The sequence below is a fragment of the Bombus bifarius genome, unplaced genomic scaffold, assembly GCF_011952205.1.
Source record: "Bombus bifarius isolate JDL3187 unplaced genomic scaffold, Bbif_JDL3187 scf7180000007984, whole genome shotgun sequence".
Lineage (NCBI taxonomy): Eukaryota > Metazoa > Arthropoda > Insecta > Hymenoptera > Apidae > Bombus > Bombus bifarius.
Window position 1 is genome coordinate 4,345,457 of NW_022884367.1, and position 1,006,430 is coordinate 5,351,886.

A 1,006,430-nucleotide genomic window follows, 5' to 3' on the forward strand; every position below is an offset into this window, starting at 1 on the left:
TGCTGGTACGCAAAGTTCGCTGGAATCCGAAGGCAACGGGAGGCGGAACGCAACCCTTCTTTCCGATCAGGCCGTTGAAGTCACCGATACTTCCGATAGCTGATACAGCGCATCGTGTCCTCGTGGCCGTTGCTGGAAGGGGTGCCGGCTGGTGGTGGGGGTGGCCACCCTTGCGTTTCTGCGGCTGGTTTGACCGCGCGGCCGCGCCGTGGCGCCACCGTACAGCCTGCGCGGCGGACGTCCCTTGGCGCCGCGCCGCTCAACTTTTGTCCAACCGTAAGTGGCTGGCGGCCGCGTGAGACGCTCGCCTTCGCGCATCGCGATGCGACACGTTGCCATTGAACGCACTCACCGGACGCTCGTTCCACGCGACAATCCGTCACCGCGAGAAAACTACGGATTTCGATGAACGAACGAACGAAGAGGATACACGGCCACGGACAATAGTTTCGCCGGGGTGGAAAAGTGCGTGGCTGGAGGGATGACTGCGAGGGCTGCAGGAGCCGAGCGTTCGAGTTAGTCTCGGCCAGAACACAGGCCCAGTAGGATCTACGTGCACGCACTGGAGCCGCGTACGGTGCGTGGACTAAGGAAACCGAGGGTTAGGAGAGCCTCCCCACCCCTTCACTGGCCGCGATCGCGAGTTTCGCATGCGACGATTATTGTGCCACGACCAACGGACCGCTGCGAGTGCACAGGTGATTGTTTGTGCTAATTATTGTGCTGTGACTGTGTTCCCCATCGCGATTTCGCAGCAAGGTCGACGTTATCGCGAGAATATGTTTAGTTTTCGTTTCTATTCGTTGTTATCGTGTCTGGCGTGAAGGAAATGCAATTGGTAGCCCTTTGATCGCGATCTCGCAGCATCTTCAGCCAGTTCACGCGCACGCACGTGCAGCCGTGCCCTCGGATTATCTGAAAGCCGAAACGCGACCGGCTCGAACGTGACCATCGGACGGATTCCTGATCGTCGCTTGCTCGACTCTATCTCGACCGGTCAACCAACTCGGCCTCCACAGAGAGAAAAAGGAACGCGGAGAACCCGAGAACCGAGTGATAGCGCCTAGCTGACTGTTAGAATCTAGCCGGCGTTCTTGGCCAGCATCGAGCTACGCCGCAGAGCTGATTAAGTCCTAAGAAACTGCGAACCAGCAAATCAACTTGAAAATACCACTGTCGTTCATCTCATCGTTGTTTTCGAATCGTTCGTGTCGCTCGTCGATTCGGATATTCTTCTCGGGTATTCTTCGGTGGTATCCTTTGAAAATTCGTCCTCGTGAAGTGATTCGTGCGACGATTTTGTACGTTGAATCTCTTCTATTTGAAATACATTTTTGTGCAAGGAATAGCTCGTACATGGTACAGAGGAATTTGCAATGAATATTCCTTGGAAGAGAAATTTTTGCAGAGGGACGCTTGTGACAGTTTAGAATTGATCGTCGAAATGTTTCGTCTGGAAAGAAAATTTGACGAATTTTCCGCTTGGGACTGCTCTAGTCCGGGGAATATTTCTGTGGTTCTCGTGGAGGACAATTTTATTTGATTCGGTTCTCGTCGATTCAGCTTGTCGCTGAAAGGAAATAAAAATTTCTTGCGTTCTAAGAGACTGTAATCCAAGTCGTTGATTTTTTGCAATGGTAGTGATTGGAAATTTCGTTGGAAGAAAATTCGTTAATCTCCCGAAGAACGTCTCGTAACATCCATGCGAATTTTTTGAAACTTCCTGCTTTAAAATACTTTTCACCAAGTGCACCACATGCTCGGTCAGTTTAATTGCAAACAATCTTCCTCAAGAACTTGCCTCGGAGTGACCTCTCGCCTCTAACGAATTCGTCGAAAGTAACCGAATTTTCCTGCAAAAATTCAGTGATTCTACATTCCTGACAGTTCTTCGAGTAACGAATTCCTCTACGAACTTCTCTAAAAACGTCGCTCTCCTCTTCGAAACGTTCGACACGCTCAAAATTAAAGAGAACAGATCAAATTTGAATCAATTCAAAAACCGTGTTTCCTTGCACTATTAGCTTTCTTCTAGAAACGTCAAACCGAGATAATACAATTTTTCTACAAAAAAAACATCCCTAAAACGTGTTCTCCAGCGCAACAAACCAGTGCATCGTCGAAGATTACGCGCACCAATGAAAAATCTCATCGTCGTGTTCTTCGAGTCTGCCGCTGCGGACAGAAAAGCTCGGCTCGGAACCCCCGTTTCGCGTGCAGCAACCCCGCGTGCAGCGATCGTCTTATCCGACGAAAAAAAATCCGCGCCATGTCCCTGAGCGCGGCTCTTGAACTTAGTAGTGTTGTGCGCATCCTTCGCTCGCCTGAAGATATTGTTACAATCGCCCTCGAATAGCGTCGCGTTGCTTTTCGAACGGGGGTCGCGACGCGAGGGGCCGCGGGGGCTGTCGTTTATCGTCGACCAGTATATTGAGTAGCGTGCGACCGCGAGAAGAAAGCGAGTCCAGGTGCTGCGACCAGCGAAATTCCACCGGCGAGACAGTCATCCAGATTCGCCATTTCCATCGCTTCTTTTTTCTTCCATCCGCCAGCTAACCACCCCTTTCTTCGGCCAGCTCATGGTCAGCTTCGAATCTTTTCCCCCCTGGCTTTCTTTTTTCTTTCTGATAGATGTGCCCGATATTGATCGAACAGCGCGTCTACGCTCCACTTTTGCTGCAACGTATTTCAGTGGTGGATGATGTTTTCGAGTATTTTGTGAGTGATAGGTGTTTAGGTTGGTTAGGCTGGTTGACGATAAGGGGGTGTAAGGGACTATTCAGTGCTTAACAGGCTTAGCAAAGCGGTATTCCCGCGCAGTGTGTGTGAACCATTTGATGGAAGACGTTCTTCGGTGCAACGTACGTAATGGAGAACGTAATGAAAGATACTAGTGCGGTTTTGTGAAAATGTTTCTTTACTTTTACTCTTCGGTGGACATTGAAAAGTGAGAAGGAAAATTCGAGATTATTATACTCGATACCTTCAGACTACCACTAGGTACTTGTACAAGGTAAAGAACACACGAGAGAAATTATTTTAGCAAATACTGTTACATATGGGGAGAAGAATTTTCGCAATAATTCGCAATCGGTTTCGTTAATATCTTCGAGGTATTTCTTCGAATTCGAATATTTGTTATCTCGTTGTTTTCTTTCCCGTTATCGAATTATCGCGGAATAGAGAAATTCCTCATCGGCGATTTCTTCGTCGATTTTTCGTCGGTTTTCGGTGACTTTCGAGGGGAGAGACGAGCTGGTTTCTCGGAGGCGAGTCGCGTGGAATTCCACGTCTTACAATTCCAAGACGTCGCGATTCATTGGCGCGGGGATCGTTACGAAATTCGCGGCAACAATGTGTTGCGCTCGGTCGGCGAAGACGCGTGATGGCGATGCACGCGGCGCGTGTACGCGCACGCCGGTCCGCGTTGACAAACTAATCCCTGCGTTATATCGGGTGATCGTAAAGCACGCGGTGACAAGTCAACAGCCGCGTAGTATTTTCGTGGGCGGCTTTTCGCGACGCGTTTCGCGAATGCCGACTGTGTCTCGTCGAATACGCGGCGCACGTATACACGTTCGCCGGCAGAAATTTCTCCCTATGCCATCTCTGGATCGAGCAACGACCGTTTCGCCTCCTCCATCCGAGAAATTCGACGTTTTGTCATTTCTATAATTCCTTTGCAATTTGCCTTGCGGTTAATTTCGACGTGTTACCAATTTCGAAACATATGGAAGAGCAAGTTGAGAAATGTTCATTCTAACGAGCGTTTTTATAAAATTTCGATAAATTCTATATCGAGAAATTGCGTTAAGCGGTTCAAAATTTGCCCATCGAGAGTCGTTTATATTTCGTTCTGCTGCGTGAAGAGTATTTTGCATATTTGGATAATTCGTTCAAAAATTCGCATTTAACGATTATTATACCGATTGCTATCTACATCTTTTTTATCGCATAAGAACAACCATTTTTTCTGTATTGCGTGTTCTCATTTCGGACAGCTTTTCGTCAATCATTCGCAGACGCAATAATTTTGCTCGTTTATTTCGCTCGCTCCACATTAATTAACACGCTTCCTCCGTTAATGGGCAACAATTTTCATCAAAATTTACCAACCAAACGTAATCGTTCTTCCTCCCTAAAAATTCCAATTCTCGTTCAATTCTTGGACCAGCGAATTTTCTACAACTTGGCTGAATTTTTTCCCCTCGTTTTCTTATTTCCGCCAAGCTTCCTCGGCTCGAGTTTATCGTCGAATAGACTGCCCGATGAAATCCTCGCCCGAAATGGGCAATTTTCGAACAAAACTAGGACGTGAAACATCGATGATTCCATGACACGGGAAATCGATGAGCCGAAAGGCATAGCAACAAGTAAGCGGCGTTGGTGGCGTGAATCGAGTTACAGTTGTTTTCGTTTCCGCGTCAACAGCGACTATCATCCACCAGCGATGATTAACTCGTGTAACCGGCGAACGCCGCGGAAATTAAAGTTGCATTATCCAGGACCCGGCGCCGGTTAACTCGACTGTCACGAAGTGTGCTTAACACGGTAACGCGGATTAACGCGTTCGCCGGAAGCCGCGCGTCTTTCACGGTTTGCGGTAATCGGGGGACGTTGCTTCGACGATCGTTTCATCCGTCAGATTCTTCGATTTTCCGCCAACGTTCGACAGAACTGCCATCTTTTCCTCCAACGAGTATTTTATTTTTCCCTAAAAAATGGTTGCAGTATTTTTGAGAATGTACATTCTCGGTGTTTTATAAATCTTGAGGACACCATTGTGATGTAAAGTTGTGACGAAACTTGCCAAGTTTGAAACACACAATGGTGGTTGATGGAAGAGGGTAAGTGGTTGGAGTTTTTTCGAAAGTTTTCATTAGCGTTGCTGCATTATCGCTTCTTCGCGATTTCATTTGGTTATAGGATTTCTTAGCACACGTTGTTGGATTCGAAATTGTAATTGGAATTATCTAGGAATTTAATTGCAGGCAAGTTTTTCTTCGTATTGAGAATATTGATCTCGCCTCAAGTTTAGATCTACTGTTATCCTTCGTTCGTGTCGAGTTTAATTAACTCTGCTGAACGACAAATTTCAAACGTCGCTATAATCATTGGCCACCGACTCGAATCTGCTCGTAGTTGTCTTAGAAAATACGTACCGTATCGTGACATGTTTCGTACGTACTTGGCCACGTACTTTCCACTCGACGAATCAACTTCTTCGTCAGAATCTTTATCACAGATCATCGGAATTGTTTTGTATATTTTCTGAAAGTATCATAGCCAAATTACAGTCGTATCGAGTGCGTTAGGATACCAACAGAGATACGAGTCGGTGCAAGAGCACAGTGTAATCAAAGTTACTCGCACGTCGTTGAGATTCCCGGAAACCAGGAATTCTGTGGTAACCGAAAGTTAGTAAGAAACTATTACGATCTGAATTTCGACCATTCCACATGTAAGAAATTTCAAACAATTCGCAATTTTCATTTTCAACTCGATTACAAAATACTTTATCTTAGAAATAAAGGCAGTGAATTCTCGCAAGAAGCTGGGCTGTCGTGTGTATTCCCATTTCGCTAATCATAATGCGTAAATAACGCAAATAACGCACGCTTTCGCGGTGTTCCTATCGACCTCGTGTTCTCCTGCGTTCCGTTGTCCGCGACTTTTATTTTCGGTGAAAATCGTTGTCGACGCCAGAAACGCGAGGGGAGCACAGGCTTAAACGTTCGACCCTTTCGCCGTGGCGTAATCTCCGCGAGCATTCGCCGTACACGTGTTGAACCATTGCCCTGAATTTTCAGAAAGTTCCACGTCCAACTAATAGTTTTCGATTATCACGCGTGAATTCCAGCAACGATAGAAAGACAAAGAAAAGGAAAAAAAGTGACATGTATATCGTGGAAAGAACTAGTCTTGTACCCTCGTGGCCTGCGATCGATATCGCTCGTCGGAAGAGATTCTCCATAAACAAATCGTAAAGGAAAGAAACGTTCTGGCAGAGACGTTCAAGCGCAAGCGGTCGCTTCGAGCTAGTAAATTCAGGCGAAGAACGACTCTTGTATCGGAAAGTTGACTGCGACATGGAGTCAGTCGAGAAGCAGAAGGGGCAAAGGGCCGGAGATCGCGGTATTCCGTGGCGAAGGGGTCGAAGAAGAAAAAAAGATGGAGGGCGTCGTGTCGGTGGCAGGGCTGCGCTTCGAAAAAAAGCCCGGTGGTGCTGGCGCATCGGTAACCCCTTCGAAACTCAATCACACCTCGTTCTGGTGTGGCCGAACGTCTGAAAATCGTAACGGCGCTCGCAACAAAGGTAACGCTCAGTCACCAACGAGCAATCGAAGGGTTACTGTCTGCGGGGCGGTCGGGTGGGTTGATGGGGCGTGTGGAGGGTGGGTAAGGGGATAGGGGGACCACCGCGGACCAAGGGACTGGGGGGTTTCGATGGTGCGGAGAAAGAGCGGGGGGATGACGAGGGGGGCGAAAATAAGAAACATAGATACAAAGAGGAGGGAGACGTCGGGAGAAAAAGAGGAAGGAAAGAAGAAGGGAACCGACGATCGGCAGGGGTTGGAGAAAAGGGCGGTCGGGGAGCTGAAAATATGAGATCCGCTCTGGTAGGGACCACCTAGCCAGCCTCCGGTCCTTTCCGTGGCGTCTCCCTTCTCCGCGCAGCTTATCCCCACCGCGACCACGCTCTCCTCTGAACGCGAGGGCCGCGAAGGAGAGTGGGAGAACCGGGCGGCGTGGGATTGGGCAGCCGGTGGGCCGGCCGACCCCCACCACGCCGTCCGTGCTCCGCCCAATCCCCTCTAGCGGCCGTGCACCTCCTCCAGACATCGCATCGGTCGTTCGGTAGCTCTTAGTTTCAGGTTAGGAGCCTGCTAGGACGGGTCTCGTACTCTCTTCCTGAAGTCAGCCGTGAGAAGAGACGTGACGAGACGAGACGAGGGCGAGACGAGGGAAAAACCGGAGCCAGTGAAGTGTGACCGCGTGCAGTGTACCTATATGTTTGTCGGTTTTTCCGCGCGAGTGTGGGTGTGATGCCGCCGCGAGTAGTAAGAGCAGCAGCAGCAGCAGCACGACGACGACGGGCAGCCTGACGTCCGGCCTGAATCCAGATTCGAAGAACACCTGGTGCCGAGAGCCAGGAGCGTACGTCGATGACTTTGGTGAACTCGGAAGGGACATTGTGCGATTTCGTGTGACCGTGGGGCCAGTGTGTGGTGCGACGGGTCCAGTGTGTTCCGGGACAGTGTCCGGGACTAAGGAACAGGAAGAGACGGTAGCGACGGGCCCGCCGGCCGAGGCGTGCGCCCCAGGAGGCGTCGGCGGCGCCGGCAAACCAAGGGGAACAGTTTTGGGCCCGGCGGAGAAGTTCGAAGCCGTCAAAGTGGCTTCGTCACTGGGCCTCCAGGGGCCTTCAGCGCCGATAGGGGCCCAACTACTGGCTACTGGCGGTTCGGAGGATGCACCGTCCGTGTACCACGCGAATCTGCTAGCCAGCAGCAACGCGTCCGTGCTCCAGCAGCCCGTTCTAGCCAGCCTGAACACGCCGGCACTGGCCAGCATGCAGGCCTCTGCGGAGGCCAACTCGCTGGACATTCAGGCCATGCAGTCCATGGACTGGCTGTTCAAGAAGGAGCGTATATACCTGCTCGCCCAGTTCTGGCAACAGGTAAGTGCTCGACGTGCGTCATCTCGTGTTTTCTGTGATCCTCTCTCCTATCATGGTACGCGCGTGTGTATACCGTCAGTGTCGTCAGAAACAGATATTATACAGCAGCGACCCTCTGCACCCTCGAACGTGTTCGCTCGAGTCGATCGCCTCTAACCACCCAAGGGAAACGCTCCGTTTCCAGCTGCACAGTCCCCGGTTTACCGCGGACACTTGTAGCTTCCGGGCCCGGTGGAGCGCGACAAGCATAAATGTGATTGTGACTCGGGGCCCAAGTGTGTGATCGCAACGTCAAACCTTGCAATTATCGTCATCGGGATAAGAAATCGTGCGGTGACAGTGTAGCTGACAGTTGAAATTCCCATCAGCCATAGCAACCATGGAAATTTACCATTTTTTAGTGACTAGCAAATTAGTAAAGGAGTATTTAGTGATTAGAAAGGATCGATCGTGATGTGCAGATTCTCAAGTCCAATTTTCAAATCGAATCACGTTGCCGTCAGTCTTTCCACTGATAATTGCCGGTCAGGTTCCCGGCCACTTGGCCGACCCCGAGTTTCAACGAGGGTGCGAGGGTGGCGAAGTTTCCCCGGCACTTGCTGTTTCGAGGATAGTTCAGCGATTTAGGGGATGGCTTGACCGACTTGCGGCAAAGTGGCCCACATACAGTGGTTGACAACCTCATTTTCTTTCTGCATAGCGTATGTAAAGAAATGGTCGTGCTGCTATGTGTAGGCAATCGAGAAGTGTCACTTTCGCCATAGGAGGACGTTGTACTTTTTCTATAGTCGTAGCCTATCATCGAGAATCTTTCGGCGAACGAATTTCAGCCTCGGGAAAAATGATACTTTCCTTGGTCAGTTTCGTCAAACCCTTTGTGCGAAGAATTAATTATAATTATTTATTTGTTGATAATATTAAATATTTGCCTATCCGAGTATCTCGAAAGGTGACAGAAGCGTCTAAATTTCGTACATTTCTAACGAACGTGAATCGAAAGAAATTCAAAGGAGCAGAATCTTATAGAAAATATCCAGAGCAAGTGAAACAAATGTCTCGTTTGGTTGAGACCATAAAAATACGAATCTGTATAAACGTTCGCCGTGTAATCATAAAGATACTGGTTTCGTCTTAAAATCGACTTAAAATCGGCTATCGACGATAGAGATCGTTGTATGCAAGTGTTTGTCAGTTATAGCTGGTTGAAAGAAGTTTGAAAAAAATTGCAATTGTCAGAGGTGTGTTGGTCGTTTGAAAGAGACGATAGTCCGCATAAACGAACTGACATAGAAGCATTTCCTAGTTCCGCTGGTTTATCGACTGACACGTGAGAGACATTTTTACAAGCTGTTCTTGATTTTGCATATCTTGGACAAGACAGGCCGACGATATTTTCTAAACGTTTGGAACACGAAGCAGGTTAATCTACGAAATTAACGGAAGCGTAATTATACAAATTTTCTGTCCGTTGTATCGAACCGAGGCTTATCATCGTCAGTGATTTTCTTTTTAAAGTGTGTTCGAGCCGCGCTACTTATGGCAAAACTCGTTCCGCCATCAATTTCTTTATTTCACGCGAACCTGTAACGCGAATAAATGCGGTTATTTATTTACCTTGCACCACGAACCAGCGAGAAGAGACGCGATACAAAGTTGACAGCTCTGCACATCTCCTGCTATTTCCTGACACTTAATATTTTATACGAAACGCAGAAGCTTCTTCTTCTTACGACCAATCAAAATATACATATTCAGAATTTTTCGTCGTTATTATGGAAATACTGTTTAGAATTAATGAATTCCCTGGCCCATGAAGCCTATCATCTACATACTTAATTATCTTTGAATTCCTAGGCCCATGAATTATCGTGTAATCATCTTGGAATATAATTGAATTATATAGCTACATTAGTCAATTATAAATTTCACGTTTAGATGACACACGGCTAATATATGCGCGTGAAAATACATTGGAAACGTGATTTAAATTATTTTCTCCCAAGTTTAAGTACGTTCGCTTGGTCGTTAAAAATCTCTCTGTTGGAAAATAAACTTTTCGAAAATCACACGTCACGTGTTTTCCTCGTATTTCAGTTTATTAACCCGTTCCATGTTAGGGAACGTTCACCTGGAAAACTCCGCTACGCGTAACTTATCTTTCCCTAAATTTAAACATAATATCGCGTTCGGTATTCAAAATCTTGAAAAGTAATTTCTTCGAAAATACACTTGATGTATCTCTCGTTATATTCGAGTGGCTATGCCATTGCTTCTATCGACAGAAAACGTCTATCTCGATAAGCCGTCGATGTTACCAGTTATCTCTGAAAAATTACCAACAACGGAAAGAAGAATAAAACGCTAAATTACAAAGAATAATACGTCGCGCGTGTGTTATAGGTTGAGGTTGACTGTAAACTGGCGACGATCTTCTCTCATAGCGTTGGTGCCGGTCGGCTAGATGCTCCCGATAAAATACGACCGCTTAATAACGCGCGAACTAGTCCCGTACCGGTACAAGATTACAAGCTAACCGGGTCGCCACTATTAATGCCACATAGTTTCATAATTATGTGTATTGATTAGGCCGCGGGTTAACGACGCCGGAACGTGGCTCGAATGCCCGGAAAGTGGAAGACTCGTCGCGTTCACCAGTTTCCATTGTTTGCACGCGTGCTCCTCCAACTTGTCGACGTACCGTCGTCTCTGTCGTACGTTTTTAGCAGCTGCTTGGAAATTTTACACGTCGATATTTGTGAAACGCGGAGACAATTATTGGCAAAGCTTGTCGTCACGTCCCCTTTCCCGACTTAATTCGCTCGGACGTAATCGCAATAGACGCGGTGCAGAAAGGTCGTAGTGAGAGGATCGATGAAGCGGTATAACCTGCTGACACGTTTCGGAGGAAAGTGAAAACGCCAAAAGCCAACCCGCTCGTCGTTCAACCGTCGACCGTGATTAAACCGTGGTCAGGCAATCTCACGATTTTCCCAGCTATTCTTTCAGGGTGAAACGAACATTCTTTCGTGGAGTAGCGAACGGTGACTCAGTCAACGGTTTCGGTTTCTTGGAACGCTGACAGCCGTACTCCGATGACATATGCATGATTTGACGATGTTGCGTGAAAACGGAACATTTTTCGTCGATATGTAATGGCTGATTGAAGAAATGTTGACTTACTATCGAGAAATAGGACGAATTAATAAAGTTGTTTTAAGGATCAAGCATCGTTTCTGTTTGTCGCAACACAAATACATAATTTGTTTATATTGTTGAGATTAACTTTCCGATCTTCTAGAATATATCAAATCTCGAATTAGATTGCACCGTTTATTTTTGGAGGTTTGCTAAAGGTGGTAAAATTATTGTTGTAGCAACACTCTAACGATACTCTAACGTTATTAACAGACGAGGTGAGGCAAGATTCTGTAAGAAGCATTATTTTCTACAAATTTATTGTCCATTATGGAAAATCTGACTTCTCTGTTACAACCTACAATTAGATGCGTATCATTAACCATGAAAAATTTCAATTTTCCGCGGATAACATTATACGTGTTCATCGAAAGATGATCGAAGAACGGTATCTCTTACGGTAATTTATAAAAAAAAAAAATACTTCTACTCGTAGCGTAGAGCATAGAAAAATTGCTCCATCACATTGATATCTAATCTCGTGAGAATCGATTCTCCTATCGATCGTTACCCTATCCTGTACAAACTTTCCCATATGTTTTGCCTCGATCGTAGCTACGCATCAGCCACAGACGAATAATTGGAAAATTAGAAACGCGCGTCGAAGCAGTGTCGATCGACGGTGATTCCAGAATCGACGCGCTCGTTAAGAAATTCCTGCTGGCTCGTCCGTCAGTCAGGCAAAAATATGCCCGTCTCGCGAGGATTGATTTACGCGGGCGGCCAAAAGCGAGGTCACGCCGCACGTTTCCCGATTTTTAACGAAACCCTTCTCCTCCTCCTCCCCCTCCCTCCTCCTCCACTTCTCCCGTTATCTTCCCGTGGTGGAGTTAGGCGAATGCGTGATTCAGTGCCGGTGCTAGCCTTGGAAAAATCGCTGCTACGCCAATTATTAGTTGTTCGCGAAAGGGACGGAGGCGCGTTTCGTGCGACTGAAAATTCGGAGAGGAGAGACAGAACCGGCGTCCGGTAGAGTTTCCACGGAGCGGCCGTGCGCGTGGAACGAGACCACGAAGCGTACTCCCAATTAGGAGCGTGTCGACCGTGAATGGACAAAAGTTTTGCCATGACTCGGCTTCCCCTGCCGGCTCCCCACCCCATGCTCACCGTACCCCCACCAGCGCCAACGATCCGAATGGGAGTAGGGGGATCCCTGACGCGGTTCCCGAGATCCCCGAGTGGCGGCGGCACTTGCCGAGACGCGGAGACGTGAGTCACGCGTGCTCCGATGCCGGTGAGAAGAGCAGCCGCGCGGACACTCGTCTGTCGGGTGCTAAGTCACTAGCGACGGAGACGCGCTCTGCTTTTGTTATTAGATCCATTCTTTTCGGGTTAATGCATCCAGGGCGAAAACTTTCTCCGTGTAAATACAGAGAGATAATAGGTTTGACGCTTCCGGTAGAATCGCTGCTTCGCGATTACAATATCGTACTTTATAATTTCGATATAGCAAAGTGGGAAACGCGATCTACGGGGTAACGAAGATGTATATATCCGATGATTTTAAATCAATCGAAGAATGTCGAAATGTATAGAATGTACGCGATAAACGCTGGATGAAGTATAGCGAAACGGTGTACTAGATTTAGCAATATTATTCCCTTTTTCTTTTTGCTTTTTTTGCAATTAGAACGCCGAAAGTTTTGGAGATTATTATCGTTTATATAATTTTGAGAAAATTTTGGAAGATTTAGATCTACTTCGGTGGTTAAAATAAACGAATCGTTTACCAAAGATATATACCGATTGCTGTGTGCGCCGATCCTGTATCTCGATCTAAAACCAATTAGCAATATTTTTACCACTGTTACGGCCAAGTTTGAAGGGCATGGCAGAATGTTGGAAGAAGAAGAAATTTTGATCAGAGATTGCCTAGGAAGCGAGAAACGTCAAGCTTAGCGGACGGACAATTGTCGCGAGCATGAAAACGGGCCAACGAGGGAATCATTGCCGTATTCCACTGACACGAGAAACTGTATCGCGCGGCATGTCGGCCTCGAAATAGAATATAGAGGGTTATTTCGGATGCGTCGTCTCGTTGGTCTAGTCCAGGGCTGGTCTAGACCTCCGAGGTTCACCCGTTTTACGAGCTGCCGGCAGGCAACACGACCGCTTAGGTGGTGACTAGAATCGAGCGCAGGTGCACCGTGCCGCGTGCATATTTGCCGTTCGTCTCGTCGCCTTATTAAAACGCGTTACGAACGACGTAACGAGTGTCGAACACCACGTGAACCCGTTCGAACATGGGAAAGAACAACGGGGGTGGTTTTATAGAGGCTGATCATGCGTTAGGGTTTACCTGTGACAGGTGTTCTTGTAATTTATACCGTGTCTTGTTTTTCTTTCTTTTCTTACCCCTATCCACGAACTATGTCATTTGGGTAAATTATTGCCACGGTTCACGCTAATACGCTTTGAATGCGATATTTGTCAAAGTGTTAAATATATAAATTACTGCTGTTTTGCTGGAAATTAAGTGGCATTATGGTAACAGTAGACCATGGCGATTATGATAATTTCAAATTGTAATATTTACGTAGGCTACTATATTTATCGATTTTACCAAGTTTTACTCGATTCGTTGGAGCATCGAATTTCTTTCTTATTGAATTATAGCACATAAACTTTGCCTTGTATCGATCATGTATCAATGTGTCATTCAAAATTTCCACATACATTCAGATGATAAGGAAATCAATTGCATCGCTGTATCTTGTCTTTTGTAATCATAAATAAAGAACAAGAGGTGCAAAATTATAAATATCGAAACTTTGACGATGTTACAAAATCTTATTATCGAGAAAGTCTAGAAATGTTAATCCCTAAATTGAAACATCTATCGCTAAGGAATCGGAAGAAACTACCTATGGATTTTTCTTTAACGTTTTCCATTCGAAGAGAACGTGAACGACGAGAGGTCGTTTCGAGCAAAAAGGAAGGAAAATTCGATCGTTGGCCGATCAGTCGCGATACAACGATACCTCGGTTATTAATTTCCGTGGCCGTTATTTCTGAAATCGGCGGTTTAACTGCCGCAGCCGTAGAGCTCTCCCGCCAAACAGTGATTCACCCACACTCTAAAAATATCGGGATACACGCATCGCGAAATGCGAGTCTCGTGCGAGCCTTAATGAGCGTTTCTCAGAATTTCTGCAGTCGTTCGCTCTGGAGGGGAAAAGAAAATTCTCTGTGACACCGAGACAGCCGGGAAACCTTGGGCACATTTTGGTTTAGCGAATGACAGCTAATGACTACGCCATCGAGCGCGCATGACGATGACGATGACATTTCGCTTGATTTAACGTCCGTTTCGAACGAATCTGCGTCAGTCGCTTTTCAAATTCCCTTAACGTTCTATGAATTGGATTGCCTATATTTTTCTAATTGATCGTTGGTTTTTCATTGTTATTACGTAGGATAAATGAATGATGAATAAATTATACTCTTATATTAGTGGAGAAATCCTTGGTTTGTTAGAAGCTTAGTGACGCGAGTCTAAAAAAAATCCTCAATTTTTATACAACTGCAAATATTAATAACCTAATAAAAAATGATTTAACTGCCTGATAGAATCGTATTATTTAACGGAAACTATATTAACCCTTTTATCAAACATTAAGCTATATAGAGAATATTTTTTTCAATATTTTAGAAACCGAAAGATATTACATTCTAGAAAGAAAAAAGATTTTTTTCATTTCCGCTTTTTTAAACTTCCTATTTCGAATCCAATTTTCTCGAGAAATTTTCACCTTTTCTACTTGCGTCACTGGAAAACCAACGAAATAAAAACATTCTTAACAGCTTTCCATTAAAATAGCCACATAGGTATCCCTGTTATTTTTCGAAATTTCGTGACGAAATTCCACGACGTAATTTGGGCGACTGTAACCCTTGCAAAGCGGTTAACGATCGTTCCGACCAATTTCAGAGCACGAGTATCTGTATACGTATATTTTTATTTCTCGATTAATGCACTTTCCCCGACGAGATCTCTTGTTCAGATTGCTTATTATGGATGCAGTTACGTTTCCCAGATTACCAAGGCTTTTTTATACGTTCCTTCCACGAACAAATTTTACATATTTAAATTTTCGAATTCTCGAAAAATTTTTCTCAGTCGACGTTATCGGCCGAATTGACCATTTTTGGTCAATGTTTCACGATTACTGAATTTTTCATACCAATTAATATCATCGCAAATATATCTACATTATACATACATGCATATAGAGAATTTATCGGTGTCGTTAAACGAGCAAGCGTTAAACGAAATTTGAAAATAAAGTCACGTAGTTAGCAATAGAGGTACAAAAAATTTAATTATTAATTTATTAATTACACCTATTGAACTGAGAATAATTCGCGTATAAAACTCAAGAATATATAAAATATTTAAAATAGACTAATTGCTATATATGATATTTATTAATAGAAACAAATTTAACTGCTATATCTATGTATAGAATATTTATAAAAGTCTGAATTTATACGAAATGCATAAACGAATAAGAAAATACGATGTGTTCTTAAAAATCGATTGAACAAGTCGAGTCTCTACAATTCACAAAATCGTCTATTACATACTTGTCGATATCATTGAACGATTGGACATTGCAATACGAGTGATTTTTCACCTGTTTTCAGGAATCCATCGGAAGTTTCGAATTTCGTATGGCACTGACCGAGTTAATTATCCCGCGCAACCCCTTAAACACCCCTCCCGTGGCTGCTAGGGTGGAAGCTCGAGGGTCACTCGCTACGTGTCGCTAATTTCTACGTAGGAATCGCAAATTGGCACGCGTGTGCGTGCAACAGATGCGCCGGCCACGCGAACGCGTTCCGAAATATTTGCCAGCCCTGCTCCATCCGGAGGGGTAGCAACCACGCTATTGTGTCCGCCATTCGTCGAAACGAAGAATCGAAAATCAAGCAGCGCGGGATTGTTTTCTCTTCTTTTTTTTCGCCGTTATTTTCTTTTCGTCTCTTTTTTTCGGTGGGAAGAGTACGGGGCAGGGGACGATGTTTCGACTTCCATTTCAATGTCTATCATCTTCGTCCTCTGGGAAAAATTGACATTTTTTATGGCTTCGTCCGAGAGCTTCTCCATCGGATACGAATATAACATGTCTTTCGCTCGTTTTGTTCAAAATCGCCGATTTGGAAGTGGAGCCCGGCGAGTACAAAAATTTCCACGGTGAAACGCCGTAATTTACGCGGTTTTGAAATTTCTGCTTAATTAAAGCTGGTGATCCAAAGCGAACGCGATAAAATTTCATTGTAATTTTAAACAGACACGCAGTAGACTGTTCTAAGTAACCATTATGAATACTTGGAATACTTTCCCGTGTATATGCACGAAAATCTAATCTATCTTTGGAGGAATTTTCTTCAGTAACAGGTATCCGGATTACATTAATTAAGGACTTAGCATATTCATTTAGATATAATTTGTAAATCAGATTCCTTATAGACAAGCTAAGTATATTGTAGCGGACGAATGCGCAACAGTGAACATTGAATTCTTTCATTCTATTATCTGCTTCTACGGTAGAATACCTATAATTTCAAAATAGCTGTAATCTACATTTCCTATATATGATAACTATTCTTCTTAAATCTCTTTGAACCTACCTACATTTACGTAACTCTTCAACTGTTAATTATCAAATCTCCGTACTCTCTGTACATTTTTATGCGAAGGTGCACGGAATAAAAAAATCCAAAAAATATCGAGAGCATAATACTCGTCAGAATATTGAGAAGAAATAAGAAATTCCACTTCTCTCATAATATTTACAGTCTACTAGTATCAAATAAATCCTAAATTAATTAATGTTTAATTTATACGTTTATCACGACGTGTACAAGGAAAATTACATAGATCAACAACATTGACGAACTCAGAGTCTCGACTATCATGCAATTTATCAGTCGCTGTTAGGTAGAAACGCGCTAGGATCAATCACAAGTATCATAAGGGGTGAATATCATCGCGAGAACGTTTGGTGAACGAAACGCCTTGGATAATTGTGCAGCGGCCTCGCGACCTGCAATTCACCGGTTTCCCCTTTCTTCTTCTTCATCATCTTTCTCTTCATCTTCTTCTTCTTCTTCTTCCTCCACACTGCTTTTTCTGTCTTTTTTCTTCGCTTTTTTATAATCCTGCTCCCCGCACGATGGACGAAGTTTATTGTCGTCGTAAATTTTTCCGCGAGCCGGCCTCCGATCGCTAACATTCCCCTTTCTACGTGGCCGCGCGTTCGGAGACTATTCAAAGGTCGCTTGGAACCGTTCCAAAATTCCGAATCGCATGGGACGACATCGCTGCGATTCCTGCGGCGATTCGAGCTTAAGTGAATCCAGAGTGAGCCGTAAACCCAGGCTAAATAAACTTCGATTTGAGGGAATGACGCCCCTCTCACATGACTTTCGTTCGCTCGATTTTCCACCGAGCTTGATCACCTTTTCTCAGCGAGTCGTGCATCGGTACCCTGTATTGCTACCATTCTCACATCATTTCATATTCTTTACTATCATTCACTATTTCAACTTTGACGTTTCGAGTCTAGAAAGGAGATTTTAGTAATAATTTACGTACATATGTTAATCCGTGACAATTCTTAAGTATTAGGTCGTCCGAGAAGCTTCTTTCGTTTTATAAGGAAATAATAGATACACAACATTTTTCGTTTTATGTTATTTTATTACGAATTACGTATGATCCATTTTGTTTTATTAAGATAAAGATCATAACGTTCGACAGATTAGGTTTCATGTTTGTATAAAGATGCGTCGTTGTAAAGGACGTGTCTGTAAAAGAAAGATACTATTCGGACAACCTAATAGATGGAAGGTGTCAGCAATGTTTCTTTCTTTATCTATTTCGTATTGTTGAGGTTATTCGGTGTGTAAACAGAGAAAACACGTGGATAAATTGTAAGGTAGAAAAATATATTTAAATAGAAGTGAATAAGTAAAATACAATTTGAGCTGGTCCAGATCCGCACGCTAGCTGTGTTACCTAATAACTGAAAACCCCGAAGCCAACGTCGCCTGTCTACTGTTTATGGCCTGACTTCGTCGCAGTCTTTTGTCTACGCGCTGTCGATGGCTTCAGTGCTTGAGAAAACTAAAAAGGACCAGATGTAGAGTTTTCTTAGAAGTGGTAACCACTTCAACACGTATTATCACTGCCACTGACGGAAGTAGAAATTTTCTATTCTTTCGGTCTCTCTTATTCCAGAACAGATTTTTATTCGCGGTATTTAATTTCATTCGTTTTACTAACGAGATATTTATCAAAACAGTATACTTTATATAAAAAAAAACACTGTACATTCTTAGACTCGACATTGAAGTTATTAACAACTATTGGAGTCACTAAAAAGTCATTCTGTATTATGTACTCTTTAAACCTTCCTATCTATCTAAATCTCTTTTACGTTCCCCTTATATTTCTTATCTAACTTCTCCTTAACTTCTACAATTCATTTGCAACAAACTCCTAACACCCATCCGCGATCAGTTTGTAAACGATTTTATAACATAGGAAAAATTTGTTAGCAATAACAACGTTGGATCGGAATCATGACGCAAATCGTAGCATGTCAACGTTCCAAAAATTCCTGTACGTATTATTTCATTAGAAAATTACTCGTAAAATGGGGTTAGACCAAAACCAACGACAATACCATTATTCTAACGCGTCAAATCTCGGAACGAAACGGGCCACGTTCACGATCCACTTTCCGGCTGCAGTTGGCGACCGATTTAAATGATCTGTCAGCAGCACACGCGTCGATTCCTTTGTCATCGAGGATGACCAATACCGATGACGGGGTCGGGCGTCGCAGAGCATCGCGGGGGTGGCACCACGTCTGCGTTCTTGCGGAGCGTCGCTGTTTGCCGACGCAAGCGCGTGGTGCACGCACGAATTTATGTTCGACATGTGCGATTACTGCATACGCGGCTACTTCGCGTGATTATCAGAGCAGGAGGGAAGAACTAAGCGAGAGAAAGAAAGCTGTACGACGAAAGTGCGAGGAAGAGAAGGAAAGAGAGAAGCAAAGGAGGAACAGTGCGCGCGAGCAATTACCTGAGAATCATAATTTGCGCTATATTGCTGCAATCAACAAATATAAACGTGCCTTAGCTATGCGAGCTTTCCTTCTCTCTGCCTTCGTTTCTTTATTATCCTTGCCCGAGTTTTCTCGCTACTTGGATAGATAGACTTTTTGTCTTCGTTTTCAGATCATGCTATATATTCAATGAGTTTCTTATGGTTACGTTTCGTATTTAAATTAGTTAATATATATATACGCAGGATTACGAGATCATAAAGAGACATTAAACACGAAAGAATTAGCTACAACGATAGAGTAAATAACGAGATATTGATATACATATCTGGTACTTTGGTCTGAGCGAAACTTTTGCTTCAGACAGATGTACATAGGAACGAAGGGATTAAGTGTTTCTCCAAAAACGTTTATTAAACCACGCGATTTAAACACTTCATTTGTGCATATATAATTTGTAAACCTCTACATTTACAGAGACTATCTAGGCATCGTTTCTAATAGAACCTATTTATTTCAAATATTTTATTCTGCCAACAAATTTCCATTTGACTCATTGTCTCGGACGCGTCGAGGTCGAACATTTTCCTTTATACGTAGTCCTAGACCGATTTATTTCAGCCATCGCCCCATCTTTCTCCGAGTCCTTTATTTCGAACCGTCCTATCCGATTCCTATCTTTGGCTGGATTTTCGGACTTCTCCCTTACCCCAGCGAATTTCTTTCTGCCGTCGATTCTGCCCGTTCCTTTGAATCCTTTTTTCCTTCCCCCATCTTCCTTCAGGCCTCCCCTCGCGCTCTTTCTCCTTCACCCGCGCGCGCCGCCCCTCGCCTCCTCGCCCCGTTTCGCTCATTGTTGCTCCGCCTTTCGTTCGTACGTCAAATAACAGCTATTGAAAATCGTTGATTCATGAATAGTCATCGTATCGCCAATTAGCGGGTCGGATGAATATTCACGGGTGCGACGGACCGTCTATCGTTCACCTATACGCGCTTTGTCACGCGATAACGCTACTCGTCGCAGCGCATGGCGCATGTTCGAACGTGGCCCGCCAACGGAGAAATAAATCAGAATGACGGATTAATCGGTTCGGTTGCTTATTCGACTCGTGAAGCCGCGGCCGCGTTTCGATCGAGTAATTTTCAAACGGGCCCACAATGACTGCAAATAATCGCTGCTAATGGTGAACGGTTCCAGCCGCTCCGACCACCACCTCATTCCACCACTCGACAAAATTGACTTTTGATGGAATTACTTTACGAACGGCGATTAGCTTTGTTACACGATGTTGTTGCGCGAATCCCGCGCACCGCAATGAGATTACAATGTCGTGTAATATAAAAACAGCGATGTTTAATTATCCTTTTAAGTTATTGCGTATGAACCTAATGGCCCCATCGTTCTCGCGCAAGCAGTTTTACATGTACGTTTCGAGTTGTACGGTACCAGATTACTCGTAAGTGGCTGTTCTCTATTTTTCCCTATTAGTATCGTTGAAAAGCTCAATTTAAACGAGAAAGCTAACTACGTAATAAATACACAATTTTTTTATATCTGTATTCATTTAAATTGAACAGCGAGTAAAGTGCATCATCGCCTAGAAGCCAAAATGCTTGTCGAACCCATACGATAACTAAACACGGTATTTACTATTCTAATATAATCTACTATCCGTTAGAAATAATATACAACAGCCTTTCAGATACATCGTTATTCTACTTTCTGTATGAAATTATAAAAAGATATCGCGATCGGTAAAGGATGCAATTAAGAAACAACAAAATTGTATTTCATTCTGACGAACAATTACGTATCAATAAAAGCATTGTGAATCCCCCATAAAGGTAACAAAATCACTTAAGCAAATATCACAGACTCCTCGAGGCTCTGAGGCTGCAACAGCAAATACATATGCATCGGCGGTATATCGTATGCGCATCGATAAGATTGCTTTCATAGATCAAAGCACGAGCTCGACCCTCGAGATTGATAGATCGAAAACGAATCTGCCGGCAAGTGGACTCGAAGCGAATCGAGTGATGTTCGTTGGAGCGGCTGTCCGCTATCGGAGTCGAGAGGAAAGCTGGGCGTTTGCCCGCGACCAACTTCCGGCTGCTTATCAAACGCTCTTCCGTCCGAATGTTCGTTTCGGGAATTCAATTGTCGACACGCCACGCTGGATTTAACGAATATCTATTTATTTTTCGCGTGGATCACACGGTTCACCGTACGACTGCACATAACAGAAACGCTCGAGATCATGTACATGAAGGAAAAATAATCCTGGAGTTTTGACCTGTTAGGCAAGTCGTCTCTTAACTAGAAATTAATAGGAACGAGCCAACATCGATGTAACAAACAAGTGTCTTAGAAGCCAAACTAATCAACTCCAGTTTTTATTTGTCTGTTAATTTCATTACATACATAAGTACATGATTAATATTCGATTCTGAATAACTTAGTTTTATAAGTTTGTTCGTCGTATGAAGATTGACATAAATAATGGTCAATTCTAAGATAAATTTAAAAAACAATTTTTGTAACATCATCATTTTTCTGTACTTCTCGATTTGTGCAATTAATCGATGTTGTTTTTGAACGATTCAAATATAAACGATATTCCGTTTTTATCACATGTAACTGATAACCCAATTTTCTGAAAATTTCATCATTTTAGTCTTAAAACGTATAATCGAGTTGTTTAATTTTTCGGAAATCAAATGATTAACTTCGATAAAATTGATCGATTGTATAACATAATTATATTATAGGTTGTCCTTAGTATAAATAAAATGGCACAAAAAGATAAGAGATTGCTACGACGACATAATTAATCTTTGCCAATTAATGTAATCGATAATATCGAACTTTTAGAGGAAAATCGATTGGATGGAACGGAGCGCAGTGGTAAAGGAAACTCGCTATCGACAATCAAGACCCCGACCATCTCATTTTACGCATATAAATTCATCCGGACGTGACGTGGCGCAAGTCTCGTGGCCGTATGAAAGCCGTCTAAGGCCATCTGTACCAATCGGTGTCCATTAAGTCGGCATAGAGACTCGTTTGCCTTTCAGTTTCACGTTTCCAGATTTCTTTCGGCCATCAACCACGCGACGAAATCGCGTGCCTGACAGCGTTAGGCTTTTCTAATTATTAGTTACCCTCTCCTTTCTATCGAGATAGCAGAGATTCTGATCGACGTCTTCTTCGCGAGTGACGTGATCCAACGATTAATTGCAAGTGGTTGAAGTGGTTGAAGTGGCAATGGTCGAAGTTGCAACATGATGGAATTTTATTATACTTTATTATTAGTATAGCGTAGATTCAATGTCGACATATAAATTGTCAAAATTTTGACTTTTAATCAGTCAAAGAATGGAAATTTATTAATTAAACGACTAATTAATTAGAGAAATTAGAAATCTAACCTTAAGAAAATCGAAATAAGAGTCATTGGATGGAAGGAAAAATTGGCAATGTATCTAGGTCACGCTTTAAAATAATTCCATCAAAGTATCATAATTTTCCTTTTCCAAAGAAAAAATATCGTAATAGATACGTAAAATATCAAAATTTTCATTTATCCCCTTTAATAAAAGAAAATTCGTAAACCGAAAAACACATATTTGGGTGAGGATTTTTATTAGACAATGAGATTTTCTTCAGTCCGAACACTGCGTGTTTTCTTAGATCCAAGTCAGCTAGTGGTTCGTTAATGACACTGCTGATCGGTGTAATTTTCTCTCGACCGGGACTTTCGATCAAATTATCTTATCGACGTTGTCCGCGGTAGATTGTGTATTTACACGGACGTCGGTTCGCATTTGTCTTTGAACTGAGCATCAGTGAAAACATCCTTCGACGTTTCGAAATAGCAAATAATTTATTTTAATCGTTACACGAGAAGGAAATACTACACCGACGAATTTTTATTAATCGATGCCAACGTAAAAGTCACGCGTGACGATGATTATAATAATATGGCGTGTATAATTTATACAAATAAATGCGAATCATATTGCACAAAAACCACGCTTGTCGGGAGTATGCAGCTATTTTTAATACCGTCGTAAATCTTTGACATCGTAAAATATTTCTTGGCACCTACCTACCGAACATCTTCTTCGGAACTTTTGTGCCGGACGAATTAAAAATAAAATCGATTGCTTTCTTTTTCTGTTACACGTCGCGTGCAGATTAGTCAATAAAATATTTTTATCTTTTGATTTACATTTTGATCAAAATCAGCGCGATAAAACAAGACATTTTTACCATATCGTACGGTTTTAATCAAAATCTTCATCAAAATCACTACAGTATAAAAATAATGATCGTTACGAAATGAAAATTAGACTTTTAAACAAATCGCGTATTTTTATATCCTAATCTCTGTGTCTTCCAAATTTCCTATTTCATTCCACGAATCTCTATATCAACTGCAAGAAAGTAGTATCAAATCACGGTATATTTGTAATCATCAAACCAACTATTGTCAACAACGAAATCCTCACAGATCCTCACAATCAGCTTCCTACAACGTCGCACATGCACTGTCGGAATCAGCGCGTAGCTGCACGGAACTCACCGCGGTCCATCACGGCCTCTTGTTTTCCGTCCTTTCTTATTTTTCCTCTTTTTTTTTCTAAATTGTATCTATTGGCTCGAAGCGATTGAAAGTAATTGAATGAAGCGGCCGGTTATTTACGAACGTTTAAGCGGAGCCAACTATCTGTCCATTCATTCGGTCTTGTCCCTTCATTCATTCATCATTCACTCTCGCCGGTGTACGGGCGCTGCATGTATAGCAGTAGTAAAGGCCCATTCAATTGATCGGTGATTGTCTAAATTATAAGATTGCCATACAATGGCTCTCATCTCGACCTATTGGGGTCTCGTTCGACCGTTGCGTCACCACTTTAGGACCGGATCGCAAGCCGCGATCGCGTCAAAAGAGCACCTACGAAATCGACCGATCCTCCTAATGAGGAAGGCGCGGACATCAATCGATACACACAACCCTGATGCCCATTTGTGAAGAATGTGTGGGGCTGCCGGTCGTCTTTCCGCCGAGGGACCCGTTCATGGAAACCACTGGCCGATCGCGGTGCACCGGGACCAACTTAACCACCCGCTGCTAGGAAATGCAGCAACCCGTGACACGTGGGAAACCTAGACAATTCGACGCTGGACGGTCTTCGATCATTTTATTGACTACATCAAATGACCGTTATTAGACTTCTTCGCCGGTTAAACTACTTTTATTGGACGGTTAAATACTTCTGTAATTTGCTCGACACTAGAGCTTCCAAACCTGTTATTCAGACAGGTTTCAGATTTGTTGCCTTGGAGTGAGTAAAAGTACGAAGATGCTCGATGCTTGTTTCTATTACGTTACGTTATTATAATGTCAAACATTGGTAACTTGTTTTTGAAATCAAAACGCATGCTTGTTAGTTTCCTTTACGTATGTGATGAGGTATTGGCTATGAACCGAAGGTATTGCCTATGAAATATTTTTAATATTATTAATGCAGCGAACTGTTTTCTATTTGAAGCTTCGATCGATAAACTCAGAAGGTGTCTGAAAAATCAGTACTCTTATATCTGCTTATAAACTCTACTACTAAGAAATCTGTATTTCGACAAAATCTGCACATTTGCCACCAAATAACGAAAACATGAACGTAGCAAATAGCTTAGACCATAGATTCTGGAAAACATTAGCTATGCTTTCAAGGCTTGTAATGCGTATAAGAAAGAAGCCTACGAAATGATAAAAACAGGATTGAGTCGTCTTGCGTTGAACAGGCGACATGATTTCGCGCGCATTCGTACGCGAAACTATTCCGACCGGTAGTTGTTCCGGGCTGTAATGGACTCCGACCAAAAAGAAAGAGAACTCAAGCCAGGGAACGGTCCTGGAGTGAGAGCAAGAGAGTGAACGCGCGTGCGGGCGAGCGCTAATCCCCGGAAACAGGCTTAATTACAGTCGCGTCCGAAACAGGATAATGGCCGAAGCGCGAATATGGCTGTCCCGTGTCTGGCTAACTAACGTCAGCCTGGCAAATCGGTTTATCGTTTCGCCGAAAAGTTCCTTCAATTCTAACCGAGAGTCCGTCTGCGCCGAACTTCCGCGCATTAGGCACTTACGCATTACACCTGCATCGCCGTTGTCGCGGAAACTTGCGAAACGTTAATTAGCATCCGTAACATTGCTCCGAAGTGCGTCAACGGTGATTCGATTTGAGGTTAAGACCGCTGTTTGGATACGTGGTTGGGACGGTAGACTAAACTTTTACATTTTTTGAGAAACAATGTTGGTTTCTTTTTTTTCTGAAAAAAAAGAGGAGGGATTAAGAATTCAGTAATGTGATTCAACCTTGGTTAGTTAAGGAAAAGTTATTTCATTTGGCGGAAGTTGCGGTTCTAAAAACCTCATCACTAGCTCGCGATGGATTTCAAAGATACAAGGATTTTAAGTTTATATTACAATGTCAATTTCTCTGTTTTCTTTTAGGGAGAGATAAGAATTGAGTAGTCTATACAATTCGACCTTGATATTGCGGAAGTAGCAGTTCTAAAAATTCCATTACTATATAGACTTCTGTGTATCCTATAAATATAGATTGTTTTTCAGAAACGCTACTACGAAGATCATAGTAAAGATTAATAATTCTTATAAATATACTTCGTATCAATGCAATAATATAACAATGGAGTACAATAGCAGAATGGCAAACAAATAAAATGAGAAGAGGATTAATTTGTACTACTTACATAGCCGCCATTTTTATGTATAGAAAGAACGATTATGGAGAGAACGAATCGATCGTGATGAGTTGATTATTGTTGAGTTGATTGACGGCATGATTTCCTGTCGGGAAATCGGAAAATTGTATTTCTTGGTTCGGAAGGACATCGCGATGCGATGGAAAATTTATCGCAACACCGTGCAATCGCGTCACGGCAGACCGAGTTTCTTCTTTCTAGACAATACCAGCTGCGGCACGTGATTCACGAACGTACGCGCTCGCGGAAATTTATTGTGGCGTCGTGTGGGCATCGCTCGTAGAATTTACTGCAATCGGTAACAGTTAGCGGCGCGCAAAAGTCCCTGGAATATCGAACTTTCGTAATCGGTACGGCCATACGTCACAATTGTTACTTCATTTGGAACAACCTGCACTGGTTCTCCTCGTTCATCCGGTCAGATAGCATGCGATTAAACGCCTCGAAACCGTCCCTTAAATTATTTTTTATCAGTGTCCACGTGCCACTCGTTGGACCGAATGATTTTTTGTCACTAAAACTCCCTATAAATTCGTTCCCTCCGATCGTTTAGATACATATACCTTTTACGAAACATCTCTTTTCGAAAAATCTCCGACACTTACCTGAACTGTGTTAAAACGAAGTGGAAGATCACCAGTTGCTCAAGCTGAAAACAAAAGGTTATAGAGAATATTTAACACATACGGAATTTTCGTAAATAATTTAGTAACCACGATCTATTACCGCGTCAAGTGTAAGGCCTCCGACTTAACTACGCAGAAAATTGCAGATTTGCAACGAACACTATCATTACGTCTCCCACTGAGAAAATGTTTTCTAACGACCGCGAGATTGCTTCGGAAGTCGTTCGAAAGAAACGTCTAACCAGTTCACGTTTCAGCTAATCCCACATAACGTCGATATCCGGAAGAATGCGAGATATCGAATCTCGCTTAAAACATTCAATGTGGTAGAATTCTTATAATTCTTATTTTAAGCGACGAAACAATAAAAAAGAATTGTATTTAATTGCTTTTTCTTGAAAGAAGTTAAAACACACGTCAGATTGTTGAAAAATAACAAAAAGAAAGAATGATATCGATACATGTATCGAACTAGAGGGCATCTTGCTTCTCGATACATGTATCGACTCCGCACAGAACGTGTTAATTGCCGTACACGATCGCGACCGATCGAAAGTTGCGCGCGAAGTTTCCGCGTTGAAACCCCCTCTAACGAGAGGTCCGAAGAAAAAGGAAGAAAGAGAAAAGAGGCTCTAGGTTAGCGTGCACGTGCAACAGCACGCACCGCCACGGAATTCTCCGGGTGCACGTAAACGGTCGTAAAGCAAAGCGATCCTCGAACGCCTCGACGTAACTCTCGTTTCTACGGTGTACACGGTGAAGTTATCTGTGCATCGGCCGTGAGTGTACGCTAAGTACGCGCAAGTACAGTGTCGGTAATATCCAGTGTTACACACGTATGTATAAATATATATACATACACGCACGTGGAACTACAGCGTGGTTCGATGGTGTGCCACTAGAGGCGAGCATTAAACGGATACTTGCGTACAAGCCTTTAAGTAGGCTCTCGTTCGGTGTGTGCGTGCCTGCGCCGCGGTAGAGTCTCTGCGGAAGCGTTGCATTGAGACCAATCGAATAGAAACTAATTTAATACAAATGAACACATACGCACATCGACGTTTCTCGCGTTTCCGAGCGCTCAGTGGGTTTAATACGACTCGAACGAATCCGCTTCGGAAAAATGTGCCTCTTTACCTGGGACACCTCTCCCAAACGTCATCCTTCCTGACTCAAGATTCCGGTATGATTGTCACTTATTTTTACTTTGATTCTTTTTTTTTTTCTTTTATATTTATCATCATTTTCCTAGGTATTGGATACTTTGGATATGAATATTTTTTGTAGACGATGTTTCATTTACTATGATTGTCACTGCGAGCAAAATGATTGCATACTGTATAGAATATGTCAGTTAGGTGTTATATATATTGAGGATATTATTATAATTTTGAGATTTTGATATGGAAGATTATATAACTAGAGGGAGGCGTGTGTTTTTGTTTTAAGTATATACAGATATCAATAATGTATTTCGTTTATGTGTACTCATAACCTATATCGCGAGCCAAGATTCCTAAAAAGGATGCGAAATGCTTTTTGAGAGGTCGCTGCCGTTATTCTAGTTATTTTAAGTCATAATTACCTATAAAAAAATTTCGGAACTTCAATAATTAATTTCAATACTGGTGCGATGTTCTTCTTTTTATAGATAAATGGGTATGTGTAATACATTAAATATTATCAAAATCTATTATAAATGTTTTATAGAAATATGAGATGGATTATCAGGCTCGTATGCACTGTTCTACACCAATGACACTCACTGTATATAGTTGCATGGTAGCTAAAGGATTAATCATACTTTCTAGATGACTTAAAATCCTAACCTTCTTTTTAGTCCTGCTGTTCTCTTCGCTTCTCCTTCGTCTTTATACCTCTTCGGATTTCCTTTTTGGAATACTATACTCATGAAAACGGAGGAACATACAGAGACAGTAAAATTATAATGTTAATTAAAATCAAATATTTAAAAATTATCTCATATATTTCAATACCATTTATTGAAATATAACATCCATTTGAAGTCATATGAACTTGAAAAAAATTGCAAAGTTGAATCTTCGATGACCTAAAATTCAGTAGGATAGTATTTTCCATAAAGGAACGATCGACGTCGAAATCGAAGCGTTTCGAAGTGAAGGCACGGCCTCGCAACGAATGTCGGATCCCACGTCGAGCCAGTAAATCACACGGCTCGCGAAGATCCGCGAACTTTTGCGCCATCGCGCATTGCGAAACGCTTTCAATTAGTGCGCTTTCTAATTGTAACTCATCGCAATTAGAATCGACGAAATTACGTGCCGCTCGCATTATGCGCCGACGCCAGACGTCTTGGTGAGCGCGACGCGTATAGTATAACCGCGTTTACTCGTCTTGCAAGTCGTGGTGGGTGAACATGCGCGCGCGAACACCAACACATACACATATACATAGAAGAGCGATCGCAAGCATACGCGAATCGGTATACGGGTTATTAAGCAACGCCGTTCGCACGTCCTCCCCTTCCCCGCTCTCCACTTGTTTCGTTTCTTTTTCGTCCTCTTCTTTCGCGTTTCCCTCGTACGTTCCACGTCCCCTTCTTCTTCCTGTTCTTCTTAGCGAGTCGTGCTCGACTCAGAAGCGGTTCCGGGCCGATGCAAATGCGCTCGTAAAGACCGATGATGATAACGTTGAGAACGAAAGAAACGCGGGGTGCCATGCCGGCGTGCGGAGAAATTAGCGGGACCTACAGATGGACAGAATGATAACTCTTGAAATTCGAGGCACCACCGTTCTTCAGACGCCTTTGTCTTTCACCTGGCTTAACACGTTGACTGGTGAAATTTTGTATGGCTTGTCTACAGTGCTCGCTCCTGCATGGTACACTGTTATACACAATTTTAATACCTACTTTTGGTTAGAAAATAGCATTAATTAAATACATTTTATATGATACATTTAGCACATTGCCTGAAATCATTTGGAATTTTAGAAATATGAATATTTCTTTTAATGTAACGGGTATCACTGACTAGTGTTAATCGTTAGTACCCCTCATGATTTCAACGTGTTAACAAACCCCGTGCATATTCACCAAATGTACATTTGTATATAGGACGCATACGATTACGAAATACGAATTAGTCATTGCTTTGAGAAGAAACATGGCACTAGCCCTATTTTAATTCAACTTCTAACTTTTCTTGATACTTCGATTAAATTTAACAATTGTCATGCGATATTTTTGTCTTATTTACACACGTCGTCTTATTTGATAGTACTCGTATCGGGTTGGTACACGGTAATTAGCGTGAAACGTTCGGTAAATAGCTCACCGCGTTCCCTTCTATTCGGAGGCTACAGTTCCTTGAAATCAGTTGGTAACAGTTTCGAATTAACGTTCAATGTATTTCTCTCATCAATAGCGGTACTTTTTTTCCCACTTTGTCCATGTCTAGGTCCGGCACAGTTGTACCAATTACTTGGTACACGGTTGGTGGTAGTCGGTAGCGGTGTCTATGGTAGTGGTAGCAGCTACTCGACTGTCTGTAACCTCGGCTAACGTTTACTCCAAGAAAACGAGGATGGAGAGAAAGAGAGAGTAGCCGCGGGGAAACTAGCGATATGCATGCGCGATACGCTTGGCCCGATATTTATACGGCCTTGCGCCGTCCGTTTCGGACGTGGACAATGAGCCACAAACCGTCTCATGGAGTCGCAACGACCGCCGCGTCCCGATAAGGGATATAAGTAACACTTGAACCGTGCTTCCGGTTGCGAGCTGTGAACTTGCTTGCTCTCTACGTGGCCACTGCCCCGATACTAATTCGCGGGACACTTGAAAGATATTTCTTTCATGCCTCACGTTTTTCCACGAGGTTCGCTATATTCGCATGGAAATTGTTGGATCCGATGGGAAGAAAATAAGATAGGCTGAACTTCTATGTTTAAGCATATTACATAGTAGTTATTATGAGGATTAGATGTGATCTAGTAGTCTTCGTATGACGTGAGAAATACAAGATTAGTGAGTTTGATACGCGTTTGTTAATTGTTTCTTTCGTGCGTATATAAGAAGAAGTGCATTGGACCTTTATTTTACTTTGGATATTTTCTGCTAATTAATCGGTTTAATTGCGATTGAGGGGTTGAGATAGCGAACGATGCAATTGACAGAGCTAAAGATTTCTGTTATTTATGTCATTTACATTATTTATTATCGTATCGTTATGGACATCCATTTTTACCACCTGTACAGATTTAGAGAGAGAATAAATGGTAAAAGAATGTGTTTCTTCTGCACGAAGAACGCCTATATTCTACGCGAATACGATGAAAATATTATTAGGGGTAAAAGGATTTATATTCTTCCCCATCAAAAGAATAGCTTAAAACATTTTTTTCGCCATATTGTTTACCATTTCAGTTCGTAAACTCTTTGTTGTTTTCTTTTATTCTGTAGCAACGTTAGGTTAGATTAATTCCGCTGGTAAGGCTTCTGAAGTTTAATTGCACTTGTAACCCACAAAGCCATCAAGTAAACGACGGACGCTGGGATGACGGTACGGGGCTCGTTCCTTCAGTCGCGGGAACCTATTGTTCTAGCTTCAGGGAGAGAAGAGACGCGCGTGACACGCATGTGCGTAGATGCGCGCGATACGAACGCATTACTGTAACAACGTATCCGCTACTGCATCGCATTATACCGAGTTACCGCTATTTTCGCGCGGCCACGGTTTTCTGCACTTTCGGCGCGGCCAGCGGCGCCGCGAAAACGTCGCGAAAACAAGCCGCATCCGGCTGTCTTAACGGGATCCCGCCGCGAGGAAAGCAACTGGCTGCTTTTGTTCGCTCAAACTGTTCTGCTACTCGTTGTTCTTCTTTTTATATTTTTCTTCTCTTATTTTCTTACGCGCAAGCGGCGATATCTTCCACCGAGAGCTTCTTAGAAGTCAAGTTGATCAACTCTACTTTTTGTCATTTTCTCAGGATACACGATTAGTTGAATGCGGATGTTGCATTATTGAGAACAGCACTAATTGAAGGAACAAACAAATCTGCGCTTAGTTACATTTTTAAAGATGTGAATTTACATGCAGGATTCATAGTATCGTGATTAGGCTTCAACTTCTTCGAAAATAAATTACTTGCATAGTTTCAATTTTTCAAAAATACTTCGAAATTAACGACGAGTTTCAAGTACAATTAGGAAAGATAGTATTTTTAATATCAACGCTTTTCCTACCTTTCAGTTTATGGCTATACGGCTCATGTGTTCTGTATGGCTCTCAAGTGTAAAATTCTAAAATGAATAATGTAATCTGAAATTTTCGAGATACGCTGGCGTTCAAAAGCAAGTAGTACAAAAGTATCTCCAATGATATTTTTCTTTACGATCACTATAGTTATGGTAAGACGTTAATTTCTATTTAATAGGTTTCTTTTTTTAAATTAGACGAGCATAAAATGGACTTTACCTCAGTTATGAGCCAATGAGTTTGAATTGAAATTCATAGTTGACAGTTATTGATATTTATTGGCCATTGTTTGATTATTAGATTAATTAATTGCTGAATCAATGATGAGGATAATTGAGCTTCTCTGCAAGTTATATGCCTTAATTCTTTAACAATGGGTGCTCAAATAGTGACGAGATTGACGCGTGAACCATAACATGCTATGAAAGTTGCATGTACTGAAATTTTATTGAGTATAAAAAAATTCTCATATCAATTGACAAGAATTTTGTTTCCTCTTTACCAATTAGAAAGAGTCAACATTAATAGGTAGAAAACGCAAGTTGTCATACTAAACACGTACACGTATACGCGTCTATCATTCGAGATTACGATATTTTAATCCCTGCAAAATCGTACCGCCTGCGCTATCTACGCAGTTGCACGATATTGTAAGTATGTATATACATACATATTACGTTTGCTCGTTTACATCACATAGCTGTGCACTAACAAGCGGTAAGTGGTTACAAACTCGTAGAAGCTCTTACAACAACACTAGAATTACCACTTACTAAAATCATTCAAACGTTTCTGACAAAATTAATATCGACCATTTATTCTCATCGTATCGCTATAATTATAATCGTCTATGTATATGCTATATATCTACGATAATATATAAAAAGACAAATTCCACGTCGCTAATTTTAGTGTCAAATGGGGCTTAAGTTTTGAATTCCGAGAAATTATTATTGTATAGCATCCAGCAACCCCTTCAAACGTTTTGGTATTCAAAGGAAAGCGCCACGAAGTGGATGGATCGAGCCGATACCAGGCACAGAAGCTTTAACGACTTTCAGCGGTGGTGTTCGCTTCCGGGAGATGGCGTGGATCTTCGCTCCGTCGTTGTTTTTCAGTTTCCGAAACGCATAAAACGGACGAAGTGGCTGCGATTCGAGGGGGAGACAAGTGCCTTGAGGAAGAAAAAAGGGCCAGTGACGCGCGTCGAGCCCCCAAGGAAACGGGACGCTCGAAATAACGCGGCCGAGTATAACACGTGTGCCCGTATATTTTGAATACGGATACAATGTCGTTGTCGGGGCCGGTTAGAGTGGTAGATATTACTCGGCCAATGTGAATCAGACCGCTTGCTTCCGGTTGTAAACGACCGACTGGGGAGGATTAAGTAGACTCACCTTGGATGCGTAGCGAACGCTCGCTCTAATTACTTATCACCTGGAGTCATTGTTGCCGTTACCATGATGAATCTGACGAGAATCGAACACATATACTTCGCAGATATCCAAGTCCAATGGATTTTGGTTAGCTTCCTTTCTTTTTCTGTTAATCCGTCTACCATTAAGTTATTCTTTATTAGATGACTCGAGATGAGTTAAGATAGAGGGATGAATAAGTTTTCTCAAAAATCGTTAGATTGCCTCGTAAGTTTTGTCGATTTTTAATGAAGTGTTGTTCCTTGTTTGTCTACCAGTCCACTATTTTCTTAATTAACGTATTCGATCTTCGATAGAATTTGGAAGCTATAACAATGGAAAATATTCATTCGGTTTATCCGTAAGTTCTAGATACGAAGATACGACGAATATGGTTTACGAGGTTCTGAAACGGATATTTTCGTATCGATGTGATTAATATACTGTCGTATGAAATTTCGAAAGACGAGTTACGTTTTCTTTATTAGATATGATATCGAGTAAAACGTTTAACTCAATAATACATATCGTCAATTATGCAGTCACACGTAGATCGTAATTTGTCGCTAATTTCAACGACGCGTCGAGGTACGCAGAAGGCATAAAAGCTGCAGATTACAAGATGTGAAAATTATGCTTCTGTAAGAAAATTGGCATTAATCATCGGCACAGAAATCGGCAATTAAAATCGTACCCTTGCTACAGAGGGTTGAGGGGCAATATGATGATTTAACTGCTTTTTATGCAACCACCGGAACGAGAAATCCATCCAATCGCAGCTTGAAACGAGTGACGCGTCATCCTGGAGGGGTTATCCCTTCTCCAGCGGCGAGGAAAGGAAGGGGGAACAAGAGGTGGCCCCTCGAAGCGAAGCTAATTTGAACGACACCCGATATGCAGATCGGCAGGACGAGATCTATGTAAATCGCGCGTCAGCCAGAAGAAGAGTGGTGTTAGGAAAAAGAATTGGCCCACAAACTGGTTTCAACTGAATGGCCCCCGCGCACGATAATATATATCGGTCTTTCGTTTTTTACATTTTGCGCTTTACGGAACGGGCTTTGTCGCACGGTTTGCGGAGCACATGCCTCTACGGGTGCCGAACAACCACGCGTGTGAAATACCCTCGCCAGGAATTCGACGCGCGACAAATCAATTCTCGACCGCGAGTTTTTCTATCGGCCACCAACGATTTCAATCCATTTCCCGTTGGATCTTCACTGTTCTTCGAAGTGACTTCGGGGATGTGTTTTCGGAGCAGTTAATTTCTTATTTTTAGACCAAGGGTATCTATGTAGATTCATGTTTTTAGAAATGGAAGCAAAGGAATGGAATATAAAGGAAGATTTGTTTCATTTATTGGATAGCGTATCTAACTATTAGTAGGTATTTTATTTTCCATGTTTGATGCAGTTTGATATTTTATGTACATTTTGTATATTGTTGTAGCTTTAGATTTTCCATGAATACATAAACGCTCTCAGGCTATTTATCGTTAATATTCTTAATTTAGTTAATACGTAACATAACTTCTTAATTGTTGTCTAATTTCTTGGTATCTCATGAATATTCTAACCAGATTTATCAAGAAGATAGATAATCATAGCTATTATGCGATTAACGTAAGCTTTTATAAATACAATAGAACGGCGAAGGGTTGATAAAGCAGATTCCGGAAATTTAAGTTTACTGCCTGTTTGAAATTCAAAGTTAAAAACTGCAGATCTATAAGAGAAATATTAATTTTCAATACATTAATAATAAAAATATACACAAACGTGGGTCCATTATTGAAGAGGAAGCTATTTACCAAACTCTAAACATTCCCACCTCTGGGACACAGTTCGATCCCACCTCCGCTCGATGGCCGATAAAACGTTAATAATTTTCGTGAAAATAGCGTCTTAAGGAGAAACGGGCAGAGCGAGGTCGCGGTTCACTTGTCGGTCGATTTAACTACGCATCCGGTCACAAAAGACACGTACTTGCACGCGTAGGGGCGCGCTGCTTCGCAGCTACTCAAAACTTCGTCCACGGAGAGACTAACTCGTTGTAAATCCAATTAGCGCCCGTGGCTTTGAAGTGGCTTTCCATACTTGAGCTCCTCCGTGTCAAGGGCTTGGCAAAAGTATTTCCTCTTTTTTCACTTTGAATAATTTCCCTTTCGGTTCAACTCCTCGCCGGTTTCCTTCGCTGCATCTTTGCTGCCCCCTCGGTCCAAGCCTTCTCCCTGGGTGATTAAAAGAATCGCTCTCGAGACCCTTTAAAATAGGCCAATTTTCTGAATTGAAACGGAACGAGCGATCGATCAAAGATCACTTTCTGCCTCCTTCGCTCCTACGCTTGGCTTTTGTGTTCTGTCCAGTTCGAAAACGTTGAGTGGTAGGAACGATGCAGGTTTGATTTATAGCGTAGCAGGGCCACCTTATGTGCTACTGTTTTAAAAATAGATCGTACGTAGCTTCGTTATTGGAGGAAATATATAGTCACATGTACAAATGAGTCATCTACTCTTTTGTTCGTAAATACTAGTAAGCCTGGTCTGTCTGAATATGAAAACGTAACAGTTAATGAAGATCAGAGAATAATTAATAAATCAGAATTTTGTATTCCTGCAAAATTGGCATTTAGTAGGTATAGGAATCGTTTGTTGCACGAACTGCAAGAATATAATCAATTAGAACTATCTTATTGGGCTTCGTGGCTTCTAAACCTAAATTCTAGCGGAAGAAACGAGTCGTTATGAATAAAATCGAGAACTTCAAGAATCTATCGGGAGTATAAAAGCGAAACGTACACTTGTGACGTTACAGTGAGAATCATGAAATTTATGAGACTTGTGCGATGATACTGACGAATTGCTGTAAAAGGCCACACGTATCACTTCTTTTATTCGTTATTCAATATCATGGTACATCTTTGCTATAATTCTACGAGACAAGTAGCGACTCTTCGAATTATTCACAAGCCAAACCTTACAAATTAAGTTCGTATGAATCGCTTCTCATCGTCTCTTAATAACCTTGCCGATATAATCAAGATACCTAAGACAAGAAGAGAACAACATTGTGCTGAAAAACAATAGAAAGACAGTGTTTTATTTATCAGAAAACAGTATGACGCTAGAACAACGGCGATTTTCACGAAGACAGGCAGTAAATTCCGGCGTTTCATCGTGCTCGTAAACCACGATCCCGTCGACGTTTGCCGCGCAAGCGACGCGTGACGTCCACACGCAACTCCATCTATGCACGATCCATCCAGTTGATCCATAAAGAATAATCCAGCGTCGACGAACCGGCAGCTACCTACGTGTTTCAAGGCCGGTAAGAACATTGTTCCGCCGAGGATGATGAAAAAAAAGGTGCTAATTGCTATATGGGGAATCCCCGAACGTGACGAGCTGTATCCCCGAAATGAAAAAGAAACGCGGACTTTCGGAGCGATCGTGGAAGATACGCGATCGTGCCGGGGCAATGGCGGAGGTGCAGTCAGGCATAGATCCTCTCTGACCTCCGTGGCATAATCACGCGTCAGAATGCATCAGACGGCCGCCCCCTCCGGCCGCTCGCAGGCCACGTCCGTTTGCAGATGGTGTTTTAAACGCAGCCATGAACTTGAAGACGTTCGCCTCGACGTTGGCTCGCCCCTACTACGTACACCAAGTCCAGACCTCAGCCGATTTGTCTGTCGCGGATCGCGACGTGGGAATTCGCTTTCCTTTTTCCCCGGTTTTTCCTCCCGGTGCATTGCGTAAGACGAGCATCGCTGCTCGATAATCGGTGCCGGAAGCTCGTAATAACGTCGATCATTGGCCAAAGATAAGGCCTTCGGTGTTTATGGATGATGATTGTCGCGATCGTGGAAGCGAGAAGTACAGGAGTCCCGGTTAGACTCTATTCTGCCTGGTTTTTTTCCTCGGTGACGGATCGTCGCCATGGCTGCGGGAAACGGCGGCCGGGGTCGCGGTTGCGGCCGGAACTCGCTGATATTCGACCGCGAGTCTTGATTAAGGGCTCGAACACGGCGGAATTGCAAACTGATCGACCAGCACCTCCTGCCTCGCAATTAGACTAATATCATTAGCGACGTTTTACAAGCCACGAGTCGCGCGTTACATGCTAGTACGTACTGATAAACTATCTTGCCAATAAAATGAGATTTTACGATCACAGTTTATAAATGATAAATCGTCTGATTATGTACATTCGACTTGAAATTGCACGAAGAAACTGTAATTTACCAATTCGCTAATATTATTATTAGTAAATTACCGTGATAAAAGGCCCATGATATATATTGGGTTGACAACTAAGTCATTGCGGATTTTGTCAATGCCACATAATGACAACATCCGCAATCACTTAGTTGCCAAACCAATAGTAAGTAAAACTTTGAAGAGTAAGAACGAGTGATTTGGAAATTTTAAAGGGATTCTCTGCGCACAAATGACATTTTATGATAGCAAATATATCCTGGAATATATCAGTTTTATAGGAATTGTCATCTTCTTCGTTTAGCGAAGAAAGTTAGTTCTTTGCTGTTTCTATATTCGTGAATTATTAGCGAAGTTTATACTTAATTATAGACTCTGTTGGCTATTAAAAAAGTATTATGCAAGTACTTAGTAATTCCGTTTTAAAAGTTGTCGAATCTCGGCTCAAATAATTGATTGCATAACGGAGGGTAACCACCACCCTTCGTCAACATGCAAGCAATAGAATGCACAGGCTATTACTAGACGCGTGGTTTCGGTGTACAGTAACTAGCAAAACTTTATAGACTCACTGATATTATAGACATAATCAACTAACGGATATTTATGAAAGAAATATAGAAAAGTATCATCGTATGAAAATACGCAATACTTTTCATTTTATTAGAATAACAATAAGGGGTAGAATAAAAATATCAAATAAATATTTTTCCATCGAAACTGTGCATATAATACACATAATATCAAACACTTAATACACCCCTACGTAATTTATACATATAACAAAATGTTCGTCCTTAATATCGTAGACAATTAACGAAAAAATCAACTGTAATTAATGGCGAATTGAAGTTTTCAGGAATCAAAATTTCATACACATCCACCTGATATAGATATTACGTATATAGATCTTTTCCCTGGTTCTTGAATACATAAAAATACACGTTTGGTATATCCCCATGTCGGTGTTTGCACATTTTTGTCGGCTACTGTATGGTTTGGTCGCCGTTTACGCAACGTGTCTCGCATCACGCGTGGAAACCACGTGGCGTGGTTGACCCCTTTCGGCTACCCCGCAGCTGGAAAAAAAAACGAGGAATCGAACTCGCCACTCACCCCCGTCTCTCGTTCGTTCGCTCGCTCGCACGCAGGAGTGTGTTTGCACGAGGCAAACCGGGGGGCGGAATCCCATCAGCCGGATGTGCGCCGGATTAACGCGATTATCGCACGTTCGGCTTCGCGATTTATTGATAGATGGCTGCACCACTTCGCTGCCTTTAATCGGCCGTTTGATTGTTTCTCGGTTTCGCTACTTATTCTGGCTTTTTGGTTTTTCGTGCCCATACTCCGGATTCTTCCCTTTTTCCTCTTCGTTGTCGTTCTTCCTTTCCTCCTTGCTATTTTATATTTATATATTGTTTCATAGAGATTTCGTGCGAAGTTGTCCTTGTTGAACGATGCTCGATTAGGTACTTTAACTTTTTCATTTTTATTACAATAGCATAGCGAAATTGGTTGTATTTCAGGGTAGTTACGTCTTTTTGTATAATTATGATACTGCTTTTCGGTGAATTTTGCAGTGCTCTTTGAAGAAGATGATGGAATCGTTTCTCTCTCTTTGTCACATACCAAATAATTATCGGGATTATACAGTAATAAAAACATTATCCTCTAGATGAAAAAGGTTAAAATGTTCCAATTCGAATGAACCTTGGAAATAAAAATTTACTAATGCAAAAATAAAGTTGTACAATATCGACTATGGGACGCGAATCCGAAGGAAGCTGATAAAAGGGAACGTTTCTTCACAAGGAAATCCATTCTGATGAAATGGAAATGTAACGCGGGGTTGATTGTCAGCGCGCGTAAAAAGCTCGCAGCAATGTAACCGGGGGATTGGCAGTGACAGGGCGGCCAAGTGATTCACAAGTTGCAATATGTGCCGTAGACAATCGGCCGAGGATCGATTAATCGCCGACGAGGTGGAATTCCGATAGACAACACAGAAATCTGCCGTTCTTATCGTTTAGACAATAAAAGCGAATGCCAATACGGCGTTATTGTACTAGTGCAAGCACAGATACCGTGACAGTATCCCAGCGTTACGTAAAGCCGCTGCCACGGCCAGATGACACCACAGTAAGAACGCGAAATTACGTGTTTCCTAGCCGGTTGTCGCGTTAATACGTAATAAGTACGTGTCCAGTCGATCGAACAACCAATGGACCGGCCATGGTCGATCGCTATTTGCTCGATTTCTATGTGGAGACGCTGCTGAAGGTTATTAATAAATTGTCGACAGATTGTTGGTATTGATATCGTTGAAACATTGGAGATAAAAGCGGTGGAAGAAAAAGTATTTCGGTCCTCTCATTTTGTTCGATCATTTTTCAATTTCAATTTCGTAAAGATATAATATTCAAATTCGCTTCAACATGGAATTGACGTGAATGGAATTGAAATGAAAATTATAGAACAAGAATTTGAATTTCTTCACTCTTGTATTTCATTCGTGTGAATACTTCTAGTAGTTAAAAATTTTTCACGAAATCAATCAATGAAAATTAAATAGTTGCTTTATAATAGCTTTGCTGAATAATTCAATTTGTATTTATCTCCAGTCATCCTGCATCGAATCTGGATATTTACTTAAATACACAAATTAATGCAGCGTTGCCAACGGGCTTGTCACCGATCTCTATTGACTAATTAAATAATTCAATAAATAAATCAAAATAAATGAATTAAATAATTTATCATATTATTTATTAGTTTAAGATAACTAATCGACTAATTAAATCTCAATTGCTGTCTATTCGTTGACTCGCGGATGACAGTTCTTTAACTATATAATCGAACTTCTGGCATAGTAAATTATAATTTAGCTTCGTTTATTATTTAAACGTTCCTTTACTCTGTTAGTAGATCTAATAATATAATCGTTGGTAAAAATAACCTATTTAATAATTGAGTGTCACAGAAAGGGTCTTTTCCTTGATATTTAATTTTCCTTCCTGTCGAACTTTTACGTCATATTTCACAAGACGCTCATCCCCTCGTTAAGATCTCTCACTTTCTCCCAGAAACAATGAACCCTGTCACATTTATTTTCCAAACGGCAACAATCACTCGAGCCCGTGTCAACTTCATTAGAAGCGCTTGAAACAGATATAGGAAAACCTAAAGCAAGTAGAAACTCTCACCCCAGAATCTGGCCTGCCGTTAAGAATCCCGGAAAATACGCTTCCGGAATACATCAGACACGCCACATGAGAAAGTACGAGTGCGACTGACAGCGGGATTTCTCAGGCCTCGTTTCCACTGAAATCCAAAATGCTTTGTTTCACGGGTTTTCGAGGAAAATTGAAAAATCTAGTTCGAAAGTTGAATTTCAATATTCTGTCCATCAAATCACTTTTACGTTGTAGCAAACTATCAACACGGGTATAGATAATTGTCCGGATATTTATTTCAAAATAAATCAATTAATTCAGACATCGCCTTATCCATACAGTGTTTCCATAAGAATCCTTTCGGAGCAACGAACATTTCTTGATACGAAACGCGACAGTGACTCGTAACTTACTGTGGCTGTTAAAAGACAAGAGATATCCATTTCTAAAACATCAATACCTGAAAATTTCTATCTACCCGCAACTCGTAACGATACTAATGATACCTCGTATTCACCGAGTAAGTTCACAAGATCGCGTGCATTCTTGTAAACCTGTCGAGAACACGCGGATAAAAGTCGTTTCAGCAAAGATGCGATCTAACTACTATCATCTAACCAACAGGCAAATAACCGGTCGAAAGCCAGATAAATCCTCGCTTCCTACAATTTCGTTACTTTGTTATAGCTAGAGCTACTTCTATAACTCCTAATGCAACGGAATCAAGCGAACCTAAAAACACCTTCAACTTCGCTTGCTCCATACTTCAAAGCCGGCTTCACGCTCTGCAACGGATCAGAAACTCGAAAAAACAACCAAGAAATCATCCACTCTAGAATTCAAGGGAGTAACAAGGATTCCCGCAAAGTATTCTCCGTTTGTCCGCGCAGCAGCATCCCTTCGCTGATGGAAGGAGACTCGAAGAAGAGCGCCGCGTGAAACGTGGGCATTGTATCGTTCCGCGTGGCGGTGTGCGTCCCACATAAACGTATCTCCTCTCGGTGCACGTAGAGAGAAACCCGCGGGACAGGTCTCTGGGCGCGTTGCAGGGGGGCGTCGCGGCGGGTGAGGGGTCCGGGAGGGGGGTCACAGTGGATATAATATTATATCGAGGGTAGGCGTGGTTAAAAAAGGGGGCGGTGCCGCGGATCCTCGTCCCATCTTTCTCTCTCTTTTTCGCTCGATTTTCTCTCTCCCCTTCGCCCCCGCCCGCGATCTGTCGACCGCCTCCGCCCTCCCCCGCCTCGACTCTGAGGCATCGAACTCGGATCGAGTCCAAGACGATCGAGGGAGGTGAGGGAAACGTGAGAAAGATACGATTCTCTCTCTCTCTCTCTCTGTCTCTCTCACCTATATTCTTCTCACTGTCCTTTTCCCTCTATCGGTAGTCGTTTCTCTCTCTCTCACACACACACACACTCTCTCTCTCTCTCTTTCTTTCTTTCCGTATCGCCGGTTCGCCGGTGAAGGTATAGCTCTTTCTCCCGCAACTCGCGATCCGCGCCGGACAAATACGGGATTCTTGAGCGCGCAGAAGGGGGCGAAAGAGGCGGAGGGCGAGAGGCGGAGGGTCCTAGCCAATGATAGCGCGCCGCTTTATCTCGATACGTTTATCGCGAACGTTTTATATCCAGCCGTGAAAGTATTGACCGCGGGAAACTCGTAGCCGGCTGCTGAATGCGTCTCGACACGGGGCGGTGGGGGGGAAACTGAGGAGACAGCGGCTGGGGGAGGGGAGGCATCACGCGCGGGGCACGGATCGGTGACTCGACGCGTTTCAAATCGCGGGAGGCTGCGGGGATCCCACAACGCCACTTCCGGGGAATCGCGGGGCGCTGACACTTTTTCGCCCGCCAACGGCCTTTCATCGGGGGTGGATCGTAGACGATCGACATCATAGACGAGCTTCTTACGTTACTGGAGTAACCTTGTCGGTAGACTGTGACCGTTTACGAAGATTCGTAATTATATGGACAGGATTAAAGAAACGGAATTTGAAGGTTTGTTTTATTCTTGGAATATTCTATCGAGTATTTTATTTAGAGTGCTGTTTTTTTCCTTTTTCTTTGTATTTTTGCATGAACATCCGCGATACAAGTATTAGAGACGTTTAGTAAATGACAAGTTGGCAAGGAGATAAAGTTTTCTAAGTAAATTGTATTAAATCAGACGATCGTAGCGTTAAACGTGAAATTTGTAAAATGATAAGAAATGGTTTTAGTAGAAAGTGTTATAACGTTATTCGTGTTGTAATTTAAATTTCTCGCTTGTCAATTTACTAATATTATTAGTTAGCAAATGATTGTGCACGAGCACTCGCTTGTCTCGGAGACGCGGGCCCAATCGGTTGATAATCATGATCGATGACTCGGGTTCCGAGGACATTACGGTGATTGTTCTATTAGTAGAAGGATGAAACAATGGGATGGAATTGACGCGTCCACTTAGTTTATAGGCGTTCGAGGTTTGGTAGGGTGGTTTTTCTAAGCTTATTCCATTGTTGAATCTCGATAGATTGAAAAACTTGATAATTAAACAATTCCTTGATTATTGATGAATTTTCGTGAAATATCTTTCATAACAAATGTAATGGAGGATATTGTTCTTTAAATTTATTTTCTCTCAGAACGACAAATCCGCGCCTTAAAATCCGCTTTTAGAATTTCAAAATTCCTCGTTGTAATATTTTAATCGCCGAGGATTAGTGAACGGAAGAACGTGTTCGAAATGAGGGAAGCATAAAACACAATCTAGTGTATGTTCCTAATTTTCGGTTCCAAAAATTCGATTCTCGTATTTTTCGAGACGTATTGACTGCACGTGTTGCCTGTTCCGATCGAGCTGGTTCCCTCACATTTTCTCCCTAGCTGGGAATCGTCTAAAAATATTTTTATGATGCCCCTGCTGCGATACCGAGCTATCCCGCACAGTTTTTATTTCAATAAACGACAATAAATTATTTAGACAACAAAGCTGCCAAGCTTGGATAAATCAAAGCAGTGTTATTCGAGATAATGCAATTATTATCTGTAGAGAATAACGTGAATTCTAAACACATAATACGTGACTGCTAACAATTGGACCGCGTATTGCATTAAGGGCAGATGATCTAAATGAACAGCTTTTTATCTATGCGAATATATAACCGGCGCGTGTATAAATTAAAACGATAACGACATCTAATTCCACTGGTTTAGCGGAGTGAATCATTGAGCAAAATACTTCTCGAGAAAATAAATCATTTATCAAGATATTACGTAGATAATTACTCGTCAACTACTGAATATTTTAACCAGTAGTGTACATTGCGTATGTAGTAGATACTACTTTTGTAACAAGTGTATGAAAGTAAATGGTATATAAATATCAATCTAAACTAAACAATAAATAATAATAATATGAAATTTCATAATTCTTGGCAATCGTTGAATTTAAGTAAGATAATAGGATACTTACGATATTTAGTTCTACTTAGTTTACTTCTTAAATATTCTGTAAATTAATGTGTATGACGTTTATTTTTACTATCGAAATATCGACACAATTCTCATCGAGATCTTCCTTTCAACATGGCATATACGTAGCTATTTTGTAGCTGAAATTTTCGTTTCTTCTCTTGTAGGTAATAGACGCATACTTTTAACGATGAAATTAAATCATTTGGAAAAAACTGCTGTTGTCCGAAACAAAGTTAGTCTGGAGCATACCAAGGCGCGTAATTTTCGCTGCCATAAAGTTACGAGTGATATCATATCCTGACCCACGCAGGATCAAGCAACAAGTGATCCGCGCGAGTGGAGCACAATGGAAATCTATTTTCGTCAGTATACTTGCCAGACATTTTGAATTGTGCGATAGTAATTAATAGACTGCGAATGTTTATGCAGATCCATATTCTTATACTCGCAATTAAAGAAAATAATCTTATTGTTCTTATCAGAACGGAATAGCAGCAGTGGAAAATTATTTTATCATTTTGACAATCATGATTCATTAATATTCCAGGAGAAAAAAAATGCTTCTACAAGTAGCGATTCTTGAGAAACCGTAACGTCTGTCAGTACATACTGATGAGGTGTGTAATATCAGTCAGTGCAATGCAATATCGCGATACACTAGCATGTTAAACATATCAATAAAGAATCTTTCACATTCTCTTTCCTTCCCTGTCAGCCTGTATTCCCACAATTTCTCAGAACAAATATTAGTCTAACAATAGCATTTAATGTAAATTTTTCTGATGCTATTCGAGAATAAGTTATGATTGAATTGTTGCATCCTTTTCAAGTATGAACCGAGTTTCTCATTTTTCTTCAATAAAAGCTCGCGTTCGTATAATAAATACGCTCAATCGACGAAAGTTCAACTAAACCATAAGAAATATTTATATTATATCTATCGATATTAGTAAGGAAAATAGATAAATAGGGAAACGCTTGCTATTTTATAAGGAAAAGGTTGAGTTTCCAAAAGCAACGATTAAAAACCAAATGATAGACCTTCCCTTACAACGATCACGATTCCAACTGTGTAGAATAATAAATCTCTCAGTGGAAACCACTTTGTCTGAAATTTGCCTATGACGATAACTGGAGTGACACTCTGTTCAACTTCGTGGAAGCGAGTCTATCGCGATTCGATCGTTGTCGAACCGTACTCAAAAGGAAAGGGATGAAACAAAGAGACGAACGAGTGTCGGGGCTTGCGAGAAGAAAGAGAAAATGAAAAAGAAAGGAAACAGTTAGCTTCCGAGCCATCTGTCTACGATTGTTTACGATTTTCACGCGTAATTGGACGCGAATGGTTCGCAGTTCGTAGATCGATCGCGAGGACGATCGTGGAGAAGACCAGAGCGGATCCCTTTTGTATGGAAGAGGCGCAAGTGCCGAGTCACGCCTTGACAAACAGGGATGTCAAACAGATGTTTCGGCTCTTCGGGTTACTGTGAGAGCTGCTACCGGACGTTCTTCTCGTAAACTTCTCGGATCGTCTGCCAACGCTTGAAATCTCGATGATCGTTCCTCGATGACGTTTCGCTCGATGCCTACGAAAGCCTCTCAACTCGCTATTTCGCTATTTAATTGACATTCGAAAGGGTCTGCTGCACTTTGTCCGGATAATTCGCTGTGCATTGCTCGTTTTTATTTGTGCATGAAATTTAGATACAGAGTGTTATAGTTTTTCTCGATCAAACTTTATCAAGTTTTTCTATAGACAGGTTTAAACGAAAAGATTTCTAACTTTCTTGAGAGTAGCTCAATTATTATGTCCATATTATCCGGCCGAAAATTTTCGCACAGGCGTCAGGTAGCTTTTTTAAAAGTTCAAAGTTCTATATAAAGAACACGCCGTTTCGATGTTAATCCATGGCTCGCTTTCATACACAAACTGCCTTTTCTAAGCTAAACTTACGATCTTAAATCGACGCCTAAAAAATATTACTTAACACCAACAGACTGAGGTTTCTGCGACTAAATTCTAAGTGATTTTACACGTTTGCAAAATCTATCATTTCCTATGAAACAGCATAATACCTATTCAGAATACCTGTTTTCGTTTGGGCAAGAAACGTTTATAGAATTTCACTTTAACTATTTCACATCCGCGTTATGATAGTTTTCATCGTATTGTCGGCTAGCAATCTCGAATCAGCGGTTCGGCCGCACAGCAAGTACTACGTTGCGAGATAATCGTTTTGCAATTAGCGGCACAGCTGCGCTACCGGCGTAAGAATCGCATTGTTTTCATAGTAAAACGAATTTCGCGCGGTTGCCCAAGTGGCCGGTGACGACAGCCGGCCATCTTGCAACGTGTAATGACGCTTCTTACTGTGTTTAAGGAACGCCGTTTACCCGGACAATTAATTTCACGAGCAACCGGGGCCTCGGAACGAATTGCGAAACCTTCTGGCTAAATTTACGGGGTGTTTACGTGTTCCCGGCAATCTTTCCGCTTAGATTTTATCCAGCCACTCTTTCTTCAGATCGTCCTTCTACAGGATAGGGCACTTAAATCCGAATCTATTAGGTTGCCCGAAAAATTTCTTTCGTCTTATGAGCAAATAATAGACTCACAACGTTTTTCTTTTATATTATTTTGTCGAATTACGTGCGATCCATTTTGTTCTGTTGAGATAAACACCGCGACATTTCACAGACGGTTTCCCGCTTCTATGAAGGTTCATTGTTGTAAAAAACACGTTTGCGAAGGAAAGACACTTTCCGGACAAGCTAATACGATCAGTTAGGTGCTTTCTAGCTAACGTTTTCTCAGTGTACGTTATTATGTAATTTGTTAACATATTAACGGCTGACGATATTTAAAGCGAAGTTTTGTTGTAAAGAAGGAATTCTTTTAGAAACATTCTCCTTGCGAAATTTCGAAGGAAAGTCGATAAATTTACTGCCGGCCAATTTATCTAGAAGATCTCTGCTTCGGCGGAAATGATTTTGCAAAATTAACCTGCTTTCGACTGTTGCGTCAATTTGTAAAAGTCAGTAGGCGTGTATTGAATTCTATAGAAGATGCTGCACATGTAATTTCATAGTTTGGCAAATTGAACATACCAGAGAAATAATTCTTTATCGAAAGAATTGAAAAAAAAATTCTTTCAAGCAACGCGTGGTCGCGACAGAAACGAAGGGAGAGTTTGTTTCAACGAATCGAGGGGCGAGAAAAGGGAGGCGGGTGGAAACCACTGACGCCAGTCAGGTGCACCAACACGAACCCTGTCAAATTTCTATTTACCGACCGACCGATATGACAAAACGAATTTACCCTTCACAAAAATTGTACGCCATTTATAATCCAAGGGTTGAAATCTACCCTTCTACCGGATTTAATAAGAAACTTCGATCGCGCTAAAAATTTTCAAAAATGTCGCATTTGTTTAATCTTATTTTGGCAAGTAAAATAAAGAATCATAGAAAAAAAAAAAAAATTGAAATTGAAGGAAATTCATGAAAAGTATGTGTGAAGGTTTGAAACTACTGGTTCTGATGATCGACTATCCCACAAGGATCATTTTTCACGAGACACCACCTTGAGATAATTACCAGATAGGAAAACAATACTCAAAAATGTTTACAGCGGGAGATCGACTGGCATGTTGTTTGCTGTTGCTTCATCGGTGTTTAGGTGTCATTCAACTTGATAACGAGCATGGGGTCCGTGCCACCCAGGCGAAGCCATCGAAAACAGCTATCTGTTCTCAGAACCGATCGAACGATTCCGATAGTCAGATTCAAAAATGATTTATTTCGATTTTTTCAGGGGTTTAATCTATTTTCCTATCATAATTTCGACAGAATTATTTTGTCGTATATTTCGTTTAAATTATATGTTTTACTATGAGCGGAGTAAAAAATTCTTGGAACAAAACTAAACATTGTAAAAAAAGATGGTAATATTACAGAACGCGATGGTGAAATATCAAAGTAGAGTAAATAGATGGAATTTCAAGTTGTATTAATTAAAATTTCTAATTAATTCTAATTATTAATCAGCGCCGTCATAGCAAATCGTAAATTAACTTTTTCGCATAAAACTTCAAGTTACATCTTGGAATATCGGAGTACCTGAAATACAGCAAGAAAAAATGCACGATATTTAACTTACATTTCATGAAATGTAATGTTTTATAAATATATCTTTTGCTTTCATAAAATTAGCAACGTTTTTTCGTTGATTTACTAAAAGAAGATTAACGTAATTTAAAAATCTACGATATATGGAGGAAAATTTCAGGAGAAAAAATGATAACGTCGTTAGAAAAACCGCGACCAAAGTTTTTATTCGAGACTTGCCTCCGGAGAGGAAATCCACAGAAAGGAAGAAAGAGGAACAGTAGCACACTTCCGGTGCAATGGCTCGCAGCATCGAGAACAATTCGAGTCGATAGCGGTATCGAAGCTGATAAGCTAACGCGATACGATATCGTTCGCGACAAAGACATAACACGCTGCCACGTCAGGTCCTGCTGTACAATTCATAAAGATGTGTTTACGGTCCACTGAAACATTCGATCCCTGATCCGAATATTTCGATCGCCCTATCGATTCTAGCTACGATCTGTTTTCGTAATCGGAACGGCCTGCGACATAACGTAACGCGTAGCTTATAACATTTCTTTCGAAAAACGATCAAATAGCATCGTTTTCAATCGAAACATCCACCGAGTCACGAAACGTATCTTTCGTTATCTGCGAATTTTCCTAAACAGACCGCGAACTTCTACAGTTAAATACAGATTTAAATACAGAAAAACAGATAAATAAAGAGTTAAATACAGATTTGTTTTCACTCTCTAAATATCATAAACTAAGCACAATTCTATGCTGTGAATATTTTCCATGTTCATTCAAATTTTCTATTAACGCGTAAGTATCTGCAAACTAACAATACATTTGATTTGTCATTATCGAAGGATCTTGGCAAAGTAGATTAGAGTTTAAAATCTTGTTTAAAACGCGACGATATAAAGCTAACATTTCTTGAATTATCTTCGTATCTCGACAAATGTGATTAGAATTTGTCATTTTTCCAGGCATCGAACTACTTCAAAGCATATTTATTTTTCGTTGGTGATGGCGGATGCAAGCCGTCGTTCTTCGTTTCCAATGCTCGTTTTCGGCTCTCTATTCTTCGCGACAAGCAACGCAACGTTCATTGCCCCCCTCCTATGTTTCACACATCCGCTTCCGGTAGTACAATAATCGGTCGCGCGGTACAATTCCTTGGCGTGTTATTTGTGACGGGTACGACCAGCTGGAACATTATCGCGATTCGCCTTGGAAACTTCGAACAGTTTTCGAATCTACTTACAAATTAAAGTTTTCCACGTAGCTATGAGCCAGGTTAGTTACGTATACTCATTCGATTTGGCACAGAGATGCTTACGTAATTTCATTTTTTTTTTTTCCTTTATCTCCTTTATTATGCTCGATTTGAGGTGTTTTGCAGTTGAATTTATGCCAGATGGTAGAGCAGTTTGCTTCAGTCGTACACGATGGTTAATCTAACGTGCGGATTGTTGATGGGGGTAGATTATGTCCTGTCTACATATATCTCTGTCGGTTTTAATTAATTCAAGAGTCTTCGAGGATTACGAGAAAATGTGATATATTAGATATGTAGGTATAATATTTACAATTACTGGAAACACGTTGCTGGACTGATATAATTTTTATTTTTGTTTTCTGATTCTTTTGTCGTAAATACTCTTAAGTTTAGCTTGTAAAACGTAATAATAAATTATAACTGCAGCAATGTAAGATGGTCCATATTGAAATGTCGAGACTTCTTCAGTTTTATGAAGAAATCTACGATGCCTAAATAAAATTTTCCATCGTTGAATGACCAAGTCATCGATAACTTTGTTGTGCAGACTCATTTCTTTGAGAAACTGACTTTTACTACTTTACTATATAAAAATGAAATTTATATTTTGTATCCAGTTTATCTGTCACTTGTTGACCACATCTTTTAATCACTTGCTCCACTCATCTTCGACTCTCAGCAAAATTATCCAGAAGAAACGCTTACAATGTCACAACTCTCGCCTTTGTCGTGAACCTTTGCTCCGCAAAATCACGTAATAATCGGGAAACGAGATGGAGCTTCGAAACAGACGCGTCTGGTTCCATCATTTGCCCTCAATAATTGCCAATAAACACCGCGAAGCCTCTAAAAGCGTGGTCGCGCAGGTCGGCTAAATAACATTGTCTGCCGACCAGACCCTATTCCTCGCTGCCAAAAGCGAATGCTAGTGGCCCGTCAGGCAAAAAACCGCACGTATTTGTTTAATTATCAACGGTACCGCATTAACTCGTTAATTGAGTGTCAGATGACGCGCATTGTGTCCGTCTGACACGCTTTGTGCTCCCTGTGCCCCGTGTGGGAGTATCGCCGGTCCCTTCTCCCCTTTTCTTCCCGCGAGAACGCCGCATATTTGTCGCACACGCGTTAATCGTATGCACGAATAATTAGAACAATGACCGGCCACCATTATTCACGAACAACATCCCCCTTTCAGCTTAGAATCGCCCCTCTCCACGATTTCTCTGAGCCAAATTGTGCGGGAGATTTCCTGCCGAAAGGAACGTCGCCGTGGTCGTCGTCGCGCGCCCCAATTCTTCGTTCTTTTTGCATTCCTTTGCTGGAAAAAAAAATAAAATAAAATGGAAAAATGTGAGTTCGGTTTGAGGAGGAACGGCGAAGCCTAGGGGAGCGAGGGGTAAGCTATGAATACGCATGAGCTCGAATTTCGTTACGAGGGTGAGTTTCGAAGGCTGAGTTTGTTCTTTTCTATTTGACAGCCAGCTCGATTGTTATTTTTCGGACGAAAATATGGCTGTGAGTGGGAAAGGGCTCGGTGCAAAGTTTTTGGCTTATGTTTGTGGTTTCCAGATCTGTTGCAGATGATCCGTATTTTTGTATTGGATACCATTACTTATTGTGATTTTTGCAGCAACGACGATTAGGAGATTTTAAATAATTAAAGTTTAATCATTTCTAATACTAAGAAAGATGTTAGTTTAAGAATGATAGTTTGAAAGAAAGAAATTCCAACTACTGGTTTAATTTATCTTTTAAGTGTAATAGAATGTAGTTAGAAAATACGTATATAATTGAAAAATATTATTGAAGTATAGAGTAGACTAATCTTCGATTCCGTAGAGGAAACTTTCTCAACTTCAATAATGAAAGATAGATGCCTGTATTGTTTTGGAGAAAAAATCATTTTATGCAAAACTATAATACGCTTATAAGAATTCGTTTCTTCCTGCTCTGGAGGTTGTCGGATGTTTGTGTAAAAGTTTGAGTAAAAATTGCATGAAAAATCGCACCGGTGACAAAGCGTTGGTTAAACCAATATCGTCAACCGGCGTTTAATCAGGTTTTTCTTCCAACAAATTCATTAAAACAGTCTATTATTACGATAACGTTTAGTAACGCGAAGTATAGTAAATTTTTATAAAGCCGGCTCTATTGTACTGCGTTAAATCAATATCTGTGTTAATATCGTAATGTCGAAATCACCGTGATGCAGTGTAAAACGATGTAACGTAATTGTCTTCACTATATAACGGAGACTGTATTAATTTTTCCTGGAAAAAAATTTGATCTACCATAATTTTAATCCATCATAATTCAAAAGACTTTCACATAGCGAATGTCAATACTATTGGAATTAATTAAAGAATCATTGGTCCTTTTTCAACTCGCAAAATTGAAATTTCAGACAAAACGGAATTTCCTGTGCAATACATATTAGAGTTGCTGAAAAGTTAAGCATTTTACAGAGAAAATTTCGTTTTCCACTACTTCCGGACTTTCGCGACAAAAGAGAACCGAGCAAATAGTGATCGTTGCCTGCTTATCGGGAAAAGGAAATTGTTCGTTTCACAACACGTATGCAATGAACATGGTACCAAGAATGATCAGCGAATTGAAATGGTAAACGATATAAACGGTATAAAACGACGTTTTAATAGGAGAGGATGAAAATTCCACGAAGAATACAGTGACGGGAGCAGTGAGAAAATTCATTCTCGTATTAAAAATCTTCTCTTCTGTTACTTACATCCTTTATCATTCTAACACCTCGATTCCTAAATAATCATTCCATAATTTACGTGAAACCCGTATAAAAGCGTTAGAAACTTCGATGATCGGGACGAAACACAAAAGGAAAGAATAATAAGCATGGAAAGAGAAGCGAAGAAGGGAAAGAAAAAAAAAATGCTGGAACGAAAGAGGAAAAGAAAACAAATCAGCGTGAACGAACGAAATCCCCGATGAAAAGAGTCTGCCGGTAATCACCCCTTGATCCCCCCACCCCCGAGGCAATCTTCTCATTATAAGTCAGGCCTTAATCTTCATTTGATTTTCATTTCGTATCGAGCTTGTTTGTCGCTTCGAGCCAAAGGGTACTTAGAAGGGAGGGTTAGCATCGGCGACATTTCACGGGTGAGAGGGGGCGGGGGGAAGGGTACGACGAGGGACGGCTAGGGGGTTGAAGGCGAGCATATTGGCGCCAGCTCGCTATAGTGAATTCAATTTAACGGGAAAGCCGGGACGCGAAACCGGGCCCGCACTCGATATTTATTATATGCCGTTGCATTAATTACCGCGGTCGCATTCTTCGAGTCGTCTCCGGCTCCCGGGACTCCTTTATCTTGCCTTGATAATAGTGATAACGAACCTAATTATTGGATCTCGCGAATCATTAGCGGTACGGACTTAATAAATTAGGCGCGCGAGCGCTGCCTGGCCGGTTGCTCGAGGAAACGAGATTTAATTAATTCCGATATGCGTTATGTCGATCCTCAACAGAGGAGGCTAAGAGGAGACAGGGAGATAGATAGATAGGTAGAGAGGGAGAGAGAGAGAGAGAGAGACTTCGAGAGTTTTTGTTGCACTTTCAAGGGACATTCGGATTCGTTCGATTGGTTCGAGTCGAGAGATTCCACTGAATAGAAGCTTCTCGGATTTCTCCTCTCGTTGCCCTGGCCGTATCCTGTCGAGAGACGACGATTATCGCGATAATACCTACCCCTTAAAGACTGCGTTGTTAAATAATGCTCCTCATGCCTGAGGAATGTTTTTGTTCTTGATCTTAATAACGTAGGTACTTCGTCGACGGATTATTCCGACGTGTGTTGAGAAAGTTAAGAATCTGACGATTATGTACCATTTAGATTATTCAGAGTGGAAGTTGTTGGATTTTAAGATTTACGAGGAAGTTGGCCGTATTAATAGAGCGGAAAACAGATTACACTTCGAACTTGAGTATATGTGGTCCTCTGTTTGCTGGAGGAGTCAGTCGACCGAGAAAAGTACGTTTTTCAGGGAATCGATCTTAAATAGAAAATTATATTAATCAGTCAGATATTTAACGACGAATGAATTTTTCTTTCTTTCACGATCTAGCTAATGATCTCTAGATATTGAACAAGTAGCTTGGTTAAATGGTATGCTTCCGCCAAATGGTTTTATCGAGTATTTTTATAAAATTTTTGTCAATTTCCATGTATTTTCACAGTATTACTTACTTAAGAAGCGATACATAATCGAACAAGATCTATTTACACGATATCCTCTGCTCGCTCAAGTTTATTAATACAAGTTTAATACCGCACAGCACGTGCTTCTAATTATCTTGCCATAAATCAAGATTGTCGTAGATATCTATAGTTTCTGTCACTGTTAATTCAGTTCCACGAATAGTCGTTATATAACAACGTGGTCTAAAAATCTACAGCAGTGGATCGTCGACAAATAAAGTGTCAAAACGATCCAAAATCAAATCTAGACTCAGTCTTCATACTAAATATGTAGAAACGGTAATTTATGTTTTAGAAAGAGTTTACATTTTATCGGCTGCTAGCTTCCAGTTCTCGCTTCTGCGAGATGCATGATTCTATAATTAGAAATTATCTTTGCCGCAATTGGTACGCAGAAAACTATAAGAAGTAAATACTGAGAGTTTCTGCAATGCTCCGTGTCATACGCTCATTCACTCGCACGTTCGCTATAATTGGAACGGATGAAAGAGCGGAAACTCGCGGAAACCGAAGTTTCAGCCTTAAAATCCAATGAAAATTCTTTAAACTGCCCCTATAAAGGACAACGTCACACAGCCTTTACCTGCGCACGAAATTTTCCACGTGGCGAGACCGAATTCGTTATTCGCGCGTTTTCCTGCTGGTACTCCAGTTTCACTGGACGAGAACCTTCTATCGCCAGGAGGTTTTTCTCCGCTCCGGCCGCTCGTTCTTGGACAAATTTTTTCGTAAAACACAGGAAATTACACGCTCGCGGGTGTCGGCTTTAAAATAATTAAAACGTGCTTCGGCGGCAAAGACAAAAGGACCGGTTACCTATCCATCATCAGTTAGCCGATGGACGATATAAGGGTGGCCCTTGCTCTGGCAAGGAAAGAACGGCGAGTCGGGGTCGTGCAGGATGGAAAGAGGTCGCAGAAAGAGGGTAGCAGGGTCTCTGATAGGCGAACGAAGAAAAACACAGACTTGATCAAAGTGAAATACGCATTGCCAGCCATGTGGGTAATTATCCTGGACCTTTGCATTAACCCCTTTCCCGGCGCCCGCTGCCTTTCTACTTGGATTTCTCCCCCTCACGGCGCCGTGAATCCTCCGAAAATTCACCCCTTTCTCTCGTCTCGAATTCGTCGAGTCTCCGCATGCGTGCAGAGGCACTCTACATCGAGGCACAACCGAAAAGAACCAGAGAGAGAGAGAGAGAGAGACGAGGATTGGTAAGAGAAGGTTTCCGGTAGATAGAGATGACTGGGATTTTTAGGGAGTTGGATGGAGGCGGACGTTCTCGGGCAGTGATTTAATTAATTTGATTGAGAATGTTAATGCCCGGCTCGCAAAATAATATCTAAATGAATTAATACTCGCGGTGAAAGGAGAGTGACGTGCGAGAGGACCGGTGCCAGTGGATAGCCGAGAGATGAGCGAGGAAACGACGATCGGACGGACGAAGGAAGTGGGAGAAAGGGAGAGAGTCCTAATTAGCTAAGTAAAGCTGCCGCATTATCGCTTATTTTCAACCCCCGCCAACCCCTTCACGATACCCAGCCAGCGATCCACCTCTTCCGTTAGAAGTTTTTCTCGATTCGTGTGCAACTTTTGGTGGATCGAGCGGTCGTGCAAACTCTCGTTTCCTTTGTTTGTTTTTTTTTTTTTTGCTTCCGTATTAGATTGGTGATGGTGGCGGCGGTGGTTGCTGATGTTGAGATAGGGATTTTATGTTCTTCGGATTTTTGTTTCTCGTTTCTTTAGGGGGTCGGCAGTGGTCTCCGTTATCTACGTTCGATAGGTTTTCGCGATTGAAAGGGTGCAAGATCGGGAGATAGCTTTGCGAGCTTTCGATAAAAGCTACCGTAGACTTTTTACGCGCGTGGTGACACGCGATGGGATGGTATCTTGGAAATGCATTGGAAATATTTTGAATATTACTTTTCCGTTAAATTAGAGATTAATCTTCATGAAGCTATTTAGTACAATATAATTACGGATATAAGTAAGTTATAACTTATATTATATTAAAACGTGACGTGCTTTACAGTTTCGCACAATAAAAAACACTATCTTTCTTTATCCGAAGGAAATTCCAGTTCGTGTCCAATGAAACCAGTTCCTGCTGATTAGAATCCACATATCTAAACGTATATTCTTATATATATGTATATTATATATGTGTATATATGTATATGATTATTATTAATCAGCGAGAGAAATCACTGAAACACTATTATACATATATAAACCATTCATATCCTAATGGGTCCAAATAAATGCAGTTCCACCGTACTCGAATTCATACAACGTATCTAATCCAATCGAGACTCTTAGATCTCTGTAATAATTTCTATTTATAATATTTCTATAATATTTCTATAATATTTCTATGATGCCGCATTTGACCGAGTTATATTGTAAAAAATCACAAGACAATCGAATTTTATGGATGCCTGTTATTTGCACGACGTTCATCGCAAAACTCATTCGAACGCGTTTAAAGAAGCAAACAAGGCTGATCGATGACGGCGCTATCGCGAGTGCCTGAGCAACGATCGGCATAACAGCCGCGTATCGAGCGAAACTCCTGAGACTCGAATTTTCTTGTCAAAAGAAGCGCGCCTCAGCGACGAAGAAAGTGGATAGTCCGGGTTGAGGGGATCGGAAAATCGCTTCTGCCGTCGGGATTTCAAAGACTGGCACGACGACTACAGGGGTTGAAGAGCGGGGGTTTGCCGGGTGGAATCAAAGGGTTGCAGAGCTGCGGGAGTCGGGCGCCCGTACCGTGCTCAGCTAATTATCTTTATCAATCATTAGAAATCCATTCCTCAAAAGACCTCCGGACGATTTTATCGTTTAACTTGTTCAGTCGCCTTGCAGTCGCAGCGAATCGTGCGCGATAGGGGTGACTTTCGTAGGAATAAACGTGTTTGATGTCGTGCTTGTGCTTCGCGACTCGAGATTCCACGTAAAAAGAAACAAATAATCTTTTTCACCGCGTAAGTTGCCAACGTTGGAATATACACGCTAACCGTGAGGGATTCGTAATTTCGTTACGCTATTCACTCTACTACCCCACGTATCATGTAGTTACGTTTTGAATTCGCTTTGAATCGCTTCGACTACCGATCGATCCCGTTCAATTCCACTCGTTTTAAGCATGCGATCGATGCAACGAGACTGCAGTTTCAACTTCTGAACACGAACGCGCGTACATTTCGCGCGATCTCGTATGCAAGCTGATATTAGGGGTTGAAACGTACCAATATATCGTGATGGAGGAATGTCGAGCGTAGGTTGGCGGGAAACACTGACAAATTTTGACCTGCGTGCCTTTACGACATTTTTCTCGCACACGACACGCAAGTATGAAAGAGGAAAGGTAAAATGGAAGGAATATGAACCTACGTTATTTTGTTGAAACATAAACCGAGTACCGTGTAATCGCGACATTTGTGCTTATGAATTTGCGTAGAATCGAGTAATCACTTTTGCGTTTATTACACGGTACGGTGACTGATATCTTGTTTCTTTTTTTATGGAAACTACCGACAATAGTATTTTATCTTCTCGTACAACATAAATTCCAATCAGATAAACCGTTCGAAACTGACCATACATACTTAACTTTTTTTCTATTTCTTCGCTTGCAATATCCATTACACTTACACTGCACCGCAACGCGTCTTTCTTCCTTACGTTATATATTTTATTTCGCCCAGTACGTTTGCGCCAGCGAATCAACAACGAGATCCAAATACCACGAGAGGGAAGTATAATTATAGTAACAGGAATCATGAGAACGATCTCTTGGACGTGTATCGATTCGAATCGTGTTTCAATGTATCGTATAATGATCGTAGGGCGGGGTGTACGAGTGTTGGCCTTTGCATATCGGTCGCTGTCGTCGCGGAGGCGACTGAAGAAGGGTTAAGGGTGGGAAACGAAGTTCGCTCGTCGGTTCATTGTTTCGAGGAAAAAGAGGCGGGCGTGGAGGGAGAAAGGGAGAGAGCGCGGAGAGCAACAAACAGGAAAGGGTACCGAGAAACGGTCGTATTCTCATCGAGTAATCAGCCTGTCTCCTGAGAGGTCTTTTTGAAGTTTCCCGCGCCTATGGATCGCGACGCGACGCCGCGTCGTTCGGCTACGTGACTGTGTCGAGTTAAAATTCTTTCGGTAAAAGGCGCGCCGTCCTTCGGGGATTGCGGTGGCAGCGACGAACTCTCGGCCAATTCGCGGCACGAAATTTCTGTGGGAACGGAGCCCCGGCACGCGTTGCGTCTTTGCTCCAACCTTTGTGTAATTGTAACGCATTACCTATAACCTCTTCTTCGTTTACTTCTTTTTTTTTTCTCTCCGTTGATTCAAAATGTTCGCGCTATTAAAGATTATGTTTTCGATAGTAGAATTTCGATAACATTAATAGAATATTCTTAGTTGTTGGTGTTTTACCAATCACAAATTTCTAAATTAATAAATGAATAATAAATAACTGGAATTAATAGTAAGTTTGTATAACAGTAATTTGCATAACAGTAACGAATTTTGTAGTAGATCAAATGAAAGTTTACGATTAAATCTTACAAATTATCAATTTTATGATTATCGCAGTTGGAAAGTTTATCAAAATTGTAAAATTATTAAGTATTATTACTATTAATAATGTACAATTTTTAGTATTACAATTAATTGGTATATTTCCGTATAAAGAGACTTAGGTTGTGCAGTAAAACACGAACATTAATTATAAATTTTCAGTGAAAATGTGCTTAAAAATCTGTTGCGAGCTACATTTGGCAAAGATAAGGTTCCAAATTAGATGAATAAAAATCCTGAACAAATTCTGTAGGCAATGTCTGTGTTACAATTTTAAGTCAACGAAACATGTCCATTGCATATCTCATATAGACTACTAAAATATGGATGTATAATGATTACAGTAAACTTTCAAATATTTAACTTCTAACCATAGTTATCTTTCTATAATTTTGCGACACTTGCGGTATCGCAACACTGGGAAACTTGCAAATTATGGTTCGCAACTGTTAACGCATCTAAGTCGTGATTTGTAACGTTTAGCGATTAGATTGAAAATTCTCCTTTTTTTTTTTTTTGTTAGCATACAGTAAATTTATAATTTTATTAACACATCAGATCGCTCGTTACGAACGTTATTGTTCCCCAGTTAGTTCAAAGTATTTCACTTTGATTAAAATAAAATTAATCTTCTTTGATTCAATAGCACGATATAAAATGTTTTATTGATGAAATAGATCTTTATAGTAATAATAATCAAATAATTTGTGTGTACGAGAGTGAATAGAATGATGATAAGAAGTGAATAAAATGCAGTGAAATTTTAAATTCGTATCAACCTTACTTCATTACCATCGTTAATTGTATCTTATTTTTATACCTTTGATTACAATGATCGCTATCTCTGCTTTTATTACACTGATAAGTTATATTTAGACATTTCCACGTTTCCACTAAATTCTATAAAATCCATTTTAATCGAAATATTTAAGAGATAAAATATTTGACCAATGCGTCTCCACGAAAGAGTAAATTTCTTTTAGTCGAACAGATTGTTACAAACGAATACTAATCAAATATTACTATTCCATATTATATTATTAATTATTTTTTAGATAAAGCTTTTATGTATATTTGTCCTCGTACATTTCTTCGTTTCACTTTGTAGCACCATGAAAATAATAAACAATCATTAAACAGAAAAATTGATCTGCATAAAATGTATGTTTATCTTTGCAGTAATCGTGAAAAGTACAAGAAAAATATTTTTTCAGAAGAGAAGTATGAAATCGTTGTAAAAATGAATACGGAAATATTTGTTTTTATCTTTCTTATTACGTTCAACATTTCAAGAATTATTATAATTCGGATAATTTTTCGATAATTCAAGCGCATATTGTGTTGCTCGAACACAAGTTTAATTACTCCATTTAATTAATCTATTATAACTTATTTCTAATTATCTTAAAAGCAACAAAGATTATGGGTTAACAACAATTACATTTTGCGTCAATTTTCCAAACAATATTCTGTTTTTTTACACGATTGTTTCCATCTTCGTGGATTATTTCATACATCATTTTAAAAGCATCATTTTAATTTTTTATTTTTACATATGAAAGCCGGTAATGTACATCGTTAAAAATCGCCTATTTCATATATTACAACTTAATAATTTTCAACAAAGAACATCGTTTCCAGTTATGAGAAACGATATTGTTCGAAATATTTCAGAGTATCCACAGCTTTCATAATATCAGAAGTCTCAATCATGCCGCCTATCACGATATTGTAGCGTTATCGAAACTCTCATAAATTGGATTTCGTTCCAAGAGAGGAAAGAGGTAACAGAGCCCTCGAAACGATTCGCAGTCAGCGTTATCAGGGCAAGAACAATAAATCTATTAGTCCACGGATCATCGCGAACATCGTGGTTCGTCGAAACGCGAAAATTTACTGGCGCCCCCGTGTCGAACCTTAGCGTCATCCGTTTGAACTTGGAAGCTGCCTGCTCGTACGTTTCGGAATTTTACCTTGAGATTTATGGCGAAGTATCTCGTTTTTCTTTGCTCAGGAATTAAGAGAGTTCAACGTTTCGCGACCATATCAACTGCTCTGTGGTTTCTTTTGAAGGAAATTTTTTTATCTTATTAGTATAGATGCCTCTCATAGCTATTGTGCTTTATCGAAAAAATCGTTAAGATTACGAAGGTGGAGATTAAATCGCTGAAAGAGTCGATTAGTGGATTGCAAACAAGATAGCGAATCGAAAAATCAGGACAGATATAATTCTTTGTTTCTTTCAAGGCGTTTGCGTCCTCAATTATTCATTTCCTCTGAATGCAAGTGATGAAGTTTCAGTATCAAACGTTCTTTCCGAATAAAATCTTAATCGCACGTGATTTCATCATATTACACATGATTCAATGCAGTTCCCAACCACTAATTTGTTTTACTATGGCAGATTTATAAACGTTATCAGTTCTAGAATTCCAAACTTCTTGGAATGATGCAATCGCAGTTCCTTTAAAATAATTTATGGATTAAGGAATAGTGTCTGTAATATACAGGATATCTGTAACCTTCTCCAAATGCAACGTTCCCACCAATTTTCACATTAATTTTCTAAATTCCAGCTTACATAAGAAAATCACACGAATATACCGATCATTCATAATGGTCAATAGCGAACCTTGTATACTTGTATTATTAATATTCTTAACATTTTCAACGTATTCGTAGAAAATTTCTTCCTTATTAATACGATTGATAATTGACAAGAAAATAGAATTTCATAGGCAGTTCTTAATCCGCTGTTAACACTAGAAATACCACACCAGTGAAAATGACTGGTTCTACAATTTTATAAATGTACCAACCCTCGTTTAGGGATCATGCTTCCAGATGATATAATAATCATAAATAAATATAAATATAAAAATATTCTATTGTTGCGTATTTTTTAAAGACCAGTCATTTTCGCTGGTTTTGGTAGAAATAGCTTCGTGTTAACTATCGGTAGTTCTAGTGTTAATATCCAAATCCTGACTTCTTACTTAAATCGGTACTGGACGAATAACATAAATTGTCCTGCAACTGGTTATTTACAGATTTAATCGCCATGCAACGTACACATTAATACACTTTGCCGTGGCGTATTACCGATCCTCAAATAATTCAGGCCTCTGAAACCATCGGAATCCCCTTTCGCGATTGCAATCGTAATCTTTGTGGCTGGCTTCAATGCGAAAGAAATTAAGGGAATTGAATTAACCGCGACGGGAGAATTTTCATTATCGGGAAAATTGGCAATTTTCCACTGTTAAGCGCGTAACGCCCGGTTCTTGTGCAGCCCCCTTGGGCAGACCAAGGGGCGGGCGCAGAGCGGGGGTGTGTGGAAACTCGCTTCCGATGTCTCGGTTAATTAGTATTGCTCGTACGAGCGAATTTCACCGTTGATCCCTGATGGGTGAGTCGCGTTTATTCGATTACTTAATTTTTAACGGCCCTCCGCTTCACAAGGAAGAACAAAGTGGCCGGATAGGCTGTGTAGACAAGCGTGCAGGTGAAAGAACAATCGAGGACTCAAGGGGACGGAGATGGTTCGATAAAAATGTTTCTTGTTAAAAGCAGCCGCGAATTTTGGTGTCACTTTCGTGTTCTGGTAAAATGGAAATGATCGGGAAATAATTCTGTGCAGTTATTAATAATTCTTTCGTTGAGAAATTATCTTGGAAATTATTTTATTACGTCGAATTAAAAAAAAAAGAGGCACATAGATAATTAGACTTCGCGTATGCTGAATTCAACACCTACGTTTTCCTCGATTTCAATGTATTAGCGTCGTTGTAACAAATGAAAGAAAATATCGTACGTCTTAAGAGACATTTCTAGAAACATATTTAAAAACTGACAGACTATGGATCTATCTATCTAAATAATAAATATATAAAATATAATTAAAGGGAAGAATCGTTCGTAGCTCGCGTATATCGTAACGGCTATTATTTGTGTTGTTAATTATTTATTTTCTAAATGAGATAACCGAGGCGAAAATACGAACGAACGTATCGGATAACAGAGTTTTAAAAGTTAAGTTCTCGAGGTATCAGCAGATTAAAATTAAGAAGAAATAAAACGAGAAACTGTTACACAAATCTGATCGTGGTTGGCAGCGAGGCGAAATATAAATTCTCGGAAACTCCGTCGAAATAACGTAAGACGAGGCAAAAAGTATTATGTCAAGAGATGAGTCACCGGGGTAATCGTCGAATTCCTGTCGACGCTTCTCGCCGCGAACATTAGTCTTCGCGGCTCCTTTTTGGAGACGTGGCCGTTTATTTAACACAGCGTGCAACTAGTGAAATCTATCGAATAGTTGCTTCTTGGAACGAATCGAAGCGTATATAAGTATATATATCGACGAGAATATCGCTAATTATAGCGATGACTGGGCAATACCAGAGCGACGACAACTTTGTTATTGGAAACATTGTAGATTTCGCAACTGTTTAGCGAGACAAGTAACAAATCGCGTCTATAAAAAGAAAGTCAATAAAATCTAGGAACAGGCTACTTATATATATATATATATAAAATATATATAAATTATCGCTCGGCATATTCTCAGATTCCTTTCTATATGATTATATTCTCCAATTTCAAAACTAGAAATTTGGTTAAGGGAATCCTTTTACAGTAATAGGAATACTTTTTATTGATACTTTTAGTGTTAATGCAAACAAGTCAGTAGATGCATGTTGTAGATGTAATTTAAATCTGCTGACTCCATACAAATGTAGTAAGTGTTGCTTCTAATGACTAATTCATCGTTAATTAAACTTCATAAAAACCAAACCGATCAACTGCACTTTTTTCTCAGTTTCGTTATATAACTACACGATTAACATCCAATTCTTAAGAAACAAATGACTCGCCTCTATAAGTTCATCTATTGCAAACAGACGCAAGTGATATTTTAAAAGGCATTGCTCATAACACCGATGATTTTCTCTGGGTTTAAATTTATGAACGGTCTCGGCTGTACATTCTGCTCGAATTCAAATGTCTTGCAAACTGACTAAAGTACTGACATACCGAATACTTCTGAATGTTTCTGAACAATTTCGCGGATGATGGAATATTTGCGATCACGATCTCTGTAGTATTAATATACCTATTGTCTTACTAGGTTTAAAAATTAGCGCGAAGGATTGAAAGTAGTGTAAATGAGCCGATGACAGAAAGAAACCATTTAATCACATTCTCGGAAGGATGAGCGTTGATCTGCTTAGTCCGGGGCGTCCCGTGACTCCGGCAGTTTTCGTTTTTCCGCTTAACAAACCCCTGTCGGTGCGGCCCTCTCGTCCCCGCGCGCACTTTTGACGCTTCGCTTTGGAAATCCTTTGATTCCCATCTTTTCGAGGGCTCGGGAAACGTCGATGCGCCTTCGCATGAAAAGGGGTTCCTTGCGAGCCTGTCCCCTGATTGGGACGATAAAAGAGGGCCGCAGGGACCGAGCTGCGCGGGGAGGTAAAACACTAATTAGTTATCAAAGGCCGAGGAAGGGTTTGGTGACAAAATAGTAGATCCTGAAACGAGGAGCACCCTCGCTCCGCACCCCCGACAGATATACTACCATCATCAAACCCTCTAGTTTCTCTTCCTACGGACTCCCTTCTTCCTCGCTTCCTACCTCCTCCCCTTTTCCTTCCTCACCGTAGTCCCTTCTTCGTCTTTGGATACCGTCAGCTTCGTCAGTGTCTTAATACTCACGGGAGGACGGGCCTGTATTGATTTTCGAATCATTAATTCTACCTCTAATCAGAAGTTGTTGGGAGGCATTGAATGTGTGCGTGTGCACCGACGTTGCACGTGTGTCTCTATAGCACATCCCTACCGCCGATATGTTCCGTAGCCAGGTATGTTTGACACGTTCTCGAACCGAGACGACGGCCTTGACGCAATATCGAGAGCTGTTTGGAAATATTGGCACGTGAGTAATCGTGTTGCAAAAAATTGCGCGCAGGGTTCTTAAGGACACTCAACTGAATAAAGATCGATAGAACGTTGAGAAATTTGGGTTATTCAATACAGACAAGGTGAACATTTTGTTAACAAGCGAACGGAGAGTGTAAAAAATACAAAACACAATGGGTAAATTACGAAGGTTCTTAGATTTGTCCACTTATCGTCGTGAAGCGTGAGAGAAGAAGCTTGTTAATTAATAAAATAATTTTACAAGTTCTCTGAGTTTTATCATCGCGTTTATTGGTTGCTAAATATCGATTATATAGAAAATTAATGTAACATTTATTTGACAAGCTTGCGAATTCTTTTCAACGTTAAAATTCCTCGTAGATGTAGAACGTATACCGAGAATCGAAGAACGATGCTGCGGGGGGACGAGAGAAGCTTTGCAGACTGGACGAGTAGTACGAACAATTAAATGGCGTGTTTCGCGCGTATGTCGACCGGGAAAAGGGGTGGCGGCGTTCTCCTCCAAGTAGCTCGGTCGTGGTGTGGGTGTCGTGAGTGGTCCAGGGAAAAGGGGGTTGACGGTTGCACGCACAGGAACTGGCCGGGCCAGGCGGCCATAAATATCGCTGCGTTCTTATATTTTCATCACGGCCATCATTAAAATTTATGTTATGATCAGAAGTGCGCGTATATATCAGAGGACGCGTTCCGGCGTTGCGGCGCGGCTAACGGCGCGCCGTTGAGGGTGGGTTACGCGGTAATATTGTAATCTATGTGTGGAAGAACGCGGGAAGAGAAACACAGGAGAGATGAAAAAGTGGCTTCAATGGCAGCCACACACCGTTGTAAGGGGGTAGTTTCCAGTCGGGGGTGGAAGAAGGGTGCCGAACGGAAACAATGACGTCTATACCAAATCCCTGTTTCTACCCTCTCCCTCGCGCTGACTGCCATTAGACTCCCGCGGCGGCCCTATAAAAATATAGCCCGTATTGTGCTCGCTCAGGTATCGATATCCTCGCAGCCACTAAAAGTCCCTGCTGTCTTCGCCACATGTATCTTCGTACAACGCAAGCCTGCGCCCGTCCACCCTGTCTCGCACTCCTTCGCCAACTATTCCTTTTCCATTTTTACCTATTATTTTGTTGCTTTTCAAACGCACATTATTCTTCTTTTCCTTAATTCAAAATTAAGCGATGCTTGGTCTTTTTGCTATGGGTCTCGAGATTTTTCTTTCTCGTATAATCATACTTCTTCGTTTTGTAACGTGTAGAACAGTTAACTTGTTATATATTTTTTTACCATTTCCAATGCAGTTCTTTTATCTTTATTAACATTATTAATTTCGTGATTACGGAAAGTTTTGATTAACTGGTTGCACTGGTTAGACAGGTTAAAAAAGATCTTCTCGCTTTGAAGGAAACATTTTTCGTTGCATATAGCATATATTAAAACTTCCTTATATCGGTCTTGAATTGTGAAGATATTGTTTAAGAAAAGGAAGACGCTAGTATTCTAGTAGTTCTAGTATCTTTACATTTCTACGCACACGTCGAACGTCTAGTTTATAATATACCTAACAAGATGAGTTTATAGATACGCGTTTTTACCCTTTGTACACGATATTATATATATTCAGTTTCTCTTATTCTTCTATTAAGAACTGTAGATCCATTCGGTCCTTCGACAAACCAACTAAAAATAACAACCTTGAAGTTCAAATATTAAACTACCGAACCCATTGTAATAATTTAAACACGCCTGCCTGCGCACGTACTTCGCGTTCTTCAAAAAACGTCCATCAAACTGAATTACGCAAATTCTACATGCCAAAGACTTTCAAGCAGAATAACTATCGGTACGACCTAATAATCAAAGAACTCGATAAAAGGTCCAATTTAAGAACAATGATGCAAACACGAGAAATTTTCAGCAATACTAACTGACCAACCGAACCAACCGATTAGCTGACTAATTCAAGGACCGTAATTGAAATGTTTTAACGTCGAACTGAAAGAGGAGACATTGTAGAGGAGGTTTCGATAAAAACGTCGCGATGGTGAGAGACGAACGAGACAGATGCAGAGGCGAACGAGACGCGACGATCAGTCGGCTCAGATCACAAAGATGATTCGCTTTTAGCGTATGGCCATTGTCGTCCGTTGGACCGAGCAGAATCGAAATGGCAAACGGTAACTCGATTGGCCGGCCTGTACACGGATTGCGAATTATTTCTCCTGTGGTGGCGCGCTCATTTCGCGGCCAAACAATCGTGATCGATTCATGCAAATTCCAACAATCGCCCTGCCCACCAACCACTGTCCCTTTCGCCGATTCCGCCGTATCAAGTCCTCCATTGTCCCAACCGAAATTCGTTTTCGAGAGCGCGCCGCGATCCCCAAGAGCTTTCCGATCGGAAAAATCGGACTCTCGAAAATTCAGAGAAAATAGGTTTCCTCCTTTCTTTGCGATACGCGTTAAGCTGGTTAATTCATAGTAATGGTCGTATTGTCAATCGGAATATTTATCGAATTGTTTGCGTATAATAAATGTATCGTTTTATTATTTATTTATTTATTTGCCTATTGATTTTATTTATTGAAAGATCTAGGAATTATGGTATTTTAAGTAGAACGTGGATTTGATATGTTTTGACGTTTAATATAAAACGGAGCTATTGTTCGACTGAAAGTTAATCGAAATAAAGATTTAATAAAAGATAATATTGCTGCAAATATCTTCGATGATTAATTGTGTATTGCGAGTACAAAATTTCACAAGATATTGATCGAATAGAGTGAAACTAGACATCAAATAAAAAATGTTTTATGTCCTTGTAATAATCAATTACTAAGCAGTAATTTTTTTCTCACGACTGCATAATTGATAATTTTTTATACTAAAGGAAGAACGTAAACGTAAGTAAAATCAATTGGAAAATAAAGAATAGTAAGTAGATGAATTCGTAATTTTATAGAAACCTTGCAGATTTTTATATTTTTGATGTGGATGATCTTTTGCAAATAATATAGACAAAGCTTTCTTTTTCCATTATTTTTTAATTCTTTGATGTATACAAACCATCGATAGAGTGAATGAAATCATCGGTGAAATGAGGAAAACTGAGCACTAAGAAAGCCAATGAGACATTCACTTCTATCGTACAGGCATATAATCGTTAAACTTTCATCTTTACTAACGAGAAAGTATTTTTAAACATCGGATAGAAGCGCTCCTCTTGCCCACCTAATTTATACAAAAAAAAAACACGCTTCATATTTAATTATATATCGGCGTGGTTGATATCTTTCCTCGAGAGAACGAGGATTTTTCTAACCGTGGCCGTGGTCTTTTTTCCATTCGTACTGGAAAAAGGAAGTAGACGCCGACGCTTCCTAAGAACGCCGGCTGAAAGAAATAGCCCGTTTCTCTCTTTCCGCAGCAGATGATCACCGATTTTTTCCTTACGCCCATCGTGATTTATTAGTGGATCGCGCGTGAGAAGATCTCGGGTGCTGACTCGCACGTGTGTCTGGAATTCGCCGAGGGAATGATTGCATAGAGAAAAAGAGATTAAAAATAAGTCGGGTAGCAGCTTCGACTGGCTGGCATCGCTGTGTCGCAGAAATAACGACTGATTTGGTTTTCCTAATATTCCATGTCTATCTATAATTAACTCGAACATGAACTATAGTATAAAAATTCTATTTTTAACAATATTTATAATATTCCATCGTAATTTTCATTTGAATATTTAATGCTTCGATTTTGCGCTTTCGCTGCGATTTAAAAGCATACAATTCATTCATAGCTTGTGACTTCTTCGAATAAACCGATCACGTGGCTCGTTTCAACGTACGGTCCAATATAAAGGTTCTATCTGAAACGATCTATCGTAATATCTGATATATCTCGTTCCAAATCAAACACGTAATATTTGCCTCTGCTCAACATCGATCAGCTGCAACCTAAAACCTTCGAAAAATGCCCACTTGCAAACTCACTAACGGCCTGAAACAGCATCGTCAAACCTCTCGATCGTTTGCCTGCGGACAAAACGCGAGGCATCTTCGTTCGGGGCCATGATTACGCGCTGCAGGCGTATCGCGAGTCGACGAGAGACTTGAAAGAGTGGCCGTGTCTAATGATGTTTAAGAAGGGGCTTTAATTTTTCATTAGGACAACGGGGAACATCAAAGGGGTTCGTTCGTTTTTTAACCGGTGCCTCGGGGCTAGTTGCTCGGGAACTGATGGCCCCGCCATTGGCATTGTCGTCGTCGTCGTCGTCGTCGTAGCGCCCGGCTTCTATCTACGAACCCTTCATCCGCCACCCCTTATCCATCGTCGTCACGATGTATTGACATTTCTTAAATATCGCTGTACGAACGCGTTCTTATTGGAAGACGTGCTCCTTGTCGCTCCCTTGCTTTTCCCTCTTTTTTTCTCTCTTTCATTCGAGTCTCTCTCCTTTCGATGTGAATGTTGAAACTGGTCCCACACGTGGGAACCTGTGCCACATGGAGTGCCGTCCTCGGCACACATGCTTCGGAGAAAAGCAAACGAAGGCGACGCGACGGTCGATGACCCTCCGAAAAGTATCTCGTTCGAGAAGAGGACCGCGTTTATTGTCCTACGATTAATGGACCTCCCAAGACCGCCGGCTACAGACGGCTTCGGCCCTCGCGGTTTTCTTCGTCGCCTTCGGCCGCTTCTTTCCAACGGATTTTCGATCGTCGTAGTTGCAGCGGTTCTTGCGAACTCCGAGTACAGCCTTTGGAAAAGTTTGGAAATTTTGCACAGCGTCACTGTTTATCCATTAAAATTGAAGAAATTGTGAGAAATTGAAAGATGAAGATATTGTATAATGTGAGTGAGTGATGTGAAGTGCATAAAATAAAGCATGTATTTTGTAACGTTATTTATTTTCATTTATTGGCTTCGTTTTTCTAATTCCCATGAATCATGTGATTATAAATTTACATTTCTATGCATCTTGAGTTTGATAGAAGTTTGCTAGGAGTTTCATAGGTAATCGATAAAGTTGTACTACGTACATCCATGTGTGCGTACAGTAGATATTTAAAAACGAACGATATCATAATAACCCAAAGACTCAGCAAAACCAGAAAAATATTCTGCTACTACTGAATCGTTGAGTAGTCAATAATTTTCCATCTCGGAAAAACTTTCCGATTTTGTAGTTCTTCGTAGATAGCGGCTGGAGTAAATGTATTTCCAAAGATATTCGTAGCAAGATCTTCGTCGCCGATTGAAAATCGGCCGAACCAGCGAACACGCGAATATCGACGGATTCTCGAACGTCATACACCTCGGAACGAAATATTCATAGACACAGGGAAATAATGGCCGTCGCGAGACAATATATCGCAGAAATCCCTGTTCTTAGGGAGGGCCCCGAGAACGTCACATGCGCGAGCACTTCAACGGACTACTAATTCAGGCCGCGCCAATCAGCGCGCCATTTAATCAGATCGAAACAAAGAGCACTCTCATCTATTTCACTTTGCCTCCGCGTTGCGTTTCTGCAGTGGCACAAAAGTGTCCCGAACAAAGCACGAATTAGCATCGATGGTATTCTGCTCCCGTCGAAAAAAGAGGAGACCCCTGAAAGCTCCTCCGTTGTGGAGGGGGCTAAAAGAGAGAGAGAGAGAGAGAGCGCGCGCGAGAAAAAGAGAGAGAGAGAGGGGGAACAAGTAAAGAGGGGTCGAACCTCGGGTATTCTCTTTCGCGACTCGTGTGTATGCTTCGAGTGTTTCCCGCCGCATATTGCACGTAGTACCTAGCGGGACTTAGAGCCGGTCGATATCTTAATAATAAATACAAGAGGGGTTCACCCTGATGGCTGGTTGGTGTGAGATTGAAGAAGGGGGCTGTGGGGAGGTGATTGGGGGAGGTGGTGGAACGGCGCCACGGTGTATCGGTGCGGTAAAGAGAGCCTGCGCTAGATAGGGTAGCAGAGTACGACGAAGGAACAGAGCGAAGAGGTGGGGTGAGAGAACGAGAAGAAGGAAAGGGAGAAGGAGGGGGTGGAGATCATTCGCACCTCGAGGTGTAATGAGAAAATTTGAAATATCACGACCGTCTCCTGCCTCCTGCCACCAGCCAAAAAAATATAACACCGCCGCTAGTCATAAACGGCTGATCCAAACCCCGTGCCACCTTTCCACCACCCCCTCTGTTGCCACGCGGGAGATTATAAAGACGGCTGGTGTAAGGTATTCCTCCCTTTCTTGCCACCATATAACGCCCCGGCCCTTGGTGTTCAACCGGGCAACCGCGATTCTACATACACGTTCACAGTCCTTTGCTTACGACCACCGATCGATTTGCTTCCCCGTATCGATCGACAGAAATTCTTAGGGAGAGTTTGTAGTTGTACAAATATCGGTTCGAAGGGTCACCGGATGGTTTAAAATAGATATTTCGTATATAGTTCCTTTGCAATGGAATGGAAAGCTGGATATGGTTTTTCAAAGCTGGTTAATGTTTCGTTGTCTATTTGAAACGTAATTCACGTATAATAACATATAGTGTATAAAGCGAAACATAGTTTGGACGTATACGTCGTATAGGCACCTTCGATTTCCTATTAGCCTAAAATGCTGGCGTTACGTTCAAAAGCCATATACTTCTAAACGATTTTCAAATGTTACATTCGCATACACGTCTAACGCTTACTGGAAATCCTAGCATGACGTGTCTACATCAAAGCTCTTGCGATTACGATATACATGGTAGGGATATCAAATATCTTTTTAACTTTCAAGCACTGTTCGCGAATTTGTAGCAGACAGCGTTTGCGAGAAAAGCGAAAAAAATAGAATGATCGTAAAATGTTCTTGAACGTCTTGCGTAATAATCGCGATAGCGTAAAAATATTTCGCGAGGATCGACTATCGAGACTTCACCGCTGAGACTCGTGTATTTTAAAACGACGCACAATAGTCGCACAAAACAGTTACTGCAGCGTGTCAAAGGTCAAATATAGGAAGTCGCGACTAGCTGGATCACGCGAATCTGGAAACGAAACCAAAGGCGTAGTAAAACACGTCGTAAAGGTAAACGATGCATTTCATGTTAATTAGATATTCGTTTTAGTTGCTAGTATAAATTGCTTTATTTAGCTGCTGCGGCTTTCCTTTTATTTCGAAAAAGTATAGAGGGGAATAGCGTGGCACACGATCGTTAAAATTCATTTCAATGAGAACGAGTATCATGGAAACGCCTCTAGTAACGTCTCGGCATGAATGCGTGTTTTATGGTTTAAAAGAAAAAAAAAAAGAAGAAAAGAAAGAACACTCGAGGTGAAAGCACGTGCGAGGTATTCGAAAATAAATTTCCAAATGAGAGAATAAATCAAAGAAGTGTATCTTGTATATCGTAGTTCGACGTCGTTACGCTCGTTTGATGTGCAAAGAGTTCCATTATAGTGATAAAGCAGATGCGTGCATACACAATTTTAATTTGATAATTGCTTAACATGTACTTATGTAGATTATGGAGAAAATTGTACGGTACACGTTGTTTTTAAATGATCTGATAATGAGATAATTCATTCAAATTTGACAAGTGGTCTGCTTGTAATTATTGTACATTTGTTGTTTCTATATGGCTGATTTACATTTATTCTAATTAAGGTTCATATTGCTTCAATGAACGATCAGTATCGTGTCTCGTTAATCCTCAATTATAAATTTTTAGAAACATTTTAACATATGTTAATATATGTTTAATTATATCAAAAATTGGATTTCAATTAGGTAACAATTATAACAAGTATTTGAAAAATACTACTAGGAAATTTTCCTAATATTTTATATATAACTAATATAATAAATTACACACGATTAATACTTCCATACTCAATAGACATACTCAATTTTCCATTAATTACAAGAAATTGCTATCAAGGGAAAATATACCTATAATACGATCAATTCTTCACGATGTCGATGTACTTTCAATGCTTCTTAACCAACCACATGTATACTTTATTTCTATCAAACCGGATTACAACAAAAAAGAACAAATTCTATATATGACTGATCGAATGGAAAAGCATAAGCCCGAAAGAATTTAAAACCACCAGGGGATTTAAATTGAAAATAAACGATTAAAAATTAATCAAAAAAGCCGTATCAATCTCCCGCTTTTTTTTTCCTCGCGCTTCTCACAATATCCAGAGTGAAGTGATACTGGGGTGCAGGTCGCATCGAAATACACACGCATCGATCCAACCGGAATTCCCGATGCCTCTCGCGCATTAGTCAACCGTCACGAAATAAATGGTAGAAAAGAACGGGACACGCTGATGATTCGGGCCAGGGCGTAAAAATAGAAATACGCGCGGCAGGGTGGGTACGCGAGCCGCGAGGGAGGCTGATCTATTCGGGATATTCCGCCGGCAGGGCACAAAGAATGCTCGGCGTTTGACGGGCTACGACACCGCGCGTCGCCAGCTGCGACACTCGCATGCCGTGCACTCGCAAACGTTCTCGAATCACGCTTATACGTTGGCTATGCCAACATGCTACGAGTGCTCATTGACGATTGCCCGTTTCCTTTCTGAATTCCGTCAGATTACTCAAACTTGATGAAAATATGGAGAAAATGTAGAATATGCAGTGGAGTTGACTTTAAGAGACATTTAGGTAGATTTTGACTTTTCTGGACAGACGTACTTGCGTATAGTCTATGTACGAAGATGTTTATATGTAGAAGTGCAAAGAACTTTCTATGTATACTGTAGGTTTTATGCTGAGATGACTAAGAACCGTTTTATTATTGCTTTGTATTAGGTTGTCCGAAAAGCTTCTTTCGTTGGGACGCGCACCTTTTTTTGTTTTGCATTATTTTGTCGAATTACGTACGATTCGGTATGTTCTGTTGACATAAACACCGCGACATTTCTCAGGCTTGGTTTCACGTTTGTATGAAGGTGCACTGTTGTAAAAAACACGTTTGCAGAAGAAAGACACTTTCCGGACAACCTAATAGATTGGGAAATAAATTTGAGTAAAAGTAGTGGTGTTTTATAAGATGTACAAGGACCATATTTGTATAATTTATTTCCTCTGAAAATGTCCATAAATTCATACATTTTTTGCAAAGTTATATTATAATATAATTGTTATTATGGTTTTGAATATAAATATGTGACAATGTAAGGCACAGAGATTGATGGTAGATTTTCTTCGACGATGATTCTTTTTCAACGTTCTTTACTCGCATTTCTACCTATCTAAATTTGAAATATTTGTCGTTATACTGGACATAAGTAACAACTTGAGCTTATGTGACTTTCTTCTTGCGCTTCTATAAACGTACTATAATATCAGGAACACTACCGCTTTCTTGCAGCCTATACTACTTACGTTCGACTTTTGCATTACGGATCGTTTCTAATCATCTAATTGCGTATAGTTTTACTAATTCCTTAGTCAACTGTCGCGAAAGCACATATCTAAAATTTCTATAAAATTCGCTGCACGAAACTTGAGGATCAATTTCCATTCAAATACTTAGCAAGCTCGGGTTATATTAGAGTTACATAGCTGTATACCTACATAGGTAGGTACATTAAACTAAATCAATCGTTATATCAACGTCATTCTGAAATTATAATTTTTCCGAGGCCAATAGTAATTTAACAACAAGCCTAGAGTCGTTTCGTAAAAGAAATCACGATCGTGTTGGAAAACGAACAATCAAGAGTCGCGTATCGTATTTGGGAATCGTATTGAGAAAACGAGTAACCAAGAAAAACAGAATTTTCTTATCTATAAATCTCAAATGTTGCAAGAATCGGCGACGCTTCCTTTTCTCAAGAAAAACTTAGTCGAAAACGGAAAAAGATTTGAATTACAAATGCCGTACGGCGGCCACGGGGATACACGAAACCGTGGCCGCGAAATTACAACGAATTACGGGGCTTAATTACACGACACAGCGAAGTCTTTGAACGGGCAGAAAACGTGGAAACAAGCATTAACACGACAGAAACCGATCGATGCCCTGGTAGTTGATCCGAAAGTGCGTGACCACCCGGCCTAAAAGCAGCCCCGAAGCAGGTTCTTGCACACGGGGCCAACGTGCAATGAGCCGCGATTCCGTATATCGAATCGGTGAGTGGCGATCGATCGATGCTCAGAACGCCGTGCAACTCGGATAACCGTCAATTTGCGAAGGGGTGTAAGACGAGCGTCGGGCCCAAGACGAAACGCCTTGTCGTGATCGAAACTTCACCTCCCCTTCTCACTCTGTCAGGGTCGAAAGGCGAGTACGTAATAGGCGCTGTCTGACGATCGAACCGAGCATGCTCCTGCTTCCTATCAATCCTGCGAATTTTCTTTGTCAAGCGATGTCATAGACGAAAAACGAACGTGATCTCTGTCGCGTTGAATTATTGTGTTTCGCAAAATATCTGTGTTAACGCGTTCGACTCTGATACAAGTCAGCAGTCACGGCAAAATCTGTTATATTTTTTCATTTCTTTCATATGGGAACGGATATTCAATTCTGTACACTGTCAATCAATCACATATTATTTAAATCGTTTCTGTCGTTTCGTTTTGGTATTGAATATGTGTGCTTGGTTTCATGTTTAAATAGTGAAAAAAATGTTGATAGAATGTTCGCGATGGAGATATGAAGTTGAAAGATGCGAAAGTGTACGTATACGATATGCGAAAGCATGTGATACATCCAAACTATGGTAGTTATAATATTTAGTGGACGAGACGAATCTTTCTTTAGGTTCCATACTTTAGCGCGTATTGCCAAAGGTATGAATTTGCATGAACAAGCTCAGTGCGATCATAACGTTAGTCCCTAATGTTTTTCACGAAACTTTCTATCATCTATGAATTACGATCATACGTTCGAACAATTGTCAACGTTCAAAACCATTCTTATCCAGCTGCAATTAATTCATAATACTTTGTACAGGTGGAAGAAAAGGGACGTTTCGCGTCTCCTTATTTTCCACGTTAATATCCGCTGCGACAATGGAACATTTAATGGCAATATTTCATAGGCAATCTATTAGAAATCAACGATCGTTGAAGCAATCATATCGATTGATACGAAGGAAGAAGAGAATCAAGGAGGAAGCATCTGAAAGCCTTGAAATGAATCGAAAGAGCGGAAGAACTGCTCGAGTTTCCCGTAATCCCATAACTTAAATTTCTTAACAGCCGATTGTTGATAGAACAACGACAAAAGCAACGTCGTTAGGAACGTTCAAAGAAGCCATTATCTTCCAACGACTTCCGCCGCTAATGTGACGATCGCGGACGGACGATCTTTATCGGCGATCTTCTCGATCCTCTTCATCAGCCTTATATAGCTACGCTGACGTTGCTCCCCCACTTTTCCAAACGACTCGTGACAAATACACAGGATGAGCCTCGACAGCCTATCGATACTTCGTCCGCCATTCCGATGAACGTGCATCGTGCACTCGGATATGTATTTATGCTTCCCGTATCATTTCGTAATTATCGATAACATCGTCAAGGCTTTTTGCAGGAAACAATGGGTCATTACTACAGCTGTCTCGTACTTCGTCTCGACGACCACTGTCTCTCTTTTTGTCGTTTCGATGTCGGCTACTGTGGTCGTCTTCCTTTTTTTATTTACGATCTCCTCTCTTTAATAATCGAACCACCGGATGACTAGTGGATGTACATTTCGATTGTTCGAAATTTTCGTTCGCGATTTTACGCTTTTGATATTCAACTTTGAACGTTTAGGGTATATCAACTGTCTTTTCTCTCTTTTCCATTTTTATATGAGGTTGAAAATATCTTATTTCTACTATTTCTACGTGTCACACGACAGAATATTTGAATTATTTACGTTAACCTCCCGATCAATAGCTACTGGTACCATAAATGAAATGTAAGATTTGTATATCGCGATAAATGGGAAATTACGGTAAATGAGATCGCGAAGGCTAATATTCTGGAATAATATATAATTATTTGTAATTCATCGACAAGAGGTAAAGTCGGATATCGGAAATATTCTACGATCGTTGGCCGAAGAATTGGGATAGTTTTAGTATAGAAATTAACATCTCTAACACTCGTGTAGAATCCATTTCTATGCACAGGATGCATTCGATATTCTCTTATAACTTTGTAATTTGTATTATATTTTCTTATAAATCTGTGCACTATACTCGTACCGTTCGGCTGGAAATATCAGAAATATCTTGCATAATCAGAGAATTAGAAATTAACCGACATGAAGTGCAATTTTAATCCTTACAGACATAGATGCAACGTAACATATTTTGAATGCAAATGTGACAATGAATTTCCGGACGAATAAATTCCTACGTTCTCGATACAGTAAATTCAGGTAACAGATCGTTGAAAAAAGATACGTTCACTTGCCAGTATATCGACAACGATTGAACGCAATTGGCTTCATGAAGAAAGAAAAATATGGACAGAGAAAAAAGTCGAACTCGTACGCTCAAAGAGAATTATAGGAAATATATGCGGGTCGTGAACGAGCATGTTATAGGATGGCCATATGCACGATTCCGTGTTGCCGTACAATTTCAAATCGAAGAGAAGTTAGCGTCGGTGTTTCGCGGAACGATCGATCGATGCTTCGATGCATCGAGTAAAAACTGACGTGGACTTGTTGCCTATTAGTCCGCGCCGCGTTCTCGATATTTTACTACCGAATTCGCAATTACTTTAATTGCCTCCAGATGTCAATTAATGACTTTAGCATATGCCGTTGCTGTACAGATTGGCCGAATAGACGAAGCACTGGAGCGGGACCAGGACGCATGTGTTTGTCATTACGACACCGCGATGATTTTATCATCTTTGAGAACGTTTCCGTGATTCCTCTTCAGCCTTCTAGTGTTACTCGTATCGAAAATATATCGATATTCAACAAGCTAAAAATACGAACTCGTAGTAGTTATTATTAGAAAAACATGTTTCTACTCCTACATTTTACAGAAGCTCATACAGTGTCCTAAGAATATATCGTTATATCTAAATCTCTAAAATTTGTATGAGTACTTATGAATTGATAGTGATTGAATTCAGTGAAATAAATATAGCTCATGTGTCGATTAATTATTTGCCAAGTATTTCCAGCAAGACTCGCGAAATAGTAAATTTAGACACTAATTTCAACTTATCCCAAACCCTCTATGAGTAGTTAATTTGATTAATCGACAGAATTCCATTTGTGTATATATCTGTCGTAGCATAACAAAATAGTTAACGTAATAAGAAGATGGTTAAAAATTCTTTTATCGAGATTAAACCAATTAAACTGTGTATATTTGTTTTCAAATCGGTTTTCTAAATAATTTCTTTCTCTTTGTTAAACTATCTTTGTGGCAAGCCGGTGATATCAATTTTAATTACACATTGAGTAGGAATTAAATAATCTTATAAGTACGTAAGGACAGAGGTTTTAATTTGCTGTTTGATTTGATTGCAGAGGGCGACATTGGCGGAAAAGGAAGTTTCTGCATTGAAGGAGCAACTTGCCGCGGCAAATGATGGGAACTCGAAGACTGAGGGACATAAATTGTCTCAGACTCCACAGGCAAGTGATCAGCAGCAGGTACACGATGCCAGCAATCCCAGGAGGACGCCGAACAGCAACCTGGAACAGGAACTGCAAGCGAAGGACAAAGAGGTAAGTCTCGTATTTTAACGTTCCTAAAGTTTCCCTACATCTCGCTCAAATCGGTCAAATTGATTACGATACAATGAAAACTGAACCTAACTAAAATTCGAAAGATTTTAATATTAAACTCGGGTGAAGATGTTCATAGGATTGAGAATCTTTTGGTTTCCTTACAATCGTGAACAGTTCGAGCCCTTCAACAGCCATACTGATCTAAACTCTGTAAATCGAAAAATGAAGAAACGTGATGACGTTACGATTCACAATAAATAAATTTACTCAGAATTTTCTATTACTTGTGCCATTTGTATCTTGCGAAAAAGGATAATTTACAGAAAAATGTAGTCGGTTCGAGACTGAGTTTCAAAGGGGCTCGCATCAACGCAATCAATTTGACGCGAAAGGAATTACAGGTGGACGAAACTTGTACGATTGTCGATTAATTATCGAAAATGGCTCGAGAGTGCATCTCGAATTTGAAGCGTTTTAACGGTTAAATACGCTGGCTTTTTCATCTGTAAAAACGGCACACGGGAGCGAGTGCATCGAGCTTCTCACACCGATACAACACCGTGTAATTCCGTTGAACTGTTGCACACAGAGATTTGCGCCGCGTGCGCGTTGAACTGAATGACTGACGTACTCGATAGAGCACGTGGTGGCCCTCCCTCACCCCTTCGTTCGTCCTCGTCTCTCATTCTCTCTCTCTCTCGATCACTCTCTCCCCTACCCTTCTCTTTCTCTCTCACCCTTCACTGTTTTCTCTGCAGATCGTACGCACGAAGCACGCGCACACCAGTCGGTGAAATTCACCCCCGAGTGCACTTCACCTTCCCGATTCGCGATAAACGCCTGGAATCACGCTTTCGGTACGCAAAGTGTGACTAATGGCAGTCGACGAACCGACGGAATTGGTAATGAAAGAAGATCATAAATAGGAAACGCGGTATCGATGAATATTCATCCGGTCGGGGTTGGGTCGAGGTTGGGAATCGTTTGGATTTTGACGAAGACGGTTTGACATACACTCTATGGGTATATCAAGAGCCACGATGAATCGACTGCCTACCTTGCTTTCCTTTTCATCGATTCTACCTGTGAATTCGTGACAAATTGACGATCAGAGAATCTTTAACGTGCATAAATTGCTTTATTTTGTTGTGTGTCTGTACGTCGACCTTAATTGAACGATTGTGTGTTCAAGGAAAAGGGTATAAATGAATTTGTTTGAGAAATTGATGTTCTGTACGTATAATTTTTCAGTATATATCCTACCTGTTTTCTTGTATTCGTATGTAATTTATCCGTGCAGAGAGTAATTCGAAATTATTCTTTATTTATCTGATAGAGAACAGTACTTCGTTAATACATCATATTATTCGGCAGTTTTACTAACAAGTTAATATTTCAACGAATGAATTAAAAACGCGCTGTTACTTTACTATTATGGTATATTATAATCAAGCAATACCTTATCAGAGATCGTAAAGCGGCAGTTTTTTAAAGCGTAGTATAACACTACGATATTTTATTAAGGTAGACTGCTGCGATGCAAGCCTCTCCTAAACTGCATTCCGTCGCGTTAAAATCCTCGTAAAGTCTTCCCACGGACTCTTAAAATAACATTCCATTGTTATATACCATCTAAAAGATCCTTCTACGAAATCGCCTCATTTTCTACTAACATTCCACCAAACTATATAATGTACCAAATATCGCTCTATTAAAATACATATACGAAATTCTCCACAATATAACGAAACGCGTGTCAATTAAAAATTCATTGCAAAAATTCATCTATACCATATATCGTTCGCATAACACCTCTCCGCGTTTGCTAGTCTACGGATTTGCCCTATTTTCCAGTAACATTTTACAAAACCATACGCTTTACAAAATTCCGCTTCGTCCAAGAAGCGTACATAAAATTCAACATAAGAAAATGTATTTCGGTGGACAACAATTCACCATCATCATCGGAATCTTTGAAAGTCTGGTTGGAAGCAGATTACCAACTGGAAAAAATCGAACCGCGCCTAATTCCACCGTCAGCAAGGGGGTCTCGAGTTTCGCGGCTGTTGCAGCCCTCGAGAAAAAAAGGACACAAAGTGGTCAAACCCTTGAGCGACGGTTTACGGATCGGAGTCTTGTAAGAACCTCTCGCGGGCCACGAGAAGGGTGCATAATGCGAGCGGCACGAGGGCGGGAGAACCGAGTCCTTTAAACAAAGGCGAAAACACTTAAAAGCTTCGTTGCCGGTGGTGAGAAGGTAAGCGCGCGCGCGCGAACACCAGAAAGGAGTGATAAAAACACCGCTAAGAGTTCAATAAGTATCCTGCTTAGGGCCAATAATGCTGCCACCCCTTTTCCACCCTCGTCCGCCCCAGCTACCACTTTGCACTGGCTGCTCTGGTATTCCCGTTTCGAAGGAAATCGTTCGCTTCAGCCCGAGTTGTAATCTCGAAGCTCGATAATCCAACCGCCCTCCCCCCGCCATTCTTTTTTCTCTCCCCTTCGCCGATTCTCGAAGGGTAACCGGAACAACCCCTTACCACCGAACGCGGCAACGACGCCTTTTCACGGATAAGAATTTGCTTCGCGGACAATGTCTTTATTGAGAAGCCATCGCGCGCGACAGGGATGATTTTTATTATTCCCCGATTAAGGGGTGGAAGTCGGTAGATGACGGGATGCTACGCTGGCCCCGGATGATAATGAGGAGTAAATAATGCGACAATGTAGCCGAGGAAAGGAGTAGTTCGATTATCTTCGCTGGAGATGAATCGTTGGCAGGCTCGTGCTATCGAGGGACTGGGTTTATGGTTACCAAGCGAGGAAATCAATTGATAGGGATGAAAGAGATGTTGTTTTGCACGATGGATTTCAGACCATTTATTTAGAAAGGGGATAGCTTCCGTGATCTTCGTTTTTCTTCCTTTTAATTTATATACAAGGCGTTTCGGAATTAATGGTATATAATCTGTACGAAGGAATTTGTCGTAAAGATGAGGCACATTTCTTGCTGCAAACTTTAGTTCTGAACAAATCGATGTTGCTTCGACGATTTTTAAGATTCGAGACCAGCGACGTGTAAAGTACAATCTTCCAATATGTAATATACAACTTCTTTGAAAGTTAGAACACGTTTTCAAAGGAATTATCTATTCCTAACTCGCAATGAAATGAAATTGGTTTCTTCAAAGTCTTTCTAGAAATAAAAAGAAAACTGTCTAAAAAATTAATAGTCGGCAATAAGGAATTTTGTTACAATTAGAACATCACAATCGACCATTGTTTAACAGCTATTCTTATCGGTAGAGCATCTTATAGAAATCAGAATGGAAATCAGCTAAATGCTTTCTACCATAGCGACTGACGTATTTGAGTTATAAATATCACGAAGTCATCATTTTATATCGGGGACATTCGAGACCAACATTTTTCGATTGTTTACAGTATCGGCCTCAAAACCCGGATTCCTTTGATCTGCCTCCGACGAAACATATAGTTATTACAAAAAAAAAAAAAAAAGAAAAGAAAAAGGAGGGATAAGAAAGAAGAAGACGAGAATTTTTCTTGAAACGTAGTTGTAAAATTCTCGACTCGAACTTTATTTATTATCTCTAAAAATCCCAAATAATATTTGCAGTAGATATTTCTCTGGAATTTGAAACGTTTTCTTTTCTCCGATTACACGTATACGTACAGTTATTTCTTAGAACAGATAGATAGCACCTTTGAGAGACGAAGGAATTTTGTTTTTCGTTATTACCGACTTGGATTCGATATTACTTTCTAACGAATATTGGAGCAAACACGTTACGTATCTGTACGATTCGATCATAAATTTGTCATACAGCGGAGGCAAACGATTCGCTGATGACGTTCAAGATCATTTGCTTTTCATCCATAGAGGACACAGCGATAAATAAATTTATTATCGTACCGTAAATTTCAAACACCTTGAGTGACGGTCGATATGGCGCTTTCACATTTTGGAAAAATCACGGCCGGTATCATAAGAAATTGATAGCGTTGCCACATAACTGAGATAAAAGGGCAAAGATTGCTAAATCAGTGATCACATGCTAGATAACGATCCAGTTTAATATGCAGTTACGAATCAGTATCAATTCAACGCTTATGCGCCGTTTCACTGGAATCAAGTGGTAGTGAGAAAAATAAATATTTTACTTAAGCCCGTTGCGAAATAACCCTGATGGAATTAAGTACCGTATTCAACAGAATAATTTAGTAAATTATATAGACAGTTACAGATCGTATCCAACAATACTCACTCTAGGACTCACTCTGGAGTTGTAATCAACTTCTAAACGCTACGCTGTATCAAATATATTATCTGAAGATTGTATTTCGTACTCTTAAGTGGTACGCGTAACTTTTATTTATTAAATCGTTTTGTTATACAAATTAATCTTATTACTTTATGGTGTACACATACTCTTTTGTTCAGATTTTTTACAGTTCAAAATACGAGTTATGCGTATCTTAATTGTAGTTTTTCACCGTATGATCAACACTTGTATTAGGTTACAATACATTTGCAAATAGAATACGTACCTTGTTACTTTCCTCCTTTGTTACCTTTGACTTCGATCTGGCTTACTTATTACAGATAATAAAACCTTATGATAGAATACAGCGAATTTATCGTCGAGCAAAGAAAATCGAGCGCAAAGGAAAAATTATAGTTTCCATTTAACGTCAGTAATCTTAGAAATTATATTAAAAAGTTCGTGCAAGAAAAATCCTTCGATAAATATATTTGATTACTCACAAAGGTCCAAGAACAGACAAACAAAATACTTGGCGCATTTTCGTCTTAATCGAACAAGAAATTTATTATCTGGAATACCGAGTATAAAAAGAATTCTCGTTTCTGTCGCCGGTAATCTTCTGAGATAAAAAAGAAAATCCTCCAACCAAGAATCGCACGACAGATACATTTGGTCATGCACGAAGACTTCAGAGCATACCGAATTACCTTAACGCCTGGCGTAATTTCATTTAAGTCGGTGTAATTCTTATTTGGACGAATTTACCACGGATCAGGATGGTAATTAACTCCCCGCAAGTTCGTTTGGCGGGGCGTCGCGGATGATTGACAGGGTTGTTCGCGACACGACGCAGCCATGTCTTTGATCTGTTCCGGGGAAAAGAATGGCGAGATCAAGGACAGGTCGTCCTAGGAGGAAAAGGGTTCGCAATTAGACCGCTAACGACTTTGTTTCTCGGTTTCGCGGCACGTTTCACGCGAGGCGAAGAGTCTGGTACCGTGGGGAGATGAAAGAGAGACAACGCGCCGCCGATGCCAACACAAATACGCTCGGCGAGTGTTTCAAAACACGTTGGCTAATGTACCCAGAGCGATAGATCAAGAAATAACCGAGAACGCTATTCGCACTTATGCTAGGCCGGACGATCTTTTGCGACGACCAGACTTCCTGCTTCGCCAGGGCGGCCTCTTCAGGACGGCTCGCTGAAGGGTGTTATTTTTCTCGCTCAAGTATTTTAGACAAACTATCATCAACATGTGTCTTCTCTTTCTCTCTTTCTTTTCTCATGTTTGTTTTCATCGATAGCTGAACGGCGAAGATGTGGAAATTCTTTTCGAAATATTTCTTCAGTTTCTTTGTACGGATGGTTGACTTTTTCTTTTTATTGTATTTGTCAGTTTGATTAAAAGGAGTACGCGTTATGTATTTGGACTTGTTTAGCAGCGAAGTGAAATGATAAAAAAAGATGATAAACATGTAAATCGTTCTTCACTTTACTTTACTTTATTTATTATTTTAGCTTTATTTATATTATTATAATTATTTGTACAAAACCTTTAGTACAAATTCATTGATATATCTCATTACAAACAGAGTTAATGTTTCTGAATTGTTCTACTAGCTACGATAAATTAACCGTTCATTCACTTATACTATACGTCTCAATTAACGAAACCTAATCGTCATCTTGACAAGCAGTTCATTCGTAACGAATTTCTTTAGTTCCACGATTCTCCCGATTTACTAAGAACACATTATTACTCCGAAACTATATAATATAATAATATTATACATTATATATATTCATTAGTATCGTTAATTTTTTCGAACACCACGTAAGATCTCAAATTTATTTGAAAACTACGGTGTCTTAAAACTTTTCCTAAAACTATTTCTCTAAATATCTATAAGTATAAATCTCATCACTATTTCCTTACAATTTGCGTTCCCCAACACCAATTATAGCAATCGACGAGTTACACGAAACCTCCCTCGAGAACAAATCCAATCACTTCATTCATTAATATCATCAATCTTTCCCAAGCCCAACCAATCTCAGAAGTCTAAGTCTCACATTTGCCTATGAACTTTCTCAGAACTTTTGCAAAATCTCCAAATATCTCACAAAAGGTACAAATCTACTGTACCCACAATATGTATCTACCAATATCCTTTTACGATAGCAACCGAAATCGATATGAACCGTAGGAATCGACGAAATACACGAAACCATGTAAACATCGACAAGCTTTCTGAATCCGAACGAGTGACGTTAAATCGAGGCGAAATCAAAAAATCTCCAAAATGGCAAATATTCGAGTGGCGCGATTTTTATCGATAATTGCGATCGCCGGCGATCACGTGGACCGCGAAGCCATCGCGGAGACATCGACGACGCGGCCATGTCGTTTCTAACGCCAGTAGGCCGAGCATTCCCGCCACGATGTTACGGTATTTGTCCTGATACGAAGATTTGCTGATAATTACCGCGATAAGGGGCAATCGAGTGCGCAATACGCGCCGCGACAAACAATCGCCGCGAACGGGACGACGAATTTTATCGCCTCTCTCCGTGCGAGAGCGTACGAACGCACGAGCGTATTCGCTCGCTCGCTCGCTCGCTCGTTCGCCGCTCATCGTGAAATCGACTGTTGTGAAACGGATTAGAGACCGACTGACAGATCGGTGGGTGGATGGAGAAACCGAGGCTTTCACGATTGCGTAATAGTCCTCGGGAAAATCTCGCCGCGCCTCTGTACCGTCACGATCCAGCGTTTCACAGAAACGCGTCGCATTTCGATGCAACCAACTTTCGTTCGAACGCGGCATCTCTCGATCGAATGAATTTGAACTGAAGCCCTTCGAATCTACAATTTGTCATTTGTATACTTGGTCGCGCGAAGAAAGGGAGCAATATTATACGGTGAAGGTTTTCTGATGCATTTGAAAGATTCTTAAAATTTTACGAAGATTTTATAGGTGAATCGCAAGGAAAGTAGATTTACTTTCTTTGCGATGTATTTAGTGTACAATGGAGCTTTCTATATACGAACTGTCGCGTAGATTTAAGATTTTTTTAATTCAACTGTATTAGTAATAAACTTAGATACACACAGTGTCCAATTGAAAAAATGATTAATAGAAAATATATTTAGTACGATTTCTCGTACTATATTAGAAACATACGGGTGAGGTGTTAATTATTTACAAGTTCTAAAAATAAAGAAATTAATCTCTTGTTATTTATATAGAATGCAAGTATTTATTGGCTACTAGTTAACGATGATTTGTATAAAAAATTTCTGGAAGGCTACAAAGCATTCCTCCTAGGCCGGATTTCGATCGTTTTCTTATCATATCAGCACGAGTCGTTAAATAGGTAAACAATTTGCGAATGGCATCGTAAATTTAGATTTCACCAAGGTATATAAAAAATCGATATCATTGTCACCCTCGTTGTTTGTTCCGGTGTTCTCATTAATACCATACTATCGCAAATAATCTTCCAATTCTTATTAACAGCATTACAATCTACTTTTCGAACGTCTTACTTCCCTTCCCACCAACTTCTAAATTCCTCCACTTTATCGATAAGAAATTTCGTACGCGATTAATTTCACGCGTCAGGAGAATTTCATTTTGTATCGCGAGCCTGGCTCATACGTCGATGTTCGTACCATGGTTTACCATGAAAACCGATGAATTTCGCGTTTAGTGGTTTTGGAACATACTGTCAGAGGATGGGTACGGGTGAACTCTGACAAAAACCGGCGAATATTTGCACTCGAGCGAAAATGACGCGAGTCAGAGGCGCAGCCTGAAACAGCCAATATCGTTAGATATTCATTCCGTAAGTTTCAAGTAGAACAAAATATTAGGTGAAGTAAAAAGTTCTGAGCGCTTTTTCGCTTTATTTCGACGATGAAATTAACATAGTCAAGATTATTCGATTTAGATTAAATATGCGCCGTTTTGTTCGATTACTTTTGTCCATTTTGAAGGCAATTTCATAATTCCGCGGTTGAAGAAGTCCTCGTCCCTATTGGTAAAAAACTTGACCAGCTCATTTTCACAAGCCTCTCTTGAGGCCAGTTTTGTACCATCAAGAAAATTTTGCAAAAACTTAAAAAGGTGATAATCGCTTGGTGCCAGGTCTGGACTGTACGGCGGATGCGATAGAACCTCCCAGCCAAGCTCTCGGAGCTTCTGACGCGTCGTTAAAGATGTGTGCGGCCTGGCGTTGTCTTGATGGAACACAACACCTTTCCTATTGGCCAATTCTGGCCGCTTCTGGTCGATCGCCTGCTTCAGTCTGGTCAGTTGTTGACAATAGAGGTCCGAATTAAGTGTTTGCCCCGATGGGAGCAGCTCATAATGGATGATTCCCTTCCAATCCCACCAAACACACAATAAAACCTTCTTGGCCGTTAATCCACGCTTGGCGATCGTTTGGGCCGGCCCACCGCGATTGGACCACGATCTTTTTCGGCTGTTGTTCTCGTATGTGACCCATTTTTCATCGCCAGTCACCATCCGCTTCAAAAATGGGTCGATTTCGTTACGTCTCAACAAAGAATCGCAGGCATCAATTCGGTCCAAAAGGTTCTTTTGCGTCAATTCATGTGGCACCCATACGTCGAGCTTCTTCTTGAGACCAGCCTTATGCAAATGGTTCCAAACGGTTTTCTGGCTAATCTTCAGTTCCTGGGCAATGGAATAAGTGCTCACATGCCGGTCCGACTCGACGATTTCCATGATTTTATCCACATTTTCGACGATTGGCCTACCAGAGCGTGCCTCATCTTCGACGTCCATATTACCAGAACGGAATCGTTGGAACCACCGCTTTGCTGTTGCATTCGATACTGTACTGGGTCCATAAACAGCACAAATTTTTTTGGCCGCCTGCTCCGCCTTTTCACCTTGGTCGTAGTGGTACTGAAGAATGTATCGAATTTTCTCTTTTTTTATCTCCATTTTCGAACGCTGTAACACACAACTGGCTTCACCGAACACAAAACTGACAAAGAACCTTTTTGATGCGTAATATCACCTTGAAATCGGTGTATACTATGACTCGATGCGATGTGCACATCGTGAGATATGGCTCACTAAAGACATCTAGCGAAAAACGCTCAGAACTTTTTACTTAACCTAATATACGGACCAAACCTAGAATAGTTGCCCACCCTATTCTCGCTTTTTTTCCATCCTCTTCTCCCTATTTTCAGGCTGGCCAACTTGCAAGCCCTCTCTCTTATCTATGTAACCCGTGAAATTGCGTTCGCAATGAGAACGATGCATATGTTTCGGTGAGGTTCGTTGAATCGACCTCGACTCCGATACGAGTGCTTTCTTTCCCCTTGCGTTAAGGGATGTTTCTCTCGCTTGGTCATCCAAGGTTGTTTCTTCGTAAAGAGACACGAACCGGACTTGATTTTTCTTTTCTTTCCGAAGTTCTTCTTCTTGCGTATCTTTTAAGTTGTTTTGAAGTATGAACGAACGAGAGTCGAGTCAGCGCCATCTGTCGATACTCTTCGACAACATCCTTAGAGTCTGTTCTCAATGACGTTGGAGCGGCTGATAAGGTCGTGGTAATGACGGCTCTTCGCGAAAGTGCTCTTTATTATTTATCGCGCTTGCACGTCGTCGAAACGATACGATCGTTTGTCAACAGATTATCGTTCCAAACTTGCCATCTTTTCTAGTCGACTCTTTATCGTTTAACAATAAAGAGGTATCATAATTGTTCTGAGTAACCGCCTCGATATTCTACGCAATTGTACTATTTCAGGAATTCTCCGACCGTCGATTGTCATTCGCTACGATGTTAACAAATAATTTTCACGCGTTTACTCCCATATTCTAGAACTTCACGTATGAATCTTCTATAAATCGCCATGAAGTTTATTTCACGACCTCCGTGGGTCTTTCGCTCGCGTTACAAATTCAAATCGTACATCACCAGCGAACGCGTTAATATTCTTTCATAACTTAAACTGCCTTCGCGAAAGCATACACCTCGTGCAAAAACTTGCAAGATCGATCCGAAAGAGCAATAAAATTCCCGATTATACGTAACGCTTAACGTTTGAAAAAAAAAAAAAAAAAAAGAGAAGAAGAAAGAAAAAAATGCACAGCCAAATGGTATTCAGTGTCATAATAGTGTACGGTTCACGGTGTTCTCGTCCGCGAGATCGATCACGCGGTGATTCTTCCTATAAGTATCGCGCCATTCGTCATGGAAGCATTAAATTCCCATTAAAAATAGGTCTGAAAGCAGCTAATTTCCCGGGCGGTCGAGACAATTACAAATAAGGAGAGAGAACTCGCGCGCGCACAGGGGACTGCATGTGCGCGCTCGATAAAGGAAAAAAGAGGGAGAGGAAAGACGAGCCGGATGCTCCATCATCGTCGGCTGAAACATTAATTAGAAAATCTGAATAATTAGGAACTAACTTTTACGCGATGTGTAAAACTCGTTTCTACCCCTTCCCCCCTCACGCCGCCCCCTCCTCCTCTCTTCTCGTGCACATGCACGATCTCGTATACAGCACGATCGCGAACGTCGGTATGGGTGCGCGTCGTCGAAGTGGACGGGGGAAGACCGCTTTCCTCTGCCTCTGGCTCAACGGCAGCGGTTAAAACCCCCTACCACTTTCTCTCTACTCCTGCACCTTTACCCTTGCTCCGTACACTTTTAAAAAGGGTTTTCCAGTTCGAACAGATCGATCGCGACCCCCTGCTTCCTCCCTTCCTCTCCTTTCATCCCTGAGATGCGTATCTGGTCACGGCGGCCCGCTGATTATATCGTAATTACGGTTTTAAGTATATTTCATCGAGCACGCGAGCCACGAACATCGGGGGTGGAAAGCCGGAACAGCCACTGGAAGAGAGACAGTTAAAGTCGTGCCCCATTCGATTTAATAGCGATTGTATAGGTATCGTTGTATCGTGGAAATGGCGGAGTACCGATAGTAACGCGAGACTCTGTTTCTTAACTCTGCTAAGTTCTTTGAATTATTTTACAGGATCGACTGTTTTATTCTTCGTAAATGTTGTTGTTCTGCGAGAAGAATAGAATAGAATTATTTCTATGCACGATATTTTGTTTCATTTGCGTGTTAGAGTTTCTTTTTTTTTTTTTTTTTTAGAATATCCAAGATCTGTTTATTTGCTAAAACAAAAGCGAGAAAAATTCGAGAACTGTGGCACAACTACCCTGTATTTGGAATTGCACGTCTCTTTCATCGGAGGAATCTTCGTATTAATAACGACGATTGTTTCTAAATATTATACACTGTTTATTGACTTGTTTAACTTCCAAAGTCATTTTGTCTAAACACACGAGAATGCAACAGATATGTCAACAGTATTATTCAACCGATTTCATGGACGCACCGTATGCGTCAAATTATCACTGCTTCTTTTCAATTCTTTCCAAATTTCGAAATTTTATTTATGTCTTTATTCCTACAAGGTGTGGAATAAGCAACAAGTAGTAAAATCAAAATACGTGGAATATTAAATCCTTGTAGAAAAAAATATTTAAAGAGTATCCGCATTCTGATAATATCTACTGAAATATAATTTTTATTTCGAACAATGTGGATACCAGAGGAACAATTTTAAGGTTTTCTTTCAGTCCGCCGGGGTAAAACCATCGATGGGCAATCTTTTCTTATCAGGTCACCGAAGATTTATAGAAACGAACCGCAATGGCGTACTGTCATGACTTAGCATCGTACACGAACCATGATCTAGAGCGAGATATATGCGTGGTCGCGCGCGCGGGCGCACGATGGTGTGAACGTGGCCACTGCGGCCATAAGAGGAACTGGAAGCACTAACTGGAATTATCGCTTATAACCGTGACGAACGCGAGCTGGGGAATTACACGCTCGATCCGCGCGAGTGATGTATGGGGAAATATAGGGAGTTTTTGGCTTGATTTACACTAGCGCCCGTGTAGTGGCCCAGTCACAGCGTGGTTCAAGTGTTATTGGATGTTGGCGACGCGTGACTGCAACGTAGATATTAGCGAGCCGGCTTGATAAAATTAATGACCCGAGTAAAACGTATCCATACGATCGGATGATTAGGATAAAAATCAATTTCTCCTGTTCCGCGGTACATACAAAGTTCCAAATGGAGCAAAAACCCCATTTCTCTTTGCAGTTATCAATCTGTCAGTTCGTTTTTTGTTCGATTTTCCTTACAGATTTATCATTTAATGCCACGTAACTTACCATTTAATGCTCTCGTATTAGTACACTCTATGTTCTTCAAGGGATTTCATACGGTATCGCAGAGTAACCCTTAAAAGTACCAGGGCGAGCCGTGCCACGTCGTTGAGATCCATCGTGAAACCCCTTAAATTTTAGATCGCTTTTAAACCGGCACTGAGCGCAACGCAAAAGGTAATCAAGTTTCGAGTTCCGCCTAGCTTCTCCGACCGACTCCTCCTCGTAAAACAAGAAAAACCGTGTGTGCGTTTGAGGATAAAGAAAACGTCACCAGAGTACGAAGCGTCCATCTTCCTTGCGTTACGCGTACGACGAACTTGTCCGCAGGTGGAGGAAGGACACAAACGAAGGGGAGTATGGCGAGTGGGGATGGGAAAACCATGGCGTCTCTCGAAATTAATTTTTTTTGCTGGCCGAGATAAAAACCTAACGAAGCCGCGGCGCGCTTTATTACGCGAAAGCGAACGACGGAAGAGGTGGAGAGCGCGAGGGTGAGACAGAGAAAGGTGGAGGGACGCGTGTATTCAGGGACGAGGAAAAGGACAGAGACGGAGATACGGAAAAGGGGGATTGATATAGGTGTTCCTGGTGGCGATGGCGGAGCAACGGGAGGGTAGGGGTGGCTGAGACACAAATACGCTGAAAATTAGATTCATAACTTTTCTGCTGCGCTTTCGCGGCGGAACGACTAAAGGCTGGCCAGGCTAGTTAAAAATTCTGTGTGCCCGCGAATATCAATCCCTACCCACCTCGAAGCTGGGGGCTTCCAGCCTCATACACGGCAAGAGATCACCTACGACCCCACTTTTTCACCCCTCATCACCCCCCCGTATATCCTACACGGTTATAGCCCTCCGACTCGGCTTGTGTGCCTTTCCTCCGCGCCACGTACACGCCTCCATCGTCCAGACGGACGACCAGGAATTATCTCCGTTTTTCCGCAAACGCGATTAACCAGAAACGTCGGTCAGCAAGCCCTCCGGGATCCTCTCGACCAGAGGGTGCTGCCGCTGCTGCTGGCTCTTCTTCGGCTTTCGACTCGACTCGGCTCGGCTCGACTCCGTCGATTGATAATTCACGATTAATCCGCTACGAGAGCCGGCCTCTCCTCACCGTGGTCTCCGCAAGCCTGTTTCCACCCCTGGGTAGACTTCACGGCAAATTCCACGGTGGCTCGTAATTTCGTTGCGCCGCGAATTTGAAAACGTTCGCGATAGCATGAAGACGCGCGGGTTTCTCTTTTAGCGTTCTCTTTGGCGTTTGAGGAGTTTCATTCCTGAGTGGAAATATAGGTTCGTGCAGTCGGCCGAGAGCGAAGACATCGACGATGAGTGGCGATTATACGTATTTTGGATTTTGATGAATATTTTGATGAATGTTATTTTTGCTGGTCGTTTATTTGTTTTACTTTATTAATATAGTATAAAATTGTATAAAATATAATTGTATAATACAGTATAAAATTAATATGGTATAGAATTGTCACGAGATTCTCATTTCTGATTTCGTCACGAGCATCCATTTAACGCTTGGATTACCTTTACCACTACTAAGCCTAATTATTGTATTCCGTTCTACGTGATCCATTTTCGTTCTTAGAACTTCTATTTCGAACCTTATCAGAGTTTTTCATCTGCTTCTTTTCATACATACGAATATTAAGATTCGTCAGAATAACGAATGAAAACATTCATTAAATTTGCGTACAAGCTACGTAGTCGGAATAGACTTATATCGTATAAATACAAGAAAATGAAATTTCTCAATTTGGATTAGAAGATCCGATATTATAGACGCGTTAAGAAATCGCGAAATCTAATCAACCATAGAACACAATCCCCATTAATAATCCGAAACCACCGATTAGCGAATGACTCCCTAACGTTCAACCCCGAGCAAACAAGCTCGATATTCGAACCCTTCCACAGCTGACCAATAACTTATTCGCCAAATATTTACCGATAGCCTCGAGCAGGCTGGACAACGTTATCGCCAACGGAAAGACGGCCGCGCGAAATAACACGAAACAGCCGCGATTTCGCTTGTCTCATTGGCGCGAGACAACTACAAGTTTTCGGCGGGTGCGTTCAATTGGATTGGCAAAATGTCAAAGGCTCGTTAGCCGCGGGCTCGTTTGCCGCGCGGTACAACGTTCGCGGAATATAGGTTCGAAAGTGTAATAATAACGGGCCGACATTCCTTGGCGGCGCGGCGAGGTTCACGGAGTGTACAGTAAATCGAGCGTGCGATACAGAGGCCCGCGTTGAATTATCGTCAGATAAGAATTCCCCTGCGACGTTTATTCGCGGGCCGAACAAAAACTGCGCGTGTATCGCTTCGTCCAAAGCACGAACTGGTGTATTATTACGCAATGGGACGTAATATAATGCTGGAGTTCTTAGATTGTGTTCCGCATTGTCGCGGAGCTTTATGCGATTTCGTGGCCGCGCATTGTTCCCCGCCACCGCCGCCGCTTCCGCTTCTCCGCGCCGCTTTTTAACGGTCCCCACCCTTTACCGCGAAGCTTTCCCTTTTGCTTCCAACTTTTTTCCATCTGTCGAACCTACGCGATTACTTAGGTATTTCAAACCACGTTTGATGAAATTAATAAACCGAGTCTCTCGAAATGAACTCCACTTTTTCTCATAGTACTCGCCCCAAAAACGAAAATAGCGTGACGAAGTACGCTACCGATCGAATATTTGGAATCACTCTTCGCTTGTACCGAATCTCCTGTCAACTTTATTATCGATTAGAAATCAATGCAGATATCGATATTCATTTTCTTTACTCGAACAGACTTCTGACAAAGCAATTTCCAGTATAGAAGAATTCTGAGCCGACCATCTTCGAAAAATCTCGTCTTCCATACAACATATATAAATCTACATTTCTGGCCACTGATATATGTATAAGTTATCAACGTCCATCACGTAATCATCCAAATGAATAAGTAATCTTCTGAAGAACCAAAAAAAGAAACACGATTTTTTCGGGCAACGGTGAAATTACTGTGGCCTTTTACCAGCCAAAAAAAGGAAGGGGGGAGGGAATCCCCTGAAAAGCTGGCTCACCCGGTGAGGACGTAACTTATCAGTCGTCGGAGTTCCCCGGCGACGGAACCCTTTCCACCTTCGCTTTTAGCCCGGCAAGTATATGATATTTAAAATTAATCCTTCCTTTGTGCGAGCTTCTCGCTTGCTCGACTGTCTGTCCGTCTGTCTTTTTATCGCGCCGATATGGAGTCGTATGAATTTTACTCCATTATTCGTGCCGTCTGTGAGCCGGTTCGTGAACCATTGAGCCGCGGGAAGGAGAAGCCCGGAGCACCGGTGAAAAAGAGAGGAAAAAAGAGAGGAAGCAGCCGGAGGAGCGGCACGGGGGACGGGGTTCGTCTTTTTGTCTTTGCCACCGGGACCGCCGAGGCTTTCATTTCGAATCCTCAATCACCGTCGGTGATCAATCACAATTGAATTCGAGCGGCGAGGACGCAGCAGCCTGAAAAAAAGGAACTCGAATCGCTGAAGAAGACGAGTCGAAGACGGGCACTCTCGATGTTGAACAGCGGCGCCCTGCAACATATGTGCAACGTGTCTAACGATTTTGAATATATTACGCGTGATTTAAATCGATGAAACTTGCTTATGTTTCTGACAAATTGGCAAGATTTTGTATCAACTTTAATCGAAGTATTTCTAAAACGGTAAAAAGTTGGAGTAACTTTAAAGTAGAAGATAATTCAACGTGATACGGCAAGTCTATATTTTACAATTCTTTTCGCTCGCTCCGAGCTTAAAACGCTTATCTGTATCCGCTTTATGATTATATGCACAAACTAGAGTAGGAATTAGTAATCAGACACCGAACTGATCAAATCCACGTTTTCGTAACTAATTTATAATCATCATTCAGGAAATAAAACAAACGACCTATTTTCAAAGATGTATCATCAAAGATAAAAAGATGCATGAGATAATCGCAACTGGCAAACACCAATATATTCATAATCGTTAGCTATTTCCCCTACATTTCGATCTGCAAAGTCGATCAATTCATTTTCAGCAACTAGGCATGTGCAATAATATACATACAGCACTACTGACCAAGTACACGATCAACACCGACATTCACAAACATCCCGTATCCTTAACCACCCCATAGAAAGAACTTTCGTACGATCAACTCCTGGATGAGCATAGAACAGCCGGTAAACGGTCGCAATACCGTTGGAGTTCCTTCAAAAAAGTCATCGATAGCTGCAGCAAGCGGCAAGTAGCATTACCCGATTGAAGTCAGACGGCAATCGAAAGAGTAGCAGCAGGAGTCAGTGTCTGGCGGGGTGTGGGAAAGGGGCTGGCCCGGTTCGTGGATGCCTTTTGAAGCTTCCCCAACCGCGGCCCGAAGGATAATGCGCAAAGCAAAGGATAATTCCCCGATACGGGGACGGAATCCGGCTAGTGGCATGACGAGGCAGGATAGAGAGCGTGGGTGGAAGCGTAGAAAGGGGGTGGAAGTGGGAGGGGATGGGGGTGGGGAAGAGGAGTACACGGGGGCGTGGAGTAAAAAACTCTTATTTAAAAATGTATTTACCGTCTGGCTCGCAAGGATCGCCATCCGCCTGGAAAGTTCGGTGTTTACCCCGTTGAGCGTGTGTGCACCCCTCGCCGCTTTATCTGGAGACGTAGAAACCGCAGGAGGCGCACGGGGGCTTGCAGCCACCCCTGTTGTTATCCGCGGATGCGTGTGTGCAAACATCGGGGAAGGGGCGCGTGCGCGACCGAAGGAACCCGCGAGTCCGTTTCCTGGCCTCCGCTGAGGCCTTTCAAACCTTTTCGGCTACTCTCCGCGCCGTAGAGGGAGAAAATTGCAACCCTTATGGAACTCCACGACCCTTGCGGTCCACTCGATTGTTGTAGATTCCACGGTAGCTTCGAATTAGAGGGTTGTCTCTTCCTTCTATTTTTCTTTTTTTTTTTTTTTTATTTCATTTAGGGATTTCGTATTTGTCGCGTTTGTTCTTCCAGTTCTTTTTGTTTTTAGGGAAGGTTCGGAGTGATAATCTCGTGTAACCCCGTAGCATGGGTTTGCTTTATGGACGTTGTTTTTTATAACCTTGTTAGGTTTATGCACGTTTTTATTGTGACCGTAAGACGCTCAAGGAGTTTGATTCTGTTCCTTCGACGAGTTTACGAAGTTTCTATGGACACCGTGCACATTTTTATTTACGTATAGATTTGAAACAGTTGTTTCATTTTGATAGAAAATTCTCTTATACAAGCTTCGTGCATAAAATGTACCTATAAAACGGTGTAGTCTTTCAGGATGCTCCGTTTTATTTGGCTCTCTTCGCCACGCCGTAAAACGACCAGAAAATATTCGTATCGCTGTGAAAACTTATATATAGAAAGTCATAAAAATAATTCTGGCTTATTTAAAAAAATTAAGGTCCTTCTCGCTGTGTGTACAATTCCATCTAACTATAAACTAATTATCGTTCAAAAATCGACCATCAACAGCGACAGCTGACGCTATCCGTTTAAATCGCGTTCAAATTGAATCGCAAAGTACGCGAACGATAACACCGGGTTACCTCCTCTTTCGAACCGCCATTGTCTTCCCACGCGAAGCATCAAAATCGTAACTTTAATCGGACAACTGCAAATACGGATGTGCAAATACATAGACACGCATATACCCACCTGTATCTGTATACACAAACGTCACGGGAACGCGGCGCGAGTAGCGCGCGAGCGCAACGTTCCGATTTCGAACTTTACATCGAAGCAGTCCGCGGAAAACGTATTTGGGATAGATGGATGAAACGTAACTATCAAAGTTGGCGATCGCAGCTTGACGGCATTTTCCCACCCTCCCGCCCTCGCACAACCGGAACTCACCCCCTTCACGTTCGTCCCCGACGCTTGCTCACAATTTATATTACGACCGAGGCGCGCATATAATTAATTTAATTAAACGCTCCGCGTTGAAAATCGTCCTATTAGTTCGGCAACTTTTGACGGCTGCTGCCTGCCCCATCCCTCTATGCTCGCTGTTTCTCTGGTTCGTTTTCTGCGCTTCTATTCATCCCCCTTCGCATTTTCGTCGCTTCGCCACCGACCGAAGCAAGTTTCTCTTTTTTTTTCACCACGCTTCGAACTCCACTGCTCTCCCTCTCTTTCTCCTCCTCCCTTTCTCTCTCTCTCTCTTTGTTTATCGAAACTAAGTTTTCGTTAACACTTTGCGACGAATAGCATTTTTTTTATTGTCTCTCTCGGAGACATTGCGGCGGTCTTGTGAAAGCATGAAAAGAATCAAGTTGTTCGAGGACTTTAAACTGCTTTGAAATTTTGTAAACGAACTTTTTTTACCTTGTTAAACGCTTCCCCGTTTAATCAAGGTGAATGAAGTTTTCACGAGTTGAAATAGTAACTCGTTTCTTGCTAAGCTCTTCTGATAACTTTGCGATCTATCGATAAGCGCAGCTACTTCAACGTCTGAATTTGTAACTGTACGTGTGTTACGGATCACATACTTCTACTCGCTTTCTTCTCACTGCACTATCGACTGCAAAGAAGCGTATCAGTTTTATATAAAATCCTTGTTTATTGTGATTTTTAATTATTTTCTCCGAAAATTGCTATCATCGAGAAAGTATCATCGATAAAGAAAATACGTATGTATGTATATGTATATTTTACATAGATGTACACGGTGGCTACAAAAAGTATAAGCACATATCCTTACTTTCCAAAAAAACGTCCTTTTCTAGATTTCATTGTCATAACATCACATTCTTGTAATCACACGTAAGCCCTAGTAAACAATACGAAATTTAATATACGTGGACCCAATTAATTAGCATGTAAATGCCTTGTATACAAATACATATAATAGCGTGGAAATACTTTTTGCAACCACTGTAGATGAATATTTTATACGACCAGCGATTAAGCGATAAACTAACATGAAAAGGGACGTGTTTTTACGTGACCAGTAGTGTAACATGTTAAATGGAGTGGAGAGTATGAAAAGTAACTGACGTGCAAGTGCAACACGGTTCGTCCCGTTCCGTCGATCTCATCTTTCAACGAGGGTTGTCCTCGTAAGAAATTCCTCCGGGCGGTTTTCCTGCTCGGAGTTACAGATTTATCGCTCGAGTAAACAGTCCTGATATTACCAGGCCGGGGCACTCAAGACGCGTCGTAATATTTCTTCGTCCCTTCCAAAGATACTTGTTGAAGCGGACTTTCAAACTGGCTGACAAATGCCGGTGTTTCGCGGCTCGTCCAAATCTCGATGCGGAGCCGATTACTCTTGGCAAACCAGCTAGACAGTGGGCGTTAATAGGTTAATTCCGATGACAACACACACCGATTATGCCAAGACGTGGTCGGTCACGGCTCATCGACTCCCGTTTGCTCCTCTAACCGATACGACACCAGTAATTGTTGATGGATACAGTCGTCCTAATCGGTTCTCCTTACGACGAAGGTAATATTAACGCGTAGTTTGTCAAATAGTTGCGTTCGTGGCTATATATTGTATATATGGTATACTAGATATCACGATTGTATCGAGAATTATGAAAATGATTTGAGAAGCGAGTAATACATTTTTAATGCAAGACATACTTTGCTAATTTTGAGATTCTTCAGATTCTTAATTTATATGAAAATCGTATGATGTATTGATTAAACGAAGCAAACGATATGGTTTAGGATATATTTAACGTTCTGAATATTGGAAATTATAATTTCTAATAAGATTCGTATAAGGTACTCTTAACCTCTTAATCGGAGACCATTTTCGTGACAAGGATCGATAATGATATACGCTACTTTTCATGTTTTTGTTTGACGAATAATCTAAATTGAACATATGTGATTAACACGTGTAACTTTGTACCAATAACGCAATAAAAACAATATTCGTTGTTCTAATAAATCGTACGCGTTAGCAATAACAAGGAACTTATCTTTCATAACAGACATGAAAAAAACTGCAAAAGGTAAACGAATAATTATAACCAGTGTTGTACATATAAGTAATATAAAAAATGCAACGGACGTTGAATGAGCAAGGAATCGTTTCTTTCTTTTAAAACAAAAACGACTCAAAACTGATCGAACAAATTTATTAGGTTGTCCGGAAAGTGTCTTTCTTTTGCAAACGTGTTTTTTACAACAGTGTACCTGCATACAAACGCGAAACCAAGTTTGTGAAATGTCGCGGTGTTTATCTCAACGGAACAAAATGGATCGTACGTAATTCGACAAAATAATATAAAACCATTTCCTCATAAAACGAAAGATATTTCTCGGACAACCTAATACATGTCGTGAAGTAAAAAAATCTTTTTAACCTACGATCAGAAATACTTTAACTTCGATCTACGTATACATTTCTGAATAGACAACGCGAAGCTGCAAGAACTTTCGGAATACCTAACAAATTTAATCCATTTGACCAAAATCGAATTACGTTACCCGACCCATTAGCTGCAGCAGATTCGCAAGGATTGAGAACCATCGTCGAGCGACAATAAATAGGAATCGCGCTCGATTTGCAGTGTAAGGGGTGCAGGTTGCACCGCGGCCACCTCTAAACTCCAAAGGCTAGTCGGCCAGGCTTCTTGGAGCTTTGCTGACCCGACCGGACAGATTGCGGCTGGCCAAGGAAACCACCCTCTGATCTCACCCCGTTTTAGGATTACCGTTATTTCCAGCCTCCTCCCTTCTCCGTCTCTCTCTCTCTCCTTGTCTCGTCGCCTCCTTCCTCGTTTGGCCACCCTCCCTTCGTCATTCACGCTCCTCTGTCCGTGCTTTGTCATTTGCTTAGGGCCAATCTGCGCCGGAAATCCCTTCGGTGCACCTTCTATCCTGGCAGATCGGTGATCGTGATTCGATGTGACTGCCGGCACAGAGCTGGCCAATGATCGGGTCCAGCCGCAATCCCCCGTGCTTATCGCACCCACCCTCTGTCGCTCCTGTTCGCGCTGACCGCAGCTTCGAGGGGTTGCTTTTGCGATCAGCCACGAAAACTTACCTTCTCAGATCCTTCCAGCCGAAATCGTCCGGATCTTTCTACGGAAACTTAGGTTTATCGTGGCTCTCCGCGGAAGTTTGGAATTTTGGCGGAGAAAATTGTTTACAGGCAATTTTTGAGGTCGTTGAACGAGATATTTGATTAAATTGATTGTTTATTGCGAGTGATTAATAGAGAGATGGACGTGTTTTGATACTTAGCTTTATATTTTCTTCTTTGCTTTATTTGGTTTGGTGAGATCGATAGAAAACGATATTTACGGGAAGATAAGTTGGTAGAATAATAGCGAAGATTTGGACTGAATTATGAAAGTTTAAACAATTTGAATAATATTATTGGGAATTTCATGGTATAGTCTTCGTTTCGATTTTTTAATATTCTGTTCTAATCTCTATGCTCGATCTATCCTATTCCTAATCCCTACCCCTATTCCTTAAATCAAAATTGAAACCTCGGTACGTATTCCCTGCAATTTAATTTTAATTTCATTTCTAACTCTAATTTCCAATGTATAATTCGTTTCATCAGAAATATCGTATCTTACCACTTCAAATTAAAACCAATAGTTTCAAGTTTCAATCATTAATTGTAATTATTAGCTAAAAATCTTATTTCTACGATTATCGACACGAAAATTTGAATCGCAAATATTTTTTTCAAATAAAAATACCACCAATTTTAGTCGTAATAATTTTAGAACACTGTGTAATATTAATCGGAAGATCAATTTGTGATCGAATGAATACGGGCAATTGTGCCGATTTATTCGACCTATTTATATTCATATGGTGGCCGAAACGGAGACCTCTTATCAATTATCAACGGCAACTTCCGCGCGTGGACCGATCGGAATGAAATAGTTCATCAGTCGATTCGATAACTTTGGACGCTAGATTTGTTCGTGCGCTGCTCTCATTATCTTTACAGTTTTCCCGCGTACGCGTGACGCTCGATTCCTCGAGGAGGAATCTTTATCACAGCGGCTTCCTTCGATGGTATTTGTACGCCTTTTCGAATGGGAGTAATATGAATGACTCGTGACCTTTCCAGAACGCAGCGACCAGAGATTCGAAAAACGACGGGCTTGTTTCACCGACTGCGTAATTACTACGCAACGGCCTTGTATCATTTATCTTTTTTTAATTGCAATTGTCAAATGAAAATCTTCGATATATATTTGTGAAATTTATTTCAATGAAATTTTGTTTCGGCCAAACTGCATTATATATTTCACTACCATTATGTTGCAATTACGCCGTGATCGTGGCTTTTTACGATTTCATTTTTTAAATTGCGAATATCGAATGAAAGTGGCCGAAATGGATCTGAAAATTATTCGAATACATTTTTATCGCAATTAAGTTCAATTATATTTTAATATGATCATGTTACGATTGTATCGTAGTCATGGCCTTTTACGATTTCCTTTTTCAAATTTCGATTGTTGAATGAAAAGCCTCGAAATTGACCTGAAAATTACTTGAATAAATTTTTATTACGATTAAACTGAATTAAAATCCACTACGATTATATCACTGCAATATAAGTTACATGCCTGTATCGTAGGCGTTTTATTATCGAATAGAATAATTTAAAATACAAAATTCTTCGCTTAAAATTTCTGTATTACATTGACGAGTATTATTCGTATTCGAAAAAAGAAATTTCTACAAAACTTTCAGTCAGTGAAATACGTCTTTGACATGCAGTAGCGAGCGTATAAATAGGTACAAGTAATTCTGAATTTAACTGGAATTATTTTTTCTTTACACGTTTCAGATATCAGAATTCGTTGAATCAGAGTTTCACTAATACCTCATTCCACGAAATAATATCAATTCAGAAACAAATAGTATCCTACGTTCTTACATGTTTGTCACTGAATGTTCCAATACAGCCTGGTACATTATTAATATTATTATTTCAACAAACATAGTATTATTTTACCAAAAGAACTTACATTCGGCTACATTACTTTCATACATTTTCAAAAAGTTTCATTCGCCTGACAGCAATATACATAACTATGTACATGATTTCTCTCATCGGAATCGATTAATGGCATTTGATCGAAGACAGAAACCTGCCTTTCTTATCGGTACGGAGAAATTCGACGCCAATGGCCAGCTCGGCTGTTGCGGGAAGCTGGGGTTATCTGCCATGAAATAAATAAGTTTATACATTTCGGCTAATCGTGCGGCACCGTTCGATCTCGTGAAACAGCTTACTGTACTCCTCGACGCCTGCTGCAAGGATGGAAAGGTCCAATGATCGTGGCCCTCGATTAGCCTCGCAGACCGATCACTTCCAAATCGTCCGCGTGCGTGACAAGTCGTCGCTATCCATTTTCCTATCGACGATTTTTTCGAAGATAGGAAGCTTCGCGATCAGACGTACAGTTTAAAAGTGCAAGTTTTCTTCTTTAAGTGATTCGATACTACCCTTGACTGTGTTGGGTATGTCACAGTGAAGTTCGTGATTTTAGACAATTTTTTTATGTGAAATCCTTTCCTTGATATTTGCCCCTTTCTTCTTTTTTTTTTTTTTTTTTTTTTTGATTCATTGAACTTTTGTGATTATGTGTTAAATTAGACCTGACATTCTTCTCAGTTTTAATACGTAAGATTCTACCGTGTTAAGAATGGATTTTATCGAAATATATCGATATAGATGTTGGTTACGAAAATATGAAAATTTATCGAAATTATAAGCTAGTTTTGAAAGTAGTTTATTGAGCACGAGCCTGTTGAAATGTCAAGTGCTGCGCGGACTGCGAAGGGTTAAGGAACAAGTAAAAGTTGCGTAAACGGAATATTATTGGAAAAAATAAACGAAGTAAGTTATCTATTGTTTTGTCGAACGCGGAAACTATTATAGCAATCAGATGCACAGAAAGAGTTTCTATTATTCTGGAACAGAAATAATCCTATACTGCAACCATAAATACTTCGACTTTTGCAAATTTCATAAAATTATCCAATTTTTATAGTAACGTGCAAGAAAAAATAGCGACATGAGACATATAATCAAATGGTTGAAATTTCCTCTCATTTACGTCTCGATCTTATAAAACGAAATTAAAATGAAAAATTAAAAATATACAAACTGCAAGAAAATTTCACATGCAACTTCAAATGGTTCTCGACGAATTAATTATTATTATCAAAAACAGTGTGTCTCGTCTATTCTAAACATCATTGATCAAAATGCCAAAACATCGCGATTTCTCTGATTCAAAATTCCTAGTTAAAAAGCCAGCGCAGCCTGGAGGCTTGCAGGGGGGCCGCAGCCCCCCCTGAGCCCCTTGACAACGTGGGTCGCTGAAGAATGGTTGAAAACATCGGGGAAAATCAGCGTGGAAATTCGAGTTAAATGCGCGACGCCCCGAAAACGGATTACACGAGAACCGGGCACCACCGGGTGACTGAGAATAATTCGAGGGGGCGCGGCGATTCGAGATCTCGACTGGAGAATCGGGTAAGTTCTGGGATTTAATTACGGCAATTAGAGCCCAAAAGATTTCTCGTTTCGCCATCCTTTCTGTTTGCGTGCACCCTCCTCCCTTCTTCTTCCTTCTTCTTCAGCTTCCTCCCGATGTTTCCAGATCAATCGAATCAAACCCTCCAGCCATTCACCGCAGATACTCCGGCTCTGTCGTTGATTGACAGGAAAACTTTTAACTTATATCTTTCGCTGTTCCATCCACGCGGCCAACCACCTATAGTCCATCGTTTTGGCCTCGTTTCTCACGTTTGACTTTAACCTGTTAACCGGGTCGACTTCTATAAGCAGAGAATTAAAAGTTAACGATAGGCTGCGGATTTTTATGCAAATTTATGTCTCTGCGCGTAGTACTGGAAGAGGGAGGGGATAGAATCTAAAGAGAGAATTGTTTTAAACCGTGAATGTTATAATGAGTACTTTAGTTTGAATATTTCACGTGTTTTCTTACGTATTTAGATTTCCTATAAATATTATTGCCCCAAATTTTCTTCTTTCATTCGCTTGCGTGGAATGTAGCTTGCGTCTATAAAGAAATGTTCTACTTTGATCATCTCTTTGCTCGCAAAATTTCTCGAAAGTTTTATAAAAAATATTCGAGGCTAAAATAAGTCCTCGTAGAATTATTAATTGTCTAGTTAAAATAATAATTATTGGTGCCGATGAAACAAAACAGAAATTCTCTAACTACACCTTTCCAACTTTCAAACTCCTTCTAACTGTACAGAGTAACTACTTTTAAAGGATTATAGTTCCAAAAGAGATAACTCGTCGAACGTAACACCTGACGTAACATCTACTTACTTTACGTCGAAGAGTTTCCGTAGTGTCACAGATTCGATTTAATAAGTTGCATGAAAATTGATCTGACGGTGGAATTAAAGGAATATCAGGCAACCTTCATGCGTCAAATAGACGTCGACGTAAAGACAACGTGTACGGGATGCACATGCACACGTCATGCACGTTTTGGCCGCACCGTTAAATGTTGGAAGCCGCGTGTACGAAGCCACGCCAGAAATGCGTATCACGTGTCGCGCGCGAAATAACATGCGGCACTTGTGACCACTATGTAGTATATTTATACCTCATTAAGCCGTTTCTAGCATCCTGCAAATTCACTTTCTTTTCTAATCGATATTCTTCGCCATTATTACAATTTCGGAAACGTAACTTCCACATTACGCATTTTCCAATGTTTCTTGCAAATCAACAATAATTTCGACGTTTTATCTTGTTTTGGTTTTCGGATATAATTAAAAATATTTGTAAATACATTTATGATATATATCATGGGATTATTTATTGTTCGTTTTCTATTTCTGGCTATTGTAATTCTTTATGAAGAATATATTATTATTAACTTTGATAAATTATTTAGTTTCTGTTATTCGAAGCTATCGATCGTAATTTACCTTACATTACATTGAAAATTTCCTTTATAATGATTTGTATATTTCGTTTAACATCTTTTATCATTACCAAGATATAATTTAGATACAAATAGTATTAATATAATATGTTGATAATATGTTTTCTATATATATAATAGTTGATATATATCATTTTACGTATAGAAGAGTTAAATAAGAAGACAGCTTTGATGTCTTATTAAAGAAATTAGTTTTTCGAGAAGTTATTTGAAGTGACACACCATAACACAGGCCACGTGGTATTTTCTCGCCAGACGGTGAAACGATAAAGCCATCAGAAAAGAGATAGAACGTGACGCCAGCAGCAATTTTTCCAATCGGAAGTGAAATCGCGCAGGTATTTCCAGCCGGGGTACTAAGAAGTTGCAGGTGGCTGATAGACATGACCGGCCATCTGAAATAAACATAAGCGTTCGTACGATTGCCACGTCATGGTACGTATGGCGAAAAATCTATAGAGCATCGTTACGGCGACAGACGTCCGCGAAACTCGAGGCGGTTTCCCTCGTCGCAAAGCGAATGAACATTTATAGGTCGGCTGGGGGATCGATTGACGACTTGTCCAATAAAAAAACATTCGTCTAATTCAAATGTACCTTCCTGGCTGCGTTATCGATAATTTTACTGCAATATCTTCAACATCGATTTAACTCCTTCCCCTTCTTTTTTCATTCCATATTTGCAGAAAAGAGGAAAAGAAAGAGAGACACGTAGGCAATGTTAAATTTACATTAGGCTTCGATTGAAACCTATTTAAAGATGTACGACGATTCGACGATAAAATCAAGTAACGAAGTTCGTTATTGCGTTAATGCAGTCCTTCGTTGCATTGATTCCGTCATACGAATGGTTTTTGCTTTCGAACGCTGGCCCTTGTGGGAATACCGAGAAACGAAAAAAACCCTGGAATACTGATTGTGAGTATAATTATTGGAAAATCGTGGAATACCGACTCGTAGATCATGAAGGGCTTAATGAGGGCTTTTATTGTCATCTATGCATGGTCTATACGTCAGACACAATCAATAGTAATTTAAGGTAAATTATTGGACGTGTTAATTTGAAAATTCGATTCTCGCAAACTCACGGACGCTATAATTTTAGAACGTAGAAGTGGAATTAATTAGCAGCGTTACTCTTAAAGTTAATGTTATTAAAGATTAATATTGCTAAAATTTACTAGAACAAGAATTGCTTTTTTTTACGCTAGAAACATTTAATGGGTTTAAGTACAAAGGCTAATTCTGTTTCGTAGAATTATAGATGACCCATGTTAACGATAAATTATAGGTCTCGTGATCCACAATGAAGTCAAGCGTGGGTTATTTGTGAATCGTGATCTCAGGACACCAGCGTTTTATTGAAACTTCCGTCAGCGATCTGTAATGTACGAATTCCGGTGAAATTAAAATTTATCTGATCATTACATCGTCATTCCCTTTTAAAACTTTAGAATTGTAGTTTTTAATTTAATCTTTGCAACTTGCAGTGTACATCACAGACTAAACATCGATGAAACTTTACGATTAAAGTTCAAAATCGAAAGTATAATAAAATATATTAAAAGCGAGGACGATTAAACATTAAGAATATCAATGTCAATATAATCAATGTAAACAACATTTTTAACTTACATAATCTGTAACTTGCCGTGTATATCACACTTTTAAACATACCATCAACGAGAATTTCCAATTAAAACTCGGAAGTATAGTCTGGAACTATACACTGTGTCTCAAATCTAATAACTAGACTATCAATGTTTATGCATTTATAGAACATTTAAAGATACAAAAGTTTGTAGAATACACGTAATATGAAATATGCGTGTAAAATGTCCAAAGCGAAGAACACGTTGCGATTTAGTAGGGCAAGACAAATTTCTATTCAGATTCCGTTCGTTCAACTATCGTTTGAATAAAAATATGAATTTACGTAAATATCTTCGATAGATATTATACGTACAAATGTTCACGATAATAACATCCGATAGAAACAAAAATGATTAAACCTTGCGAATACCAATACCAATGTAATCAATGTAGAATGCGTTTCTGCCCCTCACCGTTCCTAATTCACAGACTAACGAAATTAATTTATCTACCAAGACTAATGTAATGTATCCGCGAGTCGATTGCCGCGTGTATCATTCGCAAGGGTTGCACGAGGGTTGGAGAACTAGTTAAGCAAATAGACACTGTTCCGAGAGAAAGACGCGAAAGTACGAGAAGTAGAAGAGAAGAGAAAAGACGAAGGATAGAAAGAAAGAGAGAGAGAGAGAGAGAGAGAGTAAGGTGAAGGTAAGAGAGGGGATGAAAAGTGAAAAGGGGGAGATGAGTTCCTCACGCTGTGGCAGGATTACGTTTTTAGATCGGCTCCTTAACTTCTCCGACAGGGGTAAAACTGGGGTGTACGAGGGATCCGATCGAAATTAAAATTAAAATTATCATAGGGACCGTCGAGTGCCTTTGGTGAGCCGCGTTCCCTGGCGTGCAGTTAGTTTTAAGTGGATGGATGCTAGTGGAAACGCGTATCTCGTGTGCCGCTGATTGGAGCCACCCCTTCGAGTGTCCCGGCTTCGATTATCGTGGCCTCGCGGAGTTTCCGCGATGGCGGGGAAGTTTTTCGAGATGTTTGTTAAAATCGAGCGTGGATGAGGGTTAGTTTTTCGGGGTTGATTTACTCGCTTCGACGCGAGAAAATTTTGCTTGTTTGAGGGCGCCGCGGCAACTTTCCTCCGAGCGGCAAAATTTAATTTCGTTCTTCAAATGATTCGACGACGGAATCATTTTAATTGATATCGAATGAATGGAGTATTGCCGATGAGAATACGATTCATACGATCTACGACGTTAATTAACGATCCACAATGGAATCGAATTTTCTCCAGTCTTTTTTCCTTTTTAATCTATTGTTATCTAATGATAAGAGCATGAATTAAGTAGTTCATTGTGCGCTTTGAAACTTCAGTTTATACAGACGAAACAATGAAAACAGAAATATATCGTGCTGCTTGTGTAAACCTTCCAACTTCATTTCTGAAAACAAAATAACCAAAATACTGTAGGTACAATGTTTCCTGAGTGATTCAGTAATGTATTGTGCATTTCACAATTTCAGTTTGCCAAGCCAAAGGGACAATAAAGACACAAATATCTAGCAACCACATTCTACAATTTGCGTAGTTAAATCTTTCAACTTCATTCCGAAAAATGTTTCGACAGTTAGAACCAAAATAACAAAACGTCTCTGCAATATTTCCTGATTCACCTTAACATCATACTCTATGGTAAATTACCAACCACTCGACACAACCTGCTTTTATTAAAATCACTTTAATACGAATATAATTCGTTCTCGACGACAATTCAATTGAAATATCTTCGTTTCCTCCTCTAATAGGAGAATAAAGAAAAGAGAAGGGCCTTACGGAGAGACGCGTAACTGGAACGAATTTCTCGAGCGTCATTTCTCACATTAAGGAAAAAGAAAACGAAGCCGAAGACCCTCGAACGAGACAGTAATCTAAGAAACCGCCGCGCGGATAATCGAGAACCCCTCCAATTAAAGAATCATTCCAGGGAAGGGGGAGGGTGGAGACTCGATCGAGATACGCCGAAATTCGTCGAAGTTCACGTAACGTTCCAGAAAATTAATCGCGTCCAATATCGCGCGGGAGCGAGAAGCGCGACGGCTACGGTAATTTTTGCGCGATTTTATGGGAATTTAAGAATAATTCAATTACAGGTGGGGGATCGCTTCGCCGAGATATGCTAATTCCGAGATTCGGAAGCACCCCCCTTTGCACCGCGCTCTGACCCACCCTCTTCCTCGACAGAAACGCAACTCGGTGTCTACGAACACCGAGATCGTTTCCAATTTAGAAATCTAATCTCCGACGCTCGTCCAAAGTGTTCGTAAGATAAAAAGCGGAGAGTCAACGACGGGACGAAGGCTCGTCTCGAGTCACCGCATTTTCAATCCAGCCTGATTAAATTCATTAGTTTAATAGGTATCGATATCCAGACGATTTTTCTCCCTCTTTATTACTTATCTTCTCCTATCCCTTCTTACCCATCGTTGAATCGCCAACGACAGACCTTAAACCTTTTTCACACGGAGATACTGTGAACAGACAGCGAGACGTGTAACCTTCGTCGCTCATTGATAGTCGCGCGTTGATATATGATCGTATTCGTTGATATAGAAGCTTCCTGTCATGTGCTTATTTTTATAATTGTACTAGGTCTCTCAGAAATAATCGAACTGACGTTCTTTTGTTCAGGCGTCTTTTTGCCTCTGTATTTTACTATGTGTATCGTATTATACTATGCAACTATGCATATAGAATAATAGAGAATAATAGTCACGTGAGAAAGTATCCATCAGATTTTTATTTCTTAAGTAAGAAGCGAGTGGTAATGTAGCCCCCGTGTGAATAAAACAATCTATGAAGGTAGAGATACTAAGAAAATTTAAAAATGCAAAAATCCACTGAACTTGCTATATGTAAAAATATATAAAATATCTATATAGTGCGACGCTCCTTACAGAATTTAGTGGATAAAACAAATCTTAGCTTGAGTTTCATTTTTTCTCTTTACTTAGGTCCACAAAAATATGAATTGGCATAGACATTCCTATTTCCTGTGTGAAAGTAGCTTTAACGTCTCCTCTTCTGAAAGGAAGAGGGTGGTTTCGGGGAGAAAAGCAAATGTCTAGTAAAATTGGCAAGAATCGCTTGTTTAACCTTCGATCGGAATCGTACTTGTCGATTGAAGAGGGTTTCTCATCCCTCCTGCCATTCTTACCTTCTTTCATCAAGTACCTCTTCTCTGTCCACTCGGGGATGCGCGAGATATTCCATCTTATGCCGCGCAACAACTCGAAGGATGAGGCGAAATGAGGGTTTATCTGGTAAACAGACGAACGGTTCGAGTAGCTGAGATATTCTAATGGCGGAACTCAGTGGGCCCCATGGGCGTCGTCACGGTGTATCGGGCCAGGTATATCTTCGCTGCGACTAATGCCTGTGGAAAAAAAGGGAAGCGGTCCCCAATGGTCGATTGCAGGAGCAAAAGGGTGGAGAATTTTATTTGGACAGCTCGTAAGACGCTGGGATTATTTTCTGAAAATTACAAAGTAAATGATGTAGTTTTGAGAATCAACGGAATTTGTTTTTAATCCTACGAATTATTTTATATTTCTTTATAGGAAATGTACATCTTGTTAATTAAGCTTTATCGAATATGGACGTCGATTGAAACGATATTTTTTTAAGATTTTTATCTTATTCATCAACTCATTGAAGGGTTAATTAGATTTCATCGATTGCAGTTCTCGTTATTTAACGTAGCGAATAAACTGCTGCATCGATTGCGTTAAATATGTAGTTTCAGCTATTATATGAGAATTTAGGTAAATGTTTTTCTTGATGGAGAATTACTTAGATCCATTCGAATTACTTGAAACGTTCGATAAAACAAACCTGAACCTACCTTAACGTCCAAGTAGTGAACTACTCCATTAACTTCGTCAAAAGTTTTGTCACTGTTTTTAATCAAAAGTTCGAAAATATAGGGGAGTATTGTAACTTTAATTATCGACGTATTCTTCCTTGTCTGCTAGCACTCTGTTTCATTTATAAACGAACTACGTTATCCTTATCTTACGAAATCTCTGTGATTTAGAATATGGTCTAATTTTAAAAGAACTTTGGTAGCTATATGTTTTTACATTTAACATTTGTGGATAAACCGAAATAATATTTTTAGTCCACGCTATTATTCTTTTTTGTCAAATTCAGTATCTTTTATCGCTGTAATTAAAAAAATAGATAACTAAAAACTAAGAGAATTTCGGCTAGTAGGCAGCGATAAGTCATTAAAAATTGATGATAATGAAAAGGAAGGACCTCATAAAACGACGTAATAACTATTTACACAGTTTTGACGATTATTAGCAGCTATTTGGTAATTTTATTTTCGCTCCAATTGGCAAGCCACGTCCGTTGAGCATTCTGAACGCTGCTATTCTACGAATAGGTTGAAAAATGAAATAAAGGAAGAAATAGCAAACAAGAGAACCGGGTAAATTACAGTCATTTTACGCGGCCTGTACATGAACCCATGTCCTGGTCGTTTTCACATTTGTCTCCGGATCTGTTACTTCAGGACAAACGACAGACGTTCTCGAAAGGGCCGTGCATTCCACGTTGACGGCAAAAAAATTCTTCCCGCATTCTCCAAATGACACTAATCGCCTTCCTTTATCTTCCCACGGTTTCGTACCGCGGCAAAAAAAGCTCGATCTCGCTGGACACTCGGCAATTCGATAATTGTTTCTGTGTTTCTTTAATAACTTCTTGCTCGTCCCAAGTGCCACGAAATTTTCGCCCTCCCCTTTAACCCCCTCAGTCTATTTCTTGCCAGCGACGTATGGCGTTGAAAATCGTGGGACTCGAAGGTACCATTTCTGTCTTGAAAACTCGAACGTTGATCTTTTACCGCTAATTGTACACAGATTTATAGTTAAAAACTCATTATAGTTATGTTCATACTTAGAACAATTTTTTATTTAAAAGTCGAAGAAATATTCGTGGGAATTTACATAGAAGGAATACTTAATTGCTGAAAACTATGTATAGCATAATATTTCTATATTCTTTAATAAGAATGTAACGTTAAAGAAAATTATCATTTTTTTTTTTTTTGCAAAAGCAATCTTGTATCTAGTTTCGTACAAAGTGATAATGATTATTATTATGGTAATATTCCATTATACAAAATAAAATCCATAATAAAATCCAAGTCCATTTCATATATGAAAGCTATTTATTCTAAGCTATTTTTATTCTTGCAAGTATCAGGAATCCTGTCATATCGTATTAACGTCTTTCGATACTCCCCCAAATCTGTCCCTTTCCTGTCTCCAACAACTACAAAGAAAAAGAAAAAAGGAAAGAACCGCGAAAAGTCGAAGAAACGACACGACTCGATCGAGCCTACCAGTAGTTACCAAAAAGTTTTCCTATCAACCCCCTCGAAGGCATCTCGAAGCTCACCCCCTCAATCCGTTTGCCTGTCCAACGGAACGGAACCGAAGTCTTTAAAGATTTCACGAGCCGAATCTCCTTTCGCTGTGAATTTACAGCCGGCACGCCGCGTCGGCCCACTTTCCCCCGATTTCGTTGGCTCAACCCTGCCAGCCTCGCCCACCCCTCGGCATGAAAGTCGAGAACAGAAAAAAAGAAAGAAAGAGGAAGAGGGAGAAGGGGAGGGCAACAGAAGAAACAGGCGACCCTTGTTCAGAGCACTCCCACGATTTCGTAGCACGCGATCCAACTATCGGCTGTAGATTCCACCCCTCTCCCCTTTGCCGCCCCTTTGGAGCCGCATCCTTTTTCTGTTGCTCGATTAGAAGACCGGGTGGTACACGAACCACGAAAGTTCACGGGGCCGTCTTAAATCATTGTTTAAGTGGCTGGTACCCATTATCTTCTTCTATATTTCGTTGCCACGCTCGTTCCACGACGTCTTCGCGTTCGTGGCGTGGGTCTTGATTTTTGCAGCGACAGGGGGCTAGCGACCCTGGCAAGCCACGAATTCAAAGCAAGAAACCGAAGTGCCGGTCGGATTATTGATTCCACCGGTGAAAATAATGCCGGCGGCGGCGAGAAAGTTGCTTGCATGCGATCGAATGTTCGCCTCAAATAAGGGGGAAGGGGGTAGATCGAGGATGGTTGGGGGGCGGGATGGTGGATTTGAGACACCGCGGCGATACGAAATAATTGCGAACGAAGGAGCAATGGCTGGCTGCTTTTTACCCGATTGGGAATGGGGTTCGTGCGGTAAACGCGATTTTACGATACTTTCTGCGAATATCGATTCTGCTTCGTTGTTAATGAGCCGCGGGAAAATCAGGCTCAACAGAGGCGACCTACGGGAAATCGATGTTAGGTCATTGATAAGTTACTGCCTCTGCTAATCTCATAAATCATCGTCGAGGATAACCTGGTTTTTCTAATATTCCCTAGAAAAGCTCCTTTAAATTGTAATGTGGATATGTTACTCGAGCCACTTTCTAGGCAAATTGATCAGCTTCATTTTCTGAAAATTGTTTGATGTTCGTATTAGAATATGTGATTCGTTTTTCAGATTGAATTTTACGAAAGAATTTAGGAATTTTATATGATTGTTTTTTAATGAAATGTATGGAAGTATAATTTATTGAAAATCAAACGATTAACCTCCATGGAGTTGGTCAATTTGACTTTTCCCGACAACTACTTGCATCTTCGAAATTTTTAAGATTGTATTAAAATATTCTGCCTCGCGTGTATATATATATATATATATTTTCATATACGTTACTTCATTGTATAGTACAGACCAAGATACAACGAGGTCGTAAATTAAACTATCGAGAAACAGCACTGATTGATGTCCTCGACTTGCAGACCCGTCTATATAGAACTGTACCTACGTTGTACGCGTTCTATTTTAAGGTCCTGCACGAAAAGAAAAATGACGACCTAATGTCTACAATATTTCATCCACAAGTAATAGAGCTGAAAATATTAATTGCTATTCTGATAAGTCAAGAAACGAAGAAGGAAAATTAGAATGCGAATAGAACTTCTTATTTCAATTGGATTGCCGAATGAGTGGTCGGTAGTTCACTTGACATACGGGACGAAAGAGAAAGCAAAAGGAGCGCGAAATAATCTAGCCACTGTAACCGATCCCTGAAGCTACCCGCATGACGTTCCACAGCCAGCCACTGGCGAACGCACACGAAGCCTTAATAACTTATGGATTGGATATGCGCGTTATTGAGCGGCCGGTTAGAATCCGGGCATTATCGATGGAACTTCGCTTGTAAGTCTATACGCGCGCGCGTATATACATACCGATGCTACTATGTATCACCATTTCATCTTCCAGATCCTACAGAGTTACTTAAAGGGGTTGCGCGAAATCGTAACGTTAGAAATACAATTAAAGTGACTCCGTTTCATCCTCTAGAAATATTTTACTATCCTTACTATCTTTTCATATTATCATCAATCGTAGGTCGTATTTTGTCGTTTCCCTTTTTCTTCTTTTTCTCTTTTGGTGCCAATGATGTGTACTTTAACATTTACGTTTCTTTGTTATTCCTTATAAATCATCGATTTCGAACAGTACAGTGAAAAATGAAAAGACTATAGAAATTGTTCAGGAATCTCGAATAACACTCGACATTATTGTATTAGAAAATTTATTCGATAAATTATCGATTTCTTTATTCTGTATAATTCAGTCGCATATAATATGGTAGAATTTAGTGGAACGAAATCGTCTGACTAAACGAACTCCTGTCGATTGAATCTACTGAACAACGAAAGTAAATGGAAAGAATCAACAAACTTCTATCATATGATTTGATTTAATCGTCACCAGGTGGATTCAGATAAATGGAATTCTACTTAATAATAGTTTATCAATTACCCTGTTTACTCTATCATAACTATTGGATTATGAATACTTGTATATTTGTGAAAAATTGAAAGATACAAAAATGTACAGAACATACAAAGTTATATAAAATATGAAATAAATCCTTATTTAGATTCCATTTTCTTAATTATATCCCTAAAAGTGTATAGTAAGCGTTCACACTCTGGTTAGGAAAGTAAGATTTTATCAATTAACACTTCAGTATCGGAATAATGAAAACTAAGATAAATAAAAGTGACTGAAAAATATAGCAGTTGCATTAATCGATTAAATCAAACTACATTAAATTTTCTATCCTTTAGTAATATATATAATCCTTATGACTATACAAATTTGATGCTATAAAAATGAAATATAAAACCTGATTAAAAATAACGTTTCATCGGTAACTAAGGACATGTGTAAATAGCTTTTGTAGCCACTGCAATTAATCCTTTTTTTTTTTTAATCAGTTTGCTCAGGATTTGTATAGTTACTCATGGCTCGTGGTGGTAACGTGCTTTACGCGTTTCGCACGAAGTTCGTTGGCTAAGTGTTCATTACCGAGGGACACTCGACGTGCAGCCGCTTGTCGATACACTCGTAGATGGCCGGCAACGCCGATCGAGCGAATTGAGCCACTGCCATTATGGGGTTCCGTTCCGGTTAAGTGTCGTTGGTCTCTCTCTCTTCGACTCTCTTTGTCGGGCCGCGACACCTTTAATTAATCGGGTTCCTTGTTGTTTGCGTAGGAGCTCTTTGATGAGAAGCAACCGGCAATCGATTAACTATTTGGTTATCGATATGTTTGCCGAAACCTCATCGGAAATACTTTATTGCATTTAATACGTACAACGGCTAATACGAGAAACGATAAAGCGCGAAAATTGGCACTCGTTCATCCAAAAGAAAAACCTACTCTGGCTTCTCCTTTAAAAATTATGCTTCTGCATCAGTGGAAATTATCGAATCACAGAATATAACGTAATTTTACTTCTCGAGTTTCTCGTATTCGTAATTTCTCGAAACTCACCGCACTTGATTCACTCGTATTAGTAATATAGAGTTGCAATCATACAAATTTCCTGATTACGGAGCTTCGATGCGATCAATTTAAACACTGACGTTTCACACATTTGATGCGAACAACATAACAAAATAAATAACTTGCTTTCTATTTGTTTGTCGAAACTTTAAAGGAGAATTTAAAAAATAAATGAATGTATCGTTTATTCTCTACTTTAATCCATGTTAACCAAATTACATATATTACGGATGTTAATAAATTACAAACATTACGAATGTTACTGGTCTCTTACACAGAGAAATGGATTAAATGCATGAAAGGCTGATCGTAGGAAGTTTGTTTTTTAATACCTCACCGTGGAGCGAAGAAATGAATTATTGGTCGATTGATTATTATTCCACGAGGTTTATTGACAGTATCGACGGGTTCTTCGTAGGACGAGCGTGCGACACGGAATGACAGCGTTTGAATTCTTTATCAGCGTTTCCTGCCTGAATTTCTGTCCGTCTCTACTCGCCGGCCGCGTTAATGCAATTTAACCGCTTGTCCGGGCATACTAAGGGTTTATTATCAAGAGACACGTCTCGATAGATGTTACTCGGTATCGATTAACGACGGTTCAACTGACTCTAATCCCCCCGAGCCACTTCCAGTTTCAATATATCGTATCGATTTTGCAGGCCTCATCTAACCGATGCCCTCTCCTATACTCTTCTGCTCGCTGGCAAATTTTCAATTATTCCCTGCCACTCGCGTCCTTTCTGCCGCGAAACACCGTCTATCCGAACACCCGTTGTGCAATAATTCCATTATTTATTCGGCTGTCGATGGTTGACTCGAAATTATTTCGTTTATATTTATTTAGCTGTTTGCGACGACGACGCTTGAATTATTGATAAAAGAAGCGCAAAAATAAAGGCGACTGACAAAGATAAAAGGGAACAATGGAGACATTAACTGATCGCGTAGCTAAAGAGATTATACAAATTGGATGCCCTGCATGGAGAAACGAACGGATTTGTTCTAGAACGAGAGACGAAAGAAATAATGCGTTGTGCGATACGTGTATGACTTTTTATTATTTCTTCAATTCGATTCATTTTCGAATACAGATGTTGAAGGAAGCATTAACGTGATCTACATTAGCAGATTTTGAAGGAAGAATCGATCAGGATGTTCCGTCAGCAATTTAAAATGCACCGTAACGGGAACGCATGTGATAACTTGATAAAATTAATAAAACCAATGAAATTTATATGGAACGATTTTCTACGCGTATGGTTCTTTAATTTTTATATCGTAATTGTACTTTCATTTTAGTAAACAATAAACAAACAATTGAATATTTAAAATGTTTTTAAAATGGAAATAGGGTAACTTTTCGTATTTTACTCAAACTCAAGATTATCTTTTAAGGAGAATCATGTCATAACTGACCGAAGAAAGCCAACAGGATTAGACAAACTACATTGATAAAACACAAGTATATTTGATAAACGTTGCGATCAACAATAAAAAAAAATCTCCCTACTAAAAATTCCTACATATATCTTACTTAAAAATCTTCGATCTAAATCGTAACGTACTTAAAAATCTCTATATACGTTTCAATGGGCTGGCCATTTGCGTGCCAAATGGACACAGTCCTTTCAGACACAGCTCGTTCTACTCGTTTCACGGGCAACAGTATCTGAATCTCGAGGCGATCAAACCTCCTACAAGATCAGCCAGAGATCATAAAACCATACACCCGCCACGTGAACGCGATTTTGTTTAGTTCTCCGCCGCATAAATGTCCCACCTACATCGCATGACACCGGCTTCCTCATCTTCCCCTCTAAAACGTAATCGCGCGCGCGTGTTCTTCCTCTCTCTCTCTCTCTCTCTCTCACACACACACGCGCGCGCGCACACACACACACACTCTGGAACGAACATCGGCCCCTCACGTGCCCACACACGCGCACGCGACCGTCTCGTTCTAACCAGCCTACGTTTCTTTACTCTCTCTGCTCTCTCCTCTCCTCTCTTTCTCTCTCTAACCGCCACGGGCAGTCCCTTTTTTTATAGCTGCGAGTATTGTAAATTCAAACGATACGTGTACGGCTCACGCGGCGGCTCGGGCGTAATTTCACTGGCCCGATAAAAAGCGACGACGCCGGACGAGCTTCTCTATTTATTATGAAATTTCTTTATGAGTTTACAAGCTTGTCAACGACGCACTAGTGCCGTTGAAACGTACACCCACACGCACACCACCCGGGAAACGTATTAACCGACGCCTGCCCGAGCTTCCTCTCTCTTTCCTCTCTTTCTCTCTTCTTCCTCGTGTTTTTTCGTTTTCTCGTTCTTTCCCTTTTTCCCCTTTTTGGTTTACCTTTTTTGCCCTGCTTCCTCCCGCGTTGCTTCTCGTTTGTAGGTTATATGGCGCGTTGCTTCCATCTCTTTTTGTCTTTCCAGATCTCACTATCTACGTATATAGAGACTTATCGATGTGTTTCTCTATATTAGACCTTACCGAAGATGAGCATCTGTAGCTTTGGTTTATTAGGAGTTTCGCAAAATTGAGTGCGATTTTAAATCTAACCATCTATCGATTCGAAAGATACTTGGACATCTCTAGACGACGAGTAGAGAAATGTAAGAAATACTATCTACATTTGGGAGATATTAGAAGAATATGAAAACGAGCAAACATTCTTTAAATAAGACGGTGTTTGCATTACACGAAGTCTCGAATAGGATGAAATATTAAAACACGAGTGTTCCTCCAAATATCTGGAACACGACAAGAGTTTTTTCGGGAATATTCGGTCTTAAGAATAACACCGAAACATCGAGGAAGCTTTTGCGAAATCGTTGTGTTCCTTATCTATTGCGTTTATTCACACTGAATTATCGCGTGTTCGAAATTAATCATCCACTAATAACCTTGCAGTTTATACAAATATAAATAACGATAAACAAGCAATAGATTTAGTCATAGGAATTTTTTACGGATTATGACTATCAGATAACACGTATAAGTCTGATTTGTATCAATTTCCTAAATCTTTTCTTCCTTCAAAAAATATTCTTACCTCTATAGATGATTTTAAGAGAACGTTCTGTGGAGGACGTTTGAACGTGTTGGTTTTATTAAGGACTAGACGAGTTAATATTTGGTGTAGTCAAATATATTTAAAATTAGCTGTAGTACAGAGTTCACCTTCGTTCGCTAAGCTTCGCTCGTTATGCGTATACACGGTAATGAGTACGTTCGCTCGATGATATTCGTTCTAAGATTGCTCGATACTCACTAACTGATTACTCATTGACTGATAACTGATCGATTCGTGATTGACTACTGATTTGCTACTGACTCCTCCAAAGACTGACTACTGATCGCTGATATAAGAATGCCCGAGACTAATTACTGATCGATTCGCTCTAAAGACTGACTCCTCCAAAAACTGACTGTCTTAACGTTCGTGTTCGGTCATTTATACTGGTCGGGGGAGTACCGGAAAGTTTAAATTCAACTTCGATTGACGGTTCCACGTAGCGAAGACATTGTTTTGCCCGGAGTTTGTTTGTCGCTACGTTTGGTATGTCAAGACGGTGTCAATGTCCCAAGGCAAAACAACAACATGAATCGCATCGTTCTCTGACTCATGTGCCGCTACATTTCTATTTCGCATATCGTGTCAATCAAAATTCGGCAAAATGCAAATCGTCAACAATCAGAAATTTCATACGTTACAACCTAATGCGTAACCAACAATTTATTTATTAAACGATCAAATTTAAATGTAACAAGGAAAATCTATTTCCACTGAGGCTTTTACACTGTACGTATATCTATAGGTAAAAGGAAGTTGGGTCGGTGTGTATCAGCGGACACGTGGATATGCTCGATTAACCGGCAACGTTTACTGCTCTGGCCTGGCGCGTTCACCTGCCCAGGGGGCATCTGAGATTTTTACGACGAGTCGCGTGTCACTTGGGGGTTGCAGGCGATAAAATCCTCCCGTTGGCGAGATTAACGTTCCTGCGGCTCGCGAGACCCTGTACCTGGAGGACACGTTTGCCTCCCCCGTTTTTATGATCGATAGTTCTCTTTTTTCTCCCCCTTCTATTATACCGTGTCGTTTCTTTCTCTCTCTCTCTCTCTCTCTCTCTCTCTGCGCGCCCTAGGGACGTAGGTGGTAACACCGTTCCGGTGGACAAAACAAGTTTCCCTCGAATAGATATTTTCCCATCCTTTGAGCCACTCATTTGCATACGTTTAACTTATAGGAAATTGCGTGAACTCTCTTTGAAGAAGCTGAAGCTTTGAAGAAGCTTTTAGCTTTTCGTTAAACATTTCATTTTATATTTAACGTACGCTTCTGTTATTACTTGCTGGAAATTCTCTTTACTGCGTGGATCTGAGAAATGATCTATCCTTTGACTTATGATATTGAACCGCGAGTTATAGTCAAAGCACGATGAAATTGAAATGTGTTCGTAATACAGCTTAATTCGAATTCTAATTATAACTGTACTTCGTAAATTTGATTATTCATCGGCGATTGGGGTCGTTCAATTGTAGTCAACACAGGAGATTTTATTGTAGGTTATTTATTTCTAAAATACATTTAAAATACTATCATTTTTATTGTATAGCTTATGTCTTAAAGACAGTCAATAATATCTATCACGCAAAGTACAAAATACAGATCAAAGTTAAATCCTTTAAAACTAAATAAGCAAACTAATCTCACAACGAACCTTCGTTTCCTATATCCCAACAATACCAATCGTGAATTAACGCTATAAGGGTAATTTGAAAGATAACCTTCGCGTTAAGATGCTAGAATGATATACCATAGACAACTACACACAATACCCTACTTTAACACACTGTTTATCGTCTAAATCTTTCTATCGCACCGCATAAACCCGAAAACACAATAACCACCTCAGCAAAATTATTTACGACTTAAGTAACATAATTGAAAGGTTATGTGAACGTATTAAACCGATAATAATCATTCTTCACCACACCTTGCATCATTAAAACACCGTAATTACTCTTGTTGTTCTCTATTAGAGAACTAACCAAGGCTATCAGTTTGGTACCAATCGAGATCGATAATCTTGTATCGTACGTGTCCTACAATATGAATTTTTCATTGTATCTCGAAGACGTCGCACTTAATCCCTTCTCGCAGGGAGGGAGCCAAGGCTCGTGAGTGAAAATCGACTTTGAATCGAATGACAACGAGCGGCCACTCGTTTACAGGGCGGACGGATGTCAATTATATCCCGGGGGTGCGTGCGTGGGAGGCGTGCGCCGGTAAAGGGATGGTACCGTAATCGATGTGTGCACCTGCCTTGTGGCTGTGTGTACACTGAGGGGTGATTGATAGACCGATACAAAGCATCGAGCGTGGCGCATCGATATTTCGACGCTATGAAAATTTCATTAGCTCGTCATATAATGATATAAAGGTGATGTCCCGTGAGAGGGATGGCGAGCGAGCCAGTGGAGGGTGGGAAGCTGGTCGACACTCGTCGAGCTGTCGATTAACTTCGTTCATTATTCGACAATTAATAGAGCGCCTACGCGCGGGACACCGTCGATACCCGCTTTCGGCGGGGTTTTAATAATCGACATCGGTGCTCTGTTCATCCCCCCGCCCATTTTCACGTGTCGACTAGTTCCCGACTTTTCATTGCTTCTCCCTCGTCGATGATGGTTTTTTTTTTTTGTTGTCTTTTTGTTTCCCGATCGAGGTGCATGGAGATTATATACACTTTCGTTAAAAAATCGTAGGATTGAATCTGGTTCTTGGACTGTGTGAAGAGAATGTTGATAGTTATTGAAGACAGAAGTATATTTTCTTCTGGTCTTCTTGTAAGAAGGATGCGATAGGTTAATCTGTTTTAAAGAGAGAAAGAGAAGGTGGAAATAGATAGGTTTATTATTTTGTTAATTAGTGATATTTTAAGTCATTGTTACTTAGTATATTTCAGGTACAATGATACTTGTAAGCAAATTCAGTCTGAAAGGTTAAGGGAACATTGGTATTTAGTCCAGATAATGAATTTTAAATTCTATACATTTTTGGTTAAAATCGTTAATATTATAAAACCGTGTTCCTTTATAATGTATGAAGTATAAAGTTAAATTCTGTTTCTCATTAGAGATCCGTCTCTATTACGTAATTAACTTTGTACAATTTCAACGGACTCTATTTCTATGTCTATTATAATTGGCTGCAATATGAAAAATTACTAGAGGAAAAACTAGTTTAAAAGGGCAGAGTAGAAGCTTAACGATATTAAACACATCCGGGTATCGATGGATAGAATATATCGATTTTCAAGAGAGAAGAATTAGCGAAAATCCGCGAGCGTAGTACATATCCCATTCCCGAACTGATACCTCCCGAAAGTCACAAATCACGGCCTCCATATCCGAACGCTCTTTCAGAGTTCCACATTCCAATTGAAAACGAATTTCAATGATATCGACTAACCACGTGATTCCCGTTTTCTGTTGCAGGTGAGTCGACGCAGTTTCCCGCCCCGCGGAATTACGAATTAATCGTGGTCCGCCCGGGGTACACAGGGGTTAGGGATGAACAGGCGATAGGTAGGGGTGAGTGTAACTTTCATAATTAATCCCACAATTACCGATCGTCGAGACCGGTAGCCAACTCCGTAGGAGATTCCAGCCTCGAGGATTACGTCGAAAGTGAAGGAGGATACCGACAGATCGGAAAGGGTAATAAGAGATGGGAGGGGAATAGGAAGGAAAAAAAAACGTCCTCCGGCTGAAGGGACAAAGCGAGATAGACAGAAAGCGAAGAGGCTGGTGGAGTGTGGGGGATGATATCGGGATGGCGTGGGTGGGTGGATCGGTGGGTGGTCGATGCCGCGGAGAACGAGCGTGAATTCGGTGCGAACGGGGTCGGCGGGAATGTTCTCCCTCTTCGGTCGGACAGGGTGGAACGAGTTCGAGTGGTAATGCACTAATCAACCCCTTGGAAGGCGGATGTATTGGCGCTATAGAGACGAGGCGCAGGGGTTTCGGTTATAATCGAAGGCTGCTCCGAAGGCGGAGAGGTGGTGGACACGGACGAGTGCGAGAACAAGGAAGAAGGCAGAGGAAAGGGGTAGATGGGGGGTGGTTGGTGGCAACGGTGGCAGCAGGCAGGCAGGCGGCAGGCAGGCAGAGGCAGGCAGGCACCATTCAGGGTTGGGAGGTAGCTGCTGTAGGACGGCACCGCGATCGACGTCGTTGTAGCATACACGATGTAAATTTCGCCCGGGTGTGCGGGTGCACCCTATACGATAGGGTGGAATCAAATCGATAGCAGACTAAGATATACCTATCAGTCTAATTGTCAGTACAGAAAGACCGAGAGAGACAGCGGCCCCGTGGTATCGGAAGAACGGATGGCGGGCAAAGGGGTTGGGTGAGTGAAAGGCGAACGCAGAAGGAGGACGAGCGAGCGAGCGAGCGCGCGGGGTAGACCGGAGGGTGATAGCAAGGGGTGGGATATGCCAGGCATATAGCTTAATCACCCTCCTACCGTTCTTCAACCTCCAGCCAACCCTCTCGAACGTTGGTACCTACACCAACCCTGCCTTCTCCACGTCCTAGAGTAGCCGGCCTTCCGTCGTCCAATAATCAATAATTATACTCAAATAAAGAGAGAAGGGGATGGATGAATCGCTCGGCAAAGGGTTAGAACGGAGCGAGAGTTAGGTATCGGCGTAAGATACCGAGCGAGATGAAGCTAAAGCCACCTAGTACCACCTATACCGCATCCACTCTGGTCTCCCTTCGCCCTCTCCGAGCCACTGTCTATTTCTCTCACTCACCCCACCTTCTTCCTTCCACCACCATCGCGACCGCCTCCACCACTATCAACCCTTTAAACCACCCAGCCTCCGATTTCTCATCCTCCTTCGTATAACCTAGGCACAGGCGAAACCCCCGACGCGGGCTTCTGACTTGCTTGTCGTGTTACCAGCCCGCGAATCGGCCTGCGACAAGACTCGCATCTTCGCGGCTTCGATCACTCGGTCGGTCTAAACTTGGTTCCACGGTCTGGTCCAAGGTCTTTGATCCTTGGAACATCGGGTGTCGATCGAAGATTCTTGGCACGCAAGATTCTTATTGGGCAAGGAAGGAATTCCTTGAAACCATATACGATAGATCTGGTTCGGTTTCTTCAGAATTGGCAAACAGTAATCTTATTGTAAAGTTAAATGTTTCTCAGTCGGTAATAATTTTATAACATTCAGCTTAGTTGCATTTCTGAGACGTTGAAACCTTGTTGCACGGGCAACACGTGATATCCTACAATTATCTTCTGAGATTGGAACACTTATATACATTCGAAACTAATTTAAACATAGCCACAGAGCAACTATTAATTTTACCATCAAGTAAATCTCTAAATCCCTTGATACTGAAAAAGATGCTACTAAATAATAACAAACAGGGAACATTATCTCCTTAAACTTCCTCCTCTAAGTAATACCTAATTAACCGTACAACTGCTTCCCAAAAAGGGAGCATCGCTTACATCTCTTTTCCGTCATCTTGCTTAAATCTACCCTTAAAGGGTAAGGGTCAAAAAATTCCACCGATTTCCCTGTAGTTCACCTCTAATCCCTTGTTCGCCTGCGGGAGGTGGCTCGAAATTCCACGGCGTCCCAGTTTTGCCGGTAGACGCGCGGCAGCCGCGCGTACCAGACGTCCCAGTTAAACGGCGCGTGTTCAGCTGCACGCGGAACGTGGGCTGCGTTCACTTTCACTCCGTTCAGCGAAAGTAAAGGCTGCATCCCCGCTTTCTCTCTCTCTCTCTCTCTCTTTCTCTCACACTCTCACTCTCTCAGCGGGGGTCTGCGAAAGGGGCAAACAACGAGGAACCGACAACGCAGACTGTGGTGGACGGCGTGGTAGGGTGTTTGAAAGGAGGATACCAGGTCGGACGCAAGGGGGTTGAAGGAGGTAGGAAGGTGATTGTGGCATCGAAAGGAGAGAGAGAGAGAAGGGTGGTGTCTGCTTCGCCACTTCGGAAACTCTTGTGAAGTAGCGGGAACTCCGAAGCTCGCACTCCCCGTAAGCAGGTCAGAAACTTCTTTCGGGCCTCTCCACCCACCTTCTCGTCTTCCTTTCCTCTCTCTTGGTCTCTTTCCTACCCTTGCTCGTTGCCTGAGGTTAGGGATTACGCGTTTGTATCCACAAACGGCCAACCGCCTCCTTCTCTTTCTTCTTGTTATTCTTCCCGCTTTTGTCACCCTTCTGTACCCCTGCCCCGGCACGCTTTGTCTCCCTTTTCTCTCCTTATACTAGCTCCACCGCGGCTCTAACACGGATGATTCCTGTATCGGTCCTTTCAGAGATTCCAGAAGTGGACACGAAGGTCGAGGTTACTAGTGAAACCACGATTCTCTTGGGCTTTCGAGATGTTGCCCTTCTGATTTCACGCGCAAGTAGACTGTTCTTATGAGATGTTTGGTTTAGGTAACAGTTATTTTATCGGTTGCAAGTGTCACCCAGGGATATTGGAGCATTTCAGTTATTATAAACGTTCTAAATTTTACGTTAAGACGAGAGTCAATGTAATTCCCTTTCACGTACAAGTCAAAGATTACATGTAATATTCAGTAAGAAATATTAGAAAGAAAAGAAAGTGTTTGTACGGATATATGAATATAAAGAATATGTTTTGATAATATTAATTGATGAAATAAATCGCAGAATCGCTGCAATTTATCCACCGCTAAAAAGAATTACTAGATAAAATTTATTCTATCGATTTATAATCGCAGCGGAGAAAAAAGATCCCGTTACGATATCAGTGAAATACACGAATGCTGGGACGTGAAACGTGGCCATCCTCTGACTTTTCCTTTCGGAATCACGAACTGCACACGGTTGGATTCGAGCTGCGGATAGAGGAATGAAGTTACTACTTGCGGAATCAATTTGTTGTTAAAACGGATCATAAGTATGTTCCTATTGAAACTGGCAGAAGGTTCAGCGGCGTTAGGAATTCAGAGGCAATTTAGCGATTATCCACATTGCTTCCTATCCTGCTGGTTTATTAAAAAGGATTTCTCTCGCGCATCCAGAGGCTTGCTTTTTCAGCCGCGTTCTACGTTCTATCGATATAACGAGAGTGATAGTTTGAAAGCTCGCCATCGATGCATTAATTCCACGCTAATTCGCGACTTTTCGATTACCTCCCAATGGATTTGCTTTCTTCTTGTCTTTCTCCCGATGGAAAAAATAACTCGAAACGAAATCACAATTACGATGAAACATTTTATGCTTTTCAATGTGTAGAATTTTAGAGATTTACGATAGTTAAAAAGTATAACGTTCCTGTATATAATTTGACCAGTGTATATATATACAAAAATTTACAAAAATATTCAAGCACTTGTAGATACATTTTATAAACATATGTGTGTTACATGAAACATTGTGAAATTTCACTTACACTGTTTCGAGGTTGGACTATCTTGATTATATTGGCCATCTTTGAAACCAATCTGAAAATTGTACAATTCGCAAAAGTATTTAATCTGTCAATTATCCATTATGTTAATAAATCTCATCGTGCTTGCATACTATCGTTTTTACTAAATATATGTCTCAAATTCGATCGATATCTACAATCGTAATAAAAGTTTCTATATCAAATCTTGAAAATCGCGAGCCAGTATCACCCTCTCACATAACCTGCAAATACCATCTTTCCTAATCTTCTGAACATTATTGTATACTTGATAAAATCTAACTCCGAGTATCGTAAATATGGGGACTCTTGAAAAGAGTACCAACTCTTCCGCGATCTGCGCGAAAAATCAGGAAGCTCGTAACGTCTCCAGCGGAGGCGTAGCCAATATGTGATTCGGAGTTTAAGTCTGGTCCCGCAACACGTGCCGTCGCGTTCGTACGAGGGCGAAGAAACCCTACGGTAGGTCCACCCCCATGCCTAACGAGGGCACTTCAAAGCAAACTGGAGCGATATTAAAATTAGAGATCCGTCATCGAAGCCCTGGTGCACCCTTCGTCGAACGCGGGGACACGCTCGGACGATGGTAATATTTCGGCTAGAGGGGTGGTGGGCAAGAGGAGGAAAGCAGGAAGAAGAAAAGCAGAGACAGAACGATCGAGGATGCCGCGGGACGGAAGAGGTGGCGGAGGTGGTGGAGGGACGTTCGCTCGGCCAAAAGGGTGTTACGATAAGGGGTTGAGCCTCAGCGGAGAAGGCCGCTGTAGATCAATGAAAAGGGTTGCCTCGGTCCGGGGGTGGATTGATCGCCGATAGGGAAATTTCGTTAGTTTCCTCCAGTCATAAAAGGCGGCAAGGGTGGTAGTGATGGTGGTGGTGTTGGTACTTTAACCACCACCGCGGAGAGGCCTAACTAACGTTCGGAGCCACCCTTCGAAATTCACCCTCGGCCAGCAGTGAGACGAGGGTGTTCGTACGGGGAACGAGGCTAGAAGCTCGAGAAAGAGGAACGGGTTGCGCTGGGGTTGTGTGTATACCTCCGAGGAGCCGACGCGAGTCCATGGAAGCACACGTCAGAGTATTAACGAAATTTTAACCAATCAATGAGAAGTTCATTAGCCCGTACCGCGAGCATTCCCTCCCCACCTTCCGACCCGATCCGGGCCTACCTCTCTCTCTCTCTCTTTCACCTTTTCGATGAGTAGTATCGCCAGAGATCACGTGGCGGTGATAAAATACAACACGTACATACATATATATAAACCACCCTTATTGTTAGCCAGGTTGAATGTCTGCTCGTGAAGAACACGGAACGATCGGTCTGCCGAGGAGTTGGTTGCTTGGATTTGCTTTTGCGCACTTTTTCCGATTGTAAGGAAGATTGTGTATCTATAATGCTTGGAAGTTTATTCCATCGGACAGTTATTGCTGCTGGTATTCAAAGTGCAACCGATCGGGTAGAAAGCCGTGTCAGGAGGGTTGCTTCGTCCTTTCTTTTCCTTTTTTTTTTTTTTTTTTTGCTGCGTCATTTGTCTCCAATATCTCTCGAGCTACCCTCGATACGATGGACAGTGCAGGCGGAGAACTCGACGACGCTTTGGTACCGCGTTCCGCGGCTTTGCCGGTGCGAAGAAGATCATTCAAAGAGATTTCGATAATTTGTAAAAAGTATCGGTTACCTTGGGATGTTCAATGGTCTCTTAATAATGCGGAAGAAGATGTAAAGGAAAAGGGAAGAAATGAGATTCTTTCGTTTACTCGAGAGAAACTAATTTGATAAACTTTAGAAATACGTTTTAGCACGCTTAACACGTTCGCTGCTGATCGAATTTTCAGTACTTACAATGATATGTGATAACGAATAATTTCCACACAACACTTGTTTCTATATATTATTACATATAATATATTATGTATATTTATACAATTATTGTGAAAATGTTTTTTCTTTCATATTTAATTCCATATCATACATATATTAGTAGCGATGATTGTATTTCCAACTTAATATAGAAATGTCGTATTTGTAATAGATTGAGAATTGTTAAATACACAATGTATTATTCCTACACTACTTTTTTTTAAATACGGTAATTATTAGAAGCCAAACGTAGTAAAAATTCCTCTTACTTTCGTTCATTTACATTTTTACCTAAATAGAACACCTGGTTAATACTACTACTACTATTACTAATAAGCTCGTCACTTTTACGATCACAAAGAATTCGGTATTTTAATCAAAATCCGATTTCGTTATATAATTTTTCTTTGCAGCAAATATTCCTACTTTTCCAGATTATTTTATGTATCATTTTAAAATTACAAATTTCCTCTTTCGTATATGATTTTATCTCCTCAGCTTGATACATATAAACGCATCACTTTTTATCCTGGATCATTAAAAATTCGTTTGAGATATTTGTTCAGTTAACATACAGTATCAAATTCTATTTTTTAACATTCTGCCTATGAAAGGAGGCTGCAAGAATTTGCTTAATATCTTTTCCATCGCTATTTCTCTTCCTTCTATTCTATAATTTCATGAAATCTAGAGAAACCGGCTTATTCATAAATGTATGGAAACACGCACGCTTCTACCCACTCGCAGAACATCTTTCCCATTTCCAAAAAAGCAACAAAAAATCATGGAAAGCTAGGGTTCTTAGGTGGCGCGTCGGTTCGCCTTATCCTTCCATCCCGTCACGGATCAACAGTTAGCAAATTGTCCCCCGCGTCCGCTGGTTTTTTGCCCGTCCGTCATTTGTCTCCGATATCACTTCGTTCCCGTTCCCGTTCCCACTCGCCGTGGCCCAGGGACGCGCTACAATATATCGAATAAGCCGCAACGACAAAAAGAGCCGGGCGACGCCGCGAAGGAAGGGTTGCGACGGTGGCGGAGTTGGCCCGTGGGAGGAACAAAGACCGCGGACGGCGTACGGGGGTGGTGGTAGAAAGCGATATAAGCGGAAAGGGTAGCCGACCGCGTAAGGGAGGCGCAGACGGAACGAGCGAAAGAGAAAGAGGGTGGAATACGACGAACAGAGAGAAGTATAGGATAGGGGGTGGCATTTAAAACCGAGACGCGCGGAGAAAAAGAGATTTGCATTGCCCAGGCAATGGGGTGGCCAGGGGTGGCACGGGGTGCGGTTTTCTGTTGCGGAAGACCGAGGGGGTGAGTAACGACACGTATCATACGCGGAACCATATAACGTCGGCGGACACGTACGTTCGATATCGCGCTCGTTTTTACGGGGAAGTTCCACCCTTCGGATCCACCAATTAGACCACGCGAAGGAAACCCCCGTGCCGGGTTCTCCGCGATCTCTTCGCCTCTTCCACGTGTGCTTCAATGTATTTTCCGCGGTGTAACGCTCGGTGTATCGGGTTTCTTTGGCCGATTTTTTTCTTTAACACTACGCCTGTTTGAATCGAAATTACCGATTTGCAACCGTCTACAGGAATTTTGGGGATTTATGGGGATCGTAGATGTTCGAATTTGAACGAGCTACTTTGTCAAATACATTTCCACAATACGTATCTGTACTTTGGTCTGTAGGATCTAGCTGTTCTTTTGTAATAAATTTGCGACGATTTTGTGCAAAATTACAAATCAACTATTAAACCGTATATCCTTAATTTTAATTCGAAGAGATTTCTTATCGTAACAAAATACTAAGACGCTTGTAGAAAAAGTATTTGTAAACAGTTTTCGTGTTTTCATTGCTTACTATTCTTTAGAATCCCTTACAATTTTTGAACAATTTTACTTTAACCGAGCTCGCACGAGAATTTTCTAAAACAGATGCAAACTTGTTCCCTTTGTCCAATCTGCAATTAACTCGATCAGAAATTTGTTTCTTATAATTGTCGTCATATCTAATATTATTAATGATTCTCCATAGCTCATAAATATATAAAATACAACCATAAAAACCCGACAGGCCTTTCCAAGAAGTCAAGGAATTTATGTGGCGTAGTACATTGCGAACGAATAATTAAATAAGGGATTCCGAACCATCGATGGAATAACGTGTTCACTCGAGACCGGAGAGTCAAATCGCATCCCCGGATCTGGTCGTTTCGTCGTCGCGTCGCTGCTCGCAACTTTCTCATTAGCCAGCGCGATAATACGGTGGCCGCGTCCGTGCACGCGACGCACAATGAACGCGCGCGATCGCCGGCTTCCCGCCTCGCATAAATGTCACCGAACACTTCGCAGGTATATCGAACGCTTCTGTCAATAAGCGACGGCCACCGCCACACTGTCGTCGATTGCAAATCCGATGATTATTAAACGAACGACTCAGTCTTTCACGCCTTTCTCTTTTTCAAACTAGTCGACTTATTATTCATATCGTTTAACACGTTGCTATTAAAATTAGCTAACCACCTTTGTGGTGTATATAATTATTTTTCATAAAAGAATGGAATTTCGTATTTCTTTCTGTGGATAATCAATATTGGAACAGTAGAATCGCCAATGGCGATTATTATCTTATTATAATTCGTTTATATAATAATAATAGTTGTATGATCATTCTTATTATTATCATTCTCGTTCGGTTTCTGCTTTCGTAATTTGCACGGGGAAAACTATGCACCTGTTAAATATGAACATGGTTGGATAGAAGCTATATGTTTGTCCGACCACTCGTCCTAGAGAAATATTGAAACAAGAAAATGACCAGTTACAATCGGAGATTCTCTGTGAGTTAATTAATTTTTGTCGACACGAAGTAATTTCCACAATTATTCAAGAAAGAGCTTTATAAATTGATTGATCTTTTCCAATGACAAATGGAGCTGCATGTGTATGCTCTAATTATTCGTTCGTGTCGTTCCTTTCACAAATTTAATTTTGCCGAATATTATATACCGTGGACATATTTAGATTAATGGAAAATAGCTATCGATCTTTTTCAACTAAAATAATATTTATATTATGTGTAGTATTAAATCATATATTAGGCGAAAAGAATCTACTTATAATTAACAACTCGTTAGCTCTTCTAACATCTAACAATATGAAAGTACTTGAAATGTTAAATTTTTCAGATAAGTAAAACTGTCGAAAATAACATTCTATAGAATCGTAGAAAATTCAAAAAGGGAAAGAAACATCGAAATTATAAATTTTAGCAACAGATGGAAAGATCGGGAAACGAAGGGTGCGAAGAGAAATCAAAGTTTCCGAGGTACGAAAGCAAGAATTAGGAAGAGAATCGAGCAGAAGGATTAGAGAGGATTCAGCGAGAGAATCGAGCAGAAAATCACAGCACGAGGAAAGGAACCTCGAAGGAACATCGAGGAATCGAGGGTCACGGAAACAATGACAAAAGGAAAAAGAAACCAATGAGAAGGAGAATCTGAGATTGAGAGCGAGAGAGAGCAATCCTCTCTATAACAAAGAGCAATGACAGAAATAAAATAGACAGCAACACTGAATACAGCGTAAAGAGAGACAGAAACAAGGACAGAGAAAGAAAGGGATACCATAAGAGAGCGAGAGAAAAGATAAACGAGAGAAAGACAAAGGGAGGGAGGGAGTACCACTGTACAGAAATGGTTTCGGCAAAGAGTGCCCTCGCTGGTGCTCGCTCGTAATAAGCATAAATCCTCGGAGGCTTATCTAGCGGCGCCCAGAAGAACGCTAAAATAAAATATCATACATTCTGCCTTCTACCCTTCGTGCCAAGCTATGTTACGACTACCACCCCCTTCTCTGAATCGTCCGTCTCCACCCTACTTTCGTTTCACCTTCCACGGTTCGCGGATAACGCTAATAAAATATTTTTACAACAAAATATTTCTTTCGTAAACACGTTCCTATGAGATCTCGAAAAGCTCCTGTGAGAAAAAGGGGGAAGAAAGAAAAGGAATCTATCTCATTTGTCAACGATCATGGAAGGAAGAAGCAAATGCTCGGGAAGATGAAGATAGCAGCGTTCGCTCTCGAATCTGGGTCAATTAAAACAAGTTTGAAAAAAGAGATCTCGCTTCTATCGTCCCGGTTTCGATCGCGTATCGAGGGAAAGCACTCGCGTTTGCCAATGAGTCGGAGGCTGCGTTTTAGATAGAAAAAATTCGATAATCAAGTAAGCATCGAAATTGGAGAAAAAACGACAGTCGAACGTACAAATACGAGAGAGAGAGTCTTGTACCGCGGAAGGGAGACGAGTGGAAAAAGGTGGACGGAGGTCAGGATGGATTTTTGTGCGCGTCGATGCAGCGCGAGATGTCGGCCAAAGGCACGTAGTCGGTGTAATGAGGCGAGATACATTCGCCCGGGGGGCGGCCCCGTCGGTGGTAGTAGCTGCCGGAGAAGCTCTGCCGACCGGTAGGAGGCACGGGGGGTAGTCGGAGGGAAAGGGTTGAGCTCGAAGCCCGATCAGTCATTAGACAAGTGGGTATTCACATATATCGAGTTGTAAAATCGATAGGGGTGTCCGTTAGCCGTGTATCCTGTAAGGAGACGTTGGTGGGGATGAGATGCGAGCAGATAGGGCGGCAGAGGGTGGTCGGGGGGAGGGACACAAGCAGGGAAACGAAGCTCTTCGCCTCGACATCAGACGGACGAAGACAGAACGCAAACCCCTTTCCCTCTTCCCGCGCGCTTCCCCTTCGACCCCTTTTGTTGCTTCGCCATCCACCACCCCCTGCCACCGCACGTATCCAGTCCTTGCATATTAATCCTGCCCATAATTCCCACTTCCCAGTTTGGGCAACCCTTCGGCTCCGACTGCCTCGCTACCCCCCCGTTGAGAGAGCGAAAGGGAATCAGAATAAGCAAGGGAAAGAGGAACCGGTGCGGTGGTGGGCTGAGAAGGGAGGGAAAGGGATAGCCGCCTCCTATCGATTGGGCTTTCTTTCCAAGCCCGGCTTTTAATTGGCATTCTCCCGTGGCGAGAAAAGGAGAGAGCCTCCGGAGATCTCCTCTAACCCCACCGGAGGGATACGCGCCGCTGCGTTACCTTACGAGGGACGGCCAGCCCGCGATCTTTTCCGCGTGATACGAAATATTCCACATCGCGATCCACCGACTCCTGTTTCCGGAGAGAACTCACGTATCTGTATAACACGGAGTCAAGTTTGTGGAAGATATCGCTATCTTGGCGAATGTTTCGGTACTTTGATACTTTGGATTAGAACATTGATTTCTAGCAAAGCGGAAATTAGTTACCTGCGACTCGTATAGCAGTTACAAAGAAAACTTGCAATCCTCCGCCAGGAAGTCAACCGTTCGATCTCCCAAAGGTAAACATTCCTCGAAAACAAAAAGAGGAAAAGGGACGGAACGGTAAAAAGAATTCAGTTCTTCATCGCTTAAAACCCTTATCGTAGTCGAGTCGATATTAGTATCGAACAGGGAAAACAAAGAAGACTAGAGAGCGCGATCCCACGGCGCGTATAGTATCAAGCATCGGTCGAAACTTGCGTCATCCCCTCCTCCTCTGGAAGAAAGGAGATCCACGGCGGAAGCACGCGGGCTCCTGCGGCCATAACGATCCCCTCGCGGCGCATCATTGGTGGACAGGCAACGAAAATTAATACGCGAAGCAACCGGCCTCCTTGCGCACCCCCTGCGTGCCGTCGCGCACACGTACTCGTTTCCGCGGTCACGTGTGCGCACCCCCGCGGGCACATAAGTGCGAGGAGGGCTGCGGCCGTGTGCGTGAAGATTGATTATACCGCGGGAGAAAATGTGATCAATAGCTCGACAAACAAAGACCCCTCGGACGCCTGTGTATAATGCAAATAGCAAAAATCACGGAGCTGGGGCCGGCCGAGGCGCACAGAGGGTTGAAGGAGATGATCGACGGTCAAGAAACAATGGCAACGCGCGCCGGCTACTTGGAGCCACGCTCGACCCGACACCGTCCCCTTTTCTCAAACCCTCTCCCATCCCTGTTTTCACTCGCCTTCTCTTTAACCGGTGCTTTCTCCGTCTATCGTTCGACTTCTCACCCTCGACGCCTTTGCTTCCATTTTAATTTGCATACGGCCGATCATGTCTTCCGGTCCGACTCACCTTCGTCCTGTTACCCCCGCCATGCTTCGCGTCCATCGATCAAGCCTCGCTTGTTTTTACCCTCCCCCCCCCCCTTCTCGTAACATCACCCCTTCCACAAAACGGTTCTCGTGGTCACTGGCCGTGCCGTGCAACGCTGATGATGCCTCGTTGTGTCCCCTCTCGGACCAAGATCCCGTTAACGAGGATTGCTCCTTCTATCGATGACGTTGTTACAGTACGAAGGTTTCTTTGGCTGGAGGGTGAGGATCATACAGTCGCCGGAAGAAATAATGGGCGAACGGTCGTGACGTGACTACGCGGTATATTTTTTTAGTTTTTTAGGATAGGGTTGGGTTACGAGACTATTCGGTGGTTTTATTTTGAAATAATTTCTCTGTGATGTTTGAAAATGCAGCGCTAGAAATTGAGTATCGTGAGTTGCATTGTTAAATTTATAATACAAATACATATACGGTTCGCAATGTTTTGGATATTTGCGATATTTCTACATATTTTCCCTTTTCTTTGCTGTAAAATCTGTTTATCTTTAAAGAGTAGCTAAAATGAATTACAGCTTCCTATTTGTCAGCAAAAAGAAACATATACCCTTCGTAACCAACGAAATACAAAAAAACAAAAAGTGTTCCTCTAGAAAAAGACGAAAAGGATGGAAGAAAGGATTGATCTGTCAAAAAAACATTGGCGAGAAGGATCGCAAGAGACACGAAAGGAGAGAGAAGCAGAGAGTCCGACCAATGAATCACAACGATTACAATCTCCTCCTCTCTGATAAAAATAAGAGAAGAGAAGCTGCGGAAGGGTGAGAAACAGAAGGGGTGAGAAATCGCTGTTGTCATATCCTAATCTCTTTTCCTCCCTATGAAACTAGTTTCCCTATCCCTCGTCAAACCTGATTAACTCCTCATCTGTTCATTTAAAGTTTTTATGATTTCTTCGAATGATTCGTACGATTGGTCAGAATTTTCTCAAATTATCCAAAAGATGAATGCACGTTGGACCATAAGCTTTATTTCTCAAGCGAACACATCGAAGCTTTACGACGTCGGTCTGCCCCCATCTTTGTTTCCTTTTTTCTCGGTTTTTCAAGCACGTCGAACGATACGATTCCGGATTTTATTCGCCTGGAACCGTATCACCGGCTTGGTGCTCGTATCTTTCATTACCGGCTGGTATATCGGCCAGACAGATTGAACGATCCAAAAGCGGGACAAAAAAAAATTTATGATCCCCGTGTCCGCGAAATATCCCTATTCAGCGGCGATGCCATAGGTCAACCTGAGATCTGGGGCAAGATCGAAATTCAATATGGAAGCGCAACTCGTGTTGGCCTGGCCAATCGAGTGCCCGCGGATTTTACGAACCACTCGGAGACATTAAATTTTACGAATTCGCGGACAGAACGAACTCTCTGGCACTCTCGCAGTTGATGTTATCGATACTGGCTGGTTCTTAGGCAACCCGGTTTCAAACTGCTCGAATTAAGCTTCGCGATGGCTGGATAATCTACCAATTCCTTAGCAGCACGCCGGCTAATTGAATTTCTAGGGGTATATAAGGCATAGTAAATTTCTAGTAGCAGCGTTCGTTGGATTGAGTTTCTAGTAGCGTGACGATCCGGTCGAGTCTGCAGCCGACCCAGCCAATTGAGTATTTAACGGCGCCAAGTTGTTAGTAACGATTCACCGCTATTCACTTCTCACAGCGTGACAGTTCTACCGCGTTTTAAACCGAATGGCTGGTTCAATCGATTGTTCGATGCCATTGTTGTTTGGTTAAAACTCCAACCTGTATAGTAGATCATTTTGTTTAATGAGCCGAATCATTTTCTAATGCGGAGAACGAAATTCGGAGATGAAATAAGGATGCTAGTATAGAATTGTAGTAAATTAATTATTTAAAGTTAGTCGATCGGTTATTCAAATATTATTTTCACGCAAATTATCAAAGGTATTTAGTATCTAGAGCTGTAAAAGTGAAAATGTTTGTATTTAATTAAACAGCCAGAATTGTATTAATCCGGAGTTAATCTATTTATTTCTGAATCTTTTTTATTTGTTACTTAGTTCAATTTAATATTCTAAACAAAGACACAATTAAAACTATGAACTAGTTTATTAAAATCTTTAGTTCCGCTATTGTAAGAACTGTTATTTATGTGAACTATTGTTTCAAATATTATTGTTTACAATATTAATATTATTACGCGTAATCTCTTTGAAGCCTTACGATCTTAAATATTTTTTCCTCGACTATTCTCCTTCCTCGTTTCATTCTTCATTATCTTTGTTTTGTCCTCTTCGTCAAACGCGTGAAAGTCTCGTTAAAATTGTACAAATTTGGTCAACAAATGTCTCCGAATTCAGTATACCTGTACATTGTAAACTATAATGATATATTATATTATATAAATATATAAATCATTTACAATATTATTAAAATAACTCTTTCAATACACGTTGCATCGCAATTTCTTATGGAATACCCATACACCAAACACAGCTTCCTCTCTTCTTTCGCATTATCCGGATAAGAATTCTATTTCCGATTCCTGGGCAGGAAAAAAAATTCGTCCAGTTGATTGTCGCATTCACGGAGATAAGTTCGACGATATCGACACGCTGTTAATTCCAGCTGTCCTTCCTCTCAGCTTTGCCCGCAAAGCGATAACCTGCCCCATTGCTAATGGCAGACATTATTACGAGCAACTTCGAGAACTTACCCCCACGTCTGCCCGCAACCCTCCCCACGTGTATAGAACATCAATGCGTAAGTACTTATCTCTAACCCGCGCCATCCCCATTCCACGTCGCCGTGTGATCGAAACGCAGGCTAAAGTAAACTTAAAGCTGTAGGCGTGTATATCGATTGCGGCTGAGGACAATTGACAGGTAGCTGCCCCTGATAAATAAACTAAAAGATAAGACTAACCAGTACTTTGTATCGAAGACCTTCGACCTCGTATAACCACCAGAGACTAGAAGTTAGTTGGAGAAATTGTATGGTTAGCTTTTAAAAAATATTCTTCGCAGAAGAGGGCGATACGACATACTGATTAGGGCTTTTTAACCTTCTTATATTACTTGAATTTAAGTATTTTCAGCCTACTGCACTTTTTCATTTTCAACGTAATATTTTTGATCAACTTTTTGATTTCTTTAGTTGATGTTCCTGGAAAGAACAGGATAAAATTGTTATTCTTGTTTCAATTTTATGTTAGTTTCTCTCAAAAGCATTAAAAATTCCTTTATTTGATGAGATAAGAGGGATGACTGAGATATAAAAAGTTCCGCGTATTTAGATACCGCGGTAGTTAGCTGTGTTTTTAAAATTAGATTCTTTAAAACGCGATATTAAAAATAAGATGGTTCAATTAATTTTCCATTTTCCATTTTCTAAAAGCAATAATATGTTTATTACGTAAGTTACAATACAAATCGTACAACTGAAAATCAAATTGTAGCATTGTATAGGAATTCTATATGAAACATTGTTACTTCCATATTTTCCACATGAAACAAGTTACTTCAATAAGTTACACTAATTAACTAAAGAATCAATATATGTACTTGTTTGTGGTAAAACTGATCTCAAGTGCACATTACATTTTCTTTACAAAATCATTGAAAAAGAAACCAATCCTATTATCCATATCGAATAAAAAAAAAAAACAATTTTTCTTACTGGGTGAAAAAAGTTCATTCTAAAAATCTCCAACGTAAACATAATCTAAAATTTTACCTTTATATATTTATAATTATTATATGATACTTTCAACAACCAATTACAATTAACCTAACCATATAGTGTTACAATTTTTCGTAAATCTCACGCCTACTATAATTACCGCAACATTGAATAATGCGATTTCCAAACACAAATTCGCGTTCTCTCTTAATGCACCCGTTTCCACAATTATATTTCCTGCGTTAGAGGAACGAGGAAAGTACAGAGGAAGGAGGAAAGAAAAAGGGTGGCATGTTTGTTTGTTAAACACCGTCGAAAACAAAAAAAGGAGAGGGAAAAGGAAAGAGAAGGGTTGATAAAAAAGGAAGAACGACGCTTTTTTTTTTTAAATCCGCAGCTCATTCTATCGGCTAGACCTGTCGATGCATGCCGGAGGCGTGAATTCCGCGAAATTGAAGCTTTGCTCCTCAATTAACCCCCGGAAAAGGGATGATGCCTCACCGGGGAAAAACAATTGGTACGATCTCGTTCGCATCGCCCGTTGCACCGTGCAAAACGCATTCAGGTTTAAAATCGTCCCCCTCTCGCCTGCTGCCGGCTCTTTCCACCCCTGGCTACCCTTTGCACACCCTCGCAACAGATATTTTCGTCGAGCTATAGCCGGTCGCGTAACACGTGGATGGGTTCCGATTCGAAAGTTCCGAGCGCTCTCGCGATTCATCGCAATTGATCGCGTCACGACGTGATTGCCTACCCTTTCCCACCACCTTGGCTGTGCCATTTTTGCCCCGTTCATCCCAAGAACTACCCTCGTTAACATCCACCTTAGCAAGGAATAAAAAATGTTGCGATAATTAAAGATCACAGGGGAGAAACATGATAAGTACATTTCTTCTTGCTTTTCTGGTTTTAATGTCACTTTTTGATTAAACAAAGGAAAAGTTAATGCGACATAATTGAAAATCAGAACAACTGAACATGACAGGTTTAAAGGTGCAAGTCTTTCAAAAATAGCTGGTGGGCTGGCGAAGTTTCATAGTTACAGATATAAATTATTAAACTTAGTTATTTGTTAATTTTATTATTAGGATAGTATACAATATTTTAATATATTTAATATTGTTTTTAATTTTACTTTGACATAACCGAATCTTATCGTGTTCGATTACGAGCAAACATCGGCTATTTTCTGTAACTATCCCTTTCTTTATTTGACAATATAAATGGAATAATTGTTGCTATTGATAAGGCTGTTTCCTGTAGTTTCTGAATGTATTGGTTTTACCACGATCACGCGGTGGCTTCCTTTTCTTTCACGCTTTCATTGAAATTATTTTAACAGAAAATTGTACCAATTATGCCATTATCTCATCGAAGACGCGGTGTGAAATTAGTGATATCGATATTCCCATGGATCTTTATGTAATTGCTGTTTTTATAACTGATGTGTTAGCATTTCTCAATTTTGCCGCGATGTGAGTTCTTCGCTTTGTGGTTCAAGTTTCGATAGTGTTCGCAAAAATTCACGATTCTCAAATTTCATGTTTTCCTTCGTCGACCCTGTCCAGAGTCCAGACACAATAATGATGATTCCTGATAAACTTCGATAAATAGCAAGATTAACATATTGTGAAACATAAACGTGTCTTTATTTGTTTTCTACGCAGTTGCCTAATATCTCATGACGCAGTTTTAAATTTGTAGTATGTTGATCGGTAACGTGATGTTTGCTGACATTACAAATACTGAAAATTTTCAATAATTTTCTTTCGGCAAGATGACACACACACACACATTTACACGAAAGCATAATAATAGAAGAAGGCATTCCGTGACGATAGATTAATCGATGACAGCTGCCCGAAATTATCGGTGACATAGGATCAATAGATAATGGAGAACAATTATTACTTCAACGATTTTAACATTCTAATTATTTATTTTTATTACAACGATTCTAATATTATAACATTGCGACGATTCTAATATTTCAATATAAATTCATTATGCTTTCTTAATTATGCATTCACGATAAGCATTTCTCTGGTCCTTTCAGAATATTCAGACTTCGTAATCGTCTGCTAATATTCTTCTCTCAATTTCATCAAATATTCTATCCTCCTCTTTTCATTTCTTTCTTGTTTTGTTTAAATCTACTGCATTTTAATCGTTGTTTTAATCTCCTTTTTTTTTTAGCCAATGTGTGTCTCTAAGCCTGTCCCCTGGTTCTTGCTCCCTTTTCCTCTCTCTCTCTTTCCCTTTGTTTCTCCACCTGATCTGCTATTCATTCTCCTTTTTGCCTGTTTGCCCCTGTCTCTCTCTCCACACCATTCTTTTTCTTCATCTCCCCTTCTCGTTGCACCCTTTCTTCCTGATCGCATTTTCCAACACGTATTCATTGTACCTATTCATACGGAGCCGAATGAAACAGCTAGATGGGACTCGAATTCTCATGCAATTGATTACTTTCCAAGGGGGCGGAATAATAATACTTTCGTTATTGATGCGCGACTCGACTACCCCGCTAGATGTCCGTATTATTCTACAATTACGGAATAAATTCTCATAGACGGCGATGTTTTATCCGACTAATCGATACCACAACCCTCGTTCGATATATCTTTTTGCAAAATTCCTGTTACATCAACTCAATTGTATATGAACATACAAAATGTTCAAGATTACTCATAACAAGATTCCTTTAACGTAACTTAAATTTGCAATTCAACGTTTTGAGATTTCTATTTTCCAGACTTGCAGTTTATTTTTTATGAGTTTCTATTCTTTTTTCATTAGATACAAAAATAAATTATGTCGTATTTACACTACCATCGATAAAAAATAAACACAGCCATTGATTTAATTAAGATCGTTTATTAATTTTCAATCAAGGTGATTATAAACAGTTGTGATTAAAGAGTGATTTGATTAATAGGTTAATGGTTCAGGATAGGCGACAGAATGGGAGCTTTCGTTAGGCAAAGCTTCATTCATTGAAAAAGCAACGCGTTACAACGCAAAGCAAAAAGTAACCGAAACTTTCAATTCCGTACAAAATGGAATATAACAAATAAAAAAAATAAAATACAAATTAAATATGCTGATTTTTTTGAAAAGTGACACGACACGAAAAAGCTAGACGATTTAGGCGTAATTTAATCCAACAATAATTACATTGAGACTCGGCGAGATTTAAAGTTCCTGTTCGGTAAGCGGCCGATATCGATTCGGTACAATCGATTCGATAAAATTAATAAAGAGCTCCTGCTAAGCTTCTTACTCGCTGATAAACGGCCCCCGAAGCGGACCGTACTGATTCAAGGGGTAGAAAGGGGCGGCTGGGCTGGATTCCGTGAATGTGATTCTATATTTGTATCGATGGTAATGTAATTACGTTCATGTTCGCTTCATGACAACTGGGAACAGGTATACCGATTGGCGAGCACCGCTGGGCGAGCCAGCAATACTAGTAACGCGATACGATGATACTTTATACAATTAACCACGATACGAGTCCCCCATTTTATCGACGCATCCGTAAAGTAATTAATAAATTCGTTAATCTTTCTACTGACAATCGAGAATTTTTATTTTAGAAGATTTTTATAGATAATTTCTTGTTTATTTAATGTATAGTGGTTGTTAAAGTCGAATGCGACAATAGGTTTCATCTAACGTTTTCATACAATAAAAAACACGTGTTTCTTATTTTAAGAAAAAAAGGGAAAGAAATCATAAATGAATAATATAGATGAGGCACACTGCTTTGATGAAAGTAGGGCATTTTTTACATATTCAAAGCAAATATCTATGTCTCTTGATTTACTACTAAACAAATGAATAGCCCTCATTGTCTTTCGCGGGTTACATTTCGTAGTATTAGTAAGTAACAAAGAAATCTGATTTAACAATCTCTTTCACAAATTAAAGTCAAGAAACCGAATAGAAGATAAAGTTCATTATCAAAAATTTTATACTCGCCTTTTCTACTAAACAAAATATGTGAAACGCGCTTTGAACACACATTGTTAATTAACAAATAGTACAAGACAACTGATATAAAATATCGATCATTTCGAACTTATACCAGATCATACCCTAATGTTCGTATTATTCTTTGACTATGTCATTGTATCATAAAGATGTCACATTTTTAATATTGTAACATATACTGTAATCATATTCCATAGAAAGAAGAAAATTCGATTCTTAATTCACTAGAGACGATAATCGATTCAAAGAAGAATCTCATCAACGAAACAAACGTTTGCTTTCAGATCAGTCAGCTGGTCGAGGAAGTGTCCAGGTTACAGCAGAGCCTGCAGCGTCTTCAAGAGACGAGCGCACAGGCGACGGCGCGGCTCGAGGAAGAACTCGAGGCGCGCAGACAGCACATCAACAGACTAGAGAGCAAACTAGAACGACAGAGGGACTATGACGACCTAAAACGCGAGATAAACGCACTAAGGTCGGTCGATCTCTCACAGATACCAACCGGTGAACCTGGCAAGAGCTTGGAGCACCTTCTAATGGAACGCTCGAAGGCGCTTCAGCAAACCGAGAGCTTGAAGCCATCCAATACTCCGGACGCGCTCGGTAAGTCCAACCATCGATCACATTCCCAAAATCGTTACTTCGTATACATGACATTCAGGAATCCATTGACTCGCTTCTCTTTTTTTTTTTTTTGTACTTAAAATATCACCAACGTTAGGTCAATCTTTATAAAAATTTGGCAAAAGATTTGAAACGATTGTTTGAAAGAAAAATTATCGCGTCTGCTTTAGATCAGGAATTTTTAGAAACACTTGTTTTAACATCTGCAAAGATTCTGATTGCAAAGAATCTAGATTTCACATTCTAGCGGTATATAAATGCGGTCACATGCGTGTGCAGCATTACATATACGAGATAACTGAGAATAGTTGAGAAAATCATTCTATGTATAATAGTATCACTGCTACTAATTCCTGTGCTAAAGTGTTCTGGTCTTCGATTCCCCGACTCTCTCTCTCTTCGAGGCTACGTCGAAGGGCTCAGTATCGTGTATAACAGTACAAAAAGGACACGAGTCACGCAACGCGGACGCTTCTATAAAGAACGAGGGATGACTGAAGGAGCTTACCGAGAGAAAAGGAACAACAAAATAACTCTTGCTTGCCATTGTGTTCGCACTTCTTTTTTAACTCTTTTCATCTCTATCCATCCTCCTCTAACCTCTCTTTTTTTTTCTCCTATTTAACTTATTTCTCTCTTACCCCTACAATGTTCCATTATCATGGCTCTGTTTTATCACTTTTTCTCTATTTACTTTCTCTGTCGCTACCGTGCTTCCGTCTTTTTCTTCGTATCTCTATTTCCTATATCCTTTTCTTTCCTTACACTCTTATATCTCTGTATCTTTTTCTTTCTTCGAAACGCTGTCTCTTTCGTTCTCAAGCCTATTTTCTCCGGGATATCCTCTACCGCTTAGATTGCACATTTTTCGAGCTACTCTCTCGCTGTGGTGCGTGAATCAACGCGCCGTTGTAGATGGTACTAACGTAATCGACGATACCAGCACGATATTACATACATGTATATTCTCCATAAATGAATCCGCGATCCTTACCAAAACACCATCGGACATCTCCGATTCATCCAACCTCAAGTCCAGCTTACATACGTCAACCGGAGACCTAGCCCCCAAACCACGAGCATCTGCACGCTGGGAAACGTAAACCTCGTACACGCAAATTTCTAGACGGTACATGCGTTCGGGATACGATATCTACCCGGGTCAAAGCATTGTTCCGCGAAGCAAACTTTATTATACCGAATCGATCGGGAACGAACAAAGAACGACAGAGCGAGAGAGAAGCCGCGCGAACGTGCCAGAGAGGGATACACGACTGCTTCGTTTTCGGCTTCCTCACGACGCGTTACCACCCACTCCAATCTCTCGCGACTTTTTCGAAATCCCTTGAAAAGGAGCAAGTTTCTTCTTTCCTTCGGCGAAAAGTAAAAAAGAGAGACGTTTATAATTAGAAATGTTTCTTCGTTGATTGCGAGGAAGCTCGAGAAAGTACAGTCACAAGATAAGAGAAGATAAGATTTCTTTTGACGATGATAGTAATAGAAAGTGGAATGTAAGAATTAAGAGGAGTAAGTAGAATCCAATTTTCACTGACACGCGACACTTTTCCTCTCGTTGGGCCACGTTGTTCCTCGTTTGTATGCGTACGTGGACCACGCGACGAAGCGTCGAAAAAGAGAGTCTCGGTTCGTCGTCTATCGTCCAGGAAGCTACCGAAGAACTTAGGATGACCAGTTTGTTACAACAGACGACGCGAGAAAGGAGAAAGAAATGATCGGTGATATCAGAGTTTGTGATCTCCGAGTTAAATGACGAGTTCGAGTAAGAATTTTCGAGTCCGGTAATCGCGGAACCGTTCTAAGCTTGACTGTCACATCTAGGTTGCGTGTGTGAGCTCGTGTTGACGCGGCCCCTTGTGTTTTTGGTGGTTGCAGGTGGACTATCGTCACCCCTGCAGCGCGCCTCAACCGCCTCACCCCACGTGGTCGGAGGTGTGCCGCCTTCGTCCCACGTGTCCTCCCAGCAACCACCGCCACCGCCCCCAGCAGCAGTCTCCCTACCTCCGCGTTCCACTCCGACACCATCTTCGGCCACCTCGACGACATCCAGTCTCCTCTTCCCACCTCCTCTGCAAAACGTCGAGACCTTCGGCTCCTTCCTCGGCGAAGAGATCGTCGCAAACTGGAGGCGGACGTTGGAGAGGTCCATCATGAACCAACAGCAGCAGCAGCAACAACAACAGCAACAACAACAACATCAACAGCAGCAGCAGCAGCAACAGACGACTTCTTTAAGTCAATTGTCGCAACAGCAGCAGCAACAGTTAGCTCAACCACTGATCGGTTTACACCCACCGACCACTAGCAGTAGTTTAAATCATCTTCCATCGCCAACGGATCCATCATCCAGCTCCAATACGCCAGCCAAATCGAACACCCCGTTAGGAACCACTCCATTGAGTTGCCTTGACGCCGAGAAGGCACCGACCCCGGTGTCCGGACACGAAACACCCGCGCCACCTACCCCATCTTCTACCACCGCGTTGACATCACCGCCGAGCTTTCAACCGCCGACGTCGATGGTCGAGACAACCACCTCCTCCGCTTCCGTGAACGGTGGAAGCGTGACACCCGCCGTTTCAACGGCACCACCACCTAAGAGCCCAGCAGACCAGGAATCCTGCCACAATAACAATAACAGCCACCATCTAGCGAACAACAACATCGGAGGTCTGAGTGTGCTGGACACACTGAAGAGCCCGTTTCGGTTCGACGATAGGACGCATCCGTTTCGATTCAGCGACGAATTCGGTGCTGCTGGAATGGCTGGAAGATTGGGTGAATCACTCATCCCAAAGGGCGACCCTATGGAGGCTAGGCTACAAGAGATGCTACGGTACAACATGGACAAGTACGCCTCGCAGAATCTAGACACGCTGCACATAGCCAGGAGGGTCAGGGAGCTGCTGTCGATACACAACATCGGTCAAAGGCTGTTTGCCAAGTATGTGCTCGGCCTCAGCCAAGGAACCGTCAGCGAGTTGCTAAGCAAACCGAAGCCTTGGGACAAGCTGACGGAAAAAGGTCGCGATAGCTACAGGAAGATGCACGGCTGGGCGTGCGACGAAAACGCTGTAATGCTGCTTAAATCTCTGATACCCAAGAAAGGTGAGTACCTGTGAACTGTACGACAGCTCTGTCTCTCCAGTTTTCCCCGTTTTTATTGTTTTCTCTGGACACGCATATGTGTACAATATGTACGCATACTTCTATCAAGCGGTGAAGATCAGACATCTGCCAGAAGACAGGATCGTTAGAGGTTACGTGTTTCGTGCTCCTAATTCCAGGCTTTGGATAAAGATACATTATACGTGTTATACATGTGGTGTACACGCTTCTGGTAACATGGCTGATCAGATCTTCGATCAAAGAATCCCGGAAGTCGTAGAAACAGGCTACAGATGTCGGATCGCCTGTCACATCAGAGGATACGAGTAATTGCTTCCGTTTGTTCTTTGATTGTTGGGAACGGTGCTCATCAACAAGTTTGGCGACACAATGGATGAAGATGTGTATGAATTGCTTTATGGATTATCGCGAGATAAAGATAGTTCAAAATGGCTTAACCTGTTGATGATTTCACCAGTGATCTATAAATGGCTCGTTCCAGCTTCGCCGCTGACAATTGAACGTTTGACTCCTACGAAATCTTTTCTGCCTCGCACTGCCAATAATCTGTTCTGCCGAACCACTAACCATCAAACTGTCAGTTAACTATTTTTATTTCGGCTGTCTAATACGGGTGTTAATGGTATCTCTACTTGGTCTAACTTCACCGTGGAATAAGGACACGTATAACCCTTGAACCGGAGGTCGCATCCCCCTCGATGAAAGATAGAGAAACAATTGTCGTGGTAGCACATGCGTTGGTGACGTCGTGAGCTTTCACTCCTCGTTTCAAGAAACTCTGCAGATAAAATAAATAATCAGTTACAATTTTGTCGTGTTTTCATATTCACTATCGTTCATAAGCATTAGTAATACATACTTCCACATTTTGCGAATATATGAAAATATACTTCGAATGAAACTCTTTGATATAATAATTTTGATCTTTGATTTTATATCAGGTAAATCATATTAGCCCTTTAGTTTATGATTTTTTAATTGGTATTTAAATAATCCTCAGCTATTCGTCGCTATAACACAAAATATTTAAAAACATTGAATCATTATACGTAGTTCGTATTTGATGACTCTTATTGAAGAATCGAAGCTAAAGCTAGCGTTAAAATTAAACTGCGAAACCATAAAGCTATATAAACTTTCTAATCAAATCGTGCCAAGTGTCCAAATACTTGTAGTCTATGACGTATCTACGTGGATCATGACCTTTCATCGAGTTTAAGAGATAATGTTAAAAATAATGCTATCTATTTATGTGATTGTTGAATTCGATAAAGGGTACGAATATAGGTCAGGTACTTTTATTCAGAAAGATTACTTAAAATAGTCAACAGGGAGGCATCTTAAGATATTTACAGGTATTCGAAGCATCTCGGCGTTATAGGGTACTGCGCAACAGGCTGTTTCGCCTCTACGGAGGACCACGTGCTGAAATTGAACTGCAATAGGCATTTCTCGACCAAATATTGCACAACTATAATAATGAAATATCAGTGTTGAGAGTGATAGAACCTGTTACAATCGAACGAAAATGTTTTTCATGATATTACAATACGAATGTTAATATATTACGTAAACACTTTCGAACGTCTTCGCTTATCGTTACTTTATCACGGTTTACAAATTGAAGAAGCTTACGTAAATAAAAATAATTATCTACTGATTTGAGAATTGTTTCATTCATATTTACAACTTTACGCTATAATTAAAAATTGCTTAGACCATTCGCGTATTCTTCTAAAATTCTTTATCGCCGATCTTGCTATGTGATTCTATGAACAAATTTAATTTCAATTATGATTAATTATCTATATTACCTATCAAAGATAAAATAAAATACTCAAACTAATGCCTACACGAATCATTCTAACTTATTGCGATTTAAAACTATTTCACTATCAAAATCAATTTCACGATCGTCATAAACTGATCACCTTATGATGCAATTAATTCCATAGAACCACTTGAAAAGATCAATTGTACGCTATTAGGCGACGGTCTTACTTAGTTCGACAAAGGTTGATGGCATAACACCTAAGGATGACAGGTGTTACGCAAAACAGTTGGAAGATGACGTTCGATTTCGTCTTTAATAGTCTTAATTCAATTATACAGCCAGTTGACGCACCATGCTTCGCTATCGATTGTTCGCTGCGTTTGGCAGCCATATTGTTTAGACTAATAGCTCTTGGGAGTAGGAAACTGGGGATGACTTCTAGGCAAGGGTGCAATACATAAAGGGCTCCAGGAGAGAAAGGAGAATGAGAGAGGGGAACGAATGGAAACAGGATCCAAGAGAGAGGATAGACGTTCTAGGTACCGCTGCATTTATCGCAAAAGGTAATTTACACTTACGCCAGATTACCGAGGGATCGCAGAATCGCTGTGGAACGCATTCTCTCCGCGTTTCGATCCGATCCAACCTACTAATTGCTTGCTATCGAGACAAAACGATAAACTGTCTCACGTGTTTCCACGATCAGATCGAAGATTTTGAAAATGGACTAATAATTTCCAGTAATTAAGACTATGAAGATAGCAATATCTGGATGTATTAGCGTATTTTAGCAGCAACGTATGTGTCGGTGTAATATAAGCTATTATAATAATAGAGAAAGAGATCCAAGTGAATGTTATTGCCCTAACACTATCGTACGCTAATGTAGGATATGATATATGTTCTATATAGATACCGAAATTAAATTTTCATTATTCTCTATTTTTAAAACATCTGGTTTTATACCGTTTCAACGATTGCAAATAATTATTGCTGAATCCTATAATATACAACTATAGGTATACTTCAAATATCTTGCTCTTTGTTGGGTCATTGTATAAGTTTCATCGTTAGAAAGTGTCCATTCTTTTCCTCGCTCTTCTCAACCTTTTTGCTGAACTAACCTAATCTCGTTAACAAAATAAACAATTAAAAATCGTCGTGCGTTGGACGCACGTAGAGAACGGCGCATCATTAGAAACCAGAAACAAGAAAACGACAGAACTCCTGAAACTTAAAGTATCATCGTACTTTCCCACTCAACGTCCTAAGAATATTTGTTGTTCATATTACACAAAAGTATTTTCCACCAAACTCACCGTCTCCCCAAACCTTTCTCGAAGCTCCATCGTACGAGAATTAAAAAAAAATCCTCGCGTTTACCAAAAACAGTTTATCTTCTAAAAGCGTCAATATGGATGAAAAATTCGCCGCGCGATCCCGTATTAGGATGGTTCTTCCAGCCGCATTACACGCTTCGGAGCGATTCTTCATATTTTTCCATGAACCAGCGTCGAAAACCGCGAAACGTCCATCTGTCGGCGCGAAAACAATGCAAACATTCATTACGACGGTGGTGCACGCGCGTCGAAATCCGTGTTCCGTCATAAAACATTCGCGTTTCGCCGGTGCCCGGTGACATGAATCACTTCGGGATACATGGTCCCTTGTTTTTTATCGTTACAAGGTCACGTTCGTCGAACCACTGTTCGTCTCACTTATTAAACCATATCCTCTTCTCCCGTAACTCTGCCGGCCACCTATCATTCGGCCATGTCGATCGGTTCTCCCCTTTGCTTTTTGTAAATATTATTTAATACCGATGGCTGCGCGGAGAGGATGTACGGTTGCCATAATGGGGTATCCGCGTCCGACGCGCGAAATATCAAACGACCGCGTATAAAATATACGGTAACCACGGATAAATGCATGGCCGGACGAGGTTCCAGCAGGAGGAAAGGGAAAAAGGTCGACGCAGACGTCGTGCATCAATGGATTGTCGGTTTCCGTCGAATCGCCGACAACGATAATCATGTGCATCGCGCGGCAAAAAAAGAAAAAAAGAAATACCAGGAAAGAAGGAAAAGGGAAAGAGGATCATGCGGAAGGGTGAAGGGAAGAGGGAGGGGTGAAACGATGCGACAAAAATGGGGACTCGTAGAACGACCATGTGCTGTCTGTAAAATTGCGGCTACAAGCGAGAAGCTTTGTAACGTGTAACATAGGTACCTTGAATTTCCAAATTGGTATTAGTATTAATCGGAGAAAGAATGGTAGTTGATGTTTTGTTTGTTGAAACTGGAAAAATAGAGTCTTCCGAAGAATCTTTTCATGAGATATTCTTTTATTATTTGAGGTTGAATTTATGGTTAGTGTTTAAATATTCGGTCAAATGTTGTGGGACTAGCGAATGGAGAAAGTCTATCATAACAAAATTATTAAGAGGAAATTGTAAAAATATTAGACGTTTCGTTTTCATCGAAATAATGAAATAAAGGAGATTTGTGGTAGAATTTGAGCTATAGAAATCGAGAACTTAAGATACATGGACAAACGGTCTATCATCTTTTTTAATCAATTTTATAATATTTTCATAAATATTCATTCAACCGAGGATGAATATAGACATTCGTTAATAAAAGAATGATTAATAAACGTACCAGGTTTTATCGATATTATATTGTAATTACCATCGATATTATGTGATAAGTGGCATCGATATTGAACAAACGTAACGTCATCGCTGCTTCGACGGACGTTTTAATCGCTAATTATTGCACCAACTTCTTGTTCACGGTTGCAACGAGCTCTTTGTGCTACGGACGGACGAGTCGTCGGCTGTTTCTCAATTCAATAAACGTACCTGCGGCATTGTTCGAAACTTCCATAATCGGTGGTGATTTATGGGCAAAAATCGATGCCTTTATTTCGGTTTGAAAAGACGATACTTAAAAGCAATAAATAAGTTCTTGATGGATTTAAATCAAGGCCTGATACAAAGAATATTTCCAACGGTGAGTTAGTCTTCTTACTCGTGTTTTAATAGATAGTCGATGCGGAATATTCGTAATTAATTAATTAATTAAACGTTTGTTTTGAACGATACAAATATATTTATCTTCCATTCATAATTGTATCATTGCGAGGGAAATGAACAATTTAAGAACAGATAATGTAGGATTGAAAAGGTACGAGTAAAAAAATAATTTAAGAACAGGTCATTTCACTGTTATTCATAAAAATAATAAAGTGTATATCGGTTTTCATTTTATATTTTTAGCTTTATAATATAAAATATACTAGCATTATTTTACGAAAAAGAGTAGGGCATCCTGTATATTAATAAAGTTCCATTAATTATAGTTATTTCAAAGCTTGCCAAACATTAAGTAATTTAGACAATTTGAGAGAAAATTATTATATGCTTCACACGACTGGATATGCTTCACAAATCATTTAGAAATATAATTTCTTAATTTCGTAGACCGTTAGATAACAATTTTACAAGTAGGAGCCGCCATCTGGGAGCAAATATCTTCAGTTATAAATAAATATTTACTGAACTGTATCGTAAAAATCTCGTGAACTTTACTAATGCTGTGACAAATATACCTGGATCTTGGCCCACTATTCAGCGAAGCGCGTTCGGACATCATTTATTATTGCTCATGAGCGGTGCAATACAATTGATCTAAGCTGGTCCAAGAGCAACGCACCACGCGATTACCGTAATGAAGATAGTTGGTACTAGTCCAACGCTGTTTATCGAGAGATTTTCTTTCTTTCAGGTACAGCTCGCGCTAATCTCCCGTCAACTTCTCGGCTGATATATTAGATCGTCTCATAAGACTTGTTGTTAAATCAAACTCTTGATACGAATTTAGTAGAAATTGTTTGGCAAAGATTTTCTTCTGAAATCTCGAGAACCACTTTTTCCATGTTCGTTACATACATATCTTTTTAGTTACTTCAGTTACTTAAAAATGAGTGTTGCATTATTTTTCTATTCTTCGTCACAAATATACAAAAATATATAAGCACAACGAATAAAGTTACGAATGATTGTTCTGTACATGTAAATCTATAAAAATTATAGAGTAAATATCAAGAGAAGAGAAATACTTACAAACAATTAATCTATAAACATCGAACTTGAAAAATTATAAAAATTTATAAAATATTACGTGAAGATTAAACTCTAAAAATCGTCCGTTGCTCTAAAAATGCTCTACCGTTTTATCTTTTGATTAAAAATAAAGAAGAGTCGATTAAAAGATCGACTAATGAAATTTTCCCAATACGTTTCGATCACGACATTTATCATTTTTACGGAAAAACAATGAAATTACCGGCGCGCCGTTTATCTGTTTTATTTCACTCTTTGCTTTGATGTCGATTCATTATTCAGCCGGTTTTAATACTGACAACGTTCGTTGCCCGAACTATCTGAAATCACTGGAATTCTTTTTAATTCAGTTACCCTTTAGAGCGTGATCCGTTTATCGAAATGCGGATATGCATCACCACGGTCATAGGACTCTAATTGTGCGATTATAATTGTAAAGTTGTTCTACTGCACGGCTTGAAATATGCTTGTTATTTCCTCTTCGCCGCGAGACCGCGTAAATAAATGAGATGTAAAACACAGGAAACCGGTGCACCATTGAAGTTTTGATTTTTAAGTTAGCCGATCGGATTCGCAGGAAGAAGGAACGAATATTTCTAAAATAAGATTCAATGTTAATAAAATTCTAATTACTATACTGAAAATAATTAACATTATATCTATTCTTCTATATCCTTTACATGAAATGTTTCTTCGAAATTTCATATTGGTTAATCGATACTAATTAAATTTTGCCCCGCCAACGAGAATCATCAAGTTCGAAACAAACCAAGAAATAAGTTCCACCATTTGCAAAAAGAAAAAATATTAGAAGGAAGAAGATAGGTACCTCATTTCTCTGAAAAATTTTTAGAGAAAGATACTCCATTCTTGGAAATTATTTTCTATATAAGGTCGTAACTGAAACAAGTATTAATTAAAACGCTCGATCGTAACGTTCATTGACCCAATCCGGTAGAGATAACGTTATCAGAGTGCGCGATTGCGATTTCGAAATCCGATTGCGTAGGAGTTGACTATGAACGAAAGAGCTGAAAGATTCGAAAGAGTCGTGATTCGTGAATGATTCAAATTCCTTAACATAATCAGAACCATGATTTTCGCCTGAAATATATCGGTATCGAGAATCGTTCACGCTTCACTCGTGTACGCTTTCTAATCAGTTTTCAAAGTCGGTTTGAATTTCACTCGTACAGTAACAACTATACGACGATCGTCTTTTTTTTTCTCTCTTTACTTATTTACTTTTTTCTAATAGCACGCTTTAATTCCTTAATTGCGTGAAAGCATCGGAACGTTACAAGATCGGCTCGATCGCTGCCAGTCTCTACGGTATTGCGTACGATTTATCGCTGGAAACCGGGTTTTTCTCTAATTACTGCCTCGAGATAATGTTTCTTCGAACTAGTTACGAAAATTCAACTAAATCTTCGCTGTTTAAGTTAATTTTCTGACAATGAGTTTCATCGAACAGACAATTTCTTAGATCAAAGTCAATGACCAGAAAAAGCCTAAGAACACTGAAAATTATAATTGATTGGAATGGTTCGAGTTTGAAATATAAATTACTTTTGCTGCTGTTGCTAGTTACCTTATAGAGGCTAACGATAAAATTTCCACTGATTAATTGACCATGATTAATTGATTTCGTTATTTTATGTTTGAAGAAATCATTAGTTCCAGAGTCCAAACATTCTACTAAATCATTATACCGACTATCAAACTTAATCATTCCGCAACTCAAACATTCTACTATTTCTATATTTAACAAACAAGCCATTGGAAAGTTTTCTTGTTTTATTGGAAAATCTTCTTATGTTTCTAGAAAATTCTGCTGCATTTTTTAAAGTTTAAACTCCTACCAAAAGAACATACAAGTATACTATTTATTTATATGTCCATTAATCGACATAAACATATTCGTAATGAAAAGATCTGCATTATGAAACGCAGCAAGACGATCCATTTAAACGGTGTGGTAGTTCCAATCGAAGACAGAATTTTGTGGTAGCAATTGAAGATATAAGAAAATTTACTATATAATATTGACTCAACAAATTGGAACAGCAGAGAGATATATCACTAGATCGTGAATTCTTACGCAGCCACATGTTTCACAGATTAATTCATATTCTAAAATCAAAAGAGGAGAACCTCGGTTATAAATTATTTTACATACCAAGTATCGTAGAAAGTACTATACTTTGGATATTTTATATATTTTCTCACATTACGCGCGCTCTGTGCAATTTTGCACCTTCAAATTTCTTACGAGTGCATACAAATCCGCAGTCTGGACATTACATATCCACGAACATAATATATTAAGAGCAGACACCGAGTTATATTGGACGATGATTTTCCGCGAGCAAGGCCGACCATTCCGAATTTCGTTCTCGACAACGCGTTCTCGAGGTTGTTACGGAGCTCGATTCGAAGAAGGAACCCCCGTCGGTGCCTCGCAGTCGCGTATTTCACCGTCAATTAAACGCGCTATATGCAGCCACGCACATCTTGCGCGTGTACGCGAGAAAGAGCCACGTAGAACCGGCGCAACGCGAAAGAGTTACGTTCATTAGCGAGGCTACTCTGGTTCATATAGCGATTTTATCAGATTTTCTGTCCCGGTTGTATCCTTCCACCTCCTGACGCCTCGCTCATACAACCGTATTGCCCTTATGGTCGTTCGAGTCCACGGAAATTGCATGGTCTTAAGGTGCATCTTGAAAAACAACCCGACCGTTCCTTACCAGTTGTGGAAATTTCTTTTTAACTTTTTTAACCGTGATTTTTAAACCGTGATTTTTAAACCGTGAAAAGCTCTTCTTTCATTTACTCGAAGGAATTTATGGTATAGGCTAGATTGTCAAAATAGAATCACAGATTCAACAAGTAATGATTTTTCAATTACATCACATCGAAACAAAATAATAAACATAGACAATATTAAAGTAAAAAACACTAATACAGGAAACATTTGAGATATATCGTTTTCGAGATATTATCGATATTATATGAATTCTCATTTCGTACAAGTAAATTATATTCGTGATCAAATCTTTGCTATTTTACTTGGATGCGATACAATTAAGAAATCGTGGTTTTCGAAACAAGGATTATTTTTCGAATCTGCGTTAAATATTCTTCCATTCCTCTTCTCCAATACTGTGCATTTGCAATGTCTTAAATCTCCTTCCTGAATAACTAATGGATTTCTTTAATGAAATAATTATTACTGTAATTGTAACACGTGTAATTAATTTCCAATTTCATTTCCAATTTTTTTACACAAAAATAACAGTAATAACCACACTATATACAGTCCAAAGAATTCTATTTCCTCTATCATTCTTAACGTTTCCGAATTTAATCTAATCATCTGAACAAAGGAATCTAAATTTTCGATCCTAAAGAAGAGGAAATCGCAATCATTGAAGAACCTTAACCCGAGTTCCCATCGATATCCAACCTGTTCTATTCTCCTCTCTCAACCAAGACACCATTGTTCGCGGTCCAAAAATACAAGGACTAGCAAACGCCAGTTCTCGAGAACCTATTTTTCATCGTTTCTGATTCCTATCGACCTCATAGACACGTGTACTTTCCACGGGTCAGCCAACAATCGCGGCTGGCGTAAGAATTCTCGTTGTCGAGAACATAAATCGGGAACACGCGTTCCACGTAACAATCGTTTCGTTTCTTAAGGTACGTCATATTCGTTGAAAGGTTCTCACGAAATTGTACCGAAATTTTGTAATCAGCCATTGTCAACGTTCACCGCCATTTATTAGCATTAAAACAAATTTCATGGCCTGCCTACTGTTTATGGCAGCCGTAATTATCACGAAATATTTTCCATGGAATGTAGGATAAAAGGTAAAGCGTAATATGGATTTCTTATCCGGTTTGGCCATTGTCCTTACCAGAGCCCGATTGTTCTTTCTTTCGACGATTCTTACGAGCCTTTGATGCCTTGGCGCGATCTGAACGAACGAACCGTGACGTTTCATCATCCGGGAGAAACGATGGTGGCAAGACTGCGTGAGCAACGGAAACAACGAGCTCGCGACACCTAGATTATTCTTTGTCTAATTGGCTCAGGCTGGCTCTACTTCGACGTTCAGCGCTTATGAGAAGAAAAGAAAGTTAACACCGAAGACATTGTGAATTAGAAAATAGGGCTGTAGAAAATCTCTTCCTCCAATTTTCACGGAATTGTATTTATGTAATTACTATAATTACGAATTTCTGATAGACACGTGAATGTTGTTTAAGCAGTGAAAAATGGAAAAGTTGGCTTCCAAATATCTTTTTCCTAGGAAAAACAAAGACGTTTCTTTGATCCACTTTGATGTAAAGCAATTGTGAAAGCAGATCAAAGCGTGAAGAGTTTCTTAAATGCTATTATCGTCTTTTTTTTAAATAAATTTCAGTATTCTCATATGATTTCTTCTTCCTGGAAATTTCTTCATTGTTAAGGTAAAAAGGTTCTATAAATTTATGTTTTCTAGCTCTTTCAATAAAGAAAAACTTATCGTCTTTCGTCTGAACTAACATTAATATTTTTCAACCGTATGCACCCAGTATCAACAAAAAGTTTCGTAGATTTAAAGTATGTCGTAAATTCATATCGTAGATGTAGCTTTAGAACACGAGCAAATGCGTCGATGAAATATGAAACTATGAGATATTTATCGCGTTAACAATAATCATGATATTTACGTATTTACCGACATTTGAAATAGAAATTTTTCTTTGATGCGTTTAAACGCGCAGTTTGATAAGATATTGACGCACGTTCCAATATAGATGTTATGAATATAGATGCGACGTAAGGAACAAGATATTAATGCAGGAACTTTGTGGTAATTGGACACGATAAATCTTTATACGTAATATGTTACGAAGTATCGTTGTTCTCACCGCAATACGTTAATCACCATTCCGTTCGATAACGATAATGTCAATTTCATCAGTGTAAACCGCAAAAAGTCCGCTTACAGGAAAAGGAGCAACGCATAATAACGACCTGGATTCTTTTTATCTCGGCGAAGTTTTTCTGCTGGTAACCAAGTTGAAAACACGTTTTTCACCGATCTGTTCATCGTTACAACGATGTATCCGAGACGCAAGCGTATCTCGTTCTTCTGCGACGCAAAACGTGAACTGCAACCAAAGATTCGATGGAAAATTCACTTGCATATATACGTTACTCTGATTGGAATTTTCAGTTTCTATTACTAAACATTGGAAATGATGTAAATTGCTATCAGAAACCCCTTGCGATACATGTAATTGAATCGATATTATTAGTGAAACGTTACGAAATTTGCAGATACCAAAATGCATAGAATGCACATGATATACACAAAGATGTAAAATATCCGAAACGTATTGTTCTTCGTAACGTAATATTTGACAGGTAAAACAAATTTCAATCTATTGTACCTATTGTTCGAATTGTGTTCGTGGAAATACGAATTTGCAGAAAAATCCGCAGTCTATCGTTAAGTTACCTGGCATAACAGTAACAATTTTGATAATTGATGAAACTTTACAATCAATTTGTACAAATTACAAATCGCACGATTATTCTTTATCCGACGCAATATTGTGGAATTGTAAGAGAGAAGTTTAAAAGATGACGACATAAAGAAGCTAGTGAAACTTCAGTCGTCTTCAGTGGGTCGTTTCAACTACAAAATGTAGCTGTAAATATAGGTGGAAGTGTATTTGCCGAAAGATCGCAAAATGTACAGATCGAATTTCAATGGCCATTGCCAATCAATCTGGTAAACAGCCGATTCTTTCGTTAAGAGGTTGCCGCAGTTGTCCCACGAAAATGTCGTATGGGCACAGAGAGAAGAAGGTTGGCATAAGTCGAAGTCCGTTGGCACGAATTCAAACATCACGAGACAATACAGGCGTACCAGCATCGTGTGTACACGTCGCGTTCGATTCTTCACAAGCACCGAACGAACCTCGACTGTCGTCATTGTCCCCGTAATGTTTCCACCCACCAACGTTGTCGATTTCTTGAAACATTTCCCGTCGACCAATATTCTCGCAATAACTGCAACATCGGTTTCTTGGATCGCCGTCTACATTCCGACCTTAATGACCAATTAATCTTTCCTTTCTTGCGTTCCGCATTCGACACTGTACTTATTCTTGTTATAAATAAAAAGGGAAAGAAATTTTCGGTTATAGACGGATTTACGATCGAAAGTGTAGAAACTGAGAGATTCGTTTCGTTCGTATGGCGAGATTAAGAGGCATCTTTTTGCAAAGAGGTGAATTATAGATCAGTTTCTGTTGCAAATAACAAAGCAAAGGAGGAACTGTTTCTTTTTTTTATCGACGAATTTACAATGGAAATTATGGATAGCGAAGTATAATATAAGAGCCGATTCATTTATACGAGATTAAAGCAGATTTTCTTTTTTCTTAGGAGTGAAATATAGATCGGTTTGTGTTAAAAAAAAATACAGATGACAAAGGTATTTTATTTCATCGACGAACTCGCTACTGAAACTGTGCACCGTTTAGATCGATTTAATTAACAGAGATCTAAATAATAGATTAGATGTTTAAATGAAATGGATGTTTTTAAAAACGGTGAAACGTAGATCGTTGTTTAATAATCGATACGTTTCTGGGTAAATGTGGAAAAAGAGGCACATTGTGTTTCGAATATCGTATAATCGATACTCGGGGATTGTTTGAGTTTAACACTGTCGAGACACGTGAAAAGGAGACAAAAGCTAGTGGTTCGTAGAACGAGGTACGGTAGATCTGAATAGAAAATAGAGTATTTAAAATAACAGAGTTACAGTCTATTTATGTCATGTGAAACATATCAAAGTGAAAACAGTCAAGCAATGACACCGTTTACAAAGTTCAATCTCTTTTGAATGATTTTCTAAGAATTATTTTCACGATACAATTAAATTCATTGAATCTAATTTCCACAGAGCTGAGTTAAAGTATTGAAACTAATTTTGTAACGTTCTTTCTTCTACCCCTTTACACGAATACCTAGATTTAAGCTGATGACGATTTAGTGATACATGACATAGCATAACACTTCTAGAAGTTCTTTTCATAATATATTTTTTTATTCCAATAATTGTTTGCTGATCTATAGCGAAAGCTCGAAATACAATCTATATTTAATTATAATTTATTTCGAAAACAGAAATTATTACAAAATTTAAGCTTCCTATATCCTTGATCACTTGAAAAATCACTCTTGCAATTCACTCTGATATTTTCATAGCTAGTAAATTTTAATTCAAGAGATATTGAATATAATTCTAAACGATAATACGTTTCTAAGTGAAATTTAACATAAAAAAATTAGCAGGAATACACGGAAATTCAAGTTTTCTACAAATTAGTCAACACATGTCGTACGTTAGAATAAAAAATGATAAAAGATCATTATTAATTATCTACGTCCAACGTATCGAGTATAATCTTCTCGTAACTGGTTAAAGAAGTTTTCATCGCATGATTCTCCCTAATCTACCTAACGAGTAACATCTTCTATTTTTCGGCCGTAAACACGTCCGTGGCAAGAATATTTGGTTGAGTGAGAGAGCAGAAAGGTAGCGAAGCAATCAAAGACATGATCGATGGCTCATTCGTCTGAATCTTACGGCTGATTGGTCAATTAGACAGGAAACACGTACGAGAAGTAGACTGTTGGCTACGTGTAAGAGTAGGGAAGGCCACAAGGGCGAGGCTTCGGAAAAGGATATTTTAATTATCGTCGCTGGGTTATGCTTCTGCCTTCGGCTTCGAGCCGGTATTATTGATTTTGCTTGTATTAATTGCATCCACGTTCGATCGAACGTGGAATCAACCCTCGGATCTGATTAGGTTCGTGGGTCTGCTTCTTCCTTATCGAACGTCGTTCGTAACCGACGAAATTAAAAGACACTGATCACCAGGGAATTTGAATTTCAACCTGTTCGTTCTGGCATTCTTTTCGACTCAACCAGAAACGATCGTTAATTCTCTATTCTTCTAAGTAAAATTGTTTCTTGGCTGTATAAAAATGCTTCTTGTAATTATTGTTTTGTTTAAAATGATTATTTATTATTTGTCTTAATTTCGAAGTTTTTAATTTTCGATATAATTCTGTTCCATCGACTTCTACTATTTATCATTTCAAACATCCTAACATTTATGAAACAGTGAAAACTTGGAGAGACATGTAGCGTTATTTTCGATTTCTACTTCATCCAAAAGGTATTGGAAAAGTAAATCAAGAGGCGATTTACAATATGATAATTTACATTAACATGCAAACGATGTAAAACGAATAACAGCTTTTGAGGATTTCTGTAAAATCTACGTCTTGTATTAGGTTGTAACATGCGAAATGTCCATTTGAAATCTTCAGATAAAATCATCCTACTATTCGCCATCGATCTTCCAAATTTTCTTCCAGCGATACAAACCTGTAAAATAGCAAATGGAATAAAGCTTCGAAGATTTTGCAAAATTCCCAACTATTATATGTATTTACACCGCTAAATACTTTGCAAAAGTAATATTAGGAACGTTATATCGATAAAAAATTCCAGAGACCAGGTATTTCCATCGATAAACAAACTTTAATAAAAAAAAAAAAAAACAGAAGTAAATTAACTAGAACCAAAGCAAATGGACGTTTCACATATATGAATCGCTAATTCGCCAATTAACTCGACAAAACGAAATGTAGAGGAAATCGATGATTTTAGCGCTAAAATCTCAAAATTTTCAAAAACTGGAGTTAACGAATTTGGCGTGCGAACGGTTCGTATTACAAACCTAATAAAATCTACAGTAGAAAGCAGAGCGTGGATCCAAGCAGTGAAACCAGCCTCTTACCTCTATTTATATCTTAATCTAATGCATCTTTTCTACATTTTCTACATACCAATAAGACCAAACCGAGTAAGAACGCACCACAAGTTGTGCCTCACCCGTAGAGTATGTTTCAGGCAAGGAGCAGGGAATGCCAGCGTTCGCGCGTGGTCCACAGGAAGGTGGTCCGCCGGAAATGAGTGACGAAAGGTTGGCGCATATCCTCTCAGAATCGGGCCACCTACAGATGAGGGGTGAGCACGAGGTGTCGAACGACGCGGACAGCAAAAGTCCAAATAGAATCGGTTGTCCGAGCCCATTTAACAAAGACAGGCTCGACAGTCAAAATAGGAGACTGAAGAAATACGAGAACGATGACATTCCGCAAGAAAAGGTAGTCAGGATTTACCAGGAGGAGCTGGCTAAACTTATGGGAAGAAGGGTGGAGGATCTACGTGGACCCAGAGAGTTCTCTTCCAGGTGAGGCCCGAACAAATGAAAGCGTATCGCCATCACTTGCTGGGTTGATTGGAAAATAAGAAAATTAGAGATAGATATAAATATTCGATTTTAAATTTTGTATTTTTATGAACACAATTGAAGAGATCTAAGGAAGGATATTGTTTCGTTTATTGAATATCATAAGAAGAACTTCAATTTGGATATTTGATATAGTTTTAGTTGGTCATATACATTCTAAACATTTTTAATTAGAAGTACAATTCCACTATTTATCAACCCTATCTTGTCACGAGAAATTTATTCCTGAAATGAAACTCCATTAACAAAATCTATAAACAAAATTATTCTTCCGGCAAAAAACTAAAAGCTCCATCGAATTAATAATTCTCCGTGAAGATAAATATTCAGTGTGCCAAGAATGTGACTCGTATCGTCAACACCTCTCATCATTACTCAATTCCTCTATTCGCGAATCTGAAAACATAAGTCCAAAGAATCAAAGCAAGAAACATAATCAATTTAAGAATAAGTAAAAAGTAAAAGCACACACGTTACCATGTTAAAAGATGTTCGATAGCGCATCAGGCCGCTATCCATGCGAACCGGTAGCGCATCCCATAGATCATATGAGTCACGGCGGATCGCGGCCGAGCAACAGAGAACTATGCCGAACGGATGACGTATGCGGCTAAAATTAATATGCTAGCTATATTTGTTTCGTTGCTTAACACGAAAATGTCAGGTGTAAACACGGGCTTTTTTGGTCGAAAGCTCGGATTACAGGGCGCAGCTATTGTCAAGCGAGCCGCCACGATTGATCATTATTGAGGACAGCACGCGACCTCGATTAATTGTAGCGCGATGTTCCCGCACTTTTTCAGCGGCACGCAAGGTGGTCTTCAGGGTATAGAGCGGACGCAGGAGGACATCAGGTTGGCGCTTGACGCGTACCACCGTGAGCTACAGAAGCTGAACGCGACACCAGGTCAGAATCCCTCGTTGACAGGACTGCCAGGACTACCTGGCCTGCCTGGCCTCTTGGCTCTACAGCAGCAAGCGCTTCAGCAACATCATCTCGCTACAAACGGTGGTGGTGTCCAAGATCTGAGCCTCGGTAAAGTCGATCCAAGAAATAAGATGATAAACGGAGTGTCCGAGGAGGAGAAAGAGAAGATAGAGGAAGCGATGAGACACGCAGGAAGTGCTTTCTCGTTGGTCAGGCCAAAACAGGAACCAACCACCGCACCCCAATCGACGCCAGGTGGATCTAGCGCGAGTTCGCCGCTTGGCAACTCGATTCTTCCACCAGCAATGACACCTAGCGAGGAATTCTCGGGTGCAGCGGCGGCCAGTCCTCTTCAGAGGATGGCCTCTATCACGAATAGTCTGATCAGTCAACCGTCCACGCCTACCCACCACGCGGCCAACCAGAGGCCACTGAAAGCTGTACTTCCTCCCATTACCCAGCAACAGTTCGACTTGTACAATAACTTGAACACAGAGGACATTGTTAAGAGAGTAAGTTGAATCGTAACATTGTTTAGAAGTAGTTGGAGGTGGTCCTCCAAGCATGCCGTTCGAAGGTTACAGATCGGGATTAGAGATAATTCGATTATTCGCTTGCATCGCACAATCGTGTGCATCAGGAAGGAAATATCGTCTTTGCTTTATTGTCGTATTTGCTGCATTCTTTTGCCGGGTATTCCCTTGTGCCTCGCCAGTGAACTTCTTCACAACCTTGATATTTCGATTAATTTATGATGTTATGTTTCATTTAGTGTGAAAGAAACGTTACTTAATCATCAGTAAATTTCGTCACTTCGCTAAGATTTTCACTGGTATTTTATTCTGGAAGTTACTATAACTTTATTGTCGCAGTGATCCCGTCGCTTCGTTTAACGAATTATTTTTGCCACAATTTTGATGCAAGTTTCAAGTAAATCTACTTAAAATTCGAAGTATCCTGATAATTCACGTAATCTATGTTTCGAACGGACGATCCCTAATTTTCAAACGGCAATATATATATCACCAGATATAAGAAGCTTTTAAACAAGATATTCCTTCGACTAAGGAAAAATCAAACAGTGTTTCCAAAAGTAATAGACAGAAGTGCAAAAAAGAGTTCGTTCGTACTTTTCAGATACATCGATGCACAAACACGTAGAGAATCTATAACAGTAAACGTTCTGTTCTGAACTATTTTTATAGCCTCTCTTCTATCTATAGCCATTTTATTAACATCATACATTTCCAGTTTTGTGAAACACCCTATATAAGAAATATATGAGTTATAAGTCTATAAACTTGTTTAAAGTTCGACTCAATCTAGTTAGAGTCTCTATATCTCTTCTAGCAATTGTTCCTTAGCCTAAAAACGACATTAAATAATAAAATAAAGAATAAAAATTCGTTTTTGCAGGTGAAGGAGCAGTTGTCTCAATATTCGATCTCGCAACGTCTGTTCGGTGAATCCGTGTTGGGCCTGTCGCAGGGTTCCGTGTCAGATCTGCTGGCGCGTCCGAAGCCATGGCACATGCTGACGCAGAAAGGCCGCGAGCCCTTCATCAGGATGAAGATGTTCCTCGAGGACGATAACGCGGTGCACAAACTGGTCGCCAGCCAATACAAGATCGCGCCAGAGAAGTTGATGAGGACCGGCGGCTACGGTGGCCTGCCTCGTAAGTTTAACTCAGGTCAATATAGATGTTTTGTTATTTTACTAAAAACAACATAGTTTGGGAGCTCGATATCTCTGTGTGCCGAATGCTGCTGCCTTAAAAAAAAAAAAAAAAGCAAACGGGAGAAACAAAAAGCAAAAAAGAAAACTAAAATACGAAGAACATGCGTTGAGTGAAATTGAACGAGTGAAAGATATGTTTGTGGATGAAGGAAGCTAATTCTAAGCCTAAAGGAGGGATTTTCTCTAATCCCAGCTTAACGAAGCAACTGACGATTGTCAAAGTGAGCTTTCGGACTATAACTCAAAAGTTTCGTGAGCGATCACCTTTCAGCGTCTCTTTTTCTTCTTTTTGCAGCCTGTGGAACACCAATGAAGCCAATGCCTCCGACGAAACTGGTACAGGAACAGCTACAGAACGCAGCGAAGGCGCAAGCAGCGGCGCAAGCTGCGGCTCAGGCGGCAGCGCAACACCAGCAGGAGAATCAAATGCAGCTTGGTCCGCCTCAACAGAGTCCGCAACACCCTCAACACCCACAGCCACCACCGCCAATGATGCTGACACCACCTGGACCTCATCATCCCCATTCTCAGCTCAGCATGCAGGAACTGCAGAAAAAGCAACAGCAGCAACAGCAACAGCAGATGAACCTTCATTCCCCGCATCACCAAATGACCCCATCACCTCTCCGTGGTCTTCATCCACATATCTCGCCGAGTGTATACGAAATGGCCGCGTTGACGCAAGATCTGGACACGCAGACGATTACGACGAAGATCAAAGAAGCGTTGCTTGCCAATAATATCGGCCAGAAGATCTTCGGCGAGGCTGTGCTCGGACTGTCGCAAGGCTCGGTCAGTGAATTACTCAGCAAACCAAAGCCATGGCATATGCTGAGCATAAAGGGCAGAGAACCTTTCATAAGAATGCAATTGTGGTTATCGGATGCGCACAACGTGGACCGATTACAGGCGCTGAAAAACGAGCGTAGAGAGGCGAACAAAAGAAGGCGTAGCAGCGGGCCAGGTCACGATAATAGTTCCGACACCTCGAGTAACGACACGGCCGAGTTCTATCACGCAGCGTCGCCCGGACCTGGACCAGCCTCCGCTAAGAAGCAAAGAGTCCTCTTCTCCGAAGAACAGAAAGAAGCTCTGAGGCTTGCCTTCGCGCTCGATCCATATCCCAACGTGGCCACCATCGAGTTCCTCGCTGGTGAACTAGCGTTATCCTCGCGGACGATAACCAACTGGTTTCACAATCATCGGATGAGACTGAAACAGCAGACGCCACACGGTCAGCCGGAGCCTCAATCGCCAAGAGAGCCTGGCCAGCCATTCGACCCAGTCCAGTTTAGATTGCTGTTAAACCAAAGACTGTTGGAGATCCAAAAAGAGAGACTAGGCTTGGGCAACGTGCCTCTGCCTTACACGCCGTACTTCAACCCTAATCTGGCTGCCTTAGTAGGGAACGCGCTCAAGGAACAGTGTTCCGGTCTGGATCTTTCTATGAACGCTCTGAAGAGGGAGCCAAACCAAGAATTCGAGGACGAGGATGTGGAAGACGCTATGAGCAATCTCGGTAGCGAGGATTCGGAAGGATCTGCGGGGAGTATAAAGAGAGAACCGGCGGAAACGCCTACAGCACCGGCCACTGTCAGATCAAACAGAAGAAAACCTGCAGCGCCGCAGTGGGTGAATCCTGAGTGGCAGGAACCAGCCAGAACAGGGGACGAAGTGATCATCAATGGTGTCTGCGTGATGCAAACGGATGATTACGGCGTTAAGAGAGAAGCCGAAGAAACGATTAGGGTAGAACCGACTCCGGTACAGGACAGATACGAGGAAGACGCGCAAAGTGACGTGTCTTCTGTGTCTGGAAACAACGGTCAGGACCGAGATAGCCCTCTGCCCAGTCCAAAGTCTGGACAGAACAGTCCGGTGACCTCGCCCAGGCCACCCTCGACGCAACAGACGCAGCAGTCCACCGATGAGAGTCCCAAGGACAGCGTGGTGAAACACGAACCCGAGGAAACGTGGGATTATTAAGGAACTCTCTGTCTCTCTTGTCGTGATATCGTTACTTTCACAGGATCAAAGAGGGAACGCTAAGAGTGAGGACGTTGTCGAAACATGCCAAAACGATGCTGCGAGTCGCATACGGTCCCCGTATCCGCGTGGACCGCGGGCCTAGTTAAGTTCTTAGAGAGGAAGAAAGAGCAAAAAAAAACCAGTCATAGGATTCGACCAGGCCTGGTTGGTCGATTCCTGCCTACCACGAGGGCATTATCAATAGGGAGGCAAATACAAAGTAGGATACGTGAAATGGTAAATTAAAAGAAACTAAAACGCAAAAAAAAATAAGAAACAAAAGACGCATCAGTGTATGAGAATTGTCGGTCGAACTTTTTTCGAAGACTAAACAACCAGACACACGCTGCTTTATCAAAGAAGACGGAGCTCAATCAAAAAACGAAAAAAAAAAAAAGAAAGAAAGAACAGAACTGTTTTTCGTAACACACACGTGGTATCTGTGCGAGAAAAGGGGTTAGTGATGGTGTGCACAGTTGCTACGTATTCGGCGAATTCGTAATTGTTAAAAGACTGTGACGCGACTGGATAGCCTGGGGGATAAAGAGTAGCAAAAGGCGTTCGTCGCACATTCGCTCGAAAAAATCCGAGGAAACCCTGGCCGCTTCCGTTTTTTCTTCGATGGATCTCGAGAGAGTTGGCTTCAGTTAGAAAAAGATAAAGAGATGAAGAACACAGTGGAAGAGATTGAAATAGAACCGGAGGAAAGTAAAGAAATAAAAGAATACGATGATGATCGATCGGTAAAACGGAAATGGCCCGGATTCATAGAGTGCAATCTACGAGTAACCAGAGAGTTGTTAGATCAAATTATTATTAATTTTATCTAATTACGCGACGAAGATGAGCGATTAATAATTATTGCATAATTGTGATTCATGTTATATTGTTTATACACTTCTCCTATCCCAATAGTCGTTAAGCTGTTAATGTTATTACACTCCGCTCTCCGACTACGTACCTTTTTTTGTCTGTTCGGTTAGTAGGCGCGTCATCTTTCGTGAAGAAGGAAAAAGAAAAATAAGGCAACGGTTTAGAAAAGGAAAACGTGTCCTCTCGCTCTTTTTCCTGCTTCTTGCTTGTCCGCCAACCTATGGAATAGTAAACGTCAATCCCTTAAGTAGAACTGGTTAGTATTGTTATATCTATCCTTTTTTTCGTATTTTATTTGTTTCTCTTTTTTTGATGATTCAACGCGCGTGGTTTTCGTTTGCTGTTCTCGTATGGATAAGCAGAAAAAAAGCAGGATCAAGCAAGAAAAAAAAAAAATCTGTCCACTTACGAATATATAGTTGTTTATGTTGTTTTTCTTTCTATTTCCGCCTAGAGAATTTGTGAAAAGAGGGAGAGTAAGAAAGATAGTTATACAAAGCGATCGGTGATCGAGGTTATCAGTTACTACCAATTATTAATGTATTATTAGGCTTACGTTATCACTGCTATTTTATTATTATTGAATAATATTATTATTACGATGATTATTATTAATATTATTATTGATTATATTGTATTATTTTATTACCATTCGAATTCTTATCGCGATAACGACACGGCTTCTAAAGCCAATGTGATAGAGCTTATATGCGATGATAAAAGTAAATTGATGAGAAATTAACAAATGAGAGAAAGGGATTGAGAGACTGGGAGAGAGAGAGAGAGAAATTAGAGCGATGTGCCGGGAGGTCGGAGGCCTTCTTTTGTGCGATGAAGATGCGCCGGCATCTTTAAACCGGACGTTATAAAGCGGTGGCACCGTAAAGCTCGCATCCACATGTAAATAGCTGTACAAAAAAGAAGAAAAAAAAAACGACGAAAGAAAGAGAAGAGAAGAAGAAGAGACTCGGAACATGCGAAACATTACACGTACATGATCTTGTATATTATACTTAATTACCACACTTAACTCTCTAATAGCGGTATATTCACAAACACAGAGCTAAGGGCGCGAATAGTGAACACTTAACGCCCCGTTTCCAATTAAACGATCGAACGATAGGTATAAAATCGGTGGTCGTCGAACAACAAATTTTAGGGGTAGTCCCTTTTTAAAATGTACGAACGTATATAATATATATATATACATATGTGTATATTATATATGTGTATATTATATATGTACACACATACACACACACAGAGAGAGAGAGATATGTGGAAACGCGGCGTTAAGGCTGTTACACGCAGCGCGACAGGTGAACATAATTACGAAAATTACCGTACACTATCGATGCCTGAGAAGGGAGAGGAAGTGAGGGTGAATGCGTGTGCTTGTATGTGAGAGAAAGGGGCAAAAATTATCCTCGATATTACGAATCAAACTTGTATTTACCAGATTAAATTTTAATCTTCGATTAAATTCTAGTCCGCAATTTAAACGAACGATGGCTAAAGAGAGTGAGAAAGATAGCAGAGTGAAAGAGTGGGAAGGAAAAAAGGGATCGAATGGATGAACGAATGGAAGGAAGGGAGCGAATGAGTGAAAAGAAAAAAAGACGATGTGCGATCGAGACAGCCAACCAGTGAGAAAAACACTTAAACAAAAAAGGGCATTGCTAATTGAGAGACCAGTGATCCGACATTCTTTCTTTTCGATTTACATTTTTTCGTGAAATCTATAACCATCGGGGGAATAGTGTGAAACTGTATACAAACGCTATTATCATCATCTTTAAACGCTAATTATCGCTAGTGTCACCCTCATTATTCTTCACGTTATTATTATTAATATTATTATTTTACCATTATTATTATTATTATTATTTTAATTCTTATTATTTTTATTACTATTACTACCGTTATTATTATTATTATTATTACAATTACTGTCATTACGATTATTATCATTACTGCTATCGCTATTATTATTACCTTTTATCATGATTATTATGTCATCGTTGTTCGTAACTTAATGACATCGACCATCGTCGCATGGGGCTGTCCGACGATCATCATCAATGGCATCCAAATATAACAGACAATGATAACATGATAATATCAAATCAATAAACTATATATATATATATATATATATATATATATATATAAAGAGCGTGTAACAAAGGGAAACGTAAAGAGAAACGCGTATTAAATAGCCGTGAAAAATCGATTCAGCCCGATGAGACCGTCCGATCGATCGTCAATCTCGTTAGGTTACGACGTCGAAATTGCCGCGAAAAAATGCCGATCGTCGCCGATCGTCGCGCGCAGCTGATCAAACAAAACGTGTAACCGGATCTTCCGGCGACGATCAGCGCCATGGTACACTCGCCTTTGTTTTCTTGCCCTCAAAAAGACCTACACCACCCACACCCCCACCTTTCTCTTTTCACGGTTTATTTTTTCTCTTTTCTCTTGTTTATTCGAACGAGACGCGAGGCATATAGGTTCTTCTGTAGATACCGAATAGACTCTAGATAGCAGATAGCTTTAATTATTTAAGCGGTAAACGGTAACTTTCTTAGACGAAGTTAAAATCATTCGCGATCTTCGGCTGAGGAATTTGTAATATAGGGTTGAACGCGGAGGTTCGCGCGGACAAAACCGAGCGGGGGTCGCATAAAGGACCACCGAAAGGAGGGAAAATCATATCGTAAACCTAATAATGAATATTTTACAGAAGCGGCGGCGAGATATAGGAGGGAACGAAAGAAAAATAAACGTGAATAATAAGAGAGAGAAAGAAAAAAGAATAAAAATCGTAAAGATAAACTCTGTAGATAGACAGGTTCGGAAACATTAAAGAGATACAAAGGAAACAAAAGTGAAATAAGGAAACACAGAGAAATAATAAAACGGTTATCGAGGCTCTTGTACAACGCGCGTGTTCTACGCGCCACGCGCGAAATGATCAAAAAATGAGTAACAAATTTTCGGGGATAGAAAACAAAAAGAAAAAAAAAAAAAAGGTAAAATAGCGACGAGAGGAGCGAGATATTACATGCCGAGAAAGGACATTGTCATTTCAGTAGTGAAAATAATTGTATTTAAAAAAAAAAAAAAACACACACGAGACGAAACGAGAGAGGGTTTACCTAACGTAATAGTTTATTGATTTGTATTTCATTTCAAATTGTATTATAGCTTAAAGATTATCCTGTACATTGCATACACATACACACATACACACTCACACACGAGCACTATTGTTTTAAATTGTACGTTTATGATTATTATACGAAGATAAAAAAGAAAAATAAATAAGGTATACAAAGTATTGAAGACACGTGGGAAATTTTATTCTGAATCTCTCGGTCTACGAGAATCTTCGATGATTCCTTTACGGCAGATTTGTAGAAATCGCATCTTCAGAGGCATCGAGCGTATATTTATGTAAAAATCTTCTTTTATATGGTAACAGAATGATTTGAGGCTTTGTAATATATGTTAAACCATCGAAACTATTCGAATTGTTTTAATAGAAAGTGATTAATGTTACAGTAATTTTGCGAATTACATGTTTTGTTTCTCGAATGTAGATAGAAATTTTCTAATAAATTATTAGTAAATGAAAACATATGGAATATTTAGAAATACACACAACACTCGATGTCTCGAACGCTACGACTTACTGGTGTACAGATTAATCAATTCCTGTTTGGTAGGGAAACTTGATAAACAGTCTACATCGATCTAAATCCCGCGATAGCGTTAGACACGCAATAATACGATTTAAACACAATACGAATGGAAAATTCTCTTTATTGTATATACGTACATGATTATATTATTCATATCAGTGTCTCCATTCAAGAATTTCTAAATTAAAAGGACTGTATTGCAAATTGTATTGCGCTTATTCTATTGATCCCTCCTTTTAAATTTCATTGTTAATATTTTTAAATAAGAAAAATTTGTTACGTTTTTTAAATCTTATTAGATGTTAAATATTGAAAAATCATTTAACCGATAATGCCTATTAAAATATAGGGAAAAATATGTATACTAACAATCGCAACAGTACTAAAAACCAATTTCATTTAGTTAAAAATATTAATAGCGGTAATTTAAAAACAGAAAGATTTCAGAAATTCCTTTGTGAATATCGATTTTTCTGTTTCAACATATGTCAATAAAGAAGGAAATAAATTGTCGATAATATCTTCTGTCGTTAAAATTCACTAAATTACCTACTGTTGATATCCTTCTATTATCCTCTAATGATAACACAGTTCCCTACTTCTCTAAAAATATATATTCAAAAATTACACATTTTATCATTGTTGTCTATGATAAAAATTAATACGTTCATTACAACATTAAAACACGTCTATTGGCAAATATTCCTATTATTGCTATTATAAGATATAATTCTCATTTTTTATCTTTACTCTTTCTAATCGTTCACAAATCATCACAAAAACTAATGAAAATACTTACTGTGTTTCTTAATACAATCCCAGATCATGTTAAATATAGAATATAGATGAAGTACGCTATACTAATTTTATTAGCAAAAGCAACTATAAACGAAGCGTAATGTATTGCAAAACTGACTAGAAAAAAATTTTTTTAAAGTAATAAAAAATAATAAAGATTAATAAAAACTAATTCGAAATCTAAGACAAATAATGACTTGAAATCGATTTCCAAACATTATCTACAATCCTTTCAGCCGAGATATTTTTAAATTTCATCTATCATCAATCACATAGGTAAGTTTTCGACATATGTCACATTATATAGTGTAGTAAATAGTACTATTATTCAATAGTAATCTTCTTTTGGCACTTTTATTACATAGTAATCACCAGTAATAAATTAATTTCCCAGAAAATGTTTAGAAATTTTTAAACAATTTTAGAAAACCATTACTGACACATACTTCAAATCACAAGAGGATAAAGAGTACAACCTTTATGTACTTTTTACATGTTCCACTTAAATTATAAACTTCTTTCTTTATAATTACTAATTGCAGAAAATAGCTTTGTATGGTTTAATGTATTAAAAATAAAAGATTCTCAAAGAAAAAGAAACAATATAAAGGAATACAAAATAATTTTAATACGTAACTTGTAAAAAGAGCACTATATAATAAGATCGCCAATTTTAACTGAACTTTTTTTTATAAATTTAAGCTAAGGACACAGTTAAAATAAATTCAATTGTAAAAGTTTAGCAAATTAAAATGAACATTTTTTATATTCCTACCTCTTCAACTAATAGGTCTCTGCTGATTATTCAACTATACTTCTTACGATTAGAAGAAAAAATTGCACTAATACGTATCAATGAAATTAAAACGTATAAAAAACATAAAAACTAAAAATATGAAATAAATCCTACAATATTGACTCATACGCTGGCCATCCTATTAGAACAAAAATATTTGTTAAGGTAACTAAGTTTTTACTATGTGTCACGCACGTACCTGTTCATTTGCATTTTAAATTCATAAAAGAAGACTGTTATTGATGATCTTATTATTATAAGCTCTCTCTTTGTAAGCCAGTAAGGCGTAGGCCAGCATTGTACTCGCCGTCGCGGTTTCTTAAAAGACTTTTATTCTTTGTCCCCTTATTTCCCTATGAATTCGCTAAAAATTTCGTTTCCAATTCCATAACGCAAGGATTTTTAATGAAAGTTCATCGACGTGTACGTATATATCACAAATGATGATAACACTTTATTGTTTACTCTACTAAACGTGTCAGCATCGTCTTTTCTTTAGTTGTTTCGAAGGGCGGGTAGAAAAAGCGAGAAAAATTACTAAAGCAAGTGCGGCGGAATTTACGAAAAGCAACTACGACATTACTTTTATTACGTCATCCTACGTATAAATACCGAACATCGAATTGTGTTTGGGTTAAGTTTAGCTTGTTCGATACGCGTATTTTCGTTTTTACTGCTCAATTACAATAATATACTTATGTGTGTATATATACACACTGTGTTCTTTGTGTATTATATTTGTGTGTGTGTGTGTGTTTGTGTGCGTGCGTGTGTGTGTGTTTGTGTGTATATATATATATATGTATAATATATATCGTATATTATAAATATACATGAGTGTGTATACGTGTTTGTGTACGTGTTAGCTTTTTTTTCTCTCTTTCTATATTATAAATGTAAAATACTGACATGCATGTACTTGCGGAGTCGTGACTTAAATCGTACGCATTGCTCGCCTCTACGGAACCTGCGAGTATCGTACATGCCTCGCGAACGAAATCGAGGTACACGAGGTCGGTCGGTTGACAAGAAAGAAAGAAGTCTGTTCTGGTTTTACACGCGAGCCTTTTCAGAACACCATACGTGTAGACGTGCGATCCCGCCACGCTCCGATTCCAAAGAATCGTTTTGTACAAGAGTGCTACATTAAATTCTGTCAGGGGAAAGAAAAAGTAAACGAAGTTTCAAATCGACAGACGAACGAGGCTGTTTGATTCGAATAAAAATATTACAATTGGTCTTGTCCTTACGGAAGAATTTCCATAATTTCACCGATCCGTTTTATAGTAGACAAATAGGGACCGTTGTTCCCAAAAGAACAGAATCTCCAGTATTTGTGATTACTACAAGGTTTTTTATTATCAATGGATCGAAAAATGGCAAACAACGATGCACGAACGACGACGAAACACACAGGTAATACAGCAGAACCATCTTAAACGATTGAATGAGAACTTTTGTTTTTATTGTTCATCAAAATAATTTAGTACCATATATATATATATATATATATGTGTGTGTATATATATATATCTTTTGGAGAGGTTTTTTTGGGGTGGGGGGGGGCAAATGGACAAGGGAATACAGGGCTTTTACTTAGACGAGGGGAGGAAAAATGGTAGGAAAAATGTAATAGCGGAGAATAGAATATATCGTCTGAAAAATCGGCCTTAATCAATTAAGCATTGTTATACGAGGTCTCGATGAATACCTGCGTAAATATTATATATGGTGTGTGTTGTGTTTGTACCGATCGATCGTACACTCGTGGCCTGATTCTATTTTTCTCTTTTCTTTTTTCTCATGTTTCTTGTCTACGTTACGTCTGCACTACCGCTAATAGTAGTTTAGAGCTAAATATACAACTAATACCCCTCGTATCTCGGGACCCACGCAACGAATTATGCGGCTCAAGTACTTCCATACGAATACATGCTTGTACATATTTTCCTCGTATTTTCTTCACGAATCGCACGCTCCATTCGGCCGTCCCTTGTTTCTAGTATTATCGTTAATAATGCACGTTGCTTGGACGTCATGCATTGCCGAAAAGCTACGTCTCGTTTATCGATACACTATATTATTCCTTCCGCATTAGGTACGCCTTCGGCCAATCATATTAGATGTTCGTTCGTTCGCTTAACTCTTTTTTGTCAGGGGAACAATTTGAAATAGTCCACTTGTATGAATAGTATGAATATACACATACGGAATATGGAGTATGAATAAAACGTTCCAAATGGGCGCTACTCGATTCTCAACGTCACTTGAAATCTGTCTACCCGTTTGGCACGTCCATTCGCACTTTGTTATTATTACATCGTGTATCCTTTTACTTTTTTGTACGAAGATACATGCCACGTACTCGGTCGGAGGCTGGATTCAATTTTATCGACGCTCACAGTACACGACAAATGATGACGCCTCGCATACCTTTCTTTATACCTTTTTCTTTTAATACGTGTATACGCACGCGCGCGCGAATCTCTGTTATACGTATCGATGTCATTTTCCGATGTCACATCGTCAAGAACGCTCGAGGAGAGGTCAGCATAGCAAACGAGCGACTATGTTCTTTTCTTATATTCCAGAGACGCAACACAAGCCGAAATTCTCGTCATTGTCGATGGATCGAGGAGGACGACACGTTCGAACGAGCCAGATGTACAATTATAACATGCTTCGTAGTGGGATAATGTTTCTGTGAAACAATCAACCAATCGTTCCGATGAAGCAACATTGTTATGTCGGTACATTTTTTGTCAGTCAATTCGAAACACTTGAATTTCTTCTTCTCTTGTTTTTTCTTTTTCATCGTCGACGAAATTATGGCAATGTCCTCCTCATGAAAGAAAGTTAATTTCGACCGACTCTCCTCGAATCGTGCAGTTCGTTACCGTAAAACGTATATGTAATATTAATAATTACTAATTATACTTTATTATAAATTAATTAAAGAGCTCTTAATCGTACGTGTTTATGTGTGTATAATAATATTAATATTAATAATAGTAGTATGTACGATAACTTTTTTTTTTGTAGCAGCTTACTCTCTCGGCCCTTTTCATCGAATTCGACGCGCATCGTTCGCCTTCTCTCCAAAATCTTTCTTCCTCGACGAAGGTTTAACGAGACCCTGATGTTTTGGTGACTAGCGGCACTCCCAAATCTTCACCGTTTGATCGACACTACCGGTGACCACGTAAGGATGGCTTTTGTGAAAATCTGCAATTTATGAGGAGTTTATGCAATAATCAATAAATGCAGGTTACTGAGACAGTATTTTTTCAGTTTAAGGAGTTTAAACATTTATTCTTTTGAATATTTATTATTACGTTATATATATAAATAGTGTATTTTATCATATAGCCTCTTTCATACGATATATCATGGCAGAGTTGAGGTATTTATATTTGAGTAACAGATTACATAACTATGATTACTCAGAGATAAGATATTTTGTCAAAGATATGAAATAAAAATTGTTTTTTCCCTTAACTAGACTGTCATTGCTATAACAATTCTTCGAAGTTTGTGAACTTAATACTTTTTCCTAATTAACAGAAATTTCAAAATAAATTCATCACATATAGAATAAGTTACAAAAAACAGAGCACTTAATAAATAGCACTAAATACATATTATTAAGATTTAAAACTACACTAAAAGACATGTAGGCCACTGTTTCAACAGTTTCGAGAAATAAATAATAACTTTTACAAACTTTTATCGCTTTTGGATTCACGTAATTATCGATTCATTTTATTTTTACCACTACAGATAAGACGATATATTAATCATGTTTCAGGATTAAAGAAGTAAAAACATTCGAAGTTTTAGCAGCGGCAACATAAAAATTCATAAGATTTATCATTCAACTGGTAGTTATTGATGTATAAATTGTTCCGATCAATATATCGTAAAAATAGCACACCGGTGGTGTATATATCGAATAATCTATAAACTCACTTTATATCAAGGCCATATTGTGATATGTAATACAATTTGTTTTGATATTAATTAGGATATAATGCTATTTAGAAAAATCTTCGACAACCGTAAACATTTCGAGAAAGTAATCTTAAAGTAATCTAAATTTACGCTTCAATTAACCTTTAAGTTACGCATCTATTTATATACATAAATTATTATTATATATACATAAATTTTATGAACTATTTCATATTCAAACATAAAATACAGAATATATTAAAAAGATTGATCAAAACGAAACTTGAGATGCAATAACAATATCCTAACTTATGTAATCAAAACACTTAATCATACGTAAGATAACAAAAATGATTCAATATGTTATACGATCACTTAATCTTTTTAATCGGCAACTCCGCTATACCTCTTGGATGATTAAGTAAACCTTCGTAGCTTCTTAAGTTTCCAAGTAAATGCGTTTCGTTAAGCTATGAAGGCCGCTTGCGAATTGTATACTCACCAACGGAAGTGCAAAAGTGGACGTGCGCTTCGAGGGTTTTCATTACCCGTTTGTTGCGCGTGTCCCAGACTCGCAGGGTCTTATCGTCAGAGGCACTGACGATAAACTTGCCACCGGGATGGAAGACGATGCCGCGAACCCAGTTGTCGTGTCCCAAGAGGGTAAAGAGACAAACACCGGCACCGACGTCCCATATACGAATTACCTTGTCTCGCGAGCCAGATGCGAGGAAAGGTCCTTCGTGGGCACCCTTGTTGTCTGCTCCTGCCGCAGCATTGATCGATGCCCTTGCACTGTCTGGTGCCCATGCGATACATTCCACTACGTGTTCGTGGTCTCTGAGTTCCACCTAAATCAAGAAATGTTCGTTAAAAAGATATATTGAATAATGGAAGCACTACTGAAGCTTAAAATTCTTTAGGATTTATTATTACTATAAATTGTAGATGTTTTGTAAATACAATTATTTAGCTTTACAAGTAGTAGTTGCTAATAAAACAATACTAAAAATGTGACCACATACATCTGGCTCACTGCACAACAACTCAGTAAAATAATATAGTAACCTTATCCAAATCACTTAAATGCTTCGTAGGATTACTATTATCAAATTTCAATTTAAAGTACCTCGTTTTTAACATTCGTTTTTAATCTACTCGTACTAATTGATTAATTTTTACCTGGCAGAACAATTACGCTACGTAGCCAAGTGTCTCAAAATCAACTTAATTGCGTTATATAATGCTTTATTATCGCACACTTGTGGTAATAAAGATTCTAATACAAAATACTATCCGACGATCAACTAATTAGTAGATAAGAAAATATATTTAAAAAAAATCCTCTGTTTTAAAATGAAAAGAGACCCTACACCAAATGCATAATTTTGCATTACAAATCGCAGTAAAATTATATCGTAAGGAATCAACCTTAGATTCTAAAATAAATTTACGATTTGATCGTATGAAAGTACCTTCGTTTCTTTTGTTGCAACATGCCAAACCCGTACCGTTTGGTCATTCGAGCAACTAGCAATTAGTTCCCCGCAGGGGCTGACTCTGGCCATTCGTACCCACTCTCTGTGTCCCGTCAACGTTTTAACACAATACCCTGTCGCGACTTCCCATATTTTGATGGTCTTATCCCTAGAGGCGCTCACTACGAAATCCCCTTGTGGCACAAATGCGACAGAGCTGACACTGTGATCATGTCCGTGCATGGTTTTCACGCAGGCGAATGACTGGTGAAAGTCCCACAACTTAATAGACATGTCTGCACTGCATGAGACTAACAGTTTCCCAGAGACATCGAAAGAAACGTCCTGTACGCTGTCAGTGTGTCCTTTCAATGTTCTTTCAAATTCGCCGCTTTCGAAGTCCCACACCTAAGTGAAATTAACACAAATGAGAAAACCAGTTTTAGTAAAAACTAAAGGAGGATAACTTACAGAGAGGAAACACAGCTGGAAAAAAGTTGAAAGCAATTGGCTTGGCTCGAAACGAGTATACCGAAGTCGTTTACCACGAATATCGTTTCTTAGATTAAGAACATACTCGTTTCAAAATATCTGCCATTTAGTTTCAACGATTCCTGTCTACTTTGAAAAGTAAGTGATCCTACCTTAATGGTGGCATCTTCGCTGGCAGATACTATAAGACTAAAAACCGGATGGAAAATGACTCTGTTGATGGGAGCTCTGTGTCCAGTAAGACTGTACTTTTCGGGTGGCCTTGGTATCCACTCGGATGGTGATCGTTTGCTACGTGTCGGTGCTCCTTCGATGAACTCCTTCTCTGCTTCAGAGAGTTTGGATTCTAGTTCCATTACCTAGAACATTGAAACAATATTTCATTAACTATTTACTTATATTCATTTTATGGCGTCGCCTTTTATCCTATTTATTAAAATTACTTGTAACAAAAGCAATTAATTTCAAAGGTAGTAAATCAATACTTTGAAATTAATGCTTGATAACGAATAATAGACAAAGACTAATTGATGAGTTCATGAGATCAACAACACCTATAGCAATTGTAGCAATACTGCAATTTGTACCTTTCAACAAAAGTGAACGCTCTTATAATCTCTTCAGCTTATAGGAGTTATTTCAACAAAAATTAGTCCAAGGAATAACTTGACATTAAGGATCTATGTTAAAATTCTAATGTGAATACAAAATTTAGAAAATGATATTTCCATACATATTAAGACTAATGCTTCCAGTACTGCAATATCTTTCATACATATTCAGAATTTGCTAAAAAAATATTTACATCTTCTCTACAAACTTTGTTCTCTGTACAAGTAATTTCTCTTAGATGTACTTTCTTACATCTACTTATTAATCTACTTATTACTTTCGAAAACTTATTAACTAGCAGTTTTAGAACTGCAAAAAGATACTAAAATCTTTTTACCTTCTTCTGCAAGCGTATGACGGAAGTCCATTTCTTTTCGAGAAGACCTCCATATTTTCTTTCTACTTCCCCAGGCATATCAGCTTCTTTTTTGAACGCTTCCAACGCATCTTGATAGCCATTGGTGCTTAGATAGTCCGCAATCGCCTTATTTCTGAAATAATAGATTAATTTTAGTATGACATATTGCGGAGATAGCTAACAACAACCGCCTCCGATATTGTGTGTAACCTTGTAATCAAAACCAGTTTTAAGTAGGAAGCATAATTCATTAAGCACCGCATGTGTGACAACTTTTTCCTGTATAGCAATTATCGATGCAAGGCAATTTGTTTCGCACTATCTTGTTACTTATATGTTAGTACATAGTTATATTTAAACTCTGTGTATCTGACGTAAAGAAGCAATACTCAAAAAATTAAGTAATGTATGATTTAAATAAACATTGTTGGCAGTATCACATATATCTTTTCATAAGAGAATTCAAAGTACTCAAAACATCGTTATTTTAATTTATTCATTTAAAAAATTGCAAATTAATTGTATATCCTTTTCGTGTAATTTACGGTTCTTACTTCTTGCTATGTAAACATTAAGAAAGAAATTTTTCTATTTACGATATTATTAATTTCGAAATATATGATACATACTAAGAATACGTTAAAAATATGTGAATCGCTCCTGTATTTAAAGGATTTCTTTTTATGTACCAAAAAATTTGTATTAATAAATAGCAGTGCTGTTGGCCCAAACATGATATTATAAAATAGATATTAGAATCATTAAACGAGCACAGTCTAATCTTCGCAGGTTTAATCTTATCGTGTTTGTGTGCTACGTAAACCAATAATGTCAAGAGGTTTCCTACTTTCAGTCACTAATATAAGTCATCAAAGTTGAACCACCGATTTCTATGTGTATTTAATAATCTGTTAATCCGTATAGTGTCTGAATTACACGTTTTTGTTTACAAATGAAACGTTATCGCCTTTGAAATCCTCGTCGTGATGAAGGAAGATGAGATCTTTGCATTAACGGAAGTAGCAGAGGTACTTGAACATTCTCCGTTAGCCTCATTTCATGAAACAAACTTTCTTCGTCGCTTCAACGTGTGAAATAACGCTGCGAACTTACACGCGTCGCTCCTCCTTCGCAATACACAGTGCTTCACAAATACAGGTCGCTATTCTTAATATTAAACTAAACCTTTTTGTTATTTTATTATATCGTCGTTTTACTAATTAATAGCAAGTAGTTAGATGGTAAATTAACTTACATCTTTTATAATTATTAATAAATTAACTTCGCTATAATGTTTTTCGAATTTTTGAATCGACAGTATCTTCTCAAGAATCAAACTACTATGGCATAAAACAATAAATCATTTTAAATAAATATGAAGTAACAATTGTATACAATAGTTTAAAATATCGATGTATCGTCAGTCTTATTTGTACTTTTCTTTTCATTAAAAAATTCATATTCTCGTCTTACTAAGTAGTTCCAAACTTTTGAGCAGTAGTGTATATGTATATAATTTATTCTTCTTTGGACCTATACTAGTACAGGTAATCCTGTTATAACACGAAGACGTGTTTCATGGTTTATCGAAGACATGTTGTAGGAAATCGTGTTATGCGAGACCAAACACGTTTCACAAATGCAAAAGGTAATAGATACTATAGACATTCCATTTTGAAAGATATTGGAAAAGATTCATATTCGTGCTATTAAAAGTAAACGAACATAAATGAAAGTATACTCATAAAAATGAGATGATAATATACGATAAAGACATTGAAAATTAAGAAACAGTTCACAAAAATATTTCACTGTCGTTTGATAACAGAAAAATCTTCATCGCTCGATATTTCTTCGTGAAATCAGTTTTAGAAGATTGTCATCCCTATTAAATTCGCCTATAATTTTAGAAGAAATTAGTTTGCAATAGAAAAATCCTAACCATAGCCAACAATTTTGCAGTGACAAATTTTCTTTTTCCAATGTAGGAAATATTCCTATTCAATTTGATCTGATATTACTGATAAATTGAAAGATTAACTTTATTAATTTAATTTTAACTTATCGTATTTAATTAAAAAAAAAAATTAGTTTTAGATCGAGTTGTATCGAAGACATTTTCTAAAAGAATCCTATTATACAAATGCTCTCACAGTATTCACACCGTGCTATAGCTATTCTAGGCTTATTACCTGTATATAGTATCAACCGGACTCCATTCCTACGTGCAACATTTGCATATAGCTTAGATTAATATCTTCGAAGCATTTTAACGCCTCAAATGCGCTAACCACCGTATCACGGTCAGTGGTCGAGCTATGGTTTTCAATAATGACATTTCACTAACAACTGTTCGCAACGTAGGCCGATACAATAGAGGGCACAGGTTGAGTACGTGGGAAAGAGATTGAAAGTCGGGCAGAATTATGCCGGGGTGAAAGGCCTGAAGTCGGTCGTTCGTCTCTGTTCACCTGCTTCACGTGATAGTACGTGGCGAATTATCACCATGAGTTTTGTTCCGCGCCGTTCAAATGCCGGCAAACAAAGCAAATAGCCGGAAAGCGCGATCGATTCTCTTTCAACGATCCACCGAGACCTTTCACTTGATCGAAACGAGAGACGAGACGTAATAAATTACTATCGCCGCGAACCACTTTGCTCTTCGTTCCAGTTATCGGGACATGGCCATTTCGCTAATTATTCAACTGTTTTAGGACCCGGCCGTCGATTAATCTCGAGCAGAGAAAGTTACGCAGGTGAGCGAAAACGCATTCGTCGAACCGTCACTCGAGGCGGCGCACGCTGGTCCACATAAACGAAATTTAATCCAGTGGTTTAAAAAAGATGAATTAAACGACCCAAAAATGATTTATTTATTTATAGATTCCTTGGAGCTATTTTCCAATGAATTTACCTTAAGTAATTCAAGTAGCAATTGCAGGTTTGAAATTATTAAGAACGTTTCGAAATTTAATTCCTTTTCCCATATTTTCGAAATAAATATTACTAGTAAATTACTGCTTCGTTTATTATTCACTCGTCAACCGGATTCCCACTCTTTTGGACATAATTTTTTTATTTATAGATTTCCTATTTCTTAATCTGTCGTGTTATTTCTCGCAAAAATCAGTTACATTATATATTTACAAAAACTAAAATTAACCCAACTATAGTTCATTCGTCTATATTATCTTTTAGTTCTATAATTACTTCTAAAAGTTTCTGGTGAAGAAATTGATTTCCTAACTTTTAGTCTATTATAAACGTATCAAGATTTATTTTTATGTATTAAAATTTCTAACTATTTAACGACCTGAACCTCTCGGTTTTTCGATCTTGGGCCAGTATGCGCCATACGGAAGAAGAAAGAATGTTGATCGATTTTCGATCGATTTAGTGGGTCAAAGATTGCTATGCATGAAACAGGTCAGACAAAACGATTCTGGTTGTTTTATGCTCGCGTGAATTTCAAGGATCGGAGGTCACTCAGCCGATTCTTCTTTTATGCGAAGACGATCCCTTTCCACTCTCTTTTGCTCTTCTTTTTCCATTTACCTTAACACACCCGTCAACGGGTATCGCGTACTCGAGATATAAGGTTTCCCATCGCAGGAACGCGCCACGAGAACTGCATCCATACGCGGTTCTACTGCTTAGATTCTTCGCCTGAATTTGTTTTTGCCCTTCTCAAACCAATTCATTTCATACAAATAGCGTGGTTAATTTAATTAATTTATTTAGACGGGAATTCTCTTTCACTGTACATATATTTCATCAATCATTATGAAGTATCTTTGTATTAAATTTTAAACAGCTTGGAAATATTTTGATATTACCAAGTGTAGTAGAATAAATGTAGGGTAAAGTAATAGTGATATATTATCTACTATTTAGTACTTTGTTAGTGTTTCTAATTACGTAAGTAATGTACTTATACACTGTGAAGTCCGCGTACCTTTAATAGCAATACAAGGTTCATCTTTATCTGGGTTTTACACATTAGACTGAATAAAATCTACGATTCTTTTGCATTAGCGTGATACAAAAGATGTAAATAATTTTTCTGGTGATTATTGTTACGAAATTAAAAATCAGCTATCGTGAGATTAAAATCCAAAAGGTATTAGCCAAATTGTAAGAGAAAAAAAATATCCATAACTAAATAATTCAGCAATTAATCACTTTCTATTTTCTAAATTTAGTTATGTCACTCTTCTAGCAAACCAACAATACGAACGAATTTTGCTTTAAAATAAAATACAAAGAATATCGTCTTTTTCACCAATTTGAATGGTATAATATCTAATAATTGCAAATTATATGAAAACTGATATATGTACATGTTTACTTAATATTTTCTCCAATAATTACATTAACCAGGCACCCCATTACAGTAAAAACGGAATATTATCTTTGTTTCTAACGCTCTTTGTAAATCATTTTCTATTCACACTCGGAGCCTTCTTCGATCTTATGCTTAAAGTAAACGTAGTCACGGAATACGTTCTACCAGATAATCAACGCGTTTGTATCATTAATTGGCTATTAACATTTAACAGGGCACACATAAATAAAAGTATGCGAGATAACGCAGATTAATTTCTCTGCAATAAAATCTATCGGCACGGTTTGCTACTCATAATTTACGTGTAAATTTCAACTCTTTAATTATAGTTCCATATAAGCCGGAATAACAAGGTAGCTTTTAGAAAGTGATTCTTGCATCGATCAACGAAAGTTTTCTAGTTGAACGAGCCTGTTACTTTCGTAAACAATCCTCTTTCTTTGAATAAGATACCAAAGAGAAGTCGAGGAAGTAACTATTCCATAAATAATGCATTAGACAAGAGCGTGCGAGATGTTGAAGCAAAGATTCTTAAGAAGTTACTGGAATAATTGTGAAGTTGAAATAATAAAAGACGTAAGCGATAAAAGAGATAGTAAAAAAAATATTTTTAGTGGTAGGAGGTATAAATTCTGCATGGTAAAGATATTTATAAATATTAAAATGATATATTTTAATTCTTACATCAGTTTTAGAGAACTTCAATTTGAATAACTCGTCTTTCGATGTCACAAGATACAGCTGAGTGAGATAAATTTAACTAAATATATTCTTTACCACTTATTGTTTCTCTGGATTTATAAATATGTTAAATACTAAAAACCAATAACATGCAAGTGACAAATAATATAAATAAGATAATAGACATAAAAAAGTATTTTATTTCCATTGGAAGTCTTCAGTTCTGACCGTAACATAGTCTACTATCATCTCAACTCTTCAATTGAACAATTCACATCAAGTGGAATAAAACCCTTTTCTGCAGTAAATCACTCACTGTTTCGTGTCACGACCATCCTACTACTTATAGCAATTTCGTGGTGAGATTTAAGATGCCGAATATACAATAAATAATCTAGATTTTGTAACAATAGTATGAACGTAGAGATGTTTGAAAAAAATGTTACCTAATACGATAAAAAAGTAAGTTAATGTAGTTTCGATCATAAAACATTCATAGGCTATCAATGTAAGTTTAAACCTGTTCTCACGATTTTATTCTTTTTTTAATTTTACTAAGACCATAAACAATGTTTCATTTATGTGTAAAACCGACATAACTCCGAGATCGTGTAATAATAACCAGGGAGTGAATATTATTAATATTGCCCATTTTAATTTTAATTATTACAAATCATATAAATTTTAAATTATAATAACAAATAAATATCTATATAAAAAAGTAAGTTTTCAATTAAAAAAGAAAATTATGTGTTAATACAAAAACAATTTATTTATCAGTAATATTTATAAATATTCTAAAGTAAAAGAAATGTTACTAAATATTATTATTAAAGTCGGAGAATGATTTCGATTAAAAGAAAATAAAAAATGTTACATAAATTTGCACCAAAAAAATCATTATCTTTTATTACTGTAATAACGTACAGCACGAAACAGATTCTTTTTGCTGAACGCGGAACGCGTCGTTAAAAAAGTCGTCTCTCGAGACTGCAATTCTCTGTTACATCTCTTCAAAAATGAATGCTTTTGAAACCCTTTTACACGGTGGTTTGTATCGATCGTGTTGTATACCACTTTCACCCTTCTCCCCTATTATTTTCCACTTTCTTACATGGTTAACGAAACAGAATGGGAGAAACGTTGACCAACGCGAAGGGGAGGAGCTTTATCGATTGCTAGGTCTCATTGCAGCCAAGCCGATCTTCCCCAACTTTCGTGTATACACTCAACTCGACTGTTCTATACGACTTAAAGCACAGTTAAAAACCTTTTTCCACGTTCTTTTACCCTCTATTGTCTCATTAAGAAATCCAGCGAATCTCATTTCCCTTTAACATCGTGCTCAACCATGTGCATAATTGCGATATCGTAATTACCCGTAACTTAAAGAAATAAATTAAAAATTCCATTTCACTTGCCAATTCAGTTGTAAAACTCACTAGCCTACAAAACATTAGTTTCTATTGTTTCTTATTTTAACAAGTAAATGGGGAGATTCCAAAGAAAATAATAATTATTTTTTTTAAACTTAAAATTATTAATGAAAGAACCACCAAATACTGAAATTCACAGAAAAATTGTAAATTTTTAGAGCAATTTTTATAGTAATTTTTTAATTATTAGAATATGATATACTAAATATTATTTTTATAGTAAATTACAATTATTGTATAATTTTTTATAGAACCTACATTTAATGCACTAAATATTAAAAAATTATTAATTTTGCTGATCTTGCTAACTTTCCAATTATCATTAGACTGTGCATTTTTGCACACCTATGTGAAATTTAAAGGTGCAAAGATGCACAGAATAGATATAATATGCAAAAGTATAGAAAATATAGAAGTATACTACTCGTTATATTTATTCGGTGGTTAAAACAAATTGCTTAGGTTCCATTTCTCTACATGATTGCATTTATAAAAATATAAGTTTAGATGAAAGTCCACAGTCTAGTGATAATAATTGGTTTGCGTCAACCATGATTAGCTCACTAATTTCGTTGTTTCATAACTTCTGCATTAATCATCGGTTTGAACTCGGACAAAAAAGAACTGCTTCATCAAGTATTCCGAGTTGAAATCGATCGTTTCCTGCGACGAAAGCTAGCCAACGGTGGTTCGTCAAATATTCCTAGGTAGCAATTTCCTTGTTTCCCGGATTTCAATGTTTTCGTGGTCAAACGATTTTTACGAACAAAATACAAACAAAATAAGAAAAAAAAAGAGCAAGTTCAGTCATCGATCATAACTGGATCAATGAACGTTTTAACAACGAGGCGTAAGTTTCACTTGACTCTAAAGAGCACCGAATCGTAAACACTGAAGCCTGGTAAAAGGTAGATATACTCTAAGTGGCCACCTGCGATGATCAATGAAACCCTTTACCTCCCTCAGGTCTTATATATTCTTTCCAAAGATCCTATTGCACTTTAATATAATGACGCATCTGTTTAGTCATTCAAACTTCCGGAGATCTACTCCGAAAACGTTCCTGTTATAATTTGTAAAATTATAATGTTATCAGGTAGTAGAATTTATGTAAATTAAAGGACAGTTTGATTATTTCTTCTTCGTTTTGCCTATTAACCAGGACTTTTATCGTTCCATAATTGGAGCTATTATCCAGTTAAGAAATTTATCTGCAGCATGAATTCAACTTGGCTTATGTATATTTACATACAATCTTTTTATTTCTTTTGCATCGTACCCTGGATATTTCCCTGACTTCGTAATTTTTTATTAGCAAAATTCACGTCATTTTTAGGCATTTTGAATGTCTTAACGATTCAGTATCAGTTTTCTTAACACTACCTGTCAGTAACACTATCTAACTATCAGAGTGATCAAAGTGATTAAGAATTTAAGAATTTCATTCTACGCAACAACCATTTTGCATATTAATTAAAATATTTTAACATAATTTAACATAACTATAACGAAAGAATTTTGAAATAAACAAAAACAGGAAAAGGATTCCTTTGCAATCGCATTATTTTGCAGACGCAGCGAAATTAGTACGTTGTGTAAACCTAATCAACTGACGCGAATATGTTTGCTGATAGTGAAAGAAAATTAATTCACTCTAAGTATCCACAACTCGATCTAACTAAGGTAATAGATTCATTGAGTGAAGTATTTCAAGTTCAAGTTCACAGTATCAGAGAAACCTATAATCATGTTTTCGCATAAATTCATATAATTAGTATGCTAACGTTCATTGTATTCGTTTGTTTATTACAACATATACTTTCTACTATTATCAACATTTTTCAGTAATACTAAATATTTTTAAATACTTTAAATTTTTTAATTACTCCCTTAGAACAAAACTAAAGGCTGCAATTAATAGAACGACCTCCTTTTTCTAGCATACTAATCGTATATATAAATAATATGTATATCTATGCTAGATAAAAATAAATCAAATGAAATCATTTCGGTTTCGCGTCATCTTGTTAGAATTTAGAATAGTTCATTTGCATAAAATTAAAAGTGTTTATGATAAGAGTATATATTTATTACAGATAATTTAATTAAGACAAACGATATTCATATTTAGCATCTGTTACAGGAAAGTTGTCTAGTTATATAATTTTTATAAACAGTACTCGTCACTGTTCATTTGTCAATGGATTCCTAATAGAGTAGCAGCTGAAAGACTCTCAATTCATATGTTAACGAGGAAGATACTTGAGAATTTCGCACTCACAATCAGCACACTACCTCAAACATTCTATCATTTTTATTTTTAGACCATCGTTCTTCAAAGCGTCGATATTATTTTAACATAACTTTCCCACAGTGCGTACCACTCATTCGATGCATTGTTCTTCTATATCTCTTTCGCAATACCTGCTGTAAATATCGTTTTGGCTTTCAATAAAGTTTTTTAGTACCTCCATATATGCCGTTAAGAAAGTTCTTTCACAACGCACCTGTCCATTACTAGTCTGTGCGTTGAAAAGCTATAATCAACTATCAATAGGTATATCTCATTGTCAAATAACTACGTTGTCGCAAATGACGTTTCTAACTTGTGAAATTTAATAATATAATTTATTTACTGGCAGATTTTAAGTATGATGAGATCAGTAACCCGAATATTCGTGTAAATAAATTATGTGGATTTTCAAGTTAGGTTAGTGTACGTATAAATATTTACAGCAACTAATAGAATTGATGATAAATACCGAAGCAAATTCAAATACGTTCTTATTCGTATTATACGGTATTGAACGCTCAATTTCTACCGTATGCTTTGCTAGAGGAGTGACGCAACTAAAAAAAGAACATTTTTCAGGAAATAGAAGATTTGACGTAGAAAATTATTACTCAACTATTTGGCAACGAAAACATCTTTTTCTTTCGCGATTAATATAACTCTTAGGTTATGCTTCACAACAATTTTGAATTACAACGGCGCTCTTTTGAATTTTATTTTAAATAGTAATTTTATTCAATATTCATAACATCCCCCCCCAATAAATATGTTCTTTTATCATTTTTGTAGGCTTCCTGAAATTAACAATTTTTTAAAAAATATGTCATTCTTCTAAAGCTATCGTCCACTGATGACGTAAGACTGAGAAAAATTTATTTCGCAATCGAAATTATAACATTCATTGCATGCAACACATTCCCTGCATATTATATCATGCTTCGATTCTACATTCTGACCTACTTAATCCCCACAACCATATTTTCAGCCTGTTAATTGTAAAACCATGATTTTCGTTCGTGATTCACATTTCTTCCATAGTCTTGCGAAATCCAAGCTATTTGCATAATAGTTTCAAATAATATAATGACATATACAATTTGCACGAACGAATAATACAATAAAAAAAATAAAGCTTTAAATAGGTATAGAGAAAAATGCATTCGTTAAACTACAATGTAATCCCCTTCTTGTTTTACATGCGTCTTGTATTGCTCCAGAAATGTGCGAAAGAGAATAGGAAAATTTTCTTGTGGAATGGTGTTTAGATGCTTAGTCACCGCTATCTAAATCCTCTCACGATCAGAAGTATTTTCACCTCCGAGAACAGAAAAATGTATACCTGTAGGCGGTCAATCAAATGAATAGGAGAGAATCTAGTTGATAATCGAGCTTCTTAGCAGTCAAACTGATCAATTACACTTTCATTTTTATCCACCTATGTGATTAGCATTGAATTTCTCCATAAAAATAGACGATCTTACTTCCGTAAGGTTATTTATTACAAGAGGATGATACGAAGAACTGAAAATTCTTGTAGTTTCATCCTTCTTCTCTGCTATTTCAATTTATGGTATCGATCAGTGTGCCTCCTGAGAGACGCAATTAATAACACACAAGCGACAGTAGGAAGTTGCTTTCTTTAAAAATAATAGCAAGAGAGTAAATTCGCTTAATTCCTTACGAACCTATGCCACTTCACTCTCTCTAGTTGTAACATATTAGGCCAAATCAACACTATTATTCTTGTTTCCTTTTTTGACGCTAATATAACTTGTCAATTTACTAATAACTATCAGTTGATGAATCGCCCTGCTTCAAACATTTCAGTTCAGCTAAAACCACACGCATCGATCTTACAGATCACTTTACTATGTAACATTCCCTCGTAAAATACAAAGAAAAAAGAGATTTCAGAAATTTCCTAGACAAATTGTATTTATGCATAACCGATTCGTTTTTTGCCGGCGAATATCAGCCGCGTCAGTTTTCATTTCTAGCCACTTTATTAACAGTTGCCCAAAAGAAAGAAAATAACTATTTGAAAAGTTTCCTAGCCATCTGTGCGTAACCAATTCGTTTTTTGTCCGCGAATATCAACCGCGTTCTTTTGCATTTCTGATCACCTTATTAGCAGTTTCACGGGAAAAAAGCAATTAATAAGTATTTAGAAAATTTCCTAGACCAACTGCATCTATGCATAACCAATTCGTTTTTTGCCCGTGAATATCAACCGCATCCTTTTGCACTTCCGACCATTTTACTTTATCATTTCCTCGCCAACTAAATCTCATCTATTTATAGAAAACTTTAAAAAAAAAGACATAAAATATATATATACTGGTATTTAAGTGCACAAAATAAATTTTTCCATAAATCCGTTTCATTAACCAGGATAAAAATGTAAGTTCGCATAAGCATCCGCGACCTACCCATAAGCGCCTGTTTCAAAAATTTCCTAAACAAACTGTATGATCGTATCAATTCAAACTGTATCAATCCATTCTTTATTAACGGATATCAGGCTGCACCGTTCTGCATTTCCCCGCTCGTTCGTTTCTTTCTCTCCCGGGTCAGGCTGGCAGCCGTCGTCCACCGGTTCGACGCGTTATCGATCCCGCTATTCGCGCGTGCTCAAGAGACGCCCTCTCCTGCGCCAGCTGCCGCGCACGACACGCGCCGATCCACGACCGATTTGACGTCACCGGAATTAGTCGGCATCGATCGACACCGCGATCGATGTTGTCCCGTTTTCCCATTAATAACATCGCGAAGGGTGGACGGGGGGGTTGTATCGCGAACACCGACAACCCTTGGCTCCCGACGCGACAACCGACCGCGACCGTCAGTCCCCCTTCAAGGAGGAAATTACAGAAACGCACAGTTTTTCGTCACGCTGACTTATTGATTTTTGCCATGCTAATTTCAGTCCCTACGCTTCAAACGAACCCGATTAATTGATCGCTCGAGGATAGTTATAAGGTTTCGTGCAGACACGATGAAAATCACTTTCAGTTCGACGATAGTTTTAGCTCTTTCATTCATCAAGAAAATAAGCAAATGGAATAAAAAGTGACGATAGTTGAAGGAATGTCGTAAAGTATATACACGTGAGTTTGTATATTTTTAACGAGATTCGTATAGGTTTTTGGAAGATGTATATGAATAAAATGATATACTGAAAAAGGAGCAAGATGAATAGCTTCAGAGGAAGTATTTGAAATTGTAAGGTTTCGCAAGACTGAAGGTTCCAGCGAATCGAGTGATGATATACGACTGTAAAATTAATCATTATTTGGTGAGAAAAATCTTCGAACCAGAGAAATTTGTCACGAGTGTCATTAACTTTGAGACAGATATAGATATCTTAATTTTTTGCCAATGTTCCCTTAATTTGATTCTCTCCTTAATTTTTTTATCATTGAAAAAAAGATGGATTTAGGTATAAAAATTTTGAAACAGACTCGTTATTTCGAAAATATTACACGTCTCATCACACGCTCATGAATGACACTTTTATACACTATGGCTATCCTATCGACTACGTATGACGTCATTATGACAGGTAAAACATTCCGATTGAAAGTAACATTAACTTCATGATATGTATGTAACGTTTACTCTTATTTTACGCACTGAAATTGGCTAAACATTAATCAATTCCTTTATTGAATCAATTTATTTTAAGATTAACTTCTCAAAAAATATTTACGAAAGCTCCTCGATATATTTCATCGAAGTAACTTGCTTCCATTTACAAAATTATTTCACAATACTTCCACAGGGCGTAACAACGTTTTCTCGTTGAAACACAACGTGGAAGTGTGTTATGTTCGTTTGATCTTTAGCAAGCTTGCATTTTCGAGAAAGATAAATATATTTCTGCAGAAATATTTGTTTAAAACGGTAGTTTCGCTGGGTTTCTCTTTTATCGTGAGCTCGTTTCTTTCTATTCCATTTGCTATCCCATTTCGAAATACGAGGTATAGTGATTCATGATTGATGACACTGGTTAATTCATGTACCCAACGAACCTGAGTCAGATTTATGTTTACAGATCATTTCGCGGGAATCGAATGAAAACCTATTATACGGAATAAATCGTCACACAGTCATCATATTTGATTTCCGTATGTACATCGAAATACAGAAAATACACAGGTACAATAAACATTTTAATTTACTTATTCATCCATCAGTAATTATTATTCGCGTTACTCCATTAGCATTATCATTATTTTTATCGTTATATGCTCGATATAATTTCTCACGTGTATATCTACTACAAATTCAATAATTAACTCAAAATTCGTCGATTAAGAATTTTGAAAACAAAATGAAAAGTAAATATCTTTTAAACAGACTACTTTTTTCAGTTACGGATAGAGATAAATACTTAATAAGTTGTCTTTTTCTAGGCTTTTAAATTCTAAAAGAATTTATCATTTTACATATTTACCTGGGTTTCACTTATTTAATCTGTATATTTAGCTTTCTCGATATAAATTTCCAACCATTGGATCAAGACATTTCAAGATAAGAATAAAACTAATTATGCTTAATTCCAATGATTAGCATGTGATGCTACAGCCAGAAAGGTATATGCAAATGCAGTTTAATCCAACGTTTATATGAAAATTATATAATTTCATAAGAGTTCCGTATTATCTCAGTTTTTCTACCAACTTCGCTAGAATTATTTCGTCATACGTTCCACTGTATATTTTTACGGAGCACGCCTGTTTTTCAAAATGAGAGAAGCTTTAAGTAGCTGTTAACTACTTAAGGACATTCACTTTTCTGGTATTTACAATCGCTGTTCAAACAAAAGCTCATTAGCTAATTAAACTTCTATAAAATTAAGGTGGAGCCACCAAATTTTTCAAAACTCTTCTAGAAGAATTCATAATATTAAGAGAAACAAGACTGTGGTAAATATGTATGATTTTTAACATTTTACAAGCACTGGAAAAGAAATACGAAAACATTTTTAAGTTATCATCATCACTCTGTTATCATCATCTTTCTCATCAAAATCGTATTAAAATATTAAGAGCAATACATCATCTCACTCTTAAAAAATGCATTACCTAAAAACCATCATGGAACAGTTCCATGAAAATTCATGGAACAAATTTATCAAGATACTTTTAACAGACTACATTTCTCTCTCTGAAAACATCGCTATGTATAATATAATCTAATTTCCTTCCAAATATCCTATCATCTTAATAATTGATTATTCTTAACGAAGATGAAATCAATACCGTCGTCTGGCATTGCTATTTTTGTACGTCACATAACATTTAATTTTATTTTATTCGTCTCATTTTTAATTGTACTTATCAGTGATATCTTAAATGTTATACGTTTCGCAATACTTACAGAATGATCTCAGATTTCGATATTTGTAATGTTTTGAATCCAATCCCCAAATTATATCACCATAAAAAAGAAAGAAAAGGAAAGTGGCTAGTACGCAATAGGGTCTTTTGTTCTCGCGTATTCAACTGAGATTAATGCGACCTTACTGGATAAAATTTCGTTACGTTGCAATCCCTTTCATCTTTTCCTGTTCTCGCGGTGATTCTACTCATTATGCACGCCTTACATGTGCGTAACAATTGACATGTTGGTGCGTTGCCTGTGTTATTACTACCATATAAATCTTACAACAATTCTTACTAGAAACACGTAACGTGTATACTTTACCGAACCTTAGTTTCTTTCAGTAAATAGTATGTACTTTCATTTGCAAACAACTATTCGTAACATATTATTTTTTGTCCATTTTATCTTGATCGACTTATTGTCATCCGTATATTCGTTAAAATAAAATGTATATTGCTGAACAACTTCCTTTCATAAAAAAAGTAAAGAAGTGAAAAGTTGTAGATTTATTAAAATAAAAAAAATGTCTAAACAAATGTTTTAAAGTATCTACCTATCTAAAGCTTTATTTTAATTGTTGCGAATATATTACACAGAATGAAATATTTTGTGAAATTTAATTTAAATACTTTTAAATAATTGATGTACCTCTCGAAATTATTAATCATCAACTACTAACACATACATTCTTAAATCTACTTCTACTCATGCAAAATTATTAAAATACAGAATTAAACATTTAACACTATACACAATTAAAACATTTAGATTCGCTTTTATCAAATTCCTCATATATTTGGAAAAGTTTGAATCCAAACAAGAATTTTTCAACACTTTCCAATCCTACAACTACTGTTTAGTCTTTCATAAATTGGTTTATCGTGGTTTCCAACCGATTTGCTAAACTAGCTCTCAGGATAAGGGTTACCCAAAATCGAACAAACGTTCTCGTCTCTCTCATTATCGGAATATTCTAACCCATCGCTAGTGCTGCTTCATTACTAATTAGTATGCATTGCGTGTTACAAAACATGCTCCGGCTATAATCGCGCGATAAAAATTTCACGCAACGTGCTCCTTTCCTGTAGATGTTTTGCAATAACAATAAATCTTTACTGTTCAATTTCGATCCCGTTCCAATTGCAAGAACTGTCAGAGTTATAATAACAATTTATGATCTTATAAGAATTGATTGTTCAACAAATTTTTTCCTGCGCATATTTTCAATTATATTTTAATATCATGCTACCGAGAAAAGAAAAAAATAAAAACATCAAAGCTATTATGTAAGAAATTTTGAAGTTTCAATATACAAAATAAAAAATTTTAAATATAAGTAGATATACAAAAGATATATATGATGTTTATAAGATATAAATGATGTTTAATAATTATTTAAAAAATAAATTATTTTCTAAAGAAGATGACTTCGTTTCAAAAGAAACGATATTACTTTTTATACAATATTTGTAATTACACTCGTTAATTTAGAGAATTTTTAAATAATAACAGCCAGAAATCAATTCATTTGAACTTCGTTTATTGAAACGAAATTTTAATTAGTAAATACTCGGTCAATTGAATACCTGTCGATTAAATCTACGCATCTGAGTATGAAGTTCTACTTATTTGAATAAAAAATCGTAGGAAGCGTGGAGAGTCGATGAATTCCTATTATATGAACGGTTATATGAACTGTCTCCTTCCCAGACGAGTAGAGATAAATGATATTCTTCTATTTGATCTATTTGATTCTATATAATCAGAATAACGTTATCAGAATAACGTAGTCAGAGTAACGTAATATAATCAGATTTTCTAGTGATTTTGATAAATGAAAAAATTTGGGACTTACAACTCCTCCCTCTGACGTTGAGACAGCACCATTTTCATGATCCTTGTGTGTGTTTACTGGCTGATACTCAACAGTGATTCAAATGAGCGCGACTAGATTTTTCTCCAGTCAGCTCCTGGTTGCTTTAATACCCAGCCATCGACATCGCCTACAATAGGAAATAGACAGTTTAATTTTTAACACAGTTTCATGTTTAAGGAAATAGAGTACGTTGAAAATTATAAATTTTTATTACGGTCATTATATTCTAAGATCAAAGATTGTTATTAAACAATTGTCTATTGGACTGAGATATACAGTATCTAATTTTTATAGAAGAATTATAGTAATTCTTTCGTTGAATGCTAGAGACTAAAATGAGATTACATTCCGGGAGAAAGTAATAAAGTTCCCTTTTTATATCTGTTTTAGACCACTTAATTTATAAGATTATTTTTCCTTATAAAATTCTGTTTCCTTTTTCTTAATTTTATCCGGATCTTTTTTTATATAGATTATTTTGATTGGGAAATAATCAATGTTGACAATAGAAGGATTCAAATTTGTAATTATAGAGACTCTTAGTTCGTTCTTTGTTATGAGTATAATTAACTAGTGAAATCAACAAGTAAAATGTGCAATTCTGAATAAATAGACATATCCATTTTGTTCAACAGTTGCAGTTACTGCGTCTAAAGAAGATCCCACATGCATAACAATCTTGCCACGTGCTGTCATTCCTTAATCGCAAATGATACTTCAACATCATAATCCAATGTCTCCTCCTCTTGGACAATCGATCGATTAAAATTAAATAATACTTTGTTTTTCATTAGATTTTATGGGAAAAGAGATAACATTTCAAAACGATAATTAACAGCTATTATCGGAAAAGAATATTACTAACAATTACATAAATTAAATAACAAAAAAAGAAAAAAGAGCAAATATGATTTCAATTTCTCAGAGAGAAAACGATAAAATAATACAATTTTTTGTATTCCTACAAAAGTTACTGTTTAACTAGGCTTTACCGTTTAAAATACTTCCAGCGTAACAGTTATTTTCTTATTTAATAAAAAAAAATAGAAAAAGAAAGGAAATACACGAGCATGAAAGGAAATTCAGACGAATGTGTGAGAGCGGTTTGTCCTGAAATCCTTAATCGGAACAATAACATGCTCCTAACTCTCATAATTTATTTTACTTTCCATTGATGGTAAAACAGGAGGTGATTCGACAAGAAACTTCGTTCATTTTTTTGATCTTCACTATCAGAAACATTAAACTTAACAATAATGTAGAAGATTTTTGCACACAATTGTAATTCTAGTTTTTGAAAAAATTTCCATTTCAAAATCTTTATTTTATGTTATAAATCAGACATCATTCAAAGAATAAAAGTATTTATTTTCCTTGAGAAGTTGTATCCTAACCCAACTAATAATCTTAACAATATGCTAAATTTTTATATCAAATAATTTTATATGAATACTACACAAAATCAAAGAAGAAGAGAAAAAGAATTAAATACGTACGGTATTTCTGTATAACTATACTGATCGCATAGTTAATACTTAAACGTAGTATTTGTAAACAACGTTTGTAAATATCAACATATCCGTATATTGTCCACTTTGCATCACTAAATTTTCTTAATTAATACCTTAAATAAAACCTGATCATCTATATAAAAGACTGAAATTGTGAAATTTTATTTGTAACGAAAGTTTTCGATGGTATTGCAACACTTTATTCGGCTAGAAACAGCAAGGACCAGAATATTGATTATATTCCTTAGCCCCTGCCAAACCCACCCTCGCGATGCGATCCGTGGAATGACATAACATTTGGCAAAACACGCGGGTCACGACCAAATAAACATGAACGCAATTGGACGACGATGATTAAACGGCGGTCACAAAAGTCTACTGTAATTGGCGAATACGAAACGAAATCAGCCAATTAGAATGAACGAATCGAAAGCGGCCATCTTTCCCCGGTAATGTTCGAGTCTGACCCAACGATCAAAAAACGCTCTCTTCAAACAATCTTCCTGATTGCGTTTCGTACGCAAAGAAACGTGTCGTGGGAACAAATACTTTAAAAGGAAGGACCTTGACAATCGAGAAAGCGCGCTGCGTCGTCGCGACGCTTTATGACGATGCTTATCGGCGCGATGCGCCGTAATCGATAAACCGGCTGTCCGCCCACCCTCGTTGCCGTGTATTTCACCTTACGGTGCATTCAAATATTCATCACGGCCTGCTTTAATTCCCTACGGCCAGTCACGTTAATATACACTAGAAAAACTCATAATAGAATTGTTCAATCAATCAACGAAATCTCTTTTAATAATATCAACAATGGTATTGATACGTCTTGTATTGACGCCACTTCGACTAGATACAACCCCACTTTTCGAAAGTGTTTTATTACGAATTGAGTTAGATGTAGATATAACTCGATGAAATTATATCTCTGAGCAGAAAACCATGTTTAATAAAAGGAAGAAACTCAAACTCGTAGAAAATTTTCACAGAAAAACATGAAGGAAAACACAGATATTATTTCAGACGGTAATGATTAAACCATCGAGTTGCTTTCTAATTCGCGATTTTACTAAGGCGCATTTGTATGTGATATTAATGACCAATGAATTTTTGCAACGACTATTTCCGGGATCATCAGTACGGGTGAGCGACTCTTGGCCTTCTTGACCCCGTGCACCGTGAATCTACCTGTGGCTTCGCTTCTCTCGACTCTAATCTCCTTACATGTTGGCACAACGAGTTGATCGAAATCGTTCACTGCTTCAAACATTACCGTGACTCGTTTACGCGCGTACGAATAGGACGAATTCAAGACTCGTTTGACAACAATGCTAATTTTCATGAAAAAATTCGCGTAACCTTAAGAGATATAAGCCCGCGACGAGGATTGATCAAATAATCCATGTTATAATATTCCGAAGATATAAGAACATCAGAAGGAATTCAGTTCGCTGACAGACTCGACAGCTGATCGCTGAGTCGACAGCAACTCGCACAAACAACGTCTGTCAAAAGATGTAATCTGATCATTTCTCATCGTTTGGTAGCTGACAGATAAGATAATGCTCGAGACTGGAGAAAAAACTGAAATTCGGTACAAACGTTTCAGTAGGCTGGCTCGCGAGTTGCGGCAAAGCGGTTGTACCACCGCACGACGCAAACGGTCATTCGCGAAAAAATCAATTCGAAGTGACGTGCAACATGTATGTTGAATATGTGTAGAACATGGTTGGATGACTGGCCGAAAATCATCAACCGGTATTTTAATCGGTATTTGATCGAGTGTACACTGTCAGGCAATGTCACGTCGGTCAGAAAGCGCTGCTAGAAGATCATCGGGCGAACGCGGAACAACCGTTTGTTGTAAATCGTGCACGGCCATTTTGCTAGAACCTGTCACGTCTGGTTGCAGTATATTTTACAGTCAGATCAACGTACTAACTAACGAATGCAACGTGAGAATAAAAGTCCGCGTACTTGGAGTCCGATACTCACTCTTTTTAACGGAGTAGCAGTAACCGGGATCCTTTGAGATCGGAAAAAATCACGGGAAAACCGGACTAACACAACCACCGAAGAACTACTCGAAATAACTTCTGCGATAGGACTGTCTCACAAGGTGGCGCCTGCGAAAGTCTTCCTTTCTAACGCATGCGCCAAGTATCGATGTCACTAATCTTTTTCGCTCTCCGAAGGAACTCACTGATCTGAAGGAACTACGTTTCGACCATAGACTTATACAAATAGTCTGCGTGTTCTTTTAAGAACCAGTGAAGAGAACACAAGAGTGAGAGAGCAATATTCTAGGTTGTAAATCGGGGTATCAGTTTCTGTCTCTAGTGGGTATTTTGGTGGGAAAAGAAACGAGCGCGATCGTATCACTGATATATATATTCTATGGATACGAGATTCCGTGAAGCGAATTGATCACAGCCATAATGGCTTTGACATGAAGCGCCACTGTTGTTCGCCTAGTGTACTTCATTCCTCTCTATTACTGATACCAGTATCCTCTATATTCATTTTCCCTCGCACCACTGTCTATGTATACCAATCCGATATAAGTATACGCACACAAAATCAAACGCAACAATACCTTACTATGTAGAACAAAGTTAGAGATTATCGAAGACACGTAAATATTTTACAAGCAACAAACTTTTGACATTGTAAATAATTTTATGTTAATAAAAAAGTAGATAAGTAGTTATAATATCGATAATGGCAGTTAAAGTATTGGTATAGAACTTCGTTTAAAGATATTTTTTAGGAGTTTCATGTTTTGACGAAATTAAGGTAACGCAAAATGATTAACAATCAAAGTATTAGCATGATGGCGAAATTATAAACTGTCAGCAAAAATTTATTTAAATTAATATCGCTTTGTTAAATGTGTCCTTTATATACTTTTTAGGTAAGATTTAATAATAAATTATATCGTAAAATATAATCGGCGACGTAACTTATTTCCAATTTAAAAATCGAAACTTTGATGGCTTTTTCACAATCAAATTCGAGAGGTAATACTATTTATAATTATTTTCTTCAATAAAATTGATACTGAATCTTTATTCGCACTGATTGTAGAATTACAGAATAGAAAAATCTTAGAAGAATTGCAATTAAAAAAACAATTGCTTTTAAAGCAAGGTGTAGCACCAACATTGAATACATCATTAGCTGTTACATCAACAGGTCCTTCTAATTTGGTAAATATATATTCTATATATCATATTTGTTTAGATCGACTGATAAATTATATGTTTTTATATTCTTAATCATCTGTTTTCATTAGCCTCCTACACAGACCTCTGATGGTGTTGTAATGAATGCATCCCAAAGAGCTGCTTTACATAATGCGCATGCAGCATCATCAGGTTACTTTGTAACACAGGATTCTTCCTTTGGCAATCTTATTTTACCAGTTCTTCCAAGATTTGATGCTAAATAGAAAAATTAAGTTGCAGTTTCAAATAATAAGTAATAAATAATTCTACAGACTTTGAACAAGTGTGATAAAGTGATTTTTAATATGAACTAAGTACCTCCTTCTAAGGGTACCTCTTAAAAGTAATAGAACTAAAAGTGTAATACTGGGTGACAATTGATGATTAAACACAGAAAATGGCTAGCATTACACTTCGCAATTTAGAGACATGGTTACAAGAGTTAGACAGATTTGAAAAGCCTAAAATATTGCTTGAACAATATTGTACTAGTGCGCATGTAGCATCACACATGTTGTACTGTGCTCAAGTACAATTTGGTGATATACAAGGACGAACAGTTGCTGACTTAGGTTGTGGTTGTGGTCATTTATCAATTGGAGCGAAACTGCTTAAAGCAAGTCATGTAACTGGTTTTGAAATAGATCCTGATGCACTTAACATTCTCTCTAAAAATTGCGATGACTTAGAATTATTTGTGGAAACTGTACAGTGTGATATACTACAATATCTACCAGGTATAGATATATAAATATGTAAAACTCTTTTTTAAAAGTAAAAATCTTTATATTATATACAATCTTACAGGGAGATTCGAGAAATTCTTTGATACAGTTATTATGAATCCACCTTTTGGTACCAAACATAATGCAGGCACAGATATGAAGTTTTTGGAAATCGCGACTAAATTAGCGTCAAATACTGTGTACTCGTTACATAAAACAAGCACGCGTAATTACGTTCTTCAAAAAGCTGCACAGTATGGTGCCAAAGGCAAAGTTATTGCAGAAGTGAAATTTGATATACCACAATCATATAAGTTTCATAAACAATACTATGTAGATATTAAGGTGGATTTTATACGATTTGAATTAAATTAATAAAATATTTTCATGACGCAAATTGTATATTCTAATTACTCAAATTTCAAGCCTTGAGCCAATGGCATTTCATTTCCACAATTGAAAGTTATAGTCGAACGTCGCATGTAATTCTTCCATGCATCGCTTCCACTCTCGCGTCCACCACCTGTAGCTTTCTCTCCTCCAAATGCTCCACCTATCTCTGCTCCACTAGTTCCAATATTAATATTTACTATCCCACAGTCAGAGCCATGTGCAGACACCCACTACAAAATATTTATGTTTCAATATTTTGAGACATATATAATGCAATCATGTAGTTATATCCTTACCTGGAACATATTTCGTACATCCTTGGTAAACAGAGTACTACTTAATCCTTGTTGTACATCATTATTAATAGCAATAGCATCTTCTAAAGAGTTTGCTTCAAGAATATATACAATTGGTGCAAAAGTCTCCCTTTGAACAATTTCAGCTTTAGGTGATAAACCAGTAATAATGGTTGGTTCAACATAAAAGCCAACTCTGTTTATCTGTTTTCCACCAAATTCAATTTTCCCTCCATTTTGTAAAGCACTGTTTATTGCTTGCTATAAATGATTGTTAATTATATTATCAGTTGATTATTTGTAGTTTTGTATTTTTATATTTTATATTTGTTAAATCATTTGTAAATCATATTAATAATTGATTTCATGATATTAACACAACACTTGTACCTTATATTTATCTAATGTTTGTTGATTGTGTAATGGTCCATACAAAACATTATCATCTAAAGGATCTCCTACTCGTTCCAAAATACTCTTATATCCCGTTTTCAATTTTTCTATTAAATTTACACATTATCTTTTTATTAAATGCTTGCTGTAATTACAGTTAATTGAACTAAAGTATAAAACTTTACCTAAAAATTCATCTTTTATCTTGTTGTGAAGAATTACTCTTCTAGTACTGGTACATCTCTGTCCAGCTGTTGCTACAGAGGAAAATACTACTGCTCTAACTGCCATTTCTAGATCTGCATCTGGAGCAACTATTACAAAAGATAATAAATTAAATTAAATTTAATATACTGTAACCATGTGATAAAGATATAATTATTGCTATTAGTATTGCTTAATTTACCTATTGTTGCGTTGTTGCCTCCTAATTCTAACAATGATCTTCCGAATCGTTGCTGAACTTTAACAGCTACATTTCTACCAACTTCAGTACTTCCAGTAAATGAAACTAGAGGTACGCTATAAATAATAATAGTAATTGCATTGATTATAATATTACAAAAATTTCCTAAGGTTTAAATATATTATATCTTACCGCGTGTCGTTAACTATAGTTTCACCAACATCTGATCCACCTGTTATCATACATGCAACCGAACCTGGTACACCATTTCGTTCTAATACTCCTGCAATTATTTTTGTAGTTGCAATAGAAGTCAATGGGGTAGTAGGTGCACCTTTCCAAACAACGGTATCTCCGCAAACCATTGCTATAGCAGTATTCCAACCATATACCTAGAATATCTTTTTTCTTAATTCTAATTATTTTTTTTATTTACCAATCATTTTATTATTTCAAATTGTGCTTACTGCAACAGGAAAGTTATATGCAGAAATAACTCCAACTACTCCAAGAGGATTCCACTTCTCAAAAAGTACATGATATTTCCTTTCTGAAGGAAATATACTACCAGGGAGCATTCTAGATAAGCCAACAGCATAGTCACATATGTCAATAAATTCCTGAACTTCGCCAATACCTTCTGGCAATATTTTGCCTGTAATGTCATATATTATAATATTGAAATTAAGTTACAATATTAAAAAGTAGAATTTTGTGGATAAACAAAGCATACCCATTTCTAAAGACACTAATCGTCCTAATGGTTTTAAATTATTTCGTAGTTCTTCTCCTATTTGCCGCATTATTTCGCCTCTTGTAGGAGCTGGCAGTGATGCCCACTGAGGCCATGCTTTACGAGCTTCTGTAATAGCATTACTTGCTTCTTGAGGTGTTGATGTTTGAACTTTTGCTATTACTTTACCAGTTGCTGGTGAAACTGATTCTATTACCTGCATTGCATTATTAATAAAACCATTTCTTGTATATTGTAATTGGTATAATTTTAATTACTATTAACTGAATCAATAATATGAATTAAATTAAAAGTCATACGATATGATTAAATAAACAGAAAAGAATACTTTGCCAGATCCTCCCCATCGTCCATCATAATGACCCGGATTCTCGGTTGTAAGGCCTAACTGCTTTAAGAATCCATATTTTGGATCTGTTACTAAGTGCCTCACTTTCTGTAATTGAGGGATGTAGATGCTATTGCTTGACAACGCACGAATCATTGTTAAATATTTACGACTAACTCTTTAATCTTCAAGTCGCAATATAAAAAGACTCCGGGTTATCAAAACAACCGCTTATCAACAAAAAGAGAAGGGGTATGATAAGCTTAAATACCAATAAATATCACAAAAAATTGGAATTGAGTTTAACGTTCATACATGTTACAAAATAATTACAATGCTAATTTGACACTAATATACAATGTTTTTTTAAAACCTGTAATAAAAATTCTCTTGCGTATATTCAGTTCTCTAACAGAAGTATGTTTCTTCAATAAAACTTCATGAAATAGATTGAATTAGAAAGTATAAATGTAACACTTAAAATATTTAAAAAAGAGTTTTATCCTATTTTACTAACATTAAAATAATGTTAGTAACATCACAAGGTGATACAGAATTGTAACATTAAGAAACATTCGTCTCTTTACAATGTTATGATTTAAAAATGTTTGGTATATGCCACGAGGCACGGAAATTGATAAAAAATGTTGCTTTTTCAAAATTTCATTACTGAAATTTTGAAACTCGTATTGAATATGTCATCGTAATGCATCTTCGCATTGAAATGCAACTGCTTCAGCCCGGTCGACAAAATTGATAACACCGTAGATCAGAAATTAACTGCAGCACTGATCTCGTCAAAGTCGGTTGATCCTATTAATACGTAATAAAGTCAATAAGAGAATTATTTATTAACTTACTTACGAAATGATCTTTCTAGTTCTACTTACCGTAGACTTGTCAAAGTTTCCTAATAATGTAGCTTTTTGCATGTCATCTACACCTTCACAACTTGCCAAGAATGTTGGCAAAAAATGTCCGAAAAACCATGCTATATTAACTGAAGCTAAACTATGAATAGCAGTTGCAATCTCATCCGCCAATAAATTATGGGATCTAGAAATAAATGTTTAAGATATTTTATCACTTCAAGTGAAACAAATTGTAATTCAAGAATATCCCACTAACTGTTGAAATAGAACAGTGAATAACGCCATTAGAAATCTCTCGAGTAAATGAACTTTGAACACAGCTCGTTGATAAAGCCGCCACCGTACATTTAACTGTTCTAGACTTTGTAGACTTTGACGAAATATGTTAACATCCGGCTGAAGAAGAGCTTGGCCGAAAGCTTCTAAAATTGCAACTAATTCTTCCTTGTGTTCGACGGATTCGTCTTCATCAGTATGACCGAGGGTGCGTAGTATAGAAGTATTATAAAAATATTGCCATCGATGCATAAGTATACTAAAACAAATATTTAAATTTTATTATTGTTACATTAATGATTCAAATAGTCAAAATACAATTCGTATAGTACCTGTGGAAAAGTTTTAATAACACAAGTGTAGTATCTGGATATGCACTAAGATCATTCCCGACAGCAGGCCAGACTTGGCCTAAACATAAATTAGTCACTGAAGGAACAAATGCTTTAAATGCATTACTAGGTGCTGATACGACCAATATTAAGATTTCTAATAATTGATCTAATGCAGGTCCCGCGGATATATTTTCTCTGCAAATGCATCAAATATGAAAATAAAATTATATGATATAAATTAAATAAAATTGTTAAAAATGAAATGATCTACCTAGTATAAATGTATAGCATTCTTTGAACTGCATTTTGAGTAAACTCAGGGCCTAGTTGCTGTTGTAGTACTGAAAACACTGAATGCAAAAAACTAAGCAGAATCTCACATACGCTTTGACATCTTATCATATATGGCAATAATTCTAATGTTCGATTTATAGTTGATCCCAAGCACGAATGTAACATTTTTTTTATCGTTGTGGATGAGGCAGAACAGTCTTCTAATAATTGAGTTAATGGTACTACTGTCATTGAAATGGTAGATTCCGAAGGTGCAAGTTGTCCTTCTAAACCGAGAGGTATAGATAATGTTGATACCATCGTGCCTACATGGATTGAAATCATACATGTATTATTAAGATTTATTACTTAGTAAGCATTTAATTACTTACCCAACAATCTTTCTCGAATAGATCCATCACCATGTGGTAAGACAATTGCATTTACTAATGCCCTTCGTAGTACTTTTATTGTATCAGGTTTAAGGAATGGATATGTTACCATTGAAATTAACTTTCTAAACGTGGGTTCATCCCATAAAACAGGTTTCAACACAGCAGTGATACTTTGGAAAAGATGTGTGGCGGAATGAGTTAAATTCGCTGGTGGTGGATTGTCACAGAATGTTGTATAATCTAATGCTAAAATGCATGAATCAATACATCGTTGACATAGTGATTCTTTTGTCTTTTCTGGCCTGTTGGCTATCCAATGGCACCAAGCTTGGAGTGATGCTAACAACTGTGAATGACTGGTCAACAAAACGAAGCATTTTTATAAGCTGCATTATATTAAAAATTGCATAAAAATACTTTTCTTTATAAATATTACTTACACTTCTATAAGATCTATTACAATTGCAGCTGGTTGCAATGATGCTTTGTACAATTGGTTTGTCTTGGCAAATTTACAGGCATCTAATGTTTGAGACACTACTTCTTCAGCTAATGACTGGTCAATACTCTGATCATCACCTTATTTTTTATTAAACAATTATATTGTGCTAAATCATAATCATGATATTATTATATGTATAAGAACTAACTTACCGAGGAAAAGTGAATACAATCTAGCTAACGCTTGAGTAGTAGAAGCTAAATCTCGTAAATGCGCGTGTACATTTGATGCTTCTGATTCGTTTAACAAAATAACTTGATTGTTAGCAATAACAGCACCTAATTCTCCAAACATTATTAATCCTTCCCTCCAAGAACGATACTAAAAAGGTTTTACACAATTAAAAACTGTGAATTAAATGATATATATATCATTTAATTCATCATTTAATTATATAATATATATATATATATATATTATATAATTATATATATAATTGATTAATTAAATGATATATATATAATATATATTTAATATATATATAATATATAATAATTATATATATATATATAATCGATGAAATTTTGATGATATATATATATATTTTGATTGATATATATATATATATATATATATATATATATATATATATATATATATATATATATATATATGTATAATTGATGAAAATTTTACCAATAATGTAAAGATCGGAATCGGAGAAATATCTGCTATTTTTGCTAAACACTCTATATTACATCTTAAGAAATGCTGCCACTCTGTTTCTTCCTATAATAAAAATGTACAGATTAAAATAGATCTAAATTAAAAACAGGACAAATACGATGAAATTTTGTAGATTACATTTTCCTTACATTTTCGTCTAAGCTTTCTGTATCAAGATCTTTCAATGTGCGGGTATTGAGCTTAAAACTCATTTTTTGCAATACTCTCTCGGCAAGAGCTAATGATACTGGTGAGTACCGAGACTGAGTGCTTTCTAAAAGTGTAGTCCAAACATCTAAGCATCGTAGATATCCATTTACTGTTGAGCATTGCTGAAAGGTATGATGGCACAAGACTTCTAATAACGTATTTACTGGAAATTTCGGACACGATTCAACTCTCTTCAGATGATTTGTTACAAATAATTGTAAGAACTCTGTCAGCTTTTCCATATAACTAGAAATATAATAACTTTTTCACAAATGTAATGCCTTTAGTTACAAGAATTTGTCAGATGCTTCACACCATTCAATACCTTTCATTTATAGAATCCAAACGTTCCAAAAATTGAAATAATGTGACTCCATTTTGAAATATTTCTACTAATAATCTATCGGTTACGTCGGGAGAACATAACGGTCGATATAAAAGTTCATTTATCGTAGTCACAGCTTGTACAGCCATTTCAATCTGTTTGCCATTCTGTTGATAAAATATATGATTAATATATTTGCTAATTAAATTACAATATATTGTGATATTTGATACACAATCCTACCATTGAATCGTGATACCTGGCACAGGTAAAGATAGCATCCAGTAAATTTGTAGAGATATGTTCTGATAATTCAATCCAACTGAAAAGATGTGCTAACACATCCAATGTTGCTATACACACTTCACTAGTTCCTGTGGCTAGCCCTTCTACGTCTAGAATAGCTCTTGCAGGTGCTACTGTTTGACCGCTAGTGGGTGATGGAGGTGGTGTAACTGTTCCAGAACGACTTTGCAATTTTGTTGCTTCTTTTAGAAGTACTATAAATATTTTAGAATATTTTAACAAATATTTTAATAGATATTAAACAAAAATAATAATTACATAGCTTTTTTTAATGAAGATAGAAATAATGTAAGATATATGAACTATACCTGTAAGAGAATCCAAAGTCAGTGGTACTTGGGCACTAAGAAATCTAAATAACTCATTTTTCCTTTGTATTGGTAAATCTTCTCTTGGAGTGGCTAGTTCCTCCGAAGCTGTTCGCAAGTAAATGAGACCCAACAGTCTTGTATGCTTGTGACTTAATAACTATCAATGCATACAAGGAAATTAAAAGTTAGATCAAAACAATTAATTGAAAACTTAAGTTCAATGCTAAAATATATACAAACCTGTAAGATATTTGAATAAAAATCTGGATAGAAATGTGGCCAATCGTGCCTAGCAATATCTACAACAAGTTTTACTACTTTGTTTCTTACAAAAGGAGCTACACCTCTTTCTAATGATAATGTATATAAAGTTGATCTTGTGAGAGCTCTGTCTTCCCATGGCAGTATTGGCCATCTTCTCCCAATTGTCGTCTACAATAATTTTCATTTCATAACTAATTTAATTTTTTATCCTTTTTTGAATTGTGAAAATTTTACTTTACAAACAATTAAAATGATGGAATTCAATTGTGTTAGTTCATACCTCTAATGTAGATAAAGCAAACATACTGACATAATGATTGTTAGTAGAAGACAAGAAATGTAAACACGGTCTCCAGGAATCAATTTGTCCTGCGAATTCCTGGAAACTTCTTTCAATTATACGTTTTCGTTCATTTGTTGTTTCTGGAGAGAAAAATTCAGTCATCAGATGCTCCAAATTCTGCAGAGCAACTGCATCATTGTCCTGTAAATGTAATATTTACTTTGTGTTTCAGTAATGAAACAAAATATCAAAATACCAAATAAGAACTATGCACAGTATTATATATGATAGAAATTGGAAATTATGAAAACAATCTTTTAATCAGAATTTTTTAAATTTTTCTTTATGAAAGTGGAAAACATTTCCAAAATATTCCTTAGTAATTTTCCTTTATTCAGTTTAATTTAATAATTAATGATAATTTTGACAAAGGAATCCATTCATTTCCTAAGTAGTAAATATTAAGAGATTTACGTGTTATCTTTAAAACCCATTAACGATATACCTGCATTTGTTTGTAAAATAATTCACATTGATTATTATTCTTATAATTATTTAACGATAACGTATATTTTATTTTAAAACGTACATATTTATTTTAGGACATAATATAATACGCGTGTTTAATTACATCAAACGATAATTATTTCACGTACCATGATAGCTACAGTTAAAGAGCGTGTATTGCTATAAATGCCGTATATAAATACACAAATCACACAAGGTTAGGCTCTCACTTGTCAAACGTCATGTTTGAACCAACAAAGTAATTAAATACTCGATCTCTCGATTCCTGCATGTAAGTACTTAGATACCACATGAATACATTTAGTATACTTATATTTCTGGCATATGTGTGTACGAATATAAGCCATCATATACCATTACTAGATGTATACCATTACTAGATGTAGCCAATAGTAGGAAAGAATGAAAAAAGCAATCGTTTTTATTGAAGATTCGTTTTAGAGCTTTGGTTCTTTATTTCAACCGCGAAAAATGAAGTACTTGTAATGTTACTTGAAATTTATACGATTTTTTTTATTTTATAGGATTATATACATATAGGTAAGTGTATAATTCTCTATCGTATTTCTCTCTAGTTTTTTCTCATCTAGGATATTTATTTCTATGCCGTGACTTCATATTTCTTTTCTATCTTATACATATTGCTGTTTTGTATGAATATTTATATATATCCGGTTAGAAACCGATATTCATTCTTTACTTAGTAAAAGAAAGATAGCTCAAACAATATCTCCGAAAAAGGAAGTATAAACATAGCCGAGATATGCATATCTATCGCATAAACAAATCTATTGCACAACGTATCACATAGTTGTGCAGTATGTAGTTAGTGAAATTGAAAAAATGACCTCTTTGATTAAATTATTAAGCAATAATAGCGATTAAAATAACTTTGTCGAGAATTGTTTTGAACCTTACACTGCAGGTCACCTCTGATATTTAAGATCATTTATAAAATATGTATTGCATTACGTGAGAAGTGAAATATAACATAAATAATATACGATTCTAGAACCTGTTTTCCGAATTGTATACTATACAAAATTTTGTTAAATTAAATGCAAGCAGATATTGATCTACTCTTTATCTTTACTTATGTAGAAAAATGTAAATTCGTGTCATATAATCCAAAGACTACGTAATTTCCGTCTCCATAACTTCTGACGTTAACGATTCAGAAGAATTCTATCAGATTCTCATATAGAGATCATATAGATCATCATATAGAGATTCAGGAAATTTTAATATTTAATTAATATTCTATTTATTTATTTTAATTACTATCCAAGTATGTATGTATAAACATATATATGTACGTTTGTACGTACGTTTACCGAAAATGTTATCTTATCATTTTTGTGTCTCACGCGACATTACCGACTCGGTGTTGAGAAAGACTATAGCGCCAGTGAAATGATGACGAACGATAAAATGTGTAATTACATCTAGCGACATTACAATATTCGATTATTATTGATATAATTTCGTGCCATCAATCTATAATCTATAAGATTTAACGTGACAGTAAGAAAAGAAGAAAAAGTGTCATCCAAAGTATCATCAACTAAAGATTGAAATCAACAGATTTTAGATTTATTTTTACATTGTCAAATATTTCTATGATTTCCGGGTGCACAGAAATAGGGGAAACTGATAAAGTTGGAAACTATGAAGGACAGGATAAACCTGAAATACAATACCTTTTTGTGCTTCACAATTTTGGAGATTTAGGTGAGTGATTGAATATAATTATGGAATTTCAAATTAGTATCGTAAAAGAAATAAAAAATTCTATATGTCTATAATAGTTGTCATCTTTATACACATTGAATGAATAAACAGTTTATTGAAATGATAATTCTGAGCAGAAGCTATTATACTCTTAATTTTTCAACGTGATCTGCCCGCGCTGTTTCATCTCCGAAATTATTAATAACGTGAACGTTATGCTTATCTCTTTTATTCTTGCTTCGATTACTTTGAATATTTGTCGAATTCAGTTCATCGTACTTTTTTAAAATTTTATCAAACAAAACAACATATGTAATTAAATTGATAATTTAATTAAAATAATCTTTAACATAACCTTATACATGAAAGTAAAACAGAGTTGCTCGCGTTGAAGCAAATTGGATTTAGTTTGAGAGATTTCGTAAATAACTGTTAACGATATATGCCTAAAATTGTTAAGTTGAAGAAATGCTGAATAATTTCAATTAAGTTGCCTCTATCATACATGAGATATAAAATTATTTAAGATTAAGAATGTCAAAGTTATAGAAAATTTTTAAGTTTAGTCACATCACCTTTATTTGCGTGAATTTTGGCTATCCATCGATAGCTCGAACTGATTGCTTGTCAATATGAAAAAAAGCAAAAGAACTAAAAGGTATTTGATAGAAATAACTAGGATAGGGAGAAAACCATACTGCGCTACGCGGTTAATTTCCTTCATAGTCCGCTTTTAGATTGCGGCTAAAATTTGAATCAAGTTCAGTTTATACCTTGGGATATCCTCAACGTTCGCGGGAGAATTGATTTGTTATCATACGTGGTTTATTCTCTGGATAATATTAGTCGAATGTTCATTACCTAATGTGAGTGAAATGTGACGTGTAGATAAATAAACAATATATAAATCTATTGATATTAAAAGATTTATTAGTGTTATTATAAGGCTGGACTATTATTATTGGTAAAATACATACAAATGTTATAGGCTATTTTTCTCGAAAGTAAAGTTTCATATGATAAACTTAATTATTTTCTTAATTTAATTTTCTTTGAAATATAAGATTGGATCGCTATTCGTAATATAAGTACAAGTCAATCGTTTTATTTTGTTTCAAAAGTAAAGCTTTGTACGATAAAAGGTTATTTTCTCATTTTAATTTGTTCTGTAAAATCTCCATAAAAACTCTTGCACTACTCTTGTATAGTAATAAAGCAGTGATATTGAAATTTTATACTGAAGTGAAGAAAAGAATATTTTATATATTACATATATTATATATTTAATGAATATTTATATTCCAAAGGATATTTTTCTCTCTTTGTATATACTCCAAGATAAATAATATTGTAGAAGATAAATAGAAACCATTTATTAATTATTTATCAATTACTTATTAATTGTTTTTTTGTTTGCAAGAGAATATATGTTCATTTATCATGATTTTCTGTTATTAATTCGTATTATAATTTATATTATCGACAAATTTCGAAGTAATTATTTATTAGTAAACCGAAGTAAGCGAATGTTTTATTCATTTTCTTATTCATTCGTAAATTAATGCTGTTACGCAATACATGAGTTCTGAACAAAGATATCTATGTATGATCATTGAATAATAAATTCACTTTCCTTTCAATAATGTATAATAAGGTATATAAACATTTTAGAAATAAGATTGAAGTAATTTCAAGTAACTTAAAAAATTGAGTTTCATTAAATTTTAATTTTAGATAACTTAAAAACTTTAATTTTTTATTTTAAATAACATACAAATTTCTTTTATTTTGAAATACGATAGAAATCATTATAATTTTATTTATAATACCTATATAATTGTATTATTATTTAGAAATTTCACGAGAGTTCATTAGAAGGTTTATGAAATATAGAAATATACGTTAAAAAAATTGTGTATAAGGATACAAGCTGTTTTAAAAGGATGGGATATTTAGCATACGTATTAACGGCAGATGTAAAAGAAAGTAGAAACAAAAACTGGGATTTTATATGAATTTATAATTACTCTAACTGTAATTGCATACACTGTTGTGGGAGTGCAAACTTTTCGAGAAATTTTTGGGTCGAATGTAGAAGAGGAACATTTTGTAGCTATTTTCTCATTATTTTAAAAGTATATCGTTAAATGGAAAACGTATGTTAAGAGTATTATAAAACTTATGGATACCATCCAATGAAAATTGTAAAAAATATTCATACATGTCGACGATCCTTTTTGTACCATTCGGTAATTTTAGTTATAAATAAAGTTAGAAATTTCTCTGTCACGAAATATTCTCATTAAAAATATAGATTGAAATATGTCATATCGTATTAAAGAAGGGACTAAAAGTAATTATCAAAAGCATTTACAATTAAACGGCCAATAGTATACTAGCTTTTAAAACAAAACATGTTAAGTTTAGTTAAATATTCTCCAGTTTCAATTTCAACATCAAAATCTAATTTGAATATCCAAAACTATGAATATCGAAATTTGTCTTGTGATGATTCTAATGATGTTATTGTATTCTCATAAGTGCTTCTCGTTTACATTATACCGATTATGTAAACAGTGGAAAGCTTGAATTACTGAAATTTGAACTAATGCATGCTCTAATTAGTGCTATTAAAATATACTCGTAGTTGATTAATCGATATAAATATTTTATTAATCTTCAAAATTTTTGCCAAGCTAAGAAAAATACGCGATTTTTATTTAAATTGAATTTTCAAGACACATATTGGCAAACAGTGGCGTGCACATATTATCTGTGCAGATTATTCAGATAGCGAGTACATGTACAAAGGAAACCTTATCAGAGTTATATCCAAATATCGTCTACATCAGTGTGCTATTATTCGCCTAATCGTTGTCTCTGTAATACACACGTTCCTCTTGAAAATTGAGCTTCACACGTCGAACTAATTTAATCTTTTTATTCTTTAATTTTTCATTCTAAAGTTTGGTCAGCTGTATTTTCTGGGCAAACAGTTGAATCATTAACTATTATTCGTTTTTCAAATATAAAAAGTTCTTTAAAGGTCGTTGTAATTATTAATTCAGACGTAACTAATATTAAGAGATGGAAAGTAAAACTAACGTAGTTTTCTCATCTTCACTTTATTAAAAATCTTGAACTGAAATTAATAGAATTTATTAATTCATTACTTCATTCTATTGATTCTTTCTCAATTTTAGATGAAACAGATTTTAAATGGAACAATGTAGATGAGTAAATTAAATAAAATATGTATCGCCATAAAAGCAGGTGTAAAATTACGTTTTATAGCAAAAGTATTGACTTTGTGACCTACATATGGTGTCCTATATTGATTTAGGCATATGTCGATATATGTCAATACGATGAGTACTATAAGCTTCCAGAGCTTTTAACGTCTTTTTTTTTTTTTAATACGTCGTATAATATCTAACACGTATAGTAAAGAATATTTAATTTATGTTTTAAAAGGGTAAAGTCAAAAAATGTCTCCTTTATATGTTTTTCTAACGTATTTTACTGTCAAAAATAAAACGAAGATCTCATATACGCATAAGCTATACATTTTTCGCTTTTTTAAATACTGTTTTGCTACTCCCTATTAAAAAGTAGCAATGAAAATTCAAAATATAAAATAAATGATGGTTAATGGATTCATTTTTAATGCGATACAAGGCAAGAATATGTACATAAATAACGTATGCGTTTTCTACTGATTTACAGCAGTAAGCATAACGCATTAAGTGTATTGAATAATAAATAGACTCGCTGAATAAATCCGATAATACATTGATGTTACATTATATCTCATATTTCGAGATAATATCGATTATATAGCTTGTATTGGCGTACAATGTAAATTTCATTTATCTATTTTTGCCCTGTCCAGAGAAGAAAACAGAAAGCCATTGCCATTTTCCTCACATATTGTGCTTTTATTGTAACCTTTTAATACACCTTTTAAGAAGCTTTGTTTTATGAAAAACAAAAAAACTGTGTTTCATGAAATATAAAAATAACTATGATTTGCAGAAAGGAGATCAAATAAAATACATGTTTTAATTTAAAAAATTAGGAAATTTTTACACAAATACTTTGACAAAAAATAAAGAGTGGGTGATTATTCTCAAAGTTAGTTCCATATATTCGTTTTCTCCTCGATGAAAAAGTTGGCACGAACTTCTCGAATAACCTGATACAATTCCACTTTTTGTGGGAAATGAAAAAGAAGAAAAATTAGATTTAATAGTACTCCGATGTTCTTTATTTGTCACATAATTTATTTATTTCCAGAGCTCTTTTGCGCAATTTATCTAATATTATTAATGAAATTTTACGAGTCATATGGTCTCAAGTCACAACTTAGAAGTTAACGATATTAATACATGAATATGTATCTCGATTACGCAGCAGTAACAAATCTGGTAATAAAATGAATAAAATTTCACAAGTAACTTTCACACATTATCGCAAGTTATTTATTTGTTCCGTTTAATATAAAATTATAAAATTGTAAAAGAGGCCTATAATATAGATAGAATCATAAAAGAAGAGTATATTACCTATGAATTGTTAAATTTTAATCAATTTACTAATAGTTGACAAATTATCGTGAAAGAGGGAAGCCAGAAAATTTAGTCATTAGAAAAATGACAAGGCGAAAGGTTAAAGACATCGAAACGCGTTATGACCTGTACAGATGGCAAAAGTCTTTACCGTCGGTTCGCATGAGCGGAATCTTTGATGCTCAGTTGACACGTAATTTCCTCGCCTTCTTCCTTCATTCTCGCCGCGCGAACCCGGGAAACGGAGTAAGTTTCGACGAAGAGATCCGATGCCGGGCATCTCGACGTTCAAACTTATTCCTTTCACCGTGAAATCGAATGATTCCTCTTGGATTTCATCTCAACGGTGACGACTCGAAGAGGAAACGACTGTCGTGACTCGAGCGATTCAACAGCCTAAGTGTCTACCAATAACAGCTGTATTACAAATTCTAAATTGTCACTATAAATCAAACTTGATGATCTTAGATAACCTAAAAATATTTTCGTGCAAATACGAGTCAAATTTTGATTTGTTTAGGGCCTTCAAATTAAATCACAGAGGGTTGACTATTTATTGGATTATATACTTGCTATTTATTAATGATATAGTATATGGTTGTTTATTTATCGGATCATATCGTATATATACAATGTATATTAACTGTACAGTTTATTTCATGATATAGATATGTAATGGCAATAGAGAAGCAAAAGTAAATTGATAGTCATTTGCACGAAAGACAAGTTTATATAGATAAATTTTATATATAATCGTCGAATTTCTTCAGATACATTGTATTATATTATTAACTTCTTATTATAATCCTTTATTCTGTGTAAGATGCAATGATCGTTACTCATAGTAAAATCGCGTCTCAGCTATAATCAATGTGAAACACTGTATCAAATGGAACACGTCCGTAACACGAAACACGATATGGGAGAGTCTGCTAATCGATGTCGGATTAATAGATTCGTGTTTCTCAAATGGACATACATGGCCATGGTATTATCTTCCTCGCAAAGGAGACCAGTATCCGCGGGGATAATCAATCGATGGTACCTAGATCTTGATCAAAACTGATGTTTGTAATGGGAGAAGACCAAAGTAGGAAATCTGTAAATTGCAAATGGGCCCTATGAAGCTGCTATAACTATAAATAATCCCTGCAACCGATGATTAGTTTCGAAAGAGGAGGTGCTCTAATAGTAAGCGCACCGCAACGTGCGGCTTATAATCTATAATTACAAAGGAAGAGTAGATCTGAAATTTCTTAATAAAACTCTGCAGATATTTAAAATTTTGATCTCTTCTCAGTCATGACGAATAATTAATAGATATATTCTTATAGCGTTTTACATTTTCTATGGTGATTTATTGAATTAAGTATATTGCAACAAAGAAAAGGATATAGTATTTTATATCATAAATTAGTTTACTTTCGGTACTTTTCTATTCGAAATGTTTTTCATCCCTATCGATTCATATTTTCCATATTTCTATAAATTTGTAGGAATGTTAATTATACCTAACATCGCTGCATCATCTTTAGCATTAGTAAAATACGACCATCAAAATTTGTTTAAATGTACTATTGAACGAAACGATCTGATTAATCAGGCTATGTAAAAATTATTCGTAATCAATCAATGACATAATAATTATTTACCTGATTGCACGATAACGTGATCATGTCAACGTAGTATGAGACGCTGAGACACGTTCCGTTCTAATGAAATGATTACTATACAGAAGTGTTTATGTACGTTTACATCCAATTGTGTCTACGGCAACTGTTGTGTAAACATGTAAATAGCATACATTCAGGTGCATTCATATGAAGCTTATGTTAGTTCAGAAATCCTATAAGGGATGTATCGATATCTGTCACGCAGGGAGCAAATTGATTATGTTATACAAACATAACAGTTGATGAAAGCATGCTTCACAGCACCTACAATACTTTTCAAATACCGAGGAATACAATAAAATGATGCTGGTTTCAACTAGAATAATTATCTTGGATATTTTTACGCAAAGATCGTGTTCGTTTGATTACAAAATAAAAATTTTGTGGTAATTATGTACATAATAAATATAAGTCGATTTAAACTTGACTTCAATATTAACGAATCACGTATTTAATTATAATATCTTGTTGATAATTTTCATAATGAACAATTGAAAATCATGAACAATTTGATAACTCCGCAAGAAGATCGTAGTTTATTGATACTCAGTCATTAGTTTGCAATTAATTTACATATGTTAATAATATTCATTCACTGTTACGATAAATCAGAATGTAATTACGAGCGATAATTAACTTAATGGAACCTCAATTTAATTATAAAACAACAGATTTGAAAGAAGAATTAAATTGATTATATATAGCGGACTAAAAATTTAATCTCGGAGAAGCTACTTTTCTATTTCTTACCTTTTCTTGGAATTTAGAAGTGGGTAACTATTTTCGTTGGTTATTACGTATTTCATATCATTTCATTAATTTGGTATAAATACTATTGACAAATATACTTACAGAACACAAATGTCAGACACTTTCCTGTTCCCTTCTTTCTCCGAAAGATTTAAGTTATTCTAGAATCATTTTTCTACCCCTCTTTTAGCTTCAATTTTCCTCCCGTCGTCGTTAGTGTTTCAAATTCGCCTGATTAGAGGAAGAAAATGGTCGTTTTAAGTTAATTGGATCATCCAGGCAAAGTGAGGTTCTGCAGTGACGCAATTTCACACTCGAGCCTCAACGATAATTAAACGGCCTATGCATGTAGTTGGGCTATGTCGATCTCTTCTTTCTTCGCTGATCTGCTAAACTACCATGACTAATATTATGAATTACTATATAAGACCATTCTTTCGGTTCCTCGTGAATTCGCATCTTTTTCATCCAGAAAATGCGATAATCAGTTTTTATAAAACAAACCCCATTTTGTTTCCGTATTGGGTTTTTGAAGAGGTACCGAACAGGCAATGAAATATTGAGTTACGTTAAAAGCTGTTCATAGAGTGAAAACGATGGAATATTTATTGGATTTGTACGAGAATAAAGTAATAGTCCCTTGCTTTGTACAATCATTTATTCTTTTATAGGTGCTCTTTTGTGAGAGATTTGAATAATGTAATTGTATACTATTTTAGTATATGCACTGGTATTCCTTCCAAGACGGATGTTTCTTTTAATAACGACGTTAATCATGATTGAAATCAATGACGCCAATAAAATAGTAACCCAGTAATGTTTCCAAATACTAATTTATAAAGTCTAAAATAAGGCTATCCAATTTTTTTACTATTTTTTTCCGTCAAGAAAATTTTTATTTTCAATAATAATATTTATTTAGTATTTATTTTAGCACAGTAATTATTGATTCGTTTCTCTTTTTAAATCTTTTTTGTCGAAACGCACAAATTCAAGAACACAATAGCAGTAATAGTAGAAGGATTGCACGCGTCAATAGCAGCCAATCCGTTAATAGATTAATAGTCTACGTTGCATGGGATATCGTGAATTGATAAAAGTTGATTAAAATAAATCACAGTGAGTATTTAATATTTATATTCATGGTATATTCGCGGTGCATGTGTACCAATTATGCATATACACTGCTATGCGCAAATATTAAGATATTTGCTGGCAGGTAATAGAAATTGAAGCCTTTTAACATTATATGTGCTTTATAATTTCAAACGTTAAACAACAAAATGAAAGAGTATTATTTCACTCACACCGTGCATGCTTTATAATGTAAAATAATTGTAGTACGTTATCGTACCTACAGAAAAAAGCCATGCTATAATGGACAGTGTTTTTACAAATACAAAGAATTATAAAGTTTTCGAATAAATGTAATCACTCTTATTTATATTCGACGGTGTATGTACATAGATAGAAAATTACGTCGAAAGGGAAGCTTAATTAATTCCGTTTATTACATTTACTTTCATGCCGAACTAACTTCCTTATCATAAAAGTTGGTTTCTCGGTGGTTCGTATTTATGGAATTATTTCAAAGCACGATTTGGGAATTAATGTCTTCAATGCTCTGTTAATTAACACTCTAGCTCAATTAACGAAAAAGTGTATTCGAGAATCGTTTCTTCCGCTCTTTATAATGACACGCTATTACACGAATCGAAGAACGTCTCTGGAAAACTTTTCTCGGCTCCTCGGTAAGCTGCAACCGCAATCCCGGTATCCTTTTTCCTCTTAATTAAATTTATTGGACTTCGAACTTTTCAATCGATTATTACATCAAACGTAATTACCTCACCTCCATTCAGAGTATTATCGACTATATTATATCTGAAAGAAACTGGGAATTCGGATTCTGCGATAGCTATTTCATTTGCTCGTTCAACGTTTCCTATTACAACTATATCGTTAGAAACATTTTTTTTATTTGTTTATGAAAGAACCAAAATTCGTAATTCTGATATTAACGAGATGATAAACTACGCTAGAAATTACGCTAATAATCAGAAAATGTATCTAGTACAACACTGAGGTAGATTCCAAATTTGTTGAAAAATGTAATATATGTAATATAATATAATATAATATAATAAATATAATATATGTTCTATATAATTTTTTAGTACAATATCAAATCTATCTTCGTATATTCATACTTATCTATGCGCGTGACGATTTTTCCATCGAACTTCGTTTAAAATCGTACAATATCCTTCGAATGAAAGTTTACTAGAATCACACAAAGTTCCTGAAATTGAAATTTGCTGGAATCCTAACAAAATATTCTTTACGTAAATACTTTCCTGAAAAATTAAATTTTATTAACAATAAGTAGAGATGCATATTTAGTGCACATTTAATTGGATATTACAATGAATCTGATATCTCTTGTTCTTTATAGTTTCGATTGAAACTAACAACGAGATTACGTGTCTCGTATCGCATTCGCGAATAGAATCTATCCAGAGCTTCGTCGTTGATAGACGAAGTTTATATTAGAAAAGTTTTTATGTTTTCTACTGGTTGTATAGGCCCATCCTTTTACCTCTGTACCTGTCCTCTCGCGTAACACGATTGAGTCTCGTGACCTATTCGTGTTATAAAAATATTCCATTTCCACCTAAGATGAAGCACAGCTTGTATTATTCCTTTTATGACAAATGGTGTAATTTTGATAACGCATAAATGATATCTACAAATTCATTTTGTGTTCTATTTTAACTAGTTGACTGCGTTCCACGTGTATACACGTCAATCCAAAACTTTATTTCGGGGCGGTTGACGTGTAAAATAGAAAATTACCATTTACTATAAAAACTTAAAATTTTTGTGGAACCATTATCCCAATAAAACTATGATGTACTTAAAAAAAGAAAAGGTTTGATTATTTGATTATTCCTTTTGGTATATCGGTTATACTTCATATAATATATTGCTTTTTACAAATTGAGTTGATTATATTCCCCAATGCATCGGCTATTCTCGAATTTGTTTTCTGCATTTTAGTCCGTATATCGGCTATTCCCCAAATTGTTTTGTGTACTCTGTTATTTTTTGACAATTTTAAAGTTTTTAATAACAATATCTTTTTTCAACAATGAATTGTGAATTTTTTACCGAGTAAAAATGTAATACTTCCTTGTTTCGCTTTATTTTCTTCGTAAAATTTTTAACAGGAGCATTTGCCCTGTGGCCGACGTATATACTCGTCATTGCTTGATTTTACCTGCGTATCCCGTAACGGATTTTTGAGATTAAACTCCGCAATTAAAAGGTTAATATCTTAATATTACAATCGAATAATACAGAATAGATAATTTAGTAACATAGAGCAGATAATGCAGAACATTATTATACAAAATTAGTATCAAATGGAAAATATAACAGTGTTTGAAGTATGTGATGTTCTCAAATTTCCGCTAAATGTAATAATGGATATATGTAAATTTTGTAGGAGCAAACGATTAAAATTTAAACTTTATTTCACAATTTCATTTTATTATATCGATAGAACAATTCAATATCGAATCGCACAAAGGTGTAACGCAAATATATTAAATGCAATTAGCATTTTCGATGTTTACCTCATAAATATGTATTCACATTATTATATTGGAACAATGAATCGTTAAAATCTTGCGCAAGAACGTGACATAAATAATTTAATTAATTAATTATAATTGTTAATGAAGAGCAAAGCTAATTACACAAACATGCTGTTAGCACATTTCAAATAGAATTTTTTATAGCATATTCGAACAAAATGTTTGGGGTATTATAATAGTTACCTGTGCCATTTGTGATTATGGCAACTTAATTATATGATAATCTTTAAAATAAATAAAATATTAGTAAAATATACAATACTAATGTACAAACATTTTTGATAAAAGAATATAAAAATTTGTTTATTTTAAAGCTTGATTATCGTTAAGCTAAATTTATTTTTCAATTAAAAAAATATAAAAATTTATTTCTTTTAAAACTTTATGCAAGAAATACTGTAACATCTTGGAAAACTATAACAAAACTCTTAATCCCAAAAAATTCTAAAACTAACGTTCATTGGTCAAAAAATTACGTTAAATTTAAAAAAAAAGTTGCTTCAGTCCTAAGTCCCTCTATGCAGAAAAATCTTCTTTATTTTCCATCCTTAATGAGTATTTTCCCCGATTGCTTTTTTACATATGTACGTAATATGTATTGTTGTATCTACAATTTACTCAAGTGCTCAAGTTCAAAGCGTGGCAGCAAGTCGAAGTTTCGGTCATTACTTAAGTACAGGACATACCGGTAATTTACGATTGTCTGGCCGTGTGCGGTCGATCGTCCCTGAATTACATTTTGTATATGCGTACATCGTGCGGTCGCACACATGTGCAATTGTTGCTAAAGCATCCGTGACGTACAACGGTCAGGTCAAAGTTACTCCTAAACTCTCGTTAGGCAAGAAGAGAGAGAGAGAGAGATCGAGGGATTAACAAGACAACGGACAAACAGAGAGTATAGTTATGTAAAACATGACCAAACACTAAGATATAGAGCAAGGAGAGAAAAAAGGGAAGAAAAGAAGAGTGGGAATTTAAAGGAAAATGTAAAGTTGCAAAGAATGGAAAAGAGGAGAAGAATAATAGATATTCGCAAAAATCTTCGTACACCATATAAAAAGATTATTCTCATGAAAATAAAATGCTACGAAATTTCATTGCAAAGTTTGAATTATTTTGTTATCTTTTCTGCTTAACTGCTTTCAATTGTTTGCTTAAATAGAAATGGCTTTCTATAAGCTGTGCGAAGACTTTTGTGAATGATTAATATGTAATAACTAACGCTTAATCCAATCTGCCGGAAAAGTTATTCCTGCCTGTACAAAGTTAGACAAAGATACCTAAATTTAAATAATTTTCTTATATTCGATGCTCAAAGGGTGATTAATAACAAATACTTCTAATTTACTAAAAATTTATTTCGTCACATATAAAAGTAATCCTTTACATGGCTTCGATATAACGTTCAGAAACTCATTCGTACATTTGAGCAAAGTTCTAATCGAGTGACAATTAAATTCGATTTCCCCAAGAGTAAACCAATTCGTTTCCATGAAATGTTTTCGTCATCGTGGTTAAGAAACTACGCAAGATTATATCTGTACGCCGTATTGTCGAATGGTTGCTTCTAACAAAATTGTCAAATTTATCCTCCATTTCTTTAGAAAAAATAATTTTTACCAGAGGTTTGTCCAGACAATTTTAAACCATTCTTATATCTAATTTTTCTTTTACACAACTTTCACATATCGTCGGGTAAGATTGATTCAAATAGTTACGTAAAATTATGGAAGATCTAAGGTCGCGCTGCGACTTTACAACTTATTCTGGTATCTTTACACGGACACTACGAATTTTCTTTAATTTCACCACCCTCCTTGTTAAAAGATTTATTCTTTTCTTTCTGTAATTTCGCTTATAAGTATGAAAGGTTACAGTCGACCAGGAATATCGCGCTTAGATTAATTATGTAAATGAAATCTTAAAATACTTTCTAGCTCAAGTCCACGAGCCAAAGGACAGACATATTTCATCTGAAACAGACATTAAAAAGTAGTTAGAATATTACGTGTTCATAAAAAATGTGTCTAAATGGGAACAGCGTAAAAATAATTAAATCAGATGAGACCTAGGTGTATCGTTTAAACGAGACATTCTGCATATTATATTGCACGAAATTATAATTCTCAAACTTATTTGCATAATCATTAGAGAAGGATTGAATATAAATATTTTATTGTATTTATCTTTTTTAATTGTATTTCTATTTATATTTTGTAATTGGATGATATATATATGTATATATAATGAGTACATATGCATTACTAAAAACAATTTCATTCACAACTCAAACATTACGATGAATACTAGCCTTAAGCAATTAAACTTCGGATCTCATCATAAAGTGAAAATGATTATTTTAGTACGTATATGCACAAGTGTACATAAATGTAACCACAGTCGTCTCATCGAAACGATCGCAATAGTTCGTTTGAAATTCAAACAAAACTGTGGCGAACTACCAATCTCCTTCGCAGAGACCAAACCTCATCCTCTTGCAAATACGCTGTTCGAACGTGTACGAGAATCTCTTGGCCAGATTAGAAAAGACTTTTTTCAACGAATATGTAGTTGGACGAGACGTGACAGCTTTTCTTTGTGCTGTATATGACGTCTCATCGCCCTTTTTCCTATCAATGACCAGTGATTGTTATTTTTCAAAAATATCGCTGAAATTTACATGCAGATATACCAATTGTTTGAGATTTCAGTTATTTTAAGAGAAACTTTTTCAAATAATTTTCTGTTCTACTACGTTACTATAATTTTTTTTTTTTTTTTTTGTATTAAATCAGTCGTGAAAGTTTATTATCTGACGTATCGTGAACAAAAAATAATGGTCACGGGTAACAACATTTGTATTGCACTTTTATCAAATACAGAGGCAGTTACAGAGATATTCGTCAAGGGAGGGAAAGCTGTTCTCTGTTCTCTATACAGAGCATGTGCTGGAGTGATGTAATTTCTAGTCTAACATGGTGTAGCTAGTTCGTAAAATACACGAGTTTCGACATTGTACGCTCGCGTCCGTCTCGTAAATCTGTTAGCCCCAAGAAGTACGTAATTAGTTCTCACTGTATTAGAGCAATAAATTTAATGAAATGTACCGCATTGATAGAAAGTTTCCACTGAACTGAAAGATTTCTCCTTTCCAGTGGATTAACTCTTTCAGTAACATTAATGCAATTTTTCTACCACTTTTATTTCACAGTTTCTTATATGGTGCCATAAAAACTGTGTAAGTCGTAAATAGAATTATTCCTGACAGAAGACAGTAAATCTACTTCTTTTAATTGATAAAAATATAAAACGTAGAACAGAAAAAGAACTAAAATTAAAATTTTTAATTATTTTTTTGTATTAGTAATGTCAAAAACGTCTTTAACGTTCGTACTTGAAAATTTGAAAGAACAGCCTTATTTGAAAGAATTTGAAAGAATAGCTAGTTATGGTTTTTATTGTAACAAATATGATTCAGTTAAGATGTATAATTTCGTTAAGTTACTCAAGATTTATAAAATATGAGTTAATAGACAATTTAGAGATCGTATTAAATTAAAATATTTTCTAGTAAGTTTTTCAATCGGAATCTTTCTTAAACATAGAATTAAATTGCAATATTAATTAAATCCGTAATTTGGTAATTGTGTTGTGAGAAAATATATCTATATGGTGGATCAATCTTTTGAAAAATTTGTATTTCGTGCATGCAGAATCTTTTAACATAGTATCAAATACGTCTTCTATATATAGAATAGCTGGAAATTATTCTTTATCCTAATAAGATATAATGAAAAAGCACAAATGTTGTAATTTTTACAAGTTCGTATAGAATAATGTAATATCTCTTAAAGTTCAATTTAACGACAAAAGATTTTACTAGATCGTAACATTAATTTGTACGAATGCTTTTAGTCAGTACAGTAAAATTTGATGTAAAAACACAAAAAACTGACTCCGTTGTTTAGTAGTACCTTTGAATCATCATCATCGCGAGAGTAGCTTCCTTCCACTATGTTTTTGCTTTCGTTCCTTCCAACTCGACCGGAAACCAGGTAATCGCTTTGATCCAGCTACCGCTTTTCGCTATGTAAATTTTTTTAAATCCGCTCATGTATGTTCCGTCTGATTCGACTGACTGAAACGCGAATGCGCGAAATTTCCCTTTCTCGGTTCTGTTACTATTGAAATATACTAACCTAGCTTTCAGCCATAGAAATCTTCGTAAAACACGCTTTCCCTTGGAAACCTTTGCTTTTATCACGTTGCTCTTCTATCTGTCTTTTATTTCGATTCATAGTATTAATAATTGCATGTGAAATGAAAGACAACGCACTAAATATGTTCCTTGTTATCTTTTATATGTTACACAGCAAAATTTTTCATTTATATGGGACATTTTTATCAAATCCATTTCACTATGTGTCTAAACAAATAAAATTGGTAATAACATAACACGAGTCACGATATTTTAAGAAAAGAATTTATTTCATTCTAATACTAGAATGTATACTACTAATACTAATACTAGAGAGAAACTAGAAATAAAAAATAGAAATTCATTTATTTGGCTTTATTGGGTAGTTTGGAAAATATCAATTTGTGTTCTATGTTGTCTATGTTCTCAATAATAACTACCATATAATTTATGCAGAATAATACAAGTGGAGGTTTATATTCGAGTGAGCATAAATAAAGCGTAAAATATCAAGAACACTTAGTGAAATGATTTTATTAAAAGCAACTTTTAATATTGAAATTTCAACACTATCGCGTGTAAACCATTTTGTTTTGTCTTTTTTTTTTTTTTTTTAGATATTTTAAATAACAATATCGAACGTGGGGATACATAAATGATTAAAATTTAGAAAATTCCAAGTTAATATTTCAACGGTGTTTTTCTTCCCCTTCTATTTTTAATTATCGATGTTTTTCTTTGTTGAATTGTGTGAAATAATTTCCGTTACCGCCAATGTACTTCTAAGTTACGTGGCACTTTGCCTGACGTACATCAAAATGTCTACCCCTGTTTAATCAATATATCAGCAACTAATTACAATAACTTCCTGGTCTCAGTGATTATTATTGTGTTATGTAAATTTAATCAACCGTAAAATAATTGAGGCGCTTCGTTGCGCAGCTTGTTACGGGGCTGGCCGACGCAAGATACCAATCGACCATAAATAAATTTCGCAATTCTAAATTAGTAATTCACGCGAATAACGACAGTCATAATCGGTATATCAATTTGAGTACAGTTCGTGCATTGATTTTATTCGATGAAACTTTATGCTCGTGTGCTGTAATAAAATATTACTTTCATGGAATAATTTATGAAAACATCAAATGTTTTATTTGTTCGTTAAAGATATTTATTCCTTATAAAATAAGTATTCGCGTTGAAAAATTTCGCAACGATAGATTTGTTTCCTCTTGGAGAACAAAACTTTTCAACGCATAACAATATACAACGAACCTTCCGTTATATTCTTCACTAACCACATCACAATAAATTATACAAGAATAAGTGGAAAGCTGAGATTTATCGGAAATTTGTTGCAATATATTAGAGTATATGGAAGTAATATATTATCATAAAGCGGTGGTTCAACAATTCTCAAAATCCTCATTTAATTTTCAATCGAATATTATTTACGTGTATTTCATTCATTGATTATAAATGCGAAGTTAACGAAATTGCACTAACTCTTCCTCACGTATAAATCAATTACGTAAACGATTATGTGATGAACAATTACCTGATGAATTTTGGGACGATTATCGACACAACGTGCCTCACGTTCTGCTCCTAGTAACACAAGGCGCACAGAAGAAGATTAATATCGTACCACCGCCAAGGATTAAAGCGATCATGGCCAAGATCGTCCATACGGTAGAGGCTGCAGTCACACGGGCAGATAATAGTCTTTTGGCCGCTGGCAAGCCGACAACCTCGTCGGTACTCAAACCTAATCTCTTAGTCTTGCTGAGCAAGAACTTGAGACGCCGCGATGCCTTCTCACAGGACATCCTGGACGTCCTATTCTAATGTACTTTCCAAACTTTCTCAAATTATGTTCCCTCGATATTTATCATTATATTCAAGTCACACGATATTTTTTGCCATTCTTTACGTTTTCGTATTATTTGCTACTTTTTCTCTTTCCATAAAAAATAAATTTTTCTTTGTTGATATGAATTGTATTTTTTAAGATATTCCACAATGAATGTTCCCAGAGAGAGAATTATTACATGAGAATTTCAGTGGCTCGTTTCTTCAGAGATGATATAGCGATGATGTCCTCTTGCATCGTGTAGCTTTATTTCAATTAGTCTGTATTCAGTGTGACAATATAGAACATTGGATTTTCTTAAGATGATTCGAGGATGGTAACTGGCACAGTTTTATTTATGGACTCTTTCTAACAGAGACGTTCCAGAGCAACATTTATTATATCTTCCACGATTAATCCAAAGTATAGTTTACCACCTGACAATGATATATCAATCCCTGGCTACATGGAAAATGGATGGCATTGTGAACCTCCTTAATCCTTTGTAAAACGCTGCGAACAGAACAAAATGGAATTTTTTAGTAATTTCCATCACGAAGAATTGAATGATTAACGGACAAATACCACTCAGTTAAAGTAAAAAAAGGATTGAATATAAATTTCAAATGAATAAAAATCTGTCACCTGGCAAAATTGCGAACTTTGTAAAATCGATATTTACGAGCTTGTTTTTCATGGAAATATATAATTGCGTGTGAAGGTATTTTGATGAACGGATTGGTGTTTTTCTACATTTCTCGCATCTTTTGTTTCTGTCATAAGAGAAACGGCAGAACTTTCTTGGTTATCTGATATAATGTATAGTTCCCTCAGGTAGCGTCACACTGGTAGAGACATTTTTCCTATTCCTCGAAATAACGCTGGATGCTTTAGAGAGTTCATTTGACCGATCATGGTCTTTTGAACGCTTCCGCTCGCAATTCGAGAATAACGATGTTCCAGATTAGTTTTAGAAATTGCGGGGAATAAGCAGTCACAGAAAATAAGATCTCTAAGGATGAATTTAGAACAAAATTTGTTACAAAAGTTTTGCTAAAATTTACGAAAAATCTATTGATTCGAGAACGTCACAACTTGAATAATGAATAACAAGGATTATAATAGAAAGTATTTATTTCCGTGTTGGTATACACTATAAATATCGGAAAAATGTACAACTTGTCATCAGAAATATCTGCCAGTCACGATTTTGTGTTTTCCTATCAATTTTTATATACATATTATTTTTAGTATGTTCGATAAATATTTGACATAGATTTATTCGAATCTGAAGCTTGAACAATGAATATTGTTTCACATTTTTATCACATATTTTTATATTAAGTAATTCCTCGTGAATTAAATAACGTTCTGCATAAAAATATCCAAATATTGCATTGCAGTTTAAAATAAATAAAATTGTTTATCTCTCCAATTGTTCTAAGCATTAACAAATTTGACAGCGTATACGTTGAAATGCAGTTTTGCACATTGGTTTCGTTTGTTTTTCAACGATTTTTTGAAATATCTTCCAGAGAAAATGCGTTCTGTACCGTTTGATTTTCTAGCTATACCTCCTTGTTATTCACTACGATGCTGAAACGCGATAAAAAAAAGGAGAGTCGCAATAAAAATAGAAAAAGAAATATTTCATACGTATTTCAGAATAAAACTTCAGGAATCTATAGATTTTATATTAATCGAGATAGGAATTAAGAAAATTGCTCAAATATAATTCGTACAGTTGTAGTTTGAACTGAAAATTGAAAAGTCGAAAGTTACGTTAAAAGCATTCAATGCAGCCACTTTCTTTATCAGTATGAGATAGTTGAACACGACAATACATTGATTTCCAGCATTTACGTTTAATCCGTGCCAAGTGTTCTCAGTCCGATCTCAATTCTCGTTTCTCAGTCTCTTTACCCGTAGGCTAATTACGTCACTTAATTATAGAGAGTTTTTGCAGTAGTCTGACGCGTCCACACCCTTTGAAAAGTAGTCAGCAGTGTAAGCGAATTTCAAAGGAGAATCAAGAAAGAGAAAATTAGGGAAGATAAAAAGGGAATTATAATCCCATCGATACGTATTTTGCCTGAGAATAAAGGACATCGATGCATTAAGCATGAAATGCGTTAATTCTTTTCCTGTACTTCGAACTTCCTGCTTCGTCATTCTAAAATTATTGAAATTTATTATGAATAAAAAGGAAATGTCTATGTCTATGTAAAGGATGTGCCTGATGCCGTATTCTTCTCGTAAAACTTTTAGTTAAAAGACTAATTATGTTATAATGCATTTTATGTATTCTTTAAATGTATCGATCTGTAAAAACGCATAAAATTAAATGATTAAAATGTTGAACTTAATAAAATTCTCTTTCTATAATATATTATATTATATATTTTATTCCTATATAATTATTTATCTTTATGTGTAAATAAAATATCATAGAAATTCAAAGTTTCTTTGTATTTATTGTGTAACACAATGGCAAAGATTTCTGACATCCTCTGCTTTTAGAAAAATCAGCCACGTGAAATTTCTTTCACGAAATCGTATGATTATTTCTTCAAGGTATTAGAGTGGTAGATTTGGAAACGAATTTAACAAAATTCTTAGTTGAATAAATAACATAATATTATTATTCAATTAGTATGAAGTTATGACAGCTCCAATAAACAATAGTTAAGCGTTTCAGCCTTAGAAATCGAAAAAAAAACTAGCATTCCATATATTTGAAGTAGACTCGTTATCGATTATTTACATAAAATATATCGTAATTATTAATTAATTTATTGGTTGGAAACAAATTTTCGATTGACATTTATTACATTATTTTTAATTTGCATATATTGGATTTTTCATTAATTCCTTAATTAAAAACTAGTAACTGCAATTTTTGTAGGTAAATTGAAAGTTAATAGAATAATTTATTCCAAAAAAGCTCTACTATTTTCTTTACTAATAAATAATTTGTGTGCTCGCAAATAACTGTGTTTATACTTTTTTAAGTAGCTTCAATAACCCACTTACGGATCAATCTTTCCACGATAACTTATTTAATGCACATACGAATGCACATAAAATTCTCCCATGTGCAAGTTCCACGATGAACGTGTTAATCCAGTATCCAGTCCCCGTATTATAAATTATTTCGGCAAAAAGTATCGTTTTATGTAGATCCGGGATTATTGCAGACTCGAAAAATCGCAAGAAATTTGAAAATAATAAAGAATGTGAAGATAAAAAGCGGCGGTTCGCGCGACACGACTACACCCTCTACCCATGATCGCTATAATTCAAAGGAAAAAGTCACGAGAACGAGCTCCCAAGTTCTTGCAATTCATCGCGCTTTTTACTCGCGAGGCTTACGTGCGGATTTCTCGAGTTACCTAACTCATTCTTCGGATGATTACGCCCCACGCTTACACGGAACCCCTTTTACGTACACTCCACCTTTTCTGAGTTACGGCACCCTTCGTAATTACACCGGGGAGATTCGTTACTGCCGCTTGGCCACGCTATTGTACAAATTGCTCGATAGAATTTATCGCGCATTCTTAATACAAATTCGTTTCATCGAACCTGACAACGATTATTTCTGCGAAACTTCTATCTAAGCACGATTAAATGAATTCTTATCAAAGATATACTACACGTGGTGAGACACCCGATTGTATCGTTTTAATTCACATCCTCTTCAGTTATTGCCTCCACCGAGAAACGCTGCAGATCAAAATTGCATAGTTACAAACAGGATATATTTGACATTAGAAGATGTCAAGTTTACTATCTTAAACGAAATCGTGCATTTTTAAATACATTACGCGATGTAGTTCGCCATTGTTTATAAAGGAGCACCAACCCATTATTTAATTTTATTATATAATTTATATAAAAGAATCATTAATATAGAAAATATTCTATTTTATTGACTTTGATCTTGATTTTGTTGCTTGTTTGCTTTATTTCGATATCATACGAGTAATACGTGAATTTGTGTTACAACCGTTCATAGTGGCGATTGTTCAATTGTTTCGCGCAGTATAATTATTCGTTAAGTAGAAATGAATGATCTAGTACAGCCAATTCTGCGATGAACGCAAAGGCGCTACTTCCATACAAAACACATCTCTTAGGATTTTTAACAGTGAATATATTAATAAATATTGTAGCGAGTAAAAGGTTCTGTGCGCTTTTTCTTAGCATACAATTACGACGAGGTGAATAAATTGATTCGAAATAGGTCAAAACATGGTTGATATAAAATTTTTCACCAAAATAGTAGTCCATTATTATATTTTATAAAATTACAGTGAAAATATTCATTTCATCATTTACGTGGATTAAATATTTTTTATCTCTCTCTTCATTTTTATCTATTTCGGAAACATCCGGCTTTTTGCGCCAGTATATTATTTTCCTCTACGCTATTTCTCAATCCCTCTGATCTTTATTCTCTTATTTTATCCCCTACTTTACCCTTTTTTTCTTTCTTAAATATTACTCGAGATTATGTTCAAAAATAGCATTCGTGAGATCTCGCCTTTGTATCTTAGCTCTAATTCTGTTATGTATTTTCTCATTATATTCTACCGTACCGGTAATCTTACGTAATAAAGACTGTTGCGTACGAATTCTCCACGGAGATGAAACAAGCGCTCTTTATGCTAGTGAACCTCTAGGTAGATTTAAGTCACATCCAATGACTGCATTCCTTCCATGTGAAATATTTCATATATACCATTATTAACTATACTGGTTTCCAGTGGTATGTAAGCCGATCAAATTTTGATATCTAGAAGTTATTCGAAACTTCGGCATTCCGCAACGTTTGACGCGATTCTAGTTAAAAGTAACACTTCGTAGATTATTCAGCAGATAAAATATTAATAACAAAAAAATATTAAAATCTTTAAAATTACATCTGACCTTCTTGCTACATCTATCAGTCGGGATAGATATCTTTTCCGATCAAAATCTTTGGATACGTCGAACGATACGTTAGCCTTAACCCCGAGTTACAGACGTCTCTTTCTCAGAATTTTTATCATAACCCCGGGCATGTTACCTTCGATCTATTTGCCAATATTGTTCGAGGTTGTTTTGTATTATAACAATTAATAAAATGTGACTATGCTATCTAATAATGCACTTTTATTGGTCAAATTATTTTGCTTTCATTTAAAGCGTTTATTTTCTTTATTTTTTAATTCCTTGACATATCGAGGAATAATGAAATAAAATTTTACATTCCTCTTACTCAGACACGAATTGCTTGTAGTTAGGAATTAAAAATGGAATAATTTTAAGCACAGAATAATCTAAGAAATGGAACAAGTTTAGCTATAGAGAACTATAAAGGGGCTAACTTCAATTTAACGTTCCATTTGACGAAGAGATTCCACAGCACGTCAAATGTTTCATCCCACTGTCGAATCGATGGAAGTGAACAACACTTAAAAATATAGAAATATTGTACCTACGTACAGCTCACGATGAAACAGCACGCAGCATGATTTTTACAAGTGTAAAATGTAAAACCGTGAAACTTTTTTTTAGTATTTGCCTATTGTATAGAGTTGAGTCGTTTAGATATCTGGATCGGAAAAAAAATACGTTTCAAGATCGAGTATCGCTTTAAAATAAAAACAACAGCTAAAATAAATAGAAAAATTGGAAAAATTGGTTACGCAACAAAAGAATGACGCACTCAAATATTTTTCGTTTTTAGCCTTTGATAAGTCGTAATAGGTCTCGTACGTATAGAGGTTTTCCACGTTATTGGTTCTCAGTATCTCGAGGTAGTGCGGATGTTTCGAAAAACAAAAAATATTGAATTTAATTAAGGTGTCTTTTTAGATAACGTTCGAAGTGCAACGAAGTATTAATTAAAGTGGAGAAAGGAAAAAGCATGAAACATCAGGAAAAATGATTAAATTAAATAAACTTTATATTTGAGCTTCTGCTACAAGAAGATTTCTATAAAACAGTTTTAATGTCACAAGTACCAACTTTGCAAGCAGTTACTAAGTTACATCGCGAAAGTTCTGCCTTAACATTCATCAAAATTTCAGGTCTTTATTCGAACTGATCCCACTAGACTGAGTGAAGTACATAAATCATGGCAGCGTGAAGTTATGCCGCAGCTGCTTTAGTAACTCCATGTCTGATTTAAATAGCTATCTGATTTCTCTTCACTGAGAAAACATTTTATCGTATATTTTATCGTGTTAAATGTAAAGCAGGGAATATATATATATATATCTAATCCTTTAAATTAATTAATTTTAACTAAAAGATATAAAAAAATAAAAGGAAGTTAATGGGATGAAATGAAGTTAAGGATCGTTAATACCAGGATAAAGTTATGAGCTTTTGCTCAGTTCATATCATCGTTTTTTACCTACTGAATATTTTATTCAGACAACGTTGCTCATACGTGACTGGGTATCACGAAGTTAGTGGAAGATTGGACTAAATTGTAAAATACAATAACCTTTCTTTTAAAGAATTTAGTACCTTACGTAAAGATGTTTTATCTAATTATCAGTTTATTTTATCTACTAACTCAAATTTCCTCAAATTATCATTCGATTTAATGAGATTTTATCTTACTTGTAATAATTTTCACAGTTTTAATCTCGTTTTAAATCGACATATCGTCGGTTTGCTAGGAAAATGACATATCTAACAAATCTAAAAAATTGTCTACTCTGTCCAGTAAAATTAATCTGCTTAACAAAAAGCATGTCACGATGTGAAAACTATTTAATTTTTTTTTTAATAACTTAACAACACACATAAACGATATTTTACTAAAGACTCTAAAAATCTATTTATGTATTAACCAAATCGTAAAAGAAATAATTTTCTGATTATTAAACGCTTGAATAATTACCAATTACCTATTTCGAAACAATTTCCTGAATTCATTTTTCTTACTTTAGTCGCTCTTCCAGCAAACTCGCAATATGTACCAGCATAAGCAACTATGTACAACGCTGTACAGTAAAGAAAAACTTACTCATGATGAACCTTTGCGATCATCTCCGTACGTATAGTAATCAGTTCTGTATACGAAATAATTCACATCACACAGTCACGAAAACGAACGTGATGATATTCCAATAAAAAAATGACACAACACTCATATACTTCGAGTTTCTTTCTATCTTTCAATTTGCAATCGTTGTCATTATTATATTAGACATTCGCGCAAGAACGAAGAAATAAATACTAAAAGCAAGAACATGGAATTTACGTGTTCGTATTTCGAGCAACCACGTGTCAATCTTGACGCAGAGAGACACCGCATACCGCATCCTCGATGGACGACGCGATGCTTACTGCCGCGGCAGCGACTAGTAGCGACTCTTTATGGGTTACGGCCTCCCCTCGACCTCGCTCAACCACCCTCCCCACCGACGCTTCTACCTTCGTTTCCACCCCTCTTGTTACTAGAGTGCGGTATATAGATTTAGGCTCGAACTCGAAATTCGATACGAAAGCTTAGTGGAAGTGTGAGAGAATTCTAAAAAATTATCTGTTAAAAACGGATTATCGCGTGGCTGAGTCGCTGAAATACTTCATTCGATCGTGACAATTTTGGAATAGATGTCATATTCTTCTTTACGACATTTTACATAATCAACTTAAATTTGTAATCCGGTACAAGAAGTTAGTAAAAGCGATGTGATAATTTTTGAGAAATCACCTTTTAGAAACTCTCCATAGACGCACGGATCATTGCGTAGTCAAATAAATCGCTGCGCGACCGAATTCCGTGCACGGTCGGATCACTGCGTTATCGAATCTAGAACATCACCAAATACCAAATCAATGCGTGACTGAATCTACTGCGCGATCAAATGTATTGTGTTCCTAGATCTCCTACATGGTCGGATCACGGCGTTACCGAATCTACTGCGCTATCGAATCACTGCGCTATCGAATCAGTGCGTGGCCGGATCTACTGCGCGGTTAAATGTACCGCGTGACTAAATCTTCCGCATGGTCGGATACCGCGTTGCCGAATCTACTGCGCGATAGAGTCACTATGTTAACAAATCTATTACACGCCCGAATCACTACGTGATCGAATCATTGTGGAACCGAATCAATGCGTGACCGAATCTACTGCGCGGCCGAATCACTGTAAGGTTGAATCAATGCGCATTCGAATCATTGTGTGGTCGAATCAATGCGTGACCGAATTTACTTTGCGTCCGAATCTACTAAACGACTAAACCATTGTGTGGTCGGATCAATGGGTGACAGAATCTACTGTGTAGAGCAGAATAGCTGTATCTTCAAATCGCTGCATGACTGAATCTACTATGCAGCCGAGAATTCGATTACGCCGTATAAGAAAACGTGAAACTTCAAGCATTCGGTTTTTCGTACCATGGAATTTAGGAAGAGAAAGCTCGGCTTGAAAACTCCAGGGTGTCGTAAATTAGGTTCCCCCAGGTACTACATTGTGGGCTAAGAGAATCGATTGTTTTGTAACCACGACACAGAGAACGAACATTCTTTGTAGAGTTGTCAAGGAAGACAAACGTTCAACGTTCTTAGTTTATTAAATTTTACTAAACACTAATCTGATTGAAGGTCTGCGATAATTGCCACGTTGTTTCTCACAGAGTTTCTCCGTGACCAGGTCTTCTAGAATACCAAAACAATATAAAAGAAATATGGACGGTAAGCTTGGAGTTTAATGAAATGAAAGAAGTTCGATTTGAAATATAAAAATGAGCAAACTCTAGTGAAAATTATTAGCTAGCTAAATCGAAAACTGTTGAGGATATAAAATTATCCTCAGTTTACGACGCAGACGCATCTGTTATTTTTGAAAAGTTGGAATTTCCCACATTATAAAGTCTACAACTCGGACCACGTCGACAACATAATTAAGCGCTCGACGGGCCCACTCAATAGCAAACGTGTCATAAACTTCGACATCAGATGAGAACTCGACAACAGACCATCGGACAATATCGCTAACGGGAGTTACGCTACGCACCCTCGACCAGGTACGCACAAGAGGCACAGTTGTGAGACGCCCGCGACAGTTCGACAATCGTAGATTAGACAGACACAGGTTCGCAACTCACAGGAAACGTTGACGAAAACCCACCTCCTAGATCGACACTTACAATATATGATAAACACCAGGTGCTTAAAGTTATGTTCAACACGCTCACGCTTACGTTTGTAGACTCTCACTTCCGTTTAAACTAAACTTACGTTTCATACTAAACATAAAAATCACAAGCATACTAGAAATCTTTAATCTCCCTGTACCTCGAGCGTTAATATCGTTCAAGGTTCACGACACCAATAGAACAATTGCAATTTAACTGATTGCCACTTAGTTGAGAGGTCGCAACAAAAGCCGAGATCATTAGCTTTGAATTAAACGTTGAAGTTGATAATAATGAATGATTAATAGCGAGTCGGAACGTTTCGGTTTCTTAGAATAACATCCCTAACGTTTAACCAAGTTTTGGAAGCAGTCGTCATAAACATTCGAAACGAACGATAAATGGTAAAAGTTTGAAAGTTCGTGGCCGTCACAATAAAGTTATTATTTGTTGGTGGTATTAAATTCTCGCAAACAACAAAACATCAGAAGCCTAGCGTGAGAACTTCGAAGTTTCGTCTGGGACTTGTACATGACTGGAAGATCGCTAATGAGCGCGAATAGACTCCTAACGGCGTTAATTGTTGCCACGGGCCAAGACGGAAGTGCTTGCATTCGCGTAAGTTCCCCGTTCAAAACATTGTCATAATCATGGCGGAACTTGGAATAAAGTTTCCAGGAGAATATACACATATACATATACATTTATATGTAGTTCATACAGAAATGTTAATGACTACCAAAATTACTTGACTACGCTGACAAGTTAGGATATACGCGCGGTCTAATAATTACGATTGTAGGGTTGTCAAGGTTAAGCTTTGGTTCTGTTAGAACTCCAAGTTTGGGGACAAGCGTTTGGATTCTGGACGATTGAAATTATTATTAGTCATTTACAAAAATTTTTGTTCTTGAAATATTTTATATCGGCTTAGAATAGAAAGCTTTTATACCCATATTGTATTCATAATATTATATAAATCATTTAAAAATTTCATTAACGCTGTTGTGATCATATTGGTCAAGTTTGAAACCAATCTGAAGATGATACTTGTTACAGGATATTTCTTACAAACATATATTTAGTAAAAAACTAGTATACATCTTTATTAAATTAGAAATTAAACTTATACTTATCTTCGTTGAAATTCTCCATATCTAAGCTGTAACAAACACTATTTAACAAGAATTAAGAAGCAAGAATGTATAATAAATGGGTGAGCTAATTCTCAAATGATTAAATTTTCATGTACAGACAATTTTCATTAATTCTTTACCGATTTTTCAAGGAATTATTGTTCACGTTTACGTTACTTATTTACAGACTGATGATATCATCGAATAATAAAATCAAAATCGAACAGTGATTATCTCGATTTTTGCCCACTGCATGCCGTACTGAAACTGCTGTGTCTAGTTTATACTCGACGTAAGGTTGAACGTTATGCGAGCGACATATTCCATGCGATTCTACTGTCATCATATGTCTTTTTTTGTTTTCGTATTAAGAACAACAAAGATAGACATATGATTGCAGCGATATCACACGGTAAAATATCGTTTGTGAAGTTCTCGCGTAAAAGTAAAATTTACAGTAGTCGCAAACGCGAAAGTAGGAATTTCTAGCATCGAGATTTTCCCGTTAGTGTCGGCTGTAGCTTGCTCTACTTTGAACACGATTTCTCGGTTAAGGAAGCACATCTAATGTCAAAAGCTTCGTTGAAATATATATGTAAATACGTATGCATTGGCAGATTAGAGCATTTTCACGCTGGCAATTTTCACGCGGTTACTTTGCGCAATAGTTAGAGAAATGTTATTACTAGATTGCGGATTTTTATGCAATTCTAGGAGAATTTTACAGATACAAAAGTATGCACACGAGACATAAAATATTTATTACAAAACAACATAACAAAACACATAAAACACATAAAATATTTATTAAGTAAATCATATTTTTGCTTAGGCCCTACTTTTTTAATTGTATCTATGAAAGTATGAATTTACAGAAAATTCTAGTTACTGCAGAAACTGTAATTCTTTTGGTTTTCAGTAATTTATTAAGGGCAGCAAAGGAAAATAGCGTTTCAAATGAAAATAAGCCATTCTGTCTAATATTATCATTCGTCACTTGGTTCGAGTAAGAGGGATAAAGAAAATGAACAAATGGGTTTCACGTGATTTAAGCGGCATGCAAAAATCATGACGAATGGATACAGCCACTTGAAAGAAATAAATAGGATGGATTAGAATATGAAATTTTGTCACATCTCGCCATTTCTCTTTTCCTTCCACCACGGATTCTCATTTTTTCTCAGTACTTTTCAAATATCTCATTTTGGGATATTTTTAGCACGAATAGTCAAAATAACATTTGCAATTTTTCATAGAAATTTTATGGATTTACAACGGTGCGTTTTTACGGGATTTTAATAAATTTTGAAATTTATTTCACAGGATTTTGAAAGATTCTGACTTTTAGGCAATTGTATGTACTATACTATAAAAATTCTTAGTATAGTAAAAATCACCCTATGTCTAGTTTCAACATCCTTGCAATGACACTTAGCATACCAAAATTTAATACGAACTAATTGCGGAGCGATTTCCTTCAAACAGCACCTTAAAAAAAAAAAGAGTTAGCACGAATACGAGGAATAGAGCAACAATGAGAAGAATGGAACAAATCGCTGGTATTTTACGTTGCGGGATCACGTTATTTAATTAAAAACGCGTATCCGCTAGTTCTATCTACCAGTATCTAGAAAAAAAGGAAGAATCGAGAGTACGGTTGAAATAACAAAAAAAAAAGACAGGAGAGAGGGAGAGAAGAGGTGAGATGAAAACACAAAGCTAGAACAAAGAAGCTAACGAGTCGAATAGAATGCAGGGGAATAGAAGAGCACCGCAACCGACGAACTACAAAAGAACTAACAATACGTATTTTTCGTTGCTTAGCGAGAATTCAAGAGTAAGATGGAAGGACAGTTTTTATTAGTGGGAGAGCTAACTGATTGAAGGATTTCGTCTTGAAAGTTACTAAGAGGAAATGGTGATTTTGTAGATAATAAAGGAAGGAGAAGTACGATTGAAGTCAATCCGCGAAGTGTCGGCTATCTACAAAGTAAATAAAACGAATTCACGAAGTACGCTTCTATATAAACGTAGAGAATTGGTGGAAGTATTTGTGCTTCTTCGATTAATTATTTGATTTCGAGCTGGTAGAAAGTAAATGATGAATAAGTGTACTCGATGAATCTTCATATCGATTTATTTAGAAATAAAATTCTGTATGAAAAAATGTAGTCTATATTTTCAACTTAATTTTTTATATAGATCCATTTTTCTTTTAGGCTGTATTACGTGGAAATATATGTATTTGTTACCTGATTCGTAGTTTACTAGAAAAAATAACCATTGTAATTCTCCCATTATCAGTTGTCTTCATCGATCCAATGATATGGATAAAGTGAGATTGAAATGAGTAAATAAATTAATTTACTCAATTTCCAAATGAAGTTCAGCACTCCCGTTTTACAATTAAATTTACGTTTAGGGTAATTTAATGATTCAACTCTGTCATTTTCCAATACAAAATGCCCTACAAGAAAAATACATTAGAGTTTAATAAATATGTTCTAAACAACATTCTAAATAATTACAATCTAGTTATATATAATTATTTTTAAAATTCTTTTATGTATATATAGAAGATATTATGTAGATTCAGTGTTAAATAACAATTATATAGTACATATCATGGTGTAGCAAAGATTCTTGGCTTCTGACCAAATATCTAAAACGCAATTTCAGGGTAGCCAGTTAGCCAACCATGGAACGTATGTATATTAGATATTTCGTTACATTAATTTGGTTTCAGTACCTGCGCTTATGGGACGCCTGGTTACATATACTCCAAAGCAAATTTTAGTACGATGTGGTTCCATTAATCTGGATCTTTACACAACGTAAACAAAACTTTACTTCAGCATCTATCTTTTCTAAATTACTCTCTCATTTCATTCTCTACTTGCTGCTTTCTTATTCCATTCTTATTTTCGCCAAAAAAAAGATTATTTCTTCGACAATGGTAAAATAGAATTTCATTATTTTGGATTAAAAAGGAAGATATCTAAAATTATTATTTAATTTGTTTGATCCACGTGATTCACGTGACAATATTACCAAAATATGCAATAACCTATTATTATGATATTTAAGAATATTTTTAAACGATTCCTAGTTCTTTACACCAAGAGAAGGTAAATTTACTTTAGCTAAAATAAGATAATTCCTATTTCGTAGAATTGAGAGTTTTTACGATATTTCAATGGCACAGATGCCAAGGCAATCTGTGGATTAATCTTGCAATATCCAATATATAATCTGATCCTCACACGTCTGCAAACTGTTTACTCGCGTTTAACTATGCTATACTACTGAGTATTTGAACCTGTATTTGAACAAAAGTAAACATTATATCTTTCCATTAAATCGTTTTGGTATTCTTGCCAAATCTTTTTGCTGATTAATTATACTACCATAACACAAACTACAGAAGCGTAATGTGCATCCTCTTGGGTATATACTCTTGAAACAGAGATCGGGAACCTGATTAGGTACATATTTACACAGTACTATACAAATAAGTTGTGAAGACGTAGACGTCAAAGTGAATTGGTAGAACTACTTTAACATCGAGCGTATCCATGCATTAGTATTTTGCATTTATCGGGAGGAAAGTTGAAAACGGGAATACGACTATTAATTATTGAGACAGTGATACAGTGTAATGTAATATCATAAATAATAAGGAGCCTGGTACTATGTATCAGAGACATTTGAAACGGATTTTCTCTCATAAATCGATTTAATTCCACCGAGCAAATGCGATTTTATTGCAATGGAATACCATGTATTATTAACGAATGTCAACAATTAATATGATGATAGACATTCATTATAATTTATGCCTTTCTTAATAATAAATTCGGTTTCTACGGAATTTCGTGTTTTTTATATTTCCATTTTGAAGAAGGACTTTTTTCGTTTATATGCGTTATTAATTTTTGTACGGTATATATTATACAGCAGTGAACATTTAAGTGAAACATTTTGTTTACATAACTCACGTAAAATATGTATATGTACTATTTATTTCGAAATGATTATCATTACGCTGTGGAATAAAATATTCGCAAAATTATAATAGATATTCGAGGCAAGAATATAAACGACATAAATTTATTTTTAAATTAAGTAAAATGAAATATTCGCATAATTGTAGTGAATATTCAAAGAATTCTGATAATAAAATGTACATATAAAAAAATTCAATTGCCATGTACTTTTCCATCTATTTATATGTTTACTACTCTATATAGTATATTAGATGAAAAACAATATCGCGTAGAAGATACTTCGTACTTTGAAAGTAAGAGTATTTTACATTTTTTTAATAACTATTTTAAGAAATGATATTATGTTTTTATACGATATATAATACTTTTTATACGAATGCTTTATTTTTCATATGTCTCGTGACTGTATATAATGAGGAACAGTAGAATGTTCGTTGCTTAATAGACGCAGACTCGAGACTATTATCAAGGGAGGTGGGTGTTCTGGGAATGCCGACTGTTATCTCTTCGGTTCGCTTGTTTCTTGAGTGCAACAGAGACGAAAAACGTTGAATATGACTTTATTATTATTATTATTATTATTCTCTTTTTTGTTTATTATTTTATTTCATTGCTATTATTTTTGTATTAAATGATATTAAATGATTGACAAAAACAAAAAAAAAATTGATTAAAAAATCCAGAAAATCATAACACATACATTAATATAAATTTCTATCGTAATAATTTAATGTACTTATTTTATTCTGCTCACCTTTCTGGTCTGTGAAGAAACATATTTGCTTTCGAACAATTAGAAATTCGCAGAGTCGTAGGACGATTCGAATCGGGAGTGACTGATGTTGTTGTGCCTTGGAGTATTAACGCTGTTTTGGATTTGCGAAGTTCTAGAATAAACGAACTCCAGACAGAAACAGTATCGCCCTTATGAGCAATCGTCGATGTGAACGAAATACGACCTTCTGTAAGTCCGCCAGACAATATAAATAGACGAGCGTCCTTTCTAGGAGGACAGTATAGAGAAAACGAACCAGTATAGCGAAGAATATAGCGAATTATCATAGCGAGTCATACGAACGACAGTTATAACCGACCTACACTATCTCTGTACTTGTACTTGAAGTAACTTTAATATATTTGACTATTACAAATTTCCACTCGTCTCGTTAATAACTAACACGTTTAATACCACCTCAGAGCTTTCCAGAGAAAGGGTTCGTAAGGTAAAATAAACTCCGGTTCTATTTTAGTTCTAGTTTCTTAAATATTAGCTACGTTGGTTTTGATAATTGTAACGGTTAAAGAATTTCGTTCTTCTCGTATTCACAAAATCAATCAGAATTTCATAACAGTTCAGCTCAGTTCGGTCAAAAAATTTCTTAAATCTAAGAAAAATATGAAAAGATCGGTAGTGTGCCTTGTTCCGCGAGCTCGAGACATATAAAAGAAGAAATCGAGGATCGCGGTAGAGTTAAACAGTACGTAGCATTTTCCAACAAAACAGTCATCGGTATGAGATTATATTCGAAGCGAGTTGAATTTTACATCGCTGTTGGAAAAGCACGGTTCCAACATCGAATACGAAGGAAGTTTAGGGAACCACGAAACGCAATAGAAACTAAACGTAATTGAATGTCATGTTTCATATCTGTCCTTTCTCAAGCAGAAGAAATAGCAACATTGCATCGCGCATCTCTGAATTCCCGACATTTTCCGGGGATCTTTGGTTGGATTCGCGCAACCTTTCTAGCCTATGGTGTTTACTCAAACCTGTGCCTCATGCACGTGGAACGCACGCATGTATGAGACTGATATGAGTTCCGGCAGGGAAGTGCATGGCCATGCAATGTGTCCTGGCATATCGAACGTAGCTTCAGACGACAAGGCGTCGAAAGGAAATGCTTCCGGAATGTAAACTCCCGGTCTGCGGAAACATTGAATGTTTGTGTGGCTCAGATTACCGATATTTTAGAAATCCAATGTCTTCATATCCATGATTCGTCCATATTTTATAGAACACGATCTTTTTATAGATAGTTGATATCCGATAGCGATACGAATAATAGAATTTATATATGTTAAAGTTCAAATATATATTCTAGGTTCTTATTCTATTCATATATAGAGTAATTGTATACGTATATATGTGTGAATTTCTGGATAAAAAGCAATTCGGTAATAGTTTTCTATTTTCAAGACTCAAAGTAACGAAGATACTACAACGGTTCAGATACGTGCGGCGAGGATATTTCTAAGGTACATCTATCTTCAGAAATCAATTCATTTATTAGGTTGATTATTCTTCGTGTTCTATCGACGTTGAAGGAACACATTTTTGATGAAATAAGCAATTTTTATAAATACAGCCAGTGTTTGAATTGATATGTTTACCACTTATTTATTTTAAACACTCTATTACCATGTATTCTTCCTTAAATTAATTTTTAAAATTTCTTTCCGTGATATTATCTGATACAGAACTTGTAAAGAAATTCTCTAGAATTTAAATAATTCTTCCTTTAAAATGCACGATAACCTTTTGCAGAATGTCGTTCAGAAAATAAATGGTATCAATAGGAAACAGAATTTTTGATCCCGTGAAAAATAACTTGATAGCAGCACTCTAAGGTCTATAAGCCTAATGCGTCCATTAAAGGGGACGAGATCTTACGTAAGCCGCAAACATCACTTAATCTTTAAATCAAGAATTTTATTGCACGTCCCTTTTCCGTTTTTATAGAGAAAGATCGTATCACAACCGTGTTATAGTTATAACTTTATGATTGCACGGTTGCGAGGCACGTGGCGTATATCATTAGAACTTTTAAACTTTTCATCCACAATGTGCAATCACTTATGGATATTTTCCTACCTTTCATAAAAAAATAACACAATCTAGTCTGAATAAAACTTTTCCAAATTTCATCAGAGAAAATTAACGTGTTTCATTCTAATTGGAGGCTAATTGAACTGTTTTATCGAAAAATGGATCTCAACAAAATATTAATATAACTCGTAGTTTGAAATAATAAGAGTGTACAAAGTATTCGTTTTCTCCTTCATTTATTACATGTTTCTATAGAATAATACGTTTTATTATAAAACTTATTATTAAAGAATAAGGAATAGAATAAAGAGTATTTGAAAAGAATAAAGAATGATTCAATAAAATTGCACTTTTATAAGATGTACCATGACTATCACGAATGACTATAGCTTCGACGATAAATCTAACGATATCAATCGATTCGCTTCAAAGATTAAACAGTTCACAATTTCGTTATATTATATGTATTCCTATCAACAAGAATAATTTTTCAAAACGAGTTACACCACTTGTTTCCTACATTCTCCACATCGTGAACCTTCGATCTCACTTCAGATCGTGTTTGCGTCCTTCGAATCGAATTTGCGAGCTTTGACAAATGGTCCAAGCTTGCTTCTGACATCTTTCTAATCTCCTCAGCTTTCGATCTTAATTCACCTGCTTTCCCGGTACATGCTGAGAAAATCCATCTTCCAGATATACTTGGCTACTTCCTCTAAGAAAATCCCCCGTAGTCAAATTCTTCCAACGAATTATTTAAAACTGACTGGCAGCGAATACCTTCAATCATGTAATACACGATGTGACTCTCTTCAATAATTTGTTTATCATTTCGAAATCGTGCACACTTTAATATGTCGGCTATCATTAGACTTTATGAAATGTTTTAATGAAATTGAATTTTAATTAACAAATATCGATAAACGCATCAAAGGAAGATTCTATATGGCAGAAAAGTTATTTTGGATGTTAATGAATTTTCATTAATCGCTAAAGTAGCAAAGAGGATGCAGAGAAAATGTTTATATTAGATGCATATGAAATATGTATCGTTTACTCAAATAAAATAAATTGAAATCCTTTTTCATACATTAAATGAATATCTGTGTGGCTTATTTTCATATATCTCTATTAAATCATTCTTTCTGTACATCCTATGAATTTAAATAATTTTTTATGTAAACAGATTTGCTATCAGTATAATTATTAATCTAGTGAGATTTCTCGGTTACAACGTCAATTAATCGAGTACGCCTAATAAAGAGACTTTAATTGTTACTTACCATAGTAAATTACCAAATCTTAACCCTATTTCCACAACATCAAATTTCATGACTATTTCTGTGTAAGACATACTTTGTTACTACTTCGTCTAAAGTACAAACGTCATATGTTAACTAGACTACATATTTATATAATTATTATAAAAATATTAAATTTAAAGGTGCACAAATTTGCAGTATAATATGAAATAAACAAGAGGAAATATATATATATATATATATATATATATATATATATATATATAATATCTGAAGTGAAATACTTGTTATAATTAAATCCTATAATATATAATAATATAAAATATATTATTTATTTTATAAATATATTATTATTATATTATATATATAAAAATATAATAGATAATAATATAAAATAGGCGACAAACCACTTGGTTAGTTGATCAACTGGCATTTTAATTACCACAACCAATTTCATACATGAAATTAAGTAATGTGATTAATATTCTAGCTCGCGATGTCAAAACAAGAGACTTTCTTTGTATTCGAAGTATGACTATTTTACTCGCAGCTAGGTCCCATAAGGGTCTAAGTAAGGTGATAAGTACATCCTTCAACAGAGCTCCCTCATTAGGCTCATTAGCCGCCGCTCTATTTCATTAGCGAAGTGGCAACGAGCAAGGGAGCGTAGTCAAAGAAAATTATGACTGTCGCACGTTTTGTGCTCAGACATGTAACTTCCCTCTAAAGTGCCTTCTCTATTTGCTTTGTAACGATCCGTACCAACCCGCGGAGATTCGAACTTCTCTCCGCTGTCTAGCGGCGGCGTTAAGCATTCGACTCTGGTCCAGACTAACCCACTCTGAATTTTTATTCAGCCAGAGGAATCGTGAGAAGCTTCATGGAAACTCAGTTTCTTCATTCTGTGAGGAAAATAAAAAACATTTTCTCGATGTTTCGTAGAAAACATTTATAAGAGAATTTGGGAAAGTAATGTAATATGTATGTGATTAAAGTTTTTGAATTAAATTTAACTCTTAACACTGGAATTACTGATTTAATTAACTAAATAACCAGATACTAAATACCATAATCAAACACCGTATATATGTGCATAACTAATATACATATTCATGTAACGTATATGATTCTGATTAAAATAATATGACAGAAATAAATTATAGATAAAAACATGTTCCTGTCATATTAAAAATTTACGTTAATCTTGTCAAAAATATCTGTATGTTTTTGATAATTACAAAAACAATTAATCTGAAACCCGTCATTTGAATAACTTGATAATTCCATAAATGTATGATCCTTTTCAAATACATCTGCTAACACTTTGAAATAGTAAATTTATTAGATTATTTTTAATATTTTAATAAATATCTTACGATATAATAATAATGAAAATTTAATAAGAGTTCGAATGTTATTAATCCTTTGCATTCGATGCTTATAACGATTCAATACGTACAGTTATGTATCAGTATCGAGGCGTTATTGACATTCAGTAGTGCATGGCGACATGTTAAAATAAATATAAATCCAACAAATATTGGAATATTTCTCTGATAACATTTATCGTTATATGCGCATTTGTACCTGTCATTACAACAGTTTAATTTTTTTATTATTGCACATGGTGCAAAGTTTTCGAAACAATCGCTCCACACCCATAGCTGATTTATCAAAGAATCGCAACAAAATTGTATAATAACATTCCATACTCAAATTTATGTAATATCTTTCATTTGGAAACAAACAGTTCGATGAAACAATATACGTTTATCAATTGTTCAAGATTTTTCCAATCATTTAACACGCAACCCCAGAAATTTTAAGAATTTACTTTAGAACTTACGATATTAATATTGCCTATTTGCAAGAAATAAGTTTGTGAAAGTAAGTCTTTTGCTTATTAAGATGTTAAATAATTATTATATGCACAGAAAATGAAATTGGAAACTACATAGAAAAAGACGGATCGGTTGATAACTTCCGAAACGACGTAAAAGTCAAACGAACTAGTGGATCAACCAAATATTAGTACAAGGGTTCTGTTCTTATTCTGACAAACCTAAGTTTACAGTTATTTAGATCAGCAATAGTCAGTCTGTTTCATCTAGTGGCGCGCATAGACTAATTACTAAAATTCTGCGGTATATACACAGAGTAGACTGTATTTGCTTCGATATAACGTATTCACATCGGATGGCTATTATTTTCACTTGACAATCCAAGGAGAAAAGGGGCAACACCCCTGCTAGGTAGTCAGGCATTGCATGTTTTAAGAATCCTTGCGGCACACCAGTACGCCGCTGCACGCTGATTGAAAATCGCGGATTTAGGTCAAGTAAAAAATCCATCGAGAGAAACACAAAACAAGAATAATCCTTCCCTAGTCACGGTATAACCATCGTCTCTCACTGCTCCGGTCTTTCTCTCCATACAGTTTCGAGCGATTTTCTTTCCCCCGATTCATCCGCAAACAACGGCACCTCACCATCAAACGCAATCAGTTAGGAAAACAGCTCGTTCGTCTTGCCTATCTGCTTCGTATGCGCTTATGTTGGGACGAACTAATTAATCCGCAGCATGATTGCAAGTAAATCGAATCCGGACAGCGTGGCAGAGAGTGGCGAAGGATCCCAGGAAAGGACACGGATGGGTGGAGAGTATGTTAAAGGAACGGCGAGGGTTCAGCACGCTCGTCGAGTTAAATATGCAAATCGAGTTGCACTTATGTCTCGGGCTGCAGAAGCTACGGGAGAGCTTGCCACAGGCAGGTGCAAACACTGCCTTCGTGCATACCCTCGAACCTGTCGGCGGTGGCGTACTTGAAGGGAAGTGCTCCCTGACCCGGTATGCGCTTTCTAATGTTTGTTCAATCGAATCCCATCCGTGAGCTACTGATTTCCTTCATCTCCTCGGCCTCGTAATTTTCGTCTTTCCCGTGCAATCTCTGCAAATTTATTACCCCCTTTTTACGTCCTGTAATTTATCGACGATTCCTGGAAATCTGAATATGAATTAAAGTATGGCACGTAAAATACGGGTTTCGTGCTTTGGAAATTGTTTCTATATGCGGTGAATAAAGCGGTTTCTACATAAGGCATTAATTCTTAAAAAAAAATACTAGCATCGTAATTAAAGGAAGAAGAAAGTATTTGATTTATTTAGAAATTAATATGATTTATGTACGTATAGCTAAGAATCTGATGGTATAATTGTGTACATGAATAGTACAAAAGACAAGGCATGATCTATGATGTAATTACTATGGCTTCTCTACATATAGTGAAACGAGTAATAACAAAATTCGGTAAAACATTCGAATTCCCAGAGATAGCAGATGCAAATTTGGTCCAGTTCCCTATTAACATGAATGGACGTAGATTTTCCATGGTCAATGGTATTGTACATGTTTTTACATTCGACGGTACAAATACTGAAGAAAAGTAATAAATCTAGCATGAGTTTTTAATTAAAACTTTTTAATTAAAATCTACTTCGGTATTTTTTTAATGAAAATAATTCCTTTGCTCCTTTGTTTCTTGGTAACACAGTTCTAGCAATCTATACATCAACGAGTTTACGAAATATCTTTCCTCAGAAATGATTTTACAATAATTCCGGATAATCTTTCAGTGTTTTCTCCAATTTTATATAGTTGTTTTCTTATTAAATCCATCAACTTTATCCTGTATTTTCTCAATAGGAAATGAAAAGTTATAATAAACACTTGATCATTTGGAACAGTTCTTTTCTGCTTTTATCAATTGAAGATAATTTTGATAGAAATTTCAATCCATGTTCGTGATTGTGATAATCTAAAATACATTTTTTAGTACGCTAAATAGTTTTTTTTTAGCCAGAATACTCGAATAGTTGAAACTTCTCGCAACCTGTGTATTCAAATGGCAGTGGATTCGCATAGTTTTACCAGAATTACAAAATATTATAAGTAAAAAGTTCCTTTTAGTACTTTGAGATGAGACTGTCTCATCTACTTTAAAAGCCAGTTGTTCTTTTACTTGTTTTAGTCACATGCTAAAACATTTTCATTTGCATATGGTACAGTATGAAAAATACTTATCTCGGTTTTATTTTCCATTATTTTTCTCTCGTAAGTTTCATATTTAAGCACCCACTTTTACGGTAAGCTAAAAAAAGAAATTTCAAAAATCGGTATATTCTTTAATCTTCGAAAAGCACTAATTCCTTTTTTTACCCCAATTCAATTTTGCACCAATTCCTTCTCGTATTAATTAACACTGTGCCAGTAGAATATACAACATTTTACGCTTTCATTTTTACCACTTCTCGATGAATCACGAATTATTATATCGACATCCATTAATCAGGATGAAAATCATAATAACTAATATTGTATTAAAAAGCTACAACACAATTGCATAATACGTTATATGATACAATAAATGCATAATTATTCGAAATCTATAAATAGATGTTCATAAATTAAAAGTGTGAAATATAGGCAAACCAACTAACTTCATCTTAACGAAATAATAATAATCATATCATGTTAGAGTTTATAATGCAAAAGAAGTGAACATACCTGCAAGGTATGCGAAACGAAAACGATAATTACCATCCGGAAACAATACGAAAGTTATGAAGAAGGAAATTCTATAGTCTGGCAAGCTGCAAGTAGCTCGATGAAGAGGTTGAGTCATGAGTGGCGAGAGAAACAATAAATCCTTCATACTGAACTGAGTATTATAATTAATGGACCCTCGAAAATGGAAAAAAGTTAGGAGAAGCGAAGTATGATTGGTACAAGAGGACTGTGCTTGAAGTTATGGTAAGTTGATGTGGTCAAGGTAAATGCAATCCCTTAAGACAAAACCTTTTTTGAGGTGGAATAATTTTATAACTTCTTTTTAAGTCGAATTTGACAATGTTCTCAAATCAGTACCTGAAAAGATAGGCTTGTATCTAGATTAAAGATAATCATTTCAAGCACTTGCTATAGATTTGAAGAATTAAGTATTTCTGTAATATAAAAATGACTGTATTTCGGAAACGTGTAAAACAAGTAAAAGTAGAACTGGAAGACTTGTGTCGCTGTACGTATAAACATAAATTTCCAAAAATAGTTTTTTAAGAAAAATAAGATACAAAGCTTGGCAATATATGGATGAAATTGGGAAAAGATCTAACATATAACGAATCGCATCGAGTACGAACATATAATCGAAACTAAATCCATAAGTTTATTTCTTGCAAAATGGTATACATACATAATAGTAAATTCTAAACTTAAAGAACATAATCCTCATTATAGGATCTTTATTACAATTAGTTTATTTACAATAAATGGATTAAAATAGATGTTGATTAAACAGAAAACGATGGTTGTTTAAAGTGAACTAATCACAATAACGTATTATAATTAAGACAACTAGATAGTTAACTTGCAATTCTCGTCACCATGGATCCAACGCTCTCTTTCTCACGCGGACCATACTCTCTCGAGCAACACACTCTCAACAACGCAATTCGCACTCCCTGACTTCTCCATTTACACTCTCTGACTTCTCAACTAACACTGACTGTTAATTCGTCTTTCTCTCTTAGCATCCCTTTCTTTTGTCCTTTGTCTTAGCCCCACCACGCACGTGTTCCGCAAACGCTCGTAGCCAAGGTCATGCAGGCCTTTTCCGCGTAACTATTCGATTGAAGGACCGACGATACATTGTTGGATCTGTCGGCACTTAGGCTTTCTCGCGACATTGTTTATAGTTCGCCCGATATCTCTTAGGCCTCTCGTCCACGATACTACATTATATTACGATATATGTATATATCATCGTTTTGCTTTATTTTTCAATTTACGCAATTGATCAACGTGACTTCAAAAGGATTTAATCATTTCTCCATTAATTTATCTCAACGCTTAATTCGACCATCTTTGTTATTAATTAAGCGTATATGAACTTTTTTCACCGCGTTTGTCTTCTCAATTCACTGTCGAAACATGGCACACATATTATGAAACTCCGTCACGTTTAATAAGGCGCGCACCTGGCATATATCGTGCCATATACATACATGCATATGTCATAAAGTGACGCGATCAGATGAAGTTACATACAGTAACTGCAAATATTTTGGCTATACATGATTCGCGCGCATCGTTCCGTTACATGAACGCGTATAACGTGTCAATGGCAGTCGTTATCTTATTGCACCTCCTATTAACCCGTGAAACAAACAAGGCCTCCCCTGCTCGTATAACACGCGGTATACATCATCGATGGACTGTTTCCAATAAACTATAGCAGCAGTTTCTGCCATGTCATTAATCATTCGAAAGACGGTGCCAAAGAGAGCAATATCGAACAGTATGGGAACAGAAATCCCTTCGGACTAATCGTTCAGAAGTTTCTTGCGTGAAATTCCAACATGAATAGTTGGCGACTAAAACGAGATTTGACAATGTAGAATCATGACGAATCATTTTACAAGTAATCCTACAATTTATGATACAATATGATTATAAAATTATTTGAAATAAATTTATGTAATATAATTGCTACATCGCTATCGAAATTTACTGAAACTGATGTTCAGTACGGCTTTAGCATTCTCGATGAACTTAATATGCCGGGATTAAACATGATTTGCCACTGTTAGGATAGGGGAGATTACATCGCATCAGTGATTGTATATCGAAATCAGTATATTTATAAGACAATATTATATGGCTAATATGTATTATACTTAATCACAAAATTTCCATTGTTTCTGTCGACGTAACTTATAAAGAATATAAATGGAAGTTACAAAAGTAATAAAAAGACTTGTTATCACCTTTTAGTTGGAGTTGCCACTATATTTTATTATAAGGTAGAATCTCTGTTTGCTTACGAACTATATGTAAATATTCCTGTAGTATATTCCGTGAATTGTTATTATTCGTTCTCATGGGAAGAATAACTTCAAATAGCTTCAAGAGCTTCCAGTAGACCCTACTGTAAAAACATATAAATATATTAACATGTGACATATAGATGCAAACTTACAAAATTAGTTATTTTAACAATTTAACAATACTAATTGTTATATAACCCGTCCTTACATTTACTTCTACATTTCATTCGTATCCCATTTTTCTTCGAATTAAGCAGCTTCCTGCGAAAAAGGACCCATAGATATCTGGTAAATGTATATAGCGTATTTCCTAGTAAAATAATTGGAATATTGTGGAATTTTTATACGTAACAAATATTTAAAAACTGGAACTAAACCTTCCAACGTAATTTATTCAGTTCACGGCACCGTTCTCCCAGAAAGCACTTCAATTGTTCAATTTATAAAACTCGAATCATAAAGGAAAAATAATCCGATTAAAATATTAACGAATGCTTAGTCATTAGTTGTTGCGATTTATCCACTGCATTAATTAAAGCAGCAGTAACAAATACGATGCCGCTAATATATCATATCACGCTTATGCAAAGATGTAAATCCACGAGCTTCAGCTAGGTTGCAGCTTGTTAAACTGGTTACGGAGACAGGCATAAGAGCCAAAAGCCTCGGAGCAACAACTATGTACAACATCAACAGTACGTACATATATTGTTTAATTAACAAGTCATCGCAGCGCATCTGCCCTGTTGTCCATTACAAAATTATATACATACATGTAATTTTAATTAAATTACTGCGTGTTAGTGGCTGGAGCAAATCGATAACTGAACGTATTGGGGGACTTTAAATTAGTCACCGAAATCGATATAGTGACCAGCTGATAACCTCTTTCCAGTAATTATTTCTTAAGGTAGTGATTATTCGTAATCACGTTGCATCGGGTAAGTTATTTAAAAACGTAGGAAAGTATAAAACAGATGATGAATTTTTAACAGATTATGCATTGCACGGTTCAATCATACATATTTCCTAAATATTGGATATCTTTGGTAATTTTATATTTGGAACACTACCGTCCAAATTTTTATACGAAAGATCTTCTTAAAGAAACATTTTTTAATTGTATAATAAGATAAGATTGTATGATAATTGTGAATATTATATCTAAATATATTTAGATTGTATAAAAAGCTTTGGAAAATGAAGAGTAGGAATTTTATAATGAAATTATTTTATACCATGAAAGTATTTTGTCAACCTACTTCAAAATTATCCTATTTTGCACTGAAAGGAACATGTGACAAAATTATGATTTAAAATTAAACGACGATCGAGATTCAGGTTGAAAGATATTTTGCCCGATTTGATGGGAGTATTAAGCTGATTGACCGTAGGGTATTGCTATCAAGATTGCCTTCCTACCCTATTTTCAAGGGATCGAATTTACAGTATATTTCCGCGTCTATTTAAAAAGTTTCGAACTGTTATTGCTAAAAAAATCGACCCCACGTTCCAACAGAACATTTTACAATAAATTCATATTAGCGCAGAATAAACGTCAAATTCAGCCGAAGACTCGACAATTCTATTGCCATTCAGGCCATTCTAAGAATTATCGACAGAAATGATTTGCTTCAAGGCTTTAACGTAGATAGATTGAATTCGTTTGGATTTTTCAGGGAAATCGTGCTCATTCTTAATCGAACGTGATAATTAATTTTTCACTAAATTTATTTTAGCGAAAAATAACCATCCGCTCTGAAGGATATCAAGTAATGATGCAAGAATCAGAAATTTTAATAAAATCATTCTTTTGAAAAGATGACAGACACATCTGGGTTAATTTCAAGCCATATTTAAGCAAGTATAATAGACGTACAAAGCAGTCTTTATTTTCTAGAGAATTAATTATTAAAGATAGATAGAACTATTCAATAAACAACTTTCGTCGTGCTAATCACATTACCGATAATTACATAGTGAAAACATAGTTATAGTTAAATCTATTTTGGCATCGCAGGAGAAATTTTCCCCAGGTAATGTTCTTGTCATTCAAGCTACCTCTGACGTCAATGTGCACCTCCGTGTATCTTTTGTTCTCCGTGTGTGTCCACTTGAAAAGCATGACGGTAGGAGGATTGCGTGACACACGTTGTAAACGTTCGTGGGGCGTGAACTTATAGACACATCGACAGAGTGACGCTTGACATGTAATTTCCTAGAAACTCCCATGTACCTGACGATATCAATAGAGAGCACCTAGTACGCGTCCAGCTAGTAGGTACACTTTTGAAAAAAGTTATCGCGCGAAAAAAAGTTCTCTAGATGGGGTGTGAACTTTATAATAATTGTAGGAGGAAAGTTTTTCTAATTAGAATAAAATTAATCTGTTGCACGTTGTATTACATTACGTTCGTAGAGATATAAAATAAAAAACAGCGTGTTTGTCATTTTCTCAACTAGGAAGTTAGAATTTTAGAAGGTCTTCGAATCTTAAATAAGTTTCTCAAGTTATAAAATTTTCTATGTTTGTAACAAGATATTTAAAGTGATTGGAGCTTTTAAATATTAATTAACTATTAATCTTCTATATATATATATATATATATATATATAGAAAATTGAACAGAACATAAGATCATTAGGGAAGATGCTGTAAAAAAAGGCGCATTGAACGTATTCGTTGTGTTCTTCTCGTTATTTTAAATTCCCTGTCCAAATTTCTCTGAGGAACGCGATAAATATAGGAGGATCAGCGTTAGTGGTCAGGACTTAGAATATCACGGACTACGAATTATATAAATCCTCCAACAAATCCCGATAGCTTTAGCCCGTTACGTGTAAGGTGCAGCCGAAATCGCAATACGAAAGAGAAAGGTATGATATTTACCGTGTAAAAATCTGTAGAAATTGAGAAATTTTTATTATTAGAAAGATAGAAATTTTTCTTTGTAAAAGGATTTTCTTTGCACGATATCGATAAGAATAACAAAATACGAGAATTAAGTAATTAAGCTATTTTAAAAGTTTTATTTACTTTTGATATATTTATGTACAATTTATTATTTATAAGTTAATTAACTAAATTTGTTACTATATCACCGTTTCATCTTGTCGTGCAAATAAATTTTGATCGTAGGTTGTGTAATTTATACTAGGAAATGCGTTTTATGATACATGGTATCATATACGTATGATTGTACTACTGTCGCGTCTGAATATATGCATACAGCTTCCACTGAAGAAACACGCCATCAGCAAGAAAGATCTTCCTGACCTATATTTCTAGCTCTGTCAAGCCTCTGCCGTGAAAAGATAAGCGAAGTGAACTATTCCCGTGTTCTTTCTCGGAATTGATACAAACCACACGAAATGTTACGAAAGATCTACAAATATTAGGAAACTGTCACAATATAGTAACGAAAGAAAGAATTCGAACTTTTTAAATTGATTATCATCCGATATAATAATGTAGTAGAAAATTAATTGCATTGTTTATTAATGATCCTTTGCACATCCCTTACTGCCACAGAATCATCAACGAGTTTATATGCATTTTTTAGATTAATTGATATTGCACAATTGAGATTAACACGATATATGAAATATGCAATAACACAAAAAAGTTCCTGGCCAGATGAACGTCTTACTTTATATATCACAGAAGCGATATTTCAAAGAATTTCAGTTAATATTACATAATTATATAACAATGTTTATATTTTATAGTGTTTCTTTTTACTTATCATACCCTCATTAAATTAAAAATCTTCTTGATATTGCTTTTGGCACATAGAGTGTGAAAATTTTTGCACATCGCTATAGTGTAATATAAATTATAAATAAATCACACAGGAACTCAGATATCTTTGTATTGCAGCGATAAAAACAGAGCACCTCTCTCTTACTAAACTTTCTCTCACCACTGTCCTCCAAAATATTCAAATTAAAATTTACAATTATATAAATATTTCAATCATAAAATGAAAAAAATTCAGATTCGTTTAAAAAGTTGCAAGGAGCATACGATTTAAACTTGGAAATCTTCTTTGATATTGCGTGGGTTTGTCGCACATTTAGAAAGTCCTTGTTCCGGTAATAATGATGCTACTGATAATTTGGCTAAATGAGAACGTAGACCCTTGGAGAGAAGATACGTTTGAAACGTAATCTGATTACGTGTATCAATTACGTTTGTCGTAAGCTGTGCTAATCAAGCACAGTTGGTTCAGATAGCGCTGTATAACAGAGATAATACAAGGAAATGGCGAGGATGCGTCCGCTCCATTGTTCAACTGGCCTCTGACGAGTGACTAATTACTGTGCTCTCTACCGGCGAATGCATTATTGTTTCTCGAAGAATGCTTCGTCGCTTGTTCTTCGTCCATCGATGAATAAAAGAGGCAGAAGGAGAAGAAGAAGAAGAGAATGAAAGGTCGAGGTCGAGGGGGGAAAGTAAACGACAAGAGAAAAAGGTTAAAAGACGACGAAGGAGGATCCAAGCCGTTGCGCCTCTCGATTCAGCTTCGTTTCTCGGCTCATTAGCTTCAGAATGGCGTCTAATGTGATTTACACGGTTCCTTACTACACGACAGACACGAGCTTCGATTATTTTCGTGGTACAGTAAACGGGACAAACCCAATAACTGAAGGAAATCTAAAAGAAAATGTTTTTTCTGTTTGATTAAATGGGAATCAGTCTGTACAATTACCGAACCAATTGAAAATTAACAGTTGTTCTTTATTATGGCCTGCTGTGCTTTCGATTTAATAATTTTCAATGGAACGAGATGAATAACCATTAAAATAAATTTTAAAACGTCGGAGGATATTTCATTTTTTATGTAATTAAATTGGTAATTATTTCTTTGAATTGGGACAATTAAAATCCTTCGTTTGTGCAGTTATTTGGCATCGTTCCTATGGAATAAATTGTCGATTTTTAAATGAAAAATCAATGAATTTTCGCGAGCTAGCGAATTTTCACGAAAGGATCAGATGGACGGATATATCGCTAACGTTTAGAATCAGAAGATAGGCAAACATAGACGAATCAATGGTACACGATCATTGAGAGTCAGAAGCTAAGCTTTCGTGGATGAATTGGTACTCGAGCATCATTGGAACCACTGAGGAAGTCGTGGATAAACTAAACTAGTGCAACATGATCATTGAAAGCTATTTGGATAAAGGATTGTGGACCTAGTAATCTGCTATCCGGTGATATCTTCACATCTTAAATAGCAAAGGTATATCGATGTGAAATATCCACTAATTGAACTATCAAGACATTAAAGTCTCGAATTGATGAGAGGAGGAGAACACGATAAGCCACAGTTTTCGTTTTTCACAGAGGAGCAATCTGAAAACTCACACGTTATCAGTCGACCTTATGTTACTAATTTCTTTCCATTTGATTTTGTAACTAAATATCTGTTTTCCTATTCTTTCTTCATAATTTAGAAAATCACGAAACTTCGTTGATCTATCAGCTATTTAAAAAGAAAGCTTCCAATCCTTGAGCTTAATAGCTTCTTCCTATTTTCAATGTTTATATTAAAATATATTCCTTCCTAGTTATAAAGTGACATAAAAATAAGAAAGTCAAGAAAAATATATTTTTCCCTTGCGATTTTCATACATTTATGTATCTATTGTACTGTATATGTATAAATGAAACTTAAGCTTACTAAGTATTGGAATTAAGATTTCTATCAGAGTAAAGACTGATCCCGAAAGCATTTCAGATCCCAAATATGCTTGATGCACAAAGCATGCAGCCATTTGGTATGAGTTAATCCTTTCTAGAAAGGGTATTAACCCAAACACACAATTCATTTCCATGAAGCGATTGTATGTACGTAATACAATATTAACCTATATCAATTTATACCTCTCGTAACGTCAATAAATATCCACTCCATAGTCTCAGAAATGTACATACACAAGCCTGATTTTGATTTAAAATTTTATTAAATAATACTATATTTGCAAAGGGGAGGAAACCTTTTATTCCAGCAAAAATATATCTACCTATATATATATGTGTGTGTATTATCGATATATATTTAGCTATACTCAATTCATTGCTTTTCATTTTTATTCCCTACATGACTAAATCTCCGCTATATTTTGTAATAAGAGAGTAATACACATTTATCTCGTCCAAAATTCGCCGACTAAAAATGAATAGAGATTAATCAAACAATGTCTTTCAATATACGAGGGAATCACTACATTTTTTTCCGAAAATGGAGATCTCTTTCAATATCGACCGCTGTGTCGTATGAATTTTCCACTTTGCCTTCATGTTCAAATATTTTACATTAGCTTTTTTGTACGAGTGTTTTGCATCGTTCTTTCGTGAATTTTTTTACATCGTTCTGGAAAATTTCATTCTATGAAAATGTTGTAAATCGCAATTAACATGTTGTATTAATTTTCACGGGTTTATTACTGCTCCACTTGGTGTTGTCAGAATTGACGTAATTCCAAACTGAACTAGAGTAGGGTCAGTGCATAACATCCATCACCACTGCGAGGCAGTTCGTAAATTTACTTCAACCAGAAATTCCGCCTTTCAGTTTCACCGGTTCTGCCTCCTTCACGTATGTTTTTTAACATACTGTCAACCATGTATATAGATCTACAATCTACCGTGTATTTTCCACTGCATCACCCATATTAAATAATACTATTACTCCACTTCTACGTTTCATCTTATTTATTAAGTAATACTAATAATTATTTTTATACAAATATTCTGATGTAGAAAGATACAAGATATAAACTACGCTCTCTTTACGTTAGAGTGCAATTTCTAATATAATTACGTACAAATGTTAAATAATTATACATTTGTTTAACGAAGACTAACAATATTCTGTCATATGATTTATGTCGTTTCTTTATTTGACAATCTATAGTAAAAGAAGTCAGTGCTTCTGACTAAATATAGTCAGATATTTTAAAAATTCTCGCGACTGAAAATCGTTGTTCTAACGCATTTAAGAAATGAATTTACTTGCGAGTCGAAATTTAGAAATTAATTTTTTACACACAAAACTTGTAAATTTTGTAAGAAAGTCGACTTAGAAATTCTATTTAAACGTGAATTTCTTTATTTCTTAAATGAATACATATTAAACATTCCACGTAGGTACGACTTCCTTTCTCTTTATCCCGATAATTCCAGGGGAGAATTCGCAGAATACATTCACCAAGCGACGAAGAAGGCCAATGACGATAATTCTTGGATCATAATTCCATTTGAGTCGGGAAAGATTCGTGACGGAGAACGGGACACCGCAATTGCGGGGCTGACGGCGATGTTCGAGGAACGAGGAGGGAATTTCCTGTTGTTCCTGCTTCATTCCTGCGAACGAAGGGGATTTAATTAGTCGAAAAGCTAGCTACCAGTGTCACGTGCATTCGAACGTACGTTGATACCGTGTCGCTAGGACGACACTAAAAGCGAGAAACGAACGAAATGAGGAATAAAGATGTGACGATAGAAATACTGCGTTTGAGAAAAGAGAGAGAGAGAAAAGTAAAGAATGGGATAGGAGAAACAAAGGTACGCGAAAAAATAGCAGATTTAGAGGAAAAAAGAGAGAGAAGGAAGATGATAAAAGAAGGAAAGAAATGTACAAATGCGATGGATTTGACTCGTTAGAAATAGCGAATTTTCTTTGAATTAGAATGAAAATTTTCTCTTGTATACGTTATTAAATTTTGTGCTATTCAGAGACACTTTGATCGCCAGAAATTAGTTCAAGAGATATACGCTACAAAAGTAATGAATTTTATTTCTTACAATAAATAATATAGGATCATTCTGTTCAAGTCAGATGATCTATTAATTAATACGCATCAATAACGATATTTTGACGTCGACTCCTCTTTCATTGTTTAATCAATTATTAATATATATACATATATATAAATAATTAAATATACATAATATTTAATAGTAGCGATTCGTTAATTTTCAGGTTTAGCTTTCAGTATTTCCTAAAATCAATATTTCCCGAAAGCCCTTTAATGTTACCAATTCTTTAATAAAACCAATGATTAAAGGTTGATTATTCTGAAAACACGGTCTAGAATGAAAATTTATTTGAAAATAATCAAACTTGTACGTAAAAGTAGAGTAGATAAAACATAATTAAGGTGGATGTCCAATTACTGCAACTTCCATGTGGTGCATCGAGATTCTGGGCTATCGGTATTATATGATATATAATTATTAATTGCATCGTTATACGATACAATTATCAATTGCATAACAAATAATATGAGCTAATTGGCTGCGTTCGCGGTTACGTGTATACAGTTACACAATTTATTAAATTATTATCAATTATTATCGACAACCTTATTTCACCAACGCCATACCAAGAATACAATTATGTATCCTTAAAATTAATTAGTCAAACCCGGACAAATATTACACCATATTACGCTATAATACATATACAGTAGAACGGAGTATAGTATTAATTGAGGAGAAAATGTAATAATTTTTCGGAAACAATCTTTATCGAGCATCCAAAACTTACTCACTAACGTGATTTAATTAAATAATTCTTATACATAATAAATAATACTTTGTTAAAGAAAATGAAAATGTATCGAGCAAAAATAAAAGATGCTGGAGTAATCTTTCATCGTTCTAGAAAAAGACAAAAATATGACCAAGGGTCATTTTTGTTACGAGCCCTTAAATCGTAATATACGAGCAGATTCAGTGGTTACGATAATAGGATTTCCCAGGGTTCGCCAAGGTAACCTCAAATTCGTCGATTTTTCCCATAGTCGTTATGTCTTCGTCGGGCATTTACAGCGTTGAGTGTGCGCCAGAATCTACTCGTTTGCGGTGTGGCGCGTGAAGAGAACCGGAAACCGTGGTTTCACGACGAACACGTATGCGCTGCGAGCCTGTATACGCGTGCAATAATTCACCGATCCGTAATAACGAGTTAGTAACTGGCTAATGAATAACCGGTGAAAATTAAACAGCTCGCAAATCGAGTTTCGAGTTTCCGCACGGATCTGTGGAACAACGGTCGCGATCTGTTACACACTTCTCCAACTGTGCTAATTGCGCGGTCATTGTAAAGGGAAGAAACGAAAACATCGAGCGATACTTTCGATGGTTGCCTCATAATTCGTTGTTCACTGCATGGTGAACAAATACTGGTAATTAATTAAGGAATTTTTCAGAATTTTCATTTTGACTAACGCGTCCAAAGAGTGGGGAGATTTAGACAGAATGTTCAGTAACAGATGATGGCAATTTAAATAGAGCTCCTATGAGCCAAAATCAGACGAAAATGAAGAATAATTAGATTGTGCTTGATATTTTGTCTACTTATTTATTGATATTTCAAAATTAACCAAAGTATCCTTGAGGTATGATAACGCGTATGACGTGTATAACGTAAACAAAAGACTGCGACGCACTCTGATGGAGGATATGAAAGTTGGTCACTATACATAGTGTATAGTGAGTATAATAGTTATTTATTTTAATCTATAATCAATTTCTTTCTCAAATTTATTAATTCGCTCTGTTCTTAGTTCGTTATTACAATAGAAATCATCTAAGAATTTCTGTCCCATCCTGTATCAGTTTAGTAAACCAGTAAACGTCTTTTTCTGAATAAAACTTACTGGTGGTGTGTGTATATAAGCCTTTCATATATCAATAGACGTGTGAAACCGTACACAGGTTAGGGCGATAATCGTAGTACAATCGAGCAAGGGTGATTAGAAAATAAGGAAAATATACAAAATAAGAAAAAGGTTTGCTATAACATTTTTTCATTTGAGGCTTTGTTTTCGAGTAAATCGACTTTGAATATTTGACAAGTATACTAAAATTTCGTTAATTCCGAAATGAGAAAAGGCGAATAATCGACAAAGTTTAAGCTACATTTGAAAATAAATGTATTGTATTGTAAATATAATTACATGTAAAATAAATGTAGCTACATTTGAAAAATAATAATGTAAAATACATATTTTCGTAATGCTTCATTTTCGAGAGAAAAAATTTAAAAAATGCGGCACGCATACACATCAGGCTAGTTCGTTTTCAATTATACATGTTTAAACGTTATTTTCTCGAAAATGAGGCCTTCGACGGAAACATTTTATTTTACATTTCTGTATAATGACCTACTGCTTGTTGCATATTTATAGATAACCTGTACTTAGTCAAGTTAAAGTATACTTGACAACTCGATTTTCTCAGAAACGGAGTGTCACGTGGAAAAATTTTATTCCATATTTTCCACACATCTTTTCACGTAAAATCATTCCCTGTTCGGTTGTACTATGATTACCGCCCCACCGTGTATGTAAACCTTTATATATATATACAAAAAAATATTTGCATGTCACTGTATTGGATTTATGTTGCATATATTTATGTAGTATATAATATATAATAATATATTATATATAATATATAATATATATAATATAAATAATATAATATATAATAGTGTATTATATAATATATTTATATAGTTGCATATATTTTGCATAAGAATTCAAATACTACATGATTCAAGCTACAAAGATGATCCAAGATTAAATGATGGTAAATTATACAATATTACTTATCGATGCAAGAAAAGCACAGATCATTTGGCTGGTGTAATGATAAGGTGTGTTGTATTTAAATATCGACTATGTTCGCTAGACCGAAAGACTAACACGATTTGGACACGATCGCGAGTTCTGGCAGCTAGATTAGCAGATATGCTGTGCAAACATCCACCTAATTATGTGCTACACTATGATCGTACGATACTGTACTCGTTTCCCTCTTGCAAAATGTGTCCATTCGCTCTTCGTGCACATGGCTTACGGTTTAAACAAACGAACAAAATTTGGGAGAGCTAAACTGTGGAGTAAAAGTGTAATACTTCTATAGTGTATCTGTGGATCACAGGTACAGATAATTCTTTTATTTTACTAACAATAAAATCGGATATATATATATATATATCGAATCCAATTTGTAGTATAAAATAATTCAATTTATTCATATATTAATTTGTAATATAAAGATATTTACAATTATATTTGTATGGCTGATAAAAATTGTAATTGTCTTTTCTTACAAAATAACACATGCATAATTCATAGTACAACGGGTATTGTAAAACGGATTATAAACTTTTAAATTTTAGCTATAAACTTAATCGCTTTAAAATATTGACCTATATAAAATGAATGAATACTCGTGAATCCAATTTCATAAAAATCGGATATAAGAAATTATTGATAATATTATTGTCTAAAAAGAGATATTGGATGTATGTATTGGATTATATATTCGAATCAATTTTATATGTTCTATCTATCTATAAAAGAATTACTACAACATAAAATATTATATCCAAATTAGAACTTTTTATCGAAATTTATTTAAATGTAGGCAGCGTTAAAGAAGATAATGAACATATAACACATGCAAAATTTCTCAAATTTAAGCTTGAAATATCTTTTAAAAAATATGATTCTATTTAAAAAATTAAAGCTAATCTTCAGTTCTATAAAACACCTCCACTTCTGTACACACACATATATATATATGCACCACATGATCATTTAATACCATCTTCTTTTGTCTTCTTTTCTCTGGCATAAAATTTCTAGTAACTTTTTTCTAGCTTCTATCTTTCCAAAGCTATAGCTTGGCCTAGTTATGTGTATACAGAATTCGGTAAGAAATTGTACGTGAGAATACATTATGTCGCTGTGCAGTGTGTACCTACATACATATTATCTGTACCTCTGCAGATATGTCGCATTATGCACATACCTTACATCCGATTATATGTACAGATATAGGATATGCAGTGGTTGCTGAGTTTAGATAAACCAATGCATTGATTGAATATGCTCGTAAATTCTCTATACCATGAATATTAGTATATATCTAAATATATTTTGTAAATTTCCTACCAATATATGTAAGAAAGTACATGTAGCGATTCATTTTTTGACTTTAATAACAATTTACATTTGACAATTACAATTTAGAAAAATCGCCTCTATAATTTAAGTAGAGCAGATTAAACTCTTCATATATAATGATTCCAGTTTTCATGCAAACTCATTTCATAAATTAACTTCAGCTAACTAAAAAATAAGATTAGTCAATATAAATAAACCTAGATTTATATGCGAATAACACAAATAATAATTAACACGGTTACGGTTTCTGCTTTGTGCCTAATAATATTTGTGAATATATGTATTTACGTTCTTCGTTTCAACCGACTTCTTGCCCTCAATGTTATATGATCTTAAAAAGAAAGCCTTAAGCTAAAGCTAGAAAAGTATGATCACGTAATAATTCTAAAACCAATATGTATCAATTAAGAATCTCAATTCTTACTGTACCCTACTGTACTTAAAAGGATGTTGCGACAAATACCTCCAGCAGGTAAAAATTATTAGGTACTGGAATATTATGCAGTAAACGCATTAATTGTAAATTCATGATTCTTCATACATATATATGGAAAGCATCTTTTCTCAACTTTTAAAGGCAATGTCCTAAATTGTAATTTTCCTCCTTAAAATGTTCGGAGAAACAACTCCTACTTTTTGTGAGCTATAATTTTAATAAATTCAGTGCCTCAATCAAACTACTTTCTTTTCCTCAATATTTTTAGGTAAACTAAAAAATAAATATTATATTTTCCTTGTTTTATTCAAGCTTAAACGTCAACATTATCAATTCAATATTGTCTAATATTATCTATTTGATAATAAAGCATCATATATAACAAATTGTTGCCTACTTTTGTTGATTAAGTATGTATCTGTAAGCACTTTTGTATGCAACGAAATAATGTATTATCAGATACTAGTATTTATTGCTATGTAGCATAATCTGTCTTGAACTTTAGACTGCTAGCCACTGCCGGGATAGTAGAAATCGTATTAGAAGTTGTATTTGTATGAATTACTCGGAGTTGAACCACTAGCATGTGTTTCGGCGTATTATAGACCTCTGGTAGCAAAGTGGGAAGGTTGGCACTACATAAATACTTAACGATATCTAATATAACTCAATTCAAAACAATGAAAAGAAACATGTCCTCAAATGTCTTCTCAATTAATTTAGAAACATTTTGTCACAACAAGCAAAATGTGTATAATTGATATTTTGGAAATAACGTAATATTTTTTCTCAATCCATGGTGATAATTTTGTACAGAGCGATGTCTTCGCTTACTTTGAGTAAATTAAAAAAAGCACCGATAGGAAAGATTGATAAACAACGAAAAAAAATTAACCGGTTTGATGGATTAACGGAAGAAGAAGTGCAAAAGTATACTTTGCCAGATTATTTGGAAATGAATTTAGATATAGTTTTCGTCGGTATAAACCCAAGTTTAATGGCAGCCCATCGTGGTAGATACTACGCTGGTCCAGGTAACCATTTTTATAAACTTTTGCATGAATCAAGACTAACATCTCGATGTTTAAGTTACGAAGAAGATCATAAACTTCTTCAATTTAGAATTGGTTTAACAAACATAGTAGCTCGAGCTACAAAGTCTTCTGCTGATTTAAAGCGTACAGAGATCAAAGAGGGTTCTAAAATTGTAGAAGAAAAATTAAAACTTTATAAGCCAAAGATTGCTGTTTTCAATGGCAAATGTATCTATGAAGTATTTGCTAATAAAACAGATAATTTCAATTTTGGATTGCAACCAGAAAAAGTTGATGAAACTGCAATTTGGGTCACTCCATCAAGTAGTGCGCGTTGTGCAAATTTTCCAAGAATGACAGACAAATTACATTTCTTTACTTCCTTGAAAAAATATTTGCAGTTCCTAAAAGGAGAAATCAAAGATATTGATATGAAAGAATTCTTGTTCGAAGGAAAATGCAAACAGTTTATTCCACAAACGTCAAAAATGTGGCGGCGAAAAAATATGTCTACATTCCTACATGGAGGAAGAATTGCTAATAAAGATACAATATGTCTAGATACATCTGATGAAAATGTAGCAATAGCACATAGTACAGAGTTCATTGTAAAGAAACTTGAACCTGATAAAAGTGATAAAACTGATGAAATATTTGATACAGATGAATCTGATTCATCACAAAATTTTGAGGCATGTATTTCTCAAGATATTGTAAAAACATTTTTTGGAAATGATGGAACTTCACAAAAAGAACAATCACTAGCTGTAAAGAATGTAAAAATCAAACAACCCAACAATCAAGCTATGACCAGTGATATAAAAAAATCTAAACGCCAAACAAACAGGAAAGAGAAAAAGATTGTTAAAAGATTTCCTAACAAACCAGTTAGAAGTAAAGATCTTGAAAATAACACTAATGATTTTATAAATTTGATAAAACAAAGACTGATAGGAAAGCTAAACAATTTTGATGAATAGATTGGACGTGTTTTAACTTGTAACATTTGTTATTAGTAGCATACAATTTAATTATAATATAATTTAATATTAGAATAATTCAATAAAAATAGAAATAGGATACAAATGTATATCTCTTGCATGGAAGATTGACATCTTTAAATTTTATATTTTTATAATTATGTTTTGTATAAAACTGAAATTGTGGCAATAATAAAATTTTAGGTAATAAAACTTATCATTATAAAAATATTGAAGACATTATTCTCCATATAAATTTACAGAATATTTTTCTTTTTCAATTATTAATCTTGAAAATAATCAAAATTCAGAATAATATGAAATTTTAATTTATTCAAAATTGAATATACAAATACATATAACCTTTTAGAATATGCAATATAAAACAGGTTTATTAATATTTATATTATATTTTATCCCAAACCATATGTATAACTCAGTTTTAAAGCGAATAAAAATTGGTATAAAAATACTTAATAACAAATACAATTATATATATATATATCTCTCAATATAATAACAAATATATCGTAATACTAATTAACCAATTATATTAATATTACAATTTTGATCTACTAGCTGTTATGAGTGATGTTAATTTTTGAGTGAGCATGATATTTCCAGTGATTTTTATCTTCCTTTGCATGAACGCCATTTGTGGAGTTAATTTACCTAAAGCCTACAAACAAAGTAATTCATACATAGTAATTGAAGTGTATTATCATGAATTGTTTATTATATTTATTATATTAATATTATATTATTCTAAAGAATCATATATTTACTATTTGCATCATGTCCGCATCCTCAAGAGTTAATGTTGCATCAGGCTTGCCTGATTTTGGATTTCCTCTATATACCTCACCTTTTTTCATATCCAAAGCTTTGGAACAATGAGGAAGAATTAAAAATAAAGTGTAGACAATATTAATTAACACAAACAAATGTACTTACTCCATGTTGCTTCAGGCTTTCCTTTTACTAAAATGTGATAAAGAAATATTCCATTGATTTTCTCTACCTGTTCTGGATTTGCTTTTGCATATTCATCCATCATCTTAAATAATACATCACTTTCAAGAGATTCACTGCCAGATAAATGCTTCATTATTGGTTGCATTGATACCGTGCGTTTCAAATCAACATATCCACCTGTAATCGAAAAATTTAAAGCTTAATACATATAGTAATTATACATACTTAACAATTATATTCCAAAAATTATATCACCAAATATACAAATATATAACTTACCTGTTAAAACGGGTAGATTCCCTTCTACAGTAGATGTTTGGAAATGTATTCTATTTCCTTCTTGCCACATATTTGTTTGCAATGTTTGTCCAGGAACTACTGGTTTCACGAAACGTGTCTGCAATGTGTATCAAGGATATGAATTTACATAAAATATTTATTTATTTAACAATAAGAAGAAGCAAAAAGAGCCAGTAAGTTATTGCACATTTAGTGCATCATAGCATTGATTATATAACTATTGATCAACCAACCTTTACAGCCTTAAATAAGTTTTGATCACCGTTAGCGTAAGTTTGAAGAACATGACGAACAGAAAATCCAAGAGAACATAATCCATGTAAGATTGGTTGTTTGAAACCAGCCATCATTGATACATTTGAATCGATATGCAAGGGATTTCTATCACCACTTAATCTGTATAATGCAGCCTGTAAATTGGAACATGATATTTTAAGTAAAGATTAGTAGATACATCGAAATTATAATTACCTTTTACCTGATCATGACTTGTTTGTTGAGTAACCGATGCATCTGGTTGTCGATCAGGAGCATCGATAGTTGGTATAATTTTTGAAGATGATCGTTTTCCTTGAAAGCCTCCAGCTCCTGCTATAAATAATATCATTTGTCCTGTAGATAATTTATCTCCATTACTAGTATCAAATGTTTCATCTGTAAAAATAAATCAAATTTAGTTAATTTCATTTTACATAGAACAAAATATCATTTGTGAAAATGACGAATTAGCATACTTTGCAGCACAAATACAGCACCCTTTCCCTTATCCAATACATCCACAACTTTGAGACGTATTTCGACCGTAGCTTCCGTTGGTAATTCTTTATGAATTTCGATATATTGCTCCCCATGCAATAACTGAAATTATAGTAAATTCATAAAGATACTAATATACTAAAAATATTATATAAAATAAATTACCTTCATTGGATTTAGTTCAACATTTGGTAAAGATTTTTCTAATATGGAGATATCCGTGGCGGACATTGCATCAAACGTAGTATAAAATGTAGGAAATACAGCAAAATTGCTGTCATTTTCGTACAAATAACGAAAGTCAGCTGGTATCTTAACAGAGGCACCAACTAAAGCATATTTTAATTTTGTGATTATAATTGCCAAAAAATAATGAGTAATGATTAATGATAATTAACAATTAATGTAATTATAATTAAAATTAATAATTATACCTCCTAATGCATATAATATAATGTCCCGGTAATTATAAGTATGTCTAAGGATGCCACAGTCCTAAAAAAGAAAAATTCAAAATAAAATATAATAATATTTAACTTCCAGTTACAAGATAATTGTTTTAACTACCTCTAATCCAGAATTTTCAGAATTTCCAGATTTCATTGTATCAACTGCAACCATAAATTGTCCTGTTACTTCCTGCAAAATGTAGCAATGTAAAAATATCACAAAACAACCATTAAAAAATAAACTTTTTATAAAATGGAAAAAAATATGTACTTCAAGAGAATCAAAATGTTTAGCAGCTGACATATCGGTAACAGCCGACCATTTCTTTTCGACATCTTCGGGAGTGACATTGCTAGATAAATCTTGCCTTAATGTCGATCCTGATGAACGAACTACATGGCCTAAAAGTACATATTAATATATCAACTTATTTGTAATTAATAAAGTTCTGAAATAGAGTACTAAAGTAACTCCAAATTTTTTATTATTTATTCTTTTCATAATCTTCATATCTTTTTCATTAAAAATATTCATATAAATTAAATATCTCAATTTTAACACACTAGTCACTCTGTTGTTTGTACATCTTCAGTTTTCTTTCGTAAAACACAAAAATAAGTACAAAGACTACATTAGCATCACTATAGTAGTGAATACATTAAAAACTAGTTAAATCTATACTTACATTTTCCTGCCCAACCTAATGCAGATTCAATAATAGAGCCATTTTCCATACATTTTTCATGACACAGCCAAACAACTACAGGGGCTATTAATTCAGGTTTTAATTGTTCAAAGAACTCTAGAAAATAAATAAAAGTAATATTAATACATTCAGATGTAATGTGATATATGTAACGTCAAGTATTGTTTTTACCTGGTGGTAAAATATCTTCTGTTAAACGAGAACCAGCTGTTGGTATTATTACATTTGTATGAATGTTTCTCTTTCTGCCTTCAATAGCTAATGTATTACTCAAACCAATAAGACCCATTTTTGCTGCACTATAATTAGCTTGACCAAAGTTTCCATACAAACCACTGTTGCTTGCTGTCATGATGACTCTGCCATAATTTTGTTTAACAAAATAAGGCCAAGCAGCTTGAGTGACTTTAAATGCTCCTTTTAGATGAACACTTTGTACCAAATCTGAAATTAGATATAAATAATTGTAGTTGCAATCTGGAGAAATAGAAATTAAAGTAACAATATATATCGCACATACCCCAATCAGCCTCTGACATTTTAGCAAAAGATCTATCCCTTAAAATTCCAGCATTATTAACAACTACATCTATTCGTCCAAATGCATCAATAGCTGTTTTTACAATTTTTTCTCCATCAAGAACAGAATCATAATTGGCCACTGCTTTTCCACCTATTTACAAAAACACAAATAATAGTTCCTTCTTCAAAGTTATCTAATATATATTGAAATCTTTTATCAACTGCAATTAAAAAGAGAAATTATACAATAAGGAGAATAATGACAAGATTATAAGATATTAATACTTCCTGTCACAGCAATACATAATAGGATAAACTTTCATTTCAAAATTTTAAGATATGCAGATTTATATTAATAATTTACAAAATTGTAATGAAAAATTTATAATAAAAATTTATATCAAGAAATAGATATTCATACGACTAGATTGTGAATATATACATTTTAATTTAAGAATACTAAACTCTACAGAATGCATACAACGCATAAAAATACATAAAAATTTATAATATTAGTAGATGAAACAAATTCAGGTTCCACTTTTTAATTATGTTCATAGAAATATAAAACTGCATTTAGTTCATCCGCAATCTACTCATACAATTATGAATAGAAAATTAAAAGTACTCAAATAAATTCTGAATGTATTGTTACCATTCTTTTTAATTTCATTGACAACTGAGTCTGCACTTTTTGTACTCTTTCCATCACCGTGTCTACTTCCTCCTAAATCATTTACGACGACACTCGCACCCCTTGAAGCAAAAAGTAAGGCGTATGCACGGCCCAAACCTAAGGACAAATTAAAATATCGCAAAATAAAATTGTATATAAGCAAACTAATCTCTAAAAATTGAAAATAAGAATAATTACCTGCTCCAGCTCCGGTTACAATAACTACGCGATCAACAAAACGTAATTCTTCTGGTTGTTTCATTATGCTAGCTCAAAATTATTTAACTGCTTAAAGTAAACTAGTAAGTGATGACTTTATATATAAATTTCTGCCTTCGTAATGAAACTGCAGAATTAAAGGTAGTTCAAAGTTCGTTACTTTTTAAAATAAATACATACATTACAGTATACACACCGTTCTCCAGATCGTGAGATATAAAGTCCAATATTATCAAGTGATTAAAACCTCTCGTTTCTCTGCATTATCAAAACATACATATATGAAAATACATACTACATATTATCGTTGTGTGAATGGTTACGAATGTATACATATATATTTATAAGACTCGGTACACACGAGTGACACTTTGACACTGCACTCTCATTGCGTTCTGCGTCATATAATGTCTGCTTTTGATGCTTTTAACTTCTAAAACAACAAAAAATATATAACGCAACGTCAAAAAGTCATTCATCTGTACTGGGCCCTATTCTTAATAAGAAAACAAAGAAAGATATGGTCGTGGAATCGCGTGATAAAATGTCGTTCATGCGCATTCAGCCTTAATGCATATAATCTAATTTTTCAAACGTTACATTTTTTTAATTAAATGTCTATGACTACTAAAACAAAAAATTGCATAAGATTTATCCGAGCTTAGTATTGATATTATCTAACACGCAATAATGTAAGAGAAAGGTGAAATATAAAATTGTACTCCTATATTTCCAATATTTTTAATAGTATTCACTATTTCTAATATATTTCATAATAGCATATAGTATGTAAAATATTATCTAATATTATTTAAAATTATTAGGTTTATTTTTTATTTGTTCTGTAGTAGTTATATAACTTCTTCAGAACCTTTAAGATTATAATACAAAAAATGGGTATTTTATGAATAAAAGAATTATATCTCGTCGTTTTACTTTCATAGCAAATAAATGAAAAAAAAAATAGATTTTACTTTATTTTTCAAGTTTATTTCTTAAAACTATATAACATTCATACACAATATCTTTTTAAAACATATGAAGCAGCGATAGTTGCAATAATTGTAAAATATTATTAAAATCAAATCTCATAAATGTCATAAGTCATTGCTTGAATAACTTCATAGTGTACATACGAATAATGAAGTAAACATTTAAATGATATCAATATGTATATGGTCATTGAAAAAAGTAATGAAATATAACAACTTTTGTTTTTATTGCATATGCTGGCGCCTACGTGCAGCCCTTTGTTTGTCAAATCGTAATTCCATTTCCTCCAGAACACGTGGAGTATATCGCACGACTAGTTTCACAGAATTCTGTGCTTGTTTTAAAAGTTCTACTGCTTTTTCATGGTTTTCTCCTTCCACACACTGAAAAAGTTGTACATTTAATATAGGAAATTAACTATTTGTGTATTAAATTATATAAAGGTACAAAACAAATCATAAAAGCGATACTAACCACTCCATTCACTGAGAGAAGCTGATCACCCCGTTTTAAACCACCATGACGATCAGCAACACCGCCAGGTATAATTCGTGAAATATAAATTGGCGAATTTTGCTCTTTGCCGCCCATTACATTAAAACCAAGACCTTCCTCGGTTTTTGGTAATTCCACCACTCGTGGATGTGCATGACCCTCGCTTGCTGCAAAAGCAGCAACTGTTGCTTTTGCTGTAGCTGATGCACGAACATCTTGAGATCCCTACAATTATTAATACTAGCATTAAATTTAAATTTTCTGGAGGAAAATCTATTGTTAATTATATAATCACTAATAAGTAAATATATCGTACCTGTATGTCCACTGTTTCATATACATGTTCGTATACTTCACGAACAGCACTAAGAAAATCACTTTGCAAAACTTTCTGTAAGGCAGCTAATTTTGTTGCAGGTACCTCGCCACCTAAAAGATTTGTATAGTTAACATACATATACATATTAAAATTACAATTACTAAATGAACATTCATTACAAAGTAAAATGACGTACATGATCTACATAAGAAAGTAAATTAAACCAAGAACATTATGAAGAAACCAATATGAGGACCTACATCAACAAGGTAATTCTTGCAATAATATTTGACATATAACGGTCTTATCCTTTACTTTTTGTTAATAAAATACACTTAATCAATTACCTTTTTGTAATTTGTCTAGTAATTCAATAGATCTTTTAACATCTGTAAATAAAAATAAAATATTTGATTACAGTTCAAAGTAATCTAGTTTTGTCATCTTAATCTGTATATTTATTATTTCTCATTTTATATTTTATATTCTAAAGCGAGTATATTTCATCAAGATTATTTAAATTTGAAATAGTCGTCATATACTAAGCCCAGTTTATATCTGTTGTAAAATTACACATATTATTTAAATAAGTGTATATATTTATTTAAACAACTGTACATGAAGAAATTTACCATTTGCTAAAGTGAGGGGTTCGCCCATCGTAACCATGTCTGAAAATAAATAAAAATCTTAAAAGATACCTTATACGATAGTTATATTTCATTATTGTTGAAAGATATACTGTAAATAATTTAGACAACCTACAGATACAGTATTTGCTTCAACTCTGATCGTAACGTAGTCACAAACTAACTTAAAAATACGTCAACAATTTGATCTATCGACTATTGACCAACTATAGTCAGCCAAGAATCTACGGTATCTTGAAAGGTATTTAAATGTTTTTTCGCGATTATCTAGTAACTTGACAACATTAAAATAATTCCCTACCAAGAAATAGCGAATTCGCGAATGTATCTTGAATCTTGTGATTTCCTTAAATTTTAATTATTATTAAAATATTTACTAATTATAACTCATTTTATTTAAATAAATTTCGAAAGATGATAGATACATCAATGTAATGTGTAATATTATCCGAACAAAAGGATAAAAAGAGCTAGTATGAAAAACAAAATTCCTGAATGACAAACAACATTGCTGCCATCTGGGACTGGTAATTTAAGATGAAACATCGAATCTAGCTTAGCTCTTTCGCGCCAAATTTGTTGACCATAGTAAGTAGAACCAATAGAACTAGTTAGTAATTGTGTTTTGTGATAAGTTGTAAATAATTTTAATATATTGTGTTCTTGTAAATTTGAGGATGAGGAAAATAATCCCTTTCTCTCTCTCTCTCTCTCTCTTAACTAAATAATAACAAACAATTATATTTTTAGAGGAACAATTTAAAAAGGATGACAGTTATTACATTGTGATTTAATAATTTTATTATAGATAGTAATACATATGTTAAATACAAAATTGTCATTATAGTAAAAGCTAGTAAAGAAAAGTACAAAAGTTTTAAGAATATAATAAGAAATTAGGAATTTGAACAATGAGTGAAAATGAGGATTTGGATAACAACAATGAATGTCATGTACAACTTGAATTTAGAGAATCTGAAATTACTGAACAATCAGAACAGTACACAGAAGAACAGAAAAACAAATGTTTGGAAATCAAAAACTGTTCTGATATTGAAAAAGAAAATATATTTAATGAAACTTTAAGAGAAGAAAATCAGGAACGTGCTCACAAAAATGATAAACATGAAAATGAAACTAATTACTCTGAAAGTAATGTTGACAATAGTGACTTTATATTAAATAAATTTGTAAAAGAAAAAGATTGTGAGTCAGAGCAAAAAAATGATGAATCCAAAAGTCAAGTTAATAATAATTCTGACATCAATACTGACATGCTTAATAGAAGCATAAAAGATAAAGATAAAACACCTGACCAAAAAGATGATAAACTTAAAAACAACAATATTCATAGTAGATTATTCAGCATAATAGATAGTGACTCAGAAGAAGAAAATATATTTACTTCTAAATCCAAGAAAAAGAATGTTATAGATGATGAAGATGAAATTTCTAATTCTAAGCACGACAATATGTCCACAAAGAATTTAAATAAAAGCAGTACTATGAAACTCATTGATAGTGACTCTGATGATACATCTAATACTATTCATGTTATTGATACTGAAAAAACTGCTTCAAATGGGGTAAAGGTTGTAAATAATGTGATTAATAATTATAACAAATATATAATTCAATTATTAAATAATTATTTAATCACATGTTCCACAGATGAAAAGCAGACTTCAAGATCTAGTAGATTTAGAATCAGATAAAGAAAGAGAAGAATCAGACGAAGAAAGAGAAGAATCAGACGAACCATCAAGTCCTGTAAGACAAAGTAAAACAACTGAAAAACATAAAAAAAAAGATCCTAAACCTAAACCAAGGAAAGTAAGTTGTTGAAAGGTTTTAGCGATTAAATTGTATATATATATCTTACTCTGCACATGTTAGATAGTTAAACTTAGTAAAAATAATATTGTATTGCAGGTTTCATTAAGAGCTTCTAAAGAAGAAGCTATGAAACAAATACAAAGTGAAACTCAACGTTTAGTACGAGAAACAGAAATTTCATTACCATATCATAATCCAAAACAACGAACAATACAAGAATTTCTAGAAAGAAGGAAGGTAATTTCATCTTTTCCAGTACCTACAGTGGCATCTAAACTGAAAGAGTTTTCTGGTATTGTTAGGTAAGCATTTCTAAAATTTAATGTTGAATATTATTATGTTTTCATTGAACATAATAATGAAGATAATGAAAATATTTTTATCAAACAGTGAAATTTTGAAGGAAAAAGAGAAAGAAGCAGAAATATTTTATAAATCTTCTGATTCAGAAGAAGAGAGTACAGAAAATAATAAAGAAAATACAGATAAAGGGCATATAAACATACAATGTACAGAAGATGTTAAAAAAGATAATGTTTCACGAAAGTTATTTGATGATGATTTATCTACTACAAAAAATAATGAAGAAGAAGATAATAGAAACACAATGGAAGTAGAGAATGAAACTTTAGCAGAAGCAGAAGACATTGAATGTAATAAGATAATAGCAACTAATGGAACAGAAAATAATGCAACTAATTCAGTACAAACAATAGAAACACATTGTAAATCTAGTATAGAGGATAAGACTGAAGCAAAAATTTCAGAAACAGTTGCAAATGAAAAAATAGATGGTTTATTACAAAAAGATATAAGTCAAAATGAGCACAAGGGAAAAAGCATATGCATTGATAATGATGAACATAGTTTAGAAATTCTAAATGATAATGCGAAAATTGCAAAAGATCCTTTTGGAATAACTACGAATGAATCTGATGAATATGACGAATATGATTTTCCACCGCTTAACTTGGATGACTTGGATGACCTGGATTCGCCAAATAGAACAAAACATTTACAGGATATAAGAAGTTTAAAACCTAAATTACGAGGTATTCCGGGGCAGATTATCGACTTGGCAGATGATATTACATCAGCTAAGAAAGGAATACATGGTTTGATAAATCGATTTGTAAAAAAGCATTCTAAACCCGATCGACCTGTTAAAAACATATCTAAAATTACAACAACACAAATAAAAGAAACTCCAAATGGTGGACTATCAATCATTAAAGAAACGCTCCCATATAGATTACCATACATAGAAAATAAAGATCCTAAATTAGAGAAACCTGGTGCAAAATTAATACGCTTAAAAGAAGAGTTGAAACGTAGAATGGCAATAAAACGCAACGAAGAGTGGAAACAGAGAGAACAAGAAATGAAAGAACAAGAAATTGAGTGGAATGAATCTATAAATGAAGAAGATACTTTTAATGAACCATATTCCCCAAATATAGAACCTCATATAAGCGAAGAGGATGACGTAGAAGAAGATGATGTCTATACAAAAATAGAAAAAAAGAAGAAAAAAAGTGCCTTTGTAGAAGATGAAGCTGAAGTCAGTGGGGATGAAATAAACGACAGCGATGAAATCGAAGATGAGGATGAAGATGAAGATGAACATGAAGTACAAGAAAGTTCAGAGGAAGATGAAAAATCTGAAAGACTTGATTCGGAAAATGAAAATGAGAATAGTACTTGTGATAGCAATGATGTACCTGCAAAATGTAAAACATTTAAGAGGATTGTAAAACCAGTAGAAGATGATTCAAAATCTTCGGTTATTGAAAATGATAAAAATAGTAAAGAACAGCCAACTTCTTTTTCTCAAATTAAATTAGATGATATGTTTGGTAAAAGCATTAAAGAAAATGAGTTAAGCAATAATGAAAGTATTCCAGTATCTCAAGTACATGTAGGAAGTGATCCAAAATATCAAATAAACCAAACACCACAATCTAAAAGCAACTCCTTTGATTTCATTTCTCCTATAACACAATTAACTGCATTAAATGTACACTTGGAGGAAGATAAAGAGTTAACAACAGAAGAGAAATTGTTGTTTATTGATCCTACTTTGACAGAAGTTATACAAACTCCAGAATCGCCTCAAATAAAACGAGGCATATCACAAAAGAAGTTATTTGCCGTTCAAGGTGATGTACTGGATGAAGAACTCATGGAAATCTCTTCAGGTAAATTTCCAGAAGATAAGATTCAATTGAATTTCGCAAAAGAACCTAATGTAAGCGAATCACAATTATTAGAATTATGTTCGGGAACATTTAGTTCTCAATCAAATAATGATAAAGAGTCAATTGATATCACACACAGAATACTTCAGAATACACAAGCACCTAATGAAAAAGATTCATCAACCACTGAAACAGAGGAAAAAAATAGTCAACACTTAAGGAAGGAAACAGCATCTTGGAACAAGTTACGCATTTTATCTTCTGATGAAGATGATTCAGTTGAAGAAGAAATGAAGATGCGATTTAAAAAAGTTAGGAAGTTAAATGTATCTGACGACGAAGATGAAAACAGTTCTGCAATAAGCAGTAATAATGAAGAAGAAGAAGAAGAAGATGATGATGAGGATGAAAAATTTGTAGATTATGACTCAGAGGAAAACGAAGTCATTGTTCCAAAGAAAGAAATAAGACAATATGCAGCTAAATTCTTGGAAGAAGAAGCCGAACTTAGTGAAAGTGATTGTGATGTATCTGCTGACGAAGATGAACAAGATCTGGATAAATTGGAATTAGAAGATGGAGACAATGAAGAAATTGATGAAACACAAGTTAAGAATCAATTAGGAAAACTTCATATGAAACAGATGTTAGATGAAGATAAAAGAGAAGTAAGAATGCTTCAAGAGATGTTATTCGAGGATGGAGATCTGTTCAGTGAAAGCACACGCGAGAGGAAATTCAGATGGAGAAATATAGGTATCTAAAAAATCGAAATCCATCTTTATTTCTTTGCATCAATTTACATCAATGATAGTAATTATTAGCCTTCTATTTTTTCTTTCAGGCAAGCAAGATGATAACAATGACGTTCAACTATTAGAAGGTAAAGACGGTTGGGTAGACGTATCTGATGACGAAGATCAAGAAAAGTGGCGTAAGATGAGATTCGAAAGAGAGGCATTTTTGGCAGCAAACGCAGTAAGATAAATTAGAAAATTTGTGATCATTTAGAATCGTATCTTCTTATTTGATATATTGTCAATTTGCAGAAAAATATAGACACCGAAATCGAAAATGAATTAAATAGCAGTCAAATATTTAAATTTGGCTTGAAGATTTTAAAGAAAAGACGAATTAACGAATTAGAAAAAGAAAATACGTTGGTAGAAGCACTTGATTCCAAAACGGAACCAAAAGTATCTCATACTGTTGCAGAAATGTTAAACACTTCAAGATTAGATGGAACATCGCGTACGATATATGTAAGTTTTTTAAAAACATGTCCACTGACAACTAGAATACATAGAGCTGATTATAATTTATATAAATTTTCTAGAATGTCATGCAAAAACGTTCGTTTCTTGCCAGAGGAGAAGAAGCGTTAACGCGTTTAGCTACTTTAGCTAAACGAAATAAAGGACCACTCTCATCAATAAAAGCAAAAAATTTTGTGTTTACGAATATTGATTCGATAAATGATAATGCCTCAAACAAATGAAATCGTAAAAATAGAATTAATAGTTTATTAATTTAATGTTTATTTTTATATATATACATATATGTAACTAATAGATAAGTAATATGCAGACTGTTATAAAGATTTGTATAATTTTATTATATATTTGTTTTTTTTCTATATGTATAGACATATTTTTAGAAATAAAGAAATACTTGTTATAAAACTAAAGTATTAATTATGTTATGTAATAGCAGACAGGGTAATAGAAATAACTGAAGACTGATAAATGTGATGGAATTTCGATAATATTTTTGACAAATAAAACAATTACAAATGAACAAATATAATACAATTTTTACAGTAAACCCATTAACTAGTTCTCGATACAGGACAAATACTTTCGTTAAGAGAATTTGTTTAATTTGTTTAATTAAAGCATAATTGTTTAATTTGATATTTTAGTTGCTTACTACGTCGGAAAAGAAATATATAAAAGTGAAAAAGTTTGACGTTAAAATTGCACATGTCTATATATGTATTTAAAAAAACATTGCTAAAAAGAGGTAGAACAATATATCAAATGTTTGTTTAATGTAATTCAAGCCAATAATGTGCGACCATGCCTAGGGCAACTTTCTCATACAGTATGAAACATACAGTCTGTTCATCTAAATCGTTTCGTTTCAAAGGGATATTTAGTTGATATCATTGACATTTATTTTATTTCTCAATTTCTGTATCGACGATATATCGACAACATCTATTTAATTTGATTTTTTACCAAAGAATTTTGATCTATGTGTATATTTCTTCATTTTGCCGTATTTCTGTTCCAATATTTTGTTTAAATATAAAAAGTATTTGATGTAAAAAGGACATAAATCGATCAAAAGTCCTAAAAATCCGAAATAAAATCCTAATGTTTAATAATACAATCCTGTAAATAATTATGTAGAAATAAATTGAAAATAGAAAGCATAATTGATCACAGCATAAAATGATAAAATACAAATCGTAAACAACTTAGTAGGTAATATTAAATTCACAGAATCATTTATCATAATTTTCTATCAAAACTAAAATACCTAATTGAATAATTAACACGTAATATTTCATATCGCCATTATCATTTGCTTCGCAATATAATAATCATGAACATAAATTTATAAATCGGTAACATAGGAATTCATTTCTGTATAATCTTTACAAATTACAATAGCTTAATATTAATTGTCCGAATTCACAGTTTTATTTATCAATCTTTTCTATCAAGATTATAAACATTACAAATATTCTAAATAACAAAACATTCCAATATAATACATATTTTCTTACAAATAAAAAATTACAGAACAATTATATTATCATCAGAGAAAACTACTAAACCGCTGAAATGAAAAACCATTTGTAATTCTCAAAACTACCTTTTCAACTACTGCTTTTCTTACAAACAAAATATTACAGAGCAATCATTAGCATCTGAGAAAACTAGTAATTTCTTGAACGCTTAATCCTGAAAATTCTCCACTTCTTTACTTACCGAGCAGCTACTTAATATTTCCGCTCTTCTCTCTTTAAAAAGGGGCCGTAAAAAAAACAGCTAAATAAACGGAGGAAGAAAACTAAACGCAAATGAAAAACGAATGAAAAGGAAAATGCACGAGTGACTGCGCTGAAATGGCAGGTGGACTTTTTCCAAAAAGGGAAACAAAGATACTTATATATATTTTAAGCGTGGTATAAAGTAAGCAGGGAAGAAGATCACATATAGAGCCGAACCGCAGAGTAACGGGTACTGAGCGTCGAAGCAAGGGGCTGGAGGACGTAGTTCGAGGCGAGGCAAGAGCGCTGCGCTGAGAACTCGGGATAAGGGTGGCTTGTTGCGTAAGCCGATTACAGCATCACGGCAGTCAGTGGTGCCTCGTGCGGCGGCCTGCTGTTCATGTTGCTATTGGTGCACAGAACGCGGATATGCCGGGCAGAGACATTAAAATCGCATCAAATATGTAGAGCCGTCCTCTCGCCCCTTCCATACCGGCGGATGCGGGAGCCACTCGTCGACATCCGTGCAGGCAAAAAGGTTGCCTGTCCTGGAAGTCGCATTACTCTCCTTTCCTCTCCTTTCCTCCTTCGACTCCTCTTCTCCTTCTTCGTCCCTCCTACACTTTACACGTGTTTTGAGGACACTCGTATATTAGGTTAGGAATACAGTATATGAATTTATGGAAGAAAATACTTCAGAAAAGATTTCGTCGATTTTCTTTTAAGAGATTTGAAGTTTTTGTTAATGTAAAGAGGACTGGATGTATATTTTATGAAGTGCAGGTGAATGTTTTAAGAGGTTATAGAAACTGGTTACATATTAGATTTGGATGATTTTGTAGGTAGGAAGAATTGGTTGGCTAATGTGATATTAATTATTTATGGTAATACGTCGAACTGGAATTGGTATTGTATTTTATTGCATTCTATTGGTTCCTAACGCGTAAAACATAATATTTTGCATTATATACTAATCGTTCTAAAAGTATGAAGTATGAAGATCTTTGGAAAGTAGTTTATTGAATATGAACATGAAAGTGTTTTTTTGTACAGACTTGGGTTAATTACACAATTGGTTGAGTCAGAGATTTATATAGGGTTAATGTACATTAAAAGAAGATCGAGCGTAAGGGAAAATATGATTATACAAGATATTTTGCACTTTTCCCTCATGTATAAGTAACAATAAGAAAAGAATATTAGATAAACAGAAATTGATGAACGCTTCATTAAAAAGGTACACGAGAAACACGAGTTTTTTTGTTAGAGAACGTCACGGTAAATTAAGATTCTTTATTACTTGGCAAAGTTGGGCAGATATAGTGTTCAGGCTAAAAAATAATTGTTAATTTCTGCTATGCGAAACGTCTCAGTCTAATGCACGTATTAATTCTTCGATCGAACGTGGCAATACTCGAATAGCAAAACTTTCTGAAATCCGTATTTGAATATTCCAAGATACAAGATAATGACTTTTCAGCTTCTATATAAATTAAATGAACAAAAAGCTTGAATTCTTTTACAAAAATAATGAAACACGGTACATGATCAAAAAGTAAACAGTGTTATAGAAGCGAGTAACGGGAAATGTTGAACTATTATCAAGCAGATTTTCGCGTATAGGGTAACCCATTCCATTCGGGTGCCTGTATATGTGAGCAGAATATGGAGAAGCGAGGTTTTAGCGCTCTGTAATTCGAGTATCGAACGCGTCACGGTGTTTTCAGACGTTCATGCATACGTAGTCGGCAGCGGAGAGTGCAACACGTGGTAAAATGTTTCACGGAGTATCAAATAATCATGGCAAATCCGTATCGACCGACTTATTCCACGTTAATACCTATATTTTATGGCTACCGCAAGCGGTATTAGTCCACGCGATGTTTGCACGTAATAATGGATCATTTGCCATTTGTTTTCGTACCTTCAGCCAATAGAATGATTGCGTCCGGCATGAAATTTTGAAACTTATTCCCCCGTGCAAATACGCGATCGATTCGCGTGTTTTCGATGTTTCGTATAAATTTTCATATATGTTTTCATATAAACATTGGCATGAAGAATGACATCGAACGGATGCCGGTCGTTTATTCTTAATTAAGAAACATTTAATACTTTGAGTGCCACGGTCATTGGTGAGCGGAGCGCTTGAACTTCTTACAATTGTACAAATTGAATGAAAATTGACAGTTAAGGCATTTTGAATATAACCGATAAATAGAAGATACTTTGAAATAAAAAGTGCCCCATTGAACGATTAAACGTTTTCATTGGAACATCGATAAAAAAAAAAAAAAAAGAGAACAAATCTTGCATCTAATGCTGCACTGTGTTAAAATACTTTAAACATAAATGTAGCTCATCAATACAATCTGGACAATAGGTGGTCACCTTTTTGGTCCGATTCTTAGCAATTTTTGATCCTAACTGTTTAACATTTTTGTTGAGAATTTTGGATCTTAATAGCCGAAATAATGGTATAGGAACACTAAATTTACACTTAGAATTTACATTAGAATAGTTATATATGTGGGAGACGAAAGGACACCGGGGCCTTCCCCTGGAACCTCGGGAAAATCCGTAAAATCGTAATTAAAGTTTACAGTCGTAATTAAACAATTTGCCGTCATTCTGTCCAATTGTGCTTGCTTGCGATTTGTGATAATAAACTTGGGCCCAAGGCGACCATCAGTCCCCGAACGTAGCCGCGGTCAACGGGACGGGCGCTCCGTCTAACAAAGCTGTGGAGTGATAGTATGACAGTAGAAACGACAGTAAAACATGCCAACGGTTCCTTCGGACAATGACTACCTGATGTTGAAGCACTTACACAGCACAAATCTTACTTGCCGAGAAAACCCAGGTTTTATAGCGGGTTCTCGGGCTAACTGAACTTGTGCTGTGTACGTGTCTCAATATCAGGTATTCATTGTCCGAAGGAACCGTTGGAATGTTTTACTGTCAAGTACCTCTATTGGTATTTCTTTTAATGAGAGTCATACTATAATTCCACACCTTTGTTAAGCGAAGTGCCTGTACCGTTGACCGCGGCTACGTTCGGCGACTGATGGTCGCCTTGGGCCCAAGTTTATTATCACAAATCGCAAACAAGTACAATTGGGCAGGATGACGGCAAATTGTTTAATTACGACTGTAAACTTTAATTGCAATTTTACGGATTTTCCCGAGGTTCCAGAGGGAAGGCTCCGGTGTCCTGTCACCTCCGACATGTAGAATGAGCAAATACTGTTTACTAATATCCTCTGCACGTTTCAACAATATATTCTGCACGTTTTGCTTACGACGAAATAACGGGTGCGAATGGTTTGTTGAAATAAACGAAACCTTGTTATAATATGTCGCTATCAAACTGTCACCAAGGCGTCATGGTGGTCACTCGTGGCCGCCAATAAAATAAACGGTCCATTGGGGAAGAATGTTGTCTTGCATCATCAATTTATTATTATTTTGCCGTTATATTTGTCGGAGAAGCAGGCGGGATAGGGTTGTCGGTGTTTGAGGAGTCTTCATTGAAGGTAGCCATCGTTGCGGTGTAAAGAAGATACGATTTATTGACACAGGTATGAATAACACAGGTTTGACAATCTATCACGGCGGTGAGACGTCCGCGACACTAGTGACAGTGATCTCAGGTTCAATAACGAATCCGCGGTCAACGGGATGACAGATAGGCGTTCTCGCTGAATCTAAGTCTGACTCGTAAACGATAATTGCTGAGCGTAAAGACGTTACTCTTTAGTCGACGGGAGCGCGTCAAAGAATGCGCGTCCCGTCCCGATGATTCCACAGAGGAAAACTATATTGGGGTGTGTCTAAGGACACGAGATCATCGGATTCGTCGAGGAAAGCCTTCGTTTAGGAAGTAAGGGAAATTGACGTTGCTGCTAATTGGTCAATCTCCATATCGGTGGTTAGAAAAAGATGCTAGCCGCCCTCGAGGGAAAGTTGCTAGTGGGAGACGCCGTTCGTTAAAAAATATGTCTCCCCTATCTTCCCGTAGTTGGGACAAAGACTGTTTGTCTGTTTGAAGGACTTTAGTTAACTAAACCTTAAGATTTATTACGGGCCCTCGGGCTAGCCGAACATGTACTGCGGAGACGCATCGACATCTGGCAATCATCTTACTCGAAGAATAGGGTCTGCGTGTGGCGAGCCACGGGACAGAAACCGTTGGAATGTTTACTGTCGCGTGTCGCCACGAATATTTCTTTTAAGGAGAGCTATAGAATTATTCCATATGTTTGTTGGGCAAAGCGTTTATCCCTTGACCGCGGCTACGTTGGGCGACAGACTGTCGCCTCGAGCCAAAGCTCACCGTCACTAATCTCGAACAATTACAATCGGATTGAATAACTACAATAGTTTAGTTACAGTTATAGTAGACTTTAGATTGCAATGTTGCGGGGCTATCCGAAGGTTCCGGTGTCCTTTCATCTCCGACATATTCTTTGAATAATAAAAATACTCCCGTGGCGTCCTCAGCGAAACATGTGATTTCGACGTGGCAGACAAAGTGTTTTAAAGGATGAACGAAATGGGACGAAGTGGAAAGCAAATGGAAAAGTGGAAAACGTTTGAACTAGCTATGTTGTCTTAAAGCATCGATAAATAAATTTTCGATAGAAGCAAAGTTTTGAACATTTACCAGCTACGGATTTCCGACGCTTACCATTTTGACAAATTTAAGGGCAGAATAAATGTTAAAAATATATTGTTTTATTGATTAGTTACATTTATTTGGCAGATTAATTAGCAGTTAATTAGATAGTTTGAAAAGCTAAAATAAGTTATTCTCACACTCACAATTTGCAACTTTCAACTGGTAGGTGTAAGTTTGAATATTCTGTGTATTCTTGTATATTATATGTATTTTCTGGTGTTTAAAATTCTTTTTTTCTTAACGCCGAAACATCAGCAGTCTTTGTAACGACGAGATTAGAAGAATGAGTTGTCCACGTTGCGTTCAAAATGAATTGCGCGGCGAAGTGTTACGAGAGCATTAAAGATTATAGGGAATAAATGAAATGAGAGAAGTAACACAGAGATATGTTTCGTTTCAAACAAATTACATATATAAAAATATTGATTATTTCATCGGTATAATTTTGGAACTGTTTTATAAGCAGATTTACCTATCAATTTTAAATAACGATGGGATTCAAATTTTATTCAATATTTACACGCTTCGCCAATAAAATCTTCGTAAAAAATAACATTTATACATAGTTCATTACCAGAGTTTGGAATTTTTTCCACATGACAAATATAAGTAGGTAATTTCTCTACGCAAAATCGAGTAATTCTATCCTTAAGAAAAAAAAAAGACGACAAAAAGGGATAACAGAGCGAATTATATTTAAAATATAATTACCCATTCCTTGTTTTTCATTTTTTTTTTTTTTTTTTTTTATTTCACACTCCTCTTGCTTTGCGGCTAAAGGATCACCTCCCGTTTTCTTCTGCATAGGCTAATCCCATACCTAATCATAATTACTAGAAAATAATGGTACTATATTCTTAACCAAAAAAAAAAAAAAAAAAAGAAACGAAAATAAAAACTCTTCAGTTCATTCTCTTTGTTAAAAATTTATTAACTGTATTACAGCATCAACATCTGAAATACGTAGCTATACATAAAAAGCGAAATAAAAGTGGCGGCAGCCAGTGATTCCGTGACCGCATCGTAATCTCTTGATCTTCTTACTAAATTAGCTGCGGAGTATGTTCAATTAATCGTCATAAATAATTTTACGTTGCTGATGGATTCACCATGCAACGAGGCCGCGTTTCCATGTCGACGTCAATGGACTTACGTGTGAACGTGTAGAGGCTTCAGCCGATTTTGCCAGTTAATCCTCACCCTTGGGAACCGTTCAGGCCGGACAATCGGCCACTGTAATTGCACGAGAGCCAGTTGAGGTCTCGTCAAGACGTTCGCCAGACCAACGACAATCGACAATCAACGAAATCGCCGTAAAGTTGTTGTCCTTACCGATGGATAATTTTGACGATTAATTGGTTCGAACGTTTTAACGTTTCTTTCACGTTTTAACGTTTCCTAAGTTTTATGAAATTGCTCGTACTTCGTTTCTCATTTTCGCAGTTAAACGCGTTCCTCGTGCGTCAAGTTGACTCAATGGCAAAACACCGATGAAATGAGAAAATGAATAATTAATTTTGGTCTTTGTCGCTGGCGGCCATTCACGCTAAATTGTCTTTCACACATAACGAGTTTCATTGACACGTCGAGAAAAAAGAAAATCTCGGAAAAATCGTTCTACAAACGACCGAATAATATTAAGTTGCCCTCGGAAGGTTCGTTCCGATTTTTCAGGAATTTTGTCGACACGAAAGATCATATTGAAATGTTTCTCACCGAAAAACCCGAGAGGTTCTAGAAGCATGAAATATTCAAATTGCGTGAAAGATGGAGAAAGGTTGTGGAAGAAAATGGCACCTATATAATTCGATAAATGTATATCGGATCGAAACGTATTAAATTTGAATCGGGTTATTCGATCTTGGGCTACTTCATTTCAACGCGTATTTATAAATGCCATTAATAATTTCTATCGAACAAGATAGAGAATAGAAATAAGAATGACGAACTCAAAAAGTGTCGTGAATGGTTCACTATGTAGGTTCAATAATTTATCTCAATCTATTAATGGTATCTAGCGTCGAACAAATCTTTCATTGTAAACTTTGGACATCTTATATCGTTAATTTTTCAAAATCTATAGTTTCTCATTTATAATTCTCTTAATTTTACAGCAATCTATACAGTAGGTCGATACCTATTATTTAGATATTAGGTTGTCCGAAAAGTGTCTTTCTTTTGCAAACGTGTTTTTTACAACAGTGCACCTTCACAGAAACGTAAAACCAAGTCTGTGAAACGTCGCGGTGTTTATCTCAAGAGAACAAAATGGATTTATTAGTGTAAAAGTTTTTAATTATTTCAGCTATTTAAAAAGTCAGAGCCACTAAATTTTCAGCTTGGTGCAACGTGCACAGGTCTCATTTCCTAACTTCACCTTTCATTTGCATATTGGGTCGTTTTCGACCAATGTTTCAAGTAATTTTTCATTTTCTCCATGTCCTTGTTTAAAATTTTGGTCTGCTTAAAAAAGTTAAGGTAACGTAATATAATATAGGTATCGATAAAAACTATTGGATGATGTCCTAGAAACTTGGAAGAGCATTCAAGAATTTTGGGAGAATTTAAAATACGGAAAATTGAAAAGAACCGCATGTGAATAAAATGAAGGTTGCAGACGGATCTACTAATTGCTTAACAGTCACATAACAATACCAATCATACAACAATCTATCTAATTTCAATATTCTAGTAACTATATCTAACATTCTAACATTCCGATATTTTATAACGTTTTAACATTTTAATATTCCATAACATTCTAACATTCTAATATCCTATAACATTCTAACATTCTAACCTTCTAACATTCTACGACATTCTAATACTCTATAATATTCTAACATTCCGATATTCTTATAACATTCTAACATTCCGATATTCTATAACGTTTTAATATTCTAATATCCTATAACATTGTAACATTCCGACGTTCTATAATGTTTTAACGTTCTAATATTCTTATAACATTCTAACATTTCGATATTTTATAACGTTTTAACCTTCCGATATTCTATAACGTTTTAATATTCTAACATCCTATAACATTGTAACATTCCGATGTTCTATAACGTTTTAACATTTTAACATTCCATAACATTCTAACATCCTAATATCCTATAACATTCTAACATTCTAACCTTCTAACATTCTACGACATTCTAACACTCTATAATATTCTGACATTCCGATATTCTATAACGTTTTAATATTCTAACATCCTATAACATTGTAACATTCCGATGTTCTGTAACGTTTTAACGTTCTAATATTCTATAACATTCTAACATTCCGATATTTTATAACGTTTTAACATTTTAATATTCCATAACATTCTATCATTCTAATATCCTATAATATTCTAACATTCTAACCTTCTAACATTCTACGACATTCTAACACTATAATATTCTAACATTCTAATATCCTATAACATTCTAACATTCCGATATTCTATAACGTTTTAACCTTCCGATATTCTATAACGTTTTAATATTCTAACATCCTATAACATTGTAACATTCCGATGTTCTATAACGTTTTAACATTTTAACATTCCATAACATTCTAACATCCTAATATCCTATAACATTCTAACATTCTAACCTTCTAACATTCTACGACATTCTAACATTCTATAACATTCTAACATTCTAATATCCTATAACATTCTAATATTCCGATATTCTATAACGTTTTAACCTTCCGATATTCTATAACGTTTTAACATTCTAATATGCTATAACATTCTAACATTCTCATATTCTATAACATTCTGACATTCTAACCTCCTAACATTCTACGACATTCTAACACTCTAATATTCCATAACATTCTAACATTCTAACATTCTAACCTTCTAACATACTAGTATTCCATAACATTCTAACATTCTAATGTCATACAGTATCCTAACATTCTCGTATTCAACGCTATAACATTCTAACGGGATAACAATTATTTATCTAAACAATTAAATCTCACTTTTGCGCCAGTACGTTCCCCAAAACCATGCATTTCCACGAACACACCCAATCGACTCGCCATCAACCTAACCTCCAATAAATTCACCATATTGAATCCGTGCAGGCTCGAAGAAAGCTCGTCGGAAGGAAATAACGTTGGGGAAGGGATCCGTTTAAAGGGTAGCATTCTCTATTAAAGAATCGACAGGAACGACATCGTTCTCCAGTGGAGAGGCCACGGTACAGCGGCGTAGGAGATATACATTCATTAGTCAGGCGGTTGGACGGGGCGGTGAGTGTTTACATGAGCACGCGCCAGAATTCCACCGGAGTGGTGGCAAATATGCACAGTGGTGGGGGTAGGAGGCCGGAGATCGGTCGACCAATAGGAAACAAAGCGAGACGCGGCTCCCGGGCGGAGCGTTCGAATATACCAGAGGTTCGACTCGCGTACTTCTGTCAAACGGCGTTCAGCCGTCGAGGGAGCAGATAGCGTGTCTTATATACTGGAAAATATCGGAAAAATCTTTGACAAGTCTTTCAAATCGTCAAGAAATCCCATCTGTTCGCCAAGTGAGAAACAAATATATTGAAAAATCATCGGACGTCGTCTAATCGTTGTAGAATTATCAATTGATAAGACATCGAGAAACTCACCATCTGTTTGACGAGTGAAAGATTAGCGATCATCAGACATCGTGAGTCGCAGAATTATTAGATGAAGAACGTTGGTAGGAGACTGCATTGTGCACGTTAGAGAAGATCCCAGTGTTTCTAAGAATTATTAATCAACGTAAAATGGAAACGGTTGAAATATCGAATATATGGTTCGTCTAAGGAGAAACGTAAGGAAAGAGACATTTGGCAGAGACGAACGTCAGTATGTTGCACAGTTCGTTGCCACGGGCGTTCCTGGCCCCTGGGTTGAATTATCTGGGTTACTACGGTGACGAGATCCACCAGCATTCGTACGGCGCGGCTACCAGTTGGCACATTCCTATGGAGAACCCTCCCACCTACTCCAGGGTTCCCGATCATCACGTTCTTCAAAACTGGGACTTGTCCAGATCGTCTACCCCGTGTCCCCTGGATCTGTCTCTGAAACCTCCGCCTACACCGATCACGCCGAAAACCGAAGATCTCGTAGATTCCAAGAAAGATCAGAGAACGTTGGACGATGTGCAGAAAGAATTGGAAAACACCGGGTACGGAAGGAACAGCGACGAAACGAGTCCCCTGGTGGTCGACGACTTCGACACGGTTCCACGAAGTTCCTCGGTGCACAGTCATTCCAGTTACGAGCTACTTTCCAAGAAAGAACCACTGCAAACTCCGGAACCAACGGTCAAAGCCTGCACTTTGGAAGAGGCCACCAGACTAGCTCCCTTTGGTTCAAGCTCGAACGAGATCGCTTCCAAGTATTACACGCACAATCAGAAGCTTCTATTAACCAGTCCTAGTCATCTTCAATCGGTACAAGGCTACCACCAGCAGCTTCTTCTAACGCCGCAGCATCACCTGCAAGGGATGCAGCACGCTCCCATGACTCCTCCGAGCACACCGTCGCCTCCGCAATGTCCAAGACGAAAAGTAAGAGAGGAGGACTCGAGTCCAGCCTCGACGACCAGCAACAACAACGTCGCGTCTAGTAGCTCCAGATCCAGTTCCACCGAGAAGCTTCTTCAGAGACCCAAAAAGAAGCACGCTAGAAGATTGAAATTCGACGAGGATACCAGTAGCCCGGTGTCGGGTACCGTGATTTTGGGCCCGGACGAGGCTGTAGTCACCGGAGACATCGATCCGGCATTCAACATCGTTGAAGTCACCGAGGAGGCGCGAGCGGAGCTAGCTAAGATCGAGAACAGGCTTGGCCCTTATCAGTGCAAGCTCTGCAGGCAATTGCACGAGGACGCGTTCCAGTTGGCCCAGCACAGGTGCTCCAGGATAGCCCACGTCGAGTACAGATGTCCAGAATGCGACAAGAGATTCTCGTGTCCGGCGAATTTGGCCTCTCACAGACGCTGGCATAAACCAAGACTGGCCAACGGAGAACATTCGTCGTCTACCGGAAGTATCGAGATATCGTGCACCAGGTGCGACGCGAAGTTCACCAGGCAAGCAGCGCTGAGGAAACACCTAGCCAGTCAACATCCAGAGACCAACAACAACAACAATCACAACAACAATAACGTGGTGTTGGAGCAAGGAGGAGCTGTTGGTAAGACTGACGTCGTTCAGGTGGTTTCCAAGGGTACGTTGAACACCGAGATCCCCTGACACCAGTTCCCCGCGAGACCCTTGCCCAGAAGACCAGGACTCTACTGGAGATTCGGCCTTGATTTGTAAAGACCGAGTCTCCTAGTGGAGGGCTCTATTTTTTCGCAATCTAACGTTTGAGAATTTTTTTCGAATTTTTTTATAGTTGCTTGGTTGGAGATATGATAAAGAGCAGTTGATATATTATCTTTGCATTCCCCTTTGTTCTTGTTGTCATAGGGTATTTCTGGCATTTTTTTAAGTTTCATATTATATAGTAATGGGATAAATTTTGTTCTTCTTTTTATTTTTTATTTTTCTAGTTTTGTATTTTTCCTTAGGATCGTAACACGTGCAATTTTATGTTAATATTTCATTAATGGAATAGACTTTTCTTAAAGGATAGGTTTTTTTCTTTTTTTTTTTTTTTTCTTGGAGCGTGTAACTCAACCGGTGTCGTATACAGGGAATGATGCAAGAGGGAAGGAGTAACGTGTTATTTGATTAGTAAATAGTAGCGAAAGCAAAATTTAATACGACATTCTTCTCTGTACGCGTTATATAGTCATTATGTTGGAGAATACGTCGGTCGAGGATTGAGAATTTTCTTTCGAAAACTGAATATTTCGATTTATATAACGCCTGAAAGGTTTTGTATATATTTTCAACTATACAGTGATTTTTTAACCTTTATGCTAAATTTATTTTCATTACGTAAATATGTTTCATATTCCGATACGCTTATCGTATTTTTTTATATAAACTTATTCATTAATAGATTGCACATATCTTGGAGTTTCATAAGTTTTATAGTAAGGTATAAAATATCCTACTTCATATCATGATAAAATTTATCAAACGATAGAGTGTGTTACTACCGATAAAAAGATTTTGCAGCAGCTGAGAATATTGCTTTTAAAAACAACAGAACGAAACAAGCGTAAATTTCAATCGTGATTGTAGACATTTTACTGACGGCGAAATTTCAGTTATCAATAATTCGGGACGATATTACGACGCACAATCGTAAAGTACAGCTAACGATCAATTTCAGAATTTCTATAATAATTCAAACGGTTTTTTTTTTTTTTTTAAGAAACATCGATTACGATATCTATTAGGTCGTTTCATAAATTTTGTCGCTTTTCGATAACAAAATTTGGCAGGAAATTGCGAAAAATCATTGTGAGATCAATCGTAAATTCCCTCGTCTTCTCACCTCTTCTCATCTAGAAATTGTGTTTGTTTCTTTTTTCAATTTATTTCACTTGCTTCTATTTACTCTTCTTTCGCGAAATTTCAAAAATCTCCGTTTCTTATTAATCTTCGACAAAAATATCTCCTACTAAAAACTACGTAGTAATTAATACAATTAAGAGAACTAGAAAACGGATGAAAGAAAACTAGACGATTTTTTAATGAATGAAAAAAAAAAACAAATACAAATAGGCAATATTTGACAAATAGGAAAAATAAGTAACAACAGAGAAAACGACCAATCTTATGGAACAACCTAACGGAATCGCGTTAAAGAAACCAAGAAAAGATTTCACTGACAACTTTTCGTTTACCAATAAAATTTTGGTTCTCCAAAACTCGAGACAATAACAGCCGTTGCAACGGAACAGTTAAATACTAACGTGTGTGCTTACGAATGGCACGAGGGCCGAATCGGACTGTAAATTTGCATAGAATTAGAAGTAGCGAAGCAGCAAGGTTAATACGATGTTGCGTGCGATGTAAATCTGTAGATAGTAGAGAGAGGTCGGTTATAAAGCGTGACTGTGCGTGTACATATACCTAGCTGGCAATTTATCTGTGTTGTAATATTTATCCAAGGCGACGATTCCCCATCTTTCATCCTAAGTTAACACGTTGCCTGTCACGGTGGCCATCGGTGAGCCACGTTACTAAATTCTTTAGAACAGCGATCTTCCATCCTTTTCATCTTATGGCACGCATAGACTAATTGCTAAAATTTTGCCACAGACTAAAAACTATGATAAATAGATATATTTGATCGGAGACAAGGCTATCGTTTTGACCATCGTCGTCTTTTTATTTGACGATCCTTTGAAAAGGGAGTCGATCAGGAACCGATTGAATACGTTAGGTATCGCGTGTCTGAAAATTTTTGCTGCACACCTCTGTATCCATAGTTGATAATGATTGAGAATTGCTGTTTCAGAATGATTAAAATAAGATAAAGATCACGGGCTGAAAAGTGTTTAACAACGTGAATTTCTTGGATAACATTGTTGGAGGAAAAAATGAGTAAATCGGATCTAATACTTTGCGCGAATGAAAGTTTATTGATTGAAAATACATAGAACTGGCGTGACAGCCGACGTGTTAAGAGGACGTACGTTATTCTGATAAGTATTCCTTAGCGTCATAAATTTAACTTAACTCGCTGATTGGACTCATCGAATCGAGTGAATCGTGATCATACAGCAGAATATCAAAGATATTTAAGGCGATCGAATTAGCGCGTATCTAGTCGACAGGGTTATCAACTACTCGTTGATTACTTTTAATGTAGGATTAAGTAAGTTGGATAGGTAGTTTTTAATCGTGAGAATTAGATTCAGTGGATATTTCGTGGATAAATTTCTAATCAAACAGCCACTGTAATGCATATCGTGTATTATTTCTTATTAATCGTAAATAGATGTAGGAGGGAAAATGTTATTAAATCGTTGGTATGTTTTATAGTGACAGAATTGCATGTATAGTAGTCCTGAATCATTCATTATTTGCCATTAAATTCTGCGAATTTTAATGCAATTATGAGAAATTCGAAAGCGCAAAAATACGCGAAGTATAGTGTTCGTTATATCGTTTGGTAGATAAAAGAAATTTTTGTCTACTTTGTAAATTATATTTCCCAATGAGAGGAAAATAAATACGTTTATTTCGTTCATAGCAAATGAAACTACATCTTAGCCCTTTGCACTCCGAATTTTATTTCAATTTCGTTACCACCGGCATCCAACGCTTTTAAGTATTTTATTTGAAATTTATTCTAACTAAAAAATAAGTCGATTTGAATAGATAAAGGAAGAAACAAATTCACTTAAATACCAGTTTTGTTCACACTGTTGTTGTATTTTGTAATTTTTAAGTGTGTGATATATCTTGAAGCAATTTCCAGGATACAATCCTGGTTTTCTTTCGGTGAACATGAAAGAATGTCGAGTGGGACTCGACAAAGGAGCTCCTGAGATAAAAACTCACACTCGACATAGAAGTGCAAAGGGTTAGTAATACTTTTTATAAAAATATAACGATACATTGAAGCAAAAGAGAGCTGACAGTAACTAAACGAAAAAGTCATTAGTAAAAGGGAAGATATTTGCTAATAAGGAATTACACGTGTTGTCATGTCATAGATGAAAAAGTCAACATGGGAGGGAAGTACCATAGGAAAATTTCTCGATTCAGTAAATTCAGTGACTACATAGCGTATTTCAATTTTGCGTGAATATGATCGTCCGAGTTAGTATGTACGGCTGCGTGTAATAAAGAGTTGCTTCTAGTCTCTGCTCAGACAGCATAGTTTAACGATCATTGCCAAATCGTAGCAGTTGTATCTAGTTAGAGAATGAGAATGTATTCACTGTTCTAAAACGTACTCCGATAACATGTATTATTTAGATAGAAACACATATTGATTGAAAATTCGTAGTTAATCGAAACGTTGCATCTATCAAATTATTTCGAACGAGCAAAACGATGTTCAGTTCTCGGAATATAAATTCTACGACGCACCTTTTTCCATATATTTAAACATTTAATAACAAATTATTTTTTCGCCCATAACAAAGAAAGGCAACTTGTGTGAACGATAATATCGTTACATCATAGTACACGTTATTATTATTGCCATCGTTCTTTGCCACTCGTTTCGCTTAATTACTGGGTTTCATCATAGTAAGGTGGCTTGAGGTGACAGTGAAACGTTGTAAACATTCTTTCAATTTTTTTAATTAAAGAATTTCACAAAATCCTTTTATTACTATTATTATTCGTTAGTTCGGTATTATTGTATTGTAAATTAATATTAAGATAGAATACAATGATTTAGAATATCAAACACTTGTTCAATAATATTCAGTTTAGTTCTTTTTTTTTCAGTTTTCCATTCTGCTTTATTCTACTCATTTAGAATAAAAGAGTATAATCTAGTCGAAGAGTAGTGAGCGAAGGTGTCTTTTTTAAGATTAAGTAGATAATAAAAATCACGAAGAACAATCACGAGAAGCTTGTACCGAGTGACTGGTTTAGGTATATGTCATAAGGATAGCCATCTATGTATAATTCCGATATAATGAAATTTAATTAGCGTTCGGAAACGTAGAAAATCGTGAAATAATTACACGTGGATTGTAGCTCGAGACATTCGAGCGACGACCAACCGGCGAACGAAAAAAAGTAGGGCACCGTTAAAAGATAAACGTATCTAGATGAACGCGGTGAATGTTAATTAAACAAAGCCTAGTCAGAACTAGTCGTGAGTAAGCATACAAATATATATACTATCTCTAGAAAGTGTATGAAAGGAACTTAAAAATGGAGAAGTTTATCAGCGACAAGGGGCAAACGATTATTCGTAGACTGCGGATTTTTATGTATTTATTTTATTTTTTATTTCCCTTGGACTAACGCTGCTTTATTAGGAAATAATTATGTTTTATCTAAATATTAATTTATGGATAACGCGATAATAATTTAAAGATGTAAAGATACACGTAACATGTGAAAATATATATAAGATATCCGAAGTAGAATATTTATTAAATTCCATTTGTTTAATCGTGTTCGCAGACATCTGAATCTGCATAAATATCCACAGTCGAATTATCTGTATAGGTAGTTATATCTTCTGATCGTCGTTAATTATGTGTCTGTAACACGATAGTCAACGAATCAGGCGATCGTATGTACATATGTATGCGTTAGATTGTTACAAAGAATTTGTCCGGCTATATCGCGTGATATATTTTTTAACGAATTATTTATACGCTGTTGAAAGCGATTAGAATTAAGTTGTCTTACTTAAATAGTACATAGCGAAGAATATTTTATTTAACCGAAGCTCGATATGCAAGAGCATGTAAGAATTATACCTACGTACTTAGAAGATTAATACGTGGTGCTATAACTCTAACAGCACTCATGATAGCACAACAGGTTGCGTGTTTAAGCGAATCAAAGAGGTTGTCACCTATCAAATTAAAGTAAGCACTTCGTGTTCACATTTTCCTTTTTGTTTATCTATACATGATGTAATAAAAGATCACGATTAAATATGTAAAAATTATCGATAAGAAGAAGTACGAAATTTTTGATTGGAAAATCGACAAAATGTTTGTAATAATCTTGTCTGCGATACATGCACATGTATCTATAAATATGTATAATAACGATCCGCGTCCATGTGAGCTGAGTATCATCGCACATTTAAGAAACTGCAAGTATAATTGATTGTATGTAACGTAGGCTAGTCACCAGATGTATTTTCTGTTCATATCTGTATATATCAAAATTTCATTTCTCGTAAATATACGAATCTTGAAGGCGAATCTCTGTTTGAAGATTATTCATTCGCAATTTGTTCACGATAATTATTTCTTCCTTCCTTCCTCCAACTTCCTCCTCGATATATCATTTTTGTTCTACCATTGAATACGATGACTCCAATGAAGATGAGTTGCTTTAGCTTACGTTACGCGTTTTCGTTCGCATCTTAACTTAACTTTTGCTGCTACTGACGCACATGTTGCGTCAACGCAATTATCTACATAATCGTAACACATATGAAAAACTATCACGTTCTTGTTCGTTTGCATCGTTTCCACAGAAGATTTAACAAATTTTGAAGATCAAAACAGACGAAACCAGCAACGATCCTCAAGAAATACAGATATTCTTGACAAATACACCTATTGGTAGCATCAAGGCTGAAGTAGCTATCAAGTAATCCAATGAATCACACAGCAATAGATCACCATTTTCATATTTTTCTGGATAGCACTCTCAGGTATTTCAATGGCACGAACAACTTGTACGATTTATGGTATCGATATCGTATAGGTCGATCTACATTAATGTGAATTACAATTATTAGGTTGTCCGGAAAGTATCTTTCTTTTGCAAACAACAGTGTTTTTTACAACAGTGCACCTTCGTACAAACGTGAAATCAAGTTTGTGAAATGTCGCGGTGTTTATCTCAACAGAACAAAAAATATAAAACAAAAAATCTTGTGCGTCTATCATTTCCTCATAAAACGAAAGAAACTTTTCAGACAACCCAATACATTTGAAGTATATTACTAGATAAGTGTAGACGCCACGCGAAGAAAGATGAGAGGAGATTGCAAACAAATAGGTTTCAAAAACAAACAAATTTCCATCGTTGTGTGAATACCATTGATATAAAATCCTCGACTGCTTGTTCATCTACCGATAGATTCTGTCTGCGAATTAAGAGTCACAATATCGAGGATGATTGATTTTCATTGATCCAAAGGAAATTGTGTAAGGATCAACAAAAAAGATATAGATATAGAGTGATCGAAGTCAGTATTGTCCAGGGATGATGCCCTTGGACGTTACTTGGCCCCGTGTGCCAGCATAATGCCTCACCGTAGAATCCATAGAGGGATTGCTGGCTCTGTAATCTGCGCGGTGCCTTTGTGCCGGCTGAATAAGGAGATCTGTCGCGCCCTCGCCGTTCAACAGGGGCCATTAAATCCGTGAAGCTGATTTTTCGAAATTCCCGCTTCCGCGATCGGCTCTTCAAATCGTACGTGAATTCCCCTGTTCTTTTGTACGCGTAATAAGGCTTACGCGTACTGCATCGTGTTCCCAGAAGGTTCTCGTTAATTTTTCTCGCGCGGACTTTCGTTTTCATTAGGTTTTAAGAATCCTGGAAGATTATGAAATTGAAATAATAAATGACGCGAATGCTAGAAGAAGTTAGGATTTCTTTTCGTGGAAGAAAAAAAGATACATTACGAGGCTTTTCACCTGCTTAAGGGGGTGTCCTGAATTAGAATGTTCTAAAACAGCGTCATTTTGTGACTTTTTTTTTTAGAAGGGAAAGAAAGAAATGAAGTTATTGAATTTTGAGTATGGTTTTATATATATTTAACGAATAAAAAAAATTTTTTTTTTAAAGTAAAAAAAAATTATAACAGATTTCTAAGCCTATTTCATGGGCTGCAGTTTTCAATCGGTGGGAAAGATCCAGCTCGTAATTCTTCACTGAAATAAAAGACCAAAAGAGGATTAAATTATAATATATTTTTCTTCTCGATGAACTAAAAAAAAAGGCAGAAAATAGTGTGAAATTAAAAATTTTGGCGGGTTTAAAGAAAAAATGTGTTTTATAAAAAGAAAAAATAAACTTTGAGGTGCTATAACAATTATTTGAATAAACTTTTTGACGAACTTTTTTAGTTCATCGAGAAGAATAATATATAATAATTTAATCCTCTTTTGGTTTTTTGTTTCAGTCAAGAATTACGAGGTAGATCTTTCACACCGATTGAAAACTGCAGCCCATGAAATAGGCTTAGAAATCTGTTATAAGATGTAGGTACCTAGGCAGGTATTTGAGTAAATGGAACGAGAATTGAAATGGTACGAACGTTAGAAATGAAGATCATTTTTCTAGGAACAAAGTGTACTGACGCTTATGAATTAAAAGAATTAGGAATTGGAATTAAAAGTTAATGTTTGGGATGATATTTTACTGCTTATAAACATCTTCAACTTCTTTTGATGCCTACGTCAAGATAAGCCTGTTGACTACAACATCACGTTATAGAAGGTAGCTATCGGTGTGCGGAAAAATGTATTAGATCGTGTTTATGTTTCGTTGAATCCTAAAGGAAACATTTTTCCTATACATACGAAGAAAGTATATGGATAAGTTATGTATAAAAGTCAGTATACCAAAATTATTGATTCATTGAAAATTCATGATTTTCATACGATATACGAAACGATGTACAAAGATAAAAATATTCTTCGAACCGTGTGAACTCCTGGTAATTATTCTTTCTTATCTTCGGTAACAACATCTAAATTGATTTAGACGTTCGATCTAAACGAAATGCACTATGTACTTTATCTACATAAAGCTCCCTTTCCTTGGTTCCTCTTTTGGGCGACAAGAATTCGATTTTCTGTGCATTTCTAGCACATTAACGTAGTCAAAGGATCACACCGGTATTCGAGAAGGTCTGTGCCAGTGGAAATCGAAGTATCCACTTACCTATCCTCGGCCTCTGTTCTTGTTTTTCCTCTTTCTATCGTAGATCGATCGATGAAACGGAGAAGAAGCTACGATTCGAGAAAGGTTAGATACACCTCTTCCAAGTATCCGAGTGCGCCACTGCAGCAGCAAGCAATTTCGTAATTTTTCTTTCGTGACTTTGTCATCTTCGCTTTGCTATTCGTCGGGTCGAAATACAATTTCCCCGGCGCGATGGATAAGAAAGCGTTGGCAAAAGAGAGACGAAGACGAGTGCTCTCTTGAGTGTAGCAGCATAGTCCTTTTATCGACGTGTCTTCGAAGAATTTTCAGAATCGCTTTCTCCCGTGGGAAGCTCTCCCTCGCCATGTCACACATATCTATCTCCACACGTGTGATCGTGTGCGCTTATGCGAGCTTGTTCCTACGGTGTTCATGTCGATTCGACAAATTTTTCCAAAAAATCACTTTCTCTCTGTGTAGAATGTAGAAGATTTTTTTAGGAATTATCTCTCATATATTTCTTATTCGTAATAAAATATTGAATAATTGATTTATATAATATAGTATTGCAGTTGAATTGTTGTTATTTTTTATATATTTTTATGTAAACCTGTTCGCATGGTACTTATACCGATTTGACACAATTCCTGAGAAACCATCTTTCTTTCGTGTCGAGTGAATTTTTGTTAACAAAGTTTTATCAAACTGTGAATCATGAAGATCTCATAAGTCAGTTGGTACTGTTATTTTTTATATATTTTTATGTAAACCTGTTCGCATGGTACTTATACCGATTTGACAAAATTCCTGAGAAACCATCTTTCTTTCGTGTCGAGTGAATTTTTGTTAACAAAGTTTTATCAAACTGTGAATCATGAAGATCTCATAAGTCAGTTGGTACTGTTATTTTTTATATATTTTTATGTAAACCTGTTCGCATGGTATTTATACCGATTTGACACAATTCCTGAGAAACCATCTTTCTTTCGTGTCGAGTGAATTTTTGTTAACAAAGTTTTATCAAACTTTGAATCACGAAGATCTCATAAGTCAGTTGGTACTGTTATTTTTTATATATTTTTATGTAAACCTGTTCGCATGGTATTTATACCGATTTGACAAAATTCCTGAGAAACCATCTTTCTTTCGTGTCGAGTGAATTTTTGTTAACAAAGTTTTATCAAACTTTGAATCACGAAGATCTCATAAGTCAGTTAGTACTGTTATTTTTTATATATTTTTATGTAAACCTGTTCGCATGGTACTTATACCGATTTGACAAAATTCCTGAGAAACCATCTTTCTTTCGTGTCGAGTGAATTTTTGTTAACAAAGTTTCATCAAACTTTGAATCATAAGGACCTCATAAGTCAGTTAGTACAGGCGGAAGAATTGATGTCTAATTGGAAAGAAGCGACAATTGCACTCACGCTGCTTTTTGGTAATTTCCAACTCTTAATAAAAGGAACGGCGAAACTTATGAAGTCATAAAACGAATCTATAAATGAAACATTTGTAAAACGAAAACTCATGAAATGAAATTTATGAAATGAGATGAAGCTTGGAGTGAAATTTATGAACTATATAATAATTTTGTTTTTCACGTTAATACAATAAAAAGCAAGTTCCATGGACTGTAATTAAAAGCGTGAGAGACAAATTAAGAAAAGAAGAAACGAACAAGGCGTTACTATAGAAGCGATGGAGGTCGAATACTATTTGAAAAATTGTATTTGAGAAACGGTCGTGCAAACAGAAAACGGTGCTTTTATCATTAGGTAAACAATGGCAGCTATAGAGCACGATCCGCGATGCCACAATATCGCCTCGATATCCTGTAAACGACAAACATCTGTGGGATAATAACTGTAAAAGCTTTGGGAAAGCACATCTCAGAAATCTCTGCCGCTTCTCGGCACATTGGATTTCTCGGAAGAGAAATTTTCGCCTCGAGCATTCCGAATATCTCCTTGATTCACGTACTCGTCCTACAAATCTGTTATATACGTGCTGTACAATGCTATAGAAAGGATGACGCGCGGAGAAATATTTTGCAATCGTTTTAAAAGCTTATTTCTTTCAACGTTTTCGTTAAATTTTTCTGTTTAAAGAAATAATAATTTTGTATAAATAACAAGTTTTTATTGCTTTCCTTCTTTCGAAGCAATTGAAATCTACGTATCTCATAATGTGACATTTTGCAATCTAGCAGAATAAAATTAAATTTTGGCGCACAGTATGGTCACATGATTAAATAAAATTTATTGTAAATCAATCATAAGATGTTTCGTAGTTTAAGAATTGATATGTCTAGTGATCGAATGAGAAGAAGCGAATCTCATTTTGCATGAACATTTCGCTGGAAGATTTAAATATTATCGCAAAAAACGTGTATTATCTGCTTCAACATTTTTTAATCATTAGCATAGGAAGAATAAATATCAGCATTTTGAAATTAAAAGTTACAATTCAATTAAATTTTACTTTTACAACGAAACTGCACGCTACTGTACATTGTTCAGTAGGTATTTTATTATTTAGATAATGTTGATCTTCTAAATCAACTTCCATTTTCAAATCTCTGCTTTAGGTTTTTCGCGATACTAAAACAAACATTGACAAAATCGTTTATATAATTACGCATTATATTAGCATTGAACAAAATGAAAGGTACAACAAATACAAATTGTTTTCTTGAGAAGTCTGGAAAAAAATGAAATTTTCTCTTAAAATTTTGTTTTCGCTTGTGAAAAACAATATAAACTCAATTAATTATTAATTTGTCAATAGTTAATTTAATTACGTTTTCATTCGATATTTAGTGGATATTTCTTTATTTTTGATTACTTTTATTAATCTGTTAGACACACTGTCCTCTATTTTTTATTTTATTCTATTCTATTTTTTTATTTTATTCTATTTTTCAACTTCAACGATATCTTCCATACGTGGCTCCTTCCGATCCTAAACATTTCTTGCTAGAATTCCCCATGGATTTTCGATCGGTTGCAGATCAGAACTGAATACCATGGTAATAATTCGAAAATCTTGAAACCATTTTTTTCTAGTGGCGATCGTGTGAATAGGAGCATCATCATGTTGGAAAATTGTCTCTTGTCTTCCACCTCAGTTATGAAAGCCATTAATTCGCCATGTAACATCCCCCACGTCTTATTATGTTCAATTCACGCTTTATAAAAACAATTTCACTTAACATATCCAGCTATGACCTGTAGTTTCTTGAAAATATCGAAGAAATAATGCAGAAAATGTGTTTGAGTTTATAATCGAGGAGTGTTTGTAAACAAAGCTGTAAGTGCAAAAATAGAAAACTTTTAATTTTGTATTGGAAAATGTTTCACATACCAATGAAAATACCGTGGTATAGAATTTAAGCGCAATTCCCCTGGTATGGAGAAAATGATAGAAAAACAGTTAATTGTTTCTTGGCCTTTGTTTATATCATCCGACTAAATGAATGAAACATTGAATTTTCTTTGCAACTGATTTTGTTTACAACAGATGCACTTTTCATTTTCATGAATTTGGACTACATGAACGGATAAGCTTTCTTTTCCTCCGGAAAAACTTGTTTCTTGGCGTTTTCAGCGCTCTTCGATTACTCACAGCACTCTAAACGGTAGAATTTTCCCAAAAATTCTAAGAAATTCTTCAAAAATTCTCGAGAGAGACACACGTGTGAACATTCCTTAAAATGCCTTAAAATTTGCCATCAAACGAAAAAGGCAACTTGACTATAGAAAAGTTTAAAATGAAATCAACTGGCGAGAACGAGATTTGTCATTCGCGCGAAATCGCTTTCACGGAGGGCACGCCGGCTTTGGTTTTATTTTATCTCGGGGTATTAGAGCACGATTGCCTCCGAAGCCGAAAATTGCTTTGACCCGACCCCAACCGTGTCTCCGTTCGTCACCAGACTTCATCCATCCTTCGACCATTCTCGAAACATCCCCATGGATCAATTGATTCTCTCCGTAATATTTCTTCGGGACTCGAACTTGCTCTTCTATGGGATATTAACAAAAATCAGGGACCTTTGTATAAGAATCCGTTTGATCTTCAGCGGTTGTTACGCGAAAGTAAATATGAACAGTGTGTCAGCGTTGTTGCTTGGCCCTTTTTTTATCTTCCTTGATAGGCAAATATCATAAATTTTTATCTATCTTTGCAAACTCACAACATTCGTTACATTGGCTTGATTTATGGTGAAATAAGGTGTTCTGAGTTATTTCGAATAATGCATTGTGCTATGTTGTAAAATATCAAAGATCTGTATCTAGAAGATAATATCGCTGAATCTAAATTTAGTATTTACAGTGACTTACTGAAGTATAATACTTGAACACTTTTATGAACATACACATTACTGTTTCTGTTATACGAAACATTGAAAAATTCCATTGCACTTTTTCACGACACGTAGTTATCATATTGATAAATTTTGAGACCAATGCTGGAACGTACAGTACGTACCAACGTGGGAAATAAAAGGCAAGAAAATGTTTATTGCAACTACATATATATGTTGCGAAGATCAGAAATGTATTTAAACGATCAATTAAATATTTCTTACATTAATGAACCTCAGTTCTAATTTTAAGACTAAGGATCTAGGACAATTGTTTTAAATAAAAAATAAATAATTGTATTACATAAATGTTTTGTAATTTAGTTTTTTCCGTGTTATATTATTTTATCGAATTACGTATGATCCATTTTGTCCTATCAAACTAAAGATCACAACGTTCGAAAGATTAGGTTTCGTGTTTGTATAAAGATGCGTTGTAAAAGACGTGTCTGCAAGAGAAAGACACTATAAACTAATATATATACAGGCTGATTGGTAACTGGTGGTACAAGCGGAAAGGGGGTGATTCTACGCGAAAAAAGAAGTCGAAAATATAGAATAACAATTTTTCGTTTGAGGCTTTGTTTCCGAGAAAATCGACTTTGAATTTTCGCTCGGTACGCGTGTAAAAAAAAAATTAAAAAATATTTTTATTCCATATTTTCGACTTCTTTTTTCACGTAGAATCACCCCCTTTCTCTTGCTCCACCAGTTACCAACCACCCTGTACATGTACATTTTCATATTGGTCGTGATTTTTTTCGATATAATGTAATTAAATTTCAGAGAGTGTTGCACAATACACGTAAAATAAAAGTGACAAAAAATGTTCTTCTTTTAAATATGCATATATTCTTCTGAATTTATCTATCACAATGAATTTATCTGATAATTATTGAAAACGATAGATAATACATAGTACATAAACCGAGTAAAATTCTCATATTCATTGGCAGGGTACGCATACATACAGACCTACGTTAAATAGCAAGCGTTGCCAATGAACTAGTGGCTGGGTACACGGATGACGGGGACGTCGAAGATCTCCAGTGTGTCCCACATAGCGGATCTGAGATTACTGTGATATTTATTTCTCCCTTTGTATAGACTCTCTCGCTGCGACAGAACGAACCGGTGTGGGCATATATACCTATATCAAAGAACTCTCGGGAATTAGATATCGTAGACTCGGTGTAAGATGCTTTTCCACGGCTGATCCTCCTTTACGTGAATGCGGATTTCTCCGATGCTTGAATCCAACCGCCGTTCTACCCTAACCACCCCACCTTCTTCCAGTTCTTTTCTTCCCTTCTCTGTCTCTTTCGACCCGCCACCAAGCGTACTCCGGTAATTATGCTCCTTTCGATCGTGATTTTGATTAAACCAGCACATAGGCTAAATGGTCTGGTTGCCGTTGCTTTTGCAGTTTCGTGGATAGCGAATTAATTTTTGAGAAATTTAAGGAGACATGTGTTTTACGCATAAAAAATATAACGACGCCTATAGATATTGATTTTTCATGTAATAAGAGCATCGTTGGAAACCTAACGCTTGCGTTCTTAGTGTACAGCCATTAATCTTCTGCACTTTTTATTAATAAACGGTAAATAAAAAATATAGAATAAGATTGTCGAAAAGAGGCGATACGCTTTCGAGAAAATGGAACTAAAAAAATACGAAGTAATTAATATTAGTGTTCAGATACCTATAGTTAAGTATTAATCCTAAGTATAGGTATTAATCTTTGAACACATAAGAATGTGGAAAATATAGAACCCAACGACTCGAGTACAAATTGAATGCAAACTCCGCCTTCATATCAAAGGATCACATCACCGACGTTCTAAATTACCCAAAGAAACTGAGTTTTACCACGAAACCTAATTTAAGAATAACGAGGCGAGATGGCCGCTAATAATTCAGGTGCCAATGCGACATAAAGCCGAAATAAAAAGAAATGTATCTGTCGATGATATTAATAAATTGGCAAGTTATAAATTCGAACAATTGAAGATTATATAGACCTTGGTTCTACAATCGTACAATTTCACGTTAAATAAAATAATTTGAAACTTAAAAAAACTCCATTCGATTTATCACCGAAAACATTGCTATCAAACGCTGTCGCAAACACATCCAACTTGTAACCTGTAAAATGTCGTCAATGATATTAATTTAGTCATGCAAGGGGGTTCGGTATATCATAACCAAATATCTGTAACTTTTCTTCATTCTACGCAGCCGTACTCGCAATGATCTCTTTTCGGCATCAAGAGGATCGTGAAACAATTTAAATACGTCAAGACCGTTTTGTATCACGAGAACCAAGAAGGACAGAGACCGGAAGTAAAAGAGACGAAGAGACTGTGGACGCGTTCCGGTGAAAGGAACGGAAAGTAATTTCCAGGAAATGACCAGCGTTCAGTATCCAAAGCGAGATTTCTTTTGATCGGTAGCGTCGTTCAGTAGCGACGTCAGTTTTTCCAGCAGACTTTTCCGGACCCTTCGTTTAATAGAGAATTGGTTGCCCCGTTGTCTATTGATGTTGGGCAACTGATACACAGAAAGATTGAGAAGAGAAAGACGTCGTAGTCTTGTACCTTGTCGACACGACAGAGAACGTGGAAAAGGCCAGTCCGGGCCAGTCTGTTGGTCGTTTATGCATTTCCGCTCGGCTGGCTATCGAGTGTCCTCTCGTTTCGTCGCCTTGCCCTCAAAGGAAACCACATTACAAAGACGGTCAGCCTCGTCTAATGATGTGGTCGAACTTCTGTTGGACCAGTCTAGAATCGACGTGTCTCTACATTTTCATTGTTGCCGCGTCTCCGAGCACTTTGACTTTTCACACTTCTCTCACTTAGCGTCCTTTCACGGAACTCTGCTCTTTTGTTGTTCTGTTTGCTTATTTGCGTGCTGCAAGGGATATTCGAGGGATCGTAAAGCGTCAATGCGTAAAAGTAATATCTATCTTTGCTGGCCAGATGGGTTTATGGCTATTCGATTCATGGGGTTGAGTATCGATCGATCGATAGTAATGATTAGACTAGTTGTTATGTATTGTCATGCATGTGTATATGTCTTATGCTTCCTTTCAGCGTGGAGTATGTCGTTACAGCTAACGTAAAGGTCATGTAAGTCGGTAACAAGAAAAGGTAAGGGAGGAAGTAAAATGAATTGTGTCTAACAGATGATTACGTTTAAATCTTCTAACATGCCATCTAACGTTAGACTTAAACGTAATCATCAAATCAGACACAATTCATTTCCTTATGTGCGAGGTGGATTGAATAATGTCAGAATTTGGCTAGTTTAAAGAGCGTATGAAGTGTCTAATTGAAAGATCCAGTATAGTGTCCTGTACTATTGGGATTGCCATCTGAGTAGGTATGTACGTATTTCGTACCAGTCTCAGTTCGTTGTCTGTTCACGAGGCTTTGAACTGAGACTATTTCTTCGATGTAAACCAAATTAGGCAAGCATATGATAAGTCCAAATGGGCTTTTAATTATATATAATAATTAATATATATAATAAAAAACAACGAGATATATTTATGAAAGGTGATAACTGTGCGATCGATGATTAGCGGATTCTTATGCAGATTCATATTTCTATGAATATAATTAAAGTTAGATAGGAAATTGTTTTATTTACTAAATATTACAGATACTACTATACTCTGAATATTTCACGCTATTTTCTAAACTGTTTACATTCTCATAAATGCATAAAAATCTGCGGTTTAGAATAAAAATCTTTATGATAAGAAGCTTTTATTAACGTTGTATACTAATCTAGAATACTAACTTTGGTTAGTAACAAGTTCTGCGACTCAACAAAACTAGTTGAAATAATTGGAGATTGGTAATTTCGTATCTTCAAATTGTGCTTTAAGGCGTGATACTTGTTCCGATTTCTTAGAAAACTATATGTGATCGATTTCAGAATCAGAAAAGGAGAACAAGGGTGGCGTGGAGCTACTTATGACCCAATCATCGTCGTTCAGCCGCGGAGAAGATTCGAATTTGCTGGTAGAGCTTCGTTTTGAAATGCACCCTCTTACCCTCTGTGCCTGTTGTTTTATCAGGTATTAATTATACAGGGTGTCCGTGTCCTTCTTTCGGTCATACGTTGTCGATATATTCTATAGGTCGAGCTAGGTAAAAAATGTCATATAAAAATATTTCATTGAAAGCATTGTTAAAGAGCTGTAACAAAAAAAAAAAAAAAGGAAGATGATAAATAAAATGGGCGGTAACGAACGTACGTTACTACAGTGCAACGCATAAATAGGTCAGGAATGTTCAACGGGTAATAAAGGAAAACTTTAAATAGTAATAAATTCAGTTTTTTTATCGCTGCCAATCTTATACTAACAGGAACGATGATGATTTTAAAATGGAGTTGTAGTTGGAGTTACAGAAATATACGATAGCTTCTGAATACTATTAAATCTAAATATTCCTAATCTGTTTTTTGTTATAACTCTTTAACAATGCATCCAATGATATACTTTTATATGACATTTTTTTTCTTATCTTGGTCTATGGAATATACTGACAATGTATAGCCGGAGGAAATTGGGACAATCTATATTCTTTCTCGAAACTATATCGAAAATCTATATTGGATAATAAATTTTTTCATAGGATTACATGGCTAGAAATTTGAATTATTTGTAGAATTCAGCTTTTCGATCGATTTATAAGTACGTATAGTATTGTTCATAATTAATATAATGATATAATGAATATTAGTTCCATTAGATTCATAATGAATATTTGTTCTATTTCCAAATTCTATTTTATACGCGAACGAGCATTCCAATTAAAAAAAATGATGAATTTTGATACGGATTTAATATTCATAAAATTTTACAAAACTTAATTCTCTTACTTTTAGGATGTATATTTCGCTCGAAATAAATATAATACACAATATAAATTCTATAAATAATATTCTTACAAATATCGAAACATTTCTTAAAATACATAAAATACTGCGGTTCTATAATTTGTATAATTTTTACATCAAATTTCACAATACTATACGTATACAAATCATGTCGGTTCCAAATTAATCCAACTTATACAACTCAAACTTTCTCATAGCTTTTGAACTATCACTTAAAGAATTGTACATTCAATATTAAAAACCTCTAGACATACTTGTTGCCTATTCCTCCGTCGTTTACTCGTCGGCCTGTGTCTCGTAGAATTTTCCATCTTTCTCAATCTCGTCTTCGCCTTTCTTTCACTTAGAATCAGATTCTCTGTGAATTCTTTGATCACAACATCGATTCTTCGATCAAGCGATTCATCTGAATAACTGCTATCCGTGTCAAAATCGTAGGTAGGCAGCAAATCCACTTTTCTCACATAACCTTTCCACTCTTCTCTAACCTTCTTCTCGCTTTTCTCGTTAGGTCGTTCGTTCGACGTATTTCGAAACTGACCACGTGAACAATCAGTTAAGGTTCCAGAATCTAGAGATTCGGTGATCAATTTAGACGAATTCGAAAAGTTTGGCGTTGAGTTCCGTTGGTAATAGCACACAGTGTAGGAATCCACTGGGATGTGATCGAAAAATTCCCTAGTGTCTTGTAACATGTTGTCGTCTTTGAACGAAACGTCATTTGAAAAACAATCGTCGTGGGACAATTGCAACTTTGATAAAGAAATGTCCCTAGCGGAGCAATACTCGATCGACGAGCTTGGACTGCATTCTTGCTCTCTTAATGAGCTGCGATTGCAATTCAAGTTCGAATTTGCAAAACGGAATTTGTGAATGGAAGATGTACGGTTTCGGGAGGTTTGTACCGACTGTTCTGTCAATTCTTGCTTCGTTTTTTGGTGCTTCGTTGCCGACGCTGTCACCAGTATAGATTTCGGTTCGTTGGGGTAAATATTATATAACGTGTATCGATAGTAATCATAGTGATTCATAGTAACTTCTGTAGAAGGTTGATCTATTTCTAAAATATCGTTTGAATCCTCTGCATCGTGGAAAAGATCGTCATCGTGAAGCGAAAAATAATCATCATAGTCCTCTTCCAATCGTTTCTTCACGTTTCCAAGGATTATCACTTCGGAAGTTTTATCTTCGACCAAATAATTGTTCGATTTCCATGACACGTTTGAAGTTTTTAGTGAATTTACATTGGATTCAACGGGAACAGAATTTTCAAGCATAATTCCTTCTTCGTCTTCCACACGGTCTGTACTATCTATAAAATACGTGTCGTTGCAAGCTATCGATTTAGATATATCGACGTCGTTCTCCATCCTGTTATTCAACATTCTTTGAAGATCATACTTTCTGTTTTCGCTTAAAGCTTCTTTTTTTCTATTATACTTTCGCAGTATTTTCGTCAGATTATCGCTGGCGAAATTTGTCACGCTGCCATTACTGAAGAAATTTTCTGGTAACAAATTAATATTTTTAATCGTTCCGCGTCTTTTAAGTTTGACAAACTTATTTTCTTTTCTACGAACTCTCGACAAATTCTCCCTTTTCTCTGTTGTGTTGTTTCCGTGTTTTCTCGATGCTATTTTCTTCATATACCGAGTTCCTAGCAATTCTAAATTTGTCTTACTCCTTTCGCTATGGAAATTCGCGCGGTCAGTCGCGAAGATTGTCTTAATGTCTTTAGAAGACGATGTGTTCGTTGAAGTATAATTTTCTTTTTGATTATGTTTAACATGCTTTTCCGATTTTATAGGATACGATCTGTCCGTTTGGCAACAAACACTTTTCTTTGACTTTACGATTTGATTATTATAAGATCTGTTATATGTGGTACGACGAGAATTGTATTCGCTTTCCGATACGAATTTAGTAGATTTTTTCACCGTATAATCTGATTGTCTGTTATCGATTTTATCAGCAACGAACGTATTATCGTTACAAGCATCTTTTTTCTTCTTTGTGTTTTCTATAAATTGGCACTGATCGATGGGCTTATCGTCGCATGGCTCTAATTTGCAAGAATGTTTCTTCGAAAAATGGCAATTGTGTACTACCTCAAGGTCACAGTGTGGTGAATGTACATGTGTGCAATGTAGCGGTGTATGATGCGAAATGTGGGTACAGTAACAGACCGGTTTGTAAGAAAAGAGGAAAACGCACCATGGATTACTACCAATTAAGTTGGGACTGGTTTTCCATAAAATGCTTTGATATCTGCAAATGTTTTTAATTTAAATCATTTAATTGTTAGACAGTGCAAATTTAGTTATTTAATCGTATTAGGTAAAATAATAATACTTTCGCTCTATGAATAGTTCGTTATTGGACTTTGATTTGGGCAGATATCCCGAAATTGTTATCTTTGGAAAGAAAAAGAAACTACTCTTAGCAGGTGAATAAAACAAATTAAAGTGAAAATACCTGTGAATAAAGCTAAGATATTGCATCAAAATATTCTTGATAATAGCTATGCCCCAAAATTGGTGAGTATTTTTATTATTATTGTCCTGATGATCCAGTTTTAAACCGATCGTGACAATTTTTGGTATTTTAGGTATGAAATCCATACAGTCCTTTTTAACTGGCAACTTCTTGGAAATATAATAATCGTCAAAGCCATGGCTACTTAGGCGTTTTATGACAATTTCCGGACACCATCTTTCATAGCTTGTTTTACGTGGGAGACAGTGATCGTATCGTTGAAAATCGCTCTTTATCCGATCGATGTAAAGGGATGCCATTCCAAATGTGTTCAATTTTCATTACTATACCGAGAAAGATATAATATAAACAGCTTTTTGTCTGGTTTTAAAAATGATTGATGTATAGAGTTATAATTAATTAAATCAAACATAAATATGACCAATGATAATTGTTACAAATATTAATTAATTGATCTGTTACATATATGGAAAATATTTTATGTAAATTGACCGTACTTATCAATTTGTCAAAACCTGCAAAATGTCCCTCTTTGCACTCTATATATTTTTGTATAAAATTTCGATATATAATTGAATTTTCTCCTAAGTTAATTCAAGCTATATATATACATATATTACTATAAATATAAATTAAAGCTGCTGCAGTAATATATTCAAATTTATTCAATATAATAACGCACGAGTCACATGGTCTTTTTATCTTTAGATTAAGAAATTAATTTATACTGAGAGAACTGCTTGAACTTTTCAATGTAATCTGTTTTATCATGAATATTATAAATATGTTAATAAATGTGCTAATATAGCAGACAGCGAGCACTTACAATGAACGAAATGCATTCCTAGTTTGGCATTTAACTAAGTTTGAGGTTAACCAGGAATGAATCGATGAAATCACATTTTGGCCATTATCAAATTTCCAACTAGGTGAATGTAATCCACTGTGACAAATGAATTTGCGTGGATCGTTTTGGGAGAATGCGTTTACATGAAATTCTGTATAATTGACCAAGAACTCGCTTATCAAATTTCTGTCTAATCCGAGAAACGTAAATAGTATAATATGACAGAGCGATGAAACAACAAAATATACGTGTATCCCGCTATAGTATGTTGAAATTATTGACGCAATCTAGGACGGCTATTCGGAGCAGAAAATTTAAATTGCACCGAATAATTGGAAATAACAGTGATAAATGATCTTAATTTCATTGAAACTCTCACATCTAATTTGCGGCAAGATCGCTGTATTATTTATTACTATAGAAACGAATAATAACGATTGTACTCAATTCTCTTGGAAACAAAGTTTCACGCATAATAATCGAGTAATTGAAAATGATAAACGATGTAAATTCCAAAAGAATAAAAATTGCAGGCTTTAGCATTGAGAAGAGACGAAGAATGCGATAGAAAAATGTTGCGAGTACTGCAATAATTTATTTTTAGCTTTTCAAAGAAAAGATGATAAAAATGAAACTGTAACGTAAAAATAAATTTAATCAATGTAAAAAAGAAAAAAACAGGTTTCAAATGACAAATAAGGAAAGGGCAAAAATTAGTATAAAAGAAATGAGTCGTTAATTCTTATCGAAAATGTTCAATCGTTTACCATTTCGTCTCCTCGATTATCGTGTTAGAGATATTTGTACAAATAATCAATCCAAAACATTGATCCGAAAGCATAAAAGTTTGCAAAATGTTTAGTCATTGGTCGCGTGGTTGATTGTATCGAATCTTGTGAACTAACCTGCAGGGATACGCGCTGGCTAAATGCATTTGCGTCTCTGTAATCAAAGAGCCATTATCATGCTGGCAAAGGAGCTAATGGAGAGCTATGAAATTCCCTCCATGAAACTGTCGACGATCGTCGTGATGTTAAGTCATGTGTAATGGAATGCTTCATCACGTAGCCCAGGTAGTTAGTACACGCATTTAATATACCTCACCTCTGTTCACCGACCTACGTTCCTTTTCTGCTGTACCAGCTAAATAATTACGCACGTTACAACCCCTATCATGCACCGACTTATTAATTTTCCAAGGTAACAATGACATTTGGAAACATCCACCTAGCCCTCTTATATCCTGATGTTTCTCATATTTTTATCTATGTATCTAGTAGTAAGTTATAACTAAATATATCGTAGTATGTTTTCATTCTATCGTAAGTATGTGTAGTAAAATTTATCTACTTCGTAGTATTTGCATTAAATACCGATGGATGGATTAAAGATTGAACATCTGATGATTATCAATAGTAATAATAATCCGTCAAATAATATGAATTAATTGCATATTTAATGGGCATTTTTTCGATTAAACTTTTGTAGCATATTATTAAGTTAAATTCAAGAAGTATTAATTCTGGAATATGGAGTATCCGAAGAAGGAACGAAAAGGAGGCTGATTGCAAAGGCAAGATACGGAAATGTGAAGGAGGGAAATCGTTATTGGTTGGAACAGGGAAGAAGAAAATGTATTGTATGTAATTTAAAGACACGCATTTTAAGACACTCGTTAAAAAACTGCTATAGACTTGATTCTAGAGCAGTAAGCTAGAAATAAAGGGTAAAAATATAGACAGCCAACTAATTGCAAGCCAAGGATAGATATGTGATAATATGTAAATTAAGTAGGAAAATGTATATAGATTAAGAGAAACAAAGATATACAGGTCTAATTCGTAGATTAGATATAAGAGGGGACGTGTGTGATGGTGTAAGTGTTGTATGGCAATAAGTGACAGTTGGATATATGTAAGCCAAGTCTTTCTTCCAAGTTGTGAATTTGAAAAAATAAATGAATATCGTTATTATTAAATAACTTACGTTGTTAATAAAACATCTATCGGACTGTTTTTATTACTATTGTTATACGCATTTGCCTATTTTCGTTATATAAAACTTAATTACACAATCCAAAATCGTAACCTACGATTAAAAACTACGATTAAAAAGTATTATACAGTTGAAAATACTTTACCAATTTACATTTACCTGAAAAGATCATCCTATATGATACGATATATACAATATTTCCATTGCATCTTTGTTGTTATTTCTGTATTCAGAGGTAGGATCACAATAGCTATTATTTTATTCTTTGGATAAATCTATCATACCGTCCTGAGCCGAGAAACCTTTATTGCACATTTTTATATGGACGAAGGATAAAAACAAAAGAACATCTTAAACCTATAGATTAAATCTATCGATTGTATCTGAAACTATCTTCTAGTTACTATTTATTGTAACTGGCGCATCTGCGTATAGAAGGCGAGCGCGAACTCACGTTGCCATTTTCGACAATCCTTTAATCAGATAATTTGCGAGTAATTTTCAATAGGATATAATTTTTAATCATAGAATAAAATGTATACAAAAGAAATATCTTGCGCCATAAAGAATAGTAACATTAACAGGCATGTATTGTTCTACATTTTCCCCTTTGTATAATTGAAGTTATCAAAAATATTGCATCACAATGTGCAAACGCAGATGATAAAAAAGGTATCAGGATTCTATCGTTCACGGCACAATAATCCGTAGCGGGGCTGAAAATTTCGGACAAGTTGATTTCGTGACGAAGCAACAAGTGCAGGATGGAATGGGGGATAGCGGAAACGAGGGTGAGGAGGTAAACGGAGGGAGAATGGGAGAAAGAAAGGGAGGCAAATGGAACACCGTGAGAGGAATAGCCAAAGTAGTACGAGTAAAGAACTGAACCGGCACGAAATCACCTGACTTTGATAGGCGTGCGAGCCCACTTTTATTTTACAACATAATCGTATTTCTTTTGCATCACGTAACCACTTTACAAATGAATTAACGCGATTGATATGCGATTAAATTAAAATACGTTCTCTGTATTTCATTCGAATCTCCATATAACATGTGTGTAGGTATATGCTGACTAAAATGAAAGCAATCTATTATTTTAAACTTAAAGATACTTTTTTTTTTTTATTTGAAGGTATAATCATTTTCAAATGAAAGAATTCATTTATAAATTCGTTCCTTGGCAATTTTGGCGTGAAATGACGTTTCTGACGTGTCACTGTATATGTCTTGTATGGAAGAAAACCTATCGCTTTTCCATCGATCGTAGCTTTTTCCATAAATTGCGAATGTTTACGTATTTATGGAAAACGTGAAAGTGTACAAATATACAGAGCGCAGACGGAATATCGTAGGTCGAGGTACTCATAAATCATTTACTGTATGAGTTCTTCAAAGAGTAGCCATAATATCTGCACGTACTCAACGCGTTGAATAACAAACGTTGACAGTCGTACAATTTTCAAGGTAATATTGTTCAAAGCTGGAAACTTGATAGCTGCGACGATAGTTTTCTTTTTAATACTTCATAGCACACGATAATTGTTGTAACTACGAGGCATATCTTAGCATTGAATAATTCGTATCACGGAGATCACAGTGCTTAATAAGTCAGTTCCCTGGTTTTACTTAAAACGATGACCATTCTAAAACTATTATGGTTACAATGGATACGTGTGACGAATTAAACATTTGAAGACCGAAATGAATACACTCATAAGAATCTATACATGTAGATATTTTATTTCCATGATGTGTTTATCCGAACGACAGTTTGATAGAATACGCATCCAGTGTAGCCATAGATAGCCTTAGAATATAATGATCATGGTGTTAAGTATATAAGGAACAACCGAGCACAGTAGAATGGCCGTAGAATAATCAGACGCTTTATAAAGCTATGGACTAGCCTTACTGTTCGGATCTGATTGGTTTATATTACGGTATAGTAAAATTGTCTTGACATAGTCTTAAAAATAGGGAGCATGTTATTTCAGCGTTTATTTCTTATTGAATGAAATAGGCACATATATCAATGGATCACTTACATACAGATCAAAAGACGTCTCTTGTCCCTACATTATTCTCCATTAACTACTTTTCTTTCATTTTCAATTCGTAGTTTCCATAAAGTATGGAAATTCGCTGTTTGGTTTCACCTAATGGTTTGCTATCAAATCCTACAAGCTATTGTCATACTGGTACTTCGTGTTTCAGCGTGAACGCGATGATTGGGGTACATTACGAGCCCTAGGGGCGTAACATACAATGCAACAAATAGAACATGATTTCCCATTATCATCTCACATCGATAAGTGAAATAAAGGATGTATATTCTGAAGTAAAAGACATCAAGGCAGAGGTACCGCAAGGAAGCGTCTTAGGCCCAATATTATACACATTATACACGGCCGACATACCAACATCTACCAACAGCAAAATACTGACATTCGCGGGCGACACGGCTGTACTAGTCAGGCACACTAATCCAGAAACAGCAGCCACATGACTATAAGAGCACATCACAAAAATAGAAAGATGGCTACAAGATAAACAAATAAAAGCAAGTCAACAACAAAAAGGCAAGTTAAATACCTAAGACTCCACTTAGGTACACAACTTACATTGAAGTAATATACTAAATCAATTATAGACAAAATACGGATAAAAAAGAAGACGAATGTACTGGTTGACTAGTCGAAGTTCTAAACACAGCATAGAAAACAAATTAAAAATCTACAGAACGATAATAAAACCACTTTGGACAGTAGCAATGAGCCACATAAATAAACTAGAGTAGCTACAATCGAAGATACCGAGAACAATAGTATGTCAATGGTATGTCAGAAACGAGGATATACGCAAAGACTTAAAAATACCAACGGTCAAAGAAGAAATCGGCAGGTACGCAGAAAAATACAAGGAAAGAACGGCAACACAAAACGGCAAAACTCTCATAGAGAGAAGACTAAAAAGAAAACACCCCACTGACCTCACTAAAGAAATGAAATAGTCAAACTCGAAGATGGTATCTCGCTAGGGGTAGCCATCCACATGTTATTTAGCAATTAAGTTAGAAAAATTTACCAAATGTCCAGCTGGACAAATTGTAAAGTACAAATTAAATAATAATAAAAAAAAAAACGTCGAAAAGTAGTGTCGTGAGCAGATTGCCTAAGAAATATCGGATGAACCATAAACAATGTTGCGAGAAAGCCTAAGTCCCGACAGGCCAAAAGGGTCTGGAAACTTCTTCAGTTGAATAGTTACGCGAAAAAATGGTCAACGTGACCATGGTCGCGGACGGTTATGGAACACGTACGTGGTGGGGCTATGAGAAAAGACAAAGGGATGTTTAAGGGAGAAAGACGAATTAACAGGCAGTCGTGAGTTGAAAAGTTAGTGTTTTCAGCATTGTCGAGGAGGATGGTCCGCGTGAAAGAGAGCATTGGAACCGTGGTGAAGAGAGTTGTTTTTTTTTATTATTTAATAAAATTACAATCAATTCTCGCGTTGAGAATTTTCAGTAATTAAGAGAGTTGTGAATTAACTATTTAGTTGTCTTAGTTATAGCACATTACTGTATTTAGTTCATGTTAAATAACCATCGTTTTCTGTTTAATCCATTGTAAATAGATCTATAGATCAATAAAATTAACATATAGGATAGAAATCATTGGAAACCTTAATTTCCAATATTTCTAAATAAATAACAAAATTCTACGTGTATTATATAATACATGATAATAACCATATAAAGAAAATAATGTAATATTAATTATTTACTATAGTTACTAGAAACATGAAAAGAAAGTAATAGCTGCTGTCACCGAATTAAACATGAATTACACGTATTATTTTCTTCCTACCCTTCCATTTATAATGTCCAGTATAATGCTATATGATGTATTAGATTAAGAATGAGGTTACGCTTTATATCTAAATAGAATCACTGAAAATATATCGAGCGATTATGAGATACGAATATTCCCAAATAAAGCCACCCTTGAATTAGTTTGAAGCAAGAAATAATAATTTCTCTTCTCTACATACATGAAATCTTACCTTTTAAAGTGACATCTTTTTTAAAGACGTTTCTTAATTTATCAGAAGAAAATATAAGAATTGTTAGTAAGTAATTGTAAGTAGTACTAATTATAAATAAATAATATGCCACTAAGTATAATGTAAAACGGAAATAAGTATAATTATCACCAAATGTTCATATAACTTTAACACAAGTCCTTTTGATGTCTTTTTTTTTCTGCTTAAAAATTTTCAGAATCTAAACAATCCCTTTTCTTCCCTGGTTCCTTTGCTTTTTTCTTTATGCGGGCGATGGATTTCTCGAGATAACAAAAAAAAAAAAAAAGAAAATGCAGCACCGTTTCTCACGACATTCAACGTTTAGTGAGCAACCAAGCTCGCTACAAACGAAATGTGTTCAGACTTTTTATCAGGATCGACACGGCGCAAAGTTTGAGGACAAATGCTTCGTGCAAGCTCGCTCATGGAAGAAGAAAAAAAAAAAGTTTTCCACGGCACGAGATACCAAGCCGAGTGGTGCAACCTCGGTTTACTTCGTTCCGTGTCATTCGATATCTGCGTTTCGATGTGGTGCGCGCTTTAATGATTCCCACGACCAAGTGGATCTCAATTATGATATGTATGCGCTTAACCTCTCAACGAGCTAAGTTTTCTTCGGTTCAACCGACGAAAATTATGAAATCTTTTCGCAGTTAAGAGGCACGAACGATGAAAACGAGTATAAAAGGGGAGGACTGGAGAGGGTCGGTACATTCAGGAAAAAAACGTTGTGTAAACGAAAGCAAATAATATTTTCATGATCCGTTTGTATATTTAGATTGAACATTATATTTTTGAACAAAGGAAAACTTGCATTTTATAGACAAACGGGAAACATGTTGGAAGAATATTTTGTTTTATAAAACATGCAGGATATGTCGAGCTTTTCTATTTATCACAGGATTGATATATTAATTGTTATATTTATTTTTGTATCTTAATAATGTCATTTTCTTCTCATTTACAGCTTCAAGTACAGCATCTCCAAAATTATCTAGGTGAATCTTAGGGATAAAGTTACACGACGTCTATTAAATTCTACAAATTTTTGTCATAATTTGTTTGCCACAGATAACTATCATAGATTGGAGTTAGATTGCTTTGAGGAGGTATAATGTATATTATATATTTCATACTTCTCAAATCTACCCAAACATACAATCTTAAAACAATAATTCGATTAATCTGGAACTGAAAGAGTCGAAAGTTGGACTATTGAACGCATTATACGTAAAAATAATTGATATTCCATAAAAACCAATTCCATAAAAGCTTACGCCTCGTAGTAAGAAAACGCACATCCTCCGATAAAAAAATGTCAGATCAACAAATTTGTTTGAAACAAATACTACTCAGATCGCTCTATATTGTAACATACGATTCTCTTTTATCCATTAGGTGGGAAATATGAAAACTCTGTACGGATTTTCCAGTCTGCCCAATATGTCTTTTATATGATAAAGTATATTTTACAAGTATATCATCACAAGACGCGACTATTCTTGTCTTTCAGAGAATAAATTTTAAAATAAATCCTTTACACTAATCCTTTTCATACACCAGCTGCTATCATAATACTTTTTTATATAAAATAAAAAACACGTCGACCGATGTATAAAATGTTGTTATAATGATACGAGTAACTATGGTCGATATTAAGAAATTCGCGATAAGTGAAACATCGTCTCCGCGAATGTAGAGCTGTCACCAGAAAACGAAATTCTTCTGATCGTCGTTATTTCTTTTGACTAAGGCGTTCGAATAAAATCTGTATCGTTAAACAGATATATATTCAATGAAATACTCTCGTACGACAAATATAAATTAACCATACGTATCGTACACGCGTATCTTTGTTACTTTTAATCAAGCGTTTATCGCAATATGAATACGAAAGTTGTCGAGACAATCACAGGTTAAATGAAATCATATTTACACGAATCGTTGCGTTAATCTAGCGATCCTAAAATATTCAAACGTATCCATTGGATGTTTTTCAACAGCAGCGAAATTGTTCATTGCTCGGTTTAATAGCAGGTTTCTGGGTTAGCCAGCATTTATACCGCTCGCGGTAGCATTGTTCACGATGTTATCCCTATTTTCTTTTTTCTTTTCGTTATCTACATCGGCTCGTTCAATAAATTACAGCGTACAGGTCGGAGAAGTGTAAGCGCGAATAATATAGTCCACCCTCGCATGTAGATTACGTATGCAGAGCGTAGAATGGCTGCAATGCCAAGCGATTTCCTAAGAATTTGCTAATTGACTGCTCGTGCTACTGCCACTGCTCGCGACACTCCTTTATTCGATACTTCACGGAGTTTTTTTACAGTCGCCGTTTCTTCTAAGGTCACGAAATTGATTCCTGTCGCCTTTAATATCACTCACATTGCTGGGATATTAACGGTAGATCGGTATTCCGGCCTTTATATCGTTATAAGATATAAAGATATTTTGTGAAAAACGGTATTATAGGATAACTATTAAGTTGATAAATGCACACATGTTCGTCGTTCATAATGTTCGATTTTAACATCGTTCATCTTATTATCGTTTGATCTTTTATATTGGATTGGCAACTAAATGATTGCGGATTTTGTCATTAGGCGGTATTGACAAAATCCGCGATCACTTAGTTGCCAACCCAATATTATTCTCGCTGTTGGAAAGTCAAGGAAAATTAATCGATATCTGGATTTCTAACTTTTTCAAATGTTTCACTTTAAACTAATACAATTCGAAGATATTTTGTTAAAAACAAGTCAAATTTAGTGTTCATTCGTTTTACTGTCGCGAATAGAACATCAAGGAGCTTAAAAATATTATTTCAAATAAATTCTTGGTATAATTCTAGGTTCTGAAACGTCGAATTGGATATTTCATACATTACAACCCAACACATTTCAGAAAATTATTTCACGTTCTTATGTTTATATTATTAAATCCTTGTATTTTTCAATATATTTTTATAACGTATATTCTCAATACATTTTTCTATAATTTTCCTACAGGCGAGAAAGAATAAACGCGAATGAGCTGTATCTATCGGAAGAAAAGTTAGAGCAAAGCTAACGTAACTCGTAATCGAACATTTTATCAAAGATTTGTCTAGATAGCTCGGTACACTGCGGGCGGAAAGTGCTAACGTATCAGAAGGATTATTTAAAATGCAATGGTAATCCATTTAAATGTACCTATCCATTACCTGTTGTAATAACGTAGTTCGTATGTTCAGTTTGTGAAATAAAATATGATATGATCTTATACATTTGATCTAAATATAATGTAAACATGATCTAAACATTTGTTCTTCGATAAACAGGTGTCAGTAGTTTTCTACCTAATATATTACGTTATATTTGATACAGAAACATTTAATATTTGATATTTAATTTTTTATATGTTATGTAACGAATGGAGAACCAATATTCCCCCAATTTACGCTATTCTTCAAGCATCACAATGTTCTCATTATTCTCCATTCCACGACTGCCATTTACCCCAAACCGAACCTGTACCGATCTAAAGAACCCTCCACTTATTTCAAGCAAAAATTTACGTCGCAATCGCCTGAGAAGAACAAAGGGCGGAAATAAAACAAACGTTCGTCAATCCTGAAAATACAAAGAACCAGAACATCGAGTCTACATTTATTTACACTCCGATTTAAAAGTTTGCAGCCTGTTAGAATTTCACAAGGAACAATAACTTCCTTAAACAAATATAAATATTCTTTTATAATATCGATACTTGGTCATTTTCACTTTCTAATTAATTATCTTCACGATGATTAGATGACATATTTGTGATTCTTTGCGTTTCAATCGTGTCGTTAGAATGTCAATATACTTTGTTGATTGTTGAACGTGATTGAAATCCAATCGCAAATATATAATTAATAAACTGTAAACATTCATGCGATTTTACGTTTTTACGAACATGATTAAGAAAGATAGATTCTAAATAGAAACTTTTTTTTGGAGGTACTATATATTTCATTAATTTTTGCTCGCCAATTACAAAATGAGATCGATTTACACCTCTTGTACCAATGGTCAAAGAAGAAATCGGCAGGTACGCAGAAAAATACAAGGAAAGACCTCATAGAAGGAAAGAAAAACTCTCATAGAAAGAAGACTAAAAAGAAAACACTCCACTGACTTCACTAAAGAAAAAAAAGAGTCAAACTCGAAGATGGTATCTCGCTGGGGGTAGCCATCCACATGTTATTTAGCAATTAAGTTAGAAAAATTTACTAAATGTCCAGCTGGACAAATTGTAAAGTACAAATTAAATAATAAAAAAACATTAACATTCGTTCAATCTTAATATACATTAAATTATTATATATGTACTTAAACTTACTCTTAATTATGCTCTGTTTACTCTATACCGAATCGCTTAACTTCAACTCTCTTTGACATTTCCACTTGTCTACCTGCTCTACTCTCTCACCCACCCTCTTTCATACGTTTCTTCTTTCCTTCTATTGGGTTGGTAACTAAGTGATTGCGGATTTCGTCATTAGGTGGTAATGACAAAACCCGCAATCACTTAGTTGCCAACCCAATAACTTCCTCAACCATTCTGTCATCTTTTCTTCTTCGAAGATGGTATCCCATTGGGGGTAGCCATCCACATGCTATATTGCTATATCACTAAACTATAATATTTTACCAAATGTCCTACTGGACGAATTGTAAAATGTAAATAAATAAATAATAAAAAAGAAAATCTTTTCTTCATCTAGACTTTCTACGATTTCTCCTGATGTTACTGTAACTACTAAATGTTAATAATATGCGCTCTACTTTGGACATTTTATATATTTTAACACGTCAAGTATATGCATGTCGTGATTTTTTTAAATCTTAAATTTCCCAGAAATGCATAGGCAGTCTAAGGCAAAAACTAGATATTGTAGTACCTGATAGCACTACATAATTCGTTTCATGGGGAAGTGCTTACAGATACATAAACAACAATTGGCAGTAATTTAAATATGTTGCTTTATTGGATTTGTTCGGATGGACAATATGTTTAACTGTGTAAACAATTATAGTAACAATTGTTTGTTTGTTTTCTCCAAAGAATAAGGTGCATCGTACTTTTGAGCGTGAGTGTATGTAAATCGCTAAATGAGTTTCTTTCCCAATCATCCCTAAACGAAGAGATCAGGATCAGTGTCTGTTCATTATTCGGCGAGCTCATCAGCGTCTTCATCGTAGGTTATCGCGAGCTTTTCAATTAAAGAAGAACGGCCCATTGTCTCGTGGAACCCGTTCAGGCATTCAACGGTACTTTTCGATGTTCATGGGTTCCCATAGAGAGCGAGCGACGTTCCTGTGGGAACGCGCTTCTCAGCGATGTGCACAACCATCGATTCCTGTGGGAAATATCTTCACCCTCGTGTGCCCGACAGATCGCTATCAAAAGGGGCTTCATGGTGTGCAAATTGGTTTACATGGCCGGTGTTTCAGCTCTACTCGTCGGCAGCATCCCCATAAAAACGACGCCACCGCCTAGTGGCGAGTTTCTAGTTGGGATAAGCCGACACGTGCTCGAAATATTACTGTTCAACCAAATTAAAAAGCGGTGTCATCGAGATACGTAGGTCCTGTGCCAGTATTTATTGTACTACGTGCCCGCATTATAGCGAACTACGTCGGACATTTATGGAGAAACGGATCCATGTTCTCTCAGTATGGCAAGTTATGGAGAGCTGTCCAATGTATGATTAGTAGGCGTTTTAAATCAAATTTAGGAGATGTGCGATAGGAAATTTTATGTTACATTCAACATTTAGTCTTGTTGCATTTAATCGTCCGAGACTAATAAGATAAAATGTCCCAAGGTAACTATTAAAAAGCTTGGGTCATAATTTTGTAGACACCACTGAAACTTGTTGGAACGTATATGTTGCATATTTTTCTAAGAATATTTGTGAGAGTTTGTCATACTATTTTCATAGGGTCCAGTGTTACTTACTAAATTCTATATTCTAATTATAAAATTTTGTTCAAAATGAGATCATATGTGTGTCATATGTATGTAATATCTATTAAATAATCCAACAAGTGTAAATGAAAATATCGAAGAATAAATTATGTCGAAATGAGATATAATTTGGAAAAGAGTTGCAAGATTAGGAATATTTTTATTCAGTCGGCTGACGTAACGAAAAGAGTAGGAACTGTTTGTCATTTTGAAAACCGGGATAAATATTCAGTGTACAAAAGCTCGGCATGAAAAATATTCGAAAAATAAATTCCCCATCGTGACCCATCGTGAAACCTTGAACACAATCCTCGAAACGTTCTGACACGTCCGGGGCAAATTTCCAGTTAGGAAAATCGAGGAAGGGAAAAGAAAAGCGTTGGATACAGAGAGAGGTTCGTTAATCTAGCCGAAGGTTGGCCCGACACGTGTCGTGCACGCGTCGAAATCGCAAATTTTCTACCTTCTATGGCGCATTGTGCACTCTGCCCCTGTTATTCTCATGATGAGGCAAGCGAGCACATATATAGTGTGCCTCATACATATACTGATTCACGATATTCGAGGCCGTCTCCAGGTCCCTGTGGGAGAGGATCACGCTGCTCGTAATCGACCAAGACTGAGTGTACCTACTGTAAAATGAGTTTGGTCGAGGGTCGCGCTGCGCCTCGTCACCTTGTTAATCATGGCTGCGTGATAGAGAATTGTTTAAGGGTAGTAGCATGGTTGGAGCACGCGTGATTCAATTTGATTTAAAACGTTAGGTTCATCAAATTGTTTCTTCCTCTTTCCTCTTCTTCTCATCTTTTTACTTCTTTTTCTTTCTCATTTATACCTCATTAGCTTATCTATTATGACCGCGTGTTACGTCCGGTGACACTTTACATTCGAGGCGGCCACCAGCTGTGCACATAGAATTAAGCGGATCGCAATAATCCTAAGGAACTGTGATAAAACGAGGCTTTTTGATTTACCGTTAAGGCCGTTAAGTGGCATAAAACATCTTCGAGTCAAGAGGTTCCTTATGGTTACTGCGCCATCAAGTAAAAATTGGGGAAACCTGAGTTTCCCATGCTTCCCGGGATTCCACCCGCACGCGAGCAGTGGTGGGGCGATCGAGTAAGAGTTTTCCTTTGCAACAGTATCTTCACCTGACTTCGCTGATTCATCGACGTTAGAGCAGTCAACATCTCTTTACCGGGTTTACACCCGTCGATCATTCACTACTTCACTTATATCCTACGCACCAGCGTAACTATCTTCTTTACAAAGTTGTTGGAAATACATCGATTGTCGATAAATAAATCGATTTAAAACGTTAGGTTCATCTAGGTCCTAGTTTTTTATCGTCCTTCTTATTTCTTTATCGTTTTCGATTCAACTAGAATGTTGAAGATAATTTACGTAGGATAATTACGAGGATGAAACAGCAATTTCCTGATTCTGATGTTACTTGATGACTAAGAGTATGTAGCTTGATATAACATAATTAAAAAAAGAAACAATCTATTCGAAGACAGAAGTCTTTTGGCAACAAATGACGAGTATGTGATATTTTACGAAGAAACTAACGAAATACCTAATATCTAGAATGTGATAAATTTTAAAACAAGATTTCTGATTAATAAAATGATACTTAAAAAGTACTAATTTTGTCTTTATTTGTGAAACCATTCGAATTAAATACCAAATAGAGGAAAGTAATAATGAATGACAGCAACAATAACGAGCAGCAAATCGTGACATTGTTCATGTTGAATAATACATACACGAACGGAAACAGAAGTTTCATAATTCCAAGCTTCCAGTGAATTAACGGATATCTGATGGGTTTTCGAACTCATTTTCGTTTAAAAAGGGGAGCCTTAAATGAAACAATGCTATTCCTTCTTTTCCGACTTATTTCTGCACATAGAATCATCAAACCACCCGACCACTTGTACTTCCATGATTTCCGAGACACTCTGTATATAGGAGTGATATGTAGCTATCAAGATGATATGAAAGAGGTTTCAGATAATCTTGTCACCCGTCTGCTTTTTTTCATCGGTGTAATTTACTAATACGTTGATTTCTTGTAAAGTTTGGTGTCTCTCAACCTGTGGTTGGGTGTCAATCATTTAACGATTGATACACTTCAGACGAATTTCGTCTTCGCTTACCTGTTTATACAATAACTTTATCAAAAATCATTTGTCAACAAATTGGCCAAAAATAGCATGAAGATTATAGAACGGCGTAATAAATGAATAAAAGAAATTAAAGTAAGGTGATTATGCAAAGTCCACAAATAAGTAAATGTCCGGATACTTATGAACAGCAGCGTATATATTCTGTGTTACTCTTAATGTTCTATTCGATAAGGTTACTACCGAATCTGGATGAATTCCGTTTTTAGTTTAACATCTTATCATTTGATGGAATTTACCTTGGTTTTTAACAATCGAAATATTTCTATCCCTTGACATATCAGAAATGACATATCAGTAAAAAGTTTCTTTGAAACTTCATATTCTTTTTTTTTTCCTTTCTATAGCAAAAGACCTTTACTCCAGCATAACGGCAAACCATCCCCTAATGGTATTCTTCCTCTTCATAAATAACCATAATCTCGTGATATGCAGGGAACAAAAGTATCGTGTCGCGTCGATGTACCAACAACGTCGAAATCCGATACACAGGAAGTTCTGTGCAATTTCTCGTCCACGGGGCAAAACTAACGGAACACATCAAAGGAAATGACCCCGCCTTGGACACCGTCACCGTCACCGTCATCGCTGCCGCCGCCGCCGCCGCCGCCGCGCCGGTGGCGGTGCCGATGGCGACAGTAACATTGGCGACAAGCGTTCACACACGCTCGTGCGTAAAAACACGCAGCCTTCTACAGTAGATTTCATATATTCTGTCCAGTTAACTGCTATCATTCTTCTCGACTATATCAACACTCTTTCTTTCTGGAGCAATTTTGTGCAATCGTGGAGCGTTCGTATGTCACACGAGTCTACCAATAAGGGTCGTGTTATAGTAAAACTTCGATAATTATTCAAATATCTAGATATTATTCGAAAGTATTCGTAGGATTACTTTGGTTTGATAAATAATCTTGCAGAGGCTTATTAAAACCGACGATACCATATTTTCTGCAATATTTCCTTGTCAGAAAGTGGGCTGTAAATTTTTAAGTTCCTCGAAAGAATGTTAAACTAATCGATAGAAAGTTAACGCGTCAGTAGAAGTAGATAAAAATGACGTAATTCCAGATTAGAAAATAGGATAGACGTTTCAACGTAGAATCGAAACTATTAATACTTTGAGTACAAGATTCGTTAATTATATGTCTTAATGTAAATTATATGTCAACTATCTGTCGATATTTCTCCAATTGAATCGAGCAGCGTTGAGAGATAATTACCATACGTTAAGAAACTAAAAGGGGAAAACTTTACTTTTTTTATAGGAAAAAGAAGCACCAGGTGTGTATATTATAATAAGATACTTAAGACAGATATAAATATTTCAATGCTTACTACAAAAAAATATACAATGTTTCCTTAAATGTTCCCATAATTTGGATTGCTCGAAAAATAATACTCCAGTGTCCAAAACTCGTGAACTCTACAATAGCGTAAATATATTCCCCGCGTCACGTATGCACGCGTGTTTAGGTGGGTCTGTGCGTAGTCGCGACAAGACGGCGCTCGTACTACGTATGAACCATCGCATCGTGACCAGAAACTGACTCATAGGCCACGGCACGGCGTGGATTCAGCCCATTATACGCTTTCACTAAGCCACAGAATAGAATTTGTTCGACTCGATGAAGCTTCACCAGCAACGCGACTTCTATGTACATATATACTGATCGACCAAAAAAAAAAAAAAAAAAAAAGAGATGAAAGATAGCGACGAATAGGGATCCTGTACGCGTGTGTGTATAAAGGCTCGTGTACTCGTGGTAACTGTACGGTAGCCACCCTATAAACAAACAATCTTGCATCGTGAATGAACGAACGTAGGAGACACGCTTTTCGTTTCGAGGTTTTCCCGAGCTGTGTTTGATCAGATTGACTGTACCGAGGACGATGTCATTGCGGAACAGGGGGTTCATTGAAAAGGGTCCAAGTCGACTAATTTTATTACGCTCTTTTGGCTCGCCCTTGCGCATTTTTAATTGGCTTGATCTGCCGCGATTTTATCGGTACAGTTAAACGACTCTGAACTGTTTAGAGGTAGTTTAGTTTAGGGAGAAGATTCTGATGGTGGAGGATGGCGGATGAAGGATGTGGTATACGATTGAATCCAGGGACATGGAATGAACGCAGAGATCCTTTTGGTGATCATACACGTATGGGTGAGTGTAGAAGAAAGTACCGTTCGATTTCAAAGAGCGTGTCACGCTCTGTATAAATCATAGTATATCAGAAGACGTAATTCAGCTAAGCTTCGACATCATAAAATTCGATCTTGAACTTTGCACGTGATAATCGATCTTGTTATTTCTATACTACAGGACGTCTCTATATTAGTTTTTAATATCTTGACCGCCACAGTGGTCATTGGTGACCGGAGCGCTTGAACTTCTTACAATTGTAAAAATTGAATGAAGATTGACAGTTAGGGAATTTTGAATGTAACCGATAAATAGAAAATACTTTGAAATAAAAAATGCCCCATTGAACGATTAAACATTTTTATTAGAACATCAATAAAAAAAAATAAGAACAAATCTTGCACCTAATGGTGCACTGTGTTTGCATCTATATCTTTGAGGGGTAATCTACGAATATTTAAACACTCTTTGTATTATATTATACTCAATTATATTATAAACACACCTTAGAAAATAATCGTAAATGCTGTTTTATAATCATATAATTGAAGTTAGAAGTGTGAACATACCTTACTATTGTACACAGAATGAGCAAATACTGTTTCCTAATATCTTCTACACGTTTCAACAATATATTCTGCACGTTTTGCTTACGACGAATTAACGAATTCCAATGGTTTGTTGAAATAAACTAAACCTTGTTATAATATATCGCTATCAAACTGTTACCAAGGCGCCACGGTGGTCACACGTGACCACCAATAAGATAAACGGTCCATTGGGGAAGAATGTTGTCTTACATCATCAATTTATTATTATTTTGCCATTATATGCTTTGAATAATAAAAATACTCCCGTGGCATCCTCAGCGAAACATGTGATTTCGGCGTGGCAGTCAAAGTGTTAATACGCGTATAAAAGAGTAATGCAATACATTCCAGGTTCAGTAAGAAAATATCAGTATCAAGTTCGTGAAAGAGATTCTGCGAATTTAGAAAATCACAAATTGAATTACGTCAAATAGGTTCTACATTTCTGTAAATACCCAATATTTCTTATAAATACGTCAGATACTCTGATAAAGACGAATAGGGCGAACAATACCGAACTAAAATACCGCAGCAAATCATACAGGAAATCTCCATGGCCAATTCTAAATCAATCAAAAGAGAACTGTTTTGCGATGCTCGATGTGGAAGCAAAGTTGTGTGTGCCTATAGACAGAGTATCGCTCCGGCAGTTACTTCGAATAACTTCGTTACTTCGAAGAGAGGAGAGGTCGCGCCGGCTCCGTTTAACCCTATTAACGCGCGTACGCCGCGTTTATTTGCTGGATATTTGCTCGACTGCACCCCCACTAGCTTCCGACTTCCGCCTCCCTTTCTCTCTCTCACTCTCTCTCTCTCTCTCTTTCTTTCTCTTTCACCCTCTATCCGGTCTTTCTCATGCTCAGTGTCCCTGCTAGGATCATGCAACGTCGATTCGAGGTGTACGCGTTAATTGCCGTATTCACGTACAATCCGAAAGGGTTGCCGTTGCACGGTTCACTTCTGAATAGTGAAGCTAATACACTGTCGTAATTCGTTTAAAGGGAAACAGCAAGTGCGCGGACTACCTGGCGAAGAAAAGTCGGCAAAGTTGCGCGACTGTGCTCGTTCCTCTATCTCTATACGAATTTTCCCTGGTTAATTTGCCGGGGCCAATGGTGGAATAGAGGACTGACGAGGCGACTCTGCTTCGAAAGAAATCAAATTCTCAGGGCTGCAGCTTCTACCCTTTTTTTCTAGCACTTTTCATAGAAAATCCACTACGGTTGCAGGCTGTAGTGGATACATATACGTATAGGTGGTGTGGGATAGGAATCTCTTGTTAGAATGTGCCTTCTTTTTTGTTATCTTGTACGTATGTGTACATACATGTATATTATTGTGTGATCACGCGGAACGTTCAAGATATCTATGGATATTGTGCGAATAGTTATAATTTAAGACGCGTGCAGTTTCGAGGCAATGAGAAAAGTGTTCGTTGGTCCAAGGAAGAATCGCACGTGTCAACAAAATTTTGCATAATAAATTGCATAAGAAAAATGGGACGAAGAATTTCACACAGCTCGTAGAGATCGTATCGATTTGCTAACAGAATAGATTTCGTGATTTCGTAAATTTCATTTGGAATTATACAATGTCTTTCGACGTATCGAATACCAAAGCACCTGTTAGATCATAAAAGTAATTCTACTGCATTTTTTTTAGAGTATCGAGATACTGCAACAGAGGTGAAATAAAATTCATCGGAGCAAATATTTCAAATTTAAACTCATCGATCGCAAAGAACATCCTATTGGTTCCGTGTAACGACCAGCTACGTATCTTTCTTCTTTGCCGATAGAAAGATCGCGCGAGAGAAAACGACCCCATTAGAAGACATTTCGCTAGCAGATTGTAAGTTTGCCATTCAGGATACGAATCGGGGAGGTTTCTTTATTCGAGATTTTTCTTTTAGAGTTTCCATTGACACTGAACCGAGGCTCGGAGGTGGTAACAATGCCACGGTGACGACGCAACCGACTAGGCTCTAATGAGCGCGTGCCACTGACAGAAGTACACGGCCATTATGCGTGCATGCCCCCTCGTTGCTATAAACGATGCACAGAATACGAGTGCACGTGAGCATTTTCGACCAGGCACGTTCTTCTTTTAATACTACGTTCATCACTTGTACATCTGCTACCTTCGACCTTCTTTTTATTTTTCTTGAAGTTTTCCGAATGTTAGATATTCCACGAATACTACTCTTATTGTTAGATACTTCAACAATATTACGTAGCATTCTTTCCCTTTCATCAAACGTCATTGAAGAAATCTATATTTTTCTACGGTGGATAAACCTTCGTTCAATTGAACACGTTTGTCACTATGTGAAAGTGAAATGAAACAGCACGTATATACAAAGGTGGATAATGTTTTGAGCAGCACAGATCATGTTCTGTTTCTTGCACTTTTGCGACTGACTGAGACTTTTTTTAACCAAGCATTCGTTTGTTTCGCAGCTTGAAATGAACTTTAAATTGATCTACTCTTGGTAATAGATCTAAAGAATCGGCAGCAAAGAAATTCAATTTTCTCGCTATAAGTAAATGTAGACTTCTCGTAATAATATTATTTGATTCTCGCGAATAAGTGGATTTTACTTCGTTGAAAGGAAATTTTGGAGAGTTATATTCCAAGAAGAAGAGTAATAGTATTCTTGGAAATAGTGTAGTTTCCCAATGGTATATGCTATTATATTCAACTGTTATGGACTTGATTGCAGGGAATGTTGTTTAAAAAATAATGAGATACGTAGAGTGAAATGAAGTGCAACGTAGTAGAATGCCGTACTGTACGTCGAGGTGAAGCGTAGACCAGTGAAACTTCTTTTATTCTCAGACGGAATTTTTTAGAACTCGCAAATTTCATTTTCACCATTTTCAACGTATTACATTCTCGTTTATCTTAATTCATGTTGACATTTCACGTACTGCTAGTTGAATCTTCACTGCCTTTCTAAGTATCATATTCTAATACAGTTTTGGCTGAGGATTAATATTAACAAAATTTTGTTATAAATAAAACTGGAGAATAGGACACGATAATTATGCATAATTCTCTCTCGATACATTTTTCATTAATTTGATTTAATTTTTCAAGATATCTCAAAATTGATGATCTTTGAGACTGCTATGCTATGTAATTCAGTGATTCAGTGTAATGCAATTCAGTTATTGTTTCACAGCTATGCTATGTACATATTGAATTAGATTCCTTCGCTAATGAGGAAACGCTATTTTTATTATTAATTTCGTTATTAATTTTATAACGTTTCGTTCAATGCCTAATAAGCCAGACGCGTGACACGCATCTCGAAAATTCTAAACATCGTTTCGAATTTCAATCAATGTTTGATCGATCGTTGGCCACCGGTCGGAAATTACGAAAGAACACCTTTACCTGCATGAAAGAAAGGATCGTAACGAGCGCAGGTGCGTTTCTACGAGCGTTACAAATTCAATCGATGGACGCCACGCTCGTCATTAGTATGAATCACCGATCAACCGTCAACTATGTACTTGGAAGGGTTCCTTGCTACTGTTTCCACTGACAACAAAATGCTCAAAGTTTCTATACCCGCAAGCATTTTTAAATCAAAACTCGACTCTTGCCTAGAGAACCGAAATAAGTTTGAAGTCTCAATATTTACAGACTTTAGCATAAACATAAAAATATTTCAAAGATTTTAGATTAATCAACGAGATCAAGATAATTAGATTATTAAAAGAGAAATTTTGTGAAATTATAAAGAAATTATTATAGAAATAGATCGCCCGTATCAAAGTTATAAAATTCCATTTACCGACATATTTCGATATTTGTATCTCTTTCGTTTTCCTTATTTTTCGAAAATTCGACTCGTCACGTTTCCGGATCCAACAGCTGCCACTTTGTATTAGATGATCGTGCGAAGGTATAATGCGTGGGAATATCAAAATTTGTCTTGAACGCGTCATTAGAGCCATTCGACTCTGTGTCCGTTAGTTCGAATTCCAAACGAGTTTCGACCCAACTGGGGATGTTACCGTAATTAACACATCGATGTTCAGTTAGGACCCCCAGCGGACAGGCAGTTACGCTCACGTGGGAACTTCACATTGGAACACATTCCTTGCAGCACTTCCAATGCAGGAAGTTTAGACTTTGTTACCAAAGATCGAACGTTCGTTTAACCGACACTGTATTATTCGTTTTAAGAGAGCAATAACGATGTGTGAGTGCTATGTGACGATTTAGGAAATATCTATAGCTCTTATCTTATGGTTCTAAATGCACCAAATTGATCGGAGTGGAACAACTTTATATTACACGAGCGTGAAAACTTGTATGAAAATTTAAAAAAGAATTCTAATCGTATTTCGACTAGACGTATAATTTTGATAGTAATGTCAATTCCGTAACGTCGTCAACAAAATGTACTATTATATATAACTACTGTAAAATGATTAAGGATCTATCAATTTTTAACGAATGATCGTTCTGCTTATGTTATTTTTTTCCCCTTTCCAATTAGCATTTTATCTTTAATGAGCACAAGTGTCAAGAAGAATTTCTTCTATCTACTTGCTAGTTTATGAACTTCGTAAGAATAAAAAAGTGACAGCAAGAAACGCAAATATTAATTTGATTTATCTACAAGTTCTAAAGAGCAGCCTACAGATAATTTCCAAACTCGCAGCAGAGAAATTTCAATCCAAAAGTTTTAATCAAATTCTACGACACAGAGGCCATGGAAGTCAGTTAGGTAAGGTAGCAGAGTTAGATTTTAAATAGATTAAATTTAATTAATTTCTAAATGGAGAAAAAGTCACAGAGAAGAAGATAGATTACGTGGATGATCGAACATGGAATACGTTTTCTATAAATTCATTTGAAAACCTTCGGCGAAACTTATGAAACAGTCCTTAATACTTTCAAACATTTCAACAATTCGTACGACCAATTACTTTCAACGCAGCTCGGATCCAGAGAGCGAATAAAGGTGGCGGAGTCTGAGATACGGCCTCATCAAGCCCGTTTTCCCTCCCCTCGATGTCCCAGAAACGAAAGGAGTGCTCGAGTGTCTATTATGGCAAATCTATTTTGGTTGACGCCACCCGTGCAGGAATGTGTCCCCTGGCACACAGCGTGTACGCGACCCTGACAAAGACCACTTGATCTCTTCACCGTAAACAAGATTAAGGATCCAATTATAGAATTCTTTTGTGAAATATCGTCCTGCCTGCCTCTTTCAGTATTTTCCTCAAAAAGTCAGTCTTATCGCAAACAGTTTATGTCAAAGTTCAAATCTTCTCTTAAAATACCCGAAATCGTACTGTGTTTTATTTGAGAAGATCGTAGATATACTTGGCTCGAGTTGGGTTAATTTAAAAGAATTTGGCGCAGGATTTTTCGAAAATTTAATTAATTAATAACACGTAAATTAATTGGAATTGCATAACAAATTATTAGATATTTGACGTGTGAATGTACAATGGTAAAATTTCTATAGGAAAAATTGGATGCTTTATTCAATTTTTCGAGTATTCGATTTGACGATCATCTGGCAGATTTTTAAAGTTAAACAATTAGTAATTCTATTTGCTGTATATTTAAAAAATATAACTTAAAGGAGAATGGAGAAAAATTGCGAGGGACTCGCTTCGAAAATTTCCATTGGCAGTTCAATTCCAAAAGCTTCGTCGAAACATAGTTTCATTTAATTCGTTGATTCTTTCTCTTGAGTAAGAAAGATGTTTCTAAATATTTTTATAGTATTTTCCCAACAAAGTATCTCCGAAAATTCCTCGATGATACAAACTTTTTCTATCACACGTTGAAAGAAAAATGGTGATAGATGACGTTGAGCCTTAAATAGTACGGTGTCAATAATTCACATGACCCTGAAGAAGGAAAGGGAGTCAGATGCAGCCAGCGAATCAAGGCTCGCTCGCTTGTGGAACTATTTCAAAGCATCGTGTGTCATTGCGTGCACGCAATATTTAGCCGTACCCCCTACCGTCGGATGTCGGCGGCGAGTGAGTCAGTGCGACGACGTCAACGACATCCACGACGACAACGTCTAGACGCCATCACCCCACCGTCATCGTCACTGATTTGTCCGCTGTCCTGCTGTTCTTGCTACCTCGTAAAATGGGTGAAGTCATTCTCCAATCTGATGCATTGGTGCGTATTTTACACGAAAACGATTGTCTCCTCGTTCTATCTTAGTAAATAGGAAAAGGTGCGAAGAAGAAAGATGAAGAGAACTCGAATGATTTCTACTTCGATGATTTTGTTCCCTGAGTTACTTTGAGCAGACTTTTTCGACAGCATTAATTACATACGATTTTCATGATTTATCCTTTTGGTAGAGGATTATACAAGGATGTGAAATATTTATCGAATTGGTGTATATCTTACGTGACAACAATTGTTTCTTCGTCATATTTTATTAATCAGGGAAAAGGTGCGAGAAAAGAATAAAAAGGAGAGTTTCAACAACTTTAACTTCAACAATTCTGTTCTTACTCTGAGTTACTTTGAAAAGAGTCCTTTGTGAACTGAGCAATTATTACATACACTTTTGACGATCTATCCTTCTAATAGAGGATTATACGGGGATGTTGAATATTTAGGCATCAGGTTGGGGCATATAAGATTGGACAAGCCAAATTGGATTTGGCGCACGATGAATTTATTCCATCGTTAACTAGCAAGAATCAGAGAAGAAGAAATTTTCTGTATTGAATAATCACGAGACTTATAATAGAAACGTCGTTATCAGCCGTCATGAACATTCAGAATCCTCGTGTAATCTTTTTATCTGAAACTAAACTCGGACAAAGTATTATAAAAGATGAGGATATGAATTTAACATTGACCTAATAATAGAAAGATTGCTTCAATTTGGATACAAAAATGTACAGGACCATTCATTTAAATTGATCCTGTATATCAGACTAATTATAAGATCGTTTAACGAGATGTTTAAGCGAGAGTTTAGTTGCAAGGATTAGCTTATTTTGACAAATTGAATACAGTAGAGCGTCGATTATCCAAACTTCAATTATGCGAATCGGTGCTGCATCGTCGTTATCACCGTCGGTTCTTGGAACCGGAAAGATTATTATTTTAAAAAATCCACTTTCTTCAGCTTAACCTACGTAATTATTGTATATTATACATATTTACTTTATTTTCTTCGTGTAAATATATAATAGATATCTACATATATACGTAATAAATGTATACTATTACTTCAACACTGAATTAATATTTTGCAGAATGTACGCTACATTTCAAATTACAACAGTGATACTCTTTTATTAAATAAATGATTTTAGTAATTTAATTCCTATCAATTGGGTAAGTACATGTACCATTAATTTAATTCGATTTTCTAAACCATCTTGGTCAATATCACCACCAATCCGGTCGCATAATTGACGCTTTTATCGTAGTTGGAAGTGGAAGAATTAACATTTTCCAAATGTGACAAAATAGATACAAGTATAATTGGCTTACGCCACTGCTGCTTCAGATAGTATTCTTCGTTTGCATGCTCGCAGAAGTTTGGTGAAATACATTCTGATGAAAATTGGTATTCAGCAGATACGAAGTCCAGAGTCTGTCTATGACAATGTTATTACACTATAATGTGTTAAACTATAATTCTATGTACATTATATTCTTTTTTATTAACGATCACTAACTCGTCTTCAGTATAAACGACATATTAATCAGCGATACTATGATCGAAGATCATTGATTTATTTCCTTATCTGTATCATCTAATCCAACTGGAAACATCAAATTTCTTTCTGTAAAATTTTCTCCGAGTGCTTTAGTTTAATTATAAACGACGTATAACCATTACAAAAGCTCACAATTCACTACATTGTCTGAATATGGCAAAACTTTCTTATAACGACGGGGTACTAAGGGCGAAACAGAAAAGTTCCCATCTCTTTTTTTTTACCGGTTCGTAACTATCAAGTATGTAACTATAGTAACACGATGGCTCAGGTGAATCATAGTTGGTATGGTAAGTTGCGTGTGGCACCCTCCTGGTGAACGCAGCCCCAACCGTGGCCCGGTGCGTAAAGACACGCATCCCCCGGTAATTATTGTAGCGACGCATGCCTCGTCATGCCAGGTATGCGATCAATCCTGATAAACATCGAATTCTCGAAACCCAATAAAGCCGGACGCACGAGTAAAAGTAACGCGATGCGGAGACGCCCATTTATTCGATTCCGAACCTAACTGCTGCCGAATGCGGCATGCAGTTCCAGACAAAGATCAAAATAATCAGTATTCGATCTTGATTCTATTATTCGATGGTATCATAAGTTTCGTATAAGTAACATAACTGTAAATAATAATTGATTGCAAAAATCGATAGAGGATAAGTAAAAATCGTTTATGTATCAAAATCTAATCACTTGAAAATTAGCTCATAATACATTCATTTTACTTTCTTGATAATTCTTGTCAAATAGCGTTTATCACATCGTAGATATGGAGAATTTGAGCAAAGATAAGTATAATTTTGATTTTCTTAGCGAAACTCACTCGCAATCGCAATTTGAATTATAATTTTAGTAAATTACAGTTATTCCAAAATTTTACACGAGAGCTCCGTTCTTTGTTAAATGTCAGCAGAATATCCGACGAAACAGAAGGACAAATAATTTCCGCGTGACACTTACGAAAAAATGGGAAGATTGTTGCTGATATCGACGTTGTTTACTTAAACGTCGTCGTGTGTGGTTAAACAAGGAAATGAATATTCAAAGTACTTGAACTGAGTCAGAAAGTAGGGAAAACACTAACGAAGGTTTGATAAACAGACTTTTAGTCACGTCGCGTCCCTTAATATCAGGTTTCAGGAAAACTACACATTACATGCATTTTTTGATCTCTGATCTGAACCCTTATTCAAATGCCTCGCTATCTGTCGGTGTCTATGGACATTGCACGCTATCAATATGATTTAAAAAAGTGAGGTTAGAATAATTTTAAACTTGCATGGTCTTAGTCTTGTTTCTGTTAGCATTACTTTTAATATAAAGTGGTCCCTTTCAATATAAAGTGGAAACGTCACGTCCTTTGATATCAAGTTTTAGGAAAACTGCACATTACATGCATTTTTTGATCTCTGGTCTGAACCCTTATTCAAATGCCTCGCTATCTGTCGGTGTCTATGGACATTGCACGCTATCAATATGATTTAAAAAAGTGAGGTTAGAATAATTTTAAACTTGCATGGTCTCAGTCTTGCTTCTGTTTGCATTATTTTTAATATAAAGTGGGAACGTCACGTCCTTTGATATCAAGTTTCAGGAAGACTGCACATTACATGCATTTTTTGATCTCTGGTCTGAACCCTTATTCAAATGCCTCGCTATCTGTCGGTGTCTATGGACATTGCACGCTATCAATATGATTTAAAAAAGTGAGGTTAGAATAATTTTAAACTTGCATGGTCTCAGTCTTGCTTCTGTTTGCATTATTTTTAATATAAAGTGGAAACGTCACGTCCTTTAATATCAAGTTTTAGGAAAATTGCACATTACATGCATTTTTTGATCTCTGGTCTGAATCCCTATTCAAATGCCTCGCTATCTGTCGGTGTCTATGGACATTGCACGCTATCAATATGATTTAAAAAGGTGAGGTTATAATAATTTTAAACTTGCATGGTCTCAGTCTTGCTTCTGTTTGCATTATTTTTAATATAAAGTGGGAACGTCACGTCCTTTGATATCAAGTTTCAGGAAAACTACACATTACATGCATTTTTTGATCTCTGGTCTGAACCCTTATTCAAATGCCTCGCTATCTGTCGGTGTCTATGGACATTGCACGCTATCAATATGATTTAAAAAGGTGAGGTTAGAATAATTTTAAACTTGCATGGTCTCAGTCTTGTTTCTGTTTATATTACTTTTAATATAAAGTGGATTAAAATCTTTGCTTATTTGTAGAGTCACGTATAGTGGTTAGAAAAAGTATTTGCACGTAGTATCATCTTGCAATAAAATGTTTTTAATCAGGCTCCACGTCTTATTTTTATAGTATTAAATTTTTCTAGCTGTATGACTAAATGTAAGTATTACTAAATGATACAAGATTTAATATACTTTGACCTAATTAATTAATATGCGAATGCTGTAACAAATACAACGATGGTCAATAATAAAATAATACTTTCTTGGAACAATAATTTTACTCATATTTTATCTTTTAATGCTTCTGAGAAAATGTGTCTGCATCCAAGAGAAAGTTCAAAAAGCCTGCTCTGGATAATCATAATTTTTCACGACAGTTGGTTAAATTTGAGGATGGGAATATTTATTTATTTACGCTATTGATTTCCTCTTATGAATATTTTTTCAGACGACTCGTTACGCCAATTGGAGGATCTTTCTTAGTGGCTGTTCGCGTTTTTCTTCAATTTTTAAAGGAACATTTTTCTTTCAAAAAGATATGTCTAACTTTACTACGCGTGATTGCCGCTTGCATTATTTCACTACCTTTAAATTAATTAAAACGACGAGTCGTGTCTAAATCGAGCATCGTATCAGCCAAAGAATTGGAAATTAATAACGAAGAAAGAAAGATCAATTTTCTTTCCGTTCGTCGCATGGAAAGAACACATCCTTTGTTTTTAAATAAGATCTAATAAATTAAATAAGATCAAATAAGATTCCTCCTTTCTATGAAATTAAAACAACATACACGACATAAAAAATGGCTAGAACGATCAATTCGTTATCTTTTAATAGAAATTTTATTTTAATAGAAATAGAAAGACTTGTTCTTCTTTTTGTATCATATACTTCATATAACTTTTATTTCTACATTTTACGTATAAATTTGATAAATTAATAATCGTGAATTGTCAATGAAAAATGTCGCTGCGTTATTATTTTCATCGAATATTCTCAAGAACAAATAACAAGAGTAAAAAGAAGAAGAGTATATATAGATATATACCTACAAGCAAGAGAGAAAGTTGACTAAAGTTGTTGGATATTAACATTTATAGAGGATGTTAAAGAGGCATTGGTTTGTAGGAAATGATGCTGCGAAACGGTAGCATGCTGTATTTTAAACGGGCAATTTTACGAGTCCTTGGTCACTGTAGTGATTTCATCCCCTGAATGGCGGAAGGGCGCTAACTACCCTTATATCTACTTGCGACAGGAGGGACGCGTGTTCTCTCCCCCAAGGCCTAAACGCATCTTGAACGCCTCAACAGGTCCATGAATAAGTTACGGCTGAACACGAAGTGTCGAAGACGTAATAGATTTTGAGTCCCCGCACTTTTAAAGAGGCTTTTCTTCGAAATTGAGTAGAACGTACGACCTGATTTCTTTTCAGCTCGAGTACACCCAGAGAAAAAGCGCTATTTGATTTTTCCATCGCCGTACTCTTATTTCTCATCCATCCTTAATGCGATTTAAATAAATGATATACTTTGTTGTAATATTAATTTTAATCAATCTACCTTGCTATTACATGTTTGTAAATATTTTGTATATTGTTTTTTATAATTGTATGAATTATCTACTGAACGAAATTGACACTTTTTAATAAATAATTTCCTTCCTATTCAAAATAATCGAGTTTCACAGTTGCAATGTAGCTTACCATTAAATACCTTAAAAAGAATCAAATGATAAGGAAGTGTAAGAGTATACGTTATAGCATTAGTTTTACGATGCTTTTGTAATAATTGAGAGTATCGAAATCTAGTGACGCATATACTCTGATTATTATTATTATACTCAACGAAACTGTAAATGTTGAGAGAATAATACAATTCGAATTTCAATAGAAGAGTAAACCTTAACGAACAATGTTCCCTAAGTTTCTGTAAAATTGTAAAACGCAAAAGAAAGAAGAAGAAGATACTATATCGTTAAACAATCACATTTAATTGTATTAATTATAACGTTCTATAGGAGGTACAAAATTAAAAATTAGATAATATGGAGAATCATTTGAGCCGAATAATAGAGGCCTATTTAAATATAAATCAGGACGTATAAGTATCGAGATACTGCTGCTACTGCTAGCATGGCGATTTTATGAAAAATAAATTGAACGTTGCGGCAAGATCGAAAGAAGACAGGAGGGATGCGTCGAGAGAGGCTGCAATGAATTTGCATTGAAAGTGGCTCTTAAACGATTTCTCCCACCCAGCCGATCTACCCTTCGCTCAGTCTTCGATACTATGTTAACCTCTAAGCAGATTGCAAGTCAAATTTCTTACAAATTCAGTATTAAACTGTTCGATAGATTCATTTCGCCGTGGGCATCACACAGTAGGATAACACGAAGGAAGAAAATATGAATGAAGGTTCTCTTTTTAGTCATCGGATGTTCTGCAACGATTTCATATTAAAAACGATGCACAGACTCAAATATAATGCGACACGGATTTTGTTTCATAAAAACGAAGATCGTTGCCTAGACACAGAAGATCACAGATCTGAGAATGTTCGTAACTGTCGAGATTTGTATACACTTGGAATATTCATTGTTATTTCGAGAATTGCAATAGAAAAATTCCTAAATCAATTAATTAATATGATACATGGTATTCATGTATAATATATTAACTGATTAATAAAATTAATAAATGTTTTCGAATATTTATTCGTATTGGAGATAATTCAAGAGAGAAACAAATCGACCTAACAATAAGAGTTTCAGTGTTACAGGTTGATTGGTTTAAGAGTATTTGATAAATACAAGAGAAATTTTAAAAAGTACTAAAGAAGAAGGAAAGTGTGATAAGAAAGAAGACATTTCTTTTTTCATTTTGAATTCTAATCATTAAAGTATCATTAACACGAAGTCCAAACGCTTAATTAAACATGTATATGAATACAAATGTATCGATTGTAGTTAATTATTCCTCGCTTCTGCTGATTGTCTGTTGTACTAATAAAATTCCCGTATCTTCGATAATGCCATGTCGAGATCCTCCGATAGTCTGTTACACGTCACGCAGTTCACCAACCTAAAGATCATTTAAAGCCAGAAGATAGCTCTCGCGTGTCGTCATATTAGCTTGAAAGACGACATCTGGTCATCTGACGCACAGTGCGTATAATCCTGAACGCATAAGGGGCAGCATGTAAGGTGTATTATCAGATAATTGAGAGATTTCACGTTGAAAATGAACCGATTTCCGATGACGCAATGTAACCGCTAGTTAGAGTCGTCCAACTTTGATGACAATTAAGGTTCGCCATATGTTGCGTAACTTCTTTTATGAAAACAGGGATGGAACGACCGATTTTGACCAATTCATTTTTACGTACACGCGTCATTAACGATAATTGCTTTGTGTATATGCGCATGTATGATTTGCGCGACATTAACACCGCAGAGGTCAGTCAGATCATTTTTTGAATCTATTAACCGAATGCTAAAATTTCATGTTTATAGTAATTGATATAATTGTTTTGAGTTTATAGAAAAAAGAGGGTTTTAGTGTGTTATTTAAAATAATAATTGTTCTTGAGGTGTAAAAGATATATCGAGACGAATATTAAAGAAAAGAAACTCGATATATTCACATAGCTTTAACGAGCTGTTGAAAAATGTTGAGTTTTTTAAAAGCTTCAATAATTTCAACGTGACTAATGTTGTAATTGTAAACCATATAATGATATTACACGAGCATGAATCGGCATTAAAAAAATTAATCGAAACGACTATAAACTATCGTAAATGTTAAAATTGTTCAACATCTCCATACTCTTCAATATATCGTAAATATCCTAGCACTCACTACAAGAAACTTACACACCGGAGTAATTCTGTGTCAGTACAATTTTGTCTATTAATACTTTTCACGTCGATGTTCTCGCAGTTTGTGATACTTAAACGACTTTTAAACTAAGGAGGACAAGAAACTCCGGTGTAAAACCAACAGAACCTACAACAGTAACATATATTGAGTATTCTATATTTACTGTGACAAGTATATATTAAACGAGGACAGGAATTGCAATAATTACGTTATTGAGGTAATTGCGACAATGTAAATTATCGAAACATTTAAGTAAATTGTATGAAAATTTATACTGTTCCATCCATGTGATTATCACCATAAATGAGCTATAGGATGTACGTCAAATAAAAAATGGCATGTGTAATGTATAATGTAGCAGGCGTCCAGCGTAAAATTCATTTTCCGCTTCGTTTTTTCTTTTCTTTTTCCCCTAGATGAAACGCTTTCGTAACAACGTTAATTAATAAAATCTTATGGTTGCGTACCTATGAGGTAGTAGGGTGCGTATAAATCATGGTCCCGGCATAGGTGCACCATATGGTCAATGTTCAAAAGGTCTGGCTCCTGCGTAACACCCGTAGACACCACAAGGGGTGTCCATGACTACCACGTGTCTTGAAAACCAAGGATATCATAGCTATTCTGTTCCTCTCCTTTATAAATTTATCGCAATTTATTCAATAGTCGATTGACCATCTTTCATTATTCCAATTAAATATGTAATCTTGCCAGGGTATTTCTGACATCGTTATGTCCTTAGTTGTTTAAGTTGCGTTTATAAATATTGTGGCCAATATATAAATAGGAAAATGTTCGTGTGAGAAAACTAGTTAATCATCGAACGTAATTTATTATTAGTCTGTTGATGTTCATGCAAATTCATATCTTTATAAAAATAAAACCCAAGTAGAAATTCCCTTCACTCGCTAAATATTACAAAGAATATTATACTTTGATTATTTCGTATAACTTATGATACGTATTTTCTGCCTCTCTTCGTACGTCTTTAAATTTTCCATAAATACACAAACATTCGGATGCTAGTGACAGTCTAGAAAATCGAATCAGTAATAAACGGTTAATCAAAAATTCATTGATCCATTGTCCCAAAAAGTAAAATACTAATTGCAAACGGTATCGTCCAGCCGTTTCCTGCCATACGGAACGGGACTAGTCGCGATGTTCCCATTGACATCTCGATAAATAATAAAGTGATTGCAATAATCTTGGTCGTAGCTAATAACAGACCTGTTCGTTCGTTGATTTCTATTCGAGACGGAGGGAAAGTGCCGATTCGTTTCTGCGGTAAAAACGGTAGATAGAATAAAAGACAGATTGGAATAGCAGACGAAACGATGATGAATTATCGAGGATATCCGAGTTGGACACGGACGATACTTTTTTCCTTTAACTAAGTTATAGATTTACTCAAGGGAGACAAACCAGAAACGCGATTATCCGCGGTGACATTTCGTGCATTGCGACGACATATTTTCGGAGCTGATCGGAACCAGTGATATTCCGGTATACAAATAATTGATTTATCAGATGTGTCACAGAACATTTCTCTTTTTTCTTTTTTTTTAATTCTTTATTCAATCGAATTTGAGAGAAAATAGTGGAACGTACGAGAGTCCTATATCATTTTTCGAAATTACATTTTTAGAATCTAAAAATGGAAATTAGAGTTTCCACGCTCTTGGATATTCTTGAGCTTGTGACAATCCCTAATATGTGTGTTTAGAAGAATTAAATATGTGTCTATGATATAAAAAAAAGTAATTTATTCTCATTTCAAATTAAAAAGAAAATTTGTTAAGCTTCGTACTTCGCGTTATAATCTAAAGTGGTCGTACTTAAAAATAAGTATAATTTGTCATTCCATCGGCGAAATCTTCTGCTTTGAATTAAAAATATAATTTTACGTAATCAAACCGTCTCTCGTGAATTCCACCGAAAATTAGAAATTAAATAATTAATACAGCTATTTCGACGTATAATATAGTTATAATAGGAGATTTTCCTGCTACGAGCTCCAGCTTGAAATAACACAGAAAGCTCGATAAATCTTGGATTCAACGTTGGAAAGCTCGATTCGATGCTCGATCGATGGCTGTAAACAAACATCCGATGGGGATTTTTTGTTACAATAACTTTCCCGACATCCCTTCGAAACGAATGGAATCATTATATCGGTGAAGTTTTACTCAACATATTGTTTCAGTTGGCGGAATTTTAAACAAGTTATAGATTGCGTGAGACTACTGGGTACACGTCGCACGACGCGTCCCTTCATTTTATGCCGATTTAAACTCCAATAGAACGAACGTATTTTATTAGCAAACATAATTTCAGGAGTAAATGAATCCTCCTCCAAAGGACAAATTTTCTTACCATTCTCGTTCAGATTTTAACTTATCACATTGTAGGACACATACATATGTATATGTACCTTATACACAGATTCATGAAAATATTCAAACACTCGTGGAACCTTTTACAATCGTATTACGTACACGGCATAAAACATTTTGTGATTTCAAGAGCATTGTTACGAGACCTAATCATCAGAATTATAGTGACAAAGTTTGAGACAAATTTAAAAACGTATGTAGAAATTAAAAGATATTTGATACAATTACATATAATATATTTTGTACAGACCACAAAAGTATTTAAACAGTCAATTACGTATTGTATTAATAAATTTCAATATTCGTTTATAATTATATATATATATTTACAGTAAATAGCTTGTAATTTTTATATATATTTTCAAATTGCTTCCAAATATCAATGCAATCACGATAATCGTGTCTCATTCAGTGAAATTTCAAGAAATTTCATATAAAACCCGCCATACGCGCATCAAATTTTCCTATGCTAACTAAATCCAGGTAATTTCGTGAGCCACAGTATAAATCTCTAAAACCATCATTGATCCCTACTAGAAATGTACGAAGAATAAAAAAAGAACAATCTGCCGGCCGACAAATTTTCTTACCGTCTCCGACAATTTTCTAATCTACCACGTGGAAGATACACGTGCATAAATCTATGAAACTACTATCTGTGATCTCTAATAAAGCGAGACTTGAATGCTTGAAGAAGGGTAAAAGATTCTGACAGTCGAACCGGTTTCGTATAATACACGTGCTGACTGTCAATCGATATAATTGAGAATACGTGTAGTTAGGTACACGTAGTACGCAAAATGCATAGAGTAAATTGATGATAATAGCAAATGACTGGCTAGTCATAAACTACGAACTGTCTGAAATTTTTATCTGTTGTATCAAACGTGCTTCACCCCTTGAGAAGTGACAGTTTTATTAGATTGCTGCATGTAGAACGTCGTCTTTTTTTTTTTTAAGTTTGTACCTAGATTGATAATACTGCAAGCTACAGAAACATTGAAAAGTTTGAGTATACTTTTCAGCGGAATTTTTATATCTTCTACAACAAATTTATAGTATTTTGTACCACAACATATAACATTTCAAGTTGGCTTTGGTTGGTAACCTTGGCTTTAAATTTTATTAGATATTCCATTGTTAGAAATCATTTTGTCAATTTTATTATTTTTGTTAATTTTATTAGATTCCTTGATTTTATTCCTTTCGTCATCTCCGTAAATTTTGTAAAATATCTTAATTATCACTCTATACATCAATGTCTTCAAGTGCATTAATTATTCCTTTTTCATCCGCATTTCGATTTTATTCCTGATAATGAAATCAAATGAACGAATAATATGTTTCGAAAGGTTTTTTATTACACTGTAAAGAATTCCGCGATTCCCCAGCACGATATAAATAACGTCGATATAAAACGTTCAACGAAATTACACAGCCAGTATGATAGACATGTTGCAACGTAGATCGATTGGCAAGCTGCAGGGTAATTTTAATGAAAGACGATACTTTCCGACCGCGTAGTTAAATTCACGCTTGTATGCTAATATATCTATGTATAGGGCATACGCGCTTTACCCTCTTCCTTCGTGCCTTCTATCACAGATGACGGCGGTGTACTTACGTGAATTTTGTAATCGAATTCCAATTACCGTAATAGCAATTCTAATATCGAAAGTTCATACGTGAAATGAATTACTTACAACTTACCACTGGTTTTTGGTATCTTCTTTTTTTTTTGCTGTACTTAGTACATATGTGTCTCATAATATACAACAATTTCAAGAAATCCTACATTATCATTTAACTTCGTTTATCTATTTTATCTACAACATTTAAAGATAAATTTTCATCCATAATATTTTACCATATAATAAATAACATTTTAACGTATAACAATGTTGAGGTTGGCTGATAGAGAAACGAGTGGATGAATTTGTAATAGAAAAATATATTGAAATAAGTATAGGTATAGTATATGCTGATCCAGATCCTCGCTGTTTCAGTGTTACAATACAATAGAAAAATGATAGGAAGCACGTTCATATATTTATAGCAACGGACAGTACCAAAAAGTTAATTTTGGTGTGTTAGCTCTAGCTGAAGGCTACAAGAAACAGCAATAGAAATCTACTTATAGCTCCTTTGTTTCTAGACTTTATAACCCAACACAAAATTTATATTCAAGGGCACAATAATATGCACCTTTCCTTATTTTGAACTTTTTTTTCACTAAATTCTATTCTCTTTGTAACAGCGGTCTCCAGGTCACGAATATACAAAAGAAAAGGTGTAGAGTATTTCTTCAACTAATTACTTCAACAAACAATAAAAATATCGCTGATTCTACTAATTGGCTGGAACATTCTTTATATTTACCTAAAGTTGTTTTTTATGTTTATTTATCTTCTTTTTTTTTAGATATACTTTTCTGACTTTTCAGAAGTTCCCAAAAAATCTCGCCAAGGATTGTACAATCCCTAGATAAATCAAGTGTTTGAAACTTTCTTGGATGAAATTCTCTCGTATTATAGCACCTAAGAAATTCGATAATAAAATAAACGAAACTTCACAAGCAAATTTTACAAATTACCAGTATATCTGATTATCCAACATTATATAAAATTATAAAATTATGAAAGAGGTATAATCTACAATTTCTAACTAGTCAATTCCCTGCAATCATTAACTAGTAACTCACTGTGCAACATATGCCAACTATTTAGTAAGATCAAGAAATTTACAAAAAATACGTCTATCACAACTATCGCGGATTATGATAGAACTATCTGCAAAAACCATTCTACAGCATGGAAACGCTTAATATCACTGTAAGTGAGTGCATTTGGCATATACCCCTGTCCTCACCTGCCTTTCGCGACGCAACCAGCCGGAATCTGTTTGTGCCCCGCCCGTAAACCCCCATAAGGTATAACACGGCAGTCCTATGAGTCTAGTTTTCCCCCTTTTATGAAGCGAAGCCAGGTGATGACTCACCCCATAACTCCACCGAAACGGAACCCCGTTTACTCCTTCTACGTACTTACAACGCTTTCTAGGAGCGTGCGACGATGTTATCCCTTTTCTCCCCCTGTCCTACATGCTTCTGTCTCTTTTCATCTGCCGATTCTTCGAACGTGCTTTTCGAACGTAGGCCCGTGTCAATCGTGCCCAGATACCGACTCGTGCGTGAACGCCTGGGGTGCATTGTGCGGCCATTTACCCACCTACAGGCGAAACAGTCGATTTATAACGCGTGTCACGGCCCACGGAATCGTTGCACATCCGAAATAAATTCTATTCCATACGATGATACGGATGTACGTAAGGATTTTTATCGACGAGCATTATTTCCGTTGCTAGGCTAACGCGTGCAAGAAGCAGGTACTTATTTAGGGTGGAATCAGGGAGTGTGAGTGGCTTGGAAATTCTGCGAATGCGAAATATTCAGCTACAAAATCGAAACCGCAGATCCAGTTTTTTCATATCCTGATACAAAGTTACGGTTTAGGGAAATTGATACAGCCGTATTCAACGTTGGGAGTATCGAACCAAAAGTAAGATCGACAATCTTTAAAGTAGATTTGTACTTCTTACAACACCAAATTACAATAGTAAAACATAAGATTCACTTTCCAAGACGAACATCGTTAAGCTTGAACATAGTTTAACATTGACATAATAAGCTTGACATGGACAGATATAAATTCCATTTAAATTATTTTACCTATTGATTTCTATATTATCGTATACTAAGACAAACGGATATCTTATAAAACTTGTATACCTATTAACACTGTGATGATGCTATTTTTATATCTGGCTACCAAATAAAAGACAAATTCGTATGCTAACGATAAGAAGTTAAATTATAAATACCTTTAATTATTCAAATAATTACGATCAATACTATGATATTTGCCTTCATTACTAATATTTAACTTTCTGACGCGGATTAATCGCTACGTAAGATGTTGAGATCGAATCAATCTCACCCTCGGTAACATAGTCAACCGGAAAACAACGTAGAAAGCGTTTGAAATACACAGTCGGATAGCAATGAAAGAATTCTCCTCAGAAGTGCCCAGGTTCCCCTTTGAACCTGATTCACCTTGTAGTTTTATTCAGGACAAAGAAGCAGAAATAATAGGGCAGGATTGCGTTACGAGCTTCTTGGGGCTGGACTTGAAGACAGTGAGACCTGTTTCTTGGTTGTCGCGTGCCCTGTAACACCTTGTAGTTACCAGCGTCTATTTACACGAGAAGCCCTCGATCCTAGACTCGCCCTAAGGCGAAAAGGGTCTTGTAATCTTTCTTCCATTCAAGGGGACACGTCGTTCAGCCCCTTGAAAACCGCCGGTGGAGAGGAATTTTTTCCCGGGCCGGACCCCTACCCGGAAAACACGAGTTTCCCTACGAATTGCAGGGCTGCCAGCGATCATTTACCTGACACCGATCTGAAGAAAGACCGACGCAAGGAAACGAATCGCGTTAACCAAGAAGAAAGGCTGAATCATTGCAAGAATTATCAGTGGACCGGAGATATTTATACAAATTCAAATTGTTGCGACCACAACTGAAAAAGTTAATATCATAATGAGCGCTATACTTTGGTTATTTTATACATTTTTACGTATATTTTCTATATTTTACATATTTCCATGTATATATGCATTTTCAAATATCTCATAGTTGCATAAGAATCAGCTAATTATCAGATAAGGTATGATATTTTTTCAAATACAGCTTTAATCTCATGTACAATAGTTACTTCGAAATAGCACATATCGAATCAAAGTAATTTCCATTTACTAATGAATAACTATATCCTTACTGTTTAATTATCTCAAATTTATGACAATTATTAGCTATAGAATTCAACAAATTATAAAGTAGAATCATGATAGACCTTTCCTTTTTTTTAAATAATTTATGCATCAAAAAACTGTCTACGTGGAATAAAGGATAATGTAGTAAAGTTTGCTCAAAATGTCTTAATTTGCTTTTCTATCTTCTGTATTTTCTTAATATCTTCTATTTTATACCTAGTAACGGTATTAAACAATTGTTACTGAACTGAAATATGCTAAATAATATATATCCCTCGAATAGATTCAGTCAGGCTAATGATATTGATCGCTTTACCCGAAAATTGACAAGAGGAATGCGTTTCTTCTTGCACCATTAACTCGATTCTCGTCCCCATGGAAAGCCAGATTCTTCGTGTAAATGTGTAAATACACTCGATCTTACATATACATACGTCGATACGTACAAACACTGTACTGCTGTATATCGTAAAGATGAATGAAACGACGAAAATCGAATGGAAAGAGGAGAAGCTGAAGGCTTTGAAGTTACCTCGCAAGGTATTTCAATGTCCACTAACGTACACACATTGGTGTACTATTGGTACGTGCATTTACGTGGGTCGAGTCATGAATGAAGAAGACGTAATATGACCTATGACAAGAAACCATAGATATGCTTCCCTCTTCCCGCCTCCCGAATAACCAAAACGTGACGGTGAATGAAACCGTAACAATTGCCGACGACACTGGCAGAATTTCTAGTACGACATGAATGAAGAGATTTAATGCAATTGGAAGATGGATGAAAGCGAAAGCTCAGCGTTAAATAGGAGTATCTTTATATTTTCTATTTTCAGTTATTCTTAGATAAAATAATAAAAGATATCAACGTTGAAAAATTAGAAACTAAGGATTTTTTCAATCGGAAACGATGTAAATTCTACGCACAAAAAAAAGATGAAAAATGTTATAAGTGTTGATATTATTAAACGTGTTGGTTGGTTTATTAAAGAGACGAGTGAGGGATTCGTTGTCAGTTATATTAAAATCACTTTAAGTACAAGATGGATTAAATACAGAGATGGTGTATACCGATCGTAATCGTCGCTCAATGCTATTGTTCAACTGTACGCTCACTATTCGACTCTATTCGACTATATGACTGTCCTAGAGAGCACGTTCGTCTATTTTTATCGACAAGTGTTATTACAAAAAGTTCAGATGTAACTCTGGTTGACGATTAGAAATGACGGCGATAATATTTTGTCCGAAGTTCGTTTACCTTTGAATCTAACAAATCAAAACAACGTTGGTATTCCAAGGCACAATAATATGAGTCTCTCCCGATTCAAATCTTCCGTTGACTCATGTGCCGCTACAGTGTTATATCGCAATATATCATAATCTATTTTGCGATTTAATTTAATTATTGCAATAGACATTGGCCACTACTGTAAGCAGCAAAATTAATAAAAATATGTATTTCACTACAACTGAAAATTTCCATATCTAACGCTTACGACCTTTGCCATTACGATTTGCGTTTGTCATTTAAAATCTTCTTTCCTCTTTCGATCTCTTGTACTTGCAGACTGCGTAACTTGAAAAATCCACCAGTTTCAAAAATCAAATTCATCGAAAAAGATTGGAATAAAAGAAAGAAGGCTAATGGAGGCATGAATAGACTGAACGTAGTGAACGGATTGCTTATTTGCTCAACTAAAACATTCCTGATTCATAATATCGATCGCATCGAACCGCCTGCGGCGGTAGACTCCAACTTTCACATCTGTTCGACGCGTGCTAACGCATCCTCGTGAATGGATTTGTCCAGGTGCTCAAATGGACCGACAGATTCCACCTTTCGATTCATTGCACCCTTTCCACCGAGTTTTCAGCTCTCTCGTGCGACCATGACGGATTTGCAAATGCAAAATACTTTTATTGGAATGGAAATAAAATTTAGATACAAAGAAACGTAAAGAATCTTGAAAAAGCATTGTTACTATCGACGATAGTATACGTATAATTGAAATCTTAAAAAGGAAGAACAGAATACCAAACGGAATTTTGATAAAATTCTTACAAATGTTATCTCTGTATAAAATGAAAGAGCAATTACGGGAAGGATAATAATTCTACATAAAGATCTACTACGAAATCGTAAAAATTACATCGAACGAATATCTTAAAAAGATAAAATTAATAAACACATCTATCTAAAATGTTATTTTAAATATTATATTCGTTTCTATCTATGGATTTTTATATAATGTACCATTATATATATATACATAATACAATGTATTTTACCTTAATATACCGAACACGTTACTTTATTACATATAAATATAATATTTTTTAACTATATTGAACCGCTTCATCTTCTTTAATTTCACCTATATACTCTTGTATGAACTCAAATAACTTCTTCCAGAATGAGCTACTTCCTAACGCAACCCTTCGAAAAAAGAAACTATTTAAAGAACAAACATAATCCAACATAAAAAGCAACGTCTCCGGTTCATCGTTCCGGAAACCATCTTCCTATACAGCGATGTATCACCAGCAGAGTCGTCATAATTCGGGATGGAAGAGAAAAAAAGAGGAATTAATGGGCCAAAGGCAAAGCAGCAAAAAGCTCAGCCAGCCTTCGGAAAGATAATACTCGGTAAACGAAATTTCAGCAAGTATTTGCTTTCTCTGCAGATACCGTGGCGGGGATTGGAGGACCTCTCCACCCCTTGGAACCAGCAAAAGAGGGGTGACGAAGGGATCTAGACAGAAGCAAAGGGAGAGGAAGAGGGAGAGGTAGACGGACCGTGCAGCTGCCTGAACTCAATGTCACAGCTTTCCGACTTACAATACGAGCCGCCACAATGCATGATTTTCGCCATTGTTTGCATCCTACCCTGCACGCGGCTAGCACGAACGGATGCATTCCTGCAGCCCCAAGTGGCGTGTGCCGCCACTCCAGAAGAGCTCGACACGAGCCAATTCCTTCCTCTCTCAATTCTCCTGTCCACGTTCTTCTAGAAGCGTGCCAACCCTATTCATCGATTCGTATACATTCACGCGAAATCTGTCAAGTTTGGCGAATTTATCGATATTGGTATATTGGGCTATGGTAACGTTGGATATTACAGATTCGAAGAAAGTTAAAGGAATTATACAGAATTTCTGGTAATTGTATACAACGGCTCACGGAATTATTTGGACATTTAGCATAGAAAACTTTTCTGCCATATCGTATGTGTTATTTAAAACATTTTGGAATTTCATTAATAGCGTAGTGAGGCACGACTGTCACGATTATATTGGACAAATTTTAAAGGAATCTAAAAACGTATAACAATTCTGTAATATGTAGAATTCTAGAATATGTAGAATTACGTGTACAAAATAAATTTTGCATAGGATCATCCTTTATATCAGTGTTTTTCAATTTTATTTGGAGTCGCACACACAATACAATGAACAAATTACCTTTTTTTTATTCAAATTTTCCTTTACAGTAGATAAATAATTTACGCCACCCTTCCCACGATATAGAAAAACATTTTTAATAAAACGCGACCTACTTTTATCACGTAACATATTATGTTAGCCATTTTAGAGAATAAATGAATATTAGAAAGCTTCAATTAAGAATAACTTCGACGACTTTAATCAACACATCCCGCGCAGAACTGCAAAGAGTTACAGAGCACGAATACGTTTCCAACTGCTTAGCGAGAACTACCAATTCTTTTAATTACACTCGAGAACGCAATCGTAAATTGTCGCAATAAACTTCTGTGCTCTTTAATTAACAGGCGCGTGTTTGGTTTAAAGGGAGTACACGGTATCTGCTATTTCGTCACATCGAGTAGCCCATATGGCTTAGTATGTTTACAAACGCGTGTGGCATTACGATGCTTAGCTATTAATTAATTGGATACGTATTTAGTATGCAGATAAATGTATCTTAGGGTGGTCATCAGTGCTGTTTGCGTTCCATATGCGACACGCAGGAGACTCTCTTTCTCTCTCTATCTCTCTCGAGTGTTTCCAATTGCGATGATCGCGGCATCGCTATGGATGACAGAAACACGGAACAGGTGGTTAATTTAGCGAACGAGCAACACCGTCGAGTTTTCATACTCGTAAGATATTGCAAGGATATAACGGAATAATAAGAAAAAAGACAAATCTTCGTTTATTTTATACGAAAGTTTTAATTAGATCCTTAGAATATAATGATTCAATAATAGATATTATGTTTCCGTATGAGTATGTCACACTTTAGTAGCGCGACCTGTGTTCCACGACATATCTCTGACAGTTTTCAAGCGTATAATTGGTTGTAATTCACCATTGAAAGACCCTACCCTCGTTCAAGGAGACGACTTTTCCCGACCTCCCCTTGAAAGGCGCAGGTCACCTACTGGTGGTGCTCCTAAGAATACTCTATTCACAACCCTCGATTCTTCAGCCGCTTCCGCATTCTACCACAAACACCATGCGCATTAAAATCGTTCCGAATAAGAAGCTGATTAGGTACCTGCATCTAGAGTCTTATAAGACGAGAATAAAACTATATGTAAATGTATCGTATATACGACGAACAATTTTTTCTTTTTATTTTATATTCGTTAACGTTCCTTAGTTGCAACCTTGAGAAACGAATCAATCGAAAGAGGTAGAGATACATATAATTTTTGAAAAATAGATTTGAAATTTTTCGTGGTAAAAATTCTTCTTGAAAATCGATGACATGTAAGTAAGTAATATGGTTCGTAACGTTTGAAAGAAAAAGAAAAGCAACGTTGAACTCAGTGGCTGAAACGTATTTAGTTCACGAATAATCTTTCCTCCACAAATATTTGCCCTGACGAGGGGCTCGCTATGATTGAATGCGTTATCAGACGCAAATGTTTGATACCTACTTACAATGATACATCAATTACAGCATATTGATGTAATTAACCGAGATTACTTAACTCTTGGTAAAACGATCATTCCATAGACACCCTTCGTGAAAACTTGATTTCTTCATCATACATGCTTTACTTCGAAATTTCGACCGATTTCTATTATTTTATCGCGCATAATTCACACAAGATAAGATTGACACTAAAAATATTCAATATTATATCTTCCATTTAACTATTAATTTACATATAGAGTACATGCCTAATAGAAGTAATTATTTCAACATCGATCAAACGACAATCTCGATAATTACAGAATAATTCGAAGGAAGATCGTCAAATAAAATAACAAAAGAGATAAAAGAAAATATCTTTAAAAAATGAAGTGCGTATTTACATCGCATAAACATTCCATTCTCCTCTTATCTGGGGAAAAAACGTCCAAGATAAATCTGCTGTTCAGATCTTAACAGAACAAACATACACCTTGCATACAGCGTATATACATTGTGTTCCCGATACGAGGACTCAGAACGTACCCTTAATCGCCTTTGTGTTTATTTTCTCTTGAGCTAAGGTGAACGTCTTTGTGTCTCTCCAGGAGGCGGCACGCGACCAAAGATATATCTCGATGAATGGACCCCCTCGTCGCAGGCGCACCTCAAGCTGCTCTACAACCACGATTTCAATACAACCTGCTTCCTTGTGACGTTTCTACGATGACGTCACGGTTCTTACGAACACACGCGTCTTCGAAGCTGCCTTGCTCAAGGTGCGCGTGACGTCTTTACGAGTCTCATAGGCGTAAGCTTGACGATGACTCCTGAAGATATGTTCGTGGTTTTTAAGTTAAATAAGTTTAGTTTTGTACGAGGTAATTCTTTATTTCGTGTAATAACATTTTTTGTCAGGTAGCTATGTCTAAGAAGGGAAAGAAAAATGAATTATACAAATCGTTAGATCAATTAGCAATAAGCATTTCGGTTAGGAAATCTTGAATTTTTCGATTATCGGTGTTTTGAATTTATTCTTTAAAGCTTCTGAATTTATTCTTTAGAGCTTCTCTAAAGATTCTTTAATTTAGAAATTTATCGTTACGTTTCGTAAGTTTGCTGGAAGAGTGCTACAAGTAGGAGAAGCAAATGTTTCAGCTAATATACAGTGAATCTTGAAAGTCGTTGATAAAATATTGTTTATGCGACGATTATGGCACTACCGTTCGAACAAATGCAATTCATAGCTAATGTTTAGAGATACATTTGAATAACTGCTGTTATTTAAATTCACGAATATTAAGCCCAATCTAAAGACAATCGATAGAAGATCCTAGCCAAATAATAATTGCTTCAATCGAACTTAAAAATATCTTGCGTCAATTTACCCTACCAAGTCTCATTCAACAAAATGGAAAATCTAAATCGACGTAAGTTCCTAACTAGAAAACGATCCAATTTACAAAATAAACGTAAGAACGCTCTACTATTAATCCTACGCTATCAAAAATAGGCTTTACGAAAATTAACAAGTACAAAAGACAAGGCAAAAGATAAGAATTATATACAACGTTATATACATAAAAGTAACGATCATATACAAACGCATAGAAATATTAATTAAATACAAACGCATAAAAATAACAATTAAATACAAATATACAAGTATACCTACATATCAAATATTTTCACCAGTATTTGCAACCAAAATTCCAAAAGCAGAACCTAGGAGAGAGAAGTGTCTAAGCCAATGCGTTCACCCCTGTCCCTTTCGTAATCGCGGTGCGGAGCACGCCACGAAGCCACGATGGTCTTTCCTCCGGGTTTTTTGTGCCGGTGCATTGTCGGAATCAAGTTGCAGCTGCCTGCAGAAGAACCCCCATACGCGCCCCCATAAGAGAGCCACGTCATACCACCTGGCCCTATCTGCATGTGTGTACACGAGGGGGTCGTGCACCCCCTTGGAACTTTAGGTACACCGGGTTCAGACTCGTCTCTCTCCCTGTATTCGTATCCTGTACGTGTAAGTACACACACGTGACCATTATTCACTATACACTGGAAACGTTTCTTCTCTCTCTCTCTCTCTCTCTCTCTATCTTCCAGGCTGCTCGTGCAATGGCACGTGTGCATTTTCACACACCAGAGCACCCGGTATACACACGTGAACGTAACTAGCACGCGTGCGCGGTTTGGATCGCATCGTACCGTGAATCGTTCCGACCGGATTTGTTTTGGCACACCTAGGCGTGAAAGGGACCAGATTTCTTCGCTCGAGGGAAATCCATGGTATATGGGTCCTTCTATGGGTATTATACGCGTGATGGTAATGACGGCAAAATTCGCTGCCGCAGGAGGATGAAGGGCGAGAAAGAATTTATGGGGTGGATTCTGCGTGGAGATGTTGATTATTTGATGATTATTGAGTCGGTTAGTAGGTTGATATAATTAAGACTTGTGTAATGTACTCCACTTTTGTAGCATAAAACTAGTCTGGTCTTTCGTCCTTTTCTCTTTTGAGTAATTCGAGAATTTGTTTGTATATAGGTATCTGTAATCGATTTACGTCTCTTTTAAGACAGATGTATTTTGCCACTTTATACGCAGTGGCTTAAAAAAGGTAATCGTTGTATTTATTATTAAAGTATATTAAGTTTCGTATCGTTTAGAGGTGCTTGCGTACGATTTCAAGAATTCGATACTATGACAGTGAAACGTAGAATCTGAGGAAAGAAACGCTTCATTGAAAAATAAGGCTATGTACAAATACGTTCCATAGTCGATATATATAAACATCCGCAGTATGTTAATTGCAATTGACGATAGAACAAAACTTTAATGGACATTTTACATGTATTCACTTGGTATGATATACGTTAAAATAGATTATTCTCTGTACGAGTACTGCACTGCATTGTAACTTATGTCTGAACGACTATTCAGACTATTCGTCAAACCCGATACTTTATGACGCTTACATAACATCTTCGATATACATATGTATAAAAGAATTCACATTCCATCATACATTTATCAATTACTATTAACATTAATTTGATATATTCATGGATGTAACATCTAAGAAAACAGCTGCGTGTAACGTGAGAAAGTATTGCAACTACATTTCGATTAGCCGGTCGATTCGTTGAATTGTTCCATGGTAGGGGAGTACGCGTGGCTCGCCACGTGCTACCTGATCTTATCTATGAAAATACATGAAAATAAGCTATGCATAGCTCACCATATCGGCACGAGGTAGAAACCATAAGTGCGTAATAACCAATAGGGTTTACATGCTGGTAGAAAAAAAGAAACGATATCTATTGATGAGGCACGCGCCTGTCAAGTACATCTACTAGGTGTGTTCGCAGGATGTACCTGGTATCACTGGTTAACCCTCCGCTAGGGTTAGAACAGAATTATCTAAAAATATCCCCATAACATTATAACATGGCGAAGTACCAAAGAGTTTTAATGGTTTTCTCTCTTATTGCCTTCATTTTTTTCTCATTTCAGAGTAATAGATTCAATATGATTTTGATGAAAGTTCTTGAGAATTCAATAGTTCACGGTTATCACAATTGTTCAACAGCGATGTTCGAGTAAGGAGGCTTAGCTCTTAATTAAAAATGGAACAATGTGTATTATTTCCTTACTAAATTGGTTTAGTACTAATTCTCTGTAAATGCATAAAAATTCACAGTTTAGTAATCGACCAGGATAAAGAAGAAATTTGTCATAATGCGCTATATTGGAATATCGTTATCATCTGTTATAAATAACCAGAAATTTATCTGAAATATCGAATAGTACTATTTGATATCTTAAAACTTTATTCTATTATCTCTTACTCGAAGATATAAAATCACCCCTTTCGATTATACTCCGCCGTTGTTCCAACAACAGAGAAGTTAAAAACGCGCAGGTGGAAATAAACTTATCAATTATGGCACGGAGTATCACGGATCTGTTTCCCATTGCTATATAGACTCGCACCACGTTCTATCTTATCATGTTGTCACACGAAACCCTCTATGCGAAGCATAGGATTCGGTAAACGATCGTGTTTGATGTCGCGATAATTGTATTTGATCGACGTTGATCAGAAAGAACGAAAGTTGCTTGATTACGCGTAACTTTCGGTCTAAACGACCACAAAACTCGATTTTATTTCACGGTGTAGCGCGCGTAGAATTTTGACGCAAGATAGAACCATTTATTTAACGGTGTAACTCGATTAATCGTAATTCTGAAGCTTTTCAACGTAGAGACAGTTTGTTAATCATTTTGAAAGCCGTGAGATGCAACATTTTGGAATTTACACAAATCCTGCCTTTTAGATACGCTTGTTTGTTAGTTACATTTCAAAGCTACACTGTTACAAATTTGCTGTTACCAGAGGTCATACTTAAAAATATTAATTTGCCTTCTATAAAAAACAACTTGAAAAGTATTAATTAAATATCACAACTGTTAGAATTTTTTAAACAAACCAATCCCTTCCAAATATTACAAAACTCAAACTACAATTTTAATCAATCCGCTATATTCTATAACACTCTACTACAGTGGTTTAATGAATCAAAGAAAAGGCAAATGCCAAAATCGCAATTCTAATTGCGGATTTTGTTATTAGATGGTATTGGCAAAATCCGCAGTCACTTAGTTGCCAACCCAGTAGATACTGATCGATACAAAAAGATCTTCGATATCAAAGGTCTTCGATCGCAATCAAGTTAAATATTTTTCCCATACGAAATGTAATTCAATGAAAAATAAATTGCAGAAATATAAACTGTTTTTAAATCTTAAAACGCAGCGAACTTAGAATCTATCCAAAAATAAAAATGGAAAGTAACAAATAAAAACCTTCAAGTAGAAGTACATCGATCTAGGTAGCAATCTGTTCCAACCGGTTTAACACGGGATTATTGTTACGCATCTGTGCATGAGCTCTTGCCTCTTCGCGTATCGAGCACGCACGATAAATAACAAAAGCACGACATATTTAACGCGTACATGTGCATCTTCGTTGCTGACGGATACGTGGCCTAACGGCGCCAATCGAGTGGAGCGTGCCTATTCGTAGCGGGTGCACGCTCAACCGTAATGGATGTGCGGTTCTGTACACGAAACTAGTGCGCTTGAGATTTCAGCATAGGGACTCGATTGGGGTGCGATGAAAGAGGAGCGGAAATTGAAATGCGGAGTCAAAAGTCGGCAAATACTGGCCCTGCAGTTTATTACGTTTTTATAAGGATTATTTGAGACCAGTGATTATGGAGGATGTCCAATAGAAATTTAGAACAATATAACAATAGAATTTTCATAGAATGTAGAGCGGAGTAATAAAATTATTCTTATAATACGAAACTCTATCCAAAATTCTTAATAGTAGATATAAACGTACGTGATTATGTATGTCTCTATTATGCGTCCATTTATTACTATTATTATTCCAAGACGTGAAATCCTAATGTTGTTTTATTAGTTACGAGTCTTATTTATCATGCTTGTAAAGTGTTCTACCGAGTGATCGGTTTATACGTACTATTTATCCGTCTTTTGAAATACATACACTCGCGTAAACAAAAACTTGTCAAATATCGATCGTATTTTCAATGAATTCAGAATATTTCTTCTTTTTTATTCTTACTGTATATCACATGTAGGTTCCTGTTTTTTTTTGATAAACGAATAATTATAGCATTCTATATGAAACGATTGAACGATAATACAATGCATAAATCATTTTATCAAATATACAGATATAACTAAACATTTCTTCGCTATAATTCTAAACAATATTTCCTCCTCATACATATGTTTACATTCTCAAAAATTAATCGCTGACGCAGGTTATAATTAAATAAACGCGTAATAACTTCTGACGAAAAGATAAATTACATATATATGTATTTTTTAATGGACAGAAAAATTTTAGATTCATTTTTTTTCGGTTAACAAAATCACACGGGTGCGAGTATAATGTGCCGCGAGTGATGGGAGGTCACTAGAAGCTCCCTGTATAGCAGGGAGTATACCCACTTACACATCTGTCCACCAGCATCCCTCGGTAAATACGGCTGCAGAACGTACAGAATACGAACAACGGGAACATTAGAAGTCCCATCATTGACCACATGCCGAGCGTGTCTGGCCACTGGTACCAGTAATGAGCGGGAAAAAGAAGACTACGATATTGTCTGAGATCTTAGTCGGAGATTACATGTCCACAGAAGACAAAGTTGATTAAAACTCACTTGAATTTCATTCCAATATTTTTAACCTGTGACGGAAAGTTTCCTTTACGAAGAAAATTCGACCTTGAAAGAGTCATAGTTTCTTCGAAAAAAAAAGAATACAGTGACTATTTAGACGCGAAAGAAATTCTTACAGTCAAGCGTTCTCTTGTTGCATTTTGACTTGTAATAACTTAATGATTCATAAAACAAAAGTTTCTCTCACAGTCCAATAGATTTTTCTCCTGGAGGGCGAAATTATTATAATAAAAAAGCGTACTAATTAATCATTCAATCATTTAGGTAGGATCGAAATTGTTGCAATGATACATTCTGTTAATGCATTTTGATTTATAGTAACTTAATAATTCATAAAACATACGGTACCAAAAAAAAGGTTCGATCCTAAAGGATTAAACTACTTGAGTAGAAAAACATACTGTTTAATTATTTAAATAGAATCGGAATTGATATAGTAACGCATTCTGGAAGACAGAAAAGACGGATCTTGGGTAGTAACCCGCTACCCATCGCGCTGATGTATTAATAATCCGCGATTAAAAGTTCATTTCGTTCGGAATTTTAATTGCAATTAGATCGGCGTACCCGGCACTTACCTAGTTCGAAATTAAACCGGACGATCTTATATTGGAATATAACATAGTATATAGCAGGAGAACGCCACTGATACGAGCTTTTGCGCGAAAACGGTTGATAACGGTTCTTTAACGAAGCACTTGAAGAGTTTTATTGAAAGACGTTGTCGTCCATGGTAACTTGCAATTTTTGGGGAAGGAACGGGAGACAATGATGAGAGGAAAAGCAGAAGAGACGAGACGCGACGAGACGAAACGAGACGAGGCGAAAAGAGAGGCTAATTTTTAATACTTCGCCTCTCGAAATAACTTGATGTTAATAACCGGTCATTTCACGACACGATTGCCTCTTTGCCTCGTCGTGAGACAATTATGAGCCTACCCAACATTTTTCACAGTCTTGTCCTCGCAGCTCAAACATTTGTTAACCTAGTACTTACTTGATACGAATATATATAATTAATTTTTCCCCTTTTACGGTTCTTTCGTGTGAATAACGATCAAAACTACCGTCTAACCATTCGCGTGATTGCAACTTTCTATTTATGCGACATCGACGCAACAACGCGTTTACAACATCTTCGAATGTGTTTCAACGCCTTCATTATTTGTTGTTAACAAATAATGAAAATATAATTGATAGAAATATCACGATTAGGAAAAATACATTTTTCAGGAAATCTGTGTGGAATCAGAAATTATTTATTATTCGATTTACCAATTAAATACTTTGTTTTCTGTTACAACTTACGTAATACTAATTCTAGTAAAATATTCACGTTTAGGCTACCCTCAGGCTATCAATATATTACATTGCCAATATTTCAAGATTCTCAACTAAAAGGATCAATATCTATCATCAATACAATATTGTCAATATTTATTGATAAATCACGTTTTCGATGGGAACCTTGAAATAGTTAATATTTTATTATTTATTATTTCAGAGTTAATATTTTATTAATTTCCCATAATGATTTTTTAGATGTTCCGCTCTTAAATCTGTCTCTCAAGAGGAAAATATTACTTGTTACAAAATTCCCGATTTAGGAAAGAAAAATTAGTTTCGCAAACACTAGGAGAATAATTCGTTGTTAAGAAATTAAAGAAAAATTTGTTTGTAATAAATTTTGAAAATATTCTGTGGAAATGAAATATAGAACTTAATGTGGATACGTAGAAAATGCATGAGAGTGTAAGTCTGCAGTTACAATTACGTATAAAGGGCGGAATGTGTTGTTCAGCGTTAAAATTCAAGACACATTTATATCCTTATTTATGTCACATTGTAAACTTATATTGCCAATATTGTCAAAGGTGGAAATGAATCGCTGCTGTTTCTTCACGTAACAATTGCCTTTGCACAAAATATTTTATATATTACCATCTCTTTTAGGACGAATGTAATAAATATAATATTTCTACTAAAATATACTACATCTACAGAATACTTAACATTTTTAATATCTTTTAGATTATGTTTCGTACAAAGTGTTCCAGTCTTTCTCTATAAAAATAAGAAAAAAACAGGGACACCCTGTACATCATTGGACATCGTAGACACCATGGACACATTAGAATATTATAATATCGAAGAAAATTAATCTTTATTCGAATTAATCGCGTCTTTCTCTCACCTTGGTCATTTCAAGTTATTCTCATAACTGTTATTTAACTGCCTCTAAATATCAAACGAACTGCCTTTAGAATATTTTACGATAGAACATATTTAATGATACACTTAAGGGGCAGGATCCTAAAATAAATTCCTTGCGCGAGCAGAACCTCTCAACACATGTACACCGTGTTCGAACAAATATCCTGCATATTTCCGATAGACTAATCTCAACTTTCGATATTTAAATAAAATTTGTAAGGGTGGTTATACGTTCTTGAAAAATGATGCTGATAGTCGAACGGTAATAAAGGGATCCGTTGGAATTTGATGAGATGGGATAAAAGCCAAAGAAATAATCTTACAATTGAACCAGGACGTTCTCGAGATATTTCACGTGACAAGCCATATAAATCAGACCCGTATATCTACGTATCTTCGAACCGGGAATATGGGCACTCGAAGATCCCCAAAAAAACCTCGAGTCACCTCGAAAGTATCTCAAAGTTTTCACCCGTATGCGTTTAGGAGCATTCTAAGTGTGGACCAAGAACCAGAACCCTGTCTAACAAAGCCAGCTCGTATGTTAGCTGGATGCATTATCCGAAAGGAATAAAATTAAGATCGAGTTATGTAGATACCCGCTGCGACCGATATTCTGCGGGCTATTTCGAATTACTCTGAAATATCGGCGGTATTTATTATCCAAGGCAATAAGAAAACGCGTCTTCAAACTTCTGCCGATCGTATCTTTGATAAGGAACAAGTTTGAAGCTACTTACATGCAGAGGGTAACTTTCTATGATGTGCTTGGAAATTTTATTCCTCATATGTCTACATTTTCTACGCTATATCTTGTATGATTGCTATAGTTGTGTTCTTAGTTCTTGTATCTCCGTGATATGAAGTATGTTAACTGAGAACAGTCAAATACGAAAAAATGTCTCAGATAAGAATTGTATGATATCGACGAGGTTATTATAAGCCTGCCTGTTTGATCTTCCGACGACTTTGAAATGTCCCGTGAAAGTGGTATTAAAGCATTCAAATGGAAACCTACATTTTTTCTCACATACTCCTGTAGCTGGCGTTGGGACGTTTTCAAAACACTACAAACTTGCATCTTTCGCATCAGTTAAACCAGTCACGCTACAGATATATTCTATTGATAACTGTACGAAGGACATCTCGCGAATATCAATGGTTTTGAAGTACATTATCAAATATGTTATACCATTCAGTTGCAATTTTTAACGTCTTTCAACTCTGTATCTTAATTTTTTGGTGATATTTTTCAAATTGATATAATTTCTCTTTTTTCGGCTCTAAAGCGATTGCAAACTTGTTATGATTGTCAGGTTTTCAAAATGATAATCCTCTTTATAAAACGATGTTGACCAGTGTGAGTAGTATTAAGAAATCAAAAAATAAACTTCAATATACGTCGTGATCATCCTTTTGGATGTATGGCAAAATGTTCGGAAAATTGAAAAAATAAAAGACTACTATATGATGGAGATTCTCACGGCGTTCGACCTCCAGCAGGGTAGCAACGGATGAGCAAAAGTATAAAGCCAGTAACGGGCGTTACGGAGAAAGGGAGCAAAGAGAAGAGTAAATATAATATTTATCCAGATCCTAATTATGAGCCACGAGGTATTAAATGAAGCCCTTGCTGCCCCCGGTAGTAATGGCACTTGTACGGTGTCCTATAGTGGATTACTTTACCATAGTACCTATATGCCGATATCCAGAGCAGCTGTCCGGAAGAGCGACCCCGACACTTCCTTCCTGGATACCTCCTGCCTATCTACTTTATACGGTGTCCCTGTCCTACGCTCTCGAACCCGCACGAATGCTGCGGACGATATTCGTCATCGATACTCTCCTCTCGCCTACTTTTGTTTTTTTTTCTCTCTCTTCTGTATACTTATATTTTTCTTTTTTTTATACTCCTCAAAAAAAGAAGGAAGAGTGAGGAGAAAGATTCAACGACGAATACAATGTCAGTATTCGTTGCTGAAACTATTTTAGCTTCGAAAACGTTACAAACCTTGAGAAAATTTTCCATTATAAAATTGCGCTACAGTCATCGATAGACTGTGGATATTTATGCGAATTCACACTTTTCTGAACACAAACTGAAAAAATAGGATCTAGTCAGAAACTTGTTTCAGTTAACAAATGTTAATTAACGAAAAGAAATGTAACCTTCACGCTCCGAAAACAAAGCTGCCCCCAGGTCACCATCAACAATGCAACAGTTCCTAGCAGGGACTCAGTCCGATACCTGGGCATGACCCTGGACAGGAGACTAACGTGGAAGAAACACATCTCAGATAAAACGAAGCAACTAAAGGACAAACTAAAAAATCTCTACTGGCTCACGGGCCGACGCTCCAAACTAAACATACAGAATAAAATTACCCTCTACAAGACCGTAATAAAACCTGTCTGGACCTACGGAATCCAACTATGGGGAACAGCAAGTAACTCCAACATCGAAATACTACAACGCTTCCAATCGAAAACGCTAAGATCCTTAATAGACGCACCTTGGTATGTTACCAACGAAACCATCCATCGCGACCTCAAGATACCCACAGTCAAAGAGGAAATAGCAAAATATAGCGACAGATATAGCAAAAGAGTCAACAAACACCGAAACCCCCTAATCACTGGACTACTCGATACGACGGACCAGATTCGCAGGCTGAAGAGGCACTACCCGCTAGACCTAAACGCTAGATTCATTTAGTTATCCAAATTAAGCATATGCACTTACTTATAATACTTATAAATTATACCTATCTATAATAAGTATTAACTTATTGTAAATAAACAGCCATGTCACTGCGCCACGCCAGAAAAATTACTGAAAATTCTCAACGCGAGGATTGATTGTAATTTCAACAAATAAATAAAAAAAACAAATGTTATAACGGATATCGTACCTACTTTGGATATCTTATATATTTTTGCATATTACTTTCATAAATTCATCAAAATCCGTAGTTTAGTCGTCGATCTTTCAGAATGTGCGACTCTTTCGTATTTAAACTACATAACTGATTATTCTCTCGTCAGAAATACTATCTCGTCAGAAATGTCTTACTAATTGTAAGAATGAGATCAGTTTCAATGTGTACTCGCGAATCCAAGCCACTTTCGATATAAAACTTTCAGTTCGTGGAATTGGATAGATTTCTTATAAGTAGACAGTGGATTTTTATGCAAATTCATATTTTTTATGAACGTAATTAAAAGAAAATGAAATTTAGATAGAAAGTCGATTCACTTATTAAATATTGCGAGGAATAGCTACTGTACGCTTCGGAGATCTTTTATATTTTTACGTATTATGTACATTTTTGTGCATTTTTGTCTCTTGAAATTTCTCATAAATGCATAAAAATCTGCAGTCTACGCATAAAAAGATGATACTTTATTTTCGGTATTTGCAAAGTAAAATCCATTGAGCCATAGATCCTAATAGAGAGAGAAAAATGTGGTAATTTCATCTAGAGAAATTTTCTGTAAAAGATCGTGAAATAGAGGGAATGGAATTCTTAAGCAGAGTTTCGTATTTCCACGGATCAAGTTCTGATTCATCGTAACAAAGATCGTAACAGAGCAAGAGAATATTTAACTTAATATCACAATACGTTCGTTCGAAATAATGAATAATAATTCGCTAATTATATAATCCATAATAGAGAACATTATCTGATATTGTTAAACTTTATTGACTAATTTGAAGATGTTTTTAAATTATCATCCAACATTTCTGTGTATTCGTCAAGTCAAAATTCGTGAAAATAATAAGAATATTAATCAATCTATGAAACAAAATCCTTTGAGAAACAGTTAAAACGAATAATTTGTGTCATAGGAAAACAAGTTCCCATAACTACCGAGTAAAAACCATAAACTCATCCGTCTGTCCCACCTGTACCAGGAAGGTACACCCTCCTTTTAAACCGTGCATTGTATACCATCATCCCCTTTTTTTGTCACGTACCGTGGGAAGAACGCACATTTGCTGATCGACTGTTTTTTCAGACTACCACATAGATCTATTAATCTATCCAAATGAAAATACTTATCATTATTTTCATAAAATGTTTTTTCAAGATCGACGATTGGTAAGCCCGAGATAAAAAGCTGAATTGAATTTAACACTAGAACAACCGATAGTTAACACTAAGCTATTTCTACCAAAACCAGTCGAAATGGCTGGTCTTTAAAAAGTACACAATAATAGAATATTTTTATATTTATTGATTTATTACTTTCTTACAGAAGGAATTCCATGTTACGTAGTACACTTTTGGTATTATTAATCCATCTGAGACCATGATCCCTAAACAAGGGTTCACACATTTATAAAATTGTAAAACCAGTCACTTTGACTGGTGCGAATTTTCCTGATAACTGATATCATCATATCGATCGATACGCAGTACAAATTTTAAAAACGTGTGGGAAGTTGTCCAAAACGAGGAAACTGGTTAATTGGGGTTTGATAAACAGATTGCAAGGCCTTTTTACATTTTGACAAGCACCAGTCATTTTGACTGGTATTGGTATAAGTAGCCTTGATATAAAATTATTTTGAATTTGAATACACAAAAAACAAAATAACATTCATTATATTATTCTTTTAGTTATCGTTGTGAAAGTCATTACATCATTACGGAAAAAATATAGGAATTTTAAAATAAAATTGTAAAACCAGTCAATTTGACTGGTGTGGTAGTTCTAATATTAATTAGAAGAGGTTTCCTCTATCTTTAGTCGGGGTCTTAAATTCTTTCGTAATTCTCAGAAAGCTTCGTTTCAAGCGCAATGCAGCTGCATGGATTCTCTGTTGCTTAATGACATAATTGGACATAATTGTTTGTCTGTTAATTAACGTTATATATGGGCTGTCTGCTTTGATCAATCTTTCTTAAGAAACTTTTTCACTTTAGAAATTTCCCCGTGAAAATGGATATATAACTAGATTCTTTTACTTAAAATTCTTAATTCCGAATACGATTATGTTGCGTGATACCTTGAGTAATACGTACGACAAAGAGAATACGCTATTTCCATAAGTGAACCTCACGTTCGTGCAAATCTTCAATCAGACATTGGACGAGCTCGTACACGATGATTTTCCTTGATAGCTTAATTGACTTAATTTAAGCGTTCCAAAAGATGAATACCATTTAAACATTTAGAAATGGGAACCGAATGAATTAACAGTTTGGAATGGCAAACAGCATATACCAAATGCCACGAATGAAGATTTTCAATAAAATCAGAAGGACACAATAATTGATACAAAATTTAGGAAAATTAATTAAATTTATTTATTTCTATATTTTAACTTCAAATTTTGTTAATTTAATTAGCATTTACGATCATAGTTCTATGTTGCAATGATCTAAAGAAGTAAGATAACTTATTCTATCAATTATAACTTTTCTCAGCCGTCTTCTACATAGTATTTATATCCTTTTCCATTACGAAACTGTTTTTCATTTTTTCTTTTTTTTTTTTTGTGCCACTCACATCGTTTACCATTCCAACTTCTCGATAAAGTAAATAACAGATTAAGTAATTCGAAAATCGAATAAGGGATAGATATCATAACAAGTATACGAGTCTACACCCTTGGCGAGCGCACAATTCATAAATCTTGACGACACATAACTTCCTCTACAGATCGATAAAGTGAAATTGCGTACTCGGTAAGACACGCCGCATCCTGGCACGTGCCAACAGGGATCCCTTTACGTGTTTCCTTCTTGCCAACCACCATGCTATACATAACAAGCCGCGTATATTCGATACAGGAGGAACCCAGGTAGATATACATAATTTCGTACCAGATGCATCTTAAAGCTATAATGTTTCCTACAGACCATCGGGTTTCGATACCTTCCGCACGTGCCATCACTCCTAAGACTTGACCGAAACAGGCACCGACTATCTTACACACGACGTCTTACTTAAACTCACTCGCAAAATGTATGAACTACGATTAAACTTTGCAAAATCTACGAATTTCAATTTATCTTTGCGGATTTTACAAAGCTTCCTTCTTCTTCCATTAGCTTTCAATTTCAATCAATCTATCGATCAATGCAGATTGTCGTGTAAATAATTACCTTTACAGTAAAATTACAATTACGAATTTTGTTCATTAAATATAGATACTTTTTATTCTGAAGAAATTTCCTCTAAGACGACACTAGATACGCGTAGAATGTGATCAAATATTTCTTTGCGTTACCTGATCTTAAATTTTCACAAAACCTTCAAGAACGATTAAAAGGGTTGCTAGATGAACTCGTTTCGTAGAACATCCTATACACTATACGTAAACGGTAGGCTTTCTGATAGTTACACTAGTTGAAACATTATCTTCGGTGGCAATCCAGTAGATTAGTCCTTAATGCAGCCCCGTACGACCGAGCAATTAAACAAGTCTCAGATGAAAATTACCGGCGTGACCGCCACTCGATAGAGATCTTATTACGTACACTTGCACGTATACTGTCGTCTAGCACGAAGGCTCTCCACGATGATTGCTTCGTGAGAACTAACACGAACTTATTCTGCATTAATCGAATCTGTAACCTAAAATTCTCTTGATTCCATATTAATTAAGTTACCAGTTAGCAACAAACATAGGTATAACAAATTTACGAATAAGATAAATTCCCAATAAATCAAAGTAAGGACAACGATGGTTTATATAAAATTGAAACGTAGAATGAAATTTCAAATAACTGATGTGGAAGAAGATTACGGGAAACCTTACGAGAAATTTTTCGTGAAACCTGAGAAAGTTTCTGAAGCTAAAGCAACACAAAACTGAACCACAGACACTTGGGAATATTTGATATAGCACTACGTAGAACCGTTATAATGGAAATATAAATAAATTAACGATGATACAAATTTAAATAAAATATTTCTATTTCATCTTCTTTAACTAATATTTTTGTACGATTATACAGTGTGAGCCACGTAAAGAATTACAATCTTTTTTTTGGAACTATCATAGATATCGATTTGAAATTTGGGTACAGTAGATGGTTAAAAGGGGCTAATGTTACAAAGTAGAGGAAGTTGTGGGAGTGAATTTCCTAAGAGTGGAAAGGATGCAACCCCTAATTTTTTCTGATACAATTGTATATTAATTTTTCATTATTCTAGCTGTTGTCAAGCCTAACAATTTTTGTCCTAAACATTTTTATTCTGCATATTTAAAAAGTTATAGCAAAGAACAATGTTTTTAAGAGGGGTTTTAATTTTGGGGTGGATCAAAATAAGCATTAGTTGCGATTAAAATTTATGTTATTAAATTTTCAACATACTGTCATTCATTCCTAAGCATTTATTTATTCATTTTATCATATTTTGGCCAAATTGTCTTCATCGAAAAAAGGATAAAAAACGCTTGTGCATCAAGCAATGTTACAATATCTTCAAGAATTTTTTTATCAATACGAGAAAATATGGTAAAAAGAATAAATAAATGCTTAGAAATGAATATACTATACTAAATGAAACTATAATAGTTTCGCTGCTCGTCCTGTATTATTTTTACAAGATTTAACATTCTTGTATATTGGTAAATAAATATTAATAACTTATTGTCTTTTCAGATTCGATCAAACAAACGACTTAACATCTATTCCAGGCATGAAAGTGTGAAGACAGAACGACAGAATGTATTGAACAAGAGAACGTACTCGGTAATTGGAAATACGGTATTAGGGTGTCACAGAATCCTTAGCAAACTGTCATTCACGTGTCACCGGACTAAAAGAAGAGGAGGAGAAACGAGTGCCTCTGTTCTTTCACCCTTCGTTTGCGTAACTGTGCGTAACAACGAACACAATGGGGCTTAGAAGTCATTGATCGTCTAAAAACTAATGCTTATGCGACGTTATGAAGCTTCTGTTAAGTATTTTAAAGCAATAGACGTTCTTATCAATTTAATCCATTAATGATCGCGTCTTGTATGTAAATTTTTATGGACGTCTCATTGACGGATCCTTAATCGTCTAACATAATCATTTCATCGCTACCGAATAGGGATAAAGAAATCTTACTTGCAAAAGCATGAGACGCCCATACTAATAAATAGTTCGCGTGTATAGCTAAATTTTAGAAATATCTTGACAATTTTCTAGCACCGCAAAGATCTGATATTAACAAAATAAAATAAAATATACGAATACGAATTAAACGTTTATCTTCTATGAGTTTATTATCGTATTATAGCAACGTTTATTATCAGGCGACGAAATAAAATATATTTACAAAATATAATATATTACAAAAGGAGATTTCAATTGGATGAAATGGATTAAAGCAGTTTGAAAGTGAGACAATATGTATTGTCAAGTAATGAATTAAATACCGAATAATAGCGTAAAACAGAAAATAGGAAATAAAATTCAAAAAATGCATTTCAGCTAATGCAGTGTAAAAAATAATTCCAAAATTCGAAAATGCATGAACAGTAAAATGTACCATACACAGTACCTGTCGAGTCTCGAAGAAGTAAACGCGACTTTTGAAAAAGCATTCTTGCAAGCATCAGTTTATACATGAGCGGACGCGTATCACGGATCACCGTCCTACATACTAGAGACTTTTAATCTAAAATCTGGGCAACATGTACGCATGGCATGCACGAGACACATCGTAAATGTTACACCGTGTCGCAAGTAAATGATTGCCAGAAAATTGCAGTTTCCGATAGGGTCGTTGCAGCGCAGTTCCTCTGGTCGTAACGGATCATTTTCCTTTTTCTTATCGTCCTCTAGAAGCCCACCTTTTCTACCTTCCACGAGATCGATAGATACTTTCAAAGTTTTCTACCCAGTGATTACAAAACTGCTTTACTTGACACGCCATTTCTTTGGACCATAGTCTTGCCGCTATAAAAATATTCAAACTTCACTGTACGATCGTTCTGCGCTTCTTACAAATTTCTTTCCACTATTTTCTGCTAAATCTGTAGACCTATATACGTTTATTTAAATTTTATTAAATCTTGGCTATCAGGATATTTGGAATAATAGTATTCCAACTAATAATATCAATGAATTGAGTTACAAATTACAGGCGAGTTATAAACCTCCCTTTTGTAAGTCCACAATTTCAAGTTAAAACGAACAATCGAATGACTTGTAATTGATAACATTTGGAAAATTTCATATGCTTCGTCATTGTTGCACGAGAGGATTTATTAACATTAATAACTTGTATCTTGGAAAGTTCATTAATAATATTAGTTCAATTGTGCAACAGAACCTTCCTAACGTTTAGTATTAATTGAATGTTTCACACTGCTTACATTCTAGTTATTTTACAATAAATCTGCTATTTCATGCGCATCATATGTGCCAATTTTTTTTTTTTTTATTTACTTATTAAAATTGCAATCAATTCTCGCGTTGAGAATTTAAGTTAATACTTATTATAGATAAGTATAATTTATATGTAAGTATTATAAATAAGTAAGTATTACTTAATTTAGATAACTAATTGAATCTAGCGTTTAGGTCTAGCGGGTAGTGCCTCTTCAGCCTGCGAATCTGGTCCATCGTATCAAGTAGTCCAGTGATTAGGGGGTTTCGGTGCTTGTTGACTCTTTTGCTATATCTGTCGCTATATTTTGCTATATATGTGCCAATTTGCCATACGATATAAACTACTATCTCGTCTAAAGACACAGCATTTTTCCCTGATGGAATTCGTCACTTGATAGATGGCTTAAACTTACAGAAAGCAACGGTGAATATTTTGATTGAATAACTTACTTTTCTTTATACAAACGTTGAGCTTCATTGAATAATTTCGATTATTTACTTTTGCACCTGAAATAAAATTTCTTACACTTTTCCAATAAATGTTAACGTATGTACCATAAATGTATGTTAGATAACGAGTTGTTCTGACCCTCATAGCCGACAATGTACGTAAATGTTATTCGATGGAAGAAATAAAAAGCGATTCGGGTTCAGATTCATTTAAAGTTCGTTTAATCGAACCACGGATCTGCTTGTAAAAATTTTGCTCCAACTACGTGGAGGTTTACAGGCGGTTTATGCCTTCGTTGATTGCATGCTTGACTAACCCGACAGCAGCAGTTTTACGGTACTTTATACTTGGCGTGAAGTTATCGTTAATTACTTATAATAATGCAACGCTTTCTTCGTGTTCTATCGATGAAATTCGTATAAACGTGGCACGAGATTTCTAGCTCCATTTTGTTTCTTATTGCAGCACATGGATGAACCGTATAGATTACGACTACTCGCGAAACTGGAATTAATCTTCGCCGTATTTGGTCCTTGAAACGCTCTACGACGTATTAATCTTGGAAAAAATTTACGTAGATCCACTTTCCTTTTTTCAGCTTTTTCGTCTGATTCTAACGATAATTCAGAAAATATTTGGATATTTTTGAGAAATAACAATAATGATAATATCGAGTGGATAACGATTACGTAATAAAACAAGGGAATCAAATTTTACCGTTAGAATTTACGTCGAAATTCTCACAGTAAGGTTGTACGTTATTGACAAGCGTTTAATTGGTCCCACAGAAAATTATAGGCCTTAAACATAGTATTTTTCCTGCGTTTATATTATTGGAATCGACGTCATATGGTGTGGTTGGACAAGGGTTGCAGGCATTCCCATGCGTGTACAAATAAACTAGCATGCAAGCTCTAGTAGTAATTCAAAATCGTTGTATTGCAACATACTACCTTCTACTATAAAATTATGCCACGTTATGACCGTTATATAATATTTTTATTTCATTATTACAAAACTACTTGTACCTACGTATAGGGAAAAAACAGATTGAAAATTTAGTAACATAACATATTCGAACGCTGAAACTTTTCAGCAACAGGATGCATTTACGATTACTTTACAGAAAATGCACGATTAATCAGATTACCATAATCAAAAATACAATAATGATATGATACAAGAATAAATGAGGCAGATAATAAATAAATGACAAATAGCTGCCAATACAAAAGGATTTTTGTTCTAGAATTATCAATCTAATGAAAATATGTATTTAGATCAATAATATTAAGTAGTGTTTGTAAACGGAAAAATTACATCAAAATGAGAAGAAAACTGAGAAAGATAAAGATGAAGAACTGAAGACAATTGTATCGTATTCTAGGATACAGATCTTAATATGGACGTATGGTATCAAACTCTGGGACTGTGTTAAAACAAAGTAATTTCAATACCACACGAGGATTTCGAAACAAAGCCTTAGGAACTGTATTTTCGACCAGACGCGAGGAGACGCGATCGCGAGGAAGCGCGTCAACGGGAGTCGTAAATTCCCGTTACGATTATAATAATCGACACCACGAACAGGTCGGTCCCCTTATTTCCTTTGGGATAATAAGGATGATAAATGTGGTATAACACTGCGATTAACAGGCTATAAATTCTATATTTCCAACAACCTAATACAATAAAGAGTTACGCCGTTACGTGTGATATAAATGTCGTAGACGATTGTTCGACGGATGAAGACCCGATACAGATACGTTGACTGATCTGTAAGTGAGATTAAGTACGAGTAGATATGTCGATGTTGCTCGAATGTAGTAGAAGTAGTCCGAGATATTGATTGATCCGTTGATGAATTGGCAGTTGTCGACTTGATGCAGGAGTATTGACTGAACTAATGTGGTAGAAGCAGTTGAGTTGACTCTCCTAGCGTCGTAGAAGAAGTTGAATTGACTCTCCTAGTGTCGTAGAAGAAGTGAAGTCCGTCCTCGTGTTATTACGGAGGAAAGTTATTATGGATGTGCCTTTCGAAATAAGAACGCGGATTCGTTGTTCACACTTTTCGTTAGAAAAGTGAGGGTAACGGTCCACGATGCCCATTGGTTATAGCCAACGTTAATAAATGAAGATTAGAGGAGGAAGCCTCCTGCCAACGCGGTTCGTGGGTGACATCGTTTATGAGAAAAAGCTGCTTTTCCGTTAGACAAATTTCCGCTTTCTCCGTAATTTGTACGAGCGTGCAATAAACCTGAGGACTGTTCTAAGGACCATCCATAAACAGAAAATACTTGCAGGATTTGCGTTTTAAGTTAAGAAGATTCCTAAGTCGCTAAGATCCCTAATTGATGCACCTTGGTATGCAACCAATGAAACAATACACCGCGACCTCAAGATACCCACAGTCAAAGAGGAAATAGCAAAATATAGCGACAGATATAGCAAAAGAGTCAACAAACACCGAAACCCCCTAATCACTGGACTACTTGATACGACGGACCAGATTCGCAGGCTGAAGAGGCACTACCCGCTAGACCTAAACGTTAGATTCAATTAGTTATCTAAATTAAGTAATACTTAGTTATTTATAATACTTACATATAAATTATACTTATCTATAATAAGTATTAACTTATTATAAATAATCAGCCATGTCACGCCAGAAAAATTACTGAAAATTCTCAACGCGAGAATTGATTGTAATTTTAATAAATAAATAAAAAAAAGAAGATTCTGTTTATGGTGATTCCTTAGGTTTATTCAGGGTCTGCATAACGACACGCGGAACCTTCACGGCCAGACAATGAAGAACGTCGCACGGACCATCTTACGCGACGTAACAAGAACAATAACAGTCGCCCTATGGTATATCAGCGTGATGATAAATAATGAAATGGAGTGGTAACACTATTGAGTGTTATCCAAGCGCACACTATACCCAAATTATCAAATTTTCTGGTTGGCGCAATAAAACCACTTGCGAATTTAATATAGATATTTAAAAAAAAGGAATAATTCTAAGTAGTCAAGACAATCAAAAATAGATCAAATTTCTAAATTATAGAATTTAAAAATCATTTATATAATTTCTAAATATTTCACATAAAATTAGTGCAAAAATTAGATGCGATAAAGAATAAAGAAAGAAAGCTGTAGACGAAATGTACGATAGAAAACATCGAGGGAAAGGGTCGTTTCTTTCACAGATAGGGCAAGCACGTTTGTGCACACTGTAGTAGGAATCGTATCACGTTCTCTGGTTTATTATATCGTCTAGCATTCATCGAATTGAATAACGGCTTTCACACGAGACAGGACAGGACGCGCGTCATTATACAAGCGAAGGAGATACGAAAGGGATTGGCGAGCGTTCGAAAGGGCCCACCTGTTGCAACCACCACAATCTCCACCAGCTTAGCACGCTGATCAACGCGCGACCCTGTTCGAGTTCGAGTTCTATCAATTTCCACGAGGGGAAATCTGCTTTGCATCGCAACTGTTAAGCCAGGTCTACACCTGACGAACCAGATGAAAGGATCAAATGAAGAGAGAAAAAAAAGAGGGGCGGGGGGGGGGCAGAAAGAGAGAAAATGAACGTGAAGAAACAAAAGGTACTCGACGTAACTCAAAACTTGGAATTTTTTTAATTCTTATGACAGAAAATTTCTAACACATCCGCAGTGTAACAGCAAACGATATAAAGTCCCAATTATTGTAAAACGCACATAACTCGTTGTAAATATGAAAAAAGATACTATCTTGGGTTGGCAATTGAGTGATTGCGGATTTTGTCCGCAGACAAGGTATACTTGCTCACAAAATCTAACTCAAACGTGTAATACTCATAGATCGTAAGGCGCTAGCCTCTTCGTCGATGAGATCGCAAGAAAGAATGACTTTTCGTCCCAATGATGACACAGAGGAAAACTCTAAGGACACGACATCATCGGATTCGTTGAGTATAGCCCTCGTTCAGAAAGTAAGGGAAATTGAGGTCGCTGTCAATTGATCCATTTGGGACAAAGAATGCCTGTCCGTTTGAAGAACCTTAATTAACAAAAACCTAGGTTTTATAGCGGGTCCTCAGGCTATCGGGACTTGTGCTGTGTAAGTGCCTCAACATCTGGTATTCATTGCCCGAAGGAACCGTTGGAATGTTTTACTGTCAAGTACCTCTATGGGTATTTCTTTTAATGAGGGTCATACTGTCACTCTACACCTTTGTTAGACGACACGCCTGTCCCGTTGACCTTGTCGCCTTGTCGCCTTGAGCCCAAGTTTATTATCACAAATCGCAAGTAAGTACAACTGGGTAGAATGACGGCAAATTGTTTAATTACAGCTGTAAACTTTAATTGCAATTTTACGGACTTTCCCGAGGTTCCAGAGGGAAGGTCTCCGGTGTCCTTTCATCTCCGACATGTATATATTTCAACTACCTACGATCGACAGAAACTTTACTCATAAAATTACGAATATTACTCATAGAAATAAAATCTAAAGACGAAACTGTAACTGTCCTATCAGCCTATAATAAACCTATAATATTTATAATACATAGGTATTAGGTTGTTCTAAAAGTTTCTTTCGTTTTATAAAGAAATAACAGATGCATAACATTTTTGCTTTCTGTTGTTTTATCGAATTATATATGGTCCATTTTGTTCTATTATTACAAATATGTAGTAAAATAATATAAAACAAAAAATGTTGTGCATCTATTATTTGCTTATAAAACGAAAGGACAATCTAATACTTAGATATAAAACGTAACACGATCACAGAACGAAAATCACACAGGTATAGTAATACGGACAGATAATGCTAGATCGGAGACCGTAGCAATTTACGTTCACCGGTGACGGCACTTGTAGTGAAGCACCTTTGTAATTTCCATGGGTTCCGAAACAACGCTAACAATAGTGTTCGCAATACGGATAGGGCCACTCATCGAACAAAAAGGCCACTTCGGTTCCGAGTGGACGTCTGTGCTTTTTTTTTGTCCAAGAACACCACCTGTTCGTGGGAAATATTATTGGCGTCGCCATAAAAATTCTATGTTAACGAATCCATAGAAATTAACCTGGTAACAGCATGGTGAGGTATGACATAGCACAACTGTTTTGAAAGTAGTGCAATTACGTTGTTACAAAATCTTCAGCGTTTTCTTTCTATACTACACAAATATTCTATACTTGAATATTTTTCTATATTAGAGTCGTAAATTCCCGTTACGATTTGATAATCGACGCCACGAGTCAGTCGATTCCCTATTTCCATTAAGATAATAGCATCGGTTAATTAATTATAACACTAAATTAACAGGTTAAAATATGCACTTCATTCCAACAACTTTGTAGATATAAGTAGTTACGCGTCGTGCGAGTAGATGAGTTCTTAGCGAACTGTCAGTAACAAGTTAAACCGACGACTGATCAATGAACGGAAAATCAGTTAAGACAGTGACTGGTCAACGGATGAAAAAACAGTGAAATTCGGTGACGATGCTGTCGCAGAGGAAAACTATCGATGGGTGTTAATCGCCCCACCAACAGTCGTTTACAGATGGAAATGACTGTTGAACCTGGGAAAAACCTGCTTTTCCCAACTTTTATCTGTTTGAACAATAACTCTTAGAAACGTCTCGATTTGAAAGATATGTTGCAATAATTAAGGGCTTGACGATAAAGTGAAAATCTTTAGTTCTAGATTATTGTTATATTTGCATAGCTAGTGGTCGTCTTGGCCGAGGGATGGATTCTGGTTTATGTAGAGATGTATGTAACAGATACTGTAAGTTTAAAATAAATGAAGTTTAATGGGAAAGTTACAAATTTGTATTTTCTCAGTATACATATTTGCAGATAGGAATAACTTGGAATTGTTTTGTAGATAAAGAATAAGACATAAATAAATGTGGATACAAGAGCAGAGATCTGATATTAGGTTTAAATTTTGTAAACAATTGATTTGCAATAAAACCGCTGAAAGCATGCGTGCAATAACGAAATATTAATCTCCTGTTGCTGTCGAATTACTTCAGCAATGACCAACAGATACGAAACGATAAAAAATGTTCACGTAATACCTATAACATATTTAATTTTACTGCCAAATTATAATAATTTTTACATTCGACCAATTCTTCAAAATTATATTTTAAACCTATCCATCGTTGTCCCAATTTTACGGTTTTATCACATTTCTCGGTTGTTAAGTTACTCTAATCCTGATAATCACAGCAACAGCATGCGCATTATCATAAAATCAGTAGCGTGATTCCTGGCAATTGTTTAATTCAGTTATTTCACGTGATACGTTGGAGACGATGACTAAATCTGATATTTGTGTTCAATGTTCCTAGTAAATTGATACAGACTGCATTACACATTTTAAGCGATGTAATAAAACGTTGTGACCTTGTTTCAAGAACTTAAGAATAATATTCAAATAAATATCTATTAGATGAAAATTTCATAAAATATCTGGTCTCGTTGAATTTTTTTTCTTCTTTTAATTTTAAATTAGAATAATCTTTCTACGAATTAATTCTTCTTATGCCAATTATTTTTCCAAATTTAAGTTTACTCTTTAATTTATTTTTTTTTTTTAATTTAAAAATATTTTGTCCAACGACAGTTGGACGAAAATTGAAACATTAGATGGAAGAATCGATCGGTTAGTATCTTCTATCTGTAAGAATCAATTTCATTTACTATTATCGGTCCAGGTCGCCATACGATTTATGGAATTCGAACGCAATTAACTTCCGGTAGCTCGCCCACACGAAGAACGATAGATTTATAGACTTCGATTAAAATAGTAACCGTTGCAGGGTTGGTGGTTGCTGGCAGGCTGGTTCTTTAGCCATTGAGACATAAGAATAGAGAACGAGATGGGAAAACAGATGTTCGAGTGACTTGCAGTGCTCATTTTTTACTTTTATGTGTCCAATAAGGAAAGCACGCGATCGGTCCGCATTGCATGAAACTTTGTAGACTTTAAAAGCAACCGAAAATAGTAGATACGTATTCTTTTAGCTCTGATCGAAGGGGTGAAATCATCCTGCAAAGTTCGACGCCTAAAAGATAACTCGCAAACGAATAGAAGTTAAATATAATTACAACCAAGAAGAAAATGTTAACAAAAATTGAATGCTTTCTAATGCATTAGAAGTAAAAAACAAAAAAAACAAGTCTCATCCGTAATTAGCCTATATATGTACACGCGTTTTTCAAACTCGAATACCCCAAACACGAAACACCCAGTATATCCAGGAAAGGTAAATAACTTTGTCCTCTTACGTCCACTTTAATAGTAAAAGGTTACCTACGTCTGGCTACTTATTGAATCGAAAGAGGAAAGAAGGAAAAGGCAGAAACGTCCAGATGCGGTCGTATCGAAAGTAGCCGCATCAATAACGTCTATTCCATTTCCTAGCGTGACTGGAGATTTCGTATGCGACTGGCACCCTTTCGGGACGAGTGTGCTTGCTCGTGGTTTAACGTTGGACAAGGAAGTTAAAGAAGAGGGATGGAATTATTGCCTGGTGGGTAGTAAAATGCGGCGTGACGATGCCCCGCCGTGGGCATACTTAGCTAATTAAATCGTATAGGATACTCGTATCGAGATTAGGCTACATCGGGACATGCGAGGCACCGCAGTTGAGAGGAATCCTTCGATGATACACGTGAACAAACGTGACCAAGTTATCAAGGACTATGAAACACTCAATAGATATAAAAAACATACTCCTGTTTTTCGATGATAGAGATTAATTGAATTATAAGATGTAAGTAGACTATGATCAGGATGTTTATACACTTATAGGAAATTGAACTTGGTCAGTTTTGCTATTGCTATGTCAGGAACACACTTTTTCTTCAAAAGATAGGGAACAAAGGAAATTGAAAAATGAATGAAATTAAAGATCCTGCCAGTAGTACTACGAGTTAACATAGATATTACTTTAAATTATTAATTTACAACGATTGAATACCAAACTTATATTAATTTGAATGTCGATAGAGTTATAATATCTAATATAAATTAGAGAAACATTCTTTTATATATCTTAGTTATTAGAAGTAACGTCACAGCTTTTATTATTTTACTACAAACATCAAAATACACAAGATTTTTGTCTTCTTCGTGTTCAAGTATCAATGCCAACCAGTACTGTCAACTCTCCCTTTGCGATAATTTATTTTAATTTAATTTAAATGATACGTTTACTTTTCGTTATAAATATCTTACATATTGCAAAGACTAACATCCACGTGTACTCGTGTATAGTAATCTCGATAACTGTATCACAATGCTAGTTACTAGTCGATCGCAATGTTTGCACGACTCGAGTGAAACGAAGCTTGAAGTTATTACGAGGGTTCGTGGATAGACATACCAAGACAAATGACGCGCTGAAAGGGACAGCTAAATTCGATATGGAACGAGGAAATTCTATAACGCGTTGCCCTGTGATACGCGTACGAATCTACGGACTTACCACGCTGCACGTCGAGGATATCAAGTTCCTAAATCGACACGGTAAACAGACTATCCGCGTCGTGGGCCACGCAATGCCTAATCGAATTCATGGCCCGAATACACGATCGAACATCATCGCCGATTTCTCGTAATAATTCAATCGATTCGATACCACCCTGTTAGTATTCTCGCATTACCCCCTGGGAAAACGAAAATTGCTTGTTACCATTCGCTTTTATCCCAATATGTATTTGGAAATGATTTTATTTTACATCATCGTTAAACGTTAAAATTTTAACTAATTTCAAACTTAAGTAGCTACTGACGAATAAATATTGGAATTTTTACAAATAATACATTTCATCTTCTTCGTGTCGAAAAGAAAGATAATAATTTCAATATAATAAAGAAAAAGTAAACACTGAATACATATACGTAGGTACTAATTAAATTTAGATTTGAATTTCTACATCTCTAAATGTTTTTCCATTGAAAGTTTGTGAGTTTCTTTTTTATGAGGTTATCTGTACATTATAAGCATGACAATACATTAATTCAACCTAGAATCTTGAACTGCAACACATTCTGACAATGCGGGCACGGCATTGGTATTCACGGTCGAATCATGATTTAGGACCTGTCGTATTACTAAACCCCTATTCTATTCAGGGACACGCATAATAACGATTATCGTAACCTTGGCTATCTTCTTTTCACAAGTTACTTTGAAATCTCTAGAGAGATTCTACTAATACTAACTAATATTTCACATTAATCTTTTCTATTAAAAATATGAAAAGATATCTACATATTATATATATATTATTTGATATAGTAAAATAACTCACTCAAATACTGGGACAAACAAAGTAGATAAGTATTTTTCAAACGCGTGATGCCAATGCCGCCTTATTTCATCTCTGTTAATAATACATTATATTTGTATAAAATGTAAACAAAATCAAAATTTGAATATCTGATAAGAATAATTCTCTACCTGATTATACGAATTATATACTACCACTCTGCTGTTTGAGATGTTTACACCATTCTCATAATGCAATCTTCAATAACATAATTCTAACCTACAATATAGTGAATTTTATTAAATATAATTAGACATAGAAATTTCAAAGTGGAACGATTCAAACGCTAATTTCTAAAATGCTAATCTAAAGTATTCAAAGTAGTATCAAATAAAAACAACCGAAAATTGTATCCTTTTATACATTATACATACCAAACAGTTACAAGAAAAAACGACCGTAGGATACAGCGACACACGCTAAGCATGGAATATAGAAGCTGCACGTGGTACAAAAGCCGTACATGCGCACAGTAGCGCCCTGCGAGAGTGGATCCCCCTACCTCCCTTTACTACAGTAATGTTAATGGCGCGACACACGCGCACGCGCGCGTGGGGGGGGGCAAATCTTTAAAATTGGCCCTGTGGTGGGGCAGATCGTGCGAATCCCGGAACAGAACGAATCCACGGTCCGTTTCTGTAGGATGTGACAAACGGAGCGGCAAAGAGGGGAAAGCTAACGGTGGGGAATAAAAAGCGGCATGCTACAGAGCAGAAGTGTGGAAGTGGGGCACGTGCCAACTTGTGTACCTCCGAAAGGAGTGTGGTGGTGGCACGGGGCCGAAAAGTGGGGGAAATATGCATCTTGGAGCGCAACGAACAGAATTTGAGGTAGTCTGCGAGCAGACGAGTGACTATGCGCTTGCGTGGGCCCTCGGAGAATTTTCTTTTATTTTTAATTTCTCTTTTTCCCCCTCTTGTATGTTTTTGTTCGTATTTTCCTTTCCTCTCGTTTCTCTTCCCTTCACCTTTTTCTTCAAAACCAAGATCCAATCTCCGAGGGTCTGCAACCTTCTATCCTGCTTCCCCTCTCCCGATTCGACACATTCAATTGAAATCACCGAGAGCAATCGTGAGCTGAATTTCGAATTGATAACCAACCGAACTACCAAGACTGAACTGGAAACACTGGAAGAAACCGGAGATCCTTGAGTGACACCGAGACGGAATTCGTCGAACCGATAAAACGTCCGAGAGTAATCTGACATCTACACACTGTAAGTACAACATAGAAAACCAATACATTCAAAGACGGTCAAAGTGTTCATTTATATAAAATCATGGAAGAAATATATTTTTTAATGACAGATTCACTACTGATTTGAAATTATATGAGGACATCTACCATCGATGCAATAAAGTGGAATATCGTTGACGATGTTGAAATCGGGGAAGGGAAAGCAAAGATTACCCTCTGTTACAGAGGATTTGTGTAAATATACTTGTACATACGAAAGTATTTTTAATTTGTACAAAGAGAGAGATGTAGAGTTCTGATGTTAAAAGTACAACACTACTCGAATCATATGCTCGGTGGATGAGAATTTCCTTCGAAATTGGCCAGTAGTCGGCGTTGCAGATCGCCTATCTCGATTGATATATCAAGCAAATAATCATGCAATACTACATAACAAATTTTGAATTTGATTATTTAAATAAAAGTCGAAGATCGAAGAAAACACTGCAAAAGATACGACGACCAGGAACCGTTTGCAAAAAGCTTATCACTGAAGAAAGCATATATCGATTAATCAATAGATCAAAAACATTTGAAGAAAACTTGTCATCACTTATACTGCTTTTATGGAAAAAGACGTTTTGAAGACAGAAAACAACCGTATTGCGATTTTTGACTTTGACACTTTATTGGTAAGGTAACTAATTTATTATTTGATTAAATAATACGAAACTTTGAGAATGTGTCAATTCTGCGATTAAAGATTATTGGCATTGATGTAAATGTATTTCCTTATACTTGTAACGTCGCGTGACCCTCTATATAGACTAGAAACCATCCCTCGGTCATAAAACTAAAGATTTTGACTTTACCATCAATTGCTGCAACATATCTTACAAATCGAGACATCTCTTAGAGTCATAGTTCAAACCAGTAAAATATGGGAAAAGCAGGTTTTTGAACAATAACCCTAAGGAATGTCTTAATTTGAAAGATATGTTAAAACAATTAAGGGCCTTGACAGTAAAGTCAAAATCTTTAATTTTATGGCCGAGGAATGGTTTGTAATCTATATAGAGGGTCACGCGACGTAACAATACTAGTATAACATTTATTAACGATAATGTAACTAGTCTTATATTTTAATTTAGAGTTTTAGGGTTTATTGTAAGGAATTGACAAAATTTTCGAAGATTTCTAAACACCGAGCTAGTCATTAATTTAAGGTAATGTAATTATTTTATATTTTAAGTTCAATTTTCCTTTCTTTTTTAATTCATATATATCGTACTTACACGAAGGAAGGAAAATATTTAGAGGTTAACATAAAAAGAGACAATACAACGATCTAGTCAGCAAGTGATAAAAATGTAGTATACACTATGAGAATCAAAATATAGAATCTAGTCTAAAAAAGAAAAAAAGTATAATTACGATCTAGTCAAGAAATCGAATTATTAGAAAACCTAATCTAGTCTAAAAAAGAAAAAAAGTATAATTACGATCTAGTCAAGAAATCGAATTATTTAAAAACCTAATCTAGTCACAAAATAATACAGTCTAGTCATTATTATTTTTAGTCGTCTGCATTGGTGCCACGGATTTTAATCTCGAGATAAATTTTTCTGAAATTTTCTCGTGAATTACTAGAAATTAAGTTGAAATCTTAAATTACAAAAAATATGTATTTAATTTAATTACACGTAGCATCAACGAGACGTGTGTATACCTTTTCGTATAGCTTTTTTATGTTTCTAGTCAACCATACTTTTCTAGTCATCGCGTTCTTTTTACTTAACACATAAGTATCGTAAGTATCATATTCCTCAAAGGATATGCAGGCCACAAGTAAATGCAATTCTGAAACTTTTATTTCAATATATCCTCTACTTGTGTGACATTAATTTTGCATATTTAAATACATACGTACCATACATTTGTCAAATAAATAATATCCGTGGATACGATGCCATACAAAAGTTAAGTCATGAAAATATATCATACTCGCTTTCTATAATCTTAAAAAAGAATCACAAAAAGAATAGTTAAGAAATTGCAGTCTATATTATCTGATCGTGTATACATAATATAATTTATTAACTAAGTCAATATTCTATTCATTTCGGGGAATGTGCCAGTAATCTACATCAATATTATTATTATATAGGTTTATGGCAAAAAAATAATTTCATCAAAAATTAGAATTCCAATAGTTATATAAAGTAAAAAAATTAAACTTATTTCAAAATTAATTACGTAAACGGTTGTCAATAAAACTGAAGGAATATTACCTACGTATGTATATAATTCCGATTTTTTTGCCAAATTCCTATGACTCAGTCGGTACAGTTTAAACAATTAAATTTATTAAATCGTCCTTTACAAGGCAGCTAATTATGTATTCGTTTAGGATTAAATTATTATATACGTATTCTTTGATAATTTTGAACTGGGAAGATTACTAATCACAAGCACAACAATTTAGTACAAAAAGTATTTTGTTAAGTAAAAAGTATTATGTGGCTGTGTTTAATAATTAAGAATAATTTTATATTAATTAATACAAATCTGTACTTCTTTTTAAATTGATAGAGATGTCCATTACTATATCTTAGTAATATCTAATCCGAACATACCGACTGAAGTTAATATATGAAGTGCTCCATTTTTTCTGATCAAACTCTCTTAATTTGTACAGGAACACCCTGTATCGCATTTAATTTTAAGCTTATTTATTTCGAAATGATAAAATAATTAATTTATACATTGTATACGCATAGTCACTATCATTTTGTAAAAAATTCTAGTCAAATTAATATATAATTAAATTATTATTAGGAGTGGTATCTAGTCAATGAATCCATGGACACTAACTCGAACAGTTTAGTCCAGGTATTAAAAAAAACTGAAGAAACAAATTTGTTTTTGCTTTATATATGTAAAAAACATCGTATCGATTATCGTATAGTTATACTAAATAGATGTTTTGGAATTTTACGTTTTATTGTGCAATTTCTTTTTATATTTCACTGGCGAACTTAGTAGAGTATTTGATCTCAGTTCATGGATAATAAATCTAGTCTACAGTATGCTAAAGCGATTGAGTAAATTGGAGTTACTAAATGTAAAATATAATCAAAGATAAAATAACTTATAATTAGTTTGAAAAACTTTTATTATAGTTTCCGTATCAACCTAATAGTAGGACACGATATATTGTGTATGGCTTACAGTAAAGTATTAAAATAAACATTTATTTATAAGATAGTTTATAACATATAGGTATGTATTAAGGTAAATTTATATTGTAAGGATTTAGAATATAAGATCATCATATATGTATTCTTACTTATTTCGTCATATTTATTTTCTATGAATTGCTGTGTTGTGTGCTGTATTGTGTGCTGTATTGTGTGTTGTGTGCGAATTTATTTCAAATATTTATTTATTGAATATTTATAATAATAATATAAATCGCGATTTATATATTTTTTGCTACTAGCTTTGCGTGTTCTTAGTATTCAAAAAATTGTATTCCATAGTTTCATTTACATAACTCTACATACCAACTATAAGTATTCAATCATTTTACTAATCACATGTTTGTAACTGCCATAAATAACACTGCTACGAAAAATGAACTTCTCTTTGAAATATTGAAATATCTTAAATAAAATTATAATCGCCAAAAAGTACATTTTACAATTCAGTTATTACCTTACTCATATTCCTATACCTTATTTCTGCGATAAAACAAATGATGTGGCGTTCATGATAATACTTTTATTATTATTTATTTATATATTACTTTAATTATACAATTATTCGCATAATGTGGAAAATTTTTATATTTAGAAGGAATAACCATAGAGGATTGAAATGATAGGCAGAATCTGGAAAAGGTGAGAAACTACATAGAGTTCGGGAAAAGAAAGAAAGAAAGGTAAATCTGATTTAGGTTAACTATACTTAATAAATACTACAAACATTGGTTAATCGTGCACAAAATGAAAATAAATTTTAAAAAGAATTTTAATTAATAAATAGTTTTTAGATTTTCTTTCAACATAGAATTATAAATATTTATTGAATTAAAAGTGTCTTTTCTTATTGGATCATAATTACCACGTTTCTCCTCTTTGACAATAAAATCTTGAATCTTCTTATGTTCTTCCAGCAACTTGTCCATAGTATTCTCTAATACACTAATCTGAGTGTATATATCATTACTTTCTAAACGTTGCTTTATTTCATCATACTCAAATTGAATTGTTTTGATTTCTTCTTCACATTCTAATTGCTGATGTTTCAATTGTTCACATTCTGCTATTAATTGCCCTTGTTTCAATGTCAATTTAGCTTTTAAACTCTCTAGGTCTTCTGAAATTATTGATTTATTATCTTTGTTACCCATTCTTTCATTAAGATCAACAAATTCTGCTTGAATTTTTTGCTCTAACATTTCCATTTCGCTATAAATTTGCTGCAACTTTAAATTTTCTTTAGTTAATTTTTCAAAACTTTGATCACTCTTACTGTAGTCATAGTCATTGAAGGGTGGTAAATTATTCAAAATGGCTATTTCATCATTTCCTATAAAATCAATATCAACGTTTAACATATTTGAAATATTTTCCAAATATTCTACTATTGTATTTTCTAATCTATCCATTTTTCTTGTCTCATCATCTTTATTCTGCTCAAAAGAACTCATAAATTGCTCTATAACTTCTTCTCGTTTACGAAGTTCTTTAAATTTTGCTTGCTTCTCAGTTTGAGTATCTTCCATGTCTGTTTCCAATTGCTCGAGTTTTTGTTCAGTTTCTTGTACCTGTTTCTTTTTCTCAGTCAATTGAGCTTCAGCAGCTGCAATATCCAGATTGTCTTGCTTAATTTTTTGTAGTAGTTTTCCTCTTTCCTCTTCTGGTGAAATTCTATGCTTCTCTTCTTCTTTCAACTTGTCCCTTTTTTCTTCCATTTCTATAATTTTCAAATGTAATTTAACTGCTTCCTGTTTCAATGGAGATAATGTTATTTCTTCTTCCAAATAAGCTTGTTCTTTATATAATTCATCCAATTCTTGTTGCAATGCATTTGTTTTCTCTTGCAGTTTTGCTTTTTCTTTTGATAATTCATCATATTTTTCTTTCATATTAAAATCCATGCTCTCTATAAGTCTTTCAGTCCTCTTCTTTTCATCCTCTAACTGTTTTTCTATTTTAGTTAACTTCTGCTCTAATTCTTTTCTTTCTTCAAACATATCCTCGATTTTCAATAAATTTTGTTCATTCTTTGTGGCAAGTTCTTCAGTCTCTTGTTCAATGATTTCTTTCCCAACATCAGATGTCATTTTATCTACAATGATGTTGTAGTCAGCCAGCTGTCCTTGCAAAGTTGTTAATTCCATAGCTAAATCTTTGGCTCTTTTGTCATAATGTATATAAGTAGCTCTTTCCTTAGTTTGATCTTCAATATCTTTGAAAATAACAGCAATTTCTTGACTTAATTCTCTGATTTTCAGTTGCATGAGTCCAATGTAATATCTTTTATCTTGAATTTGTCTGAGAATAGAAAATGTAGATTAAAAAACAACAGAAATGTGAGTTTAATAATTTCATTACATCTATCAAAATAATACTGATATTATAATTAATCTTAATCTAATCGTACAGATTTAATATAAAATATAGAAAAATAAATTTTTATACCTGGTCATTGACAATCCTCTAGCTGTTCCAGGTCTCAGACCTGCTACTCCATGTTGGGTGATAGGCCTCTCCGTAACGTTTATATTCATCTGACCAGGCAAAGGAAATGCTGAGTTAAATGCTCCGGAACTAGTTGAACTGATTGTACTCAACCGTGAAGTAGGTGTTGGTACATGGTTAAGTAAAGCCAATGATGATGGTGGTCTTGCCAGTACATTTTGTCCAGGTGTGCCTGGTCGAGTAGTACCCGAGGTAACATAAAACTCTCCAGATTCATTCTTTACACCTCTGTAAAATCTATCATATTTGCTTTGTAATGGAATACTTGTCTGTGGTCTTTGCATTATGATGAATTATTTAAGATATTTTTCACTTTATTGGATACAGGTATCTTATATATTAATAAACAGTAATTTTTATAGATACACAAATAACTGACATTATTTTGCTAGAGCACTTTATGATCCTTTTGGTTTACATTTGGTTGCCATAGAAACCAATCCATATCAATCCATACACTTGATATGAATAGAAATTAGATATAATAACATTTAATTAGCATCCATATCCTTGTATAAAGAGATATATAACTTTTAATAGCGCTATAAGAAAATTATTTTATAAAAAAACTTTCAAAAAATATACTTTTAAATATACATTTAGATATACCTAGATCAAACATTACAAAAATAAAACTAATTAAATACGATCATTTACAATGTCGAAATAAATACTTTCATACTCTTAAAAAGTCCATAAAAACAATATTTAAAAAGAAATTTAAAAATTTGAATTCATCGCTATTTAACCGACAGTAATGTTACCCATAATAGAAATAAAAACATTTATAATCGATTCCTCTATATTCCATTACATTTATCGATACACTTACCGAAATAAAAAATTAAATTCTTAGTTCAACCGAGGCATCAACAGATGGCAACAGGATGAGGTTACCTTGGAACAGGCAGTTGCTAAGCAACAAAAGTGACGCGGCGTGGCGACCAAGTGGCAATGCACGACGGTGACGGCGACGGCGACGGTGACGGCGGTAGCGACGCCGGTCCCCCAAACTCGAATTAATATACGGTAGTCCAAGAATATCTTCAGTGTGCCTCGGGATAGTCAGAAACCAATCGGCGTTACCACAGTAACCCGCGTTGTAGATACGTTTACCCGTGGCATCGCGATTCGTCCCGTCGACGTATAAACGATCAACGCTACTCACTCGTTTCATACACGCTTCTTTCACGTTGGCATTTCTTCTCTGACGCTTGCCATTTTTTTTCTTTCTTTTCCTCTCTTCATCCTTCCCTCCTCTTGAACTTTTGCTCAATAGACCGTAGTAGTCCGTGTGCACACGGTTGGCACATGTACCCGGTGATAGCGCATCTAGTGCAGATCATAGAAAGGTATCAACGCTGCCCGATAAACCGGTTTCACCGCAATCAACCGGTGACCTCCTCGTGCTCGAGAATGCTTTAAACTGTGACAAGTATTTTGTGCTCACTTCATAGAAACTGTCCGATCGTGCGTGCGTGAACACGGGACGAGAAAAACCCCGAGTGGGGTTTTTGACGGAAATCGAGACGCCGCGTCGTTGATACGAACATGGACGAAGAAGAAATCGACGGCGTGAAGTCGCCCATCAAGAGGCTTGGCTCCACGCGGAAGCTGCTCGTCTTTAACAGTAAGTTGTAACCAGTAACCATGCACTTGTTATCTGTCTCGTTCTTTCTCTCTCTCTCTCTCTCTCTCTCTCTCTCTTTCTCTCTCTCATTTTTTGTGGTTTGTACTCACTACATTTTTCTCTCTTTTTACTCACAGAAAAAGTCTAGTTTTTCTAACTAATATATTTTAGATGAATCGTAAATAAATTGTTTTCCATAATGCTTAGAATTTGAAATTGGGATTTGTTATAGCAGTATTGGTATTTATTGGAAACAATTTCATCAAAGATTTTTCTTTCAAAATCAGGAGGATTTTATTATATTTTGCATCGATCGTAAGTAAATTATTTTGAGATTGAATTTTGTGACTATAGTAATACAGATTGATATTTGTTGGCAATAATTTTATCGAAAATTTTTTGGGAAATCAGGGGAGTTTTGTTATCTTATTTCCCTAAAATTCGATTTGTAAAGTTATTAATTTTATGTCAGGTTTTCTTGTTATGAAAAGATTTAAGATAAGGTTATAGATTTGTGTTACTGGTTTGAAATATATTCGCGGCGTGCTCCGAGTCGAAGGGTAATTTATTTCGATAAAACTCGTTCCAACGTCCATTGGGATGCGTGCATCTGCTCGATTGACTGTAAAGAGTGTAAAGGTGCAATTTGTTTCATTCATCCCATCGATAAAACAGCGAGTGCTGACATTTCTTTCGTGTTTTTTCTTTCCTTAATACATGGAGCATTTTTTCAATACGTTTGGCGTGTAGGAATGTATAAAAAGCTTAGCGGCTATATGGTCAACAGATGTTAGAAAATCTCGTTATAATGTGCACTCGACAGTGCGAGTACCGCGACGCTGACTTTCGAAGAATAACGCGACGTGTCGATGTTTTTATGTTCAAAATGCCGTTTATTTGTGCATCTTGGCATGCAATGTATTTCAAACCTGCGATGTTTCTCTGCAAATAATAACATATTTCATCCATATAAAACATTGCTTAATTCGTGTAATATATTACTCAATGCTAAAAATACTTATATTTAATTATTTCATAAGATGATGCAGTCATATGTAACAAAAGATAGTAAATATTTTTTTATACATTAAAATGAGCTTTAACTTGTGACACCTCTCTAAAAAGAATTATTTCATCCATGTAAAACATTGTTCAGTTCGGTAAAAGTAATCTTAAAATGATTATAAATCTGTCGATAGACGAGAGAAAAATTTATTGAAAAGAACATAATAGATGACGTAAGTACAGGATTTCATGTGTTAAGAATATCGCGACATTGTAAACTGCTATTATCAGCCAGAGCATTGTACAGCATAATCAAGTAGAGACTATTACACCCTTTGTGGAATGCTGGTGCATTCGAAGGTTGCGTTAGACATTCCTAGTTACCGGCGTACTTGAGTTATACGTTTGTATAGGTAATAGGCTTCGGCTTTACGCTTCGAACGTATATCTTAGAAATTATAATGTAATCAACATTACAAGTTTTCTAAAGAAAGATTTATCATAAAATCATCATGGCGCCATAAAGAAATGTATCGAATCCTCTTTTTGATATTATTTATTATTATATCTAGATTCTTATCATATTATTTCCAATTGTTAATTAATAATTTTTATGTATAAAATTTCTCGCAAATATTTCGTGTAACGAAAGAAAGCAAAAAACGTAGTTTCACTGGATCAATGAACAATCGTGTAATACCTATCGTCATTCGATGAGGCAAATGAGGTGCTTGCACGTCTCTCAGTTGAAATGTTGGCGCGTCGCATTAGAAATCGCCTCGTCTGCATATTAAAGTCGTGGGAAGCAACAAGGATAGGTTTCACGGCATTCTGAAAAAACTCTCACATGTTTGACACTGTTAAACATCTCTGTTTCTTCATTATCTATTATCTCATAAATACATACTTATTGTATATGTAATACATACTATAATAGTCTAATAATCTTATTTATACGTCCATATTTCATCAGGAATTAGATGAAATTATACCGGACTGAATAAAAGTATTTTTTAATAATAAAAGAAATATAACCTTAATATCATAAATATATTTATAACTTGATATTACAAAATAAGAGGAATCTTGACATTTTGCAAATTTTGAAAATTTATTTAATTTCCTATCATTTCATCAATGTGGCATAGTGCAACGTGTCGTGCATTCATAATCATAAGTCTGTCCGATCGGAAGTTCCCAGAAGAACGTACATCGGATGCCCATCCCTGTTTCCGTTTACAAACTTTCAAGGTTGTTTTTATTTTACTTTACGCGCGTACTGCCCCCATCCCTCTCCGTTTTTTTCTCCCACTCCTTATTCTTTAGTGAACACATTCACACCGAACACTTTCAGACGCACTGTGGACGTGCATCTATGTATTTCTTGATTTCTCGAGGCGCATGCGCATATTCTCATTGTTGGTTGCCACTCGTTCCACACAGTCGTACCTGACTGCGTCGACCGTTTCCTCTATGCATTCTGATTTTTGTGTTTATACCACGTTGCACGGTTGCAACATTGTCTGCTTTAATATCGATTTTAGTGACCCGCCGCTACGCGGAGCGCGCCACGCCGGTAGACGCGTCGCTTCACAGACGTGTTTCTACATTTTGTTTATTTCCTGAGTAATTTAATCCTGCTATTCTCTTGAGTCTATATGACCCGAAATGAATTTTACAATATAATTTTATTTTATTTTTACTAATTTACTACTTTTATGTACTCCACTCTTTCTATAAATGAATTATTCCAAAAAAAAAGGCATCTGAAAAGATACAAACAGCAGATTTAAGTTTATGTAAGCGATAGGGTATTGATATAAGATTTATTGAATGACATAATGTTTTGATACATAATACTTCATAAAGGAGGTAGTGAAAATAATAATTACGTATTGAGAGATTTGGAATAATCTCTAATACTTATCTGAATAAAAAAGCGGTCATAAATTAAACTTGTACTGTTTTTTATTGCTATTCACTCTTTCTCATTAAACTGTAAGTAAAATGTAGAATATACGTTTGAAGGTTCTGATCAATGTTTTAATTAGACTAATTAGGGATTCTTTAAGCATTGAAAATAATTCTTTGATAAATTGTCGGCGGAAGAGCTTGTTCACAAGAAAAGTTAAGAATTTTTGTCATTACTTTAACCGTAAATCCGGTGGAGAAATCTGAATAAAGTGAAGAGTAAAAAGGGAACGACATTTCCTGCTTTGTGCGGCAGATGTTTTTACGAACAGACACCATTTTTAGAGTGTCAAAGAGGGTATCTATCCCAGCCAGTAAAAGATATGTATATCTTTCATTCCAGTACTATTGTGATTACATGTTTTATTTAAATGTTTTCCAAAAAAATTATATTTTTTTGAACGTAATGAAAAGATGGAATTTAAATAGAAATTCGTTTTACCGATTAAAGATATAAATATAAAATAGTTATTAAAAACAATTATTTTGCTTTCAATATTTTATATATTATTATGTATTATACGCATTCTGTACATTTTGGTATCTTCAAATTGTAATGCATAAAAATCTGTAATCTAGTTATTCGGTTATTAAAATATTATAATCTGAAGTCCCTACATATATATACATATATATATATATATATATATATATATATATATATATCACATTGTAATCCCTTTGAATAACTTCAAGGATATTTTCGATTTGATTTTCCCGATCTATAAATATCACGAACGAAAGTTCGGCCTCCTAAACCGCTGTGTAGAACAGCGAACACACATATACACGGGACAGTATAATTTTTTGATGCACATGTGTAAGTACTAGCAAGGGCATTCATTTTATTTTAGTTCATTAGCAACTAAGTCCTACTAGAATAGAGGCGAAGAAATTACAAAGAAATAATATGTCTCCCTAACGTCTATATCATTGTTAGATTAATTAGCTTGTGGGGTGCGTATATTTTCATCTAGATGTACGACGTTAACTATCGGGATGAGTTACTAATTGAGATAAATCGCCCGAAAAGGGGATCGGACAATTCATTGGTAAGGACAATCGAATGTCGCTGTATATACTCTATGGGTGCGTTTACATTCCGAAAAACGATTATAAGATAAAGAACGCGGCCTCTCACCGGGTAGATTGTGAACTTGCAGGAGGAAATGTCGCGAGTTGTACAGAAACACCAATAGAGTTCGCTAACGAGATAGCAAGGCGAATAAAGCGCTAGGGTTGTGCTGCTGGCATTTAACACTGACGGTATACATATAAGAAAGTACTCGTTGTACTTTAAATTAATTCCATTTCTCGGTATATGTATCGTGAGGGCTGTCGAAAAAATTAAGCAAGAGACACGGTGTAAATTATCTTATATTGTTACTTGGAAAGAATGCAGTAGAACTATTTTTAAAGTATAGAGTAAGAAAATTAAATCAAAAGTACTAGAATCATTTCATATCTTTAATTAAGAAGAGATAATAAAGAAGAGATATAGGGAATTTCTAAAAATGGAATAATCAGAAAGTGTGATTAACCAATACAAGAATAGTGTGCATGCATACATACGATATTTATATTTGCGTTAGTCTGGAATGTATGACATAGAAATTGTAAAATTGTACGGAAATTTTGCGTGGAGAATAATTGTTTCAGGTTGACACTAATCTGATGGATCAACAAAGACTTCTGGATAGGTGCACGGTAAGAAGTGTAAGTGGTATTGAATCTGCACGCTTATCTGTACGAAGGTCGGAACCCCGAACGATCTTTAGCTTTAAAATAGCGGTAGCGGTACTACGTAATGATCACATGAATAGAGATTCAGTTTTAGAATAGTACACACTGAATGAACTTTATCTATACTATGAGTAACTAACAATTTTTTAATGTTTGAAATTAAAATTACCATATAAAAGGGTAATAATGACAATCATTATTACTACTATACGATAATTATAAAGATTAGATTGTTTAAACAATTGATTTTAATTTAATGCAATTTGATAAATGTGAAATAGACATTGAAGAAATATAAATTTGTATAGTGTAATTTTCATAGAAATAATTTAGAATTTAAGCTGAAGAAGGAACGACATTGGCCGTTACTTACTCACCATAAGGTTAGCGGCATCAATGAAATGGCGCGGTATCCCATTGAACCACTTGGCTGAGTCAACCAATTGCGAGCGCGCTAGGTTCAGGGTACATTTTTCATAAGTGCTTTTACGACGTTTCAGATTTAATACGTGATTATGTTGGAAACAAGTGCAGTTTCTTCACGAAAAAGAAAATAAGTAAAACAAGCAAATCGATATCGATCATTATCATTGAGAATAAATTTTAAAAAAGGATTGATTTATGAAAATTTTTTGAAATACAATATTACTTTCATTCAAATCAAGTTTATGCAGTTAATTGTAGATACTATCCTCTTTTCATGTTTCTATATTTGTAAATTTAATAATAAAAGTATCTTTTGTCGAAATCAGATCCAATTATCATGACTTGGAAATTAAATAACAGATGACGCTAATGGTTCCACAATCCTCGTATTCTGATCCTAGAGCAAGATTAAATGCTCTCTTCTTACGTAGAATTTAGTGTTTTATTCTTATAAAATTCTTGACCTCGATCATAATAATTGACATAACCTCCACAATAATTCTGTAAAATCAAAACAGAAGTGCATTTATATACTACTGTCTTTTATTTCATGTTTAGACTCTCAAAATACTAAGAATCAAAAATAAATAAGAAGATGAATAGAAAACAGTTCGACCATATTTCTCTTCACCAGTTGGTGATAAAGTAAATGAAAGAATGCAGAAAAACTAACAGTGGTAGTAACCTGCCGATAAACTAAGCCAATCGTAAGATGATCCCTGAGTGCCTTCGAAGTGGCCGATGAAAAGCAATTTGTTTCAGGGTGCTGAGTACATCGAATGAGCAAACAAGATCCACTTTTATATCAAGTGCAATCTCTCTCTCTCTCTCTCTCTCTCTCGATCTCTTGAATTATCTTTAAGAAACCAGAGAAGTCGTACCAGAAAAAAGCATTTTATTAACGAACAGTTACCAATTTTATACATTACATAAGATAGTTCGTGTTATAACAAATATTATAAAATTTACTACACTCACGTAAAACAATTTTTAATTATGTATTTTAACCACACTTTGGAAATCATGAAAAAAAACATAAATATAGGTTAGTTAGGAATCTGGGCGCGTGGCGCTGAAATGGTTACCGAAATGGTTAAGTGTTTGTTGACCAAGCGAAGAATGTCTACAATTAGACGACATGGAACCGTGTGTATGATACGCATGTATCGCGTGAAATAACCGCGTCGAAACGAAGAAAAGTGTTTCCACGTGGTACAAGTTCTACGGGGATGTAGAGAACAGGACCAGCGAGAGCACAAGCAAGCGCGCAGAGCCAGAGAGTAACGTACACACGGTGGACACGTGCACTCCGTTTGATCAGAGTCACAGTCACGGTCACGCTTCGAGGGTTGGACGAGCCTATATAGAACACCACGGTGGGAGACTGGTGTACAGAGAGTATAACCATGCAGCGAGAGAGACGAGGAGAGAAACAAAAGCGGTGGCGCGAGTAACACTCATTGATTCCCCTACCAGCTCAGCGGCCATCTCTTTTGCACTGTTTTGCCTCGCTTTATTGCTATTATTTCATCTCTTTTCGTTACGTCTCTTTCTGGCTACTGTTCCCTCATTAACCCTCTCCCTCTTTGGACAACTGTTATCTCTGTCCTCCGTTTTCTACCTATCTCCCTCGCTCTCGTTACGTATGCACGATATACACTTTCCGCTCGACGCTTCGACAACGGTATTACGCGATTCAGTTGATTTCGAAACGGTGCATCGGGAGCGCGGAATTTCTCTGGTATATAATCGGTTTTCTACAGACTCGTCCCCTTTTCCGTTTGCAAGTGAAACGCTTTCAACGTAGAAAGTTTCCTGGCCGATTCGGCTTAACAACTTCAAGTGTGTTCTCTTTTCTGTTTTTTTTCCTCTTCTACTGTTTCCTTTTAGGCTGCACCAGCCTTATGATCCGTGTATAGTAGAATCGTCGTGTCTACTACTGTGAGAATCAGCCGTTTTGAGGACGTGCCAGTGCCTCACAATGGGGAAAGCAAAGCGCGCCAAGAGATAAAATAACCGTAACCGATTGTCTTATTTTGGCTTTTCTTTGTGCGCGACCAATTTTTCATAAATGGCCTCTTCTCTGTATTATTTTTTGTAACAACGTCGATACAAATTCAGGTATTTTGAATTTTCCTCGGAAGGGATAAAGCCGATTTTATTCTACAAAATCGAATGTTTCAATTCAAAATAATTAACTTCATCGTATTCTTTGCTTTCTTTTTTACTTTTTGCTTACAAATTTCCGATAAACTAGATATTGAGCTGAAGATATAACGCGTGCCAATATTGTGCGCAAGCTCTTTATCATGACTGATCGTGCACAAAAATACGATAATCCACAATATCAATAATTAGAAGCACGTAAACTTAGCCTAGTATAAAATCTATCGCGAGATATTAAATCAAAATACACGTCATCTAAGAAGCTTATAAACTTTACTTAACAATAGCTTCTTTACTACGCAGAAAGTAAATATACATTAAAATTAATTTAATCTTTACACTGCCTAATTAATTTCTCCAATTATATATTTTTAGATAGCTCCAGTTTTAGAAGAAAGAAAGATTCTTTAACTTTTTTAAACTTTTTCTGCATTTCTTTCTACCATTTAAGAGATTTCTCGTTTGAAAAACGTGTAACCTCTCATGTATAAAAAAAAAGTTCTAAATTTTAATTTCGATCGAGTATCGTATTTTCAAGGCACGACGCTGAAGATCGGTGCGCGGTCTGCCTAAAGTCATCGGCCAAGGTATATACAAGAGAGAGAATCCTCTACACGTTCCGGAGTATGCAGGGGGTGGCGAGTCAGGAGAGCGAGAGAGAACGAGAGAGAGCATGAGAGTAACCGGTGTGTATGTGGTGTGGTGCGGTGTGTTGCTACTGCTGCGGCTCTTCAGTGGGACCGAGGGAGAGAGTTTAACGCGACGATAGAGGAAGAGAGGGGAAAGGAAGGTGGGGCGAGCGAGGAGGTTAGAGCAAACGCGAGAAGAGCACCGGTACGGAACCGAGTGACAAAGAGAAGTGAACAGAGAGAAAGAGAGAGAGGGAGAGTGAGAGAGAGATGGATAAAGTAAGAACGAGTGCAAAGGGAGGGAGGTGGTGTGCAAGAGAGAGACAGAAAATCCGGTTGCCTGGCGACGAGCCATCTAGTTCGATCCCAGCCAGCCGACCAGCCACCCTCTGGGCGCAGGAGCAACGAGAAAAGGCGACTACCTTCTGCCTTCGTTTCCTTTTTCTTGTCATTCTTAACTTTCTTGAACCGCGCCGCGCCTTTGTTTCCCTGGCCTGTGCGTGTTGGTCAATCTTCTTGCCCACCCCTTTTGGTTCTTTCTCACGTTAACATCACAGAATACATACGTTAGTGTACCGTATGAACGAACGTTGGTGATGGGTTTCGGTTAGACCGGGAAGAGAGAAGTGCACACGTTTCAAGGCCGGAGCGGTCGGTCGGTCGGTCGGTCGAGTGCATTGCATTACGTTGCGTGTAAGAGCGCGTGTGCCGAACGATGGAAAGATCGCTGTGAACTCACAGTGTTTCGTTTTGTTGCGAGGATGAGAGTAATCCTTGGAGTAGCGGGCTGCGGTGAGGGAAGCCAGGCCTGAAGGGAAGAAATCAAGAAACGGAAGAAGAAAGAGTGTGGTGGTCCATTGGTGGGAGACAAAGCGAACGAACGAGTTAGAGAGGGATAAATAAAGAACCGGTGCGTATATGCGTATACCAGTTGTGTGTATGTGTGAATATACACACATGTTCGAAGAAAGAAGAGAGAGTAGTCGAGCGACAAGAAGAACATTTGATAATGATGTGAAGCCGATGATGAATAATACCCGCGGTTTCTCCTATGAAATGGAGGTCGGTCCAATTGTCGATCTTGTCTTTCAACGAACGACAACGAGCGTATAAATCGAAAGTATCTTCTCACGAGATGCAAGAATACACATTCATCGAGCTCCATGCCGATCACTCGAATCGTGAATCGAATCGGTTTTACGATTGACAAAAAGAAACTAGAGCGTTCCGGTAATGGTGGTGCATTGACGGAGAACCATTCTGGAAAGAAGCTTGGAAATCTTACCGGAAAAGAAGTAAGCGTAGAAGATTCGTTTCTGCGTACTTGATCGAGTCGAGTTTCGCTCTAAATACTCGCCGTACGATAATATTAATCGCTAATCAACGAGGAACTCGATCTTGCAGTAATTGGTGCGCTCTAGGGATATTTTTAAAAAGGAACAGAGGGAGAAGGTGGCCCATTGAAAGAACTTGCCAACTATAACGGATCTTGTGTCTTTTTTCACCCTGTTTCCCCGTCTTTCTTTTTCGTCGCTGTATACTCTCCCTCGATCCATCTCGCTCTCTCCCTTCCTCTTCCTTCCATTCCCCCTTTCTTTCTTTCTCTCTCTTGCTCGTTCGTTCGTTACAGCCGATCAACACGAATCGAGACCTACGCATAGTCCAGCAACATGTTCCAGTGCATTATTCAGCAGAGAAACGGATGGATTCATCCTTATAACCCCGATACTAAGGACGTACTTCCAGGTATGGTTCATTAGATGCAAATGCGTTCGCTTTTTCTTGCATCTGAAGTAGCTGGGGATGAAAGAAATCGCGCATTAAACGGAACAGTAAAGTTCCTAGATCTTTTCCCTCGGTGATAGTTCGAAACACCAAATCAGTAGATACTTAACCTAACCTAAAACCCGTAAGTAGTTATTCGTAGTTCTTTTTTATTTCTTTGAGTTGCCTACGTTTGAGTAATCACTACGTAAAACATTAGTAATCATTCTACGACCCCTACTCATTGTATTATAATTCGCATAAGCTCTATACATTATTTGTCGATTTCATTGAATTTAGTTTACAAGCATCGTACATTTTGGTTTCGACATTTTCGCGTGCATTTATACCATAAGTCTTTCATTCGTCCACAGTTTTGCCGTGATACATTCGCACAATGTGTGCGTTATACAATATTGGAAATTCTAGATAGACGAGGACATCTAATGCCGCTGGTGTAGAGTAGTGCGAATACTCGTTTAAATGTATAGAATTTCTCTCGTCGCGTTACTTGGAACGCGAGAAAAGCGGCGCGGCGCAATGTCGAGCTCGAAAAAATGGTCTTGGAGGTCGCTGTATCAGCATCACCGAACAAAATATTATCAAAAGAAATTATATTATAAATTCGCTGATTAGAGCGTAAATGTGTGGTTTGCATTAATTGTAAGTTTATAAAATCTATATTTTTTAAATGTAATAGAAATTTTCTAGTTAGCAATGAAATTTTGTATTTGACTCAGAAAAGAATTACGATATAAATATTCAACACTTAATCGCATAAATAACACTTGCCAAGATGATATATATTATTTAATATATATATATATTATTTAATCCAATGATTGATAAAGATGACTTCAATTATTTCACTAAATACATACATATTTACTAAATAAGCATGTTACCTTTAAATGAACAATGGGCGACGCATTTTATTGCGTTCGTCAGAATTACAAATTCCAAGTATCCAATTACACAAACTGAACAAAATATCAGATATAGAAAAAGGTTTTGTGTTTCTATTGTCTATATTACGATCTACAATCTACAGCAGTAAATACTTTGGGTTAAGATATCTTAGCGTTTTTTACTACTGACATCTAATTTTTTGAGTATTATCGTTTATCACCTTGTTTTGAGGTATGCAGTAAATAATGATCAACACAATAGCAATTGATAAAGTATACGTTCAATACTGCATTCTCATCGCGTTTTAGCTTAATCAGAACTATTTACAATGAACCTAAGATTTTTTTCCTACTCTTGATATCTATATTGTAGTAGATTAAATTTAAGATATAATATCAGAAATATTGCAGAGGATGTTTTGATTTCAAAAATTAACCACTTACTAGTAACAATATAGTGATGACAGTATTGAATCATTATGTCCAAAAAATGGAGAAAAGTTATTAAAATCGATACATAATATTTAAGAAAATAATTGAAAGTATTACAACTTTTTGTAAATGAAAATACATTTTGCCTACACAGTGCGTACATAAATAGGGAAAATTCTTATACCAAAAATCTAACTTCAGTTAGTTTGCAATTACTATTAAAAATCAAAAGTTTGAAAATCATCAGTACATTATAGAAAATAAATAAAGCGTATCATAATAAAACTACAGATAAGAATTTCCCTACCTGTATGCTTATCATTAAAAAAATGGAATTCTTTCCTACATTTAATAGTATAAAATGAAATTATTAAATATGATGCCATTTAACCTTCCAACTAAAATGCCGATTCTCCGTAACAGTGAAGATTGGCATTCGGATTAATTACGAAAATTAAGTGAAGTCTTTGCAGCATAATTAAATTGTAGGCGCTCAGAAAAGTCGCTCGATGGTGGTAATCACATTTGCAAAGGGTAATTACGTAACGTCTTTCATTTCGAGCTTTGTCTCTTTGAAAGTGATTAGAAGAAATATCGAGAGCAGTCGTTCTCTCTCATGATCCTCAAGCGCGGCACCTATTTCTTTCTTTCATTTATGTCTGCCTCTTTCCTAGAGTCGAATGCACCGCAAATGGCATTCTCGATTCCGTGTACCAGTGTACGTTTTTGCCTGGATTGGATTCTCATATTGAACGAGGTTTCTTTTACATGTTAATTGGAAAATGCCTGTGTAGATTTGCTGTTCTAACAATGTGAAGGGAGTCGTGGTATTGTTGAGTATGTACATGCTACATGTGGTGTAGATGCACGATTTGCATCGAAGGCCAGCCCTTTCCTTTTAGGAGTTTTCCACGATAGATCTGAAAAAAAATCAGTTTCTTTTAGTATTGTTTCCTTACCACTAGAATTACCAGATTGGTCGAGATAACTACTTTGCAATCTTTTATAGAAATCTTTCTGATTTGTAACTATGTATTTTTGAGAATTTGAATAATTTTCTATGATTTTTAATCTTTTTATTTTTAATATATTCTTTATTTTGATTTTTCTAGCACGAATTTTATATTTTAGTTGATAGTTCTAATATTAGAGAACATATGTTAAACTGTCCCATATTAGGTTTTTTGCATAGATTATATATACCAAGAAGTATATGTGTTGTTCGTAGTATTTCATATATAAAATTAAATTGATTTTCGCCCAAGTATTTTGAATCGATCTGCGGTCTCTTTGTTTCACGTATGAAAATGACATTTAGAATGACATTCATTGTTTAAGCGATATTACATTATGGTTGAACTGCATAGTCACTACGAACCTATGACCTTTCTGTCACCGAATCATTATTTTATAATTGTATGAGCTTATTCAGAGATGATAATAAATTTTTTATTTTTTTTCGATAAGATGCAGTTAGTTCGGAATATTATATGTTGATTTCAATTTCAGAGATTTTACGTTCTTCCAAATACCATAGTATACAAGTTTTTGGTTATAAATTAGTGGCTATTAAAAAGAAACAAAGAAAATCAAAGGGTTTCGAGTAAATGTAAAGCCGTTTTTCTTTTCTTAAGTACACTGAACGATTAAACAAAAGACACTTCCGTGAGCGATAGCATTGTATCAGAACAGAATTACATGTTATGTATCCTTTCTCTGAACGAATTCGTTCCTACCATATGGCGTACGAACTCTAGCAGCTAGCTTCCGGTCGAGATGGTTATGAAGGTTCCCCATGCCATGCGCCAGAGAAAATCAAAGGGGTTCCATATGGCTTCCTTGTCTGTCGGAACTTCTAATCTGCTTTCAAAACATTTGATTGCAAAATCATGTATTAGGTCGTCCGAAAAGTCTTTTTCATTTTATAAGGAAATAATGGATGCACAACATTTTCCGTTTTATATTATTGTATCGAATTACGCATGATCCATTTTGTTCTATCAAAATAAAGATCACAACGTTCGACAGATTAGGTTTCATGTTTGTATAAAGATGCATCGTTGTAAAAGACATGTCTGTAAAAGAAAGACACTTTTCTGATGACCTAATACTTATGTTTGGAAATTTTAAAATAAGTGATTTTAGAAAAATATACAGGGTGGTTGGTAACTGGTGGCACAAGCGGAAAGGGGGCGATTCTATGCGAAAAAAGAAGTCGAAAATATAGAATAAAAATTTTGTTAAATTTTTCCATCGAGACAACGATCTGCAATGAGATCCGTTATAGCGTACCGCACGCGTACCGAGCGAAAATTCAAAGTCGATTTTCTCGAAAACAAAGCCTCAAACGAAAAATTTTTATTCTATATTTTCGACTTTTTTTTTCGCGTAGAATCACCCCCTTTCCGCTTGTACCACCAGTTACCAACCATCCTGTATATTATAATATAGATTATAGAGAAGAGAAATGTATTTTTTTAAATAGTAAAATTAAATAATAATGAAACAAAAGTTACTATTTATATTTAAAAATGAAAAGGGAGTACTGATGTACTAGAAAATAATCTAAAGTTATTTGGAATTTGGTTTTCATCTTTAACAGTCCAACTAGTGAGTGAAATAATCTCATAAATTGTAAAACCTTGTACAAAAAATTTTCATTTCGATTCGAAAAGAGATTCCCCTTTTCTCTTCTCCTGCAATTTCAATTTCCACACGCCAATAAAGAAGCCAACGATAAAACGCGCAGATGTGTTTAGTCCAATTACTCCTTTCGCGTAAAAGTCAACAACGCTGGGAACGTATTCAGAAAAACGACGAAGTAAAAGAAACGCAAACGTTTTAAAAGCTTTTTTGTCCGAAGAATCAACACATTACCAATCAAATGAATTGCGTTTGAATAGATCTTTAAATGATCCTTTATAAGGATTGCAGAAAAGATTAATAAAATATTTGGCGCCAAGGAAGTTAATATATTCCGTGGTATTATATGGTAGAGCAGCGATGTTAAAATTTTCATTTAACTAAGAACCATGCATTTATATTAATTAAATTAACGATCTCAGTAACATAAGTTAAAAAGATGAAAGAAGAACCAAAGAATAAAAGGCAGGAACTGAGTAACTAGAATTTATTATAGTCAACTATTTTCTAATTGCATATCCTTCTTTACTTAATTTCAAAATTTAAAAATATATTTAATCTTTGACTGGCATTGAAAGTGCTAACTATATTAAATTATAAAATATATTCTTTTTAATAAAATTTCTTACAAAGTAACTTACGAAGATGATCTATCAATTACGATAAACGATACGATAGAAAATATTAGGACAGATCTGATTTATATGTATTCTTATTTCCTTATGCAAAGTTTTTAATGCTTGGTTGCGACGATTCGTTTAGGAGGGCGCGCCGGTCGCAACATAAATCTTGATAATTGACGAGGCGCGTTGTTCGTCGTGAACTACACGGCTAATGGGTAATTCTCGTAGCAAGACTATTGAGAGGCCATCGCACTATCTTTCTGACCTGCTATTACAGTAGATAGTTTCTAGTTTACCATGCACACGTCACGGTACAATTACGGGATACGTACACAAAGGAACTGATATGCATTGGATTTTAGATAACGAAAAGTGAACTGAACGCGCAATAATCATTTTATGTTCCCCTTCAATTCGTGCAGGAAGGAAGTTGATAGAGAAACGTTGCGTTGCATATCAATTTGTGCGCGCGAACTCGTGCGTGAAGATTCTTCTCCCTCCATCTTTCCGTAGATTTAATTTAATTGTACCGATTTCTATTTTATTTTTTCCTCTTCTAAAAGAGTACCGGTTAGGATTTTCAGTATATTGGCACTTAAATACTTTGTTATTAATTGCGTTACAAATTAAAAATATGTAGTTATTTTGTTTTTTGTTCTTTTCGGGCTAGAGTGTAGCTTAGGATCTTTAAAATATCAATATTTGAATACTTTGACTGAATACAGCCATTTTGTCTTTTGTTCCGTTTGGGAAAAACTATTGGTTAGGATTTTTAGTACCCTGAAATTTGAATATATTCTTTCATATTAATTGTATTAAGTTTGAAAAGTATATAGACTATTCCATATTATTACTAAATACAGTTTCACATTTTAACCCGCGCGAAATGTAAAGGTTAATATCTATTAAACTTTCTAAAGTTCGTGACCTAACCTTGAAATCTACAACAAATTTTACTTTCACATTCCATTCTCGACAAATAAATAAATGTATTTCTTCACCATGTAAAAAATAAAATTATGAATTTAAATGAACGCGGCTCGTAAAGTAACTCGAGAACGATTTAAATTATCCATTTCCTTTTTGCGTTTTATTTTTCGCCCGGTAGCGCAGCTCGGTGCAAGGAAGAGAAAAAAATTAATTCAATAAAGTCGTCAACCTTTTGTACGCATGACGTGTTTGTTCGTATGACGGTATCGCGAACGATAACGTGGTAATTGGCAACTAACTTGTTAATTGTCGTGGTTCACCCCTCCCAAATCTGCTCGAACTGAATCACGTATTTCGCCGCTGCGTCGTTTCAAACACTGTTCAATGGTATCTGAATTCCTGAAATTCAACTTACCGTGCGAACGAAAACTTTTCTTTCCTTAAAATCAATATTAAAAAATATGAAATTATCTTTAAATGCATGAAAAATGCATCAAATATTAAAAATTAAGTTAGGTTTGAATAATAAACATATGAGCGCTGCTTTGGTTATTTTATAGGAATGGTAAATCGTTTCTGTGATCAAATTGCATTTCTTGATGACCTGGTTTTCTTGAGATCGCTTGCCTAACCACGAGTATGTTTGTGTTGGTTATCAGAATGTCGGACCAATGTTCACTGTCAAACAGTCGTATACGTGTAAAGTATGATTAACTATGAATATGATGTGTTAAGTATGTATAATTCCTAACTTAGAAATGGTTTACTAATCTTTAATGTATGTATATAAATGTAAATCTAAAAAGAATGTATAAAATTAGCAATTATCGTTCTAATTTAGTGTGTTCTAATAAAATAATTTTTTCAGATAAGAGAATGTATAAGATAGTTGTTTGTAAACGTTTGCTTAGATCGATTCATGAAAACTAGATTAAACGCTATCTGTAATTGTGCGTGGAGTGCGCACGTGATACGAATAGATATATGTTTCTTTGCTTATGCGTTTGAGAATGCAAGATCTTTCACGGTATTAATTTCCGGTCATTAATTTGCAGATGAACATCCAATTATGAATTTACATCGAATATATTGTAACTTATTCCTATTAAATTCGTGCTATTTGATCTGACAACTTTATATCGTATCTTACAAATTATAAATTACTAAATTAATAAATTAGTACAAATTAATTTTATCGAACTATTGTGAAAAGTGGGAAATTAAGTATCATATAATCACTTAAAATTCAATAATATAAGAAATTACTATTCAAAATTTAATAAGGTTAAAAATAAAATCTAGAATTTCATAAAAATGTAAAAGTTTTCGAAACTACAGAAATAAAAATGTCTTCGAGAGACCCAATAACATTGAACATACTATTTTCGTTTCCATAAATCTCCTCTGAATCGTCGCATTATTCAATAGCAGTTTGAGATCACCGTATATCGTTTGCTTAATGGCGTTCGCGCAAGTGTAAACGCACACGACCGAGCAAAGTTAAGACGGATGTGTGTACATACATGAACATATAAACGTCGGTAATATACACAGTAGGCGTACAGAGAGGAAGGCGCGTGCGTGTAGGCCTCGCTGGTAATTGTGGTTAATTTAACGACAGTCAAAGCAACGACTGCCTGTCCTTACTGGTCAGTTCACGCGGCCAAGTCCCTCTCGACTGGTCGGCCAATGTGCAATACTCTCGCGGTCATCGAAACCGCACGCCGCCGTTATTTGCCATCGATATTTGTCCGTAATCCCTTGTCTGGATTCGTCAAGAATCGTAAAAACCAGTTAATTTCGTTCCTTTCATCGCACTCGTGAAACCACGCGAATTTTGACGAATACGAATATCTTCAATAATTTCACAACGAACAGAACTATCTCAGACAACTTAATAACATTAGTTTTCCAGACAAAACGATCTCGTTCGTATTACAACTGGTTTGCAGTTTTCTTTCGTGGATTTCTCTCTCGCTCAGTGTGTATATATACCGTTGTGTCGTCTCCCCTCTATAGTAGAAAAAAAACAACAGTCGACATTGGTTTAGCCGAATAGAGGCAACGTCGGTCAGTGTTCGAAGCACGTGTGTATATTCTGTCGCAGGATATCCGGCAAACTTTTGTGTTTCATGGACGGAGAGAAAGGATACTTAGCCGTGTCGCGTTCTATAGCGATCGAACTCGCGTGTAAAGTTCCTCGAAGTATCCAGCTATTAGACAAGCGTATTCGGTGTGGACACACGTGTACGTAAGTTCGGTAATCAAAACAAGGCCGTTTTACACGTCGAGTGAGTTTGTGATTGGTGTGTTCAGTGGTTCATCGATACGTGTTATTGTGACCGTGTGGAGCTTTAGGAGATCCGAATGATGTTTCGAATTAGAAACGCGTGACATTTACGAGAATCTCGCGTTTCTAATAATACATCATCCGTGGTGAACGGATCGAGAGTGAAAATTAATGTTATTCGCACGGTTGCGATACTTCGTGGCGCTGTAGTTTTAAAACGTTTAGTTTCTTCGAACAGTGGTCGAACGCTCTCAAAAGGAATATAATCAAGCCTGTTTCAATCGTCCTGGAATGGAACGGTAAACAACGTGTGATAGGAATAGAGTTTTTCAGACACCAGCTGTTTGCTGTTGTGTGCTGCTGAACTTTCCACGTCCGTTGCATAAAAGTCTACTGAGTCATCGAAAGATATGTTTATGTTTCGAACGAACAGCATCGTGTTACCGGTCGCGAAACTACTGTTGCGATAGAATCGAACGAGGCACCGTGGTAAAAACTCGACGAGTAATTGCTTGGCTTGCGTAGAACAGCTAATTGAAGGAGAACTAGTATTGGTGGCAGGTTGTTCCCGAGAACACATTTTTCGGAATACTAATTGTCCAACGGGACAAGCAACGATATTAGAGTTTAATACGGAGGTTAGATTTGTCCCGTATATTACGTATATCGAAGTTTTGTAATGTTATTTACTTTCTACTTTAATTGCAGGTTTTCTTAGTATGTGTAATCGAAAAGTTCAAGTGATAAACCGAGTATGTAATTACTCGAAGTAATCATTTAAGTGACAGACTAGGAATTACTTTTAGTATCATTGAATATATGACAAGAACCATTTTGGAAACAGGAATATAATGTTGGATTTTTATTTTTCATGAGACTAATGTTTGTAGATTTTTATGGTAATTTTGTTACTATAAATGTTGCTTTTAGTCTGCTATAGCTTATAAATTAATTGTACTGCATTTTTAATGCATTTATATATTGCGCCAATTGTTTATTATATAATACAAAGAAAATAGTAATTATATTTTACAATTGTTTGAATACGTATCAAATATTTTAGGATACATTTAACCAGTACAATAATAGTTAAGTTCGATATAAAAATTTTTATGAATAGAAAAATCAGGGCGAGTATTACATATTCTCTTTGAAATGAACAAACTTTTGAACGAGTAACTTTTTACGTGCTCGATTTACTTACTACGCTACCGGAAATATCTCATGTTTTTGTACGAATGATTGTAGGAAATTGCTGACATATTTATTTCAAAGTACAGTAAAACATTCATTATCCGTTCACCTACTCTTCGAATAGTTGCTATTTGAATAGTTCCTCTATCCCGAACCTTCCATTATCCGAACAGTACATTTCCTTCGTTACTTTGATATGAAATTGAAAACAAAAATTTCCTTTTCCTTACTGTCTCTTTTATATTCGATGTTATGTATATATTATATTATACTTTAATAAGTTATTAATCTCTCTGACCTCAAATTCTAGTGCATTATATGTTCTTGACAATCCCACCTGGTCAAATATATTTCTATGATTAATAATTAATTAAAGTATTTGCCAGAATAAAGAGGCAGCTTCAATGTTTAAATTGTATTTATTAGAGAAGTAAAAAAGTTTATCGCTGCGATTATTAATTGACTATGAATTTATAGAACTCTGCCCTTATTACAACAGCCCTTTCAATTAATAAAAAGCTATTTTTCTCATAAACGAATTTCCCAAAGAAAAAGTATCGACTCTAAAAAGATTAAAAAGAAAGAGGAAGATCTAGGTGAATGTGGAATAATTTACATGAAGAACACTATAGTAAATCTCGTAGATTCAGTCCAGGTGTAACCTATATTCCTCGTATCATTTTATCACTATCCCCTGTCGAAAGAAAAATGGTCTCTCATGTTCGTGCATACTTTCTCATTGGAAACAGGATTTTAAACGAGTTTAGGATGACCCAGATCGATGGGTGGACATCATAGGTCCATGATGTTCATAGGACCGATTCGAGGCGATCCGAACAGTGTCGAACGAAACGGAATAGTCACAAGTACATCTCAATTTAAGGGCAATTGTGTTTAACAGTCCGACGCTCTCAATCGACTGTGGGCGTTTGCTTCGTTGACGAACGAACGAACGAACCCACGGCCGAACCGTGAATTTTATTCTGTATCTTCTATTGTCAGACATATGACTTCCCTTTCCGGTTTTGGTTTACAGTGTCTTATTAAAACTTCATTACTTATGGCCTATTGTAATGTACGACAGATTTTTTAGTTCCCTTTCCCTTTTTTCTTTTTACATATGATATGTTCTACTTTCCTTAACGAGATTTTATATATGTATTTATTCATGTTTCATCAAGATTCGTAAATTTTTTGAATGGCAAACAATCAGAACTTCCGACTATACTATCGCTTGGAAGGAAAGTTTCCTTATGGTTTTCACGATTCTGCCTTTTTTTGTTCAATTGAGATGAGTGAATCAAAAGAATTCTTAATTAGGATGAGATTGAATCTGACGGGTAGCAGAAGCGAGAAAATATAGACGATTAAAAAAATTGCGGTACTTTGAAGTTTTACTATCGATGTTTTCTCCTTTTTCATATTTTTCGCGGATTAAAAGAATTAAAAAGAGAAAGGTAGAAGAGATAAATGAAGAAAGGAAAGGAAATCATTGAAAACAGTATCTAATTTTGCTATTTCTGATCTCAGAGTTAACATAATCTTGCATAATTATCAAAACATTCTAAATTTTACTTACTAATTAGATCAACTATATTTATAACTATACCGTAGATTTTTCTGCATCTATGAAAAATTTAAAGGTAAATTTAAACACAAATACATAGAATGCACACAATACACAAAAGTATATAAAATATCCAAAGTGGAGTACTCATCATAATTTTTAGCAGTCGAAATAGATTGCCATGTATGTTTCATTTCTTTAGTTCTCTTCATAAGAATATAAAGTTGCATAACAAATCGCTACTAATAACTGTTGCAACTATTAATCAAACATTTTTCTATGCATACTTAACCAGTGACTTTTACATCCTTTATTAAATGACTATAACTTCGTTGTAATATTTGGAAAATTTGAACATAGATTTTTGTAGATATATTTTTCAAAGGACATTCTTTCAGAAAATACGAAAAAAAAGAATCGATTGTTTCTCAGTTTGAAAGAGTCATAGTAATTGGTTCTTACGCAGTAATGATCGATACACCTCACGGAAGGATGATTAGTCGAACATCTCGTGAAACCGATTGTTTGTTGCGCAACAAAGGCAATAATGATTGCACGGTGATGATTAAGGCTAGAAACGAGATCGTGGTGATTCCCAATGTAGGATAATGACAAAGTTCTTGTGTTGGCGTAGCACGCTCTTCCGAGGTGAACTTTTATAGAAAGAGAGATTTTAATAGGTTTTGTCACTTTGCATCGAATTGTGCGTACTTTTTATCTGACTTATCGGATAATGATCGTCAGATGCTGATTATTAAGATAGATTTTAATCGTTAATACTGCTTCCATTGTTATCGTCATTAAGGCAATCGTCAATCATTAAAATAAAGTTTTATGAAAACTCGCCTTTGAATATTATTTTCTTTGCTCATTTATTGCGATTGTTTATTTGTTCATTTATTAAAATTAAAAAGGAAAATTTCTTATAGGGAAACGTATTAAAATACTATTGATATTATATCGAATATTTCTGTCTTCTTTCTTAAAAAATTGAATCAATCACGTGAAGGTACAATTTTTATGTAAAGATACGTTTAAATTTCATTTGCATAGAATTTGTTCGATTGGTCTTCTTATTCTGTTCATTTATTAAATCTTATGTTTATTTTACTTGATTTTACTGTTTCAAGTAACTCGATCAAACAGTTCTGTTGACAAATTTGAATCGATTGGACGATTGTTCATTCGTCAAATTTATTCACTGCTGACGTGTGTAGAGTGATTGTACAAACTAGGCCGGATTATAGCTGTTTCCTGAAGGAAGATGACGAAAATTGATAGTGGGAACTATTTCACGCCTGAACTGAATTCATCTATGTATCTAATCGTATTTTTCTTCTGAGCGCGTCAGCACATCCGTTCTGCTTTTTTGCTTTTCTTCTTCTTTTCTCCTTTTATATGAAATTGTATGCAGTGATGAGTGTCTAAAAAAAGGGCACTGTTTGAATAGAATTTAGCCTGTTATTGTATCTGTTTAAATAATGATAACGCCTTGTCTTTATTATAACATTATTAAAACATATATGTTGGAAAATACTGGAAGTTGAAAATATATTCCAAGGAATAGATGATAAAAGGAGTAATAAAATCTTTTTTTGTGTTTATTTTTATTTACAGAGTTGAAGAATTCATAAAAATTTAAATACATAAAAATTATGTATATAGATGAGATAGTAAATAATGAATATTTTTCTATTTATGTATTTCATATCTTTTTTACCCGTATATATTTATATTCTTTCAAAAAATAAAAATACTATATATATATATATAAAACAATAAAATGAATAAAAGTATGGAAAATTAAATCATAGACAATATATTGAGCCTATTTTATTGCATGAAAAGCTTCCGGAACTATCAATCTACCAATAAGATTAGCATTAATATTAGCTTAATAACGTTTTTTCTTTCCTCCTAGTTTATTTTCTTTCTAAACGATTCATCTCAAAGCGTTGTTTTATCGATAACTGACCTGTACCTACTATGCTAACAAATGTAACATGACATGCTGTAAATAGAGAAGAAATAGAAGTGATACCAGTGTCTCGCGAAGAGGATTATCTAGATTTCTAGAAATACCTGTAACAATCCTTATTAATAGCGCATTAAGTAGTACAAAAGTATAAAACTCTTAAACTCTTCTAAGTTAAACTCTTCTAAAGACGAGATGAACTTCCATCCAGCTGCCACTTTATTATCAATTTTCAAGTAAAATATACAGAGTTTAACTATTTATTAGTATTCTACCTGATTACTATCTTGCCAAAAATATATGCAAAATAAACGATCAAAACTTTCCAAACATAAAACAAATTCCTATCTATGTCCCATTTTATAATCGTCTAAAGAAATATACATTTGCATAAACATCCTCCGTCTAGCGATAAACGAACGAGCCGATTTGCACAATCTTTCGACTATTTTTATATTCGAAGTTGACCCGTTGAGACCCAGAAAATTCTCAATATTATAATAATAAACTACCCGCATCTATGGCAGCATTCCGTTTCGTCATTGTCGTCTTACAAACGACCTATTAAGGCCATCCTCAGCGGGAATTTTAAAAATAATCCTTTGCGTGGCCATCACGCTATGAAAACGGTGTTGTTGATCGTGTTCTTTGAGGACTCGACGCACGACGTACAATCATTATCTGTTGCAGTCTATCAGGGCCGATAATTGCAAAGCATAAACTTGCAACACAGCAACTTATCGTTCACCAGAGCGAACGAGTGAAAGAGATAGATTCACGGTTGCATTCTATTAACGGAATCCTTTCTGAGGCTATAACGGGAACATATAGGAGCTAGAATTTTTATGCCACTGCGCTTTCAATTTTCTCGCACATGGTGCGAACCAGACCTTTCTACGGTTTGCTGATCCTATAACAATACTTACTTACATCGAAACGATAATACACTATTAGAGAGCATGCAATAGGAATTCGATTTTCTTTCAAAGAATTAAGTATACATTATGTTGGTAAACTCATCTATTGGATGGATACATTAATATACATATACATACACAGTGGCTACAAAAAATATATATTTATTTGTACACAACTTTATTTGCCAATGAAACGTATTTTTTTTATTAGGTTCTGCGTTTTATTTTCATAGTATCAAAGTGATTTTGTAATCATATGAAGTTTATTACAGTTGGATACAATTAACTAGTATGCCTATACATGTATGCAGTAATAAGTACGTAATAGGTAATAAGTACAGAAAATTGGAATATTTTCGCAAACATATAGCAAAAAGTGAGTATTTGAGTTTGAAATATTTCATTTGCCGTGAAATTTCGAATCGGTTTCAGCATCATACGTTTCGATATCTAAAATTCCTCGAAACTTTATCGGAACTAGAAAAACTCGAGATCCAGCAAGATTTTTATGAAATATTACAAGAGTTTAAGCGATTCAAAATGTTTCACGCTCAACACGTATGTATCGTAGGCCATTGATCCCAGAAATACTTAGTTTTAAATAAAGTTGCATTACAAACATGATATTTAAGATCAAATTGTGATAAGAAAAATTATTTTTGCAATGTTTATCTAAACATTCGTGTTTTTAATCTCTATTTATATAAACTGGATCACGTGTAATATAACACAGGGACAGTTCTGGAAATATGAATGATGCGATATTATCTAATATTAGAAAATACGAACCACTTCTGTATTTTAAGAATTTTCTTTCATGTTTCGAAATATTTGCATATTATTCTGGTGACAATGGAATTGTCGGAATCGTTTCGTGAAACAATAGAATTGAAAAATTGACTACACTGTTTTGTTTTCCTTTCTTTCGCAGAACTTTTACGAAATTGTTCTGAAGCGGAAAACGCTTAACTTAACAGATATTCCACGACGAGTTTGCAAAGTAGTGTAGATAAAAGCTGCATAAATAGAGAGTTCATGTCAATGTTGTAAGATATACGTGTTAATTTGAACATTAAAGTAAAAATATCTCTTAAACAAATAACATAGCGAAAGCACCATAAAACACTTTCTTGCAAGTAATGATATAATACACATTCGTTTAAGAGGAATATAATTTTCACTTTTCATTGAACTTTATATTGAACTTATAATTTCGCTACAGAAACAGGAAGAAACGACATACACTACTGATCAAAAATTTGGGACCAGTTGTCTCAAGTTTAGTGTTAATTTTGTTATCAATTGATGATTAATATGATACAGATATCAATGGCGATTTTCTTTATTTCAATATATTCTTGACTAAAAAGATATTCTACGGTAAAGAAATTGTAAGCCGATATCATCTTATCTATTCTTAGATCTTATCAAACACATGATTCCAAATATAGGTCCAGTACTAATATCTCTTGTAAAATGTATTGTTTTAATTTGTTATACTTTCCAATTTCTTAAGATTATTAGTTATTATAATTAATTTTATTAAACTAACAAAATAACTTTGATTTCAATGCGAATATTAATTGTTACTATAAATCAACATTCGAATCATTAGTCTTAAACGGGTTAAAAAACTTCAATTTACAGATTTTCTTCGCATCGACAAACTTTTACTATTACAATTTTACAGTCTGGTTAACTTGAATTGCTTCTCAGCAAATACATAGATAGCAAGTTCATGACTATAATCACGTTTCATACAAGAACAGCATTTCTTTCTTCGTTCCCACACAAGCACGACAACGATGTTTTCGTTAGGCACTTTATCATTCCATTACATAACTATTATTTTCCAACAATATCTTCACGATACGCATCTATCCTCATATCATCGCCACCAGCTGGTACTCGATTAGATTGCCAATCCATCGTTGCAACGAAATGTATTAGCCCACCCACGATTAGATACACGTTGCTCTATAGTCTATCTCGAGCTTTCTTCGCCTAACCTGCCCGCCCTATTCACTCCTTAACGTCATTATCAGTACGTATATATCATAATTATCGTCTAATATCAATGAAATCTAGATGCGAGCTCGTCATTCGAGGCCGAAGAATGTCAAAGATCACGGCGTCTGGGTCCAATTTGACCAGTGTGTTCCAGAAACTGAACATTCTCAGAAATATCACGTTAGCTCGTTGATGTTCGTGCAGTTTTCGTGATTCGATTAATTCAACGAAATATTCACGTGATCATCAGTGACTTTCCGTGATACGGTAGATTTGAGAAAAGCTCGCGAGAACTCGCGATAATAATAAATTTGAGGAAAGTTCCCAGGAATTCGTGACTTCCGCGATATGATAAATTCGAGAAAAGTTCGCGTGAATTCGTGATAATAATATATTTCAGAAAAGTTCAGGTGAACTCGTGACTTTTTCGCGATATAATATATTCGAGAAAAATTCGCGTGAATTCGTGATTTAGTAAAACACGGATTAATATCGCGTGTGTTCGTGTAACTTACACGTGAGAAAGGCAAAGACAGATTATTGGACGAAATAAAAGAGAGAAGTGATTTGTGGGCACGAGGAATAATCGTCGGAGGACCGGAGAGAGATCAGAGTGTGGTGGACAGTCGAAAAGGATAACGGAGAAAAATGTTCAAGCTCGCTGGACGACAAGAATGGGAGGCTTTGACGAAAGGTAAATGGCACGGCCGTTTACGAACCGTTTTTAAGCAATTATTCCACACGTGTACCCCTAACCCGTTACCGTGAGCCGGGTATCCGATTGTTGAAAGAATGTTTGGAAGTTATAAATAGGGAGACATGTGCTTTTTAGGAAACGAGAAGTCTTGCATGAACTTTAACCCCTCATATGAGAGTCGTGAGAGCTCCCTGGCACAATCTATGATGTTCGTGCACAGATTTGATTAATGTGTTTCTTATAATGTATAACAGAAGAACTGGGAGTTTTAATTTTACAAATTAGATTTGGAAGTGTGGAAGAATTCTAGTAAACTGATTGAAGTCGATGTTTTATATAATAGGGATGATTTTAGGAATTATTTATGTTCTTCTGTCTTTTTCTCTTTTATACACTTTGAAGGATCAATTATTATTTATGTTCTTCTGGCTTTTTCTCTTTTATGCACTCTGAGCAATCAAGTATAAGTGTCTTTATAATTTTTCTGGAACAGTAATAAACATCTTTCACAGATTTTAAATTACTTCTCATATAGAGTGTTCATTGAAATTATTTGAATACTTACCAAAAAAAAGGTTTTTTAAAAGAATTCCTTGAAACTTCATTAGCGTTGCAATGAAAGAAGATTGTGGCAATTATTTTGATGAAGTTTGAAACAAATCAGACATTATAATGCAAGCAGAAGTTAAACATGCAATCAGTGCTAGTGAAAGCTTCACTAAGTTGAGGCATATTAATATAATGTATAATTAACTTACTTTCATTACGATGCTTATGAAATTTCAGGATGTTCTATACAACACGCATAATACATTCATAAAAAATTTCTGTAGTAAGAGTTATAATATTTTTATATATCACTGTATAGAATATTATGTTTAATTTTCGATTTATTTTTCGCACGGGCAGTCATCTTTATCTACTTTATTATTTCCGATACCTTTTATGAAATATGAAAATTTCAAGTAACAGGTGGTATGGAGAAAGTCTGTAAAATCAACATTTTCCTTTATGTTGCAATAAATATCTTTTTCAGAGTTTCTAAACATATTTCTCATACTTGATACGATGGCTAAATTTACGATATCTATATTACTGACTTAATTTTTCGGAAGACGGGTTAATTTAAAAAAAAAATTGCTTAGCAAAAATGTAAGTTAAAAAAATTGGTGACTTGGCTTTACAAAAACTAAATCATATTGAATCCGCAATTGATACACATTGATCAATTGCTAAACCTATATAATCAGCTACAGCAGTTTCCAATTGATAAATTAATCGATTAATGGGTATTATAGATAATAAAACAAGAAAATACTGTGATCGCAGAAATGATAAAAGTAATGATTAGTTTACTGTTGTATCAATTAAACTCTACTTTGTCGAAAGAAGCAAGAATCACATAATGATGCAACAAAGCCAAAGTATTATCAAAAGGTATTGATTAAAACATACAGATATTGATAACTAACTCGATTAAATAAATGTTCCTTTTTAAAAAGTGAATCAAATAAAATTTGCTCAGCTATTTTTGTTATAAGTTCTATTCTTGTTTGAAAAATTGTTATTCTTTCTATGCAAAAGTATCGACTAAAATTTTGATTCAGATTTATATTTTATGCACATCGGATCTGTTCTCTTTGCAATTTTTTAATGTTCGATATATGTAATTCTTTAATTTATGTGCATCAGTGCATTCACTGCACCTATCTCCAACAGTTAAAAGGTTAAAAAATAAAGATAGACAAGCATGTAACTTCCATGTCACTTGCAGAGAGTTAATCGGTTATCGTTATAGAACAAGTTAATTTTATATCCGTTACGACGACCTGTTTCATTCTTCGAACGTGTTTAAAAAAAGGAAAATATATCGGCGCTAGCGTATGCATCAAAAAAGAAAAAGAAAAGAGGGAAGAAGAGAAAGAAGCTAAAAGTTGGCCGTGGGTCACCGGTGATCCACGCAGGACGGAGCTCGTTAGAACTGTTAACTCGATACGCATTAATCGAACGGGTAACGCCGTGCGGGTTATTATTATTATTAAGGTCGATTACGTAATATTCGATAACCATGTGGAGCATAAAAGAGTGCGCCGGCTATTATTAACGTAGAAATAATTTATCGTAGAAATGTCGATATTTTGACGATGCGTTGGGAAACGGGTGAGCCGACAGTTTCTGAAAGGAAATTGCCACGCGCTCATCGCCATCCTCCGGTTACTCCCCCTTCGAGGTTTCTGATCGATGAGCACCGTGATATACAGGGTGATTTAAAGTTTGGTATATGTCCTCTTTTATTTTTTATAATATTGTCTGGTAATATTTATGTTGGGGAAAATATTCTTTCGTTTCAAGTAAATAGAAACATTATAAATAGATCGTGGATTTTTATGTGTTTATGGAAGATGCAAAAATGTGCAGAATGTATGTAATACGTAAAAATATAGAAATTAGTTAAAGTGATAGTAATCTTTGCAATACATGTCAGATAGAACAATTTTCTACCCGAGTCCCATTTTATACTTATAAACGTGTATTTCAATCTGTATCCCATGTTTTATGCGATGTAAAGAGGAGTGTTTCATGTAGGTAGGACGATGTAACTTTAAAATACTTAGAAATGGAGAGAAATGGCGTAGGGCGAAATGAAATGATATAGAATAAATGTCATGTATTAACGAAAAAGATACAATTGCGTTGTTTGAATGTACGAATGGATGAAAATACATGAAATTAACACCAGAATACCCTTTATTCTATGCCATTTCATATTGCCTTATGACATTTCTGTCCGTCTCTATTTTAAAAATACATTAGCCTGCCCTAGTTACGTGAGACATCCTGTTACTTATTTATCGTTTTTACCATAAAGTGCAAATTAAAAGGACATACGCTGAAATTGAAAGACTTCTCTGAAACTAAACGAAGCCCAAACTGTTATGCGAATCAACGATACCAATAGTTACGGATTAAATTAAGTTTGGCTGTGAATTATTAACATCATCATTCCAAAACAATTTTTAGAGTATAGTTATCATTATAAATATACGTTCAACGAACGCACATTTATTCGTACATTTTGCATTTATTTGTTTATTCTTTTTTTATAAACGTATTATTGAAATTCTAGCGCTCGGTTGTGTAATTCTAGCAGCCAGGCACTATGATTGAGATCGAGAGAATGTTTTTGCCAGGGTATCGGTTACGAGCGAAGAGTGATTCGGGGAACTCTCGTGAAGATTTGGAATGCACGGTGTCACATGGAGATTTGGCTGCACGTGGCAAGAATGGTGTAACTCGTCGTTCGTGTTGCCAATCTCTTGAACATAATACTTTCTTTATTTAGAATTTCCTTATCTCTTTTTTTCATACGGCTCGTTTCATTTCTGTTAAGAATAAATTATATCATATTTAAAAACCTGTCGATTCCACTATATATATTACAGGAATAAAATAAATCACAAAGAGATAGGGAATTTCTAAATAAAGAAAATATTATGTCCAAGGGATTGGCAATCCGAATGACGAGTTGCACCATCTGCACGAACTGAGATTGACGTAACAGAAATGAATTTATTTGTAGTCATTTATATTGATTATAGAAGAGTCCGATTAAAAAGTGACCTAGTTAACAGGTGGAAACCTTGTTCAATTGATAAATCAAGTCGTGTGAATTTTTAATGCTTGAAAGGACATTTTATGTCATCGATGAATTCAAGTGTCTAAAATCACATGCTACCTTTACTTTAAATCACCCGATATATTGGCAGCCCGCAACGAAATGCGTTTATTTACCTTCTTAGGGGCGTAGGCAGGTCGATTCATGCGTTTCAGCCCCTGTGCGACGGGGTCGAAAATCTCGTGGCCACTTGGGGAATGAATCACACCGCGGAAGTACGGAAAATCGATACGCCCTACGCTCGAATCGAGTGGAAAAAGTTAAGCAAGTTCATATGGGATGACCTAAGATCAACGATGGACAGCTTCCTTCTTTTTTTACTCCTTTTTCTTGCTTTCTCAGAAATACTCGACACCACATGGTACTTCCCCGATGCCCTCAGCTATCAAGTTTCTTCGTACGAGTTTCTAAAAACGTTAAAAACTTTCTCGAATATCTCCTAGAACTTTTTATCCCTTTTTTTAAAAATTGTTCTTTATATTTTAAAATATCCATACTGAAGGAATTTGAACAGCAAATGATATATTTTATTACTAATTTTCGTTCCAGTTCACCATGGTTTACCATGTTTACGGATAAATGACGAAATAAATTCTTGTATTACCTGATTTTATTTACTTATACATTGCCGCCTAGTCAACATTAATGGTCATGGTCTAAAAGCTAAAATAAATGATCGTAAAAGCTTTTTCTTATAACTTTTTTACTTTGTCGCGCATAGAATTTACATATTTCTTTACTAGAAAAAAATTTTATTTTATAATTCTATCATTTATATCGTTTATTCTTAGAAGTCCTGCACTCTTAACAACTATAGCTTTTACGCGCCCGTTTTTTATTCGACTGTTCGTATCATTCGTTTCTCAGAAAGTCACATAAAGAATCGTTTAATCCTCTGCGAAGGGTGCCTTTTCTTCAATGAACTCGTTACAATGACCCTCATTGATCCATGATTAGATGCAAACCATCCAGGGGTAGTCTAGACTTTAGAGTTTTATTCGCATCAGATACATAGAACGAAACAGGTTGTCAGTTCCAGCTGCTTTTAAATTGCTATTCTTTTTTTTTTCTCTTCTCTCCTTCAACTTTGATTTTTCGCTTCGATAAATTGAAGAGACATAACGTTTTTCAATTTGTATAACTTCATCTTTGAAGTATTGTTCATTTGCTTTAGTCGTAGAATAAATAAAAAATAGTCATCCGTAGATTCTTATGTAAATTGGAGTTTAAGGTCAGAATGAATTATTGAATGATCATTGAATGAAAATTAAAAGAGATTGTCTGAGATATCGTTCTACGTAGGAAGTGTTATAAAAACACAGATATTTACAACAATTTACAATTTTAATGTTTAGGGTAATACAATCACAAGTTTAATACCACATGACCTTTAAGAAATTGCAACAAAACAGACAAATATGAAATTTATTATTTTATGATATTTATTTATATTATTTTTTGAAGGTCACTTCGCATTACACTTGCGATCCTATTAGAACACCAATAAAACCCCCTCAACTATTGCAATTAAGGATAAATAGTAAAATACTAAAGAATACCATCTATGCACGTGTACATGATATTTCTGTTTTTACTTATTTTTAGTATCTTTTAGCAATCCCTCAGTTTTTCTCAATACTCATTCTTAATACAAAACAAAAATAATGGAGAATTATAATCTTATAACAATACATTTTTCAAGCTCATAGCAACGATGCAATATGTATAACATACGATGTAATTCCGAAATCGTGATATAAAAAGAGCGAATGAAAAAACTTCACCTTTTTTTTAAGAAAGCACATATTGTATAAAAATATGTTGTTCTAGATATCTGGTCTCATTTTACTAAGGAATTACTTTGTATATTTTACATTGAATCCACCAAACCACAAACCAACCCGTTGAATCGATAAAAGTATAAATAACTATAAAACTATATAAAGTTCTGTTATTACTTTTATATGTACTATTTCTGCGACAAATATAAAGTTGAAGAGTCGGCAGCAGGTGTGTGGAAAATAAAAAGTAAAGCACGATTGGATGTAGACCTTTCAAGGTAGCAAATACGTTCGTAACACGAAATGCGGTTGCGATAAACGGGATTGGTCGATCGATCGATTAACGAAAAACGAACGAACCAGCAGAAAGTCTTTATTCGTGGCGTGTTCCTGTTTTCAGACATACGGTTGCAGCTGAACGAACAGCTGAGATGTCTCGACATCCGGATGGAGGCCCAAGTCGCCATCGTGGCGGAGCTTCAGGATTTTTTTCGAAGGAGAGCCGAGCTCGAGCTCGATTACAGCAAGTCCCTCGACAAGTTAGCCAGAAGCATACAGCTCAGACACAAGGAGCAAAAGCAAAAGTACATATCTTTAGACTTTCTTCTCTTTAGACTTTGTTTTTAACAATCTCACATTATCATTACATTATCTACATATATACGTAGTACTGGTTTCCTTCTTGCTAAATTAAGAGACTATTTGTTTCTGAATGAACAAATAATAATAATCTAGTGCTATTGGGTTCTTTCTCCATAACTAATATACTGTTCAAAACAATTAAGTGTGTGTTATTATCGTACATTTTATTTCACGAACCACGCAAACAGAAGTAAAGAAGTCCTACAGGTTTGATAGACAGATAGTTTGTAATAAATAGATTGCGGATTTTTATACACTTATGGGAGATTTGAAGGTGCAAAAATGTATGCAATGCATATGATACACAAAAATATATAAATATTCGAAGTAGAAAATTTATTATAAAATATATAAAACTGTAGAAATGCATAAAAATCTGCAGTCTGATAATAAAAATTGACTTTGTGAGTTATCAGAAAGTCTACGAACAGAACGAGTGGGTACACAGATCAAAGTAACAACACGGGGAACGATCATTTAATTGTTTTGAATAGTATAGTTTATTAAAGTACATAGATAGATGCGTAGATTGGTGATAAAGTAGTAATGGTCGGAAGTAAGCAGATCAAGCTAACAGCAAACAATTCCTAGGCGAGAACATTGGCCCCTATTCTCGAGTTATGCTTGCTGGCAACAACTTATCAACGAGACCAAGTCCTTAAGCAGAGATCATGCGGCTCTTTCAGAAGTGTACAGCACACATCTCGTCGGTCGTCTCAATCAGGTGATGGAAGATGTTCAACGGATATACAAGCGTGTGAGTATAAGCCAGTACCATTGGAATCCTACAAAATACATTTACGATTTGTTGTCTGCAATTATGCAATGTTATAAATAATATTATACGGTCGAGGAACGTGGAAAAATACAGTTTGAAGTATTTAGGACTTTTGTACATTAACTTTTATCAATACAGTATTTACTATAGATTAGAAAGCGATAGAGAATAGTTACTATAATGTAATTTTAATACAATATTCCAACTGAAAGCTCTAGATATCAATTTATAAATAATATTTGCAACTTGAAGTCCGAGACATCCCACTTTGGAGCTCCTCCAGACTGATAAAAGTATCTAACAATACGTGCGCCCACTTATGTCCTTTTTATCAGGAATACATTATTTACTATTCGTCGAAGAAACTAGATCCAACAACTAGAATCAACGTAAAATATTCATATGAAAAATATCACACATACGCATCTACAAATCTTACTACCGCCATGAATATATGTACTCGGCGTTGATCTGGAGGGATGCTTATATCAACGAACGGATATGCATAATCAGAGGAATCATTAAAAATGACGGTCGTTCAATCCGATTGATTTCAGTGCCGTGAAATAGGCTACGAGACGCACGAGGAGATCCTTCGAGTGTTGGACGAGCTGCATACCACGATGAAAACGTATCAGACATACCAGACGGGGTCACGGCAAGCGGAAACGAAGCTTCGTGTGGCGGAACAACAACGCAGCAAGCTCGAGGTGGCGAATGCCCCGCCCGAGAAGCTCGCGCGTAGCAAGAAATACAAGCTCATGGAAAAGGAAGTGAACAAGGTGGGTTGGCGATGTGAAATCAAGGCCAAGCCGCCGGCTGCTCTCGCTACTCGCCCGTGTTTCTCGATCCTCTCTATTCTCTCTTCAGTTTTCTGTCCCTTTCTCTCTCTCTCTTTTCTTACTTTCTACCTTTCTTTCTATTTGCTTTTCTGACCCTGGCGAGGTCGAGTGTACTTCAAGACGCGCGAGCATCAATTTCCGCCACGTTCTTCTTACATGGAGGATACGTGAACCGAGGCCACCAGCTATCTATGTATTCTCTTGATGAATAAAGCACCGTTTCATTCATCTCCCTGTCAAAATTTCACGCCTTACCATTACTAGTTTTAGAGAGGAACTTCGTGCAGGGTAGATTGTGCGATTGCCTAAGTTTGTTGGATCGAAGAGGTGCGGCAAAAGTTGGAGGTTTCGGGGATTTTGATTGTCAGAAATGAATACCACGGATAAAAGGACGGTATTGATTAAAATTGATTGAACTTATCACGTATACTTTTCATTCTGTTCAGAGGAAGGTCAAGTATCAAGAGGCGAAGCTAAAGGCGTTGAAAGCAAGAAACGAGTACATTTTGTGTCTGGAGGCATCCAATACGACAATACACAAGTACTTTGTGGACGACCTATCAGATCTCATCGATGTAAGTTTTAATAATCAAAGAAAAGAGCAAAATCCTTATAACTTCTATAAAAATCACAATATTTTGATGAATGGAAGACAAAGATAATATTTGAAGCTTGCTGCTTTATTTGTTATATCTACTCTTCTAATGATATACTAGTTTTGAAAATAGCTTCTGGTCAATTTACAAAAATTTTCAAATGCAAACCAATAGAAAAATTGTTATTATATCAAAAGTCAATACAATTATATGGATCAGTGATCTAAAACTTTTACCCAATAACATAAAACGTAGAACGTTGCAACAATTATTACAAAATATATTTAGCAACTCAAAGGAAACTTATTGCATGCATCACGCTACTGTACATCTGCGTTCCGCGCTAATTGTTTTAACAGTGCAAAGCTTTAATGTGGAAAATGCTCGAATGCATATTTGACACGCAATCTATGAACTAATTGCAGTAACTTGAACATGACTTAAGAGAGCACTAAACGGGCTTCTCGATACCGTGCACGTGACTCAATAATGGGTCAGTGAATCGGTTTAGTCAACTGAAAGGTCTAATCGCCTTTCCTAATTGTTTCTTTGTTAAATGATTGTTGAGTAAGATGTACATAAATAAATCTCCTTGAAAAAATTGCATTCACTTGTTCCAATAAAGATCTAGTCATTGTCCTTCCAGTCTCTCAAGTTCCATTTCAATTTTGTGCAAATTTTTCTAGAAATATTTATTTATTTCATAATAATTTATTTTTTTTATATTTTTATAATAAAAGAAATTCATATATGTGCATGGAAAATGTTCTCGTCCTTTTATTTACTGTAATATACAAATATAGGATAAGAAATATAGATATCCTAAAGACTGAATATTCTCGGTATTTTTTCAGTGTATGGATTTCGGATTTCACAATTGCATTGCAAGAGCGTTGCTGATGCATTGTAGCGCAGAGGAAGGTAGGCAACGTTCGCTGCAATCCGGTGCTGAACAATTGGCAGCATGTGTTGGTGCTCTAGACTCGAGGGCGGATAAACAGAGGTTTTTAGAATCTCATCATTCTGCTTTCATGATACCCAAGAAGTTTGAATTCCAAGGTCAACGAGGGGACGAGGTACTTGAAGTATGAAAATTCTTCTTTTCTTTAATCATCATTTGATCACGTTCGAACGATTTAGATCATGAGAGAACAAGTTTATAATTGATTAATCTTGATGTAATTATAGTAATAAAATTATTATTATATTCTAAATTTATTCTTATATTCATGTTTTGAAACATTCTACATAACTTTAAAAAAGGTGCGTTTTGTATTTTTTAAAAAATAGGTTTTGTAAAAAATTAAGTTTTGGAGATATATCCTACATTTCATATACATAAAAACTAGTGAAAACGTGTGCAAATGATACTTTCAACTTTCAACATATTTTAATTATTAATCTATCTTTTGCAATTTATTTTCATAGACTCCAGAACCGGAACTGCAAAAATTGTTACACGCTGAGATGGAACAAAGATTGTCCCAATTGCAACAAAGACTGACATCTTTGAGAACAGAATCTGAAGAAGTTTGGAAAACCTTGGAGACAGCAGAAGCTAGTCTATTGGAGATGTTAACCGCGAAAGATTACGACTGTTCCAGATACTTTGGTGAGAATGCTGTTCCCACCTCCAGGCCACCAGAAACTGTGCAAATTAAGCTCAGAGCAGATAGACAGGAAACTGAAGAATTCTACCTCACGGTAAGTTCGACTGATTAAAATAATTACTTAATCAGATAATGAAAAATTAAATGGAATGGGGGGTTAAATATAATAATATATGAATATAATAAATTTGGGAATAAGGAAAATCCTTAGGGTAATAAAGGCCTTTTTTATAGAATGGCTATTAGGGATTAATAGAATAAATAGAGTATATAGAATATTAATTTTTTATTATTTAACTAGCTATTACCAAACTTATTGTTAGTAATACTAGTTTGAAACATTTTTACAGAAATTCAGGGAATACCTTCTTGGAACATCAAGAATAGCTAGGTTAGACGCAAAACAAGAATACATTAGACAAAGCCTGTTAGATGGCTCGACTGCTAGCCCGAATCCATCGATATCAACAACGAAGCAAAAACAAGCTCGAAGAAAACGAATTGGTAGATTGCAGATGAACGGCCAACCAAAGTTATTCGGTGGCTCATTGGAAGAATATTTGGAAAGCACTAATCAAGAGATACCTTTAATCATGAAAAGTTGCATTAGAGTGATCAATCTATATGGTCTTCATCATCAAGGTATTTTCCGAGTCTCGGGCTCCCAGGTAGAAATTAACAATTTCCGGGAATGGTTCGAAAGGGGAGAAGATCCATTGGCCGACGTCACTGATGCGTCCGACATTAACAGCGTAGCCGGTGTGTTGAAGCTCTATTTGAGGGAACTAAGGGAACCACTGTTTCCTATTATTTACTTCGAACATTTAATGGAATTAGCACAACTTGAATCGAAGCAAGAGTTTGTTAACAAGATGAAGGAACTGATTTCCAGTCTTCCAAGACCAGTTGTCATAGTGATGCGATATTTGTTCGCTTTTCTTAATCAGTAAGTACATTATATCAATTACCAGTTAAGTAAAATTTATAGCAAGAATTTTCATGTTAGAATTTAAAGAAAAAAAAACTGCTTTTTATAGCTTCTAATATTTTTTACGCGTTTGCTTCAAGAAGATTAAAAAGATAACTATTGAGAAATCCCTTTAAATTTTATTCAAAATTTTTCTTTATTTACTAACAGCCTTTCAGAATTTTCGGACGAAAACATGATGGATCCCTACAACTTAGCAATTTGCTTCGGCCCCACCTTGGTACCTGTTCCAGAAGACAAGGACCAAGTACAATACCAGAACCAAGTGAACGAACTCATCAAGAACATTATCACGTTCTGTGAAGAAATATTTCCAGAAGATATTGGAGGTACTCAATACGAAAAGTACATCAGTAGAGAACCTGACGACGTGTAAGTATATAATAATCTTATCTTATACTGACAGAATATTTTATCCATAATTTACCAATTTATGATTTTTTATGAAAATAAATGCAGAGACGTGGGAGATTCGCCGACGGACCAGGTCCAGGAAGACATGGACTCCGAAGTGTATCCATCTGAGGATGGTGAGTGAAACCAGATATGTAATAGTTGTGTAGTTGTTCGGAATCCAACAGCGCGATCTACGTTCGTTTTGTGTATTCCCAGAATCGGAAAACCTCGAAGCCACAGCGCAATTCGATTTCAATGCAAGGTCCGAAAGAGAGTTAAGCTTCAAAAAGGGAGATACCTTGACTCTATACACACAAGTCAGTAATGACTGGTGGCGAGGTGCCTTGGCCGGTAGAGAGGGGCTTATTCCCGATAAATATATTATGATCAAGATAAAGTAAGTGCGACTTAATCACGCAGTGGTGAATTACTTCCTTCGAGAATGTCTTCTGTTGAACCTAGTGGCTGAATTTAGCAATTCCAAAGGGAACGAAATTTGGATGACATATGCTTGCTTTTTAAGATAAAAGGAAAAGCTTCTTTATAGATTTCGCTGTTAGAAATGTTTCCTCAATATAATTTTCTTTTGATGAATGTATCTTCTTTCCTTTTTAGTTCTTTCCATGTGAATATCTGATTTGTCATATGATTATTGTTTATGGAAATATTATTCTTTCAAAATGGGATATATGACTTCTTATGGAAAGAATTAAATATGGAGTAAGAAAGCACGGAGACTTGATTAATTCCACTGCTTTCAAATCCTTTTCGTTTTCGCATGATTATTCAGTATAAAGTCTTATATCCACCGGCCACGTAAATGGTTCACAAACGTTTACGAATTCCTTGAGCGGTAGGTAGAGACGTAAAACTAAATGCTCATTAACATATTTAGTATTCGTTAAATTGACCATACACCATTGGAATAATTTCGCTTGTTTTAACGCAATATCCATATATATTATAACATATGCTTTACAAAACAAATAATATTATTTAGATGCTCAATGATGCATTTGATAATTAACATCATTTTTATAACATTAAGCTGTTGGTAATCTCCACGACAGCAATATACATATTGCGGAGGGATTTTTCTAACATTCTTGTTGTAAGATTTAGGTTTTGTTAAACCTACGTTGAAATTTATTATAATTCATTGCATAATTCTTCCAGACTCAAAAAGTTTCTTTATAGATCCAGGAATGCTTGTCATGCAGCTCTGCTTGCCTATTTCCTTACGTAACTTCATTTTATAAAAATACTTGTATCTTTTGTTCAGGGACGAAGAACGTGAAAAGGAACTCCTGAAGTCGTCTAGTGAAGAATCAATGCGAAGAAGGACTTCAAGCTCTGCCGATAGTGTTCTTTCAAGTAACAATTCACCGCTGATGGGACCGTCTGGAAATCCGACTACTTGGCCCTCTAGCACTACGTCCGACGTGCAGTCAACCGCAAATATAATCACAACAGACAATAGCAGTAACAGTGGTGTTATTCCAGCAGTCGTGACAAATGCCCCTTGCATCTCAGCACAACCAATCATCAGTCGAGAGGTACTGGAAACTACCGTTTAGTATTAATATATCTTGTTCGATTTTTTTTTCTTTTCATACATTCGTCTGCTTGTACATTTTCTGCGACGCACTCGGAAGATTTTTGAACTTTTAAGCACAAGTGCATGGCTATTGTGCTGTAATTCGTCTTTCTTAAGTGCAGTAGCAGCGAAAGATTGGAATGCACATTTTAAAGACGCAGACTTGTTGCCTGTACACCACACACATCTAATAGAAAAGCAGCATCGCTTTATGTCGTGGGACCATAAATCTGTTACAAAGTCTCTTGTTTGTTCAAATGGATATAAGATTATAAATAACCACATTAATTCGGAAATTTTGTGGAAATATAATGGAAATTTTATAAGAACCAGTAACGTTATTGTTTTCTTTTATACTTTTGAAGGGTCGCTGGATTTTTTATGATAGATTTCATTGGGTTCATAATCTGTGATCTTTTAAGATTCGAAGATTTTCTCTCACACTATAGTAAGTTCATAAGATAGGAGACATGAACCTAAGGCTATTGTTAAGTTTAATTTACTTCGAAATAGTACTATTTCAATTAGCTGTAATCATTTGTATGATATATTTGTAAATAAAATAGAAATATATACATGTTTGTTGCTGCATGTGCCTTGGTCTCTTTGTCTTGTGTCGCCTGTATCCTTTTTGTTGTCTTGCGTCATGTACTTTTTTTTTCATTTTTTGTACTGATTACGACTTTCGATGTTAATAGTTGGGATGGTTTTTCCAGATATACGTTTAGTCAGCTTTTAGTTGACAAGAAAAGTTTCACATACATAGGTAGTGGGCGAAACGGACTAAAAACTGTTCGATAAAACTGCTGCCAAGTGTCGTGTGGTTCTGTCATTTGTGTTTTTCGTTTCGTTGAAGGAGTGCCTCTGTTTAACAGTTCAGTTGGTTTGTGAATCCTAGCATTCTGTAAAACAATTTCAGTCTATAGATGAAACCAAAATGGAATGCTACTCGCAGAGCCTACTTCTCCAGCGGATATTCTTTTGGCTTGAGGTGAGTAAATAAGTGTCTCACCCACCCAGATCAGTTAATAATTAACTTCGTCGTTGGCATCTCTAGACAGATAGGTATCAGTGCAAGGCTGTTGTCACGTTTACATGTTTGCCTGCTTGTATTCATCCTACTCATTGCCAGTTTTACGAGCAGTTTTTAATTCTACCTTGGTATGAATATTGTTCTTATGCACTTGTGTTTATTCATTTCCTTCTTCCCGTATTAATGCATGTAGATATCCACTTTAATCATTTATATAAATATTATACCTTCATATTCTTGTACACACGCGTCTAAAACCTGCAAATTACTCCTAATCAATTTATGAGATATTCTAAATTAGAAGATTCAAAAATTTGATTTCAACTTTTAATTGACTTATATTTCTGTACAAATATAAAATAAACATGTAGGTATTATCTACATTAAAAAATTGTGGAAGTCACTAAAATTAAATTGAACCGTTTTCAAGATTATTTTATAAAATCCGCTAAAAAATAATCATCTAAATTAGAATATATCTCTCATTATTATTTACTGTATTATAATTTTATCTTTCCTCTTCTTTTTATAATATATATCATTTATTTTAGAGAATGAAAAATTTTCTGTGTTATACTTATTATCTATTTGGGATTTAGTTCATTGATTCTTTTTAAACAGATTTTGTTCAATTAAAAAGTAGTAGGTTCTTACCATAGCTATTTATAATATAATAAACATAAATTGTAAAAATAACAATTTGTAACAAAATTCCAGGGCACTACATACGCAATAACAACACAGAAAATAATTTACATTTCATTGCAACAAATGTGGTTGGTAATTTGGAGAGCGTCACTAGTTTCCCATTCACTACGTAACAAAACATTTCACCATAAATGCTTCTTTAAACGTCTATATTACAATCTACAATAGTTTCACATTGTTCAACTATTTTCAGGAATGTGCATCTCGAGTAGCAAAGGTATCGACACCAGAAAAAGAGAAGCATATCTTCGTTTCTGATCATCGTGCAGACACAACGCCAGTTATTATTAGTAATAATGGTGAGAACGAGAAGATATCAGATTTCAGCGAGTCGTTACAACAACGCAACGAAGATACTAGCGAAGAAGCAGAACGTATTTCCTTGATGAGCCTAGACGGCGGATCAAAGCGTGGAACAAGTAGAAAACAACACTGGAAATCCCAAAGCATGGGTGATAGTGTGCAGCAGACTGCGAATTCTCTTCAAACAAGCAATACTATCTCTCAAGATGAAGAACCTCAGGAACAGCCGACGTTTTCTGCGAATCGAGAACTTTGGCAAAGACGAGCGACGTCGCAAACGCAATTGAACCCGCCTGCGCCTCCTAATCATAAAATTTTCCGTGCCTCCCAAGAATTCCGTGAAATGCGTCAGAAACATACACCGGATTTGGTAATGGATCTGCCTTTATCGGCACAGGATGCAAGTAAAAAGTCTGCTTCGTCGAGCAGTCTAAGCAGCTCTGACGAAGAGACGCCAACTCAGCCATCTCGTGCTGAAGCGGCCACATCGCCAACGGGCGGTCCTGAGTCCCCTGACATGAGCACAGCTGCAGAACGATTCGCTAAACAGAACCAATGCACTCTAAAGAAAAATACCAAGTCGAATCCTGACGCGTCAAAGTTAAAACGTATGGAGACCGAACACGATCCCGAACAAGAGTCTGAGGAAATTGTTAGGTCGACAAGTTCCAATCAGATCTCGGATTCGATGCCTTTGAGATCACCTCTTCCACCACGTTCGACGCCGAAGATAGTGGCGAAATTTGCAGATATGCACCTAACAGGCGGCAGCCAGGTGTCCTCGTTCAAGCCGCAGATAAAAGTGAAGCCAACGATTCTCAGAAAACCGGTGTTACCATTCCCACATCCGCACATGAGTCCTGAGCTCGCGAGGAAAATCGAGAAGCAAGCGCAGAGCGCCGAACAAACCAATTAATTGCTAACCCAGGGTATTACAGAGAAGTTTTTAGCAGCGAGGAAATATTTATTTTCAGCAACCCATGCGTGTTTGAGTAAGATTTCCAGACGCGTAGATTTGCCACTGACTTTCCATTGACCAGTTACTCCGCCCAAATCGCAAGGACACGAAGTGTGTTAGTTACAGTACCCAAAAAAAGAAAGGAAAGCCGGACAGCATCGTTCCTTGATATGGAACGGGTCACGTGAGTTTAGTTTCAGCCAGTGAACGTTGCGTATAAAAGGTCTGATGCTGTCCTCGGGCCGAGTTTATTTTTTCTACGACTATTTTCCATTTTCGCATAATTTTTTTACCAAATGACCCGCGAAACGATGTTTCTAGTCATCGAGCGATGATTGAAAAACGATGCGAGAAATGTGTGAGCGAGAAAAATACATCGAAAAAGAAAAAACAAAAAAAAGAATATAATTTCGAGATTAAGTAGTTTTTCGTCGATAGAGCGAGAGAATGAGAGCGAGAAAGCGCGAACGAGAGAGCGAGAGAGAAAAAAGCCAGATGATTTTGTACGTTGGACGATTTGTAATTTATTGCAAAGAATATTTCTTCTCAACGTGTTATCAGTATAATGTTTGCAACAAACGTATTTGATGTTCCTTTAAAAACGCACGCGAGTAAGTATGAGTTTTAAACAAAACAAGAAAAAAAGAACTAGAATCTTTTTTAGGAATTAGTTTCTTAAGAAGAATGAGTGAAATGATTTCGGGATTTAAATCCCGAGCTATTATTATTATTATTATTATTATTATTATTATTATTATTATTATTATTATTATTATTAATATTATTATTAATATTATTATTATTATTACTATTATTATTATTATTATCATTAAACATTAGTAACATGTCTTTAATAAGAATTATAACGACAATGATGTTCGATATATTCGAGAATAGTAAGTGTACAATAATGCACGAGTATTTAAACAATTCGACGTCAGTTCTAGATATGTACCAATAATTCTACTATGACAAAAAAAATTCAACGAAATCAGAAGAAAGCGATGTAACACCTCGATGTATTCATGCCCTTCTTCCCTATAACCAATTTAAAAAAAAAAGGAAAAAAAATCGAAAAAAAATCATTGTACTCGTTTATCGAAGTAATATGCATACAGTATACTTGATACTCTGTGCAAGCATTCTACGAATTATACTTTGAGTGGAAAACTAATGGGACGCGTTATAAACAATCGTGATCCATAAAGTAACGAGTGATGCAAATTCAATTAAGATTGATTGACATAATACTCTTTATAGTTACTGATCAAATATTAGTACGAAATATTATCACATTATACCCACCGCAATAAGAAAAATACCAAAGCCAATGGATTATTGCCTCCCCCCTTTCCCCATTTTTCTGATTGTATCATAATATTTGTTGAACGAACACAAAGCTAAAACTTTAGTTTTCTTAACGGTGCGTTCGTTTTTATATACATAGTTCATACATAGTGAGAGTTGCGCTTTTACAATCGTTTTCTTTTGTATAACTACTCTCATGTTGAATTGTTAGCCCCATGAGAATTCAGTGTAATTTAACGTGTAATTTAATGTTGTTACGTATTTATGTCAATTTGCCCCATCGTACAGATACAGGAGCCTAATTTGACTATTTTTCCGTTACGGTTACTGATATTAACTTCAATAAAAAAAACTTGCAGGCTGCATTGTGACCATTTCTGCAACAAAACCTAATCATATTCCCAAATCTAAATTTGTGTAACTTTTATAGGTATTGCGGTGAGTAAATTTCTTAGTGCTTGTTCTTTTGTTTTTATTATTAGGAAAGAGTCCCTGAATTTTAGTTTAATGATAACTTTGAATTATGACTGCAATTTTAAAGAAACTTTATGCATCGCTTTGGAAGAAATTTAACATGTCTATAATTTTTTAATATTATTCGAATTATTTTTCCTGATAAAAAATATTTTTGGTCGTGTTAAAAATTATAATTTTTCCAGTTACTTGCTCCAGTGCAATCAAGAACCATTAGGTGATCATTGAAAGCTAACTTGAAATTAAAGTATAAAACTAATGAAAAATGTGAAAAAACAGGTAATAAATCATTTATTTTTGGCAGGCCTTTTACAAGTATCCTGCACGTTGAATGCAATAACTTAAATGAACATTTACATAAGATTTTCTTTGTTAAATGTAAAAAAACGTATCAAAACTACTGTTTCCTGTTCATCGATGTTTATAGAGCGCGCGAAATTTAAATGGAGAAATGCAGTATTTACACTTGATGAGTGAGTGACTAATGGTCAATAAGAATACATAATTAAATACATAAGGACGGCTGATAAATCAGCTGATGTCAGTTTTTGTAAATAACTACATACATGTTCTTTGCGAAAAGGTAAAGGTGACATTGTATTCCATGTGTATGCGTGTTTATTAACGAAAAGCTTGAAAAAATTTCTCAACAAATCAGTATCGAGTATTAACATTCACGTCCTCATACTTTTATCAGATTCAATTGTTTCGTTTTTGATATTATGTGTCCCTCTCGGTTTTCCCTTCGGTAAAAAAAATGTGGTTAGTTTTTGATAATTACAACTTCGAAAAGTTATTGAAAATACAATGTTGATCCTTGTATTTCATACTTGAACTTATTCCAGTTTAATGGTTTCAATGCCGATACACAATAAATATTTTCAAACATGGAAATTGATGAAATAGTGAGAGACATTTTTGGGTCAGATATACTCTTAGAATCTACTGATAGAAAATCTGGCAATGAAAGTGAAAAATCATCAAGGTATTTTTACTACTCGATCGATTTATTTATGTATTAATTTATCATAGTTAATAGTTTTTGAAATATATGTATTAACATTTTAGGGTAGCTCGTAGCTTATATTTAACAAATAGGTACATTGAAAGTGCTCTTTTAAAAGATGCTCCAGAGAAAAATGTAGAAGACAAAAGAATTGGCAGAATTGGACCAAATGTTGTCAGATTTGACATAACATCACGTCTAGGATTATTCTCAATTTCTCCTGATAAGCTCACTCTTATTGGCAGAAGTAATTTTAGCACAATGAGAGCAAATACAGCGGTATATCAAGGAAAATGGATGTACGAAGTTCAACTTGGAACCAAAGGTCTCATGCAAATTGGTTGGAGTACAGTTAATTGTACATTCACTCAAGAATCTGGTGTTGGTATGTTGATATTTCTGATAATATAATTTAAGAATTTAACTCTATCTTATAGAATGTATCTTTATTAGGAGATACCATTAATTCATATGCTTATGATGGAAACCGTGTTAGAAAATGGAATGCAGCTACGTTTACATATGGAGAACCATGGCATACAGGAGACATTATTGGATGTGCATTAGACTTAGATAATGGATATGTTGATTTTTATAGAAATGGTAGATGTCTTGGACGAGCTTTTGAAAATATATCAATGGGTGCTGGTTTTGCATATTTTCCAACAGTAAGTCTTGCACTAAAAGAAGGTTTAACAGCCAATTTTGGATCCACACCAATGCACTATCCTTTAGAAGGATATGAGCCATTACAAGCAATTCCAAAACAAGAAATACATCAAGCTGTACTTTTATTCAAATGGTTTTTAAAAATAATAGAACAGATAGATACAAGACAAAATATGAACAAAGAGAGTGATATAAGCAAAGAGATTATACACAAAGAAAAGTTACATAATGAAGATATGAATGTACAGACCTATTTAATGTGTCTTTCAAATTGCGTTTTAAAACATATAGGACCTTTAGTTTCAATGCCATATGTTACGGAATATATTGTGGTTCCTTTTATAAGACATCTTTCGGAACCAGAAACTTCTTTATTGTCAACATGTTTAGATTTATTATGGACATTTCTTGAAGAGCATGAACTCAGGATATGTTTAGAAACTATTGTCGTTTTTTTAATGTCTGCATTCAAACATGTATCTTATTTAGTTGAATATTCTGATCAGTGTAAGAACTTGCTTCTTCTAACGAAACTTTGTCAACATGTATCAACGCGTCAGTATTTATTGCAACATTTACTCTTTGATCAAGTAAGGCTTCCAAATTTCTTGAATGTTAAACCACCAGATGAAAAAGGACTGATTGACATAGTTAGTAATGTATGGTGGGAAACAGATCCTGTAGATTTAACAGTTGAAGCTAATAAAGAAAGTTACTTAGAAGCTTGTCAACAAATTAAAACTACAATCTCTGGTACAGTCAATTTTAAGCGTTTTTGTTGTATAATTTTTAATATTTTTTATTTATAATTTGTATTTTACAGAACTAGAAACATTACAAGTACAATTTTTAATAATTCTTCTTGACAATTCTGATGGTAATGAAAAAAGACCAACTTCAAGAACTATATTTTTAAGAAAATTTAAGCGTTTTGTTCCTATAGCAAGTAGTGTAAGTAACGAACTATTAAACTTTCGATAATTAAACTATTTTGTTTAGCATTATGTCTTTGGTCAGTATTTCTACAGATAATAATCAATAACTTCAGAATCCGGCACCGATTACTCTTTGTTGTATTTATCGACTTCTGATTGCATTCAAAATTTTATGGGATGCCGAAGTTGGAACATCACCTGTTTATGTGCCTTCCAGGTAAAATTTTATTCAATATACTTTCAATATTAATAACATCTTTTCTTTTATAAATTGGAATGAACAGGGTATTTTACGATGGGTCGATCGACTACTCCAGAATCGAAAGACTGGGTGGATTAGTGTCTCATTTGAACAAGATGCACAGAAGTGAACTAATACAACTGTTAGGATCTGAACACCAAACAATTGTTACAATGGATCAAACTCAAGAAACATCTCATTCATATAGGATGGCACTTGTTCGAGTGAACAACATGAATTCACTAGATCAAGGAAGATCAATAATCCTTGATACAACATCATTACCCATGAACACTGCAGATCCAACTACATCTTTGCTTGAATTACTCGATAGTATTATTTTATTTTACCATCTAGTAGCAAAGAAGCCATTGGCAATAGCGGCTCTTCTTAGGAATAGCATGTTAGAATATATTTCTGCCAATCAAAATATAAAAATACGACTAGAAGAAGTTAAACAGAAAGAGAAACTTGAATCTGTGTCAATCGAACAAGAATTACTCAGATCCATTAACGTTTTCAATGCTAAGTTAATAGAACAGGGAAGACATATGGCGTGGATTCGTGCTGCTATTTATTCAAAGGAGAAACAATCACAACTAGTATGGCTTCTAAAAGTGATCACGTTGACTTTGACAAACGCCAGCTTAGAAGGAAACATGTTTAGTTTTGTCCCGGACTTTTACGTAGAAGCATTAGCCGACGTGTGTGTTGGTTTACGAAATCATATGCATCCAACAGCACGTATTGAACAAATTCCAGATTACCAACAAATGTTTTTGAACACAGCTAAATTTCTTTGTGATCATTTTATGGACTCTCGTATAGTAAACGTAGATTCTAAGAGTACGTTACTTTTGACGCTAGCTGGATTCGTGTTCAATCCACTTACATTAGAAGCTATGGAAAGTGTACCAGAAGAGAGTCGAATAAAACTTGTCACGAACTTATTGAAATCATACGAAAACAAGGCATGGGCCGAGTCAAATTGGATTTTAGTCAGATTTTGGCAAGGTAATGGCTTTGCCTTTCGATATGAAAGAAGCCCACATCTTTTGAAAAGAGTCGGACCAAAATCTTATCAACAAGAATCAATTTCTCAACCTAGAAGTACGTAATTTTTGTTTTCAGTAAATGCCTTAAAAATTGGACAATCAACGAGCTTACTAGTCTCCGTTCTTTAGAGCCATGTCCGTCCATTGTGTACCAAGGCCACGTAAGGGATATATTATTGAAAAATCTTCAAGACACGACAGCGTTGTTAAATTCTTTACTAAATTTGCTGAATTGGACTTTCTCCGAGTTTATTGGAATGGTTCAAGAGATTCACAATGTTTCATCCAGGTCCGAAAGAGTCTTCATTGAATCTAGACAGCTAAAAGTTTGCGCCACATGTTTCGACTTAACGATTTCGCTATTGAGAGTTTTGGAAATGATCATCACTGTGATTCCGGATATCTTCAATAATTCACCACAGTCTTTCAGTGAAAATCTGTTGTTTAGATTGTGCCAAGTACATGTTTCTATGTTATTAATGTTTTTATACTTTACTTAACATATAATTATCATTACATTATTATTTTTAGTTACTTTGTCAAATTTTAAATAGAATTAGCTCACAAACTAGTTGCTTCCAACATATTGTGTTATTGGAAATCCCAGATTTAGAGTCGGTGGACCACTACCCAATACTAGCAGCAGTTACAGGTATTTTGTTGGCATTACTGAATGATGATATGATCAACTCTAAATGTAAGTATAATTTTTAATTACAAGTAAAGAAGGTATATAGACAGAATTCAGCGTAAGAAAAATATGAATTTTATTAGCAAAACCCATAGCAGAAGTACCAAGGATTACTCAAACCCTATTGATAGAGCCGAGTTTTCAAATGAGCACTCTTTATTTCTTGCTAGGAGATTTAAAAGTTGAAGATAAGCAAGGAAGAAATATAAACAGATTTTCTTTTTCAAATTGTAAGTATAAATAAATATATAGTATGATATATAAAAAATTATCGCATAACTTTCTAAATTAAATTTTTGTAGATAAAAATGACGTAACGGAAGAAGAAATTGAAAAAGTGAAAGGTATGATAGAATATTTAGACGAATGTCGTGCTATTTTACCAAACTCAAAAATTTCAAGCGATAATGGTGATATTTGCACAATATGCTATGCACAACCTATAGCAGTAACTTTTAAACCTTGTAATCACCAAACATGTCGTATTTGTATCGACCGACATCTCTTAAACAGTAGATCATGCTTTTTTTGTAAAGTTACGATCGAGAAAGTCATAGACCTTTCTAGCAACGTGTTACACGATTTTAGTAATGAAATTACGTCCTCGAAATAATCCATAACAACGTGTTGACGGTATAACATAATCGTGAAAGTAATTATAAAAATAAATTTCTTGTAAAAGCTATGATAGATTCTGGAGAAAAGTAAACAAATTGTATAAAATGTTATATAAAATTTTATTTATTTAATATTATTTTCTATCACTCTGTCTTAAAGATTTATGAATGCAGTACAAAAATAAAAAAATTATAAATTTTAGTCTTTATATAGATTTTCTGCCATAATATAACAAACATACCATTATATTTGCGTATGTATCAGTCTTTCCTGTTTCCTATTATAATTAATACAATCTATCAGAGAATATTAAAATATTTAGCTAAATTATAACAGTTATAAATCACAGGACATTATGATAAAATTATTATACGAGCATTTATGACATTTTTTCTTTTGCTTATTAGTAGTTTACACAAATTTTTCTTGTGTAAAATATTTTACAACCTCAAATCATATAAGATATACTAAGTACATAGATTTTCTTTCAACTGTCTAAATCCAGTTACTAATGAACTTTTGTTAGGTTTTATATTCAAATCTTCTGTTGCTTCTGTAAGTATAACACCAGATATAAACGCACCAAGCGCAGTAATGAAAATTGCAAAAAATATTAACAGTCGATCTTTATTTAAATGTAGTTCCGAATCTTTCAAAAGTGTACTCTGAAATAGGCAAATGCCTGGGAAGATAAACATAAAAGCTGCTGACAACGCACCCAGAAAATTAATAACTGGTGAAATATCTGGTACTAGTACCGCAATTACTAAAGACAGTATATACCAGATCAATGTAATAAAAACTCTAAATTTAATAGAGTTACTGTCCATTCCTAAAAGACTTAGAAGTGCATCACGACCACAATACAAGACAATTGGATATGTAGTAAAATTTTTGATTGCTATGAATATAATCCCTAAAGTGAGAATTATACTTTTGTCTGCATAGCCTTGAAGAATATCACTGGGCACTTTTCCAGCTCCAAATGTCGCATATCCAAAAATACCAACCACTGTGTAAGCAGTAAAACAAATAATCATGCTTACTATAGCACATAATGTAAATTTTTTAAGATTGCGTTCTTTCATACAAGCATACATTGGTATTGCTGTCATATGACTCTGCAAATATAAAAATCATTTGTAAGAGTGAAGCAACGAGTTAAAACCACAACATTCTTAAAAATAGGATACCTGGTATGCGAAACAAATTATTGGAATTATTTGAAGTGCCTCATATTCGTTGTCTGGCCATATTTTCATAGAATTAATGGGATACACAGTATTTGTAAAATATTTATAGACTATTAATGCTATTACATATAAAATAGTTATGCAACCAATAGAACTAGCATAGCTTAGAACATCCAATCCTTTAAAAAAGCATAAAGGCAGTATAAATAAACTACACGTCACAGTTGTGACAAATGTTCTGGACATATACCTAAAATATTAAATTAGTTAATAAAAAACAGTAATATTAATACAAAAATATTCCAATATATACTTTCATTTACCATGTATAACAATAATCAAGTCCATAGTATGTTGCCAGAATTCTATCAAACTGGTCACCAATAATTATTAAAAATGTTAAGCAACATCCAAAACTATATATCACAATACAAAGTGCACATAGAAACAATGATCTTTGTCCATAAAAATTAGCAAACATATCTTGCATAGTGCAGGTATTTGTAATGTCACTGCAATTGGCTAAAATGACAAGTGTAGCGGTAATAAAGATGAGTGCAACAAGTTGCACGTTAATAGAACTGACCAATCCTCCAGCTCTATCAAAGGCTTGTGGGAAATTTAAAAGACCAGCTCCTAAGGTGGCATTCACAATTAGAAAAATTGTACTTAATATGCTGGTTCCTGCAAATATTACAAACAATTAATAAAAAATATGCAATACATTTCATTTCCTTAAATGCTTAAATATATAAGCAAAATTTACTATCGTACATTATTTTGACATATAAATAGTAGATAAATTAGAATTATTAGAAAAAATCAATGACAGATGTGTCTTATTTATGTTTGAAGAAAAATTAGAAACTGTATTATAAAGTAAAATAATAAACGTAATACCTGATCGAGCATTTTCAGCATTAGGAATAGACGAAGGACTTGGTGCAGTACATAATAACATATCATTGGTAATAAGTCGTTCCGTATCCCCTATTAAACAATTCATGATGATGTTTGCAATCTGAATGGTTATTCCTGACTAATAAACTATCCAAGTTTTATCTGGGATAATGCATTTCTTCGAGTAAACAGAAAATTTATCAGCAATATCTATGACTAGATAATTAGAACAAAGTTCGTTAGAAAATAAAATTATGTTCGTTACTTTAATAACATTGTTGTTTTAAGAAATATTTTACAAGTACATACTTTGTTTCAGTTATGATCTATTGGTGAACTTTAAACCTTCCGACTTGGAATTGCCGATTGAATCCGCGTGATGTCGCCGTGTTAACTTTAATTAAACTTACTACTAAATTTGAAAACTTGTTAGATGATAAATTATAGTACTTTAGACATTCTTTCTTATTTAAAGCCAATTGACAGTCTAATATATTTAAAAATAATAAAGTGTGTTATTTTATAATTGTAATAATATAATATGTTATTTTTAATATTTTATATTTTATAAGAAAATGTTTATTTAAGATAACATGATGGGAACAAAATATCAAATTTTATAAAATTGAATGAATGGGTAAAATAATATATAGAAAAATAAAATCTATTTAATTATGTTAGTCATTTATTGTACACATTTCTATTATGCATATAGATGATTCATATTATTAAAATCCTTTAAATAAACATTGAATTTTATATATATGTGAATACAAATAAATATTGCTAGATGTATATATGAATATTTATATGCAAAATTTACAAAACTTTATACAGTTCAGTCATACATTTACATGATATAAGAAATAGTTTCGTAAAAAATTACAAATAATCTAAGCTTCAGGAACGCTTGTATATATTCTTACTCCATGCATATCCTTAATCTCTTCTTTAAGGGCCTGTGGAAATAATTACAATAAAAAAAAGTCAATGGTGCAACAATATCTTTTCAATAATGTTTCTTACATCATTAATTAATCGATGCTGCTTAATAGTGTTCAATCCTTTGAATTCTGGTGCAATAACATTTATTTCAAACATTGCACCACATCCTCCTACAATAATAAAATGTATACATTCCTTCAAGCTTTAAAAAAATTTTAAAGATAAAAAGAATATCTTTAAAATTTTTAGAAGCAAGATATTTTTAAATCAAAAATATTAAATTAAAAATAAATAATATAGAATCTTAAATGAATGAAATTAACGTTTCTTTCATATTTCTATATTAGACAAATCATTCTTAAGTCTTTATTCCTTAATAATGATCAAGATAACTTTTTTCAACAAGCATCAGCGTTCTATTACATATTCCATTACATTGTCGCAATAAAAATATACCATAATTTACTTTTTTTTCACAATCATTTTACCTGAGACATCATTAACTTCTATAAGTTTAGCTTGAGGAAATTTGTTTCTTAGAATTGATATCATTTTTTGTTCAGCATTTCTACCAGCCAATGCCCTGTTGGGTCCATTCCATACCCTCGATAGAAGCTGCAAAACTTTCATTTTATTCATCTTACGCATTCTTCAAGAGTTTTTTATTTCTCTCTTTTGAGGAGAAAGGAAATATGAAAATATGGATATTAGGAATTTCTTCAAACGTGAATAATAAGTATTTAACGAGCTGATTTTGGCATGTTAAGAGGGAATGGTAGCTATCATAAAGTTTCTTCTATTATAGAACAATTTGCTCGATAGTAAACGTACACTTATATGAGAAGTGTGTTTGTACCTACCGAAATATTACGAAAATTTGACATAAACACACGACCGAACATAGTTATTACGATAGATCCGGTTCGTTTAAACCTCGTTTGTTTTTCTGTTTATGATCCAATGAATGACAGCTTTTCGTTGAAAACAGTCAAATGAAATGGTAGTCAACTGAGAGTACATAAGCATCAATATTTCACTCGATCAGCTGATTCCTAAATATAAAGTTAAGATGGCGCCATCTACTTAATTCTAGAACACTGTAAAAAAAAGAAAAGCGCATTAAACAATATAAAAATACATACATATATTTTTTACTTTTACTCATACATGGAATACGTGAATCGAATATTAAATTGACATCAATTGAAAATTATTATCACAAATTCATTACATTTGGTGTTATTTCATTTAACAAAAATTTTATTAATGATATTATTCAGTAAATTTGTACATAAAAAGCTTCAAATAGTGAAAACTGAATTATGCAACAATAGATCAAAAATATAAAATATAGCCAAAATTGATGAATGATTTTTCGATCGATAAATATTGATTTCATAAAAAGCGAGGTTAGTCTATTTATTACCGACTAACCCACCTTTCATAACAAAAATTACAAGCTATTTTTACCGAACGTTATATCACAACCGACATCATCATTTTCATCTACACATCCAAATAAACAATCTTTCATTGGCATTGATACTTGAAGAAACATTGTATCGCCTAATCTCTAAATGAAACTAGCAGATATATTAGAAGAAAATGTCATTCCTTTCAAATTCGCGATAGTTGCGATACATATGTTAAGTAAATAATCATACATGTAACAAGAGCCAATACATATTCGTGATGATGCAATCAACGAATGTGTGTGTATATGAAATCTTTCCTATGATTTCGTCATTTTTTTCAGCCAATTAGAAGAAAATTTGCGAAAGTGGATCCACAACAGGTTACGTTGTTTCGCGGATTAGATCTAATGAATGATTTGCTGGTTGCCGATAAATGCTTACGTAAACACATATATCGCAAGTGGAAATCGAGTACACGCGCGTATGCGCACGCACCATAAACTTGGCAAAGGATGACGTAGATTAACACGGACTCGAGTGTAACCTTGATCCGTACATTGCAGCCTCTCCCTCCCTTTGCCCTGCGACCCCTGATCCTTCTATTTCATCGAAGCTGAAGCGCTTCAGGAGCAACATACAACTTACGTACATACATACATGCAATAAACCATAGACTTGAGAAGTATAGACCGCAAATGCCGTGTTGAGAAAATGGCCCTTGTGGAAAAAGAAATAGAGATAAATAACAAGGTCTCTCTTTCTTTTTCTATGTATTAAAAACGAATATCTATTAAAAAGAGAAAAAGAGACCACGTAATATATCTCTATCTCTTTTTTAACGAGAACCACACTCTTCATAAAGCATGTCGGTCTATATTTCATATGTCTATGCAACGAATCAATGATGTGTGTGTACGTGTTTCTTCCACCGAAATTCATGCTTAGCCCGAATCCGAACGATACGTTGCGAAAAATTTACGAAGTGAAATCATTTCACCTTATAGGCTTATATGTATATACACTTACACACGGTTTTCCGGGGGGGTGCAGGGGACACCGTGCAACAAGGAAGTGGTAAAGATATTATCGATTCGCTAGAGCTCACGAGTTAACGGTTTGTTTACACGAGCGTGGGGGAAAGTGCGCATGCGCGTCAGAACCAAAACAATAATAAGAGAGTAGAAGATTTGTGGCTAACGGACGAGCGGTCGCTCGCTTTAGCTCTAGGGAACGTTGCCGTGCCCTTTTTAATCTCTATACTTACGAATTACTCAAAATTGTAAACTTTCGACCTTTTATTATCCGAAAACAGTTATTTGTTGGAGGTATTGCAATCGTCAGTGGATTTCTGGATTCCGAACCGTACACGCTGTGTGAGAGCCGGAGCCAGACTTGCGTCAAAACGTGTATTATTGTGCAACGTGTGCTCGAATCGAAATGTAACACGATCGAGAAAGAGACGATGTTGACGTTGAAATAACTCCAATCGAGTTAAGAAAGAGATAGACAAAGAAGAATATTTTCGTGTATATACGTTCAAACGAATTTAAAACCACCGTGTGTGCGTGTGTGTGGCCGACTACACCAATATATGTGTCCGATGAGGATGTGTTCATTCAATTCTTCGAACTAAAGCACGAGCAAAACTTGATGATTCGTTCAACATTCGAGAAAAGGAAAGGCTTGGAGAGGAGGGGGTAGGATAAATGGTGCGTATTTACACAGTGAATCACGCGTTCCATGCGATTACGAGACGCGACTGCTAGTTTAGGCCATCTATGTTTACACGAACATTTCTAAATATGTTCGTAAACATCAAGTGCACCTTTAACTGGGAAAGCTAGGCAGGCTTAATCAATTCAGTTACCTATATCATTCAAAGACAGGTTTATTCTACTCTGACAAAGAAATTACAATATATTTAAGAAACAATTAAAATAAAAAAAAACGGAAACAATAAGCTAGGAAAGTATTTTTCTTGTGTATTGATGTGTGCAATGTGAAGAACCTTCTGCCTGCTTACGAAAGGAAAGGAAAAAAAGAGAGAAGGAGAAAGGGAAAGAAAGAGAGAGGACAATAACACGTTGGCCGAGAGCGCGGCTTTATTGTAGCCGCTGCTCGCCAGTATCGCAGACGTGGAGGTGTAAACACGGCATTCGTGCCATTGTCCTTTTGTTCTCGTAGCCGGTGAACGGGGGAAAGTAACCTACGCCATGCCGAGCGCCGAGGAAACAACCTACTTGATCGAGGTAGTGCCCAACACGACGCAGGACTTCCTCTCTCGCGACGTCGATCTTCTTGTCTCTCAAATCAAAGAGAACCTTCGACTATCCAGTTTGAAAGCTAAATCTAGCATCAGTCAGAAAAACCGACCATCACCATATCAAATACCTTCGAGGTCTTGGGCAGATCCCAGTAGCTGTGAGATGTGCGGCATGAAGAATACCGGTGGCCACGATCATCGTCATCACTTAGCTCATCATCATCACCATCACAAAAGGCCGACAACGAGAGATGACGACCCGTATGAGCTTTTACAAGAATTGCTCAGAGAAGGTGGTTTGATAAAAGAGGCTGTGAAGAGACTTCAAGCGAATCTCGTCGATCTGGATAATTCCGAGGAGGAGGAAGATGATGAACAATCGTCGACGGTTTATCGAAGAAAACCGTACTTCTACGATTCGGAGGACGAACAGTTACCACCGGTGTACAAACCACTTGAGCTGTGAAAATGAATTATAGTGCGGCCGGTATACGAGACCGGTATATGGAGATTTGAACAGATTTTTGTGGTGTCTAGACTACACAAAAATGAAAAAAAAAGTTCGGTGTCCTTTATTAAAACAGTCATTCTTGTTCCTTGGTGTATCTTTCCACGGTTATACATTTGGTATACCTCGTGTGTATATATATATATGTACTCTGTGTGTATATATTGTGTATGTGCATACATGAGAAAAAAAGGGTTATCAGGCGAGAACATATTCGCCCGTTAAGCGAAATATGTGTGTGGCTTGTATCGAAAGAAAGTACAACGAGGTAAACATAATTAGCCAAGAACTTACGGCCTTACATGGCCGTGTTTGTAAATATGGTATGTTGTTATCCGAAGTAGTTTCACACGCACGAATCGTGTAAATTCGGCTAAGCTCGCCTGTATCGACGACTCACGAGGCTTACGTGGAAGATATGGCTGCCTCGATTCGGGCCCTCGGATTCGATTTACATGACAACAAGGTTCACCGATCTTTTTTCAAAACTGCGATTCTTGTCCCTCTTTGAATAAATGAAAAAAGATAAAAGGAAGAGTTCCTGAGTGCTACTCTCGCGTCCAGGGTACTAGAAAGATGAGGTTTTGGAAGTAGTGATTGACAATTGAAATTTACCGAAATCGTTTGCAACCTATTTGTTCTCTTTTTTATACAAAAACATTTATAATTTTTTGTTTGCTTTGATAGTTTATTACCTTTTTTGTAATTATAGAAAGTAATCTGGTAGTTAATTTGAATTAGGTATTTAAAAATGGAAAGAAGTAGCAACTTAATGTGCGATCTGATGTGAATCGGTTAGCATAATAATTCAGCATTCAATAATTTAATGCTTATTTAAGTTCATGTGTTACCTCCGTTATATATGTATATGTATCTTATGATTATGGATTTTTTAATGGCGTGAAATACGAGAAAGAGCACGCGTATAGGATATATTAGTTAAAGAATTTTGCTCGATTTGATCGGGTTGTTATGGTCCAGTTACTACTAGAGGAGTTAACTATGTAAATCATCTGAGAAATCAATCAACGAATTATAGAAACGCCTTTTTACGCGCGGAAGCATCGCAACTCGAAGGATAGTGATCTCATTTATTTTCTTCTTTTTTATTTTTTTCTGCACAACGAACGAGAGGTATTTGTTTAAGGTAGAATCAACAATGTAGCGTTCGTTACTTGAGTTATATATATTATGTATATGTATACTTTCAAATTTAAGTTCTGTAATTGTACGCACACGAATTATCGCCATTTTGTTCGTTTGAAAGTATTTAGCCGACTTGATTGAAGAGAGATAGTAAACCGACTTTGTTGTAAAAGTATATGCGCGAGTGCGTGGGTTTCTTACACGCTTGATACATGGTAGGTTTACATTCGCTCTGCATATATTAAGTACATATATAGTTATTTATCACTATCGATCGTTAGCGACGTAACAAACGCTGTACGCGCGTATAAATTTGTTGTATGCATATTGGATGCACATGCGTATTCGGTTTAACGGTAGAGCATAATTCAGTTTACGATTTCGGAATTGATATGAAGAAAAATCCGGTAAAAGGTGGATTTTGTAATATATCGCCCTATAAGAGCCGGACAAAATGAAAGCACGGTATCGCGTATCGTGTCATGTCTACATATTGTACAAATGTTAACTAGTTCACAACTACAAATATTACGTTAGACACAGTTCCGATGAACGCACGTGATCATATGTATGAGCGAATGAATGGGGAATTAGCGCGTTTCTTCCTGATGTGTATTTTGTGCGTGTATGTGCAACGATTTGAGTTCGCATAGGTATGAGTGTGTAGATAATGAGAGATTTGTCTTTAAATTCACCGTTAAAGTGTAAATCAAGGAAGTTATATACCTCGTTGTGATCGCCGGATTTGTCATCCGGCGAACCTTAATTATAAATAAACAAGTAAAAGATTTCATCCTAGTCTTATTTTATATTTTCTTTTACCCAGTGAGTTGTATTTTAAGAAATTATTGTTTTGAGAATTTTTTATTAGCTACTATATTGACTTATGCCATGTATTAATATTACAAATATTGTAATGTAGATTTTAACTCGTGCTGTTGCCATAAAAAAGTATCGGAGAAATTTTGTTACGAAAATTATCCAGTCACCTTGGTACATACATATATGGAAAACATATTTCATGCGTGAAGGTATTACAGGGATATCATAATATCCTCGGTGATTAAACGAGATAATCTTTCAATAAAAAAATAACAGAATCTTTGAGATATTCGAACTTCTTATTTAATTATTTTCTATTCTTAAAGATTCCTAAGTACATATTTTTTCAAATTTGTATAATGTAATATAAAAAATGATATAGAAATAACTTTAATATACATCAGTAATAAATTTTAATTTTCTATTTTTTCTTAAAAACACTCAAAACTTAATTTATAAATGGTAGCATAGTGGTCAGATAATAATACCGATAAAGTGTTTCAGTTACATTTAAACAAGATTATGGGAATCAACTTATATTTACCGGTGCTTGATATTTACTCTACATACAGATAATGTTACGTAATGGAAATATTGTCGATAGCGAGGAGCAAAAGTAAAAAATTATAAAAGGGAATGATTCTTTACATCTATGTTATTATATTCATTGATAGCATCGTAAAATACGGTTAATAAAGAATATTGAGTTGTTTTATCGATATGATAGAATTAAAGGGAAGAGCTGTACGATAAATAACTTTTGACGTTTTAAATATTGTACGTGGCTGGATTGAAACATTTGCGTCACCTCTTAGAAATAGATGATAACGGAAATTGGTATACGTAAATAACATATACGCGATTATAAATAGTTATAGTTAAAATTATTCCTTTTGACATATATGAGTAATAATATGTACATACATATACATATGCACGTTCGTACGTTATCAGTGACGTTTTACGACATCCGTCTTTAATTAGAACTTCGAAATCAAGTAGCAGTTCATGAACAAATTAGATGTCAAATCGTAATATTTCATCGATTCTCTTAAATCAGTTATAGATAAAAATTACACAACTAATAATCAAAATTTTAAGCAATGAAGATATATATTTTAAAGTAGCCAGTCAGTTGCAAATATGTATACATAGAATCATGTAATCGTACAATAAAATTATTTATTAAAAATCAAAGTTAATTAGATATATTATTATAAAAGAAAAAATATGTAGATAGGAAATTATATGAAGCATGTTAGAAAAATGGGAAAAATTATTATAGGAAATCTGCAATTTATTACTATTATAAGTTAGTACAATAATATTTTTCATTTTTCATAGATAAAAGATATATTTTTATACATTAATTTAGCTTATGTAAAACAGTGAGTTTTATACTCATATAAAAATCACCAAGGTTTATTAACAATGATTCGTCTTAATTATTGATTAAAAATATAGGACGCTAAATAATCAAATTTTAAGGTTAAAAACATGTTAAGTCATTTGTTTGATCTAAAATAATATAATATAGAATGATAAATAATTTACATTGATTAAAACATAGTAAATTTGACTGCCCTTTTTATTTGATGTAGATTCATGTTGTTTTATAAAGAATAAATTTAATACATGTATATATAACATACAGGTATGTAATGAGTAATGACTGGCAATGATAACAAAAGGCCAATCATTCCATGTCGTTACGCGGGAAGTTGCAAACATTATTGGTCGGTTGAAATTCATCACGTGATCCTTTAGACTGTTGCAGATAAAAGATAATAAAGTGGGTCGTGAATCGTACATTTGCGTGAAAAGTGATTTTACAAGTATCAATGGAATTTTCGTAATTTGAACATTGAATGAGTCATTGCTTACATTACAAAGTATATATTCAACTAGTGTCATAAGAAAACTATACTGTTCTGTCAACAAATCGACAAATGAGAAAGTAATATGGCGGACACTGCGCATTTGTATGTATAGACGCAATTTATTGATTCTTATTATATCCCCGATATTAATTAGGAATCGATATACTGTTATTGAATATAAATATATAATTGTTATAATGATAGCAACAAATTATTTGTTCTTTGTATTCCAAATACTTTGTTGTTTACTTTTTTTCCCTTGTGAATCATTTCTTGTCCAACTTGTTTCCTTATCGTACCTTATAATACCTTTACATAATGCTATCAATTATATTGCTTATTGCTTTATTAATTATACTATAACGACTATCTTTTATTCCAGCAAATACGATAATGTTTGTAATGTTAAATTCTAATTTTTACAACAATATTTTGCCAAACTTTAAGGTTATATTAAAGGCAATTTCCTTCTGCGCATGTGCGAAGAAGGATGCTAGGTATACCCATATATACAGAATGTTCAAATTCTATATCTAATGAAAACATTAATACTAATATCACATTTAATACATAATTGAAGTTATAGAATTATAAATTGTTATTTAACATAACAAATATACTTGTATTAATTTTTTAAATATTTGGACATATTCCCCATAAAGTGTTATATATACTATAGAGAATACTGAATACAGTCTATAACAAATATGTTTTAATCTCTAAAAATACAAAAATAAAAAGATAAAAGTGTTATTCAGTGATTACTTACTTATCATATGTCAAATACAATTTCCATTTAATAAAATGTTACTTCTCATTGATCTTATTTTACTAATTTTTGATTATGTAAGGTAGATAATTATCGATAATTATGTACCGATTACCGATATTAATATCATTTTAAAACAGATTTTTGTATTAAGTCTTATAAAACTAGAATTTTATTGCTTTGGAGTATTTTTCAAAATTTTAAATGTTTAATAAAAATTGAAAAATGTATACTTTTAAATGTAGCAATTATAACTGGGCGAAGAAATTTGTATACCGGTAAAAAAATTTTGAAGTGACGTAATTATTTTGATTGTAAAAAAATTGTACGTATATTGAATAAATTTAACAGTAAATTATCCTCATTGAATTTTTTAGTTATTTCTTTATCCTAAGAGCATATTTTCACTAATAAGAATAACGCTTATCTTGTTCATATGTAGTACTTTATAACTATATAATCTTATTGTTAGTATTATTTTTTTATGATAAAGATATATCGAATACTCGACCTATTTATTTCTGTGCTATTATTAAATTGTTAATAGAAAATTATACCTACAAGAACTTTCAACGTTGTTACTAATTTTCTTCTTTAATTATTGTTCAGATATTTTACAAGGAACAATATAGCAAGATTATATTATATTGTAATATACAAGATGTTTTTATTGGATGGAAAGGTTTATATAAATTAGAACTGAAATTATTTGCTATTAAATTGGAAATTAGATTGTTTGTTAATGTAATAATAAATAAAGCTTTTATTTTTTCGTATTTTTTATTGCTTGATAAGTATAGAAATATCATTCTAGGAATGGATTAGAATCATGCTTTCAAAGGGGAAATCTTACTTTAAAAGTACCTATGTCCCTTTTTGAAAACAATCGGAAAAGATTAGTCGAACGCATTAACTCAAATACAAAAGTACCAACTACAGGCACTTTTATTATTCTCGAAGGAGGAGTTGAGATTCCGTTTAATGATACTGATATATGCTGGCCATTCAGACAGGTAAATAAATCGTTAATTATATAGTACAGTAATATAACATATCTTTTTTATGTAATTTTTTTGTTAGGAGTCATTTTTTCAATGGTGTTTCGCTGTTGAAGAGCCAGGATGTTATGGTGCCCTTGATTTAGCAACAGGAACGTCCATTTTATTTATGCCACGATTACCGCCTGAATATGCAATTTGGGAAGGAAAATTACATAGTTTGGACGATTTTAAAAAACGATATGCAGTAGACGAAACTTATTATACCGACGAGATAGCTAAAGTTTTGAAATCAAAACAAGCAAATCTTCTTCTCACTTTAGTAATTTAGTATTTAAAATAAATATTTTAAAGGACTACATACACTTAGTTAGGGGCTATTTTATTTAAAAATAAATTTATTATCGCTCGGAAGTGAAATGTAACTAAATTCTTGCGAAAAGTTACTTGAAATTTAAATAGCAATTTTTCGCCATAAAACAGTCAAGAAGAATATGAAAATTAAATTATTACTTCCGATACTGTTCTTGAAAATATATAGAGAAAAAATCACGAATAGTACAATTTTGAATAAAATTATTATTGATTCTACCTACGCGTATGTTTTCTTTTTAGTGAATAGCTTACTTAATCTAGGTTTGCAAACATATTTATTTCTTTTATTATACTTCTAGAATGGTCAAAATAGTGATAGTGGCTTGCAAGCAAAAGAGGCAACTTTTGATGGCATTAGTCAGTGAGTACTAGTTTTCAATATTTTCTACATTATAAATAATTTATTTATTTACATTTTATCGTGTTATAGGTTCAAAGTTGACAATAAAATTTTATATCCTGAAATATGTGAATGGTAAGTGCTACAAAATTAATATTATGCGGTCTGGTAAAAATACGTTAATTCGATCGAAAGAGTTAAATAAATGGCTCCAAAGAAGAAATTTTTATTTTATTGTAGAATATAGAAGGTAGAACATATAAAACGTAAAAATTAATTACTATATATCAAATTGAAATTGGCGAAGTTTCACACGATATATGGAAATTTAAAAAATTGCTATCGAAATTGAGCAATTGTCGATTTATTATATCGATATATATCGTTATAATTATTTTCTGTAAGTTTATCACAAGCCTTTCACATGAAGCCTTTTAATAATGGCTCTATAAAATCGTTAAATTGAAAGTATCATTGAAAATAGGTTCAAGATATAAATACTGGTCATTATATCTATTTTAATTCAAAACAAACAATTTTATTGCATTCTGCAAGAGATATTTTATACTGCTTCATCTTTTCATTTCATAATTGGAGAAGGTACATTAAATAAGACATGAAGGAATTATTGTTAAACTTAATCTTATTAGATGCTTGTATGCTTTATGCAGATGATACTAGCTGGTCATGTATGGACAAAATTTTTAATGCGTATGAGCATGCAATCCTCTGCTTGGATCACTAAATTTATTATACGAAGCTATGAGTCCAATTCTGGAAAATATGCTGAACAACAAAGTCTAACACAGACTAGCATTCTTGTAGAAGAGGGATTAGAAATACAGGAAGTGCCTTTAATTGTTAGAAAGATCAAAAATATTGAAACCATATGTAACAATAAAGATCAAAATAGCATTTCTATTATTGATAATTGTTACAAGGTTCCTGATATATCTAAGAAGAATGAGCCATTTACATTTAAAGTTAAAAGTAATGCAAGTTCCAAAAGTAACACTAATGTGAAAAACAAAGCATTAAACCAAAGAATAGACATAGAAACAGATGAGGGAACTGCAATATTATTTTATTCAGATCTTGACTGTTTCAAAGATTTGAACGTAGAAGAGGCATTGCAAGGATTACAACTGTTCAATGCAACTAATGGTGCCTATCCTACGTTAGACAACAAGATCTCACAAGAAATCAATTGTAGAGTAGCTTTAGAAGGATTAAGAAAAGTTATAGACTTAGAAAATAATTGGCTTAAACAGAAGTCTAATAAAATGCAAAGAAATAGGCAGTTTGATGTTGATAATACTACTAGAGATATGATAATGAAACAATTGATTAAATTAATTATTAATAGTAATGATGCTGAAATAATAGTTCAGGGGCTGATAGCCCTAAAAAAGGATAAAGTTAGTCCATCTAGAAATATATATAGAGATTTCATGTGTGATGAAGCTTTAAGTCGAGCAACAGATGGAGAGTTTTCACCTGCACAATTAGTAAATTTAATAAAGATTTTATCATCTTATAAAGATTCTAAGTACCGTAAATCAATAGATACCTTATGGGTTGGTATTTTGCTTCAAGAGCAAGAGATTAATACATATACATTAGTAGCATTATTTAAAGTATTAAAGTATTTTAATCAAAGTAAAAATATGGTCAAACTTATTTTAGAGAGAAAACTTTCTGACTGTTGGTTAAAATTAACAGGCACACAAATTGCAGAAATACTAGATTCTTTTCATGATGATGTTTCTGCAATGAAATGTTTAATGAGTGCCAGTAAGTGGGCAAGTATAAGCATGAATGCATGTAGTGAAAAAGATTTAATAAATTTTATACATAGTTTACATGTAAAAGATTACATTGATGATAGAATAGAAAGTACTTTACAAGGCTATTTGAAATCTAAAGCATCACAAATTGATGATTCAAAATTAATAGCTACAATTATGAATTATTGTAAGGATTTGCAAATCAGAAATGAAAGAATCCTGTCAGAATGTGGGGAATATTTTATGAAACATGCTATGAATATATCAACTTCTTCATTGTCTTCTATTCTTACACCATTTGGATTATTATATGTACATCCTCCCAATAGTACTGAATTTTGGAAAACTTTTGATGATGTGTTATCAGTAAAATTTCATGATTTGAAATTAGATGATGCTTTAGATATTCTTCTTTCTTGTACTTATTTGGAAAAATATCCTGTTAAATTTTTTGATAAGATATTTATTTCACAATTACTGCATAAAATTCATTTGAGAAATCATTCTGTATTCTCTAATCGCATAAAAAATAAGTTGAAATTACTAGATGCTACCATGTTTTTAGAGTCTAAGGAATATCCATCTTTACATTTTCCCCTAAGAAGAGTAGAGAAACCTTTAGTTTTAGATGTTCGAATTAGAAGAGCAGTGAACATGATATATCAACCATTGGCATCTTTGGTAGGGGGAGAACAAAAATTGAGTAAAAATGTGATATTGAATAGACTACCACCTATTAATTTCTATATTCTTGATATTCTTATACATCCGCATATGGTATCCACGTCGGTATTTCATTTGAATTTAGATCAGGAGAAAAATGTGAATACTGCAGTTTTTATTTATTTACCAGAGTATTATTGTAGAAATACGCGACATTTAATAGGACCACAAATAATGAAAAAGAGACAGATTAAGAAATTAGGTTTTAAAGTTATGATGTTAGATTATGCAACAATACAAGAACTCTGGAATCAATCTAATAAATTGTTATCTTATTTGTTGAAAAGTTTACATTCTGCAGAAAATTCTGTATAACATATACGTAACAGAAATATAAAATATAAATTTCTCTATTTTTGATAGAAATTGTAAAAGTAGTCTAATGAAATATATTGTATAATGTGTAGAATAAAATTTTTCATAGATGAAAACTGAATAATTTCTTATATAATTATTGACAATTATATTATTATAAAATAAAATGTAAGTTTCATGTGAAGACATATGTATTTCTTTTCTTTATAGTCGAGTCATAAAATCTCCACAAGAAATTAAGGTACTGGAATATGTGATTAAAGTTAGCTCAGATGCTCACAAATCTATTATGCAAATGGTGAAACCAGGATTTGCAGAATTTCAAGCAGAAGCAGCTTTTATGCATTATGTATACTCCATAGGAGGTTGTAGGCATGTGTCTTATACTTGTATTTGTGGATCTGGACATAATGCATCTATATTACATTATGGACATGCTGGTGCTCCCAATAATAAAGTTATAAATAATGGTGATATGTGGTAAGTTTTGATCTCTGACATTTTAATTGAAATTTATTTTATTTACAAAAAATATTATTTTTTGTCTATAAGCCTTTTTGACATGGGTGGAAACTACTGTGGATATGCAGCTGATATTACATGTAGTTTTCCAGTTAATGGAAAATTTACAGAAGACCAAAAAATGATCTATAATGCAGTGTTGGCTGCTCGTGATGCAGTGATGGATGCTGCAAAGCCTAATGTTCTTTGGACAGATATGCATCTTTTAGCAAATAAAACTATGTTAATTTCATTAAAAACCGGTGGTTTATTAGTAGGCGATGTTGATGAAATGATGAAAGCAGGATTGCACGAAGTTTTTCAGCCTCATGGGCTTGGACACCTTATGGGATTAGATGTTCATGATGTTGGTGGATATCTTCCAGGACATCCTGAACGTTCATCAGCTCCAGGCTTAAGAAAATTGAGAACCAGTCGTGTTTTACTAGCTGGTATGGTTTTGACAATTGAGCCAGGTTGCTATTTTATTGATTGCGTAAGTAAAAAAACTATAATAGATTATAAGAATGTGAAGAAAGTACTGAATATTAAAGTTTTTCGAATCTATAAAGATTCAATAATATTAACAAAATTTTACATATCAATCAATATAAAAAAAGATAGTTGATATATAGTTATTAGATGCAGCACTGAAAAATCCAAATCAATCAAAATTCATCGTTGCTGAAGAATTGAAAAGATTCCGTGGTTGGGGTGGAGTTAGAATCGAAGATGATGTTCTTATAACGGAAACAGGCGTAAGAAATTTAACGGATGTGCCACGCACGTAAGTTTCTTGCATATTTTGATATTTACATTACCTGATATTTAAATTACTCGTCTTACAATTATATTCATTATTTACTAATATTTATACGCACTTTATTTGTTAATATCTGCACGATTTTTGACGTCACTTGCAATTAAAATGTAAGTATAACTTACAATAACACACCGTTTAATTATAGCGTGGAAGAAATAGAAGAATGGATGGCCGCTAGAAAAGAATGAAGTTGATTACATATGAGAAAACAATGAATACATCGTATAAAATATGCGATTGTATAACGAAGAATTTCGTGCGAAGAAACACTATTTACATATTCTGTTCCTTATGATATAAGAACAATTGTGATACGTCATATAACGTCATAAAATATTTTTACACGCGTTTCTTATAGCGCATATAATGCAATATTTAGTATCACACAGGTTTAAGTCATGCCTTTATAAATTGTATATAAAGAGAAACAAATAAAACAATATTCTTTATTATACAGTGCAGTTCATCAATACTTTTATTTTTCCAAATGAAATTTTACTGCATCTTTTCTTTTATTAAACAAAATATATATTGCAAAATATTTACTTAATATAGATTAGAAAATAATCTTTAAACATTAATAGAATATATGGAATTAAAAAAATATTAAATGCATTGAAAATGGAACTGCATGGTTTTCTATCGTGAAAATTTCAATTCGTAATAACCTTTTGTGAGACGAAAGAGGGGGACAGACAGTGTCAAGTGTAACCTTGGATGTGATATCTTACGCATATTGAAAGGGAACTTGAGCGCTGTTATTATCGGGTATGGTGTTACAGTCGTGGTCGTGGTGTGAACGCGCGTGGTTCTTTTCGTGGAGGTTCTGAAAACTGTCAAAGTAGACAGACGAAAGGATACAAGTGTTTTCTTATTGCAGAGTGTCGTTTTATTCTTTTTTGTTCAATGATTCTTTACAAGTTATGCATTAGTGGTACGTATATTTTATGAATTATTTATTATTTGCGTACGAATATGTATATTAATTGTGTTCGGTTATGTCTTAACCAAAACAAATTTTCTATCCACGATATTAATAAGTTTTTAAATAATTTAAAACTGAATTGATTGATAAGACAGTTTTTTATAGATCTTTAAATGTATGAAGAAAGATAATGATGAAAAAGATTTTGAAATGAGAGTTTTTTTTATATAAGATGTTGATACAGTACTTTTTGCAAAATATCTTATTTTTTATTCTCAGTGAAATTTTTAAGAAATTTATAGATATATTATAATTATTTAAATAATTGAATACTGAGCTATTACGAAAAATAAGGCGGTATCGATAAACAAAACAATAACAATTAAAATCTCCAATTTTTGTATTATAAAAAAATGAAATTTAAGAATGGAATAAAAATAAATTTAAAAAGAAGTATGTTAAAAATTAAAATGGAAAAGGACTAAGACTAATTATGTCACATCTTTTTCTCTTTAATGATGAAGATTCGTTGTATTTGGTTGTCGACGTCAAAAGCGAAAGTGGATTGGATAGTCGCTGATATGACTTGTCTTTTCGAAGAAGACCACAATATAGTGCTGGATCTGATAAATTATAATAAATAATCAACGAAAAGCCAACAATCAGCCATCGAGAATAAAAACTGCATATGCACTCAGAATAAAAGATGATTGATATAGGTATGTTAATCTAATTATTAATAGTTATGACTATATACGAATAAAAATTTTTTAGTTAAATATTATTAATTTATCTATTATGGATATTAGAACGTAAATGGTTCAATTAATATTTAAATCGTTACGATAAATCTTTAATGAAAATTAATGATTTTGAGTTTATCAATTTTGCATTAATTTAAATATTTATTTTCATCGGGTTAAAATAAAGCTTATTTTCATTTTTTGGTGTCTTCCAATATAATTACAAAAGTATTCTTACAATTGTAATAATATAATTTAAGGATTGATTAAGTTTGAGAATTAAATAGCGAAAGAAAACATTATTTAAAGATTCAATGTGGAATTTGAAGTGTATAAAAGATAAGATGGAGAATGAAAGATTCTTATAACGAATTGTTCTGTAATTATTTTCTTACAAAATTATACAATATTTCCCTAAGTAGAATAGTGCAAACTGTAATCTTATATGAGTTTTTAAAATTTTAACGAAAACGAAAAATAAATTATTATTATAAATATCATAGAAGATAAATGATAGTAAAAATGAGAAATTAAGATTAATAAATAATTTGTTTTCAATAGTTCAAAACAAAACAATTGATTAATTTATAAAGGATTACAAAAAATTTCATTGATTTCCATTTTTGTCATGAAATAACTTTATGTATAAAATGTTAGTTTATATTATAACGTTTAAGAGAAATGGAAAATACTTTAATCTGAAATGTAATAGTAAAAAATAATTCTAACCAAAGACTTGACGAAGTAAGTACGTCATTTACCAAGAAAAAGTGATAGCGTCGTCAGCTATTTATCATTTCTTCCTCCCTTCGCAAGTTATTATTTTATGCGCACATTTACTAAAGCTAATCAGAATGCTACACAATAGTTAGAAACTGAGTGGGACCAAGTCTATTAACCTATTGAACCATGAATTGTCGAAGAGATTTCATGGGCAGTTCATTTCAGATGAAAAGAAGAAGATTGTCAATTGCAGATTTATAAACGCATTCTTTTACAATCTTGTCAATTGACCATATTTGATGAGTTACATTCAACAAGTATGTACATCTTAATTTAACTACATTTTCATATTTTCGCAACTGGGTACGTATCTGTATGAACGCATTAGCAGCCGATGGCGTAACGTTTTTTTTTTTCAACAATCGTATCGTTAATAAACGATTTTTCTGGTACGTATATACAATCGCAAAACTTGAATAACAATTTAGAAAACATATATATCTATGTATACGTCCAATTTTCTAAATTAAGAAAATGCATATAAGTCCAATTTTCTAGATCTAGAAAATGTATATATGTTTAATTTTCTAGATTAGAAATTTTATTATTCAAGTTTTGCTATATATTGATACTTTTTTCACTCGCTATGCCTGCCGAATATTGTTTAAAACTGACTGTATTTGCTAATTTCAATGAAATTAGAATGTAACATAGAGAATTACATTTTGTATGCTAAAATTAAAAGAAAATAGAAGAATATACGGTATCGACTGCTCTATCATCATCAAGATCATGAAATACAAAATAGTCGTCATTTTTTCTTGCCGATGGAAAATCTATTATTTCAATTAATATTTTTCGTGTAATTATCGATTCTTTATTTCAATGTGATCGTTTTCCATAGAAGTCACGAATGTACGTATTTCTCACGTAATACTTAGCAAAGAAACGTAAAAAATACCTAGAAGAAAATAACAGGTCCAAGTTCTCGGTAGCAAAACCTGTTTCCCTCGCAATTTACTTTGGCTATTAGCGATTGAATTCTTCTTCTTCCTTTTTTTTTTTTCTTTCATTTTGCATGGTCGCCACCTCTTCCTGCTTCCGCGAACATACGATTCGGATTAGTCTAAGCTCGTGATCAAGGTGAGGGTAATCGACGAGGGCGGAGTGTTTACGTCGATTTCCATTACGTAGAACGAGAGAAACGACGGCTTGACAAACACGAGTCACCTTTGACGCAACGCGAATATATGACAGTCAGCTGCATCATACGACCAGAGACCAGGATATTGTCGGCCGGTCTCGTCACGTGGCTGCTATGTCAATGATTTGAGACGTCAAGCAAACGCCTATTGCGTGATCGGTTCCTGATTTATGTTATGACAATACTAATAGTCACTTGATCTCAGTCATAGGTTCAATAGAGTTACAGCACAACTTCATTTAGTGGAATGAAATTTTAGTCGATGTTTGATATAAATGAGTTTCTAACGATCGAATAGGATTATTCAAAAGTGAGCTTCTACTATATGAATGAAAAATGATAGTGAAGAGAATTAGTGAGTTTTTATTACATGCATTATATTTCGTTGTATTATAGTACGTGTCCATTTATTGAAATGAAATTTGACTTGATGTTCAAGTAAACGTGTTCCTGACCATCGAATGCGATTATTTGAAGGCGAGCTTCCATTACATGAATGAAAGTCATAGGCAGTGAAAAGGATTAGTGGACCTTTATTATATTACAATAGAACTCCATTTATTGGAATGAAAGTCAATATCCAATTAAACGAACTTATTACTTCTACGTTCATTTCATTCACTTGTTTACATGTTTTTGCTATCGATTTAATTTTGAGTCCCAAGTTCAGTTGCGTATTCAGTTTTATTAAGTCATTGTTTTGTACGTTTTCATTTATCATATAAGATCGAGTTTTCACAACTAATGATACGTTCTAATCCTTTTGTTATTGTTTCTTCCAAAAGTGAAGAGTCATAAAGATACAGGTAACCCTCTTATGGCACGGACGTCTGTATCGGACAATTTGATAGTCACGGGAACCTTGGTACAAATTAAGATTTTAAAGATTAATGGAATAACAATTTTATTCCTAATTTTGTTCAGAAATTTATTGAGAAAGATATATCGAACGACGATATCGTCATTATAATGAAATAAAATCAACACATTTTTGCATGGTACCAAAAATGGAAGCTAGTAAACAATTTTATAAATTTATTTAAATCTTTAATAGTATCATTAAATGTATAGTTTATAAAAGTAACTGTCTGAGATATATGTAAACATTGAAATATCGCGTTTGGAGCAACGCATTGTTAATTTATTTCATTGTTATTTTTCATTTTAATTATGAAGCGAAGGAATATGAAAAGAACATTCGATGATAAGTTTACTACTCTTGTGTAACTTTTTCTTGTCCTACGATTTTATTGAAACTCGTAACTAAATTGGATGGTCGATTATGTTCAATAAAAATGGCTTTTGGCAAAATTCTCATGTCGTAAATGTCATTCTTTGCATCATCGGAACGCGACTTCTCCGATGATGTCATTGGACGAGGTGAACAGTCGAACCGACTCGATAAACTAAAAATAGCAGTTTCTGTTTATGCTTTTTTAATTTTTTCTCTTTTTATTTTCGTATGCTAATTTCGAACAATCGCCAACGTTGCTGAAAAATTCCTTCGGTGGGAACGAGATACGATCGATCTTAGAGGCACAAATAGTGCGACATAGGAAATAAATCTTATCAGTTGCCCAAGTTCAAGTGAAAATCTGACATACTTTATCAGGAATGATGCATTGAATTATATAATAGGATAAAGTTCGTTGAAAACGAGATCGTCTTTGAAATCGATATTTTCGTCGGAAGTAAAAGTGTATTTCGCTATTCCGTTGGCTAACAATGAGAATTTACTAATGGTTTATTTAAAAATATTGCGAGTTCGTTATCGGACCGTAAAAAAACAAATGTGAGTTCCATTCTTTTAGCAGTCTTTAAGTCTATGGTTTAGTATTAATGTATTTGGTAATATACTACTATTTCCTTTACATTAATCATCGATGATATGAAATATTAATTATAATGAATTGGAAAGAATAATTTCATATTTTTACAACTGTTTAATATTTCTTATAACGGTTGATTTGCTCTTTGAAATAATATAAAAATGTTATTAGTAAGAATTTAATGGTATATAATGTTTGATTGTGAATTCATAATTTTAGTAGGTTCTTGATGCGAGCAAAATTTGGCGCGAGTTTTGAATTCTCTTTTCTCTTAAGCATCGTGCAATGAATAGCACGTGCGATATTATGACTAATTTTTATGAAATAATTCGAGAGAAATGCAAATTGACAATTTTAAGAACCGATCGAAAATAAAATATACCTTTCGTTTCTCCTATCCCGTTAAAAAGGATCATAAATCTAAAGCACTCATTTTTACGAAATTTATAGACAAGATATTAAAAATATGATAAACGATACTAAAAAATTACTATAACTTCATTAATATTCCAAATTTCTTTATCAAATATCAGAATGTTAGAAATTATAGTGAGTGTTACACATATATTCTAAATGTCATACACTCTCAGAAAATTAGAAACAAAAGAAATCGATCCTTTCTTACCCGAACCGTGCAAACACTCCTTAAACCGGAATGCCAATGTATCATAACCTCATTAACAACGTCCACGTTCTATTTGTGCACGTTGTGCACATTATTGTGAATCGCATAAAAATAGAAATCCGGCATTCGCCAGGGGAAGAAGAGCGAGGAAAATTCGTCGGGGACTATTTTCGGAAAAACCTTTGAATTATTTTCAAGAGTTTCGGTATATTTACCGTAGACACGAGCCAAATTTTACTTTTCACAATTTTTTTCTTTCCTTAAACCAAGTCTCCAATAAAATAAGAACACAAAACAGCCAACGGAAACGACCAACTGCGGAAGCCAATGACAGAAACGAACATAGGAAATGAAAACGAGAAAGGAAAAAAAGGAACGAGGAAGAGAGATGGAAAGAGTGAGAGTAGCGGGAACGCGATAATTCGAAGCAAACTCGTGACTAGTCATTGATCGACCGCGAGACGTCGAGCGCCGCGACGCCCTCTCTCCTTTTCCTAACCCCAGCGGCGCGGCCCGGCGCGGCGTCCCCACCTGTACTTGTTCACAATCGTGTCAGACATTTAAGCGTCACGTCGGAAACACGCCTCCCTCTTTCTCTCGCTCTCTCCTCTCTTCCCCCTTTGTTTCTCTCTCTCTCTCTCTCCTTCGCTCTTTTCATTCGTCGTTCATCGACTCGTCGTCGCGTCGTCGGCCGCGTCTCGCGGACCAGAAGAAGAAATTCGTCGACGAATCTCGAGTGCTCGTTTCGTGTTTCCTGTCGGTTTCGTCGTTCGAGTAGAGAGAAACGAGACTAGAGATAGAGATAGAACGAAAAGGAGAGAGACGGAGAAACTGGCGCACGCAGCACGCGAAACAGAGACACTTCTTTGCTACGTGAAACTCTATTCTTCTCTTTTTCTTTTCTTTGCAGAGGAAGAAACGTGCCGGTGGTCGACGCGCGAGTGTTTCCGTGCGAGCTTCGTGATTCGATTGACCCAGTGAATAATCACGAGGAACGGAAGAAAAGAAGAACCGAAAAGGGGGAAACGTTTCTCAAGTGGTTGTGCGTTTTGTTTCGTGGCAAAATGTGCTGTGGCCAGCTGCAATGCGCGGACGAAACGTTCGACACGAGTCTTGGTTGATCGTTCTTCGTGAAGATATCCCCGGTGCGCGGACAGGGAGTATCAGTATGTCCTAATGCTAATGTCGAGGATTCGTCGAATTTCGACGTCGGTTTGCTGGTGCTACCCCGTATCGCCGTGCTCATTGAATCGCTTTGTTTGAATGGGGTGGCGGTGAACGACCGTTTCTAGGTCGGTTGAGATCCACACGGGAGCTTAATTGACGCGCATCGAGGGATTCTAGGAGCGGGTCGTAGGCGAAATTGGGATATCGAACGCGGACCTTTTCGCGCGGTACGCGGGTTCGGGACAAAGCTTTTCTCACGGAGGCTTGCCGCGTCGCATGGAAAACGACGTTTTTCTTACTTCTGCGATCTTCGTCAGTCAGTGTCGATCGTTCCGCATCAAATCCGCAAACGTCTCGCGCGACCAAAATTAGGTCACTGGAAGACATATTACGACCATTAGCATCCAGCAGAATCTTCAACGGAATTGATAAAAAATTTAACAGAGAGTTGATAGGACAAAGTTAACTAGTAAAAACTCGCTGATATAGGAACGAGCGTTTCGCGAAAACTTGCGAATATAAAGTCGATATGTTTTGTTTCCAAACGCCGTTCACACGCGCGTCACGCGTGCTCGTGTCCTCCTTATCTTCCAACAAGACGAAGACCTCCTCGATGAGCATGATTCTTCCAGCGAACAAGACTTCGGGCTCCAAGTGTGACAGGCAAGACTCGGAAGCGACGAGTGAAGGTTCCGGCTCTTCTATCGGCTACATTGACCAGGAACCATCGGTCTCTGATACGAGCAGCACCGACAGCACGCTTCCGGATATCAAAGCGGATTACCTCGATCCTGAGACTTTGTCACCTGGACCTGATTCTCTGATTGTACCAACTTCTATTGTCATCGTGGAGAATGGAATAGACGAGCCAAATAACATACTTGCGGAGGATAACGAACAGAGTCACCATGCGACCCCTTCCTCTTCTCCTGAGAAGCAGTCGTACAGCAACAGACGGTCCAAGAAGTTGCTGCTTCGTCTACGTTCCGATTCTTCGACCAACAAAGAGGACAGCTTGGACACGGTTGATGATTCGATCGAGGCTGTGTCGGTGGCTTCGAATAAAGAAGAAGAACATAGAGACGAGGAGAAAGAATATAAGTCTGGAGAAACTTTGCTGACGAATTCTTCGTCGTCGGTGCTGATCGACTCTGTAGATACCGAAGAAGATATTCTAAGAAACTCTAGAGTAACTGCAGCTTCTGAGAACGATATATCGTCGTTGCAGAACGTGTTCAGCGAATCAGAGAAGGAGAACGTATCCAATCAGGAAACGGAAACCGAGACGGAAGAAGGATCCTCGTTACCTTTGAGTCCCGCTGGCCCGTCAACTGGAGGCTTATCTTCGTCGACAGTACCTTATTACAATTTTCTCTGTGTTAATGGTGGATCTATGCGCCAGGAGATGACCAGCACCAGCTCTCCTCAGTTGTCTTCGGATAGCAATCACAGATCCAGCGCTGAATCTACTGCAGTTGATGCCTGCAGTTCGTTTAACGTTGAGAAGAGCTCGAGGATAGATACGTTGAAGTCAGAGGGCTTGGAAAGCACGTTTTGCCTACCTGCAGCAAGATCTTGCCCTAATTTGGAGAGACAGAGCGCTGGGTGCTCGCCAACTAGCGGATCCTCTTCTTCTAGTCCTAGTCCAGGGCCTGTCGGGCCTAGATTTAAACCTATAGAGGAAGGAGACATTCAAGTGTGTTTTTTGAATTATACCAACCTCGTGAAGAAGATCTTGTCAAGTAAATATCTGAGGAGGTGGGAGACGCATCATCTTTATTTGAACGACACCTGTATCTCGTCGAAAACGGTGAGTCGGGTTTTTCGATATGTTGGATATAAACAATCGAAATTACTAGCATCTCTATTTACTACATTTTATATTTTATTCAAAAACTAATAGAGTTTTCATACTTAATAAAAGTATTTTCTTTTTTACACAAAAGCTTTAACAAATTTTCCTTTTTATTTGGTATTTTACATTATAGGGCACGTATGGCGAATGAAGCAACAAATTTATTGTAAAATCAGATTTGTAGAAAATAAGAATAATGAGTTTGTATTGAATATCATCAGGACCCTCTGACACGATAATTATTAACTAATAATATTAGCAAATTCACAAGTTATAGGTTGTAGATTATAAATATGTAATAAAATAACTTGTAATTTGCTGATTTTGATATATGTATTTCGTTTGTGTTATTATAAAACTTGTTACTATATACATATAATGCAGGAGAATTTGTTAATACTAATAACTTGGAACTTGTGATTTCAAAACTTTCGCTATACATGTACAATAACGTTAGTGAAATTGTGTAAGTGGTCTCAGCTGTCCTGACACATATTTACCGGTAGTATATACGGTGAACTGGGATTGAATGGTTTAAAATTAATTATTTCATTATGGTAATCTTAATATTAATATTATAATAATAAAGGACACTACTATTAATAATCATATTAATACAATGTCAATATTAAATGTATTAACTATAGTAATCTCTCTCTTTCTCCCTTTCTTCTTCCTATTTTTGTATATTACGTGTATTCTATGTATACTTGCATCTTTAAATTTTCCAAAAAATGCATAATAATAACGATTAGCTTTGCCATTAAAATAAGTAAAAGATTATTTTATGAACGTATTATGAAAACTAGAGGGATTAGGCGATTCGGAAGTATTTCGAGTTAAATTTTAACTCCATTGTTCTACAATAGATGGTTTCTATTTTTGCCCTCTATGCAAAACATTTTCGTAGAAGGACGCTGCGAAACATTTTGAGCAGTTTACATAAAGTTATTTCACGAGTATTCTTCATTTTCCGTATCGTTATGTATCGTATCTTGTACATTGTACATAATTGACTTTTATAAGTTTCTTGTCATGTGCGTCATTAATGCCCAAAGGTAAAGTATTTATGAACCAAAGAAACGCGTTTTGCAGTCTATGAACTGTGTGTAATGTTAAGTAGATTTAAAAGGAAAGGAGCAAAGAAAGAGAAGAATCATATATTAGGTTGTCCGAAAAGTTTCTTTCGTTTGATAAGGGAACAATAGAAGCACAACATTTTTTATTATTTTATTGAATTATGTATGATCCATTTTGATAGTAACAGAACAAAATAATAAAAGAAAAAATGTTGTGCATCTATTATTTCCTTATAAAACAAAAGGAACTTTTCGGATAACCTAATACGTGTCTCTCAGTAATTAAATGTCTTAACGTGACTTGACGTGGTTCCAAAGTTTTATTAAAAGCCATAATTTTCGTATGACGCGAGAGATGTTCGCAGATAAAATAGAGCGGCTATATTTCTTTCAGGATTAATTTGTGATTGTAACACGATATTTTTTAGTCTTTTCGGAGGATATTTCATGGATTTCCATAGAAACTTTATCAATAAAAAATAAGATGGGAATACATAAACGCATAATCACAAACGAGGGAAAAAGATAGAAAATATGAGGAATAATGATTCAAGCTTTAGTATATAGTATAATACATACAGCGGATGAATACATACATGACATCTATGTATGTTTTCCATTGGTGGATTTATTTTATCTATACTAGATCTATTTATTATTAGATCGCAGTTTTTCATGCATATATGTATAGGAAATTTAAAGCTGCAGAACTGCGCATATAATATAAAAATATACACATTAAATATCCGAATTATGGCATGGTTCTTGTAATATTTAACGAATGAAACAAATTTTTGCTTAGATTTTATTTCTTTAATCGCAACCATAACAATTTAGAGCACAAACATTTGCAGTCTACTTATAATTTCGCTGTTAGACTGTTATCGACAGACGAAAGGACTGCGAAACGTACAAATAAATAATCGTTTCTTTCATATTCTTCTGCATTCGTGGATTTACGTATATTTCTACGAATATCTGTTTCGTTTCGTGTCTGATACAAACTGTTTTTTGACGTTAATTGATCGTTTACAAGCTGCACGAACTACTATAACAATTGATATTATTAATAATATTCTATGAATAATTAATATAATATATGTATATTACTAACGAAATCAGAAGCTGAATTTTATAATTTTCGATACTTCCCTAAAAAGGTAAATTATCGATGCCATAATTTAAATTTAATTCACCGTAAATGACACTATTCGCTTGAATCGTGCGAGTTTATCGGCGAAGATTTCATCGTTAGCTGTCAGTGAATGGTAAATCGTTAGGAATTTAATTAATTTTGTTTTATGGCTATTACGTCATTAAGTTTCTTGCCGATATCGCATCTGCAATTACAAGTCGTACCATGCGTCTTAAACTTTCCAATAATGACTACTTATACATCAACTGGTTATTTATTTCCTGCTAACATAATATTATGATAAAAAGACAAATGCCTCACATGTGTTAACTATTAAAAACATCGCGTGACAATATAATATATCAATGATGCTAACTTTATTAATATGCTGTATATGTAACTTGCTGATAATTACAGGTTAATAATTCAAAACTAATACTTGGTCAATGTGCGCAGAATTGCTAGAATTGACGCAGATATTGTAATTGTGATAAATCATGCCGTTTTACGTTATTTTACGTTAGTCGAGGCTGCGAGTGTTTCGTCAGATTTTAAACTCAAACATCTAACTTACATACAGTTGTGCGAGGATTGGAAGCAAAAGATAAAGAACTGGAATTAGTATGCAAACATTTTTTAGCTTCTGAGAAATGTAGGATTGCGGATGGAACATTAAGAGTTTGCGTTTTAATGCAATTTAATTATTTCAGCAGATTTTTATCTTTTTATGAATATAAAGTTTTCCAGAATTATTATTGGAAAAGATGTTCATCTATAACTACTTTACATAGATATAAAAAGCTATTTACTGTTATATGTAGTCGTATATTTATTCAGAGTTAAGCTTGTTATAATACACACTGTCATATGAACTTGCGATACTCGTAAGAAAAATTGACTATCATTTCATCATTCTCATCTGAACCGTATCTACAGAGTTGCTAAATTAAACAAATATATTAATCAATTTAAATTTCCTCTTACATTCGCATTTTTTTAACAGCAAAATCTGTCTACCAGCCCTTCGTTCGAAACTTTTTCCTTTTTTTGTTCTGTTTCTTCTCTCCCCAATATAAAAGAATAAAGCAATTCTTGTTCCCTGTTTGAAACGATTGCCGTTTGCTACATCGGTATCTCGCCTGAATTCGTCCAATGTTAGTATAGATAACAATCTTTTGTCGGGAAACGAGAAATGTATAACCAGATTGGAACTCGTCGTTGCTTGTATCAGGTGATCAGAAAAAGAAAAGGTAAAAAAAAAAGAAGAAAAAGAAGGAAAAAGAAAAGAGAAAAATGAATCGAGCTGGCTTTTTCGCGGTGCAAGCGTAATCTGAAGCGGTCGCGAGACGCATTCAGGGTCGGCTTTGACGCAAGTGATGCACACGCACACGCACACGTGCACGCACGTGCACCTCCCTTTTGTCTCTTTTCCGTGTACACGTTTACGTGACAAGCGTGCATACGTTTGCGTGAATGTATCGAGAACTGCACGCGACGCAACGTTTGCAATTTTACGTATTTTGAACAAGTATCTGCGTTTTATGCGGGAAAATTAGGGTACGAAGAGTCAGCTAGTCCCAGGGAATAGTCATTTTTCGATGCTTTCTATTTTATCGCGTTTCATCTAAGGTGATCAATTTCTCTCTTATGTTCATGCACTTATGGAAAATTTGAAGATGCAAAAATCCATAGAACGTATATAGTATTCAAATATATATATATATATATATATGATATTCAAGGTATAATAAAATTTAACGAGCAAAACAAATTTCTCCTTAGATTTCATTTTTTTAGGTATTATTTATCGATATTCCATTTGCCCTCTGGGATCTTGAGAGGCTTTGGTTTTTACATCCTTATATCTACTTTTCTCTACTCACTAAGTAGTATAAATCATTTTTTTTGTACTTCTGTTCATACAGATAGCAATTTACATAAATTTCCGGAGTTTAGTAATATCATTTTTATTAGGTCGACATTCTTAGGTTGATATTCTTTTTATTAACTATTTGAGACTTGATGCAAGTGTTTACATTAACAAATACATACATGTATGTATACATGAACTGATTTGCTTACTTGTTTATATCTTTTTAAAACTGCAATCTTTCCTTCCTTCTTTAAAAATTGGGAACACTATGTAGAATAACTTTTGATATATTATAATTAGTTAATTTTTTTATTAAATAATTTCCAATTTCTAAAAGCTTAGAATTTCTGTAGAACTATCTCTGTGTTTATATGCCAAGTTTTCAACGATCAAATTTTATGTTAATTTTTAGATTGTGAACTATGGTATATTACTTTTTCTACTATCTGACGTTACAATTAATTTACTATTTAATTTTGTTTCTTTATTATGAAATCTTTTTGATACTATGTTATCAATAACGAATTTTATTAGTTCCTAAGTAATTCAGGTAATTTCTGTAACATATGAACTATTACTTTTCGAAAATGAGTATACGAGAAGTAACGAACCAAGTTTGGTATCGACAATTTTAATTAACTTTGTATAACTTTAAATTATTGCGATACGTAAAAGTTTCAAATCTTAAAGTCTATAATATTTCAGTCTTGTAAATTGAAAGTTTCTATATTTTAAAAGCTCGTATAAATAGGTATATCTTTGTATTTATATCCGAGACGACAGTTTGGCCAAACAGTTATCCGATTTTTAAACTTTTTAATATTGAGATATTATTTCTTTTTTCGTTACAGTATAAAATTTACGAAAGTAAGATTTAAATGCTAATACAAGAAACATAGAGGCATTTAAAGTTTGTAATCTGACTTTGTAATAATACAGCCATTTAAATTCAAGTACGAAATAATTATAGTTCTCATTTAGATATGCAGTCTTTAATATTGAAATGTATCCAAATTACCCGCATTACAACCGTTTAACTAACTATCATTCTAATCATTCTATCAACATATCTGCGTTGATCTGTAAAATTTAAATTTTAAAATAATATCGTCGATTTAAATTATTAAAAATTATGTTAATATGGTTAATAGATTGCAGACATTTATGAACTCAGGAGAAAATTAAGCTTTCTAAAATGTATAGTAAAGCGTTCAGTATCATATTTACGTATTAAAACAAATCCTTATATATGTATTCGGATTCTATTTTCTTAGTTCAGATATTCACGCAATTATGAATAAAGATAATATTTAGAATATTATAAACGCTTAAAACTATAAAAGAATAAGACTAAGTGGGTATTTGCTCGTACGCTTACTTTTCAACGTAGCATTATTTTTTTTTATTGAGCTCTATACATTTTATTTTATATGAAAGCACGTGCTATTAAGTGATATGGAATTTAATACATTTGAATGTTTTCAATCAGTATGTGGATGCTATAATAAATACTTTTCGTAGCCACTGTAAATTATTTAGATATAATTTGTTTTAGAGAACGGGATTTTTTCGACAACCAATACCTTATAATAACATGTCGGATATACGAAAGTATGCTGTTACTAGATGGGATCCTACTTACAAGAACTGCCTTAGCATAGTTCTGCCAAACAGTTCTCTTCTTCTCCAAGCGAATAATGCTTATACTAGGGACCAATGGTATCATTCGATACTATGGAAGGTAAATTCTTGTATAATTCTTTCTTTCTATTTTTTGCAAATTCTACTTGTCTTTTCCTCTTTTGATCTAAGCACATATGTAATATCTCTAGAAATTCGAGATATTTAAAGACATTTGGAAAGACGAACTAAAAACGAAGAAAGTACACATATCGGAATTTTTTTTTAAAAACAGCAATACAATCTTCGATGTGACGACAGAGTAAATAAATTAATTAATAATAAAACAAGTGTGAGAAGAGTTTCGAAATGTTGACGTTTAACTATCGAATAATGAGCCCAAAAGTATGTTGTTATACAATAAGGAAAAAACATTTCTATTAGTGTAATTCTGTATCAAAATTACCAAAAAGAAGAACACATTCACTTGTGCTATTTATTCAAAGTGATATTTGAAGTGCAGCATCATGATAATTGAAGAATGTATGTAATGAATGGCATTCTAAGCCATTAGAGTATATAATGCATAAAGAGTCTTTTAGAAAGTAATATATGTGAAAGTGATACAAAAGAGGGGCGCCAATAAGCTCATAATTCATTAAAAAAGTGATACATACACCTCCTCTCAGAAATCTTAGAACAGTTGTCATATTTGTTTCAAAATTGGACAAATGTAAGTGATAGTAAATTTCTATAGAGCATCGTTTAACTTCATAAAATTTTATGTAACAGAAAAAGTAATGTAAGCTAAAGCGAAGCTAATAATTCTAAATACCTATAGTTCTATTAAAGATAGAAGATGTCCCAAGAGTTTTGAGCGGGAGTGTACATCATCGATTATGTAAACGGATCTTATGTAAGTGAATTTACGCAATCTAATATGTGTGAATTTCGAATTTTCAGAGGAGTATCTTTAAATATCAGCATCTAGTATCTCTAAATACCCGAGAGGAAGTGATCATCAAAGAATTAAAGTCAATGGTTGATTTCGCGTTATGGACGTCGCTCCAGGACGAAAGAGTGTCTGTAGCGCCGTTAGAAGCTGTTGCAAAGCATCTCGAAGATTCGGCCGTCGAAAATCCATCAGAGAAATATTCGGAGAAATCGACAGAAGAAGTGTCCCGATATCGAAACGATCGGAAACATTGGGCTGAAGCTGTTCTCTCCGTGGTATCTCCTCTTTTAGACAAAGTTGCACTTCCAGTCTGTTTAACGAGGGTTCTTGTGAAGTTGGCTCAACAGCATCCACAGTCGTCCTTGGTCACAGCCATAAGTCCAGCGATAACGAGATGCCTCAAGCATACGGTGGATTTTGGCAAATCCCTGGACATGAGGAAACTATTGCAAGTGTTTATAGCTTCTTTGTATGCAACGGATGGAGAGCAAGCGATCAGGGATTATATCGCTTCAGTTCACGGGCCTGGAAGCGACTGTCCTCACCCGAGGATGCTTCCTAATTTGGTGTCCGTTTGCGTCGCTGCGGTTTTCCATAGGTGAGTTTGCTTCCTCTTTCTTTTCGCTTTTTTATGGACAAATTTACAACTCACAATCTGACATTAGATATTACAATAATATTGTACTTATATGTAGGAATGTTTATTATAAGTTAACAGAAAAGACAGTATGATAACACAATATTGTAGCACTCTCACAAAATTGAATATAATATCGCACTTCACAAATTCGCTTAACACTATTTCTACGTCACAGCAACACGATGAACTTCTCTCGATCACGATTAATTCAACTCTGGCCATATTACCACGCTCACTTTTCCTGTAACAAAGCTTGGTAACGCTTACAACACTCCTTGACAACATTAACACATCTTAACAACGTTTATAAACAATCAGCCACGTCTTTCGCCAACGTCACACCATCCCACATATATAATAATAAATAATAATTATATTCAAATATAAGGAGAGTCGCGTAGTCTGAATCTCAAATGGTGCATTCGTATTGGAAATTATGGTACTTGGACTAAATGGTGCGTTCGTATTGGAAATTATGGTAATTGGAAGATATTTGAAGTATGAGTTGCAAATTTGTGAAACTTCTGTGTATTGTACAAGATTTCTTTTGTATTCACATATTAACATATTTATTATTGAAGCAATTAATATTGATATTATTTTTCCAAATTTAAACTCATACAAAACGATTACGCGAGCGTTCTGATTATTTATGACAGTCAGTATAATAAGGTTCCAATATTCTTACCGTAAACATTTTTAACATTGAATATACGCGACTTATAGCAAAATCTAATTATTTAATACGGTTGATGATTGTCGATAGAATAATATTTAATAGTACATCAAATTCAAACTTCAAAGAAATGTTAAAAATTTACATGTTTTTTAAAATACTTCTAAAAATTATCATGTAAAAATTAATACAATATTTTTAAACATTTCATAATAATGTTTGTTATGTGCATTGACTTTGTCTAAAAAAAAAAAAAAAAGAAAAGACTAATTGCACGTGGCGAGTGCATTGTTGCAAATTGCGTGAGTCACCCTGTATTTTATCCACGCTTCATTAAAGCGTATCAAAGGCATGAACGTTCTGCAGTGCCTTGTTTGAAAGTGCAGAAACTAACCCTTTAACGAAGAATATGACTTTAGTTAACTGCTTGAGAACAATTCTGCGGAAAATCTCGCTTAATTTCACGTTAGAATCTTTTTAATAATATTTTCGTTTTATTTTTCCTTAAAATTTCATGCAAATATAATCTGATATATTAAAAATATGCTTTATCTTAATATAAAATATACTCTCAAGGAATGTATTTATAGAAAGAAATATGTACGCATTAAGACACTTTTTATTTAGTATCTCTATATTTTTGTATAATAAAATATTAGTATTTTACCTCAGTATTCTATATCAATATAGCTTTCTGCAACATTTTTTATTTTTATTTACTGTGACTTGAAAAAATATGCTACATACGATCTTTAGATAAAATAGCAAAGAATTTAATGGAAAATGAAAAAGAAATCAATTTACATATGTACAATATACAGAAGAATACACTATGTGCGTCGATTCGTGAATCACATACATGTGAATCTACATGTAAGATAATTAACTAATTCAAATGAAGAGAAGATGCGGTATCATTTCTTGTGAACGAGGCAACAAATCTCCTTATCTTATGATATTTTTGCTGATATGAATGATAATCTTTTTTTTTTGTTACGTTGCAATATCTTTTTCCTTTGCGTTCCTTTAATTAATGTATTTTCGCATCAACAGGCGCAATATCTAAATACGTTGTTCGCATAATAAATTCGACAAAAATTTGAATAAAAAAGGTTCCACGTTCTGTAAGAATCTTTTTAATTCTTTTGTTTACATACGTAAAGACCATTTAATAATCTACCAAATACTATCGTGTCGTCAGTCAAAGAAACATATATTCGATGCGAAATATTTTATTTCCGATTTGATACAGCTTTTACTTTTATGCTAACTCGTAAATACGTCAGCTTGCTTTTTTACACGCGTCCAGGCGCACTAAAAGAACAGGTAAAATTTAGAAGTCCATTATTCGTTACAACATGTCAAACGCACAACTGTGCGGAAAAAGACGCTATGACGCGAAATAAATTATATATAGTAGAGAACATTCTTGCGTACCACAAACGAAATGCGAATTAATGAAACTAATTACGAGCCGTTCAATTGCAGATTCGAAGTGGTTAATCGTTCTTTGCCGGAAAACGAAAAATCGCCGACCTTGCCTCCATTGGATTGTTACCTTCTGGTGCTAAATATCGCGTAAGTTTCATCACTAATGCGCTCATTATTACATATGGAATGCGAACATTTATGCAAATTTATATTTTCACGAGTACAATTAAAGAAAGTTAAACCCTGATGGAAAATTGTTTTACTAAGTAAATAGTAATTGTTCCACTAAATATTACAACGAGCGTTGTATTTCGGCTATTCTATTGTATATATATTTGTATATTTTTGCATCTTCGAATTTCCTATAAATTGCATAAATATCCGCGGTCTAATTACACGTAAAGTATACCCTTTTTTCTCTTTCTTTTAAATTTCAAATCGCAAGAGCTAACTATTATTTTCTTTTCTAGATCAGAATATGCCGATTGGAGGCCAGAACTCGGTGCTTTATTGCAACCCGTACCATTCCCAGAGGAAGCTTTTGCTATGAAAGAGGTCCAACAATCGATATTAATGTGCGTAATTAGCCGTTTAGCGAAAGACACGAGATGCGTTGTGCATCGTGTTCTACTTCCGATTAGGGAACCCAGACCTGGATGGATTCATATTGCCGCACCATCCAGTCCGGATTGCCCTGATCAAGGAGAATTGTTTGGCGAAATGGTAATTTTTCATTTTCTACATTAATCCAAATAAATAATGCCATAGAAATAAAATTGACTTCTTTCTTTATTTATGCGATAGAATAAAAAGCAATTCCTCTTGCCAAATACAAATTTGTGCTAAAAAGCGATATCATCTTTGGTAGGATAATTGATCCCCTACTGTTTTTTTATCCAGTTAACTACCTTACTGGCGTGCTGCTGTCGAAGAAAGAAGTTCATCAGCTGGCTGATGAAACAAGTACGCGATGATTGTATACTATTAGCAGTAAGAGGCTGCGAGGCTGCTCAAGAAGGTCTTTGCTTAATGCTAGAGTGGCATTTGCTGTCGAGCAAAGAAGCTAAATTGCAAATAGTTAGTGCGTTAGAGTCAACCATTTCAGGCAAGGAACGATACGCAGCTCTTTGCCAGAGACAAAGGAATTTGCAGCAACTTGTGAGTAAAGAGATTACATTTATTTTGGAGCACTGTCAAATACACAATTTTTCGGATAATATGTTCTTATAAACTAAATTAAATTGAATTTGGTATGTTTCCGATTTATATACTTGCTACTGTAAATCTATAAATTTTTCAATTGTAAATCAAACAAGAAATATGACTGATTTCAAATATATGTTCATTGTTTAATGGTGATGTAATATCATTATAGATCTTATTTTACAATAAGAAAAAATAGGCGTGACTTGAAATTTCATAAAGGGAAAAGTCCTTTCATGACCGGGAAGCTGAAAAAATAGACTATGACTATTATTACTATAAGATATATTTTTTTATATGGTATAAGTTTTTGTTTTGTATTGAAACAGCTTCGGAAAGGAGGTCCTAGACGACTGACGTTACCAGCCCGGGCGACAGACGCGGACGTTGCCCTTATTCTGAGCGGAAGGGCTCTTGGCAGCTTGGAATACCTTAGTTTGGCCTTTACCTCGGTGACCTCGGCTTGCGCCGAGCAGCTAATCAAATTACCAGCTTTGAGGCATCTGAACTTGTGGGCCACGCAGTTCGGTGACGCTGGCCTACAAATGATTAGCGAACACTTGCAGAAACTGCAGGTCCTGAATCTTTGTGAAACCCCTGTTTCTGATAAAGGAATCTCTAGCTTGGCCTGTAAGGAAATATTGAATGTTAATATCGTTTTGTCCAAAGAGAATGTATCTTGATATGTTTAGTATACATTTTATATGAACTCTTATCTCTATATTTTCATAAGATCAATTTTTATTTTAACATCTACTTTCATATATTTTGTACTTTACAACTTAGATATTCATATACTGCATATACAGTGGCTACAAAAAAAAAATGTTAGCACACCATTAGATCCAAGCAGCACTTTCATATGACTAAAAATTTGGTACTATGAAAATGAAATATAGAATCTGATAAAGAAACGTTTCATTGAAAAATATGTATGTGCCAATACTTTCTGCAGCCGCTGTATGAAGTTAATATAAAATCTTTACTCAATTTCTTAATTAATCTGAACATTTATTCAATCTTTAAATTTTCAGCACTAACGAGTTTAAAGAAGCTGAACTTGAATAGCACGAAACTGTCCGTTCAGACGTTCGAATCCCTGAAGAAGTGTTTGCCAGCTCTGCAAGAGTTCGACGTGAGATACACAGACGCTTGGTAGCCAGAGCTTTCTTCCTACATCCAGTCGAACAATTCCAACAACTCCAGTATCAAAGAGAAAAGACAGAGTTAGACGAGATTCAGACGAACGAAGAGAAAGGTTCGAATGGTGAAAACAATTTGACGAGTCGTTGAAAGATATCGTGGCATCTAGTGTATTGCGTGCTGTTTTATCGACGAAACGAAAAGAGTTATTTAGATGTAAAAGATGGCTCTGGCATACGGGAGTATACCGGGAGTCTTTTAGAGGTGTAGTTAAGAAGATGGATAGTTTGAGTTCCAAACGGGACACTTTCCTCGTTTACGTGAGAACAAAAGATATTTTCAATCGTTGTTAAGATTGACTAAAAAAAATATATGCACGTGTCTAGGACTACAATAAAAGCCTGAAAGAGTAAGATGATTTTACTCGATGAAGAATCGAAGCGAGAAAACTTTCAAGAAGTATCGTTAACTGCCCAAGAATTGACGTTTCGATATAAAGAAAAAAAGAGAGGTGGACACTCATCGAAGTTAGAATAGAAAGAGAGTGGAAATTCGTAGCGACTCTATAAATAGTTGATTCATGTAGGAATAAGTAAGAGGACATCGAGAGATCGTTTCCGATGGCACAGGGACTTGCTGTTCGGCGACAGGAGTCCGAATTATTATTCGGTCGACCGCAAGTCTCCAAGTGCGTTGCCTTTTTCCTGAATCCTACGCGTTACGTTTTATTCCGATTTTAAGCTGTTAACGTTTTTAATTTGAAGATATAATATAATTTATCGATATAGTAATAACGAATAGAGTGTAGATCGTTTAATTTATTATTTGTATATTTATTGAATTTTGAGTTCGCGATAGGATATTATTAATTTCTTTTCGATATACTTGATTCGCTTTATTTCGTTTCTTGTAAATATTATTTGATAGACGCGTTATTCTTGAAAGACGTTTCTTCGAATGTGATCTACATAGTTAAGTAAACGTAGTTTTATAAAGGGAACAGAAATATGCATTTAATTGAGATTCGATTTGATTGCGCAGATATCAAAAGGATACCGGATAGAACTGACGATGAGTGAAAATAGATTCCTGATGATGTATTTTTATTTCGGTTCGTTTTTAGTTAGACCATCGAATAAAACAGCCAACAACTCGTTCGCTGTGGCTTGTTCTTTTAATGTACATTTTAAAACTCGTTGTTAAGATATTCAACTAACAAGATACTATCTTAAATCTAATGATCTAATCTATAAAGTAAAAATTTGAACTATGTGTATGCTATTAACAAAAATATGATATATCCTCGATGAAGATATTGGGTGTTTGAGAAAGGATAACAAATATTTTAGGATATTCGTAAAAATAAATAAAGATTTTGATACCAAAAATTTAATAATTCCAGAGAGAGTTTATTTAGATAATGTAATTAAATTTTCAAAATTAGTAAATTTTATTGAATAATGATATTTGTTTATATATAAAGGGAAGAAGGAATACACAATTATTTATGATTAAAGATATGTTGTAAACTTAATTCTATTTTTAATTATAAGTTCCTTTCTGCTTATTTTAATGAGTATTACGTATGTATTTTTAATGTTTTTCACCCTTTCTTCGACACCCTCTATATTAACAGTTTCTACCAAACATAATTTGACAACGTTGACTTCGTCGAACGAAAGATTTACGTGAATTAGTCATATATACCTTCTATTGAAAATCAACGTGTTCATTAGTCGGTTACTATTCACTTGTATGTACAAGTAAAGTCGGGGAAGAAAATTTGTCAAAAGAGAAGTGAACGTTATACATGGAAAAGTCGAAAAACAAAGGGACACATAATAAATATTTTAAGACTAATAAATATTTGTCATTTTACCACGTATTCGTTCGAAATTTTTATACGCTTGGTTTATTCCTTGATAAAACATTTGCTATTTGTAAGAATCCGGATATCATATTTAATATAATATTAGAACAATCAGAGTAGTTAAAATGACCAATTTCTAATTTTTTATAGAAATTTTGTTTAATTGGAAAATTATAAGTCCCTTTACTTTACGACTTTTATTCGTGAATCGAGAGAAAAAATGTAAGTTGTCACCGTGTAAAGTAATATCAGATTTATTTTATTTATATTATAGCTTGTACGCTAGGAGATAAATACGGATGAACTTCTTACCGAACGAGAGTGTGTTCTCGAAGAAGATTCTTTGCCGAGGATTCTTGCTCTTTTTTCCTTTGAATAGCGCTCAACTGCCTTAGCGATCAAGCTCTGAGCGGCCACTGCCATAACGTGTGCGAACCAGAAGAGACTCAACTGTCCGTTGCACTCGTTAGAATCAAGTTTTTCGTTTAAATTTTAACTCTTCGGGTGTTTCGAAAATAATGCTCGGCTGCGAAAATAATACTCGGCTGCGAAAATGTCGATCGCTTGTCTGGGATTTTCTTAGGACTGTTCGACAGTTCCAAAATATCCGGCTTTTGGAGTTCATATTATAATCAGCTTCGAATATTTCAATTATTCAACTGTCCTCTATTTGAGACATTTTATCATCAAAAGTAATATTTTCTTTCTAAAAAGTTGAGAATATCATATCGTATAAAAATTGAAAAAGTACAAATAGCATTTCTATATTACACATAGTAGGATGATTTCATTTCCAAGCGGTGTATCTTTTGCAATTAAATCGTAGCTGGTTAAACTTGACGAAAACAGTGGTTCGTTAGTTTTAAGGAGGATGATACGAAACTGTATGAACGTGAATTTGAATTTTTGTCTTGTTAATCTTTTTACAATTGTAAGAAAGATATCATATTTATGCATTCAATACCAGCGTTGTTAGATATTTTTTCTTAATGAATAACAATTTGAAAGTACTGCCCTATCAAATAAAACTTATCTAAATGTTAAACAGAATAATTAAGATAATATATATATTATTACTATTGCGTATATCTTTTCCATTTTTGAAGGAAAAGACTTTCGAAATTACGTTTATATCATTTTTCTCGTATTTTCGTTTTCATATAAAGTATACGCCCAAAATTCGAGCAGCTGTTTTCGAAACACCCTGTACGCGAATAGTGCAAAACGAACTTTACTCTAAGATTCGGAGAAATTTATATTATTAACTTCGTCGATTGTGTGTGACTGTCTTTTCGCCTATGATGAACTAAAATACATATTCTACTCTTCTTCCTCCACCACTTCTCCTTCTTCTTCACTCAAAGAATTTATACACTTTTAAGAAATCGATCAAACACACTTACAATTAGTAATGTTCTATTTTCTTTGCGAAAACTTTAGGGAAATGTACAATTACGAATGTTTAACCCATTAACTGCCAGGTTTCTTTCTTCTTCAAATTATCATACGTACATACACGCGTATAATTCTATAGATTTCAATCTCGATTCCAATCAATTTAATATATGCGTTTGAAATATCAAATTCAAATATATTCTTCGAAAAAAAAAGCCCTCATCATCGAAACCGTGAAATCTACAAATTTCTTATTCCTGATTTTATAGTCCCTAAATGAGGATTATCGCAGATAATGGGTTAATTAATAGAGCAACATTATTATTTTATTTTCATTAAAATCTCTGTATATAATATACATATAGAATATTAAGGAAGAAAAGATTTAATTTAAGATTTTAAAAGTTTATAGGATCTATGAAGAGAACAGTATAGAAAGTGCATGTGCTGATTAACACTAAAGAAAATGGTAAAAGCGCTATAAACTCTTAAAGTCGTGAAATCTGACCTTTCGACGTATGTGTATGTGTACGCCCTATTTTGTAATAGTTGTACAATATTTATTCGGCCTCTCTCCGATGGTTAGTGCATTTAAAATATAACTTCCGATTTATTAAAGAACTTCCTCGGAGAAGGAATTGCTGTAGCTTTGAAACAAATGGTATCTATATGTTCCTTAGTGTAAATATGAAGTTAAGTTTTATTTTTAATTACGATCTCTAGACTTCGACTATTTATATGTAACAACAGGATTTTCCGTTCCCGTGCAGAATGTTAACGTAACACATTGACATACATAGGAAAAGTAATAAGCAAAATGGTTATTTAAGCCAGACAGTTTCTTTTTTCAAGTATTTATGTTATTTCAAGAAAAGTATTATATATATATACACACACATATATATATATACTTTTGTACAAGTATATTTACAACTTTTGTAAATGAATAAGAAGCGATAAGAAGTTATCTCTCTCGTCCTTCGATTTACGCGGTTAGACGCTATATTGGTATTATCCTTTTATGGTATTTATTTATGTTAAAAAATCCTTGTTTGTGATCGTACGTATCGTATCATCCTGACCATTCTTTGGTTAATTTTTAATAAAAAAGAAAATAAATGAAATAAATGAAATAAATATTTTTATACGTATACACCAGTTTCTTCTCTTACATACTTTTATTTCTTGCACTAATGAATTAGAAAAAGTTTACATTAATAGATTTACGCTTCTCTCAGCCATAATAGAATTATTTGTTGAATAAATTTATGGCGTATATCGAAGGAAGGAGTGTGTAATGAAATTTTATTCGTGATAGAAAAAATAATAAATTATTATGTTTTTTAATTTTTAATGGGCCTAAGTATCGTGTACATTTATGTGTTATTTATTTCGATATTTATCGTATTTCTTTTTGGTACCTCGCAATATACAATACATTATTAATAAACTATATACGCACCTATTCTCTTCATTCAAGCAACGCGTAGAAATATTTCGAAAATTTTTCTCTCTGTCACGTACAAATGTTCTTCCTAAATTTCGCAACGATTAGTTCATCTTGTACTGTAGACATTTTCTTATACGAACGTGTATATATATATAGTTTTTTTTAATACCTATCGTAAAGAGCCTCGTTATTCCGTGACATTGTAAGTAGACACTCTTTAGTAAAGAAAAAAAGAACACACACACACAGACACATACACATACACACAAATATGAAAACGTTTTAAACGCGTATATTATGAAAGCGAGAAATTTTTTCTAGGCACTTTGATCGACTTTGTCAATCACTTAAAAAAGAGGGAACGATTTAGATGTGCGCTTTTTGAACTGTAACGACCAATGTAAATCGATTGTAAAACGTGTAATTTAGCTATGGAAACTTTTGAAATATTAAAACTACTATTCGAAAGAAAGAAAAAATCTGTAAAAATTTAAATTAGTCATATTAAAATAAGGGCACTTATGAGATCCAACTATCTAATCTCTTAAACATCAGAGTTTACATCATTAATTTATTTTATTAGTTACTTTGTATATTAAACCATATCTCGTATATCCCATATCCACAATAATCTGTAATTCTTTATCACCTGTTTCTTCGAGATTAAATGAAATTGATGAGAGCAGTCACGGCATAAGTCATTTCTAAATACGATTCAATTTACAATGAAAATTAACGTACGCTGTTCCTCATATTTAATTTTGAATTCACGATACTCGTAAGGATTATCAAGAGTACAAAGCTTTAATTTGTCCATTTCTCATAAAAGCAACTTCCGTATCCTTGCACACATCGGTATAGTAAAACATAATGTAATAAATTTAATATATTTGATTGAAATCGTTCGGAAAGCGCACAATCATATTTTAATATATCCTTGTTAATTAGAGAATTAAGCGTTCGTTGCACACATTCCGTAAAAATATAATCTATTTTTAAGATTTCCCTCGTCCTTAGCTGCTGGAAGAAGGTTCATTGAAGGTATTTGTCATGCTGTATCTTTAATTACGTATATTCTTAAATGTTACAAAACTTCGAATTTCATAAAAAAAAAGAAATAAAAGAGAGAAAAAGAATCACGAAATTTTCCAATGAATTTTGCCCATATTGAATAAAGCTCGTAAATATAGATACATATACATACACTTAAGAATATTTTTTAGTTCTCATCGCGGGAAACGAACCAAATTCATGATATTCGGCTTAAATAGACAAAATTTTCCTAAAATGATGGAATACATTTCAAGAAGTTATTAAAGTGAGTCGTAATAGATAAGTCTGGTAGAAGGTCTGATTTAGTTGTTCATCTCTACATTTACTTCTTTCTTCAAGTTCGCCGGCAACTCGTTCCATACCAATTTCGGGACAGTCTCTGAAAAATATTATAAAAATTCAGAAATTTTACGAAGATTTTGTCTTTTTAAAGGCATTTAAAGTAAGAGTATTTCTGTTAGAGTTTATTGTTCAGTGATAAGGTTGGACTACAGGTTCATATTTTGTATACTTTTTAATTTATAACACAATAAATTATTATATAAGGAACGTTAAATTATAATATAAAAATCATTAATTAGGATTATTGTTAAATTATTAGCAAATTTGAAGGAAAAGATGCAAAAAATGCATATGCTAAAGGAAAAGTTCACGTGTGAATTGGTGTGGATTAAATCAATTATTGTACTATCGCGGATAAATTTGAAGTTTTATTAATATATTGGGTTCAAATTTTAGCTACCGTATTGCTGAAACGTTAAAATAGTGAGATTCTGTTTCGAGCTGTTTTACACCTAAATATAGTTTAAGTAAAAGTCTTGTGTTAAACTGTAAATAATTAAAAAATGTATATATTTTATATGTTGTATATGAATTTCTTCATTTATAATTGATGTTTTCGATCTATTATCAGTTTCCTTCATTAATCTGTAATTCTTAATTCTTAAATGTATGACATTTATATTATATAACAATTTTGTTACCTATACCGAACGACATTAATAAATATGTGTATACAGGGTGACACAAAACTTGTAGGCGATATTTACAGGGATACAATGAAAGTAGTTCATATATGAAAATATCGCCTGAGAAGCTTATTTTTAATTATAAATGATTTAATTTCTGCCCCAAAAATTGCGTAATATATTTTCAATGTATCCACCAACGCTTGCAACCAAATTCCAAGAGCAAACCTAGCACCTTTACAAATAAAATCTTACCTTTACACGTATATAACAAATTGGACCAAGTAATCTTTTCCTGGGAGAAACAGTAAACACCCAATCTGCCACCTTTCAATGTCGAGTCGTAAACATTTCCTGAGTCAGCTACTAGCTGTTTTCCTTGATAAAGTCGGAACCTAATTAGACCGATTTTAGGTCTATGTAACAAATGCCATCTATACGGTGTCCTTTCTTTCCACCCGATTTTCTTTGGGTCATGCCAAAGAATCTTCACCTGGTTGGGTACATCTTCATTATGCCAAAGGCTGTTTCTAAGAAATTCTCCGGGACCTGTATCTGAATTGACGAGTTTCAAAAAAACTCCGGGTTCTCCTACTGCTCTGAACGGATTCGGCATCCAATATGGTTGATGGCCTTTCTTCCAGCACACGACGTAGAATCTACGGTTGTCCTGGTAAGAAAAAACGAAACCAACGTAGTCGTCGTCTCCGTCGTCGTCGATGAAGAACGTGCCCTCGAAATCTACGCCGCTGAATATATCCGGACCTGTTGCAGATGAAGATTTAAAGTCAAGGAAATAAACAGATTACAAAATTTCAAATTTCTCCTTTAGTATGATTAGTAAATTAAATGATATTAGTCTGCTAAATTCTGTTTCAGAGAAACAAAATTTCATATCCGTCAACCTGATGTTCATTACATAGTGACTACACGAAGTATTTGTAAATACTAAATACATATTTTTATCTTCTAATGAGACGTTTTTTATGAGATTTTATATCTCACTTTTATAGTATCAAATTTTTGTAACCGAAGGTATTAGTAAATGATATGAAATTTAATATACTTGGATCTAATTAATTAATATTATGTAAATGTTGTAGTAAATGTAACTGTGTACAAATACCTTTTGCAGCTACTATAATAAATAAATAAATTGATTAATAGATATAAATTAATACAAATTACTACATTACCAATAGCAAGCCCGGGATCACTATTATAAAGCTGCTGAATTTCAGCCCCTTCGTGGTGTATTACCCAAACAGGATCTACTTGAGCAGTACCAATAGGATCTAAAGCAACCGTAGTATATTTTCTGAAATCTGTTGCCCAAATCAAACTATTGTTAGGACAATTGTCTAATAAGTTCTTCACAGTGTCGTTATCATTGTCGTTCCAGCAAGCATCACCACTATTCTCATCTAAATATGTATAATATTTTTTTTAATTTTTATATGATAATCTTTACGATTCGATGATTCTTTACTTACGATGCGTGCGACGTTGATCCGGATTGTAAACGTAAGGACAATTGTCAATAGAATTGGGCACACCATCATTATCCATATCATCATCGCATTCATCTCCTATACCATCGTGGTCAATATCATTTTGTCCTGAATTCATGACATCAGGACAATTGTCTCTATCGTCTTGCACACCATCTCTATCTTTATCGTTGTCGTTGTCGCAAGCATCACCTACCCCATCTTCATCCTGGTCCAATTGGTCCTCATTGTATATATTAGGACAATTGTCGCAGGCGTCGCCAATTCCATCCATATCGCGGTCATTTTGATCTGGATTCTTCGTTTTTGGACAATTGTCGTTCTCATTCAAGATAGCTATGAGATTATAAATGTTATTGATCATAAAAGATATTCTATTAAAAATGTTTTAAAAAGTATTTAATATAAAACATTTGTAGATAGCCGCCTAATGCTACATAACAAATTTGAAGAAAACATTTGCTAACGGCCTAGGTAGCTTAATCGGGAAAGCACCCGTTCGGTAAGCGGAAGATCCGGGTTCGAATCCCGGTCCAGGTAAACCTGATTGGATGAACATTTTTTCTCTCTAAAATCTCAGGAAAAGTATAAGCCCTTTGATGCCCAGTAATGTAAATTAATAGTCAGTAATGATTATTTATTTTAATTGATCGATATTTATTGTATAGAGCAATGTTATATGATTATTATCGACAGTTAATCATGCATTGTGGGTAATCGAAGGTCGTCACAAATTGTCAGGCTGGCGCCGGCTTGTAAGAGATGTGGACGTATATATACTTTATACTTATGTAAGTATTATAAGGATTTGAGAGAAAAAGGATTCGCCGATGGACTCTCTGGGTAGCTTAATTGGAAAAGCACCCGTCCGGCAAAACAAATTTGGGTACGAATCCCGCTTCAGTTAAACCCGATTGGCCGAATATTTTTCTCCCTACATATCCAATTCTTTGAAAAAAATGTTGAAAAAAGCTTTAAAAAATGTTTCGTCGATTTTACCACGTAAATATTTTAGAAGACATTCTATTTTATACAAAAACATTCTTAGAAATGAAGAATACTCTTACCAATATCGATTGGGAATTTTGAAATTAATCTATCGATTAATTAAATTTATCTAAATTTATAATTTTATCTACCATCTATTACTGAACCTAAAATAAATTTCTCTTTAAAATCTCACCATCGTTATCAATGTCGTCGTCACAGGCGTCACCGATGCCATCATCGTCAGTGTCGTCCTGCTTTAGATTTTTTACTAGAGGACAATTATCGCAGGCATCGCCGATAGAATCATGATCACTGTCTTCCTGGCTAGGGTTTGGAACTAAAGGACAGTTGTCCGAAGGATTCAAGATGCCATCGTTATCAGCGTCTGGATCACAGGCATCACCCAAACCATCTCTATCCGCATCCTCTTGTCCAGTATTTGGTATAAATGGACAGTTGTCCATACGACAACGTGAATCATGACAACGGAGGTTCCTATCAGGAATTCCATCGCTGTCTCTGTCCGAACCACACATCAGTCCATCCCCTGCCCATCCAACGCGACACTAGAAATTGTATTTTTTGATGTAAATTGTGAATTTGATGTATAATTTGATTGTTTTGTCTGGAATACATATATATATATATATATATATATATATATATATATATATATATATAGACTTAAAAGAGTAGTTGTGTTGGATTTGTTTTCTTACTCTGCATGTGTATTCATTGGTATTGGTACAAATACAATCGGCGTTTACATCGCCAAATGTTTGGTTTCCCACGTAACCTGTTCTACAAGTACCACATCTATACGAGCCCTGAAGTGTTAATAAGAATTGTTAAGTTGGAAATACAATTAAAAATATAATAAAGAAGCAACTTCAATATTTAAATTGTATTTATTGAATTTAGTCGAATTGTTACGAATTTTTGCAAAAACTACCTCCGTATTAATGCATGTCATATATGGATCGCATCCTCCATTGTTATTTTCGCATTCATTTATGTCTTGGCAAATTTGCTTGCGAACCATTGCGATTTCCAAACCGACTCCTTCGACTATAGGTCCAGCAAATCCTGGTGGACAAGATTCGCATTTGAATCCTGGATGAAGATTGATACATCGTACTCCTGGATGACAAGGTTGAGCTAGCTCGCATTCATTTATATCAACACACGTAGATCCATTACCCATGAACCCGTTTGGACAAGAACCGCATCTAAAAATCATTATAGTTCAGTCAAAAAGCTTGGAATAGTCCTTCACAATTTCTTTACACTTTATAATAAATAATTGTAATTTACACTTAACACTTTAAGTTCAATTAAATTACAATTAATTCTATTTAAATTATAGAAATTTATGGATTGACTTGACATTTTCATTTCATTACTTGAAATACGGCGGATGAAGAATTGGATCACATTTCACATCCGGATAGCAAGAATGAGGCTCACAACCACCCTTAAATCGTTCGCAGCGTTTACCATCACCTACGTAACCGTTGGGACAATTTCCACACCTGAAAAATTGTTATTCAATTCATTACAACTCATATCCTTTCCGATGTTTGCTGTCTAAATGTTTCTCCCTAAGTAACATAAGGATCAAGGATGGGTACACCTACATATCATACTTCGAAAAGTGAAATTTCTGCATACGGTCGTAATTCAATCGCCGGGAACTGTATTGTAATTAATTAAATGATTCTACTCGTACCTGTATCCATCCGCGCGGTCGTAGCAACGGACCCCGTAAAAGCAAGGGTTGTGCGCGCAACTAATTTTCACGCAACGATATCCATCACCGGTGTATTGTGGCGGGCACGCTCCGCACTGTGGCCCGCGTGGTGTGTTAATGCAGTCAGCGCCCGGGAAGCAGGGCGATTTGTAATCGCAACTAGGAGGAGGAGCCGCCGTGGTCATCGGTGAAACTGTGGAATTACTAGGATCAGGAACTTGTCAGGGTATCGCTATTCCAAGAAGAAACCTCGACCGTATTGCGACTCAACAGATTTCCGCCTGTGCTTGGAATCCACTTTAATGCTACAATTACTAATGGTTAATCTACATTTATCTCTACTAAACTAGTCAGAATCACAGATTTTTGAAAATGTCTATAACCCAAGGCAAAATAGCTCTCTTTGTTCTTTTTTTCCATAGAGGAAAAATATATTATGGAATATTCTTCGTACATATATCTAATTAACAGTTTTTAGTATTTCGTATATATATTATAAATGCCAGAAATATTTTAGAATATCATTTCATGTTCTATTTGTAGTTTCGATTTAAGCATCATATTATTATACATTTGAGCAATTCTTTTGAAAAGTTTTTTGAACAATTTTTCATAAATTAGTTATTTTGTTTTTGACAACTTTGATTTAGTTCCTGTATTAGTTTCTGGTGTCTTCGCGACAATTTAATAGTTTCCCAGTTCATACATTTATTTTTCTATTCCTGCAATTTCTTTTCAGGCTATAATCACGTTGCCAATATCATTTTCCTCGATTTAGATATTAGTCGTTTCGGTTAAGACGTCGCTTTTCGATCTAATCGCGTTGCTTTCCGATCATACGAACTAATCCAGTGATTCGAGGATCTTTATTCCTAATCATTCTCTTAAAAAAGTAAGAATATGAGTCACAACATTATTCCATTTTGCCAGAAATGTACATTTATTGCAATGTAAGGCCGTATTATACATTTATTTAGATGCTCTTTCGTTGTTTATAATATTAACAACTATTTGCACACTTGTGAAAATCGTTACTAAAAAAATTGTCTCGAAAGATGGAAAAAGATTGAGAAAAATTAAGTTAAAAAATATTATCGAAGAACAAATAGAAAATTAAAAGCAGTTAACAATAAAGATATCTTTCGTGTATGTAATTCGTTCAATACCCACCAGGAGGTACACGACATGCTGCGCAATTTTCAATTAGTTGTCGAAGATGTCGCATTTCCAGTTTCTGAAAGGAAAACCATATTAATCAGAGAACTGTTCATTAAATATTCTTGAATAATTATGGGCGACGTTATTACTCACGTTTAATTCTATTTCTCTCCAGACCTTCCTAGTAGCTTCAATCAACTCGTTTAATGTCCTCACGATTTGAAAATCCATTAAACAAACTGCAAAATCACATTTTCTTAAGATTTTGAAATCATCAGAAATAAAAAATAATGCCCGATGTTAGATAACATACTATCTACACATTTTATTTCCTAAACTTCCATCATGATAGTTAATATCTTAAACAATTAGAACAGTTAAGATATTAAAATTTATCAATAAACTGCAGTTTTTTTGTGCAAATTCGTGTTTTCCAGAATACAATTAAGAAAAGAGATCCCAGATAGAAAATTGTTTTAATTACCAGATATTATAGGAAGCACTATACTATGGTTATTTTAAACATTTCTTCGTGTTATCTGCGTGTTATGTACAATTTTGCACGTCCAAATTTCCTACAAGTGCATAAAGATCCGCAGTCTATTTATTAATTCATGATTCACTTCAATTACAGCTTACCCTTTTCGTTCAGACTCTGAATCCCTATGTCCCCTCTTCGCGGAAATCTCTTATGATACAAGTTGGACTGACTCAATGGATCCAATTCACCAAAATTATTCCATTCCATGGGATTCTCGTAAAAGGGTCCGTCAAAGTATTCAGATCGTGTTTTCTGACGCGAACGTTTCACATGACTCGAAACATCTTCTTGATTAGTTTCAACCTCACTTACAGAATGATATTTCTCAGGACGTTCAACAGGACGATGATCGTGTTTCGATTGAGATGATTGTTTAAAATCTGAATCGCCGAAATCTTCAAGTGAACTTGCATCCTCGGGCGTATCTGAAGTTTCAGTTGTGGAGTTTTCATTGTTTCCTAATTTTCTACGAGGTGGATTAATCTCGTGTGAAAATTCGTCGGAATTATTATCAGAATTGTCGTTGGTTGATGTAGGAATTGATTCGTCAGACTCAACAGACTCTTTGTACTCATCCGATAACGTGCCTAGACCGGCCAGATAGTTGGGACAATTTTCTTGTTTCAGAGCGTCGCTGACGGATAATAAGGGATACACCTTTACGTGACTCCTCCTTTCTCTAAACTAAAGACACAACTTTTCTAAGTTAAATTCTTTAGATTGAAAGTTCTATAATTGTTAAAAATAATAAATATACAGCAATAAAATTACATTTTTCACAATACAACTAGTTGAGTTTTGGAATTCTTTTTCTATTGATGTAATACTCCATGTATGTATATTATGGATGTTTCACATTTAGATTAAATATATATCTGAATATATCAAATTTTTTAGCTATATATATTGAGGTAGAAAAATTAGCTATCATCATTATATAGGAAAATGACACTCAGTTTAATGCGTTTTTCAGTTATAATACAAAGAGTAACAACGACGTATTACAAGTAGTAAATAGTGCTACTTCCTTCACAAGATTATTTCTAAACAACGTAAAGTCACTTAAAAGAAGAAACACTAAGGCGATTTGTATATTAACCAGCTTTTTCATGAATATTTAAATAACGAAAAGACAAGAGCGAGAAGAAAAGAAGGCTCGTTTTCCCTCTCTTTTCAGCTCATAAATTACGATCATCGTGGTTCTTTTTGTATGCATATCTCGAGTGCAAGAAAGCAGACCGTGAATATTCAATAATGATGAAGTCTAAGCGAATCGAAATCAATTCACTATGCTTAAATGTGTTACGCGAGTTAACAGCTACACGTAATAAATGCGAGCAGCCTTGGACTGGCTTGCCATATTTGGAATAGCATCATCCTACGATATCTAACGTCACCGGTTCTCTGGTAACAACCGTGAAATTCTTCAATGATAGATGAAAGAACGCATGTTTTGGTTGTTTGTCCTTTGACAAAACAGAAACAAAAAGAAATTGTAAAAAAAAAAGAAAAAGGAAATAACAAAATTACTTTGACCCAATTGAATTTGTTCACTCCACACCATTATAGATGTCCGTATGTCACGGGATAACAGAACAATAAAGTAATTATTAAAACATCCGAAGAAGTAATTAACGTGAAGTGTTTAATATTTAGCTTAATATTAGTATTTTTTCTAATATTGTTACTAATATTCGTAACTCAAGTATTTAGGCTTAGAAGACTTCAAACACCTATTATTATTTTTAATTCTTTGATAATAAAAACTCACCACTTCTACAAGAGAATCATCTTCATTTTCTGCTACCTTACGGAAGCTTTCCTTCAAGTGTAGCATGCCTTGATAAATGCAATCAACGTAAATGTCTATTTCGGGGTCAGGTTTATTCTGATGCACGAAGACGATTATTTTCTTCCATGGAGCATTCACGTTCTGAATTTCCAGGCGCTCTGTAGTTCGATGACCATTTCGGTTGGTCTTCTCGTAGATGACTGAAATAGAGTTAAAATGAATTAGTAAGAAATATATAATAATATTTTTTATTTATAAGAATCAAATAATTTGTATTTGGAATATTCTTCTTACTTCGATTAGTTTGTCTGTCGAACTTAAATATCATTTTTGTCTTCGATTTCTCGTATTTTACAGCTAGAAGAATATCAATCGCTGCTTCTGATTGTTTCTTTTTTGATTTGGCGTTCAAAGCAACAATCACAAAATCATTGTAGTCCCATGTTTCTCGAAGATTTGTCGTCAACCCTGTAAGCATTTGTAACAAGGAAAAATATTAATTAATTTCATTTTGAGAAACTTATTTTAAAGATAAGAAGATATACAACAATGCATATTATATGAAATAAAATATATGAAATGTTCAAAGTACATACTGGTTAGGTATAATATTCAAAGGATGAAATAAATCTTTACCTACTTAATTGTGCTTATAAAGATATGAATTTGATAAATATCCGCAGCCTAATTATAAAATATTTCTTTTGTCTATTGTTTATCTCAAAATAGTAGAAAAAATGTCGTTAGTAAATTTGTGTCAAAAAAAGTTGTTTTCCTAAAGATAGATGAATTATTTCCACAATTGGCGAGCATGAAAATAGTTATTTCAAGTTGAACTGTTGTAAAAACCATTTGTCGTTCCTTGCGTGCCGTTACCGGGTTTCTTGTCAAGTTGTATGGGGACTGGTTTGCAACACCGTAAACACCTTATGGGAACGTTCTACCTCTACTGTTTTACTATGACACAGTTTACTTTGCTTCCAAGACTATAGGAGGAAAATAATAGTTTTAAAAAACGTAAGGAAAGGTAGAGAAAAATTAATTAGAATTGATAATCAAGAATCTAGGTTGTAGATATATAATTCAAGATCAATATTCTAATTAGTTTTTAACTCGCAGTTTATTTTACTTTTAGCATTATAAGATAGGAAACATTAATCCATATTTGAAATCTTCTAGATTCTATATTATACTTGTAGATATCCAAAGATTTGTTATACTATATTTGTACTAATTAACAAGTTTAGTTGTGACCAGAAAACTATTTTTATCCATACTTTTGTCAAGCTTGATATTAAATATTGTATACCTATATTGGAAACATTAGATTTATCTGTCATCCAAAATTCTTAATGCTTAAAAATTACAAAATTTTCCAATCTTCATATATCCTCAAAATGTTATTATATTTACAAAATTAAGCAACTAGGATTAAAAAATTTTGGAACTAAAGTCTTGTATTTTTAATTTATAAGCTAAAAGCTATTAAACTATATTGAACTGAAGAATCTGGATCTGTTTTTAATTACGAAAGCCACATTCATAGAGTTGATAGACCCTCTATATCATTGCCATTGATCTTCCACTTTTATTTTTAAATTGTTTACTAACATTCACAAATAAAAATAATTACGTAATAAATTTAATAAACGAAAAACATGAAAATAATCGTTCCATCTTACCTTTATCCAATTTCACGTGACAATCAGCGACGTAAACAACGAATAGTATCGCGAAGATCAACGACGCGATAATATGCATTTTAAATCACTGTCTTCGGAATTTAATCGATTATTTTTCCACGAGATCAATTAGCCAATTTTATTTTTTTTTTTTTTTTTTGCGTCGTATTTACGGTTTACTCCTACTGCGAGTTGATTAAGGTTAAAACGTACTGATCTAGAATAAATAAATCGTGATGAATAAAATCGCGGGACGTTGGCAGGACGTTCATCGACTGAGACATGGAAAAGCCTACCGACGACTTTATAACTCACCCACGGAAATTTCCGAGTACAGAGTCGTTGTCCGTGGCATATAGAACGAAAGGAATTGATACATCTACGAATAATTACTTTATAAACACCTCTTCTTTCCTTATCCATAACCACGCCCAATATTTAATCTAATGATTCTGGTTAAAAGTCATTTAATATCTTCGTTATCCCTAAAACATAAAAAGCACCATTAAATAAAATATTTATAAAACTATGTACACTAAATTAATAATTACTAGAATGATATTTCGAAATTCAAAACTAATAAATTACCATATAATTATTAAATATTGCAATTTAATATTTCATGACGTAAAATGTATTGTATTGAGAGCCTTTACGGTGATTACAATGATCCTTATATTCTCTTTTAATCGAAGCACAATGTGTGACTTAATTTATTCTTATAAGTTGCTCTGAGTTTTTTAAATATAGGTATACTATACCATAAATTATGCCGAAAAATGTTTCACATAAAAGTTGAATAGCTTCAACGGGAGCATATTTTAATGCTAGATTAGTTTCTCTATAGGTAGGTGTATAAAGGTATTGTGAAGATCACGCTTGTTTTTTTTAATGGAATTATATATTTTTTAATACATTAATCGATGCAACTTGAGATTTTCTATAAAAACTTATTAATCTACTTATGTCGAAAAACTATTAGTTTAGTAGATATTTTTACGTTTATTTTGTAAAACTTATTGTATGAAACAGAAGGAAGATAAATACAAACCTAATGCCTTGCGTATTTCATTTAATTAAATCAGCTAATTTATTTACGTTCCAAACGCTCAGTAGCTTCTGGTAACTTAAGACTTTTTTTAATTGAAGGAATGTTCATTGAGAATTATTATATCCAGTAGCCTTTTCTCTCGTCCGGAGGCTTGAACAAATATTGATGTATTTATTAGGCTCTGTATTAATCGAAAAGCTTGGAGGTTTTGAGAAAATTCCAACTAGGCAGAATCACGAAGAAAATAATGAAGGCCGATTTTTACAACTTTTTTATCTGAGCCTGTAATGAAAATTTAAACAATACGTTTTGTAGATTTATGTCAGTTATAATATGTACGTGCTGAAAATTTGATCGATGAAATTTTTATGAACCTGTAATGAAAATTTAAACAATACGTTTTGTAGATTTATGCCAGTTATATATGTACGTGTTGGACATTTTGTCCATGCAATTTTTATGAGCCTGTAATGAAAATTTGGACAATGCAAAAATTTCATTGATCAAATTGTCAGCATGTATATATTATAACTGATATAAATCTATAAAACGAATTGTTTAAATTTTCATTAGAGGCTCAGATAAAAAAGTTGTAGAAACCAACCTTCACTATTTTTCTCGCAATTCTGACCAATTGCAATTGTATCAGCAATTTTTTTACACATTATCTAGTTATTAATTTGTCTAGCTCCTCAAACAATGTCAAGTCGTTTGATCCGATTTTAAAAGGGTTATTGTGTTTTAAAGAGTATCCGAATGACGACCACTGTTAACGTATATTACAGTGTGCACGGTTATTACAGTCTTGCATGTAAAATAACACTGTTCATTTTTATCTTTTTCCCCAGGAAAATGAAAATTTAGTGAAATTAAAAAATAAATTAAGTCAAAAGGAAATTATCGACAGCTTCAGTGCATGATGAAAGATCTAAAAGTGAGCAAGGTTATATCATTCTCTATGAGGGTATGCTGATTACACTTTACAAAACAAGATTTTATCCCATCAAACAGGTGTATATGCAATATATACAATCATAAATAGAATTGGATATAAAATTTATAATTTTTAGAAAGTCATGTCGAAAATTTAACTAAAATTTTTCTTCTAGATAGTTGTATGCATTGTTTAAAAATTTCTCGTTAAAGAATACAGTAATTTTATCAGTTAAGCTTTTAATACAGAGCCTGGTAAGTACTTACATCAACAGCTGCTAAAGCCTCCGAATGGGAGAAAAGAATACTGGATAGACTAGCTCTCAAAGAACATTTTCTCAATTAAAAAAATTTTAGTTATTGAAAATTATTGAGTATTTGGAAAGTAAATAAGTCAGCTAATTTGGATAAATGAACAAAAAGAACATAGGACCTACTTTCAGTAGTTTGTTATCTTACCATCAGAGGACTAAAATCTAAACTACGCCTCCACTAAGTTTCCCAATACACTCGTTTCATGCTAAATCGATAAAGTTGGGAATGACATTAACACGACAATTGGTCTATGTCAAATGATCAAATGATTCTATACTGTGCTCGCGGTTCCGTGTATACAATTACTGTTCATTCTAAAACATAACCTATAAGCATCCAGGTGAATATCGACAAAAATGAATGTACCAACTAGAAGAATTTTTACGAAAGTAGGAAAACCATATAATATTATCATTGTTCGATCTCTGAGCAAAGAAACTTTATCTCAATGGTGGTATAAGCTTACAAATCAGAAACCAAATCACAAGACTTTCAGAAGTGATATTTATGGACGGGAACCTTATGAATCCAACTACAAGTCAAGTGAAAAAATTAGTTTCCCTGCATATTGTTTATTGGTAAGTTAGAAACAAAAAGTGTCATATATTACAGAGAATTGATTATTATAAACAGTATCTTTTTGTATCGAAAAATTGAAAAACAGAGTGTACCAATTTGTACATTTTTGCTTGGTACATGGCAAGTTCGAAGGCTTAAATGGAAAACAGATTTAGTAAAAAGACTAAAAAAGCGTACTAGTCATGAACCTTTTGAATTACCAGAAAAGTAAGGAGAATAAAATTTATAACATTTTTACTATTATAGAATTATATGGAACAATGATCAATTTTATTCAGTTTAGAAGATTTGGAGACAAAGGAATATTATCCTATTAGAGTGAGAGGAACATTTTTATATGACAAAGAATTTATGGCAGCAAATAGAAGCCTGATAAAAGATGGTAAACCATCAGATGCCAATTTTTCTTTTGGAAGCAAATCAAAAAGGGGATATCATATTATTACACCCTTTAAGTTGGCAGATAGAGAGTAAGTAGAGATGTACTAAAAGGATGTACATTTATTCTTCTTTTGTTTTAAAGCTTAAAATATTTTGCAGCTTAACAATTCTGGTAAATCGTGGCTGGATTCCAAAAACATTAAAAAATTCACCACAGAAATACCAATCTGAGATAGAAGATGAACAAGAAATTGTAGGAATTTTAAGAATGAGTGAAAGAAGACCATCTTTTGTTCCTAAAAATCGTCCACATCATAATATGTGGTATTATAGGTATGTAAAAATATTAGCACTATAATTCCTAAATAAATCTTTGTTTATTTTCCAGAGATGTGTATGAAATGGCTGAAAAGGCAGACACGTCTCCTATATACCTCGAAATGAGCACTAACAACGATTTGAATCAGTATCCAATTAGTGGTCAAACAAGAGTGGAATTACGAAATGACCATTTAAATTATCTCCTCACATGGTATTGTCTGTCTGGAGCTACTGCGTACATGTGGTACTGGAAATTCATAAAAGGAATACCAGTAGCACATTGAAAACAAGCACTGAGTATGCATTTAGGTCATAAAGAAAATAGTTATCATGCGCATATATATATAAGAATCATATATTATTAGTCTAATATTTTTTTGTAATTTAATCCAGTAATTTAATAAATAAAATATATTGTTACAATTATTCTATACCACAAAAAAGTGATTGTACTATGCTAATAAAGGAATATCAATTCTTCATTAAAAAATGTCGCTTTTTATTATTATAACAACAACAGTGATAACCACTACCAACAAAATTGTCAACAATGGTCATGGTATACAATTACATTGAAGAAGTCACCATAGAAAATACAAATATGAAAATATACCATACAAATATGAAAATACACCATGTACATATTACATTGACTTTTCTTTCCATTTTTCTTTTTAATCATTATATGTACGTATTTACTCTAATGTAATAATCACGGCCTTCGCAATCCGCGAGTAACCGTTCAAATGATAACTGCGAAAAGGGGACATATTCATTGAACTTTTCAGTTTGTCGTGCCTTCATGAAATTCCGTGATTGACAGCCATACGTATATCATCGTAACGACATGTAATTGATCATGGCACCCTCCAGCATTTTCAGGTACTGAAAGAGGTATTATATTTGTTTTTTTATTACATTTAAAAGATGAACATATATCACGTTTGAACGTAGCATATGAAATACAAAGTTTTACATATATTCTGAAATAACGATTACCTGTCCAGACCAACAATTTTGTAAACGGTGTATATTATCATCTTACATCATTTTAAACAAATATATATATCTCCTCGAACGTATCAAAAAATGAAAGAAATACATAGTAGTTTTGCAAAAATTACTGCGTTTGTTATCCTAAATCGGTAACGCCTCAAATCCATCAAGTGACACATTGCAGACTGCTCATGAAACTTGTTTCGAGGAATGTAATATGCAGTAGATAATATATCAAGATAATTCAAGAGCTATTAATATAAATATTAATTTCATGCATTTCCTTTTCTATTTCTTTCTAACGAGCACCAAAATTAATGAAAATAAGGATAATCTATGAATCATATTAATTTCAAAACATCTACGCAATTAACCCTGAACAATATAATAAACGAAATTGGCTTTATTGTCGCGCTAGGATTAGGTTGGTAGACGTAAAAAGCATTAACACTATATGCACGGGAAATAATCTAATAATAAACATTTTCTACGTATGTATTCAGACATATATATATAGATACATAATTATAACGATCCTCCTATACCCTTTAAAAATATCAAATACAAATAACAAATCGTTCGAAAATTTTATAAAATATATTATTCGAATGTAAAATAAAATATAATAATTATTCTTATCAAGTATCTTGTTCGCATTTATTCTCTTCCCTTTCTTTTCATACCTATATTTCTAGCAACAATTATCGAGCAGGCTTTTTATACATTTCCATAGAATATGTTCGACGAAAGTATAATCACTATTGCACTACAAGACATTTCGTCCAATTTCTCCTTTCCATGGATGCATCCATTCGAAAATAGCTTGGGGTATTTTACTCGTTTAGGACGCAGGTGCGCACCAAAGCATCGCATACTGAGTACGGATCGCAATTGCTGCTGGGTCTCCTATCTTCCAAGTAACCTTTCTTTTCCTCCGCAACACCTCGAGGAATACGAATACTAACGTTACGATTGGCCACGCCAGCACTGAAGTCGTGTATGCTGCTGGTTTCGCATTTTCCGGTTAAACGACGTTCATTGTCCTTCCCTCCGCGTGGGTCGTACGCTTGAATATGCCTGAGGTGTTGTTTGCTCAATTTGTCGATTGCCTTCTCGATCTCGGCGATACCATTCTCGGCACGCATGGCTTTTGTCGAGAAGTTCGTGTGCGCACCGGCACCATTCCACGTACCATCCATGGGTTTCGGGTCTAGGGTGACAATCACACCATACTCCTCAGCTACGCGATGAAGAATAAACCTGGCAACCCACAGATCGTCTCCACCCGATATTCCGCTGCATGGTCCAATTTGGAACTCCCATTGAGAGGGCATAACTTCTGCGTTAGTACCGGCGATCTTTACGCCAGCGTAAAGGCAAGCTCGATAATGAGCTTCAACAATTTCGCGGCCAATTACTTTATCAGCACCTACACCGCAATAATAAGGTCCTTGAGGGCTAGGGAAACCATTTTTTGGCCAACCAAGTGGTCTACCATCGAAATCAAGGAAGGTGTACTCTTGCTCGATTCCGAACCATGGATCTTGATCCTTAACAGCTTCCATAGCTTCGTTACATTTGAAACGCTTATTCGACTTAGTCGGGGTCATGTCGCTGTAGTAGGTATCACAAAGTACTAGCTTGTTATTTCCGCGACGGAACGGATCATTGTAGATCGCCACCGGACAAAGATAAATGTCGCTGTTGGCACCATCCGCTTGGTATGTCGAACTTCCGTCGTACGTCCATATTGGTAGTTCTGGAAACCAGAAACCAATACATATTTGATTAAGAAATGTTCTCTAGTTATTGGCATTTATTTTATTTTACTCTCACTTTTACAATGATTTATAGACCATGAAATAATTTGTATGTTAATATGTTAATGTTGTTAAAAGGTGATTGTTATAAATAATTTATTAAACTAGACTCGACTTGATCGTAAAAGTTTAGCTAAATATCAAGTAGTAAAGTAATAATAGTCAAATAATAAATCTTTGTTTTTTGTAAGAATTGATAAACATCATTCATATAGTTGCTAATAAGTATACCTACTGAAAATACTAATAAGATTTCACTTAACGTTCATATTGTATTTTATTCTGCTTTTACTGATACAGATTCAATGCTTCATTGTAAAGAAGCGTTTTATTTTCAGATGAATAAAAGAGCTCGTGTATATTCGTAGAAAGCAGCTATTTAGCTATCTCTGTTAGCCTTGGCTATCTTTAGGATGGATAAATCTTGCAATTCTCGTAGTAGATATTAAGGGACTTGATTTATTCAAATTTTCAATTATCTATCCATTAATGAAGAAAAATTTTATTTGTTCAATTGTTCTATGAAATATTACCTTAACATTGTAAAGAGTAGTAAATAACTAAATAAAAAAATAAGTAACTAATAAGTAATAAGTAACCTAGTAAGTAATAAATAACATAAGTTATTGATTAATTATTAATTAATAAAAAAAATGAAAATACATCTATTTATTGATACTATCATCCGACGAAGTTCAAAACAAACGCATATTTCGACTTACATAATCAATTCCATGCAAGTACTACTCTTAGATTGCCGACATTCAATCATGGCCCCGTGAATTCTACGCGCCACAGATGTTAATAGTTTTGTAACGCGCGCAGAATCTCATGAAGACAGACGGATATTATTCGTAATGCTGACAAACGTTTGAGATTAATGCATATGTGCCGAGCGATCAACTATTTTGCACATCATACCTTACGTGTTGCATGCATGAATCGAAAACGAGGAAAAAAATGAAAAACAAATGATTCGAGATGCGAAATATTAAATATAATCATCTGATGTTCATTAAACATAGTTTCTATCGTGACATAATATTCAACATGATTAGTTAATATTGGCCGGAGAAGATAATTTACTGTTTTTACAACAAACAAACAATTTTGAACATTTATGAAACACTTTGTCAACACATTTACACGTGTTCTCATGTAAGAAAATGCCTCGATTTTGTGTCCGACTTTTAATTACGGTAAGTAATTACTTAATTTGGTGTTTGTAATAGATCATTTGTTTCGATTCACTGAACTGGAAATCAACTAGTTCAGTCGCATTTTGATGTAACTACATGGAGTAATGAAATTTTTGATCGGCCTAGTTTAAATTACTCTGTAATTTGAAACTGATATTAGATTAACTCTCTTTAGAAAAGGATCCCCACGATAAAAAATTATTGATATTTTCATGATTAAGTTTCTATAATTAATATTGGATGAGGTTGAGATGCGTTTTTTTAACGAATAGTATACTAATAATAATATATTAATTCAAATGAATTTAACACGTGATTGATCTTGAAAAAATATTAAATTGTAGTTGCTATTTTCCTTAAAATAAAAAAAAAATTACTTTTTCATGGTAAATATATCAAGACTAAGACACTAACCTGACGGATGTTTCGGCACAAATTCTACAGTCCTGGTCTTGCTTCGCAAACCTTCACCAGTACCATCGATCCAGATGTATTTCGCTTGAATTTTATCCTCTGGTTGAGGCAGGTCGAGATACTTATTTAGCAAGGTCTTGTCTAAGGCCGCGTTCGGCGACTCCTTCAGCATAACGCGCGACATAGTGATGCTGCAACACGATAAGAATGGTATTAACGACTATAACTATTATTTTCTGTGTCGAAATATAATGCAATTACATATGTACTATCAAAACGGACTACATTGTATCATAGCACCTATAATAACTAGACTGCGAATATTAATATAAGTTCATATTTTTACGAATATCATTAAAAAAAATGTAATCTAAGTAAAGAATTTTTTACCTATTAAATATTATAACGAGTACTATACTTTGGACATTTTACATATTTTTACGTATTATATGCATTTTAGGCATTTTTGCATCTGCAACTTCTCCATAAACGTGTCTATAACATTATAGTAATACTAATAATAACTAATAATAACATATCATACAATATTTCGTTCATCCAATCGATTTTATTTCATTATACATGAAAAAATGTTCATGAAACAATAAAGGTAATTCTAAAATTCGATCTCTTGAAAATCTCGAATAAAGATTTTGTTTGACATTCGAATCGTTTGTTTCGATATTTGCCGGAAAGTATCGATTCTGAATTCAGACGGATGATGGCGTCGCGTAGTGGCGAGAACGTGAACTCCCCGTGTGATATTAATGAGGATTCATTCGCACATGTCAGATGCAGCGGCACACGGCATAAAGGATCCTCTCGATTTATTCTCGGTGAGACAGAAAGAGAGGTGCGCCTACGTATCACGCAAGACGCATCAGGCATCACGCAGTACGCACGCGGGAATCGCGTGCTACTCCAGCCCCAAAGAGTACACACGCATGTTGCCAGTCGCCCACGAGCAACGCACTCGAATGATGTTCCTAAAGTCTTTAACTGATATCATAACTCTAACCACGCACGTGCAAATATTTCGAACGTTTCGAAGGTCGAATCGGACTATTTTTAAAATTTTTCCCTTTGTTGCTCGGATGATACGTATACCATGAAACCAATATATGTATAGAATGTATCAAGTGTTACGAATGTATACAATATGTAGTAAATATAAACTAACAGCTTTGTGTACTATTTTTATTAATAATTTTAAAAAAGCTTTGCATTACTAACATTTCGAAATGTTTATATATAAGAGTTAAGATAAATGAAAGCAGAATGAGAAGGAAACTAAATGAATCTTTTAGGCACTTCAACATTTTTCAATGGAGTTCATTCCACTTTTGTTTGATCGTTGGAATCGGATGTAATTCGATATTGATATATCGAATAATAGTTTTTTTATATATAAATTTGTTAAAATTTGATTCTTGTTTACGTAATTATTCATCTCTTATTCTGAATTACTTAGTTGTCATTTAATAAACATTGTTACAAGCGTTATTAAAATTAGTTTAGTATTCTAGGTAATTAGGCAACTAAATATGAAATCAAGACTTGTGTAATCGTTTGCATAATAGGTATCTGATTAAATATAAAACGATGGATTAAATATATTTCAAATTAATCGTTTGTAACACCTAATCGCTGCTATGTTTATGGTTGAGAGAGATATAATCTTTCTCCGCAAATACATGTACATTATCTAAACCGTGCAAACTATGCAAGTATGTACATAAATCATTTCTTACAATAAAAACTATCTTTAAAGCTAAAAATCAATTGAAAATTTAGAAAATTATCTTTAAATTATAAACACATTTAAAAAGTTAAAATCATAATAGTACTTAAGTTAAGTATTACTTTAATCACGATCTAATCAAAAATATACATACATATATTTTTTGTTTCATTACTATATTAATTATATCAACAATTATTGTTTGGAGAAAGTTAACAAATATCTAAAAAATTCTCCGTAAAAGAAGAAACGAAATTTATTGTCCGAGAAATTGACCGAACTTTGATCAACCAGACACTTATTCCTTTAGCTTCATTTATCATGGAATGGCGTTAAAGACACCATTTCTCCACAGCATCTTGTTCACTCGTAGTATGTACAATGTACATTGTGAAACACACTGTGTAATTTACCGGTTTCCCGAGTACTGCCATTTGTAGAAAGCATGTCGGACCATATATACATATTCCCTTGAATGCAGTGAATGCATTTATAAGCTTCGCAATAATGCAAAGCGTCCCTCGATCGCGAGCGAGAAACATAAAATCTTGTTCGATAAAATTCGATCAGACTTATTCAACAGTTCTCAATACTTCTTTTGATAGTACATAGATACTTTAAGTAACTTCCCAAAAAGTTCGTGAATATTCTAAATATGTACTGTAGGGTACTATCATCTTCCTGCATTTTTATAATCGACCAAAGATGATTTTAATGAACAGTGGCTTTAATCAATTGAACAAATATTTACATACTCCTCTTTCTGATTTATCGTTTAGGTCCTAATTAGTAAAGTATCATTACTCTACCGGTTAAAAATATTGTATATACTCTAATCTAATTAAAAGAGATTAATAGAAAAGAAATAAAATGAAAATGGAATTTAAACAAATAAATGGTATTAGATCCACATAAAAATTTTAATAAAAAGATTTATGAAAATAAATTAATTTTATTGCAACTAAGATATTAGATGATAAGATGTTAAAACTATTAACCTTAAATAAAAAGAGTTAAAATCCATCCGGTGTCTTATCTATTTGTGCTAATATTATGGGCATATTTACGAAAGAAATATGTAATGTGAATTTTTTGTACATACTGTAAATTACATTATTCAACTCAGCGCGTACACTATTGTAGCTGTAAACTATTGTAAACCTTATATTTTTTTCTCTGAAGTATTAAATAATGAAATGTGATATAAAGAGATTAAGAAAATACGTTGATATGTTATCTTAAAAAAGTTAAAAATGAGGATAACGTCAAGAACTACATTTCAAGGTTCTGAACCAGTTATTCACTTTCACAATAATTACCAGCTTTTGTAAAGCCTCTTTTAAATTCGATATGGCTATAAGTTTCATTGTATAATTCCATACATTTCATTTAGGATATCTTTTCAATAATCGTGTATAATGTACACTATCAAATAGATATAATGTAACGTTTGACATTAGGATCAATTAGGATCAAATAGAGTAATCGAATTAGATTCAAAAGCAGTAAATTGGATCGTTCATACCATTTTGATATTTTCCGATTTGTACTACCACTTTTTCCATTTCTGCTTCGAATTTTCTTATATCCTGTTAGTATGAGGTAAAGGTGCTGTCAATCGATCACAATTAAGCATATACTAACCTAAAACATCTGCCGACAGTGATCCATTTCGGTTTTGACCCAACGGCAACATTTTTTAAGAATCCAGTTCCACACAACTTTACGAGCATGTTCGGACCCATTTTTGAATATCGTTGGTCAAACAATCGATTCGCGTTTGTTAACTTTTTGTGTGAATCGAATCTCGTTTGACTTATTCGCACGAAACGAAACGACTCTTAAGAAAGAGGCACTAAGAGTAGTAAAAAGAGAGCAAATAATCGCTTCTCGGTTTTGTTATGCAAATAACACTTTTGAAATCGAAGAAAATTGAAGAAAAAATTTGAAAAGAACTCTGAATAAGGAGAAATCGTGAAAGAACAACGTATTCTTCACTGGCCCACTAACATAAACTGTAGCAGATATTATTTATATATGTAGCTATCCCTTCCATCTTCAATCCCAACAGAAATACCGGTTTCATCGCATTTCGAATAAATTTTAAATTTGTGCCTCTCCCGTGTATTATCAATCTTTGTTTCTACTTTTTAGATTGTTTTATTACGTATATATTATAATGTAGTTCTTGTTTAGTTTCTTTGTTTTCTGTAAGTATGTATATAAGTATGCATATATATAATATGATACAATATATAACTAACAGTATATGTAACTATCGATCAGCGGTAGATGTTGAGATCACCTGAGATGTATCAGTGAAACCCAATACTTTGCGTGACCATACAGTAGTCGTACGATGTAAACAATAGCGTATTATTACATATATATGTATATCGTATACATTTCGCTTTTAATTTATCGATCTTAATAATCGAAGCATACTACCGAGATATTTACTTTTTCATAACTTCTCACCTATTAGATAAATTATTTGTAACATTTACATAGTTCATAAATTTTTGTATGTTCTTGAATGATAAATTTACAAAAACATTTTATGTTTCAATTAACTTGTTTGTTATATGTCAGGTGATCAATTATTTTTTCATTATCCATTGTTTATTTCCCAAATATAATACTACTATTGTATTCATGATTGTTTGCAAATTCTTCAGCCTTAAACAAAACAAGAAATTAACAATATGTAAGTAACGTTCATTCTTCTACAACTTCTTCTTTCTCCTGATGCTCTGTAAACTAGAAATCGCAAACTGTTATCTAGAGGGACAAATATTCATAACTTTTTACAAAGGTTTCATTAAAGATCTTTTTATCAATGAAGAATTATGTAATGGTATTTGCAACTACTTGTACAAACTTTATGTTTCACATAATGATAAGGTGCTATCAGTGTAATACCTTCCTGTATTAATATTATCCGTAATAAACATTCGTTCATTTGATAAAATAAAAATACACGAAAAATAGATAACTCAGATAGAGTATAAGCTAATATCTATTTGAACGAGTACACAATAAAGATAAAATGACGCGTAATAATATATCAATTACATTAATCGTATCTATCATATTAATGTGATTATTTTACTTTTTACATATCTATAATAGCTATATTCTACAATGAGGAAGAATTTATATTATTTTTTATTAACTGAGTTATTGATTTGCTTTTATATATAAAACACCTAGTGACTGTATTTACTCGATCGAAGTTTGATACGTGCGTGTATACATATGTACGTATCGATGAAACTAGCGCCACACAAGTATAAATATTGTTGCTGTAACAAATATCAAAGTAAACCAGTTACAACATAGAAAGACGGTTATTACAGATTGTTCAAAGATTTTGTCAAGAGGACCGTTGAAACATTGAATTCGTGTCTTGTTGCATGCAACACGTAAGGTTATGAATTATTAGTTTGCGAGATATTATGCTAGAATGCTCCACTAACCTATTTCTGTCAATAGAAACGATGTCAATATCTACATATATATATATATATATATATATATATATATATATATATACATACATACAGAGTGGTTGGTAACTGGTGGTACAAGCAGAAAGGGAGTGATTCTACGCGAAAAAAGAAGTCGAAAATATAGAATAAAAATTTTTCGTTTGAAGCTTTGTTTTCGAGAAAATCGACTTTAAATTTTCGTTCGGTACGCGTGCACTTTATCACGTCTCGTTATAACGGATCTCATTGTAGATCGTTGTCTCGATGGAAAAATTAAAAAAAAAAAATTTTTTATTCTATATTTTCGACTTCTTTTTTCGCGTAGAATCACCCCCTTTCCGCTTGTACCACCAGTTACCAACCACCCTGTATATATATATATGTTTGACTTCTTTTATACTTGATTACTGATTAACGATATCCGATGAATTCTGTTTCAATAGCAAAGCGATGAATAAATACATATTTATGCACCTTTCAACTTATTAGTTCTTTTAAGTGAAATGAAGTGAACTTTATGTATCATTATTTCCATTTAAAATGGAACACAGGAGGAACTTTTTTCAATCATTTATATTGCATTCATTAACGAAAATTGGGTACAATAATGATAATAATAAGAAATTGATACAGCCATAGCCGTTTTATTTTGAACTGTGTCATAATTGAAACTTCTCGATGGAATAATTTTACATGAATAAGATACAAATATTCTTAAAGCAAGAATTAATCTTATAATTAAGTTAATTTTATTTTACATATTTTATTTTTTTTATATACTATATTTTTAATTCACAGTAATTTTAATTATATTATAATTGAAACCTTGTATTTTTAAATATCAGACCTAAATATGTAGGCGTATAAACTGGTCTAAACTAAACTACTATGAAAGAAGTACTAGGAAATAAATAGTACAAACAAGTGCAACAATGTCACAATTTAAATTTATTCTGTAGTGTACACATCAAAAATATCGTTCATTTGACATACCTTTATTTGTCATCTATGCTTCTTTAACTATGTGACTAGGCTACGAATGCGTTATGTTAACATAATATTTGCGATCGTATATGTGCTAATGCCAAGAAATGTGATTCGAAAGAGATGAAAAATTCCTAATGCATTCGCTTTATGCCAACATTTTGCGATATATTTTATAAGTACGGAACTCAACGGTGTCTTTCTTAACCTTGGTTCTAAAATTTACAGAATTTCGTAGAACACACGTGGCATAAGCGCTTAACGAAAATTCAGGGATTTTCCTTGTCATCATTTGTAATATTCCCTAGTAACTTTCCGGTCACTTTCAAGAGAATACATTGAAATGAACGGTGTCATGCTGCGCTGCACACCCTTGAAGTTAGATTGAAAGGAAGCCATGAAATCAATTAAGTGTATTAATTATCCCTGTGAAGGGTTGATGATATTCAATGTTATTCGAAAATACTTGAAAAATATTCTTGTTTTTAGATTATATTAGGTTGAATTAGAAAAATTTTAGAAAAATATACATATAGTGCAAACATATTCATTATGTATCACGTACTTTTAACACATAAAACACGTTGCTATAGTCAAATTGTAACGTGTTTCTTTTTTGATAAATATACGCGACAGCCAATTAAAACAATTACTAAGCATAATCTGTAACAGAAGAAGTTAATGTAATCAAAATAATATAAAATATATATATATAGTATCATACATATTATATATAAATATATCATATAATTATATAAAATATATATATATATATTTTGTCTATTTTACTTCTTTCATAAAAAGATACATATTACAGGAGCCAATTAGATAATTGAATTCATTGAGTGTGCATGCTTGTATGCATCAGCATGCATCAGTGTGCATCACAATCGTTTATGACGTTAGTGCTTGTTAGCTAAATAAAACGTAATCTAAAATTAAATGTACGATACTTTCGATCGCTTAACTGATCGTTTAACATATTTTCGAGGGCTTCGGCGCGTATCTCTTAATTATGAATGATTGGTATATTGATAGTTCAGACACTATACATCAATAAGTTGTATTGGAAGTATATTTTAGTTCTATTAAATATTTATTTAATTATCTTACTTTAGCTCTATGTTAAATATAAAAATTAATTCTGTAATCTTGCTCCTTGTTTATGTATATCTTATGCCTAGATGTGTTACGATGTTTACGACAATCTATTGAAATTGAATCATGAATTTTCAAGTAGGTAGTATGTGACATACAGCCACCTAGGTATTTCAGGCACATATATACATGTACCTCAAGGATACCTATAAATCATGATTCATTCTCGAGAAGCTGTTTCGTCTCGTGACGACCTTCTAATACCACAATTTTCACTTCCGTTTTTTTGTCGCGGTAACCATCACAATTAACGATAATACCAATATGAACATTTCCTGTAATTTTGTCATTTAAAATAATGACGCTTTCTCTATCATTCGATAATTTACGCAGTTACATATATATATTATATGTACCTATGCATGTACTATTAAAGAAATATTCTGTTCTTAATATTTAATTAACATACGAAACCAAGTGTTGAACTAGGTCTCAACATAAGCTGAAGAAAGTACGGGAGATAAATAACTGTCCAAGGATGGGTTGACATATTAATCCATCTAACTCTAAGTGCATATATAGAGGATAGTAAATATCAAGCTTACTAAGTGCAATTAGGATGTATATGAAGCTATCTAATGACTTAATTACACATTTAATTAACGAAGGAACTCAACCATCATTTATTTCGTTGAAATCTCGAGCACATCAAGAACTATCTCAATAATCAAATTAAATGTATCATAATATCTTGTAAAATTATTTTTTATGCATCTCAAATGGTTTCTCTTATTGAGATCAATTTTACATTTTTGTATATTTAAGAAGTTATTAGCTTTAAACATATACCCTATAAATTTTCTATCGATATCTTTTAAGGAAAAATAAAATACTTCAGTGAAGTAAAATATATGAGACTCTGAGTATACCGAATTGAATGTTATTGGCAATTGAAATTATAAGTTTAATTAATATATTTATATAATTAATATATTTATATTTATATATTTATATAATTAATATTAATATAAGTCTAATTGTAAGTTCTTGTGTTATAGAGGAGAAATTGACCATGACCCAACATTTCATTTCCTTAGCTATTAAAGATATGATGCTATGATAATTCTAGAAGGAGAAGGCAGTACATTACTGAAATTGACAAATAATGTAAGTTAAGCTTACATTTATTACAATATAAATAAATGTAATGGTATTGAGATAACGTGCAACTTAATTCGAATAATGTAACACTTAGAGAATTTATCCGGTGTTGGGATAGATACAAGTGCGATCATAGTGGGCATTGAAGTTTGCCAAATGCAATTGGCAGGTGAACATATTGCATACAGCTCAACTGACGTTCGAAAGCAACGGTTGGTATAGATAACAGTCACCAACAAAAATAGTTTTCGGTCCGAAGTGCACTAGATTGAAAGTGCATTTGGCTTCCGGGTAGAAGAGCGACGCGGAAACATCTCGTCATCCTCAAGATGCTCACTCGATCAGAATGAAAGTTCGTATTCCACGTGGAACATCGCACAGCGATCTTATGCATTCTTGCATGCGCTCATTGCCATGTGATTTTCTACTTTCTATATATAAATATACTCATATAATCGAACGTACACTTATTTTTCTGTTTTTCTTATTGGGTTGTCATTAGAAAAGAAACAACATTTATTCAACGATAAGATTAAAAGTATGTGATTAAGAGGCGTAGATTTCATCTGTTTTGGAACAATTGAATTTGTTGTTCTCTATTCTGTAAACATAATGATAAGTATGTAGGTTTTACAGTTAAGAATCTTACGAGAAAACAATATTTGTTCATTGATAAGATTTAAGCAAGGACAAACGTGATAGCTGTACGCTTGAAGTATGGGAAATCTTCCTAAGATATCGAATCTATTTTCATATCTTTTGTTCTCGACTAAAATGTTGAATTTTCAAACACTGAATTGTGTGTACAAAAATTTGATTGTTGTGTTAATGGTCAAACGTAATCTTTGTTAACTTGCTTTTAGCAAATTTTCCATTTCAAAATTCAATGATAACGACGATATATCTAAAATGATCATTTGATAAGTCAGTTATTTAACAAATATACACTGGTAAGAAAAACAAACTTAGTAATAGATTAGTGTAATAGTATTAATATTCCTTAAATTGAATATCGTTGAGTCTTTATCTTATATGTATTAGAGAAATGTATCATAAAGAAATAACATTGCTTTCAGAACAGTCGATACTTTCCTTCTATTTTCGAAGAGTTTAAATGAGAACGTTCTACATCTTTGTACCTACGGACGATCGATTACACTTTACACCATGTTCAACAAAATGTATTACTGCAAACCGTGGCATTCGATATGTTATCATACATACGTATACACTTTCGATTTCGAAACTAAGTTATTATAATTGAAACAGGGATTGTTTCAGAATGTTTCCATAACTCTTTAATCTCCTACTTTAAAGTTGAGCGGTCCAGTCGAAGATAAATGTATGTCACAATACTTTTATTTTCTTTAGAGAACAAATATTAGGATAAATAATTTTCTTAGAAAATTTGATACGAAATTGTAATTATTTTGATCAATTGCAATTGAAATTTATTCCTTTCTTTGAAATTGGTCCCTTCGTTGAACAGTATTATTTGCATTTTCTTGACATTTAAAATAGCAGAGATATTTTAGGTGAACAGAGTAGTGACCCACCCTAGATATTACTTGCTTAAGAAGATCAGTGGAACACAGCTAAAATCGCAAAATAAATTTCCTGCAACCATGTCGCCCTTCAGTACTATGTATTACCAAAATTACGAATTATCTTATCTCGTAATATATATTAATAATACACTAACAAAAGTAACGAAAGAATTTCCTTCATGAAAACTTTCATAACTTATTCACTAACGTATTAATAAAGAAATATTTAAATGGACGTAGCCAACTGAATCTTTTATTTGTATTATATTCCTTTTTTACTGAAATCAATCAAACGATAAAATTGCGATAAACCCATTTTCCATCCAAAAAAATATTTTCATGAGCCAACCTAGAAATTTCTGCACACAATGACCATTATACAGCAAAGGGCGCAAGTTACCACACGAAACACACAATAATCTCTGTAATCCGCTCGTCAAGATGGCAGATAATACAATATTTCTAGAGCGCGTTCGTGTCTGAATAGACGATCGCAGGCCTGTTATGATTACGGAGCGTTTGCAACAGTCTAACGACACACTTTCTTTAGTTTTCGGAACAAACACGCGTCGTCCGATGATTACACGTGTTACCGCGACCCCCACTGCTATCACTTCCATTCTTGTTAATACGAAAGAACGTTGGATCGATTCACTGTCGACGTTCTATCGTCATGGAAACTTGCGAAAACATATCCACGCGATTCACCAGACCCGATGACCCAATCCTCCATCATTATGTGGATTCGCGGCCTCACATGGGTTCAGTGTGCCGCGTAGAACGGAAAAAAAGAGTCACGTGCGTGCAAATCCTTCACGTCTGTCAGTCGCCTTGGCTCGGTTTTTGCGAATTATTTTTCTTGGTCATACATTAACCCGATATTTAAGTACAGTGACATGTAAATTCATCAGTTAAATGGATTTTTCATTTTATATTTTATTGTAAAGAATTACTGTTAATATCTAATGTAAGGTTATGATGAGAAAATAGTATAATAGATAAACACTATTATATAATATTAGCCAAATTCTTTAAAATATCATTTTCAGAATATAAAATGAAAAATCTATTTGATTAACGAAGCTTTTGGACGCTACTGTAGGTACAATGGGTGTATGAAATTATCTAATTAGATTAGATAAAAATATATATCTAGTTTGTAGAATGACAGTTTTCATACGAAACAAAGGAATAGATCGATGTTGAATACTTATCGAGTATATGTGGTTGTACACGATTTAAGTAATGCCTTCGATTAATAAGTCTCGCTACAAACTAGTTATACCATAGTTCGTGTTTGTTACATTATATAACGAATTAGAAAGCAATAGTGTATACTATATTCCGTAATAATTAGATACAACAGAGTGTCGTTACTGTGTGATGAACTATTTCAAATTAATTTAAATACTTTTTTAAGCTTGCATTTACCTCGAAATACATGGAATAATTCTCAGGCTTTATGAACAATGAAGATGTTTTATTCAGGAATGGATATCACCTTGAAATATTCACAAACAACCTAGAAGAATTCCACTTCCCAATCACATTTTTGTGTCTAAAACAGTCTTGGCTAATTAACATAATACTCTTGCTATTAACATATGATGCCCTTGTCATTTCATCATTTTATAAAGTAAACACAAATTAACTAAACATATTAAATCAAAGGTATCGTTAACAAATATTATTTAACGTATATTTCCATCTTTTTTTTTGTTTAAAGTCCGATTAAAATAATTAATGAGTTATTACAAAAACATTAACTTTCATTTTTCTTTTTATTTAATTTAGAATAGAGTTTCATTCATAGAAGCTGATTTTTACTAAGAAATATTTTTACCCGCGATCAACACTTAGTAATACGGGATGAAATTAAACCACAAAAGATAAAGGCTTATCGAAGAGTAGAAAACTGGTTAAGTCAAACTGGTTAAACTGTTTACGGAAGTTGTTGTTCGTTACCAACACCATCAGCTGAGTTACAGGGACGCAGACATATAGACAAATATAAGTATCGAATATGGTTCTCACGACACTTAATACGCGAGAAAACATCGGTGATGTTTTAATGACACCACCACATGGTTTCCAACATAATACCGGACACGCATGTTTGTTATAATCATGAAATTACCAAGAAAAACATTTATGTCTATACACTATTTAACTTGTTAACTAGTTTGTCCTCCAACTAGAAATTTAATGAAAATGACTCAACGGTTAAATTTGTTTTACTCCCTGCAAATGTAAATGCTATATTATAATTCATTACGTACTGTGAAATTGTTACATCCAACAGATCCGTGTGACAAAGTAATTAAAATAATTAGGGAGGATTATTAGTCCTTTCACAGTTCAATTGGACAAAGACTCTAACTATTTTTTATAAATTCCTATAAATGTAATACATAATTTGTAGAATTTGTATAATTCTAGGTAATTCCTATAAATAATTATAGTGCTATAAATTTCACCGTATATTATACAATTATCAATATTTACTTTTTGTGAAAAGTCGAAAATATGTATGTATGTTTTTGTATCTGATAGTAGAAATGCAGAAAATTTTGAAGATAAAGAGATAATTATTTTCGAAATCGTTCGTTTCGAATTTTTCGTTATTTTATTGCACCGTAATGGGGTTAAGAGTAATCCCAATGAAACAAGGTACTCTTAATTCTGGAAATGGAAAATACATAAAAGTAAGCTAATCGTTAAAGAAGATAGAAGAAGTGATCATACTTCATGAATCGAAATAAATGAGATGGTTTTATCCTTGAGATGGTTTAAATGCATTGCATGCAAAGAATAATCGATTAATGGATAAGATAATTACAAAAAAAATTTTCCACGCGAATTATGCAGGAATAAGACGTTAGTCAATTACAGTTAGGAATAAATCGCGATTCTTAGAAACATGTTAAATCGGCGTATTAACGATTAATGTCGCAAAACATTATGTCCTGTATCTGCTTTTCTTTCCCCACATGAAACACGATTCCCGGAATCATAGTAATCACTATCGTGGCTGAGCGCGTATATTCGAATGCGCTAGATGCTATATCATATTTCACGTAGTTCATTGGAGCACGGTTCAATCGGTTGAAATGCAAACCGTCGATATCCTGAATGAAAATTTCATACAATTCGACAACTTCTATTTTAACGATGTAGGTCAGTGTCTTACTTCCACTACTTCAACTGCCGGTTTAATCCTGACCGTCACTGAAAAAATCGATAAAAATGCATTCATTTACGTTTGCCTAATTGAAAAGGAGTATTGAAATCGAATATATTACTACAAGTGGTTGTAGCGTATTGAAACAATATAAAAGAAGGAGATTGAAAAGCAAATAAATGTATACTTATATAACAGTGGCTCACAGAAATATTTACCATAGAACATTTTTATGAATATATTCCACATATTATACAAAACTTTTCAAAATTTCATTAACACTGTAATAAGAGACTGATTACATTGACAAAATTTGGAATAACCTGAAAATGTATATGAAAGTTAAAAAATACTGCAAGTATGTATTTAATAAAAAGTTAATATAAGAATAAATAACAGTGTTAAACATATAATTAATGCCGACAATCGCACTAAATACTGGCTTGTTAGGAAATGAATAGAATTCACTGTTCAGATACTTTGGTGATATCTATGAAGCGTATGCTTGCGATAAATATATTGTAACTTCTATATTTACATTTCCAGATTCGCTTCAAACTTTACCAATATAACCATGATAGTCGTGTCTCATTACAGAGTTAAAGAAGATTTCAAAATGTTTTATATAACACACATAATACATTCATAAAAAGTTTCTGTGAGTAAAATACTTTTATAAGTCACTGTATATCTAATGAGAATGAAGAAGCAGTAGAGAGTATAGCAGAAAAATACGAAGAGTATAAAAATATGTACAATAGATTTAGAAAGAGCTATAATCGAGCGTCGTAAAGAAACGAACATGGGGAGAGAGATACTCTAACTGATTGTCGCGTAATTTCGTTTCGTTAGACGTAAGTAGAGATAAGCATTATTTCAACTCGAATGACTGCAAAATGACGCCAATTAAAATGTATAAATAGATTCACTCGGTTTATGTAAAAAGAAATAACGGAGCACTGCTCCCATATAATTGCTGTATAATATTTTTATCTTAAGATTCTAAATTAGTATTGCCACTATTTCACGATGAATGATTATAAAACAATGATTTTATTGTTCTGTTTTACACAACACAATAATACACTACTAATAATGCTTACTATATAAATACTAATTTTTATAGGAATATAATTTTATAGTATCTAACAAATTATTATATTTTAATATAGATTATTTTATAATAATACAGTAATTTGATAGCACTAATTTTATACAAGATCAGATTTTTATTACACAAAATACAAATAATTTCATGTAACAACTCTATTCGATTATAAAAAAAAAAAATGTACAAAAAGGAAGAATTTATTTGATTAACGTATAGTTTTATGATTTAAATATTCGCAAAAGAGCTCGATGTTATTTCAAATGCAAGCGCATAATTTCAAGGAAATTCCGTTTTACCTACCATGCCAATGAAATGTATTTATATACGTATCATGATTTAAGGTATCATAGCTTTCTTCTGTCCAGTGCGAGCGTAAGATGCTCTTTGTTCGTTCTTTGTTCAACTAGCGAGGAGATATGTAATCGTTCTCATTATGAAGCAAAAGTTTAGATATCGCCTGTCAAATGAATATTCCTCATAATGCTAAACTAAACTGCTAAAGTAACTACTAATAACTTTATAATTAATTATTATTGTTAAAAACAAAAAGTTACACTATTATTGCAAAAGACGCATTGTAAAATCTATTGCGAAAGGTAATTCAAGAAAATTGCATCATTATTATAAAAAAATTTTTTGCAAAAGTTATCGTGAAAAAATTCAAAAAAGTTGCATTATTGTTGGAAAAAAGCTACTTGTCAAATGAATATTCTGAATAATATTAAACTAAAACTCTAAAGAAGCAACTAATATTTTTATAGTTAATCATTGTGAAAAAAATAATTCCGAGAAATTATGTTATCATTATGAAAAATGATTAGGAACTAATTATTTTTATTATATTAATAGGGTATAGTCATTAGCGCAAAGATAAGGTTACAGTAAATGCGTATTCTGACGAATTGACATTCTAACGAATTCAATACGACAATGTAATTAAATATGTATATAAACTTTTCATGAGCGTGTGCATTGCTATCTTCAGATGTCTCATTCGCCAGAACATCAATTCGCACGAATACCAATCCACAATAACAGTAGCCTCAGGCAGCTATTAGAGCTATGTGGAAATAGAAAAGTTAATTCTTAAAGATAAATATTACAAAACAAACTACGAGAGAAGATTATTCTGTTACTATGATTAGCAAAAAACTCGTTAAGCAATCTTCAAATTTATAGCCTCTATACTCCTACAAGGCTTTTTACTAACAATTTACATTTTAATTTTTGTAAAGTACACATAAACGCACGATAGTACGCCGTTTAAAATATGCCGTCCGAAAAATGTTCTCATTCAATAAAAGACACAATCGCCTGAACACTGTATCCATTATTATTTGCCTTTGGACTAATTAACATGAATGATAATTCCGCTTTTCCCACTTAAATGGAGGAAAAACACGTTAGATCATTTTTAACTGAAATTTTAATGAAACATTAGTGTTCTCTTTTCATTGAGAACTGTTTCTGTTGTTCATTGTAATTAGCAAAAAATGTAAATCCTGAAAGATTGCCAGTCTCAATTTTATATCACGGTACTTCAATGTAAAAAGTGATAAATCAAATATTGTATGGTATAGAATAGATTAAAATATAATTAAAGTATGAATTAAACTGTATACTTCAATGGCGAACTATTGTCAACACTGTCACTTTATAAATAGTACCTCTTTCTTTACTAACGTAAACGATACTTAAAGAAAAAGTTAGACGATAAAGAAATCAATGAGAATAAATTGCTTAGTATTTCAAACAATAATTCCTTTCTTGCTACAAATACGGTTTTCAAATTTCCTTTAATCGTGCATTAATCCACTCAATTCTATAAAATACTATAAAATCCTTTGTCACAACAATCACATAGATTTAACTGTATCATCCTACTCAAATTAATATCTAAAATCTATGCTAAAAAAAATTCGAAATATTTTCCCTCTTTTTAAATAAAAAACGTGTCAGTTTGATCGAAAATCGATGCAATATCTATATAAAGAGGAGGATCAGTGTGATACTCACCGGTGTTATCGCTGGTCCAGCGATCGTACAGAGTGCTGGTATTCTGGCTGATCGTTTGATCGATGACTGTGAAACGGAGTTGCGCGTTGCGTCCTATCGTGTTGTGTTGTTGGAAAGAGTTAAAAGGCACTGGTCATGAAGGCAACGAGCGTCTGATAGCACGAACCGTGTTACTACCGTAGGAGCGTGGCTGCGATATTTATGTAGAGAAGCGTTTCAGCGCACGCGTCGCTTGCCCCGCGCTCTTCGACTGCTACGATTCCCCACCTCTAGCTTCAAAGTGATTATCCGATGTGATCGTAGGTCCACTTGATCGTTACATGCCGGAAAATTCTTGTCTGTCCGTGTTGCCATGGTACTTGCCGGTCACGAACCATCCACGGAAATTATTTGCGAGCTCTTCATCGATGATGTAACTTGAACTTGTCCAAGGTTAAAATAGATCATCGTTGATCATCGTACGGGAAACTCGAGGAGCAATTTTTCTGATTCCTTAATTTTAGGCAGCTCATCAAAACAATGCACTGCAATGAATATCGATACGATTACATTACTAGGGGAAAATGCATTTTTCCCTATTAAGTGAAACATGTACCATTAGAGAAGTTTCTCTTTTTTATCGACTTTTCATAGAAACGTAGAGCACCTATTAATAAACATTTTCACACGATTGAGAAATTTATCGTATGACGAATTCAAACAACGCGCGCAAATGCACGTGTGGCTTTACTCAGCGATTAAAATTTTTACTTGACATTAACCTTGTTTTATTTTTACTGTTTTTTTTTTTTATAGGTACTAACACGTTATTTTAGTGTAAGAGGCGTAACTTGTCTCATGTTTTCTTAAAGATGCTTAAGTATGTGTGTAAATTTTTATGCGATTATATAAGGCTCAATATAAATCTATTTGTTAAGCGTCTGCGACTTCTGCGGCGAAAATCATCCATGCGAGAATATACATACTTTTTTAATATTATATAAGTACTCCTGAATATAAGAATTGTTTGTCATTTATTACTACTGCAACGTATTTTGTCAATATAAGCAAAGCAGAGAAGATAAGGCACGGACTGCGATACAAACAACCAAGTTATGTCATACGTTGACAATACATTCTAGCAACTATAAACTATAAACATAATGCAACTGGTAATAGACAGTATATTGCACTTCCTCGATTGTCCACCAGTAAAGATGTATTTGGCTCTAGTCATCTGTAAAACAGGAAACGAAATTAACGTAAAACAATCATTTTTTATGCGTAAAAAATCCTATGAGAAAAGGGAGATATATTTTTATATTATTTAAACTGATAATAAAAAATGATATGAATGTAAATTTAAAATAAAGTACAAGGATGAAAAATATTGATTGAGAATTATTGAATGATCGATAATTTTATTTCGAACGAGTGTATACATAAAATTAACAAAGATGATATAACCTTACTTCATTCTTTAAATAGAATTCGAAGCAAATTTTTAGATATTTAAGATGATTTTTTTAAATAAGTCGTAAAAATTTCAACCAATCATTTCAATCAAAGTAATCATTCAGATCACTCAGATTGTTCAAGTAACTTAAGAAGGTTTTTTCTATTTAAGGCACTTCGCAACAATGTAAATATGTACATATATAAAATTTATGAAGTTACACCAATTATTTAAATAAATAAAATTTCCCTCGAAGCAATTTTCATATATTCTAAGTTCCCAAAATAAAATATACGTGTTAACAGATAAATCAATAACGAAGATGCCAATTAAAAGCTTCGATATTCAAAGCTCAAAGTAACAAATAGCAATACAGCATTACACATGAATGTTAATAATTTTAATATAAGTGAATAGAAATTGTTCCAATAAAAGATATTTAAAATGTATAACATTTTTTAAATTTTTAACATAAAGCATAAGCACTTCAAGTTCTGAAAATACGTATACAATTTTTGTTACTCACATGAATCAATACTACATTAAAAAAGCTGAATGTGGAAAAACTTTTATCAAATTCGTCTCAAGGAAGTGTACAAAAATGTTTCATTAACAAATAACATCCTAAATCTAATCCTAATCCTAATCTTAAATCCTAATCTGAATAATGTCTTAAAAGTCCAATTATTATTTTTATATATATATATAAAAATGAATATATAAAAATGAATATTCATTAAGTGATTAACTTATTACTATATCAGTTGAACAGAACGTGCCTGATATTACACAGCGGGGATTCATTATATAATATGTAATTCATATGCATCGTAATCATATAATAATCTCAATTATTTAAACATCCTTTAAAACGACACCCTGCGTTATAAGTTTAGTATGCTGTGAACGATACACGGATTCCCACGATATTCAATTTGTTACACTATCATGATAAAATATGTGTATTTTGGGTAGATTTTTGTTTGTAGAGACATTTACATTGTATTAAGCAGTTGTAAACAATGTTAAAAATCTGAAATAAAGAATGAGAAGAACTCGAAGAAAATGATAAACTACAAACATTCAATGAAAAAATTACAAATTTCGAACGTCCTTAAATAATTTTATAAAGTATTTTACCTTTGTATTATATCGTTATTTAAAAATTAACGTTTACTGGAATGTCTTATCTTATTACGTTTGTTATAAACAATTAAAAAATACCTTAGGTAAAGATTACATTAAAAGTAGATAATTATACTTCTCGTTTATTATCAATAAATGAGTTTAATCCTAATTTAACCCTATAATCCATCTTTAGATAATTGCTATATGATTGTTTGTTTATTTTGTAGCAACCATATACAATAACAAACGTGAATCATACTCAATAAAATGTCACCCACATGATTCAAATGACAAATTCAGATAATTATCGATTACGAAAATAATTTTTTTTTTTCAAATTGATATCGGAATGTGAAGTATGTGAAACAGAAAAGAACCTAATAAATTCTTCGAATTAAGAAACCGTCGTGCACACAAGTATGCATACAGCTAAGTACTTACACATACTATGTACCAGGTGCGCTGATAATTATGGAACCGATCTTAGTCATAAAATTGACATTTTGAAATATATGTATCATCCTCGTGTTTTTATCTATTAAGAAATATCTTCCTTCAATTTAAATCATTTCTCGAAAACGTTCGTTACTATATCGTAGGCATCATGCCATACCGACAAATTTAAATTCCACGTTTAAAAATAAAATCAATCTTAATAATTTTTTTTATTTACGAACAGAGAACTTCGTAACTTGGAAATTTCCAAAAGTTATAAGCGCTGATTTCGTTTTTTCAACGTAAATTTTCATTAAAAAACTAATTTACTATCTATGTAATTCATCAAGTTTTACGATAACGCAAATTTTGAAATTAAAACTAAAATCGGAATTTTTCACTTTTCCTTGTTAGACCACTTCATATAATCGTTAAAATTAATATTAATCATAAAATTTGATATGTCATCCATTGCTGACGCGTAGAAAGTAATTTACTACAAAGTAACCGATTTTCTTCCGAGAGTTGCCTCAGTGAAGCTAGTTCGTTCAGACGCGAATTATGAAATCACTTACGTCAATTTTCCTTAGACACAACAATAAATAATAGTAAATAATTAATGTGAGAGATATTTAACGATACTTTTGAAGAGGCCATCACAATTAATACGTGTATAGCGATATATTGTAGATATTTTTTTATAAAAAGATATACATTAATTTATATAAGAAAAAGGAAAATTAACATACTTTTTTCATAGAATAAGAATTACAATAAACGCTTATCTATGTAGATAATCATATTATTTCATAAATGGAGAATAAACTGTGAATTAAACGATTATAAAATATAATATGTACATATTATTGCAATTAATCATGATTATTCAATTATTGTATTTAATTTATAATATATATCTTCACTATGTAATTAATGACCTTTTAACACAAAAAGTTTCATTTTGGTTTTCAAAATTGATATTACCTCGAGTTTTTACTGCCCAGTAATAAATATCTCGACATAAACTATACAAAAATAGCCAATTAAGTTGTGTGTGTACTCCAACCGACGCATCAGTGATATCCGCTTTTATTACATTCGTGCGTCAAAAGCGTATCATATTTCAAAATTTCCTCCTTCTTGTTACAATTACTTTATTTCTTTTTTATTATCGAAGCAATGGAACATGTATTCACGAGAAGAAAGAATAAACCGCATGATCTTAATCACGAGATCGTACAAAACTTGCATGTACAATCGTGATTTTATGAATAACGTGACCAATTTATTTAAATAAATCAACAAACTGTCTAAAAATTAGAGAAAATTGTCATTGAACAATTTTAGCAATCATGAATGATCATTTGTCGTAAAGGCAGTTGATATTATTATCTAACGATAAACACGCAATAAATAAATGGATATGCATGCATAATAACAATAATTAACCAGTTAAAACAACAAAATAAGTTCAGAAATAAAATGTTATTAACCTTGACTCCAATTTCTTACAAATATGTATCTTTTTTCTAAGATTCTAATTTTCAATTAACAAAAATTTTCATCTATTGTTTTACTAAAAGAAAGTGATTTAAAAAGAATATAGTACAAGCTTGTCACCTTTAAGCTGACCTACTGAACCGCGATAATCGTTTATATTTAAAGCGTATACAACATTGTAGATATGCAACGTCCTCTAGAATATTGTGCCAATCATATTCTGTCCCCTTAGTACAAGCGAATATATGCTCATACTTGTGATTATATAATGATTTAAAACAAGCTTCATGTGGGGTTCCCAACTGAGAGGGAAGTGATTGAATAACGGATTTCCTTTGGTTGTAGGACGGTATATACAAATAATAGATAACGTAATACGTTCACAGCGTGTACATTAACAATTCGGCATTGAATAATTAAACCGAAACTATCAAGATGATGCAGTAACCTTATGATCACAGTCATTTTTTTCATTCATATTAAGAAAAAGCTATAATTTCGATTATTCGGTCATTTCAGGACACAAATAAACAAACTGCATCGTAATGTTTGTTATATATATTTCATTGTTTCTCGTAGTTCTTTTTGAATACATTTTTTTAATAGAATAATGCATTTATCATCACTACTATTGAGAAAATAGCAGTTTATTCATAAGTAACAATTTTATTAAAAACAAAGTGCACAAACGCTCATGTAATAATTATATGTACTAAAAAAGCAATTAGTATCCGTATATGCCTAATTAATTTTAATTTAAACATGCTGTTTCATTGATTTAGATAAATGCATTGTATTGTGTATTTGCATTAATTTTACTTCATAATACATCTTTGAGGAACAAAGTCACACATACATATTGTACATACGTATAGATTAAATTAAATGCATTGTAAGCTAAACAATAAGAAATAATTGTAACAATTATAACACATATAACTTAACATAATAAGTAGAATGTATTCCACAAATATTCACAGTTTTTAGAAATACAGCAAATTCTCAGTATGGATGATAGACTAGAAAACTTGAGAATGTTATAATCTCTGAACAAATTTCTTTTATATCACGTCTGAATTAAGAACTTTTTTTCGCAAAACTACTAAAATAAAATAAAAACTGTATGTAACTTATGTTTGTTAAAATTTACCATTAATTGATTTTAGATGATCCTATTTTTAATGACACGTTTACAACATCTAACAAAATTTAGGAACATACATATTTCTATATTGTTTAGTGTTTAAAGAAAATTGTTTATAATGAGAACTGAAATAAACATAAATAAAAATGCTTGAACTAAATTGTATATAAATGTCTTCTGAGTAATAAAAAGTAGTATATCTATTTAGAAAATAAGCTGCAATAATACTAAAATTATGATATGAATAACTGTCCGTGTTTGAGCAAAAACTTCGTAATTATACATATTTGTATTTTATTTTATTAATGTTAAATTCATCTTATTTGTAGATTAAAACATTTCATTTGAAATTTATTTAGCAATTTAATTTAAGATTAATAAAACATTTTTCACTGTAATACAAGAGAATGTAACAAACCTCGTTTTTCATGGTTCTTATTTGTGTTGTTCACAGATATTCATATTAAGACTTATAGTAATTGATGCACTGGATCAATGTAATGAAAAATGCTTTTTACATTAGAATAAACTAGAAAAGGAAAAGAATCGAAATTTAAATATTTGTTTCTTTTTTTAGAAAATACTTTATATTTTACATGAAATAAAAACCAATAAAAACGTTTGTTAATCTAATCATTGCTTATCTTTTTACCTTTAAGGAATGTAAGGTTAGCAAATTAGATTAAATGTTACTGTTAAAGGTATACATAAAGTTTATCTATTTTATCGTGTGTTATTCATAAAAAATTTTGTTGTTTTCACTGTATGCACACATTATTGAATAAAAATTTTATAATATACTACTTGGGCTAAAATTTCTGGAAGACATAAATATATAATTGGACATTGGATTATGAGAAGAAAATATAATTTACATCTTGTCCTTAGATAAACAATTGTTCATCATGAAAGCAAACATATTCAATTCTGAATACAATTATGAAAATTTCCTACCTTGTGGGCATATTTTATCGGCAAAACTGAGGAAAATTTTATTTAAAGAACTTAATACTTTATTGGAGGTTAGTATATTTTATGCTGTTCGCTGAATGATATGAATACCACTATCTGTGTGAACTGGTGAAGACAATTCACCAACTTTGAGAGCAAATGCTGCTTGTTCAAAAGGCTTTTGCATTGCACCTCGACTAAATGGTCCCAAGTCTCCACCTCGCTTGGCTGAACTACAATCACTATACTTTGAAGCAAGTTCAGCAAATGTTGCTTTTCCAGACACTATTTGTTCTCTGTAAGCTAGGTTTGTAAATAAAATTATAAAAACATATAATAAAGATCACCACTACATTGCTATAGTAAAATAGAACAAAGTAAAAGTTATTGATATCCTACATTTAATAAGTTCAAGAGCTTCTTCCTTTGATCTTGTGATATTTTCTTCTCGCCAGGAAGATGGTCTTCTAGAACCTGAATGTTTTACTAACAAATGAGAACACTGAACTTCTTCTGGACCATCTCCTTTATTATTTCCAGATGGATCAGCTGGTTTATCTGGCCTATCCCATTGACTTTCTTTAGTATAAACATTTAAATAATAATGTTGTCCTATAAAAAAATATATTGATTAATAGTACATCATGGATGTTTTAAGTCAGGGAATATATATCATGGTCTATATTATATTAAATATACTGTTTTGTATTATTATACAAAATACTTTACAAAATATCTTAAAGTATAATAAATATTATTATACAAATTATCATGTTGATAACAAATAAAAGCTATCAAATTATTAATATCTTTTTAAATTGACAAGTTATTTAACATTTTTGACGTAATAAAACTATATACTTTTTAAAACATTTAATGCCATGTTAGTTTCGTGAATGATTGTAATATTATCACAATAAAAGAAAGAACGTATACATTCGTTAAATTTTCGTAATTTGTTAACAACTATGCTTGTAATAACAAAATTTTAGCAAGTGTAATATAAGTTTCCCGGAAAAATGCCGGCCGTATGTTCCATATTATAGCCGATACAATGAAATACCGTAACTAATACAAAAAATATGATAATGAAGTAAATAATTAATTTTTGTTAAGTATTTTTTAGATAATTTCTTGAATACTCAATAAATTAACGTACCAGTAGATCTGCTTAAACGTTTTTCCCAACCCGCTGGTAATTCTTCGTCCGCCATTGTTTCCAATATTTTTCTACTCTTGTCTCACGTCAAACACAGCAAACACGTTTTCACTATATCTAGTTACATATCAGCATGTACACCAGTTTAAGCAACTTTATCAATAAAATAACTATCTTTCCCTAAAGAATTTAGAAAACATATACTATACCACGATCATATTAACAGAGACTTAAGACTAATCGATATTCATATATCGAAAGCATGGAAGAAACCGTTCGAAAATTGAGTCGTGAGAAATCAACATGGGAAACAAGAAGGTTCTTATTCTGCGCATGCGTGACATGCTATGAATGTCTCAGATAAAGACAGAAACACTCTACTTATCTATATCTGTCTCGCAAGAACAAAAACTTTATTGTCTTCCATGTTGATTTTTCACAGCTCAATTTTCGAAATGTTTTCCCTAGCAAGTATCAAGAGCTATTTATTTGGCCGTATGCTATATAGTATAAGCTGGTATAAGATATAAATTCTGTACAGGAAATACCTTACGTTGGAGCAGAGAGGAATTTTTTCTCTGGCTGGGCATAATAAAGGCAGATAGATAGTAGCAAAGGGACAACTTCCTCTCTGATAGTAAATAACTCTTGAAAACGCGATCTTTTGAAAATAAATATGTAATCTAGGAGAAAAAATAAATTCGAACTCGAACTCCATACAAATTTCATATTAGGAAAGATATATGCATTTATTTTAATAATTCGTAAACCAGCATACATATTTTTGCAACAAAATTGAAAAGTGGTCATAAAATAAATAAAAAATTTGCTATAATTTACGCACTACCGTTATCGACAAAACATGGTTACCATGACGACAAACTATAAACGCTTTTTCTGTACATTAAATCTTTGAAACGTGCATCAATTTATCTTTCAGAACATTGTTTAAACGAAGAATAAAAACTAAATATGACAATGAATAATAACATTGATGCAGTTTTGACTGAGTTAGGGTGGAATGATGGATTTCGAATACCGGTAGCAAATGAAGAAAATAAACGATTAGAAGAAGAAGTAATACAATCATTTATGCTATACTAATTTCACTCGCGTTTTGCACATTATGTATAAATTCTTTTGTCTGTTCTGTTGCACGCTTCAGTTTTAGGCACAGTAAATTTTTGCACAGTAGTATGAATAAATATTTATTATAATAAATTATTAGTTTGGTATTATTATTTATTTATAGAAATATATAAGTAATATAAGTAATAGCTTGAAATATTACTTAATCTATTATTTTCTACGTATGTTATATTTACTTTGTTTAATTTTTCATAATATTTATACATAATTTTTTATTAAAAGATTGAAAGGAAAATGAAACTAAAAGAAAATTTAAGTACGAAACTCGAATCAACGGAAGAACGAATTAAGATGATGAAAAAGCATATTAACAATTTAATGACAGAGCAGAATATAAATCAAAAACTTTTAACCGCTCATTCGGCGCAACTTAAAACTGAAGACCATCATTACCGATTGAGTTGTAACACTGAATCGAGCCTTCGCCAAGAAGCGCGACGTTTTCAAAAAGAATGGCAAGAAGTAAATGAGATGGTAACAAACATTGAGAAAGAATTACAAAAAATGATAAAGAAAATAGAAATATCGAAAAATACACTAAAATATGATGAAAAAAATCTACGAGAAATGGAGGAGATATTAAATGAAAATGAAAATAATAATGAATTAATAGCACAATATATGAAAGAAGACTTAAAAGAATATAAGGTAAAAGAAAAGTAAACAAATTTAAGAATGAAGCACTAGTGTGATATACATACAAAGATTTCATTGTATTTATTTGATTTTTCTGTTATTTAGGAACTGGAATTAAAAAGACAGAAACTTAGCAAAGAATTGCAAACATATCGTGATTCAATTATTAAAACAACTAATGAAGCGCGGGAAGTGGAGATTATACTTAATCGAACATCTGCATTGTATAATCAAGCATTGATAGAATACCGGCAAATGTTTAATCAATGGAAAGGAAGCGTAATCATGTTACAACAAAGAAATAATGATATCAAGAAAGTCATTCAAGTATAACTAAACATCTCATTATGTTCTTATATTAAACAATAGTTTTAGTAAAATTTAAATATTTCTTGTTATTTATTATACTTATTAGCTTCAATTAAATTTTAAGTGTACTAATTGTAATATAGTAATTATAATAAATTATTTAACAAGGAAACCGAAGCATTGTACGAAATTTCTCAAGATAAAAAAAAAGTACTTCAAGAATCAGAAAAATTCTTGATGGAGCAAATTGAGAATAATAAGCAAGTTCAAGATTCAATTAAAAAATTAGAAAAGGAGCTTACTACAATGAAGGAAGAACAGGGCAACATGAAAGAAATGATTACTTCATACGAAAATCAAGTAAGAATATAAGTCAAAGTACTTCTAAAGTCCTCCTCCTTAAAATCTTTCTCTATTTTAAAATTTTAGCTTGTTATACAAAAAGGTATCGTGAAAGAGTTGACACAACGTGTGCAGCAAGTAAGAGCTGACATAAAACATAAGGAATCACAAATTCAAATTAAAAATACAAAAATAGAGAAAATAGATAAACAAGTAATAGATTTAACTGCAAAATTGCAAGACATTACCAATCAAAAAGTGGACATTGAAGAAAAGGCAAAAGAACTAGAAGAGATGATAGAGGTATTTATTGCTAAATAATTGTTGTTATATAAAATAAAATAATATATTATGAAACAATATAGGAGCAAGAGAAAAAAAAGTCCAAAATGACTAAAGAAATGAATCGATTACAAATGGCAAATTTACGTGTAATGAATCAAATAAAAGATTTACAAAATGAGAATAAAGTTTTAAAGATGGAATATGAAAAGGAATCTAAAAAATGCGAATATTTAGACAAATTACATACCAAAGAAGAACATATTTTAGAGGATAAAAAGGAAGTATCCTACCAAGCAGAATTCGAAGTGCGAAAATATGAGATGAAATTGAACAGATTAAAAGGGCTTGAATATAACAAGTCTGAAGTTGAGAAAAAACAAAAAAAGATTGAAGATCTTCAAAATACTTTAGATGAAAAAATGAAAGTGTCTAAGTTATTGCAAAAACAGATTGCCGCTTTAGAAGTAAGTTGTTTCAAAATAACTTGTTTACAAAATAATACACTGAACATATTTGCTTATTGTATAGGATAATATGAGGAAAATTTCAAATAGTATAGCACAAGATAACAATGAATTAGAATATTTACAAAATAAAAAACAAGATCTTGTTCTTCTAATGAATGCAGGAGAAAAACAATTAAAAGCTGCTCAAAATTGTTATGAGGAGAAACAAGTAGAAGAAAGTATGCTACGACTTAGAGTATCTCAAATGGAGAAAATGATGTGTAATATAGGAGAAAATGTTTATGATTTGGAAAGATATAGACTTGAATTAGAAGCAGTACGTTTTTCATAGGATAATACTTTTAACATTAATAAAAATATTAAATAATTAGCAATTTAAAATATTAAAGTAACATATAAAATTTTGATAATATTATTTAGGCAATGCGGGAACGAAAAGCAGAAATTGTTGTACAGAAGGAATCTCTAATAGTACAAAAAAGAATTGTAGATGGTAAATGTTCAGAATTAAGAAGTGCTATTGCTGAGAGAAAAACACGAATAAAGCAATTACAGGCAAGGTATGACAATTACATAGCATTGTTAGGTACTAATCCTGATGGAACTCCAATGAGTACTACTCATATGAAGATTCAAAGTGCACAAGAAAGATATCTTTTACAAGAACAGGGTGATCAATTAGATGAAACAATAAGAAAAACTGAAGATGAAATACAAGCCATGGAAAATACATTACGAGTAATAAATGTTTGTAATGACAAATATAAGGTATCCTTAACAACAGATGATCAAAATAAACCAGAGATAGAAGAACATAAAAAATTGGATGAAGAACTGCAGAATGCAGAACAACATTTGAAGCAAAAAAAGGAAGAATTACAGTGTTTAACTGAAAATATGCAGGTATTCTACAATATACTTAGTTGAACATAATCTTAAGAAATAAGAAGTATATCCAATCATAAAATAAAATGATTTTAATAGAAAATACAAAATGACTATGTGAAAATTCTTGAAAATATAGAGGAAACTCAAGAATGCAAAGAAAATAAAAACCAATATTTAACTGACTTGAAACATCACATTCGTGAACAAAAAGAAAAAATATCAAGAGCTGATAAAAGTTTACAGAATGCCCAGAAAAGTATTCAACGATTGTATGAAAGTACAGGAGACAAAACTGTGCTCATACAACAGGTTTGTAAATTACATAATGTATTTTATAGTAACTATAAAATATATTATATAAAGTTATCTTACTTTACATTCAATAGAAAGAGATAGAATTACGTGAACTGCAAGAACAAAATTCCATTGCTTTGCAAGATATTGCAGAATTTACAGTTCATCATATAGAAGTTGAGCCTTACATTAAAAAATTGTTAGCATCACAGAATATACAGTTACCTACAAATTTATTAGGCCAATCGCCGGGATCTAATCATTCTCATAGTAATACAAACTTATCAGAATGTTTACCAAAAAGTACAAATAGAGAAAGTGTTTATGGATCATCTAAGGGAAGTAGTAGAAATGTCATCAATATAGAACCACAATTCGAAAGTATGTCCATAAAAGCATATATAATAATTTAAATTATAAAAATTTATCAGTCATCTAAAATTATTATATTTCAGTTGTTCCAATACAAAGTACATCAAGGAGGAATATAAAGCAGAAACAATTATCTGTAGAAGCTTCCGTGCAAGTACAATCAATGAAAAAAGCTTTTTAATATAATTTTTTAAACATTGTATATTAATTTATTTCTTATTATATATATTTACCAGGAATAGCATGTAAAATAAGAATTTTAAGCAATATTTAAAAGATAATTAAAAATGTTAATGAAAAATGATTTATCGCCAAAAACGGGACTTTTAGAAATATGGTACCCATTTAATATATATTAAAACACCAGCTAATTACTTTTAGGTTACATTACTTTCTTTCATTACAATGAAACATACATAACTTATACTATAGATTCAGCATATACGAGTGTTTCCCAAAACTGTTATCAATTTATTTGATTACGCATGCATCATGTTGATTATGTATAACTGATAGTTTTATTATATTAAGAGTTTTATAACTCATAACTATTCAAAGTCCGTGGCAAATCACAGATATTGTACGTAATTTTTCGCATTATAATAAAAGGTATGATAATCACAATAATACCTACTTTATATTTTAAATATATTACAAAATTAAGGAAGAATAAAAAAAACAGTTAATTTAATAAAATAAACCTTTCTTTTTTCCTTTTTATTTCAAATAACATAAGATTTTAAATGTGCCGAATGATTTCAATTTTTTATTAACCCTACATAACCCTCTAATAATGAATGAAGTAACGATGTTCAAACAAAATTATTGAAATATATATAAAAGTAGTTAAAATGTAAAAATTTAATTAGTTCTAACATGGAAAAATGTTTCCAGATGCCAGATATTACCGAAGTTTCTAGCAACAAAGTTTTCGGCGGATGGCAGAAAGTCTATTCACACGAAAGGTACTGTGTAATATTATATTTTTTATATCGAAATTATTGAAACGCAAGATTATTTAACGTGTAAAATATTCTAAAAATGCTCAATTTCACATAGTCATAACTTTTGAAATAGTGGATTCCTCGCCTTAAAACTTGTGTTTTCTTATTCTATACGTCGAAAACTACAAAATTGCAGAAAAAAAGTCAATAATTTGTGGTCTCCTGGAGTAGAGTTTAACCAATTTTTTTATAACACAGCTATGAATTAGGATGTAAAATGAATTTTGGAATCTTCCTACCACCGCAAGTGGAAGAAGGACCTGTACCCGTCATTTATTGGTTATCTGGCTTGACATGTACAGAAGCTAATTTTGTCCAGAAAGCAGGTGCACAAAAATATGCTTCTGAACAAGGAGTAATCTTAGTTGCACCTGATACTAGCCCTCGCAATCTTAATATACCTGGAGAAGATGATGATTGGGATTTTGGAACTGGTGCTGGTTTTTATGTTGATGCACTAAAGGAGCCTTGGAAAAAACATTATAGAATGTATAGCTATGTTACTAAGGAACTACCAGCTTTGATTAATGAAAAATTTCCTGTTTTACCGGACAAACAATCCATAATGGGTCATAGGTAAACAGTGGGACAACCATTGATTATTTAATAATTGGGTTACTTAGTTTCTAAGTTGATCTATTCATTAGTTTTTAATAATGAGAATCTGCATATAATTTTGTTATAAATTCTATAGTATGGGTGGACATGGAGCTTTAATATGTGCTTTAAAAAATCCTGGTTTATACAAAACAGTATCTGCTTTTGCACCTATAAGTAATCCAATTTCATGTCCATGGGGGAAAAAGGCTTTCTCCGGTTATTTGGGTGGGACAGAAACTAACGCTGCATGGAGAGAATGGGATGCTACAGAACTAGCTAAAAAGTACAATGGACCTCCTTTGGATATTTTGGTTGACCAGGTATTATACTATGATATTATATTATGAAATAAAGTTTTTTAATAAATGAGTGTATAATTTTAGGGAAAAGAAGATAAGTTCTTGAAAAATGGACAATTGCTACCAGAAAATTTACTATCAGCTGCAAAAGATGCTGGATTATCTTTAGTTCTTAGATTTCAAGAAAGCTATGATCATAGTTACTTTTTTATATCTACATTCATAGAAGATCATATTAAACATCATGTAAAATATCTTAAATCTTAATTTAATATATGTACTTATTTTTTTTTTATATTTTTGTCATTGAGAAATAACTCTTAAATAAAAATAAACGTTACAATAATGATAATAATAATAATAATAATAGCTCAAAAGAGATATAATATTTAATTATATAAATTATGCATATGCAAAATATAACAATTACTTATTTTTGTTCTGTGTATGTAGTATGCGGAATCGTTCCGAAACTTGGGAACCCAAGCTTTGGTACGAATCAAAAAAATTCAGGTGAGATCAGGTGATTCCCTATTAAAAAATATATGACCCTATTTAGGAAAATGATGATCTTAAAATCTTCTCACTACTCGACCCGTAAAAAAATAATTTGTACCATATGACGTCCCCTTTCGAACCAAACAAACTTTTGTTAAAACATTTTTTTAATAACTTCAATCCCTTATGAGGTATCCCACTGTTCTTACTTAAATGGAACACCCTGTATGTAAGCATGAACTCAGATGCAATCTGTTCAGGAAACCAAGATTTACTTATTAGGAAAGGATAGTATCGTTCCTGATTAATTATTACCGAATCGATTCGAAATGACTCTCGGAATCTTGAGTAATACACGTATCGAGATCTCACCTGCTCCACCTGAATTTTGCCAGACCATTCCAAGCCCGTGTACCCCAAATTGTGTATCTTCTTCCTTACTATAAAATTTTTAATAATTTTATCATAAATTATAAAGAACAAAATAAATACATTTTCTTTCTTATATAATTCCACTTCTTATAACTTTCAAAATTTTTCATAATATTACAAATATATAATATGTATTAGTATCAATTTTATAACAAGGAGGTATTAATTAGATCTAGGTGGTTCACGGACTTGATGCCAAAATACTAATACTGGTTCACGTTTTTGCCATATATTGGCACTACCCCACATTTGCCAAAATCTATAATAAAGAATATATAAGAATATAAGAAAATATATAAATTTTTATAAATTTTGTACAAGGGCTTACATTCCAAATAATGCTCCACCCAAATGTGCTGCATGATCAAAACGTTGCCAACGCATAAGGCATCCCAAAGTATCCAAACCCATTATAGCTTTCATGGCCTGATCACATAGATATTTTTAGTAAAAAGATATATAAACTAATTCACATATAAAACTCAAACTTTATGCAGTTAAAATGAAATTATACATACCATACTCGCTGTAAATGTGAACATTGGAAGAAAAATAATAGATAGGTATGCATTTGGAAACTGAGTACATACAAATCCAAAGATACCCATTATTGCTCCTGACTATGTTGCAATTATTAGTATGAATATTGTTACATTTAAAATCATATTTATATTAAATTTTAATCAATACTCACAGCTCCCAAGGAAGGATCTCTTATTCCAACAACAGCTTTATATAAATAACTTGAAAAACTAGATACTACTCCACTAATTAAATAAAGTGCCAAAAATTGTTCTCTACCCAGTTGAGCCACAGCAATTTTAGAGAAACCATATAATACATACATGTTGACAATTAAATGAAGAAGGGAACAATGCGAAAATGTTACAAACAACATTGGCCAACATCTACCTTGATTAATAGTATAGAATTTAATACTCTTATATATACCCATATTATAATAAATATTTTTAAAGATATGTATTACTCACTAGTGGTAGGAGTGCATGAAAAATATCGATACATTGTCAATCGAAATGCTGGTATATGCCATGACAAAAATACCAACACATTTAAGAAACATATAGGAATAAATATTCTTTCTCCTTCTGATAAGTTTTTCCACCAATTCTCCATTGTATGTCTCCATCCTGTTCGCTAAATAAAGTAATATGTAGCAATAAAATATTTTAATAAATCTATATATGAATCTCAATATACAAACATGTATTCCCCATTGTTTGTAACTTCTGATTATCCTATAGGTTTTATCCCTGACACGTTCATATTCCCAAATGGCAGCCGCAATAAATGTTGTTGCACTAAACTGAATTAAACACAAGAAAACTTATAATACTAAAACAATGGATTATGTTTAAATTAACTTAGTATAAATTGAAATAAAATTTAATATCTTAACAATCGCTTACTATGATAGTAAAGGTAAATGGTTTCCATAAATTGGGAAAATATCCTGATTGCTTTTTAAGGAATTCTTCTGGTAGTGAATTTGATGATTGTGATAGTTTTGTTTTACCTCTGAACTTATGAAAATTTCTAATTTGTTTATATCCTTCAACTACATATAATTTAGGTTTAAACTTTATTGTAGTAAAAACACTGAAAAAAGAATATATAACTATAAGTAAGTGATATGAAATTATTAATGAATATAAAAATTTGAGATATAAAAAACTATCTTACCATTTATATGTACTATTACCTATATGTAAAAATGACCTAAGAGCCATATTGTAGGCCATCCAAAAACAGTAGAAAAATATCGTCAACCCTACATTGATTTTATAAAAAAAATTTGTCACATAATATTATAGTCAGATATTATTCACTCCTATCATTAATTCTTATAATAATTCACACTTTTATTCACTTTTTATAAAAATCACTTATGTCAAGTTTTCTCATAAGTTTAAAAATAAACAATCAGCAATTTTTGAATGTAGTCGTTTTCCAATTGTATGATTAAGGTCGCGCCCCTTTATACTGTAAATATATAGCTATAAATTATTTTAATTTGTACGAGAGTTTATCACAAATCAAATATTATAGTAGTTGACGTATGAGTTTGTAATCTGCCGTAATTTTGTCAAGTAGGCACATATGTTAATTACATATCAGGTATATATATATTGTAATATATGTATTGTATATATATGTCATAATTATAGAACGGCATAAAAGTATACTTACAGGTAACTGCAATCGTTTTATTTATTGCTTAACATGTAATGATTATGTTATTAAATACATACGTGAAAATTTTACACTGAAAACTTTAATGCCAGTATCACAAATATGCATTTCCATGCATGAGAATTAGGTATGCTAAGGATAAGAAAATACGTTTTAACGAAAAAAGAAATTATTTTTGTGTTCTTAATTTATGTTTTTGACACACATTCATTTAACTTTCATCATATTAATAAAAATCTATCCATACTTAATTTTAACAGGGTTTCTAAATTTCGTCGACCAATTAGAAGTATTAAACTATAGTCGAAGAAACTTACATGCGAATCGGATACTTTATTCGAAACCGCATAATTTCAAATCCATCAGTAACGGTCAACGGTTGATTCGATTCAAGCAGTCTGTGTTCAAGTTTAAAATTAACTGATTCAGCATATTTATCACCGATCCACCGTGATTAAAAAATAATTTCTGTTATTATTGCTACTGTATAATAAGGTATAATTTATATAAAGACATCACTGCTTTACGGTGAACGATTCAAAGGTAATTAATTATGATTATTTTTAACAAAGTCTTGTTTAAAATTTATGGGGTAAATCAGGTAATCGTTACAAATGAATATGTTCTAAGTGAAATGATATAAGTATTTGTTAGAATATTTTGGTAAAGCTTATATGGTAGTAAAGAATAATAGTTACAAAACGTGGGTTTTAATAGGATTGTGGACTTCCAAAAATTATGAAACATAGGTCTCAACAGGATTACGCATTTTCCAGAGTTAAAATATTCCGAGCAGTGAAATTTATTTCTTATCAATGCAATTAGTATATATAGTATTATACAATTAGTATAATTAGTATATTATCTTATTTATTTATACTAGCGTAAATATGCTTTAATGTTTAACTTTAGATCTAGAGAAAAGGATTCTTCAATGACTTTTAGATCAATCTCAGACAAATGTAACTTTGTTTACACTATACTATGAGCATTATCATATAGTATTGGTTGAACTGCATATATGTCTTTCCTACTTCCTATACTTACAAAACTAATAGCATATATGCATCTAAAACACATATAATATATACACATTACAATAAAGTAATTAAAAAAGGTCTTCTCAAAATTCATGAGGACATCATGCATCAATAGAATGACCAAAGTTAATAAGTTTTCTAAAACAAACGTATATATTAAAAGATAAACATTTTATTGCAGATGACTGAAGATGCAGTTAAAGTTGCTGTTCGCATTCGTCCATTAATAAAGAGTGAAAATGAAAGAGGATGTCAAACATGCTTAGATGTTGTTCCTGGTGAACCTCAGATTGTTGTATGTAATACAGCCAAAGCTTTTACATTTAATTACGTATTTTCTCCTAATGTTACTCAAGAGGAATTCTATAATACAGCTGTTAAAAATATGGTAGAAAATATTTTTCAAGGTAAAATTATATTAAAACATAATTCTGCAAAATACTGTAATTGTATTTTATTTTTGCAATTAATGTAGTAGTATATTTATATACCTTCTTTGCAGGCTATAATGTCACTATATTGGCTTATGGTCAAACAGGAAGTGGTAAAACTCATTCAATGGGTACAAATTACATTGAAGAAGAAGACATGGGCATTATACCCAGATCGGTGAATGATATATTTGATATAATTTCATCAAAGGAAGATTGGAGTTTTAAAGTTACAGTTTCGTTTATGGAACTTTATCAAGAACAGTTATATGATTTATTAACTGATAAACAAAGAAATCAGTCTATTGTTGAAATCAGAGATGATGGTAAAAATATAAAGATTGCTGGACTTGTAGCAAAAGAAGTTAAAACTGCAACAGAAGCATTAAACTGCTTGACACAAGGATCTTTAGGACGTGCTACAGGTGCTACTGCAATGAACGCACAAAGTAGCAGAAGCCATGCAATATACACTTTATGTGTATATCAACATAAAAAAAATGACCTGTAAGCAATATATCTAGAAATTACAAAATAAGATTTATTTATAATATATTTAAATATTTTGTTCTTTTCTACTTTAATATAATCTAGCAATACAGCAACAACTGCAAAGTTTCATTTGGTAGATTTAGCTGGATCTGAACGTAGTAAAAAGACACAAGCAACTGGTGAAAGATTTAAAGAAGGAGTTAATATAAATAGAGGTTTGTTAGCATTGGGTAATGTTATATCTCAATTAGGAGAGGGTGGCCCTGCAGCATATGTTGGTTATAGAGACAGTAAACTCACAAGATTATTGCAAGATTCTCTTGGTGGAAATTCCATAACATTAATGATAGCATGCGTTAGTCCTGCAGGTTATTATTGTCATAAAATTTAAGATATTTGTATTTAATACTAATGTTCAAAATAACTTATCTTTTATATAAAATACTTTCAGATTATAACTTGGATGAAACTCTAAGCACATTAAGATATGCAGACAGAGCATGTAAAATAAAAAATAAACCTGTAGTTAATCAAGATCCACAAATTGCAGAAATAAATCGTCTAAATAAACTAGTACAAGAATTAAAACTTGCTTTGGTAGACAATGAAATTAAGGTCTCATGTCCATTGGAACATCAGGAACTCCACACAAAAAACCAATGTTTACAAAAAAAAATAAGGGATTTAACGGAAAAGTTAAATAGTAATTTAGTTGAGGCTGTAGTTATGTATGAAAGGGCAGAATTAGCTGAGCAAGCTAGAGAAAAAATTCAAACTGACATGATAAAGATATTAGAAGAATCTAAAAAACTTTTAGATGATTTTGATAAAGATCCTAATAAACATAATGAACATCGTTCAAGACTGGAAGCTTTGTATTTAAAAATTCTTGGTAAGTAACGTAAGGAATAGTTATTGATATACAGTTTCTGAAAATATTTCCTTATTTATGATAAATAGATATTCAAAACGATCAGAAGAAAACATCCGAAGAACTCATAAAAATATCGTCTGATAATGCAAACACATTTACAATAAACTCTGAAGACGACCCAGAACAGATGTGTATGGATGAAGTATGTTCCCCAGATAGTTTAGATGATTTTCATGAAAAACAGGAAGAACATACTTTGCTCCAAGCTAAAAGGAATGACGAAGTTCAAAATATCAACAAAGAACTTGCTATTAAGGAGAGTCTTATACATCAGCTTTTAAAAAGCTCATCTCTAACAATTGATTATTCCAAAGAAATACAGGAAATGGAGCAAGAGATAAAAACACTTCAGATAGAAAAGGAAGAACTTCTGCAAGCTCTACAGAACGTACAAGCAAATAATGCTAAGTCAAAGTAAGAAGTTTAATTAAATACAAAAATTATTATTTTTTTAATTTTCTTCATTTACAGCAATCATTAACTTAGTGTTATTTCTTCAAGTTTTTTAACTTAGTTTGTTTGTTTTACAGATTGGCAGAAAATAGACGTAAAAAGGTACAGGAATTAGAGAAAAAAATAACAGAATTAAGGCGAAAGATATCAGAGCAAGATAGGATAGTTAAAACGAAAGAAAAGCAAGATCAACAAATAAGAAATTTATCAAACGAAATGCACGTGTTAAAGCAAACAAGAATAAAATTAATTAGACAAATGCGCAATGAATCTGATAGATTTACAAAATGGAAGGAATCAAAGGAAAAAGAACTGAACCGTTTAAAAAATCAAAATAGAAAGCAAATGAACGAAGTGACACGTTTAAAATTGTGGCATAGTAAACAAGAAACTGTTTTCAAAAGAAAGATGGAAGAAGCTTTTGCTGTTAATAAAAGACTGAAGGTAATGAATTAAGATTTTTGTTTGTAATGCTTTAATTGAACAATAATTTTGTCTTTTACTTTATTTTTAGGAAGCTTTAGATTTGCAAAAAAGAGTGAGAAAAGAAAAGATGAATACTAATACTGATAAAATTCAAAATTGGTTAACTCAGGAAATAGAAATATCGGTGAGCACCATTGATGCAGAATATTCTCTCGAAAAATTAATGCAAGATAGAGCATCATTGGCGTGCATGTTAGAAAAATTTCAAAACGATGATGATGTAAATGGGACCAAAATTGCTGAACTTACTGAATTTCTAGATTTACGTAATACGCAAATTACCGATCTCCAGCAAAAAATAGTTGAATCTGATCAAGGTAAATGTTCCATTCGCTAAATGTACGATATACGTGTTAATGTAGTAAGTTCCCTTGTTCAACTATTAATTGTATACATGTGTATTTATTTAGAAAGTAGAGCACATACAAGATGGCAAAAAGTACATACAATGGAAGGAGCAAAAATTGCTCTTGAACTATTATTTAAACATGTTACAGAGAGTAGAAGAAAGCAATGTGTAAAGGAATACGAATACAATGAGCTTCAGGTTTGTATATTTGAAAATTATAGACTATTTAAAAGTTTACATAAATTAAACAAGACTCTTTTAAGTTCAATATCAACAATCTAATTTAAAATTATTATGTTTCTAACAATAAACGTAATTTTAGGGAAAGTATGAACTGTTGCAAGCACGGTTGAATGAATACCGGGTCAAAGAGAAAGAAAGGCGTATGTCAAAACAACTTGCATTAAATGATACACATAATATTAAAGAATATGAAAGTGAGGATAACAGTAAACTAAAAGAAAAATTGGAATTTTACAAACAAAAATGCGAAGAACTAGAACACACAGTTAATATACGCTCTTAATTTCATTATTGATAAAATTAATTCTCCACTAAAATATTATAAATTGTTTTGTAAATTTTTCAGCTCCCACGTAAAATTCAGAACAAGGAAAATGTGAAACCCAAAGCTATTAAAGACGTACAGGTTGAAGATATTCATTCCGAAACAGATGATAGTACCATTGAAGATGATGTTGAAAAAGATCCAGATTGGACACGAACACCACTTTATAATCGTATACGGAGTCTTTTGGTAATTCATTGAAATTAAGAATTTATTACCTTTGATATTTAAAACAATATTCTTTATATTATTAATTCTAAATAATATAATTTTTATTTTCAGGATACAACAAAATCTTCATCACTTGACCGTAATTCATTGAAACGGACATCAGATGGCGATGCAAAATGTAATTGTAAAACGAGTTGTGCTACACGAATTTGTCGTTGTCGTAAAAACAAAATTATATGTGGCAGTAATTGTAAATGTGTGGAAGACCAATGTCAAAATAGAGATAAAAAAAATGTAAGCTTGTTATTCTTTCTAATAATAATAATCATTTAAAATTATTTCATAAATCTATCATTATTATCTTTAGTTGAATCGTACATTATTTATGGATCAGTCAAAAGAAGATGAAAAAGCAGAGGACGATGAATTTCTAAAGAAACCAAGGTATATATAAATTATATTTTTGTAATTTCATCCATACAATTATATATTATTAAATCTCTTCTTTTTTCAAACAGACTAGTGGAATGAATATCACCATCATCAATAATGCAAAGCTCAATTTTCTGGAAGTGCAATTTGTGTGTACGACATGTTTCATATTAAGAACATTTTACAAAGAGGCAACTGGATTTTACATTCTGACACTCAAGTTTTATTTATTTTCTTATTTATTTATTACTTTTTTTATTGATTGCTTAGTTCAATATCTTACCTTAACTGAATAAAATACCTTATGTTCTAATATTCAATTATATTATCTTATTTAATTAAGTGCACAAATCTTATTTTGTCACATAATTGTAAATATATAATGTAAATAAATTTAGCTGCAAATATGCTTATTAGATATTAAAATAAAATCTTTTACTTGATTTTATAATAAAATATAATGTCTTATGCATTTTTCCCAATCTTATTTTGTATGTATGTTCACAAATCCTCCAAAAATGACAAACCCTATTATGATGCAATTAGAAGTGCTCATACTTCTAATTTTTATACGCATTTTATTAAATTTCATAATTTCATGTGACAACTGCAATGTACATATATATAAGAGAGAAAATATACATTATTAACTTTAAAAATTAGAAAAGTACTTCAGGCATATATATTTATCGTATATTTTTTTCAGATTACGTGTAAAATGTATTTTTCGTATTATAATAATTAAAAGAAATATTTAGATAAGTCCGCTCGTTCCTAACATACTTATAAGATTTTTATAAAATACTAAAAAATAGTCTTACTTTTTAACATTTATATTTATTGATCTATTGCTACATTCATTGCAACAAACGTATTTTTGATTTAAATGTGACGGTAAAATTGAAGTTCATATGCATTTCCGTTAATGGAAGATAGAGCTCTTCCGGTTGTATAGAGCAACGAGCAAGATGGGTAAGCAATCGATGTTAAAATTATATCGTTTTTAAAAATGTAAAGCTTATATTATTAAATATGTGTTGTTCTCATCGATTGTTCAATTTTTTTCAATTATAATTTCGTTAAATATTTAATAGAAAATTCTGAAATAACAAAATGAAAATGAAATGTATTAATGATCTAACGTTTTGGTACAGGTAAACCTCGTGGTCTTCGTACCGCACGTAAGCATGTAAACCACAGACGGGATCAACGATGGAATGATAAAGACTACAAGAAAGCTCACTTGGGAACGAGATGGAAGGCCAATCCATTCGGTGGTGCTTCTCATGCTAAGGGTATTGTTTTAGAAAAAGTGTATGTATATTTACATTATTAAATCTCTTACTATATCATATTTATAGTAATCTCTTTGAATTAAAATGAATTTCTGCATCAAATTTTAATTAAGTGTTTGTATGTTTTTAGTGGTGTAGAAGCCAAACAGCCAAACTCTGCTATTCGTAAATGTGTGAGAGTACAACTTATCAAAAACGGCAAGAAAATTACTGCTTTTGTACCTAGGGATGGTTGTTTGAACAATATCGAGGAAAACGACGAAGTTTTGGTCGCAGGTTTTGGTCGTAAAGGTCATGCCGTAGGTGACATTCCAGGAGTTCGATTTAAAGTAGTGAAAGTTGCCAATGTTTCGCTACTTGCACTCTACAAAGAAAAGAAAGAACGACCTAGATCGTAAAGTCACTATCATGTATTTCTAATAAACCTATAAAACATTTTTAATTAAATTAGTATCTTTTTAATACCCATAAGTGCTTTTATTTTTATAAGAGTACAGAAATATAAATTTAAAGATTGATATTTTAAACACCACTTAAAAGAAAATTAATATTACAAATCAATAAGTATCCACATATCCATTCTTAGCTTCTTCAGTATGTATAACGATATTTTCAACAGTTTCATTCAATGGAGTATTTAATTTCCCTATTTCTTTTGGTATATTGGCATTCAATATTTCTTCCTTTGCTTGTAGAAACTAAATATTAAATAGCATTTGTATAAATTGATATTAATTGTATTAAATATAAGAAGGTCTATAAAAGTACAAAACCTGTGTTAAAGAAGAAAATTTTGAATATATGTCGTTAATATCAGCGTCCATGGAGTATGATTTATTCTTCATACTTTTTGCGTTAAATGGTGACCATGAATCAATGGATGAATATGCTTCTATAAAATTCTTTTTTTCCTCATTAAATAACGAATCTCGATCATTTTCATTAGTTTTCTTTTTTTCATCCTGTATTTCATATAATTTTATATATTATTTCAAGACAAAAGACATAGAGTATTATAAAACATCTACTACACCAACAAAGGAATGATTCTATATGACAAATGAACTGAAAAATTAAGACAGTTTTTTCATGTCTAGCTCACATTCAAAATGATACTTTTTGATAAGGAATCATTCTTTTTGCAATTGTAGCAATAGTTACAGATCACTTTATATAAATTTTTTAATGAAATTACTTTTGAAACCTGTTCCACTACATGTTCTTCTTTTTTAAATTCAAAAGTTGATGATAATTCTTGATGTTCATTTAGATACTTTTGCAAATTTTCAAAATACTGCATAGATTCAGAATAATTTAACTTTGGTTCAACATTACATGTAAACGTATTTGAATCTTCATTGATATAGACCTAATATAAAATACATCTGTAAATATACAAATTATATACATGCATGTTTTGGATGTATTTATTTACATACGTTTAATATATCATCAGTGGATTCTTTTTCATCATATTCAGTATCAAAAGACTTAAGGAATAAACATTTCATAAAGTCCAATAATAATCTTAAAGTTGGAAGTTGTTCTTTTAACAGGCAATTTCCCTGCAAAAAAATAATTTAAATTTTTCTGTTGCCAATAGTACAAAAAGAAATTATGTAAGACACGAACCAGAAATAATTTTTTGTCAGTACAAATTCCAATTTCGGAATAAGATTTTAGTAACTCTTCTGCAAAAAAAAGATAATGCCTTTATATTGAATATATTAAATATTATTTAATTACAAACTTCTAATGTTCTTTAGTTATAAAACCTTCTAAAGCAGCGCCTTTTAACTTTTGTAATTTGGAAGCTATCAAGGGAAACTTTTCAGCCAAAAGCCAAGATAATAATGAAAGTCGATTCTCTCCATTAAGAATTGTTACTTCTATATTGTTTGCTAAAGCTGTTGTAATTTTTGGATATCTTATTTGTACTAAAGTGTTATAAATATCAGTCATAAGTTCTTCTGTATTACTCATTGTTGTACATTTCTTTTCTATTCTTGTCATATGTATAAATTATATTTTGTTATATATCTATTTTGATTTTTGATGTAATTTCTTTCCCTTCGAGATTAGATAACTAGTTACTAAGGCAAATATAAAATTATAAATAAAATCACACTAAAACACTTATTACATTCAATACGTAACCCCGTAACCTAACCCACGGTCATGTAAACGATTTAACGATTTGTAGTACTTTATATGACGGTGACCTAACCAATTTTGGTAAATGACAAATAAGATTAGTTGTATTTTCGTACATATTTGTAATTTCAAAATACATATAAAAATATACGTTTACAATATTGTTATAAAATGAACAATTTTTATATTTTAGAATTTTTATTTCGTGACAAATATGATAAGAAAATTTATATGTGTATGTGTACAATTTTTATTTGATTTATAGTAACTCAATTATAAGGTAAATTTTTTATTATGAAAGGTTTCTTTTTTTTAGAAATTGTTTTCCTTTTTTATATTTACGATATTATACTTGATATAATAATTTTTTAATATTACCAGCGAGTATTTAAATTTTATTCAATCTATTGTTTATTTGCTGTCTATTGTTTGTCTGTTATCTATAAATAAATTATGTATCCCTTAAATATATATATATGTATTTTGTGTAGCTAAGATTACCATTAGTTTTACATAATTTATATCTAATTTATTATTAGCCTTACAAAAAGAAAATTTATATTTTAATTTACTTGGTTTAAGAGTACAGAAATTACACAACATTTTTAAACAATTATAATTGCTTATTTTTCATACATTATACACAATATTAACGTTAAAAAGAAGTAAAAATGAAAGAAATAGCTTTTAAGATTTTTGTGAAATTCTTTCTGTTTATTGCCTCTGCAATGGCACGCTTTATACATTCACACTGCAAATTAAGTTATGTAATTCTTCTGACCCAGTCTACACAGTTTATGTTAATTATACAACATATTCATTAATTATATACAGATTAAATTACTAATAAGGCGGCGGTTGATGCTGATAGTGTTGCGGTGGTTGACTCAAGTGCCGTTGTAAATGCGTTACTAATTGTGGAGTTGGCTGCTGTCCACCGGCATTACCTTGTTGTTGTTGTTGTTGCTGTGCTTGCTGTTGCTGCTGTGCCTGTTGTTGTTGCTGCATCGCAAGCATTTGTTGTCTCATACGTTGTTGGTTTATCGCCTGTTGCTAATAATGTAAACGATTATACATACAGATATATGGACAACTTTTTACAGCACAGTAAACCTTACCTGTTGGAATTGTTGATTTTGTTGTAAGCCGACGTTAGTAGTGCCTACTCCCGTTACACCAACCGTACCAGGTTTTCCACTGGTTTGCCGATATGGTGGTGCTGGTTGACTTTGAACTCCACCTCCCATTGGACCCATTGTATTCATTGTAACATTTGGAGCCTGAAGAATATCAACAATAATTTTCGATTCTTTATAGTAAATACTTTTTTTATTAGATTCATTTTATCTACTTTTCTTTTAAATGGTACCTGAAGGTACGGTGGCCTCGTAGCTCCAGGTTGCATACGTTGTTGTGGTATATACTCTTGCGCCCTTTGAGGTCCCATCATTTGCTGTTGATTAGAAAACATCATGTTCTGTTGTTGATTCATTAAACCTTGTTGCTGCTGCTGCTGCTGTAACAACTGTTGTTGTTGCTGCGCTTGTTGAGGCGCTTGCTGTTGTTGCTGCTGCTGTTGTTGTTGTTGTGGCATCATTTGTTGACCCCCATATCCTGCATAATTTTGATTCATTCCTGTTAAAAAATATAATTATAATATCTTTATATATTATACTACCAAAGTAATTATTATACATAAAATAATAAATTGTAATATATAATTACCCTGTTGCATTCCAGTGTAAATTCCTTGTTGTTGCGGTTGTTGTTGCTGCTGTTGCGAAGCAAACATTCCTTGTTGTGGATTGATATTTGGAGCTCCATGTTGAGCTCTCAATTGTTGTCTGATGAATTGTTGTCTCTGCATTCCTTGGAACGCTCCTGGCCCAGCGACAGGTGCGGCATTTGCTTGTTGCTGAGAGCTTATTAATTGATTGGATGGTAACCGTAAACGTAACATGTGAGAAAGCGCCTGTTTTGATTGATTGTTCATGCCTGGTCTGTCATATCTTGGTCCAACTGGAGTTGGTGGTAATTGTTGTCCATATCCATATGGCTGAGCTGGTGCATGAGTTTGCTGATTGGTGTACCAAGGTTGTTGATGTTGCGGCGGTTGACCAGTAAACATTCCAGGTTGTTGACTAACGGGTATTTGCTGATTTCCAAATGACATTTGTTGTAGTTGATTTGGTGGTTGCTATTTAACACATAAAATATATCAAAAATTGAAAAGCAAATATTTTAAAAAATCAAATGGAAAAAAAAGAACCTGGATTTGTTGTGAAACAGGTGTAGTAGGTGTAGCAGCTCCTCTATTCTTTCTATGCTTTCGTGTCTTCATAGCTTTCCCTTTGCCATTGGTAATAGCATTACCAACTCCACTACTGCCAACACTACCTGTTACTCTTCCAGGAGAATCGATACTCATTGGTGTATCAGCTTTGCCAGGTTCTGATTCCTTTTTATCTGGTTCTAAATCTTCCGGAGGTAATGGTGGTGGCTCCAAGTAATGGCTAGGAGGTCTAATTTGACTATGTGTATGATATCGTAAAAGCTTATGAGCATTTTGGTACGTAAGAGGTTTACGTTCCAATCGAACTGCTCTAAACCAGGCCCAAGAAATTGGTGCTGGATTTTTATGACCTTCTAATACTTCCCATGCAGATACCCTTTGGGAATCACATACTTGTAAACCCTAATTTAATATGCATATATTTTTATATCATTTTCTTTTGCTTGTTATTAGAGTGTAGTATTATATAGTACAAATATAAAGTACTTCAACTTACTTGTTTTTTATCAATACTATCAAAACCAGCTATTTTATTTCCTTTTGTGTCTGTCAAACATCCAACTGGCTCACACGTAATTACTTCCATCGTTAATTTTGGCAGTGGTAACAATTGTCTGACATATCGAATACTGGGAGAATTTCTATCGCCGAGTTCCTTTTTCAACTTTTTCATTAAGTTTTGATAATGTTTTTTATTTTCATCCTTCTCGGACTGCGAATCGGAAACTAGAGTAGAATGTATTAGGGTTGCTAACATATCTATGACAGTAGTAAACAATCCAGAATTATTATTTAAATCTATAACACCATAGCTAACCAGCTGAACCAATAAGATAGCCCAGTCTGTGGTAGCAGTCGTATTTCTTTGTATGGTATCAAAGACTCCACCGACGAGACTAAATCTCAATTGCAATGCATCTTGTAACACCTCTCTCGTTTTAGGATCTTCGGTAACAAAATTTTTCTCCTCTTTGCTAATGTTCAAGAACTGCGATAACTGCGAATGCAGAGACATCAGAAGGCCCTCTCTTTGATCGTCCTGACCTTTGAGGCAAGTGAGTACTAACGAGAGAAACGGTTGATGATTAAACAAAGATGGCGATTTCGATCTACTTCTCTCACGACCTGTCGCTGTTTTTGACCAATTACCGGATTCTAATACCTGGCCCGCTACTTTTAAGACTCGACCTTGCACTGCGCTTGGTAATTTTGAAACAAGCGGTGCAACTAACCATATCGAACCAGACCGTTTGTCTGGCTTACTTGATATAGTATTCAATTGAAATACATCGATTGCAGCTTTGGCAACGGTGTCCAACCACTGTGAAAGATCGCTCGATCCTGGAGGAAATTGTTTGTACATGAGTTGCAGATCAAGCCACGACATTCTTAAACTCCATTGCTCCAGATTTTCCAAAATGTTTGTTATGTGAGTCTTCTGGTCGATAAATGCGTCTGTAGAAGTCTCCGGATAGCAGATCATATGAAGTAACCGTTGAGCTTGACGCGGTGTCAGCATGTTATCGAGTAACATATCCGGATGACAAAGTTCTTCTGGGTTTTGTAAACATCTTTCTAAAACCCACTCTTGGCTGCAGATTTGTCTGAGGACATGTTGTGCAAAGTCTGATAATCCTTTCACATTTTCCGTAGTCATTCCAGCGCTGCTGCTAGATGAAGATATTGCTAGATCAAGTCCCAAGTCATCGCCACCTCCTAGAATATCACTGGTACCTAGGATATGACTGATAGACAATTCACTTGGTCCACCTGTAGTTACCCCAACACCAACACCAACACTAGCTGGTCCTCCTGCTTTATTTGAATGATTTATCGGCACATCTGGTTTCTTTGGAGGTTGTTTACCAGCAGTTGCATCGGCGACAACTAAGATAGCTTTCAGTACAGCTAAAACCGGACCGACCCTGATGTTATTGTGAGCAGCTGCCAGCAAGTGTCTATCACAACTTAATTTTATACTGTAACCCCTGGAATTTCCATTCGGTAGAGGGTGAGGACTTGTGCTTACGGAATAAAGCGCTGGTTGGGGACATTCGACAGTCTTGAAAAGCCGTAGAAGCAAATGGCACGTTAAACGTGCTCCAGCTTCAGCTTCCATATCTGCGTCTCCACGACCTTCATTACAAGCTTTAACTAAGGATGGTAATGCTATATGCACGACAAAATCCTCCAATGAGAAGCAGTGTCTTGCTATAAATAGAAAATATTATTTTAGTACTCTACCAACTTTTTAAAATAACATAATGCATTAAAATCATTTAAAAAATTTACCAATTAAAATTGACGTGAATACAGCCAGAGAGTTATGTATACTTAGGTCTTGTACATCAACCTGATTTAACACGTCAATATAAAAAGCGGAGCTATTTGAAGAACAACAAAGTGCCATAAGGACTCCGAGCCATTCGGCGTTAAGTGCATTGCAACAAGCTGTTAATTCCGCGCATGTTATCGCAATGTCATTTAATTTATCATTATCCGTTTCACTGCAAACTGCAACTATTGCGTTGCAAACAAAACTGTAACGATTAGCCGGTGTCTCGTTTAACTGTCTAGCCCATTGTGGTTCGATTTTTCCACCGCGTCTTGGACTGGTAAAAACGTCTACCATAAATTGTGAATTATACACATGACTCGATGTTGTTGGTTGTAACGTGCTGTAAAGAGCCGTTCGGATTTTAGGATAAGCATTGCTAAATGCTTCAACTCCATGTGGTTTCGTTTTCAGCAATGAACAAGACGAGTATAAATCGTAAAGATGCGCTAATACACATCGTTCAGCAGAACTACAGTCACTAGGATTGGATACATGCTTTACAACTTTACAAAGTAAATCGAATACCGCTGTTGTTTGTTCCGGAGATACTAAAATAACCAAGATAGATATAATTATCATTCCTATTATTTGAGTACTTTATAAAATAATGAATTTTGTTATGAATAATACTTACATAACAAACAACAATGATATCTTCTTAATACTCCTACAACATATAAACTTAAACTTGTAGTATAGCTTCTAACAAGCTGACTGTTTCTAATTCCCAGTTGTGTTTCAACTTCTGGTAATTCCTTTAGTATTTGAATGCAAACATCTATCAGGCCATATATATTTAACGCTAATTCCATTAAATCAAATAGAAATGCTACATGTTCTTGGACTGGCAAATAAGACGAACCAGCCAATGCAAATGTATTCAACATTTCTATAACTTGTGTCGCGCATTGCCACGTCACTACATGTTGATCGAAATAGCTGAGATTCTGAAACTTTAGCGTAATCGCTTCAAAGTTGAATTCACTTCGGGAATGTTTCTTTACTTTACCACCTTCTGCAACGTCAATGCTAAATTTTTTTCCGAATAATTTACATACTTCTTTCGTCATTTTTTTAACAATATGTCTAGCGTCGTCTCTAACGCGACCTACTCCATACAGTAATACATGTCGTTGATTACAGTCATGTTGACTGCATGTCTCATCCTACAAACATATTATTATAAAATTAATGTCAACAGCACTTTAAAGATGACAGAGTACATGTTAAATTTTGTATAAAATTGTTTCAGTCAAATATTAATTTACTTGTGGTAAAGGGAAATGCGTTGTATATAATAAATGTCTACTGTGACTCGATGGTATTTTTGAATCTAATCCTTCTTGAGTTCCATGCCCAGCTAATGCATCTTCTTTAGGACTGTCAGGTGCATCCATGCTATTTTGTTGATCCTCTTTGATGTGTTGTAATAATTTATCTAAATCATCGTCAATTTTACTATCATCATAATCCATCGTTCGTCCGTGATCTGGTACTTCTAATTTTGTTGGTTTTAAATCTATCCCAGTAAACAAGCTGTCTTCGTCTATTTGTTCTCGATTACTCGGAGTTCCAGGTTTGCTAGCCACAGGGCCTAAATAAAATAAAATAGTAAAATATGTATCTACGGTAATAGATGGTAGAAAAATTTGTAAAAAGCTTATCCTACCTTGTATGAGATCTCCTCTTGAGATGAGTGTACACATGTATGCGTCATGTGAAAATACATCATGTCTAATTAATTCTGAAAATAAGTGAACCAAATTCGTGAACTGAACTTTTGACTGAGTTGTTGTATTATCTAGTACCGGGGCATCCATGTCCAAGAATTTCATAAGTAATGATTGAAAAATTGGGAGCACAGGTGGATTTCCATTACTACAGATACTGTCTTTATCATCGTTATCGTTCGTTTCTCCAGTAACTTCACTTTGCCGTTTTTCCAGCAGCTTTGCAACTGCCATTGCTCTATGCTCTCCCCACCTTTCAGCGCTCACTGCCCATTCACATAGAATTTCAACTACAGCAGAATCTTGTTGCGGATTATATTCCGTTTTTGTATCTCGTTCATTGGTATTATCTTTTGGAGGTGATGTAAATATTTTAGCATACAAAGTATCTAACGAATTAGTAGAATCCATTCTATCAAAACTATGCCGATCTAAAGCATCTAAGGCTGCCAGTACTTTAGTTGTTGTTATTCCAGCACTGCTTTGCTGCCACTTATCACATGACCATTTTCCTTCAGCAGCTTGAGATCTTGCTCGAATATTTTTTTGAGCAATTTTCAGTTGTTTTATTGTAGGATTAGTTGCACTCACAGGTGGACATGGTAAAGCTGTAGGGGGACATGGTAAATAATCTAAAGGAGAACCATTTAATACAGATGGAGCTTTTCCTTCGCCAACGCTATTCCACACTAATGCAGTAGGGCATTCTAGTGTTATAACCTGATAGAAAAATAAGTTTATATTCTTTTATATTATTTTATCATATAAATTTATAATATATTTTTTTATATTATTTTTTAATTATTTTTAGATCAGCATGTTCCATGTTAGGTGAACATTTGATAGAACAAAACCACTCTTTGTTATATTCTTCAAGTAAGAAAAAGAACACCAACATCCTATTAGCGATTTAGAATAATATTATTTTTTTTAGTTCACTATTGGCCATGGAACATGTTAAATAATACATAACATGCTATCTTACCTGTATTATTGTTGACAAACTATAAACCACATCCCTGTGATGTGGACAAGACAAATAGTCATTAAAGGCAGCAGTTAATGGATTTTGAACTTGATTAGCAATGGCAGTGTCTTTCCCACTGTTAACATCACTTTTATTTATGGACGGACTTTGTGGATTGCCATTGGTTTCTACGTTACTACACATATGTGCCAATTTGCGGCAACACAAATATGCCAGACGTCTGGCTAATAATTCAGATTGCACGAATTCCTCTAAATACTGCAATGCCAATGGCAACAGAAGTTTCAAAATACCATTTTCTGAAGGGGAAGATTTAATTTTATCTAATAATTCTAAAATCCATTGTAATAATTCTTGCCTATCTAATAAACCTTCTTCAAACATATACTTTGCCAATTGTATGCAATAATGCCATTGTTTTAATGCTAATTTATGTTCCTCGTTCATAGTATTTCCAGTTGCTACTTGGTTACTTGAATTTGGTGTAGCTGGCTGATTATTAGATACTCCATTATTATTATTATTAACATTATTACTGACATTATTGTTATTGTTGTTATTATTATTGTTATTTCCAGTATTGTTTCCACTACAAGAATTATTTGCAATACCATTACTACTAGTACTATTTGTTGTATTATTATTTATATAATAATATTCCTGTAGTTTTGAAAGCTGATCCTTCAAGAATTTAATAAGTGTTCCTGTCCATTCTAAATGAAGAAACAAAGGATAAATATTTTAATTAAATATTTTGATTTCATTAATATTGAAGAAGGTCTTTATTTACCTGTAGTTGGGTCAGGCAACTGCCTCTTTTTTATTTTGGCTTCTGAAACTGCTACTGTATAAGCAGAGCTAAGTTTAATGAACCAAGCTGCTCTAAGCATTGGTACTTGATACTCACAAAGCATCATGAATATTTCTTCTTTCTTATTGAAGTTAGGAGCTTTCTTAGCAAGAGCTATCAATGGTTTACATCCAGACAAATCTTTGAACCAGGCCTCAATGCCATTTTTTGTTCTAGCAGTTACTGGCCAAAAATTATCTTTTGGATTGATTTGTTGTCGTTTCCTTGCAGTGTCTGGCATCGTAGAGAGCTCTTCTTTCTTAGCCAAAATTGCATTGAAATATGCTCCAACTTTGGCAGCAGTGACATTACAATGTCTTGCTGTCCCAAATTCCTCTGACATCTGGGGCATTGTGGCAAAGCCCAGTTTGACATTTGTGGACGTAAGTTCATCTTCTTTCTGTTTAGGTTCTTGAGGATAGACGTCCGGCGGCCCTAATTTAGGCCGTTTTAGTGGCCTTTTCTCATACAATATTCCCATCATGGTATAAGGAAATAATCAGAATCGACAGGCAACTATCGACATTGTTTAATTATACAATAGGATGAAACAGTTTCAAAGTTATGTAGTGTTATCTGAGGCTACGTATGACATATAACCTCCGTTAATGACATATTTACAATTACTTAACACCACTGTCGTTCAACCAACACTTGCAATGATAAAATTACTGTGCATACAAACATTTCTAGATGGCGTGTCGTTATTAAAATCATGGACTACACGAATGTATAGTTGCGCTTTGAATTATCGTCAGAGATGGATAATCATCTCTCATTTTTACATTGCATATTATTTACTGATATGTAAATTCTAGTCTATGATTTTAATATACATATCAGTGCTTTTATCGTATTTAGATATTTTTATGAATTAATATGTCAAGTTATGAAATAGGTTAGGTTGTGCAAAATTTTATACTAACATTTCTAAAAGAGAAATAAATAATTAATTAAGTTATGAGATATCTTAATGTCTAATATATTATAACGTTGGTTATTATTATTATATATTTTGATAACAGAGAGAAAACTGATAATTAGTTGGTGATTCTAAGTATTAAGGATTAAGAGGCAAGAAGTTAAAGAAATAATCAAGAAATTAACATAAATAAAATGTATAGGAAAACTTCGATTCTAAATTTTCATCAATACAATGTATCGTATTCAAAGATTAAAAAATAAGAGTACGATGCAAGTACAATATTTCGATATTTATTGTGCGAATAAGTTTTTCTAATTATTATTTTAAAGTTTCTACTCGTACCAACTTAATAATGCTATGAGAAAATCGTTTAGGTTTGACCCTAAAATTAGTGTTAGATTAACCTTAAATAGTAATAAAAACACTAACGTAAAACATTGTATCGTTATAGAAATATTGGAAATTTATATTTTATTCTGATCGCCTAACGTCAATAAAAATTATTCTAATATTCTATTTTATTTTTTTCTAAAGTTTTATGTAGTCGCTTTCTTGGATAAAATTTATCTAAAACAGGTATTATCATCTTCTACTGGTTTATTTTTTCCTTTATGACAATAGTTTACAAAATTGCGGAAGAATGGCGTTATTCCATTTTTTCTTAAGTTTTCTTTCCTATAGACTGTTTTGACAAAGTTTTTCCAATAAAACTTAAAGTTGCGTGATTAAGGTGGTATGTAACGTGAGGAAGTAAAGTCCCTAAAGGCTAATAATTAATTGTAACGTTGTAAATATAGTATATAAGAATTATTTATTTTTAAGAATACAATTTCGAATTTTTCTTCAACTGTTAACCTTTAAAGATAAAGATTTCAATGAAAACATCTAAATCAATATTGAATTGCATACTTTTAGTTTTACTTAATCAAATTTATCTATACTGTTAAAGTGGAAACAAAAATAAGGTGATGTTATAGCAGGCTAAATAGAAACGTGTATATACTTTTAAACAAACGCTAGTATGTATACACAATGAAAGGCTTTTGACGCAATTGTAATAGAATTAATCGTTATATTATCGTTTTTTGTCAGCAAGATAAGCGATAATGTATTGTAATATTATAATCTAACTTTTTCATAAAATAATAAATATGGTTAGTAAGGAGAATGACATTATTTGTATCTCATCAGATGATGATGAAGATGCAAGACAGGTTCGTATATCTTGTTACATTAAAATATATATAATTATGTGAACTGTAAATTCTTAGCAATTCTAATGTGATGTATCTATGCTTAATAAGTTATGAACATGTTGAAAGACATTTAGAGTTCAAAATGTTATTGTTTCAGAATAAAACTGATGAAACACAAAGGTCAGTTATCAAATTAGTAAAAGATAATCATAACTCCCATTCTAACTTCTTAATAACTACTATAAGAGTAGAAGCTTCCTTGTGTGACAATGAAGCAGTAAAAAGACGTAAAAGAAAAGCATCTGAAATAGAAAATGTTGATAGTTCTTGTATTGACAAAAATTCTCAAGTTAATTCTCAAGAACCTAATGTTAAAGCATGTAATGTGAAGGAGGAGGAAGAAACAGAAAAAGGAAGAGAAGAAAATAAAATATTATTGAAACCACAGTTGGTTGTAAAGGAGAAGAAAACTATTTCTTCTATGGAACAGGATATATTCTCTATGTTTATTAGTTTATGTTTACAGAAAGATCGTTCTGATGATATGAAAAAGATTGTTAATAAATTAAAAAGACGTTATGAACAGTTGGATCCTGTATATGCTCATTCTGAAGCTTTCAATAATTTTTTAAATCGAAAGAGAAATGACATAATGGAGAGTAATTGTAAACTTTACATATATATAGCTGAAGTAATGAATGAAATGAAAAACTGCTGTAAAGGAAAGTCGACATTATTATCAAATAGAGATTATTTTTCTGATGTAAACAAAACAAATAGAGATTGTAAACTAAATAATTCCAATGCATCTACTGGAATGTGTCCAAATATGACACAAACTAGTAATAGTATAATTAATGATAACGAAATGTTGTTGACTAGCGCAGATAATGAAGAAGAACAAAAAAAAGAACTTGCTACAGAAAAGAAAATTAGAAAAATTTTAAATGCAATGAAAAAATGTGAAAAGTATATAAAACATTTTGAAGAATTAGAAGTAGATTTTGATGATGAAGAAAATAGTAATTATATAAAATTAGAAAAATATAAACATCGAATGGTGGAACTGTATAATAAGTACTGTGAATATACTGGAGAAAATATTGATGCAGAACGGCAATATCTAAGACCAAAAGACTTCAGTACAACTAGTATTGTTGTTGTAAATAATGCTATTACAAGTTTCATTAATTCTAAAATATCAAAAAGAAACAAATTGAAAAAAATTGGTGATTTTACAAGAGCACTAATTTTCCCAGATTACAATGATATTTTACAATGCGTGACAAGATGTAATGATACAAATAATTTAGGTTTGAATAATAAAAAACTGCGTGAGATTGGTAAGTTATTATAATTTCACTAGTAATTACTATAATTTAAATAATTAAATTTAATCTTTATGTATTGTTAATTTTTATAGCAAAAAAGGCGTTCATCGATTTAGGAGAACATTTGCAAAGGTGTAGACGCAATGATTATTGGGATACATTTTCATTATTTCTTGAAAATAAAGAAGATGATCCTGCATTAAAGGATATGGAATTAGCTGAAAAATTAATGCAGAACAAGAGAATTGGTGAGAAGAAACTATCAGATACATTTGAGGAATATGTAAAGAAACAAGAAGAAATGAAAGATCAGATTACTCATCCTAAAAGATCAGAGAATGAAGAAGATGATGATGATAGCATAGAAAATAATGATGATGAAGAAGAAGATGATGATAATGATGAGGCTGGCGATAATGGCATTAGTGACATTGATGTAAATCTGGATACAGATAACGATAAAAGTAGTTCATCGGAAGATGAGAATAGTATTGATAGAAGTGAAACATCTAAAAATAAAACAAATACAGAAGCCAAATCTAATACAGGAGAAGCTAACTCCGATATAGAAATGGGAGAAATATACCAACAAGAAATCAATGATAGATTAAAAGATCATAAGGGTGACAATTTAAAATCAAGAAAAGTTAACGATTTTGTGAATACATCTAATTATAAAAATAATTTTAAATCGGAGTCGATAATACAAAATGACACAATATCAGCGCCTAATGTGACAAAGCATTTAAATATTACAACTAATATAGCATTCTCAACCACAACAGATAATAAAATTCTTATTGACAGAACAAAAGGTTAGTGATGAAAAAAAGTTAATCATTGAAGAATGAACAAAAACATGTAGATTTTATTACATATATGTGTTGTAGAGGATGATCCTAATATAATAAGTGAAAATCCAATGGATGACAAGTCACTAGAGGATAAGGCAGAAGAAGCAGAAGAAGCAGAAGAAAAGCCATTGTTACGAGTACGCTCTTTTGCTAAACCTCCAATTACGTGGAAAGATGGACAAGAGAAAGTAGGTGAATCTAATGAAAGTGAAGATACATTAAAGACATTAACTGCTAAAAATGTAATAGATCTTACACAAGATACTACACAAGAAAATTCGGTTCGTACTATTCAGGTAATTCCTATTGTAAAAGGTAACTGCAAGACATTTGTAATACCAACAGGTAAAAGCATAATTAATGTAAAAAATATTACAAATAATTATGTAAGATTGAATACTAAAAATATGGATTCGCGTAATGTAACTAAATTAGGAAGCGGTCAGATCATATCTTCGCCACAAGCAATAGGTAAAAATACAAAATTTACAAGTATAAATAATATATCATCGAATTTAGTTAGTCAGGAAACAAATATTAATCAAATACAGAATTCACAAATGAAACAAAAAAGCACAAGTTCTGTGCTTCGGTCTAATCAAATGATAGTGCTACCCATGAAACAAAAGGAAAATACTTTGCAACGTCCAAAGACATTTTCATCAACGTCACAATCTAAATGACTCATAGAAAAGTTAAAAGCAGTTCGTCGTGATCATTGTTATGCAAAATTAACAAATGACAGATGACCAATAGACAGTCTAGAGTAAATAAACGTAATAACTTTTTTACAAACAATTTGTAATTTAGCAACAATGTATTAGTATACTGATATATTACATTAAATAAATTTTTTACGAATATCAAAATATATATATATATATACAAATTTTATATGTTAATTATAAATTTATCTGATCGCATTAAAATTATGTTTCTATATTCTTACTGATTTTATGTTATTAAATTATTCTTTTTCATTCATGAAAGATGTTATTTAGTATCACTTTTGTCAAAATAAATTCTTCATTCGTGAGTTCTTCCATGATATTAAAATGGTCAATATTTCCCCGAAGAAATATATAATGAACATCGTCTACTATTGTAACAAGTTGCTAGAATGAAAAGAATATAAGATTACAAATTTTTATTTAGAGCAGGAAAAAATTGTCACTTATTTATTTAGAATAACACGAGTACCTGAGTACACTCGCGTGATTCATTAATAAGTCCTGGTGAATCACATTCCCCAATAGTTACAATAACTTTCAACCCTTGGATGAGTGTGTTATTTTTGGTATCAAGAGTGGTAAAGCTATATGTGTTGATTTCATCTCTAAAACATATATGTTACATATTATTATGAACTAAAGTAAATAGTCTATATAAGTATTCAGATATTTACTTTGTAAGTTTCAAAGGCGTAACAATATTTGTATCGAGCAGGGGATTCAAATTATAAACGCCTCCTATTAACACGATACCTTTTAGTAGATTTAAGTATCCGTTTTTCGTCATTTCATCCAACCATAATTTATCATACAAAATGCTGGATGCTAAATGTGCGCCAGCGCTATGACCAGAGAGCCAAACATTCCTATAAGAATCCACCCAATTTTATCATTATATTATAAATTAACAAAATTATCATGTAAGCATTATGTGCATCTTACCGACATTCGAGATTCGATGCATAGTTTAATATATGTTTAATCGCTATTTTTATCTGAGATATTATATCCCCAAATTTGACTAAAATATAATATAAATATTAATTAAAATATTTTTTAAATGTTTTTTTAAAATTTTGTATCTAGAGAAAGATAGAAATGTGAAAGAAATACAGTTTACCATTAGGACATAAATCGTAGCCAATGGTTATTACTTTAATTCCTTTATTAACAAAGACAGGAACTGTAAATGCAGCAAAATCTTTGCTACCTTCTTGCCAATAACCACCGTGAATGAATATAAATATGGGGGAATCTGGAAGAAACATGTATTGTTCAAAATACCATAATGGAAGTAAGCTAAAGTGAAATATTTAAAATTATTTACACTGCAAAAAACTGAAACAAACTGAAAATTTAAAACCTTTAATATGCGTACATGCGTAACATGAATAACATACCTTTGGGCAAGTCAACTCCATAGATATCATATTTAGTTCGTTCTGTTGTTCCATACGGAATATTTAATTCGCATTTACAATTTTTACGAGCATCATCGGTAACTATAATAATATAAATAAATTATTGTTTACTTTAATTCGATTTCATGTTAATTTCAACTTACCCTTTTTAGCAAATTTATAATAATTTGATAATATTTGCATTTGATCGAACCTCTTACTCCATTTGCTGGGACTATATAGTATCTCCTGTTCCTAAAACCAAACAAATGCAATTCTGAATAAATAGTAATGAGAATTCATTAACACCATAAGGAATCGATTAGTAGTTACCGAAATAGACATCTTTAATCCATATATTCATGTATACGTCCCAACTTCAAACAAGAAAAATTTAACTGTAACGATAACTATGTTCTTATTGGAGACACTCTCTTTAACATCATGTCGTCGAATTTTTGATAAAATTCACGATATCGTTAAACAGATAATGAGTTTTAACTAAAAGGATGCGATTTATCAGTTTATTTCAACAGTTGCGATATAATTCACTGAATGTTCCGTCATGTAATAAAAATTACTTGTACATTCTTTGAAACTCTAGTATTAAATATCGTGACTGTCCCTTGATTGTAGATTGCGCTACTGTTACATGCGCATGACTATGAAACTTACAACAGATTGCAATACATAATTATGTACTTTCACTTCTAGGAATTGGATGATACGATTTGCACAATGAAAGCAAAATTTAAGTCGATTATTCATTAAAACTTATAGAATTTTAATTTAATTTAATTTAATTTAATTTAATTTAATAGAATTTTAAGATAATAATTTTACAATTAAGCCTTCTGTCAATGATTGAAGGATTCTGGTCATTTACATAATTTTATTCATGATAGTAACACTCATGCAACATAGAGTAAGCATTCGGAATGTTACATATTTAAGTGACTGATTATCCTATTTACGCTCAAGTTTATCTCAATTTATACCATAGTTTGATTTACATGAACACATTTTAATTTTATTATAAGTTTACAATATGATCATAGATAAATAAATAAATAAAAATATTTTTAATTAATTAATTAAACATATTGGAAAGATTTGACCTTTTATGTAATATTTCCTGGTATAAATATTTCTAAAAAGGAATCTCACTAATTGTATTTCAAGTAAAACAATCATTAAATATACATAAGTATATATGTACATTTGAATTTTTAGTGGAACGATATTAATTCATTAAGTAAGGAAACATAAACAATGTGATCAATATCAGACGCTATATGTCCCCTTCGTTATAGCTCAATCGTATACAGCATGAGTTGAGACGATTTTTTTCTCTCGGGTGCTAGAAAATTTTAGAATAACTCGACAATCCTGTATCTCAGTTAAAGCAAAAGTGAATAAGTTGAAAAATTATGTTTGGTAAAGGAGGGCGTAAAATGGGAATGAAATATAGTAAATATGTATACTATATATATACATACGTTCAAAATACATATTTTACACATACATACATATCCTATAGCACGATCGTGACGAAAGTAACAAGAATAGAGTATGAGGGTCGAAGATATTGAAAACCAGAAAAACCGGTCCCTTCATTTTGGCCCCACTCTTCTGTAACGCGCGCCATTCTCCACGGAGAAGTCACAGGTAGGTCTGCAGCAGCTGATGTATCGAGTATCGTGCCACGTCAACGCCTACCCACAGATCACAGGTAAGAGAAACCTTTTTCAGTCAAAAATCCGTCGGTTCAACGGATATTTCGTTCGAGAGAGCTGAGTAATGCACAATAAAATGCAAGCAGCGGTATAATCCAGGCCAGTGACGAACGATCATCGAACCTTCATGCATTCTTAAATCATTATTCGATCCATCTATCTTCACGATTCCCATTCGCAATGAAATCATTTCCTCGAACAAAAGATGTTACCTATAAAGTTATGTTTAATTTGAAACTATTTGAAGAAGTAATGTTTGGTATATTTTTACTGAATCATTAATAATAAGGGAAAAGATTAGATTAGTAATTCGATACTTGAACGACATAAAAGCAGAATTATTCTGTCAATTTAAAGATTCCTTGTGAAGGAACGTCTTCGTACTTGCCTTGATAGTCCTCGGTTTACACTGTCTTGCAACCGGTTTTCGTGTGCATACTGGGTTAATTTATTTGACCCACCGACTACGCTCGCTTCCAATTAGTTTCCAGGGCATTAAGTAGATATCCTTCTATATCGTGTTACCTTCGTTGGAATTCAGGATCGGCCCGTGGCTATTAATAGCAGCGATTCCGGCATTTGTTCGCGAACTAGATATCATAATATATTCCTTCAAGTCATTCCGAATTGAGTAGGTATGACATGTATTGCTGAAGATCGTACTGACTATAGACGTTTCCACGCGTATCTGCATTCTATCGCCGACCCTTCTCTTAAGCTTTTCGAATAACTAAGGTTTACCTGCTTAACAGTTAATCAGTAAGAGAAAGTACAGTCAAACTGCGATTTGTATTGTTAGAAGAGACTGAAAATGAATGGTTAAGGTTAAGACAGGGAAATGAACTTTCTCGATAAAAATGTTTTGACTCGCAATTTGAATATCCAAAGCATTTTCTAATACAATTCATGATCAACTATGAAACAAAATAGTTGTTCTATTTTATCCGACTGCTTTCAGCTTAAGATGGCATGAATAATCCAGTAAAGATAGATATATAACAAATGTATTTCTTGTAAGATGTCAGTGCTTTAATTTTGAAAAAAAAAAAAAAAGAAAAAGAAAAGAAAAGAAAAGAAAAGAAAAAAGAAAAGAAAGAAAAGAAAAAGAAACAAGAAAAGAAAAAAAGAAAAGAAAAAGAAAAAGAAAAAGAAAAGAAAAAAAGAAAAGAAAAGAAAAGAAAGAAAAGAAAAAGAAAAGAAAAGAAAAGAAAAGAAAAAAAAGAAAAGAAAAAGAAAAAAAAAGAAAAGAAAAGAAAAAAGAAAGAAAAGAGAAAAAAAAGAAAGAAAAAGAAAAGAAAAAGAAAAGAAAAGAAAAGAAAAGAAAAGAAAAAGAAAAAGAAAAAGAAAAGAAAAAAGAAAAGAAAAAAGAAAAGAAAAGAAAAGAAAAGAAAAGAAAAGAAAAGAAAAGAAAAGAAAAGAAAAGAAAAGAAAAGAAAAGAAAAAAAATATATTTGAGACATTGTTTGTGAGATATAAAGAAAAAGAAATGCATTATCGGATTATAAAAATAATTAATTGTTTAGTACAGTTGACCTAAAATTATATTGATTCTATCATTTAAGGGATGAAATATGTTTTAGGAAAAAAGAAATTCCGATCCTGCCAGGATTCGAACCTGGAATCTTCTGATCCGTAGTCAGACGCGTTATCCGTTGCGCCACAGGACCGACCTTGGTTTTATTTTTTATATACTTGTACAAAGTGTATAATAGTATTTATATTATATATTAAAATTGTATTTGTTTGTATAATTTTGCTTAAATAAAATAAATCCCATAATACTTTGACAGTAAAGAGTGTAATTGTGATTGTAATGCTTGTCTAGTAGTATCTGCAAGACAGTATAACTAACCTAATATAACAATATATAACAATATATAATAATCTGTTTGCCATTAAGAGACGTAAGTATTTATTAATATTTATTAATATTTATTAATGTTCAGATTTTAAAGTTATTCTTCCAAGAATGCCAATGACGATTCAGATCCGTGACAATCAAATAGAGATACAGTTACGTTACCGGAGACTTACCGTCAGCTGCAGATAAGGATATGATATAGCAAAATCAATTTATAGAAAGAGTTCACTGGAATGCAATGTCAGAGAATCTTTTTATCGATAAAGCATAACTGAAATAGATAATGACATTTAAGCATAATACTAACATTACAAATATTCGTGATAAAAAGAATATAAGGTTGTGATTGACTACCTCTATTAATGTGTATGAACAGATCATGTGTACTCATAATACATAATTTACTATAAAGGCGATTTAATTTGTCTAATTATCAGCGTCTGCTGATTTCAGATTAAATAGTAATTAATCTACATATCGATTTGAGATTAAAGTAGCTTTTACCTATTTATTTAATTTAAGTAATCCGTGGAGTAATGGAGGTCAATAAAAATTATTTGTTAGGGATAATTACTATTCATTACAGAGTATCATTCTAGAACGGTGCAAAACTTCAGATAGAAAGTGGTATGTTAAGTCTGGTATTTGTAATACGAAACATATAATACATATAGTGCAAGTTATTCCGATTACCTCTTTCGAGCTTTTTTTAATAATCCTGTTGAATTAAACCCCTTGTATATTTTGCTTTAATAAAATTCAAGCATATGATATTATTACAAAATATTTGCATGCCAAATATTTCCGTTGTATTCTAAAATATTCGATTCGATAAAAATTGAGCTATATAAAAACGGTAGTACTCAAATAACTAAAGAGAATGGAGTTAACGATATGAGATGGAAAACAAGGTAAATGACACTATTATCAATAAAGAAGTAATTTACAATTATCAATTTTTGACTGGTTATTCTATTTAAGCAGCGTATATTCTTTCAAAACTTTCTTCACAAGCCTTCAATTGAAGAAACAGCATTTAAACTTTTGATTAAATAATCGAAATTTACTAAACGAAAGAAACTACGTTTATTGTAAGCGTAAATGTTTATAGTAACGCTCTAAACAAATATTTCATGGCTATTATCCTTAAATTTAAATAAGATCGTACACGAGAGTGGCGTGGGTTGCTTTTTCGATTACGCATGCGTACATGCGTCTGGAGGTTTCGCTGGAACGTTGGAACCGATGTTAGCCGAGCACAATCGAACCTATACGAACGACGGGCCTAAGTTTCTTGTGATCCGGGCCGACGCGGCGGTTAAAAGAGACGAAAAGTGGGGTTAGGTTATAGTAAAGGGACAAGAGTGTGAAAGAGAACCTAAGACAGACAGAGACAGAAAGAGAGACGAGTTTTCTCGTGTCCGTAAGTGGGGATAGAATCTTGGTGTGCAGCAGAAGTAAACGTATAGTATAGCGTCCCCAACCAGGCTGTGTATAATCTGCAAGCGAGACAGAGATAAGACGTTATACGGTATACATACGCAAGAGAGAAGAAGCGAATCGACGAAGAAGAAGATAGACAGAGAGAAGAGCAAAAGGAAGCAGCTTACGGAACGGCATGTCCTCGTGTGCTCGTGTCGTAGAGCGTTTCTGAACGCAGCCATTACGACACAACCGCTCTCGGTGACGCTTTGCTGCGGTAGAGCCGTGCTCACGCGCGCAGTGGTCACGGAACGATCGGAACGGAACACACGTGTTTTCGGAAATTCGAACGAGATTTCGGTAAACGAAATTTATTCAGTGATAGATATATCGGTAACGAATAGAAATACAACGATTATCGCGATAAACGAATTTTTTGAACGCTGTTTGTTTTTGTGCGTGTGCAGGGAGGCCCAGGGACGCTTCTTGACGCCTCTTGACGCGCGGCGTCACGTCGCGCGGGTCATCAACAACCCGAGTGTCCGGTTTGATTGGTAAATAGTAAAGTAAAACTTGCGATTGGGATAAATCGCTCGATTTCTCTCTTGTGATACTTGTTCGAAGGAAAATAATCAACCATGTTTGACGTATTCGGTTCAGTAAAGGGACTGCTCAAGCTAGACAACGTTTGCATCGACAATAATGTCTTCCGGCTGCACTACAAAGCTACGGTGATCATATTAATTGCTTTTTCGTTATTGGTCACGTCCAGGCAATATATCGGAGACCCTATAGACTGTATCGTGGACGAAATACCGCTTCACGTGATGGACACTTACTGTTGGATCTACTCGACGTTCACGATCCCTGATCGAACTGGCGTAGTCGGCAAAGACATAGTGCAACCAGGTGTTGCGTCCCACGTCGATGGCGAGGACGAAATCAAGTACCACAAATATTATCAGTGGGTGTGCTTCACGCTGTTCTTCCAGGCGATATTGTTTTACGTGCCACGTTACCTGTGGAAGACTTGGGAAGGTGGTAGAATCAAGATGCTAGTTCTAGACCTAAATTGCCCAGTAATGAGCGACGAATGCAAATCGGAAAGAAGGAAATTACTAGTCGAGTATTTCGCTTCGAATTGGCACACTCAGAATTTTTACGCATTCCGTTTCTTCCTCTGCGAAGTGCTAAATTTCGTTAACGTAGTCGGCCAGATCTACTTCATGGACTTCTTCTTGGATGGCGAGTTCACCACCTATGGCTCGGACGTGGTGAAATTTACAGAAATGGAACCTGAGGAGAGGATCGACCCGATGTCACGGGTATTCCCGAAAGTGACCAAATGTACCTTCCACAAATATGGTGCGTCCGGTACGGTGCAGAAATTCGATGGTCTCTGCGTGTTACCGTTAAACATCGTCAACGAGAAGATATACGTGTTCCTCTGGTTCTGGTTCATCATCCTGTCGGTGTTGAGCGGTTTGACCCTGGCGTACCGTGCCGCGGTAGTAGCCGGGCCGAAACTTCGCTTAGTGCTCTTGCGTGCCCGATCGCGCCTCTCCAAGCCGGAGCATATCGGAACCATCGCTGAGAAGTGCCAGATCGGTGACTGGTTCGTTCTTTATCAGCTCGGCAAGAACATAGATCCTGTGGTGTACCAGCAGCTCGTCGTCGATCTTGCCACGAAGCTACAGGGCAAAGAATCCGTCTAGTTTCTTACATACATTCTTAGAATTCCTCTTTTTTCTTTTCTTTTCCCCCGCTTCTTCGTTTTTACTATTCGATTCATCAACAGATCCGATTAGTCGAGTCGAATCAAGTTGTAGTTTACCGTATTTTCATTAATGTAGTTATTTGAAGATCGAAAGCCATTTTGAATTACGTTTATTTTTCGTATCTGTAACATATATATGGGACGTATACGTGCATTCCAACAATTTTGGACAAATTTTTCGTAGTTCATTTGGCATACGTGTAAAGTGAGTTGCCTTACCGATCGTGACATGATAATTCTCGATCGGAAGTGCAAGTTCTGTTTAACATAACATATCAAGCGAAGCAAATGAAGAAATTAATCATTTTTCTTTTTTGTCTCTCTCTCTCTCTCTCCTCTTTCTCTATCTCTCTCTCTTTTTTTTTTTTTAGTTAAACAGTTAAACAATACATTCATTTCCATCTGCACTACAGTATACACGAGACTATCAACAGTTTCTGTCGATAGCTAGCGACCATAGATACATGTTCGATCCTATTCATAGCCTCGTCACGTAATTTCCTTGAATCCTTTGACTTCGATATCATCCATAGATCATTGTTTTTTCCTTTTAGTATCTTTTTTAATACTACACATTTTTGTAACTAAATCTAATTTACAATCCAATGTACACAATGTCAAAAATTGCGCCATGCTGTTCCGTGATATCGTTATCGATATTAAGAAACAATAAGACGAATACCTTATATTTGCTTTCATTTTTCTAACGTCATCGTTTTTATTCGCGAAAATAATGTTTCCCATCTGCTCGGTCGATATCGCTCGATAAATCTACAAGCATTGGTAGCACAAATATAACGAGGATGTATATGTGTGTGTATATATATTATACATATCGTACATACACACACGCGCATATATAACTATATACCTATACACATGCGAGATAGAGGGAGAAAGAGCTTACAAGTATTAAATTGCTCCGAGACATGGAGGCTTTGTAGAGAGAAACTTCGATTGTGTGATATAAAATGGGAGACGACACGACATTTTCATTTCTCTTGCCATTCTCCTTTTCTCGGCATTTTTTTCCATTTCATCTCTTTTTGTCTTCTTTTTTTTCTTTTAGAACAAGCGCCTTTGCTTTTTTTTATTTGCTTCGAATGGATGCGTCCTTCCATTATTTTTTGCTGTTTTCTTTTTTTCTCTTATTGTTGGATGAAACAATGCACGAGAGAAGGAGAAATCGAAAAGTCGGGTTGTGCAGGTTTGTCGCGAAGATTAAATGGTCCCTCATCGACCCCACTCTTCGTTCGAGAATCGAACGACGCGTCGCTTCGTCTTCCTAGAAATGTAATTTTTCTGCTTACCATATTATTATTTTCTCATATCGTAGGCGTACATCTTGTACATTGTAGAATATCTTATAAAATAGAGAATATATATAAATTTATATTATATATATATATAGAAAGAGGGAGTCCGAAATAAATGAGAAGAGGAGAAAAAGAGGGAAAGAGCACGCACGAGAGAGAGAAGAGTGAATGAGATCGAGTGAGAGGGAGAAGGGCAGCCATGCAGACGGGTAGTTTAGAAAGAAAAAATGCTGTAACGAAAAATTTCCTTTGAACGTTTATTTTCGCTTGCTTTTTCTCTATTAATACTTTTAACTCATTGCGATAATTAGAATGTTATATACATTTATATATATATATATATTTTACTATACATGGAGGGACCAAAAGAAAGAACAGAATAAGCGTCAAAAAAAGTCTACAGACTTTCATCGATGAACATACGTAGATTTCTTTTTCTCCATCCTTTCTTAGTGTTACTTTTGCTCGTCCATCATTTCCGTTTCTCCTATTTGAAACGTTTGAAACTACTACCTTAAAATTGTCGTTACTGTCGGAATTATTGTAATACCGTCCTTTATATGCGACCTAAGTGAAATTCTAAAGAAAAAAAGGAATAGACGCGAGAAAAAGACTATTTTAAGAAGAAATAAAAGACAATAAAGATAACGTACGTTTAGCTGGTAAGAATTTAAAAGGGAAGAAATGGAAAACGTGCGCGCGAGCTTGAGAGCTCAGATAATCGTTTTTCGCATACCAATTCTCATTGTCAAATGTAGTAATATGTAATTCTTCTTGAGGGATCCATGCTCAAAGTAAGACTGCCAAGTAATCGAAACACTCCACATCATCGTGATTTTTGTATTTTGTATCTATCATATTTAGGATTGTACACGTGAATAGAATTTAGAACTTTCTCTCATTACACTTATTACATATATATATATATATATATATATATATACATATATATACATATATGTATATATATTATACATATAAATATGTTATATATATACTCCCTTCTCTCTTGCTTTTCATGCCAGTGTTCCCTTTTCGATTTTGATTAATTTCGTTCGCATAATATCTCCCCAGAGGTGTTTGTTCCTTTTCTTTATAAACCGTCAGTTTACTCCCGTTTACTTTTTTTATATTGATAATTTTAATAATCATAGTCGTTATCTTCTCACGCACACATATACACAGACATATATTTAATTTTCTGATTCAGAGAAGTTGAGAGTAAGAAAAAAGTTCTGCAATTTACTTCTTTTCTTGTCGAAATACATTAAATCGTTTATGATAACTCACTGGAATTTGAAGAATCAAAAGACGCTGAGAAGCTATGTTTTAGTTCCAGTGCCTTTGGACGCCGAGTATTCGATCAAACTTCCTCGAGGAACCAAGAGTACTCCAAAGGCTGTAACTAATTAACACGTTCCTTTCTACATAGCTTATTAGTCATCGATGATAATTAATAAATTAAACGCACAACAAAATTGCTTAATAAGAACGTACAAACTATTAATATGTATTAGCGTATCAGTAAAATCTCTATTTTCCTCTAATGGATATTACTCTAACGCACGATAGATGCTTGCCCTTCAATTTTCATATGGAAAGACAACTTTGCCTTTTAAGCTTACGTGGCACGGAACGTGTTAAATACGATAAGTCTACGAGAGTAGTAGAGATTAGCGTTGAAATTGTTATTATAAAATAATCGGGAGGAAGAAAGAAAAGTGCCTATTTCATACGCATATGGTGTAATGAGTGATGGAATCGCATTCGTAGATAGTAATAGTGTCGGTGCATTGTTCTATTCTAATGAATGTCCATGCTGCTTAGTGCAGGAACGTAATATGTATATCTACTATAATCATACATGTACGTTGTATGCACGTGCTTCCTCGTGCCTGTAGAAGCGATAAGATATGAGAAACAATTATTATATATGAAGAAAAATATATATTATATATATATATATATAGAATTATAAAGAACCCAGCTAGTTGACTTGCTGGAAGAACGAGTGATAATTGATTAGTAATGACAATTGATATGTTATTTTTTTCCCTATTATTAATATCCTGTTCTTTACTCGTTGATAATGGTAGTTACTACTTACTATAGTAAGACGAAAAATGTATGTTAACGCTGTTGCGACAAAAAAATGTGTTTTTATAAAATTTTCTATTACAGGAACAGCGCACACTTTGTGAATTAACTTTCTTTTGACATATATATGCGTTCTCATCATGTTTCTTCGAGGATCGACAATGTACTGCCAGAATAATCCTATATTTTCGTAAAATTGTTCTATGGGATTAAACAAATAAAACGTCAGCGAGTAATCAATGCTTTCCATGATTCCTGAATTTCAGGATCGCGCCTCCTTCCGTCGAGATTACCCACGTATAATGCTTTAATTAATTTTATGCTATAGGTTATGATGGGTAAGTAAAGTCGTTCACGGGGAAAAGGAACTCGTGTGTTAAAGATAGCGGTAATTTTAATTAATTGTTCGGTTTATAAGACTTATATCTCACAATTAGCTTGTCGTTTACTATTAATTTTTTCAATAAAGATAATTAATAACCGCCATAGCGCAATTTCTGTATGACATACGAATATGTTTTTGAGAAACGTGGAATAATTGAATAAACAACGTTAAGTAATTAAAAAATAATTCGACTAATTTAACGCGTCCAAAGTTGTCCAACGCGTCCGTTGGTTATCTTACTATTATATGTAAGGATCGAATGGAGTTTGTATTATCTTGCTATGTACTGATAAACGTAGATCAGTTAAATGCTATATATTATATAGGGATTAAGTACAGCTCTGTATTTTCGTAGTTTTATGACTAGTTTTATTTACTATACGTAAAGAGGAATAATTTGAAAAATTGTGACTAATACGGAGTGAATAACAGAAATATTTACACTTTATGAATTACTAATCCTAGGATAATTCTGCGAAATATCTAATTTTCTAATTATATTTTAATAATAGCTTAAGTTGATTGCAAAGTTAAATAAAGTGGAAAAATTGAATCGTAAAAATTAATCTCTTGGGATGATATAAAATTTCGATTTAATAATAGAAATTTCAAACTAGAAATGTATCATGATATTTCGCTAATAGAAATATCGTTCCACTACGACCTTCGATTAAGCTTTCATGACCCTGCATGATCCCTATCGATGGAATTTATTAAAACTATGCGATCTCCAGAGGGTTCGTTGCACATGCATGTACACTGCTTTGGGATTGACGATCATGGAAACGGACCTCGACGCTCGAGGTCCAACTAATTTCGGTTCCCTCTGTTCGCGTTATTGTATCAGGGGACACGAAGATTATTCTCATTTTGCCGATTAGTAATTTAAATCTCATCCTTAACGTAAAATTGAGTCATTATCTTGCGTCCGCGGGTCATCCTAGATTTATCCTCCGGTTATTTTCTTAATCACTTTTTACAGCAAATTTTATAAGTAAATTTAATGGTAAATTAATTTCGAAGAATTTGATTCAATATCAAAAGATCAGACATTACGAAAATATTTTCCAATATGACTTTGTTTCTTAAAATGTCTGTAATATTGAGCAGTACAAAAATGTGTAAAATGGTGGTATTGTATATATCATATGGTCACGTATTCATAATAAATAAGAATGCAGCAAAACGTGAAACAATGTCTTTGTTCAGCTGCCAGAACAAAAACAATATGATCCAGGTATTACGAAAAGATGATTATAAAAAAAGCGAATCCATGTTCGCTATCTTCAGGTAGGACACACAATTAGTGTGACGGTAAACATTCGAGGTGTGATCATTAAATATTCGAAATAAAAATAGTGTTGATAACATTGAATGGAAATACTAAGATAAAGAAAATCATTGTTTATGACGTTACAAAAATAATTAGCGAGAAGCTTTGAGAAACAATTCTTTACTAATTTTCGATCATTATTAAATCACGTCTATATTAGGACATAAAGAATCAACCAGTGTAAGAATTGTATTTCCATTAAATTCCTTCTCTATGTATTCAACGATCTAAATACATATGTAAAGAAAAAGAGGATTAAAAGGTTACAAAAAGCAAGGCAACATTTATTATCGCTCGTTATGAATCAATCTTTGCATGAAAAAAATGAAACTGAATTATGTAAGCAGTAATTAGAAATTACATTATAACTGATTTATGGTTTTTGTATGCTACAAATGAACAGCCAAGCAGACAGTAACAAACAGGCCAAGAACGATGGAACTGAATGTATAATGCGTGTAAATAAGTAACATGTACGAATGGAGAAGTCAGAGGACAGAATTTTCTTTGCAGGATCCGTTGAGTTTGCTGGCTGGAGGCGACTGCATCAGGGGCAACGGCCGGTCAAAGTCCTACCTTCGACATTCTATCCCTCCCACCTCTTTGTTCGTGTCTTTCTTGTTCGCCGTTTCTCTTTCCCCTGCAATTTTACTCTTCTTCCACCTCAAACTTGTTCCCTCTCATCTCCTTATCTTATTTGGTCTTTCCCTTTTTTTCCCCTCCCTTCCATTTACCTTTCCTATCTCCTCTGGCGTATCTTCCTAATTTTGGACGTTTTTTCATCCGTTCCCCTGTCAGCTTTACACGTTGCATTCGAATTTTCTTCTCTAAATATTGCTATCTTTTGTCGTTCCTACGTTTTCTCAGATTATGTTCCGAGTTGTTTCAGTGATATTTTTTAGGATCCTTTGTGGATTTTGGACTTAGAATATTACGAAGGAAGTATACTTTGGACTGGATTTTCAACGAAACCTAAGATTTCAATTACAATAGAACAACGTTTATCTAATAACAAATTACCAAATAACATTTATTTAATTACCAAATAACGATTATTAAAATTTATCGAAGAATTAACTATTTGCATTCGTCCGAATATAGTGGCGTTTCGTGGAAAAGTTTCGCACAAAAGTTGAATTGAAATCACTGAATCGTACCTACGTTAGATCCTCTAGTACACGATGATAAGCTTTTGTATCTCACGGTCGTGTTTCTGAATAGAGTAAAACTCGCGATAAAATACAATTAATCATCGCGATTGTATTCGACGCAATTCCAACGTGATTACCGTGAAATCACCGGTTTGATATAGATTAAGGAAGATTTGTTCCGTAATTTTTATCGATAAATAACGCGACAGTCATCCAGATCAACGATTATTAAGGGTTCTATACGGTCGTACTATCGTATTTGTAGCAGCTGTTTAAATGTTGTGATTATTGTCGCGACATTATTCTTACATAAAAGTATGCAGATGTCTCATTAAATAGTGCAAAATGTGTACATTATTTACAATGTCCTAGGGAACATTGTGTAATTTTAATCACTTTACATCTACATTTACATTTGTCGAAATAAAGTCTCAATATAAGTTTCGTTTTTCTGTCCTATCGTAAAAGTAATTTTAAGAGGCAGATTAATCACCAAATTTAAAATATCGATAATTCAAGCGGTTATTGAAGTTCAATATCATATAATAAACTACACAACAATTTTTTCAAGCGAAGAAACTTATATTTCATATGTAATACAATAAAAAGTTAATAAATAATTTACTAACGGCAAAGTACTGCCAGAAGATCAATAAATGTCATCATTTCTCATATTTCAAACTGGAAGACTTCCTAAATAATAAAATTCTTGCATTCTGTTCGTTATATCTGTTTAAATAAACCTTGGCAAATGTTCACGGTTTGGAAACATTTTACCGTTTCATCCTATCTAAATACTACCACGTTTCTTTGAGTAATTCTATCATAAACTGTTTCTCTTTTCAGACACAATTTTCATTGTAAATTTTGATCAATTTCATAATAATCCCGGTGACGTTATCGTTATATAAATCTGGAGAAATCCATCAAGTGTTTCACCGTAATAAGGAGACTTACCGAGGATCCGCTAGGATGGTGCACAGAGAAATCTTTGACTACTCTACATTCTTCTCGGTGACACCCAACAGATCTCACAAAGGACATAACCTAACAAACACGATGATAGTACCCCGCTGGGGGTAACCACATGTTATATTAGTATACCGCTATAATATTTTACCAAATGTCCTACTGGACAAATTGTAAAATACAAATAAATAAATAAAAAAAAAAATTCTTCTCGGTTGCACGAAATGCTTCATCATTGGAAACGGCGAAGTAAAGGTCAAAAGGTATATGAAAATTTCCTCGAATCAAAGCCAGAGAAATGATCTACTTTCAATAGTTTCTTAAATGATGCATTGGGAGCATAAGTCAGCTAACTCGAATACTCAGCAGACTGAAAAATTCGTCGTCAGTGACGTTTGATTTAGTTACGTTATCTGGATTTCATTTGGAAATAATGAATTCGCTTACTTTCGTACGATTGATACTGCTTGTTGGAACAGACATTTAGGGAAAATGTGGCTTGGTTCATTTTTGCCTTCAATACTTCAAGTCAAGAACAAGCATCAAGTATTTATTTCATTAAAAGGATCAACCGGGTTGATCGATCGATCAATCAGGAACGACATATATTCTCCATGAAATGATTATGATTGTGCTGCGTTGAATCGCTCATTCTAGCTCGATGTTATCTAACCTTATCTAAGCGAACAAGTGGTTCAGCAACAATAATAACTCGCACCTTCTTGAAAGTATGGTTACGAGTTTACAAGTTTCCTGAAACCTTGTCATGATTCCACTGCGCAATCGTAGCTGATAAGAGAAAATAAGATTTACCAGCATTGAAAGTTCAGTCTGAATTCGATCAACATTTCATTGGTATTGTGGAAAGTCTTTTGCACGATCTTAAGTTCTTCTTCCGGTTCTTTTCTGCTATTTTTCGTATATGTTTCGTATATCGTACTGTTCTCGGTGAACAGAGAGGGAAATTTGAAATAGAAGTAGATGCCGTAAGTCCGGAAGTAGCTAAGGCTACTAAAGGGCTGAATAGCCAATCAACAAAGAATTTTCGGCGAAAACGAATGAAAGATTGCGATTCAAAGTGATTGAGGATTTCCTGTACAGATGGCAACCGTTTTAGCTACGTTTTCGGTCCTCAAGGACCATGTCAAGTTGAAGATTTCACAGGACACAGTGGCCATTGATAATATGGGTAATAAGAATTGTGACACAGAGATATTTCATAGCTTTGCGAAAAGAAAGTTGAAACATATCTGATTTAATATCTGTAATTTTGAATGATTCCTTGACTGATAGACTGGAGTTATTTATTAAAATTTGTAATTTTATGAATGGTACCGAAGAACTCTAACCTGCTCTTACTTTTACTCTATTTTCAATATTTTACATATTTTTACATATTATGTACGTCCTACGTGTATTCGCTTTATATTCTCCGTAAATGCATAAAAATCTATTCGTTTGTTTTAGTTTATTATTATCGCTCGTCTTCGTCCTTGTCTTATTTAATTTATATAAAGTCACCTTGAATGTTTTCCTTATTCTTCGTTTCTTCCTTTTTTGATGAAATTATTAATTGTTGAATATGATTAGTTTTCAAGCTACACTACAGAGTCACGTTTTTGATACTCTTGGCCAGTACGTTGATGGTGACAGCTAAACAATTTATCGGAGAACATATCAGGTAATGTTGTAATATTGTTAATAAAATGTGAAAATATCTTACGGTATTTCAGTATATTTCTAGTTATTGGATTCCCATTCATTCGTCTTCCCTGTTAGTGTTATCAACTAGTACATACTAAAATTGAGATATTGGTTCTGTTCTCCGTTTGAGAAGGCCTCGATAATATTCGATTAAATTGCGAAACTAATAAACTGCCTGTCTCTATTAGTTACAGACAGAAGCGTTATATATTTGTGTGTAGAATTTTGTTGCTTTTTATATATTTTCGGAAGGACTAAAATAGAAAATATTTATCGAATGAAGACGAGTCGATAGTTGAACTATTCATCGCTCACTGAAAATTGTACGTTTTCCATTTATTGAGAAAGAATTTTTTACATGAGAGAAGATTATTTGAATTAGTGCATTAATATTATTTTTATGATAAAACATTAGATACCTGAAACTGAACAAATAATTATCTTTCTTGATAAGAAATATATTCTTAATAAAATTTGTTAGATTTGCATTTTTTCACAGACTTTTGTTTAATTATTCATTGCATAAAACTTTACCCGCAAATTTAAAGTCATAGAACTCCGTGACCCACAGATTAAATATTAAGGTCAATTAGAGACGCTAATGAAATAAATAACCATATTTGATGTTATGTTTTATCGATAAGGTGTATCGGTGGACATGGAATGAGCGATGATGTACTGAAAGTAATCAACACCTACTGCTTTTTTACGTCTACTTACACTGTGGTAAATATTAATACTAATACATTAGATTCCATTTATTCACTTATTGTCTTCTTAAAACTATTTTTTTAATACGATCAGATTAACCCTAATTAATTTCTAATATTTGGATACTTTGTTTAACATATAATTTGTAACAAGAATATTAAAATATTAAAGTACATTAGAATTTATATTCCCTTGTAATAGCTTATACTATATAAAATATCTATCAGAAAAATGCAAAAATTACTTAAATAATTACTTAAAGTAAAAAATTATTTAAAGTATTATTATGTAATTAAACAATGAATGTAATCATCTTCGATAAAACTCTTTCAAATTTTAGTGCATTGTATCATCTTTACAAAAAGCCTAGAAGAGGTGTACTTCTATTATTAATAATTGATGAATAAAAATAATTTTCCACAGCTCAAGGCCAAGTAATATTTTCAAATTTGCATTATATTGTTATATATGCCCTTCTCTTTTCTTTTTGACTTTGCTAAATTGGAGACCTTATAAATAATACAATAGTACGAATTTTACAGTCGAAACACTTGAACGCAACACCGGTGTTGTTAGGCGAAATCCCGCATCCTGGCGTGGGACCAGCGACCAAAGAAGACTCCCTGGTGCACCATGCTTACTACCAGTGGGTGCCCTTCGTTCTGTTTTTTCAGGCGCTCTTCTTTTACGCGCCTCACTACCTGTGGCGGAATGTTGAAGGTCAGTCCCGCTATAATATCTACAGACCCATCCTGCATACCTTCGCACGCATAGTACATAACCTTCAGTCATCTGACTTTCTCTTATATAGTTAAAGTTATATATATATATATATATATATAAGTTATATATATATAATATATATAACTTTATATATATAATATATATAACTTTTTACATACATACATATTACATATTTAAATTACACAATTACATATTTAAACGATGGAGATCTTTACTGTAATTATTTTCTAATTTCAATTTATTTTAATAAATGACACGTGTAAATTAGTTTGTTCTATATATTGTATATAGTAGAATATAAAAGTAGAATATTTCTACAATAATCTTGGGATATAATATACGTATAATATAATATATATAAAAAACAAAATGGAATACCTATATAAATATAAATGTTCCAAATACGTATATAATTACTTTTATCATATACGATACTTTACGTGGTACTTTATGCGCTTTACTTGTTAAGGAAAATTAAAATTATATGCATGCGATGTATACGCTGATTGAATGTGAATACTTAAAAAATATTTATAATAACATGATTATCCTATCTTTTTACGGTAGCTCATTGTTACGGAATTAAACGAATAAAAGAAAGGAATACAAAAAATGAAAGAGATATTAATTAAACGAATAAATTGATTGGTCCAGGAGGTCGGTTAAAAGTGTTGGTATCTGGGCTACACATGGCGTCGTTGGCTTTGCGTGAGACGCCTTTGACAACTGAGAACGGTATAACCGTTCCGTCAATACATGACCGTGACGAGAAAATACGTCAGATTCGACATGCTTTTCTGAACCGTATCCATTTGAATCGACCGTGGGCATACTACATGGGCCTCTGCGAGGTTCTCAACTTCATCAACGTCCTCATGCAAATTTATTTAACCGATTGGTTTCTCGGCGGTGCTTTCCTCGGTCTTGGCCAAGCTGTAGCGCGCAATGGCTTGGATGGGGAAGTCGACGCGCTCGACATCGTCTTTCCTAAAGTATGTTTCCCAGTACAATGCAATATTAAGAACTCTATTCCCATTCTACATTTATGTTTTTTTTTTTTTTGTTATTTAGTTTACATTCACAATTTATCCGATTTGGACATTTGGTAGAATTTACATTTATGTGAACAGTGATTGACGAAAGTATTTGAACGGCTTAGTTTGGAGAACTTTTACGAATACGTTACATATGTTACACAGTATTTTTTAAAACTTTGTTATTAGGATTGTAATGAGATACAAACCGTGTCTCGTTATGATGCTAATGAAATTTCACATTGTTTTGTATAATACATATAGTACGAGACATTGAGAGTAAAAGTGAGCTAAGTCGCGATAAAAGGAATTCATACGTAACACAATGAAATCAATTGCTGCACCGAATTATCGTATCTATTTTAGACGGCGAATTACTCAGTTGGTTGAATATTGGCATTAGTTCACTTAGTTAACAACGTTAGTCCAAAGTGACTGTAGACGATTCGTTTAGGATTAACGAAAGTTCACTCGTATAGTAAATTATCACACATAGCTGCTCGTATGGTAAATTATCTAAACAATGGAGAAGACTTTAAATAGTTGGAATTATTACGAAATTTTTATCTATTTCGTAAATATATTATGTATAAAAAGAACAAAGTTTTTTAAAGAGCATTACAACGATTAATTCAAACGTAGTTAATATCAAAGAATTAGAACTAAAACTTCGGACTTTTTAGTAGAAAATCTGTTGTTGTTTAAATAAAAATTCTTTCCGAATAAATGTTTCAGGTGACGAAATGTACTTTCCACAAATTTGGTCCATCGGGTACTATACAAAATCACGATGCGCTATGTGTCATGGCGTTGAACATCGTTAACGAGAAGATCTATATCTTCCTTTGGTATTGGTATATCATTCTGTCGGTGATAACCGGTTTAGGACTGCTTTGGAGGTTACTGACTATGGTCTTGCACGCCAGGTTACTACTATTTATTGCCTATACCTATTCTACGGTTTATCGACCGTTGCCTTTCTTAGAATCTCGATTCTTCGAACTCGTACCATTGACTTCAGTTCTGTTAAATTGGCAACAATAATGTAATGTGAAAACTTTAGCTAGACTATGATATGCAATTATTATTTTATCTTCTGTAATTGATAATACAATTAGAGTAATAACGACGACTAATTAGAAAATAGCAAGTTTTCGTTGTATCTTTAATTTCGAAGGAAAGAAAGTTATTTACGATTGAATATATATTACATAATTTAAGAAAAATGTGAAATAATTCAGTTTTTTTGGTTTTTCTAAATTTCAGTGTATAGCTTTGATATGCTTCCGAAAATAGACGATGGAATATTTTCTGTTCCTTTTCTTGTTTTCTTAGAATATTAGAATTATTTCGAATATTATTTAACGCTTTTTAACATTTTTATTAGTTTTATTAGCACAAGTTTAATTTATTTAATGTTATCTAACAAATTTTCTCATGTGATCAGGAGCGTAACATTCAACAAGTTGGTCTTCTCCATGGCTTGTCCCGGGAGATATAATCCGTGGAACGTGTTGGCAGTTACTAACGAATGCCACTACGGAGACTGGGTGTTTCTTTATTATATAGCGAAGAACCTAGATAACTACGTGTTCAAGGAATTGTTGCAGAAACTTGCCGAGGACCTGCAAGAAAGACGTCAGATTCAACCTCATCTCTTTAGCGAAGAGAAACCGTTAACTAGCTGAGTTTCAGTCTTATCTTACTGATATCATCTTATGAGTAATATGATAATTCCAAATGATTCACAAGAAAACTGACTCAGACAAACTGGAGGAAAATTAAAGAAGTCAAATTACCAAAAAAAGCTATTGTTATATCAATGCAATAGAACTCTCATATTACTTATGGAATGATTTGATTATGTAGAAGCGTAGAGGAGCTTGCATTTTAATGACAGTATATTGAATTTAGGATTAATTTTTAAATTTTCCATGTCTTTAACCTGGTGCCTTATATTATAATATGAAGATATACTTGTATTACGAGTTGATGGTACAAACGTGATACATGCGAATTAGATTTAATGATAGTTATCGTTATACAATATATATCATATTTATATATTTTGCTATGACAAGAAGAAATACTGTTTATTTGTAATATTGTTCAATGCAAACTAAGTACAAGAGTATTCGAGTTGTGAATCTTTTAGCTGTTGCAGATTTAGTAAAAGTAACATTATAAATAAATACAAAATTGGTACACGTTAAACGAACGCCGGATAATTTAATTTATTTTAATTCGATGTTAATATGTAAATTTCCATTGTAAATATCATGTATCGTTTCTTGTTACTATGTCACTTTATTTTGAGGGTTACGTCATTGTTCAAACCAACTGCGGTTCTCGAATCAGTTCGTTTCGCTATGTTACATCACTTCAGGGAATGCCAGATTGCGTATATGAAATTCGTTGTTCACCATTGTTCTTTCCGTGCGAATAAAACTACATTTTCAAGTACAAACATTTATCTTAGAGAAAAGACAATCTACTCACCTTTACACCTGCTTTCTAACCAGTTCCTTTCAGTAGTTAGTAATCTTGTAAATGCAAGTTTTACTTTGTTGCACCGGAATTTAACACTAAACTTGCTAGGTTACCTAATTAAATAACCTAACCTTAATTTAAAATTGTACATTCATCGTTATTTCTTTTTTTTTTATCATCTAACTTTACGTAAATTCTCCTATTACTTGATTAATCAATTTCTCAATTCTTTTTTTGCTTCCTTTTTTTACTAAAAAAAATTCATCGCCTGATTCGTTTATCGCGATCGACCATTTGACCAATTGACAAATTTACATCTTTTTCTAAAGTTCTCTGCCTGGGACCTTAGCTCTGAACTCAAGTAAGATCTAACCAGTTGCATACATCTGAATGCGGTATGTATTTGACTTCGTCGTAAGCACTTGAACATACTGACAGAGTCCATGTCAGGTAACACTCAAACACAACAGAATCTTATCGGATGCTCTCAAGAAATACTTCTCAAGAATATACTCCCTTCATAATGAGTTCTCTATAGCAGCGGTTTTCAACCTGGGAGGCGCGAACCAGGGAAGGCGCCAAAAGCTTTTAATAAAATATTAATTTTCGTACCATAACATCTACAAACAAATAATTTAATATAAAAATAAATATACATGTACGTATATGTTATGGCAAAACCTTATCATTATTCTGCTAATTGTAGTTTTCAGTTTTTTTTGTAATAAAGTTTTTATTATTTAAAACGCGTCTATATTATTACATCTATTAAAAAATAAATGGTATGAAGACGCGAAAAAAATTTTTTTTTCGGCGAGGCGTAGTAGCATAATGGTTGGAAACCGCTGCTCTATGCTAAATGAAATCTAAATACGGTATCATTTTGAGAGTTACAAAGTACAGACCGAAGCATACGAGAAATGAAATACGATAAGGAGCGAACAAATCTCATAATATTCAGTACATTGGTTTTGTATTTTGTTTTATCCCTGAATATGTCCACAAGTTCAATGAGGAAGTTATTGAAAAACATACAAAATGCGTTCAGACGGACGAAATTCTAATCAAATGACCGGTTACGGTAAGAATAGTTATATGTAAAGCGCCGATACGATTAGTGTTAACGAATCTACTTTTATTTTATTCTTATTGTCTCGTCTTGTCTTGTTATCTCTGTGTTTTGGTTCGATATATGTACTTAATAAATAATCTACGCCCGTACTCTAGATCCATCTGAAGTGTACCACGAGTAGGAACTTATACCGCTTTAACCAATTTTATACCACTTACAAGATGGTTTCGAGAATGGTAAAACTACGGCGCCACTTTTAACGTATCAATCGACGCTTGGGGGCGCCGGAAACCACGCAAGATTCATATCGAACGTAAGAAACTTTTCTCTTAGGGAACGAGATAAAACACTGGCTCCTCCAAAACTGGGGACCTCAATATGCATTTGACAGTTATAATTGAGTTATTACATTTATCATAATACAATTATAAATAATTGTGTCAGGATGGCAAAAGTTTAGATCACTCAATAACTCGCGAGTATCTTTCAAATAGCTCATACCCATCGTTGTGTCTCAAGAATACTTACATATTTGTATGCACCGATACTTGTATGCAGGTACTCAGACTATATTGATCTGACCCCTTTAGCTGGTCGACAACAGTCGAGATTATTAAACTGTAGTTGAAGAGGTTTATTGACTTTGTAACACGGTATTCCTGTCGAATCAGAGCATTTACGTTTACATATTTAATAACGTCACCTTCGAGATAGTCCGTACATAGAACGTATCATAGATAAATATGTAAATACATTGAACTTTGCAATGAACTTAGAAATAAGTCTTACCTTATCTTCTCTTCTTTTTACATTCTCACCTTATTTACAATTATTGCAATGTACATAAAATGTTAAGGAAGGAGGATCGATCATAGACAATGAAACAAAGAAGAAAGTTGGCGTGCAAAAATATCGGTTGAAGTATCGTTTTCAAGCTATAAAAAGAGATCGAAGTTTGCATTAAAAACGCCTGTATATATAAAGCTGAATCCAAGCAGACATTTGTTTCACGTAATATTAAATTGAATAACGGATGCTATACTTTTGCATATTATATACGTTTTTGCATGTATAAATTTTTCATAAATGCATAAACACCTACGCTTTACTTATTCATAAGAGTATTTTATTCTGCATCTTCTTTCGTTTAAAATAAATTCATAATACATATTATTATTGTAATATCATGTGTTAATACTAAATAAATTTGTCTGTTACAGAGTCAATGTCGATCAGACTTTCACTAGTACTGTGTAATTTGAATTTCTATTCATGTCAAGGTACTAATTTTCTACAATTTTCTATTACTCGATAAAAAGTAGCTTGCAAATTATTATCGTTCTATTGGTTAACTGGTAACGACTTCGTTCCGATTTGTCTTGGAAATCATAAATCTTGTTTTCTTAGGAACAGCCAATGTAGAAGATTAATGAATCATTTCAAAGTAAATACAGGAAACAAAATTTCATGGAAACTGCAAACACAGTAGATATTGCGTCATTTATTGTACCGATTGTTTTCAATTTTTCACTTACGTTTAAGAGATTGAAATTTAAATATCCTAACAGTAAAGCTAAAAAAAATTATCATATGTCGTAACGTAGATATCGATGGACGACTGTATCATCAACATTTCAATTGAAGAAACTGATTACTCGACAACTGTTAACTCGTTATCGAGACCTAACGTTTAGGAAATATTTGAACGTTTATCAGCAAGAAATATGGCAATTGAATCAGCTATTAACGAACCATATAAACTAACAATAATATCTCGACATTTTACAGATTACAGGAAAGAGTAAAATATGACAAAAGTGTAATATTTAATTTGCCACAATCTCTTCTTAAATGTCATTTCGTTATTAAATTAATTAATAAATATTAATGATGTTACAACATGCCATATAAAATCATTCTGGAATAATTCAAATATTTTAATGTAAAATATATTTAATATCTCTATTTATATATTTAGTTAATTGTTTATTTATTTATCTTTTGTTACGAGTAATACTAAGTAAATGTTAAAAAATTATATTATACCTAATAATTAAATAAGAAAGATATACCTATATATAAATAATAATTTCATTTATTATATAGTGATGAATAAAAAGAAGGCAGGTTTTAAGAAAATAAATTCCTATAAATCAACGTAGGTGCCAATAATCCTTTAGAACAGCCTTAAACATGCAAATAAAATAAAAAGAACGAAGCAGTGTCACTCATGGTGTGATTATACATAATAAACATTATGCAAACTAAACATAAAGGAGTTAAATACGATCAAACGATTGTGTGTATTGGATCAAGAGATATAAGCTGGAAAATCAGATTGCGAGATCTTTGTTCGTTCCTTTTGCGTGGGAGGAAGAGTCATCGCGACCGGAACACGGTCCATTATGTTCTCTCTCACAACCAGGAAATGACGACTGCACACCGTAGAAAAGAGGAGCATACCAGGAAGGTTCTTTGATGATCGTGACACGCGTGCACTTGATGCAATGTATTCTGTTAACTACTTTTACATGTATATTCTCTACTGCATGTTCTACGTATTGTAATTACTAGACTACGGATTTGTATGCAAATTCATACTTGCATAGATAAAATTAAAAGAATAGGACCTAGCCAAAAATTTGTCTTATCTATTAAATGTCACAAAGAGTACTATGATATAAGAGCACTTTGGGTATTTTATACGGTTTTTTACCTTCAACTTCCTCTAAATTCCATAAAAATCCGCAATCTAGTAATTATATATTGTAAATTTTATATTCTATCAACACGAGTGTCAATAATAAATGATTTCGCTTACTTTACTTACTTACTTTATGTACGTAGTATTACAACAATGAAAATGTTTGAAATGTTTTATTCTGTACAAACTTTCAAAATTTTTTTATATTTTCTTCCATTTAAACCATTTGTATATTGTGCCTCGCGGTGGTATTTGATTATTTCCAGGAACTACAGATACTTTTACATTTAACGTTTTGTTCCTTTACTTCTTCGACTTACTTCTTCTTTACTTCTTCTCTTAAAGTAATGAAACATGATAATGACAATTTTACAAAATCCTTTTTAAATAATTTATACTTGGTGTAACTGCATGATGTGATATTACAATTATTTTTAAATTCTAATCTCTTTCTCTTTTATACAACATTCTGTAACATACGTCGATAGCGACGATAACGATAATAAACGCGTCATGAAATAAGAAGAAATAAAATTCTGAAGAAAGAATGTACATATTAATTGTCTTATGTAATATGATTCAGGCGCATGTAAATAATTATTAGCGTATATCTATTAATACATTAAATATGGTCTGTAATTTTTCATTTAGAGGTTAACAATTTTAAGATTATAAAAATATTTCAAAAAATCGTATAAGGCACACTGAACAGTGATATAGGAGTAGAAAGTATAAAAACTCCGATATACTGGAATAACGAGTTTATTTGGCATTTTAAGCAACGTTTCTACGAGAATCCTGCACGAGAAGCATAAAATTATTTTAATGTATTATTTTCAAGATAAAATTACGTTCCATAATATATCTGCACTTTTCATATTCTCTCAGTTATTTTTCTCTATCTTTTATTGTTGTGTTTTTTATTATATTTAGCTAAAAATACACGCATCATGTTCTTCTCATGTTCTTTGATTCTCTGATGAAACCAATAATATCGAAGCATTCTCTACATTACAACTTACCATTGCAACTTTTATAGAGATGTGATGAAATACCGCAACAAATGATCTGCCATGAGCTGTAAGATATCGCTGATTCCCTTCTACTACAATGTGGGTACTGGGTACACGTTCATGGACTTTCAAAACGTGTCAGATACTGACTCACGAGGCGGCAGATTTATTATATACTCATACAAGCTTGTAGGACTTGTCACTATCGTTAGTCAGTTCAAAGGAATTCTTGGCTGTGCGATAGGAGTTTTATTGTGGAACAAAAGGAAAGGAGAGAGTTCGAATTTTGTGACAGGGAATGGCCACGAAACTCTTACAAAATAGTCTCTGTTTTCTGGCCTACCATTTTCGAAATACATACAATGTTATCTAGTCTCTTGAACTTATTTACACTTTAGAGAATGACTAAGCGTAAAATTCTTCTCACCAAGAAAGAAATGGAAAAGTAGATCAACTAAGGGGAGATTTTATGACTCTTCAAATAAATCACTATATATTTCATTTTTCGCAATTTATAAAGATAGAATAGAACGTTACTCTATTTGAAGGAACCTAATTTCTTTTGATCTAATTATAAAATAAAAATCTCGAAAATTTATTTTATGATTTATAATTAAAGAGATTACAAACATTGTCAATATTTCAAGGTTTTTAACATCATTACGGTTTGTCAATAAATATTTACAATATATATCGTTAATACTTATTGACGAACCAGATTTTTTTAATATGTTCAATATTTATTGAAAACACATCCGGTATCGAGATAGTGTTCGTTTAACGATATCGAGTGAGAAAAATCTCTTATACAGTCACTATTTTAACATTATCAATGAAGAAACCAGGAGGAGAAAAAGTATAGGTTAGGAAGTGACTTTTAAGATGAGATATATTTTCATATTTAAATTTTATTCATTAGTATGAGTAGCACGTGTTTCGAAGAACTTGTTGAAATAGTGCCAATTTTAGGTTATGTTATATTATGAAATATTAGAAATATATGAAACATTATCAATATTATATTGGCAATGTGTATCGATCGTCTGAGGCTCCTTTTATACGTCCAATGATGTTGAGAACCTTGAAATATTGACAATATATATTGAACGTCTGAGGGCTCCCTTAATCTAACACGAGAGACAACAGAACTTAAGAAAAATGCTTTTTTCAGTAAGATTGAAAAATGATCAAATTATCAATATCTATAATAAAATAAAATAATATTCTGTTTGTACAAGGTGGAATAAAATGTTGTTGAATTTAAATAAAGTAGTAAATCAGTGAAACACGAATTTTAAATAAAATAGCACATGAATGTTATACATACGTATATGGTACACATTAACATGTATGTATATGCATATATCAAATTTGAGCTAAATTAATAAACGGAAATATTATGAACTTCCCTCGTTAGCTTAGTTACATACTATCATAGATAAATAATGGGACTGCATTTGCATACTTCTGTAGTGGAATTTCTTTCCGTCAAATTTTCTCCTAATTTCTTATTGCGTTTAAAACTCAACGATAAGATCTGTATCGTGTATTTATTACATTTAAATTGTCAATTCCTTAATGCGCAATTATAAAAGTATGCAGAAACGAGGTATCTTATGATGTAGTTTTAATGTTCAATTTACTCATTTCGAGATATTTCCCAAGTTATTCATAACGTTTCTAAAGTTATCTTTTTCTTTGTTACACTCTCGATTCCACGTATATAAGAAAAGTAAGTGTATTTTAGTTTTAATATAATTAGTATTATCTTTTTTTCTATTTTCAATCGAAGAAAGTAAATAAAGTTCTGAATATAGGCAGCTATACATATTGATACATCACGAGACGTAAGTTAGAACAAAAATAATTAATATTACAATTTTCCATAATGCACATTATCTGCGAACACATGTCTTCCTTCATTGGTGGCAGCAGGTAAAATATTCTGGAAGCGTTCCAGAGACAAGAGGCAAAAGAGGCAGAAGAAATACGAATGCATTTCGTATTTCGTCCAATACTTACTACTTACATTGTTCCGTTCGTGACGAAACTTTGAATGACCAACTGATATATCTCAGTCAAAAATATACACGTTTTGTACGAAAAAATATCCAGACAGCAGGTGACGCCTTGTCTAAGAATATTCGCAGAATTTTAACTTAGAACCTTTGTGGAATTCCTAATTATTCGCATATAAAATTTATATATATAGACTTTATTAAAGTCGCATCATTCTTTAGATAGTTATTTGAATTAAATGAGATTTATAGAAAGTACATACTCTGTAATTAGGGTTGCAAAATCAAGAATGAAGTGGTTTTAATATGAACGTAAAATCGAATCAAAAATGTGAAGTGAAAATTATTAATATGCTTCGAGAATTACACTTCCAAGAGATTTGTTAATATTTTTCTAGCATCTTTATTCTTTGTTAGATATTGGAATAGTCCATGAAACTGTACCTGTATTTATCTGTAAAAGTATATGTATTTTGTACTTTATATTTTAATATTTAATTTATATTTAATTTTGTGCCATGGCAATAAGTTACTTCATTTACACTTACGTCATTTTTACACTAACACATAAAAGTAACATTCATTTGTAGACATCAATCTCAGTAAACCTTGGGGACAAACGGTACGTATAACACTATGCTGTACTCGTTCAGTTATTCGAAACGACGTTAAAAGTCATGAATAAACAACGGTGCTGTTGTATCGAGACTTAAACTTTATTCTATGTATGTCTTTCGTATTGGCGTGGTCAGAGAATAAACCATGGAATTCAGAGACCACGTGTGCATGGCTAATGAGGTTAACGTACAACCATCGAGTAAGGTATTTACACATTGCATTGGCTGGTTGAGACTAACGTGACCAAGTCTGCCCTTATAAGTCTCAGCCTTTCCTCCTTTCTATCTAGGTACGTATATAGATAACTATCCGCTGTATCCTTGGTTACCAATCATTTTCACTTGCCTTGCGTTATTTAGAACGACAATTTTCTACGTACACTTTCCAAAGAATAAAACTATTCTAAATAAACTAGATATTCTAACTTTAATTGGTCAATATGAGGAAAGGTGCGAAGTGGTATTCTTGTGTTTACATTGTCTTCGTTTTTCACACGTTAAATTTGACAAATTAAAGTTAAAATACCTGCTAAACTAATAATTTTTCAACATAAATGGGTTAATACCTTTGCATAGAGAACGCCGAGTTGGATCGATTAATATATTAAAAAATATATAGTTCCGTTTAAAAAAATGAAATTGATCTTAAAATCTTCCCCACTACTTGACCTACAAAAAAATAATCTACAGCATATGATGCCTTCCTTCGAATCGAACAATTTTTGTTAAAACATTTTTTTGATAATTTTAATCCCTCGTGAGATATTCTACCGTTTCCAGTTAAATGAAACATCCTGCATATTTTGATAAATTAATAGCAGTAAAGTTTAACTCAAAAATAATAGAGAAAACAACACACTAAAATTCTTTTCTTTACATTACACTAATGAAATAATATAAGACATGCTGGTCTTGTAAAAAACTGCCATAAAAAGGAGCAATTGACAAAATAAGAAGGCAAAGCTCCTGCGTATATTGTAAATTAACATACTGAACATACATATGTATATATCTAATCATTACAATGCTTTTGGCCTTAGAAATTAGTAACTATCAATTTTCTTGTCATAAAATAAATAAAAAATAATATCTGTAAAATGATATAAAAATTAAAGTTTTAAAATATACGTTTTTTTAAAATGCATTTACCTCTTGTGGTAGTCATAAAAAACAATTTTTATATAACGAATTCTCTATTCACGAAAGAATAATTTTTTAATGATATCGAATCCTCTAACATTAAAAGAATAATTATCTAACAATTTATAATAATTTAACTAAATGTTCAGCTGGACAAATTGTAAAGTACAAATTAAATAATAAAAAGAAAAAAAAAATTTATAATGATGCTCTGAATGCCAAATTGAACTAAAATATCGAGATATTCTCTAAGTGTTAGAAGAACGAATAAGTACACGAAACAAAACACTTAATAGGCGCAGAATTTTCATTAGTATTTTATCCACGTTGTCGCACACATGTTACACGTACAATGTGGATTATACAGTTTAGGTCTGAGAAATTACAAGGACCAGACGCGAGCAGAGTCGACATACATTCGTCACAATTGACACGATTGACCTACAGCGGTTCTCAACCGGACACCAGACGTGAAAACCGGTTTGACAAGGTTTAAGAGTACAGTTTCTGTGATCGGCCCCTGCTCTTTTCTTCTCGTGAAAGTACTTACTTATGTAAAGTGTATACTAGAAGACGCTACGAGCTGAGTTTCAAGGATTTTCGTCAGAAAGGTTCAATTTACACTGATCGTACAAAGAAAATACTCCATGTTCTATTAGAAAACATAGATCAAACTTAAAGTTTTATTTACTTTCTAGAGTCTAGAATACAGATACAATTTCCAATAAAAATATTTTGAATTAACATATATACCTATTGTCGATATTATATAAAATTCATTTTATTCTATTAGAATAATGATATTTAACTTTCGGAAAGTTTTAATAAGAATTTAATATGTTTAGTAAATTCAAAATAGGAATTTAACAATTTCTAACAATATTTTGAATTCATAACTAATATTTTTTGAGCAAGAATTTTTTATTAATATGGTTGCTCTGACTATACAATACAGAATAATTTAGAGGATGGTTATTATACACTGCTCAAAACAATTAGGGGACCGCTGCTATGAACGGTTTTATTGCATCAACCAAACAAACAGAAAGCAGGGCTATAAACTTGATAAATTGACATGTTATTTATGTGATATCCTAATAAAAATTGTGTAAGACAATTATAAAAATGAAATTATTATCTTAAACAATGTATAAGATTCATAGATCTTTTATTACAAAAATTGAATAAAATATTTACGTGTGTTCTACAAAATTCAGACAATTTTTCTAGAAAAATTTAAATAATACTTATTGTAACGAATGATACTGTATGTGTAGAAGAATGTAGGTCATTATAGTTTAAATTCATGGATCAAGTAATTAAAATTATGTTTATCATATAAAACAGAGAAAGATATAAAGTTAGAATACGTTTATCACGTAGAGTTTATGGTTTCATGAATATTTGAACTCACTTATCTGAATACACCACGGTCGGTTTGGTCGTACGACTTTACGTAACTTTTTACAAGAGGACGACAGTGAGAACAACAATAATTTGATTTCTGAAAGATGCTGGAGGTAACGCTGTTTAGCAGTGGTAACACATCCTGGTCAGATGATCGTTTACGGTCAGAAAGCAATAGGATATTAGGAATTGTGCAACATTGAAAGTTTTACCACTTTAAATAGGCCAGGTATATTGCTCAGTGCTGTAGAAGATGGATAATATTAGAGACGTATAATTACGTATGGTCTACGATGTTTGATTGGAAAATACTGAAAGGTGTGTTAATACATAGAATTAAAAGGTAAACGACGAATTATTGGACCAGATAATAATTTTGTTAATGATAGATTTCGAAAGTGAAACTTCATTTAACTTTCATTAACGAGTTATTATACTATATTAAAAATAAATGATGAAAAAGTAATAATCTCCGTATCTTTATAATTAAACCTTTCTTTTAAATAAATTTAAACAAATCTAAAAAAAAAAAAAATTTAACTAGAACAATACCAAAAAAGAAGTTATATATTGAGCCTTTCTCAAAGAAATAAAAGATAAATCAGGACTTATAATAGCTCAAATTTTATTGATAATACATAAGAGAATAGGAATTAACTCTCTCAATATAGGAAGAAAAATATCTTGCAGTTAGACTATGAATTGTAATATAAATACATATTTCTTTGAATTAATATAAATAAATATATAAATTCTAAATTCTAATTTGTTTCGCGAATTAAATATTATAACAAGTACTTTATTTCGAATATTTCATATATTTTTGTATATTACATACATTTCATTTTAATTTAATATGAAATCGTTTTAATACAAAATTTGGTTTTAAAGCATCAATTTATCAATTTATTTTCAGATAATATTCAAAGAGCAGAGTTCAATTCCTCAAAAAAGTATCAATTTTGAATTGATGAGAAAATCTTGTTTGCATCAGAAGTTTGTCTCAAAAGAGTGAACAAAATGGTTATAAGGTTTAAAAGAGACTAACCTCGATTTTGTTCAGAAAGGTGGCCCTCGTGCAGCGCAGAACGCGATCGAGTTCAAGTGACGGTCACGGTTTGTTGAGCAGGCCACAGGTGACGAGAAGCTCGCCAAGATTTATTATGGACGATGCTCGTAAAGCGGTTCAGTCAGAAAGCAAAGAGGAAAGAGCAATTTTTCACCGACAAAACGAGTGATTGTCGTCGCCCATAAACGAACTCTAATTAAGATAATTGCGACTAAGGACGCGTATAAAGCACGCAGCGCGGCGTGGCGGTAGGGAACGAGCACTAAAATCTAACGTACTATATATTTGGATCCTGTGAAAATACCATGGAGATTCGATAACTCTATATATACGACAAAGAAGATAAATTTATTTTGTTGCTATCTCTAAAAATGAAAATTATTCTATACTATCTATTACAGTTTTCTACATTACTTTTATAGTTTATTCCTCTTTCTTTATTACAATCTTGTACAATCCTATATGTTGCTTCTAATAATTATTTCCGGTGTGTACGATATGTACAAGTATTTATTGTTAGTTTCATTGTAGTAACCCTGTTATACCAATTCAGATGTGGGACGCAAATTAACAATCACGAAACTAACATTTTTAGTAATCTTTTAATTCCATCTTCTTTCTCGATTTTTATCTTTTATCTTATTTTTATCTTATCTTGTTTGACTGTATATATTTCTCTTCTCGAATACTTTCAGTATACATATATCTATTGTTAGTTTAGCTATAGTAAAGATGAGATGCCATTTGAAATGTAGAGTGAAAACTAAAAATCACGAAATTTTAGAGACTTCTATCTACAATTCACGAATGAAATACGCATGTACAGTTTCATAATCTAAAAACATGTTCTGTACGAAAATTATTTATTTGCAGATTACAAAATAAATAACAAAGATTCAATTAGCAATGATTGTAAGCTTCAAATGCTACATGGAAAAATACAACGTTTACACATTTTTCTCGATCTTAAAATCGTTATAATAAATAAGTGACCATCTCCCTAGAAACGTCGACTATTCGCATGAGGTATTCGATACTATTCCTAAATATTGTTTCTAATGCCTTGACCGAGTTTAGCGCAGCTACATAATGTAGGGTGATATTACTGATATTATTCAATGGACAGTCTGCAGAGGTCACTTTTCGCTCGTGCGATAAGATAACAAATCTCCAATTAAGAACATAAGTTTATTCAAATGAATTTCAATCAACTTGCAGTAATTACAGATTTGATCTAGATATTTAATTTCATTTTCGTTCCATTCTTTTTTGTCTTTTCTATTCCATTCTATTTCATTTTTATCTAGTTAAATGAGCACACGTGCGACTTCGTTGTATGAACGGTTAGGTCACGAGCATCGAAATGTTAAAACACTGCCTCCTGCCATATCGTGTTGCGATGTGTCTGCACAGAAGCTCGGATTACATCACGTTGCACATTTGGACCAGCGACCAGTTGCAATGAAAACGAGACCGTAACGCGATGACCACAACGTGAACAAACGTAATTTGCGGGAACACGAGCGTCTAAAAAAAAAAACGACCACATCGAAATTATTTCTGATCTAATTTTCTTTGAAGTGTCGATTACCTTTACTGAAAGAAATAAATATGTATATATATACATATAGCATAATATAATATATACATATAATTTTTATACAAACAAATACAACATTTTCTTTATAGAAGAGTAGTAAGTGAATGTGAAATAAAAGAGTTTCGTTTGAAGCTTAAAATTATAACTTTTAACAAGTTAGCCCTAACATATATAAATGACTAGAGATAGAAAACTGAGCAAGTGTTTATGTTAGAATATCGTTAGTGAATAACAATAAAGAACGAGTCGGAGAATGCGCGTGACGATTTGGCATGCATAGTATCATATTATGGTGATTTTGCTGCACGTGGCAAAAATGTGTATTATACATGCGAAGTCTTTGAAAGTGCAATGTAATTACAAATGTAAAACATGTAAAATTCAAACTCCAGTCATATTGATCGAGAATTATTTTAGAATTGAATTATTATTTAAAAAATTAAATTAAATTATTATTGTTTTTTATTTCTAAATTTTATTTTTAAATACAGTGTTATTATCTTATTTCTAAATTTTGTTTTTCAAATTTTTTTCATTTTTTTTAGCATTTATTAAACTTACAACTCAACATTTCTACAGTAGTTTTGTAGAGTGGTCATTTGTTACGTTGTTAGAAATCAAGCCAAGTATAGCCTGCGGATAATATTTCATATCTAATTGTCAATCTCTGTGCTATATCGTTTTCTAAACAATTTGAAGAAACAGAGTGTGGTACGTCCTGCGAATCGTTGAACGATTTTGACCTGGGTCTCATTAGAGACCTCCACCATTCCGGTTATGGGTACTCTGGCAACTGAAAAGTTAGCAATATGGTCGTGCAGGTCAACGGAGAGATAAAACCCAAAGGGAAACATCTTTGGAACACATAAACCGTTGGTGGGCCATTTTAAACATCAAACTTTCATGGCTACTGAGGATGCAGGCACCAGGTTTCAGCAGCTTCTGTGTTATGTGAGTGCATATTTTCTACATTCAATTACTGAAAATTCTCAATGCGAGAATTGATTGTAAATATTAACAAATAAAAAAAAAATATTTTCTACATCCAGAAGGACGTTTATGGGCTCTATATTTGGCTCTAAAGTAGAATTGGGCATTGGGCATTATTGAAGTTTTTTTTTTTATTTATTTATTTACATTTTACAATTTGTCCAGTAGGACATTTGGTAAAATATTATAGCTTAGTGATATAGTATTATAACATGTGGATGGCTACCCCCAGTGGGATACCATCTTCGAATTTGATTGATTTATTTCTTTAATCATCTCAGATAATACGTGTTTGTTAGGTTATGTCCTTTGTGAGGTCCTTGAAGTAGTCTTTTTTTCTTGTAGAATCATTAACGAAAACGAAAGTTTAAAGAATAAAAAAACTTTAATTTTACTTCAATAAATTTTATTAAACTCTACCCTTACAAAACTACTCTAAAGATTCTCCCTTTATAGATTTTGTATAGAAGTAATAATTACACTTTTCCTAACAAATAGGTATATTAAGACAAGTAAATAAATAAATAAAGATAGATCAATTCTCTGTACATTTTTCTAATTTCTAGATGGTTTTCTTTTCATCCGTCTAATACTCTTTCAATATTTCGTTTAAGTAATTTTTTCATTTAATAGAATACTCGCATTAAAATAACCCTACTGCAATTTAATCATATAGAGAGAAACTAAACGAATCAAACAATGAGGTCGAATATGTGAAACAACGTAAACGTACGATAACTAAGGAAATTCTCATAGGTAAAGTATGTATTCGTTATCAGTTAGGAAAATTTTACGCCTATCTTTTGTTAAAAATAAACTCGTTTTGTAATTGTGAGAGCAAGCAACGTGTTTAATTTATATATATACTGTTGAATTACGTTTCTAATAATTCATAACTTGGTCCATCACGAGTTTGTGGTTAGTATTTGCGTTCGATGTGCAGAAAATAAACAAGTTAGAATCAAGAATGTAGCGAGAATAAAAAAGTTAAGGATATGGAGGAAAACCGTTCCCCAAGAGTAATCTGAGTCTTCGAATTTTTTATTGAATATATGCAGATTCACAGATCAGTGGCGTCAAAAAATATCGTTCTAATTATAAGTTCTTCAAACATTTTTAAATATTAAGTTTAAATATTAGACTTTTTTAAATTAAAAATAATATGTTTGGGATACTTGGAAATATTTCTGAGAATAAAACAACGCTTAAATCAGCTTCTCATTTTAGATTTTAAATTTCCACAATAATTAAGATGACATGTTTGTGACTCTTCGGATTTCATTTAGTATTTCACTAATAGGGATTCAACACAGGTAGTATTATTAGTACATTGTACTTTGTTCCGATATTTTATGAGCATTCTGAAACAAGTGGTGTTCAACCCACTCATTACAGAACAACTGGAATCCAGAATCGTCACTAAACGTAATAAGATTGAAACTTAAAAAATCACAAATATGTCAACTTCCAATTTGTTATGGCTACGGATAAAATAAATGACTATTGTTTGTCACAGAAGCAATGTTCTTGATTGAAAAAGTAACAGAATAAAACCTCTTTCTCAAAAGAAAAGGAAAAGGTGTATTATTTACGCCATAAATAATTTATATTAAAAACTAAAATAAAACCTCTGCCTCACCAAAGCAACCATACTGTTCTATCTCTAGTTTCGTAGATACACGATCAGGTTCACTCTAAGAATTATCGACTGTTATCTCTCTTCCGTTCTCTCGGTTTTTTCGAAACACACACATACATACCTGTGAATTCTTGTGTCTTATCGAGTGATGTTTTCAAACAAGTATGGTTCATCGAAGATTTTGCGCTGATAGTCCATCAATTTCGAATAAATAACCTTAACAAATAAGTAGTATAAATAATATGTATCCATGGGATATTCTATTTGAAGTGAACTACGCAATTATCTCCTAAACTATTTGTTATAGAAAAAAGTGTTTTAAGTAAAACTTACTTTGCTTCAAGAAGAACATCTTATGATAACTATCAGATTTGTCAAGGTGGAGACGTTTTCGAGATCTCAAGGTGACCTTTGCTTTTTTAAATGGAACTATATGTTTTCATTTAGTCAGTTTTGTAGTTCTGTCCGAAAGGAATTTATTGATCTAAATATGCTAGTGTTTCAAGGTCATTCAAGATCATATACTGTCGTTCAAAATTTACCTTTGTTGAACATCCACACATTGCTCTTCACAATATTTCGTTGATACGGTTGTAAACATGATTCGAAGTTACACTAACAATTTGGATTATAGATACTTTTGTTTACAAGTAGAAGTTTCACAAGTTAGAAAAATTTATCAAATGCTCTTTTCTGCAACAAATAGTTTAGGAGATAACTGCGTGATTCGCTTCAAATGGCACACCCTCTTTCTCTTTTTTATAATTTTATTATAAATATTTTCTTTTTTGTACATTACATAAAAACACAGTAATAGCATACGTGTACACCGTACAAAATGATACTTTCAGCCGATAGTGGATTATTTTTTATTTAAATTTTTGAGAAGTTAGAAATTACATGCGAATTTTCGATTACATGTAAGGTTAATCCCAAAGTAGAAATCTTAAATTCCCGCGTTGTTCTGAAGAATCTGTAGTATATCTTTAAAAAAAATTCCATTATCAACTCACTACAAGCCAAGTGATTTATCAAGATTTAATTAATAAACTTCACCGATAAATGACGGCGTATGTATGAAAATATTTACACAATATCTGATTACCATTTGCTACTGATACCTTTGTTTTTATGACATCGAATGGAACACCGTTGATACGTGCTTACAATCAGTGTTCGGTCTGCTCGTGCTGAATATCAGTATCTCATTTACGTTCGTTCTTTCTCCTTTTCTCATTTGAATTTGAATTCTTTTCTTATTCGAACATCTTGATAAGCATTCAGATAATGCCGAATTGCAAAATGTTTTGTGAGCAGCATTTTTCCGTAAGTAAAACTTTCGTCGAACAGTTTCAAGCTCTAAGTTTATTTTTTCTCTTGGAGTTACAAAAACTTTGTAGTCGTTTTTCAGAGTTACCTTGCCCAACGTAAAATATTCCTTACCATGGAACAGTTTTAGTCTAAGGTTTGAGATGCAGCGGTAGGTTTATGGTAACCGGAACTCCTGTAGTTCGTCTCAGGGAGACTTTCAAAATTCCATGAACATATGTGTAACATGTGTCACCGTTTTTTTTTTATATAAGTGAATGTCTGTACCAGTTCAATGCAACATACGTCAAATAGAAAGTCACAAAAGTGTACTTACAATACATCAGTTATATTTCAAATATTTTATCAGGATATACTTCAGCAAAATTTTAATTTAAAACAATTTTAATTCTATGGAAATAAAATAAAGATTCATTGATTTTTTGTATTAGATAATCAATATTTGATAGCTGTTTAATTTTTATCAAATGGTAATGGGTTTTTACTTCTTACTAATACAAAAATAGAATGTAGGTTTAGCATGAATTAAAGGAGGAAATTATTTTTAGTAATCGTTCAAGTTCATGATCAGTGTTTACTCATAGAGTTATACATTACATTATACGTATATATTACACGTATAAAAATATGCTGTATTCTGTTTAATAAGATAAATAGAATAAAATGAAATAAATTTATTTGTCCTCAATTTTTTTTCAGATTTAAATTATAAAAAAATATAAACAATTATGTATTTATTTTCAAATTAATAGTCTTGTAATATAAAATATCAAGTATAAATATATATAAATAGTATAAAAATCCATATTATCAGAAGAAAAATAAAATATAAAATTAGAATGATGGAAGAAATTTTTGCGCTTACGCGTTCGTAAAACCGGTCGTCCTTTTTACGGCTAATATTTCAGCGTTCAGCATCCTAAATAAATGACAACGCAGCATACAGGAGGCATGCTGGTATGTACATATTTCCGTTTCTTAGGGTAAAATGCAGTCTTTTCAGCGACCGTGCATCTGGTCACGTACACATTTGCAGCGAACACCCTTCGCAAAACGACAGAATAAAAGAGTGAAACAAGGAAAAGAAAAGAACCTAGTGAACAGCACAAAATTGCTGATATTGATTGCATTATTTGTACAGCGTTGTTCGCGTCCTGTGGAGTTTCACACGCGAATTTATCCTTATAATTGAGTCTGAACAAACGTGAAACATACGAAACGTACAGTGTAATTTATAAAGCATGTTGAGAAAGGAATTAAATTATTATTACTTATCACTGCATTATATTATTAACATCTCATAACATGATGTGTTGAATTATAATATTTTTCTCTTATAAGTAAATAGAATTTAGATTATAAAGTTAAATAATGTATCTTTTTCTAATTTGTAGCTTTTAGATTATTATTTCTATATTTTGAACTTTTTCAATTAATATTTATACTAATTGATTTTTATGCAATAGTTATTAATGTAAATATTATTAACATAATAAAGAAATCAATCTTTACTCTATTAAATGTAACAATCAAATCTCATTCATCTTTTCTTATTTATTTTAATGTTATAATGTTTATATAGGTTTTGCTGTTTTACTTTTAATTTAGAAAGCGACAGAATCTATCATCAGTTATAATTTGTAAATATTTTCTAATGCCACTAATAATAGTAACATAAAAATTACATAATTAGTATTACTTTCGAATATTTTACTATCAAATAAATATTACTTTGAAGTACTGAACGAGTATATTTATTTATTTGATAAACTTTATTACTTTAAAGTATTGAACGAGTATATTTAAAGTTTTCTTTTTTGCTATGTTTACAAATATTATACGTATCATACAATAAATGTGGTTCACCTTGGCCCACTTATACCTTAAAGCAAGGATGCATATATGTAACGAAAAGGATACAAAAAGAGAATATCTACGGACGTAAAATTCTCTTCGACTTTCTCCTCCCAAGTATTCATTAATTTTTCATATATCATAGTCTTAAGAACGACGTTATTGCCATTCAGAGCGCAAACACCGCTTATGCAAATCCTACGTACGATTCTCTTGTCAACCTCAGTGTTCAATTGAATTTAACGATCGAGTTAAACCGATTTACTTTCATTATGATATTCGAAGCGAACGAAAGACTGACCAGAAGAGAAAAGAAGGAGAACCGAGCAAGCGAATAACGGTATGTAGTGGGTAATGGTAGCCCCAAGAAACTTTAAATTATCGCAATTCAACTTCTTAGTTTGAATACTGAGAGGAAGAAACTGGAAATTTGTCTGACTTTGAATGGAATATAAAAACTTGTATTTATTTTTTCTTATTTTCGAAAACTAGAGATACAAAAATTTGTGAAACAATTTTTACTGTTGAGATATTTAAATTTGTTTTTCTTATTTTAAATTTTTTGGAAAGTATACTTTCTTGTGTAAGTATTATACAGAATTGACTTGTTAAAAATTGCAGGTTATTATTTCGTCTGAAGGTCAAAATAAAAGTATTTCTAACTATAAATTTCAATCACTTTCCTTTAGATTATATGTTTAACTTTTGGTACAAATATCTCATAAATATAAATATAAAACACATATATAAAAATTAAAAACACTACTACATCTCCAATTCTTAATCTGAAAATTTCGTAAAAGTTTACTAAAGTTACTTTAGAAAGTGATAAATTTAATCAAATCTAATCGTATTAAATATATTCATTTTATCTAGCTAATTCTATAAAGATTAAAATAATACCCCTTATTATAAAATAATAAGTGCGCTTTTCCGTATATTCAAAATTTTGCCCCCTCGCGCGCTTGTAAACAATCGAATCAATAAAGAAAAAACAAAATGAAATCAACGTAACAATCGTTGTACTGAAACCATTCTACAACTCACATTTCTCGATTGAAGTATACATTCAAGGTAGAGTTTTTCATAGAAAAAAAGTTGTTTAAAAAACAGTGCAAAGAATCGACTGTACAACGGTAGCAGCCATGAACGCAGGAGCATGCACTATGGAATCAGGGTATATAGTGTATCATGGTATAAAGGGGGGAGTTTGAAGCAGCCGTCGGTCCCCCACCGTTTCGATCCCCACCTCCTGGGCCCTCTCCTACTCGTTTCTACTCCGGCAGTCCCCCTAGCAGATCGAAAGAGTTTCCCTCTCGCCCCTCGGCCGAACAACAAGCCACTGACTTCTCGTCAGTCGACGTTGAAGACTGCTACGTACATACGTGTATATGCCGACACAATTCGGTGTTGGCTGCTGCTCGCAACAACCCGTTCATCGTACGATCTATCTGCACGATATATCAAGGGAAAAAAGTGCCGTGCGGACAGAGGAGAGAAAGAAAGAGAGAAGGAGAAAGAGGGGGCTCGTGGCACGTCGGGGAGAGTTCAAGGTGTTGTACAATTTTGCGCTAGGCTGTTTCTCCACGAGAAATCTTCAGCCGACGCGACCGAAAGGAATAAGCAGGATTGACAGTGAGTGTCGTAGCTTTGACACGAAGCGAAGAATTAGTTAGATCCGCGATGTCGCGCGATTTTGTGTAGATTCAAGAAACCGGACAATTATACAAAATTGTACGTAATTCAACGTATCACCAGACACTTCATCTACAATCGATTAACAAGAAATCACGTGGAGAAAACGATACATCACCGATCGGAAAGCGAAGAATTCTCACACACGTGCAGTTGTTTATTTACGACACTTACCTAAACTGGCCGAAACGTGTTGCGCATTCAGATCGATCGATCGGTAACGAAAGATGCCAATAGGATATGCCTGTTTCTTGAACGCGTCTCAGAACTAAATTTCTGCCAGAAAGGAGCAGTACCTGTATAAGTCCTAGATCGCGGACGTTCGCGATCTCGTTCAACGTGGTTCGGTGACCGATCGCGCGCGCGCGAGCGTGTTCTCTTCGCCTCGAAGAAGAACAAGAAGCGGTGACGGATAGAGTAGGGCAGAAGGAAAAGAAGAAGGACGTTGAAGGAGAAGGAGAATTGAAAGAAAACGAAAAGAGGGAGGCACGCCGCATGGACACAGCCGTACGACGATCGTGTGTCTGTTTCGTTTAGTTTCATTTCGTTTTACCGTTTTTCGAGCCTGAACGTGGTAGATGAGGACTCGCAGAAGTTTCAGTTGATACAATTTTTTCTCCGTGTTTCTTTCTTGTATTCTATTTTTTTTTTTTGTTTTCGTTCGTGAACGATTCTACCACGTGGGATTAGTTGTGCGAAGGAGGACGCGCGAGACTTACGAGGATTTTATAAACAACTGGAGGATTTATAAGTTTAATAGAACGAAAGAATCATGTATAAGTTACTTGGAGGTCTTGGGCAGTATTTAAAATGGCAAGATATAACGACGGATTCGATGGTGTTTCGGTTACACAACCGCTTCACAACAGTGTTGCTTTTCACGTGTTCAATGGTGATTACGGCTACCCAATACGTTGGCAATCCTATTTCGTGTATCGTTCAGGGTTTACCCACGCACCCTATCAATACTTATTGCTGGATAACTTCTACGTTTACTATGCCGGACGCGTTTAATCGGCAGGTGGGTAATCTAGTTAATGACTGCGTCCCTAATTTTCCAACTTGAACTCACGTTTTAATCATGGATATGGTCGTTTGGATGATTTGCTTCAACCTTGAGATTTTTTACGAACATCCGCACGAAGTTGGTTTGTTGATAACAATAGAAGAATGTTGTACTGACTAATTTTTACTATGGAGACAGTTTTAGGGTTTAATTTTATGTATCAATAATAGAACATACATACTATGAGAAAGCTCTGAAATTATCAGATTAATAGTAGAAAATGTTTTATTAATTATTAGAAATTGTTTTTATCGCGGCATGTTCAATTGCATAACATAGATAGATAAAAATGGGAATTTATTGTTTTGCAATCATAGCAGCAGTTATTCCTTCCTTGTATAATAGATGTATATTATTTATGATATCTTTTGATTCTTTAATTAAATAAAGTATTAGTATAAAGTATTAATTATTATTATAAGTATTTAGATAAGAATCCTTGATAAGTATTTAAATTTTATGTTGTAACTAGAAATAGATGCACCTCATAATTATCGGAGACGTAAACGTAATTAGAATTAGAGATCGAATCTTTTTTTTTTAATTTTTTTTTAAACAAAATTTTTGCTTATTAAAGGCTGTATTGTTATCTAATTAGTTTGAAAGCTACTCGATATTTCTAATCAAAATCGCTGTTAATAATACAGAAAATATAGAATGACGAAATCATTTCGGGTTATAAATGTTATCTCATGTATAATTTTTTTAAATCTGTATAATTTCATGATTGTTACATTTGTTTGAATTTTAAAGTTTCAATTCAATTTTGTATCTTCCATATTTATAATCTTATTATGTAAACAAATCTTCCTCCTTCAGTAAATACATATTGTAGTTCTATAATATTTTTTTGAAATAAATACTTAGATTTGTACTTGTGTTGTACTTGTATTAAATACTATCTACGTTAAGGAATTATACATCCTATTTAACATTAAAAAATCAAATAATTTAGACTTTAACGAGTTTATTTAATTGTACAGAAATTAAGTGTTATGAATATTTTTCGAATTATGATTTTAAATATTTTTAAGTTCACCCCCCACCTCTCACATCACATAAAATATATGTATATATTGTGTTTATATTTTTGAATAGCAAATTCACGCGAGTTGAATGAACAAGATCATTCTTGGAAATGACATACTATATATAAACAATTCTAGATACATGTATAATGTATAACAAAATACTATATACTATGTATAATGGTATATAGACTTGTAACAAAAACTTGTTTGAGATATGATATGTGATAATCTATGATAATGTTTATGTCAATCCCAAATTTTTAAGCAAATTTAGTAATCAGTCATAAACATAATACGAATTTATTCAAACTTTAAATATTATGATGGACATTTTATGTTTTTATAAGTTAATTTTTTAATGATGATTTAAAAGAATAAACATTTTCGAACATATATTTTAACATATTTTCAACATAATCCATGTTTTATTTAAAATTTAAATAAATATTATGAGTATTGATGATCATGATGAATATTTTTAGGATTTTATAAGAAATTTTGTTTTCTTCCACTAATCTCTTCTCTCTGTTCCTTCATATTATTTAATAAATATGATTTCCATACTATTCATATCATATCATATCATAATCTACATATAGAAATATTTTTCTAAAAATTTTATTATAATACCTAATCGATAATAACTATTATTTAAGTAATTTTTCAGAAACTTTGTTATGATACTTAATTAAGAATAATTCATATAGTTGATATATAATTTCTTAATAATTATTAATTTTTCCATTTTTTGTCATATATTTGTAACGCTAATTACCCTTTTGACCAATATTTCTGATACGTCCTGTAAAAAGAATGAAACTAAATATATGGCACAGACTACAGACAATGTAGATATAAATTTAATCAACTACACCTGCAGTCTTTCGTCATTACCTATTGTTGACAGAACATTTGTTCCTTTTATCAGGTCGGTGTAGAGGTGGCGCATCCAGGAGTGGCGAACGACTTCGGCGATGTGGATGCAAGGAAATATTACACTTACTACCAATGGGTGTGCTTCATGTTGTTCTTCCAGGTAAAGACTCGTTTATCAGTAATCTTGCACACGCGACAGATAAAGCTTGGCCGCGACAGCTGCGCGCGACTTCTCAGTTTAAGTTTCCCTTTACTGTCGTCGCTGTTCTCTTCTTTCCGTATAGGATATCTGAAACTGGTTCGCGAGCACGAATGCACCACTGCAAAAGATCGATCGGTTAAAACTTTATCACGACTCCTCTACTGATAATTCTGATGTATTTCTTCTCGCAATGTTATCACTTTTTCTCGTTACTTTTCGCGAGAACTGTTTTAATAAATAATCTTTATGCATTTAATTCTTAATTTCATACGTCCGTATTTTTATTACTAACACAGATATGTTATTAAATTAGATTACTTAATAATTGTATTTATTCAATCACTATGTTGTAAATATTAATCTAATATAACTATTTTTTGATTAATATAGATTTTTTCCATCAAAGACGCTTAAAATTTTCCATTAAATTACGCTAATGAATAAAGATTCAAATTTTGAAAAACGAGTGATCTATAGTTACGGATTAATGGTAGATAAACACTTTACTTGAATTAATAAGTAGAAAGAAACTGACAAAACTGTTTTATTTAAAGATGTGTACACGCAATAAAGCTCCATTTTTTATAATGGAATTTTATTCAGCGTCCGGTTAATTGTCAAATCAATTTGTTTATCTAATTTTGAACTCTTCATTCAACAAATAGTAATTGCAACCTGTTGCATAGGAAGATACATATTTGAACTGTCTTCTGAAAAATTCAGATAAATAGTTTTACTGTATATATAAGTATTTTTCATAACACCATTATAATTTCTCTCACAGATAAATCTAATATTAAATCTTCACGTATTGCTAGAGACAGATTACATCAGCGCGGATGTAAATTCCATAGGTCGTATAGGATTACAGTACAAGAGTATTTTCATTCATTTAAATATTACACAAGGATTGATATGGAGATTTTAGAAACTCTCGTTTATAAAGAGAAATTTGTTAAATTTTTTTTAAATATATCCAGTGCCATAGGATTGATTTCAATCGTTGCTTTAACGAAAAAACTAAAACTGTGATGTTTCTGCTACTGAGAATATTTATCATTGGTAATAAATATTAAACGTATTAATCGATTACGATTCCTTGTAAAATATTAAATCTATTAATCGATTACGATTCCTTGTAAAATTTCGTTTTTTTTATTGTTTATGGAGATTATTATGGATATAGTATATTGTAATAACGTGAATATAATTTTAAGATGATCTATTAGCCAACCAAATATTCATAATTTTTCACAGGCAGTATTATGCTACGTTCCACAATGGTTGTGGAACATGTGCGAAGGCGGTTTGATCAACGCGTTGGTTATGGGTATGAATCACAGTCTCGATTGCGAGGAGAACATTCAAAAGAAAAAGTCAATGCTAATGGTTTACCTGATGCAGTATAGAAAGGTAATACGACTATTTATTAAACATTTCGTTATTTTTAATAATTTGAGTTTCTGAGATAAGCCGTAGAACCTAAATCCAAATATAAAACTAGTAAAACATTAGATACTAATAATGTTAGAATATGAAATATAAACAGTGATACTATATAAAATACAATACTTAATTAACAATAAACGGTAACATTTAATTTTGCATACCGCCTTGTATTTCTAAATGACTAGTAGCTTTTCTGTCATTTTGATCAAACTTATTTGGCCAATTTAATTCTTGAATCCTTCGAAAGAATTTTTCGACAGTGACACAAAAGCGTAAGAGCAAAGGCGAGAGGAAGGCTGAGACGATTTGGTTAGATCCAATTTGCCTTCATTGAGTCCAATTTATGCCAATTCGCCGATTGCTTCTTCTTTCAGACACACAACACGTATGTGTATCGGTATTTCGGCTGCGAGGTTCTCTGTCTCATCAACATCTTCCTTCAACTGTGGCTAATGAATCAGTTCTTTGACGGCGAGTTCCTCAGTTATGGTCTGCGAGTACTCTCACTACCTGACGTTCCCCAGGAGGAACGTGTTGATCCTATGGTCTACATTTTTCCACGCGTCACTAAATGCATATTCCACAAGTATGGCGCGTCAGGAACAATACAGAAGCACGACTCGCTATGTATTCTTCCGTTGAACATCGTGAATGAAAAGACATATATTTTTATCTGGTTCTGGTTTACAATCCTGTTGATTTTACTCTTGGGCCTAATAGTCTACAGAGCTGCCATAATCTTTGCCCCAGCAATCAGGCCAAGATTGCTTCAACTATCCTCAAGACTTCCCTCTATCGAAACGTGCTCTAGCATCAGCAAGAAGATTGATCTGGGCGACTGGTGGCTTCTCTACATCCTCTCTTCTAACATGGACTCATTAATATACAGGGACTTCCTCCAGGAGCTCACAAAAAAAATGAGCGACACACATTCAGTCGCTGCTTAGACTCAGATTTTCATATTTTATAATTAAAATTGAAAAACACTGATTAAAAGATAACAGTTATGGACTGATTTATTGATTGGTCATTAGAACATAGGCAAATAATATACTGACCTATGTCTCCATCTGGAAATGATGAAGCGTTAAGAGAATTTATAGAGATATTTTCCTAACCAGCGCCTAGAAAAACAATTACTATGTACGACTGACGTAATAAATACGGTGAAGACACTCTTGATGCCGCGTTAAAGTGACCACTTTAGGATCTCCGTGTGTGTGCGTGTGTGTCTGTGTGTGCTATTGCGCGTGTATGTAGATGTGGATGATGTGTTTCGTGCACACGCACGCGAATCATTATTTTTTAACGATTAGATCCTGAGAGAGAATTGTTCTACATCTCTATATTTAGTGTTCGTTCTCCAAAGCAAACAAAGCTATTTTATTTGTTCGAGAAGTATTGCTCAAAACAAATTGTTTCTACATAGGATATCGTGAGGACTTACTGTATGAGGATATGTTTTACTATACAACATTTTTTTGTCATGAGATCATTCTGATATTTTTCTAATGTATCGATCTTATGATTATAACGACATATGTTACTGCATGTTGTAAAAGACGCTATTATAATACATTCCCATATAATGTATTCAAATCCATTCCTTTAGTTCTTTATTTTCTTTCAACAAAGGTTTTTTTTTTAATATGAGTATATTGAATTTTTAAACGTACATTTTACGTTAAAATACAAATGGGGATAAGTTTTCAATGTGATCAAGTAATTACAATACTAGATAATAATTTTTGTATGGTTAATGCAAGTACATAACATATTTCTAGAATTGGGTCATATTTTAGTAGCGTTTCAGAAAAATGCAATATTTTTTAACTACAAAAGAGTACTAAGGAGATGGATCTTCAAATATTATTATAAATTTATAATTTTGTCCATTTCTGTGAATGTAAAAGGCGCTTGTTGTCTATGCATTCTGTATATCGAACGACTATCTACTCATTTGTATTCCATCGACAGGAATACATTGTCGAAGAAGATTTTTATTAAATGTTATAAATTTCAAGCAGATTATACCTTCCATTATGCTTTAACCAATTTCTATGTCCTAGTATATTAATGTATAAGCGTTAAGCAAATTGTACCATATATATTACATGTATTTCCTATTGGAAAATCAGAAACGATAAACAAAAAGACGAGCCGAATTTTTACGGTACTACTTTAGACGATTAATAGGTGATTAATGAGAGAAGTAAAGATTGATACAGATGGATAATGTTTTATACAATTTTACGATTTATATTTAACTGCTGCAGCGATATTGTATCAAATGAAAATATTCATATAGTAAATACACCTATTGTTGTTCATTCCATTCATTGATATTTAATTGTAGTAAAAGATTTTTCGTTTAGTTTACTATTTTGTTCAAACATATGAAATACTTAGTTATTTCTGTCTCGATTTTACCTTTGTATTTAGTGTTTATTTTGTTAATTTAGTAAGAAAGCTAAAATGTAAGGCTATAACATGCAATACAATGTTTTCCTTTCTTTTTCCTACAAGTTCTTTTGAGAATTTACCTAATGCTAGAGAATGTTGTATACAGATAAATGATAATGTAAAACATGTTGATAGAGATATCAAGAATATATACTTTAATTCGACCATGTTATGCTTTTTCTTTAGTATTATTATTATAGTATTTACAAAAAATAAAAGTTTCCTATTTAAAAATACACGAATTTTTTATTTAAATCTTATACTATTAAAACGAAGTTTTTGAAATTGTTCCTTTTTAAATCATTAAAAACATAAAAAACATTTTTCTTTAAATTAGCTTTTATTTATTTATTAAAATTTTTTTTTTTTGTAAATACAGTGCAGTGAAAGGTCATTTCTTATTGGACTTTCGTTTCATTCCATCCTTAAGGGTCAGTAAGGGTGGAAGGAATTGTACCTGAAAACAAGATGGACAAATGTAAGGTAAAAGTAAACTCAGAATTTTCCATTAGAGTATGTTCTGTCCTTTATATTTTGATTTTTTTCTTGCTAGGCCATCGACATTGAGTCTCTAAACAATGACTCTGACTGGGTGTTTGAGCAGTGAAACGATATATGATAATTTCGAATTTTGTTTTTAGTTTACATATCGATATCAATGATATAAAGCCAAGTTCCCGCGATAAAGTATTTATCAAGATCATAGAGAAATAACTTCAAACACAAATAACCAGGATAACTGGAATTAGTAATACCGCATGAGATACAAAAATGACAAGAAAATCAGGTGATCCCCTAAATTATAAGACAAAAATTGCTATTTACCTTTTATCTCACGAAAAAAGGTAATAATCTATAATAATAAAAGTAAAATGAAAAAGAACATTTAATCTCATGTATTATACAAAATTATTTAAATTTATTAAAATTATTACATTCAACTTTTTAAGTCTTTTGTGCACACAGATTATTGTTAACAAGCTTAAACAATTGATAAGATTCTTCTATTGGATATTCAATTAATGTACATTGAAATTGATCTTGAAAAGCATTTTGAAACAGTGGTAGCACATCTTGAATAGTAACATTTATATTAAGTTCCTGACTAATGCTTGTTACACCCTTTCCTTTGATACCACAAGGTATAATATGATTAAACCAACTTAAGTCTGTATTACAATTTAAAGCTAAACCATGTGTTGTTATGTAACGACTTCCATGAATACCAATGGCACAAATCTTTTTGTCATTCACCCATACACCAGTGTTTGGGGATGTTTCACCTTTAATGCCAAATTCGGCGCATAAACGAATAATCATTTTCTCTATTTGGCACACATACCATTTAATGCTAGCTTTAAATTCTTTTAAATTTAATATAGGATATGCTACTAATTGTCCAGGTCCATGAAAAGTTATAAGGCCACCTCGATTTGTTCTAAAAAACTCAGCACCTAAACTTTTTAACTTCTTTTGATCTTTTAGTGTATAATCTTTATCTCTAATTCCAACTGTATATACTGGATCATGCTCAAGCAATATTAATGTATTGCAACTACTGTTTTCTACCCTTTGGTGATGCTGATCAGATAATATTTTTTGTAGCTTAAGCCCGGATCTATAACTTAATCTACCAGCCCATAAAACTTTAACTATTTTTGTAGTCATATTGAGACATTAATATTCTGTGTCTCTTTTAATTCATTATCCTTTAAATTTGCTCGTTCTTGTATAGTTACATGCAAAAGCCAAGAAACCTATAAAAATAATAAATGATTTTAATATTAAAATTAAAAATATAATTGAAGTCGTAATAGTAATATAATGTTTTTATAGTTAACATACATAAGCATCTGTCGCTGCATAAAGTTTCTGTTCATCATTTAATGGATGCATATGCCATTTACTTTTTCTAACTTTTGGGTCCTTACTAATCTTTTTCTTTAACTAACCAAGAAAAATCACATAATGAATAATATTAATTTCCATTTATCATTTGAAATTTGTTTTATTGTAATCAAAGTACTAACCAAATATTCTGTTAACTTCTCTAAACTCCACCGACAAGACCTATTTAATACTGTATTTGCAAATTTACCACAATCAATACAATTGTTTTCTACAACTTTACAAGCTGGAAATTCCTTAAAATCTCTACCTAGTTTCCAGATATCACTGTAATATAAATAAATTATGAAAAATACATGAATTTTATTATAATAAAGCATTATCAATTAACTCACTTCTTTATGTTAACTCCAACTAATCTCACTTTTGGATGACTTAAAAGGACCACAAATGCAGCTGGTAATTTTTTTAATGAATATATATGTAACAGATAACAAATATTTTCACTGAAACAAATTTGTGCCAAGGCTGTTTTACCAGATCCAGTTTGAAAACTAAAAGGCCACTCCAAATCAAATCCTATTGGTACTATTTTATCATATTTTTCTATTTCTGTTCTAAAAAAAATTACAATGAAATGTTCAGTATAAATTAATATTTGAGAATCATCTTTCTTTTCTAAGTCAATTGTGTAAGTCTTACATAAGATTATCACAAATCATAGCACATTCGTTAAAATCATTGACATAATTAATGTAGCCTGAAAATATAATTGATGGGAGTTCAGATACAGTTGATTCTTCCTTTGGAGGAATCTTCTGGTCTAATGTTGCCTATTAGAACATTTACGTTAATAGTAAAATATAAAATATATATAAATTTTAATAAAATGTTTAGAATAGTTATAGTTGGTTAATATGTGTAGTATAATATATCAATAAATTTTATCTGATTTTAAGAAAACACAATAAATAGGGAAAATGTACAAAGTGTTCCAATTATTAACCTCAAAAGTAATGCTACAGATCACATTACGATAATAATATTGATACATTTAAGTTGGTCATCAAAGGCTGATATCGTATTCTTACTTAATTTAATGAAGATATAAATGACAACAACAATCGAGTTGAGGTTAAGAGAATTAGGTATTATCAACGTTGAAAATACTATTAAATTTTCAAATAATAAAAATTCCTAGATAATTGTTATAATATAGATTCTTTAATTTTTATCGTATGCTAAACATTATATACAATCATATAGCATTAATACAATCAATATAATAATAAATAATATCGTTATTAATTAATACCTTTAATATAGAGCTAGAGCTACGTGTAATCATTATTACAACAAAAAGAAATAACTAGCACAATTGAAAATTCAAACAAAAAACAGTGAAATAAAAACAAAATTATAAATTATTTTAAGTTTCTAAAACAAACTTTCTTATTTGTTCAAAAATGTTAGGCATTTCACTGTTACCAACCAAAAATTAGTAATTTTTTTTATAAAACATGTTTTGTTTTACAAGAGAGGAAATTTCCTCTCTGGTTTAACTACTAATGTCTGAAATTGTCTCTTCAAATATTTATTATGTTTGAAAAATATTATGTTTTTTATCAGTTTCAAAAAATTGATAATTTTGTATTGACATAAATGATTAAACCGTACTATTTGATATGTTATTCGCCAGTAATACCACAATAAAATAAGAAATAGTAAAAAATGGCGGGAATATTTTTTCGACTCATTTACTCCCGTTTCATTCTTCAATTGGGGATCTTTAAATATTCAGACTTCAAATATTTGCAAATGAATCATTTAACATATACCATTACAATATTCTTCGCAGAAAATTAAATAAGTTTTTCCAATAAACTTTTTATAATACAAAAAATAACGAAAATATAAAAATGGCTCAAACAAAATATATTGTTTCTTGAGCTTAAATTTCCCTCCAAATTAAGATTTACATGTAATTAGTTAATCTTTGTCTAAGAAATAATAATAGGAAAATTCAATAACACATACTTACATATGTATATATACATATTCTAATGATTGGGAAATTATATTTTATTCCTAACAGCGATGTAAATTAGATATGTTCTATTAGAATGGAAATTTTTGAACGCATCAATAATAATAAAAAGTGAAATTATATTCAATCCAGTTTACTTTGCGTAAACTTATTAACTAAGAGTAATTATTATAAAGAGTAATAGAAGAGTGGTTTCGAACTTTATTATTTCAAAATTTTGCAAAATTATGTACTATATCTTTAACTTAGAAATTTAAGACTTAAAAATAACATATGTATATATAAATAAATATAAATATAAATACATATATATATATATATATATATATATATATATATATGTAATATTTAAATCTTGTAATAAATTGCAAACTTTGATAAATGAAATTTTTCGTATATTTTAAAATTAATGTATTGTTTGTTTATTTTTTAAAATTTTATCGTAATTGATACAAAGTGTCAATTATTATGTAGGTGAATAAAAAAATAAATGTGTATATTTCAATTTTCATTTTAAAAATGAAGTAAAGATGATTTTAAAATAGAACTTACATAGTGTAATATGTATTGAAAGTCTGAAAATAATTATTAAGCAGTTGTAAAAGTAAAAGTGATTGTAATAGTAGTAAACAAGATTATAATTAATATTGAACGTTGTTGTTATACAAGATTATCAGTGTACTATTATATATTGTCGGAAAAATTTTCTGGTTTTCTTATAATTTATTGTATGTATGTATATTATGAAAGTTTCGAGGTTAGAATGACATCGACAAATTTCAATAAGAAAAGAATATTAGTATAAATCTATTTTTATATCACGCTTAACGTCTAAAAGGAACTTAGAAAGAAAATATTACACAAAATGGAAAATATTAAATTAAATGAAGATTCAACGCAAATATCACAACTATTTTTAACGCGTGTTTATTATGCTGCTAAAGATGGTATGGCTATTATTCTTTATAATCTTCTCAGTAGCAAAGATGCTAAACTGGTAAATGTTGTGATTAATCAAAAAGTATTGGAAGAAGATGGTCAGCATTGTACACCATTAATAATAGCTGCACGATATGGCCGTGATAAAGTAGTTAAAATATTACTTGATAAATTTAAGCCTGATTTGGAACAGGAAGGAACAGTTAAATTTGATGGATATGTTATTGAAAAGGCAACTGCTCTATGGTGTGCTGCTGGTGCAGGACATTTGACAGTTGTGAAGATACTAGTAAAAGCTGGTGCCAATGTTAATCACCCTACTAAAAGCTTATCTACCCCTTTGAGGGCAGCTTGTTTTGATGGACGATTAGATATTGTCAAATATTTAATAGAACATAATGCAGATATAAATATTTTTAATCAGTTCAATAATACATGTTTAATGATTGCTGCACATAAGGGTCATTTAGATATAGTAAGTATAACATTATAATTTGAATAATATAAAATTATTTATTTAACTTATAATGTCAATTTCAGCAATTTTATTATATTTACAACAGGTAACTTTTCTTTTGCAAAAAGGTGCAAATCCAAATGAAAAAGCAAATTGTGATACAACTGCATTACATTTGGCAGCTGAACGTGGATATACTAATATAATATCCGAGTTATTGAAATATGGGACAAATATGACAAAGAATGTTAGAGGAATGACACCATTAATAGCAGCAGCAGAAAGAACTAGGGCAGAAGTCGTAGAATATTTAATAAAATATGTAAAAGTTACTAGAGAAGAAGCAATTGAAGCATACGAGCTTCTTGGAGCTTCTTATGCCAATGATGAGCGCAATTATTGTTTAACAAAAGCTTATAAATATCTATGGAAAGCAATGAAACATAGGTAAAAAATATTTATAATTTTAGAAAAATGCTATTCAGGAACAACTACTTAATTCTTGTTGTTACAGATTCAGAGATCCAGATAATATTATTTATAAAAAATTAGGTAAAAGTATAAAAGCATATGATAATTGGAAAGAATGTGATACTCTAGAAAAATTGAAAAGTATTAGAAATAATCAAAATGCTATTCATATGGAATCATTGGTTATTCGAGAGAGGATACTAGGTTACAATTTTAATTCAATAAACATTGATAGGATAATTCTCTTTTGTTATTGTTTTTATCCTGCTTATTTTTATTATTTTATTAATATTAGGACAGCATAATCCAAAAGTGCCACATCATATTATATTCAGAGGAGCAGTTTTTGCAGATAGTGCTAGATTTGATAGATGTATAGATCTCTGGCTTCATGCTTTATATTTGAAGCAACTGAACAATATACCAGTTGTAAAAGATCTTTTAAGGTTTGCGCAGGTATTTATCCACTAAATGATCCGATTAAACAATTTTATATATTCCCTATAATTCGTTCTATTTTTTTTAAATCTTATTTGTAGGTATTTTCACAAATGATACATGTAGGAGTAGATCTTGAGTTTTCTCAAGTCTTGAATGTTTTAGAAGCTTGCGTAACAGAACTTACTCGTAATAAATCTAAACTCAACAATCCTGATTCTGAGGAAGATATAGAACAACATATTGTAAGCTAAAAAATTGATTTATGTGTTGAATTATGTATTATGAAATAACTTTTTTAAATTAAAAATTGCAGGAGGAGATGGAATCAAATATTACAACTACATTGTATATATTAACGATTTTAACAAAACTTTTAACATTGAATGAGAGTAAATATGAAGAACAAGATAAAAATAAGGCATATCAATTAGTTCATAAACTCTGTGCTTTACAATTACGTTTAAAGGATGGCCAGACATTACTGCATCTTGCCGTAAATGCTGCCACTTTAGTGGATGATTTCCATACTAACCATGTCTGCAAGTATGTTTATAAGTCTCTTTTTTTAAAATAAAGTATCATGGTGAAATTTGATAGATAAATGGAGTTTAGTTTTGCTCATATTAGATAATGTTAATAAAGTATTATTAACACTCTTTTTTTATTATTTTAGTTTCAAAATGAAAAGAAATCTGAAATTTACTTTTTGTTCTTTATACAATATGTATAAATACAATATTGCGAACGTCTTACAGATTTCCTTGCGCTGCAACGACTAAGCTACTTATATGTTGTGGTGCTGATGTAAATGCAATGGACAATGAAAGGAATACACCATTACATATTATTGTTAGTTATAGGGAACCTGTTAGGTACAGTTAGCTACATTGTTTTATTAAGCCAAATCTTTTTTAGTGAAAAATGTTTTTATAACATATCTGAAACCTTGCAGTGATTTTATGACTCTTCATTCCATTATCATGGATCTTATAGAAGCTGGAGCGCATATGGATACAGTTAATAGTAATGGGAAAACTCCGTATGATGCTGTCGCTACAGGTCTGTTTAAATAAATTTGAAAAATAATATAAAATATTTAAAAATAAGATTTTTTACATAATATATTGATCTTGTCTTTATACAGGTGTAGCAGAAATAATACTAAGGACTCAAACTAAATTATCATTAAAATGTATGGCTGCAAAAGTCGTGAACACTTACAATTTGTCATATTATGGAAATGTACCACGTTCTTTGGAAAGTTTTATTGAACTTCATGGACCAGGTCCTAATCAGGGTTAGAAAAAGTTATTAATAAGCAGCATATTACATAGATAATTGTGTTAAGTGTAATCAATTTAAATTATTTATTCTTGATGCTGTGAACTTTTTGAGAGTGTACAAAACATTTAAGATATTTAGAAAAAATTTAGTATATTTGTAAATTGATTAATAATGAGATTTTTATGAATGATATAAAAGTATCCTTTCTATTATGTAGATGCAGATAACGAATTTTTTGTAAGAAAAACATTGTATATTTTTAATGAGCAAAGTCAAAGTTAACTAGTTATTAACTTAATAAGTTCCAAATGGAAGGAAACATTTAGCAATGTTATTTTTTATTTATTGCACGACAGAAAATTGAACAGATAAGTTACTTGCAACATATGATGAAATTCTTTTATATCTTTTTTATTTTATTTAACTATACTTGTCAACGACCTTCCTCTATGTAATAGTATTATTAATTAGTAATTGAAAAGAAAACAACACATTTATGAAATAGAAGTAATACAATTTGTCCACAAAATATAACTAACTTGCTATTATATTACAAATTTTAATTAAATGTATAATGATCTGAATAAATAATATAGTATTAATGCGATACATTTATGGTGTTTAGGAATAAGTGTTTAGATATAGGGTTTGTAAATTTTTATACATGCATTTCACAGGTTAGAACGAATGTAGAAAGAAAGAAAAGCTAAGGATTTAATTCAGAAGACTCAGTCACAAAGGTTCATAAATTAATCTTCTTAATGTGTTTTCTTTACTAATGAAAATTTGTTCGATTTATGGACAGTATTCCTATTATCACCACGTAGTGATGAAAAAATGGAACTAATCGTCATTGCTGCTTTTGCCGCATTCTCGCTTTCCTTGCCTCACTCGGGTACATATGTACACTCTTTATATGATACGAGTACACATAGCCGTTCTTATCGCAACTATTGTGTGCCTTGGCTGCGGATAAGCCATGTGCTACCATCTATTGAAGACGGAAGCAACAGCAACTTGGCGCTTGTAAGAATAGATAACAACACATGGCTTGTCCGTAGGCAAAGAACGCAATATTGAGCGACAAACATAGCGATAGGACTAGTTACACTTTCTCATCGCTACGGGATGATAGTGTTTCGAAAATTTATTCTATTTGCTGTTTCTTTGTAAGGCTAACTAAGCTTATAGACCAGAAATGTAACTGAAGTTCATTTAATAAATAAACAAATAGCAAATCGAACAAATCTTCATTAGTGAAAAAAGCTAATTAAGAGAATTAATTTGTGAACTTCTGTACTTTCATTTTTCAGATGAGACTCAGTATATTTTTATACTCCATTTGACGTGTAAAATGCATGTATAAAGATTTATAAATTAATAAACTTTAATTTATCAATTTAATATTCTATTTTTAATCATAAAATTATCATATAATTAAAATACTTAAATACATAGATCTGTTACGGACATATTAATTTTATGCCTATATAAACATAATACATACATACAAATTGTTATATACACATATGTAATTTTTATGCTTAAATAATTATTAATACATAATGATTTAGATAATCAGCAATAGATATAATCAAATACCTATGACTAGATTTATGAGGAATTTATGAAGTTTACAAAACTTCTTTACAATATTTATGCAAAAAATGGACTGCTTTAAATTTTTATACAATAAAAAATAATAAATATAAATTAATGAATATAAAATTATGATTGGCCATTTTCATTCTAATCTGGTCAAAAAATATTACATTAATCTATCAAAACATGCAAATACCTTTGATTATAAAGCTCTGTTGTCAATACACCTAGAATAACTGTTGCATTGTGCAAAGAATTAGCAGGATTCCTAATTAATTTAATAGATCGTTCTATGTCTCCTGTAAGCGTTACATATTGTTTATTCAATAAAAGTCCTTCTAAAGCCTGCATAGCTTTAATAGCTTCTGTACTAGGTCGGATTTCCAATACATTTGATTCATATGTTTTTGATGATGCCACTCCAGGGGAATCAGGTGTAAATCTTACTATCTGTTCATCTGATTTTGATTCAGGTAATTGAGCTAAACAATACACTCCTATCACGCGACTTAAAAATTTGCACCTATATAAATATAAAAGAAATTTTATACAAGATAGAATAACATATATGTTAATATTTTATGTAATAAAATTGTTTAATTTACCTTATTGACAGATTGGAATTTTTTTTAAGGCCAATAGCTCCTAATATCCCCCATCCCTGTGCACTGTCATCAGCAATCGTTAATAACGAACGTGCTAGGCCTTTAAGAGCTCTAGCAGCAGTTTTAGTATTTTTATTATATTGACATTGTCTATATGCTAATTCACAAGTTTTAGCCCAAAAAAGAGGTAATTTTTCTTCATTTATATTCCTAAAGAAAAAATATTAAATTAAATGTAGGCATACTGTAATATAGAAATTTTTAATAATTTACACTTACGTTGGCTTAATAGCAGAAATCCAGTCAACTAAATTTATAAGAAGTACTCCTTCTTCTCTAATGTCTTGACATAATGGAAGTCGCTTAAGTAAAATAAAGTACAAAGTAAGAAGCTTTCCCTCAGAAATTAAAAATGTCTCCAATGGTGGTCGTCGAGGTATTACTGATTGGAAAATTGTTAAAACTGAAGCCCAAGTTGGTGAAACTTCTTCAGATGCTGCCATACAAATCAAAATGTTAAAAAATGTATAACTGACTATATTCATATTTATTTTACATACAATTAAATTTAAAATATGATTCTAATGCAGCCTCCATTAACTCTCCAAGTATAGTTGGTGAAGTAACTGTTGTTCCAACAACTTTAAGTACACTCATAAGAATTGGATTGTTAGCTGTTCTTTTTGAAAGCCACAATGTCCAGCTAGTGCGAAGATGTTCCATGAGAACCCCATGTTGATTCATAACACAGAATAATTCAGTAATTAGTGAACTTGCTTCTGTAATTTGTTGGGATTCTGGAACAGCTGAAGATTTTTATTTTTTGTTTTAATTGTACTTCTTTAATAATTCTAGATATATGCAATAATTTAAATTATATAGATGTGTCATATTTACTGTTTATGATAATAGCTTCCATATCATCTAGCATTTTTGATAATGTATTGTTGAATACTTTTGGATTTGTAGATAATAAAGGTTTATATCGTGTTGTACAAGCAATTAATAATTTTATCGTAAAGTGTATATATAGCTGTCTCTTTCTTACTATAGCTGGGTAAAGATGACCTACAACAGGATCATAGCCTGCTGCCACCTTTAACAAACTATTACATCATATTTATTACAGAATATGTAATTTGTAAATAAAATTAAGATAATAAAATAAAATTATTATACATACTTATGTACAGCAACATCTATAGGATGGCATTGCTCATTGTAAGAATAGAGAACAACTCTTGAATCACAGTTCATGGCATGCCAACGAATTATTGGATCATAGGCAGATGCATCTAATAAATGCCAAGAAAGTTTTTCAGTATCCATAATTAACTGAATTACTTTATCAGTCTGAAATATATTGTTAATACATTAACATATTCTTAAGCTGATATTGATCATTTTATTAATTGTTTGAGTTTAAGACCTCTGCATATATGAATACAAAGACTGTGAAGAATATAATTAATTACCTGTCTAACGTTTGGTTCAGTAGATAATTTTACCAATAGATTTAATAAACAAACATGCATTCTCGCTATGAGAGTTAATGGATGTGATGCTAATAAGTCATTTATCCAAAGTGGCCAGTTTACACATGTAAACACGCTTCCCAGGAATAAGTGACTATCTGGTAAATTTTGATCAATTACTTTTGCCATCAATTCCACATCATTTACAGATGGATAGAAACGATCCCATGGCAATGATAAAAAGTTGCCATGAATAACGTTCAGAATATGATCTTTAACTGAATCATGTGCAAAATTGGTAACATAAAACTGCCAGACGAAACAGAGTATCTTGTTAGATGCTGGCAAAATATCGATAATAAAACGAACACATTCAACAAACATTGCTACAAATTTGTTAGCATATGGACCATCTGTTACAATCCATGGTAATAAAACAGATCGATCATCTGTAAGTTGTTGAATCCATGCGGCAGCTGGTTCTCTTAAATCTTGTGTCCGATACGGTGCAACCCAAGGTGAATACATTTCACTTAAGACAGGCCATATTTTCTCACACACTTTAAATACAATAATTATAAAATACAATAATTATATTTATTACAAATATCATACATGATGTATGGTTGAAATACTTACATTGGTCTCCTAATGAACCTCTATCAGATTGAAGAGTAAGTGCAACAAGAGCATGACCTACCATACCAAGGAATGTACTTAAAGGTTCATTGTAGATTCTATATTTTGGATATAATCCATAAAGACCATATTTTAAACGTTCTTGCGTAAAATGTCTTTTTAATAATATAGCTGTATCATATATCTGTAATAAAATATAGAATATAAGTTAATTTCAAATTTACGTAAAAAATTCTGTATTAGAAATAAGTGTAAAATATTGTATGCTTGAAAACACAAACCTCTTGTCGAGATAGAAGTTTTTGCTCAGTAGCATAATGACGAATTTCATCCCTAATTTTAGAATAACTTGGAAACGCATTTTTTGATTTACCACTGAGTGCTCCTAGTAAATCTCGCCAAACATCTAGTGATAAATCTTGCCTTTCACTATTTTTTAATACAACACTCAGAACTTCACCATAATGTTCTGGGAATTCATGTAATAATACAAGTCGGAGATGATTCCTAAATAACTATAAAAAAATGTTTATCAAACATGTTATAAAAATTCTTTGTAATATATGTAATCATAAAATATGAAATTTATAAATACCTCATGTAGTACCAGTTTCGTTTCATCTGGATTAAGACCCATATCACAAAGAGCTCTAAATATTAAGTGTATGAACGTTGATCGCTCACTTAATCTTGGACGCTTATAATTTAACCAGATTCCCACATCAAACTAAAGGGAAAATAAACGTAAAGATTATGATATTTATGTAAACATATAAAAATAAAAAAATAGAAAATAACCTACTTTTGATAATAATACAAAACAAAGATCGACTTTTGTACTCATAGAAAATTCTACAACAGTATGATACATTTGTAAAAATGCTGAAGCACTACCAGCAACAGGCGTAAAATAAGGTCCAAGTAAACCACCAAGGTTTGGTTTCTGCATAATAGTGCTTAATAATTGTGGACCTTGAGTTTCTTCTCCACTAATAAATATCTATTAGAATTGATATTACATATTAATAATTCATCTATTAAAATTATTTCTCTTAATTTTACAATTATACGGACCTGCCCTAATCTTTCTAAATAAGTAGTCATAAGTTGTTTTGTTATTGGGCAAATTGATGCTTCTTCTGTATAATGGTCTATAAAACAATAAAATAATTTAACTCCACTTTCTCGAATTTTGTACAATGCTGTTGTGTTTTCATTTGTTTGATTTACAACTATTTCATGTTCCAACATTCTAAAACGAATAATAATATATTTACATATTTAATTCATATATATATATATTAATGTAAATTTCAAATCATTATTATATATCTTAAAGATATAATATGTATTATACACACCCAATTAAATGGTCTAGAAAAACAGATATGGAAATAAGCATATGTGATGGCGGCAGAGTAGCTTTTATCAACAAATTTTCATATTCAGCTCTATTTTGTGTTATCATGTGATCAATAGGATCACTCATGTGAGCTTCAGGTACCTAAATATTACAATGTTGTATAAATAATTTTATATTTAAAATTAGAAGAACATTATTGTTTTTACCTTAATTGTAATTACTGCTGGACCAGCGCAGTGCACAGTAGGTGGTGTTCCTGATATAGAGTGTTTCTGATTTGGAGGTGCTGGATCACATAATGCATGTAATGTTACTTGATTCTCATTTTCTCTATAAAGTGTAGGCACTAGTTCCAAAAAGCTAGAATTCACTGCAGTATGCTCAAGAAGCATTAAATTATAAGTCTCAACATATTCTAATATTGTTTCAAAACACATTACAGCGTGTTGTATTACTAAGTCAGCATTGTATACAGTTTCTTTAGTTGCACCAATAAGATGTGTGTGCTGGTGATCATAACATGGAGAAACAGGTCTTTTATATGTGGTCAATCTTTTAAATATTCTTTGCAATGGTTCATCCATTTTAGGAGGTGAGATTGATACATTTCTACCCTTCTGATCGAAATTTTCTTGATTTCTACAGCATGTACGCTCCCATTCTTGAACTGCCATTTCTTGATTTCGCTGAACTGCCCAATAATCAATATATTCTAACCATGGCGTCTATTTAAAAAAACAATATAATCAATCATATTCTATCACACTGTATTTATAATAAAAGAATTAAAATTTTTACCCAATTATCCTGAACGAGTAATATTAATTTTTGTGACATATATTGTGGAGGTAATGCTGGTAAATAAAGACCTGGTTCATGTAATCTTGGTTCTTCAAGCCACAAACTTAAAGTTTTATAAAGCCTATAAGAACAGAAATCTATCATGTTTTTCTTATAAGTCTTATATACATTACATCTAATGTTACATACTTTGCTGCATTAGAATAAAATGCTCGTCTGTCATCAGTGATTGGCACTCCATTATCTAATTCTTTTTCTCCTTTTAACTGAAAGTATGTAGTAGTATCGTGTAATCGTTTTTTTAATTTTTTTAAGTAACTTAAATTAATCATGCCTTCAAAAAATTTTTCACCAATTCCACCATGATGAACTCTGAAAAATAATTTCATTGTCATTCTTATTTCTATAAAATGTTAAATTCATACTTCTATAAAACATGTAAATTCTCTTTTTGTAAAACAAACCCTGACATTGACGGGGCTCTTGCAAGAAATAATGCAAAAAAGTTTTGCCATAAAAGAGGAAGAATAGGATGTCCTATAGGTGTATCTAGTGCTTGCTGTGACCAACGATATATAGATAATCCATTTGCTCCGAATGGTTGCATTTTTACAATTGCACAAGCTCGCTAAAAAGATATTAGATATATATATATATATATATATATATATATTTTACATTATGCAAAATTTCAAGAATTATATGAAATATTATATAAAATATACCTTCATAGCAGAATCTAATGATATTTTAGGCTGTGCTGACAATTCCTTTAAAATCTCATGCCATAACCCAGTTTTAATTTCTCTGTTATATTGTTCAGTTAGTAGTACCTGATAAGCAACCCAAACAGATTGAGTAGATTTTCCTAAAAGACTAACAGAATTTGAAGAACCAGTTGCCCAATTTAAGAATGAGCCAAATGATGTCATCACATTGCGGTTAGACATAGTCTGAAAATAATTCATTAAATAAATTTTTTATATCACAACCAAATTTAATACAAACATACAATATAAGTATCATATATATATATATTTGCATATAAATAAAATTAGATTGGTCTCATAAAAACAAATTAGCATATATTTTAAATAAAAGGAAAAACCGCACCTCATTATTTTCCTCTATGGCAAGCTAGTTAGATGGATATAATTTCTCAATCAATATAAGGTATAGAAATATTACCTCAATTAAAAGTAAAATTCAAATTTAAGTTAAATACATTATAACGACATATTAAAGGAATAAGTATAATGTAATTTGTTAAATTGTTTAAAACCGATATTTTAATATTTCTAATTATTTAACGTAATTAAAACTGCAATAAAGATCTTACAGAGAAAAGATTCTGAAACATATGATCCATTATTGATTTTGCATCCACATGAAAGAATGCAGCACTGATGACTATATCCATTAGATACATTACGCTTTGGTCTTTATTCCAATCTGGTATAAGTACAAGTACATTTAACCATAGGTATACAAAATCTTTTGGTGTCTGCAAACGATATCTATAACAAATTATGTCATCTTGTAAATAAAATATTATTGTCCAGTATCAATATTCAACATGTTTACTTACTTTTTGTAATTATATAAATGTGAGTGTATCATATTTGAAAATTGTTTCAATATTGTTCCTGGAAAGTCGGCTGTTATAAGGCTTTTAGCGACTTTCATATAAGATCTATCGGCCGCAATTAGAGAAATAACAAGACTAATAAATTTATCATTCTTAAATAATGAATCCATACATCCCAAAAATAAAGGTATTATATGATGTAAACATATAAGCACTTGTTCGTATTTACAATGATATTGTAATATTTCTAATTGGGCAAATCCTTTGGAACATATCAAAGGTATAGAATGGCCCCATAACGTCATGATTGTTGCCACATAACATGCAATAGGTTGCTTTTCTAATGTACCAGTGACCAAAATTTCCAAGCATGAATCAGAGTCCATGTCTGGTACATGAGTAAATGCTGCAGTGAGGTTCGAAAGTGCATAATAACAAAGTGTCTCACTCTGATCAAGTTGGTGTAATCTAAGCTTAGAAATCATATCCCATGCCCATAATGAAAAAATATGTTCAGCAGTTTGAGGTCTTATCATTGTTGAAACCTGTAAATTTTAATATAACATATATATCAAGATTGATTTCATTAAATAAGTATTGGCGTGGAATCTTCACATTATACCTGTTTAACACCTTCTACCAATAAAGAGGCATTTTGGACAGAAGAATCAGGTACATATTTCATGGTGAGCTCAACAGTTAATAATGCTATGCGTCTATGTAAATCAATAGGAAGATATAAGTTACCACTTCTGTAACAGACATAGAAATTAAACTATCATTATATATTAAATAAACAAACTTTGGTTCAGTTAAAAATTATATTCTTACTCATTAAATCCCCAATTTAAGTTAGTAAGAATTAAACGGGCTAACTGATTCTCAGTCGATGTTAATGAATATTGATTCAACCATGTAGAAAGAATAACTATATCTTTTTCATGTGGTACCCATTTGTGTAATTTTAAGTCAGTAAATAAATATAAACTTAGCTAAAATTAATAAAATTACATTTAGACATATTTATTTATAGAAGCATGTAATAACATTTTTTCATACCTTCCCAGCTGATACAAAATTATCTCGTAACTTCAATAAGATATCTGATAGCAATGAAGGATATTTATTTGTTAAATTTGACAGAAGAGATCTAGCATCTTTTGAGCAAGAATCTTGTGTTTTTTCACTAAGAAATCCTATCTGTAAATTATTCTTATGTTTAAATATCTAAAAATTATACATATATGATACAGATAATAATACATACTTGAAACAAATCTATTGTCGTTGTTCTTACAAAATCATAATCCTTATCGGTCCTTGCCAAAGCCATATTAGCAAAGGTTGTTAAAAGAAAATATGATTCATCTCCTGGCATGCTACTTAACTTTTCTTCAAATTTTGCACGAAGTTGTGAAGAATTTAATTCACTTATCCAATCTGTAACGTTAATAACATAACATTATATTATCAACAGTCAATTTTAAAAATATTCATATTGTTCTTATTACAGAATTATAACATACCATAAATACATTTATTAGTAACGTACATATCTACTTGTGTACAACCAGAGTGTAAAATATAAAATATTTGCCATAAGTTATTGGATGATATTACATGATAAGGCATAGAAGCTAAATATTGCCACGCCCCCAAACGACGTGACGAAAATATGCACAGAACGGCTTTTAAAAAAAAGCAATCAAATTCAAGTTGAAGTTTTATCAATACTGATGCATGAGTATTCTGTAAGATAGAAATTCAAGAGTTAGTATTATACAAAGTAAATTCAAATTTATATATTAAAATATTTTTAACAAAGTAGTAATACTACCTGATTTTTATCAAATTCTTCCCATTGATCACTAGCATATTGCACAATATCTCTAATTAATGCACTTAGTCGTTTGGTTAATTGTCTATATCTTGGAGAATCGTATGTTTTTAAACCTTGCTTTAAAAGTCCAATAACAGTTGTAAAAAATGCAAACATTCGAAACAAATGATAATGTGTAATGTAAGTTTTGTTCTGATAATAATCATCCTTATACCGAATACATAGCACTTGTTCAAATACTTTAGTAAAAGGAATTTGATTTAGTAAAGAAATAAGGTCACTTTCAAATAGGTTTGCACCAACATTAGCTATATCTTCATCTTCCTCTCCTTCCTCATCCAACATTAGCCAAACAGTATCACCTGGACTACATGCTGTATCTTCCAATGATTGTTGTACCTAAATTATTACCATGAATTAGTTAATTATCATTTAGTAATGATCCAAACACATGTAGTAAATTACAATACAAGTACCTGTTCAAGGAACTTATCTCTATCTTTAATAGGTTGTAGTATTACAGCCAGTATGGTTACTACATGATCTAAATATGGGTCATTTAATGGAGATACGCCTAATTTACCAAGGTCTGGATGTATAGGAACTTGAACAAAGCTATGAGCCCAATTCATTACCCCACCAGGACATCTCAAGATATGATTCAATATAAATAAATGATCTTGCCAAGTTGCTATTTTCAACAGAACTGATACTAATTTTTCAAGCCATTCTCTAGTATCTGCTACAAATTTCCCATCTTTTAATAATTTTCTTTGAAAATTAAACAATATAGTTATGCACATCCTAAGTTCCATTAGTTGTGGAATTGCTTGCGAAGAAATGTGCAGTGGTAATAGATTTACACCTTCAATACCAGAAGGAAACTCTACAAATTTATAACAAGAGTCGTAAACTCTTTGAACATACTGTTCAATTTGAAACCTGAACATTTCTGCTTCATAACAATATAATGCTTGAGTGTTGTATAATAAATCTTTTATTGTTGATAAATTTCGAGTTAATGCACTAAATGCCTGCTGATTGAAACGTGCAGTGCAATATTCATGTATAGCAAAAACAGGATTTCCATCTTGACATTCTCCTGCTTCCCTAATACAGGCTTTATCTAAACACCATAATTGTTTTTGCAATTCTTTACAGGACTTTTTTAAAATTTCCAATTCATGAGAATTGATAATTAAATGATTCCTTACACGAAGATAGTTTGTTAAAAGCTGCTGAAGTTTATGTTGCTGTCTAATTGTACTACTCTTAAGTTGTACTTCAACAAATTCTGAAATAAATATATCAATCGACGCTAACTCTTTATTAATATATAATGATGCTAGTTGGCTCTCTGTGAAAGGCATAATTTCCTCAAAAGCAGTATGCGTGACATCTATTTCTTTTATGATAGAATCTGATTGATTGTTTCTTTCCTTCTCTTTCTTTTGTTTCAAATTCTTTGTTTCCCTCTCACGAGTGAAATTTTTTGAATTTGATATATTTGAAGTAGCTTGAGATAAATTTGGTATTGCAGTTCCATTATTAAGAGCATCAGATGTATTATCAATTATTTCTATCATAGAAATCGATGTTGTAACTTTCTCCATATTCCCCTCTAAATTATTCAATGATGATGTCAGATCATTTCCAATTTTAACATCAATTTCATTCTAAAATTGAAAATGCATTTTGATTATTTGTAAGAAACAAAACATACTTGATTGCAGAAAATAGTATCTAAGTACTTTGATATTTGTAACTTGTGACCCTTCTGTCTCTTCCGTAGTTGTTTGGATAGATTGTTGTTCATAGAGTTCAGTGTCAATCGCAGCAGAATGTAATTCACTTTCCATATTTTCAATGCCTTCTCCCTTGGGATAATTTGTAGGAGATTCTTCGAGAAGACATTCAAACTCTTCCAATGTTGGAACATCTGGTATTTGTTGTTCTATAGAAAGTTTAGTCCTTTCTTCTTTCTTTTTCTAAAATGATATATTTATATATATAACATAACTTTCAGTTTTATGAAATAATAAATTTTATTATTTTTTATAGGTGACATATTTAAAGTGAGTGTAAAATAAGCTATGATACAAAACTATTAATAATAACAATAAATATTCTAATACAATATATAATATAATTTATCTATTGCTATGTGTTACATTAATTTGACATCAATATAAATGTACAGAAAGTAAATATCCTTTTAATATTCTAACCTATATTAGCGACAAAATAATAGATTATTATTGCATACAAGTGAATCAGGTAAAAAAGTTAGAGAAAAGAGAAGAAAAGCGTCAAACAATAAATACATACCTGTCGTTGTTTTAATATTTCCATTTTATATACATATAAAACAAATTTTGTGTAAATTTCTCTTTTATATGTAAAAGTCAAATTCGTCACACAACAAGAACATATAAAATATGAAAAATGGTGTTTATGACACAATAATAAGTTTCTACGACGCTATTCTATATATTGGCATTGTATATAGAATTTAGATAGCTTTGGATACACTATGGTTTCTTGTGTAACCTATTTTTCAAAACATATTAGAATCTCAAACTGATAGTTCCCATAGTACGTTCATTCATCATATTGATTTCTCATTTAAGGGATTAATGAAATAACTTTACAATAATAAAACTTACACGAAGAACTTCTACGCACTAACCGTTGCAACATTACGGATTTACAATGTTCCGTTTCTCGACCGAGAGTTATATACAAATAAAGTGCTGCCTCACAGTGGTCAAATATGGAATTATATAGTGTACTATAAAATTAAAAAATAAAAATACATATACTTTTTTTCATTTTTTTTCAATTTCTTTACTTCTGTTCCTAAATATTATTTTATGCAATTGTTATTATTTTTATTTAATATTAAACGACACTTTTTTTTTAATTATCAAATATTTTCATATCGTTTAGCTAATTATTATGGAAAATATTATGGAATATAATGGAATTATTATTATCTTTTAGCTATAATTATGGAAATAAAAATTAAAGATTTTATCCTTGTTTGTGGACTTATGTACATTGATTTAATTATAAATTTTAAAGAATTGAAATTCATAGGGTAATTCATAGGGTAATTCATAGGGTAAAATAGAGTATACATAGTTACTATTAAACACAACAATATCTCTTTATGAGCTTAATATCACATCTCTTTTATTTGATAATTCCTTGATTTATTTAATCAAGGAAATGTCAAATAGGTGATTAATCATGTTTAATATTAATTTTTCAATTAGATATATTTACGTATACGGGTGCCCCGCTTTTATCAGTATATATAAATCTACTATATGAATATATACAGGAAGATTGTCGTAATTGATGATAAAAATTCGATGATTGTTTCTGCAAGTCAAAAGAAAATGAAAATGAAGAATAAAAAAATTGAGTTTGAGGTTTTACTTATTAATTATTGACAATTTAGAAGATTACCTAAAATATCCCTAATGCTCGACAATCTTTTTTATAGGGAATTTAATTAATGCAATTAACTGTTCCTTTAATCCTACTTTGTCATGCAATTTTGCGAAGTCATATATTAAAAAATAGTTTATAGATTGAAAATACAGTAGATTAAAGAGAATAGTATAGATTAATTTTATAATAAAAATTTTCTATATACGTGTGATGTTATAGAAATTTACCGTAGCCAAGTCCCTTTGGCGCAGAGGATAGCGCGTTGGACTTCTAATCCAAAGGTCGTGGGTTCGATCCCCACAAGGGATGGTGACAACGTTTTTTTTATAATTTCTTCCTTTTGATGCATTTTATAAAATTTATTTTCGCTATATTCGTGTACCAAAAACTTATACAGTGATACGTTAACTATGCTAAATAAGGTGATCTGTCACTATTTTATGCATAATGAAATGATATTGCAGACGAACAACACTATGTTAGAAGAATCTCCAGAAAGAAGAATGTTATCGAATAGAAGAATGAATGGAGAATCAAATTAGAGAGCTAACTCCAACCATAATTATTTAGAATTATAGAATAACAGATAATAATGAAACATACTGAATCCTGATAACGATGCTCTATAGTTCTCTAAGTAGTAACTCCTGTTACAAGCCAGACGTATTGATACGCAATGATGAATATGGAGCTTCTATAATATGTAGTTCTCTAAGTAGAAACTCTTCTTATTAGTTAGACACATTATACATATCTTATATGTATGCTGTACCACATTGCATGATGAATTTACTAAGAACAGAAGAAGTCATACAAAATGCAGATATTTTCACCTACTAAATTTGGGTTCGATGTTTCAAGCGCCTACTCTGTGCAACCTAGAAATTAGTCGTTAAAAAATGGTAAATTACAGAAATATTACAGATGTTAGTAAGGAATTGTTAAGTTGTCCATAATTTCAAATAGAAATTAATGAAAACACGTTCAATGGTAACACAAACAGCTATATTTTAAATTGAGTCTTAGCTTTGATATTTCTGTCCATAAGTTGTTGATATATTGTTCAGAAATGATAAATTCTGCATTTCTATCCATTGGATGACATCCTGAGGAGGTGCGACATGGAAGATTTAGACGATTTGATACATTGAAAATCTTCTCGGGAAATATAATGATAAATTTAATGCCCATAGTAGAATCAAAATAGTAGTATAGTGAACAAAGGAGTGGTTGTGCGTGAAGAAATTAGTAAAACCAATAATACTTCATCTTTTCGTCCGAAGCTTCTTTTCAACTCTGAAAACGGGTTTGAAAACGAGAATACGCAAACAGCACGTTTTATATATGAAATATATAAACTTTGTTTACTATTGTAATAAAAAAAGACAAGGAAGAAGTCCTAAAACGAAATGAGTCCTCGAGAAGAAAAACAAAATACAGTCGAATACCGGCTCATTTCAAATAAGATTCGAAAGCGAGACGAAGATGAAAGAGTTTTTAAGTAGACAATGTTAGCCGGAACTACAATGAATAACGACCTTGTCTGTGTTGCGATGGTAATCTGGATTGTTTTAGGTGCGTGAGAATTACCTATCAGAATAACTCGCCGGTGGAGTGATATAATGGTAGTCCGATTTCGAACCAATCGGGGACGAGATGGAAATCAATGTAATTATAGAAGAACCAACGAGAATTCGTTGAAGATGCGCAAGCGCATGTCCAGCTTCACATCGAGCTATCTCTAATTTCCTTCGCGTGATTTCTATTGTCAACATTATGATTATTGCAAATACATATAACGATTTTGCTTGGCGAGCATACAATTATTCAAGTTAATAAACGTATTTATTACAATTTTATTGCGATATTAGCTCGTTCACGGATTTATAACTGAAACGTAATATTACACGTTTTAGCAAAAATAATAGAAATCAAAATGTATTTCCATTTTTATGTTTATGTACTATATTCTTGTTTGTGTCAACTGTTTTATATTTCAGTATTTGCTTGTATTTGTATCTTAATGTAAAAAGGGGAGAGAATGCTGGGATGTCGATCGTTCATCTACCTGGAAGATGTAGGATTTAAAACACTTTTTGTTCTTTTACGGTCATCTTCTTTTTAAATCATTTTCTTTCTGTTAAATAATTTGACATTCTCAAGCTATTTTTCGGCTGAACCAAAATTTTCTATTCCGTTTAGAATAACATCCAACGGAATTGTAATAGTAAAATTGCCGTGAATCGCTAATAAAAGAATAAATGAAATTAATAATAGTATCAAACTTTAAAGACACATTTATATTTAGGATGAAAGCATTGACAATATTTGAACACATCTGATATACACGAGCGTTACGAAAAATATAACATTCTTATTAAATTGTTACTTAAACTGATAGAGTATACTACAATTTGTTTTATCGTGGTATTATAAATACTTCAATAAATATAATTGTAATTTCAGTGGTAAACGTATGAAAAATTATTTTTCCAAATCTAATATCGTAGGAGGAACAGCAATAAGAAATGAACCAATGATATGTGATTTACAGAAAGAATACCAACAAAAAATAAAGCAATGATACGTGATAAGAAGCCGTAAGTCTCTCCCGAGGGTTGAAATCTTCGACAGATGGATGAGGAAAGAATTCCAGTGTAGATTGTTCAATGTGCGGTTGACCGTGAATGCACCAGATATACTGCGAGATTAATATTCATACCCTTCACAGATCATTCATATTTAATAGAAAAGCTTTCGTATCGAAATTTTATTGTGGCATAATGACGTACAATAGGTAGATTCTGATACCAATAAAAAAGAAAAAAAAAGGGAAAGAAAAATAACAAAAGGCGGAAAATAGAATATCTAATAAATTAGAAAACACTGTACGTCGTTTTTGTTCGATGACGAATATGTATAATATGCGATACGGTACACATACGGTATACATACGATATATTTTACTTACAAAATATTAACTGTTAAAATATTCAGTTTTAGCAGAAAAAATTTACATCGTTATTTTATAATATTAAGTTTGCATTATACCCTAAAGTAACTTTAACGAGTAATCGCTTCGCTGATTGTTCATGATTTTTATAAATCTCTCTATCGGCAATTCAACGTTATTCAACAAGATTAACATGAAATCCAAAGAGAATTCATCCGCGTCATACATCAAATGACAGAACAAACTAAAATCAAACTGAAGTATTCGGCTGAGATACAAAACGTTAAAAGACACAAAAATTATCAAATAAATTCGTTTAATCGTCATACAGTAAATATCTTGTTTCTAACAAATAGATTCGTCAATATGAAACGAAGCTTACGTCACTGATCCTAATCTAAAACTATTTATCGCTCGGTTACACGTTTATTACCAACATATTCGAGTTTCACGGTGCAATTAGAAATATGTAATAAAATTGGTTTCTCTTCGACTAGCCACAAACGTCTGCAGGTGCTTTTTCGCAAAGGGGCGTTACAACGATGACAGAGAAATTATCTGAAACCGAAGGGATGGGGGTGGTACACCACGCATAGTGGGGAACATTCATGGGGTAGGGAGTACGAGCACCGAACATCCCTTCTCTCTATTTTCATACTAACCATGAAGCGAGAGAATGGACGTTGCAAACTTCGACTCAGATACGTGTGCAACCTCGCACCGAGTCATTCGGTGCTCTTTCTCGAGGTATTTTACGTACAAGTGTCGTATCAAGAGTGTTCCAACAATTTTACTCATTATGTGAACACTATTCGTATACGTATATGAACGTATATAAACTGACGCGTGCGCGCAAACGTGCACTTTCTTTAAGTTTTAACACGTTGTTACATATTTATTTTGCATATTTCTTGTACGTAACTTTGGTCCTCTGAACATCGTGAAAAATAGATGTGCACGTACGTGAATTTTACAAACCTATTCGCTACGCCTAGGATCGGAAGATTTAAAGTGACGTCAAAGAGGATGCAAATTTCTATTCTTTGCAAATTTTCATTCTCATTTTGATCTATCCACAACGAATTGAATGAGTTTCGTGCAATGGCAAATTCAACGTCGATCGAGTTAGTGGCATACAAGAATAAAATCAAAGATTTGAGAATGACGCAGGAAATAAAGACGACGATGTATATCGCGCTTAAGACGAGCCGTTTGTAGCTTTTGTACATGTATTTTGAAACTGGAACGCGTCGATAGAATTTGACTAAATGTCGACGAAGGCAGAAGGACCATCATCTCCAAGACAATTCTTCGCGCGAATTTATGGACACCTCGAAGCGAAAAAGGTCGATGATACCGATAATGATCACGAAGAAACACCTAAGCCGAAATCAAGCTTCGACTTTACTTCGAATATACTTCTGTACAACAGAAACACGTTAGATGCGGACAATTCGTGCAATTCTTCGAACGATGAAGTTATACAAGTAAGAAATAATTTTTCTTACGTGTAGAAACCTCTTTTGTTCGTTATTGTTTTCAATACTTTTTCTGGTTCTCGTTTAAACGAAGCGTCCGATCTATAATTACTTCCTTCTCTTCGTTCAAACTCTTTTCTCCGATATTAGCTCATTAACTACCAACGTAATCTTCATCTGAATACCTTAAAAGTATAATTCTTTTACGATTTCCAAATGAGGATTATCCTTAGATCGAAACAGAAAGTATATATTTTTGACATTTTTGAAACATATTTTAATTCTCATTGAAGAAAATAATATTAAAATTTCGAGAAATCTTGACAGTTAATAGATTAATTTTTAGAGTATTATCTTAATGTTGGCCATTCCCAATAAGATTCGCGATAATTTTAGTAAATAGACTAACGATCTAAGTATATTTGACAATTGTTTTGTTATGTAAAAGTTCGAGATAAAAGCTGCTTTCAATAGACGAAACATTTTTAACGAAAATTTTAAGGAAATATTGATAAATATGCAACTATGCAAAGACGGAGACGTTAAATTTATTAACAAATAATATTTTATCAAGTATAAGATAAAGGATTAGGACAATTTGGGATTTAATAAGATAATCTTCTGCGTAGGTAATGGGCATAAAAGAAAGATCCACGGAACGAGGCGGGAAACAGAATAGCAATGAAACGAACGTGTTAACGAATGACAAGGAGAAGAACTCGAATTTCTTTAATTTAAGATTACCATTGTTTCACGAACTTCATCAATCCGGACCTACTAATAATCCTGTATTTTTATCTCAAGTTGCATATCCGTCTGCGCTTCCGCCGCATTTTCATAATTTACCATATTTCCCAACTTCGGAACACCATTTGCAAGGATTCTCAGCTTTCTGTAAGTATTATTTTACTCTTCTCGTCAATGTTAAAAATTATTGACGTAAGTAGTGCAACATCAAATGTATTTTAAACAATAATCGTAGGAGTGTTGAATTACAATTCTCGATTAATAATTGAAATTAACATAAACAATATTCTAATACGTTGTACCGCAGAAATAAATCTGATCAGTAAATTGATTTATTAAAAAGAGTTAAAATTGAATATATCATTCTACTGTCGTTCTATACATTTTCCTTTCTCTATACATAATTATTTAATAAAATTATTGATTTTTTCAAATACATCGTATTACGGAATTTGCCTATTTCATGATGATTGCTTAAGAATTATTCCCTTATGATATGCTATCCGATAGAATTTCAATATTTACAACTACATTTTTACAAATATTTTGAAGTTACCACATTGCAGATTATTGTAAGTATTTGCATTGTATTTATTTCAATCTGATGGCCTAGGAACAGGACAAATTAAAATGAAACTTACTAACTACAATAGCATAAAATGTATATCAATTCTTTTGTTATCCCTCCTCTTTATATCTTTGTACAAACATTCTCTCTATTACACTTCATTTATTCCGCCATTCATTATCTATCTATTCTTTACTTGTATTTTATTTCCCAATAATTGCATAGATTACTGTAGGGAAACATTTAAAATACAACTAAAATATGCTACGAAATCTTACAGATAATATATCTACATTATACATGATATAAGACAAATCGCGTTTCTGTTAATCAACATACTAGAATTAAAGAAATTTTGCTTTCGAATTCTATTTATACATCTTCTATAATTATTTTTATCGCCAAGAAATTTGTATTCGATTATTTGTTCCCCACAAAAGTGAAAAAAGACGTCAAATTTAAGAATTGAATTGGTCTCTCCCAAACTTTAAATAAATTTAAACAGCTAATCACAGTCTCTTATTGACTAGCACTCGTATAAAAGTACATTGTATACATCGAATGCCCGAAGTTATTATAATTATAAATTTAATCGAGATTAACGGGAAGCATCATCTGTTTCAGTTTTTACACGTTCCTTGATATCCTTAAAACACACCGATAATTTGTCGGCAATACGTATTTCAATATTTTATTCATTTCCTAAAGCTTTCCATTGATAAGTGTTATTACAGCAAACATGTACAATATAACACAATACAGGTATACGCACACGTTTGAATGGATTTATTCCGCTTCGCCACCTCGTACCGATGTTGTGATGAGATTACTGGACGCAGTTGGCCGCATTTCAATGTGAAATATACCTTGCTATATTTCTGCAAACCCAGTGTTACTCGCCTGCCCCTTAAGCCGTTGTCACGGCGAGGCTGCCGAGAATCGCTAGCGTGTTAAATGAAAAACAACAAAAAAAAAAAAAGAAGAAGCACGCAAAATGAAAATACAATAATCTGTGAAAATGTTAGAATTACAGGACAAATTAAAATATTTTCTAAATTAATAGGCTTTTCACATAAGTAGGTTAATGCATTTTTCCTATAAGGAATAACAAGCTGCATTATACATTAAGAAATATTAATATACGGTAAATAAACATTTTAGTGTATAGTAAAATATATCATTTAAGAGAATCTCTCGTTTACATTGAACAGTAGCTCGGAAAAGGAGGAAAGAGGGACGACCCCGAAGGCAAAGAACCACTTTCAGCGGGGAACAAACATTGAGATTGGAAGTTGAATATCGTAGAGGAGAATATATTTCTAGAGGACGAAGATTTGAGCTTGCTACATCTTTACATCTTACAGAAACGCAGATAAAAATTTGGTTCCAAAATCGTCGTGCAAAAGATAAAAGGATAGAGAAGGCACAACTTGATCAATATTATCGGTAACTACTTACGTGAACTACATGTTGAATATTTAACTAGAGGTTCGTTAGAGATATACAAAACGAATAACGTGTTAATATTTGAAAACTATACAGATAGATTAGAATTTTATTTTTTCTAAATTTTTCTTTTTTTTTTTCTTATTTATAATATATTTATTTAGTTATCGATACCGATTACCCGATTCTTCTATCAAAATCAATGTGCCTTCATTAGTTTGATGCCTCATAGATCTTCGATTATCAGTACTATTTGGTGTTGCACGTTCAATTTTGTGAGTAACTGTATGTATGTATTTGATAGATACCGCGAACTCTGCAAAATTAATTACATATTCGCAGCTTTTGTATAATAACTATGATGCGAAACATAGATATCCTTTGCACTTACAGACTCGAACGGTTCTAAAATTCGCTCAATCTTGAACATCTAATGAAACTTGTAAAGTAAGTATATATTAGCTTTTACTAAAAATGAATATTCATAAGATTAAAAAATACGTGTTGCACGGCACGCGGCATCGCTTTTATTATAGAGAAATGACTCGTTACAAAAAAGCTATAGACTGCAAACTATAGACGCTTCTTTTCTTACATAACTTTTTCTTCATTGGCTTCAGTTCATAAGTATTTAAACTCCGTTCACGACACTGGTAAGAATCCTTAATGGAATCCTGTTATTGTCATCGAAAATGGTTTTCTCCTTTGATAAGTTATGCCAATAGTGTTGCATTTTTCTACATTTCATTGTTGCATGTGACCCAGGACTTTAGAAGACATCTCGGAATCAGCATTAAATAAACATTTCAAAAAAAAGAACGAACTTTTGATGCTTTTCTGATTTTAGTATGGATTGTTTGTGCCAATCTTTTGCTGGCTTTTTGTTTTCCAGAAGTGAGTATACGTTATTTTAAGATAATTTTTCGTTCTAATTTTAGTTTAATCCTTACAATTAGTGCGTTACAATGAGATGATATACGAGTATGTATTGCCGACGATTCGGAGGATAATCCTATGTAAAAGGGATATTCATCGCATTGGAAATCATCTCGTTTTCTTTTGAAGTACGATCGATCCCTATCTTCTGTCCCCATAATTCTCTGCTCTTTACTATCGCAACTCTTAGTATGTATTATTTCGTATTACGTCTAATTCTATTATAGATACACACATTTAGTTAACTCGTGTCGTATGCATATGTATGTATATACATGAAGAACATATTTGATTTCAGTGGATTTTCTGCATCACTTGTGTTGCTCTAATTTGATCGTATGGACTTTCCCACATAAATTACTACAATTTCGAGGGATATAAATAACACATTGAGGCTTGTAGAACTAACACAAATATGTCGGAGATGAAAGGACACCGGAGCCTTCCCTCTGGAACTTCGGGAAAATCCGTAAAATTGCAATTAAAGTTTACAGTCGTAGTTAAACAATTTGTCGTCATCCTGCCCAATTGTACTTGTTTGCGATTTACGATAATAAAATTGGGCTCAAGGCGACCATCAGTCGCCGAACGTAACCTCCCGTAACCTCCCGTTGACCGCGGCTACGATCAGCGACTGATGGTCGCCTTGAGCCCAAGTTTATTATCACAAATCTCAAGCAGGTAGGATTGAGTCGAGTGACGGCAAATTGTTTAACTACGACTGTAAACTTTAATTACAAGTTTATGGGTTTTTTTTCCGAGGTTCCAGAAGGAAGGCTCCGGTGTCCTTTCATCTCCGACACGGCCATCCTGACTATCACACGTCCTCGTGTGTCGCTAAAATATTGAGTTTTTCCAGTATTAGATTCGGTACGAATAACATTATTTACAACTTAACTAAATCAAGGGTCCGGTTTAACAGCAGATTTTGTTCAGGGGTTTGGTAACAAGAGGAATAAGAGAGACAAATTAATGGCGTCATGATTGGTATTCAAATGACAGTTGTATCCTGCAGGTTGTTAGTCTGGTCGCAATGACATGATGGACCATTTTTGATTTCGCACCCACGTGAGTCTCGTTTTCTGGATCGCACGACCGCCCGATGGTACGTTTAACCCGTTGCTCGGCCTTCCTGGCCTTTCTTATGTTATTGCTCCGGGCTCGTGTGAAGTCCCTCACAGGTGGGGTGTATCGCACGGCCACATTGAGCTTTCCTGTATTATTGCCCCGGGCTCGTGTGGGATCCCTCATAAATGGGGTGTGTCTAAGGACACGAGATCATCGGATCCGTCGGGTACAGCCCTCGTTCCGAAAGTAAGGGAAATTGACGTCGCTGTCAATTGATCAGTTTGGGACAAAGACTGTCTGTCCGTTTGGAAAATCTTAATTGCCGGAAAAACCCAGGTTTTACAGCGGGTCCTCGGGCTGACTGGACTTGTGCTGTGTACGTGCCTCAACATCGGGTATTCATTGTCCGAAGGAACCATTGGAATGTTTTACTGTCAAGTACCTCTATTGGTATTTCTTTTAATGAGGGTCATACTATCGCTCCACACCTTTGTTAGGCGAAGCGCCCCTCCCGTTGACCGCGGCTACGATCAGCGACTGATGGTCGCCTTGAGCCCAAGTTTATTATCACAAATCGCAAGCAGGTAGGATTGGATCGAGTGACGACAAATGGTTTAGTTATAACTGTAAACTTTAATTACAAGTTTATGGGTTTTTTCCGAGGTTCCAGAAGGAAGGCTCCGGTGTCCTTTCATCTCCGACATATATAAGTAACAAAATATGTTCTTTGAGTACTGATTATTAATTTTTATATATTTGAATATTTGTTGTGCATATTTTCAAACTTATAGTTAATAATTAATTAATTGATATAAAGGTAGATTATATACAAAATATAACAAAATATTGCAGTTTTCCTACATGAATTTATGCACTTACTGTTTGGCCAAGCAAAGGTACATTTTCTGGAATGATTATTTTTCAGTAATTTGTGTATATCGTGTGTATCGTATTGCAGCTATAATGTTGAATTGTTTTCTAGATAGAAAAGCAGATATTATATCTTTTCTTTTGAAGTATAATCGACATATATAAAAGTGACACGAGATAAAAGATAGGGCTATGTCTTATAGGGTAACATAAAGTTTGAAGTTTACTAAAAACCGTTGCATGAACTATTTTACATTCATTTGTGTAGGAAAGGTTACAGGATTCTAGGAGTAATTTAGTTGATACTTTTAATATTACTATAACCAGATAAATAATGAACAAAATATTAAACAAAATTTTTTTATTTTTATTTTCACCTTATTCTAATCACGTTAAATATTAAATATTGAAATATAATCGCAATTGAAGTTATGTATAATAATACTATAGATAAATAATTATTTTGAATATATTACGTGTTGCAGAAACTTCGCAATTTCCAGTGGAATGATAAATTTGCCAATTTATGGTAGAAGTGGATTCTGTGAATTCTGTTTTTATAAAAAGACTTTTGGATCTGCAAGCAGTCACTCCTGTACTTCGACGAGTCCTGTTACCGGAACTTTTACAAAACCACAATGTAATGAAAGTGAAATATCAGATAGTAGATCAAATGTACTATTTTCTGTTTGAAGTTGGAAAAACTAAATTTTCTACTACAAGCTATTAACAAATATGTACTAAGCTTCAATAGAACTTATTATATTTGTGTTTTATAAATAAGTTACGGTAAATAATTGTAAGGATTGTAAGAATTAATGTATTATTTTGTGCAAATCCGATATTAAACTTAATATTTTAAATTTAAAACAATTGCAATCCACTGTAAAAAGATTAGTAGCAAATATGCTAAAAAAATTTGCCAAAATAGAAAATCCTAGTATTGTTAAAAAATGTTAACAATTCAGATATAAATTAAAATACAGTAACAAAATGTGTATAATACAAGCGATTTGACAGATAACAATATATTAATTCAAATAATCTTTAAATGCGTTGAATTGCACATTAAAATACTATCTTTTTATACATATACTGGCGACATATAGCATATTGCTACGTATTATTAAATGGTCACTTAAAATGTAACCGTAATTTGTAACAATAAATAATAATACAAACATTGTAATATTTTTTCATTATTTCAAGATCAAACGCAGGAAGATATAACATATTCCAAGAAAAACATGACAGAAAGGTAGAAGGGTATACATGAAGAAGAACAACCACATACTGAAAAAAGGTTTATTACATTAGAAAAGTTTCCCAAATTACATTGCTGAAAATTAATGTAAATAATTAGTTTTTTTATAATACATAATAATTTAATAATTACGTTATTTAACATCTTTCTTACAATATTGATAAACATGCTTAATGAACCAACGAGTAATCAAACTATAAAAGTTTGTTACTCATCTTTAGGATCTAGCTAATTTTCTTTCACCCCTTGTTATTTTATTCCAGTCTAAAAGTTGAAAATTGATTATTTTATATTATTTTACTTGTGCAAAACATTAGTTTATGTAAAATAGATGTTTCGTAAGAAAACCACTAATCTGTAATACTTAACTATTTATTTTTTTCAAAATTATGATAAAAAATATAAAGAATAAGATTTTATAATAAAGATTTTACCTTTTGCATATTTTTCTCTTTTATATTGAATTTCATTATCCATTTAAATATCAATGCCTTAACATTCTGTAATATTCTTGTACATTTAGTTTACTCTCTGCAATAAATAATCTTTAAGATATAAATAACAAAAAAATATATTTCAAAAAGTTATGACTTACTTGTTCCAATTTGTAACATTTGCTAATTTTTTAAATTGGACACTTATTTTTTTATAAGAGCATGTAATTTCATAAAACTTACTCCTTATTGGTCCATAACTTATTTCCTTTCTAAAAGACTAGTTATAATATATTATATTACATAAACTTCTCAAGGGATAAGCCTGTCACATTCAATAATGGTAAAATTAATTTCAAATTTAGGCACCAAAACTATGACATGTCCACATACTGCATGTAACTCAATTATACTGCACAGAACAGCATAAATTTGTTATGTGACTTTTTAAATATATTAGGTAACTATTAATTTCTGTATAAAAAATTTAGATTTGTTTCCCTTATTTTTTGTACCATTAATATAATGTACGTTGTATAATTATGATAATTTTGAATGTTAAATATTATAATAGTATAATTGTAAAATTAAAAAAGCAGTCGATTTCAACTTACCTCCTATGACGAGTGACAACGGTAGCTGTGACACGGAGCGCTCTGAGAGTACCAGCCCAAATGGTAAACCAGAAATTAATGAAAACGAAAGATAGCAGTTAATATACAAGAAGTAAACCAAAAATAATTTCTATCTCTTGCTTATAATTCATATTTAAGCCAAAATAGATCTTTACTATTTAAACATTTATACATTCTTAGCTCGTATTGACATAATAGAATATTATAATTCTTTTATCTCTGATATTTTATATTAATAATGTTTCATTGCCATAAATAATAACTAAAATTTTCAAATATCAAGAAAGATCAACTTCGTAAATAAGAATTTGTCTTTTTACTTAAGTTTTATTTAACATATATAGTAAATAACTTAAAGGGCTATGTACATCCAGATAAGGTCCAAAAGTTAATGTTTTCAAAATATTCTTACAATTTCTTTTAATTTGAACTGTAAGTGATAGTGATGATTATACGATTTGTTCAAATGAGTTCTTTTTGAAGTGTGTCCGAAAATGATATTAAAAATATTTTAATAATCATTCAGCAATAAATTTCCTAATCTTATAACAGAATTGCTTAATGTGTGTCTTATTCACAAATGATGCAACAATCTTAACTTCATTTCCCAATATTTTGCAACACAATCTATGTAACTGTTCAACCTAAGTTTATTCTTCTGTGTGATAATAAATTTATAGAAATAATCTTCAAGATAATTACTTCTTTGCCCTTTAGATGTGTTTAGCCCTTTAATAAATAAATAAATAAAGAAATAAAAGTAAAATAACATATTCTAATCTAATCTTTCATTTGAAAAAATATAATGATTATATTTTAATTAGTTATGCTTAATTGTAAACTATTGTAGTACTCATAATGTTCATTTCCACATGTATAAATTTTTTCCATTTTCTTCCCACCATAGAGTATTAGTATATTGAAAAAGAAATTTATAATTTTACTGATACATATGCTTCATTTTATATGTATATGTTATATACATAGATAAAGCATAATACATACATATGTATATAAAACATAATACATTGTTTGATACGATAAAACAAAACTTGATAATAATATATGAATAATAATTTTTATTTAACTATTTACTCCTTTGTTTTTGTAAAAAGAAATAATCATTAAATCAATAGCATAATCTAATAGAAATATTAAAAAACATTAATATCATGCACAATCTGTCATTTAAAACCCCTATGTCTAAACAAATGAATCTAATATTCCTACCTGTAGTTGTACAACAGAAGCTAGCAAGAAGCCTAGCAAAGCCTAGCCTTGCTGTGTAGTTCAGAATCCCTTTGCTCTGCTACCTGCCCGTTTTTAGTCTCTTCTTTCATTTTCACTCTTCTAACATTCGATACTAGATACTTGCTAGATAATAGATCTAACTAAGAATATTTTCAGGTACTGAAAGCTTAATATACCCAAAAAGTATTACGTACCTACTTAATTGCTTATTCCATTACTACCTAATAATCACGTTTAACGACACAAATCTATTATATAACAATAGTAAAAACAGAAAACACCATGTTACTAAACCTAACAATAACAAACTTAATGTCTGAAAAAAGATAACTGCAGATTAGACCAAACGAATGTATATATTAACTCAAAACTAGTTAAATAAACAAAATCAAAATTCATTTATCTCGGCAATATATAAAAATTTATCTATAATCAGTGCCGTGCAATATCTGAATAAATACTGTGTATGAGATATAATATACTACTGAAAGAGAATTCGAAATTTTATTTATTTCTGTAAATTCATCCAATAAGCAACATAATCATATCTGTCCTTTTTATTTTTATTATCTTTTAACTATTATTTTTAAATACAATCGAAAATTGCAAATGAGAATATAAAACTAATTAAAAAATTTATACTACTTGGTTATAAAATATATTCTGTTATTATTATTATTGTTCTATATTATATTCTTAATACTGCAAAATATAAAATGTATGTTGCATTTATGGTGATGATTACAATCTGTATTGTTTTACAGCCTGATTACAGCCTGTATTGTTTTATGGAATTCAATGAATCATTTAAGAAAGCTTATAGCTCCTATCATTTTTGATTCCCTATAATAATAAAATATAAAAGATATCCATTCTTCATATTTCTTTACTTTCAACTATTAGTTTGAATAAATAAAATTAAAACATGAAATAATATTCCAATTGTACATTTATTACTATTTGCACCACACTGATTAAATAATGTATCTTCCGAAAGTGGATTTAATTAAAAGGGATACGAGATAGAATTAAGTTCCAAATTTATCCATATCTATTAAAAATATGCACACTTCAATTTATTGCTATATTTGGAATATGATCTAGAAACACAATCTCAATGAACATACATATCACGGCAACTAATTATAAAACAATTTAAACTTTCATGAAAAATATTTCGTACATTTTTCGTGACTTTTAATGCTTTATTAGCACATAAGAATATTTATCACAATTTTTTCTTCATAAAGTTGCTCATATTTTTAGCATACAATTTATAATAAAAGACTATGTAAAATATAAGATCGAATGTATCCCTTCATCCATAAATCCGTTTGTTATACATTATGAAAATTACACAAAATTAGTCACAGATTGTTTATATGTACAAATTGTTTAATACTGTGAATACATATAAATATAAAGCCCTTAGTTGTGCTTCCACTGACTACACAGTTGACGGAAAATACAAGAATGCTTTCTATATATAATATTTGAAAGTTCTCATTAATATCTGTATATAATAACGAAATGTACCCTTATCTAGCTATGTTTTCCCCTATTCCTTTCAGTGATACATATCTTGTACTTTTGACTTATCCTATACTATGGACATTATATTTCATAAATTAAAAAGTAATGTAGAAGGTTCTGGTCATTTTTATTAACTAGCTCTTAAAACATTACAACTTAAATAATTAATTAATCTAGGTAACCTACAAAAATGCTGACTGATATTCGTAATATACCCGGTTCTTTTTCAAAATCATTAATTTCATATTAACATTTCCTTTCATGCATCTTTCCTTTTGTCCTGAGATGTTTAATCTATATAAGAACCACCTTGCGTATAATGAAATAAGTCATCACGATACCAAACCTAGATTCTTACATGCACTGCTATATTGATATATTCCATTAAATTAGAGAAACAATCGTGCTCTCCAATGTCTATTATAAAATCCTAGATCTATAATCATTTTTCAGAGTGTTACAGTAAATATAACAAAATGTTACAAATTTATTATTTGGATGGCACGGATGTATCCCTAGCCATAGTAACTGAATAGTCAAATTAATCCGTATCTTTTTCTCTAACAATGAACATAATTACACGTTAATAATTGTTTCTTTCTTTTTGGATATTATATGTGCCACACAATGAGTTCAGGCACAATCTAAAAAATTGTGATGCAATGTTTTCACATAAATAGTTGAATATGTAAGATATATGCAATAGGTGCTAGATACCAAAAGAAATACAAGTAAAAGCCTCCCTCACTGTGATCTATTAAGATGACGCTTCTCTGTCCTGTATCCTGATTGTCCTGCCTGGTCTTGTCTCTAGCCTTATAGCCCTGCCTGCTCCAATACTAAACAGTACAGAAGTACTGGCGACTAGAAGACAAGTAGTAGGTTCACCTGAGGTTCAAAAGTCATAAATCTATTAGTTCAGATGATTGAAAATACTCAAACTGTAAGAATCTATAAATTTTGAGCTAAAAATCAAATGTCATATAATTATTTACTATTATTTACTATCATTTTAAGAATATTTCCTTACAACATTTCTTGTTATATGACTAACATACAGTATTAAGCAACACATCATTTCAATAGAAATCTTATCAATACAGATAAAATATGAAATTTCTATTAACAGTAAATACAATCATAACTAATAATTAGAATCATTTAACATAAGAAAATCGTCTTCAAACACATAGTTACAACCACTTTTGCAGAAAAAATATAAGTATATCAATATAAATAAGTACTAATTAATGAAGCGTTAATTTGTTATCATTTGTCAATGCATAATATATTTCTCTAAATAAAAATGGATCTAACAAATTATTTAAAATTGTTAAGTAAATAACAAACTGATGTAATTATAAATCAATGCTACTGAAGATATTAATTCCACATAACAAATTATGTATAAATAAAATATATTTAAAATGTGTTTCTCAAATAATTCTCAATAGTATTTCTTGATATCTCATACATTCTATTTTACCTATTAAAGTAAAATAAGTGAAACCTAAACCAAAAAATCATTGTGCACTAATTCTAAATAAGTAATATTTCTTAATTTTCTTACAATAATTTTAAAGCATTAAATGAATACTTTTGTCAATGCATTTAAGTTTAGAAAGTATATTGTATTAATTGAAATGTATATGAAAACAAAATTTCATATCTTATTTAAACATTATTACCTCATATACCGCATGCATTCTCCAATAATTTATTTCGTATAAATTATAATATATATATATTTATATAATAACAGTTTGCCTAAAAACATTTATCTGATACTATATATCTCATCTCATGTATATACATTTTTTTTAATTTTCCTAACGTAATTTTTGCAGTGCACAATTTCGTATATGTAATAAATGTCAATTAAAAACAAATCCATATAACTGCTATATAATTTACATTTACATGATCCCTATATTTTTGGAATTAAAACTACATAATTTGACATTTATAAATAAGCTAACAAACAACAAAATGTTAAAACAAAATATATGGATATTTTTATCGAATATAACATTTAAATAAATCAAATCTGGCTAACAATTCTGTTCTACTACTATTGCCTGTTCTGTTAACCAGAAAATACTTCACTAATATATATAGAAATATTCTATATATAATATGTATATAGAAACTATCTTTGTTTTTAATTTCTACAAAATAAAATAATTTTCTATTTATTTGATAATATTGTAACAAGTACAAATACTTGTACTTCAAAATTTGTATATTAAAAACCCAAGTGCTATTTCAATAAAAAATATAATTCTATTTTTATAACCGTATCAAACATATATAAAAATTTTAAAGTTTCTTGTATATGTGAACACGCACGCACTTGTGTATACTTCGTAATAAAATAAAAGCCATTGCATCAAAGAACACTCTTTAATACCCATTTATTCTTTCATTTAATTATAACTAATCAGTATTTTGTAAGTAATGGTTCCTGATTGTACTTGATGTATTTATATAATTATGTAAAACATAATAATTGTTTTTACAGTTCAATGAAGCTCTATTTAAAATTACTCAATGCATCTATTAAAAAAGTAAATTAAATCCCGCAAAATACTTATTTATAAAAATAAGTTTTATGTAATATATGTATCACATTACTCCAAATTATGTTCATTTAATATTTCTGATTTCAAAATAGTAATATTATTTAAATATAAGCTAAACATAGTCATTTTAATATATCCTGGAGAAAAGAGAAATAATTATAGTAAAATTTTGCTTACCACGTGAGGGAAGTAACCATGGATAATGTGTATTTTAGTATCTTCTTCCACCACCACCACCTCCTCCCCCCATGTTTCCACCGCCAAGAGAACTACCACCATAGCCTCCTTGATTACCGTATCCACCACCACCACCTCCAGAGTTTCCACCACCCATGGGACCTGAAAAATAAATTGTAAAAGGTTAGTAAAACTGTTTAAAATTACATAAGATTCTATAAGATACCACTTATTTGATAACAATATAATAATTATACAAATCTTACTATCCTAACAATAGTGAGAGATGAAGCGTTTTTAACAAAATTAGATTAAATTATTATTGTACATACAGAATGTAATTAAACGATATTAAATGTAATAAGCATTTTACAATCTAATATTTATACTTATTTAAATAAAAAAAAGAAACTACATAGAAATGATAATGTAATATTCAATATTTATAAAAATAATTATTTCTACGATAAGATACCTTTATAAAATAATAATTTAGCATATTATGAGCAAACTCAATTCGAACAGAATAAAGGAAATGGACAAAGGCGCTCCTTCTCACTGCAACATCGCGCCTTATGTCTTAATCTAACTTGTATCAAAAATATACTTATTCAATTTCTTTAATTGTAGTGTTTTCCAAATAACATTAAATTCACTTGTTGAATGTTATTATTAACATTAACTGTAATTAGGATTAATCTTACCGCGCTATGTAATTAATTATTGAATATCTATTAATATCGCAATGATATGTGAACTTTACAAGAGAATCACACGAGTGTTGCATATCAACTTCAATAATACTCTGTATGTAGGTAGAAAACAAAAAATATGTAATAAATGTTCATCTATTAATGTAAGCTTTCAATTCATAAAATACTTAACAATTAACACATTCCATGTACTGATACATGGTGCGGTTATATTACCGTTTTAGGCAAGATAATACTCTAGTAATAGTAATGGTCACAAACAGCAGCGAATCATAAGAAATACACAATCATGGTTGCACCAAGTACTTATTAGTGTCTATAAATTCAATAATATCAAGAAAATGAAAAAATTCTATGTAAACTCGTATTCTATAATCCTACTTTCAAATGAAGTGAGATATTTTATATAAAAGTTTAAATTTTAATGTTGTTAAGTAACCTGCTAGATAATAAATTTCTGCACTAATTGTACGGATAATCGAATATTTGTAAAATATTTTTTAATTCTCTACTTACGAAGTTTAACTGTAATCGATATATTACACTTCGTCTGTGAATACTTAATTAGTAATAAAATATTATAAAATTGTACTAATTATAAGCTGAACGCTCCTTGTGCAACTTGTTACGGTTATCAACAATAGTATATCACATATACTATAATATAATTAAAATACGTTATCACAACTAATAAATGCAAATCTACGAGTAGTTGCTCAAGGCACGTAACAGACGCGTTGGCTTTTGAGAAGGACAGAAGCAACCTTGTCCACCAAAGGGTGGTAGCCATCTCGAGTCTCCAGACTGTCGGCCACTAGGACCCATATTAATACCATAGGGTGCAGGTCTTCCTCCAGAGTTGAAATTATTCCGTACTGGACCACCGCCATAGCCTTGCTGGTAACCTCCGCCAAAGTTATCGTTGCTCCAATTTCCGCCACTATTATATCCACCTTGACCTCCTTGACCTCCCCAGCCACCTCCTTAAAAATAACGTTTATTAGTATTTTGTACAAACTTAATGTACTATAATATATTATTAATCAATATATTAATGTAATACTTAGTAAAATGGGAAAAGTATATCTTTCTGCGAACCTTTACCTTGATTCTGATTCTCCCAAGGGCCGTTACCGCCCCAACCTCCTTGATTACCTCCACTATAACCACCTTGATTACCACCATTATTCCAATCTCCACCACCTCCACTTCCTCGACCTCCCCAATTACCGCCACCCTGATTGCCACCACGAGGTCCTCTTCCTACATTCTGTCCTCCTCTGCTACCACCGCCACCACCACCACCACCACCTCCTGATGCAGAAGCCATCTCTGCCTTGCTTAAAGCCTATAAATGTTTAATAAAATCATAAATCATAAATGTATAATAAAATCTGAGAATTTACAATGCTTCTTCAAGTCTAAATAAATAATATATTAATATAATTCTTACCTTTTTAACGTCTACGTGCTTGCCACGTATTTGATGATTGCGTTGCAAACAAATTTTGTCCACAGGATCATAATCATCAAATTCAACAAAACCAAAACCACGTTTTTTGCCAGTTTCCTTATCTGTTACAATGCTAATTGAATTTATGCTACCATAACTTTGGAAATATTGTCTAAGATCTTCTTCTTCGTGATCATCTTTTAAACCACCTACAAATAATTTCTTTACTGTTGCTCCAGCTTCAGGTCTACCAATTTCTTGTCTAGGAACAGCTCTTTTAGGTTCAACTACACGTCCATCAACTTTATGTGGTCTATAATTTGAAATAACAAAAAAGAAAAATATAAACGTATATATTATTATGCATTTCACTTTTGTTATTCCAAGCAATTTAGTATTAACACATTATTAGTTTTAATACTTAAAACATAAATATATGGATTATATTAAATTGTTGTAATTTTATAAAATACAACCTTGCATTTTGAGCATCATCTACCATATGTGCACGAGAATAAGTAATAAATCCAAATCCTCTGGATCGTTTTGTTTTAGGATCTTTCATAACAACTACGTCTACAATTTCCCCCCATTTTTCAAAATGTTTCTTTAAAGAATCATCTGTAGTTCTATAATCCAATCCACCAATAAATAACTTCCTAACATGTTCAGGTTCATTTTTTCCATCCTGAAATAAAAGATATCATTAGAAGTAAAAAAATAAAATGTTATAAGTATTATAATTATTATTGTCTTTATTAACATATTAGTTCCAAAATTACTTCAAGTTACCTAAAAATATTGCAATAAAAAAATAAATTTCAAAATTCATATAATATTTAATTACTACATATGTATATATGACTTACTAAATATCAATTATTAAGAGGTTAAGCTTTACTAACATTCTAATCTTTTGTATTACAAGCTACATTCCTTTTCTTGTAAAATATTGTATATGTTACTATCATGACTTTTAACGGATTCTATTAATTTATGTAATATAAATGTAATAAATAACTTAGTAATAAATAACTAATAATAAATTACAAATAATGTACAAATTATAAAATAAATAATTTATAGTAATGTAAGAAACTAATAACAGATGCCCTATTAATAAATTTTAAACGTTGCAACAATTTTATTGAAAAATAATATAATAGGATATATTTCGTAAGACTGAGGTCAGTAAATCTTAAATGGCGTAGCGTCAGTGAACGCCATGCTATAAAAGAACGACAGAAATACTTCTTTGCGTATTATTTATATCAAAACAACAAAGTAATAAATATTCCAGCATTTTCATAATACTATTTGCGATATTTAATTAATTTTTATATTAAAATTACTCTGGTAGTTCATTTATTGTAAGAAATCATAAAGGACCTTCAACAAGTCACAAAGTCTACAAAGAATATAATAAATTATACATATAAAACAAACAATAAAGATTTTACAAAAACTTAATAATAAGTAACAGCATCACGCATTATACAGTATACGTATGTATAAGGACGGCAAAGTGAAAAACTAATTAAGTCTAGGTACATACTCTTATCTTTATACATATCACTCTTACAAATGATAAACTATTTTTTCCAAGACAAAAATTAATTTATAAGCTTTTACTTACATCATGTTCCATTTTAACCATTTTCGATAATTTTAAATGGTCAAATATCCTTCTTCACTACAGAATACACAAAGAACCTCAGTAAACTTGTGTGTGAGAAATGGAGATCGCGCACGTCGGTCGATCGATTACTATTCCTTTCAAATGCTTGTGTGAACCCCAAATGCGCAAACTGCCATACAAAATATTACAGTATGCGCAAACCTTGTATTATTTATTAATTTATTGTTTTAGTAAGAATTTTTCAGAATATTAGGATTAAATATTATCTAGAAAAATTGTATGCATTAATTGACATATTCCTTAATATGTATTAATTACTTATGTTAAAAGAAATTATAAATCATTTTTGTCGTATTATACATTGTCTTACATAAAAAATAAAAATCATGTATTGGTAAATTGATTATTTTATGTTATATGATTACATTACGTAATTATATATTTATGCGTATAAATTATATACATTCTTGGTTAAAACTACGTCTTTTCTTGTAAAATATAATAAAATAAATATGCAGCGTTTATACATACAGCGCCGGAAATGTCGACCGTCATTAGATCAAACTACGTACAAATGGCGGTTACAATGAGAAACTGACTTTTTTCAAAATTTACTGTGTATGAAATTAAACTGTAATTATATAATAATTACTTTTATTACTATATTCCTTACATTCCAAGGATTACAGTGGTTAAATAAAATATTTAAGATTTTCTGGCAGTGAAATATTATATATTATCTAAAATTATCTCATGCCAGCTCATACATAACTTTCGTCCACACCCTTTATATTACTACACGTGTATAATATTTATATATTGTATATAATAATGTACATATATAAATTTCTATAAAATGTTTCAATATTTGCAAAATTTATTTACTTTTAATTATTCCTTTTAATATTACTTATATACACTTTCTTAAATTATTTGCTATTATCTTAAATTTTCTATTTGATATCTTTACCCTTATAAATTTGTTGTTTTATATTATGTGTAAAACCTGTTTGTATATATCTGACTTTTGAATAAAATTTTAGTGTAGTATTTTTTGTGAGTAAAATACTACTGGTTAGAATTTGTGCGAGAAATTTGATTTACAAAGGCAGGATATGGTTTGTCTGTACAATTCAAACAATTTCTAAGAAAATAATTATGACTTGACGCATTTTGTGGGTATAACTTTTCCTCAATACGTTTATTTATTACCACTGCTTCAGCAAGAGGTATTGGTTCTGTATACGTAAATGTCTTTTTTTTGGTATCAGACTTATCATCTAGTTTTTTAATATTAATTGGTCCATTAATAACAGAAACTGCATTACTCACTTCATTGGTAGTTCTTATAACAGGTGTGATGTTACCCATTGAATCTAATCTAGAACTGATTTGGTCACATGAACTTATGCAAACCACTGATACTTTAGTTGGAGTTTTTGGTAATAAATTGGAAGCAATTTTTTGTGTCTTTTTTGTCGTTTGTTTTTGTTTAGAATTCAACTGTTTGGCTTTTGTTAATTTTATTTCGGTTTCAAGAATTGTACTCTGTATCTTATTATTACTAAAAGATGGACTTTCTGGATGATGATGTCTAATATGTCTGTGTAAATTATCTTTCCTTCTAAACACAGTTTCACAGAATTTGCAAGAGAATGGCTTTTCATCTAAAATAAATTTTATACATCATTGTAATATGATATATCATATTTTGTTTAGTATGACATACCTGAATGAACTGTCAAATGACGTCTTAATTCACTTTTAGATAAAAATACTCTACTACAGTGTGCGCATGAGAATGGTCTATCTTTTCCATGTATCTTTTTATGACGAATTAACAATGATTTATCTTTGAAGCTTTTATTGCATTGATCACATACATATGGCCTTTCATCTATTAATAAAACAAAGCTGATAAATTTAAGATAACTTAATAGTTGCTTAATGTTTTTTTCTTTGTATAATTACTTACTAGAATGTGTTTTTAGATGACGTTTTAAATTGGTTAACATTCTGAAAGTTTTTTCACATGCTTTACAAGAATATGTGGATGTTCCATTATGTGTATCTAAGTGATTTTTTAAATCATCTTGTTTGGAATACCTTTTATCACATTTAGGACATGTAAATTGTTTTTCCCCTAAAATTAAATTATTGATATTTTAATAAATCTAAATAATGTAAACAAAATGCTTGTATTGTATTATAAAAACTGAATACCATGTGAATACATGTGCCTATTAAGCTTATTTTGCTGAGGAAATGCTTTGTCACAAAGATTACATTTATATGGTTTGTATCCTCTATGAATTCTTTCATGATATTCAAAATGAGACCTTTTAATGAAACTTCTATCACAAAAAGAACATTGATAAGGTTTAATGCCAGTTATACAAGCATCATGATAACATTTTCCTTTCTTGTTTCGAAAAATTTTACTACATATATTGCATTTATACTTTTCTGGTGTCCCTGGTATCACAGTAATATGATTACGATCATGAGATTTTATTGATTTACTTTTTAACTTCTCTTTTTTTGAATATTCTGTTTTAACTTCCTGTAGAATTTTTTAGTATATATATAAAATATGACGACTTTTAAATATGATATATAGATTATAGAGGGTATACTTACCCCATTGAAAATTTCTGATGTTTTATTGCTAGGTGATTTTACTACTACATTATTACTTAAATGTGGATACACATTTAGAAGTATATTGTTCGATTCTATGTTTGAAATATATAGTTTGTTTGGCACAACATTGTTTTTAATCTCTGTTGTAGAAGATTTATGTATCTCCTTTGTTTTATTAAATACATCTTCAGGATATAATTCATAGTTATTTATATAATCGACAGAAATCAATTCAATATTATTTGCTTTGAGTTTGGAATTTTTATTAATAACTAATTCCAAGGGTAATACGTCATTACATATATTACCTTTATCAGAAGTAGAAGCATTATTTAATATTTTTTTTTCTGAAGGAGAGCAATCTAAAGCAAAATATAAAATAATTAATAAACTTATTATAATTGTTAATATTAAATATGAAATGTTATAAATTTCCTACCATAATTTCCGATATTTTGTATACAATGCTCATTTATACAAATTTTGCAACCTTGTTCTTCATATATTAAACACATACGACATTTAATGTGTCCGCAATTATCTTTCACAAGTCTTGTACGTGATGTATTTATTATTTGTCTACAACTTGGACATTCTTTGTTCATCATAAGTATTTTTATTTCCAAACGGAATAGAATACTTTATTTGTTGGTAAATATAATCTTATTAATTATATTAAATCTAATTTTTTTCTTTCATGTATGTACGTTTGTTTGCTTTCTATCGCGTTTCTTAAAATCTAGTGTATCAAATACACATACTAACATCTGATTTATATTGTGCATATAACATTTTTATTCCATTCACATTTTAACAATAAATATAGTTAGAAAGTTCTATAAGAAATACGTGAGATATATATATTATTTATTTCATATAAATATTTATATTTTAATCTATTTTAAAAATAGGTTAAGGTAAATTATAGGTTCACATTCAAGAAGGCAGTATACATGAAAAAGACATTTTACAAAAATAACAATTTTAAAAAAATAGTAATTTAATATTTTGGAATATAAATTTAATCTGGGTGCAATTTAATATTAATAAGAGACATTACTTATACACACATATATATTTAATATAAATATGATGATGATGTAAATACACTAGTGCTGCCTCAAATAGAGGAATATTTAACCTCACTATCAATCAAAGTTTTTAATTCGAAGATTTGGCTTTGCTGAATTATTTTTGTCATTAAAATAAAAATTTACGTTATACTTATCAATAGTTTCCTTTTACATTAAAGGCATGGGAGATAATCTGCGACTGAAGGTAATGTTTGTCAATCAACACTCTTTTAACATTATTTTGAAGGTTATGATTCAATCATTCGGTGATTTCTTTATTTATTTATATTTGGAACATTTCAATTTCATGTAGGTAATTTCGTAAATAGTTTAAGTAATATATCAAGTAATTTGAAAAGTTAATAGTACTATGTTAGTGGTCAATTTTTCATTCTTGTTTGATTATATATATAAATATAAATAGAGAAAAATTTTTATGTAGATAATAAAAAGGATAGCTTTGTTTAAATAAACGCTAGTTTAATGTACCTATGTATTTATTTATTAATATATAAAACAGCAATTCTTTGATGAGATATTACAAAATTTACCATATTTGAGCTATTGTAATCTGGTAAAATTATTATGTTATAGCTATTATAGCTAACAAATATGGGGTTAATTGGATACATTCATCAGGACAATTAAAAAGGCATGCTCATCATTAATAAAATTTATGTCAAATTATATTCGGACTGTCCATTACATTAAGTTAAAGTAATTCATTAAAAGATTTTCCAAGCTTTTTGTAAAACAATAAATACAATGGACAAGGAAGAAAGATCTCTAAGTTAGATCAAATTTTATAATAATACCTACAGTGTGTGGTTTTAATTTAATTAGAAAAATATTACTAGTATGTTAATGAAATTTCCATTAACGAAAAATCAAAGATAAAAATATTTCGTTGCATTAGTGTCGTTTTACTAATACGAAGGCGATACGGACTTGAAAGGAAAGCTGCTGGGCTATAGAAGAGATAAAACTTGAACTTACAACATGCAATCTTTTGCATGTAAAGGATCTTTACTGTAACTTCACTTACTGCTTTAATAGATTTGCATTATCCGCTAATGTTAATTTTTTATCATTTCTCTGCATTTGTTGTAGGATCCTGATTTTATTGGTAAGAAGAGTTTAGTCGTTTATTATAACATTCATTTATTACAGTATATGCCAGTACATGTCAATTTCCATTTTTTCATATTTCATTCTTTTTGATGCCAATTAATTATTTGTATTAGGATTTCCTAAATACGAATATGACAACTAATGCGAATATTGAGAACGCTAGAAACAAGATTCTGGCGGCAAGCGACAAAAGAAGATAAATCGAGTAGTACATATATAGTGAAAATTACTGAACTGTTCGGAATTCGGGAACTTAGCGAAATAGAGACGAGTTTTTCAAGCTCCTTGTATTTTGTCGATAATGACGCATGTAAAACAGAACGAGTAAAGAAAGGAAAAAGATAAGAAGTAGTCGGCAGAGTTGAAAACATTGATGAGAAAACACTATTGCAACGACGACTATAAAAATAATTTCAAATAATTAAATAATTACTATGAGGTAATATACAATATTCTAAATTATCTATGATAAAAATGTATTATTTTGATTTCTATAATTACATTTTACCAACTGATATGAATTCTTAATCAGTCGGTATCTTTCTTAGGCTTTTTAACTAAGGCAGACGTACGCCCATTGAGGAACTTTTTCATTTCCAATTCCTTTGCATATATTCCCAATTAGTATCTAGATAATTTTCTTTTCCCCTTTTATTGTTACTTTTTACTAGTCTTTAATGTCTAAAAGAAGTAATTTTAAAGCCTGTATCATTAACACTAAACCTACCGACACTTCGTGTATACCTATTACTACCGTGTGTTATCAAAGTGACCGGTGATTAAAGAAGTAATAGTTTCTATGATTTAATTTAGATAATGGTTAATTTATAACCGAATGTATATAAAATGATGATCTTTCATAAAATTTCGTCCAAATTTACTTTTGTTTAATTTCAATTATAGACTTAAATAAAATTACACTCTTATTTATATAGAGATATATCTTATTCAACTCAGCTGTATTTTTTACAAATTATCTTATTATCAAATGTACATTTGCCGCATACATATTTCCCGCATCTTAGACAAATTTTCGTAATTTTGTAACATTTACAATTTTTTATTCGACAAGACTTTTGCAGTAATGAATCTGAACTTGTTGATAGTTTTATTGCATGGTTTCTTCCTGCGATTCTTTATACGAAAGTAATGTATGCACCAGATTTATAACAATTTTGTGAATTCTCTATAAATCGGCGCCATACTGTAGATATCATTGGAAATTTATTGGTTCGTAAACGTTGGCTTCTTTAACTCTTCTTATCAAATCGCGAGAAACCTCATAATTTCAGCAAAGTTATTCCTGCTCATTGTTTTTGAAAAAAATGCAGGTCTCCAAATTTTATTCCACAAATATGAGACATCTAAATTCTTTGCTTGATATGCATCGCGGGTATATAGCAGAGCAATAAATGCATCTAGTTTTGTTGCATCTAGCACCCTCTTAGTCCCTAATACTTTAAATGCTTCTTCTTCCTGTCCTTTCATTATATGCCGTTTAGCATATCCCTAAAATTATTATGAACTGTTGTCCTGCCAGGTTTGGGACTTGCACCTATTTCTTTCCAAACTGTCCCATCGGGCCCAGTTTCAATATGTAGGTTCTCTACATCAGTCTCACTCTTTGCTGTCAACATTAATTTATTTCCTTTTTGTCCTGGAGGTGAACGCGTATTTATAAATAATATTCAACTCTGATTGGTTGTAAATAACTTTTCATGTGCTTCCATGCCGTTTTCAGTTGCTGAAGTTTTTTATTCATCGCACACTGAACAATCTTCTTCTATGTTCGTTATTTTTTTTATAATTTTTTTTGTGAAGTCGACATTTCTAGCGTAAATATTTATCACAGAATAACACCATGTACGAAATACAAAATTATTGTCAAATTTGATGTGCTTCACTTTTCTTTTTATAACAGCTTTATAAAAGCTTTGAGATGCTTTCTGTTTGACTTTTAGAGATAACAAGTTTAGATGTCGACTGACTGACTAACAAATTGAAATGTATTCTGGTTAAAAGGACGATAGCAAGTAAGAATATGATCTGCGACGGAGATATTTATACGAAAATATTGATGAGTATTGGCCGTTCTCCACCAACGGTTACTCAAGGGTAAAGTTGGGAAAAACCTACTTTTTCTGTGTTTTATCGCAATGAGCAAGAACCCTAAGAAACTCCTCGACTTTTAAAATGTTTGTAACAATGGACCGTAAAAAATGTTTAATTTTATGGCAGTTCCTTAGGATTATTATGGGCCTGAGTTGATATGTCTTGATAGCTGGTGGTCATCTTGATCGAGGGATAAATTATGATTTATGACAAGATTACGGGCGTAACAGTTGTTATTATTTGTTATTACTGATTTTGTTTGTCATCTGACCTTGTAACTAAATATTTTGTCGGCTAGTCAAATTGACTGAATACAATTTTTTCTTAGAAAAGAAAAAAGCAAACTAAAAGTGAATACCGAAAAATATATTGTATGCATGTTTCAGGAAAAGTCAGAAATTATGAAGCTATATGATAACGTTTAAATATGGTTAAATTTGTAGAAGTTTGAAAACGGTCAATTTGAACGGCGCTGGTAGGTTTAGTGTTAATATTTTTATATATCAACATAAACTGTCTCAATATAAATTTGTAAGGCGTTATAAATGGCCCAGTTTCTCTTCCGAAAATTGAAAATATTAGATATCCCAAAAATTGAAAGAATTGTTTATGGATTTAACTTACTGTTATATTCTTATATTCTGTGATTATTGACATCGAGATTACGCACGTTAGAGCAATAGACTGTAATGATATATTGTAGATAATACTGCTTATAATAGAATAAGATATTTCTTTACGGCTGATGAACAATTTGAAGGTGTTGCTGAAACCTGGAGTAAAAATCTTTCCAGACAATTACTAAAATTAAAAAATATAAGTTTTTATGCAAAAAAAGTAATTTACACCTTTCCCCAAAATTTCTTCGTGAAATGTTAATTACTTAACAGTTGCAGCAGTTTCCTCCAGTGTAACGCTGTTGAAAAGTGTTACGCCGGGAGACTCTCAGCCTGGCCCAGGTCACACACCGCGGGCCAGACGGACACCACATGTCCGCTCTTCCGTACGGCGTATCCTCAATAGCCTTAAGCATCCGTCATAAACCTGAGTCACTTGCCTGCTAAGGTCCTTCAAACAAACATCTGTTTCCGAGGAATTTCTCGAGACTATTGTCTACCACGGCTTAACTAAGGAAAGTTGGCTTTTCGCACGTACGCTGCAACTGTCCTCCCACTAACCACTTTCTCTCGAGGGCGGTTAAGACCCTTCGTTTAACCAATTAGAAACGAAGCCTATTCCCTCACTCTCCTAAATAACATCGGCACCAACAAATCCGATGGTCCCGTGCGCTAGACACACCCATCCTTAGCTTTCCTTCGACACATCATCGTCTCCCAGTACTGTACGGATTTCACATCCTTCGAACGGTCAACATCCTTCGAGCGGGTAGACACACCCGCAGATCAGTCACTCACTCATCTCGTACACACGCACCAGTGTAACTATCCTCGTTATAAGTTGTGGAATAAACGGTGAAATATAACTTACTACTGTGTCAAATTCAATCAACCACCTCTGTTATCTTAACCGAAACAGGGGAACGACTACTTCGCGGCGTCGATTCAACGAATCGTAGCGAGAATTTACGCCTCTCGCTGACGCGTTTTCCTCGCGACCGCGTCTCTCCGCGAACGGTCGTAACAAAAAGGAAGAACGCGAAATCGCCGCATACCCAAATCGTCAAGTGCTGCTCCAAACGCCTCTTTGTCAATGTGTTGATGGAAATTTTGTAAAGATATTTGTTAAACTTTCGTTTGACTGAAAGAGGTTGAGGCTAAACATTATATAGTTTAGTGGTTTCCAACTTCTCTTTCATGCTTGCTTGCTGCCCTTTCCTGCATTTATCGTTGTCGACAAAATATGTAGTATTTATTTACTAAGAGCTTGGAAAATCGTGTCTCACGCGTTAGTTGTTTTAATCTAATTTTGAATCTCGAAAGGTTACTAGATATCAGATACGTTTTATAACAGCAAAATTTCGTATCTGTGCAATAAAATCTCAGTAAGTGTATAACGAAAAATAAATAATTGTTTATTTATATTTAGTAGATTATTTGTCTCCTTTAGGTATTACGCACATTTAAAAAGCTGCATCGTACGCGAATGGAAACTTTTCAAGGTGATGACCATGCATTACAAGGTACAAATGTTTTAACATAGTTATTAAATATTCTTTGAATGCGTAATATTTGGATAAATGTTACTTAGTTACAAGGAATAAGTTAAACGAAGAGTACAAAAAGTACAAAAATGTCACAAACCCAGCTGCTATTGAAGAGGTAAAATTTTGATTTAGAAGTATTATATACGATGGTATAAGCCGATACAAGTCACGGAATCATAAAGGGATTTAGAAAAACGATGGAAATGCTTATTTTTGGGATATAATACGATATAAATACGTTAAGTATGCGAACAAGTTTGGGGACTATTAATCCTCTTTATTCTCTTCACTTAGGAATTTCGTAGGATGTGCTTTGATATTTTGTTATGGATTTGTGTGAGCAGGAAGGTTAAATGTTTAATGTACAATTTTTTTTATAAAGTACAGGATCGTTTACGGCATGAAAAGTTATAGTCTTCTCGACGATTATTACTGCATGCCCCGTCGTTTAGGTTGCCCAATATTCCTTTGTACAGAGAAGGTTGCCGCGTTTCAGGCAACCAATTTCACCATTTTTCCTAATGTTAATGATTAATGAATATAATCTCAAACGCAATTATTTTATTCTTTGTTTTCGTCTTATCTTGGCTTGTTGAAGCACCTCTTATATTTTCTACTGCTTAACCATGCAAAATAAAAGGAAAAAGATATTTAATATAAATGTTAAATGAATATTGTTTTAGCTAAACAAATTTGCTGAAGAAGTAGAACACGAACTACGAACAACAGTAATTCAAGCAGTTGAAACAAAGCCTGGAACTTTCGGTAATATTCTAAAAATATAAATAATTTATATTATTTCTTTCCAACTTAGTTTCATAATGTTCTAGAATTACGTCTTACAGCTGATAAATTGATAGATAGTGTACCTTACAAGGATGAGGAATGTCATAGTAGTAATAAAAATGCAGATCTAAGTATACCCACTTCAAAAGATAAACCAAAATAGTAATTGCAAATGTAAAATAAATTCTGATTTTGTAATATGTTAGATAATTAAGTCTAGAATAAAAAGAGAATGTGTTGCTTTATGAAAAAATATGCTGATGTAATTAATTATTTAATATTGCCCTTTCTAATACTTAATGATTATTTTCAACACTTGTTATTTCGAATTTTCTATGAATATTAAATAGCTATTTCCAATATTTTCAAAGACTCATTGCACAAATTATGGATTATTCTAGGAATAAATAAAGTACAATATCTTATCACGTATTTTATAGAACAATTGTATATTAATCATCAGGAGAAAAACAGTAGCCAATTATAACTAATTATTGCAAAATATCTGTAATATTACATTTTTCTAATAATTGATTTTTCCTTTTAATGATTTCTATGTGTTTTTTTGGAGCTGTCAAGATGTTTACATTCCGTAACTTATAGCATTCAGTTACCACCATCGACCTTCATCCTAAAAAGTACAAAAATAATTTGTTAATATTTATTAACAATACTATTACATTAATTATTTTCAACTGAATGACATACAATTTGCAAATCATATTTATGATAAAAACATCTATATTGAAGGGGTACTTACCTATTTGGAATGTTATCCTTTTATATTGATGGAATGTGTTAATCAGTTCTCACCTATGTTTGTACATTTCTATATGATACAGCATCTCATCCGTATATACGGCCGATATCTATCTCACCCGATATAAGTGGGTTTTGTACTTGTTAAAAAACAATTTTTACAGTTTCTCAACACAAAAAATGATAAAAAGGGAAGATGAGGACAATACTTAGTACATATACAATGTTTTTGGTGCAAACCTAATGAGATATTCATTTTGTAAACTTGATTTGTGAGATTTAATGGATACATAAGTAACAAATAAACGTAGTTTAATACTAACACATGTTCAGGATGGTTACGAATTTGGTCAAGTAAATCTGCTGGTCTTATTTGTTCAGTGCAGATGCGGTGTACAGCAGTAAATAACGGGAATTTTTCTAGCAAATTCTTAGCTTTTAGCATTCCGTGAACCTCATCAGCTGTGGCTGGTCCTTGCAATTTTTGACCACCTAAAAGTTCTTCTTCGAGCTGTCTAATAGTCTAGTAGGAAACATACGATAATTTTATGAAATATTTCATTCACTTCCTTAGATGAAACGAGGTATAGAAGATGTAAAATAAACAATATACGAATAAATGAAATGTATACTTTTCCAGTTTTAACATATTGCTCGCAAACTCTGCGATTTCTTCCACCGTAGCAAGTAGTTATCAAATCTGCTACACCGCAACTTTCGAAGAACGTTGAAAGTTTCGAGCCACTGTAAAATGTGTCTACGAACTTGACCATTTCCATTAATCCCAATCTGATAACGGCTGCTTTTGTATTATCACCTAGTCCCATACCATCTACGAAACCAGCGGCACATGCCACGATATTCTGAAACGTATATGTAAAGTATACTCGCATAAATTAAACATAAGCGTCACAATATACCAAACACAAATAAGAAAGAGCATTATTTTATTAATATTAGGACTTATATATATATAATTGCATACCTTTAAGGCACCACATACTTCAACAGCTTCACAGTCTTCAACAACTACAACTCTGAAATTAGGAGTTTGAATAAGGTCCCTTAACACTGGGGCCAAGCGTTTATCTCTACAACCTATAAATAATGAAAAGCAATTGTGATTAGTATATAACAATAATATCGAATATTAAATCATATAAGTCGGATAATAATTACCAATAGTTGTTTCACAGAACTTCTCCTCGGCAACTTCGTTAGCTAGATTTGCTCCCATTAAAACGTAACATTGGATTCTTAAATTTTTTTCAATGATTTTAGAAATTAATTCGATATTCGTTCCATCACCTCGATCAAAACCCTTGATAGATATTAAACATCTTTAATAACGAATAACGATTGAATAAGATACTTGATAAGATCTAATTAACAATAAATACCTTAATTAACGATACACCAACCGCGGTTGGTTTAATTTTACCGAGCAATGTTGCACATAGTGTTCGTATAAACTGATGAGGTATTACAAAAATAAGAATATCCGCGTCTTTGGCAGCTTCAACAACGTCTGGGACGGCAACCTTAAAATTGCATATCAAATTAATGTGGTGTTTATTAAGTAATTCGTATCGTTTCTTAAATGACTCAACACACATCTAATCATATATCTGACCGATTAAAAAGATCTTGAAATTAGCAGTAAATCATGAATGAAAAAATGACTTTTATCTTAAGACTTTCATATCGCTATTGATTTAGATCGATGGATTTATTATTTTTTGTTCTGAAGCTAGATAAATTTCTAATGAAATCTTTAGAGTAGCTTCTTAAAAGATATAGTTTATAAATTTGAAGTCGCAAAGAATACGAAAGAAAAACAAACTTGCCGCAAAGCACGAATGATATAATAAAAATGAGTCATTCTATGTTAAATTATTTTTTATTAGCTAAGTCAATTAATTAGCTAGTTAAATTATTATTTATTATTTATTATTAGCACTGCGGAGTCTGCCAATGATGCAATCTGATGTAATTGAAATAAGCACGAAGATACAAAATTTATTCAATTTCGTGACGTGATACGTCGTTTCCGAGAAAATAATTTTAAAAACGAATAATTCTTATCGTCCATGCTATCGAGTTTACAATATTTGCTCTTCTTTGGTTTAATCGTAAAAAATCGTTAGTTATTTTTGCAGCATAGGATTAATTTTAGAAGCGTATATAAAATAAGACGAGAAAATAATGCTAATAATAATACTAGATATAATACAAATACAGGGTGTACGAAAGAATTGGGGACAGACATGTAGTATTCATGAAAGCGAGCAAAACGGTCATGATAAACATGGATAAAAAAACCATTAGTTTCGATGTTACAAGATATTTTTGTCAGTAAAATATTACTTCCGCATACCTGTAAAGTTTACAATATATATTCAATATTTTCCCTGTTCATTTCAACGTACACAATTCGTTGAGTTTTCTCACAATTCTTTTTAGTTTATTAATTAATGGCTTTCGAACCAACGTGTCTTAAGATCTTTCTGCTTATTTTGATGTGTACTACATGTTACTAAAGTTTGTCCCCAATTCTTTTGTGCAGCTCGTATACATATTCGTATGTAAGGTTTCGCAAGTAAAGTGGCAAATTACGCCAAAAAATATCGTTAATTCAGCTCCGCTATAGATACGTCTAATCATCGTGTTAAGAGATTATATTTCCGCTTTCACTGACAATGAGATGAGTTTGTATGATTCTTAATGCTTCGCAATGAGAGAAGTAAAAAATAACCAGCCAGCTTGTGATACGTGTAGAAATTGGAATAGCGAAATGACTTTCGTGGTCATTTAATATACTCTATTTTTTATTGGAGTTACGTAAAATTGCAAACTTATTTCTATCAAATTGTTGATACGCGGAGTCGGTTGATAATGAAACTGGTCTTAACAATTTGCAATTATGTATCGTGTTGTATTTTGATATTTAGCGAATATGTTCATTAGGAACTTACTTGCGCGCATATAAAACTGAATATTTATTGTTATCCAAAGATGAAGATGCATTGAATTTTATATGTGTGTATAATCTTCGTTAAACTTATTTTGCATGAATTCGAAAATAGCCACATGAATTGCATCATTTTTCAATCTAATCAACATCTTTAAGACCGGATGAAATACTTAAAAATTGATTAGCGCGACACTGTTCAACTAGATAACTGATAAGTATTTTATCTGCTACCACTTATTCCAGAATCGGATATAATATAGGATATCCGGATTTTTTAAATGTCCACTGGATGCAACGTACAGTAAGTTCTTTTTTTTTACTCTAGAATAATACTTGTTAATTAGTTAATTAATACCTGCAATTAATATTTGTATTATAGGATAGGCGTATTAATGATTTTTATTTGATTTATAGTGAAATATTGAGAGCTATAGATTCCTCACAGCTTGTTGACAAGAGACCAGAAATAGCAACCCCTGCTAGCTGGGTGGTAAGAAAAGCTTTCTTTTTTACATGCTCATTAATTATACAGCTTTATTAGAAGTTAGTATTATTTGTATATTTTTTATTATTTGGATAGCGCGATGGTAGATATAGCATAACGACAATAGCGAATATTTTAATAATAGTTAATAATTTACCTAGGATATACTTTGCGGCGGCTTTATAAAAATATATTTCACTGTGTATTTATAGCCTGGTGAAAAAGTTATGATACTTCCAACTGTGAAAGATGAAGAACTCACTAAACCTTTCCCCAAAGGAGTAGACAAAGTATCAATGCCTTCTGGAAAGGTTTACATCCGCACAACTACAAATTATCGAATGTCCTCAATAATTCATCAATGCATGATTTCGTATTAAACAATGTATTATCTTTTGTACATTTCTCACTTTTGTAATGCTATGTTAAAATTGAAAGTTCGTTGAACGTATTAAATAAAGATATAATTTTTTTGAATTCGTCGCTTTATGATATACTCCTGAGCTTTTAATCAAATTATTTGCTGCTACTTATTCTAGAATTGGATATAGACAGGATATCCGGTTTTTTTATTAATAGTAGGACAAATTTGACATTGGTGAGAAGACGAAAGCTATTGTAGCGAGATGTATTAAATGTACCGTTAGGTGAAAAATGGGATACGTTCGAAAAATAGACATTAAGAGCTATTCTGGGGCAAGTGTCGGGTTAATCATTTTATGAAGAATGTACGCGGTTAAATGACGGTTCATGTTTTAATCAACAAAGCAATAAATTTATAGCGTTTTAATAAAATTTTAAATATTTTGTTATTTAAAATGTAGCAACAGCTGATTGAACAAAATTTCCTGGGAATCCTTCGACATAACACATAACACATATTTGTCGATGACTGTTTAAAAGGATTTTACTAAAACAATGTGCATCACACTTGTTGGATGCTACGTTTTTTCTTGTAACAGTCAGATTTATTTAATGCGTATACGTTTCTCAGTGGCGGTAGATTCAACATCAGTTAGTACGAAGGAAGTAAGTACTTATCGGACAGTTAATGGGAGGAGCGATTGTGTTGAATGATAGAAAAGATTCCAATATATCATTAATTTGATAAATTCTATAATAATCTTTATAATCTTAAGATCATTCAGTTTCCGTAATCCCCTATGAAAGATTATGGTGAACGATTTTTATATATATTTATTAGATTTATAGTTATTACATATATTTATTAAAATCTTTTTTCTAAATCTGTATCTATAGAAAACTTATGTGCCAGTGAAATTTAAATAAAATAAAAATACGAACGCATAGATCCATTAGATAACATTAGATTCATAGCTCACGATATACTCGCTAAACGTCTCGCATGACACGGATCTACATTGATCGTGTAAGAACGCAATAAGATACAAACCTACTCGTATATGATAATTATATACTATATAAACGTACGTTAGCAGATAGTTTGCTATTTCCAGGCATGCTCGTTATCCACATCTATATGATAAAGGTAAAAAGATCTTGTATCTTAAATTCTTGATCAATTTAGGAGCTCTGTCTAAATCTACAATTTTTATTCGTCGAAAGTTTTATTTTTTACTCTTTAATATGTATTAGCTAAATTCATAATTGACAATCATAATTGGCTCTTATAGGATTTCGTTCTTTCTATATTTACAAAATACCTAAATAGAGTTTTCATAGTAATTCAACTATACTTTGCTATGTCGAATACACATACAAAGATAAACCTGTAGATCTTTTTGTTCAGAAAGTTTTTCCATCGTTCTTAGATTCTAGTTTAAGAATAGATTCGACGATCTAATCTTGTATGAAGCACGATGAAGTAACGTTATTTAAGGATACGTTATTCAAGGATACGAAAGGTAAAAGTCAAATTCCTTTTTCATATTTAACAATTAACGTTACGGATGTTTAGACCATGGACTCCTGGCTCTTTTTTCACAGATCTTCCTAAGCAATTAGCGAAATGAAAAAACATAAGCAGCAAGATTTTATGCTAGAACAGCTTCCTTTGTATGTAACAATAAGAGTATGTAAGTTAATAGTAAACGAAATTCTTTGATTTTCCACCCACGCATTATTGCCAGTAAGGAGAAGTTGGCATATCCTTAGAAGAAACATGTTTACTAATTGCCATATATTAACGTGGATAACGCGTAGATAACACGTCAGTTATGCCGATTGCGGCAAAAGAGGGGAGAAGAGCTGTTATGCTTAAATAGCGCTGCTAGCGCTTAATTCGTACATTGTACGTGCGTATAGCAATAACACATAAGTACTGACACTAGTAAATCGTAACGACAGCTCTTCAGAAATCGTTATCTAAAGTGAGATCTGTTAGATATAAAGTTTTAAGAGATTAATCATGAGGCTTAATTCGATGTTTCCCAATTTTGAAATTGACTCTACTAAGGGGAAAATTAATTTTTACGATTGGCAGGGAGATTCGTAAGTGGAATTATATTTATTTATTTGTCTTTTGATTTGGTATAGAATTTCTCGGAAATTTGATAAAAGATTTTGTATAGTTGATTAGGTAGCGGAAACTATATAACAGATTGCTACTGTTATTACTATTACACATATCCGGCACGATGTTATACATATTTGTATCCTAAACATTAGTCAGTTTAAGCTAAGTATTAAGAAAAAAAAAAAACAATACAAATAGTGAAACGACGAGGAAGGTTACACACAGATCTAGTTTGAAACTGATTTCGTGTACGTTAATATTCCACGAAGTTTGATAGAATAATACGAACAATATTAATAATGAATGTATTTTTTTTAAATTTTATGCTTTAGCTGAAGTTTGTTACTTATTTTAGAAATGTTGTTTTGATAATTTCACGGCATTTACAGCGGAGAAGCTGTCTCTATCTCTCTTCTCTTTACGTGTGTATAGACACATTAAATATTTATAATGAAACTAATTAATTCGCAATCAAATACCGATAATTCTCAAATACGTTATCTTTCATAAATCTTAATTTATAAGATTTACTATTTAATAACAAGGAAAACGGTAAGTTGTAAGTAATAGGCGTTCGTAATTATCGTTTTAATAGCCATTACTGTTTTGTGGGTAATATTGTTCTACTGTCACGAAACTGAGCGCGTTACATTCTAAAAAAGTAACAATAACATATGATTCATTATCGTGTCCACTTCTGTGCTTTGGTTGTGTGATATTGAATACGAGTAATCTAATATTGTCTATGAATAATTAAGGTTAATAAACACGAAACTAAAGAGAAAACAACGGTGAAATTAAAACAGTATTTTCAGAGTACATTTTATCTTAAATCATTACGTAATGTTCGTACGTAGCTTATCAGACTACATTTTTAAGTATGACAGACATAGAAATTTTTAAATCTGGAAATTGAATGAAAAAATTATTATCGTATCAAGTGTAATATACGTTTATCGTGAGTGTGGTAATATACACTGTAAAAAACGAATTTCAATGATGTTACAAAGTAAGAGAGAAATGTAATTGATATATAGAATTACAGATTGTGAATATTTATAAAACCTTCTTTCTTATTTTTTTTCTACTTTATTATTATAGATGGGTCGTTCTATTTTCTCATCCTGCTGACTTTACACCGGTTTGCACCACCGAATTGGGTCGTTTAGCAGTGCATCAATCCAGTTTTGCACGCCGAAACACAAAACTGTTAGCTCATTCCGTTGACAAACTACAGGATCATATTGATTGGGTTAATGTTAGTATCAAAAATATTCTTCAATATTTGCCGAGACGATAGATGTTGCGCTTTGTTATTACAATTACAATTTGAAGAGTATTCTGTATGCTGCAGCGTCATTCTCAAAGATTACATATGCACATTATAAATGATTTCGTTTCATGTGTGTGCATAGAATAAATTAGGTGATCTTCTTGTAAACAATGATTATAATATCGTTTGCAATGCTTATAATAGAGTATTCGAACAGTTTTCATGCAAACTTTGTCAATATATATTCGTAGGCAAAAATAAGAATAAAATGTTATAAACTTGATATTGAAGTACCATTAAAAAGTTCTAATTGAAATACGAGATACAGAAAGAATAATTACAAACTATTAGTATTATCATTACATATTAACACTCTACTTTACATAATTATTTCATTTCGATAAAAGATTGTCAGTCTACTAAGAAATTAAATTTATTAGCTTATAAAGTTCGTATTAATCTTACTTTGCTTTAATGGGCCAACTAGCGCTTTCTATCAGTTCTCATTGTAGGTATTAATATTTGTTTGACATATCTTTTTTTGTATCCTGCGTACATAAAGATGGTGTATATTTGTACTCGATTTATGCCATTTTATGCGAATATATATTTTTATTTTCTATAATTTTGTTTATTGTAGGATATTAAATCATATTGCAAGGACATTCCTGGGGACTTCCCATACCCAATTCTTGCCGATCATAATCGTAAACTGGCAGTGAAGTTGGATATGATCGACGAAGACAGCAAAGATGATCCGGAGAAAGCTCTAACTGTTCGTGCTTTGTACATTATAAGCCCCGATCATCGTTTACGTTTATCGATGCATTATCCAGCGTCCACTGGACGCAACGTAGAGTAAGTTCTTTTTTTTTTTACTATAGAATAATACTTGTTAAGTAGTTAATTAATACCTGTAATTAATACTAGTATTATAGGATAAACGTATTAATGATTTTTATATAATTTATAGTGAAATACTGAGAGTTATAGATTCCTTACAACTTGTCCATAAGAGACCAGAAATAGCAACCCCTGCTAACTGGGTGGTAAGAAAAGCTTTCTTTTTTACGTGCTCATTAATTATACAGCTTTATTAGAAGTTAGTATTATTTGTATGTTTTTTATTATTTGGATAGCGCGATGGTAGATATAGCGTAACGACAATAGCGAAAATTTTAATAATAATTAACAATTTACCTAGGATATATTTTGCGGTGACTTTATAAAAATATATTTCACTGTGTAATTACAGCCTGGTGAAAAAGTTATGATACTTCCAACTGTGAAAGATGAAGAACTCACTAAACTTTTCCCCAAAGGAGTAGACAAAGTATCAATGCCTTCTGGAAAGGTTTACGTACGTACAACCACAGATTATTGAATGCCTTCAATAATTCATCAATGAATGATTTCGTATTAAATAATGTATTATCTTCTGTACATTTCTCACTCATGTAATGTTATGTTAAAATTGAAAGTTTGTTGAACATATCGAATAAAGATATAATTTTTTTAATTCGTCGTTTTATGATATACTCTTGAATTTTGAACAAAATTTGTGTTATCACAATATAGACAACGAAGAGGAGTAAAATTGAAGAACAATTTTACAAAAACTATGAATTTTCTTACTTACTTTACTTATTTTTTATCTCTCCTAACATCTCTCCTAATAATTGAATTGGTAGAATAGGTATATAATAATCACTTAATTCATGTAAGTATTCCTATTGATCAAATCCCAATTCTTCATAGAACTTTTTATTAAAATTATTTAATGAAAAATTAATAGAAACATACGATACACTTAACATAAAAATGACAGGATTTGAACGTTAAAAGAAAGAAAAGTTAATAATGTCGATACACTCAGAAAAAAATATACACACTTTTAAATGAAATGAAACTTACAATATTTTCTGGCAATTTGTGCCCAGGAAGATATTTCACGTTTTCATGCAACTGATTTATGATGTCAGTCAACTTTTGACTGTTCACTATTTCTTCGTAAACATACATTGTCACGCGTGTTTCAAATATGTTGTTATATTTGACTGCATTGGCACCTACAATTTTTGCTATGGCTGAACCCCTGAAGTACAAAGTAAAAAGAATTATATAAGATAACTAAACTTCCAATTATCTTATAATATGTAGTTTTGTGTAAAATAGATTGTAAGACTGTCATTTCTCTCTCTCTCTCTCTCTCTCTCTCTCTCTCTCTATATATATATATATATATATATATATATTTACAGCTATATTCATTAGCTATATATATATATATTTATAGCTATATTCATTAGCTATATATATATATTTATAGCTATATTCATTAGCTATATATATATATATATATAGCTAATGAAATCGAGCCCTAAAATTGTATACAAACGTCAATGCAAATATTGATGAAAAGTGAAGAAAAAAAAATTGTAGAAAGTAAAAATAAAAAATAAATATAAAAATAATAAGTGAAGATATAATACGATTTATTATAAATGATATTACATTATACTTTGAGAAACCTTCAATACAAATGTATAAAAAAAAAGAAGAGAAAAAATCTCATACACGTACCAATTGCCGCTTCCTACAATGCATACCCTCTTCTTTCCTTCTGTAGTCATTTTGTAGTTTTTAATGTACAACTGGCTTAGAATTTACAAACTCACGAGGGTATAGAATACTCTATGCACGGTTAAAGTATCACAAATTTGCTTATTTTCGAACGCCGGTGTACGACTGACTGACTGACTGACTGACCAACTAACTTACAAACTAACTTCAGCCTTCATTGACCTTAGTAACGATCGCAAATTATTTTCTAACGGTTGGCATTCATTGTTCTGGACCAAGGCCAATATAAACGCAACAGCAGACCGTGGCCAGAATAAATGCTAAAAATAGTGGCAACTTAATAATAATACTTAATATATATCTCGAAGGTTCTAACATTACAAGGCAGTCTTTTGAATTTTAAGTTTCAGAATAAAACGAAAAATTCTTATAAAATAACTGCTGAGCGTAATATTAACATTAAATAATAAAGAAACATTTTTATGAAGTCATATTATGTGCATTCGAAAAATATGTGCAAATAAATATTTTGTAGTTTTCCAAAATAATAAAAAAGAAGAAAAGGACGGAGAAGTACCCATTACCAAATTACCATTACTCAATCTCCTTATTATCGGGACGTTAACAAATTTACATCATAAGTTTTGTCGCGTTGGATCAAATCATTATGACTATTGTTACGTCGTACAGTAATTATATACCATATTTATATAAAAATCTAAATTATCTTAAAACTGTTTTTTAACCCTTTGCGGTCGTATATCTATCCTAACTCTCAGCCAGCAAAGTAAAGAACCATTTTGATGCTATATCATACAACAAATAATAATACATAAACAATAAGACTTTACAAGTTAATCTAATTAGATACTTTCAGCTCTTGAAATATTTACTAAGGAATACTAATCGTAAAATATTGATAAAATATAATATTTTAAAATAAAGCTAGCAAAAGACACACGGATGTATGCCGCGAAATTGAAAATAAGCGATTACCAATTTCATTTTGAATTTTTACACATTGTTTTTGATTACATTATCAGTGTTCAATCACTGGAAATTAATTCAGATCGGTATGGTATTCATATTTTAGCTGAATTTGACCATGAAGAGTTAAATCAATATAACGCGCGTATATCTTCTTTCGTCTCTTCTAAATAATCTTCACAGACGACATCTTAGTGAAGATAGCTGTAGTATTGTTGCATTAACGTCGTTGTCCCTAAATATGAAGCAAATATAATTAAAACTAATAAATCTTGTGCATACCTTTAATTATGATGAGCATTACTCTTGTACACAGCATGTGTTTTTAACCCTTAAACATACACAATACAAATTGAAATATGTGAAATACTGTATCTACCTATGATTACTGAAACCATATTACCATGTTATTGTAAAAAATGAGTATTTGATAATGTTTGTTATTAGTAAAAAAAAAATTATATTATTACTATAGTTACGAAAGTCGGAATTAAAGGCCTTGGAAAGAGGAAAAATATAATTCTAAACAAATGTTTATCAATTAACAAGTAATAGTCATATATTTGTTACGTTTTATGTTACACTGTTCAAGTCAACTTTAGTTCTATGATACAACAATTTATAACGAACTATTGAAAAGCACAAGATCAAGATATCTAAAATATATGTTTGTAGGCTCTTCTTAATTTCTAACATACAACAATCCTTGTAAACTTTTCATTAAAATATATAACAACGCATAACACATTACATTTTGACGTATTACTACTTTGTTTTATTAATAATCAATGTTCTGCTTTACGTTTCGTATATACTTTGCGCACTTAAGAAGATATTAACTATGTATGTGATTCACAGGTGCTATTAAGGGTGTATTGAAATTATTATTATATGCGTTATAATTATTATCATAATATTACTCTACTTCAGAATTGAAAATATAAACCAAAATATAAACAAAAATAAGTGGCAACAAAAAACAAAGTTAAACAACAATTTACTCTTTGATGAGTACTAATTAAATTTGTATTGTAAAGTTCAGAAAAGTCCATGGTCCTTCTAAGTTAGTTTCCTTTTTTACTCTATCTTCTTTGATACTCTTTACTCTATCTTATCTATTTGATAAACATTTTTCTTATGAAATTGCTTTTTGATCTGTATAATAGTCAAGAATCTAAAAGTAATTCCCCATCACCTTTCCCCAATTCCAATATTTCTTTAGAGGTGAGAAATTTTGAAAAAAGTTTAAATAAAATTGTACTTTTTTATATTTATAGAAATACATGAAAATAATTAGCAAAAAATTTTTTCTTGACTCGAAATTACGAATTAAATCTGCTTTCTATATATGTATCAAAAATAAATAACATCATTTTACGATATAGATATGTCTTTAAAAGCGATTATAATTTATGGATTTATAAACTTCTACATTGCCTTGAAAACAAATATGAAACATTGATTGTAACACAACTAAATGTGAAATGTATATGTTATGCACATATTTTATTTATGAAATATTAATTTCTTACAAATCATTAAAAAAATTTCGCAACACCCCTATAGATTGCAACAACAATAATATACAGTCATGCAAAATATGGTATCTAATGTTACTTCTTGTACAAGGCGTTCCAGATTTTTCCCATTAAAATTTGTCAACATATTTTATGGGTAAAATTCAAGAAAAGAATGTTATGTAAACATAAGTCATTTGAAGCATCATTAAAATAATTATAATAAAAAAAATATAAAATGTGAATAGAAATAGCAGAGGAATAGAATAGAAGGAAAGAAATAGCGAAGACCATAACGGTCTTACGATTGTTAATCAATTATTGATAATTAGTTTCAAAATATTTATCATTACTGTAAATACGAAACTGACAACATTAAGGTAATGAATTTATTATTCTACAAAGGTGCAATTTTTTTAACCTTCATGAATTAATCATCGCGTTTTTATGTTAACTAATTATTCTCTCTTTCAATGTTTTGAAAGCTACATAAAGATCCAGTGATCTTAGCTCAATAAAGCTTCTAATGAAGCTTATTAATGCTATGTTCTTATAATATCATTTTCTTACTCAAACCCATAGAATATAACGACAATATTTGCCTACAAAATCTAGGACACCTTATATACATTTGTTTCACTGCCATCAATAAGCTATGATACACTTAACACGGCAAAATGACTTTAAAAAGATCGAAAATGACTAAAACGTAGTAAAATACATCCTTTGAATCTTGTTTTACATCTTATGATATATTATAGAAATATAGGATAAATATTCATGTTTTTAATATGTATATAAAAAAATAATCTCTTTTACGAAGCTATCAGAGCTCTTTTGTACGTAATTGTACATATAATCGTTTATTTTCATTGTTTAAAATAAAAACCGTTTTGTTTGATAGAAGTCAGAAACATTTCATCGTATATATGTGCATATAACATTGGAAAAAATTGTACATAAGCCCTTTCAATTTCGACATACATGATAACTATTTACAAATATGTACACGTATTATGTACAATATACATATTATCAGGTTAGTGCTCAGTTACTTTTTACAGATTTATCAATTGGTTTTAACACACATTAGAACATGTAACTACAGAAGTAAATAGGACCATGGCTAAACGGAGTACTTATTATTTTACGATAAAAGATGTATGGTAAAATATTAATTTTTAAATAAATTAATGCTTAGATCCCACACCTCGTATAGGATGCCCAATTAAATCTCACAAATATTACATATTTATATAACATCTTTTTCGTTGAATTTCTAAAATTTATGTGACCGTATACTAATGTGATTTTAGCTCCGAAAGTAAATTTTACAATATAGCAAATAAAATATTTGTCGTTCTATAACAATTTCTAAAATAAAGATCAGATATTTAAACTAGTCCGCCATTAAATATAGTGGAGACAATTAAGCTTACATGTGTTCTGGATGATAGCGTATGTATTCAATTAGTTCCGCAGGCTTTATCTCACCGGTACAAATCCTATGCACGGCCGTGAAAAGAGGAAATCTCCTTTCCATATCTTTCGCTTTTAGCATATAATTTACCTCTTCAGCAGTGAACGGACCTTGTAACTTTTGTCCATTTAGCATTTCCTTCTCCAATTCTTCGATTGTCTGTAAAGAAAATAATTAATATATAACATAGTTTTCTATATAATATATTATCCTAGTAATGCTCGTTTAAATCATAATATGTCAGAAGGCTTGAATTGAAATTCTCACATAACAGCGATTTCATTCTTAAAATACTTTCGAGCTTCGAGATACACTCTCAAGCCCGTCGACAAGGAATAAAATAGATTTAACGGGAGCAAGTGAGAGAAACATAGCACTTCTTATTTATTCTCGCTAATCTATTCATTGTCTTTGTCAGTAGGTTTAGGTTACGCTGACTTCGAAACACTGACAATGAGAATGTGTTGAACGTATTGAGGCTGAGTCATTGGAATGTAGATTCGGTTGTAGAAATCGATTCTATTAGAATTTAAAAGAACATCATTGCGTAACTATTTTCTATATCATAGTTTACTGTATCTAATTGTATAATTTTGTTATATACTGCTGCGTACATTATTATGTAGTTTGTGGAAATGACATAGTTGAACTATGACTGGAACATGAGATATGAAAATGCTAATCAATGCGATGAGCATACTTTTTATGTTATATGTACTACTTTAAGGTCTTATTTATTTTAAAACTAAATTGTTATTATATCGTTACTACTTATATGATAATTAATATGTATATATTAACAAAGACTGACCTTGCCTGTTTTTACGAAAGCTTCAGAAACTTTACGATTACGACCGCCATAACAAGTAGTGATAAGATCAGCCACACCACAACTTTCAAAGAAAGTAGAAAGTTTTCCTCCAGGGAAAAAGACATCCACGAACTTAATCATTTCCATAAGACCTAATCTGATAACAGCAGCTTTTGTATTATCACCCAAACCTAGACCATCGACGAATCCAGCGGCGCAGGCTACTATATTCTGTTATAAATTGAAATATAAAATTAATATATGCAGAAAAATTAAGTTTACAATGTAAATATGCGATTACGCAATTTCATTCGTGCGCAATATGTATCAGCGATAGACGAGTGACGCATGCAGCGTATGATGGAACTCATCATTAATCAAGTACATACATAGTTCTTGACTGAGTATACTTTGAAGTCTGAGATATGCAAATATTTATGAATAGTTTACAATAGATATGTTGTTTACTGGAAAAGATATTTATTACTAAATAACACCGTCCAGAATCATTTAACTGGATGTTATTGTAATCTTAACCATTTCAATATATATTATTATACTTATCATGTATCATTAAAAATATTTATTTTGTTTCACAACACTATTATATACCAAAATATTATTACACTTAAATATTTTTTTCTGTTATTAATAATTTGTTGATACTCGTACTTTAGATACCATAGGGTATCTAAAGTGAATATCTTATGACTTAAGATATCTCTACTATTAAAGAAGGAAAGTGCAGTTTTAAGATCTTTTTAAAACATAAACTGATAAATTTGTGAGATTTATTATATTTATAAGATTTCATTTATTTAACATAAATGTGAAAACGAAAATATTATGGTATAGTTACCTTCAATGCCCCACAACATTCGACAGAATCAACATCTTCAACTACTACAACTCTAAAGTATGGCGTTTGTATTATATCCCGTAGTATAGAAGCCATATTTTTGTCCTTGCAACCTAGATATTAAATAACAAAGATATAACATTCGCAGTTCGATTTAATCGAAAATGTATAAACAAAGACAGTCAGAAGCTGTCTTGTAATATTGCATATAAAAATGTTCTTCAAGTTTTTATGGTTGCAATTTGCAGAACTTAAAATATACATTAATCAGAGTAGAGAACGATTAAGTTACTCAAAAAGTATGGAAAATTTGAGTTGCTTCATTCTATTTGTTCATAGCAAAATGTTTTCTCCTCGCCTAATTTTTACCTACATGAACGTGCAAACACAAAGTAGATTATGCGCTATTCGTTCAGACATGAAACGATACTTGAACGATTTCACCCATTCTTTTTCTCGTATGTCTATATGTATGTAATATAATATCATTTATAATATCCAACAGAAATTAAATTTTTTCCCTAATGGTAGCATTCGAACAAATAGTACAAGTCATTCTTAAAAGACATATGATATTTGTTCTGTAAACACACAGTAAATATTTACCGATAGTAGTTTCACAAAACATTTCCTCGGCAACTTCAGAAGCTAGATTTGCTCCCATTAAAACCGAAACAGGAATATGAAGTTGTTTAGTAATTATATGCGAAATAAGTTCAATACCACCTCCCTCCTTCTTATCAAAACCCTGTAAAAATATTAATAAACTTATAATTTCAGTATTGGTAGGTTAGATTTTACATGACAAAACAAATAAAAAGTTTTGCACGAAGCTTTTTCGTCCGAAACATTGTTTCCGAAATAATTAAGTTTAAAATCTGATTTCATTGATTGAATCAATACTTTATAATCTATTAATGCTAAATCCTAAATTAAAATCATACCTTTACTAAAGAAAGACCAACAGCTGTAGGTTTAATTTTCCCTAATAATGTACTACATATTTTATTGATAAATTGATGTGGTATTACAAAAATTAGTATATCTGCATCCTCGGCAGCTTTCACTACATCAGGAACTGCAATCTGGAGCATGAGAAACATATAGACTGTTAATATTTATATATCATTTCTATATTTGCAGTGCATAGAAATTATGTATTTTTTTAACAATTAGAAAAATAATTGTCTCCATTCACATGTTTCGTGGAGTGATTTTCGATAAGTTTTGTTACAAATATTAAAAATTATGCGAAGAGATATTCATGTTCATAAGTTATTATCAATTCAAATATATATACGTAATGAATCATGTAATTTCTAGTATTTACAAATAATACAATCTTCTACTTCTAATGTTCTACTTTTTTCCAAGGGATGATTCTGTTAGTACAATATATTTAATATAAAATAAAAGTCGCATTTTACCAAATATAGTAAAGTAGTTTATTATACAAATACTATACATAGCTGTACAAAATATTCATTAAATAATCGAAAATCTCCTAACCTATTTCTCTTACATTAAGATTATAGTAACCTTAACCGACGTACTCAGTTTAAAATAGTTCAAAATGAAAATTAAGCTTAAAATAGGATCAAGAGGCTCAATCATTTGTAACATTAAATTTATTATGTGGATGTAGAGATAGGTCACATATTACACTAGATATACATTTTAAATACGTCTAGAGAAATGTACTACCTTACGAATCAATAGATAGTTTCAGCAGACTTCGTCATGGTCAAGGTTTTTCTATACAAAGCTACTGACGCTAAAAGTTAACAATCTATATGCGTGCGATAGATAGAAATTACGAACGTGCATCCTGAGACGTGTATCTCGGAAGTCAAATTAAAATTATAGGTTGCGTTAACTAAACGATAACGTATAAGTATTTGCGATATAGAAAAGAAAGTTACAGTTTTGGATTAAATTAAAAATTAAAAGTAGAAAGTATTTCGTTAAAACTTTTCACAAAATTATCAAGAATAATTATACTGCATTAATAAACTATGTATTACTCTAATAAACTATTAATTTATTTGTAAGTTTAAATAATTAAAACAGATTTCTAATATGGAATGAATATATATATATATGGAATGAATATATACTCTTTCTGTACGAAAAAGAGACGGATTACATATGAGATACATGTGATCTCACGAGAGTTACGTAAGCTTAATTTATGTTTCAGAATTATAGATTTAACAGTAAGAATAGTAAGGTTACACAACGTGTAATATGTATTATCCGTAATACGTATGTATCCATATATTAAAATATATTGTAAAAAGATGGTGAAATAAATAAAGAATAAGGTGTAGAATTTAATATGTATATATTACTGTGTAGGGTAATATTATCAATAATATAATATTATTTTAGAAAGTTTTGGTATATTTATATGAATGTTATGATATATTTATACGATATATTTATGTGAAGTTTATATGAAAGTTGGGTAGGAAACTCGATGTAATCTAAGATATTAATGTTATGTACATAACACTTAATGGTTTGAAGCATTAAGATCTTCATATCTTTGATCGAAAAATAAAGTAATGTAGAACAATTTTAAAATGCATATAATATTTGTAGTCTATTTCTTAGCATGAAAAACGATTGTTTTAATTACGAGAAAGAGTATAGATAAACATGTACATAAGTACTTACTTACCACATTGGGCGGGAGTTTATGTCCTGGAAGGTACTTTACATTTTCATGCGTCTCATTAATAATTTCAGTTAGTTTTTTTCCATTGATAGTTTCCTCATAAACATACATTGTAACACGATCCTCAAAATTATTAAGTTTGGCGGCATTTGCTCCAACTATCTTAGCGATAGCTGAACCCCTGAAATTATACATATACAGTAAAATTATATAATAATTTGTTTTACATAACATTTTTCTATATCTTTGCACGAAAATTTGCGTATATTTTTACCAGGGAAACAAGCTTATAATATTTTCCTAATTTACATTTTATATAGTAATACAAATAAAGATATATTAGAGATTCATTCGAATTATTCAGCAAATTAATTTTTTCATCTAAGCATAAAGTTAATCTACAAATAGTAATACATGATTTACGCCACATTATATCATTTATGAATAATATCATATTACACACTTGTTATTTCCACAATATTTTTATTTTATTTTAACATTTTTACATGCATTCCTTACAAAAATATATTATACAAATTATAATAAAACATGACCTAGTTAGAATCTGCCAAACTTGACAATTCAGTTTTCTAAAAATATATTTGTCAATATACACAAGTATTATCGAAAGGTGTTAGTAATAAAAATATAGTAGATTTAACAAGTGTACGATACTTTATCTGGTTTTTATTTACAGCACGTGGAGATCGATTCTGATAAAATTTTAGCCCGGTCAGCTAAATCAATGACAGACCAAATTTTTCGTAATTACAGACGTTAATCTTACAAAGACTTAAAAATAACTTACCAATTTCCTGATCCAATGATGCAAACACGTTGTTTGTCTGCCATAATCTTGACTGATACTAATAATGAAATTACACAAGTATAAAACGAAAATGACCGTAAAGCAAGACACGACTACCATTTACCATCAAGGCAGAGAGCAACTGGAACTACATTGAACGTGGAAAGACTTGCGCTAATTTTTGCAGAAGTGGGAGTATGGAAACACCAGTGGTGATACGCGGCCTATTCCTACTCTAAGCAATGTTCGTTGATCGACCAATCAAAGTCCAATATGATAAAAGGTATATATTCTGTATGTATTATCTTCATATTTTATCTTGTGAAGATTACGTAATTATGTAAGAGCAGTTATATTTACCGAGATGTAATAGAATCGCTAAAAAATATGATAAGGGATATGTTCTTACTTGTGAATCTCAAATTATCTCTGTAAACCATAACATTCATTTTTTATTGTATTAAGAAGCATATAAAAAAAGGCACACAAAATAAAACATTATATTTTACTAGATTTTTTTTATAAACGAATTTAAAGTTAATTTGATAAAGATAAGTAAATGTTTTGAAACAAAATATTGCATCATTATTCTATATGACATAATCTAAAAATAGTTATGTTATTAAGATAAAATAAATCTGTTTAAAAGATAGTAACAAAAATGCTATATGCTATAATAAAATTGATAATTATAAAAGTATAATTCCAGTAGCTTTATATATAGAAAAACTATATATTTATTTTACCTATGTTTATATTTATGAAATAATTAATCTCCTTAGGTATATTATTAAAATAAAGATAATATATAATTCTTTCTTCTTACCTTAAAATATGTATATGTACATTTTTCTGTTTTATTAATTTATATTGTTAATTATGGTAAGCACTATAAAATGAATTTTGATATATAAATTTAAGCAGCAAATTTTGATATTTGAGTTTTCAATCGTGGTTACCAATAAGATATTTTAAAGAAATCATCGAATAACATAGTACTTGTATTACAACATTGGAAGATTCGTATAACACGATCGAAATTTGCCACGACCCTCGTTCAACATATCACTTTGATTGAAGATGATCTAATAGAACAAATCAATGGTCCTAATTCAAATATAATAAACGATGACTCGGAAGATTCCTGTGAAGAATCTTCTTCAAACTTTTCCATTGACGACACGAAAAAAAGATTTTGATTTAATTGAGAAATTAAAGTGTCTTTTCCTGAAAGAGAATTTGTTATTGTTATAATAGATTTAGAATTTAATAGACGTGAATAGAAAGTGACATACAATCAATTGTAAATTGTTAATATGAATTCAATCTGACCTTTACAGTATAAGAAATCTGCTGATAATAGCAGCTGTGTCAATACACATACAGATATTTCATTATGTTATACATCTATGTATACGCGTATGTGTATTGTAATGTATTTACAAAGTACTGAAAATATTATTTCAATAAATTAAATACAAAGCTTTTATACTGTTCATTTTTTATTACGTAACAGATAGGAATGCAATAATAAAATGATATAAGTTACAATTTACGACATATATGTGTATAATTATAATAATAGTTAAATACACGATATGCATATAATTATAGCTGCTTTTTCTACCTCAGATCCAGTTATAGCTTATACCATTTATATCTTTGTAAATTCCATAAGCATCGTCTAGTGAAAGTTTCTTTGAAGAATTACAACATTCCAAGCAATCTTTAATTGTGTAATGAAAAAATATGATTAAATATAAATTTAATTATTGTTGCACATAATAGAAATAGTACGTTAAATAAATTTTGAAACATGATTACAGAATAAAAATTATTTAATTTATTTAAACATAATATTAACATGATAACACTTTAGAGACTTGTTAGAATTCTATTGACATGAAAATGTCATAATATTATTACTTTTATGTTTTCTATACTTATGAAGAACAAGTCCACTGATAGTATATGGAGTAAGTGAAACTTTGTATTGTGAAGCAATATACTTTAATCTTCTGCAGTAGATTGGGCTGCATCCAAAATAATTTCAAATGAAAATGGTTGGAAGCCATACCCTTGTCCAGCATAAAATTTGCTTTGAAATTCGACCCTATAATAAAGTATTAAATTTTTAGTCAGAAAAACATGTATTTTATTTAAAAAGGTAGTTTGTATTCTATATTATCCTTAAAGTATAATATAGTATAGTAATATAGAAATTTCTTAAATATAACGATCATTTTTTTCAACATACCAATGAAGTCGAAGTGTATGTAAGAAAGCTGATAAGCCTTCCATAAGAACTAGAATGCCGACAGTTAAAACAGCCCAAAATGCAAATACAGCCCATAAAATGATACCTCCTGACCAACCTTCTTGAGTTAACCCATTTCTCATTACCATGTTCCACAATACTTCTGATAATTCTATATATAATCAATAAATGTCTAGTAAAATATATCTGCTATAAATTATGGAACAATAAACATATTAATTTTTAAACTTACGTGCATGGGCAAGAGATAAGGCCCATAAACGAAGATAGGATGCTGTGTGGGATACACTACCAAGAACGTATTCAATGGTATGAATGCCCTGATGAATAAATACTTCACTCATATCCTCCTCTTCTTCTTTGTGACCTCCTTGAGGAATTCCACTTACTGGTTGTATAGCATCAACAGCACCTTCTATGTCACCATTTTCTGTACCATGATTGTTTAACTAATGTGTAAAGAAGGGAGAATAAAAGAGAAGTTTATCTATATGTATTAAAAAACACGAATTTAAAATACTTATGATGAATTTGAAATGTAACCTGGTAATGTTGTTTCTTTCTATTGTACATCATTGAAACAGGTTTTGCCAATAACATCCATGGAATGCAAAGAACAGCTACTACAACGAGGAACGATTGGAATCCATTTTGCCCACTGTACATCCAGGGGCTACATTCTTTGGCTGGTGCAACACCAGGCTTGAATAATACCATGTTAATAAATGTAATTAATACTGATGGTGCACAGAAAGGTCCATGTGCTGGATCTGTGTCTAAAAATAATAATAAGTATCATAATATAATAATATTATAGCATATGTTTGTATTACATATAACATATTACTTACTATCGCTATTAGGACCATAGCTAATCCATTTAATAAACATAAGCAATACCATGTAAAGGAACAGAAATATTAGGAAAATTATCTGAGGGACAAATTCACAAATTATGCTCAGCTGTCTCCTGAAATACATATGGTTCCATAGACCAATTATCACACCAAACAACATATGTATGACTCCAAAAATGATAGATATTTTCATTTTGTATGAATTTAGAAAAATAATTTTATTCTCTGCTAATTGCCACACAGGATCCATTCCTAAAGGATATGGAATTTGTAAATATTGTTCTGTATCACTAGGATTTAATTGCAACTCCTTATTTGTGACTATCGTTGAAATATTATAATTGATTCTCCAATATGACCCAAAGATATTTAATGATTTAGAAAATATGTCATTGTATATAAGTCCAGTATACATTGAAAATAAGCCCATTAGAAAAATGATATATCGACCACCAAAGAAGATATTCCAAATTTCATTATCAGATTTTTTTGCAGCCAATGGTTTTTCTTTTAATACCATCCATCCACCAAAGAGAAACATAATTAAGCCATGCCCCGTATCACCAAACATAACAGCAAATAAGAATGGAAATGTTATAATAGTGTAAGGAGATGGATTCATTTCTCTGTAAGAAGCTACTCCATATGCATCTACCAGAGCTTGGAAACCTTTGGTAAATTTATTGGTTCGATTATAAGTAGGCGGATCTTCAAACGTTGCCATACGATTTAAAATCGGTGGTACAGAACTTCCACTTCGTTCCTAAAATATACATTTCTATGAAATTTTCAGTTAAAAATGACAATGTGGCATTATTTAAAAAATATATATAAATAATTACAGTTCCACGACGCAATGCTAATTGTATTGTTTCAATGTCTAGCACAGGAACCCAACATTCAGCGATTAGACACTTTTGCGTAACATCCAAATTAAATAAATTTAAAGTATGATAAATTGCTTTGATTTTGCGAACTTTCACAAACCAATTCTTAATATTTTTTGCAGCGGCTACTAGGACACGATGTCGATGATCTTGAGTTTGTCCAAGAACCTATATTGAATTATGATAGAGAGAGATATGGTTAGTTTTCATAACACAAATATAAATTAATATATATATTAAATTATATATAAAAATAACACAAATATATATATAGTATTTTGATTATTCCGCATAATTTCAGAAGTAGCTTCATATGTATCACCAAATGTGATGATAAGTAAATAGAATGTTTAATAAAAATGAAAGGAGAATTGTAGAGTAGCAAAATAGCGTAAAATTCCGCTGTAATTAAAATTGTATAATTGTATAGAAGTCTATACAGGGAATACTTTGATCATCTATTGTAATCAAGATAGACGGTGAGATCATAAACAATGTTTTCATAAATATCGCGCTAACTCTGGCATATTTTTATTATTAAAAAAAAGGAAGTAACTGACTGTATTTAAATCTTCAATTCGAGTCATAACTCCCATAGCCATCTCACGACGATCAGCGGGTGCTTCGGGACAAGGATATAAAGTAGCTCTAAATCCTTCGCAAATCTTTTTAACTCGAGTTTTCAGTTGATCTCCTTGGAAGAATATGATGAATACAGACTTAAAGACTTGGTCTCCCTAAAAAAGCACAACAATATATTTTTTTAAATACATTTTTACATTTGCTAAAAAATCTTTAAAGACGATCGATATCATAAGGATGTAGAAGAGAAGACCTACCGTTGAAGGATCTTCCAAAGGGGTTTCAATCTCTGCTTGACGCAGGAATACATTACCACGGCATGCTCGCCAAAGCATACGTTCAAATGCTGGAATACGTTCTCGTAGGATAACTCCTGCCACGAATCTATTTAAAGAATAATTTTAGTAAGATACGCGTATCACGGAAAAATTGTAAATGAATGAAAATAAAGACATGACACCATTAATTATACATATACACTATACACGTATGTTTGTGCGTATGTATAAATATTTTAAAACACCTTAAATTTAACATGAACGTAATAATAATGTATATCAACGATTTACATTGAAAATCGTTTGTATATGCATATATCGTATGCCGCCATATATTGCTCAAGTTATATGAGTTTCCAAGGTTAATATACTACGATATAGATATTATACTTTCAACCTGTATCGTTTATATATTTTTATATCTTAAATTCATTAATTGTTATTTAACCTTATTATTGTTGAAGAATGATGATCTTTGTAGCCATGGTTCTTTTTAGTCATAAACGTTGCTTGATTCATCATATATGAATATATCATAATTTTCGAGTACAATAAAATTCAATAAACGCATTATGTATACATGTATATAAAATGTTAATAAAAATAACAATAAAAATGATGATGATAGTGATAATAATGTCATCACGAGGAAGGAATGACGATAATAATGGGAATAATGATTGTAATAAGAATGATAGCAACAACAATAATAGCATATGTTCAATGAAAACGTACTAAACGAATGGCTTATAATCTTATCCAATGTTGTATGTGCTTGAGATTTCGAAATAAAGAAGTTTGGTGCGCCCAAATGAAAAGTGATAACCACGGACGATATTCGAAAAGAAAGAAAAAATATGTCTTATAGCGGTGACTTTTAGTAAGCGTTTATTATAATATTATTAAATAAATTAGGATTAGTTTGCATATTAAGTTTTAATATGATCATTTAAACTTTAATCTAATTAGATGTGTGTATATACTGTTGAAATAAAACAACATGCATATGATTGAAATGATAAAATTGAATACCACATTATGGGAGCACAGAAAGTGTGTTTTGTTAAAAAAAGAGACAGAAAGTCTATTATAGTAAAGAAAGTTGTTGTATTTCGAGAAGTATAAAACAATACAATGTAAAATACTTCACATGCAAAAACTATTTTTTAATGGTATCGTGTTAAAGAAAAATAGTAAGTTTTATGTATAAGCTCTATGGATGATTCTTATTTGTAGATGGCTGAAAGTCTTTTTACAAGTATTGATAGAATGCAGAAAATTTTACATGTAAAATATTAAGGGTGTATATGTTTTTATTCTCCGATCAAACTCAAATATTAAAAAAATTATTTGATGGGTTAAAACAATTCTGAAGAACAAAATGAAAAAGATTTCGGTATAAAAAAATGACTTATCCTAGTAAACACATAAACACACATGTATAAAAATTACAGTGTGCAAGTTTATTTGATTCTTCACGTGAAAATCGATTTACTTTTCAACGATCATCTGTTTTGTACTTCAATTCATATTTTTCAATATTATTTTATGTTTGTTTTTTTTTGTATTAGTAATTATATTATATAGTTTGTAAGTGTACGATGAAAAAAAAAAAGAAATAAGATACTTTGGATCATAATCATGTTGAATTTACGTAAACAGTGTATATGCATATTACAGAACTCTTCTACGCACACATAAAAAGACACTCAAACCATCATAAAGTTGTTAAAGTTATAGTAAAAATTCCTTGAAAGCTATAAAATCATTATTAACAAATGTTTCTATAATTCTTACGATTTTGCAGAAACTGGAAATGCTGACCATAATCATTTTGTATATGCATGAGCAAAATTGATCAAATTACATTTGCCTATTACAGAAAATGTCCCATTTGCATAATTAAATATTCCTGTTACTCGTCAAGTCGCTATAACATATTTAAATTTATTGGCTATTTAAAAAAGTTTAATGTGGCTAAAACAATCTGAACTTTTAATAAGCATCTTCTATATAATTTTACTCTTATTTCTTTGATGTTATTGTTAAGCAATTTTCTTTTCACGACTTCAAAAGTAACAAAAACATTTACGATATTATGTTTAGGTTGTTTAGGTTGCGACATACAGGATGATCCGGGCAGGTAGGAATTCTATGTATAAAAATGACTCGAAAGTAAAAAATACAGAAATTTTTTTTATATATAGTTGCTACTCTTCGAGGAATGGCAATCTTGATAGCGAATTTAATTATTCAAAATACAGTATAAATCTTACAGTTTTGAAAAATTTTATGTACAGAATTGTTAAAAAATTCTCAATTATTGTTTATTATGATATTTTCATCGCTTAGTAGTTACAAACTAAAATTAAAAGAAAGCTAAAGAGTCAATCATTGTGGCTCACGTTCGATGAATCGAATGTGAGATCAAGAAAACATTTTATTCCATATTTTCGGTTTATTCATCGTTTGCATACCACCCACCCTGACTTCATCCTGCACACCTTATACGGATAAAACAGCCGTTTAAAATTGGCTAGATACAATTGGAAACTCTGTGATAAAAAACGGTGCTAGATATAAAAGTTTCTAAAAATGATAAAATTATTAATATAATCGTATTGAATGAATTTAGAAGGATATAATAACGATATGGGAAGGATTTACTAGTAGGAGTACGTACCCCAGTTGGACAGGACCAAGGGCAGTCTGGCGGGCGATATTATCATCACTAATCAATGCACGTGTCATGGACTCGGTAGGATTCAAGCCTGCGTGCTCTTGCTGACGACACAACAGACAAGACACAACCACATTAGCACACTAGACATCACTATAATGCTCCAACGCCATATTGTTGTTGCGTAAGTTCCCTTACGTTTTACACACGCAGGAATAAGATTAAAGATATCTTTAATGGCTCGTATTTTAGGAAATTTACTGGTTCCAATTTTGCAGAAATAGAAACGGAATTGCTTTGAATGTATATATATATTTTTTTTTCAAGCAGCAATAGGCACTAATATTTCTTACAATTAGTAAGCAATAGATCAAATGTGTTCAGTTTTAGACAATATAATTTCTTTCACCACGCGATACATTTTTTAATAATAATGTTACACTTCAAATGAATATCATATTGATCATATTATATAAATCATTATCATATCATATCATGTATTACATAAATATTTCCGAGCCTATTCCCCTTGTATAAGGAATAAAATAATATAATTGTTAAAGAGTATAACGACCGATTTTTAGCATAATATACATTCTACTTAGTAGTGTACTAATAGTAGTGTACTTTAGTAGTGTTTTCTACCATAAAGATTAATTTCAATTTCTTAATTTTTGTCTGTAGTGGTGGGTACCAGTAAATTGCGAGATATGTATAGTAACTGCTTCTATAATAAGACCAGAGGAAGTATTTTTAAGGTTACAAAGATATCTTAAATCGGTTATATTTTCAACTAAATATGAATTACTATACAGTGTTACATTATATATTGAAGCTGTTAATATCAATTATGCTAAATATCAATTATTAATTCACCATCAATACAAAATGACCTCGTTAATTCAACGCAGTCGCATCATTAAACCGCGAGACATCAAATAAATAGAAAAGCAAATATTTATGATAATAGTGCGCTTGAGATAATAAATAATATTTTATTGCTTTTCTATTGTCACAATGAGGTATTCAATTATGTAAATGTAAATTCTTGTCTTCAATGGCACTATGTCAAATTAGGTAGTAAACTATCCTTACGTGTATTTATTAGATGATTTTTATTTATTAGAATTTTACGACATTTTGTTGTGGGAAATGTGAAGAGAAAAAAAAATAATTAAGTTAATTCTCATGAAATCTGAAAACTTTTTTGTAAATAAATTGCTCTTCCTATACCATTCTGAGTTTTGAAAAGATCCTGCTTCTCTTTTTCTAGAATGAATGTCAATATCGAGTAAAATGGAATTTATTGTTTATTTAATTGTAATTGTTACTTCCTGAATACATATATTAATGAATCATGCGTCCATAAATTTCTTTTTTTAGACCTGTATAGGAACTTGAAGGGGAAAAAATGTTGTTTGTGATGGTGACGAAATGTAATCTTATTTATATAAATCTTGTTTATGACCTAAGGACTAGTGGAATTTCAAGTAATAATCACTAATTTCCAACTTTTGCTTCAATGAAAATTGTTTGGCTTAGTATTATGCTAAATAGGTTTCGTAACCTCAAGAGTGAATATCATTTTTATTGAGAAACCATTTTATATCCGAATTTCATAAAAATTAGCGATTATCACTTTGCGATGGTACTCTGTAAGAAACATCATATGTATTTACTTATGACGTAACTTAGGTAGTACGAATTCGAAAATCCATTCGAATTAATTTCAAGAACAGTTGGTTCAATATTGAATTAACCAGGTCGTAGGGCGAATATACGAAGAAAGAGAAAAGAAAAGAAAAGAAGAAAGGGAAAGACAACCAAAAATAAAAAAAGAAGAAATACAGAAATATCATGTACACAACGATTCTTATTCAATAAATAATTTGAAAATAATTTCAGTTATGTAGTTATATCATTCAAAGTTCAAGTAATATTAGATTGTAACTAAATATATTTAGAAGGTTTCTAGAAATCGGCCACAATGCCAATTTAATTCATTTAGGCGTGATAAAATATACATGTATCTTACATTTATACAGGTCAACACTTTTATTTAGAAACGTATTTATTTTTAGAAATCATTGTTCTCCTTTATTTTAGTCTTCCCTTAAACTCTAAAACTCATATTTTGGTTACCCTTCGATATATTCTTCGAAATAAGTTAATCATGAAGTGGGTAACAAAAATCAAAATGAGTCGTCTTGTATATATACTATTTTTGTTTTATAGTTTCCTTTGTAGTTATGATTTTCATTTGGCAAATTCAGGTATAAAATTGAACAGAAAGTTTTATAACCTACAGTGCGAGTAATACAATAGCATGAATACAGTGATCTGCCTGTTTTGGTTGGATAAAGAAAGGTTTCTGTTACCTGTTAAATGCTGTTAGATTAGGTTTCGAGGAATAAACAATAATCATAAGAATCAATACATAGCATGCAAAACAAACATATCAGAAGCTTACTACTTACCAGTTTACCCCTTCCCGACATATACACATATAATATACGATAAGCGAATATACATATACAGTAGTATCGTCCATAACTGGCCAGACGCTTTGTAGATCGAGGGATAAGGATGAATTTATGGAACAAACTGATTCAAGTTATGAAATGAAATTAATTCTAATTATTTTAATTAATGTTTTATTTTGAACTACTTCTTCTTGGAATTCACAAAGCCAAACTTACTGTCATTTATACATGCATTTATATACGAGAATACATAAATAGTCGTTTAAATAAACTAAATCGATTTCCAATTACACGAATTCTACTCTTAGTGTTGTATGCTTTTGGTTGAAATAATTGCTTGAATAACGAAACTACAAAATTTGCTGATCTTTTCATCCTTAACATTCAACCACAATGCATTATTAAATATTGTTATTACACTGTCCGGTTAATAAAAGCCTTTTGTAGCATTTCGAATTCAAAACTTGGTTTAAATATAATTGTATGTATTTAACGTGCCGTACGAGCTTTAAAATAATAAGCTTCATATCATTTACATTTTATATAATTTGTTTACTATTTAGATCCTACTATTTTAGATTTTTCAAATATATGAAAGACGAATATTAAAGAGATACGAGTTGTAAATTCAATCACATACCAAAAAGTGTGCGACAGGATGAGCTTTGTGTCTAAATATAGAAGGACAAGCAAAGTGAGATTTCACTTTTAGAGCCATGTATGTGCCTATATACGAAGTACATACTATATGTCAGACATGGCAATGTAGCAGTTCTGTGGTGGGGCAATCTGTAAGCGTAAAAACTACAGCTATGATAGAATAGTAAACGTCAGACGTATTTCTAGAAGCTTAATATTACTAAAATAAGAAACTCATAACAAAGCTGTATCTAGAGGTGAGGAACTAAATAAGTTAAAAGTTACCAAACAGTATACACAAAAAGTGCTTTTTCGTTATTATAAAATCTAGTTGAAGCATATGAACAATGGCCAAACATATTTTGGCCATTTATAAATTTATAAATATTTGGACAAATATTTGGTGACTATTTGTGTTCACGAGAATTTTAAATAAAGCTTTCCCACCACGATATAGCAGCGTAAGTTGCCTTTGCTTGAGTATCTAAACTCTGTCTCTTCACCGTAAGTCTTATTAAAAGATATAGAGAATATAGAACGGATCTACTAATTATTAATATCAACTTTAAACATTTTTGTCGATCTTCGTAAAATATTAAAAATACAGGATTGACTTTAGTATTGAAAATTATGAGTAGCAACTAAACGTTTACTTTAAAATACTTCACGGTTGCCATTGCTGTTACATAGTCATTAATATTTACTTGAAATTGCATGAGTATTTTCAACGAACAGATTAATCTATTTAATACAGTTTAAATCTCAATTTCAAACTGAGCATATCTGAAATCACGAAATATAAATATTTGACACCAGTTGAATTTACGACTCACCTTAAATTATTGCCAACAACAATAGGTGTAATCGATTGGGGTGTTTAAATAACGGTGTTGCAAGTCAGACTCTTAACTTTACTCGTATTTTTAAATCGAACTCTCAAATGAGAAACCATCAAGGTTCTTTTTTTGATATTCGTGTAGGCGCGTAAGCGTACGCATCTATACATACCCATGGCCACACTATCATCATTACTGTTATTCACGTTGAAGCTAAATAAATAATGAATGAATGGACTCACATATATTATTTCAGTATTGTTATCGTTACCAGAATATTCGATACAGTTTGAATGTGTTTTAACCAACTTTTAAATACATATGTTATATGTGAATAACGTCAAACTGTATCAACTGTTATATAGTGTATTTTTTAACTTAACTTGTTTCAGTAACAATTTAACACACATCTTAGAATTAGAGACTTTGATAAATAAGTGAATGTTATTTAATTAAGCAAACAGTCGCATTTGTCTTTAAAGAGCATTTAAAGTCGCCAAAGCAATAATCTTTATAATTGTCTCTCATTTCTACGGAGTGCAAATAAACAATTCTTACTAATTGGGATAATAGATTACAAAAAGTAACTTTGTAAAAACTGATAGTATAATGTATAGAGAAAAGAAAAGTTTCTAAACGTAAAACTTGAAGTACATATTCAAATAAAAATTAATTAAAAATTGTACAGCTATGTCTTATTCAATTGTCATGTTATATCAGTTCAGTCAATCCAAAAGTTAATTTCGAATATTAAGAATGAAATTACCACGATTCTGTTCTCTGTTTGTTTTATTGACCTACGATAAAAAGATTTTAAGATTCAAAATTTGCTACGAATTCCTTGTTTAAATCGGACCTGAATGTTTTAATATTAACGGAGCGTTACTGCTTATTTTTTCAATTTATTGTATGTACGCAACCGTAAAAATAAGGCAATTTCACATTTCGATGCTTGAAAAAAATAATTCGCTGTGCACTTATCTATAAAAATGATATTAAATAAAGTCGATAAATACATCTCGTTGCTTCTTATCTTTCCTTTTTATTACCAATTAAAAGAATGAAGTCTTATACGGAATTAGTCTTAAATAAATCGATATCAAATATCGTCGATTAAACATAAGTCTTCGTATTAGATATTCCGGGTATGTATTTGGCAGAAGCAATACTTTTTGCAGAGTTTAAACGATGTTAGTATTATTAATGACATAGTATATACATGTGCAGATGTATTTACAATTTTACATATAGTGTATTTCAATTTGTGCAAGATTTAAATTAAAATTACTTAACATGTACATATATAACTAAATGAATGTATCGTAATATATACACACACACACACATATATATATATTTTTTATTATTCGGTATCTGTATATATATATACTACACACATATTAAACATATATATAAACAGGGTGATTTTATCGAATGATAACCGGATCAGGTCATCGCTTTATTTTAAGAGAAAATTAATAAAAATGATGTAAGGTCAAAAAATTAACATTGAATATTTCTGAAAATAATACTGATTTGTCTGTTCTGTCATACTAGATCATTCAAACTTTCATTTCTATTTTATTTCCATCTTAGACTCTACTTGATTCAAATTTTAATATGCAACACCATATAACTCTCTATCTCTTAGTTTATAATTAATAAATTAATTGTTATCGTAACACTTTAACATAAATCAATACATTTTTTTTTCAAGCAACGAATAAATGCTCCTATATTAACAAGCACGTGAATATTGCCACTGATAATAAATTTTTATATGTATTTTCTTAAGCTAATAATGCTTTTAATTATGGTCTCTGTAAGACTTATTGTTAGCAAATGTTTCAACGACTGTAATATTAGTGCTCTTTCTGAGCTAAAGGATTTTAGGTAACTACAGACAAAAAAAAAAGAACACTGAGCAAAACAGATTTGCAAATGCAAATAACGGTTGATAACAGCTTGCCTGAGGGGATTCCTATAGTGTGATCCTATGGTGTCTGCCGTAGTATACAGGTGCTGTAACCACAGAACACACTGACGCATCATGCCTTCTACTTAAATCTAGATTTATATATAGCCTAATAGCACAGACAACATTGATGAAAAGCTCTGCAATATTTGCAGATTATGGATTAATAAATTCTAACTCGATTAAAATATATGTACAAATGTGTCCATAGATTTAATAATTCATTTGTAGCGGTCACTATTCGTTTTATATTTCAAAAATTCAAAAACAAATAAAAAAATTTAGTAGGAGTTTTAAATCACAGATAAATCTATAGAACATTTATGTCGTACTAATATGATTTTTAGTCACTGGTGTCTCAAATGTAGAACGCAAGGATTTCTTTCCAAATTTCAAATTAAAGATTATGTTCCTTCCACAATGATTATTGCATTTACTTATTAGAGTGATTTAGGTGGCCAAAATATAGTATTTTTAGTATAATTCATTAATTTATTACGAGTTAATATACTGCGATATTATTATTCTTCTAAGAAGAAACGATTTAGAGTTGTTCAAGATTTTTAAGTCACCCTAACTATTTTAATATCTCCGTTACTTACATTTACACGAATAGTTCTTACGAAAAGTCAGTATTACAATCAATGAATTCTAACTTAAAGTAACTTGTATCCGTGTGCACAACATCTTCAGTATTATTTATATACCTCCAAGCTAATAAGACAGTAGACGAATGATTATTATATGATTATTATAAAGTAACTTTAAAAAATAAAAAATTAAAAAAAAGGAAAGGTTTACAAACATGAAAATTAAAAAAAGCAAAATATTTTTGGAAAAACGTATTATTACAAAATTTTTAAAAAAGAGAAAGTTTATAGATACATAAAAAGTGACAGAGATATTAACGAAAATATTAAAAAACAAATAAAACTCTCTGTATACAATTTTACTTGCACTATAAATCATAATGTATGTACTTAGTATTTGCTATGCGAAATTTTGCGAATCATCACGCTCTACATTATTCGAATTTACACCACATTTAATTACCCGAGCTTGAGAGCCTGGCCGCCAGCGCGGAGGCCCTCTTCACCCAAGAGAGTGACTTGTTCTTCCTCACGGCTGGGGTCTGCCATCTGCGACACGACACCTCCATGCTCAGCCTGGCAACAGACACATGTCACCTCTCTTTTGCCCTATCTCCCGTTATTTCTTTTTATTTTCCTTTTTAACCATTTGTTAACATACTTATTCAATTCACCACTCTGTACACGGATGGCGGTTCTCAATTTTTTTTAATAGGATAAAAATTGGGATGCTCCAATATGATCGATAATTAAAAATTTATTTAAAGAAAAGTAAATATATAAAATAATTCGTACTTCTTGTATATATTATATATAATACAGGATGTCAAAAAAATTGAACTCATCGCTGTGATGAATAGTATTTGCTAAAATGTGTAAAAAAAGTTTGTTACTTTGTGTGTCAAAAATAATCTCTTTAGAACCATATGTCATGGTAGTATTAATTTTTACTTGACCAAATTGTATGGTATAATTAGAATTAAGAATTTTCGTCTGTATTATTATTTTTATAATTATTTTTTATTTTTACTGTCTAAGAAAAATAATAATTAATCGATGTTGATGAAGCAATACTGAATCATAGCAAATAGAAAATGTTCAACAGTATACTTGAAATCAATCAAGAACATCTCCTTAATCTCCTTAAAAAAATTGCGAACTATATACTCAAGATATGTACTCTATGTAAATCATTCTAATAAATAAATTTAAATATAGTTTAGTGGCACATGTCATAATTTACCATTTCAGTAAACCTATTTATAATTACAACTCTAAAAGTATGTTTTATTACACGTATCAAAATAATAAAACCAAAGTAAAATAATAAAGATGATGATCGTAAGATATTTTCAATGAGTGCTTTTATTCAGTTAACATCGATATCAAATGACTGCTAATATGTAATAACGAAAATACGAAACCTACAAGAATTGAAATCTAACATTTTACTAACAACAATAAAGTATTTTTATGACCTCTGCGATAGCATTTCTAGAAATACTGCAAGAATATATGATGGAAAATACCAAACAGCATCAACAACTAATATAAACATCCTCTTACAAAATGGAGATTAAGGTTACACAATACGCGTTCATAAACTTTAAAAATAATAAGATGTAAACCCTATGGCATGGTAAATACCGAAAAAATTCAACATACATTACTTTCATAAGTATTAGGACACCGTTGATCTTATTAAAGATCTTATTAAAGATCTTATTAATAAAGCCACATTTTCACGATTAATTGGTCAGAACTTTGTATTCGTGCGACATAGCAATTCAAAACACAACAGGAAATTTATTGTAAAAAAAAAAAATTATTTCTAAGTGTTACGGTGTTACGACAAAATAGGAAACTCTGAAAAGTCTATCGAAAATTTGAATCTGATTTATTAAATAATTAATATTTATTGTTGTCAAATTATATACTGCAAAAAATAAAAATAATTACGATAGAATATCTAGTAATACGAAAGTTGAGATATCTATGTACATGGACAAGAAAACTATCTAATTTTACAAATAGTTGATTTTTAACCAAAATATTGAATATATGGATTTCTTATAATCAATGATTCCAAATAGAATAATAATAAATTCTTTAAAATGTTTATAATTCCCTAATGACTTTTCCAGAGATGTCCTAACACGTATGAACAAAAATATATGTTCAACCTCTGGCAAATTTTTAAATCACACAAATTTTAGATTTATATTACATGCAACAAGAAATGACATAAAACGCAAACAATTCTGCCAATTTTCCCTAAATGATAAAAGAATTTCATCAGAAATTTTAAGGACGAACGGAATGTACATATCAATTTTTATAGAAAATGATGGAATGCTTAACCCTTTCGCTACAACTTGTTGTGTCGATATACATATTCTACTTATATAGCCTATTGAACTTATGTCTGTACGGAACGTGTAATGTCTGTACAAGACACACATTCTACTGATTTTCGCACAATATTCTACAGATGGCAGTATGAAACGCATACTATTAACGCATACACATATTCCGTTTAATAGAGTTGTTCTGTTAGCAATTTTGTTGGTTTATATATTAAATTATCTAATTAACAATGTTACAAATGTAAAATTTTTTATACTTTTTTTTTACATGTTTTATATTTTTATATAAATAATCTTGAATATTTCTTCACGTTTTACTGAAAATTATTTTAGCAAACGTGAACATTATGTTCATAGTAGTGAAAGGGTTAATTGACCTAATGAAAATACGCGATACAATATACAAAATCCACATACACAGAGGAAATATAAATCATTATATGAAATTTAGTAATAACGAGTAAAGTGATATTTTAATATTTTTACTTAATCTGTATCTTTATAATAATAACATTTCTTAAATTTACGTTATTGATATATTTAATATTTTAATAATTTAATTAATATCAATAAATGATAATGTTTATCCACGAGTTTGATTGAATTTAGAACACTGCCAGTACGATGCTGAGCATAATGACCGAGATGTTGCACAATACCTCAAATACCATTTAACTCTTAAAATACATATACGATCATAAATCGTATGTGTATGCACGAAAACAATAAATGAAATATATATGAAATCTTTACAATGTACTAAAATAATATTTAGGCATCTTTAACAGTAGTAGCTGTTACTTTAAATCATCTTAATTGTTATATGCACAAAATGACAGGAGGTGTAAGTATACGTCTCTATTTGAAAAGAATAATATAATTATATTTTGCACATGCGATATTGCATGTGTACAATGTATTTTCTATAGAAAAGTATATCTTTCTAAATCTTTTTGTAATTAAGAAGAAACTGCTTTCCATTATATCGTTTCCCCAATATTTAATTCATTGAATGCATCGTTTGGATAACAACAAAGGTTGCCAAACATTATATACATATATATGTCGATTTTAAATATAAAATACATTATTCGTACATCCGTCGCTGCTTTATTGAAATTATTTATTATTTGAATGAGCTTATTAATGTTTAAAAATATTTAAATAATCTGAGGAACAGAGATTGAATATAATAATTTTCGACCGTAAATAACAATAAGAAATATTTTAATACATATGTACTGTTTAACTGCACCTCGTTTAATTTTTCTGTAAAATTTGTGTTTCAACATTCTGTGATGAAAAAGAAGATATTTTAGCAAAATTATACAGGTTTACCTTCTTTTTCCATAGGAAATTTTTGCCTATAAAATTTTTTCACATGCACATTTCAAATTGACACTCTGTATATACATGTAATATTTACAATATTTCACATGCTTCATGCAAAAAGATTATTAGATAAGGATATTATTTTGGACTTTTCAAATATAATAAATTGTCATTCTCTAGTTACCCATATGCATGCTAGTTTGTAATGTTCAACATTCCAAGCACCAAGTTGATACCCTCTATTAAAAGTTGGAAACCTACAATATAATGCTACATAAAGATTCACTTATATCGTCAAATTCTGGCCAGAAATTAATATACATTATTAAACAATTTATTGTATGTACAAGTGAAGGATTTCTATTACAGAAACAGAATATTATTTGTTGACAAAATATAATTGTACTTTCAATTATACAATATACTTTGTACATACAACACAAGTCTAATAAATACAAAATTAATTTTTTTTGTAATTGAATTTTTTCTACGTTTTAAATGGTATATATAATAAAATTGCTATGAATATATGGACTATGGGATATATTTTGTATTAAGTTTTAAAATTAATGAAACCGATTACAATATAAGTCATTACACATAAAGAAAATAACAAATTACAAATTTAATAGTTAGAGTTAGCTACATCATAAATTATATCATACAGATCTTTTGCAATAAAAAGTATTCTTTAAATTAATAATTTATGTTAAAATTCTATGTTAATTTCATTAAAAATGATTAATTACCCTATTAAGATACACAGTTCCTCTGAGAAAGATTATCTCCTTTAAGGAGATTTGTAGGTAAACTAGATTAATTCATAAATACATTATTTTCTAGTAATACATTTACAGTGTATTAGAAGTTTTACTAGCAATTATAAGGAGTTTTACAATTTCTCTTGTGCCTGTGTAAACCACTTGTTTCACAGTACGTCACATAATGTTACTAATGCTAAACATTGACGTATTTGACAGCTTCTTATCAATACATTGCAATATTACTGAAAAATTTGTTCATTGTAGTTTGCTTGCTCTACTATCCTCCTTAAAGAAGCAATCAACATACTTCAGGGGCATCCTGCATATATATAGATATATACACACACACATAAAATAAGGCGACTTAATTTTAAAACTCATAAGAATAAGAATCCCGGGAACTTCAAAAATTTCGTGCCGACTCAACATGTTTTTAATGAATGTTATGTAACCAACCATAAACGTTTGACAAAACAATTAATGATAAAATATATTGGCAATTCGAAAATTTCTTATGAAAATAATAGGAATATAAAGGACCAGGGAGACAGGGCTTATACGGTGACTTGTGTCCTTTGCAATTCTGCAATTTGGTTAGTTGGCAACACTAACACATTAATAGTCCTAAAATCACTCAATAGTACCATTAGTAATACAAAACAAAAACAGCTTCATGTCCATAGCATTAGAATTTCATTTTTATGATTATTATTTTGTATTTGGTAAAATAATCTTGTTTCCGTTATACAAAATTGCGAAGCAATTACGACAGATGATATTGATGTCAAACACAAATTACGCAACCTTCATTATCATGCACTTTAATCCATTGCATACGTTAAAGAACCGTTCATTTAATGAGTAATTTTGTTCTTACATTTGTACCCATAAAACTTTTCAGCAAAAATTACCATGAAAGCATTTGTTTATATGGATATTTATCTACGGAAGTTTATCTATGGACCAATACTAGTAGCAAGTTAAACATCAATTTGTATTACAGATCAAAGTTTATAAATAATTATTCCAAATACTGAGTAGTAAAATAAATAGTAGGCTATTAAACGAATAATCATTTACCGTTTTTCTTAATCAAAGCATTGTCATCGCACGCGCGGTATATATAAGCGAAATTTCTATAACATTTATATATTATTTATTGCAATAATGCAATATCACGTATTACGCTTGATCACAGAGTTATTTATACCAGTTGAAGCATTACATTTATGTGAACTAAAATACTAGAAAATTGTATACGTACCAAAAGTACTGCCACTTATTAATATACTAAACGTTTATAAATATTATCTAGACATTATTTAGACAAATTAAATTATATATATATGTATATAACAAAATTTATAAATTATAAAAATTAACAAAAAGGTAGTAGTTTAAGCATCGTGATTGTTCATATGGTGTCGAAAGACAAAAGTCATTGTGTTTTTTAAATAAATTATCTCATTGCCGGTCTTGTATGAAGTGTGTAACTAATTAATGTGTAAGCGTGTGTGTGTATAATATAAAGCTTAAACTTTTATAAATAAATATGCTAATATATGAATTCTAGAATATCGATTTTTAAGAAACAATTCGGTGTCAAGAAGTAAATACATTAAGTGAATTAATATTTTTTTTGCGGAAAAAGGCATTTAAAAAACAGCTTAAAATATATATGTTTTAATGACCAGAAGCGTTTTGTAATAAGAAAAAGGACGAAGGATAATTTTTCGCATCCTTGACAGAAAAAAAAAAATTGAGATAATAAAATCTATATGCTCGTTGTGTTCATTTTATTCTCATGTATCATTAATGTATCATGTATCTGATGCGTCTTTTTGATAACATCAGTTGCACAGTAAAATATGAATTTATATGTGCTTAATGTATTGCAAAAAATAGGATACACGAATACCACTTTTAATTTAGAGAATAATTTTGATGATTGTCACAGATAACTAGATAAATATTATCTCTTCTTTTTAGAAATAATTTTGTCCAAATTCTTTTTACATAGAACCACACGCGAATGTCCTAATTGAATATTCCATGGCTTCAATCGCGATAGTTAGGATAATTAGAAAAAGATTCTTTTAAAAGTAAAATTTGCCCATTCTAACTCTAAGCTATCCCCATTATGAGTTAATTATAAAGAACATTCAATTTCCCTATTTTTTACGATTAATTGTACATCCATACACAGAGTATTATGCAACAAGTGAAAAATATTTAAAAAAAAAAAAAAACAGTTTCATAGGACACAATAAAGTAAAAATCGGGAACAATAGAATTGCGATTGGAACTTCGTGCTTTAGTTAAAAATATTTAGAAGTTCAGTTAAAAAGCGTCGTAAATTCAATAATTCGACAAGGATCCACCATTGACAAGGATATTTAATGGATTACTGAATTTTACACACTGCGTGCCTGAACTTTTAAACATTTACCTTAATATTATACCTTAACCTTCATATTATTTTATCGTATAAAATTACCCATCACATTTTTTTTTCATTCATTATTCAAATCTCTTATAAATATACAAGACGAAGCACTCTACTGCGAACAGTTCGATAACTTCATAAATAATGATTTCAACGGAAATTGGTTCACACGATTGTTACATAATTGAACAGGGAGCGCATGTTCCATTATATGACTTTTTGTTATCACTGTAATTTTCAAAATTACAAGAACCATGCATGTTTATTCAATTGAAATTAAACGCCTTTTTATTACAAGAGATGCGGGCAATGCCAAAACAAACTCAATCATGTTGAACACTTCATTTTCAGACATGTTAAACATTTAATGTTTAACCATAGCAGTATATAGTAGAACACAGAATCGTCATGTATTTACAATATCAATTAACATTACTTATATCCTTTATTAAAAGCAATATATTTGATGAAGAATTAAAAGTATGCTTGAAATTTTGTATGTTTAAGTGATTAGAAAGGACTGAATAATGTAGTCATAGAGTCCCCTTCAAATTATGTATCCTCTTGGAATTAAAATTTCCAGGAAAGTTATTATTTACAAAATTATTGAAATAATCCAAACTACGTGCCCCTTTCTGTATATTATTATAATATATATATATATATATATATATATATATATATGTATAGTGAACTTCATAAATAGTGATATTTGTTTCACTTATATATTTGTTTCTCGTGCAGGTTAGGAAAAAATGCAATACTATGTAAAATACTTCTTACATATTTAAGATAATTTATAAGCTACGGTGTTTTATGCTTAAGTTTTAAAAAAGGTATTCTTACCTCATCGAAGAAAACCTGCGTTTTCCTAAGTATATGCTTTAGTTCAGTCAGTTCCAAGAAATTACGTTTCAGAGTTTCCGCATTCTGATTAACTTCCCGTAATTCATTTTCTAATTTTTCAAACGTTGCTTCGAGATCTATCATTTCCCTGGGTTGCGGAGCTTCTGGATTTTCCCCAGTATCGAGCATTGGTATACCGTCCTTTTTTATTTCTTTTTCCAAGTATCGTAGCTTTCGTTCCATTTCATCGCAACGACGCACTTCATTGACGAATTTTCGTTGGAAAGCATTGACATCGGGATTAAGCTGCACAAAACATATAATTAAATTAGTATATGAAACTACTCCAAATGTTATTTCGTTAGGCTTAAACTAAATACGTAATTGGTACAAGAAAGTAGTCATAATTTTAGTTGTGTTATAAAAATTAGTAGTTTTTATACTATGTGATCTATGCGATATCTACATATCTAGCTTCGTATGTGTGCATCAAATTCATTTATTTTGACTCAAAAGCAAATTCGATTGTAATTATGATTTTTCGATCTTTTTAGCGTAAAGAATTAACACACTTCGATTTGTTCCATAACTTCTAGATATCTTGTATATTTCAATAAATTTCTTTTTCATTTAAATTATTAAAAATTTCGCCTTGTAGAATGTAAAAAGTTGTACAATTAATGTCTCTATTTAATTCGAAATAATCCGTTTGGATTTGTATTTGACCTCATTTTAATCTCCTAATCCTATCGATTAAATGATATTATCGAAACAATCATTTTTGTAGCGAGAAATAAAAAAATATAATGATATTGTTGCTTAACGTTACGTAATTTATAGGATGAAACATTAGTCACTACAGGATAAATCCACTTTCAAGAATATTCGTAATAGTAAAAATAATTAAAATATATAGAGTTACTGTATTTTTTTAGATTATATCACTGTCAATATTTACAAACATAGATATAGATATAGATAGAAGTAAGCAGGTAATCTTATAATACTATACTCTTTAGCTGTAATACTATATTATTTGTATAATTTATAACCCAGTTTTTTCAAATCTTACAAATCTTATTCGAAAACGAAACTTTGTACAAATTTGCATTGATTGTTTTTACTTATTACTCATGTAGAATTATCCGATTTTCTGTTCTTTTTTTAATTATTACCTTTATTTGTTAATTATTAATAACTTATGTTAACTATGCTATATTGTATGTAATCAGGTTTATGATTCCAATTACCTTCCACGATTTCCTACTGTATCGATAATCGGTTAAAAAAAAGAATTTGTACCATAAGTACTACATGTATTATTTATAAGGCTTTTCTTTTAATATTGTATTTGTCCACTCTTTATTTATTTTTATTACTGTACTAAGCAAAATATGCAAAAGATTCCCACACATAAATTTTATGAAACATTTTATTAATACTTTATCAAATAACAGAAAAAATATGATGCTTACAAAAAAATGATATCTTTGTAATTACAACGTACAACCTGAATTTGCTGGATCAGCATACCTATATAAACCTAAATCAGTTATTTTTAATAAGTAATAACCAAATACGCAAATAAATGACGAATTAATTATATATAATTTTTATTCCTGTATTACAATATAACTATTCCTACTATCTAAAATGTTATCCATGAATGACATGCTTCAGCTCCTTAAGAACTCGACTTTTTACATTCTTTTGTAAAATTTCGCAAAGATATTTTTCTCATAAGAAAAGGAAATGACTTAATTTTCAATTTAATTCTTTTAGAACTTATATATAGACATAGTAACAAAAAAATGAAATACATCCATTTTATTGAAATGAATATATTTTACGCTTTTCAATAAACTTTCTTCAATAACTTGATCTTACACTTTAATATCAATAAATACAATAATATCTCCATTTATATAATTCTTGAAACTCTAAATATGTATATATTCTTGCTTTATCGTCTCCAAGTCCTATCATGGAATGGGAAATATTACACTAGTGAGACAAAGTCACTTAAATCAACTTCCTTTTTTCTTCTAAGAAAAAGTGACATATAAATTCATACATAAAATGTATGCAATACACATATACAAATTCTGTGATTTTGATATCAAAATTTGTAGTTCTTTATATTAAGTGGCATGCATTGTAAATGCTATTCTTAGTAACATAATAGTATAATGCTTAAAACATAGAATCTGAAGTCTGCATATTTTCACAAAAGAATTGGAAGAAATAATTCTCTATTATAACAAAATGTTAATTCTTTGCTAAATATCTTATTCAACATGTATGTTTTCATTGTTCATTAATTTAAGAATTGAACATTTTTCACAGAAGTGGTATACGGAAATCTCAGAAATATAATTACGGCAACAATAAAAAACTTACATCTCGAAATTGGACAAGGCCAAGTTCGCCGAGTTCCGAGACACAGGCATAAGCTGCTTCACTTTGTAAAAAGAGTTGACACAAGGTCATCTGCTCGCTTCGAAAAAGCGATCCCATATTTGATTCTAATAGGAGTCGATATTGTTAGGTTAAAATAATTTCGAGCGTTATAGGAAACGAAACTTTTAAGTAAAACCGAAGGGAATAAGATAAATTTACTAAGAAATCACACTGCTATAATCGCGACCGCATCCACTGAACATTTAACAGAACACCAACTTTCGGATTTCGATTACAGAAGTAATCAATAAGGTAGTCACGAGGTAAGGCATAAATCACAAGTTGAAGGTATGTTGTCGTTGCCACTCGCATTTTTAGTTAACGCCCAGAAACTACACTAGCGACAATCCGTAGAGTAATGAAATTAGAAAGATAGGAAACCACTGCTTATAACATGAGACTTATAAAAAATATGCTTATAAAAAATATTAAGTTTAATGAAATTAAATATCGACATATTACCATTATATTATATTAGAAAATTTTCAAATTTAAATTAAAAGTAAGAAGATTCTAACAAATATTTTATTTCTCATAAGTTAAGTATGAAAACACGTGTTCTACATTATCTACGTATCTTCTACATTATATCTTCTATTATAATCAGTCTTCTACATTACATTCTACATTATCTACTTATGACTACGCAGTTCATGTAGTTGTTACTATATGTCAGCACATACATCTGTTACTAAGCCTTCTATTACGTTAATGTGCTGTATACTCCTTTGTGGTCATATGATCAGTTCGTGAATTGGTATCGAATTTAAGGGAGTGTCTTAATTTTATGGCAATATCTTTCAGAATAAAAATGTTCAAATTATTTTTGTGTTTTGTAGCTGCATTAGTTGCAGGTACGAATTTTATATAACGTTCCAAATGATATTTAAGCTTTAGTTTATATTCAATTAATTAACAAGGTTCAGGCATTACAATTGCTGTCTTCTTGTTACAGTTAAAGCAAGTGGAGATTTTGTAGTTTTACACAGTCCAAATAGTGTTATGTTCAATGGGAATGAAGAAGTGGAACAAAGCTTGCTTAAAGAAGTATTAGCGGCTGCTCTAGGGTTCACTGTCAAACTGGTGCATCTTTAAGTTATCTTTTATACACCTTCATTTAATATTATTTTCTAAATCTTAATCAAAAAAGTATAGAGAAAGTTAGAAAATTAGATGTAGAATTCTACTATTAAAGATTGTGAAGCATAGAGCTTGTAATAATTAAAATTTTAATTGAATGTTATAATTTTTGTTATTATAGAGAGGAATATGGAGCGGTATTTCTATCACTGATCCATTTAGACTTCCAGAAGCTGTTGTTGCAGTAGCGATAGAAGGAGTAGATTCTTTGGACATACCAAAAGGAAAAAGATTTCCTTTAAATGTGAATGAAGTTGAAGAAACAACATGGCAGGCTCTTAGAGAACGTCTTGAAGAGAGAGACAACGATAATACCTTAGTGAGGATATCTTTAGGTGATGGTTTGGATGCTGTAAGTATTAGCTTTGACAAAATAATAAATCTTTTTAATAAAATTTTATTATAAATAAAGTTTGTGGACGAATATTTTGATTGAAGTTAAAATAATTTTTATTCAATACAAATTCAGCTAGGACAATCTGCTCTTGGAGAATTAAAACCTACCCCCATCGATGAAACATCTTTAAGAGCTTTAAGCCTAGGGAAAGAAGAGGACAAAAAGTTCCTTGAAGAAGTAGAATTACTCCATGCTATTGCTAACAAAGCACCTTCAGCGATCAAACCAGATTCAAAGCCTGATATTTATTGGCTTGTCGTATCTTCTTTGCGCCCGATTTTAGATACTTATGGAAGTAATTCAACTGCATCTAGGGAAGCCCTGTCATTGTTGAATAATGCTTTGAATGTCATTCATGATGCATTTATTCAAGCTTATGATGGTCAGGTAAGAATCCTTTATAACATTTCTAAAAACTGTTGATATGTAGATACATTATTTTTATTATATTGTGTAATATACTAGAATCTAATAAAAATTTTAATATTTTTTATTCAGGTATTGATTGTGGCATTCACAAATGATGCAACTAAGGTACATCATATCCGTTCAGTAACTTTAGACAGGCAAAAACGGGATGCTCCAGATACGGTTTGTATTTAAAGTTATATACGTTTATAAAATAAACTCGTAATTATAAATAACAAAGATACGAGTTAAATACACCGTATGAAATTTGGTCAAATTGATTTCTTCAAATTTTGCATATTTCAAGATATCAATTTTCTTTATTAATTCTTCCTATTATAAAGCAACTTTTTTCAAATCAGGGATCGTAGAAAAATTAATATTGAAAATTAGTGGCTTATATATGACTTTATAAATTCGCAAAATTTGAAAAAGGATCAATTAAAAATCATTTTACATGTTTATTAAATCAGTAACTAACCGATATTTCATAGAAAAATGAGAAGAAACTATATATTTCAGTAAGTGTGTGCATTTATCCAAATATGTTTTTCATAAAATATTACAGTTAATAGACCATGCGTAATTTCATGTATAATATTCAGCAATGTTGATGCTACAAATGTATTGTGCGCAAATAAATAAAACATAGAATAAATTTATTTGATATTAAATACTACTTCTCTCTATGGAACTTAAGATTTGTAAGCAATTAGCAAAAGTGAATAATAAATTACTTCATTTATCTAGCACTTTCGAAAATCTGGGAAGTCGATATTATGATTTTAAGTTAAGTAAAAACAACATTTGTATAAAATATAAAACAAGATCGTTAGAATGAATATTATCTTTTTTCCAGACATGACCGAATTTACGAAAATATATTTTAAATCTTCTATTTATTTTTGCATGAAAAATAAGTTTATATGCATTTGTACTATCAATACTGCCATATCCTGTAACCATTTATTTAATGAAACAACTGTTTGCATTTATAATGTATGTTAATATCATCTAATATAAACTAAACAAGAATTTTATGAAAGGATTTGAACAACACCTTATATATAGCTTTTGTAATACATTTGATATATTATATTCTAGCTTTTGAAGAAGCTGTTGATAAAGATGGCAAATTGGATCTACATTTCTCTAACATACTGTACTTATCTGACTTATTTGTTGGATTGGATATAATGAAAATTTGTTGATAAAATAATATTAGGTTCACAATATTAGGATATGACTATTTGTAACACATCCGAAACTAGCTGTGCTCCATGTTGAAACCGAATTTTGTGATGAAAAGATTTCAAACTGTCACTGATAAATGTTTTTGATTTACGTAAATAATGATTTCACATTCGCATTACAAGTACAATAAAAGTTATGTCAGAATATCCAATGATCGTGTCTAACACCTATATATTTTATAGGCTAATAGAACTAAAAATCTAGAATCTGCTTCGGAAGCTAAACGGATGAATAATAGTACAATATTTAATAACAACAACAATAATGATAACTATAATAATAATAATAATAATAATGTAATAAAGGTACGTTCGTATTGTTGCATGAACAGATATTCTATTGAAACTCAACAAGTGTATAAAAGTAGAGATAGCTTTTTGCATGATTTTCAAACATGCTAATGAACTATTATACAGACGATATTTATAATTCAAAACATTTCCTTGGTATGTTAAATTACCAAGAAATATTCAACATTTGATTTTCTACAGAATATACAAAAACAAATTTCAAATTAATATATTAATACATTTTCTTTTAACAAACAGAGCACAATATTCATTGAATTACTGATTTTATTAAACTTTTACATATTTATAGGTACTATATAATATTATATATATCGGAACAGCGGGATTACAAATTTCAATCAGAATTTTCCCAATTTTTCATCACAACCACTGATGATTGTTGTTAGCAGTAATAACATCTTTTGATGTTATGAAATGAAAAGCAATGTAGTCAAGCCTTACGCTGACTGTTGCTAGTAGTTGACATTCCTGCACATTCAGTGCTATTAGTTGCTCAATGCCCTTATTAATGACTTCAATCAATGGTGTGAACAAGCGGTCGACGATCACCAATTGCGATCACTAATATTCGCGACGAACTTTTAAATTTATGTGAAATATTTAAGTTTCCTAGGAAACAAAACGGATTCACAAAGGAATTGGCAAAACTATCAAAATGGAAAATAATGGCGACAAATTTATGTTGGTTATCTAGCACGGCATCAGGCGAAATAGGAAAGAACACTTAAGGTTCAATAAACTATAAATTCTGGTTCTGGTTTTGTTAGTTTAATTGGAAGGCATAGGAAATTGTTTTGCGTGTGTATTCGTGTATTCTTATATTTGTTGATTCTTCTTTTTATTATCTACATATTTGATCATATAATAGGATAGCATAATCTCTCTTTTGTTGCTAGATTATAAAAATCTACAATATTAGGATTGCTCTGACAATTAGCGTAGGGTTTATTTAGTCATCTTACTACGTAAAATAAAATATATGATTTAATTTGAAACGAAAATTAGAAACGAATTATTTTTAATAAATAGTACATTTTGTGAAAAGGCATAATAGATGCCTGGATATTAACTTTCACAGTAGTCGTCATAAGTTCAAACACGATATAAGGAGCCTAATAAAATGTTCACTCTACACAATGTTCACAATATTATCGAACATATACAGAATCCAAAATCGACAACTACTGTGACTACCAATAAATTAGGTTTGGATTAGTTGAGTTGTGCAACAATGTGTTGCTTACATAAACACATGTACTTATAGCAAGATGATCAACGAGATGAAAAGAAAAAGATAGAAGACGAAGAGGATTCGAATACAAATAATAATAACACTAGCACAAACTACAGTGATATGAATAATTCTACTGCGAATAGCGATACTCGTGATGATAGTGGAATCAGTGAGAATCAGGATATGACTAATATGGATATATATTCCAACACACAAAATATAGGACAGGTATCACGAAACCCCTTAACATGCATTCTAAAGTTTTAATTTGCATATTATTTGACAATTTATAATTTATACGCATTTTATCAAACGAAAATTAGGGATACGCTTATTGGAGGAATGTTCGATATGTATCCCCATTTATTTTAGCGATACACTTCAATGTAAAAGAATATTCTTTAGCTTTTATATTTTGTTAGCATACAGATCTAATATTTTACTCCATAGTCGTTTCGTTACGAGACATGTATACAATTTTATGTATGCCTTTGTTAAATTGTGTATGATTTCGATAAATATCCATATGATTCGGGGTGTCTTATTTGAATGAAATAAATCGAGATACTTATAACATGATAAATAAAATTGAAAATTATGAGCAGCTTAAAAATTCGAGTAGAACCTTAGGGCATGTTTTTGACAATGAGTGCCTGAAAGCCGTGCGAGTGCGGATACGGGTACAAAATACGTTGTCACCCGTGGAAAATGCTTTCAAACAAGAGTTCATATTATTCTATATTATTGGACAGTACATTAAAGTATTCCATTGATCAAGAATATTACTTACATTGACACCACATACTTCTTTTACTTCTATGATTTTAAGGTTTATTACTCAACAATCACGCATAACACATCTCATTCTTAATCGCAATATTTAAGGATCTTTTTTTTTTTTTATTTCAATTTTTATTACAGTAAAAGGTACGTGTGCGTATCTCGGAGGGCTGCGATCTTTTCATATAACGTGAATGAACAATTTTGGAAGCTATAAAATGATAAATATAATAAAATGAAATACATTAATATGTAGTTCGTTACGTTTACTTGTTTTATGTATTTAAACCTACAACAAGTCTAATGTAAGCTACTACGTTAACTACTAATAACTTTACTTTAGTTTTATTTGAAATAAAGCACGTCTTCATTGAATCATTATCATTCAATATGCTACACGTATTTCATACCTAATATACTGACTGAAATATTTTATTCTTAAATTACACGACATTACTAAAAGAGAAACGTAAAACATTTCACATAATCATCGCATAATGAATGTAGATATAATCGTTAAAGTAAAGGATGTACGTGGTTTCAGTTTGCAAGATATTATTCACACGCTTATAAAAATTTATCGAAAGCTTTAGAGTCGCACCGCTTCTTATTAAATGCTTGTTGCCGATAGTTCAGTTTCTTTGGATGTATATGTAATCACATACTCGTGTTTCACGTACAATGCTTCTATCCATTGTTATCAATTTCATCGCTTCATTTTTTTAAGTGGCATATATTAGAATTATATTAGAATTTCGCAGATATTTGAATATTTGAATGTTGATCGTTCAGATTTAAGAAATATTAGAATTTCTTTCTCGTTGTTTCATAAAATGAATACTTCGCGAGTATTTGTCGAGTTAAGTGAATCACCAGGTAGATCATAATAATATTTCTTAATTATCTTGTAATTGTAATGTTGTTTAATTGTATTATTACTCGGTAAGATGCATGCTGATCTTATAGTAGAAAAACATAATACGAATAATATCTTAATACGTTTTGTACCAAATAATTTAATCACATCTTCAAGCTAAAATTTTGCTTTTATCGATCAACGTGGTCCACCAATGATCCACGATGTACGAAACGTATTAAATAAACAAAAATATATCTTTTACAAAGTATAATAGACACAAAACACAAAATTTTTGTGAAATTTATGTTTACACCAGCTACATTTTATATAATACTAAGAACACTTGTTAACTGCTAATATTACACGATTTAGAACACATTTAATAAATGCATTAATTTTCTTGCAGCTATACTGCTGCAATAATGTGTAATATGTAATATTTTACACATGAAGATTTTTGTTCCAGGACGTAACGATTCGCTCGCGCTCGAAAGACTACACGGAAAATTATCCCATTATCTTTAATATCCTCTTATGGTTTGGAGTTGTTTTTGTCTTTTCACTGTTTGCTATTTGCAGTACGTAATCATTTTTCGTTTATTATCATTATTATTTTATCAAATAATATATACAAGTATTGTTTTAACTTTGATTTATTACGAAAACAGTTGCCATTTCGCAAATGGATCCAGGCCGAGATTCTATAATATACAGGATGACTTCTAATCGTATGAAGAAGGATAATTAAATGTAAATACAAGCTAAATATATAATAATGAAAAGAATGTTCTGCATATAATCTGTACTTAATTTATTGATGATTCGTACGATATGCATCCAAAATTTCACTTCGAATCGATGTGGTATCATTTTGTATCCTAAAGATGTAACGAATCACTATGATATACTCATATGTAAAATGTGTATTTGTAAACGGTCAATCATTAATATTAATCGTTCAACTTAGTGTAAACAATGTCTGGTATTCTTTGTTGCATATTACATTTAACCAATAAACGATTACGAAATCACACCCGTAGAATGATAATAAAAATGTTCGAAGTAGATGAAATTTGTCATAAACGAGTACAAATAATAGCAGAACATGTATGCAAATGTGTAGTTATATAAAATAATGTTACGAAAGTTAAGTTGAGCTTTTTGTTACCTAAAGTAATGAATAATTATAAAACAGATCATACCATATTATATTATGATCTTAGAGATTTAACAAATTTTGAAGTTTGAACTGTTTTTAAATATTATGAAAATTTGTATCGAAAGAATCAATGAGTTAATCTGTAAATTTTTATCTGACAAATATTAAATCGAATTATGCGGTACTGATTGGTAATCTTGATTTTCATAAATCGGTCTTATCTCTCGAAGCGATATCCTTTTCATACATATACAAATTTCGACTAAGAAACCGCACATATTTATTGCACAAGAAACAGTTACCAAATATATTATGTCTTTAGTATACTTTATCTTATAGGTTTACTTTGTGATTGAAATTAGTTTGTACGATCTCGCATTTGTATCAATTTTCACTTAGAAAATTTTGTTAGTTCAATAACAGTATTTTCATGAAAATGAAAACCATGAAAACTATAATAAGCCCGTGTCAGTATATATATAAATCATTCCATAGGAATATTGTATTAATATAATATATAAATAATGATGTATTATAAATTAATATATATAACAGACAAACAAAAGATTTTTTTTACAGCTTCTTTCTTTGATTAATTAAGAGTTTATTGTGTATTGTATATTAAAGAAAATCCCCTTTTTCCTGCTCCATTTTTCCTACGGTAGTAATATACTTTGCAAGTCAGTATTCATAACTCGTAACATTTGTGTATTTTATGCCAGATGACAACTGCTATTGCAACAAGTGGAGATTTTCAGTATGTATATATTAATCGTGAAACAACGTCGCTAATTACTGTTTTAAATCGTTCCACGGTGATTCACAATCTTCTCGATCATAATTGCATCTAGTCACTACGCGATACTAACATAAGTACATAATCTGATCTTTTTGTTTCCTCCGAAATCAATTAATTGTAAAAATCATTCCATGACAAATCGATCGCTTTAATACTCGATGCCTGAGACTTTCTTTAAGGCGGAGCATGTTGTAGCTTATATCATATGATTAAAGTTATCAGTTCTTGCTGACTTTTACGAAAGCCACCAGCATAAAAGAATTTTTATATCCGTAATTATTACACGTAAAAACATTCCTTTCTTTTTAATTACAATTACAAAAGATTATTCTTTTCGTTTGACTCATTTTACGAAGCTAAGAAAAATACTTTTACTTTGCAATTTTGATCCTTGATTCACCTCTGAACGCTCTGTTAAAAAATTTGAAAAAAATATTTTCGTATTCCGTGGACTTTTTTTTCCTTACGAATTACGCTATCTTGCTTTTTAATCATACTTCGAAATTGTAGTCATAACAGACAGAGATACCGTATAACGATTCAAGTAAGCGCAAACACTCGCCTACGATAAACTCGGAAAAATCGAATGTCCTTTAACGAATAGTTTAAAAAAAAACAAGATCCAAGCTACGCTCACAATCGGACGAATATTTTCAGCCTTTCTTTTTTTCCGTTCTATCCTTTTCACCTTTGATATATGTTCTATATAGTATTAGTCTATTCCATCAATCTACTCAAACCTTCAAAGAAATGTTTGTCGACACAACACTGACATTATCGATATTCTTATACAAAGTCTCGTAACTTTGAAAGTTTCGAATATCTAAACTGAATAGTAATCGAGTAATTCGAACATTAAAATAGTTCGACTATTTTAGCAAGCTCGAGAGAATTCAACCTAGTCGAACGATTTCGACAATTTAAACGTCCGAATAATATAATAGCTCGAAATTAGATTGTTAAAACAATAAATTTTATTACAAGACGCAAGAACAGAGGTTACCTTGTGCCTCTCCACTGTACGTTCTTGAAGGTTTAGCCCCCACCTTCGCGATCCCCACTCGAATATACCTTTAGTTTCCCACCAAACTATACACCTGTCGTTACAGGTAAGAAGGAGCAGTGGTTTCTGTCACTTACGTTGAATCCGGCTTAATGGATGTAGGGTAGTGTTGATTTGCAAAGTTTCCGTCACACATGCGTCAAGTTTTGTTATTCGAAAATTACAATAGTTGTTTACCACGTGGTTCGTGATCATTCAGGCATCTTTCGATAAGTGAACTTCGAGCTGCTTTTGTGAAAATACTTATCATTTGAATGAACAGCAGAGAGAAAAAGGATTCACGTTCCTTTATTTTCTCGTCCTTCGTAGTTGTTTTTGTTGACTCTTCCTTTCGTTGGTAATACGAAAACAATTCTGAGAACCGGCAATCTCTATGATAACTGTTACGGCCAGTGACGAGGAATATGGTGATTTTAAATGCAAATTTCCAAAGATACGGTGCAAGGTATTGTGTTTACAGCTGTTAATATGATTGAAAGGAATAGGAACAATTTAATAATCTTTTAACAATATCGTGTGTTTCTCGAAGAATCGAATGAAGTATTTTATTCTATATTTCGATATGTTATGCGTAGAGACAAGCACGAATGAAAGAAAAATAACGAGAACGATGTAAAAATCATTTACAATTATTTTTACGAGCCACATTTTCAAGAGCGAGATAAAATTATTTCCACCAAATTAAATCCCGTTAATAGTATTATGTCGTATCTTCGAACTACTGTATTCTAATGTTGAAGAGCACTATCTACTAAAAGAACTAATGTTTCAAGAGCACTATCAGTACATTTTTATAAAATAAAATTGTTTGCACAGCAGGAAATCAAGCTGCCATTATTAATTTTAATTAAAACCGAGCTCTAAATTGAAAACTATCAATAATGTGCTATATCACATCTTTCAACTATTGAACTCTAATGTATTCGAAAAATATGTTAGCAACAAGGAAAACTATAAATGGAATTCATTGATATCAACGTTGCAAGGATCAAAGATAAACTGATGGATCAACGGAAGAATTAAAAGTATAATATCGATCAACAGAATTTTCCACGAACAGTGTGATTCTATACTCTTAAAGAAGAATATCGGATAAAATCAACAAAAGAAATAATCTTTATTATCCAGTTGCATCTTCGTGTTCTTTTGTCGTCGCATATCTTTCGACAGGATATTTTACTCGTAATTGAATACAATCAAACAATCAGGCCGCTATTGTGTAAGAGAAACGTAATTGTTGCTTTACATATAAAACATAGAAGAGATAAAGATGATTTTTGAGGAAAATGTGCGCGCATTTCGAGAAACAACTACAATGTTATCAACGATGCGGTATCTTTGTTGGCCATCTGTATCTTCAAGAAGCCGGAAAATCGGAGTTCGTAACTTTGGCTTTACGTAACACAGTCTGCGACGTCTAGACTCTTTCAAGGTTGTGCTATGGCCCGCAGGAAGCGCTGTGTTAATGTGCCTGGGATTATAGTATCATAACAAGAGTTCAGATTAACAGTAGGTAGCTTTCTTTGTATCAGTCGCAATACATACTCGGGGAAGTGATTTTCGCATAGATTCAAGAATTACCACAAACCGTCAGAACGATACACCAATCTACGTATGTTTAATAAAAATAGCGAGTAATAATGAGACACGAATCTGCGATATTACTTATTCTGGTTGAGCTCTAAAGGTCAAGCAAGAACATTGTAAAACATATGATAGAGTTAGTTAAAAGAAAATTTGTATTCGTTTGGCCGTCGCACATCCTGTGAAAACAAGTATTCAAGTCTACTTCATTTTGTGCACGTTAAACACATTATGCATGTTAAATAAATGAAAGAAGAATTCCTATTCCGCGCGTGTAGGTATGTATGATTTATGCGCGTTCTACGTTTTCACGTGTAAAATAATTGACGCGGCAAATATTCTAGTTACACGTGGAATTTGTAACACGGGAGATTATATTGTAATCTGTTATTTTCATTGAATCACTAGTCGATTAAAATCGGAACATCTCAACCGTTGCAAAAGAGAATAACTCTTATTGAAAACATTTCTAACGTTTTAAACGAAGAAAGTAATTGTTATTAGGGAAGAAGTGATTAAAGGAATTGGAAAAGGATATGTGATAAAGAATCTCGTGGACAATTGTGCGTTATTGACGTCAAAGCTATTATCGCTAGATATCGAAAACAAGAAGTTAGAAGGAACAGTGACGATTAGTTGTTCCCCAAGTGCCAGAATACGGATCTACAATTATTCAACATCTGACAGTACAGCGATGAGCGTGAAAATCGTCGTGAGTGTGACGGAGATTGCAGACATGAGTTCTAAGGATCGTTACGTGATCGAAGGGGTAGGTAAGTCTGTATCCAAAATGATCACCATTATCTTTATTAAATATTCTTCTAATAATATTAATTGCTTAAACAGATTATGTGTTTTATGAGTTTAATATATGAGCATAATTATAAACGCAATATTTCATGCCTACACTCGGATGTAGACTCGGATCAAGTTATGTTACGCTAATTATCATAATTAATTTTAGATGATAATTGAAGAATAGATTCGGCAATTTAATCTTGTAAAAATAGTCTGCACAAGAGATTAAACAAGTAAAATTTCTCTTTTATGTTTAACAACGATATTTCAAAATCTAAAACTAATATGCTTATCGATATTTCTTCTCTGTATTTTTGATACTACGACACAATACATGAACTTTTTAAATTTGTTATCCTTTCTTATGCGTTGTTTTAAAAATATGACGATTATCTTTCGTTAACACGATTCGATCGACATATTAACATTAATTGATATGTTTATTTACATTTTCAGAACATAAATTCTTGTCTGTGAAATATTTTGTGTTCTTTTCTTATTTCGAGGCAATTATTTTCCAATACTTCTGTCACTCCTTTTTTTATATAATTTGTTTGTAATGATTAATGCGAAGTAGTAACGTACTTCAAGTATTTGCATCGAAAATTACATTGTTAACTTACCGCCTTTCGACATTCAAATTTCAACATTCAATTATAGCACAGGAAAATACTGTTTATCTATGTATCTTTGAAGATTTTTATGTCAGACAAAACTAATAAAAGGAACATACTTTATTGTTTAAATACAAACTTTCTAGATCGAATAATATTTTTACCTATTTCTTTCACAAAAATTTCCTCAGTTGAGAAAAATTTCCTCAGTGAAGAATTTCCTCCAATGTTGTTTTATTTGAAAAAAACGTAATAATGAATCATTTGATATCATTAAGCGTACTAGTTTACATAAGAAACTGAAATACTTGGAAGATATTTGTAATATTTCTTATTTTAAACCAGAGTTTCTAGTTAGTCTAATACCGTAGTATCTATACATACGTAAAAACCAGGAATATAGCTATCGGCAGTTTTCAAGTTTAAACTTAATTACTAAATCATATCTGTTTTTCATTCGATTATTCTATGCAAATTATATGGTCTTGTTGTAAAATGGACAAAATTTAGCTTATCTAAATTATTGTTGATAAAGTAGCATGTTATTTCTTTCATAACAAAATACTTTCCATAGTCGCTAAGAACACTTAAATGTCTAAAAGTCTGTCCAAGGTAATAAATTCGTTATTGTTCGCTTTTAGAAAAAATCCAATTATACCTACCTTAGAACATTTAAGTTATAGATGAATTTAATGGCAGTATCAATTATTTAGAAATACTAATGGTCAGGCGATGACTATTATATTATATAAAATACTAGGTTCTCCGGAAAGTTTCTTTCGTTTCATAAGGTGATAATAGATGAACAACAATTTCTGTTTTATATTATTTTATTGAATTAGGTGTGGCCCATTTCATTCTATTTCTATTATGTTCGTGCATAATTCAATGAACTAATATAAAACAAAAAATATTGTGCGTCTATTATTTCCTTACAAAACGAAAGAAACATTTCGGACAACCTAATAAAATCTAAGAAAAACGTACAGTCAGTGTCAGAAATCTTCGTACATTCTCTAAGAAGGTCATTTTCATTTAAATAAAACATACATATATGTGTAACGTCGTATAATAAGATATTTATTTACGCATATAGAATAATAATAAAATAGCTCTTATAGCTCTGCAGTGTAATTTCATTTTAGCATTTTGTTTTGATAAAAATGACCTTTTTATGGAGTGTAGGAATATTTTTACGGGTGCCTGTGTATGAACAAGAAACTGCGGGTTTCGTATAAATCATTTTTTTATAATATATTTACGTCAAGAAATACAGAACCTGCACATGACAGCAACATTTTGCATAATTGATGGTAACCTGGACAATTTTTGAATGTCGTCAATGGCCTTTTATTTGCCTTGCAAGTGTTACAAGCAATGGTAATCGCTGGTTGCGCGTGACTTGCGCGTGATTATGGAGTTATCCCTAAGGCGGTTAAATTCAATGATTAGGGTGATGTACGCAATTGGTACAATCGACAATTTGTTGCAGTGCTTATGGTGTCAAACTTTTGAAATATCGACTTACCACGCTGTAGTCAAAGAGTCGTACAGTTTGAGTGATCTAAGAATGATGAATATACCATCGGTATTATAGAGCTTAACTGGGACTTGCTTATTACAGTGTTTAACCGATCTTGCTGCGTAGAATCAGCGATGAAGTTATGTAACGGTCTTCTAAAAGAATGTGCCCCCAATTCATGCCACTTTCGTGCTCGAAAATTGGGCTGAAAACGCGGATTGCAAAGTAAACGTGCTTGCTTTTAATATAAGAAATCAGTTGTCCTGAACAATTGAATCAATCCATAACGTGTCCGAAAAATGTTTTAATTTAACCATCATTCAACGAAGGTTGGATAACTGCTGTCGAATATTTCATTTTCTAACGATAAAGCAAAGAATCAAAAAGTAAGAAAAATAATAAATTAACAAACCAAATAGAAAACTGAATGTATTGTATATAGGAAATAAAATGCTTCATACAGTTTGATAGAATAATAACACATAAATATAATCTAAAATGTAATAATGGTGAAATATCTACGATGAGCCAAAATTGAGCCAACCTTCGTCACCTGAGTGACGATTCTGTGAATTGTTAATTACAAAAAGAATTATTTGCATATTCAACGGTTCCATTCGATCTGCTTGTACATTTCCCCATTTAGAAATTTTTAATAGGAAAATTTAATTTTGAAAAAATCGTAGACTTTCGTGGCTGTCACTTATTGTTGGCTATCATCTGGCTGTTGTCTACATTTTATGGGGTTGTTTGGTGAAGGTCAAGTATACTATATGGTGATGTGGCGTTCAACGATAATTACAATGTTCACTGTACTGCAATTTAGGTATACTGACGTGTCAGGGTCATTTTTCGAGCAGCAATCGAGGGAAATCGTTTCCCTTGATGCGTACTTGAGTGTTTTGCCGCGTAAAATTACTTGCAAGATTGAAATTTAAGAAGCTTGAAGATAATTCTCTTGAGCCACTGTCCTGCTAATGTAATGAAAAATACTCTAGCAGGAATTATATTAGGCAATTTAAGATTATCCTATGTTCACAAATACTTTGAACAGAAGCATTGAGAAAGTTTCTGATTCAATTCTTTAATAATATTTCTCGAAATATTTTCATTTTGTTTTACGGTTCAAGATCAATTTGAAATCATAGTACCTTATTAAAATCCAATGGTTCCAATTTAATAAGGTATAACGATGATATTGAATCGATCTTCAATTTATTAAAATTCAATGATTCGAATTTAATGAGGTATACTAATACTGAATTGATCTCGAATTGATTTACAATGTTGCGATTAAAAAGAAAAATTACGCAAAAAAAAAGAAAGATAGGCAAAAATCGATATGTATTCACTCAGGTCTTATCAAATACAATGCATTTTCACAGAAACACATTTTGGTAAGATCAATAAATAACAAGTTATTCTAGGTGGCAGTTCTTGTTGATTCACTCTGGGTAAATATCTCATCAATCATGAATTTTTCGAATATTTTAGATGTTCATATACAAAAATTTGAAAGAATTGATTTATGTAAAATGTACGTTTGATGGATGAAGATCAAACTTTTCCTTATCTTCTGATCGTTGTAAATCATCTATATATGGTATGAAAATACTGTTTCGTTAATATAAATAATATTATGTAAATAGCGTTATAAATAATATGATATAAATAAAATTATTTACACAATATCAATATTATTCGTATTATATCGCTTAAATACATAATATGTAAAACTACACACACGTTGTTCAAGCGCAGTAAGTGTTGATCTTCGATGAGAAACGCATTGAACGTAAGTACGTTTCCACGCGGAAGATTTTTTGGTGAGTGAAGGTCCTCGAATGCTACTTTTTCTTTTTATCGAATCGAACGTTATACGTGTGTACCGAGACGTTTCCATTCGGGCCAAACCAGTTCCGGTCGGATATTATACATCGCGTGTTCCACGTAATTGCAAAATACTGCCTGCTTTATAGAATACCAACAATAATTACGAAATTTATTATTTCACAGGAAGGACAAATTTTTTGTAAGCCATTTCATTAAATTTCTTAATTTAATTTCCAAATTTCTACCGGCTTCAGAATTCGGCTAAATCCAAGTGTAAAGCCGATATGCCGATATAATACGACAGAATTAATTAGACAGAATAAAAGAAAGTCATATAGCATAAACTAGAAAATGATATAGCTGCGTAATTGTTGCGTGCCTGATTCTGCAAAGTGTACAATGTATTTTACTTTTGTTTATTAATGCAAACACAATAAGAAATATCATCCTGATACAACGATTTTAATGAAATATTGTAGATTCATAGCGTAGCTGAAAATAATTAACACGTGTATTTTTTATCGACAATTGTCTGCATTTAAAAGATGAGAAGAATGGTCGGAAAATTCAGGCATTCGGGGAAGTGGTGTTCTCTGAAAGCAGCTATGATGGACATTTTACTCGCTTGATTTACGTTATACACTTTAATTTCTTAACAAGGCTAGGAAGTATTATGACTACGTTGGAAAAAGGAAATCCTCGTGGTACAGGAAGTCTGGTTACAGTTCATTGGAGGTTAGTTACTCTTAAGTGTCTCGTTGATCAATTTCTTAAGCTATGAAGGATTAGCAAAGAGATATCGCAAGTTTGCAAGGCAGAAAAGGCGGCCAAACTGTGGCACAACATTAGGTTGAAAATTGAAGGACTGTTTCAGTATATAATATGTAAGTCATGTAAAATAAGAAATTCACGTTGACAACTATTTGAATTTTTATATCAATGACTTGACTGATGCGAGCAAGTATAGAAGCATCAAAGCATATTTTACATCAAGTAAAATACAACTAGGCGTACTCAACTTGTGCAAAATTACAGAATTATTAAATTCTTGACCAAGTATTGTCGACATTCGAACTGTTGTAAACTTCGTGAAAAAAAATCGCATAACAATCTGTCTGGTCTCATTTTAAGGTTTGAAGCTTACTCTGATGTTTTTATATCGTGTGACGAGCGGGAAAGTGAAGGTACTTTTCTTTTTCGAAAATTTGCCATTTTCAAATGATTGTACGGAGTTTGCAAAATTTTCTTCGAGATTCGCTTTAAAATGCCTTTGTAAAGCAGAGTCTCCCCTTTACGACGACCTTAAAAAGCTTGATGTACGATTTCTTTTTCGCCATTTTATCGCACTTTAAATGAAAAGTCGAGCTGCCGGCATTGGAGTAATAATCCAAGGTACACCTCGAGGAGGTTGCATGGTCAGACTTGTTCCTTGTGTGTAGCGTATTTAATGCGTGTGTTAACCGTGTAACGTGTGTATAATGCGTATGCTTAGGCTGCGTTAGCGTGTTTGTTTAATGTGCGTATTGTGTATGTTTAATGCGTGTGTAGTATAAAGAGGATTTCACGTTCGATTCTGTCAAAGACTTCAGGCTCGTCAGGTTCTTGTTAAATGTACTAAATACACACTAAACACACGTGTAGAAGTACAGGAGATACAAATCCAACCGTGCAAATATGTATAAAGTATTCAAAGTAGAGTACCTATTATAATATTTAGTAAATCGGAAAAATGTCGACTTGCATGTAATTTGCATTAAATATCCCTTTACTTTACTTTACTTTATTTTTCTTTAACTATTTTATATATTTTTGCGTATTGCGTACATTGTGTACACGTTTGTACCATTATAAATTTCTGCAAATGTAAACATCCGCAATCTCCTACCGAGGAATTAGTGGGATTATAGGAACCCGAAAGGGTATTTGTAGTTAAGTAAATAACAGTTCGGATTGATCAGGAAAATAAATAGCAATGATGTTTCAAAGTGTGTATGTTTAGTGTGTGTCTAATGCAGGCAAGAATCCTTGTCCTATCCTGTCAGAGTCCTCAGGTTCGTTAGGTTCTTGCTAAACGTACTAAACACGCACACTACACATGAGATACAAGTCGGACCGTGCAACTTACTCGTGGTGTATCTTGGATTATTCTAATCCCGGTGACGCTTTTTTACTTCAAAGTTCAATAAAACCGTTGCAAAGAACGGTATAACAAAAGAAAGAGTATCTTCACCTCTGCGGGCATAGAGAAAAATAAACGCAGTATTCCAAAAGAGGAAGTCTCGCGCTTTAAAATAAGCTTAGGCATATTATTGCGCGGTATTTTTTCAAGAATTTATAACAGTTCGAATATCGACAATTTTCCATGGAAAATCTTTAGTGGCTAATTACATCTATTGCACAGCCTATTACATATAATAGTCGATGCGAGTGCATACAGTCAATGAACAAAAAACATGATCGTTTTAGTCAAGCCTATTTAAGTTTAAGTAACTCGAAGTAAATGACTCGACTAATAAAAATGAACGTAGGTATTTCAAAGGATACTTTAAGTCAAGTAAAATAAGATTATACTCAATGTGTAATTTCAATTTGATTGTGATATATAACCTATTATTATGTTTGATGCGATTTTAAACAATCAATTAAAAACAAAGAGAACTCCATATTAATAGAGTGATGTCAAATCTATTTGAGTACAAATGATTTATAGCGAGTGACTTGATTAATGAATAGATTGCGGATGTTTATACAATTCCATATTTTTACGAGCGTAGCTAAAGAAATGGAAGATAGAAATTTTAACTAGTAAACACTACAAATAAAACTTCATTAGTCACTAAAGATGCAAAAATGTGTGAAGAATCCAAAGTAGAATGTCTATTATAATATTTAATAAATTTTTTACATTACTCTACTTTAACTATTTCATATATTTTTGCATATTGCCTACATTGTGTACGCGCTTGTATCATTGTATATTTCCACAAATGTAAATACTCGCAATTTATTAATAGGAAAATAGAAACCTGATAGAATATTTATAGTTAAGGAAAAAACAGTTCCCGTAGGATAAGAAAATAAAATGCAATGATGTTTCCCGCTCTGAATTATATTCGGAAATCAAACGAGAAATCTTCGTTCACTCTAATTGTAAATAGAAACAGTCAGTAATGATATTTTCCGGGTGATTCATCCTTTGTTTGCAGTTGTAATTTTTCAAATGGTTTCTTCTTATGTAATATTAAGTGGAATATACGCTTTAATCCGTGTGGATGAGCGAATATTAACGGATTCTATAAAACAACGATGTAACATTTCCAATCTATTGACGTTACTAAAAGTTCAATTCATCGTGATAGATGATATTTCGCGAATAGGCAATAACTAATTACGTAGAAGTCGTTACGTTGACATAAATTTCTTGCGTTGATACAACGAACAGTTTTTAATACGTGATAAACCGTGGCAGGACTATTTTGAAGCTATGACAACTGGTTTATTCTCCTTAAACTGCTAGGTCTCATGTACCTACCTTATGTACGTGTAAGTTTGTACGTAATCTTATTAGCTAATCACGTGCACAATTCGTGCACAACGGTCATGAGAGTAATTATGACTGTTGACTTCACATCTTGCATATTTTGTTTCACATGTACCATGAATACGATTTACGTGTCTGTTGAAAAATAAGACTGATGATTCGAAAACGTTGTACGTGCATTGTAGAAGTGATCTTGATTAGTCGATTTTCATAAATTAGCAATATTTTATATGTTCGCGAAAGAAAATGCAGGGAGGAAACTATTCATATTTTTTCAACGTTCAAGCAACTAATAAGCATAGACAATTTTAATATGAATTAAATAACGTTTAGTATGTTCTATAAAATTTGTATAAATTCACGAGAGAAATAAAGATTTCATAAAGGAAAGGGAGATCATTGTGGTTTCTTTGTAATTACAGATTCGTTCCAATAATTAAATTATCTGTCAATCAATGTATTCTCCTTATAGCTTTATTTTTCTATTTTTACGTGACCACGTGTGTCATATATTTGTGTCATATATTCTATAAATATCGAATAGTATCGAAGAGACACTATACTTTGTAAACTTTAGATTTATATTGATAATTGTTTAACATATATAAACCTCGATAAACAAAAAAGATTTATACATGTCTGCGAACCAAAAAAACAAATACATAAAACGCGATATTCGACTTCTTTTTTGACATTTTTCCCACGCTTTGTTGGCTATCTTTTGATTAAAGTACATATTTTAAACGGGAGTATACTGAGAAATGTCAACCGCCAAAGCACGAGGTATTATATTCTCTAACTACCAAGATAAGAATAGCAAATATGATGTGCATAAATTTGATAGATGAATCTTCGATTCAGTACAAACCGAAGTTCGGAGATAAAATTACAATTTTTAATTATTCGTCAATTCTAATGTCGCTGATTCAGAAATTCCATATCAAAATACGGAAGTATTGTTTTCACATTTGCAAAAGAGTTTTCTTTTCGGGATACATTCAACATGCTGTAATTGTTTCATACATATCCACGGAAAAAGAGTTAATAATCTTGTAACTTCGGAAATAAATGAAACCATTCATAATACTATGTCTATTGTAAAAACAATGGTATTTAAATCATCATCCTCTTTGTTTTCCGAGACGCTAATAGACATAGTCATCCAGAAAAATCATTGTATACCTTATAGAAAGAATATCTTTATTTAGGAATATAGTAATAGTTTTGTAACAGTCTTTAGTACCGATATTGTTTGCATTCGATTTGATACTTTTGGTAAAATTACTATTGAATATTTGTATCTTTTTCAAGAGTTGGGTATTTATCTTACCAAATGACATTGGGGGACTTTTCACTGACTCAACAGAGTAATTTACATGTTAATGCGTCTCTATACCAGGCAATATAAATTGAGCAATACAATCCGATAATCTCACAGCTTTAGATACATAGCAGAATGATTAGATACATGTAAAATGTTCGTGTATAATCTACCGAGGATTTCGGCGAGATAAGATAACCGCGGAAAATAATTAGGTTTTATGAAGTATAGTTTTTGATGTATATGAACAATAAAGATTAATTACACAGTCATTAATCTTGTGTAAGACGTTTAAATTACTATTTATTGGTATGCATATTTTATAACTGAAATTGAAAATGTTTAGAAATACCAATTAAATAGACAACCTATCAAAATACAAAGTACTTGTATTAATATCTGTTATATAGCTACCATACTAATTGCTGAGTTAATTGGTAATTATATAGGATTTCGAATATACACCGAAATATAGAAAGAGATAAATATGATGAAAATTCTAAATAAGTAATTTCAAGTATAAGTTAGTTTTATTACTATGATACTTACCAGAAAGAATAAAAGATAGTCATAGGTTTATGAGGTGACTGTAAAGGCTTATTTATACAATTTCAAAATACTTTTAAGACGAAGATCAGATCATTCGGCTTAATTTTAATGTCATCGAGAAGATAACGATTTATATTACCTCCATAAATTTTAAATAAACAGAAATTTAACTCATTGCTACACCTGTATCTTATTGTTTATACGACAAATATTTATTTACATGTTTTTATGTTAATAAGCTCCTATTTCTTTTATTTTCATATATATTTTAATAAAATTCATTTCGAATAGAAGAAAGAATTGTTTAACTGAATTGGATTGTTAAATCTAAAATGATAAATTAGCAATATACGTGTATGATTTTCTCAGAGACCAAACTGGTCAAATCCATGTTTCGTTTCCCCGATTTCATTACCAATGTACGTATATGAATAATGTTCAATTGTGAAAAAATAAATGACTTACTTCCACAAGTTCATTTATCCCAAAGAGGTCGCATAAATCATAATAAACAAGATAAATTTTGAAAAATAATCATTACCTTTTTCTATTTCTTAACCTTGAGGTTGATCAATGTGTGTCTCCTGAGTGGTTCATATATCAGATACATGATACGATGATCTTTCAATTTACAACTTTAATTTCCTATAAAACCGGTCGTGCAGTACAATTAATTTTGGAATTTATGAGAAGTTTACACTTTTGGAAAAAATTCAAACATAACATGGATATATTACGCGAGACTAATTTAATTCTGTCTTACGACACTTTTGTTTATCCTATCCAACTATTTCAAAACTATTGCCTTGCCCAGTCATGTGAGACAAAATGTATATTCATAACATATGTTTGATACATCTTATTATCTTTCCTTGCTGTTTACTCGATACATGATTAATTCATAACATTCCATGTGCATATTATGTACATTGCATAGTATATACATTGCATAGTATGTACATTGCATAGTATGTACATAAGATCTATGATTAAAATCGATATCTGTTCAATCTTTATTTTAAATTAATAACTCAGATAACTTATCAGACTTATTTTATTTTTGTTATCAGTCATTTGAGTTATTCGTTTGGTCACTATACTGACATTAAAACTGGCATCGTTAAATATCCTTTTTATAATAGTATCTATTATTAATCGGGACGAAAGAATTTTGCAAGGAAGAACGAAATTACGAAAATCTATACTTTCCATATTATGCGAACTATTTATTGAATTATTTATCTTTTGTAAGAAACATATCTTCTGTTGTCCTACGCGTTGGAATTTCTAGCCCACTAGCAAAATAATAGTTGCGTTTTGGGTTAATAAAATTTTGTCTTGACTATTGTGGAACGCATTACGATAGATTCGTACATTTTTTAATTTTAATGTTTTTTGAACACTCAAACTTTCAAGCTTCTAAATTTTCAAATCTTTAAGCTTTTGAATTTTTTTTTTTATTGTGCACATCGCAATAAAGCTTATATTCTTCCATCGAATTACACAATGAATTACGAATTTACGTCAGATATTAAGAGAAATGTAAAGAATAAGAAATGTATTTAACCTGTTTAAACAAAATACAGATAAAATTCGCTCTCTCGCTTTTCCCTAATTTATTCCTAACCATGTCCCGCAGGAAAAAATTTCTGTTTCACCTTTTTTACTCGATTGCTACTCATATGCATATTTCATACTTTTACTATCTATTAGATACACATTGCTCGAAATCACAAAGTACGCTTATACGTACATTTATTTCTTGCGTTAGAAACAAAATCGGCGGATACACTTGAAAATAAGAAATTTTAAACCAAAAGAAATGTTTTATAGCCCAGTTCTAATAAATCTATTATCGGTGATACGCCTTGATAACTATTATCAACCTACTGATCTGATTCTTCAATATCGTAAAAGCAATAATCTTACAATTTTTAAACCGAAGTAACCTATTTTCTCTAAGATATTATATGTGGAGAAAACCAGAGGAAATGTACTTTTATTTTATAATATTTTGTTTACTATAGATCAACTACTCACAAAGTCATTATAGACGATTAAAGTGGTCAGTTTGGAATGTCTGTGTTTCGACGAGTTTCTGTTTGACAATAATAGATAAGATTAAATATTTACTAGAGATAAAAAGTGGATATTGTTCAACAACTTAACGAAAGAATGAAATTGCTTGAAATTCGGATAATATCTTTACAAATAGCAAATAATTATTTAACACAGAAAGATGACTAGTATCGGTATACATGATAGTGTATTCAAATTGAACATCTAGATCTTTTCTTGTTATTGAAGATGTGAAAGAGTAATTAAGAGGATCTATATCATGTCATTGAACTGGTCTTCCTACCGACTTAGCAGCACACATAATGAAGCATCGCATTATAATATAACAGATGTTGACATGTAAAGAAATGTAGATGACCTTGGAATAATCTTTATGACGACCTTGTTATGGAATTTTTCTTATTATCACCAGATGTAAGTCTTAAAATCATATAAAATTCACTTAGTCGCATTTTTTTATCTTCGGTTGATATAATTTAGATATTGGATTCGACACATCCTGACGAAAGAAACTCATTTATACAATTATATTGAAAGGAAATCTTGGCCAATCGATCTTCTGTTGATTGATTTGAATTATCTGAATGTGAACTTCTATTATCGGAACGAGTTATCATAGACGAGAATCAGTGAACTCTCGTTACATTACCGTGGAACTCTATTTATTCGAATTTTATTTATTGAAACGAAATTTTGGTATAAACTAGAGTTCACAGCATGTAAGCCTTGACTTTCATTTGAAAACTTTATATATACATAAACACAAACATTTTTATCTTTATCTTTATGTACAAAAATGTAATTTATGTAATTTAATTAGATTCTTTTCTTTCTGTTCTGGACAACTTGGTCTCTACTTGTGCCTTTCTGTTTTCTTTCTCTAATTATCCCTTTCATAATTTCTACCTCCAAAGAAATTTTAATTCCGAAATTTGGTGTTCTTTTTGCTTAAATGAACTGCCGCCGATTAATTGAGAATTATTCAGTGACGAAAATCACTGAACTCGTATTGTAGTAATTGTTTTTCCTCCTGATGGATTTAGATAAATGGACCGGCAGCGTATATGGACACCATACATGTTTGTTTGTCCATAGATTTAGATAAATAGATTTTTATTGCAGAATACATGTTGTAATAGAGTGTAAATATATGCGTGTTCTTTTAAAAGCTTCTTAAATCAAATGTAAACTCAAATGCAAACCAAACGCGCAGCATCACCGACGTCATGCTCGCAATTCTTCCATAATGTGTAAAACAAGTAAGTAGGAGAATTACGTAGTGTAGGTTTGAACTAAGCGAGACCAATCTCCTTCGAGATACAGATAATCATCCATTACAGAAACTGACGCAAGTTATTGCTACCATCTAAACTAATAACGCACGTTTTATTCAGATCCAGTTCTTGAAACTTGAAAGAAATGCATTGTCATAGATCGAAAGGTGTTCTACATTTCCATAATATTTTTTCGTAATCGAACGTAACATGGCTTGCGGCGACAGCAGTGCCGAGAAATACATGAACTCTACGATGGAAATTTATTGTTAACCTGTTTTACGTCGTAAATTAATATTCCTAGGCTTTCGTATTTTATTCTGATTACAACATGCAATTTATATAGCAAAAATTTAGCGATTCTAGGCACATACAAGTTACAGCGCAACTTACACAATGTTAATTCTTTAACACTCGAACTACCAAACCCGTCAAAATGATTTCGTTTCTTTATAATTACTGAAAACATATAGGTATTTTTCCAAAACTAATATTGATTTTTACTGAAACAGAGGCATGATTATGTGGCTCCATTCATTTTAATTAATATCGTTCGAATTATAATGATTGATATATAGAATATTTAAATACATATAACAGACTCATAGTTCTACTGTTAACTTATATACAGATTCTATACGGGATTTGAAATACACGAAAAAATGTCTATCGATCTGTTGTGTAGAACAAGCTTTGGTATGTTTAGCGTTGCAATGAAAATTACGCGTTATTGTATCACGTAAAAAATTCCACATCAATTTCAAACATCTGTTCGAATAAATACCACGATTTAAAAGATCGTAGATCGTTTCTAGAGATAGGATTACACTAAGCATCGATTACATATGGAAAAAAATGGACAATAAAAACGAATAAAAATAAATGGAATGAAATGACGTTGAAAGCAGATTCTAGAATTAAACTGTTTACCAGATTTCTATCGCAATGATTAATGAGTTATTTTGCGTCCTCGTTAAAAATATTGACGTTTCTACCTCCCGCGAAGGTCTCTCGCATTGATAATCCTTAACAGTGACTACGTATGTTTACCATTATTTACACAAGTCCGAAGAGTTTATCAATAAATTGCTCTTGGACGGAGAATATTTAATCTGACTCAATGGTTCAGTTATTTAAGAATGAGCCTAATGAGAAAATTCCAAGACTGTTAAGATTACAAATGTAAGGAAAACCTGTGATATGTATTATTACACACAATATTCTTACTTTTTCTCACAATTTATTTTATACCTACGTAATAATGGCCATATATATATATATATATATATATATATATATATATATATATATATATATATATATATATGTCAGTATACTTTAACTAATGTATATAAAATATTGTATATAAAAATGTATATAAAAATATATATATAAAATGGGTATATATTATAGAAATAAGTCATGACTGAAATATAATTAAATATATAGCTATAACACAGCTAGTAATAATTTACATCGGATGATTAAAGAATGTAATTTATCTAGTTACAGATTCGTTCTACTATCCAATTGTAAAGAAAGAAATTGGTTGTTTCGTATTTTTCAATTGTACTAATGGAGATTCAATACGATTACAATATATGTGCGTAGAAATTATCTTGTTCATTACTGCTTTAGAAAAATATGTTTAATTGTCAAACATGATTAGATACAATTATTGTATTGTATTGTATTCTTTTTCTTATACATATCGTGTACTGATAGCTATTCATAGTAGATTACATTTTGATAAATTAAATAATTGTTCGCTTTGATTGTATAGATTATTATAACTTGATAAATGAATCGAATGTTTACAGAACTTTTGACTTTTGGAATATTGAGATATTTTTCAATCTGCACCGTTTGTCACACTAATGAGCAAAGATAATAACGTCAACCTACGATAATAAATTTCCTTGGTGATAAAAAAATTATAGAATACGAAAAAAACTGTCTAATGTATCTAATTGCCAGGTTTTATTTTTGTTCTGCTTCTTCTTTTTCCTCATCTAACAAAATATTTTAGCACGTTGTTCCAACTGAGTCAATACGTTGTGTATCCAATATATCATTGGAACTGCGATCGTTACCAAAATAACATTTTCTAATTTGTTCAGTATATATCAAACAAATTTATATAGAAAACAGCATACAAGGGAAAAATTCTTTGCACTAGTTCGCCTACGAGAATTCTATTATCAATGGGAATTATTTTTTATAATTTCCTCCTTTAAACTATTACTTTATTATGGTAACTTAAAATATCCTTAAAAATATATTGTAGATTATTTTTTTTAATCACGTATTGTCAACATATTGTATGGTCGCAATGAACAATACAAATTTTCTATAGTCACGACGAATGATTTTGAAACGTATCGGTTAAACTCGATCGTGGCGAAAGTTTTTTCTACGTTGCTTAACTTACATTACATTACATACATTATAAACGACTTCAGTAATTCTGATATTTTATATGAAAAATAATAAAAGCAGGCACGCAAGGCTCAGGATGGTACAATTTTACTGACTTGAATTGCTCTTGGTATGTATGTAACTCGCCTACGTTGATTTAAAGCTTTAGAGGGGAAAAGTGGATTGATTGACCATACTGACCTTGGACGTGTTGGCAGTTAACGCTAATTTGTTCTAATAGATTAAGTTAAGCAAATTTAGCGAGTAGTAAAAGCTGTCAAGTAATTCTATTATCGCGAAATATATTTCCTCGAAATCGATTTAACAATTTGCCACTTTAAACTAATCTGCGCAGTCTGAAAATATTAAATTAATTGATCGATATATTTCATGATTTTATTCGTGTCCATGAAAATTTAGAATTTTTTTTTTTACAAAACCAGATAGTGGGAATCTATGCAAAACTTTACTTTACTCATTTAACCCACCGTAATTTTGATTCTTTGAATTCCAAATATACGCAGTATCCGCGCGTAGAATATAACAATGAAATTCATAAACGTGTAATGATAATAACAATAGTCAATCAAAGAAGATTGCTTACGATCGAATAAAATCATGAAAGTTAGCAGGTAGGAAGATTATCGATTAAGATTAAGTATAAAGATAAAGTTTGATTTAATTGAAATTTGTTGAGCAGCAATATTCATTTTGATGATATGTTACATATGATGGCATTTTAAGAATAAAGTAATCTGCCGAATTAACTGACTTTTGTATGCACATCTCGATTCATCATGTATAATCCGTGATTCATTTCTTGACTTTATAAAAGCCTGATTGAAATTCTTATTTCTTGATTGAGACTCTTACTTCGATTGTATAAGAACAAACTGTTTGAAATTCTTTGTAGTACTTGAAAATGTGAAGATTTTATCAATAAAGTGTCCTAAGTGAAAATTTTGTTGTCATTTATTCTACACATAATACACGTACATAAATGTCTTCACGTTTAATAATTTATACTTTATGATCAGTAGGTTATTTAAAAAATTATCTTTACTTAATTTTTTTTTTCTCGAAATACATGTCGTTTTACGTCATTGTATTTATGGCGACCTAAAATTTATAAAGCGGAGGGGATAAGTATGCTCGCAAGTTTTCCTTCAGTTTCTCTTAAAATTTTTGCATAGTTTCATTTTCCATTCGCGAGAACGATTTTTGTTATAATTACAAAATTAAGAAATTTCTTGTTAATATTATGATATCTCGAAGACTGTTTCTTTTTTACACGTATACTGATTGAAAAATAGTTTATCAACAAAACTGCTTATCGTCTTTATTGTGTTTATCAAGACAAACATTTTTTAAAAGATTTCTTCGTGTGTACATAGGTAATAACCCGCCTCTTTCTGGATATCTAAAGTAAATTATGACACTTAGAAAACAAACCGATCTTACAAAAATTATCCTACGATAAACAATATATTAATATTATGAAAATAGAAAGTACAGATAAATAGAATTTTTCTAATTTTTTATCTTTTTCCATAAATATGGAATTTTCCACGCGAGTGACGAAGTTAAAGTAAAGTTTAATCAAGACTAAAGGAAGTGATTAAATGGAACAGATTACTCGGACATTTTGATTTATTTGACTCGTCAAACAATGATCGATAACTCCTCTTACTTTACACAGTTTGTGTGTTGATTTTCGAGCGAAATTTTCTAAAATAAGAAATTAACTATGAATAAGCTTTATTTGTCTAAGAATGTAACTGTGTTTTTATCTTTCGGTAGCTAAACGCATGGACATGACGTCCGAGTGTTGTCAGTAGTCCGGAAACCATTGAGGTTAACGGTCATCGATAGATTCTTTCCAACGCAAACAGCGCAGACGTTCCGTGTTTTGCAATCACTTTAATCTGTATCGCTGTTAATTGTAATTTCTCAAGTTACCAATAGAACATTCGCATAGCAAGACATTAAATAACATTATAGATAAACAACTATTAAACATTAAACATTATAGATAGACAACTATCTAAAATATTAAAAATCAGACGAAACTTTGTCGTTCGATCCCTTTTTTGCCTGTTTTGGATTTCGCGTATTTACTGGAAATTTAAAGGTAATAAAATGCGTGTGTACGCGATATAAAACGTCTAAAGCAGAATTACACGTTCTAATTTTTGATAGGTCAAACAAATCTCTATTTCAGTTACTATACTACTATATTATTTGTAGATATTACTATATTTTCCGTTCTTCCTTTTTTCTTTCTAATATACCGCAGCGTGTTTGTAAATCGAAACTTGCGAGTGCTTTCACTCGCCGGTGCCTTAGATTCGATTAGCAAAACTACACTCCAGCGGAAATATTCGATTTATTCGCTTCTGCTCGGCAACTCGAAAAAAATGAAGAAAGGAAAAGAGAAAAAAATAGAACGGTAAAATTCAGAAAAGCGAAGATCCGCGACGTTTTTTTGTCTTCGGCAGAAAACATCCTATTTAGCGCGGTTTACAGATGAATAAGTTTTGAATATCCAACTACGTGCACCTGTCGGTGAGAACGTACACGCGAACATACACGTATATACTTTCTAGAGAAGCTTGTTGGTCTGCTTTCTAAATTTTTGAGCGAATCAGCAAACGAAAGAGAAGCTTCGATAACAAACGACGAAACGAAGAGAGACAACTTGGTTACAGTTTCCTCATAGCCAACGATAAAACTTCGTGCCGTCCCATTGTGCTACTGCATTTCGCCCGATAAGAATCTAATCGAAAACACGGAGCGTTCTTAACGCGTGACAGACACTCTATATAAGGCTAAGTGAGAGGTTGGCGTACAAGCTTCTCGGAGCTGTATCATTCAGCATGGTTCGACAGCCGTGGTTCGATCAGTGCAGCGACAACAGGTGCGTTGATCGGTTCCCTCGGGAAAGGAAAACACGCTGCGGTGTAAATGAGAAAAGAGAAAAGTAGGGAAAGGGAGGGACAACAGAACGTACAGAGAAGAGAAGAAGAGGAGGGCCTGTAAGGTGGAGGAGGAGAGGCGAGGAGATATAAGAAAGAAGAGGGAGAAAATCATTGGCGAGGGAACGGGAACGGGAACGGGAACGGGAGCGTTCTTGGTTCAAGTCAGTTCAGCGAAGTCCGTCGAAGGTGAAAAGTCTCTCTGTCTTCCTTCCTCTTCTTCAATACTGTTTTCGGACGAACGAGAGAGACTCTATCCACGATCACCTTGCCCGTTACTTTTAACGCGTAAATACCGCGCGTGGTCGCGTGCTAGTGCAGAGAAAGAGAGAAAGAGAAAGAGACAGAGAAAGAGATACCTATATACAACATATAGTTGATCGAGAGAGGAGTGCGCGCGCGCGATCTCGTGTGTGCCTGCCTATGTGGTTAATGCGTGCCCGTGAAGTTTTCTATCGTTCTAAAGGATAGAAGAGATATTGGTGTCGATGCTGTATGAAATTCGAAGCTAACCGAGAGACCGCGGGGAGACTGACTGACTTGTCGCATCGATGAAAACTTGTCGGATTCTAAGTATGTTTCAGGATCTAACGCTTGATTAGCCCGTCGCCATCTTCTTCCTACACACACGGTTGACAGCTTGAGTGCATTTCAAAGTATCGCATTGTTCCTATCGAGTGTATACATATATATATCGAATATATACGTATATATCGTTCGGTATCGGTCGTTGTTTTGGTGCATCTATGTGTCCTTGCCGTGCGGTCGTACCCTACCCTTGCGCCGACAAACGATAGCCCAGGTCAATTCTGCCGATTTCAGCTTACTATGTTGGAATTCTCCGTACAACATGCCGAAGTCGGTACGTACAACCAACATTTCATGTCCAGCATGCTGCACAGCCTACGTGGATCGCATGTGGTAAAGAAAGTGCTTTCTCGTTTGCCCATCTTTTGTGTAACTCGTGGCTGACCTTTCAGGTGCCCAACGCACGATCCACTCCGTGCAGTGGAACGAGACGTTCGTTTCTGTGTCTGCTTCTGTACGGCTATAACTACGTCGTTAGTTGTTTTTCTTTTGTCTCGTATATTATGGATTCTGTCAAATTTCTTTCGATACTTTTGCTTCTTCCATCCTTCGAAATATTTATATTCTCCTGTACGCGTTATGTTCGTTGGAACGCGCAAGTTTCGCATAAAAAGTCGCAGCGAATACTCGCGGGCAACGATAAAAACGACACTTTTCTCCTTTCACACATCGTTGATACATAATCAGCCGGATTAAATGACTTTGTTATGCTCCTCCTCTTCGAACGTTCCTTCATTACGAGTTAAATTATAATCGGCAAAACTAGTTATCCCGCTTGATAGACGAGTGAACAGAGAAAATATAGGTTGAACATGGGCATCGCTATATTGAACGCTGCAATAAAGTCATCGTTGTACGCGCGTAATAAAGTATCACCGCGATCATTCAATTGAAAACTGTTGTCATTCGAGGTTCAAGAACAAGCCTGCGGACAGTTTCCTGCAGGTATATAGCTGACGGCACGTTCGTTTTTTTATGCTCGTACAGTGGTTCGCCAAAATATATTAACACTTACCATGTACAACCTTTATACATATATCGTACGTTTTATATAAAACAGTTTGAAATTTCGTTGTTGTTGTAACTTGACATGGTTATTATGATCGTGTTGATAAAATCCGAAGGCAGTCTACGAATGTATATATAGAGATTACAGGATATTTACTGTAAACATATAATTAGCAAAAGATTAGTATACAGTGTGAATAATCATTTTAAACTAATAATGAGTGTTAGGGGTAGTCCCATTGATTTTAAGACTTATTAACATAATAAATAACTGACTGTTTAAATATTTCAGTTTAAATCAAACTTTACCAATAGAATCGCGATAGTCGTGTCTCATACTAGACCGTGTATGTTTTATACAAACTCATATTTTTATGAATAAAAAAAACTAGGTAGAGAATTATTTTACTTACTAAATATTATAATAGGTATTTTAGAATTTTCCATAAATACATAAAATTCCGCAGTCTACTTATCGGCGCTTATTAGTGTCGATTTAATTTCAAAATGTTTCGTATAACATACATAAAATACATCTACAAAAGGTTCCTGCAGACGTTGGAATACTTTCGCGAGGTATTGTACGTTTCACGATTATCGTTTCCTTTATATCGTAATGTTAACCTGCATGATTCGTACGAACGAGATACAAAAATATTCTCTGCCGATATTTGCCCTCTCCTTTCATATGACAAGCGAGGCTGCATGCACGTTTGAAAAATTTATTACGAGAAGCGATAAAATGATCTTACAGTACCGACGTGCCTCGTGAATTTTACGTTTCGCGTCTCCTTCTCTCTTAATCTCCGACGTAAATGGTGCAAATAAAGGTATTACGTTTTTAGATAACAGCCACGCTTCTTTTTTCGCCTCGTTGAAAAGTAAGAAGTCACAGGTAGCTAGGAGGCTTGGAGTTTGCTCGAAAACATGAGATATATACTGCAGTGTAGCAATCTTTCATTGAGATTATGTGACGTAAAATTGATGATGCGTTCGCTCATTTTCATGCATAGTACGCTACTCGCTCAAGTATCACAATTGCTTGCCAAGTATCCAAGGTTATACTTCTCGTTAAAGGCCAATTACAATATTTCTTATTAATTTTTTCTAATTCTCTGCTTTGAGATTCTCTGCTTTATCTTTTTGGAATTTGAATAAAAATCAATTTAAGATAAAGATTTATTGGCCGGATAGAGTATTTATAGTTGCATTACAAACACGTGAACTTGATATTCGCGTTTATGGCTTAAATCGTAATTTTATTACAAATACATTATCCAACTCTCAATTGAAGAATTTAATCGTCTTCCTCAATCGAAATAACAGTATCAATGTAACATTCAATAAGTGTTCCGCTTAAAAAATTTTGTATAATTAATTCGTGTAAATAAATGTAGGTAAATCGGTCGTTCGATCAACTTAGTTAATCCTATCCCTTTGTTAAATCATTAATCGTGCAAAGTAAAGAATTACATTAACATTCTATCAATATTCTAATTGTATAATATTGTATACATATATAAATATATATTATATTATACGATTAGAATCGTAAATAAATATTGCATATACTTGTATTACAATTTATTTACTTGAGTATAGTTAGATCGAATAAAAAAATTCAGGAATTGGTCAGAGATAGCAAAACTTGGACATTGAACAATAAAAAAGTATTTATACATTCCAAATGTTATGTTATGTTCCTTCAACTTTACGTAATTGATATCACTCATGATTTTTATGATTGTTTGCCAAACAGAGATTAATCAATATTTATAATCTATCTATTTGGTGGTAAGTACGATTCAACGGATATCGTTATTGGATAATAATGTAAAAGAAAACGTAGCGTTAACGTCATGAAAGACACTGTTTAGTGTGAACAAAATATTTTCATTGCTAGTCGATCGGAGCGTTTACGATGATTCGTGTGAGCCGGCCAGTTGTTTTGGAATTTGTTGATACAATATAAAGGTTGAAGTAACACGCAGTAATCGTCGTAACGTAAACATAGTAACCTACAATTATAATTGTCCTTGAGTAATAATCTTTGAATTCTGGTTGAGCGACGTGGTTCTCATTGGTTTTCGTTTCATTCGGTGATTTCAAATTGAACAATTCAATGGTGTAAATAACGTCAAAAATCTAGATAATTGATAAGGCATTATAGTATATCTATAATATTAATTTGTCACCTTGTTTCGACTTTGTTAAATGCACAGGGATTTTAGGAACTTTTCATTGTTAGTTGCTATTGATTTGCATATTCAATGAACTTGCCTTTAAAAGTGATGGTAACAATTATCTGCTGTTACTACAATGTATGATAATTTAATCGGTTATCATATTACGTATACATAATGTAGTAATGTACTGCATAGTAACAATGCAAATTGTAGAAAAAATATTTTCATTATCAAATGACTGCAGAATAGTGTTAATTAATAATGTTGCACTGCAAACTTTCTGTATCAAATTGATTTCCTCAGAAATTTGTTTTTTTTTTGTCACTTTTTTAATATCCCTTTATTACAAAAAAAAGATGTGACTCGAAATATGGTTTCTTTAAAGTTTTTTGAAATTATACAGAGAAAAGATAGAAAATGATATTTGATACTATTTTACAAATATTATTCTCTTTCTGACAGCAATTTTTAATTATTTCTTGAACGCATAATTTTTCTAGATATGACAAAACATCTTCAAATTGCCAATGTACGTGGTAGAAAGTAGTATGACAAAAATAATTCTAAAAACCTATCTGGTTACATTGTATATTTTTATTTAAAGAAATAATATGTTCTACGCTGTACTACGTAGATTAATAAAATAATCTGTTCTTGCGCTCAAAAATAATTCTTTGTATCTTTTAAAAAGAGCTAATGGTTTTGAATTGTGCATCCTTTCAATGCTACGGTACGATATAATCTATTTTATTAGTAGGAAAAGATTCGTGCAGCTGGTATAATAGAGTAATAAAATGAGCGATATTAAGACACCAATTGCCGACCTTGCATAGCTATAGATTTATTTTCCGGTACTGTTAACTTCCTGAAAGTGAGCTTGTTATGAAGTTTATTCTCGTTGAATGAGAATTAGCGTAACTTCTTAGTGTGCGGTCGACGTTCTTGTATCTTTTTTCCGATCTGTTGTACTAGCAGGATTTTAATGTTGCACGTTCACGTGTCATTGATCGCGTTGAAGGCTTTTTTGGCGGAAAAAAGAAGTTGATCACGCTTCATTCCGTGCAATGCAAATTAATCGTCTATCCTCGTTCAAACTTTTAAATGGCAATAGGAAGATTTGTTTTGTATATGAACTGTGATAGGTTGAGAATCACATTGACGAGTTGAAGTTAATAGTTGGAAGCTTCTTTGAAATCTTTCGAAAACGCGGATGCTATTTCTAATATTATTAGGGAAATTTTACAGGTTGCAAATTACAAATTACCAATATCAATAAATTCTTCTACACAGCTGGGATGAATATGATAATAAAATTGTTAATAAAACAGACAACAAATCAAATTGTGTAATAAATTAATTAATAAAATTACTGTTAAAGTAAATTCTATAAATCACAAAACATCCGATTATCCTACATGATGTATAATATTAAAAATTTTAATATTTTACAATTTGTTGCTTGTTATTCTACTGATACTACTAGTTATATAATAAATCGTTGTGTAAGACTACCCAAGTAAATTGTAGTTTCGTTGATTTACGTCAATCCTTTGTTTTTTTCCATTAACTTGTAGAATAGCTATAGCGATAGCCATACATGATCTACATTCGTATTAGAGTTTCTAAAGTTAATTGAAATCAAATCAGATATCGTTCATTCAGCATATATCGAATCATTCGAAATAGGTTGGAGACAAGGCTTTTGAGGCATTCTTATCATTAAAATGAAAAAAACTTTTACGAAATAAACGCGATAGTATGATTTAAGAACTTAAAGGATTTATAATTACGTAGCAAATTAATTTAATCTGCATTTGTGTTTGTTCATGTTTACTAGAAAATTTCAGCGGAGAAACCAGTTGTATCTTATGTTTCTGTCAGAATTTGTTCTAGACTAAACTGATTACATCTTCTCTGAGATCTTCCATCCTAATGTTGCAATCAGATTATGACGAACAGTTATATCAATAACGAAACAACGACGAATAATAAGTTTTCTTTTATCTGCCTCTGATAATTACTTAGAAGTCATACGATAAGGAGCGTTATTGTTATTAATTGTTCACAAAGGCAATACGGGTTGTTTTACAAGAAAAAGAACGGCTAAATAAAAAATTGAATTACGCATTACATACACAACGTTCTGACTGCATATGTTCTAACTGCTAACAGAAAATATTGTCTAAGTGTTAGTATTAGATATAAGATGAGATATGTGTGTTTGAGATGGGAGTGTGGATAGGTATGGGTCTTTGTACGTAATGAGTGTTCCAGGTAAAGTACGAGAATGAGTAAAAGTCAGAAATATGTAAGGCAAGTCTCTTTTCCGAGCCGTAAAGTCGAAAAACAAGTAAAATATACTAATAGAAAATATTAATTTTAATAATATATTATTCGATGATTTTTTAATTGACATTCTATTTGGAAAATTGTCCAGGCTACGTAAATACTTGTGATTCAAAATAGTTTTATCTTCTTTTCTCACTATTTCTATATTTTATAAATTGCTTATCTTTGCTACTTCGATAGTTCCTTTAAAATTTACCTACGTCGAAAACGTATGTACCAGCATTATTGCTTTTTGTAACGTCACTTAGCTGTTACTTACCGGTGTGTATATACGTGTGCGTATAGATAAGCAGCATACTTTCTACTGTACAATTAATCAGTATTATGTGTAAAAATATACATTGCCGTTCACAAGTCACTGGACGCTTGAATACAAGGTAAATCGACTGCTTGCTTTGAGCAAAATTTTAATGTATTACACACACTCTTAACATTGCGTAATTTCAACATTTGACATAAATGCTAACTTCGTTTCATAATGTAGATTATCTCATGGTATAGAATTATGCATATTTTAATCCAACCGAGCGACTTACGGGTAAACGGTAAAATATCAATGCAGAAAGTCGTATCAATGTTCAAATGATAATTTTTTCTAAAATAAACAAGTATCCGGTGACTTATGGACGGGACTGTATATGAAATTTAGCGTTAGATCAGTTCGATATTTGCGGAGCTAACTGTTGCTACTTCGATCTACAAATAAATTCATCGAGTGTATAACGACATAAATATGTTTTTGAGCCATTCAGAAACCAAGTCGATTAACTCTATTTTCTAAGAATTTTATCAAAGAATACACACATACTAAAGATTGATATTTAATTCTTGAAAAATCGAACAATTAACCTCGATAAAATAGTATCGATCAGTCTGACTTTTACATAACTCATATGCATTAGAATTTTTCTTACGGATGAATTATGTATTAAAAGAGCATATCGTAAACTTTATTTTTAGAGATTTAGACAAGTATATGCGTGATTAATACGATAGCCTAAAAATATACGTATCTCTTTAACAATACAAATTTCCATTATTTTTTATCATTGACCATGGAATGTTCAACTTTCAAGTTTCAATTTCTACATACATAGATAAGCAAGGAATGCATCTTGTTATCAATGATAGCGTACCTATTCCGCGAATAACTAACAATTTCAAAGAGAATATTTATCCGTGAAGCATGGAAGGCCGCGATCACTTTCTAGGGCGCGTATGTTTATAACGCGGCGTGCATTAATAATTGCGTTTGAGAAACGTTAAATAAAGACGAGAGTGCAGAACGATCTTGTTTGTCTTGGTTTCAGCTCTTTCCACGGCCACCGAGGATGTGGGAGATGGAATTCAAGGGCACGATAATGACACCGGTGAGTAAATTTTGACGAGCCAGTTCAATTTATTCTATCATAAAATTCATTTATATTACATAAGAAATATACTTGGTATCTACTAGGATGGATATCACATTTCCATCTTGCTATATCGTCCAAGTTACTACTTCGAATCAAGGTCGATTTACCTCTAGCCGACACGTTATTCTGTTTAATATATGGAATTAGGAAGTTCCATACTCCCACTTTACGATCACCTTAAACAGCGATCTTTATTCACCTAAATACGATTGTATATACCTGTCTCGTTGGAATCTATAGCTTTTGTTTGAAAATTCTATAAAAAAACACACGTACATGTATATTATATACACAGAATATATAATATACACTTTAAAAATTATCGACTGCATTAAATTCCTAGACTCGTTTAAATTCCTAGCATTTGTTTGCAAATTCTATAAAAAGTATACATATGTGTATTTATATACAGAGAAAACTGCATACGTGTAATGTATGCCTTAGAAGTTTTGAATTCGTTTAAAGTTCAGTTGTATCTTCGTTAAACTATTTTTAAACCATCTCGACTGAAGCTCGATATCTTGAAGAATCGATGATTGAAAAAAATTGTAATAGTAGTATAAGACATAATTAAGCTTGTTATATAAAATCCGGTAATATCTAGTTTTCTCACGGAATTAACCGATATCTGTATCAAAGAACAATCTATATTAAGAAATTGATTTCATTTCATTTTGAATTACGGATAAACAAATTGAATGTACAATTTAAAAGATCAATTCAAGGATAGCGTGTACGTGGATTTAGATTAACCATTTTGTAAATTTTGAAACGTTTTCAACTATCTAAGAATTTTGTAATTTAATTCGAGGAAACCAATTATCCTCCCTTCCTTTCAATTTAAATTGAACGTCGGTAATTCACATTTTACGATGTACTTACAGCTATCGATTCTTGAGAATTTTATAATTTCAAAATAATTAAGCGACGACGTTTATCATTAACAAAATGATACGAAAGACGAATGTTACATTTCGACTGATTTTATTTTCTATACAATAGAATACGCTTTATCAAAATTTTCGTCATTTTATTGCATTGCCTTATTTCTATTGATTATACGTAGATACAATGTGCACCTGTCGGATATAATCTAGACCTAGCTTATACTGTAATGTGTATCTCGGCTATGCTTAGTCATACCTATCCTAGAACCGACTAATTTGTCACTTCGGAAGAAACCTAGCCTCGCATGATCATGAATAACCTCACACGTGTTGCAAGTCATTATAATTGTTCGCTGTACGACTTATACATATAGAATGTTATGAAGCCACTAAATTATGGATATGTATGCAGTTTAGTTATAGTCGAGAGAAAATTAAACGATCTGCAAGACCACTCTTTACAAGATTCCATAACTCTATGATTTAATTAAACCTGATTCTTATATAATACAATTACGAATACATGTACAACAATCGTGTAACACGACGAATATTCTGATAAAAAACAAATTTGAATGTGTATATTGAATAGAAATTGAAGATACTAGACTATTTTTTTAGGTTCGTAGGAAAAGGTAAAAAAATAGAAAAGATTCATTTTTGTGTCTTCCTATTTCTTAGAAATGAATAAAAAACCGTAATCCATATAGTTATCACTATTCATATAATTTTATAACTAATACCTTTTAATCTTCAACTTTAAGACCTTAAGGTAACGTTCCTGTTCTAGGAAACGCTCAACAGATTAATAATTTGTCCGGATTTACATGGGAAAAGCTACTTCCCTATTCTAAGGAACATCCAGAAGGTTAAAAGTTTTCCGAGACTTCGAAAGCTTGTAAAACGTTCGTAATAACACTGAAGAAAAAAGTCAGTACAGAACATGATTGCGAAAGATTTTTAGACTACAATCGAATATTAGTTTAAACGTGTCAAGGAATCTATTTATCGTCTGAAATTCACAGATACGCTTGTTGATCGATCGTTCAATCGTCAATCGATATTTCTCGTGCTGTTTGATCCACCTTCTCTTACGCTACGCCAAAGAATTTGATACAGAAATCTTATCGGTAACATCGAATTTATTAGTCGTACTTTGCTTTGAAATCATGGACTTTAGATGTTGATATACCTTTTATATTTGAAAGAAAGGTTAATCGATAATGAGAAAATTCTTCTTTATCTTGCTCCCCTCTAGACTGATAAATTTATGATACGTCGGAAGAGATTGCGAGTTGTTTTCACGTTACCTTTGCCCATATGTCTGTTAGGCATTTCTTACACGAGATTCGAGTCGTTTTCATCGGGAATTCGTGAAGGGCTATATGCTTTTAAGCGGTTACACTTGCCATACACATTCGGTCCAGGGTCGACTAGTCCAGTTCCACGAGTGAACGGCGATTAATACACGTTTGTGTATTTATTCTCTAGAGTTTTCGATTGATGTATTCGATTGGCTAAACTCGAGATCGCGAGATCGCCATTTGTATCACGGTCGTTACGGTTCGGAGTAATTAACCGTAACGAAATAAAATTTCCTTGTCTCTTATCCGCATACATACGTAGCGATGTACGAAAATCTCAGACTATTTACTATACTGATCTTACAACGACGATTGATCATATTTTTATGAAATACCTTTTACATAGCTACGTGTAGAAACGATTTTTATATTGTCGCTACATCCTGATAACTTATAGTTCTTTTTGATTTATAACATTTCGATAAGTAAGGTCTTAGATTAAATGTCGTACGATAAACGAGAAGAAAGGAAATCGAGAATGTAAATAAATTGTTTGAAAGGGTAAAAACAAATTGGCAGGTCGTACGAAATATATTCACTGGAAAGTTATTTGACAAGATCGCCGAAAGAAATTTTGTTATCAGGAGGACAAGAAATTGTCACACATGCAAATACGATAATTGTAATAATATCTAAAAAATATTAGTTATTTTAAATTAGTCGATATTTCTTTATGAGGTCGTTAACGATAATCCTTGAATTATTATTTGGTCGTGTGTAATTGACATGACGTGTTACGTGTTTAGTATCTTTATATTTATTTATAAAAACGAAACATTTTCATTTGTTAAGTGGCCTAATACTTTTTCACGGTACTGTATTTAGATGCATATATATATGTATATCTGTGTACACGCGCGTGGTAAATACATTTATTACGTTATCATTTACGTCTTTGCACGATAAACAATCGAGTGACATTATGTCTGATATTGAAACAAACACTTGTTTGTGTTATGAGTGCGTATGTAGCCTCTGTAGAAATGAAAATAAATCTGTTTTCATGTACTATACGATTCCTGTATATCTATTCAAAATGACTGACGTTACAAAGATAATTTAGCTCCAGTGTGAATATACAGATGCTGGGAACATGGTATGTACTTTTTCAAATTACATTTTTCTAATTTATTAATTCATAAAACTGGCAGGCTATTAGAAGGCTGAAAAAACTATTAAAAAGAAGAAATCATTTAGTGATTTCGTAGTTCCTATGTAAAATACGATTATACCCGATAATAACCAATAATAACCAGTGCTGAAACGACATATTTTGCTTATGATTTTATAACATGATATGATTATAATATGATTTTATAATAATAATAATTTAATTTCTTTTTCTTTAAAGGGGAAGCACTAAAATACGATAAAATAAAGTAGTGTAACAATAAATGGCAAAATATTCAAATAGAAGATCTTAATATTTTGCTGTTCGATAATGCATTGTTAGGATATCTCTAACAATTTGTTTTAGTTTGTTTGTCTATACGAGTCTCTTCTTTGATGACTCAAGGCTCACAAGACCTTGAAACAGTCCTTATTATGGAAAAAGACTCGTCCCTTTAGTAGTACATGCAATACCGCTAGTTTAGCGTATTACATGAGTAATTTCTTTAACGTTTGACTCGGACGATTTTCTAAGTTGTTGCAATATACTGTTACGTTGTGTACTCGAATATAGTAGCAAAGAAGTAAAAGGTATTTTAAATGATACAATTCTTTGAAAGTTTGCTTACAATTAATACGCAGAAAGTAGATATTAGTCACGAATAATTCAAATAATATTGATATATATATATGTAATATTACTATACATAGTATATGCACGTAATGTATATAGATATGCAATCTATATGATTGATAACGTTATAATATTAAAATATCGTAAAATATTCTGATGAAGTTTGTATAAAGGTATGGCGAATAATGAGAATCATAGCTTCTGCCAAGCAATACGATTAAAATGAATTACGAGTTTTTGCTTCGCTGCTGTTATTTCTTGGTACTGTCTATCGATAAGTGTTTGACCAGGCAACGGGAAAAGTCTTATGACGTGATACTCTTTTCGTAGGTACATTCCTCGCTGTGTTTCATCCAAGTTGAATCATTGGACGACAGAATGTAAACGTCATAAATGATTATTTTTAATATGTTACTTATTCTCTTTCTTACGTGCACTTTGATATTTTGGGTATTTCGTACATTTTTTTGTAATTACCCAGGAGACGTAAGGAAACGCGAGGAAGAACAGGAAACTCGGAATAATATACCGATATTTTGGATTCGAATGAAGCAAAGGCATAAATCGTAGAAGAATATTAAAAAACAAAAATAAAATAAAATAAAAATACCTGATGAAAGAGAAAACAAAATATGTCTGGTAGACATCAAAGTGGTAAAATAACAAGACGCGAGTCATTAGTAATTAGTATGGAAAACCCGAGGAATAGTACGAATAATCGTGTCTGTTATTACAACAACAAATTACTCGAACCAGATTAAAATACCCGGAAGACGGGCACGTGTTCGTGCAAAGTTATAAAAAAATAGCAATAGGTAATTAGCAACAAACATTACGGTAGAAAAAGATTGTAATGTGGTGAAAAGTACTTAGTAAGAATATAAATAAAATGAGAAATCGTATCAATGTTACACAGACGTTAATACGTTTTAATGGTTTATTTTCGCGCTTACATATTTGAACAAAATATTCCATAGATCACTTGATACGTGCAAAAGTACAAGATCAAGGAGAATCTCCTTCTCTTTAAGATATAAGATAAAATGGAAGTGTTTTTATCCTATCTAAAAATGAATATCTATCCAGTGAATAAATTTTTACGTTTACCTTTCATATAGAAGAAAACACGGATGGAAAATTATACTTCTTCCATGTCTCTAATTGAAAGTACAAAATTCAAAGATAGCCTGCACGTAAAGTAGAAAACAATATCCGTATATACTGATGCTCGATAATTTCTATTAACAACTTTCGCAAATAGCGCGTGTGTGCTCAAAGTATTTGAATGTTGATAAGTGGAATATCTGAAAATGTAAGGTATTTCAAGGGTGTTGTTTCGAACAATAATGGAACGATGATCGAAACGAACACTTTTATAAAATAGCTCGACCATATGTACATAATAAATTGCGAAATAGAAATCTATATTAATACGTATCGCTGGATTTATATTCCGTTAATATCCGAGTTTAACACAGACGACATAAGAACAAATTATCGAGTCTCTTTTTGTCCCTCTTACCATTTAACGTTTCTGTTTCAATATTTTTGTCGAATCTTTTTTGGGATATTTATTTTTAATTCGTACGGGTGCCCGGAAAAATTGCTTATTTTACAGCTTCTTTTCGGGTAGTTTTGCTACCGAAAACAACGTGACATACGTTTTACTGACAATAAAAGACATGTAAACGATACGTGTATTAGCCTGTCAGTAAAGATAAGAGATTTGCTACGTTTTTAACTTAAATAGACTATAGCTATTATGCAGGTATATGTAAGTGGTAAAGAAACGAATCGTCCTCTCTGTCCCAATGTTAAGCAGTATTTGCCCTTGTAAGATATATTATGCGCATCATTCATTGTTATATAAACGAAAAACCAGTATTCTATTATTTCTTATCGCGATATGTATTTTACCTTGTAAGGTATTGTGCAATAGAAGCATAAGAAATTTATGAAGAGCGATGAAATATATTCCTATATGCACATGCGTATCTGATAACACTAAGATTTTAAATGACGTGTTGTTTCGTATTTTACAAAGTGGCGAACAGAAGTTCTTTAAACAGATAGAATTATTTCATTGCTGATATCGTGTCATTTATATTAGAATATTTAACGAGTACTTGAAATCGTTATTGTTCTTTCTATACACCATTTTTCGTGAATATCTGAAAACTTTTACCAATTTGTAGTAACAGCGTGCGAATCTGCAAATTCCTACCTGATAAAGTCTTTTGTTATTTTCCTATGCAACAAGCAGACCACAAACTTAAATCATTGATTGGACGAGTGGATCGCATGACAAATTCTACAAATAATTTAGTATATACATACTACGTTCTGAATTTACAACACATCGTTATATGGATAATTGAATTAATCGCGGTACTCCTTTCGCAATTCTTGTTAATTCTCGTTCTTATGTATTTCATAGAATAGAGAAACCAGGCAACGTGAAGATGAAACGCTTTTCAAACATCCGTCCTCTCAGAATTGCTATACTTGGAGATATTTTCGTTGTACGATAGAACGTTGCGTAAGTCGAAAATCCTAACTTTGCAGCTTAACGAGGATTAGTAAATTTAATTACGATTTCCTTGATGTTTTATCTGTGTAAGTCATATTAAATACGATAACTAAAGCCAGTAAAATTAACGGATACGAGTTAGTTCAAGATTTATCATCGCGTTGACAAAGAATTATATAATGTTTAAAATTAGAAAACAAACACATCTATCTTATTTCCTACAACACAGTCAACCTGCGAATAAATTAGTGGGATGTCAATAAAAAATATATGTCTCCAAGGAAATTAAAGTGACTTATCATTCTTTAATAAAAAAGAATATTGTAGAAATTTTAATTATTCTAATTTATACTAAACGTTGACTATTTCAAATTATAGATAAACTTAAAAATTCAAAATTAATTATTCTAAATCTCATGGATCATTCGAAGTGACTCTAAAATTCACTGCGTATGTTATGTGAGAAATCCTGTATATTTGCAAATCTTAGAAAGAATAAAAAAAGTAGAATTATTTACCTAGCAAGCAGCAAAAAAATTAGAAAAAATGCGCTTTAATATATCGTCATCTTTGAATGATGATTCTTCAACGAAATAACATATTTAGAGTGCTATAATTATTTACAAATAAATTCGTCCTACATTGATCTTCAATATACAAAAAAAAAAAAAAATTAATAAATAAAATCGTTGCTGTGTGAGAGTAACAACCAATAACTCGGTCATTAACTGCGTTAAATTCTATAATAAAATACTTGATAGTCGTTATCCTTCTTTTTTTAATTATTATTTATAATCATCTCGAGTACGAGGGCACCATTATTCTTTCTTTGTATATAATATACATAAATATAATTTTAGATAAAATGCACCGAGAAATGAATTTTGACTTTCTCGAAAAAGATGAACCGTTCGTTAGTTACATATGCAAATTTTCTTATCGAGATGAAATAGGCAAACGTTTAACGAGACATAATGTTGCTAACAGCAAATCGTGAAATTTGCAAGTCAATTCGACGAAAATAGTCCGAGCTGCCCAAGCCAGTGTGTCAAAAACATCGTTCTGCGAAATGTATATATGTAAAAGATGGGTTTAAAGTCTCTCTTTGTTTTTGTATTTTCAACAATGTATTTTTTAAGTGGCACTGTATATGTTCCTGGTCCGTACTACGATTTTTTCTGAATCACGTGGAATTTACAGATGATGTTCATTATTCTGAGAACGGTATTCTACTCTAAGACGCGTATAAAATTAATACGTCACTAATCCTATTCATTTCGATACGTCTTAGGTATATACAGCAGTAGTTGTACGAACAATATGAGAAAATGATTTCATTTTGAACTTTAGAAATGACAGATTTTATTACAGAGTTCTAAATGACAGCAGTAAATTATCGATGTATCGTATTAAGAAACTTAAAAAATGCTCGATTAATTTGTTGCGGCTGAAATTTTCGAAAAATTGTCTGTAATACTCGAAAATATTAGTGCTTTTATTTAATATTTTTTCATAATAAGATTATAAAAGATTTTGTCCTCATATTTTGCTGTACGCACAAAAATTTCAAATCGATAGTTCGAATAATTTTTTATATTCCACATATGTATATCTTCGAGACAAATTTGAAGGCGAATTTTTAATGATTCATGATTATGAATACTAATAATTTCGAAAACTTAAGGTTTAATTATATGTTTTAATCTACTGTGATTTTGTAAAAATACCACCAAATTCTTTAACGACATTCATATTAGTTATAATTTTATGTTCAAAATATCGTCATCGTCTTTAGTTCTTATTCTGACCACTATTGGCGGTGTAGACCTATGTTTTGTTGGGTCGGTAACGTTGAGAGCGGTAATATCATGTCGCCATGTCATCGTCCAATATTATCTACATAACATAAAATATGATCGCAGTGTAGTCTACCAGTCGAGATGTTATTATCGACTGTGCTTACCGACCTTCAGTCGGTAATATCGAAAACGAAACTAAAATGATAAATGAGTTCATAATCTACGTATCAATGAAAGAAAGAAATAATGCACTGATTAAGTACAGAGTAGAAGTAACATTATATCATTGACTAAATACAGTATAGACCTGCCATTATATGAGACTTCGTGTCTCTCCAAAAAGATCGGAGTGTTTCTTACGCCCTCTTCGATTTACTCTTTTACTGTGCGCGCGAATATAAAATTTATATTCAATTCAATCGTATAAATGCGTAAACATAGGACAGGTAGTTAAAGAATTCTGTGGTAATTTATAAAATCAAAATTACAATATTAGTTATGGTTAATGTTATGTCCCAGATTGGAGTCAGTCGCAATTTATCGCGCCTCTACTCGCTTTACGAAAAATAGATTTCTTAGTTTAATATAAAAAGTTTCAAAAATATGTCATCTACATTTACACATTAAGCAATATAGTAAATAAAATTTCATTTGGTACACGCGCGTAATTAAATTAGACCTTCGTTTGTTGTATGTTTGTCAAAGGAAAAACAACTGTATCTTTGTTCATTTTCAGTATAAACGTTAATTAGAAGAAGTTGTACAATCGAAACGATTATTATCGTTCTTTTTGATGGCAACGTAACAGAGAATAGTTCAATTGTCGGTTAACCTTTCGTTCAACGGAACAATCAACATTAGTTTACCGCCAGCTGCTTCCTAAACGTAATAGGCCAGCACGTGATAATCACACGCTTAGCATATGAGACGTATTCGTGGCTCGAAAATTTTCCTACCATTTTCCCATTCCTTCCATAGGGCTAACGTTGCAAAATATATTACCTTACAAACATTTAGTATCTATGCTGAAAGCTTCAGTATCCTTCGTCGTGAGAGACAGTTTCTTTACTCAAACACACGACACACGATAAACTTTAACATTTTGCTATGTTTTTTATAGAGCATGTCATTGAAAAATAATTATGTATATATATATACTTAAATTAATTTTCCATATTATTTATACCGTAAGATGAACACTAATGTGTAATCGATATTGAAAACTATTTTGCTATACTTTTTATATAACATGCTAATAAAAGATAATTACATATATATCGAGCTTAATTAAAATTATTGTATCCAAAATTTTATATAAAATTGTTGTAATTTCCATCATATTTTTGTTTTGCATTTAATACAACGTAAATTTCCACTGAAAGTTAAGAATAAGTTTTGCTAACAAAAGAAGTTGGTTATGTTCTAACTAAAAGGTTATTTAACACTTAGCAATCGTACTGTGATAATTAGAAAAACAAGAAATTCTGCTAATTAACCTTCAATCTTTATCAAATTTCGTTTAATTCGATATCTGAAGAGTTCAAAATATTAAACGTTAAGTGATCGGCGTCATTAAACATCAATTAAAGATAATAGATTAATTTATCAAAATATCATTGGTTCACCTGTAGAAGTAATTCGTCGACTCTCAACATTATGGAATATCATTTTGTGAAACAAAAGTGTTCAATATTTTACTTCTAACAAATGCGTAGCAAAAATTAACTTACTTAATGTTTCTGCTTATTTGTTGAAAGACACATCCTTCTACATAATCTTCTAATTACATTTTTTATGCCATCGTAACGCCTTTTAGAATAAAGTTGTATTCATTTTGATGATTACTTATTTTTGTCTTCTTTTTATCCATTGTATCCTAATATCTCACACATGTACACACATTATGCAACATATTACATTAACTAACAGTAGAATCATAAAGAAATTAAGGACGTGTGTCTAGTTTTATTTTATCTACGGTCTACTCTACTTGGAGTTACACTCTATTAACTCTATATTAGTAAACTATACTTTATCTCAAAAGCAAGTATCTTCATGACATATTATTTGATACGATATTATTAGAAGTTTTTAAGGAAACCTAGATGAATGTACTTTGAAAGTTAAAATTGACGTCATCAATCAAGGTAAATAAATTATTGCGTCAAGCATTGGATATTCCATCTGACAAATTAATAATTATTATGAAATATTAACATCAGAGTTAAAAGTGCTTAAACAGGTTATGTAGAGACATTCGATCAAAATAGTCAATGTGCAATGAAATTTATGCTTAAAACCTGTTTTAACGCTAGAAATTATTTATTCTACATAACTGCGGTAATAGTATTGTTGAAATAATATCTTCAAATACATAGTATATATAACTTTTCTCTGACGTATATTTTCATGCACAATATTAATATGAATACATCAATATACAAAAGGCAGTAAGCGATTTTAAGATTTCTAGACTTAAGATTTAATAGTTATAAAAAGAATGCCTTGCCAATAAAACGGTACGGGTATGTCAGTGTTTCTAACTATAATTGTTTGGTTCTTCGATAATTTCGATGACATATCAAACGTATTTTCCTTGAAATAGCAGGAAATCCCAAGTACTTACGTTGTTGGCAACAAGCTTATCGCAAAACGATATAAAAATATCATAAAACTCGAAGTTTAAATTTTCTTTGTTACGATTTGATTTATTAGAGACAAATCAAGCGCACGATAAATTAAATAGGAGTTAATTAACGTGTTATATTCTTTGAAATTGCGCATGAAGTTACACATGACCACATATTCTGAAATATCAAATGATAGCCGCGTCGCGAGTCCTTGGCAAACAGACGGAACACGTATGATTGTGCACTTTACATGATTTCGGATAGAGTACTACTTATGACTTATGTACGTAGAGACTTATATGCCAAACGAAACTCTTCATGAATTTTAAGTGAAAAATTTCATTTGAATTTAATTACAGAAATGTATTAAAATTATTGCGCTCACTATATTTTCTGCATATTAATTTCTTGTAATACAAAATATTTACTAACAGTCTACATAAATAAATTATTTAACTAACTAATATACAATATACATATGTTATGTAAGTAAAAAGTTTGAATTGTATTTAACACATTTGTGTTCTTTATTCACAAATACAAGAATTCAAACAAGTAAAGCATGATGTAAGTACTTTTTTAAAGAGAATTAATTAGTATTACATATGTATATAATACATATGTTTTAATGAGTTACTCGGTATTATTTTTTTAATAAAAATAGTATATTATAGTTGGAATATTATTTAAAAGCATACATTGAATATCAAAAAGAATTCTTCAAGTTTAATATTTTAACCGCGCCTCTTCTGTATCTTTTATTTCACACTACTAAGACTCTCCAAGTCTTAACCTAAGTTTTGCTAAGGAATGACCTTGTACTATGGTCATGGGTCGTTGAAATCTTCCAAGCGGACGCTTTCTGTTAAAAATAAAAAACTATAGAACGCAATTAAAAAGAAAAAGTAGAAGCATCCTTGAAATCTTCGAAAACTCTCCAAAGGAAAATTATTGCTAACATCCTATAGCTTCCACCATAAAACATTTTCACTACTATAAAAATAACAGAGATATTTAGGTGATTCTATTTACGTGGTCGATTTGTACGATGAAATAAACAAGGTCTATGTGGAATCATCTGGATGAAATCAATGTTGAAATAGCTACATCATTATAAATGCAAACCACAAGTTTGATATTTTCTGGCATTCGTACTTGGCTACTACTTGTTTTGTCGCCATCGAAGTCGTTGTTGCCAATGTCGCGAAAAATTGTCGAAACCGGGTTTATCCACCTCTGTCTGGTCTAAATTTCGTCTGCCGAAAAAGCAGAGTTGGCTCGCAACACAGTCGCACAAGTTTATAACGTAATTTAGTAGTCTACTATAAAGTCTGAGAGAACTTGAACTTGTTTGTTTGGAATTCGTGTAACTTTATCTGACAAAATTTACGTAATATCATGTATAAAATTGGAAAACTACAGAATTTATAATTATATTTAATTTATCATCTATCTAAATCTCAGTAATCTCAGTAAATTCTTCGTAAACAATTTCTAAATTAAATAACAATTCAGACGTGATGATATTATCAACATCTTGCTTGAATGTTAATTTTGTTTAATTTTTTACCTTGTATTTTGGGTTGAAACATTTCTGACAATAAATAATATGTCAAGTGTTTATGCTCGATCAAATATCGATAAAACGTATCCGAATATCTATCAAACTTAAATCTGACAATATAATGAACATGATTCTCAACTTCAAGTTATGTATCGATAAATTCATAGCCGCTAAAAACCTCATAAGTTAAATAGTACCTACATATTATACAAAAAACAAGAACTTCGTTTATTTATGATGGAATCGCTTCTTTTTAAAGAAGTTTTAGAATTATGATGATACATCTAACAAATACAAGATCATTTGAATTTCCTTGCCCAAAATTGGTACATCATGCACGACGATCTACTTTAATTGATATTACTCATGATCGTGGATCATGGCTTGATTCAATTGTCATTGGAGGTGTACTTCCTATTATTAAAATGAAAAATCGTGGGTAGTGAACAGAATTAGTTAAGTTTTTATACTCTCCAGTCATACCGCCTGCTAAAGTGATGAGAAAAATAAAATCCTACTGTAACGATATACAATGTAAACTTAATATTCCATCGATCAAAGTTCTTTTCTAAAAATAATGATAATTTGTTTGACTTAAGTTCACCTTGGTAAACATATAAATTTCATTCTATCTTAGTTTTACTTCTGATATTTTAAATTTACAACAGTACGGTTTTGATGCGCAGATATTTTCTTCGTTCGACAATGTTTAAGTGTTTATATTCGTCATTCATAAATCATGTAGAGTTGAACCACTGCTTTCGGATTATAGGATTTAGGATTATAGGTTACATTTTTAAATAAAAATTTCCAGACATTCAAGCTTCTGGTGTTACTCATTACGTTGATGGTTAAATGATATGATATACAAATACTTCGGGTACGATACAAGTATAGGTGGTTTAAATTTACGCGCGCGTAGCTGAAAATATTGAAGAGCGTTGGGTAGGTGTCGGTCCTCTTGAAAGTACTTCTTGCGCATTCAAATATAAACTCAGAAGCCAGGTCACGGCTTGAAAATAATCCTGAGCATTTAGGAAGGCAACCCATTGCTTTTAGACCGACAGAGACTTGTGACGCATATAATTCCCCTTACCTCCCTTTCCGACTATGCTCTGATTTCGATGGCACCCTTAGAAATCGTTCTATCGAATCTCGAAGACTTAATGTGCTTAAAATAATCCATTACCGTCGATAAGAACGTAATACATCCGCGTCAATATTTCTTCTGTAAACATGATGCAATTTGATATTATAAGTTTTTCACTTTTTCTGTGGATGGAGGTCTAAAGGACACGTGAATGTCAACTTGTTTTCCTTTTTTTCTTTTTTTTTTTTTTTTTTAATAAATAGCTTTAATCGATGCGGCTTGTTATTATCTACAAAAAAAGTGCTACGTTGTTGGTCACAATATCATTAGTTTAAAAGGTACTTTAATTTCAAGGTGATAATATTATATAATACGCTTCTCTTTTTAAAATAACGTACTACAGTTATTTCTTAGAAGATATTAGAAAGTAACGAGAAAAAAGATAGTTTACGGATACTTAGAAATTAAATTACTTATCACTGACGGTTTTTATTGAGAAATGATACGGCCAACCATAGAAACGAAAGGAATCTAATGACAAATACAATGAGTAAATGAAGGGATCTAATGGAGGAAAAGAATCTCTACAATAAATAATTGCTACATGAATCGGAAAGAAAGTGAAAGAAAGATAGGAACGTACTTGGCATCCAGTTCTCTTTGACCTTCGTGAACTCTACGTGGTAACACAAATTGTGATATTACTCGCGGCGCGACAGCTACCATGGTTGCATATGCGTCTGTCTCTCTACGCAGGAATTGCTATTAATTTCACTCGTTTTTATTGTTTCAGAGTCCTTGCAATTGTTGTCGCATCTTGGTGAGTGACCTTACATTAATGGGTTATTAAAAGAGTGTCTATCGTTAATCCGACGCAATTATTTCAGAGAAAGAAGTTAGCTCACGTTACAATTACTTTTGCGATTAGCTCATGAATTAATTTATTTCACGTTTATACGCATCGAAGCTCTTTCATTGGAAAATTCGAATTTGGAATTCCTTCTTTAATTTAATGGTTGTGCCTTTCCAATTCCCTTGAATGAATTAAAATTTTCGTGAAATCCTCTGCGAATTCAGGCAACTCGACTAAAGCGAAAGAAGCTTTAAGACTAAGCATTTTGTTGAATTCGCCGATTTGGAAAATATTGGTTCGACTGTTGTATAGTGATTCATAATTGACAGAATATGTTAACGTCTTGTTCTTTATTGAATTTACAGCGATAATGTTACAATCAGTGCGTTTAATGTCCCCATTAGGAACTACACACGTGTGTGTCTTTTAATTTTTCAAAACCGTATGAATAAAGTTAGAAAATGTCGCAAAGAATGACGTCGTTATAATGTCGTATCGATCATTGCCGCGTTTACGCAGACACGTAACGTATTTTCACACAGTCTGTTATGAATCGATTTTTAAGCGATACTATTATCAGCATCCACATCGCGCACCATTGATCCTAACCTTTTCCGGGCTATATTTTCTTAATGTTAACATTAAACGTTAAAGATGATACCGTCTGATATATCGGATGACCAAGGATGTAACCTTTTCTAATTAAATCGAAAAGCTTGCGGAAAATCACGGAGAATCTTTACATAGGGTGTGGCAGCATATATGATAATACACGAAAAGTTATTCTCCACGCGAAAATACGACGGAAATTCGGAATAAGATTGTTTTCATTTGAAACTACGTTTTCGAGAAAATTAAATTTCAGCTGAAGATAGATTTATTGTGGTAATGAACTCAACTTGTAATGAAAGAAGGTATCAGACAGAAAAGCAAGGATAGTATAAATAAAGAAATTATATCCAAGAGATTGGAAATCCAAATGATGAGTTAACTTGATTCCCCGGTTAACAGTTAAGGAAAAATAAACATATGGCAGTAACCGAACTGACAAGAGAGTAAGATCTTTAGAATATGACTCACATGATGTTTCATATTATCTATTTTTCAATGAATGAGATCTATTTATACGGTTTGAAGAGGGAACGTATCTCGAGGGTGTGTTTTCGTGGAATCCTAGGATTGGTTGGTAGATCGAGGATGTTTAACCGTTAGAAGATTGAGGCTACACTGAACAGCGAATGAGCATCTTACAATATTAAACAATTATTATTTTGTATTTTTATACTAATCTCACTGACCTTGTTATTTTTACATATTTCACAGTACAAGATAAATTTCATTTATATACATATAAATCACGAAAATATTTGAACATTTATGAAAAACTTTTATGAGTATATTATGATTGTTATAGAAAACATTAAAAAATTTTATTGCCACTATAACGAGACACGACCATCATAATAATAAATCATTAACAATTATAAACTTATCGATAATTATAAATTTATTTGAAGATATACATAAAAGTCATGACATTCATTAGTGATAGAATATTTTTGAGTCTTATATAGTACATACGATACATCTATCTAAGTTTTCCATGATAAGTGTTGCAATACTTCCTGAGCCACTGTAAACCGTAAGCAATTTCATTATCACGAATGAACTAACCATCACCTGGAAAATATATTGTACAATTAATTTCTCGATATGTTGGTATTTAATATAGTGAATACATTCGTTAGAGCAATGATCTCTATCAAACTCGATAACTGTAATTCTATTTTCGCTTAATCGCTAAACTAAGCGGCACGACGTCTGAAAATAGCTTAAGGCGGTAACTCTCCATGAAGTCGATCAATCGGTTTCTAATTGAAGAAACTTTCCGTGGTATAGCATCGAGATGCCACGAATCTAGCACGTGATATTTACGTGACGTTTGACGTCAATAAGACGGGAAATCTGCGAAATTCGATCTCGTGAAAATTTGAATCATAAATTGGAAATGACGGGAAACGTTTAAAGTTTATGATTTATTACCATTCGGACTGACATAACACCACAAAAACCTAACAAACGGATTTTCACAACAATCTGGTTCAGCCAGATTCTATTGTACTCTCAAACTATATTTTACGAAACATTCTCGGTCAGTCAACGACCTGTATTTTTTGTATATTATAATTCTTCATATTTTCTCCAAACTTAAGAAACGAGTTATGATTGAAAATCACGATTTGGTCCGAAAGTGAACCAAAGAAAGTAGTTCGCAAAGAAAGATAATTACTGCTTACTTTCGAAATATTTCTGCATCTCATATTTAAAAGATTTCTTCAAGGAGAACAAATAATTTTAAAGAATTGCAAAGATACAAATAGGTAATTACATATATATTGTGTAATAATTTCTTTAAAATTCCAGTGAAATGCAAACATCAACGTCAAACGATTCATTCACCCTAACAAAGAAAATCAATAATAGAAAGTGATCAATGAAAATATTAGACTTTTGTAATCAAATAATTGAGATAAACATTCGATACTATAAGAAATTGCAAAATGTTATAAATTGTTTGAAAGAATTCGTAAAAAATGATACAGCACAATCCCTTAAATAGCAACTTGTACTGAAAATGTATGTGCGTACTTCACTGTAACGTAATGTAATAACATTTTGCTTCTCAAAGTTATTAAACGCTATTTTATGCGAGATGAGTCATCTTACCTAGGATTCCTAATATTTAGAATCTGTTTGGTAATACGTAATTCTAGCTTCTTTTTAATAAATATACGATCTTTGTTTAATTTCTAGCGATATTAAACAGAATCTGATTACGAAAAGATAAGACATAAGTGAAATTGCGTCTAGTTGTCTCACTGATTTGTCTCCTTCAATGTTCTTTGTGTACGACCTTCCTCCTCTGAGTATGGCACGCGCATAACTTTTTTTCCCTTTTAGTTTCCTAGATAGGCTCGATTAGCTTCCTTGTTCATGGGTTTTGAAAACTCTTTGAAAACTCCAAGGTAGACGCGCGAGGTAGACAATGGAATAGCAGTTTCCTAGTTTGAGTCATACGCTTACGCACAAAGTGTTTTCCTAGCACATAATTTTAATATACTCACGAGTTGGAAAAGGTTAATTTAAAGAGAATAAATGAGAGAATATGAAAATATTTCTTACAAATTTTGTAAGCCTTGAATCGGGACTTGGGTTTGTAAAATAAAAATATCTTGAACATTTTTGTATTGCAAAAATGATTTTAGGAGTACAGTAGAAAATTGATTAAAGATAGTGTTTTAAAATTAAAACAAAAAAGAAAGCAAAGTTCATGGTACGTAATAAATAATGGAGATAAAAATTTATTTGCGAGAGTAATTTTTGTACAAGTAAGAATTGATAATTTTGATGGCTTGTTGTTTTGAATTACAACATATTCTACTTCAATTTGAACAAAACTCTAGATATTAGTATACAGAATATTTGACGCGAAATGGCCACTATGTTTCTGATCCCTGTGATGTATATTATTGACTAAAAATTTTGAATACCTTACTTTTTTCGGTAAACTTCAGAACCAAATAACTTTTCAATTAAATATCAAATTAATTAAAAAAATTGAAACTAATTGTTACAAATATCCTGTAATTATGCTTGAAGGAAAGTACAAGTTAAATTTCACAAACATGATTAGGCTTCTTGATAATTAAACTTATGTTAACCTTACGTTATCTCGTTCCACTTTTCCTTTAGTACACCAAATAAAACTATGGATTATCTTAATAGCGTGATATTATATAATAGCTTAACTAAAAATACGTAAACACGTGACATTAATACTTAAATTAACATTAAATTCAGACATGTGCAATATATTTGAATAAACAATAAGTGAAAATGGCATCAGATACATCGACCGTAACAGATGGAGAAAAATTTTCAATTCAAATCAAGCCAAAGTTTACTATTATTATAACAATTTATAAATCTGTGACTGTGTAGGGGGATAAAACGATTTTATTGAGAGAGATTATATCCATTATAGAAATAAACTTGTTTAATTAGTAATCAATAATAACAGAGTAGAAAATGAAAGATAGAAAACGGAGAAATAAAATAATTTCAAGTCCTTAACATTACCAACTGTGTATGTACATAATCAAAATGAAAGTTTATCTAATTAATTCTATATACTTTTTCTTAATTTTTAAAATTTAGCTACCCGTGAACATTGTCGAGCGTAAGTTAACACAACTTTTGCTCCTTCCTCTTTTTCTTTTTGACAAATAAATGTCTTTGAATCATTGTAATTTTTCGAACGGTTCCTGGTGTGTACTTTGAATCTTGGCCAATAAGCGTCTTTATGGCGCGAAAGAGTTATACATTTGCGTCAGAAGGTTCCTTCGCGCTGCGGATAAATGGTTCTAAACTGTTCACGTTCAGGCTGGTTGAAATAGCGTTGTTTACATCCAACGATCTGCTGAATACAAAGGGGCATCTGCTCTCGATAATCTTGCTCTTAAATTCGCGTTAGTTGTCAAGCAACGGTACTTACATATGCAAATTGCAATATGTTTCAATATAAATTATATATCCGTACGTATTTCATCACGTGTTGACAACAAATGTGCGTCTTCATCGTCATAGAACACTTGTCAAGACTCGAATATTGTGTCAAATTGAGACGATCATGGAAATAATAATCACTTCATTGTCTTATTATCTCAATTGTTTCTACATATTGTTAGCTCTTTCTAAAGATGATCAGGTAATCAAATGAAAATTGATGAAACGGTCTATACTTTTAAGTTTTTAAAAATGATTCATCATTCAATGTTATAGAATATAAAATAACAAATTCTCTTTATAATCTCTCTCGGTATAAGCTTGTTGATTCAATTATTTACTTTAGTTGAACTTAATTTTTGTTTATAGTTGAAGAAGAATTTAATATGAAAATTAAAATATATTCATTTATAATGATAGATAGATTATAGCAAGAAGATAGATAATAAAAAAAGAAAGAATCTGGGATTATAAATAGACAAATAATCTTTCATATTTTTATCAGCTTTCCAAAAATTGTTGCAATTTTATATTACGTTCATGTTAAGTACAAGGACAGAAATGCAAATAGAGTTATTTATAGGCTTTCTATCTGCTAACCGCTTAATCCGAGATAAAATGGCCTCATCATTTCAATGAAAATAACCAGTCACTGTAATTACTCGGTCATAAATAAGAATAAACCAAACTTTCAGATGTAAATTAGTACACGCAGACAGACGTTATATATCGAACTGATTAAATCACAATAAAAATAGGATATAAATACACAGTAAACCTCTTCTTTGGAGAATACAATTTACGCCTGTTGTTACGATTATAGCATTAGAAATTTATGCGTTAAAAGATGTAAAAATAGAATTTTCTTTCTACGACCATATGTATAAAAAGAAATGTTGTTCTTTAATATTGGATTGTTGAGAAGTTTATAGCAAAGCTTAAAGAAAATTTGAAGACGAAACATTCTATTTATAATAAATATACGCAATTTATTTCCATGAAGATTCAAAAGCTTTAATCGAAAAGTCCCTCGCGTTTTTGAATGATAAATTCCTTCAAATAATTTTATAAAACAATTTACTGGACAGTATCTATTAAAATAAAAATATTTTGATCAAAAATTAAAATGAACGATGTACTATACTTTTTCGTCTGATCAATTTCATACGTTTTTAATTACTTAGTTTAATAAATGATCGATGGCGAAGGTTTAGAGAAATATAGATTATCCGATCATAACGAATAATCTTTCAAATCCATCACATACACAATAAAAGTTAATACCGACAGCTACAAAGATTGCTATATTTCTGTGACCAACCCAATATCATCGGTAGCAGGACAGAGCTACTTCTCCTATTAAGTAAAAAGAAAGCTCCCATTCGAATGATCTGGCTTTGTTTTGAATGCTTTAATACGTGCTAAATGTTATCATAATCCTTGCTTACCCTTATCACTCTAAGAAGCGAAAGATAGAAAGATCAATAACATTTAATAGCTATTCGAAATAGGACATACGGAATGGAATTACTTTTAAATCGTACTAAATGGTGAAATACCCTTTCCGATACGTTGTATTAAATGTCGATCGAAAATATTTGCATTGATCCATCACTAATTCGTCACTGTCAGATTTCCGCGCATTTCTGTAGATTAATTTATTCTCTCTCAAAAAAAGTCTTCTTTATGGATTATTGTTTGCCAGAGGACGTTTGTCCTTTCAATAAAACATATATACAGCGATGTATTATAATAACATTAATCGCGTGTAGTTATGAATTACTGCATTGTTTGCGACGTTCTGATGGTTATACAGGATGGTTGGTAGCTGGTGGTACAAGCGGAAAAAGGGTGATTCTACACGAAAAAAGAAGTCGAAAATATAGAATAAAAATTTTTTGGTTGAGGCTTTGTTTTCGAGAAAATCGTCTTTGAATTTTCGTTCGGTACACGTGCACTTTATCACGTTATAACGGATCTCACTGTAGATCGTTGTCCCGAAGGAAAAATTAAAAAAAAATTAAAAAAAAATTTTATTCTATATTTTCGACTCCTTTTTTCGCGTAGAATCACCCTCTTTCCACTTGTACCACCAGTTACCAACCACTCTGTATATTGAATACACTCATTAATTAGTATCAAAGTATTTAAGTCTATCGTAGCTTACCACCTAGTTTACCATAAGAAAAATAAGTTAACTTACACTAGTTCGTATCAAAATTCGTTTTCAGAAGGCAGAGTTTGGCGAATGGGTTTCTAAAGTTGGAATTTTCCTATCATCTATATTTTTCTTAAAAGGAAATATTAAAGAACTATTAAAAGAATTATTTATGAACATGGGAAAATAAAGTGCTTGCAGAATGCAGCTGCGTCAAGCTATAAAAAAATTCTTCCTCATCGGGGAAGGTTGACCATTTTTATAACTCCTGTGGTTGAGTTGTGTCGATCGATAAATCCGTTGACATTCAAGTATAATGTAGACATTTTATACCGTTATTGTATACTTTATAATTTTTTTGTATTTGTTTAGACTATCTAAAGAATGTATTAAATATACCAATATCGTAAAAAAATGTTCTATGCTCATAAAGTAAAGATGTGTGATATAAAAGTTATTAATAGCTTCCATAAATTACTGTAAAAGCTATAAGAAACGTATCGTTATCTACTAAAAATATTTATGAATAGACTCGTGTCTGCAAAACGTCTACAATTTTAATTGTTCTTCGTGTTTATAAATAATGACACGCTTTACTTAGTATCAATTCTACTGTTCCTCACTAGTGGATTGAATCATCAGAATATATTTGTAGTAGCACGGTGCAGTAATCATGAATACACAGACAGTAGTGTTTGCCTTAGATGTAGCTGACAGTAATGCCATACTTGCAACTGGCAATATAGGTAATGTATGCTGAAGATAATGAAACTTTTTTCCAATTAAAAGACTGAATTATGAAAATATTTGTAAAATAGATTCATAATAATATTATATTTCGAATAGTTTCAGAGATAACTTTGATGAATCAGCGTAATAGATTTCTTTAGGTTTGACCCTTCCAACTTAGGAATTTTCGTTGAAAAATGCTTAATACGTACACTGTACATAAATCCCCTAAATCTTACTATCCGATTTTCTGTACGTCCTAAAACCAGTATACAGCACATACAAGCACATTATACAGTACCCCAACCTTAATCCTAAGCCTATATCACAGAAGGCACATAAAATTTTGTATCGGAGAAGACAAGTAGGTAATTTGTCGGACGACCTTTAACAAGAGGGAAGAACTTTCCCCAACCTGCGTGTACACTCCATCTACGCATACTACTACCCTTGTTAGTGAATGCTAGAAAGGAAAATTACCTGTAACATCAGTTAGGAAGCCCGGGGTTGCAGAACCTCGGGGCTGAGACATTAAGAGACATACTTGTTGCCATGTACCTAACTATATACCTAACTACTTATCTCGTAGAAACAATGCTAACGGACGATAATTTATTGCTAGCTATTTAAAAATTATATGGATGCGTCGATTGGTATCTGTCGTATTATAAGAATCTTTTTCAATAACAAGGTAACGATGGAAAAGACAGCGACTTAGTTCCTAACTAATCCCTTACTCAAAGATATAATAAATACTCTTACTAGAGGTTAAGGATCAATTTAGCTAGATAACAGATTTTCAAAAACTCTGAATTCAATGTACGCTTAACAAGATTTTTTTTTTACAAATCCTTAGTATATTTGAGAATATAACTTTATCAAAAACACTAGTTATCTATAAATACCGAGATCTTTAGATTAAGATCTTAAGATTATAAGTATATAATTCCTGTTTTCATTAACCATGTACCTATATACATCAAGCAAAGTTACAATAACTAAGTTTAATGTTTATGAATTAACGACGTCATTACTTAAAACGTCATAAAAATCTAACGTCATATAGATTTGACGTCATATACAACTATACCGTTATAATATGTGTATTGATTTATAATACCGAGACAGCTTTCGAAGGTAACATCCAGGGATGAATGAACATCGCTGGTCATTCTGACGAACGATAAAATGATGTCATAAAAGTATATTTTTATTTCAGGATACTTGCAACCCTTGTAGTATATAAGAAATGAAATGAGATTATGCGAAATAATGAAATACTATGGAAATGAGAAGTTAAATAGAATGCAAAGGAATCTGTTTTTAGTTTTCAACAATAATAAAGATAAATGCATTTGTTAATTAAAAAAGCAGTGACACTCTCTAAATTATCGTTCTATCCATTGTATTCATACGATTAGATATTTCGGACGTACTAATAATAAAATATAATTATTTTTATTTATGCAGATCCTCCTGTCGACAGCGTGTACATGATATGTGGCGTATTGATCGCTTTGCTATTAGTCGGCGTCATCATCGTTCTCCTTGCTGTAACGATCAGGTAATAAAACATATACTAATATTTTAAAGAACATTTAATATCTTAGAATACGACAACGTAAATATTTTGCATTTTCCAAAATATTTTCCAAATCTCTTAGAGTTTATTAATACATATAATACATCACAATAATATACGTATATTGTAAATGATTACTAAACGGTATTTGAATATCTTGTAGTATGTTATGTATAAAAAAAGACTAATCTTTTACATCTAATAATTTAGTTTTCGATACAAAAATAAAATATATATAACAGTTACGTATATTGGTACAACGTCTTCGAGAGCTTCTTTGGAAAACATACAATATGAAAAATGGATGAGAAGGATAACAAACGTTATAATAAATCAGTGGAGCGAAGTTGTAAACTATAAAAAAAGCCAACAGAGGAAGAAGGAAAATAGAGAATGCATAAAATATTAAAAATAGAAAGTACACAATTGGATATAGTTCAACAGTCCTTTCAAGCATTAATCGCGTGTTATTGAACATGCATCAACAAATAGCGTGTATTCATCAACTAAAACTCTATCCAATTAAGGTCATCTCTCTGTTTCTCTTTCTCGCACGTTCGCCACCAAGTAACGATATACTTACGTAGTTCGTATTGCTGTCGAATGCAAACATGTGTATAACTACGTTGTAGTGTCGGCGTAAATTTATCAAGAAGAAAGCAACGCCGTATATGATGCATATATCGCGATACATGTACAAAACTTAATTAAATAACGTGATTAAAACTCGTTAAACGTTAATGATCAAGGAAATGAATGTATTATCGTGCAAGGTGATCCACCTTAGAAATTAAATGTATAAATGTTTTTTTTATTTGAAGTTAAAAGAAAATGAAGTCGGTTGCTAACCATAAGTACAATTTCTTTCTATAAGGCAATTCGTTTGTAATAGCTTCCTGGAATATGGAATTTCAATCGAAAACGTTTTAATAAATTCGAACGAAGATATTAAAGCGATGCTTGTCATATCAATACTTAATTCGTGCATTTTTTAGTAACACTATCTAGAGTTAGACTTTGACTTGAAAAGTAGAACTAAGCAAAGCAATGCTAATTATTCAATGAAATTTCTGATAACGTATGAATAGCCTGTATTTTACATTTCGTAGCGTGAATCAGGGTTTTCATTTGAAAATCTGACTCACACAATTCAACATTATTACAAATGATTTCGGAACGAGCGAATTATCGTGACTTAACGTACTTCGCGTATAATTAATTAGCTATTTAGATCGGAATATCTTGTGCGCTATTAATAATGCGAAGTAATGTGTGCGGGCGAAATGAGTTTACAATAGAATTGCAGCAAAATGTTAAACATTATCCAATTTTTATAAGAATGCATAACTAGCTCATTAGCAATCAAAATCTATCATATTTTTCAAATAATCGAAATGACGTTAACATGAAATAATTGCGCATTAGACGTACCAGATGCCGTAATAATATGATCGTTCGTCGCGTGCTTTAACAGGAATCGGAAATTCGTGAATCACGTGCAGACTCGCGTGGATGAAATGTGGAAATCTGATAATCTGTAAGAGAATTTCGCTTTAAATCCCAATAAAGGATTTTATCTTGGATTTATCCGACTGTAAGTTTTCCTGTCCAACAGCATTGTGATCGAGATTAGACGGAAAGGTTTCTCCATGTATCCAGACTGCAGTCGATAAAAATATTTTTCTTCGTATTTTCGCTAGTTTCACTTGAACAAAATTCTATCTCGAGATTAGAATCCAGGAACTTCATTGCAATACGCTTTCGTTGAAAATTTTCTCTGTGCCTGTGATAGTGAAGCAACTTTTATTATCTCTCTCTTTATCTGGATAACAATGGTGTGTGTAGCTTGTGTAAAGATGATCGTCTGTTTTATTGTTGATAGTATAAAGTGTTCCTGTTCCTATATGTTGTCCCGTAATTAAGTAAATGAAATTTTTATCGGAATTTGTCATCCTTATAAACAGTATATGTGTACATACTATATACTGACAAATGCCATAAGATGTACGAAAAGTAATTTCCGGTTACATAAACGCGAACAAGTTGGAAGTGATCAAATCACTTCCAATATCACAGAAATTATTCAATATCACAGAGAGTTTGAGCGAAACATTCATCACAATGATCAATTTTCACAAAGATTGAAAATTAATCCTATTGCAAAAATCAATTTACCATTTTCTTTGCCATGTTATGTAATTTTTTTAGTATTTCTAATCTTTTATATTAAAATTATCGTACCAATTGCATAATTGTTTATTTTTAACTATAGCTTTTATACAGTAAATATTATAAATAAAGTTAATAATAGGTGTTTACTATTATACGTGTTTGTATACTTACGTATGAATATGGCAAACAACTCGCGATACAATGACTGAAGAAATGTCAAGTCCGCACAGTAATACCACTAATGAAAAGAGTTTATCATTATCGACGTCAATAACATTTAAAAACAAACTAACTGTTCCATATAAACAAGGGCAAAATAAGCATGTTTTGTAGCTTTTATGACATGCGCAGTAGGATCTGTTCACTGATTTTAGCCGATTGACTCATTTTACAGTTTCTCACGATTATTAGGTCTTCTATGAAACAGTGTTACGTATATCCGTTAATTAACATAAAATACGCACATTAGAAATTATCATTCGTTAAACATTTGTTAAATTCATTTAAATATTTCATGAATTGACACATAGAGGATATGGTACAATTAACGGGTGTTTTGTAACATGAAAAAATACATCTTTAAAGAATTTTAATGTTAATTTTGATGTTTGCTAACAAATTGCGTTTAACCGTTTCCACTGATGAATTCCAGTGTGTATTATTCCTCCAGAGAATTTTTCCAAGTTAATTAAATTAGATACTTAAAATATATAATTTGTCTTATTATATTAAGCTAATCTCATTATTGCCCATTGACACAATTAGCACAGTTTCACAAAGAACGTGTAAGAGAGTTTTGTTTTATCTTTCACCCATTATCAAAGTGAAAACTTTGTTTCATCATGTGAATATAATAATTCGAATTATATTAGTATCGAATTGCAGCGAAACTTTATTTTCAAAATATAAATCTGCTATGAATTTTCTTTCCCATTATTTTGCTTATTATTCTGCTAGTTTTCAGTTTGAAGTTTATCTAAGGCATCGCGAAAATAGGTCTAAATTTGAATTAGGAGCATAACTTTCGCGAGTGCAGTAAAAGCGCACTTTTATTGAATAGAAATGAAACTCGATATATGTATCAAATCAGTCATTCAGTGGAAAGTGTGTATATTATTTAAGACAGAACGTGTTTGTCGAATAAAAGCAAAATAAAAAATGGAATTAGCTACCTACTAAGTGTCATACGCATGGTCCACTTTTCCTCTTTGTTTCTATTCATACTTAATATCACATAACATATGAAGCTTTCAACATTTGAAATTTTCTAAATACACATTGATATTCTATAATTTGTTGAAATTTCAAAGAAACATATAAATTTTATTTATCAATCTCATATTTATAAATAGAAATCAAGCTATAAAGTCAAAAATTTACTTAAAACGCTTATATCAGAATTTATCTATCAGATCTCTATGTTGAGTGTTTTACTCAGAAAAATTCGTATTTTATTTTCTATATAAAATATTATTCATTACAGAAACACGCGTAATTCGCATATTTATATAATGATTTAATGATGGACAGCACGTGAATTTCCAATTATAAGGTACTACAAAGATATGCTACAATATCAATCATCTTGTTCATTAGAACAGCGATACTGAATGATAATGATAGGATGAGTCAAGTTTTATCATGACGACAGAAAAGATTGGACTACATGTACAAATGATAGCAGACCGACATAAAAAGAAAAAGAAATTTAACATTTACAAATATGTAATTGTTACACATCCGTTTATATAGATGACTAATTGAATATCGATTTCATAAAACTGTACAAACTATACACTTAACTTTTAATTACATTGGTATAGAATAACATACATGTACACGTAATGTATGTAGTAACATTTATTTTACAAACATATATTTATTACTAGACTGCGGATGTTTATGCATTTATGGGATATTTAAACATGCAAAAATGTACAGATATAGGAATTATTCAAAATGAAGTATTTGTTATAATTAGTCTGCGAATATTTGTGCAAATCCACATTTTTATGACCGCAACTAAAGAAATGAAACGTAAGCAGAGATTTTTTCACTTTCACTGATACGTTCATTCCATACATTTTTGCATCTTGAAATTCTACATGAATGCATAAAAATTCACGGTCTAGTTGCTATTTGGATATTTGGATGATGAAGCAAATCTCTATTTAGCTTCTACTTCTTTGATTTTGTTCACGGAAATATGAGTTTCAATAAAAATTCGTAGTCTATTTATTATCATAATATGATTATTATATATAATACGTACAGTATCAAAATATGTATCTTAATTCAATTTTAAAGAGGTAATCTTATGATATGCACATGTTTTCTAACTTTTAAAGCTACTTTTTAATATGGCGACGAATAAGGTGGTCACAACGACCATGAACCGGATTAGGTAAATGTAAATACACTTATTATCGATTCAGTTAGTTTTGTAATGTAATCGCAAGTAACAATCTATGTACACGCCCAGGAGACAAAAATAGATACTAATTAAATAGAGCACGCGAATACACCCATCAAACTACCCCTGCTCTGTCTAGACATGCGTCTACTTAAGTAGTGTCAGGTTAAATTTCAACATTAGCCAAACAGACCACATTAATGGCCTAAAATGTATAAGCCAACCATTCGTGTGGATTGCTAAAGAATTGTTTGCCACTCCTTAATGAGGAACATATTCGTCAGAAGGATCAAAAGATAAAATCAAGGCATACAAGACATGATCAATATTTCCCCGTAACAATAAAAATATCACATACGAGCTTTTTTTAGAACAATTCTCGGAATGAACAACAATATAGATGTCTATTATGTGTGTTCTTCAACCTGTTGACAAGAACATACGAGTTAACTCGATAATTCCCTATTCTTTATATACAGTTTCGTTTTCTTGCAAATAGATTATATCACATTTATTTTATTTCTACTATTAATTTGTAATTTCATAGTAACAAAAAGTTTTTTTTGGAAGATGAACCGTTTAACAAATTAATTATTTATGAAATATAACTGGAACTTGTATATCTTCCGTTAATAGTTAATAAGTATCATTTGATAGAACAAGTATTTAGAAAAAAAAATTCTTTTTAAGGACAACACTTTTCATATTTAATCTAAAATTATTACTAATCCAGGGATTTAAAAAGTTGTAAAGTACTTTTCACTGTAATTTATATTACGACAGCATATTTTCACAGTAGTATAAAAAATACAGGAATAAAGTAAAAAATTTTGTAATTTGTATCCGATAGGTTATGTTACGACCGTTCGCGGAGAGACGCGGTCGCGAGGAAAACGCGTCAGCGAGAGGCGTAAATTCTCGCTACGATTCGGTGAATCGACGCCGCGAAGTAGTCGTTCCCCTGTTTCGGGTAGGATAACAGAGGTGGTTGATTGAATCTGACACAGTAGTAAGTTATATTTCACCGTTTATTCCACAATTTATAACGAGGATAGTTACACTGGTGCGTATAGACGAGATTGGTAGAGAGCCAGCTCGAAGGATGCTGCTCGTTCGAAGGTTGCAAAAACACTGTCCCTGGGAGACGATGCTGTCTCGGAGCGAAGCTAAGGATCCGTCCCGTCCCCGGGACCCTCGGAATTTTTTCGTGCCGATGTTATGTAGGAGAGCGAGGGATTAGCCTTCGTTTTTAATTGCTCAAACGAAGGGTCTTAATTGCCCTCGAGAGAAAGTGATTAATGGGGGAAAAGTTGCCGCGTACGTGACAAAAAACAACTTTCCCTTGTCCTGCCGTGGTAGACAATAGTGTTTAGAAACTCCTCGGGACCAGATGTTTGTTTTGTTTAAAGGACCTTTTCTCGTAAATCTATGATTTATGGACGGTGCTTAAGGATAATGAGGGTACGCCGTGCGGACGAGCGGACCTCTGGTGTCCGTCTGGCCCGCGGTGTGTGACCTGGGCCAGGCAGAGAGTCGCGCGGCGTAACAGGTTACCTTACACATACGAGAAATTGCTTCCGCATTTACAGTTGGGATTAACACTGGAAACAGTACTTAAAATAGGTATTATTAATATGGATTTTGCCACTTTATTTTAAATACGTGGAATCAATATACCAGATTAGTGGGTCGAGATATATGATATATCTATTCAGATTCATAAATATTTGTTCAACGGCTTCGATTGACAAAACACAAAATTGTATGCAACATTTATGGTAATATGGATCTTGATAATTATCATTAATTTTATATTACTTGATATAATAATTCAGCATAAAAGGTAGGATAATAGTAAAGCGATTGAGAATTTATTATCAAAAGATATAAATCGTTCATTTTAAAGAGGAAAATCCAAATTTTGGTACCTTTCATTATACAAGGTGATTTATTCGATAAATTTGAATTATTTATAGGCTATATATCGTACAATGTTACACAAGACAAAACAAAACAAAATTTATGTGATTTCAAGGAGGACACGTGCTTTTCTCTATACCGTATTGTGTGAGCGAATGTGTTGCCAAGATCAACTTAAATGAAACGCTATATTTTTTCGGAAAATCAAAAGAGCATTAGCTAATATAAATACATCTGAAGCATATATTTAAACAAACAATTAGTTAACATAAAAATGATATTAAAACTCATCATTTTCGTCAAATTAATTACGAATACATTTTGTAACCTCTCGAACCGCATTAAAAAACGCGTATTTAGCATTTACAAATCATGTGTAATTTATCTTATATAACTATATAACATTATCTAAAATAAAATTTTCATTGCAAAAATCTCAATAAACGTTCGCTGTTAGCATGATATACCGTCAAAATATTGAATACAAGCAAAACAAAAACAATCATTGCATCGTATATCATTTTATCATATTTAACATGCAAATATTATTGTATATGTTGCTTACATGTCAAACAATTTATAATTAATTAAAAGTTGATAAGTTACCTTGTATATTCAAAAGAAAATGAATAATTGAAATTTTACTAATAGAAATGGATCTAAATATAATTAAATGAAATATAAATATAGAAGTAAACACTTTGAAGATCTACCAATAACAATTAAGAATATATTACTTATAATAATAAAAACTTCGACTTTCCGAATTCGTTTCTCATGATAATCGATACAAGTACAAAATGTGGTTCCAGTAAAGTGTTGAAAACGTTATGCAATATTTCCTACTTACTATATATAAAAAGAATCATTAGAATCATATTTCGATTACGTTATTCTCCTTGTTCTACGGTTATGTTTAAAAACGTATACATGGCACACGTCTGGCCTTTCCAACAACTAACCGGGGCCGCAATGACGACAATGAAATGCTCTCGAGTGAACGAGCGAGCGTGTACCGTTCGAATTTCACGCAGTAAGTGATCCGATTGGCTGACGCTCGAGGCAACCTCCAATCGTGGCTCAGCGTCCACGTGACGTCACGAGACGGTATTATATACCGTCGCGCGCCGCATCGTTCCTATCAGATCTCGGTTGGCTTTTGAAATGAGCGAAACGAGGTAATTTTCGGAGAGTTCTGGCAGCTCGCGCGCCCTTCGGCTGTGAGAGAAGCCGGGTGGTGGTTTTTCCCTTAGTTGAAACAAGTAGAAGAAAGCTAAATTACTCGTACAAGTCATCATTCGAATCTTAGCAACGCAGTTCAACGTCAAGAATTCTTTCATAAACTAGTCATCGAACGCGTCGCCGTTGTTAGTCGAGTGAACGTACGAGAACGAACAGCTGAATTGTACAAAGTGTTTCGTCGATAGCATGAGTTAAAAGGTGGGCCGGAATAGGTCGCGCAGAACGTCGAATTGATATCCGTACAATTGGGTGCTCTGTAATCGAATTGAGGAGTTAAACAGGACTTCCTAAGTCAAGACTTCACTCTCGTGTGATACTTTTGCTTGTAACTGACGAAGGCTTTGCGACACAATGCTGGAATAGAAGCTTAAGAAGGAAGAGAAAGAGAAATAGAAGACGTGAGAAGTAAGAACTGGATAAAAAGTACTACAAGAGAAAGAGAGAGAGAAACAATAGACTGATAAGAGGCAAATTGCCATAAAGAAAAAATCGTTATATTTATTTCGTGTAGAATACAGACGCGTTCTGGTCGTTTGGTCTCTACGTTTTGGTTTATATTTTTCTCCGGAAGCCGGCACAAGCGTTCTCGATATACCATTCGAGAACCGCGGCACATAAACGGCTTAAAAATTAATTCCGAAAGTTTGAAATCCACTAAAGCGAAGCTCTCGAAGCTGTACCTGAGACTGAAACAGAAAAAAAAAATGGTCGGGAGCAATGGGACTATGATTGCCATTCGGCTTGTCCGTAGCAAATTGCGGAAACGGGAGGATCATTCGAATGCGGTACATCCGGAAGCGACCGTAGTTCAAACAGCAACATCGCCAGTCTCGACGATCGTCGAACCGTCTTATCCTGGTGAAGGTTGTTGCACGCAGACGTCAGTCACTACCACATCGACGGATCTGGGAAACAGTACAGCTGTTGAACAGGATAACGTCTATGCTACAGTCAATCCGGCAGATCAATTCGTCTGGCAGTTTCCGCCTCCTTATCCACCGCCTCATACACCGACGCAGTATACGTTGTACAACGACCAGGTTAGTACTATGTATAAACCCTATTTTTTTACTTTCTTATTTTCTCTCCCCCTTTTTTGTTATTTCTCATCATGTGGTTCTTTTTTTTTCTTTTCTTTCCTTGCTTGGAACTTGTAATGTTGAACGAAATGAAGACTACGCGTTTCTCCCTTCTAACTTCGCCCATATTCTCTGTATACTTACATTGGCTGCGCTAACCAGTAGAGCCAGTATTACCAGATTTTACTGGTTTATTCTCTGACTACCAGGATTACTCGTATAATACTTAAGTTAATAGAACGATCCTTCTTTTTATGGAATTAGTTGCTACGTGTGAAAACTTGTTTGTATCTTGATCTTTTAGCGGGTAAAATTAAATGAAGAATATTATGATACAGGATGTCATTAAGTAATGTAATTAAGGAGCAAGGTATTGGTGGGAAGTACATTGGTTTCGAAGGATAATAAAAAGTGGTTTAAACTATGTATATCGTAGTTGCTATGCCTATACTTGTGTATTCTAGAACTGATCGATCTTGTGTATATATTCATACATACATACATACATACATGTTACTACTCTTCGTTTGCTTATATACCGTAGTATTAAAAACATTTCATTTGCTGGAAATTTTATTTACTGGATATCAATATTATGAATCGAAAATTACATTGAAAAACGAGATAGAGGATGAAAGATTTGAAAAAAAAATAACGAAAATTCGAGCATATTTTAATAAAAGTAAAAGGTATCAAATGTACTATTATAATATGTTACTCATTGCTTGTTTACCAATATTTACTTTATCAAAAGGGTCTATATTATACTTATTGAGATTATAGATTACTTTTGTGAAAATTTTATTGCAATTTTTATTATCGTTTACATTTACGAAACCTTCAATTCAAACAACTTTCTTAGAAACTTGTATCTGGTCAACTTGATGAAGTGGATCTTGGACCTTGAATGAATTCATATTATTTTTATAACGAACTTCATATAAAATAATATCGTCAAATCATCAAATATTAACGTAATTCAATAACCAATATTTAAAAAAAAACTTCTTATGCACCATGCTTCGTTACAAATACAAATGAGACGACGATTACAATATATATATATGTATCTTAACAACAAGACTTTAAATACATTTATTACAATTTTATTTATCTTTAGTCTATATTACATAAAATATTGCCAATCGTATTGTAGTTTCAAGTATATTAATAATTTCGTGGTAGGTTCTCGCTAAAATTTACATCCATAAAATTATGAAAGCTTGTGCAATATGTTATTTATAGTAGATATAATGCATCGGCTATACATAATATATTATAACTGAAAAAGACATATCTGGTAACACTCCAGGATATACTTGGTAATGGCAAGACCTTTGAAAATTGTAAGTAGTTATTAATAATAGTCGATGGCGCTATCGATTGTCCAAGGACGAGGCATACGAGTAGACGGCCTGGCAAACGAGTTGTAAGGTCGAGGCTCAGTCCGAGGCTCGCCGCCAGAAAAATCCCAAACAATCGGCAACGTTGCCACTTTTGCTCTGCTTTGTTGCCGTTATGACACGTATGTTTCAGTTTCATGCTCCACTTACCAGTAAATCTCTACTGCTTTCTCATATATATATGTACATATCTTTTCTAGTTTTTGAACTATTTCTATTACCCCTATACTATTACGTGTCTCGTACAAGAATAGCCACAGTATTTCTATATTAAGCACCAAGTCTCGTTCGAATTTCAATTCTAGAATCGAACACTATACATATCGCAGATATAGAGTGACTCGCGAAAGTGGTCGAAAGTCAAACACTTACCAGGGAAAATTTTTGTTATACAAGGCATTTTGAAATTCCATTAACGCTGCAATGATATTACACTGGTAACATCTGAAACAAATCTGAAAATGTATATGAAAATTACGGGGCCATTTATTGCAAATATACATTTAGTGAAAAGTTTATATACAGCATGAATAGTGATCTCAAACGTGTATTTAGCGTCAAAGATGGCGTCACTAAATATCATAACTTACTAACTGTGATGAAGGATTGACTGTTCGAATATTTTGGTTATCTTTATAAAAAGTGTGTTTGCATAAAATATTTGAAATATCTTGTGGTTTATGTACACATTTTCAGATCTTACCAATATAAGTTTCAAATCGTACCAATATAATCACGATAATCGTGATTCCATGAATCACTGTGTATAAGTTTCTTCAAATTAGAAATCTTAAATTACTCCCATTATGGAATTACCTTAATCTAATCGCTCATTATCTAAACGATCAAAATGACATAAGTTTCCATGCTTGTGATATAAGATACTTACGTATGACGTACATAATTTCTTATGTACGATTAAAAACGTACACGAAGCAAGCCTGTCCTTTGTGGAAAAAAGATAAGATTGAACATTTTCAAGTTTCATACTCTGTCGCGCAATTAGAATTCTGTGAGGCACGCTTAGCCATTCGCTGAATTTCACGAGTCTCGATACGAATCTTCATCGCATTTTAGAAAGCATCAAGACGACCTCGGTTGTCAGTATATTTAAAATAATAAGAGGCATAGTAACGCTAACGGTAGTAGTTGAACTTTATTTCATATGTGTTAAGATCTTCGTTGTATTTGCCAGTTTATAACGGTGGTAAGTAATGATCCTGTTCGTGTCAGTCGCATATACATAGTTAAGTAATACGAGAAAAAACGTTCCAATATTTGAATTCGTTGAGCAACTTAACTGCTAATGTTATTCATTGTTGTCCTTAATACTATATTCATCGTCTACGTTTTATATACCTTGTGACTTTCCTAGAATATTATACAGCGCAACCGTATTTTTTACATCAATCACCTTTTTTGCAACCTTGTCTCAGTTATGTTAAAAATTCTGTTATACGCCAGTCATCTTATTTCTTATTAGACACTAACAAATATTTCTAACCTATTTGTTAAAGCTGAATTTCCACTCTCTTTTCTTATCTTTTATCTACTATATTCATTAATATTTATTCAAAATTCATGTGTTATTCGATTAACATTCTCGAAGACCATTATATATATACAATATGATTGCACGTGTTTGAATGGTACCATCGGTAAATTATATGGACGTAGGTACTGTCGCAACTTTGAATTTTCCATCTGGCAAACCGCGAAAGCCACTATGTTTGGTGTTTTGAACGCATAGGCGCACCTAAAAACCCGCTTTTACCCCTCTGGCTGGCTCTAAATTTAGCGTAGGTGGGCGGCCACGACCGTTTGCCAAGCAGCAACAGGACTTCGGGCATAGGGTGCAGCTGTCTCGTAGACGGTGAAATAATGCGTCTCTCCTTGACGATATTGGCAATATTCCTGCGATTCTGTTGCCTCGATTCGCCGAACCGATATTTTCATTCCCGACCTTTCTGTCTTTCGCGGTTCGTTTCTAAATGTCGATCGGGACACGAGGATTTCAGTTTCCTCTGCCCACGTATACATACATATCTGGTCATCTACCTCCGTCCAACGGTTTTCCTGTTCGCCTCCTCGTAATACACTACCGTTCAAAAGTATCCGCACATTGCTTATTTTTGATAAGATATATTTTATTCACAAAATTACAGTAATCGTATTCTTTATAATAATTACAGTTGTGTGTAATATTTTTATTAATAATAGAATATTGTTTTGCGTTTTTTAAAAGACAATATGCAAACTAACACTGTCTTTAACGTTGTCAAATCTTGTGGAACGATTTTGTTACTTGGCAAACTCTTTATTTTTAGATTCTTTAATTTCTGAAGCTAGATTAAGAAACCTGTTCTAACCTGATTTGTTAATTTAAACAGTAAATGTATGTGATATATAAAAAATGTGATATATAAAATGTATGTGATATATAAAAAAAAAACAAGATACATATGTTATTGACATGTGTTCCAATAAGTAACTTAACTCTATAGTCAGTTGATTGCAAGGGTTGCATTTAGGTATCAACTTGTTATCTCGAATCATCTGTTACTCAAAAATACAATATCTATATTCTTATAAAGATTATATATAATAAAAATGATAAATATTATAAGAATTTATTTTGAGAGACCTCTTGCAGAATAATGTATTAACTAACAATTTGTTTTACTACTAAATTTGTTCCTATATTTTATGAAGCAATTTTCTGATACTCATATCTTGCATTTTGTGACATTTAAATTCTTGCTAATAATATTAATTCAATTGTGCAAACAAGCCTATAAAATCCTAGGAACGAAATTATTATATCTAAGCGGTTAGAAATCTCAGTAAAACGAATTAACTTGCGCAATTCATCATTAATTTGCACGCTTTGATTAAATTCAAATATGGTTACCACAATTCAACTAAAGTGTCTGGATATTTGTGAACGATAGTGTATGTCGTATGTAGTTTCTCCGTCTCGCGGCTTCTACATAGCTCTACATAGCTCTGAATCCTGTCGGTCGGTTTCGTAACATCGCACCCGGATACACGACGTATCCTGCTTTTTCAGTCGACGCGTTCTCGTCTATTTCTATGCTTCATAGATCACTCTAATCGTATTGCTGCGTATTATGTATATCGTAAGTCGTAATTCTCATGTGGCCTTACTTCGTTACTCGTATGCCTGACTACGACATGGCTATCAGATATTTTGTAAGCTGCGCCATATCTAACAATCAAAAGCGATAAATTTCAACCGCTGTCGAAAGATTTGTTAAAGTTTGCAAACGTCAAATTCAACAATACGGAACGTAGAGTAAACTAGTAGAATTGAAGAAACTCACAAAGACATATTGGATTTGATTGATTATTTTTCAAGTTGAAACAATCAAGCGCACTTAAGATATAGTATAAGCAAACGATTCTTGTTATACATACTTAAATTATTACTCGTATTTTTAAACATTCTGTCTCGCAAGTTATTCTAAATAATGTGATCAAGAGATTATTTAGTAACATTTATGTGCTATGTGCTATGTACGACTGTTATTCAGTGGGGAATAAAATAATAATATATAGACGTAATATCATGTCTAATAAAACGACATAGTTTCAATTCTAGTCTATTACGTTGTTAAACAATGACACGCTCTATTGATTATATAACTTCATGATGAGAGATTTCTTTCCAAAACGAACACTAATCTTCAGTAATTAAGAATAATATTCATATTGAAAGGAAACATTGATGGGCTTTGAAAACGTTGTTTTAAATTGTCTCAAACTACAACAGAAATCAACATCCAATATTTAAGAAAACGTAATACGTATTCAGTCATTAAATATATCACGTTTGGTTAATTCCTGGAACAGCAAGTTCAACGGACAAAAGATATACAAAATCGTTGTAACAACTTCTAGGCAATGATTGGTGTATTCAAGCAGCTTTCATAAATATTTTTATTAAAAAAAGAAATCTATCTATATAAAAGTACTGTACACAATATGGTTATACAATGTTTTGATATTACCATTTTATTTATCCAAATATTGATCAAAATTATTATTATTATACATAAATCATTATACATATTCAAGGTTCCCACCTAACAGTGCTAACATATTCTACGATTAAAAATACAGAAAAAGTTTGTATAATCTTCTAAAATGCTAATGTTAAATATAATCCTCTGCCGGTTAGTGTAATAGCCAGTTCAAAATAAAACGGTAAAATTAAAAGAAAAACATAACATGTACTTAACTGCATGCATTATTGTATTTCAGGATACTCTTGTACACGCATTACCGTCGGATAGGCCTGGATTTGCAAAGGGCTTCCGTAAGAATATCGGGGGACGCTGGCGTCGCTTAGTGAAAAGGAAGCCGGAGACGGAGACTTGTGCCATTCCTCCTGAACTGAAGGATCAACTAAAAACAATTTACGTCTATTGACGATCAGCGTTAATGCGCCGTTGTCTATATTTTTACAAACCTTCCTCGGTAATCGATGCTTTCCTCTATGTAAGATAATAATTATATCAAGAAAGATAGAGATGACACGAGTTATGAAGGCAAAAGGAAACGAACGCGCAATGGGATAGTTCATAAAAAAAAAAGACAAGTGAAAAATGTATTCATTTATGTAAGTGAAAACGTTTAGTGAGAAATTTCGAAAGGAATTGTAAAACAAAACAGAAATTTATTGTTCATAGCCCTCGCGAAACATATCAAAAAGTGCCTAAAGATGCGTTTTCGGACACATTAAAGATATACATAGGTATAGAAACAAAATGACCCTCTTCTGATGTTGAATATTTCTGTGTAAAACAGGATTGGGATAATGATAGCCTGAATTATAATTGCATAAAATAATGTTAGCAATATTTACAGAGATGTACAGAGAGAAAAAATTCTATTATCATAGGTTTTGTGATGTTTTATCGTTGGGTATTTTAATAAGATGCCATGAATCGAAACGAAGGAAAAGTTTGAAACAACTGTCCCGCGTATTTAATTGCTCGGCTATGCGAAAGATTAAAAAATCACTGGGCTTTGACACATAGGACAATGGCGTCAAGAACTCTATGAGACTGAACGTAAAGAGTACGACAACACGAGTTACCTCGTAGCTTTTCTTGAATACGTTTTTTCATGAATAATGCAACAAATTCATTTCAAATCACTAGTATTAACGTATACCTGAAATTTTATAACCTTCAGACTTGCCAAAACTTTTTCTTCTACATCCTATTTGGCAGCTCTGTTGTTACATGTAAATAGATGTATAAAGCAGTGAAAGTATGAAACTACTTTTAATTCTTATAATGGCCGATCGTTGAAGTAAGAACCTGCACTTTCCTTCGTACATACAATTTGAGGAATTTAATATGTTACACAGGAAAGAACAGGGAAAGTTAAGGAAAAGAACAGGGTATGAAAGAATGCTAGTAAAAGAAGTTACACCCAATCAGAATTATTCCCTGATCTTCAAAAATGGGAGTTACGTAGCATTTTGTTGTATACTTGTAACATAGGCCAATTTAAGATTCTTAATATCATTCGACAGCTCATATTGAGCTCAAACTATATACTAATATGGTATTTTAATTGTATTGTTGTATCAAGCAATACTTTGTCTCTGGAACATGGTCAAATTTTAATCGATAATAATTTAAACAAACAAAAGAATTCTATGTATAACGTCGTGCCACGCTTTAAATTTTAGCAAAGCTATTTGACTTTATGTTGGATGTATTTTCTGCACTTGCAGTTTTATGCAGTAAAATTGATAATTTATAATTCTGAGTGAAGCAGACAGAAATAATATATTGTAAACATTTAAAAGAAAGGAAAAAATGCATTACTTTCCAGTAAGCGCCAACGTTCCTTTACGGCTCGACCTTTTAATTCCTTATCGTAACTTTTTAGAATGTAAATAATATTATTGCATTGTTTGTTTATCATGAATGTGATGGCATAATGTTTGAACGTGATGCGGATAGTTTAAGAATCAATAACGTGCCTACGATTTTTATAAACGATGAAATACTGATGGAGCTGCATCCGTCACCTAGTCACTTGATAATTATTATTCAAAACTTGTATTGTAAACTTTTTGCCACAGCTTGGATCTTTCCTCGTGAAAATCTGTCTGAATACAACAATATCAAATAAAGTATTCTAAAAGATATAATGCGTGTATACTTAATTACATCACCTAAATCATTGCAATTGTTATTTAACTATGGACGTATTTTAATAATCTGTTTCCTTTCCTCATTTCCAAAAACAAAAAAAGAACTGAGTATGAATTCGATTATTATGGCTGCTTTTAGGTTTCCCAATGACAGATAAGAAATAGATAACAGATTGATATCGAAATAGATATATTTCTAATATGCGATACTTTTTCTTCAAATGTGAATATAAAAAAGAAGACAGAAATGTAGTATCAGATTTCTCTCTAATAGTATTAAAATATAACTAAATCAATATCTGTCTTTTAATTGGTATAAGGCATTATATATGTAAATCATTCTGTACAGTGTATTTTACGGTAAAAATCAATATTCTACAGAGGAATCGTATTCAACAGTATAAAACGAATAAAAGATGACTTATACGAATACTGAAGCTTTAGAAAGAATATGTAACTCAACAATTTTTTAGAAATTATATTTATTTGACAACATGTCCTACTGTATTTAAGGAAATATTTTATTATAAATATTATAATTTATGATATTACTATTTACTATGCTGATAAAATAATAAATACAGTATAATATCTGCATTTAAAACATTGCATTTATACACATGTTATTTTGAAGCATATACATATATATGGCTGATTAAACATTTACTGTCCTCATGTGATTATAGCACGTGATCATTACTAAAAAGATTTTAATAATTTCTTTGTTCACAGGAGTAGAATTCGATAAATGTATAATACAACAGTAATATTACGAAGAAGTAAGTGATACGTTGTATGATACAGTAATATCATCAGTCTATATTTTTTTCATACTTGTAGTATATTGATTTATACAAATAGAGGTTATGTTTCACTTTATTATATTATTTTTTTTAATGGTATTACCAAATTCATTCATGGTTACAAATACAATATTTTGATTATTGATTAAAAAATTATTTTCTATATATAATATAAAAATGATGTTTTGCTTTAAACTATACATACAATTGTAATTGTAGGCTACAGGAACACATTCTTAGTATCAAAAATGTGTAGTGCAATACAAAATAATTCTGTAGAATCTTCTATAAAAAAAAAATTGATAGATTCTTTAAATCCATCTTATATTGAAATTATAAATGAGTCGTATATGCACAATGTTCCTAAAGGATCTGAAACACACTTTAAAATAATTGCTGTTTCTGACAAGTTCAAAGATGTACCATTAATTAAGGTGAGAATTTTAAATGTAATAAAATTTTCAGTTAAGTATTTAAAATACGAGATTTTTAATTTTATCATTAGGCTAATACGTTTATTTTCATAAACTATATTTTTAAAATGACAAGAACTGTGCATTATCACTTTTTATGTATCATTACTGTATATTGCATACTAAAAGTTTAATTTTATCGATTTAGCGCCACCGAATGATAAATAAGTTATTGCAATCAGAGTTAGAAGGTAGCGTGCATGCATTATCAATTATAGTAAGTATTATTATAAAAATATTTTAATATAATATAATAAGTTTAATATGGTAAAATTTGAATATACGTAAATGTTTACCATTTATTTACAAAGGCCAAAACACCTGATCAATGGAAAGAGAAAAGTACTATAACTCCAAGTCCAGCTTGTAGAGGGGGTTTTGGAAAATGAACTTCTGAAGTTTAAAGATCGCATATTTATATCAGAAAGGATATCTACTTATACCAATATTCGAACTTCAAATCGCGCACATGTAATATCTCCGTATTAGATGTGTTTCCTGAGGTTCTAATTTATGTGATAATTGTATGCAATTAAGGAAGTTAAAATAAGATAAATGTAAGCTTTAAAATTCATACTAATGTAATTATTAAAAATACTTAGTCAGAACTGAAAGTAATTAAAAAAAAAAGTTACATTAATGTCATAAAGCAAAAGTATCCAGTCTTAATTTTCCCTCATTTTCAGTGAAATAAAGTATATCAGCCATGGATTGTTCTGCTATTGCTTCTTCTGCCCTATCATGCATCTACAAAATATAAACGATTCGTGAAAAATAGTTCTAAAAAACGTATACCCTAATTTTTATTGTTTTATTTTGTTTTTATCAATATAGTACATACCCCTCTAAACGTAATATCTCCAGGAGGACATTTAAAATTGGGTCCAAAATTAACAGAAACCGTAGCACTTTTATGAATAGAAACTGTGGGATAGTAAGCTCCTTTATTGACATCGATGAATGCTTCACCTTGATTTACTCCATTTTTGTAAAATATAATTTTGCTTCCTTCTAATGGTTTGAGAGCCTTAAGTGCTTCAGGTACTTGATCTTTTTCTTCGTAATACAGATGACTTTTAAATTTTACTAAGGGCTAATTTATAATCAATTAATTTATAAAACGCGTATGAAAATATAATAAACAAACTTACATTTAGTCCTTACCCGATCCTTGTAGGTGTTTGGTAAATGTGAAGCATCGTGTGTATCAGGTAAAATTACCAGAAATCCTAATGTATCTCCTTCTCCATAACCACTACTGTAATGTTTACCTTTACTTTCATGAAATCGTGTACCTTTTCTATCAATAATTATAATTATGTATTTATTTTTTGAATAACAAATACCATTCTATATTGAAGTTGTTTTATTAGACCATACCTAGATCTCCAAGAATATCCAAATTTATCATAACCAAGCGGAGCTTGTAAATTAGCATATTCTTGACCCCACCCTAACCTTGTAGCTGATCCTTCTGGCATTTCTTCAATAGTTGCTTCCCAGTACCATGTACCTCTACTTACATCTAAAGAGTAAGTAAACAATGTGTGTAATATATAAAATACAGAAGAATACCAAATGATTTAATGTATACTTATTGATGCAATTAATGGACATTTGATATAGTAGATCATGATTTTGACATACTATGAGTTGCTCTGACCATGCAATAGCCTTTTTCTCCAGTTACTGCTAGCCTGTCTTCTGAAATCCTAAGCTGTGGTGCTCGATCATGCAAAGCAAGTAAAACTGTACTTGGACTCAAGGCTCTGTACAGCCAACCAGGAATAGGTTTTCCAGCCCAATCGCTACTTTCATCAAATTCCTGTTAAATAATGTTGATAAATTTCATAATATACTAAAATTGTAAAATATACACTATGATGGCACACCTGTCTGAAGGGAGCATGAGGGTCAGGTTCAGCGAGAATATATCGATAACCATCCTTATTGAAAGGATGCTCAAGGGGATATCCATGAGCAGGTAATTTAGGGGCTGTCATATCAGAACCTCTACCTTTTTTTCCAGGTCCTGTACCTGTTCCTTCTCCAGGAAACTTACGTTTTGCATTGCGACCACGAAAGCCTCCACTAAGTGGTACTGTATATGCCATAGTTATGTTTATTAATCGCTTAATAACTTTCAATGTTCAATGTATCATTATTAAATATATAAAACTGCATAAAAAGATAAGATAAAATAAGATTACATATGATTTCAACTATTCAATTTTTTTTTAATGAAACTAACGTTTCAAAATACAACAATCTTTTAATATATATTAAGAACACAAAAATCACAACGTAAAATTTACTAAGTAGCTTAACCTATTCAAGTCATAGATATTCTGCAATTAAGCAGGTTGTTGTATGATATCATGGGACTGATTAATATCTTGATAAGATAAGAAGTAACTAAAACAAAAAAGAGAAAAACTAACTATTAAGAATTTACTGATAAAAACAGATATTAATACATTACTAGAAATCAAATATGCAGCAATCTAATAAACATAATAGTAATTATAATATTAAATAAATTTATTAATATAGCTATATTTTTTGGTATGTATATTTTCTAGTATATAACCCATAACTGATAATTAAACTTACCAACATGTTGAACACCCATTTCAGTTACTTTCAAATGACCACCTTTAATCATTGCTTCATAATTTGGCTTAATCATTTGGAGATCTGAACATATAAGTCCGAATAACTGACCATCTGAACTGTTTTCATCAATAGTGAATAATGTTCCAACATCTTTCAGCAATGCTCTGTGTATCTATGTTATATACATTAAAATATTAGTCATTTTCATTTTTGTATATAAAATAAATTCTAAATAATTTTAAGGAATGTATAATAGTAAATTTTCATCTCATTTATAGTCAATCACAACAGTAAATAAAGTATTTATTTTTATACTTATATTCAAATAATTAAATTATTTAGTTGTAGATTTGACTTACTGTTGCATGCCAAGATTGAGTTACTCTACGTGGCATTGTGGTCATGCTGTCCCAATGACATTCAATGAAAGGAATAATATCTTTATCTTTATGAAAAAATGTTTTTTGTTCATTTTCTTTTTGCGACATTTGTAGTAAATTTGCTATTGCTGTTACACACATTTGTGGAAATGCTAGAAAGATCATATTCTTTTAAGTGTTTAAGCTTTAACTCAGATATCAAATTATGTATCATAAAATATGGTTAATATTCAAATGTATTCATACGTGCTTGGTTTTTCTTGAAACTCTCTAAACCAGTTGGGGAACAATTCTTGCACATAAATATATAATTCATCATAAAGGGTACCAATTTACCCAGTTGATAACCAATGCAAGATTCATGAAACCATCTTGAACAACTAGCACATAATAGCTCTATAATGTTAAGATTTCTTTCCTTTGCACTAAAAGAGTATAAACTTGTAAATCATTAATACTTGTTTTTTTTATATAATCTACTTTAACATAAACTTTAATAAATTACCAATAACAATTTCCAGCTTCACTGTTATTCGTTCGACCATTAGGTTTCTCAGTGTTTTCTTCTGGTTTATTTTTTTGTTTACTTTTATCATCGCTCTTTGATTTTAACTTGTCATCAATGGACTCAAGTTGTGCTCCTTCTACTTTATCGATTGGACTACAAAAGATACGTCTGTATATAACTTAAAAACAGTTATAACCTCATTCAGTTCATAACCTCAAAAATATTTATTTTATCATGAGGACTTTAACTAAATATTTCTAAATTGAACCAAGCTTACAGAAAATCTATTATTAATGTTACAAACTTATTGTTTATATAATTCTAGTAGGCATTATACGTATATGAATATGAACGCTTTATAGATACCTTTCAGACTTTTCTTCTGACATTTTTTAAATTTATGTGTTTCTGTTACTTTTGAATTATTTCTATTTTGCTTTATTTTAAAGTTCTCAGCGTAACAATATACAACAATACGTGCAATATACGATATATACATACACAATTGTACATACTTTCTTCAGTTTACTTTTTGTTTGTCGATAGAAGTTTTTAAAACTCGCTTCATAACCTGTATGTTGATTGTTCACTACCATTGATTGGATACTATGGAGATTATCACGCTATCTTATTTGGAAAATGTAAATAGTAAATATACACGATAAAAGTTATATAAATGATAAATATTATTATTTATGTTCTACTTTTATTAGGACATAGACATATATTTATATAAAATTAAAATTTCATTTAACGTAAGTAAAATATGTAATTATTGCATCTAATACGAAGCTTACACTATAAATTTTATAATTTATTATGTTACCTGTATTACATTAATAAATATAATATATTGTAATAATATAATATATTACAATAATTAATGTATATTAGAAAAATATATCAGTAACAAACATACACTTGTACTTCTATCATTATATGGCAATATCAATATTTATATATATATACCATGTTTCAAAATTATTTCAGATTGTATTAATATATCTTGTGAGGAGTAAGAAAGAATTATTATACAATTCAGTTATTTACTTCAGTTATTCAGTTTATTTGCTTTTAATTCAGAAAATGATATTTTCTCCGAATTTACAATTATATTTACATATAAATAAAAGTTTGGCTATATTTCATACTGTTTAGTGTTTTTACATGTTTGTCAATATTTTTTATTTTGTTTCGATCTTTTCATTACAGTTATGTATAATAACATATTTTCTTTCATTTTCAGTTATTACATATATATATAAACAGTTCCTTAAAAAGTTTAACTTTAAAAATGAAAAAAGATGTTTAATAATCTAATCTAATAAAAACACATAGAAACAAAGATTCCAGTGTAAAACTTGAGAGGAATAGAAGAAACGTAATAAAAAAATTGTGACTATGCGAAGTACTCTAACGAATATTGCAATCGACTTCGTGACTATTGCAATAAGAAAGATTCATCAATAAATGTGCGATAAGTTAATCCTTTGATATTCGACGAAAGTTCTACCCACGAAAAGATGCTGTCATGTAATAAAATTTTCATAACAGTATAATTATGCAGATATTCCAAAACCAAAAGTGAAATATCAAAATAAAAAGTTTGGAGTACAAAGTTACATATCAAGAATAACGTAAAGTAAGCAAATTATGTACGCAATAGTAGCGGGAACCGAATAATTTAGTGAACTAGAAGTTGCTGTGACAGGGGTTAGATCTGTTTTGGCGCAGCGGTGTTCGATGTGGCGTCCTCTGGCGGTAAGCTCGGTTAGTAGAGCAGAAGAGATGGTGGGGAATAGAGTGTAGCAACGGAGCGTGCGTCTACGTCAGGAAAAGCTCTGAGCTTATTGGTCCCGGTCCATTGTTGCGTATTGATTGCTGCGGAGCGGTGGTATGGTCGTTGGGACACTCGGTCGTCCTCATCGCCGTCGTCGTCGTCGTCGTCGTCGGTGGTACAGTCGAGTAGGTTAAGAAAGCGGGACACGCGTACAGATAGATCAGTTTTCCGTGTCGTTGTGATCGAAAGCGCGTTTCGTCGCGTACGATCCATGGATCTGGGTTTACTATATAATATTTACACGTAAAATACAAGTATATATACATATTATATACGTATTTCTTCATATATACATATAATTACACGTACACCAACAAACTATACATTTACACATATATGTGATACACGCGAACACTTGTAAGTATAAACGCGCGCGCGCGCATAATTATATATATATGTATAAAACCTATAACACAAATGATACCAATTAAAAATTATTTGCATATATGTATATCTATATAAATGTAGACACGTACACGCGCGCGCCTACATACACATACTACATATACATAAACATTTACTTATAAGTATATACACGTACATACGCGCGCGCGCGCGCATACATTCGCACTTACGCAGATACACTTGTACATATGTCATGTATATGATTATACATATGTGATACAAATCAAATATACACATATATACAGGCTGATACGCACACATGCAATTAATATTTCACATACATATATACACATACAGATTAATTTAATACAAAAGATACACACGCGTTGAAATACAGTTAAACATCGAACCACACGCACGCACGTATGTGTATATACGTGGACGCACGCGTATGTATATATCATCGTAGTGGTGTCAGTGGGTTGTTTTCTTGTTTTCTGTTTCTCCCCCTTTCGAGATTGGAACTACCTGCAGCATCAGCGGTGGCGGCGGCGGCATCAGCTGCCGCCGAGCGTGTCGAAACCGATTTTCACTGATACTCGGTCGCGATAAACGCGCTGGATAGTTCTCGAAAATAGTCTCGCGAATCTTAGCTCGAGGAGAGAACAATCGACAGGCACAGAGGGAAAGAGAGAGAGAGAGAGAGAGGGTGAGAGGGAGAGAGAGAGAGAGGGAGAGAGAGAGTGTGTGAGAGAGAGAGAGAGAGAGAGAGAGGAAAGAACATGTACGCCTGGAGAATCTCGACGAGCGAAGGGACTGACTAATCGGGGCTAGTCGATCGAGAGTAGACAAAGATCGAAAGCTTTCATTGGTCCAGCGAAACGGAGAGAAGAAGCGCAAGACGAGAGTCGGCCAGGCGACTCGAATGTAGAAAATTAGCGTCGCGATCGGTCGACCCATCATTCTCGCGACAGGGAAAGGACAGTTGAAACCGGGACGAACGAAACGAGGAGGCGAGAAAAGCGGACGGGATCGCAAGGGAAAGAATAGAAAAGTGAGAGATAAGACTGAGATAGAGAGTGTTGTGTAGTGAGAAAGAAAAACGAAAAGGGAGAAACGAGTGTGACGAACGCGATAAGGAAGAAGAGAAGGACTTGTGTCGAAGAGGAGAGGAACGAGAGGACAGGAGATTACATATAGGGAAAGCTCAGTGAAGAGAGAGGGGGAGTAAAGAGCGACGGTAGAAGTAGCCAGTAGAATCAGGTGGCAGTAGCAGTGGCAGTAGAAGCGGCGATAGAATCAGGATTGGTAGGCTTTGGTAACCGGTGAAGATAATTCCGAAGAAAATAAGCGTGTTACGGGGGTGGGTGGGTGGGTGGTGATCGGTGCGTGCGTGCATCGTGCGTGCATCGTGCATCGTGCGTGCATCGTGCGTCGTGCGTGCGTGCGGCGTGCGTGCATAAACAAAAAAAAGAAGAAGAGGAGAAGGAAGAGGAAAAGGAGGAAAAGGAAGAAGGAAGAAGAGAAAGAAGAGAAAGAAGGAGAACAGTTAGTATAAGCGTAAACGATATTAAAATTAAGGGAGAAGAAAATAGGAGAAGAAGAAGAGAGGAAAGAAAGAAAGGTTGATTAGTTGTTCGGTGGTAGTAGTGGTGGTATTATTGGTAGTGGTGGAGGTGGTGGTGGTGGTATTGGTAGTAGTAGTGGTGAGTGGGCGCAAACTGCGCGAAGCTAGTTCGTGGTTGAAAGCTGCAACGAAGCGCGAGGCGTGCAGAGTTGCAGCAGGAAATTATGAAGCGTATAAGGAGCGCTCCGTTGGCCGCCGCTTGTGATAGCTGCCGGTGAATGTGTGATCCGGGGGCAGCAGAGATCCACCGTAATGACGACCGAAGAGACGACCGAGCAGCCCCCGGTAGACGACTGCCTGAAGGAACGGAAATGGTGGTGCTTCCTGCTGTCGAGCATCTTCACTTTCCTTGCCGGGCTGCTGATCGTACTCCTCTGGCGTGCGTTCGCCTTCCTCTGCTGTCGCAAGGAACCCGAGTTCGCCCCAAATGACCCGAAACAGAAAGAGCAAAAGACGAGCCGCCAGGGCAAGGAGTTCGAGGGGACTTTTATGACCGAGGCCAAAGACTGGGCCGGTGAACTGATTTCTGGACAGACCACCACTGGACGTATTTTGGTGAGTTACTCTTCACCCGTTAATCTTCCTTTGCCTTTACTCCCTGTAAGCACACGTATCTTTTGCTTTCTCCTATCTTTGGTTATTCTGGTTAACTTTGGAACGAGAGGGAGGGAGAGAGAGAGAGAGAGTGAACGAGCAAAGAAAGTGGGTAAAAGAGAGAGGGAGGGAGAGAGAGAGAGAAAGAGAGAGAGAGGGAGAGAGAGAGATTCGCAAATAAGTAAGCACAATTGTTTTTTAATTTTTGTTGTTCGTTCTTACTTTTGCAAGTTTCATTTAGCGATAATTTGAAATTTAATTTTTGCCATGTTTTGTGTAGATGGTTCCAATTTTCTAAGATTACTTATTACATCATTGAGTTTTAAACGATCCAGATTATTACGAGTAATAAATGACCCAGAAATATTACGAATACACTATGATTTGTTCCATTAATATACGTTTCTTCATTCTGCTTACGTTTACTTGGTAGTCTGACGCGATTGATCTCGATGAATTCTGTCGTCATCTGCATAAATCATATTTAAATATATATTTCTGTATTTCTGTAGAATTACGCTGGTTTTTAATTTTTCACTGGATTGTACGCAGTTGTTGTTAGTCTTCGAGAAAAATAGCATAGATCGATCGAGAATTGAAGTATTCCACCAGACGTGACACGATGTTTCGATCATCTGTGTGAGATATAATCTATGACACGGAGGGTTAAAGTACGAATTAGGCATACTTTATAAGGCTGCTTTTATCTGATAAAGGTTCTGATTTTGCCATAACTGTGCTTTTAAGAAGAAAGTGAAAAGCGATCGATCACAAACGCAAACGTGTTAGTGGGCCAAACTCTAGCTCCTCTTCTAGTTTCGAAAGACTATGTTTACGGTCATTACATATTACAAGTATTGGAATTCTTTGTAGGAAGAAAAAGAATATCATAGCTTTGGAATTTGTTGAAAATTTACGTATTTTAGATCAAGATCGATTTATCAATTGCAAACTAAATTCGATATAATATCACTCTTCAATTTATATTTCATGGTATCCATGTATAAGTGTCTGTCGAAAAACGATCGATGGCTGGAGTTAATTTTTATTCGTCATTGTGAATGTTTCACGTTATGAATCATCTTTTACTAGGTAAATATATTTTCTTCTATTATATCATTGAAACAGACTACGTACATGGTAGACTAACGTAAATATCGATTATAAAATAATTTTAATTTAATGCGTGATTTAAAAATTGTCTACTACAATTGAATAATATATTTTTTTAAAGTACAAGAAAGAGTTGAATAATAATTCAAGTAAATTACAATAAAATATAACGTTTTGATATCGTTCAAATATTACAGTACACAATTAATCTAAAATATTTTTTACTATTAGATAGATGTTGTTCGATCACAATTTCCTATGCTTTCGCCTTGTTTCCGTTTGCTGCTTATCTCATTAATGATCGATCGTAGGAAGATTGTATCGATGATTCTATCGCTGAGTATATACCATGTGTTTGCCTAGAAACTGTCTATAGAAAGAGGAAAAATTATTATAACCTCTACGCGCAGCTATATCATGTTATGTAGATAGATGGGTATACATGTACATATAACGCCATGTACAGAAAGTGAGTTCACGGCACGAGTTAGCTCGAGTATCGTAGCTGGTGACCCAGTTTTCGTTCGTGGAACCAGCACGTCGTTGACTGAAGTAGAGGGGTAGTTTCTACGCAGTGCGTGCTTTATCCTGTGGGGCGTGTTTCCAGCTTTTTTCGAAGCTTCACGATTCTATCATCTTTGTTTTATTTGTCTTGATTCCAAGCGAAAAAATACTAATTTGCAATCGACATTATAAAGAGAAAATCAAAATTTTAATGTAGTATGGGTTGATGGATATGCTAGATAGGTGTTTCATTAACAATAACTTTGATCAACTTATATTTGTTTTAAACTTGTCGAATATTTTTTTTAGTAATTTTTGTATCATAATAATTTCGTTATCGTAAATTTTTAAACATTTTAGTTTGGATGATATGCTATTATATATTAATCCTTTTTATTTTTATAATTTTGTATTTGTGGGGGTTCTTTGGTACGTAAACATAAAAACTAAATTTGAAAAGAAACTTCTTTAATTGGGAAGATAACAAGTTTATGGGTAAAAGTATTGAAACATTGAACAAATGCTTCGTAGAATAGTTATTTATAATTACTGGTTGTGTTAATTATAGCTTTACGGGATAACAGGCTGAAAACGAAAATTAATCCATTGTAAAAAAGAATGAGGTGTGAAAATTCGATTCAATTTGAATTAAAACATTGTTAGGGTGTATAACAAGAATCTATGATTTATATATTCTTAAATTTCCAATTTAAAATAGTGTATTTTTCTGATTAATCCGTACGTCTCTGAATATCTTCGTAATTAGGAATTCCAATATATAATTGGTTTCTAAATAATTCGCGTTCTAATAATCGATTCTACCACCTATTTTATTAACTTCAAGCATACATCGATAATAAACAAAATTAAATTCTATTAATTTAAAAATTAATATTAATAACATTAAACCATATTTCAATTGGCCAAAAATTTATTATGGGAACTAAATTTTTCTTATCATTAATCTTGTTTAGTAAATTTATATATTATATATGAAATAGAAATTATTAATTTTTATTTGAAAAGAAAAATGATCATAGCAAAGTGATCTCTCTGGTTAGCAGTCTTCTTCAATATGTGATATTTCTGAAACTTTTAAAACTCGAATTAGTTACACTGCGATTATGTTTGTCGGTTGGAAGTTTTAGCTTTGCAGTAGGTACGTAACACAGATCTACTTTAGGACTTGAATTATCATTGCAGTTTCCATTCACATAACGTGTGCACTACTTTGAAGAAGGTACTTAGTTATTTTTATGCTTTCAGTTAATTTCCATAGTTTGTCCCATTTCGATAGATGCACATTGCACATACATGTATATCGTGTTAAGAAGTGTGTTTCTAGGTTGGACGATAAATGAATCGAATAAATTTTGATATAAGGATTTATTTTTCCTCCTTGTATTAGGTCATCCGAAAAGTTTCTTTCGTTTTATAAGGAAATAATGGATGCACATTTTCCGTTTTATATTATTTTATCGAATTACGTATGATCTATTTTGTTCTATCAAAATAAAGATCACAACGTTCGACAAATTAGGTTTCATGTTTGTATAAAAATACATCGTTGTAAGACATGTCTGTAAAAGAAAGACACTTTTCGGACAATCTAATATTTAATTTATATCTACTATGAACTTTAACCATTGTCAGTATAATCATTCGATTAATTTTAGCGTTAAAAATTATGTCATAGTTATGTTACTTCTAATATCATGGTCAACTCAGCAAGTCCCAGAGTTAGAAGATCAATTGAGTTCACTTGTCAATTCAACGGGGAATCGCGTGTCTTTCTTTATTAAGCACGCGATATTCTTCGCGATACATTTTCTATATTCTCTTCGAATATAAGCTATGCTGCTTACATAATAGCGACGTGTCTTACAAAAGACAACGGGGTAGGTTTCTCTCTAATTTAATCCAGCTGGAACTTATCGCCACCAACGAACTGTTCCAACCAACAACCACACCGTTTTCTGAAGTAGATGACGCGCATGTCTTACTTCTACCACTAAGTTTTATCGAATTATAAAAAGCCTTATGTATATTGACATCTCTCTTAATTCAACTATTCATAATATTTTTTATTGTAGATAACAAGGCGGTGTAACTTGAAAATAGATAAATATTCGTATTAAACACTATAAATAAATATCAAATACTCATAGCAAATAGTATAAATAAATATTAAATATTCAGGGTAAGCAGAATAACATTCTAGTAAATACTGTTTGATTTATGTGAGTCAAAGCGTAATGCTGTGATTCATCTTATTATATGTATGTATTATGTATATAGGATATTAATAGAAGGAGAGATTCGTAACTCTACGCAGTTACCAAGTGTATTTCTAATGTAAAATTATGTTATAACATTGAAAAGTAAGTCCCAAAGGATATTTTTGTATATAAAATTTTCCCACTGTCTTGAGATCTACAATCACTACTTATAAGGACCTAGTTTTTTAAAATCACCGTGTATGTAGATCTTAAGCGCGATATGTATGTATATTTGTAATTGTTCACATGAAAGGCAGCGTTCCCCTGTTTCCTTCTCGTTTATCTGAATCGAACGGAATATATTAATATTAAATGTGTATTTGTCGAAAACGATTATGATTATTATTTTTATACTTCATGTAAGGTATTGCAGAGATGCGTGATTTCCTCGAGTAGCATTATTAAAGTAATAATGGGGTCGCTGTATTAAAGCAAGTGGAGGTAAAATCAGATCGTGATTTGTAATAGAAGCATGGCTAGTAAGGCTGGAAATAAAGTGGAAATCAGGAATAACAAAATTGCATCACAGGCTTCTCCCTAGAGAAAAATGAATTTAAAGATCAATCCAGTACACGTGCACTTGACTTATAGATAAGCGCTGTTATGAATTTCACTACAGACTGCTAGTAGTACATAACTGGTCTATACATACTTCAATGTCAGAGTTATTGATATTTATATTAATTCGTCCTTAAAGGTTCAGGATCAATACAATCAATGTAATAAATTATCGATGTATCAACTAAGATCAGTTTATTATTGTTGTTGAAATATCTTTCTTCTATTGACATGGTTTTAACGTAAGTACGACTAAGTAAGTAAAGTTGTCAGTAAAAAAAAAGTAAGTAAGTATTGATAGCAATCATCTCTGACAAGTCTCTTGTCCTATACAAAAAAAAGAATGGTATAATTAATAAAATTCGTAGTACCGCTTATCAATCACATGCACGTGTACTCGATTGATTTACGAATTCATTTTTCTCGAAAACGAAGCCTCTAACGTTATCTTGTTATTACCTTTTTTTTATTCTACTTCGCGATTTACAGTGCATAACATGTAAAATATATATTATTCGGTTCTTCGTATATCAAAATGTAATAAAATCACATTAGATTAAAAAAATTGTATTGTTACCTTAACGAAATAGGAATCGGAGTAAAATTCTCTACTTAAACTTTCCAATTAATCAAATTATTTGTCGTTGGTACATAAGCAGTCAGTCATAGCGTAAAAGGAGCGTCACGTAATACTTATCGTTAATTCAATGCCATACTGCCTTGAACATGCACTGCCTTGCAACTCTGTTATTATGCTGGTGCATCGACAAAGCTTTTTATCGATTCTCAGTTCCATGTCATATATACGTACACATATTATGTATTCTCTGCGCACGGCCCTTAAATTATGTGTTAACTTTTGTCTACCTTCCATCACATTCTTAGGAAAAAACCACTTAATTCGATGCAACGTACATACATTGATCGTTATCTGGGACGGATTGAAATGTTAAAATTTATTCACTTTCACTTCTATAACGATAACTGATTATTATCCTAATTGAACTTGATGTATTCCCGACTTTTTTGTTATTTGTTATGCAAATTTATACTCATATGGGAGAACTAAAATAGAGATCCATTTTATCAATTAAAAATTATAACTAACACTCTACTTTGTATATTTTGTACATTTTTCTGTATTATATGCATCCTGTGCCTTTTCCCGTAAATCGATAAAAATCCATAGTTTAGTAGGTAATTTTCAATTAGAATATCGCGTTCGTCAAGTAACCCTTGTTGAAATATTATTAATAGACTTCCGATTATATAAATTCCTTCGTTTAATATTTAATCCAAATAAAATTGGACTGTTATTGAAAGTTTAGAAACATACAAACGTCGTTTGTATTTTTTCCGAATACAAGAGGATGTTTTCCTTTGATCGTGAAATATTTGCCAAATCAGTCCTTCATCCTTCATCTCTGGATCTTTAGACTTTTTAGGCTGTCAGCATTCCACCCTCTTTTGTAGTTTGGAATTAGTAAAATGATGATGCTGCAGATGTGAGTGATTTAGGTTCAGGAAGGAGTAGATTTCGAATTATACTGGCTATCTATGTCATGGATTTGTGATACATCAATCGTTATTAAGTATGCAGAAGCGAAGTGTTAGTAGCTCATTTAGCCCACGTACGTGTAATCTTTCCTTCAACTATGAAGTAATTTTTAGGCTCTGGTTCTTGATTCGAGCGATCGATTGTAGTGAAACAAGCATTCAAGTTCTCAAATGAATTTCGAAACTCTTACAAGCAACTAAGAAAGTACTCACAATACTAAAAAGTTGTTTACATTAGTTTATATTATATGTAAATGTTTGTATACTTTGATATTAGTAGCGCTAATTTAAATGAAAAAATATTTAATATGAAATCTGTGGTTATTGGTTTAATTATACTCTTCACTCAATAATAATTCAAAAACTATTATTTGCTAGGAATGGACGTATGATGAATGGGACTGTCGATATGTCAGTTATCAAAAACTGTCGATTTGTTAGAACGATTTCATACACGTGTCTCTTGTCCATCGTACTGAACGTTATATGGAACTATCGCCTCCATATATTTGCTTTTAGTATCGAATTATTCAATGACACTACATGTACATACCACATATCTTACATTAAAACGTAGTAAATATGGTAATTTGTAAAATTGTTTCATTTCTATACTTACCTTTATATTTATGTATCTGAATTTTTAAGTAATTTTTAAATCCTTTAAGACTGGCACGATATGTAGCCTGACTAGACCTACCTCATTAACTCCTTTCTGTACGTAAGATGTAAGGTACTATTTAAAGAAATAGGAGTAGCCTTGAACTATCAAGAGAAGGTGATCATGCTAATGACTATGCTACGTATAACGTAAACGCCTAAGATATCACATCACAATGTTCACAACTACTCATTTTCTAGCATCGATGTAAAGTTTCAAATTAAAATGAACATAATCTAATCGAAGATGCTTCAAAAAGAAGAACAAAGTATTAGGTTGTCCGAAAAGTTTCTTTCCTTTTATGAGGAAACAATAGACGCACAACGTTTTTTGTTTTATATTATTTTGTCGAATTACGTACGATCCATCTCGTTCTGTTGAGATAAACACCGCGACATTTCACAGACTTGGCTTCACGTTTGTATAAAGGTGCACTGTTGTAAAAAAAACACGTTTGTGAAAGAAAGACACTTTTCGGACAACCTAATACATTCAACATACCACCAATTGTATCGCAACTTTTACCACTTTTACGTTGCATCGTTTCATCAAAATTATTTCATCAAAGTGGACAATGACAATATGATTAAAACTCGTTGCTTAGGAAACGTCACGATAATTTTTTTCTATTGAACATTCTTATCGAAATAATTGATAATCGTATTCAATAGGAATTTGTTGAAAATTTTCGAATTCTATCCGGAGGTTCGGCATTTTAGCGTCTTTACAGTCCTCGACACGTACATATGGTTCTATCCCTCAGCGAGCATCAAGCGTCAATGCGAATGCAAATAAACTGCGGTTGCCAAGGCACACCCACTCCCTTCAATTACATTCAATGTGGGATCCACCCTCGTGACGAGTGAAACGCGCATATAATCGCGCATACATAGGCGTGTATTATGTGCATACCGGTTTTGTCTCCGCGATATCATTATGATGGAGTTTCTATTTATGACGATCCTAGGAAGCAGGACGGCCATGTATCTATCCTAGCACTTTGTGTCGAACCTGCTTTTAAAAAAGTTTCTTCAAGACGATTCCCTCCACTCTACTTTCTACATCCAATGCTTTTATCTCTATTTTCTTGTGAAAAGAAACGTCTTAAACGTTTTGCGCTATCATCGTAAATACAGCGCTGCAATATTCTGCTATCAGTTCGGATAAGTTTCTTTTATTCAGTTTATATATTTTACTCGCGTGTTTTTGCATATTTTTTGATGTTGAAATATTTATACAAAATTATACGTCAAGTTTAGAAGGACGTTGATTATCTATGAAAGTTTCATATCTTCTTTGCGTTCGAACGTTTGTTTAAGTTTCTGATATATTTGGACATTGCAATATGATCGAATAATATCGTAAACAACGTCACGAATGATGGAACGATGTGTAAATTATCTATGAAAGCTCGTCTTATTTTTTCCAACGCAAACTGCAAGGCAGCTGTATGCCGAAGTTGATTAAATTAAAATGCCTTAAATGAAATTTCCTGCAGCAACAAGGTGAAATTCCGAAGATTGCTCGAAGATTGATTTGCGTCAGAAACAATGGAATTCTTTACTCAAGGTATTTAATGACTATTAAAACGTTGGAAAGAAATTGTAAACAACGGTGGAAGATAATGGTGGATAATGGTTTAAATAATGGCGGTAATTCATTAAGCCATGCTAAGTAATTGCGAAAAAAATGAAGCTTTTATATGCCAAAGAACCGCATGAATTTATGAAATAATTTAATAGGTATTTTTTAAGTTACTTATATATTCCCCCTAATGTCCTAAATTTAATTTATTTTTCATTGCGATCAGAGAATTTCCAGAATTTGAAGAATCATTGTCTTCCTCACGCGTAAGATTGAATTGTATGTGTTAAACGTATACGTCGCATACATTTCTGAATGAAATTATTTATATTCCATTCTTTTGTGTTTATCTATTGCAACGTTATAGATCTTCGAATCGAAGGTGACAGGGATGAATATACTTTTCTTTTCTTCAATTCTTTTTTCGTTTTCTCTCAAGCTTCGTTCATGACTCTAATAGAAATACTAAATTCGGATATGGTTCATTCGACGTTTTGTTTTTGAAATTATTTCCTTTCCATCTCAATTTCCCTTTTCCTCTTATGAATTGTCATTTGGCCGATCAAGTATTTGCTTTCGCTTTTTTGAATATTCTGGCTGAGGATATATTCTTAATTAGGATAGACGTGGTTTATTAACTTGCCCTCTGAACATACTGGAACAGAGATTCTCTATTTCTAAACAAAGTCAAAGAAGACGTTACAGGCTAAATAGTTTCCATGTATTTGGTGTTCGTGTCAATGAGTTATCCTGACTTGTGTTGCGAAATATTCGTTGCCAACACTTAACCCATTTGCACTTCCAGTTCTTGCGTAGTAGGTAATCAAGGAAAATTGCGACTTAATTTTAAAATACGCCGTTGCCTGTCCTTTCTGAATGTCAAAGTATATCTATTTATTACCGCTTCATAGAACTATTTGCATCGTTGTTTTTGTTTACCATATCAAATAACATACAAAACAATAGTATCGGTGTACTTAAAGAATAGTTTTTATTGCAAATTACACTCCTTTTGTCTATCGATATAATTAGCGATGGGCAAAAAAAAGTCAAAAATGGAATTACATTTGACAAAAACAATGAATGGATATAATACGTATATTCTAGAATAACATGGTAAAATGTCTAGAAAATGTTTAGTATAAAAGTTATTATTATGATACTCATAACATGCTTATTTTCAATTTTCTTCTGTCATCTTCTGTTTGCCATGTGTCTTGCGTGTATTACATGTTTATGAACACATATGTCTGTGCAGTAAGTAAAAATTCAAGGTAGTAAGAAGTTTACTCAGGCTGGCGGTAGTCTTGGTCAGCTGCCGCAGCCATCAATGATCATCACTACTGGCCGGACTCACGTGTTAATCACTGACGGCCGTGACTACTGGCTATTACACAATATGCACGTTACACATATTAAGCGACTGCAATAGTTCATCCAGTGTGTCGAGCCGGTGCATATAAACAAAACGTTTGCGTGTAAAGCACGCTATATATGCTGCAGCTCAAATGTCTTCTTGCACAATTCAATTAATCCTATTAGCGAAATTTTTACAAGTCACAAAGGTCGAGTTAATAAATTAACTCTATAATATATTTACTAAGAAAGATACTGTTATTTGGCTGATGGTTTTATGTTCTATGTGAAATTGTAAAATTGCAAGAACTGCTTGTGCAATAGAGCTTGTCACTCGTCGATACGCTAATATCAATAGCTAATAAATTATCGTGTAGGAAGTTTCAGATATTAACTGGCAAATAGATGTTCAGAAATGAGATTAATTATTAATCATTAAAAAGTTATTATAACTCTTCGAAATATTAACAGCGAATAATGGAATATACAATGGGAGAATAAATTAATATTTGCAAAAGTAGGATAGAATTCGTTTCGACTGTATTCGATTCGTTTCGAAATATTATGAAATAGGTAAATTGCAAATTCGATCTTATTTCACTTAAATGATCGTGATGCGTATTTGTTTATAGCCGGTGTCTTTCTAGAAAGTATGTTACTATACTTGCTATAAGAAATGTTTAAATGCGTGGGATGTCAATCACCAATGGCTGCTACTTGTAGCGAGAATCAATCACGACCGAGGCGTGAAGCTCGACCGCGCTTCAACGCTCACTGTATCTGCCGGGCTTCTGATTTACTGAAAGCATAGTTAAAAAGCTATTAAACGCGTTATGTTACTTCTCGAAATCACGCAAAACTATACGAGCCCTAGGGAATTTGTGTAATATTACGCAAGATCGTGCAAATTCACGTAAGATCGCGCAAGATCTCGTAAGACCGCGTAAGAACGCGCTCAAGTTTTACAATGGTCCCATCATATCCCATAGAAAGATTATTGCAATATTCTTTTCAAGATAAACGCGTGTAAATTACCTATTTTCCCTGATTTATCGACCACTATTGTGTCTGTATAATTCGGCGCAAGATAACATCCGCGTGTTATCGTTCAAGATGGAGCCTGGATTCGAACGCGCGCAACCACGTGTGGCACTGCGCACCTAAAGTGGATCTGTCTTTGGAAAGCGTAGAATATTTATTGATTAATTTTTATGCGTTTGTTTTTGTTATTTTGTATTTTTATTGCTGAATGTTCTGAATGCGCGCGTTTATATATTAACAGAATGCGGACTTTTATGTAGTTCCATATTTTTATGGACTTAGCTAAAAACGTGGGGTTTACATAGAGATTTGTTCCACCGGCTAAACAGGATTTATTTTAGATATTTTAAGTACTTTTGCATATTGCATTCCGTGGATTTTTTTCTTACATTTCTCATAAATGGATAAATATTATGTATGCATTACATATGCAGTGTACATATTAGTAAAAAGCAGGATCCACGTTTTAGTTGTTACCGTAATTGGTTTATGGAGTTCACGATTTATGCGTTAACTGCTACTACAAAAGATATAGTCTCCGGCTATCGAATTAGAATCACGTACAAGGATCTAGTTTTTTATCTAGCATGTTATGTTATAAATGGCAAATTGTTCGACGATCGTCAGTAATCGTGAGAATTATCCAACTTTGTGGGGTTCTTAACTGTTATGGCTGTTCTTTAAGACGTACACTTGTGTAATTCCTGAAGTAAAGCGCTTCTTGACTCGATATACGCAGTTAAGAAAACAAACACCGAGATAGTCGAGCGGTATATGGGGTGATCTATATAAATATACAACTTGCAATGTTCTGTGTTACGAATCGGATATTTCTTTTGTATGTATTTCTCTTACATCGTCAAAGCGATCAAAAATGAATTTAAAGGAAGAAAATAAATAATTTAAAAAATAATATATCCGTAAGTATTTTGCAAATCTGTGTATATAACAATTGTATTACCTTTTTAAAGAAAATGTTATGTTTCCGTCTTTTTTTATACATCGAATCATCTTGCTATTTTGCGTTAGAAATAAAATAGTAAATAAAATTAAAGTTAATTATTGTTCTCATGTAATCGTACATCGAAATGAATTATTTTGGATTTAATATAAAACTTTGATCATCTAACAATTACCGCATATTTTTGCAATTGAATTAGAAAATATCGTTGTCGATTTTATCTCTTTGATGGATAAAGAAACGATGTTTCTCGGATGGATCTTGCTACTTTGATCGAATATTTTACTGCGCGAATGTTCTATTAGATATGACACGGAGGAATTTCACGGAGGATTTTCCCAGTTAACGAGCCGATTTCATGCAGGACAAGATAGTTTATTTATTCGAATGGTATAATTGGAGTGTAAACTTTTAGTCAATGTCCCCGAGCAAGCGATTCGTTGCTCGACCTATATAACAAAATTTAACCTCTTTTTACGGATTGATATCTATTTTTCTTCGAACGTATCAAGCGATACCATATCTATCTCATTGGTTATTTAATTCGCATCCCATTTCTACCTCAACCGACGACAGATGAAGAGTTTTTAGAACTACTGATCGGGTTTCGTCCTTCGTATACGGTCTATTTTTGTGATTCTGAAAGCTGTGCTTTACGAATCTTTAATAAGTTCTTTAATAAGAATTTGATGTTCAAATGTGGATATGTTGAGCGACCTCTATACCGTGGAATATTTTATCGTATGTTCCAATTTGTCCCTATTTAGCTACATGTATATCATATTTCAATGCTGTTACCTGTAAAAGCAAAGTACCATTGACGAATAGATAAGTATTATCGACTGTAGAATTTTCATTAATCCTTCCTTGTATTTTGTAATAGATCTGTGGTAGAGCTGCAAATAGAGCTGCAACGTATGAAATGTTCATTTGAATGTGAAGTGGTATGTTGTCGAGTGCTGCCACAGTACTCCTTTACTAGTGATAACGTTTCTTCTATGTGTTGTAAAGCGTCAGCCGTTTTGTTGTCAAACCCGTGCAGATGTTGCGCAAAGTCTTTGATGTGGCGGTGGATATATCGGTACGGTGCAGAGCGTTTCTGTGTACGGTCGCAGGCCTCTGTTTCTCCTCTTTTTTAGTATGAAATGCTGATGGTGATGCCCATGAACTTTGCAATGGCCACATCACTTCTGCCTTGGTCATCGTCTCGTATCCTGTCACCTGCTTTGCGTGTCGACCGGAGGTGAGGTGTCGAGGTTTGCTGAAAATGCAAGGGCCGTTCCGTGTTCGTCGTAGCGGTAGGTCCAGATTGCCACAGTCTTAGATTTGCGATGATGGAAGTCTCGGTAGCGCTATCACGGTCACACCTCTTTTTCGCTGTCGATCACGTCGGGGTCACCAATTTGAGGTGGTATGTTGTCGAGTGCCGCCACAAATGTAACAGACTTTTTATTTATCTTATATCAAGAAGTTATTTGACTTACTTACGATACGATTTGTATAGAAGTAAATGTCCATTTATGCTTTCTTATATTGCATTTTAGTATATCATTAGTAATAAGCTCATGAAGCTTGTTTGCAAAAATGCAACAAATGACAATTTCATTCGTGAGTTTAAACTTGTTGTTGCCTATTATGCACAAATAACGTTACAATAATTTTTTAGAAAGAATATTACTATGTTCATCTTGGGTCTTCCATATTTTTTTCTAACGGAATTATTTAAGAAATACGAAGAATAAAAGCGTAATCACAAAGACTCTATAAAATTACAAATTTTAATTACGTTAATTTACAGAACCGATAAAGCTTTACACCGTAGAATAGGCAATAAATGAATTATTGTAGTTGTTCGAATTAAATTATCTACGTAAATTAAGTTAAAAAATGGAAGTAGAGAGAAATTAAAAGAGATTAGATTAAAAGGTATGATCATATTTAGAAGAAAAGTCGTTAGTTTCAGGCTGGCAGACAGCCAGTGTCAGGTTCAGGCTTGAGAAGAGATTCGGGGTGACGCTGCTGGTAGAGAACACATAACAATTGTCTGTACATTGGTCCAGTTGGAGCTAAAATGTTAGATAGGATTCAAAGCCTTTGTCCTTCTTCGTTCGACTGACACGATTTCGCTGTGCCAAGGCTTATTAAAGATAATCTAGTTTCCAGTTAAGAACGAGATGCATACATAGTTTATAATACGTGTTTACTCTCCAGATACTGGCGATGAGTTTCCCTCAAAACTTCATATTTCTAAATATTCGTTCATCTGCATCTGTGCAAATGTTGTTTGCATAATTGCATTAGCCCACTCTGTGGCTATGCGAATTAACTGAAACGAGTGCAAATCAGGCTTAGCCAAACGAAGCAAAGCTTTTTCCTACCTCGTTATCAACTTGTTAAGAATTTTTTTTGAATCATGTGGTCGTTTCGCCTATTCCCTTTATTTTTATTGTCGATGTTTATCAAACGAGTAAATATCGCCGCTTCATACTGATAGTGGTACAATTTAAAATTTGTAAATTTTAGAGAAGAGGCTTTTTTAAATTTACATTTTTGAAAATATCAAGTACAGGCCTTATTAATACAACTGCCCTCCGACGCAAAACCGATGAATTTATAAATATGCCGTTTTACATGATAAGAGCTTGAACATAGTGTAGACCTTGTATTCGATAAGTGCAGGTTTGAAATTGTTTGGGTTACGTTGCTATCAATGCCGAACAGCAGTGCGTGATAATTTAGCTAAGCAAAAGAAATATTCCAGTATACAATATTTTCTATATAATTGGTCGAAAATCGGCACTCGGTGATTAATCATCGTGTACAGGACTCGATTGCATATAACGACTCGACATTTTATTGAACTTAGAAAAAGACAGTGCGAGTGAAAGAGAATGAGGTCCGAGATTCGGTTTGATGAAAAGAAACGTATCGATTAAACCGATGATTAAAATTAATTCTAATTAAAACAATTACAATATAATTGATATAATCATATAATAATATTATTATATCAATCATACAATATAATTGATATGATTGATATAATTTGCAGTGTATTTGCTTATGTAGTGACATTAGCTTATCTTCTTTCGTCTATTACATATACATGTAAATGTGATTTAAACTATATCGTGTTTGATTTCATTTTAATCAGAAAAATTTCACAAATACTTTAATAAAAGTTTAATTTTTAAAAAGTCAAAAATAAAAAAATGTAATCATTGTCTCGTGGGAAATTATTTTTTTTTCATGGATTGTTGAATTCGGTTCACGTTACACTACTCAGCTATCGAACTTCGCAGTGAGTTACCGCGTTTAATTATGAAGAACATAGTGACGATTACTTATGTAGAAAATATAAAGACTTACATTGTGATTTACACGTATAAAGATTTGCAGTGAGTTCGTGTGTTAGGGATAATCATAGTTATGTTAAGTTTACAATATGGACGAGATTCTTTTGTTATGTTTCAAGTTAACATTCTAATGCTCGTTTATTTATTATTTTATCTATTTTTCGTTTATTGCTAAAAAAGTTTCCACTTTTTCCAATTAACTTCTAAGTAATGGAGAACTTAAAGTTTTTCTTGATTTTCAGCAAAATTATCTAGGTTTTGCCAATCAAATTCTGTCAGAATGTTAGATATGTATAAGAAAAAGATATTATATAAATACAAATCGTTTGAAAGTTCATTCGAAAATCGACAAAATTTTCTATAATGTTCGTGTCCGAGATATCTTCAAAATAAGCTGTTTCCTTTTTTGGTAAATATCTCCGGAATAAAAACATGATTTTGATATTGCCGGTATTGGAAGCAGAGCGTAAAGTGCTTCGTTGGGGCGAACGGTTGGTCATATGAAATTCCTACCTTTTTTTTTAACGTGTCGCAGCACTTGACCTAAATTGTTTACGACCACTAGCACGGGAAGATAGGGACAAAGACAAAAGCAGTGGCAAAATAAAACACAACCGCGGAGACCAAGTAGAAAGAGGTGGAATTAAAGAGGAAGCGATTGTCGACGCCGTGTTTATAGTAGAAACCACTTCCGTCATGAGGGTCGTTATCACGCTCACGGTTCCTGCTATTAGTTTCTATCTTCGGTTAACAAAGTCGTTAAACCGTATGCTTGGCAACCATGCTCGAAACATGATTGAAATATTTATGTTACTTGGTCTTTTACTATATTTTTATCTTACTTTTATTCTATATTTATGTTACTTGGTTTATTGCTCGTATATACTCATATATGTATGTCTATATATATATATACATATCCATAATATCATTTATCAACGTCATAGTTAAACAATAATCAGTTTATCCATTTATGATATCTTAATGCTTTTTTTCATCATGTGTATGTATATATTTTGTGATAATCATATGTGTTTTGTAATAATATGTTAGGTTTCATTGAGAAAAAGTCTGATAAATCGTTACCTTGATAATTTGAATTATCAGGACACTAATCGTCAGTCACGCATTGCTTGGATAATTGAATATGAAAGGAGATCATTGAACTACCGAACTATTTTATATTACGTTTGAACTATAACATATGAAACAAGATTATTGAATTGTTTCATAAATATAAATTTATCTCTCTACTCTTTCAGTTTCGCGAAGAGAATCATCTTCAAATTTTCTGTTGATCGATGTTTCCATAATTAATCTTCTGATAATTCAGATTCAAGCGTATTCACTCTAACAGAATTCTATATCGGTATTATCGTTCTCGTTAATAATAAGTCAACAGGTGTAGAATATGGAAAAAAGAATGAAAATTTGTTCTCCAATAACGATCCTAAATTTTCCATTAATCTATGTTCCAACATCTTCCATTGATCATTCTACTAATAGTTGCTCTGATAATTTAGTTTCCACTCTAATTAATTTTGATTAAGTTCTATATCAATATTCATTATTTCCACGAATTATTAATAGCGTAGGGTATGGAAAAAAAGAATTGAAAATTTCTCGCCAAAAGCATCTCCAAATTATTCATCAATCAGTATCTCAATATCGTTCCGATCGTTCTGTTAATCGATTAATCGATGCTCTGATAATCAAGCCAACAGCGTCGGGTATGGAAGAAAAATAGTAAATTTTGTATAGGTATCGTGGTTGGTTTGGCACGTCTGTGTCGTTTTATCGGCGATAGAATTTCAGGACTTAATTTCGCGTTTACTCCTATAAATAGTAGTTGGGCGAGAAAAACTCGGTCGAGTCTGGTGTTGGCGCGAAACGACGGAAACTTGGGGCTATGCCATCTCGGGATGTAAAATTTCTTGCCTGGCAACCAGTCGCCCGTCCTCCTACTTTCTGCCACTTAGTGCGTTTTAATTTGGGCCATTCTTATACTGGCCAATCCACCGTATTTCGGTGAAATAGACAGTTTGTTACAAGGCAAATGCCTTTGCACCGTTCCTTCTGCCATTATCTTTTCCAATCTCGATTCATTTTTAAACGACTTGCTGACACACACGTGTGTGTGTATAAAATGAATCCATCTATCTTTTATCAAACATTTAAACAGTTTTAGTTATTCAGTTTTATTAAAATTGTTTCAGTTTTAGGTTCATTTTCATATTTACCTAACGGTTTGCTATTGTTCTAACACAGAATTGTTTCAAAGTATTAAAATTATTCAAATTTAAGGAACAGGTATGAAATACATAAAATTCTTGAATTTTCATCAGATATAAATAGTTCCAGGAAGAGATTAATAATGATTAATATTCTTCTAGAAACTTTGATCTAATAAGTAAATACGACATTCCTAATTTTGATAGAAATTAATATTATAGCTTTTTCTGTAGACTCTAGAATTGACAGTGATCTACACGAATCCCTGTGAACGTTAGAATGATAAAAAATGAAAAACACAAAATACAAATAATACCGATGATATCTTATACTTAAATTACCCAAAATATTCTCTATCCATATGACTTTGTTTATGTTAATAATAAAAAGAGCTATTAATTGTTAATGCAAATACACGTCAACGTTTGGTATAAATAACAAGATCCATCAATCAGTGTATCATAAAAATTATAAATCCATTTCAATAGAGTAGAGGAGCTTTCGTATTAAGTTCTAAAAGAATGTAAATTGAAAATGCAGATATTTCTCAAAGAATAATACTGATTCGAGTACTATAAAACATTTTCAGAGAAACATCAATAGTATCTGCAACGTTAACAGCAATGCAATAAACATAAATCGTTCTTTCACTCAACACGTGTACACCGGTATGTAAAGAGCACGTGGGCTTGGTTAAAATAAATCAGAATGAACGGTGTCTTAAACCAATATAAATTTCCAATCTCCAAAGATCGGCGCAGCAATCTATTTATTATCGTTTCATCAAGATTGATCGGGATTGTTTGATAGGATCTCGTAGACACTTAGATCGCGAGAGCACGGGCACAAGTATATCCATGTATATCCAACGATACGAAAATAGCGAGGGCAACTCGTGATGAGTCTGCCCGAGACCCACGCTAATTCGCACGCTAAAATAAGAACAGCAATTCTTATTTATAGCGAGGTGCGATAGGTCAGATTGTCACTTACAAGGAAAATAAAACAACCATTCGACGTAACCAAAAATTTGTCTTACTTTTCCCGGAAATGTTAAACGTATAAAGCGAAGTAACTGTAATTCGAATAGAATATTACGTTTAGCATTCACGACATAACATTTGGTTTCGTCTCGTTTCGTCTTGTCTAGCCTCATTTAGTCCCGTCTAGTCTCGTTTCCTTGCTTTCGTTTCTCTGCCTGTGGACAGGTTATTTTTGAAGATGCTCCTATGTTTATTATTAAAGCTGCAGCTACTTATTATGCTTAAATCTATATTACGAGATTACATTTTAGACTGTACCGCGAGACAATGAAGTAATAAATGATCGTAGAAACGATAGTGATGTCTATACACAGGCTCATCTTCTTGTCGCTCTTTGAGATGAGTGTGTAAGTGAGTAGTAGTAGATTGTATAATGAAGAAAATTGCAATTTTTATGGATCTTCGATATGCTTCCTTGGTATGATAATATTGTGAAACATTCTTAAATACATTCCCAGATACATTCTTCAGTTACAGTTATTAATTGCGAATCAGTGAGTCGAAGAATGGTACAAGTTGAAGAACAACATTTTCAGGTATCTTGCAAAATAGTTTTAGTTTGCACAAGGTGATAGCGTATGATTTAATGATACTGCCACGATTTAAGCAATGTTATGTTAACTCTGATAAACGTTCATATTACAAAATAAATTGTGGATCAAATCTTTTAGATGTTTTATGTATTAAAACAAAGTTACATCGAGGTTATACTGATTTTAAAGTTCATCAATTTAGTGAATGTAGTTAATTTAAACAAATTGATCGAAATGGTGTTGATAGAAAGTTGCTAGTAGAAGTTTGAGATTAGTTAATAATTTATGAATTAGTAAAATTAATAAATTGATAAGTTACAAGTTGTTCCATAATAAATGTTGACAAGAATGTTATATTCGTATTTAATAAAATCCAAATTCGCAAAATAGTTATCGATGAGTTCGTTCAAAGTCCAGATTGGTCAATTTTTTTTCTAAAAGAATTATTTAGCCGAACGAGTTCAGGATTCACGGTACGTGCATTTCTTTAGCGTTGTCCTTTGGAAAAAGCAATTGGTTGGAAAAGCTTCTGACGATGAAAAAGGATAAACCACCAACGATAGTGATAACCTAGTGACCTACCTCTCAGTTGCCACGCTACCCGGTCGTCTTTGAAAGCTACTAGCATCACAGGTGCACAACTAGGCCTATTTTGCTAAGAAAAGATAGACTCGTTATTGTTGTGTTTCATTAAAATCACTCACGACTTATACGATATCTAATTTCGATAACATTTAATAATATTTGCCATATTCATCTGATTTGTTTTAAATTACATATCGTGTTTGCAACTGACTAATTTAAAATTTGTTTTACCTTCAGTTCCCTGTAACAATGCCCGAGTTCAAGTTTTCATAACTTTCTTTATGATAAATTTTGAAAAATTGAAATTAACATTTCTTTTAAATTAATCATTTATAGATACAAATAATTTAATAGTTTTTAATTTAATAGTATATTAGATAGACTGATTAATGTGTCAATGTACAGAGCTATGGAGTGTTGTTTAATTGATCATGAGTTCTTGTATAGAGAAATCGAGAGTGTTCGTTGAATCATACTTTAATGAGGTTAATTTCAAAGTTATAGCTATAGATAATGCTTGAGGAATTTCGCTTGATTTAATCCCTTCGCGACTTTAATATATATCTCGCTCAAAGAATCGTGGATAAAAATTAATTCGTGAAACATGTCGGTGGATGCAAATAGGTTAGCGACGTCAGATGAAACTATATAGATGTTGTATTTTTGGAAACAAATTTTTTTCTGTTTTTTATGCATGAAACAACTCAAAGCATGACGTAACACAATGTTATAGTTCTTACAAAAATAAGAATAAATTTAGAAACTTATAATTATCGCGAAAGCAACTAGAGAAACGGAATCTAACTATAGAGTTGTTTCATTTTTTTAGATTAGTATTTCGTTTTGAACATTATATATATTTTTGAATACCATATATACTGTACATTCTTGTACATAAAATTTTTTTATAAATACATAAACATTTACGATCCATCATTAATAATCTTAAAAAAATTAGGATGAAGATTTCTGTCCCGTTCCCTTGTAACGACTTATATTTATCTAATGTAAACAGAAAAAAGAAAGAAGAAAATTTAAAATTAAATATTAGTATTAGCTGTATGAAACAGACTAATAGCAATTTACCAATTATAAGTCGAGTTTTCATGCATTTATGGAAAATCGAAAATTGCAAACATGCATATATTATGCAAAAATATTCAATGTATAATAATCACCATAATATTTAATGGCTGGAACAAATCTCTGTCTAGCTTCTGGTTTAATCGTGTTTATAAAAATCTAAATTTGCATAAAGATTTACAGTCTAGCAACAAATAATAATTTCGTCTCCCTTGCAAAATTTCAATTAGTATCAAATTTTGCATTTAATCTTTTCTATGATCTCGATAGCATAATTAAAATAATAAACAAATTGCGAATGTTCATGCATTTGTGGAAAATTGAAATTTGTAAAAATGCTTACACTATGCAAAAATATTCAGTGTATAATAATTACCGTAATATTTAATGACTGGGATAAATCTCTGTTTAGTTTCTACTTTGATCACGTTTATAAAAATTTAAATTTGCATAAAGAAGATCCGGAAGTAGAATTCCGTAATAAAGATGCCAGATCATAGCCTAGCAATAAATAATAATTTCATCTTTCATTCAAAATCCCAATTCGTATTTTCTCAAAGCAAATACATTGCCATTCATATCGTCAACTATATTATCGAATAAGCGAAACGTTGATGTGAAAAAAAGCGGATTGGGAGGTTTAATTAAATGAGCGTTACGGCTTATTGATAGTAAATCGATCAGAATCCCATTAAGCGTGAGTATCCATGTTTACTCAGAAGGTGAAAGAGTGTAGCAGATAAGACAAGAGACAAAAGAGACCTGATGTATGCTTTCCTGTCTCTTTCTGTATTCCCAGAAACGCTGACTCCGCTCGTTTTGTCTGTCGAACAGGCTGACGAGAAAGTAAAGCAAAAAAGAAAAAAAATGAAAGCAATAAGGAAAAAGAAGATTTCTGAACCTCGAGCTCTGAACCTCATCCCTCTGGAAGCAGCGTTTCTTTAGCGAATCAGCGATGCGTGGCTGAGTTACCTGAAAGCTGAAAACCTGCTGTGCTCTCTCTGTTCTAGTCGGCTATGAAGCGAGAAGGTAGAGCACACGTCGCCGTAATTTCCATGTAATTTCACTGTGACAAAGCGCGTGCAAGAATATATCACGCGACTATCATTTGAGAGATAAACATAGGATTCATTCCTTTCAAACCGATTGTCAGCCCCAAGCGTTTCTCTGCTTTACGAGTTCTTCGTCTTGTGGGATTGCCAATTATCTTGATGCTTGCATACTTCGTACGTGTTAAGATCGAAGTGCTGACAGAATAATCTGAATTCCAAGTATGGCTATAGTACGTATCGGAAACCGGAAGTGGTCATATGTCCGAAGAGGTGAGCTTCCAAGAATTGGGTCGAATTATCCGATTCGTGCCACTGAAACCGTGCTTTGTCGTGCGTGCATCGAAGGTAAAAGTGAGAAGCAGGCAGCGCGAGTAAGAGTGAATAGGTAGAGTGTAATAGAATACCATAGAGTTAGGTCATTCCTTACCCTTAATCGTATATTATGTATTTCTTTAGTTTAGTGAAAAGTTGTTGGTTAAATATAATCGTGTCCGATATCAATAATCCGACCAACACTATTTCGCAATAGCGTCATAAAAAATAGAAAAAATTATACTTTTCTAATTTCGGTAATTCGATTCCGGGTTGAATTACATCGATGTGGATCATAGATAACGCCGAGGGCCGCCAGTTCCACGAATTGGCGCGAATACTTCCCATGTCCTAGCACAATTTTCGATGTACGTCAGGACATTAGTGTTACTTCTTCCAGTGATCGTTCTGTTCACGTTAAAAGTAACAATTTCATACAGTTTCGTCAAAATGAATACATTATTTGAAATTTGTTATTTGAATAATTATTGAAAGAATGCAAATACTTTTAGCAAATAATTATTGTAGTAATTAAAACTATAACTAATTAACTAAAACTATTTCTTAATAAATTAATATATATATAAAATATAATCCCTATAATATTAACTTTTATTGGAGTAGAAACAGGATTATTTATAGCTATTTATTTTCATAACATCACTCTAATTGCAATTGTTTATGTATAGCGAATTTGGATACACATTAAAGTTTCGTAGTTCTTGTATTTTTACAAGGATTTTTCGAAAGTTTTATGTTCTAATTTCACTCTTTATTTGTGTTTCAATAGATAAAAGGATATTTAGTACTTTGAGAATAAATTTAGCTTGCATTTGAAACGAACATATTAGTCACATTAAGACGTTTTATAAATATAGAAGAACACGATTCAGTCGAAAGTTCCTTTTTTGATGAGTAATGTTCTATATCTGATGGGCTGAATTCTCTTCCTTTGATATGTTAAATATACTAAATCTTCTGAATATTTAGTTATACGTAAGAATTTCAGTTTGTGTATTTTACTTCACACATTTGCAACGAGTTCTAAGCAACGATGTTGAAGTAACACTTGTTTATTTTACGGTTATAAAATTTGCAGTTGTAACTATGTGTATATATAATATGTAGCATACATATGTATACGTAATTTATTTAACCGATATTTCAGGCAACTGACAGCTGCAATAACTAAAGATTATTTATTATTACCTCCTTTTATGTATCCATTACTATGAAATATCCTAATTGCACATACATATATACGAGTACATTATATATTTTAATTAGAATTGTCGTATGAGTTATTAGTTACGTCACGAAATCGAATGTCATTTTTAGCATCGCGAGAAAATAGAACGAGGGTTATATTCGAGGGTCAAATTCTAAAACGTCGAACAAAATGAGTTGTATAATGCAAAAGCGTTATTAATTATCTATAAAATGTTAATTGTATGTAGTGTGGAATATTGATAAAATATACTATCGTTACGGACATAGAAACATATTCTTGGAAAGAATTTCATTCGTTATTTATTTAATAAATATTTGACCTTATGTGATCATCAAATCAGGGAGCTTAGTGCAAGTCAAATGTTCTATTATCGATTTAGCTGGTGTTACTTTGCTAGCTTGCATCATGGCAGGAACAATTGAAAATATTTACGAGCTTTGAAGACTCGACTTGACTTTAAGAGCAATGCTTGTCTTAAAAGAGGGTTATCGACGTGTTCCGATTGGAGTTTCAAACGAGATTGACCTTTTGCGGAGGAGGTGAATATCGATAGCGTTACGATACATATGATTAATTCGGATGCCGAAAATTAATTATCATCAATTACTATCGACAACGCTAAAGAAGAAAAGATTTGTTGTATATATAACAAGGTTTGTAACAGAGATGTTAGAGTAATCGTAAATAATCGGGAAAATTCATATGATTTTTCTATACGAGTTTAGGCTCGGGACAAGTTACTGAAGACATAAATTTAGCATTTGGAGAAGGATTATGTAACTGTTAGGACAGTTTAACGTTGCTTCGTGAAATTCAAGGCTAGTGATTTTTCATTTGAAAACGTGTCGAGGAACAATTATGTTTAAATGAAAATAAATTGTTCTGTCATTATTTATTACTTTGTTCAAAGAAGAAAAGTAAAGAAAACATATTACCATTTGTTGCGTGACAATTAGTAACGTTCAACAACAAAACAATGGCTTCATGAAAATGTCTTCATCGTATCGTCCAAAGAAACTAATACTCACTATTTACTGAATTTGTTCATTACTATTTCCTACATATAATAATCTAGAACCACAATTGTGATATTAATATTTTGAAAAAAAAATCCTTGTTGTTGGACAAAATGTTGCACGATAATATTCATACAATAGTTCATTGATCCTCTGTAGTATCTATGACTTTTTGTTCGCATAAACAGTAGCAGGAATTCAGATAAGTAGATTCAATCGGCAGAAGTTTATGTAGTCAGACATATATTAGTGGAGCTCCATTTATTAGAACGAAACTTTAGTTAACGCTTGATTAAATAAACTTCTATCTATTAAATCCACTCCGAATCCAATCTGAAGACGAATTTCCATTATGTGAACGGAGAATTATAAATTGCCAGGAAAATCAGTGAATTCTTACATTACACTGATTGAGTGAACTCCAACCCATCATAATCTATTACGTGAAAGTGAATGCCTATTCTACGAATGAAAAATCAAGTGAACAGTTGCTTCTATTATATGAATTGTTTATTTCTCGATTTATCCAGCTTCAGACGAGTAAAGTTGTCCCGTATAATCCCGTATAGTTAGTTAAATAAACGAAGCACATATAAATGAAATTCTACTACATTGTCGATACGTGTATGAATATGAACGATAAGCAGGACCCTTAAATTTACAACTATAATACGAAATTACACGTAAGATCGTAAAGTTAGTGAAATGATTGTACTTTGGCTTTCATGGCCTTCCATTCCCTTCCGTGGTTGGCAAACGAATATGAGAAACGTCCGTGCATGGTCTTCATATTTGGGTGACCTAGATTTTCGTAGCGCAGCTGCATACACTCAGATGGTGCATCGACAGAATGACCTTACATGCTCTTCTGCACTCCTACAGCTCTAGAGTAGATACGTATGAACATGAATATATGTATGTGCACGGTATTCTGCAAATTTCAACGAGACAGGTACACGCGAAATATCCGACTGACAAAATTAAATTTGTGGTTCTATAGAGCTTATTATAAAATCGATTTAGTTTTTGACGCGTTTCAACAGGCTGAGTTCCAGAAGCAGTCGAAGGAACATTTTTCATTTTATATTCCCGTAATTAGTCATTTAGTAATCAAAAATTCAACAGCTTCACGTATAATAGATATCGATCGTTTATTTATGATTAAGCACTACGTTTAGCTGAATATGTTTTACAGTGAAGAGCCATAACTGAATCAATAACCATAGCTTCACACGAGTCATTTCTTGTTGTGAATCAATTATGGAAATTAAACCTACTTTTCGGGTAACTTCTTTTTGTTCATAATAAGAAATATTTATTGATCAGGTTTTGTAATAGAAGCTACAATAAAACAAAATTATAATACGAAAATAATAACAAATAATAGAAACCAAAATATTGTCTCCGGCAATAAAACTTTTTAGTTTTAATAATTTTCTACTGCTTAATCCAAAAGCTCCAGAATCGCTTTGCGTAAGAATTCGACAATAATTAGAATGAATTTCGACTCATTACTCTCTGTTACTCTTAAGCAATTCAAGGATCGATCGATGAAGCCATCTCGTATTTTGCTATTTATTTTACTTTATCATATATTTACTAATCTTGTGATTGGTGATTGTTCTCTAAATGTTGAAAATTGCCTAACCAATTTCCTGGTAGTGAAAATGTTATTTGGATGGCTGCAAATGGCAAGTTTTGCTTTATTAGATGATGAAAGGTTGATGCGAAATGGTTAAAGGCCAGATCCGGCAAATTCATTTCGATAATATATCAGTGACGATTAAGAGTCATGTGGCGAAATTTTTTGGTATCTGACGAGTTGCTGTCTGGCACGGAGCCAAGCAAAATCGATCGGCGGTTAAAGTACATAAGCCTTCTGCTTCTTTATTTATTCACGCTACTTGCGCTATACGCTTCAACGAGAAGTCTCATAGTACGGAAGTTGCACATATCTGTGTATATGTTGCTACATGATATACGTGTATGCGAATGTTTGGCGCATCGATGACTCCGCCATCCAATGTATGTATATTTGCTTTCCATATTTTCTTGCGAGTAAACTAGGCGGAAGAAAATAATGGAATAATAGAAAAGATCCTCGTTTTCACAGTTGTTTGGCCATAGTCAGAGTTTGTTCGACGTAAAACTTCTATTCGTGTCTTTTCGTGACTACATTGCATTAGTCGGGAAGCATTACTTTGAGATATTTGTATTCTTTGGCAATGTTTAAAATAACAGTTATAACTGGCATTGTTCGAGATAATTGCTGCGGAAGTTCGTTTTGAGTTACAATCACAATCATATATTGTACCAACTGCTAGGATAGATATCAGTATATATTCTTATTTTCAAAAGCGTTTTATTATTAGTAGATTGCGGATTTTTATGCATTTATGAAATTTTAAGGCCAAAAAATACACAAAATTCACATAATATTTAAAAATATATGAAATATACAAGGTGTAGTATTTGTTATAATTAGGCTCCGGATATTTATGCATTTGTAGGAAATTTAAGATTCCAAAAAACTATGGAGTGCATATAATATGTACAAAAAATATATACAATGTTTGAAGTAGAGTATCGTTTCTTTAATTATGTTCATAAAAATATAAGGTTGCATAAACGTCCGCAGTCTAGTTAAATTATTTAGTAGGTAAAACAAATTTCTGTCTAGGTTCCATTATATAGTCATAAAAATATGAATTTACATAAATATTCGCATTCTGACTTTCAGGTTCTACGTACTTTATTTTCATAGTACCAGACTTTTGTATTATCAAATTTCGTATATTATTAAACAATAGGAAGTTTAATATACAAAACTTGTACTTTTTTTGTAATTTTTTAGTAAATGCTTTTAAAAAATATTTTTTTAGCCATTGCAAGTAATTTAGATCGTAATCGAAATAAAAATCAGAGAAAGTTATTGTATAAAAATATACAATATTACAATCACGTATATAGTTCACGTATAGTATATACAATATCACGTATTATAGTTTTACTGTAATAACAAATAATAAATACCAGTTGTTATATTTAATAGATTTTTTGCCTGCGTGTAGTAAATAAAGACAATCGTGAAGTGAAACTGACGCTTGGAACGGTCGTGCATTTCGAAAAGTGCTAACAAAGAGGTTGAAGTACAGCCATGTGTCTACTTGTCGGCGCTAGTCAACGTTCGTAGACGAGTGAACTTCAAGTACCACTTTAATCGCATTTAAATGTTGAAACTTCTTATTACCAGTGTTAAAATAACACAAATCTTTCAAACTAAAAATTACAATGTTATGAAATACACATACAAATTTGCTTAAAATAGGTAGTACATTAAAAAAAAAAATGTAAAATAATCTGATATGAAAACATGAATAGGAGATGGGAAGAAATAATTTGTATAATTAAAAATGTAGAATTATTGCCTTTATATCTTGTACGTCAGTACAATTATTTATGTTAAAGAATATTATAAATATTTGAAATTTATTCCCTTACTTGAGATTTAAGTTTCCTATAGTTCATGATTTTCTGTAATGTTTTTTTAATTTAATGGCAGTAAGTGGTTTAACGTTGCATTATATTTTGTGTTCCAGGTGGTGTTAGTTTTCATTCTCAGTATAGCATCGCTTATAATATACTTCATCGATGCCTCCAGGTAAGGAAACCAATTATTTTTCAATTAAAAATATTACATCAAACGTTGCGGTATATTCCTGTTTAAATAAATATCATTTTAATCCTATATAATAATTCCAGTATAATTAAAACGAAGTCTAATTTTCGTTATCTGTTCGTATACTAAAATAAGATTGTACAATTATGTTTGTATAAATCTGTTCATACAAAAGAATTCTACCCAGCAATCTAAATACACACAGGAGAACACACGACGGAACAATATTTCTCATCGCTGATTATGTTATTAGTGTTTGTTTGTTTGTTTGTTCACGGCAGTCATATAAATCGGCAAAACAAATATTAACGTAATTCCCTAACATCGATATGACAATTTTATGTTACAGCGAAGAGGTGGAACGTTGCCAAAAGTGGAGCAACAACATTACTCAGCAGATAGACTTAGCTTTCAATATATTTTTTATGGTCTACTTTTTTATACGCGTAAGTGTAAACACAACAATTTTCTCGAACATAAATATTGGTATAAATTTTCAAAATTTTCTTTCATGCTCACTGTTGATAGAGATGTGATACAATATTGTTTGAGAGTTCAAAGAAAGGGATAACATTGAACATTTATTTCGTGATAGTTTATCGCCGCCAGTGATAAGCTGTGGTTCATGCTGGAGATGTATTCGTTCGTGGACTACTTTACGATACCACCGTCCTTCGTGTCGATATATCTCGATCGGACGTGGATCGGACTGAGGTTCCTCCGAGCCCTACGACTGATGACGGTCCCTGACATCCTCCAGTACCTAAACATTCTAAAGACATCGAGTTCCATTCGTCTCGCCCAACTTGTATCGATCTTCATCTCCGTCTGGTTAACAGCTGCTGGCATCATTCATTTGGTAAGATGTTATTCGTTATTTCATCAACTCTAACCTTCCCTTTCTTGTTTTTCATTCCTCTCGTTCATGTCATTTTTTCACATGTGAATACTTAAGTAGTTAGTTACTGGTCGTCTTCGACCAGTAATTTTAAACAATCTTTCACTTTTCTCATATTCTTGTCTAAATCTTGCTTTGCTTAAAAAAGTTAAGGTAACATATTCAGCAATAAAAAATTATTGGATGATATTCTAGAAACCTGGAAAAGAATATTGAAGAATTTTTCGAGGATTTTTAAAACAAGAGCCTAAGAAAATTGCCGAAGGAGGGTCAAAAGTAATTAGAAATTTTATTGCAAAGTATAATACAATTACAAACATAATTCTTTTTACTTCATTGACGTTGTTATAACGATATCGACAATGTGAACATTGTTCTATATAAATAAATTTACAAATACCTGCAATTTTTTTACAGAAAAAATCGTTAGCTTCAATTAGAGAAAATTAATATTCAATTTGGTTTTTAATTTGCGATATGCTTGGTGGCGAGTTCAATTAAAATATTTTTGGGAGAATTTGATTTAAAATAGGTTTATGAAGTTTTCTAGTTACTATCACTGTTGTATATTGTTCAGTTTAAAAGGCACAAAGAAGTATATATAGAATAACTATTATGATTCTACGGAGAATTTTTTTTAATAAATTTGACAAATCACTGAGAGTCATTGTATCCAGAAGTATCTAAAGCAATATTTTAGATGTTGAATTATAAGTATAGAAACATTGTTTGCCGGCAGCTTGAAAACTCAGGGGACCCGTTCGAGTTCACGAACCCTCAACAGCTTTCGTACTGGACTTGTGTCTACTTTCTCATCGTGACGATGTCCACGGTAGGATATGGCGACGTTTACTGCCAGACGGTCCTCGGCCGCACATTCCTAGTATTTTTTCTACTCGTCGGTTTGGTAAGCCTTCTTTATATTATCTTTATACAGCCAAAATATTATGTTTAATATGTTACATGAAATAAATGACTCTCTATAGTTCAGTGTAGAAGAATCTCGCACGAAAAATCGAATTGCCTGAACATCGCAAATAAACTTTCTTAGTTCTTCAAATATCGTCTACTACGTCCTTGTATTTCACAAGATTCATTATCAAATTTAAACAGACAATTTGGTTTTTCCCGAGAAGTATTCGCAGTACGAGCTCTGTGAAACACGTGACCGTCATTTTTCATCCATAACTTATGTGCAGATGCATTTTTCTTTGCGTTATCGTGAGATTATTTTTGATAATCTCAATAACCGAGTATCATTGTCTTCGCAGTAATTTTACAGCGATACTCGCAATATTATTTCATTGTACATCAATAGTATTTTTATGATTATTAAAAGAACGATTGTTCTTTGATATTAACACGAGGAATTAGATCGAATATGTGAGTGTTTCGCAGAATTCGTGTCGTTAGAGTAGAACCTCGATCTCGCCATGAATTGGCAGATCAGATTTTCGTAACATTTACACATTTATTATCCTTGAGACACACAAAAACGGTGAATATTTCGACTGTGTACAATGTTCTCTGGTCAGCTCGATTTCTCGCGAAATGAATCAAAGATACTGCTTAACCCATTCGATGATGAGACATTCGTTTTCTTTCATATTTATAATGCGAATTTCTCTTTAATATTTCGCTTCTCTTATTTCTTAAAATATCAGAATTGCTATCTGAAAGAAATCCTTTTCTTTTGAAAACAGGAAATGATCAATTACTCTGTGCTCGCTGTCTGCGTTATAGTAAAGCTATAAATGTAAAATTATCTATATCTCTGTAATTACAACGTATATTAAATCCGTAGATGTTTTATAAAATTTCTACGAAAAGTTGCGAGTTGCTGAATTTTTACGAACTTCTATGATACTCCTTTTTTTACTAAATTACCACTCTCTGTAATTATAATTGAGTGATTGAACGTGAGCATAATTCAGATCCGTTTATCGTCCTCCTTAAAGGATGATCAGAAGGCAATTTTATTATATTTTCTAATATTTACGGGATCGTTGTTCACTTTCTTCAATATTTCTCTAACTAGATGACCATCCTATTCATCGCTATGAATAAATAACCAATTTTCCAAAACTAGCTAACAACCATGCAGAAATTTAATTAGCACGTTCAATTTCGAATCCAGAGAGACTAACATAACGCAAAAAGAAATTCCCGAAGACACATCTCAGCTAATATAAAGCGTGCATATTTTTTTTTCATTTTTTGAATAATTTTTACTAGGAGAAATTCGCATTTTATCGTGAAAGAGCACGAGGCAAAATGGTAAAATGGAGGCATAGACGCATAGATTTTCTATGTAGTTAAGGAACCATCGGAGAACAGTGTCACTCGTCGCGAAATCGATTGCTTCGTTTGAACGACGATGCGCAGTGTCTGCGAGAAGTGTGACTGGCCGCGAGTGTGCGTGCGTACCTGAGCGTGTGTGATCGATCGTAACAAATCACGTATTAATTTCGGTAGTCGATAGAGGAATAACGATACGAATTTATATTTTCATGGTTCGTTGAAACATATCTATATGTTATAATATATCTAGAAGAAGCCTGAGCATCGCCGTTTAAACGCGGGTATGCTAGCGTAACGTTTGTCTACAAATGTCATTTAGAATACGAGAGATCAGTTAACAGCATAGTAGACACTGTAAATTATCGAAACAAAGTAGGAGGATTGTTCTTTTCTTCGAAATCTAGGACCTCCGACAAACCTTACGCCAATCACGGTAGCCGTGTTTCTCGACCAGACGAGGAATAGACTCGTCTCTGTGAAAGATGAAGAATCACGATGCGTAATTAACCTACTGTTCAGCTCCAAAAATTAATGCACTTGTTTCCTAGTAATAATAAAAATAGACAACAATCTTAAATAGATCGATTATGCACGATTATAGTTCTTCAAATAAAATTGACTGGGAGAGTAAAATAAACATTTTCATCGAATTTTAGTATATTTCAACGTACTACTGTTGTCTGAATAGTTTCAGAATATAATTTTATAGCGATAATTTAGTTTTAATTACTTAAACAACGGAATTGTAACTCGAATAATTTAAACGAGTTATGTCACAATTAATAAAATACAAATAATATTAAACAATATAATTTGAATAACGAGGAGCATTTATTTTAATATTTTAATTAATCTCAGTTAATTTAATTCAAATTAAATGTAATAACGAAATTACTGCTAATAAGGCAGGTAAATTCACATTTTCTCTATTTTAACGGTTGCCTCTGCTCGCGCATATCGATCGTACAGAACGAGTCGATTCTTCGTCAGGCATCGAGACCCGGAACGTAAGAATTTCAACCGAAATCACAGGGCAGCTTCACACTTTCTCTATCTATCTATCTCTCTCTCTCTCTCTTTTTATACCGATTTGAATCGTACCTATTTAAATTGAGCCCCCACACCACGAGTCGCATATATAAACAATTTTATATATGCCATTGAGGAAAGGATATATCTCATTCATTAAAAGAAAAAGAAAACAAAAAAGAAAAGCAGAAAGTAATAAAAAGGAAAAGAAAACAAAACGAAACGCAGCTTGCTGTAGCTCGGTCCAATCCTACGCCGGCTTGGACCATTTTATATTTCTCGTAACAACGAGAGAAAAGCAATTGAAAATAAGGAAAGGAACAAAAAAAGAATACGTGAAAAAAACGGGAATAAACGAATGGATAAACAAAGAACGAGTAACGAGTAAGAGCTCGAAAGTTTTCTATAGCGATACTGGCTACCTGTGCCTTATGCCTATACCTCTATATGTGGCCGTAGTCGGGACCGTCTTGATATTTCGTATAATATTAATTACATAACCCTCGTTCCCCTACTTTTTACTAAAAGATGATTCCTATATTATTTTAACTATTGCTTTGTTATTTTTATTACAAGTCGTGCGAGATAAGTGCACTTTGGATGCAACTGTACATTTAGCTCTTGAATTTTCATAATCGTGTAAATCTTTGATTGACTTTATAACATAAGCAAATTCGTGATTTATAGATTCTTAGGCATTTCAGTAACTACGTCAATTTGTAATTACTGTGGATGTTTACACAAATTCATATTTTTACGAATGCAATTATTAGGAGAGGAAGCTATTGAGAATTATTTTATTTATTAAACATTATATGGAATAATATATTTTGGATATTTTACGTATTTCTGAGCGCATCCTGTGCATTTTTGTATTTTTACATTTCCCATAAATGCAGAAATATCGGCAGTCTACTAATAAGGATAAATAACGAATAACGAATAAATACGAGGATGATTAATGTAAAAGTAAGCGAAATAATTAGCCATTTTTTTATTTATGTTTAAAGATGCAAAACTATACGGAATATATTACGTACAATTATTACTTTGTACAATTATACTACATAGAAATATTGAAAACATCCAAAATAGAATATTTCACAATTCACGATATTTCATAAGTAAAATATATTTCTCCTCAAATTCTATTTCTTAATTCATCATCGTAAAAATGTAGATCTGCATAAACATTGACAATCTAATAATAAAAAAATATTGAAGAACTGTGAAACGGTCCGAACCAGTGCGGCGTTTCAACACACAAACGTACGTTCTCAACGAAAATGTTCGCCTTGGCTCGAAACTGTCCCTCAATTACGAGTTTCACGTCCTTTTTGTCATATCTGCGTGAATTATAATTCGCCAACTGGATTGAAGGCAACAATAGCGTAATTACGAGGGAATATGTGATACTTTGAGAATAATAGACGAAACGTTGATGACGGTGCCCGACGGCGACCTTCTATCGTTCTCGTAGCTACACGCCTCACTCTGTCGTACGAAAATTGAAAAGGTTTGTAGCGCGGATCGCCGCGGCATCTCGCGCTTCGAGCTCTCTCGGGGTAAAGTGGTCGGAGGAGAAAATTTCTCTGCTTATGCAGCTGTTTCAAACGTTTTTTTTCTGTTATCTCTATACGCTGTCTTCCCGACCGTAAAGGCTTTCTAAGTAATCTATTATGTCGTATAGCGGTTTATATGTTTGGCTTTCGATTACACCAGGTCATTCTTAAGAACGCTGGAAGATGGGGTATTATTCTGTTTAAATTTTGAAAGTCGAGGTCATCAGAAGTATATGGAATTGAAAAAAATTGAACGAGTAAAGAGTAATTTGTTATCCTTACGATCTAACACTTCTATTATATTCAAATTTGTGATGAAATGTTCTTGACTATATCGACGAACAAAGAACATTTGTATTTTTCTTGACATAACTCATGATGTTTTTTGAAACGTAAAGTAAATAAATATATATGGATCATATATGTATGTCTCGTTTTAATACATTTACGAATAAAACGACAAAATTATGACAACTCGCGAAACGTGATGCTTCGATATGTTAATGAGCATATGGTAAATGAGCTTTTTGTTCTGCGATTGTTCGACAGTAAACAGTAGTCGTTGCAGTTTCGAAAGAGAGAGAGACGACATATACAGGGAATTTTGGGACGAATTTGGCATTGGACAAAGAGAAATTAGCTGTCGCTACGGTAATGTGCTATTGTTTGTGTAAGTTAGGATATCCATTATGGAATTAGTGGAATAACACGAAATACGTAATTTCACCCGAAAAATATGAGATCATTCATATGAAGCTTTAGATGTTGAATGAGTTAGAAGCAAAGATATCGCTACAAACTTTATCATAATTTATGTTTGTCACATTAGATAAAAAAATGAACATTAAAAAAGAACTGTCTTTTTCGGTTTCAAAATTTAATTGTTATTCAAAATGGTTAATCGTAATAATTATCAAAAACGATTTCCATCTTTCTATCTAGAATTACAATTACAATTCTATAAGTACTTTTATCGTGTATCTCTAGAACGTTAATTTGTATCATTGAAAAGATTAAAATATTAATTTATATCAATTACATTCTCGTTACTCTTATGTTCAATTTCTCTAATTGTACTAGTAAAACAAAAATATAAAAAATAATGTAAATGAAAATATCTTAAATCCCTGTACGATCAATCTTTTTCAATTCGATATACTTCTGGGGCCGCATTCGTAAAATAGATCGACGCGAAATACCCCGTGCGTTTTTGGCAGAGATATATATCCATTCTATCAACTAACATTCAAGCATTTAAAACAGTAGAGCATCTCGATCTTCGGATATCTTGTTGCTGGTGAGGCGTTTAGTAATTTATCGCAGAGTAATGTAAATTAGCTTTGTTGCAGCAGCAAGCGTATACTACTTTCTCGCTGAATGAATCGATAAGAGAAAGTGGCTCGGTATGACGATCATACCGTATGTACCTTTAACAACATATTTCAACCTCGTTATCGCATACTCTAACTGTTTCTTTTCTAATTGCTTCCAATCTCTTGTACGAGTCTCGCCTTTATTCATAATCTAATCACTGTTCTTCCAACAAGTGTATCGATCATCATCGGTGATATGATATACGGTAAATCGAATCGTAGCAGATTGTTGATTTGATTTACCCTAAGAATTCATGCAAAATTCAACGACTAATTTTTGAACTAATAGGATCCTACGTTTGAACGAGCCTCGAGTCTTTTCAGGTTCATAAACTTGGTCAGATAACGTCTATCTAGATGACAGAAATTTTGATAAGTTTAAAGCAGAAGTTACTTGCATTTTATCCGTAAGTTGTTATATCTCGATTCGAGGCACGTTGTTCTTCTAAAAATCCTGAAACATTGATTCATACGTGTCTTATAATTCTCCCAGAAGGCACGAAGCCCAACGACTTTTAGTAAAATGTTGGTTTCTGTGCGAGCTTGATCTATGACTGTTCATTCTGTCTGTATGTTTATCTGTCTTTCTGCGAACGCTAACATGCTGCTAACCTTACTAACATTAGATACTTACGTACTTGTTTTTCTGCCCGCTTTGATTTTCGTTCTCAGATTGCCGTTGCGAAGCGTTCAACTTCTTTTTTTTTCCATATTGATTGTTCAAGATCCTCGATAATCTACATGTACAATTTTTCAGGGCAACTAGAAAACTAGGGATTAAAACTAGGAACTGAGAAATCTCGTATAATTTTATTTCTCACTCCAGGACACTTTCTTTCGAGTAATCACGATTTCTTATAAATCTACGAACACAAGGAATACACGTTTCTTATATAAAAAACTTCATTTGTTACTTATAGTGGATGTCAATTTTATCTTGTAGAATATCAGGTTACAACGTATTATGTTTTACAATAAAATGTCGTTTAATAGTTTCGATGTTATCGGTATTCTACTTGATACGAGGAACAATGTCCTCGTACCATTTAAAAGCGAGCTTGTTTTGGAACCTTCTCAAAACATTTGGCACTTGGTTGAAAGTATGATGTCACTGAGTTCTGGTATAACGTATGCAGCTCAAACAATAAAGAACCGCTTCAAACCGATTTCAGTAGGTTTCGTAGCTAAGAATGATAGGACAATTTTGGGCTGGGTTAACAATTTTATTAATTGAAGTTGGCAAGAGGGAAAGAGCGCGTAGCGAAAGAACGTAGAAAGAGTTTTTACCAAAATTAATTCGTTCTATATTTAATTATTCAGCGAAAGATTATGCAGCGTGAGGAGAGTGGCTTTGACAAATAACATGATCTTTTATTTTCCTCGTTGCCTAAATTCACTGTTTGTTTTCGATAGGAATACAGACGCTCATGTTGCGTTTTTAAGAGGGCGGAAGTTTATGAAACGAAAAATACTCAAACAAATACTCTTGCAAAGTTATCAAATAAATACACTTACAAAGTTTTTATTCAGCAAACATTACGAAAGTTATGATTGGCAATTGATCGTGGATTGGAATTAGCGAAGCATTTTCTGAAATGATGTTAAACTTTATATAATACTTTAAATTAATAATTTTCCTAAGCAGTTGATATACCTTACATGTTTGTAACATTGTAATAATTAACTAAATATGATTTCGTTTAAATAAACATAAGCTTTATAGATTTACTTGTCTTTCATTTAAACGATATCAATCTTAGTTTTCAAAGTGAACTTCGGCAAGCAAAGGAGAAAAGTGGTAACGTATCGTTTGTCGAAACACTCTCATCCTATATAATTTTTCAAAAGTATCTGTAAGAATTTTTTCAATCCCCATGTAAGCTATTTTTTTTTATTATTAAGGTCCTGGAGTCGTTTTACCAGCGATTTTATCAAATATATCCAAATCTGTCTCTTAATTAAGAATTACAATTTTCAAGCTCGGTCATTTTGTGTGTTATTACATTATTCTATACATGGTGTCCCTAAGGAAAGGATATCAATTAAACAAATTGAATATTCAAGCAAGGGTCTGTACATTATAACGATCTTGCAAAGTTTATGATAAAACAAGAGGAATATAATTTGCGACGAAACGTTTCAGCAAACGAGTGATCGAGAACGCCCTTCTAGCAAATTAATGTTCAAATACTAATTATTATCTTCTACTAATAATTGTGCTTATATTTTCGAATAAAAAGAACGAAGACGCAAATATTATGTATTTAAGTAATTAGTCTAGAGACAATTATTAGATAATAAAAATGATATTCGAACATCATTGTATATATGATCTAGCAATAAATTTCTCTTGCGAATCATTTCAATAATTTTGATTAAATGTTCGAATAATAAGAACGAAACTATATGTGATTAATGTAACAGTAGTTATTAGTTAACGGAAACAATCTTTCTTGTGGAATTATTGTCCTTTCATTTAGAGACATCTCGATCGAATTTCACTTTGTCGAAATTTGTTTTGCAATAAAATTCGACATAGAAATATCTCCTATCTACTGTACTTCACTATGATTTTCTTTAACCGCAGTGTCTTTAGTTGTTTGACATGTACGATGAATTTGCCTGACGTGTGATTTGCTCACTACATGACTAAAATAAATCGAAGGGAGCACTATGAGGTTTCTTAATGGTTCGGCCAAAAGTTCTTACCTCTCTGAGAATCAATTAACAAAATCAAACTAACAAAATGTTCACAGTGGTTCGTTGATTCTTTTACTATTATTATGACGAATAGAGATTCTAGAGATAGTAATCAAATTGCAAGTATGATGTAGCGCTTCCCTCGTTGCAGACCTCTACAGTAAAATCACTTATAGAAACTGCATCGATCAAACGCACGACTTTTGGCGAATTTCGAATTTAATCATTTCGATGCAAATGTTCTTCTCTGATCTGCAAACGTAGGGGTCTGCTATGCTATGCCGTATATTTGCATGAATAACGATTTTAAATGTTTGCTTATGTGTAATGATACTGATCGAGACAGAGTGCTCAACAAGCTTTCCCGATTTCTATTCTTTTGCTTGATGTCTAATAACGTAACACGATCTTCCCTTCGTACCTTTCTTCGCTTCACGAAATAATATTTCAGCATGTGCAATTTTATTTTCGACTACCTTTACCTGTACCTAAAGTATCGCTTCCTCTGTAAATCAACCATTTTTCCGATTTCACTGTACATATCATAAAATTGATCCATCATTGTGTATCTATTATTACATGTACATATTTACACGTTCTTGTATATAGGATCTATTAAGCAGAGTATTAAAAAAATACCTTTTGCTTGTGAAAATGGAAAAGGAAAAATAAATATTGCAGTGAGTACGATTAGATGAAATTCTAGTAGGAAGTTCAAATAGTTTATCTTCAATTTTTAGCTTTATTTCTTTCGATCTTATAAGAATATAAGAAAATATCGGTGCGAGATTCTTTCCAAACTATGTGTATTTCTAGATTCATATACATACACACATTAAAAGTAAATCAGTTTGAATTAATTCTACATAGATTCTGAATTCATTTAATTGAATGGTCTGACACAAATATATTTTTAAAAAATAATAAAATAAAAATAATTTTATTGTATAATAACAAGCAAAAGTATGCTTTTCGTTATGTAAAAATATTTGCAATAGGCAATGTACTTGAATAATTATCTTTTCTAATACTCTGCACAGAAAATATTTGTATTTCTACAATTTCAAACTGTTGTAACATTTCCTCGCAGTTATGACTACTTGCTAACACGTTACTATTACATTTCGGCAAAAGCATCTACTTACATATACACTCTCATACTATTTCAACAAATTCCGTTCATCTTATTCATATATAATAATACACTTGTATCAGTGATGCTACAATGAAGTTACATAGGTTTATGCGAATAGTTGTTCGCTCGAATATCGAAGAAATAGAATTTTCCAGAATTCACATTAGAAACGTAATAATTAGAAGGGAAATTGACTTTGCTCCAAATGAATTTTCAAACACTTTTTTCAAAATTATAGTTCCTAATAAATTAAAAGAAAGCTATAAAAATGAGTTAACAATTGTAATCAGTTTGCTAAAATCCAAATTCTAATCGATTTACCAAAACCCAAAACAAGATCCAGGTTATAACCAATCCACCAAATCCAAAATCAACATCCGAATTATAATTTACCAAAACCAACATCAAAGGCAAAACCAAATCACTAAATTATAACCAATCCACCAAACACGCGAGAACTAGAAGATTAATAAAGATCAATATCTTTTTTAACGTTAACTTAATATTTTCTAAGTATTCGTGAAGTTTCAACCAATCAAACTCGGAAACCGAGTCGAAGACGATAACGATAACGTCAAACTTTGATCAAATTGAACGAGATCGGAACGTTCGCAAAATCAATTTCCCGTAGAATCGTGTCGTAGGTTAATCAGAAGCGTGGAGTGTGCATTTTCGATGACGACCAACGCTAATCCAGAAGTCGCCAAGCATCCGTAGCTGGATATGAGTACGGGTATAACAAACTGGTCGGGATTTTTTGCTGAAGAACAATGAGAGGCGCGCGCATACGGAGTAGGAGAACGCAGGTCGTTGCCCCTGAACCATATCTCCTATGTGTTCCTCCCTTTTTAATCCCCTCTTTTCCAAAAACCTACCCTTCCTCCTTCTTTTTTTTCTCTCGTTCTGCTGTGACCACGTAATCCGAGGATCCAGCGAACGGGTATATATATCTGGCGAAAGCCTCTGCTGTACATTGCAACCATACATAGATGACCCAGTTTGTTTGTAACGGTTCGTAGTGGCATAGCGTTTTCTAGTTATGATTTCTATTTGCAGGCAATTTTTGCTAGTAGCATACCTGAGATAATAGAGCTCGTAGGCAGTAGGTCCAAGTACAGCGGCGAATACAAGCGGGAACACGGAAAGAGGTATTATTATATAATTACATCCTTCAATCCTGTCTTTTTTTGTCTATTAACATTGTTCTTTTACTTTCAGTATGTATATATACTTGATTAATCTTTTCATATTGTATGTACACACGTTTACACATTTTATATATTTATACATATAACTCGTGGTTAGTTACATACGCCCTTACAATAGTTCATTGCTATATCGTAATTACATGTGCATTAGAAACACACCAACATACTCTTGCATAGACGCTGTCACATACCTTCGTGTATCACGTTCTGGGTTATCTCATTAAGTCTGTGACGAGAATTTCTGAAATCTTTTCGCGTAAATAATCAGGTGGTACAAATTGAGAAAATGAGGTTGGTGATAAATTTTTACACGCGTTGGAAACTTCTTGGTGATCGTTGTAATTTGTGATTTGTATGTGTGTACTTTGTAAACCATGGATATTCTAATTTAAGTAGAAAAATTTACAAGTATCCGTAAAATTCGTGTCTCAAAAAATGTGCTGCAAATTTACTTTCTACGCTTTTATATTTCATTTTTAATCTTGTCATCATATTTCTAACACGTTATATCGTAATTTCTATTCTGTTCATTTTACTGTAATCTTTATCCTATATATACATTATAAATTAGTTGAAAAATATTTAAGTCAAAAATAGTTATTCGCGGATTAAAACACACGCTTAAAGAATACGCATAGATTTATCGTAACATTTTCTAAAATTTATAATCTGTTGCTAAGAATTAGAACTTTCAATCATGTAAACTCGTATGTTGTAAAACTTTAAAATAAAGATTGGAATTTCTCGGACAGAATTGGTGAAATAATCGATGAATACATTGAAGTATGTCTCTGGTATTCTTGCGAACACGACAACTATAAACTAGTCAAAGTGAAAGGAACGAAGAGTGCCGAGAAGCTCGTTATAGCTGACGCGATTATGCGGACTTTGACGTTTCAGAAATGTCGCATTTGTAAATGTGCTATCACTCTCCGCGTTCCCTTTTCTTTTCAAGCGAACGAAGTTATTTCAATTATCACGGTGGAAGATCCAATACAGTTTCATGATTAAATATGCGTATATACAAAAAACTTAAATACACATCGTTTAATGAGTTTCAGATTTGTCGAATTATAAAATTAAAATCATTGGATAGAATATAGTAATTTTATATATTTATAAAATCGTGAGTTTCACTGTTGCGTTATGTTTAGTTGACGCTATACAAAATGATCTCACCCTCTTACGAAAAAATATATATTTCCGAAAGTTGAAATTTCAAAATAATAAACTTTTGCTTGAAACAATTTATCTTTGAATTATCGGAGGTAGCTTGAATATTCTGGCAGCAGAACGTTCCCTTGTCATTTCTTTGTCATTACTGAAATTTTATGAGATTTATTTTTATGAAAAATAATTAAAAAATTGTACGATACTCGTGCACAACGAAAAGAGAAATTGAACGGATCGTTACCATTTTGCAATCTCTTGTTTGGAAATGAGATTCCATGAAATTACACGAAACACGCAATTCATTAATTAATTCAATGATTTGAAAGGATACGCAACAGTGAAATAATTTCATTTTCGAGAATTGAAACGTAACATTGGCGTACAATCGAAGGAGCTGATGCATCAGAGAAGCGACGTAGCTGATTCGATTCGTGTTATTCTTACTGACAATACATCAACAATATACGTTTTACACGCAGAAAGAGGAAAAGTTTTTCTTTGTTGTGTACGCGACATGTATCAAAATAATCAATTGATTTTACATCTAGGTGAAAATAATTTTTTCAAACGTGAGATATCCTACATTATAGTCCGAAATTTAATTCAATATAGTGTTTCTAAGTATAGTACCGTAAATAAAAACTAAAAATTTCAAATATGATTGTCGACATATCGGAACGAAAACTAATGAATTGGAATCTTTTGTTCCCATGCCCCAGAATTGTTCCAATTTATGGAAAAGTATTATCTAGAAATTATAAACATGAGCAGATAATGGTGAAACATTGAAAATGAAAAAATCTTCGTATATATCTTTAAAGGAAGGCTTCTAGTAAATACATAATTTAATATTATTATTGTTGAGTTTGGTTTTCTAATTTTCACTTTTAGTGACCTACTAATTTATTACAGACTTATATTAATTTAAAAAATTTTAACCAGGGCCAGGATAAAGGTCATACTTTTAGGGGATCGTAATTGTAAGAAAGATGTAGTATTATTAAAGAAGATAAAATTTCCAATGAAATATATATTAAAAATCGGGATTCGATTAACATAGGGTCGTAACAAATATGTAATATTTCATAAATTGAAATAATCATGGAGGATGAGAAAATTAAACTACAGAAAATATCTTTTACATTGTAGGTCAATGTTACAATATAATCCATAATTATTGAGATCATTCACCGTGCAATAGTTATTACGTTTAAAGAAACGTCGAAACGAGGGATTGCAGCGCACAAATTTATCAAGAGAAGCATGAAATCTTTTCAATCAGTTCTTTTCTCGCATGTCTTTGTATTATCGATCGGATTTGTTCGTTCTGATGTAACAAGGTTCATCGATAGGTTGCTCGAGCACTCGGCATTGGTGTATTTTAATGCATTCGCATCTCACTTATTTATATTCGAACGAATTTCCATCATTTTTATAATCTTACTAGTATGTGGTGCAAAAGTTTTGTTGAAATAAATTGGAGGAAATACGAAGGGTCTGCAATGTTCCTCGAATTTTCTTCGGCGTTTGATCTACTTTTACAAGAGTTATAACAAGAGCACACCTTTTGCCAAGATTGCACGGTTTGCCACTTTAGTCTGCTACCTCTAACGTAGGATCATGTATATTATACAAAGAAAACATCGCTTATTAGTACTAGAATTAGACATATAATTCACACGAGATACATAATTTTAAGTTAGTAAGCGATTATGCTTGACCAACATCACTTACATACATCGTATTTCTTTCTTTTTTATTTCTTGTTCCTTTCTTACTTTGGATAATTTTCTCGTGACTTAGCAGCAAGATTAATTTACTTATTAATCTGTTATTTAAGGGTTACCTAATTTTTTATTATTAGGGATTTTAAAACATATAAGAAATATCGCTTGTTAGTATTATAATCATTTAGGAAAGTTTTGTGCACTCTATAGAAGGACCTATGTTATTAAAATAAATCGTATCTATTTACATACGGAGAGCAGTAGCTGTTTTATAACGAAATGTGTTATTCTATAGAAATATTCGATATGAAAAAGTGAGGTTCACGGAGTTTTTATTATTTTCATTTATAAATGCTTTTAGAGTAGCTCTTAACTGATATTTTTGGCATAGAATACACTAACTTTGTGGTGATACTCGATGAAATTTTGTATTAATAAAAGTAATCTTATTCTAGTGTATACAAAGAGTCATGATTCACTTGAGCATTGTAATATCAAAGTAGCAAGCAGTAGTTTCATCGTACTTTTCGACTTACATCAATAGTCGATGATATCACTTGCATCGTATTTTTTCTCTTTGTTTAACAATTTAAAAGAATTGAAAAATACAAAAAATATCGCTCACTAGTATCAAACATAGTCATGTAACTCACTCAAGATACATAATATCCATTTAGTAAACGAAAATGTTTGACCAATATCACTTACATCGTATTTCTTTGGCGTTTCTTTTTTTCTCGTTTCTTTTTCGCGAGTTATCAATAAGAATAATATCCGTACGCGTTTTGCGGATCTGATTTATTTATTAAGAAATCTAAAGATCGACTATATCGGTCAATTTATTTATTAAGAAACGTTGAAGTCAAACCTGTCGAAGGATGCTAAAAACACACGATTCAGAACTCCTATATACATTTTCATATATGACCAAAGTGCGATACACGATGTAAAATGTTCGTTCCACTTTTCGTTTATTTTCTACCCTGTATTCCTTTATATAGGGCAATACCATTATGTTTTTATTCACGTACGAGCACTCTTGACGACAGACGATGTCATCGCAGAAATGTTGTTGTACAACGCAATTGTGCTCCACCCTGTGGTTGTAAGTTGTCCACATCACACGCTACAATAGAGCCTGCATGCCAGTTAATTGAAGTCTGAAATTTTTACGAAGCTTCGTGCGACGCTTGTTTCTTTCTCAATAGGAAACATACGTCGTTATCGTATAAAAATGCTGTTAATTAGAGTGATGTACTCGAAGGATCATCGCACTGTGACTATAAAATAACATATGAGAAACTAACGACACTGTATCTTTAGGGTAGTATAGTGGATTCATGTTATTTTTTGGGAAATGTGATTGATCGTTTATTTATGAAATAACGATATTACGTGCAGTAAAATATCGTTTCTTTTTTTAAATGTTATAATTTTTTCTGATTTACGTTATCCATGTCGTGTATTGTGGTTTTGACAAAGTTATTGTTATTTTACTCGTGAGTGGTGTAGTCAAAGCTACTTAATTCAGTATCACTTTCTTCTACATTCACACACACGAACAAAGAGTGTATGCAAAGTATGTGGGAATCAATTGAGGTGTTTAGAATGGACGACGAATGTCTACGCGTCAAGCTACGTGTCGCAGGTTGAAAAACGATATTTGAACGAGACCTGGCTTAGATTGAAATCACGTGGAAAACAATAAAACGAAATTGTTAACTGTTTAGAAACTTCATTTTCTGTGAAGTATTTTCTCGAGTATTGAGAATGTTATTATCGTGGTTTTTCAATTTATCTGACATATTACATTTAATTTCAGCTATTTGTGCTTATCACGTGGAAAAGTTGAAAATATACTCCATTGATATGACAGTTATTTTAAAATCTGTTTAACAGAAACTAGGGCGTATTTTAAACTTTTATTCCTAGTTCTATGTAAGTCGATATAATTGTTATATCGAAAACTCAAATTTTTACTACAAGATTGAGTAACAAGATAACAAGTTTGCTTCCATTGTGTACATTAACAAAATCGAGCCAGATTTCGTTTGACGAGTAGAGTTCGTCTAGGTACTATAATTAATATCTCTTGCAACGAACAAAAACATCTATTAACAACACGTTAATAATATGTTCTTTTAGCCACATTTCCAAAATAATTATCGATTTCTATTTAAGCGTTTCAATAAGTGGTATCTTCGTTATGGGGTTGAAAGTCACATTCAGCCAACTGTTCATTAATATTCCACTTCTGTAATCGAACTTTGATTAACCTTAATATCTTGAATAACCTCACAAAGTGATAGTAACTGTTTCACAATTCCGAAAATCCTTACCTTCTTTCGAAATAACTGAAATTCCACGATCTAAAATTCCTAACCCAATCTCAATATAGAAATCTCAATATAAAAATTGGAACGTCAATCTGGGAGCCTCAAACGAACAAAAATAAACGGAACTTAAGTGATTCTGAATGAAACAGTTACAATAACCCATTTAATTGTTGAACCAACGATTCGATTAAGTTCTACGCCGATTATTAGATTCAGATTGCTTTTTCAGTGATCTGACGCATCTCAGAATTATCTCATTCTCGGAAGTTAACTTGAAAGGGATCGAATCTTTCGCTAGCCTCCCTTCAAACGTTACAAAACGAGGATCACTTCCGTGGGTAGTCGCAAGCGATTGAGCAGAGAGTGAAGCGTTGCGAGCGTGTATTTCGTTTTAGGCGTTCTAAAGAGGCGTTCAGGAGATGAAAACTGTGATAATCATAAAATGAATGCGAGTGAAGACGAATGTAACGATACATATGCACAATGCACACACTGACGAAACAAAAAAAAAAAAAAAAAAAAAAAAAATGAAAAGAATCAAACAAATACAGATACAAGTACAAAATACAAATTACAAAAGTGCAAATGCAGATGCTAATGCAAATGCAAATGCAATATAAAGAAAATAAATAAAACAAAAGAAATAAACCAGAAAACTCAGGCTAGGGCTCTGTTCTGACGGCAACGGATGATTGTGGGTGTGTAGGCGGTGTTCGCCAGCTGGATCCCAGAGATCACGGAGCTCGCCGCGAACCGCTGCAAGTACGGTGGCCAGTACAAGCGCGAGCGTGGACGCAGGTATCCCAGATATCCACCTACGTGGAAGCCAGCCAAAGACACCCCTTGAAACTAGTCCCTGAACTGTTATCCTTGTAGTCACATAGTTGCGAGGAGGAGCGAAGACTATCTGGATAGCAAAGTGACTCGTTTATCGTTTTTTTTAAATATTTTTCCTTTCGATTGGAACCGTCAACGGGCAAAAAATTAACGTTGTAAATCGAATATTTTAAATTTGCTCGAGAGTTTTTTTAAAGCTACGAGGACGATGCTGACGATAAGATTTTTACTCGGAAAGAACATTGGAATTTTGATAATGTGCGATATTTTCTTTCTTTTAATACAAAAGAGAAAGATACTTGAGTGAATTTTTCGCGTAATCTATTTTTCGAAGAATGTGATCGAAGAAACTTTTTGTTAGCATCGTTTATAGAAATCTGACTTTTTAATTAATTCGTGATTATTTTATCCTTTCAATATTTGTTGACGAAAGAGATCATGTGGTACGTACGTTCCTTAATTTTGGATCTTCTTTTTTGTCAAGATATAAACGGAATCGCAACTGCTATCCAGAGTAATTTTTTAACTAGCGTAAATATCCCTCACCTTCACTATACCTGGTCCGTAACTGTTAGAAAACATGGCATCCCAAATTTTCTGAGATCACTATTACCCTTTTTTAAAAAACCATTTCTTTCACCGTTTATTTAACGTAACCTTGTGCTGACTCTCACCGCTTTTCTTACCCACCTTTTACCAAATTAGCAAATATATCTTGGTAACACGTGCTGGTATGCTTGGACTTTTGTAAAAAGAAAAGTACACACACGAGTTTTTTATTGTTCTATACACACATGTTTATATACACTATAGTAGATGAGATCAATATATTACTGTTGCATCTCTCTCTATTTCTTTCTCTTTCTTTATCTTTCTGAATCTTTATATATACATTTGTTATACATATATACATATATACATGGTAATATGTATATGACTGCCTCACCGCACGGATTCGAGATTTTGTAGTTTGTACATTCTTGTTCCTTTTTACCGATTCGTCGACGAATTTTCATTTTTTCTTCCGATTTTTTTCAATATATATATATATATGTTTAAATAAGGCGCGGATATATTTTCCTCTTTTTGTTATACAATTTGTTTCATCGCTGCGTATTGTTCGTTTGATTTTGTTTTCCGCCATTGTTTTTCACGTCGGATCGGGCAATCCTTCTGCTTTTAATTGCGTAACAGGATAGATCGTCGATTGCTTCGGCATGAAAACGTTGATTTGCGTGTAATGAAAATCTTCCACGACTTGGTTCTCGTTTGAATAAACACCGATTGGTCGATCATTCAATCACGCGAATTTTTCTTTCACTTTTTTCTTTTTTGTTACATATACAATGGATTGAAAATTTTCAGCACATCTTACTCTAATTTATTGAATTACGTATACTACGCATATATGCATTCTTGATTATGATATTGAATATAAATTGGCTGCATCGACAGCGTTTTTACTATTGCTTCATTTATTACAATTTATAAAATATCGCTTTTCTCATTGTTGCAAATACACAATGTTTATTTTCTCATTGTTACAAACTCACAAACTTATTTTAATTTATTTCCAAACAAGTTAATATTTTAAGCGACATAATAACAAGAACCAGGTCATTGAAGTATATTGTATATATCGTTTTTGATTTTGTGATTTATTTTAATTCATGATTAATTTTTTGTTTAATCACAGATAGTTACTCTTAATTCGTATATTATTTATGTATTAATCAAATTTATTATATCGTGCACTTTTAAGTCTATATTTTGTTGTAGAGGTTTTGTAGAGAATTAGTATAAAATTGCTGATTTCGATACGTTAATCGACCAGTCTTTCACTTGTTCTAAATAACAACCAAAGCCTCGATCGACGGTTAAATAATTTCTCAACAAAGGGGGAAGTTATTTACATAATTATTTTGTAACAATATCTTGTACAATATATTTTAATAATTGTTTTACTCTTTATTGAATGTAAATTGTCAATTTGGTTATAAATTTGATTATTCTGTCGAAGGAGTGTCGGTAAGGTGAATGGAAATTGTCAAATCCACTGTATATATATAATATATATAATCATATATGTATATATATAATTATCTTATATATGTATATATAAGATGATTTCTTTTTCAATTAGGAGAAGCTGTAGATACTTTCTAAGCAAAGGTAGAGAAAATTGGTGAAAAATATTTCTTGTATGGGTCAGTAGAAATAAACCGGACTTTTAAATGTATCGACTTATCGATATATGAATTTATATAGTTCCTTTTAAGGTGATCATGCAACATTAGATACTCTGAAGCAACGTACATACATATAAATGTATATCCACTCTTTTTACACTTAACATGCTTTACATAAAACATTTATAACTTCTTTTTTATTACTTTGTTGTGTATCTCAATTTATATTAACCTTTCTTTATTATTATGTTGTAATCTCCTATTTTTTATGCATAATTATTGAATCAGTATTATTTCAATATAAATACAATTAAACTTCATTTAACTAAACCTTCAAGCAAGACCAAAATGTTTTATTAAATAATGAAATTATCCTAACTACCTTTTGAGTGACTTCCAAGAACTGAAGATTAAAACGATGGAAAATTTAAACATCGTCCCTTTATGCTACTATAAGTATATTCTCAATACTAAAACTACGAGACATTCTTGGAATAATCCATTTCTTTCTATATATCCACTCTAATGCTTATATTTTTCATACTTTATAAAAGATGCATAGTCTCAATAATTAATTGAGAGAAATATGAAAATCGGTCTGACTTAAAGTATTATATTCGAAGAAGCAATGAGATTCAAGGGAAAGAGCTTTTAATCTACCAATATTCTCCATCGTCACTTAGAAACGTGTTACACGCTGTCTCGAAACTATGATGTATCACTAAACAGTGCACATATGTTACCGATACGATCGTGATATGTCAGCGTGAGGATCTTTGTATCGATTAATCAACAGGAAACGATTAGTTGGGGTTTTTCGATACCATTTACTGGGTTCGATCGTATCAGTTTTTACGCCATCGTGGAAAACTCGATGATGCCAGTGATAGGGATTGCTCGACATTGTCAATCGAATATTATCAAACGAATTATGCAACCTCGATATTATTACGTCAAGCAGATCGATCGAAACAGGAAAATGATCGTTCGACTTTTTCTAAACTATTCGCTATTTCTTGAGAAAAAGCACAATGATCGACGCAACGATGAATTTTCTATACTCCATCGTTATATATATATATATACGTTCTCTTCGATAAAAGGAACAAAATTTAAGAAACTGCAAATTCGGGATATTATACTCCTCGATCTACGAGCGTCTTCAATGACGCGGAACGTATCTTATTGAAGCCATTCCGATTGTCCGAGAGAATAAATAATCTCTCTTCTTTTTGTATCGATCAATGTTCCAGTTTGTCCTAGGGAACTTAATAAACGTTTTCGAGCGGTGTATTTGTCGTACCGGAATCGAGATACCATGGTTATTGAAGTAGTGTGGGACCGTAGATCTTTTGGGAAGATCGTGAAGTTCAGGTGATCGGTAGAATGGTACGGAATGGAAAGGAGGAATCGTGAAGCAGCGGGTTGCGAATGTCGCTGATACTTTTAAACATAACCGAGGCATAACATTAATCGATTAACTGTAATACGATTAAAATACAGGCTAAGAAAGTAGGAGAAATTTTATCGTGAAATTTCTATCTTGCGGTTAAAGAAATCCCAAAAGTATCAGCGACTCGTGGGCAATTTTTGTTTTCTCTCTTTCTCTCTCTTTCTCTATTTCTATTTCTATCTATCTACTCTACCTATCCCTCTCTATTCACGAACCGAGTTTCTTGGTGGCATGCGTTAGTGCTCTTGGCTAGCCTGTAGAATTTCCAAGGGTGAAGAAACCCGTCGCGGAATGGCCTGTTAGAGAAGGAACGGTTTTTCTCACTCGACGCACGAGCGAAAAGGAGAAGCCTCACATCGTCAGATCGAGACACGATTTTTTCTGGCTTGATATAAGATATAATACTTGGCACTTGAATTAGAACGCAGCAGTAGAAGGGTGGTGCAGGCGTAGGCACATGCGGCTGCTCTTTAGGGATTTTACTAGTAGAAATTGCACGTATAATTGCGAGAACACTCAACGCAACACAGACAATGCTTACCTTTTGGCGTCGAACGGGCCTAACGCGGAGAAGGCGTATGTACTGTAAGACTGAATCGGCCAGCGAAACGCGTGAACGAGATCGGAACACTCTCTATCCGCTTGTTCGTGTTCGCATGATAATAAGAGTAGAACAAGTAACCAAGCATGGTTTATCGTTGATCCTTTGAACGTAAATTATTTAGAAGTTATTTAATCGAGCTCGGTCTAACATACTTGCGTTTCTTTTTTTCCTTGTAATCTTTTATTAAGTTAACGTAGATACGTCACGGTATATGCATACATACATACATATACACGTTATGATGTTTGTTATATCGATACTTAAACGATTTCAATAACGAAGAATACTTTTTACAAAGTTTACGAGACATTAAACTATATTTGTATTAATCTTTGTTCGCGTATTATCGTCTTTTATTTGGACTTACTATCGTTTGGATATAACTCTTTGATACCACGATCTTAAATTTCAAAATGGCGAAATTCTATGCAATATACAACTCTTTCCGAATATATTGATATTTAGTCGGTCTTAAATTGTACGAGTACGTATTTAAAGGATTTAATGAGAAAATAATGGATTGCAAATCGAAAAATGGTTATAAACCATATTTAGAACAGCCTTCCCGTCGTTTCCCGTGGAACGCTTACTCATTATCCTACTTCGTTGTTCAGGCACATAGATAGCCTCTAGTTTCAGCCACATCGAAAGATCTATTCTCCCTTTCTCTTTTTCTATCTCTCTCTTCCTTTCTTTCTCTTTGACAAATTACATGCATATGCATACACGTATATTATATGCGATACGTATTATATACGATGTGTGTATGCAGTCTCATATGGACAGGGGAACACTCATAGCAGCGACTTCAAGAATTTTTTTTTCAAAAAGTATTTACACGAGAGAGAATTGCTAAAAAAAAGATTCATAATATCCATCACAATCATCGCGTTAACACGTTATATGTGTTTATGCATATACATATACCTTTTCTTTTCTTCTTCTTTTCTCATTTTTTTTTTTTTTTTATTCATTCAAATATTTATTCGTGTATGGACGTACATATATGATACATATTGTATTATATATACATTACATGTATTTTTTTCCATGTGTGTATACATATACATAGAAGTGCTAGTACGTACATATACGGATATTTATTCACACAGACATGCACCACTGAGCAGAAGGAAAGCGGGAAAGAGACAACATACACGCATAGATTGACACTAGCCCATGTCCCAAGAAACACTCTTCTTTCGAATATATCGTTAATCAGAAAAGGAAGAAGGAAAAAAGAATAATTTGCGATGTATTATAACGCGATTACGCTCACAGACTTCGTTGCCGCAGACGCACGCTTCTTTTCTTGATAATTAGTCGTCGAGATCGATCGTCTATTGGCCTGTTCTATCAGTCGACGTGCATAATTTTAATTAGCGGTTCTCAAGTGTATTGATACGTGTGAACGTATATATGTCATTCGAAGATATAATTATACTATGGAAGATACTTCGAAATTCTATCATTTACATTAAGGTTATCAATAATATAATAAACAATGAAGAAAGTGCTCTTTTCTCTAGTAGACAATATGTTCGATATCATTTTACTTTTTATAATCACATTTACAAGTGTGTCATGGGCAACACTATCGAGCACTTTAATCAAATTATGTTAATTTTGCTATATAGATAAAGCGAGATGAAATATGTATATTAGATAAGAAATGGTTCTTTCATCATCACTCATGATCTATTATTTTTACATCTGAAATATTGTATATAAACTTGTATATTTTTGGATGCACAATATTCTGAAATCTTTTGTATTATATATTGTTTTTCATTTCAGAAACATTTCATAAACATTTTTGTACATTTGCAATATGGTGATTGAGAACTGCTATTTTACATAGTCGACATAGAAAAAAGTATGGATATTTGTATTAAGTTTTTTAATAAAACTGATTATTTCGAAGATGTATCGTTAATTTGAACAAATGAAAGATCTAAGCCAAGGTTGAGATAATTCTAGAAATGAATCTTGATCAAATTTCCCTTATATAACTACGATTTTTTGGATCCGTATATATATATATCATTACATAATGAATTCATATAACGAATTGAATTTAATACATACGTATAATTACTTTTGTACATCATTAATCGAATTTAATTGTTATCATCGCTATAAATTTTAAGTAATATTATAATGACAGCTTCATCTTAACATCACACACTTATAAACTGTTTTATATTGTCTACGTAAATTCTTTATAACATCAAGTTTATCATTTAATCAATTTTCCATCTATCGTACAAATGAACGTTTGAAAAAAAGCAATAGTATCTCTTTTTTGGCGAAGGAATCTTTCATTCATCGACCATAATACACCTGACTCAATAAATTTATTTTATAAATCCAAAGAGGCCGATCGACGATTTTTTTCTTCTTAAAAAAAGAGAAAAGAATATAAAACAGATTGTAGAATCATAGGACGTGCACTAGCTTCGAAATTGTCATTCGAGTTCGACAGTTTATCATATTCGAAGTGGACACATACATCGAGAACATCCTATGATCGCTTCGAGAAGAGGAAGAAAGAGAATCGCATTAACATTTGCGATAATATGGCATAGCCGAAATGACACTCTAAGGATACTAACTATGTCTACTTTTGCTATTTCGTACATTTCTAAAGACTACATCGATTGTGTGAAGCGCTAATATAGACGAGTGATAAACTAATCAGACGCTAACATCGCTCGCTAACTGCTCTCTAACTAAAATTAGAATAGTGCAATAATATTTTCTATCGTGCGGCAACGATACAGTGCACATTGAAACGCGTCTTTCGATCTCACGAGGCCAATGACTAGAATAACTTCGATATATCGAGTCATGCAATGACACCGTACCCTCGTCAAATAGGAATATCTTCTTTCGAATTCCTTGGAAATTTCGTTTCGGTAAAACGGCTTTGTTCGATACGATATCTCGTACCACAGGAGGTTGCTGTACTCTTTCGTACGTACAGAACAAAACAAAAAAAAGAAGGAAAAATAAGAAAGATTTGTACCCAAAAGGGAAAAAAAAGAAAATGTTCTTCTAAAACTTTCTCGATCCGTTCATCGACGTTCATACATATCCACCGACAGGTAGAAGCGATTATTTTTCATTGTGAAGAGCTAGTCAAACGAAATATAACCCTCGAAAAAAAAGAAACAAAAAACGAAAGAAAAAGGGAAAACGAATCCTGTTGTATCGAAGAGTTCGCGCAAAATTCAACGAATACATACGAGCTACCTGCCAATGGACTAGGTAGACGTGTCGGCACGTGTAGTTATCGTTAGGCCTAGGTGTAGGAGTGTAGGACCTAGGTGTAGGTAGCCTACCTACCCCGCCCTTTATTTGGAACGTGTTCGTTTCCATATCTATTAACTATTTGGGCCGTGGCACGCATAGCGGTACAGCACTGTTAATCGTGTCTCTATGAGTGGCCGCGCAGCCCGGTAGCTGAGCCAAAACTTACTTCCGTCATAAGTGCAAATTTCCTCCCCCTCGCCAGCTCAGAAAAAAAATATAACCCACTAAAAAAAAAAACTAGCTAAGGTACCACCTGTGTACGACGCATTTAGCGATCACTTCGACTGGACGAGACGATACCGGTTCTCACCAAAAAAAAAAAAAAGAAAAAGAAAACATGACCGAGTCTTATGTAAAAAAAAAGAGAAACAAAAAATAAAGCATACAAATTGCCACCCTTGTCACACAAGTGTATTGATGCGAGTGTTGTGTTTTGTTCTATCACGTGGTGTAGGCCATATTCGCCAGTTGTATCCCCGAGATAATTGACCTGATCGGGACGCGAAACAAGTATGGCGGCACTTTGAAGAACGAGCGAGGTCGCAGGTGAGAGACACAGCCAACCAACTAGCTTTCCCGAGTTGAGTCACCTTTCGCAGTCCTAATTACTACCAAACTGTTCATACTATCCCCCTTCTTGTATATGATGTACACCTGAATCTTCCTACAACAGCCCTCTCCCTGTCTCCAGCACGACGTCATGAAATTTGCCATATATTTTTTGTCCGTATGCACCTGGACATCTAAAGTACTTAACACACGATCGCATTTGCCTCGATGTCAGATTACCTACACGACCCCTTGATATGTTTCTATTGTCACAGATACACAGAATAGAATACTATATCTTTTACATCGACAAGCCTGAAAAAGAAATTCCTTGGATTGCCCGTTACGTTTTATATTTACACCCAACACACGTGTAAACATAATATACATAACACGTACGCGTGGGCACGAGCACGCGCGTTACATACACACGTATATGATGCATTATAAGTATATAAACGTATTATATTTATATATTTACGGTATTAGCGAGTAAATATATAAATATACACATATTATATTATACACGTATAGAGGCAGTGATTTAGAATCGCAGAATTGCAGTTCAGTACCGGCTCTTCGAACTAGTTGTCAGTGAGCGTTAATGCAACCGTGCTTCCACAGTCCCCGAGAACACAGTTCCCTAACCCTTGTCCACCGACACTATCAGTCAATCAGCTAGTCCAATTACCATCTCAGATTCACCATACCCCAGTAACTGGTGTTAGCTTGTTTGTTTACTTGACCGCACTTGGGACAAATACGGCTTTATCGCGCTAGTTTCCTCGAATCTTCACGAACAACGAGGAGCGAATGGTATATAAAGAAATTCATCTGGATGAAATTTTAATTAAAAATACTAGAAATTTATACCCATTTTATTTTTTTTTTTATATTTTGAATCCTTCATTCTCAATTAAAGACGAAAGTTATACTTTGAAGGATACAATGACTGTGTAATAATGAATTAATTTGCATTCCTCGTTTTTCGAATTTCATCTAGTTGACATAATAACGATTCTCTTAACTGCAATTACATAACAAGTGAAAAGATCAATTCATCCGAATAACCTAGGCGTAGAAGAATGTATCGCTACCTTGATGCCATAATGTACTTGACATTAGATTTCCGTATCCAATCGTCGTACGTGTTTTTATCGTACAATAAAATTGTCAAATTGTTCGTGTTTGGCGACAAATATCCACCACTCGTACAATCATGTTTCGCGGACGTGGCACAGAGCACAGAAAATATATAAATAAGTACGTTGGAGCTGTATTTCTCTCTGAGTGCAAAGGGTCAACGCCCAGCATGTACCCTGCATTTTCAACTAATATTTAGGTCATATATATGTATATGGCCTAAAGTTGCAATACTTAAGTGTAATAACCTTGGTGTTTTAGACAGCATTAATTATTGTTTTTACGTGTAAATCTTGGAGAAAGGACAGTGGTAAAGTGAAATTCCGCCTTGGATTATAAGCTCACAGGATGGACCATGTGAATTGTTACAGATTTGTTTCTCTGGAACTAATAAGTACATCAGTGTAATTATTTTTTCTATGATTTATCGTATTGTCTTTATGTTGTACGTATAACGGATATTTAGTAACTGAGAGATAAAAATATCGAAAGTTTAAAAAATACTGCTTTTGGCAACAATTGCTACAAATAATTTCTCACGAGATATCTATGACTCGTCCCATGCAAATGTAGTGAATCGAATAATGTTATTAGATCTACTACAGAAGAAAACGAAATGCTCCATGTTTTTAACTATTCCAAGTAGTAGAAACATTATAGTTAAATTGTATTATTAAATTAAATTTCTATTATTTATAACTAATTCTACAGATGTATAATTATTCTTCTGGAATTTAGTTCCCAAAAATTTTTTCATTATTCGTATATATGTTCTCAAATCTGTAATTTTTTTGCGTTTATTTGATCAAATAAGCTATAGCAGTGCATGAAATATTAATATATTCATCATATTAATATATCCTAAGAAATTGATCAATTTTTATAAGTTCATTATTAAAAATTAGCGGATTTCGATACATCCATTATTAAGAGCTAATAAATTCTAAATCTTTATATATATATAAATATTAAAAATAAGTAAAAATATATACATATTAATTATGTTGATTATCGAGTATTCTTTGTACAAGATATCCTTCACCTTCGTTTTCAGTTGCCTCGAGTATACAATTGTTATAAATAATTTTCTTTTGTTCTTCGGATGCAATAACAGCATTTCCAATGATACGAAATATTTATTAAATAATAATGTAATAAAGGAATTACGTTTCTGACAGTCTCCGAGATTACTTTGCGTAACAATTTATATGACTCACCCTGTATACGCTTTATATACGTATATCATCAATACACGTATATAAAGCTGTATGTATACGCATATATGTACTTATATATTGCTAATCATGTGTCACGCGCTATTCAGGTTTTACGAAGGGATTGTCAATGGGCCAACAATCGTATGTTTTAGACTAGGGACGATTTTGTATAGCCATACATATAACATCCTTCTTAAATTGAACATCATTTTATAATTTCCGTTAGCGGGATTACGCTTTTTTTGTAAGACAAACAATAAACTCAACACCACCGGTAATTAGAGTTCCTTCAATTATGTAAATGAAAATATACTTATACACGATTTACGCATACAAGTATGCAGAGTGAGCCAACACGGAATAAACCATACGCTCCATAAAACATCTAGATTGTCGTTGTTATGGATATTTTTTTCAGAGTTACCAAGGTTATCAATCTCTTCCTAAATGAATCTATATGTTTTCCCCCTTGCATGTTGTAGCTAACGTTGATGAAATTTCCAACGTACAAGGTTAAAAGATACAGTTACAAACGAGCTAAATCGATGTCCTTTGGCAACGACGCGTTTTCTCTACGTAGCAATATTAATAAAATACAGAAACTATTTTTTCAGTTTTTTTCTGACTTCCAGTTGGACTTTCAGGTTTTTCGAGTTTTCCGGAATAATAGGTTTTCCTCTCTTCTCGCATGTTAGCTTTTTCCTTTTGCTGAAAGAGATCTGTGGTGTAAAAATAAACGGCTCGTGATAGATTGATTCGTTCGAACGGTATCATGGTGAAGATTAAAGATTTTCGTCGAAACGTATCGAGAAAAAGAAACCTGTAGATTTATTTAGAGGCAGTGATAACGTGGATAACTTTGAAAGCAATGATCCCCGGAGAAACAACAATACGGCGAATTCGTCGAATTTTTCTCCCTTGTTTTCGTCTCTTATTGAGAAAGGTATTTTGCAATCTATTTATCTCAACTCACTCTGTATAATTCATAGTTATCTTGATCTTATAGGCACACAGAGACAATAATTAACGGCAGTACTGTTGATCGTTGCACGTACTACTCGATACACCGAGCAGCGTCTTAGTGACAATATTAAGGTGTCACTCGTCGAATATATTCACTGTGTATGTTAAGTTTTTGCTTGATTTTTATCATTTATGCGATTTTATCGTCAGATCGGTAATATGTTCTTCGAGAAACTTGATTAAACACAACTTTCCGACAGGCACGAACTTGCGGCGAATTTTTTTGTGACGCACTCGACCGCGAGACAAATAGAGAAGCGCATCAAGCTCGATACGAGATGTACTCCTTCAAATGATTTTCCCGGCTCGCATCGTCAGTTATGTATAAATCGATCGGTGAATAATACTTGCCAAGAGTAACGGTTCGAATTGTGCGAACTCGACGTGCGAACATTTTTCCACATTCGATTTGTTCTCTCTACATGGGCAATAGGACTCGAACGACACGCGACTCTCTCCATTCTAGGGAATTATACACGATATACTCATAACTTATCTCATAAATACACGACACTCACGTTTCGACATTCACGTAACAAAGCGTCGGCCCCGTATAGTAGATTAAAGAATAACCTCATCTGTAAGGCCTAATTATTGATATTCATTTGTTCTGGCCCATGCTGGATTCAGTGGCACACAAGATCCGTGTGTTTATTATTTTTTTGATATTTTTATGACAGATTAAGATTCCACGCAGACGAACGATTTTTTTACTGGATCCGTGACAATTGTGTAGATACACACGAATATACATAAATATAAATATAACAATTATATTTAAGCACGACGATGTTTTAATATTTTAATAATGTCAAATCAGTGATATAACAGTGCGGTTTCACGACAGTGACGCTTTGTGATTTGGTGAAATTATATTTTCAATGATGCAACACGCACGAGAGCGACACACACGAAATATAATAACGCAAAAATATAAAAATGCTGGATCATATAGCGCTACCACTGCGAAATCGCAACAATGTTGCATCGTTCATTTGCAGTGAGTGGGTCGATTACGATAGATTGTTGAAAAGCACGCGGAACTCGTTCGTCTGCATCGAGTTTAATCGTGGAACATCGTATAATCGCGCAAACCAGCCTGTGTCTGCTGAGTTCACGATGAGCCTCGCATTAGATGCCATCAAGTAGAGAGGATTGGGCATGGAATGTCTATGGCGAATTTTTTTTTTTTTTCTTATTCGATGCAATTAACACGTTATCGTCACTCTAAGCAGTATTTTGTATGAGTTATTTTGTACTAGCAAGAGTATGTGATTATTAATTCACACCGCACGTAGAATTAACACGACTAGAGATTTAAAAACAAGTGAATCTTGTGCTTGTAACTTGATTGCAAGGATCGAACGTCAACGAGCCTGCACTCTTACGTATTTCATCCAGTTCTTTTTGTCATGTTTATCTTTTGTCTGTATAACTGTATGTCTAGCACAGATGATTTACCCACGTATGTGTGTGTGCGCGCGCGTGCTCGCTAGCGCGAGCGCGTGTGCGTAATTATTCGATCGCATTAGTTGGCTAAAACGACTCACTCCAATTCCTATCGCAGTTCTGGTAAGTTTAGTCCATTAATTAGTTCTACTTATATTTACGTCTACGTTACATGTATATATCTATATATCTATATATATATATATTATTTTATACATATATACATATATAAAAGAAAAGTAAACGGGAATACGTGCGATTTTTCTTAATTGTCAAGCAATAGTTTTTCGCAACGTTTGCAAAGTGAATAATTTGATTCTAAATTTCATTCGAACAGACGTGTCGTTTTCGATCAATCGACGCGGATCTTCGAGCAAAAATTCGTTATTGTGGCAGCAGACTAAAATGGTGTACGAAAAAAAAAAAATGTTCTCAACGATGTCCATATTTTTTTCTCTTCTCACTCGGTTGCGTTGCTCTCGCGCAGATTCATTTGACCGTATTTACGCCCTCGAGCGGCATCGCGACAAGTGTACCCTCTCGAGGAACGTGTTCAAAGAAAGAAAAGCAAATGGAAACAGCAGAAAAGCGGCTGGCTGGCAATCAGAGAGAGAAAAACGTAACGAAATCGTTAGTCGGTTGATACATATGTATGTATATTATATATAGAGCGTGTACACATGGTAGTTGCTTGTAAGTCTTTTTTATCTTTTTTTTTTTATTTTTGACTGTCTGTACTTAAGCGGGAGTGGAATCTAATTCGTTCGTTGTGTTGGCAGACATATTGTCGTGTGTGGCCACATCACCTACGAATCAGTCTCGCACTTCCTCAAGGACTTCTTGCACGAGGATCGTGAGGACGTCGACGTGGAAGTTGTCTTCTTGCATAGGTATGGTTATCGATCCGATATTTTACTATACCTAATAAGACCTCGTGCATTTTTCTCCTAGTTTGATCTCATGTTGGTCAACGAACCACTGTATGATTGATCTATCTATAACAGACATTAACCTCTGACCTTTTCTTACATAGAACAATTAGACTGCTCAACGTAATTAGTGGATCGCTGCTCTAAACAGATTCATTGCACTAATCAAGCAAATGAAGGAGCTCTACGGGCTTGTTAGATCGATTGTACTACAATAACGATTAAATTTAAGACGATCGTTATTAGACACGCATTATATTCGAAAGAATATATAGATACAAATAGCGATATAAAAATCAAAGTGGGATCCCCTAATTGTTTTTAGCAGTGTACTTTCCTACGTGCATAGTGTTATGTACATTGCAGACAGATTATTATACGATTATACAGGATGACACATTTCTTTCCATATCCAATCTTAATTGTCGAATAACTTAATACAAATATGCGATCGATCTTGTACAATACAAATCCAATTACTATCAAAATTACATCTTAATGTCTCTTCACAATCAATTACCTTAAATATCACGATGTATTATATGTGCTAATCGTTAACCAATACAAAATTAAGTAAGTCTGCTACTGTAATCGTTACCGATAAGCAGTCATATCGAACAATGTCATGCGATATCGATGATTTTCATGAAATGAGAATAACCATGACTTGTAGTATTATAATGATGTGACAACTGGGGTAAGTGTAGGCTCACCGATTTCTGTAGGTTTCCCAATTATATTAGCTTTCCAGCGGTTATACGAACAAAGACGATCAGACCCTGTCGACTTGACGCTTATTTTCGTTATTTTTCATTTTCAAAGCGGAATTTCCCTCACTCGGGTTAATACGAATATTAATTGAAGATTGAATTTTCGAGGTTAACTGTTTTCATTGTCAACAGAGAGCTGAATGCACAGAGAAATGTACAAAGTAGGGGAAGCCAAGGGCACCCGGTGCGCCGATGCACGGTTTTGATTGTTCGAACACGATGGTCTGATCGTCATTGTCGTAAGGAGTGATCTGTGTTTCCAGGAAAGAGCCAGATCTCGAATTGGAGGGTCTCCTGAAGAGGCATTACACGACCGTGGAGTTTTTTCAGGGCACTATGATGAATGCTGTGGACCTGGAGCGTGTCAAGGTATCCCGAACCCTAAAACAACCATCACACGAAAACCTCCGCCAAATCAAACAACCTAATACCAATCTCCTCTTTGCGTGGCAGCTCATGCTTCTTATTTCCTTGTAGTTTTTTAGGTTTTTGCGCGGTTATTTACTCAACAATTTAATCTTATATCGATCGAACGATATAGATGTCTGATATATAGATGTCTATATGTTATGCGTATTTTAATTCACGACATGGAAGTGTACATAAAAAACGTATGCGTTCTTAGTTGTAGCCAGGTTTATACATCTTCTTCTTTACTTCTTTCGATTTGTATTTCTACAACCTTCTTTCTTCCTTCTATTCTTCTTCTATTTCATGTGACTAATTATACGGTTGACCGTTATTTATTTGGGATCCAGGTATGAGATTTTTCCTTGTGGTGTCATGTAACGACGAACAATTGGAATAATTGATTAAATATGATGAAGTACTTTAAGAATTCATCGAGGGTGTTTTACAGAGAAACCTTGAAAGGAATAATTTGCTTCATTCAAGGATTTATTTTTCAATCTCCACCACGAATTACATTCTTTCTGATATATTTTCTATCTTGAACAATCTTGTAGCTCAAGAGCTGTTGTTACTCTAGAAATCATTAAAAGAATGTATATCTATCTCACCATTTACTAATATTCTTATCCTCGTCATCGTCTATGAAACAGTCGTTTTTATCGTATGACATCACTCTTAGGAACGAATATTTCAAACAAAATGCTTCTTCATATATTCCGAGATTACGCAGAGAACCGCATTTAATCATTTATAAAAATCACTTTATATATATAATATATGTTGGTGTATGTACATACTACACGCATATATGTACGATTTATACGTAGAAAGCAATTGCTTGTGACTGCATGGTATGCTGTAATGAGCTATGGAGCCGAATCAGCGTGCAGTAGAGACTTACTTAGATCTATTATACTACATGATATATATATATATATATCGTATATCCTTGACTTCCGAGGAAGTGTACTTAATTTCTCTTTTTTTTTTTCAAATGATGAAACGTAGATAATGTATCGATAAAGCCTTTAGAAGCTTAGATGGCTGCTGTTCCTCGAAGGTCTGACAAACACGACAGCATTATTACGTTTATACCACTTACATTATAAGTCGAATCTCCGCCCATCTCTGGCGGCCTACTCAGCGAGAAATCTCGCAAAAAAGGCGTCCACCGATATCTGAGGTGAACATTATTTATGAAAAGAAACGTATCATTTTGTCGGGCCCGTGCCATTTAGGAAACCACCAGATCTCGAGCTGGAGGGACTATTCAAACGGCACTTCACCACCGTGGAGTTCTTTCAGGGGACCATCATGAACCCCATTGATCTGCAAAGGGTCAAGGTGAGTCTGATACTCTAATTGTTCAAATCAAATAATAATCCTCGATTCCCTATCTCTTCTGAACATGCAAGACAAAACCTATAATAATTACACCGACTTGTATCAACTTGTGTATTATTTGGCGAATGCCACTGTGCACATATATATAATCTGTGTGTATAATCTGACCACAGTAGTAACAAAATTGATGAAAATTGGGCTACGTATCGTTGGCGAAAAGCATTCAATCTGTAACCTATTCTATTTTCTGTGTCAGTTTATGATAATAACAACGAGGACAATTTTTATGATTCATTTTTTATTTAATGTTTGTTCATAGTATCTACAAATTGCCTGAACTTTAGTTAGAATTATTTTATGAAAGTGACCCCCTTTACCTACATAAGCATAGGTTAAATAATAAAATAAAAAATACCGATTATTGGTACTGAACTTTCGACATTTACCGAGGCGTGTAATTAAAAGTAGTTGATGTTTAGTCAATATTAGCCGAGATTTCTCGATTCTGCGCGGAAAACTAATATAAAAATAAAATTATGAAAAAGTTTATGTAGAAAATGTATAAAATGGACTTCAGTGAAATGGATTTCAATGCCGCAAAAAATGCCGTAATTTATTCACGACTACTTATAACAATCGGTGTCCTATTCGAGACACTGTAAAATTTGTCTAAAGGATATAAAGTCACTGCATTTAAAAGGACTAATTCTATGAAATTTCTTTCTGATATTTCGTTGTGAAGAATTTTTATGTATTTTCAATTGCCTCAAAAATGTTCCACTGTTTTTAGATTAATTGGTCATATCATACATACATATATATACATATATATATATATATGTACATAGATATACATCTTTGTGCTCAACATCCACAGGATCATCGAATTGCCGTATTCCTCCGTTTGTGTCGTAGCAGCTTCCATGACGTAGTATTATACTTGTACTTTGAACTTTATGCCTCTTGACAATGTGTGTTAAAATTTCCATTGTTTACGAACTTTCTTTAACACTTAACTCCCTTTACCCATTTTCTTATTTATAAATATTACATTTTCAGTATCATTGACATTCCCAAACCATTTGTAATTTTACTCCGAACTTGATGGTCAGTCGGAAGATTCTAACATTCGTTACATCATTTCGTTTCCTCCATTTATCTGATTTTATGTTTTTCTCTAAGATAATGGAAACCATCTTACTTCTTAATAACGTATGTAACAACGTATGAAGTTTAACACGTGATATTTTCAAACTCTCGTCAATGGTATTTGATTTCTTAAATTCTTGAATATTTTTCTATGAAAATATCAAATGTTTTAAAATAAGACTAATTTTTGGAAATTTAATAGACTAATTTTTGGAAAATGTAGAATTGAATGAAGTTTCTGTTACGTTCATAAAAACACTCACATAAAAAAAAATCGGAGGTTAATTAGAACCATCCCTCATTTGGTCCCTACTTTATTATGTGAATGATAGTTAAAACGAGACATGTTGTATTCTAGATGCTGCTTTAGTCATCGTCATATTATTAATCACAAAAAGTACGAGGATATAGTGTCATGGTTGCTGCTTCTAATAATTAGTAGTCGTTCGAAAATTGACATTCTGCGAAAGGACAAATGTTGTTGTTCCAAAATGGTTGTTGCCTGTATGTTCCCTTCTGTGCACATTGACGATGTTTCATGGAATCCCTTTGACGCGCTTTCTATGCTGTCATCTGCTTTCGTGTTCCGTCAATATGTAATAGCTCGTACAAGTTTAATCGAACAAACATACACGATACTTCACGAACGTTCGTGGTAAAAGTTTCGTAACGAACATTAACATTTTGAACATCTTCCGTACAATGTATCGTTGCAATTAAATTCGATTCTTCGATCAAATTTCGCCAGGGATCAGCAAAAAATGTTCGATCTCGTAAAGGAAATATTCTTAGTCTCTTCTAACGCGTGTTAACATGCATACGTTCTGTCGTCTGCGTCAAATTGCGTGAAAAAGACTCTCTCGACGGTTGTTTACTACCTTTGGATAACAACCATGTCGTGTCTACGTGTCAATCCAGGTGGGTAAGTGCTTGTGAATGGAGTTTAAGTGAATAATTATACTTTCTAAGAATTTACTTTCTGTTAGAGACTTAGTTTTCCATTATAACAGTGAGTCACGATTATCTATTAAGTATATCATATAGATTCTGCATTAAGAAAAAAAAAATGACAGAATAGTATGCTTGGCTATTTGTACAATATTTCTTTTACAACGATTAAATTTACATCAGATTAGTAGATAAGCATGTTGACACTACTTTGATACCATGAATTTTAGCGATTCGTCGTTTGATTCACATGTATTTAAGGAATGTCGCAACAATTTGCTTTCCTACTTTGTTATTGTTTTTAAAATGCGTCGGAGGTACGTGCAATTATATTTGTATAATATCATACTTAGATTGCGCTCGAATATCTATGTAAACTCATATTTTGAAATGTTGAAATGAGTATTTTCAGTATTTTATATATTCTTGCATATTGTGTAAATTCTACACATTTTTGTATTTTTAAATTTCCTATAAATGCATAAAAATCTTCAGTCTAATACACAATATTAATAAGATATCAATAAAAATTCTTAACAAAATATATTCATTTTTGAAGATTCTTTTCTAAATATAAGCACGTCGATTTTTGAAAAAGTGCATCTGTTCCCACGTGTCTACGACGCATAGTACCATTTGCTAGTTAACGCTTACAACGAAATTTTGAGACGTAGCTGCATATTCCTGCATACTCAATGTGATCAGAGATTAGTTGTTCCATGCTCTTTTTGTCTTCCTTCCTTCATTTCTACCCCGACACATTTTACTTGATTAGAAAACCACATTATACCGCGCATATGGCGGATTTTACTTTTTTAATTATTCCCTAATTATTGAACATTCATTAGGTTGTATTCCAGATTCGAAAGCAATATATTGAACATTTGATATTATCTACATAATTGCTATACTCGCATTGAATAAAACCGATCAAACAGACTAAGTTTTGCGCTACGATTTTCTTTCGCTACGATTTCTTAGTTTCAAATTTGTTCAAAAGCAGTTTCTATTTTGCAATTGCTTTCTGACCATCGACCCCATCCCAAAATACGTATACACCTTCTTCGATTCATTGTTCCGTTAAAAAGGCAACGTAGAACAAAATGGTTCGATCCTTTTTAGGTCCACGAGGCAGATGCGTGTTTGGTACTGGCGAACAAGTACTGTCAAGATCCAGATGCGGAAGACGCGGCAAACATCATGCGTGTCATCTCCATCAAGAATTACTCGGATGACATTCGCGTTATCATTCAATTAATGCAATATCACAACAAGGTATTTCTTCTACGAATCGTTTGATAATTCATAATTCATGTTCCTGTCTCAACTATATAACGTCTTTGTTTGAACATTATTAAACATTACATTATTGAACATTATTAAAATGTTCATCGTGATGACGTATTTTGGTATTTTAATTAAACTTTGGACGATGGAAATTTATGGAAAACTTACGAAGATACTTTATACTTTCTAATCTACCACGTTAGATAAACTTTTATTTCTAAGCGAATTTTAGTACGACAAAGGTAAAGTTGCGTTTGCAATTAGTTTCTCTTTCCTTTTTTAGTGATAGTTGAAATGTTTCTTATTTTTGTATGTAGTTTGCTTAATTTATATTTATATTATTTGATATCGAGAAGAGAAGGCTGGAAAATAAAATTTCTTAAGGTCGAAAGAATCGAGACTGTAATCTCTACACCTTTTCCGAATGAATCGATTAAAAGCCAACAGTGCAATTTATCTAGCTCGCCACCCCCTGATGAGCGAGCTGGGGGCGGAGCGTAGCTGTGAGGTATGACCACAAAGTCGAGGTACTCACGAAAGCTCTGGCCTGCAGCACTTCTTGTGTATAGTAATTATTGGTATTCTTCTTGTATCCTCTGTATCTGCGAACATACTTTATATCTTTTTTTTTCTATCTTCTGTATCCAACGGGTACATTGATACTAGTGTTCTAGTAACATTTGGCGAGCTACATTATTTTCAGTTTTGTTTTCTTTTTATAAACTTTCAATATTAGAATCAAGCCCAAATTTTTGGGTGTATATTTTCCAAAAAGTCATTCAAGTTTCCAAAAGTACGCTGTTGTAAATTTATAAAATTTCTCTGAAAAATATTGATAGTTCCTTAATTTCAAATAACAATTGTCTTTAAAAATGATGCCACCAAGCTACATAGCCTTGCACGATCAGAATTCATGACAGCTCAGATTGTACAACTATGTTAAAATAAATGTTAAACTTATTAAATCCTACAAAAGCACGGTGCATGGCAAACATTACTACGGTGATTTATAATTTTCCATTGTAGGCCTACTTACTAAACATTCCATCATGGGACTGGAAACAGGGCGACGACGTGATTTGCCTAGCTGAATTGAAGCTGGGTTTCATCGCACAGTCCTGTCTAGCGCCGGGTTTCAGCACGATGATGGCCAATCTCTTCGCCATGCGTTCCTTCAAGACGGTCAGTAGAATGTCGTTCTACGGACGACAGACTGAAAATCTGCCGATTTTTTCATCTATGCATGTGTGAACAAGGTTCCTTAGGTTTTTCACTGTTAAATTGTTCACAGTGATCCCGTGATCCTTATCGCTTCTTATTTCATGATTTTATATAACCGATGATCGGCAACAACGTTATTTTCTATTTCCACATTCATAGTCTTCAAAAATATATTAGACACTATGTTTATTGTTGGAAAATTATTATCTTCTGGCTATGTCGAATACGAAATATACGCAAATTGAATAAAGAACGAAATATCAAGATGTGAAATTTTTGTGTCACTGTGAGCAAACGCGCGAATCCGTACATGCATAGGAGCGTGTGTAATTTAGAAATGGTTGGTTGATTGGTACCAGTCACCCGATATGCAGGCTTGGCAGAATGACTACCTGCGTGGAACTGGAATGGAGATGTACACCGAAACACTGAGCCCTACCTTCATTGGAATGCCCTTTGCCAAAGCCACTGAGTAAGTCCATGACCAATCCAACATCCAACAGATACCTGCATATCTGATTCAAGAGACGAGATTCTGTGGTTCCGCTCGTTTGTGTGGAGTCGTTGTATAATTATATTTCTCCGTATTCTATTAACAACTCACTAAATACGATAACTATTTTATCAGTTTATATTAGATCTGATTAGTTCTTCTTTATTCCTTTTGAATTATTTTTGAATTTGAATTATTTTTGCTATAATTAATTACTAATATACCGAGAAGTGATCGAGTAGCACTCCCGATAATTTGCCAAATTCGAGAAATATGTAGTTTCGTTGTTTCATATCGTATTTTCATAGTTTCTGTTACGTTACACATTGCTATGATTTTTTAACGAGGGCTCGAATTAAGGTACTTATTTTCCTAAAAACATCGAAACGGTATTACAAATTTTTACGCACGTAACTGCATTTTCAAATATAGGGTTCCATGCTTACGACTAAATTCGTTAAATGAATTCTCCATAACAGTAAAAATAATTAGACGGTTTTTTAAATTTGTTTAAATTGTTAAAAATTAAATCGGTTAACTACCTCATGGTATATTAAAATCGAACAAAACCTACAAGATACAATCAACAGCTAGTTTCAATCGCTTAAGATAAATTTGAAAAATATATAATGTAACATGTTACTCGTTTCATATATCTTTCACATATTTCTTTGGCTTCGAGTTCTCGTATTCTTGATAACAATTCTGTTCCTGTCTTAAATAATTAACAAGAACAGTAACTTTTATTTGATCCAAGCTTTCTATCGAAATAATATTACTAAAATATAATATTAATATCATGTAATATAAATATTAAAAATTTTTCTTAAGAAGTTGAGGGTCGTAGCTTTATCAAAAGATACAGATAACAGGATGTTCACGGCGGTAGTCGAAGATACCAATGGACTTTTAGTTGTGAAGGTTTCTTGGCTCCGTAAATATTCTCCTTTCTCGCGGAGTATTCACTTTAATGAACGTAGAATCTGGAATGGCTCGGCTAAAAAAAGCCTCTCAGAAAAGCACGTATAGTTGGTTGAAGAATTCTCACCGCAGCAATCCCTGTCTCAGAGCAACATGGATTCGGTCGACCAGTTCACGCTCTTTTTGTACCCACGTAACGATGGCGGAATCACTCGAGAAAGGTTCACAGTCTCTTGAATCGGAAAGAAAAAAAAGGGATAAAGCTTCGCCTCGCCTATGTCTTTCACTACGCTCCACTCCGCTATATACATTATATGGATTATATCTATATATTTATATCTATATCTGTATCTATACTAAATGAACGTATTAACTGTATATTGTACAGTACGTATCTGTGCTCTACACCTAATCGATGTAAGCCACCTCTAATCGCTTCAGTAACGTTTCTGTATTTTTCACTCTTTTTCTGTAAGTTTTACGTGTAATATGAATTCGATCGGGTACCATGGACTAAAAGGACACGACACATCAAACGTTTCTCTTTAAAATAATTTTAAGTGGTCGAAGAAATAAATAGATGTTATTCTGTTCCTTTTTCTTCTTGTCTAGTATGAAGAATGCGATTCAAGATATAAATCAGGGATCAAAGTTAGTTAGGAAATTCCACAGAGTAAACTTTATTTATTTTCTAAGCTAGAATAACAACTGGAATCTGGAAATTTGAAAGAACATTGAAGCGTGCGTATATATCATTATTTTGAATAACTGATCGTATCCAATTCTTGTACAAATGCGACGACTATTGGAACGAATCTGTAAGGAAAGCTTTTTATTATGTGGTAACCTTTTTCCGAAAAGTCAAAAACGTATCTAAGTATCGTAAACGTTAGATTAAATATATGAACCACTCCGAAGCCAAATTAAACAACTCCGTCGCTTCCGAAAATTTCTTAGTTTTATTCAAATCAGAATACATGATCAGTGCTGAAGTTTTCAAAAAGCAAACGACGAAATATATTTGGTATGGAAAAATTTGATCCCTTAATACGGATACATAAAGGGTACGGTTTTGCAAATAATCATCCCGAATTGAAAGTTGTTTCTTATATTTGGAAAATTTTCATCAAACCTAACTCATATCTTACATTTATGAATATTTTATTCCTTATTAAGATTAATATTCCATGGTATCGTCCGATTCGAAAATTTATCGCACGTACAATGAAAATTTGCAACAACAACGAGCATTAACGGCAACTGGATAATAGGTAAGCATTAGGAACTATAGCTAGTAGGTGTAATCTCGATTTCGCTAGTGATTCGATCAGTCTTGAAAGACAATTTTATGCTTCAGGATCGAAGGTACTTACACATCAACAGAATTTTCTACGCGTCGTGTCGGTAAAAAGAGCGCTGTTTGTTGCTAACGGGATTTAGGGCTCAATCGTGTATAAAATGGTGCTTATAGTACTACAAACGATTCAATCGCCAATGTCGGCCTATCACGAGCGACAGATGACTTGCAATCAGTCAACGTAATTGCGGTTAGGTGTACAATTTACGAGGAGCTATATTTTAACAAAGATCGTACACGATCGAACTGTGCATCATAATCTGTCACGAATTATGGAGGATAATGTTAGTTCTACGTTCATATTTCATTTTATTTGGAATATATCCAGCGAGGATCAACGAAACACAAAATTTCAGCGCAAAACAACTTCTCTTCCCATCTTTGCTGCCCATCAAGAAAAACACGAAGAAATAAAACACACTTCAAATATTACAAATTACATACAGGTCATATGAAAAAAAGAAATGTAGCTAGATTTCGTAGAATATTATATTAAACCTGTTAATCGAACTTTTTTTCCAGAAAGCTAAGATAATTAGACCGTTCCTTTGCAACTTCGTATCGTCTTTGTTATCGATGAATTCATTTGCTCGAGAAATTATAAATCTGGCGTATTGACATGACGTGATAATAATCGTGCGAAACAATGTATTCAACCTTGTTTGCCTGCACGACGAGATGCAGACCACGGGTCAGCGTCCCTCCTCGTGTCAGGTCTCAGTCAGTATCTAGTAGATTTTGAAAGGTTTGATGACGTGGGGCTTGATTGGTTGGTGTTTCAGTCGCCGGATACTCAGGCGTGGCAGAATGATTACCTGCAGGGCACGGGCTGCGAGATGTACACGGAAACCCTCTCCCCGTCCTTTACCGGGATGACATTTCCCCAAGCCAGCGAGTAAGTTCTCGCTGCCATTGGTTGTCATACATTTGCAGTACATGTCAATATCGACAACATCATGCATACACAAACATATTATACGTTACTTATATACGAACATGTAGCATCGGACATAGTAAACGTAACGATACGTTCATCAATTTTTACCGATTCTTATACAAATTACACATGTGTACGTACAGTGGTTTACGAAAGTATTCGAACGCTTATGAGAACTCTTTATGAATACATTATGTGCATTATATAAGACATTTGAACATTTTGTAAATACCGTAATCAGATATGATTATCATGATTATATTGGTAGTATTCTTTGGAAAGAATCTGAATTTTGTGCAAGTATATATTTCACAAAAATGAAAAGTATTTAATGAATATTCAATAGAATCATTTTTAAGACTTATTATATGTTCAAGATGACTGTTCATTTCTATACTAACTTTTTGCTGTATATACATTAGCAGTAAATGTCTTGTACATTCTTCTATGTACATTTTGAAATTGCTTTTAAATTTTATCGACGTAATCATGACAGTCGTGTGATATTACAGTGTTAACGATATATCAAAATGTTTTCTATAACAGACATAATATATGTATATACATGAAAGTCTTCTATGATCGAAATACTTTTACGAGCCACTGTATAGAACAACATATAAAATATACAAAACATGTACACACATATAAAATGACACTATAGTGCGAGATTTTGTTTCTCTGCCTGTTTATATTGTTGATCTCGCACATTTTTTTAATGTACTTCTCTGATACTCCGTTGTGGAACGTGTACATATATACTATTATATTCGTACGCGATTAGAATTTGTCACCCCTCACCTCAGTTTTATTTTTTGATCCTTTAAACGTTTTTTCTTCTACCGGAGTCTCTTTTGGCTAGCCGTAGTTTTTGTTTTTGTTTTGTTTGGTACTTTTGGTATTTTGAATGTATCTTTGGAAAATTTTCACACCACGTTGGGCAGAATCGTTTTATGATATAATAACGTTTGTTATTTTTGTTTTAACCAGCTCGCTGGTATTTGCCACCGATTTGTTGGAACAATTTTGCACCAATCCTTTTTATACTGTAGTAGTAGTAATGCCAGATCGATGCAGATTTCGTGACGACTAGAAAAAGTGTATATTTTAAGATCTTGATATGTAAATATTACTTTCTAAAGCATACAAAGTAATAGTATAGATAGTTTTTGAAAATATTTTATAAAGAAGGAAATTTCTGCAAATATTGTAAATGTTTTGTAAATGTTCGTTTGTTTTCTCTAGTAAGATATGATATTTTTGCAATTTTCAAAATATTCATCATATTAATATGAAGTCTTGTTTGAAAATATAAATTTGTGAAATATATAGTATCAAATATATATATATAGGTAAGGTAAATATAAAGCTGTAATAGTACGAAAATATAATAGATCTAGAAAGTTTAAAGTTTAATTGATAAATGTGCTCGTTAATATATTATTTAAATTGTAGATATTAAAAAATATTTTATTTTACGAAATCTGCATACTTTCTATAAGATTGTATTTTGTTTTTTTAGTGACGTCTTTACAGCTTCGTACAATATAAAATAACGAAATTTATTATTCATTCTATTAATTCAATTTCACTTAGTATATATTTTTGACATTTTATGCATTAGTTTCTTCTAGGGGTGGAGACGGGATTTCTTTCTATTTTTATTCTTCTTATAGTGTGTGTTCCTAGTTGTAGCGTTCTAATCTTCTCTTAACAAAACACGTTCGTTGTACACGCATGCCTGCTGCTCTCTACTTTATATCAGTCGCATACATTCAATTTCGAATTTTGAATGTGTAACACGTCACGTGAATTATAGAAAACATCCTGAACGAGTTCGCAGTTTTACTTCCCAAGTAGGCCATTTCTTAATATATTCTACACACACACAAATTCTATTAACAATATAATGAATTTTGCCGACAAAAAGCAATCAGTTATTTTAAGTACATTTCTTTTTAATTCTTATTCTTTGACATTTCTTATACCTTACGCCTATTCTGTATTGTTTTATATCCAATTCTTTACCACCTTCTTCCTCTTCTTTACTGCTCAAAACAATTGGAGAATCGTTACCTACCTCACCTTGATTTGTATGTTCACTTTTTGAGTCTATTTGTTTTTTTCAATATTGTTATAAAGTCAACGTTTAGTATCGTAAAAATAACAAATATCAAACTGCATATAAGACTTCATTTTTTTTTATTTGTCCAGAGCAATAGAAAGATTCATAGTTACCTATGTAATTATTTTGAGCAGTGTATATATTATCATATATCCTCTTTGATTTTTCTATTTAGCTGCCAAATACAAGCACCTCGTTTGGTATATTATTTACTTTATTTCACATTAGTCGTTCTTTCCTTCTTTAATCCTGTCACCATTTTCCCAATTTATTTTTGCCTATTTCTTTGTACTTTTCTTATTTCTTTTCTAGACATCTCTACTATACCAGTTACTATTTCTTCTGTCGCTATTCTACTCCTCCATCTTGGTACGCTTTCTTATTTCGTTTTTCCTTTTTATCTTCCTCTTTCACCATTCTGTTCTTTCTTTCATTACCATTCTTCAGATGTCCTTTCTGTACCTGATCTTTACCATCTTCTTTAGAAACTGCTGTGTGTTTTTCTCTTTACATTTCTTCCACGAGTTTCTTTCATTTTCTACCTTTTTTCTTTTATAGTATCTCTTCTTTTTTCCTTCTCCGTGTCACCCCTTAGCACTTCCTTTCTTTTGGCCCAAAGTCTTCTGTTTCCGTTTACAGAGTCTCTGCTACTTTATTCGAACTTCTTTTCTTTGTCAAAATCAATTTCATGTTCCCCTTATCGAACATCGAAGTTAAATTTCTTGATCTACAAATTTATCAACGAAAAGATTTCAGTATTTAACTCATTATATAAATCGTCATTGATTTATGTACACTCTTGCTGCTATTGTAACACAGTATTTTTGAATCCTTAGAGGCGTTGGTCTTTATACTTCGTTACAGTTATATCCCTTTATCTGATTTTTGCACTACATTTATTCTATGCACCATTACTAATGCTGAACATTATCAAAGCTCTATGATATTAAAATTGAAATGAAAAAAAGAAACAGTTTTATACTTTATAATTTCAGTTGTACATAATGAAGAATCGAAGTGATCAATGGAAACGTAGTTAAAATATTTTAATAAGGACTTTTTATGAATAATTAAATAATCGTATAAGTATAATAAACTTAAGTTGATCCCTAAAGCATATTGCGAACAGAGGAATTAAACCTAACAATGTTACTCTTATTGTTAACTAAAATATACGTATAACGTAATTTATCTTAATTAAGAAATTATATTTTTTACATTTTCAGAGTGTATACCACTTGTGTAATGAATGAAGGTTAATCGTTATGCATTGCAACTACAAGTTACAATGAAACTATGAATTTTGATAAAAATATTGGAATGTTAGGTTGACACGAATTTTCTAGTCTTGATTAACAAGACCGCACCATTTTTCAAAAGTTAGTTTACTCAGCACTTGCTATATGCGTACTTAGGGTTTTATTGGTCTAGTCTAACGTAAATCTGTTAGTTTTGCACATGTCTGGTGTCTTGTCACGATTTATTTTGCGTGTGCCAGAATACGTAATATAATCTATTAAACTCGAGTACTATTAGATACTAGGCATTTCTTAATTATAATTGCGCCATTTAGCATTTATTATTCGCGTTGCGCTTAAAGGCAACAACAACACTAGTTGGTCTCTTATCCGAGTTTTCGACTAGCGTAGGATATTTTATAGCATATTAGTTTAGACAGCACTAGACTTCTTCTGTCTTCGCATGATTCGAATATATTTAATATTTCTCAACCTATCTATTCCACTGCTTGCTTTTGCATGTCCCTTTTGCTGTCTCTTTCCTTACCGAGGTGGCAGAATAGAGCGTTCTACATTCATTGATATCACGATATTAGGAAAGAAATTAATGTATATTTTCAAATAAGTTTTTAGGGGAATTTTTCACAAAGTAAAAGTATATGCACTTGATGCGCTCTGTAATGCTGTGGGTGTTTAATCACGCTATAACCAACATTCTATACTATTCGTGTGAAACTTTTACCAACTTGTCAGAAGTTTCTAAATGCTCGTGTAAAAGGAACGAAATTTAAATCAAGTAGTCAATAGAGAAGAAACTTGAAATGAACTGTTCGTTGAAGAAAATGTGTGGTATTTGGAAGCTTGTGATAAATGTAGACAAAAATATCTATGTATGAATATTTTGTGGTAAGATTTGTTTTCGTGCTAGTAATTATCCTTTTAGACTAACGTGTACTATTAATCATTATATAGCAGTTGCTTTTCCGGGAAATACTGTAAGAATTTTTATACAAGTAGAATAAATGTAAATAAATAGTAATGTTCAGTTAATTTGGCAACTTAATCTTAGACTGTAAAATATTAATTAAGATTCACAGTTATAAATCCGTAAAATTAGACTATAATATTCTTTTTACAGTATTTCTTACATGTCACGTTATTGGATTTTAATTGAATTTTAGATTAAAATATTTACAAATGATTTCAAGTATAACAGTTAAATAATAATTTAATAAATACATTGTGCGTATACGTTTAGTTATCTATTAGCTATCGTGCTTCATATTGTTCTTTATGTTTGATGTTTAGAATATGGAATCTATTGCGATTTGGACCAACGTAAATGATACTATACACTACATTATGTTACTTTGTACTTTCAAGTCACCATAGAATTTAAGTTGTCTTCGAAATATGTAAAATATTAAAATTTAATGCTGAATGTTTAGTTTGCGATATAAATGCTTTGCTTTGTTTGTTAAGCACATATATTTTCTCCTTAAAACACTATACTATATGTAATGTTTCTTATCTATGAGTAAAGAGAGTAACTATGACTTCGATACATATACTATTGAAGAACATAGAATATTATGCAAAGCTTCGTCTTAGGTTATGCTTCACGAAGTTGAAGCTGTTGCTGTTGGCAATCGAGATAAAGGGCGAAGGAGGCTGCGATAGTAAGATATCAATTAATCCACGTGGTGCCAAGATCGTAGCAAATACTCAGGGATTCTTCATTGCTCAATCTGCCGACGAAGTGAAACGGTGAGAATTGTTTTATAATAAAAACAGCGAATAAAATAAATTAAAACGAAATTTATCCATGGAGATATAGTTTTAGCTAAAGTTTCATTTTGTCTTCGATCTCCGGAGGACACCAAGCAATTAATTAATTAATTAAGCCAAACTGGAGAAGCTTTCTTTTCGATCCATTCTTTATTTTACAATCTGTACATAAATTTTTCCGAAGTAACTAATTACTGTAAATATATTTGCAGGGCGTGGTTCTATTGCAAAGCATGCCACGAGGATATAAAAGACGAAACTCTGATCAAGAAGTGCAAGTGCAAAAATTGTAAGTCTTTCTAGTCTAGTGATAGCCCTTACCGATAAATTTATAATTCTCGCTGAAATTCTCTGCTATCGAATTTCTTATTAATCGAAACTCCGTTCTATTGAACTTTACATTATATTACATATGTAATAATTAACGTTTATTACTCTGTGTACATAGAGCGCGCTAAATGTATCGAATATTATATATTGCGAATCACACCAGGATATTGAATCTTAGTTTCCATAGAAGATCAGTTACAGCAATGCGGATCCAAGCTAAGGAATTTCGTGTGACTCGCAAAAGAAAAAGAAAAAACGAGAGATTTTTTAACGACTTTTACATAAGACTAATGTTATAAGACCAGACGAATCACACAGGAAGCTCTCTTTGTCCATGATTCCTTCGCCCTTTCCTCTTTCTTTTTCTCTGTGTCCTTCTGCCACTGAAAGCCGTAGCAGTAATTATCGCGACAATTAACAAAGTGACATGGTTGTGACCATCCTCTTGTGATATATGATCTAGTGGGGCAGCAGCAGCGCTCCTGGGGCCGGGACTTAGGTAACGTCTCACACTCGCTCGCTTAGTCTTTACTATCTCGTTTATGACTATTTCCTTTATGTCTTCCTTCTTTTCTTTCCATAATTTTTTCTTTCCCATTTCTTCATTTTTCTCCCTTCTATCTCTCCTTTTCTTAAAAATCTCTTTTATTTTTGTTGAGACTATTTTGATCTGTTATCTTCATTAACATATTGACGACCACTGACGTTTTTCTATGGTATATCAATATCGTATGATAATTGGGTATAAATATAACAAGCCATATATACCATCTCTTGTAGAATGTAGTAGTATAAAGTTAATTACATATTTTGTTGTCTATTTTAATTTAAAACGAAGTTATATGAACATTTTTACGATAAATATATTAAGACAAAGCCATGCAAGTCAATAATCAGTGGCTCCGAGGAAGAAACGATTTCCGTGCATTTATTTTAGTTAATAACAATAAGTCATACACAACATATAATATTTCAAATTAAATTTTCCGTATTCTTGATCTTATCTTAATCGCAGAGTCATATTTTATATATTATGGTATTTTGAGTGTTCGATAAAATTATCGGTCACTGATGTGTTAATAGAAAAGAAATTTAATTCTTCGATCTTATTTTCTCTACAATTATTATCTACAATTATTATGATTTTTATATTGTATTTGTTTCCATTTATTTACTTATTTTCTCCTGATACCAATATCTTTTTCTCATTCTTCGTCCCCTCTTTTTCTTTGTCTATAATCATTGCCTTTTTGCATATTTCTGTCTTTTTGTGTCTTAATTATGTGTACATATATATGCCTTCGAGTTTTTTAACCATTATCTTGCATATATACGCCAAGGCGGTGGTGGTGATGATTATGACGATGACAATGGCGATGAGATGATTGCACCTTTAATCCTCATTCAGAGACACTGTTCGACGCGATTGCGATGCCACAGTTGGGTATTTATTCGTTTTTCACGGTTCTCCGTTCCGTTCTCGTGCTTTCAATTTTTCTCGTTGTGTTGGAAAACTCGATATCCTATATGGAATTCTTTATTGAATCAAACGAAGCGCACATTTTTTAAGATTCGGTTTTGGAAGTTACGAAGAGTGTAGAAGCCTGTTCACTAGCGTTCGCGCGATGATCGTGAACAGTTTTTGAGAGCCTTTCGATTGAAAATTTGTTGATCGTTCGAGGCTCGATATTAATCGACAAATGTGTTTTTTTGTTTGATTGCCAGTCGAATAGCGTGACGTGAAAAATGAAATACCACTGACACACACGTGATATGTAACCCCTTTATAGTTCTGTCAGTTGGCGCATGTCCACCTGGCCAATCGAGGAAATTTAGTCTGCACTCTAGTGTGTGCCCTTCTCGCTCGCCTTGCATGCATGATTAGTTTCCGATTCGAATACTATTTTACGCCTTGATGATACGACAGCTTCGTACAAAAGTTCACTCGCTCTCTATTTTCTCTCTCTTTCTCTGTTAAATATATCCTTCAATTTTGCCCTCCCCTCTTTTTGTCTCTCTCTATTTTCTGTCTGTCTGTACTGTCTATCTGTTTTATCTCTATTCTATTCTCTCCAATTCTTCAAATCACTATCGCTGTTTACTTTAAACAAAAATTTTCTCTTCGATCGTGTGAGAACTTTCAATGTGCCAGCTGTCATTGATGAAACTCTGTCGGTCGGTAGGTTCGATTGATCGTAAATTAATCCCGCGTATCTTCTGCGCTTCTACTCCGACCTTATATCATCAAAAACGTAACCTACGTGTGTTTCGCTTTCTGCGAAAGCGAGTTCCATAGGTATTTTTTGGTGATAATTTTGGTAATAATTTACCTAAAACTTCACAAATACAGCAAATTAACCACGGATCGATATTTCGTTGTAAACGTAGTCTCTGTAAACTCTACTTGTTCACATGATGTCACACAACGTATCATTACTCACACGTACCATTCAGTTCATCTGAAATCATCCGAACGAAAGGTCTGTACAAGATTCAACTTTCATTACGTTAAATCTTAAACCCTGGGCAATCAACGTTTTTTCATTGAATTCTTCCGCTATCTGGTTTTACGGAGAAATGTTCATGTTTAATGTCGTTTGGCAATTGCTAGAAAATTTGTGGGTGGAGAGAAATACATCGGAGGTAAATAATATTTCAGGAGCTTTGTAGTTTATTTTTGTACACCTTGTTAAATATCCTTTGTCCTGGCTATAGGTAAATCGTGGAAATTGAAAAGAAATTTGCAGATGATAATATAGCACCGTTACTCTTGGATTCATACGTGAAGATTAAGAACGAAGATACGGAAATAAAGTATATATATAGATAATCTTTATCACATTTATGTATTCTCACGTATGAATCAACGAATTATGACTATATATATATAACTAATATATATAAAAAATATATATATAGTATGTACGTATTACCGAAGTTCGTAATGTGCCGTGTTTTTGTCAACATGTTCTGCACTCAGAAATAAAGTGAAAACTTCATATAAATGTAGGTTCACAAAAGAAATTGTGTTAAAAATTGATGAGAGAAAAAGACCATAAACGTATAAATAGGGAAAATTTTTATATCAAATTCAACTTGATTTCTGATGATTTCTCTGAAGTACTGTTATATAATAATTATATATAACAATATTATACGTATAATAATACAACGTTAAAAATTTGTATCTATATTTTGTGTTGCTTCAAAATACGAAAAATATATTTTTCCAATTCGACAATGTAAAAGAAATACTGCAGATTATAGGACATGTCTGACATGATACGGATCGACGCTCCTTCTACTTACGCTCGCTACTGTAGGTTGAGGATACGTCTGGCATTATACGGTGCGACGCTTATTCCACTTACAGTCGCGCAATCTTGAGTTGGACTGTTTCCTTTGAACGCTGTATTTTTATTCGCTATTTCTCTTTTTATAAGCTTTCTTTTGATATTCTCTTTTAAATTTAACATTAAAGCGTTGAGATAAAGCTGTTTACTTTGTCACAATACCATGGAATAATCCTGAGAACTACAATCAATTTTCAACGAAGTGCAGTACGGTAAATAAGACGCTTGAATTTATATTTATATGAAATTTTCGTTTCATCGCCCCAGAACACGCTGTACAAACGTTTCAATAGTAATTCGTAGGATTCCCTTGTATGTTTAATTTAATCTAATACATACGGTTATCTCTGGTTCCTAGCCCAGCCCCTTTTTAAACCGGCGCTCCTCCCTTAACCATTTACCAGTTATTTCAGTAGACTATCCTTGCGTGTTTACTGACAAATATGTGTCCGGGCCGACTGCTCGATTTTTACAGATGTGGGGATGATGATGATGCAGACCGGCATGGTGAAAGGAAACACTGCCTACAGCAGTTGCCTCGACGGTACGCGTCTTTGTACCTTCCTTGCCGTCCTGTTCATCCTAATGCACATCCTTTGTCGAACCGTATCTACAATTTTGTCAGAATAATCGTGAAAGAAAATTACAGATTCGGATCCGGGGCAACGTATCACGAAAAACGTTCATTATTCTGACAAATTCTCTCTGTTTGAGTCAAATCTCTAAGATACATAAATATAAGAGTCTAATTGGCATATTTATATAAATATTATTGATATAAATTATATTATTATACTAGATGATATTATTTATATTATATTTATATAAATATTATTCGCGTGCTCGCGCGATATTTATTTTTAAACGAAGAAACGATTGACTCAATCAGAGCTCAGTTGAATTTACGTTTAACCAGGTAAGCTGGCGTAAGTGATGCAAACGAATGCAAATCTCGATGTTCCAAGTAATTCACCGTCACACGCACTTACTCCACGATACCTGTGTTTCAACGTTCTGTAATTTGACATCGTTCGATTCGTATTGTTTCTCGCTGAGCTTTTGCTAGAGCTAACATATTTGGCGATCATTGTTTCTCGAACGAAGCAGCAACATCAATTTCAAGTTGAACGAACATCGTTCACACGTCGTATATGTACAGGATTGCGTTTAATGCGAATACTTATCGCTTCAGTTCTCACTAAGAAAACGTCGCTTTCGCAGATATGCTAATTTTTGCTAAGCACGTTCTATCAAATCGTATATTCTGTGTCTACACGTTCCTGGCTGTTACTTTTCACTGATTAAAGAACATTTGCTCGTTTCAGGCTTGCCAATGACTATCGTTCTTTACCGTTGTTCGGTGTGCTTATATCAAATCTTGTTTTTCATTATTTTTCTTATGTTTGCAATTTAAATGTGACTGTTTCGTTTTTTAAACAGTTCTCTCAATTTTTTGGATTATCACGAATTTATCGAGCATCTGTCGATTTACGGATTGGTTTGACATATGAGTTGATTAAATATTGGGGAGTTTGTTAAATATCTGTAAAATTGTTTGAGATTTCTTTTTGCAATTTTTGGAGGCTATCTTTCGTATACTAAAAATATGCAGTATTATAGTAACATAATTGAAAATTTTCACAAGTTTTAGTTAGTAAGATGGGTCCATTCGTAGAAATGAAAGAACATCACTTTTTGTGTCACTTCTTAACATTTTATAAAAAAAACTTATTCATTTATTGCAGGGAATTCTTTGTCTTTCCAAGATGGAATTTTATTTGATAATTTTATCTTTAGAATTTTGTTTTCATAAATTGTTGTATTCTGTTCGTAAATTCTATTTACTTTCTCGAATGAGATAACAAGTACACATATATTGCACTATAGCCACATATTTTTCTCTATTACTTTCCTCTTGCAATTATTGATAAATATCCTAAACAAACAGTATCTCTTGCTTCTTATCTTTGGTCACTGAGTTTTCACACTTATTTATTTAGAAAAAGAGGAATTCATTTTACTTATAGGTACAATTGGTTGTAAATTCTACAACGATCTCTATCGTAACAATGACCAAATCTATATTCTCGTTCTTTAATTTCTGGCCAATGAGTTTATTCTTTCTTTCATAAAAGGAATTTTCTTCTACATTCCAATTTCTGCATCATTGTTCAACACAGAACTGTCGTCTTCTATCTTTCTGCATGCGAAACATTAGAAACATGTTTGTTTTCTGATTAGACAGATTAACTGAAACAACAGCATTTCAAATAGACTTGAGTTTAAATACACATGTAATCTTTCTATAACCAGCAGCTAGATAAATATATATTTATATCTTTCTTCCGCCTATTATCCTCACATTTTAAAACTAACTAACACTAGATAGAATTAAAGCTACGCTTTACTTACTACTTCATATAATATATGTATACATTTAGTACAAGTTAGCAGGATGGGATTATCTGGAAAATCTAAGAATTTACGAATTATTTGAAAATAATTAACCAGAATCATTGCAACAAACTACATCTTTATGAATTATATAAGTGGTTTCAACAGAGGAAATATATTTGCAATAGTGGGGAAGGTTGTGTTTGAAATTGCATATGAAACTGCTGCGTCCCTTTAATATGAAATGAAAGCGAATCATACGCGCCTAGGTGCATTTGTGTGAGTGTATCTGTGTGCATAGGTGTGCCTGTATATGTGTATATATCCTGTGTGAAAAAGAGAATTTTAAAAGTACTTATAACCGTGACATTTGTAGTTTACAACGAACCAACCAAAAGTGAAATACTTGCAAAGTGAATGCCACCGGTGTAAGCACCTTTAGTTCTAAATTTACACGGATGATGATAATCGATGCCCAGGGTTTATCGAACACACCGATTAAAAATACTTCATTCTCCCCTCACATGTTGCGCATATTTGATATCATTCACTGACATCACAACAATAACGTCGACATTGTGATATTTAATATTTTAGTCGAGTCTGAAAGAGAATACGATCTCTGACTAAATGAATATCATCGGCCACTGTGTAAACTCAATATGGGCCACGTACCTGCTGTGTATTCTCTGTGCTCCAGTCCCCATATCAGACGGAAATTTGATTTAAAGCAATGATGCTTTAAATCAACAATGTTGAACACATCTTTATCGATTGTCACGTTTTACAGTAAATTATATCCTAATGTATATAGCAATATACTATAATATACTATATTATAGTATAATATACAATATAATATACAGTATAATATACAATATGAATATAAATATACAGTATATTATATAGTAATGTATACTATAATATATACAGTACTATATTATGTAGTTTCTTCGAGATATCTATGAATATTTATAAAACTACGTGATAAATCGGTGGAGACCAACGCGTGAATTCCCCCTTACCTGTTACCACCTGCCCCTCCACCCAGTATTTAGGTTCACATTATTTTGGTATAACGACTAACAGCTCTGGTTCTCCTCCCTTCGGGCAGTGGCCACATTCCGGAAAGGCGTGCGAGCTGTTCAAATGGTTGGAAGAGCAAGTATGTATCCCCCGAATGTAGATTGTCTTCCACGTGTCATTCCCTTGTATCTTTCTTTTCTTTTTTTTTTTTGTCTAATCTTAGCCTCTCCCCATGGTTAAGTAAAATACGACAATATAGTCGAAATTGATCAAAGAGTATGTTGGTTTCGTATGGCCTTTAAATCAATATAACCTTGAATCTATCTGTTTGAACAGTATTACATGAAATTTTTGAATATTCAATTTTGATTTCATACTTCTAGTAATAGTGGTTTATGGTACTCAATCTGATAATTTAAGAAATGCAGAAAGTAACGAGTATACGTTTGGCGAAATATTCGATTTAAAGGTTAAACGCAGAAATCCTCCTTTCGATACTCATTTAAGCCGCGTGAATCATTTTCGATAATTGTACAAATTTGGCATACATAGTATTTTTGAATTTGCATAGCTGTGTTAATGTATCAGTTAGAAGAAGGAAGTTATAAAGCTAAATGATTCATCATGGCCTAGTTATTTAAGAAACTCGAATATCAAGGTTTCTAATTGAAAAACAAATCTTTGTTCGAATACATGAAACAAACAGCACAACGTTCGATCATTTTTTTATATATATATATCCTTAGCTTCTTAATTTCGTATTCAAAATTAGAATATATATATATCATGAACGTGCATTCGTTGTGCTAATTTATGTGATTTTATCTGAATCTGATACTAATTGGTTTCGAAGTAGACTACTGTTAGTGTTTTGAACTCCTATTGGTGTGATGTCTGTCTTTTATTTCTCATTTTTTTGTACTTTTGCAACCGAAATTACTATTTACATTATATTTCTATCGATGTCGTTTTGAATGTAGTTCTCTGGAGGTATGTAAGTGTCTTTTTTTTCGATGGTTATTGTTGTGAGTGAATTATTACAAGTCTAATCCGAACGGAACTTCGCGGCGATGTGATTGCCTTGAGTTTTTTTTTTTTAACTACTTCTAACTTGATCTTGCATCGGTGTTCAATATCTAACTATATCTATTCGACATGTTCTTAGAATATCTTAGAATTAGTGTTTATTTGCGTGATTTATTTATACGATCTATGGCAGAGTCGATATGTGATTATCATTGGAGAAGTCGTTCCTCGATATCCTGATATTTAATTGCTTCTAATTCTTTAAGTGTTCTGAAACATGTTGCAGATGTTGAACGATTACAGGTGTTTATATTAAGTGTGCAGTACTTATGTGCTTCGAGTTATCGCAAACTACATTCCAAGAAAACCATGTGCTTTTATGTCCCAATCATACCTTTCGAGAATTTTCAAACACAAATAAATATCAATATACATATATACAGTATGTTATACTTAAGTGAGAACAGTGGAATACCTTAGAAGGGATTGAAGTTACCAAAAAAATATTCTTATAAAAGTCAATCTAATTTTTTTAAATGACAGTCTATGCCTTTTTATTCATCATACGATAGCATTTGTTGAGACAACTTCTACGACCTGCCACATAATGTTCCGCTTTATATCTTTGCAACTTTTCAAAGAATATATATTTGATACCTGCGATATCTAGCAAGATATTCCATCGTCTGGCTTAAATGTAATATCTCGTACTTCATCTGAGCTATTTAACTTCTACAAAATATCAAGTAAATTGGAACGTTTCCTTCTCCAGTATCTTAGTTACTCTATCATAGGAAAAGCAATTGATAAATTCGGATAATATCCCTGCTAATCGAATACTTTGACGGTTCCGTATTCATGATCGATCGTTCTCCATAATTTGTCGCACACAGCTTTACAGTTTTTATAATCGACATAACTTCGTAGTTCTATTAACCTAAAGTAAGCAGTATAAAAAAGCTTAAATTAAAGATGAGAATATTAACTATATGAGAAAAGAGTAAAAAAAAAAAATCTTTGGATACTCAAGCACCTAAATAAGTTTAATCTTGAATCCTGATATATTATGTGTACTAACACGATTGAATCTGCTGCAAGTAAATAAGCTGCGTGATTACTTCAATGTTCGCGTGCCGCGTAAAAAAGTGAAAATGTGAACGATGTTACGGGATATAGTATAAACGGGAGATAAAAAAAAAAGTATATAGAAGGAGGGTAAGAAAAATCAATCGACAGTTTCACTTCGCACCGCTCATCGGAGCCTTAACACGATCATTCTCTCTCACCTGTAATTCATCTATGATCCATGCGTGCATATATGTATATCTATGTATATCATCACGAAACATTACACGTAGGCGAGCGTGTGCACGACGCACGCACATTTAGAAAACCACCGATATATATATATACATATATTACCATGCATATACGTGGCTGCGAGTACGTGCACATACAAACACATTATTGTACACCGGAACATGAAGAAAAGATATCTTTAACTAACTTTCTATGTGTCTATCTGTTTGAACTTTCTTCTCTTCGTCCTCTACTTCTACTTAGGTGAAGACTTCTCGTATGCAAGTAAGTCTAATATAGAGCGGGTGTATAATCAATATCTATGTACATAATATGTATGCATACGTTGCCGCGAGAATCTTTATAATGATAAGGCATAGATGATAAGACAGTAGTCTGTACATGGTCACTGGATGTATCGTAATGTCTCGTTTTATTTTACGTGTTCGATTCGTATGTTTATATGTTTATTGGTACCTCTAATATATTTGTATATTATTAGTCAAATATTATTTTTCAATTTGCCTGATCTATCTTTTGGAGCATTGAGAATTTTATAAAGAAAGATCCTTGCCTTTTTAAAGCTGAAGTATCTCAGAACGATATTAATTAATAATATATGTATACAGGGTGGTTGGTAACTGGTAACACAAGCGGAAAGGGGGTGATTCTGCGCGAAAAAAGAAATCGAAAATATAGCATAAAATTTTTTTTTAATTTTTTTTTTAATTTTTCCATCGAGACAATAATCTACAGTGAGATCCGTTATAACGAGACGTGATAAAGTGCACGCGTACCGAGCGAAAATTCAAAGTCGATTTTCTCGAAAACAAAGCCTCAAACGAAAGATTTTTATTCTATATTTTCGATTTCTTTTTTCGCGTAGGATCACCCCCTTTTCGCTTGTACCACCAGTTACCAACCACCCTGTATATTAATGGGAAAGACTCATTACCATAGAACATGAAATGAATTTTTGTACTTTAAAGTTATCATCATGTGCCACTATAATCACATATCACTATAGTCACGTATCATATACGTGTGTAATTGATACAACACAAAAATTACTGTAGTCAATCTCATATTAATTCCTTTTTTATAAAAGATAAATTAAAAAAGTTCAAACAAACATTACAACTGGTTTTCTCAAGTAAACCAATCTTTTCTAAGAATCATAAAATTCAACATATACATTTCAAATGATATCGCTAATAAGTATTCTAGTAATTGATATCACAGTAAATAATAAAAAGAAAGAAAGAAGAAAGTACTAGACTCGAAAAATAAAGGATTTTTCTCTATTATTGTACAATAAATATTCTATACTTTATATTCCACGTATCTTATACCAATAAACATCGAAATTTAAGAATCAATTAAATGCTGTAAAATGATCTACGCCATGGCAAGAGTATAAAGTGACCTTTTACACGCGCTACAGTTTCCCTCCCTCGGTCAAGTTAAGCTTATATTAGGAGCTTAACGACGCCAATGGCAAAAGAAAAGTGCTCACAAGATAAAGAGCTGCATTCGATTCGCGAATAGTTTTGCAAACGACGAGTTTCACATTAGTTCTACACCACCGACGATATCTCCCCTTTTGTAACTTTGCTTTGACACGGTAGAAATTTAACAATATTTTCGAATACTCTCACGAATTTCCCAATCTATCGCACGAGTTTATATCTATCAAAGACTGCACTTGCAATATCGAGTAAATATTCACATCGTAAGAAGTTATTACTGCATGTCTACGTAATCATAGAATGGTAGAATAGAATATATAGTTTGTCAGAGGTAAAGATAATATTTTTATTTTTCTACTATAATCAGTTAACAAAAAAAAAATCGTTTCATTTATTTTATATAGAAAATTAATTTCTCTGTATTTCTTCGATTTTCATTCTTTACCTCTGTGAATTTTAGCATGAAATCAGTATTGTCTGTGCACAGTGCTTCCAAGTTTTATTACGAGAACGTGTATATAGTTCGCCACTACTTTAGGCTACATTTGTACAACGCGGAGGAGATTTACGATGTACAGATTGTTTTTTGTCCTGTTTTAATATCGTGCACAATTGAATAGTGTCTCCTTTACTTCTGGACTCGTCCGCGTTGCAACGAGCAGCAATCTTCAAAACAGAAGATTTCAAAGTAATATCTCGACTAGATTACTTACAATTGTTTAATTAGAATAAGCTCTGTTCCAGTCAGGGATAATAGAAACGTTATTCTGTTTGCAAAATGTAGACTGGCTATGTAAGTCTTTATTTCTCCACAAATTATATTCTTTTATAATTATTTCTTTGCATATAATTTGTTTCTTAGGCCAACTGCATAATTGAACTAATATTATTAGTAAAATTTTATTTGCTACTATTAATCACAAGTTACAAGTTACCAGTAAATAAATTCTTTATTTGTCAATAAGTTTGTTACAGTTTTATAAATAAATTTTACGAATGAAAATTTTGTTGATTTTCTTTATAATTGTAAACGTATTAAAAAGAAATCCATGGCTAAGACTTGTAAGTTGTTACTCCACCAGTATTATTAGTTAATAAACTATTATGTAAATAGGTGGTACATACATATAATACCTGGTACATACATGTGTTACACGTTAGAAAGAATGTGCTCGTTTAAAAAATTTCTGCTTTCGATTCTTCACGCAAGCACGTAGCGAAAAGATAGAGAATTAACATTACAAATAGTTCAATCTGTATGTACCTTGATATAATGATAAGGGTTACTTGCCGATCTCTTCTATCAGTCTAACATGGATACAGAATAATTGTTAATATTTTCCTTTTATTCAAACAATGACGTATGTATTTCGAAATATTCGAATAATATCGCATGGAAAAATAATTTCAATAATATACAGAATAATATTCTGCATAATCAACGTTATACAGTTGATATCTAGCTACTATTGTAATTATATAATATAGCTACTATTGTAATTATATAATTACAATAGTAGCAAGATTAATTTTATTGATGTGCAAAAATTCAAATAGCAATCAAATGTTATTCTCTTCATAAATGAGAAAATTAAAAAAATTGATTAAAAATAATCAAATAATCCTCAATTCGCGAATGAAAAATTGTTCAAAGTCGATTAAAAATTATCATACAACGACACTCTCTTCATGAATGGAAAATTAAGAAGAATCAATTAGAAAATATAATCTAAAGCTCTTCTCTCGTGGAATGAACAATTTGTAAAAATCGATAAATGGCTGGAACGGAGCTAAAGTTTAATTAATCGAAGCGCAAGCATAGGAATGGCCAGTGGTAGCGATAGTGTAGCGAACTAGGCCTTAGGTAATTAGGGTAGCTAACATATGTAGTGGTTTGTTACAGACGACCACCATCCTCCCCCCACATTCACTCCGCCAGAACTGCCCAAGATGGTTCACGTAAGAGGTACAGTTACACCTCAAATCAAAACCGTGCTACAATTTTTGCAAGCTGCCCTTCTTAATTTTGATGAACCACATGATTATACGGGTATACTGTAATCAATCGCTTTCAGTCTCTTGGACGAAGGAACGCGAAGAGCTGCTTCACGAAAGAAAGTGCTTCGCTCTCTCGATTAACACTTTTTTTTTTAACAAGTATCTGCACTCGGTTTTCTGATGTTCTTTCTTGTTTTCTGTTTATTACTTGATTTTTCTTTTCTATGCATCATGACGAATACGCTTCATCGACTGATTTTTTACTTTTTTCTAGGGATTCAACATGATGACATTTTCGACTGATTTTGTTTTTCTAACAGTGCCGGGTTTCAAATATTTTTAGATCTGAACTGGAATGATTGTTTAAAAACTGTCGATACATGCTTAAAATACATACGAAGTTACAGGTAGCAAATGAGAAATAAATAATAATGTGTAATAGAGTAATAAGTTGAATTATAACTTTCAAACCAGGAAGGTATGCTTTTATCACTGATTTTTTTGCAATCTTTGGTTATGATATTTTTATCAAATTTATGTATGATTGATAATAACGATATATCTAATATTTATTAGTTTATAGATTTATAAAGACTACCTGTTGGTATAATATCGCAAATAAACGAAGTATTTGCAATAGCGAAGTTAAATAAATTGCAAGCTAGAAGGATATGTAGCATGAAAAATATATTTATATTATAAAGTTATATGAACCGTCAACTCCATAAATTGGAAAATAAAGAGTACTGATAATGTTACAAATTTCTCAAATGTTTTTAAATTTATTGTATTATTATTAATTGAATTTCATTCAAAAGATAATGATCATATTAAACAATTGTTTCCAGTTACTACATCGAGAAAGAACGAAAATATTTTTCGAAACTTTTATATAAAAGTTAATGATAACAATGAGGTTTCAATAGTACCTACATGAGAAATTTCAATTTAAAAAACTCCAGCACTGTTTCTAAATATATATGGAATATGTATCTAAAAACGCGCTACTAATATTTTCATTTCGATTTTGGAGAAAGTAGAGAGGAATTTAAATTTATAAAATGAATCAAATTATATTTTTGAAATTGAAACATTGATTATATCACGATCTCGTTATTGACTACTTTCTCCGGTTTCGATGAGTGCATGCAGCTACAGTAGATACGTTATAGTTTGCATCTTATGTTATCAGTTTTATTAATTTCCTACAAACGTAGTCAACTTTTTTGTAGTTTAACTTTAGTTCTAACCATGCAATCATATTAGACGACACATAATCTTTTTTCTTTCCGTTTCTTTCGTCTTTAGTTTCAATGTTTTTTGCAAAAACCACTGTGTTTATTATAAAAACGTACGATCATCATAGAGTTTCATAGTTACTAGACTCTAGCATCGGTTATGTTTCGTTTTAATTTGGTTCTACTGATTATTATAGTTTCGAAGCAACATCGGTTTATAGACAAAACACAATGATTAATTTATTTGAAGTTTCAGCCATAGGAAATATTATAATTCTCATATACATTTTATATATAATTAGTTATATATCTCGAGTGCAAAGTAATTATTTATAATTTCAAATCATTTCGAATAATATGAGTCACTTAATTTATTTGAAATTTTTATCACAGGAAATGTTATAATTGAGCGTCGTATACTTTTCAGTATACAGAATTGGTTATTTAACTTGAGTGCTAACTAACTAATAATTCGAGGTAATAAAATATTGATAAATAGCTTGAGTCATCTATATTTAAGAATTGACTCGGACAATTCGGTAACGTAATAGTGCAGGAAAGAAAGTCAATCCGAAAGCTTGATAACCTTATCCGCGACAAACATACCTTTCCATGTAATTTGTGCAAAATATGCAAAACATTCGCTGGTGTTCGTCTGCGTAAGTAGTGAAGCAGGAATTTAAAGATATCAGCGTTTCTCACTCTTTAACTTTCTTGCAAAACTAAACACTATACGTATGATAGAAATCAATTATTCAGCGAGGAAAAGTATATAGAAGAATTTACAACACGTAAATTTCGTGGATAGTTTGAGAAATGCTGTTTGAATTCAGAAATTTTGAGTGATATTCGATCTTTACGATGGAATTTTCTGTGTTCTATGTAGATTATATTATTTGGTTTAGGATGCTTAGAAATACTTTTTCGATATTTCTTCTTTGATATGTGTGACTCGCATATGTCCTCAGTATATTCTATAGTTTATTGTCATTTACATATTATGCGTTTTATTTGTGTAATTTTTAATATCGAGTGTAAAATGAACAAATTGATAGTTGTAGAAAGCACGGTAGATAAACAGACACCGTATAATTTCTTATTTATTTCTTATGGTAATATTAGACACAGCACAATTTTTTCATATTTTTGATCGTTTCATTTTTTAAATTTATTAAATATAGGTGGTGTTAACAAGACAAATGCTAATTTTTTTTTCTTGACTTATGCAAATGGCGCGTGCCACGATGGCTAGAAATTGCTTGCGTTCGTGAATGTTTCTTGGTTTTCATCGATACGTCAGATTTTCTTTTAAGAAGGTCCTCGTTACAAAATTTTAGCACGCGAGTTTTTTTTTTTATATTCAGAAGAAAAATGTGTTCTGTATTCAGAAATGAATCAATTGATATTTTAATAATAGATCATTTAATGCATGAATATTGTTAACTGTAAAAGTTATTTGTTTTAAGAGTAGTATATCAATAACATAATGTTAATATTATTATGATTGTCATATTTTTGAGATTTAAGAAATTTTATCAGCAAATAAGTGGAAAATAAATATTCATGAATGTTTTCACTGTATTTTATGATTTATCAATAATAACATCAACCGCCAATTTATTTGAAAAGTGACTTAAAAAAATAATAAAAATACAGGAATAATTTTTATAATTTTAAATAAATAAGGGAATTTTATTATCAAATGATCATTCTTAAACTATTATTTTCAAAGGATAATATTCGTCGAATTTTCTTTAATGTGATGCAACTTCTACAGTATTAGCGTAACTTTAATAGAGCAAGAATGTTTTTTTTTTCATTTGCCAATATAACAGTACATGTGTAATTGACATATTCTTGAAAACCATAAGTACTTTGCCAGTCCATAGCAATTCTAGTTATTCAAAATTGAAAAGATGGCACGTGCGGAAAATTTCGAACGAAGTACGCGTGTAAGTAAGCATGAGGCTATAGGCTCTTGTCGATAAAAAGTAAAGTGCGTTATAACAAACGAAGTTAGGCCACGATCAGCGTGGCACTGAGTAATTTGTCTTAATCATTGTTGCTTTGTCTATTAGCTACGTTAAAAAATATATATTTATACAGAATTTAATTCTAATTTACGAATTTTAGGTGAGATCAGTCGCGACCGAGATGATCCAAACGGTAATTACAAACAAACATCTATATCCATTAGAAATATAATATTATATAGCTACAGTGTCGGCTAAAAATATTAGAACATCTATGCACTTATCGTACTTACACTGAAAAGGTTCAACACATTTTACACTATTTAATATATTTAATATACTTTTGAAATGAATTTCCTACGTTGGAAAGCAACTATTTGATAAATCTATTTGATAAATTTTACATTATAAGCAGGAAAAGAACAGATTTATAATAAAATAATTAGAAAATGAAAGTAGCGTAAACCATTCAGTTTGTACCAAATGTCTAGACAATTTTGTCCACGCAAAGTAGGTGTTTTAATAATCGTGACCAGTATTATACATAATTAATAAAAATATAAATACTGGTCATATATACATGTGCGTATAATATTATATTATCGTGTTACAGCGATGAGAAATCACCGGAATTCCGTCGGGATGACCATGATGAATTCAACAAAGCAGGTGAATAAGGTGAAACCGAATGTGAATCGAGCGACGAACGACAGTTTATCCAGTCCAAATCAACCGTACAATCAGAGGTATTCGTTTTAATTTAGATCTAATCCTCTCTTTAATGTGTACAACATGGACGTGCATCGTCCTTGCATTCGCTCTTCATTGTTCGCATTTTTTAATCACTTGCCATAAATATTTCATTACACATTAACAAACAGCGTGCGAATTTCACTACTGAGAATTAATTACACGTTAACTATTGAACTCATCGATCGAAAAAAAAAAAATAGAATTAATGTTGCTGGAATTTTATTTTCAAATTTTGTTTCACCGCAAAATTATCCTGTGTTTATTTATTTTACGTTAAAAAGTAATTCTTGTGCACTCAAAGTTTAATTAGATGTGGTCACTATATATACATACAAGCATAATTATATAAAGTGTGATTTAATATATTCGGTTGTTATATAGTAACAAAGTATATGTACACAATTACAACAGCAGTTCGTGGTGAATTTTTCCTGGTGACTTCTCTGTCTGCATCTAAGCACTCTCACTATTGTACGAACTTTACGGTTAATCCTGTTTCTCCTCTATTTGCACGAGTAGAACGACTCGAGCTTTTATTTCCACACAATTTTCTTAAGCTGTATACAATGGGTTATTCAAACTGTACATCGTTTAGTTCACTCTTAATACGTAAGTCGAACAAAATTCATCGTTGCATATACATCGTAAGATGTTTGTTTTTAATCGCTAACAAAATCATATACATTTTGCAATACCATCATGAAATCATATTAAATCATGTACTTTGAATAACCTAATGGAACGTCGAAGCAATTACTCGAAGCGATTCATCTCACAAAATATAAGAACACTACTCTGTTAAAAGAATCTTCGATGAAGTAATTTATCTTTACAGAGTGCACTACGCTGTCTGACACAGTATTCTTTCAACGATATATTTGCATCTATCTTCCTTTAATCAGCATGTTTTTAAAAGTTATCCAACATAAGTGACGATAAATATTCTATTATTACTATTCTCGGTAGAGAACTTCCATGCGATCCAGAATCATCTTCATGAATTCAAGTAATCTTGCAACAGGTTACATACTGTACGATCAGTTTTGTTCATTATTTAGTTTCCTGCGATTAATTTTATCGAAGCAGTATATTCTGAAACTGTTCTGCGGTTCCAGACCGGAACTTTTCTGCGGGAATTGCTATCAATAAAAGGCGCTGTACAACGTAAATTCATTAAAAATAGACATTCCCTGTTTTCCCCTTATCCTTCTAGCAACACGCAAAAGTTCGTGATGGCTACGAACTAGCAGTATATTGGGTCCATGTATCGTAACAAACTGTGACATGCAGAATTAGAGGTATAATTTTTACAGTTGGTGGAAGACATCCTTTTAATTGATGATACATTTCCTAGCGTACGTATCTCGAAAAATAAAACGAGGACAAAGCCAATATAGTAACGTTTTAGCAGAGTTTTTTGTTGTAATGAGATTATATATTTCTTTGTAATTAATTTTTAATATAATTAATATCGTAATACCGTAACAACTTCCGTCACTCAAATTGTTGCTCATACCGAAGAAAGCTGAGGATAATAGATTTATTTAGAGATATCTCTACGAAATCTAATATTCCTCGTGTTAAAAAGTAAATAATTATTGTTAGAGTTACACGATGTAATACTCAGGTATAATATTTTCTTTTCCATTTATTTCCTCTCTTTTATTCGATGGCTCACGAAAATATTATATCGCATGTTAACAAGTTGATAGCAGCCCATGAAATATAAATTCTTCCTCTTCCTACGCGATATCCAATGACCAGCTTTTACCTGTTATGGTAGGACCGCTGTCTGTGCTTTTATAATTTTGTATATGTACAGCTGAAACGTGAGAAATCCCTATATGATGAAATCCGCTTGTTTGCACCACACTTATTGTGTTGATCATTGTTTAGAACGAGGACAACGAATTTATCCTAGTATTTATTTTTTTTCCATGAATACACTGCAATTATATCCATTCCTCACATTTGTTTGATCAATATAGAATAGATGTCAAACTTTATCAAAGCAGATAATTCCAATGGAGGAAACTACATAATTCTTACATTTATATATTTTTTCATTTTTTAATGTTACTGATCCAGAAATGGATCATTTTGTCGTACATTACGTTTTAAAGAAAAAAAGAAAAGATGAAAAGAAATCAAATATTCGAAATTTTCAAATTTCATAACCAATCATGAAAATCATTATGTATTGTCATTGCTATTTATAAATGAACTTTTTCATTCTTGTTTCCTTATCGTTATGATTTAACGTTATTCGATGGCGAACGAAGAAAAGAGCGTCTACAAATCGACGAATCCAACGTTTCAAATGCCTTCTGATTCCAGATCGCAAGAGGAGTCCGCATACCCTGGCTACCATCTCGCCTACGAAGTCAAAAAGCTCATGTACGCTTCTTTTGTTACGTTAACTGTCACGTTGAGCGCGCTGTTCTTTCTTCTACACTATACGTTTGATTGAATATATTTGCAATATAGAAATCTGCTTGCCAAGATTGCATGCGAATGCTTATGTTGCAGCATATTTCGATCATTTTCCTCTTCTAATTATCTTGTTTATGTAAAAATTAAATTTTTCTTTGACGATCGGAACCTTCTCCAAGCTTTCTCTTCCATGTGATTTCGTAGTTACTTTTGCTTTGTTTATTTTGCTTTATTCTCTGCTACATTTTCACTCTTTACCGATAAACTATCAATTAAATTGCTACAGGCATGAAAAATATCTACCATTATAATGAATTTCATGAATTAATCTGCATGAGTATATGAACACTTACAGCAAACTGAAACTTTTGTTTCATCTTAAAAAATGGCAACGAGTCCGAAGAAGTTGTGTTGTAAACGATCCAATTTACAATTTTAAAGCATAATCGATTCAGCGAGTATAATTACATTTTCGTGTAACTTAACTTCGCTAATTTCTTTTAATTAATTACTAAAGGCAGAAATTTATTTATATCCAGTAATCCGTAGTAAATTGCAATGAAATTAACACAGGCCATTTTATAAACTAGTGCAGAGTACCTTGAGAGTATTTTAAGGTTGAATGTATCTAATTTTTCGTTCGTTGTCGGTTATGATGTAATTAATGTACTTACTAATTCTATTATATCACGCATGATTATCTGGCAATTTGTATACTAGATACAGGAAGGCATTTATTTGCGACGTAAGATATTGCAATAATCGAAATAGTTTTGCTGTTTAAGATACACACGCTCATTAACTGTCATGACATCTCGCGATCTCTGAATGAGAATTTTTCGTTAAATAAGAAAATATATATATGAAACAACTACTTTAGAGATAACAGTTGGCAATTAATGAGTTAATTTATTAGGGGAAACATAGTAAAATAATTAAGGAAAACAAAGGATAAGTAGTTATATAACTATACTGCTTATTTAAGTTATAGTTTCAACTAGTATTCATTCGCTTGAGTATTTCAGGATTATTAGCTTTAATAGGATAGAATAGAATACAGCTAAAGAGATGATGTAAAGCTAAAAACACAAAAAATTAGTCACGAAAGATGTTATTACATCTACTTGCGCGTATTATATAAATCTAGTATTTTACTAGTATTTATTTTGTTATTTAATCGAGTAAAAATGAACTGCGATTTCTGTATAGTAAAAGTGAAAATTATATTTTTAGGCCGACGAGCAGAGCCTCGGGCGGTACGAACGTGAATAACAACGGTGGTCTTCAAGTCGGAATAGCCGACGATCAGGCGAAGGACTTCGATTTCGAAAAGACCGAAATGAAGTACGATTCAACGGGTATGTTCCACTGGAGTCCATCCCGTAACCTCGAAGACTGCATACTGGATCGTAATCAGGCGGCGATGACAGTTCTAAATGGACATGTTGTTGTTTGCCTATTCGCCGATCCCGACTCGCCTCTCATCGGACTGAGAAACCTTGTCATGCCATTACGAGCTTCCAATTTTCATTACCACGAGCTTAAACACGTAGTAATAGTTGGGTCTGTGGATTACATCCGCCGCGAGTGGAAGATGTTGCAGAATCTACCAAAGATTTCGGTGTTAAACGTAAGAAATCTTTCACAATTATTCAATTTCTTTTTTGATTATTACTAACTGTTAATTACTTTTTTATTATTATAATATAAATCTTCTTCAATTATTCAATTTCTTTCTTTTGCTATACTATAACATAAATCTTCTTCGATTATTTAGATTGTTTTCTATTACACTTTAAATAAATACCTCTGCATAGTTTATTTGTATTTTGTTTGTGCCACTGTGAAAATAAAAATTTTCCGCTTTACTAGAATTTATGAATTTGCGAAATTTTGTATATTTACAACATATAGACCCAAATATACGATTGTAACTATTTATCCCGTTTATTTATTTTTGCATAAATTTATTCTGTATATTCATTATATTTATTATAATATATGTAAGGCGAATTTGTGTTATAACCCAATATAAGATCAAACGTTTCGAACTAATATAATTCTTTTTAACAACAATATATTATAAAAGAAGAAAGAAGTGTCCGAATTTAAGAATGAGCATTTGCAATGTAATTACGTGTACTGTGACAGGGTTCACCATTAAGCAGAGCAGATCTGCGTGCCGTTAACGTGAATCTGTGCGACATGTGTTGTATCCTGTCGGCTAAAGTGCCTAGCAACGATGACCCCACCCTCGCCGACAAGGAAGCCATCCTCGCGTCCCTTAATATCAAAGCTATGACATTCGATGACACCATTGGAGTGCTTAGCCAAGGTTCGTAATATCCTCTCAATATAAAGCTCGTGTTTTAATGAACTTTCGAGTTGAACGACTGCCTATATCCTATCTTGTACATTTCATTAAATATTAAGTGGCAATTCCAGCAAATAATGAGCAAGGTAATTTGACCGCAGTTGGCAGCCCAATCGTTTTGCAGCGACGGGGATCAGTTTATGGAGCAAACGTGCCAATGATAACAGGTACACCTTACTTACTATTTTATATGAACATTACACGAAAAGAATGTGAATCTATCTTTGTCGATCTTCCGATTTTCACGTCACTTGGTGGCTATGTAAAAATATTTTAACGTAGAATTGTTGAAAAGAAAAATAATGCGACAGATTCGAAGACACAAGCTGTTTGGAAACAGATAATACAGTGTTCGGAAATAGATTCACAAAAGAATATTTTTGCAAGAAACGAATAATATTAGTTTAATTTGATTGATATTAGTCTGCGTAACATATGTCATTAATATTTTTTTAATGTCCAAGAAGCTGACAAAAACACATATTTAATATCAAAATCAAGTGCAAACATAGTTTCTATGTGCAATTAGTTGGCAATACATAGAATTTTGAAGTTGCTCTTTAATGAAAGATGAAAAATATGTCTCAGCTGAAATCTTCATATATAGGATAAAGAATTTACTTATTGTTTTTCTTATTGATTTATTATCACTGAGGAAGTTAATACGCCATTTATATTTTCGTGTTTTTGTTAACAGAACTCGTAAATGATAGCAACGTGCAGTTCCTTGACCAGGACGACGACGATGATCCGGACACAGAACTGTACCTTACCCAACCGTTTGCTTGCGGTACTGCCTTTGCCGTCAGCGTATTAGATTCATTAATGTCGACGGTTAGTAGCATTATAATGTTAATATTTGACTAAAGACCTTACTGTGGCGTCGTATAAATATTAACTACTAATATATAATTACTAATAAATTATATGAATTTTTCTGTAAATATAAATTAGACGATCGTGATAGCGTCAGTTGGTCATTTATCACTCTATTGTCATTTATTTTATTATTCTTTAGAAAGAAGCTTCAACTTCGTAACTTATACCTTTATATTAATCGTAATACTTGCTTTTATTTCTGTGACAGACGTACTTTAACCAGAACGCGCTGACTTTAATTCGATCTCTAATCACTGGTGGAGCAACGCCTGAGTTAGAGTTAATTCTCGCTGAAGGAGCAGGTTTACGAGGAGGTTATAGGTAAATCGGATAAAGTTTGACACATACATCCTTCTTCACGACTCACGGGATGCTTGCTAATTTTAAACATAATAATTTTAAACATAAACTCTTCTAAGTATGCAATCCGTAACCAAGATTATGGTTACGGTGGTTGCATGCTCTGACGAATGAAACATCCGAGGAGCGAAATTTACATATACTCATAGGAATCTGAATATTTAATTGTTAGAACATGTACTCATTATAACCATTTACGGACAATAGTGTAAAAATGTTTCATACTATTTCAATGATACTTTTTACCAATGCCAAGTGTTTTTACTAACACCAGTGTCAATAAAAATGTATCATATTTCGAATAATACACAATTGACTTATTTATTTATTTACAGTACACCTGATAGTCTGGCAAATAGAGATCGATGTCGAGTAGGTCAAATCGCGTTGTACGACGGGCCATTGGCTCAATATGGCGAAGGAGGCAAGTACGGTGACCTCTTTGTCGCAGCATTAAAGTCGTATGGAATGCTGTGCATTGGTCTGTACAGGTACAGGTATCGGACTTTTTTCCTTCTCTCGATGGTATTTATTGGATTACTCTACACAGAATATACGCATATATTATATATATACATATATATATCTTTTTCTCTAAGAATCTTTCATCTTGCTGCTGCGATTATACTGCCATTGATTATTCTCTTACTATATCATTCTTGTACTTACTATATAACTTTTGATTTTTTGCCGCACACTTTTGCATTTTGCGTTTTCGCGTCACGAAAAAAAAAAAAGAAACGACGATCGTAAGTTGCCTTCATCCAACAAATACCCATCATTTTTTATGATTGTCTCTTTGTATCACTTGTTTGTTTAGTGTTTAGTTACTGTTGCCAGCGTTTAGTTTAGTTTTAGTTTTAGTTCTATAGTTTTAGTTTTAATCGTTCATATGTGTATATACATATAAATATTTAGCTTAGAATCGTAAGTTGTCTCGAAAGCTATGAGTATTCCACACGGCTGACTTGTAACTGAATTTTAGGTTTCGAGATACCAGCTCATCGTGCGATGCTTCCTCTAAACGATACGTCATTACAAATCCTCCAGATGACTTCACGTTATTGCCTACAGATCAGGTACGAAGGGCTTCCATGTCTATTACTCGATATCACCCGATTATACTATTCGATTGATTATTATTTTAATTATTTACGATTAAGATATAAAAGTTTGTTATTAAAAGTTATTATTTTAATGATAATATTATCTTTTTACTGAATAACCTGCAGGTTTTCGTGCTGATGCAATTCGATCCAGGTCTGGAATACAAGCCGAGCAGAGGAGCTCGGGGAAAGGATGACGCCTCCTGACTGTTGCTGTGTAGCGCCCTCACAGACGGACCTTATTCCTACATATAATTACGCAAAGGAAACGCATCATGCCGCCCGTCGTCCCTACTGAATCGACTTGTAGTCTTCATTGGCTGGCATTACAATACGATGCCCTCAACGAATTAATCGCAAAACCCCGTCCATAGAACGAATCATCAACACGTTCGTTTTTTCTGCTGGTTATGTGTCGCCAGTGATATATTTCGTCAATACTCGTATAGCTGAATTCGGTTTCCCTCTAATAGTGTCCGCAGATTTCTCTGTTCCTTGTTATTTATCGCTAACGTGATTTATTTTCACATCGTGACCGGAAACATTTCTACGTTGAGGCTTGGTTGTGTAATAAATAAAAGAAGGAATACAACATCAAGTGATAAACAAAGAAGGAAAGAAAGAAGAAGAAGCGAATGAAGAAGAAGAAGATAGGATAAGGATAAAAATCTGCCAAGGGAAATAAAAAAAAGGAAGAGAAACGGCAAAGGGATACCGGGATATGGTATGATGAAACACGGTCCGAGGGTAGCTACACGTTAAGCTTCCTAAATCTTCGTAAGACATGAAATTATTAATTGTCTTCGATGTTGAAGGCCGCATAAGGACTGAACGGGCTTATTCTGAAGCGTAAAACGGTGTGTGACTATAATTCCACGCCCTATGCTTTCAGGAGAATACAGAAGTACAGAAGAAAACAAGCAAAAAAAAAAAAAAGATAAGAAATAATACTTAAAAAACAAATGCGAAGCAAAACAGCTTAACTATAAACGCTTGAGAACATCTTCAAGGCTGATCGCTGAGGAATTGTAATCGCCTTCGCGACTTAACGTATACCATCGCTGTAGCTCATTCAGGATATGTAAATAGGTACAGAACAGGTGAATATGTTGTCATTCGACGGTAAACTATAAAAACAAAGATAAAAAAGAAAAAAAGAGAAAAAGAAGCGGAACGTGGAGGAAAGAGGAAGATATAGAAGATATGAAACAATTGATTGAGATATAACTGCAATGACAGGACCGTTTTGGTTCCTTTCATGTAGATGCATTGTTCACTTTGCAAGACAGTCGTGTGTTCGTCTCCTGTATCGTGATTTTGTATCTTGCCTTGTGAGCAAATGGAAATATGTATACATATATGTACATGTATCTGTATATGCGTATGTACAGGGTGATAACTGTAACTAGAACAGATCATAGCTCTTACTTGGAAAATGAAAGGATACCGACGATAGAGATACATGATTTCACTTTTCTTATGGTTACGTACTTTCTTTGCAAATGTGCCTCTATGTTTCTATATTAAACGATTCTCTTAACTACCTTGCGAATAAGAAACAATATTCTTATTCCATAAACGAAGTAATTTAAATGACACACCTTTCACGTTACGATGTGATTCGTAACTTCCTATGTATTGTGCAGCTGAAAGTTAGTATCATATTTAATGGTATGAATTTTCATCAGAGAAGTGAAATGTCTAGATTATTTACATGTACACGAGTAATACGTAGATCTAGCAATTTATTTAAAGGCGTTTGCGAGATATTAAATTGTACATGTGAAGTAATAGAAACGATTAATACGAAGCACTATATTTTATATTTGCATTCAATGGAACAGGTATAAGTGAATGTGTAGATATACGTCACGATATTTCTTCACTTCCTTCTTCTTTCTATGTGTTATGATATTCTCTTGTTTTCGCTTTATATTTGATTAAGGGAAGGGCTATAATCTGTCATAGGTGTAACAGTCACTCTGTACGTTTAGTTTTAGACCGAAGAGTTTGCAGACGATAACGGGCATCGTTACGACAAGAGATAGGTGCGAACAGGACTGCAGGATTACGTGTAAACTTTACCTTGAGTGTCTTCTTTTGCGGCTAACGATATAAAAAATCTCAATCAAGCACTTTGTACAGATTCTATACATAAACGCGTATGCATGCGTGGATGTATGTATGTATGTCTGTATGTATGTATATATGTATGCATGTATGTATGTATGTATATGTGTGAATATATAATAATTTAACGATAAAAGAAAAAAAACACCCTTTTTCCACACAACTTGAGTATTAATCGACTATGTATCGATACGACTATATATACATTACAGATATATATGCACATATATATGTATACATAGACACTCTCTTTTATATATTTTTGTGAAACTACACGAGTGTGTACATACGAACGTACATATGTGTACATACATCCATAGACGTATACACGTATGTATGTATGTATATATGTCTGTATGCATGTATATGTATATATATGTATGTATGTAAAGAAGCAAAAAAACAAAGACGGATCAAATAAGGTATACATACATAAAAACAAAGGAAGGAAATACACAGATACACCTATACACAAATACTTCTTCCTTGCTCTTTCCCCCGCTCCGCCCCTCCCTTTTTTCTGTCACTAACCATGACTGAAACACGCACACGTAATGATACACATACGATACGTACGAGTGCATGTATATGGCAACACAATCACAAAAACAATCTGGTATGGATTCACAGACACAAAGCATACACACGCGGATACGCGCGCATCCTTTCTTTCTGTCTCACATGCGCGCGCGCGCGTGCACGCGCGTGACGCACAGATAAGGGAAATCCACACGAGAGAAAAGAAAAGCGATTATCACATCGATGAAAATGATGCACATACGTGGGAAGAAAGAAGAGTACGAAGCGGAATGAAAAAAAGAGGGAAAGGAAACCAGGGGAAACGATTCGCGCGTGCGGAAGTATGACGAGTGCAAAAACAAAGGATGAAGGTATCGCGTGATCCGACCAAATACGATATACGCTGAAAATATATGTAAAAAAAACATCAGATTACCGTGCTCGATCGTTCAATGAAAAATCAGACTAACCATTAATCGATTAAAAAAGAGAAATATATGTGCAAATGGGACGAAGCGGTTCGATTATTATCGGGGACAAGAGAAAACACAAAGTAGCTGTGGTAGACGCTGCCGTGTATCGCGATTACGAGTCGCCGCCGCCACCGCCATTGCTACTGTTTGCAATATCCATATGCACTATTCACTGCCACTGCAGTTCGTGTTATATCGTTGTATATAACTTTCTATATATGGCTCGATTAAGGCGAGAAGGGCCGGTGAGGCGTGCGAATCGGATAGCTTGATCGATGTATAAATGATAATACTAAACAATGTGCAGCATCAGCCGCAATAAGTGTCATTCGTTGCTCCTGATTTCCAAATATCTTTTTTCATTTTTTTTTTCTATTACTTTAGTATACGTAGATCTGCGAGAAAACGTCGATCAATTTCTATGTTTTATTAATGTGGAATTAATGCGTTATTTTTATCAATTGCGAATGTAATGTTAAGGATTATAACAGGGATGAGCACTGTTACTGTTACTGACACGCTTTCAGTTTTCTTTGTATTTTGATAGATCAAACGATAAGACCTATCCCAGTATAGTATATATATATATATATATATACTATATATTTGGTTTGTTCGATGTGAAAATTGAGTCAGTGAACGTTTAGTGGACGAAGCTTTTTTTATTTTGAGTATCCACTGTTAAAGCAGTAAAAGAGCACTTTTTATTTAAGAAATTAACGACGAATTAATTCACAATTTTTACATACGTAACTCGTTGTTTTATATTAATTATAAAAATATGAATGCTAGATATGTTTATTTTCTAATTTGTGTACAAATTCATTTTATTCGCTATCGTGAAAGATGATAAAGCAATTGAAATTATAGTTTTAACAAAATTTCAGAACAGTATTTGTAGAAAATCAAATGACGGAGATTAAAAGAAGCTGGAAGTGAGTCAAAAGAGTAAATAGTTTGGAGAGCGAAAGAGAATCGCGTTTTCATTTGAACAATTACAAAAATTCATTTGTGCGTTATCGTTCTCCGCTGAATGGACTATCCTGTATTTTCTTTCTCTTTTTCTTTTTATCTTCGAGGAATCCTCTGATAACGAAAGCTCTGACTGGGTATATAATTATAAACGAATCGCTTAATTTTTCATCAGCATATTGATGAAAATACGTGCGAAGGAAAGAACGAAAATCGAAAGACAGTTTAGTGTTACTTATTTGATTTCGTAAAATTCGATTTCTCGAGGAGCGTCAGTGTTTTAAGAAACGAGTTTAAGACACGCACTTTAGAAAAATAAACGAAACAAATTACAATTCGTAATCGAACGAATATTGTTTTGGGGAAAAATGTTTGTTCACAGCAGTCAATTTTTCATACTAATTGTTTGAGGAAGTTAGCGGCTTGTAGAATCGCGTTAAATCAAGATGGAGGACTCTCGGTGACCCTGCCTCGCCTTGATGCGATTATATACGAAACAAAAGTTTGCGCGTTAGATTTTGTGGAAATCGTTCGTTAAGTGATTAAAAAAAAGAAAAAAAAATGAAATTTGTCGGAGCCTTGTGTAGAGTTTTAGATGATTGGTCGAGATTTGCGTCGCGTGGGTTTAGCCAGGCAGATGAATTTTACTTGACAAACGAGTGAACATCCTTTCGAATTTTGACTTTCCTTTCTTATTTCTTTTTCTTTTTGTTTCTTCTTTATTAATTATAAAATACGGCCGTTAATTTTAGTTTGACCTTTCACGTACGAAAAATAGACGATTGTTATTTTAAATATTACTCGATTCACTCTTACAAGGTAGGAACTCGTGCCTGGCTGCTCGCGAGATACAAATTATTCATGCACTCTCTTTAATAATTAAATCATGCACCGATTCAATCGATATCATCACCCGTAATCGTATTTTCGTGCGTCGCACGGATACACGTGGCGCATTTGTGTGTATGTGAGACGTGTGTATCTAAACGAAGTATATATAATTAACGTTAAAAAAGAACCTAAAAAAATGTGAAAAAAAACCAGGAGGGAAAAAGAAGAGAAATAAAAACAAATCGAACAAAATACCAAAAATGATTCGAAATATATATATGGGAATTATAAAATGTATAAAGAGAAGAAAAAAAGAAAATTAAGGCGCGCTGAGCGTACGCCACCTTCGATGCCTCATTGACCTCATCTAATGCTTTTTTATCTGTACATTTACAATTTGTGTACCAATGAGGAACGTTGTTTAATCATGTTGTTGATGTTATTGTTAAAGAATGAGATTCAATATTGTACATAACTATATATTCATTATAATTGATGATATAAATAATTATATACATAAAAGTAAGCTTTGGTGTTTCTTTATATCCAGTGTGTTGTGACGTATGAAATTTACCTTATTATAATTAATATAAGAGAGAAAATATATATATACAAACCGTGTAGTGTACACTTTTTAATAACATATATTGTTTTAAATATTTTAACATTTTTTAATATCTAAATGGGAGACCAAAAATCGTGATATTATTCTTAAACTTCGTATAAAAATACAGGAGAATTGAAGAATAACATAATAGGAGGTAGATTTTGCACAGACAAATTTTAAGAGTGGAATAAATTTGACTTATATGAAATTATGAATTTTTTTAAATTTATGTAGCTATTGTTTTTAACTTTTTTAATATAAATTGCGTTCTGACTATTTTTTTATAACAGGTACACAATTAGCAGCGAATAGATACAAAAATGAAACACAATTTGGTATCAAGTTTTATTTATTTCAATAACGATAATTATTCTTACAATAAAAACAATTACAACCTCAGATCTCTGCATTAAATGTAAAACTAAGCTTCTATCTGATAATTTGGCTATCGATGATTAGTGCTGATTGTCTAATAACGTACTCATTAAATCTTGTTTATTAATATTAATTTTATTTTAAGAGATAAGAACTATGTAGTTATTACTGTTTATTAATACCTTATCTGTACAATAATAGAATAATTTTTTACGACGAACATCAGCAACTAAATACCCATTTCAAAATTTAGAATCAACGAAATATGTGTAATCATAGCTATGTTTTAGTTATACGAAACAAAGTAAGTACTAGATAATCTTTGCTCGTCCTGTACCAACAAACGTTCTTCTAATATTCCTCGTTCTTCCACGAGGCAAATTAAAGCCGTGTCAATACAGAACTATAAAAACCACCTTGATTATTTCTACCTTTATTATTATTTAAGCTTCAAGGAGCATCAATAGGATGATTCGTATTGATAATATCTTTTTCAAATAGGGAATGAATTCTATTAAATTGGTTAATACGCATATAATCCGTTTTCTAGCAAAATATCAAGTTCATACGAATGTTAAATTATAAAAATTCAGAAACCACCAAATCATTCCTACCGCATTATTTAAGCTTCCAGAACAATGAAATCACTCGTATTAATAAAATTTTCCTGTAATCTCTTTAATTAAATAATTCTCTACTAAATTAAGCAAATGTTTATTCGAATTAGATCAAAGTAAAGCTGCGAAATGTTAAAAAAAAGCCACCGTAATTATGCCTACCGCATTATACGAATGAGTTGCATGGAATTGGTCGATATTACCAATTTTCGGAGCTACCTTTCGCTGTGCTCGCCGCTTACTTTCCAAGTTAGCGACTAATGTTGGTGCGTTGTGTCTCTGATGCCTACAGTGAATAGAAGTTCTAATATCCGTTATGTCGATTCAGTCTGATCAAATTTTGTTTCTTTAACCAGCTACGTGGTCGTACAATTCTAGCAAAGCGTCCATTATTCTGTCTCTGTATTGAGGTACATCTTCTACCTGCTTGCAAACCAAAGGCGTTCTGTCTACATATAGAATGTTCTCCAAAAGTTCTGGTTCGGCTGAGAAGTATTTGCTAGCGGCTCGAGGTTCTAATAACATGATTGGAATGTTTAAGACACCGTGTGTGATACACATGACTCGTAAATCTTCGATGGATGCGGAAAAATCGGTCCAAGGGAAGATGGTGGAAATGTCTAAGCCAGCTTCTTCCAGAGCTTTCGCCATTGACTCGTGGTAGATCTTGAATAATTCTTCGCTGTGTTTTTCGCGGAGTTCCCGTGTTGTTGTGAATTGAAGGAAACATAGGATATCGTGGGCCGGAGGATTGTATCTGCAACAATAATATTTAATATGCAATTTAATTTAAGAAAAGAGAAACAGGTATTTGAAAAAAGAGAAGAAAGAAATTGCTGTGTTAAGAGATTTAATTTTCGAACGAAGTGCGATATTTTAGTATAATGGTAAGATAATGAAGTTGTGTGCAAGAATTACAATTAATTTTAGATCACCCCTTTTTACGTTTATTGGTATTGGTATTGGCTATAAATATATTTTTTTTTTACTTTAAGCATGTACAAATATGATGAACCTTTTAACGAACTTCACCCGAACGTTTTTATACATTTTGTAAGTGTGAGTTATGAGTTGTGATACTTTCTTATTTATCCAAACCAGGTATATTAATGTCTGTCATACTTTGATCTAGTTTTATTTGCGTTTCACTTTATATGAATCACTGTTGATCACTTGAATCACTATATGAAGTTATGGTAATCAATTTCATAATATGCATCGATATGCAGAGAAGATCACAAATATATTTTTGTTTTATTTACCTTGGACTTTGATAAATAAATTTATGAAAGTATGCCCTTTATTTTGTTATTTTTTGTCTGAGTAATAAAATTTAGAATTTAAAAGGTGGAATTGTAATCAACACCCGAGAGATTCATATATGAAAATTAATTTATCAATCAGAAATAATATATACTGATACATTACAAATGATTAGAATAATATATTATTCATTGTTTTATACAGAGTAGTTGCAAAAAGTATTTATAATTTATATACGACTACATTTATTATTACATCTGTATACTAATAAATTCTTAATAAACATTTTGAATCTAATTTAAGGAAAGGAAGATAGATATTTAAGAAAAATAGGAGAAAGAAATTGATGCGTTAAGATTTGATTCTTGTATGTAAAAATACTCTGCTTAAAGATACTAACTAACACTAACTTAAAAAGAAATTTCATCTACGAATACCTTTTGCAACCACTGTATTAAATCCTTTCCATTATTTTTATAAAAATATATCCCTCGATTACCTTGCAAGTTGAAAGTCGATAAGACAGCACTCCGCAGGCTTCTCGTCGATGTCATATTTAAACAAGATGTTATTCGCCCAAAGATCTCCGTGGCATAGTACATTCTTGTGTTTCATCGATGGCAGCAATTTATTCGCATGATCGACGCACAAGTCAGTAACCTTTGTGCTAAACGTCTTCTTCTGATCCTCATCCAAGTTTGGTATCAAGTCTATCAGGGAAACGATGCCTTTTACAGCAGCGTCGAACATTGCTTTAGCTCTGCCATCCGTCAAAGGCCAAAGTGTCTCTTGCATGCAATGAGAGAACTCGTCGTGCAGACTCTTCTGGTACAATTCTTCGAAAATCAAAGACTTCGCGTGAAATCTTGCCAGAGTTTTCATCAAAATCTTGCAGTGTTCGAAATCAAACGGTTTATATTTATCGGGCATTTCGTAGCCACTGTGGGCCATATCTTCTAGAACAATTACGTCATCTTCTAAACCAAGGAAGCACTCTGGAATATATCTTTTATCCAGACCATCTAACACCTCCGGGAAAACTGTCGTATAAAGAGCAACTTCCTTCTTGAATGTACCATATTGTTGGATAAAATCGTACTGCGGACTTGTTATTGGTGGCGGTAGTTTCGTGAAGAAATTGATATTCTTTGTTTCTAGTGGCGATTGCGGCGAGGCTACGGTAGCTTTTAAAGTAAAATATTGGCCCATGAAACCGTTTACCTCGTCTATAGGGACTACCTCGTAAGTTATCAGCGAGAAATCCTCCATCGAGTCCTTGTGAAGTTTTTTACGAATTATCTCGAAACATTCTTCGTCTTTGAGAATCTTCTGCGTGCTTGGATTACGCATTTCTTCTTCAACTTCCCCGAAGAGTATTTGTAATTTTATTGAACGTGGAGTTCTGATATTTTCGTTGTTTGACTTTTTCAAATTTTCTTAATTTATTCTTAAGTTTCTCTGAAATCCGAAGACTAGGTAGATCTTTTATAAATATGTAGATTTATCGAAAGTAGCTTCTTGATATCTTCGTCGATCGATTTCTTCAAAATTCTTCCTCGATATCCCCGATTCTTTTATTCTCGATGTATTTCTTGATTTATCCCAGTTTTTCCAATATTCTTAAGCTTCTCTGAAACTACCTCTAACTAAGCTCATCGAACGTAGAGCTTTTGGATACCTTCGTTTCTCAGCAGCTCCGAAGATACGGAAGTTTCCTCCTACTTCTTCCTTTTATACCTACGCGACGAATGACTTGGTTTTACAGTTATTTACGGTAAAATGTCCGCGAATATAATTAACGTCCGCGACGTTAGATACGGCGCTGATATATGAGCAGAAAATGGAATGTAGCTTACGAGGAATAAAATCAAAGAGCACGAAGTTCTCTGACGATGGTTCGTGCTCTGGAGGATGTCTGCTTGGTATGTAATTCCGTTCAAGATCAAAATACCTTTATATATTGACGAAGAATCGCGTCACGTGTACGTTACGTACGATAAATAATAGCGCGTACTCGTGTCGCGCTATTTTCTCCTTTATTGGCTCTGATTGAGGCTAATATTAGACACGTTACAACAAGACATGTCCTGCATAAACGCGTGTAAATGGATCTGATGGCTCCTTATTGACACTATTCGTGTAGATCGATACGGGACGACGGATCGTACAAGGGGAGGGAACAGTTTGATAATGTTGAAACGATGAGACAGTGCACTCGGTTTTCGTTCTGATTATTAAATAGATATATAGCTGAGCATGGTCACGTGTTTCGACAACATCAGCAGACAGTCACGTTTCGCACGTGACGATCATCTAGTAAAGTACTTCGCTGCTCTCTACTCTTTGAATTGCTCTTCTGTACAGAACCCAAAGATTTTCTTTCGAACACACGGTCAATGAATTTTTAATGGATTGCTGAATGAGGATACAAAGATCGGCTTATGTCTGTTTGGTAATTTGATCTAAATTGAATTTATTATATTGAGTTTATTTTTAAACGGAGCAGGTGGTTCATTTTTAAATATGATATTATATGGAATTACTGTATAATAATAAAGGATAATATTTCTTCAAACAAATATTTTGGAAAATGATATTTATTATCTGTTTGTACATTAATTACTGAATTAATGCAAATATGAAATATTGCATAATCTAACGACTATAATGATCTTGTATGATACAATAATTTTATTTAATATTGTTTTTCAATAGTAATGATATTTGATTATATTCATTTGAAACTTCGTTTCAATCTGCATAGTCTGGTGTTTCAGCTTACTGATGTATAATTTATTTTAGGATATTTGCACAGTAGCATACGCTCTTCTCTTAGAGCCAATTCTATTTTGCGACTTCTTTGGTATAAACAAACTACGAAGTCTCTTTCAGTGGTATTTTGCACTTTTGTTTTTGCAATATTTATACGTACTTTGAAACACAAATAATAAAAGTTACAGTTAGCGTAAAGTGTTGATTAAAAAAAGATTTTCGTGATTGTAGTCATTCTGCTTGTTTTGCTTTGCAAACATAGCGATTCGATGAAGCTTAGCTGTTTAAATTCATTGAATTTTCAAACACTTTTTAGTCGGTTAGTTGAAAGCATCAGTAAATTGTCAAACACCTGAAGCAGTTCTTCCGAGTTCTATTCGATTAGTAACATAGATTTTTATGTGCATTCGTTAAAAAGACAAGTTATAATATTCCTCCGCTGATTTCTTAGAACAATTTGGTTTAAGGTAAAGATAATGGTTCTCTTATTTATGTTGACATTTTTACGTATATAAGTAACATAACATTTTTCTACACACTATATTTTTCATACGATACTGAAATTAAGAGAAATGTAATTTTCTATTTAATTTATATTAAACTCGTATTTTATTTACTTAGTACAATAAGATTGGATGGTTTTTCATTAATTTGCTTTAATTCACATAAACTCGAACACGCACGTGAATTAAAATCATTTACTCAATTGCGATAACTGTTATTACAATTAATAACACTAATTTTTATATTGATTTATGTTGATTTTATATTGATTTTATATTGATTTATATATATGTATATATAAATATAAAATATAAAGATTTTATAAAGACATATCGTTTCTAAAATTTATCTTAAATTTTGCTCTGAATCTTTTTTAAGTTTGTGTTTTCATATTAACACGTGGGTCTTTATGTTTCATATTAACACGTGGAAGTGCAGCTGGCGTACAGGGCACTTTATAAAACGTTTATTCTTCAACTCGTACACTCAAGTGCTATATCATTACTTCGAATCACTGAATGACTCATGCTGAAAATAAATACGAGAGAATAACAAATAATAAATACGAGTCTGCAGTTCGAATAGCATGAGTAGTCACCTTAAATATATAACTAGTAATGAAGTTAGTCTCATTAAATATGTTTAATTTGTATCTTTTAATTTGTATCAGGCCTTATCAAAACAATTTTTTTATTTAGAAAGAATAAAAGTTATGAAAACCTTCTTCGTTTATGAGCTAAAGCGAAGATTGGATTTATATGTATTGAGGATTGGAACAATTACGATGTTAATGAAGTTTCCAGCCGTCAAATAACAAAGATTGATGTATCTCAATGTTGTTAATACTGACACATACGAATCTGTAAACTCGATACGAACGAATACGTGGCAAGTTTTCATCTCTGGAATTTCCTAAACTCAGTTCACGATCAATCCGGAAAAAAATAAACGCAACGAATGAGTATGAATGAAAGAACAAGGCTATGCTTTGAGATGCTTGGCATTTAAAGTCAACAAGCAGCCAATCTTTACTTTAGCTCATAAACGAAGAAAGTGTTCATAATTTTTGTTCTTTCTAAATAAAAAAAATTCTAAAATGTTTCGAATTATCAGCTGATAATTAAGTAATAGATCAAAGAGTATATTAATAATTATCATCGATTTACAACGAAGGAAATATTTGAAAATAATCGAAATAAATTTTATTTGAAACAAAAATCGTCGCTTATTTTATTGGAAATCCATTAACTGCGATATATATTTATTTAAATATTATATTTATTAAAAGTAGATAGATAATCGTTTCTTAAAATCTTTTTAATAGATACTTTTAGTTACTGCGTCTCAACTTACACATGATAGTATCCCGCTGGGGGTAGCCATCCACATGTTATTTAGCAATTAAGTTTGAAAAATTTACCAAATGTCCAGCTGGACAAATTGTAAAGTACAAATTAAATAATAATAAAAAAAAACTTACACGTGTATTCGATTTTAGAAGAAACCTTGGATTTTGCCATTAGTTTCATCTAACTTATACTCGGGTAATAGGTTTGCGCAGTTTTAATACTCTGTTACGTTAGCGAATTAGTCTTTTAACAGACGTAACGAGTGATGTAAGTTTTTGTTCAGAGTCAGAGACGATTTAGTCGAGTTTTCCGAAGCTGCGCTGCCTATTGCCAATGAATATTACTACTGAGAAAACTGACCCACAATTCCTGTTCATTGAAATATCACCCGAGTGATTTCTTATGATAAATGGCAGCAATTTTCCGCTTGACATTGCTAGTTGGTCTTAGTTGAATCTAGTGGTAGTCTTTATTCCATTAATCATCGAAACGAGTGTCTATTAATCCGACCTTTTCAAGTCTTACGAAAGCACAACTGCTTTACACTAACTTCGTTAGTTAATTATATTTATTCCTGTCAGTCAGTTACCGATAAATTTCATGTTCATGACCTATACGATAGTATGTAGAAGCAACCTATAAGAGGGAAACACGTGGAAAACTTTCAACTTTTAAACATCTTCAAGTAATTCGAAAATATTAGGTTTCATAAAATTACACCGAATTCGCGATTTGTGCAAGTGGTTGGTATCATATAAATTATAATATTTCAAGTAATATCAATATGATTCAACTGCTTTGTAAATAGTGGATCAGATATTTGTACATATTGTTTATGGAATATAATAATGAAGACTGTTTAATAATTTAAATTAGAAAATACATTGAAAATATATTATCTATAATTGATATAGATGAATTTAAATGTACAATTTCCTTCAATATGCCACGAATACGTTGATTTCAAAAGTTAGAGTTTATTAATTTATAATAATTTATTAGTAATATCATATTAGTAATAACTTATTGAAGATATAATAGACTTATAAGATCAGTGTACTTCGTACTAATATTAACGTGAAACATGCAAATGAGTAACTTGGTTTGAACGAATTGTACTGTTACGTATCATAGTTACGTCTCATAAATCTTTGTCTCGTGATAACAATGCTTAGAATGTGGAGGATAGAACAGACATAAAGTGGCGAGCGTATAAATAGGCAAAAAGTTACTCGCATTTACTACTTTACGTTATTATGTAATATTTCATATTTGAAATGTTTCTTTTTTACTTTTATTCTTTTTTCTTTTTTGTAATAGGATTTACAAATTTTAAAGCATTATAAATATAAGACGGCATTTAAAGTTTATTTCAAGTAGTAATTACAAACTAAATTAAATTCAATATAGTGCAAGAAATTTTCTTGTTCCTATGCTTGTCACTGTATAATTTTTCGAATATTCGCATTTGAAATATCGATGGCGCGAAAAGATAAAAGCAATCACTGGTGCCGATGTTATGTCCTACTTCTTTTTTTTTTACGTGGGGAAATCCTCATGGACACCCCGCCACTCTTTTAGGAAGCGACGGGGTAATGTCGGACTCTTACCGACTAAAACCCTACGGTGGCCTATCTAACGCTTAACAGGAGTGCACCGGGACCTCTTTCAAAATGTTCTAGTAGAAAACAGGAAATGAAACGGTTAGTAACTGGAAAAACAACAAGCATGCGACTTACCGTTTGTAGATAACACCATATAGTAAATTATCGACGAGGGATGGAATAGACGCGATATTCATTGCTTTTTCCTGTCCACGTTTTGAGGGTTACCTTGCCCTCTATACGGCGGTAAGGAACATTCTGGTTTTCTACTACGTCGGTATTTCAGAATCTGATACGCAAGGTTCCCATTAATGTGACATCAAGACAAGTCTATTCTTATTCTACTGAATCGATAACGTCGCATGTGACATGAGATCATGAGGTACGAAAAAGAATCGCGTGTTTAGTCTATGATGATATTTTATCGATAGTTAAAATTTGTTGATTTTATTCAGAAATAATAGCTGAGTTCACTAAACATCGGCGCAAACATGGGTACAATAACCTAATCACACTTCTAAATTTCATCAAAAATGTAATATTACCAAAATGTAGATACGATAAAATTAAGCTGTAATGTAGTAGTGTTTTGCAATAAATATGACTGCCAGACAGAAAGCTCCAAAGTACCGAAAAACAAAAAAACGAAGGCCATCATACATCGATCCGGTTTTAGAAGAAGAAAGAGCCAAAAGAGTCGCAAAGATACAAGCGAAGAGACAAACAAAAATAGACGAAGTTAAACGTTCGTTGGAGAGAAGAAGAAATAATAAAATAGCCATACAAAATGCACGTACTGATAAAAGGGAAAGGGAGGAACAGAAAGCGATTAGAGATGCCCACAAAACAGGAAGTGAAAAGATTATGTTACAGGTTTTGCGCATATTACTACATGCTATTTTTTAGACGAATCATTGCGTTATAGCGTAAAGTTTTATTTCATCGAAACTTATATCATTTTTAATGCTGTATCGTAATATTGTATCGTAATGCTGATAAGTAAAAAGTATTATTTTTTTATCAAGATATTTTGCATTAAGAGGATTATCATAGGTTTGAGTAATACGCATAGGATATAATTCAAAATAAGGAATATAAATATGAATATAATCAAATGAGGACTGAATAAAAAATTCGACAGGAACGTGCCTGTAAGATTTTATAATTATTATTATCCCAACTTTTTAACGGACTTTCACGTATATTTATCTTCTCGCTATGAAATATTCCGTCAAATATGCCGTAATGAATTTTGAATTTTCTCACAGAAAATATTCTAGTTTGCGCAGCGCTCGTTTATTATATTTATACATTAAAATAGACGAAAATACCTTCGATGTACATAGTTAGCAATGGAAAAATGTATTATTTACAGAAAGTATAAATCGATAGAAGCTGTAATATTATTACACTGAATAAAAGTTCATGAAATCGGCTTGCGTATAAAATTTTAACGATAATTATAATACTGCGAAGAAAAGTTACATAGGATGCTTATGTTTGTCTTGTTACAGATTCGTGATGACTTAAGCCAAATCGCTGAGACTGGTATAAGGTGTGTATACACGTCCATGATAATACCAGAGAAAATAAAATACGACGGCCGATCAATTTTGTCGATCAAAGGCGTTAGATATAGATTGAAAAATAATTTACATATGGTTGGTTGGGGGAAAGAAGCAGTGACGATGAGTGCGGCGTTCGAACGAGTCGTAGGCAAACACTTAAAGAAAGGTTGGATGGTGGTGCCACGAAAATCAATTTTCATGATGTGGAGCTATCCGGAAGCGTTCCCTCCCTTAGATAGTCGTATTTCGTACGTTGAAGCTGGAACTGATGGGCAACCAGACGAAAAGTCCGTGATAGAAACTAGAAGAATTCTAAATTACTGTAAGAAATTGAAGAAAAAAGATTTGCTGATTGTCATGCTCTCGCAAGGGATCGACGATCTTCTTTGTCTGCCGCGAGAAACTATCACGTTGAGGGACAAGCTCAGGGTATTGAACAGATTGAAAGCTGCAGACGCTACTCCGGAAGAGATAAATACCGTGAGAAACAAGCTTTCTGCGATTAGAGGCAAGAAAAATAAGGAAACTTATCTATTGTTTATGACAGCGAAAATCTACGCAAATTCATATTTTTACGATTATAGTTACATAAAGATTAATATTCATTTTAATAACAATTATAGAATTAAATGTATACTGATTAGTGTTAATTCTAGAATAAAATATATGTGCAATAGATAATAGCTTGTAAGTTCCAAAATTTTAAATCTAACTGTTAAATATCTTCCTACCTAAGAAGCTATGAAAAAAGAAAGAAATGTCTGAAAATATGCCCAATGTATATCTATACTATCTTCTCATTTTTTAATCAAACGCAGAAAGATTTAATAAAAATATTCTCGAAACATCATACACAATTTATAAAGATAATCCCAATAAATATATAAATATGTATACACAAAAATAATTGCAATAATTTTAGGTGGCGATTTAGCACGGATGGCCTACCCAGCGAGAGTTATAACTCTAATCACGTCAGACGTTTCCGCCGAGCCGATGTCCCAACTCTCAGGTGGACCATGCGTGTATGATCCAAAAGGCGAGAAAGCTCTCGCCGTGCTAGAAAAATACAAACTTTTGGATAGAATATCCTTAAGCGTGCGAGACTTGATAGAAGAAACAGTTCCATGGGCGATGGCCGCTGATAAGCAATTGGACGCAGATAAACATTACAAGTTTGTTCATAGATACGTGATAGCCTGTAACGCAGACGCCATGGAGTGTATGGCTACAGAAGCGTTCAAGAAAGGCTTGTTTCCAGTGAAACTGAATTCAACCTGTTTAGGGGATATCCAAGAATTCGCTCGTGAATACGTTAAAATTACATCGTTGATGATTTTGGCTGTTGAGGGAAAAATTAATAAATTGGAGATGTTCCTAGAGATGAGAGACAGTCCTATTTGTCCTCTAACCGATGAAAAGGTGCAGGAAATATTCCCTGCAAAAGATAAATGGGGTTTGGGAATGTGTCTTCTGTTGGGAGGGCGACCGACTGTTAATCTTTGCTCCAAACCTGGACAAGGTGGACCAAATCAGGAGTTAGCGCTATATTTCTCGTTATATTGGTATTTGCGTACGCAGCAGTATCCAATTTTAAGAGAGTACACTGTTTGGTTCTTGGGTGGCAGCTCCTACGGGAAAGATGGTAACACTGAAGCAGTTGGCGCGTTTGGATATAACAGCTTGGGCACCAATGTTTATCCAGAATTTGAGAAAGCACAGAGTATGTATCAAAGTGCGCACACGAAGTGGTGGAAACTTAAGGAGGAGAGACGCTTCGAAAGTAAAATAGCGGTAAATTTGTTGTTTTATGTATCACATAGTTTAAAGTTCGAGATTTATGTCGATATTCGACATGGGGGATTTTAAAATATTTTAGGCATCAGTGGATTTATATCACAAGGACAATGTAGCCAATTTTTAATTAATTTAATATTTCAAAACAACGAAGTTTTAATATCATACACGCGTAGTATCGTTAATATTCGTTAATAAGCGCTTGGTCTTGTTTTTTAAATTTACTATTTAATTAAGCATTCAGCATTTACGTTGATCTACAACCAAAACTTACTTATTTCGTGTACGTTCTGTGTAAATATAAAGCTAAGTACAAAATCTTTGGTCGAATATGATTTGAGATCGATTTCAATTTCATGTATTAAGAGGAGTTTACATTTTCTTGTTTATAGTATCAACTTGAAGAAAAAGCTTAATAATTTGGAAGTTTTAAAACGTTTTTTACATATGACAAATTAATTTCCACTATTTCTTTACAGGAAGCGCAAAAAGAAATGCTGGAACTGAAAGGTGTAAGAAACAAATACGCCGCAATTCTACCTGGTCGTGTTTTAGCTGAAAACAATACGAATTTATTCTTCTTAAATATTAACGGTGAAGACGAATTATTGGAATTAAAAACTGGAAATTATTATACATTCACAAACGTTGGAGATCTTCATATCATACGAATCGCTCGCTTCCAATGTATCTGCGACGGCGTTTGTCATGGACATCAAGAAAAGGTGTGCGCTGATATGGAATGTCCAGTTTATCAATCGTTGTCAGCCGAGGCGCATTCGAAATTTCAATATTGTTGCCGTCTTGATCAACGAAAACAAGATTCCTGACTTATTATATCTTCAGAAAGTTCATTACGGCTTTATATTTATTGTAAGTATAGATATTTAACTACTTAAAAAAATATATATTTAGCAGCATTTACATTTATATTCATTACAATGTACATAATATCTTTTGTAATGAAATGTTGGTTGAACAGCCTGGGCACCCTACTTGTAAGTTAATGGTCGTGGAATTAATCATGGAAATAGTATCGAAAAACATAGAACCAAGGAGTCCTCGAAACAATTCAGTCGATTGGAAACCATATTGTCAAGTAAAATGTTTCGAAAAATTTTCTACAATGAATCGAATATGACTGATTAAAAGTAATGTGAAAAATAGTGAAGTTATTATGGAACAATAAACATACAATATTTTACAATGTTCAAAACCATTATCACTAATCACTATATATCAGAAACGATATTCTGTTGTACCTACGTAATTGACTTTAGAAAAAATTATATTTTATAGAATAAAAATAGTAAAAATTGGTACAGTTTTAAAAATTATTTTAATATTAGTGGTCAGTTTTTAATATTCAGTTAGTGTTACTACAAAAATTACTAGCGCTAGGATGTTATGCTTATCACGACACAGATGAAATAACGCTGCTCTCTCCTCTCGTGTTTAAATGTATACATAAAACTAATATCTTTTTTCAATAGTCTATCCTATGTTTTATTCATAGTAAAATACATTTCAATAGAACGAATAGTTTTGTTATAACGGATTCGAAAGCATATTTCTTCTTTTTGGCTTTCGCACAATTTTATATTTCAATAGGCTCAAAATGGTGTTCATACATCAGAGTATCTGCGCTATATAACATATTATGGAGAATATCAATGTAAACTTTCCTTTCCATGGACTCTATGATTTTGTGTTAATTTGTTCGCTGAAATAACCTTATGGAAAAAATTTCTTTATCATATGGAAATTTTCGAAACTTGAATCAAGCCATAAGAGAGGAAATCCCAGTTGTAAAGTTGTTGGCACGGCCAAGGCGAAATGATTTCTATTGAGCGGCCGGTTTTTCGAACTGGAATGAATCGAAGGAAAGTCCCAAGAAGCTCATTTCGTCCCGCTTTGACATAATAGAGATCTTCGAGGCCAGCGTGTCCCATGGGTTCGGTACCAATCCCGTTTAACAAAGCCTCAGGAATGAACTCGACTAGCTCAACGACGCCTGCACAGTGTGGTAATTTTCAACACGATCTTTTTAACGTTTCTTTTTGCTTAAATTAGAAATATATCATATTCAAGATACTTACTTTTCAACGAACATTTATACACGATTAAAAGTACAAAGTCAATTGTAATAAAATTTATAGTTGCTTATGACGATCAGAATTGAAGACATTTGGAATAACAGTTCGACGAAGGTGGAGATGTAAGATAAATATCGGAACTACTACTACTATTATTAGTGGAAATAACTATAAGACTAATATTTCACAGAACATTCGATAGTTAGTTTGAGTATCAAAAGTTGAGTATCAGATTTGCTATTAACCTTAGGGCAATTCTTGAGGAAGTACTCAAATTACAAATTACATTTTACCACAGTGTAAAGCCTAATTGATCGATCCAACGGTGTATTTTGGTATAAATTGATTGCTGTTATATCTAGATTTAATAATCTTTCTTAATAATATAGCAAAATGTTGGAGCGGAATCTGTGTTTTAATTTTTATAAGGCGGAAAAGTAATTACCAAAGTAGTTGTTAATGCAGATTTAAGTGCAAACTACTTAACGGAAAACCCAATAGGTTCCACTAGTTCTACAGTACCTACTGACGATAACTCGAAGGACTTTATACTCTTACGCAATATTTGCGTCATTGAAGTTAAAGAGAATTGATTGCGAAGAAAAAGTGGTAATATCTGTAAAAGGATCGACTAGATGAGTTACCAGCTTAAAGTCATGTTAGTAAGATTGTGTGAGAGACTATCAATTCAAGTAGCTGTACAAGCATATAACTTGTAACCGATCATATAATGTTTTCACCGGACAAATGTGTGATGTAGCGTCGCGATATGATGTTTACAAGATTGTTTATGATTGCCTACAAGATGTAGGGTGTAATCGATCAATCATACCAATCACTATAGTAGGAAATAATTGATATCATTGTTATAATTAAGAAATGATTACTATAGTGGGAAATTTCTAATAGGGTCCCTCGTCAGTGAAATCATTTTGGAATGAATCGGAGCAACAATTTTTAGATCTCTATATTTTTCTACTTAACCATGAGTCATAAATCTTGTAAAAGAATACATTTTTCAATGAAATTGTTTAATGTGATACAAATGAAAAAAATTTAGAATTGAAAAAGACGTTTGTTGTACGGTTCAATGTAATTTTTCTCAAATGTTAATTGTACGAGAACAGATTTAAAATAAAATCTGGTTCGGTATATATGTATATAAAAATAGACGTTAAAGAGCCGAAAGTGTAAGTAAATACTGTAGATTTTGGAGAGCATGAAAGTACACGAAATCTGCATAATTTGAGAGAGCAATTTACAGAATTCGCAGTATTCACTAACGATCACATAGTTTCGTGTTTGGAAACAACTACATTACTCTACATATTTGTCTAAATTGCGCTGCTTTCTCTATGTACATTTGAAAAGCATGAAGTTGTCGATTTATTTCAGATTTCATGTCTTTTTAAATGTCAAGGGGGTATGAACAATGATAGCTGAAAATTATATTATAAAATGACAATATAATTGAACTGAAAATTACATCGCGACGGTACGCTAATACTTTAAATTCATTCTAAAAAAAATTAAATCTTTTTTTAAATATTCATACACATTTTTATTTCGAATGATGATATTTATTACATTATCATTAGACTATGGCGAATGATTATGCAATTTCATGCTTTTACGAACACGACAAAAGAAATGAAACCTGTGCAGAAATTTGTAATATTTACTAAATATCATATCAACTATCGTACTTTAGATATTTTATATATTTTCGTGAATTTTGTGCATTGTGTATATTCTTACACCTTTGAACTTTCCATAAATGCATAAACATCCCCGGTTTAATCATTGTACGGTACAGTCTGTATAACGTGAGAACATTTTTTTTATATGGAAGAAGTTTTAAAATCCAATAGGTTATCGGTTAGTAACTAAAATCTTACCAAAATTGTCTCTTTATTACGTTTTCGAGGTAAACATATACTTCCCCAACCCCCCGAAAATTTAAAGAATCGTATTAAAATATTCGCATGTTAATAATTGTATATTTGTTTTCCATAAAATTTCCTCAACTTATCGAATAATCTCAAAAAATTTGCATCTTCAAATCCAGCAAGTTTTCTTAATCGTATCGTATTAGAACTCTTCCGTCTAATGACACAGTGAGATTTATTAATCTAAAGATTTATTAATCTTGTCGTATGCAATGACACAACCAATTAAAAATACAATTTTAGTAACAGTGGAATTGATTATCGAACTTTAAAATTGCTTTCACGTTTCTCCCTATGGACTTTAGTGAAACATTCTGCTGCATTATTTCTCTTGCGTTTTATCTAATCTTAAAGAATAGTGTCATAATTAATGTGTGCGTGCACCGAGGGTAAAGTTTATTTCCGGATGTGGAATCTTGAAAGAATAAGCGTAGCTTGAGATATAGCGTGGGTTGGATGGTCCTAAAATGGCCAGGAAGGAAGCTTGGTTATATATAAGATAATGGTTGCGTTCAAGGTCTTAGGAGGGCGAGGGCTTGCTCAGCGACACCCATGGGACAAATATATTATTACTAAAGGGTAGGAAATTTAGGAGCCGCGGAACCTCGATGAAGTGCAAGAGACCAAAGTGAACAGAAAGATACGTGAGAGGGATGGACGCACACAACTGGTAAACGGACTTGGTATCAGACAGAGAGGAATACAATCGAGGGGTTTGCGTTACCAGAGCATAGTAGCCACATTCCTCCTTAGAGACTAGGCGTTCGCGGTTTGCCGTTAATGCGTTCGTTCTCAGGAAATCGATATAAACGTTAAAACAACTGCGCAGGGCTATGCCACTCTTTATGACATGCAATACTGCAAGCCGTTCTTCTTTCTTAAATCTGTAATCTCAGCTTTTAACACTAGGTTTACGGGATCCGTTTATTTGACGGATTTCAAACTTCAATGAAATACCCCAAAAACCATAGCATTAATTTTAACCATTTTGCATCGTAAATTAATCATTTCATCCAAAGAATTTATACACACAATTATATTTTCCTAGGCTTTCTAATTTGTGAAATCTGTACGTAGTATACCTATCACTACAAAACTCGTCAAATTGACGGGCTAACTGATTTCATAAACAATCTATTTTTCAAAAACAGTGTGCAAAAGTTTCAGTTATTGTAGACATTTCCTATTATTTTGTATCCGCTTATTGTAAGTATTTACAATAGGGTAATCGAATTTGAAATCCTCCTTTTCTAGCAATAATGAGTTAATGTAGGAGATATAATAAGATATTGAACAATTGTCAACATCAATGAAGATTGTTCTGAGAATACCTCTGAAGAAGATCAGTATGAATTAGGCCAAGGCGAAGCTGACAGTGAAAGTTCTGAATACATTGAAAGTGGAGAGGTAGAAGGATCTTCTGATAATGAAGAGGAAAACTTCTTGAAAATGAGTCGTAACAAGAAAAGGATGCGTATTCTTTTAAGTTCTGACTCTGAGGATGAAAGGACGAGCATTCGAAGCACATCAGCAGGCAGGAAAATGCAATGGGTGAAATTGAAATTGCAATTGACGGGACACAGTGAATAAAACTGAAAGCAGGCGGATCTAGGGGTCAATTGATAATTGACAGACACATAATGGAATACATAAAAGATTGCACTGAAACCGAGCTGTATCGAGTTTTGAAAAAAGGCTGGTCGATCACAGTTGTTGAGTTACGTAGTTTTCTAGGAATTCTATATGCCCGGGGCGCATATGAAGCGAGATCATTGAAAGCTTCCGAAAGATTACAAACAGATAAATTTGCGTTGATATCTGAAATATGGAACAGGTTTATAAGAAATAGCCAGGTTTGTTACAAGCCATATGAAAATATCTCAATAGATGAACAATTATTTCCAACGAAAGCCCGATGCAGGTTTACGCAATATATACCGAATAAGCCTCATAAATTTGGCATTAAATTTTGGTTAGCAGTTGACGTCCAAACAAAATATATTTTGAATAGTTTTCCTTATATGGGGAAAGATGAACTCGATGCTCAAGGAAAAAAGGGACAAGACAACTTTGTTTTCCTCACATTTATATAAATTAGAAAACAGCACGCTTTCTGTGTATAAAAGTAAACCTAAGGTAAAAGTTCTCTTTTTAAGCACCAAACATACAGGTGTACAAGTAGGTGTACAACAAAGTGTACAAAGTTTGGTGTAGACGTCGTTGACCAGATGGCACGCAAATATAGTGTGAAAGCAGGGAGTTTCCGATGGCCCCTTTAAGTTTTTTTCAATATTTTAGATTTGGCAGCGATAAACGCGTGGATATTATGTAAAGAATGCAGCGGATCGAAAATATTCAGAAAGGAGTTCATATTTTGTTTAGCCGAGGAATTAGCTGGAGAAAACAAGGAGAACATTTGCCAAAGATCAGATGCTTCATTTCTGTCACCTTCAACGTCAGAAGTGCGAAAAAGTTGCCAAGTGGGCTACTGCAAAAAAAAAAAAAAAAATAGAAGCAATAATTGTTGTATATATTGCAAAAAAATCGTATGTGGAAAATACACAAATAAAATTCAGTATATTTGTAAAAAATGTGTTCAACAAATATAATTACCCTATACCGTTAATATTATTGTTATCATTTCCGTGATAATTAAAAAACAAACTTTTTACTTATTAATAATTTATTTAAACGTCAAGCTCAATATTGTTCAATTCAGACCTAATTTAAAGAAATCGATCTTTTAAAGAAAATGCGTATTTCCGTTTACCCTTCAATTTGACGGATGCTCGTAGAGATAGGTATATAAAAAACGTCCGTAAACCTAGTGTTAAGTTCGAGTATATTTTCACGCGTATTTTAATTCTATCATGTTCTGCACGTCAGCTTTGACCAAACAGTGTTTCTCTATCGTTAGAAAACTTAAGCTTAAGCAACATATGAAAGAGTCGTTATTGATATATGTGATTTCTCGCTATTCAGTTCGCTGTTCTATTTCTCGCTGTTTAATTTTTTCGCTAAACAGTTTCTTAAGTAGTCGCAAGGCTCTTGTTCGATTAAAACAAAGCTGAGATTGAGCCCTATAGATATAACATATATATGTTACTATATATATATGTAACTATATATGCTACAATTCGACGATCACAGCAGAATTAAACAGTTGAAATATGAATAAGCTTTTACAAATGTTTGAATTTTATTAACCGAGTGCATGATTAGTATGAAACTTTTAAAAAATGTCAAATGAAAACGATTACAGGCATATATCTCCACATATTGCAATCAAAAGAAACCGTTTTGAAACCACTCACGAATTGCCTGTCGAGCACACACTTCCACTGGGGATAGTAGAATGAAGAAATGCTTGAAACGATAAAAACGCTTTCGGTGCGCCGCTCGAATAGGTGTACGCGTAGCGCGAAAATCGCTCGTTTTTTCCTTGAACAGTTCTACGACTTTATAGATGGAGGATGATATATTGACTCAGCCGAAACTGTTTCGTGTATTACTGATCTAAGCCGGATCGAGATCAAATACACTATATTATACCACGTTACATTATACAGTGTAAAATGTTAGATCTTCATTATATTCGATAGTATTCGAATGTAGGTTTCTTCATTTCTTTTTGGTACGTGTCAGATTACGATGGTTTGTGAAAATATTGGGGCACTTGTCTATACGATATGCGTTATATAAAATATTTTATAATTTGATTATTACCACGCACATGTTATTTTATTGGTACAATTTGAAAGTAATTTCGAAGAAATTGAAAAATGTATATAGAAATTATAAGATATTTATTGGGAACATATATTTAGTAAAAAATTAGTATGCACCATAAATCACTGCCATCTTAGGTATATTATAAGTGTTAAATATGAATATTGAATATTGAGGTTTATTAGTATAATGGATAATTGATTGTTTAAATACTTTTATGATTTCTTCAACATATATACTTGTATTAAATATATCTTGCAATTTATATATATTTTTACATTGGTTCCAAGCTTTCTCAATACAATCATGAAAGTTGAAACTTGTAACAGTGTTAATGAAATTTCAAAAAATATATATATCACATACAATATATTGGAAGTGTTGGAATACTTTCATGAGCTTGTGCATATGGATATATCATAAATCTTCAGTTTTGAGAATTGAATTAATTGGAATGATCAAAGAGTTGAGCCTAGAAGAAATTTTGTATCGTAGTTTAATTTCATGTAAAAAATAACGGAATTTATGTTTTTCATGTTCTTTGAGTTTTTTATGGATAAAGTATGAAATCATCTTATAATACAGGTGAGTTCAAACTTTTGTACATCGCGTTGCACTGTATGCCTGCTCTGAATCTCCGGCTTAACAATTGTTCTGTTTGCCTGTTTCATATTGAACATAAAACACGTTATGTTCATATTTTTCTATGGCGGAGAATCTTTTATTCTTATCATATGTATCATATCAAAATTTATATTGAAATATAAATATTCGTACGTATAAATCCCTAAGAACTATATTTCGGCGTATAATGAATCAGAATATAACTTTTGAATTATGAAATTTACAATGTACGTCAAGTAATTTATTTCCTCTCGCAATAATGGGTTTAGATATATTGGAAGTTGTAGAAAGTCATCAAGGAACTCCATTGAAAAATAAATAAAAGTTTATATATAAGTGCTCCGCAATTCACTGTTGTAATATATTGGACGTATTGATCTCATGGTATACGGCGTCTCGCTTATTCCCTAAGGTCACATTTCGAAATGCGTTTCATCAGCTTCGCCATTTTATGATTTACTGCCCCGTTCTCTCGAAAACTACTTGTACCAGAATAAAAGAAAATACGCACGCGTGTTAGCAGATAATAGTTGCGTGGTACAATATTTATAGCATTTCTTAGTTATCGCAGGTTGAACATTTTAAAATTTATATTCGGAGAAACATTAGTCGTTCCATAGACGTCAATTCTATGCTTTATACTGCGAGATGAAAGAAATTATATTTTATTATATATAAGAAATTATAAAACAATTCAAAATGATTACTTTAACGAGAATTTAATTTCTGAATTACGACATCTAGCAATAATTTACCGGCAGAATGTTTTTAAACAAATGTTAAAAAATTTTGTTAAATTGTAAATTCGCATCATTAAAAGTAAGTTAAAGCGGAAAAACGCGGCGGTGTTTAAATATTTAATCGCGTTAATCGTGATATGAATAATTAAGTAATTGTGTGTCGACGAACAATGTATAAAGATAGACAAGAGAAACTAGAAATGTTGGTTCAACTTGACGACGGCTATAAAAGCTTGATTAATTAGCCATGCCGTGACGACAGACCTTTCGTGACGTGACCCAATCCACAGCTTGCGAACGAATACCAACATTCCACCCTCGCTCGTACCATTTTAATGACTCTTCTCAAACCGAACAAAAATGAAGGTATAGAACTGACTGAAAAATTCTGAACGTTATTGATCGCGGAAATTACGCGTTCGAAAGAAACTGGAGCATTACCCGCGTGTTTTTCGTGAACGTGAAAAATTGTTCATACAAAGAATATATCGCCAATTATTATTAGCGAAGTGATCGCTTCTAAGTAAAAATACGTATTTCTGTGTAAATATTTTCGTGTAACAAAAATTTCGAATCTTCTGTTTTCATGATTATTCGTGTAACAATTTTCTATTTGTGAAATTTATCTTTCTATAAATCTCATAATTTTGTAAGAGCCGTTATTTTCTATAACAAAGAAAAGATCTATCAAACAATTCTGATGTATATCTTTGAATGCAAAACACAATGGGGTACTAGTAGATTACATTAAAAAGTAGAATTTTATAAGGCTTGTTTATTGTTGCGTGTATGAAACACTTATAGTTATGTGTTTTTTATTTTATTATGTACATGCTACGTGGGCGCTCTCTGATTGATTATTTCGTTATTCACTCGGTAATAAGTAACCATTACCGCGAAAGTGTTTTTTAATGACGATGCAGTATAAGATTGTAAGATTCCGAGAATATACGACTAAATATTTTTCATAAATACCATACCGCAATATGCCGAAAGGAAATTATAATAAAATGCTATGTTCGAAAATAAGCTATTTCCTAACTATTTACGTTATTAATTTACCTAATCATTACCTATATATTTAAAGAACTTTTAAAAATATAAGCCTCATTTTCTACTTTCACGTTAATTAAGAAAATCGCCTATACTAAAACTTTATTTTTAGCATTTAGGTTTATCAATAAATATAGATGTTCTTATTTATCTCTGTAATTAGTTATTACATGTATTACTGTGTTTTTCTTAAATGTTTACGTCTTATACATCGTATAGTAAGTATTTATATATACAGGTAGGGGGTGAAATTTATTTTTCCAATTTGATACGTTTCCATTTGTGCCATTTACTCCGTTATGAAAACGAATCAAGTAAGTATCATACACATACACATAGTCGTATAGGTATATAGCGTACTCGGTGCCTTATGTAAATGCCGACGCATATGTACAGAGAGGCACCATGTCCGTAGGGACGAACAAGCAAATTGAGATTCACGCGTCTGCCGACTTTGCGAGTGGAACTCAATCGATGTTTCTCCTCGTAAACGTTCATTTGAGTTCCCAAACACATCCCACGCAACTAAAAGGCGACAAATTAAAGAACTCAGCTTGGCGTAATCCATTAGAAAGTGTATTTATTAGGCGTTGTCATAAAATTTATCTCGTTGTTTGTATTATAAAACAGGCAAACAAATGGAAAAGCTGAAAAAAAATCTCTAGCGGAAAATATGTACCTATTCGCTATTAATTTTTTATTAAATGTTAAATGATATTTTATACATATGAAATTTAATAAAAAATGTAAAATAGAATTGAGAATCCATTATTCGTTAAGCTTATTAATTATATGAGGAAATGAACTTAATTATTTGAAACAATGAATCTATAAAATTTTGAATAATCAATAACGGAATATATATAAAAGAGTATTCAATTATAATTTTAAAATATTTGTAATTGAAATTTTACAGATGGCTGCGTTATGCGATTAACGAAATTTTCTACTTTTCAGGTAATGAATTGTTCGATATGTCCACACTGTAACGAGTTTCAAGTGTATTCATTCGGTTTAATGATTTATTTTATCCTTTATTCAATCGACGGAACATTGCTGGACCAAATCGTACAATGTTATATTCGCGTTTATGAATTTACAAAGAGGAGAGAAAATTTCATTGAGGAGACTAGAGGAGCATGTAATTCATTGGAAACTAGTTTATATATCTCTGTATCGATGTTAATCAATATACGATAAATACTTGATTAAATTTCATTTATTAAAGAGTATACACACAAACGTGTGTAAAGTAATATCAAGCGAAGAAAGTTTTATCCCTGACTGTACATTAGTATACATGTGATTAATGTTTTATTTAGAAAAACAGAGTATTTCATATTCATTGATCCACTACAAACGCGCTCCATAATCTACTTTCATCAACGCAATTCTGGTTAGTGTGCTATTTAACTGCGCGAAGAAATTAATCGTTCGAGTAGTCACGCCCTTCGTCTGTAAGTAACAGAGAATTTAGTTAGGTCGTTAGACGTTGCATAGAAGTAAGCGGTTATTTAGCGGACGCTGACGGCGAGCCCTTCCGAAAACTTTATAACTTTATCACAGATATTCCGGAGGACCTCGAAAGAATTCTCTGATGCGAAAGTTTGAATGAGTCCTCATGCTTCTCGGTGGCCACTTTGTGATTCGACTTTCTCTTCTTTCCTTTCCTTCCGCAAAGGCAAAGGAATGTTCGCCAATCTCCTTTTCTCCTGTCTTCGTTTCTCTTTCCTGTTTATTCGTTCGCACCTTCCGGTTTTTACGTCAAATCCATTTGTATCATTCTCTTGTCACTTGTATAAAAGTCAAAAATTGTTGGGTAACGGTGAACGAAAAGTGAAAGAGGATCGTTTGCGTGGATCTTGATACTCCCTCGCGCCGTAGTCGAAAATTACTCGGGCGTCAGTCCCTCGCTGGTAGTTGGATTGCGACTGTAAATTGAGCGAAACAAAGTTACGTGCGAACAGTCTGGGACTGTTTGTTACCAATTAACTAGTGCGAAGGGAAACTCGTCCAACGTGCAAATGGATGGAACGGTGCACGGGATACAAGCTTATCATTAGGTTACTTTTCATTCAAATTTTTCTGCATTATATTTTAGCTGCTTATTTACCCAACTTTTGTATTTTTTAATAGTTTTTGAAACAGGCTGATACGTTAGTATTTTTTTTTTTAATAAATTACTATAACTTGTATTGATATGTACTAATTAAAGATATAACTATATTCAGTAGGACAGAATGAATGAAATTTAACATGAATATATTAAATTGTATTAAATTATAGTATTTATTTGAAACATTCGTTTTTAAATTTAATGTAAACTTATTGCAGGTAAATCAACATTCGTACGATGTGAAATGAATTTGGTGTTTGTATAGAAACAAATTAAAAGTTTGTAGAGTGTATTTAAGAGTCTAAGTTCATTTTTTATGAGAACATTCTGATATCGATGCTCCTCGTATCTTCGATTATGATATTAACTTAGTAAATTAAGATACATATTATATGCGTGAAACGATGCATTCTCTAAACTTTTATCTCCTTTTCATGTTTGGTGTCATCCTATTGGTGGTGTCACCCTGACAACGTACATTTTCTGGGTAGGATGTTTTTATTATTTTTGAAATATTTCTTTATGTGTAACAAAGTATTGTTGAAACGGAAGTTTAAATAGAAAAATGTTTCGAACGAAAGTTGTAGGGTGCTAAATATGAAAGTAAAAGTTTTCGTTTCTTATTGAAACAATTGAATTTATGACCCACGTTGTTACATTTTTGACTTCTTCATAGATCGTACGAGATCTTAGATCTCTCTTCGTTTTTTTTTTTTTTGTAACATCCTATAGGAAGTTGAAATATATAATAAAAGATATATATTGTAAAAATTTCAAAATGCGCTCGCATGAGTGAGTATCCAGCTGCAGATAATCCCACCCTTGTTCCAAAGAATTTCATATTAGCCATGCTTTTTACGGCTGCATTAACGAAATATGAGGCACAAGCTAGGAGAAATGCGGTGCAAAAGATATCCATTAAGAAATTAATATTTCCATAAATTTTTCAAATATATCGAGCTGCATTTTTCTGCGTCAATGATAAAAAGGGTAGAGATATCTCGTTGGCCCAGTGAGGAAACTGAGCCGCGAAGATGGCGAGCTGTCGTTCCACCCAAGAATATTACGGTATTATTGAGAATAATAAATCCCCCGAGGATGAGCCGGAATTAATTGCAGGGGCGATTGCAAGCAATTTACGACACTGATTGCAGCTGAGATGAGAACCATCTTGGGAGAACCTTTCGGACGACTGAAGAAAAGGAACCGTCTCTTCCTCTCTCCTTATTTCTTTCTCTTCTTTCTTTCTATTTCATTCGGTTGCGCCGGTCTCTTCTCTTCCTTTTCCTTTTTTCTTTCCGCTCTTTCCTTCTCCTTTCGAGCACGGATTTGAATCTACGTTTTACGGCGCAATTAATTCCCTAAGGAGAGTTGCATTTCTTGCTCCGTCAAGGCACGGAAAGGGATTTGCAAACGGGAAGATTCGCGAACTTCCCATAGGGAGTCGGATGTTGGATAGAGATAGAAGATAGTGAAGAAAGAAATAGCGACGAGGAGTCGAGGAACGAAGGGAGAGGCCGGTAAGTCGATGGCAAATCGCCTGTACAAGCCAAAGGATATATGAGGACTGCACTGGCATTATCCACGACCGCCGAACCATTTCTAGCTTATCCCTGTTTCTTCCCTCAACTTCGTCACTTAGTGCATCGTCTCGTTTCTGAGAAATTAAATTTACTTCGGTTTACGATTTTATCTGTAGGATCTAAGTCCATCAGTCTTGCAAAAATAACAGAATACTGGAGAACTTTATATTTACATATGTGAGGAACGTATCTTCTTTGGGTATTGTAGGAATATATGCAAATGAAGGGAAACGTTTTATCTTAAAGGAATTATTGAGTCTTACGTCTTTTTATTTTTTACTTTTTGATCAGACTGATTTAGGTCGACGGTGATAAGCGATTTGCACGCAAGGAATATTTATATAAATGGATAAACCAATCCATTTGATGACCACATTAATACAAACCAAATTTAATTGGCTGTAGACAACAAACAAACTAATTAGTAACTGTCGATATCAAGCTTTAGGTATTAACGTCTCTATAACATAATATGATAATAATATAATAATAACATAAAGTATAAATATGTATAGTATGAAATATAATAATATAGTATATAAACAATTACATAGTATATAAACTGATGACACACATTATTACTTATATGAAATAAATTAAACACTAGAAAACCGATTGTCGTTGTAACTTTTAACAATCTTATACATTATTTTAATAGAATTTAAAAAATTAAAGAATAAAAAATTTAGAATGCATGTTTCATATTCATTTGACCGTTACTCTTTCCTTGCCTATCCATGTGCAAATATTTTGTTTATGTAAGATAGAACAAGCAGATGGAAACCGTGGGCGGCAACATGCTTAAATTATTGAATCACATTTACTGGAAAGTATCTCTCTAGTGTTGGCTTCGCCAGCGAAAACATCATTCACAAGGGAGTCGCGGGCGACGATGCCAGTACAATTTGAATTTCAGGAGATTTTTATATCCGTGAGAATTCGAAGGCACGCCAGAGACCTATATCGCGTAGCACGGATCATTCCCGCCTCTCTGCCAGCCTTTTGCCAACCTTAGTTTTACAGAATACACGTTTGAACCGAACAAACGTCGGCGTACCTGGAAGACACGTCTGCAAAGGAGCTTCTTATTCGCTTGACGCAAACCCCCATCGTTGGTACCGCTTCTGCTGTCCGCTAGGGAAATTCGATATGAAGTCTACCTATGTATATTTGAGAATCTTCCTTGGATGCCGCTAGCTAAAGTAAACTGAGCTTTCTTAACCTTTTCATGAATCCGCTTCGTTTATTAAGAGTCTCCTTGACATAGCTCTAGTGTAATTGTATATATTTAAATTTGATCTTACGTTTGGTTAGATTCATTATGAGACAGTAGCTACGATTGTCATATACATGGCTGTGCATGTTCGTGCATTTAAGATGTGAAGAATTATACGAATAAAATGTGTTGGATTCGAAAATGCAACAGATAGATAAACATGTGCATAGAAATATTGTCATATCAGATGCACGATAGGTATACATGAAATATACTTAGTATAATAATCCTATATTATTATGGTTATAGCAGCACATTTATGTTATGTAGACATTATGATTGCTATTTAAATTACTATCAATTGTGAACATTATTTGCTGTATTAGCAGCGGTTAATTGATAAATTTCGTGAGGAACGATTACTGTATAATACGACATCACATAATACGATGGACTATTTTTTTTGAGTTATTTAAGAATGCTAGTTTAAAGAAAGATAATAGTTTATGACGTTTATTGGCTTCTCAATACTTGATCATACTACTTAAAATTTTATCAACCACGTAATATAAATTTAAAATTGGAATTTCTCTTCGAAAGAAAAGAAATTTCTTGTAAATGCAGTAAAAGTTCTTTACATAGTTCAGCAAATTTAAAAATTACATAGAGTATTAAAAGAAACCCCTTTTGCCTAACAAGATACGTTAGATAACAGGAATTAATTTAAAGCTTATTGTAACTTTTCTATATGTAATGAGAAATTTCTTATACAGAGGTGTAATTACAGAAGATAACATAGTACAGTTACATTTCATGAACTATTTTTATATTTCTCATATCATATTTTAAAGAAATTTTTTTTAGTTTAAATAGCATTATAATTAACTTACTATAAAAGATTTCCTACTAGAAATTTACAACTTTAATGAATAGTGAGATAACTTATTTTTCTTATCGTGCTCTTTTGGTGATTTCATTAGTAACTTTCTACGAATCTTGTTCACTGTGCAAAAACGTCATTTAATTAAAAATGTAACTCGACTTAATCAGACGGACTGACAATCTTTCGCTCAAGATCTTTACATGGTTCATAAAACCTTCTGATCTGTTCCCTTCTAAAATTGTTTAATGAAATTAACTGTCTATATCGTTGGATTTCTAGAAATAAATTTTGCATGATATCGTTCCGAACGTGAAAATGTGAAATAGGTCGATTAATTACGTAAACTATTTAGCAAAATGATATTCTTTTTACAATTTAATCAAAAGTATTACACAAGCGAACAAAAGGAAATTCCTCGCGAAGAAATGGATCAAAGGAGCAGAATAAAACTTTTATATTCCAGGTTTAGCTTTCGAGAAAATAAATTTTAAACACTCTTCGCGTACATCTACCCTTTTATGGCTAAAATACATTTCGTTGAGCAACAATATAATTCTTATTCCTTTTTGCTATATCTATGCAACTTTTATGAACAATTGGATTCGAGGAAACGTAATGAATATTTTATCACGAATATCCTATTTATAAAATTGCATTTCATATGTAATGTATCTTCAAAATCGGCTTTCTAAAAAAATGAACGAATCTTACTCTATATTATGAGTATATTTTTATATAAGGAATCACCTCTTCTATCTACTTGTGCAATATTTCGAGTCATTGTAATGTTAACGATATCGACAAATAAATGAAATATTATAATAACATTAGCAAATTAGTCATATATATAACAAATAATAATCACTCATCTACAACCTCGTCCCCGAAAATTCATGTTAGATCTTTAAGAAAGTTTCTAATTAATTTTCTAGCTAGGCAAACACATGTACACCGAGGCTATGCGTTAAGCCGAAATCTTAATTAGATGTACCTCGAAGGGGAAGTTGAGCCACAAATTTATTGAAGTCAGGCATATCTCTGACCCAAAACTTCTATCTTAGGATACATTCGCTCGCTCTTTCTCAACGGAGCACGCTCACGAGCATCGAACTTTCTCCTACTGTTGGTGCAGCCTGCTTGTTTACACGAATCCGATTTAATCGAATTCGCCTGATTCACCGATGCACCCCCGAAATTCTAAGTCGATCCTGACGCGATCGCGCTAGTCTACCACAGTGTTCTGTGTCTTTCGCCGCTGGCGTAGTTTGTTGAACAACGAAGATTGGCTAGATCGAGCAAATTCGTCCCGAATTTGCATGCTGTGGACTTAGGTCCGATAGGCAGGAGGTGGCACGATACGGAGAAGTGGGAGAATGGGCGCGTTTAACTAAACTATACCGATAACGATGGAGTAGTTCGGACTCATACAGTTGGGGACAAAAATAAGTGGACGGGCAATGCAAATAGGTATCAATAAAGTTTTATTAAATTTTAGACGCCGATTAAAAGATGAGCTAGGCAGTGGCTACAGTACGGGGCCTCGCCATTTTGGAAGAGTACATCTTATTTTACGAGTATAGCGTGCGAGTACTCTCATAAAAATAAAAAGAAAAACTTTATTTTAAAAATGTCTACTAAAAAGTCTATATGAAGGGGGTTAAAATAAAAAAAAATCACTTGAATACAAAATGAAATTTATTACAAAATAAATTGTGATATTTATTTAAATAAATTGTTAAATTTCTTTTAAGAAATTTTTACGATTATCTATGTACATTTATTTCATTGAACCTTCTCCTCATTAAGGCTCGTTAGTCTAGAGTTTCAAAAAATTTAATCCGTTCCTGAATACGACTTATTCGTACACGTTGCACGACTTTACAAAAATGGAATTTCGATTATTTACTGAATAGCTTATGTACTATAAAGGTATATAATAAATACAACTTAGGTATATAATGCTAATACTAATTCGATTAGGCTTCATTAATATCTATTTCCACTAAGTATCTATCCACTTATTTCTGCCCTCGACTGTAGTTCACAAGAGGCGACGCTGTACATTGCTAGAGAAGACAAGACGAAAGACAAAGAGACGAGCATAGCATAAACCGAGAGAATTATATCGAATACGTTTGATCACAGGGAGAGAGAGAGAGAGAGAGAGCGTCAATCGTGGTCTTGCAGAAGAGATGAAGAACGAGAATTTGAGTTAGTAAGGGAGACTATAATAGAAAGCTTCTGTTGTCTGTGTGTGCTAAAACAACGTATCGTTGTCGATTTGCACGCATCAACTGCCTTTTCATCTGGAAAACTGGAGTAAGTTGCATGTCATTAGCTGGTCATGTTTTGAGCTTGATTTTGGGTATAATGGATGTACAACATGTGATTGGAACTATTACATAAGTATGGAAAAGGTGATTTCTTATGTAAAAATGTATAAAATAATATTAAATAATAGTATATAAATGAATAATAATGTATAAAATAATGTTTGCATCCAAGATTTAGTTTTTGATAAAACCTTGGATTTTGATATATCTATGTAAATACATTCATATGTATTTACAACTGTCAAGAAAGATTGGACATGTATCTTTCTTGATAGAAACAAATTGAATAAAATTAAAGGTAACGAAGCTGCAGTGAGTTTAGTCGTTTGTTGTCAATATAATTGGAGAGTACACGAAAAGAACATGTTAAGTTCATTTTTTCTAATGTTTTGATTTCGAACAATTTATTAGATTAGCAAACATAAGTTTCTGGAAAATGATTAATTTCTGTTTCTGGAAGGTGATTAATTTTTGAAATTTTTTAGATTAAAGAGTCACTTTTGAAATGTTTACTAGAGTACAAACATATGCACTTAATGCCACAGTCAAGTAAAAAGACAGTTTTGGTAATAATAAGATTGATTATTGAATCTCAAAATTATTTATCATGTTTTCATCTGTAGTCTTCAATTACATTTAATTCAGATTGAGTTTTAAAAGTTCAATCCGCAAGAGGAGTTATCAAACCTTGTCCAATTATTTTATTGTTTGGAAAGATTATAATAATCTTCGAGTTGTATAATTTTCAAATTATAAGTAATTTAGCTAAAAAAGAGATTGAAATCATTTTAGAAATTAAAATACACAGCTGAAGAAATATGTAATTCGTTAAAAATACAAATGTAATAATAGAGAAATTCTTTTAGTAATGGAAACATTGTGTCAAGTAAGATTATAAAAACAGATCTAATAGGGTTTTAAGTATAGTAGTGTTGTTATAGACGGACGTGTGCTTTTACGAGACAAACGATCCTTTGATATGCAAAATATTGATGATCCCCTTCGACTGATAATGTCACATTTGAAATTTCCATCAAGCACTTAAGAGTAATCTCATTACTAGAGTATCTGATATGCAAATCATCTGGTTTTTCGATAATTATTTGTTTATCGTTTCCCATTTCAATTTGTTTTTCAATGTTTACCCTTAATGTCATCGTCACATTAAAAAATATTATTCATTATTTTGTGAATGAACAACAGAAAGAAAAACAAAAAAATATATTGAATAAAAAAGATATATATATATATGTCGAAGGTGAAAGGAAAACCGGAGCCTTCCCTTTGTAATTTTGGGGAAGTCCTCTAATGCTTTAGCCTAGATTTTGTCATAGCTGTAATTAAGCAATTGTTGTCATTCAATCTGATTGTAATAGTTCGAGATTTGTGATAGCGAGATTGGGCTCGAGGTGACAACTGGTCGCCGAACATAGCCACGGTTACGGGATGGACATTTTACCTGACGGGGGTGTGGAGCGGTTGTATGGTTTTCCCTAGAAATGTGGTTGTGGCGGCATACGGCCTCAAGAACGGGCCTAGCCACATGGGATTGTACCTCGGAGGTGTCAATATAATGGGACACACGTTGTATTAATAATCAAACTCCAGGCAGAAACTGCTTAGCAACGGCCATTGGAACTTTCTCGATGCTTCCAACGAATATATAACAAACAAATGCAATCGTACAACGAGGAAAATTTCCATCAGTTTATTATTCGTGCGATTGCCTTGGAGAGTGACACATCGAGTAGTATATACCGAGCGTCTCAGCAATCGTATTTTGTGCCTAAAATTATTCTACGCATAGTAAAGAGTTATCAAGTTGACCGTGGATTCGTTTGAACCCAAGAACATTGTTAATAGCGTTCATTAAACTCATTATTCGTCAAACTTATTATTCGTTAAACTCAATATTTATTATACTTTGTAAAAATCTCGCATATACGTGTAAATATAATCTCTGCTTCGTAAAACGATGGCTAATCCAAACGAAGAATTGTTACGCGCCCTAAATTCTAATGTTAACCCAACATATACAAAAGCAAGTTTCGCTATTCACCGTGCAACAACTAGAACAGAAAATAGTAATAAATAGAAACTCAATAAATATGACTATAAATGGACAGAATGTGTTTAATATAAAATGTATAAAATATAATATATAATAAATGTATAAAATATACAAGTGTTAAAATATATAAAATTCGTAAAGCAGAGTACTGTACTCTTCTGACGAGTAAAACAAATTTCTATTTAAATTCTGTTTCTTTACTTAAGTTAGATATAAATTTCCATATAAATTTGCGTTCTACCTGCGTTGATATACCTAATTTCTTTTATTTAGGACATTTTATCAAAATGAAATGCAACAATCTGAGAGAATCCAGTGGGGCGACAGTTATTCTCAATGCCTATAACTATCAACCTAACTTGGTAGTACTTCCTAGACAGATCAATTTGTACGTCTCCTGGATCCCGGATCGGAGATGAGCACATAATTGGGTGGTCTAGATCGGCTATGGTATAGTATAGTAGGAGGCCAGTAGGGCGAGGTAGAAGAGGCATGGTTCATCGATATCTATGATGTTAACCGAGCCGTGCTTCCTCGCTGATAGGCTGCATAATTACCCGAGGCGTGCGTTCAGCTTAACAGTCGCATCATCATCTGATAAACACGTTATTACTGGACGATCCAACATGCATCGTTACGATGAAGCGCGAGCTATGGTTTCCTTGCAAATTAATGACTATCTATCAAAACGATACTTTCAGCCGTGTGGTTGTTGCTTCCATGTATACCGGATAATTTATTTAAATTTAAGCGTTTCAGAGAGAGAGAGAGAGAGAGAGAGAGAGAGAGAGAGAAAGCAAAATAGAAACTTCATAAAGTCGATTGGTATTCTTATTAATTTTATTGCTAAAAATTATATTTTATGATATGCATATCAGTAGGGTTAGGTGTCCGAGATAATTTATTTAAATTTAAGTGTTTTAGAGAGAGAACTAGAATAACAGCTTCATAAAGTCATACAATATCACCAGTTTCGTTGTTAAAAAATATACTTTATGATATTGTAAATAACTAAAAAACTTTAAGTAGCCTAATATCTTATATTATAAATGTTGAATTTAAACATTATACAGATACGAAATATGATTCATAAATTATAAAGCTATTTATTATTTCGGTCAGTTTTGTTCTTACAAAATATATTATATAACCTTATAAATAGCTAAGAAAATCCTAAGTGATCTAATATCCTTATGTTATAAATCTTATTATACGTTTGTTGGATTTGTTTAATATGATTTTAGTATTCATGAGGTATTATGAGTATGTACACATATAGATTAGAATACGTATCGTGATGTATGAAATTTGTATTCACGATGTTCGAAGATAAATAAATCTGCTAAATTATGAGACAAGATTACTCATTGCTGTATAATGAATTAGACAGAACCTTTGAGCAATAAAATATCACTTTCGGCCAACTAATTTATTATTATTACTGTTATTTTCAAGGGTCAGTACGTTTCAAAATTTTGATTTGAGACTCCTAATACTTCTAGCTGGAGATCACAAATTTTTATCTTACGCTAAAAATTCAATTGCAATCTTTTTCCTCCGCAAAAATTTATGGAAATGTTATAGAAATGATGCACGGCATCCGCGATTTTTATGCGCCATTTCAATCTCTATTGTTGCAAAAATGAAGCAAAATTCAACACATCGATCAATAGTTCCGAAATATTTTGTATAAAATTTCAATATCAAAGATTTAAGTTGGGCAATCATACAGAATTGTTATTTTATCGTTTAAATCGGCGAGTTACGCAAATTGATACAATAGCGCGTGAAGGTATATGTAAATAATACGCGAACAAATTAAATGGAAACAATATACAAAAAATTAAATACGTATATGCATTCGACGATTATACGTTCCTCCATAATTCTGCTTTTATCTTAGCTTTTCTTGTGTGCCCTTTCGCTTATTCGCGACATCCTGTTTTAATTACTTTTTGTCACAAGAGGTTTTTAACCTATGCTCTTGCCTTAGTACGGTTCCATCGAGTCGTTGCTCGTTATTGTTTCACTTCTTCTTTTGTTGCTCTGCCTAATTGTTGCGTTTAACCAATAAGGCAATCAAGTGTAGTCATTTTCACTGCACACACCATGTTGTTAATTATTATTATATCAGAGAGAACTTCTTTTTAAAATAAAAATCACTGATTCTTTCCTACTCGACGTTGCAATATTGTACTTTAATAAGCTGCTAATTAACTAAACAATAAATGTATTCTTGTAGGGAAACTGACTTCAAATTTTAGTGTATTATATCTTCTTCACAAAACTGTTCGAAAAAATGTGTTTTTGTTATTCCTAATTATCAGAAAGCAATTTCTCTTTTCCTCAAAGTTAAAAAATTTGATGCTAAGGGAGTTAATTAGACAGTTAGTTAATTAGGGAAGAAGTTAAATAATACTATAACTAAGTCGCGTTAAATGAAATTTAGTACTATGTCAAAAGAATGAAAATAATGTTGAAAAAGATATTTTTTATTTTAATCGACGTAATATTTTCTTCATTCATATTATGGGGAAAATATAACGTATAACCAGTAAAGGTTGGTTTTCTTTTCGGCTCATCTCACTTGTTGAACTAGCTATAGAAACGTGACGATATCAAAGTATGGTGGATAACGCGATAACGAGTGGATAATCTCGTGCAATGTGCTGGCTAAACAACGATTACATCCTCGGCTTCTTGCCTTTCTCCTGCTTAAGACTTCTGCACGATTTATTTCAAGTTTAATAACAACGAAGCAATCAGTTTATTAATTTCAATTTCGTTTTCTAATCAATATTACTCAGTTCTATAAAGTAAAATGTAACTGGTTCATTGCCTAAAACATGGTCGACGGTGTATTAATTATTCTCTTAAACTGTAAAAAATGGTCACAGGTAGCTAGAGCGAAAAAGTTTGAGAGATAGTTGAACCGATACGAAATCAATAGAGACCGCATATAAAACCGATACAGAAAAAGTTATCGAATCGATACGTCTACCAATTTCAATTCTTTATAACTGTTACACGATATAACGATTTTATAAAATGGTTTCTGGAATATATAGTATATATATAACAATATATATAATATAGCTATACTATTCTCGATTTTTCATTGCAAATGTTACACCGTATGTTATACGTGCCTTCATTTCACATAGTATAGGATATTTGGAGCGGTATATTTATAAGTTATAAGATACTTTGAAATTTGTACTGCAATTTTCGAGGTATAAATATTTGTAAATTTATAAACGTATAAAATTATTTTTCGTTTGTCAAATATTTTTAGAGCTATTTTCTTCATTTCATGGCGATTGTACTTCAATAATCCAATGGTTATATTATTATTATTATATTTATATTAAAATTGTTTGAACAGGTATTCAGAATCATATCTATAGTTTCTTCGTAAATACATAATAGATTTAAACTAAATCCATGAGAGTTACGCTCCGCACATTTCAACATTTCTCCTCCTGTTTGCTTCAAAAAATACCAAAGTCATTAACTCGGCTCTATCGCACAATTCAACTAATATTATTAGTGAAATTTCACAAGTCACAAAATAAAACTTATTAATAAACTCTGCTGCATAAACGTAACGGTTTCCATAAATAATGATGCAAAGTGATGATACAGCAGATAAAATTTAAGAAAAATAATTCGTATAGATTACTCCTTTGATTATCCCATTTGGTCTAAAATTATAAAACTACGAACGAGAAGTCCGTACGCAACGACGGATTTTTGTGCAAATTTATATTTTTGAGAATATAATTAAAAGAGGAGAGCCTTGGTAGTTTTATATCATATTTTTATATCTGTGCATTTTGTACAATACTGCACACTTAAATTTCTCATAAAGGCATAAAAATCCGCAGTCTATGATCTATGATTTTTAACTTGTAAATTTACTAACGTCGTTAGCCGCATAAATTATATCATATTGTATACAGGTAGCAACTGTTCCCACTCTAATTCTTCGCTAAGATAATGAATCAACGTCCACGTTAAATCGTAAGGTATTGTTTCATTGCCAAATCGGTAGGAGAAACTGCGGTTGGTCTCGAAGTACGAAGGGGTTAAAGTTTCCAGTACGCGATTAAGGTGCATTTATACTCTCGCTGGTTTTTCGAGTTGGCGTCACGCCGAGGGATATCAAAACTGGTGGAAATACGTTTACAGTGTAAGATGAAAATCATAGGCAGATAGGGAATAGAGGAAAGAAAAGGAACAAAAAGCATTTCTCGCGTGACCAGAAGGAAACGTTTCATTTCATATCATTACGCATATTTATAGGCAGCTTGCGAAACTGCTGGTAACCTGACTGTAGCCATTGGGTTTCGGTAAATAACAGCTTTTGAGCCCGAACCTACGCGCCAGTCGTCCCAGTTACCCAACGTTGTGCGAACAACAAATAAATATATCGGCGAAAAGTAGTTGCGGGTAAGTTACGCGGCACACCTAACCATAAATAAACAAAGTTGTGGCATTTATGGGAGCATACTTGTACGAACAACGTAGACCTATGACTCACCCGATCTGTTCTAGCATGTTCTTGGCGAAGGAGGTGTACAAGCACGACGCTTCTCTGAATCGTTACCCTCGTCTCTTCAGCCATGGAGATTCCATGCGTCGTTCGGGAAATGCCGATGGATTTCCGAAATATTTTACACGGTTTCGCGGGAACCTGGTAACAATACGATGGTGATACAGCACTGGGTCAAAGGTTTCATTAGGTTATAATATTCCGACACGGTGATAGAGTTGATTGGATATGCTGTAGAATGTGTTCGAAAAGAGGGTTGTTTGGATGTATGGTTCTTTTGCAAGATAAACCGGTCGATTTTATTTTTTTATTAATTTCGAAATTTCGTTATACAAGTCGATAATATTAATATTCATTTTTTAAGAAACAAGTGACCTACTTCGATAAGTTGATTCGTTGCAAGAAGATAACGCGAATGATGGCGATTTCGAAGATAAACTTAAAGATTGGTTTGTAACATCCTTACTTTCTTATGTTTTTTGTTGTATACAGATGTGACTTTTCACATTCTGAAGAATGTGGCTTTTGAAAGGCTCAACAGTTAACAACTAATAGGTAAATTTTAGAATATTATGTACAGTTATAAACATGGAATATTATTTCGTATATATTATACGATATTTTCGTATATATTATTTCGTAATATTATAAATTATTTAAAATTTATTGATAATGTGTATATGATTAATTCTGATACATAAGAAGAAATGTTTTAATCAAGGTAGACGTATAAGATTGATTATGCTTATAATGCATTGTAACACGTATAAGTAGATATTTTTATATAATATTCACGCTTCCGTTTTTTACGACATTTTTACCGAGCCAGCTACCTCTCTTATTTTATCTCAAGCCTGTTTTAGTACGGTTTTCAAATTCGTAAAGTGAGATTTTAATACTGGCGCCTTATTGCATTCTATTATTATATTTTATATGAATTTATGTGAATTTTATCTAACTATTAGATGTTGTAAAATATCATAAATTGTAGAATCACAAAAGTGTATCAACAGTAAGTTATCTATTACGTTAGTAAACTTTAATATATATTTAATTAAACCAATTCTCATCCATATTATGTTATAAAAAGATATCTTCTTCAGTAAGAAATAAGTGTCTCGTATCTTCATACCAATTTCCTTCAAACTTAAACAACAGAATCATGATAATCGTGTGTCACTATGCTAATAAAACTTCAAACAATTATCATACATAAATATGTTTGCGAGTCACTACATTCATTTTATTCGTTTCGAAATCATTTTAATTTTTAAAAAACTGTTATATTATATCCTTACTAGCGTAATTACACTTTTGCTTGCATCAAATTATAGTTTCAAAGTAAGAGGAAAAGTTCACGATGAAATGTGAAAATTCCAGAATATTACGAGCAGGACGGAAGATTGCTCAAATTCCACGGGTGATCAATCCGTATTAACTTCATGGGTCACGCACGATCTAGGAAAATCGAGAAAGTTAAGTTCAGCATATATTTCCGCGGCTGGTTGAAACACCCTGTTTCGGCCGTAAGTAAATAGAAACTCCTTACTTCGGTCAAGGGGAGAAGAGGCTCGATGCAGCAAGGCCGGAAGTTCGGCTAGCAACTTGCCCAACGAATGTATATACCATCCGTGGCCAACTAAATGAAGCGACTTAAGTAAAAAGTTTGTTCGCATTTGGTGAAAATACTGCAGTGTTTACGTATTGAAAATACGGCCGAAATACCTAGCGAAACTCGTTGCCGCAAGCAGAAAACTGGCGACGCCACTTTGAACGAACAGGTCATGTTAGAATTTGCATCTTTTACTCTGTAGAATACGAAACGACCGAGGCATGGATAGAAAGCGGTCTGAAATTGTGATCGGTAATTCTAATGAGAGATATTTTATGAATTTCTGCTTTTTAATATAATTATAACTTACGATTAGTGCAATTAGACGTTATTCTGAATCGTTGCCATCTAAATTTCGTTTCTTCCCATTGAAAAAGTATTCTTTTGGATATATATGTATATGTATGTAGTTATTTCTTGGCTCTCGGAAAAATAAATGATTCAAAAGTTGAGAAAGAATGTCTGAAGAAATTTTAAGTGGCACAATGCGACAATATGATGTCATAGAATATGTGGGCCAATACTTTTTTTTTATTTAATTCTTTTCATTCACAATTTGTCCAATTTGGATATTTGGTAGAATTTTTTAACTGTTTGATTATCATGTGGGTGGCTACCCCCAGCGGGATACCATCTTCGTGTTTGTTAGGTTGTGTCCTTTATGAGGTCTGCTGGGTGTAATTTGGGTCAATATGACATATTTTTCTACTCCGTAATGACTGATTTGGACAAGTAAGCGGCCATTACTTGATACGTTGTACTATTTAAATTTTTATTCAATTCAAAATATCCCTTTGTGTGAAACATAATTGTATTTATATGGTTATTAGCGTTACTATAGTAATATACAGAGAAAAAATTCTTTAAAACTTAAAATTCATGTCGCAATTTGTGGTAGCTTAAATTTGTTATTAGGGCCAAAATAAATAAAATGAATAATATCAAATTTCAAGAATATATAAAACTATATCATATTTGCGTAATGAGAGTAATTAAAGTATTTCTGCTAGCAATGGATCGTAAAGCAGTAATGCAAGTTTGTGCAGTGTTTAGAGGCATAATTCAGAAATTACGTGAGAATTGACAGATTGGAAAATCCTATTATACGACTACAATCGCAGAAGCGGTAATGAGGGTGCAGCCGTCGCATTATAGTTTACAGTACACTAAACTAACGTATCTCTTCCTTGTTTTATGAGGTGTATATACCTTACGATAAGACTTTGTAGTTATAGGTCGTTCTCGCGAAAAGGAAGATGCACGATTTGCTGGTTAGAGAAGGAGGATGTAGAACTTACAAGTCGTACACCTGGATGCAGATTAATTTCGCTGACGAGTACAAATGCATCGGTTGAAAGTTCATAGCGTGTATTCCCTGTAATTTAGTGATTACGAGTAAAACGTAGTTTGAATAAGGAAATTGTTACCAATTTCGATCATTTTGGCGAAACGTCGTAGCGAAATTAAATCGATTATTTAAGATTCTAATTTACATGAGAAAAAATCAAATCAAAAGATTTGAAGCTTTATTTGAAATAAAATTAGATACAATTTTTAATGTTCTATCAGTATTATTGGTAGCAACACATAGAGAACCTCTTTCCCACGTCTTTTGTAGAATGAAATAAATTCAAATTATAATTTAAAACCTATATCTTTCTTTTATCAGTATTGTAAAGGACATATGCAAGATTAATATATACTTCAAACATGTTCGATTTCTTTCACATTATTACAATTCATAAAGTTCAACACCATTAAATTAGGTCTGAAATGGTTCTCAAATCATATAAAAATTTTTATAAGAAAACACACGTTCAATGTAATTCTCTTTCGAAGTTGAAACCAAATTTATGTTACAGGAAATCGTATTTAGTTATCTCTACAACAGGTGTTCAAACCAGATGCCCCTAATATAAACTGATAAACTAGTTATTGATTTCTTTATTCTTTCAACTATTGCTATCGTATTATATGTTATTGGATAGGTTCTTGTATTTCCAAGCCAATCAAGCTTTATCAATAGATTTTATTAAGCACTCAATAAAGAAAATGTATACAAAAAGCTTTTGATAGCAGTTCTGTGAATAAAAAGCACTATTTAAAAAATATATATTTTAAAGAATTGATTCACCTATATTTGGAAAACTTACTTGCTCTAATTCTTCCAACGAGGTTGTATATTTCCCTACTTCAGATATAGTATAGAATGAAATGAACATTTCGTATATTCGAAAGCAAAATACTGTACACATTATATGCCCTATGAACGTACAAAATCTAAAGTTCGTAGAAAATACAACAAAAAAGTAATACGCGAACTTTCGTTGTACATAATGAGTTTCATAAAAGATAATACTACGTATGTATACGCTTGACCAGAGAGAAAATAATATAGCCGGAAATCGTTGTTGATTTGAGTACACGCGTTGAATCAAAAGATAAAATTAATAACCGAGGCAATATTCATGGAACACAAAAGCTCCTCTGGTAAAAGAGGAACAATCGTCCGGGGCAGCAAGGGGCTGCGCTTTATGACCGCAACTCGTTTATCAGAATCGGATAACCGTGCGAAGATATTTCTCTGGTTCGAGCGTGCACGTATGAATATAACATTCATTTAGTCGTGCGACCATGTGTCCAGTGTAGCCCAGTAATCCGGCAATACTGCGGGAATTTCTCGAAACAAGAGCAAGCGTCGTGCGGCTAATATCGGTACGCTAGTAACTGCGAAATGGGGAGCATAGATCAGGTTAGCTATAGCGGCAATTCAAAGACAGAATTTCGCGGCTATTGCGTTTTTACACCGTCGACGGTATCTTGCACGTGCACAACCAACCACGATAAACACGTACATAATACAGAGGCATACGTACATGTACTTTCTTTCCCCGTGTTTCTTCGTTTTTCTTGATATAAATCAACTGCACCGCTACCGTAAACTTTATTTGAAAGTACCGGGCGAAGATTTAAAGCCGTAGACAAAAATAATCCCGAGAAGAAGGAAGAAGGAGAATGGTCATGTAGACGGTGGTAGAAGTAGGACGGGAATAAAGAAAGGGTGGATCAGCAGAGAAAGAAAGAGAGGGGCCGAAAGAATGAGAGTTTTCCCACGTAGATGGGATAGGAAGTAAAGTCGATAAGATGTATTGGACCGTGAACAACATTGGTCGCAGGGCTAACACTTCTTTACGTCCAGCGAAGGGTCGAAATTGCTGTGCCCACTGTTACAACGGGCTACCCCTGTATCCAACATCGGTTCTCGTAAACGAAAGTGAAAAGAAATTTTTGTTTGCTGACGTAATGCGACTTTGGAACAGACGTTTCGTGAAATCATCCTTAGATATTCATTTTCTTTCTTTCCGGTATGTACGGAGGTTTCAGATAGCTTAGTACTTTATGTCTAGAAAGCTGCAATTTCGTAGGAAATATTGTCTAAGACATTGTTTGGGTATTATATTGACCGAAACTGTTCTTTTTGTATTAATTTATATTTAAGTATTTAAAATAAAATACTTACGGCAGGTTAAGAGCCATAATGGTGTAAGTCAAGACTTTGAAAATTTGAATTTAGTCAAGTATTTCAACTTTTGAAAGCATCATCCCTTTCGCAATTAATTAAATTTGAAGTTTATTCTCTGCCGCGGAAGATACATTTTCATGATTTGGATATAATGAGTTCTTTAGAGTAGATAATAAACGCGGAACACTGCCTTATGATCACTATGGTTCTCAGTGCTTCATATGCTATTAACTCTTCAGCAGAGATCTTAATTCTTTCAGAAGAATTAATTTCTTCGTATCAATTGTTAATTTTTCTTCATTTGCGGAAGGGTGAAAGAGAATTTTCGTACCTCTAATTACCTTTAACAGATTTCCAGCTCTTGTAACAAAATGTTCAATATATTATAATTGCTGTAGATATAATTGTATTGCAGGAGAACTATATCCGAGTGAATTATAAAGTTCTTCAATGAGATACGTAATTCTATTTATTATGCATTGACCGTTACAATTATAATTCTGAAAACATTCAGAAGCAGATTTTACGTAAGAAAAATTGGGATACACATATATGTTTACTTACGTAAGCATACAACGTGTTAATATCCACAAGTTACGCGACACAAGTTACGCAAATTGACAATATCATATATCACTGTATCGATTAAATGTTTATCGGAGATCTTAAATTTCCTAAGCGATTCCTGCTTGTCGATGTAACAGTATTTTAATGATTACAAACCTTATGCAATACTACGACATTAAGAAATACATGAAAAAGAAAAAATAATCTAATTTTGTAAAACATAGCTATTTTATTTCTATGTGGCTATTACTTATTTGATAAATTATTAATGTATTAATATAATCGTTCAAAATGCTATCAATGATTACTGCAGATTGTGTGCAACTGTTACTCAATCTTTTGACGATGTATAAAACAACGAAGAATTCAGGACGAACGATTTTATCGTCCAGACTTCTTATGTGTCTGAGAGATAAAAAGATACGTCAGATAGAAAAAATATGTATTATCAACATTTTCAATTTTGAGAAATACATATTAATAATTGGATTATGTACGAGGACGTTTAAAGTGTTAAAATATTAAAATAAAATATTAAATTTTAATGATTTACGTGAAATTAATTAAGATTAGACCCTTTGGCAATTTATTCAAATTTATTTATACAAATTTATTCATTCAAATGTTTTACTAAATCACTAAATCAACTGCTATAACAGGAGATCTTATAGATCAGCCCTCAAATGAGGTAAGTAGTTTATGTGCATTTATACGTTAATAACATCATCGAGTATGACGTAAATGTGCTTATAGGATTTTGGGGTTCCCCTTAAATGAGTACAGTGTATACGCGATATAGAGTCCTTTTATTGCGTATGTAGTATGGTTTAACTAAATTACTTTTCACATAACCACTAGAGCGGTATGATACAACCACATAGTTCACAGATCAAAGGTTCCTGCTGAACATTTTCCACCTTTCATCCACTGTGGCGACTTTTTGTCACGTAAACCAATTTCGTAGTAATCAATGAAATCATTAATACTTCAACCTTCTCGTCGGGTTCATACAATTAATTTCTTCGTGGCGTTCCCCTTTTCACATATATCCATGCAATTTTATTGGACGTCAAGCAAACTAATGAATAGTGCATAAAACATTGAATAACATGATACAGAAGAATATCATATAGAAACCTATAGATAACGCGAGATAAACTTAGAAACTGTACAGCTAGAATCATAAAGATACTTTCGTTTAAAATTAATGACCATCTGATTGAAAATTCGTGCAGATCGAATCCCTCGTGAAAATTGAAAGACGTCGATATTATTGAATCAACGGCAGAGTGGTTACATCAAGAAGAGTTGCAGTAACTGGGTAGTATTACAAAGTCATAAGATCGTGGATCTATAGAAAAACTTGATGCGCATACTAATAGCATCCAACTATGTTGCTGCTTTAATGCTGGTCCCAATGGGAGTACCGCAAGTCCCAGTTCCATCTGAGAACCAAACCACAATCTCCGGAGAATCACCCGCAAGATACTGCTTGCTAAGAATTTTACATCGTTTCAAACCGTAATGGTTAAATACTACAGATGTTTCGACTTATATTCATCTTGGCGAAAAATAAATAACGCATGCATAAGGTGACGCATGCATGTTTTCTACGGTTGAATACCAAAATATTCAGAAGCGGATAAGGAAGCATGGTTGAAAGATTACCTTTAGATCAAAAGATTTGTATATCGAGACTTTTTCATATTGAATGCGTATATACATGTATTTGTATGTATATACAATTGTGGGGAAAAGAATGTTTATAAAGTAAGAAATATAAAATACTATAATTTTACAAAATTGATTCATATTTGATATCGTAGAAAACTGTTAGTACAAAGTTACTAAAATTCATTATGTATCAATCGTAAACTATCTTTTATCCGCCGCTATATGTACAATGATTAGGAAAGACATTTAGACGTATCCTTATTTTCTAACGAAAACGTTTGTCTTTTATCAGGTGCTGCATTTCATTATTACAGTATCAAATTTTTCTATCAATATGAAAGTACGTATCTCCTATATCAATTCTCAAAATATTTTGTTCATTGAATTCTATGATTATATATTATTATTGACAATTCTGAAAAATAATATAATTACTTTCTAAAGTATTCGTAAATAATCTAACAGTAAGGGAGCCATGGTGTGAAATTCTCTTTGACGTTTCACGCGACGGCATGACTTTCGACTGAATACATCTTTTGGAAGAACGCCATTAGGAAGAGACTGAATGTCTTCTCGCAGACGACATAGATTCCATTCATTTTGGCTAACTTCCTTTTCAGTAGCCAAGGAGTAGGATGTACGTTCGGAGGAAGCTTCGTTCATCGAGCCTATCTTCTCACTTAGGGAAAAACCTAACCACTACTAGTGAGAACTTTTTCAACGCGCCAGAAAAAAGTTATGTTTTTAAATGCTAAATAGTATTCTCCGTCCACCGTTTGGAGAGCATGGAAGCACGGGAGGCTTTTCAAAGGCAAAGATCAAGCCGGTTCAACTCGCCCCTTTTTAAATTTCAAAGTTTCTATATGTTCTTAGTAAAATTAATCGTACTCGGAACGTCCGTTTCACGTGGGTATTCAATTAAAACCTCGTATATGCGAAGAGCTCATTTTTTAATGGACTTTTGTACTGATCTTTCGCTTCTTTTGCTCCACGACTATACTGCTAATTGAAATTCTTGCAAACAGATTTAACAGCATTACGATTTTAAATAACCTTAATACCGAATCCAATATACAAGCTGGAACGAACATAATTTTACCTTTGTCGTACGAGAGTTTTCAACGTTTTTATTCTTTGAGTCGTAGCATCGCTAATTAGACAGTCACGTCTAAAATATTTTCAATGCTCGTTACGCTTGCTTTTAGAATTTTACAACATTTTATATGATATTTATACTTATCTTTAGATATAGAGCATTATTTTAAAATTAAATTTCTAGATATATGAATATTGAAAACATATTCTGGGAACGGTCTAAAGACGCTTGATGAACTTTGTAATTAGATCTATGGCAATCATCAATTTTTGCTGTTGACCGAAATGCTATTAACATGCGTGCGAAATCAATGGGAATTATTTGCGGTGAAACGCGGAGACCGAACTCAACGTTCTGTTTGACAACTAAACAAACTGAACAAACCCTGTTCCCATTGATATACGTACAAGACAATTAGTTTGTCCGAAATTAAGTGAATTTATTATACGAAATTATGACAAAAATACAATGCAAATGGAAGGAAAATTTTCAAATAACACTTTAGATAATATCCATCCAATTTAAATGGCCATTTAAATATACTTAAACTATCCTAGAAACTACCGGCACAGTTCAAAATGTTTAAAAATTTCCTAGATTTCTTTCCCACTTTTTTGAACATTTCAAGAACGATAATTGTCACAACATTATATGATCGGATCGTTAGAAAATTTCGTATATTTATCAACTATTTCTAAAACAATTTTCTTTCAAATTGTGTAAGTATATTAAAATACGCCCTTCTAACCATCAAGTAGCATCGAAATTAGAAAATAAAGAGAAACAGACTTGTCATATCTTTCCCGCATGTGGTCCATATATTGTATGTACAAAGTATGACAGAGTATGAATATTGTTACAATTTACATTGTGATTCCATGAGTGATTTAGGAATATAAGATCAGTGCATTAAGGGCTGGAAAATTGAAGTCTATTCATCATTTGCTAAGTTTGACAGATAGTTCGAAAGGCATATCAACACCGGCGAACTATTACGCGATAGTGTTAAGTCATATCGTTTTCGAGCTCGGCACATTACACGAAATTTCGCTAATAATCCCGGCAAATGGCCGTATTCGTGCGCCGGCTTCAAGTACTCGCGGTAATGAATTTAACGTCGTTGTCGAAAAGTAGAGCCATAAAATAAATCTTGCCGGTAGCGAGGGCCATCCGAAGCATTTCACAGACGTTTATTACGTACTTTCATTAAAATCTTTATGAAATAGTGCTGCTTGCCTGTGCGAGAAGATGCTGCGAATTACGACGAACCTTTATCACGGCAATAATAATCGAACACGCGGAAACTAAAGCGTTTCGTCAATTTCTTGCAACTACTGTATTATTACATATACAGTTAAATATTTGTAATTCTAATTATATTTAGTAATTGAACGTTAAACTTCATAACGTATATAATCTAACACATATGTATTTTTTAATAAATTCCTAAATCAATACAAATTTTCTCAATTTCGTTAGTGTGAATTATTTAAATTCAAGTAACCTTGAAGTCATCTGATTTAACTAATAATGATGAGAATAGGAATTTGATAAATATATTTTATATCAAATAAGTGATATGCAAATGTGATTTCTTGTTGCTTCAATTGAAGTAACTTGAGTGATATAAACCAAGCTATAGATGAGCTCCGTTAATATTAAAAAGGTATAATATGTTATATTATTATCATACTAGAATTTATTGTTGTTAATATCTTGTTGTAGCTAATTTATAAATTAAGTAGTATAATAGATAGAATTGCAGAATATATGGTTGGCTATTTTCCGCGGTTCCGAATATTCACGAGGGAAGCTCGGAACATATCCCTCGCGGAGATTGGGACCTCAACTGTATTTCAACATGGCACTATTATATTAATTTATAATAGAGGCAGCATATAATGGACCTTCCACGATTTACTGTAGGATTCGTCAAACCATTCGAAAACATCTAAGGAAGTATACATAAATCAAATATAATTCACGTAGAGTAGAATATTTAGATATTAAACCTATTTAAAGAATATTTATAAAAAATAATGAAATTATTTTGATGAAATCAAAAGGAATGAAGTAATGAATGCAAAATTACGTATTACAATTTACGTATTTAAGATTTAAAACCTAAGAAATAGATTTATCAAAGATCGATAGATTTAATAAATTTATACAATATTCATTGTTACAATTTTAAATATATAAACTTATTAGAAGTACGTGGTACTACTTTTAATTACGTTCTTACGTCCGTTTTCTTACGTAACTAATGACGCGCCGTAAATATTTATAAACATTATCATAAACTGAAAAGCGGTAAGTTAAAAGAAAGCGCATACGGCGAACCTTTATTAAACATGCTATACTGTGCAAATTTTACTCTGCGTGTGACACGTTTATGTAAAACAGCAAGGTCTTTTTTATGTCGCAAATAATGTTGCATCCTGTATAAACTCCTGCCCCGTGGTCATAATAAAACTGATCCTTTCGTTCATAATAAAATGTTTCATACCTTCGGTCCTTTTCTTCGCTTGTGTCGTATATACTTCACTCTTGTATCCTACTTTGGCTTCCCTTGAAGGAGATATTATACTACGTTTTGGCTTTTCTCGATTACAAAATTGAAGTGATAAATCAACAAATCTGAAATTTATGGCAGGTATCCGACCGAAACTGACAATTTTCAAAATTTCTATTTCCTTACATTTCAATATTTATCAAATCCCCTGTAACGATATTTGTATCTCACTCTTGTATCCTACTTTGTATTCCACGAACAGAGTATCATACTGCGCTTTGACTTTTCACGATTAAGAATTTATACACTAAATTAACAAATCCAGAATCAATAGAATGTAGCTAAGAAAAATGTCAAAACCCTTATTTCCCTATGTTTGCATATGTATTAAATTCTCTATGATAATATTTGTACTTTGTTCTTACTTTCACTTTCCTTCATTACGAAATTTAAATAATAGTTTAACAAGCCTGAAATTAATTAGAAGGCAGTTGTGTAAAGAAACTTTCAATATACCTCCATATCTATTAAATTCTCTGCAATAATATTTCACGGTGAAAGAAATTTGTCATATGCTTCACACCGACGGTTCGCGTAAAACCCATCGGCGATAGGGAATTTTCGAAGTTAGAGGAATCGTGATCGCAATAATAGATAGGTATCTATTGGAAGCATCCAGTGTTTCGGAATGTAACATCAATGGGGTATATGAAAAATATGACTCGTATATACCAAACCACTTCTGTATATGGGATCGTAGGTGGTAAACGGCGGTGTAGAAGTATGCTACATGCTTCCAGCTAGTGTACAACCCCTATTTCTGTAATGTCATTACCCAGGCGAAGTGCCTTCGAACATCAAAAGGTGGAATATTTCCTGATGGAAAAGCACGCCTTTCCGCTTGTGAGGGCTTGCAAGAGGAACATGCGTGCACCGCATAAAAGAAGGACTCCTAATAAAAATAAACCCTGACCATTCATATTTCCATAAAGTTTTCTGCAGAACGTTAGCCGCTAGCTGGCATATTTACGCCTCGTTGTGAATACGAATATACGAAGCATATACGTTAAAAGCGCGTGTTTTACATCCGCGGCTTCTGTTAAGTAAAATATACATACGAAATATTCTAACGCACAAAGTTTTTACCAGCGATTTTTAAGGCTGATAGCGGGGAAACGAGAAAGACGCTGCTTTCTGCGGGACCACATCAAAACGAATTCATCCCCTGATATCATCTTTGGTTCTATGTGGTGAATGTGTACAGTACAAAACGCGAAATCGCCACGTTTCACCGTAAAAGGATAATGGACATGAGAAAATGTAGAGGAACGCTATACGAAGTGACGAATCGAAATTTTTAGTTTCTTTCGATTCTATTAAGCGTTTGATAGCTTTCTCTTTATTAAGTATTCGTAACATTTCGTACAGAAGAACAGTCACTTATACAAGTATATATGAAGGAGGATGTATAAGGGTTTCGCCATGGGCGGTGAATTTACTAGAGTAATGAAACTATCAGGTGGCCTGAGTTATATTAGAGCTTTGCCGCAAGCCCGCTCGCCAATAGCCTGTGGCCACTATTTGTCTGCTTGCCGACTGCACCGATTAAGATACTTAAACGATTAAATCCCATTTCCAAGGTGCATGTGCACCAATACGTAAGAATCCGATAATTCTTAATGTGTAATTGTATTAATTTCTATAGTTACAAAAGGAGAACATCAAATCTCAATAATATATATTTTGCATTAGGGTAGCATATTAATTTATGAAAGCATTATGAAAATTTATGGATTGATCACCTTGACCGTTTTGGTAATTCTGTGATAGTATTAATCGAGAAGATGGATGTATATTTGAAATCAGTGTGAACGCTGGTATTGAGTAATCACTGTAATGTTAGCAAATCGAATGATTCCGCAATAGTAGCCAGAAGGATGGTCGGTTCGGATGAGGAAGCAATCGAACTGTCGTCGGATGTTCGTGAACGTTAGGATGGCCTGTTACGTCAGAGGAAGTAGGCCGTAAATTTCATGATCTTATTCAGGGTAACGGGTAGAACATCGACAGAAAGATGTAGACTGGCAGCACGATGCTCGTTCTTTTACGAAACGCTGCTTCGTCGAATCTCCTTTAGTGTGACACTTCAGCGATCGCTGAAGTGAGAAGGAATAAGAAAACGCTGAACCAATCGGTTCGTCGCGTCCAGTTTATACGAGTTGTGCCTCAGATTTCATGCTCTCTTTTTATGACCATTTCCATGGCGCATCATCGTTCAGTGAACCTAGATTTTTCATATCTGTACCAAGGTTTACGATAATCTGAAGAAGGATAGCTTGAGACTTTGTTACATGGACAAAAACATAAAGAATGTTTATTCCAGAATGTTGAATTACCAAAAATTATAGAAAAAGAAACTCAAGTTTTGTTGAATTTCATATAGATAAATTCTTTCTACGTGTATATCTCTTAGACTTAGTAGAATAATTTTTAGTAATTGAATTTACGATTAAATCGTGGAATTTTATGCATTTATGAGAAAGGAGGCGTTGAAGTGTACAAAATGCACATCATATGCAAAAATATATAAAATATCCAAAGTAAAGTACTTGCTATAAAAAGATCAAATATCCAAAATTACATTCAATTAATATTCAATTAACAACGATTGATATTGTATAATATTTTATTCAGGTTCCATTTTCTTACATTCATACAAAGTTCGAAATTGCATAAGTAATTGCATAAGATATAAGTAATCTACTTTCAATATGTATTTTATGATTGTTATTGTGTTTCTGAGAAACATATATATAAAATATCTTACACTATGAATTAAAAGAAATGTATCACCAATTTTTTGAAGAGAGAAAGAGAGGGAGAGAGAGGGAGGGAGAATTTCATTTCATAACTGTGAAATATCTTTTGCTTCTTATCAGTTACATGAAATTAAATTTCATTTGTAATAATAAGCAAAATGTGCAGATAAATAAATAATGAATGGATATAAATGAGATGTACGTACATATATGTAATATGATATGCAACGTACAGATATAATAGCACATTGAAGATGCAGACGAATGCTATGCACATAGATGCTATGTATGGGGTCGTATTCATAAGAAAGCGTTTCGAGATGACCTGTGCTAGCTCGTACATTATAACTTGCTGATAAGGTGAGTTTGAGACAACCCTATTACTTTACTCCTCCACTGCTTTCCATAACAAATTTCGTCTACCTACGATATTTTTTAAAATACGATAAGAATTTCGTGTATTTGCATAATAGATAAATCATAAAAATTATGAGAATCAAGATGTTCAACTGTAACCTTCTCAGATCTAGAAATATAAAAAGATGTAAAATGTAATTCGAATTATTTCGATTCGATTGTAATTCGATTTATAATTATTTAGTTTCGAATCCTTAAAACATAGAATGTAATATAATAATATAAATGAAATATGTTTGTAAAAAATTAATTATGAAAAATAAATTTTTATTCACATTTAGTGTAAAGAAATATTTCTACAAAGAAACTGTAGCTGCTTCGTATAAAGCAAAATATTGTTTTAATTCTCTTCTTTACCTTAAGGAAAACAATGTTATGTTTGCACGGATGAAATTTTATCTATTTCATTTTCCTACCTTTACTTCTAGTCTTCACGTTTATTAAGGACGCAGTTATGAACATACCGTTATACACCATTTCCATATACATATTTCCAGGAACTCTAGTAAGAAAGTAATTAATATTTGCAATTAAGCCAATTAACAAACTTATATGAAACGAGGGAACGAATGTAAATGCAGCGAAGGTAAATGTATTCTTTTATTCCATCGGATGAAATAGAATTACATGAGGATTTTCATTGGCAGCTTTATGACATTTTCGTGAATAAAAAGTGATATTTCTGAGTAGGAAAGTTAACGTATTATCGTTAATGCTAATTTATCTCTTGCAACAATAGATTTAAGAGTTTTTATGATATTCATGCTCGATAACTTCAAACGCGTCGTCGTTTGGTATTTCAAATGGATTAAATAAAAAGAAGAAATTGTGTTAAATCTTTTGAAAAATAAAAAATCTTCTAAATTTAATAAGAATATTATAAAATTAGAATGAGAAATGTTATGTAAATTGTTAAGAAAATTGTTTCAATCACGCAAATTAAGACTAGTATAAAAAATCACTAGATTTTTTACTAATGAATGGGCCAAATTTAAGAAACTTAATGCTTTACAAAATATTACTGAAAATAATTCAGAAAAAACAAGTTTTATATTTAAAAAAAAATTTAATTAAACGTAAAAGTTACCACTTATGAGAGGTTATTATTTTTTACAAGAATACGACGATGTAGAATTTATTTAGAAACAAATAAAAAATAGCAATGCAATAAAGTTCCGGAGGATTATTAAGTTTATTACCATTCATTACTTCAAAGTTTCTTCCAAACGCTGTAGAACGGTACGTTTTCGGGAAAACCGCTAACGACTCGAATTTACGCACAAACGTTAAACCCACCTAGAAGTTTGTACATGCTAGGCGCAAGCAGTTGTCAGGATCATTTATTACAATTAAGGCACTATTTGACCGACTTAATATATTGTTTAACTGACAATAAAGCCAAGCTATTTTAGTATTTGAATTCCTGAATAAACGCGAATATGAAATTAACAAAATATTATTCAATATTTTAGACTGACTCATGCTTATTTTAAGAAACAATATTCTTATATAATAATTCTTAATCGGCAAAAAATAAAATAAAAGTAAAGTGAAGAAGAAAATAAATTGCACGTTCAAAGGAAAATTAATAAATTTCGAAACTTAAAACATTCATAGGAAATTTTTCGCGATGTGAAGAATTTTCGCCCAATTTAATATTTACAGTTTATCTACTTCTATCATGGTATACAATTTAATTTCTAAAACATCACTTCTTCCAAAAAAAATTTTGTTTTTATGGTAAAGGACCATTCAAATAAATGTTATTCGCAAAATATTTTACTTTGACTGGGTCGTAAAAACTTTATGAACTAGGTACGTCAATTCCATTCCCTCCGCAGAGTTTATTATCGTAACATTCGCTGGCTGAAAATTATATGTGCCTGCCGAAAATTGATTACCGAATTTTCCACGGTAGAAGTTTTCCATTCAGGCTTGGAGACTGTTATCGCACAAAGCATGGATAGCTACGTCTCGATACTTCTATTCGCTTGGAAGTCCAGAAATGTTTCTCTATAAACTTGGCAATGACCCGATAAACTCCCTTGCGATATTACGAATTTCAAGTATTTTTCTAAAACTTTTGGTTACGTCTCTTCAGTCATTCTAAATTTCCCGAGACATTCTCTGATATTGCACTCTGATTTTTAAAGAATTGGATTTGACTTCTTTTAACAGTGGAAATCTATTTATTATTCTTAATATTTATTGTTAGATATAGAATAATTGTTGAAATTGGGTTAATTTTTTTCTTGAAGATACCTCATTGAATTCTTCTGACTTATAATTATATATATTCTTTAAAACTGCCAATTTGTGAAATTTTAGCGTTTTATTATTTTACAAAAGACAGAGTAATCTTCGTTATAAAAAATGCTATACCATTAATAAATAAAGTGCGGATTTAAATAGTTTGAGTGGTGAAAATCTAATTCGCTTGAATAGATCAGAATTTTATTAAATAATGAAAAAATATACACGATAATTATTCTCTACCTTCTATTGGAACAGTATTGGAAAAATTAAAAATTTTCTGTCTGCATTTATGTCTCAATGAATATTTTCGATATAGACATTTATGTCTCGATGAATCGTTTAAATATTTGAGATTAATTATTTGCACACGAAATACGACTGGTCGTAGATATATCAAATGGAAAATCAGTTTCTCGGTGATTATTTGAAATATTTCATAATTTTAATGGAAAACTCATTACCCTTATCAAAAGCGCTATTTGATAGACACAGGTAAAAGTCTTTTGTTCAAAATACAAATATCCTATACTGTTTATTATATTTGATACACAAGCTTCCAAAATGTTTAAGGGAAATTCTATTTATACTCAAATTGTTACTTAACACGCGAAACAAATCTTAATATTACTTGATATTATGATATCCAAGAGGCTCAGATAAATTGTAGGATTCTGGGATTATATTTAGAAACAGTCGAGGACGACTATTACTATTGCATAAATAGTTTTGTTTGATTAATTTATGATTTGGAAGTTCATCTCCTGAAACGGACTTTGTAAGTATCTAATCTCTAAAACGTCAAACTTGTGTTCTCTGCCCCTTTTTCCTTGAACTTGTTTCATAATTTATTTAGTAAATTTTTGCTGATAGAAATAGTTGACATATAATTATTTTCTATATTATTATCTTTAATAGAAACGTATTTCTCACACCTATCAGAAATATTAATATCAAATGTTTACTGAACAACATATTTATTATATGTAACAAGTGTATTAAATTTTGTACTATTCAGTAACACAACTATATGAATTTCATCCTATGAAATGAAATGTGATAGAAAACTCTTTACTGAGAAACAGGAGTATGTAAATACACAAACTTACAAATAATATTAGTAGATATCACTATCGCGTTGTTTTTAAATAAACTTCCAAGCATTAGTTAATGATATTACCCTACTGACAAAAAAGAAACACCAACAAACTACCACAAAATTATCTACATTTACAAAACGATATTACTAGATATCACTATCACATTTTTATCACATTTATCTTGTTGTTGTAATTAAAGATAGACACCAAACAAGTTACCATAAAACTACCACCACCTAAATGAAGTTATATGCGCATACCATTCGAAATGCAGTCTATCCAATTATTTGGCCCGATGCGTCTAAGGGCAAGGAAGATGTATATAAGTACACCAGCAACTTATCGTCCGCTTAGCAGTTAATAGATGGAACAATTAGCTTGCTCTTCTACTCGACTGTTGTACGACATTTTGGAGAATTGGCTCTCTCCAGTGGCGAAATGTAGTGGCAACGTAACTCTAGGGTCGATGCAAAACGGAATAAAGTATCCTCTGTTTCAGCGGTATTCCCAAGGAAACTTATTACCGTACAATCGTGTGCCCGTGGATACAATTCATACAATATCCTACCGTGGTGGAACACAAATGCTGCCAGCGTACGGCTTGTCTCGTACACCACACCTTGGCTGGCGCATAAAAGCGGCACGTGTACGTCTATCGTGTATCGTACGAGTAAGTGGCATACTTACATAAATTGAGGGACACCGAGAGGAAAACCGGCGACCTCTCTCTTTTCCGCGTTTGCACATTCTTCTCTCTATCCCTCTATCTCCCTCTCTCTTTCTCTTTCTATCCACGGTTCGTTTCCACGTAGAATACTTTTGTAACATGTTTGCGAATAAACAAAACGACGGTAATCCCAGTGAACCGCTCGTGCGTGCAGTTCTCCTTTGTCGTTGGAACACCGTTTACCCGTTTCAATATCAGTCCGTAAACGAGATCCCGAGGGATCCGCGGGGCTCTGAATTTTTCCACAGTCGCTCGCAGAATTCCATTATGAGATGACTTCGAACAAGTACCGTTTTCACGTAGATTCCAGAAATCCACGCGGCCTATGTTAAATTAATATTGCCTAACTAGGGTAGAACTAGCTGAATCCTCGGCAAACAGCGGCCAACCTGTCCACCCGGATAAGATAAATTTTATTCTTCGTTAATACGAGGGTTGTGAACGTTTCGTTTAAATTAAAAATACAAGAAATTGGCGCCCTGAGGTGCAAATTGAGAGCTTGTTTGATGTTATACGTATAAATTGTAGCGAATTGCGGAGAACTTGGGTTAAACTCGAGTTGAATTAATCGGGGCATATTAAAAAGTATAGTGGCCAATTTTTATTCGCCGCAAGCTGTTTTCATGGGTTTAACGGAGAACACTTTATGGACCAAAGTAAGGAGACAGGTAGTGGCTAGTTCGCGAACGAGTTAATGGAGTTGTGTGTGGTATTTTTAAAACTTAGTTCAGATGCAAAAGTGAATGTGATTAATATTTCCCTATTTATCAACCAGTTAACAGATTTGTTTTGTGTATTTTTTAATGATTTAAAACAAATTTATTAAAGATGTAAAGTTAATAATATTTTAATAATATAGGGTCTTTTTATTTCGTTTCGAACTATAAACATATTTGAGGGGCAACAGAATATTTTCACGAAATTAATTAAATCAAATTATTCTAATTATGAAGAACATAATAAGAATGGTTTAACTGCATTCGTTATCCCTATTGTATTTACTTTCCTGCCTTTCAGTTATATAAATTTAATTTGTTTTTTTTAATAAATTAATTGTAGAGCATATGCACCGTTTCTCATTGTCAAGCTTTTCATTTAAATACAAAGATACAAATATTGGCTTTATATTATGTACGAAACATAAATTAATCTCTACATACTGCTGTTAAATCGTTCCGCAATTACTGTCTCACGTATCATTCAGTAAATTTCCTCTAATAATTCAATTTTCACTAATTTTAGTTTAAAAATTTTTTATTAATTTTTTAAATTTTTGGCTTGTAAAAGTTCTTCTCAAATTTTGTATCATCTGTTATCGAATATCCTTCACAAATTATAGCTGGCTTTTTCTTTTCATGTTTCACAATATATTTATTTCTAAATATATTACATTTCTTTCTTTATAACCAATTGTTGATAGTTGATACACAGTTGATAGAATGTACCAGTGTATTAATTGATAGCTCTTTACATTTCTAGATAAATTGTAAATATATATGTCGGAGATGAAAGAACACCGGAGCCTTTGGAATTTTGGATAATCCCGCAACATTGTAATCTAGAGTCTACTATAGCTGTAATTAAACAATTGTAGTTATTCAATCCGATTGTAATTGTTCGCGAGTTGTGATAATGAGCTTGGGCTCGAGGCGACAGCCAGTCGCCGAACATAGCCGCGGTCACGGGATGAACGCTTTGTCTAACAAAGGTATGGAGTAATTCTATAGCTCTCCTTAAAAGAAATATTTGTGGCGGCACGCGACAGTAAACATTCCAATGGTTTCTGTCCCGTGGCTCGCCACACGCAGACCCTATTCTTCGAGCAAGATGATTGCTAGATGTCGATGCGTCTCCGCAGTTCAGCTAGCCTGAGGGCCCGTCATAAATCTTAGGATTTAGTTGACTAAAGTCCTTCAAACAAACAGTCTTTGTCTCAGCTACGGGAAGGTAGGAGAGACCTATTTTTCAACGAACGGCGTCTCCCACTAGCAACTTTCCCTCGAGGGCGGCTAGCATCCTTTTCTAACCACCGATATGGAGATTGACCAATTAGCAGCAACGCCAAATTCCCTCACCTTCTGAACGAAGGCTATCCTCGACGAATCCGATGATCTCGTGTCCTCAGGCGCACCCCATCATAGCTTTCCTCTGCAGCATCATCGCGACGGAGAGTCATTCTCTCGCGAGGTCGTATTAGCGAGTTACTTAGTGTCTGTACGCTCGGTGGATATTCCACGTTTTGCAAAGAGTCCGACTTAGATTTTTGTGAGCACGTACATCTATCATCCCGTTGACCGCGGATTCGTTATTGAACCTAAGACCAACATCACTAGTATCGCGAGTGTCCAACTACCACGGTTGATTGTCGCATCGGTAGTATCCATACTCGTATTAATAAACCGTACCTTCGTTATAACCCAACGATGGCCAATTTCAATGAAGATTTATCAAACGCCCACAACCCTATTCCTGACGCTTCTCTGACATATATAATAAATCAACCTTGAGAGTGAAAAATTACATTAACCGTTATTAAGAAATGCCAAATTCTTATCATATCAAGCAAATTTTTGCAATCTTTCAACTCTTCAGATTTAATACAATATAATATAATTTTCTTTATAATTTTCACTATTTTAATGGATTACAATTTTTCCAAAAATTAAAGCAATTTTCATACATCTGACACCTCAAGTTCGTTCAAGCCAGCAATGCCACAAGCGCAGCAGAAATCACTTTCAGGGAATTTGACCACAGTCTGAGAGAAATGTCTTTGAAAGTGTTAACCGCTTTTTGTTCCTTTCTTTCGCGTCCCTTTGTCGGTCATTCGTAGATCAAAAGGTTGATCTATGAACCCAACACCCAATTTGAATAACCTTGTCACACCCAATCTGCGGCAAGGATGCCTATACTCTAAAAAATTCTTTTTCATCCGAAATTGCTGTACATTACTCATCTCTGCTAACTATAAGATATCGATTATCGTAATCAAAGATCGACAATAGGAAATAACGAACCTTCTGACTGTTAGAAAAATTGCTTTTCTAAACAAAATTAATTTTCGAATTTTTAAATCAATTAATTTGAATGAATCTTTTTAGATTGTTTTTAAATAAACTAATTAAATTAATGTAACGAAAGCATAGGTAAAATTATTTATAACGTTGTAAATAAGTGTTAAGATCTTTGGTTCGTTTAGTTTAATAGTTTACTAGTGGTCAAATATACAATATAAAATACAAATTTTATATATGATTTCTTCCACAAATTTGTTTTCGTGTTTTCCTTAAGTTCTGCAGTTCATATCGATCGTATATTAGAATTACGTTTCGCGATCCCAAAAATTTTGATAGTAGGTCTCTTAAGTTTTGATGGCAACTTTAAACTTCCTTTTACTGCTGGCTCGCCCGTTATTTGTAGCATCCCTAAATCACCAAGCTGCGCCTTCCCTACGTATCCGGCCATAATAAACTGTTCCTCGCTTCTGATCTACGACAGCATGTTCCACGACATATTGTCTAAATGATGCTAACAATAAGCCCAACCGATTTAATTCTTGCACTACATTTTTAAAAACATACGATAAATATGATGCCAACATTTTCCTCTTTTTATACGCTGAATTTTATGCGTTACTCCTTATCGACAATTACAAATAGTTTGAAGATAATGAATATCCCAATTCGCAAATGAGAGTACGTATTAAAATATTAAAATTATATTCATTTTATATAAATTTTAATATTTTAATTTTAATATAAATTTTGTTCATATTCGGCGCACAATTACGCAGGATCTATGTAACATTGATAAAAATCTCTTTCCATCCTTCTACGTAAGGATACATTTATTATTAAGTAAGAGAAACTTCGAGTTTGTTACGAGATTATGTTTATTATACATATAAATCAATTCAAAAATTTTCATCTGCACGTAACGCGAATAAAATAGTTGTTATGCCATACAGTACGATGAACGATTTCACCACACAGTTCTACAAAATGTTAATTAAACGATGTTCAAAAGAATCGCGATAAGGTAGCGATAAATTTCATGAAAATACTTGAAATCCAGATAATGTGAAATAAATATTGTTAAGAAACGCGTACTTGGAAATCATTGATTAATTGATTACGTGCATATAATTAATATCTAATTTACGCTTATACATCCATCGTGATCCACATTCAAAGTATTTAATAGAATGTTAGATGGGAAAAATTTAAAAATGTAAATGACCTCATGTCGGATATCTCTCAGAAAATTTCCTTCAAGTTACAAAATCTCTTTCCTTCTTGGTGGTATTAAACGCGTACTGACAGCCGAGGGATCTCCGTTCCTTCGACGAAATACGAGAAATTAGAGAACTGACCACGTTGATCACGTACAGTGGCCGGGACAATCTGTTCGTTCACGTTTGACAGTTTATGTCAGCCGCGTCATGTGTCTACGCGTGATCTTTCCTACTAACTTCGACACGATGTCAATCATGCTTGCTCACCGGGAATTCGTTTCCCAATTTCAAATCTCTTTATCGAATGTACCTTTAATGTTCAATCAAATGTAGAGATTTCAGATAAAAACCTTTAAGTCGCCTTACGATTGTGTTATTAATTATTATAAATCATTAAGAGTGTGTATATTAAAGAGTGAACATAATTTATACACATATAAATAGATATATAGACTGAAACATATTAATTACATATCAAGTTGTGACATATATTGTTCATGTATATAATAAATATAGAAATCGAAGAAATATATTACAGTCCAATATATAACATAAGCATTACATTAATCTTTCTTGTTTTCAATTAATATTTTACTAGAAATTTATCTTTATACAATTTTGTGATTATGCCACACATATATAGTTTTATAGTTAATGTATATGCATTAGAGCTATCGTATTAACCTATTAACTAGGGAAGACGAATTAAATCGTCGATCATAACAATATCTTTATTTTGAAATTATCAATCATAATATTTTTATGTACGAATCCTGTATTTTTCATACATGTTACTTAATTCCCTTTTTTTTTTAATTAAATTTTAGTAGTAATCGAAAACGATAAAAGCACAGCGCTCAAGTCAATAAATTTAACCAATTTGATACACTCGTTACCATTTATTTCCCCTCTAAATCCACAAATATAGCAGACACCGATAGTCTGCTATATTTATAACAGACACCGATAGCGTTCAAACGATGAGATAAGTGTCAAAATGAATAAAAATGAATTTCCATTGAAGATCTTCGCTTGATATTTCCATTGTTTATCATCTCAGTCCCTCAACTCCAGTCAAAGCTCGAAGATATTTGATAACTCTGACATTCCTTTAGTTGTATATTTACACGAGTATGCAAAAGTCTTCGAAATGTAGAATGATATCAATAAAAAAGTGTAAAATTTTTTTCATCGCACCAGGCTCATGCTTTTCAGGTTCACTCATGAAATTCAGGTCCACTTGTGATGAAATATCACCGTGAAATTCCTACCATTTCTGTTGCCTTATCCTCCCCCCCTTCATTTTTCCTGTAGAATCGGTAAACGTGATAGACAATTGGGGGGATGCTAGTTTCAAAAGCGTTCTCTGCATCGCGTTCCGGTATAATCGAGCGAACGACAAATACAAAACAATGATGCATTCTGTTGAAGAGTCGCCCGTGATTTTTGAAGCATTTACAACGGATGCCCCGTTGAGCAACGCCGATACGAGAATGCTAACAGATTAATGCTAATTTACTCAATATTTACGTTCCTCCTCGACGCTACTGGCCACGCAACATATTTCCATTGTTTCACTCAGCGGCGTGTCAATATTGGATAGAGTCGGAATGGACTATTCGGATGTTTGCTACGGTAGTCCGCGTATATGCCTCAAAACCTGGTCCAATACATACCTACGAAACCTTCGCTTCCATGTTTTTTTCTCTCGTTATACGATGTTCAGTTCCTATCGAAACGTTGCGCTGGCCGAACCAATGAAATCACTCGGTCGATCATTTTCAAAATTACTATCTCGTCCATTTTATTCACGAGGGCTCTAAAGCATTTTACAATTAAGAATTTTGTATGTTGTTATTGAGAACGTATCTTGATGAAAAGAAACTATCTCTTCCTCTATTTTAGTATATATATATATATATATATATATATATATATATATATATATATATATATATATATATTAATTATATAATACGTTACATTACGTTACGTTATATTAATTATATAATGTATATATTGTTAATTATATTTTTAGAAAATGAAAATCAAACTATCCACTAAAGTAACAGTTCTTAGACATAAGTGGGTTTATTATTTTTTCTAGAGAATCTCGAGCTGCATCGATTAATGTACTGAAATACATATACATCATATATCAAATATCATATATGTCGGGTTTACATTAGAATTAGGGTTAGGGGCGTGAAACGAATCTTCGTTTGGGTTACACGTTGTCGTTATGCAATGGAGAAGACATTGACTAGTGCAAATACGATTATTATAGAACCGGACAAGTAACCGCGGTAGTTAGGTGCTCGAGAAACTAATGACAATGATCCTAGGTTCAATAACGAATCCGGGGTCGACGGGATGATAGATGAACGTACTCACAAAATCTAAGTCGGACGCGTAATATTCACTGGTCGTAAAGAGTTACTCCTTTCATCAATGAGATCGCGAGCAAGAATGCCTTTCCCGTCCCGATGATGCCACAGAGGAAAACTATAATGGAGTGTGTCTAAGGACACGAGATCATCGGATTCGTCGAGAAAAGCCTTCGTTCAGAAAGTAAGGGAAATTGGCGTTGCTGCTAATTGGTCAATCTCTATATCGGTGGTTAGAAAAGGATGTTAGCCGCCCTCGAGGGAAAGTTGCTAGTGGGAGACGCCGTTCGTTAAAAAATATGTCTCCCCTATCTTCCCGTAGCTGGGACAAAGACTGTTTGTCTGTTTGAAGGACTTTAGTTAACTAAACCTTAAGATTTATTACGGGCCCTTGGGCTAGCCGAACATGTACTGCGGAGACGCATCGACATCTGGCAATCATCTTACTCGAAGAATAGGGTCTGCGTGTGGCGAGCCACGGGACAGAAACCGTTGGAATGTTTACTGTCGCGTGTCGCCACGAATGTTTCTTTTAAGGAGAGCTATAGAATTACTCCATACCTTGTTAGGCAAAACGTTCATCCCGTGACCGCGGCTACGTTCGGCGACTGACTGTCGCCTCGAGCCCAAGCTCATTATCACAATTCTCGAATAATTACAATCGGGTTGAATAACTACAATTGTTTGATTACAGCTATAGTAGACTCTAGGTTACAATGTTGCGGGGTTATCCAAAATTCCAAAGGCTCCGGTGTTCTTTTCATCTCCGACATATATATATATATATATATATATATATATATATATATATATATATATATATATATATATATGATATGTACGAAACTAAAAACGCAATTTTACTAACTTCTTTCTAAAATTTTATTCGAGATTTAATTTCTGTGCTCTCCTACGTAGAGAATAAAAGTAGTCACCTTCGCCGACGAATCCACCAAATTCTAAACACTTAACCCGGCTAGTATTCTATAGGAAAAAGGAGTACACGTATCTTAACCATATGTTCCATGTGGCATGCTCTCTGCAATAATTTATTCCACTTTACAACAGAATAAAAGTTATTCAGGCGATGTGGCCTTACCTATCATAAAGAATCTCCCCAATATACGCGGAGAAAACGAAGAGGAAACTTTTTGTCTAGGTCGGCGAACTTTATTACCTGTAAACAAAACGGTGAGACAACTCGTTTTAACGCTCGGATGCTGCATTGAAAGCAGGTAAACGAAGGTAGAGTATGGCACAGACGTATAAGATACCTAAACGTCAGAGATACGGTAAGCAATAAAAACGGAATCATCATAAGTACAAACCCTAGAAAGCTTCAGATGCGAGATTTGTATTCACGGAAAAACGTAACAATCGTTGTTTTCAAAGACATCGAACGAAATCTTCAAGCTACTAAAATTAATCCGTACAGACGCGACGTATGTATGCGATTCCATGAGTGTTCATAGAAATCGCAGAAAAGATGGGAGGAGCATTGCCATCTGTTGAAGGATATACTGCATACGAGATACAACTCCCGAGAGCGAAGTCTTCGATGCGCTCGAATAATTCAGTATCACTATTAACACGTGGTTCCCATTCAAGTTACTGATGTGCACAAAATAAATGACAGTGTCCATACACGTAGCGAGACGTAAAACCAATTAAGCCTCGTTCGAATAATCATGTTGCTTGACTATAAGACACTTCTATTTAAATAATTTGAACACACACCACGTTATATTATGTTATACTATATTACCTTAAATTATACTACATTAAATTATATTACGTTATGTTATATGAAGATATAATATATTACGTTATATTACATTACCTTATATTATATCATGTTACATTATACCATGTTATATTATATTATGTTATATTATATTACGGAGTGTTATATTACGACATATTATATTACGTTACATTATATTACCTAATATCATAACACGTTATATTATACTACGTTATATTACATTACCTTATATCATAACTCGTTATATTGTACCACGCTATGTTATATTACGTTATATCATATTACGTTATATTATATTACGTTATATGATATTACGTTATATGATATTACGTTATATTATATTACGTTATAATACATCACCTCATATCGTAACACGTTATAAAATATGTATAAATTATTCTGCTCCCTAGATTTATTAATGTTATTTTCCGCCATTAAAATTTAGACACTCCGTTATACGGTATAACGTTATAACATATTACGTTATATGGTATAACGTTATAACGTAATACGTTATATAACATAACCTTATATGATAGAACGTTATAACGTATTACGTTACATAACATAACGCTATGCCGTATAACGCAATAGAGTAATACGTTATATGGTATAACGTTATAACGTATTATGTTATATAACATAACGTTATATGATATAACGTTATAACGTATTACGATATATAACATAACGTTATACGGTATAACGTTATAACGTATTACGTTATATGGTATAACGTTATAACGTATTACGTTACCACGGTGTCCCACGGTGCAGTCCAGTCTAGATCATCCAAAATTCTTTTGGCGGCATTTGGAGATCCAAACTGGACTGGTGCGTAGTTCTTAGCTTGGCATCGTTTTCCAAAGATTAATCAACTGATTAATTTTTGGAAAAGGATGCCAATTACCAGGTCTCACCACGAGGAGGTGACTACGCACGAGACCCGCCCATGGGTTATGTAACACTACACATCGATCTCGACATTCAACCTGTTGGCAGAATGTCGAGTTTTGACTCTACTTAACCATGGGCCTGCGTATGGAAATAGTTGTTTCGTAGCCTAACTGCGAAACACATATCTCCAACGCAGCGCTTACATGAATCTTTACAAACGTAGAACAAAGCCTACGTAACGCAACATCCATCTCCCACACAACGATTACATCGATCAGTACAAATATCGTACAATAATTCGCATCCCTACTGGCCGCATTCGGTATCAAAGACACATTTATTCAACTTGGAACGAAAGGAAGAAAATGAAGCTACTGACACTGTGTAAACAATTTCGTGTCTTCCAGAAGGGACATACGAGTCGCTGTATTAAACTCTTTAACGTTCTACTTTTGAAACACAATAAGATATTAAAAATACTGAAAAGTTATAAATTCTAATGTGATCTCAATAAGTTTCCCTTAAAAATGGGAAAACAAGAAAATGCCCGATGAATCAGATGATAAAGGAAAAAATCGCGGCGCCCCCGAAACGAACGAGATCACGATCTCTCGAAAGAACTAACAAACCTACGCGATGTACCCCCGTGCACCAGATAACCCTAAGGTCCAGCGGAAAGCCCAAGCATTGACCTTCGCCCGATTCCTGTCACGTCGTCTGGATCTTATCACGGTCGATGGCACCAACCGATGATACTAGCGATCCAGCAAATAGGCCTGCGATTTAACACACTCCAACTGAACAAATGAAGGCCCGGGGAGGGACCGCTGAACAGGATTACAAAGGCAAGGCCCCAACTGAACAGTGGGGTCCACCCCCGCGGGTTCGTCACTTGAACAGGATTACGGAGGACGTGAAATGCAGCTCTCTGCCCGAGTACCGAAGTACCAATCGGACAGTATTGCGGATCGCTAGGCATCAAAGGAGCGATGACAACTACCGTGATTCGAGGCAAACGACGAGCAGTCGTCGAGTAGTCCTCAAGACAGAGGTGTGCTTGGGGCGACTTACGAATCCAAAGAGTTGGCCAGTGCACGTTGACCCGCACGTACCCGGAATACGCGCGAGCGAGTACGTCACGCTACGGTTTGAAAGAACTGAGCGACCGTGAACCGATAAATCGTGGGAACAATTTTTCCAATGTGGTAACCGAGGACATCACGAGAGACGAGATTTTTATTTTTCGTTCCAAGATAGATAAGTATCTTCGTACAGAATGAGCTTACAATGCACATAACATAGGTATCTATCTTAAGATTAATTAAGGCTAAAACGCTCGCATCCCACGGTGTCCCGCGATGTCCCACGGTGTCCCACGATGTCCCACGGCGCCCCCGCGGGGGGGTCTTAGTCCGGTCTAGATCACCAAAACTATTTTCGATGATCAAGACCAGACTATATTGAAGTAGTTTTTAGCTTGATATCGTTTCTCAAATAATAATACTAATATTCAACATAGTACTTGGTTTATTATTATTTGGGAAACGATACCAATTACCGGGACCCACCACGAGGAGGTAACTACGCTCGGGTCCCATTTATATAAACAGTTTTTAAGCATTGAAAGCAGAGATGTAAAATTATTTTATAATAAAGCAACATTGTAGCGGCGATATTGTTTTGCCGATTTAATACGATATCCATTTTTATCATTTTAATAGTTCCTGCAAACTAAGACTAAATTCACACTTCTTTAATACTAGTTTTCGACTATCAATTAGTTTGAACAAAATTCTCTTAGTGGCCTTTGGCGATCCAAACTGGACTGTTGCGCAGTTCTTGGCTTGGTATCGCTTTCCAAAGATTAATCAACTGATTAATTATTGGAAAACGATGCCAATTACCAGGTCTCACCACGAGGAGGTGACTACGCACGAGACCCGCCCATGAGTTATTCAACATTATGCATCGGTCTCGACATTCAACCTATTGGTAAGAATGTCGAGTTCTGACTCTACTTGATCATGGGCCTGCGTAAAGAGATAGTTGTTTCGTAGTCTAACTGCGAAACACATATCTCGAACGCAGCGCTTACATAAATCCTTACAAACGTGAAACAACATACATAACACACCATCTATCTCCCACACAACGATTACATCGATCAGTACAAATATCATACAATAATTCGCATCCCTACTGGCATCATTCGGTATCAAACACACATTTATCTAACTTGGAACGAAAAGAAGAAAATGTAGCTACTGACACTGTATATACCATTTCGTGTCTTGCAGAAGGGTCATACGAGTCGCTGTACTAAACTGCTTAACGTTCTACTTTTGCGACACTATAAGATATTGAAGATATTGAAAAGTTATAAACTCTAACGTGATCTCAATAAGTTTCCCTTAAAAACGGGAAAACAAGAAAATGCCCGATGAATCAGATGATAAAGGAAAAAATCGCGGCGCGCCCGTAACGAACGAGATCGCGATCTCTCGAAAGAGCTAACAAACCTACGCGACGTACCCCCGTACACGAGATAACCCCGAGGTTCAGAGGAAAGCCCAAGAATTGACCGTAACTCGATTCCTGTTTCGCCGTTCGAAACTTACACGAGTCGCGGTCGATGGCGCCGACCGATGATGCTAGTGATCCACGGGTAATTCAGCCGTGGATCCAGCACATAGGCCAGCAACTTAACACACTCCAACTGAACATGTGGAACCCGGGGATGGACCGCTGATCAGGATTACGAAGGCAAGAGGCCTCAACTGAACAGTGGGGTCCACTCACGGGGAGGGACCGCTGAACAGGATTACGAAGGCATTGACCTCAACTGAACAGTGGGGTCCACTCCCGCGGGCCCGAACAGAATTACGGAGGACGTGAAATTGCAGGTCCCTGACCGAGTACCAAAGTACCAATCGGACAGGACTGCAGATCCACGACTGAATCCCCAACAGATTCGCCAGCATCACCGGCGCGACGACAACTCCCGCGATACGATGCGAACGTCGAGCAGTCGTCGAGCAGTCACCAGGACAGAGGTGTGCTTGGGGCGACTTACGAATCCAAAGAGTTGGCCAGTGCACGTTGACCCGCACGTACCCGGAATACGCGAGAGCGAGTACGTCACGCTACGGTTAGAAAGAACTGAGCGACCGTGAACCGATAAATCGTGGGAACAATTTTTTCAATGTGGTAAGCGAGGAGATCACGAGAGACGAGATTTTTATTTTTCGTTCCAAGATAGATAAGTATCTTTGTACAGAATGAGCTCACAATGCACATGACATAGGCATCTATCTTATGATTAATTAAGGCTAAAACGCTCGCATCCCACGGTGTCCCGCGATGTCCCACGATGTCCCACGATGTCCCACGGCGCCCCCGCGGGGGGGTCTTAGTCCGGTCTAGATCACCAAAACTATTTTGGATGATCAAGACCAGACTATATTGAAGTAGTTTTTAGCTTGATATCGTTTCTCAAATAATAATATTAATATTCAAAATAGTACTTGGTGTATTATTATTTGGGAAACGATACCAATTACCGGGACCCACCACGAGGAGGTAACTACGCTCGGGTCCCATTTACATATACAGTTTTTAAGCATTGGAAGCAGAGATGTAAAATTATTTTATAATAAAGCGACATTGTAGCGGCGATATTGTTTTGCCCGGAGTTTATTTGTTCTTACATTACTTGCAATCTAACGGTCTTGATACTCCGAGGCAAAACAACAACATGATTTGAAATGTCCTCTGACTTATGTCCAGCTACAGATAAGATGTGGTTGCCTTCGATTAAATTGCACTCGCTTCCTTGATTCCATGTATATGGTGTTGCTTCCTTACTTTCGAGCAGACATGGAAAATTACATCTTAAGATTACACTCTGTGTTAAGACAGGTTTTATGCGAAATAGTGAAATGAGAAATTAAATACTGTATTTAAAATTAAAAAATAATGCTATATAGAAATAAAATAGTACTTCAAAAACTTGATAGATTTCGTTAATAAAATGAAACAAAATAAATCATTAATTCACTCACTACGAATTCATGGTATTGATTTAAATCAATGAATGTAGAGTTACAACCGATTAACGGTACAACTGCTATAAATTAAGAGCATAATTACTTTGAATTAATGGGAGAATGTGGTTACAAATTATTGGTATAACTGTTAAGAATTAATGGAGTAATTGTTTTAGATTAATGGCCCAAATGTTATAAATTAATGGCTCAGATGATATAAATTAATGGTTTAAATGTTATAAATTAATGGCTAAATGTATAAAATAACAGTTTAAAAGTTACAAATTAGTGGCCTACACGATAAAAATTAATAGCTTAAATGTTATAAATTAATAGCATAAATGTATACAATAACAGTTTAAATGTTGTAAATTAATGGCCTAGACGTTATAAATTAATAGCTTAAATGTTATAAATTAATAGCATAAATGTATACAATAACAGCTTAAATGTTGTAAATTAATGGCCTAGAAGATATAAATTAATAGCTTAAATGTTATAAATTAATAGTTTAAATGTTGTAAATTAATAGCTTAAATGTTATAAATTAATAGTTTAAAAGTTACAAATTAATGGCTTAAATGTTATAAATTAATAGCTTAAATGTTATAAATTAATAGCATAAATGTATAAAATAACAGTTTAAATGTTGTAAATTAATGGCTTAGATGTTGTAAATTAATAGCTTAAATGATATAAATTAATAGTTTAAATATTGTAAATTAGTAGCTTGGATGTTGTAGATTAATAGCTTAAATGTTATAAATTAATAGCATAAATGTTATAAATTAATAGTTTTGGCGTTATAAATTAATTCCTTAAATGTTATAAATTAATGGCTTAAATGTTATAAATTAATAACTTAAGTGTTGTAAATTAATGGTTTAGACGTTGTAAATTGCTAGTTGCAATGTTGTTATTTGATATTTTTTGTTTTATTTACCTTATATTTAAATTCTTCTTCGATGTTCACTCTCCGGAATTTCAGGCACAAAAGAGCTCGCGCGCGACTTCCGTGTTCCTTATATACCTTGACAAGATGCCGGTTTGTTAATCAAACGGTAACGATATTTTCACATAGCAGGGGACGGTTTTTCCATTATAACAAAATCAAATTGAACGATTTCTTAATTTTTATCGTAAATTGGCATCTTTAAAGATTTAATACGATATTCACTTTTATCATTTTAATAGTTTCTGCAAACTAAGACTAAATTCACACTTCTTTAATACTAGTTTTCCACTATCACTTAGTTTGAACAGAATTCTCCTAGAGGTTTTTGGTGATCCAAACTGGACTGTTGCGTAGTTCTTGGCTTGGTATCGTTTTCCAAAGATTAATCAACTGATTAATTTTTGGAAAACGATGCCAATTACCAGGTCTCACCACGAGGAGGTGACTACGCACGAGACCCGCCCATGAGTTATTTAACATTATGCATCGGTCTCGACATTCAACCTATTGACAAGAATGTCGAGTTCTGACTCTACTTGATCATGGGCCTGCGTAAAGAGATAGTTGTTTCGTAGCCTAACTGCGAAACACATATCTCGAACGCAGCGCTTACATAAATCTTTACAAAGGTAAAACAACATACATAACACACCAGCTATCTCCCACACAACGATTACATCGATCAGTACAAATATCGTACAATAATTCGCATACCTACTGGCATCATTCGGTATCAAACACACATTTATCTAACTTGAAATGAAAAGAAGAAAATGTATCTACTGATACTGTATATACCATTTCGTGTCTTGCAGAAGGGACATACGAGACGCTGTACTAAACTAGTTAACGTTCTATTATTGCGACACTGTAAGATATTGAAGATACTGAAAAGTTATAAACTCTAACGTGATCTCAATAAGTATCCCTTAAAAATGGGAAAGCAAGAAAATGCCCGATGAATCAGATGATAAAGGAAAAAATCGCGCCGCGCCCGAAACGAACGAGATCGCGATCTCTCGAAAGAACTAACAAACCTACGCGACGTACCCCCGTACACGAGATAACCCCGAGGTTCAGCGGAAAGCCCAAGAATTGACCGTAACTCGATTCCTGTTTCGCCGTTCGAAACTTACACGAGTCGCGGTCGATGGCGCCGACCTGTGATGCTAGTGATCCACGGGTAATTCAGCCGTGGATCCAGCACATAGGCCAGCAACTTAACACACTCCAACTGAACATGTGGAACCCGGGGATGGACCGCTGAACAGGATTACAAAGGCAAGAGGCCTCAACTGAACAGTGGGGTCCACTCACGGGGAGGGACCGCTGATCAGGATTACGAAGGCATTGACCTCAACTGCACAGTGGGGTCCACTCCCGCGGGCCCGAACAGAATTACGGAGGACGTGAAATTGCAGGTCCCTGACCGAGTACCAAAGTACCAATCGGACAGGACTGCAGATCCACGACTGAATCCCCAACAGATTCGCAAGCATCACCGGCGCGACGACAACTCCCGCGATCCGATGCGAACGTCGAGCAGTCGTCGAGCAGTCACAAAGACAGAGGTGTCCTTGGGGCGACTTACGAATCCAAAGAGTTGTCCAGTGCACGTTGACCCGCACGTATGCGGAATACGCGCGAGCGAGTACGTCACGCTACGGTTTGAAAGAACTGAGTGATCGCGAACCGATAAATCGCGGGTACAATAAGTACTGTGTGGTAAGCGAGTGAAGGGAGACGAGATTTTTCTTTTTTTCGTTCTAAGGTGAATAAATGTCGTTGTACAGAATGAGCTCACAATGCACTTAACATAGGTATCTACCTTACGATTAATTAAGACTGAAACGTACGCATCCCACGGTGTCCCACGATGTCCCACGGCGTCCCACGATGCCCACGTCGTCCCACGTTGTCCAACGTTGTCCAACGTTGTCCAACGTTGTCCAACGTTGTCCAACGTTGTCCAACGGTGTCCAACGGCGTCCAACGGCGTCCAACGTCGTCCAACGACGTCCAACGACGTCCAACGGTGTCCCACGGTGTCCAACGGTGTCCCACGGCGTCCCACGGCGTCCCACGGCGTCCCACGGCGTCCCACGGCGTCCCACGGCGTCCCACGGCGTCCCACGGCGTCCCACGGCGTCCCACGGCGTCCAACGTCGTCCAACGGCGTCCAACGGCGTCCAACGGCGTCCGACGTCGTCCAACGGCGTCCAACGTCGTCCAACGGCGTCCAACGTCGTCCAACGATGTCCCACGGCGTCCAACGATGTCCCACGGCGTCCCACGGTGTCCAACGGCGTCCCACGGTGTCCAACGGCGTCCCACGGTGTCCAACGGCGTCCCACGGTGTCCAACGGCGTCCCACGGTGTCCAACGGCGTCCTACGGTGTCCAACGGCGTCCCACGTCCCAGTTTAGATTATCCAAAATTCTCTTCGTGTCTTTTCGTAATCCAAACTGGACTGTATTAGCGTGGTTCTTATCTTGGTATCGAATTATTGTGCAATGTTTGTACTTATCGATGTAGTGGTTTTCCAAAAGTTAATCAACTGATGAATCTGCGAAAACGATTACATCCATCATTACAAGCATTGTACAATAATTCGCAACCGTATTGGCGACATTCGGTATCAATGATACATTTGTCTAACTTGGAACGAAAGAATGGAAATGAAACTATTGGCACTGCATATACAATTTAGAATCTTGCAGAAGAGTCATACGACTCGTTGTACTAAACTTATGAAAACATATAGAAAAGTTATATACTCCAACGTTACCGCAATATGCTTCTTTTAAAAATGGGGAAACGGGAAGAAGCCTGAACAATCAGACAATGGAAGAAAAATCATTTCGGTATCTAGCATACATATTTAATATGCTATGAAATGTTCATGTATGTAATTGAAATCTACTTTCTGCTAATTGATAAATTTGAAACAAATTCCTTTACTTAATGTGGTATATGAAAGAAACTGGTATCTTTAAAATGAGAACAGTTTATGCATGAAAAATAAACTACTAATAATGGTTAATTATAGATCAAATTACTATTGATTAAATTTTTGCAAATATAGAGAATCATTTGTATCTTTTTAATCGAAACTAGGGTTACGTTGAAAACAAGAATTTTAAGTAATTGAATTTAATCTGAATTAAAAATTCAATATGAAATTCGAATATTTATAAAATTCTATATTACTGTTAAAAGATTGAAAATATCGCGGTCGAAAAAATGTTAAAAGTCATGGTTCTAAGAACGAACAATCACCAGCGCTGATTCCAATTGCAATGAATTAAATTTTAAAAAATATTTTAAGCCTTCATAGCAACATTAAGATATTTCATTATAATACTTTGTTGTGCATGAAATCGCTCACAGTTTCATATATGTAAATCTATATATAATATACATTCGTAATAAAGTTTTGTATTTTAGTAGTTATGGTAACGTTAACGCTGACCAAGAAACATGTCTTATAGCAGTATTTTCAGTAATAAACGTGGTAATAGGGGGCGCTGAAAAGGAAACAAAGCAGTAGCCAGAAGGGCTACTAAAATTCAATCGTCTTCCACTCTATATAAACCCGATCAACACGCCGAGAGTGGAACTGAATATTCTTGTTTCGCAACACTAATTTACTACTAATATTTATGAAGCAGAAAATTTTCAAAATCAAACCGCGATGAGTGCTTCGTTATATCTGCAATATCCATAATCTACCATTAAAAAAAAAAAAATTAAGCCTGAAAATTCCCGATATTTGATACGCAAAACTAATAAGTATAAATCTACGCACTCGTATTTTAGCAATACGCAACACTAATAGCGAGAGATCGAAGTGCAACCATTTAAGAGGTTGCTGATGAACGATCACAATTGCACAGCTCTTGCAGCTGAACGTGTGATCCAGGAACAGTGTCCGACAATTGCAGTCGGGGGGTTAGGGCAGTTTGTGAACGCAACTCTACTTAACAAAACGCGATCATTCATTATCGCAACGCTAATTTTTACAGTGAATTCAAATGAAAATTACTATTTACTATATGAAGAAGCTACTTCAAATATTCTGGTATTGCTACTTGCAATACTAATAAATTAATTGAAAACTAACATTTTTATAATGTACTTTCAAACAATAGAAAACAGAATAAATTCTGATACGTATAGTTCTATAAGAAATTATAAAAATTCATAATAAAAATGGCAAAAGACAATCGCGATATCGTAATTCGCAACTCTAAAGCAAACGCGATTATCATTTTATCGCAACTCTAATTCAAACCGTAACCATTCTCTCGCGACACTAATAGAAAGCCGCGATGTTATTTCGCAACTCTAACTCAACCCGTAATTAATCTGTCGCGACACTAATAAGAAAAATCGCGAGTGGAGGGCCGATATATCGCAGTGCAACCATTTAGGAGGTTGCCGACGAACGATCACACTTGTACAGTTCTTGTAGCTGTACGTGTGATCCAGGAACAGTGTCCGACAAATGCAGTCGGAGGGTTTGGGCATTTTGTAAACGCAACTCTACTTAACAAAACGCGATCATTCATTATCGCAACGCTAATTTTTACAGTGAATTCAAATGAAAATTACTATTTACTATATGAAAAAGCTACTTCAAATATTCTGGTATTGCTACTTGCAATACTAATAAATTAATTGAAAACTAACATTTTTATAATGTACTTTCAAACAATAGAAAACAAGATAAATTCTGATACGTATAGTTCTATAAGAAATTATAAAAATTCATAATCAAAATGGCAAAAGACAATCGCGATATCGTAATTCGCAACTCTAAAGCAAACGCGATTATCATTTTATCGCAACTCTAATTCAAACCGTAATCATTTTCTCGCCACACTAATTAAAAGCCGCGATGTTATTTCGCAACTCTAATACAACCCGTAATTAATTTATCGCAACACTAATAAGAAAAATCGCGATTTGCCCAATGGGACGATGGACCGATATATACATCGGTCAAAAAAGCAAACTACTACTACTACTACTGCTACTACTACTACTACAAGTACTAAAATCGAGCATAGTGACAAAGTAGTAACAATAATGACTTCCCATGCTCTGGATGACCCAGAGGATGGGGAGCCATTAGTAGTTGCCCTCTTGAGTGGCAGTTTGCCGGGCCTCTTCGGCTTATAGCCTCTTCTTTCTTCGGGCGCAATGCCCGCTGAAACTTACATCTAAGCTCGAGACTTCTAAATCGCAAACAAAAAAAAAACTTGAAAATAAAAATATAAACCGCGGAAGCTGATTGAAGTGCACATGGACTGACCAACGATCACAGCAGTGATCGTTGCCCACTCGCATGTGCGTGCTCGAGCGATAAACGTTCGTTTCGACCCATTCGCGACCGCGACCGCGAAATTCGAAAAATCGAAAGGCAAAACCAGAGACGAGTGCATGCTCTACTCGTGCCAGTTTCACCGTCGATTTTTCAAATTAGATTTCCAGAAACAGGTTGGTCACACGAAAACGCGCCTACCCGACCAGAGACTGTGCCAACCTGCCCGGCCCTACCTACTTATAATTAACAGACATACCAGAAAGTATACTACCTATCCTACCTAGCCCTATATTTAAAAATGGCAAAACAGGCACACCAACACACTCGCTCCACGGTTCTCACACAAACGCTCGGGCGCAAAGGTCCTACACTAGAGAGGACGTCCCGGGACGCCTCCGACACCCGAGCTTAACACACATCATGCACACTCTAAGGTACGTACCGTTTTCCTGAAATCGACTGACGAAGGCTAGTGACCATTGCGTAAGACGCGATAGAACACGTCTGAGGAAATGATATCGTTAAAATAAATGTAAGTATACTTGGAATTATAATTGAAATTGACGGCAATATTAAAAGCGTGGTTATACTTAATCGCGTGGACGGTATTACCACAAATTGTGATTCTATCGAGACGTAAATTGAATCGATATATGTCTCGACATTTTTAATATTTGAAGTTTTAACGAATGAGAAAAAGCGACGCAGTTCCACGGCCTAACAACACACACACATAATGTGGAAAATACGTCGTGCACGATACACTAACACATCGTCAGTCGCTGAGAAATTATTACATTACTTAATTCTAGATCATCGTGCCCAATGTCTCTCTCCCATTCAAGTAGCACCTGGGCACGTGAATGAGATCCTGACAATGGGCACGGAAAGGGTTAAACCTGAAAATCCTGATCTAAAAGAAATGATTAGTTTGTGTAATTTTTATTTAACGGACTAACGTTCTTTGATTTTATATTTTACTACTTCGTTTCTGATTAAATCTACTTTATTAATTTAATAGTAACTAAGTAACTCTACTTTATTACTTTAATAAATCAGAACAAAACTTTAATATTGCAAAAAAGGTAGCGTTAATTGAAAAAGACTGAGATTCGATCAAATGGAATAATCGACTCTATATATATTACTAAGAAAGAAATAATCTCAGGCGATCTCCTTATCAAAGCACATACTCGAAAATGCAGAAGAAGTGTTCAAAATTATTGCTTTGATTCAAAAATCTGCCTGTCGCGAAGTGTCTTCTTGCACGTAAAATTTCACACATTCTTGTACGGGAAAAAATAAATTTTGACTCATATTTTAAATTCTAACCGAAATGAAATAAACGAACGTGACTTGATATTGTCACGATTAATTCATTGCTTAAAATCAAGTATGTTTATGTTAAACAGGTATATTCGTGTACATATTTGCCATTTGCAAATATTTATACGGAATATTAACATGCATATTTATAAAGAACACGAATATATTCTCAAGTGTATGTATTTAAACTAATTATTATAATCGCGCTGTGCAAGAAGACCTATCCTAAACTAATAAATTTAAAAAAAGAATGTTACTACTCACGGGTATAAGAAATACCCGCGGTCACTATGCTCGCAACAAAATTCTACGTAATACAACCGGTCACCCGTGCCGATTCGGACCTTTCATCCTACGACATGATTGAGTGACCGGAGGAACAAAAATGCATGCGACTCACCGTTCGATGCGGAGAAACAGAGGACGTACCATGGATGCTGCGCCACCGCAGCGAATATCATCACGGAGACTAACATCAGGCAGGAACCGTGTAAAGTCCAGTCGTGGAAATGGCGGTTGTATAAGGGCGGGGGGGTGGGGGGTGTTTGAGGAAGAAGCGAAACGTCGTTTCGACAATTTTCTTCTTTTTCCTATCGAACGTTTATTTAGAAAATACTGCCATTTTTTTACGCTTAAAGATTATTATTAAGAAATTGGAACAAGTTTGAAAAATATTATTTAGTTGAAAATTGTGAGATATTTTTCGATAGCAAACAAATGCTCATGAATAACGTGAATGCAATGCAATCGTTTGCAAGAATAATATTGTTCGCAATTAGAACATATACTGTGAATTTTCGTTATTAGAATACGAAATATACATTCCAATAATACACTACAGTCGCGTGTTTTAAATAATGGAAAATATTTGCAAGAATTCAAAAGTTCGTCACTAAATATATTTAAAGAATACTGTGCAAACGCGCGCGAAACCTTGTTTCGAGGTATTTGAATCTACCTGTTACTAATTTGCAAGTTTATGACGTTATAACTCAATTTGAAACAATAAGATAATTCGTTAAAAATTGGTTTGAAATAAGAGAATGATTTCATACATCGGGATCTTTCAGAAGAATCAATGAACTCGCGCGACACACTCCTGTGCACAAAATAACCGCAAGATTCAGTGGAAAAAAAGAATAGATTTTTATATCTCGTTCCAAGTCAGATAAGTATCATTGTACAGAATGGGCTCAGAATGGATTCGACATAGCCAAGACATATCCCACGGTGTCCCACGGTGTCCCACGGTGTCCCACGGTGTCCCACGGCGTCCCACGGCGTCCAACGATGTCCAACGTTGTCCAACGGTGTCCAACGGTGTCCAACGGTGTCCAACGGTGTCCAACGTTGTCCAACGACGTCCAACGATGTCCAACGATGTCCAACGATGTCCAACGGTGTCCAACGGTGTCCAGCGTTGTCCAACGATGTCCCACGGTGTCCAACGGCGTCCCACGGTGTCCAACGGCGTCCTACGGTGTCCAACGGTGTCCAACGATGTCCAACGGTGTCCAACGCTGTCCAACGATGTCCCACGTTGCAGTCCAGTCTAGATCATCCAAAATTCTGTTGGTGGCTTTTGGAGACCCAAACTAGACCGACGGTATCCCACGGTGTCCCACGGTGTCCCACGGTGCAGTCCAGTCTAGATCATCCAAAATTCTTTTCGCGGCATTTGGTGACCCACACTGGACCGACGATGTCCCACGTTGCAGTCCAGTGTAGATCACCCAAAATTCTTTTCGCGGCATTTGGTGACCCACACTGGACCGACGATGTCCCACGTTGCAGTCCAGTGTAGATCACCCAAAATTCTTTTCGCGGCATTTGGTGACCCACACTGGACCGACGATGTCCCACGTTGCAGTCCAGTGTAGATCATCCAAAATTCTTTTCGCGGCATTTGGTGACCCACACTGGACCGACGACGTCCCACGGTGTCCAACGATGTCCCACGGTGCAGTCCAGTCTAGATCATCCAAAATTCTCTTAGAGGCTTTTGGTGATCCAAACTGGACTGTTGCGTAGTTCTTAGCTTGGCATCGTTTTCCAAAGATTAATCAACTGATTAATTTTTGGAAAAGGATGCCAATTACCAGGTCTCACCACGAGGAGGTGACTACGCACGAGACCCGCCCATGAGTTTTTTAACATTACGCATCGGTCTCGACATTCAACCTACTGGCAAGAATGTCGAGTTCTGACTCTACTTCATGGGCCTGCGTAAAGAGATAGTTGTTTCGTAGCCTAACCGCGAAACACCTATCTCCTACGCAGCAGTTACACGAATCTTTACAAACGTAAAACGACGCAATATCTATCTCCCACGCAACGCAACATTCATCTCCCATACAACGCTTATATCGATCAGTACAAACATCGTACAATAATTCGCAACCCTATCCGCAACATTCCGTATCAAAGACATATTTGTCTAACTTGGAACGAAAGAAACAATATGAGGCTACTACGGAAAAGGAGCCCAAACAATCAGACGATGAAAGAAAAACCGCGGCGCGCCCGGAACGAACGAAATCACGATCTCTCGAAAGAACTCACAAACCTACGTGACGTACCCCCGTGCACCGGATAACCCTAAGGTTCAGCGGAAAGCCCAAGCATTGACCTTCGCCCGATTCCTGTCACGTCGTCTGGATCTCATCACGGTCGATGGCACCTACCGATGATACTAGCGATCCAGCAAATAGGCCTGCAATTTAACACACTCCAACTGAACAAATGAAGGCCCGGGGAGGGACCGCTGAACAGGATTACGAAGGCAAGGCCCCAACTGAACAGTGGGGTCCACCCCCGCGGGTTCGTCACTTGAACAGGATTACGGAGGACGTGAAATGCAGGTCTCTGTCCGAGTACCGAAGTACCAATCGGACAGTATTGCGGATCGCAGACATCACCAGTGCGATGACAACTCCCGTGATTCGAGGCAAACGACGAGCAGTCGTCGAGTAGTCATCAAGACAGAGGTGTGCTTGGGGCGACTTACGAATCCAAAGAGTTGGCCAGTGCACGTTGACCCGCACGTACCCGGAATACGAGCGAGCGAGTACGTCACGCTACGGTTTGAAAGAACTGAGCGACCGTGAACCGATAAATCGTGGGAACAATTTTTCCAATGTGGTAAGCGAGGGCATCACGAGAGACGAGATTTTTATTTTTCGTTGCAAGATAGATAAGTATCTTTGTACAGAATGAGCTTACAATGCACATAACATAGGTATCTATCTTAAGATTAATTAAGGCTAAAACGCTCGCATCCCACGGTGTCCCGCGATGTCCCACGATGTCCCACGATGTCCCACGATGTCCCACGATGTCCCACGGCGCCCCCGCGGGGGGGTCTTAGTCCGGTCTAGATCACCAAAACTATTTTGGATGATCTAGACCAGACTATGTTCAAGTAGTTTTTAGCTTGATATCGTTTCTCAAATAATAATACTAATATTCAAAATAGTACTTGGTGTATTATTATTTGGGAAACGATACCAATTACCGGGACCCACCACGAGGAGGTAACTACGCTCGGGTCCCATTTATATAAACAGTTTTTAAGCATTGGAAGCAGAGATGTAAAATTATTTTATAATAAAGCGACATTGTAGCGGCGATATTGTTTTGCCCGGAGTTTATTTGTTCTTACATTACTTGCAATCTAACGGTCTTGATACTCCGAGGCAAAACAACAACATGATTTGAAATGTCCTCTGACTTATGTCCAGCTACAGATAAGATGTGGTTGCCTTCGATTAAATTGCACTCGCTTCCTTGATTCCATGTATATGGTGTTGCTTCCTTACTTTCGAGCAGACATGGAAAATTACATCTTAAGATTACACTCTGTGTTAAGACAGGTTTTATGCGAAATAGTGAAATGAGAAATTAAATACTGTATTTAAAATTAAAAAATAATGCTATATAGAAATAAAATAGTACTTCAAAAACTTGATAGATTTCGTTAATAAAATGAAACAAAATAAATCATTAATTCACTCACTACGAATTCATGGTATTGATTTAAATCAATGAATGTAGAGTTACAACCGATTAACGGTACAACTGCTATAAATTAAGAGCATAATTACTTTGAATTAATGGGAGAATGTGGTTACAAATTATTGGTATAACTGTTAAGAATTAATGGAGTAATTGTTTTAGATTAATGGCCCAAATGTTATAAATTAATGGCTCAGATGATATAAATTAATGGTTTAAATGTTATAAATTAATGGCTAAATGTATAAAATAACAGTTTAAAAGTTACAAATTAGTGGCCTACACGATAAAAATTAATAGCTTAAATGTTATAAATTAATAGCATAAATGTATACAATAACAGTTTAAATGTTGTAAATTAATGGCCTAGACGTTATAAATTAATAGCTTAAATGTTATAAATTAATAGCATAAATGTATACAATAACAGCTTAAATGTTGTAAATTAATGGCCTAGAAGATATAAATTAATAGCTTAAATGTTATAAATTAATAGTTTAAATGTTGTAAATTAATAGCTTAAATGTTATAAATTAATAGTTTAAAAGTTACAAATTAATGGCTTAAATGTTATAAATTAATAGCTTAAATGTTATAAATTAATAGCATAAATGTATAAAATAACAGTTTAAATGTTGTAAATTAATGGCTTAGATGTTGTAAATTAATAGCTTAAATGATATAAATTAATAGTTTAAATATTGTAAATTAGTAGCTTGGATGTTGTAGATTAATAGCTTAAATGTTATAAATTAATAGCATAAATGTTATAAATTAATAGTTTTGGCGTTATAAATTAATTCCTTAAATGTTATAAATTAATGGCTTAAATGTTATAAATTAATAACTTAAGTGTTGTAAATTAATGGTTTAGACGTTGTAAATTGCTAGTTGCAATGTTGTTATTTGATATTTTTTGTTTTATTTACCTTATATTTAAATTCTTCTTCGATGTTCACTCTCCGGAATTTCAGGCACAAAAGAGCTCGCGCGCGACTTCCGTGTTCCTTATATACCTTGACAAGATGCCGGTTTGTTAATCAAACGGTAACGATCTTTTGACATAGCAAAGGACGGTTTTTCCATTGTAACAAAATCAAATTGAACGATTTCTTAATTTTTATCGTAAATTGGCATCTTTAACGATTTAATACGATATCCATTTTTATCATTTTAATAGTTTCTTCAAACTAAGACTAAATTCACACTTCTTTGATACTAGTTTTCGACTATCAATTAGTTTGGACAGAATTCTCTTAGAGGCTTTTGGTGATCCAAACTGGACTGTTGCGTAGTTCTTGGCTTGGTATCGTTTTCCAAAGATTAATCAACTGATTAATTTTTGTGATTCGAGGCAAACGACGAGCAGTTGTCGAGTAGTCACCAAGACAGAGGTGTGCTTGGGCGACTTACGAATCCAAAGAGTTGTCCAGTGCACCTTGACCCGCACGTACCCGGAATACGCGCGAGCGTGTACGTCACGCTACGGTTTGAAAGAACTGAGCAACCGTGAACCGATAAATCGTGGGAACTATTTTCCAGTGTGGTAAGCGAGGGGATCGCGAGAGACGAGATTTTTATTTTTCGTTCCAAGATAGATAAGTATTGTTGTACAATGGGTTCACAATGCACTTAATATAGGTATTTATTTTACGATTAAGACTAAAAGGCACGGATCTCACGGTGTCATACGGTACCCCTGCGGGGGGTATTCGCCCTATCTAGATCACCAAAACAGTTTTGGATGATGTAGACTGGACTATATTGAAGCAATTTTTAGCTTGATATAATTTGTAAACAGTAATACTCGGAGATATTAATATATGTAGTTTATTACCAAGCTGATTATTTGAAATGTGGAAATAATGAAAAATGCAAGATTATTTAATTTGCAACTTTAGTAACGATGAAGATTGAAATTCCAATAAACCGCAAAAAGTATGTAGCAAAATGAAACTGATATAAAAGTTTGAAATGAAGGAATTGGGAATTCAGTGTTTTTCGATGCATATTAGAGACAATTTTATTGTAATTGAATATTAACACTTTAACACTTCGATCACATTTATTTTCTAATTAACAATAATTCAAACAAAATACAAAGAAGTGAACAAATTGAAATACGATACATCAAACTACTTACATCCTTCAGCTCCTGGAGAGGTTTTTTCTTGTCCTCTTGAGAGATGCACTGACTCTAATACCGAAAACGAATGCTCAAAAATATATAAAATATGACCACTTTTCCGCGACTGCCAAAATTATAATCCGCGAACAAGTACTCTAATATCGCGTACGAATTTCTTTGCTAAAATTTTATTACTTTCGCATGCGATTATTCGATCGAATTTAATTAAAACTATCGTGATTTTAAAGTATTGAAAAGAAACTATTGCGTAGCAAACACTGACTCTACAAACCACATTGCGCGCCGTCACAAATATTCCTTGAAAATGAAGCTGTTTAAGGGCGGGGGGGGGGGGAGGGGTGGAAAAGAAAGGAAACGTCGTTTCGACAATTTTCTTATTTTCCTATCGAACGTTTATTTAGAAAATACTGCTATTTTTTTACACTTAAAAATTATTATTAAGAAATTGGAATAAGTGTGAAAGATATTATTTAGTTGAAAATTGTGAGATATTTCTCGATAGAGAACAAATGCTTACGAATACCGTGAATGCAGTGCAATCGTTTGCAAGAATTATACTGTTCGCTATTAGAATATATACTGTGAATTTTCGTTATTAGAATATGAAAATGTTACAAATTAATGGTTTAATTGTTATAAATTAATGGTTTACATATTATTAATTAATGGTTCAATTGTTATAAATTAATAGTTTAAATGTTGTTTATTAATAGATTAAATGTTACAAATTAATGGTTTAAATCTTATAAACTAATGGTTCAATTGTTATTATTTAATGATTTAAATGTTGCTAATTAAGGGTTTAATTGTTATAAATTAATGGCTTAAATGTTGTTGATTAATAGTTTAAATGTTACAGTTTAATAGCGCGAATGTTATAAGTTCATAATTTAATTCGTAAAATTTCAATTCTCCGATCTTCATGGTACGATGATTGAAATACAAATAACCTCGCGCGCGGGTTATGGATTCCTTACATACCCGTTGGTATACCCTTGGAAAGGAGCCAACAGTCGATCAAACAGAAACGGTTTGTTGATGTCATAAATGTGGTTTTTTTAAACATTATAAATTAATGTTTCAAATGTTTTTTCAATTAATATTTTAAATGTTGCTAACTATTGCTTTAAATGTTATAAGTTAATATATTTAATGTAAAATTAATCTCAAATTTAGAAATTCTTTTCTGTTCTAGTCATCTTCGTAGCAATTTCCCTTTAATTAATTAGTTATGGACAATTATTGTACCAAATATCGCGACTAGCGCGATAGGGCTCTGCGATTTTTCATGTGTGAAAATTCTTTGCGATATTAATTCGCTCTCTAAGGAATTGTTCATAAATTAATTACATGTGGCGAAAATTATGTGAAAATTCGCGACATGGCACCTGGACAACGAGGCGATGCCGCGGATAATCATTAAGAATTGAACAATTAGGCACAAATTCCAGTCAAAATCGACATAAGAATGTTCTCAAGGATCCCCTCTATATTGTTCGATTCAGAAATGCGGGATTTTGTCCCAGAAATGGAGCAACAATCGAAAATTCGATGAATTAGAAAAAGCCGTATGTCTATCCTTGTCGCACACTAGTGCACTCCTTACTATGATCGATGCTGCCATCTGTCCGATCCGGCTGGAACTGCCATAAAATTTTTTTTTTTTAATATTTATTAAAATTACAATCAATTCTCGCGTTGAGAATTTTCAGTAATTTTTCTGGCGTGGCGCACTAACATGGCTAATTATTTATAAGTTAATACTTATTATAGATAACTATAATTTGTAAGTAAGTATTATAAATAAGTAAATATTACTTAATTTAAATAACTAATTGAATCTATCGTTTAGATCTAGCGGGTAGTGTCTCTTCAGCCTGCGGATCTGGTCCGACGTATCAAGTAGTCCAGTGATTAGGGGGTTTCGGTGTTTGTTGACTCTTTTCCTATATCTGTCGCTATATTTTGCTATTTCTTCTTTGACTGTGGGTATCTTGAGGTCGCGATGTATTGTTTCGTTGGTAACATACCAAGGTGCATCAATTAAGGATCTTAGCGTTTTCGATTGGAAGCGTTGAAGTATTTCAATGTTGGAGTTACTTGCTGTTCCCCATAGTTGGATTCCGTAGGTCCAGACAGGTTTTATTACGGTCTTGTAGAGGGTAATTTTATTCTGTATGTTTAGTTTGGAGCGTCGGCCCGTGAGCCAATAGAATTTTTTTAGTTTGTCCTTTAGTTGCTTCTTTTTGTCCGAGATGTGGTTTTTCCATGTTAGTCTCCTGTCCAGGGTCATGCCCAGGTATCTGACTGAATTCTTGCTAGGAATTGTTGTATTGTTGATGGTGACCTGGGGGCAGGTTTGTTTTCGGAGTGTGAAGGTTACATGTGAGGATTTTTTTCATTAATTTTGAAGCCCCATTTATGAAACCACTTTTCCATAGAGTCGAAACATCGCTGGAGAGTGGATGAAGCAATTACCGGGTCTGCGTGGGAAGCTGATAGCGCTATGTCGTCAGCAAATGTTGCTATTGTTATCTCTGTTGATATAGGTAAATCGGCAGTGTAGATGGAGAACAGCAGGGGTCCGAGGACACTGCCTTAGGGTATGCCAGATTCTGCATAGAAGTTACTGAAATAATTATGTGTGGCGTAAATTGTGCGAAAATTCGAGGCGTCCCCCGTAGGTGACGAGACCACTGTAACGTCAATTCACATCAGACACAGGCCACACACCGAGGACAGGATGGCACCCAGATATCTGCACATCCTTGGTGCGTACCCTCAATAGTCTTAAGTACTCACCAGGGGTTTTGGAATTTTCATAGTTAAGGTCCTTCGAGGACCAAGCGAATATCTCTTGTCTTAGATTTCCTTTTACGTTTATCGTTTACCACGTGTTAACATGGAAAGTTGGTTTTCCTCATATCTGGTATGTTCTGTTAGCAACTTTCTCACGAGGGCGGCTAAAACCGTTCCTGGTCCACCGACCGTCTTATTATCCAATCGGAGACTGTGTCTACTGCCCTCACTTCCTTAACCAAAATTGTCATCAACAAGTCCGATAGTCCCGTGTCCTTAGACACACCTACCCCTAGCCTTCCTCAGACACAGTATCATCAGTAATACTTCTGTAACTTATTCTGTATCCTTAGAATATTCAACATACCTTTACCGGTCTCTACACTTATAACAGTTGCGTACTTAACGTATAGTACGTAGACGTAGGTCTTACATAACGTGGTTGAAGTGAATTGTGATTTATGTTAATTCAGTGTGTATTACATTGTGATTGCTGAATTCATAATAAAGTTTAATTAAAACAAAATTAATAGTTGTGTTACGACTCAGCTATTTTATTTCATCAACCAACCTTTAAGTGTACGTGACACCACCACGGTAAGCGTCTGTGAATATGGATATGTAACAACTGTTTGCGAAATTAAGTCCTCAATAAGGAACTGAAGAAGCCTCCTTAAATACTGTACTAAATGCTTCGTGCATAAAAGATCGTAAATTAACTACGTGTAGCAAAAATTAAGCGACATAATATAACGCGATACAATATAAGGTAATATAAGATTACATAATACAATATAACGTAATATGTTATAAAGAAATACAACATAATGTAGTATCGTGGATACTACAAAAGCCTAAAAGATATCGGGTAAACCATAAACAATGTCGCGAGAGCCGAGGCGTCGTCCGGTCCATCAATGTGTCGTCTGTCCTCCAATTGAAACGACATACGTGACCCTGGCCACGAGTGTCTGCGAAACACGTGCGTGGTGAGTCTAAGAAAAGACAAAGGGATGCTAGCACAGTTAGTGTCGGTGGAGAAGCCAGAGAGTGTGAATCGAGAAGTCAGAGAGTGCGAGTTGCGTTGTCGAGATAGTATTGCTAACGTTGTCGTGACAGTGTGGTCCGCGTGAGAGAGAGAGAGAGCGTTGGATCCGTTGTGACGACAGTTGCGAATTAACTATTGAGATGTCTAGATTATAGCACGTTATTGTGATTAGTTCACGTTAAACAACCATCGTTCTTCTGTTTAATCAACATCATCATTAATAATAATCGAGAATAATTACATATATATTCCCGATACTACAATAACGTAATATAATATAACGTGATATAATATAACCTAATATAATACCACGTAATACAGTATAACGTAATATAATATATGGCAACATAATATTAAGTAAAACAATAGAACTGAGGTGTAGAACGTGAATATGAACATGATATGAATACTTGGTGTTTTGCTCAACAGTTTGTTTATTAACTCGACTAGCGACTTCTTCACAACTGCTGACTTCGCGACTTCTACTGGCGACAGCTAACTGACAACTGTATTGTTTATTCTTATTCTCACACTTGTCGTCATTCGGTATCCCCACTCAACACGTGTTGAGATAGACCGTAATATAATATAACGTTATGTGACATAATGTAAAGTAATATAATTAATATAACGTAATATAATACAAAGTATTAGAATACCACGTAACATAATATAACTAGATACAATACAACGTAAGATAAATTAAAGTAATACTATATAACATAATACATTATAACGTAATACTATATAACATGGTATTATATAACGCAATACTATATAAGTAAAATATTATAACATAATATTAAATAACGTGTTACTATATAACGTAACACGGTATAACATAACACATTATAAAGCAGTATTATATAACGTAATACTATATAACGTAATACGATATAACGTGAAACTATATAACGTAACACTATATAACGTAATATTGTATAACGTAATATGTTATATCGTAATATTATATTACGTAATACGATGTAACGTAACACATTATAACGTAATACTATATAACATAATACGATATAAAGTAATACTATATAACTTAATACTATATAACGTAACACATTATAATGTAATACTATAGAACGAAATACGGTGTAACGCAACACATTATGTCGTAATACTATATTATGTAATACTATATAACTGAATACTATATAACGTAATACGATATAACCTAATACTATGTAACGTAGTATATTATAAAGTAACACTATATAAGCTAATACTATATAACGTAGTGTGTCACATTATAATGTATTACGTTATATAGTAATACGTTATAATATATTGCGCTATATAGTAATACGTTATAATGTATTACGTTGTATAGTATTGCCTTAAAATGTGTTACGTTGTATAGTATTGTCTTAAAATGTATTATGTTATATAGTATTACGTTATGTGGTATTACATTATATAATAATACGTTACAATGTATTAGGATATAGTGTATTATGTCATATAATATTTCGTTATATAGTATTCTATTACAATGTACTACGTTATATAGTATTACGTTATATTATATTATTTTGTATTATATTGCCTTACATTATATCACATTATATTATACTTTGTTATATTATATTACATTATATTATATAGCATTGTTTTGTAATATGTGATATCTTGTAACGTTTTACTGTATTACATTATGTTATATTATGTCATGTCATATCAGGTTTCGTAATTCCTTATATTGAAATCTTGTTATTGAGATCTCTGTTTTAATGGGGAACTCTATAATATTCTGAAATGTTGAAAAATGATTAGTTTCTGTGAATGTATGTTTGAAATGTATATTTTGAATGTATGTATATTTTATATTTTATACATTTGTGTTATATTCATTAATATTTCCGATATCAAATATATGTTTAATATTACAATATTAAGTATATGCGTTTGTTTACTATTCGTAGATCGTTAGATATTCTACTTTCGTCCTGTGCCATGAACCGGTAAGCATTACTGTTACAAAGGCATCATCATTAAATATATAAAATCTGCAAAAATTTGGTTTGTGAGAAAACATAGTTTCGATCCAATGAAAAAATTTGGAAGTCTTGCGGTATTAAATATGCAATCTTTCTCCGTTGCTTTGCTAATCAATTTTGCTACGCCTTTCAAAATACATCAATCTCTTTTTGATTGATTTTCATTAGAGCTTTTTGCTACTTTTATTAGAATTTCGACTATCTCATTAACTATTTAGTTAATACAATATAATGGAAGCTACGTATGTTTGGTTATATCAATTCATGTTATCTTCTAAGTTTTAATTTGTTAGAATTAACGAATGGATATTATATAATAATTTTTCCCTTTTCTATCTAAAGGAACGTGTCTTGGAATTTAAATAAAAATTTCATGTCTTTCTCCCAGTCAATGTACTTAACGTAGAAATTTCAGCATGAAGAGAATGAAATGTGTTGCACATTCGAGCTCGCCTGAGAGAAATTTTTATGTCTTGGTCAATTTGCATTGTAAATTCGACCGCAGAAAACCCGCAGTCAGTTGCTAAATGAGATTTTAATGTCATATTGCAAGGCTAATATGCGATTGCATTCTAATAGCTTGCTCCAAGTACTGTATTTATTTCTTAGAAATAGTGGAACTTTTAATAATATATGAAAGTTATTTATAATAAACTGCTAAACTTCCACAAATGTCTATAAACTAATATTTTTAATAGCATTAGAAATTTTGTAGAATAATATTGTTCTTATGTAACATAAGAATATATTAAGTGTATTATAAATAAACGTAAAGATATCATAAATAAATTAATGACAAGATGATTTATATAAAAAAAACGGGAGGAAAGTGAAAAGCAAACATTCACATTTAAATTAACGCAAAATCTATTAAGAATCACACGAAGTAATCACATCCGATTTTATGCATATTTAAAGCAAATGTAATGCAAATTAGCACCGCAGGCGCATCAAATGCTTTAAATTCATAACAATAACTTAATATGTGTCAAATATCTGGTCTTCCTTTTTTATCAAGATAATGCGTAAACTGAGAAAATGAATATTGAAAGAAAATTTTAACAAACTGACAATAATAATTCTTATAAATAAACTAGGACAACGGTAGAAATTACACTTGCAATTAGAAGGTGTTGAAAGTGTCACTTTTTGACGAGACAACGTCTTCTCTTCATTCTTCTTTTATTCTTTCTCTTGTGCCTTACGGCTTTGCTCGTGCAGTCTCGTTGTTCTGATAATAATTAAGACGTGTACTGGAAAAAATAACGATTGTATTGCAGTAACATGCAACTAAATTCAGAGTGCATCAAAGATATGCAAAGTACTTTATCTTCATACGCTATTATGTTTTGATTTCTATAAAACTGCTTGTTGAAAAACAGATAAATTAAACTTTGCAACTTAACTTCACTACTGTCAATTAGTGCTCGTTGTGTTTCAATCGATATTTTAATAGATATTAATGATTATGTCATAAACAGTTGTCAGAACTTGGCAACACTAATCACAGTTCCTTGCGGCAATCTAGGTAAGCTCATAAATCATCTTCCAAAATATCAAGTTTATCTTACTTTCCACGTGAATACACCTATACTCACTAATAATAACGCTCACATAATTATAAAATCACATCTTAACCGTCTAATTCTCGAACTTTATATTGCGACATGATACAGGTAATTTGATGAATTTTTGTCCCTATTGATACAAAACAATGGTTTTCAAGAGTATATTTTGAAATATCTTTTTGAACGTAAAATATCTTTTGCTTATATCAGAAATTATCAAATTACTTTTAGTGTATTTCATAATTTTACTGGACGGTAGAAAAGTTTACTTTCGCAACGCTGTTCCTCGTTAAGTGGAAAAGCAGGAAATCTTTAAGACGACATTGCATTGAAGGCACTTCTACAAAATTAGTACAAAAGATCGACAAACGTAAACTGAAAACAGAGTTTAGACCCAACAGGGATATTATCGAAGCAGACGGAACAGATTCAACTAAAGGTTCGTTACAGTAGTATAACGATAAATCAACAATCATCCGAAGATCAGAATTATTCCAATCTCAGCCAAAACACAACTCGCAGTATCAATTTGTGACAGAGATAGCGTATCAGAATTATGTCTTGCTTTAGCACGCTACAATATTGGTCGAGTTTACTACTTGCTACCTCTCAAGACGATACATACTTACAACACGATAGTTGCAGATTATATGTTAATTGTATATTATAACTTTGGAAGGAGTGAAGAGACGATCATAGAAAAGGATGTACCGAATATGTATGATAGATTATAATTCAACATTATTATAATTTGGCGCGCAACATACGTATACGAAGATATATGCGCATATGTAGTTAATCGAGTGCTGGAAGTTTATCCACAGACTTGTTGACATTCTATTTAGGTATTTGATTATGCATCATGAAATAGAAGGTTAACTTCTATAAATTTAACAATATGTTTCACATTTCTATCGATCGCTCCATAAAAATAACGTATTGTATTATAAAAATTGTAACCTTAGGAAAAGTAGAGTCTGAAGATAGTTCGATGCATGAATTCATATAAAAATATAAATAAATGCATTACACGCACACGAAAATCTTTAGATATACAACCGAATAGAACAATACGAGTCAACACACAACACGAAACGACTATTCCAATTCCAATTCCAATTCGCTACTTCAATCCATATTCCAATTCCAATCAACTACTACCCCGCATACGCATCTTCCACACAATACATACGTAGTACTTTGCGCCCCCCCCCCTCCATATGCTGTGTTTCTCTATTTTACAATCTCTTTTAGTCAATCCAGACAAACTGTGGAATTATTCTCAAAACATATTCGATCCTATCCATTCAAAATCTTACTCTTTCATCGCACTCTAATCTCTGGTATTCGTTGTTAATAGTTGCTCGTATTTTTATTACTTGAAACGAGATCGATGATCGTGGATATTTATAGAATATAAACTCGTATGTTCATTTTTATGTTCATTCTTATGAACATGAATGAAGGAACGGAAACCGAATGGGAGTTTCTTTGAACCTCTGAAATCTTGTAACTTGTAATACGAGTGAATGTTTGGGATATATATGTATATTATGTATATTCTGCGTATTTTCGGGTATTTTTCCCACAACTGATATCCATACTAAAAAATGATATATTCTCCGTTCATATATGATATGAAACGTGAACGAAGTATGAGAAAGTAAACTCCGAAAAATGTTATGCACATACTATTTGTACCAGGCTGAATAAGTATATAGAACATTACGCTACTAGTAAATACGATTTATTAATTATTTAATACATCTATTCACGAATATTTCGTTCGTAATGATATCATACATTTCCTTTAAATTCTCCAGTCAGTAATAAAATATGTAATCAAACAGGTTTGGAAATATTAACACGAAATATTTGCATTCATTAATGTCACGAAATACAGAATAACGCTAATATGAGAAATTATTTAATTTAAGTTGCTTCTATGTACTCTACGCTTACACGTAATTCAGTTTACATGCTTACGTTTATACTGAAATATTTTCTACAATTTATACGGTTTTTATTGTGTAAAATTTATTTTATTTGTCAATCATATAGATGACTGTAATATTACAATATGCAACAAAAGTTATAAAAGAAATAAGCTCTAAACAAATTTTACAAACTCTATATCTGTCAAAAATCTCTATATTTTGTATAATGAATATTTTTTCGATATTGTACATTTATCTTATAGTAAGCTCTGTTTCGATTCCCTCTAGTACATGCTATTATGTATAAAAAATAGCAGTAAGTGAGTGATAAATTTCCTTGATCCAATTTCCGAAAGATTTTAATCTAACACCTTTTATCATTTTAAATTAATAAATCCTATTGATCATTCATGAATCACGATACATCCTCCCGAAGCGAAGTTTCCTACACGTACATACAATAAAAGTCAGTATGATTTATCAAGCAGTATTGCCAACAATCCTTTAGAATTCAGGATGAATATTTATTGGTTATATTTTTGGTACCTTTCACTTAAATATTTCAGTATACGATAAATTATTTACAAAATCTCAGGCAAACTCTTTTCACAAATATAGAATCGATCAAATTTATTTGTACACGTTGTAAACGTGACAAATGATTACGGAGAAATATTCGCCACATCCTAAAATCGTAAAACGGAGGTTTAAAAATTATGTTATCCATAAGTATTATTACTTTAACCATTAAAGGTAAAATAATTAACAACAAATATTATGACTGTATACATATAATGCGTCTAGGGAATGGATATGTAAGGATTAATAAAATACTTGAGAACTTTTTCCTCTATCATGACATTTTTTACTGTCGAAAGAGCAACTTATAACTTCGTGTATTCATTGTGAAAAATTGTAATTTAATAATTCAACAAAGAATGATATATCATTAATTTTATCATTTAAAAATTAAATCATTTATCATTTATTATTAATTAAAGTTACAAGATATTATTCAATAAAGCACAAAGAACCCTTATAAACTGATATTACACTGCATCTGCTAATCATTAGGCGTGCTTATTGATTAATGTATTAGTGATAACGATTTAATGATCATATATATTATTAGCTAAATTAATTAGATAATGATCAATCAAACACATCGATCATTTTACATATTACCTAGTTTGGATTTCAGTCTGTAGTACATCTACGTTTAACATATTCCACAAGTTATAGCAGCATTTCCTGCTCTAAGCAGTAAATATGATACATTGAAATGTGATATACGTATCATGTATAAATTGAAACATATTTCAACAAAATATACTGGGAATACGCAATAGATACCAAAAATATCATTTTAAGATTACAAAAAGACAATACTAGATATCAGTTTTATCTAATATTGGATCAGGCAGCAGCAAATTTGTGAATGATCAATCTATTTTTAGAGGTTTACCTATTAAATTTCAACGCATGTAGTACGCCAAAAAAATTGTTTACCGCGAAAACAGAGAACAAAACATAAAATTTTACTTCGGCGTGTGCAATCACGTTATAGAAAGTGCAGATTGTTTGTTGAAAAAGGATTCAATTTCCCGTATGTACTATTCGAAATTCATTAACTTATGACTCTTAACGAGTTCAGTTTCTGCGAAGCAATTAATCTAGTGGCACCTGCGCGTTAAGTATTTGCATGACATTGACTTCGAAATATGCTAGCATAAACTTTACGTTTTTTTTATTTCCATTGTATAAAATATTCATCACGTACAAATTGCAACTGCAGAGGACAAATAATCACGTGAGAAGTTATTTATACTGGTTGAGGATTTTCCAACAATAATATATTCCTTTCCTCTTTTCAATTTATACCAGACTTATTTAAGAAGTTTTACAGCACCGCGTTAATGAAGAGAATATGCCGCGCGTGAGCTGGCAATCCGAAAATTTGACGAGGAGCAAAGACGACGTCGATTCATTTGCAGAGAGAGAACGATAGGGAACTCGGTGCTTATAAGCACCTAGATCCTCGAACACCTTCAGACGAGAAAAAAGAATACTTAACAAAGTTCAGCAGGTCCCGAATTTTTTTTCGACTTCGTAGTATAACGCTCCTCGGGGGAGCCGTGGTAATTAGCGGGAAACGCAATTACGGGCATTTAATTAAAGCAAGTCGTCGTCGTCGTCGTCGTCGTCGTTCTCTCTTACAACCTCACCCCTTCCGACCCACCCCCAGAACCCTTCAACCCCCACCTCCGTCGAGTCGTTGGAGGTCGCGCCCTTAGAGGCCACTACCGAAATTTTAGCATTTTTTCAGTAAACGATATCTCGAGTCACGAGACGTTCGTGCCAGCTCTCTAATTATGCGTTTGCGGCCTTTTTTCCTCCTATTTTTAACAATTCCTCGTTTTTCCTCGTTTTCTATATCGTTTGTTTTTATTTTTTCGCTCTGCCCGAGGTGAACACACAATGAAGTGAAAGCGACACTGGCGCAACTAGTCTCTAAATTCACTCTAAACAAGTATTCTGCTTAAAACGCTGCTCTACCCAGTTTTATCCTTCACCCGCCACCCCGCGCGGCGAAGGGAAACATAGCGCAATTGATTTTTAACCGAGCTGCAATGTTTGTTTTCCCGAAAAAACCACAGCTTTGTTATTTGCTCTTCGAGTGGCATGTTTACGCGTGATTAATCGCCCGAATAAAATTTAACCAATCATAAATTTAAAGGCACGTACACCACCGTTCGCGTATGCCTCCACGCTTTCGTCGATTTGACGTTACGGTATATGGATTTTATTAAACTGTATTTAATAATAAGAAATTAATGATTACAAGTGATATTTATCATGATTTTATGGTACTAACGGATTGTAAATTTTATTTATGTAATAGGAAGCTTGCGAATGTACGAATTCTTCCGAACTTTAGTATTTAATATATCTTATCTTTTGGCGTTTAATTTATTACAATAATATTAAAATTAGATATTTATGTAAAAAGTAAGATAGAAAAAATATAGTATAGAAATAGCGTATTAGGACTAAATAATTCATTTTTTACTGAAATAATCACGATAAAAATATGATGTATTACGTATATTGTGTATGAATCTGGTCTAATTTTTAATTAGAAATCAGCAAATTGGTTTACTCTTATTCCATAGAATTGTTTTAATCTATGAAAAAGTAATATCTAGCGGCTAGTGTGGATAAGAGCAATTGGATAACAGTAAAACGCGCCCTGGAGACTTTTAAAAATTTCTTAAATATAACAGGCATGGCTTCGTCGTTATTTCATATCCCATATCAAAAATTTTCCATTTTCCTAGCTGTTAGTTGAGTTCTCGAATCTGTTGCTGAATAGCGAACTTTTCAAAACTCTCGTTTGTCAAAGTTAATTTGAACTAGTATAACTTCTGTAATTGTTTCGCTTTTGGTTACCTAATTGGATTAGGTCAGATGTCATATTTTATTTTCAAGTTTGGAGGATTTTGATCCAATTTTTGTATGGTTGCTCCAAAAAATATTTAAACACTAATTTAAGTTTGAGTTTCCTAGTAATGTATTTTAGTTTACTCATTAATATTATTAACCCATTAAGCACGAGTATATTTTTATAAATAGTTCTCTTCAAATGCATAAAAAAGTGGCAAATACAATGCAATTATCAATACGTGATGTAGCTCATTGACGACAACCGTATTTAAAGAATTAAGTCACCTTCCGATTGTATTTCGAAATTCAGATAAAATAATAGCAGAATATGTTACGTTTGAACAGTATACACGCTTCATAGAAAATCTGCTGCATATTACGTATAAAACATAAATGTTGCGGATATACTACGTATATATTACTATACTATTAAACAAGTTAGTGAAGCAAATTATCGTGTGAAACGTTAAAAATTCTATAATGCTTTATACTATATAAAATAAATATAAAATGATATATATATATAGATGTATTTTAATTATAACTACGCTCATTTTAAGTTTTTATTATGAAATGCGAACAAAATGAGGTTACTAAAATATGGGCGTTGAATATTAAAGTGTATTGTATATTTGATTTTTCAGTCACGATGGGAACAGCTTCCCACATGAATACACTTCTGTATACGGAAACGTATTTATAATTTCATGTTACTATATTCTCATCAGAGCAATTCGCGGGAAAGAATAAAATATCTGTTGTTCGGTTTTTCTAACGCGGATTCCTAAAATTTATCGAAGCTTTTTAGTAACGCTAATGTCCAAAGTCACGATAAATTGTCATTTAGCGACCGAGATTATGGATACGAGCATGCAAACACCGGGATAATAGAGTATTACGATAATTACGAATGTTATTCATGTTGTTAAGCTCGTGTTAAGCTTTCTCTTTGTTCTCAGGTTGAAAGGTGCGAGTAAAAAGCGATTACTATCCCACGCTGTGTAAATGTGAACTGTACGCTTAATTGAGCGATACTGATATATGTTTTTACACATCAAATATTCTATTTATATAAACTATACGCGTGGGAAATTGACACGTTTATACGAAACCACGTACATCTGAAGATAATTTTACCAAAGTTAAGTGGAAAATACACGAGCAAAATGAAAGTAATTTCTTTGGTACTATTTTTATGGTAGTAATATTATTACATTATAGTAATATTATATTAAAGATTGTGACTATTATTTCCATATTAATTGTTTAAAATTAGTCAAATTATATATTATTTAAAATATTTGTATCCGATGCCTACATTCTGTGATATAAATATTTCACACGATCCGAAATGTCAAAATCATAGAAGACAATTAAACATACGATCAGTGATTCCAGTTTAAGTATACGATCTCTACAAACAAATTTTGTAGGAAACTAAAAATTATTTACAAGGAAAATTAGTTCAAAACTTATAATGTTCGTTCCATTACTTAAAGAAATTCGTATTTGAAAAATCGGTTATCAATAAAAAAAATATATAGGTAAAATATTTTGTTAAAAACTACACAAGTTTCATCAAGATCAACTGTTCGAACAACTTCCTTACAAGATATCAGAATGGTGATCGGTAATAATTTGTCATCATGAGAAATGAAAGTCACATCGCAGAAGTAAGAAACGAAACGAAATAAAGGCAGTTACTTATGCATGAATATTCATAATCTAGATGTTCTAATGTGTTAATTAACCAGCCAAGAGAGCAGTGACTTAAAAATATAAAACAGATTATTGTCCACGAACATTGTCTTAGCTCATCGAACTGTCGTAATTAAGATGACTGAATGAAAATGCATAGTCACATTGGTAACAAATGCAGTAGTAAGCACCAGTATAGTCTCCTACTTATAACGCTAACGGAGAAGTGGGAAGCTGAGGGAAAACGGAGTATGTAACACTCCAATTAAGCTGAGGCATCAGTCTACAATGTCTAGAGTACTGAGCTTCACAATGAAGTCCTCCTGATGCCAGACACTGTAACGAGTTATAACGTTATAATGCCAAATACCATATGCGGGTTCTCGAAACGTTTTCCTATGGATCTTCCTTTGATCTTCTTACGTCCGATGAGAAATCAACAGAGGTACGCAAATACAGTTAATTATCGAACGATAATCTTGTTTTAAGAGACTATTGATTCAGATACTACATCACAGGTTCAGATACTAGATCAGTTTCCCTTTGCCTCGTCTGGATAAATCACAAGTTACTATACGTCACGTATAACATGTGATGAACATCACGTGCGAAACTTATTCACTGTAATTTCTGTGCATATATCTTCTGGTATAAATGAGTGGAATTTTGATAAAATGGTACACGTAGGTGCAATTTTACTGTGTAGCTATACATATACTTTCGGTTTTCATAAAACGTACGCTGTTCAAAAGCACAATATCGTTTGGGAGGTATAAAGTTTTTATTGTTAAAGGAAGTAAAAGAATTTTTAGTACCTTGTACTGCCGAAGCTTGATTTCAAGATCTGAGTGATTACAATTTTTAGACTGAATTTCTAACACGAAGCGCTTAAACTCTACGTGATTGAATACTAGTAACATATTTAAAATATAATATTTGTGGTGTCATCATTTTTCATATAGCAATGATACGCTCTAACGTTTTTGGTACATTATCTAATATTTCGTTTCACACTGTCAAACAAAGCAATAGGTCAAGATAAAAAAATTAATTTAACACCGATATCTATGATTTTATTTTCTAACGGAATAGATAGAATTTTAAATCATCTAAAACATTCTTCATTTAACTTTATAAATTATTTATTTAGTATTCAGTGTTTTAATTATTTTGTATTTTAATATTGAAATAATTGCATTATAATGGAAATTCCTTAGAAAATAGCAATGAATTAATCTACTAGCGCCACGATTCTTAAACAATCAATTAATAATTGATAAAGTATATTTATAAACATAAAGGCAACTATGTACGGCTATATTATTGAAAACAAAATATTCAGTTATATTAAAAAGAAAAAAGAAAAAATGTTTGATTGGATTGCTTGGAAGATTCCATAAAAGCTTAGTTTGTCCTTGTTCTGTACAAAGGAAAATCCGCTCAAATTGTCAAAGCGACGAGACATTCGTCAGCGGCTGGTTGGGCGTTCATCAGCGCTTCTTATCTTGCAGAAGAAGAAAATTTTCGAGGAGGTAGGGAGACAAAGTGCTTTTTAGTGAGTCGTTTCGAGGATTAACGCTTCGTCAATCACGATGGTTTCACTGAGACGAAATTTTTCCAAGGACACTTAGCACGAAATCCAAACCAGCTACTTGAACAGGCCCAGGAATTTGTTTCCCCTTTTTGGTTTTCTTCCCTCCATCGTGTTCATCGTATCAAAAAGTTGTACTGTAATGTTCCAATATATACCTCAACCATATTTTAAATTACATTATTATGCGAAATAACGTGCAAGCGGAATTATAAAGTGTATCCATACGATAGTATTAAAGTTTATTTCTATTAATTCTATTGTATTCTGAAATTTCTACTTTCTTCTAAGAATTCAGCAATTAAATGAACATTGAAAAATATTTAACATTTGTAATCGTTTGAAATATCACAAAATCTTTTATGACCAGCATGAATGTAAGAATATTCTTGTAAAATTACCAATTTCGTCATCGACATCTCAATATTGCTGAAGGTACAATTTAATTAATCCACCTTGGAACTAACAACTAGCTTACATTCGTCGAAGTTTCGGATTCGGGAAAGTTCGTACTTTTTAAAGCGATTGCGAACCGATACAAGTTTGCGAGTTGCGTTTTATGTCGCGCTTCTTCGTTTTCCACTCGGAATTCATTTCGGTTATGGAGCAATTCCAGGAATTGTTGGCAATTTACGGAAACTTGTCGTTGTTCCCAGGAGGGGAGGGGCACATCGAGCCGTGAAAGAGAACTGATAAAAACTAGAGCTAAAACATTCGCAAATGCCACTTGCACCGAATTGTTGGATGGCGCCACACATTTTTATATCTGAAAACAGTCCACATGCTTTGGTACGTATGGAATTAAACAGCGGTGCAAACAGTTGGATTAATATTGTAAATTACTTTCTCTGTTATTAGTCTCTTTATATTTTTCGTGTTGAAAGTGAATTCGTGTATATTGGAGTAATTCCATAACGTGGATTGTTGTTTCATTTAAAAAATAAATACGTAAAGTAAGTAAACATTAAAATTGTGTTTTAATTAATGGATATAAGAATATTTTGTACATTTATTTGGCTTGGCATAACAATTCTTACGTTATGAATGTGAATCTAATTTATGCCAAATGTAACAGAAATGTAAGAAAGTATTACAAATTCTTCAAATCCTTCAAAGATGGACCAGTATTACTATTATAAGTCTCTCGAATAAAAGAGTTAAAATAGATACTTACAGTAGACATTTCAGGATATCCAGAGCATATACATACAATATACATAAATATACAAGAGAAATTTGTTATCTTATGTAGGTATTACTGAAAATGCTATTATATATATTTTACGAAAGCCAATAACATGCATCGTTACGAATAATAATGTATCATTGTCATGTTTCGTATTTTTATATATAAATTATCGATAAACACATTGATTTCACAAACATTTTACTTTCGTGCTTTTATTGCAAACACGTAATTCGATATTATGAAACGTTCGGTATTAAAATATATTATAAAATGTATTTTTCCTTTTGTCTTAATTAATGAAATCACTTCTCCGCTAATTAATAATAATGTCGGCATCCTTTTTTACAAATGTTCTCACGTATGATAAGTTTTTATTTTTTAATTCGATTATGAATCCATTCGGTGGTAGTTTTACTTTCTTAAAACGTTAATAAAAATCTGTTTGGTTCCTTGACTCCATAATGAGTCATCATCTAGAATTCAAAAATATTCTATGATTACGTGACCCGTTTGGTAGCTTATGATTCAACAAATTTCATGACTTTCCACTGTAATAACTCGCGTTGACGCTATCTATTTCACATTACGTACGTAGAATATCATATGTATACACTATGTATTTAACTTTGATATTTATTGACATTACTTGAGTAATCACGAGGCTCATTAGAACGATATTACTTATCATATGTATACACTATATATTTAGCTTTGATATTTATTAACATTACTTGAGTAATCAAGAGGCTCATTAGAATGATATTACTTATACAGTTAAAACTACCTAACAAAAAAATCGACTAACAGAAATACGTGTTTTATTACTATAGCAAATCAAATACTTTTAAGTAACAGTTGTAAAGCGGAACATTACAGTATTAATTAATTTTTTGCCAGCAAAGTTTGAATTGCTGTAATATATCTACTTAGAGTCGTGCAACTCATAAAATATTAATTTAATTTCGCAACGTCACAAAAAGCTATTTCAATAAAACTCATAATTATTTTATTTTAGCAATACGAATTTATACTTTAACGGCGCCGAACATTTAATGACACTATTATTAAAAATAACTAGTAATATAAAAATAAAGTAGAAATCGGCTCGCATATTTGAGCGCTATAATTGGAATTAATTTTAATGAATCAAAAGCTTTGGAATAAATTTAAAGTCGAAGTACTTTTTACCGGCAAACCGCTTACTTCGATTCCAATTCAACGACTGCAGAGGAGTTCCTTGACGAGAGCTGATCAGAAATTCACCCGGTGTTTGTTTGTCAGCGAAACTTTTTAAGCAAAACGATCCTGACAAGGGATTCTCGAAACTACTAGGACTTTGGTCTTTTCTCGCCGTATTTCAACATACGATCATATTCGTGGCGAATATACATTCTCTGTTCAGTCTCGTTCCAAGTCTCACGACTTTGAGACTTTCTCGCGAATAACTTTGATTGTCGATAGTCCCAATTTTCCTACTATCTCATGGACAAAAGTATCGATGTAAAAACTTATCTCGATGTTGGTAACTTTGTGGAGAAACTTTTTTTATTTTGTTTTTCCAAGGGAAATCGTTTTCATACCTGTTTAGTACTTTCCACTGTCTTAAATATATTAAAGCAACGTAGAGGGTGAAACTGACAAAAGTTATAGTTACGTGGTTGGCGAATTTTAGAATTAATTTCTTATTGTTTTTAACAGTTACAGTATAGTACTAATATGTTGTCTCAAAGTGTCTCTTGGTTGTTTTTTATTTCATTACTAAACTTAAGTGTACTTGGTAAACTTAAATAAATTCGTTTTTTTTCAGGAATTTAATACTTATTTTTCAATTCTTTTTTATTTGTTACTTAAAGTTTGTCGCTAATCGTAATTACATCATTTGGTAAATGAGCTCTATGCTCTTGGAAAGTATTAGTTGCTATCGATATTTCAGAGGATTTATTTCTTGGTGGGAAATCAACCTATTTCTGCTACGATAATTGCAACGATGTCTTATAGAAAATAAAAATATATTTGAAATGCTTAAAAATATGATACGTATGATAATAGTATATATGTATCGTTTATACAAATATGTTAATAAGTTTCCACTTGAAATAATTATCTTTTTTGAGAATTTAATATACAGTGTTTCTTTATCCAACAAATAAATTCATATTTTTTCGAAGGTTGGTTTCTATAATAATTCATTCTGATTCGATCACGTAACATCGTCAATGCAAATGACATTTTTGTATCTGATTTACAGTACAAAATTATTATCACATCTCCATATTACAGGAGAAAGTAGTCCTAGATTACGCAGTCAGTTAGGAAATACCTATCTTAATTACATGCGGAGCAATAATTTTCGAAATTTACAGAATACCAAACGACAGCTATTATCTTCCGTAATCAGCTTTTGACATTCGAAATTCACCAATTAAATTCACTGCTTGGCATCTCATTTCTATATGTACTTTCTCTAAACTGGTTGACACGCAGTTTCAAAATATGCAGACTCGTCTTGTATGAAACGCATGAATAATTAACTCAGATGTTTTTTCTTCGGTACACTTTGATCTCATAAATTCGATACAATCTACGATGAAACACGAACCCGATTTCACTCGTCCGAAATAAATCGTGACGGTATCTGCTCCACCTAGAAGATGTCTGAACATTAATTTACTTTTTTACACTGATACAATCGATTTCAAAGATTTGCCATATTTATTTGCGTTTAATTAGAAATTTTAATATTTACAATTTAACCACGAATTAAATTTAACCGCCTTCACACGATTCCTGTTGTTCCAGCTGTGTTTTTATATTAAATTGTATGTGCATAATTTATTTAAAAAAAATTGAAGTTATCAAGGCGGAATAATTCTTCGACGTAATTTTAAAGAAAGAAAATGTACTATTATATAACACAATTTTGCAAAATTGAAATTAATATATCTCGTGAACTAATAATTCTTTTACCATAAATAGCTTAATATTTTTTATAGTGAACGATGGTCTATCTCGAGTAATCCATTGAAAAGATATATGACTCCATTAACAAAAAAAAAAAAAACTGGCCTTCATATATCCTCTACGCATTCAATTTTTATCTGAAAAATTTTTCATATAAAAAACAGTTTATGAGTAATTTAAGCTATACGAGTTAAGTGATTCACCCCATAAACTTCATCTAGTATCAATTAAATCTCTGTTAGCCTCAAAAACAAAATTAATATTACACGCAACGTCGTTTTGTATACATCAGCCTTCAAACTTATCCCAAAAATTTTAGTATAAGAGCACATTTTTTGCAGAACTACAGGAAGTCAGTAAATATACAAAAAACTTGGAAGGTTGTTCTTTTCAATTTTCCTCAAACATCGCTAGGGGAAAGGAAACAAAAGCTCAAGTATTTATAAAAAAATCTTAACGAGTCTGTAATTAGTGTAATTACCGTTACCACCGTGCACTTAAGAGTTTGCGCAGTCTTAATGCCTCTGTCACTCGAAACGCTGCCCATAATTCCTTTTAATATATCCTGTCTAGGAAAAGGGAGAAAAGGGGTAGAAATGTAAAAAGTGGCAGTGTCGGTGCAGTATCTAGATCGAAGCTGTGAACGAGGGTCCTCTTCGGCGATTGCCAGCCAGAACGGATTACCTCTAATCTCTGACATTAGCTCCCTTTCTGCATCGACCGTGCTTTACACGTTTCTATGGGAATATGTCTCAATTTACTTTCTGCCTCCTCTTCTCTTTTTTTTCCTTCTTGCCTACAGACGTTCGTCCGTGAATACCTGAATATAGAATGGAGGAAATAAATCTTTGTAACGCCTGTAAACGAGAATTCTTTGGAAGCTGCTAACTAGAAAATCGTATTAAAATAAGGTCTGAAGTTCTTGCACCCTCCTTCCCAGCGTATCCCATTATTTCATAACAAATTATGCTCTACTTTAAGTAACGCGTTTCGTATAAACTAATGCATTTGAAACAAGTTGGAAAGATAAATTGCTTCTTTAATTCAAACATAGTTTTTAATTCATCATAGCTTTAATAATAATTTTAATTAATTGATTAATTAATCATTTAAAATCCAGCGAATCACATACGCAACTGATTGTTTAAATTTATGAAGAAGAGAAAATATGGTATGGATATGAAATATTAATTTTGAAATTTATCTTTCCTTTTCTTAAATAATGAAGGTAGGTGACGAATATGTTCAAGATTCGAAAATTTGTCGATATCGATCGAAACTAATTGTTATCGATTTTGTAGGAAACCAATTTCGGAGTAAAACGGATAAGACCAAGCGATTTATTATCAAACGTAGTTATTACTGATTTGATAATCCAGGCTGTCGTAACAATAAGCATCAATCACGAAGTCGAGCCTTCTGTATTTGTACAATTGACAAATTTATTCTGACAAGGATTGAAAACGCGTTTATACTGTCGTGGTTTACTTCGCATCTTTATTTAGTATATTACAAATTTTATAATTGTTTCGTAATATTTGTTTATCTATATTATTTTTTCATATCAATTTCAACATTATTCTCATTAAATTAATTTTATATTGTACAATCAATTATTTTATATTCTAAATTGGTTGCAGCTATTGCAAATGTTCACAGTTATATTAAGTTATGTAACATCCCATTAAACTTAAATAATATGATCATCGAACTTAATATTTTCATATTCATTATAATTAATTAGGAATGTGATATGGAATATTATGGAATATACCCCTACGATACCCTATACGAAATAACCCTATATTCTTCATATTGATTAGATGCAACTTATAATATTATAATATTAATTTATATACAAACTATGTTGGTCATTTAAACTTGTTAATTCACTGAAAAATGACTTAGTAAGAAACAGCTCCGAAAATCTTGCCACATTGCAAGGAATTAACTAAAGTTTCAAAGTGTGTTGTTATCAAAGACAGTTGATACACGTGAGTCCTACGTACTACGTGAGAGGGATGAAAGAAACTACGTGTCTGAAACAGTGTAAGCAAGTTAATGCAAGAAAATGTGATGCAAATACAAACGACGTTAGAAGGATAGATAGAATCCAAGATAAATCTGAAACTTCTAATGGTAATCTTCTTTATAGAAATATGAATATATGATAATTATGAATAATTAATGGTTTATGTGATATTTCGTTTGCTTTCTCCAAATAATTTTTTAACAATGTCATTTTGTACTTTCTTTCATCTCGTTTCTAGTATTTCAAGTTTCTAATTTCCTCTTTCGTCTCATCTTAAAGGACTGAATACGAATCTCCTATGGTTTAGGTCACAGGCCTATCTATTACAGCATTTTGAACAAATTTCTAAACTAGGAAGAGTCATAATCATAAAACTTTTACAAATTTCGTTCTATATAACATATATATATATATATGTAACATAAATTGTCAATTTTACGTTATTTTATGCAATGGCACATATAAAGATTAGAATATATTTCGAACCTTTATTTTTCAGAAATCATTCACAATTCCAAACAGTATTTATAATATCCCATAATATATAGTGTGCTAATATCATTATAATGTTTTGCAAAATATATATTTTACCAAAGAAATTCTACATAATGAAATAATTATACCTTAAAAAAATTAGCCTTGACCTATGAAATATTTTTTTCGTGACCTCTCGCTTGTTTCGTGAGGACGTCTAAATGTATATGAGAAGTCTTGAATGACCGTTCATTAACTTTATTTAACGAAATGAGAAAGATCGTGATGAAACGAGGTTAATATAACGCGAAACGTTGCGTAATTGGAAATATTAGAGCGTAAAAGATGATAGAGAAACTTTTACGGCTAATTACGGCAAATGACATTGGCGAAACGTAGATTTGGACAATATACCTGACATTGGGTAATCGCTTGTTGTTCTTTCTAGAAAGACACATATGCGAGGACGATCTCGATCGTCAACAAATTTGTACACCATCTTCATTCTGCCATAAATTTCGAATAAAGAACGCGAGAGCGAAGGCGCTGAATCATTTTTCACGACTTTTGCGTTTATGTAACAAGTCTCACACATAAAGACGCGAATACCTTATTGCTTAGTATTACGTGGAATACGTGGAACTTCCTGTAGGTGGCCGATTTGCATAATTTAGTAAAACGTATGTTTCTATTCTCTGCGAACTCTACGCAATTTTGGGTATATTAACATGGTCCTGTGTTTGTGTTGATTAAATAATCGAATAACAGAGTTACCAATCTTGCTTGGCTATTAATCAAGGAAAAAGATTTGGGCAGTTACACGAATACTAACTTACAGTATTAGAATAACAGTATTGTAAGCAGACGAATTGTATAGACAGATACAGATAATATTTATTGGATGGAAGAATCGTGGACTGAATAAATTTCCTTGAGATAGCAGTAAGTATATTATAGATTTCTTAATATCACTAAAGTATATGCTCTGTGAATATTGGATAAATTATAACTTATAAATATAAATATACAACTAAAATATAAAATTTAAAAGTTTTAAATATAAAATCTAATTAAATAAAAATATAAATAAAATCATATCTAACCATAATGATCATTACTGTTATAATTGTTTTATGAACAAATTATCAGCGATTTCCAGTGCTTCGTTGCATATTGCGTTTTATGTCAAAATTTATAGAATTAATATAAGCTTTTGCAGATTAAACCATAGTAATAAATATTTCTCTTTCCTTTACGAGTGAGTTGACAAGTCGATTGAATTGTTGGAGTAATTATGGTACGTGTGTATGACATTTCCGGCTATTGGAAACGATACGTCATCATTGATGACATTGATTGTTTCCTATACAGATATTAAATTTGGAAGAAACATGTGAAAGTATATCAAAAAGTTGAAAATTATATTCTTTCATAGAAATTGAGAGCAATATCAGTAATGTTTATTTGAAACCTCTAATCACCATTCTTTTTCTTTCATTTAACAATCATAATTTGTCTCATAAACATACATGTTTCATAAACGACAAGAGAATATATACTTAAGTTTAATTATCCTATCGTTTACTAAACAATTATGCAAAACCTTTTATTCAACCATAGACACCGTAAATATTGAACGAAACATAATTTTCTCAATTTTGTAAACCTTTAAATATCTTTGCAATATTTTACGTCAGTATAAAAGTTTGGGGGATTTTGTATCTTGCAAGTGAAAGGAGTTCTCGCGTGGTGTGTCACCGTATAAATACCGACGAATTTTTCCTCTAAGCCACAGTTCGATACCATTCCTTAATCCAAATACACCATGAAGACCTTCGTAGTAAGTAACAGCACCTTTATCCACATAATGAAACTAATCTAATCTAATCGAAACTAATCCAAACAAGCATTTTCTAACACACTTTCAAACTTGCATTAATTACAAAATTAATTTTCAATTCCTTGTTCTCTTCCATGTTTCCATTTAACTTTCCGTTAACTAACCGTCAAACATTTATTCGTTTTCATTAATAATTTAATCCTTTATTACTCACACGTATTACATTCATTTCATCGCGCAAAATAACTATTTAGATAAAAAATGCGATAACATATATTTTCTTTCAGGCTTCTTTACTCGTCGCTTCACTCATCGCTATTAGCGCAAGTGAATCCATAAAGAAAGTGCAGAAACGTGGACTTATCGGTGGCAATCATGGCTTTGGCGTATCAGGCGAAGTAGCTTCAGCTAACTCCGGATACCTCCCACCTGTATCCTCTGTAACATCCGTCAAGAAACCCTACGTAGTGTCCTCCGCTCCAGCCTTGTCCTATGGTGTCCCAGCGTCAGTGTCATCTTACTCTGTTCCAGCTTATGAAGTTCCAGTCTCTGCATCAGTTCCATCCTATAGCAGCTCTGTTTCGTCAGCAGTTCCATCCTACACCGCTTCTGTCTCCGCTCCTGTTTCTGTTCCAGTCCACGCTCCTGTCTCTGCTCCAGCACACGCTCATGTCTCTGTTCCAGTCCAGGCTCCTGTTTCTGTTCCATTCCACGCTCCCGTTTCTGTTCCAGTCGCATCTTATGGTGCCCCTGTTGCTGCACCTCTTCCATCTTACAGCGCCTCTGTCTCAGTACCAAGTTCAAGTTATGGTGTCCCTAGTCTGTCACCAGCACCAGTTCACAGCAGCCCTGCTCTAGCTGCTTCAGTACCTTTGTCCGTGGGATCCGTCAGTGTACCTAGCACTTCTTATGGTGTACCAAGCGCCGTTGTACATTCCGTGCCATCTGTGGGAGTCTCATACAACTCAGCCAATTATCCAAGTAGAAATTATGGTGTCCCATCAAGCTACGTTTCTGGAGGTGGACTTTCACTGGATTCTTTCAACGTGCCTAGCAAAGTTTATGGAGTACCTAGCTCAGGTAGCTATAGCAGTGGATACTCTAGTGGATCAGTATCAATTTTATCGTCGGGCAACTTGGCATCGAGCTCTGCTCACGCAGCTTCCAATGATGGATATTCATACTCTGTACCGTCGAAACAATTACTTGTCTAAATTGAAATTATATTGTCGTGTGAAATCAAAATGCAATGCAAAAGAAAAGTTTTATGAAGTTTTGGTCGCGAGAAGCTCCACAATATGCAGTGTTATATATTTCACAACTAGAGATGAATTGTTGAGTTCCTTTACAAAATTACGATCGTAGTTTATAAATTCGATAAATAAATTGATTGTTCGCACGAAATTGTATTCTTCGTAAACTTTCAATACACGTGGTTTACGCAAATTGTACAATTCTTTATATATTTGAATAAAAAAGTTATACTATTTTCAATTTATGTTTCAATACTTTCCTGATCCTCAAATATAGTTTCCGTGTATTCATTTTGAACGAGGAAGAACGTTTTACTCTATCACATCACTTTTTATAACTTTCTCATTAAGCAATCATTCACATATTATGATATAATATAACGTATAACTTACACGTTTATGCATTAGCTTAATTTTCATCTCGCTCTTAAATCTTTAGACATAAAGATGCAAATAAGTTCTAACTTTCTTAATATAAATTTGAATGCTAAAAACGATAAGATGATCAGAGAAATATGAAATCTGTAAGATTCGATGAAGCTTGTATGTTCATTGAAATTTTCATTTAAATTGGGACAAGAAAATATTATCTTTTAATATGATTTCATATGATCAAATATCCTTTTTGGAAACACTCAACACGTATGAGAACTTTATCCCACAAGATCGTAATAAATAAGATTACTATTAATAGGATTATTATCGATTCTATAATCTTCTTGGAAGGGATATAAATTTTTTATGCTCAAAAATTCCATGACATAAATTTTTATACAATCTTACATTACAGATCTTCTCAAGTAAACGGGCTTAATTCTTAAACTTTAAATCATTAAAGATGGTTATAATTGTGCGCCCACTAAACCTGAATATAGTCGATGAAATTTCAAATTAGCTAACCCTCATCACTCCAATACTGTCAGTTGGAGTAGCAAACTTGCGTTTGGCAACATTGCTGCCAGTTCAAGTGATAAGGGTTAACAACGCTGCTCGAACATAGCATACTTTAGTAACCTTAGGCTAACTAAAATATTTTTCTACGATTATTTTGTCCAATTTGCATATTATTACGCTCTGTTTACTGCAAAATGCAAACTGACGATTCAACTGTCCTGTACAGTGCTAGCATACTGACAACCAGCTTCATCGTACCAAAAGAGTTAAACCGCAGACGGTAATGGCTGGAACATTTCTGAGTTATATGTATAATTTTTGGTTTACGTTTGTATCGTTATTTTATTCAATTATATATACAATTTTATTTTTTAAAAGACAGATACGGTTAGGAATAATTTGTAGCTACGAGTTCTATTTAAAAAATATAATTTGTATGTGTAGTTTCTTTTTTACTCTAATTTCAAAAACTGCAATTATTTATGTATTTTTGTGTATCTAATAAACAAATTTTATAAAATATAAAACATAAAAGCAGAAAAATGTGACCCAGTCACTTATCATCCACGATTCTCTATCCAAAAAATACGAATAGTCAGAAAGCAATCTAGAGTTCAACAATCGTAATCAGAATTCGCACAAAGTTAGACTTTAGACGCGTAGATTCACGACGAAACAAAGCGAAATATAACATCAGTTGGAAGTTTCAATTCAGTTTGTATTAACTAGCTTATGCGTACATTAGATATGCCATTACAAGCTATTTCAAGTCACCCTTAGTTCTTCGTCCCCACTTCTGACAATCACCCTTCGTATCCCACTGGAAAGCCCGCGGTTGTGTACTTTTTCAGTTGCCTACCGCCATTCTCGTAACAGTATCTGTAATCGTAGGAGATGTGTGCGTCACGCTCGTACTTCACCAACTTCAGCAAGTTGCCTTCTCCGCGAAGCTCACGCGTGCACTCACACGAATGAACCCGCGAGTGCACGCGCGAACGTCGAGCCGAAAGCGCGCGAATATACTTGTCGTGTGTACTCCTGTCCACTTTTTGCCAGAAAACTGGCAGTCACGCACTATTTTACGACTTCTGCCGGGCCTCTGAATTAACCGGAGCTTTTCCAGCTACGAGGCCAGCCTTCTATGCATCCCTTTCAGAAACGAAGAACATACCTTGTATGTTGCCCCCGGGTTTACAATGTCGTTAAACTACCGTCTCTGATATCATTTCGTGCGCTCGTACACACGCGAAACTGGCTCTATCCGAGCTTCGACCGAAGAAATTGCGAGATTAGACGTAGAAGCCGGAAGTTTGTTTATAAACTGACCTGGGACGAGAAACGAAGCGGGAGACATTCTCCTAGAACGGTGTACTTCTGTTTGCACAATTTAAATAAGTCTGTTACAGCTACGCTATATGTAGATATGAATTATTACCATACATTTCTAAATGCAGGCATTAAATGTCAGATATTTCTACATTTTTGAAAGAATTCATATTTTTAAATTTGACTATTTTTTGTATGAAGATATTAAAAAATTCGATAAATTCTTGTCCATTATACATATTGGTTAGCTATTAGAAGTTTGGTGAACATAATGAAAGGAAAGTTGTCATTTGGATCATTTATTTCTAGTATTTATATATACACGTACATACATAATACAGTAACAATAATAAGTTATT

At 33.7% G+C, this 1,006,430-nt stretch overlaps 57 protein-coding genes, 7 long non-coding RNA genes, 2 other non-coding genes and 1 pseudogene across 170 annotated transcripts; 35 read left to right on the forward strand and 32 right to left on the reverse strand.

Moving 5' to 3' along the window:
• The first annotated feature begins 317 nt into the window (after positions 1–317).
• Positions 318–166,495, forward strand: LOC117204860 (homeobox protein cut). 8 transcript variants are annotated; one of them, XM_033442665.1, is made up of 9 exons: positions 318–698; positions 6,863–7,681; positions 77,485–77,685; positions 141,210–141,528; positions 143,443–144,675; positions 159,593–159,935; positions 160,799–161,435; positions 162,340–162,598; positions 162,956–166,495. In XM_033442665.1, exons 2-9 carry the CDS (start codon positions 7,574–7,576, stop codon positions 164,644–164,646), a joined length of 4,791 nt encoding a protein of 1,596 aa, XP_033298556.1. In that variant the 5' UTR covers positions 318–698; positions 6,863–7,573; the 3' UTR covers positions 164,647–166,495. The 8 variants fall into 8 exon arrangements, with proteins under 8 accessions (XP_033298556.1, XP_033298554.1, XP_033298557.1 ...); XM_033442663.1 differs by having other exon boundaries at positions 319–698; positions 159,581–159,935; positions 160,775–161,435; XM_033442660.1 differs by having other exon boundaries at positions 320–698; positions 159,581–159,935; positions 160,775–161,435; positions 162,340–162,613.
• A 4,788-nt stretch (positions 166,496–171,283) lies between these two features.
• On the reverse strand, positions 171,284–197,501 carry LOC117204863 (lissencephaly-1 homolog). 2 transcript variants are annotated; one of them, XM_033442674.1, is made up of 7 exons: positions 195,266–195,414; positions 193,749–193,896; positions 177,730–177,883; positions 176,933–177,139; positions 176,286–176,696; positions 175,313–175,661; positions 171,284–174,084 (listed from the first exon to the last, which is right to left on the reverse strand). In XM_033442674.1, the coding sequence occupies exons 2-7, from the start codon at positions 193,784–193,786 to the stop codon at positions 174,011–174,013; spliced, it is 1,233 nt and encodes a 410-aa protein (XP_033298565.1). In that variant the 5' UTR covers positions 193,787–193,896; positions 195,266–195,414; the 3' UTR covers positions 171,284–174,010. The 2 variants fall into 2 exon arrangements, with proteins under 2 accessions (XP_033298565.1, XP_033298564.1); XM_033442673.1 differs by lacking the exon at positions 195,266–195,414 and adding an exon at positions 197,276–197,501 and having other exon boundaries at positions 171,288–174,084.
• Positions 197,502–197,707: 206 nt separating this feature from the next.
• LOC117204864 (methyltransferase-like protein 5) lies at positions 197,708–199,624 on the forward strand. The gene is made up of 6 exons (XM_033442675.1): positions 197,708–198,076; positions 198,195–198,300; positions 198,368–198,489; positions 198,576–198,727; positions 198,898–199,244; positions 199,315–199,624. The coding sequence occupies exons 2-6, from the start codon at positions 198,273–198,275 to the stop codon at positions 199,605–199,607; spliced, it is 942 nt and encodes a 313-aa protein (XP_033298566.1). The 5' UTR covers positions 197,708–198,076; positions 198,195–198,272; the 3' UTR covers positions 199,608–199,624.
• LOC117204862 (putative aldehyde dehydrogenase family 7 member A1 homolog) lies at positions 199,410–201,986 on the reverse strand. Its single transcript, XM_033442672.1, has 9 exons — positions 201,803–201,986; positions 201,454–201,670; positions 201,188–201,375; positions 200,913–201,112; positions 200,721–200,836; positions 200,500–200,628; positions 200,312–200,421; positions 199,922–200,182; positions 199,410–199,855 (listed from the first exon to the last, which is right to left on the reverse strand). The coding sequence occupies exons 1-9, from the start codon at positions 201,956–201,958 to the stop codon at positions 199,643–199,645; spliced, it is 1,590 nt and encodes a 529-aa protein (XP_033298563.1). The 5' UTR covers positions 201,959–201,986; the 3' UTR covers positions 199,410–199,642.
• A 102-nt stretch (positions 201,987–202,088) lies between these two features.
• Positions 202,089–207,712, reverse strand: LOC117204861 (exportin-6-A). Of its 3 annotated transcripts, none has more exons than XM_033442670.1 (16): positions 207,477–207,712; positions 206,818–207,021; positions 206,514–206,705; positions 206,271–206,430; positions 205,900–206,156; positions 205,657–205,823; positions 205,271–205,577; positions 205,092–205,184; positions 204,608–204,776; positions 204,394–204,532; positions 203,951–204,309; positions 203,557–203,884; positions 203,283–203,480; positions 202,931–203,209; positions 202,693–202,858; positions 202,089–202,615 (listed from the first exon to the last, which is right to left on the reverse strand). In XM_033442670.1, exons 1-16 carry the CDS (start codon positions 207,477–207,479, stop codon positions 202,538–202,540), a joined length of 3,099 nt encoding a protein of 1,032 aa, XP_033298561.1. In that variant the 5' UTR covers positions 207,480–207,712; the 3' UTR covers positions 202,089–202,537. The 3 variants fall into 3 exon arrangements, with proteins under 3 accessions (XP_033298561.1, XP_033298560.1, XP_033298562.1); XM_033442669.1 differs by lacking the exon at positions 207,477–207,712 and adding an exon at positions 207,326–207,346; XM_033442671.1 differs by lacking the exon at positions 206,818–207,021.
• Positions 207,713–225,454: 17,742 nt separating this feature from the next.
• LOC117204933 lies at positions 225,455–225,803 on the forward strand (the record flags this gene model as incomplete). Its single annotated transcript, XM_033442857.1, has 1 exon — positions 225,455–225,803. A coding segment is annotated over one exon (327 nt), but the record flags the coding sequence as incomplete, so codon positions are not given.
• Positions 225,804–263,991: 38,188 nt separating this feature from the next.
• On the forward strand, positions 263,992–265,636 carry LOC117204817 (G/T mismatch-specific thymine DNA glycosylase-like). The gene has a single exon (XM_033442578.1). It carries the CDS (start codon positions 264,272–264,274, stop codon positions 265,487–265,489), a length of 1,218 nt encoding a protein of 405 aa, XP_033298469.1. The 5' UTR covers positions 263,992–264,271; the 3' UTR covers positions 265,490–265,636.
• A 166-nt stretch (positions 265,637–265,802) lies between these two features.
• LOC117204816 (peroxisomal multifunctional enzyme type 2) lies at positions 265,803–270,360 on the reverse strand. The gene is made up of 16 exons (XM_033442577.1): positions 270,073–270,360; positions 269,854–269,991; positions 269,197–269,349; positions 268,848–269,120; positions 268,656–268,772; positions 268,241–268,371; positions 268,088–268,159; positions 267,955–268,015; positions 267,686–267,849; positions 267,499–267,622; positions 267,243–267,418; positions 266,998–267,174; positions 266,744–266,861; positions 266,444–266,641; positions 266,275–266,372; positions 265,803–266,168 (listed from the first exon to the last, which is right to left on the reverse strand). The coding sequence occupies exons 1-16, from the start codon at positions 270,134–270,136 to the stop codon at positions 266,049–266,051; spliced, it is 2,184 nt and encodes a 727-aa protein (XP_033298468.1). The 5' UTR covers positions 270,137–270,360; the 3' UTR covers positions 265,803–266,048.
• LOC117204819 lies at positions 266,817–267,068 on the forward strand. Its single transcript, XR_004487134.1, has 2 exons — positions 266,817–266,937; positions 267,006–267,068. It is a non-coding gene; the product is annotated as an uncharacterized LOC117204819 (long non-coding RNA).
• Positions 270,361–271,251: 891 nt separating the features above from the next.
• On the reverse strand, positions 271,252–272,824 carry LOC117204818 (protein lin-7 homolog C). Of its 3 annotated transcripts, none has more exons than XM_033442579.1 (6): positions 272,666–272,824; positions 272,533–272,571; positions 272,248–272,289; positions 271,898–272,010; positions 271,561–271,806; positions 271,252–271,469 (listed from the first exon to the last, which is right to left on the reverse strand). In XM_033442579.1, the coding sequence occupies exons 2-6, from the start codon at positions 272,567–272,569 to the stop codon at positions 271,311–271,313; spliced, it is 597 nt and encodes a 198-aa protein (XP_033298470.1). In that variant the 5' UTR covers positions 272,570–272,571; positions 272,666–272,824; the 3' UTR covers positions 271,252–271,310. The 3 variants fall into 3 exon arrangements, with proteins under 3 accessions (XP_033298470.1, XP_033298471.1, XP_033298472.1); XM_033442580.1 differs by having other exon boundaries at positions 272,533–272,589; positions 272,666–272,795; XM_033442581.1 differs by having other exon boundaries at positions 272,662–272,790.
• Positions 272,825–272,986: 162 nt separating this feature from the next.
• Positions 272,987–278,271, forward strand: LOC117204815 (claspin). Its single transcript, XM_033442576.1, has 7 exons — positions 272,987–274,154; positions 274,222–274,383; positions 274,483–274,688; positions 274,777–277,340; positions 277,429–277,562; positions 277,634–277,846; positions 277,921–278,271. Exons 1-7 carry the CDS (start codon positions 273,462–273,464, stop codon positions 278,080–278,082), a joined length of 4,134 nt encoding a protein of 1,377 aa, XP_033298467.1. The 5' UTR covers positions 272,987–273,461; the 3' UTR covers positions 278,083–278,271.
• Positions 278,272–288,592: 10,321 nt separating this feature from the next.
• LOC117204841 (zinc finger protein 286A-like) lies at positions 288,593–290,764 on the forward strand. Its single transcript, XM_033442626.1, has one exon. It carries the CDS (start codon positions 289,114–289,116, stop codon positions 290,506–290,508), a length of 1,395 nt encoding a protein of 464 aa, XP_033298517.1. The 5' UTR covers positions 288,593–289,113; the 3' UTR covers positions 290,509–290,764.
• A 16,002-nt stretch (positions 290,765–306,766) lies between these two features.
• LOC117204901 lies at positions 306,767–310,967 on the reverse strand. Its single transcript, XM_033442798.1, has 3 exons — positions 310,514–310,967; positions 308,293–310,315; positions 306,767–307,196 (listed from the first exon to the last, which is right to left on the reverse strand). The coding sequence occupies exons 1-3, from the start codon at positions 310,831–310,833 to the stop codon at positions 307,050–307,052; spliced, it is 2,490 nt and encodes an 829-aa protein (XP_033298689.1). The 5' UTR covers positions 310,834–310,967; the 3' UTR covers positions 306,767–307,049.
• A 69,729-nt stretch (positions 310,968–380,696) lies between these two features.
• On the reverse strand, positions 380,697–382,401 carry LOC117204874. Of its 2 annotated transcripts, XR_004487151.1 has the most exons (5): positions 382,329–382,401; positions 382,086–382,173; positions 381,937–382,008; positions 381,108–381,288; positions 380,697–381,021 (listed from the first exon to the last, which is right to left on the reverse strand). It is a non-coding gene; the product is annotated as an uncharacterized LOC117204874 (long non-coding RNA). The 2 variants fall into 2 exon arrangements; XR_004487150.1 differs by having other exon boundaries at positions 380,697–381,288; positions 382,329–382,400.
• A 4,677-nt stretch (positions 382,402–387,078) lies between these two features.
• LOC117204878 (intraflagellar transport protein 74 homolog) lies at positions 387,079–389,913 on the reverse strand. Of its 2 annotated transcripts, XM_033442695.1 has the most exons (3): positions 389,796–389,913; positions 388,839–389,135; positions 387,079–388,691 (listed from the first exon to the last, which is right to left on the reverse strand). In XM_033442695.1, exons 2-3 carry the CDS (start codon positions 388,925–388,927, stop codon positions 387,167–387,169), a joined length of 1,614 nt encoding a protein of 537 aa, XP_033298586.1. In that variant the 5' UTR covers positions 388,928–389,135; positions 389,796–389,913; the 3' UTR covers positions 387,079–387,166. The 2 variants fall into 2 exon arrangements, with proteins under 2 accessions (XP_033298586.1, XP_033298585.1); XM_033442694.1 differs by lacking the exon at positions 389,796–389,913 and having other exon boundaries at positions 388,839–389,481.
• A 214-nt stretch (positions 389,914–390,127) lies between these two features.
• LOC117204876 (SLIT-ROBO Rho GTPase-activating protein 1-like) lies at positions 390,128–432,963 on the forward strand. 6 transcript variants are annotated; one of them, XM_033442687.1, is made up of 14 exons: positions 390,128–390,250; positions 390,356–390,528; positions 422,276–422,459; positions 423,109–423,274; positions 423,853–424,077; positions 424,584–424,712; positions 425,588–425,818; positions 426,162–426,437; positions 426,694–427,289; positions 427,482–427,703; positions 427,791–427,861; positions 427,944–428,124; positions 429,010–429,283; positions 431,259–432,947. In XM_033442687.1, the coding sequence occupies exons 2-14, from the start codon at positions 390,450–390,452 to the stop codon at positions 432,282–432,284; spliced, it is 3,660 nt and encodes a 1,219-aa protein (XP_033298578.1). In that variant the 5' UTR covers positions 390,128–390,250; positions 390,356–390,449; the 3' UTR covers positions 432,285–432,947. The 6 variants fall into 6 exon arrangements, with proteins under 6 accessions (XP_033298578.1, XP_033298580.1, XP_033298581.1 ...); XM_033442690.1 differs by lacking the exons at positions 390,128–390,250; positions 390,356–390,528 and adding exons at positions 398,442–400,214; positions 415,800–416,415 and having other exon boundaries at positions 431,259–432,963; XM_033442692.1 differs by lacking the exons at positions 390,128–390,250; positions 390,356–390,528 and adding exons at positions 407,405–408,357; positions 415,800–416,415 and having other exon boundaries at positions 431,259–432,963.
• On the reverse strand, positions 390,931–391,636 carry LOC117204882. The gene is made up of 2 exons (XR_004487152.1): positions 391,050–391,636; positions 390,931–390,962 (listed from the first exon to the last, which is right to left on the reverse strand). It is a non-coding gene; the product is annotated as an uncharacterized LOC117204882 (long non-coding RNA).
• Positions 432,964–433,144: 181 nt separating the features above from the next.
• On the forward strand, positions 433,145–439,531 carry LOC117204877 (E3 ubiquitin-protein ligase RNF123-like). Its single transcript, XM_033442693.1, has 12 exons — positions 433,145–434,072; positions 434,413–434,691; positions 434,954–435,093; positions 435,177–435,499; positions 435,568–436,536; positions 436,607–436,734; positions 436,832–436,935; positions 437,003–438,069; positions 438,144–438,472; positions 438,546–438,711; positions 438,789–438,935; positions 439,008–439,531. Exons 3-12 carry the CDS (start codon positions 434,996–434,998, stop codon positions 439,316–439,318), a joined length of 3,642 nt encoding a protein of 1,213 aa, XP_033298584.1. The 5' UTR covers positions 433,145–434,072; positions 434,413–434,691; positions 434,954–434,995; the 3' UTR covers positions 439,319–439,531.
• Positions 439,532–439,729: 198 nt separating this feature from the next.
• On the reverse strand, positions 439,730–441,815 carry LOC117204879 (putative sodium-coupled neutral amino acid transporter 7). Of its 2 annotated transcripts, none has more exons than XM_033442697.1 (5): positions 441,726–441,815; positions 441,417–441,632; positions 440,840–441,200; positions 440,517–440,766; positions 439,730–440,444 (listed from the first exon to the last, which is right to left on the reverse strand). In XM_033442697.1, exons 2-5 carry the CDS (start codon positions 441,520–441,522, stop codon positions 439,791–439,793), a joined length of 1,371 nt encoding a protein of 456 aa, XP_033298588.1. In that variant the 5' UTR covers positions 441,523–441,632; positions 441,726–441,815; the 3' UTR covers positions 439,730–439,790. The 2 variants fall into 2 exon arrangements, with proteins under 2 accessions (XP_033298588.1, XP_033298589.1); XM_033442698.1 differs by having other exon boundaries at positions 441,417–441,594; positions 441,726–441,784.
• A 264-nt stretch (positions 441,816–442,079) lies between these two features.
• LOC117204881 (bolA-like protein 3) lies at positions 442,080–445,129 on the reverse strand. 2 transcript variants are annotated; one of them, XM_033442701.1, is made up of 5 exons: positions 445,041–445,129; positions 443,222–443,458; positions 442,850–442,976; positions 442,443–442,531; positions 442,080–442,375 (listed from the first exon to the last, which is right to left on the reverse strand). In XM_033442701.1, the coding sequence occupies exons 2-5, from the start codon at positions 443,261–443,263 to the stop codon at positions 442,310–442,312; spliced, it is 324 nt and encodes a 107-aa protein (XP_033298592.1). In that variant the 5' UTR covers positions 443,264–443,458; positions 445,041–445,129; the 3' UTR covers positions 442,080–442,309. The 2 variants fall into 2 exon arrangements, with proteins under 2 accessions (XP_033298592.1, XP_033298591.1); XM_033442700.1 differs by lacking the exon at positions 445,041–445,129 and adding an exon at positions 444,803–444,938 and having other exon boundaries at positions 443,222–443,450.
• A 196-nt stretch (positions 445,130–445,325) lies between these two features.
• LOC117204880 (GSK-3-binding protein-like) lies at positions 445,326–448,486 on the forward strand. The gene has a single exon (XM_033442699.1). It carries the CDS (start codon positions 445,990–445,992, stop codon positions 446,503–446,505), a length of 516 nt encoding a protein of 171 aa, XP_033298590.1. The 5' UTR covers positions 445,326–445,989; the 3' UTR covers positions 446,506–448,486.
• A 1,638-nt stretch (positions 448,487–450,124) lies between these two features.
• Positions 450,125–457,484, forward strand: LOC117204833 (xaa-Pro dipeptidase). The gene is made up of 9 exons (XM_033442609.1): positions 450,125–450,497; positions 451,979–452,177; positions 452,245–452,484; positions 452,837–452,898; positions 452,968–453,012; positions 455,913–456,182; positions 456,255–456,699; positions 456,839–456,990; positions 457,172–457,484. Exons 1-9 carry the CDS (start codon positions 450,478–450,480, stop codon positions 457,212–457,214), a joined length of 1,476 nt encoding a protein of 491 aa, XP_033298500.1. The 5' UTR covers positions 450,125–450,477; the 3' UTR covers positions 457,215–457,484.
• Positions 453,118–455,800, forward strand: LOC117204832 (FAST kinase domain-containing protein 3, mitochondrial-like). The gene has a single exon (XM_033442608.1). It carries the CDS (start codon positions 453,528–453,530, stop codon positions 455,700–455,702), a length of 2,175 nt encoding a protein of 724 aa, XP_033298499.1. The 5' UTR covers positions 453,118–453,527; the 3' UTR covers positions 455,703–455,800.
• Positions 457,485–457,788: 304 nt separating the features above from the next.
• Positions 457,789–478,068, forward strand: LOC117204868 (C-Maf-inducing protein-like). 4 transcript variants are annotated; one of them, XM_033442678.1, is made up of 11 exons: positions 457,789–457,960; positions 458,476–458,670; positions 463,986–464,241; positions 464,732–466,052; positions 471,740–471,925; positions 472,768–473,357; positions 475,564–475,653; positions 475,977–476,229; positions 476,407–476,664; positions 477,039–477,339; positions 477,744–478,068. In XM_033442678.1, exons 4-11 carry the CDS (start codon positions 464,772–464,774, stop codon positions 477,866–477,868), a joined length of 3,084 nt encoding a protein of 1,027 aa, XP_033298569.1. In that variant the 5' UTR covers positions 457,789–457,960; positions 458,476–458,670; positions 463,986–464,241; positions 464,732–464,771; the 3' UTR covers positions 477,869–478,068. The 4 variants fall into 4 exon arrangements, with proteins under 4 accessions (XP_033298569.1, XP_033298573.1, XP_033298570.1 ...); XM_033442682.1 differs by lacking the exon at positions 458,476–458,670; XM_033442679.1 differs by lacking the exon at positions 457,789–457,960 and having other exon boundaries at positions 458,420–458,670.
• Positions 478,069–483,623: 5,555 nt separating this feature from the next.
• LOC117204867 (cartilage oligomeric matrix protein) lies at positions 483,624–494,306 on the reverse strand. The gene is made up of 15 exons (XM_033442677.1): positions 494,013–494,306; positions 492,625–492,798; positions 492,310–492,530; positions 490,637–491,222; positions 490,151–490,236; positions 490,010–490,073; positions 488,819–489,032; positions 488,493–488,621; positions 488,042–488,318; positions 487,809–487,916; positions 487,283–487,655; positions 486,082–486,435; positions 485,785–486,012; positions 484,844–485,353; positions 483,624–483,999 (listed from the first exon to the last, which is right to left on the reverse strand). Exons 1-15 carry the CDS (start codon positions 494,089–494,091, stop codon positions 483,923–483,925), a joined length of 3,480 nt encoding a protein of 1,159 aa, XP_033298568.1. The 5' UTR covers positions 494,092–494,306; the 3' UTR covers positions 483,624–483,922.
• Positions 494,307–496,559: 2,253 nt separating this feature from the next.
• On the forward strand, positions 496,560–498,057 carry LOC117204870 (surfeit locus protein 1). Its single transcript, XM_033442684.1, has 5 exons — positions 496,560–496,889; positions 496,976–497,097; positions 497,169–497,360; positions 497,431–497,604; positions 497,660–498,057. The coding sequence occupies exons 1-5, from the start codon at positions 496,668–496,670 to the stop codon at positions 497,874–497,876; spliced, it is 927 nt and encodes a 308-aa protein (XP_033298575.1). The 5' UTR covers positions 496,560–496,667; the 3' UTR covers positions 497,877–498,057.
• Positions 498,058–498,445: 388 nt separating this feature from the next.
• LOC117204869 (glutamine synthetase 2 cytoplasmic) lies at positions 498,446–518,701 on the reverse strand. The gene is made up of 3 exons (XM_033442683.1): positions 518,352–518,701; positions 502,022–502,212; positions 498,446–500,347 (listed from the first exon to the last, which is right to left on the reverse strand). The coding sequence occupies exons 2-3, from the start codon at positions 502,203–502,205 to the stop codon at positions 499,422–499,424; spliced, it is 1,110 nt and encodes a 369-aa protein (XP_033298574.1). The 5' UTR covers positions 502,206–502,212; positions 518,352–518,701; the 3' UTR covers positions 498,446–499,421.
• A 4,691-nt stretch (positions 518,702–523,392) lies between these two features.
• On the reverse strand, positions 523,393–526,312 carry LOC117204871 (putative peptidyl-prolyl cis-trans isomerase dodo). The gene is made up of 3 exons (XM_033442685.1): positions 526,104–526,312; positions 525,344–525,556; positions 523,393–525,247 (listed from the first exon to the last, which is right to left on the reverse strand). The coding sequence occupies exons 1-3, from the start codon at positions 526,156–526,158 to the stop codon at positions 525,027–525,029; spliced, it is 489 nt and encodes a 162-aa protein (XP_033298576.1). The 5' UTR covers positions 526,159–526,312; the 3' UTR covers positions 523,393–525,026.
• A 748-nt stretch (positions 526,313–527,060) lies between these two features.
• Positions 527,061–533,088, forward strand: LOC117204826 (S-formylglutathione hydrolase). Of its 2 annotated transcripts, XM_033442593.1 has the most exons (14): positions 527,061–527,180; positions 527,475–527,900; positions 527,994–528,215; positions 528,366–528,557; positions 528,627–528,842; positions 528,905–529,288; positions 529,353–529,607; positions 529,712–530,194; positions 530,276–530,488; positions 530,566–530,793; positions 531,740–531,810; positions 532,048–532,425; positions 532,544–532,769; positions 532,833–533,088. In XM_033442593.1, exons 1-14 carry the CDS (start codon positions 527,076–527,078, stop codon positions 533,013–533,015), a joined length of 3,582 nt encoding a protein of 1,193 aa, XP_033298484.1. In that variant the 5' UTR covers positions 527,061–527,075; the 3' UTR covers positions 533,016–533,088. The 2 variants fall into 2 exon arrangements, with proteins under 2 accessions (XP_033298484.1, XP_033298483.1); XM_033442592.1 differs by lacking the exons at positions 527,061–527,180; positions 527,475–527,900; positions 527,994–528,215; ... (5 more) ...; positions 530,276–530,488; positions 530,566–530,793 and adding an exon at positions 531,230–531,454.
• A 649-nt stretch (positions 533,089–533,737) lies between these two features.
• LOC117204827 (presenilins-associated rhomboid-like protein, mitochondrial) lies at positions 533,738–536,021 on the reverse strand. 2 transcript variants are annotated; one of them, XM_033442595.1, is made up of 10 exons: positions 535,897–536,021; positions 535,570–535,682; positions 535,383–535,470; positions 535,109–535,298; positions 534,904–535,005; positions 534,671–534,836; positions 534,373–534,590; positions 534,197–534,298; positions 534,007–534,104; positions 533,738–533,937 (listed from the first exon to the last, which is right to left on the reverse strand). In XM_033442595.1, exons 3-10 carry the CDS (start codon positions 535,439–535,441, stop codon positions 533,841–533,843), a joined length of 1,032 nt encoding a protein of 343 aa, XP_033298486.1. In that variant the 5' UTR covers positions 535,442–535,470; positions 535,570–535,682; positions 535,897–536,021; the 3' UTR covers positions 533,738–533,840. The 2 variants fall into 2 exon arrangements, with proteins under 2 accessions (XP_033298486.1, XP_033298485.1); XM_033442594.1 differs by having other exon boundaries at positions 535,383–535,682; positions 535,897–536,020.
• A 241-nt stretch (positions 536,022–536,262) lies between these two features.
• LOC117204825 (chromosome-associated kinesin KIF4) lies at positions 536,263–541,677 on the forward strand. 2 transcript variants are annotated; one of them, XM_033442590.1, is made up of 14 exons: positions 536,263–536,435; positions 537,114–537,339; positions 537,435–537,870; positions 537,958–538,223; positions 538,307–538,747; positions 538,816–539,203; positions 539,320–539,686; positions 539,757–540,045; positions 540,139–540,275; positions 540,400–540,585; positions 540,667–540,834; positions 540,928–541,110; positions 541,184–541,260; positions 541,335–541,677. In XM_033442590.1, the coding sequence occupies exons 2-14, from the start codon at positions 537,114–537,116 to the stop codon at positions 541,345–541,347; spliced, it is 3,177 nt and encodes a 1,058-aa protein (XP_033298481.1). In that variant the 5' UTR covers positions 536,263–536,435; the 3' UTR covers positions 541,348–541,677. The 2 variants fall into 2 exon arrangements, with proteins under 2 accessions (XP_033298481.1, XP_033298482.1); XM_033442591.1 differs by lacking the exon at positions 536,263–536,435 and adding an exon at positions 536,473–536,493.
• Positions 541,678–542,103: 426 nt separating this feature from the next.
• On the forward strand, positions 542,104–542,990 carry LOC117204853 (40S ribosomal protein S23). The gene is made up of 3 exons (XM_033442652.1): positions 542,104–542,220; positions 542,403–542,562; positions 542,674–542,990. The coding sequence occupies exons 1-3, from the start codon at positions 542,217–542,219 to the stop codon at positions 542,939–542,941; spliced, it is 432 nt and encodes a 143-aa protein (XP_033298543.1). The 5' UTR covers positions 542,104–542,216; the 3' UTR covers positions 542,942–542,990.
• LOC117204852 lies at positions 542,821–544,805 on the reverse strand. Its single transcript, XM_033442651.1, has 6 exons — positions 544,319–544,805; positions 544,176–544,234; positions 543,983–544,108; positions 543,739–543,912; positions 543,317–543,505; positions 542,821–543,241 (listed from the first exon to the last, which is right to left on the reverse strand). The coding sequence occupies exons 1-6, from the start codon at positions 544,554–544,556 to the stop codon at positions 543,101–543,103; spliced, it is 927 nt and encodes a 308-aa protein (XP_033298542.1). The 5' UTR covers positions 544,557–544,805; the 3' UTR covers positions 542,821–543,100.
• A 562-nt stretch (positions 544,806–545,367) lies between these two features.
• LOC117204906 (mediator of RNA polymerase II transcription subunit 12) lies at positions 545,368–553,558 on the reverse strand. 3 transcript variants are annotated; one of them, XM_033442808.1, is made up of 12 exons: positions 552,837–553,380; positions 552,044–552,759; positions 550,998–551,778; positions 550,597–550,922; positions 549,963–550,494; positions 549,283–549,876; positions 547,487–549,201; positions 546,967–547,392; positions 546,423–546,894; positions 546,067–546,332; positions 545,816–545,977; positions 545,368–545,750 (listed from the first exon to the last, which is right to left on the reverse strand). In XM_033442808.1, exons 1-12 carry the CDS (start codon positions 553,378–553,380, stop codon positions 545,541–545,543), a joined length of 6,744 nt encoding a protein of 2,247 aa, XP_033298699.1. In that variant the 3' UTR covers positions 545,368–545,540. The 3 variants fall into 3 exon arrangements, with proteins under 3 accessions (XP_033298699.1, XP_033298700.1, XP_033298701.1); XM_033442809.1 differs by having other exon boundaries at positions 545,481–545,750; positions 546,423–546,891; positions 552,837–553,558; XM_033442810.1 differs by having other exon boundaries at positions 545,541–545,744.
• Positions 553,559–554,338: 780 nt separating this feature from the next.
• Positions 554,339–558,075, forward strand: LOC117204907 (death domain-associated protein 6-like). Of its 3 annotated transcripts, none has more exons than XM_033442813.1 (5): positions 554,339–554,397; positions 554,737–555,035; positions 555,175–556,360; positions 556,441–557,163; positions 557,239–558,075. In XM_033442813.1, exons 2-5 carry the CDS (start codon positions 554,973–554,975, stop codon positions 557,883–557,885), a joined length of 2,619 nt encoding a protein of 872 aa, XP_033298704.1. In that variant the 5' UTR covers positions 554,339–554,397; positions 554,737–554,972; the 3' UTR covers positions 557,886–558,075. The 3 variants fall into 3 exon arrangements, with proteins under 3 accessions (XP_033298704.1, XP_033298705.1, XP_033298702.1); XM_033442814.1 differs by lacking the exon at positions 554,339–554,397 and adding an exon at positions 554,471–554,554; XM_033442811.1 differs by lacking the exon at positions 554,339–554,397 and having other exon boundaries at positions 554,561–555,035.
• Positions 558,076–558,110: 35 nt separating this feature from the next.
• Positions 558,111–561,289, reverse strand: LOC117204909 (kynurenine formamidase). Of its 2 annotated transcripts, none has more exons than XM_033442817.1 (8): positions 560,859–561,289; positions 559,498–559,588; positions 559,334–559,435; positions 559,054–559,188; positions 558,876–558,954; positions 558,608–558,799; positions 558,403–558,538; positions 558,111–558,317 (listed from the first exon to the last, which is right to left on the reverse strand). In XM_033442817.1, exons 1-8 carry the CDS (start codon positions 560,862–560,864, stop codon positions 558,180–558,182), a joined length of 879 nt encoding a protein of 292 aa, XP_033298708.1. In that variant the 5' UTR covers positions 560,865–561,289; the 3' UTR covers positions 558,111–558,179. The 2 variants fall into 2 exon arrangements, with proteins under 2 accessions (XP_033298708.1, XP_033298707.1); XM_033442816.1 differs by lacking the exon at positions 560,859–561,289 and adding an exon at positions 559,667–560,001.
• A 1,374-nt stretch (positions 561,290–562,663) lies between these two features.
• Trnar-acg lies at positions 562,664–562,736 on the reverse strand. The gene has a single exon. It is a non-coding gene; the product is annotated as a tRNA-Arg (tRNA).
• Positions 562,737–564,570: 1,834 nt separating this feature from the next.
• LOC117204908 (innexin inx2) lies at positions 564,571–566,409 on the forward strand. Its single transcript, XM_033442815.1, has 2 exons — positions 564,571–564,712; positions 564,820–566,409. Exon 2 carries the CDS (start codon positions 564,991–564,993, stop codon positions 566,065–566,067), a length of 1,077 nt encoding a protein of 358 aa, XP_033298706.1. The 5' UTR covers positions 564,571–564,712; positions 564,820–564,990; the 3' UTR covers positions 566,068–566,409.
• Positions 566,410–574,343: 7,934 nt separating this feature from the next.
• Positions 574,344–580,040, forward strand: LOC117204856 (innexin inx7-like). Its single transcript, XM_033442657.1, has 7 exons — positions 574,344–574,569; positions 574,971–575,061; positions 575,729–575,810; positions 576,338–576,515; positions 577,194–577,531; positions 578,309–578,499; positions 579,021–580,040. The coding sequence occupies exons 1-7, from the start codon at positions 574,482–574,484 to the stop codon at positions 579,259–579,261; spliced, it is 1,209 nt and encodes a 402-aa protein (XP_033298548.1). The 5' UTR covers positions 574,344–574,481; the 3' UTR covers positions 579,262–580,040.
• LOC117204857 lies at positions 578,259–591,367 on the reverse strand. The gene is made up of 2 exons (XR_004487144.1): positions 591,083–591,367; positions 578,259–579,198 (listed from the first exon to the last, which is right to left on the reverse strand). It is a non-coding gene; the product is annotated as an uncharacterized LOC117204857 (long non-coding RNA).
• Positions 591,368–600,982: 9,615 nt separating this feature from the next.
• LOC117204834 (innexin inx1) lies at positions 600,983–606,235 on the forward strand. The gene is made up of 4 exons (XM_033442610.1): positions 600,983–601,231; positions 603,236–603,343; positions 604,643–604,798; positions 605,209–606,235. The coding sequence occupies exons 1-4, from the start codon at positions 600,983–600,985 to the stop codon at positions 605,779–605,781; spliced, it is 1,086 nt and encodes a 361-aa protein (XP_033298501.1). The 3' UTR covers positions 605,782–606,235.
• LOC117204835 lies at positions 602,965–605,209 on the reverse strand. The gene is made up of 3 exons (XR_004487138.1): positions 604,996–605,209; positions 603,202–603,503; positions 602,965–603,109 (listed from the first exon to the last, which is right to left on the reverse strand). It is a non-coding gene; the product is annotated as an uncharacterized LOC117204835 (long non-coding RNA).
• A 1,924-nt stretch (positions 606,236–608,159) lies between the features above and the next one.
• LOC117204854 (putative lipoyltransferase 2, mitochondrial) lies at positions 608,160–610,614 on the reverse strand. Of its 4 annotated transcripts, none has more exons than XM_033442654.1 (6): positions 610,461–610,614; positions 609,848–609,978; positions 609,541–609,762; positions 609,328–609,472; positions 609,143–609,244; positions 608,553–609,054 (listed from the first exon to the last, which is right to left on the reverse strand). In XM_033442654.1, exons 1-6 carry the CDS (start codon positions 610,491–610,493, stop codon positions 608,962–608,964), a joined length of 726 nt encoding a protein of 241 aa, XP_033298545.1. In that variant the 5' UTR covers positions 610,494–610,614; the 3' UTR covers positions 608,553–608,961. The 4 variants fall into 4 exon arrangements, with proteins under 4 accessions (XP_033298546.1, XP_033298545.1, XP_033298547.1 ...); XM_033442656.1 differs by lacking the exon at positions 610,461–610,614 and adding an exon at positions 610,237–610,332; XM_033442653.1 differs by lacking the exon at positions 610,461–610,614 and adding an exon at positions 610,152–610,307.
• Positions 610,615–611,714: 1,100 nt separating this feature from the next.
• On the forward strand, positions 611,715–615,393 carry LOC117204804 (protein fem-1 homolog B). Of its 2 annotated transcripts, XM_033442552.1 has the most exons (9): positions 612,058–612,606; positions 612,695–613,035; positions 613,103–613,263; positions 613,355–613,515; positions 613,599–613,742; positions 613,814–614,043; positions 614,256–614,372; positions 614,453–614,559; positions 614,645–615,393. In XM_033442552.1, the coding sequence occupies exons 1-9, from the start codon at positions 612,058–612,060 to the stop codon at positions 614,800–614,802; spliced, it is 1,968 nt and encodes a 655-aa protein (XP_033298443.1). In that variant the 3' UTR covers positions 614,803–615,393. The 2 variants fall into 2 exon arrangements, 1 of the variants encoding a protein (XP_033298443.1); XR_004487132.1 differs by lacking the exon at positions 614,645–615,393 and having other exon boundaries at positions 611,715–612,606; positions 614,174–614,372.
• A 1,056-nt stretch (positions 615,394–616,449) lies between these two features.
• LOC117204802 (ectopic P granules protein 5 homolog) lies at positions 616,450–627,378 on the reverse strand. Of its 3 annotated transcripts, XM_033442549.1 has the most exons (30): positions 627,026–627,377; positions 626,449–626,685; positions 625,174–626,373; positions 624,695–625,096; positions 624,384–624,606; positions 624,125–624,297; positions 623,917–624,057; positions 623,689–623,849; positions 623,480–623,609; positions 622,858–623,402; positions 622,609–622,786; positions 622,383–622,406; positions 621,995–622,222; positions 621,734–621,897; positions 621,459–621,641; positions 621,267–621,390; positions 620,675–621,193; positions 620,467–620,609; positions 620,180–620,357; positions 619,908–620,105; positions 619,701–619,832; positions 619,387–619,620; positions 619,106–619,289; positions 618,467–619,026; positions 618,175–618,344; positions 617,889–618,097; positions 617,552–617,797; positions 617,271–617,487; positions 616,992–617,201; positions 616,450–616,909 (listed from the first exon to the last, which is right to left on the reverse strand). In XM_033442549.1, exons 1-30 carry the CDS (start codon positions 627,047–627,049, stop codon positions 616,558–616,560), a joined length of 7,689 nt encoding a protein of 2,562 aa, XP_033298440.1. In that variant the 5' UTR covers positions 627,050–627,377; the 3' UTR covers positions 616,450–616,557. The 3 variants fall into 3 exon arrangements, with proteins under 3 accessions (XP_033298440.1, XP_033298441.1, XP_033298442.1); XM_033442550.1 differs by lacking the exon at positions 622,383–622,406; XM_033442551.1 differs by lacking the exons at positions 616,450–616,909; positions 616,992–617,201; positions 617,271–617,487; positions 617,552–617,797 and having other exon boundaries at positions 618,050–618,097; positions 618,183–618,344; positions 627,026–627,378.
• A 1,014-nt stretch (positions 627,379–628,392) lies between these two features.
• Trnar-ucu lies at positions 628,393–628,465 on the forward strand. Its single transcript has one exon. It is a non-coding gene; the product is annotated as a tRNA-Arg (tRNA).
• Positions 628,466–631,928: 3,463 nt separating this feature from the next.
• LOC117204829 (homeobox protein rough) lies at positions 631,929–639,410 on the forward strand. The gene is made up of 4 exons (XM_033442600.1): positions 631,929–632,596; positions 633,217–633,481; positions 635,114–635,348; positions 638,708–639,410. The coding sequence occupies exons 1-4, from the start codon at positions 632,378–632,380 to the stop codon at positions 638,913–638,915; spliced, it is 927 nt and encodes a 308-aa protein (XP_033298491.1). The 5' UTR covers positions 631,929–632,377; the 3' UTR covers positions 638,916–639,410.
• A 221-nt stretch (positions 639,411–639,631) lies between these two features.
• On the reverse strand, positions 639,632–650,053 carry LOC117204828 (heterogeneous nuclear ribonucleoprotein A1, A2/B1 homolog). Of its 6 annotated transcripts, none has more exons than XR_004487137.1 (9): positions 649,901–650,053; positions 648,741–648,952; positions 648,265–648,577; positions 647,910–648,159; positions 647,576–647,794; positions 646,099–646,260; positions 640,535–640,576; positions 639,921–640,017; positions 639,632–639,750 (listed from the first exon to the last, which is right to left on the reverse strand). XR_004487137.1 is itself a non-coding variant. In XM_033442598.1 (7 exons), exons 1-6 carry the CDS (start codon positions 649,919–649,921, stop codon positions 646,133–646,135), a joined length of 1,137 nt encoding a protein of 378 aa, XP_033298489.1. In that variant the 5' UTR covers positions 649,922–650,053; the 3' UTR covers positions 643,448–644,227; positions 646,099–646,132. The 6 variants fall into 6 exon arrangements, 3 of the variants coding, with proteins under 3 accessions (XP_033298489.1, XP_033298490.1, XP_033298488.1); XR_004487136.1 differs by having other exon boundaries at positions 640,082–640,576; XR_004487135.1 differs by having other exon boundaries at positions 639,921–640,576.
• Positions 650,054–650,829: 776 nt separating this feature from the next.
• Positions 650,830–653,188, reverse strand: LOC117204937 (zinc finger protein 184-like). Its single transcript, XM_033442861.1, has 6 exons — positions 652,986–653,188; positions 652,544–652,908; positions 652,127–652,466; positions 651,879–652,046; positions 651,633–651,800; positions 650,830–651,570 (listed from the first exon to the last, which is right to left on the reverse strand). The coding sequence occupies exons 1-6, from the start codon at positions 653,152–653,154 to the stop codon at positions 650,972–650,974; spliced, it is 1,809 nt and encodes a 602-aa protein (XP_033298752.1). The 5' UTR covers positions 653,155–653,188; the 3' UTR covers positions 650,830–650,971.
• LOC117204942 (peroxiredoxin-6-like) lies at positions 653,081–664,503 on the forward strand. Its single transcript, XM_033442868.1, has 4 exons — positions 653,081–653,197; positions 663,789–663,846; positions 663,960–664,035; positions 664,242–664,503. Exons 2-4 carry the CDS (start codon positions 663,824–663,826, stop codon positions 664,407–664,409), a joined length of 267 nt encoding a protein of 88 aa, XP_033298759.1. The 5' UTR covers positions 653,081–653,197; positions 663,789–663,823; the 3' UTR covers positions 664,410–664,503.
• Positions 653,660–660,067, forward strand: LOC117204941 (complex III assembly factor LYRM7). The gene is made up of 5 exons (XM_033442867.1): positions 653,660–653,824; positions 658,930–659,002; positions 659,071–659,141; positions 659,710–659,791; positions 659,857–660,067. Exons 1-5 carry the CDS (start codon positions 653,801–653,803, stop codon positions 659,973–659,975), a joined length of 369 nt encoding a protein of 122 aa, XP_033298758.1. The 5' UTR covers positions 653,660–653,800; the 3' UTR covers positions 659,976–660,067.
• On the reverse strand, positions 660,238–670,797 carry LOC117204939 (glycerol-3-phosphate dehydrogenase [NAD(+)], cytoplasmic-like). 2 transcript variants are annotated; one of them, XM_033442865.1, is made up of 8 exons: positions 670,383–670,432; positions 669,714–669,894; positions 661,972–662,112; positions 661,751–661,892; positions 661,557–661,669; positions 661,204–661,434; positions 660,895–661,094; positions 660,238–660,443 (listed from the first exon to the last, which is right to left on the reverse strand). In XM_033442865.1, exons 1-8 carry the CDS (start codon positions 670,430–670,432, stop codon positions 660,419–660,421), a joined length of 1,083 nt encoding a protein of 360 aa, XP_033298756.1. In that variant the 3' UTR covers positions 660,238–660,418. The 2 variants fall into 2 exon arrangements, with proteins under 2 accessions (XP_033298756.1, XP_033298754.1); XM_033442863.1 differs by lacking the exon at positions 660,238–660,443 and adding an exon at positions 660,545–660,811 and having other exon boundaries at positions 670,383–670,797.
• On the forward strand, positions 666,276–669,381 carry LOC117204940 (peroxiredoxin-6-like). The gene is made up of 5 exons (XM_033442866.1): positions 666,276–666,501; positions 667,628–667,784; positions 668,440–668,657; positions 668,773–668,848; positions 669,055–669,381. Exons 1-5 carry the CDS (start codon positions 666,419–666,421, stop codon positions 669,181–669,183), a joined length of 663 nt encoding a protein of 220 aa, XP_033298757.1. The 5' UTR covers positions 666,276–666,418; the 3' UTR covers positions 669,184–669,381.
• Positions 668,543–669,087, reverse strand: LOC117204943. The gene is made up of 2 exons (XR_004487159.1): positions 669,000–669,087; positions 668,543–668,713 (listed from the first exon to the last, which is right to left on the reverse strand). It is a non-coding gene; the product is annotated as an uncharacterized LOC117204943 (long non-coding RNA).
• Positions 670,798–671,412: 615 nt separating the features above from the next.
• LOC117204938 (glycerol-3-phosphate dehydrogenase [NAD(+)], cytoplasmic-like) lies at positions 671,413–679,680 on the reverse strand. Its single transcript, XM_033442862.1, has 8 exons — positions 679,525–679,680; positions 678,720–678,897; positions 676,981–677,121; positions 676,643–676,784; positions 676,037–676,149; positions 675,178–675,408; positions 674,326–674,525; positions 671,413–671,604 (listed from the first exon to the last, which is right to left on the reverse strand). The coding sequence occupies exons 1-8, from the start codon at positions 679,566–679,568 to the stop codon at positions 671,547–671,549; spliced, it is 1,107 nt and encodes a 368-aa protein (XP_033298753.1). The 5' UTR covers positions 679,569–679,680; the 3' UTR covers positions 671,413–671,546.
• A 1,664-nt stretch (positions 679,681–681,344) lies between these two features.
• LOC117204810 (V-type proton ATPase 116 kDa subunit a) lies at positions 681,345–704,136 on the reverse strand. 4 transcript variants are annotated; one of them, XM_033442565.1, is made up of 11 exons: positions 703,764–704,136; positions 701,364–701,669; positions 694,073–694,185; positions 684,386–684,512; positions 684,107–684,283; positions 683,502–683,714; positions 682,654–683,422; positions 682,346–682,578; positions 682,035–682,251; positions 681,782–681,953; positions 681,345–681,637 (listed from the first exon to the last, which is right to left on the reverse strand). In XM_033442565.1, the coding sequence occupies exons 1-11, from the start codon at positions 703,878–703,880 to the stop codon at positions 681,535–681,537; spliced, it is 2,547 nt and encodes an 848-aa protein (XP_033298456.1). In that variant the 5' UTR covers positions 703,881–704,136; the 3' UTR covers positions 681,345–681,534. The 4 variants fall into 4 exon arrangements, with proteins under 4 accessions (XP_033298456.1, XP_033298459.1, XP_033298458.1 ...); XM_033442568.1 differs by lacking the exon at positions 694,073–694,185 and adding an exon at positions 693,014–693,066 and having other exon boundaries at positions 703,764–704,135; XM_033442567.1 differs by having other exon boundaries at positions 694,073–694,158; positions 703,764–704,135.
• Positions 704,137–704,512: 376 nt separating this feature from the next.
• On the forward strand, positions 704,513–711,560 carry LOC117204903 (renin receptor). Of its 3 annotated transcripts, none has more exons than XM_033442800.1 (8): positions 704,513–704,677; positions 704,779–704,906; positions 705,085–705,315; positions 705,433–705,747; positions 705,859–705,951; positions 707,205–707,327; positions 710,673–710,784; positions 710,875–711,560. In XM_033442800.1, the coding sequence occupies exons 1-8, from the start codon at positions 704,611–704,613 to the stop codon at positions 710,952–710,954; spliced, it is 1,149 nt and encodes a 382-aa protein (XP_033298691.1). In that variant the 5' UTR covers positions 704,513–704,610; the 3' UTR covers positions 710,955–711,560. The 3 variants fall into 3 exon arrangements, with proteins under 3 accessions (XP_033298691.1, XP_033298690.1, XP_033298692.1); XM_033442799.1 differs by lacking the exon at positions 707,205–707,327 and adding an exon at positions 708,598–708,795; XM_033442801.1 differs by lacking the exon at positions 707,205–707,327 and having other exon boundaries at positions 704,517–704,677.
• Positions 711,561–714,160: 2,600 nt separating this feature from the next.
• LOC117204904 lies at positions 714,161–781,196 on the forward strand. 5 transcript variants are annotated; one of them, XM_033442802.1, is made up of 6 exons: positions 714,161–715,584; positions 741,177–741,236; positions 755,683–755,709; positions 764,666–764,759; positions 773,276–773,564; positions 779,291–781,196. In XM_033442802.1, exons 1-6 carry the CDS (start codon positions 715,506–715,508, stop codon positions 779,456–779,458), a joined length of 717 nt encoding a protein of 238 aa, XP_033298693.1. In that variant the 5' UTR covers positions 714,161–715,505; the 3' UTR covers positions 779,459–781,196. The 5 variants fall into 5 exon arrangements, with proteins under 5 accessions (XP_033298693.1, XP_033298695.1, XP_033298698.1 ...); XM_033442805.1 differs by lacking the exon at positions 714,161–715,584 and adding an exon at positions 733,566–734,597; XM_033442804.1 differs by lacking the exon at positions 755,683–755,709 and having other exon boundaries at positions 714,166–715,584.
• LOC117204905 lies at positions 734,483–735,404 on the reverse strand. The gene is made up of 2 exons (XR_004487155.1): positions 735,339–735,404; positions 734,483–735,262 (listed from the first exon to the last, which is right to left on the reverse strand). It is a non-coding gene; the product is annotated as an uncharacterized LOC117204905 (long non-coding RNA).
• A 627-nt stretch (positions 781,197–781,823) lies between the features above and the next one.
• On the forward strand, positions 781,824–783,239 carry LOC117204851 (DNA-binding transcriptional regulator BolA). Of its 2 annotated transcripts, XR_004487143.1 has the most exons (5): positions 781,824–781,981; positions 782,225–782,439; positions 782,627–782,695; positions 782,790–783,035; positions 783,165–783,239. XR_004487143.1 is itself a non-coding variant. In XM_033442650.1 (4 exons), the coding sequence occupies exons 1-4, from the start codon at positions 781,951–781,953 to the stop codon at positions 782,865–782,867; spliced, it is 393 nt and encodes a 130-aa protein (XP_033298541.1). In that variant the 5' UTR covers positions 781,824–781,950; the 3' UTR covers positions 782,868–783,189. The 2 variants fall into 2 exon arrangements, 1 of the variants encoding a protein (XP_033298541.1); XM_033442650.1 differs by having other exon boundaries at positions 782,790–783,189.
• LOC117204849 (set1/Ash2 histone methyltransferase complex subunit ASH2) lies at positions 782,875–786,589 on the reverse strand. Of its 2 annotated transcripts, XM_033442647.1 has the most exons (11): positions 786,349–786,587; positions 785,980–786,135; positions 785,721–785,899; positions 785,454–785,626; positions 785,092–785,266; positions 784,371–784,579; positions 784,126–784,303; positions 783,859–784,003; positions 783,643–783,778; positions 783,320–783,571; positions 782,875–783,225 (listed from the first exon to the last, which is right to left on the reverse strand). In XM_033442647.1, exons 1-11 carry the CDS (start codon positions 786,369–786,371, stop codon positions 783,121–783,123), a joined length of 1,731 nt encoding a protein of 576 aa, XP_033298538.1. In that variant the 5' UTR covers positions 786,372–786,587; the 3' UTR covers positions 782,875–783,120. The 2 variants fall into 2 exon arrangements, with proteins under 2 accessions (XP_033298538.1, XP_033298540.1); XM_033442649.1 differs by lacking the exon at positions 782,875–783,225 and having other exon boundaries at positions 783,478–783,571; positions 783,630–783,778; positions 786,349–786,589.
• A 3,101-nt stretch (positions 786,590–789,690) lies between these two features.
• LOC117204883 (calcium-activated potassium channel slowpoke) lies at positions 789,691–895,725 on the forward strand. 50 transcript variants are annotated; one of them, XM_033442709.1, is made up of 29 exons: positions 789,691–790,349; positions 818,045–818,106; positions 818,474–818,570; positions 818,720–818,983; positions 819,762–819,929; positions 836,273–836,364; positions 850,125–850,235; positions 851,308–851,413; positions 856,019–856,171; positions 857,210–857,365; positions 860,958–861,070; positions 866,087–866,242; positions 866,476–866,552; positions 867,057–867,092; positions 870,422–870,490; positions 873,455–873,505; positions 875,956–875,976; positions 879,064–879,126; positions 882,530–882,562; positions 882,983–883,115; positions 885,460–885,519; positions 886,789–887,185; positions 887,707–887,890; positions 888,001–888,096; positions 888,627–888,763; positions 889,017–889,129; positions 889,504–889,665; positions 890,154–890,247; positions 890,401–895,725. In XM_033442709.1, the coding sequence occupies exons 1-29, from the start codon at positions 790,047–790,049 to the stop codon at positions 890,479–890,481; spliced, it is 3,588 nt and encodes a 1,195-aa protein (XP_033298600.1). In that variant the 5' UTR covers positions 789,691–790,046; the 3' UTR covers positions 890,482–895,725. The 50 variants fall into 50 exon arrangements, with proteins under 50 accessions (XP_033298600.1, XP_033298599.1, XP_033298609.1 ...); XM_033442708.1 differs by lacking the exon at positions 836,273–836,364 and adding an exon at positions 844,419–844,510; XM_033442707.1 differs by lacking the exon at positions 836,273–836,364 and adding an exon at positions 830,179–830,270 and having other exon boundaries at positions 789,692–790,349.
• A 570-nt stretch (positions 895,726–896,295) lies between these two features.
• On the reverse strand, positions 896,296–900,002 carry LOC117204886. The gene is made up of 2 exons (XM_033442757.1): positions 898,561–900,002; positions 896,296–897,555 (listed from the first exon to the last, which is right to left on the reverse strand). The coding sequence occupies exons 1-2, from the start codon at positions 899,409–899,411 to the stop codon at positions 897,147–897,149; spliced, it is 1,260 nt and encodes a 419-aa protein (XP_033298648.1). The 5' UTR covers positions 899,412–900,002; the 3' UTR covers positions 896,296–897,146.
• Positions 900,003–904,890: 4,888 nt separating this feature from the next.
• On the forward strand, positions 904,891–908,522 carry LOC117204887 (glycerate kinase-like). The gene is made up of 4 exons (XM_033442759.1): positions 904,891–905,163; positions 905,805–906,366; positions 906,781–907,652; positions 908,135–908,522. The coding sequence occupies exons 1-4, from the start codon at positions 904,891–904,893 to the stop codon at positions 908,483–908,485; spliced, it is 2,058 nt and encodes a 685-aa protein (XP_033298650.1). The 3' UTR covers positions 908,486–908,522.
• Positions 908,523–912,959: 4,437 nt separating this feature from the next.
• Positions 912,960–913,286, forward strand: LOC117204934 (annotated as a pseudogene).
• A 54-nt stretch (positions 913,287–913,340) lies between these two features.
• LOC117204935 (piggyBac transposable element-derived protein 4-like) lies at positions 913,341–913,793 on the forward strand. The gene has a single exon (XM_033442859.1). The coding sequence runs from the start codon at positions 913,341–913,343 to the stop codon at positions 913,791–913,793; it is 453 nt and encodes a 150-aa protein (XP_033298750.1).
• An 88,790-nt stretch (positions 913,794–1,002,583) lies between these two features.
• LOC117204936 (sialidase-like) lies at positions 1,002,584–1,003,813 on the forward strand. The gene is made up of 2 exons (XM_033442860.1): positions 1,002,584–1,002,598; positions 1,002,853–1,003,813. The coding sequence occupies exons 1-2, from the start codon at positions 1,002,584–1,002,586 to the stop codon at positions 1,003,810–1,003,812; spliced, it is 975 nt and encodes a 324-aa protein (XP_033298751.1). The 3' UTR covers position 1,003,813.
• Positions 1,003,814–1,006,430: the final 2,617 nt, after the last annotated feature.

Bases quoted from the DNA above. Each gene is read 5' to 3' on its own strand.
- LOC117204833 (XM_033442609.1), top strand. From the start codon at position 450,478: ATGGCGGACACTGCGCATTT. The intron at 456,183-456,254 runs GTAAGTTTTGAT...TTTGTCTATAAG, and splicing joins ATAAATAATGGTGATATGTG to CCTTTTTGACATGGGTGGAA. The intron at 456,991-457,171 runs GTAAGTTTCTTG...GTTTAATTATAG, and splicing joins TTAACGGATGTGCCACGCAC to CGTGGAAGAAATAGAAGAAT.
- LOC117204903 (XM_033442799.1), top strand. From the start codon at position 704,611: ATGGCAATATCTTTCAGAATAAAAATGTTCAAATTATTTTTGTGTTTT. The intron at 704,907-705,084 runs GTGCATCTTTAA...TTGTTATTATAG, and splicing joins TAGGGTTCACTGTCAAACTG to AGAGGAATATGGAGCGGTAT. The intron at 705,748-705,858 runs GTAAGAATCCTT...TTTTTTATTCAG, and splicing joins TTCAAGCTTATGATGGTCAG to GTATTGATTGTGGCATTCAC.
- LOC117204883 (XM_033442709.1), top strand. From the start codon at position 790,047: ATGACGACCGAAGAGACGACCGAGCAGCCCCCGGTAGACGACTGCCTG. The intron at 818,571-818,719 runs GTAAGTGTAAAC...ATTTCGTGATAG, and splicing joins TGGTCTACTTTTTTATACGC to TTTATCGCCGCCAGTGATAA. The intron at 890,248-890,400 runs GTACGAAGGGCT...AATAACCTGCAG, and splicing joins CGTTATTGCCTACAGATCAG to GTTTTCGTGCTGATGCAATT.
- LOC117204868 (XM_033442678.1), top strand. From the start codon at position 464,772: ATGTTTTGTTTCCAAACGCCGTTCACACGCGCGTCACGCGTGCTCGTG. The intron at 466,053-471,739 runs GTGAGTCGGGTT...AATTTGTTTTAG, and splicing joins CCTGTATCTCGTCGAAAACG to AGAACGGGATTTTTTCGACA. The intron at 475,654-475,976 runs GTAAGTTTCATC...TTTCTTTTCTAG, and splicing joins CTTCTGGTGCTAAATATCGC to ATCAGAATATGCCGATTGGA.
- LOC117204853 (XM_033442652.1), top strand. The intron at 542,563-542,673 runs GTATGTATATTT...GTATGTTTTTAG, and splicing joins GGTATTGTTTTAGAAAAAGT to TGGTGTAGAAGCCAAACAGC.
- LOC117204863 (XM_033442674.1), bottom strand. From the start codon at position 193,786: ATGAAAATGGTGCTGTCTCAACGTCAGAGGGAGGAGTT. The intron at 177,884-193,748 runs GTAAGTCCCAAA...CTATTATTTCAG, and splicing joins CAACGTCAGAGGGAGGAGTT to AAATAAGGCGATTGCGGACT. The intron at 177,140-177,729 runs GTAAAAAGATTT...TCAATGTTCTAG, and splicing joins TCATACGCTTGCAGAAGAAG to GTAATGGAACTAGAATCCAA.
- LOC117204828 (XM_033442597.1), bottom strand. From the start codon at position 649,921: ATGGTTAAAATGGAACATGAT. The intron at 648,578-648,740 runs GTTGTATTTTAT...TTCAAATTATAG, and splicing joins GATGATGCTCAAAATGCAAG to ACCACATAAAGTTGATGGAC. The intron at 647,795-647,909 runs GTTCGCAGAAAG...GTTATTTTTAAG, and splicing joins GAATCAGAATCAAGGTAAAG to GAGGTGGCTGGGGAGGTCAA.
- LOC117204856 (XM_033442657.1), top strand. From the start codon at position 574,482: ATGGCAACCGTTTTAGCTACGTTTTCGGTCCTCAAGGACCATGTCAAG. The intron at 575,811-576,337 runs GTAAATATTAAT...CGAATTTTACAG, and splicing joins TTACGTCTACTTACACTGTG to TCGAAACACTTGAACGCAAC. The intron at 577,532-578,308 runs GTATGTTTCCCA...TAAATGTTTCAG, and splicing joins TCGACATCGTCTTTCCTAAA to GTGACGAAATGTACTTTCCA.
- LOC117204907 (XM_033442813.1), top strand. From the start codon at position 554,973: ATGGTTAGTAAGGAGAATGACATTATTTGTATCTCATCAGATGATGAT. The intron at 555,036-555,174 runs GTTCGTATATCT...TTATTGTTTCAG, and splicing joins ATGATGAAGATGCAAGACAG to AATAAAACTGATGAAACACA. The intron at 557,164-557,238 runs GTTAGTGATGAA...TATGTGTTGTAG, and splicing joins TCTTATTGACAGAACAAAAG to AGGATGATCCTAATATAATA.
- LOC117204901 (XM_033442798.1), bottom strand. From the start codon at position 310,833: ATGGCATCCCTTTACATCGATCGGATAAAGAGCGATTTTCAACGATAC. The intron at 310,316-310,513 runs GTATTTTCACTT...TTAAATTAAAAA, and splicing joins TATCTTAGCTTTATTCACAG to CATTTGCAGATATCAAAGCA. The intron at 307,197-308,292 runs GTATGTCTAGAG...ATAAAACAACAG, and splicing joins GACGGAGGAATAGGCAACAA to GCACAGAGGGTAAGAGGGTG.
- LOC117204804 (XM_033442552.1), top strand. From the start codon at position 612,058: ATGGAAAATATTAAATTAAATGAAGATTCAACGCAAATATCACAACTA. The intron at 613,743-613,813 runs GTAAGCTAAAAA...TAAAAATTGCAG, and splicing joins AAGATATAGAACAACATATT to GAGGAGATGGAATCAAATAT. The intron at 614,044-614,255 runs GTATGTTTATAA...AACGTCTTACAG, and splicing joins CATACTAACCATGTCTGCAA to ATTTCCTTGCGCTGCAACGA.
- LOC117204834 (XM_033442610.1), top strand. From the start codon at position 600,983: ATGTATAAGTTACTTGGAGGTCTTGGGCAGTATTTAAAATGGCAAGAT. The intron at 601,232-603,235 runs GTGGGTAATCTA...TCCTTTTATCAG, and splicing joins CGGACGCGTTTAATCGGCAG to GTCGGTGTAGAGGTGGCGCA. The intron at 603,344-604,642 runs GTAAAGACTCGT...AATTTTTCACAG, and splicing joins GCTTCATGTTGTTCTTCCAG to GCAGTATTATGCTACGTTCC.
- LOC117204825 (XM_033442590.1), top strand. From the start codon at position 537,114: ATGACTGAAGATGCAGTTAAAGTTGCTGTTCGCATTCGTCCATTAATA. The intron at 539,204-539,319 runs GTAAGAAGTTTA...TTTGTTTTACAG, and splicing joins GCAAATAATGCTAAGTCAAA to ATTGGCAGAAAATAGACGTA. The intron at 539,687-539,756 runs GTAATGAATTAA...CTTTATTTTTAG, and splicing joins CTGTTAATAAAAGACTGAAG to GAAGCTTTAGATTTGCAAAA.
- LOC117204879 (XM_033442697.1), bottom strand. From the start codon at position 441,522: ATGAATTGTTTAATAGGGGATACGGAACGACTTATTACCAATGATATG. The intron at 440,767-440,839 runs GTAAATGAAAGT...TTAATATTTTAG, and splicing joins CTTGATTATTGTTATACATG to GTATATGTCCAGAACATTTG. The intron at 440,445-440,516 runs GTATCCTATTTT...TTATATTTGCAG, and splicing joins TAATTTGTTTCGCATACCAG to AGTCATATGACAGCAATACC.
- LOC117204881 (XM_033442701.1), bottom strand. From the start codon at position 443,263: ATGTTCGGTCGTGTGTTTATGTCAAATTTTCGTAATATTTCG. The intron at 442,532-442,849 runs GTAAAATGATTG...TTATTATTGTAG, and splicing joins AGAAGTTAATGATGTCTCAG to GAGGATGTGGTGCAATGTTT. The intron at 442,376-442,442 runs GTAAGAAACATT...TTATTTCCACAG, and splicing joins AGCATCGATTAATTAATGAT to GCCCTTAAAGAAGAGATTAA.
- LOC117204869 (XM_033442683.1), bottom strand. From the start codon at position 502,205: ATGTCGCGCGTTATGCTGAAGGAGTCGCCGAACGCGGCCTTAGACAAG. The intron at 500,348-502,021 runs GTTAGTGTCTTA...TCTGGTTTCCAG, and splicing joins TGTGCCGAAACATCCGTCAG to AACTACCAATATGGACGTAC.
- LOC117204854 (XM_033442653.1), bottom strand. From the start codon at position 610,199: ATGTATCAATATTATTATCGTAATGTGATCTGTAGCATTACTTTTGAG. The intron at 609,763-609,847 runs GTAAGACTTACA...AATTTTTTTTAG, and splicing joins ATGATTTGTGATAATCTTAT to AACAGAAATAGAAAAATATG. The intron at 609,245-609,327 runs GTTAGTACTTTG...TTTCTTGGTTAG, and splicing joins AGAAGTTAACAGAATATTTG to TTAAAGAAAAAGATTAGTAA.
- LOC117204876 (XM_033442687.1), top strand. From the start codon at position 390,450: ATGGACGAAGAAGAAATCGACGGCGTGAAGTCGCCCATCAAGAGGCTT. The intron at 424,713-425,587 runs GTAAGTTTTAAT...GTATTTTTTCAG, and splicing joins ACCTATCAGATCTCATCGAT to TGTATGGATTTCGGATTTCA. The intron at 429,284-431,258 runs GTACTGGAAACT...AACTATTTTCAG, and splicing joins AACCAATCATCAGTCGAGAG to GAATGTGCATCTCGAGTAGC.
- LOC117204877 (XM_033442693.1), top strand. From the start codon at position 434,996: ATGGAAATTGATGAAATAGTGAGAGACATTTTTGGGTCAGATATACTC. The intron at 438,712-438,788 runs GTAAGTATAATT...GAATTTTATTAG, and splicing joins TGATATGATCAACTCTAAAT to CAAAACCCATAGCAGAAGTA. The intron at 438,936-439,007 runs GTAAGTATAAAT...AAATTTTTGTAG, and splicing joins CAGATTTTCTTTTTCAAATT to ATAAAAATGACGTAACGGAA.
- LOC117204909 (XM_033442816.1), bottom strand. The intron at 559,436-559,497 runs GTAAGTTGAAAT...ATATTATTATAG, and splicing joins TTATAAATTTGCTAAAAAGG to TTACCGATGATGCTCGTAAA. The intron at 558,955-559,053 runs GTAAACTGTATT...ATTATATTTTAG, and splicing joins CTACGATTTATGTCCTAATG to TCAAATTTGGGGATATAATA.
- LOC117204832 (XM_033442608.1), top strand. From the start codon at position 453,528: ATGCTTGTATGCTTTATGCAGATGATACTAGCTGGTCATGTATGGACA.
- LOC117204871 (XM_033442685.1), bottom strand. From the start codon at position 526,158: ATGGCGGACGAAGAATTACCAGCGGGTTGGGAAAAACGTTTAAGCAGA. The intron at 525,557-526,103 runs GTACGTTAATTT...ATTTTTTTATAG, and splicing joins ACGTTTAAGCAGATCTACTG to GACAACATTATTATTTAAAT. The intron at 525,248-525,343 runs GTAGGATATCAA...TTACAAACCTAG, and splicing joins AGCTCTTGAACTTATTAAAT to CTTACAGAGAACAAATAGTG.
- LOC117204826 (XM_033442593.1), top strand. From the start codon at position 527,076: ATGACAATGAATAATAACATTGATGCAGTTTTGACTGAGTTAGGGTGG. The intron at 532,426-532,543 runs GTAAACAGTGGG...TAAATTCTATAG, and splicing joins CAATCCATAATGGGTCATAG to TATGGGTGGACATGGAGCTT. The intron at 532,770-532,832 runs GTATTATACTAT...GTATAATTTTAG, and splicing joins TGGATATTTTGGTTGACCAG to GGAAAAGAAGATAAGTTCTT.
- LOC117204849 (XM_033442647.1), bottom strand. From the start codon at position 786,371: ATGTCAGAAGAAAAGTCTGAAAG. The intron at 785,267-785,453 runs GTAAGTCAAATC...TATATAACATAG, and splicing joins CTCAATCTTGGCATGCAACA to ATACACAGAGCATTGCTGAA. The intron at 784,580-785,091 runs GTAAGTTTAATT...TGGCATATACAG, and splicing joins AATGGGTGTTCAACATGTTG to TACCACTTAGTGGAGGCTTT.
- LOC117204827 (XM_033442595.1), bottom strand. From the start codon at position 535,441: ATGGCCTACAATATGGCTCTTAGGTCATTTTTACATATAGGTAATAGT. The intron at 534,837-534,903 runs GTTTGTATATTG...TACTTTATTTAG, and splicing joins ACAAACAATGGGGAATACAT to CGAACAGGATGGAGACATAC. The intron at 534,299-534,372 runs GTGAGTATTGAT...ATTGCAACATAG, and splicing joins GAGATCCTTCCTTGGGAGCT to TCAGGAGCAATAATGGGTAT.
- LOC117204829 (XM_033442600.1), top strand. From the start codon at position 632,378: ATGTCGACGAAGGCAGAAGGACCATCATCTCCAAGACAATTCTTCGCG. The intron at 633,482-635,113 runs GTAAGTATTATT...TACATTGAACAG, and splicing joins GCAAGGATTCTCAGCTTTCT to TAGCTCGGAAAAGGAGGAAA. The intron at 635,349-638,707 runs GTAACTACTTAC...TACGTGTTGCAG, and splicing joins CAACTTGATCAATATTATCG to AAACTTCGCAATTTCCAGTG.
- LOC117204904 (XM_033442802.1), top strand. From the start codon at position 715,506: ATGAGCGTGAAAATCGTCGTGAGTGTGACGGAGATTGCAGACATGAGT. The intron at 715,585-741,176 runs GTAAGTCTGTAT...TCTTGGTTTCAG, and splicing joins TTACGTGATCGAAGGGGTAG to CTCTTTCCACGGCCACCGAG. The intron at 764,760-773,275 runs GTAATAAAACAT...GCTTGTCCGTAG, and splicing joins CTCCTTGCTGTAACGATCAG to CAAATTGCGGAAACGGGAGG.
- LOC117204880 (XM_033442699.1), top strand. From the start codon at position 445,990: ATGCCGAGCGCCGAGGAAACAACCTACTTGATCGAGGTAGTGCCCAAC.
- LOC117204860 (XM_033442660.1), top strand. From the start codon at position 7,574: ATGCAGGCCTCTGCGGAGGCCAACTCGCTGGACATTCAGGCCATGCAG. The intron at 144,676-159,580 runs GTGAGTACCTGT...CCTCACCCGTAG, and splicing joins ATCTCTGATACCCAAGAAAG to AGTATGTTTCAGGCAAGGAG. The intron at 159,936-160,774 runs GTGAGGCCCGAA...GATTAATTGTAG, and splicing joins CCCAGAGAGTTCTCTTCCAG to CGCGATGTTCCCGCACTTTT.
- LOC117204852 (XM_033442651.1), bottom strand. From the start codon at position 544,556: ATGACAAGAATAGAAAAGAAATGTACAACAATGAGTAATACAGAAGAA. The intron at 544,235-544,318 runs GTTTTATAACTA...TTTTTTTTGCAG, and splicing joins AAAAGGCGCTGCTTTAGAAG to AAGAGTTACTAAAATCTTAT. The intron at 543,506-543,738 runs GTAATTTCATTA...TATGAAATACAG, and splicing joins TAGTGGAACAGGTTTCAAAA to GATGAAAAAAAGAAAACTAA.
- LOC117204908 (XM_033442815.1), top strand. From the start codon at position 564,991: ATGTTTGACGTATTCGGTTCAGTAAAGGGACTGCTCAAGCTAGACAAC.
- LOC117204818 (XM_033442579.1), bottom strand. From the start codon at position 272,569: ATGGTTACGATGGGCGAACCCCTCACTTTAGCAAATG. The intron at 272,290-272,532 runs GTAAATTTCTTC...TTTTATTTACAG, and splicing joins ACCCCTCACTTTAGCAAATG to ATGTTAAAAGATCTATTGAA. The intron at 272,011-272,247 runs GTAATTGATTAA...CAAATCTTTTAG, and splicing joins ACTAGACAAATTACAAAAAG to GTGGCGAGGTACCTGCAACA.
- LOC117204887 (XM_033442759.1), top strand. From the start codon at position 904,891: ATGACTGCCAGACAGAAAGCTCCAAAGTACCGAAAAACAAAAAAACGA. The intron at 906,367-906,780 runs GCAAGAAAAATA...CAATAATTTTAG, and splicing joins CAAGCTTTCTGCGATTAGAG to GTGGCGATTTAGCACGGATG. The intron at 907,653-908,134 runs GTAAATTTGTTG...ATTTCTTTACAG, and splicing joins GCTTCGAAAGTAAAATAGCG to GAAGCGCAAAAAGAAATGCT.
- LOC117204861 (XM_033442669.1), bottom strand. The intron at 204,310-204,393 runs GTAAGTAATATT...TTTGTTGACCAG, and splicing joins GTAATAGATCTTATAGAAGT to TCATTCACAGTTGTTAGCAT. The intron at 203,481-203,556 runs GTAGATCATTTC...ATGCATTTGCAG, and splicing joins ATGCTATACATTTATACTAG to AGAAAATATATCCGCGGGAC.
- LOC117204867 (XM_033442677.1), bottom strand. From the start codon at position 494,091: ATGCATATTATCGCGTCGTTGATCTTCGCGATACTATTCGTTGTTTAC. The intron at 492,799-494,012 runs GTAAGATGGAAC...AAATGCTTACAG, and splicing joins TCACGTGAAATTGGATAAAG to GGTTGACGACAAATCTTCGA. The intron at 489,033-490,009 runs GTGGGTATTGAA...GTAATTCCACAG, and splicing joins AGCATGTCGTGTACCTCCTG to TTTCACCGATGACCACGGCG.
- LOC117204906 (XM_033442808.1), bottom strand. From the start codon at position 553,380: ATGATGGGAATATTGTATGAGAAAAGGCCACTAAAACGGCCTAAATTA. The intron at 549,877-549,962 runs GTAAGTATTATT...TGGTTATTTTAG, and splicing joins ATATCATTGTTGTTTGTTAT to TATCTCCGGAACAAACAACA. The intron at 546,895-546,966 runs GTTCTTTTTTTT...TGTGTTAAATAG, and splicing joins CTGTTTCACAACAAATCCAG to CAACCACCAAATCAACTACA.
- LOC117204815 (XM_033442576.1), top strand. From the start codon at position 273,462: ATGAGTGAAAATGAGGATTTGGATAACAACAATGAATGTCATGTACAA. The intron at 274,689-274,776 runs GTAAGCATTTCT...TTTATCAAACAG, and splicing joins GAGTTTTCTGGTATTGTTAG to TGAAATTTTGAAGGAAAAAG. The intron at 277,341-277,428 runs GTATCTAAAAAA...TTTTTCTTTCAG, and splicing joins ATTCAGATGGAGAAATATAG to GCAAGCAAGATGATAACAAT.
- LOC117204864 (XM_033442675.1), top strand. From the start codon at position 198,273: ATGGCTTTTTCACAATCAAATTCGAGAG. The intron at 198,301-198,367 runs GTAATACTATTT...CACTGATTGTAG, and splicing joins TTCACAATCAAATTCGAGAG to AATTACAGAATAGAAAAATC. The intron at 198,490-198,575 runs GTAAATATATAT...TGTTTTCATTAG, and splicing joins CAACAGGTCCTTCTAATTTG to CCTCCTACACAGACCTCTGA.
- LOC117204935 (XM_033442859.1), top strand. From the start codon at position 913,341: ATGGAATACATAAAAGATTGCACTGAAACCGAGCTGTATCGAGTTTTG.
- LOC117204940 (XM_033442866.1), top strand. From the start codon at position 666,419: ATGAGGCTTAATTCGATGTTTCCCAATTTTGAAATTGACTCTACTAAG. The intron at 666,502-667,627 runs GTAAGTGGAATT...TTATTATTATAG, and splicing joins TACGATTGGCAGGGAGATTC to ATGGGTCGTTCTATTTTCTC. The intron at 668,658-668,772 runs GTAAGTTCTTTT...TATAATTTATAG, and splicing joins TCCACTGGACGCAACGTAGA to TGAAATACTGAGAGTTATAG.
- LOC117204942 (XM_033442868.1), top strand. From the start codon at position 663,824: ATGTCCACTGGATGCAACGTACA. The intron at 663,847-663,959 runs GTAAGTTCTTTT...TTTGATTTATAG, and splicing joins TCCACTGGATGCAACGTACA to TGAAATATTGAGAGCTATAG. The intron at 664,036-664,241 runs GTAAGAAAAGCT...GTGTATTTATAG, and splicing joins CAACCCCTGCTAGCTGGGTG to CCTGGTGAAAAAGTTATGAT.
- LOC117204878 (XM_033442694.1), bottom strand. From the start codon at position 389,182: ATGCAAAGACCACAGACAAGTATTCCATTACAAAGCAAATATGATAGA. The intron at 388,692-388,838 runs GTATAAAAATTT...TTCTATTCTCAG, and splicing joins AGAGGATTGTCAATGACCAG to ACAAATTCAAGATAAAAGAT.
- LOC117204862 (XM_033442672.1), bottom strand. From the start codon at position 201,958: ATGATTCGTGCGTTGTCAAGCAATAGCATCTACATCCCTCAATTACAG. The intron at 201,671-201,802 runs GTATTCTTTTCT...AATGCAATGCAG, and splicing joins GATGGGGAGGATCTGGCAAA to GTAATAGAATCAGTTTCACC. The intron at 200,837-200,912 runs GTAAGATATAAT...TATTATTTATAG, and splicing joins ACTATAGTTAACGACACGCG to CGTACCTCTAGTTTCATTTA.
- LOC117204870 (XM_033442684.1), top strand. From the start codon at position 496,668: ATGAATGTACCAACTAGAAGAATTTTTACGAAAGTAGGAAAACCATAT. The intron at 496,890-496,975 runs GTAAGTTAGAAA...ATTGAAAAACAG, and splicing joins TCCCTGCATATTGTTTATTG to AGTGTACCAATTTGTACATT. The intron at 497,605-497,659 runs GTATGTAAAAAT...TTTATTTTCCAG, and splicing joins CATAATATGTGGTATTATAG to AGATGTGTATGAAATGGCTG.
- LOC117204817 (XM_033442578.1), top strand. From the start codon at position 264,272: ATGGTGATAATTTTGTACAGAGCGATGTCTTCGCTTACTTTGAGTAAA.
- LOC117204937 (XM_033442861.1), bottom strand. From the start codon at position 653,154: ATGATGAACAAAGAATGTCCAAGTTGTAGACAAATAATAAATACATCA. The intron at 652,467-652,543 runs GTAAGTATACCC...AAAATTCTACAG, and splicing joins CATCAGAAATTTTCAATGGG to GAAGTTAAAACAGAATATTC. The intron at 651,571-651,632 runs GTATGTCATACT...AATTTATTTTAG, and splicing joins TCATTTGACAGTTCATTCAG to ATGAAAAGCCATTCTCTTGC.
- LOC117204816 (XM_033442577.1), bottom strand. From the start codon at position 270,136: ATGAAACAACCAGAAGAATTACGTTTTGTTGATCGCGTAGTTATTGTA. The intron at 267,419-267,498 runs GTATGCTAATTC...TTATTTTTACAG, and splicing joins TGCTGTATTTGTGCTGCAAA to ATGAAACATTTGATACTAGT. The intron at 266,373-266,443 runs GTAAGTACATTT...ATTGTTCCAAAG, and splicing joins AAAGCCTGAAGCAACATGGA to CTTTGGATATGAAAAAAGGT.
- LOC117204851 (XM_033442650.1), top strand. From the start codon at position 781,951: ATGTATAATACAACAGTAATATTACGAAGAA. The intron at 781,982-782,224 runs GTAAGTGATACG...TTGTAATTGTAG, and splicing joins AACAGTAATATTACGAAGAA to GCTACAGGAACACATTCTTA. The intron at 782,696-782,789 runs GTAAGTATTATT...TTATTTACAAAG, and splicing joins TGCATGCATTATCAATTATA to GCCAAAACACCTGATCAATG.
- LOC117204802 (XM_033442549.1), bottom strand. From the start codon at position 627,049: ATGGAAATATTAAAACAACGACAG. The intron at 625,097-625,173 runs GTACTTGTATTG...GTAATAATTTAG, and splicing joins GAGATAAGTTCCTTGAACAG to GTACAACAATCATTGGAAGA. The intron at 624,298-624,383 runs GTATGTTATAAT...TTAACGTTACAG, and splicing joins TACTAATAAATGTATTTATG to ATTGGATAAGTGAATTAAAT.
- LOC117204810 (XM_033442565.1), bottom strand. From the start codon at position 703,880: ATGGGATCGCTTTTTCGAAGCGAGCAGATGACCTTGTGTCAACTCTTT. The intron at 701,670-703,763 runs GTAAGTTTTTTA...TGTTTTGTGCAG, and splicing joins GCCTTGTCCAATTTCGAGAT to CTTAATCCCGATGTCAATGC. The intron at 684,284-684,385 runs GTAGGTCTTCTC...GTGCTTTTTTAG, and splicing joins CTTTGGAAGATCCTTCAACG to GGAGACCAAGTCTTTAAGTC.
- LOC117204939 (XM_033442863.1), bottom strand. From the start codon at position 670,432: ATGACTACAGAAGGAAAGAAGAGGGTATGCATTGTAGGAAGCGGCAAT. The intron at 661,893-661,971 runs GTATTTATTGTT...ATATCTATCAAG, and splicing joins TTGGTGTATCGTTAATTAAG to GGTTTTGATCGAGGTGATGG. The intron at 661,435-661,556 runs GTATGCAATTAT...TATACGTTTCAG, and splicing joins AAGTATGTGGTGCCTTAAAG to AATATCGTGGCATGTGCCGC.
- LOC117204941 (XM_033442867.1), top strand. From the start codon at position 653,801: ATGGGAGATAATCTGCGACTGAAG. The intron at 659,142-659,709 runs GTAAAATTTTGA...ATATTGTTTTAG, and splicing joins ACCCAGCTGCTATTGAAGAG to CTAAACAAATTTGCTGAAGA. The intron at 659,792-659,856 runs GTAATATTCTAA...ATAATGTTCTAG, and splicing joins AACAAAGCCTGGAACTTTCG to AATTACGTCTTACAGCTGAT.
- LOC117204841 (XM_033442626.1), top strand. From the start codon at position 289,114: ATGTTGCACAGTTCGTTGCCACGGGCGTTCCTGGCCCCTGGGTTGAAT.
- LOC117204886 (XM_033442757.1), bottom strand. From the start codon at position 899,411: ATGCGTAATCCAAGCACGCAGAAGATTCTCAAAGACGAAGAATGTTTC. The intron at 897,556-898,560 runs GTAATCGAGGGA...TTATTGTTGCAG, and splicing joins ATCGACTTTCAACTTGCAAG to ATACAATCCTCCGGCCCACG.
- LOC117204938 (XM_033442862.1), bottom strand. From the start codon at position 679,568: ATGGCAGACAAACAACGTGTTTGCATCATTGGATCAGGAAATTG. The intron at 676,785-676,980 runs GTATGATTTTAA...ATATTTTTACAG, and splicing joins TTGGTCTTTCTTTAGTAAAG to GGTTTTGATAAGAAGGAGGG. The intron at 671,605-674,325 runs GTAAGCTTAATT...CTTCATATTTAG, and splicing joins CGCTATCATCCAGAACACAT to GGACAACGACGTTAATGCAA.